The following is a 1036998-nucleotide window of genomic DNA, read 5'->3' as shown; positions in this document are numbered from 1 at the left end:
GTGACTCCGGCCAGGCCTCAGGCGCTACCCCGCCCATGGTGTCTCTGGGGCGGCGGCCCGCAGCGGGAGCTCATCAGCAGGAGCTCAGCTCAGGTGAGTCGGGCAGCCCTGAGGTGCTAGGGGGAGAGGGGAGAGGGGAGGGAGGGAGAGAGAGAGAAGGAGGGAGAGACAGAGTGAGGGAGGGAGGGAGAGGAGAGAGGGGGAGGGAGGGAGAGAGGGAGGGAGAGGAGAGGGGGAGAGGGGAGAGAGAGGGAGAGGGGAGGGATAGAGCGCGGGGAGAGGAGAGGGAGAGGGGAGGGAGAAGAGAGGGGGAGAGGGAGAGAGAGGGAGAGGGAGAGGGGGAGGGAGAGAGAGTGGGGAGGGAGAGGGAGAGGCAGGGAGAGGAGAGGGGGAGAGGGGAGAGAGAGGGAGAGGGGAGGGAGGGAGAGAGAGGGAGGGAGAGAGAGCGGGGAGGGAGGGGGGAGAGAGAGAGGGGCAGAGAGAGAGAGGGGCAGGGAGAGAGAGGGCAGGGAGAGAGAGGGGAGGGAGAGAGAGAGGGTGAGGGAGGGAAAGAGTGAAGGGGTGGGAGAGGGAGGGAGAGCTCGCCTTCTTCCTCCAGGCTAATCCCAAACTAAATCCACCAGTCTCTCTCTCTCTCTCCCTCCCAGTCTCTCTCTCTCTCTCTCTCTCTCTCCCCCCAGTCTCACTCTCCCCCATCTCTCTCTTCTCCCCCCATTCTCTCTCTCTCTCTCTTCCCCCAGTCTCTCTCTCTCTTTCCCCCTGTCTCTCTCTTCTCCCCCCAGTCTCTCTCTCTCTCTCTCTCTCTCTCTTCCCCCGTCTCTCTCTCTTCTCCCCCCAGTCTCTCTCTCTCTCCCCCCCCCAGTCTCTCTCTCTCTGTCTTCCCCCCAGTCTCTCTCTCTCTCGCTCCCCCGTCTCTCTCTTGCCCTGTCTCTCTCTCTCTCTCTCTCTCTCCCCCCAGTCTCTCTCTCTCTCTCTCCCCCCAGTCTCTCTCTCTCTCTCTCTCCCCCATCTCTCTCTCCCCCCATTCTCTCTCTCTCTCTCCCCCAGTCTCTCTCTCTCTCTCCCCCCCAGTCTCTCTCTCTCTCTCTCCCCCCGTCTTCTCTCTCTCTCTCTCCCCCCCCAGTCTCTCTCTCTCTCTCCCCCCCCAGTCTCTCTCTTCTCCCCCCAGTCTCTTTCTCTCTCCTTCCCACTCTCTCTCTCTCTCTCCTTACCCCCCTCTCTCTCCTTCCCCCTCTCTCTCTCTCTCCTTCCCCCTTTCTCTCTCTCTTTCCCTCTCTCTCTCTCCTTCCCACACAGACAATCCCAACAGTTTCATAAACAGTTTTATAAACATTGCACAGGTTTCTTCATTTCCCTTGGCACTGCCGGGCACTCCAGCTAGTCTTTTTATATACTGATATACTGTTTGCATGTACAGAGCGCGGTCCCTTTAAGAGCACGGGCAAACGCGATGATGTCACGCCATTCATTACGTGATCCCCCACTGGCGGGAAAAACGTGATGACGTCATGACGCTAGCCACGGGACTGCCCAAGCAGTCCTCGTGGAGCCTCTGAACTGACTAGACCTGTATTCGTAGTTCTCTTGCAACTGTTTGTTAAACTCAATTAGTTTTACATTAAACATCGTTTGTTTGATCACCTGAGTCGACCTCAATCTCTTGATAGGAACTAGACATTCCTACATTGGTGACCCCGACTTTTGCGAACGGTTTTTGCAGAAGGAACGAAGCATGGAAACAAACGCCGTTGCATTGAAGCTGCTGCAATTCTGGGAGCAACAAGCGACCGCGTGGTTCATACAGTTCAAAGCCCAGTTTGCATTACAGAACATCGTTGCGGATCAGACCCGATATTTTTACGTGGTCTCCGCGCTCAACAGCTCCACCACGTCGCGGATCGTCAGCCTGCTTGAGAACCCCCCGGACGACCGCAAGTATGAAACAATCAAAGCGCGGTTGTTACAGGCCTTCGGGCTCACGAAGTCGAAGCGCGCCCGCTGACTGCTTGCTATGCCCGGCCTCGGGGACTCCAAGCTGTCTGAGCTCATGAGCCAAATGCTCACGCTCCTTGGCTCTGAACTGAATGCTTCCTCTTTAGGGAGCTCGTCCTCAGTCAGTTACTGGAGCAAGTACAAGCTGCCCTGGCCAGGTCCGAAGTCACAGACTGCGCAGCGCTTGCTGCTGAAGCAGGCAAGATTTTCGCGGTGATGCAGCAGTACTGCGCTGCCACGAGGCGCCCATCCCCCACAGACGCCACCCCAGCTCCTCAACCTTCGGGGCTGTGCTCCTACCACGCGCGGTTTGGCGCGAAAGCCCGATGTTGCCGCCCTCCCTGCAGCTTCTCTCCCAAAAAAAAACAATTGCAACCCCGGCAAAAGAAGAACGGGTCTGACGGGTGCCCCGTGGCTGTGATGGCAATCAGAAATTCTGGCAAGCTACTGTTCATCACCGATTCCATCTCTGGTCGGCGATTCCTATGCGACACCGGCGCACAGTGCAGCATTATACCCGCGTCCGCTATTGATGTTCAAGCTGGGAGGCACGGCCTCTCACTTGAAGCGGCTAATGACGGAGCTATCCGGACCTTCGGCAAACGGCGGGTCCAGGTGTGCTTCGGTGGCCAGCGATTTGTTTGGGAATTTGTTACGGCCAGGGTTTCACAAGCCATCCTCGGCGCGGATTTCCTGTGCGCCAACGGCCTCCTGGTCGATGTGCGGAGCTGGCGGCTGATCAACGCGGCCACGTTTCACTCCATTCCTTGCCACCGTGGTGCCACCCTGTCGCGCACCGTCTCCTGCGCTTTCCCAACTTCGGACGAGTTCGCTCGCCTGCTCGGTGAATTTCCGGACCTGACCAGACCTACGTTCTCCTCTACGGCCACGAAGCATGGTGTGGAACACCACATCACTACCACTGGCCCCCCAGTCCATGCGCGGGCCTGGTGCCTCGAACCCGGCAAGCTGGCGGGTCGGGAAGGCGGAGTTCGCTACGATGGAACGCCTGGGGATTATTCGCCGGTCCAATAATCCCAGGTCTTTGCCTCTCCACATAGTGCCGAAACCTGGTGACGGATGGCGGCCATGCGGCAACTATCGGCGATTTAACGATGCTACCACTCCTGATCGATACCCGATCCCCCACATTCAGGATTTCTCTGGTCATTTGGCTGGGAACACCGTGTTTTCCAAGGTGGATCTGGTCCGAGGCTACCACCAGGTCCTGGTACACCCGCAGGATGTGCAGAAGACCGCAGTCATCACCCCATTCGGCCTTTTTGAATTTTTGAGGATGCCTTTTGGGTTGAAGAACACTGCCCAGGCCTTCCAGCACCTCATGGACTCCGTGCTGCGGGACCTCAAGTTCCTTTTCGTCTATTTAGACGACATCCTCGTGGCCAGTCGAAATAAGGAGGAACACATCGTGCACCTACGCACCCTCTTTCATCGCCTCAGCCAACACGGCCTGATTCTCAACCCGGCCAAGTGTCAGTTTGGTCTGCCCCACATTGATTTCCTGGGACATCGCATCACATCGGAGGGAGCGGTGCCTTTGCAAGCAAAGGTAGAGGCGGTGACATCCTTTCCGTGCCTGCAGACCATCAAGGCCCTGCAGGAGTTCCTCGGGATGGTTAATTTTTATCACCGCTTCGTGCCTAAGGCAGCTCTGCTCATGCAGCCCCCTGTACGAGGCCCTCAAGGGCAAGTCTGGCAAGGATCCGGTAAGCTGGACGGTCGACATTGACCGGGCGTTCGTTGGCACAAAAAGCACCCTTGCCAACGCGACCATGCTGGCGCACCCGCTGCCAGGTGCCACCATCGCCCTCACCACCAACGCGTCAGACTACGCCATCGCGCAGTGCAGGAACAGTGGGTAGACGGAACGTGGCAACCGCTGGCGTTCTTCAGCCGTCAACTACGGCGAAACGAGCGGAAGTACAGTACCTTCGACCGGGAGTTGTTGGCTCTTTTTCTGGTCATCTGCCATTTCTGGTTCTTGCTGGAAGACGTCCTTTCACTGCTTTTGTAGACCATAAGACACTAACGTTCGCTATGGCCAAGACTGCTGAACCGTGGTCAGCCCGACAACAACGTCAGTTAACGTTTATCTCTGAATTCACTACTGATATTCAGCACGTGGCCAGTAAAGACAACCTGGTGGCGGATTGCCTCTCCCACGCGACCGTTTCAGGCAGTCCAGCTCGGCATCGACTAAGCCCTCATGGCTGCGGATCAAGCCTCGGATCCAGAGGTGCAAGCTTACCAAACCAGCCCCTCTAGCCTCCAAGCGGCCGACATCAAATTCCATGCCGCAGGCACCATGCTACTTTGTGACGTCTCCATAGGAGATCCTCGCCCTATCGTGCCGGTCGCCTGGCGCCGAAAAGTGTGACGCCATACACGGGTTGTCACACCCTGGCATGAAGGCCTCGCAAAGGCTGATGTCGTCCAAGTTCGTTTGGCGGGGCATGCATATGGATGTCCGCGACTGGGCCAACACCTGCATGGTCTGCCAAAAGGCCAAGGTGCAGCGTCACGTCAGAGCTCCATTGGCCACCTTCGCTGTTCCGGAGCGACGGTTCGATCACGTGAATGTGGACCTGGTGGGGCCACTTCCACCTTCTCATGGGTTTATACATATCCTTACGATGGTAGACCGCACCACTAGATGGCCAGAAAAGTTCCCTTGTCATCCACCACTTTGGCAGACGTAGCCAGGGCATTCATCTCCTCTTGGGTCGCCCGTTTCGGGGCACCGGCGGACATCTCTTCTGATCGTGGACCGCAATTTTCCTTTGAGCTCTGGAGCGCAGTGGCTCAGGGGCTCAGCATCAAGCTACATCGCACCACAGCCTACCATCCACAGGCGAACAGCCTGTGTGAACGGTTTCACAGGTCGCTCAAAGCCGCACTGAGGGCCAGCCTCCAAGGCTCTTGATGGGTGGACAGGCTACCATGGGTCCTGTTGGGTCTTCGCACGGCACCCAAGGAAGATCTTCGCTCATCCTCGGCAGAGCTCGTCTATGGCCAGCCGCTACGCGTACCAGGGGATTTCCTTCCGACTCCAACAGAGCCATGGTCTGCATCCAATCAACTCATCAGCCACCAGGAGGCAGCCAGGTGTTTTGCACCAGTACCAACGTCGCATCACGGCTTTCAGAGCTCCCACGTCCCAGCAGATCTGAAGAACGCCGAATATGTATTCATCCGCCACGACGCTCATCGGGATCCGCTCAAGGCCCCTTACACTGGTCCTTTCCGTGTGCTAGAGCCGGGAGACAAAACTTTCTCGGTGGATATCGGAGGTAAACCGGACCACATTTCGGTTGACCGGTTGAAGCCGGCACACTTGGACCTTGACCGCCCGGTCGAGACCGCACAGCTGCCAAAACGTGGCTGACTTCCCACAGTCGCCATGCCAGATCAAGCGCAACTGCCCGCCAGCCCGCCCGCCGTCCAGCAGCTTCCACTCCAAGTGTACAGAAGTCGCTCTGACAAGCTTGCAAGGCCTCCTCGCCATTTCACTTTTTCTGTTAAAGACAATTCTGGGGGTGCGCATGTGGCGGAGCCACTAAGGGACTCCGATCAAATGTATATAATTCCCTTTAACAATATGTTAGCTACAGCCTGAGTCTGTATCTTTGTATATACTGTTTGCATGTACAGAGCGCGGTCCCTTTAAGAGCGCGGGCAAACGTGATGACATCACGCCGTTCATCACGTGATCCCCCACCGGCGGGAAAAACGTGATGACGTCATGACGCTAGCCACGGGACCGCCCAAGCAGTCCTCGTGGAGCCTCCGAGCTGACTAGACCTGTATTCATAGTTCTCTTGCAACTGTTTGTTAAACTCAATTAGTTTTACATTAAACATCGTTTGTTTGATCGCCTGAGTCGACCTCAGTCTCTTGATAGGAACTAGACATTCCTACATCACTTTATCTATTTCCTTCGGTGCAATTATTTACTTATTTACTGTTGCCACTTGGTTTAAATTACATCGCACCTCCTACCCCCTCTGCATCAAATCCCCACTCTCACCAAATTCCCATTGCCACTCTGTTTAGCAGATACTACCAGCTCTGGGCACACAGCTCTGTCATGAGCTCTTTGATATTATAGACTGGGAATGCATCGAGGGATTTGGACAGTGAAATCTGAGGCATTCTCCAAAAGCATGGCCAGTACCATAAGTTAATATTATGTACTGTTGTTCTACTGAGGCGCTGTCACATAGGCACACTGTCAGTTTCAGTGTAAGATTCGCAAAATTCCCACATTCCCCCAAGGTTATTAATAAAAGGGACCCTGCATGGACAATTTAAAAAGGGTACCCAAAAGATGGCGTCAACACCTCGTGACCAAAAGCCTGTAAGATTTTTTAAAAGCTTGGACTCTGCAGCACAGAGCAGGCAGTTTCGGGAAATCGAAACTTAAAATGCATTTCTGTGAAAAGGACATTGTGTTTGAAAAACCAGACAGCTAGGCAAACAATGAATATGCATTTCATCAGATTGGAACAGATCAACCCAGTTAGGCTTAAGCATAAAGCTGTTGTGGCTGCCGCGGAACACGAATGGAGGCCGAACCGATCTGAGGAACACATGGCTTTTATTACATTCTCTTGAGAGATGGCTGCCCCAGCTCCTCTCTCTGCTAAACCCGAAAAAAGACTGAGGGCGACACCCGCGTGATATACCTATCAATTCATCCAATGAAAAGCGACGAGTTAAGACAGTAACTATAGGTTTTTATTGGCTAAATAACAGAGCCCACCCTCGTGGGTGATCGGATCCAACAAGGAGGAATACCAGCCAGTCGACCACCTTTATACCTGGGCAAGTAGGTGGAGCCATGGGCGGAGTCAGCAGTGGTCAGCCCAGGTATAACAGCGTGACAAGAGGCGACCTCGTGTAGTGATGCAACAGTGTAAACAGTGATAACCATAGTGTAACGATATAACAGTGATAACCATAGTGTAACGATAGTGAACGATAAGAGTGGTTTACCACATTCACCCCTTGTTTAGATTTGAGTCCGGCGGGGTGAAGTGTACTACCAGTTCGGGTATGTCAGTCTGTCCGGAGGCCTCGTAAGCCTTTCCGATCGTCGCAGCAGCGGCGGCGGTGATGCAGTATCCGATGTTAATGCTGGTGTCTGCGTGGTCGGCGAAGGCTCGTGGGGTTCCGGCGTGCCGTCTACCTGGGCTGGATTTGGGGGGGTGGGGGGGGTAACGGTGGTGTCTCAGGGATGCCCGAGGGTGCGAGGTCTCGTAAGGAGACTGTGTCCTCCCGCCCGTCTGGGTATGCCACATAGGCGTACTGGGGGTTGGCGTGCAGGAGGTCCACCCTCTCGACCAGGGGGTCCGTTTTATGGGCCCTCGCGTGCTTTCGCAGCAAGACGGGCCCCGGAGAGGTCAGCCAAGTTGGTAGCGTGGTTCCCGTAGTTGACTTCCTGGGGAAAACAAACATTCGTTCATGGGGGGTGGCGTTAATGGCAGTGCAAAGCAGTGACCGGATGGAATGCAGTGCTGCCGGGAGGACTTCCTGCCAGCGAGAGGTTGGGAGGCCCTTGGACTTTAAGGCTAAGAGAACGGCCTTCCAGACAGTCGCGTTCTCTCTTTCCACCTGGCCGTTCCCTCGGGGGTTGTAGCTGGTGGTCCTGCTTGCAGCAATACCTCTCGCTAGTAGGAACTGGCGAAGTTCCTCGCTCATGAAGGAGGAGCCCCGGTCGCTATGTATATAGTTCGGGAACCCGAACACGGCGAAGAGGTCGTTCAGGCATTTGATGACCGTGGTACTGGTCATGTCTGGGCAGGGGAAGGCAAAGGGGAAACGGGAGTACTCGTCAATGATGTTGAGGAAGTACACATTACGGTCAGAGGACGGGAGGGGCCCCTTAAAATCGATGCTCAAGCGCTCGAAGGGGCGGGTGGCCTTGATCAGGCTTGCTCTGTCCGGTCTAAAGAAATGCGGTTTGCATTCGGCACAGGTTTGGCAGTTCCTGGTCATGGTCCTGACCTCCTCGATGGAGTAGGGCAGGTTGCGGGCCTTAATGAAGTGGTAAAGTCTGGTGACTCCGGGGTGGCAGAGGTCGTTGTGGAGGGTCTACAGTCTATCAATTTGCGCGTTGGCGCATGTACTTCGTGATAGAGCATCTGGGGGTTCGTTCAGTTTACCAGGCCGGTACAAGATCTCATAATCATAGGTGGAGAGCTCGATTCTCCACCTCAAGATCTTGTTGTTCTTGATTTTGCCCCTCAGCTTGTTATTAAACATAAAAGTGACCGAACGCTGGTCGGTGAGGAGGGTAAATCGTTTGCCTGCCAGGTAATGCCTCCAGCGTCGTACAGCCTCCACGATCACCTGGGCCTCCTTCTTGACCGAGGAGTGTCGGATCTCAGGGCCCTGGAGGGTCCTTGAGAAGAAGGCCACCGGTCTCCCCTCCTGGTTAAGGGTTGCGGCTAGGGCGAAGTCGGATGCATCGCTCTCCACTTGGAAAGGGATAGACTCATCCACCGTGTGCATTGTGGCCTTAGCAATGTCTCCCTTAATGAGGGAGAAGGCTGCGCACGCTTCTGCCATCAGGGGGAAGGAGGCGGACTTCATGAGGGGTCTGGCTTTGTCCGCATAATTCGGCACCCATTGGGCATAGTAGGCGAAGAGCCCCAGGGTCCTCTTCAGCGCCTTTGGACAGTGGGGGAGGGGAAGCTCCATGAGGGGGCGCATTCTTTCGGGGTCAGGGCCGATGACTCCGTTCTCTATTACGCAGCCGAGGATGGCAAGGCGCGAGGTGTTAAACACACATTTCTCCTTCTTGTAGGTGAGGTTCAGCCATTGGGCCGTACGGAGGAATCTCTCCAGATTAACATCATGGTCCTGCCGGTCGCGGCCGCAGATGGTGACGTTATCTAGATAGGGGAACGTGGCTTGCAGCCCGTTCTGGTCAACCATCCGGTCCATCTCCCTTTGGAAGACCGAAACCCCGTTGGTGACGCCGAAGGGAACCCTAAGGAAGTGGTAGAGGCGGCCATTCGCCTCGAAGGCGGTATACTGGCGGTCCTCAGGGCGGATAGGGAGTTGGTGGTAGGCCGACTTAAGGTCGATGGTAGAGAATACTCGGTACTGTGCAATCTGATTGACCATATCAGATATGCGGGGAAGTGGGTATGCGTCCAGCTGGGTGTACCGGTTTATGGTTTGGCTGTAGTCGATGACTAGGCGGTTTTTATCGCCGGTCTTAACGACTACGACCTGGGCACGCCAGGGGCTGTTGCTCCTCTCGATGATGCCCTCTTTCAGGAGACGCTGCACCTCAGAGCTAATAAAAGCTCTGTCCCCGGCGCTGTACCGCCTGCTCTTGGTAGCGACGGGTTTACAGTCGCGGGTGAGGTTGGCGAACAGGGAGGGGGGTGGAACCCTGAGGGTGGATAGGCCGCAGGTGGTACGCGGTGGGCGGTTTAAAGGCTGTTGGTTGTCGACTGTGAGTGGGGGGAGGGGTCCACCGTATGCCAAAGTGACACTTTGAAGGTGGGATTGGAAATCCAGCCCTAGTAGGACGGCAGCGCAGAGTTGGGGCAGGACGAGAAGTTTAAAATTTTTATACTCCGTGCCCCTAACCGACAGGGTCACAACACAGTATCTGCTGATGTCTGTTGAATGGGACCTCGACACCATCGAGATCCGGTTGCGCGTTGGCTGGACAGTGAGGGAGTAGTGGCTCACCGTGTCTGGATGGATGAAACTCTCCGTGCTTCCGCTGTCGAACAGGCAGGTCGTGGCGTGGCCGTTTACTTTGATGTCAATCATGGACTTGGACAGGTGATGCGGGCGAGTTTGGTCCAGTGTGACGGAGGCTAGTGTATGGCTGAGCGAGCTGCTGTAGTCTGCGGGTGAGGCTGTGGTCGGGTCTGGAGACAAGGTGGCGGTCGAGTGTGGTGAACAAAATGGCGGTGCCCACGACGTTGCATAAAATGGCGGAGAAGATGGCCGCCCCCACAACTCACATGAGGCACTGTCGGTGTCGGTGGCCTTGATCAAAGATGGCCGCCCCACGACTCACACGAGGGGATACTGGCATCTGTGGCCTTGATGAAAGATGGCCGCCCCCACAACTCGCATGAGGCACTGCTGGCGTCTGTGGCTTTCCCCCTGCAGGCCTTCGCGAAGTGGCCTTTCTTGTGGCAGTCGGAGCAGGTCGCGTTTCTTGCAGGGCAGCGCGCCCTCGGGTGTTTCGCCTGGCCACAGAAAAAGCAGCCGGCGGCCCGATCGCGGGGCTCCGATGTCGCAGCCGGTACCGGGGGTGGCGGTCCCGATCGGGTCCGGGACGCCGACGCTGAGGTAGGTCCCAGAGGCGGCGGTGCGAGGGGTATTGCGGTCGGGGTCGGGGTCGGGCCCGAGTCCCAGGGTCGCGCAGCACAGTACCTGGAATACGCCTCGAGGTCCCGATGGGCCACTTCCAGAGAGCGAGCGAGGGCTGCAGCTGTGTTCAGGTCGAGGTCCTTTGATTCGAGCAGTCTTTGCCGTAAGTAGTCGGACCGAAGGCCTTTCACGAAGGCATCGCGGAAACAGCTTAAGGAAGCCACCAAGGCTGGACAGGCCGATTAGAATGCATTAATGACAATACAGCTCGGACATCAGGCCATCAGGTGCGATAAACAGCCATCTAAAGCCAGTTAGTTTAGATTGGTGTAATCATTTAAAACAGCCCGTCAAAAGTTAAACAATGAACTGACCTGATTTGGCGTGCAGATTAGGGCCTTCCGAAGGAGTATAATTGTAGGCCCATCAGTACCAATCGCTCTCTTCTCTTGACTCTGACCTCTTGTCTGGTCTTGGGCTACTGCCGCCCGTGCCCTGGCCTCATGCCGATTCTCTTCTCGCTCCCCGCATGAGTTTTGCAACCAAGGACATCCATACCAAGCGCAGAGAGGGGAACGAGACCCGAGTCCAAAGTCACCCAGGACACCCAGGCCACGAAAAGAGGGCAGAGGAAACGAGGCAAAACGAAGCGAGACGAAGAACAAGGTAGAGACCCGACAAGAGCAGAGAAGAGCAGCAAAAGCCGCATTGATAAAGACCGAGTGCCTAGTTATAAGCTGGCGCTTGGGGAAGAATCTATATGAACATGCTGGCGTTTTAACGCTTGGGTAGGAAAATCTAAGCAGTGAAAACTGCCAACCGTCCCATCAATGCGACATTACCGCCGACGACCGCCCGAGGGAGAAGAAGAAGAGAACCCATCGCGACGAGATGATGATGGTAGCTGAGGAAAGGAAAGGTGTGCCGCAGCAACAGCTCCAGCACCACGCCCTGAGACCACATGGCGATGGAGTACCCCTAAGGACAGGAGGCCAAACCTCAAAACTCGCAATGGTTAAGGCAACAAGCCTTGGATTGGTGAGCATGAATTCCTGGCCCCTCATAGCTTAATCTAGTTAGGTATAGGGGGTGGGATAAGGATAAGGGGATTGTTAATGTAGTTGTTTTTCCCTCGATATGCCGTGTGTTCCCCATTCCCTGCATAAGTATAGTTATTTGTTTATACCTGTAATTGTTTACCGGTAATTTCTCATAAGACTGGGTCTTATTTCTGTTTTAATAAAATCTTGGTTTTCTTACACCAAACCACTTGTCTACTCGATTTTTCTGTATCGCCGCCTGTACCTAAGTCCGGTGTCTAGAACCCAGGGGCGTGGGAGCGATTCAAACCGCTCACCAACAGTCAGGGGCATAACTGACTAAGCGCACGCGCCAACCCGCCACCCCCTACAGAAAATGGTGACCGTGGCAGGATTCCGGCAGCAGGGTTGCGATACAGTAGACAATGGTTCGGATGAGCAAACCATGATGGAGGAAAGGATTTCTGATTATGTGTTTAGCAAGGTGAATATCACAAAGAAGTGGATCACCACTCTGTTAAGTGCTGGGCGTCCGGTAGATGCAGCAGCTAAGTGGACAGAGGGAAAGGAACACAAGAAGTCCTTAGAGAAGGCAGTATGGCTGATGTGTTTCAAAAAGCAGGTCCAGCTTTTGGACAAGCTCGTTGCAGCACAGGCAGTCGAGTTAAAGGAGTCAGCCTTGGAGATCCAGGATAAGGCTCTAGCAGGGGAGAAGTTATTGGTAGCATTGCAGGCCTTGAATCAGGAGAGAGTGTATTTAATGGGAGAACACAAGGCCCAGTTGGAATACCTACAGTGCCAAGTCACCGAAGCCAAGGGAAATGAGTTCAGGTTGCGGGAAAAGAACGCCCGCTTGGCAAGGCAAGTTAGGGGACAGGAGGAGAAAGTACAGGAGGTAAAGGCAACTTACAAGCTAGCAAGCGAACAGGGGTTTGAGGAGGCAGACCACGGCCCCTGTAAAGAGCGGATAGAAAATCTGAGCCTGGCCCTCAGGAAGGCAAAAGGCATGGTGTGCCTCATAAGCCCGAAGGCAGGTCAGGTGGATTTTATGGGTAACGAGGGGAGGACAGTTCCAACGTCACCGGTAGTGCCCAGGGACGACCCGGTTGGGGGACAGGAGGTCTCACGACCACCACCCGTAGCACCAAGCTTCAGCGAGGTCTGGCAGCAAGGGGTGGTGGAGCCAGAGGTGGAGGCGGAGGTGGAGCAACCCCCACCAGAGAGGTCGGAGCCGGGACCGATGTGCCCAGCACGGCATCGGAGGTTCGGCCCACCCGTCAATGGTGACGATGAGGGACCCCTCCAAAACCAGTTTGTATTACCCTATAGCACCCAACAGCTTAGGGCTATGGTGAATCATATCCCAAAGCTCTCCGAAAAGGGAGACCCCCTCGATCCACTTCAGGGACATAGAGCCGGCAGCCAGCGTCAACGACTGCGATGGCGCTGAGCAGGCCAAGATGCTGCTATTCTCCCTGGAGAGTAGTCTCCTCCAATCCCTCTCTGACGAGTGTAAGAGGGGGCAGAGCGGGTACGAGGAGCTTAGAGATGCGGTTCTGGAGGCCATGGGGATGAATGAGGGAAGTCCTTTCTCCCATGTGGAGAAGACGGTCCAGCTTGCAGAGGAAACTCCGCAGGCTTTCGTGGACCGGTTATAGCCGGTGTACCGGAGGGCCTGCCCGGGGACGCCAAACCGGGTGTTCCTGAACGGGGATCCCCTGGCCCATTGGCTCCGTTGCCTGGTGGCGAACAGCTTGCCACAGGTCCGGGCCAAGGCAGAAGTCTGGTTCGACCCCAAAAACCCCCAGACCACCGAACTTACGGTGATCAGGCAGTTGACTCTAGCCTATAAAAACGGTAGGGGAGCCGATGCACACCCACCTAAGGGAAAGGTGCATGAGGTAAAACCTGGACCGGGTAGGAAAGAGTGGCATCAGGAAGGGAACAACCCCCCCAACACAAAGACGAATTGTTACGGGTGTGGGAAGGATAGTCACTGGCGGAAGGAGTGCAAAAACCCTTGGAAAGATAACAAGGGAAAGAATTCCACAGCCCCAGCCCAAAAGGCGGAGGCAGGAATCACTCCCGCAGCGGTCGAGTCACTTTTGGACACCATGAGGTCCTTATTGACTGGCCAGGGGAGAGTAGCAGCCGCTACTGGTGCTCTGACTCTGTCAGCCCCATCCAACCCGCAGCCCTGACTAGAGCCAGCACAGCCTGTTTACCTGTGTTCTCTCCGGTACGATGAATGGAAAAGACCCCTCTTGGAGATGGTGGTAGAAAAGGTGACGGGGACCTATCTGTTGGACACGGGGGCATCATGTACCGTGGTCTACTCAGCTAACCCCACCACCTCGCCTCTATCTAATGGGGTCCCATACAGTCTGTCGGGGTTCACAGGCAAAGAACAGGCTGGCTCGTTTTCCATCCCACTCGCCATTCGATTAGGACCGCTCCGCTCCAAGTGGACCTGTGTCCTGATGAAATGGGAAGTGGAGGGTGGAAGAGTAGTCCTGGGAGCCGACTTTATTGTAGGCCACGGGATCCTAGCAGATTTGAGAAATCATTGCCTATGGGGGGCAGGTAAAGGAAAGAATGGTGAGGTAATAGTGATCCCAGGAAAGTAAGGGAAGGGGACCCTGTGCACCATGAAGCCCAAAGAGGGTTATAGCCTCGAGCTTATGGTCAGCAATACCCCACAGGAGTTCCAGGCATTTGTGCAGGCCCACCTAGCCACATTTGTCACACACAAACACGACTGCGGGAGGGTCAACAGGTTTAAGGTCAGCGTAGACGGGGATCCCATGGCCCGACCACAGAAACAGTATAACTTCCCTAGGGAAGCAGAGCCAGACATGGAAGCAGCCATGTCCTCATTAGTACAGCAGGGAGTTCTGAGACCTATAGCCACCCACGTGAATTCTCCATTGTGGCTGTAGTGTATGTACCCGTCTACCTTTAAGAGAACTATTGTATGTAACCGTTCACCTTTAAGAGAACTATTTTAGGTGTGGCACTACTTTGTTTGGCTTCTGTATACTGTAATACCGACGGTGACCAAAGCAGTATATAAGTGTTGTGTCAGGATTTATTGGGCAGATTCGCCCTGACCTTCGAATAGTAAAGTCCTGTTTTAAGTTACTCTGGTAGTCTGTGTATTAATTAACTAAACAACCCACAGACTTTACAGTGGCGACGGGTCCGATCATACCCTGCGGCAACAATACTTCCGAAGCAGTTAATGAGCGTCGAGAAGAGGCAACCGCCCTCGTCGTTCTGCTGGGAGAAAACTCGAGGCTGCAGAACTAGAAAGGAGGAAGAATTTAGAGACAAAGACTTCCATCAGCAACAGGCACTGACTGTCCCTTCTGCCACGGTGAGGAGTGAGCCGATCAGCACGAGAAGCAAGGCGGCCACGGTGACTGTGAGTAAGGGAAAGTAAAAAGAATAACCGGAGGATAAGGACGGTGCACTCGACCACGGTCGAGGGGGAAAGGAGCCGGACAGAAGTCGGGTCCAGAGGCGCTGAGACTGGGGCAGCGTGGAGCAAGGAAGCCGCGGTACAGACAGGCTGGGGGGCGCAACGGCGTCGTGAGACAGCTAGACCGTGACCGGCGAAAAAGGCCGGGCAGCGACCGAAGCCACGAAGCGCTGCGACCGGGAACGTAGGCGCGGGAAGAGATAAACTCAGCCTCAGCCGGGGAGGGAAGCACCGGACTGCGAGAGGGCTGGGAGGCGCGATTGGGAGCCGAGCGAGCGGGAGAGGCAGAGCCGACCAAGGGAGACTGAGCGAGAGCCAGTCCAGCGGCTGAAACTGTTCTCCGTCAACGGGGTGTACCCAGCGCCGGTAGAGCCGAGCGAGCGGGAGAGAGACAGAGCCCGAGCAAGGGAGACTGAGCGAGAGCCAGTCCAGCGGCTGAAACTGTTCTCCGTCAACGGGGGGTACCCAGCGCCGGTAGAGCCGAGCGAGCGGGAGAGAGACAGAGCCCGAGCAAGGGGAACTGAGCGAGAGCCAGCCCAGCGGCTGAAACTGTTCGCCGTCAACGGGGTGTACCCAGCGCCGGTTGCCCTGCCGAGAAAAGGGAAAGTACTGAAGCCGACGCGCAGGCTGTGAACCTGAAAGCCAGCGGCTGTCGCCCGTGGGGAAAGTGTACCCCTCCCGCCAGGGAAGAAACGCGGGAAGCCGCCATTAGGCGGGGAAGAAGACAGAAGCGGGAAACCGCCATTGAAGTGGGCGGGGAGAGAAGATAAGCGCGGGAAACCGCCATTTTCACGGGAACCGCCATTTTGAAAAAAAAAAAGAAAAATTTTAAAGGAATAATTCGTGGTGTTTATCAGGAAGAGAGGAAGATGCCTAAGCGTGGTAACATCAACGATTTTAATTCCGAGGTAGAAGACTGGGCCACGTATGTGGAACGCATTGAGATCTATTGTGAGGCCAATAAAATAGAAGAAGGTGACAAAGCTATAACCTTGCTAAACTCGATGGGCGCGAAGACATACGGGCTCTTGAAGCATCTACTATCACCAGCTAAACCGGCGGATCAGACTTTCGATGATATTGTGGCTGTTCTGAAGGATCACTTGAACCCCATACCGTTGATGTTGGCGGAACGATTCAAATTCTATGCGAGAACGCAACGGAAAGACGAAAGCAACGCAGAATACTTGGTCGAACTGCGTAGACTAGCGAAATACTGCCAGTTTGGAGGGAATCTGACAGAGGCATTGCGAGACAAGTTCGTGTGCGGATTGGCAAAGGAAGGAACGCAAAAGCGACTACTCGAAGAGAACGACCTTACACTTGACAGGGCTGTCCTTATTGCAGCATCGCACGAAGCCGCAGCGAAGGGAACTGCGGAAATGCAGCTAAAGACAGCGGCACTCAGTGTGGATCAAATTACCTCGACAACAACAAAATGTTATCGTTGTGGGAAGACAACACACGACCAGAACCAATGCTGGTTTAAGAACCAGGAATGTAGGAAATGTGGCAAACTGGGTCACATAGCTAAGGTATGCCGGTCAGGGAAGAAGACCAACAACCAAAGGACCAACAACCAAAGGAAGCCATCACAGGAAAAGTACAACAAGGTACACAAGGTGGCTGAGAAGAGTTCAGACGAACAGAATTCGGACTCAGACCCAAACGGCCAGGAGCTGGGTAGTCTGAGAATTCACAATGTGAGTAAGGAAGCTGACCTACAAACTATCTGGGTCATGCTAAAAATAGCTGGAGTCCAAGTGAAAATGGAGTTGGACACTGGATCAGCTCTATCAGTCATAAATCGAAGGGATTACCACCAGCTATTCTCACATATACCCTTAAGAGATACCAAGTTCGTATTGCAGACATACACGGGGCATAAAGTATACCCCATGGGAAAGATAAGAGTCAAGGTGAGAGATAGGGGTAAAGAGCACCCAAGAATGAACTTATACGTACTACCTGAGGGAGGACCACCACTTCTAGGACGGGAGTGGATCAAGAAAATCGACATGGAATGGCACTATCTAAAAGCCATAACGAGTGAGGACTCGGTGCAGACAATCAGCTCAGATTCTGAATCGGATGACGATAAGACCAACCCAAATGTGAAAGACAAGGCTAAAATGGACTTGCCGACTAAGGTTGGAAAAACGAAGGCATGCAGAAAGGCTTATGCTCCAGAGAAGAACAAAGTTTCAGAACAGATCTCCACCGAACAACGACAACATAGTTTGACAGAGAATTCTGAGTCTGTTCAGTTTAAGGACATATCCATGACGGAAGAACACCGAGCTCGGACTCAACTTTATTTCAAATTACGACAACAATTAGAACAATTGAGTTACCGTCTCGTACAAGAGATGAAAACAATGAAAAAGTTCTATGACACCGAATGGGAGAATCTGGAAAGACAACAGAAGCAGCTAGCTCAAGCAGAGAGCGAACATAGAGCCATCGTGACCAATCACCGATCACATCTCCCTTATGATGTTCAGGAGTTAGAATATTTGCAGAAAGAAGCAAATGAAGAGGAATCTTCAGGAAGCCAGGATTTTATTCCAGTTCTTCTCTACGACTCCTTACAAGCAGAGTTTGAGAAGTTGAAGGAACAGTATGAACAGGCCCAGGCTACAATCCTGGAGGGGGTTAACTCGGCAACCTCCGAAAAGCTAGTTTCAGTGGAAGCTTATGAGCAACTAAAGGTTGAACATGAGCAAGAAGTCCAAAGGCTGCAGGAAATTCTTGATGAGCTCAAGGCCAAGACAGACTCATCGGTAGAAGTTCCATCCATAGATGAGAAATTAGAGGTGAAAGACATGGCAGAACATGAAAGTCAAGATGTCCAAGAACTCATAAAAATATTGAAGGAAACCCAAGACAAATATGAGGCGGCAATGACCGAGGTTCAACAACTTGAAGAACAGATTCAACTGGGAATTCTTTCAGTGAAAGAAAAGGCAACTGTAAGAAACACAGAGACTGTAAGAATGGCCCCTGAACATGAGCTAGAGAGCATCAAGGCGCAACTTCTCCGAGCGCTTAAAGCCAAAGTACAAGAGGAAAAAAAGGTGAAAGCATTGGAGGAAAAGGTGGATGAAATGGAGAAGACTCTGATCCACAGGGTCCCCGTGGAAGAGTTAACGGTCAGCCAACTCCTTCATATGCTGAGAGACAAGACTCTGCAATGGGAACCATTTGAACACGAGCTTCAATCTTCAAAGGGAAGGGGTTCGGAGCTCTCAAAAGTTTGGGGAATAGTTGAGGTTGCAACACAGATTTTACGGGGCTGCCGAAAGTACGCTGAATCACGTCAATGTGAACTACAGAATGTTGAAACAGCTGCTCCAGTAGAAGGATCGAATAGCCCGATCAATCAATCCCCGATGGAAGGGGAAGTATTGGAATCACAAATGAGGTCATTAGTGAAGGATTGGCAGGAAACCCAGGAAGAGCGGGATGAATATGAACGCATGAAGAAGTCTCTTCAGGAAAGATGTCTAGGGAGGTCATTAGTGAAGGATTGGCAGGAAACCCAGGAAGAGCGGGATGAATATGAACGCATGAAGAAGTCTCTTCAGGAAAGATGTCTAGGGAGGGAACAACAGTCGGCTAACGTCCAGTTGGGTAAGGAAGAAGTAGCAGGCCCTCTCGCTAGACTAGCTCAGGACGACACCGAATATTACCATGACCTGTTGAGTGACACGGAATATTACGATGACTTGGTCTGCCCAGCTTGTGATGAAAACTCCCAAAGTGCAGAAATCAGGATGAAGCACTTAAAGTCTAAGGAACATAGGGAGATGGTGGCGCTACAGCTGGCAGCGGATAAGGGAGCCCCGAGAGTCTCCAAGAAGCAGAAAAGAAAAAGACGAAGCAGAAGACGATAACCATCTAAATCATTATCACTTCTATCAGATCATGCACGTGGGCCCTACGAAGGGGGCCAAATCAGTTGGAAAGTAGGAAAAATTACCAAGGCAGTCCAGCTGTTTGTAAAAGTCAGCACTGCTGGTTCAGCAGGACGGAAGTTCAAGCTGTTAAGCCAAGGGAAAGACTATTGGATGAGTCACGCTAGAAATGTGAACCGGCTACACCACAGAGATGTTGTTCGGACCGAGTCAAGACCAGAGACTGAATCTGTGAACTGTTCCCGCAGAGACTGAATCTGTGAACTGTTTCCCGCAGAGACTATATCTGTGAATTGTTTTACATGAAGTTGATTATATGTTATGTTTAATGGGGAATAAGTATGTTGTAAGCTAAAAAGGGAGGATTGTAGTGTATGTACCCGTCTACCTTTAAGAGAACTATTGTATGTAACCGTTCACCTTTAAGAGAACTATTTTAGGTGTGGCACTACTTTGTTTGGCTTCTGTATACTGTAATACCGATGGTGACCACACCAGTATATAAGTGTTGTGTCAGGATTTATTGGGCAGATTCGCCCTGACCTTCGAATAGTAAAGTCCTGTTTTAAGTTACCCTGGTAGTCTGTGTATTAATTAACTAAACAACCCACAGACTTTACAGTGGCCGGTTAGAAAGCCGGACAATTCCTGGAGGGCCACGGTGGACTATCGGGTGCTCAATAGTAACATCCCAGCCTGTGGACCCACAGTAACAGCAGTTGCCGACCTCATAGGAAGTATTCCAGCATCCGCGACCACTTTCACGGTGCTGGATATTTCCAATGGGTTTTGGTCCATCCCTGTAAGGAGGGAGGATCAGTACAAGTTTGCCTTTACATTTAAAGAGCAACAGTACACGTGGAACTGCTTGCCTCAAGGCTTCCATAACAGCCCCAGCATTTTCCATCAGTGCATGGCAAACAGTTTAAAGGAGTTCAGCCAGCCCAGACAGTTGGTACAATATGTGGATGACCTGCTTCTCTTCACCGATTCGAGAGAGGAGCATGGCCCACTATTGGCCGAACTGCTGGAGCTGCTTGGGCAGAAGGGTTTTAAGGTAAACCCCAAGAAAGCACAGATCGGCCAGCAGGAGGTAAAATTCCTAGGCCTGACCGTGCGCGCTGGAGAAAGGGCCATAGATAAGGCTAGGAGAGAAGCGGTACAAGAGTTAACAGTCCCCAACACAGTGACGGGTATGAGGTCATTTCTAGGGCTAACTGGGTACTGTAGAGACTTTATTGAGGACTATGCCGCCACAGCAGCCCCTCTGCTATGACTCCTACACAAGGGAGTGGAGTGATTTTGGGATGAGGGCTGCCAGGCAGCATTTGTCAGGATCAAAAAGGACTTGCAGACCACATCAGCTCTAGGGGCAATAGATGGGGGGAAAGAGTTTTTCCTGGAGGTAGCAGCCAGTGGGACAGCCTGAGTGCTGTGCTGCTCCAAGAGCGGCACGGCCAGTTGAGGCCGGTGGTCTACTCCTCCAGGATACTCACGGATGTGGAGAGGAGCTACTCCAACTGTGAGCGGCACCTGTTGGCCACACATTGGGCTGTGAAAAGATCGTTGATTTTCACAGGCACCTCTCCCATCACCCGCCTCAACCATCACACACCCACCCAGATGCTTCTGGACGGGAGGATCAAGGATGGAACAGTGAGCAGTGCCCACATTGCCCGCTGGACCTTTCTCCTCTCACAGATGGACCCAAAGGTGAAGGGTCTCTGCGAGCCAAAGCTCGCAGCCAACCTGGTATATCCTGGAACAGCCCACCAGTGTTCCATAGAAGGGGTTTGGGAAGTGAACATAGGTTTTCGGGCCGGGATACATCCCACAGGCCACGAGATCTATGTAGACGGTTCCAGCACGGTATCTGCTGGCGAGCGTCTCACGGGGTGTGGAGTTTACGACCCAGCGGCAAACATTGCTCTGGCGATTAAGCTCCCCAGCACTATGAGCGCCCAGCAGGCTGAACTGTCCGCGGTAGTGTACGTCGTTACACACCCCGACATCTTCCCCACCCCCTACACGATTTTCTCAGACAGCATGTTCACGTACAATTCGTGTATGGAGTACCTGGCCATCTGGTCCCGCCGCGGATACACCTCCGCCGACGGGAGACCACTCACAGTAAAACCCCTGCTGGAAAAGATCCTGGCAGCAGTGGCGGAGGAAGGGGAGTTTTTCATCCACAAGGTGAAGGCCCATTCCTCCACAGAACCCCGCGGCCAAGGCAATCAGCAGACTGACTTGCTCGCCAAGGAGGGTGCCCGCACAGGCACTTTTTGGGACCCATTTGGGTCCAGACCCAGGGTGGCAGTCAGAGGAAGGGATGGGACACAAGGGAGTGGAAGGGTAGCGTTAGCTCTGGACCTCAAGACGGTCCAAGCCCAAGACCCCGTCCTCAAAGCAGTCCTCAGTGCAGTGACTGAGGGGAAAAAGGGTAGAGGGTCCGTATGGCACTGCAACCCTCTCCGTAAAAGAGGGCATGCTGTTCCGGGGGGAACAGTGGGTTGTGCCGCAGCAACACTGGAGGGAATTCCTTCAACTGGCCCATGAGGGTCCAGGAGCGAGACACCCCGGGCCTGAGACCTCCTGGCAGCGGGTGGAACAGGCGGGATGGTGGCGGGGACTCAGGGACGATGTCCGCGAGTTCTGTTGAGTCTGAGTGTTCCAGATATGCTTAATATAAATCACTGGACACAGACAACAAGAATAACTAAAACAGGTCTTTACTAATCGAAGGTCAGGGCTGAACTGCTTAGCAAATTACTACACAGAGTTTATATACCGGTGTGGTCACCACCGGTACTACAATATACAGTAGCCAAGAGAAAGTAGTCCATCTCTTAAGGTAGTCTCTTAAGGTGGTACAGGTTACATACACCACAATTCCTCCCTTTTTAGCTTAACAGTGTACATCCCCATTTAAACATAACATGGATAACATATATACAACTTCATGCAAAACTGTTCAAAGATTCAGTCTCTGAGGAGGCCTCCTGATCCGAGTTGGATAATGCCTTTCAGGGGTCTCTGGTTCTCGTTGCTGGGGTGACTCATCTAGTTGATTTTCTATGGATTGGACCTCATCAGATACATTGGCGTCTGAGGTAGATGCTTCAGGTTCACTAACTTCCTCTACTGGTGTCTCTGTCGTAGTCATGGGTTCGACCCTTGTTCTCGATTCTACAAGTTGGTCAGCATGACGTCGTATTACGGTTTCACCAATATCTACCGTGTACATCAGGGGTCCTTGTCTGGCACGAATTGTTCCCAACTGCCATTTCTCATTCTTATAGTCCCGGGCTAACACTGGTTGTCCTATTTCGAAACTCCGAGTGGTCCTGTTATTTATGTGCTGGAACTGTTTGTTTTCTACTTCCCTCCGCACATTTGGTTTTAACAAGTCCAACCTGGACCGCAACCTCCTGTTATAGAACATCATGGCAGGGCTTTGATTTGTCACTGCATGAGTGGCGTTTCGATATGCCATTAGGAAATTGTCCACCTTGTGTTGTAGTGGAATCTGGTCTTCGCTCATGGCCTTTATCGCCTTTTTGAACGTTTGTACAAATCTCTCAGCCAACCCATTTGTAGCCGGATGATATGGAGCAGAGGTGTAATGTTTCACCCCATTCTTCTTCATGAATTTCTGGAATTCATCTGACACGAACTGCGGTCCGTTGTCTGAACATATTTGTTCTGGCAGTCCATTTCTTGCGAATATTGTTCTTAGAACTGCGATCGTCTTTTCCGAGGTAGTGGTCGTCATCTTAATCACTTCTGGCCATTTAGAATGTGCGTCTACCGCAATTAAAAACATGGAGTCCATGAATGGACCTGCGAAGTCAATATGTACATGTTGCCATGGGGTTGAAGGCCATTCCCATGGATGCAGCGGTGCAATTGGAGGTGCATTTTGAACTTTTTGGCACCCTGAGCAGCTTTTAGTCAGATCCTCTATTTGTTGGTCGATGCCTGGCCACCACACATAAGCCCTAGCAAGGCTTTTCATCTTGACTCCCCCCAGATGACCTTCATGCAGTTCCTTTAGAACTCTCTCCCTTAATTTAGGAGGAATAATCACCCGTGTTCCATACATCAATGTTCCTTGACAGACGGACAGCTGTTCTCGTCTGGCTGAGAATGCCGGTAACAGTGGTTCACCATGAGCTGGCCATCCCGTCACTGTCAATTCGTAGACCCGAGACAGTGTCGGGTCATTCCTGGTTTCTCTCTCAATACTTGCATTGGTGACTGGTAAACATTCGATGATGGTCGAGTGAAATAGCTCAACAGGGTCAACTGTCGATGCCTCTTCCGCTGTAGGTAGTGGCAGGCGCGACAGCCCATCAGCATTACCATGTTGCTTTGTACCTTTGAATTCGATCTGATATTGATGTGCCCCTAGGAAAAGGGACCATCTCTGGAGCCTCTGCGCTGTCATCACCGAAACACCCTTCTTAGGGTTAAAAATGGAAACCAACGGCTGGTGGTCTGTTAGCAGCGTAAACTTTTGCCCTTGCAGGTAATGATTACATTTTGTTACTCCCCACACAAGGCTGAGAGCCTCCCTATCTATCTGAGTATAGTTGCGCTCAGCGGAGGTCAATGATCTGGATGCGAATGCAACTGGTCTTTCCAAGCCATTTGGCAACTTATGTGAGAGCACTGCCCCAATACCATATGGAGAAGCATCACAAGCTAACCGAATAGGCAGCGTTGGGTTAAAGTGAGCCAACACTTCCTTAGAGGTGATCAATGCCTTGCCTTTGTGAAAGGCCCGCTTACAGTCCTCGCTCCACTTCCATGGCACTCCCTTCTGCAAAAGAGCGTTCAGCGGGTGTAGCACCGTGGATAAATTTGGCAGAAACTTATGGTAATAGTTAATCAACCCTAGGAACGACCTCAACTGGGATACATTCTCCGGAGCGGGAGCCTTCACAACAGCTTCGATCTTGTCAGGTGACTTGTGAAGCCCCTCCTGGTCAATGACGTGACCACAGTACGAGATTTGCTTCTGAAAGAACTCACATTTCTGGTGATTAACTTGAAGTCCATATTCTTTCAATCTGTTGAGCACCTGTTCCAAATTTGCAAGGTGTTCCTCATCATCATTTCCTGTAATCAGAATGTCGTCCAGGTAACATTGTGTGCCTGGAATTCCCTGTAATACCTGCTCCATGGCCCTTTGCCAAATCGCTGGAGCCGATGTCACTCCAAAAACCAGTCTATTATACTGATATAAGCCCTTATGCGTGTTGATCATGAGATACTGGCGTGACGCTTCATCAACTTCCATCTGTAAATACGCCTGCGCCAGGTCTATCTTGGCGAAGTGTTTCCCGCCAGCCAACGAAGCGAAGATATCCTCAATCCGTGGAAGCGGATATTGCACCGTGTGAAGCACCGGATTAACAGTGATCTTGAAATCGCCACAGATGCGAACCTTCCCCGGTTCCCCCGGTTTGTTACTCGATGAACGCTTCATGACGGGAACAATGGGCATGGCCCATTCACTCCAGTCCACCTTTGACAGTACTCCGGACCATTCTAGTCCTTCCAGCTCAGCTTCCACAGCAGGTCGTATCGCATAAGGTACCGGTCTGGCTTTGAAAAATTTCGGGTTTGCATGTTCTTCAACTTTGATGTTTGCCGTAATTCCTTTCAGTGTTCCCAGTCCCTGCTGGAACACCTCTTTAGCATCGTCCAATATTCTGGACAGTCGTTTAGGTTTGACATCTTCCTTTTTGCTGGAATCTACAGTTAGTGCTTTTAAGGAATGCCAGTCCATATTTATTCTCCTGATCCATTCCCGTCCCAGTAATAGTGGACCTCCCTCAGGTAACACATATAAGTCCATTCCTCGGCTTTCTTTATCCTTGTGGACCACCTTTACCTTTATCTTTCCAATGGGGTATACTCTTTGCCCCGTGTATGTTTTCAAAACAATCTCCGTATCCCTTAAGGGAATGTGTGGAAATAACCTTTTGTAATCTTGCTTATTCATGACCGTCAATGCCGATCCAGTGTCCAATTCCATCTTCACTTGGACTCCTGCTATCTGAAGTGTGACCCAGATAGTTTGGTGGTCTGCTGTGTTACCCACATTATGTATTCTTAGACAACCCAGTTCCTTACTGCTGGAGTCTGAATCCGTCCTCTGTTCATCCGAACTGTTCTCTGTCACCTTGTGTACCTTTTTGCACTTTTCCTGCGGTGACTTTTTGCTGCTGGTCTTCTTACCTGACCGGCATACTTTAGCTATGTGACCGAGCTTGCCACATTTTCTGCATTCCTGATTTTTGAACCAGCACTGATTCTGATCATGCGTTGTCCTTCCGCAACGATAACACTTTACTGCACCCAATGTCATTTGATTGGTGCTGAGTTCTGATGACCTTAGTTGCATTTCCGCGGTGCCTCTTGCTGCGGCCTCGTGCGATGCTGCAATGGTGACAGCTTTCTCAAGCGTAAGGTCCTTTTCTTCTAGCAGACGCTTTTGTGTTCCTTCTTTTAATAATCCACACACGAATTTATCTCTCAGAGCATCTGCTAGTCCTGTACCAAACTGACAGTACTTTGATAGCTTATGCAGTTCAATTAAGAATTCAGCGTTGCTTTCCTCTTTCAGCTGCGTTCTGCTGTAAAATTTAAATCGTTCCGCTATCATCAGCGGCGTGGGTTTTAAATGTTCTTGCAGAATCGTAACAATTTTTGCGAAAGTCTGATCCGCCGGTTTATCTGGTGTTATCAGATGCTTCAATAACCCGTACGTCTTCGCCCCCATTGAGTTTAATAATGTTATTGCTTTCTTATCATCTGGTACTTCATTTGCTGTACAATAAACTCCAATGCGTTCTACATACGTGGCCCAATCTTCAACATCACTATCAAAAGCAGTGATGTTACCGTGTTTAGGCATCCTTGAATTTTTTATTTATTTATTTATTTTTATTTTCCCAAGATGGCGGCTTCCCGCGCTTGGCGGCTTGTCCCGCGCTTGTCTTCTTCCCCCGCTGGCTACAATGGCGCTGACTGCGCTGTTGCCATTCTCGCCTCCCAGCTGTTCTTACTTTCCCCCGACGCTGCTTTTGCTCCCCCGCGGTTCTCGTGGGCATCAACGCTTCCCTCGTTGCTGCGCCTCTCAGCCCCGATTGCAGCCCGGCCCTTTACACCGGCTGCGGTCAAGTTCTCCGCGGTTCTCGTGGCCTTAACGCTGCCCTTGTTGCTGCGCCTCTCGGCCCCGATTGCAGCCCGGTCCTTTTCACCGGCTGCGGTCGAGTTCTCCGCCCTTTTTCCTCCGGTTTCCCTCCCCTTCTCCACTGACAATGCAGCCGACTTTCTGCCCGTGTCGCTAGATCGGCTTACCCACCACCGTGGTAGAAGGATGATCACTGCCTGTCGCTGATGGAGGACTTCGTGGTCAGTAATTTCCCCGGGTTCTCGATGCCTCCCTTGCGAATGCGGTGCTCAGCAGGATGATGAGGGCGGATGCCTCTTCTCGACGCCCGTTCTGGGGACGAAGCTGCCTTGGATGCAAACTGCCGCAGGGTAAGATCGGACTCGTCGCCACTGTTGAGTCTGAGTGTTCCAGATATGCTTAATATAAATCACTGGACACAGACAACAAGAATAACTAAAACAGGTCTTTACTAATCGAAGGTCAGGGCTGAACTGCTTAGCAAATTACTACACAGAGTTTATATACCGGTGTGGTCACCACCGGTACTACAATATACAGTAGCCAAGAGAAAGTAGTCCATCTCTTAAGGTAGTCTCTTAAGGTGGTACAGGTTACATACACCACAAGTTCTATGCAGGCTGTCTTGTGTGCACTGCTACAACCCTGACCCCCACAAAAGGAAGGTACCTATGGGACACGTCAGGAGGGTAGAGGGACCATGGCAGTCGATACAAGTCGACTACATCGGGCCCCTGCCCACCGCCCAAATGGGTAGAGGCCTTCCCCTGCAGAACAACCACAGCTCTGGGTACTGCCAGGATCCTGGTCTGGGAAGCGTTCTCGCGGTGGGGACTACCACAGTATGTGGAGTCCGACCAAGGGAGTCACTTTACCGGACAGGTGATGCAGAATACCCTTATGCTGCTAGGCATCGAGGGGAAGTGGCACGTGGTCCACAACCCGCAGCCATCAGGGATTAAAAGAAAGGTTGAGGAAGGAGACGGTGGACTCGCCCCGTAAATGGGCCGAGGTCCTACCGTTGGTTCTGATGGGGATCTGTGCCAGCCAGTCTAAAAGCACGGGGTACTCCCCGTACGAGCTGATGACTGGCAGGGTTATGCGGACCCCCACCCATGTACTAGCCCCAGTGCTCATGGAGGATCAGCTCAGAGAGGTAAACCAGGACAGGTTCGCCCGAAACCTTTTTGAGCACCTGAAGCAGGTCCACGGGCAGACGGCTGGGAACATGGGAAGGCAGCATCAGAGTAACCGATTGCTGCTCGAACCCCGAAAGCACCACGAGTGGGAGGTAGGAGATCAGGTCATGGTGAGGAACTATGCCCGAGTAGGGAGTTTGGAACCATTATACATGGGGCCCTACAGCATTGTAGATAAAGCCAGTCCCATGGTATATGCCGTGAAGATGCCTCGGCGCACAAAATGGTTTCATGTCAACCAGTGCAAACTGGTTAAACCTGAAAGGGGAAAACAGCCAGTTGGGGAAAGGTCTGAGGATAAAAATCCTCAGCCTGCAGCAGGAACGAGTTCACAGGCTGCACAGGCAGGTGCTGTAGCTTACTTAAAGGGAGGGCCATCCCGCCCACCGATTGGGACACTCCCGCGCTCTTCTGGGACCCAGATGAGGAGGGACCCGAGGGCGTAAACCCCACCCCTAACCCAGGTGTAGAGGAGGAGGGACCCGAGGGTGAAAACCCCGCCCCTAACCCAGGTGTAGAGGAGGAGGGACCTGAGGTCAAAAACCCCGCCCCCGGACCCAGCCATGGGACCTGGGGGCGGAGACTCTCAGCTCGCAGCAACAGGCTGTGGAGAGTTACCTGCCCCTAGCCCAGGTTCGGGAGAGGTCAAGCCTGAGGGAGCAGCGGTTCGGGTTAAAGGCCCATCGGCCAAGAAAGCCCCACCCGCCAAAGTCCCTAGAAGGTCCCCACGGACGCCCCAGCCGAGGAAGCCATGGTCACCAGCTCCCCAGTTCAAAGGGACAGCCTCCCGAGTCAGGGGTATGTCCAAGGACAGAGGTCCTCAGCCAGCAGCCACAGGCAGCGAGGGACCAACAGTGCAGGACGGTGCGGCCACGCCAGAGGAAGCGGTGTGCCGCGGTCCAACCAGGAATTAGCCCGGCCGCCCGGAGACGGGCGGTGGATGTATATAGTTTAGGTAACGTAAGTTTATATTTTAAGTTAGGTATTTAGCTTAAGTTCGGGTGTTTTTAGCTTAAGTTAAGTAAGGCGATGGGTAGTTTTAATTAAGTAGTAATCTGCTAAGAGTGTATGTATTTGAGTCGAGGTCGCGGGACCCGACTATGCTTCACCCAAGCCAGAGAATCTCTTGGGGACCTGGCTGCATGTTTTTGTATCTGTTGCAGAAAGACTTTCAGGATGAAGGGGATCGTAATCCTACTCGTCCTGATGGGACTGAGCCTGGGAAAGAGGGGCGATGTGGAAGACTCCCACATCTACGGGTGCTCCGGAGATAGAGCGCCGGTAGCAACCGACGGAAGCAGCGAACAGGATGCAGAGGAGACCGCCGTCTACGTCCACGAGGGAAGGTGGCCAGGGTGGCTGGGGTCCAATTCGTCTCAGTACTCCAGCCAGACCGGGTTCACGTACGGGGAGGCCTCCCTCCTGTGCCCCAGGAAACGGGTCGTTACCACAAGGGTCAGCGTCACCGTAGGGAAGTGTGTATGTTTAACGTGCAAGGGACATATTCCTCTGGATAGGTGGTGGTGGCTCAGAAAGCTGAGCAAAGATATGAGGAACCCCGCAGTCGAGTGGGAACGGTTGGGGAACAATACCCACCGGACGATTACAGGGACTCATGGGGGATTAAGCGTGTGTTGGGACAAGTGGTGGGAACCAGATCAAGGGATTTACATTTGTATGTGGGGGTCAGAGGAGGTCTGCCCCTCAGGCATATCCATTATTTTCCACTGACAATGGCAAGACACCGGGGAGGGGATGCAGTGGGATACCAGCCTGAAGGCGTGCGCAGTCCCATTCTCCCCGATCCCAGTCAACGCCACTGAGCTTGTTACCTGCCCTCAAAAGCCCCTGCCCAGGGCGCAGGCAGCGAGGTTACCCAGGGAAGGGTGCCCCACCACCGCCAAGGGACCAGGGAATGGACTGATACTAGTGCCTACCGACCAGATGCTGTACCAGGGGGTACACTACGCGGTAGCCTCTGTGATTTTAAATCTCACCGAGGTACATTTGCCGGAGTGGTGTCCCAAAGAAACAGAGCAGTTATTAAAGGACATGTTCAGGAAGTTTTATGAGTTCCATTTTGCCAATGTTGACAAAACTGAACTGTACACCACACACCGCGAGTTTTTGGGTAATGCAGGTAGACAAAGAAGGGGGGTATGGAATGATGTTTTTACTGCGTTTAATACTGGGTCCTCTGTCATCAACAGTTTAGATGACATAGAGCTGCAGACCCAGATAAACGGTTTAAAAACACAGTTAAGGAAGATATTAATGGATGAGAACAAAATAGTGGGCTCGGAGTTGCATGAGGACCAGGCCATGACGGTCCATTTAAAAGAGATTATAGTGGAGTTGGAGAAGCACGCAAAGACGGTAAATGCCCTCATAAGGGAGGACAGAGATGCTTCTGACCAGGCTGCGCAGAATGAGGTGTGCGTGCTGTATGGGGCGTGGTTGCTGGGCGAGGGCCGCAGTAATCTGGAGGATTTAAAACAGGGTTTAGTCCCCTCCTGGATCAGCAACAAACACCTCGCAGCCCTCCATCCATTTGAGAATGCATTAAGCCCGTGCCAACTCCGGCTAGCTTCTGAAGCCTACCCAGTCCCAGTGGATTGTGGACGGTCCAACCACATGATCATGGGAGTAGTAGTTAGGATGCCGGTCATGGGTAGGACAGCCCGACCCGCACTGGTATACAGGGTCGAGAACATTGGAGTCATTCAAGGGGGTGCGCACATCCGTTTCACAGTGGTCCCACCTTACATCATAAAGTGGGAGCACGCTATGACAGGTACTGACCTCTCAGGGTGCCGGAGCCGGGGAGCACACATAATCCTGTGTCCCCAGCACTTGAATGCCTATTCAAAACTGCAGTACGGGTTCAGAGCTGCTGGCACGAAACCTATAAATTGTACCATGGAGGCAATGGCACAAGGCCATGTTCCCCCGCAGGTAGCATAAAAAGGAGGTGGGACATATTGTGTCACCACAGGTGCATCCCACTACCAGCATGGACAGCATAGCTGGTGTCCGGTTAGTGACAGCAGTTTCTGCTTTAAACGCGAGGCAGAAGTTCAAGTGGCCCAGGAGCGAATTGTCCCCATTCCTGAACCCTCCACTGTTCACCTCACTATGAAGGAGAATTTTACCAATTTGCAGAAGTACGTGGCGCATTTCAGCTACAAAATTCCCCCTCTCCCAGAACACCTTACCAAAATACTCAAAGCCATTATAGTTTCACAGAAACATTTTTACACTCTAGAGCAGAAAACAGTAGAGATAGGGACTAAGATATTGGATATTGTGATTCCACCCTGGTGGAACATTTTCAATAACATAGAGGTCCCTTCGTGGATCAGACTGACTTACCACATTCTCATGGTTTGCCAGTTAGGGATAGTGTTGTATCTACTCTGCATCCAGTGCAAGGGAAAAGGCCGGATGCTAGAATTGTGAAACCAGAGGATCTGGAAGGAACATTATGTGAAGGTGGAGGGAGATACGCCTGTTAGAGTTTTTTTGTATTTTTGATTAAAGATTGTTGTTTTTTGCGTGTTTGTTGTTTTTAATAAAAATTTTGCGATGCGTTGTTAATAAAGATGTATGTGTACCAAGTGGTGCAGGGGTGTTGGACCCCTCCATGCTTTGATGTGTGTAAATGACTGTGGTTATTCTATGTATACTTATGTACACTACATTTTCGCAGAATGGGAAGTGCATGTGTCGTGGGTATATTAGATAGGTAATTGCAGGGGAAGGTTGACTATGGAGGATCAGAAATTTTGCTCACCTTGTAAGGATGAGACTTCAAGCAAGTTTTAGTATCACGGGGGGAGTGTAAGATTCACAAAATTCCCACATTCCCCCAAGGTTATTAATAAAAGGGACCCTGCACGGACAATTTAAAAAGGGTACCCAAAAGATGGCGTCCGCACCTCGTGACCAAAAGCCTGTAAGATTTTTTAAAAGCTTGGACTCTGCAGCACAGAGCAGGCAGTTTCAGGAAATCGAAACTTAAAATACATTTCTGTGAAAAGGACATTGTGTTTGAAAAACCAGACAGCTAGGCAAACACTGAATATGCATTTCGTCAGATTGGAACAGGTCAACCCAGTTAGGCCTAAGCGTAAAGCTATTATTTTTCCACATAAATAATCGGAAACAGCTTAAGGAAGCCACCAAGGCTGGACAGGCCGATTAGAATGCATTAATGACAATACAGCTCGGACATCAGGTGCAATAAATGGTCATCTAAAGCCAGTTAGTTTAGATTGGTGTAATCATTTATAACAGCCCGCCAAAAGTTAAACAATGAACTGACCTGATTTGGCGCGCAGATTAGGGCCTTCCGAAGGAGTATAATTGTAGGCCCATCAGTACCAATCGCTCTCTTCTCTTGACTCTGACCTCTTGTCTGGTCTTGGGCTACTGCCGCCCGTACCCGTGCCCTGGCCTCGTGACGGGTTCTCTTCTCGCTCCCCGCATGAGTTTTGCAACCAAGGACATCCATACCAAGCGCAGAGGAGGGGTACGAGACCCGAGTCCAAAGTCACCCATGACACCCGGGCCATGAAAAGAGGGCAGAGGAAACGAGGCGAAATGAAGCGAGATGAAGAACAAGGTAGAGACCCGACAAGAGCAGAGAAGGGCAGCAAAAGCCGCATTGATAAAGACCAAGCACCTAGTTATAAGCTGGCACTTGGGGAAGAATCTATACAAACATGCTGGTGTTTTAAGGCTTGGGTAGGAAAATCTAAGCAGTGAAAACTGCCAACTGTCCCATCAACGCGACGTTACCGCCGCCGACCGCCCGAGGGAGAAGAAGAAGAGAACCCATCGCGATGAGACGATGACGGTAGCTGAGGAGAGGAAAGGTGTGCCGCAGCAACAGCTCCAGCACCGCACCCTGAGACCATGTGGCGACGGAGTACCCCTAAGAACAGGAGGCCAAACCTCAAAACTCGCAACGGTTAAGGCAACAAGCCTTGGATTGGTGAGCATGAATTCCTGGCCCCTCATAGCTTACTCTAGTTAGGTATAGGGGGTGGGATAAGGATAAGGGGATTGTTAATGTAGTTGTTTTTCCCTCGATGTGCCGTGTGTGCCCCATTCCCTGCATAAGTAAAGTTATTTGTTTATAACTGTAATTGTTTACCAGTAATTTCTCATAAGACTGGGTTTTATTTCTGTTTTAATAAAATCTTGGTTTTCTTACACCAAACCACTTGCCTACTTGATTTTTCTGTATCACCGCCTGCACCTAAGTCCGGTGTCTAGAACCCAGGGGCGTGGGAGCGATTCGAACCACTCACCAACAGTCAGGGGCACAACTGACTGGGCGCACGTGCCACACCCGCCACCCCCTACATCAGTAACGTCACACAGAGCATCATTCAGTGGAAGTAATGTTTGTTGGTGCTCATTTGAGACAGAGGGGTCGAGTTTGATTTTTGGATGGTTGAATGGCAGAGAGTGCTGGTTGGCATCCAGCATTTTAGGAATTTCTGACATGGAAATGTCGATTCCCTGTCCTGTCTCTAACCTCTCCTCTCAATTACTGTAATATTTCTTCAAAAGCTTTTCAGTACTACTCCTATCCCCATTATGATCCTCCTTTCTCTTGCCAGTGTTGCCTCACATTTTGCTCTCTTCCTGGACTACCTGTTGTTGAATTAGGCCTTGTTTCATGATGTTTTTAAAGCCATTGTGCAAGCACAGTTCTTCTTTTGTGGCACACATGCAATTTTCATGAATAAACTACTCAGTGTTGGTTTTTGCCTCTCAGAAACACGCCAGGCACTTCCAGTGATGTGGCTGAAGGTGCAAGAGCTGAGAAGACAATCAGGGCTAATTTCTTTGCTGGCTTTTTGGCTCAGTGCTCACTAGCATTAAAACCAGCAGAAAACATCAGAAATTGAAGTTTCAGTGATGGAAGTTCAATTTCTCCATCTGCTCCAAACAGGATTGAAATCCTTAGCAAGATTCTTTTGGCCAGTTTCAAGGTTCTTAAGGGCAGTTGAGGCCTGCTTGTTACATCACTGGTTCCGTCAGTGCTGCCTTTCTTGGTTTCGACTTAAGTACTCCAGTCGTTCTTTGCATTTAGTTTGACCTGGAGTAAAAATAACAGGAGTGCAATGAATACTGCACAATTTACACGTAAGCAACATTGGCAGTGTTTGTTTGTACTTAGTGCATAAGTACAGAAGGCAGAGTGCTGAAAGAGAGTCCAGACTGCATAGACACCCATAGAATATATCTAATGTGTTAGGTGCAAATACTTGTATATGACTGAAGAACAGTGCATACATTGCCTGCAGTTACTCATGGAGGTAGTTGTTGAATTTTGCTTTCTTGTTGCACTCCAGCTCAATGGGTAATCCACCATGAGCACAACTCTGCCTCTGGCCCATTAGTAACCATTGCATTACACTTCTACATTGCAACAGTGACTACACTTCAAACGTACTTCATTGGCTGTAAAGTGCTTTGAGACATCCTGAGGTCATGAAAGGTGCAACATAAATGCAAGGGCCCAGAATTTCCGATCCCTACGGGTGTGTACGCGCTGTGTACCCACCCGTAGGGACATCGGAAATGCCGGTTTCAGACATGCACAGCGCATGCGCTGAACACCAGCATTTCTGATCTGTCAAGAATGGTCTTGACAGATCCTCCGGCTGCCCTGGAGAAGGGCCTCTGTGGGCGGATGGTTCCACTTTTAGGAGACCTTCCGCCTGCAGAAAACCCTTACAATTCTTACGCCTGGTAATTTACCAGGATAAGAGCTGATAACGTTTTTTTTTAAATTTAATTGATTTATCATTTTAAAATACTTTTAAAAAGGTACGTTTATTTTTAGCCCCGTAAAAAACTTTAATTATTTTTTTCAAAAAATTACATTTTTGTTTAAAATACTTAATTTATTGTAATTTCAAGTCATTTTAAAAATGTGATTTTAAAAAAAAATTATTTAAAATTTTACTATGTTTTTGGGGTGATCTCCATTCATATATTTGACAGATGTTCCTGTCAAGTGTATGAAGGGAGATTCCCTTCTTTGATTGGCTCCCCATGACCCACATGACCCCAGGGACGCTTGCGAACTAACTGCGCCTCTGGGATACGTAGGCCCTGCGCATTTGGAGTTTGGAGAGGCTCAGGAGTGGAAGTGTGTGCGTCCCGGGAGCCCTCAGGTAAGGGCATAGATTTTTCCAGATTGCAGGCCTCCGCCCGCGGGAGGCCTGCGATCGGAAAATACGGGCCAAGGTCTTTCTTTCTTTTTCAACCCTGAATTTTTATGCTTCAGGGTCCTTTCAATCCAGCACAGGGGATTTTACAGGAGTGAGCCATTCCTTGGTGCACTGATGCATCCAAAATATTATTGATGCTCTGCTAAAACATGCACCCTGCTACGTGCACTTTGACACTGAGCCACAGCAGCAGAGATCCAGGCAGCAAAGCTTCTTTGATGCTCACAGTTTACCAATGGTGCAGGGCACCAGCAATTGCACACACAATCCCATCCGGGCTGTATCAGGCCAAGTTGTGCCATACAAAAATACAAAAGAATTTTACTCAGTTGATGTGCAAATAGCATCCTCCACATTATTGTATTGGATATCCTGGAAATGACCATGACTCTTACATACTGCGACAGTCCAACATTCAAAGCCTTATCCACGAAGATAGCAGGATGGATGGATAGCTCCTGAGCACTATCTTCTTCAACCTTCTATGATGACACCAGTCACTATGACAACCAATAGAGTTCAGAAACACTACACCGAGGCCCATGCCAGAATCAAGGTGTTTATTAATCAATTTTTTGGAGTCTTGAGCTTAGATCACTGGTAGTGTTCTGGACTTATGGACTTTTTACTTGCAGATAGCACCCGCTGGTGGTGGTTATTGTGTTAGCAGTGTTTGTTTACAGCAGAGGTCAGTTGACCTTTCTTCCTGTTTGACCCGGAAGTAGTTTTCCCAGAAAGAACCTGGCAGAGTAATGGAGAATTCCATGAGGGATTCGCAATCCAGAGTAATCTGATCTCATATGTTAGGCCAGACACAATATCTGTGAGTATCTTTGTTTGTTAGCATGATAGCAACTTTGTCAGTGTAATATTTGACAATACTTTGTTTATAAAAGGTTAATATTTGGTAGTTACAGAAATTAGTCCAAATGTTAGTTAGTTATACAATTAGTCTATTCTACTGTTGTAAATATGTTTATATCTTATGTAATATCTAATGTATAGTACTCAGTTTTATGTACAAAACATACTTTGTCTTTGTTTACAGTTTCACAAATTTGTTCAAGTAAAGCTTCAAAACAGCAAACCAGCTTCACGAGGAATTATTTGAATACGTGTTTAACTTGCTGGATAACTAGATAGGAGCACGTCTAGCGAGGCCAGTACAGGTAGCATGCCCCAGAGAAGATGTCCAAATTAGTGCCAGTATGCTGTATGCTCCATAACATCACAGTCGAGGGAAACTTAGCACATAGAAGATTAGTAGGCAGGAGCATTCAGGGGATGAGCAGGATGAAGAGAGACTCAAGGATGTTGTTAATGTAGATGAGACATTACATCCAGACAGCCTGCAGCATAAGCAGATCATTGCCACATTCTGAAGCTGAGCTCCAATGCTGTCTTAGGGGATATTGGCCCAGTAATTCCGGTCCCAACGCATGAGTACGGATGGGGTACTCATGCGTGGGCCCGTTTCAGTGCCGGATTTCAGCATGCACAGCGCATGCGCGGAAAACCGGCATTTCCTCTCCTCTGAACCAAGGGGTTAAGAGGCGGTTCCCTTGCGACGTTTGAGGCAGCACGTACGCGTTGAACTTCGTTTTTTTTTACAGGTTTGTCCGTGCGTGAAGGCCTCCACTTTTTACGAATGTAAAAAGCAGATGTAAGGACTTCGTTTTATAAGGTAAGTGGTCTAATAATTAAAGTTAGAAATTTTTTTCCACAGGTTTATTATTTTTAAAGAATTTACAGTAAGGTAAGTGTATTTTTGGACCCGATTTCTTGAAAAAAAAATTTTGGCAGAAATTTGATTAATTGTTTAAATTAGTTTTTTTAAGTTAATTTAATTATTGGAATGTTTCTTTAACTTTTATTTAAAGTTTAAGTAGTGTTTTGGGCGCCCGTACTTTTCATGAGTTTGACAGGTCTTATGTCTAACTCATGAATGGACTTTTGTAAACTCCCATTGGTTGCCCAGTGCTCACGTGATCCCAGCCAGCTCATCGCACTAAGTACGCCGCTGGATCACGCATGCACAGCGCGCCGGGAGCTGAACCGGGCCACAGACCGGAATTCCAAGCAGGCCCAGTCATAAAATGTCAGCGCGATATGTAAGTGTAGGTCAGGGGCTTGCACCCGCGGGAAGCCCCCGACCCGAATTTCTGGGCCAATGAAAGCTTCTGCTTTGCAGCACTGATGCTGCCCTGCAACTTACAGGAAAGGAACAGGTCCTCACTGTAGCTGACAGTCATCAAGTGCTTTCCAACAATGGAAGGTAACATTCTTGTGGGAAAGCACTGTTCTTGTTGATCTTGTTGTCTCCTAGTTGCTTGTAAGAGGCTGGCCATCTTGCTATCTGTGAGGATGAATACATGCCTGTCTTTGTTATCTATGAAACTGTGCACTACTTTTGGAATAGAGGAAGTACAGGTACTTGTATTTTTAAAGGGGGAACACAAAGTACTTATGTGAAGGGTTTCTCTATGAGCAACTTCTGTGGCTTGTGCTCCTTCTTACAGACGTTCCTGTACTGATCCTCTGCTTCTAAGTGTTTTGCAGGTTGAGGTTATATCTGTAGATTCTGCTATATTTGCTGCAGCCTGAGGGTTGCCAGGTGAAGATGTCCTGCTGTTTCTGTGTCACACAACTCGGAAGGCCAAGCACCAGCCTGGGTTGTCGCTTCTTCTCCTTGCAAGCATTCAGAGCTGTGCAAATGAGATAGTAACTCAGAGCTCTGTTGCACCACAGCAGACTCATCAGCAGGAGTGCCAATCATAGTATTGTAGCGGTACCACCGAGTGTCCCTTACTTACCGGTCATAATTCCCTTTAACGATGTATAGATACAGTTTGCCGGTACGGGGCGTTTCCCCTTTGGGAGCGCGGGCGAACGAGACGACGCGGGTAAATGCGATGACGCGGGCAAATGCGATGACGTCACGTCGCACATCACGTGACCGCCCCAAGCGCGGGCAAACGCGATGACGTCACGCCACACATCACGTGACCGCCCCAAGCGCGGGAAAACGCGATGACGTCATGACGCAATCCCCGGGACTGGCTACTCAGTCTTCGTGGCATCTCCATCTGGTTAAGACCTACTTAATGGCTCTCCTGTACCGATCTCAGCCAGCTGTTGGAATTCGATTATTCTTGCATTAAAGAACTATTTGATTGTTCTCCTGGAGTCGACCTCGATTATTTGATAGGCATTCGTCCAACACCTACAATTGGTGAACCCGAATACCTACAGTATCCCGTGTCCAAGCACAAGAACCTGTCTTACCTTCCAGACAGTCTTCACTTTTTCCACCAAAGATTCAAAGCTACCCTTGACAGCTTCTTGCACTCTAAAACTCATGCATTCAAAGAAGGGTAAATAGTAAGAGAGTAAATAGTGAAATATTACTTTTACCATTTGGTAAATTGATAATGAGGGGGCATAGACAAAGGATTATCACTAGAAGAACAAATAGAGAGGTATATAAAACATTCACAGAGGGTTATTATAATATGGAATGCTTTACCACAAGTAGCTATTGAGACAGAGACTATAAGATGATTTAAAAATGAATTGGAGAAATATTTAAACGGAAGGAGATAAGAGGATACAGAGATAGGGCAGGGAACTGGAGTTAGAGCCTCAGCTCCAGTCAAAGAGGTAGCACTGACACAGGCACAATGGGCTGAATAGCCTCCCGTGCTGCAAATTCTATGATCCCACAACTAATTTTCATGTCTCCGCTTTGGGGTTTCTGGCCTAGAAATTCAATGGGCGCCTAGAGGTCCAATATGGTGGGCAGCAGCAGTGCTCATTCTGCGGCAGAAGTGCGCCGCCCTCTATATTGGTCAGGGCTGCTCAGTAGGCATTCAAGGTCCACGCCTGAAAGTTGTATTTGCATTGCACATGTGAATCGGGAGCCTAACGCCTGTTTCAAGGCCCTTTGCCAAATTGTTCTGCAAATGACCATAGCATGCACTGTGCATGTTACAATCAGTTTCTTTAGGTGATCAGCAGCCAAACCAGCAATCCTTAAAAAGACTGCTAGGAGGCTATTACCAAAAAATGCAAGTTAAATGTTTTTTACTTACCTTATTGTGGAGCCAGGAGAAGCAGGAGTCCCGGCCTACACTTGCGCCGCCACCCCCCCCCACCCCACCCTCTGATTACCTTCCCCCCCTCCCCCGGACTCTCCTGAGGGCCTCGGCCAGTGTTTGAGCCGACCGATCTTGCTGCCCGCTCTGTGGCAGGCAAGCTTTCTGTTTTTTCAGATCTCTGGTACTGAGTGTTTCATTCCTGAATGTCGCCGTTATAATTTTAATTGCTGGAGATTGATGCTTTTGTTTGCAGACATTCTGATATGTAACAGTCTTGTACTTACCAGTCAATTGCTGTTCTTTATTGAATTAGGAAAAAACAGCTGTTGTTTGTCCTTTAAGCTATTTATTTATGCTCACTCATCATCTCACAATGTCCATGTTCCAATTTACAGCCTCTCAGAGCCCTTTGTTGTTATTGACTGCTCCCAGTGATGAAGATTCTCAGCAATATCATTTTATTCCCCGTTGCCGGCAGACTGCAGTCATATGTAATCCTTCTCTTCTTAATCTTCATATTTCTTGGTTGATTTACGTTCACTTTGCATAAATACAATGAGTGATTTTATGTCCAGTTAGTTTTTTATTTGCAATCTGTGAAAATCTTGCTTGTATTCTTTGTTGTCAACTTCAGAGGGAAAAACGGGCTATGTTTGATCTTGTCTTATCCCCTGTGTCTTCTCAGTCACTTGGTAAGTCAAAGTAATATTTAAAACCTTTCATTGCTCAGACTAGATTTCCAGTGAGCGCAAATCTCCATGGATACTGTTTAAAATGGTTGAAATATTCCAGCTAACTGAAAATTACTTTTCATCTTTAAATGCATTGAACATCAAACTATGTTTTGTTTCATCATGAATTTTTATCTATCTCGCTTCATAAAAAGTCCATAATGTGCTAAAATCTACAATAAACAATTTCATTTCATTTTACTTGGATATTAAGCAGAAAATAAATGTCCAGGGGAGTCGTCAGTCTTACTTTTAAAATTTATTTTTTTAGTAAATCATATGAAAAAATCCTCTTAGGTGACGGTAGAGAGGGTTGATTTTTAAACGTCACTTCATTATTGATTGTTCTGTGAAAATGGCACCACATTTATCATGAGCTGTGAAAATTTCTAATTTGATGTTTGTTTGAAACAGGAAGGAGACCTCTGAACCTGGAGAGTTTGTCACTTGGGATTCATATTTTATTGTTCATTTATTTGAAACATCATGTACTGCTAAAGTATGAATGTTCTTCAAAGATGCAACCTGCCAGAAGAAGGCAGTGGCAGAAAGCAATTGATGATCCTTTAAGAAGCACTCAAAGGCACCTTATAGATCACCTTCTGTGATGATAATAAAACTGTGTGGGGTCTCAGTGGTTCTCGAATACATCCAATATTTTATTATTAAGATGCATTATATCCAAATCAATTGTAACAGAAGACAAAAGGTACTCTATAATAAATAGGGGTGCATGTACAGTACAACTGGCACTAGTGTAAAGCTGCTTTGCAGTTATAAGTGTAGATTTTCTGAACCCTTTCCCGCTGACATCATGCATTGTAATATTGTGCAACACACCTGCGATTTTCCAATACACACTGGTGGCAGGCGAGGACTCGCAAAATCTACTCTGTATTGTAAATTCAACCTAAATCTGGAGTCAGGGACTGATCGCAGGGGGACTCGAAGTGGAGTCAGTTTGTTTTTAACACCCGATTTACACTGCATGACTGTAACATTGGTGCAAAGGTGTAATTGCATCCTAATACTGCGACTTATAAAGTGCCTTTCATGTCAAAACACTTTTAAGCATTTCATATAATGAATTACTGTCTGAAGTGCAGAGATTGTTATTATGTATAACCAGGGTTCCTAGAATTTTGTGGCACCTCAAAGCCAATTTCTACAGCAAGTCCAACTAAATTCTGCGACAAGAGAATATAGGTCCTGTGCCAAGTGATATATACATATATGTGTGTCTCAAGAAAAGTTTGCAGGGGTTGCCCCGATCCCCTGCCATAACTTTGGTGGGAGCTTGGCAGAACCCCTGGAGAAATGGTGTAAACACTGTTAAACATTTCTTGATTTGCAACATTTCAAAAGTAATCCATTGGTTGTGAGCATGTTGGGACGTCCTGAGTACCACCCCTGTGGAAATACAGGGCCGCAGTCCCAATGAGAAAGAGAGGAGTCAGAGAGCAGCAGCTGAAGCAGAGACTGCATCTGCCAGCAGCAGAATAAACAGCAGAGACCTGGAGCAACCAGCTAGCCTGTAGCCATCATAACTACTCTGCCAGCTACCCAGCAACCCTGCAAACAATTGGCCGGCACGTAACCAGCTGCCAGTCAGCCTGCATCAAATGAAAGCATTTTAAAAATTAAATGCAATAAAAGTAGTCTGTTATTTTTGTCTGGTGGTTTCCAAAGAACATAGTGCAAGAGACCTCAAATGAGAAAATAAACTCCAGTTCTGCAACAGAACCTTCCCTGTATCTAGAATCTGGAATCAAGTTGCGACATATTTCTCTTTTTTTGCTTGTTGGAAAGTTAGTTTCTGTAAAGTCTGTGGGTTGTATAGCGAAGTAATACACAGACTACAAGAGTAACTTAAACAGGACTTTACTATTCGAAGGTCAGGGCGAATCTGCCCAATAAATCCTGACACAGCACTTATATACTGGTGTGGTCACCGTCGGTATTACAGTATACAGCAGCCAAGATAAAGTAGTGCCACACCTAAAATAGTTCTCTTAAAGGTGAACGGTTACATACGATAGTTCTCTTAAAGGTAGAACAGTTACATACACTACAATCCTCCCTTTTTAGCTTACAGCATACTTATTCCCCATTAACCATATCATTAGAACATATATACAAATTATGTAAAACAGTTCACAGGTTCAGTCTCTCTGGAGGTCTCCTGACTCTGTCCGGATAACGCCTCGGTGGTGTAGTAGTTTTCGGCGGGGTAGTAGGTTCTTCCGGCAAGGCCGATTCAGCTTGAAGGACAGTGTCAGGATCATCTGATTCCAGTATTACCAGATCGGAGGTAGGTGCTCTGGGTATCTCTGTTTCTACATTAGCCGTGTAAGGTTGTGGAGTAGGTTGGCTCTTTGTGGATGACCCTATGATCTGGTCAACATGGCGCCTTATTATGCTGTCACCAATGTCCACTGTATACAGCAGCGGCCCTAGCCTTTTTACAATAGTTCCCGGCTGCCATTTCTCGGTACGGTAGTCCCGGGCCAAAACTTGTTGACCGGTCTGAAAAGATCTAGTTGGCCTTTCATTCATGCCCTGGAATTGCCGATTCTCTACGTCCCTTCTGACGTTTGGCTTAATCAAATCCAGCCGGCATCTTAGTCTTCTATTGAAAAACATCATGGCGGGAGTTTGATTTGTGACCGCATGTGTTGCATTCCTGTACGCCAACAAGAAGCTATCTACCTTATGTTGTAAGTTGATGTTCTCATTACCCATGGCCTTTATGGCCTTCTTGAAGGTCTGGACAAACCTTTCAGCTAAGCCATTGGTGGGTGGATGGTATGGGGCTGACGTGTAGTGCTTGACCCCATTGCTTTTTAAAAACTTCCTGAATTCTTCGGACACAAATTGTGGTCCATTATCAGAACAGACCTGTTCCAGCAGCCCATTCCTGGCAAACATGGTCCTTAATACTGTGATGGTTTTTTCCGTGGTGGTGGAGGACATCTTTATTACCTCCGGCCACTTGGAGTGTGCATCCACCGCTATTAGAAACATTGAGTCCATAAATGGACCAGCAAAGTCGATGTGTACCCTTTGCCAAGGAGATGAGGGCCACTCCCATGGATGCAGAGGAGCTTGTGGTGGCGCGTTTTGGACCTTCTGGCATCCTAGACAACTCTTGGTTATTTCCTCGATGTCTCCATCAATACCTGGCCACCACACAAACGCTCTTGCTAGGTTCTTCATTTTCACTCCACCCAGATGCCCCTCGTGAAGTTCCTTTAGCACCTTATGCTGAAGTTTGGGTGGGATCACCACTCTCGATCCACACATCAAGGTTCCTCGGCACACTGACAGCTGTTCTTTCCGTTGCGAAAATGCTGGCAGTGTTGGTTCGCCATGTGCTGGCCATCCCTCCACTGTTAGGTCGTAGACCCGTGAGAGAGTCGGGTCATTTCTTGTTTCATTCTCGATCATCGAATTGGTTACTGGTAGACATTCTACTATGGATGAGTGGAACATTTCTACCGGGTCCATTGTAGCCGCTTCTTCTACTACCGGCAACGGTAGGCGCGATAACCCATCAGCATTTCCATGCTGTTTGGAGCTTTTGTATTCAATGTCATATTGGTGTGCCCCAAGTAACATGGACCACCTCTGTAACCTTTGCGCTGTCATAGTGGAAACGGCCTTGTTAGGGTTGAATATGGACACCAACGGCTGGTGGTCTGTCAGTAATGTGAACTTCTTGCCCTGCAGGTAATGATTGAATTTGTTTACTCCCCACACAAGGCTGAGGGCCTCCCTGTCTATCTGAGCGTAATTTCGCTCCGCGGAGGTCAACGATCGGGACGCAAATGCGACTGGCCTTTCCGAGCCATTTGGTAACTTGTGTGAAAGTACTGCTCCAATTCCATAAGGGGAAGCATCACAAGCTAGACGAAGAGGTAACGTTGGGTTGAAATGAGCCAACACTTCCTCAGAGGTAATCAACGCCTTGCTTCTGCGAAAGGCCTTTTTACAGTCCTCGCTCCACTTCCATGGCACTTCTTTCCGTAACAGAGCATTCAGCGGATGTAGCACCGTGGATAAATTTGGCAGAAACTTGTGATAATAATTAATCAACCCCAGAAACGATCTCAACTGTGAAACGTTTTCCGGAGCGGGGGCCTTCACGACAGCTTCTATCTTGTCAGGCGACTTGTGCAGCCCCTCTTGGTCAATGACATGACCGCAGTACGAGATCCGTTTCTGGAAGAACTCACATTTCTGGCGATTAACTCGAAGGCCATATTCCTTCAACCTGGTGAGCACCAGTTTCAAATTTGTGAGGTGTTCCTCCTCGTCTTCTCCCGTAATCAGGATATCGTCCAAGTAACACTGCGTGCTTGGAACACCTTGTAAGACCTGCTCCATTGCCCTCTGCCAAATTGCTGGAGCCGAAGCTACTCCAAAAACCAGTCTATTATAACGATACAAGCCTCTGTGCGTGTTGATTGTGAGATACTGGCGCGACTCTTCCTCGACTTCCATTTGTAAGTATGCCTGTGCCAGGTCTATCTTGGTGAAGTGTTGCCCGCCAGACAATGAAGCAAAGATATCCTCAATCTGCAGAAGCGGGTATTGTACCGTGTGCAGCACCGGATTAACTGTGATCTTGAAATCTCCGCAGATGCGGACCTTCCCCAGTCCCCCTGGCTTGTTACTTGATGAAGACTTCATGACGGGAACAATGGGCGTGGCCCACTCACTCCAGTCCACCTTAGACAGTACCCCTGAACGTTCAAGCTCTTCCAGTTCTGCCTCCACAGCAGGTCGTATCGCGTAAGGTACCGATCTGGCTTTGAAAAATTTTGGGCTTGCATGTTCTGCAATCTTGATTTTTGCTTTAATTCCTCTCAGTGTTCCCAGTCCTTGCTGGAATACCTCTTTAGCTTCGTCCAATATTCTGGACAACCGTTCAGGTTTGACCTCTTCCTTCCCGGAATCTACCGTCATTATGTTTAGTGAATGCCAGTCTATCTTTATTTTCCTGATCCACTCCCGTCCCAGAAGTGGTGGACCTCCCTCGGGCAGCACATACAAGTCCATCCTTTGGTGATCTTTGTCTTTGTATCTCACCTTGACTTCTATCTTTCCGATGGGTCTGCGGTGACTTATTATTGTTGTTCTTCTTTCCTGACCGGCATACCTTAGCTATGTGGCCAAGCTTGCCACATTTCCTACAGTCCTGGTTTTTAACCCAGCATTGGTTCTGGTCGTGTGTTGTCTTCCCACAACGAGAACATTTCGTTGTACCCGAAGTCATTTGATCCACACTGAGTACCGTTGTCTTCCGCTGCATTTCCGCCGTGCCTCTCGCTGCGGCTTCGTGCGATGTTGCAATAAGGACAGCCTTATCAAGTGTAAGATCGTTCTCTTCGAGTAGTCGTTTTTGCGTTCCTTCCTTTGACAATCCACACACGAACTTGTCTCGCAATGCCTCTGTCGGATTTCCTCTAAACTGGCAGTATTTCGCTAGTCTACGCAGCTCGACCAAGTACTCCACGTTGCTTTCCTCTTTTCGTTGCGTTCTCCCGTAAAATTTAGATCGTTCCGCTAACATCAGCGGTGCGGGGTTAAAATGATCCTTCAGGACAGCAACAATATTATCGACGGTTTGATCCGCCGGTTTAGCTGGTGATAGAAGATGCTTCAATAACCCGTATGTCTTCGCGCCCATCGAGTTTAGCAAGGTTATAGCTTTATCATCATCTTCTATTTTATTGGCCTCACAATATATCTCGATACGTTCTACGTACGTGGGCCAATCTTCCACCTTGGCATCGAAGTTGTTGATGTTACCATGCTTAGGCATCTTCACTATCTCTCACTATCTTTCTGCGAAACAACAGGATTTCTCTTTAACTTTTTAACTTTTTCTTTTTTTTTTCCAAAAATGGCGGATTCCCGCGCTTGTCTTCTTCCCCGCCTACTGGCAAAATGGCGGTTTCCCGCGCTTGTCTTCTTCCTCTGGTGGGAGGGGTAAGCTTTGCCCTCGGGCGACGACCGCTGGTTTACGGGGTTTGTAGCCTATGCGCCGGCTTCAGTTTATTCTGAAGCGCGCGCTAGAAAAGCCGATCGCGTTCCTTGTCCCCCCCCCCCCCACTTCTTCTTTTCGGCAGGGGCAACCGGCGCTGGGGACAACCAGTTGGCGTCGGACAGATCCAGCTCCTGGTCCTTCACGGCAGCTGCTGCAAGCCGCTGGCCGGAACCTCGCTCGGTCTCTCTCTCGGGCTCTGTCTCTCCCGCTCGCGCGGCTCTCGCTCGCTCTCTCTCGGGCTCTGTCTCTCCCGCTCGCGCGGCTCTCGCTCGCTCTCTCTCGGGCTCTGTCTCTCCCGTTCGCGCGGCTCTCGCTCGGGCTCTGTCTCTCCCGCTCGCACGGCTCTCAATCACGCCTCCCAGCCCTCTCGCAGTCCGGTGCTTCCCTCCCCGGCTGCGGCTGAGTTCTCCGCGATTTATTTATTTTTATCTCTTCCCGCGCCTTACGATCCGGTCGCAGTGCTTCGTGGCCTCAGTCACTGTCTGGCCTTTTTCACCCCAATCGCCCTTATCCTCCGTTTATTTGTTTCTATTTTCCCTTTACTCACAGTCACTGTGGCCGACTTGCTTCTCGTGTTGATCGGCTCACTCACCACCATGGCAGAAGGGACAATCCGTGCCTGTTGCTGATGGAAGACTTCGTGTTTGAAATCTTCCTCCTTTCTTGGTCTGCTGACTCGAGTTTTCACTCAGCAAAACGACGAGGGCGGGTGCCTCTTCTCGACGCTCGTTTACTTCTTCAGAAGTATTGTTGCCGCAGGGTAAGATCGAACTCGTCGCCACTGTAAAGTCTGTGGGTTGTATAGCGAAGTAATACACAGACTACAAGAGTAACTTAAACAGGACTTTACTATTCGAAGGTCAGGGCGAATCTGCCCAATAAATCCTGACACAGCACTTATATACTGGTGTGGTCACCGTCGGTATTACAGTATACAGCAGCCAAGATAAAGTAGTGCCACACCTAAAATAGTTCTCTTAAAGGTGAACGGTTACATACGATAGTTCTCTTAAAGGTAGAACAGTTACATACACTACAGTTTCAATGTCAGTTTCATTGCCCCTATTCCACTGCTGACTGTTGCCTTTATGTCACTTATCATGTCTACATCAGAGAGCTCATCACTAATTTATGCATGTCCCAGTGGTACCATTACAGATAGTGGAATGATGTGTTCTTCCTCAGGTACAACATCTTCAGGAACATTCTGTTACAAGAAGCTATACATGTGGAAGCAGTTTGCAAAGTAGTTCACAATAACAACCTGTTCACCAAATTGACTCAATCGTAGCACACATCACTGTCACCTTTCCTTTAAACTTCTTCCTTTCTGCTACAGCAATGCCCCTAAAAGTTAGTGTGCCATTTCTAAATGCCCTCCAAAAAGACCGGTTTCCAAAACAGAGCAATTTGATCAGAGTTGTAGATATGCTGCAGATCAAATTCTTGCAACAGTTGTGTCAACATATCCTTTTTCCAAGCTTCACCATCAGCACCAGTTTTCTCAAACAGAAACTTTTGAAAACAATATTCCTGATTTTCCATCAACTAAGCCAAGATCCATTGTAATATATTCTGGTCTTCCCATTACAGATGCCAATTCAATTGCTTTTTGTCTGAGCAGTAAACCCCATGAGACAGTATCCATTTTGCCCAGCAGAGCAGAATATTTTCAACATTGGGATCTTTCCCATTTCACTTTGTTTCTGTCTGGGTTTTCATTGCTAAGTCACTTAACCATAAATTTCTGCTTACTCCTCAGAAAGCATACCAGTGTTGACTGAGGCAGTTTAAAATCCTGAGCTAAATCATTCTGAATTGTGTAAGATATTGGCCCTATCTCTTGCAAAATAGGCACTTTCCTGCAATGTGGCAAAACTGCAGGTGACTCACTTCCCATGGTGAATAAGTGTGAACAAGAACGAATGAATTATCTTGTATTTATATAGCACCTTTCACAACCTCAGGACATCCCAAAGCACTTTACAGCCAGTAAAGTACTTTTCAAGTGTAGTCACTGTTGCAATGTAGGAAATGTGGCAGCCATGTGTGCGCAACTAGTTCCCACAAATAGCAATTAAATAAATGACCAGATTATCTGTTTTTAGATGTTGGTTGAGGGATATATTGTTGTGTTTGTACCGCTATACACAACTACATAAAATAATAAAGCAGCAGAGACTGAGAGTAACTTCAAGTGATCTTTACTGGTTAACTGGAAATTCGGCACTGACTATACAAATTGATACGCGTCTGTTATATACGCTCGCAACTGTAGAATTCGCAAAATTGAACATTGTCCTATAAGGGTCTATTGGCAGAAAAGGCCTTAATTTTTAAAGACTGTTTTAAAAGAAGCCCAGAAAAAGGGACACACAAAATGGCCGCCAGACCCCGTGACCAGCTTTTGGGACACTTTAAAATGGTTCCTGCAGTCCCCAGAGAGCTTTTGTGGATTCAGCCCACAGTAGGTTCTGGAAGGCAGTTTCAGGGAAAACGAAACCAGACAGAGCCCCATACATATAGATTGGATGCAGATCTGATCAGATCGGCCTGTAGATAAAGGCCATCAAAATGTTTACCCAGACAAAGGGAAACAGTTTCAAATTCATAGGGGGAACATCAAGCACCGTTTAAGACATCAGAAGGACATTAATGACAATACAGGGTCGTTCCAGACCAGAGATGGCAGTTACCGGCCATCCGAAGATACTTTAAAAACAAAGACTACCCCGCTGTGCTACAAGCCCGCCAAAAGTTAAACAAAGACTAACCTTGATTTGGCGGGAGATAAGGGCCTCCACGGAAAAGTATAACTGGAGTCCCGGGGTAGCCATCGGTAGCTTGTAGCTTTGGTAGCTTGGAGCTTTGCAGCTTTATCGGTAGCTTTTGAGCTAGCTTGCTTTTTCGAGAACCGTGGAGGAGCGTCGATCTGGAGACCAGCCAAGAAGGTGATTCGAGTCTGCATCCTGCCCCGGGGTAACCATCAGGAGATCATCGACAAACCTCAGGCCGTTGACGAGACAAAGGACAGCAGCCCTTCAGAAGAAACCTATCTGAAAATGGTAAATCAGCTGGGTTCTGCGAAGAAACCTATTTGACCATGGTCAAATAGGTGGTCTCCGTCCACGCCGACGTCCAGGCCTGCCAGCATCCAGCCTGTCTGTGACCTTCACCTCGAGGAAGAAGAGAGAGTGTCACAGCCCGCAGCGTTGACCACATGGAGACAGGACGCCTGAGAGGATCAAAACGCAGACCTTTCAAAATCTTATACTTTCTCATTGGATTGGTGAGCATGTTTCTGGCCCCTCATAATCTGATCTAGCTAGGCTTAGGGGGTGGGCATTTTGGGTATAATTAATTATGAGTTGTTATCCCTTGATGTTCCGTGTGTTTCCCCATTTCGAGATGACTTTTGTAAAGTATAACATGCCTGTATATACGTTGGTTAGTCCTGGATTATGATTTGTTTTTCCCTCCCATGTACCTTATTTGGCTTACATTCAATTTGTTCCTTTATGCAATAAAATTTCATTTCGTTTTCATTAAACCTGATCTATAGAGTATTCTCTACATTGTAGTTCCTGCCTCAAAGTCCAGTGTATAGAACCTAAGGGGCGAGTGGGTCGAACAACTCAAGGTCTTTACTGTGCAAGAGAGAGAGACCTCTAGAGAGAGAAACCTCTGCGATCGAAAACCCCTTACACAACTAAGGATGTACATCCGCAAAACAAAGCAGTCCCTTCAATGTTGTATACATTACACTTCCTCCCCCTTTAGTTTAATAGTATATTAATGCAAAATTCCTATAATTAACATACAGAGCCTTTCTTTACAGTAACCTTTTTGTTTTCTTAAAAGTAACAAAATTCAAATTGCAACATAACATTTTATTTTGTCAACAGCCCTTTTACAAGTCAAGTCTCTGGGGAGGCCTCCTCTGCTTCTCTGGGTAACGTCTCTCCAGACTCTTTTGCTTTGGGGAATGAGACTGTACAGGTACAGGTGCATCAGGTGAGCTATCAGCACAGGTAGAGCTCTCAGCTGTGGATGAGGCTGGTGCTGATGCTAATGAATCAGGAGTGTCTGTTTCCATGTCACGTGTGTCTGGGCAAGGTATAGGGGTGTTTTCCACCTGAACATCCAGAATTTGGTCCACATGACATCTCAAAACGTTCTCTCCCACATCCACTGTATACATCAGTGGTCCCTCTCTTGTGGATATTGTCCCTGGTTGCCACTTTTCCGTCCGGAAATCACGAGCAAGAACTGACTGTCCCACACTGAAGCTTCTTGTTGGCTTAGCATTCAAATGTTTGAACTGTTTGTTCTCTACATCACGGCGTACATTCGGTTTAAGAAGGTCCATGCAAGATCTCAGGTTCTTGTTCAGAAACATCATCGCTGGAGTCTGATTAGTGGCTGCGTGCACTGCGTTCCGATAAGCAAAGAGGAAATTGTCTATCTTGTGTTGCAGTGGTAGATTCTCGCTGTACATTGCTTTGATGGCCTTCTTGAAAGTCTGTATGAATCTTTCTGCCAAGCCATTTGTAGCTGGATGGTACGGGGCAGATGTGTAGTGCTTGATTCCATTTTTCCTCATGAAACCTTGGAATTCGTCAGAGACAAATTGTCGTCCATTGTCTGTGTAGATTTGTTCTGGTAGGCCATTTCTAGTGAACATGGTCCTCAGAACTGAAATGGTCTTTTCAGATGTGGTTAATTTCATTTTAATGACCTCGGGCCATTTGGAATGTGCATCGACTGCAATCAAGAACATGGAGTCCATGAACGGTCCAGCAAAGTCGATGTGCACACGTTGCCATGGTGATGAGGGCCATTCCCATGGATGGAGAGGGGCTTGTGGTGGTGCGTTCTGGACCTTTTGACATCCTGAGCAGCTCTTTGTCAGGTCCTCGATCTGTTTGTCAATTCCCGGCCACCACACGTAACCACGGGCAAGGCTTTTCATCTTTACCGTACCTAAGTGACCTTCATGCAGTTCATCTAGCACTCGGTTACAAAGCTTGGGAGGAATCACAACTCGTGAGCCGCACATCAGTGTCCCCCACACACTGATAACTGCTCCCTCCTAGCTGAGAATGCTGGAAACAATGAGTCACCATGCGCTGGCCATCCCTTCACAGTGATGTCATAAACTTTTGACAATGTAGGGTCATTGCGTGTTTCTCTTTCAATGAGGGAGTTTGTCACTGGTAGCTGCTCAACTATTGATGTGTGAAATACCTCTGCTGAGTCAACTGTTGTAGTTCTCTCGGAGGTCGGCAGTGGTAAACGTGACAAACCATCGGCATTGCCATGTTGCTTGGTCCCCTTGTATTCAATGTCATACAGGTGAGCCCCTAGGAAGAGTGACCATCGCTGTAGCCGTTGTGCCGTCATCACTGGAATGCCCTTCCTTGGGTTGAAGATTGAAATGAGAGGTTGGTGGTCAGTTAACAGTGTAAACTGTTGACCATACAAGTAGTGGTTGAATTTCTTGGCTCCCCACACAAGGCTGAGGGCCTCTCGGTCAATCTGTGCATAATTGCGTTCAGCTGTAGTCAATGATCTTGAGGCAAAGGCTATTGGTCTTTCTGAGCCATCTGGGAACTTATGTGACAACACGGCACCAATGCCATGGGGTGAAGCATCACATGCCAGTCGAATAGGTAAGGATGGGTCAAAGTGAGCTAGCACCTCTTCTGAAGTAATGAGTCTTTTACTCTCTTGAAAAGCTTGTTCACAGCTGTCACTCCACTTCCATTGTGACCCTGTCTGTAGCAGTGCATTTAGTGGATGTAACACTGTGGACAGGTTGGGCAAGAACTTGTGATAGTACTTCACCAGTCCAAGATATAATCTCAACTGAGACACATTTTCAGGTGTTGGTGCATTAATCACAGCTTCAATCTTGTCTGGAGACTTATGTAAACCGTCCTTGTCAATCACATGTCCACAGTATGAGATTTCCTTTTTGAAAAATTCACACTTGTCTCGGTTCGCTCGGAGCCCATACTCCCGTAACCTGATGAGCACCTGTTCGAGGTTGGAAAGGTGGTCGTTGTCATTCTTGCCAGTAATGATGATGTCATCAAGATAACACTGAGTACCTGGGATCCCCTGCAGGACTTGGTCCATTGCCCTTTGCCAGATTGCAGGAGCTGATGCTATTCCGAATACCAGCCGATTGTACTGGTAAAGGCCTTTGTGCGTATTTGTTGTCAGGTACTTCTTTGATGCATCATCAATTTCCATTTGGAGATAGGCCTGGGCCAAGTCAATCTTTGTGAAGCGTTCCCCTCTTGACAGGGAAGCAAAGATGTCCTCAATGCGAGGCAATGGGTACTGTACTGTGTGGAGGACTGGGTTAACAGTCACTTTAAAGTCTCCACAGATGTGCACTTTTCTTGGCTTTCCTGGTTTTGTGCTGGAGGTTTTCTTCATCACTGGAACTATAGGTGTGGCCCATTCACTCCAATCCACCTTGGACAGGACCCCTAACTGCTCCAAGTTCTCCAGCTCTGCTTCTACTGAAGGGTGAATTGCATAAGGCACTGGTCTGGCCTTGTGGAACTTTGGATTTGCGTTCTCCTCAATCTTAATTTTTGCTTTCATGCCCTTAAGTGTTCCTATTCCCTTCTTGAACACTTCCTGAGAGTCAGAGAGTATTTGTGACAGTCTCTCAGGAGTGGCGTTGCTGTCCTCCTTTGCTGACACAAACAGTGCTTGGATGGTGTGCCAATCCAACTGTATTTTCCTGAGTCATTCACGTCCCAGCAATGGTGGTCCTCCATTTTCCACTACATAGAGGTTCAATTGCGGCATTTTTTTTTCTTTGTATGTCACGGTCACTTTTATTTTACCTTTGGGGCACACTCTTTGTCCTGTGTATGTCTTTAACAGTACTTTAGTTGGCCTTAGCGGTATGTGTGAAAACTGTCATTTGTAGTCATGTACAGAGATCACTGTTAAAGCTGAGCCTGTGTCCAACTCCATTTTCAGCCTAACTCCTGCCACTTCTGGAGTAACCCATATTATTCTGTGATCCCCTGTCTCTTTCACACTATGTAGTTTTAGACAAGCCAGATCCTCTTCCTCTGAGTCTGTGTCACTTTTTTCTTTACTGAACTGTCTCCAGTCACGTAGTGTACCTTCTTGTATCTATCTTTGAAAGGTTTCTTGTTTTCAGTCACTTGATGTACCTTTTTGTTACTCTGCATTGTATCAGTTTTTGGCTTCTTATTTGCTTTGCAGACTCTTTCAATGTGCCCTCGTCTGCCACATTGTCTGCAGTCTTTGGCCTAGAAATTCAGTTGCGTTAGCCAGCCGTTAGCGCCATAAGAGGGGTAGATTTCGAGCGCTAGGCACTTAGCACCCGGGCGCAGACCGATCTGCGCCTACGTCCAACTTCAGTTGACAGTTAGCGCCGGCGCAAAGTGTTTGCGCGCGCTCAGCTGCGCGCGCAGCTTATGACGTCATTTCGTCGTGCAACGCTGTTTGTGCGCCCCAAACCGGAACTTCAGTGGCGCCCGCCCAATGTGGGCGTGGCGCTGTTAAGAACTATGAAGTGGAACGCAGCAGAGGCCCTGCGGGCCTCGGGGAGCGCTAATTAAAGGGCACTTACACTGAACTATAAAGGCCAGCCATTTTGCTGCAATGACTTTAGTGCTTTGGATTTCTGGACAGAGACCAAGGAACAGACCTTACTGATTTGGGACAACATAGGAGAGGTATTTTTGGCTTCTGGCCAGAGCTTGGAAATTTGACTCATTGTGATTTGACTGTTTGCAAGTATATTATGGGGGCTGCATGGGGTTGCAACCCTCAGTTCCAGCATTATGTGCGAAGAGCTCGCAGACGCTGTGTGAGAGGGGCAGCCATGCCTAGACGCAGAGGGGCCATCAGGCGTCGGCAACGTAGGCCTTACCCACTCAGGGAATACCGGCAGCAGGTGTCCTATCTCACCATGACTGCCGCGCATTGTGTTAAGAGGCTGCGCTTCAGAAGGGAGGTGGTTGCAGAGATCTGCCAGCTGCTTCACAGAGATCTGCGTCCACAGCTGATGTGCAGGACGTCTCTGTCGGTGGAAGTGAAGGTCACGGTGGCTCTGAACTTTTATGCAAGCGGCTCCTTCCAAGCCGCTGCTGGGGACATAGCGAACATCTCCCAGTTCGCCGTGCATCGCTGCATCCGGCAGGTCACCGATGCCCTTTTCGCAAGGAGACACCAATTCATCTCCTTCCCCATGACCCTAGAGAGGCAGGAGCAGCGTGCAGTCGGATTTGCCAGGATCGCCGACTTCCCCATGGTGCAGGGCGCCATTGACTGCACGCATGTGGCTATGCGGGCACCTATCGACAATGCCAAGGATTACCGCAACCGGAAGGGCTACCATTCCCTCAATGTACAGCTGGTGTGTGACCACAGGCAGCGCATCCTAGCTGTCAATGCCCGCTTTCCAGGAAGCAGCCACGATGCATTTATCCTGCGCCAGACTACTGTGGCTGACATGTTCCAGGCACAGCCTCCCCCAAGAGGATGGCTTATCGGGGACAAGGGCTACCCTTTGTGTACATGGCTCATGACCCTGCTCCGCGCGCCCAGGACCCCTGCTGAGGAGGCATACAACGAAAGCCATCAAGCCACAAGGAACATCATAGAGCAAACGATTGGCGACGGTTCCGCTGCCTGGATCGTTCCGGCGGCTCTCTACAGTATTCGCCGGATAGAGTCTCCCAGTTCGTCGTCGTTTGCTGCATGCTGCACAACCTGGCTATCCGCAGGACTCAGGCACTGTCACCTCACGTTGGACCACCACCTCAGGAGGACGAGCAGGAGGACCATGAGGAGGAGGAGGAGGAGGAGGAGGAGTACCAGCCCAGGAGGGAGCCACAAGGTCCAAGGGCCGTCCGTCGGCGGCTTATTGAACGACACTTCTAGGCCCCCTGTCAGGGAATGGCTTGTGGCAATGAACGCACCTGAATGCAGCCGCTCCGCAAGCCCTCAGCCGGTTAACGCAACAACCACTTGAAACATCACACATGGACAAGCTGAATAAATAGAAAGCTTTATTTAACAAACTCAGGGCCCTTCCCACATGAAACACAAAAACAGACAAGACCCCCAAAAAACAGTCAAAAACATATCTCACTCCCACAACCTGGGGAGGAATAACAAAACTTGTCCATCCAATTGGCCTTCATCTTCGGCCTTACCAAAATAAACCCCCCCCATAGAGAACACAAACACCCCCATATAAAAAAACATTTGGCAACACACTCTACTTTGTGTGCTGAGAGGGCGAGTCCTTGTGCAGGCTTCTCCAGCCCCTGGCCGACCTGCTGCTCCGCCTCAACCTGGGCCCTGTGGGTGTTGCAAGGCTGGGGGAAGGCTCCTGAGGGGCACAATGCATGACGGCAGATGCCCTTGGGGGTCGGCCTAGACGAGGTCCGGCCCTGGAGGGGCCGGCTGCTGACTGCTGCAGCTGTGGCTGGCCAGCATCAGTCTTTCCAGCAGCTCGTCGCAGCTTTGCTGGGGGAGTGGCAGTGGCGGCTGGAGCAATGGGGGCAAGCTGGCTGATGCCAGGCGCTCGCTGGTCGCCAGAGACACTGGCAGTCGGCCGGGCTGGCACTGCAGCAAGCGCAGCAATCTGGTGAAGGACAGACCGCTGTGCTGCAGCAGCGCGGCGGGTGCCCTGGCGATGCGTCCGTGACACAGCGAGTGTGGCAGAAGTGAGTGCCCGTACTGCCCTGGTCTGTGCCCGCATCAGACCAGCCAGTGTCTGCACGGCACCACTCATGAACTCTCGACTCGCGTCCTGTGATGCCTTGAATTCTGCCTGACTCGCGTCCTGTGATGCCCCGAATTGTTCAACACCCCTGGCCTGTGCTGCCACGAGTTGTTCGAAACCCCTGGCCTGTGAGTCCCCGAAATTGGCCACACTATGAGCCAGGGACTCAATGGCCTGAGGCAACTGTGCCACAACCCCCATGAACTCGGTGTGGCGACGCTCCGAGTCCGCGGACATTTGATCAAGGAGGCGCACCTCCTGGGCGAGGACCATCTCTGGACTGGAGGCCGGACTCTACCTCTGGGGAGAAGGCCGCCGAGCTGGCCGACCCTTCCCACGTGGCTGGACGCCACTGGGCCCAGCAACTGCCCTCCCCTGCAACACTTCCCCCCTCTGGGGAGAAGGCAGCCATGCTGGCCGACCCTTCCCGCGTGGCTGGACGCCACTGGGCACAGGAGCTACACCCCCCTGCAACACTTCCCCCTGGCTCTCCTCCAGGCAAGACGTGTCCCCTCCATTGCCATCCCCTGGCGCGGATGAGGGTTCCCCCGATGTGCCGCCTTCCTCTTGCTCCTCGTCGTCCTCCTCTTCCGAGGGACTGACACTCGCAGCTTCAGGGACCTCCTCCTCACCAGCTGAAAGCAGGAAGGCACAAGAGTAGCTTTAGAGTGAGGACAGGGCATCAGCGAGGGAGGCATGAGTGGTGGCATTATGCGCATTGGTGGGACAGTGGCAAAGGATGTAGATCTGAAGCGCAAGGGGACCGAGAGAGGTCCAAACGGTCATGTCCTTACCATTGGGGCCCAGCACAGGGTCGGCATCTCCAATAGCAACGGGGCCAATCACCCGGGCACGCATGAGTCGAGCCACGCGCTCCTCCAGGTCACTGAGCTCCTGGAACTGGGAACGGCCTCCCCCGGTGACAGTCCGGCTCTTCAGATTCTGCGCCAGCTTGGCCTGCAAGAGAAAGGACGGCCTCTAAGTACAGTGTGGTGCCCTGTTGGTGTGTGCACTGCCTCCCATGGTGGAATAGCTTGGCCAGTGTGGTGCCCTGTTGGTGTGTGCACTGCCTCCCATGGTGGAATAGCTTGGCCAGTGTGTAAAGTGCAGAAAGTGCTATTGATGAGCATGCCAGTGCCATAGCTGCGGGAGGAGGGCTGGCCATTAGGCCTTTGAGGTCCCTTTGCCCATAATGTGAGGTGCACATGCAAGGATGAGGAGGACACTGGAAAGGGTACTCACCCTGACCAACCGAGTGAGGTCGTTAAACTTCTTCCGGCATTGATCAGCAGTCCTGGGGACATCGCTGTTGGCTGTGACCCTCTGGGCGATTTCCCTCCAGGCTCTCCTGTACAGCCTCTTGGGAGCCTTCTTGCCACTGTCCGGGCACAAGATATCTCTTCTCTTCTCCAAACCCCTAAGCATCACCTTCAAATCATGGGCAGAGAAGCGCTGCGCTCGCTCACGGGCCCTCTGCATCGTTGCTGGCGCTATTTCTCTCCAGCAGCAGTGTTTAGGCCTAGCTGGAGGGCTGCAGTATCCAGGGCGTGGCAGCAGACCAAGTCGACCCTTCCCCCTTTAAGAGCTGGCCGGCGTCAGGGTGTCTGCTGTCAATCAAAACAGGACCGCACCTGCGCTGCGACCGGCCTCGGCGGTATCACTCTGCACCGCCAGCTTAGCGCCTAAAGAGAGGGGTGCAACGCCAGTTTTAGCGCTCGCCCAAACTCCTTGGCCAAAGCTACTGAATATCGGCGAAGTGGCCTCCACTTTCCGGCGGGCGCAAACTTTAGCGCCCGCCCGACTTTACCGCCCCAAAAGTGGCTATACTGAATTTCTAGGCCTTTGTCTTTAAACCAACAGTCATTGTGGTCATGTGACATTTTGCCACAGCGATAACACTTCTTTTCTTGTTTCAGTGACATTTTATTAGTTGAATATTCCAGGGATTTTTGTTGAATTTCTAAAGCGCCACGTGCTGCTGCTTCCATTGATATTGCGATACTCAGAGCCTTCTCCAATGTGAGGTATTTTTCAGACAGGAGCTTCTTTTGTGTGCTTTCACTTTGCATGCCACACACAAATCTGTCCCTCAATGCGTCTAATAAGCTCACTCCAAATTGGCAATGTTCTGATAATTTGCGCAACTTTGCCAAATATTCAGAAATGCTTTCATTTTTGCTCTGGTTCCGTTTATGGAATTTAAATCTTTCAGCTATGAGCAGTTGTTTGGGGCTTAAATGGTCTTGGAGTGTGTCCATTATTTGTTTGAATGTCTTGTTTGCTGGCTTTTCAGGGGTTAATAAACTACGTAGCAGCCCGTATGTCTTTGCGCCCATAACACTCAGCAAAACAGTGGCTTTCTTTTCTACCTCCACTCTGTTAGCCTCACAGTAAAACTCCACTCTTTCAATGTAAGTTGCCCAGTCTTCAATGCTGCTATCAAATGCTGCAATCGTGCCAATCATCGCCATTTTTTTTTTCCAAACCCGTTTTTCTTTCTTTACTAGTTAGCTAGCGTCATGCAAGTCCTGTGCATTTTTCACTTGACTTACGTATCCCCTGCCTAGCTTAGCAAGCGTGCTCCGTTTTCTCTACCTTCTCGCTCCTTTCTTCCAAATTTCGGTGTCCTCTGGATGCGATGCCAGAATAGGAAGACGTAGGTTCATAATTCTCGTCGCCAATTTGTTGTGTTTGTACCGCTACACACAACTACATAAAATAATAAAGCAGCAGAGACTGAGAGTAACTTCAAGTGATCGTTACTGGTTAACTGGAACTTCGGCACTGACTGTACAAATCGATACACGTCTGCTATATACGCTCGCAACTAAGGATGTACATCCGCAAAACAAAGTAGTTCCTTCAATGTTGTATACATTACATATACCTTGGCCAAAACAACGGGGCTAACTCCCCTGCTCTTTTTTGAAATAGTGCCATGGGATCTCTTACTTGCACCTGAAAGGGCAGACGGGGCCTCGGTTTCACGTTTCATCCAAAAGACGGCACCTCTGACAGTGTGGCACTCCTTCAGTACAGCACGGGAGTGTCAGCCGAGACTATGTACTCAAGTCTCTAGAGTGGGGCTTGAATGCACAACTTTCTGAATCAGAGGCAAGGGTGAGCCAAGACTGACATTGTATAATGTTGTCTTGAAGTTTTCATTTAGAGCTGAAAGAAATATGAAGTACAAAAATTTGTTAAAATCTAGAATTACAATAAACGATTACTACAATACGGAAACTCTTTGATTGTGTTAATTACCCTTCTTAAGCTGGAAAATAAAAATCCTGAATACTGACATGATGAATTTAGTCAGTTCCATTTTCTCAAAAAAATATCTGTAACTGTATCATTTTGTGCCTATCCCTCACATAGGGAGTTCAACAGGAAGCATTTAAAACTAACCTTTAACCCCTCTGTTTTTTTGAAGCCAGGTTTTCAGGTCAACTTAATATTATATTCATGTATACAATTGACAGTGCTGCACACAAATGTTTGCAAAAAATATATTAGGGAAGTGTGGAGATCTACATTATTCATACCATATACAGTGGAAAAATCAATCTTTGCGAAGATCAACTCAATTTATATTTCCAGACATACAAGTTTGTTAGTTAAATGAAACAAGAAATTCACAATAGAGAATCAGCTCTTTCGCATTATAAGAAATCCTCCTATTACATTGATGTGCAAATGATATCAGTGAACCAACCTGATCTGGGATCTAAGACTCCATCTACTCTTTAATTAAATATGAAACAAGCGACTTGAAATTCACAACATCGTATATGAGACTGCAGAAAGCTGACGTGGTGAGATGTAGACAATGAATTGACCTTTATCAAACTCTTCACCAGTAAACTGATGTTGATTATTTGATGAACTTTAATGTTTATTCAGAAAAGTTCCTGAACAATCAGAATAGTTCACCAGCTGTTTATGATTATGTTTTCATTAACATAATCCATCAAATGTTCTTGTTCAATTTGGATACTAATGGTGTTAGAATTAATATATTTTTCAAAACAATCTGCAGACATAAGCAAGGATTTTAAATTGTTTATCTGATACAATATCTGAGCTGACATTTGCTGTTAACAGCCCATAGATCAGCAGGCCCTGCACCAGTGCCCATCAAACAGATGTTACTTCATAATCCTGGAAGAGTTTGAAAACTAATTACAGAAGTAGTATTTATCATTGGTCTGTGTTTTGAAGAATGGTGAGTGCTGAACTGAACCACAAGCCTGACTTGGATTATTTCAGGGTAAGTTGACAGCTAGCCAAATTTGGCCTATTTCAGTCATTTTAGGGCCAACATTCCCCTTCCTGCCTGCCCGATTTCAAGCGCATCTGAGATGCACAGGGGCAGAAATTCAGGCGGGGAGCTGTTCTGCTGGCTTCCCATTGCCTGTTGCCATGTCTGGGATTTTCTGTTAGAATTGATGGCAGAGAGTGAATACATCTGCCCAAATATTCAACATATTTTCCATTAATGGGACATAGCAAATTGAACATTGTGGGGGAGGGCTGATGAAGTTGGCCTTCGGTGGTAGTTGAAAATGGGCAATAACTAATCGGCCACCCATTTTATACAGTGCTTGATTACATTCCCTCTGCCCAGGCACGTTTTATAACAAGCAGGCTTGGGCTGTCTTGGCCCCATTCTACTGCTTCGGGCATGCAAAGCCTACAGAAGCAATTTCCAACCTTCTCTAGAGGAGAGTTCCCTAGTGGAAGAACCCCATTGAGAGCCTGTTCAAATTATTTAAATGTAGTTCATTCTGAAAAACGGCAGGCATTATGGTGGGCAGATGTTTTTAGCCCCATCCCTGTACCCAGCCCCCGCCCCCGTACCCACCCCCCGCCCCCCTGCCCCAGCTAACCCCCTGCCCCCCGTTAAAGTTGTGGCAGGATTGAGTGTGTGACAGCAAAAATATTACATTTGTGTGCTAGGCGTATAAAGGCCAATACCCTCAGAAGGTAATGCACACAATGGCATCACGCATACACAGCTTTGTGCCAAAATATCATGACTAGAGAATTGGACCTAGCTGGGAAAGGATCATGTCGAAGGGCAAAATTGAGATGGTGGAACTATGTATGGGAAGAGTAACGATGGAAAGGCAGCTTGGGAGATGGCAGAGAGGAAGGTGAAGTAGCAAGGGTTTTATGTCATCCATGACTAAATTGGTCATGATAACAACTACAACAACTTGCATTTATAGAGAACCTTTAACCTAGTAAAATGTCCGAAGGCACTTTACAGAATCATTATCAAACAAAATTTGACACCGAGCCACATAAGGAGATATTAGGACTGGTGACTAAAAACTTGGGCAGAAAGGTAGGTTTTAAGGAGTGTCTTAAAGGAGGAGAGAGAGGTAGAGAGGCAGAAAGGTTTAGGGAGGGAATTCCAGAGCCTCTGCATCTGAAGGCCAATATCTTCAGAAGGTAATGCACACAATGAGATCATGCATTCACAGAGCTTCGTTTTGTACCAATATATCATGACTAGAGAATGGGAACTAGCTTAGAAAGGATCATGTTGAAAGTCAACTGACTGGCCTTAGTTAACTGACAACTAACTAACTGAAGTTTAGTCAGCACCTGTGATTATAGTGGCTGATAAAGCAATGATTGGCACCTGTAGCACTGGCTAATTATCAGGCATGAAGGTCTGAAGCCAGCTCAGCACTTGTGATGAAATAACTCTGTGTTCTGGCATTTGTATTGTATTGTTGTTGTAGTTGTTGTACTTGTTAATGTCTGGAATGTTCCACCGGTGTAACCACTAATGCTCCTCCCTAGCCCCGCCCCTCTTCTGGAATGTTCTACCAAGGGCTGGGTCGGTGATGAATGATGGTTGCCCTATGTTAACTTGATGCCATGTTCTTACTTAATAAAAGCCTTTAGTTTTAAGCTTTAACCTCATGGATTCAGGCAGTTATTTGGCACATCAGCACTTGTGTGCATTACACTGTATAATGCATTGGGGTCGTGTCTATGATTCTGAGAACCTGTACACATCATGTGCATTAGGTTCATTAAGACCGCAAAAAGTATGGTAATGAGGCCATAGTCCCACAATGTGGTGAGAGTATCTGAACAATGCTCCAGACATTCAGTGCCCATTTCAAACAGGTGCTGCATGGGAATAATGCTCACCATGTTGGCTCCTCACTCTTAAAATGTACTCATATGGAGTAATATTACAAATTTGTGCTCCTGATGCAGAACATCACCTGTTGGCAGCACGACTCAGGAAGTTAGAATTAATAAAATTACCCCATATTTTTGCAGTTGTTTCCAGTAGCTGATCTGTTTGCACCAATTTCAGTTCTTTTTTCGCTGTTCTACTGTTTCCAGAACTAAAATTACCCAGAGATTCTTATAGCTGTTATATGTGACTTTCCCCAGGGAACTGTCATTGTGTGCAGCCTATATGGGACCTTCGGGCACCCCTATTGCCAACATCTCTTTGTCTACAGGTTCTGGAGGATGCTCGGAGGAAGCGTGCAAGACAGGTGCATTTGTACCTTAGACCATCTGGTACCTGATGGTTCAGGAAGGGCTCTGCAATATGCTCCAGCTTGTGTGTCCCACAGAGTTTTTAGCTTTCTATGCCCTGCACAACTTCACCATACAAAAACACCTGGATTTGGGCATTGCCAGAGGCAGAAAGACATGGAGGAAAGCATCATGCTGATCACTCAGACAAACTGTCAGTGGTTGCTGCAAAGGGCACCAGAGCACAACTGATCACTGAAGCTTCCTCTTCTGTTCAACACAGTCTAGCTTTGGCACCAGCGCCTTAACTCCTTCTCCTCCACCTTCAAATAAAGAACAAGTACTTTAATTCAGTACCCATTCTGGAACATTACCGCACATCAGCCCTCTTTAACTCTACATGACATTGCCAATAATAATGATCTGATTGACTAAATCAGCACAAATTATGTCTTGCATGACTACAACCTCCATTAATAACAAAGCACCACATAAGTGCATATTCTATTTTAACGCAACAAAGTCCAAAGTCAACCTACTGTTTCCTATCACTGTGCTTCCCCAGGTAGCTAAACATGTCTTTCTTTCTCTTACTTTAGTGCTTCTCTTAGGTGCAATCTGAGGATCAGTATTGTGAGAGGTGGTTGACTGCTGCTGTGCTACAAAAGGCTTAGGGGACTGAGGTAGCCCTCCTCTCATGGCAGCTTGCTCCTGTGAGGGAACTGCTGCTGGCTGCACCTCTGGAGCTCTGGTGTCACCTCCCACATCCCATTGGCGTGGTGCTCAGAAGGGGAAATAACCACTACACTACCGTACCCCCATGGAGGTGGAGACATTGACTGATCCCTGACCATGTCTTAGGTGGGGGTGTGCTGCAGATTCCAATGAAGCTGACACACACTCCAGTGCTGTCCGCAATGAAGAATAAGCTTCCCTGATTTTGCCGCAAATGAGGGTTATAGACTCAAGTTACATCTGTCAGTTACCACACATCCTTGAACACGAAACTCACACCCTGTACATAGGAGGGAAGTTCTTTGAACATCCTTCTTTTCATGTGATACTTATACGTTCTGGGTGGCACAACTCTAAAACCATCATGGCAACCTTCTCCTCGTGGACACTATCTTATATTCCTTCAGGTGAAAGTATCTGAGCAGGTGTGTGGTAGGGAATAAGAAAGTGAAACAGGGGTCAGATTGAAGGGATTGTGGCAGAGGTAATGGAATAGGAATTCATTGCAGGAACTGATGGGTGGGCTTGTCCCTGATTTCCTCTCCCCGCCATCACCTTCTTCACCTTTGTCATCCTCGGAATCCACAAGGCCACAAGGATTCCATCTCTCCTCCTGCTCATCATCTTCCTTCTCTTTCTCAATATCTGTGTGAATACCTCCAATAATATAATGGACAAAGGAATTTCATACAGACACCTTAAGTATTCATATGGTAATATTATACAGCGTGATTTCACCAAATTGGTTAGGAACACATCAAAAATCCCAATTGTTTGGTATATAAATATCTCAAATATCGGTATGTCTGCAAGAGTTCCTGATGATTTTTGACATTGTCTATAGTTATACAAGAGAGTTGAGCCTTTGGGGATAGCAGCAATGTTGCGAAGAGGACAAATGGCTTCATAAATTTGATGCATCAGTAATGCCTTGTGCAGCCTTAACTTTAACATTGATTAAGATGTCAGTTAGAGTTTGCAGGCTACCCCATCATTAGCCCATTCATTTTACAATAGTTACAGCTTCTGAGACTCAAATTCATTCTGGAATTGTTATTTTGTAAACTGAGTTCTACACAGTCATCCAGAATATAAAAAAGTGTTTTATTTTCAAAGAATCAAAAACTGCAATACTAACTTACGTTGAAAACAATTATTACAGAAAATAATTGATTTGAACAACAACCATTTAAGTTTTTGTTCTTTGCATTTTTAAATGTATTCTATATTGCAATTTTAACATGAATTATTCTTTGAAAATTGTCATCATGCTACTTTTGTGCTAGAGTTATACTTTACTTCACTTCTTTGCCTTAGACCTCCAGTATCATGTAAAATCCCCCAGAGAAGCTGACCAGCAGACATCCTGCTCATAGGTCAATGCTACTGTTGAGCTGGCACCTATGTGTGTGCGAGTGTGCCTTATGCTAATGCAATCTGATATACTTTGGCCTCGACTTATCAACTCTTCAATCGTGAGATCAAGAAGTCACCACATGGTGGATTACAACTGCACTCCATACCGCAGTGCTCCAGAGCACCAACATGCTGCATCACTCCATAGCTCCCCGAATTTTATCTTCAATCTCAATCTGTGTATAATTACTGTTAGCCCGTGGAATGGCCAACCAGAAAATACCTGCAATAATGCTGCTAAACTATTTTTTAAGCTGATAACCATGCTATCTGTACTAGGGAATATTTGGAATGGACTTCCCAGGGAGGCATTTGATTAAGGGTTTATTAGACAGACATTTGGCGAGAGTATTAATTGAGAGATAAAGGCAGTGAACTGTGTATTCTGTGTTTGAATTCTGGGCCTGCCAGATGGACTGAAAAGTTTTTTCTGATCAAATATACTCCTATGTTCCTATGTGGTGCTTTTTGTTCTGATAAACAGAAATCTAGAATTTATCCCTTGAAATCTAGTCCCACCCCACTGCAGAGCATCTCTCAACCACAAATGAGGAATATTCCGTCTTCATTGCTCCCCCCCCTCCCCCACCCTTGAGCAATTTTTTTGGCCTCTCTTTACCCTTCCCCTATTTCTCTTTCCCCTTTCATGGTGCCATCTAGCCTTTGGAGGCTTGAAGGTATACAGGAAACTTTCTGGTATCCGGCATGGACGGGACCGACCTGGTGCCAGTCCATCAACAATGCCGGATAACCGAACGCTATAGTTAAAAGATATGGAGCTCAAAGCTCCGTCTAAAGCAACAAACCCTACAGCTTCAAAACAATCGGCACAACTTGCAAGCATCTCTGTAGCTTAGCAACAGCTTCAGCTACACGCTTGCACAGCCACAAATGAGTAAAAAAAGTAACTAAAAGTAAAAAAAGTTATCTGAACTGACTCCTGAATTTTGCTGGTGGATAGAGCGTTCCGGTTATTTAGTGGCCGGTTAATCGAAAGTTTCCTGTATATAGAAACCTATTCAAATACAAACCTTAATTTTTAAACCTGTACAAACCTATGGGCTGATTTTCCTGGGTGGTTACAATGGTAAATCGGCACAGCCTGAGTGGCCAGGGAGAAAGATTGGGCCAGGGATCCATTCTGCCAGCTGCCTGTGCCTGGTATCACTTCCAGGATATCCTGCCAAATGTAACATCAGGCCTATAATACAGTTGCTCAAATATAGGCAGACATTTATTATAGGATGTAAATGATGGGATGACCTACAGTTACATATTTCCTGCCATTTGTGTCCTTGCAGCACAGGTGCATTCCTGGCATCCAGCTTTGCAAGGGCCATGGTGGTGGTGGGAACATGGTTAAAATGGCATTGTCCAATTAAGCAAACATTTTTTTTAGATCCTCAGCATTGCTGGCCACCTCATTAATGCAAGGCTAACATCTGAAGTCTCTGGAATGGGCAAACTTTAATTGTTTTCTCATCTCCCTCTGTAGCAAGGCACTGGAGCAATTTTCTGCTCCACATCTGAGGCGGGCACCTCTTAGTGTCGTAAATGGCCCCAGCATCTGCCCTCAATATGTAAATGCATGAAGGTCCACGCAGCCATTACAACAAAAACAAAAATCAGCACCCTTAATTTTAAAAGAAATTCTACGGCATTATAGACAAATATGACTGTCAGGTGTGAAAAAGTTTTTTTTTGCTTATGGGATCTGGGTGTCGCTGGCAAGGCCAGCATTTATTGCCCATCCCTAGTTGCCCTTTGAGAAGGTGATGGTGAGCCACCTTCTGTGAACCGCTGCAGTCCGTGTGGTGAAGGTACTCCCACAAGTGCTGTTAAATATTATTATGCTTCATAGCAGTTAGTTACAACTAAGTGGCTTGCTAGGCCATTTCAGAGGGCAGTTATGAGTCAATCACATTGCTATGGGTCTGGAGTCACATATAGGCCAGACCAGGTAAGGACAGTAGATTTCCTTCCCCAAAGGCCATTCGCGAACCAGATGGGCTTTTACAACAATCCATGGTTACCATTACTGATACTAGCTTTTTATTCCAGATTTATTGAATTAACTGAATTTAAATTCCCCAGCTGGACTAGTCCAGGCCTGCTAGGGATTACTAACCCAGTGACATTACCACTACACTACCATGCCCCTAAAGGTTAAAGGTGACAAATACGAAGTGCATGCAAGACACGAGACTTTTAATAGTATATAGATAGCTGCAAAAACTTGCATTTATATAGCGCCTTTAAAAGATTCAATGGTAGAAGAATGCCCCAAAGTGCATCACAGAGGCGTAATCAAAGAATGGATACAGAGCTAAAGAAGCAGATATTAGCAGGGTTGCCTTACTGACCAGATTGATTGAAAACCTTAGTGACCTTAATGTCTAATGCCTCCACATCATGAAACAAAGAAGGAAGTGACAAAATGGAACGCTTCTTTAAAAATCATAATTTCATGTCAGGTTTACATTTTTGACATTTACACACGCCTCATTCAATAAACTATCTGGTCCAAAATTGGATCTGTTGCAGCATGAGATAATGCTGCCAGACATTATTATCTCATTGTGCAGATGGAAGAGGTGCAAGAACCAAATCGCATAAAATGCATAAAATTTACAGGGCTTGGGTCAAATAGTCAGGTATGTTCATTTTTAATCAAAGTCAACACAACTGATTAGGAATAGTTTTAAAATCTGATAATTTATTAGGAAATATCAGTGAAGCTAAAAGTAAGCATTTTCATTTTTACACACATACACACAGGAGTAGAAACAATTAATATACATTTCTAGGAAGCAGCTGTAGACAGGAGAAGTATGGGAGCAGTGACCAATTTGTCCTACAAAACAGTTTACCAGTTAAAAAAAGTTAGATTATCAGACTTTGATTTGAAGCCCATGGATTAAAAGTGGCAGCATGAATACGAAATTGGCTAAGTGACAGGAAACAGAGAGTAGTGGTGAATGGTTGTTTTTCGGATTGGAGGAAGGTATACAGTGGTGTTCCCCAGGGGTTTGTTCTAGGACCACTGCTTTTCTTGATATATATTAATGACTTGGACTTGGGTATACAGGGCACAAGTTCAAAATTTGCAGATGACACAAAACTTGGAAGTATAGTGAACAGTGAGGAGGACAGTGATGGACTTCAAGAGGACATAGACAGATTGGTGGAATGGCCGGACACATGGCAGATAAAATTTAATGCAGAAAAGTGCGAAGTGATACATTTTGGTAGGAAGAATGAGGAGAGGCAATATAAACTAAAGGGTACAATCATAAAGGGGGTGCATGAACAGAGAGACCTGGGGGTATATGTGCACAAATCGTTAAAGGTGGCAGGGAAGGTTAAAAAAGTGGTTAAAAAAGCATACGGGATCCTGGGCTTCATGAATAGAGGCATAGAGTACAAAAGCAAGGAGTTATGATGAACCTTTATAAAACACTGGTTCGGCCTCAACTGGAGTATTGTGTCCTATTATGGGCACCGCACTTTAGGCCTTAGAGAGTGTGCAGAAAAGATTACAAGAATGGTTCCAGGGATGAGGGACTTCAGTTACATGGATAGACTGGAGAAGCTGGGGTTGTTCTCCTTGGAGCAGAGATGATTGAGAGGAGATCTGATGGAGGTGTTCAAAATCATGAGGGGGCCTAGACAGAGTAAATAGAGAGAAACTGTTCCCATTGGCGGAAGGGTCGAGAACCAGAGGACACAGATTTAAGGTGATTAACAGAAGAACCAAAGGCGACATGAGGAAAAACTTTTTTACACAGTGAGTGGTTATGATCTGGAATGTACTGCCTGAAAGGGTGGTGGAGGCAGATTCAACAGTGGCTTTCAAAAGGGAGTTGGATAAGTACCTGAAGGAAAAAAAAATTGCAGGGCTACGGGGAAAGGGAGGGAGAGTGGGACTAGCTGAAGTGCTCTTGCAGAGAGCCGGCATGGGCTCGACGGGCCGAATGTGATGTAACCATTCTATGATTCTATGAATTCACAGGATGTGGGCGTCACTGGCAGGTGGCGAGCAATGTTTCCGTTATTTTTTTTTTTGGGTGCGGCCCATTCAAAATTTCACGCTTGCGCGGTTTTTCTCATTGAGAAGCCGGCTGCGCGGGAGGTTTAAGAGAGCTGCGCAGCCGCGCTACTTGAAGGGAACATTGGTAGGGAGCCGCTGCAGTCCATGATGTGAAGGCACTCCCACAGTGGAGGGAGCTCCAAGACTTTTGCTTACTGTACTTTGTGGTATAATAGGCAATTATAGTGGCTTGCTAGGCCATTTCAGAGGGCAGACTAAAAGTGTCCTGGCTTCTTTTTTAACAACAACCCAGAAGTTATTTAGTCACCATTACTGATACTGGCTTTTTAATTCCAGATTTATTTAATTAACTGAATTTAAATTCCTCAGCTATCATGGTGGGATTTGACCTCATGTCTCACAGACCATTCAGTCCAGCAACAGAACCACCATGCTAGCGTTCCCATTTGACAAAAGTGGAGGGATTAAAACAAAAAGCTGCTGGGAAGCTTGGGTTTCCGTTTTGTTGGGAGGTGTGGTTTGGTGGAGGAGCGTGGTTGAAACTGACAGCTGGGCAGAAATTGACTCCAAGTCCCAGGTGTCAGCGGAGGAGGCGGATGGAGAGCCGGGTTCTCCCCCTGCCGGAGAGAATGGGAACCTCAGCTCACCCAGAGCAGGTGTTCGCTGCTCAGCCTCAGACACTCTGCCGGCACCCGCTCAGCCCTTCGTCCCTGTCTCAATCCGCTGCTCGAATCGAGGCGGCAGCAGCTCAGCGGGGAAGAGGGCGCGGGCGGACTCCCTGTAACCGGCTCCCCACCACCAGTCCCCACGGTGCAGGATGTTCCCTGCATTTTAATCCAGCAATGATCCCCGAGCAGCGCAATCATGTTGCTACCATCGAGAACATCCCAGCCGAAGCCATCACCGCATCGCCTACCCTGCTGCAGAGGATAAAGAAAGTATTCACAAGGTAAGAGACCAACCTCCCCCCCCCCCCCGCAGAAAGATCCTCGTCCAGCAGAAGTGGACATCTCACCCCCCTAAAGAAAATCTGTCTCAAAGAGACCGCAGTAAACGATGTAGGTGGTCAGACCCACACTCGACTGCTGTATCGGGTTCCCATCGTCGCTATAAGGGGAAAAAGTTGTCTCCTGCTCATATTGTGCAGATCGTCTTTTTAATCCACCGCCCCCTCAGTTTTATTTTACAACATTACACGGTATTTGGAATAACCATGATGTGAAGAGACGCGTACTATGTACTCACATTCCTAGATTATCCTGTTGCATTGCTTTCTATCTAAATTGCACAGGCTAATTAACAGTGTTTCAGCAGATGCATGTCCTGGATATCTTCAGCCCACTGAATAATGTGCCAGTGAATAGAGAGGCAATGCTTCCATTGATCCATTGATTCTGGTTTAATTTTATTAAATTGAGGTGCATTTCAGTCTTTTCTGGGTTCAACGACAAATGAGCTGGGACTTTGTACAGTGAATTTCTTTTGAGGTTAGAAACGCCAGCGCCTTTTTAATGAGCCCCCTGCCACCCCCACCCCACCACCATCACCTTCAAGTCTTAGGAGGGAGCGAAGTCCGAAGCCGGCAATGATCACTGATGCTCTTTGTGAGCTGGATTTTTTCTTTCATCGCTGAGATCTCTTGCTCTGTCAGGATGCACCGTCAGACAGGGCTAGTGAAGTGGTGATGAGGTACTCCCTTCCTGAAAAAAAATCTAATCGAACTCAACCTACAGTGCATCAGTTTGTTTCTCGGTATTCCTGTCAATCCAAAGCTCATAAAACAAAAAAATAAATTATTCAAAAGCTGGTAAAGCAATGAAACAGTAGATGACAGTGATATTCCTGATAATACAGTCCATCCCAATACCACAGTATTTCATTGCAACCGCGATATCGTGCAATGATGCACCCACTGTCCAATCTAGATTTCCTCCACGCCATACATCGGTGTAATTTTTTTCAAAGCATTTGTCTAAACCACATTAAAAAATAATCATTTTACTCATGCCAAAAGGAGTATGTGTGGATCGTGCAGTACATGATAGACCTCCATTGTTCGGTGTAGTTATTTGATGTGCTGAGTCTTATTACATGTATGGTAACATTTACAGCACATATACATAACTGAGAATTGCAGGAATCATTCCAAAAACACAATTGTAAGGTTATATCCTCAACATTGCCTCATTGGTCATTTGCCCATAGTTTTCCTTCACTTCTATTTTATCTATGTTTTAATAAAAACTCTGCGATAACTGTTTGATCTATTATTGTAACGGACCGTCTCACATGTGACTGTAGATAGGCGAGACACTGAAATTGGAATTGATCAATTCTATCCAAACATGCACACTAAAGAATTAATTGGCATTGAACTGTGTTCCAAGCTCCCTCCTCAGTAAGTTTCATAAAGATGACTCTGTATCGGTTCCTTTCCAAATGGCCAGTGATAATAAAAACTGGATGTAGACTGGTATGAGCTGGAGTTCAAACTTAAATGTGTTTCCAAAAGCAGAGAGTCCAACCTACAAAAACTTGCATTCTGTTTGTTCAGTAGATGGACAGTAGGAGTTTTCATTCTCTAGGAAAAAAAATATTCCTCTGACTGGAGAAAAATAGACCCCCCCCCTCCTCCATCTGAGAAATATTAATTATTTTAGGAATTTGGGCCAGTTAAAGTGAGCACTGTTGTCTTTAGAATGGATTGTTGCCAGCAGTGATGTTCAAGATTACCAGAGACCAGGGCTTCTAATAGCTGATGAATCACATTTCAAGTGGCGCTCAAAGTCATTGACTAACCTGTTGGCTAGTGTATTTTGTATAGTGAGGTATAATGAACATTTGTGAGACAGTTAACATTTGCACAGATCTGCTGCAATTGCTGTGGTGCTGTGATCTTTGAAGTTTACATTCAGCAGGCAAGAATGAGGTGGAGAGTTTTTGTGTGGGAATAAATGGTTAGTTATCTTGTTCTTTTTCCTTCCATTAAAAAAGCTAACTTGTAATTTATTTGCTATGTTCTCTTTTCCCTTGCCTCTAGGCTAGTTCTCTGTATTCACATCATCTTCTGAGGGTGAAAGAATTCTGCCTGTAAACCTATCTGCACAGATGATGTTATGCTGCTCCTTGGTCCGGCCAGTAGGAGGCAGACTTGAGCAGTGTGGGAGGACCTCCCCAATTCTCCTCCTCAGGCAACCATGCTAAGACTGGCACACTTGCCTTCTAGAGGAGCGTTAGATGCAAATGCCCATCATGGCTGGGATTTGAACTTGAGACTCTCAGTTGAGTAATACAGCATTATTACTACTGAGATGCAGTTACTGATAGTATAAAATGATTGATTTACCAATCTGTAAAGGTCACAGTGGCTGTGGCGAGGCTTCTCGGTCAAGAATTGTTCTGAATTGGCTGAAAGCTCAATAGACAATTCAATGGATAATACTAAGAAGGAAGCATTCTTCTTAGTGTTGATGGAATGATAGATTTTTTGGTCTCTTAGCGTATTGTTTTGTAACATGTAAAAACTTGTGCAGGCTCACCATTCTTTGATGCAGCCTTAGCTTCCTTGCAGAGATTCAGCGGCATTCCTGGTGAAGACTGAGGAGCATATCTGGACTTACTTCTTTCTGTAGAAAGTGAACATTTTTATGAATCAAGCTTAACTTTTTGTGTATTCTATCAAGAAACTCAATAGTTTGATTGCATTTTATTCATGGATATGATAAATAAATCCATAAATATTATGAACAGACAAATAGTATATAATTCTTTAAAATGCAGAGACCAGTCACATTTGTAGAATCACTGACGTATGTGAAAAGGGCAACTGCATAAATGTGTTTATTAAGTTACTAAATCAAGTCTAGTTTCTTAGCATTAGGTCAGTGAGGAAGTGTGTGTGAAAACTGAGGTAATTTGATAATACAAAAGTAAACAGCATGAATATGGATTCACTTTGAATCTGCTAACCTTTTAGTTCTTTAATATGAAGGAGAACTTTCAAAGTGGGTTTTGTTTATTCTTATTGTCTCAGATACTGTCAGCATATGTCAATAAAACTGAAACGAACATGTTGTGATTAACAATGCCTTCTGCAATGGCCAAATAATTGGTAAAGCATTTGTATGTTTCAAATTTGAATCCTGCTTTAGGTTGATGTAAATTCAATGGAAAATATCCAGGCTTGTTATAAATTTGCAAGCAGGCGGCTCAGCCTAAGAAATATAATAAGCATATTGTATCTTGGAAGGGACAGTAACTTTTTTAGTGTCTCTACAGACTGCATTTCAATTCTCTTGATTGGAAAGGCATACAACATCCCCTGTGACAACAGCTTCTAAGAGTTTCCTATGTAGTTAATCTAAAACAATTATTTTGTGGTAAAGTATTTACAATCCTCTCTCAAAATGACAATGATCAGTGACTGCAGGAGTTTTCAGTGTCACTGTAATGCCTTTGAGAAAAGTAGCATATTACAGGGGAATTGTAACTCTCATTTGTAAAAGTTTAACCAATAGTTGTCACTTTAGATAAAGTATTGGAATCTCGCACCACACTCTTAATATTTGTCTTGTTGAACCACTCTCCATTAGATTGCTGTGCAATTAATATAGGTGCTGTGACTGGCCATTTTTAAAACCACTGTAGAATCTCTAGCTTACTCAGTTGGAACATTGATTGTAGAGTGTTAATTGCATACTCGGCACAAGTTAGTGCATGGAGATTCTGTTAGTGTCAGTATGATTAGCTGTCATTCAAAATTTGAACTCCATTTGAAAAGCTTTGAAGTAGTAGGTTTAGACAGTTTCAAAAATGTCAAATAATAATTTATTTCTACCTCCAGTTAGGATGGAGCACAGAGTACAATGGCAATTATGAACTCAAAGGCGGGTTTGGGGTTTGAAGTGCCCTAGGGACTCCTGCAGCACTAGGTTTTGCCATCATTTTTTGTCTGATATAAAACTCAATCTACGTGTGACTTTCCATTCATTATTGTCAAGTTTAAATGATGTTATAGATTTTTGATGATTAAAATCCGTGATGTATATTGTAGGGTGTCTGCACCAATAAGGACTACATGATAGGATTGTGAGACTGTAGGGTGAACAATTCTGTTATACAAAGTACATGTGAGTGCCCCCAGCAATCTGTGAAACGTTCCGTTTACTGCAAATGTACTTCGTCATTAACATTTCATAAAGATTTCTCTATTGTTTTCTCACTATTTCTGTTCATTTCACCATGCCTACTCTCTCCCTGACGCTGCCCGTTTCCCTTCCATAAGTAATACAGAGGTGCTCAACAACAATAGAGGTTTGAGAGGTTTGCTTATGGTAGAATGTGGGTATTCAGAGAAAGTGAAAGCCCCGAGTAATTTATAAAGTCGCATATTGCTTCCCATCCCAACTAATAGCAATGTTGGATGGATTCTACTGGAATCAAACGTAGAATTATTAAACAATGGTGCATCAAATTGAAGCTGTTGTTACTTATGTTAAGTGAAGTTAACAGAGCATGAAATAAGTGGTAGAATGATGCAAGTTCCTGTGTACACTAAAAGGCAGAACCTGCAGAATGCTTTACACGGCATTTCGGGAAAAAACAACCTTTCTTTACAGAAATGTCAAGCTGTAGAATCATCATTTTTTCCATATGAAGAAAGCTGTGAAAAAAGTTTCCTGCCTCCCTCCCTCTAGCCAGCAATTCATTTTTATGATACTTAATTGCTTGCATTGGGACTCGGTTTCAGTAATGAGTGGTTTGTCTACTTTTGCTGCTGACTACGGCTCTTTAGCCTTGGTTCCAAGCTTTGTGGCAGGCAGGAAACCAGGGGGTGAAGGGCAGAGGTTAGCTCAAAAAAAGTATAGTGTTACCAATATCCAAGCTTCTGCAAACATAAAAATAAAACAGCCAGAAGCAGTGAACACCAGGTAAGCCTGGTTAGTTCACACTTAATGTGTGGGGAAAAATTGCACTTCTGACTGCAGCTGCAGCTTTATATTCTGATTCTGTTACAAAGTACTGTGCCTTCAATGTGAAAACATGCATCATCCTGTACGCTATTTCTAGATGGTTATACTACACAGGATTTACAAGGTGAAGCAGCTTCAACGGGAGCTTATCATAATTTCTTTCTTTATGTGGGGCTCTGAGCTACACGAATGACATATAGAATATAAATCAATTGAAAGGCAGGCATTGGCATTTAAAGGATGTATCCTTGATGGGGCCACCATCAAACCGACAAAGATTTACAATGATAATGTCTTTAATATATAATATAATGTTTTAATGGCTTGCTGAAGCGCCATCCAATAGTTCAGTGATAATGAAAGATTGTCGGTCCTTGTAATTTACTGAAATGAAATTTTTGCCTTGGTGCCTTGATTTGAGGGAAGTGCTATTTAGGTTTTTTATTGATACGGGAGAACAAGACAAAGGCTGGGAGTGGGCCAGTTCCTAGTTAGCAAAGCATGTGATGGAGAGCAGCAGAGTCAACTCCCTCACATATCAATTTATTCGGGGATCCCTGCTATGTGACGGCGAGGAATGCGGGTCAGTGAAAGGGGCGGTAAACGTGCAGCTGCGGTTGAATGTTGCTGGTGCAGCGACTGCCAGCTGGCGGCCCCGTTTCATGCTGTTTTCTGTCCGTTGCAGAGCCATCTGCTGCAGTTTTAATGAATGAACCTTTTTTTCGTGCTGAACAATAGCCCCAAGGATGTGATCTGCATTCTAATACACCAGGTCTCTCTTTGGGGACAGACCGTTTCACCTTTATTGTGAAAGTTACAAGGGGAGGGAGAGGCGCTTCTTTTTGTGAAGTTGTTGCAAGCCCTACTCTTCCTCTTGCTGCAGATTGATGAGGTCTCCTTTCTGGCGTTTCGGGAGAGGCAGCCTAGAACTTAAATGGCACTTTAAGATTTCAAAATAAAATAAAGCTGAGAATGAAGACATTAATTTTAATTGCAATGCAACGGATATTCTATTTGATGTGCAGTTCCCTGGGGAGCCACTTTTTGTAAACTGATTTAATTCTGAAGGAGCACAGCTTTGCTAAGCAACGGTGAAACAATGCTCGGGATTTTTTTCAATTCATTGACAAAAAAAGCAAGCCCTGAAGTGGTACTACCCCTTCATACTGGTCTATCCAAGGTCACTTAGAAAGATGACGAGGACTTTACAAGATATTTTAACCTCATTTTAACTTCCTTATCGTAACTCTGCTGTAATGTGTGCTGTTCATAAAAGCGCCGCCTCATTCGCTTCCCACTTCAGATGAAGAACACGTCTATTAAGTTCTGGCTTTCATTGTGTTTCCCACGGTTACAAATGAACAAAACTTTTGGATCTGATGAGATCCTGTAATGCCTTGAATACTCGGCGATGTCACAATATGATAGATGATTATTAAATATTGTTTTAATTGTATGATCATTTATAGAGTGTCATGCTATCTCAATGAACAATGTCACAGCATTGTGTAATTCCATTAATTCTGCTACTTTTGAGGAAGGTTTATCTTTTCTGTCCAGTTAAAGTCTTTGTCACAGTTATCAGAACCCTCTTTATGTTGCCATGAATATTATGGTTTAAAAATGTAATGAGAGAGAGAAGTCAGATTCACAAGATTATCATCAATTTTGAATGCCACAATATAAAAGGAAAGCATAATACTGTACCATCCCTAATGTAAAATGTGTTTCCAGTTTTTGGAATATGCTTTCATTGCCTATGGGGGGGGGGGGGGGCGCTGGTGAGGAGCAATACGGAAAGTTCCATCATTAACATTTCACTTAACAACAAATTGGCAACAGATTTGCCCAGCAGATGACCATGGCAACCACAACAACTTGCATTTATATAGTGCCTTTAACAGAGAAAAATGTCACAAGGTACTTCAAAGAGGTGTGGTCAAACAAAAGTAGATGCCAAGAGATATTAGGAGGGGTAACCAAAAGCTTGGTGAAAGAGGTGGGTTTTAGGGAGGAGAGGGAGGGGAAGGAAACTCCAGAGCACAGGGCCTAGATTGTCGAAGGCACAGCCATGAACAGTGGAGTGAAAGGAGGGTGGATGCACAAAAGGCCAGAGTCGGAATAACAAAGGGTTTTGGTGAGGGGCTGTACGGCTGGAGGAGATTACAGAGATAGGGAAAGGCAAGGCCATGGCAGGATTTGAAAACAAGGATGAGAATTTTAAATTGGAGGGATTGAGTTACTGGGAGCTAATGTAAGTTAGCAAGGACAGAGGTGATGGGCTAGTGGCTCTTGATGTGGGAAAAGATCTGGGCAGCAGAGTTTTGAACGAGCTAAAGTTTACTGTGCAAGGAGGTTTGGAGGCTGGAAAGGAGAGCATTGGAATAATTGAGTCTGGATGTGACAAATGCTTGGATGAGAACTTCTTCAGCAGTTGGGCTGAGGCAGACGATGTAAGGGAGGTGGAAGTAAGAGGTATTTGTGATTGAGAGGGTATGGTGTAGATTATCCTGCCTTGCACTGTATTAGATTGAAAGTTAGTGGCCTAGTTATTCAGTGAATAGCTGAGCCATACAGACCAGGAATAAGAATACAAGAATTATAATAATAGTTGCATTTATATATTGTCTTATTGTATTGAAACAGTAATAGCAACAACTTGCAGAACCTTTATCATAAAACAGCACCCCAAGGTACCTTATAGTCTCTGAAAGCACTGCAGATGATGAATTACCTTTTGAAGTGCAGTGACTGTTATTATGTGGGGAAATGCAGCAGTCATTCTGTGCCAGCAATGTTCTACAAACAACAGGCAGGGAAATAACCAGTCAACCTGTTTTTAGATTATTGGTTGAGCGTTAAATGTTGGCAGGAAATTGGGAAAATTCCCTGTAGAACTCTCTACTTTTCTCTGATGATACAATGAAATCTTTAAATTCCATCTGAACCACTAGAACAGACAAACAGGTCAATGGTTTATTGTCTCATTTGAAGATTGGCCAACTTTAGGCAATGCAGCATTCCCTCAGTACTGCATTGGATTGTCAACTTAATTTATGATTCCAAACCTTGTGAAGGGCTCAAACCTATAACCTTCTGACCCGGGGCTGTAAAAACTTAGACAAGCGAAAATGGGAAGATCCCAGGTTCAATCTCCAGTCTGGGATAAGTTTCTTGATCTCAGCTGAGGCAATTGACCTTAGTGCCACTGGGTTAGCAAAAGGAAAATCGGCAAGCACTCCTGGAAGTGTGGGGGTGTCAACATTGGGTAATGACAAGATCGGGATGATTGTCATCCCCCACCCCCTTGGTTCAATAACCTACTGACACTCATTGTCAAAAATCACACATGAATGATGCCCACTGGGTCAAAGTACTGGTGCCCATGTAACCTTAATCCAACAAAGAGTCAAAAGCTTCAGGACAGGAAAGCAGGGGGAATTTTAGAAAGCTTTTGACCAAGTTCCACGTAAAAAAAAATCGAATTAAACTGAAACCACAGGAATCCAGGGTAGAACATGGGACTGGAGAAGAAATTGGTTAAATAAAAGGAAACAAACTAGTCATGAGAGGTATCCTGTCAGACTGAGGGAGGTTATGGGTAGAGCTGGCTGGTGTTAAGCTGGCTGATAATGCTAAAATAGGGAGAGAGTTAGTGTGATAATGGTTGAAAAATAATTGCATTATAAGTAAATGAATGTGATTAAATGAACACAGGTAGACTTAGCACTGGAAGTAGTAGGGTCATTTTCAATGTCGATAAAATATGGCAAAACAATTAGAAAAATGATAGAATGTCGGGATTATGTAGCTGAAACAAGAGTATAAATGTACACAGGTTATGTTAAGGCATTACAGACCACATTTAGAATAATTGTGGTCACTGTGCTACAAAAAGACCTGCAGGCTTTGGAAAGGATACCTAGAAGAGCAGCAAGGCTGATCCCAAGTATAAAGGGAATGAGCTATGAGTAAAGCTTAGAGAAACTCAAACTTCTGCAGTGTAGAAAAAGATGGTGAAATGGTTCAGAAAAGTATAGTCCATAATACTTCAAAGTGAGCTAAGAAATTATGACCAGAGGACATAATTTAGTTTTGTGAAAATGACATTTTAGATAGATATTATGAAGAGTGCTTAGAACATAAAATTGCATTGTGCAGTATCAATAACAAATGCATTAATGTGTTTGTATGAAATTCCTTTGTCCACGGTTGTAACAGAGGGATAAACCCATTTATTTTAAACGGGTTAAAGTTTTTGTTGAAATAGTGAACAGACTGATTTTATACAAATTTCTTAATGCATTTGTTAGATATTGCACAGTGTGGTTTGAACTCAAAAAGAGATATAAATGTTTGGAATAATCTGCTGGAGAGAGAAATACATTAGGCTCATTCAAAATGCAGTTGAATGCTGAGATGGGAAGTTTAGGATGCGAGAGGGATGAGCTTCAATGGACTAAATAGCCTTTTCTTGTCTTTGACTTTACTTATGTAGGATATTAAGACAATGTGGTGTGGTGAGTTTCTTGATATTTCAACTTTTGAAGACAAGTTTAAATCCAGCCCACAATAATGAAGTTAATGTTTTTCTCTCCGTTGGTACTAAGGTTCTGGTCTAAAATGAATTTTGGCAGTCTGACCTTAATCCCATTGATAGCTATGAGTTAATATCTCAAAACTACATGGGGCAGATTCTCTCATTCCTGTGCCTGGGTGTATTGGATTGCCTGTGCACAGTGCATAGAGGAAACCTGCATGGTGAGGTTCACAGACACATAAGGGAGCCCACCCGATTTTCCATCCAGTTCGCAGAGGCATACGAACAAGAAAATCTGCCCCCATGCAACTTGGCAGAGATTGATACTAAATTGTAATCTAATTTACAGAGGGCCCAAATGCATAAGTATAGAGAGAAATTTACTCTGTATCTAATCCATACTATACTTGATCTAGGAGTACTTGTAGTGATACTAGCTATAAAAATGTTCCATTCTCCAGTACTGACAAGCTTCACTGTGATTACCACAAAATTCCCTTTCCCCACAATTTATTGTTGTCTTGTAGAAAGGAAAAACTTCAGATAAACAACCTTAAAAAGTATATTATTAGAGTTGACCTTTAGTCCTCTGCTATCTTGAATGTAAAATAATAAATCTATCAGTCATTTTATTCTGACAGTAATGCCCTACTCCACACTGGAAGTGGCTATTTTGTAGGTAATTGACCTGCAAAATGATTGATGTAATTGATTACATCACCAAACCTGGTCAAACTATTCTTCGACAACATAATAAAAATAGCAGGATAGCTCATGCAGGTCATTAATCTGCTAAACACGTTGTCAAACAGAATGTAAAACTGTCCACTCTCACGTTTTTACTAATTTTAATTGGGGGTCCATTTTACCATAAGAACATAACATAAGAAATAGGAGCAGGAGTAGGCCATTCATCCCCTTGAGCCTGCTCTGCCATTCAGTAAGATCATGGCTGATCTTCTACCTCAAATCCACTTTCCTGCACTATCCCCATATCCCTTGATTCCCTTAATATCCAAAAATCTATCGATCTCTGTCTTGAATATACGCAACAACTGAGCCTCCACAGCCCTCTGGGTTAGAGAATTCCAAAGATTCACTACCCTCTGAGTGAAGACATTTCTCTGCATTTCAGTCCTAAATGACCAACCCCTTATTCTGAGACTGTGACTCCTGGTTTTAGACTCCCCAGCCAGGGGAAACATACTCCCTGCACCTACCCTGTCAAGCCCTGTAAAAATTTTGTATGTTTCAATGAGATTACCTCTCATTCTTCTAAACTCTAGAGAATATAGGCCTAGTCTACTCAATTTTTCCACATAGGACAATACCCCCATCCTAGGAATCAGTCTGGTGAACCTTCATTGTACTCCCTCTATGGCAAGTATATCCTTTCTTAGGTAAGGAAACCAACACTGTACGCAACACTCCAGGTGTAGTCTCACCAGGGCCCTATATAATTGCAGTAAGACATCTTTACTCTTATACGCAAAACCTCTTGTAATAAAGGCCAACATACCATTTGCTTTCTTAATTGCTTGCTTTACCTGCATGTTAACTCTCAATGATTCATGTACAAGGGCACCCAGGTCCCTCTGAACACCAACATTTCCCAATCTCTCCCCATTTAAAAAATACTCTGCTTTTCTATTTTTCCTGCCAAAGTGGATAAATTCACATTTCTCCACGTTATATTCCACTTGCCATGTTCTTGCCCACTCACAGCCTGTCTATATCCCCTTGAAGCCTCTTTGCATCCTCCTCACAACTTACATCCCCACCTAGCTTTGTATCATCAGCAAACTTGGATATATTACATTTGGTCCCCTCATCCAAATCATTGACATAGATTGTGAATAGCTGAGGCCCAAGCACTGATCGTTGCGGTAGTTATAGCCAGTCTAGTAGTTATAGCCTGCCAACCCGAAAATGACCCATTTATTCCTACTCTCTGTTTTCTGTCCATTAACCAATCCTCAATCCATGCTAGTATATTACCCCAAATCCCATGAGCCCTAATTTTGTTTAATAGCCTCTTGTGTGGCACCTTATCGAATGCCTTCTGAAAATCCAAATAAACAACATCCGCTGGTTCCCCCTTATCTACTCTGCTAGTTACAATCTCAAAAAACCCTAATAAATTCGTCAAACATGATTTCCCTTTTATAAATCCATGTTGATTCTGCCCAATCCTATTATTATTTTCTAAGTGCCCTGTTACCACATCCTTAAGAATAGATTCTAGCATTTTCCCTACTATTGATGTCAGGCTAACTGGTCTGTAGTTCCCAGTTTTCTCTCTCCCTCCTTTCTTAAATATTGGGGTCACATTTGCTACCTTCCAATCCGTGGGAACCGTTCTAGTATCAATGGAATTTTGGAAGATGACAACGAATGCATCCACTATCTATAGCCACCTCTTTCAAAACCCTAGGATGTAGGCCATCAGGGCAAGGGGATTTATCGGCCTTCAGTCCCATTCATTTCTCCTGTACTTTTTTACTAATATTAATTTCTTTCAGTTCCTCATTCTCGCTAGACCCTTGGTTCTCCACTATTTCCGGGAGGTTTTTTGCATCTTCTTCTGTGAAGACAGACACACAGTATTTGTTTAATCTCTCTGCCATTTCCTTATTCCCCATTATAATTTCTCCTGTCTCAGCCTGTAAGGGACCCATATTTACTTTCGCTAATCTTTTCCTTTTTACATACCTATAGAAGCTTTTACAATCTGTTTTTATGTCTCTCGCTAGTTTACTTGCATTCTATTTTCCCTTTCTTTATCAATTTCTTGGTCCTCCTTTGCTGAATTCTAAAATCCTCCCAATCCTCAGGCTCTTTTTGGCAACATTATAAACCTCTTTCTTTGAGCTAATACTATCTTTAAGTTCTCTTGTTAGCCACAGTTGGACCACTTTTCCTGTGGGGTTTTTGTGCCTTAAAGGAATGTATATTTGTTGTAAATTATGTATTAATTCTTTAACTGCTAGCCATTGCTTCTCTACCGTCATACCTTTTAATGTGGTTTCCCAATCTACCTTAGCCAACTCACCCCTCATACCTACGTAGTTTGCTTTGTTTAGATTTAAGACCCTAGTTTCGGATTTAACTAAATCACTTGCAAACTTAATATACAATTCTATCATATTATGGTCACTCTTCCCTGAGGGCCCCTTTACTACAAGGTTATTAATTACCCCTCTCATTGCACAATACTAGATCTAAAATAGCCTGTTTCCTAGTTGGTTCCTCAACATACTGATCTAGAAAACTATCTTGTATACATTCCATGAATTTGTCCTCCACACTATTACTGCAAATTTGGTTTGCCCAGTCTCTATGTAGATTAAAGTCCCCCATGATTACTGTATTACCCTTGTTACATGCACCTCTAATTTTCTGATTTATACTCTGCCCTACATTACAACTACTGTTTGGGGGCCTATAACAACTCCCACCAATGTTTTCTGCCCCTTGCTGTTTCCTAGCTCCACCCAAACTGATTCTACTTCTTGATTTTCAGAGCTAAGATCCTTTCTCTCTACTGTCTTTATCCCATGTTTTATTATCAGGGCTGCCCCTGCTCCTTTTCCATTTTGCCTATCTCTTCCAAAAGTTAAGCATCCTGGAATATTTAGTTCTCAACCTTGGTCACTCTGCAACCATGTCTCCGTAATGGCTATTAGATCAAACCTGTTAATTTCTATCTCCGCTATTAATTCATCTATTTTGTTGTGAATGCTTCATGCATTCAGATATAGTGCCTTTAGTTTTGACTTTTTTTATTTTTCCCTGATGGCCCCTTAGTCACTGATGCCATATTACCTTTGTTACTCTCTCTGTCCCTTCCTAACCTACTCTGCTTATTTTTACCCAACACTCTACTCTGCTCTAGAGCCTTGACATTTCTTTTGCTGCTTTTAAATTTAGTCTTTCCTGAATCCTCCCCCCCACCCCCCCCCCTTCATTAGTGTAAAGCCCTTTCTACTGCCCTAGTTATTTGGTTCGCCAGGACACTGGTCCCAGCCCAGTTTAAATGGAGCCCATCCCAACGGAACAGCTCCCTCTTTCCCCAGTACTGGTGCCAGTGCCCCATGAAGCAAAACCCTGCCTCCCACACCACTCTTTGAGCCATACATTTAACCTCCTAATCTGCTTATCCCTATGCCAATTGGCACGTGGCTCAGGTAACAATCCAGAGATTATTACCTTGGAGGTTCTGCTTTTTAATTTGGACCCCAACTCCTCAAACTCTCTCAGCAGAACCTCATTCCTAGTTCTACCTATGTTGTTGGATTCTACGTGGACCACGGCAACTGGATCCTCACTTTCTCACTCCAAGTTCTTCTCCAGCCACAAGGAGATGTCTTTAATCCTGTCACCAAGGCAGGCAACACAACCTTTTAACTCCTGGCCACGGCTGCAGAGAACAGTATCTATCCCCCTGACTATACTGTCCCCTATCACAACTACACTCCCTTTCACTCCCCCCACTTGAATGGCCTCCTGCACCCTGGTCAGCTAGCTCATCCATCCTGCAGGTTTTTCCCTCATCCACACAGGCAGCAAGAACCTCATATTTGTTGGACAAGGACAAATACCAAGGCTCCTCCAGCACTTCACCTGGGGTCACCTTACCTGCCTGAGTTGCAATCACACCCTCCTGTCCCTGCCCACTAACCTGACCTGTACCACTACCTAACCTAAGGGGTGTGGCTGCCTCCTGGATCAAAGTGCCTAGGTAACTCTCCCCTCCCTGATGCCCCACAATGTCTGTGCCTCAGACTCCAGCTTAACAACTCTGAGCTGAAGTTTCTCAGGATGCTGGCACTTATTGAAAACGTGGTTGTCTGGGATCACAATGCTCTTCACAAACTCCCACATGCTGCAGTTGAGGCACACCGCCTGCACTGCCATCCCTATATGACCTTGTTTTATTTAATTAAATTTAATTAAATTTGTATTTAAGTAACTTAGTTTACAGTTTATTTTCTTGACTACTTAATTGATTTAGATTATCCTGCATAAACATTGCATAAAACAATGTAAAATTTTGATTTGTGAAAGGCAAAAGGTTAGCTATTTTGATAAAAACACTGAAGTTTTACTTTCATTAGGCATTCTAATTCACGTATTTGCAGGATATACAGGATTTCACAGAAGCTAACAAAATAAATATTTGTTTGAACTGCATCTGATATGCGGGTCAGTTGTAAATGGATAAATTGTCCTCCCAAAATTAATTTAGCAACATTTTCCCATTTATTTTCCCTATTTTCTCCCATCCCACCATTAACTAACATTTTTGTACTATCCTTTTTAGCAAAGTATGAAGCACGTCTCTACAGGATCACTGGTAGCCACCAGCACCTGAATGTTCAAATAACAAACACCTTTGAAAAATACATTTGCACTTGGTGATGCAGGGAATGACCTGAAGCGAGATGAGCTTAGAAATAGCTTAATGGAGATTGGTTTAATACACTTATTATTGCCAACATGTGCAAAAAACCATGTGGACATCTATATTTAGCAATTGCCACTGCAGAAATTATACTTAAGTAACAAAGACATGGCGGGTGTGGGGTGGCGGGGGTGGGGGAGGGGTGGGGGGGACGGGGGGAAGGAGGGGAAGGGGGTTTGTGAGGAAAGGACTGTGCGTCTCACTTGTACTTTTACCTCTGGGACTTGGAGTTGAATTTAGCCCAGACAGATGGGATGGCAGTTATCAATGATCCTCAGTGAAATTGAGTTTGGATAGTATCAATCCATTCCCCAAGAGCATAGCCCTAAAATGCTCTCAGAATTTACACAAAAATAAATCATTAAAAAAAATTGAACAAAATTCTTCAAGAATGACAGATGGCGCAGTGAGGTACATCATCTACAGAAACAAGAGAAGATTTTCTTGCATCAGTGGCTATAAATGCTCAAAGTTTGTATTGTTTGCAGATAGTTGATGCCATGCTTTATTTCTGGTAAAGTAACAAATGAGGATTTGTTTGCCAGCATTTACAAGACTGCAACTGACAACCCTTATATCACGTAATCATTCGTATAAAGAGATTAAGATGGGCCGCTTATTGCATTGAAATCAAGTAGGGACAATTGTTGACAGAGAAGAGTATGTCAGCACATTTGACCAACTTTGTTGTCTATTGGGAAAGTTAGGCATGTTTAGGCTAGTTATTATTTCAAGTGGCTGATGATGCCCACAACATCTAATAACAGTTCCACTGGGAGGCTACATGTTTTTCAAGAATATCTGAAATTAATCCCACAGGTGTTTTTGCCATGCTGGTGGCATTTTCACTGACAAGAAGAAATGCTTATTATACTGTAAAACCTACAATTATGTTATCACTGAAATTTCAGTAAAATACAATGGTAGGTCTGTGAAAGTTTTGCCCATACTGTAAATTTCCCCCCCACTGTTTCAGTGTGTAGTGTTTGGCATATGACATTTCTATACTATGTCCAATTGAACTGTGCAAATCATCCAGCAATACAACTACATTTTGTTCTTCCAAATTTGGCTTGTACCGGGAAAGAGCATTTTGAGCTACATAACACCAGGCATATTGGTTTAAGTGTGAATTTTCCTAGAGGGTATTGATGAATCTTATTGGTGCCCAATACACTAAAGAAGCCAGATTACTGCTACAAAACATACTATATGAATTTAATTAATGAAATGAAACTTCTCAAACTATATGTGCATAATCCATGACATGGGGAAATTTGATTGGCTAACTTAAAATAAGTAAAGGAATTCCTCAGGATTTCTGAAAATATTGGTTAGCACTGTTCTGTTTAACTGTATGTGAAGATCTTATATCCCATGCTAATTCTTAACATGCAATTTAAAAAGTTTAATAACAAAGTCACTATGACTGTCAATCATTGCTGTTCTTGTCATATCTCTTAATTTTGTATTATGCCATGATACAAGGCAGACTCATGGGCATGATGTGATTTCAGGACAGAATGATGGGAACTACAAAGGCTGGCTATTGCATCAAATGGTTGCACTTCTTACCATCCATTCAGCACATTGCCCACTGGTGTCCATTGTGAATCTATGGCCAGATTTATGACATCAAAAGCAACATCATTAAGTCCTGCTTCAAAAAAAAAACCCTATTTTTGACCACTCTATATGTTCCAACTATTGTCCCATCTCCAATCTTTCCTTTCTTTCTAAAGTCTTATAACGTGTTGTTGCTTCATAACTATGCTCCCACTATACCATCCTCCAAGCCCTCCAATCAGATTTGCACCCTGCCCATAGCAATACGCTATCACATCCTGTGTGATTGTAATTATGGTACATTGTCTCTCCTCAGGCTCGCAACTCCCTTTAATACCATTAACCAGTTCACCTTCCGCAAACATTTCTCCTTATATTTCTGATGAAAGGTCATCAACCTGAAATATTGGCTCTGTTTCTGGCTCCACAGATGCTGCCTGACCAGCTGAGTATTTCCAGCATTTTCTGTTTTTAATCATCTTATAGCCGCTTCCTGTGGCACTGCTAGTTCGTGGGTTCACGAGTAGCTGTCATATCACACATCTGCATCGCCCCTAAATGGCATCTCCTCCGAGACCCACATTGTCACCTGAGATGTATCCCAGGGTTCCATACTTGGCCTCGTACCTGTCATCATTTGCTTGCTACCTCTTATCATCCAGAAACAAATTTCCAGCTTTCACGTGCATGCCAATGACACTCACCTCTACCTCTCCACCTTCTCCATTGCCACTTTCACCAACCTTCATTATTCCCAAAAGTCTCACCCTTCCTACCTCCACTATCCCCTGCAGCTCTATGTCCCTCTGCACTCCCTCTGGCACTAGCTTGCTTCTTGTTCCCCAGTCCCTCTGCTCCACATTGGTAACTGTTCCTTCAGTCACTATGTCTGGACCCCTGTTAAATATTTGGGTCTTTTCTAATCTTTTTCATCTAGATTATTTCAGATCTTGCAACTTAGTTTATTCTTATGCACGTAGCCCAACTCCCTGTACCTTCAAGAATATTAATCCAAGGCCTATGTAAGTTTTTAGTAACATGCCCAGAAAACACAAAGCAAACCCTGTCAGATATTTGCTTTTAGCTATTGGACTTATGCTATGCCTCCACAACATCTCATTTTAGTCTTCAAAAGTGGTAGATTATAACTTCAGACCTCATTTTAAATTTAAAATAGTAAGTTAATGTATTTCACAAAAAAATTAACAAATAATTAACAGAATTTCTTACACAATGGGAGCTTATATTAATCCAAACTGTTCTTGGAAATATCAAACCAATTTTTCTCTCTGTCAGGAGTTTAAAACTCTATGGTTTCTTAGAATTGTAGAGAATTATAGAAAGAAAGAGGGAGGCCATTCGGCCCATCGTGCCTAACACCTTCTGCACGCTGTTTATCCTTATGATCTTCATTCTCTTTTATAACCAGATTTTCATTGAGCTCCCTTCGAAAGGGGCTAATTGATAAAACATTTTGCTATGGTATAAATGTAATACTTCTTTTAGATAAGTGACATATCTGATGTGCTTACGTTGGTGCACTGTGGACTATACAGTATATCAAGTCAGTGCAAGTGTAATCCTTTCTGCACAAGATTCAGCATGAACAACCTACCATGTTGTTACAGATGCCCTTGAGACTTGCTGTGCAAAAGTCTCTTTAAATAATGAATGAATGAGCACATTACGTTGAATCCAGAATATTTAGTAGTTTGCTGCTTCACTTTGCTGGTTCAATGTTGTAGAAACATCCATTGTTTTGCAGTATAATTTAGACTATATCACAGATGCCATTTATGCAGAAAATGAGCAAAAATAGTTTTGAAGTAAACACTATTTCCTGAGCACTCACAATCTGTTATTGAACTCGACATTAATTTCTTGCCTGAATTAATCGAGATTGATGTGTTTGTTGCTACATAATGATTGCTGTTTTGCTTAAAGTGGCCAAAGAATGTACAAGGGTAAGAACGATACTTGTCCTAAGGCATTTAACCTTATATAGTAAAACTGTAACTGGGAACACATTGTACAGTAGTATTCGACGGTTCCTTACATATAAAAGAGAAGTGCTCTTTATTACACAGTGAATGAAAGACTGTAATTGTACTAAAATGATCTCTGAAAATACTACCCTAGTCTCTGACAAGAACAAAGACTGAATTTACTAATGATGTGGTGATCTCACAGCTTCTTGATGATCATTGCACTCTCTCTGGTCTGCTGCCTGAATTCTTGTTCCTTGATTGGTGATAAACAACTTCTGCACCAGAAGAAATCCCTTGGGGGTAACCTTGTCTTAAGCTTTAAAAAATTGTTGTGTATCGTGTATTCCATTAACAGATACCACAGTTAAGTTGTAATATTATTTGCTGGCTTCTTGCTGATGATATAGTAGTGGGTGCAATCAAGCCCATTGCCTCCCCATAGGCTGTGGAATAAGTAGACACTTGGATTGAAAAAAAATACTGCTGGAACAAACTGGGTAATCCTTTCACCACTGTTCATCACGTAGACGTTGGATAGAGAATAGTACCATTATTATATGGAAAAAATGAGCTTTTGAATGCAGCTATTTGTGACAGCAATTGAAGTACTGTCTCTTCAACGGATGATGAAACTCATCAAATATGTGCTATGCTGTTTGTTCAAAATTTCCACGGCCTTATGTAGCACAATGTCCAAATATATATTGATTAGAGCATTCTAAAAAAATGTTAAATGGGTGCAAATAAAAAAAAGTGTTTGTTCCTGGTATGTGGCCTGGAAAAAAAACAGGATCAGTTGGGTTATAGAAAACAATAGTTTTCTTTTTCAAGATCTAAAGAAATGTCAGGACTGATTCATCATAGATTGTAGCTGTATGAGGTCAGAATTATAATTATGGTGTAGATATGGATTGGGTTAAAAATCTTAGACACAAGCAAGCGGAACTAATTTCAGAGTTAGAAAGCTAAGCCTTACCTGAAGAGCCAGAGATGGAGGGAAAGGAGCATGTCACTGACATTTTGAAGGAAGACCAGGGGTGTACATGTGTATGTGTATATGTATATATATATAAACATGTACGGGGTAAAAATTGGTCACGCCCTGGCTGTAATATTGGGTGGCTACCCCCGACTTACCGCCGGATGCTACGTCTGCTGGGGTCAGGGGGGCCTACCTACGGCCAGGGCGGCGCTAGTTAAAGGGGAGTTGGTGGGCGGCCATTTTTGTTGCTGGCCCTCTTAGGGCACTAACGGGAGGTGCAAATCAACTGAATTTAGCCCCCTATAAATATGTAGACAACTGTCAGACATTTAGATTTTTCACTTTTATTTACCAAGCTTCCAGTGTGTCAACAGTGGCATTTCCTCTCTCCCAGTTTCTGTTCGGGTTCAGGCAGCATCGTTTTGCTCAAAGGTAAACTGTAAGTTTTTCTATTCAACTATTCTTGGTGGTGATATAGGATGATTGAATTAACTCAAATATTGGCGAGAAAATGATCAGGTCAAGAGCAAGTAGTGATGGGCAATAAATGCTGGCCTTGCCAGCGATGCCCACATCCCAGGAACGAATAAAAACTGAGTGGAACAGGATGGAGCTTCAGCTAATACCACCTATAAACTGACTGAATGATGATTAACCTCGTGGCTGTTTGTAGAACATTACTGGTGCAGAAAGGGTGCACTACTCGTCTACATAACAACAGTCAATGCATTTCAAAAGTAATTCATTTTGTAAAGAATATTGAGATGTTTCAAAGTGAGATGTGCTATATAGGTGCAAGCATTATTTATGATTTAAGAATACTTACCAGCATACTGAATTAAGCAGGCTTCAGGAAAGCTGCTACTTCAAGTTCCTTTTCAAGTAGCTGGGCTTTGCTTGAATTCATTCTATTAAAGTTTCCTGTTCACATTCACAATCCATGTTCATACTCATGTCTGCCATTTAATCACACAGATCCTCACCACCAGAGACAGGGACAGTAAGCTCCACATTTATGTTATGTTCATGCTGAAACCCAATAGTTGGTTGGATTTTGTGGAGCACTTGCTTCACAGGACACTTAAACTATTTGTTTCAATTGTAATATTTTCAGTGTACAAACGTATTGGATAGTCCTTTCACCAGCATTTCTCAAGTCGAAATTGGGTGAAGAACAGGCCCATTATTTTATGGGAAAATTAACTATTGAACATTAACCCACAATCGTCAGCCATGCCTTCAACCACCTAGATACCACGCTTTGGAATTCCCTTCCTAAATCCCTCCAGCTCTCCGCCTCAGGTAGTCAATAAAAATTGGGAGCGATGTAAAACTGGCTGCTGACTTGCTATCACCCATAAATTCAAGAACGACCCCAATGTCTCTGGTTGAGGTACAGTGTGCTGGTGAACTGGGTCCAGAGGGGGCAGTGTCTCTGTGTGCTGCGATGGGTGGATCATGGGAGTGTGACTGTTGAGGTAACTTTTCAAGAAATTATACTCTAGCTGATATGTTGAAAATTTAAATGTCACTTTGTTTTTCTTTTTTTTAGTTTAAATTAACTACGACATATAAAACCGCTTAAAATTAACCATTATACTTAATTGTTCATGTAAAAACTCAATATTTTCCAGATATAATGCCCCTGTACTCTCCTTGAAACATGCCCCCAATTTTGTACTTTTAACATTTGGATTCGTCTTTCAGGCTCTCATATATACCCAGGGTCGATTTTAACTCCCCCCGTCTAGCGGAAACTAGGCGAGGAGACAGTTAATATATAACGATTGACTTACCCACTCCTTTCCTGCCCCAATCTCGCTAACTACAATTTTAAATTGCAGGCAGCAAGGACACCCACTCCCAAGCCAACGGGGTCCTTTTTAAATATGCAGATCGGGCTCTGATAACGTCATTGGGGCCCAATTTGCCATTTTAACCTATGGGTCTGAGTGGGGAAGAAAGGGTGGTTTCCCCACAAGGCAAAACCTGCCGGGAACAGCAGCCAGGGCCAGAAGAGGCACAGTAAGGTAAGTTAAAATTTTTATTTTACAGGTTTCCTTGTGGGCCAAGAGGAGCAGGAGTGCTCTCCAGGCCCCACAACAAAACCGTGACACTCCCTAACCGAGATTCCCCTCCTGGAGCACTTACCTTGTGCTGGGGAGTTTTTCCCTGGGTTTGGCAGCAGCATCCCGCCACCTGATTTTAACGGCCAAGCAGCTACCTCCTGCTGACTTCCCGGCTGTTTTGGCTCGGAAGTTGGCAAGCGGCATGCTAATGAGGCCCAGCCAATAGAATCGGTCGAGCTTCCCTGCTACCACTTCGGATGGGCTGGCCACTCACTTTGCCACGTTCCTGCCTGGGAGATAAAATCGAATCATTGTATCCACTTGTTTTCACATGCGATGGGCTGAGAACAGGGCCCTTCTTGAGCTTTTTAAGACTGAGTCAGCCTTTTTGAATCAATTGGTCAGCATTTGTTAGTTTTCCAGGCTTGCATGTATGATTAAACATAGTTTATATTAAAATATAGGCTGGGAAGTTCCTCGGAGCTGTTCCCGCTCCGCCGGCGTTATTTCATTGGAAGTGCGGCAGAAACCATATTTACACTGGGTTTCCGCCGCACTTCTAGTGATGTAACGCCAGCGGAGCGGGAGCAGCTCTGAGGATTTGCCTAGCTGTTGTGTCCTGGATATATTATTCTTGCGGTTACATGCACATTGATGCAGATGGGCCATTGGACTGTAATTAAGTAGAAAACTAATTAATCAAATGCTGATCATAGAATCATAGAATGGTTACAGCATAGAAGGTGGCCATTCGGCCCGGCGAGCTCATGCTGGCTCTCTGCAAGAGCACTTCAGCTAGTCCCACTCCCCCGCCCTTTCCCCGGAGCCCTGCAAATTTTTTTCCTTCAGGTACTTATCCAACTCCCTTTTGAAAATCGTGATTGAATCTGCCTCCACTACCCTTTCAGGCAGTGCATTCCAGATCCTAACCACTTGCTACGTAAAAATATTTTTCCTCATGTCGCCTTTAGTTTTTCTGCCAATGACTTTAAATCTGTGTCCTCTGTGTCCTAAGATGGCGCTAACGGGAGGCGCAAAGCAACCAAATTTTTCCCCCTATACTGTACCTCTATTCATGAAGCCCAGGATCCCGTAAGCTTTTTAAACTACTTTCTCAACCTGCCCTGCCACCTTCAACAATTTGTGCACATATACCCCATGGTCTCTCTGTTCCTGCACCTGCTTTAGGATTGTACCCTTTAGTTTATATTTCCTCTCATTCTTTCTAACAAAATGTATCACTTTGCACTTTTCTGCATTAAATTTCATCAGCCACGTGTCCTCCCATTCCACCAGCCTGTCTATGTCTTCTTGACGTCTATCACTATCCTCCTCACTGTTCACTATACTTCCAAGTTTTGTGTCATCTGCAAATTTTGAAATTGTGCCCTGTACACCCACACCCAAGTCATTAATATACATCAAGAATAGCAGCGGTCCTAGAACCGACCCCTGGGGAACACCACTGTATACCTTCCTCCAGACCGAAAAACAACCGTTCACCACTACTCTGTTTCCTGTCACTTAGCCAATTTCGCATCCATGCTGCCACTGTCCCTTTTATTTCACGGGCTTCAACTTTGCTGGCAAGCCTATTATGTGGCACTTTGTCGAATGCCTTTTGGAAATCCATGTACACCACGTCAACTGTATTGCCCTCATCAACCCTCTCTGTTACCTCATCAAAAAACTCAATCAAGTTGGTTAAACACAATTTGCCTTTGACAAATCCGTGCTGGCTTTCCTTAATTAATCCACACTTGTCCAAGTGACCGTTAATTTTGTCCCTGGTTGTTGTTTCTAAAAGCTTCTCCACTACCGAGGTTAAACTGACTGGCCTGTAGTTGCTGGGTTTATCTTTACACCCTTTTTTGAACAAGGGTGTAACATTTGCAATTCTCCAGTCCTTTGGCACCACCCCCATTTCTAAGGAGGATTGGAAGATTATGGCCAGTCCCTCCGCGATTTCTTCCTTCACTTCCCTCAGCATCCTAGGATGCATCCCATCTGGTCCTATTGACTTATCTACTTTAAGTACAGCCAGCCTTTCTAGTACCTCCTCTTTATCAATTTTTATCCCATCCAGTATCTCCTCTACCTCCTCCTTCACTATGTCTGTGGCAGCATCTTCTTCCTTGGTGAAGACAGATGCAAAGTACTCGTTTAGCATGTCAGCCATACCCTCTGCCTCCATGCATAGGTCTCCTTTTTGGTCCCTACTCGGCCCCACCTCTCCTCTTACTACCCGCTTACTAGTTATATGCCTATAGATGACTTTTGGATTACTTTTTATGTTAACTGCCATTCTATTCTCATACCCTTGCTTTGCCCCTCTTATTTTCTTTTTCACCTCTCCTCTGAACTTTCTATATTTAGCCTGATTCCAGATGTATTGTCGACCTGACATCTGTTATACGCGCTCTTTTTCTGCTTCATCTTACTCTGTATCTCTTTCGTCATCCAGGGAGCTCTGACTTTAGTTGCCCTACCTTTCTCCCTCGTGGGAATGTACCTCGACTGTACCCAAACTATTTCTCTTTTAAAGGCATCGTATCCAAACTGTTTGATTATATCAACAGCCAACTACACTTCCTACATTTCATTAGTAACAATTTTATTACAAATAAATTTACAGTATATCAAGTTATTCAACCTACCTGGATGAACCAGTGGAAGCCTGCAGCTGATGCAGGGCAGTTGTCTGGTTCCGATTCAATGAGACATTAACAAAAGGATGAGTGGGGCGGGGCTGGTTAGCAGAGATTGGGAAGCCATTGTGTGCAGCCAGCTGAATTCAGTATTGAAAGAGTAATCCTTGAATAAAAATGAAAAACACTGACTGCAAATTATCCTTTCTCACCTGTCTGATTCCCTAGACACCAAATAATACAAAGCAACTGTAAGGAAATGAACCTGGAATTTTACTGGTTTAGAGCGGACACATCCTCTATATGATTCAGCTGCTCTCCCTCTGATTACTAATACAAAAGCAAAATACTGCGTAAAATAAAAGATTTACCAAGAACTTTTTCATGGAGACCCCTTTTTAAGTTTGTAACTAGTGCAGTATCAGTTATTCCTTATTTAATGTTTTTCCCATAAATCCTAAAAATTGAGTAACTAAACAATAAAATCTTGGTGTACTGGCCAATTCCTTGAATCCTTTTCTCAATAATATTCTGATATCACGTATTTATTAGATCCCTGAAATCATATTTCTACTCTAATATTCTACAGCGATATATGTATTTTCAATTGATGTTTTGATTATGCAAACAGTTTGATATCAGTGGCACCATACTCATTAATAGATGACCTTCAAACGTATGTTTGCAACCAGCACTAGATGAAAATCTCTTCAATAAACACTATGCCTCGCAGTAAGTTTGTTTGGGGATCTTTTCCTCAGGTAGTTTCTAATGATATCAGTTACTGTAAAATTAACTTTTGGACTCTGCCTAGGATTATTTTTGCTAAATAATAGGGATACATTTTGAGTACGATAATGCTAATTTAAAAGACCTCACGCTGCTGTTTGTGATTAGGATGTGCAGTAAGGGCATGTAGTAATCAGGCAGAAATAAAAAGAGAAAATGCTGGAAATACTCAGCAGGTCAGGCCGCATCTGGAGAGAGAAACAGAGTCAACGTTTCAGGTCGATGACCCTTCGTCAGAACCAAAGGTCATCGACCTGAAACGTTAGCTCTGTTTCTCTCTCCACAGATGCTGCCTGACTCGCTGAGTATTTCCAGCATTTTCTGTTTTTATTTCAGATTTCCAGCATCCGCAGTATTTTGCTTTTGTATTAGTAATCAGGCAGCTTAGATAAACTTTCCTATCATATGGCCGCTCGACAGAACGGTTCCTATTGTAAACAGTAACCTGGACCATCTATACTAGCTGAGAAAGAGAGGCACAGAGATTACCCGTGGAATTTTTTCTCATTTAGGTATATTTAGTGTGGTGCATATTCCTGTTTCCTTTGCTAAATGGTCAGGAGAATCCAGTCACAGTCCAGCCCAGTGATCTGCACGTCAGGAAGGACCTAGAATCCAAGTCATTGTAAGGACAGAGGTTGTGCCCCACCTGCGCATCTACCCCTGAACAGTACTGACACACTCAGGCATATTGGCCCCCCTTATAAATAAGGCCAAATGGCAGCATGAAAAAAACCTTTAGAGCCAGTGACACAAGTTAGGCTACCAAGCACTGCCTTTTCCCAGTGGGTAGCCAAGATGCGCCCATACAAGTTTGGGCACCCACCAAAATATTTAAATAAGTTGACCCCACATTGACCCTGGATACTCTGGCAGGGTTATAAAAGGAGGCCAGTGCTTTTTTTCTACTCAAGAACTTAGATAATAGACTTTTTACTACAGATATATATAAAATATATATCACAGTTAGATTTTTCACTTGTTCGTTGTTTATTTAATAAATCTGTTTAATGTTTTAAACTTTAAATGAGGTCTGATGCGATGTTCTGCCACTTTGGAGAGAGATTCTGTGGAGTTACAGAGTAAATTATAGTAGTTTAAAAATAAGTAAACGAATTGTTTGCTTTCCCAGGCATATTAACTGAAAGCTTACCCAGATTTTAAAGCTATGACAGAAACTCTCAAAGGTATGGACAGTTGGGATGCACCTAAGAAGAGAGTAATTTAGGATACGAGAGCTGAAATAATCTGAAGTAAGAAGGGCAGAAATGGCCTAACAATGTAACACTAATGGCACAGTGCATTTACCCGTAAGATCATTATCTTGTCTGCCTTGGTATAGTTTATATATATCAATGGCATTTTATCAGTGGGTAAATGCTCTGTGCCGTGAGTTTTACAAAGGCCCTAGTTGAGTCTCTGGTTTCTACTGGGCTACTCCAAGTTGCAGTTTGCCTCACTGCCTCCAGAGTGGAAAAAGGAAAATTCAGCAAACACATTTCTTCCGAAAGCATGTACATGCGGCCCATTACATTGAAGAATAACAGGAAAGGACTGGTCCCTGCAGTCAAACCTCATTGTATTTAACTTGTAGAGGCCAGCACAATAGTCCTCTCATCAAGGTTAACCTTCTTAAGGTTTGAGCTCCTCTCTCAGCTATAATAGAGTTGCCACTGGGGCCAAGAAAACACGTTTGTTATAAGGGAAGGTTTCCAATAACGAGGTTCACTGCACTGCAATTATTTTCCCACAGATGTTTGATTATTTTTTTAAATTAAATTCTTTAAGCAGCAGGCTTAATAGCACAATAGTAGTTTAATGGGGCCCTGGGGCGGGATTCTCACAAATTCAGAACACACGATAAGAAAGGAAAATACATAATATTGCAGTAATATAATTACAGTATATACCTAAACAATAAAGGATTACAAAGTACAGTTGCATGTTAATTAATATTACAAAAGACAAAATGTGATAAAGTTATTCAGGTGTTGGTTCTGTAATATTCATGTAGACAGATTCGAGGATAGACTGTGTTGCTATATCTGTAACAATGGGAAAAAATAGGATTTTCATCTTGTTGGTTTTTCAACAGCATCCCTTGTTTTTCAAATTGACACTGGTTATTAGTTGAAATTTTTAATAAGCAATATTTTGGCTGATATTTTAATATTACAATATATTTTGAATCCTTATTTTATCTCGCAGTTAATTGGATCTGGTGCCTCTTTGTTAATGCATTATTTAAATATTATGCATTTTTGAACTGACACTGTGGTGGTACCAGTGAGACCTCGGATTTCTCCCTCCTTCCTTCTGACCAAGTGCTTTGTCACAAAAAGCAAGCTTTCAAGAGCCATCACTTCGCGTTCAAACACCAAACGTTTCTGTGCATGAGCTAATTGTTTAACATGACTGTTTAAAACTAGAAATAAAGCACATTGTGGCTCTCACACGGAATAACTGTGGGAAGATATGATATACTATAGGTGGCTTCTTTCTGCTGCTAGAGGCTGATTGTTTTAATTGGGTTCTTTGTATTTAATGATGCAATAAACATGACAATATGATATTTTATTTTGTGCACTCATTACCTGTAACAACAGCCTATATTTGAAGTTGATGGGGTTGAGTTTCCACTAGGGTTCTCCTGATTGTCCACTGTAACTGCAGCAAAAGATCTGCAGAAACCCTGGGGGAATAGCATGAACACTGTTTATGGCCTTTCTTTGGGCTTCCTGCGTCTCTTCCGCTGGAGATACGCCAGACGATCGGGAGAACCCCAGTGGAAATCAATGGCATATAGCTTCTTTCCTTCAGATACTGGCTGGCAGTAACAACACTTTCTGTGATAAAAACAGGAAATACTGGAAATACTCAGCACTCATCAAGCCAGGCAGCATCTGTGGAGAGAGAAGCAGAGGTAACGTTTCAGGTCGATGACCTTTCGCCTATGGGTTGTGCTTAGAGGAGGTTAGAAGTAAAATTGGGCTATCATTAAATTACAAACTTAGAGGGATTTCTGGTGCACCAGTGCTATATTTCTTCAAACATTGAGATTTAGGCCTCATAGTTTTATTTGCATGCTGTAGATGTATTTACATGGTGAAGCATATGTTTATGGGCGCTGAACATCCATTGAATTTCAGGCATTCTCCGGCATTCTCCCACTGTAACTTCATCGGGAGTACACTGGAACAGCTTGAAACTAGGCTGAGACCTGATGACATCAGGGCCCAGCCTACCACTGAGGGTTCGTAGATGGTCTGTTGAGGATGGAGTCTCTGTCCGCCCCAACCATGTCCATTGAGGTTAGGGGTGCACAATTGGAACCAGGGCCTAGAAATTCGATATCGGTAAAGACTTGCCGGTGCCCCCTTGGGCCGGTGTTAACAGTTGCTGAAAATGATGGCGCTGGCAGGAGCGATAAATTGGCGCAAGTGACTAATTAACATTAGCCCAGTGCTAAACTTACCGTGCAAAGCCATTCTGGTAGCATTAGTCCCAGCAGGAGGCCTCAATGTAGCGTGGCCATAGCATCATTGCAGCAAGAACAGACTTCTCTTAAAGCAAGGCTGTCATTTCAAAAAGCAGTTCGGTCTCTTAAATGGGAACTGCCTTCTGAAATGAAAAAAATAAATATTAAAACAAATTCCCAAATGGGAGTCTTCAGCTCTTAAAGCTGAATTGCCTTCCGCACCTAAAAAAATGGGAACAGTGCTTCAGCACTAAAACAAATGGCTCAGCAAGCCAGGATAGGGGCACCCATGGTCTCGCATGCAGTATAAGAACATAAGAACATAAGAAATAGGAGCAGGAGTAGGCCATTTGGCCCTTCGAGCCTACTCCGCCATTCAATAAGATCGTGGCTGAACTTCTACCTCATCTCCACTTTCTTGCATATTCCCATATCCCTTGATTCCCATAATATTCAAAAATCTATCGATCTCTGTCTTGAATATACTCAACGACTGAGCCTCCACAGCCCTCTGGGGTAGAGAATTCCAAAGATTCACCACCCTCTGAGTGAAGAAATTTCTCCTCATCTCAGTCCTAAATGGCCGACCCCTTATTCTAAGACTGTGACCCCTGGTTCTAGACTCCCCAGCCAGGGGAAACATCCTCCCTGCATCTACCCTGTCAAGCCCTGTAAGAATTGTGTCTGTTTCAATGAGATCACCTCACCTTCTTCTAAACTCTAGAGAATATAGTCCTAGTCTACTCAACCTGTCCTCATAGGACAATCCCCCCATCCTAGGAACCTGTCTGGTGAACCTTCGTTGCCCTCCCTCTAAGGCAAATATATCCTCCAGGTGTGGTCTCACCAAGGTCCTATATAATTGCAGTAAGATGTCTTTACTCTTATACTCAAATCCTCTTGTAATAAAGGCCAACATACCATTTGCTTTCCTAATTGCTTGCTGTACCTGCATGCTACTTTCAGTGATTTGTGTACAAGGACACCCAGGTCCCTCTGAACACCAACATTTCCCAATCTCACACCATTTAAAAAATACTCTTCTTTTCTATTTTTCCTACCAAAGTGGATAACTTCACATTTCTCCACATTATATTCCATTTGCCATGTTCTTGCCCACTCACTTAGCCTGTCTATATCCCCTTGAAGCCTCCTTGCATCCTCTCACAACTTACATTCCCACCCAGCTTTGTATCATCAGCAAACTTGAATATATTACATTTGGTCCCCTCATCCAAATCATTGATGTAGATTGTGAATAGCTGAGGCCCAAGTACTGATCCTTGCGGTATCCCACTAGTTACAGTCTGCCAACCTGAAAATGACCCGTTTATTCCTACTCTCTGTTTTCTGTCCGTTAACCAATCCTCAATCCATGCTAGTATATTATCCCCAATCCCATGAGCCCTAATTTTGTTTAATAGCCTTCTTAATGATTGACCCCCCTGCACTCCAGCTTTGTGCAGCGGGGTCAACACTGCAAGAGAAGTCCTCTACCCACAGGGGCCAGAAGGCCCTCCAGAAAAAATCATTTGGGACCACATCACCGAGGCCATCAGTGCCAGCAGTGTCACCCCCATAACCTGGCTCCAGTGCCCAAAGCTTCATGAGCTCAGACCAGTGGTCAATGTCAGTGAATGCATCTTCGAAAGCCGACTCCTACCAACTGCACCACTAGCCTCACACACTGCTCAATGCACGACTCCCCCTACCCAATCACTCACCTACCAAAAATCTGCAGCAAACACGAAGCAAACCTCCCATTCCTAGCTTCATCTCACCCCCTTTGGGGAGACACTGCTGGCTATTCTTAACAGGGGCATGCCTGAGCACTTGGCCAGCAGCGGGACTGAAAGGATACAAGATGTTGGTATCATCATACGTTATCCTCTTTCTCGCATGCAGCTCTTGCTTTCCCGCACCCCCCCCGCTCACCACAACTCCACCCTTGTTCCTTCCTCATTTCACACACCCAAGAAATGCAGCCTGCCCAGCCAGTGGGTGACCAACAACTGGGAGAGGAATAAAAAAATAACAACTGGGAGCGGTGAGTGAAGAAGAAGAAGAAGAAGAAACACCATCACTCGATTTGACACTCCCAGCCATCAGCGCCTCGAGGTCGACCAGCAAGGCCATCTGCAATGTCCCGCACTGAAAGTCAGCAGCCATGCTGCATTAGTAGGATAGGCAAAGGCACATACAAGACAGTCACTAAGGGAATGCATAAGGATGATGAGTTGATTCTTGATATCATATTGGATGAATAGATGTATAAAGTTGGATTGGAAAGTTTGCTTTGTGGTGGCTTTTATTACAGCATTGTGGCCCAGAGGAAGACAAGGTGTGGGACAAATGTTGAAAGGGGAATTGGGGTTGTGGTCACTGGTACCGCAGGCAGATGATTTCATCCCAGATATCCTGGCCAGAAAGGGGCTGCCTGGGATGATTCCTTCCTTTTTGCTTCCTCCTCTTCTGCTTCTTCCTCTTCTGCATCTTCCTTTTCAGCATCTTCCTCTTCTGAATCTTCCTCCTCCCTCTGCGAGTGGATGCTGTGAATCTGAAATAAAAGCATAAAATGCTGGAAATAGGCAGCAGGTCAGGCAGCATCTCAACCTGAGATGTGAAATTTGTTTCTCTCTCCACAGATGTTGCCTGACCTGCTGAGTATTTCCAACATTTTCTGTCTTCTAAGAGGCCTTCCTTTACAACATAAGAACATAAGAAGTAGGAGCAGGAGTAGGCCATACGGCCCCTCGGGCCTGCTCCGCCATTCAATAGGATCATGGCTGATCCGAATCTAGACTCACGTCCACTTCCCTGCCCTCTCCCCGTAACCCCTAATTCCCTTATCTGCTAGGAAACTGTCTATCTCCATTTTAAATTTATTTAATGTTGCAGCTTCCGCAGCTCTCTGGGGTAGCAAATTCCATAGATTTACTACCCTCTGAGTGAAGAAGTTTCTCCTCATCTCAGTTTTGAAAGGGCAGCCCCTTATTCTTAGATTATGCCCCCTAGTTCTAGTCTCACCCATCAGTGGAAACATCCTCACCACATCCACCCGATCAAGCCCCCTCACAATCTTAAATGTTTCGATAAGATCGCCTCTCATTCTTCTGAACTCCAATGAGTAGAGTCCCAACCTACTCAATCTTTCCTCATACGTCAACCCCCTCATCTCCGGAATCAACCGAGTGAACCTTCTCTGAACCGCCTCGAGAGCCTTGCAAGCATCCAGCAGCACTCCCTGTGCACTTAAAAATCCAGTCCAAAAGTTTAAATGCAAACTTACCTGAAAGATGTGTGTGTCCCATTAAGAAGTGCTGACAGCATCTCTATCAGTCTGCTGAACGCTCACTTTTCAGAGCGAGCTTAGGGCCCAACGCCGACTGTGGTCACGCTCTCCCCATTTGCATCTCCAGGGCCAATGCTGCTATTGGAAGTGCTAAGGCTTTCACCAAAATGACGGCCACCGAGTCCCGCACCTGAGAAGGGCGTTAGAGTGGCGGCCACCTTTTATCACCAGGATAGTGGCATAAACAGCTGACAATAAGGTAGTGGAGTAAGGAAATGGCAGAGAAATTAAACAAGGCCTTTAGGTCTGTCTTCGTGGAAGAAGACGCAAAAAACTTCCCAGAAATAGTGGAGAACCAAGGGTCTAGCGAGAATGAGGAACTGAAAGAAATTAGTATTAGTAAAAAATAGTACTGGAGAAATTAATGGGACTGCAAGCTGATAAATCCCCTGGACCTTATGGCCTACATCCTAGGGTTTTGAAAGAGGTGGCTATAGAGATAGTGGACACATTGGTTGTCATTTTCTATAATGTTAACATGCAGGTACAGCAAGCAATTAGGAAAGCAAATGGTATGTTGGCCTTTATTACAAGAGAATTTGAGTATAAGAGTAAAGTTAGTGCCCCCGCGGCCAATTTTCCCAGGTAGCTCCCCGAGAGGGAGGAGGGGCGCTACTGGAAGCGCCTCGCGTCCCTCTTGGGGCGCTGCGAGTCAATATCGCGCTGCTATATTGCGGCACGTTGCGCCGTGGTACTGCAGGCCTTCCTCCCCTTATTAAAGGGGAGGGGCATGGCGCAGCACGTCCTGGCACCCAGCTGGGCCACTAGGGATCGGGAGTGCCGACAAACTGGTCTGGCACTCAAGAGGCGCGCCGGGCTCACAGAGAGCAGCCGGCACCCAGCGGGGGGAGCTTCACGGGGGCCGGGGACAGCAACGGGGACAGGTGCTGGCAGGCGGCCAGCAAAAAAATGACCGCCCGCCACCTCCCTTTAACTAGCTCCGCCCTGGCTGCAGGTAGGTCCCCTGAGGGCGCCACCCAATATTACAGCCGGGGCACGAACAGGGCGCTGCGCACGGCGATGACGTAATCGCTGGTGGCGCAGCGCCGCACGGCTCTAACAGTTAGCACCACCGCTAACCTCCTGCTGAATTCTGCGGGAGGCGTTAGTGCCGCGAGCCCAGGCGCTAGTTGATTTGCGCCCCATTATTGCCATCTTAGGGCACTAACGGGAGGCACAAATCAACCGAATTTAGCCCCAAAGATGTCTTACAGCAATTATATAGGGTCCTGGTGAGACCACAAGACCACACCTGGAGTATTGTGTACAGTTTTGGTCTCCTTACTTAAGGAAGAATATACTTGCCATAGAGGGAGTGCAACGAAGGTTCACCAGACTGATTCCTGGGATGGGGGGCTTGTCCTATGAGGAGAGATCGAGTAGACTAGGCCTATATTCTCTAGAGTTTAGAAGAATGAGAGGTGATCTCATTGAAACATACAACATTCTTACTGGGCTTGACAGGGTAGAAGAAGGGAGGATGTTTCCCCTGGCTGGGGAGTCTAGAACCAGGGGTCACAGTCTCAGAATAAGGGACTGAGGAAATGCACTACATGCATTTTGTGACTAATTTGCATTAAATTAGCAGCCTTACGTTGGAAGGCCACAAATGGGGAGTAGAACCACACATCTACTTTTGAAAAAGTATACTGTGAGATTGGGTGCCTGATAAGTTTGATAATTGAAAACTGGACAGCAGAATTCTAGTTTGATTTCTGTCTTTTAAAAAAAAGTGCTGTGTGGATCTGCAAGCTAACCCATTTCCTGTTTCCTGCGTATGTAAAACATAGAATCATAGAATGGTTACAGCATAGAAGGAGGCCATTTGGTCCGTCAAGCCCGTGCTGGCTCTCTGCAAGAGCACTTCAGCTAGTCCCATTCCCCCGCCCTTTCCCTGTAGCCCTGCAAATTTCTTTTCCCCTAGAAACTTATCCAATTCCATTTTGAATGACACGATTGTGTCTGCCTCCACCACCCTTTCAGGCAGTGCACTCCAGACCCTAACCACTTGCTGCATAAAAAAGTTCTTCTGCCAATCACCTTAATTCTGTGTCCTCTGGTTCTCGACCCTTCCGCCAGTGGGAACAGTTTCTCTCTATTTATTCTGTCTAGACCCCTCATGATTTTGAACACCTCAATCAAATCTCATCCCAACCTTCTCTGCTCTAAGGAGAACAATCTCAGCTTCTCCAGTCTATCCACGTATCTGAAGTCACTCGTCCCTGGAACCATTCTTGTAAATCTTTTCTGCACCCTCTCTAAGGCCTTCACATCCTTTCTAAAGTGTGGTGCCCAGAATTGGACACAATACTCCAGTTGAGGCCAATAGTGTTTTATAAAGGTTCATTGTAACTCCTTGCTTTTGTACTCTATGCCTCTATTTATGAAGCCCTGTAAGCTTTACTAATCACTTTCTCAACCTGCCCTGCCACTTCCAACGATTTGTGCACAACAGGTCTCTCTGTTCCTGCAACCACTTTAGGATTGTACCCTTTAGTTTGTATTGCTCTCCTCGTTCTTCCTACTAAAATATATCACTTCGCACTTTTCTGCGTTAAATTTCATCTGCCACGTGTCCACCGTTCCACCAGCCTATATGTCCTCTTGAAGCCTATCACTATCCTCCTCACTGTTCACTATACTTTCAGGTTTTGTGTCATCTGCAGATGAAATTTTGCCTTGTACATCCAAGTCCAAGTCATTAATATATATCAAGAAAAGCAGTGGTCCTAGTACCGACCCCTGGGGAACACCACTGTATACCTTCCTCCAGTCCGAAAAACAACCGTTCACCGCTACTCTCTGTTTCCTGTCACTTATGATTAGCCAATTTCGTATCCATGCTGCCACTGTCCCTTTTATTCTGTAGGCTTCAACTTTGCTGGCAAGCCTATTATGTGGCATTTTATCAAACACCTTTTGGAAGTCCATGTTTAAAAAATGCCCACCTTTTGTTCAGAGCTCTGCCCCATGTCCTACCCATGTCCGGCTTTGTACTGGGTGAAAGGTGGCAGCGCTAGTAGTGTAGGAAATGTCACATTGCACAGTTGGGATTGTCCTTCTGAGTTTGGGGTTGAGGTGCACTATTAGTGTACTGTAGAGGAAGCTTTATGTTACATTTGTTACCTTGTTTGCAGTAGAAAACTGAATGCACCATTCAGCTTTTGTTTGCCTTTGTAAATAACACACTTGCAGTGAGTTTTGACTTCACTGTCCCACCACTATAAACTGTGGTGGCGGAGGCAAAAGTGAAGTCAGCAATAACTAAAGAATATGCCATATTCCAGCTCCGTGGTCCCTCTATTTAACATTCTAAAACTGGACAAATTAAAATCATTTAAGAAAAAGATTTGAGAAAACTCTGCATGCACCAGGGCCGACAGCCCTTGAAAGACATCCTTTGCTATACAGGTTGAAGTGGGATGGTTTGAAGCAGGCAAGAAGCAGCCAGACTGGCATGGCTGCCAAATTTTAACTCTTGCTAGTATGGTGTTACCAGCAAGTGGACAAGACTGTATGGCCTAGAAATTCAGTATAGCCACGTTTGGGGCGCTACAGCCGGGCGGCCGCTAAAGTTTGCGCCCGGCGCAACTTCGCGCCACCTTCGCCAATATTCAGTGGCATCGCCCCAAGAGGTTGCTGCTGCGCTAAAACAGGCGATGCACGACTATCGTTAGGCGCTAAGCCGGTGGCCCGGGGCGATACCCCCGAGGGCGGGCGCAGCGCAGGTGCGACGAGTTGCTGATTGACGGCAGACACTCTGGCGCCGGTGAGCTCTTAAAGGGGGAGGGTGGATTTGTTTGCCTGCCACGCCCTGCACACTGCAGCCCTGAAGCAAGGCCTGACCACTGCTGCTTGATCTGTACAACACCCAGGACTATGGAGAAGGCCAACGTTTGCACCCATTGCAGCTCCCATTATATGTTTCCAATCAATGCTATGGCTCTGAAGTTAAAGACAAGTGCAAAGCTGTGGCCTGAAGCCACAAGTACCTGTGCGAGTGTTGAGCCAAACCAGAAAGCTCTCTACCTTTGTCTCTCTGCAAAGATCCGTCTCTCACAAAGAAGGAGTGTTGCAAAATGGCTGCCATTTCTACTGCAGGAGGAGTGCCCTTTAATTTGCGCTCCCCTCGCCCCGCAGCGACTGGGAACCGTTCCCCTCTACCAGTCGCTAGGGGCGCCAGGCGCACAATAGGCCGGCGCCACTGAATTTCCGGTTTGGGGCGCACAAAGGGCGTTGCACGATGAAATGACGTCAGGATCTGCACGCGCAGCTGAGCGCGCGCAAAGGCTTTGCGCCGCCGCTAAATCTTTACTGAAGTTGGGGAGAGGCGCAGATCGCGCTGCGTCCGGCCGCTAGCCGCCTAGCGCCCCACATCTCCTCCTCCTAAGGCGCTAGCGGCTGGCGCAAACAACTGAATTTCTAGGCCTAAATGTCTAGACACTAATGGACTGCACACACGACAGTTATGGGCTGTATAATTTCATAGAATTATAGAATCATAGAATTATACAGCACAGAAGGAGGCCATTTGGCCCATCACATCTATGCCGATCTTTGAAAGAGCTATCCAATTAGTTCTATCCCCTGCTCTTTCCCCATAGCCCTGTAATTTTTTTCCCTTCAATTATTTATCCAATTGCCTTTTGAAAGTTATTATTGAATCTGCTTCTACCACCCTTTCAGGCAGTGCATTCCAGATCATAATAACTCACTGCATAAAAAAAATTAAATTTCCTCATGTCGTCTCTGGTTCTTTTGCAAATCACCTTAAATCTGTCTTCTGGTTACCGACCCTTTTGCGACTAGAAACAGTTTCTCCTTATTGACTGTTGTTTTCTGTGTATAGCTGACACACCCCTTTGTTATACTTCGTTGATTTTAGCATGAAGGATATCAACGAGATAATATCATCAGTTGACTGATACAGTTTGTTATGGGGATGTAGGTCTTCCATAACAATACTAAATATTCAATACAAGAAACCAGATCCCATTAATAGATTCAGGAGATTCCATCACTGCACTATACAACAGGGCATTGCAAGGCATTTGCATTCAGCCTGGGCCTTGCATGGTTAACATTGTTGAATTTTAAGCAGCTTAATGTAGAGGTCTCATGATCACTTTACCATGCAGAACCTATTCAGTTGTGACCCTAAATGACCATTACAGAGTGCAGTGACCTTCACCACCCAGGTGGTGTGCTGGGAACTAACACGGGGTGGTCGCCATAGAGGGCTGCTTTGCTCCGAACTTGCTACATATGAGCTCAATTGTTGTGGCATTCTGATCAGGTGCTGAAAATCACTAAATAAAACAAAGCTCCTCATTTGAAGCTAGTGTCCCTTTTCTGACCATTATTGTTTGCTTTCAAGCTTGGATCCTCAGTCAAATAGATGCAAAACTTTGCCCTAACCTATCTAGAAGTTACCTCATAAATGACAGCAGTTCTTTTAATTTTGAAAAAGACTTTTGAAAAAGAATACCTCATGGCCAGACGACATGATAGCCTGGATTTTTCTCCACTATGTTGCCCAATCTGAAGCCTAAAAAGAAACTTAAGGTACTGATCTTTGGAGTGTTTCTGTCTGCTTTAAAGGGATCACCCCATTTCTGATGCTGCAGAGTCTACTGCTGCTAATCCACAGAATCTACATACAAATGCATAGAGGTTACAACACAGAAACAGGCCATTCAGCCCATCCAGTCCATGCCGGCACTTGCCCTCCACGCGAGCAAATAGTTGTAATCATGTTTACTCACCCTGTTCCTATATCCCTTTATCCCCTTTACATTCATCCCCTCATCCAATCTATTCTTGAATGTTGACACAGTTTCTGCTCAAACCACTAACCCGAAAGCAAATTCCACAGCCTCATAAATCTGCGTAAAATAGTTTCTCCTGCCCTCTGTTCTAAATCTCTTACATTTAATCTTGTATTTATGGTCCTGCCTTTTTGATCCCTTAGCTACTGGAAACAGTCTGCTTCTATCTATCCTTCCTCATCCTTTCATATTTTTAAACACTTCTATCATATCGCTCTGTAATTTGCGTTGTTCTAATAAAAAAAGGCCCAATTTTTCAAGGGTTTCTTTGTTTTGTATTTCCTTATACCAAGCAGCATTGTAGTGAATCTGCTTTATACCCTCTCTAAAGCTTCAATATCCTTCCTTGCAGCACCCTCTTGGTGGTGGAGGTCTTGCTGAGAGTTCACCTTGCATGCTTAAACAGACTCGAAGAAGGAAACTGGGCTGGGTTCATGGTGGGGTCCAGGTGATGGGGCCTACTCCTGCTCCTATTTCTTACGTTCTTATGTAAAAAAAGAGGGTAAAGCAACAGCCGGGTTCAGGACCGAGCGGCGGAAATGAAAAAAAAAAAAACGCGCAGAGCACGGCCAGGGCTCAAGGGCTGAACAGTGTCCGCGGGGAGAAGAAGGGAGAGCGCGGGAGACGCCATTGAGCCGCGGAGAAGAAGGAAGAGCACGGGAGATGCCATTTTTAGAAGCCGCAGCGGAGAAGGGCGAGCGCGGGAAGGAAGGAAAGCGCGGGAGACGCCATTTTGTGCCAGCGGAGAAGAAGGGGAAGCGCGGGAGACGCCATTTTTGACAGTTAAATCACACCCAGGGATGCCGAAGAGTGGCAGTATCTCTTCGTTCGACAATGAAGTCGAAGATTGGGCGACATATGTGGAACGTATTGAGGTGTACTGCAGGGCGAATGAAGTGCCAGATGCTAGGAAAGCACTGGTTTTGTTAAATTCCATGGGTGCAAAAACTTATGGGTTACTGCGAAACCTAATAACCCCAGAGAAGCCGGTGAACAAGAATTTCGAAAGCATAGTAGAAATCCTACAGGACCACTTAAACCCCACACCGCTGCTGACAGCAGAACGATTTAAGTTCCATAAAAGGAACCAACACAAAGACGAAAGCAATGCTGAGTACCTAATGGAACTGCGCAAGCTATCGAAACACTGCCAGTTTGGAGCGGGACTAGCAGATACGTTAAGGGACAAGTTTGTGTGTGGGCTGCAAAGTGAAGGAACCCAGAAACGGCTTCTATCAGAAAAGGATCTTACGCTGCACAAGGCTTTCAGTATGGCAGTATCACACGAAGCAGCCGCAAGGGGCGCTGCAGAGATACAACGGAGACCGCAAGAATATGGCACCAATGAAATGTCCTATGGAACAGGGAAGTGCTATCGCTGCGGCAGAACAACACATGACCAGAAGGATTGTTGGTTCAAGGACCAAGTGTGCAGACAGTGTGGAAAAGCAGGACACATAGCAAGAGTCTGCAGGTCTGGGAAGAAAACCAACAGTAAGAAATCTCCACAGACGAACAGAAAAGTGACACAGACTCCGGAAGCAAGGAGCTGGGTTGTCTGAAACTACATAAGGTAACCAAAATGGAGGATCACCAGACTATCTGGGTTACACTCAAGATAGACGGAGTCCAAGTGAAAATGGAATTGGACACAGGATCAGCCCTAACAGTCATAAACCAAAGGGACTATAAGCGGCTATTTTCACATATACCCTTGAAAGCTACAGAGATTGTCTTGAAGACGTACACGGGGCAAAAAGTCTACCCCAAAGGAAAAATAAGGGTGAAAGTGATATATAAAAGCCAGGAAATACCTAAAATGGATATATATGTATTGCCAGATGGAGGACCACCACTGCTAGGACGTGCATGGATCCGGAAGATACAATTAGATTGGCATTCCATACAGGCACTGAAGGTTGAGGCCAAAAAGGATGACGACGTCACACCTGGACGACTGTCAAAAATGCTAACTGACGCAAAAGAAGTGTTCCAGGAGGGACTCGGAACACCAAAAGGCATAACAGCAACGATTAAAATAGAGGAAAATGCAAGCACAAAGTTTCTTAAGGCCAGACCAGTGCCTTATGCGATCAGACCAGCTGTCGAAGCAGAGCTGGAAGGGTTGGAACGTTCAGGAGCACTGTCCAAAGTAGACTGGAGCGAGTGGGCTACACTCATCGTTCCTGTAATGAAGAGGTCGTTGAGTAATATGCCTGGGGAACCAAAGAAGGTCCGCATCTGTGGGGATTTTAAGGTGACAGTGAACCCAGTCCTTCACACGGTACAATATCCGCTTCCATGAGTTGAGGATATTTTCGCCTCGCTATCTGGAGGTAAACGCTTCACCAAAATTGATCTAGCCCAGGCGTACTTGCAAATGGAGGTAGAAGAAGCTTCGAAACAATACCTTACGATTAACACTCATAAAGGTCTCTATCAATACAACCGGCTGGTGTTCGGGGTAGCATCGGCTCCGGCTATTTGGCAAAGGGCAATGGATCAAGTCCTGCAAGGGATTCCAGGGACCCAGTGTTATTTGGACGACATCCTGGTCACGGGCGAAAATGACAGTGATCACCTCGCCAACTTGGAGAAGGTGCTCACCAGATTAAAAGGAGTATGGGCTACGAGCAAATCGCCACAAGTGTGAGTTTTTCCAGAAACAGATCTCGTATTGTGGCCAAGTCATCGATGAAGAGGGGTTACATAAGTCACAGAATCACAGAAACCCCACAGTGCAGATAGAGGCCATTTCGGCCCATCGAGCCTGCACCGACACATATCCCACCCGATCCCCGTAACCCCTACACCAACACATATCCCACCCTATCCCCGTAACCCCATGTATTTAATCCCCCTAACACTAAGGGTCAATTTATCATAGCCAATCAACCTAACCCGCACATCTTTGGACTGTGGGAGGAAACCGGAGCACCCGGAGAAAACCCACGCAAACACGGGGAGAATGTGCAAACTCCACACAGACAGTCGCCCGAGGCCGGATTCGAACCCGGGTCTCTGGCGCTGTGAGGCAACAGTGCTAACCACTATGCCACCGTGCTGCCCTGAAAAGATTGAGGCAGTAGTCAAGGCTCCAGCACCGGAAAATGTGTCACAGCTGAGGTCGTTCCTCGGGCTGGTAAACTACTACCACAAGTTCTTGCCAAATTTGTCGACGGTATTACACCCACTGAACACCCTACTGCAAACAGGGGTACCATGGAAGTGGAATGACGAACGTAGACGAGCTTTCCAGAAGTGTAAAGAATTGATCACATCAAAAGAGGTGTTGGCCCATTTCAACCCAGCACTACCAATTCGTTTGGCATGTGATGCATCACCCTATGGTATTGGAGCGGTGCTGTCACACAAATTCCCAGACGGGTTGGAGGGGCCAGTAGCCTTTGCGTCTCGGTCACTAACCTCAGCCGAGCGCAACTACGCCCAGATTGACAGGGAGGCCCTCAGCCTAGTATGGGGAGTAAAAAAAGTTCAACCACTATCTGCATGGGCAGAAGTTCACCTTGCTGACTGACCACCAACCACTTGTCTCCATCTTTAATCCTAAGAAGGGCGTTCCAGTGATGACGGCACAACGGTTACAAAGATGGTCCCTGTTTCTAGGGGCGAATCAATATGAAATAGAATATAAAGGCACGAAACAGCATGGAAACGCTGATGGGCTATCGCGCCTGCCACTGCCTACTGTGGAGGAAGCACCAGCAGTGGACCCTATCGAGATATTTTATTCGTCAATAATTGAAAGATTGCCAGTAACGAACGCGGATATAGAGAAGGAGACCCGCAATGATCCGACGCTGTCTCGGGTATATGATTTGATGGTGAGGGGATGGCCAACACATGGCGACTCACTGTTGCCAGCATTCTCATCCAGAAGAGAACAGCTGTCAGTATGCCAGTGGACAGTGATGTGTGGATCCAGAGTGGTGATTCCACCCAAGTTAAGGGAGAGAGTGCTAAATGAGCTACATGAAGGTCATCTGGGGGGAGTGAAAATGAAAAGCCTTGCTAGGGCTTATGTGTGGTGGCCGGGAACCGATCAACAAATCGAAGACCTAACCAAGAGCTGCTCAGGATGCCAGAAGGTCCAAAATGCACCACCACATGCCCCTCTACACCCATGGGAGTGGCCCTCCTCTCCATGGCAACGGGTGCATATTGATTTCGCTGGTCCATTCATGGACTCAATGTTCTTAATAGCAGTGGATGCTCATTCGAAGTGGCCTGAGGTGATAAAAATGTCCTCAACCACTACAGAAAAAACGATTGCAGTCCTACGGACCATATTTGCCAGAAACGGCTTGCCAGAGCAGATTTGCTCTGATAATGGACCACAGTTTGTGTCCGAAGAGCTTCGAAAATTTATGAGAAGGATTGGGGTAAGGCATTACACATCCGCCCCGTATTATCCAGCCACAAATGAATTGGCTGAGAGGGTCGTACAAACCTTTAAGAAGGCGATAAAGGCCATGTGCGACGATGAAATTCCACTACAGCATAAGGTGGACAATTTCTTATTAGCCTACCGAAACGCAACACATGCAGTTACCAACCAGACCCCAGCCATGATGTTCTTTAACCGAAGGTTGAGATCTCGTCTGGACTTGCTCAGACCAAATGTGCAAAGAAATGTTGAGGATAAACAATTCCAGCACATCAATGAGAAGCCGACAAGGAGCTTCAATGTAGGACAACCAGTCTTGGCCCGTGACTACCGAACAGAGAAATGGCAACCCGGAACGATATGCACAAGGCAGGGGCCATTAATGTACACAGTGGATGTCGGGGAGAACATTGTGAGACGCCACGTCGATCAGATCTTAGCGTAATAGGAACGAGTCAACCCCATGTCTCGAGTACCTGGGGATGAACCCGACATACCGGTAGCATCTACCTCAGAACCAGTAGCAGTGGAAACCAATGAACTACCCGATGAAAAGGGGCCAGAATCGCCTCCGCACCAAGAACAAGAACCTCAGGAAAGGCGCTATCCCGAAAGGATCAGGAAGCCGCCCCAAAGACTGAATCTATAAATGGACTATTGTTGTTTAATGTACATGTTAAAGTGTTAATTGTTATTTGAATATTAGGGGTACTACTAATCTAAAAGGGGAGGAATTGTAGTGTATGTACCTTTAAGACAGAACTACTTTTACAGCTCCTGTATACTGTAGTACCGGCAGTGACCACACCTGTATATAAGCCTTGCGCATGCCTCTGTACCCCCAGTCTTGAGACTACCCTCCTCCAGTAAATACCTGTTGATTGTTAAGTCACAGCATCCGTGTGGTTATTGAAAAACATCATACGCTCAGAATCACGGATCTAACAACACCCAGTAAGTCAGGCACAATACCTGTGGAGAGAAGTGGCAAATTAATGTTTCAGGGATTTAAGAATGTGTTTTTCTTCTCTTCTCTGATTGGAGAGCAAGAGAAACAAAGGAAACCCATGGAGATGGTTGTATCCCAATATCTATAATAGTAGTGAAAGTCTTCTATTAAAATATTTTCCTATTAGCAGCTGGTTAATGCCTAAGCTGTACAAACCAGCAAGATCCCAGGTTTGATCCTCAGACTATTCTGGGTTTGCTGATTCCAGGCAGGGTGATGCTACATTATTATCCAGCGACCCCTGCTGGAGGTGCATTGTGTGCGAAGGAGATTGGTTTTGACTGCGATATCCTGTGATTGAAAAGCCCGCAGGCACTCGGTAAGCTGACATATGAAGAATGAGGTACTGAGAGGCAAATGGCATCTCTGGAACTGTAACCCTGCAGGAAGCATTGCTTTCAGGAGAAGAGTAGAGGAGGGAAGAAAATTGCCTGAGAAAGGGGGGAAGAAATATGGCTATTGTTAGATCTGTTGTTAGATATGATAGGGTAATCATATTGTCCGGACAAAAGAACTAACCATAACACTTACCCTGGTTAATAAACAGAAATCTTATACAGTTTGCAAAACCAATACAGTGACCATTATTTTAAGGCTCAATATGATAATCGCACCATACCTCACCATATTTACACAGATTCAAATGTTGCTGCTATCATCAACAGTAAACTTACCTATTGATGTATATGAATCATCCTAATAGTTGTGAAGCAAAAATCTAATTTTATTTTGTTCTTAATATGTACCACTGAATAAACAGGAGCTCCACTAATTAATATATTAAATGCAGTTAGAGGGCTATAGTATAAGACTAGGATTGCTTGCTACAAAAAATAAGGCTCTAGAAGGCTGTGCCTGAGTAGCACTGAATGGCAAGAGAGGCTGAGAAGGAAGGAAATCAATGGAATACCTTCAGAATTTTGTTAAGGCTGGGATTTCTTCGGAGCTGCTCCCGCAATACTGTAATTTCACTGACGCGTGCAAACAGGGGTTCCACTTAACTTCCGACAAAAGTTATGGTGCAGAGCAGGAGCAGCTCCTAGTAAATTCCAATGTTTTATTGTTAGTACATTTGAAGCGATTCTAGTGAGTCCTAAAGGCTTGCATCATTATTGTTGGACTGTTGGGATTATTATACAACAGGGATATTATTACAAGTTATGAATTTAAAGAGTCCCCTTTTTGTTTGTTTATTAGAGTACAATAATATTATACTGATGGTAATACATCTCAGATTTCAGCCAGTGACTTTACCTGTGATTGGGTACAGTGTTACTGTTGTCATTGTATCTTGCACTAATAAGAGAATTGGGTCAGGCTCCAGGATATAGACCTAGGATGAGTGTGCCAGGCAAAGAGAACTTTGGCCGTGAATTTGCCGGCGCTCAGAGGGCGGGTTTGGAGGTGGGTCCACTGTCAAAATAGCAAAGATTGACAGCGGGTAGGAAACCCGCTGTCAACCCGCCTCCACGTGAGTCTCCCAGGTGTCGAGTCTGTCTGCGCAGAACTGACCCAACACCAAGCGGCAGGGGATACAATTGAGCTCATTAAATGGCTTGTTAAGAGCCAATTTAATGGTATTTTGGGTCTTCCTTGCAATTTTATGTGCTCCCCCACGGGTTACCCGCTGCTCGGGGAACACGCCAGCTCACCCTGGCATGAGTTGAATCTGCTCTGATGATAAGTTGACAGCTGCAGAAGTGGTGTAAAGGATGGCATGTTGTAGATGGTGAATTTCAGAGTGCAGAAACTGTTGGTTACTGCATTTTTAATACATATAGAGATTTCTTTAGCTTACAAGTTTTTAGATCCAACTCTATGTCCAGTGCCACCTCATTGGGAGAACCTTTCTCACCATTGAAAGATCGCTTCTGTCATCTCACCTGCAGCTGACATCTATTGCAGCAACATAGGTGCCCTTGAAAAAATCAGACGTTGGTCCTCCAAATCCTTCCACAAACAGCCCCAACACCAACATCACCAGGCACACCAACATCACTAACATCACCAACCTTCTCCACCATCACCTGATGCTGCACAGGACAGAGGACATCATCCCCTGACAACATTGCTGCCTGGGAGGCCAGCGATGGCATCACCATGGCCAGATTTACTTCACTTGATGCTGTTAACCCTGGCTGCCACATGATGCGCCAGGTTGACACCATCCCACACCAGCACCCTTTAATGTCCAAGCCATTCCAAGCACACTCATCACTATAGTGCGGGGGGTGGGGGGGAAGTTATGTCTGAGCATTCACTGTAACTCAGTAAGACACTTCTCAAGTCCAACAATAATGATGCAAGCCTTTAGGACCTGTCCAATAAGGGGCAGTTTTGAAAAAATAGATTTCACTGTTTGACAGCACATTACCAAAAACTTCACATGGACATTGGCTAAACCTCTCAAGTGCCTAACCTTGTGTGTTGTTAGTCGGTATGCTTGCAGTAGGATGAGGGTGAGTGTGAGGGGTGGCTAGTGAGATGGGGAAGTGATAATGTAGATAGAGAGGGATGGGTGGAGTTGCAAGGTAAGTTGGTGTGAGTAAGGATATGCAGAAGAAGGGTATGGAAGGCAGAGTGATGGGGATGTGTTGAGTGGCACAGCAGAGTAAGTTTGAGTGTGGCTTTGCAGTAACATTTCGTGATCCACTGAGATCATTGAAAGGTTGGCGCCACTGCAGCCAGGGACCCCTGACGACATCCCTGCTTTTGCCCTCCTGCGCAATGTGCAACCAGGCTGCGTTGGTGTCCTGGGGAGGTCTCTTCCACCCTTGGAAGGGAAGAGAACCTCCCTGTGTGCTGTGGCTCCCTCCATAAGCATATGGAAAGAGTCATTGGAGAGCCTGGGTGCAAGCATCCACCTTTGTGCAGTGCTTGTCAGTGTTTGCAGCATCTCAATGCTGTCAAACACTGACAGAACAACTGTCAAACTCGATGTGGACGTGGTCCCTTTAAGGAAACTGGCTGATGACGCGGCATCAAATGACGTCATCAGACCCGCTTCCTGTTAATTGGTCGGGAATCCTGAAGTTTTTCCCGTTGTTGCCAGCTGCAGCAGCTTCCTTGCTCAAGTCCCAGTTAAAATGACATCAGGGTCCTCTGGGCATAGTAGGACCGTGGTTTGCAAAATTTATGATGTACCTGCCTGCTTTAGGTAGTCCCTTCATCCGCCTGCAGAACCCCACTGGTTAATGTTGAAGATGGTGGGAAACGGTTGTGTTCTAATCAGGGAAGTAACCTGCTTGTTTTTAACTGCCCACCTGCCTAGTTTCCATCGGGCGGGTCGGGAATCCCGCAGGGCGGGCTTAACAAGCCCAATCAAGGGAAAATCCCGTTTACAGAGCGGCTGCAGCCAGGTTCATGACTGGAACCCTGAAAACAGCTCTCACACCACCATCCTGCTTCCACTGGGAAATTTGCAGCCTTTGAGTTTCATTAATATTTGTTGAATCTGATCAGCAATCATTTCTTGCTATGAACAATTGACCTCCATCAGATGTCGTCTGTAAAACAGTAGCCAGATTCCACTTCGAACTGTCGAAGTATCCTTAGCACTTATTTTAGTTACCACAGAGAGTTCAATTTTCACTTGCCCATTGCATTAATATTGAAATGAGTTTCAGGCACCCAACAAACATACATTTAAGGAGCACGCACGCAGTAAGCCCAAGCAGTGAAGGTGAAAATGATAGAATCCTATAATTTAGGATTCTATAATTTATAGAACCCATTATAGAATCTCTCTTTTTTTTGTGTTTAACAAAAGGGTCGATTTTAACCCTACCCGCCCGATGGAAACTAGGCAGGTGGGCAGTTAAAAACAAGCAGGTTACTTCCCTGATTAGAACACGACCGTTTCCCACCATCTTCAACATTAACCAGTGGGGTCTGCAGGTGGATGAAGGGACTACCTAAAGCAGGCAGGTGCATCATAAATTTTGCAAACCACGGTCCTACTATGCCCAGAGGACCCTGATGTCATTTTAACTGGGACTTGAGCAAGGAAGCTGCTGCAGCTGGCAACAACGGGAAAAACTTCGGTTGCTTTGCGCCTCCCATTAGCGCCCCAAGAGGGCGCTAACAGAGGGCACTAACGGGGCGCAAAGCAACTAGTGCCCGGGCGCGGCGACGCCAACGCCTCCCGTGAAATTCAGCAGGAGGTTAGCGGTGGCGCTAACCGTTAGCGCCCCGCGGCACTGCGCCGCCGGCGATGACGTCATTGTCGTGCGCAGCACCCTGCTCGTGCCCCGGCTACGATCTTCGGTAGTGCCCCTGACTTACCGCCGGACGCTATGTCCGATGGGGTCAGGGGGGCCTACCTGCGGCCGGGGCGGTGCTATTTAAAGGTGAGGTGCTGGGCGGCCATTTTTGTTGCTGGCCGCCTGCCAGCACCTGCCTCCACTGCCGTCCCCGGCCTACTGATCTACCCCCCCCACGGAGTGCCGGCTGCGCTCCATGAGCCCAGCACTTCTCTTGAGTGCCGGGCTCTTTTGCTGGCACTCCAATCCCCAGTGGCCCAGCTGGGCCCCCGGCTGCACTGCGCAAGGCCCCTCCCCTTTAAGAAGGTGAGGAATGTCTGCAATACCACGGCGTGATGCGCTACCACTCAATTTTAGCCACGGGGGCGCTAAAAGAAGCGCCCCGGCGAAGTTAGCGCCCCAAAGGGGGCGTGACTCAATTTTTCCCCCTAGTGGGGTAAGGAGGAGCTGGTTCCCTCTGCCCCAGACTCCTCCTAGCCCCCTCTCCGCTCTCTTGTGAGATTTCCCAAAATCAACCTCCCCGCCATTTACCTGGAAGCTGGCAGGTGATCAAGGGCCACCTGATCTTTGCCCGCCAGCAGCTGCTGTGTGCTATCTTCCCGGTCACGGGAAGTGACTGGGAGTGTTTAAACGTGGCATGGGAATTAAAATATCCCAGGCCTGAAACTTAGGCAGCGAGTACATTTTGCACTCTGCCTGACACCCCTTGCCTGAAACCTGCCCCCGGTGAATTATCGACCCCTAAGTGTTTAACTGAAATTGAATTTTTGACTTTACAGTCATAGGATTACATAGGATATATGGCACAGAAACAGGTCATTCCGCCCAACCAGTCCATGCCGGCATTTATGCTTCACTCGAGCCTCCTCCCATCTTTCCTCATCCAACTCTATCAGCATAATCCTCTATTCCCTCCTCCCTCATATGCTTGTCTAGCCTCCCCTTAAATGCATCTATGGTATTTGCCTCAACTACTCCCTGTGGTAATGAGTTCCACATTCTCGCCACTCTCTGGGTAAAGAAATTTCTTCTGAATTCCCTATTTGATTTCTCGGTCACTATCTTATATTGATGGCCTCTAGTTATGCTCTTCCCCACAAGTGGAAACACTCTCTCTCTATCTATTCTATGAAAAGCTTTCATAATTTTAAAGACCTCTATTAGGTCACCCCTCAGCCTTCTTTTTCAAGTGAAAAGAGACCCAGTCTGTTCATCCTTTCCTCATAGGTATACCGTCACATTTCTGGTATCATCCTTGTAAATCTTCTCTGCACCCTCTCCAGTGCCTCTATATCCTTTTTATAATATGGCGACCAGAATTGTACGCAGTAAAGTGTGGTCTAACCAAGGTTCGATACAAGTTTAGCATAACTTCACTACTTTTCAATTCTATCCCTCTAGAAATAAACCCTAGTACTTGGTTTGCTTTTTTTATGGCCTTGTTAACCTGAATCGCTACTTTTAGTGATTTGTGTATTTGTACTCTGAGATCCCTTTGCTCCTCTATCCCACCCAGACTCGTACCCTCCAAGTAATAAGTGACCTCCCTATTCTTCCTACCAAAATATAATACCTCACGTTTATCTGTGTTGAAATTCATTTGCAAATTATATGCCCATTCTGCAAGTTTATTAATGTCTTCCTGTAATTTGTTGCAGCCCTCCTCAGTATTAACTATTCCCCCAGTTTGGTGTCATCCACAAATTTAGAAATTATGTTTTTGATTCCAAAGTCTAAATCGTTAATATAAATTGTGAACAACAGTGGTCCCAGCACTGATCCTTGTGGAACACCACTACCCACCCTCTGCCACTGTGAATAGCTACCCTTTACCCCATCTCTTTTCTTTCTGTCTTGAAGACAGCTAGCTATCCATTCTGCTACTTGTCCCCTGACTCCACATTCTCTGACCTTATTCATTAGTCTATTATGTGTTACCATATCGAAGGCCTTTTGAAAATCTTGATAAATTACATCTACTGCATTACTCTTGTCTATTCTCTCAGTTACCTCTTCGAAAAATTCAATGAGGTTGTTCAAGCAAGACTTTCCCTTTTGAAATCCATGCTGACTATTCATTACTATATTTTTGGCTTCTAAATCTTCTTCTATTTTCTCCTTTAGTAGGGATTCCATTATTTTTCCTACCACCGATGTTAAGCTGGCTGGACTATAGCTCCCTGGACAGTTCTATTTCCCTTCTTAAATATATATATTACGTTAGCTATCTGCCAGTCCTCTGGCACTACACCTTTTTCTAATAAATTAGTAAGTATGTGTAGTAATGCCTTGGCTACCTCTTCCCTAGATTCTTTTAAAATGCGTAGATGTAATCCATCAGGATCAGGCCAAGGACAGAGAGATCAAAGTGGGAGTGGAGCGGAGAATTAAAATGACAAGCGACTGGAAGCTCAGGGTCACGCTTGTGGACTGAACGGAGCTGTTCCGCAAAGCGGTCGCCCAATCTGCATTTGGTCTCCCCAATGTAGATGAGACCGGATCGTGCACAGCGAATACAGTATACTAAATTGTAAGAAGTACAAGTAAATCGCTCCACTCCCATTCTGACCTCTCTGTCCTCGGCCTCTTACACTGTTCCAATGAAACTCAACGTAAGCTTGAGGAACAGCACCTTATCTTTCGATTAGGCACTTTACAGCCTTCTGGCCTTAACATTGAGTTCAACAATTTCAGACTAAAACCTCGGCCCCTATATTTTTTTTATTTCCCCCCCCCCCTTGTCTTCTCACGTGGTAGCTGTTGATGATTCTGCCATCGCCATTCATACCTCATCTACAGTCATCTTTTGTTTCTTAACTTGTCCCATTACCTCTCTTTATGCCTTGCACCATCATCCCTTTTGTCAGTCAATCTCTCCTGCCTTCCAGCTTGTCACAGACCTTCCCTTTGTTCTTTCCTCCCCTCCTCCCTGCCCCTGGTTAAAAATCTCTCTTCTCCAACCTTTTCCAGTTCTGACGAAGGTTCTTCGACATGAAACGTTGACTCGGTTTCTCGCTCCTCAATGCTGCCTGACCTGCTGAGTGTTTCCAGCATTTTCTGTTGTTATTTCAGATTTTCAGCATCCGCAGTATTTTGCTATTGTGTTAATTCTCCTTATCTGACTGCTTCTATGCAAATTTGCACATGTCTCGGGCAATAATCCAGAGATTATTACCCTCAATGTCCTGCTTTTTGATTTAACTCCTGATACCAAGAACAGTATCGTAGTGGTAATGTCACTAGGCTCGTCATCCAGAGACCTAAAAATGAGGTGCCAACCTGGGGAAGCTGCAACACAGGACTACATGCATGCTAAAAAGTGGAAGCAGCATACTATAGACAGGGCTAAGCGATCCCACAATTAACGGATCAGATCAAAGCTCTGCAGTCCTGCCACATCCAGTCGTGAATGGTGGTGGACCATTAAACAACTAACGGGAGGAGGAGGCTCCAAGAATATCCCCATCCTCAATGATGGTGGAGCCCAGCACGTGAGTGCAAAAGAGAAGGCTGAAGCGTTTGCAACCATCTTCAGCCAGAAGAGCCGAATGGATGATCCATATTGGCCTACTCCCGAGGTCCCCACCACCACAGAAGCCAGTCTTCAGCCAATTCGATTCACTCCACTCCAAGAAACAGCTGAGCGCACTGGATACAGCAAAGGCTATGGGCCCCGACAACATCCCGGCTATCGTGCTGAAGACTTGTGCTCCAGAACTAGCCACCAAGCTGTTCCAGTACAGCTACAACACTGGCATCTATTCGACAATGTGGAAAACTGCCCAGGTATGTCCTGTCCACAAAAAGCAGGACAAATCCAACCCGGCCAATTACCGCCCCATCAGTCTACTCTCAATCATCAGCAAAGTAACGGAAGGTGTCATCGAAAGTGCTATCAAGCGGCACTTACTCACCAATAACCTGCTTACTGATGCCCAATTTGGGTTCCGCCAAGACCACTCATCTCTTGACCACATTATAGCCTTGGTCCAAACATGGACAAAGGAGCTGAATTCCAGAGGTGAGGTGAGAGTGACAGCCCTTGACTTCAAGGCAGCATTTGACCGAGTGTGGCATCAAGGAGCCCTAGTAAAACTGAAATCAATGGGAATCAGGGAGGAAAATGCTCCACTGGCTGGCGTCATACCTAGCACAGAGGAAGATGGTTGTGGTGGTTGAAGGTCAAGCATTACAGCCCCAGGACATCGCTGCAGGATTTCCTCAGGGCAGTGTCCTAGGCCCAACCATCTTCAGCTTCTTCACCAATGACCTTCCCTTCAACATAAGGTCAGAAATGGGGGTGTTCGCTGATAAGTGCACAGTGTTCAGTGCCATTCACAACTCCTCAGATAATGAAGCAGTCCATGCCTGCATGCAACAAGACCTGGACGACGTTCAGGCTTGGGCTGATAAGTGGCTGGTAATATTCGTGCCACAGAAGTGCCAGGCAATGACTATCCCCAACAAGTGACAATCTAACCATCTCCCCTTGACATTCAACAGTATTACCATCGCCAAATCCCCCACCATCAACATCCTGGGGGGTCACCATTGACCAGAAACTTAATTGGACCAGCCACATAAATACTATGGCAACAAGAGCAGGTCAGAGGCTAGGTATTCTGCGGCGAGTGTCTCACCTCCTGACTCCCCAAAACCTTTCCACCATCTACAAGGCACAAGTCAGGAGTGTCATGGAATACTCTCCACTTTCCTGGATGAGTGCAGCTCCAACAACACTCAAGAAGCTCGACACCATCCAGGACAAAGCAGCCCGCTTGATTGGCACCTCATCCACCACCTTAAACATTCACTCCCTCCACCACCGGCGTACCGACATACTGTGGCTGCAGTGTGTACCATCTACAAGATACACTGCAGCAGCTCACTAAGGCTTCTTTGGCAGCACCTCCCAAACCCGCGACCTCTTCCACCTAGAAGGACAAGGGCAGCAGGTGCATGGGAACACCACCACCTCCAAGTTCCCCGCCAGGTCACACACCATCCTGACTTAGAAATATATTGCTGATCCTTCATCGTCGTTGGGTCAAAATCCTGGAACTCCCTACCTAACAGCACTGTGGGAGTACCTTCACCACACGGACTGCAGCGGTTCAAGAAGGCAGCTCACCACCACCTTCTCAAGGGCAATTAGGGATGGGCAATAAATGGTGGCCTTGCCAGCGGCACCCACATCCCATAAACGAATAAAAAAAAACTCCTTCAGCAGGACCTCCTCCCTGTTCCTTCCTATGTTGTTTGTTCCAACGTCCCTTTCCAAATTCCCCTCCAGCCACCTCGAGATATCCCTTACCCTGGCACTGGGTAGGCAACACACCCTTCAGGATTCTCGTTCTTGGCTGCAGACGATGCTATCTATGCCCCTAATTATAACATAACAACACACCCACAGCACGCCTCACTTACCCTGGAGAGGTTCCTCGATGTCGGGAAGCCCGCACCATCAGTCAAAATATTGGAAAAAGCCTCTTAGCTGCCTGTTAACTACTTGTTAACAGGCAGTTAATTTGCTATAATCCTCTTCCCGCTGCTAGGAGTCGAGTCCCTGTGCAAATCGGGGACCTGACTCCCGGGAACATTGGTTGGAGGCGGGTTGGGAGCGGGTTTGGGACCTGCTCCCACTTTTGGGGATTTTCCCAGCAGTCCCGCCTCCAGACCCGCCTCCTCAGGGCTGGTAAAATCCAGCCCAAAGCCCAAACTCCTCCTCAGCTTCAACTAATCCATTGGAGATCCACTATTCTACTTAAAGGGTAAGTTCACTCTCTCCATCCCCCCCACCAACCTCAGAGTTTTACTCATCTCCTCATTAGTGCCTATTCCTCCTGACCCTGGATGCTCAGGTATCATCTGCTCCAACCCTTGTCTCTATTGTTTGCTTCTACCAGTCACCCTGACAGCATCAATCTGATACCGAACCCCAATCCCCCTTCGGGCTAATAGGGTTTTGAATCCCCTTCCTGATAGACATTTCAAGCTTCCCGTACCCCGCCCGCCCCCCCCTGCCACTGCTGATAGATTTTCAGACATCTCAGTGATGGAGTACCCCCCGCACCCCCACTGATAGTATTCAACATCCTCTGCTGATATCGTTTCCCACCCTCGATCCTCCTCTATTTGATAGTGTTCAGCCCTCTCCCTGCTGTTGGACTTTTCTGCTCTTGATCCAACCCCCACCCAACTCCCCACTAAAAGTTTCTTTCCCCCCCCACCCCTTACTGAGAGAGTTTGCCAGCCCCAGCTCTCCCTCTTCCCTATCCCCCTCCCTTGTTCTCTGTCCCAGTACCCCTTCTCCATTCTCTCCCTCTTCTCACCTTCCATTCTCCCCTTCTCTCACCTCCATTTTCTCCTCCCCTCCTCTTCTCCCTCCTGTGGGAATTCAGGGACGCTGCCGGTGTCCCTGATGACCACGTGTGCCAGAAATGCATCCAGCTGCAGCTACTAACGGGCTGTATTGAGGCGCTGGAGCTGCGGATGGATGGGTTGTGGAGCATTCACGATGCTGAGAGGGTCGTGGATTACACGTATGATGAGTTGGTCACGCCGCAGGGTAGGGCTGCACAGGCAGAAGGGAAATGGGTGACCACCAGGCGGAGCAGTAGAAGCAGGTAGGTAGTGTAGGAGACCCCTGTGGCCATCCCCCTTTCAAACAGGTATACCAATTTGGATACTGTTGAGGGGGATGACTCACCAGAGGAAGGCAGCAGCAGCCAACTTCCTGGCACCGGGGGTGTTGCTGCTGCTCAGGAAGGGAGGAAAAAGAGTGGGAGAGCAATAGTGGTAGGGGATTCTATCATAAGGGGAACAGATAGACGGTTCTGTGGCCGTAGACGTGACTCCAGGATGGTTTGTTGCCTCCCTGGTGCCAGGGTCAAGGATGTGACTGAACGGCTGCAGGGCATTCTGAAGGGGGAGGGTGAACAGGCAGAGGTCGTGGTTCACATTGGGACCAACGACATAGGTAGGAAGAGGGATGAGATCCTGCAACAAGAATTTAGGGAGCTAGGTAGCAGATTAAAGAGCAGGACCTCAAAGGTTGTAATCTCTGGATTACTCCCGGTGCCACGTGCTAGTGAGTATAGGAATAGGAGGATAGAGCAGATGAATGCATGGCTAAAGAGTTGGTGCAGGAGGGAGGGCTTTAGTTTCCTGGATCACTGGGCCTGCTTCTGGGAAAGGTGGGACTTGTACAAGTCGGATGGGTTGCACCTGAACCAGAGCGGGACAAATATCCTTGCGGGGAGGTTTGCTAGCACTGTTCGGGGGGGTTTAAACTAAAATGGCAGGGGATTGGGAACCTGAGCAGGGAGACAGAGGAAAGGAAAACAGGGATAAAAGCAAAAGATAGGAAGGAGAAAAACAAAAGTGGCAGTCAGAGAAATCAACAGTTTAAATCAAACGTGGCCACAGTAAATAATAATTATAATAGGTCTAAGAGCATTAAAAAAACAAGCCTGAAGGCTTTGTGTCTTAATGCGAGGAGCATTTGTAATAAGGTGGATGAATTGGCTGTGCAAATAGAGGTAAACGAATACGATTTGGTTGGGATTACAGAAACGTGGCTCAAGGATGGCCAAGACTGGGAACTCAACATCCAGGGGTATTCGATATTCAGGAAAGATAGGCAAAAAGGAAAGGGAGGTGGGGTAGCATTACTGGTTAAAGAAGGGATTAATACAATTGTAATGAAGGATATTAGCTCTGATGATGTGGAATCTGTATGGGTAGAATTGAGAAATACTAAGGGGAAAAAAACATTAGTGGGAGTGGTATATAGACCTCCAAACAGTAAGGTGGAGGTTGGGGATGGCATTAAAAGGGAAATTAAAGAAGCGTGCAATAAGGGCACAGCAGTCATCATGGGTGACTTTAATCTACATATAGATTGGGCCAAGCAAATTAGTAACAATACTGTGGAGGAGGAATTCCTGGAGTGTTTACGGGATGGTTTCCTGGACCAATATGTCGAGGAACCAACCAGAGATCAGGCCATCTTAGACTGGGTATTATGTAATGAGCAAGGATTAATTAGCAATCTTGTTGTAAGAGGCCCCTTGGGTCAGAGCGATCATAATATGATCGAATTCTTCATTAAGATGGAGAATGAAGTAGTTGACTCAGAGACAAGGGTCCTCAATTTAAATAAAGGAAACTACGATGGTCTGAGGAGCGAGTTGGGTAGGATTGAGTGGGGAATGGCGCTCAAAGGGTTGACGGTGGATAGGCAATGGCAAACATTCGAAGACCGAATGGATGAGCTACAGAATTTGTTCATCCCAGTTTGGCATAAAAATAAAACAAAAAAGGTGACTCAACCGTGGCTAACAAGGAAAATTAGGGATAGCATAAGATCCAAGGAGAGGACATATAAATTGGCTAGAAAAAGCAATAATCCTGAGGATTGGGAGCAGTTTAGGAGTCAACAAAGGAGGACAAAGGGATTAATTAAGAAAGGGAAAATAGAATATGAGAGTAAGCTATCAGGGAACATAAAAACTGACTGTAAAAGCTTTTATAGATATGTGAAGAGAAAAAGATTGGTGAAGTCAAGCGTAGGTCCCTTACAGTCAGAATCAGGGGAATTTATAATGGGAAACAAGGAAATGGCAGGCCAACTAAATACATACTTTGGTTCTGTCTTCACAAAGGAGGACACAAATAACCTCCCAGAGATGCCGGGGAACATAGGGTCTGATGAAAGAGAGGAACTGAAAGAAATCAGTATTTGTAGGAAAATGGTGTTAGGAAAATTGATGGGACTGAAGGCCGATAAATCCCCAGGGCCTGATGGTCTACATCCCAGGGTACTTAAGGAAGTGGCCCTAGAGATAGTAGATGCATTACTGGTCATCTTCCAGAACTCAATAGACTCTGGAACGGTACCCATGGATTGGAGGGTAGCTAATGTTACCCCACTATTCAAAAAAGGTGGTAGAGAAAAAGCGGGGAATTATAGACCGGTAAGCCTGACATCGGTAGTGGGGAAAATGCTAGAGTCTATTATAAAAGATGTAATAGCAGAGCACTTGGAAAGCAGTGACAGGATCGGACAACATCAACATGGATTTACAAAAGGTAAATCATGCTTGACTAATCTACTGGAATTTTTTGAGGATGTAACTGGTAAAATAGATAAGGGAGAACCAGTGGATGTGGTGTATTTGGACTTTCAGAAGGCTTTTGATAAGGTCCCACACAAGAGATTAGCGTGCAAAATTAAGGCACATGGGATTGGGGGCAAGGTATTGACTTGGATAGAGAACTGGTTGGTGGACAGAAAGCAAAGAGTTGTGGCAGGCAGTGACTAGTGGGGTACCGCAAGGATCGGTCCTAGGACCCCAGCTGTTCACAATATATATTAATGATCTGGACGAGGGAATTGGATGTAATATCTCCAAATTTGCAGACGACACAAAGCTGGGTGGGAGGGTAAGCTGCGAGGAGGATGTCGGGAAACTCCAGTACGATTTGGACAGGTTGGGTGATTGGGCAGAAACATGGCAAATGCACTATAATGTGGATAAATGTGAGGTTATCCACTTTGGTGGCAAAAACAGGAAGGCAGATTATTATTTGAATGGCAATAGATTGGGAGAAGGGGAAGTGCAAAGAGACTTGGGTGTCCTTGTGCACCAGTCGCTGAAGGTAAGCATGCAGGTGCAGCAGGCGGTTAAGAAGGCAAATGGTATGTTGGCCTTCGTAGCAAGAGGGTTCGAGTACAGGAACAAGGATGTCTTGCTACAGTTGTACAGGGCCTTGGTGAGACCGCACCTTGAGTATTGTGTGCAGTTTTGGTCGCCTTACCTGAGGAAGGACGTTCTTGCCATGGAGGGAGGGCAGCGAAGATTCACCAGGCTGATACCTGGGATGGCAGGAATGACGTATGAGGAGAGATTGTGTCGATTGGGCTTATACTCGCTGGAGTTTAGAAGATTGAGAGGGGATCTCATCGAAACCTATAAAATTCTGTCAGGTCTGGACAGACTAGATGCAGGGAGGATGTTTCTGATGGCCGGGGAGTCCAGAACCAGGGGTCATAGTCTAAGGATAAGGGGTAAGCCATTTAGGACTGAAATGAGGAGGAATTTCTTCACCCAGAGAGTGGTGAACCTGTGGAATTCTCTGCCACAGAGGGCGGTGGAGGCCAGTTCATTAAATATATTCAAGAAAGAGTTGGATATATTTCTTGAGGCTAAAGGGATCAAGGGATATGGGGAAAAGGCAGGAACAGGGTACTGAATTTGGATGATCAGCCATGATCACATTGAATGGCGGAGCAGGCTCGAAGGGCCGAATGGCCTACTCCTGCTCCTATCTTCTATGTTTCTATGTTTCTATGGGCTAAAAATTCGGTTTGGGGCGCCAAGCTCGCCTGGGCGCCGGAATTACCGCTGCATGCGGAGCCAGTTGCGCCATCCGGATATTAAGTTTCTGCGCCCCAAATGGAAGCGGGCCGCTAAACGAGGCTTCACGCGCCCCGCTTGGGGCGCTGAAACTGAATATCGGCGCGCTAAGGGCCGCAGCGCCTCACGCTGCGACACGGCACGCTGCGGTACTGCAGGCCTTCCTCCCACTGTTAAGGGGGAGGTGCCTGCAACAGCGCGATCCCTGCTCGCGAGTGCCGGCAAATGAGCCCGGCACCAAGGAGAAGTGCCGGGCTCTCGGGAAACAGCCGGCAATGCCGCGGGGGGGGGGTGTGTAGGAGGCCGGGGACGGAGGTGCGGGCAAGCGGGTGCCGAAAAAGCGGCCGGCCGCACCTCCACCTTAACTAGCGCCACTACCGCCACAGGTAGGCCCCTGTGTACCGGTCGCTATTTGCGGCCGGCGCTGAGGAGGTGGGCGCGACCAAATATGGCCATTGGGGTGATAGCGGGGCGCTGCGCACACCGATGACATAATCGGTGGCGGCGCAGCGCTACAGGCTAACGCCGCCATTAGCGCCCCGCTAAATATCGCGGTAGGTGTGGCCAGTGGCGCAAAAGCCTGTGAGTGCCCTCTTTGGGCGCAAACTGGTGGCGCAGGCCACTGAATTTCTAGGCCTATGTTTCTAAGAATTGGAGATGGGAGAATGATCAATTTATTTATGTATATAGCTGGCATGGGTGACTAGCACTTATTTACTTGTATAGGAAGGGTAGGTGAGGTTCCAGATTTATTTATGTTTGTACAGAATTATTCCTTTTAAATTGTTATCATTAAATAATGCTACAGGGCCCCCACTAGAATGTGTCTAAATCTTTACCCACTGAAGCTTAAAGTTACAGCAGAGTGAAATGGAGTGAAACCTTCAGAGCCTAGTTTGGTAGAATACAGCATATGCCATTTGCATTCTTGGTTTAAACTCTGTGATTATTTTTGTAAGATGAACGATAGCATCTGCCCATGCATTTGATACCCAAACATTACCAGGTGCCTTAACAAGCCTGCTGCTTAATGAGTGATATATTTCTAAATGGAATCTTTAGTCCAGGGGATGAGGTGAAGAAATCAGATGATATCAAATATTTATCAACAGTACAAGACACTGAATTTGCTATCTGAAACGAATTGCTATTTGTAAAGCATCATTTTAAGACACACAACTTACAGTGAATGAGATGCAGTGAATACAATTATTTCCCTGTACAAAAACAACATTTTTCACAGACGACAGTGTTATCAACAGGACAAATTAGAAGGTTTGCCTCACTGGCTCTCTTAATTGTCTAAAATAATAAAGACTAAGATTTTTTAAATGCATCACTGTGTTTCCTGCTGTGATGTGTATCTTAACGTGAGAAAAGTCTGCACCTCAGTAAAACAGATAAGTGGGATTTAAAAAAAATACATTCTTGGGATGTGTGCATTGCTGGCAAGGTCAGCATTTATTGCCCATCCCTAGTTGCACTTGAGAAGGTGGTGGTGAGCCACCTTCTTGAACCGCTGCAGCCCTTGTGGTGAAGGTACTCCCGCAGTGCTGTTAGGGAGGGAGTTCCAGGATTTTGACCCAGCGACGATGAAGGAACGGCGATATATTTCCAAGTCAGGATGGTGTGTGACTTGGCGGGGAACTTGGAGGTAGTGGTGTTCCCATGCACCTGCTGCCCTTGTCCTTCTAGGTGGAAGAGGTTGTGGGTTTGGGAGGTGCTGCCGAAGAAGCCTTGGCGAGTTGCTGCAGTGCATCTTGTAGATGGTACACACTGCAGCCATGGTATGCCGGTGGTGGATGGAGTGAATGTTTAAGGTGGTGGATGGGGTGCCAATCAAGCAGGCTGCTTTGTCTTGGATGGTGTCGAGCTTCTTGAATGTTGTTGGAGCTGCAAGCAAGTGGAGAGTATTCCATCACACTCCTGACTTGTGCCTTGTAGATGGTGGAAAGGCTTTGGGGAGTCAGGAGGTGAGACAATCACCGCAGAATACCCAGCCTCTGACCTGCTCTTGTTGCCACAGTATTTATGTGGCTGGTCCAGTTAAGTTTCTGGTCAATGGTGACCCCCCCAGGATGTTGATGGTGGGGGGTTCAGCGATGGTAATGCCGTTGAATGTCAAGGGGCGGTGGTTAGACGCTCACTTTTTGGAGATAGTCATTGCCTGGCACTTGTGTGACGTGAATGTTACCTGCCACTTATCAGCCCAAGCCTGAATATCATCCAGATCTTGCTGCATGCGGGCATGGACTGCTTCATTATCTGAGGAGTTGTGAATGGCACTGAACACCGTGCAGTCATCAGCAAACATCCCCACTTCTGACCTTATGATGGAGGGAAGGTCATTGATGAAGCAGCTGAAGATGGTTGGGCCTAGGACACTGCCCCGAGGAAATCCTGTAGCGATGTCCTGGGGCTGAGATGCTTGACCTCCAACCACCACAACCAACTTCCTTTGTGCTAGGTATGACTCCAGCCAGTGGAGAGTTTTGCCCCCGATTACCATTGAATTCAGTTTTACTAGAGCTCCTTGATACCACACTCAGTCAAATGCTGCCTTGATGTCAAGAGCAGTCACTCTCACACTGAACTGCATTTCAGAAGGATTTTAAAAAACCTCATTATTGCTCTAAAATCACACTGATATATGCCTCACCATGAAATATTTACAAAGATCCTCATGGCCCACTATTTTGTTTCTTAGCTTATTTTGACTGTGGCTCAACGCAATTCAAAATTACAAGCTCATTTTTGTACCTTTTAAAGCTGCCTATATACTACTGTAAAAATCTTTTATTTGAGCATCTGTTATACTGTATGGGGGAAAAATTCGGTTGCTTTGTGTCTCCCGTTAGTGCCCTAAGAAGGCGCTAATGGGGCGCAAAGCAACTAGCACCTGGGCGCGGCGATGTTTGCGGCGCTCGCGAAATTGACCAGACATTTTGCGGCAGAGCGAGACACTGCCGCCACGATCCCCTGCACCTGCAGATCGTGACGTCAGTCGAGCGTGCAACGCCCCGGTAGCACCCCGGACCGGATATTGCGTGGTGCCCCCTGCCTTACCGCCTGCCGCTAGCAACGACAGGTAGGGGGGAATGTTTTGCAGTCGGGAAGGGACTGGGGGAGCGCTATTTAAAGGCGGCCGCTTCCTGCCTTTTTTTTCGGCAACGTTTTTGCGCCACGCATTCTGAGAGAGAGAGAGACTTCTGGAGAGATGCAACGTTGTGTGAAGGAGTGTTGGGTACTGAGCAGCCCTTGCAGGTTCATTTTGATTTGATCTTCCTTGCATCGATTTAGAAGGGACTATGGGGACTGCACTCTGAGCTCTTTCCCTGGGGCCCTCCATTGTTCTTTCCAGCAGATTTGATGTACAAGTCTCTCCAGGCCGAGATTTAAGGCTGCAATGAGCAGGATGTGGATGGAGAGCAACATCAACCCTCCCCTTTAAGAATTGGCCGGCACTAGTGTGTCTGTGTTCCATTGCTGACTGACATCACATGAGCTTCGCCAGCGCTCTGAGGTAGCGCCTCGCTCCTCGGCGTTAGCACCTTAAGAGAGGTGTGTAGCACCTGATTTATCGCTCCAATCACCTCCGGGGCGAAAGAAGCCAAGTTTGCAGTCGGAGGTGATAATTAGCACCAGGCGCTAAACTTTGCGCACGGCCGATAATTGCGCCCCAACCGGGGCGATACTGAATTTCTCCCCCTATGAATATAATAATGTAATGAGCTTCTAAAGTTGTTGATTGGTCCATCACCAATATATTACTGTAAAAAGTATTACATCAGTGTGCTCTTCCTATCAGCTTTTCCATGGTAATGTCCATATTTATAAAGGAAACTACTAATGTACATTTCTCACACTGTAATTACACTCTCATACAAGTGCCTAACTTAGTGCTTATTTAATATTTGTTCTCGGGATGTGGATGACACTGGCAAGGTCACATTTATTGCTCATCTGTAGTTGCCCTGAGAATATGGTGGTGGCCCTCATCTTATAATCACAACAGTCCTTTGGTGAAGTTGCTCCTAAAATGGTGTTAGGTAGGGAATCCCAGGATATTGACCTAGCAATGATGGAGGGGAACTTGGAGGTGATGGTGTTTCTACAACATTGCTTTTCTTGTTCTTCTTCCTGGTAGAGGTGGGTACTATCAGAGTAACCTTGCAGAATAGCTGCAGTGCATTCTTGAGATCGCATACACTGCAACCACAGCATTCTTATGATGGATATTGATTCCAGTAGCATGAGGCCGATCAAGTAACCTGCTCTATCCTGAATGGTGATGAGCTTCTTGAGTGTTATTATGACTGTCTCAATCCAGGCAAGTGGTGCGTATTCCATTACGTTCCTGACTTGAGTCTTGTAGAGGCTTTGAGGGTTTAGGAGGTAAGCGACTTGTTGCTTGTATCAGCCTCTGCCCTGTGCTTGCAGCCATGATGTTGATATGGCTGGTCCAGTTAAGCTTTTGGTCAACATTGACCCCAAAATGTTGATTGTGGGGGATTCAGCGAGAGTGGTGTAGTTGAAGGCCAGGCAGAGATGGCTACACTTCCTCGTTCAAGATGGTCATTTCCCAGTGCTAGCCTTGGATTGTTGGTAGTACTCTTACCTCTGAGTCAGAAGATTGTGGGCTCAAGCCCCACTCCAGGACTTGTGCATATAACTTCTGTACTTCAGTGAGAGTACTATAACAGACTATAACACCATTTAAAAGAGAATTGGATAAGTATTTTAAAACAAAGAATATAAAAGGACATTTTAAAAAGGCAGGATAGTGGGATTAGAGTGCACAGCAACAGTTTAACAGCTAGAACCAACACAGGCATGATGTGCCGTACAACCTCCTTTGGTGTGGCAAATTCTATGGGGTGCATTTTAATCCCCCGGACTTCCAGATTTCCTGGCCGAAACTCCGCCCCATCCGCTTACCAAACCCGCCCCTGGGCTTATGGGTCTGAAATTCAGCGCCGTTTCTGGAAACACTTCTGGCATAACTGCTGGAGGGGTGCTATAAAAAGTGGCAGGGAAGAAAGCAGACCTTCTGTCTGCCTCCCCCACACCAAGGAGACATGTCTGGGGAAGATCCTAAGCTTCACCTGATAGACTGAATGGAGCCCATGACTGCTGGGAGTAGGCATAGATTCTGTTATAGGCCTTCCAAAGGCCCCAAAATTATCTTGAATAGGATCCTTGCAAAGATGGCCCGATAACTCCTTTGGTAGCCGAGACATGGTGCAGCACCTTTTCTGGTAGGGTCAGCTCACCAACTGCTGGAATTTAATTGCAGTCCCAACTCTAAGCTGTGTTGGAGCAGCCATGTATCTGTAACACCAGTAGCACTTTGTCTCCAAAGGTGGGGAATGAAACTACCTTGGGAGGTGGTATTGCCTTCCTCTGAAAGCATGGAAGCTGCCTTGATTATGTTACAGACAGGGCAATATAAGTAGAGTATCAAATACTTTTTTTTACACAAAGCAGGGTAAGTGAAGTTTGATTTGCTGACAGCTTTACAAAGAACTTACAGGTGCTGTGTAGCATGAGGTAGGGTTGTATTTTTAGTGTCGCACACTGAACTTTTTGCGTGTAAATGTTATGTTTAGGCACCATCAAGCACTCTCAGGCCAGGTACAATACAATTACTGTAGATGCAAAGTAAAACTTCCTCAGCTCAGCTTCAACAATGTGCCTCAGCCCTGAGCTCCAACCTCTGAAGGGCACTTTCTTCTGCACCAGTGTGACACCTTCCTTCCCAATACCAGCCTCCAGTTTGTGGTTTCTCTGAGTGAGGATGCTCATTTAGTATCAAACTAGGAGGTAGTTTTGTGCTGTGGATCCATACCCACTAGAGACCAGGGCTGAAATTCATTTTACTGTACATGGGAATCTTAAAGGCCACAGGCAGCAGACTTTCATTCCAACAATCTGGCTGGATGTGAATGTTGGTGACGGAGGTAAAAGTGTGCAAACCCACTCCATCAAACAGGCATTTAGGGTCATATGAAGGAAATGTTTGTTTGAATGCAAAGTCTTGCTGCTTCTGTGCACTGTCGACCATTTCTTGACTAGTTTTGTCAAGTTCCTGTTAGAAATGTGCCTTTTATAGTATCCCTTACAAACAAGCCAAATACAGAACAATGAGACAACTGCTCAAATCGGAAACTACTCCTCATTCTAAAGAGACTAACCAGCTGTATCAGTTAAAAGTGTCAACAGACATGCGGGAAAGCTTGACATTGCAAGTAAAAGTGCCCTTTCACTCTCACAGGAAATGTTTCTACTTTCAGTGCAGTACTATCCTTCAAGCTGAATGACCAGTTTTTGTTAAATTAGTAAGAGTACAATACTTTCTTATTATTATTCTCATTTATCAGCCAGATTTATGGAGTAAAACTGGCTTTGAAAAGCAAACCAAGAAGGAGAAGTAGGCCCCCAGTTGAAATAACCTCAATTAGATATACCTGAAGCTTGTGAAGTAACGGCAGGAGAGAGTTGCAGAAATGTCTTAGTGCAGTATAAGGGATACCATTTTGATTGTGTACTGTAATTGTACTCATCATACTTATTTCTGTTACCAAATGCTATTATGGAAATGTTAACATTTTAAAAGGATTTTTACACATAGATAAACGTTATGAGCATATTAATATAATCATCAGGTTAATCTCATGACCGTTAATGCGTAGGCCAAATGTGAAGAGGTTTAACTGCATTTGCATGTTAAATAAGGCTAGTTGTAGTGAACTCAAGTGCTTTAATCATTATTTATAACACAAATAAGCTCTACTGTGGTATAAAATTGGATTGTCGAGTGGAACTGATGGAAAGTAGTGATACATTATTGAATTTATTGGATTAGCTTAATTATTACTGCATGCTTAAGGCTTCTCTCACACATGGGAAAAAAGTAGGCTTATAGCCATAAATTTGCAGTTTCTACTTTTTTCTGTAATGATGGACTAATATGTGGAATAATGATGGGAGCTGAGCTATTTCCTGTCCTCCCACGACTGGTGAGCTGCAGAAGGGCGAGAGCTTGGTGCCCGCAATCAAATGAGAGCTGCACCCAAAAATACTTTGGGCCTCCTGCTGCCAGCTTCGGGTGGGCAGCATTGCCACTCTACTGACTGCGCCTCTTACAGATGGAAGTCAAAATTTCCTCTCCATGGCCTCAAACACTCAGGCCAAGATTTTCCGGGGGGGTCAGTGGGCACGATCGGTGACGGGTCGGGTGGGAAAGTGTTTTTTTTCCCAGCGGGTCAGGACCCTGCTGTGAACCCGCCGCCATGCGTCTTTTCCAAATGTCGGGTCTGAGAGCGCTGAGCAGTCCCAACACGCATCGGTGGGGGAGCCAATTTAAATGATTAGTGGCTTGTTTACAGCCACTTAATAATGGTTTTAAACTGACCTTTTGAATTTGACAGTTCATCCATGGGTTATTGCTAGTCCATGTCTGTGAAGCTCAGGCAGGAGGTCAGTGGCCATTGAATCAGCTGATGAGTTGACAGCTTCAAATGTTAAGTAAAAGCTCCCACCTTACAGAGATATCTTCCATCAGCCACAAGCTCTTCCTCACTGCATTTCCACAACAGATTCACCATGCTGCAAGTCTTTACACAAGTCTCCATCCAGTCTGACCTCATTACCTCGCTCACCATTGACAGATCGCTTCTGTCATCTCTACTTCACCTGCAATCTATTCCATCAGCATGGGTGCCCTTTATACTCTCTCACCTTGGTCCTCAGAATCCCACCACGATCAGCCCCAACACCAGCAGCACCAGGCACACCAGCAGCACCAACAACAACACCAACCTTTTCCGCAATCAACTGATGCTGCACAGGACACAGGGCATCAGCACCCGAGCACATTGCTGCCCGGGAGGCCAGCGATGGCCTCACCATGACCACATTTACTTCACTTGATGCTGTACACCCTGGCTGCCACATGATGTGCCAGGTTGGTACCACCCCACACCAACACCATAAAGCATCCCTACAATGCCCAAGCCATTCCTTTCACACTCATCACCATTGCGGGGGGTACAGTTATGTCTCACCATTCACTACAACTCACTAAACCACTTCCAAAGGTGCACGCAAATCAAACCAAGAATGCAAAGTGTTGAAAATAAAGGTTTCAATGTTTGACACCACATTAACAGAAACTTTACATGGATATTGCATAAAACACCCGAGTGCCTATCCTTGTGTGCTGTTAGTTGGTATGATTGGACTAGGATGAGGGTGAGAGTGAGGGGTGGCTAGTGAGATGGGGATGTGATAATGTAGATAGAGAGAGAGGGATGGTGGAGGTCCAAGGTAAGTGGGTGTGAGTAAGGATGTGCAGGAGTAGGGTAGGGAAGGCTGAGTGATGGGGATGTGATGAGAGGCACAGCAGGATGAGGTTGAGTGTGGCTTTGTATTAATGTTTCGTGATCTACCGAGATCATTGAAATGTTTGTGCCACTGCAGCCTGGTCCTCCTGACCTCATCCCTGCTTGTGCCCTCCTGTGCAATGTGCAACCTGGCTGCGTTGATCTCCTGGGCAGGTCTCTTCCGCCCATGGGAAGGGAAGAGAACCTCCCTGTGTGCTGTGACTCCCTCCTTAAGCATATGGAGGGAGTCATGCAAGAGCCTGGCTGCAGCCCTGTGCCTTTGTGCAGTGATTGTCAGTGTTTGCAGCACTTCAATGCTGTAGCACACTGACAGCACAAATGACAAAATTAATTTGGCCATGGTCCCTCTAAGGAAACCGGCTGATGACGTGTCATCAAATGATTTCACCAGACCCGCTTCCTCTAATTGGCTGGAAAACGCGCTGGGTGGGCTTAACAAACCCCATCAAGGGAAATTTATTTTGGACAACGGGCTGGAGCCAGCAGCGGGGTCAGGATCCACCACCGACATCGCCTGCCACGGACCCGCAGATGTCAGCAAAATTGCGGCCTGACTGTCAGCTTAAATCACTTTGGACGGTTGTCATGGCCCTGACTCCAGTAAGGCCACTCCGCTAGGGAAAGAGCACTGGAGTGGATCTCTGTCCATCTCAATGAAGGCATTATGGGGATAGGGCCATTAGCACATGTGGGGTGAGAGCGTTGCGCCAGAAAGTGGTGCATCATTCACACCGGCCACAGTGAGCCATCAGAATTACATGCACATTAGGTCTAGATTGTTTGTTCAGGGTGCTTCTCCAAGGACAGAGCAGAGGCCCAGGAGGGGTCCAACTGTACTCAGCGTAATACAAAAACAAAATAGTGCGGATGCTGGAAATCTGAAATAAAAACAGAAAATGCTGGAAATACTCAGCAGGTCAGGCAGCATCTGTGGAGAGAGAAACAGAGTTAACATTTCAGGTCGATGATCTTTCATCAGAGCTCCACAGATGACTGACCTGCTGAGTATTTCCAACATTTTCTGTTATTAGGACTTCGAGTAAGCGCCAATGACACACCTCTTTGACATAGTTTTGAATTTTAAATACATGTGCATTGCAAGAGTTGTGTTTAAGCATAAATCTTTCTTCTTTGAACAGTGATAATGCAGATGCATTCTTTATTGGACCACTTTTTTTATGTGATTTAGATTTTCAATTGTGGCTAGCTAAATGCTAGTGATACATGCTAGGAAACCGTGCACACTGGAATTGTTCAGACTGTAGGATTTGACTTCAGCTAATAGACTGACGGTTCTGAACAAAAATATTTGATTCAAGCCCAGGCTTTGGAAGAAGCAGAAGAAAAATGGTCAACACATTTTTTTTTCAAAAAGTGTTTTGAACAATTTGATTGGCTCATTTGGTTCACCTTCTACTTTTGAAGAAATTTGCATATGACCAAATTGCAATTAATAAATTTGAATCACAATTAGTGAATTTGCATATCAGTCAATCAAATTAATTGAAGTGGAATGAAATTTGGTAAGCATAACACAGAAATTTACTTCAGACAGTGTGTTACACGTGAAATGTGACAGACAGGAAAAGTATGGTATCATCATATTTATAATATTAGATCTCCTATGGTATTTCTTACAAGTTTTATAAGAACAGGAGTGTTATGCTAAGTAGGATTACCAGGGACACTTACTTATCAACAGTGAGGTTGGCCCTGGGATTTGGAGAGCTAGGAAAAGGGCCCAGGGTCTGGCTTTACTGGGATGGGAGGGTCCCAGTGTTCTGGTAACACTGGGCAGATCATGGGATCTGGGATCACTAGGAAAGGACACCTGGGAGCTGAGAGCATTGGGGAAGGGAGAGCTCAGGTCTTGGGGGCGGTTCTGGGATCAGGGAGTGCTGGGAATGCAAGTTAGGGATTTATGATCACTGAGAGAGGTTCCTAGAATCTGGGAATGGAGAGGGGGAAGTTTGTGAAGTGGGGAAGGGGGAGGGGGTGTTCTGGAGTCCAGCAGGGCTGGGGGTGGAATTTTGGAACGTTGGTGGAGTGCAGCGTTTGGCGGTATTTGTGCAGAATAGGATCTGGCAATCTAGTGGGGGAGGGGAGCTCAGGAGAATGGGCAACAAACTGCCATTGGCCCCTTTTGAACCTCCAATAACCCCATTAGCTTTCTCCCTGACCTGTCTACAGCCCCTTTAGTACCCTCACATACACACCCATCACTTCCCCATCATCAGCTGATCCCTACATTTGCATTCCTGTTTTAAAGCATGGAGGAGTAAATTATCTGCTACTTAAAATTAATAGATGGAAAATCATGAGATGGGCTGCAAAATCCCGTGGTACGTGCTCCTGGCAGAAATGTTCATTTTACCCTTTAATGCACTATTATTGAGTTTGCTGACATAGTCTTTAATAAGCATAGAATTTCATAACCAAACATAAAAAACCTTATAAAACACTCAAATGTTCATCATTAATGCAGCCTGAATAATGGTTCAGAAGAGAGATATTTTTAATTGAATATACAACCAAAATGAAGTGACAAATGGCCAAAAATAATCCATTCTCAATAAACAATCTTTTTGCTTTCTATTCGAACCATCAGCAAAGAAACCACAATCACAGGGTATTGCTAACCGCAAGTGCTGCTGATCATAGTTGCTGTATGTTTGAGCATTTCATATTAGAAAACACTGCTGATTAAAAACGTATCTCTGAGAGTGGTCTAGAGTGACTCACCCTCTGATTTTTCCCTTCTTTCTAGTGCAGGAATGTCTGTCTACTGCTCGTCTACACACTCAAGCAGCTCAGCTAAGACTGGCAATGAACAGTGAGGACTCCCCATGCTATATCAAGCTAATCTTGATATGTTTGGGGTAATTTTCTGATTTTGCACTTAAAGGGAGCCATGCCCATCAGCAGCACGTACTGGAAATTTGGGCACATGTGCATGGCTTTCTGATCATTTAAATTAATGGTGGGATAATTGTACACCACACATGCTCAAATTTCCAATTTGTACTTCTGGTTGGTAAAGTCGTGTGCAGTGTAAAACAGGCTGCTGATTTGCTATTGCGATAGCAAAATACTGCGGATGCTGGAAATCCAAAATAACAACAGAAAATGCTGGAAAAACTCAGCAGGCCAGGCAACATCCGTGGAGAGAGAAATAGAGTCAACGTTTCAGGTCAAAACCCTTCATCAGTCCTGACGAAGGGTTTCAACCTAAAACGTTGACTATTTCTCTCTCCACGGATGTTGCCTGGCCTGCTGAGTTTTTCCAGCATTTTCTGTTGTTATTGCTGATTTGCTATCTCCTGTTTTGTGCTACCGCCAAGATGAATGTCACTCCCGTAGTGTCTAGGAATAACTACAAAATGGTGCCAGTATATTATACAGGCAGAATACAAACAGCTTCTTGACTACTTGCTCTGGAAAGGGCACAGGATTAAATGGGTATTGATTGTTATACCTCTGGATTATTGTACATCAGGTCTGGATTATTTGTTCATGGCATAGAGACCAGTTAAGGTTATTGAATCAGGGGAGCAGCTCAGGGTAACACAAGCAGCCTAAAATGAAGATGCTTATGAAATTATTAATTTTGACTCTTGCTTTTGGGACAGGCAGTTTTGGTGTGAGAAACATTCACTGTCCCAGTACCAGCTTAGGAAAGTTTGCAGCAAGTCTCCAACTATTTCTGCTTTTCTTTAAAAAAAACAGCTATCTTATGTACTTGGTGCAGTGTTAAACTTACTTTGAGTGGCTTTCACATATCTTCACGCATAAAACAAGAGCAAGTAATATTCTTACCTGGCGTGAATTTGCCCTTCATTGATGTAAAATGCCACAGGAATGCTAATCCCTCGCGCTAAACAGAATGGAGTGTGGGTGGTAAATTGGCTGGTGCTAATGTGGTGGTAAACCTAGTGGCCACCTGAAAATCAGTCCAGCAATGTTTAAAAAATGACGGGGTAGATTTTTGCCTTTACTACCTGGGCATTGAGTATTGCCTGGGCAAATGCAGGGAGCAAAGTCTGGCAGGGAGGACTGCACATCCTAACAGAACATGTTTATACACTTAACAGCTTAGTGAAATTTCTTATCCATCTCTTTGAGATGTTAACCTAATTTCTTTGATCTCATCTTTCAATAACATTACATAAATCTCAGGATTGTGACAGAATAATCCAATACCTCATAGATCAGAAGTGAATAGGCCCAACATCATTCTACTGTCAGTTTTTGGATATCGTTCTCCAAGAAAGTATCCAGGTATACGCATCCTAATGAATGATTTAAGACGAATCAAGCACAGTTACAGTAGTGTAGTGGTTGTGTTACTGGACTAGTAATCTAGAGAGCGTGGGCTGGATTTTGTGAATGGAGGCGAGTTGGAGGCGGGACAGCTGCTTGTCGTATCAATGTCCCGCCTCCATCCTCGCCTGACCAACCAGAGGGATTTTCCCCTAATTGAGCTCGTTAAGCCCGCCCTGCAGGCTCAGCAGGCCAATTAGGGAGGAAGTTACTGACATATCACGTCAATGACAGATAGCACGTCTGACAAGACTTCTTGAAAGAAGAAATGTCAGCGTTTGACAGCTCTGTGAAGCTGTCAAACACTGACATTCTCTTTAATAACAACAGAAAATGCTGGAGATACTCAGTAGGTCAGGCAGCATCTGTGAAGAGAGAAACAGTTAACGTTTCAGGTCAATGAGCTTGCGCCAGAACTGGAAAAAAGCAGGAAATGGCACAGATGTTTAAGTAAGTGTAGGAGCCGGGAAAGGGGGGATGGGATGAAAGAACAAAAGGCAAGGTCTGTGATAGGATAGAAGGCAGGAGAAGTTAAGAGTCATTAAGAGATATTCAAGGCACAAGGAGATGGTATTGGGACAGGTTAAGAAACAAAAGATGGCTCTAGATGAAGTGTAATTTGCGCTGGCAGAATGAAAGACAGCTGCCATGTGGGAGAGAAGAAAAGAAAACACAAACAAAAAAAAAGAAGTGTGGAAAAAAAATATATATGATAGGGGCCGAGGTTATGATCTGAAATTGTTGAACTCTATGTTGAGCCCAGAAGGCTGTAAAATGCCTAATCGAAAGATGAGTTGCTGTTCCTCGAGCTTACGTTGAGATTCAGTGGAATAAAGCAAGAGGCCGAGGATGGTGAGGTCTGAGTGGGAGTGGAGCGGAGAATTAAAATGATAGGCGACCGGAAGCTCGGGGTCCCCCTTACGGACTGAACGGAGGTGTTCTGCAAAGCGGTCAGCCAATCTGCGTTTGGTCTCCCCAATGTAGAGGAGACCACATCGTGAGCAGCAAATACAGTATACTAAATTGCAAGAAGTACAAGTAAATCGCTATTTCACCTTGAAGGGGTGTTTGGGATCCTGGACAGTGGGAAGGGGGGATGTATAAGTGCATGTGTTGCACCTCCTGCACTTGCACGGGAAGGTGCCGGGCGAAGAGGAAGGGGAAGGGGTGTTGGGGGTGATAGAGGAGTGAACCAGGGTGTCGTGGAGGGAGCGGTCCCTTCGGAATGCTGATGGGGGAGGTGAGGGGAAGATGTGTTTGGTGGTGGGATCACGCTGGAGGTGGCGGAAATGGCGGAGGATGATCTGTTGAATGTGGAGGCTGACGGGGTGAAAGGTGAGGACAAGGGGAACCCTATCGTGGTTCCGGGAGGGAGGGGCAGGGGTGAGGGCAGAAGTGCGGGAGATAGAACGGACACGGTCAAGGGCCGTGTCAACCACAGTAGAGGGGAATCCTCGGTTGAGGAAAAAGGAAGACATGTCAGAAGCACTGGTATGGAGGTGGCATCATCAGAGCAGATGCGGCGGAGACGGAGAAACTGGGAGAATGGAATAGAGTCCTTACAGGAAGCAGGGTGGGAGGAAGTGTAGTCCAGGTAGCTGTGGGAGTCAGTGGGCTTGTAGTGAATGTTTGTCAACAACCTATCCCCAGAGATGGAGACAGAGAAGTCGAGGAAGAGAAAGGAAGTGTCGGAGATGGACCATGTAAAGGTGAGGGAAGGGTGGAAATTGAAAGCAAAGTGAATGAAATTGTCTAGGGGGTTGGGAACCTGAGCAGGGAGACAGAGGAAAGAGAAACAAGGATAAAAGCAAAAGATAGTAAGGAGAAAAACAAAAGTGGCAGTCAGAGAAATCAACAGTTTAAATCAAACATGGCCACAATAAATAATAATTCTAATAGGTCTAAGAGCGTTAAAAAAACAAGCCTGAAGGCTTTGTGTCTTAATGCGAGGAGCATTTGTAATAAGGTGGATGAATTGGCTGCGCAAATAGAGGTAAACGAATACGATTTGGTTGGGATTACGGAAACATGGCTCAAGGATGGCCAAGACTGGGAACTCAACATCCAGGGGTATTCGATATTCAGGAAAGATAGGCAAAAAGGAAAGGGAGGTGGGATAGCATTACTGGTTAAAGAAGGGATTAACACAATTGTAATGAAGGATATCAGCTCTGATGATGTGGAATCTGTATGGGTAGAATTGAGAAATACTAAGGGGAAAAAAACATTAGTGGGAGTGGTATATAGACCTCCAAACAGTAAGGCGGAGGTTGGGGATGGCATTAAAAGGGAAATTAAAGAAGTGTGCAATAAGGGCACAGCAGTCATCATGGGTGACTTTAATCTACATATAGATTGGGCCAACCAAATTAGTAACAATACTGTGGAGGAGGAATTCCTGGAGTGTTTACAGGATGGTTTCCTGGACCAATATGTCGAGGAACCAACCAGAGATCAGGCCATCTTAGACTGGGTATTATTGATGCGCCTCAATAACTTCAAGGCTCAAAGTTAACTGGATAAAACTAGGCTTTTATTAGCAAAGAAAGATGCCTGTGTCTTCACCTAGCATTCTGCTGTTCTGCTGCAAGACAAGCCTGGGCTTGTCTTAAGTAGGGCCAGGTATGGGCGGAGCCGACACACCCAATGGGGAGAAAGGGGGCGGTGCACTATATACAATACAAGGTAAAAACACAGGAGCAGGCAATACAATATATGTAGTTAAATACAGAGTCTGATGAATGACATATTTCATCACAATTATGTAACGAGAAAGGATTAATTAGCAATCTTGTTGTACGAGGCCCCTTGGGTCGGAGCGATCATAATATGATCGAATTCTTCATTAAGATGGAGAATGAAGTAGTTGACTCAGAGACTAGGGTCCTCAATTTAAATAAAGGAAACTACGATGGTCTCAGGAGCGAGTTGGGTAGGATTGATTGGGGAATGGCACTCAAAGGGTTGACGGTGGATAGGCAATGGCAAACATTTTAAGACCGAATGGATGAGCTACAGAATTTGTTCAACCCAGTTTGGCATATAAATAAAACAAAAAAGGTGACTCAACCGTGGCTAACAAGGGAAATTAGGGATAGCATAAGATCCAAGGAGAGGACATATAAATTGGCCAGAAAAAGCAATAATCCTGAGGATTGGGACCAGTTTAGGATTCAACAAAGGAGGACAAAGGGATTAATTAAGAAAGGGAAAATATAATATGAAAGTAAGCTAGCAGGGAACATAAAAACTGACTGTAAAAGCTTTTATAGATATGTGAAGAGAAAAAGATTGGTGAAGTCAAGCATAGGTCCCTTGCAGTCAGAATCAGGGGAATTTATAATGGGGAACAAGGAAATGGCAGACCAACTAAATACATATTTTGGTTCTGTCTTCACAAAGGAGGACACAAATAACCTCCCAGAAATGCCGGGGAACATAGGGTCTGATGAAAGGGTGGAACTGAAAGAAATCAGTATTTGTAGGGAAGTGCTGTTAGGAAAATTGATGGGACTGAAGGCCGATAAATCCCCAGGGCCTGATAATCTACATCCCAGGGTACTTAAGGAAGTGGCCCTAGAAATAGTAGATGCATTGCTGGTCATCTTTCAGAACTCGATAGACTGTGGAACAGTACCCATGGATTGGAGAGTAGCTAATGTTACCCCACTATTCAAAAAAGGTGGTAGAGAAAAAGCGGGGAATTATAGACCGGTAAGCCTGACATCGGTAGTGGGGTAAATGCTAGAGTCCATTATAAAAGATGTAATAGCAGAGCACTTGGCAAGCAGTGACAGGATCGGACAAAGTCAACATGGATTTACAAAAGGTAAATCATGCTTGACTAATCTACTGGAATTTTTTGAGGATGTAACTGGTAAAATAGATAAGGGAGAACCAGTGGATGTGGTGCATTTGGACTTTCAGAAGGCTTTCGATAAGGTCCCACACAAGAGATTAGCGTGCAAAATTAAGGCACATGGGATTGGGGGCAAGGCATTGACTTGGATAGAGAACTGGTTGGTGGACAGAAAGCAAAGAGTTGGAATAAACGGGTCGTTTTCCGAGTGGCAGGCAGTGACTAGTGGGGTACCGCAAGGATCGGTCCTATGACCCCAGCTGTTCACAATATATATTAATGATCTGGACGAGGGAATTGGATTTAATATCTCCAAATTTGCAGACGACACAAAGCTGGGTGGGAGGGTATGCTGTGAGGAGGATGTCGTGAAACTCCAGTACGATTTGGACAGGTTGGGTGATTGGGCAGAAACATGGCAAATGCACTATAATGTGGATAAATGTAAGATTATCCACTTTGGTGGCAAAACAGGAAGGCAGATTATTATTTGAATGGCAATAGATTGGGAGAAGGGGAAGTGCAAAGAGACCTGGGTGTTATTGTGCACCAGTCGCTGAAGGTAAGCATGCAGGTGCAGCAGGCGGTTAAGAAGGCAAATGGCATGTTGGCCTTCGTAGCAAGAGGGTTCGAGTACAGGAACAAGGATGTCTTGCTACAGTTGTACAGGGCCTTGGTGAGGCCGCACCTTAAGTATTGTGTGCAGTTTTGGTCGCCTTACCTGAGGAAGGACGCTCTTGCCATGGAAGGAGTGCAGCGAAGATTCACCAGGCTGATACCTGGGATGGCAGGAATGACGTATGAGGAGAGATTGTGTCAATTGGGCTTATACTCACTGGAGTTTAGAAGATTGAGAGGGGATCTCATCGAAACCTATAAAATTCTGTCAGGTCTGGAAAGACTAGATGCAGGAAGGATGTTTCTGATGGCCGGGGAGTCCAGAACCAGGGGTCATAGTCTAAGGATAAGGGGTAAGCCATTTAGGACTGAAATGAGGAAGAATTTCTTCACCCAGAGAGTGGTGAACCTGTGGAATTCTCTGCCACAGAGGGCGGTGGAGGCCAGTTGATTAAATATATTCAAGACGGAGTTGGATATATTTCTTAAGGCTAAAGGGATATGGGGAGAAGGCATGGACTGGGTACTGAATTTGGATGATCAGCCATGATTTCATTGAATGGCGGAGCAGGCTCGAAGGGCCGAATGGCCTACTCCTGCTCCTATCTTCTATGTAGTTCAGGGCAAGAGCAGGAAACGGCACCAGTACAGTCATCAATGTACCAGAAAAAGAGGTGAGGGAGGGGACCTGAGTAGGACTGGAACAACGAGTGTTCCACATATCCCATGAAAAGGCAGGCATAGCTAGGACCCATGCGGGTTCCCATAGCAGCACCTTTGATTTGGAGGAAGTGAGTGGAGTCAAAGGAGAAGTTGCTCAATGTGAGAACAAGTTCAGCCAGACGGAGGAGGGTGGTGGTGGATGTGGACTGGTTGGGTCACAGTTCAAGGAAGAAGCGGAGCACCCTCAGGCCATCCTGGTGGGGGATGGAGGTGTAGAGGGATTGTACGTCTATAGTGAAAAGGAGGCGGTTGGTGTCCGGAAGCTGGAAACTGTTAAAGTGGCGGAGGGCGTCGGAAGAGTCGCGGTTGTAGGTGGGAAGAGACTGGACAAGGGGAGAAAAAATAGCGTCGAGATAGGAAGAAATAAGTTCTGTGGCGCAAGAACAGGCTGAAACGATGGGTCTACCAGGGCAGTCCTGTTTGTTTATCTTGGGAAGGAGGTAGAAGCGGGCTGTGCGGGGTTGGGGAATTATGAGGTTGGCAGCCGTGGGGGGAAGATCTCCGGAGGAGATGAGGTCAATGACAGTCTTAGAAATGGTGGCTTGATGTTCGGTAGTGGGGTCATGGTCCAGGCGGAGGTAGGAGGAGGTGTCGGAGAGTTGGCGTTCAGCTTCCACTAGGTAGAGGTCGGTTTGTGTTGAGGAATCATCAAACCTTTCAAATTTGTAAATTTCACAAGGCTGTTGGAATGGAGGTTCCAACAGCCAGTCTGTGAAATTGACAAGCAGGATGTCGGCTCTCCCGATCTACCACGGCTAAAGGCTGTAGGAAGAAAACAAGGTAAGTGAACACTTTTTTAAACTTATCACTCACCTTGCATACTTACCACTCCACACTTGCACCCATCACTCACCTCTACACCTTACTTCCAGGTGCATCCGACCGCCGCAGACCTCCTCCACCCCGACGGGGTTCTGTGAGGTCGGGAAGTCTTCACCTGTGAAGGTAAAATGGCACTAATACTTTTTTCTGCCTGTTAACTACCCATTAACAGGCAGTTAAAAGGATTAAATGCCTTTCCCACCTCCAGGAGACGGGACCCGAAGCCACACGTCCTCCCGCCTCCTGGCAAAAGGGCACGGAGGTGGGATGGGTGCGGCTTTGCCACCCCCCCCCCACTTTCTCTGAGTTTACTGGCTGTCCCGCCTCCATGCCAACCTCCTCAGGGCTTGGAAAATCCAGCCCCATGAGTACAAAAATGAACCACAGCAGTTTGAGAATTTGAACTAAAATTTGAATTACAATTAAAAATGACCATGAAGCTGTAAAAACCCATCTGGTCTTTCAGGGAAGGAAACCTGCTGTATTTACCTGGTCCATATGTGACTCTCAGTCCCATACCAATGACTCTTGACTGCCCTCTGGTGGCCTAGCAAGCCACTCAGTTGTATCAAATTGCTCACCATCAGTGCATAGAGTGCTGCATTGCCAGTGACGCCCACATCCCAAGAATTAATTTTAAAAAGTACAGTTTCATGCTCTTAAAGGAATCACTTCTGGTACTCCTCAGTGCAACTCCCTTAACAGGGTGCTTCAATTGACTCAACATTTGCGCTCAACAGGTCTTGTGTTGTGTAGGATTTGTTTTACAGTTCAACAACTTTGATACCAGTCCTGAGCATTGTGCAGTACAGTAAGGAAGTGGACTACACTGAATTCATTGTTTAACAGTTGTGATAGCTAAAAGATAAAAACACACTCCCAGAAATAAGGAACATTCTTGAGCTGAAGTTTCTGTTCTGTGGGCAATGTTGCCATCCTGGATTTTCTCTAAAGGACTGATAGCAATGACAAGTCTGCTGATGATTTAACATTCAGAGACATTAAAGGACATGCATTATTCATTTGTAGCTGTCCAACAGTCAGGTAAGCACTACAATAGCTCAATGACCATTGCCCACTAGTACAGTTTCTACTAATATATTAAACCTAAATAATGACCACCATCAATATTCCCCAAAACCTGGCTTCATTCGTGAAATAAGGATTCCTATCAGAGTATTTTTTGCTCAGTGCCACTCATTGCCATGAGTTTTTTTCTATTATTGGACTATATGGAATATCTTCTCTTCTTCTTAGGCAGTCCCTTGGATCCGAGGATGACTTGCTTCCACACTAAAAATGAGTTCTCAGGTGACTGATGAGTCCAATGTGGGACCCACAGTCTCTGTCACAGGTGGGGCAGATGGTGGTTGAAGGGGCGGGTGGGTGGGGTGCTTGGGTTGACGTGCGCTCATATGGAATGAGGCACAAAGTGATATAACGACAGATTGCAGTTGTAGAAAAATGTGACTAGGATCAATGTCAGACAGAATTGATTGTAATGGTCGCTAGGAGCTTAAAAGTTTTGAAGAAATTGTACTGAACTATCCATGGGCAAGTTGTACATTTCTCTTAGCATAATACATGCTCCAGCAAACCTAGCTCAGCACGGGATAATTAACACTACATACAAGGAAAGAGTTGCAGACGGTGCGACGCTTTGGGAAAGAGATTGGTAAACGGGAGTAGTGGGACCTGATTCTAAATTTAAACATGTGCCTCTTAAAACTCCAAAAGAGCAGCTAATCAAACATATATGAAAATAAAACCAACAAAATACTTGTACTTGAACTGAATGCATCGGCCCCTCCCTCGGAATCCTGGCCAGACGTAACAGGCAGGATTTTCCTCCCAAATCAGGCAGTATAAGGGCAGGAAATGAAGGCAAGATGGATGTGGAGGCCGACTGCACATCCCTGCCATTAACACTGCCAACCTGGTTTTCTCTCCCTCTCTTGCTGCAAGAAAGTAACCCATCTTGGCCCAGACCACTATCTCACATATAGATGTCAGAGGGGAGGCAGGTTCCAGGTACCTGCCTGATTTCTCTCTTTACCACCCCTGCCACCATCAACCCAGGAGAGGGGTGATGGTAGCCCCTGGGGCAGTAGCAGCAATCTTGGTTGGCAGAATGTTGGCGGTAAAGGGCCCAGTAGAGGCTGCTTTCCCTCCCTTAGGACCTTTTCCTCTTCTTTGCAGCCAGTCAGCTCATGGAGAGCCTTTATTTACATTTTTAAAAATGCTGGTGCTCTTCTGCCCCTTTAAGATGCCTTCTCTTCTGGAGCTGCAGTGGGTTTCCCAATGCAGCACTTGCGACTTATTCCACTGTCACTGTGGCCTGCCTCCTATTGTTGGCAGGGTTCCCACTGGAAGTCCACCCTTTAAGACCTGCAGCAGCACCCTATTTCCTGCCCACATTTAATGGTGTGCACCTGCTGCTCACCCATAGTATGTTAATGAGGCTGAACATAGAAACTTAGCCAGGTTCAGCACTTGTGGACATGGGCGGGTGTTAGTCCTGCTGCTCCTGCCTCCTGCCAGTTCCACCCACTGAGTCGAAATTGTGCATGTGAACCATTCTTGTGGTTCTCTGTGCAGCATTGCTGGATTGATACAGAATGTTGAGGTGACTAGCAGCAGCTCTTGGGATTCCTGGTATGAATATAGTGGTCTGGGTTCAGTGCTTCTCCAGTCCTAATATTAGAGATTGACAGTCTAATGTTGTATATAGACTTGGAGTAGCCCAACCTTATCACATCCAGTAGTCTGCATTGCTTTAGATTGTCAATCGGTGTCCTTTGTAAAACCGTAATGAGACAGTATGAGTATGAATATGTTTGAGCTTGCTTGAAGATTCCTGCTTTTCGACCAGTTTTTCAGCTAGCTTTGCCACATATTTGCCTCAGGAGATCAGAGTGCCTATGAATCCAATAAAGTCAATAGAACCAATTTTAATAAATTGTGCTCCCAGCGGGATGCCTTGGCTACTGGGGACATATATTACAAATTCAGGTGTGTGCTCCCTAAGATATCTAGTCCATCATGGATGGAAAATCCTGGGGAGTGCACATCTGAATTTCTGCTATTCCCAGTGTGCGAGGCTCCCTTCTGGAAGCTCAGCTTTGTAAAAGCGGCCCTAGTGATTGTAACTGAAGAAAACTTGCATTCCTTGTAAAGTTTTGTGGTCAAACTCACAATCCATCTTCCCTAACAGAGTTATTGGCTTGGTCTTCTCAATTCTGGAGACAGAACACAAAATGTCAGCCCATTGTCCAAATCTGTCTGCATCAGTCCACAATGATTCTGTTACTGTTTATTTTTCAGATGGGGAGTGGTGCTGGTGGCATTAACAAGAGATCTGTGCCATTTGTAATCACATCCATAGGCCAATGGTGAAGAAAAGTTGGGCCACAAACATTTGACTGAGAAACCTTTGGTATGAGGCAATCAATGCTCTTGTATCATGGCCTGAGCAAGTTTGTACCCAGTTCATCAGATATGCCAAAAAAGATCTGCTTATAAATGAGTCAGCAAAGCCATATGCTGTTCAAGAGCCTAGAAATGTTGACTTCCCTAGTTTCATGTTAGGCAGTACGATAATTCTGCCATTTTTGGACCATGAGATTGAGAGCCCAAATAAAATGACCAATTTTCTCATGTCGAATTGAGACTTAAAAAGCAACAGGTTGTGATTGAGATGTTGTAAGGATAGATAGATAGATAGTAGATAGATAAATAGATAGATAGACAGATAGATAGACAGATAGATAGACAGATAGATAGATAGAGAGACAGACAGACAGACAGACAGACAGACAGATATAGATAGATAAATAGATAGAACTTGCATTTATATAGTGCCTTTCATGACCTCAGCATGTTTCAAAGCACTTTACAGCTAATGAAGTATTTTTGAAATGTTACAATGTAGGAAACAGGGCAGCCAATTTGTTGCACAGCAAAATCCCACAAACAGCAATGTAAAAATGACCAGATAATCTTTTTTAGTGGCATTGATTGGGGAATAACTATTGGCCAGGACACCAGGGTTTTACTCCCCTGCTCTCCTGAATAGTGCCATGGAATCTTTAACACCCACCTGCGAGGGCAGACGGGGCCTCGGTTTAACGGCTCATCTGAAAGACTGCCCCTCCGACAGTGCAGCACTCTCTCAGTACTGCACTGGAGTGTTTCGTGAGCTTGTACATGATTGATTGTAGGAATCCTGGTCTTCAGCCGGTGGGGTCTGGTTACTGGACAACACCAGTTTATTGGGGTAGGTGAAAGAAATAAGGTAGGCGGGCTGCTAAGGCTTTAAGAACCTGAGTACCCATGCCACTGGGGCTAGTGTTTTTCCTGAGGTCTAGATTTGAAGGAAATGTTTAATCTTATTTTTATTTGGCGGATTCCTGCACTTCAGTGGAGCATTTGGTGCCCAATCTTGTGTTTCAGATGCCTTTTCAGCAAATGTGTGGTTCACAAATGTGTGAGGAGTAACTCCATCCTTCTTAGGAGTGTGGAGTTGGGTCTTATGCTGAAAACATATTTGATTATCTTTCACGAGTCTTTACCTTGTCTGAGTTTTATAAAATTTGAAGCTTATCTTAGATGTGTACCCTTGAGAATGTAATGACAGGATCTTTTCTTCAGCCAATCATAGAGCTAAATTTGCATTAGTGCAAAATATTCCAACTCACCTGATCATAGAGACAAATCTCATTTTGGTATTAAGTGCAAGGTACCAATGACAGCCTAATTGAATGGAGAGCAAGTGATGGTAGATGTAGCAGCTGGTGCTTCTTTGAATATTTTCAGGGAGTGGGTCATAACTAGATCAATGCAGCATTACTTCCAACTGGAGAGTGAACTAGCTGGTTGAAACCATAAACAATCGTGATTCAGAGTGCAACATGGCCATAACGAGCTTTTCATTTGCTTTCCAGACATTTCTGATAGTAGAGACGAAGCTTGCTGATGAGAAGAATGTTTAGTCACACATTAATAAGCAGATAAGTTAAAATAACCAGGCAGTTTGGGGCCATTCTCCAAGGCTGACTCAGCACCAACTGCCTGACTCTCCAGCACAGCAACCTGTCTATTGACGTTAAAGGACAATCCTCCAAGTGGCACAGGAGATGACCAGGAGATGAACAGGTGCTGAGGCCAGTGAATCCAGCTCAGATTCATATAGCCAGACCTGCTGCATTTTAACGCTGAGCGTGATTTTTCAGTTGGCCCTTTTTAACCACCAATTCATCCTTTTAATTTTTTTGTAGCCTTAAGTTCTGTGAAATAGCAAATTACTCTTATATGTGCTTGATAGAAAATGATAGAATGTTGTAATATGGAATTATTGTGGACCTCAGACAGCATCTCTTTCTGTACCTATAAAAATGTAAAGCTGCACCTTTGCTCGGGGTAGAGGGGTAAATCTTGGCTCATGTAAAATATGTAGAATCTACTATTCCCGCTAATGTAGCTCTGTTATCTTCTGGAAGCATATATGTAACTGATTTATTTCTGTATCAGTGCTCTTTTGTCTCTGAATTCCAGTTTTGGGGAAGAAAAAGGAAAATTTAAGATGTTGTGGGAAAATATGAGAAAGAAAAATTGGTCACGTACCAGGCCAACCCAACAGTTACCGTCCTTTCTTGACATAAAAAATATAAAATCACATTCTGAACTGTTAATGTACCAATGTGTTTCTGCAAAAAATGTAGCAGCACAGGATTATATTGGCGAGTGCAAACATCTTACTATAAAAGAGGAATTATTTTATATTGCTGTAAAGTTATATTATTTAATGAGGGCTAAATTCGGTTGATTTGCACCTCCCGTTAGCGCCTCGCTCGCACCCCAGCTGTAATATTGGGTGGTGCCTCCCCGACTTACCGCCAGACGCTATGTCCGCCGGGGTCAGGGGGGCCTACCTGTAGCCGGGGTGGCGCTAGTTAAAGGGCAGGTGGTGGCCGGCCATTTTTGTTGCTGGCCGCCTGCCAGCACCTGCCTCCGTTGCTGTCCCCGGCCCCCATGAAGCCCCCCCCCCCCACGGGGTGGCAGCTGCTCTCCGTGAGCTCGGCACTCCTCTTGAGTGCCGGGCTCATTTGCCAGCACTCCCGATCACTGGTGGCCCAGCTGGGGGCCGGGACACGCTGCGCCAGGCTCCTTCCCTTTAAGAAGGGGAGGAAGGCCTACAATAACGTGGCATGTAACGACGCGATATTGGCTTGCAGCGCCCCAAGAGGGATGCGGGGCGCTTCCAGTAACGCCCCTCCTCCCTCTTGGGGCGCTACCTGGGAAAATCGGCTGGGGGGGGGCGCTAACTTTTTCGGGGCGCTCGGCGAAGGTAGCACCCCAAAGGGGGTACTATTCAATTTTTACCCCAATGTATTTTATGTCTGTTAATATTCAGGGGATTAGCTGCTTGAAGAAAAAGTGCTGGCAAGAGTGTGCCTTGAATATTACTCTCTAATCAAACTGTAACTTTAACCCAAACTACTGGGTTTATGAAGCTCGTTCAGACTAATCTGTAAGTGAGTTTTATCTGTATAACGCAAAACAATAGTTCAGCAATTCAAACTGGCAAGGTTGTCTATGGGAACTTGTAATTCCAGACTCTTGTCAATACTTTTCTCTTTGCATTGTAGCTAGAAATAATTTATGTTGTATGTTATGCCTCCTCATATACTACAGTACATCTAATTTGCAGTGTGCAACACGAAAGGATGTAGACTATAGGCAAGGTTCCAGCCATTAGCATGCAATCCTAAAATTGCTCCTTGCATTACTGCACAAGCAGCTGATGCCACATGTTATTGGCTTAAATTTTCTGAGTATACATCAGCGACAAATTGCACATAAGAGGAAATTGAGGGTGGGCGATGTTTCTTTGCTGCCAGTTTAACATCTTATCCAACAGGCAGCACCTTCAACAGTGCAGCATTCTCCCAGTACTGACTAGGGTTGCCAACTCTGCCTGGATGTTTCATCACATGACCTCCAACCGCCAACCATCCCACCCCATGTTATCTCATTGGTCGCCCAGCATGTCCATCCGTGCAGCGCACCACCTTCCCACACCATTAGGAAAGCGAACGGACTCTTGGGGTGGAATCCTGGCAGAACCAGATTCCGTCCCATTGTCCAATCCCTTGTGGGATGATCTTCCCAGTGCTGCCTAAGGGCTGATTGGAGGTTCGGACCCTCAGGGCAGGATTTTCATTCAGGAGTTGGGTGGGAGGCGGGACTACAACTTTTGGGGTTGTAGTCCTGCCTCCATCGAGATGCGGCCAATCCACGTGATTTTAACTTGATTGACCTTGTTGAGCCCGCCCAGCAGGCTCAGCAGGCCAATTAAGGGCCACCCGGCAACAGGTGACGTCACAGACTGAAATTTCATCTGTCAAGAGGTTTTGACAGATGAAATATCAACGTTTCACAGCTGTTTGAAGCTGTCAAACACTGACAGTCTTACTTCTAACATGAGTCCTTCTCCACAGACTCAGTTAGAAATCTCTCCTGCACAGAAAGCTGCAGGCTGTCACTTTTGACAGATCGCAGCCATTCTGCTTTCTGTGCCATTGAGATGAGGGACTCCACAGACCTAAAGGAAGGAAGGCTGAAAAGGTAAGAAAAGGTATGTAAAACTTCTTTAATCACTTTAGACACACCAAACACACTTACCTTTGCACTCATGCACACATCACTCACCTGAACACCGACATCTCGACCCCTCCAAGTTCTTCAACCCGACGGCCCGCCTCCTCTAACTTGGCGTGGTTTGGAGCCGTCGGGAATCTCACACTTCAACCTTAAAAATAGGCATTAGGCTAAAAACTGCCTGTTAACTACCTGTTAACAGGCAGTTAATTGGCACTAATCCCTTCCCGCCTCGGGTAGGCAGGTCCCAGTGCGGGGCGGGTACCCACCTCCTTTGAAACTGGCATGGAGGCGGGTTTGGGTGCGGGATGGGGTCGGGACCCCTGATTTCGGGATTTTAACCCCCCGCACGCCTCCAATCCCGACTCCACGGCCCAATGAAAATCCTGCCCTCAGATGTTGATTAATCTAAAGCTCTGTTTACTTAACAAATAAACTTTGTGACCTTAAAAAGACACAGTGTTAGGATGTGTATATTTGTAATAATACAAAGGCTGCAGTACCATGCCAAGGATGAATTCTTGGACACTGAGTCAAAAACACTTGGAGATTTATTAAAGGTTAAAGACACACTCAGCCAACACCGAGATTACAAATGATGCGGTTGCAGAAGAATGCATGTCACACCCGGTTGAGTTCAACCTTCTCTCCTCTCTCTCCTCCTTCTGTTCCTCCTTCTAACCTCATATTACAATTTCACCATTTAATATCCTTCTAACGACATAATTTCACATATTGTTGGATGCACTTTGCACCAATTCTCATCATTCTTATCAAGAAATTCCTGGCTCGAAACATTTATCTCTATCTGATCTCGAAGTTGTACAGAAAACATTGATGTCTAGTGTTAGCAAGGCATAAAAGGAGAACTGAGTCTCCAGTTTGCAGTGATAAAGCGAACCTAAATGTAAGCATGTACAAGCTGGCCTCAAAGCAGGCTGTAGCTGACCTTTGTACAGACACGTTTGCAGTCTTTCAGTCTTAGATCTTCAACTGTAGAGCTTAATATAAAATGGAACTTAATATAAACTACTTCTTTTTGTACAAAATGGATTCCTTTACCATTTCTTGATCTTGATCTCTAACAACAGTTCCATCTTAGCAGCAGAATAATATGTTGTGCATTACATGCTATAACACTTCTGTTGGTTATGGTAAGTTGAATGATACTCTGTTGTAGAAGGACCATAATGTTAGATCGTGGGTGATCTGTTATATATATATCTTATGTATATGTGTGTGTGAATAGTAATTGTTTTTGTCATCACAATGTATTTTCAGTTATGTATACAGTAAGGAATATAAATTAAATACATAGATGAAGGAAATCATATAAAGTTATGGTCAACAAAGCCAGTAAGGCTTTTTAAAAATTCCTCTGACGAACAGATGGCTCTTTTGATAACAGTAATCCCACTGGGATCGATTACTTTGTCTTGTGCATTGTTGAAATTTCAATCCATGAGACTTCTTTGCACAAGGGACTGTGGTTCCGTTCGAGAATGCTCCTTAAGTGTCCGCAGAATACTTCAACGATGTAACGGGGGTGGGCAGAAGTCGTGCTGGGCCTTGCTAACCACAATTTGCACATTGGTGCTGAGTTGTGCTCTACCACTTATCTTGTGCAATGTTTTATATCACAATTTTAAACACTGTGAAATGTGTCTTTTTTCTCCTGTTTCACACTACACATCATCAGCAGCAAAACTAAACCCAGACAAAATAAAATGTGCCAAACACACCACCACTCACTCGCCATAACAAAAGTTCACTCACAAACATTGCAGCAATGACTCACATCTGAATACTTAAATAAAAACAGAAAATGCTGGAAATACACAGCAGGTCAGGCAGCACCTGTGGAGAGAGAAACAGAGTTAACATTTTAGGCCGATGCCCTTTCGTCAGAACTGAAAAAAGTTAGAGATGTAAGAGATTTTAAGCAAGTGCAGAGGCAGGGAAAGGGGGGGAGGGGTGCAAAGAACAAAAGGGAAGGTCTGTGATAGGGTGGAAGACAGGAGAGATTAAGAGACAAAAGGGATGATAGTACAAAGCAAAAGGAGATGGTAATGGGACAAGTAAAGAACATAGAAACATAGAAGATAGGAGCAGGAGTAGGCCATTCGGCCCTTCGAGCCTGCTCCGCCATTCAATGAGATCATGGCTGATCATCCAAATTCAGTAGCCTGTCCCTGCCTCCTCCCCATATCCCTTGATCCCTTTAGCCTTAAGAAATATATCCAATTCTTTCTTGAATATATTTAATGAACTGGCCTCCACCGCCCTCTGGCGGAGAATCCCACAGGTTCATCACTCTCTGGGTGAAGAGATTCCTCCTCATTTCAGTCCTAAATGGCTTACCCCTTATCCTTAGACTATGACCCCTGGTTCTGGACTCCCCGGCCATCAGAAACATCCTTCCTGCATCTAGTCTGTCCAGGCCTGACAGAATTTTATAGGTTTCGGTGAGATCCCCTCTCAATCTTCTAAACTCCAGTGAGTATAAGCCCAATCGACACGATCTCTCCTCATACGTCATTCCTGCCATCCCAGGTATCAGCTTGGTGAATCTTCGCTGCACTCCTTCCATGGCAAGAACGTCCTTCCTCAGGTAAGGCGACCAAAACTGCACACAATACTCAAGGTGCAGTCTCACCAAGGCCCTGTACAACTGTAGCAAGACATCCTTGTTCCTGTACTCGAACCCTCTTGCTACGAAGGCCAACATACCATTTGCCTTCTTAACCGCCTGCTGCACCTGCATGCTTACCTTCAGCGACTGGTGCACAAGAACACCCAGGTCTCTTTGCACTTCCTCTTCTCCCAATCTATTGCCATTCAAATAATAATCTGCCTTCCTGTTTTTGCCACCAAAGTGGATAACCTCACATTTATCCACATTATAGTGCATTTGCCATGTTTCTGCCCAATCACCCAACCTGTCCAAATCGTACTGGAGTTTCATGACATCCTCCTCACAGCTTACCCTCCCGCCCAGCTTTGTGTCATCTGCAAATTTGGAGATATTACATCCAATTCCCTCGTCCAGATCATTAATATATATTGTGAACAGCTGGGGTCCTAGGACCGATCCTTGCGGTACCCCACTAGTCACTGCCTGCCACTCGGAAAAAGACCCGTTTATTCCAACTCTTTGCTTTCTGTCCGCCAACCAGTTCTCTATCCAAGTCAATACCTTGCCCCCAAATCGCATGTGCCTTAATTTTGCACGCTAATCTCTTATGTGGGACCTTATCGAAAGCCTTCTGAAAGTCCAAATACACCACATCCCCTGGTTCTCCCTTATCTATTTTACCAGTTACATCCTCAAAAAATTCCAGTAGATTAGTCAAGCATGATTTACCTTTTGTAAATCCATGTTGACTTTGTCCGATCCTGTCACTGCTTTCCAAGTGCTCTGCTATTACATCTTTTATAATAGACTCTAGCATTTTCCCCACTACCGATGTCAGGTTTACCGGTCTATAATTCCCCGCTTTTTCTCTACCACCTTTTTTGAATAGTGAGGTAACATTAGCTACCCTCCAATCCATGGGTACTGTTCCAGAGTCTATCGAGTTCTGGGAGATGACCAGCAATGCATCTACTATTTCTAGGGCCACTTCCTTAAGTACCCTGGGATGTAGATTATCAGGCCCTGGGGATTTATCGGCCTTCAGTCCCATCAATTTTCCTAACACCATTTCCCTACAAATACTGATTTCTTTCAGTTCCACCCTTTCATCAGACCCTATGTTCCCTGGCATCTCTGGGAGGTTATTTGTGTCCTCCTTTGTGAAGACAGAACCAAAGTATGAATTTAGTTGGCCTGCCATTTCTTTGTTTCCCATTATAAATTCCCCTGATTCTGACTGCAAGGGACCTACGCTTGACTTCACCAATCTTTTTCTCTTCACATATCTATAAAAGCTTTTACAGTCAGTTTTTATGTTTCCTGCCAGCTTACTCTCATATTCTATTTTCCCTTTCTTAATTAATCCCTTTGTCCTCCTTTGTTGAATCCTAAACTGCTCCCAATCCTCAGGATTATTGCTTTTTCTGGCCAATTTATATGTCCTCTCCTTGGATCTTATGCTATCCCTAATTTCCCTTGTTAGCCACGGTTGAGTCACCTTTGTTGTTTTAATTTTATGCCAAACTGGGATGAACAAATTCTGTAGCTCATCCATTCGGTCTTTGAATGTTTGCCATTGCCTATCCACCGTCAACCCTTTGAGTGCCATTCCCCAATCAATCCTACCCAACTCGCTCCTCAGACCATCGTAGGTTCCTTTATTTAAATTGAGGACCCTAGTCTCTGAGTCAACTACTTCATTCTCCATCTTAATGAAGAATTCGATCATATTATGATCGCTCCGACCCAAGGGGCCTCGTACAACAAGATTGCTAATTAATCATTTCTCGTTACATAATACCCAGTCTAAGGTGGCCTGATCTCTGGTCAAAAGTTAAGTCTAGAAGTGGTGTAAATGGGAATGGCAGAATCATCAACAGCTGCCATGCGAAAAAATAGGGACAGAGGTCATGGTCTGAAATTGTTGAACTCGATCTTGAGTCTCGAAGGCTGTAAAGTGCCTAATCGAAAGATGAGGTGCTGTTCCTTGAGCTTACATTGAGCTTCATTGGAACAGTGTAAGAGGCCGAGGACCAAGAGGTCATAGTGGGAGTGGAGCGGAGAATTAAAGTGACAGGCGACTGGAAGCTCGGTGTCACGCTTACGGACTGAATGGAGGTGTTCCGCAAAGCAGTCACCCAATCTGCATTTGGTCTCCCCAATGTAGAGGAGATCGCAGCGTGAGCAGCGAATACAGTATACTAAATTGTAAGAATTACAAGTAAATCACTGTTTCACCTGGAAGGAGTGTTTGGGGCCCTGGACAATGGGAAGGGAGGAGGTAAAAGGGCAGGTGTTGCATCTCCTGCGCTTTCACGGAAAGGTGCCCTGGGAGAGTCATTGACCTGAAACGTTGACCTTGTTTCTCTCTCCACAGATGCTGCCTGAACTGCTGTGTATTTCCAGCATTTTCTGTTTTTACATCTGAATACTTATTCAGTTTACATCAGGATAGATGTGCAAAACCCTGAAAGTGCAGCAAGGCAGATAATATTAATATTCAGGAAAGGTAGAGAGCAGTGGTGAAAAAAGAAAAGCCAAAATATTCATTTTTATATATTGGCAGGTAGCCAGCAGGTAGAATGCAATTTTTTATTCAGCAGGGCAGAAATTAACTTTCAACCAATGTGGTGAGCACAGGTGAAAATACAACTTCTTAAAGCAGGACGGAGATATTCATTGGAAGCACAGGAGCAGGCAGCAGTTCCCATGGATTTATTTTTTAATATAAGAAATCAGGGCGAAAATGTTCAAGTATTGATGGAAAATCAAGCAGTGCGTTCCTGCGATTTGCTTGCAAGTGCTCACTGCAACCACAGAGTCAGTTTATCATAGGGATGTGACAGCACCATTGATGGAGAAAGTATACATAGCAGGCATTGCAAATTACAGCATCACCTGTTACAGTGTTACATCTAATGAAGAGCAATTTTCGACCTGTACTATTGTAAGTCATTCATTTTAAGACTGAAGCCTAGAAATTAATGTTGGCAATATTAGTGGATGAAGACTTAATGTATTCTATTGTCTGTTATTTTAACTTATCCATTTAAAATAAATGGGGTAATGCCTGTGTTAAAACAGTGGACACAGGATTAGAAAACTACTACCACCACATGTATATGACTCACAGTTCTGGTTTAAAGATCCAGCATAGTGGGGTATATTCTCTTGTATGAAGCAGTAAACACATTAGAAGGTATTGACATGTCTATAAAATGCCGAATTTTGAAAATGTATCTAAAACCAAAAATATCTAGGAGGAACCACCTAGCACCTACCCGCTGTCAAAAAAATATTGTTTGTGATTTACTCTATACCCACTTTAAAAATTGCCGTGACACCACTGACTTAGTGCATCAGGGAAGCCATGAGGGGGGTCGCTCTTCCCAAACTGGTTCTTACGACACTATTCAGGCAGTTGAAATAGCTGAACAGCTGGGCAATAGCGACCATGCCACAATTAGAGCTGGCTTATAACCAAAATTTAGTCTGGGAAATTCCTCTGAGCTGGTCTTGCTCTGCTGGTATTACTTCATGGCAGAAACCCCACTCGGAAAATATTTCTTTACAGGTAGGGTGTTTGACGCTTGGACAGGTTGGATTTATTTAAGCAAGAACTCTAATGGGAAGGGTAGGTATACTGGAAGAATGAGCTTGAATGGGCTGAAGGTTTTTTATTCACCATCTAACCCTACTTTGTGATTTTAAACAGTTAAACTGCTGTCAGAAAATAAAGGCCTAGAAATTCAGTAAGGCGCTGCAAGCTTTGCGCCCAGTTACCGCCTAAAGAGGGCTTCTGCGCCAGTATAGGAGGTTGCGCTGATATTGAGATCGGCGGTAATGGCGGCGGTAGCCGGTAGCGCTGCGCCGGCACCGATGACGTCATCGGTGTGCGCAGTGCCCCGTTTCCGCCCCGATGCCAGCCCGACGCCCATATTCAGTTGCCACCGCCTCCTCCGTGGCGGCCGCTACTAACATCCGGAGACCAGGGCCTTACTGCAGCCTTAGTGGGGCGCATAAAGGTGGAGGTGCGGCCGGCCGCTTTTTCGGCGGCCGCCTGCCCGCACCTCCTTCCCCGGCCTCCTCCACCCCCTCCCCCTCCGCGGCATTGCCGGCTGCTTTCCGCGAGCCCGGCACTTCTCCGCGGTGCCGGGCTCATTTGCCGGCACAATCCAGCGGCGATCTCCCCGTTGCAGGCACCTCCACCTTAAGAGAAGGAGGAGGCCTGCAGTACCGCAGCCTGCCGCACCGCATCGGGTGGCGCAGCGGCACTTAGAGCGCTGATATTCAGTTTCAGCGCCCCAAGCGGGGGCGGGCACACCCTGGAATAGCGCCCGGTTCCGACTTGGGGCGCAAAAAGTGAATATTTGACGGTCGCACATGGCTCCGCGCCCAGCGCTAACTTTTGGCCGTTAGCCAGCTGGCGGGGCCATAGTGAATTTCTAGGCCAAAGAGTGGTGATAATACTATTACTAAAAGGGCCTAACATGAAATTTTATGATTGGTACTAATCATTTGCGCAAAATAAATTGCCTTACGCAAAGTAAATGTTATAGTAATGCCCTCTCTGCCACCCGCCATGTGACCAAGTACCCGAAATCAATGCCACCAAGAATATTAGTATTTATATTTGCACTGACGAATAAAATTACTAAAATAATAATTTGAGGACAATGACAGGCAGAATGCTGCCTCTATATCACCACATTCAAAAGGAAGTTGAATTGATCTCATTGAATAAATTCCTGAAATGCAATTACTTCAAAGGAACTGGCATGATAACCAAAAGAATTTATGAACTGACTAAAATAATGTTTTGTCACAGTTATACTCACTTATTCTGAATGAAGCTTGAAACTTTTGAGTGACTCTGATGGTCCATCCTTTCTGAGTGTGAAATTGCCTTCCATTGTGTTAATACATTTCTGAGTCTCTAGTATGTTAGATAAACAGGATACAGTTAGCACAAGCGATGCTACAGTTGTTATGTTAAACCTTATTAGTAGGTAGTTTTAAAATAAGAAACAGGATCTAATTGGCTGGTGAGCTCACAGTAATCCCCATAGAATCCTAATGTATGTGAACTTCATTATATTACCAAAACAGTGCTACAGATTTTCTTAAACTGTATTGACCTAGTGTTTAAATCTGAAAGAAGGGACCTGGAGTTAATTAGAGCATTCAGCTATTGCTTGAAGCTTTAATTAGCATTCTTGCTTTCTATTCCAGGGCAGAAAATGTGTCCCTGTACTGTGGCCAAAGTAACTCTGTACTCTATTTTATTGTCATTGTCATTGCGAGACCACAGGAAAGTTGTGGGTGCACATATGAGGTCCTTTCATGAATCATGGAAAGTATTTACCATGAGCTTTTGCACTGAGAGTTGCTGTAAGTTATAGATTCAAACAGCGCAGCACCCTCTACAGGGCATCTGGGACCTGTGTAAACAGGGCAAGCAACTGAATCTCCTTAACCAATCAGATTGAAGAATTGTTAATAAACAGTGCAGAGTCTGAAGCAGGAAGTGTAAGTGAGAATAGTGGATTCAATGTCAAATCAGGTACAGAAAGCAAAATAAAGGGGAAGAAAGATTGAATAAAGAGAGAGAGAGAAAAAAAGAGAAAGAAAAAGTAAATAAAACATTTTATTTAAAAAAAAATTAAATCTCGAACAACAATTAAAAACTAAAGAAATGAGACTCCACACTTGTAATAGTTTCTTTTCAGTGCCAGAGAGGTTGGCTGGCAGTAATTAATACATATCACATCATTAAAAGGGCACAGACTGAAATGGACGAGACTTAACTTTCTGTGGTGAGTTTAGTTCGTATCTACCGCACAAATACAACTTCACGCCTTTCAATGGTGAGGCGAGATGGCGTTTTCGCGAAGCTAACAGTGGAGCAGCACAACTCGGACAGCAACTTTTGGATATTCACGTTTAACTGCACATCTGCCCCTCGCCTGATGTTGCTGTACCATTTGTGCATAAATAACAGCGAATGCTATTAGCTTCACTGTTATTTTGACAGCAAATTATGGCCCATTACAATATAACTGAACACTTCAGTGTCAGCATTCCCTGAGAATAATTGTAACTAACAGTTTAGCACCAATAAAACTATTTTAACGCAATTGCTAGCTAAGGTTGGATTCTGGGAGATCTGCATCTGTGAGCCAGCTTGCAACATTTACACGACTAAATCTGGCACCCTTATGCCAGCAACAGAGGCACTGGTGCAATTTTCCATTGGTCTATGACTCTGTGGGCATGGTTGGGGAGGGTAAAGGTGTTAGATTTAGTAATATAAATGACGGGAGTTAGCTTCTGGATGTTGATTTCCCAGAATCCAACCTAAACAAGCTCCAGTATGAAAGTGGTTCAAGTCATTTTAATTCATCATAGTGATTGTGTGCAGCCAGTTCAAGAGCACACTGTTAAGTGAGCTTTAATTGATCAAAGTGATTACGTTCAGCATTGCTAACTGCTGTCGCTATTGCATGCTTGCATTCATCAGAATGATTGTGTGTAGCCAGATCAGTTTGGCAGGTGAAAGGAGTTAATTGTCATTTCATATCAAATAGGCAAAAATAATGAAAATCTGCTTTTTTTTTTCCAATTAATTCGAAGTCTGAAGCAGAGTTTTATAGATTAACTATGTAAAATGCAATAGTTTAGGTTTGGAATGAACTAAATAACTCCAAGCATATGTACTAATGACACATGGATTAAACCGGTCCCAATATATCCTGATTCTGTCTTTCCTGTTGATCACCGCTCTCCTAACTCACAGTGTGAAATATTTACAAAGGCAAATTGGGTGTTACACAGTTACAGAGGTAGACTAAATGGGAGAAGGACAAAAGGAAGTTAGAATGGATGAAAAATAGACAAAGTGGGGTGTCTGGTTCATAGAGGCCAATCGGTTGCAAGAAGGGCAGAGAACCACATCAAGCTGGAATATAACATACATAGAAACATAGAAATATAGAAGATAGGAGCAGGAGTAGGCCATTCGGCCCCTCGAGCCTGCTCCGCCATTCAATGAGATCATGGCTGATCATCCAAATTCAGTACCCTGTTCCTGCCTTCTCTCCATATCCCTTGATCCTTTTGGCCTTAAGAAATATATCCAACTCCTTCTTGAATATATTTAATGAATTGGCCTCTACTGCCTTCTTTGGTAGCGAATTCCACAGGTTCACCACTCTTTGGGTGAAGAAATTCCTCCTCATCTCTGCCCTAAATGGCTTACCCCTTATCCTTAGACTGTGACCCCTGGTTCTGGACTCCCCGACCATCGGGAACATCCTTCCAGCATCTAGTCTGTCTAGTCCTGTTAGAATTTTATAAGTTTTGATGAGATCCCCTCTCATTCTTCTAAACTCCAGCGAGTACAAGCCCAATCGACCCAATCTCTCCTCATACGTCATTCCTGCCATCCCAGGTATCAGCCTGGTGAATCTTCGCTGCACTCCTTCCATGACAAGAACATCCTTCCTCAGATAAGGCGACCAAAACTGCACACAATACTCAAGATGTGGCCTCACCAAGGCCCTGTACAACTGTAGCAAGACATCCTTGTTCCTGTACTCAAACCCTCTTGCTACGAAGGCCAACATACCATTTGCCTTCTTAACTGCCTGCTGCACCTGCATGCTTACTTTCAGCGACTGGTGCACAAGGACGCCCAGGTCTCGTTGCACTTCCCCTTCTCCCAATCTATTGCCATTTAGATAATAATCTGCCTTCCTATTTTTGACGCCAAAGTGGATAACCTCGCATTTATCCACGTTATATTGCATCTGCCATGCTTCTGCCCAATCACCCAACCTGTCCAAATCATACTGCAGTTTCTCGGCATCCTCCTCACAGCACACACGCCCACCCAGCTTTGTGTCGTCTGCAAACTTGGAGATATTACATCTAGTTCCCTCGTCCAGATCATTAATATATATTGTGAATAGCTGGGGTCCAAGGACCGATCCCTGCGGTACCCCACTAGTCACTGCCTGCCACTCGGAAAAAGAGCCGTTTATTCCAACTCTTTGCTTTCTGTCTGCCAACCAGTTCTCTATCCAAGTCAATACCTTGCCCCCAATCCCATGTGTCTTAATTTTACACGCTAATCTCTATGCGGGACCTTATCGAAAGCCTTTTGAAAATCCAAATACACCACATCCAGTGGTTCTCCCTTATCTATTTTACCAGTTACATCCTCAAAAAATTCCAGTAGATTAGTCAAGCACGATTTACCTTTTGTAAAGCCATGTTGACTTTGTCCAATCCGGTCACTTTTTTCCAAGTGCTCTGCTTTTACATCCTTTATAATGGACTCTAGCATTTTCCCCACTACCGATGTCAGGCTTACTGTAATATGGTAGATTCTATTTCTTTATTTAATTGTCCTTCTTGTATTCCTTAATTGGGATCAAATCCCAATAATTACAAATATTCCCATAAATGTGAGAGCACTGATGTAATGGGTAGCTATCATGGCCACTGATTTATTGGTGACAAAATAAGTTAAATTCCATTTTCCTTACAAGAGTTTATTATGATTTTCCAAGATTGTTAAACAATGATTCATCTGTGATTCTACCCACTTTTCCCATGAAATCTGAAAAAGTGACCTTGGTAATTACTGTATTAGTTTGGTCTTGGAAGGAATATATGTTGTCACTTTCTACTCTCATTCCCAAAAACAAAGGATATGTGAATAGTACGAAGAAATCCGCCTGTATTCAGGATGTGTTCATACAATTCCACTTACAGTGTTGGCCTTCCATTATTTGAGATAATGGGTAAATTACTCACAAAAATTCCAGTTTAATCAAGTGTGCCAGCGTACAACATAGCAAAGTAAATCTGCTATGAAAAAGTTCTTTATTTGAGAGTATGTTCCTACAAAGCATTTAACATTGTCACATTTGTTAAGAGCCGCACATTAGTGTTGGGTTTAGGGCATTATACACACATTTGTCAAGAATTATGAAAGGTCTTAAAAGAAGAGTAAAATGTTTACGGCACAGTAGCTCTAATGCTTTGGTTTTTCTCTCAACACATTTAACATGAACTCATGGGAGAAAAGCAATTTCCATAAACAGATCAAGTCCCCTGTAAACCAAAATCTGTACCCTTATACATTCCATGAGTGAGATAATGTGCCTTTGGCCTAATAATTAGCTTTTAATTATAATATAATGCACTAGGAGAGCATTAGAATTGTAAATTGTAGAAAGGCATGGAATAGGGTTGCAAACAGTCTGGTTCAGTCTGAGGCAATGGTCAGGGAGAGGGTGTGGAGTCATAGACAAGGGTAGGGTGATTGTGGTGTGGGCTGAAGATGATGTTTTTGGTCCTTCCCAATTTTTAACTAGGGAACATTGCAGCTCACCCTTGACTAGATGCCAAACAAGCAGTCTGACAGCATAGAGGCAATGTAGGGGTTGAGCGAGGTGGCAGAGCTGTGGACCACCAGCATACATGTGGAAACTGACCCCACGTCTGCAGATGATGTTGCCAAGGGGAAATATATAGATGAGGAAGAGAAGGGGGCCAAGGATACATCCTCGCGAGACACCAGAGGTAATGATGCAAGGGTGGGAAGAGAAGCCATTGCTGGAGATATTCTGGCTACATTCGGATAGGTTTGAGTGGAACCAAGTGAGGGCATTCCCACTGAGCTGGATAAGGGAGGATTGGCATTGGAGGAGGAAGGTGTGGTCGACTGTTTCAAAGGATACAGAGAGGTTGAGAAGCATGAGGAGTGATATTGCTGCATGGTCACAGTAATAGAGAATGTTGTTTATGACTTTCGTTAGGGCCATCTCTGATGGAAACCTAATTGGAAAGATTCAAACAGACAGTTAAAGGGGAGATGGGCATGGACTTGGGAGGCTATGACATGTTCAAGGATGTTAGACAGGAAAGGGAGATGGAAATGGGTGATAGTTTGCAAAGACAGAGTGGTTGAGGATGGGTTTTTTGAATAAGGCAGTGGTGGTGGCTGGTTTGAAAGGGAAAGGGCTAATCTCTGAGGAGATAGAACCATTTACAATATAAGGGGAAGATGCAGCAGAAGCAGGTGAACCAATAGTCACTATCTTGGTGGCAAAGAAGTCCATTAACTCCTCGTACTTGTGGTTAGGGTGAGGGGAGAGGGCAGAGGAGAGAGGTTTAAGGAGATGGTTGGTAGTGGAGGAGCCTTGGAGTTCACTCTTCGCCCACATGCCACAATGATGTGGGTTACCTTGTTTGGGCGGGTTGGAGGCTCCAATGGATCGGGTCCCAGAGTATTACTGGCAGCTGGTACATGACCAGAGATGAGACATACTGGCCTCCAAAGGGTGCTTGTGAAACTCAACAGTGGGGGGTCAAAGCCCAGCAAGTAGCCTGGACCCATTAAGCGGAACTTTATTTTAAAAATAGAAACTTCCTGGTTCGGGGCCCGATCAGAGTAGTGGCAGGGTTTGGGGTTGGCGGGGGGGATAAGGGAGTGGGTGAGCAGCAATGTTCGCTGTAAGCTGCGCTTTGTTCTGCACGGCCTGTTTCATCTAATGTGCGGTCTCTTTAAATTCCTGCGCATGCGCGGTATTTACAATGGAAAAACCGGTGAGTAGCCTGCATGGGACCTTTCCCATTACTGCACGGCCGCGCCACTTACAGGGAACATTGATGGGCAGTTGTCCAGCTTTCTGGGTGCATGGAGCAGATAGGCACTTAAGATGCACATGCTAGCCCCATGCAAATGAGATATCTTTTCATTTCCCCTGCAAACTCTACTAGGGGTGCATGTTGGAGCGCACCAGACAGCAGGTGTGAGGCTGGTGCAATCGCTGGGATTGCAACCAGGTCGAAAATCTGAGATGTCTACTGTCAGAAAGGTTGACAAGAAATAGGAAAAGAAAAAATATAGAGGAGAGACTGAAAGCACATTCAAATAGATGATTTTTTTGGAGACATTTGAAGTGCGGGGAGGGAGGTAGCAAGGCAAAGTGGTTAATGGGGAGAGTTCCAAAGGCATATTGGTTGAAAGATTAGCCTCCAACAATGGAACAGAAAATGAGTTACCTTGAGCCATAGGAGGAGAGGGTGTGGGCAGGTTGTATGACTGGAGAAGGTCATTCAATAGGAGGGAGCAGGGCTTTTGAGAGATCTGGAAATAGACTAGGCTTTCATTCCCTTGACTATAGAAGATTAAGGGTTGATCTAATTGAGGTGTTTAAAATAATTAAAGGTTTTGATAGGGTAGATAGATAGAAACTATTTCCTCTGGTGGGGGAGTCCAGAACAGGGGGGCATAACCTAGGTCAATTGAAAATTTCAAAAATGAGTTTGATAGATTGTTGTTATGCAAGGGTATTAAGGGTTACGGAACCAAGGCGGGTAGATGGAGTTAAGATGCAGATCAGCCATGATCTAATTGAATGGTGGAACCGGCTCGAGGGGCTGAATGGCCTACACCCGTTCCTATGTTGTTACCTATGTTCCTATGTAAGTGACCTTTTCTCCTTTGATGTACTGGCCTTCCTAGTTACACTGGCTCCCCTGTATGCTGTTGATGGTGGAAATCCCAGCGTTTGGAGTCCTCACCCTTGGGCTTGTCCCCTTTCATGCGGGTGCCCAAATGAGGGGCGACTGGAGGTTCCACCTCTACTCGGCCCAGTGGGAGATCCTGGAGATGAGAGAACCGAGTCGCTGCTGTTTCCCGGGGGGTTCTGCTGGTTTCCTATTGGAGTTAAGGTGGGAGACCAACAGAACCCCTAAGGAATTTTAGCCCTGTTATGGACGATTGAAGAAGCAAAACTGGAACACAGATTTTCCTCTTTTGTGCCTGGGCGGAATGCATCAAGGGAAATTAGGCAATTGGCAATCTTAAATTTGGATAACCCATTTAAAGAGCCTGCTGTATTGCACATTTTTATATTGACTTAATAGGGCAGATTTTCCTCTTATTGTGCTTGAGCATAAAGGATCACCTGGGGCAGAGCACAAAGGAAAACTGGGTGGGGAGGATTGGATTTGTGTAATGGAACAAGAATGATTTCCTAACCATTTAAATGAATGGATAGAAAATCAGGTGTGCTCTGCTGTGGGCATGCGATCATCCCTGCCTAATCTTCTTTAATGTGCTCTGCCCAGGCAATTATTCATGCCCAAGTACAAAAGAAAAAATTTGCTTGGGGTGTTTGATAAGGGAAATATAGAGATTGGTTACGAAAATGAGACTTCTAACCCCTAATGGGAAAATGCACCATCTTGTGTAGTTCTGTGCCATGTGGACCAAAAATTGATTCCCTGTTAGATAATCTAATCTAGGGCAGCAGTTTGTGTACTACAGTTAGCTACAATGCCCTTGGCCTGGGTAGGAGAAAAATCAACCCAGATTCATGCTCCTGAACACTGATCTGTGGTTTCCGCTGGAATAAATGTATGTGTGAATATTGGGTGAGGATGGGATTGGGCTCAATTATGATGACCTCCATAGTTGAATAGCTGATTTAATGACTGCACTTTAGGCTGCGAGCCATGCCTGTTGGGAACATGCATTGGTAAAACTGGCATTTTGTTGCCTGAGCTTACACGTGAAGAATGACCACATGGAGAGCTGCCGGAGCCTATGGAGCGGTAACCCCAATATAAATGTTTCCTTAGGAGAGAAAGGGTGAACATGGAAAAAATTAGCCTAATGATGTCTTTTGGATGAGATGTTAAAACACGGTCCTATCTGCCTGTTCAGGTGGACATCAGTGATTCCATGGCACTATTTGGCAAAAAGGCAGAAAGTTCTGCCAGTGTCTTGGCCAACATCCTTCCCTTAATCAACAGCATTAATAAAACACAGATTAACTGGCCATTGCTGTTTATAGGACTTTGCTAATGCAAGTGCCTGTCTTCATAACAAGTCCAGAAATAATTCATTATATGAAGCTATTGGGTGCTGCATAAAGGCAAGTATTCAAGACGTACTGTGATTTCTCTGATATCTGTGTCCACACACTGGCTGCTTTCCAATTTCTAGGTGAAAATTATATTTTCAAACAAAGGAGCAGGTCTGTCTTGCAGAGTAATTCAGTGTCATTAAGTAAAAGAAGGTACTGTGCAGATTTGAAAATAGTTGGGTCTCCAAACTTTTCACCATAGCCCAGCAAGCTTGGCATCCAACAACATATATAAAAAGGAAAAAAGAAAATGGTAAAGTGTAAAACACCTTACTACAGTTCAGCTAACCTGAACAGGGTTATGGTGGTAGCGACTGTAACAGTACCACTAACCTGAAGAAGGTTATGGTGGTAGTGATTTTAGCAGTACCATTAACCTGAACAACATCAACAACAGGGCTATTAGGGTTTCTATTAGTCACAGTTTTAGGCAGTAGTCATACAGAATTCATTTTGAGGTCACGTGTAAACCGTCCATGGTATTTTTAGTCAATGATTAAATGCAGCACATGGCTGTACATAATTGGGCCTTAATCCTTTCACTGACACACACTTACATTGAACCAGTGCTTGTATTTATATTGTAATCTTCATCTTTGGTTTAATAACTCATAAATATACCAATCAATAGGAGCATTCCTGCTGGTGCTAATCAGCACGTGGGGACCAGGAAATCTCACCTTGAAGAGTTCACCTGATCCCTGCTTGAAATTTCCCTTGTGTAAATTTCCGGTGGCCTTCAACGTTAGCGTTTAGCATTCTAGCACATTCTGTGTGAGCGCTTCATTAAACATACATCTTGCACATCAATAAGGAATGCCACATTAAAACGCAAAATGGAGCTCTTAACAGGATAGAGGCATCTTTTGGCAAGTCAATTTTTTATTAACGATAGGATTTACTTTTAAAGTACCCAATCACAGCATTTCATGATTGAAGTGGTACAAGACTAGTAATCCAGAGAAATGAGTTCAAATCTCACCATGGCAGTCTGAGAATTTGAATGAAGTTTTAAAGAAACTGGAAATTAAAAAGCTGGTTTCACTAAACGTGACTGTGAAGCTGTCTGATTGTTGTAAAAACCCAACTGGTTCACTAATGCCCTTTAGGGAAGGAAACCTGCCGTCCTTACCCAGTTTGATCTATATGTGACTCCAGTCCCACACCAACGTGGTTGACTCTTAATTGCTCTCTAAAGTAACCTAGCAAGCTACTCAGGTGTATGAAACTGTTAGCAGTTCAAGAAGATCCAGCACTATCTCAGGACAACTAGGGATGGGCAATAAATGTCAGAATTGCCAGCAATGTCCACATCCCAAGAATGATTAATAAAAAAAAAAATTCACGCTTTCAGAAGTACTGCATTCCAAGGTGATCGGCAGCCAGCAGACCCTGATTTTTCACACCTTCCAAGATGCTAACAGTCATATCTGCATGCCCTGGCACACTTACAATCACAAGGGAATGTCTTCACAGACGCTGAATCAGCAGACAAGCAGATGTGGAGTTGTGCTGCAAGGACACCTGCAGACACCTTGCAGCATTGGGCCTGCACAGCCAGTGACAGCAATAGTCAGCTACAGCTTCCAATCTTCTCTCCACTTTCTTCCAGGGATACTGCAATGCTGACCTATGGAGATGGTGCGCAGAAGTGACAAAATCACTTCATGCAGCACCAGCTCCACTTCACCAGCCATCATACATAAGAAATAGGAGCAGGAGTAGGCCATATGGCCCCTCGAGCCTGCTCTGCCATTCAATAAGATCATGGTTGATCTTCTACCTCAACTCCACTTTTCCGCCCTATCCTTATATCCCTTGATTCCCTACAGTCCAAAAATCTATCGATCTCAGTCTTGAATAAATAGGGGGTTGGGTGCTGAGCTATTCCGGCACTTGCCTGCAGACTCCATTTGCTGCCTTCTTCATCAGTATGTACTTTCTTGATCAGTATGTTTCCCGCCCAACAAGGAAGGAGGCATTGCTGGATCTGGTTCTGGGGAATGAGGTGGGTCAAGTAGAGCAAGTGTCAGTAGGGGAACAGTTAGGGAACAGTGATCACAGTATCATAAGTTTTAAATTAGCTATGGAAAAGGACAGGGAGCAATCTAGAGTAAAAATACTTAATTGGAGGAAGGCCAATTTCAGTGGATTGAGAATCGATCTGGCCCGGGTAAATTGGAATCAAAAATTGGCAGACAAATCTGTAATCGAACAATGAGCAACCTTTAAAGAGGAGATGGTTCGGGTATAGTTGAGGTACATTCCCACGAGGGGGAAAGGTAGGGCAACCAAAGCCAGAGTTCCCTAGATGACGAAAGAGATAGAGAGTAAGATGAAGTAGAAAAAGAGCATGTATGATAGATGTCAGGTTGAAAATACAAGTGAGAACCAGGCTGAATATAAAAAATTCAGAGGGAAAGTGCAAAAGGAAATAAGAGGGGCAAAGAGAGAGTATGAGAATAGATTGGCAGCCAACATAAAAGGGAATCCAAAAGTCTTCTATAGGCATATAAATAGTAAACAGATAGTAAGAGGAGGAGTGGGGCTGATTAGGGACCAAAATGGAGACCTATGCATGGAGGCAGAGGGCATGGCTGAGGTACTAAAAGAGTACTTTGCATCTGTCTTTACCAAGGAAGAAGATGCTAACAAAGTCATGCTGAAAGAGGAGGTAGTTAAGATACTGGATGGGATAAAAATTGATAAAGAGGAGGTACTAGAAAGGCTGGCTGTACTTAAAGTAGATAAGTCACCAGGACCGGATGGGATGCATCCTAGGATGCTGAGAGAAGTAAAGGTGGAAATTGCGGAGTTCCAGGCCATAATCTTCCAATCCTCCTTGGATACAGGAGTGGTGCCAGAGGACTGGAGAACTGCAAATATTACACCCATGTTCAAAAAATGGTGTAAGGATAAACTCAGCAACTACAGGCCAGTCAGTTTAACCTCAGTAGTGGGGAAGCTTTTAGAAATGGTAACCCGGGACAAAATTAACACTCATGGACAAGTGTGGATTAATTAAGGAAAGCCAGCACCTATTTGTTAAAGGTAAATTGTGTTTACCTAGATTAAGTTTTTTTGATGAGGTAACAGGGGGTTGATGAGGGCAATGCGGTTGACGTGGTGTACATGGACTTCCAAAAGGTGTTTGATAAAGTACCACATAATAGGCTTGCCAGCAAAGTAGTGATGAACGGTTGTTTATCGGACTGTAGGAAGGTACACAGTGGTTTTCCCCAGGGGTCAGTACTAGGACCACTGCTTTTCTTGATATATATTAATGACTTAAACTTGGGTGTACAGGGCACAATTTTAAAATATGCAGATGACATGAAACTTGGAAGTGTAGTGAACAGCGAGGAGGATAGTGATAGACTTCAAGAGGACAGAGACAAGCTCGTGGAATGGACAGACACGCGGCAGATGAAATTTAACACAGAAAAGTGCGAAGTGATACATTTTGGTAGGAAGAACGAGGAGAGGCAATATAAACTAAAGGGTACAATCCTAAAGTGGGTGCAGGAACAGAGAGACCTGGTGTATACTGGCACAAATTGTTGAAGGTGACAGGGCAGGTTGAGAAACGTTTGAAAAAGCAAACGGGATCCTGGGCTTCATAAATAGAGGCATAGGGCAGGATTTTCATTGGGCCATGGAGTCGGGATTGGAGGCGTTGAGGGGGGGGTTAAAATCCCGAAATCAGGGGTCCCGACCCATCCCGCACTCAAACCCGCCTCCATGCCAGTTTCAAAGGAGGCGGGTACCCGCCCCGCACTGGGACCCACCTACCCGAGGCGGGAAGGGATTAGTGCCAATTAACTGCCCGTTGACAGGTAGTTAACAGGCAGTTTTTAGCCTAATCCCTATTTTTAAGGTTGAAGTGTGGGATTCCCGACGGCTCCAAACCACGCCAAGTTAGAGGAGGCGGACCATCGGGATGAAGGGCTTGGAGGGGTCGAGATGTCGGTGTTCAGGTGAGTGATGTGTGCATGAATGCAAAGGTAAGTGTGTTTGGTGTGTCTAAAGTGATTAAAGAAGTTTTACATACCCTTTCTTACCTTTTCAGCCTTCCTTCCTTTAGGTCTTGGGAGTCTCTCATCTCACTGGCACAGAAAGCAGAATGGCTGCGAACTGTCAAAAGTGACAGCCTGCAGCTTTCTGTGCAGGAGAGATTTCTAACTGAGTCTGTGGAGAAGGACTCATGTTAGAAGTAAGACTGTCAGTGTTTGACAGCTTCAAACAGCTGTGAAACGCTGATATTTCATCTGTCAAAACCTCTTGACAGATGAAATTTCAGTCTGTGACGTCACCTGTTGCTGGGTGGCCCTTAATTGGCCGCGGGCTCAACAAGGTCAATCAAGTTAAAATCGCGTGGATTGGCCACATCTCGATGGAGGCGGGACTATAACCCCGAAAGTTGTAGTCCCGCCTCCTACCCGACTCCTGAGTTAAAATCCTGCCCATAGAGTACAAAAGCAAGGAAATTATGATGAACCTTTATAAAACACTGGTTCGGCCTCAACTGGAGTATTGTGTCCAATTCTGGGCACCGCACTTTAGGGAGGCTGTGAAGGTCTTGGTACAGAAAAGATTTACAAGAATGGTTCCAGGGATGAGGGACTTCAGTTACGTGGATAGATTGGAGAAGCTGGGGTTGTTCTCCTTACAGTAGAGAAGGTTGAGAGGAGATTTGATAGAAGTGTTCAAAATCATGAGGAGTCTAGACAGAGTAGATAGAGTGAAACTGATCCCATTGACAGAAGGGTCGAGAACCAGAGGACACAGATTTAAGGTGATTGGCAGAAGAGCCAAAGTCGACATGAGGAAAAACTTTTTTACGCAGCGAGTGGTTAGGATCTGGAATGCACTGCCTGAATGGGTGGTGGAGGCAGATTCAATCATGGCTTTCAAAAGGGAATTGGATAAGCACCTGAAGGAAAACAATTTGCAGGGCTACAGGGAAAAGGTGGGGGAGTGGGACTAGCTGAAGTATTCTTGCAGAGAGCCGGCACAGGCTCGATGGGCCAAATGGCCTGCTTCTGTGCTGTTACCATTCTATGATTCTATTTTACTTAAGGTTTCTTTCCATTTCATTGTTTGCCTATCATTTCATCCCCCTTTCCTATTTCAGCTTTGGCAAAGGTTGCCGATGGATTAAATTGTATAAGCCTTTCAGAAGGCTCCAAGAAATTCTGACCCCATATCTGCTATGTACTCTTACATAGGATTACATAGGATATACGGCACAGAAACAGGCCATTCGGCCCAACCAGTCCATGCTGGTGTTTATGCTCCACTCGAGCCTGCTCCCATCTTTCTTCATCTAACTTTATCAGCATAACCCTCTATTCCCTTCTCCCTCATATGCTTAACTAGCCTCTCCTTAAATGCATCTACGCTGTTTGCCTCAACCACTCCCTGGGTTAGTGAGTTCCACATTCTCACCACTCTGGGTAAAGAAGTTTCTTCTGAATTCCCTGGAAATGTCCTGGATTACAATTTTCCCATCCACTCCTTTAAGCTACCTCCCTGTAACAGGCCTAAGCTGTACATGGAGCAATGTATCGTTATAATAATGAATTAATCACCAAAACTTACGTGGAATCAGCACACCACATTAAGATGAGACATTCTGGACTAAACTGCAGTCATACCAGAAAGTCGAGGCTAGTGACACGTAGACAGATAGACACATAGACACATAGACACATAGACAGATAGACACATAGACAGATAGACACATAGACAGATAGACAGATAGACACATAGACACATAGACAGATAGACACGTAGACAGATAGACACATAGACACGTAGACAGACAGACACGTAGACACGTAGACAGATAGACAGATAGACACATAGACAGATAGACAGATAGACACATAGACACGTAGACAGATAGACAGATAGACACATAGACACATAGACACATAGACAGATAGACACGTAGACAGATAGACAGATAGACACGTAGACAGATAGACAGATAGACACGTAGACAGATAGACACGTAGACAGATAGACACGTAGACAGATAGACACGTAGACAGATAGACAGATAGACAGATAGACACATAGACAGATAGACACATAGACACATAGACAGATAGACGGAATCGATTTCTTTGCGGTCTCAAAAAACATGGTAACAAACTGCAAAACTTTAGTATTAAAGTTCAAGTATTATGCTGATTAAGAAAGAAGTGTCACTGAATTGCCGGATGTTTCTTGTAGAATGGGAGGCCAATTAAAAAAATTCATATGAATTGGCCAAATCAGGATTGGGACAAGTGCATAAAAATCAGTGCTGCCTTGAGCAAATCAGGGCACTAAGAAGCATAATGTAATTGAGCCAGAATCAACTCTACTTCATGATTGGCTGTATGAAGTGCACATTTAAATGAAATATAGCAGAGTTCTTTTGCTAAAAAGGCGGGTAGGGAGAGTGAAAATCCATCTGCGCTTGGCCTTTTGGCTGCTGTTCTTCTGGGTTTGCTTCCTAATGGGCGCCTGGCTGGCGCTGGGGGAGGTAACTGGAGTAGGAAAGCTGTTAAGTCACACACACCTCATTTGTACCACATTTGAACACTTCTGCCTGCTGCCATCACCACGGGCCTCCGCCCTTTTGTTTTCTGATCTGTAACCGAGCGCTGCGCATACCCTGAGTGCAAAGTAAGGAGCTTTGGGCCATGTTATTACCAACGCATTTCCGATGACTGTCAGAAATAATGTAGGAAAAGTCATTGTGCGCCATGACCCATTACCACCCCCCCCACACTCAAAACCTGCCCAATTACTACCCCAAAATCAAGTAAACATGGCAGATAAACTAACCTGCTGTGTTCAAGTGAATTTATTTTGCATAAAGGCTGATTGCTTTAGTTGTCTTGGCAGCAGATGTAATTTCCTGACTGTGCCGTTAGTGGAGAGTTTCATTTACTGAGAGCATATATTGGATATTCTAGTGTGCACTGACCATGATTTTCCAATCATTTCCAGCCCACACCAGAATCTCCGATATGCGTTCTTTGCTGGCGTGGTTCCCACTGGGAGCCCAAAGTTGGAAAGCTAACCTTTGTGGATCTGAGGAAGGTCAAGTGACTCTTCCTTCAGGAATAAATGTTAATTGTATCATGTCAAATTTGCATATGCAAATTATTATAGTCCAGTTAATTGGTTGTACTGATGGCTTATTCTAGGGAAAATAGCACTTCTCTTGCGAATTGATTCGTACTCCGTTTCCGTTCAGTCAGTTGTGATTAGCTTTATAGGAACACCCATTCAAGCAGGTAACTGCCTCAGTTTGTATTCAATCCTTGAAGTCTTGATCCAAGCACCATCACAGAATCACAGAATCACAGAAACCCCACAGTGCAGATAGAGGCCATTTCGGCCCATCGAGCCTGCACCGACACATATCCCACCCGATCCCCGTAACCCCTACACCAACACATATCCCACCCTATCGCCGTAACCCCACGTATTTAATCCCCCTAACACTAAGGGTCAATTTATCATAGCCAATCAACTTAACCCGCACATCTTTGGACTGTGGGAGGAAACCGGAGCACCCGGAGAAAACCCACGCAAACACGGGGAGAATGTGCAAACTCCACACAGACAGTCGCCCGAGGCTGGATTCGAACCCGGGTCCCTGGCGCTGTGAGGCAACAGTGCTAACCACTATGCCACCGTGCTGCCCATCAATGAAATTTTAATCATCCAGTTTTCCTGCCTATATACTCTACATTTCTTTCAATGTTGTTCTTGCTGTAGTCCTTCCCCATGGATGATAGTGAGAGAGGACAGATGGGTTGAGAATGATTCTTTCATGTAATGCAGTTTTGAAGGGGCGATGTACTTGTCAACAAGGTTGCATCTTCCAACACTACTAATGGACCAGAACAGGACAACACCTCACAGCACCCTGTGCCCCTCTCAACAACCTTTACTAGCAGCAGCACAGCTACCCACATTCTGTAGGATGCACTTGAAGAGTCACGGTGGACAGATGAGGAGGCGTAAGTGATAGTGCCAGAGGAGAAAGGGGAACCAGCAAGGACACTTCTACTTTAGGCAATCGAGCAGGGCAATGATCTTGGGCAGCCGTATTACAGTTCTGTTCTTTGCATCCCTATAGGAAAGGGCTGATGATATAGGAATGGAGATGAAGTAACTTGCTATTCTGTGTGATATATCAGTCAGTTGTTGCATACATCTCTGGACAGCAAATTGGCTATTAGTTCGTTTTATGCCTGTGCTAGACTGGAAGGAGCAGGAGCCAAAAAAATTGAGTGTGGCTACGAAGCTACATTGTAACACTCCACTGTATGTTGCATTTGGGCCCAATACAGCACTGCAAAGATAGAGACCATGGAGTCAGCATGGATTTGTTAAGGGAAGGTCGTGTCTGACTAACTTGAATGAATTTTTTGAGGAGGTGACAAGGAGGGTTGATGAGGATAGTGCATTTGATGTAGTCTACATGGATTTTAGCAAGGCTTTTGACAAGGTCCCACATGGCAGACTGGTCAGAAAAGCTGGGCTTTATAAATAGAGGTATAGGGCTGGATTTTGATTCAGGGGTGGGCTGGGGTCATGTAATCCGCATTTCATGTTAGCCACCCGAATCTAAATCGATGTGGGAGAATGATGCGATTTTAAGTTAATTGGTCAATTGAGTTCCAACGTGTGGGAACCCATGTCCAATGAGTTTTTCCAGTCTGAAAGTCGCCTCCGATGACGTCATCATTGCTGCTGCATTTAAGGTCTGCAACAAACCTTGCTTCTTCTGCAGACTGCCAACCTTTTGGCCTTTGCAGTGAGAGGGTCCTGGAGGAAGAATAGCCAGCCAGAGACCTAGGTCTGCTCCCAGGTTCGATGACGTTGCCCTGCAGGATTTAGTAGAGGGAGCAAGAGCACATAAAGAGGTGCTTCTCCCTTCTTCAGTGAGGAAGAAGCCTCCCCAGCAAACCAAGGCTGTGTGGATCCAGGTGGCAGAGGAGGTCAACTCATTGTCAGTAACCCGCAGAACCTGGCTTCAGTGCAGGAAGCGATCTCATGACCTTCTGCGCACTGGAAAAGTGAGTATGAATTTCCCATCACCCTCAATCTGATCCCCATTGCCTTTCCTCACCAGCACTCAGCTTTAGCAATCTCTTCCTCCACATCCCACTTGACACTGACATCCCTGCACCCTTACCCATTCCCTCTCTATGGTCACATTCACCTAACTATTCGACTATGCAGCCCTCACACTCCCTATCACTGTGATGCTATGAAAACAACTGACAACACACAGGGAGGGCCCTTGGTCTTGCCACCTCACTCCATCTTTGTCTCCTTCTAAGCATCTATGCTATGGATTCTCTACACTCACTCCTTCATTCTCACTCAACCTCCACTTGTCTCCCTCATTGCAGGAAAAGAGAGCTCATAATAAGAGAAAGAGCGACGACAGGAGGAGGTCCACCTCAGTAGCCCACCTCACCCCCTGGGAGGATGCAGTCCTGGAGATCGTGGGAGTGGAGGACGATGCACAAGTGGGGGACGGACAGACAGGTGCATCACAGCAAGCTGGTGACAAAATAGTTTTCCATCTCAATGACATTGCATGAGTCGCTGATAATGATTCTGAAGCTCTAACAGATGGACTTTTGATCATCTGCAATATGCAATGTGCAGGTAACCTTAGCATCACATCTCTGACTCTTTCCTTTACTCCCCCACAGGACCATCGCAAGCACCCGTCCCCACTAGCCAGGAGGAACAGCCTGAGCATCCAGACTCCTCAGAGGAAGCTGCAACATTTGAGGGTGCAGCGTCAACAGAATTCAGCGCACCCAGCACCAGCACAGACACTCACACCTCGGTGGGACCATCGCGAGATAGAGTAGTGTTATCACCTGGTGTATCACAGCTCACAAGTGAGCATCAGCAGATTGTGGAGACAGGGACAGCAGTGGAGAGTCCTAGTCGGAGGGCGCAGGACTCTGCCAGCTCGGCTCAGCTGCATGTCGACCCTCTGCCTCTGGGTCCATCCACAAGAAGAGCGGTGCTGGAACTCCAGGGACAGATGCAGGAGTCTCTGGCAGGTCTTGTCTCCAGGGTTGCTGCGAGTGTGGAGCGAATGGAGGAGTTCATTGCGAACATGAGCAGAGCCTTTGTGGAGTTATTGGCGCATGAACGCATCACCATGGAAAGGATGGCAACCTCCATGGAGGTGATAAGTCGCCAGAGTGCAGAAAACACAGTGAGTGTTCTGAATAGAATGACATCTCTGGAGGAGCAATGGTCATCTACTGAACAGAGAAACCAGACCTTCATGGAAGTCCTTCTAAGTAGGACTGCCAGTGCAGATATGTGTCCCCATGGCCCCCCTGATGTGCAGCAAGGTGCTCTCAAGCCACTTGCAAGCGCTGAGGGGGACGTGACCCATGAGAGGGAAGTTGGTGGCAGACATTAAGGAAGTGGGGACTCCTTTCCAAGTGCTCACACTTCCATGCCACCGCAGAGCCCTCGGTCAGAGCCCCACCAGAGTCCACACCCATCTGAGATCGGCATCTCAACCCCTGCACAGCCGCAGGAGCAGCAGACTGTTGACGAACTCTCACAGGTTCGCAACCCCAGACGACGCCTGCCAAAGGTGTCGAGACAGGAGCAGCAAGAAAGTGAGCAAGGGGCCTCCACATCTGTTGAAGCCACAGGGGAAGCACCGCGTAGGAGCACGCGTAAGAGAAAGATACTGCACAAATAGTCACAAGGGTAGTAACTTGGGTGAAATTTGATGTTTTATGTTAAAAAGCCATCAGGTGATTACTATAAATAAAAAATCTGATGGCTACTGCTGTAGTTGTGGCGTGTGTCATTTCGCAAATGGTACTCCCACATTGAGGGCTTAGGATTACTTGCAATTGTCAGTATGGTGGTCAAATTGCTAGGAATCCGTTGGTTCTTGGCAATTGTCAATGCTCAGGTAAGAAGCTGTGAGGCAAAAGTGCTTTATTGGCTAGGTTAAGCAAATCTGGCCAAAATGAGTGCGTTCCTTGCATCCTGGGCAGCAATGTTCTTGTGTACTGCTGCCGCTGGTTGATGGGCCTCTGCAAGATGTTCATTTTCGCTCTCCTCCTCCTCCTCATCTGAGGAGGATATGTGACGAGCCACTTGGTCCTCAGGAATCTGCAAGCCATGACGCTGTGCCATGTTGTGAAGTGCACAGCAAACCACGACAATTCTGGAGACCCTGACTGCTGAGTACTGCAGGGCTCCACCTGATCTATCCAGGCATCTGAAGCGCATCTTCAGCAAACTGATGGTTTGCTCGATTATGGCTCTGGTGGACATGTGGCTGGAGTTGTAGCTCTCCTCAGCTTCATTGGATGGGCTCCTCAATGGCCTCATTAGCCACGTCTTCAGGGGATAGCCCTTGTCTCCAAGTAGCCATCCGTTAAGTTGGTCTGGTGGAATGAATAGTGGAGGCACACTAGACTGGTGCAGTATGAAGGAGTCATGGCAACTGCCAGGGTACTTGGCACAAACATGCAAAATTTCCTTCTTGTGGTCACACACCAGCTGAACGTTAAGGGAGTGGAAGCCCTTGCGGTTGACAAAAATACCTGGATTGTGATGGAGTGCCTTAAGGGCCACATGTGTGCAGTCAACGACACCCTGCACCCTTGGAAAGCCTGCCAGATTAGCTATTCCAATCGCACGCGCCGTGACACTTGCTTGATCCTTGGTGAAATGGATGTGATTGTGCGCGATGGCAGAGGGCATCGTTTACCTGCGTGATGCTACTGTGTGCGGCCGCCTGGGAGATGCCGCTGATGTCTGCTGCTGGTCCCTGGAATGAGCCTGAGGCAAAAAAGTTGAGTGCGGTGGTGACTTTGATGGCCATTGGTAAGGGCCGTCCACCTGGTCCTCTAGGCTGCAGGTCTTGTTGCAGCATTGCGCAGATGTCACCCACTACCTCTCGTGAAAGTCAGAGCCGCCTTTGGCACTGCTGCACAGACATGTTGAGATAGCTGACCCTGTGTCTGTAGACCCTGTTTGGGGGGTATCTCCTGCGCCGACGGGCTTCCATGGGCTGGCCCCTTCTGGCCTGTGCAGCTTCAGGTGGTTGAGCAGCAGCTTGGCGCTCCTGTTGGTGCTGCTGCTGTTGGTGCTGCTGTTGTTCATTGTTCTGCTGGTGCCGCGGCTGGTCTTCGTCCTCATCTAATGTCCAGAAGGGAAGGAAATAAATGGCTCCCATGCTTCTGGTAGATGCCTCAGTTGAGGAAGCGCTCAGTGAAGGTGGCAGGAGGGGTTTCCCAGGAGGTCACACTGGAGATGGGTGTCAGGCTCTAAACTTCCACAGCTGTAGTTATGCCTTCTAAAAATTCCCCCAGACCTGAGACAACAAGGTCCTGCCACCTGCAAATGATGGCTGATCAAATCTCCTATTTAATGGTTGACCTGCAGCTGATAGTCAGCAATCCAATTTTGCTCCCGTCAGGTTTCACCGTCGTGTTTCAGAACAGGTGTGCTTCACGTGGGAAAAGGGTTAAAATCACAAAGGCCTTTCAAAATGTCATTATAGAGGCAATTTAGTGCTTGTTAAGGGCCTTAACGGCCTATCCCACCTCTTGGAGGCGGGACGGAGACGGGACCATTAGACACAAATTAATTAAAATTGCTTGGAGGCGGTAATGGAGGCGGGGTTGGGCCCGCCCGCCAGTTTTTGCAATTTTAACCCCCCACACGCTTCCAATCCCGCCTCAACGGCCTGATGAAAATCGAGCCCATAGAGTACAAAAGCCAGGAAGATATGCTAAACCTATATAAAACACTAGTTTGGCCCCAGCTGGAGCATTGTGTCCAATTCTGGGCACCACACATTAGGAAAGACATGAAGGCTTTGGAGAGGATATAGAAGAGATTTACAATGGTTCCAGGAATAAAGGATTCGTGTTATGTGGATAGACTGGAGAAGCTGGGGTTGTTCTCCTTAGAACAGAGAAGGCTAAAAGGAGATTTGATAGAGGTGCTAAAAATCATGAAGGATTTAGATAGAGTAAATAAAGATAAACTGTTTCCTATAGCTGAAGGGTTGATAACCAAAGGGCACAGATTTAAGGTGGTTGGCAAAAGAACTAGAGGCAACATGTGGAAAAACTTTTTTACGCAACGAGTGGTTAGGATTGGGAATGCACTGCCTGACAGGGTGATGGATACAGATTCAATTGTGGCTTTCAAAAGGGAATTCCTCCAATTAGATATTCACCCTTCCCACAGCAGCAAAATGGTCCTAATCAAATTTGTGAATAGCATTTTCTGTGACTGTAATTGTGGTGCACTATCCCGACCCATCTTCCTTGACCTCTCTGCAGTCCTTGACACAGTTGGTCACACCAACCTCCTCCTATGGCTCTCCTCGGTTGTCCAGCTTGGTGGGACTGCCCTTCACTTGGCTGCATTCCTTCTTATCTGATCATAGCTGGAGCATCTCTACCAGTGACTTCTTTTCCCACCCCATTACCATCACCTCGAGTCCCTCAATGATCCATACTTAGTCTCTTCTCTTCCTCAACTACATGCTGCCCCTTAATAACATCACCTTTCAAAGTAATGCTGACAACACCCAGCTCTACCTTTCCACTACCTTTCTCAACTCCTCCACGGTCTCTGTCCATCCAAGCTGCTTGTTTCAGTTTTATGTTTTGGATGAGCTGCAATCTCCTCCAGCTACATATTGGGAAGACCAAAGCCATTGGCCTAGAAATTGAGGTTGCGCTGCGCCGGGGCTTAACGCCGGAAATTTAGCGCCGGTGCTAAGTCGCGCTGTGCGCGCCAAAAATTCAGTAGCGCCGCGCCCAAACGGCTGCCGGCGCTACTGAAGGCTGTTTGCGCCTGAAAACTGGCGCTACGCGCCGCATTGCGGCGCTATTCTGGCGCTGCGGCGCCCGATGCGGTGCGGCAGGCTCGGGAAGTGCAGGCCTCCTCCTTCCGTTAAGGAGGAGCTGCCTGCACCCGGCCGCGGCCCGCGCAAATCTCTGCAAAAATGAGCCCGGCACCTCGGACAAGTGCCGGGCTTACATCTGTTCCGGGGGGGGGTGGGGGAAGAAGTCCGGGGAGGGAGCTGCGGGCAGGCGGCCGGCGGGAAAGCGGCCGGCCGCCGCGCCTCCTTAAAGCGCCGGCGCAGACTCCGGCAACACTCGTTTGCCGGAGTCTTAGTTGCGGCTGCCACTGGCGAGGCGGCCGCAACTGAATTTCGGCTTGGGGCCGGGTTACCACAGCAACCGGGACGCTGCGCACACCGATGACGTCATCGGTGCCGGCGCAGCGCTACCGGTCTACCGCGGCGGAAGGGCCCCAGGCAATTTCGGCGCCGGCGCCAATTGCAGCGCTAGGCCCTCTAGCGCCGCAAAATCGGCGCTAAGGGCACTCAATTTCTAGGCCATTGTCTTTGGCTACACCACAAATTATGTACTCTTGCCACTGACTCCAGCCCTCTCCCTAGGCACTGTCTCAGGCTGAACCAGACTGTTTACAGTTTTGGCATACTATTTAACACCAAACCGAGCTTCAGACCCCATATCCTCTGCATCATGAAAATGGTCTACTTCTACCTTCATAACATCGCTCGCTTCTACCCTGGCATAAGCCCATCTGCTGCTGAAACCATTGACTATTCCAGTGCTTTTCTTGGCAGAGGCTCCCAGAGGCCAAATAGAATTTCAGACCCATAGCTCAGTCCAAACTGGGCAGAATCCCAGCAAAACCAGGTTCCACCCAAGATTCATACCGTCCCAGGAAGAAATCAGGCTTTCTCCCCTCTCCAACTGTAGGAATTTTTAATGGGCTTACAAAAGCTTTCAGACTGAGTTGTCTCTATAACTTATTAATGTATAAATGAGGTATAACTAATGTAAAAGAGGCAGAGCATAGTACCCATATCACCAATAAAATCACAAAGACATTTTTAATATGGATTAGTCCAAATTATACCATCAAATTTGCATGTGGCTTATTCACTATTGACAAAACTTTAGTATTAGACTTAAGCACAGTATTTCCTAAATGGTGAAAGATTGGGTAAAGCAGATGCTCAAAGGGACCTGGGTGTCCTTGTACATGAGTCACTGAAAGTGAATGTGCAGGTGCAGCAAGCCATTAGGAAGGCAAATGGTATGCTGGCCTTCATTACAAGAGGATTTGAGTACAGGAGTAAAGAAGTCTTATTCATAGAAACATAAAAACATAGAAGATAGGAGCAGGAGAAGGCCACTCGGCCCCTCGAGCCTGCTCCGCCATTTAATGAGATCATGGCTGATCATCCAAATTCAGTACCCTGTCCCTGCTTTCTCCCCATATTCCTTGATCCCTTTAGCCTTAAGAAATATATCTAACTCCTTCTTGAATATATTTAATGAATTGGCCTCAACTGCCTTTTGTGGTAGAGAATTCCGCAGGTTCACCACTCCCTGGGTGAAGAAATTCCTCCTCATCTCTGTCCTAAATGGCTTACCCCTTATCTTTAGACTGTGACCCCTGGTTCTGGATTCCCCCGCCATCGGGAACATCCTTCCTGCATCTAGTCTGTCTAGTCCTGTTGGAATTTTATAATCTTCTTCTTCTTAGGCAGTCCCTCGGAACTGAGGATGACTTGCTTCCACATTAAAAATGAGCTCACAGGTGGCTGATGAGTCCAATGCGGGACCTACAGTCTCTGTCACAGGTGGGGCAGATGGTGGTTGAAGGGGCGGGTGGGTGGGGTGCTTGGGGTGACGTGCGCTGCTTGCACTTGGCTTCTGCTTGCTCCCGGCGAAGAGACTCGAGGTGTTCGGTGCCTTCCCGGATGCTTCTCCTCCACTTTGTGCGGTCTTGGGCCAGGGATTCCCAGGTGTCGGTGGGGATGTTGCACTTTTTCAAGGAGGCTTTGAGGGTGTCCTTGAAGCGTTTCCTCTGCCCACTTGGAGCTCTCTTGCCGTGCCGGAGCTCCGAGTAGAGCGCTTGTTTTGGGAGTCTCGTATCGGGCATGAGGACAATGTGACCCGTCCATCGGAGCTGATTAAGCGTGGTCAGAGCTTTGATGCTGGGGATGTTGGCCTGAACAAGAACACTGACGTTGGTGCGCCTATCCTGCCAAAGGATTTGCAGGATCTTGCGGAGGCAGTGTTGGTGGTACCTCTGCAGTGCTCCAATTATATACTCCAATTATATAGGGCCTTGGTGAGACCACACCTGGAGTACTATGTACAATTTTGGTCTCCTTACCTAAGGAAGGATATACTTGCCATAGAGGGAGTGTAACAAAGGTTCACGAGATTGATTCCTGGGATGGCGGGACTGTCGTATGAGAAGAGATTGAGTAAACTAGGCCTGTATTCTCTTGAATTCAGAAGAATGAGAGGGGATCTCGTTGAAGCATACAAAATTATTACAGGGCTTGATAGGATGGATGCTGGGAGAATGTTTCCCTTAGCTGGGGAGTCTAGAACCAGGGGCCACAGCCTCAAGATAAAGGGTAGGCCATTCAGGACTGAGATGAGAAGAAATTTCTTCACACAGAGGGTGGTGAATCTTTGGAATTCTCTACCCCAGAGGGCTGTGGAGGCTCAGTCATTGGGTATATTCAAAACAGAAGTCGATAGATTTCTGACCAGTAAGGGCATCAAGGGATATGGCGATAGGGCCGGTGAATGGAGTTGAGGCAGAAGATCAGCCATGATCTCATTGAATGGCGGAGCAGGCTTGAAGGGCCGAATGGCCTACTCCTGCTCCTATTTCTTATGTTCTTATGTTCTCTTTATTTAGACAACTTAAGAGCTTTTGATCTAATTTCATCCCTGTGACTATGCAAAGTAGCTCTACAGCTACATTAGATTTGAAATAAGGCTATGAATATGAATTGAATAAACTTAATGTTACAGATAAAATAAACGTATACCACGTTTCCTCGGTAGAAGTAATTTTTGTCTTAATGTAGTTGTGTCAAAGATAATCTAAATCCTATTAATAAGTATTTTCATGTTTTCAAAGGGAAAATATGCTCAGCTGGTTATTTGTCTTCAGTTTGTGCCTCCTCATCGTTGTGATAGCTGTCAGCTGTAGGGAAATCATCCAATTATCTTTTGATTATTAAAGTACCAATTGCTGTCAGAGTATTTAAGAAAACCACAAAAAGTGCTGGAAATACACAGCAAGTCGGTTATCATTTCCAGGGGATAGATATTTTTGGTGAAACATTTATGTAACATTTCTGGATTTGTGGATTTCTAGCATTTTCTGTTTTTATTTCATATTGCAAGAATTTACATTTTTTAAATCAAATACAGTAACATATTCTTCTGCAGCTGTGATTGCCACAGTGATGACTTTCTCTCCTCAAATATAAGGGTTCTATGAATTAAGCATTCATGCCTCAAACCTCAGGGTCAAAGTTTGAACCCTGGACAGGACATGCAACAGTCTCAGGAATGAATACTGTATTAGTGCCATTCCTCTGCTGGGTTTCAATATGAATAGTGTTTGATTACTGGAGCCTTTCTATAAATAATAGCAAGTTGTAGATCGACTCTTGAAATGTTTTATGTGGCGATAAGATCAGGACATTATGCATTTGTAACAACTACAAAATGCACTTTATATTTAAGTGAAGAGAGGGAGGGGAGAAATTAGGCAGAAAAAAGAATTAAAATGCTTTCACTTGGGTAGGACAGTGATGTATTGAGTTGGTGCTGTGGCTTGGAGTGGTATGATATGGGGCTCACATTCCAATTCCCAATAAAGCGAGTTTCCGGTCTTGGCCATGCCATTGGGTGGGAAGGAAGGAAAGAAAGAAAGAAAGAAAGAAAGGAAGAAGTTTCTCAGGGATGTCTCAAAGTACCTCAAGCACTGAGATACTTTTAAGCGCTCTGACTTTTGTTATGTAGGTAAATGTGGCAGCTGTTTTGTGCATAGCAAAATCCCACAAACCGTAATCTGATAAATGACCAGTTAATCTGTTTTTAGGTCGTATTGGTTCAGGGAAGAATAGTGGCCCAGACACGAGAAGAACTCCAAGCTTTTATTCAAATTTTGTTTTATTCATTCTCGGGATGTGTACGTCGCTGGCATGGCTGGCATTTATTGCCCATCCCTAGCTGCCCTTGAGAAGGTGGTAGTGAGCATTCTTTTTGTACCACTACAGTCCATGTGAAGATACTCCCACGATGCTGTTAGTTAGGGAGTGCCAGAATTTTGATCCAGCAACAATGAAGGATCAGCAATATATTTCCAAGTCAGGATGATGTGTAACTTGGGGAATTTGGAGGTGATGGTGTTCTCATGCAGCTGCTGCACTTGTCATTCTAGGTGGTGGGTTTGGGAGGTGTTGCTGAAGAAGCCTTTGCGAGTTGCTTCAGTGCATACTGTAGATAGGGAACACTGTGGCCATGGAATGCCAATGGTGGATGTTTAGGCTAGTGGATGAGGACAAAGCAGATTTCTTTGTCCTGGATGGTGTTGAGCTTCTTGAGTGTTGCTGCAGCTGAACCCATCCAGGCAAGTGGAGAGTTTTCTATTACACTCCTGACTTGTACTTTGTAGGTGGTGGAGCGTCTTTGGGGAGTTAGGTGAGCCACTCACTGCAGAATATCCAACCTCTGACCTGCTCTCATAGCCATGGAATGTATGTGGCTGTTCCAGTTAAGTTTCTGGTCAATGGTAACCCCCAGGATGTTGATGGTGGGGGATTTGGTGATGATAATGCAGTTGAATGTTAAGGGGAGGTGGTTAGGCTCTCCCTTATCGGAGATGCTCATTGCCTGTCATTTGTATGGCATGAATGTTGCTTTCCACTTATCAGTCCAAGACTGGATGTTGTCCAAGACTTGCTGCATGATGACATGGATGGCTTCATTATCTGAGGAATTATGAATTAAGAAAGCACTGAGCAATTATCAGCGAACAAACCCACTTCTGACCTTATTAGAGAGGAAAGGTTATTGATGAAGCAGCTGAAGTTAGTTGGGTCTAGGAGGCTTCCCTGAGGAATGCCTATGGTGTTATCCTGGGGCTGAGATGATTGGCCTCCAACAACCACAATCTTCTTCCTTTGTGACAGATATGACTGCAACCACTGGAGAGTGCCTGCCCCAAACATACCTAATAGTTTAAGAGGATGTATGGCAGAGGTTCCCCATCCCTGGCCTGGTATCTGGCCGATGGAGAAATGGAGACTGGTATGCTGAGTGGAAACAGTTATGCCGGCTGCTTCGATATCAGTTGTGGGCCCACCTGGGGGGTTCAGGCCTGTTCGCCTGGAGGATAAAATGATTTTGAAAACTTTTCAGGGTTGGCACCCAAGGTGCGCCCTTAGTGACACAGGTGCATGTCCAAATTATTTCAATAAAACTACCACTGACTCTGCAAGCTTTGGCAGGGCCTGCTCTGGATGGCGGTACTTGGCCGGTGTAGTGTCCGAGTATCAATAATACACGGACTGCAGGAGAACAATAATAACAGGTATTTACTGAACAGAGGGTAAACTTAAGACTGAAGTACAGAAGCCTGCTATGGCTTTATATACAGGTGTGGTCACTGCCGGTACTGCAGTATAAAATCAGTTCTCTCTTAAAGGTACATACACAACAATTCCTCCCCTTTTAGATAAACAGTACATAACATTCATATAACAATTAATAACAAATTACAATTACAATTTTCTCTGTACTATATACATCAACTGAAATAATCATTTATAAGTTCAGTCTTTGAGAAGGCTTCCTGATCCTGACTGGATAGCGCCTTTCTCGAGTATCCTGTTCTTGCGGCGGAGTCGATTCTGGCTCATTGTCATTGGTTGGTTCGTCAGCTTCCAATACCACTGCTTCTGAGGTAGACGCAATCTGTACTTCGGGTTCATTACCAGGTGCACATGCTCATGGTATGGGTTTGGCTTGTTCCTGTGACTCTAGAATCTGGTCAGCATGGCGTCTCACGATGCTCTCTCCAACGTCCACTGTGTACATTAGGGATCCCTGCTGTGTGCATATCGTTTCTGGCTGCCATTTTTCTGTTCAGTAGTCGCGGGCCAAGACTGGTTGCCCTATCTTGAAGCTCCTGGTTGGCTTCTCATTGATGTGCTGGAATTGCTTATCCTCAACATCTTGTCTTATGTTTGGTTTGAGCAAATCCAGGCAACATCTTAGCCTTCGGTTGAAGAACATTATGGCTGGAGCTTGGTTGGTGACTGCATGTGTCGCATTCCGGTAAGCAAACAAGAAATTATCCACCTTGTGTTGTAGTGGTATGTCGTCATTATACATCGCCTTTATTGCCTTTTTAAAGGTCTGAACAAACCTCTCAGTCAATCCATTTGTGGTTGGATGATATGGGGCAGATGTGGAATGTTTCACCCCATTATTCCTCAGAAACCTCCGGAAATCCTCGGACACAAACTGTGGCCCATTGTCGGAGCAAATCTGTTCTGGCAAGCCATTCCTGGTGAAGATGGTCCGTAGGACTGCAATAGTTTTCTCCGTAGTGGTGGAGGACATTTTGATGACCTCTGGCCATTTTGAATGGGCATCCACGGCGATTAGAAACATTGAGTCCATAAATGGACCAGCAAAATCAATGTGTACCCGTTGCCATGGAGATGAGGGCCACTCCCATGGGTGTAGCGGGGCCTGTGGTGGAGCATTTTGGACCTTCTGGCATCCTGTGCATCTCTTGGTCATATCCTCGATTTCTTTATCGATTCCCGGCCACCACACAAACGCCCTGGCTAGGCTCTTCATTTTTACCCCTCCCAGATGACCCTCATGAAGCTCATTGAGCACTCTATCTCTCAACTTGGGTGGAATTACCACTCGGGATCCACACATCAAGGTCCCCCGGCACACTGACAGCTGTTCTCTCCTTGGCGAGAATGCTGGCAACAGTGAGTCGCCATGTGCTGGCCATCCCTTCACCGTCAAATCATAGATCCGAGAGAGTGTCGGGTCATTTCGGGTTTCCTTCTCTATACTTGAGTTTGTAACAGGTAGACATTCGACTATGGTCGAATGGGATATCTCAACAGGGTCCACTGCAGGTGCTTTCTCTACCATAGGCAACGGTAGGCGCGACAGCCCATCAGCGTTTCCATGCTGTTTCGTACCCTTGTACTCTATGTCGTACTGATGTGCCCCTAGAAAAAGTGACCATCTTTGCAGCCGTTGCGCCGTCATCACCGGAACGCCCTTCTTTGTGTTAAAAATGGAGACCAGGGGCTGATGATCAGTCAGTAGGGTGAATTTCTGCCCGTGCAGATAGTGATTGAACTTCTTCACCCCCCACACCAGGCTGAGGGCGTCCCTGTCAATCTGGGCGTAGTTACGCTCGGCTGAGGTTAACGAGCACGACGCAAAGGCTATTGGCCTCTCTGAACCGTCAAGGAATTTGTGTGACAGCACCACTCCAATGCCGTAGGGAGACGCATCACATGCCAACCGAATCGGTAGTGTTGGATTGTAGTGGGCCAATACTTCTTTTGAAGTGATTAGGCATTTACATTTCTGAAAGGCACGCTTACACTCATCACTCCATTTCCATGTTACTCCAGTTTGCAGCAGGGCGTTCAGTGGGTGCAGAATTGTAGATAAATTCGGCAAGAACTTATGGTGGTAGTTCACCAACCCGAGAAACGACCTCAGTTGCAACACATTTTCCGGTGCTGGAGCCTTGACTACAGCCTCAATCTTGTCTGGCGACTTAGGCAACCCTTCCTCATCAATCATGTGGCCACAATACGAGATTTGTCTCCTGAAGAACTCGCATTTGGGGCGGTTGGCTCATAGCCCATATTCTTGTAATCTAGTGAGCACCTACTCCAGATTGGCAAGGTGTTCACTGTCATTTTCGCCCGTAACCAGGATGTCGTCCAAATAACACTGGGTCCCCGGGATCCCTTGCAGGACTTGTTCCATCACCCTCTGCCAAATAGCCGGGGCTGATGCTACCCCGAATACCAGTCGATTGTACTGGTAAAGGCCTTTGTGAGTGTTTATCGTGAGGTATTTCCTAGATGCTTCTTCCACCTCCATTTGTAGATACGCTTGGGTCAGATCAATCTTCGTAAAGTGTTTCCTTCCAGATAGTGAGGCAAAAATATCTTCTCTCCGTGGAAGTGGATATTGTACTGTGTGCAGGACTGGCTTCACAGTTACCTTGAAGTTCCCACAGATGCGAACCTTCTTCGGCTCCCCAGGCGTGCTGCTCAATGATTTCTTCATTACAGGAATGATGGGTGTGGCCCACTCGCTCCAGTCCACCTTGGACAGCACACCCGAACGCTCCAGACTCTCCAGCTCTGCTTCAACGGCTGGGCGGATCGCGTAAGGTACCGGTCTGGCCTTAAAAAATTTTGGGTTTGTGTTATCTTCGAGTTTTATCATTGCCGTTACTCCTTTTAGATTCCCAAGTCCTTGTTGGAACACCTCTTTCGCGTCAGTTAGAATTTTTGACAGTCGTCCAGGTGTGACGTCGTCATCCTTTTTGTCAGTCACAGTTAGCGCCTGAATGGAATGCCAATCCAATTGTATTTTTCGGATCCATTCACGTCCCAATAATGGTGGTCCTCCATCTTGTAGTATATATAGATACAGTTTCTGTGTTTCCTTGCCGTTGTATTTAACTGGCACCCTTATTTTTCCTCTGGGGTAGACTTTTTGCCCCGTGTATGTCTTCAATACAATGGACGTGTTCTTCAAGGGTATGTGTGAGAATAGCCGCTCATAGTCTCGTCGATTCATGACAGTTAGGGCTGATCCTGTGTCCAATTCCATCTTTACTTGGGACCCTGCTATCATGAGGGTGACCCAAATGGTTCGGTGATCCTCCTTTGCGATCACGTTGTGTAACTTTAGACAACTTAGTCTCCTGCTCCCGGAGTCATTATCACTCTCCTGATCTTCCGAACTACTGTCTGTCATTTTTTTTACTTTCTTGTACTTTTCCTTAGTAGTTCTTTTAGTGTTGGTTTTCTTTCCCGACCTGCAGACTCTTGCTATGTGTCCCATTTTCCCACATTGCCTGCATACTTTGTTCTTAAACCAGCAGTCCTTCTGATCATGGGTTGTTCTGCCGCAGCGATAGCACTTTTCTGCTCCATACGCCATTTCGTTAGTGCTGTATTCTTGTGGTTTCTGTTGTATTTCCGCAGCTCCCCGTGCTGCTGCTTCGTAGGATACTGCCACGCTGAAAGCCTGTTCTAGCGTCAGGTCCTTTTCCGAAAGTAGTTGTTTCTGGGTTCCTTCACTCTGGAGCCCGCAGACAAACTTATCCCTTAAGGTGTCTGCCAGTCCTGCTCCGAACTGGCAGTGCTTCGATAACTTGCGTAGTTCCGTAAGATAGTCAGCATTGCTCTCATCTTTGTGCTGGTTTCTTTTATGGAACTTGAATCTTTCTGCTATCAGCAGCGGTGTAGGGTTTAGGTGTTCCTGTAAGATATTAACAATCTCTTCAAAACCTTTCTCCATTGGTTTAACTGGGGTAATTAAATTCCGCAATAGGCCGTACATTCTCATGCCCATCAAATTTAATAATACCGACGCCTTCTTTCCATCGGCCACCTCATTTGCCTTGCAGTACACTTCAATTCTTTCCACATACGTGGTCCAGTCTTCTACCTCGTTGTCGAAAGCAGTGATACTGCCACTCTTCGGCATCTTGGGTGATTTAAAATGGCGCCTCCCGCGCTTTTTCTTCTTCCCCAATGGATTAAAATGGCGCCTCCCGCGCTTTTCCTTCTTCCCCAATGGAATAAAATGGCGCCTCCCGCGCTTTTCCTTCTTCCCCTTGCTGCCACGCTGCTCCTAGCGTTCTACAGGGTAATGGCGGTGACCCGCGGCTTCGGCGTGTCTCACTTTTCCTTCCCCTCGTTTTATTTTCTCTACGCTGCCCGGTTCTTGAGCACCGGCCGCGCCCTGTGTGCTCCACGCTCTCTCTCTCTCTTTTCCTCCCGATGACGCTGCACGGCCCCTTTGCAGAGCCGCTCGATCGAGCTCGAGCCCGCCGCAGTCCGGAAGGGTCAGCGCACTACCTGCTACCAGCACGATTTGCTGGAACACCTTGACTGGGGAGCCCAGCCCAGCTCTCCACAGCCTCCCCTGCAATTCTCCGAACTTCAATGGATCCTTGGGCGGTTGCCCGCGGTTGACGCCCGTTGCTCTGACTTCGACCTCCAAGAAGCTTCTTCTCAGGGAAAGATCCCCGTGAGGTGATGCAGTACTGCAGGTGAGTTCGAACCTGCTCGTCGCCAGTGTAGTGTCCGAGTATCAATAATACACGGACTGCAGGAGAACAATAATAACTGGTATTTACTGAACAGAGGGTAAACTTAAGACTGAAGTACAGAAGCCTGCTGTGGCTTTATATACAGGTGTGGTCACTGCCGGTACTGCAGTATAAAATCAGTTCTCTCTTAAAGGTACATACACAACAGCCGGCACATCCCGACACTTACACTTGGATTTCGGTTCTGTGGGATTTCTGCCCTGTTTATTTTCCAGGAACCAGTCAGTGTTTCTGAAAGATATTTTTAGATTCAAATTTTTTGGAGCAAAATCACACGGAGACGGAACTGCTGACAAAGTAAAAGTTTTATTAGTAAATAGCTAGAAAGCTTGTGCACAAGGGAGAGAGGCTGATTTCCCCAGAATCGAACCTTTCCTCTCAAAGGAAATACAGCATACAAGCATTAATATACCTTTCAATAAGCAACGCCCATTGATTACAAAAGTGGGCGTACACCTACAGACAACATCACTAAAGTTGCTCCCTTATTGGTTGGTGTGATTAGTCACTCAATGTCGAGAGCCACCTTGAATTGTTCTGACATACAGCATAACATCTAGGCCTAGAAATTCGGTTGAGGCGCCAAAGTGGCGCCAAGTTCGCCTGGGCGCTGATTTTTGCGCAGCGTTCGGAGTAATACCGATCGCCAGAAATTCAGTTCCAGCGCCCCTAGAGGGAGATGGGGCGAGGCTCGAGGCGCTCCGTGTCCCTCTTAGGGCGCTGAAACTGAATATCGCAGCGCAACTTGCCGCAGCGCCACACGCTGCGGCACGGCACGCTGTGGTACTGCAGGCCTTCCTCCCATTGTTAAGGGGGAGGGGCCTGCAACAGCACGATCCCCGATTGCGAGTGCCGGCAAAAGAGCCCGGCACCGAGGAGAAGCGCCGGGCTCTAGGGAAACAGCCGGCAATGCCGCGGGGGGGGGGATCAGGAGGTCGGGGACGGAGGTGCTGGCAGGCGGCCGCCAAAAAAAGCGGCCGCACCACGCCTCCACCTTAACTTGCGCCACTGCCGGCACAGCAAGGCCCCGTGAACTGGGCGCGGGTAGCGAACGGCGCTACAGTGGTGTTCACTACCAAATATCGCGATCGGGGTGCTAATGGGGCACTGCGCACACCGATGACGTCGTCGGTGGTGGCGCAGTGCAACAGGCTAACGCCACCATTAGCGCCCCCGCTGAATATCGAGGGAGGCGCGGCCAGTGGCACTACAGCCACTGACTGCCCTCTTTAGGCGCTAACAGGTGGCGCTACATACCCAATTTCTCTCCCCTAGTTTCTAGCTTCTGTGAGCAAGGTCACTTAATTCTTGAGATGATAAACAATGTCCACTTTTGGTTGCGAACGGACATTACAAAGGAAGATAAGGTGTTTGAGACAGAGATAGAAATCGCCGACTCCCTATAAAGTTCAGTTCCCCTTATCTCTCAGAAGGCCAGCTGCATTAAACACTGTTTCTGTAACACTGATAACAACAAAGACAGAGACTAAGGCCTAGAAATTCACTAGCCTTAGCGCCGCTTTTGAGGCGCTAGAGGGACTAGCGCCAGAGTTATGGCCAGTTGAAAAATTCCCTGGGGCCCTAAAGCGGCGTTGCACCGGTAGCGCTGCACCGGCACCGATGACGTCATCGGTGTGCGCAGCGTCCCGGTTGCCATGCCGACGGGCCCCAGCGCCGAAATTCAGTTGCGGCCGCCTCGCCCGTGGCAGCCGCAACTAAAACTCTGGCAACAGAGTCCAACATGTGTTTGCGCCGGCGCATTAAAGGCCCCGCGGCGGCCGGCCGCTTTCCCGCCGGCCGCCTGCCCGCAGCTCCCTCCCCGGACTTCTCCACCGCCCCCCCCCGGAACAGATGCAAGCCCGGCACTTGTCCGAGGTGCCGGGCTCATTTTTAAACAGATTTGCGCGGGCCGCGGCCGGGTGCAGGCAGCTCCTCCTTAACGGAAGGAGGAGGCCTGCACTTCCCCAGCCTGCCGCACCGCATCGGGTGCCGCAGCGCCGGAATTGCGGCGCTAAACGGCAGTTAGCGCCCTTTTCCAGGCGCTAAGACCCTTCAGTAGCGCCGGCAGCCGTTTGGGCGCGGCGCTACTGAATTTTTGGCGCGCGCAGGGGGACTTAGCGCCGGCACTAACTTCCGGCGCTAAAGCCCTGGCTAAGCCAAAACCCAATTTCTAGGCCTTAAGAGTCTAGTAAATATGTGACTTCTACAGTACTTGGTTAAAGGGGGTTAATGATGGTCAAGTATCCCATCATGCTTCGCAGCTACCTAAATGCTACATGTACGTTTTATATATATTTCCTAATACGTGAAGCTAAACATCCTTTGAATATGGTTTCTAGTACTACAGCCCTCCCTACAGCTTTGGTTAATATATTTAAAAACTAGAGGATTCAGGCTTTGATTCACAGGCCTATTTTTTCAATCCAACAATATCTTAAAATCTTCCTTTACAAGACAGTTGTATCCCTTCCCCACTTCCAAATCCCAGCCCCCTCTGGTTACAACACCCTAATCTCTGATTCACTATCAGCAATACCAACAACAACAACAACTTGTATTTGTATTGTGCCTTTAACATAGTAAAATGTCCCAAGGCACTTCACAGGAGTGTTATAAGAACAACATTTGATACTGAGCCACATAAGGAGAAATTAAGGCAGATGGAGTTAGGTTTTAAGGAGTGTCTTAAAGGAGGAAAGAGTGGTAGAGAGGTGGAGAAGTTTAAGGAGGGAATTCCAGAGCTTAGGGCCTAGGTAATTGAAGGCATGGCCACCAATAGTTGAGCGATTATAATCAGGGATGCCACAGAAGATCTGTTAATCATATTAATATACTAAATGGATGACGGATGATTTCAAAGGATTATACAGTAATTGGGTTTAGGTGACCAACGCACCAAAAATAGTGGGGAACCAAATGACATATAAGAATGAGCAACTTCAAGTAATTAATATCGGTAGAGAAGAAGTACTTGAGAAACTAATGGGACTAAAAGCCGACAAATCCACTGGACCTGATGGCCTACATCCTAGGGTTCTAAAAGTGGTGGCTGCAGAGATAGTGGATGCATTGGTTGTGATCTTCCAAAATTCCCAAGGTTCTGGAACGGTCCCAGCGGATTGGAAGGTAGCATCCGCTATTCAAGAAAGGAGGGAGCGAGAAAACCGGGAACTACAAACCAGTTACCCTGACATCAGTCATCAGGAAAATACTAGAATCCATTATTAAGGAAGTGGTAATATATCACTTAGAAAATCATAAATATGATCAGGCAGAATTTTATGAAAGGGAGATCATGTTTAACAAATTTATTAGAGTTTTTTGAGGATGTAACTAGCAGGGTAGGTAATGGAGAACCAGTGGATGTAGTATATTTAGATTTCCAAAAGACATTTGATAAGGTGCCGCATAAAAGGTTGTTACGCAAGATAAGGGCTCAAGGGGTTGAGGATAATATTAGCATGGATAGAGGATTGGTTAACGGACAGAAAGAAAACAGAGAATAAGGATAAATGGGTCATTTTCCAGTTGGCAGGCTGTAACTAGTGGGGTGCTGCAAGGATCAGTGTTTGGGCCTCATCTATTTAAAATATATATTAATAACTTAGATGAAGGGACCAAGTGCAACGTATCCAGGTTTGCTGACGATACAAAGCTAGGTAGGAAAGTAAGCTGTGAAGAGGACACAAAGAAGCTGCAAAGAGATATAGACAGGTTAAGTGAGTGGGCAATAAGGTGGCAGATGGAGTATAATGTGGGGAATTGTGAGGTTATTCACTTTGGTAGAAAGAACAGAATATTTTTTAAATAGTGAGGAACTATTAAATATTGGTATTCAGAGAGATTTAGGTGACCTCATACAGGAAACACAAAAAGTTAGCATGCAGGTACAGCAAACAATTAGGAAGGCAAATGGCATGTTGGCCTTTATTGCAAGGGGGTTGGAGTATAAGAGTAAGGAAGTCTTACTACAATTGTACAGGGCCTTGGTGAGACCACACCTGGAGTACTGTGCTCAGTTTTGGTCTCTTTATCTGAGGAAAGACATACTTGCCTTGGAGGCTGTAGTGTCCGTGTGTAGATAAAGACACTGAAGACAGGAGTTGGTTCATAGGTATTTACTAAGCAAGTCTGGGGGGGGGTTCTAAAGGATATATACAATACACAGGCTTATATAGCCCAAGTGGCAATTACCGGCATTACGCACACCTGGGGCTCTTAAAGGCACATACACCACAATTCCTCCCCTTCTAGCTAACTAGTACATCATATTTTAAGTAATTATTAATTACATGTTATATGCAAAATAATATACATTGCTGTATTAATTAATTATAAGTTAGTCTCTCAGGAGGCTTCCTGACTCGGTCCAGATAACGCCTCGGGGGTGTAGTAGTTTCTGGTGGTGTAGTAGGTTCTTCTGGCAAGGCTGATTCGGCTTGAAGGCCAGTGTCGGGTTCATCGGGTTCCAGTATCACCGGATCGGAGGTAGATATGGGTATCTCTACTTCATTGTTAGATGTATAGCGTGGTGGTGTAGGTTGTCCCTTTTCGGATGACTTGATGATTTGGTCAGCATGGCGCCTTATTATGCTTTCTCCGATGTCCACGGTATACATCAGTGGTCCTAGTCGTGTGCAGATAGTTCCAGGCTGCCATTTCTCGGTACGGTAGTCCCGGGCCAAAACCGGTTGGCCTATCTGGAAGGCCCTAGTTGGCCTTTCATTCATGCCCTGAAACTGCCGGTTCTCCACGTCCCTTCGGATGTTGGGCTTGACCAAATCCAGCCGGCATCTTAGGTTTCTATTGTAGAACATCATGGCGGGAGTTTGGTTTGTAACCATATGTGTTGCATTCCTATATGCAAATAAGAAGTTATCCACCTTGTGCTGAAGTTTTATGTCTTCATTACCCATGGCCTTTATGGCCTTCTTAAAGGTCTGGACAAACCTTTCAGCCAAATTCTCCAGCTCTGCCTCGACTGCCGGACGTATTGCGTATGGCACCGGTCTTGCCTTAAAAAATTTTGGAATTGCTGCATCTTCCACTTTTATTGAGGCGGTGATGCCTTTCAAGGTTCCTAGTTTCTCTTGAAACACTTCTTTGGCATTGGCCAAGATGTCTTTTAATCGTTCAGGTATGATGTCATCCTTGTTTTTTTCCTTACTGGTCACCGTCAGTGCCTGAATAGAGTGCCAGTCTAAACGTATCTTCCTTATCCATTCACGTCCCAACAACGGTGGACCACCATCTTGTAGAATGTATAAATACAACTTTTGTATTTCTTTGCCGTTGTATACCACAGGCACCTTTATTTTTCCTTTGGGGTATACTTTCTGCCCCGTATATGTTTTTAAGATAATGGATGTGTCTTTTAGAGGTATATGCGAAAATAGCCTCTCGTAATCTCGTCGATTTATTACGGTTAGAGCTGATCCTGTATCTAGCTCCATTTTAACTGGGGACCCTGCAATTATGAGGGTAACCCAGATGGTCTGGTAATCTTCATTGGCAATTACATTATGTAATTTGAGAGAGCTTAGTCTCTTGTTCCCGGAGTCGCTATCGCTCTTCTGGTGATGACTGTCCGTCATCATTTGTACCTTTCTGTGCTTTTCCTTATTGATTCTTTTCCCGTTAGTGGATTTTTTATTTTCAGATCGGCATACACGTGGAATGTGTCCCATCTTTCCGCATCGCCTGCATGCTTTTTCTTTGAACCAGCAATCCCTCTGGTCATGGTTGGATCTGCCGCAGCGATAACATCTCTTGAAACCCCGTGTCATTTCATGGGTGCCGAAGTCCTGTGGCCTTTGCTGTATCTTTGCCGCTCCTATTGCACTGAAAGCCTTGTCCAGTGCTAAATCTTTTCCAGAAGATACCTTTTTTTGTGTTTCTACACTTAGGGGATCGCAGATGAATTTGTCTTGCAGAGAATCTGCCAGTCCTGCCTCGAATTGGCAGTGTAGGGTATCAACAATCTCCTCAAAATTCTTGTCCATCGGTTCGGCTGGAGTGATTAAGTTGCGTAACAGCTTGTATGTTTCTGCGCCCATTAGATCCAGAAGCACTGAAGCTTTTTTTTCATCTTCTATTCCATTTGCGGTACAAAACACCTCCACTCTTTCTACATATGTGGTCCAATTCTCTATCTTGTTATCAAAAACATCAATATTGCCAAAGTTAGGCTCTGTTTCGTTATCAAAAGCATCAATATTGCCAGACTTAGGCATTTCAAAAAAAATAAAAATATGGCGCTTCCCGCGCTCTTTTTTTTCTCTCTGTAGCAACGATATGGCGCTTCCTGCGCTTTCCCGCCGCTGCTACCAATAACAACGCTGTTTTACTGTGGTTTCCGTTTATTCACTGTTGGAGACTCGTTCCCGACGGAGGTCTAAACGCTGACCTGCTTGCTGCGCCGGCCGTCTCCCGAGTGCACCCTCCCAGTCCGTTATTGCTTGCCTCCGATTTCGCTGCCTGTCTCAGCTGTAGAGCCCGACGCTGGAGCCCCAGCCTGACGCCCAGGAAGGATTAGCGCAGTACCTGCCACCAGCTTGGCCAGCTGGTGAAACCACAGTTTCTATAACTTCCTTGAGTCTTCTGGACGCTGGAGGAATCGATGTCCTTGAGGTGCTGCCGAATTGCAGGTAAGTCTGTTTCCACTTCGTCGCCACTGTAGTGTCCGTGTGTAGATAAAGACACTGAAGACAGGAGTTGGTTCATAGGTATTTACTAAGCAAGTCTGGGGGGGGGTTCTAAAGGATATACACAATACACAGGCTTATATAGCCCAAGTGGCAATTACCGGCATTACGCACACCTGGGGCTCTTAAAGGCACATACACCACAATTGCTCTTAAAGGCACATACACCACAGAGGCGGTACAACGAAGGTTCACTAGATTGATCCCTGGGATGAGAGGGTTGTCCTAAGAGGACTGATTGAGTAGATTGGGCCTGTACTCTCTGGAATTTAAAAGAATGAGAGGTGATCTCATTAAAACAAATAAGATTCTGAGGGGGATTGACAGGGTAGATGCTGAGAGGTTGTTTCCCCTGGCTGGAGAGTCTAGAACTAGGGGACATAGTCTCAGGATAAGGGGTTTGCCATTTAAGACTGAGATGAGAAGGAATTTCTTCACTCAGAGTGTTGTGAATCTTTGGAATTCTCTACCCTAGAGGGCTGTGGATGCTGAGTCATTGAACATATTCAAGGCTGAGATAGATAGATTTTTGGACTCTAAGGGAATCAAGGGATATGGGGATCGGGCGGAAAAGTGGAGTTGAGGTCGATGATCAGCCATGATCTTATTGAATGGCGGAGCAGGCTCAAGGCACCGTATGGCCTACTCCTGCCCTGCTCCTAATTCTTACATTCTTACATTCTTACGTAACTAGCTACTTAACTTCGTTCTGGTGGTCTATTATATTTCTTAGACTTCAGTGAACCTTAAAAGGGGCTGGCCTTTTTGACCTAATGGCTTTTTCCTGTTTCCAAAATATGTTCTGTTCATACTGCTTTGTAATAAAATTTCACTCATTCAGTACCCTGCCTGTGATCTGAACTGACACAATACAATACTTTATATAATTCACAACCACAAAATATATTATACCTATGACATCAACAACAAGGAAGGGTTAATTTAAAATGCTACATGACAAATCGGGCTGATGACTGATATTGTTCTATTGGACCACTCTGACTCTATAGTTTGCAGATGAGCCAAATAACTAACAGGCAGCATGGAGAAAAAAGTAAAGCTAATAGATTATGTTGTCTGAATAATGGAATACGACAGCACTGTCAGGCTGCAATTCCAGTGATGAGAATGCTGTCATGTTACCCTTCTTCATAAACCTGTTGGACAAGTTTGCTGAGAGTCTATTACATCAGACGTTCGTCATTTCATTATTCCAAATGGAGAACTGCTGAACAGAATCCAGAAAGGAAGTGGATCACACTTTTCTTTTTGTTCGTTGTGACAAATAGCATAAAAATTAAAAAAGTCTCTGGAAAGACCCTTTGTTGGTATGTCAGATGGCATATGATAGGAATAGGGATAAATTAAGCCTGACATTCATTTGTCTGCAAATATTTAAAATGAACATTTGATGCCTTTTAGTAGTTTGGAATAATGGTATGGATCTGACATTGATTCCCATCAGCAACTCTCAGCAGCGGCAACATAATGACAAGTGCACTGCCATTGAAATGAACTGCAAAATATTGAAGCACAGAAACTGTACCAAAGTTGGCATTATTCTACCACAGGTTGTGCTTTGCACTCAACCAGTGAACTATTTCAAAGGGGGCGATTTTGTCAATGGGGGCGCGGTGGAAGCGGGACTGCTGCTTATCGGGTTTTAGTCCCGCCTCCATCGACTTCTGGCCAACCCACGCTATTTTCACTTGATTGACTTTGTTATGCCCGTCCAGTGGGCTTAGCAGGCCAATTAAAGGGAAGCCAATTACAGAGAACGTCAGCATATGACGTTTCATCTATCAAATTTTTGACAGATAAATTGTCATCGTTTGACAGTGTAAGGGGGGTTTTACTGTGTGGGTGTCTTGGGTTCGTCAGTTCTGCCTCTGACTACCCCCTTTGAGCGGCTCGAATCGCTCGCCCCTTTTGAGTTCTGACCACCGGACTTATTTGCAGGTAGCGATATAGAAAACCAGCAGACCAGTGGTTTGGTGCAAAGAAAAAAAAAACAAGATTTTATTACCAGAGAACAATTCTATACAAAGGATAATATGGATGCAGTACACTTACACTTAACAGGGATGGGAAATAAATGGCACATCGAGGGAAAATGACTAAAATGACAATTTTAGCAATCCCCTTAACTCCCACCCTTTAAACCTCGCTAGGCTATCTTATGAGGGGTCAGAATTCCATGCTCACCAGTCCGAGTCATTTAAACAGATGAGAATCTTGCTTCTTTGCCCTGCTGCCTTTCGATGCCACGTGGTTTCAATGCTGCACAGGGTACCGTCCAGGTGAAAATACCCCAGTAATAAAATAGTCTCTGGCAGGGTATTTCACCTCTCGGGACAGGCTCTTCTCCGTAGGTCCTCTTCCTGGGGTGGTGGCAGGCAGGGCGCGGGAGGCGAGGAGAGAGAGAGAGAGCATGGCTTCCTCTCGGTAGCCTTTATCTCACGCGCTAAATCAGCTCATCCTTTGTCTGATTTGAGCGGGTTGGAATTGAACAAAAGGTGTTGATCTTGGCCCATCGACTTAGATGGCCGGTAATAACTTCTAACGGTCCCATAACTGCTCTCCTTTGTTCAACAGATTCCTTGATGGGGCCAGCCTAACTTGGATGGCTCCGCTGATCGTTTGGTTCGTTTGAGTAAACAAGCTTGATGGCCTGTAAATGGGGGCCTGAATGTAACTGAGTTTGCTCCCAATACATAAATGTAAAAGTTCTGTCTGGTTTCGTGATCTCGCAGACATCAAAAATACCCAAGCTGTTAGCTTGTCACAGAGTCCACAATTGGAACTTACAGGCTTTTGGTCACGAGGTTGACCGCAGCCATTTTGTGTGCCCCTGGATTTTTAAAATCAGTCCAACCAGGGTCTCTTTTAATTAAATAATCTTCGGGGTGGGGGGGGGGGAATTGCCTGAATTTTACAAAACTTACAACAGCTCTGTGAAGCTGTTAAACACTTACATTATCTGTTGTTTGATGAGTCCTTGTATTCAAGACTCATCAAACCTCTTTTGTGAGCAGAAATTAGATGGATGTTGCATCGGAGAACTGTTAACAGGCAGTTAAGTGGCTGTAATCCCCTTCCCGCCTCCAAGAGACGGGACCCGGCGCGGGTCGGCTACCCGCCTCCTGGGAAGATGGCACGGAGGCGGGTTGGGGGCGCGATGGGCACCCGCCCCCAGATTCTGCCATTTTCCAGCCGTCCCGCCTCCTCAGGGCTGGCAAGATCGCGCCCTATGGGTTCGATTTTGCCATGGGGGCGGGCTGGGGCGTGTCAGGTGGTTTTCGTGTCAGGACCCCGACTCCGGTGTGGAGTGGGAATAAAGTGCGATTTTGCCCTAATTGGGCACTTGATTTCCAGCGTGTGGAAACCCCTGGCCCAATGAGTCTTTTCATACCGAAAGTCGCCTCCGATGACGTCATCAATGCTGCTGGATTTAAGGCTTGCAAGCAGCCTTGCTTCTTCTGGAGACTTTAAACTTTATGCCCATTGTTGTAATCGCTTCATTCAGCAACTATGTCCACCAGTTGGCGAAAGTGTGCTCCAAGGTTCGACGAGGCCTCCCTCCAAGCTCTGGTGGAGGGAGCAAGATCAAATAAGGAGGTGCTCTTCCCTTCCTCGGGGAAGAAAAAGCCTCCCCAGCAGACTAAAGCTGTGTGGCTGCAAGTGGCCCAGGAGGTCAACTCAATCTCTATGTGCCGCAGAATCTGGCTGCAGCGCAGGAAGAGGTTTCATGACCTTCTCCGCACAGGAAAAGTGAGTATGACTTTCCCATCACCCTCAATCTGATCCCCATCGCCTCTGCTCACCAGCACTCTGCTTTGCCAACCTCTTCCTCCACATCCCACTTGACACTTATATCCCTGCACCCTTACCCATTCCCTCTCTCTCTATGGTCACATTCACTTAACTATTTGACCATGTAGCCCTCACACTCCCTATCACTGTGATGCAACAACAACAACAACTTACAACACACAGGGAGGGCCCTTTGTCTCCTTCTAAGCATCTATGCTATGGAATCTCTACACTCACTCCTTCATTCTCACTCAAACTCCACTTGTGTCCCTCATTGCAGGAAAAGAGAGCTCACAATAAGAGGGAAAGAGCGAGGACAGGAGGAGGGCCACCCTCAGTAGCCCAGCTCACCAACTCGGCCCTGGAAATCGCCGGTGTCGAGGACGATTCGCAAGTGTGGGACGGACAGACGGGCGCATCACAGCAAGCTGGTGACAGAATAGTTTGGCATCTCTCTCATTGGCATTGCATGAGTGACTGATAATGATTCTGAAGCTATAACAGATTGATTTATGATCATCTGCATAATTCAATGTGCATGCAACCTTTGCCTCACATCTCTAACTCTTTCCTTTACTCCCCCACAGGACCATCGACAGCCCCCGTCCCCACTGTCCAGGGGGAACAGCCTGAGCCTCAAGACTCCTCAGAGGAAGCTGCAACATCTGAGGGCGCAACGTCAGCAGAATTCAGCACACCCAGTACCAGCGCAGACACTCACACTTCGGTGGGACCTTCACGAGATAGAGTAGTGTTGTCACCTGGTGTATCACAGCTCACAAGTGAGCATCAGCAGATGGTGGAGACAGGGACAGCAGTGGAGAGTCCTCATCTGAGGGCGCAGGACTCTCCCAGCTCGGCTCAGCTGCATGTCGATCCTATGCCTCCGGGTCCACCCAGAAGGAGAGCGGTGCTGGAACTCCAGGAACAGGTGCAGGAGTCTCTGGCAGGTTTTGTCTCCAGGGTCACTGCGAATGTGGAGCAAATGGAGGAGTCCATCACGAACATGAGCAGAGCCTTTGTGGAGTCATTGGCGCATGAACGCATCACCACGGAAAGGATGGCAACCTCCGTGGAAAGGATGGCTATGGTAGAGGAGAGGATGGCTACAGCCATGGAGGAGCTAAGTCGCCAGAGTGTTGAAAACATGGTCATTGTTCAGAATAGACTGATATCTCTTGAGGAGCGATGGTCAGCTATTGAGCATAGAAACCAGACCTTCATGGAAGTCCTCTGGAGTAGGACTTCCAGTGCAGAAACAGGTCCTCATGGCCCCCCTGAAGTGCAGCAAGGTGCTGTCAAGCCACTTGTTAGCTCTGAAGTGGGGCTGACCCATGAGAGGGATGTTGGTGGCAGACAATAAGGAAGCGGGGCTCCTCTCCAAGCGCTCACATGACCATGCCACTGCAAAGCCCTTGGTCAGAGCCCCACTAGAGTCCTCACCCAACTGAGATAGGCGTCTCATGCCCTGCACAGCCGCAGGAGCAGCAGACTTTTGCCGAGCCCTCACAGGTTCGCAACCCCAGAGGACGGCTGCCAAAGGTGTCGAGACAGGAGCAGCAGGAAAGTGAGCAAGGGGCCTCCACATCTGCTGAAGCCACAGGGGAAGCACCACGTAGGAGCACACGTAAGAGGAAGATAATGCACAAGTAGTCACAAGGGTAGTCACTTGGGTGGTATGTTGTGTTTATTTGTGAAATGCCATCAGTTGCTTGTTGTGATGGCAAACTTGAAGTTGTGGCCTGTGTCATTTCACAAATGGGACTTCCACATTGAGAGCTTAGAGCGACTTGCAATTTTCAGTATGGTGGTTGGAGTGATAGGAACCCGTAGGTTTTTGTCCATTGTCGATGCTCTGGTAAGAAGGTGCGAGGCAAAAGTGATTGATTGTGCAGGCTAAGCAAATCTGGCCAACATGAGTGTGTCCCTTGCATCCCGGGCAGCAATGTGGTCACGCTCTGGCACCTTCTGGCCTGTGCAGCTTCAGGTGGGTGAGCAGCAGCTTGGCGCTCCTGTTGTTGCTGCTACTGTTGGTGCTGCTGTTGTTCATGGTTCTGCTGCTGCCGCGGCTGGTCTTCATCCGAATCTGATGTCCAGGAGGAAAGGAAATAAATGGTTCCCATGCTTCTGGTATATGCCTCAGTTGAGGAAGCGCTCAGTCAAGGTGGGGAGAGGGGTTTCCCAGGAGATCACACTGGAGATGGGTGTCAGGCTCCAAACTTCCACAACAATGAGTAGGCCTGCTAAATGTTCCCCCAGACCTGAGACAACAAAGTTCTGCCACCTGCAAATGATCATTGGTGAAATCTCCTTTTTAATGGTGGAGCTACAGCTGTTAGTAAGCAATCCACTTGTGAGGCGGCCAGGATTAATTGGCATGTTCCAGAGGAGACGTGCAGGATGGGGGAAATGTGTTAAAATCAGAAAGGCCTCTCAAAATGGGATTATAGAGGCAATTAACTGGTTGTTAAGGGCCTATCCCACCTCTTGGAGGCGGGATGGAAACTGGGTCTGAAACCCCGATTCTGGGAAAATTGCTCGGAGGCAGGCTAGAGGCGGGATCGTAGCCGCCCGCCATTTTTTTGCGATTTTAACACCTCACACGCCTCCAATCCCGCCTTCTCGGGCCTGGCAAAATTGAGCCCATACTCTCTGTATATTTTAAACCAAAATGTCTTCTTTACTTGTTACAGACACCCTGAATTGATTCAGTTTTCATGAGTCCTCAGCCCATCTGCTGCTGAAACCCTCATCCCTGCTTTTTTGTTACCCCCAGACTCGATGATGCCCTCCTGGTTGGCTCCCTATCTTCCACCTTCCATAAACTTGAGCTCATCCAAATGTCTGGTGCCCGTATCCTAACGCGCTCCAAATCTCGTTCACCCATCATCCCTGTGCTGTCTAACATACATTGGCTGTATCTCTGTAACCTCCTCCAGCCCTATAACCCTCCTCCGACTCCGTGTTCCTCCAACTCTGGCCCCTTGTTTATCCCCCACTTTCTTTACCCCACAATTGGCGGCTATGCCTTCAGTTGTCTAGGCCTTAAGCTCCGGAATTCCCTCCCCAAACTTCTTCACCTCTCTTCTTCTTTAAGATTCTTGTTAAAATCTACCTCTTTTACCATGCTTTGGTCACCGATCCTCATGCCTCCTTCTTTGACTTGGTGTCAATTTTTGTCTGATTATGCTCCTGTGAAGCACCTTTGGACATTTTACTATGTTAAAAGGCAGTATATAAATGCTAGTTATTGTTTTTGTTCAAGGTTATTAATGTTTTGGCAAAGAGAAACATGACACTTTCACACATCATTTACTTGTTTATTTATATCTGGGCTGCCATTTTACTTTTATTAATTCACCATCTGTCTCTGTGTGTTAAAGGAAAGTCGTTGTTTCGGACTGATAGGGCATAGTATTTATATATACCACATGTACCAATTTCCTGCCTCCTCAGCTGCACCACAGGATGAATGAGGGTAGCCTCTTAAGTTGCTGTAGGTTGTCTTTTTCAATGCCGATTATCAAAATATTACATAACAGATTGTAGCTAGAAATTTGAATGGTATAAGTACGAGGTAAGTTTGATGCCTTCTTTAATAAACTGGAAAATTTCTGCTAGGTGGGTAAATCGCAAAATGCTTTGCCCTGTTGATTAACGATAGTTTGCAAATGTAGTTTAATTCTCAACAATGACATTTGCTTAATATTTACTTATACTAGGCTTTTGTAAATTTTTTTTTATTATATCTGCAATAATTTTGAAGGGAAACTATATTCTGTGGAATTGTGACACAGTTCCAATGTTATAATTGGAAAAATAAATATGTTTTCTAGTGTCTAGCAGTGTTTCCATGTTTATAAGTTTTATGGTTTTAAACTGCTGGTTAGAAGCAGCTTGGGGACAGACATTTTGTGTAGAGTTGCCCTCACTAACGGGCATCATGAAATAGGTAGAGGACTGTGGACAGCATATTTAATTACTGAAGTCACTGGAGAGGGGATTCAGCCCAGTATGTCTGCTCCCAGACTCCCTCAGTCTAACGTCTGAAAGCATAAAATACAAGAACAACATTTTCCCTTTTCCAATGTTCTCCTCTTCTCTACTGAAGCTGCTAACTTGTGCTGGGATACTGTTCCACGAGCACCACGCACTTTTCGGACGAGACGTTAAACTGAGGCGCCCGTCTGCTCTCTCGCGTGGACGTAAAAAATCCCATGGCACGATTTCGAAGAACAGCAAGGGAGTTATCCCCGGTGTCCTGGCTAATATTTATCCCTCAATCAACTTCATTAAAAAAATACCAGATTATCTGTTCATTATCACAGTGTTGTTTGTGGGATCTTGCTGTGCACAAATTGGTTGCTGCATTGCCTACATTACAACAGTGACTACATTTCAGATGTACTTCAGTGGCTGTAAAGCGCTTTGGGATGTCCTGAGGTCATAAAAGGTGCTATGTAAATGTAAGTCTTTCTTTCTTCTTGCTTTCTTATGCCAGTAAGTAATTCTTCATGTAAATGCAGCAGGCGATTTGATTGTGCTTGATTGTATCCTCACTCAATGTCCACATACAAATACTTTCCACCAGGGGTCACTTATCAACAATCAGAAATGGGAACTTTGACTGATTTTGCACCCTTTCTAGACCAAGGTTACTGATGCTAATTATAATGACCCAACTCCTGGCTATCTGAGCTCAGCTAGCTCAGCTAGGCAGGGAATTGAGCTTGGTCTGCATGAATCAGTTCTGCACTGTGTAGTGTTTTTGCTAATTAGGAAATTGGAATCCTCCATACATTATTTTTAGCATGCTGGTTATTATTTTCAATTCAAATTCCCATGTTGTCTACAAAATTATTTTAAACAGGTTAATGACTTTGTTAGCAAGCGCACACAGGACTCTGAAGCTAACTCATGAACCAGTGAACTAAAAATAGCACACAGAGGAATTTTGTCTCCAAACCATTAGGTTGCTAAAGCAATCTGACTTTATAGCATTTAGGATTATACAGCAATCCAGTGGAATACCTTCCCCCTCAATCGAAGAAAGTAGTAGTAATGTCAAATCTCAACCATTCTGAAAGGGCTTTTAACAATGGTTGCAACAGTTACACTCAATCTTTCTCTAAAAGAACGCCTACTTCCACCGCTGTAATATTGCGTGTCTCCGACCCTGTCTCAGCCCATCTGCTGCTGAAATCCTCATCCATGCTTTTGTTACCTCCAGACTTGACTATTCCAAAGCACTGCTGCCCGGCCTGCCGTGCTCCACCCTCCAGAACTTGAGCTCATCCAAAACTTTGCTACTTGTATTCTAACTCGCACAGTTCCGTTCACCCATCATTCCTGTGCTCGCTGACCTACATTGGCTCTCGGTCCCTCAACGCCTCGATTTTAAAATGAACATCCTTGTGTTTAAATCCCTCCACGGCCTCACCCCTCCTTTTCTCTGTAACTACGTCCAGCTTTGCAACCCTCTGAAAACTCTGCATTCCTACAACTCTGTCCTCTTGTACATCCTCCACTTCCTTTGCCGTCTAGCTAAGCTCTGGAATTCCATCCCTAAACCTTTCCACCTCTCTACCTCTCTCTCTTCCTTTAAGAGCCTCCTTAAAACCTACCTCTTTGACCAAGCTTTTGGTTGCCTGTCATAATGCCTTTTTCTTTAGTTTGGTGTCAATTTTTGTCTGATTTAAAAAAAAATCATTCCTGGGATGTGGGCACCGCTGGCAAGGCCAACATTTAGTGCCCATCCCTAGTTGCCCTTGAGAAGTTGGTGGTAAGCTGCCTTCTTGACCCACTGCAGTCCTTTTGGTGAAGGTACTCCCATAGTGCTGTTAGGGAGGGAGTTCCAGGATTTTGACCCAGCGACGATGAAAGAACGGCGATATACTTCCAAGTCAAGATGGTGTGTGACTTGGAGGAGAACTTGGAAGGGGTGGTGTTCCCATGCGCCTGCTGCCCTTGTCCTTCTAGGTGGTAGATGTCATGGGTTTGGGAGGAGCTGCTGAAGAAGCCTTGGTGAGTTGCTGCAGTGCATTTTGTAGATGGTACACACTGCAGCCACGGTGCGCGGTGGTGGAGGGAGTGAATGTTTAAGGTGGTCGATGGGGTGCCAATCAAACAGGCTGACGTAATAAAACTCACTACGCACTTGGTTTGAGCATAAAGCAAGGCTTTAATCAACTTGTTTCAGAACATGGAAGTCTAGTTGTATCCACTAGCTCCTTGTCTTTACAAAATGTCCCTGGAAAGCTGGGGCCAACGCCCGAGTATTTATACTCCTTGGATGGCGCCACCAGCTGGCCGTCCAGTGTTATTTCATAGGTAGTTTCTCGATGATGAGATTTATGACATTCTTCCTGCCTAAAAGATTTGGAAGTCCGATGACTTCCTCATAACAGATTAGACGGACCACGAATAGCCGCAGTCTTTTAGATTTTTTTTATGGCCAGAAGACACGTCTCCCGTGTCTTGGTCCCTGGGCCACTTGATCCGTGCCGGTGGATCGACAGGGCCCGTGTTGCTCTGATCAACCCGAGGGAGGCTGGGGAGATCGTGACTCCGGGTGCGGGTCCCCACAGGCGCAGAACTGGCTTCGTCCCATTGGTTAGCCGGAGATTGACTTGAGCAGAACTGGCTTCTGTTGTATCCGTGTGTTAATGGATTAACAGGTGTTGGTTTAACAGGTGTTTACTGAACAAAGTCTGGAGATGAACTAAAAGATACAAGACACTATACAGGCTTATATAGCCTGAGTGGCCACTACCGGCATTACAGTACACAGGGGCTCTTAAAGGCACATACAGCACAATTCCTCCCCTTTTAGACAACCAGTACATAACATTTTAAGTAATCATTAATTAACATGTTTACAAGAACAATAATCTACACATTTGCTGCAGTTAATCAATTATAAGTCAGTCTCTGGAGGCTTCCTGACTCGGTCCGGATAACGCCTCGGTGGTGTAGTAGTTTTCGGTGGTGTAGTAGGTTCTTTTGGCAAGGTCGATTCGGCTTGAATGCCAGTGTCAGGTTCATCTGGTTCCAGTATCACCGGATCGGAGGTAGATACTATGGGTATCTCTGCTTCATCATTAGGCGTATAGAGTTGTGGTGTAGGTTGTCCCTTTTCGGATGACTCTATGATCTGGTCAGCATGGCACCTTATTATGCTTTCTCCAATGTCCACGGTATACATCAGCGGTCCTAGTCGTGTGCAAATAGTTCCAGGCTGCCATTTCTCGGTACGGTAGTCCCGGGCCAAAACTTGTTGACCTATCTGGAAGGGTCTAGTTGGCCTTTCGTTCATGCTTTGAAATTGCCGGTTCTCTACGTCCCTTCTGATGTTTGGCTTGATCAAATCCAGCCGGCATCTTAGTCTTCTATTGAAAAACATCATGGCGGGAGTTTGGTTTGTAACCACATGTGTTGCATTCCTGTATGCAAACAAGAAGTTATCTACCTTATGCTGTAGATTTATGTCTTCATTATCCATGGCCTTTATGGCCTTCTTGAAGGTCTGGACAAACCTTTCAGCCAATCCATTGGTGGCGGGATGGTATGGGGTGGACGTGTAGTGCTTAACCCCATTGTTTTTTAAGAACTTCCTGAATTCTTCGGACACAAATTGCGGTCCATTATCAGAACAGATCTGTTCAGGCAGCCCATTCCTGGCAAATATGGTCCTTAATACTGTGATGGTTTTTTCCGTGGTGGTGGAGGACATCTTTATTACCTCCGGCCAATTGGAGTGTGCATCAACCGCGATTAAGAACATTGAGTCCATAAATGGACCAGCAAAGTCGATGTGTACCCTTTGCCATGGAGATGAGGGCCACTCCCATGGATGTAGAGGGGCTTGTGGTGGGGCGTTTTGGACCTTCTGGCATCCTAGACAGTCCTTGGTCATTTCTTCGATGTCTCCATCGATACCTGGCCACCACACAAATGCTCTGGCTAGGTTCTTAATTTTCACTCCACCCAGATGCCCCTCGTGAAGCTCCTTTAGCACTTTATCCTGGAGTTTGGGTGGAATCACCACTCTGGATCCACACATCAAGGTTCCTCGGCACACTGACAGCTGTTCTCTTCTTTGTGAGAATGCTGGCAACAGTGGTTCGCCATGTGCTGGCCATCCCTTCACTGTTAAATCGTAGACTCGTGAGAGAGTCGGGTCATTTCTCGTTTCCTTTTCAATGGTAGAATTTGTTACTGGTAGACATTCTACTATGGTTGTGTGGAACATCTCCACTGGGTCCACTGTAGGTGCCTCTTCTACCGTTGGCAACGGTAGACGCGATAAACCATCAGCATTTCCATGCTGTTTTGATCCTTTGTATTCTATGTCATATTGGTGTGCCCCTAGGAAAAGGGACCACCTCTGTAGCCTTTGCGCTGTCATAATGGGAACGCCCTTTTTAGGGTTGAATATGGAGACGAGGGGTTGATGGTCAGTCAACAAGGTAAATTTTTGTCCGTGTAGGTAATGGTTGAATTTCTTCACTCCCCATACCAGGCTGAGTGCTTCCCTGTCGATCTGGGCATAGTTACGCTCAGCTGAGTTCAATGAGCGTGACGCAAAAGCTATCGGCCGCTCCGAGCCATCAGGGAATCTATGCGATAATACCGCTCCTACGCCGTAAGGGGATGCATCGCACGCCAGTCTGATTGGCAGTGATGGGTTGTAATGAGCCAAAACTTCCTTGGACGTGATCAAACCTTTGCATTTATGGAAGGCACGTTTACAGTCTTCGCTCCATTTCCAAATTACTCCCGTTTGTAGCAGTTCATTAAGAGGGTGCAGAACAGTTGACAAGTTCGGTAAAAATTTATGATAGTAATTTATCAATCCCAGGAACGACCTTAATTGTGAGACATTTTCAGGTGCTGGGGCTTTTATGACCGCTTCAATTTTTTCAAGTGACTTATGCAACCCTTCTTCGTTAATTATGTGGCCACAATATGATATTTGTTTCTGGAAAAATTCGCACTTGGGGTGATTTGCTCGTAGGCCCCGTTCTCTCAGCCTAGTGAGCACCTGCTCCAAATTGGCAAGGTGCTCGTTGTTGTTTTCTCCTGTTACAAGGATGTCGTCTAGGTAGCATTGTGTCCCCGGAATCCCTTGCAGGACTTGCTCCATAGCTCTTTGCCAGATAGCTGGAGCTGATGCTACTCCGAAAACCAATCGATTGTACTGGTACAGGCCTTTGTGTGTGTTTATCGTGAGATACTTTTTAGAGGCCTCCTCAACCTCCATCTGTAGATATGCCTGTGCCAAGTCAATTTTGGTGAAACGTTTCCCTCCGGATAGTGAGGCGAAAATATCTTCTATCCTCGGAAGAGGATACTGTACCATGTGAAGGACCGGGTTTACAGTCACCTTGAAATCCCCACAGATGCGAATTTTTCTCTGTTCTTCAGATTTATCATTATTCAACGTTTTCTTCATGACCGGGACGATGGGTGTTGCCCACTCGCTCCAATCTATCTCGGATAACACGCCTGCCTTTTCCAAATTCTCCAGCTCTGCCTCGACTGCTGGACGAATTGCGTATGGCACCGGCCTTGCCTTAAAAAACTTGGGAATTGCCGCATCTTCCACTTTTATTGAGGCGGTGACGCCTTTCAAGGTTCCTAGTTCCTGTTGAAACACTTCTTTGGCGTTGACCAAGATGTCTTTTAATCGTTCAGGTATGACGTCATCATCATTTTTTTTCTTACTGGTCACCGTCAGTGCCTGAATGGAGTGCCAGTCTAAACGTATCTTCCTGATCCATTCACGTCCCAACAGCGGTGGACCACCATCTTGCAGAACGTATAACTACAACTTCTGTATTTCCTTGCCGTTGTATACAACAGGCACCCTTATTTTCCCTCTGGGGTATACTTTCTGCCCCGTATATGTTTTCAAGATAATGGATGCGTCTTTCAAAGGTATATGCGGAAATAGCCGCTCGTAATCCCGTCGACTTATGACGGTCAGAGCTGATCCTGTATCTAGCTCCATTTTAACTGGGGACCCCGCTATCGTGAGGGTAACCCAAATGGTCTGGTAATCTTCTTTGGCAATTACATTATGTAATTTGAGACAGCTTAGTCTCTTGTTTCCGGAGTCGCTATCGCTCTTCTGGTCTTCGGAGCTACTGTCCGTCATCATTTGTACCTTTCTGTAGTTTTCCTTATTGATTTTTTTTCTGTCAGTGGATTTTTTGTTTCCAGATCGGCATACACGTGCAATGTGTCCCATCTTTCCGCATTGCCTGCATGCTTTGTCCTTGAACCAGCAGTCCCTCTGGTCATGGGTGGATCTGCCGCAGCGATAACATCTCTCGAAACCCTGTGTCATTTCATGGGTGCCGAAGTCCTGTGGCTTTTGCTGTATCTCTGCAGCTCCTCTTGCTGCTGCTTTGTATGATACAGCCACACTGAAAGCCTTGTCCAGTGTTAAATCTTTTTCAGAAAGTAGCCTTTTCTGTGTTCCTTCACTTAGGAGACCGCAGACGAATTTGTCTCGAAGAGAATCTGCCAGTCCTGCCCCGAATTGGCAGCGCTTTGACAGCTTCCTTAATTCGGTGAGGTAATCAGCGTTACTTTCATTCTTGTGCTGATTCCTCCTGAAGAATTTGAATCGTTCCGCTATCAGCAGCGGTGTTGGGTTTAAGTGCTCCTGTAGGGTATCAACAATCTCCTTAAAATTCTTGTCCATCGGTTTGGCTGGAGTGATTAAGTTTCGTAACAGCCCGTATGTCCTTGCGCCCATTAGATTTAGAAATACCGATGCCTTTTTATCATCCTCTATTTCATTCGCTGTGCAATATACCTCCACTCTTTCCACATATGTGGTCCAATCTTCTACATCACTATCGAAAGCAGTAATATTGCCAGTCTTAGGCATCCTGAAAAAAAAATGTCGCCTCCCGCGCTTTCCTTTCTTCCCTGCTGAGAAAAAATGGCGCCTCCCGCGCTTTCCCGCCGCTGCCGCTGCTGACAACGCTGTTCTCCGTGGTTTTTATTTATACAGATATTTTTAATAGTTGGAGACTCGTTCCCGCCGGACTCTCTGGGACTTTTCCCTCCCTCTGCTTGGTCCGAACGCCGACCTGCTTTGCAGCGCTGGCCGTCTCCCGAGTGCTCCACCCTCCGTCTCTGTTTGCCTCCGCCTTCGCTGCTCGGCCCCGCTGCAGAGCCAGCCGATCGAGCCCCAGCCCGCCGCCCAGGAAGGATTATTGCAGTACCTGCCACCAGCCCGGCTAGCTGGTGAAACCACAGTTTTTTCTTTTTTTTTCTTCAACCTTCGTCTGAGGAATCGATCTCCTTGAGGTGCTGCCGAATTGCAGGTAAGTCCATTTCCAATTCGTCGCCACTGTTGTATCCGTGTGTTAATGGAGACACGGAATGCAGGAGTTGGTTTAACAGGTGTTTACTGAACAAAGTCTGGAGGTGAACTAAAAGATACAAGACACTATACAGGCTTATATAGCCCGAGTGGCCACTAACGGCATTACAGTACACAGGGGCTCTTAAAGGCACATACACCACAGCTTCGTCCCATTGGTTAGCCGGAGATTGGTTAGCCGGAGTCCTGGCCTGGGGTGGCCATCCCACGGGGAGCGCTTGGCTCCCCGAGCAGATCCGGCGGGGCAGCCAGCAGATCCCGCGATGTCCCAGGTAGGGCGTCATCCTCGGGGGAGCGCAGAGTGTCGGCCTCATCCCCGCGGGTCCCTCCATCAGTCGGGTCCGCGGAACCGGCCGGACAGGGAGCCAGGTTCCGGCGCGAAATGGTGGACTCCCGGCCATCCGGGTACCGCACGTGGGCGTACGTGGGGTTGACGTCTGTAAGTTCTACCTCGTCGACTAGAAGATCGGTTTTTGACGATCGGACGAATCTTCGGAGCAGCACAGGGCCAGGAGCTGCCAACCATGACGGTAGAGACGTCCCATGGGTGGAGCGACGCTGGAAGCTGAAGAATCGCTCGTGAGGTGTGACATTGGTAGAAGTAGAAAGGAGAGACCTGATGGAAGGCAACGCGTCAGGGAGCATAGTTTCCCACTGCTGGTCTGGTAGATTGCGTGACCTCAGCGCAAGACGAACAGCGTTCCAAATTATAGCATTTTATCTCTCAACCTGTCCGTTACCGATGGGGTGGTACGGTGTCGTTTTACTTGTGGCGATTCCCCGTTGGGAGAGATAACTTTTGAGTTCGCTTGACATGAAGGAGGGACCCCGATCAGAGTGGATGAAATTGGCCATACTGCAAAGGGAAAAGACTTGATCAAGGCATTTGATCACTGTGGAAGTAAGCATATTGGGACAGGGGAAAGCAAAGGGAAAGCGTGAATATTCGTCCACCATAGTCAGTGAGTAGGTGTTCCACGTTGAGGAAGGCAATGGCCCTTTAAAGTCAATGCTGAGTCGCTGCATAGGCTGCATAGCGTGCATGAACGAGCTATCCGATGGACGGAAGAATTGTGGTTTTAACTCCGCACAAATTTTACAGGAGGAGCACGTTCTTTTCACATCGTCCGTATAAAATGGGAGATTTTTAGATCGCACAGTGCAACATATGGATAATACCAGGATGGCATATGTCAGTATGAAGATCTGCCAGACTCGAAGTTGACATAGAAGAGCAGAATGCCCGCGTGAGGGTATCTGGGGCCACATTCTCTTTGCCGGGTCGATAATGTATGGTGTATCCAAAGGCAGCCAATTCCATCTCCAGAGTTGTATTTTGTTATTCTTGATCTTAGTGCGTTTCTGGTTATCCAGCATAAAGGCCACGGAGCGCTGATCGGTTATAAGTGTGAAATGGCGACGAGCGAGAAAATGACTCCATTTACGTACCGCTTCGATGATGGCCATAGCCTCCTTCTCGACAGGAGGATAATGGAGCTCGCTACCCTGCAAAGTTCTGGACAGAAATGCAACTGGTTGACCACCTTGATTCAAGGTAGCAGAGATCGCCACATCCGATGCATCGCACTCGACCACGAAAGGAAGATTTTCATCAATGGAACGAAGCGTAGCTTTTTCCAGTTGTTGCTTGAGGAGGTTGAAAGCTGAAATAGCCGTTGCCTCCAATGGAAATGACTTTGCGTGAAGCAGGGGCTGGATCTTGTCGGAGAAGTGGGGTATCCATTTCGCATAATAGGCGAACATGCCGCGTGCCCGACGAAGAGAGCCGAGATTCGTAGGGAGAGGGAGCTCCTGAAGCGGACGAAGTCACTCTGGATCCGGTTTGATGACACCATTGCCCACCCAGTAGCCAAGGATGTTGACTGATGGTACTGATTTCACAGATTTGGACTCATTTAAGGTTAAGTTACAACAATGGAGAACGTCAAAAAATTTCTGGAGATTGGCATCATGCTCCTTCTGGTTATGACCAGCTATGGTGATATTATCTAGATATGGAAAAGTGTCCGTTAAGTTCTCCTGTTTGACTAGGCTATCCATTGCCCGTTGAAAGATGGCCACCCCATTGGTGACCCCAAATGGAAGGCGACAAAACTGGTAAAGCCGACCATTGGCCTCAAAGGCCGTATACATTTTGTCAGAGTCCTTTAACGGTACTTGATGATATGTGCTCTTTAAATCAAAAGTTGAAAATACCTTGTAGTTGGCAAGGTTATTGACCATGTCATCGATGCGTGGTAGTGGGTAGGCATCCAGGGCAGTATACTGGTTAATAGTTTGCGAGTAATCGATGCAAAGACATTTCTTGTGTTCCTTCAGAGGATTTTTAACAATGATGACTTGAGCCCGCCAGGAAGATGAACATGGCTCAATGATACCGTCAGCTAGAAGGCGAGAGATTTCTGCCTCGATAAAGGCTCGATCATCTTGGCTGAAACGTCATGATTTAGTGACTATGGGCTTACATCGGGGGGAAAGATTGACAAACAAGGAGGGCTCGTCGAGCGAAGCTGCCGAAAGCGCACAAAACGGTACTTTGGAAATAGTAAGCTCCGGCTTTGACCCTCCAAACTCGAAAGTGAGTCTTTTGTGTTGTTTCTGGAAATCCTATCCCAGGAGCACATCACAGCATAGGTTCTTGAGCACCCCGAGCCGGGTGGAGAAATAAGTGCGGCCATTGAGAATAAGGTCGACAAGACAAAAGCCAGAAGAATTGGTGGTCAGTGTCGTCAGAGCCATTTCAATTTCCCTGTCCGAGGGGTAAATACACAGTTTTAACTTACTGACAGCCCGCTCACTAATGAAGCTGTCAGAGCTGCATGAGTCGATTAGTGCACTCAAAATGTGTCCGTTTATCGAAACCTTCGTGGCTGCATGGGACAAACTTTGGGGAAAAACAGCTGTGATGGGAGGAGGGGCAGTTTTACCCTTGACAGCTGTAACCTTAGTAGTGGTTCTTGGGGGAGGAGCAGTTTTATCGATTGCAGTTGTAACCTTAGTACAGGTACACTATCCCTTATCCGAAAGCCTTGGGACCAGCTGAGTTTCGGTTTTCAGAATTTTTCGGATTTCAGAAGGTATTATTATAAGACTGGGAAATTTGTATTTAATATAAATGTTTAAAGTTCAGGCTACCTCTTGCGACTGTTCCGTGTCTCATTCCCCTTCCTGCTTCTCTGGAAAGCCGGATATCGCTGACTCCTACTAAGCTGGCCCGCAAATCAGGTCGGGGGTCGGGTGGGGGGGGAGAAAAGAATATCGGACGGGCCGTGGTTCAGGTCGGGGGGGGTCGTTGGGGGTCGGGGGTCGGGGGGTCGTCGGGGGGAGAAAAGAATATCGGACAGGCCGCGGTTCGGGTCGGGGGGGGTTGGGTCGGGTCAGGTGGGGGGGGAGAAAAGAATATCGGATGGGCCACGGTTCGGGTCGGGGGTCGGGTCGGGTCCGGTCGGGTGGGGGGGGAGAAAAGAATATCGGACGAGTCGCAGTTCGGGTCGGGGGTCGGGTCGGGTTGGGGGGGAGAAAAGAATATCGGACGGGCCGCGGTTCGGGTCGGGGGTCGGGTCGGGTGGGGAGAAAAGAATATCGGACGGGCCGCGGTTCGGATCGAGTCGGGTGGGTGGGGGAGAAAAGAATATCGGATGGGCCGCTGTATTGTTGGGTTCACTCTCCCGGTACCTCCTTCACACTGCCCGGCTTGGCCTGCAATCTCCTACCCAGGAGGGAACTCTGTGACCCTCTGCCCTGCTCAGCGTAAGTCGTGCACCACTCTGGTCATGTCGTGCGCACGACTTACGCTGAACGAAAAAACTTTCGGTTTTTAGAGGTTTTCGGTTTTCGGAAGTTCGGATAAAGGATAGTCTACCTGTAGTGGCTCTTGGGGGAGGAGCAGTTTTATAGATAGTAGCTGCAAAACTAACAGGAGCTCTCGACCGGTATACCTTAGAAAAGTGGCCTTTCTTACTAACAGCGGCTCTTGACTGGCATACCTTAGAAAAGTGACCTTTCTTGCTGCAATGATTGCAGGTCGCGTTACGAGCAGGACAACATTTCCTATAATGGAGCGCTCTTCCACAGAAGAAACACTTCCTTCCAGATTGCCAAGATGCCGCTAGGGCAGTGTCGTCATCAGTGTGGGTTTCTAGGGTAGGGTTGTCATCAGCCGGGTTGGAGTCGTCATCAGTGAAGGCTTCCGCCCGAGGCCTATTGAAAGAGTCACTAAAAGAGATAGCAGCAGCCCATGCACATGGTAAAAGATAGGTGTCTGCATTCCTCTTTGCTAAGTCCAGAGAACATGCCTGGTCATAGGCAGCCTGTAACTTGAGGGTTTTATTCTCCAACAGAGGCTGACGTATGAAGGGAGATGCAATCCCATTAATAAAGGAATCACAAATTAACTCCTCCTGGTACTGCTCAGCTGTAACAGCTTTAAGATTACAATCCTTGCTGAGCCTGCGAAGTTTCTGAAGGAATTTATCAAATGATTCCCCGGGTTGTTGTCGAGTTGTGGCCAGGAGATGCCGAGAAAAAATTTCATTTGGGGACTTGACATATAGCTGCTGTAGTATTTGGATAGCGGCGTCATAGTCTACACAGTCTTCAATATAATCAAACACATGAGGGGATACGTAAGTAGCAAATATTTCTAATTTATCAGGAACATTTTCACCACACACCCTGAGGAAGTTGCTGAAAGTACGATACCAGTGTTTCCATACCTTAGCAGCTGTAAGTGAATTCGGGTCCAGGTCGAGACGGGCGGGTCTGAGTAGTTTCTCCATGATGGATCGATTACTTGTCTGAGTTCCCTTCTACGGTTCGAGTCGTAGCTGGCTGTTCCCGAAATCACCCAAAGCGTGGAGTCAATATCAAGTTGATTAAATTGACGTAATAAAACTCACTGCGCACTTGGTTTGAGCATAAACCAAGGCTTTAATCAACTTGTTTCAGAACATGGAGGTCTAGTTGTATCCAGTAGCTCCTTGTCTTTACAAAATGTCCCAGGCAAGCTGGGGCCAACGCCCAAGTATTTATACTCCTTGGATGGCGCCACCAGCTGGTCGTCCAGTGTTATTTCATAGGTAGTTTCTCGATGATGAGATTTATGACACAGGCTGCTTTGTCCTAGATGGTGTCAAGCTTCTTGAGTGTTGTTGGAGCTGCACTCATCCAGGCAAGTGGAGAGTATTCCAGCACACTCCTTACTTGTGCCTTGTAGATGCTGGAAAGGCTTTGGGGAGTCAGTAGGTGAGACAGTCACTGCAGAATACCTAGCCTCTGACCTGCTCTTGTTGCCACAGTATTTATGTGACTGGTCCAGTTAAGTTTCTGGTCAATGGTGACCCCCAGAATGTTGATAGTGGGGGATTTGACGATGGTAATGCCGTTGAATGTCAAGGTGCGGTGGTTAGACTCTCGCTTGTTGGAGATAGTCATTGCCTGGCACTTGTGTGGCACGAATGTTACCTGCCACTTATCAGCCCAAGCCTGAATGTTGTCCAGGTCTTGTTGCTTGCGGGCACAGACTGCATCATTATCTGAAGAGTTGTGAATGGCAGTGAACACGGTGCAATCATTAGTGAACATCTCTACTTCTGACCTTATGATGGAGGGAAGGTAATTGATGAAGCAGCTGAAGATTGTTGGGCCTAGGACACTGCTCTGAGGAACTCCTGCAGCGATGTCCTGGGGCTGAGATGATTGACCTCCAACCATCTTCCTTTGTGCTAGGTATGACTCCAGCCAGTGGAGAGTTTTCCCCCTGATTCCCATTGACTTCAGTTTTACTAGGGCTCCTTGATGCCACACTCGGTCAAATGCTGCCTTGATGTTAAGGGCAGTCACTCTCACCTCACCTCTGATATTCAGCCCCTTTGTCCACAGCACCTCATAGATATCCAGTTTTGAGCTGCTAGATCTGTTCTGAATCTGTTCCATTTAGCACGGTGGTCATGCCACACAACACGATGGAGGGTGTCCTCAGTGTGAAGATGGGACTTCGTCTCCACAATGACTGTGTGGTGGTCACTGCTACCAATGCTGTCATGGACAGATGCATCTGCGACAGGTAGATTGGTGAGGACGAGGTCAAGTAGGTTTTTCCCTCGTGATGGTTCTCTCACCACCTGTCGCAGGCCCAGACTCACAGTTATGTCTTTCAGGACTCAGCCAGCTCGGTCAGTAGTGGTGCTACCGAGCCACTCTTGGACATTGAAGTCCCCCACCCAGAGTAAATTCTGTGCCCTTGCTACTCTCAGTGCTTCTTCCATGGAGGAGTACTGATTCATCAGCTGAGGGAGGGTGGTTGGTGGTAATCAGTAGGAGGTTTCCTTGCCCATGCTTGACCTGAAGCCATGGGTCCGGAGTCAATGTTGAGGACTCCCAGGGCCACTCCTTCCCGACTGTGTACCACTGTGCCACCACCCCTGGTGGGTCTGCCGATGGGACAGGACATACACAGGGATGGTGATGGAGGAGTTTGGGACATTGGCTGAAAGGTATGATTCTGTGAGTATGAATTTGTCAGGCTGTTGATTGACTAGTCTGTGGGACAGCTCTCCCAATTTTGGCACAAGTCCCCAGATGTTGGTGAGGAGGACTTTGCAGGGTCGACTGGGCTGGGTGTGCTGTTGTGCTGTCTGTAGCCAGTGCTGAGATCGATGCCGGGTGGTCCGTCTGGTTTTATTCTTATTATTGTTTCTTGTAGTGGTTTGTTACAATGGCTGGGCCATTTCAGAGGGCAGTTAAGAGTCACATATAGGCCAGACCAGGTAAGGACGGCAGATTTCCTTCCTTGATACTAGCTTTTTATTCCAGATTTATTTAATTAACTGAATTTAAATTCCCCAGCTGCCGTGGTGGGATTTCAATGCATGTTTCTGGATCATTAGTCCAGGCCTCTGGATTACTAGTCATAACCACTATGCTACCTTTCCCATTGCTCAAGTAAAGCATTTTGGGACATTTTACTACATTAAAAGCGCTATATAAATGTAAGTTGGTGTTGCTATTGTTGTAAAAATCTGAAAATGAGCAAATGGATATCATAAGGTGCTGTGATGTGAGTCGCTTGTAGCCTTCTCGGTCAGTCCGTGCACATTTGATAAGTACATATGTCACATAGCATTCCCGTTTCAGTGCTCCTGTCTTTGGTAAATATGCAATAATCTTTAAAAATATAAATTGAAACTTATTACATCCATTTTATAGACAATCTTTGAACAAACATATTGAAGGAGTTTGGCTTCTAATGTGTTGTTACCAAGTTTTTAAGCTTTAAGTAGCTCTTTTCAGAATATTTCTCTCCTTGGAAGACTTCAGTATGGCATGTATGGCTCTTATGGTCACAATAAGCTTAGATTTAATAAACACGACTATTAATTTCTATTCTTTTCAGTGGAACTGTTAATGAACGTTTCTCAATTCAGTTGGGCGACAACTAATTTTTCTATCGGTTACATTTTTATAGGAGGGCAGAAAATCAGCAATCCTGCTCCGCTGCCAGCACTGTGATGGAGCAGGATTTCTATACTGCACAGTTACATGCCTGACCCCATAGAATTTCCAGGGTAAGTTTATTTGAAAGCAGTTGGAACAGCAGGGGTTGCAAGTGTCCCAGGTCTGGCAGAAGTTGAAAGAATTTACGACCAATGGACCCCTCTGCTGGAAGGCTGGTTTTGTGACCATCAGCTTTCAGGAAACTAGAGTCGTCTTCCTTCAGGTTTGAGGAATGTTTGGCTGCTTCACGCAGCCATACATTCCAGTGGAAACACTAGAGGCAGGACTGGCAGGAATTCGGGTGGGTGCTGAAAGAAGTGCTTTCCCTTTTGCCTATGGAAATTCATGGCTCAGGACTAACGGGGCAGAAACCTGGTGTAACTGCATCCCACCCCATTTTCTGTCTTTGCCTGTCACTTTGGGGCAGGGTCTCACACTATTTTGCTTCTTTGTGTTAAGCATGAATAAAATATTCAGGCAGAAACTAACTGGATTCCAACTTGATTAAAACGTGAATGTTATGACACACATATACATAGAAGTTACAACATAGAAACAGGCCATATGGCCCAACCAGTCCAGGTTGACGTTTACCCTCACATGAGCAAATAGTTCTAGTCTCATTTACCCACCCTGTTCCCATATTTCTTCAACTCGTGCTCTTTCATCCACCAATCCAATCTAATCTTGAATGTTGACAGAAGGGGGAATTTTAACTCTTTCCGCCCCCTCCCCCCCATGATGGTCGGGAGAGGGTCGTGGAGGGGCGGGAGAAGAGGTTAAAAATAAAAAAATCACGTAATCAACCCCAATCCGCCACATATGTGCACACCGCCATTTTTACAGTGACGGGATTGTGTGGCGTTTCTTGTCTCCCACTCTCGTTAGGTCAGACACCTCATTATAGTATTTAAGACTGGCTGGCCGGGTTTACCAGGGCTCAGGAAACTCAGCAGTAAAATGGAGATAGGAGTAGGAGAGTTTCCCTGGCCCCTCTAGCAAGTCTTCTGCCGCGATCGGCTGCCCCACCCCACCCCACCCCACCCCACTTTGAAAGCTGCAATCCCATGCCTTCTGCCCTGCGATCCCTGCCTCCCGATTGCCGGTCCGACAGCCTCCCACCAATCCCTGATCTTTCCCGGCTGTCAGGGACTGTTCACAATGGTCCCCATCTGTGTCCCACCCGGCAGCCGATCAGCCTGTCAATCTGGCCATCTGCCGGGTGGGAAACGGAGTAAAAAAATGATAAGAGGTCCTGCCGTTAAATTCGGCTGGGCCTCCGCTTTCCCGGGATTTCAGGGTTCACCCCCCGCCTTACAAACACGCTCTCCCACTCTCTCCCCCCTTCGTTTTAAATATCTGTCCTCTCTGCGTGTAAAGACGTTCCTCCCGCTCTCTATAAATCTCATCCATTTAATCTTGTATCTATGGCCCCTTGTTCTTTAACCCCAAACTTCTGGAAACAGTCTGTTTTTATCTACCCTGCCCCAGCTTTTCCTTTCAGAAAAAGGGGAATTTTAACTCCCTTCACCTGGCAGGAACGGGGCTGGGTGGACCTTTAAAATTGAGCATTCAGCCTTATCACCCCATTCACATTGGCCACCGCAGTGCAGTCAGATGGCTGAGGCCCTCTAAGGTAAGTGGAAATTTTTCCTTTGTGGGACCAGGAGGAGCAGGAATGGCAGGAGTTGACTCAGAGACTAGGGTCCTGAATTTAAATAAAGGAAACTACGATGGTATGAGGCATGAGTTGGGTAGGATTGATTGGGGAACGTTACTTAAAAGGGTTGACGGTGGATAGGCAATGGCAAACATTTAAAGATCGCATGGATGAAGTACAGAATTTTTTCATCCCTGTTTGGCATAAAAATAAAACAAAAAAGGTGACTCAACCATGGCTAACAAGGGAAGTTAGGGATAGCATAAGATCCAGGGAGAGGACATATAATTTGGCCAGAAAAAGCAGCAAATCTGAGGATTGGGAGCAGTTTAGGATTCAGCAAAGGAGGACAAATGGATTAATTAAGAGGGGGAAAATAGATTGAGAGTAAGCTTGCAGGGAACATAAAAACTGACTGTAAAAGCTTCTACAGATATGTGTAAAAGCTTCTACAGATATGTAAAAAGAAAAAGATTGGTGAATTCAAGTGTAGGTCCCTTGCAGTCAGAATCAGGGGAATTTATAATGGGGAACAAAGAAATGGCAGACCAATTAAATACATACTTTGGTTCTGTCTTCACAAAGGAGGACATAAATAACCTCCCAAAGATGTCGGGGAACATTGGGTCTAATGAGAGGGAGGAATTGAATGAAATCAGTATTTGTAGGGAAATGGTGTTAGGGAAATTGATGGGATTGAAGGCCGATAAATCCCCAAGGCCTGATAATCTACATCCTAGGGTACTTAAGGAAGTGGCCATAGAAATAGTAGATGAATTGCTGGTCATCTTCCAAAATTCTATAGACTCTGGAACAGTTCCCATGGATTGGAGGATAGCTAATGTAACCCCACTATTTAAAAAAGGTGGTAGAGAGAAAATGGGGAATTATAGACCGGTAAGCCTGACATCGGTAGTGGGGAAAATGCTAGAGTCCATTATAAAAGATGTAATAGCAGAGCACTTGGAAAACAGTGACAGGATCTGACAAAGTTAACATGGATTTACAAAAGATAAGTCATGCTCGACTAATCTACTGGAATTTTTTGAGGATGTAACTGGTAGAATAGATAAGGGAGAACCAGTGGATGTAGACTTTCAGAAGGCTTTCGATAAGGTCCCGCATAAGAGATTAGCGTGTAAAGTTAAAGCACATGGGATTGGGGGTAAGGTACTGTCTTGGATAGAGAACTGGTTGGCAGACAGGAGTTGGAATAAACGGGTATTTTTCTGAGTGGCAGGCAGTGACTAGTGAGGTACCGCGGGGTTCGGTGCTAGGACCCCAGCTATTCACAATATATATAAATGAGCTAGACGAGGGAACTAGATGTAATATCTCCAAGTTTGCAGGTGACACAAAGCTGGGTGGGCGTGTGTGCTGTGAGGAGGATGCAGAGAAATTCCAGAATGATTTGGACAGGTTGGGTGATTGGGCAAATGCATGGCAAATGCAGTATAATGTGGATAAATGCGAGGTTATCCACTTCGGTGGCAAAAACAGAAAGACAGATTATTATCTGAACGGCAATAGATTGGGAAAAGGGGAAGTGCAACGAGACCTGGGTGTCCTTGTGCACCAGTCGCTGAAGGTAAGCATGCAGGTACAGCAGGCGGTTAAGAAGGCAAATGGTATGTTGGCCTTCGTAGCGAGAGGGTTTGAGTACAGGAGCAAGGATGTCTTACTGCAGTTGTACAGGACCTTGGTGAGACCACACCTTGAGTATTGTGTGCAGTTTTGGTCACCTTATCTGAGGAAGGGTGTTCTTGCCATGGAGAGAGTGCAGCGAAGACTTACCAGACTGATACCTGGGATGGCAGGAATGACGTATGAGGAGAGATTGGGTCGATTAGGCTTATATTCGCTAGAGTTTAGAAGAATGAGAGGGGATCTCATTGAAACTTATAAAATTCTAACAGGACTAGACAGACTAGATGCAGGAAGGATGTTTCCGATGGCGGGGGTGTCCAAAACCATAATGAGTAAGCCATTTAGGACTGAGATGAGGAGGAATTTCTTCACCCAGAGAGTGGTGAACCTGTGGAATTCTCTACCACACAAGGCAGTTGAGGCCAATTCATTAAATATATTCAAGAAGGAGTTAGATATATTCCTTAAGGCTAAAGGGATCAAGGGATATGGGGAGAAAGCAGGGACAGCGTACTGAATTTGGATGATCAGCCATGATCTCATTAAATGGCGGAACAGGCTCGAGGGGTCGAATGGCCTACTCCTGCTCCTATCTTCTCTGTTTCTCCCACATGTCTGTTCCCACCCTTTGATCAGCTGCCGCGTTTTTCCCCAATTCGGGCGGGCAGCTGACCAGCAGCCTGCAGATGAGATGTGGGAGTTAAAATACCCCGTGCCTCAACCTTAGGCATATGAAAACATTTTGCATTCGCCCCTCTCCCCCCTGCCCGAAATGTGCTAGGGATTAAAATCCACCACAAAATGTTAAACCTTTTTAACATTGTCCTGTAATTTGTAGTATTCTCACAAAAAACACTACATTTTCCAAGTGTTGCTTTGTATTTAAATTTCCTCTTACCAGGCAGCATTCTAGTGAATCTGTGCTGTACCCGCTCTGAAGTGTCAATATGCTTCCTACAGTGTGGAGCCCAATACTGCACACAATACTCTAACTGAGGTTTTACATAGATTCATTACCTCTAGGCTTTTATATTCTATACCTCATGATAAAACCTAGAATTCTATTAGATTTTTAGTACAGCTTTATCAACCTGAAGTGCTGCCTTTAGTGTTCTGTGAATCTGTACAATCAAATCTCGCTGCTCTTTCACAGCACAGAGGCTGCTTTCATTTTAGAGTATAATTATTGCTGGGTTTTTTAAACCAAACTTACACTTACTGACATTGAATTTCATCTGCCACTTTTTAGCCCTTACCTTATCAATATCCATTTGATTGCTTTCTTTGGTCTTTTTCAGACAACTACTCCTCCTATTTTGGCAAATTTCAACATCACTCCCTCTAAGACTATATCCAAATCATTCATGTACACAAAGAACAGACGTGACCCCAGAACTGAACACTGTGGGCCACCACTACTCAATTCCAACCACTCTGAAACACACCCCTTAACTCCTACTCTCTGTGTTCTCTCTTCTAACCAAATTTTAATCTAGTTTGCTAGCCTCTGCTAATTCCATACACCTTAATCTTCTTTAGTCATCCCCTATGACTTGAGTCTGTGAAGGAGAATGGTCATTTTGATTAGTAGCTGTAATATTTATAATCTAAATATGTAGATAGGGAAAAGGAGCACACCCTAGTTAAATTATGTATACTGTAGAAACATCCCTTTCAAATTCTGAACCAAACAATTGATACATAGACACTGTTTTTGACTTTGTGAGAACTTAACATCAACAGGCAAGTGTCAATTCAGTGTCTGACTGATTGGAAACCTTGCAGCCTGATGAGAATGTTATCAAGGCCAAGCGCTGAAGGCAGCAGGTGTAGCCAAATCTGCTGAAGATTCAGGGACTGCTTTTAAGTTCCCAGAAGCTTTGAAGTCTAGGTGACCTTAGATATGATTAGAGGCATATCTGGAATTGTGCGACGCACCTCTCCCTTTGTGCTCTTTGCAATAAAACTTTGCACAACGGCCTCTGCAGCCAAGATCTGATTTTGACAGCCAAACGTGCCCCAGCTTTTCTCATAGGTTCACTGGCCCTGTGTCCTGCCTCTGTGCTGTTGCAATCGGCAAGTTTTGACACGTTAACCCTAGTGGAGCCTGTAGTGTATGTAACCGTTCCACCTTTAAGAGAACTATTTTAAGGGTTGCACTACTTTATCATGGCTGCTGTATACTGTAATACCGGTGGTGACCACACCGGTATATAAGTGCTGTGTAAGGATTTATTGGGCAGTTCCGCCCTGACCTTCAACTAGTAAAGACCTGTTAAAGTTTACTCTTGTGGTCTGTGTAGTAATTCGCAATATAACACACAGACTTAACAGTGGCGACGAGTACGATCTTACCCTGCGGCAGAGATACATCCAAGGCAGTTTAACGGGCGTCGAGAGGAGGCATCCGCCCTCATCATTCTGCTGAGAAAAGACTCGGGTCTGCAGAGCAAAGGAAGAATTCTGACACGAAGCCTTCCATCAGCAACAGGCAGTGATCATCCCTTCTATCACGGTGGTGGGTAAGTCGATCAGCAACGAGCACCAAGTCGGCCACGTTGACTGTGAGTAGGGGAGAAAAAAAAACGGAGGATATAAGTGCGGAGAACTCGACCACGGCCGGGGAAAGGAGCCGGACAGAAGTCGGGGCCAGAGGCGCTGAGACTGGGGCAGCGTAAGGCACGGAAGCTGCGGTGAATGCAAACGCAGCCGGTGCGAAAGACCGGGCTGCAAGCGGGCTGGGAGACGCAACAGCGTCGAGAGAGAGCTCGACCGCGACCGGTGAAAAAGGCCGGGCAGCTACCGAGGCCGCGAGGCGCAGCGACCGGGTCAGCGTAAGGCGCGAGAGAAAATTAAAAAAAAAAACGCGGAGAACTCAGCCGCAGCCGGGGGAAAGGACCGGACTGCAAGAGGGGCTGGGAGGCGCGATTTGAAAACCGCTGGGGGAGGGCGAATGCAGCAAATCGGCAATCGCCATTACAGCCAGCGGGGGGGAGAGGCAAACGCGGGAAGCCGCCATTTTCGGAGGCGAGGGAAGAAGACAAGCGCGGGAAACCGCCATTTTGTTAAAAAAAAAAAAAAATTCTTTTGTTTCTCAAGAAGATCGCGAGGATGCCTAAGCGTGGTAACATCAACGATTTCGATCCCGATGTTGAAGATTGGGCCACGTATGTAGAACGCATAGAGATATATTGTAAGGCAAATAAAATATCAGATGAAGATAAAGCACTAACCTTACTAAACTCAATGGGTGCGAAGACATACGGGCTATTGAAGCATCTTCTATCACCAGCTAAACCGGCGGATCAGACTTTCGCTAATATTGTTGCTGTCCTGAAGAATCATTTGAACCCCACACCGCTGATGTTAGCGGAACGATTTAAATTTTATGCGAGAACGCAACTGAAAGAGGAAAGCAACGCGGAGTATTTAATTGAACTGCGCAAGCTAGCGAAATACTGTCAGTTTGGGGAAAGCCTGACAGAGGCACTGAGAGACAAATTCGTGTGTGGATTGTCGAAAGAAGGAACACAAAAGCGGTTGCTTGAAGAGAATGATCTTACACTTGATAAGGCTGTCACTATTGCAGCATCGTACGAAGCCGCAGCGAGAGGCACCGCGGAAATGCAGCTGAAGGCAGCGGTACTCAGCGTAGATCAAATGGCTTCGGGTACAATGAAATGTTATCGTTGTGGGAAGACAACACACGATCAGAACCAATGCTGGTTTAAAAACCAGGAATGTAGAAAATGTGGCAAGCTTGGTCACATAGCTAAAGTATGCCGGTCAGGAAAGAAGACCAGCAACAAAAAATCACCACAGGAAAAGTGCAGAAAGGTACATAAGGTGGCTGAGAAGAGTTCGGATGAACAGAATTCGGATTCAGACTCCAACAGCAAGGAACTGGGTAGTCTGAGAATTCACAATGTGAGTAAGGAAGCTGACCGACAAACTATCTGGGTCACACTGCAGATAGCAGGAGTCCAAGTGAAGATGGAATTGGACACCGGATCGGCGTTGACGGTCATGAATAAGCAAGATTACAAAAAGTTATTCAAACATATTCCCCTACGGGATACGGAGATAGTATTGCAGACATACACGGGGCAAAAAGTATACCCCATCGGAAAGATAAAAGTCAAGGTGATACACAAGGGCAAAGAACACCAAGGAATGGACTTATATGTACTACCTGAGGGAGGTCCACCACTTCTGGGACGGGAGTGGATCAGGAAAATAAATATGGACTGGCACTCCCTAAACGCAATAACGGTAGATTCCGGAAAAAAAGATGTCAAACCTGAACGATTGTCCAGAATATTGGATGAGGCTAAAGAGGTGTTCCAACAGGGACTGGGAACACTGAGAGGAATTAAGGCAAAAATCAAGATTGCAGAACATGCAAACCCAAAATTTTTCAAAGCCAGACCGGTACCGTATGCGATACGACCTGCTGTGGAAGCTGAGCTGGAAGGGCTGGAACGTTCAGGAGTACTGTCTAAGGTGGACTGGAGTGAGTGGACCACGCCCATTGTTCCCGTCATGAAGCGTTCATCGAGTAACAAGCCAGGGGAACCGGGGAAGGTCCGCATCTGTGGAGACTTCAAGATCACAGTTAATCCGGTGCTTCACACGGTGCAATATCCGCTTCTGCGGATTGAGGATATCTTTGCTTCATTGTCTGGCGGGAAACGCTTCACCAAGATAGACCTGGCGCAAGCGTACTTACAGATGGAAGTTGAGGAAGAGTCGCGCCAGTATCTCACAATCAGCACGCACAGAGGCTTGTATCGATATAATAGACTGGTTTTTGGAGTGGCTTCAGCTCCGGCAATTTGGCAGAGGGCCATGGAGCAGGTATTACAGGGAATTCCAAGCACTCAATGTTACTTGGACGATATCCTGATTACAGGAGATGACGATGAGGAACACCTTGCAAATTTGAAACTGGTGCTCACCAGGTTGAAGGAATATGGCCTTCGAGTTAATCGCCAGAAATGTGAGTTCTTTCAGGAACGGATCTCGTACTGTTGTCATGTCATTGACCAGGAGGGGCTGCACAAGTCACCTGACAAGATCGAAGCTGTTGTGAAGGCTCCCGCTCCGGAAAATGTATCCCAGTTGAGGTCGTTCCTAGGGTTGATTAACTATTACCATAAGTTTCTGCCAAATCTATCCACGGTGCTGCACCCGCTGAATGCTCTTTTGCAGAAAGAAGTACCATGGAAGTGGAGCGAGGACTGTAAGAAGGCCTTTCGCAAAAGCAAGACATTGATCACCTCAGAGGAAGTGTTGGCTCACTTCAACCCAACGCTACCTATTCGTTTAGCTTGTGATGCTTCTCCTTATGGTATTGGAGCAGTACTCTCACACAAGTTGCCAAATGGCTCGGAAAGGCCAGTCGCATTTGCATCCAGATCATTGACCTCCACTGAGCGCAACTATGCTCAGATAAATAGGGAGGCTCTCAGCCTGGTGTGGGGAGTAAAGAAGTTTCATCATTACCTGCAGGGCCAGAAGTTTACACTGCTGACAGACCACCAGCTGTTGGTATCCATATTCAACCCTAAAAAGGGCGTTTCCATTATGACAGCGCAACGGCTACAGAGGTGGTCCCTTTTCCTAGGGGCACACCAATATGACATAGAATACAAAGGATCAAAACAGCATGGGAATGCTGACGGTTTATCACGCCTACCGTTGCCAATGGTAGAAGAGGCGCCTACAGTGGACCCAGTGGAGATGTTCCACTCAACCATAGTGGAATGTCTACCAGTAACAAATTCTACGATCGAAAAGGAAACAAGAAATGACCCGACTCTCTCACGAGTCTACGATTTAACGGTGAAGGGATGGCCAACACATGGCGAACCACTGTTGCCAGCATTTTCGCAAAGAAGTGAACAGCTGTCAGTGTGCCGAGGAACTTTGATGTGTGGATCCAGAGTGGTGATTCCACCCAAACTCCAGCAAAAAGTGCTAAAGGAGCTTCACGAGGGGCATCTGGGTGGAGTGAAAATGAAGAACCTAGCCAGAGCGTTCGTGTGGTGGCCAGGTATCGATGGAGACATCGAAGAAATGACCAAGAGCTGTTTAGGATGCCAGAAGGTCCAAAACGCCCCACCACAAGCTCCTCTGCATCCATGGGAGTGGCCCTCATCTCCATGGCAAAGGGTACATATCGACTTTGCTGGTCCATTTATGGACTCAATGTTCTTAATCGCGGTGGATGCACACTCCAAGTGGCCGGAGGTAATAAAGATGTCCTCCACCACCACGGAAAAAACCATCACAGTATTAAGGACCATATTTGCCAGGAATGGGCTGCCGGAACAGATCTGTTCTGATAATGGACCGCAATTTGTGTCCGAAGAATTCAGGAAGTTCTTAAAAAAACAATGGGGTTAAGCACTACACGTCCGCCCCATACCATCCCGCCACCAATGGATTAGCTGAAAGGTTTGTCCAGACCTTCAAGAAGGCCATAAAGGCCATGGGTAATGAAGACATAAATCTACAACATAAGGTAGATAACTTCTTGTTGGCGTACAGGAATGCAACACATGCGGTCACAAACCAAACTCCTGCCATGATGTTTTTCAATAGAAGACTAAGATGCCGGCTGGATTTGATCAAGCCAAACATCAGAAGGGACGTAGAGAACCGGCAATTTCAAGGCATGAATGAAAGGCCAACTAGAACCTTCCAGATAGGTCAACAAGTTTTGGCCCGGGACTACCGTACCGAGAAATGGCAGCCTGGAACTATTTGCAAACGACTAGGACTGCTGATGTATACCGTGGACATTGGTGAAAGCATAATAAGGCGCCATGCTGACCAGATCATAGCGTCATCCGAAAAGGAACAACCTACACCACAACTCTATACGCCTAATGATGAAGCAGAGATACCCATAGTATCTACCTCCGATCCGGTGATACTGGAACCAGATGAACCCGACACTGACATTCAAGCCGAATCGACCTTGCCAAAAGAACCTATTACACCACCGAAAACTACTACACCACCGAGGCGTTATCCGGACCGAGTCAGGAAGCCTCCAGAGAGACTGAATCTGTGAACTGTTTTTACATGAAGTTGTGTATATATGTTATGATGTTATGTTTAATGGGAATATATACTGTTACACTACAATCCTCCCTTTTTAGGTTATGTAACCGTTCCACCTTTAAGAGAACTATTTTAAGGGTTGCACTACTTTATCATGGCTGCTGTATACTGTAATACCGGTGGTGACCACACCGGTATATAAGTGCTGTGTAAGGATTTATTGGGCAGTTCCGCCCTGACCTTCAACTAGTAAAGACCTGTTAAAGTTTACTCTTGTGGTCTGTGTAGTAATTCGCAATATAACACACAGACTTAACAGAGCCTGGCCTTGCTTTGCTGGATGGGCGGAAGAGTAGATGTGGAGAAAGAAACTTGAGCATGTGGCTCATAATCACGAGCAGCCAGTGATTCGTAATGTTAGTTGTACCAGCATCAAAGGAATTGAAGCAGGTCACAAGCACCTCACTTGATTTTGTTTAATTCAAAATATACCTGTAAACTAAGATGATATGTGGTTGAAAATAATTATTCAGAAATGACAGTGTCACCCTTGAAATGAAGGTGAATTGGAAGGTTTGCAATCGAATGCTTCGTTCGCACGAGCACTCCCAGGTTGCACTTGAGTGTTAAAATCAACAAGGCTTTTCACTTCAGATTCAAATTGGGTAACTTCAAAATGCTGACATTTTATTTTTTTCTGCCACTTTTTAAAAAAAAGTTATTTTTGAGTTCCTTTTAATCCTACAGTAGCACTATTGACCTAGTAAAGAAATACATGACCTAAGTTTTGAACATTAAACTCAGTTATTCGTACAGCTACATTCAGTTGCATTGTGCACGTATGTTGAGACCTGAATGTGGGAATAAATGGATTTAAACTCTGAATCTTAATTAGAACAGAATGCCTCCCTCCAGTCTGGCACTACTTGATGCAGAAAGAGGGAGCTGCTCTGGTCCTCTCAGGATGCTGTTGATCAGAGCTTCAATCATCCTGCTTGCGCTGCAGGAAGATGGCATTTGATTGGTCTGCTTGATGAGGGCAAAGTGTCTTTGATGGTAAGTGAGATGAAAGTCCCAGGTGAATTGAAATCAATCTCCTCTGGAGAGTCTGACTGCTCATCCATACATAATGTACAGGGCCTCAGAAATGTTACACATGGGCATTAGGAATGTCGGTTTGCAGGGTTTATCAATACTGTGATCATTTTGCAGCCTGATGAACTATAATACAAGCTGCTAAGGATTTTATGGCACGTTCATCTATTTAATTTTCCTTTTTTCTTTGGCCATTGATTGTCACTATCTGTTGATTCCTTTCAGCTGGTGCCTGTTTTCCCCTCTACTCTCTGCTCCTTACTGTACCACAACTCCCCTTTACACAATATTAACGATTCTTTGTATAATGCTGTGTGTTGTAAGAACCCTTTGTGCACTGCAATAGCATCTCTGCATCAAATACAAGTTGGTACATAAAGAATAAACGCTGAGCAGACAATCCTTTCAGTTGAGAAATGTGATGAGCACAGCAGCCAGGTGGTTGTTATGCTCATTGAACTCTTAAACTGCATTTCACAGTGACTTGCTTTGTGTATGAGTCAAGAGAGCAGCACTGAAATAGGGGCCATGAAATTCATCTCCGTAGTGCTGGTACTTCTGTCTTTTCTTTAAAATGGTGTCCGCCTCGCTTCTGCTCACTTCCGGTGCGGCCTGTGCTGTTCGCCATCTTGGTGAGGGTGATAGTACGGGCGGGATGTGCGTGCACCAGCAGAATGCAGAGTAGGCAGATCATGACGCACGATCTACCATTTTCTACGTTGCCGCTCCATTCAACGCCCTCTCCTAAACACGAAGAGCTGAACGTGCATTCGGCTGCATGAGGGACCCCCCACCAGCGCTAGATCCAACTTGCAGGCAAGTTACTTATTGCTTTTGTACTGGCGCTTAGAGTTTGTGGGAGTACTGGGTTGCTAAGAGATTTCAAAAGTTGTTAAAGTGTGCAGTGAATGCTGCTGGATGCTGGGAAGGCATTGGCTGCTATTGGAAGGCCTCCGAGAACACCACTTGTTCCCAGTCATGGGGGCTTGAGTTGCTGTCTCCCTTGTGCTGCAACATGATAGGGAGATGGAGCAGAGGCAACAAAGAAGACAAGCTGCTCACAGAGGATGGAGGAGGAGGAGGGCTCTCAGCAGGAGGCCTTACCCATCCAGGGTCTTCAGGGAGCACTTCTCCTACCAGCACCTAAGCCAGAAGCAGCATGCTCATCGGCTCCACTTCACCAAGGAGGTGGTAACAGAACTGTGCCACCCCTTGGAACCAGACCTGCAGCCTCAGAGCAGGGCAACAATGGTGCTGCCAGTGGCCCTCAAGGCGACCGTGGCCCTGAATTTTCTCGCCAGTGGATCTTTCCAGGCTAGAATAGGCGACATGGCAAACATGTCGCAGTTCGCCGTCCATCACTGCATCCAGGGGGTCACAGAGGCTCTGTACTCCAGGAGAAGGGACTACATTGGCTTCTCTCTAAACAGAGAGAAGCAGGAGGAGCATGCACGTGGCTTTGCCAGGATATTGTGCTTCCCCATGGTGCAGGGTGCCATCGACTGCACACACGTGGCTTTGCGGGCACTGCATCTCAATAGTGAGATGTACCATAACTGCAGTGAGAACTACTCACTTAATGTGCAGTTGGTGTGTGACCACGCCAGCACATCATGCTGGTGAATGCCTGCTAGCCTGGCAGCAGTCATGATGTGTTCATCCTGCACCAGACCGCTGTGCCAGCAACCTTCCAGCCACCACATCGAACCAAAGAGTGGCTGCTCGGCAACCCGGGCTATCTGCTCTACACCTGGCTGATGACTCCCCTCCACAACCTCACCACTTGTGGCCAGCACTCATATATTGAGAGCCATGCTGCCACGAGGAACGTTATTGAGCAGACCATCGGGGCAATGGTTCTGCTGCCTTGACCGCTTGGGAGTAGCTCTCCAGTACTCGCAGAGTAGGTGTCCCAATTTGTGGTGTTCTGCTGAATCCCCCACAACTTGGCCATTGTGAGGGTGCAGCCCTTGCCACCACGGATTCCGCAACCACCTTAAGAGGAGGAGGAGGAGGAAGGGAGGAGGCAGTCTGCACATCAACATTCCAGACGGGCTGTTCGTGAGCGCATCATCAAACTCTGGTTCCCCTGAATGAAACCCCAGATCCCCGTTTCCTATCTGACTCCTCTGTCGCAGAACTCATGTGCGACCTCGCCCTCCGGGGTGCTGGCACCTGCTGTATTCTTTCCCCTTGCCCTGGCTGCAGCCCAGTCGTGCCTGGTGACTCACCACATGCAGATGCTCCCTCTCTACTACCCTCTAAAGTCCGTGCAGTGCCACTATCTGAGCTGGTGCCTGCGAGTGTCAGATCGAGTAACGGTGTCTCTTCTTCTCCATCACTCTCCTCTTCCTGCACTGGCTCGCCAGGTTGGAGTTCTTGGGTATCTGAAAGGAGAAAGGCACCAGGGTAGTGTTGTGATGAGGGGAGTGGGGGGAAAGCAAGATGTGCATGGTTACACCATCAGCAGTTTGCAAGTGAGAAGAAATTGTGGCCCAGAAATTCGGGTCGGGGGCTTCCCGTGGGTATAAGCCCCCGATCTGCACTTACCTTGTGCGCCGGCCGTTGAGCTGTGGGTCCCCGTGAAATTCCGATCCGGGGCCTGGTCCAGCTGCCGGTGTGCAGTGTTTGCGTATCCCAGGGGCGCAGTTAGTTCGATGCGTCCCCTAGGATCACGTGGGCCAAGGGGAGCCAATCGGAGCAGGGAATGCTCCATTCATAAGATTGAAAGGAAGAGCTGCCAAGACTTATAAATACTACAGCCCCAAAACAGCATTAAATCTTCAAATACAGTTTCTTTTTAAATCACATTTTAAAAATAAACTATAAATTACATGAAATAACTATTTTAAACAATAATTTAAATTTTTTAACGGGGCTAAAAATAAACTTACCTTGCTTTAAAGTATTTAAAAATAATAAACCTGTGGAAAAAATGTTTTAATTTTAATTAATTCACCACTTACCTTGTAAAAAGCAGGCCTTACGCCTGCTTTTTACATGCCTAACTTCTGGATACTTACCCTCCCGGGAAAACCTGCAAAAAAAACGTAAGTTCGATGCGCACGCGCAGCCTCTTCTGCGCACGCGTTCGAACTCTGAACCCCTTCTTTCAGGGGATTGGAAGTGCCGGTTTCCCACGCATGCGCAGTGCATGCAGGAAACCGGTACTTCCATTGGGCTTACGGGTGAGTACCCCGTGCATACTCACCCGTGGAGACCCGAATTTCTGGGCCTGTGGGATGAGAGGGAAGTGGGATGTGAGAAGGAGGGTTAGGTATGAGCATACTGTCACCTTGAATGGTTTCAGCCTCGCCGCTCACCATGGCCTCAGTGATGGCCCCTCCAATGATGTCGAGCACCATCTCCTCCACCTGGGTAAGGACATGCAGGCTTGTCCGTCCCCCGCCTGTTTGCTGCTGCTGCCTGCAATTATGAGCTACCTTGCCCTGCAAGAGAAAGGCAAGTGTATCGGTGCGTATGGTGCAATGTGTATTTGGGTGATGTGTGTCAGTGAGTGTGGTGCAATGTGATTGGTTGAAGTGTGTCAGTGAGTGTGGTGCAATGTGTTTGGGTGTTATGCCTGTCATGATTGAATAGCTGGCAGTGTGTGTTAGGCGTGAGATGTTGGTGTGAGGCTTGCAGTAGTGGTAAGTGTGTGAGAGTGAGGTGAAGCTATGAATGTGAGGTATGAGTCGTGATTGATAGAAATTGTTGGCAGGTAAATGATGGGGGAGTGGTGCATTGAGCAGTGTGTGAGGCTAGTGGTGCAGTTTGTGGGAGATGGCTTTTAAAGATGCATTCACTGACCTTGACCACTCGTGTGAGGTTATTGAATTTCTTTTGACACTGAATCCAGGTCCTCTGGGTAAAACTGCTGGCAGTGACCACTTCAACTATCTGCTCCTACTGCCTTCTCACTGTGTGTCTAGAAAGCCTCCTGGCCCCCTGCGGGTAAAGGACCTGTCTCCTCCTTTCTACCCACTGCACTAATCCTCTAGTGCTGCGTCTAAGAACCTTGGTGCCCTTTCTCTGCCCTGTTGAGCCATTATTCACTCACAGTTGCCCTCACAAGCAGTTCCAGCAGCTGCTGAATGCAGAATGCACCTCACCATTAAGAGGTGCAGACTGCCTTTAAGAAGTGGAGGCTAGCTCAGCCACTCAGCACCACTTTGTGCTCAAGCAAAAGAGGACTCTGACATGAATCAGTCATTCATGAAAGAAAGACTTATGAAATAATACTGAGTGGCCTATGGGTGGCGCTGTCCAGGGAGAGTATAAATACTCGGGCATGGGCCCAGCTTGCGCAGGACATTCTTAACAGGAACTAGTGAAGGACACAACTAAACCTCCATGTTGTAAAACAGTTGATTAAAGCTTTGTTTAATGCTTAGACCAAGTGCCTAGTAGTTTTCTTACCTCAGACTCTATGGCCCCGATTTTCTGGCCGCCGTTGGGCGGCTTTTCATGCGGCCGGGGGCCGAAAATCGGCTAAAAAGCGAGTCGGGACTCCCCCGCCCCCCCCCCCCCCGCCTGATTTCCCGCCCCGTCCGACTTTCGGACTGCCGTTTCCGCGCGCCCCGCTTCAGTCCCGGCTGCCGCTGGCGGGACTGGTCGTCGGAGCACTAACGAGCAATTATCTGCTTGTTGAAGTGGATTTTCCCATGCCGTTGCGACTTTGGGGCTTTCCCCACCTGAAACCCGCCTGCGGGGAACCCCACTGCTGAGAGCTGGTGTGAAAACAGCTGGCTTGCTTGCTTGCAGCAGCAGGTCGCTGAGGGCTGAAGAGATTTAAATAGGCAGCATTTGCAGGCTGCAGGACCTTGTTGATCAAGGCTTGGGGGAACTTTTTGAAGCCTTTGGAGCAGCTGCAGAAAGTTGGAGCCTCACACACTTCTTCAGTGTGAGCTCCTGGGAAGCCCCTCTCACCACCCTAACTCAGGACCTCCTCAACCGAGACATCTGCTAGAAGCATGGAGGCCTTTGGGATGTTCCCTTCCTGGCATTAGAGGATCTCCAACAGCAGAGGCGGCAGCAGCAGAACCAGGAACAGCAGGATGAGCACCAGGAGCACCAGGCTGCTGCTCACTCACCTGAAGCTGCACAGGCCAGAAAGGGCCAGCGCTTGGAAGTGGTTTGAGAGCACCTTGCTGCGCTTTAGGGGGCCAGTGGGACCCGTTTCTGCACTGGCAGTCCTACTCAGAAGGACTTCCATGAAGATCTGGTTTCTCTATTCAACAGATGGCCAACGCTCCTCAAGAGATGTCATTCTCTTATGAGCACTCACCATGTTTTCCGTACCCTGGCGTGTTATCTCCTGCATGGAGGTTGCCAACCTTTCCATGGTGATGCGTTCATGCGCCAATGACTCCACAAAGGCTCTGCTCATGGTCGCTATGGACTCCTCCATTTGCTCAGCACTCGCAGCGACCCTGGATACAAAACCTGCCAGAGACTCCTGCATCTGTGCATGGAGATCCATCACCTCTTCTCTTGTGGATGGACCCAGAGGCAGAGGGTCGTCATGCAGCACAGCTGAGCTGAGCTGGCAGAGTCCTGCGCCCTCCGACGAGGACTCTCCACTGCTGTCCCTGTCTCCAGAATCTGCTGAGGCTCACTTGTGAGCTGTGAAACACCAGGTGACAACAATACTCTATGTCCCGAAGGTCCCCCCGAGGTGTGAGTGTCTGCGCTGGTGCTGGGTGCGCTTACTTCTGCTGATGCTGCGCCCTCAGAGGTTGGAGCTTCCTCTGAGGAGTCTGGCTGCACAGCCTCTTCCTCCTCCACGGTGAGGACGGGGGCTCTGGATGGTACTGTGGGGGAGTAAAGGAAGGAGATAGAGATGTAATGCCAAGGTTCTTCTGGTGACTCCCAGCGAGTTGGCATCTGCTGACACCTGCATCTATGCAGCATTGGTCTCAGTGGGAGGCCTCTTCCTCCCTGACCTAGGGAAGAGGACCTCCCTGTGGGCCCTAACCCCATCCAATAATGCCTGCAGTGAAGCCTCGTCGAATTTGAAGGCAGCTCGGCCTCTGCCGCTGGTAGCAGCTGGTGCAGGCTCCTCTGCCATTGTGCAAGAGTGGTTGAGAAGCCTGCAGAGGTGGAGAAGCTTGCTGGACACTTTGAAAGCACCACGAATGATGATGTCATAGTGTGTGGATTTCTGACTCGAATTGGACAATTAGCAAGGCTTCCCACATGCTGGGAATTAATTGGCCACTTGAGGGAAAATTGCGTGGAGCTGGCTGACACTTTTTTATGTGTGTCAGAAACCCCACATTCGGGGAAATCCGACCATTCCCCACACAAGCCGAAAATCAGGGCCTATGATTTTCTACTTGTGCAGTGTTCCAGTCACCAGCGTCTGAATGCGGGTTAAACTTTTACTGTTAGTCATTGAGTCACAGAATATTACAGTGTAGAAACAGGCCTTTACAGCCATCAGATCTGTGCCTGTTCTTTTTTTGTACACAGGTCACCTAGTCTAATTCCACTCTCCTGTTTGTTCTCCATGCCCCTTGATAGTCCTCTTTGTAAGCAACTATCTGTCTTTTAAAATAATTTATGGAGTCTGCTTCAACAGTGGTTTGTAGCAGTAAGTTCTACTTTCCAACCAATCGCTGTGTACAGAAGATTTTCTAACCATCCCATTAAACATTTTTGTGATTATCTTAAATGTTTGCCCTCTTGATACCATCTCGCCAATCACTGGAAACAGTTTATTGCTGTTTACTGTATCATAACATTTCATAATCTTGATTAATTCTATGAGGTCGCCTGCCCCATGAAAAATGCTCTTTCTTCTCACGTCCCTCTTCATAACTGTAACCTGTCATCCTTGTAACATCTTAACGAACTCATGCTGCACCTTTTCCATTGCTTTTATATCCATACTATAATGGGATACCCAAGGAGGATACCCAGTGAGGATTTTCCAGTCCTCTTTGATTGGAGCGGGTCTCCGGCAGGGTGAGGCCTTCCTCCGGCCTTGGGGTCTTTTACACATCTTGGAGGCAAGCTGCACAGCCTCTGCAGGGGTCTTTCTCTGTGAGTGCTTGTAGAGACCCTGGATCCTGCACAAAAGTTCTTCAGTTCCTCTGCTAACTTCAGAATACTGTATGCCTGGGCCTAACAGGCAGCCCTTGTGCCAGCTGTCAGATAATGTAAATGCTGGGAAATACGTCAATTTATTTAACATGCACCTACCCATATGTGGGTGAGTACATTCAGTGTCCCCAGGCCCGGCTATCGGAAAATGTGCGGGAGACACACACAGGTGGTGAATTGCATCCCCAGGCAATTTTCCATTCCCAACCATCCAAATTCACCCAAAAAATCAGGGCGAGGAGGCTGAAAATTCTTTGGATATAAAATCAAGAATTCTGTTTATCTTTTTATGGTCTTGTCTACTTTTGGTAACGGCTTTAATGACCTGTGTATCTCCACGCCAAGCTCATCTACTTCATTTAATATCTTACCGTTTATAGTGTATTTCCTTTCCCTATTTTTACTTCCAAAATATATCACTTCACATTTTTCTACATTGAACTGCAGCTGCCACCTACCTGTCCAACCTACTGGTTTATCTATAATTTCCTGCAGTTTTTCAGAATTCTTGTCACCAATGTGCTGATATCTGCATTTTTTATATTATTATCTTAATTCCTGAGTCCAGCTTCACAGCCAATGAAGTACTTTTTGAAGTCTAGTCACTATTGTAATGTAGGAAGCGCAGTAGCCAATTTGCACACAGTAAGGTTCCCTAAACAGTAATGTGGTAATGACCGGATAATCTGTTTTAGTGATGTTGATTGAGGGGTAAATATTGGCCAGGACACTGGAGATAACACCCCTGCTCCTCTTCTAAATAGTGTCATGGGATTTTTTACATCTACCTAAGAGAGCAGATGGGGCCTCAATGTTAGGCTGACTGAAAGTGAGGGGAGAGATTAGGAGGAGCTTCTTTGCACAGATTTGTTAGAGCATGGAATGCTTTCCCTAAACCTTGATGCTTCTTGCTCCTCCTTTAAGACGCTCCTTAAAACCTAAACCAAGCTCCTGGTCACCTGTGCTATTATATCTTTATGTGGCTTGGTGTCAAATTTTGACTGAGAACACACCTGTGACGCTTTACTACGTTAAATGCACTATATAAATACAAGTTGTTGCTTTCTCACTAGGAATAGCTGAGGCGGAGACCATCTTTAGAGGGAAAAATTAATAAAGATGTAAAGCAGGGGAATATACAAGTTTCAGGGGAGAGAGCAAGGCAATGGGATTAGTTTTATGTTGCTCTAGCAAATAGCCAGGACAGACACAATGGGCCAATTATCTGTCCATTAATTTAAATGGGTGGAAAATCGGATGGGTCCATTATTGCTGTACAATCTTCCAAGCATAATTTTCCTCTATGCGCTGCTCCATTTCAGGCAATTCTTTGCACTCAAGTGCAATAAGAGGGAAATCTGCCATATAGGTCAATGTTAAATGCACAATATAATTTGACCCTTTTACCAGGATAGTCAAGGTTGAAACTGAGTGTGAGCTCAGCCAATTATAATTGGGCTAACATAGAAACATAGAAGATAGGAGCAGGAGTAGGCCATTCGGCCCTTCGAGCCTGCTCCGCCATTCAATGTGATCATGGCTGATCATCCAAACTCAGTACCCTGTCCCTGCCTTTTCCCCATATCCCTTGATCCCTTCAGCCTCAAGAAACATATCCAACTCTTTCTTGAATATATTTAATGAACTGGCCTCCACCGCCCTCTGTGGCAGAGAATTCCACAGGTTCACCACTCTCTGGGTGAAGAAATTCCTCCTCATTTCAGTCCTAAATGGCTTACCCCTTATCCTTAGACTATGACCCCTGGTTCTGGACTCCCCGGCCATCAGAAACATCCTTCCTGCATCTAGTCTGTCCAGACCTGACAGAATTTTATAGGTCTCGATGAGATCCCCTCTCAATCTTCTAAACTCCAGTGAGTATAAGCCCAATCGACACAATCTCTCCTCATACGTCATTCCTGCCATCCCAGGTATCAGCCTGGTGAATCTTCGCTGCACTCCCTCCATGGCAAGAACGTCCTTCCTCAGGTATGGTGACCAAAACTGCACACAATACTCAGGGTGCGGTCTCACCAAGGCCCTGTACAACTGTAGCAAGACATCCTTGTTCCTGTACTCGAACCCTCTTGCTACGAAGGCCAACATACCATTTGCCTTCTTAACCGCCTGCTGCACCTGCATGCTTACCTTCAGCGACTGGTGCACAAGGACACCCAGGTCTCTTTGCACTTCCCCTTCTCCCAAGCTATTGCCATTCAAATAATAATCTGCCTTCCTGTTTTTGCCACCAAAGTGGATAACCTCACATTTATCCACATTATAGTGCATTTGCCATGTTTCTGCCCAATCATCCAACCTGTCCAAATCGCACTGGATTTTCCCGACATCCCCCTCGCAGCTTACCCTCCCGCCCAGCTTTGTGTCGTCTGCAAATTTGGAGATATTACATCCAATTCCCTCATCCAGATCATTAATATATATTGTGAACAGCTGGGGCCCTAGGACCGATCCTTGCGGTACCCCACTAGTCACCTCCTGCCACTCGGAAAACGACCCGGTTATTCCAACTCTTTGCTTTCTGTCCGCCAACCAGTTCTCTATCCAAGTCAATACCTTGCCCCCAATCCCATGTGCCTTAATTTTGCACGCTAATCTCTTGTGTGGGACCTTATCGAAAGCCTTCGGAAAGTCCAAATACACCACATCCACTGGTTCTCCCTTATCTATTTTACCAGTTACATCCTCAAAAAATTCCAGTAGATTAGTCAAGCATGATTTACCTTTTGTAAATCCATGTTGACTTTGTCCGATCCTGTCACTGCTTTCCAAGTGCTCTGCTATTACATCTTTTATAATAGACCCTAGCATTTTCCCCACTACCGATGTCAGGCTTACCGGTCTATAGTTCCCCGCTTTTTCTCTACCACCTTTTTTGAATAGTGGGGTAACATTAGCTACCCTCCAATCCATGGGTACTGTTCCAGAGTCTGTCGAGTTCTGGAAGATGATCAGTAGTGCATCTACTATCTCTAGGGCCACTTCCTTAAGTACCCTGGGATGTAGACCATCAGGCCCTGGGGATTTATCGGCCTTCAGTCCCATCAATTTTCCTAACACCATTTTCCTACAAATACTGATTTCTTTCAGTTCCTCGCTTTCATCAGACCCTATGTTCCCCGGCATCTCTGGGAGGTTATTTGTGTCCTCCTTTGTGAAGACAGAATCAAAGTATGCATTTAGTTGGTCTGCCATTTCCTTGTTTCCCATTATAAATTCCCCCGATTCTGACTGCAAGGGACCTACGCTTGACTTCACTAATCTTTTTCTCTTCACATATCTATAAAAGCTTTTACAGTCAGTTTTTATGTTCCCTGCAAGCTTACTCTCATATTCTATTTTCCCTTTCTTAATTAATCCCTTTGTCCTCCTTTGTTGACTCCTAAACTGCTCCCAATCCTCAGGATTATTGCTTTTTCTAGCCAATTTATATGTCCTCTCCTTGGATCTTATGCTATCCCTAATTTCCCTTGTTAGCCACGGTTCAGTCACCTTTTTTGTTTTATTTTTGCACCAAACTGGGATGAACAAATTCTGTAGCTCATCCATTCGGTCTTTGAATGTTCGCCATTGCCTATCCACCGTCAACCCTTTGAGCGCCATTCCCCACTCAATCCTGCCCAACTCGCTCCTCAGACCATCGTAGTTTCCTTTATTTAAATTGCGGACCCTTGTCTCTGAGTCAACTACTTCATTCTCCATCTTAATAAAGAATTCGATCATATAGAAGTTGTTTGCCAGCCAAGATTTCCCTCGGGCTGAATTTAGCAGCTACAGAGGTCTTGCAGGGTGAGTTTAACAGCCACAAGCTTCTTCCATGGTATATGATTTCAAACCGAAGTCGCTGTGCTTTGGGGCATCTAGAGGTGGATCACTGGTGGTCTACAAAGTCATACATTTTTAACTAAGATTACATTTTTTGTAACTTTTGTAAATGATGGAACCTGCAACAATGCACTGCTGTCACACTTCCTGACATGCCTGTCTTGTTTGTAGCTCTGATTAGACTAGGGTTGCCAACTCTGGTTGAATGTATTCCTGGAGGTTTTGTCACATGGCCACCTGCCTGCAACTGCCCCGCCCCCATGCTCTCGCCATTGGTCGCCCAACACGTCCATCCTCGCGGCTCACCATCTTCCCACGGCCAATTGGAAAGCGAACAACTCTTCATTACCCAACTGGGTGATTCTTGACTGTCAGTGAAACACTTTTTTTCCCCATCTCCAATAATTTTACAACTATTAAACATAAGTGTTCAAAGAATATGAAAAGAAAAACACTTTTTTTAAATGCCCCAATGATTTTTCTCCAGGGTTGCTCGCAGCTGTGTCCTGGAGATCAAGCTTCAGTTCCTGGAAACTGGAGGGTTGGGAACCCTAGATTAGACAGTCTGGGCCAATGCTGGTTTGTGTCAGATGGTGGCCCTAAATGATAGTGTATACAAACTGTATTCCAGTATTATTTCTAAATAAAATTTGTCAGCCTGATCAGAACCACTTACAAAGCTTGTTAAACACAGCTGTCATTGCAGGGGCCCTGGCAGTGCTTGATACTGAAAATCATTGACTTCTCCAATAAAAAAAATCAGTTGCTGAAATTGCAGATTGAACAGGCTGGGGCTCTTTTCTCTCAACGAGAAGACTGAGGGGTGACCTGATAGAGGTCTTTAAGATTATGAAAGGGTTTGATAGGGTAGATGTATGTTTCCACTTGCAGGCGAGACCAGAACTAGGGACCATAAATACAAGACCGTCACTAATAAATCCAATTGGGAATTCAGGAGAAACTTCTTTACCCAGAGAGTGATTAGAATTTGGGACCCGCTACCACAAGGAGTAGTTAAGGCGAATAGCATGCATTTAAGGGGAAGCTAAATAAGCACACGAGGGAGAAAGGAATAGATATGCTCATTGGGTTAAATGAAGAATGGTGGGAGGAGTCTCATGTGGAGCATAAACACCGGCATAGACCTATTGGGCTGAATGTCCTGTTTCTGTGCTGTAAATACTTTGTAATACTTTGTAACAGATAGAGGGATGGAAGTTTTCTGTGTAAGTGACATTTCCAAAACTGGTGACAAATAACATAAGAACATAAGAAATAGGAGCAGGAGTAGGCCAATCGGCCCCTCGAGCCTGCTCCGCCATTCAATAAGATCATGGCTGATCTGATCCTAACCGCCAATCCACTATCACAGAACCATCTCCTGAATCTAACAGAATTAGACACATGAAATAGGAGCAGGATCAGGCTACACGGCCCCTGGGCCCGCTCCGCTACCCACAGGGCCATGACCGATCCGAACCTAGACTCATGTCCAAATTCCTGCCCGCTCCCCGTAACCCTTAATTCCCTTTACTTCTAGGAAACTGTCTATTTCTGTTTTAAATTTATGTAATGATGTAGCTTCTACAGCTTTTTGGGGCAGCATATTCCATGGACCTACCACCCTCTGAGTGAAGTAGTTCCTCCTCATCTCAGTTTTGAAAGAGCAGCCCCTTATTCTAAGACTATACCCCCTAGTTCTAGTTTCACCCATCATCGGGAACATCTTCCCCGCATTCACCCGATCCAACCCCTTCACAATCTTATATGTTTCAATAAGATCGCCTCTCATTCTTCTGAACTCCAATGAGTAGAGCCCCAATCTACTCAGCCTCTCCTCATATGTCCATCCCCTCATCCCCGGGATTAACCGAGTGAACCTTCTTTGTACTGACTCGAGAGCAAGTATGTCCTTTCTTAAGTATGGACACCAAAACTGTAAAGTCTGTAGGTATTATGGCGAATTAATACACAGACTACAAGAGTAACTTTAACAGGACTTTACTATTCGAAGGTCAGGGCTGAACTGCTTAGCAAATTACTACACAGAGTTTATATACCGGTGTGGTCACCACCGGTACTACAATATACAGTAGCCAAGAGAAAGTAGACTGTAAAGTCTGTGTGTTGTATAGCGAATTAATACACAGACTACAAAAATAAACTTTAACAGGACTTTACTATTCGAAGGTCAGGGCGAATCTGCCCAATAAATCCTGGCACAGCACTTATATACCGGTGTGGTAACCGTCGGTATTACAGTATACAGCAGCCAAGATAAAGTAGTGCCACACCTAAAATAGTTCTCTTAAAGGTGAACGGTTACATACAATAGTTCTCTTAAAGGTAGAACAGTTACATACACTACAATCCTCCCTTTTTAGCTTACAACATATTATTCCCCATTAAACATAACATCATAACATATATCCAACTTCATGTTAAAACAGTTCACAGATGTAGTCTCTGCGGAAACAGTTCACAGATTCAGTCTCTGCGGGAAACAGTTCATAGATTCAGTCTCTGCGGAAAACAGTTCACAGATTCAATCTCGGTGGATGCGCCTTCCGTGCTTCTTGACTCGGTCCTGACAACACCTCAGTGGTGTAGCAGTTCCCTGTGGTGTAGTCGGTTCACGTTGCTGGAGTGACTCATCCAATAGTCCTTCACTGGACTTAACAGCTTGAACTTCCGTCCTTCTGAACCAGCATTGTTGGCTTGTAAAAACTTGAGTACCTTGGGAAGTTTTTCTACTTCCAAACTGATTTGGCTCCGTTCGAAGGGACCCCGTGCGTGATCTAGTAGTGATGATGATGATGGTCCAGATGATCATCTTCTGCTTCGTCTTTTCCTTTTCTGCTTCTTGGAGACTCTCTGGGCTCCACTGTCAGCTGCCAGCTGCATGCACAGTTCCTCCTTCTCATCCTCCTTTTTCCGTAGTAGCGCCACCATCTCCCGATGTTCCTTAGACTTTTTGTGATTCTTCATGGTTTCTGCACTTTGGGAGTTTTCATCACAAGCTGGGCAGAACAGGTCATCGTAATATTCGATGTCGTCCAACAGGTCATGGTAATATTCGGTGTCATCTTGAGCTAGGCCAGGGAGAGGGTCTTCTATTTCCTCCATACCCAGCTGGACATTAGCCAGCTTTTGTTCCAAATCCAGACATCTTTCCTGAAGAGACTTCTTCAGGCGTTCAGCTTCATCCAGCTTTTTCTGGGCTTCCTGCAAGTCTTTTACTAATGACGTCATTTGTGATTTCAATACTTCAACTTCATTCGGAGATTGGTTGATCGGACTATTCAATCCCTCTACTGCAGCAGCTGTTTCAACCTTCTGTTGTTCAACATTGACGTGAGTCAGCGTACTTTTGGCATCCAAGGGTTGCTCTGCTGCCATCTTCTCAGTCTGTGTTGCAACCTCAGCTATTTCAATAACTTTTGGGAGCTCCAAACCCCTCACCTTTGAAGATTTAAACTCCTGTTCAATTTGTTCCCATTTCAGAGTCTTGTCCTTCAGCATATGAAGGAGTTGGCTGACCGTTAACTCTTCTGACCTCATACGTTTCCCAGTAGCTGCAGGGCTGTTTATAACCTTGCCCTGGGGCTCCTTTGCTGTTTCTACTTCGCCATCATCCGCAGCCTCCACCATTCGAATTTCCCCACTTGAATCGTCCGGTGATGCTGCACCCAACTTCAGTAGGAGCTCGGAGTTCATGGCGACCAAATCAGTCTTTTCTGCCTGCAATCCGCTAACAAACGCTTTCAGTTGCTGAACCTCTTGCTCCACCAGATTAAAGCACGCACCTTCTGAAACCGAATCAGCTTTGTTTCGTTTGGCCTCCTTGCCCCGACGGTTTGTGTGCTCCTGCTCCTTTTTCTCCATCAGCTGTTTCTGTTGTCTTTCCAGGTTCTCCCACTCTGTGTCACAGAACTTTTTCATTGCTTTCATCTCTTGTTCGAGACGGCAACTCAATTGTTCTAATTGCTATTGTAATTTGAAATGGAGTTGAGTTCGAGCCCAGTGTTCCTCAGAATTGTGCATATCTGTAAACTGGACAGACTCAGAATTCTCTGTCAAACTATGTTGTTGTTGTTCAGTGGAATTCTGTTCTGAAACTTTGTTCTCCTCTGAAGCATAAGCATTTATGCACTCCTTCGTTTTTCCAACCTTAGTCAGCAAGTCCATTTTAAACTTGTCTTTCGCACCTGGGCTGGTCTTATCGTCATCCGTTTCAGAGTCTGAGCTGATTGTCTTCACCGAGTTCTCACTCATTATTGCTTTTAAATAGTGCCATTCCATGTTTATTTCCCAGATCCACTTCCGTCCCAGAAGTGGTGGACCTCCCTCAGGTAGTACATATAAATACATTCCTTGGTGTTCTTTGCCCCTGTCTCTCACCTTGACTTTTATCTTTCCCATGGGGTATACTTTCTGCCCCGTGTATGTCTGCAATACGATCTTGGTATCTCTCAAGGGTATGTGTGAGAATAGCCTGTTGTAATCCCTTCGATTTATGACTGATAGGGCTGATCCTGTGTCCAATTCCATTTTCACTTGGACTCCGGCTATTTTTAGCATGACCCAGATAGTTTGCAGGTCAGCTTCCTTACTCACATTGTGAATTCTCAGACTACCCAGTTCCTGAACGGTTGGGTCTGAATCCGAATTCTGTTCATCTGAACTCTTCTCAGCCACCTTGTGTACCTTATTGTACTTTTCCTGCGGTGACTTTTTTTTGTTGTTGTTGGTCTTCTTTCCTGACCGGCATACCTTAGCTATGCGACCAAGTTTGCCACATTTTCTACATTCCTGGTTTTTAAACCAGCATTGGTTCTGGTCGTGTGTTGTCTTCCCACAACGATAACATTTCGATGTACCCGAAGTAATTTGATCCACACTGAGTACCGCTGCCTTCAGCTGCATTTCCGCTGTGCCTCTCGCTGCGGCTTCGTGCTATGCTGCAATAAGGACAGCCTTATCAAGTGTGAGATCGTTCTCTTCTAGCAGACGCTTTTGTGTTCCTTCCTTCGACAACCCGCACACGAACTTGTCTCTCAATGCCTCTGTCAGATTTTCCCCAAACTGGCAGTATTTCGCTAGTCTACGCAGTTCGACCAAGTATTCCGCGTTGCTTTCCTCTTTCCGTTGCGTTCTCGCATAGAATTTGAATCGTTCTGCCAACATCAGTGGTGTGGGGTTCAAATGATCCTTCAGGACAGCAACAATATTAGCGAAAGTCTGATCCGCCGGTTTAGCTGGTGATAGAAGATGCTTCAATAGCCCGTATGTCTTTGCCCCCATTGCGTTTAATAAGGTGAGAGCTTTATCATCATTTGCTATCTTATTGGCCTCACAATATATCTCGATACGTTCTACGTACGTGGCCCAATCTTCCACCTCGGAATCGAAGTTGTTGATGTTACCATGCTTAGGCATCTTCACTATCTCTCACTATCTTTCTGCGAAACAAACACGAAATTTTTCTTTAACTTTTTTTTTCAAAATGGCGGTTTCCCGCGCTTGTCTTCTTCCCCCGCCCACTTTCAAAATGGCGGTTTCCCGCTTCTGTCGTCTTCCCCGCCTACTGGCGGCTTCCCGCGTTTCTTCCCCTGGCGGGAGGGGTAAGCTTTTCCCTCGGGCGACGACCGCTGGCTTTCGGGGTTCGCAGCCTGCGCGTCAGCTTCAGTGCGTTCCTTGTTCCCTTTTCTCGGCAGGGCAACCGGCGCTGGGTACAACCCGTTGACGGCGAACAGTTTCAGCCGCTGGCTGGATCTCGCTCAGTCTCCCTCGCTCGGGCTCTGTCTGTCCCGCTCGCTCGGGCTCTGTCTCTCCCTCAGCGGCTTCCAATCGCGCCTCCCAGCCCTCTCGCAGTCCGGTGCTTTCCTCCCCGGCTGCGGCTGAGTTCTCCGTGATTTATTTATTTTTATATCTTCCCGCGCCTTACGATCCCGGTCGCAGCGCTTCGTGGCCTCGGTCGCTGCCCGGCCATTTTCACTCCAATCGCGCCTCCCAGCCCTCTCGCAGTCCGGTGCTTTCCTCCCCGGCTGCGGCTGAGTTCCCCGCGGTTTATTTATTTTTATATCTTCCCGCGCCTTACGATCCCGGTCACAGCGCCTCGTGGCCTCGGTAGCTGCCTGGCCTTTTTCGCCGGTCGCGGTCTAGCTGTCTCACGACGCCGTTGCGTCTCCCAGCCCGCTTGTACCGCGGCTTCCGTGCTCCACGCTGCCCCAGTCTCAGTGCCTCTGGGCCCGACTTCTGTCCGGCTCCTTTCCCCCGACCGTGGTCGAGTTCACCGCCCTTATCCTCCGTTTATTTTTTTATTTTCCCTTTACTCACAGTCACCGTGGCCGACTTGCTTCTCGTGCTGATCGGCTCACTCACCACCGTGGCAGAAGGGACAATCAGTGCCTGTTGCTGATGGAAGGCTTCGTGTCTGAATTCTTCCTTCTTCCTTGCTCTGCAGACTCGAGTTTTCTCTCAGCAGAACGACGAGGGCGGGTGCCTCTTCTCGACGCTCGTTAACTGCTTCGGAAGTATTGTTGCCGCAGGGTAAGATCGAACTCGTCGCCACTGTAAAGTCTGTAGGTATTATGGCGAATTAATACACAGACTACAAGAGTAACTTTAACAGGACTTTACTATTCGAAGGTCAGGGCGAATCTGCCCAATAAATCCTGACACAGCACTTATATACCGGTGTGGTCACCGTCGGTATTATAGTATACAGCAGCCAAGATAAAGTAGTGCCACACCTAAAATAGTTCTCTTAAAGGTGAACGGTTACTTACAATAGTTCTCTTTAAAGGTAGAACAGTTACATACACTACAAAAACTGTACGCAGTATTCCAGGTGCGGTCTCACCAATACCTTGTACAACTGAAGCAATACCTCCCTATTTTTATATTCTATCCCCCTAGCAATGAAAGCCAACATTCCATTGGCCTTCTTAATCACTTGCTGCACCTGCATACTAACCTTTTGAGTTTCGTGCACCAGGACCCCCAGATCCCTTTGTACTTCAGTACATTCCAGTTTCTTGCCATTAAGATAATAACTTGCTCTATGATTTTTCCTGCCAAAGTGCATAAACTCACACTTTCCAGTATTGTATTCCATCTGCCAAATCTCTGCCCACTTACTTAGCCTGTCGATGTCCCCTTGCAGGTTTTTTATGTCCTCCTCACTCACTACTTTCCCTCCCATCTTAGTATCATCTGCAAACTTTGATATGTTACACTCGGTCCCCTCCTCCAAATCGTTAATATAGATTGTAAAGAGTTGGGGACACAGCACCGACCCCTGCGGAACACCACTAGTTACTGATTGCCAGTCTGAGAATGAACCATTTATCCCAACTCTCTGCCTTCTGTTAGATAGCCAACACTGGATTCCAAAACAAACACCTCTTATGTTACAGATAACAATAAAAAATAACTGTCTATGAATAACTACTATATAAAGATTTAATAGTCACCTGTGCGCAATAAAATCAATTATCACTACTGGTTTAAATCATTTACTGAATAAATCGGTACACCATACAGAGCAAATGCTGTATTAGGCTTTTAAGATTTAAAAGGGTACTCTGTTCGTCTCAATTGTCAAATAACTCTAAATATTACAACGGGACATGTCTGGAGACTGGGTAACTGTCTCTGCCTAAATAACCTATGTGTGCTAACTCACTTCCTTTTAGGCACAGGCTCACAGCATAAAACTGGCCGTAATTGCAGAGGAATTGAAGATATGTGTGGATGAATAAAGCCCCTCAACCTAATTGACCTTATCGTTCCAAGCTGTTTTCCTTAGCTGTTTTTTAAATGAGTCCCTTTTGCCTCTCCCACAAGGCAGTGGAATTGGATGCATGAGTTATGCTGGAGTATCCTGTGGCTTTGTGGCCGTGTTTGGAGATGGAGCTTCTGTCCATCCCAAACAAAGCTATTGATGCAATGCGGATGGGGCAGAGAGTGGGAGCTCCCTATACTAGGAATTTCCATGTCCTTGGCCTTACAGGGACCTGGCGTAACTTTGGAGGCTGAGTGAGAAGAGGTGTAGTGGCATCCTGAAAGGTGAGAGGTTGGTTCAGGCTGGGATGGAGACCTGAAACCCTGAAGAGGAGGTAAAGGAGCATTTTGTAAAAATATTTACAGCGGCCTCCTTGGCCTGGCATCCTTGGCCCGGCCACCAGTGCTGCATTTTGTGGCCTCCTGGAGCAGACAGGCACCCGAGATGATGCACCCCAGTGGTGCTCTCTGTCAATAGGGTAACCTCCAATTGACTTTGTGCACTTTGTACTGAGCGCAATCTTGGCATAACTGCTGGAATTCTGTCCCCAAGTAAATTCAGGCTCATCCTTCTTCATGAGGGGTTGCCTTTACAACCCAAAACCTGTGACCTGTTGTCACGGTACCCTGTGCAGGTACTCCTTTAAAAACAATCCCAAAAGATGCTTTCAGCATTTGAATGTAACATGGGGGCACCCCAGCGACCAGTCTAAAGCTCACCTGGGTACAAAAGAATGAGTACAATGCGTGCAAGTAATTTGAGAAGCAGTAGCGACAGAACATGTGAGTTCTGTGAAGCAAAGGCAGTTTTTTTTCCCCTTGGCAGGAACTGGGGTGGCTTTTTGTGTGACTGTTTTCATTGGGCAGAGCGAGCCCACCATCTGGCCGATGGAAGTGGTCTGAGGCCCCACCAATTTTCATGGTCAGGCTTCAACACCATTCTGCCAGTCAGCTGCTCATGTCATTTGGAGCAGCTCACCGATCAGAGGGGTTGAAAATCTAGTGGCTCCATTGCAGAGCTCCGCTAGGATATGTTCAAGGGAGGGAGGTGATCCTGAGGGAGGGCTATGGGGGGGGCGGGGGCGGGGGGGGGCGGTCCTTCTAACCTTACAAAAATCATTTACAACCTTTTCTTCTGAGCGCCCCTTTTTTTGTTGAGCTGAAATCAGGGCACGCCCAACACTGAGCAGGAATCAGTCACAACCCTTCCTGAGAAGTCCAACAACCCCTTCCACGCTGGATGGAAATTCTGCACCCCTGCAACCTCCACTGAGCAGAAATGCCAGCAGCAAACCACCTCATTGAACAGATATCTGCTACTAACACCCATCCTCAGCAGAAATTCAGCCAAACCTTATCCCACTGAGGGCAAACTCTTGCTTCCCTACACCCTACTGAAGACAGAAGCCCTGCCTCTCTCCACCCCCAGTGAGGACAATCTGGCCATCCACCGCGTTCTCACTGTGGAAAAAGACAACATTACACTCCCCCTCATTGAAGAAAAACTCACACCCGCCCCTCCCAATCTAAGGACAAACTAGACTATCTAGCCCTCACTTAGCACAAACTGGACCTTCTCCTTCCCCCTGTTAAGAACAAATCCCCACTCCAGGCCGAACTAAAATTTGTACCCCACCCCCACTTGAACCTATCTTCGATGGGCAGCAACTCATCCCCTACCCAATAAATACATTTTCCCCACACCCTCTACTGCCCTGTACTCATCCATTTCCCACTCCCCCACCACATCCTCCTCGCCCTGTCCTTCCATTTCTTCCCTCCTCTGTTTCCCCCCCACTCTTGTCGCCCTCTCTTTCACCTCCCATCTGCTTCCTTCTTCCTCCCCCACTCCCCCCCCCCCCCACTCCTGGTTCCAGTTATCCAACTGCGTTCTAACCTGCTTGATGTGAATATTGAACTTGGTCTTGATTCCTTGTGTGCAACGCCATGGGCGATCAACTAGAGCATGTGTGTGTATATATGTGTACCAAAGAAATGCACTGGTGCAGGGAGATTGATACTGGAGGAGTGTTTTACATATTATATAGAAGTTGTTTGGAGCTGCAGTTTTCCTTTTAAAGGCTCTATTCGTTAGAGTTAGGAAGTAATTATGCAATAGACTCACAAGCAGAAGGTTTTGAGTTCAGTCCCTAAAATCTGCCCTGCTGTATGAAGTTGAGATCCCCTGTGCTATATCAATTCTGGGCCATGATGGGACATTTTCTGGTGACAACATCATCAAATCCTAGCTCTGAAGAAATGTGCAGTATCCCATCCAACAGAATATGCTATTTAGGCAAGCAAAGAAAAATTGATGGGGGATGTGGGATAACAATATGTATCTTAAAAAGAAAAATAGAACTGGTCTGCAATGATCTACGCCGCGGAAGCAAGCCGTTTCTGCTCTCCAGTCAACTAATTTCATTTTTGACAGCATTTACATTCATATCACTTGTAGAAGCAGTCAGGCTGTAAAGGCTGCCATGCTGTGGCTCGGAAAGCCATGAAAGAAAGGAAGATTTATTCAGGAGCCTGGGGAGTCTGTAAGAAAAGTGATGTAGAGCTATTTAAATTCCTTTTTTAAAGCCCAAGAACCTGCACTTTTTGTGCAAGGAATCGTGAATGAAGTAATTAGGATTTGCAGTTTCCAACTGTATCAAAACTGATAATTAGTGTCATATTAATGACATTATCAATTATGCCACAAGTTATGAGTTGTGACATTAAGAGCCATTTCTGTAAAATCTCATGTGGATACCTCCACTGGATTGGTGATGCTTCATTCTTGCGATATCATACTTTTTGCTTGTCAAGATTGAGCCTGGAAATGTAGGGGTAGATTTTGACTGCAGTGGTGTAAAATGGGCGATAGCGAATCGGTTGGCCATTTTACATCTCTCCCGATTTTTATTTCCATTGACTTCAGTCTAAAAGCACTGATGGTAATTTAAAATAATTCTATTCCTCAGCTCACGTGCCTGTGCCCAATTTGAAGCACTATGGGATTATGAAATAAGCCATGATGCTTTATGAAATCAGGAAAAGGTTGCACAATCTTAAGTGGGGGGAAGCAAAATAAGGGCAGGACCCAGAAACACCAAAGTCCTACTCCTTTTACTCTGCACTGCAAATTCTGGCAGAAATGGGTGTGCCTCCTAACTTACTGCCATCTGCAAACTTGGATATACAATTCTCTATTCCTTCATCCAAGTCATTTATAGGGTGAAAGGTTGAGGCCCCAGTACAGATCCCTGGGACAGACCACTTGTCACATTCCATCAGTCAGATAGCAAACCCTTTATCCCTACTCACTCTCTCTTCTACCTCCCAACCAATTAACAACCCATGTCACAAGGTTACTGTTGAATCCGTGATTCTTAAAGTGTGATGTTTTCCAATAACTAGACGGAGGCTGTAAATTAACAATCAACAGGTGTTTACTGGAGGAGGGTAGTCTAAAGACTAACAGTACAGAGGCATGCTCAAGGCTTATATACAGGTGTGGTCACTGCCGGTACTACAGTATACAGGAGCTGTAAAAGTAGTTCTCTCTTAAAGGTACATACATTACAATTACCTCCAATTTCATGTGTTCTCACATTTGCTAATAAATTCTTGTGCAGAACCTTATCAAATGCCTTTTGGAAGTCCATACAGACAACATCCTATCTGCCATGCTAGTAACCGCCTTAAAAAATTAAATGGGACATAATCTATCCTTCACAAATCCATGCTTCTCTGATGAAATTTTGGATGAGTTTTGTGTCTTGCTGGAACAAGACCTCCAAAACACCTCCCTCACTAGGATAGCACGTAATGTAAAGGTTACCACCGCACTGAATGTTGTTACTGCAGGTTAATTTCAGGCTGTAACTGGAAACTTTACCAATATTAATCAATATACTGTCTAATGCTACATATGTCGGGTGACTGACACCTTCTTTAACAAGGCATCAGAATTCATAGGTTTTGGTATGTACCCACAACAAGAGAAGGCTTTAGGTGTTTAAAATGTTACAGGCTTTCCCAGGATGCCAGGGCCAATAGATGTCATCTATGTTGCAATGCAAGCCTAATTTAAATGACGAAGTTGAAACCCAATTACGTTCTTCGGAGATACATACCATGTTAACTGTGAGCCTATTAAGGGCCACACAGTCTTGAACCAGGCAGCATCGAGGCCACAGGAGGCCCAAGGAAGTTCATTCTATTTTTTACTTTTAATAGATTCCTTGTGGACCAGGGACAGGAGTTCTTCTGCCCACAAGGATACCTTGGGCCTCCCCTGCCTTGGGCTTTCCCACCTCCCCCGATCCCAAACCTTACCAATCCCTTCCCACCACCACCTTTCTCACTTTTCTCATTTTCCTGGGTCCCCAGCAGCGGCCTGACCCCCAACACCCGCACAAGTTTCGACTTCCACCCGCCGCCGGTGACATCATTCCAGTCGGGCAGGAGTCAGCATCCTTGCATGCAAATGAGGCCCAGGAGTTAAAATGGCCGAAGTCTCACATTGAACTATTTTCAGGAATTTGCCTCCTCCTGCATGCCGCCTGCCTAATTCTTGTCTCAAGTTAAAATCGGGGCTTTAAGTCTGCCGTTATGAATCACCAGATACTATAATGCAAAATTTCTTGGTGGTATTTAAAACAAGTTAAAGTGCTCAACATGTGCTGAATGGTGACAGCCTTTCCCATTGCTTGTGCTCACTTTGAAACAGTAAGAGATTATCAAATAATGCACAATGATGGGATGACAGTTAGCCCAGTACTCTCCTATTTCAACACTAAGCTGAGTGCTAGCTCGCAATAAAACATTAGGCCCTGAAATTCCTGGCTCGAGAGAGAAAAGTAATTGATCCCACAGGGGTTTAATTACCCTTAAAATGCATGTATATTGCACCCTTAGGAGCAAATAATAAACTAACAACAATTATTTCACCCAAGAAGGGCCTTGGGGTCCTCCTGTTGGGAGTGGTGGGATGCAGTGCGCCTGCCCCAGTAATTTAATGTTCCTGTCCCTGTGATTTGGAACAGGGTTTGTGAATTTAGTTGGAGAAGGCAGTAGATTTGCTCCATTGCACTTGCACCAGCAGAGCAGACCTCAACCATTTTCAGGGCCTTAGACTTCTCATGATTTAGTACCTGGCACTCCCATGCATTCGTTAACAAGGGAACTGAGGACTAGCTCAGACTTCCCAATATACAGGATAGCCACTAAAGTCTTAAAAAATAAAATAGCTTCCGAAAGTTTAAATTTTAAATTTCATGTTGTAGTACCTGACAGTTCATTAAAGAAGGTCGACAAGTTGGAATATCGACAAGTGGGAATTTTGTGAGACCCTCCTGCCTTTTTCACTTATGATAAAGATATGAGTTAAGTGAAAACTACTATTAGTTATCATCTATAATCAGTTTTCCTTTAGCTTCAATAATCAACATACCCTCTTACTACATTGAAAAACATTTGAAACCAGCCTTGCAAGTCTAAATACTCACATTCTGCCACAAATGACTGAAACCCCAATATAAATATTAGACGACAGAAAATGCTGGAAAAACTCAGCAGGCCAGGCAGCATCCGTGGAGAGAGAAACAGAGTTAACGTTTCAGGTCGAAGACCTTTCGTCAGACCTTTCCAGCGTTTTCTGTTGTTATTTCAGATTTCCAGCATCCGCAGTATTTTGCTATTAAATATTAGACGGTTCTTTTCAGGGCTTTAGCATATAAAACATTGTTTCAATTGCAGGTAGTTTGTTTAACTAGAATGCTCCAGTTCTAAAGGCTTTAATAACCCCCATAGGAACAGTTTTTGTGTCAAATCTATTTAATATACTTTGTACCACAGAAAATGAATATACAATATTATTGGATGCAACATAAGGCAACCAATTTTGTACAATACAACAGAACCCAAGACAATTCATTACTTTGTATGAGAGAGTTAAATATCATTAAAGCACTTAAAAAAAAGCCAATGTTTGAGCGTGTATGATCCCTGGCTGTTTGGGCAAATAATAGATTAACAGGATATCCATGTCTCTTTACATCAGCCCTTTATAAGCCTGAACTGGAATCTGTACAAATTAGAAGTAAAATTGTGTAATTATTTCATCCTAATAATTTCTATTTAAGAAATGATAAGAGCCCTGATATTCCTTGAGCCCCACTCCACCTCCAGAATTGTGGCAGGACGGGACTTCTGGCCCACCCCAGACCCTGGGGACAGAATTGGGCATAAAACGGGCTAACACCTGTGCCATTTACAGTGATGATTGGGCACTCACCCTACTTGAAATTCCATTGTTGGCCCTTTCCTAGCAGCAGTCCATCATTCTGTAAAATTACTGTACAAGTTCACCACCATCATTGCAAGCGTACTTTCCATTGGCTGCAAGAAAGGTAGGACTGGGGGTTAGGGGGTGATTTCCAGTAGGTCATGTTATCCTGCTAGTCTTGCCTCTCTAATGATGTCAGTATGGAAGAGGGCAGGCATAACAAGTGAGCACCCATCCTCCTGTCCTGGGGAGAAAAAGGCAGAGAACCTCTGGAACCGGGCTTTCATCCCAAATTCCGCCGCCGACCCAGTGTATGCCCTAGTACATGTGAAAACTGACGCTGTGTTTTCAGATGATGTCGCCGGGAGGCAGCATGGAGATGAGAAATAGGAGTGAGCCAAGGATAGATCCTTGGGGGACACCAGAGGTAACAATATGGGAGCAGGATGAAAAGCCATTGCAGGTGATTCTCCTGGCTATGACTTACTATTATTAAATAATATTTTTTATGTTTTTACATACATGATCAGGTCAAAGTACATGTCTCTATACTCTTCTTCTTAGGCAGTCCCTCGGAACCAAGGATGACTTGCTTCCACATTAAAAATAAGCTCGCAGGTGACTGATTAGTCCAATGTGGGACCTACAGTCTCTGTCACAGGTGGGGCAATGGTGGTTGAAGGGGCGGGTGGGTGGAGTGCTTGGGTTGACGTGCGCTCCTTCCGCTGCCTGCGCTTGTCTTCCGCTTGCTCCCGGCGAAGAGGCTCGAGGTGTTCGGCGCCTTCCCGGATGCTTCTCCTCCACTTTGTGCGGTCTTGGACCAGGGATTCCCAGGTGTCGGTGGGGATGTTACACTTTTTCAAGGTAGCTTTAAGGGTGTCCTTGAAGCGTTTCCTCTGCCCACCTGCGGCTCTCTTGCTGTGCCGGAGCTCCGAGTAGAGCACTTGTTTTGGGAGTCTCGTATCGGGCATGCGGACAATGTGACCCGTCCATCGCAGCTGATTGAGTGTGGTCAGAGCTTCGATGCTGGGGATGTTGGCCTGAGCAAGAACACTGATGTTGGTGCGCCTATCCTGCCAGTGGATTTGCAGGATCTTGCGGAGGCAGCGTTGGTGGTACCTCTCCAGTGCTTTGAGGTGCCTGCTGTACATGGTCCATGTCTCTGAGGCATACAGCAGGGCAGGTATCACTGCTGCCCTGTAGACCATGAGCTTAGTGCCGGTTTTGAGGTCCTGGTCTTCAAACACTCTCTTCCTCAGGCGACCGAAGGCTGCACTGGCACACTGAAGGCGGTGTTGGACTTCGTCGTCGATGTCTGCCCTTGTTGACAGTAGACTCCCGAGATATGGAAAGTGGTCCACGTTGTCCAAGGCCTTGTCGTGGATTTTGATAATCGGGGGGCAGCATTGTGTGGCGGGGGCAGGTTGGTAGAGGACCTTTGTCTTACGGGTGTTTAGTGTAAGGCCCATGCTCTATTTTTGTCTTTTACAACATCATTTTTACAAAAGTGGTGTGCAAGTATATGGGATACATAGATATTAGGTTAAATAGGAATAACATTTGAGCATCCCTGTTGCTGGATAGGATGCACATAATATGTGCCCATGATATTTGCATCGATGCCAGTTTCTGTGAAAAAGAGTGTGAGTGGGAAGAAGTTGCTGTCCATGCTGGGTCTTTGGTTAGGCAGGGAATCTAGAGCAAGGCTACATTTCCAGGTCAAAGGCAGGAGGGTGCCACAGTTTCAAGAGCTAGGAAGTTGACAGGTAGGAATTTGGAGCAGGGAATGATTTCTTACAAGTTGATTTTGTTGGTTGATCAGTCTGTGCGTGCGGTCTGAGGGATCATTGATATCTTGTGTAGGCAAGCTAGGAACAGATGTCTTCAGGATCACTATCCAACTGACCATTACTTTATGAGCTTAACTGGAAGGAGTCCAGGAAATCTTGTATTTTTCAGCTGTTCACAGCAGCCGTGAAAGAAATTAGGAATTGTTCCACATTCAGCCTAAGAGAATATACCATTCTCTTAGAGTTGGCTAGCTTCCAGAGCATGTGCATCCAGATGATCACATTGTTAATGCTGGCTGGCACTACTTAAATGATACACACTGTTGGGCAGTGTAGAACAGTAAATCAAATAATCAGCCCATACTAGGGTCAAGTGTGAATACCTAGCAGGAGTCGTAGGAAGCAACAGATTTGGTTTAGCTTAATGTAATGGATTTAGCTTTTCTTGTGATTGATGCTCAATATGGTGGGACCCTTAGATATGTCCTGAAGATTGGAATTGCTATATTCCCTTCAAAACCTTCCAACATGCATCTGGTATTACATCACTTACCTTGCAGTGAGGCCATACTAGGCTGTGTTAAGTGTATACAGGATTTTAGTTGGCTCTTACATGTGATGTTTGCTATGGAGGTTGTATAGATTGTAGCGCATGTTAAGGTTATTTTCACTTCTCTTTTACATGGCTAGAGCTTACTGGCTTCACAATGTAAACATAGAATAGAAAAAAGAAGTTAAACCATTGGGTGATCCCTGGACAATGATATGGGCGCGATGGCAGGTAGGTATAGTAGTACCTCCCTTCATATTAATACTATGCCCCATGTTAGTGAATGGGCTTTAGGATGCAAGGGATACTAGAACCTGTTGTGAAGAGAAGAATGTAGCTATGATCAAGAGAGACTGACATTCCTGATTCCTCCTATTCTCCTCTAGTGGGATGTAAATTCACTGCATTATTGTGTAGGTCGTGGGAGCCCAGAAGTAAAGACATTACTCTTCCCTTAGTTTCAAGTAATTGAAAGTTGACAGCTTTTATTTTTTTTAAATTCGATAAGATGAAAACCCTGGCTTGAGTATTCCTTACAATTTATGTAGAGTGTGATTTTGAAAGCTACCATCTGTCAAATTGGCTTTGAAAATTAATTTTACACACTCCTCAAAAACAGAAACTTTTACTTTGATCACAAGTGTTATTTTCCTGCAGAATAATGATAAGCTTCCCTACCTGTTGGTTGACATCTTTTACTAATCCAGTGATTGTTACTGCTGAAATGAAGAATCTTAAGTCTGGCACATTGGGGGAATGTTAACCTTAAAAAACGGGTGGGTTTGGAGCGTGGGAGTAGTTAAATTGTTAAAAATCAGATTCACGACCTGATCCCGCCTCCATCACGACCTGATCCCGCCTCCAACCCGCCCACTTCCACTTTTAATGGAGGCAGGATGGGGACAGGCAGTCAACCCACTGCCAGGAGGCAGGATGTCAATTTGAATATTATAATGAGACTGGAAGTATTTTTTTTAACCTCAATTCTGTTCTTAACTGCATGTGGATGGGTTTTACACAATTCGTAAAACCCGGCAGTTACAGCAAGGCGGGGACTGCTGCATCCAGGAGGTAAGTGCCTCCTGGGTCCAGGGTCTCTACCTAACCCACGGCCCGGCCTGACCCCCGATCCTCTGCCCGAACCCCTCCCCCCCCCCCCCCCCCCATCAAATGATCCTTTTAACGGCCTAGCCTGACCCTCGATCGTCTGCACCGACCACCACCTGCACCCCCCCCCCCCCCCCATCCGATCTTTTAACAGCCCGGTTCGACCCAGCCCGACTAACATAGGCTACACCTTCTATCACCTGCATCACATACCGAAGGCTGAACGAAATTTCATAGGGGAGCAGGAGAACATGAGGATGGAGTTACTGATGCATGCCAATTCCTTTCATTTTAGAAGAAAGACTTGCATTTATATAGTGCATAATCACATCTTTCAGAAGCATCTCAAAGTGCGTCATATACTTGATGTGCCTCAATGAATCCGAGACTCAACGTTAACGGAGCAAAGCAAGGCTTTTATTAACTCAGAAAGTAATACACAGTGGAGAAGTGTCTCTCATCCAGAGATCTGCTGTACTGCCTGTGAGACACGCTGGGGCCTGCTTAAGTAGGGGCCAGGTATGGGCGGAGCCCTACACACAATACAATACAGGTAAGGAAATTAAACTGAAACTAAACTCCCCTGCTTGTCACAGTCACAGGCACAATCAAACACAGAGAATACAGTGTGCCTGATGAATGGCATATTTCATCACATTCACCCCTTCTACAGATTTAGTCTGTTCGGGGGTTTGGTAGTCCTCTGTGACCGACGTAGCTGTTGTGGTGCCGCGGGTGTCAGCTGGGTGTCCCCGGTGGCCTCCTGGGTCTCTGCCGGGGGCGCCGCCAGGGTTGTTGAAGGGGTAGTTGGTGGGGGCACCCTTGGTCTATGTTCTTCCGGGGGTGATGAAGGAATAGTGGGTGGGTAAGAGTTGCTGTGATCGTTGTTGCTGTTGTTGTCGTGGTTGTTGTCGTTACCGGCTGGGGCGACGTCTTTTATGGACACGCTGTCCTCCCTTCCGTCGGCGTGCCGGACATACGAGTATTGGGGGTTGGCATGGAGTAGGTGCACTGACTCCACGAGAGGGTCCATCTTGTGGCCCCTCACATGCCTTCGTACAAATACCGGACCTGGCGTGGAGAGCCATGACGGCATGGATACGCCTGAGGTGGATTTCCGGGGAAAGACAAACATTCGTTCATGAGGCGTGGCATTAGTGGCAGTACACAATAGCAACCGTATCGAATGAAGCACATCTGGGAGGACTTCCTGCCAGCGGGAGGTAGGGAGGCCCTTGGTCCTTAGAGCTAGAGTGACTGCTTTCCATACTGTCCCGTTCTCTCGCTCCACCTGACCGTTACCCTGGGGGTTGTAGCTGGTGGTACGGCTCGTGGCGATCCCCCTGGACAGCATGTACTGGCGTAGCTCTTCACTCATGGAGGACGCCCCCCCTATCTGTATGAATGTAGCTCGGCATACCGAACAGGCAGAACAGGCTGTTGAGGCATTTAATGACCGTGGCGCTGGTCATGTCTGGGCAGGGGAAGGCGAATGGGAAACGGGAGTATTCGTCCACAATGTTCAGGAAGTAAACATTGCGGTCGGCTGACGGGAGGGGGCCCTTGAAATCTAAGCTGAGCCGCTCAAAGGGCCGTGTAGCTTTGATTAAGTGGGCTCTATCTGGGCGGTAGAACCGAGGCTTGCACTCAGCGCAAGTGCGGCAGTTCCTGGTCAGAGACCGAACTTCCTCAATCGAGTAGGGTAAGTTGCGGGACTTTGAGGTGGAACAGCCGTGTGACCCCTGGGTGGCAGAGGTCGTTGTGGAGGGTCTGTAGTCGATCCCCGGTGGTGCTGGCACACATCCCTCGTGAGAGGGCGTCGGGGGATTCGTTAAGGGCCCCTGGCCGGTAAATGATGTCATACTCGAAGGTGGAGAGCTTGATCCGCCACCTGAGAATCTTATCATTTTTAATCTTCCCCTTCTGTTTATTATTAAACATAAACGCTACCGACCGCTGGTCGGTAAGTAGGGTGAAGCGTTTGCCGGCTAGGTAGTGGCGCCAGTGGCGCACTGCCTCCACGATGGCTTGGGCCTCCTTTTCCACGGAGGAGTGTCTGATCTCGGGCCCTTGGAGGGTCCTCGAGAAGAAAGCTACGGGCTGCCCCGCCTGGTTGAGGGTGGCTGCCAAGGCAAAGTCAGATGCATCACTTTCCACTTGAAAGGGAGTGTTCTCATCCACTGCCTGTAGCGTGGCCTGCTCAATATCCCGCTTAATGCTTTTGAAGGCGGCGTGGGCCTCAGCAGAGAGCGGAAAAGAGGATGCTTTCAAGAGGGGGCGGGCTTTGTCGGAGTAGTTGGGGACCCATTGGGCATAATAAGAAAATAACCCCAGGCACCTTTTCAGGGCTTTGGGAGTGTTGGGCAGGGGCAGCTCCTGTAGGGGGCGCAGTCGGTCGGGGTCTGGTCCGATTTCCCCATTCTCCACCACGCTGCCTAGTATGCAGAGGCGCGTGGTGTTGAAAATGCACTTGTCCTCGTTGTAAGTGAGGTTGAGTTTTTGTGCGGTTTTCAGGAACCTCTCGAGGTTCGAGTCGTGATCCTGCTGGTTGTGACCGCAGATGGTGATGTTGTCGAGGTAGGGGAAGGTTGCCTGCAAGTGGTGGTCATCGACCATGCGGTCCATCTTCCTCTGGAAGACCGAGACCCCATTCGTCACCCCAAAGGGGACTCTGAGGAATTGGTAGAGGCGTCCGTTCGCCTCGAAGGCGGTGTACGGGCGGTCCTCTGGTCTGATAGGGAGCTGGTGGTACGCTGACTTGAGGTCGATGGTGGAGAACACCCGGTATTGGGCAATTTGGTTCACCATTTCTGATATGCGGGGTAGCGGGTAGGCGTCTAGTTGGGTGTACATATTGATCGTTTGGCTATAGTCGATCACCATCCGTTTCTTCTCGCTACCCCTCACCACCACCACTTGGGCGCGCCACGGGCTGTTGCTGCGTTCAATAACGCGCTCCCTCAGCAGCCTGTCCACCTCGGTCGCGATAAACCGCCTGTCCTCCCAGCTGTACCTCCTGCTTTTGGTCGCTATTGGCCGGCAGTTAGGGGTAAGGTTCGCGAATAGCGAAGGCGGCTTTACCTTCAGGGTAGCCAGACCGCACACTGTGAGGGGCGGCTGGGACCCACCGTAATTGAGCGTGATGCTTTGGTGGTGGCACTGGAGGTCCAGGCCCAAGATCACGCCCGCACATAGACTCGTCATGATTAGTAATTTAAAATTATCATATACAGTTCCGTTAACGGACAATTGTACCGCGCAGTAACCCATAATGATCGATGTCTGGGTTTTATCAGCCATAGAGATGGTGCCCTGAGCAGGGACCACCGTTAGAGAGAGTTGTTGTGCCAGTTCCGGGTGAATAAAACTCTCCGTGCTTCCACTGTCAATTAAACATTTAACCCCGCACCCGTTTACCTCGATGTCCACCATTGATTTGGATAGCGGGTGCGGTCTGGTCTGGTCCACTGTGACCGATGCCACTGTACGGCCCTGATCGAGACAAGATGGCGTCCACGCTGTCTGCTCACAAGATGGCGGACCCCACGAGGTCGGGCAAGATGGCGTCCAAGATGGCCGCTCCCACGGCGCACACGCGGCGGTGGCGGGTTTTCCAGCGGGGTTCCCTCTGCACACCTTCCCGAAGTGCCCCTTCTTACCGCACTTAAAGCAGGTGGTGCCTTTCGCCGGGCACAGGTTTCTGGTGTGCTTCGGCTGCCCGCAGAAGTAGCAGTTGGGGCCCCGACGCATCGCAGCTGCAGGGCGGGGAAGATGCCTTCCAAGATGGCGGCGCCCTTGGTGCACACGTGGCGGCGTGGGCGGCGCGGGCTGAAGAGTAGGCGTCCGAGTTTCTCTGGGCCACATCCAGGGATCGCGCTGTGTCCACAGCCTGTTTCGGGTCCAATCCCGTTTTTTCCAGTAGTCTCTGCCGGATGTAAGTTGAGCTGAGGCCTGTGATTAAGGCATCACGAACAAGCTCGTCGGTGTACACTGCGGCTTTTACATCTTGGCACTTGCAGTCTTTGCCAAGCGTTTTCAGGGTGACTAGGAACTCATCCAGCGATTCCCCAGGTCGCTGTGTGCGAGTAGCGAGCAGATGCCTAGCGTACACCTCGTTCGTAGGCTGCTGGTAATGCGCCTTTAGGATGTCGCAGGCGGCCGGATACGTGTCGGCGTCTTGGATGAGGGGGTAAACCCGGTGGCTTACCCAATTCCGCAGGATTCCGAGTTTCATACTTTCAGCGTCCGTAGCGTCTGTGATGGCTGCGGAATTGTCCAGGAAGAATTCCATACACTTAAACCAGTGTCCGAATCGTGCCGATGCGCCCGAAGCATGCGGGTCCAAATCCAAACGTTCGGGTTTCAAGAGTTGATCCATTGCATTGAAAATTGAGTTAATAAAATTGATGTGCCTCAATGAATCCGAGACTCAACGTTAACGGAGCAAAGCAAGGCTTTTATTAACTCAGAAAGTAATACACAGTGGAGAAGTGTCTCTCATCCAGAGACCTGCTGTACTGCCTGTGAGACACGCTGGGGCCTGCTTAAGTAGGGGCCAGGTATGGGCGGAGCCCTACACACAATACAATACAGGTAAGGAAATGAAACTGAAACTAAACTCCCCTGCTTGTCACAGTCACAGGCACAATCAAACACAGAGAATACAGTGTGCCTGATGAATGGCATATTTCATCACAATACTATGAATTACTTTGAACTGCAATGACTTGTTATGTAGGGAATTACAACAGACATTTTGGTACAGCAAGGCCCCACAAGCAGCAATGAGAAGAATGACTAGTAAATTTGCTTTTGGTACTGTGGATTGAGGGAGGAATATTGGCCAGGACACCAGGAGAATTAATATCCTTTTTTGCTCTTCTTTGATTAATCCTGGGGAATCTTTAACATCCACCTGAACCATCGGAACAGGCAGACCGGCCTTGATTTAACTGCTCATCTGAAGGATTGTTATAGTTCCTGAAGACAGTTTTAAGCATTTATTGTTTATTGTTGCTTCAAAATTGTTTTGCTGAAAATATTCCATGTTGTTTCTTCCCAAGGTTTTTTGCCAATTAAATCCAAAGTCAAAGGCCTAGAAATTCAGCTGTTTGCGCCAGCCGTTAGCGCCAGATTTCCGGCGCTATCCACTTAGCGCCCGGGTACCGCCGGATCTGCGCCTACGCCGAAATTCAGCTGGGCTTTAGCGCCGGCGCAAAGTGTTAGCGCCCGCTCAGCTGCGCGCGCATCTTATGACGTCATTCCGTCGTGCAACGCCGTTTGTGCGCCCCAAACCGGAAATTCAGTGGCGCCCGGCCGATGTGGGCGTGGCGCTGCTAAGAACTGTGAAATGGAACTCAACAGAGGCCCTGTGGGATTCGGGGAGTGCTAATTAAAGGGCACATCCACTCACCCATAAAAGCCAGCCATTTCGCTGCAATGACTTGACTGGTTTGGATTTCTGCACAGAGAGCAAGGCACAGAGATTACTGATTTCGGACACCATAGGAGAGGTATTTTTGGCTTCTAGCCAGTGCTTTGACATTTGCATCGTTGTGATTTTGCTGTTTGGAACTTTGTAATGGGGGCTGCATGGGGGGCCAACCCTCAGTTGCTACATTTTGTGCGAAGGGCTCGCAGACGCTTTGAGAGAGGGCCAGGCATGCCTAAACGCAGAGGGGCCATTAGGCGTCGCCAACGTAGGCCTTACCCAGTCAGGCAATACCGGGAGCAGGTCTCATATCTCACCATGACTGCGGCGCATTGTGTTCAGAGGCTGCGCTTCAGAAGGGAGGTGGTTGGAGAGATCTGCCAGCTGCTTCATGCAGATTTGCAGCAACAGCTCATGTCCAGGGCGTCTCTCTCGGTGGAAGTGAAGGTCACGGTGGCTCTCAGCTTTTATGCAAGCGGCTCCTTCCAAGCCGCTGCTGGGGACATTGCGAACATCTCCCAGTTCACCACGCATCGCTGCATCCGACAGGTCACCGAAGCACTTTTCGCGAGGAGGCACCAATTCATCTCCTTCCCCATGACCCAACACAAGCAGGAGCAGCGTGCAGTCGGATTTGGCAGGATCGCGGGCTTCCCCATGGTGCAGGGCGCCATTGACTGCACGCATGTGGCTATGCGGGCACCTATCCACAATGCCGAGCAATACCGCAACCGGAAGGGCTACCATTCCATAACTGTGCAGCTGGTGTGTGACCACAGGCAGCGCATCCTAGCTGTCAATGCCCGCTTCCCTGGAAGCAGCCACGATGCCTTTATTCTGCGCCAGACTACTGTGGCTGACATGTTCCAGGCACAGCCTCCACCAAGGGGATGGCTTATCGGGGACAAGGGCTACCCTTTGTGCAGATGGCTCATGACCCCGCTCCGCGTGCCCAGGACCCCAGCGGAGCTGGCATACAACGAAAGCCATCAAGCCACAAGGAACCTAATAGAGCAAACGATAGGCGTCCTCAAGCAACGGTTCCGTTGCCTGGATCGTTCGGGCGGGTCTCTTCAGTATTCGCCGGATAGAGTCTCCCAGTTCGTCGTGGTGTGCTGCATGCTCCACAACCTGGCTATCCGCAGGACTCAGGCACTGCCACCTGACATTGCCCCACCACCTCAGGAGGACGAGCAGGAGGACCCTGATGAGGAGGAGCACCAGGCCAGGAGGGAGCGACAAGGTCCAAGGGCCGTCCGCCGGGGGCTTATTGCTCGACACTTCTAGGCCCCCTGTCAGGGAATGGCCTGGGCCACTGAACGCAGCTGAAGGCAGCCGCTCCGCAAGCCCTCAGCCGGTTAACCCAACAACCACTTGAAACATGACACCTGCACATGGTGAATAAATAAACATCTTTATTTCAAAAACTCAGGGCCCTTCCCACATGGAAGAGCAAAACAGAGAAGACCCCCAAAAAACAGTCACAAACTTCTGTCACTCCCAAAACCTGGGGAGGACTAACAAAACATCACCATCCATATGGCCTTCCTCACTGGCCTAACAAAAACAAGCCACCCCCACAACACAAACACCCCCATAAAACCAAACAACATAATGCCCCCCAGAACAGAAGCCCCCGCATCACCCAAACCCTCGCTCAACACACTCTATTCGGTGTGGCGAGAGGGCGAGTCTGTCGACAGCCGTCTTTTGCCCCGGCCCGTCCTGCTGCTGCGCCTCAAGCTGGGCCGTGAGGCTGTGGCGAGGCTGGGGGAAGGATCTTCAGGGCGACAAGGCGTCTCGCCAGATGCCCTTGGGGGTCGGCCTACATGAGGGCGGGCCCGGGAGGGGCCGGCTGGTGGCTGCTGCAGCTGTGGGTGGCCCTCTTCACTGCCTGCAGCAGCTCCTTGCACCCTGGCTGGGGGAGTGGCAGGCTCGCCTGCACCAATGGGGACAAGGTGGGTGATGCCACGCGCGCGCTGGTCGCCAGACACACGTGCACTCGGGCGGCCTGGCCGGGGAGCAAGCGCGCCAAACTGTTGGTCGCCAGACCGGTGTGCGGCAGCAGGGCGGCGGCTGGCCTGGCGACGCCTCCGCGCCAGTGCGAGGGTGGCAGAAGTCAGTGCCCCAACTGCGCCGGCATGTGCCCGCATCTGCAGTGCCATTGTCTGCCCAGCACCTCTCAGCTGGCGACTGGCGTGCTGCGCTGCCTCGAGTTGTTGCACCCCCCTCTCATGCGCTGCCACAAGGAGCTCCACCCCCCTGGCGTGCGCTGCTGCGAATTGCTCCAGGCCCCTGGCCTGGGATTGGCCGAAAGCCACCACACTTTGTGCGAGGCTTTCGATGGCGTGAGGCATCTGTGCCACCACCTCCATGAATTTGACGTGCCGCCGCTCCGACGCCGCCGACATCTCGTCCAGGAGGTGCACCTCCTGGGCGACGTCCGAGTCCGGACTGGAGGGCGCCTCCACCCTCTGGCCAGAAGGCTGGCGTGCCGCCGGAGCCTTGCCGTGTGCGGCCACGCCACTGGGACCAGGTTCTGCCCTCCCCTGCACCGCCTCCCCCCTCTGGGCAGAAGGCTGGCATGCCGCCGGAGCCTTGCCGCGTGCGTCCATGCCACTCGGACCAGGTTCGGGGCTCCCCTCCCCCGCCTCCCCCTGGCTCTCCGGCACGCCAGACGTCTCCCCTTCATTGCCATCTCCTGGAGCGGAGGAGGGTTCCCCCGAGGTGGCGCCTTCCTGCTGCTCCTCGATGTCCTCCTCCTCCGAGGGCCTGGCTGTCTGGGCTTCAGGGAGCACCTCCTCCTCACCAGCTGAAAGCAGGAAGGCAGAAGTGTAGCTTTAGAGTGAGGACAGGCCGACAGCGACGGAGGCCGCACTGGTGCATTATGCGCATTTTTCGGCCAGTGGGGAAGGATGTAGATCTGATGCATGAGGGCAAGGAGAGAGGTGCACCCGGTCCTGTCCTTACCAGTGGGTTCCAGTATAGGGTCGGCGTCGCCGAGCGCCACAGGCCCAATCACCGGGTGACGCAGGAGTCGGGCCACCCTCTCTTCCAGAACCGTTAGCTCCTGGTAATCGCGAGAGCCTCCGCCAGTGACACGCAGGCTCCTGGTGTTCCTCGCCAGCTTGGCCTGCAAGAGACAGGAGGGCGTCTAAGTACAGTGTGGTGCCCCGTTGTTGTGTGTGAGTCCTCCCATGGTGGAATAGCTTGCACAGTGTGGTGCCCTGTTGCTGTGTGTGAGGCCTCCCATGGTGGAGTAGCTTGCACAGTGTGGTGCCCTGTTGCTGTGTGTGAGGCCTCCCATGGTGGAATAGCTTGCACAGTGTGGTGCCCTGTTGCTGTGTGTGAGGCCTCCCATGGTGGAATAGCTTGCACAGTGTGGTGCCCTGTTGCTGTGTGTGAGACCTCCCATGGTGGAATAGCTTGCACAGTGTGGTGCCCTGTTGCTGTGTGTGAGGCCTCCCATGATGGAATAGCTTGCACAGTGTGGTGCCCTGTTGCTGTGTGTGAGGCCTCCCATGGTGGAATAGCTTGCACAGTGTGGTGCCCTGTTGCTGTGTGTGAGGCCTCCCATGGTGGAATAGCTTGCACAGTGTGGTGCCCTGTTGCTGTGTGTGAGTCCACCCATGGTGGAATAGCTTGCACAGTGCGGTGCCCTGTTGCTGTGTGTGAGGCCTCCCATGGTGGAATAGCTTGCACAGTGCGGTGCCCTGTTGCTGTGTGTGAGGCCTCCCATGGTGGAATACCTTGCAAAGTGTGATAAGTGCACAAAGAGCTATTGATTAACATGCAAGTGCCATTGCAGCGGCAGGAGAGCTGGGCATTAGACCTTTGATGTCCCTTTGGCCCTAACGGGAGGTGCACATGCAAGGATGAGGGGGACACTGGAAAGGGTACTCACCTTGACCAGCCGACACAGGTCATTGTATTTCTTGCGGCACTGGTCCGCACTCCTGGGAACATCGGAGTTGGAGGAGACCCTCCGGGCAATTTTGGTCCACGCCTCCCTGAACTGGCTCCTGGGAGCCTTCCTGCCACTAGCCGGGCACACGACCCGTCGTCTCTTGCGTACCCCATGAAGGAGCACACCCAGCGCATGCTCAGAGAACCGCTGGGCTCTTTCACGGGCCCTCTCCATGACCTCCAGGCGTTGATTTGGTACACAACCAGTCCTGAGGCCTAGTTGCACGGCTACAGCATGCAGGGCGTGGCTGCAGTCAAAGTTGACCCTTCCCCCTTTAAGAGCTGGCCGGCGTCAGGGTGTCTGCTGACACTCACCACATGATCGCACCTGCGCTGCGCCCGGAATCGGCGTTATCAGGCTGCATCGCCGGATTAGCGCCTGAACACAGGGTTCCAACGCCTTTTGCAGCGCTCGGCCAAAAAGTTGGCCAAATCTACTGAATTTCGGCGAGCTCGCCTGCACTTTCCGGCGGCCGCTAAATTTGCTGAGCGCCCGACTTTAGCGCCGCAATAGCGTCCGAACTGAATTTCTAGGCCAAATTGTTTCAGTTGTGACCTGAAAAAGCATGAATTTGCTCGTAGCTGATGACAGCCATTTTGTGACCAGAATTCAGGAAAAATCTAAAACCTGAAAATTAGATGACCAAATACTGACCCTCAATGTTCTTTGCCATGTTGAAAATAATGTGCCTCAGTAATTAACTAAAAAATGATTATTCTGTGTTTTACGGTTAATTTTCAAACTATTCTTTAAGGTTTAGTATTCACTTCCTAAAAAGCTGTGCAATTTTCATAAACTCAGAATTAGGTAATCAGTGTTTCTTTGTGTTCTGAGGTTAATGTTAAAGTGGAATAATGATTTCTTTTACATCTTAATACAGAAAGCTTTGCAGTTTAGTTTGCAACAGATTCAATAATGAGTTGTTGTCCTTGGGAAAGAGATATTGCAAATGTTACTTTTGTATTATCGGTGCTTGTATCCTGCAGCTGTCCTGGACTTTTATGACAAAAACTGTATTTTAGGTCATTGTAACTTTTCTCATTTTTGAGATTTTCTAACTTTGCTTCAGGCAGTGGAAGCGAGGATGTAAATACTAATTGTTCTGGAATGTACTTTGGTACAAGAGAGAAATGGATTTTTAAAAAAAGTTTCTTTCTAGAATACAATCTCTGAAGTATGAGCCATAATAGATCCTGTGTTGCAGAAGGGTAAGGAACGTGCATAAATTGTTTATTTCCTTCTAAAGCTGAAGCCCTCATCACAGGAAAAGTTATGCACTGCAGTGATTAAAACAAGCAGTTGTTAGTAGATTATAAACTTCTGCTTTCTTGAAGTTTTAATTTATAGGGTCCATCTCTTAGAAGATGGAGCATCCAACATGAGTGAAGCTGTCACTGCAGGTCAAGAACTTTCCTTTCACTGGTTATATTCAGAAGGATGGTGTGACAAGTCATTTGCCAGAAAACACAGCTCCTTTCAATTTACACTGCAATTCTACCCATGGGGCTTCTTGGGCTGTGAAAGCAGTCATTCTGACAGCTGGCTGTTCTATCTTTCAGACACGCTTGCTAAAGACTTTGAACGTGGCAAAAATAAAATTAGTTATTGAACAGTTACCGTTACAGTAGGTTGTAAATCTTTACAGTTTTATATCCATCTTAATTGTAAAAATGGCTCCCTTTGGGCCCTATCTGTGTTGCCACTCAGTCAGCGAAATAATTTGTCACTGGTCATTGACTTTGCCCTAATACGCAGATCGCTTGTTCCTTTAGAGAGCTGCTGCTGTCGCTGGCACTGGGCCAGGTGCTGTCCTTGTTGATCTGTGGTATAGGCCTGACTAGCAAGTACTTGGTGGAGGACTTCCATGCCAACACTCCAGTGTTTCAGAGCTTTCTCAACTACATCCTCCTGTTCCTGGTTTACACAACCACGTTGGCAGTACGACAAGGTAGGCCACACTTAACTTCACAAGAACTTCCTCTTTTAATTGTAAAGGGTGAAAAGAAAAATTACTCAGCCATCATTTTGTTGCAAATTGTTTAATATTTCTATATTAATTTAAAATGTTAATGTGTACCACTCTTAAGCCAGTTTATCAACCAGTAGCATGGACTGGTTGGGCCGAATGGCCTGTTTCTGTGCTGTTTGTCCTATGTAAGCAATTATGAGATTGTGGTGTCACCTTCTGGCAATTTTATTAGCCAGTACTAATCACATGACCATTCTGATTGTTCTGTGTTTATTGACAAAGCTCTGGTCAATGCAGGCTAGGTGTGAGGGGGGTGGGGTAATTCGATGGATTTCCCTCTATACATAAGTGAAAATGTTACAAATACTCAGTACCTGTTAGTGCATACTGAACATCAGTGGTAATGTTGTGACTCTCCATACTGCTGCTCCTGTATCATTATTGGTCATACCATAACATCACTGACCTCTAATTGTGATGGAGGTAAAACATACGCTGGTAATATTTAAAGGTTTGCTTTGTCCTATAGGTAGGATGAGCAAGGTAAAGTGATTGAGGCAGGGCCGGTAGGAGTTGGGCTAGACATAGTAACCGGCCTTTGCAGAGAGAGTTCTTGGAAAGTACGATAACAGATATTGATAAGACTTTCAGTGAAGTTATTTGAGAGTGAAGTGAAAGAGACAAGCGTTGTTCTGTTCTCACCTGGTTGTCCCCCAGTCTGCTGTTGAAGTGCGCAGGCTGGACACTGAATTTAAAGGCTGCACGAGTTTCCATTTCGTCCAGATACTTACATTCTTTTTACATGGGTTTTACACCAATGCCTACTCCAATGGGTATGTAACTGAGCAGACACAAGGAAACCTACGTGCAGCTCAGGTCACCAGTGGGAGTAACACTTTTTCAAAGACACAGCAGCGTAACTCATTTCAAGGAAATTCCCTTTCCCCCCCCCTCCCCCCAATGCTTCAATGTGTGCACCACTATTCTATCTAAGTAAATGCTATTTTTTATATATTATCCTTTACTTATTCCTTTTATTTAAAAACAAGTTTTCAAAATTGCCATCGTTGACAGTGTTACTGAGACAACGAGGCACTGGATCTAGAAATGACATGGCAATGAACTTGTGACACCACAGCAGTCCTTTGCTTTTTGTGGTACAGTATATAGCAATGATTTGGACTTGAATGTAGGAAGTATGATTAAGAAGTTTGCAGATGATACAAAAATTGGCTTTGTGGTTGATAATGAAGAAGAAAGCTGCAGACTGCAGGAAGATATCAATGGACTGGTCAGGTGGGCAGAACAACGGCAAATGGAATTCAATCTGGAGAAGTGTGAGGTAATGCATTTGGGGAGGGCTAACAAGGCAAAAGAATACACTATAAATGGTAGGACACTGAGAAGTGCAGAAAATCAGAGGGACCTTGGAGTGCATGTCCACAGATCCCTGAAGGTAGCAGGACAGGTAAATAAGGTGGTTAAGAAGGCATATGGGATACTTGCCTTTATTAGCCGAGGCATAGAATGTAATGTAGCAGAGCCTGGTCCCCAATTGTCTTGGATCCCCTTGCCATTGGACCAAGACCTTGCTCTGTCAAGCCCGTGTGGTAGCTGGTGTGCAACGGCCACCCCACGTTAAAATAATTCATGCACAGGCATCGTTCACCCTTTAAAATGAAGTTCGGGCATCAGTCACCTGAGAACTCATTTTTAGTGTGGAAGCAAGTCATCCTCGGTTCTGAGGGACTGTCTAAGAAGAAGAAGAATATAAGAGCAGGGAGATTATGCTTGAACTGTATAAAACACTAATTAGGCCGCAGCTAGAGTACTGCGTGCAGTTCTGGTCACCACATTACAGGAAGGATGTGATTGCACAAGAGGGGGTGCAGAGGAGATTTATGAGGATGTTGCCTGGGCTGGGGAATTTTAGCTATGAGGATAGATTGGATAGGCTGGGGTTGTTTTCTTTGAAACAGAAGAGGCTGAGGGGAGACCTAATTGAGGTGTATAAAATTCTGAGGGGCCTAGATAGAGTGGATAGGAAGGACCTATTTCCCTTAACAGAAGGGTCAGTAACCAGGCGGCATAGATTTAAAGTAATTGATCGGAAGTTTAGAGGGGATTTGAGGAGAAATCTTTTCACCCAGAGGGTGGTGGGGGTCTGGAACTCACTGCCCTCATCACATTTAAAAAGTATTTAGATATGCACTTGAACTGCCATAACCTACAAGGCTACGGGCCAAGTGCTGGAAAGTGGGATTAGACTGGATAGCTCTTTGTTGGCCGGCACGGACAAGATGGGCCGAATGGCCTCCTTCTGTGCTGTAAATTTCTATGATTCTATGATTGAAATATCACAAAGGATGTGATAGTACATGGAAGAAGGTTTTGTGCAGAATAACTTCCATCCATCCATATATAAAAATCCTACATTGAGGTTATGTTTTATCCATCACACTTCACATTTTGGGCATCACATCTGAGGAGATTGGGGATATACCAAAAAGATTTAAGATCTTGCATTTATATAGCACCTTTCTTTACCTCAGGATGTCCCAAAGCACTTTACAGCCAATTAAACACTTTTGAAGTATAGTCACTGTTGTATTGTAGGGAAACAGTGAATAAATAGCAAGCAGGAATGAAAACTACCAACCACAAAGTTAAAAACTAACAGTCAAGAATGAGCATTGATCAAATCACTTCCAATATCCAGGAGTAGAAAGGAAGCTAATAAAATGTTTCTAAACACTTTGTGAATTTTTTTGGCTGCCATCTTGTATTCCCTAAACTCGGGACATAGTTGTACGTAAGTGTTCTAACCAAGTAAAGACATAAAAAAGTTACAAAATTCACAAGAAAATTATAAAACATGTTTCTAACAATGTTTTCCACGGAGCCTTGTCCCTTTCTGGGAATTCTGAGGATTGAGTATATGGGGTTTCTAAAGCTATCACTCTGCGAGTTGATTGAAAAGTTATCAGTTACAAGTGCCAGAATGGAATTGTGTAACTTTAGGAACATAGGAACAGGAGTGGGCCATTTAGCCCCTCGAGCCTATTCCACCATTCAATTACATTAATTAGATCATGGCTGATCCGTACATAACTCCATTTACCCACCTTTGCTCCATATCCCTTATTACCCATACCGAACAAAATTCTATCTATCTCTGTTTTGAATTTTTCAACTGACTTAGTCTCAACAGCTTTTTGAGGGAGAGAGTTCGGCCGCGATTTTATTAATGGAGGCGGGTTGAGTGCAGGTCAGCTGGTATCCAGCTTCCGGTCCTGTCCCCAGCTGCATCCGCTCCACAGATGTGATTTTGCCTTGATTGACCTTGCCGGCCAATTAATAGGAAGTGGGTCTGATGATGTAATTTGATGATGCGTCATCTGCCAGTTTCCTTAAAGGGACCACGCACAATTTTATTTTGACAGTTGATTTCTCAGTGTTTGACAACATTGAGGTGCTGAAAACACTGACAATCACTGCGCAAAGGTGACCTCTTGCACCCAGGCTCACCAATGACTCCTACCATAGGCTGGAATAGATGGCAGTTGCAGGTGAGGTGACAGAAGCGATCTGTCACTGGTGAGAGAGGTTCTCCCAATGAGGTGGCACTGGACATGGATTTGAAAACTTGTAAGCTAAAGAAATCTGTAAATGTATTAAAAATGCAGTACCCAACATTTTCTTTGCTCTGAAACTCACCATGTGCAACATTGGATCCTTCACACCACTTCTGCAGCTGTCATCATTCCACAAACATTACAGCAGACTCACAACACGCCACACTTACCTGGCGTGGTGTCCGGACATTGGGAAACCTGACCCAGAAGCAGGAAAATCCAAAAACAGGCTAAAAACCACTGACAAGTACCTGTTAATAGGCAGGTAATTGCCTTTAATCCGCTTCCCGCCGCTAGATGTCGGGTTCATTTGCAAATCGGGGTCCCGACACTTGGGACAGCTGTTTGGAGGCAGGTTGATGGCGGGGTTGGAACCCGCTGTCAATCAAAATGAATTTAACCTCTGACCCGCCTCCAAACCCACCCTCTGAACGCTGGCAAAATCGCGGCCTTCCAGATTTTCACTACCCTTTGTGTGAAGAAGTGCTTCCTGACAACACCCCTAAATGGCCTAGCTCTAATTTTAATGTTATGCCGCCTTGTTTTGGACTCCCCACATAACTATACGTAAGAACTCTGGACAAAACTTGTCAGAAAGCAAAACTGTAACTCTCTGCAAACAATCTGTACACTACAAATCCCAAAATAAAGATCTGGCTACTTCATTATTGAGTCTAATGAACAATACCATATTTTGAAGATGCAAATCAATCACAATTAAAATCTTGGTATGTTGCACATGCATTTGAAGTTCGTCTGCTTCATGGTAACAAGGGCCCACAGAACGATTGTGCACCATTTTGCTGCCACCCCCCTCCCCTACCCAGTGAAATGCACTTCTGGTGTGCTGCCATGGTGCGAGGAGAGGAGTATTAAACCTAACATGATAAACTCAGAAATTGAAGTTAGGAGATAGCAAGCTTGATATTAAAAGCACTGTAGATTGTAAGAGGCAAGGAGTTGGTCCGAGGGAATTAAAAATGACTGTTGCAGTTTGTTTACAGCTTCAGGGAGCCATTTATAAAATCAGGCTTATTATCTCTCCCTTTCTAATATAAATAATAATATAGATGTTCTATGTTGGGAGCAGGTGGACAACATTGACTATTTGAATTACCTTTTAGGTTAAATTTATCCAAAAACATTGCAGATATGTTTAAATAAAACTAACCCATTACCCATTGTGTTGCACGTGTGGAGGGAAAACAAATTGTAGTTCTGAGGTGAAGTGGGCTTGGAAGGAAAATTTAGGGTGGGTGAGAAGGAGGGGAGGAAGGGGAAATTAGGAGGGAGGAGAGAGAAGGAATTGGAGTGAAAGAAAGAAAGAAAGACAGACTTGCATTTATATAGCGCCTTTCACGACCATCGAATGTCTCAAACCACTTTACAGCCAATGATGTACTTTTGAAGTGGAGTCACTGTTGTAATGTGGGAAACGCGGCAGCTAATTTGTGCACAGCAAGGTCCCACAAACAGCAATGTGATAATAACCAGATAATCTGTTGTTTTTTATGTTGGTTGAGGGATAAATATTGGCCAGGACACCAGGGATAACTTCCCTGCTCTTCTTCGAAATAGTGCCATGGGAGCTTTTACGTCCACCTGAGAGAGCAGACAGGGCCTCGGTTTAACGTCTCATCCGAAAGACGGCACCACTGACAGTGCAGCACTAGCTTTATGTGAGCCAACCTTTTGACTCAAAGGCGAGTGTGCTACCAACTGAGCCACAGCTGAGGGAGAAACAAGGCTCCAATTCTGAGACAGGAGATGGTGGCAGCAGAAGGTTTAGCTCCAGGCCAGGTGTGAGGAAGAATGGTTCTGCCAGGCCTACCAGAAACAAAATAAATACTGAGTGGGAGTGTGGGACTGCATGAAGACCCAAAGCAGGTCTTAAAGTATCCTTGAGTCACAGGCTGTCACAGTGATGGGAAATCCTATTAAAAACACCACATGGCAGTTGTCAGCAGTTGTGGATACAATTAATATTGCAAATTCCATTGGGACTTTGAATAGAAAGATAACAGGATATATTGATCTAATTATAAAAAAAAGTTGTTGCATATAAATGAATGTTGTGTTTTTACAAATTATTACAACATTTAATTTTCAAAGAAATTGTAAAAATCACTTATTCTATCCATATTGTAGTAAATGAATTTAGTCAATAAAACATGACAGGATTTTGCAGAGTAATTATCTAGACTAATTCAATAGAACATGTAGGTCTAACAATACAACGGTTTTCAACCATGCAAAAAGTGCTGTTCATTAGCAATCCTGTGAATGTTTTTGACTGTATGAATGTAAAATAAAAGAATTAATAAATAAGGGGCAATTTTCTGACTTAGAGGCTCCCTGCTGGGAGTGCAGTTAGCAAGAGCACATTTAATAAATTCCAATACGTACGACACACGATTTTCCAATATGGTTGGGAGCTGAAGACTCGATTGCTCTGCAGTGTCATCCATTGGCTGGAGTGTGGAACTGCATGAATTGCATGAAGATCCAAAGCAGGTCTTAAAGTTTCCTTGGGTCACAGGCTGTCACATTGCATGTGGCCGAATTTCCAATATGCACTTTCAGCAGGGGCTGGGGGTCGTTCCCTCCCAGGATCTCACAGTCAGAAAATTACCCCTGTGGAACAATCAATTGAAGACAATTCATCATAGCTTCACAGAAAATATAAAAAACAAATTTGCTCTCTCCCTAGGAGTTGATAGGAGATACTCCATGAGGCCCAATACTTTGTGTAGGTATTCGTTAAGTATAATTACAGCAATATTTACTTTTAAACAAAAAAATATGTTTCATAGGTTCAATTAGCTTCCATTGTTTGTGCCATCGTAACAATGCATGTGTCGGATTCCTTTCCTTTTTATGACGTGGGCTTAAAGTATCTGGGCTAAAGGTGGTGCCCGGTTAGAGTTTTTGTGGTAATGGGGACTGAGGTTGGAATGTCAGTGATAATAGCGGTGAGCAGTTGGAACGTCTGGTTATGTCCATATGGAAAACATTTGCTAATATTGCTGTAAGGTTAATATGTCAATGGCAGTCTGAGATTGCAATATGGAGGTTGGAATGTCCATGGATATGTGAAATTTTAATGTGACGGTAATGGTGGTGTAAGGTTAGTACGTCTATGGTGATGTGAAGCTGGAGTGTTTATGGTAATGGCAGTGTGAGATTGGAGTTTCTCCCCTTTTTTTTAGTAACAGCCATGCTTCAATACAGCAAGTAGCCTGAACATTCACTTCTGACAGCATGTGTTATAACGACCATATTTCCTCTGTTGGATAATGTCAACAAAAAAGTAAACGTGGTGTGACAATTTTAGGTGAGTAAACTGTAATAGATGTACAATATTTATTGTTCGAGGGGCAGTTATTTTATTTGGGGACTTTCCCGCATTTGGGAGTCAACATTTTACTTATACGTAACTATTTTTTGATGTCTTTACTACTTCATGAGATAATCTAACCCATGGTGCTTGGCTGAAAACTAGAACTGTGAGTCATATACATTATGGTCATCTATTATTGACAAGATTATATGCTTGTTTCTTGACTCTTGTTTCTTGTTATATCCCCACATAATTTCAGTGCAAAAGTTACTGTTGGTGATATTAGATTGCTATCCCTGCATCTACTGTTTTAACACAGACTTTACCCCATTTATTTTGAATGGGTAAACACCTCAGTTAAAATAACAGACAAAGGAATGTTGTATGAATGCATTAAGTCTTCATCCATTAATATCGCCAACAATAATCTCTAGGCTTTGGTCTCAAAATAAAGCATTGATAATATAATAGTACAGTGTAAAAAATAGCTCTTCATGACAGTAACTGCTACAAAGCCTTTCAATCTTCATCAGAAGATGGCTGCATGTGTCACATTGACCTTGTGTGATTTGCCATTTTGTGCTTTTGAAGTCAGGATATTTAAAAAAAGTGGGTATAGTCAGTATACCTTCAATTACTTGCTGCTTAAAAAGTGGGCATAATTTTACCTCCAAAAATAGAAAGTTGATATAATCCATATACCCCCACTAAATGCCTGAGTGTACATGTGTAAAAGCTGGTGCAATACTGATAGAAAGCAGAGATGGACTATTTGTTTATGTTTAGTGTTGATCTGAAGCTCTGGGCAGGATTTTCATTGTGCTGTGGATTCGGGATTGGAGGTGTGCGGGGGGTTAAAATCCCGAAATCAGGGGTCCCGACCCCTTCCCACACTCAAATCCATCTCCATGCCAGTTTCAAAGGAGACGGGTACCCGCCCCGCACTGGGACCCGCCTACCCAAGGCGGGAAGGGATTAGTGCCAATTAACTGCCTGCTAACAGATAGTTAACAGGCAGTTTTTAGCCTAATCCCTATTTTTAATGTTGAAGTGGGAAGTGGGGGATACCCGACGGTTCCAAACCACGCCAAGTTAGAGGAGGTGGGCCGTTGGGTTGAAGGACTTGGAGGGGTCGAGATGTCGGTGTTCAGGTGAGTGATGTGTGCATGAGTGCAAAGGTAAGTGTATTTGGTGTGTCAAAAGTGATTAAATAAGTTTTACATACCTTTTCTTACCTTTTCAGCCTTCCTTCCTTTAGGTTCCGGGAGTCTCTCACCTCACCGGCACAGAAAGCAGAATGGCTGCGAACTGTCAAAAGTGACACCCTTCAGCTTTCTGTGCAGGAGAGATTTCTAACTGAGTCTGTGGAGAAGGACTCATGTTAGAAGTAAGACTGTCAGTGTTTGACAGCTTCAAACAGCTGTAAAACGCTGATATTTCATCTGTCAAAAGCTCTTGACAGATGAAATTTCAGTCTGTGACATCACCTGTTGCCGGGTGGCCCTTAATTGGCCTGCTGAGCCTGCTGGGCGGGCTCAACAAGGTCAATCAAGTTAAAATTGCGTGGATTGGCCGCATCTCGATGGAGGCAGGATTACAACCCCGAAAGTTGTAGTCCCACCTCCAACCCGACTCCTGAGTTAACTTCCTGCCCTCTGTATCTCTGCAGAAATGGATCAATGAATATTAGCAAAAATTTCTGAGAAAACCAATTTTTGCATAATTTTTGCTTGAGGCCTTGAAAAATATATCCAGTTTAATTTTTTGAAATCTATGATGGTAGCAAGCCTAGTCTGCCCAGACTACCAAAAAGGATTATTTTAATCTTGTGATTAAATCAGGCTGATGATTCTGCTGTGTTCATTTATACATACCTTTTGCAGATTGAATTTGAACATGGTTGATGACTGTAGATATGTAAACATTATGGGCAGTGTGAGGTGAGGTACCATGCGGACTTCACTAGTTGGCTGTCATGTTAATAGCTGTCCTATGAGAACACCAAGCTCCGCACAAGTGTCAGAGGAACACACCTCTAACCTTTTGGATGTATAGGTGATAACATCTTAGGATACTTTTGAATTAATGCAGCAGGATTGTTCAGTGCAAGAGGTGGAAGGCCTTCTGCTTCCCCAGAAATAGGGTATTTCACTGCTATCAGCTCCTGGTACATCCCTCGAGACCACAGCACATAGAAATAGATTAGAACGCACAGGTTTGAGAAGAAGCACCCGGAGCACATACTCAACGACTGAGCCTCCGCAGCCCTCTGGGGTAGAGAATTTCAAAGATTCACCACCCTCTGAGTGAAGAAATTTCTCCTCATCTCAGTCCTAAATGGCTGAACCCTTATTCTGAGACTGTGACCCCTGGTTCTAGACTCCCCAGCCAGGGGAAACATCCTCCCTGCATCCACCCTGTCAATCCCTGTAAGAATATTGTATGTTTCAATGAGATCATCTGTCATTTTTCTAAATTGTAGAGAATATAGGCCTAGTCTAACCACCGCCCCTTGACATTCAACGGCATTACCATCACCGAATCCCCCACCATCAACATTCTGGGGGTTACCATTGACCAGAAACTTAACTGGACCAGCCTCATGAATACTGTGGCTACAAAAGCAGGTCAGAGGCTAAGTATTCTGTGGCGAGTGTCTCACCTCCTGACTCCCCAAAGCCTTTCTACCATCTACAAGACACAAGTAGGGAGTGTGATGGAATACTCTTCACTTGCCTGGATGAGTGCAGCTCCAACAACACTCAAGAAGCTCGACACCATCCAGGACAAAGCAGCTCGCTTGATTGGCACCCCATCCACCACCTTAAACATTCACTCCCTCCACCACTGCATACTGTGGCTGCAGTGTGTACCATCTACAAAATGCACTGCAGCAACTTGCCAAGGCTTCTTCGGCAGCACCTCCCAAACCCGTAACCTCTTCTACCTAGAAGGACAAGGGCAGCAGGTGCATGGGAACACCACCACCTGCAAGTTTCCCCTCCAAGTCACACACAATCCTGACTTGGAAATATATCGCTGATCCTTCATCGTCACTGGGTCAAAATCCTGGAACTTCCTACCTACCAGCACTGTGGGAGTACCTTCACCACATGGATAGCAGCGGTTTAAGAAGGCGACTCACCACCACCTTCTCTGGAGCAATTAGAGATGGCAATAAATGCTGGCCTTGTCAGCGACGCCCACAACCCATAAACGAATTAAAAAAAACTCTCCCCATCGGACAATCTCCCCATCCCAGGAATTAGCCTGGTGAACCTTCGTTGCACTCCCTCTATAACAAGTATATCCTTCCTTAGGTAAGGAGACCAGAACTGTACACAATACTCCAGGTGTGGTCTCACCAGGGCCCTATATAATTGCAGTAAGACATCTTGGGGGAAAAATTCGGTTGATTTGTGCCTCCCATTAGTGCCTTAAGGGGGCGCAAAGCAACTAGTGCCACTAACGCCTCCCACAAAATTCAGCGGGAGGTTAGCTGTGGCGGTGACCGTTAGTGCCCTGCGGCGCTGCACCTCTGGCAATGAAATCATCGCCGTGCGCAGCGTCCCGCTCATGCCCCGGCTGCGATCTTCAATAGCGCGCCCTGACTTACTGCCGGACGCTATGTTTGACAGGGTCAAGGGGGCCTACCTGCGGCTGGGGTGGCACAAATTAAAGGGGGGTGGTGCTGGGCGGCCATTTTTGTTGCTGCCCCCGTTGCTGTCACCAGCCTCCTGTGCAGCCCCCCCATGGGATGCCGGCTGCGCTCTGTGAGCCCGGCACTTCTCTTGAATGCCGGGCTCTTTTGCTGGCACTCCGAGCCCTGGTGGCCCAGCTGGGTCCCGGGTCATGCTGTGCTAGACCCCTCTCCTTTAAAAAGGGGAGGAAGGCCTGCAGTACCGTGGCACGTAGCAACGTGATATTCACTCGCAGCGCCCCAAGAGGCAGGCGAGGCGCTTCCAGTAGCGCCCTGCCTCCCTCTTGGGGCACTACCAGTGAATTTTGGGCACGGGGGTGCTAACTTTTTCGGGATGCTAAAAGTAGTGCCCCGGCGAAGTTAGTGCCCCAAAGGGGGCGTGACCCAATTTTGCCCCCCTTTACTCTTGTAATCAAATCCTCTTGTAATAAAGGCCAACATGCCATTTGCTTTCCTAATTGCTTGCTGTACCTGCATGTTAACTTTCAGTGATTCATGTACAAGGACACCCAGGTCCCTCTGAACACCAACATTTCCCTATCTCTCACCATTTATAAAATACTCTGCTTTTCTATTTTTCCTACCAAAGTGGATAATTTCACATTTCTCCACATTATATTCCATTTGCCATGTTCTTGCCCACTCACTTAGCCTGTCTATGTCCCCTTGAAGTTTCTTTGCATCCTCTTCACAACTTACATTCCCACCTAGTTTTGTATCATCAGCAAACTTGAATATATCACATTTGGTCCCCTCATCCAAATCATTGATATAGATTGTGAATAGCTGAGGCCCAAGCACTGATCCTTGTGGTACCCCACTAGTTACAGCCTGCCAACCCGAAAATGACCCGTTTATTCCTACTCTCTGTTTTTTGTCCGTTGCTAGTAAATTACCCCCAATCCCATGACCCCTAATTTTGTTTAATACCCTTGTGTGTGGCAGCTTATCGAATGCCTTTTGAAAATCCAAATACACCACATCCACTGGTTCCCCCTTATCTATTCTGCTAGTTACAACCTCAAGAAACTCTCAACAGATTTGTCAAACACGATTTCCCTTTCATTAATCAGTGTTGACTCTGCCCAATCCTATTATTATTTTCTAAGTACCCTATTACCACATCCTTGGTAATAGATTCTACCATTTTCCCTACAACTGATGTCAGGCTAACTGGTCTGTAGTTCCCCATTTTCTCTCCCCCTCCTTTCTTAAATAGTGGGGTTATATTTGCTACCTTCCAATCTGTGGGAACCATTCCAGAATCTATGTAATTTTGGAAAATGACAACCAATGCATCCACTATCTCTCTAGCCACCTCTTTCAAAACCCTAGGATGTAGGCCATCAGGTCCAGGGGGTTTATCGGCTTTCAGGCCATTAATTTCTCCGGTACTAATTTTTTACTAATACTAATTTCTTTCAGTTCCTCATTCTCGCTAGAGCCTTGGTTCTCCACTATTTCCAGGAAGTTTTTTGCGTCTTCTTCTGTGACCTCCTTGGAAAACCCTCTCCCCACATTGACTGAGCACTTATAACATTTCTTCCTCAACTGAGATAGATATACCAGCGGAATGGGAACTATCTATATCTTCTCATCCTGGTCCTTAGAATCGGAGGAAGAGCAGCCGCGGCAGCAGCAGAACCAGGCACAACAGCAGCAGCAACAACAGGAGTGCCAACCTTCTCCTCACCCACCTGATGCTGCACAGGACAGAGGGCATCAGCGCAGGGCTGCTCCGCGCTGCAGGAGATACCCCCAACACAGGGTTTACAGGCCGAGGATGAGCTTCCTCAACATGAGTGAGCAGCAGTGCCAAAGGAGGCTGAGACTTTCGCGAGCGGTAGTCGCTGACATCTGCACAATGCTGCACCAACACCTGGTGCCCAGAGGAGCAAGTAAACACTCCTTACCAGTGGCTGTCAAAGTCACCACCACACTCAACTTCTCTGCTTCAAGGTCCTTCCGTGGATCAGCAGCAGACATCAGCGGCATCTCCCAGTCGGCCACACACACTTGCATCACGCAGGTTACCGATGCCCTCTTTGCAAAGTCGCACAATTATATCCACTTCTCCACGGATGAAGCAAGTCTAATCGCACGTGCGATTGGCTTTGCAAATATGGCAGGCTTCCCAAGGATGCAGGGCACCATAGACTGCACACATGTGGCCATTAGGGCACCCCCTCACTGCCCAGCTGAATTTGTCAACCGCAAGGGCTTCCACTCCCTTAACGTCCAACTGGTGTGTGACCACAGGAAGAACATTATGCATGTTTGCACCAAGTTCCCTGGCAGTTGCCATGACTCGTTTATCCTGCGGCAGTCTACTGTGCCTCAGCTGTTCAAACCACCAACCCAACTTTCCAGATGGCTACTTGGAGACAAGAGCTATCCCCTGAAGACGTGGCTAATGACGCCGATGAGGAAGCCATCAAACTAAGCTGAGGAGCCCTACAGTGTGAGCCACATTTCCACCAGAAGTATCATAGAGCAAACCATTGGCTTGCTCAAAATGAGATTTAGATGCCTCAACAGATCTGGTGGAGCCCTGCAGTACTCAGCAGCTAGGGTCTCCAGAATAATCGTGGTCTGCTGTGCACTGCACAACAGAGCACAGCAGCGTGGCTGACCGCTATCTCAGGAACAAGTGACTTAGCGCACAGCCTCCTACTCCTCCTCCTCCTACTCCTCGGAGAAGCAGGATGCAGATGAGGAAGACCTTGCGGAGGCGCATGTGCCAGTTCCACCAGCACATGAGCACATTGCTGGCCGTGAGGCAAGGGATGCACTAATCCATGCCACATTCGCGTAAGTTTACGCAGCCAACACATGTGGCTGGCACATTGAAATGAGTGTCTGGCCGACCTTCTTAACACCATACAGCATCTGTACAATAAAATGTGGTTTCCTATCACTCTCAACACCATCATTACAGATGAAAGACACACTGACCCCTCACTGTGACACTTCCATTTCTGAGCACACAGGCCAACTCTTTGAAGCTTTGCCATCGCATCTTTTTATTACAATTGAAATAATTATGAAAATCATCACTTTGTTTTATATCAAAACACCCAAGTGACATCTCTTGTGACTATTTGTGTGTGAACTTTCTCTTATGCATGCTTCTACGTGGTGCTTCCCCTGTGGCTTCAGCAGATATTGAGGCACCTTGCTCACTTCCATGCTGCATCTGCTTCGACATCTTTGACAGTCATCCTCTGCATTTAGGAGCCTGGGTGGGCTCGGCAACAGTCTGCTCCTCCTGCGGCTGTGCAGGGGCTAAGACAGCCATCTCAGTTGGGTGAGGAATCGGGGGCTCTGACCGAGGGCTCCGCAGTGGCATGGGAGTATGAGTGCTTGGAGAGGAGCCCACACTTCCTTGTTGTCGACCACCAACATCTCTCTCATGGGTCACTGCTAGCAAGTAGCTGGAGAGCACCTTGCTGCACATCAGTGGGGCCATGAGGACCTTTCTCTGTACTGACAGACCTCATAACGGGGACGTCCATGTACTCCTGTTTCCTCTCCTCAATAGATGCCCATCTATCATCAGTAGCAGAACATCTATTTAGAAGAATCACCGTGTTCATTTGAGTCTGGCGATTTATGTCCTCCATGGAGGTTGCCATCCTTTCCATGGCGGCACCTACATTCACCATTGCGTGTACCAGGGCATTGCTCATGTTTGAGATGGACTCCTCCATTCTCTGCACACTCGCAGTTACAATGGTTGCAAACCCTGTCAGAGACTCCTGCACTTGTTCCTGAAGTTCCAGCACTGCTCTCTTTCTGGATGACCCAGAAGCACAGCGTCCACATGTAGCTGAGCAGAGCTAGGAGCATCCAGCACCCTCTGACGAAGACTCTCCACTGCTGTCCCTGTCTCCACCATCTGCTGATGCTCACTTGTGAGCTGTGATAAACCAGGTGACAACACTACTCTATCTCACAAAGGACCCACCGAGGTGTGTATCTCTGTGCTGGTGCTGGGTGCGATCATTTCTACTGATGCTACACCCTCAGTAGTTGCAGCTTCCTTCTGAGGAGTCTTCCGGCTCTTCCTCCTGGACAGTGGGGAGGGGGGCTCTCGATGGTCCTGTGGGTGAGTAAAGGCATGAGTTAGACATGTGATATTAATGTAGCAGACACATCCTATTGTGCAGATGATCAGAACTCAATCTGAATGAACATCAGATGTCATATCAATCACTCATGCAATCTAAATGAGAGGGTTGCAAATCTATTCTGTCACCCGCTTGCTCTACTGCGCCCGTCTCTCCGTCCCCCACTTCCAGCTATGTCGATTGCAGCCTCCTCTGTGGTGGTCAAGTGCGCCAATGAAGATGGGCCTCCTCCTGTCCTCCCCCTCTCCCTCTTATTGTGGGCTCTCTTTTCCTGCAATGAGGGAGACAAGTGGAGTTTGAGCGAGAATGTTGGAATGAGTGTAGAGAATCCATAGCATAGATGCTTAGGGGGAGACAAAGATGGAGTGAGGTGCCAATACCAAGGGCCCTCACTGTGCATTGTTAGTTGTTGACATTGCATAACAGTGATGGCGAGTGTGAGGGGTGCATAGTAGAATGGTGGAGGGATTCTGTACATAAAGAGAGAGGGATGGCTAAGGGTTCAAGGGATTAAGGGTAAAGTGGGATGTACAGGAGCAGGTTGACAATGCAGACTGATGGTGATGAGAGGAGAAGGGGGGCAGATTGAAGGTAAGTGTGATATTCTCACTTTTTTGCAGAAACATAGAAACATAGAAGATAGGAGCAGGAGCAGGCCATTCGGCCCTTCGAGCCTGCTCCGCCATTCAATGAGATCATGGCTGATCATCCAAATTCAGTACCCTGTCCCTGCCTTCTCCCCATATCCCTTGATCCCTTTAGCCTTAAGAAATATATCCAACTCTTTCTTGAATATATTTAATGAACTGGCCTCCACCGCCCTCTGTGGCAGAGAATTCCACAGGTTCACCACTCTCTGGGTGAAGAAATTCCTCCTCATTTCAGTCCTAAATGGCCTACCCCTTATCCTTAGACTATGACCCCTGGCTCTGGACTCCCCGACCATCGGGAACCAGATCATTCAACGTTTTGCGGCACTGAACCCAGGTGTGTGAGCACAAGGACCTGGCACTCACTTCCTCAGCAATTTACAGCCAGGCTGCTTTGGTTTGCTGAGGAGGCTTCCTCCGTCCATTTGAGGGAGACAGTACCTCTTTGCGCCCTCTCACTCCCTCCACAAGAGCACGGAGGGAGTCTTCATCAAATCGTGGAGAGGCCTTTGATCGTGACCCACTCATCTCTCTATTTACCATACTGAAAAGCATCAGAAAATGAAGGAAAAATCACAAGGCTGCATGGGCCCCTCAAATGCAACTGAATGGAAGACGTTTGTAGAGGCGAGCAGCAGACCCGAACCCACTGATTGGGCCGGGCAATGCGCACAAAGGGCTTAATAAGCCCTGTTAAGGCAAAATACTTAATGCAGAGCGGATTAAACCGGCAGCGGGACTGGAACCCACGACAAGCAAACCCGACTCCAACCCGCCTCCACTCGGAAAATTGCGGCCAAAGTATTTGTTTAATTTCTATGCCATTTCCTTTTCATTATAATTATAATTTCTCCTGTCTCAGTCTGTAAAGGACCCACATTTACTTTTGCTAATCTTTTCCTTTTCACATACTGGAAGGGGAGGGTGAACAGCCAGTTGTCGTGGTGCATGTAGGTACCAACGATATAGGTAAAAAACGGGATGAGGTCTTAAAATCTGAATATAGGGAGTTAGGAGGTAAATTAAAAAATAGGACCTCAAAGGTAGTAATCTCAGGATTGCTACCAGTGCCACGTGCTAGTCAGAGTAGAAATAGAAGGATATTTCAGATGAATACGTGGCTAGAAGAATGGTGCAAGGGGGAGGGATTCAAATTCCTGGGACATTGGAAACGGTTCTGGGGGAAGTGGGACCAGTACAAACTGGACGGTTTGCTCCTGGGCAGGACCGGGACCGATGTCCTAGGGGGAGTGTTTGCTAGTGCTGTTGGGGAGGGTTTAAACTAAAATGGCAGAGGGTTGGGAACCTGTGCAGGGAGACAGAGGAAAGGGAAGCAAGGATAGAAGCAAAAGACAGGAAGGAGAAAAGCAAAAGTGGAAGTCAGAGAAATCAAGGGTGTAAATCAAACATGGCTGCAGTAAACAATAATTCTAAAAGGTCTAAGAGTGTTAAAAAAAACAAGCCTGAAGGCTTTGTGTCTTAATGCGAGGAGCATTCATAATAAGGTGGATGAATTAGCTGCGCAAATAGATGTAAACGGATATGATATAATTGGGATTACGGAGACATGGCTCCAGGGTGACCAAGGCTGGGAATTCAACATCCAGGGGTATTCAATATTCAGGAAGGAAAGGCAAAAAGGAAAAGGTGGTGGGGTAGCATTGCTGGTTAAAGAGAAGATTAACACAATAATAAAGAAGGATATTAGCTCTGATGATGTGGAATCTGTATGGGTAGAGCTGAGAAATACCATGGGGCAGAAAACGTTAGTGGGAGTTGTATACAGACCCCCAAACAGTAATGCTGAGGTTGGGGATGGCATTAATCGGGAAATTAGAGATGTGTGCAATAAGGGCACGGCAGTTATCATGGGTGACTTTAACCTACATATAGATTGGTCTAACCAAATTAGTAACAGTGCTGTGGAAGAGGAATTCCTAGAGTGTATAAGGGATGGTTTCCTTGTCCAATATGTCGATAAACCAACTAGAGATCAGGCCATCTTAGACTGGATATTATGTAATGAGAAAGGATTAATTAGCAATCTTGTTGTGCGAGGCCCCTTGGGGTGGAGCGATCATAATATGATAGAATTCTTCATTAAGATGGAGCGTGAAGTAGTTGATTCAGAGACTTGGGTACTGAATTTAAATGAAGGAAACTACGATGGTATGAGGTGTGAGTTGGCTAGGATGGATTGGGGAATGTTACTTAAAGAGTTGATGGTGAATAGGCAATGGCAAACATTTAAAGATCGCATGGATGAACTACAGAATTTGTTCATCGCTGTTTGGCATAAAAATAAAACAAAAAAGGTGACTCAACATTGGCTAACAAGGGAAATTAGGGATAGCATAAGATCCAAGGAGAGGACATATAATTTGGGCCAGAAAAAGCAGCAAACCTGAGGATTGGGAGCAGTTTAGGATTCAGCAAAGGAAGACAAAGGGATTAATTAAGAGGGGGGAAATAGAGTATGAGAGTAAGCTTGCAGGGAACATAAAAACTGACTGTAAAAGCTTCTATAGATATGTGAAGAGAAAAAGATTGGTAAAGTCAAGCGTAGGTCCCTTGCAGTCAGAATCAGGGGAATTTATAATGGGGAACAAAGACATGGCAGACCAATTAAATACATACTTTGGTTCTGTCTTCGCAAAGGAGGACACAACTAAACTCCCAGAGATGTCAGGGAAAATAGGGCCTAATGAGAGGGAGGAACTGAACAAAATCAGTATTTGTAGGGAAATTGACGGATTGAAGGCTGATAAATCCCCAGGGCCTGATAATCTACATCCTAGGGTACTTAAGGAAGTGGCCCTAGAAATAATAGATGCATTGCTGGTCATCTTCCAAAATTCTATAGACTCTGGAACAGTTCCCATAGATTGGAGGGTAGCTAATGTAACCCCACTATTTAAAAAAGGTGGTAGAGAAAAAATGGGGAATTATAGACCGATAAGCCTGACATCGGTAGTGGGGAAAATGCTAGAGTCCATTATAAAAGATGTAATAGCAGTGCACTTGGAAAACAGTGACAGGATCGGACAAAGTCAACATGGATTTACAAAAGCTTGACTAATCTACTGGAATTTTTTGAGGATGTAACTGGTAGAATAGATAAGGGAGAACCAGTGGATGTGGTGTATTTGGACTTTCAGAAGGCTTTCGATGAGGTCCCGCATAAGAGACTAGCGTGCAAAGTTAAAGCACATGGGATTGGGGGTAAGGTACTGACTTGGATAGAGAACTGGTTGGCAGACAGGAAGCAAAGAGTTGGAATAAACGGGTCTTTTCCGAGTGACAGGCAGTGACTAGTGGGGTACCACAGGGATCGGTGCTAGGACCCCAGCTATCCACAATATATATTAATGATTTAGACAAGGGAACTAAATGTAATATCTCCAAGTTTGCAGACGACACAAAGCTGGATGGGCGTGTGTGCTGTGAGGAGGATGCAGAGAAACCCCAGTACGATTTGGACAGGTTGGGCGATTGGGCAGATGCACGGCAGATGCAGTATAATGTGGATAAATGCGAGGTTATCCACTTTGGTGGCAAAAACAGGAAGGCAGATTATTATCTGAATGGCAATAGATTGGGAAGGGGGAAATGCAACGAGACCTGGGTGTCCCTGTGCACCAGTCGCTGAAGGTAAGCATACAGGTGCAGCAGGCGGTTAAGAAGGCAAATGATATGCTGGCCTTCATAGCGAGAGGATTCGAGTACAGGAGCAAGGATGTCTTGCTGCAGTTGTACAGGGCCTTGTTAAGACCACACCTTGAGTATTGTGTGCAGTTTTGGTCGCCTTATCTGAGGAAGGATGTTCTTGCCATGGCAGGAGTGCAGCGAAGATTCACCAGACTGATACCTCGGATGGCAGGAATGACGTATGAAGAGAGATTGAGACGATTAGGCTTATATTCGCTAGAGTTTAGAAGAATGAGAGGGGATCTCATTGAAACTTATAAAATTCTAACAGGACTAGACAGACTAGATGCAGGAAGTCTGTTCCCAATGGCGGGGTATTCCAGAACCAGGGGTCACAGTCTAAAGATAAGGGGTAAACCATTTAGGACTGAGATGAGGAGGAATTTCTTCACCCAGAGAGTGGTGAACCTGTGGAATTCTCTACCACAGAAGACAGTTGAGGCCAATTCATTAAATATATTCAAGAAGGAGTTAGATATATTTCTTAAGGCTAAAGGGATCAAGGAATATGGGGAGAAGGCAGGGACCGGGTACTGAATTCGGATGATCAGCAATGATCGCATTGAATGGCGGATCAGGCTCGAGGGGCCGAATGGCCTACTCCTGCTCCTATTTTCTACGTTTCTATACCTATAGAAGCTTTGTCAGTCTGTTTTTATGACTCTTGCTAGTTTACTCTCATTCTATTTTCCCTTTCTTTATCAATTTCCTGGTCCTCCTTTGCTGAACTCTAAAATCCTCCCAATCCTCAGGCTTACTATTCTTTTTGGCAACATTATAAGCCTCTTCCTTTGATCTAATACTATCTTTAACTTTTCTTGTTAGCCACGGTTGGATCACTTTTCCTGTGGGTTTTTTGTGCCTTAAAGGAATGTATATTTGTTGTAAGTTATGTATTAATTCTAAGTGCTAGCCATTGCTTCTCTATCATCATACCTTTTAATATAGTTTCTCAATCTACCTTAGCCAACTCGCCCCTCATACCTACGTAGTTTGCTTTGTTTAGATTTAAGACCCTAGTTTCAGATTTAACTAAATCACTTTTTCAATCTCAATATAAAATTCTATCATATTATGATCACTCTTCCTTAAAGGCCCCTTTACTACAAGGTTATTAATTAACCCTTTCTCATTGCACAATACTAGATCTAAAATAGCCTGTTCCTTAGTTGGTTCCTCAACATACTGATCTAGAAAACTGTCTTACATGCCTTACATGAATTCGTCCTCCACACTATTACTGCAAATTTGGTTTTGCCCAGTCTATATGTCGATTAAATTCCCCCATGTGTACTGTATTACCCTTGTTACATGTGCCTCTAATTTCCTAATTTATGATCTGCCCTACATTATAACTACTGTTTGGGGGGAAACAGATTCACAATCAAGCTGAATCCAGCCCTCACCTAATGCCCCACAGGTGCACTTCTATCAGGGGTTGCTGGATAGTAATCGGGCGAGAGAACTCTTAGCCAATTGTTCCTCTGTAATTGAGGGGCACTAAGCCCAATTGTAGCACCCTTACCACTGCCCAGCTCAAATCAGTTAACTCCTGGTGTCTTCTAGGTTGGTGTGGCTCAGCTACTTACTGGGTAAACTCACTGAGCTTGTAGTGGAGCTGGAGAAATTTTAATACAAAATGTGTATTTTTAAAACTTCTAATGATATACTCAGAGGAATAAAACAGCTCTAACACTTCAAAATAACATAAAATGAAACTGTTATGCTGATCCATTAGTCAGCTTGTCTGAACATTTCAGCTTTAATGGAATTTAACTGATGCTATTCCACTGAGCTGTGTGAATATGAATTCCTTTGTGACTAATATGGTCTAATCCGTGTCCTTGAAAAAAGCAGCTTATTAATTTGTCTGTTTTGAATTAAGATTTCACAGTACTCTTGGAATGCACATGTACTACAGATCTACAACATGAGACAGTGTTAAAATGAACCAGCCTGCTGGTGCAGTTTAATGACCGATGTCAGTAACTCTTTTTCTGTTCCTTTACTGCTGTGAAGGTACAGTGGACTGCTGATACATGAGACAGTCAGTAAGGACAGTACCTAGTGTGGAACTGAACCGTATAGACCCAAAAGTTTCAATTCCAATGACTTCTAATGGAGCGTGTGGGCTTTTAGTGAGGGCAGGATTGGATTTTTCTGTGATGTTGAATACGAACATACGAAATTGACAGGCAGGAGAAGATCAGCTGGTCCATCAAGCCTGCGCCACACCATGATGGCTGGACCATCATCACTAAACACTTCTTCCCACCTACCCCCGCAGCCGTGTAATCTCCTGGGAGAGGCAAAATACCAGGGCCAATAAGGGAAAAAATACTCTGGAAATTTTCTCTCTGACCCCGCCTCAGGCAATTGAAACCAGTCCAGGCGATCACGTGGACCAAGCGTTACCTATAAAGACACTTGCCAAATTGTTCACCAATCTAGGAAGTCTGCAGTCCTTACCCGGTCTGGCCTATATGGCCTATACGTGACTCCAGATCCACAGCAATGTGGTTGACTCTTAACTGCCCTCTGAAATGGCCTAGCAAGACAGTCAGTTGTACCAAACCGCTACGACAAAGTTAGCACTGTGGGAGTACCTTCACCACAAGGACTGCAGCGGTTCAAGAAGGTGGCTGACCACCACCTTCTCAAGGACAATTAGGGATGGGCAATAAATGGCGGTCTTGCCAGCGACACCCACATCCCATGAAAGAATAAATTAAAAAAAAAACCTAGATTTGTATATGAAGAATGTTCATCACAGGGCGGCCGACACCTGTGGAAGCATAGACTTTATTCAGTGATCCCATGCTCTCACTCGATAGGAATGCAGTCAGAGAATTGGAGCTGCAGTTGTTCACTATTTACATATATGCTTTGGACTTGGGAATCGGAAGTGTTGGGGGTGATTTTGCTAGCCCTGGGGAGGCGGGTAAGGAGGCGGGACTGCCAGGAAAATGGCAGAATCTGGGGGCAGGTACCCATCCCGCCCCCAACCCGCCTCCGTGCCATCTTCCCAGGAGGCGGGTACCTGACCCGCGCTGGGAGCCGCCTCCCTGAGGCGGGAAGGGGATTAGTGCCAATTAACTGCCTGTTAACAGGTAGTTAACAGGCAGTTTTTTGGAGAATCCCTATTTTCAGCCCTGAAGTGTGGGCTTCCCGATGGTTCTGAACCACTCTAGGGTCTGCAGGGGTCGAGATGTCCGGTGTGCAGGTGAGTGATGGGTGCAAGTGTGGAGAGGTGAGTGTGTGAGGTGAGTGTAAAGTGTTTTAATAAGTTTTACTTACCTTTACTTCTTCCTGCAGGCTTCATCCCTTCAGGTCTTGGGAGTCCTTTATTTCACCGGCACAGAAAGCAGAATGGCTGCTGAACTGTCAAAAGCTGCAGCCTTCTGCTTTCTGCTCAGGAGAGATCAAGTGAGCCTGAGTGGAAGGGCTCAACTTAGAGTACAGGTTGTCAGTGACAGCTTCGCCGAGCCGCCAAACGCTGACATTACATCTGTCAAAAGCTCTTGACAGATGAAACTGTGGCGTACCGATCACAGAACGGACACAATCCGCTTTCCGGTCCCTAGACTATAAATCAGGCGTCATGCCTTTAAGAAGGATCACACCTTTAAGAAACTCGATCTGCAACATAGTTAAGCCCAGAGCGGGGGAGGGGCAGTCGAAGCTGTGCACTGGGGAAAGACAGTTGTGCTTGGTGTGGTCTCTGACTCCATTTTGTGTTCAGCATGCAGCCTCAACAATTAAACCTTTTCTGTTGAACCTCTCCGAGTTCAGTATTTTTTGCTAGGAGTACGTAGACTCCTACATTGGTGACTCCGACGCTCAGGACGACTCCTAAGCGTAACCATGGCTGACACAAACGCAGTTTCTGTGAAGCTGCCGGAGTTCTGGGAGAACCTGGCCACCGCCTGGTTCCTTAAAGCCAAATCGCAATTCCGACTCCGCGGCATCACCGCCGACGCAACGATGTACGACTACCTCCTCGCCTCCCTAGGCAGCTCCACAATCACGAAAGTCTGGACAACACTACAAAACCCTCCGGAGGAAGGCAAGTACGCACATCTCAAGGCTGCGCTCATTAAAAAATTCACAGCCTCCCAATTCGTGCGCAACTGCCACCTCCTCGACCTCCTGGGCCTCGGTGACCCCACGCCGTCAGACTTGCTCTCACACATGCTTGCTCTGACCGACGAGAAACCGCCCGGCTCCCTCTTCCGCACGCTCTTTATCCGCCAACTACCTCCCAGCATCCGCCCGGCGATCGTGGCGTCCAGCCTCACGGACCTCGAGGCCCTGGCTGACGAAGCCGATAAGCTCCTGTCCGCCAGCTCCAACCACGCCGTCACCCCCGACCTGGCCTCCGCAGCGTCGGCGCACGCTCCACCCTCTATCGCGCGGCCACACAGCTCGGCCACAAGGCCCCCCAGGCTCCCACGTCCCCCAAGCCCTCCGACCCAGGGCTACTGCTACTTCCATACCCGGTTCGGCGCACGGGCATGCCGCTGCAGCCATCCCTGCACGTTTCCAACCGCCCCCACACCGGCCTACACGATGACCGTGGGGCAAGCTGGCGCGCTGCTGTACGTTACGGACAGCGCCTCCGGACGCCGTTTCCTATGCGACACGGGCGCGCAGCGCAGCATCATCCCCGCGTCCGCCCTCGAGATCCAGCGAGGCGGCCGCGGCCCTGCGCTGGCTGCCGCCAACGGCACCGACATCCGGACGTACAGCACCCGCACCGTCACCATCGCCCTCGCAGGCCGCCGCTATCACTGGGAGTTTATCACCGCCAAGGTGCTCCCCCCGCTCCTCGTTGCGGATTTCCTGTGCGCCCACGGCCTGTTGGTCGACATGCCTCGGCGCCGCCTCGTGGACATGAACACCATGCCACCTGTCCCGGGCGCCATGGCCCCCCCCCAACCCGCCGAAATGGCGTGGCAGTGCCGCGCCCGCTCAACGAATGACTACTCAGCACTCCTGGCTGAGTTCCCAGCCCTCACCAACCCGACCTTCTCCGCGAAGGTTGTTAAGCACGGGGTAGAACACGTCATCCCCACCACAGGCCCACCGGTGTATGCCCACGCCCGCAGGCTGGACCCGGCCAAGCTGGAGATCGCGCGGGCCGAGTTTGCCACAGTGGAACAGCTCGGCATCATCCGCCGCTCCAACAGCCCCTGGGCCTCCCCACTCCACATCGTCACCAAACCCGACGGGGGATGGCGCCCCTGCGGGGACTACCGGCGCCTAAACGACGCCACCACGCCGGATCGGTACCCCATACCGCACATTCAAGACTTCTCGGCTAGACTGGCCGGCCGCTCAGTCTTCTCCAAAGTCGACCTGGTGCGCGGTTACCATCAGGTGCCAGTCCACCCCATGGACGTTCCCAAGACGGCCATAATCACCCCTTTTGGGCTATTCGAGTTCCTCCGAATGCCCTTCGGCCTCAAAAACGCGGCCCAGGCCTTCCAGCAGCTCATGGACTCGGTCCTCTGGGACCTGAAGTTCCTCTTTGTCTGCCTGGATGACATCCTGGTAGCTAGTTCCTCCAAGCAGGAACACATCGAGCACCTCCGCACCCTGTTCCAGCGGCTCAGTGAGCACGGGCTCATCATCAGCCCAGCCAAGTGCCAATTCGGCCTCAGCAGGATCGAATTCCTCAGCCACCACATCACGCAGGACGGAGCCATTCCCCTGCCCACCAAGGTGCAAGCCGTCCAGCAGTTCCCCCGGCCTACCACCATCAAAGGCCTCCAGGAGTTCTTGGGGATGATCAACTTTTACAACCGCTTCATTCCCGGAGCGGCCTCCCTCATGCGGCCCCTATACGAAGCCCTCTGGGGTGAGAAAGACAGAATGGCGATTGAGTGGTCGGCGGACATGTTGACCGCTTTCGACTCGACCAAAAAGGCGCTCGCCGACGCCACCATGCTCGCTCACCCACAGCCCAACGCCAGGGTGGCCCTCACCACGGACGCCTCCGACCACGCTGTCGGCGCCGTGTACGAACAGTGGGTCGACGGGGCCTGGCAACCGCTGGCCTTTCTCAGCCGCCAATTGCGCCCCCTGGAGGCCAAATACAACGCCTTTGACCGCGAGCTCCTCGCACTGTACCTGGCAGTCCGCCATTTTAGATTTCTTCTGGAGGGCCGCCCCTTCACCGCGTTTGTCGACCACAAACCCCTGACATTCGCGATGGCGAAATCTGCGGACCCGTGGTCAGCCAGGCAACAACGCCAGCTCGCCGCCGTGTCCGAATTCACCACGGACATCCGGCACGTCTCCGGTCGAGAGAACGTGGTGGCCGACTGCCTATCCTGCCCCGCCGTCCACGGCGCTCACCTGGCAGTGGACTATGCACAACTGACAGTAGAGCAATGCACCGACCCCGATCTGCTCTCCGCGCCCACTACCCTCCCAGGGCTGCGACTGACCGGCGTTGCCTGCAGCCCGTCCGCCGTCACAGTCAAATGCGACACCTCCTTGGCGCAACCCTGCCCCGTAGTCCCGGCGTCCTGGCGAAAACGGGTGTTCGACATCGTCCACGGCCTCTTGCACCCCGGCACCCGCGCGTCCATTGGACTGGTGGCCAACCGATTTGTCTGGCGCGGCCTGCGCAAAGATGTGCGCGTCTGGTCCAGATCCTGCATAGCTTGCCAGCGTGCCAAAATCCACCAACACGTCAAAGCCCCACTCGAGGAGTTCACTGTGCCAGAAAGAAGGTTCGACCACGTCCACATCGACCTCGTCGGCCCCCTGCCGCCATCACAAGGTCACATGCACCTGCTGACAATTGTGGACCATACCACCCGCTGGCCCGAGGCCATTCCACTGACGTCCACCACCACCGCCGACATTGCGAGGGCGTTCATCGGTACCTGGGTCGCTCGGTTCGGCGTCCCCTCCGACATGACGTCGGATAGAGGCCCGCAGTTCACCTCTGATCTGTGGGCCGCCATCGCCCGAAACCTCGGGGTGGCCGTTCACCGCACCACGGCTTACCACCCCCAAGCCAACGGACTGTGCGAGCGTTTCCACAGGTCCATGAAGGCGTCCCTCCACGCCAGCCTCGAGGACGAGGCTTGGCTCAACCGCCTCCCGTGGGTGCTACTCGGCCTACGCTCCGCGGTCAAGGAAGACCTGCAAGCCTCGGCGGCGGAACTTGTGTACGGCCAGCCGCTGCACGTACCCGGAGAGTTCCTGCCCACCGCCACGACCCCCTGGTCGGCTGACCAGCAATGTCGCGCTTTCGCCAACCGAGCACAACAGTTCGCTCCGGTACCCACCGGCCGGCACAGCGAACCAGCAACCCGCGTACCACCTAGCCTGCACATGGCCAAATTTGTTTTCGTGCGCCATGACGCCCACCGAGGACCTCTACGGCCCCCATACGGCGGACCCTACAAGGTACTCCAGACGGGGAACAAGTTCTTCCTCCTCGAAGTGGGCGGCAGAACTGACAAGGTGTCGGTCGACCGGCTCAAGCTGGCGCACCTAGAGCCCGACGAACCCGTTCAAGTGGGCCAACCCCCACCGCGGGGCAGACCGCCTAAGAGCCCGACGCGTCCAACCGCCCCGCTCCCGACACCAACTGCCAAGAGCTGTTCCGGCCGTGCCATCAAGCCGCCACGCCGGTTCGTACACTCCCTACTAGCGGATTCTGGGGGGAGCTGTGTGGTGTACCGATCACAGAACGGACACAATCCGCTTTCCGGTCCGTAGACTATAAATCAGGCGTCATGCCTTTAAGAAGGATCACACCTTTAAGAAACTCGATCTGCAACATAGTTAAGCCCAGAGCAGGGGAGGGGTAGTCGAAGCTGTGCACTGGGGAAAGACAGTTGTACTTGGTGTAGTCTCTGACTCCATTTTATGTTCAGCATGCAGCCTCAACAATTAAACCTTTTCTGTTGAACCTCTCCGAGTTCAGTATTTTTTGCTAGGAGTACGTAGACTCCTACAAAACGTCACTTGCTGAGGTCACCAGTAACCTGCTGGGCGGGCTTAACAAGGTCAATCAAGGGAAAATAGCATGGGTTGGCCACAAGTCGATGGAGGCGGGACTAAAACCCAACAAGTGGGAGTCCCGCCTCCAAAAGCTCCCCATTGAGAAAATCCAGCCCTTTAATTCCATATTAGTCGGGGATGTATTCAAACCTAAAGCTGGAGATAAAAGCCACTGTACCATCTTGCAACTTACATTGATCGTGGCAAAACAAGGTAGGCATCTAAAAAGATTCTGGCACTATAGTTTCAATTAGTGACATGCACCAGCCTTTTCTGGTCCATTTATGTGTTGAGTTTACAGTCACCAGTACCATTGCAATTGTTTTTTTGTGACATTTTGAAGTGTTAAAATGTGTTATCCTTTTGAGTGCTATACCATTTCAAGTTTTAGAAAAGCTTTACCAAGCTGTAGTGAAAATAGACAGCATGAAGTTGAAACCTATTTTTAATGATTGTGTTTGTGTTGGAGAAAGTCAAGCCTGTGCTTAATGAATTGCCGTGCACGGCCACATCATCTCATGATAATTTTGAGGGAAACCATTCTGACAAGACACACGTAACAGGAGGTTTGAGCTGCACGTGAGCAAATCTTTTGCACCTGAACATGAAACTACATTAGAGTCCTTTCTGTCACGAAATCTGGAAAGTTCTCTATTTCAATCGGAAAATGCATCCAGCAGATTTGCTTTGAGTCTGCAGCTGAACAAATCTTATTGATAGTACTTCACTTTGAGGTAGGTAACTTGCTCAGGTCACTTTACATCATAGTGTACATTGTAAAATTCAAAGAAAACAAAGCTTCAAACAAGTCTTCCCGTTCAGTGTCACTTGCATATATTTGTATACTTTCCTGTCACTTTTGAACTGCATTTTGAATTGCTCTTCCCACCTTCTTGACAAACCTTTTTTTTCAGGTGGATGGGTGTTTGTGGGTGGGTGTTCCTCACTTTTCCAATTAAGTGAATAATTGCAGGTTATACTCTCTTTTTTAACCATCTCAAAAATAGAGTGGGGAAGAAGATTGTGTTGTGTTGTTAGGTTATGTATTCCAATGCCCTGTGTGTTTTTCTTAAATTTGATAATCTCGATGGAAATGTACAGCATTGATTTTATATGATTTAAGATGACTGTTACGTAGATTTATTTCTGATCGTTACCAGGTTCAGCATTTGTAACCTAACTAGTGGGTTACTGTCTCTATGGGCCTGTGTTATCAATGAGGCCATTTTTAAAAATAAAGTGAACAACACTTTCATTGACTGAGACAGTCTTCCATTCAGGCATGGATACTTCTTCTGGTCAGTCCATTTGAAATGTTTATGACTGCATGAAAGACAGAAACTGTATATAGCAGAGGGTTGTATTTGCAGCAATTCTACTTTATAGAACAAGCAAGCCTTTAAACCTGAAACTGTATGAATCGCTGCAGTACATAAATAGAGATGGGTTAGATGTTTGTTTTTCTTTACTGGGGAACAAAATGAGAAAAATGCTCCTCTTGCTATATAATCTTTATTGAATTATATATGTATAAACTTTACATTACTGACATTCAAAATTTATATTTTCACTCCAATGAAAATATTGATCCATTGTGATGTCTCTGCACCTATGTGGTATCCCCATAATGGTTGTTTTTGAAATAGCCAGAAAAATTTACGATATGAGCAAAATATCATTACTACTATACAGCCACCATATACTGTTTGGGCTGTAGTTTTAACATTAAACAAAACAATGAGCACAAAACTCAAATGCATATATTTTATAAAGTAAATGATAGGGAAATAAACCAGCTGTTAATTCTGAGCTCTTATGCTTTGAGATTCAACATCACTCTGTCACTTGTTTAATAGTTACCTTTTCAGCACTATGTAGAGTTGTTGAGTCTGAGTGTCCCAGATATGCTTATTCTAAATCACTGGACACAGACAACAAGAATAACTTAAACAGGTCTTTACTAATCGAAGGTCAGGGCTGAACTGCTTAGCAAATTACTACACAGAGTTTATATACCGGTGTGGTCACCACCGGTACTACAATATACAGTAGCCAAGAGAAAGTAGTCCATCTCTTAAGGTAGTCTCTTAAGGTGGTACAGGTTACATACACCACAATTCCTCCCTTTTTAGCGTAACAGTGTACATCCCAATTTAAACATAACATGGATAACATATATACAACTTCATGCAAAACTGTTCAAAGATTCAGGGCTGGATTTTCCTAAGCCCCTGGAGTCGGGTTGGAGGCGTGCGGGCGATAAAAATCGGAGATCCGGGGGTCCCGACCCCATCCCGCCTCCAACCTGCCTCCATGTCAATTTCATAGGAGTCGGGTTGCCGACAAGTGCTGGAACCCGACTCCCAGAGGCGGGAAGGGATTAAAGGCAATTAAACTGCCTGTTAACAGGTAGTTAACAGGTAGTTTTTTGCCTATTCGCGATTTTTATTGCTGGTTTGTGGGCTTCCCGACAGCTCCAAACCACGAAAAGTTTTCGAGGCGGGATGTGGGTCTGAGGTCTTGGAGGGGTCGAGATGCCCAGTGTTCAGGTGAGTGAGGGGTGCAGGAGTGCAAAGGTAAGTGTTTTGCAAGTGTTTAAAGTGTTTAAATAAGTTTAACTTACTTTTACTTACCTTTACAGGAGTCCTGCATTCCGGTGTCGGGAGTCGGCTGCAAGAACCACAGAAGCTCCGAATTAAAAAAAAAAAAAATCAGCTTCTTGGTTTCTGCAGCAAAATGATTTTAAAGTTATCCTGAGAAAGGACTGAGGCTGAATTAGCAGTTTTTCAGTGCTTGACAGCTTCAAACAGCTGTTAAACACTGATATTTCATCTGCCAAAAGCTTTTGACAGATGAAATGTCAATCTCTGACGTCACCTGTTGCCGGATGGCCCTTAATTGGCCTGCTGAGCCCACAGGGCGGGCTCAACAAGGTCAATCAGAGGAAAATCCAGTGGGTTGGCCACATCTCCATGGAGGCGGGACAACAAGCCCGAATGTGGGTTTCCCACCTCCAACCCGCCCCCGTAGCAAAATCCAGCCCTCAGTCTCTGAGGAGGCCTCCTGATCCGAGTTGGATAACGCCTTTCAGGGGTCTCTGATTCTCGTTGCTGGGGTGACTCATCTAGTTGATCTCTTATGGATTGGACATCATCAGATACATTGGCGTCTGAGGTAGATGCTTCAGGTTCACTAACTTCTTCCACTGGTGTCTCTGTCGTAGTCATGGGTTCGACCCTTGTTCTCGATTCTACAAGTTGGTCAGCATGACGTCGTATTACGTTTTCACCAATATCTACCGTGTACATCAGGGGTCCTTGTCTGGCACGAATTGTTCCAGATTGCCATTTCTCATTCTTATAGTCCCGGGCTAACACTGGTTGTCCTATTTCGAAACTCCGAGTGGTCTTGTTATTTATATGCTGGAACTGTTTGTTTTCGACTTCCCTCCGCACATTTGGTTTTAACAAGTCCAACCTGGACTGCAACCTCCTGTTATAGAACATCATGGCAGGGCTTTGATTTGTCACTGCATGAGTGGCGTTTCGATATGCCATTAGGAAATTGTCCACCTTGTGTTGTAGTGGAATCTGGTCTTCGCTCATGGCCTTTATCGCCTTTTTGAACGTTTGTACAAATCTCTCGGCCAACCCATTTGTAGCCGGATGATATGGGGCAGAGGTATAATGTTTCACCCCATTCTTCTTCATGAATTTCTGGAATTCTTCTGACACGAACTGCGGTCCGTTGTCTGAACATATTTGTTCTGGCAATCCATTTCTTGCGAATATCGTTCTTAGAACTGTGATCGTCTTTTCCGAGGTAGTGGTAGTCATCTTAATCACTTCTGGCCATTTAGAATGTGCGTCTACCGCAATTAAAAACATGGAGTCCATGAATGGACCTGCGAAGTCAATATGTACACGTTGCCATGGGGTTGAAGGCCATTCCCATGGATGCAGCGGTGCAATTGGAGGTGCATTTTGAACTTTTTGGCACCCTGAGCAGCTTTTAGTCAGATCCTCTATTTGTTGGTCGATACCTGGCCACCACACATAAGCCCTAGCAAGGCTTTTCATCTTGACTCCCCCCAGATGACCTTCATGCAGTTCCTTTAGAACTCTCTCCCTTAATTTAGGAGGAATAATCACCCTTGTTCCATACATCAATGTTCCTTGACAGACGGACAGCTGTTCTCGTCTGGCTGAGAATGCCGGTAACAGTGGTTCACCATGAGCTGGCCATCCCTTCACTGTCAATTCGTAGACCCGAGACAGTGTCGGGTCGTTCCTGGTTTCTCTCTCAATACTTGCATTGGTGACTGGTAAACATTCGATGATGGTCGAGTGAAATAACTCAACAGGGTCAACTGTCAGTGCCTCTTCCGCTGTAGGTAGTGGCAGGCGTGACAGCCCATCAGCATTACCATGTTGCTTTGTACCTTTGAATTCGATCTGATATTGATGTGCCCCTAGGAAAAGGGACCATCTCTGGAGCCTCTGCGCTGTCATCACCGAAACACCCTTCTTAGGGTTAAAAATGGAAACCAACAGCTGGTGGTCTGTCAGCAGTGTAAACTTTTGCCCTTGCAGGTAATGATTAAATTTTTTTACTCCCCACACAAGGCCTGAGAGCCTCCCTATCTATCTGAGCATAGTTGCGCTCAGCGGAGGTCAATGATCTGGATGCGAATGCGACTGGTCTTTCCAAGCCATTTGGCAACTTATGTGAGAGCACCGCCCCAATACCATATGGAGAAGCATCACAAGCTAAACGAATAGGCAGCGTTGGGTTAAAGTGAGCCAACACTTCCTTAGAGGTGATCAATGCCTTGCTTTTGTGAAAGGCCCGCTTACAGTCCTCGCTCCACTTCCATGGCACTCCCTTCTGCAAAAGAGCGTTCAGCGGGTGTAGCACCGTGGATAAATTTGGCAGAAACTTATGGTAATAGTTAATCAACCCTAGGAACGACCTCAACTGGGATACATTTTCCGGAGCGGGAGCCTTCACAACAGCTTTGATCTTGTCAGGTGACTTATGAAGCCCCTCCTCGTCAATGACGTGACCACAGTACGAGATTTGCTTCTGAAAGAACTCACATTTCTGGCGATTAACTCGAAGTCCATATTCTTTCAATCTGGTGAGCACCTGTTCCAAATTTGTAAGGTGTTCCTCATCATCATCTCCTGTAATCAGAATGTCGTCCAGGTAGCATTGTGTGCCTGGAATTCCCTGTAATACCTGCTCCATGGCCCTTTGCCAAATCGCTGGAGCCGATGCCACTCCAAAAACCAGTCTATTATACTGATATAAGCCCTTATGCGTGTTGATCGTGAGATACTGGCGTGACGCTTCATCAACTTCCATCTGTAAGTACGCCTGCGCCAGGTCTATCTTGGTGAAGTGTTTCCCGCCAGACAACGAAGCGAAGATATCCTCAATCCGTGGAAGCGGATATTGCACCGTGTGAAGCACCGGATTAACAGTGATCTTGAAATCGCCACAGATGCGAACCTTCCCCGGTTCCCCCGGCTTGTTACTCGATGAACGCTTCATGACGGGAACAATGGGCGTAGCCCATTCACTCCAGTCCACCTTTGACAGTACTCCGGAACGTTCTAGTCCCTCCAGCTCAGCTTCCACAGCAGGTCGTATCGCATAAGGTAGCTTTGAAAAATTTCGGGTTTGCATGTTCTTCAACCTTGATGTTTGCCGTAATTCCTTTCAGTGTTCCCAGTCCCTGCTGGAACACCTCTTTAGCATCGTCCAATATTCTGGACAGTCGTTTAGGTTTGACATCGTCCTTTCTACCGGAATCTACAGTTAGTGCTTTTAAGGAATGCCAGTCCATATTTATTCTCCTGATCCATTCCCGTCCCAGTAGTGGTGGACCTCCCTCAGGTAACACATATAAGTCCATTCCTCGGCTTTCTTTACCCTTGTGGACCACCTTTACCTTTATCTTTCCAATGGGGTATACTCTTTGCCCCGTGTATGTTTTCAATACAATCTCCGTATCCCTTAGGGGAATGTGTGGAAATAACCTTTTGTAATCTTGTTTATTCATGACCGTCAATGCCGATCCAGTGTCCAATTCCATCTTCACTTGGACTCCTGCTATCTGAAGTGTGACCCAGATAGTTTGGTGGTCTGCTGTGTTACCCACATTATGTATTCTTAGACAACCCAGTTCCTTACTGCTGGAGTCTGAATCCGTCTTCTGTTCATCCGAACTGTTCTCTGTCACCTTGTGTACCTTTTTGCACTTTCCCTGCGGTGACTTTTTGTTGCTGGTCTTCTTTCCTGACCGGCATACTTTAGCTATGTGACCTAGCCTGCCACATTTTCTGCATTCCTGATTTTTGAACCAGCACTGGTTCTGATCGTGCGTTGTCTTTCCGCAACGATAACACTTTACTGCACCCAATGCCATTCGATTGGTGCTGAGTTCCGATGACCTTAGCTGCATTTCCGCGGTGCCTCTTGCTGCGGCCTCGTGCGATGCTGCAATGGTGACAGCTTTATCAAGCGTAAGGTCCTTTTCCTCTAGCAGTCGCTTTTGAGTTCCTTCTTTTAGTAATCCACACACTAATTTATCTCTCAGAGCATCTGCTAGTCCTGTACCAAACTGACAGTACTTTGATAGCTTGCGCAGTTCAATTAAGAATTCAGCGTTGCTTTCCTCTTTCAGCTGCGTTCTTCTGTAAAATTTAAATCGTTCCGCTATCATCAGCGGCGTGGGGTTTAAATGTTCTTGCAGGATAGTAACAATATTCGCGAAAGTCTGATCCGCCGGTTTCTCTGGTGTTACAAGGTGCCTCAGTAACCCGTACGTCTTCGCACCCATTGAGTTTAATAAGGTTATTGCTTTCTTATCATCTGGTACCTCATTTGCTGTACAATAAACTCCAATGCGTTCTACATACGTGGCCCAATCTTCAACATCGCTATCAAAAGCAGTGATGTTACCGTGTTTAGGCATCCTTGAGAGTTTCTTTAAATATTTTATTTTCCCAAAATGGCGGCTTTCCGCGCTTGTCTTCTTCCCCCGCCTACTAAAATGGTGGCTTCCCGCGCTTGGCGGCTTTTCCCGCGCTTGTCTTCTTCCCCCGCCGACTACAATGGCGGCTTCCCGTGCTTGTCTTCTTTCCCCGCTGGCTACAATGGCGATGACCGCGCTGTTGCCGTTCTCGCCTCCCAGCGGTTCTTAATTTCCCCGACGCTGCTTTTGCTCCCCCGCGGTTCTCGTGGGCATCAACGCTTCCCTCGTTGCTGCGCCTCTCAGCCCCGATTGCAGCCCGGCCCTTTACACCGGCTGCGGTTGAGTTCTCCGCGGTTCTCGTGGCATTAACGCTGCCCTTGTCGCTGCGCCTCTCGGCCCCGATTGCAGCCCAGCCCTTTTCACCGGCTACGGTCGAGTTCTCCGCCCTTTTTCCTCCGGTTTCCCTCCCCTTCTCCACTGACAACGCGGCCGACTTTCTGCCCGTGTCGCTAGATCGGCTTAGCCACCACCGTGGTAGAAGGATGATCACTGCCTGTCGCTGATGGAGGACTTCATGGTCAGTAACTTCAACCCGGGTTCTCGATGCCTCCCATGCGATGCGGTGCTCAGCAGGCTGATGAGGGCGGATGCCGCTTCTCGACGCCTGTTCTGAGGACGAAGCTGCCTTGGATGCAAAACTGCCGCAGGGTAAGATCGGACTCGTCGCCACTGTTGAGTCTGAGTGTCCCAGATATGCTTATTCTATATCACTGGACACAGACAACAAGAATAACTTAAACAGGTCTTTACTAATCGAAGGTCAGGGCTGAACTGCTTTGCAAATTACTACACAGAGTTTATATACCGGTGTGGTCACCACCGGTACTACAATATACAGTAGCCAAGAGAAAGTAGACTGTAAAGTCTGTGTGTTGTATAGCGAATTAATACACAGACTACAAAAATAAACTTTAACAGGACTTTACTATTCGAAGGTCAGGGCGAATCTGCCCAATAAATCCTGACACAGCACTTATATACCGGTGTGGTCACCGTCGGTATTACACTATACAGCAGCCAAGATAAAGTAGTGCCACACCTAAAATAGTTCTCTTAAAGGTGAACGGTTACATACAATAGTTCTCTTAAAGGTAGAACAGTTACATACACTACAATCCTCCCTTTTTAGCTTACAACATACTTATTCCCCATTAAACATAACATCATAACATATATCCAACTTCATGTTAAAACAGTTCACAGATGTAGTCTCTGCGGAAACAGTTCACAGATTCAGTCTCTGCGGGAAACAGTTCACAGATTCAGTCTCTGCGGAAAACAGTTCACAGATTCAATCTCGGTGGATGCGCCTTCCGTGCTTCTTGACTCGGTCCTGACAACACCTCAGTGGTGTAGCAGTTCCCTGTGGTGTAGTCGGTTCACGTTGCTGGAGTGACTCATCCAATAGTCCTTCACTGGACTTAACAGCTTGAACTTCCGTCCTTCTGAACCAGCATTGTTGGCTTGTAAAAACTTGAGTACCTTGGGAAGTTTTTCTACTTCCAAACTGATTTGGCTCCGTTCGAAGGGACCCCGTGCGTGATCTAGTAGTGATGATGATGATGGTCCAGATGATCATCTTCTGCTTCGTCTTTTCCTTTTCTGCTTCTTGGAGACTCTCTGGGCTCCACTGTCAGCTGCCAGCTGCATGCACAGTTCCTCCTTCTCATCCTCCTTTTTCCGTAGTAGCGCCACCATCTCCCGATGTTCCTTAGACTTTTTGTGATTCTTCATGGTTTCTGCACTTTGGGAGTTTTCATCACAAGCTGGGCAGAACAGGTCATCGTAATATTCGATGTCGTCCAACAGGTCATGGTAATATTCGGTGTCATCTTGAGCTAGGCCAGGGAGAGGGTCTTCTATTTCCTCCATACCCAGCTGGACATTAGCCAGCTTTTGTTCCAAATCCAGACATCTTTCCTGAAGAGACTTCTTCAGGCGTTCAGCTTCATCCAGCTTTTTCTGGGCTTCCTGCAAGTCTTTTACTAATGACGTCATTTGTGATTTCAATACTTCAACTTCATTCGGAGATTGGTTGATCGGACTATTCAATCCCTCTACTGCAGCAGCTGTTTCAACCTTCTGTTGTTCAACATTGACGTGAGTCAGCGTACTTTTGGCATCCAAGGGTTGCTCTGCTGCCATCTTCTCAGTCTGTGTTGCAACCTCAGCTATTTCAATAACTTTTGGGAGCTCCAAACCCCTCTCCTTTGAAGATTTAAACTCATGTTCAATTTGTTCCCATTTCAGAGTCTTGTCCTTCAGCATATGAAAGAGTTGGCTGACCGTTAACTCTTCTGACCTCATACGTTTCCCAGTAGCTGCAGGGCTGTTTATAACCTTGCCCTGGGGCTCCTTTGCTGTTTCTACTTCGCCATCATCCGCAGCCTCCACCATTCGAATTTCCCCACTTGAATCGTCCGGTGATGCTGCACCCAACTTCAGTAGGAGCTCGGAGTTCATGGCGACCAAATCAGTCTTTTCTGCCTGCAATCCGCTAACAAACGCTTTCAGTTGCTGAACCTCTTGCTCCACCAGATTAAAGCACGCACCTTCTGAAACCGAATCAGCTTTGATTCGTTTGGCCTCCTTGCCCCGACGGTTTGTGTGCTCCTGCTCCTTTTTCTCCATCAGCTGTTTCTGTTGTCTTTCCAGGTTCTCCCACTCTGTGTCACAGAACTTTTTCATTGCTTTCATCTCTTGTTCGAGACGGCAACTCAATTGTTCTAATTGCTGTTCTAATTTGAAATGGAGTTGAGTTCGAGCCCGGTGTTCCTCAGAACTGTGCATATCTGTAAACTGGACAGACTCAGAATTCTCTGTCAAACTATGTTGTTGTTGTTCAGTGGAATTCTGTTCTGAAACTTTGTTCTCCTCTGAAGCATAAGCATTTATGCACTCCTTCGTTTTTCCAACCTTAGTCAGCAAGTCCATTTTAAACTTGTCTTTCGCACCTGGGCTGGTCTTATCGTCATCCGTTTCAGAGTCTGAGCTGATTGTCTTCACCGAGTTCTCACTCATTATTGCTTTTAAATAGTGCCATTCCATGTTTATTTCCCAGATCCACTCCCGTCCCAGAAGTGGTGGACCTCCCTCAGGTAGTACATATAAATACATTCCTTGGTGTTCTTTGCCCCTGTCTCTCACCTTGACTTTTATCTTTCCCATGGGGTATACTTTCTGCCCCGTGTATGTCTGCAATATGATCTTGGTATCTCTCAAGGGTATGTGTGAGAATAGCCGGTTGTAATCCCTTCGATTTATGACTGATAGGGCTGATCCTGTGTCCAATTCCATTTTCACTTGGACTCCGGCTATTTTTAGCATGACCCAGATAGTTTGCAGGTCAGCTTCCTTACTCACATTGTGAATTCTCAGACTACCCAGTTCCTGAACGGTTGGGTCTGAATCCGAATTCTGTTCATCTGAACTCTTCTCAGCCACCTTGTGTACCTTATTGTACTTTTCCTGCGGTGACTTTTTTTTGTTGTTGTTGGTCTTCTTTCCTGACCGGCATACCTTAGCTATGCGACCAAGTTTGCCACATTTTCTACATTCCTGGTTTTTAAACCAGCATTGGTTCTGGTCGTGTGTTGTCTTCCCACAACGATAACATTTCGATGTACCCGAAGTAATTTGATCCACACTGAGTACCGCTGCCTTCAGCTGCATTTCCGCTGTGCCTCTCGTTGCGGCTTCGTGCGATGCTGCAATAAGGACAGCCTTATCAAGTGTGAGATCGTTCTCTTCTAGCAGACGCTTTTGTGTTCCTTCCTTCGACAACCCGCACACGAACTTGTCTCTCAATGCCTCTGTCAGATTTTCCCCAAACTGGCAGTATTTCGCTAGTCTACGCAGTTCGGCCAAGTATTCCGCGTTGCTTTCCTCTTTCCGTTGCGTTCTCGCATAGAATTTGAATCGTTCCGCCAACATCAGTGGTGTGGGGTTCAAATGATCCTTCAGGACAGCAACAATATTAGCGAAAGTCTGATCCGCCGGTTTAGCTGGTGATAGAAGATGCTTCAATAGCCCGTATGTCTTTGCCCCCATTGCGTTTAATAAGGTGAGAGCTTTATCATCATCTGCTATCTTATTGGCCTCACAATATATCTCGATACGTTCTACGTACGTGGCCCAATCTTCCACCTCGGAATCGAAGTTGTTGATGTTACCATGCTTAGGCATCTTCACTATCTCTCACTATCTTTCTGCGAAACAAACATGAAATTTTTCTTTAACTTTTTTTTTTTCAAAATGGCGGTTTCCCGCGCTTGTCTTCTTCCCCCGCCCACTTTCAAAATGGCGGTTTCCCGCTTCTGTCGTCTTCCCCGCCTACTGGCGGCTTCCCGCGTTTCTTCCCCTGGCGGGAGGGGTAAGCTTTTCCCTCGGGCGACGACCGCTGGCTTTCGGGGTTCGCAGCCTGCGCGTCAGCTTCAGTGCGTTCCTTGTTCCCTTTTCTCGGCAGGGCAACCGGTGCTGGGTACAGCCCGTTGACGGCGAACAGTTTCAGCCGCTGGGCTGGATCTCGCTCAGTCTCCCTCGCTCGGGCTCTGTTGTTCCCTTTTCTCGGCAGGGCAACCGGCGCTGGGTACAACCCGTTGACGGCGAACAGTTTCAGCCACTGGCTGGATCTCGCTCAGTCTCCCTCGCTCGGGCTCTGTCTCTCCCGCTCGCTCGGGCTCTGTCTCTCCCTCAGCGGCTTCCAATCGCGCCTCCCAGCCCTCTCGCAGTCCGGTGCTTTCCACCCCGGCTGCGGCTGAGTTCTCCGTGATTTATTTATTTTTATATCTTCCCGCGCCTTACGATCCCGGTCGCAGCGCTTCGTGGCCTCGGTAGCTGCCCGGCCTTTTTCGCCGGTCGCGGTCTAGCTGTCTCACGACGCCGTTGCGTCTCCCAGCCCGCTTGTACCGCGGCTTCCGTGCTCCACGCTGCCCCAGTCTCAGTGCCTCTGGGCCCGACTTCTGTCCGGCTCCTTTCCCCCGACCGTGGTCGAATTCACCGCCCTTATCCTCCGTTTATTTTTTTATTTTCCCTTTACTCACAGTCACCATGGCCGACTTGCTTCTCGTGCTGATCGGCTCACTCACCACCGTGGCAGAAGGGACAATCAGTGCCTGTTGCTGATGGAAGGCTTCGTGTCTGAATTCTTCCTCCTTCCTTGCTCTGCAGACTCGAGTTTTCTCTCAGCAGAACGACAAGGGCGGGTGCCTCTTCTCGACGCTCGTTAACTGCTTCGGAAGTATTGTTGCCGCAGGGCAAGATCGAACTCGTCGCCACTGTAAAGTCTGTGTGTTGTATAGCAAATTAATACACAGACTACAAAAATAAACTTTAACAGGACTTTACTATTCGAAGGTCAGGGCGAATCTGCCAAATAAATCCTGACGCAGCACTTATATACCGGTGTGGTCACCGTCGGTATTACAGTATACAGAAGCCAACAAAGTAGTGCCACACCTAAAATAGTTCTCTTAAAGGTGAACGGTTACATACAATGGTTTTCTTAAAGGCAGACGGATACATACACTACAATCCTCCCTTTTTGGCTTACAACATACTTAGTCCCCCATTAAACATAACATATATTCAACTTCATGTAAAACAATTCACAGGTATAATCTATGCGGGAAACAGTTTACAGATTCAGTCTCTGCGGGAACAGTTCACAGATTCAGTCTCTGGTCTTGACTCGGTCCGAACAACATCTCTGTGGTGTAGCCGGTTCACATTGCTAGCGTGACTCATCCAATAGTCTTTCCCTTGACTTAACAGCTTGAACTTGCGTCCTGCTGAACCAGCAGTGCTGACTTTTACAAACAGCTGGACTGCCTTGGTAATTTTTCCTACTTGCCAACTGATTTGGCTCCCTTCGTAGGGCCCACGTACATGATCTGATAGAAGTGATAATGATTTAGATGGTTGTCACTTTCTGCTTCGTCTTTTTCTTTTCTGCTTCTTGGAGACTCTCGGGGCTCCCTTATCAGCTGCCAACTGTAGCGCCACCATCTCCCTATGTTCCTTAGACTTTAAGTGCTTCATCCTGATTTCTGCACTTTGGGAGTTTTCATCACAAGCTGGGCAGACCAAGTCCTCGTAATATTCCGTGTCACTCAACAGGTCATGGTAATATTCGGTGTCATCCTGAACTAGTCTAGCGAGAGGGCCTGCTACTTCTTCCTTACCCAACTGGACGTTAGCCGACTGTTGTTCCCTCCCTAGACATCTTTCCTGAAGAGACTTCTTCATGCGTTCATATTCATCCCGCTCTTCCTGGGTTTCCTGCCAATCCTTCACTAATGACCTCATTTGTGATTCCAATACTTCCCCTTCCATCGGGGATTGATTGATCGGGCTATTCAATCCTTCTACTGGAGCAGCTGTTTCAACATTCTGTAGTTCACATTGACGTGATTCAGCGTACTTTCGGCAGCCCCGTAAAATCTGTGTTACAACCTCAACTATTCCCCAAACTTTTGAGAGCTCCGAACCCCTTCCCTTTGAAGATTGAAGCTCGTGTTCAAATGGTTCCCATTGCAGAGTCTTGTCTCTCAGCATATGAAGGAGTTGGCTGACCGTTAACTCTTCCACGGGGACCCTGTGGATCAGAGCCTTCTCCATTTCATCCACCTTTTCCTCCAATGCTTTCACCTTTTTTTCCTCTTGTACTTTGGCTTTAAGCGCTCGGAGAAGTTGCGCCTTGATGCTCTCTAGCTCATGTTCAGGGGCCATTCTTACAGTCTCTGTGTTTCTTACAGTTGCCTTTTCTTTCACTGAAAGAATTCCCAGTTGAATCTGTTCTTCAAGTTGTTGAACCTCGGTCATTGCCGCCTCATATTTGTCTTGGGTTTCCTTCAATATTTTTATGAGTTCTTGGACATCTTGACTTTCATGTTCTGCCATGTCTTTCACCTCTAATTTCTCATCTATGGATGGAACTTCTACCGATGAGTCTGTCTTGGCCTTGAGCTCATCAAGAATTTCCTGCAGCCTTTGGACTTCTTGCTCATGTTCAACCTTTAGTTGCTCATAAGCTTCCACTGAAACTAGCTTTTCGGAGGTTGCCGAGTTAACCCCCTCCAGGATTGTAGCCTGGGCCTGTTCATACTGTTCCTTCAACTTCTCAAACTCTGCTTGTAAGGAGTCGTAGAGAAGAACTGGAATAAAATCCTGGCTTCCTGAAGATTCCTCTTCATTTGCTTCTTTCTGCAAATATTCTAACTCCTGAACATCATAAGGGAGATGTGATCGGTGATTGGTCACGATGGCTCTATGTTCGCTCTCTGCTTGAGCTAGCTGCTTCTGTTGTCTTTCCAGATTCTCCCATTCGGTGTCATAGAACTTTTTCATTGTTTTCATCTCTTGTACGAGACGGTAACTCAATTGTTCTAATTGTTGTCGTAATTTGAAATAAAGTTGAGTCCGAGCTCGGTGTTCTTCCGTCATGGATATGTCCTTAAACTGAACAGACTCAGAATTCTCTGTCAAACTATGTTGTCGTTGTTCGGTGGAGATCTGTTCTGAAACTTTGTTCTTCTCTGGAGCATAAGCCTTTCTGCATGCCTTCGTTTTTCCAACCTTAGTCGGCAAGTCCATTTTAGCCTTGTCTTTCACATTTGGGTTGGTCTTATCGTCATCCGATTCAGAATCTGAGCTGATTGTCTGCACCGAGTCCTCACTCGTTATGGCTTTTAGATAGTGCCATTCCATGTCTATTTTCTTGATCCACTCCCGTCCTAGAAGTGGTGGTCCTCAGGTAGTACGTATAAGTTCATTCTTGGGTGCTCTTTACAACTATCTCTCACCTTGACTCTTATCTTTCCCATGGGGTATACTTTATGCCCCGTGTATGTCTGCAATACGAACTTGGTATCTCTTAAGGGTACATGTGAGAATAGCTGGTGGTAATCCCTTCGATTTATGACTGATAGAGCTGATCCAGTGTCCAACTCCATTTTCACTTGGACTCCAGCTATTTTTAGCATGACCCAGATAGTTTGTAGGTCAGCTTCCTTACTCACATTGTGAATTCTCAGACTGCCCAGCTCCTGGCCGTTTGGGTCTGAGTCCGAATTCTGTTCGTCTGAACTCTTCTCAGCCACCTTGTGTACCTTGTTGTACTTTTCCTGTGATGGCTTCCTTTGGTTGTTGGTCCTTTGGTTGTTGGTCTTCTTCCCTGACCGGCATACCTTAGCTATGTGACCCAGTTTGCCACATTTCCTACATTCCTGGTTCTTAAACCAGCATTGGTTCTGGTCGTGTGTTGTCTTCCCACAACGATAGCATTTTGTTGTTGTCGAGGTAATTTGATCCACACTGAGTGCCGCTGTCTTTAGCTGCATTTCCGCAGTTCCCTTCGCTGCGGCTTCGTGCGATGCTGCAATAAGGACAGCCCTGTCAAGTGTAAGGTCATTCTCTTCGAGTAGTCGCTTTTGCGTTCCTTCCTTTGCCAATCCGCACACGAACTTGTCTCGCAATGCCTCTGTCAGATTCCCTCCAAACTGGCAGTATTTCGCTAGTCTACGCAGTTCGACCAAGTATTCTGCGTTGCTTTCGTCTTTCCGTTGCGTTCTCGCATAGAATTTGAATCGTTCCGCCAACATCAACGGTGTGGGGTTCAAGTGATCCTTCAGAACAGCCACAATATCATCGAAAGTCTGATCCGCCGGTTTAGCTGGTGATAGTAGATGCTTCAAGAGCCCGTATATCTTCGCGCCCATCGAGTTTAGCAAGGTTATAGCTTTGTCATCTTCTTCTATTTTATTGGCCTCACAATAGATCTCAATGCGTTCCACATACGTGGCCCAGTCTTCTACCTCGGAATTAAAATCGTTGATGTTACCACGCTTAGGCATCTTCCTCTCTTCCTGATAAACACCACGAATTATTTCTTTAAAATTTTTTTTTTTTTTTTCCAAGATGGCGGTTCCCGCGAAAATGGCGGTTTCCCGCGCTTATCTTCTCTCCCCGCCCACTTCAATGGCGGTTTCCCGCTTCTGTCTTCTTCCCCGCCTAATGGCGGCTTCCCGCGTTTCTTCCCTGGCGGGAGGGGTACACTTTCCCCACGGGCGACGGCCGCTGGCTTTCAGGTTCACAGCCTGCGCGTCGGCTTCAGTGCTTTCCCTTTTCTCGGCAGGGCAACCGGCGCTGGGTACACCCCGTTGATGGCGAACAGTTTCAGCCGCTGGGCTGGCTCTCGCTCAGTTCCCCTTGCTCGGGCTCTGTCTCTCTCCCGCTCGCTCGGCTCTACCGGCGCTGGGTACACCCCGTTGACGGAGAACAGTTTCAGCCGCTGGACTGGCTCTCGCTCAGTCTCCCTTGGTCGGCTCTGCCTCTCCCACTCGCTCGGCTCCCAAACGCGCCTCCCAGCCCTCTCGCAGTCCGGTGCTTCCCTCCCCGGCTGCGGCTGAGTTTATCTCTTCCCGCGCCTACGTTCCCGGTCGCAGCGCTTCGTGGCTTCGGTCGCTGCCCGGCCTTTTTCGCCGGTCGCGGTCTAGCTGTCTCACGACGCCGTTGCGTCCCCAGCCTGTCTGTACCGCGGCTTCCTTGCTCCACGCTGCCCCAGTCTCAGCGCCTCTGGGCCCGACTTCTGTCCGGCTCCTTTCCCCCTCGACCGTGGTCGAGTGCACCGCCCTTATCCTCCGGTTATTCTTTTTACTTTTCCCTTACTCACAGTCACCGTGGCCGGCTTGCTTCTTGTGCTGATCGGCTCACTCCTCACCGTGGCAGAAGGGACAGTCAGTGCCTGTTGCTGATGGAAGTCTTTGTCTCTGAATTCTTCCTCCTTTCCAGCTCTGCAGACTCGAGTTTTCTCCCAGCAGAATGACGAGGGCGGTTGCCTCTTCTCGACGCTCGTTAACTGCTTCGGAAGTATTGTTGCCGCAGGGTACGATCGGACTCGTCGCCACTGTAAAGTCTGTGGGTTGTTTAGTTAATTAATACACAGACTCCAAGAGTAACTTAAAACAGGACTTTACTATTCGAAGGTCAGGGCGAATCTGCCAAATAAATCCTGACGCAGCACTTATATACCGGTGTGGTCACCGTCGGTATTACAGTATACAGAAGCCAACAAAGTAGTGCCACACCTAAAATAGTTCTCTTAAAGGTGAACGGTCACATACAATGGTTTTCTTAAAGGTAGACGGATACATACACTACAGTTCTCTTAAAGGTGAACGGTTACATACAATAGTTCTCTTAAAGGTAGAACAGTTACATACACTACATAGTCCATCTCTTAAGGTAGTCTGTTAAGGTGGTACAGGTTACATACACCACAAGAGTAATTTATTTTGGTAAGTTTTGTGCTTATGAAGGTGAGGGATATTAGTGCTGGAAAGTAGCACCGTTTCCTATTGTGGGTATCCAGTGCCAACCTCAAGCAGGTGTAGCTTGGTTCAGATGTAGAATGAAGCTTCCTTTACTCAGCCCAAACCTCCAAGAACAATCTCTATAGCACCAGTATGAGATTTTTTCACTTCCCATATTACCCATCCTGCTGCCTTCCTCAGTAGGAACTGGCATCAAATTCTGGCCTTTATGTGTGTATGAAACTTCAAAGGATCACAACAAAATCCTATCAAAGGAAATGATCATTAGTGGGTGGCCCAATGTTTTGAGAAGACCCTAGATTGTGCAGTTCATTTGCTAAAATAGATGTTTACAGTGTAGAGTCTTGTATCATTGCACCAATTTGTAACAAACCAACAATGCAAATGCAAAATACTCCTCTACACACAAACAGCAGCACTGGAGCAGAAAAAACTAAGTGGAACAGTATCACTAACATTTTGAGAGTATAGTTTGGAATAGATCAAATGAATACTTTCTCACAATTGAAGATCCAGTCCTCTACCTATGCCTGTCACACAGCACCATAAGGGGTGCTGATTACGCTGATACACTAACTTCTTGGAGCATAACAAATAATAGATTCAGCTTTTCGACTATGCCTGTCTGAGCTGTGGCAATGTAACGAGAACTTTTTTCACCAAGTCATTTCTTTTCAATTAAAAATAAAGCCGGTCTTTATTTCATTTTGTGCCAACAATGTGACTAGATTTATGACAGCTCTATATTGAATAAAGACCTTTTTTAGCCAGTGACTGCCAGGAAACTTGATGCTACTGTAAGTGGTGGTATGTTAAATGCAAATTTTGATAAAAGAAGAATCCCTGTGGAGATCCTGCAATGCTTTCATGCTGAGTCTGCAGCTGCAGTACAGGTTGATGAGCTCTCTCATTGTGACATCTAACTGCATTAACTTACTATCTGATGTCTACAATTCAGCCAAATTCGAAAAATTCTGAGCTGCTAACCAGGCTGAAACTCAAGATGAACACAAAATAGTTAGTACACTAAATGAATACTTTGTCCTAGTATTCACTAGGGAAGACACAAGCAACATACCTTCCATAAATAGTGGCACTCTAAGTTAAAATAATAACTTTGACACATGAGATGGAAGTCCTAGCCAAGCTGAAAAAGTATGCAATAAATAAATACCCAAGGATGAATGGTATTTATTGGCTGCCCGTGTCCTAACTCGCACTAAGTCCCGTTCACCCAGCACCCCTGTGCTCGCTGACCTACATTGGCTCCCAGTTAAGCAGCGCCTCGATTTCAAAATTTCCATTCTTGTTTTGAAATCCCTCCATGGCCTCGCCCCTTCCTATCTCTGTGATCTCCTTCAGCCCCACAAACCCCTGAGATACCTGCGCTCCTCTAATTCTGCTCTCCTGAGCATCCCTGATTATAATCGCTCAGCCATTGGTGGCCGTGCCTTCTGTTGCCTAGGCCCTAAGCTCTTGGAATTCCCTCCCCAAACCTCTCCATCTCGCTACCTCTCTTTCCTCCTTTAAGATGCTCCTTAAAACCTACCTCTTTGACCAAGCTTTTGGTCACCTGCCCTAATTTCTCCTTATGTGCCTTGATGTCAAATACGCCTTGGGACATTTAACTATGTTAAAGGTGCTATACAATTAAAAGTTGTTGTTGTTATTGCTGTTCGAGTACTAACAGAGACTATGTATGATATTTGTGAGGTGTAGATGGTCATTATGATAGAGTGAATGAAGATGGCGAGGTCCCAATAGATTGAAAACAGGAACATGGTGCCCATTCAAATAAATGAGACAAACATTTGGCTAATACTATCAAAAACAATTCTTTGGTGAGAAAAGCCAATATATGGATATGGGATAATTCCAATGGAGGGCATTTCAATACAATAATAGAGAACTGTGTTACCTGCTGGTGTTAGCACAGTATGACCACAAAATGTGATATTATTACACCAACAGATACATTTTACATAGGTTGGATGTATACTTATGCAGAAATCGACTGATGGACACACCGAAGTCCAGTTGCATATACTTCATGTTGTTAATGTACACAGGAGGCAGATATGCAAAAATAGAGAAGGAAATGTTTGTGGCAATTTGGACATGAGGGATTCTCATGGGTCGCGCTTTCCACATCAAAATTGATCACTAGTCTTCAACATCGCTGCTTGGTTGAAGGAACTTGGATGAATTGTAATCCAAGACTCTAGAGATTGCTCATAAAATAAACCTTTAGAGGACTAGGGAAATACTGAAAACTGAGAGTTCATCAACGGTTGCTCCTTAAAGGACAACATTTGGCCATTCCACTTTTTTCTTGAGGCAAGAAGTCTTGGAAAAACTCCATGAAGATTGTCAGTTAAACTCAAAATGTTGAGAGAGCCAAACAATCTGTGATATCGGGATTCGTCAAATCTTTGTAGAGCCATGCTAATTTTTAATATTCTTTTAAAAACAGTTTGTTTAAAGAGACACACTTACTGGCATGAATGATGTCATCACTTTGTGAATAACTCAATTCACATTTTGTGTACACAAACACCATTGAAAAGGTTTGCCATACATTTTTCAGTGGTGGTGATGATTTTAAGAAAGAAAGTCTGCTTCAGAGCATTCTCTGATACAATTAAACTCCCTTCCAGTACACTGGAGAAAGTCAGTACAGCAAAATTTGTAAACATATCCAGTTGTGCTGCTAATGGAAATAAATAGAGGTGTGCACTGTAAAGATGGCTCACTGCCTGGGGTGAAGTACCACATCTAGTATTCTCAGGTTATTTTCCAATTGTTGATCCTAAAATGAGGTTATTGGCCCAGAAATTCGGGTCGGGGGCTTCCCGCGGGTGTAAGCTTCCGACCTGCACTTACCTTGCGCGCCGGCAGTTGAGCTGTAGGGCCCCGTGGAATTCCGATCCGGGGCCTGGCCCAGCTGCCGGCGCACGGTGCTTGCGTGTCCCAGGGGTGCAGTTAGTGCGATGCGTCCCCTGGGATCATGTGAGCCATGGGCAGCCAATCGGAGGAGGGAAAAGCCCATTCATAAGTCTTGACAGGAAGACCTGTCAAAACTTATAAATACTACGGCCCCAAAATAGCAGTAAACCTCCAAATAATTTTTTTTTAAAACACACTTATTAAATAAACAATAAATTACATTAAATAACTATTTTAAACAATAATTTAAATTTTTGAAAAAAATAATTTTATATTCTAACGGGGCTAAAAATAAACTTACCTTGCTTTAAAGTATTTAAAAATAATAAACCTGTGGAAAAAATGTTTTAATTTTAATTATTTGACCATTTACCTTGTAAAAAGCAGGCCTTACGCCTGCTTTTTACATTTCTAAATCCTGCAGGCTTACGATCCCGGGAAAACCTGCAAAAAAAACGTAAGTTCAAAGCGTACGTGCAGCCTCTCCTGCGCACGCGTTCGAACTCTGAACCTCTACGTTCAGGGGATCGGAAGTGCCGGTTTCCCGCGCATGCGCAGTGCATGCAGAAAACTGGCACTTCCATTTGGCCTACGGGTGAGTACCCGTGCGTACTCACCCGTGGAGACCCGAATTTCTGGGCCATTATGTTCATAGCTAAATATTTAACACGAGAAAGAACTGAACCAAGGAACAGAAGGTTTCTTTCTTCTGCACAAAAGTTACAACTGTTTTTATGAATACTGGGTCACACAGTGTACCTTGTCACAATAACTCCCAATGTTTTTTGGACCCAAAATAAATTCTAAATTGTGAAAGCTTCGAGTGAAAATTGAAAATGCTTCAGTTATTCACCCAAGAGGAACAATCTGTAAATGACAACATCTTAGCTAGTAATTTATGCCATGCCTTGAAATGTGCAACTGACGGGAGTTTTTGTGTACATAGAAACATAGAAGATACGGGCAGGAGTAGGCCATTCGGCCCCTCGAGCCTGCTCCGCCATTTAATGAGATCATGGCTGATCATCCAAATTCAGTACCCTGTCCCTGCTTTCTCCCCATATCCCTTGATCCCTTTAGCCTCAAGAAATATATCTAATGCCTTCTTGAATATATTTAATGAATTGGCCTCAACTGCCCTGTGTGGCAGAAAATTCCACAGGTTCACCACTCTCTGGGTGAAGAAATTCTTCCTCATCTCAGTCCTAAATGGCTTACCCCTTATCCTTAGACTGTGACCCCTGTTTCTGGACTCCCCCGCCATCGGGAACATCCTTTCTGCATCTAGTCTGTTTAGCCCTGTTAGAATGTTATAAGTTTCAATGAGATCCCCTCTCATTCTTCTAAATGCTAGCGAATATATGCCTAATCAACCCAATGGCCTAGAAATTCAGTGGCCTGCGCCACCAGTTTGTGGCCAAAGAGGGCTTTTGCGCCACTGTGCAAACCTACCGCGATATTTAGCGGGGCGCTAATGGCGGCGTTAGCCATTAGCGCTGCGCCGCCACCGATGACGTCATCGGTGTGCGCAGCGCCCCGCTATCGCCCCGCTGGCCATATTTGGTTGCTGCCGCCTCCCCCACGCCGGCCGCAAACAGCGACCGGTACACGGGGCCTACCTGTGCCGGTAGTGGGGCGAGTTAAGGTGGAGGTGCGGCCGGCCGCTTTTTCGGTGGCCGCCTGCCCGCACCTCCGTCCCCGGCCTCCTTCACCACCCCCCCCCCCGCGGCATTGCCAGCTGTTTCCAGAGAGCCCGGCACTTCTCCTTGGTGCCGGGCTCATTTGCCGGCACTCGCGAGTGGGGATCGCGCTGTTGCAGGCACCTCCCCCTTAAGACTGAGTGGAAGGCCTGCAGTACCGCAGGCTGCCGTGCCACAGCGGGTGGCGCTGTGGCACTTTGCACGCCGATATTCAGTTTCAGCGCCCCAAGCGGGGCGCCGAAACCCTTGTTTAGCGGCCGGCTTCCACTTGGGGCGCTGAAATTGAATTTCCCGCTGGCGCAAGTGGCTCCACGCGCAGCGGTAATTCCGGTGCCCAGGCGAGCTGGGCGCCCCTAACTGAATTTCTAGGCCAATCTCTCCTCATACGTCAGATAAGGTGACCAAAACTGCACACATTACTCAAGGTGTGGTCTCATCAAGGCCCTGTACAACTGCAGCAAGACATCCTTGCTCCTGTACTCGAATCCTCTTGTTATGAAGGCCAAAATACCATTTGCCTTCTTAACCGCCTGCTGCACCTGCATGCTTACCTTCAGTGACTGGTGCACAAGGACACCCAGGTCTCGTTGCACTTCCCCTTTTCCCAATCTATTGCCGCTCAGATAATAATCTGTGTTCCTGTTTTTGCCACCGAAGTGGATAACCTCGCATTTATCCACATTATACTGCATTTGCCATGCATCTGCCCAATCACCCAACCTGTCCAAATCATACTGGAGTTTTTCTGCATCCTCCTCACAGCATACACGCCCACCCAGCTTTGTGTCGTCTGCAAACTTGGAGATATTACATCTAGTTCCCTCATCTAGATCATTTATATATATTGTGAATAGCTGGGGTCCTAGCACCGATCCCTGTTGACTTTGTAAACCCATGTTGACTTTATCGGATCCTGTCACTGTTTTCCAAGTGCTCTGCTATTACATCTTTTATAATGGACTCTCGCATTTTCCCCACTACCGATGTCAGGCTTACCGGTCTATAATTCCCCGTTTTCTCTCTACCACCCTTTTTAAATAGTGGGGTTACATTAGCTATCCTCCAATCCATGGGAACTGTTCCAGAGTCTATAGAATTTTGGAACCTTAACAATATGTGAACAGAATAATTTAATCGTCTCAAACTTGAATCTCCTCAGCCTCTTTGAAAAGATCCATTATTAAAATTATGTTATGGTTCCTACATGTACCATCTTGCAGTATGTCATACTTACAGCAAGTATCTGCTTAGGAATGGTAGCGAAGGCTGTAAGAATAAGTATAGCTAGAAATAATCAAATTATTTATGGAACGAAAAAACCAGAAAATGCTGTAAACGCTGAGCAGGTCAGGAAGCATCTGTGGAGAGAAGAAAGTAGGATTAAAATTTCAGGTCTGACAGAATGTCATAGTTGGTTGTCAGACAACTGACGAGTGCAGGTTTGTATCATTAGAGGGATAGCAGATATTGAGGAATCCTCAGTGGTGATCAGAACAACTCACAATCAAATATGTACGTACATTACTATCATGCTTCTGAACATAGCATGGCTAGACATATCCTATTAAATGTTAGTTCTACCAGTTGGAGATGCAGAATTCAGCAGCAGCTGCTTGCCTCTCTGCAATCCGATTATCAGCTTCCAGATAATGCATTTCAGCAGCTATCATAGAATCACTGAAATTTATGGCACAGAAGGAGGCCATTCAGCCCATCGTGTCTGTGCCGGCCGAAAAGAACTGCATAGTCTAATCCCACTCTCCAGCTCTTGGTCTGTAGCCCTGTAGGTTACAGCTCTTCAAGTGCATATCCAAGTACTTTTTAAATGTGATTAGGGTTTCTGCCTCTACCACCCTTTCAGGCAGTGAGTTTCAGACCCCCACCACCCTCTGGGTGAAAAAACTTCTCCTCTAATCCTTCTACCAATTACTTTAAATCTATACCCCCTGGTTATTGACCTCTCTGCTAAGGGAAATAGGTCCTTTCCTATCCACTCTATCTAGACCCCTCATAATTTTATACACCTCAATTAAATTTCCCCTCAGCCTCCTCTGTTCCATAAGAAAACAACCCCAGCCTATCCAATCTTTCCTCATAGCTAACATTTTCCAGTCCTGCAACATCCTCGTTAATCTCCTCTGTACCCTCTCTAGTGCAATCACATCTGTCCTGTAATGTGGTGACCAGAACTCTATGCAGTACTCTAGCTGTGGCCTAACTAGTGTTTTATACAGTTCTACCATTACCTCCCTGCTCTTATATTCTATGCTTCGGCTAATAAAGGAAAGTATCCCTATGCCTTCTTAAGCGCCTTATCTACCTGTCTAGCTACCTTCAGGGATCTGTGGACATGCACTCCATGGTCCCTCTGTTCTTCTGCACTACTTAGTATCTTACCATTTATTGGGCCAGAAATTCGTGAACGGGGCTTGCCGCGCGTGCAAGCCCCGTACATGCACTTACCCTGCGCTCCTGCCGATCAGCTCCAGGGACGCCTGGAATTGGTGTTTCAAACAGAAGAATCCCGGGCAGCGTATGACGTCACGCCGCCCAGGAGTGCAGCCAGCGCGAAGCCTGGAGCGTGCAGTGCAAGTGAGACACGCCCCTTAAGGTCTCATTGTAGCAGGACACGCCCCCAATGTTTCTGTCAAGCTGCTAAGCATTTTTACATGCAAAGCAGCAGTTTAAATAGGTTTTTGGAAGTTTTATGAAGATTTTGGTAACTTTTATAAACTTTTAAAAATGTTTACATTATTTTGAAGAATCTGAAGTAGTTTTAAACAGATTAAAGCAATTTAAAGACTTTTAAAAGCCCTAAAAGAATTTTTTTAATTCCATTTATTTATTTAGCAATGTCGTCGTCATACGTGTCTTCACACTGTTCCCTTTGGGGAACTGTATGAAGTGGTGGAAGGATTTATGGCCATGATTAACGCTCATTCCGTGACCGTAACCACCTTTGAACCAGCCATTAGGGCGATTAGTCCTATGGCGGGAGGGTTTTACGGGCTCCCACAAGCTATACAAGGAGGGGGGGCCACCCACACCCACGGACGCAAATATCCCACTGGATGTCAACCCAGAATTTAGAGCCCGAGCTCCGACTCCACTTGCCGGGACTGTCTGGAGCGGGGTTCGAAACCCTACCCTGATCTGGCCCAGCGGCGGGGATCCTACCGCTATGCCAAAGGCCCAATCCGATTAGCAACGTGAAATGGCTGGAATGAGCACACTTCACGGCATTAAAAGAACTCACAATTGAACTGATGATGACCTCAGCAATCTCCTCAAGGAGGTGGAGGCGCAGCGCCTGCTCATCATTGGTAATGAGAAGTCAAAGGCGCCGCAAAAAGGGCAGATGATAGCTTGGTCTTTCAAGTGGCAGCATAGGGCTCCAGTCACGGGGAGGGCAAAGGCGCAGGAAACGTATGGGTGTCACCTTTTGTGCGGAGTGGGCCTTTTGCGTAGCAGTAAGCATCCCCGCCGCTGGGCCAGAAGGAGTAGGGTTTCGAACCCCACTCCAGACAGTCCCGGCAAGTGGAGTCGGAGCTCCAACTATAAATTCTGGGTGGACATCCAGCGGGATACTTGCGTCCGTGGGTGTGGGTGGCCCCCCCCCCCCTCAGATGGGTTGTGGGAGCCCGTAAAACCCTCACGCCATAGGACTAACCACCTTAATGGCTGGTTCAAAGATGGTTACGGTCACGGAATGAGCGTTAATCACGGCCATAAATCCTTCCACCACTTCATACAGTTCCCGAAAGGGAACAGTGTGAGGATACGTACGACGATGACCTCTTGCGCAATGCACCTCCTTGGACCCTCAGTCGCAGATGCAAGGGGGCAAATCGTGCAATTGTTAAATTTTTCATTTTATTGACATGTGAAATGTTGGACCAGTAATTCCCTTCCAAATGCGCGAGTACGGTCGGGGTACTTACGCGTCTGGCCGGAGGAAATGCCGGTTTTCAGCATGCACAGTGCATGTGGGGAAAACCGGCATTTCCTGTCCTCTGAACGAAGGGGTTCAGAGGCAGAACGCGTGCGACTGCACAGGCAGCGCGTGCGCAGTAAAATTCGCCGCTTTCATTCATGCTTTCAGTGAGGTCAAGTCATTACAACTTACACATGAAAAAAGCATGGGTACAGTTGCTCCAGAGGCTGCGGAGGAAGATATTTTTTTATCGTGGAGCTTCTGAAAGTATGTATGTCTGTATATATTCCTTTGCGTGTTATGTATATATTCCTTTACTTATGTGTATGAATGTATTATTTAATTATGACTTTCAGAGAAAGTAACTTATTGGAAAATCATAATTAAAAACATACATTCATACACATTAGTAAAGGAATATAAAACATACATACATATACGTAAAGGAATATATGTGGACATACATACATAACTCATTCTCACATTCCATTCACACAGCCACAATTGCTCCTTCTACCTACCGTTCTGAAAACCCGTTTAAAAAAAAAAAAAAAAAAAAAAAAAATTTTAACTTTAAAACTTACTTAAAATTTCTTAAAATAACTTCCCTCCCTTTCCCAAACAAAAATATTGCATTTCAGAAGCTCCACGATAAAATATATCTTCCTCCGCAGCCTTGGAACAACTTTACACCTGCTTTTTTCAAGTGTAACTTGTAAGGACTTACCCTCACTGAATCCATGAATGAAATCTACAAAGTTCACTGCGCAAGCGCTGCCTGTGCAGTCGCACGCGCTGTGCCTAGACCTCAGGTCTGGAAATGCCGGCGTTCCCCGCATGCGCTGTGCATGCTGAACGCCGGCATTTCCAACGGCCAGATGCGTGAGTACCCCGACCGTACTCACGCCTTTGGCCATGAATTTCTGGCCCATTGTGTATTTCCTTGTCTTATTAGCCTTCCCCAAATGCATTACCTCATACTTCTCTGGATTGAATTCCATTTGCCACTTATCTGCCCACCTGACCAGTCCATTGATATCTTCCTGCAGTCTACAGCTTTCTTCCTCACTATCAACCACATGGCCAATTTTTGCATCATTGCAAACTTCTTAATCATGCCCCCTACATTGAAGTCTAAATCATTAATATATACCACAAAAAGCAAGGGACCTAGTACTGAGCCCTGTGGAACCCCACTGGAAACAGCCTTCCAGTCACAAAACACCCGTCAACCATTACTCTTTGCTTCCTGCCAGTGAGCCAATTTTGGATCCAATTTGCCACTTTCCCTTGGATCCCATGGGCTTTTACTTTTCAGACCAGCCTGCCATGTGGGACCTTGTCAAAAGCCTTACTAAAATCCATGTAGACTACATCAAACGTACTACCCTCATCGACCCTCCTCGTTACCTCCTCAAAAAATTTAATCAAGTTAGTCAGACATCCCCTTAACAAATCCATGCTGACCGTCATTGATTAATCTGTGCCTTTTTAAATGACGATTAATACTGTCCCTCAGAATTTTTTTCAATAATTTGCCCATCACCGAGGTAAGGCTGACTGGTCTGTAATTACTCGGTCTATCCCTTTCTCCCTTTTTAAACAACGGTACAATGTTAGCAGTCCTCCGGCACCACACCTGTAGCGAGAGAGAATTGGAAAATGATGGTCAGGGACTCTGCTATTTCCTTCCTTGCTTCTGTCATCCCTTGTCTCAGAGTTTCCTCATCAGCTATGATGAAGACGCACTCATTACTAACTGCTTAATCTAGGTCCTCTTGTGAGGCTCATTGGCCAATAAGGTATACCTGCCGTGAGACTGACCCCCTCCTCCAGTTTACTCTGTTACAGGTGTGTGCTGCTTGGGGCTCTCCTTCCCTGAAACCATTTCCCCTTTAACCAGAAATTCACCTCACAGCTTTCTCCTGGATCTTGCACATGAGCTCGAGGATTTTATCTAGGAAGTGCACTCCAGCTTCTAAACGCATATCAGAGTAGATGAGAAACTCAGTAAACTTATCTCTTTCGAGTAGTGAGGCATGGTTGTTCACAACCTACCCTATTCATCTACAATGGCCCAGAAATTCGGGTCTCCACGGGTGAGTACGCACGAGGTACTCACCCGTAGGCCCAATGGAAGTGCCAGTTTCCTGCATGCACTGCGCATGCGCAGGAAACCGGCACTTCCGTTCCTCTGAATGAAGGGGTTCAGAGGTCGAATGCGTGCGCAGGAGGGGCTGCGCGTGCGCATCGAACTTCAGTCTTTTTTACAGGTTTTCCCGGGAACGTAACCTGCAGAATTTAGAAATATAAAAAGCAGGTGCAAGGCCTGCTTTTTACAAGGTAAGTGGTGAATTAATTAAAATTAAAACATTTTTTCCACAGGTTTATTATTTTAAAATACTTTAAAGCAAGGTAAGTTTATTTTTAGCCTCGTTAGAAAATAAAATTATTTTTTTCAAAAATTTAAATTATTGTTTAAAATAGTTATTTCATGTAATTTATAGTTTATTTAAAAAATGTGATTTAAAAAAAAATTATTTGAAGATTTAGTGCTATTTTGGGCCGTAGTATTTATGAGTCTTGACAGCACTTCCTGTCCGACTTATGAATGGAGCATTCCCTGCTCCGATTGGCTCCCCATGGCCCACGTGATCCCAGGGGACACATCAAACTAACTGTGCCCCTGGGATATGCAAACACTGCGCGCCGACAGCTGGACCAGGCCCCGGATTGGAATTCCATGGGTGCCCACAGCTCAACGGCCGACGCGCAAGGTAAGTGCAGGTCGGGGGCTTGCACCCGCGGGGAGCCCCTGACCCGAATTTCTGGGCCAACGAGATTCCTCGGTAGTTTTCAGCAAGATTCTGTAGTAGATTTTGGGCTCACTGGCATCCCCTTCTCTTGGATAGAAAACACAACTGTGCCCTTGCTGCAAACAGAATCCTGTGGAGGGGGGGTGGGAGAATTTGCCCCACACACATGACGGGCAGGGGATTAAAAATTATAAATTGTAATGCGACCCCAACCCATCGCGTGCGCGCCTGCTGCCATTTTTACGCTGACTGGTTGCGTTCGGTCTCTGTGTCCCGCTCTCTAGAGGCTGGACACCTCAGCATAATATTTAAATCAGTCTCCCACAGTGCAGTTGGGAGCCTGATTTAAAGTCAACATTGGCCGGCTGGGTTTCCCAGGGTTCAGGAAACCCGGCAGCAAAATAGAAACGGGAGCAGCCGGATCAAGCAGGTAAGTGCTTTTTAGTGCACTGCTTGTGGGCCAGGAGGAGCAGGATTGCGCCCCATGGCCCCTCAAGCAAACCTTCTGCTGCAATCGCCCCCCTCCCCACCAAACCCGCGATCCCAAGCCTTATGCCCCCCCAATCTTTGCCGACCCCACCCTTATGGCCTGTGATCTTTGCCGATTGCCGGGGACCGTCCCGAACAGTACCTGGCTGCAGCCATCTATAGCAGGCTTTCCTGGCCAGCAGCCGGCCATCCTGTCAATCTGGTCGGCTGCCAGGAGTGAAATGAAATTTAAAAATGCCAATGAGACCCTGCCGTTAAATTCAGCAGAGCTTCCGTGTTCCTGGGATTTCTGGATTTCCCCACATACCCCTCCCGGCGCGCCCCCCCCCCCCCATCCCCATCCGCAATCACGCTCCCCATTTCCTCCCCGTAAATATCGGGGCCTATTCACCAGCATCAGAAGTGCAGCTCCAAGGTGAGCTGGTAATTCCTGCCTTTGACCTCCAAGATTTTTGCCAATCCCCCTCTTGCCTAGAGTAGCCTTTAGGAATTCAGCATGAATCCCATCACACTGGATGCCCTATTATCAGTTTATTCCTCAAGGCCATGGATTTTTGCAATGCACTCCACTGGCTTTTCCGATCGACATGCCGGTGGGGGTTGGGTCAGTTGCCAACTTGGTGTAATGCTTTCTCCAGACACCAAAGATTTTCTGATGGGTCTGTTGGAGAGCATCAGACTTGTCAGCTCAGATAAACCCTTTCAACCATGACTGATGATAGACTTTAGCCAATGGAGGAATGATTTAGGATAATTTTTATATATTTGTGCACCCAATGATTCTGCTTCAACACCCTAATGACTGTCTGATCCTCCTGGCCACACACGGCATCATAATCTACCTTTGCAGCTGCCTTTTATTATTCCAAAGTAGCTTCAAGTATTGCTTTAATGCCCTCTGCTTTTGCCCAATTATTCTTTCCTTTTCCAGTTACCTTAACCGGCTGCTGCTTAGTAACTGGGCAACAAGCAGGCTTTAGCTTCAGTTTGTGTATAATTCATGGCAGAGGCAAGGAAACCATTCACCTGCTGCCAAGTCTTCTCTATCAACAGTCACACAGACATGATTCTAGGCTTTGAGCACCATCAGCCAATCACTCGCAGCACAGATAGAGGCTATCAGCGCAATGTCTGTTGGGATAGGGAGAATCTCTTGTGGGATGAGTCTGGCTGGGCAAAGCTCATGGTAAATTTTGTACATTATCACTAGTAGCAACTGGCTTGATGGATTGATTAGCCCTAACCTTCTGTGTCTTCATATATCTTAGATATAAGATAGCATTATAATGGACTCAAAAATTCCCAACATTGGACAGGTTTGTAAAAGCGCAGATTTTCTTTTAATGCTGACTACTGCAACACCATGGGGAAATCCGAGTCTCCTCTTAAAATGAAGATGCTAGTATGGGGCTTGATGTTTCTGCACAGCTGGGTGTTACAGCTGTGTATGCAGTGGAATTTTGAAGCCTGAGATATTGCAGGTATATAAATGCTGGAAAATAGGGGGGAATTTCTACCCCAAGGACTGATGGGTTGGGGGTGGGTGGGAAGGAAAAATTGTAAACTTCTCAAACCCTACCCCAACTCGCCCACTTCTGGTTTTAACAGAGACGAGTCAAGGGATGGGTGACTAACTCACTCTAAGGAGGGGGGTTGGTCACTAAACTCTCTTTTAAGGAGGCTGCTTGCCCCGATTTTAACTGAATTTTTATTTTTAACACATAGCGGCCAGGATTCCCCAGCAGGTAAAAGGAGGCGAGAAGGTCTGGATCCATGACTTAAGTACCTTTATTGCACTGCTTGTGGGCCAGGAGAAGCAGGAGTGTTCCTCCAGTCCCAACAAGCAAACCTTCATGCGATTGGACTCTCACGATCAGCCGACCCACTCCACTGCAATGTCCGATTTGCAACCCCCACCCCCCCCGATGTCCAACATGTCAGACTTACCTGCCAACTGCTCCCTGGCTGCTTTCTAGCCTGACAGATAGCCAGCCTGTCAATCTGGTTGGCTGCGAGCGGGAAACCTGATAAAAAAATGTAAAAGACATCCTACGGTTAATTTCTGCTGGACGTGCAACTTGTACTTTAGGGTTTCCCAGCTGAAAAGCCTCCCCCATCGCCATTTAGAAAGGCACGGATTAATCAAGGACAGTCAGCATGGATTTATTAAGGGAAGGTCATGTCTGACATAACTTGATTGAATTTTTGAGGAGGTAACAAAGAGGGTTGAGAGTAACACGTTTGATGTAGCCTACATGGATTTTAGCAAGGCATTTGACAAGGTCCTACATGGCAGACTGGTCTGAAAAGTAAAAGACCATGGGATCCAAGGGAAAGTGGCAAGTTGGATCCTAAATTGGCTCAGTGGCAGGGAGCAAAGGGTAATGGTCGACGGGTGTTTTTGTGACTGGAAGGCTGTTTCCAGTGTGGTCCTGCAGGTCTCAGTATTAGGTCCCTTGCTTTTTGTGGTATATATCAATGATTTAGACTTCAATGTAGGGGGCATGAATAAGAGGTTTGCAGATGATACAAAAATTGGTTGTATGGTTGGTAGTGAGGAAGAAAGCTTTAGACTGCAGGAAGATATCAATGGGATGGGCAGAAAAGTGGCAAATAGAATTTAATCCAGAGAAGTGTGAGTTAATGCATTTGGGGAGGGCTAACAAGGCAAGGGAATACACAATAATTGGTAGGATACTGAGAAGTGTAGAGGAACGGAGGGACTTTGGAGTGCATGTCCACAGATCCCTGAAGGTAGCAGGACAGGTAGATAAGGTGGTTAAGAAGGCATATGGGATATTTTCCTTTATTAGCTGTGGCATAGAATATAAGAGCAGGGAGTTAATGCTAGAACTGTATAAAACACTAGTTAGGCCACAGCTAGAGTACTGCATACAGTTCTGGTCACTACATTACAGGACAGATGTGATTGCACTAGAGATGGTACAGAGGAAATTCATGAGGATGTAGCCAGGACTGGAGAATTTTAGCTATGAGGAAAGATTGGATAGGGTGAAGTTGTTTTCTTTGGAACAGAGGAGGCTTAGAGGAGATTTAATTGAGATGTATAAAATGATGAGGGGCTTGGGTAGGAAGGACCTATTTCCCTTAGCAGAGAGGACAATAACCAGGGATATAGATTTAAATTAATTGGTAGAAGGATTAGAGGGGAGGAGAAGTTTTTTTCACCCAGAGGGTGATGGGGGTCTGAAACTCACTGCCTGAAAGGTTGGTAGTGGCAGAAACCTTCATTGCATTTAAAAAGTACTTGGATATACAGTTGAAGTGCCGTAATCTGCAAGGCTACGGACCAAGAGCTGGAAAGTGGGATTTGGCCAGATAGCTCTTTTTTGAGCAGCACAGACTCGATGAGCCGAATGACCTCTTTCTGTGCTGTAAACTTCTATGATTCTATACCTGAGGTGTCACTCTGTGCCAAAAACACAAAAGTTACAAACTGTGTTCATGGGCTGGAGCACAGAGGACAGTCTGTCTGCTATTATCTGAATCCTCTGCCTTATTACCACTGATGCTGCCTCTCTGAGCCACTGATTTTCTTCAGTTATCATCAGAGTCTCCCAGCAACTGTGGAAAGAAGCACGTTTAGCCAATCTGAAGAAGTGGTCTCGCACCAAGAAAGATGGGCATTGGCTATAAAAGCAGCTGGTGCAAAGCTCAACATAAAGGTGAAAGTTGAAATTTGAAAACAAACTCCTGTGTCAGATGTATCACCAATTGCAACTTAATGACTGAAAAGAGCTGATTATCTTGTCAGTTACTTTCAACAGTCAAATCACAATGGTGGTGGGAGCTATGCCTCCATAGTTTTTTTTCCCCTTTATTGCTGGAGAATGAAGGAAAGTGAAAGAAAACATGTAAGATCACACCAGGGAAGTGGGAAGATGGGAGACCAAAATCTCAGGCATCCACTCTTCAGGGAGTGTTGTTAAGACAATGGGCAGGATTTTCATTCAGGAGTCGGGTAGGAGGCGGGACTACAACTTTTGGGGTGGTAGTCCCGCCTCCATCGAGATGCAGCCAATCCATGCGATTTTAACTTGATTGACCTTGTTGAGCCTACCCAGCGGGCTCAGCAGGCCAATTAAGGGCCACCCGGCAACAGGTGACATCACAGACTGAAATTTCATCTGTCAAGCGTTTCACAGCTGTTTGAAGCTGTCAAACACTGACAGTCTTACTTCTAACCGGAGTCCTTCTCCACAGACTCAGTTAGAAATCTCTCCGGCACAGAAAGCTGCAGGCTGTCACTTTTGACAGTTAGCAGCCATTCTGCTTTCTGTGCCGGTGAGATGAGAGACTCCCGGGACCTAAAGGAAGGAAGGCTGAAAAGGTAAGAAAAGGTAATATAAACTTCTTTAATCACTTTAGACACACCAAACACACTTACCTTTGCACTCATGCACACATCACTCACCTGAACACCGACATCTCGACCCCTCCAAGTCCTTCAACCCGACGGCCCGCCTCCTCTAACTTGGCGTGGTTTGGAGCCGTCGGGAATCCCACACTTCTACCTTAAAAATAGGGATTAGGCTAAAAACTGCCCGTTAACTACCTGTTAACAGGTAGTTAATTGGCACTAATCCCTTCCCGCCTCGGGTAGGCGGGTCCCAGTGCGGGGCGGGTACCCGCCTCCTTTGAAACTGGTATGGAGGCGGGTTTGGGTTCGGGCTGGGATCGGGACCCCTGATTTCAGGATTTTAGCATCCTCCCCCACACCTTCCCCCCCCCCCCCCCCCCAACGCCTCCAATCCCGACTGCACGGCCCAATGAAAATCCTGCCCTATGAGTCAGTATTTTATACACTGCACACAGGAGAAACCAGCAGATTAGAAATGCAACAATAAATGTTGAATTTTCGAGATATGAAGTTACATCATTTAGTTTATCTGATAAGGAGCTTTCAGTTCAAACTATACAATCAGAGCAGATAAAAGTTAAGCTCAAGCCCTGTCTAGTAACACAAAGTTTTGATAATGCGAGATTTGATGCTTATTTAACTATTTCATTAGACAGTTCTTTCTTCATATTGACTGTGAAAGTGTTTAAAAATAGTATCTTCTGTGCTATACTAATGAGGTACATTGGCTTTGTTATGGCAGTGAGAAAGTAATAAAACAATTATCCAACTGTCAGCTTTTGAGAAAGAATTGCTCACTAAGTATGGCTTGCGTGCTTTATAGTGGGTGTAAATCTGCTTTAGACATCACTCACTTTAATCAAAGCTCTGTTTCCTTTGCTTTCACAATTTTGCTAACTGTATATTTTAGTACAGATTTCTTGAAAAATAGATCCACAAACGAAGATGGTGATCAAAGAACATAACTAACTGCCCCAACCCTGCCTGGGGCTTCCCATACTGCTATCGCAACAATATTGCCATAACTAACCAGTTTGGTGATTCCTTGTGTTAATGTGAAGTCTGTGGGAAGAAAATATTCTTCAAATAACTTTTTCTCTCACAGATACCAACATTTAATAAGTGGAGCGCAATATCAGGGAATGATAGTAAAATAATGTTACTGTCTGGTATAGAGAAGAGGTAGGTATTTTGGGACTATTAGTAGATAGGAGGTTTTTGTCCTCTTGCTAGTCTGTAGATTGTGGGAAAGCAAAATCAGAAGTCACCCCTTGGCACTTGGTAATTATTATTTAAGATGACTTTTCTACACTGGTATTATGAAAAACTGGAGGCAAATGATGAATCAGTTGGCTTTGATGGAAAACCTGCATTTTTGTAGGTCCTTGTCATCACATACAATGAATTATGAAGTGCAGTAGGTGTTATGAAGGCAAATACAGCAGCCAGTTACACACAGCACACCCCACAAACAGCAATGAGATGAATGACCATTCAATCTGTGTTTGGTTGAGGGAGGAATGTTGCCTAAGGCACTATTTCCTCTCAGGGGGGAATCCAGAACAGCAACAACTTGCATTTATATAGTGCTTTTAACATCGTAAAACATCCCAAGGCGCGTCACAGAAGCATTATCAGACATAATTTGACACCGAGCCACATAAGGAAATATTCGGACAGGTCAAAGAGGTAGGTTTAAAGGAGCATCTTAAAGGGGTAGAGAGGTGGAGAGGTTTAGAGAAGGAATTCCAGAGCTTGGGGCCTAGGCAGCTGAAGGCATGGCTGCCAATGGTGGGGCAAAGGAAATCGAGGATATCCAAAACGCCAGAATTGGAGGAACACAGAATTCTGTTGTAGGGCTGGAGGAGGTTACAGAGATAGGGATGGGTGAAGCCATGGAGGAATTTGAATACAAGGATGAGGATTTTAAATTTGAGGCATTGCTGGACTGGGAGAACAGGTGCGAGTTAGGATACAGGCAACAGAGTTTTGGTGAGCTCAAGTTTGCGGAGGGTGGAAAATGGGAGGCCGGCCAGGAGAGCATTGTAATAGTCGAGTCTGAAGGTAACAAAGGAATGGTTGAGGGTTTTAGCAGCAGATGGGCAGAGACGGGTGATATTATGGAGGTGGAAGTAGGCGGTCTGGGTGATGGAGAGGACACGGGGTTGGAAGCTCAGCTCAAGGTTAAATAGGACGCCGAGGCGGCAAACACTCTAGTTCAGCCTCAGACAGTGGCTAGGGAGAACGATAGAGTTGGTGGCTAGGGAACAGAGTTTGCGGCGGGGATCAAAGACAATGGCTTCAGTCTGCCCAATATTTCACTGGGGGGAATTTCTGCTCGTTCAATACTGGATGTCGGACAATCAACGGGACAAATCATAGGCAGTGCAGCGGTCGAGAGAGGTGGTGGTGAGGAAAAATGGGTGTCGTAAGCATACTTGTGGAACCTAACATTGTGTTTTTGGATGATGACGCCTAGAGGCAACATGTGGATGAGAAATAGGAGGGGTCAAGGCTGGATCCTTGGGGGAACTCCAGAGCTAATAGTGCGGGAGTAGGAAAAGCAGCCATTGCAAGAGAATCTCTGGCTACAACTGGATAGATAAGAATGGAACCAGCTGAGGGATGGTGGAGAAGAGGCATTGAAAGAGGATGATGTGGTCAAACATGTCAAAAGCTGCAGACAGTTTGAGAAGGATGAGGAGGGATAATACACCATGGTCACAATTAAATAGAATGTCATTTGTGACTTTGATAAGGCCATTTCAGTGCTCTGGCAGGGGCGGAAATCTGGTTGGAGAGGTTCAAACATGGAGTTATGGGAAAGACGGGCACAGATTTGGAAGGCAACAACATGTTCAAGGAATGTGGAGAGGAAAAGAAGGTTTGAGATGGGGCGGTAGTTTGCAAGGACAGAAACGTCAAGGGTGCTTTTTTTTGAGGAGTGGGGTGATGACAGCAGATTTGAAAGGGACGGAGACAGTACCTGAGGAGAGAGAACTGTTTACAATATCAGTTAACATGGGGCCTAGGAAGGGAAGCTGGGTGATCAGTAGTTTAGTGGGAATAGGGTAAAGGGAGCAGGAGTTACGGCTCATGGATAAGGTGAGTTTGAAGAGGGCATGAGGGGAGAAAGGAGAAAAACTAGAGAATGCTGTGAGTTTAGGGCTAGGGCAGGGGTAAAGTTTGGCTTGGTGGGCTAGGGAAGGGAGGGATGCCGAAAAGGCAGCTGAATGGATAGTCTGAATCTTAGTGATAAAGAAGTCCATGAGCTCCTTGCTCTTGTGGTTGGAGGTGAGGGTGGAGGAGGCAGGGGAGTGGGGTTTAAGAAGATGGTTTGTAGTAGAGAAGAGAAGCCAGGGGTTATCTTTGCATTCCAGGATGATCCTGGAGTAGTGACAGTGTTACTAAGACAACGAGGCACTGGATCTAGAAATGACATGGCAATGAACTTGTGACACCACAGCAGTCCTTTGCTTTTTGTGGTACAGTATATATATCAATGATTTGGACTTGAATGTAGGAAGTATGATTAAGAAGTTTGCAGATGATACAAAAATTGGCCGAGTGGTTGATAATGAAGAAGAAAGCTGCAGACTGCAGGAAGATATCAATGGACTGGTCAGGTGGGCAGAACAGTGGCAAATGGAATTCAATCTGGAGAAATGTGAGGTAATGCATTTGGGGAGGGCTAACAAGGCAAGGGAATACACTATAAATGGTAGGGCACTGTGAAGTGCGGAAGGTCAGAGGGACCTTGGAGTGCATGACCACAGATCTCCGAAGGTAGCAGGACAGGTAAATAAGGTGGTTAAGAAGGCATACGGGATACTTGCCTTTATTAGCCGAGGCATAGAATATAATGTAGCAGAGCCTGGTCCCCAACTGTCTTGGATTCCCTTGCCATTGGACCAAGACCTTGCTCTGTCAAGCCCGTGCGGTAGCTGGTGTGCAACGGCCACCCCACGTTAAAATAATTCATGCACAGGCATCGTTCACCCTTTAAAATGAAGTTCGGGCCTCAGTCACCTGAGAACTCATTTTTAGTGTGGAAGCAAGTCATCCTCGGTTCTGAGGGACGGCCTAAGAAGAAGAAGGAGTAGTGAGCAGTTTTGGCAGAGGAGAGCAGGATCCTATAGTGCTATGTGGTCCAGCCAGATCTGGTGATGAATGGCTAAACCAGTTTTCTGCCATAAACGCTCAAGTCTGCATCCCTTGAACTTAAGGGAGCGGAGCTGAAGGCTCAACCAGGGGGAACATCCAGGGTGTGAGAGCGTGAGGGTTTTACTGGGGATAAGAGCATTAAAGGTGGAGGTGAGGGCTTGATTGAGCAGATTAGTAGCTGCAGAAATATCATGGAGAATGAAGGGTCAAAGGCTAGACAGTTGGGAATTTGAAAGTGCCATTGCAAGTAATTTGGAGGAAAGTGTTTTCCAGGAGTAGATGCAGTAGGAAGTGGGGTTGGACGGGGGTGTGGGGGGGGGGGGGGGGGTGGAGGGGGAAGGGGGATGCGAGTGGAGAGGGATACAAGGTAGTGATCAGAAATGGCCTTCTCTGTGATTGACACAATGGGAGTAGAGAGGCCACGTGAGATTGCAAGGTTAAGGGGGTGGTTATTAATATGGGTGGAGGAGTATATATATGTTAGGAGAGGTGAGCAGTGAACTCAGAGGAGAGAGAGCAAGGTGAGTGGAGATGGGGGTTGAAATCACCAAGGATGAGAAGTCGCTCGGTGCAGAGGCTGTGGGGAAACAAGGGGGCACAATCTTAAAATTAGTGCTTGGCCATTTAGGAGGAAGCACTTTTTCACACAGAGGGTAATAGAAATCTGAAAATCACTCCCTCAAAAGGCTCTGGATGCTGCATCAATTGGAACTTTCAAGACAAGGATCGACAGATTTGTATGAGGTAAGGGTATCAAGGGATATGGATCAAAGATGTGTAAATGCAGTTGAGGTACAGATCAGCACAGGCTTGAGTGCCTCAATGGTCTACTCCTGATCCTATGAATCTTCCTCTGAGTGTACAGAACTACTACTGCATTGCCATGGTGCCAGGAGATCCTTTTACTATTTCAGAATTTACCTTTAAAACTTTTTAAGCAGGTTTTGTAGTGTATGTACCTTTAAGAGGAACTATGTTTTTGAAGCCCCTGTATACTGTAGTACCAGTAGTGACCACTCGGGTATATAAGCCTGTGTAGCGTCTTGTGTAGTTAGTTCACCTCCAGACTTTGTTCAGTAAACACTTGTTAAATCAACTCCTGCATTCCGTGTCTCCATTAACACACGGATCTAACAGTGGCGACGAGTTAGAAACGAACTTACCTGCAATTCGGCAGCACCTCAAGGGGATCCATTCCTCAGACGAAGGTCGAAGCCAGAAGCAAGAAGAAAAAAAGAAAAAACTGTGGTTTCACCAGCTAAACGGGCTGGTGGCAGGTAGTGCACTGATCCTTCCTGGGCTGCGGCAGGCTAGAGCTAGAAGTCGGCGTTCGGACCGAGCAGAGGGAGGGGAAAGTCCCAGAGGGTCCGCTCCACGATGGGAACGGTTCTCCAAGTAACGGAGAAACTATTAAAGCGATATATAAAAAAGAAAAATAGAAATACCGCGAAAAGCTGCAGGTCGCAAGGGGAACCGCGGAGAACAGCGTTGGCAGCAGCGGCGGGAAAGCGCAGGAGGCGCCATCTTAACTTGGCGGGGAAGAAAGAAAAGCGCAGGAGGCGCCATTTTGATCCATCGGGGACGGAGGAAAAGCGCGGGAAGCGCCATTTTAGATTTTCAAGATGCCGAAGACTGGCAATATTACTGCTTTCGATAGTGATATAGAAGATTGGACCACATATGTGGAAAGAGTGGAGGTATATTGCAAGGCGAATGAAGTAACGGATGATAAAAAGGCATCGGTACTTCTAAATCTGATGGGCGCAAGGACATACGGGCTGTTACGAAACTTGATCACTCCAGCCAAACCGATGGACAAGAATTTTAAGGAGATTGTTGATACTTTACAGGAGCACTTAAACCCAACACCGCTGCTGATAGCGGAACGATTCAAATTCTTCAGGAGGAATCAGCACAAGAATGAAAGTAACGCTGATTACCTCACCGAATTACGAAAGCTGTCAAAGCACTGCCAATTCGGGGCAGGACTGGCAGATTCTCTATGAGACAAATTCGTCTGCGGTCTCCTAAGTGAAGGAACACAGAAAAGACTACTTTCTGAGAAAGATTTGACACTGGACAAGGCTATCAGTGTGGCTGTATCATACAAAGCAGCAGCAAGAGGAGCTGCAGAGATACAGCAAAAGCCACAGGACTTCGGCACCCATGAAATGACACGGGGTTTCGAGAGATGTTATCGCTGCGGCAGATCCACCCATGACCAGAAGGACTGCTGGTTCAAGGACAAAGCATGCAGGCAATGCGGAAAGATGGGACACATTGCACGTGTATGCAGATCTGGAAAGAAATCCGCTGACAGTAAAAAGGTCAATAAGAAAAAGTACAGAAAGGTACAAATGATGACGGACAGTAGCTCCGAAGACCAGAAGAGCGATAGCGACTCTGTAAACAAGAGACTAAGCTGTCTCAAATTACATAATGTAATTGCCAAAGAAGATTACCAGACCATTTGTGTTACGCTCACGATAGCGGGGTCCCCAGTCAAAATGGAGCGCATATACCTTTGAAAGACACATCCATTATCTTGAAGACATATATGGGGCAGAAAGTATACCCCAGAGGGTAAATAAGGATGCCTGTTGTATACAACGGCAAGGAAATACAGAAGTTGTATTTATACGTTCTGCAAGATGGTGGTCTACCATTGTTGGGATGTGAATGGATCAGAAAGATACGTTTAGACTGGCACTCCATTCAGGCACTGACGGTGACCAGTAAGAGAAAAAACGATGATGACGTCATACCTGGACTATTAAAAGAAATCTTGGCTAACGCCAAAGAAGTGTTTCAACAGGAACTAGGAACCCTGAAAGGTGCCACCGCCTCAATAAAAGTGGAAGATGCGGCAATTCCCAAGTTTTTTAAGGCAAGGCCGGTGCCATACGCAATTCGTCCAGCCGTCGAGGCAGAGCTGGAGAATTTGGAAAAAGCAGGCGTGTTATCCAAGGTAGATTGGAGCGAGTGGGCAACACCCATCGTCCCGGTCATGAAGAAAACGTTGAATAATGATAAATCTGAAGAACAGAGAAAAGTTCGCATCTGTGGGGACTTCAAGGTGACTGTAAACCCGGTTCTTCACACGGTACAGTATCCTCTTCCGAGGATAGAAGATATTTTCACCTCACTATCCGGAGGGAAACGTTTCACCAAAATTGACTTAGCACAGGCATATCTACAGATGGAGGTTGAGGAGGCCTCTAAAAAGTATCTCACGATAAACACACACAAAGGCCTGTACCAGTACAATCAACTGGTTTTCGGAGGCTGAGAGAACGGGGCCTATGAGCAAATCGCCCCAAATGCGAATTTTTCCAGAAACAAATATCATATTGTGGCCATGTCATTAACGAAGAACGGTTGCATAAGTCACCTGATAAAATTGAAGCGGTCGTAAAGGCCCCAGCGCCTGAAAATGTCTCACAATTAAGGTCGTTCCTGGGATTAGTAAATTACTATCATAAATTTTTACCAAACTTGTCGACGGTTCTGCACCCGCTTAACGCACTGCTACAAACTGGAGTAGTTTGGAAATGGAGCGAAGACTGTAAACGTGCCTTCCATAAATGCAAAGGCTTGATCACGTCCAGGGAAGTGTTGGCTCATTACAACCCATCACTGCCAATCAGACTGGTGTGCGATGCATCCCCTTACGGCGTGGGAGCGGTATTATCGCATAGATTCCCTGATGGCTCGGAGCGGCCGATAGCTTTTGCGTCACGCTCATTGAACTCAGCTGAGCGTAACTATGCCCAGATCGACAGGGAGGCACTCAGCCTGGTGTGGGGGGTGAAGAAATTCAACCATTAACTACACGGACAAAAATTTACCTTGTTGACTGACCATCAACCCCTCGTCTCCATATTCAACCCTAAAAAGGGCGTTCCCATTATGACAGCGCAAAGGCTACAGAGGTGGTCCCTTTTACTAGGGGCACACCAATATGACATAGAATACAAAGGAACAAAACAGCACGGGAATGCTGACGGGTTATCGCGCCTACCGTTGCCAACGGTGGAAGAGGCGCCTACAGTGGACCCAGTGGAGATGTTCCACTCATCCATAGTGGAATGTCTACCGGTGACAAATTCTACCATTGAAAAGGAAACGCGAAATGACCCGACTCTCTCACGAGTCTACGATTTAACGGTGAAGGGATGGCCAGCACATGGCGAACCACTGTTGCCAGCATTCTCGCAAAGAAGAGAACAGCTGTCAGTGTGCCGAGGAACCTTGATGTGTGGATCCAGAGTGGTGATTCCACCCAAACTCCAGGATAGAGTGCTAAAGGAGCTTCACCAGGGGCATCTGGGTGGAGTGAAAATGAAGAACTTAGCCAGAGCGTTTGTGTGGTGGCCAGGTATCGATGGAGACATCGAAGAAATGACCAAGAGCTGTCTAGGGTGCCAGAAGGTCCAAAACGCCCCACCACAAGCTCCTCTGCATCCATGGGAGTGGCCCTCATCTCCATGGCAAAGGGTACACATCGACTTTGCTGGTCCATTTATGGACTCAATGTTCTTAATCGCGGTGGATGCACACTCCAAGTGGCCGGAGGTAATAAAGATGTCCTCCACCACCACGGAAAAAACCATCACAGTATTAAGGACCATATTCGCCAGAAATGGGCTGCCTGAACAGATCTGTTCTGATAATGGACCGCAATTTGTATCCGAAGAATTCAGGAAGTTCTTAAAAAAACAATGGGGTTAAGCACTACACGTCCGCCCCATACCATCCCGCCACCAATGGATTGGCTGAAAGGTTTGTCCAGACCTTCAAGAAGGCCATAAAGGCCATGGGTAATGAAGACACAAATCTACAACATAAGGTAGATAACTTCTTGTTTGCGTACAGGAATGCAACACGTGGTTACAAACCAAACCCCCGCCATGATGTTTTTCAATAGAAGACTAAGATGCCGGCTGGATTTGGTCAAGCCAAACGTCAGAAGGGACGTAGAGAACCGGCAATTTCAAAGCATGAATGAAAGGCCAACTAGAACCTTCCAGATAGGTCAACCAGTTTTGGCCCGGGATTACCGTACCAAGAAATGGCAGCCTGGAACTATTTGCACACGACTAGGACCGCTGATGTATACCGTGGACATTGGAGAAAGCATAATAAGGCGCCATGCTGACCAGATCATAGAGTCATCCGAAAAAGGACAACCTACACCACAACTCTATACGCCTAGTGATGAAGCAGAGATACCCATAGTATCTACCTCCGATCCGGTGATACTGGAACCAGATGAACCCGACACTGGCATTGAAGCCGAATCGACCTTGCCAAAAGAACCTACTACACCACCGAGGCGTTATCCGGACCGAGTCAGGAAGCCTCCAGAGAGACTGAATTTGTAATTGATTAACTTCAGCAAATGTGTATATTATTGTTCTTGTAAAAATGTTATTTAATGATTACTTAAAATGTTATGTACTATTTATCTAAAAGGGGAGGAATTGTAGTGTATGTACCTTTAAGAGGAACTATGTTTTTGAAGCCCCTGTATACTGTAGTACCAATAGTGACCACTCGGGTATATAAGCCTGTGTAGCGTCTTGTGTAGTTAGTTCACCTCCAGACTTTGTTCAGTAAACACTTGTTAAATCAACTCCTGCATTCCGTGTCTCCATTAACACACGGATCTAACAGGTTTTATTTGCATTGTCCAGCTGAAGAACAAACTGTTGTCATTAGTATTGAGTTAAATTTCCATTTAACATTTCCCCTTAGAAGTTAAAGAAACACTTTCTTACTGAGAAAGTTCATGATATACCCAGATATATTGAGAAAAAGTCACCTAGCATGAAAAGGTTAATTTAACAGATTAACAGCAAGTCGTGGTAAATGGTGGTTTTTTAGACTGGAGGATGGTAGATAGTGGTGTTCCACAGTGCTGGGGCCACTGCTTTTTTTGATATATATATAAATGACTTGGATATTGGAATACGGGGTAAAATTTCAAAATTTGCCGATGATACCTAAATTGGAGGTGTGGCGATCGACTGCAACAGGACATAGATAGGCAAGCAGAATGGGCAGACAAGTGGCAAATGGAATTTAATACAGAGAAGTGTGAGGTGATGCATTTTGGCAGAAGGGATTGGGAGAGGCAATATAGACTTAATGGCACAGTTCTAAAGAGTGTGCAGGGACAGGGGGACCTGGGGGTTCGTGTACATAGATCTTTGAAGGTAGCAGGACATATTGAGAGAGTGGTTAACAAAGCATATGGGATCTTGGACTTCATAAATAGAGGTATTGAGTACAAAAGTAGAGAAGTTATGCTGAACCTTTATAAAGCGCTGGTTAGGCCACAACTGGAGTATTGCGTCCAGTTCTTGTCACCACTCTTTAGGAAGGATGTGAAGGCCCTTGAGAGGGTACAGAGGAGATTTACCAGAATGGTTCCAGGGATGGGGAATCTTAGCTACAAGATTAGGTTGGAGAAGCTGGGGTTGTTCCCCTTAGAACAAGGGAGGTTAAGGGGAGATTTGATAGAGGTGCACAAGATTATGACGGGTTTGGATAAGGTAGACAGAGAAAGGCTGTTCCCACTAGTTAATGGTACAAGGACTAGGGGACACAGATTTAAGGATTTGGGCAAGAGATACAGGGGGGATGTGAGGAAGAACATTTTTACGCAGCGAGTGGCAATGACCTGGAACTCACTGCCAACAAGGGTGGTGGAAGCGGAGATGATCAATGATTTCAAAAGGAAATTGTATATGCACTTGAGGGAAATAAACTTGCAGGGCTATGGGGATAGAACGGGGGAATGGGACTGATTGGATTGCTCTACAGAGAGCTGGCATGGACTCGATGGGCTGAATGGCCTCCTTCTGTGCCGTTATGACTCTATGGGGGATAAATTCCGTATCGCCTCGTTTGGGGCGCCATTATCGGCCGTGCGCAAAACTCCTTCACACAGCGTTGAATCTCTCCAGAAGTGTCTCTCTCTCTCTCTCTCTCAGAATGCGTGGTACAAAAATGTCACCAACAAAAAAAGGCAGGAAGCGGTCGCCTTTAAATAGCGCTCCCCCAGTCCCTTCCTGACTGCAAAACGCTCCCCTGCCGTTGCTAGCAGCAGGCGGCAAGGCAGGGGGCGCCACTCAATATCCGGTCCGGGGCACTACCTGGGCATTGCACACTCGATTGACGTCACGATCTGCTGGCGGTAGTGTTTAGCGCCGCCGCAAAATGTCTAGTTAATTTTGCGAGCGGCACAAATATCGCCGCGCCCAGGCGCTAGTTGCTTTGCGCCCCATTAGCGCCCTCTTAAGGCGCTAACGGGAGGTGCAAACAACTGAATGTTTCCCCCATGACTCTAGCAGATGAGAGGGTACAGTGCAGATTCACTAGGATGCTCCCTGGTATGAGGAAATACAAACACGAGAAAGAGTTCAAAAATTGTGGCTGTTTTCATTAGGATAGAGGCTGTTGAATGCATTGCGGGAGTCAGTGATTGAAGCAGAGACCATGGAGGGGAATTTTCTCAGACTTGCTCCCGCTCCGCCATCGTAACTTCACTAGAGGTTCGGTGGAAACTAAGAAAGGGTACGTATTGGAATGGAGAATATGAAAGAAGATGTATGTTACCCAAGCATCCAGACCAGCAGTCACCTTATGACAGTGTTTAATGCAGCCCACAAGTACCTTATGCAGGCAGTGTGCTCAGCTTTTATGTCTTGAAACATTTCATGGATCATAGGGTAAGTATATTGTGGTGGCACCAATACAGATTACCCTCTCAAAACATGCCCATGCCTTAGCATTTAGAAAATAAATGAACATTTATTGGAGTGTTGTGCATTCTCCCCCTGTGATTCTGCATCAAGTTTCCAACGCAATGCTTTTAGCATTCATTGTAAAGCAATGATGTAAAATAAAGACAATGTGAGGACCCTTACTTTGAATTATCCAGAAAATATCTTTCTCAGCTTCTCCCAGGTTTGGCCCACAGGTGAGACCACATTGACTCTTCAGGCCACCTCTATCCAGGCTACTCTGACGCTGTCCTTTAATAGAGGGTAGCGCTCTGTTTGAAAAAGGACTAGATCTCCTGCAGTAGGATCTCTAAAGCTGCTTCATTGAATGGAAGTTTTCATAAGAGCCCCTGCTCCAGCCCTTATCCCACTTCAATAGCAGGGCACCTTTAAGGGCAACCAAAAGCTCTCTAAGGACTACTGGCATCAGATAACCTGCCTCTCTTTCCTCTGTATGCATAGAAGTATCAGCTGTTGGGCAGGCCACAAGTATTGGGTGATACTTCACAGCCAACACACACTACATATAAGTTCTCCAAGTGATTTGTAGTGATTTACGCTCAGAATATCGAATGACATACACTTTGTTATTAAGACTGAGTTCCAATACGCAAAGCACAAGATCATTAAAACTCCTGTACAAAACACAACACTTTACTGTAGCTCCTGTTTGATCTTGTCTCTACAGATGATCATTTATTAATATGTAATTTAAGAAGACACAACACCTCATTATTTTAGTACAAAGTGCATATACAATATTTAAAACAGGTTAGCAAACCTATCAAGAGATGCCAGATATAAATTCTGACTCAACTTTTGCACATAATAATAAACTGTGAAATATGAAAAGGCCATCAAGTCCATTATTTCCACAGACTATGTACAATTACTCTATCCAGCCTATTTAATCTCCTGAGCAAAGGTTATGCCTGTTCTCTGGTTCTCTGTCTGTAATCCCCTCTCCAAAGGAATTTAAACAAAACTCCAACTTATTTATCTTGCTGTATTACATTATTTATCTTTGATTGGTTGCTTAAAAAAGGAAACAAAGAAAATTGCATTTATATAGTCCCTTATCATGTGTCTTAAGCAGTCTCAAAGTGCTTCACAGAAAATGCAGTGCAGTCATTGTTCTATCTAGGCAAACATAGCAGTCATTTTATGTACAGGAATTATTATGTACAATGGAATGTTCATTGCTGACTATATTTAGCCTGACAGTTTTCAATCCAATTGCTAACTAACATTTCTCCACCTTTTGTTCTTTTGCCCCCTCAATTCTCTGCACTTCTCTTGAGAAGGCATTGACTCTTTGTTGGGCTCAAGTTCCATGAGTCCCATGGGTGCAAGGTGCCCTCTACAATGTTGACCATGTAGTAATTCTTCTTGTGGGAGCCCAGGAAGTGAGTATAAACAAGTTATGTGACCATGGGGGACGTTACAGCTAAGCTTGATCCTGTCCTCACATAATGGCCAAAGGGCTAATCTTGCCAATCTCCTCCCCGTCCAGCTCAGCCCTCCCAGCGCTGACCCTGTGGACACTGGCAGTGGGTCAGCCATCACCAACCCTCTCCACATCTCCCTCCAACAGGCAGCAGGCAGGGCAGTAGGTGTGCAGTGCTGCACAATGGGCCATGCAGCGCTGCCACGTTGGAAGGCTCCTTTGTTCCCTTAAAGGGAAGGGCCATCGCTGCAGGCTCTGCAAGGGGAAAACTTACCTGGTCACCAACGGAAGCCGCGATCCGGCCCGATCAGCCCGATGCACCGCAGCAGAGTGCCGAGCTGATTGATCGCTGGCGAAGAAAAATGGAAAAAAAAAGATAAAGAACATTTCAGAATTTTTGTCACTTACCTTGGCCACCTTGCCTTTAATTATTGCCCCCGAAGCGCCCGGCCTGCAGATGCAGTGTTTTCGCCCAGTAATGCTGCAGGGGGCAGAACTGAAGTTCGGATCCGGGGCGCTACCGAGGCGATGCGCACGCGGTGACATCACGATCTCCGGGCGAAGGAGATCGGGGTGCAACGCCATACCGCCACTGCAAACCTCCCGCCGAATATAACGGGAGTCAATCTTCTTGCAGCGCCCGATCAGTAACTTCTTAGTGTCCCATTATTGCCCCCTGGAATTATAGACCAGTCAGCTTAACATCTGTGGTAGGCAAAATAATTGAATCCCTACTAAAGGAGAAAATAGAAGAACATCTAGAAACTAAAAATATAATAATGAATAGTCAGTGATGTAAGAAAACACTTGGTCTAAGCGTTAAACAAAGCTTTAATCAACTGTTTTACAACATGGAGGCCTAGTTGTGTCCTTCACTAGTTCCTGTTAAGAATCTCCAGCGCAAGCTGGGCCCATGCCCGAGTATTTATACTCTCCCTGGACAGTGCCACCCGTAGGCCGCTCAGTATTATTTCATAGTCTTTCTTTCATGAATGACTGATTCATGTCAGTCAGCATGGATTTCAAAAGGGAAAGTCTTGCTTGACCAAACTTATTGGATTTTTTGAAAAGGTAACAGAGAGTGGACAATGGTAATGCGGTAGATGTAATTTATCTGGATTTTCAAAAGGCCTTCGATAAGGTACCCCATAATAGACTGATGAACAAGGTCAGAGAATGCGGAGTCAGGGGACAAGTAGCAGAATGGATTGCTGGCTGGCTTCAGGACAGAAAGCAGAGAGTAGGAGTAAAGGGTAGCTATTCACAGTGGCAGAAGGTGGGTAGTGGTGTTCCACAAGGATCAGTGCTGGGACCACTGTTGTTGACAATTTACATTAACGATTTAGATTTATTAATCAAACACACAATTTCTAAATTTACGGATGACACCAAATTGGGGGGGGGGGGTTAGTCAATACTGAGGAAGACTGCAACAAGTTACAGGAGGACATTAATAAACTTGCAGAATGTGCATATAATTGGCAAATGAAGTTCAACACAGATAAATGTGAGGTATTACATTTTAGTAGAAAGAATAGGGAGGTCACTTATCACTTGGAGGGTGCAAGTCTAGATGAGGTAGAGGAACAAAGGGTTCTCGGTGTACAAATACATAAATCACTAAAAGTTGTGACGCAGGTTAGCAAGGCCATACAAAAAGCAAACCAAACACTAGTGTTTATTTCTAGTGGAATAGAATTGAAAAGTAGGGAAGTTATGCTAAACCTGTATCGAACCTTGGTTAGACCACACAATACTGCATGCAGTTCTGGTCGCCTTATTATAAAAAGGATATAGAGGCACTGGAGCAGGTGCAGGGAAGATTTACAAGGATGATACCAGAAATGCGAGGGTATACATATAAGGAAAGGATGAACAGGCTGGGTCTCTTCTCTTGAAAAAAGAAGGCTGAAGGGTGACCAAATAGAGGTCATTAGAAATTTTGAAAAATTTTGATATAGTGGATACAGAGAGAATGTTTCCACTTGTGGGGAAGAGCATAACTAGAAGCCATCAATATAAGATAGTCACCAAGAAATCCAATAGGGAATTCAGAAGAAACTTCTTTACCCAAAGAGTGGTGAGAATGTGGAACTCGCTACCACAGGGAGTGGTTGAAGTGAATAGTATAGATGCATTTAAGGGGAGGCTAGACAAATATATGAGGGAGAAGGGAATAGAGGGTTATGCTGATAGATTTAGATGAGGAAAGATAGGAGGAGGCTCGAGTGGAGCATAAACGCCGGCTGGGCTGGTTAGGTCGAATGGCCTGTTTCTGTGCCATATATCCTATGTAATCCTATAGAGAGAGAGAGGGATGGGTGGAGGTGTAAGTAAGGATGTGCATAAGGGTTGGGAAGGCAGAGTGATGGGGATGTGATGAGCGGCACAGCAGGATGAAGGCGAGTGTGGCTTTTCACTCACCTTTCTTGATCTAACAAGATCGTTGAAGCGTTTGCGTCACTGCACCCAGGTCCTCCTGACGACATCCCTGCTATTCGCCTCCTCTGCTATTTGGAGCCAGGCTCCTTTGCTCTGCTGGGGAGGTCTCTTCCTCCCATCAGCAGGGAAGAGGACCTCCCTGCAAGCTCTCACGCCCTCCATAAGCATATGGAGGGAGTCGTTGGAGAACCTGGGTGCAGCCCTCTGCCTCTGTGCAGTCATCTCTGGTAATGTGTGCAGCAGTGGAATTGTGAAGTGCACTGCCTACACACCCCTAGATGAACCCTCAATTGCAATGTGGCCATGGCTCCTTTAAATATCCCGGCTGAAAACGTGTCTTCGATGACGTCACCAGACCGCAACTTTTAATTGGGCCGGGTACCACGCAGGGCAGGCTTAATAGGCCCCATTAACGTAAAATCATTCTGTGGCGTGGGATAGAGCCAGCAACGGGCTTGTGACCCGCCATGGCGGCCGCCTGCACCAGCCCCGCCCAGGTGAAGAAAATTCCAGCCAATGTAAGGAGAACATTTTCCTTAGTGTGTCTTTTTTGGATCATTTATAAAAACGTATGATACATGCCTCCTACTTTCTAGCCTAGTGCCAAATCTCATTGTTTGCCCAGTGGTAGGAAGATGTGTGACGGCTGATTGATGGATGTCAATGAATGACTCTCAAGGTGGAGGTTGTCCAGTTCCTCCTGGTACTGGGTCATGAGGTGGACCTGCAACCAGTGAGTTGCCTGTATCTGCAGGCTGTCTGTTGTCTCGTGAGTCATTTGAGCAGGATGCTTGTTAGGACAGATGTGCTGTTGCCCTGAGCGGCAGCTCCATTATCCAAGCCAACCTCTGCCATCTCCCTGCAGCTGGGCATTCTCCCAGCATGTTCACTGATCTGTGTGGGAGCAGACAAGTGTGCAGTAACAAGGTCATGGAAACTCTGCATTATGGCTACGTCAATCGATCCTTCAGCAAGTTGAAACTGGCAGAATGCCTACTCTACAATGGAACACACAGTATCTGCATCCCCTGTCAGTGCATTCATTAGAGAAATTGTGCCTGAGTTTAGGATCTCAGTCATTAGGGGATCTGCAGGCTCTGCCACTAATTCCACAGTGCTCTGCAGTCAAACATCACTGCACATATGTCATTACATGTGATAATTGCTCCAGACATTTCAGCCTGCTGGGCACACTCTTATGAATGCTTAAAACTTTGGTACTCAGATACCAGACCTCTTTTGTAGGCAAGCTCCATGAGGTCCCAATCGTGGGCCTAGCAGCTGAAGGAGGATTCAAGCTGGCCCCTGACCAGCAGGTTTCTGCTCCTCCACTGCCACCTCTGCATTCTTCTCCTCACTTATTCTCTTGTGATTCACCCAGTGTTTCCTCTGGTAGCTCATCAATGGAAGTCCCTGGAATGGATCTATCTGTGTTGCTGTTTGCCACTGTTGGAATGAGTGAAGCAGGGATGCTGTGAAGTGCTCAGGACAGGATGGACACTGGACTCTGGTGTCGTCTTCTTATGGACACTTGTAAGATCAGAAAAAGAACTTACAAACATACAAAAATGATGGTCAGGAAAAGACCAGATGGTCCATCGAGCCTGCTCCATGCAGTCATAATTCCTTAAGCATCAGTGGTTTTGTGGTGGTAAACAGTAGGGGGAGGAATGGGTATGAAGAATGATAGTGCAAGAATAGGAGGCTGCTGGTTTGGTTGTCAGGCATGAGGTTTTTATGAGGTGTGATGGAGCAGCAATATGCAGTATTGGGCTTCACATTATAGGAAGGATGTTGAGGCTTTAGAGAAGGTATAATGCAGATTCATAGAAACATAGAAGATAGGAGCAGGAGTAGGCCATTCGGCCCCTTGAACCTGCTCCGCCATTCAATGTGATCATGGCTGATCATCCAAACTCAGTACCCTGTCCCTGCCTTCTCCCCATATCCCTTGATCCCTTTAGCCTTAAGCAATATATCTAACTCCTTCTTGAATATATTTAATGAATTGGCCTCAACTGTCTTCTGTGGTAGAGAATTCCACAGGTTCACCACTCTCTGGGTGAAGAAATTCCTCCTCATCCCTGTCCTAACTGGTTTACCCCTTATCTTTAGACTGTGACCCCTGGTTCTGGACTCCCCCGCCATCGGGAACATCCTTCCTGCATCTAGTCTGTCTAGTCCTGGGATGCTTCCTAGTATGAGGAAGGACTTGAAAAACTAGGTATTTTTTTCGTTAGAATATGGGGTGATATAATAAGTGTTTCAAGCTATGAAAGGATGGGATAGAGTAGGTTGAAGCAAACTGTTTCCAGTAGTTGAGGGGTCAAGAACAATTGGTCATAGATACAAGATTAAATGTAAGAGATTTAGAACAGAGGGCAGGAGAAACTTCTTCATACAGAGAATTGTGAGGCTGTGGAGTTCACTTCCAGGGTTAGTGGTTGAGGCAGAAACTGTCAACATTCAACATTAGATTGAATAGGTGGATGAAGGAAAAGGGGGTTCAAGGGATATGGGAACAGGGTGGCTATACAGCTGTACAGGGCACTGGTGAGACCACACCTCGAGTACTGTGTACAGTTTTGGTCGCCTCATCTGAGGAAGGATGTTCTTGCCATGGAGGGGGTGCAGCGGCGATTCACCAGGCTGATACCAGGAATGGCGGGAATGACCTATGAGGAGAGACTATGTAGTTTAGGGATGTACACACTGGAGTTTAGAAGATTGAGAGGGGACCTCATAGAAGTGTATAAAATTCTGACAGGTCTAGACAGACTGGATGCAGAAGGAATGTTTCCCTTGGCGGGTGAGAACAGAACTAGAGGACATAATTTAAGGATAAGGGCTAAACCATTTAGGACAGAGATGAGGGGGAATTTCTTCACTCAGAGAGTGGTGAACCTGTGGAACTCATTGCCACAGAGGGCAGTGTACGCCAGCTCATTAAATATATTTAAGAGGGAATTAGATATATTTCTACGGGCAAAAGGGGTTAAGGGTTACGGAGAGAAGGCGGGGACGGGATACTGAATTAAAAGATCAGCCATGATCTCATCGAATGGCGGAGCAGGCACGAAGGGCCGAATGGCCTACTCCTGCTCCTATCTTCTATCTATGTAACTACATGCTCTCATGGAGGGTGAATGCCAACGCAGACTGGTTGGGCTGAAGGGCCTGTTCCTATGTTGTAACTTCTATGTATTTCTCTGTATAGGGGATGGGGGGGGGGGCGGTGGTGGCAGGTTTGCTCGGTGGTAGGGAAGTAGATGGTATGGCTCAGGAGAGGGCCAGGTGAATCTTGTCTTGGGTGGCAGCACAAAACGTGTGATAGCCCGTCCTACATATCGCCCCATTAACTTCTCCAATGACTTCCATGGGAAAAAAATCGGACAGAGTGTAAAACGAGCTGCTGATTTGCATCACCCGTTTTGCCTTACTGCCCAAGGCAAATTTCATCCTCTCGTGCCTTAAGCAGGGGAGAAAGGAGAAAATTGAGGATTTGGGGAAATCTTTATTAAAAAATTAAATTACAATGAAATCCTGTATAGAGTAGGTCAGGATGGATAAAACAGTTACTTTTAATCAGACTTGTGTGGAACAGGACAACTAAACTACCAAAGAAATGAAACAATGAGCTAGAATGGCAAAACCTATCTTGAGCTAATCCATAATTCTTGGCTCCAGATTCGTAGGTTATAAAGTTCTGCATGAAGGCACCCCTTGCGTAACAGACTCCACAGTGCGACATAAGCAGCCAAACTGGGACTTGGCATCTATTTACATACATCAGGACTTTGACTCAATTTCACTCACAAACCCACCTATGTGGATTCAATTGTTTCTGCAATAGAGCCAAATCTGTATTTAGAGGATGAGTGGTGGTGCATTAGAATTGTTACTGTGCAATTTATCTCAAATACGGAGATAAATCCGTTGCTAAGATATGCTTGTTACCACCCGCTGCAACGCCTTCAGACTTACTTCGTCTGCCAAACTGTTTATGAGGCTGCATAGAAATAAAACACTTCTACTAATGCAGAAATGAGGCTCATTATATATCTTCACACATAATCAGTGTGCATATCTTATTAGTTAGACATCTGCTATGGCTTCTGTTTTCTGGAAAATGTTCAGTGTTTGGTTGTTTGAATCAGGATTTGATAATTCAATGCTTACAGTTGGGGAAAATATTTGTTGGACACCGTTGAGAAAGAGGGAAGAACTCATTTTGATCCACTAAGCATGCCAAAGAGAGAATTGCCAGACTAGACTAGTGTGTACATTAGGTAACATTTGTCAATGCAGCTTTTGGCAATAAAACAAAAAAGAAATACAATTCAAAATATAGAGCTTTATATGCTGCAACAGGAATATGTTTAAAATGTGGCTACTCAGCTTATCAAAGCCAAAAGAACAAGGCTAAATATTGTTGGTACATGTTTATTGTGAATTCATTCAAGATCATCAAGCCTTATCTGACGTCTGAGCAAGAACAAAATATTCAGATGTCGCACTTCAAGGAAACTTTCAAGACTTGTCCATAAGTTTTTAAAAGGTTCTGAGCCCTGAAATTCTAGTCAGAGGATGCATTTTCCTCAACTAATGATAAATAAAGATGTTAGAGAAATTAGATCATCACAGGGCTCATAGCAATCCTATTATTGCCTGCTACAGAATTTTAAATCCCAGTGTACTTACTCAGAGGGTTTGATTTTAGAATTTCAATTAGTTGGCTAACTCTTCTGTGTAACGGTTCTGCCTGCTTTTGATGTGACTGCCATTCTAAATATAAACTTTGCTTGAAAACCATTTTTCTCTTAGCTTAGAGCATTCCATTCGTTTGAACATTGTAATTTTAAAACAGAAATTAATTTTTACTCACAGACTAGTGACAGGGTAAATGATTTAATGCAATAATAAATGAGAAGGTGTATGTGTATTGGAGCTTTTACCGTGCTAGTGCTCATTTTAGTGCTCAATTTTATATCATGCCAACACTATTACACATTTGGTAAAACCCATTACAATGTGTCTTTTCATTCATTGTTGCCTAGTTAGTGTGACACATATGAATTGTAATTATTTAACTTATGCACACACCAGAAGGTTCTGCACTGCATGTCAGAAAACTATAAGCAATGCAACCCTATCTATATTGATAACATTTTGAGGGCTAGAAATTCGGCTCCTTTGCACCTGCCGTTAGCACCTCCGAGGGGGTGCTAACAGGGCGCAAAGGGCTTATTGTTCGGGGGTGAGGGGCGAAAAAGCGCCTCCCGAGAAATTAGGCAGCGCGTTGTTGAGATGTTACCCGATAGCGCCATGCCCCCGCCGGGAGTGCCATGGGCTGCTGCGCCGCTGGCGATAACTTCATCGCCGTGCGCTGCAACCCCTTAGCACCCCGACGCATCCCCTTACCGCCCGACGGCAGAATTTCGGCTGTGCCCGGCGAGGCTGCCGCGGGCAATGTCCGCTCACAAGGCGGTAGTTAAACGGGAGGAGCAGCCACGACCCACGCCGCCATTTTCTTTCTTTGGCCAACCTCCAGGTTGGCCCCCCGTGGTGTGCCATGGCGTGGTCCTGGACGCCATCGCGCAGCCCGGCACCACGCTGCCCTGGTGGCCTGTGTGGGCCATCGGAGGACCTGCAGAGTGCGCAATGGCCCTCCCCTTTATTTGAAGGGGAGGGACGTTGAAACGCCGCAGCGCTCCGCAGAGTGTAACTGATTGCGCGCCGACATCGCCTCTGTTACCACCCTACCAGGAAGTGGAGTGCCCGACATTGTGCTGCACTTCCTGTGCGGAGCGGTAAGTCGAATTTAGCGGCCAGGGCAGTACTTCCGCGTCGGGCGCTAAATGTCCGGCCTTAACTCAGTTACCTCCCCCAAACGGGGCATAACCGAATTTCGAGCCCAGAATCTGGATTCCTCTTCTCCTTCCCCACCAAAAACATGTTTCCGATTTTACCCAATTCAAAAAGGGCTTCCTATCTCACCTGAGAACAGGACAGCAACAGAGTTCATATGAATTTTCCCATGATCATTGCTAGTGTGCATCTGTGCAAAAGGTGCATTTGTAATAGATCACCTTGAGCATTGTCAGATTCCCTTTCCTTGAGGGTTAATGGTTCTCCAGAACAAGGTGCTTAGCTAAGACATGATGATTCATCCTAATTCTGGCTTGCAGACTCGAGTGACAGGCAGCCTTGAAGATCAAGCCTTCAGCCGCTACACTATCTGGAAGTTACACTATAAACACAGGGTAGCTGGTGTATTCAATATAATGTTAAAGTATTACTGTCAAGAGATGATGTCAGGAACTTGAATGCCCAATGGGGTGTGTATTTAGCCATTTTACATTTAAAGCACAATTTTGCCAAACGGATCAATTTGGGTTTAGCTATGCCCATCTAGATAATTAAGAAAAGGAAGCACACATGTTCATCAATTTTGACTCATCAACAATGTCCCTGTTTACATGTATGGTGTCATGTTGTGTACCCTGTCATTGTATAAAATGTTCCTTTGCAGATGTATAGTCAGTGTCTCACAGCATCAGACACCAGTGGTTTTTCAACAAAAAAAATCATATCTGGCAATCTAGTAGAAAGATAGAGGAAGGATCCATTACCTGCAGAAGAACACATCTGAGCCTTTTATGTCCTAGTGACTGATGTGCAGTAGTTGTCTGTGGAGGTCTATGTATTTGTTTTCCCTGGCCATCTTGCTGGTCTTAGTGTTTTTAGGTGTGCATCTAGTGGAGGGAGAGGAAAGAGAAAGATGTGTTTGCCTTCCCCTGACTGCCTAAGGAAGCCTCGGCTATTAGGATTGATGTTTCACAACTTCCTGGGCTTATAGAAATGGAAAAAAAATTCAGGCAACATTCTTACAAAAAGAAAATACTGCAGATGCTAGCAATCTGAAATAACAACAGAAAATGCTGGAGAAACTCAGCATCTGTGAAGAGAGAAAGAGAGTTAATGTTTCAGATCGATGACCTTTCATCAGAACTGGAAAAAAGCAGGAAATGGAACAGATTTTTATGCAAGTGTAGGGGCTGGGAAATGGGGGAGGGGATGAAAGAACAAAAAGGAAGGTCTGTGATACGATAGAAGGCAGGAGAGATTAAGAGACATTAAGAGATATTCAAGGCAAAAGGAGATGGTAATGGGACAGGTTAAGAATCAAAGGATGGCTCTAGATGAAGTGTAAATTGTGCTGGCAGAATGAAAGATAGCTGACATGTGGGGGAGAAGAATAGAAGGCACAAACAAAAAGTGTGGATAAAAAATATATATGTGATAGGGGCCAGGTTATAATCTGAAATTGTTGAACTCTATGTTGAGCCCAGAAGGCTGTAAAGTGTCTAATTGAAAGATGAGATGCTGTTCCTCGAGCTTACGCTGAGCTTCCATGGAACAAGAGGCCGAGGATGGTGAGGTCCGAGTGGGAATGGAGTGGTGAATTAAAGTGACGGGCGACCGGAAGCTCGGGGTCCTCTTACGGACTGAACGGAGGTGTTCCGCAAAGCGGTCATCCAATCTGCGTTTGGTCTCCCCAATGTAGAGACGACCACATCGTGAGCAGCGAATACAGTATACTAAATTGCAAGAAGTACAAGTAAATCACTGTTTCACCTGGAAGGGGTGTTTGGGGCCCTGGACAGTGGGAAGGGGGGAGGTATAAGGGCATGTGTTGCATCTCCTGCGCTTGCACGGGAAGGTGCTGTGGGAAGGGGAAGGGGTGTTGGGTGTGATAGAGGAGTGGACTAGGGTGTCGCAGAGGGAGCGGTCCCTACGGAATGCTGAAAGGGGAGGTGAGGGGAAGATGTGTTTGGTGATGGGATCACGCGGAAATGGCGGAGGATGATCCGTTGAATGTGGAGGCTAGTGGGGTGTAAGGTGAGGACAAGGGGAACTCTGTCGTGGTTCTGGGATTCTGGTTGTGTAAGAAACATAGAAACCGAAGTAGGCCATTCAGCCCCTTGAGCCCGTTCCGCCATTCAATTAGATCGTGGCTGATCTATACCCCTAATCCATTTACCCACCTTTGATCTGTATCTCTTGATACCCTTATCTAATAAAAGTATGCTAATCTAGGTCTTGACAATTCCGATTGAACCACCATCCTCAGCCTTTTGGGAGAGAACTCCACATTCACAAAATACCTTTTGTGTGAAACAGTGCTTCCTAATTTCACACCTGACTGGCTTAGCTCTAATTTTAAAATAGTGCCCCCTTTTCTTGACTCCCTCACCAGAGAAAATAGCTTTTCTGTATCTACTCTATCGAATCCTTTTATTATTGCTTCAATTAGATCATCACTCAACCTACTAAAGCCAAGGGAATACAACCTGTCCTCATAATTTAACCCCCTTAAATCTGGGACCACTCTGGTGAATCTGCAATGTATTGTCTCCCTCTCAAAGGACAGTATATCATTCCTGAGGTACGGGGCCCAGAACAGAATGCAGTACTCCAGATGGGGTCTGACTAAGGCGCTGTACAACTGAAGCATAACTTCCTTGCCTTTGTATTCCAACCCTCTTGAGATAAAAGCTAACATACCATTAGCCTTTTTAATTACTTTTTGTACCTTTGTATTAGCTTTTAGTTCTTTGTGTACTTGGACACCCAAAATCCTTTTGCTCCTCCACAGTTTCTAGTCTCTCGCTATTAAGAAAATACTCCAATTTGTCTTTTTTGGATCCAATGTAGATTACCTCACACTTCACCATATTGAACTCTATCTTCCACAGTTTTGCCTAGTGTCATCTGCATATAACTCTCTGTTCCTTCATCCAAGCCATTGATATATATGGTGAAAAGCTGAAGCCCCAGTACAGATTCCTAGGGAACAGCACGGGGGGATTTTTCCAGGGGGTCAGCGGGCAGGATCGGTGGTGGGTTGGGTGGGAAATTAGACTTTTTTCACAGTGGGTCAGGACCCCGCTGCCAAGCCATCACAACACGCCTTTCCCACAGACGCGTGTGTGATCTCCGATCTGACCCATCGCAGAGGTGGGCGACCCAATTAAAACAATTTATTGGGTTGTTGACAGACCCTTAATAATGCTTTTGACCTTATCTTTTAACTTTAACTGCTCGCCCACAGGGTCCACGTTGCTTGCGGACCACGTCTGTGAACCTGAGGCGGGAGTTGAATGGGCATTGCGCCAGCTGATTACTTGACGGCTTCAAATGCACAATAAAAGCTCCCACCTGACAGAGATCACTTTCCTCAGCCACAAGCTGCTTTTCAGTCCATTTCCAACACAGATTCTGCAGACTTTCCACTTTCCACTCTCCATCCACTCTCACCTCATTGGAAGAACTCTCTCACCATTGACAGAATGCTTCTCTCATCTCTACTTCACCTGCCATCTACTCCATCAACATGGCTGCCTGTACTGGTCTCGCTAGGCATGCTCCTATCTAGTTATCCAGCCAGCTAAACACTCATTCAAATAATTCCTCGAGAAGCGGGTTTGCTGTTTTGAAGCTTTACTTGAACAAATTTGTGAAACTGTAAACAAAGATAAAGTATGTTTTGTATATAGAACTGGGTATTATACATTAGATGTTACATAAGATATAAACATGTTTATAACAACAGAATAGACTAATTGTATGACTAACTAGCACTGAAGCTAAACCTCGGTAACTAACAACTAATAACTTCTTATAGACAAAGTATTGTCAAAATACTACACTGACAAGGTTGTTCTCATGTTATTAAACAAAGATACTCACAGACATTGCGTCTTGCCTAGCATATGAGAAGAGATGGAACAGGATTGAGAATCCCTCATGTAGCTTTCTTCACTCAGCAGGTTCTTCCTGGAATACTACTTCCGGGTCAAACAGGAACAAGGTCAAATAACCTAATGCTATACAATAACTACCACTAGAGGGTGCTATCTGCATGTAATAAGTCCAGAACACTGCCCTTTATACTGTCTCACCTTGGTCCTCAGAATTGGACCACGATGAACCCCAACACCAGCATCACCAGGCAAACCAGCAGCATCAGCAACAACAACAACAACCTTCTCTGCAATCACCTGATGCTGCACAGGACGGAGGGCATCAGCACCTGAGCACATTGCGGCCCGGGAGGACCGGGATGGCCTCGCCATGGCCAGATTTACTTCACTTGATGCTGTACAACCTTGGTTGCCATGAAGTGCCAGGTTGGCACCACCCCCACACCAACACCATAAAGCATCCCTACAATGTCCAAGCTATTTCTTTCACACTCATCACCATTGCAGGGGCTACCGTTATGTCTCACCATTCACTGGAACTCACTAAGCCACTTCCAAAGGTGCACTCAAATCTGTCCAAGAACGCAAAGTGTTAAAAAATAAAGGTTTCAATGTTTGACACCACATAAACAGAAACTTGAACATTGCATAAAACACTCAAGTACCTACCCTTTGTGTGCTGTTAGTTGGTATGATTTGACTAGGATGAGAGTGAGTGTGAGGGGTGGCTGGTGAAATTGGGGATATGATCATTTAGATAGAGAGGGATGGGTGGAGGTGCAAGGTAAGTTGGTGTAAGGATGTGCAGGAGTATGGTAGGAAAGGCAGAGTGATGGGGATGTGATGAGTGGCACAGCAGGATGAGGTTGAGTGTGGCTTTGCAGTAACGTTTCATGATCTACTGAGATCATTGAAAGGTTTGCACCACTGCAACCTGGTCCTCCTGACGACATCCCTGCTTGTGCCCTCCTGTGTAACCAGGCTGCGTTGGTCTCCTGGGGAGGTCTCTTCTGCTCATGGGAAGGGAAGAAGACCTTCCTGCGTGTTGTGACTCCCTCCATAAGCACATGGAGGGAGTCATGGGAGAGCCTGGGTGCAGCCATGCACCTCTGTGCTGTGCTTGTCAGTGTTTGCAGCTCCTCAGTGCTGTAGAACACTGACAGCAGAACTGTCAAAATCAACTTGCACATGGTCCCTTTAAGGAAACGGCCTGATGATGCATCATCATGTAATGTCATCAGACCCGCTTCCTTCAATTGGCTGGGAAACTCGCTGGGCAGGCTTAACAAGCCCAATCAGTGTAAAATTCTTTTCACAGAGCAGGATGGAGCCAGCAGTGGGTTTGCACCCCGTCACCGACCCTGGCTGTCCTGGACCCTCCTCGGAAGGCGAATTTGCGGCCATTGTCTCAGCTGCATTTGTCTTTAATGGGGCCACGTTCTCCTTTACCACTATCTTCCTGTTAGTAAACATTGTTATGAATATATTGCCAGCTTTGATATCTCTTGCAAGTTTTTTTTATAATTCCTTTTTGCACCTTTTATTAATTTCTTTGTTACCCATTGTTATTTTTTTTATAGATATTTTAGTTTGCTGGGTTTTCACTTTTCCTTGCATGATGTTGAATATTTCCTAATCCAGGACATGTTGTTAGATGAGTTCATAACCCTGGCATGGTGTCGCACTTGATGGAAATATCGACTGGAGAATTGATATTAATGGCTAAAAATCTGGGAGTGCTGGAAGTTGGGCGTATTGATTCTCCAATCTATGCTTCTCTTGAATGAAACTCTTTACTGGGGCTCATGTCTCTACAATTTGAAGGGAAATATCACTCACCTCTTTTAAAAATACCTGTTTCAATTGATTGCCACTCATTAAACCAAATTACACATCATATATTAGTAGTCCTGAAGTAAGATAAAGTTTAAAATATAAAGCTTCTAACTCAGTGAACAAATGCATTGCATGGAGTGACACTGAGGTATACAGACGAGAAAAGTCACAGGTTCAGTACCTGTTTAGGATTCCTGCTGGAGAATTGTGCGTGTGTGCTTTTGGGTGAGGTGAGGATTAGGTTTAGCTGCTGTAAGAGCCATAAAAGCTTAAGAAAATACTTTAAATTATTGGTTAAATAGCATAATAGTTAATTTACCTGATTGACTTATTGTATTAAGAAACTCCCTATTTTCTTGCTCCAGTAGTATAGTCCGAGACACCCCTTCATTCTTGCCACAATGGTACAGTCCCTAAGCCACACATGGTATGCAGCCATTTTACAGTTTAAACTCCACGTGGCTGAAGGAGGCAGAAGTTGTGAGGGCTGGAGCAATACAGTTTTTGACCGTGTTTGTTTATACGTGTTTGCTTTGTAATTCCGTTTGTGAAGTGTTATAGTAAACAGTTTAAAAGACAAAGCTACGTTTGGGAACGTTTTATTTCGACACGCGTCTACTCGTTGTTAACAGCCCCACAGCTCAGTGGCTGCCTGTTTGGAAACTAAGAAGCGCCACTACATTAGTCAAAAACTTGCTCCCTAAGAAGGAAAGGACGGAATCGTCGGCGAACGTATACATGAATGGTCACGGAGCCAGACGACAATATAAGAAAGCGAAGGTACAGTGACTGTTACTTGCTTTGTTCATTCTATTGAGAAGCTAAATAAGAGCTGCGGGTAATATGGCCGAGGCCTTACGGAGCCAGGAGCTTCCCCCAGCCAGAAGGATTGCTGGCCAAAAGAGGGAAATAAAGCTCCCCCCAAAGGCAATGGAAGAGAAGTTACATAGAAGCATAGGTGCAAGGAAGGCTAAATTAGCTCAGATAACTGGAAAAATGAAGATAATTGATCGTCTCATGGAAGATAATGCTAATATTAAGAAAGCTGAAGACATAATGTATTACGATTTCTCCAAGCTGCATGAAGAATTTAATGTACTCAATGAAGATGTATTAGCACTTCTGTCTGAAGAAGAGGGAAACGCTGATCAGCACAACTGGTTTGATCTTAAATCAACCAGCATTAAGGACTATATCAAGGCCACAGAACAGTGGATGTTAAAGATTCGTCAAGATGCTGATACAGCAGAGAAAGATAAAGTTGACGATGAAGTCGGACCAGACGATAGCATTGCAGAGACTTCCGCCAGACCGAGCAAAAATCGAAAAGAAGGTAGCTCTGTTTCTGGACGCAGGTCAGTCGCTTCTACCACAAGCTCGTCGCGACGCATGAGAGAGGAGGTTGAACGGGCGGCGTTGATGGCGCGCGCAGCATCTTTAGCGGAGAAGCAAGCTCTTGAATGGAAAGAGGCCCAACTGCAGGTCCAAGAGGCCCAACTGCAGGCCCAACAGGCCCAACTGCAGGCCCAAGTGCAGGCCCAACAGGCCCAACTGCAGGCCCAACAGGCCCAGGTGCAGGCAAAGAAAGAACAGCTGGAGATAAAAACAGCTATTGCGGTCTCAGATGCCAGGTTGAGTGCGTATGAAGATTATGAAGGCTCACGGGACGGCGGGAGCGAATACTGCCAGTCAATGTTGTCACATAGAGTTGGACCCAGGGCACCTTCAAGAGTTACAAGAGAGTCCGAAGGCAATCCCCTGGCATTACAGCGTGGAAGAGTGGCCTCTCCACTAACAGGAGCACGTGATGCTACCCCAGATGTCAGACGGTCTAGACTAGACCCTGCTGATGACCACCAGAGGCCTGAAGACACAGGGAGAAGCCTATACCGAGTGATGCAACGTCAGAACGAAATTACAGAGATGCTTGTAAAACAACAGAATCTGTTTCGACTCCCTCAAAGAGACATACCAGTGTTCCAAGGCGACCCACTCAAGTATAAGCCCTTCATCAGATCCTTTGAACAAGCCATTGACTCCAAAACAGAGAGCAGCAGTGATAAGTTGTACTACCTGGGACAGTACACCAGTGGTAAACCACAAGACCTGGTCAGAAGCTGTGAACACATGAGACCGGACCGGGGATACATAGAAGCCAGGAAGTTGCTGCAGGAGCACTATGGTAACGAGCTGAAGATAGCCACTGCATATATTGAAAAGGCTACCAAGTGGCCACAGATCAGATCGGAGGACGGAGAGGCATTGAACGCATATGTTCTTTTCCTCATAGGATGTCGCAACACCATGGAGGATGTTGAATTCATGGAAGAGATGGACAATCCTACGACTATGAGAATCATCATCTCTAAGCTTCCTTACAGGATGAGAGAACAATGGAGAAGAACAGCCTTTGAGATAATGGAGAGACGGAAAAGTAGAGCCAGGTTTGCAGACTTAGTGAATTTCATAGACAAACAGGCTAAAATTGCTAGGGACCCATTGTTTGGAAACATCCAGGACGCCAGCCCGACCACCGATGGAAGAGTGAAAGCCAAGCCTGTTGAATCAAAGACTCTCAGGAAAGGTGGTTCCAGGGGAAGCAGCTTTGCAACTATCGTCACTCAGGCCGAGGAAGAAAGGCCCCAGAACTCATCTCCCAAAAAGAGCAGCACAGTGACGCCTGCTAATGCCTTTCAGAAGCCATGCTTATTCTGCCAGAAGAATCATACATTGGATTTCTGCAGCGACATCAAAGCACAGCCACATAAGGACAGAATCGAATTCCTGAAGTACAACGGCCTGTGTTTTGGATGTCTCTCTCAGGGGCACCTGAGTAGAAACTGTAAGCAAAGAACAACATGCAGAGAGTGCACTCGGAAACATCCCAGTCTGCTGCATATCCATAAAGAAGAACAAGTCTCTAAGAAGAGTGAAGAAAACAATACCGACGAGAAGGTTGTTTCAAGTGCTCTGGTGTCGCTAGAACCAGAGACTTGTGGACTCACTGGGGCCGGTGACAGTGATTGTATTCTTGCCATCGTACCAGTAAAGATCAAGTCTAAGAGGAGCGAGAAGCTTGTGGAGACTTACGCCTTCATGGATCCAGGTAGTTCAGCAACGTTCTGCACAGAATCACTCATGCGACAGCTGAACGTTAGAGGCAGAAGAACAGAAATCCTATTACGCACCATGGGTCACGAGAAGTCAATGCAAAGTTATATCCTGTCAGACTTAGAAGTGTGTGGACTTGAAGAGAAGGACTTCATAGACCTGCCTAATGTTTTCACACAGAGGGAGATTCCTGTTAGAATAGGGAACTTAGCCCTGCAGAAGGATGTGGATAGATGGCCTTACCTAGAAAAGGTGCGTCTCCCATACATTGAAGCAGAAATTGGCCTATTAATTGGAACCAATGCCTACAAAACTATGGAGCCATGGCAGGTGATAAACAGCAAGGATGACGGACCCTACGCCGTCAGGACAGCCCTTGGATGGGTAGTCAATGGACCGGTAAGGAGAGATGATGGCAACAAGTCGAACAAGGAGGAACGACAAAATGTCACAGTTAATCGCATCTCTATCGCAAGCATTGAAGAGCTGTTGATACAGCAGTTCAACGCAGACTTTTCAGAACGCAGCTGTGAGGAAAAGACAGAGATGTCACAAGAAGACCATCAGTTCATGGATTTGATGACAAGGTCTACACAGTTCATTGATGGCCACTATCACATTGGTTTGCCACTGAGAAGACAGACCGCGAAGATGCCGAACAATCGCTGCATAGCAGAGCAACGCGCCATCAGTCTAAAGAGAAAGCTGAACAAGAACCCCGACTTTCACGAAGACTACAAAGGCTTCATGAGAAACATCATAGCGAAAGGCTATGCTGTAAAAGTGCCCGAGGAACAGTTGAACAGAGACGATGGAAGGGTCTGGTACATTCCTCATCACGGTGTGTATCACCCAAAGAAGAAAAAGATCCGTGCAGTGTTTGACTGCGCCGCCTCATTCAGAGGAACTTCACTGAATGACCAGCTGCTTCAAGGTCCTGATCTTACCAATACCCTCATTGGCGTCTTGACTAGGTTTAGACAAGAGCTCGTTGCCATGATGGCAGACATAGAATCAATGTTCTACCAAGTCAGAATCCCTGATGAAGATGCTGATCTTCTGCGTTTCCTTTGGTGGCCAGATGGCGACGTTAGTCAAGCGATGGTGGAATGTAGAATGGCCATACGCTTGTTCGGAGCCACATCATCTCCCAGCTGTGCAAGCTACGCTCTCAGAAAAACTGCAGAAGATGGCAAAGGCAAAGCACCATCAGAGGCTGTGGAGACAATCTTCAGAAATTCTTGGTTGATGGGAAAAATAATTAAGACCATGCCAGACTCCAGAGGCGTCGTTCGTCACGTTTGTTTGCAAACCAAGACCAGTACCCTGGAAAGACCGATCACAAAGCTCTGCCTGCTACAAGAAGCAGCGTGAAAGGTTCCTGAACGAAAAAAGTGGACACTTATATTGTAAATATGTTGAACTCATTAGTTTATGACTCTTAATGTTTGAGTAATTGATACGCTTCATGTGCCTAGTCAATTAGGGGCCGGAATGTAAGAGCCATAAAAGCTTAAGAAAATACTTTAAATTATTGGTTAAGTAGCATAATACAGTTAATTTACCTGATTGACTTATTGTATTAAGAAACCCCCTATTTTCTTGCTCCAGTAGTATAGTCCGAGACACCCCCTTCATTCTTGCCACAATGGTACAGTCCCTAAGCCACACATGGTATGCAGCCATTTTACAGTTTAAACTCCACGTGGCTGAAGGAGGCAGAAGTTGTGAGGGCTGGAGCAATACAGTTTTTGACCGTGTTTATACGTGTTTGCTTTGTAATTCCGTTTGTGAAGTGTTATAGTAAACAGTTTAAAAGACAAAGCTACGTTTGGGAACGTTTTATTTCGACACGCGTCTACTCGTTGTTAACAGCCCCACAGCTCAGTGGCTGCCTGTTTGGAAACTAAGAAGCGCCACTACAGCTGCGATGGTCCCCCATTGGAACAGTCTAATTACTCACACAATCCAACTGCACACATGAATGAAGATCACTTAGACATGGTAACATTGGGTTACATAAATGCCAACTGTCCATAAAACCGCCGCTTAACGCCGCTCCCAGTTCCTCCCCTCGATGTTGTTTCTGGCTCCTTCCACCAGCATCACTGCCAGTTCCTGCCGGTGCTCCAATAAATTGAATACCACTGCATGTTGTCAGTGGGAATTCTCACAAAATGAGGAATTTATACTCACAGCAACATTCAATCTGCTGGATAGCCGCAGAAGGGAGGAGCCAGATGGAGAGGGAACCAAGAGCAGCCCTGTATGGGGGGGCAGAGCTTGCTGCAATGCTAGAGGGAGGGGGGAGGTGAGCATGATATTGGGGATGGAATGTCAGCATGAACTGAAAGGATGGGGAAAATAAGTTCCAGCATTGAACTGAAAGGGGAGGTCGGACCATCAGAGCATGACATGTGGTGGGTGGGGTGAGTGGGAGGGGGTGGTTGGAGAAGTGTGTCAGCATGAACGAAGGAGGAAGAGGAAGAGTGCCATTATAAATTATAGGATGAGAAGTTAAAGAGAAGTGCCTCTGTGAATTGAGCAAAGGGGGAGACAAGAGCCAGTTTGAATTGAATGGGAATAGGCTGAAGAATTCCAGCATGAAGTAGGTGGCAGGGGGCGAAGTATGCCAGTGTGAACTGAGGAAAGAGAGGGAGAAGGGTCTCAACATGAACTGGGAGTTGAGGACTGAGAAGAAGAGTGCATTTGTGAACTGGGGAAAGGGGTGGAAGAGTGGCTCTATGCCAGTGTATCAACTGTATAAATAACTTTAAAGCAATTTAGCAAGAGAGAGTATAAATTCATATCCATAATAGACCAAAATTTCTTTACAAGAAGTGAGGGAAAATTGCAACTACTTTTTGCCACAATCTTCCACTATGCAAGTGATGGATTGTTGGTTATGCTTGCAGTTTAAGTTATGAGAAGCCCCTGGGCTCCATTGCACTTTCAGTGTAGCTACACGTCACAGGCCTATATTCAGAGCTGTTTTTGAGTTGTTATCCTTTTTAAATTGTTGATCAGTTTTGTGAGATTTCCAGGTTGTTGTGTTTGGGGCTGTCACAAGTATGAGTTGTCAGCTTCAGGAGAGGATGTGAGGGTAAAGGGAAGATAACTGTAAGGCGAAAAGATAAAATACAAGGAGCAAAATCTATGTGAACTGACTTTAAAAAAAATATTGACCTACTTAAGTTTAAAAATATATATTTACTTACATGCTTGTGAGCTAAATGACAAACATGACTGGTTTGTTATTTGGGTTGTTTATTGTGTAGAGGAAGAGGGTTCTTGTTTAATCTAGCTTAATGATGTCATCACTAATTCAGTGACAGGCTAATGATTTCCAAAGTGGCTATTTCAACCATGGGTTCAGTGAAGATAAAGGAGATAACATTCTTAATCTTACACTCGAGAGTTGAAGATTACAGGTAGTCATTTAGAATTAGCTTTTTGTTTTTTCAATAATATTCTAATTTATTATACATCAATAAATAATAGTCTCTATATACAGGATAATGGGATGGAGTAGGTACCATTTAAGGTCTTTTCTCCTAGGTCCAATCAGGTTTTCAGATGTGCTGCAAGATGTATGTGTATTTGTTGTGTCATTTATTTAACCGGTAGCTATAGTACAATGTGTTTAATCAAAGCTGGTTATCAAAGACAGTTTTTCCTCTTTGCTGAGTTGGATTTCTGGATTTTGTTTTTCATTCTCGTGAAAAATTGTACACCCCAAAGAGCAACAATGTTTTCCAGTGATGTGCCAGCCACAACTGTGATTACCATCCTTGGGCATTATGGAGAATGGTTCATCTTTCTTCAAACAGCTATTATTTAAAAGTCCTGTTCTGGAAAAGAGGAATTATTAATTTTAAATAACAGCAATCTGAATATGAAATCCACCATTTGCCTGTGATATTTTGACTGAAGAGGGCCATCACAGTCGTAACATTATTTTGCATTAGTGTTGTGTACTGTAGATTGATTTTTTTTGAAGAGATTGTTTGGTTTGTGACAACCAAAGGCACGAGCTTCCTCATGTTTTGTGTTGTGTATGTACCTTTAAGAGAATAACTGGTCTCAGACTGCAGTACTGGCAGTGACCACCCCTGTATAAAAGGCGCTAGTGAGCCTCTGTTGTTTAGTTTCACTATTGACTTCCACCAGTAAAGACTTGTTTTGTTTAACTCCTGCTGGTCCGTGTCTCAATCATTCACGGACGTAATACTGGCGACGAGCAGATACAAACCTACCTACAGTCTGCACCACCTCCTGGGATCCATTCCTACAGCGAAGTGAGCAGAGGTCGAGGCCAGAAAGAAAAGACAGTAAGAGGCAGTAGAAACGGGCGTCGACCGTGGGCATCCACCCTGTGTTGCAGAGTTGAAGATTGCTGGAGAAGCTTTCGGATGCGGGGCCTGGTTCCTGTCGACGGTGCTTCAGCTAATCGGGCTGGTGGCAGGTAGTGCACTGATCTTTCCTGGGCTGCGGCGGTCGCGAACTCGAGCGGGCGGTTTGCAACGGGGTCGAGCAGCGTTGTCAGGAAGAAGAGAGAGAGAGGGTGGAGCACACAGGGCGCGGCCGGTGCTACGAAGCCGGGCTGCGTATAGACCCGCGAAGAGGGAGGCAAGAGTCCCACAGGGTTGTTCCACGACAGGAAAATAATAAAAAAAAATATTAAACGCGCAAGAAACCGTGGAAAGCAGCACTAACAACAGCGGGGAAGAAGGCAAAGCACGGGAGGTGCCATCTTAATCAGCGGGGAAGAAGGCAAAGCGCGGGAGGCGCCATTTTGTTAAATCGGGGAAGAAGGCAAAGCGCGGGAGGCGCCATTTTAGATTTGCAAGATGCCGAAGACTGGCTGTATCACTGCTTTTGATAATACAATAGAGGACTGGACCACGTATGTGGAAAGAGTCGAGGTATATTTCGAGGCAAACAAAATAGCGGAGGAGAAAAAGGCATCGATATTGTTAAACGTAATGGGCGCTAGAACGTACGGCCTATTGCGGGACCTGATTACTCCAGCCAAACCGAAGGCGAAGAGTTTTAACGAAATTGTTGCTGTCCTACAGGAACACCTAAACCCTGCACCGCTGTTGATAGCAGAAAGATTTAAATTTCACAGGAGAACTCAGCACAAAGATGAGAGCAATGCTGAGTATCTTACGGAACTACGCAAGCTATCAAAGCACTGCCAGTTCGGAGCAGGACTGGCAGATACCCTACGGGACAAATTTGTCTGTGGACTCCTGAGTGAAGGAACACAGAAGTTACTCTCAGAGAAAGAGCTGACGCTAGATAAGGCTTTCAGCGTGGCAGTAGCGTATGAAGCAGCAGCCAGGGGAGCTGCAGAAATTCAACAAAAACCACAGGAATACGGCACCCACGAAATGACATGGGGATTTGCAAAATGTTATCACTGCGGCAGAACTAACCATGACCAGAAGGACTGCTGGTCCAAAGACAAAATATGCAGGCAATGCGGGAAGATGGGACACATTGCACGAGTTTGCAGGTCTGGGAAGAAGACCAGCGACAACAAAAAGGCTACTAAGGAACCGTACAAGAAAGTACAAAAGATGACGGACAGTAGTTCCAAAGACCAGATGAGCGATAGTGAATCCGGGAACAGGAGACTAAGCTGTTTCAAACTTCACAATGTAATCGCAAAAGAGGATCACCGAACCATTTGGGTCACCCTCACGATAGCAGGGTCCCAAGTTAAAATGGAATTGGATACAGGATCAGCGCTAACTGTCATGAATCGACGAGACTACGAGCGGCTATTTTCACACATACCCTTGAGAGAGACATCCATCGTCTTGACGACGTATACAGGGCAAAAAGTATACCCCAGAGGAAAAATAAGGGTGCCTGTCAAATACAACGGCAAGAAAATACGGAAATTGTATCTCTACATACTGCCAAATGGTGGACCTCCGTTATTGGGATGGGAATGGACCAGGAAGATAAACTTAGATTGGCACTCCATTCATGCAATGACGGTGGACGGTAAAAAAGATGAAGACGTCACTCCTGGACAATTGTCAACAATCTTAGCTAACGCCAAAGAGGTATTTCAACAAGAACTGGGCACGCTTAAAGGCGTAACCGCCTTGATAAAAATAGAAGAGAATGCAATTCCCAAGTTTTTCAAAGCAAGACCGGTACCATATGCAATTCGCCCAGCCGTCGAGGCAGAGCTGGAGAATCTGGAGAAGGCGGGCGTGTTGTCTAAGGTCGACTGGAGCGAGTGGGCGACACCCATCGTTCCTGTCATGAAGAAAACATTAAGCAATAAGTCCGGGGAGCCAAGGAAAATTCGCATCTGTGGGGATTTCAAGGTGACGGTGAACCCAGTCCTTCACACAGTACAATATCCTCTTCCAAGGATAGAAGACATCTTCACCTCACTGTCTGGAGGGAAGCGTTTTACAAAAATTGACCTAGCACAAGCATATTTGCAGATGGAGGTTGAAGAGTCCTCTAGGAAGTATCTCACGATAAACACTCACAAAGGTCTTTACCAGTATCATCGATTGGTATTTGGAGTAGCATCGGCTCCGGCGATATGGCAAAGAGCGATGGAACAAGTCCTGCAAGGGATTCCGGGGACTCAGTGTTACTTGGACGACATCCTTGTGACAGGTGAAGATGACAGTGAACACCTTAACAACCTAGAACAGGTGCTCACTAGACTACAGGAGCATGGGCTGCGAGCCAACCGCCCCAAGTGCGAATTTTTTAAGAAACAGATATCGTATTGTGGCCACGTGATTGATGAAGAGGGGTTACATAAGTCCCCTGACAAAATTGAAGCGGTTGTTAAGGCCCCAGCGCCTGAAAATGTGTCGCAACTGAGGTCATTCCTCGGATTGGTGAATTACTATCATAAGTTTTTGCCGAATTTGTCGACAATTCTGCACCCACTGAACGCCCTGCTACGAACGGGGGTAGCATGGAAATGGAGCGATGATTGTAAGCGTGCTTTTCAGAAGAGTAAAGACTTAATCACTTCAAGGGAAGTATTGGCTCACTACAACCCAGCACTGCCGATCAGACTGGCGTGTGATGCGTCTCCCTACGGCATTGGGGCGGTACTGTCACATAAATTCCTTGATGGTTTAGAGAGGCCGATAGCTTTTGCGTCACGCTCGTTAACTTCTGCCGAGCGTAACTATGCCCGGATTGACAGAGAGGCCCTCAGCCTAGTGTGGGGGGTGAAGAAGTTCAATCACTACCTGCACGGTCAAAAATTTACTCTACCAACCGATCATCAACCTCTTGTCTCCATTTTCAACCCTCAGAAGGGCGTACCGATAATGACAGCACAACGGCTGCAGAGATGGTTCCTTTTCCTAGGGGCACACCAATATGACATCGAGTACAAAGGAACTAAACAGCATGGAAATGCTGATGGATTGTCACGCCTACCGTTGCCGACGGTGGAAGAAGAAGACCTTGTAGTGGATCCAATGGAGTTATTCCACTCGACCATAGTCGAATGTCTCCCTGTGACGAATGCAAACATAGAAAAGGAAACACGGAATGACCCGACACTATCACGGGTCTATGATTTAACGGTGAAGGGATGGCCAGCACATGGCGAACCACTGCTGCCAGCATTCTCGCCGAGAAGAGAACAGCTGTCAGTGTGCCGAGGAACCTTGATGTGTGGATCCAGAGTAGTAATTCCACCTAAGTTGACGGATAGAGTGCTCAATGAGCTTCATGAGGGTCATCTGGGTGGGGTAAAAATGAAGAACTTAGCCAGAGCGTTTGTGTGGTGGCCGGGAATCGATAGAGAAATCGAAGAGATGACCAAGAGCTGTGCAGGATGCCAGAAGGTCCAAAACGCCCCACCACAAGCTCCTCTGCATCCATGGGAGTGGCCCTCATCTCCATGGCAAAGGGTGCACATTGATTTTGCTGGTCCCTTCATGGACTCGATGTTTTTAATTGCGGTGGATGCACATTCAAAGTGGCCAGAAGTAATAAAAATGTCCTCAACTATCACGGAAAAAACTATCACAGTTTTACAAACCATATTCGCCAGGAATGGGCTGCCTGAACAGATTTGCTCTGACAATGGACCACAGTTTGTGTCTGAAGAGTTCCGGAGGTTCTTAAAGAACAATGGTGTTAAGCATTACACATCTGCCCCATATCATCCAGCCACTAATGGATTGGCCGAGAGGTTTGTCCAAACATTCAAGAAGGCTATCAAGGCAATGTGTAATGAAGATATACCTCTGCAACACAAGGTGGACAACTTCTTGTTTGCCTACCGGAATGCGACACATGCGGTTACCAACCAAACTCCAGCCATGATGTTCTTCAATCGAAGACTACGATGTCGCTTGGATTTGGTTAAGCCAAACGTCCGAAGAGATGTGGAGAACAGGCAGTTTCAGAATATGAATGAAAGGCCGACCAGGAATTTTAAGATAGGTCAACCAGTTTTGGCCCGGGACTACCGCACTGAGAAATGGCAGCCAGGAACGATTTGTACACGACAAGGACCTCTCATGTATACAGTGGACATTGGGGAGAGCATTGTAAGACGCCATGCTGACCAGATTCTAGAGTCACTGGAAAACGTCAACTCCACACCACGATCTGATACACCTGGTAATGAAATCGACGTTCCAATTGCAGCTACCGCAGAACCGGTAATATTGGAAGCAGATGAACCAAACAACGACATTGATCCCGACTCAACATTGCCAGAAGAACCTGATACCCCAAAGAGGCGTTATCCAGACAGAATCAGGAAGCCTCCTCAAAGACTGAACTTATAATTGCTTAAACTTAAGCAATGTATCTTGCAACAGTAATTGTGATTGTAATTAGTTATCATTTAGTTGTTAAATGAATGTTATGTAATGTTTATCTAAAAGGGGAGGAATTGTTGTGTATGTACCTTTAAGAGAATAACTGGTCTCAGACTGCAGTACCGGCAGTGACCATCCCTGTATAAAAGGCGCTAGTGAGCCTCTGTTGTTTCGTTTCACTATTGATTTCCACCAGTAAAGACGTGTTTTGTTTAACTCCTGCTGGTCCGTGTCTCAATCATTCACGGACGTAATATTTTGTTCATCATATTTTGTAACAGAACCACTTGATGAGGACTAAGCTCTTAATATCTTTTATAAAGGAACAGGGACTGTTCAGCTTTAAGATTTTCGCACTTTGTGTGTGTTTGTGTAACACAAATCCTCCTTCACTTTCACGTCTCTATCACTTAGCATGCATTGATATCCCAAACAGAATAAATGGTGCATCTGTTCCTTTAAGAACTGGTATTATTATGCACCAACACATGACTTCCTTCAGCGGTATGCAAGTGTTTATATAGAGGGAGCTTGAATGCAGAGAGCGATTCATTAGTTCTGAAATCTTAGGATAGACTTTGCCATTTGAATCAGGATCAACATGAAACAAATATTCTGACCTCTACACCTGATTCTCTGATCTGTACCCCCATCAAGTGACAAGAATCCCCTTCTATTTCATAATAGATCTCCCTTTCTTAATTTGAGTGCTCCCTAGACCAGTTTGTGAGAGCCAAGTCTTTGTCTGCTAAAGTGTGCAAATTTATGTGTAAAATAGAGGTTGATTTTACCAATTAATGCCCCAAATGTAGAGCTTTGTGCAACATGACTACATATTGAAAATTCAGGCACAGAGACCAGTGACCCTCACATGACTTTCCATCCTGGAACACGAGTTCATAAAAATTACTGCCTACTTGCTTACCTTGTATTCACCCTAACCGAGCTTAATGTCTGCTTGTTTCTCCCCCTTGTGTCCCTGTGAAGTGCCTTAGGGTGTCTTTTGATATTAAAGGTGCCAAATAAACGCAAGTTGTCGTTGTTATTGATCAGATATAAAGAAACAGCTTTATTATATTATTACAAATAGGAAATAAAACCATTTTCTTCAGATAGTAACACTAACTTACTTCCTACCCCCATCCCATGCATCACAGTTACATTTGTGCCATGCTAAAATTTTCAGTGCCTAAGCATGGAAATAGCACATACTTCCTGGCACTGAAAATCTGCAGTGAAATGCATTTTGCATTGTTTGCTACTAAAAAATTGTACAGCACTTTATAACTTTAACTGGCTGTACTGGAATTATGAATACATCTCTGTTTAATGCTTTTCTGTATCCCATGCAAAAGGTTAAATACATTGGGGGAATTAATTTTAAGACAACAGCCTCATGACTGAACTAAAGAAGAAGAAAAAAATCTAACAAGTTCTCATTGTAAAAATAACTGGAGGATAAGTAGAGAACGTGTAAAACACTGACTCATTTGTGTTTCACTTCTGAGGGTGATCTCATAACTCAGGTGCGCCGGGCTTGCGAGTTTTGTAAGTCCTCAGATAGTAATACTAACTTACTTCCTACCCACATCCCATGCATCACAGTTACATTACACAGAGTAGCAAAAGTAAATGTTGGTCCCTTAGAGGCTGAGACAGGAGAAATTATTATGGGGAATAAGGAAATGGCAGAAATGTTAAACAAATATTTAGTATCTGTCTTCACAGTAGAAGACACAAAAAGCATACCAAAAATGGTGGGGAACCAAGGGTCTAATGAGGGTGAGGAACTTAACGTAATCAATATAATTAGAGAAAAAGTACTAGAGAAACTAATGGGACTAAAAGTCGACAAATCCACTAGACCTGATGGCCTACATCCTAGGGTTCTAAAAGAGGTGGCTGAAGAGATAGTGGATGCATTGGTTTTGATCTTCCAAAATTCCCTGAAGGTTGCAAATGTAACACCGCTATTCAAGAAAGGAGGGAGAGAAAAAACAGGGAACTAGAGGCCAGTTAGCCTGACATCAGTTGTTGGGAAAATGCTGGAATCCAATGTTAAGGAAGTGGTATCAAGTCACTTAGGGCAGATAAGTGGCAGGTAACATTCACGCCACAGAAGTGCCAGGCAATCACGATCTCCAACAAGCAAGAATCTAACCACCTCCCCTTGATATTCAACGGCATTACCATCACCGAATCCCCCACCATCAACATCCTGGGGGTCTCCGTTGACCAGCAACTTAACTGGACCAGCCACATAAATACTGTGGCAACAAAAGCAGGCCAGAGGCTAGGTATTCTGCGGTGAGTGTCTCATCTCCTGACTCCCCAAAGCCTTTCCACCATCTACAAGGCACAAGTCAGGAGTGTGATGGAATACTCTCCATTTGCCTGGATGAGTGCAGCTGCAACAACACTCAAGAAGCTAGACACCATCCAGGACAAAGCAGCCCATTTGATTGGCACCCCATCCACCACCTTAAACATTCACTACCTCCACCACTGGTGTACCGTGGCTGCAGTGTGTACCATCTACAAGATACACTGCAGCAACTCACCAAGGCTTCTTCGGCAGCACCTCCCAAACCCGCGACCTCTTCCACCTAGAAGGACAAGGGCAGCAGGCGCATGGGAACACCATCACCTGCAAATTCCCCTCCCAAGTCACACACTATCCTGACTTAGAAGTATATCGCCGACCCTTCATCGTCGCTGGGTCAAAATCCTGGAACTCCCTCCCTAACAGCACTGTGGGAGTACCTTCACCACACAGACTGCAGTGGTTCAAGAAGGCGGTTCACCACCACCTTCTCAAGGGCAACTAAGGATGGGCAATAAATGCTGGCCTTGCCAGCGATGCCCAGATCCCATAAGCGAATACAAAAAAATCATAACAAGATTAGGCAGAGTCAACATGTTTTTATGAAAGGGAAATTTATAATCGTGTTTGACAAATTTATTAGAGTTTTTTGAGGATGTAACTAGCAGGGTAGATAAAGGGGAACCAGTGGATATAGTATATTTGGATTTCCAAAAGGCATTCGATAAGGTGCCACATAAAAGGTTATTACACAAGATTAGGGCTCTTGGGGTTGGGGGTAATATTGTAGCATGGATACAGGATTGTTTAACGGACAGAAAACAGAGAGTAGGTATAAACGGATCTTTTTCAGGTTGGCAGGCTGTCACTAGTGGGGTGCCACAAGGATCAGTGTTGGGGCCTCAAGCTATTTACAATCTATATTAATGACCTAGATGAAGGGACCGAGTGTAATGTATCCAAGTTTGCTGATGATACAAAGCTAGGTGGAACAGTAAGCTGTGAGGAGAACAAGAGTCTGCAAAGGGATATAGATAGACTAAGTGAGTGGGCAGTAAGGTGGCAGATGGAGTAGAATGTAGGGAAATGTGAGGTTATTCACTTTGATAGGAAGAATGGAAAAACAGAATATTTTTAAATGGTGAGAAGCTTTCAAATACTGGTGTTCAGAGAGATTTGAGTGTCCTCATGCAAGAAACACAGAAAGCTAGCATGCAGGTACAGCAAGCAATAAGGAAGGCAAATGGCATGTTAGCATTTATTGCAAGGGGGTTGGAGTATAAGAGTAAGAAAATCTTGCTACAATTGTACAGGGCCTTGGTGAGACCACACCTGGAGTACTGTGCTCAGTTTTGGTCTCCTTATCTAAGGAAGGATATACTTGCCTTGGAGGCGGTGCAACGAAGGTTCACTAGGTTGATTCCTGGGATGAGAGGGCTGTCCTATGATGAGAGATTGTGTAGAATGGGCCTATACTCTCTGGAGTTTAGAAGAATGAGAGGTGATCTCATTGAAACATACAAGATTCTGAGGGGGATTGACAGGGTAGTTGCTTAGAGGTTGTTTCCCCTGGCTGGAGTGTCTAGAACTAGGGGGCATAGTCTCAGGATAAGGGGTAGGCCATTTAAGACTGAAATGAGTCAGAATTTCTTCACTCAGAGGGTTGTGAATCTTTGGAATTCTCTGCCGCAGAGGGTTGTGAATGCTGAAACTTTGAGTATATTCAAGGCTGAGATAGATAGATTTTTGGACTGTAGGGGAATCAAGGGATATGGAGATTGGGCAGGAAAGTGGAGTTGATGTCAATAATCAGCCATGATCTTATTGAATGGCAGAGCAAGCTCGAGGGGCCGTATGGCCTACTCCTGCTCTTATTTCTTATGTTCTTATGTTAAATACATTGGGGGAATTAATTTTAAGACAACAGCCTCATGACTGAACTAAAGAAGAAGAAAAAAAAATCTAACAAGTTATCATTGTAAAAATAACTGGAGGATAAGTAGAGAATGTGTAAAACACTGACTCATTTGTGTTTCACTTCTGAGGGTGATCTCATAACTCAGGTATGCCAATCTTGCGGGTTTGTAAGTCATCCTCACCTCCACGGAATATAGGGCAAGGTAAGAATTATAGTTTGGACTTACTCTCCACATGTTTGTTCGTGCTGATGGCAAGAATGTGTTTTCTAGAAGCAGATAGAGGCCTAGAAATTGAGTTGACGCCGCGCCAGGGCTTTAGCGCCGGAAATTTAGCGCCGGCGCTAATTCCCTTGCGCGCGCCAAAAATTCAGTAGCGCCGCGCCCAGACGGCTGCCGGCGCTACTGGCGGGCGTGAGTGCCTCCCAATGGGCGCTGAGTGCCGAATTGCGGCGCTAATCCGGCGCTGCGGCACCCGATGCGGTGCGGCAGGCTGGGGAAGTGCAGGCCTCCTCCTCCCGTTAAGGAGGCGCTGCCTTCACCCGATCGCTGGCCGTTTGATTTTTTCAAAAATGAGCCCGGCACCTCGGACAAGTGCCGGGCTTGCAGGCCAGACGCATCTGTTCCGCGGGGGGGGGGGGGGGGGGAGGAGTCCGGGGAGGGAGGTGCGGGCAGGCGGCCGGCGGGAAAGCGGCCGGCCGCCGCGCGACCTTAATGCGCCGGCGCTAACTTGTGTAAGACTCGGTTGCCAGAGTCTTAGTTGCGGCTGCCACGGGCGAGGCGGCCGCAACTGAATTTCGGCGCTGGGGCCTGTCGGCATGGCAACCGGGACGCTGCGCACACCGATGACGTCATCGGTGCCGGCGCAGCGCTACCGGTGCAACGCCGCTTTAGGGCCCCAGGGAATTTTTCAACTGGCCATAACTCTGGCGCTAGTCCCTCTAGCGCCTCAAAAGCGGCGCTAAGGCTAGTGAATTTCGAGGCCAGAGTCTTCTGTGAACTTAAACCTCAAGCCTTATCAGTGTTGTGAAAGGGATAGCATGGCCAGTATTTAAAAACTATCCCTATATGGTTCTTAACCCCTGACGATCACATAGAATGGCCACTACGTTTTCCTATTTTTAAGTAAACCGCACTTTAGTTGTTATTTTAGTGTGAAAATTGTATTTTAAACAGATATATGGGAGAAAAATTGGGTGGCGCCCCTTTTGGTGCCCCGAAATGGTTTGCACCCCTCCGCCATAAATTCAGTAGTAGCGCCCAAGCAGGAGGCTACTGAAATTCACGGTGCTACGTGCAACAGCGCCACGCAATTCGGCACGTAGCGCTGCGTCATTGCAGGCCTCCTCCCCTCATTAAAGGCCCTCGGGGGGCGCTAATGAGAGGTGCAGAACAACCCAATTTTTCCCCCTTAGAGTTGTTAACTAAAAGTGCATTTTGGAGCTTGAACAGGATATTTTATTCAACAGTCATGCATGATGCTGGGTCTGCCTGTTGGATGAATGCTGGATGCCTCAAATTCACAACGTGGGGTAGATTTAATCTACGGATTTGTAGTAAAATCATAAGCCTGCTTCACAAAGATCCTGTTTACAATTTTGCTATACCTACCTAACAGAGAAAATCTTCCCTCCATGTTGTCTATTGATATCACGATAATAAATAGAAAACTACGTTTGTAAAGTCAAATAATAAAATGAGCAGATTCAAAGTGGTATAATGTGGCATAGTGACATTCTAGAGGCCAGAAGTGCAGCCAAAATCATATACAGTGGGTGTTAGGGGTGAACTGAATAATGTGGGCCCACTGGAAAGTTGCAAAAGATTTTGGCAAACTCTTTAGGGATTTTTTTCCCTCATTTCGTACAGAGAAATTATAGGCTTTGCTGAAGATACATTGGTACTTCCTGTTTCTAAATCTGGTTGTAAAATTGTTTTCTGAATGTTAAATTGTTTTGAAATTGTGTAATAATCTCTTCCTTCACACTTCAATCTTTTTCCCTATCCCCTAGTTCACGCTGGCCCTCTTCACCTCTAACCTAGACATACTGTTCTCCCCCCTTCCCTTCCCTCTCCCAGTTCACAGCTCCAGTATTGATCTGCCATTCCTAGCACCTAGCTGATACTGCTGCAGCTCCAGGGGATTGAACTCTGCTGCATGCTGTAGGCAGAAATTCCTAATCCTGCAATACTCAGAGTGGCTTTAAGGAGCCAGTTGGGAGTGAAAAAGGATGATCGTCACAGGGGATGGTGTGATTTTTGTGGAGCTGGAAATTTTTTGCAAATTCTGTGACAACTACATAGTTGTGATTTTTCCAGTGACCCTGCCTATGAGATATAATGGAGCACTTTATTGTATCACAGGAATCTGGCTGTAATATCAATAGCTATTGTAACATCACAAAATAAGTAATTATTTTCAGTGTGGGCAATAAATATGACTATTGTCATTTCTTTGAAGTTTGTTTTCATAATTGTTTCTCTCTAGAGTAGGGAAATTACACTATGGTATTATCATTTAAATGCTTATTGGTCTACTACTTTAACAAAAGTTAACCCATTAAACAATAAAAACACATATCAAGATTTCTAGACATATAAGGTAAATTTTGTGTGCTCAATTCACAGCATAAAATGACTGACTGGAAAATGAGGAGCACCACAAATCACACGTGTTGACCTACACTTCTGATTCTGCAAGTCACACTTGAACAAGGCCTGGCACTGAAAGTGAACCCTCACCAAATTCACCGCATACTCTTTTCAGCTCTGATGTGCACTTTCGTATCTCTCCTACCTTTCTTGATCAGAATGGCAGACTGGTCTAACTAGCAGACATCTCTGTTGTCACCACAAACGCTCAAATTCACAAGGGCTGGTTGCCATCCCAGCTGGGAAATGCGTGCTAGTAGCCTCCCAATCTGCAGTTGCCTGAGGTGGTGTGGAATATGATAAAGAAGAATCCTTCTCTAACACCATGATCACCAGGAGATCCGCTCAGGCAATGCGGGAGTCTGGGAGACCCAAGTACAGTTAATGGGAATGATCATATTAGAGGAATGTTACCTCAGGCGCAGGTCATTTCCTTTGCACTTGGCAATGTTTGTTTAATAGGAAAGGTTTTGGATAAAGGGAATATTTGACTCATCAGAGAGATTATTACTACTAAGATGCTTTGACTGTGCTACTTTTTGGGTGTGCACAAGTACCAGAATGCAGGAATTTGCTTCCTTATCCTCAGAAGTTTCTAGAAAATAAATCTAACCATTAAAATTCTGTGCCCAATATTTTTAAGTAAACAGCACCTTAATAAATCAGTGAAAATCAGTGTAATTAGTCAGGATGCTAGCATAAATATATATTACTCACTGGTGCAAGGCCACGTGGAAACAGAGTAATCCCCATTAACATTGTACTGCCATGATAATTGCATCTGCTGATGTCAGAAAGGACAGTGAAAAATTGTTTTGACATTTCTAAAGCTTTTAGATATTTAATTTGAATTGTTAATTACTTAATGGCATTGAACTGTGTTTCTTCAGCAGTGTTTCATTGTGGAAGAAGAGACTTGATGAGCTGAATAGCCTTTTCTTGTTATTTGCTTTATGATTCTTCTAAGTTTCTTATCTTGTGTCAACTGCTTGTGACTTCTACAACAATTTGAACTTGTATGGTGCCTATAATGTAGTAAAATATCCCAAAGTACTTCGCCAAGAGGTGGGGGAATAAACATTGTGCAGGAGTTAGGAGAAGAGTTATAATGTGCTCAAAGAAATAGGTTTGGAGGAGGTTTTTAAAGTGGGGTGAGATGTAACAAGGTAGAGGGGTCATTCTCTTGGAAACATTTAGGCTTCCTCTTTTATCTTCAGAACATTTTGACCCATAATCACTTGCACAATATGTGTTTTGATTATGCTACTTCTTAACTACACCTGCCCACTTGCCACAAACAAGGTCGCCCACATCAGAAGGGGGATGGCCAGGGAGAGAAACTTTCAGGCCTGTAGTCTCTTTGTCCTGGCCTGGAAATCTGTGGGCAAGATTGTACACCCAGTGAGAGGAGGAAGTTGCCTGGTGGAGTGAGACCCAACTAGGCTCCCAGCCATGCAGTTGGCCTGGACTGCCAAAGATTTGGCTAAAAACCTTTATTTTTTCGGCTTTCATGAAAAGGGGTGACATTGAGGAATGTTTCTTTGAAGATTTTGCCACACCACTCAGCTTATAACCTCCATCGTATTTTGTAGCCTCCCAATCTGCAGTTGGCTGAGGTGGTGCGGAATATGATAAAGAAGAATCCTTCCCTAACTCCTCATACTAGCACGCACACACCAGCTGGGATGGCAACCAGCCCCTGTGAATTTGAGGCCCTTATTTTTGTTTTGGTCCTAATTGCCAATATTAGTCATGTTGTTGTCACTAATTCTGAGGTCCCACTACTTCTGTACTATAGTTGGTGTACTTGTGGAAAAAACGAGCTCTCCTGGGTCCATAACACATTATGGATCATTTTCCGATTTTGTACTCTTGGTGGAGAGGCTTGTCACATATTGGAAATTCAGGCACAATGCGCATGATTAATCTGGCCATTTATCCAGAGTCAGTGTTCTGCCTAGTTATTGACTCAAAGCCAACAGTTTCATTTTTTTGTATCTCTGTGGTACAAGGACCAATTCCCTGATGTCGTGCTTAGGGATCAGCCGCTCACCAGCAGTGTGCAAGGTCCGTGGAATCAAAAAGATAGGCCTCAGTGAACTTGCCATCCAACTCTCAATCCCATGGAAGAAGTATTTCAGTTTTGTGAGGCCACGGTCTGTGTGCACGTTGAGCTCATTACACACTACAAAATTATTTAAATTGGTGCAAAGTGGTCCCACGATGAATTCCCCATGCTGTTTTGCAATGTAGTTCCTGATTCAGTAAGTGCCCATATAAAACGAGCACAGGGAGGCCTGCATGCTGTTCATTGAACAGTCCCAGCACTTAAAGCTAGCTTACTATATTTGTGAGACTTCCGTGGTAATTTTAACCTAACAGGTTGGGTAGGAAACTGACGGGATCGGGTGGAACGCCACTTTTACACCCCCACTCAAAATTACTCTCCATTGACTTCAATATCGGGCGTGGTGTAAATTCAGCATTGCACCCGATCCGGACAGTTTCCCAATGAGTGAGTTAGGGTAAAATTGCCCGCTTATAGTTTGCTGTTTTTGGCTTGACAGTGTTCAGCATGGGTATTCCATGTAGGAAGAGGATTCCCTACAGGGGGAAGAAAGGCTGGAGTGTTGGCCTCTCAGGCGCTCGGCACACATCAGGAATTACGTGGTATGACCCAGGCATGACTACTTAGGCATGTGAAATGTGAGCTGGCATGCTCAAGTTGTCTATGATTAAGCAGCGAGGCAGTCACTGAGTTGTGCCATTTACAGCAGCCTGTTCATATAACATCCAGCAAATAGGCAGTCCTGGCCATTATAGTCAAAGTCACCACTGCATTGAACTTTTAATCCAATGGCTCATGTTAAGCAACTGCTGGTGACATTTGTCACATAGGTGCAAGTCTTTCTTTTCTTTCTTTCACTATGATAACTAAGGGCTGTTAAACTAGGGATCATTCTAATGGCAGAAAATGCTGGAAATACTCAGCAGGTCAGTCAACATCTGTGGAGAGAGAAACAGAGTTAACATTTCAGGTCGATGACTGTGATAAATCCAGAAAGTGGAACAAGGAACTCAAAGAGGCTAGATGTTAGAATTAACACGAGTACTTTATTAACAACTGGGAAACACATTTACAGACAGCTTGCATCAGCATCCTGGCATTCCACCTTGTGCTGACCTATACAGGAAGCAAACCTCTGACCTTAACAGGAAGCAAACCTCTGACCTTAGCAGCAGCATTGGCTACAGCACCACCTGGTGGATAACCTTAATCATAACATCCCAGATTACTATAATGACCTTTCGTCAGAACTGGAAAAAGTTAGAGATGGAACAGATTTGAAGCAATTACAGGAAAAGGGGGGGGGAGGAGAGGAAAGAACAAAAGGGAAGGCCTGTGATACATAGAAACATGGAAGATAGGAGCAGGAGTAGGACATTTAGCCCCTCGAGCCTGCTCCGCCATTTACAGTAATGAGATCATGGCTGATCATCCAAATTCAGTACCCTGTCCCTGCTTTCTCCCCATATGGTATGGTGGAAGGCAGGAGAGATTAAATGACAAAAGGTATGATTGTACAAAGGAAAAGGAGATGGTAATGGGACAAATAAAGGAACAAAAGATGGGTCTAGAAGAGGTGTAAATGGGAATGGCAGCATCATCAACAGCTACCATCTGAAAAAATAGGGGCACTGGTTATGGTTTGTTGAACTCGATGTTGAGTCCAGAAGGCTTGTAAAGTGCCGAATCGAAAGATGAGGTGCTGTTCCTCGAGCTTACATTGAGCTTCGTTGTAAGAGGCCGAGGACGGAGAGTCCAGAGTGGGAGTGGAGCGGCAAATTAAAGTGACAGGCGACCGGAAGCTCAGGGTCACGCTTATGGACTGAACGGAGGTGTTCCGCAAAGCGGTCACTCAATCTGCGCTTGGTCTCCACAATGTAGAGGAGACTGCATCGTGAGCAGCGAATACAGTATATTAGATTGCAAAAATTACAAGTAAATCGCTGTTTCACCTGTTTGGGGCCCTGGTCAGTGGGAAGGAAGGAGGTATAAAGGCAGGTGTTGCATCTCCTGCGCTTGCACGTGAAGGTGCCGGGCGAAGGGGAAGGGGTGTTGGGGGTGATAGAGGAGTGGACCAGGGTGTGGCGGAGGGAGTGGTCCCTTCGGAATGCTGAAAGGGGAGGGGGAAGATGTGTTTAGTGGTGGGATCATGCTGGAGGTGGCGAAAATGGCGGAGGATGATCCGTTGAATGTGGAAGCTGGTGGGGTGAAAGGTGAGGACAAGGGGAACCCTATCGTGGTTCTGGGAGGCAGGGGAAGGAGTATGAGCAGAAGTGTGGGAAATGGAACAGTCACGGTCGAGGGCCATGTCAACCACGGTTGAGGAGAAAGGAAGACATATTGGAAGCACTAGTATGGAAGGTGGCGTTGTCAAACAAAGGCAACGGAGGCAGAGAAACTGGGAGAATGGGATGGAGTCCTTACAGGGAGCGGGGTGGGAGGAAGTGTAGTCCAGGTAGCTGTGGGAATCAATGGGCCCTTTTGTCATTTAATCACACCTGCCTTCCACCCTATCACAGACCTTCCCTTTTGTTCTTTCCTCCCCTACCCCCCTTTTCCTGCCCTTGTACTTGCTTAAAATCTGTTCCATCTCTAACTTTTTCCAGTTCTGAGGAAAGGTCATCAACCTGAAATGTTAACTCTGTTTCTCTCTCTACAGATGCTGCCTGACCTGCTGAGTATTTCCAGCATTTTCTGTTTTTATTTCAGATTTCCACTACCCGCAGTATTGGATCATTCTAATGGTCCTTTTTTGAACCTTTTCCAGGGTCTCTATGTTACCCACCATCTGAGGGGACCAAAACTGGACAGAGTATTCCAGATGAGGCCTAACCAGGGTCATGTACAAGGACATTATGGTTCTTTTTGTTTTATACTGGATTGTCCATGATGTACACCCTACTACTTTATTTGCCTTTGCAGTAGCCTTTTGGCACTAGTCATGCACCTTCAGAGACTCGTACTATAACTCCCAGGTCCTTTTCCCGCTCAACAGACTTCAAATCTGTACCAAGAATGCGATATACACACTTGATGTTCATCCTACTCACGTGCATGACGCTACATTTATCTACATTAAATTAAATGACATCTGCCTAATGCGGGTCTATTTCCCCTTCGCATCTCGATCAGATTGTAGTCTCTCTCATCAAGATTTCTAACACTAGCAAAAATCTTTGTGTCGTCCTCATACTTCTAGACAGTACCATGACACCATCATCCAAATCATTTATGTAGATTTTAAAGAGCAGCAGTCCTAACATTGATTTCTGCATGACTCCACTAGTAACTCTACACGTACAACCAATTCCATTAATAACAACCCTCTGCCTGCAAGAACTCAACCAATTTCTATCCAATCTAGGAATGGCCTTCCTATCCCACAGGACTTTATCTTTTGAAGTAACCTTTTGTGCACCTTGTTGGATCTTTCTGAAAGTCCAAATATACAATGTTGACAGGGCTATTTTCATTCACTAACTTAGTTACTTTCTCAAAAAATTCAACCAGGTTTGTGAGACATGACTTTCTTTCCCAGAAGCCATGTGGGGAGCTGCAATATTCTGTCCAGATGGCCATTGGAGTTATCTCTAATGATCCCTTTTAACTTTCCAATAACTAAAGTTAAGTCAGTGGGCCTATAATTACCTGGTTCTGACTTGGTTCCCTTCTTAAATATTGGTACTCCTTTAGCCTCCCTCTAATCCATGGGAACAATCCCAGTCTTTGGTGAGTTATTAAGCCAGGGGCTCATTTAACACATCCCCATTTCTTGGGGAGAACTCCATCAGGCACTGCAGCCCTTAAAATTTGAGGCCCCTTATCTGTTCTTGGATTTTTATCGGCATCCAATTTGACATTCACCACCACCACTATTTTAGCTTCCTTAATTTCCAAATGATCCTTCATATACAAGGGATAATTTTCCAACTTCACACTATTGGCAATGAGCTTTGCCTACCAGCATATTGGAAAAATCAGGTGCGCACTGTGCATAATATGTATCTGAATGTCCAATATGCACTGCCAGCAGGCAAAGTGCCCATGACAGCATAAGTTGGAAAATTGCCCCTAAAATACAAGTTCTTCCTTTCTTCAATGGCCTCTGATGTGACTGAGCAAGCCATTAGTTTCTCAGGGCAGCTACGGATGGACAATAAATGCAGCCATTGCCGGTGTCATCTACAAATGAAGAAAATCAAATCTACCCACAAAATGCCCCAATTATTTATTAAATAAATTTGACCTGCTCTATCTAGCCAGCACTCATTATGCCATAACTTTGCTCATGAACTTGCTACTTCTACCAAAATAAAAATTGTGCTTATGATAGCCACGGAAAACGTGGATCAATCTGAAATACCAGGCTCCCAAAGACCAGCAATAACCTTGAAATCACAACAGCAATTTATCGTTAATTTAATGAATTTGTGCTACTGGCGCAAACTGTGCAATTTGGGAACATGAGCTTATGTCCTGAACAATCTTCCATTTATCAAAATTAATGGATAAAATAATGATGGTGGGGTCATCTAATTCCCGATGTTCACCTCCAGTGATTTACCCCTTTATAGTTTTCAATTCCATTTGAAAGTGGAGAGTAATTGCTTAGCAGTTGTTATTTTCTGAATAATTAGACTGGGAGATGGTGATAGGGAGGAATGAGGGAGAGTGTAGAATTAAATTCCTTCTGTTCACGGAAATTATCTTTATGACCTCAGTGAGATCGGACCTGTAACAATAATCACCAAACCACGCATGCTTTGAAATTTCTGAGACACCGCATGCTGGGTGCTTAAGATGATGTGTGAGGAAATTTGCTGGTGCTCAGTGTGCTAAGCAGCACAGAACGTACAATATAAATTTGGAGCAATTATCAAAATTGATTCCACAAACCAAGGTCACCTATCTGGGTTGTATACACAGGATAAATACAAAGGATTTACTAATATTCTGCAAGTGATTTCTTTTTCAGGAAGCTGGTTAGATTGATGCAGAGCTTCCAGAACAAATGGAATGATTTTGCTTTATAACCATTCATGCATCAATGAAATGTCTGCAATTTATCTTTTTAAATTAATCTGATTCATGGGAGTAACTCATTTAATTTATAACCTGTCAGGATCTTTATAAATGCCATTACAAGGCAATAGATCTGTTTTAAAGATAAAACAGCAGGTCAGTCAGCATCTAGGGAGAGAACAGACAACTTAATGTTTAAGATGTGGCTCCTTATTGACAACTAAAAATAAGAGGTGATCAGGCATGTTAATACAGTCAAAAAAAGGGGAGAGGGATAAATGTACATTAAACAAACAGAGAACCCCAGAGAGGAATAATGAATTGAATGATGTAACAAATCACCCCAGTCAAGTAATGGACAGAAACATTAAGAAATTAAAAAGACAAAGGGCTGGATTTTACGAACCTCGGCGGGTCCATGGCGGGCGATGTCGGTAGTGGATCCCGACTCCGCTGCTGTCTCCATCCTGGCCTCTGAAATGAATTTCCCCTGAGTGGGCTTGTTAAGCCCGCCCAGTGAATTTGCCGGCCAATTAGAGGAAGCGGGTCTGGTGACGTCATTTGATGACGTATCATCAGCCGGTTTCCTTAAAGGGACCATGGCCAACTTTCTTTTGACAGTTGTGCTGTCAGTGTTCTACAGGATTGAGGTGCTGCAAACACTGACAATCACTGCAAAGAGGTGCACGGCTACACACAGGCTCTCCCAAGACTCCCTCCATCTGCTTATGGAGGGAGTCACAGCACACAGGGAGGTCCTCTTCCCTTCCCAAGGGGTGGAAGAGACCTCCCTAGGAGATCAACACAGCCTGGTTGCACATTGCAGAGGAGGGCACAAGCAGGGATGTAGTCAGGAGGATCTGGGTGCAGTGGTGCAAACCTTTCAATGATCTTAGTAGATCACGAAACGTTAGTACAAAGCCACACTCAACCTCACCCTGCTGTCCCTTTCATCACATCCCCAGCACTCTGCCTTCCTTACCCTACTCCTGCACATCCTTACTCACACTAACTTACCTTGCACCTCCACCCATCCCTCTCTATCTACATTATCACATCCCCATCTCACTAGCCACCCCTCACACTCACCCTCATCCTAGTGCAATCATACCAACTAACAGCACACAAGAGTAGGCACTTGGGTGTTTTATGCAATGTTCATGTAAAGTTTCTGTTAATGTGCTGTCAAACATTGAAACCTTTATTTTCAACACTTTGCGTTCTTGGACAGATTTATGTGCACCTTTGGAAGTGGCTTAGTGAGTTGCAGTGAATAGTGAGACAACGGTAACCGTCCCCCCGACCCCGCAATGGTGATGAGTGTGAAAGGAATGGCTTGAACATTGTAGGACATTGGACGTTGTAGGAATGCTTTATGGTGTTGGTGTGGGATGGTGCCAACCTGGCACATCACTACAGCTCAACTGCCGGCGCGCAAGGTGTTGGGAGGAAGATTTCTGAGCTGTGGCTCCAGGTGGACGTGCGGAGACCGGGAGGAAGCACAGACCAGGTGTGACCATCTAAAACTGTTGTCAAGATGGCGTCCATGGCGGTCGCAGGGTAAGCGCTCTCGCTGAGTCGGTCGGCCTACTCCCGCTACAGATGCTGTGCATCGGCGCTGATGAGTTCGTTGAGTCAGCGGGGAGGCAGCAGAAGCAGCGATGGAGGCCATGACAACCCGCTGTAGCACGGCGGCCGGCAGCTCCTCGGCGGGAGGCTCGGAGGTCGAACCGGTAGGAGGGGAGGCGGCCAGCGGACCGAGGGCGGGAAAAGCAGGCCCTGGAAGGTCGGACACCACGAGAGGCTCAGAGGTCAGACCGGGTGGAAGGAGAGCCAGGGAGAAGCAGGCCCCGGGACGTCGGTACCACGGCGGTTGAAGATTGTCGGGCAGGAGTGCGGGAAAGACAGAACAAGGCGAGAGCAGACCCTATTGTGATGGCGCCGATGAAGATGGCTGCCGTCCTTGCGGGCTCCGTGCGTACCAGGCAGCTAAGTGTCCTTTGCTGCTTGGTGCGCTCGGCTCGTTAAGAAAAAAGCATTTCACTGACTGGATTTCACTTGTTGTATTTGGTTATGTGACAAATAAAATTGAAATTGAATTGGGTGTACAGTGTCAAGTGAAGTAAATGTGGCCATGGTGAGGCCATCCCTGGTGCTGCTGGTGTGCCTGGTGATGCTGGTGTTGGAGCTGATTGTGGTGGGATTCTGAGGACGAAGGTGAGAGAGTTTCAAGGGCACCCATGCTGATGGAATAGATGGCAGGTGAAGTAGAGATGACAGAAGCGATCTGTTAATGGTGGGAGAGATAATGAGGTCAGACTGGATGGAGACTTATGTAAAGACTTGCAGCATTCTGAATCTGTAGTGGAAATGTAGCTTAGAGAAGCTAGTGATTAAGGCAACATTTCTCAATCAGCTGGGAGCTTTGACTTGATATTTGAAGCTGTCAACTCATCAGCTGATTCAATGGCCACTGACCTCCCGCCTCAGCTTCACAGATGAGGTCCAATCACAGCGGGAAACCAGTGGGCGACCTGTCAAATTCAAAAAGTTTGGAAAAAGCCATTGTTAAGTGGCTGTAAACAAGCCACTAATGATTTTAATTGCCTCCCCTGCCGCTGTGCGTTGGTTCTGCTCAGCACTGACATTTGGAAAAGGCGCATGGTGGCAGATTCACAGTGGGGTCCCGACCCGCTGGGGGAAAAAAAACACTTTCCCACCCGACCCGCTACTGATCGCGCCTGCTGAGCCCCCTGCAAAATCCAGCCCAAAGGGTGTGTAAATAACTAAAGAAGTAGGAGACCTGGGCAAGTGCGAGAAAATGGCACAGATAAAAAACTGGAAAAACACCGGTTCGGGTGTGAAAACTGGTTTAAAAATGAGGAAACAAAAGTAAAATACTGAGGATGGTGAGAAAGATCTGTGATAGGTTGGAGGGCATTAAATGACAGAAGTGATGGTGCAAGACAAAAGGTGGTGATAATCAGACAAGTATAGAAACAACAGATGGGCCCAGAGAAGGTGTAAATGGTTGCAGCAGAATAGCAGAGGAGGAAGGAAGCATAAGAAGACTCCCGTGGCCCGAGAATGTGGCAGAAGATAGGCTGGTAGAGCCTAGTGTTGCAAATCATCCCGCTGGCTGTGTACCAATGGAGGATCACCAACCTAAGCACCAGCCCACACCACCTCCACTCCCAGTGGTTCTGGTGCAGCCATCCTCTATTACCAGTGCCTGCTCTGCGGTGGTTAAGGTCTGTACAAAAGTAAAATACTGTGGATGCTGGAAATCTGACATATTAACTGCTGGAAATACTCAGCAGGTTAGGCAGCATCTGTGGAGAGAGAAACAGAGTTAATGTTTTAGGTCATGGCCTTTCGTCAGAACTGTAAGGTCTGTAGTTGTTAAACTCAATGTTAAGGCCAGCAGGCTGTAAAGTGCCTAGTAGAAAGATGAGGTGCCATTCCTTGAGGATAAACTACGGATATAGCTAAAGTCTGAAGTTACTGTTCAGACCAGAGGGTTACAGAGTGTCAAGGAGCGGAATCAGATATTGTTCTTGATGTGCTATCGATTCTAATAAAAGGCCGAGTAGAGTTCAGAACAACAGGCTTTTATTAACTACTGAATGCAACTACAAACAGATCAGGACTATGCCTCTAGTGGACGACCAAATGGCAGAGAGCTGCCGTGCAGCCGTCCTTATACCAGGTAGCCAAGGGCGGAGTCAGCTGAGGCATAGTCAGGTATAACAGTGAAACAAGAGTGAACGACAACAACAACAACAACAATAGTGAACACAGTGAACGACAGTGGTTTACCACAGTTCTTGCAGCTTGCATTGAGCTTCTTTGGAACAGTGGATCAAGCCAGTGACATAAGAACATAAGAATCAGGAGCTGGAGTAGGCCATTTGGCCCTTTGAGCCTGTTCTGCCATTCAGTAAGACCATGGCTGATCTTCTGACAGAGTGGGAATGGGAAAGAAGTTAAACTGGCATGTCACAAGTAGCTCAGTGTTACACTTATGAATAGACAGAGGGGGGCTAAATTCGGTTGATTTACCTAAGAGGGTGCTAATGGGGCGCAAATCAACTAGCGCCTCGGTGCGGCGCCGCAAACGCCTCCCACGAAATTTAGCGGGACGTTAGCAGCGGCGCTAACTGTTAGCGACGCTGCGCCGCCGGCGATGACGTTATCACTGTGCGCAGCACCCCGCTCGCGCCCCGGTTGTAATATTGGGTGGCGTCCCCGACTTATCGCCGGATGCTATGTCACGGGGGCTTACCTGCGGCCAGGGCGGCACTAGTTAAAGGGGAGGTGGCGGGTGGCCTTGTTGCTGGCCGCCTACCAACACCTGCCCTCGTTGCTGTCCCCGGCCCCCGTGAAGCCCCCCCGTGAGGTGTCGGCTGCTCTCCGTAAGCCCAGCACTCCTCTTGCCGTCACTCCGATCCCTGGTGACCCAGCTGGGCACCGGGACGCGCTGCGCCAGACCCCTCCCCTTTAATAAGGGGAGGAAGGCCTGCAGTACCTCAGCACATAGCGCCGCGATATTGGCTCACAGCGCCCATAGAGGGACGCGGGGCGCTTCCAGCAGCGCCCTCCTCCCTCTCGGAGCGCTACCTGGGAAAATCAGCCGCGGGGTTGCTAACTTTTTGGAGGTGCTACAAGTAGCGCCCCGCGACCCAATTTTTACCCCGGAGGTGTTTACCAGGAACAAAAGAAAGTAAAATGACCCGATGGTTGGTTGCTAATAATAAACCATAGGTGTATGGAAAATGAAAGATCTGGAGACCCTGATTGACAGTATGTTGAAGCTATCACAACAATGCTCAGCAGCAGTGAGTAAACTAAGTCAGATATTAGGACGTATTAAAAGGTCAATATTGAGCCAAAATAGTAAGGTAATCTTGCCATTTTGTAAATCATTGGTACAACTGCTCTTAGAATATTGTGTACAGTTCTGGTTGCCATAAAAAGGATATTGCAGCTATTGAAAGGATACAGAAGAGGGCAACCAGAATAATTGAGGGGATGGAGGAATTTTTTTTTTATTCGTTCATGGGATGTGGGTGTCACTGGCAAGGCCAGCATTTATTGCTCATCCCTAGCTGCCCTTGAGAAGGTGGTGGTGAGCCGCCTTCTTGAACCGCTCCAGTCCGTGGGGTGAAGGTACTCCCACAGTGCTGTTAAGGAGGGAGTTCCAGAATTTTGACCCAGCGACGATGAAGGATCGGCGATATACTTCCAATCAGGATGGTGTGTGACTTGGAGGGGAACTTGGAGGTGATGGTGTTCCCATGTGCCTGTTGCCCTTGTCCTTCTTGTAGTGTATGTATCCGTCTACCTTTAAGAAAACCATTGTATGTAACCGTTCACCTTTAAGAGAACTATTTTAGGTGTGGCACTACTTTGTTGGCTTCTGTATACTGTAATACCGACGGTGACCACACCGGTATATAAGTGCTGTGTCAGGATTTATTTGGCAGATTCGCCCTGACCTTCGAATAGTAAAGTCCTGTTTTAAGTTACTCTGGTAGTCTGTGTATTAATTAACTAAACAACCCACAGACTTTACAGTGGCGACGAGTCCGATCATACCCTGCGGCAACAATACTTCCGAAGCAGTTAACGAGCGTCGAGAAGAGGCAACCGCCCTCGTCGTTCTGCTGGGAGAAAACTCGAGGCTGCAGAACTAGAAAGGAAGAAGAAGTTAGAGACAAAGACTTCCATCAGCAACAGGCACTGACTGTCCCTTCTGCCACGGTGAGGAGTGAGCCGATCAGCACGAGAAGCAAGGCGGCCACGGTGACTGTGAGTAAGGGAAAGTAAAAAGAATAACCGGAGGATAAGGGCGGTGCACTCGACCACGGTCGAGGGGGAAAGGAGCCGGACAGAAGTCGGGTCCAGAGGCGCTGAGACTGGGGCAGCGTGGAGCAAGGAAGCCGCGGTACAGACAGGCTGGGGACGCAATGGCGTCGTGAGACAGCTAGACCGCGACCGGCGAAAAAGGCCGGGCAGCGACCGAAGCCACGAAGCGCTGCGACCGGGAGCGTAGGCGCGGGAAGAGATAAACTCAGCCGCAGCCGGGGAGGGAAGCACCGGACTGCGAGAGGGCTGGGAGGCGCGATTGGGAGCCGAGTGAGCGGGAGAGGCAGAGCCGACCAAGGGGGAACTGAGCGAGAGCCAGTCCAGCGGCTGAAACTGTTCTCCATCAACGGGGTGTACCCAGCGCCGGTAGAGCCGAGCGAGCAGGAGAGAGACAGAGCCCGAACAAGGGGAACTGAGCGACAGCCAGCCCAGCAGCTGAAACTGTTCGCCGTCAACGGGGTGTACCCAGCGCCGGTTGCCCTGCCGAGAAAAGGGAAAGCCCTGAAGCCGATGCGCAGGCTGTGAACCTGAAAGCCAGCGGCTGTCGCCCGTGGGGAAAGTGTACCCCTTCCGCTAGGGAAGAAACGCGGGAAGCCGCCATTAGGCGGGGAAGAAGACAGAAGCGGGAAACCGCCATTGAAGTGGGCGGGGAGAGAAGATAAGCGCGGGAAACCGGCATTTTCGCGGGAACCGCCATCTTGGAAAAAATAAAAAAATAAAATTTAAAGAAATAATTCGTGGTGTTATCAGGAAGAGAGGAAGATGCCTAAGCGTGGTAACATCAACGATTTTAATTCCGAGGTAGAAGACTGGGCCACGTATGTGGAACGCATTGAGATCTATTGTGAGGCCAATAAAATAGAAGAAGATGACAAAGCTATAACCTTGCTAAACTCGATGGGCACGAAGATATACGGGCTCTTGAAGCATCTACTAGCACCAGCTAAACCGGCGGATCAGACTTTCGATGATATTGTGACTGTTCTGAAGGATCACTTGAACCCCACACCGTTGATGTTGGCGGAACGATTCAAATTCTATGCGAGAACGCAAAGGAAAGACGAAAGCAACGCAGAATACTTGGTCGAACTGCGTAGACTAGCGAAACACTGCCAGTTTGGAGGGAATCTGACAGAGGCATTGCAAGACAAGTTCGTGTGCGGGTTGTCAAAGGAAGGAACGCAAAAGCGACTACTCGAAGAGAATGACCTTACACTTGACAGGGCTGTCCTTATTGCAGCATCGCACGAAGCCGCAGCGAAGGGAACTGCGGAAATGCAGCTAAAGGCAGCGGCACCCAGTGTGGATCAAATTACCTCGAGTACAACAAAATGCTATCGTTGTGGGAAGACAACACACGACCAGAACCAATGCTGGTTTAAGAACCAGGAATGTAGGAAATGTGGCAAACTGGGTCACATAGCTAAGGTATGCCGGTCAGGGAAGAAGACCAACAACCAAAGGAAGCCATCACAGGAAAAGTACAACAAGGTACACAAGGTGGCTGAGAAGAGTTCAGACGAACAGAATTCGGATTCAGACCCAAACGGCCAGGAGCTGGGCAGTCTGAGAATTCACAATGTGAGTAAGGAAGCTGACCTACAAACTATCTGGGTCATGCTAAAAGTAGCTGGAGTCCAAGTGAAAATGGAGTTGGACACTGGATCAGCTCTATCAGTCATAAATCAAAGGGATTACCACCGGCTATTCTCACATATACCCTTAAGAGATACCAAGTTCGTATTGCAGACATACACGGGGCATAAAGTATACCCCATGGGGAAGATAAGAGTCAAGGTGAGAGATGGGGGTAAAGAACACCCAAGAATGAACTTATACGTACTACCTGAGGGAGGACCACCACTTCTGGGACGGGAGTGGATCAAGAAAATAGACATGGAATGGCACTATCTAAAAGCCATAACGAGTGAGGACTCGGTGCAGACAATCAGCTCAGATTCTGAAACGGATGACGATAAGACCAACCCAAATATGAAAGACAAGGCTAAAATGGACTTGCCGACTAAGGTTGGAAGAACGAAGGCATGCATAAAGGCTTATGCTCCAGAGAAGAACAAAGTTTCAGAACAGAACTCCACCGAACAACGACAACATAGTTTGGCAGAGAATTCTGAGTCTGTTCAGTTTACGGACATATCCATGACTGACGAACACCGAGCTCGGACTCAACTTTATTTCAAATTACGACAGCAAGTAGAACAAGTGAGTTACCGTCTCGAACAAGAGATGAAAACAATGAAAAAGTTCTATGACACCGAATGGGAGAATCTGGAAAGACAACAGAAGCAGCTAGCTCAAGCAGAGAGTGACCATAGAGCCATTGTGACCAATTACCGATCACATCTCCCTTATGCTGTTCAGGAGTTAGAATATTTGCAGGAAGGAGCAAATGAAGAGGAATCTTCAGGAAGCCAGGATTTTATTCCCGTTCTTCTCTACGACTCCTTACAAGCAGAGTTTGAGAAGTTGAAGGAACAGTATGAACAGGCCCAGGCTACAATCCTGGAGGGGATTAACTCGGCAACCTCCGAAAAGCTAGTTTCGGTAGAAGCATATGAGCAACTAAAGGTTGAACATGAGCAAGAAGTCCAAAGGCTGCAGGAAATTCTTGATGAGCTCAAGGCCAAGACAGACTCATCGGTAGAAGTTCCATCCATAGATGAGAAATTAGAGGTGAAAGACATGGCAGAACATGAAAGACAAGATGTCCAAGAACTCATAAAAATATTGAAGGAAACCCAAGACAAATATGAGGCGGCAATGACCGAGGTTCAACAACTTGAAGAACAGATTCAATGGGGAATCCTTTCAGTGGAAGAAAAGGAAACTGTAAGAAACACAGAGACTGTAAGAATGGCCCCTGAACATGAGCTAGAGAGCATCAAGGCGCAACTTCTCCGAGCACTGAAAGCCAAAGTACAAGAGGAAAAGAAGGTGAAAGCATTGGAGGAAAAGGTGGATGAAATGGAGAAGACTCTGATCCGCAGTGTTCCCGTGGAAGAGTTAACGGTCAGCCAACTCCTTCATATGCTGAGGGACAAGACTCTGCAATGGGAACAATCTGAACACGAGCTTCAATCTTCAAAGGGAAGGAGTTCGGAGCTCTCAAAAGTTATGGAAATAGCTGAGGTTGCAACACAGATTTTACTGGGATGCCAAAAGTACGCTGAATCACGTCTATGTGAACAACAGAATGTTGAAACAGCTGCTCCAGTAGAAGGATTGAATAGCCCGATCAATCAATCCCCGATGGAAGGGGAAGTATTGAAATCACAAATGAGGTCATTAGTGAAGGATTTGCAGGAAACCCAGGAAGAGCGGGATGAATATGAACGCATGAAGAAGTCTCTTCAGGAAAGATGTCTAGGGAGGGAACAACAGTCGGCTAACGTCCAGTTGGGTAAGGAAGAAGTAGCAGGCCCTCTCGCTAGACTAGTTCAGGACGACACCGAATATTACCATGACCTGTTGAGTGACACGGAATATTACGAGGACTTGGTCTGCCCAGCTTGTGATGAAAACTCCCAAAGTGCAGAAATCAGGATGAAGCACTTAAAGTCTAAGGAACATAGGGAGATGGTGGCGCTACAGCTGGCAGCTGATAAGGGAGCCCCGAGAGTCTCCAAGAAGCAGAAAAGAAAAAGACGAAGCAGAAGGTGATAACCATCTAAATCATTATCACTTCTACCAGATCATGTACGTGGGCCCTACGAAGGGAGCCAAATCAGTTGGCAAGTAGGAAAAATTACCAAGGCAGCCCAGCTGTTTGTAAAAGTCAGCACTGCTGGTTCAGCAGGACGGAAGTTCAAGCTGTTAAGTCAAGGGAAAGACTATTGGATGAGTCACGCTAGCAATGTGAACCGGCTACACCACAGAGATGTTGTTCGGACCGAGTCAAGACCAGAGACTGAATCTGTGAACTGTTCCCGCAGAGACTGAATCTGTAAACTGTTTCCCGCATAGATTATACCTGTGAATAGTTTTACATGAAGTTGAATATATGTTATGTTTAATGGGGGACTAAGTATGTTGTAAGCTAAAAAGGGAGGATTGTAGTGTATGTATCCGTCTACCTTTAAGAAAACCATTGTATGTAACCGTTCACCTTTAAGAGAACTATTTTAGGTGTGGCACTACTTTGTTGGCTTCTGTATACTGTAATACCGACGGTGACCACACCGGTATATAAGTGCTGTGTCAGGATTTATTTGGCAGATTCGCCATGACCTTCGAATAGTAAAGTCCTGTTTTAAGTTACTCTGGTAGTCTGTGTATTAATTAGCTAAACAACCCACAGACTTTACACTTCTAGGTGGTAGAGGTCGCAGGTTTGGGAGGTGCTGCAGTGCATCTTGTAGATGGTACACACTGCAGCCACGGTACGCCGGTGGTGAAGGGAGTGAATGCTTAAGGTGGTGGATGGGGTACCAATCAAGCGGGCTGCTATGTCTTGGATGGTGTTGAGCTTCTTGAGTGTTGTTGGAGCTGCACTCATCCAGGCAAGTGGAGAGTATTCCATCACACTCCTTACTTGTGCCTTGTAGGTGGTGGAATGGCATTGAGGAGTCAGGAGGTGAGTCACTCGCCGCAGAATACCTAGCCTCTGACCTGCTCTTGTTGCCACAGCATTTATGTGGCTGGTCCAGTTAAGTTTCTGGTCAATGGTGACCACCAGGTTTTTGATGGTGGGGGATTCGGCGATGGTAATGCTGTTGAATGTCAAGGTGCGGTGGTTAGACTCTCGCTTGTTGGAGATAGTCATTGCCTGGCACTTGTGTGACGCGAATGTTACCTGCCACTTATCAGTCCAAGCTGAATGTCGTCCAGGTCTTGCTGCATGTGGGCATGGACTGCTTCATTATCTGAGGAGTTGTGATTGGCACTGAACACTGTGCAGTCATCAGCGAACATCCCCACTTCTGACCTTATGATGGAGGGAAGGTCTTTGCTGAAGCAGCTGAAGATGGTTGTGCCTAGGACACTGCATTGTAATGAGCGATTATGTAAATTGGCCATGTTCTCACTAGAAAAGTGAAGTTTGGGAGCTGATATATTTGCTGCTTTTAGAATTCTAAAGGGACTAGGTAATGTAGATCATGACAAGTTATTGCACCTTGTCCACAACAGTAGAATCAGAGGACACGGCCTGTGCCTGAAGGGGGGTAAATGCAAAACTAATCTGTGGAACATTATTTCACTGAACGAGTGGTAAATCTATGGAACAGGCTCCCTAGGGAGACGGTGGAAGCAGGATAGTGTTGATTCATTTAAATGCAAATGTAATAGATTTTCTTCCTTAAAATAATATTTTGGAATACAGTATATGAATAATTTGAGACATGACATTTGGTAAGTGCAGCATATGGTGAGGAACAGGTGACTTTGGACCTAGAGTTCCCAAAGCTTTCTGCCACAGGTGTTTTCCCCATCTCATGTCTGGGTCTGCTGTAGACTAATTGACAGAGATTGATTGCTATGATTAGTCAACAACTCATTATTATTGTATTATGCGACTACCAGGATGCTAGAAGGTGAACTAAATGGACCATGGCCTTTTTTGTCCAGCAATGACTATGTTCCAATGTTTTCATATTATTGTATCCTGAGCAATGTTCTTTAAATTCCAAGACTCAGTAATCCAGTTTAGCTTCAGATCCGGTGTCATAAATCGAACATACCTATTGGTTCTACTGCAGAAAATCAGTTTAAAAAAAACTTTTGTTCTATGTAACATAGCATTACTTTTATTTTGAATTAACAACCCTTCAGAAAAGCTCCCCATAATAATGAGCAATTTTGCTTCAGCAATTTTTTCCCCTCAATTTTCTCCTCTCTTCCCCCTCCTCTTAGATTAGTGACACATGCTAGAGTATTGCCACGCACTGCTGTGACTTTCTAAGGTCACTCAATTTTACTGACAAAATCCTGAAGCGCTGGAGCAAAATGATTTTATTTTCGTGTTTTGTAAACACATCCTTGTGCTCATTCATGCGACAAATCCATCCGTGAGTAAATGACCAAAGCCACTTTCTAACCTTGTGTTTGGCTCGGGCTGTGTACTCGCTCTTCATATTTGCCTGTGTGTATTTGTGATTTGCTTCTCTTCCCCTCTATCCCAGTTTTTAATCTGTAGTTCTCTCCCTCGTGTGTATACCTCTCTCACCTCATTTTCCTACATGTCAAACTTTTGCTTGTCCTTTTCCCTGTATTTGCCTCTCTCTCTGTATCTCTGTTTCTCCCTCTGCATCTCTTTCTCTCTCTCTATCCTTCTCTCTTTTTCTCCCCTTGTGGGTCTGAACTTCACTCTTTTTCTATGTATCTGGACTCTTTGGCCGCGATTTTTCCTATCGATGCGGCTTGGGGGTGGGACAGCTGCCTTCCGGGATCCAGTCCCACCCCCAATGACACCAGACGCACAGATGTGATTTTGCGTCATTTGGCCTTGTTAAGCCTGCCCTGCGGGCTTGCCTGCCAATTAAGAGGAAGCTGGTGTCAGATGATGATGCGTCATCTGCTGGTTTTCTTAAAGGGGCCACGCATAATCTTTTTTGACAGCTGATTTTTCAGTGTTTGTCAGCATTGCACCCAGGCTCTCCAGTGACTCCCCCCTTAGGCTAGAACAGATGGCAGCTGCAGGTGAGGTTACAGAAGCGATCTGTCACTGGTGAGAGAGGTTCTCCCAATGAGGTGGGACTACACACACAATCCAAAACTTGTCACCTACAGAAAAGTGTAAATGCATTAAAAATAATTTTCCCAACATTTTCTTACCTCTGAAACGCACCAGTGCACCATTGGATCCTTCACACCACTTCTGCAGCTGTCATCAATGCATAAACATTACAGCAGACTCACAACACACTTACCTGGCGTGGTGTCCAGACGTCAGGAAGCCCGCAGCAGACCTGTCAAAATTGCAAAAAGCCTCTTAACTGCCTGTTAACAAGCAGTTAAGTGCCTATAATCCACTCCTCGCTGCTAGGTGTTGGGTCCATGCTCAAATCAAGGACCCGACACTTGGGAAGATTGATTGGAGGCGGGTTGACAGCGGGTTTCCGACCCGCTGTCAATCTTTGCGATTTTGTCGGATGTCCCGCCTCCAAACCCGCCCCCTGAACTCTTCCCCCACCCCCCGTATGTCTGAATTCTCCATTTATCCCCCCTCCCTCGCCCCCATCATGTGAAACACCTTTTTTGGAGCAATGGCAGAGGTTCGCAAACAGTGGCATGATAAGGTATAGTTTTTTATATGATCCATGTAGAAGTCCATTCAGATGGGCTGAGCAAGAAGGGAGCGATATGGCAACAGCAGAGATCAGGAGAATTGGGCTAAAAATCTGATTGTAAATTGTGCCAGGCCCTAATGACAGTATGCAATATCTTTCATGTGTAACATATGACAATTCATCCAAATCTTATAATCATACTTAATCGAGATAAATGAATAGGATTCAACTCATCAGTCTGCATAATCTGCCAATCATACAATCTGCCCCATCTTGGACTTTACCCAATTTATGGGATGAAATTGTTTTCAGTGTAACTAACAAATGGATCTCCCATGTCGTTGCTCATAATAAATCAGAGCATATAGTCTCTCTCTTGCCTGTCTCCGCTAGCTTTGTGTTGTTGCTTCTGTTTCTATCTCTCTACTGCTGTGAGCCTCTCTTTGCTGCTTCTTTGTCTCTTCTTTCTTGGTAGTGGACGGTGAGATAATGTGGGGAGGGGAGGTGACGAGGCGCAGCACAGCACACAATGGCTTTGGTGTTGCTGTAATCATGGACAAGTGCAGTGCAGCTGGCCAGACATGGATGTTGTGGGTTGTAAGATTAAATTTGTCTTTTGGAGGTTTGCTTGATTATCTGCAAGAATCATAGAAAAGAAATATATATTATTGCCACTTTTGTCCTGCACTGAAGGATACAGTGTCGTCTGGATTTTCACTGCACTGCAAGTGGCAGCCATGGTGTCACTGCCTGCTCATATTATTATGCAGCTGTGTAAAGCAAAGCTCCATGTCCGCACAGAGCCTCAATGGCCTCCCAATGCTAGTTAATTTCACCTTGTAGTTATCAGATGTAACTTGATAATTTAAAAATTCATTGACTGAGAACATTTGCATCATTGGTGAAAGGTTAGTGAATTTGTTTCAAAGACCACTGTAAAAAAAAGTTGTCATTTATTCTGCATTTGTATAGTGTGTTTCACAACCTCAGGTCATCCCAAAGCACTTTAAAGCTATTGGAATGTGGCAGCCAATTTGCACACCGCAAGATCCCACAAGCTGCAGTGTGATAATGACCGAATAATATGTTTTTTTTTAGTGATGTTGGCTGAAGGATAAATATTGGCCAGGATACTGGGGAGAACTCCTCTGCTCTTCTTTGAATAATGCCATGGGATCTTTTACGTCCACCTGAGAGGGCAGATGTGTTCGGTTTTGTCCACCTGACAGAGCAGCACTCCCTCACTACTGCGCTGGAGTGTCAGCCTAGATTTAATGCGCGAGTATCTGTAGTAGGGCTTGAACGCACAATCTTCTGACTCGGCGGCGAGAGTGCTACCACCGAGCCATGACTGAGTCCTATCCTATGTAATGGATGGAGCTTTCTGTTTCTAAACATCTTTATGTTTTCACCTTGAGCTGGCATCTCAGGCATGTGACTATAAATTCACAGTTGCCAATCCCACACCTAGGATTTGCCCAGTGTTGACTACTCTGCACTAACGGCCAATGATGTACTTCCTGCTTAATTTCCTTTCTTGACATGTCAGTTTTAAAATATACTTATATTTGCAGAGCCAATGAGTCACCCAGTAAACATAAGTGAGGCACATGACAAATTAGGAAAGGTGTTTTTGGAGCATTGCCGAAGCTACTTCTGTGAATTGAGTTGATAAGAAACTAGCCCTGCTCATCACACCTGAATAAATTAAGCAAATAAAAAGCTATTGAAAAGAAAATCAGTCTTGAAAGTAGCCCCACATTGAATGTTTACCATTGCATAATTAACTATGACTTTTATTAGTTGGAAAGATCTTTCTTTCACAGCCCACAGAACAGACTAGTTCTAGAGCAATAGTCTGACATCCTCTGATAGCAGCAGTTGAGCTTATGAGACTCACACTCCAAAGTAGCCGCAAGCATCTCCGAACAGTTAGCAATGTCTAAATGTAATTTTGCCATGTTTGCTTGCAGATATGAGTCACTTATAGAACCATGTGGGAAGAAACTGCATCATAAATAGATGTCTGTCTAACTTCCTTGCGGCTACAGATACATTAAAAACACATGAGGCTAAGAGAGACAAGCTGTGAATGCTCAGCTCAAGTTATGACTCAAATCACACCTTTAATGTGCATCAAAGTCTTGTTTAAACATACCTATTAATTAAGAAATGTAATATCTACTCCCTTTAAAAAGGAAATGTCTTGTTTTTCTCTTGACTCTACCTTGCCTATCATCCTATTTGTCTTAAAGTACTGGAGGAAATTTCTGGGAAAATGTATGCAGTTTCAATAAATCTTAAATAGAGTTGGGTATGAGAACAGACTGATTATTAATCATTCATTAATCGCTGTCTACATTTTCATTTCTGTTGGGGAAATCAGATCTGCTAACAGTCTCCAATGTCCCAGGCATTTTCCCATAGGAGCCACCACAGGAGCTACTGGAAGTGTCCAACATGATGATGCAAATTACCCCCTTTGTCTTCACACACCATATTAGCACACACACACACCAAGGGCAACTCTTGAGGTGTCAGCTTTGTGAGGCTGTGTCAACTCAAGCTGTTGGTTGGCCTTTGCTAGTATTCCTGGTTGGTATATATGGTAATTGTTTACATAACAGCAGTCTCTGCACTTTAAAGTAATTCATCATATGTGAACTGCTTTGAGATGAAATGTTTCTAAAAATACATAAGATACTTCATAAACACAGGTCTTTTATTGAAATAATTGTGGTTGAATTACAATCTGCTGCCATTTTAGGTATAACAAATGGCCCATTAGGGTAGAAATTGTGAGGTTTCATTGCCAGTGCAGAGCCTTGGTAGATGCAAACATGGGACGCAGACTTCTTGATTGCATTGTTGTAGACATATTTCCTACCCCCTACTACGCTGACAGCAAAGCCTTGCAATTCCTGCCCCATGTGCACTTCCTGTTTTTCTTGTAATGTGTCTTTAAAATAACCTAATGGACCAACAAAAATGGGTTGTTGAATTTGCATGTCAATTTTAATTATTTACATTTTTAGCATTACTTGGACCATCTTAGAAATTTTAAAAAATGTTGTAAGTACAACTTAAAGCTAGTAGGTAACAATCGTGGCATGGTTTTTCAGACATAAAAGTCTTTTTATTAAATAAAAGTATTTTCTGTATAAGCAATTTTTCAATATTAACATATAGTATTGGAAATCTTTTCCATGATGTATTTTTACAAAGGAGAAAGCATTTAAAATGACTTTAATCTTATTAGAATTTATGTAGTTATTTCCAACTCCTTTTTATTTGAAAGATTATCCAAATTTCATTGCAATATGTATTTACAGAAGGAACAAATAGCCCATCTAGTTGACGCAAAGGTCATTAGCAAGTTGATCCTGAATTCATGAAATTGACTTGAAATTGAACAGGTAGACTGAGAGCAAGTGAGATGTTGGCACTTTAAACCGATCAATGTCGGATCCAAAAGAAATAAAATGTGAGGATTAGATAAAAATCAAGCTGAACAATAGCATCTAAAACTCATGGGATTATTACATGTATAGGCAGCACAGTGCAATAGCCTGGAGCTCCGAATTGTGCAGCTGTAAATTAAAAATTAAGTTTTGAGATCTAATTGAAGTTTTAAAAGATAAATAAAAACAATTATGTTTATAATTGCCATCTCCAGCGTGATCCCACCACGAAACACATCTTCCCCACCCTCCCCCTTTCAGCATTCCGAAGGGACTGCTCCCGCCACGACATTCTGGTCCACTCCTCTATCACCCCCAACACCCCTTCCCCTTCGCCCAACACCTTCCCATGCAAGCGCAGGAGATGCAACACCTACCCTTTTACCTCCTCCCTTCCCACCATCCAGGGCCCTAAACAATCCTTCCAGGTAAAACAATGATTTATTTGTACTTCTTACAATTTAATATACTGTATTTGCTGCTCACGATGCAGTCTCCTCTACACTGGGGAGACCAAACGCAGATTGGGTGACCGATTTGCGGAACACCTCCGTTCGGTCCGCAAGTATGACCCCGAGCTTCCGGTCGCCTGTTACTTTAATTCTCCCCTCCACTCCCACTCTGATCTCTCTGACCTCGGCCTCTTACACTGTTCCAACGGAGCTCAACATAAGCTCGATGAACAGCACCTCATCTTTCTATTAGGCACTTTACAGCCTTCTGGACGCAACATTGAGTTCAACAATTTCAGACTATAACCTCGGCCCCTGTATTTCTTTATTTTTATTTATTTTTTCTTGTTTTCTCACATGGTAGCTGTTAATAATGCTGCCATTATCATTCACACCTCATCTAGAGTCATCTTTTGTTTCTTAACTTGTCCCATTACCTCTCTTTATGCCTTGCACCATCATCTCTTTTGTCAGTCAATCTCTCCTGCCTTCCAGCCTGTCACAGACCTTCCCTTTGTTCTTTTTTCCCCTGATCCATGCCCCTGCTTAAAAATCTCTCCTCTCTAAACTTTTCCAGTTCTGATGAAGGGTCCCCGACTCAAAACATTGAATCTGTTTCTCTCTCCTCGATGCTGCCTGACCTGCTGAGTGCTGTTATTTCAGATTTCCAGCATCCGCAGTATTTTGCTATTATATTGGCCCAGAAATTCAGGTCTCCACGGGTGAGTACACACGGGGTACTCACCCGTAGGCCCAATGGAAGTGCCGGTTTCCTGCATGCACTGCGCATGTGCGGGAAACCGGCACTTCCGTTCCCCTGAAAGAAGGGGTTCAGAGTTCGAACGCGTGCGCAGGAGAGGCTGCGCATGCGCATCGAACTTAGTTTTTTTTTGCAGGTTTTCCCGGGAGGGTAAGTCTGCAGAATTTACACATTTAAAAAGCAGGCGTAAGGCCTGCTTTTTACAAGGTAAGTGGTGAATTAATTAAAATTAAAACATTTTTTCCACAGGTTTATTATTTTTAAATACTTTAAAGAAAGGTAAGTTTATTTTTAGCACTGTTAGAAAATAAAATTATTTTTTTCAAAAATTTAAATTATTGTTTAAAATATAGTTATTTCATGTAATTTATAGTTTATTTAAAAAATGTGATGTTTTAAAAAAAATTATTTGACGATTTAGTGATGTTTTGGGGCCCGTAGTATTTATAAGTTTTGACAGCTCTTCCTGTCAAACTTATGAATGGAGCATTCCCTGTTCCGATTGGCTCTCCATGGCCCACGTGATCCCAGGGGACGCATCGAACTAACTGCGTCCCTGGGATATGCAAGTACTGTGCACCGGCAGTTGGAGCAGGCCCAGGATCGGAATTCCACACGGGCCCACAGCACAACGGCCGGCGCGCTAGGTAAGTGCAGGTCAGGGGCTTACACCCACGGGAAGCCCCCGACCCGAATTTCTGGGCCATTATTATGTTTATAATCTCCTTGCTGGGTGTATTTTTTTTCAATTCTTCCAATGTTCTCTCTTTCTCCTCTTCTCCTGATCATGACTTGCATACTCTCAATCTGCAAACTTAAAATTTGGGTTTGAAAAAGCAAGGACAAATACCCAAAATCAGTGACACTTGATACTGCTGAGTGCCATGAATGTTCAAATATTTTAATATTTTCATTTTGTGCTGTTATTTATATATGTCAGTTTAATCAGTTTAATACTATGATATGCTTCCACAAATCTAAATGCAAAAATATGATAGCAAAGAAAGAGAAAAATTGGCCTCTTTAATATACAAGGATATATTTTCCAACCCCTCGCCCATGGCAAGGTACCTGGTCTGTTGTGAGCATAGACAAGAAAATTGCAGACACCCTGGTTATATTCACACCAACTTCTTTGCTACCATTAATGTTAATGAACAGAGAAAACTATGCCCTCATTTTGCAGGATCAACGCATCCTTACTTTTCAACCAAATACTTTTTAATACAACAATTTCTTCATAGTGACTGGTTGAGCTTGTAACCTGGTCGTCTTTTTTTTTGCACAGGGGAAGAGAATCTGTTGGCAATACTAAAAAGAAGATGGTGGAAGTACATGATCTTGGGAGTAATAGATATAGAAGCCAATTACCTTGCAATAAAGGCTTACCAGTATACAACCCTGACTAGTGTGCAGGTAGGTGCACAAAGATTTGCTATCAACTATACTTCAGCTGAAATATAGACACAGAGTAAAATGTTACTAGATAAACTAATACCTATATTCTTGTTCTAATAGTTTTGTTTGCCTGTAAATGCACTGGGGTTGATTTCTATGTTCACCGCCTGGGCCTAATCTAGCGGGGCAGATTGCACACCCTTTATAGAACCTGACGGATTTTCATTCCATTGACTGAAAATGTGGTGAAGATGTAGACCTACCTTACTGTTCACCGAATCCAAAATGCAAGGTTATTAAAGAAACCATTGTCACAAATTAGATCTTGCTTGCGTAGCTTTCAACTTTGGTGGGCTGACTTTCATGTTGTTAGCACCCCCATGCACCAGTTCATGGGACACAATGGCACAGATAAAAGGATGATGACCTGTCATTCTGGAAACAGGTGGGAACTTCATAATATCATGACAAAGAAGTTACGTAATTATGTCTTTCGCATAATTTTCTGGCCACCATGTCAGCTCATCACCAGGTGCAAATGACTTCTCTAATGGATGTCCAGTTTTGCTGGTGTAAGACTCATTCAGTGCCATTTCTGCACGGATTTTCTTTTCTTTTCTGGCCGGTACTTGGTGTAATTTATATACCCCCAGCAGCTTCAGTGGCACCAAATGGGAATCCCTCTATGTGACATCCTTGGAAGAAAAGGAGGACGAGTAAAGGGATGCCGGGAAGGTCAGGCTGCACAAAAGATACTCTGTGCCTATTCGGCAGTACCCGCTTACCCACATCTGCAGACAGAGGTTACCAGGCCTCAGAGATGATTAATGCATGTAGAGACTCCTGTTCCCAAAGGAAGCTGGAACTGTAGACTTGACGGCAGCACTATGCCTCATTGACCATACAGTTGGATTGTTCTCCAGAAGCACCCCATCCACAGTATGTCATGATTTATGTGGTACTGCATGCCAGGGTGATCATCAGCCAGCACAGCCCGATTGGCCACCCCTGCCAAGATGTCACCAACTTTATTGGTCATACCTACCTGGCAACAATCATAAGGAACTGTCTTCCTAGTGTCCAAGTCAGCAGAAAGTCAGATGTAGATCTGTGCCATCTGCTGCTGGAGCATCTCCACCTACCCTGCAGCATAGGCTGGTACATGAGGTGTGCTCCCCAGTATATTTTTGGGTCCCACACCCAGACAAGACTTTATTTGGCTTTATCCTCAATTCCAAAACAGTACTAGTAGGAGAAATAATTTTGTTTCCTATAGCTTTGCTTTTGCCACTGCACTATTCACAGATCAACTTTTCCCAACTTTTAGTTCTTCTGTTTGACTGGATTGGCTTAGCAACATAGCAGAGTTTGTTCTTCAATGCTGCTGTTTGCTCATTTAAAGAAACCATACGTATTAAGATTTAAACAAATTCTGTAATAACATAAGATCACACTAGGGTTCAAACAATGTGATAACTCGCATAGAATCATAGAAAGTTACAGCACGGAAGGAGGCCATTTCGGCCCATCGTGTCCACGCCGGCCAACAAAGAGCTATCCAGCCTAATCCCACTTCCCAGCTCTTGGTCCGTAGCCCTGCAGGTTAGAGCATCCCAAGTGCACATCCAAGTACTTTTTATATGTGGTTAGGGTTCCTGCCTCTACCACCCTTTCAGGCAGTGAGTTCCAGACCCCCACAACCCTCTGGGTGAAGAAATTTCCCCTCAAATCCCCTCTAAACCTTCCACCAATTACTTTAAATCTGTGCCCCCTGGTTTTTGACCCCTCTGCTAAGGGAAATAGGTCCTTTCTATCCATTTTATCTAGGCCCCTCATAATTTTATACACCTCAATAAGGTCTCCCCTCAGCCTCCTCTGCTCCAAGGAAAACAGTCCCAGCCTATCCAGTCTTTCCTCATAGCTAAGATTCTCTACTCCGGGCAACATCCTTGTACATCTCCTTTATATCCTCTCTAGTGCAATCACATCTTTCCTGTAATGTGGTGACCAGAACTGCACGCAGTATTCTAGCTGAGGCCTAACTAGTGTTTTATACAGTTGAAGCATAACCCCCCTGCTCTTGTATTCTGTGCCACGGCTAATAAAGGCAAGCATTCCGTATGCCTTCTTAACCACCTTATCTACCTGGCCTGCTACCTTCAGGGATCTGTGGACATGCACTCCAAGGTCCCTTTGTTCCTCTACACTACTCAGTGTCCTACCAACCATTTAATGTTTATTCCCTTTCCTTGTTAGCCCTCCCCAAATGCATTACCTCACACTTCTCCGGATTGAATTCCATTTGCCACTGTTCTGCCCACCTGACCAATTTATTGATATCTTCCTGCAGTCTACAGCTTCCTTCTTCAGTATCAACCACACAGCCGATTTTAGAATCATCTGCAAACTTTTTAATCATACCCCCTATATTCAAGTCTAGATCATTGATATATACCACAAAAAGCAAGGGACCTAGTACTGAGCCCTGCAGAACCCCACTGGAAACAGCCTTCCAGTCACAAAAACACCCATCAAGCATTACCCTCTTCTTCCTGTCTCTGAGCCAGTTTTGAATCCAACTTGACACTTTGCCCTGGATCCCATGGGCTTTTAACTTCGTGACCAGTCTGCCATGTGGAATCTTATCAAAAGCCTTGCTAAAGTCCATATACATTACATCAAATACACTACCCTCATCTACCCTCCTTGTTACCTCCTCAAAAAATTCAATCAAGTTTGTCAGACACGACCTTCCCTTAATAAATCCATACTGACTATCCTTGATTAATCCATGTTTATCTAAATGAAGATTTATCCTGTACTTCAGAATTCTTTCCAATAATTTTCCCACCACCGAGCTTAGGCTGACTGGCCTGTAATTAATCGGTCTATCCTTTTCTGCCTTTTTAAACAAGGGTACCACATTAGCAGTCCTCCAGTCCTCCAGCACCACACCTGAAGCCAGAGAGGATTGAAAAATGATGGTCAGGGCCTCTGCAATTTCCTCTTTTGCTTCGTTTAACAGCCTGGGATACATTTCATCCGGGCCTGGGGATTTATCCACTTTTAAAGCTGCTAAACCCCTTAATACTTCCTCTCTCACTATGTTTATTTCATCTAATATTTCACACTCCTCCCCCCCTGATAGCAATGTCTGCTTCGCCCCTCTCCTTTGTGAAAACAGATGAAAAGTATTCATTAAGAACCCTACTGACATCTCCTGCCTCCACACACAGATCTCTAATAGGCCCTACCCTTCCTTTAGTTTTCCTCTTGCTCTTAATATATTTATAAAACATCTTTGGGTTTTCCTTGATTTTACTTGCCAAGAATTTTTCATGCTCTCTCTTTGCTTTCCTAATATCCTTTTTAATTGTACCCCTGTACTTTCTGTACTCCTCTAATAATGTGGATAAATGCGAGGTTATCCACTTTGGTGGCAAAAACAGGAAGGCAGATTATTATCTGAACGGCAATAGATTGGGAAAAGGGGAAGTGCAATGAGATTGGGTGTCCTTGTGCACCAGACGCTGAAGGTAAGCATGCAGGTGCAGCAGGCGGTCAAGAAGACAAATGGTATGTTGGCCTTCATAGCAAGACGATTTGAGTACAGGAGCAAGGATGTCTTGCTGCAGTTGTACAGGGCCTTGGTGAGACCACACCTTGAGTATTGTGTGCAGTTTTGGTCACCTTATCTGAGGAAGGATGTCCTTACTATGGAGGGAGTGCAGCGAAGATTCACCAGACTGATACCTAGGATGGCAGGAATGACGTATGAAGAGAGATTGGGTCGATTGGGCTTGTATTCGCTAGAGTTTAGAAGAATGAGAGGGGATCTCATTGAAACTTATAAAATTCTAACAGGACTGGACAGACTAGATGCAGGAAGGATGTTCCCGATGGCGGGGGAGTCCTGAACCAGGGCTCACAGTCTAAGGATAAGGGGTAAGCCATTTCGGACTGAGATGAGTAGGAATTTCTTCACTCAGAGAGTGGAGAACCTGTGGAATTCTCTACCACAGAAGGCAGTGAGGCCAATTCATTAAATATATTCAAGAAGGAGTTAGATATATTTCTTAAGGCTAAAGGGATCAAGGGATATGGGGAGAAAGCAGGGACAGGGTACTGAATTTGGATGATCAGCCATGATCTCATTAAATGGCGGAACAGGCTCGAGGGGCCGAATGGCCTACTCTTGCTCCTATTTTCTATGTTTCTATAATTCTGGAGTATTTAGCCCTCGGTATCTGTCATATGCCTCCCATTTTTTCTTTATCCTACCCTGTATGTCTCTAGACATCCAGGGGGCTCTAGATTTGTTAGTCCCAACTTTTTTCTTTAAGGGCACATATTTGGTCTGAGCCCTCCAGATCTCCTCCTTGAATGCCTCCCACTACTCTGACACTGATTTACCTTCAAATAGCTGTTTCCAGTCCACGATGGCTAAATCCCCTCTGAGCTTAGTAAAATTTGCTTTTCCCCAATTTAGAATTTTTATTCCTGGTCTATTCTTGTCCTTTTCCATAACTACTTTAAATCTAACAGAATTATGGTCACTAGCACCAAAATGCCCCCTCACTGATACACCTTCTACCTACCCAGCTTCATTCCCTAAAACTAAGTCTAGAACCGCCCCCTCCCTTGTTGGGCTTGCTACATTCTGGCTAAAAAGGTTCTCCTGGATGCATTTTAGGAATTCCGCACCCTCTATACCCTTCACACTAATTTTATCCCAGTTAATATTGGGGTAGTTGAAATCCCCTCCTATTACTGCCCTATAGTTTTTGCACTTCTCAGAAATTTGTCTACATATTTGTTCTTCTATCTCCTTCTCACTGTTTGGGGGTCTGTAGTACACTTCCAGCAGTGTGATCGCTCCTTTTTTGTTTTTCAATTCGATCCATATGGCCTCGTTTGATGATCCCTCCAACATATCATCCCTCCTCACAGCTGCAATAGTTTCTTTAATCAATACCCCCTCCCTTTTTACCTCCCTCTCTATCCCGTCTGAAAATCCTGTAACCAGGAATGTTGAGCTGCCATACCTGCCCCTCTTTCAGCCACGTCTCTGTAATAGCTATAATAATATATAATAGTCCCAAGTATCTACCTGTGCCCTCAGCTCATCTGCCTTGTTCGCTATACTCCTTGCATTGAAGTATATTCCATTTAGTACAGGCAAACCTCCTTGTTGACTACAGGAAACTTTGTGCTATCCGGCACCGACGGGACCGAGCTGTTGCCGTTCCCTCAAAACTGCCGGACACTCCAGCGCTAATGTTGAAAGATATGGAAGCTTCTGAGCTCCGTACCTGTCAACAAACCCTGTTGCTTAGTCCAAGCGTCTCTGTAGCTTAGCAACAGCTTCAGCAGACCTTGCAGAGCTTGACTGTTGAGGAAAAAAGCAACGAGAAAAAAAAACCTAACGAAAACGGCACCTGATTCTTGCCGGTGGCTCGAACATTCCGGACAGTTAGCCTCCGGATAACACAAAGTTTCCTGTACTACCTAGCCCTTGATTCCTCTGTCCTTCCAATTTACTTTCTATGTTTTTGTTTTCCAATTCCAGTTTTTCTTCCTTCCCTATTGACTATACGTAGGTTCCCATCCCCCTACCAATCTAGCTTAAACCCCCCCCAACAGCACTAGCAAACCCTCCCGCGAGGATATTGGTCCCGTTCCTGTATGTCCCAGTTGTTGTTATTACCATGGTACAATTATAGTTGTGTGAAGAGCAATAAGAGGATAGATAGGTCCATTGGCATGATAGCTATGGAATAGCAATATAGTAACTAAAGCTGATAACTGAAGCCCCGATTTTAACTTGGGGTGGGCGGTGTGTAGGGCGGGAGGGAAACCCCTGCGGTGAGTTGAACGCGAGGACTGGGCCATTTTAACTCTTGCATCTCATTAACATGTAGTAAAGCTGTCTCCCACCCAAAACCGCAGGGAGTGACGCCATGGGCGGGAGCAGGAACTGGGAGGGAGAGATGAGGCTGCAAGTGGGGGGTCCAAGAATTCCCATTCCTTCTGTCCCACAAGGAATCCTCAGAAAAGGTAAATTAAAATACTTACCTTGGCCTCTTCTGGCCACTCCACTGACTCCCGCCACTTTTGGCTGTGGATTTCAGCCCCATGCAGCCCTCCAGAATTTTTGAGTTAAGTTGTGTCACAACGACGATGACATCATCAAGTAGGCCCTCCTGCCTGGGCTGGCCGGCCCTCCCCTGCCTGTTTTAAGTCGGCAAGGGGCGGGAATGCATCAGGAATGCAGCAGGAACCCTCACTCCCTGTTCACACTGGGAGGGCTGCATTAAAATTCAAGCTTAGTCACTATACAGATATACTTCATCTGAATTAGTGGAAAAATGTATCACCATTAGTTTCCATTGGGTAAAATCACTTTGTGTAATATTAGTGTACAAATGGGCATTTGCGTATTCATATGAAATTCCTCTGACTGCTAGTTAATGGAAGAAGTAACCTGCTGCTTTTTAAAAAATGAATTAATGCTTCTGTTAAAATTTAAATACAGGAGTTGTGGTGAAGGGAGTGGGGGGTGCCCAAGAGTCCAGGGTTAGAGTTCTTGGAAGGTTGTAGGGCTGGAGGAGGTTACAGAGATAGGGAGGGGCGAGGCCATGGAGGGATTTGACACTATTCTGGAAATGTCAGTTGGCAAGATTGCAAGCCGTAATGCTATTTAAAAAGGTACTTTACTACAGTTTTTTCCTACGTCATTTCTATTATGATGATTTCTATCTGTTAATTTATAAGCACTAATTTATCACTTCACTAATTTAAAGTTTGTCATATGATAAACAAATTGTTTCAGCTACAGGGTTCGTTTTGAAATTGACAGCTATTCGTCAATGTCATTAAAAACTTTAAAAAAAGGAGAGTTTGGATTCAATCAGATCCTCAGAGGCTTTTAAATTCTAATCCTGCACATCTACCCTGAATTTTATGGCTGATTAATGCAAGTCACAAAACGGAATTCTGTTCCACTACCTCAATAAATGTTTTAAAACTCTGAGGCTTAATGACTTATTGGGCAAAAGCATCGAGCAGTGTAGCACTTAGCCATGCAGAGCAGATGGTCCAGGGTTTGATCCCTAGTCTGTGCTGTTCGCTGATCTCAGCCAGGGAAACAATTGGAAGGCTATATTTGACCTCGGCACCACTTGACTTTGACTTGGAGTACTACTCCTAACCGTATTCCAATGCCCTCTGCTGAAAGTGCCTGTATGTGGCTGTCAGATGAGAAAAGTACCAGGCTCGGCAGTGATGCCCTGCATGATAAAATAAACTTCTCGGCACTAGCTGTCTGTGCTCGCATCAAGAATGGTCGTTTGTTACAGAGATGTCTATGGAATTGTTCCCCAGCAAGAGTCAACACATCAGGGAGAGGAGCAGAGAAAATTGGGGAACAAATTAAAACATGGAAGCAAAGTGCAATTTATCAGATTTCTCCTAACTCTCCATAACCTGCAAACTATCCAAAGGCTGGAAATTTACCTGCTTTAAAATATCACAGAGAAGATTGGGGTCACGTTATGCAATTTTAAATTTTTAATGCCCCCCCCCGCCTCTCTCCTACCCATCGTGGAGGGGGGTTAATATTAATCCCCATAACTCTATAGCACCAGTTATGTATCGCTTGCCTTTCAATAATTTCACTCCTATTCACTGCCGTATCCCAGTGAATATTTAGAAGTACAAGGCCAACAAATCGGTTTTCACTGGTTGAGTTGTGGAACAGACTAGCTCTGGAAGAACAGCCGTTGTTTCTGTGTTCTATCAAGTGATCTAAGACACGTTCTTTTGAAAGAAGGAGTGGTCCAATAAAAAAGCTTAGAAATTAAAGGGGGCGCTTTAACAACCCCCTCCCCCCACCTACACCACTGGTCCTCATGTGACTTTATCTCATCGCAGTGTAAAACCTATCATTTTAATAGTGGACTTTCACTGTTGTTGGGAAAGTTAGGATTACTCCAGTAACCATCCAGCAAGAGAAAGTAAGAGAAATGTTGTGAATTCATACCATAATCGACAGACTCAGAAGATTGTCATCTTCAGGAGGTGGCGGGGGGGGGGGGGGCGGTGGTGGGGGGCTGCGGCGGGCAAGAGATCTCAATCTTACATGTGAGGCCTATACCAAATGTCGAAGAATTGGTAGTCCTGTAGAAATTAAGTTGATGTGCATGTATCTGTCTTAAAAATCTGGTTGTAAGGAAGCTAGTTCATTCCTTGTATGCTGCATAACAATGATGAAGGAGGGCGAGTGTCTGACACTATAGAAATGAAGTATAAAATGATAGAGATGGAATGTGAGAGACACTAAACAAGATCGGCAGAAATGGACTTGCTCTCAATTGCACTAATACAATATTTTGTTTGAAGGGGATGGTATTTTCCATGTAATTCCTTCTGTTTGATGAAAGTTACAGTGTTGACCAGATAGTACCTCCAACATAAGGTCAGAATTGGGGCTGTTCGCTGATGATTGCACAGTGTTCAATTCCATTCGCAGTTCCTCAGATAATGAAGCAGTCTTTGCCCGCATGCAGCAAGACCTGGACAACATCCAGTCTTGGGCGGATAAGTGGCAAGTAACATTCATGCCACACAAGTGCCCAGGCAATAACCATCTCCAACAAGACAGAGTCTAACCATGCCCCCATGGCATTCAACGGCATTACCATTGCTGAATCCCCCACCATCAGCATCCTTGGGGGGTCACCATTGACCAGAAACTTAACTGGACCAGCCACATAAATAATTTGACTACAAGAGCAGGTTAGAGGCTGGGCATTCTGCGGTAAGTGACTCACTTCCTCACTCCCCAAAACCATTCCACCATCTACAAGGTACAAGTCAGGAGTGTGATGGCATATCCTCCACTTGCCTGCCAAAGCAGCCCACTTAATTGGCATCACATCCATCACCTTAAACATTCACTCCCTCCACCACCGGTGCCATATGGCTGCAGTGTGTACCATCTACAAGATGCACTACAGCAACTTGCCAAGGCTTCTTCGACAGCACCTCTCAAACCCACGACCTCTACCACCTAGAGGGACAAAGGCAGCAAGCGCATGGGAACACCATCACCTCCAAGTTCCCCTCCAAGTCACACACCATCCTGACTTGGAAATATATTGTCGTTCCATCATCGTCGCTGGGTCAAATTCGTGAAACTCCCTCCCTAACAGCACTGTGAAAGTACCTTCACCAGACGGACTGCAGCAGTTCGAGAAGGCGGTTCACCACTACCTTCGCAAGGGCAATTTGGGATGGTCAATAAATGTTCGAATCCGGCCTCGGGTGACTGTCTGTGTGGAGTTTGCACATTCTCCCCGTGTTTGCGTGGGTTTTCTCCGGGTGCTCCGGTTTCCTCCCACAGTCCAAAGATGTGCGGGTTAGGATGATTGGCTATGATAAATTGACCCTTAGTGTTAGGGGGATTAAATACGTGGGGTTACGGGGATCGGGTGGGATATGTGTCGGTGCAGGCTCGATGGGCCGAAATGGCCTCTATCTGCACTGTGGGGTTTCTGTGATTCTGTGATTCTGTGAAATGCTGGCCTTGCCAGCAATGCCCACATCCCATGAATGAATAAAAAATAATTAATGTTGAGAGAAGATTCTTGTTAGTATGCAGAGTGCCAACAAGACTTTGAATAATTATATATTCAAGGATTGTACAGCTTCTGTTGGCTGATATCTGCATGGCGACGTGCACCCACATTCTCACATTTCCTGTTTTTGTTATAATTTCCTAAACCACAGATCAAGACTTTTTGTTTGAAGCAGGATTTTTAGTGAACACTGTTCCTTTTACTAGTTTCCATTTGACATTACTCATTTTTAGAATATTAATGTGTGATCATGCCTCATCTTGTTCCTGTCAACATAACTTGGACAATAGACTATTATCACTGAATGCAGCCAAACGGATGTTTTTTTTTGACAGAGCTTTTAATTAGGAATTTTGCATGTTGCTGCTAAATCTGTTGTTACTTCATTACCATTATTCACACCCAGAAGCAATATTGTAATTAATTACTAAGCGGTACATTTTTTTCTTTAAGATAACATTTTTACTCAATTATTCGGAATTAATTCATAAATGTAGAGGGAATGTGTAAATGCTGCATTGTAGGAAATTATTTGCATTGTTGTTTGAGCGAGCTGAATTTATTTTTCTACTTTTTTCAGTGTGCAATCGACCTCCTTGTTTCCCGCTCTCCTTTCAGTCCATCTTGACATTCTCTTTATAGCGTTGATGCTATGATCGGCCGCTATCAGCACAGACTGGCACTCGCAGCGAGTGCAGGATGACAAGTCACGGGCCCCCATTCTATGATTTACAATCCTTTAAAATGAATGGTTGGGAAATTACAGGCTATGGGCCTTGAATTCTTAACCTTTGCTCCCTGTAAGCTGGAGCTACTGATGTTAGAATAGGCTCTTTTGCTTTTCCAGATACCAAACAGATTTTTTATTGTCTTTTTTTATTTTCCTTACCTTAACTTTTGTAATTTTCTATTCTTAGTCTTGCTTCTCTTTCTATGAATTATGCTTTCTTTCCTGTTTATAGGCCAGTATCGCGCACACCCCCGAGAACAAATAAATAAGTCTATTGCCTGTAACTTAACACTGTGGCCTAGAAATTGGGTTGTGGGCTCGCCAGTGCTGTAGCGCCAGAAATTTTGCGCCAGCGTTAATGCGGCAGCGCCCGACGAAAATTCGGTTGCGCCGGCCCCAGACGGCGGCGGGCGCTAAAGGAGGGTTTTAGCGCCTGAAAATGGGCGTTGAATTGGGTTTCCCGGCGCTAATCCCCCGCTGCGGCACCCGATGCGGTGCGGCAGGCTGGGGAACTGCAGGCCTCCTCCTTCTGTTAAGGAGGGGCTGCCTGCAGCCGACAACTGTCCGGCGGATTCCCCCGACATCTGAGCCCGGCACCTCGGGGAAGTGCCGGGCTCGCAGCACACACTCATCAGGGCCGCGGGGGGGGTGATGCAGGAGTCCGGGAAGGGAGGTGTGGGCAGGCGGCCGCCGGGAACGCGGCCGGCCGCCGCTCCACCTTTATGCGCCGGCGCAAAGGCGTGTAAGAACACTTTTCGCATTCGTTAGTTGCGCCTGCCACGGGCGAGGCGGGCGCAACTGAATTTGGGCTTGGGGCTGGGTTACCACGGCAACCGGGACGCTGCGCACACCGATGACGTCATCGGTGCCGGCGCAGCGCTACCGGCTAACGCCGATGGTAAGGCCCAAGTCAATTTGCAAAACGGCTATAAGTCCGGCGCAAGGCCCTCTAGCGCCACTAATTGGGCGCTAAGCCCACTCAATTTCTAAGCCTGTCTCTTTTTAGTATGGTCCTGGATTTCCTTCTTTGCTCTTTAAATTTCTTCCTTTTTGCCTTCCTCTTGAATGCCCGAATGTGTCAGTTCAGAATAAGCTACCATTTAATGAACTGAACACAAGTTTTTCAAAGGGAAACTGGACAGCTTTTTATTGCTGGATTGATAGCTCAGCGTGTTTTAAGTGAACCACTACATATTTTACACAATATCAAATATGTATGCAGATTAATATTCAATTATGTCCCTTTGTGTACAGCAGAGAAACAGGCCATTCATCCCAGGAGTTCTATGTCGGTGTTTATGCTCCACACGAGCCTCCTCCCACCTTACTTCATCTCACCCCATCAACATATCCTTCTATACCTTTCTCCCTCATGTACATATCTAGCTTCCTTTTAAATACATCTATGCTATTTGCCTCAACTATTCCTTATGGTAGCGAGTTCCACATTGTAAACACTCTCTGGGTAAAGAAATTTCTCCTGAATTCTTTATTGGATTTAATAATGACTATCTTATATTTATGGCCCCTAATTTTGGACTCCCCCTCAAGTGGATGTATTTTCTCTCCATCTACCCTATCAAACTCCTTCATAATTTAAAAACCTCTAACAGGTCACCTCTCAGTCTTTTCTTTTCTGGAGAAAAGAGCCCCAGCCTGTTCAATCTTTCCTGATAGTTATAACCTCTCAGTTCTGGTATCATCATTGTAATTCCTTTTTGCACTGTCTGCAGTGCATCTTTATCCTTTTTGTAATACGGAGACCAGAACTGTGCACTGTACTCCAAGTGTGGTCTAACCAAGGTTCGATATCAATATAACATAACTTCTCTGCTTTTGAATTCTATTTCTCTAGAAATGAACCTCAATATTTTGTTTGTACTTTTTATGTGTTACTACTTTTCATGATTTGTGAATCTGTACCCCAGATCCCTTTGTGCCTCTACTCTATTTAGACTCTTATTTTCCAAGGTGTAGGTGGTCTCCTTATTCCTCCTACCAAAATGCACTACCTCACAGTTATCTTTTTAAAAATTCATTAGCCAATTACACACCCATTCTGCACGTTTCATAGAGTCGTAGGGCTAAAAATTGAGTAGCGCCCCCATGCCGGAAATTGAGTGGTTGTGCCCCAAGAGGGAAGCGGGGCGTTGCTGGAAGCGCCCTGCATCCCTCTTGGGGCGCTGCAAGTCAATAGCGCGGCACTATGTGCCGCAGCGCCACCCGCGGCGGCACGTCGTGCTGCGGTATTGCAGGCCTTCCTCCCCTTAAAGGGAAAGGGCCTTGCGCAGCGCGATCCAGAGCCCAGCTGGGCCCCCGGGGATCGGGAATGCTGGCAAAAAAGCCCGGCACTCAAGAAAAGTGCCAGGCTCTTGGAGCAGAGCTGGTACTCTGCGGGTGGGGAGGCGGCAGTTCAGGAGGCCGGGGAGGGGAGCGCAGGCAGGTGCTGGCAGGCAGCCAGCAACAAAAATGGCCGCCCCACACCGCGCCTTTAAATAGCCCCTCCCTGGCTGCAGGTCGCCCCCCTGACCCCGTCGTACATAGCGTCTGGCGGTAAGTCAGGGGGCGCACCCAAAGATTGCGGCCGGGGCGCGAGCGATGCGCTGCGTATGGCAATGATGTCATCGCCGGTGGCGCAGCACTGCGGGGCGCTACCAGTTAGCGCTGCCGCTAACCCACCCGCTGAACTTTGCAGTAGGTGTGGGTGGCGCCGCGCCCAGGCACTAGTTGCTTTGCGACCCTTTAGCGCCCTCTTAGGGAGGCGTAAAGCAACCCAATGTTTCCCCCACAGAGTCATAACGACACAGAAGGGGGTAATTCGGCCCATCGAGTCCATGCCGGCTCTCTGTAGAGCAATCCAGTCAGTCCCATTCCCCCGCTCTATCCCTGTAGCCCTGCAAGTGTTTTTGTTAACGTCTACTTGTATTTTTACTAGTTTGATCATTGAATGGCTCCTCTTTCCTAAGATTCTCATCTTCTCACCTCAAGCCACTTTTACAGCACCAGATCTGTCAGACAGAAATCTAATTATAATCACTATCACAAATCAGGATATTCAACAATTCTTGTGATTGTGGTGATCTGCTGAATTGGAACTGCAACCTTGCTTCTGAAATGCATTTTAAATATGACACACACATATAAAATGCATTCCTGAAGCAAAGTTGCTGTCCCTGTTCATCATTATCAACCTATATTACATTTCATGTTTGGCTCTTGAATATCCAAATTTTCTCTTGGGGTGAAAGAGTTGGCAAAGCAAAATAAAAGGGTACAGTTAGATCAATTGATTGAAAGCGGCCAGGCTGAACAGAAGCAATGGAGGAATCTATTAGACAGATCAACAATGAAACTATTTGCAATTGCGACATCCTATTCAACTTCAAGCTAAGTTTCTGACCCCATATCCTCTCCATCACAAAGATTGCCTACTTGCACCTCTGTTACATCGCACACCTCCACCCTTACTTCTGTCCCTACCTCAGACAATCTGCTGTTGAAACCTAACTTTGTCACCTTCAGGCTCAACTATTTCAAAAGTATCCTGACCGGCTTCCCATCCTCCACCCTCCATAAATTTCAGCTCATCGAAAACTATTCTGCCGTATCCTATCTTGCACCAAATCCTGCTTAACTATAACCCTGTCCTTATTGACCTATATTGGCTTCCTGGCTCCCCAATACCACCAATTTTAAATTCTCATCCTCATAATTGATTCTTTTTATTGTCTCACCCCTCCCTCTCTCTCTGTAACCTTCTCCAGCTCCACAACTCCTCCCTCCCCCCGCCCAAACTTTTTGTTTCTCTGACTCTGTCCTTTTTTGTAACCCCTCTTTGCCCCACCATTGGCGGTTGTACTTTCAGCTGCCTGGGCCCCATACTCTTAAGCCTAAGCTCCTTGGCCTGTGCCTGCAGGTCCGATGGAGCTAGGTTGATGAGGTGAGATGGGGCATTCCAGCTGTCTGCCTCATTTCCCCGTTCAACCTCATGCTGCCTACTCCAAGGCATGGACCCTCGAGAACGCGCGGCTCTGTGGAGGTCCTGGAGCCGGGCTGAAGAATTAAGGGAGGTCAGAGTTTTAAACCCCCCCCGCAGAATGGTTAAGTCAAATTGTGACCTTAAATCAGCATCCAAAAAGCTTTGCTCCCTGAATTCTGAAGCACAGCCAGGAAGGCCTGCAGCAGTGCCTCATTTTCCTGCCCCTTCTGTTGGTTCCAAACTCCGCTAGGAGACAGGCCTGCATTGAGGGTGCCCTCAGGTCATGTATAAGGTTTGGAATAGGAAATCCTGGTGATGATGGGCTGGACAGGGGGAACACACTTCGGCCGTGATTTCGCAAGTCCGGTGCGGCCGGAGCAGACAGCGGCCTCAAATTCCGCACCCGTCTTCATCCCGCCTCCTCCAAATGATTTTGCCCTGATTGGGCTTGTTAAGCCCGCCCTGCGAGGTTCCCAGCCAATTAAAAGGAAGTGGGTCTGATGATGTCATTTGATGACGCGTCGTCAGCCGGTTTTCTTAAATGGGCTCATTTTGACAGTTGTTCTGTCAGTGTTCTACAGCATTGAGGTGCTGCAAACACTGACAATCACCGCACAGAGGTGCATGGTGTGATGAAATATATGCCTTCATCAGCCCCTGTGTTTTACCTGCATTGTATTGTGTGTACCGCCCCCTTTTTCCTATTGTGTGTATTGGCTCCGCCCCTGTCTTTTGTCATATAAAGGTCTCAAGAGCTGTATGAGTCATTCCTGCCAGACGAATCCGATGTGGAAAGACATGCAATGTTCTTAGTGATTAAAAGCCTTCAGTTGAATCCTTTAATTCCTTGTCTTTGAGTTATTGATGGCACATCAATTTTAATCACTAAAACACCAAGATGGATCGACTCCTGAAACCAGAGCGCTTGGATCTGGACCCCCATGCCTCAGACGCAGCCACACAGTTCGGACACTGGTTCCAATGCTTCGAATTTTTCATCGAAAGCTCAGCCACCGCCATCGCAGCCGCGACCGCCACCGGAGACGTGAAACTGTGAATCCTGCGAAACTGGGTGAGTCATCGGGTCTCCCCTCTCATCCGAGATGCCACCAGCTACGGGGATGCCTGCACCATTCTGAAGGCCCACTACGTGCGGCCAATAAACGAGGTGTACGCCAGGCATCTTCTGACTACTCGCACGCAACGGCATGGTAAGTCACTAGAGGACTTCATGCTAAGCCTAAAAGTACTGGGCAGAGACTGTAACTGTAAGGCCGTGTCTGCCATCGTGTACACGGAGGAGCTGATCCGAGACTCCTTTATTGCGGGCCTCAGTTCAAATTACATTCGGCAGAAACTGTTTGAAAAGGAGGGACTGGACTTAAAACAGGCTATGGGCATAGCGCGATCGCTGGATATGGCCCAGAGGAACTCTGAATCCTGTTCCTCAGGCCACTACACCCACTCCGCCTCGTGCGCGCTGTGGGGGCCACCATCTTGGAAGCCATCTTCACCTCCCAGGTCTCAGGCCAGCCCAGCACCATCGGAGCCCCAGCCTCCACCCAGGAGCCCCACTACTGCCGCGATGCATCGGGGCCCGAAATGCTACTTCTGCGGCCAGGACAAACACTCCAGGCATCTGTGCCCAGCGAAGGGCACCACCTGTTTTAAATGCGGGAAGAAAGGACATTTCAGCAAAGTCTGCAGAGGGAACCCCGCCTCCAACTCCGCCACCGCCGCGTGCGCGCCGTGGGGGCGGCCATCTTGGACGCCATCTTGTCCACCCTCATGGAGTCCACCATCTTGTCCCGACTACACGGACCTCCAGGACCCACTGGTGGCCTTGATCACGGTGGATCAATCCAGGCCGCATCCGTTGTCTCGATCGATGATGGACATAGAGGTAAACGGGAACAAGGTTAAATGCTTGATTGACTGCGGGAGCACCGAAAGCTTTATTCATCCTAGCCTGGTAAAACGACTTTCACTAACGATAGTCCCTACACAGGGCAAAATCGCCATGGCTGATAAGACCCATACCTCAAAAATTACAGGTTTCTGCGCGGTTATGTTGTCGGTAAAAGGCACTGATTACAGAGATTTTAAACTATTGATAATGCCAGATCTCTGTGTGAGCGTGATCTTGGGTCTGGACTTCCAGTGCCACCACCAAAGTATCACGCTCACCTACGGTGGGTCCCAGCCGCCCCTCACAGTGTGCGGTCTGGCTACCCTGAAGGTCAAGCCGCCCTCTCTGTTCGCCAACCTCGCACCCAACTGTCGACCCATAGCGACCAAGAGTAGGCGGTACAGCTGGGAGGACAGACGGTTCATTGCGTCGGAAGTAGAAAGACTCAAGCGGGAGGGTATCATTGAATGCAGTACCAGCCCGTGGCGCGCCCAGGTAGTAGTAGCTAAGGGTAGCGAAAAGAAGCGGATGGTGATAGATTATAGCCAGACGGTTAATCTATACACCCAGCTAGACGCCTACCCTCTGCCCCGCATAGCGGATATGGTTAACCAAATCGCGCAATACCGGGTGTTTTCCACCATCGACCTAAAATCGGCATACCACCAGCTCCCCATTAGGCCGGAGGACCGTCCATACACCGCCTTCGAGGCGAACGGATGCCTCTACCACTTCCTCAGAGTCCCCTTTGGGGTAACGAATGGGGTCTCGGTCTTCCAGCGGAAGATGGACCGCCTGGTCGATGAGAACCAGTTAACAGCCACCTATCCATACCTAGACAACGTCACCATCTGCGGCCACGACCAGCAAGACCACGACTCGAACCTCGCGAGATTTCTGAAAACTGCCCTCAGACTCAATCTCACCTACAACGAGGATAAGTGTGTCTTTAGCACCACGCGCCTCTGTATCCTGGGCTGCGTGGTGGAAAACGGGGAAATCGGTCCAGACCCCGACCGATTGCGCCCCCTACGGGAGCTACCCCTACCAAACACTCCCAAGACCCTGAAAAGGTGCCTGGGGTTTTTCTCCTATTACGCCCAATGGGTCCCCAATTATTCCGACAAGGCCCGTCCCCTCCTGAAATCAACGTCCTTCCCGCTCACGGCCGAGGCCCACGCCGCCTTCAACAGCATTAAACACGACATTGAGAAGGCCGCGCTGCAGGCAGTGGACGAAAACATCCCTTTCCAGGTCGAAAGCGATGCGTCCGACTTTGCTTTAGCAGCCACCCTCAACCAGGATGGGTGGCCCGTAGCCTTTTTCTCAAGAACCCTCCAAGGGCCCGAGATCAGGCACTCCTCGGTAGAGAAGGAGGCCCAGGCCATAGTGGAGGCAGTGCGGCACTGGAGGCACTACCTAGCCGGCAAACGCTTCACCCTGCTTACCGACCAGCGGTCGGTAGCCCTCATGTTTAACAACAAACAGAGGGGGAAGATCAAGAACGACAAAATTCTCAGGTGGCGGATCGAACTCTCCACGTTTGAGTACGACACAATATATAGGCCGGGGGCCCTCAATGAATCCCCCGACGCCCTATCACGAGGGATGTGTGCCAGCATCCAGGGGGACAGGCTACAGGGCCTCCACAATGGCCTCTGCCACCCGGGGGTCACCCGGCTATTCCACTTTATAAAATCCCGTAACCTGCCCTATTCCATCGAGGAGGTCCGGTCTATGACCGGGGACTGCCGCACCTGTGCGGAATGCAAGCCCCGTTTTTTCAGGCCCGACCGAGCCCACCTGATCAAAGCTACACGGCCATTCGAGCGCCTGAGCTTAGATTTCAAGGGACCACTCCCCTCCACCGACCGCAATGTGTACTTTCTCAACATTGTGGACGAGTACTCCCGCTTCCCATTCGCCTACCCCTGCCCAGACATGACCAGTGCCACGGTCATCAAGTGCCTCGGCAGCCTGTTTTGCACGTTCGGCATGCCTAACTACATCCACACTGACAGGGGGGCGTCGTTCATGAGCGACGAACTGCGCCAATACCTGCTGTCGAAGGGGATAGCCACGAGTCGGACCACTAGTTATAACCCCCGGGGTAATGGGCAAGTGGAGAGGGAGAACGCGATGGTGTGGAAGGCGGTCACCTTAGCACTAAGGTCTAAAGGCCTCCCTACCTCCCGCTGGCAAGAGGTCCTCCCAGACGTACTCCACTCGATAAGGTCGCTACTGTATACTGCTACTAACGCCACTCCTCACGAGAAGATGTTTGTTTTTCCCCGCAAATCAACCTCAGGAGTGTCCCTACCTTCGTGGCTCTCCACCCCAGGGACAGTCCTATTACGGAAGCACGTGAGGGGCCACAAAATGGATCCCCTCGTGGAGGCAGTACACCTACTCCACGCAAACCCACAGTACGCGTACATCAAGCACGCCAACGGGCGTGAGGACACCGTGTCCATAAAGGACCTCGCCTCGGCAGGAAGCGACAACGACCCATCCTCACCACCCCCAGAAGAACCTCCACCATCCCCAGAGGTATCCTCACCACCCCCAGAAGTACCTGCAACACCCCCAGCACAGGGGTATGCCCAGGAGGGCTCCCGGTCGGAACCCGAGGTACTGTTGCGACGTTCAGGAAGGACTATCACACCCCCGGACAGACTAAATCTGTAGAAGGGGTGAATGTGATGAAATATATGCCTTCATCAGCCCCTGGCCTAGAAATTGAGTTTGCGCTGCGCCAGGGCTTTAGCGCCGGAAGTTAGCGCCGGCGCTAAGTCCCTTTGCGCGCGCCAAAAATTCAGTAGCGCCGCGCCCAAACGGCTGCCGGCGCTACTGAAGGGTTTTAGCGCCTGAAAACTGGCGCTATTCCGGCGCTGCGGTGTCCGCTGCGGTGCGGCAGGCTCGGGAAGTGCAGGCCTCCTCCTTCCGTTAAGGAGGAGCTGCCTGCACCCGGCCGCGGCCCGCGCAAATCTCTTCAAAAATGAGCCCGGCACCTCGGACAAGTGCCGGGCTTGCATCTGTTCCGGGGGGGTGGGGGGAGAAGTCCGGGGAGGGAGCTGCGGGCAGGCGGCCGGCGGGAAAGCGGCCGGCCGCTGCGCCTCCTTAAAGCGCCGGCGCAGACTCCGGCAACACTCGTTTGCCGGAGTCTTAGTTGCGGCTGCCACTGGCGAGGCGGCCGCAACTGAATTTCGGCTTGGGGCCGGGTTACCACGGCAACCGGGACGCTGCGCACACCGATGACGTCATCGGTGCCGGCGCAGCGCTACTGGTCTACCGCCGCGGAAGGGCCCCAGGCAGTTTAGGAACCGGCGCCAATTGCAGCGCTAGGCCCTCTAGCGCCGCAAAATCGGTGCTAAGGGCACTGAATTTCTAGGCCCCTGTGTTTTACCTGCATTGTATTGTGTGTACCGCCCCCTTTTTCCTATTGTGTGTATTGGCTCTGCCCCTGTCTTTTGTCATATAAAGGTCTCGAGCTGTATGAGTCATTCCTGCCAGACGAATCCGATGTGGAAAGACATGCAATGTTCTTAGTGATTAAAAGCCTTCAGTTGAATCCTTTAATTCCTTGTCTTTGAGTTATTGATGGCACATCACATGGCTGCACCCAGGCTCTCCCATGACTTCCTCCATATGCTTATGGAGGGAGTCACAGCACGCAGGGAAGTTTTCTTCCCTGCCAATGGGCGGAAGAGACCTCCCCAGGACACCAACACAGCCTGGTTGCACATTGCACAGGAGGACACAAGCAGGGATGTTGTCAGTAGGACCAGGCTGCAGTGGTGCAAACCTTTCAATGATCTCAGTAGATCATGAAACGTTACTGCAAAGCCAGACTCAACCTCATCCTGCTGTGCCACTCATCACATCCCCATCACTCTGCCTTCCTTAACCTACTCCTGCATATCCATACTCACACCAACTTACTTTGCACCTCCACCCATCCCTCTTTATCTACATTATCACATCCCCATCTCACTAGCCACCCCTCACACTCACCCTCATCCTAGTCCAATCAGACCAATTAAAAACACACAAGGGTAGCCACTTGGGTGTTTTAGCCAATGTTCATGTGAACTTTCTGTTAATGTGTTGTCAAGCATTGAAAGAGCCCACCACTTTGCCTTCTTGGACAGATTTGTGTGCACCTTTGAAAGTGTATTCATGAGTTCATGTGAATGGTGAGACATAACGTCCCCCCCCCCCGGCAATAGCGATGAGTGTGAAAGGAATGGCTTGGACATTGTAGGGATGCTTTATGGTGCTGGTGTGGGGTGGTGCCAACCTGGTGCGTCATGTGATAGCCAGGGTGTACAGTGTTAAGTGAAGTTAATCTGGACATGGTGAGGCCATCGGTGGTGTCACAGGCAGCAATGTGCACAGGTGATGATGTCCTGTGTCCAGTGCAGCATCAGTTGATTGCGGAGAAGGTTGGTGTGGGTGTTGGTGCTGCTGGTGTGCCCGGTGATGCTGGTGTTGGGGCTGATCGTGTTGGGATTCTGAGGACCAAGGTGAGATTTTTTCAAGGGCACTGATGCTGATAGAATAGATGGCAGGTGAGGTTGAGATGACAGAAGTAATCTGTCAATGTTGAGATAGGTTGTTCCAAGGAGGTGACAGTGGATAGAGAGATTACTCCAAACAATTCAAAAGTGCATAAAGCTCAAAAGTGGGTTCCAAATCATTAATGCTCCAGATTTTAAGATTGAGAAGTGAACAGCTGTGAAATGGTAGGTTTTACACCACTTTTGCAGCTTTCACCTATTCACAGCAATCCACAGCCATTGAGAACCCAACATGACGTGATAGCCGCTCTCCGAGAACCTTGTTGAAAGCCTGGGAAAATGGTAAGTACATTAACTACCTTTTAATAAGCTTTTAACAACTAAATTGGCTGACCCGCTGCTTGGTGTCGGGTCTGTTCAGGGATGATAGACCCGACACTTGGGAAACTGACAAAGAGGCAGATTTAAAGCGGGATACTGACCCGCTGTCAATCTTTGCTATTTTGACAGCGGACCTGCCTCCAAACCCGCATTCTGGGCGCCGATAAAATTCCGGCCTTCATGTGCACTGCTCCTGTCTAGTGCTGGGGCGGAGGGGTGAGGCAGGGGAAAATCTGCCCTTTGAACTCCCAAGTAAAATCTCTTCCTGACCATAAAGGAATTAAATGAAGACTCCAGCACTTCAATCTGTGGTGACTCATCTTAAACTGCTTCAGTAGAATATTAAATCAACATTATAAATGATTACTAATGCAGTGGGTGAAATGATGCTGTATGATATTAGCGTAGAAACACATTAACGTGTCAATCTAAAATTCCTCTGTCTGCTATTTTAACAAAGGTATTAACCTATTTGAAATATCACACAGTGCAATTCTACCCACTGGTGTAAAAGGTATTTATTAACTTGATTCACCTCTCAGTTTATTTCAAGTCTTTCTTCTTTCACTTTATACAGAACTAAATATGCTGCCCTGATGCCTTGTAAATCCTTACAGTTCCATCAGCTCCATAGAATTTCATTCATTCTGGGCTGGCCAATTTGTACAGGATTTCAATTCACAGACTATTATCGTGAAACATTTCCTAACTTTACAGTAACAATGCTGCTCGGGGTCCTTATAACATTAATACTATATGTTACTAAAATAAACACTTTTAGGTTTCAAATTAATATGGAATTTTCCAAAAAAATATTTCTCCCATTCTCTTTACCTTCTTTAGTTGCTCCTATTTGAATTCATTTAATTTCTTTCGTATACAATCTATTTTAACCGATTTTATTTTATTTCTTATTTTAATATGAAATATTGATCTGGAATTTCCTCGACTGTGTAACTGGCAAATTATGCCAAAACTTACGCCGAGTTTTACGCCGATCTTGCCATCGGCAACTTGCGCCAATATTTCCTGAGAATCTCATTAGCATACGCCAGATTATAAAATCCAGCATATAACTCGTGGAAATCAGCGCAAACATTCAGAGCCCGAGGGAAGAACCAAACCTACAGTATATTCCTTTGTTGAGTCCCTCTTTATGCATGAAAATTAAAATATGAAGGCATCAAATTAGGCACAGCGTGTTTAAGAAAATGCAACTGCAACCTTTTCAATTTTTAATGTAAGTCATTCTCGTGCCATAAAAATGTATTCAAAGATTCAGAAAATACAGTGTAGGCCTCAGTGGGGAGAAATTAAAAAATAGCTTAAAAAATCACCGTAAATCACCAGAAATATAACTTTAAGTCCTTCTGTGCCTACGGATTTGGTTGTAAATTTACAGCCGGTTCAGAACTGGCATAAATTCAGGAACCTGACATTCTGTGGTCTTTTGCATAGGGGCGGAGCTATATTAATGAGCAGCAGAGGGTCTCAGCAGAGGTTTCATTGGTTCTACGCAAAAAAAAATTGTGGAAAGGTGGGCGTACGTAAAAGCAGGCATCAGTCACACCTGAATTTCCTCTTTTTTTTTGCGCGCTGAAAATCGAGATTCCGTTGATCTTACACGGTTGTTGCACCTCTCTGCAATCCTGGCCTCCAGTCCCAGGCTGTGAAGCATATCAGTAAACTTGGCACCTGATCGTCTGTCTGAAAATCAGTTCCAAAAGGACTTAGAATTAGTGATATCATTAAGGTGACCAGGTCAAAATTAGAATAGACATTCTTAATCTGAGGTTTAAGTGCTCCATCTGCTCAATAAGTTGATGGCTGCAGGAAACAGGACTGCCAAAAGGAGATCGTTTGTTGATAACGACCTAAAAGTTGAAAGGAATGCTCAGAATCAACATTAGCCTTTGACAATTAAATGTTAGATTGTTCTTTATGTTTTCGATCAAAGTTCAGTGTTTTATAGTTGTGTTTGGCATGTAAAATATACAATATCCTCTTTCAGTAACACCCCAGGCTCTCAGTACTATGAAATTTTCTCAATGTATAGTGCAGGGTAGATTTCATGGCACAGTATTAGTAGGCAAACAACTTGTATGTGCATGTAATTTTTCAATTTTATTTTTTGGCCACTGTATCTTCCCCAATGGCCAAGAATGCCTCACACGGGACAGCAATCAGGATATTAGATTGTTGGTCTGTACAGGCAGGCTCAGCTGCTCAGCCTGCCATTTGGACAGAAATTAAAATGGCAGCTTACATCACTGGAGGCAATGTTTATATTGTTATCACCATGCTGCTACCTCCTGAGTTACTGTCGAAACCATCAACCATCACTTTAAGTCAATCTATGTGGGTCATTATCAGCGGTGTCACCTCATTTTCCTGACATCAGCCCCACTGGCGTTGGCAGAGACAGGACATAAAGTGCAGCACCAGAGAGTTCACTCAGTTTGGGGAAAGTCATTTGTAATCAACCATGTTAATAAACTTCATCTGACAATTCCCTATTTAAAGATCAATTTTACCATTTAATGCTGATCAAACTGTTTATTCAGCATTTACTATCCCAAAATTGACTGCTAGAGTTAATTGGATTTATTTTAGAAGGTAAATTTTATAAATTAGAGCTCCCGGTGAGGTTTTCCTCACTAGCACATACAGAGAATTTGGATATAGAGCTCAACAGGCCCTAGAGGATTTACTGTCCATTAAACTCCATAAAATTGCCCTTATGTGCAAATTATGTGTTCTAGCTACTGCGATTAGTCAGTAGCTCAGTTATCTTCCTCATTAGAAAAAAGTCTCTCGTCAAACCTGCAAACCTCTCACAACCAGGATAATGGACCTCTTGGAATGGATTTACCAGTTGATTAATGATAATCAAAGGCATTCTGAAAGATAAAAGCAGTAGTCTTGCACAGTTGGTTCAGGCATAGCAAACTGACCTTTTCTTACAACATTGGTCTGGAGCTGTAATGTCAACTTGCCTCTTTATTCTCATTTATTACTCCTATCATAACTTAATTTAGTTTTCTCCTCTCTACAAATCAAAAGTTCATATATGAATTATTGAATGTAGAACTGGTTGCATTTCACAGATGGCTTTCCCTTCTAGGCAGACTAAAACTATAGGTGATTTGCTCATCTATTTGTTCTTGTCCTTCTAACTTATGACTATGTCCTTAACCTGATTATTTATCCAGTTCATCCAACTCTGGAGAGAGTCTGTTCCACATACTTTCCGTGAGTCTCTAGCCACACATGTAACATGCTAATTATGTACTCCCCTAGTTTGCAATCATTGAAGGCGTATATTAATTATTCATGTGTTATAGTATTTCAAAGATCCAAATCATGTTTGCATCTCAGGCATCCACTTGTTCTGGGGTGTTGATTTCTCTCCTTCTTTCTTTCTTTCTCTCCTTTCTTTCTCTCCTTTCTTTCTTTCTCTCCTTTCTTTCTCTCCTTCGTTCTTTCTTTCTCTCCTTCTCTCCTTTTCTCTCTTTCTCTCCTTCTCTCCTTCTTTCTTTCTTTCTCTCTCTCTCTTTCCAAAATGCGGCCTCACTGCTCAGGCCAGGGAGGGGAATCACCCCCCCCCCAAAAAAAGAAATTCCATTTTAATGGATCTCTTTTGATTTTAGGGGTTTCAGGCCACCCCCGTGGTCCCCACACCTGCCCAGTAAGAGGCCATAACACCTCTTCCTTTTGGTATGATGGCCTCTAAAGATTCCCTGACTTTCTGAGGTCACAGGAACTCCCAACATAAGGAATCTCTGCCCTAGCTAGGTTTCCTCCCTATCACTGGCCTTGTAAGGGGCGGTTAGATGCTTTGTCCCATATAAGGCCATTTGGGGAATGCTCTGTGGGCCAGGATCTGGGAGCATGCTGGAAGGGATTTGGTATTTTGATCCCTATGTGCGGGCACATTATCTTGATACAGACCAATGCATGATTGGCATTATTGACAACACCCTTGTGTTAACTTAAACTTAATACTGTCAATGGGTGATTAATAATTATCTTCAAATCTTTTCTCCACCTCTTCCCTAATGAATACCTTTTCATTATATATATGTGTTTCACTTTCCTTTCCCAATGTGCATTATCTCACATATATAAATGTATATATGTTTTTTATTCATTCTCAGGATATGGACATTGCCCGTCCCTAGACTTAGATATCCTCATAAATTATATCTGCCATTCCTACACCCTAGCAACATTTCCCTATGCTTAAAAAAATAAATTATTCTAGAATAATCTTCCATATTGTTTATCAGTTAGTGTCAGGAGCCCCAAATAGACCCCTGCAGAACTCACTAGCCACCACCACCCAACAGATACAACCTTGTCTATTTAGAATTATCTTTTTTTTCCAATTGGTGCATCAATTTTTAATCCAGCTAGCAAATTTGGCAATATTTCTGGGAGCATGCATCTTATTTTTTTAATCGCTCATATACAGGCCTGGATTTTCCGCTCGGTTGCGCTGTTTTATTTGGCGTATTCCGCTTGAAATTGGCGTAACGCGCGCAAAAGATCGCGGAATTTTAAGCACAAATTACGCTCAGCGCAAATTGAGTTTCCGCGATCATTTGCACTAGTTTAAAAAACATGGCGCTGGAAGCAGGCCCCGCCCACAAATGGAATTAATCACCATTGGGAGTTTCCACTAATTGTGCTCATTTGCAGGTCTTCAAGGAGTGCAAGGACACTAATAGAAATGTTTTAAAAGCTTTTGAATATAATGGGGGAATAGCTTCGCCAGCACCCCGAAAAATTTAGCGCCCCCATGCCCGAAATTCAATGGTCGTGCCCCAAGCAGGAGGTGAGGTGCTACTGGAAGCATTCCCCCTCCCTTTTGGGGCGCTCCCATTGAATATCGAGGCGCTACATGCAGCAGCACGCTGGCACGTAGCGCCGTGGTACTGCAGGCCTCCCTCCCCTGATTAAAGCCTAGCGCAGTATGTACCGGGGCCCTGCTGGACCACCGGGGAGCGGGATGACGGCAAAAGAGCCCGGCACTCAAGAGGAGTGCTGGGCTACCCGATCGCGGCCGGCGCCCCGCAGCAGGAGGCCGCCCAGCACCTGCCCTTTGATTATTGCCACCCCAGCTGCAAAAACGCCACCCTGACCTTGTCGGACATAGTATCTGGCAGTAGGTCAGGGGGTGCGAGCCAAGTTTGCGGCTGGGATGTGAGCAGGGCACTGCACACGGCGATGACATCATTGCCGGTGGTGTAGCGCTGCGGGGTGCTACCAGCTACTGCTGCTACTAACCTCCCGCTAAATTTCACGGGAGGCGTTAGCGGTGCTGCGCCTGGGCACTAATTGCTTTGCGCCCCATTAACGGGCGGTACAAAGCAACTGAATTTTTCCCCCAGTTTTTTTTTTCTATTAAGAAACTGACTAGTGTACCCCAATTTAACTAGCAAATGATTCTGTATATTTAAAAAAAAGTCATTTTCAGTCATTTAAAATCAGGTTACTCGGATTGACACTGATTATAAATGCTTATTTTTTGTGATTAAACCCATTTTCCGCTGTATTAATCGAACTGTACCGTGATCACTCTTAATTATATCAAGGAGTATTTTTTAAAGCAATTTTTGTTTTAATTGCATTTTAAAACGCTGCCCGATTGCACTGGTTCATGGCAGATTTTGCCTTTGGCAATATGCAAATGAGCTCGAGCGAGAACTTGAGAAAAGAAAACACTTTTTAAAACAGAAAATTTATCCCAAAGAACTTTATCAAATGTTTCCTGATAATCCAAGAATATCTTAACCACTAGACAACACTTGTACATTAATGTAGTTACCTCCTCAGTAAATTACAGTAGATTAGAAAGGCATGATTTACTGCTTCAAATATGATGAAGATTTGTGTCTTTCATGTTTGGTTGAGACCAGCCAGATATGTTTTATTGTAGTTACAGAAAGAATTAGTGTTTGCTCCGTAATGTTTCTTTCTCTGCTACAAAGTATATATTCACTGGGCCACGTCCTTAAATGTCCTGTTGATTAAATAGCGTCTTTTCCTGTTCACTCATCCTTCATCACTGTGGCAGCACCCTATTTACTCCAGTAATTGCTGCTCCATTTATTAATGGACTTTTATGTTACGCAGCCATATCCAAATAGAAAATCATTCCATACATGCTTCCTATATCTGCACTGTAGGACAATAGCCTGCTTTGAGCTGTGAGGTAAATGGTAAAAGCTGCTTTGAAGAATATGTTTCATGTGTATTTGTGAAACAGCACAACACTTCAGAGACTGTTAAAATACAAGCTCTGAAGAATGACAAATAACACACTTTCAGGATCTTTCATTTGTGACATGTAGTTACAAGCTAAGCAGCACCTACTTTAAAATGAAAATACTTGGCAGCACCCCGCTACCTATTGATCGTGGGCCGTTTATGCCTCGAAGCAGGTGGCGCACCTGGTCAACCTGAGACGTCAAAGCCCAGCTGAGTTTAACACTCGGGCCCCATTTCAGTAAATTTCCTGAAACTCCTACCCGCTACCTGGCCGGCGACTGGGAATATTTTTTCTTTATTCATTCCTGGGATGTGGGCATCGCTGGCAAGGCCAGCATTTACTGCCCATCCCTAATTGCCCTTGAGAAGGTGGTGGTGAGCTGCCGCCTTGAATCGCTGCAGTCCGTGTGGTGAAGGTACTCCCACAGTGCTGTTAGGGAGGGAGTTCCAGGATTTTGACCCAGCGACAACGAAGGAACAGTGATATATTTCCAAGTCAGGATGGTGTGTAACTTGGAGGGGAACTTGGAGTTAATGGTGTTCCCATGCGCCTGCTGCCCTTGTCCTTCTAGGTGGTAGAGGTCGCGGGTTTGGGAGATGCTGCCGAAGAAGCCTTGGTGAGTTGCTGCAGTGCATCTTGTAGATGGTACACACTGCAGTCATGGTGCGCTGGTGGTGCAGGGAATGAATGTCTAAGGTGGTGGATGGGGTGCTAATCAAGAGGGCTGCTTTGTCTTGGATGGTGTTGAGCTTCTTGAGTGTTGTTGGAGCTGCACTCATCCAGGCAAGTGAAGAGTATTCCATCACACTCCTGACTTGTGCCTTGTAGATAGTGGAAAGGCTTTGCGGAGTCAGGAGGTGAGCCACTTACTGCAGAATACCTAGCCTCTGACCTGCTCTTGTTGCCACTGTATTTATTTGGCTAGTCTAGTTAAGTTTCTGGTCAATGGCGACCCCCCAGGATGTTGATGTTGGGGGATTCGATGGTAATGCCATTGAATGTCAAGGGGCGATGATTAGACTCTTGCTTGTTGGAGATAATCATTGCCTGGCATTTGTGTGGCACGAATGTTACTTGCCACTTATCAGCCTAAGCCTGAATGTCATCCAAGTCTTGCTGCATTCATGCAAGGACTGCTTCATTATCTGAGGAGTTGTGAATGGAACTGAACACTGTGCAATCATCAGCGACCATCCCCACTTCTGACCTTATGATGGAGGGAAGGTAATTGATGAAGCAGCTGACGATGGTTGGGCCTAGGACACTGCCCTGAGGAACTCCTGCAGCGATGTCCTAGGGCTGAGATAATTGACCTCCAACAACTACAACCATCTTCCTTTGTGCTAGTTATGACTCCAGCCAGTAGAAAGTTTTCCCCTGATTCCCATTGACTTCAATTTTACTGGAGCTCCTTGATGCCACACTCAGTCAAATGCCGCCTTGATATCAAGGGCAGTCACTCTCACCTCACCTCTGGAATTCAGCTCTTTTGTCCATGTTTAGACCAAGGCTGTAATGAGGTCTGGAGCCAAGTGGTCCTGGCAGAACTCAAACTTAGCATCAGTGAGCAGGTTATTGGTGAGTAAGTGCTGCTTGATAGTACTGTCGATGACACCTTCCACCACTTTGCTGATGATTGAGAGTAGACTGATGAGGTGGTAATTGGCCAGATTGGATTTGTCCTGCTGTTTGTGGACAGGACATACCTGGGCAGTTTTCCATATTGTCAGGTATATGCCAGTGTTGTAGCTGTACTGGAACAGCTTGGCTAGAGGCGTGGCTAGTTCTGGAGCACAAGTCTTCAGCACGACAGCCGGGATGTTGTCAGGGCCCATAGCCTTTGCTGTATTCAGTGTGTTTACCCATTTCTTGATATCTCATGGAGTGAATTGAATTGGCTGAAGATTGGCTTCTGTGATGGTGGAGACCTCAGGAGGAGGCTGATAAGGATTATCCACTCGGCACTTCTGGCTGAAGATGGTTGCAAACGCTTCAGCCTTGTCTTTTGTGCTCACGTGCTGGGCTCCATCATCATTGAGGATGGGGATATTCATGGAGCCTCCTCCTCCCGTTAGTTGTTTAATTGTCCACCACCATTCATGACTGGATGTGGCAGGACTGCAGAGATTTGATCTGATCCATTGATTGTGGGATTGCTTAACTCTGTCGATAGCATGCAGCTTCCCCAGGTTGGCACTGCATTTTTAGGTACACCTCGTGCTGCCCCTGGCATGCTCTTCTGCACTCCTCATTGAACCAGGGTTGGTCCCCTGGCTTGATGGTAATGGTAGAGTGAGGGATATGCTGGGCTATGAGGTTACAGATTGTGGTGGAATACAAATCTGCTGCTGCTGATGGCCCACAGCGCCTCATGGATGCCCAGTTTTGAGCTGGTAGATCTGTTCTGAATCTATCCCATTTAGCATGGTGGTAGTGCCACATAACACGATGGAGGGTGTTCTCAGTGTGAAGATGAGATTTTGTCTCCACTAGGACTGTGCGGTGGTCACTGCTACCTTCTTCTTCTTCTTAGGCAGTCCCTCGGAACCGAGGATGACTTGCTTCCACACTAAAAATTAGTTCTCAGGTGACTGATGTGTCCAATGCAGGACCTACAGTCTCTGTCACAGGTGGGGCAGACAGTGGTTGAAGGGGCGGGTGGGTGGGGTGCTTGGGTTGATGTGCGCTCCTTCCATTGTTTGCGCTTGGCTTCCGCTTGCCCCCGGCGAAGAGACTCAAGGTGTTTGGCGCCTTCCCGGATGCTTCTCCTCCACTTTGAGCGGTCTTGGGCCAGAGATTCACAGGTGTCAGTGGGGATGTTGCACTTTTTCAAGGAGGCTTTGAGGATGTCCTTGAAGCATTTCCTCTGCCCACCTGGGGCTCTCTTGCCGTGTCGGAGCTCCAAGTAGAGCGCTTGTTTTGGGAGTCTCGTATCGGGCATGCGGACGATGTGACCCATCCATCGGAGCTGATCGAGCATGGTCAAAGCTTCGATGCTGTGGATGTTGGCCTGAGCGAGAACACTGACGTTGGTGTGCCTATCCTGCCAATAGATTTGCAGGATCTTGCGGAGGCAGCGTTGGTGGTACCTCTGCAGTGCTTTGAGGTGCCTGCTGTACATGGTCCATGTCTCTGAAGCACACAGGAGGGTGGGTATCACTACTGCTCTGTAGACCATGAGCTTGGTGCTGAGTTTGAGGTCCTGGTCTTCAAACACTCTCTTCCTCAGGCGACCGAAGGCTGCACTGGCACATTGAAGGCGGTGTTGGACTTCGTCATCGACGTCTGCCCTTGTTGACAGTAGGCTGCCGAGGTATGGAAAGTGGTCCACGTTGTCCAAGGCCTCGTCATGGATTTTGATAATCGGGGAATGTAGTGTATGTACCTTTAAGAGGAACTATGTTTTTGAAGCCCCTGTATACTGTAGTACCAGTAGTGACCACTCGGGTATATAAGCCTGTGTAGCGTCTTGTGTTGTTAGTTCACCTCCAGACTTTGTTCAGTAAACACTTGTTAAATCAACTCCTGCATTCCGTGTCTCCATTAACACACGGATCTAACAGTGGCGACGAGTTAGAAACGAACTTACCTGCAATTCGGCAGCACCTCAAGGGGATCGATTCCTCAGACGAAGGTCGAGGCCAGAAGCAAAAAATAAATAAAATAAAATAACTCGAAGAAACTTGAAAACGAGGGCCAGGCTTGGTCTCCAGTCTGTGGTTTCCCCAGCTAAACGGGCTGGTGGCAGGTAGTGCACTGATCCTTCCTGGGCTGCGGCGGGCTAGAGCTCGATCGGGTGGCTCTGCAACGGGGCCGGGCATCGAGTCGGGAAGCAGAAGCAAAGAGAGAGAGAGGGTGGAGCACTCAGGGCGCGGCCGGTGCTGCAAAGCAGGTCGGCGTTCGGACCGAGCAGAGGGAGGGGAAAGTCCCAGAGGGTCCGCTCCACGACGGGAACGGTTCTCCAAGTAACGGAGAAACTATTGAAGCGATATATTAAAAAAAATATAGAAATACCGCGAAAAGCTGCAGGTCGCAACGGGAACCGCGGAGAACAGCGTTGGCAGCAGCGGCAGCGGTGGGAAAGCGTGGGAGGCGCCATCTTAACTCGGCGGGGAAGAAAGAAAAGCGCGGGAAGTGCCATTTTAGATTTTCAAGATGCCGAAGACTGGCAATATTACTGCTTTCGATAGTGATATAGAAGATTGGACCACATATGTGGAAAGAGTGGAGGTATATTGCAAGGCGAATGAAGTAGCGGATGATAAAAAGACATCGGTACTTTTAAATCTGATGGACGCAAGGACATACGGGCTGTTACGAAACTTGATCACTCCAGCCAAACCGATGGACAAGAATTTTAAGGAGATTGTTGATACCTTACAGGAGCACTTAAACCCAGCACCGCTGCTGATAGCGGAATGATTCAAATTCTTCAGGAGGAATCAGCACAAGAATGAAAGTAACGCTGATTACCTCACCGAATTACGAAAGCTGTCAAAGCACTGCCAATTCGGGGCAGGACTGGCAGATTCTCTACGAGACAAATTCGTCTGCGGTCTCCTAAGCGAAGGAACACAGAAAAGACTACTTTCTGAGAAAGATTTGACACTGGACAAGGCTTTCAGTGTGGCTGTATCATAGGAAGCAGCAGCAAGAGGAGCTGCAGAGATACAGCAAAAGCCACAGGACTTCGGCACCCATGAAATGACATGGTGTTTCGAGAGATGTTATCGCTGCGGCAGATCCACCCATGACCAGAAGGACTGCTGGTTCAAGGACAAAGCATGCAGGCAATGTGGAAAGATGGGACACATTGCACGTGCATGCAGATCTGGAAAGAAATCCGCCGACAGTAAAAAGGTCAATAAGGAAAAGTACAGAAAGGTACAAATGATGACGGACCGTAGCTCTGAAGACCAGAAGAGCGATAGCGACTCCGGAAACAAGAGACTAAGCTGTCTCAAATTACAAAATGTAATTGCCAAAGAAGATTACCAGACCATTTGGGTTACCCTCACGATAGCGGGGTCCCCAGTCAAAATGGAGCTAGATACAGGATCAGCTCTGACCGTCATGAGTCGACGGGATTACGAGCAGCTATTTCCGCATATACCTTTTGAAAGACACATCCATTGTCTTGAAGACATATACAGGGCAGAAAGTATACCCCAGAGGGAAAATAAGGGTGCCTGTTGTATACAACGGCAAGGAAATACAGAAGTTGTATTTATACATTCTGCAAGATGGTGGTCCACCGTTGTTGGGACGTGAATGGATCAGAAAGATATGTTTAGACTGGCACTCCATTCAGGCACTGATGGTGACCAGTAAGAGAAAAAACGATGATGACGTCATACCTGGACGATTAAAAGAAATCTTGGCTAACGCCAAAGAAGTGTTTCAACAGGAACTAGGAACCCTGAAAGGCGCCACCGCCTCAATAAAAGTGGAAGATGCGGCAATTCCCAAGTTTTTTAAGGCAAGGCCGGTGCCATATGCAATTCGTCCAGCCGTCGAGGCAGAGCTGGAGAATTTGGAAAAAGCAGGCGTGTTATCCAAGGTAGATTGGAGCGAGTGGGCAACACCCATCGTCCCGGTCATGAAGAAAACGTTGAATAATGATAAATCTGAAGAACAGAGAAAAGTTCGCATCTGTGGGGACTTCAAGGTGACTGTAAACCCGGTTCTTCACACGGTACAGTATCTTCCGAGGATAGAAGATATTTTCGCCTCACTATCCGGAGGGAAACGTTTCACCAAAATTGACTTAGCACAGGCATATCTACAGATGGAGGTTGAGGAGGCCTCTAAAAAGTATCTCACGATAAACACACACAAAGGCCTGTACCAGTACAATCGACTGGTTTTCGGAGTGGCATCAGCTCCGGCTATCTGGCAAAGAGCTATGGAGCAAGTCCTGCAAGGGATTCTGGGGACTCAATGCTACCTAGACGACATCCTTGTAACAGGAGAAAACGACAACGAGCACCTTGCCAACTTGGAGCAGGTGCTCACGAGGCTGAGAGAACGGGGCCTACGAGCAAATCGCCCCAAATGCGAATTTTTCCAGAAACAAATATATTGTGGCCATGTCATTAACGAAGAAGGGTTGCATAAGTCACATGAAAAAATTGAAGCGGTCGTAAAGGCCTGAAAATGTCTCACAATTAAGGTCATTCCTGGGATTAGTAAATTACTATCATAAATTTTTACCAAACTTGTCGACGGTTCTGCACCCGCTTAACGCACTGCTACAAACGGGAGTAGTTTGGAAATGGAGCGAAGAATGTAAATGTGCCTTCCATAAATGCAAAGGCTTGATCACGTCTAGGGAAGTGTTGGCTCATTACAACCCACCACTGCCAATCAGACTGGCATGCGATGCATCCCCTTATGGCGTGGGAGCGGTATTATCGCATAGATTCCCTGATGGCTCAGAGCGGCCGATAGCTTTTGCGTCACGCTCATTGAACTCAGCTGAGCGTAACTATGCCCAGATGGACAGGTAGGCACTCAGCCTGGTGTGGGGGGTGAAGAAATTCAACCATTACCTACACGGACATAAGTTTACCTTTTTGACTGACCATCAACCCCTCGTCTCCATATTCAACCCTAAAAAGGGCGTTCCCATTATGACAGCGCAAAGGCTACAGAGGTGGTCCCTTTTCCTAGGGGCACACCAATATGACATAGAGTACAAAGGAACAAAACAGCATGGGAATGCTGACGGGTTATCGCGCCTACCGTTGCCAACGGTGGAAGAGGCGCCTACAGTGGACCCAGTGGAGATATTCCACTCGATCATAGTGGAATGTCTACCGGTGACAAATTCTACCATTGAAAAGGAAACGCGAAATGACCTGACTCTCTCACGAGTCTACGATTTAACGGTGAAGGGATGGCCAGCACATGGCGAACCACTGTTGCCAGCATTCCCGCAAAGAAGAGAACAGCTGTCAGTGTGCCGAGGAACCTTGATGTGTGGATCCAGAGTGGTGATTCCACCCAAACTCAAGGATAGAGTGCTAAAGGAGCTTCACGAGGGGCATCTGGGTGGAGTGAAAATGAAGAACTTAGCCAGAGCATTTGTGTGGTGGCCAGGTATCGATGGAGACATCGAAGAAATGACCAAGGACTGTCTAGGATGCCAGAAGGTCCAAAACGCCCCACCACAAGCCCCTCTACATCCATGGGAGTGGCCCTCATCTCCATGGCAAAGGGTACATATCGACTTTGCTGGTCCATTTGACTCAATGTTCTTAATCGCGGTGGATGCACACTCCCAAGTGGCCGGAGGTAATAAAGATGTCCTCCACCACCACGGAAAAAACCATCACAGTATTAAGGACCATATTCGCCAGGAATGGGCTGTCTGAACAGATCTGTTCTGATAATGGACCGCAATTTGTATCCGAAGAATTCAGGAAGTTCTTAAAAAACAATGGGGTTAAGCACTACATGTCCGCCCCATACCATCCCGCCACCAGTGGATTGGCTGAAAGGTTTGTCCAGACCTTCAAGAAGGCCATAAAGGCCATGGGTAATGAAGACATAAATCTACAACATAAGGTAGATAACTTCTTGTTTGCGTACAGGAATGCAACACATGTGGTTACAAACCAAACCCCCGCCATGATGTTTTTCAATAGAAGCCTAAGATGCCGGCTGGATTTGGTCAAGCCAAACGTCAGAAGGGACGTAGAGAACCGGCAATTTCAAAGCATGAATGAAAGGCCAACTAGAACCTTCCAGATAGGTCAACCAGTTTTGGCCCGGGACTACCGTACCGAGAAATGGCAGCCTGGAACTATTTGCACACGACTAGGACCGCTGATGTATACCGTGGACATTGGAGAAAGCATAATAAGGCGCCATGCTGACCAGATCATAGAGTCATCCGAAAAAGGACAACCTACACCACAACTCTATACGCCTAGTGATGAAGCAGAGATACCCATAGTATCTACCTCCGATCCGGTGATACTGGAACCAGATGAACCCGACACTGGCATTGAAGCCGAATCGACCTTGCCAAAAGAACCTACTACACCACCGAGGCGTTATCCGGACCGAGTCAGGAAGCCTCCAGAGAGACTGAATTTGTAATTGATTAACTTCAGCAAATGTGTATATTATTGTTCTTGTAAAAATGTTATTTAATGATTACTTAAAATGTTATGTACTATTTATCTAAAAGGGGAGGAATTGTAGTGTATGTACCTTTAAGAGGAACTATGTTTTTGAAGCCCCTGTATACTGTAGTACCAGTAGTGACCACTCGGGTATATAAGCCTGTGTAGCGTCTTGTGTTGTTAGTTCACCTCCAGACTTTGTTCAGTAAACACTTGTTAAATCAACTCCTGCATTCCGTGTCTCCATTAGCACACGGATCTAACAGTGAACAGTACTGTGTGGCAGGGGCAGGTTGGTAGATCACTTTTGTCTTACGGATGTTTAGTGTACTATGCTCTCATACGCTTCAGTGAAGGTGTTGATGATGGTTTGGAGTTCAACCTCAGAGTGTGCGCAGACGCAAGCGTCTTCTGCATAATGTAATTCGATGACAGAGGATGGGATGACCTTGGATCTGGACTGGAGGTGACGGAGGTTGAACAGTTTCCCGTTTGTTCTGTAGATTAGCTCCACTCCAGCGGGGCGCTTACTGAGGGTGAGATGGAGCATTGCAGCTAGGAAGATCGAGAAGAGCTTTGGTGCGATGACACAGTCTTGCTTGCCCCTGGTCCATTTGTGAATTGGATCTGTGTTGGATCTGTTGGTCAGGATCACGGCTTGCATGTTGTCATGAAGCAGACGGAGGATGGTGACAAACTTTTGAGGGCAGCCGAATTTGAGGAAGACACTCCATAATCCCTCATGGTAGATGATGTCGATGGCCTTTGTGAGGTCAAAGAAGGCCATGTACAGCGGTTGGTGATATTCTCTGCATTTCTCTTGTAATTGACACATGGTGAAGATCATGTCCATTGTGCCCCTTAGTGGGCGGAATCCGCATTGTGACTCTGGGAGGAGCTCTTCAGCCACTGGGAGAAGACGATTGAGGAGGATTCTTGCGATGACTTTTCCTGTGGCAGACAGCAGGGAGACTCCTCTGTAATTACCGCAATCAGACTTGTCACCTTTCTTGAAGATGGTCACGATTACAGCTTCTCTGAGATCCCCTGGCATGCTTTCCTTCTTCCAAATAAGAGAAATGAGTTCATGTATTCGCGCCAATAGTGCTTCTCTGCCATGTTTTAGCGCCTCAGCGGGGATTCCATCTGCTCCTGAGGCCTTGTTGTTCTTCAGTTGTCGATGGCCTTTTCAACATCATGCCGGGCTGGGGCTGTGCTGAGGTGGTGGCGGGTAGCATGCTGCGGGATGGAGTTGAGGACACTCGTGTCAAAGACAGAATCTCGGTTAAGGAGATCTTCGAAGTGCTCCTTCCAGCAGGCACTGACTGCCTCTCTGTCCTTGATGAGTACCTCTCCGTTCTTGGCCCGCAGTGGGGTAGGGCCTTGGGTGCTTGAGCCGTAGGTGGTCTTGACTGCGCAAAAGAATCCATGCATGTTGTGGTTGTCGGTTAGCTGCTGGATCTCCTGCACTTTCTCCACCTACCATCTGTTCTTTAGGTCGCGAGTTTTTTGTTGGACCTCGGCCTTCAGGCGTCTGTAGATGGACAGATGCACCTGCGACAGGTAGATTGGTGAGGACTTGGTCAAGTAGATTTTTTCCTCGTGTTGGTTCTCTCACCACCTGTCACAGTCCTATTCTGGCAGATATCTCCTTCAGGACTCAGCCAGCTTGGTCAGTAGTGGTGCTACGGAGCCACTCTTGCTGATGGACATTAAAGTCCCTCACCCAGAGTACATTCTGTGCCCTTGCTACCCTCAGTGCTCCTTCCAAGTGGTGTTCAACATGGAGGAGTATTGATTCTTCAGCTGAGGGAGTGCGGTAGGTGGTAATCAGCTGGAGGTTTCCTTGCCCGTGCTTCACCTGCAGCCATGAGATTTCATGGGGTCCGGAATCAATGTTGAGGACTCCCAGGGCCACTCCCCCTCGACTGTGTAACACTGTGCCGCCACCTCTGGTGGGTCTGTCCTGCTGGTGGGACAGGACATACCCAGGGATGGTGATGGAGCAGTTTGAGACATTGGCTGAAAAGTATGATTCTGTGAGTATGACTATGTCAGGCTGTTGCTTGATTAGTCTGTGAGACAGCTCTCCCAATTTTGGCACAAGTCCCCAGATGTTGGTGAGGAGGACTTTGCAGGGTCGACTGGGCTCGGTGTGCCACTGTCATGTCTGAAGTCTTTGTAGGGGAGCCTGTCAGGGGGAGGGGGGAGGAGAGCGGGAAATGCCCGCAACACTCTGACGCTGCCGCAGGTTAAAGGGGCTGACCTCTTCCAGGCTGAGAATCTGGCTTCTGGCACATCCTGTGTGAAGGGTTAGGACAGAAGTGAAAATTTAATCACCCCTCGATCAATTGCACTCCCTGTGGTGGGCCTTTTAATTTTTAAAAGGCCTCCTCCGGACCTAGCCACACAGATCTATACAGGCATTAAGTTCAGCATTGCTATGGCAGTAATAATCATATGGGGCTAGTACATTTTCCACCCCTGCCCATGTAACTTCAGAGGGAAATCCTCCCTTAAGTGGCTAAGCCCATATAAATGTTTTTATTTAATTTATTTATTCAATTTCCTTATTTCTGATCCTTTGTGGATCAAGAGCCTTAATAGTTGTGGTGCTGGGTGATTTTTTTTTTATGTATTTTCCTTGTAGGTTCCCCAGCTCAAGTAGAATATAGTTATTTTGTTGTGTTACGTGAGGCAGTTCCCTTCTGAGATCTACCAAAATCCCAGTGGACTAATACAAAAAAAATGATGATGGTTCAAAGGCAATTGGCATGCAGGCAGGATGCATCGCAGTAGTGTATCGCTGTGCCCATGGCAAAATGTAACAGATTCTACTCTTTAAGGATAAAGTTTGGCAAATAACAGTGCCTCCATAAAGCACCTGCATGTTAGGATATAAGGGTGTATGACATTGAAATTGAGCAAATCATTAAACCTCTTATCTTTCTTGAAAATCACTGTTATTCGACAGATTTGGAGTGGTTCATGTTAATGTAATGTTGAGTGTCAGTACAGGGTGTTAGCTGGAAGCAATTCAGTTATTTCATTTCTGTGGTTTGTGCAATTTATTGATTATACAGAAGGCTTAATTAGCCCTTTGATGAAGATAGAAAGAAAAGCTGGGAATTTCCTCCGAGCTGCTCCTGCTCCACCGCTGGAAGTGCAGCAGAAACTCCATTTATACATAATTGGGAATATAGGATCAGGAGGAGTCGGCCATTCAGCCCCTTGAGCCTGTTCTGTCATTCAATTTGATCATGGCTGATCTGAACCACAACTCCATTTACCCAGGAGGATTCCGCCGCACTTCCAATGAAGGTATGGCACTGGAGTGGGAGCGGTTCCGAGGAAATTCCTGGCCAAAACCTTAAATTAAAACAGAAAATGCTGGAAACAAAAGAAAAAGTTTAACTTCTTGGGTGGCTGACCGGTCAAAAGTCAAAATTGATGCCCAAATATTTATCAACTGATTGGCAGCATAAGAAATAAAAATCTTACTGAAGGTATAAATTGATCCAAGCATGACGAGTCCTGGCGATAAACAGCAAAGCTAAAAGGGAGATAAAAGAACCAACATTCCAGACTGAGTCAATACCAAATCCGTTCTAATCAGGTTAGAAACAGTCACAAATGACAAAAAGGTATTTTTGTTTCCCTTGAGCTGTTTGATACAAAAGATACATTTCCTGGCTCCGAAATTCTGTTGCCCTGGCGCTGTAAACTTTCAGGCTGGGTGGGGTAGATTTCGGGGTGCGATCCAGTCTCCACACCTCTTTTGGCTAGTCAGAAATTCTGGTCACAATGGGTATTCTCTGCACCCCTGGAATCCAAAGTTGTTATGGGCTGTCAGGAGGAATTTAACATTTCAAAGGTGATGTCAGCAATGCAATCAATTGATGGCATTTCCAAAACTGACAACAACAGGGAATGCTGCCCTTCGAAAATAGTTTCTTGTGTGGCCAAGGTTCAGTGGGCCTGCTTCACCACAACAAAATCCTTCCCTTGATCTGAGGCAGGAGTCCCAGTTGTGCTGAAAATGGTGCGCCCACCACCCACGATGTGCAAATGCACCAGGCCCCTGGATTTGGCACAGGATTAAGTTCTAGCCTGCCCCAAGTTCCACCCTCAAGCAGCCTTCCCCAGATTTTTAGGTCAAGCAATAAAAGAGTTGACATTTATTTTCTAGGTGACATAGAGCCAATTTCCAAATGCACGCTCTTGCCCGCCAGGCAAAAGTCATTGGAGAATCACTGGCGCTCACCCTATGATATTAGAGTCATGGGGGAGAAATTCAGTTGTTAGCGCCACCCGTTAGCGCCTTAAGAGGGCGATAAGTGGGGCACTAACCAACTAGCGCCCGGGCGCGGAGATACCTGCGCCTCTCGCGAAATTGAGTGGACATTTAGCAGCGGCGCTAAACCATACCGCCCGCTGTCCTGCGCACGCAGATCTTGACGTCATTCGAGAGTGCAACGCCCTTGGGGTGCCCCGGACCGGAAATTCAGTGGCGCCCCCCTCCTTTCCGCCTGGCGCTACCAACGACAGGTTGACTGGAACGCTTCCCAGTCGCTGTGGGGCTGGGGGAGCGCTATTTAAAGGGGGCTCTTCCTGTCTTCTGTGTGGTAGCCATTTTTGGACCACTCGGTCTGAGAGAGAGAGAGAGATTTGCAGAGAGACAAAGGGAGAAAGAGAGACTTCTGCATTGAGTCAACGCTGTCTGAGGTAGTTTTGGCTTCTGACCATAACTTTGTAGTAGCTTTGCTTTTTCACCGGCATAACTTTGATTGCCCATATACCATGGGGGCTGCAATGGATGGGAACGTCGTGCTTCTCCATCACATTGAGAGGGCACAGAGACAGAGAGAGAGAGTGGCAATCATGGCCAGACGGAGGAGGGCCAACAGGCGTCGGTACAGGAGACCTTACCCTCCCAGGGTTTTTCGCCAACAGTTCTCATACATCAATATGTCTGAGGAGCAGTGTTTGCGAAGGCTGCGATTCAGCAAGGAGGTGGTCACTGAGCTCTGCCACCTACTTCAGCCAGATCTGCAGCCTCAACTGAGGAGCAGGACACCTCTGTCAGTGGCAGTGAAGATAACAGTGGCTCTCAACTTTTATGCCACCGGCTCCTTTCAATCTGCTACTGGGGACACTGCCAATATCTCCCAGTTCGCGGTGCATTGCTGCATCCGTCAAGTCACAAATGCCCTCTTTAAAAGGAGACGAGAGTACATCTCTTTCCCCATGAACCCGGACAAGCAGCAAGAACGCGCAACGGGCTTTGCAAGAATAGCGGGCTTCTCCATGGTGCAGGACGCCATTGACTGCACCCATGTGGCTTTGCGGGCACCGCAAGAGAATGCCGAGGATTTCCGCAACCGAAAGGGCTTCCATTCGTTGAACGTCCAGTTGGTCTGTGACCACAGACAGCTGATACTCGCTGTCAATGCCCACGTTCCAGGCAGCAGCCACGATGCCTTCATCCTGCGCCAGACTTCTGTGGCAGACCTTTTCGAGGCCCCGCTTCAGCCAGGAGGCTGGCTTCTCGGGGACAAGGGCTATCCTCTGTGCACCTGGCTGATGACCCCGCTCCATTCGCCCAGCACCCCTGCTGAAGAACGATACAACGAGAGCCATCAAGCTACCAGGAACATCGTTGAGCACACAATCGGCGTGCTCAAGCAATGGTTCCGCTGTCTGGACCACTCTGGAGGAGCCCTGCAGTACTCGCCTGAGCGAGTCTCCCACTTCGTTGTTGTGTGCTGCATGCTGCATAACTTGGCAATCCTCAGGACCCAGCCAATGCCAGCAGACATTGGAGCACCAGCAGAGGAGGAGGAGGAGGAGGAGCAGCAGCACCAAGATGGGAGGGAGGCACAAAGTGCAAGGGCCGTCCGTCAAAGGCTTATAGCAAGTCGCTTCTCGGCCCCCTCTGAGGGAATGACTTCTGCCATTCAAAGAACCTGAATGGAACCATGCCGCAAGCCCTAAGCCGGTCAAGGCAACAAGGAGTACAAAGAGCAAACATGCACATTTTGAATAAAGACACTTCTTTATTTACCAAACTGTGTATCCTTCCCGCATGACAAAGTAATAGAAAGAAACACAAAAAAAACTGTCAATCACATAACTGGCTGTCACAACCTGGGGACAATGTCCAAGACAGTAACAAAAATATGACCACGATCCTTGGCCTTCAATAAAACAATGAACAACATTTTGCCACAGCTCCTACTTTTTGCCCTTCGAGGGTGATCTGCTTCCCTTGTGAAAATGCCCCATTGCCACCCTGCAGCTCCTCCGTAATGAGACCCCAGTGGCTGCAGCAAGGCTGGGGGAAGGCTGCTGAGTGTCAGAAACTGAGACTGCAGATACCCTTGAGGGATGGCCTGGACCAGCTCTGGGCCTGGAGGGCCCGGCTGCTGACTGCTCCAACTCTGCATGGGCGGCAGCAGTCTGTCCTACAGGTGGTGGCAACTGCAGTGGAGAAGTGACAGTGCTGGCAGCAGGAATGCTGTCATTCTGAGAGAGGACAGCAACTCCCCGCTCAACCGACACACTGGCACTCCCACGGGGCAGCACTTCAGCATCCGGAGCAATCTGATGGAGCACAGATTGCTGGCCTGCTGCGGCACGGTGAAAGCCCCGGGGAAATCTGCCCGATCCAGCGAGGGTGGCAGCAGTCAGTGCTCGCGTGGCCTCAATCTACGTCTGCATGAGACCAGCCACTGACTGCATTGCAGCACTTAGCATTTGCGTGGCAGACGCCTGTGCTGCACCAAAGTCCTGGACACTCTTTGCCAGTGACTCAATGGATTCGGGCATCCTTGCCACTGCAGCCATGAGCTCAGTGTGCCTTTGCTCCGCCTGGGCGCTCATTTCAGCGAGGAGCCGCACCTCGTCTGCGCTCACTGCAGCAGGACTCGAGGCCATACTCTCCCTCCAGGGAGAAGGCCCCCGAACTTCCCTACCCCCCTTGCGTTGCTGCAGCCCGCTGGGTCCTGGAGCTTCACCCTCATCAGACCATTCCCCCCTGCTCCCCTCCAGGGCAGACGTGTCCCCAGTATGGCCATGGGCTGCCTCGGCAGAGGGTTGCGCTGATGGTCCGGCTTCCTCTTCCTCCTCACCTTCAGATTCACTCCCAGTGGCAGCTTGAGGGCCCGCCTCCTCACCTGGTGAATCAGCATCTGAAAGCAGGGAGGTACAAGAGTGTATTTAGCGTGAGGACAGGATGGCAGCAAGGGAGGCATGAGTGCAGCGATGTACTGATTTGGATCGAAAGTGTCAAAGAATGCTGTTGTGAGGAACAAGTGGAAGGAGAGAGGTTAAAAAGGTGATGACATTACCATTGCTGGCCAGAACAGGGTCGGCGTCTCTAGTGGTGACAGGGCCAAGCATCCGGCTTGCCACAATCCGGTGGACTCGCTGCTCCAGATCGGTCAGGGCTTGAAGGTGAGGCCGGCCTCCCCCGGTCCGTTGCTGGTCTCCTATTATGCGCCAGCTTGCCCTGCAAGAAAAAGGACGGGGTCTGAGTAAAGATGCAGCCATGCTGTTTGCTGAAATGCCTCCCATGGTCGATTAGCCCTTATTGTGTGCAGCCATACTCTTTGCTGAAATGCCTCCCATGGTCGATTAGCCCTTACTGTGTGCAGCCATGCTCTTTGCTGAAATGCCTCCCATGGTCGATTAGCCCTTACTGTGTGCAGCCATGCTCTTTGCTGAAATGTCTCCCATGGCCGATTAGCCCTTACTCTGTGCAGCCATGCTCTTTGCTGAAATGCCTCCCATGGTCGAATAGCCCTTACTGTATGCAAAGTGCTGAATGTGCATGTGAGTTTCCTGAAAGGGCCATAGGTGTTGGAGGAGTGCTGGGCATTGGGGCTTTCAAGACGCTTTGGCCTCGAGATGGAGGGATGAAGAGGTTTCTGAAAAAGGCACCCACCCTGACGACCCGAGTGAGGTCGTTGAACTTCTTCCTGCATTGCACAGGGGTCCTAGGCACCATGCTGCTGGAGGTCACTCTGTGAGCCACCTCCCTCCAAGCTTTTCGGTACTCGCCGTGCAGAGGCCTCCTGCCACTTTCCGGGTACAGGAGAGGTCGCCTGCGCGCCACCGCGCCAACCAGAGCCTCCAAGGGCCCCTCGCTGAAATGCTGCACTCGCTCCCTGGCCCTCTCCATGGTCCTTGGCTTCAGGATTTGGCAACAGGTCTGTCCAGGCCGAGATTCAGGGCTCCGATGTGCAGGGTGCGGCTGCAAATCAAGATCGACCCTCCCCTTTAAGAGCTGGCCGGCGCCAGCGTGTCTGTGTGCAATCGCTAACTGACAGCACCTGCGCTGCGCCCGCCCTCTGAGGTAGTGCCTCGTTCCCCTGGCTTAGCGCCTTAAGAGAGTCATGCAGCACCTGATTTAGTGCTGCGATCACCTCCAGGGGCGAAAGAGACCAATTTAGCAGTAGGCGGCGATAATTTGCGCTGGGCGCTAAACTTTGCGCTCGGCCGATAATTGCGCCCCAAATGGGGCGATACCGAATTTCTCCCCCATAGAGTCATAGTTATATAGCACAGAAAGAGGCCCTTCGGTCCATCGTGTCCGCGCCAGCCATCAAGCCCTGTCTGTTCTAATCCCATTTTCCAGCACTTGGTCCGTAGCCTTGTATGCTATGGCGTTTCAAGTGTTCATCTAAATGCTTCTTGAATATTGTGAGGGTTCCTGCCTCTACTACCCTTTCAGGCAGTGAGTTCCAGATTCCAACCACCCTCTGGGTGAAAAAGTTTTTCCTCAAATCCCCTCTAAACCTCCTGCCCCTTACCCTGAAACTATTGCCCCTGGTTATTGACCCCTCTACTAAGGGGAAAAGTTCCTTTCTATCTACCTTATCTATGCCCCTCATAATTTTGTACACCTCAATCAGGTCTCTCCTCAGCCTTCTCTGTTCTAAGGAAAACAACCCCAGCCTGTCCAGTCTCTCTTCATAGCTGAAACGTTTCAGCCCAGGTAACATTCTGGTGAATCTCCTCTGCACCCTCTCTAATGCAATCATATCCTTCCTATAGTGTGGCGACCAGAACTGCACACAGTATTCCAGCTGTGGCCTAACTAACGTTTTGTACAGCTCCATCATAACCTCCCTGCTCTTATATTCTATGCTTCGGCTAATGAAGGCAAGTATCCCATATGCCTTCTTAACCACCTTATCTACCTGTCCTGCTGCCTTCAGGGATCTATGTATATGCACACCAAGGTCCCTCTGATCCTCGGGTCCCACCATTCATTGTGTATTCCCTTGTCTTGTTAGTCCTCCCAAAATGCATCACCTCACACTTTTCAGGGTTAAATTCCATTTGCCACTGTTCTGCCCATCTGACCAACCCGTTTATATCGTCCTGTAGCCTGAGGCTTCCCTCCTCGCTATTTACCACTCCACCAATTTTCGTGTCATCTGCGAACTTACTGATCATACCTCCTATATTCATATCTAAATCATTAATGTACACTACAAACAGCAAGGGGCCCAGTACCGATTCCTGTGGTATACCACTGGACACAGGCTTCCAGTCACAAAAACAACCTTCGACCATCACCCTCTGCCTCCTGCCACTAAGCCAATTATGGATCCAATGTGCCAAATTGCCCTGGATTCCATGGCCTCTTACCTTCTTGGCCAGTCTCCCATGCGGGACTTTGTCAAAAGCCTTACTGAAGTCCATGTAGACTACATCAACTGCACTACCCTCATCCACACACCTAGTCACCCCCTCAAAAAATTCAATCAAATTGTTTAGACGTGATCTCCCCCTGACAAAACCATGCTGACTATTCATGATTAATCCTTGCCGCTCCAAGTGGAGACTAATTCTGTCCCTCAGAATTTTTTCCAATAATTTCCCTACCACTGATGTTAGGCTCACTGGCCTGTAATTCCCTGGTTTATCCCTACTACCCTTCTTGAATAATGGTACTACGTTAGCTGTCCTCCAGTCCTCTGGCACCTCTCCTGTGGCCAGAGAGGTTCTGAAAATTTGTGTCAGAGCCCCTGCAATCTCCTCCCTTGCCTCACACAGCAGCCTGGGATTTTATCAACTTTTAAGCCCGCTAAAACCGCTAGTAACTCCTCCCTCTCAATGCTAATTTGTTCAAGTATATCACAATCCCCCTGCCTGATTTCTATGCCTACATCGTCCTTCTCCATAGTGAACACAGGTGCAAAATATTCATTTAAAACCTCACCTTCTTCCGGCTCTACACACAGATTGCCACTTTGGTCCCTAATGGGCCCTACTCTTTCCCTGGTTATCCTCTTGCCCTTAATATACTTATAATACACCTTGGGATTTTCCTTTATTTTGCCCGCCAGTGTTTTTTCATGCCCCCTCTTCGCTCTCCTAATTTCTTTTTTAAGTACCCCCCTGCACTATCTATACTCCTCTAGGGCTTCCACTGTTTTTAGTCCTTTGTATCTGCCAAAAGCCTCCCTTTTTTTCCTTATCCATTCTTGTATATCCCTTGACATCCAGGGTTCCCTGGACTTGTTGCTCCCACCCTTAACCTTTACAGGAACATGTTGGCGCTGTACTCTCTCTATTTCCTTTCTGAATGACTCCCACTGCTCTGATGTGGATTTCCTACAAGAAGCTGATCCCAGTCCACTTTGGCCAGATCCTGCCTTATCATATTAAAATCAGCCTTCCCCCAATTTAGAACCTTTACTTCCGGTCCATCTTTGTCCTTTTCATGACTACCTTAAATCTCACCGAATTATGGTCACTGTCACCAAAATGCTCTCCTACTGAAATAACAACAGAAAATGCTGGAAAAACTCAGCAGGCCAGGCAACATCCGTGGAGAGAAATTAAAAGTCGACATTTCGGGTTGAAACCCTTTTTCAAAACTGGAAAGGAAATAAAATAGATCGAAGGCAGGGCTGCGATAGAACAAAAGAGAAGTAAAGAGACATTAAGAGGTATTCAAAACCAGACGAGATGGTAATAGGACAGAGGAGACAAAGACGGCTCAAATTAGGTGTGAAGTGTACTGGCAGGATGAGAAACAGCTGCCATGTGGGAAAGAGAAAAAAAAGGAAAGGGGGGGGGGAAAGGGAAGACACAAAACATAGGGGTGGAAAAGAAATATATAAGTAAAAATGTAATAGGGGCCGAGGTTATGATCTGAAATTGTTGAACTCGATATTGAGTCCGAAAGGCTACAAAGTGCCTAATCGGAAGATGAGGTGCTGTTCCTCGAGTTTACGTTGAGCTTCCGTGGAACAATGCAAGAGGCCAAGGACGGTGAGGTCCGAGTGGGAATGGAGCGGTGAATTAAAATGACAGGCGACCGGAAGCTCAGGGTCACCCTTACGGGCTGAACGGAGGTGTTCCGCAAAACGGTCACACAATCTGCTCTCCTACTGACACTTCTACCACTTGCCCGGCTATATTCCCTAGAATTAGGCCCAGTACCGCCCCCTCTCTTGTAGGACTTTCTACATGCTGGCTCAAAAAGCTCTCCTGGATGCACTTTAAGAATTCTGCACCCTCTAACCCTTTCACACTCTGACGATCCCAGTTAATATTGGGGAAGTTGAAATCTCCTACTATTATTACCCTATTATTTCTACACTTCTCTGAGATTTGCCTACATATCTGTTCTTCTATCTCCCCCTGACTGTTTGGGGGCTTATAGTACACTCCCAGCAAATTGCTTGCCCCTTTTTGTTTTTAAGTTCTACCCATATGGCCTCATTAGAGAAACCTGCTAAGATATCATCCCCCCTTACTGCAGTAATTGACTCCTTGATTAATATTGCGACACCCCCTCCTCTTTTACACCCCTCTCTCTCTCTCGCCTGAAGATTCTATACCCCGGAATATTGAGCTGCCAGTCCTGCCCCTCCCTCAACCATGTCTCTGTGATAGCAACAATATCATACGCCCATGTGTTCAACACCATCAATTCATCTGCCTTACTCGCAAGACTCCTGGCATTAAAATAAATGCCATCCAGCCATGCCATACTCCCTTGTGCCGTTACATATTTACTCTGCCTTACAGACTGACTTGTTTTTTCCTCTATATTTGGCTGTGCATCACCCCCTACTATAGCTCCACTCTGTATCCCATCTCCCTGCCAAGTTAGTTTAAACCCCTCCCAAAAGCATTAGCAAACCTCCCCGCAAGGATGTTTGTTCCGGTTCAGGTGCAACCCATCTGACTTGTACAGGTCCCACCTTCCCCAGAAACAGACCGAGTGATCCAGGAAACTAAAGCCCTCCCTCCTGCATGAACTCTTTAGCCACGCATTCATCTGCTCTATCTTCCTATTCCTATACTCACTAGTACGTGGCACCAGGAGTAATCCAGAGATTACAACCTTTGAGGTCCTGCTTTTTAATCTGCTACCTAAATTCTTGTTGCAGGACCTCATCCCTCTTTCTACCTATGCAGTTGGTACCAATGTGAACTATGACCTCTGGCTGTTTGCCCTCCCCCTTCAGAATGCCCTTTAGCCATTTAATGACATCCTTGACCCTGGCACCAGGGAGGCAACATACCAACCTGGAGTCACGTCTGCGGCTGCAAAAACACCTGTCTGCACCCCTCACTATTGAGTCTCCTACCACTATTGCCCTTCCACTCTTACTCCTCCCCCCTTGTGCAGCTGAGCCACCCACAGTGCCGTGAACTTGGCTCTATCCATTATAGACAGAAAAACATGGGGAGTTAGTACAATTTCTCTACATGCACTCTCTGGGTGAAGCTTCACTCGGGATTGTGCATTTGGAAGATCAGTCTTGTAAGTAAGCATAATTGGGCACAAAATGTTATGAGAACCTACAATTCTCAAGTTAACTCCCTCCTGTGAGTGCAAAAATAAAACAAATGGAGTTAGATATTTTACAATGCAATAAGAAAGTAATTTAACAATAATGAAATAGACTTTCACCTCCAAAGGACAATTAGCTGTTAAATAGGTCCTACTCCTTGAACAATTTAGTATTTAATCATTAATGGGCTGGCTGATGCATGGCTATCAGAAGCAAAAATATGATAAATATTAAAAGAAATGGAGCAAAGTGTGAGTGAAACAATCATCCACTTCCAGCGTGATATTATATTATATTCAGAAACCAACAGAGATACAAAGTTCTTGGATATTTTTCATTAATTATTTATCGAAGGAGCCAGATTGGTATATCTTGTTAAAACTATGATTCGATTGAAATATTGTTTGAATATGGAGTGAAGGTTGCAGGTTGTTATTTTCTGAAAGCTGAATACTTAAGACATAAGGCTCTTTAGTTCAATTCTGCAATCAGTTTCAAAGTGGGCAGCACGGTGGCATAGTGGTTAGCACTGTTGCCTCACAGCGCCAAGGACCCGGGTTCAAATCCAGCCTCGGGTGACTGTCTGTGTGGAGTTTGCACATTTTCCCCGTGTTTGCGTGGGTTTTCTCCGGGTGCTCCGGTTTCCTCCCACAGTCCAAAGATGTGTGGGTTAGGTTGATTGGCCATGATAAAAATTGGCCCTTAGTGTTAGGGGGGATTAAATACATGGGGTTACGGGGATAGGGCTTGGGTGGGATGGCTGTCAGTGTAGGGACCGGGTGCTAGGGTTTGGATGATCAGCCATGATCTCGTTGAATGGCGGAGCAGGCTCGAATGGCCTACTCCTGCTCCTATCTTCTATGTTTCTACGTAAATGGCAGTATTACTGAAAAAGAAGATATAAAACACCAGGTGAAATATCAATAACAGCTCTTTTTCCTCTGGTTTTACCTCCAATATGCTTTTCTTATCTCTCCTCTTCTAAATGTTAGGATATTGTTCAACAAGAATAGGAGGAGTTCAATCAAGTGGCCAGTGTATATACTGTAAGTAAGGTATGACAGTGAAGAGTGGATTTGCCGAGTGTCCCTACAGTGAGCATAACCAATGGAGAAAAATGAGCAGAGCTCCATTTGTCTAGATCTCGCTCATTTAGCAACCCATCTAGTTTTCTGGTTGGGTTTCATTTTGCTATCAGAAGTCCCCACCAGTTTGCAGTTCACTGGGGTGAAATTGGTCCACTCCAGTAGTGTGAAATGGGCTTATAATGCACTGGACAATCCCCTTTACACTGTGCCTGATTCTTAGGCAGAGGAATCTTGTGGTAAACCACGTTCACTATTGTATCACTGTTAGTAGTTAGCACTGTTCACCACTGTTCGTTATAACTGTATCACTGACCACTATTGTATCACGGTACGAGGTCGCCTCTTGCCACACTGCTATACCTGGGATGACCACTGCCGACTCCGCCTTGGCTCCACCCACCAGGCCAGGTATAAAGGTGAGCGACTGGCTGGTATTCCTCCTGCTTGGATCGGATCACCCACGAGAGTGGGCTCTGTTATTTAGTCAATAAAAACCTTTAGTCACCTTCGTAACTCTTCGCCTTTTATTGGAGGAATTGATAGGTATATCAATTTTATTGACTAAATTTAATGATGTCCAACAACGAGTCACAACCGGCGGAGGAGCCACCAGCGCAGCTCCCAGGAGCACAGCCACACCAGCCAGCTTGGCTGCGAGCCCTCAGACCGCCGTACCTGGACCTGAACCCACGAGCAGCAAACTCAGCCGCAGACTTTAAACACTGGCTGGTCTGCTTCGAATCATACCTGAGAGAATCCAGCGTCCCTCAGGCATCCAAACTAAGTGTCCTGCAGGCACAACTGAGCCCGAGAGTATACACTCTCATCGAGGACATGACTACCTACGAGACCGCCATCAACCTGCTGAAACAGAAGTACCGGACCCCGGTAAACTACATGTACGCTAGGCACCTCCTAAGATCACGGCCGCAACAGCCAGGAGAATCAGTAGCCGAATTCTCACAGGCGCTATATGCACTCGCCAGGAACTGTGAGTTTAAATCGGTGTCGGCAGCCGAAAATACTGAAGATAATATCCGCGACGCATTCCTGAAAGGCCTACGGTCCGAGTACTCACGGCAAAGACTGCTGGAAGCTAAAGACCTCAGCATGGAAAAAGCTGAAGCCCTCGCTATCTCCCTGGAAGTGGCCCACCAAGATCAGGAAGCATTCACCAGGTACTGCTCGCGACCCTGGGACTCGGGCCCGACCCCTACCACAGCACCCTTCCCAGCGCCGCCCCCGGGACCTACCTCTGCGTCGGCGTCCCGGACCCGACCGGCCCCGCCACCCCCGGCACCGGCCCCGACATCGGGCATCCGCGATCGGGCCGCCGGCTGTTTTTTTTGTGGCCAGGAGAAGCACCCGAGGTCGCGCTGCCCAGCCAAGAACTCCATATGTAAAACCTGCCTGAAGAAAGGCCACTTCTCCAAGGCCTGCAGGAGCGGATCCTCAGAGGCCAGCAGTGCCGCATGCGAACTATGGGGGCGGCCATCTTCGTTTAGGGCAACTGAGGCCAGCATCCCCACACATGAGTCATGGGGGCGGCCATCTTTGTTTAGGGCAACTGAGGCCAGCATCCCCACACATGAGTCATGGGGGCGGCCATCTTTGATTAAGGCAACCGACCCCAATAGTGCCTCATGGGGCCCTACCTCGTGGGAGACGCCATTTTACTCACCACGCCCGACCGCCTCGCCCGCAGATGACAACGACTCGCTCGGCTACACACTAGCTTCCGTCACCCTGGACCAAGCCCGCCCGCACCATCTGTCCAAGTCAATGATGGACATCAAAGTGAACGGCCACGCCACGACCTGCCTGTTCGACAGCGGAAGCACGGAGAGCTTCATCCACCCAGACACGGTGAGCCACTACTCCCTCTCTGTCCTACCAACGCGCAGCCGAATCTCGATGGCATCGAGGTCCCACGCCACGGACATCAGCGGCTACTGTGTCGTGACCCTGTCGGTTAAGGGCACGGAGTATAAAAACTTTAAACTCCTCGTCCTCCCCCATCTCTGCGCTGCCGTCCTACTAGGGCTGGACTTCCAATCCCACCTCCAAAGCGTAACCCTAGCATACGGTGGACCCCTCCCCCCACTCACAGTCAACAACCAGCAAACGTTAAACCGCCCACCGCGTAACACCTGCAGCCTCTCCACCCTCAAGGTCCCGCCACCCTCTCTGTTTGCTAACCTTACCCCTGACTGCAAACCCGTCGCTACCAAAAGCAGGCGGTATAGCGCCGGGGACAGAGCCTTCATTAGCTCTGAGGTGCGGCGCCTCCTGAAAGAGGGCATTATCGAGGGGAGCAGCAGCCCCTGGCGTGCCCAGGTCGTAGTCGTAAAGACCGGCGATAAAAACCGCCTGGTCATCGACTACAGCCAGACCATAAACAGATATACCCAGCTGGACGCATACCCCCTCCCCCGCATATCTGACATGGTCAATCAGATTGCACAGTATAAAGTATTCTCGACCATCGACCTGAAGTCGGCCTACCACCAACTCCCTATCCACCCTGAGGACCGCCAGTATACCGCCTTCGAGGCGAATGGGCGCCTATACCACTTCCTTAGGGTCCCCTTCGGTGTCACTAATGGGGTCTCGGTCTTCCAAAGGGAGATGGACCAGATGGTTGACCAGAACGAACTGCAGGCTACATTCCCCTACCTAGATAACGTCACTATCTGCGGCCGCGACCGGCAGGAACATGACGCGAATCTGGAGAAATTCCTCCGTACGGCCCAACGGCTGAACCTCACCTACAATAAGGAGAAATGCGTGTTTAACACCACGCGCCTTGCCATCCTCGGCTGCGTAGTGGAGAACGGAATCATCGGCCCCGACCCAGAAAGAATGCGCCCCCTCATGGAGCTACCCCTCCCCCACTGCCCTAAAGCACTTAGGAGAACCCTGGGGCTTTTCGCCTACTATGCCCAATGGGTACCCAATTACGCGGACAAAGCCAGACCCCTCCTGAAAGCCACTTCCTTCCCCCTCACGGAGGAGGCGTGCGCGGCCTTCTCCCTCATTAAGGGAGACATAGCCAAGGCCACGATGCACGCAGTGGACGAGTCCATCCCCTTTCAGGTGGAGAGCGACGCATCCGACTTCGCCTTAGCCGCCACCCTAAACCAGGAGGGGAGGCCAGTGGCCTTCTTCTCAAGGACCCTACAGGGCCCCGAGATCCGACATTCGTCGGTCGAGAAAGAGGCCCAGGCGATCGTGGAGGCAGTACGGCGCTGGAGGCACTACCTGGCAGGCAAACGATTTACCCTCCTCACCGACCAGCGTTCGGTGGCTTTCATGTTTAATAACAAGCTGAAGGGCAAAATCAAGAATGACAAGATTTTGAGATGGAGAATCGAGCTCTCCACCTACGATTATGAGATCTTGTACCGGCCAGGCAAGCTGAACGAATCCCCTGATGCCCTTTCACGAATGACATGCGCCAGCGCGCATATCGATAGGCTTCAGACCCTCCACGACCAGCTCTGCCACCCCGGAGTCACCAGACTCTACCATTTCATTAAGGCCCGCAACCTGACCTACTCCATCGAGGAGGTCAGGACCATGACCAGGAACTGCCAGACCTGTGCGGAGTGCAAACCGCACTTCTATAGGCCGGACCGAGCAAGCCTGATCAAGGCCACCCGCCCCTTCGAGCGCCTGAGCATCGACTTTAAGGGGCCCCTCCCGTCCTCTGACCGTAATGTGTACTTCCTCAACATCGTTGATGAGTACTCCCGTTTCCCCTTTGCCTTCCCCTGCCCCGACATGACCAGTAGCACGGTCATTAAGTGCCTGAATGCCCTCTTCGCCTTGTTCGGGTTCCCGAACTATATACACAGCGACCGGGGCTCCTCCTTCATGAGCGAGGAACTCCGGCAATTCCTCCTAGAGAGAGGTATTGCAGCAAGCAGGACCACCAGCTACAACCCCAGAGGTAACGGTCAGGTGGAAAGAGAGAACGCGACGGTATGGAAGGCCGTCCTCTTAGCCTTAAAGTCTAAGGGCCTCCCAACCTCCCGCTGGCAAGAAGTCCTCCCGACAGCGCTGCACTCCATCCGGTCATTACTTTGCACGGCCACTAACACCACCCCCCATGAACGAATGTTCGTTTTCCCCAGGAAGTCGACTACGGGAACCACTCTACCAACCTGGCTGACCGCCCCGGGGCCGGTCTGGCTGCGGAAACACGTGAGGACCCATAAAACGGACCCCCTGGTCGAGAGGGTGAACCTCCTGCACGCCAACCCCCAGTACGCCTACGTGGCGTACCCAGACGGGCGGGAGGACACTGTCTCCCTACGAGACCTCGCACCCTCAGCCGATCCGGAAACACCGCCACCACCCCCCCCAACCTCAGTCCAGGTAGACGGCATGCCGGAACCCCACGAGCCCTCGCCGACCACGCAAACACCAGCATCAACACCGGATAAGGCACCAGCACCGGATAAGGCAACACCACCGCTGCGGCGATCGGAGAGGCTTACGAAGCCTCCGGACAGACTGACCTACCAGAATTGGTAGTACACTTCACCCCGCCGGACTTAATTCTAAACAAGGGGTGAATGTGGTAAACCACGTTCACTATTGTATCACTGTTAGTAGTTAGCACTGTTCACCACTGTTCGTTATAACTGTATCACTGACCACTATTGTATCACGGTACGAGGTCGCCTCTTGCCACACTGCTATACCTGGGATGACCACTGCCGACTCCGCCTTGGCTCCACCCACCAGGCCAGGTATAAAGGTGAGCGACTGGCTGGTATTCCTCCTGCTTGGATCGGATCACCCACGAGAGTGGGCTCTGTTATTTAGTCAATAAAAACCTTTAGTCACCTTCGTAACTCTTCGCCTTTTATTGGAGGAATTGATAGGTATATCAAATCTACCTGAGAAATTTTTGTCTTTTCCATTTGAAAAACAAAATTGGGCACAGTGTGAAACAGACTGCCAATTTACTAGGAGCCCATTTTGCGCTACAGGCATACACCAATTTCACCCCCATTATATTAAAGTAATACCCCAATTTAGACAGTTATTCAATGTTGTGGTATTTGCGCAGCTTATGCTCAGTCATACAAAAAATGCGTCCAGGCTGTGGTATTTATAGAAGCCATGAGCTAATATTTGTCGCAGCACTTTTAGGCAGTTACTGTAAACCATTTTCTTTTGCTAATGGTTTCTTTCCTTCTTCCACTTACTTGGCCAATTTGTGTTAAGTGTCCGTGATATTAGGACAATATGGCTGTTTACCTGATCGAGCACTCATGGCAAGTTGATTGGGCAATCGCAGTCCTGTCGTGCCTGAATTTCCATTAAATGAATGGATGGATAAGCAGGCATTGCGGGCCCGCTACTTCCTGCTCAGCCTTCTCTGTGGATGTCATTCTTCACCGGGAGAGCTCGATTGGGGAATCCTATTTAACGGGCCGGATTTTGCTGTCGAAATAGCAGTGAGGCTATCAGCGCTCACCGCTATAGAAACATAGAAGATAGGAGCAGGAGTAGGCCATTCAGCCCCTCGAGCCTGCTCCGCCATTCAATGAGATCATGGTTGATCATTCAAATTCAGTACCCTGTCCCTGCCTTCTCTCCATATCCCTTGATCCCTTTAGCCTTAAGAAATATATCTAACTCCTTCTTGAATATATTTAATGAATTGGCCTCTACTGCCTTCTGTGGTAGAGAATTCCACAGGTTCACCACTCTCTGGGTGAAGAAATTCTTCCTCATCTCTGTCCTAAATGGCTTACCCCTTATCCTTAGACTGTGACCCCTGGTTCTGGACTCCCCGGCCATCGGGAACACCCTTCCTGCATCTAGTCTGTCTAGTCCTATTAAGATTTTATAAGTTTCAATGAGATCCCCTCTCATTCTTCTAAACACCAGCGAGTATAAGCCCAATCGACCCAATCTCTCCTCATACATCATTCCTGCCATCCCAATATCAGCCTGGTGAATCTTCGCTGCACTCCCACCATGGCAAGAACATCCTTCCTCAGATAAGGTGACCAAAACTGCACACAATAATCAAGATGTGGTCTCACCAAGGCCCTGTACACCTGCAGCAAGACATCCTTGTTCCTGTACTCGAATCCTCTCGCTATGAAAGCCAACATACCATTTGCCTTCTTAACCATCTGCTGCACCTGCATGCTTACCTTCAGCGACTGGTGCACAAGGACACCCAGGTCTCGTTGCACTTCCCCTTCTCCCAATCTATTGCCGTTCAGAAAATAATCTGCCTTCCTGTTTTTGACACCAAAGTGGATAAACTCGCATTTATCCACGTTATATTGCATCTGCCATGCTTCTGCCCAATCACCCAACCTGTCCAAATCATACTGGAGTTTCTTGGCATCCTCCTCACAGCACACACGCCCACCCAGCTTTGTGTCGTCTGCAAACTTGGAGATATTACATCTAGTTCCCTCGTCTAGATCATTAATATATATTGTGAATAGCTGGGGTCCTAGGACCGATCCCTGCGGTACCCCACTAGTCACTGCCTGCCACTCGGAAAAAGACCTGTTTATTCCAACTCTTTGCTTCCTGTCTGCCAACCAGTTCTCTATCCAAGTCAATACCTTGCCCCCAATCCCATGCGCCTTAACTTTACACGCTAATCTCTTATGCGGGACCTTATCGAAAGCCTTCTGAAAGTCCAAATACACCACATCCACTGGTTCTCCCTTATCTATTTTACCAGTTACATCCTCAAAAAATTCCAGTAGATTAGTCAAGCATGATTTACCTTTTGTAAATCCATGTTGACTTTGTCCGATCCTGTCACTGTTTTCCAAGTGCTCTGCTATTACATCTTTTATAATGGACTCTAGCATTTTCCCCACTACCGATGTCAGGCTTACTGGTCTATAATTCCCCGTTTTCTCTCAACCACCATTTTTGAATAGTGGGGTAACATTAGCTACCATCCAATCCATGGGTACTGTTCCAGAGTCTATCGAATTTTGGAAGATGACCAGCAATGTATCTACTATTTCTAGGGCCACTTCCTTAAGTACCCTAGGATGTAGATTATCAGGCCCTGGGGATTTATCGGCCTTCAATCCCGTCAATTTCCCTAACACCATTTCCCTACAAATACTGATTTCTTTCAGTTCCTCCCTCTCATTAGACCCTATGTTCCCCGACATCTCTGGGGGGTTATTTGTGTCCTCCTTTGTGAAGACAGAACCAAAGTATGTATTTAATTGGTCAGCCATTTCTTTGTTCCCCATTATAAATTCCCCTGATTCTGACTGCAAGGGACCTACGCTTGACTTCACCATTATTAAAGAGTAAATCAGACAGAAACTTCCGGTGACTGCACATGCACAGTTAAATGTGGAAATCAGGGTGCTGCTGTCCAAGTTGCCCTGCTCCTCCAGAAACTGCACTACACTGGTACCTCAGCAAGAAACTGCACTACACTGGTACCTCAGCAATAAACTGCACAACACTGGTACCTCAGCAAGAAACTGCATTACACTGGTACCTCAGCAAGAAACTGCACTACACTGATACCTCAGCAAGAAACTGCACTACACTGGTACCTCAGCAATAAACTGCACAACACTGGTACCTCAGCAAGAAACTGCACTACACTGGTACCTCAGCAAGAAACTGCACTACACTAGTACCTCAGCAATAAACTGCACAACACTGGTACCTCAGCAAGAAACTGCACTACACTGGTACCTCAGCAAGAAACTGCACTACACTGGTACCTCAGCAATAAACTGCACAACACTGGTACCTCAGCAAGAAACTGCACTACACTGGTACCTCAGCAAGAAACTGCACTACACTGGTACCTCAGCGAGAAACTGCACTACACTGATACCTCAGCAAGAAACTGCACTACACTGGTACCTCAGCGAGAAACTGCACTACACTGGTACCTCAGCAAGAAACTGCACTACACTGGTACCTCAGCAAGAAACTGCACTACACTGGTACCTCAGCAAGAAACTGCACTACACTGGTACCTCAGCAAGAAACTGCACTACACTGGTACCTCAGCAAGAAACTGCACTACAGTGGTACCTCAGCAAGAAACTGCACTACACTGGTACCTCAGCAAGAAACTGCACTACACTGGTACCTCAGCAAGAAACTGCACTACACTGGTACCTCAGCAAGAAACTGCACTACACTGGTACCTCAGCAAGAAACTGCACTACACTGGTACCTCAGCAAGAAACTGCACTACACTGGTACCTCAGCAAGAAACTTGCCATTGAAACACATGAAGGGCATGAAGTTGCTGTACTTACCCACTAAACTTGCCAGAAAATGTTATGGTTTATTCATTCAAGTATAAGTCAATTTTTAGCAGTAATTCTTAATTTCTGCAAAGCAAGCTCTCTGGCACCGAAAAATAACTTTTACAAATGTGGAGTCTCATTCTTTCAGATTTTAATTATTGTTGGAGATATAAAAAATGTAATAATTTCAATAATAATTTTTTACTTTTTCCTTCTGTCTTTTATCTCTCCCTCTTAATCCCATCTTTCTTTCCCCCTCTTTATTTCACTTTCTGTACATGAGTTGGCATTGAATTAAATATTCTAACTTCCTGCTTCAGAATCTGCACATCTCAGTAACAAGAACAACTTGTATTTATACAGCACCTTTCACATAGTAAAACATCCCAGGGGCTTCACAGGAGCGTTATCAAACAACATTTGACACGAGCCACATAAGGAGATATTAGGGCAGATGACCAAAAACTTGGCCAAAGAGTTAGGTTTTAAGGAGCGTCTTAAAGGAGGAGGGAGAGGTAGCAAGGTGGAATGGTTTAGGTAGGGAATTCCAGAGCCTAGGGCCTCAGCAGCTGAAGGCACGGCTGCCAATGGTGGAACGATTAAAATCGGTAGTTGCTCAAAAGGCCAGAATTGGAGGTGTGCAAATATCTCGGAGGGTTTTAGGGCTGGAGGAGATTACAGAGATTGGCGAGGACCGAGGACAGGGAGGGATTTCAAAACAAGGATGAGAATTTTAAAATCGAGGCGTTGCTTAACTGGGAGCCAGTGTAGGTCAGCAAGCACAAGGGTGATTGGTGAACGACACTTGGTGTGAGTTAGGACATGGGCAGCCGAGTTTTGGATGATCTCCAGTTTATGGAGGGTAGAGAATGGGAAGCTGGCCAGGAGTGCGTTGGAATAGTCAAGTCTAGAGGTAACAAAGGCAGTAAGAATTCTTCAATCTGATTAGTTAAGGAGCTACTCAGTTGCTTTCCCTGTTCACTCGGGTCCCAGACCCCCTGTAGAGAGCCCCACATTGTTTTGGATTTGTAATAACTGCAACTTGTTATGCCAAAGCCTGCCTTTAGGCATAAATTAATTGTAACAAGGTGGGGGGGGAGGTGGGGTTGTGTAATTTTGACTTCAGTGGAAATGAAAATTGGGAAAGTTGTATTAAGTACGGCTGAATCGATATCGCTCCTTTTATACTATCACCCAAAGTCAAAATTACTCCTAAAGTGTCTTCATCTAAAGCTAAAATTAAATTCCAAGCACATTATTAGATTCATCTATGGTTAATCCGTGAATTGCAGGTTAGGAAGGGTGTCTCTCTAAAGTCCTGGTTGGGATGAATTATTTATACATTCCCAGCTAGGAAAGTAAAAAGATCCCTTGATATTTTTTGAAGCAGTGCATTTTTTGATTTTCTCAGTTTGATTGGAATTCTAATTTGGCTCCTGCACAAAATCAATACCATAGAATTCAGCATATATGTATTTTATTTACTTAAAGATCATTCATAGCTTTCAACATCTTTAAAAGAGAGAGTAGAAATTATTTGAAAGCTGAAAAGTGTTTTGGAAAGTTACTGTAATAATCAATTATCCCAGCTGTCACTCAATCCATACAAATCCCAAATGTAATTATTCTTGAAACTCTATGCATTTACTCAGTTATTTCAGAAAGTCAATTGAGGTGATTGGAGTTGATTTTAACTTGTTTCTCTTTTTTTTATTCGTTTATGGGATGTGGGCGTCGCTGGCAAGGCCAACATTTATTGCCCATCCCTAATTGCCCCTGAGAAGGTGATGAGCCGCCTTCTTAAACCGCTGCAGTCCGTGTGGTGAAGGTACTCCCATAGTGCTTTTAGGGAGGGAGTTCCAGGATTTTGACCCAGCGACGATGAAGGATTAGCGATATACTTGTAAGTCAAGATGGTGTATGACTTGGAGGGAAACTTGGAAGTGTTGGTGCTCTCATGCGCCTGCTGCCCTTGTCCTTTTAGGTGGAAATGGTCACGGGTTGTGGAGGTTCTGCCGAAGAAACCTTGGTGAGTTGCTGCAGTGCATCTTGTAGATGATACACACTGCAGCCACAGTACGCCGGTGGTGGAGGGAGTGAATGTTTAAGGTGGTGGATGGGGTGACAATCAAGAGGGCTGCTTTGTCCTGGATGGTGTCGAGCTTCTTGAGAGTTGTTGGAGCTGCACTCATCCAGACAAGTGGAGAGTATTCCATCACACTCCTTACTTGTGCCTTGTAGATGGTGGAAAGGCTTTGGGGAGTCAGGAGGTGAAACACTCGCTGTAGAATACCTAGCCTCTGACCTGCTCTTGTTGCCACAGTATTTATGTGGCTGGTCCAGTTATATTTCTGGTCAATGGTGACCCCCAGGATGTTGATGGTGGGGGATTTGGCGATGGTAATGCCGTTGAATTTCAAGGGGCGGTGGTTAGACTCTCGCTTGTTGGAGATAGTCATTGCCTGGCACTTGTATGGTGCGAATGTTACCTGCCACTTATCAGCCCAAGCCTGAACTGCTTCATTATCTGAGGAGTTGTGAATGGCACTGAACACTGTGCAGTCATCAGCGAACATCCCCATTTCTGATCTTATGTTGGAGGGAAGGTCATTGATGAAGCAGCTGAAGATGGTTGGACCTAGGACACTGCCCTGAGGAACTCCTGCAGCAATGTCCGAGAGCTGTGATGATTGACCTTCAACCACCACAATCATCTTCCTTTGTGCTCGGTCTGACTCCAGCCAGTGGAGAGTTTTCCCCCCAATTCCCATTGACTTCAGTTTTACTAGGGCTCCTTGATGCCACACTCGGTCAAATGCTGCCTTGATGTCAAGGGCAGTAACTCTGACCTCACCTCTGGAATTCAGCTCCTTTGTCCATGTTTGGACCAAGGCTGTAATGAGGTCGGGAGCCGAGTGGTCTTGGCGGAACCCAAACTGGGCATCAATGAGCAGGTTATTTGTGAGTAAGTGCCGCTTCAAAACACAGTCGATGACACCTTCCATCACTTTGTTGATGATTGAGAGTAGGCTGATGGGGCGGTAATTGGCCAGATTGGATTTGTCCTGCTTTTTGTGGACAGGACGTACCTGGGCAGTTTTCCACGTTATCGGATAGATGCCAGTGTTGTAGCTGTACTGAAACAACTTGGCTAGAGGCACGGCTAGTTCTGGAGCACAAATCTTCAGCACGAAAGCCGGGATGTTGTCAGGGCCCATAGCCTCCTGGCGTTAATGGGATGGTAATGAGCTCAAAATGGGATTGATAGTCTTACCTGGTCCTTTAACCCCGACAATGCAGCCGGTGACATTTTGAAAAGGGCCTACCGCTAGGCACCCAAAGCTCCTGCCTGTTTCAGATGGCAGGCCCTCGTTAATATGCAAAGTCCTAGGACCCTGTCTGCAATTTTAGGTTGGAACAGGTCAACGTTGTAGTGTATGTACCCGTCTACCTTTAAGAGAACTATTGTATGTAACCGTCCACCTTTAAGAGAACTACTTTAGGTGTTGCACTACTTTGTTGGCTTCTGTATACTGTAATGCCAACGGTGACCACACCGGTATATAAGTGCTGTGTCAGGATTTATTGGGCAGATTCGCCCTGACCTTCGAATAGTAAAGTCCTGTTTTAAGTTACTCTGGTAGTCTGTGTATTAATTAACTAAACAACCCACAGACTTTACAGTGGCGACGAGTCCGATCGTACCCTGCGGCAACAATACTTCCGAAGCAGTTAACGAGCGTCGAGAAGAGGCAACCGCCCTCGTCATTCTGCTGGGAGAAAACTCGAGTCTGCAGAGCTGGAAAGGAGGAAGAATTCAGAGACAAAGACTTTCATCAGCAACAGGCACTGACTGTCCCTTCTGCCACGGTGAGGAGTGAGCCGATCAGCACGAGAAGCAAGCCGGCCACGGTGACTGTGAGTAAGGGAAAAGTGAAAAGAATAACCGGAGGATAAGGACGGTGCACTCGACCACGGTCGAGGGGGAAAGGAGCCGGACAGAAGTCGGGCCCAGAGGCGCTGAGACTGGGGCAGCGTGGAGCAAGGAAGCCGCGGTACAGACAGGCTGGGGACGCAACGGCGTCGTGAGACAGCTAGACCGCGACCGGCGGAAAAGGCCGGGCAGCGACCGAAGCCACGAAGCGCTGCGACCGGGAGCGTAGGCGCGGGAAGATATAAAAACTCAGCCGCAGCCGGGGAGGGAAGCACCGGACTGCGAGAGGGCTGGGAGGCGCGATTGGGAGCCGAGCGAGCGGGAGAGGCAGAGCCGACCAAGGGAGACTGAGCGAGAGCCAGTCCAGCGGCTGAAACTGTTCGCCATCAACGGGGTGTACCCAGCGCCGGTAGAGCCGAGCGAGCGGGAGAGAGACAGAGCCCAAGCAAGGGGAACTGAGCGAGAGCCAGCCCAGCGGCTGAAACTGTTCACCGTCAACGGGGTGTACCCAGCGCCGGTTGCCCTGCCGAGAAAAGGGAAAGCACTGAAGCCGACGCGCAGGCTGTGAACCTGAAAGCCAGCGGCCGTCGCCCGTGGGGAAAGTGTACCCCTCCCGCCAGGGGAAGAAACGCGGGAAGCCGCCATTAGGCGGAGAAGAAGACAGAAGCGGGGAACCGCCATTGAAGTGGGCGGGGAGAGAAGATAAGCACGGGAAACCGCCATTTTCGCAGGAACCGCCATCTTGAAGAAAAAAAAAAGAAAATTTCAAGAAATAATCCGTGGTGTTATCAGGAAGAGAGGAAGATGCCTAAGCGTGGTAACATCAACGATTTTAATTCCGAGGTAGAAGACTGGGCCACGTATGTGGAACGCATTGAGATCTATGGTGAGGTCAATAAAATAGAAGAAGATGACAAAGCTATAACCTTGCTAAACTCGATGGGCGCGAAGACATACGGGCTCTTGAAGCATCTACTAGCACCAGCTAAACCAGCGGATCAGACTTTCGATGATATTGTTGCTGTCCTGAAGGATCATTTTAACCCCGCACCACTGATGTTAGTGGAACGATCCAAAATTTTACGCGAGAACGCAACGGAAAGAGGAAAGCAACGCGGAGTACCTGATTGAACTGCGTAGGCTAGCGAAACACTGTCAGTTTAGGGAAAATCTGGCAGAGGCACTCAGAGACAAATTCGTGTGCGGAATGTCGAAGGAAGAAACACAAAAACGACTGCTCGAAGAGAATGATCTTACACTTGATAAGGCTGTCCTTATTGCTGCATCGAACGAAGCCGCAGCGAAAGGAACGGCGGAAATGCAGCTAAAGGCAGCGGCACTCAGTGTGCAGCAAATTACTTCGGGTACAACGAAATGCTATCGTTGTGGGAAGACAACACACGACCAGAACCAATGCTGGTTTAAAAACCAGGAATGTAGGAAATGTGGCAAGCTCGGTCACATAGCTAAGGTATGCCGGTCAGGAAAGAAGACCAACAATAATGAGTCACCACAAAAGAGGTACAGGAAGGTACATGAGGTGGCTAGGAAGAGTCCAGATGAACAGAATTCGGACTCAGACTCCAACAGCAAGGCACTGGGTAGTCTGAGGAGTCATAATGTGAGTAAAGAAGCTGACCGACAAGCTATCTGGATCACACTACAGATTGCAAAAGTCCAAGTGAAAATGGAAGTGGACACCGGATCGGCGTTGATGGTCATGAATAAGCATGATTATAAAAAGTTATTCAAGCATATTCCCCTACGGGATACGGAACTAGTATTGCAGACATACACGGGGCACAAAGTATACCCCATCGGAAAGATAGAAGTCAAGGTGAGATACAAGGACAAAGATCACCAAAGGATGGACCTGTATGTGTTGCCTGAGGGAGGTCCACCACTTCTGGGACGGGAGTGGATCAGGAAAATAAAGATAGACTGGCATTCACTAAACACCATGACGGTAGATTCCGGAAAGGAAGATGTCAAACCTGAACGGTTGTCCAGAATATTGGACGAAACTAAAGAGGTATTCCAGCAAGGAATGGGAACACTGCGAGGAATTAAAGCAAAGGTTAAGATTGCAGAACATGCAAGCCCAAAATTTTTCAAAGCCAGATCGGTACCTTACGCGATACGACCTGCTGTGGAGGCAGAACTGGAAGAACTTGAACGATCAGGGGTACTGTCAAAAGTGGACTGGAGTGAGTGGGCCACGCCCATTGTTCCCGTCATGAAGTCTTCACCAAGTAACAAGCCAGGGGGACCGGGGAAGGTCCGCATCTGCGGAGACTTCAAGATCACAGTGAATCCGGTGCTTCACACGGTACAATACCCGCTTCCGCGGATTGAAGACATCTTTGCTTCGTTGGCTGGAGGGAAACACTTCACCAAGATAGACCTGGCACAGGCATACTTACAAATGGAAGTCGAGGAAGAGTCGCGTCAGTACCTCACCATCAACACACACAGAAGCTTGTATCGTTATAATAGACTGGTTTTTGGGGTAGCTTCGGCTCCAGCAATTTGGCAGAGGGCCATGGAGCAGGTATTACAAGGAATTCCAAGCATGCAGTGTTACTTAGACGATATCCTGATTACGGGACAAGACGAGGAAGAACACCTCACAAATTTGAAACTGGTGCTCACTAGGTTGAAGGAATATGGCCTTCGAGTTAATCGCAAGAAATGTGAGTTCTTCCAAAAACAGATCTCGTACTGCGGTCATGTCATTGACCGAGAGGGGCTGCACAAGTCACCTGACAAGATAGAAGCTGTCGTGAAGGCCCCCGCTCCGGAAAACGTATCACAGTTAAGATCATTCTTGGGGTTGATTAATTATTATCACAAGTTTCTGCCGAATCTATCCACGGTGCTGCATCCGCTGAACGCTCTGTTGCGGAAAGAAGTACCATGGAAGTGGAGTGAGGAATGTAAAAAGGCCTTTCGCAGAAGCAAGGCGTTGATTACCTCTGAAGAAGTGTTGGCTCATTTCAACCCAACGTTACCTCTTCGTCTAGCTTGTGATGCTTCCCCCTATGGAATTGGAGCAGTACTTTCACACAAGTTACCAAATAGCTCGGAAAGGCCAGTGGCATTCGCGTCCCGATCATTGACCTCCGCGGAGCGAAATTATGCTCAAATAGATAGGGAGGCCCTCAGCCTTGTGTGGGGCGTAAAGAAATTCAATCATTACCTGCAGGGCAAGAAGTTCACATTACTGACAGACCACCAGCCGTTGGTGTCCATATTCAACCCTAACAAGGCCGTTTCCACCATGACAGCGCAAAGGTTACAGAGGTGGTCCGTGTTACTTGGGGCACACCAATATGACATCGAATACAAAAGGTCCAAACAGCATGGAAATGCTGATGGGTTATCGCGCTTGCCATTGCCGATAGTAGAAGAAGCGACTACAGTGGACCCGGTAGAGATGTTCCACTCATCCATAGTGGAATGTCTACCAGTAACAAATTCGATGATCGAAAACGAAACAAGAAATGACCCGACTCTCTCACGAGTCTATGATTTAACGGTGGAGGGATGGCCAGCACAGGGCGAACCAACGCTGCCAGCATTTTCGCAGAGAAAAGAACAGCTGTCAGTGTGTCGAGGAACCCTGATGTGTGGATCTAGAGTGGTGATTCCACCCAAACTTCAACAGAAGGTGTTAAAGGAGCTGCACGAGGGACATCTGGGTGGAGTGAAAATGAAGAACCTAGCAAGAGCGTTTGTGTGGTGGCCAGGCATTGATGGGGACATCGAAGAAATCACTAAGAGCTGTCTAGGATGCCAGAAGGCCCAAAACGCGCCACCACAGGCTCCTCTGCATCCATGGGAGTGGCCCTCATCTCCTTGGCAAAGGGTACACATCGACTTTGCTGGTCCATTTATGGACTCAATGTTTCTAATAGCGGTGGATGCACACTCCAAGTGGCCGGAGGTAATAAAGATGTCCACCACCACCACGGAAAAAACCATCACAGTGTTAAGGACCATGTTTGCTAGGAATGGGCTGCCGGAACAGATCTGTTCTGATAATGGACCGCAATTTGTGTCCGAAGAATTCAAGAAATTCTTAAAGAGCAATGGGGTTAAGCACTACACGTCAGCCCCATACCATCCCACCTCCAATGGATTGGCTGAAAGGTTTGTCCAGACCTTCAAGAAGGCCATAAAGGCCATGGGTAATGAAGCCATTAACTTACAACATAAGGTGGATAGCTTCTTGTTGGCGTACAGGAATGCAACACATGCGGTCACAAATCAAACTCCCGCCATGATGTTTTTTAATAGACGACTAAGATGCCGGCTGGATTTGCTTAAGCCAAACGTCAGAAGGGACGTAGAGAACCGGCAATTCCAGGGCATGAATGAAAGGCCAACTAGATCTTTTCAGATAGGTCAACAAGTTTTGGCCCGGGACTACCGTACCGAGAAATGGCAGCCTGGAACTATTGGAAAAAGGCTAGGGCCGTTGATGTATACGGTGGACATTGGGGACAGTATAATAAGGCGCCATGTTGACCAGATCATAGGGTCAGCCACAAATGGCCAACCTACTCCACCACCTTACACGGTTAATGTTGAGACAGAGATACCCAGAACACCTACCTCCGATCTGGTAATACTGGAATCAGATGAACCTGACACTGTCCTTCAAGCCGAATCGACCTTGCCAGAAGCACCTACTACCCTGCCGGGAGTTACGACACCACCGAGGCGTTATCCGGACAGAGTCCGGAAACCTCCAGAGAGACTGAATCTGTGAACTGTCTTGCATAAAGTTGTATATATGTTATAATGTATGTTTAATGGGGAATCAGTATGTTGTAAGCTAAAAAGGGAGGATTGTAGTGTATGTACCCGTCTACCTTTAAGAGAACTATTGTATGTAACCGTCCACCTTTAAGAGAACTACTTTAGGTGTTGCACTACTTTGTTGGCTTCTGTATACTGTAATACCGACGGTGACCACACCGGTATATAAGTGCTGTGTCAGGATTTATTGGGCAGATTCGCCCTGACCTTCGAATAGTAAAGTCCTGTTTTAAGTTACTCTGGTAGTCTGTGTATTAATTAACTAAACAACCCACAGACTTTACAAACGTGCTTTGAGAGCTCCTCCTGGCTCTGGAAAAATAATCTGGACCTCCCTCCGCAATCGTCACGCTACCCCACCACCAACAACCTCCCCCCACCTCCCTCGCACTTACCTTGCTGGCAGCTAGTGCAGCCAATATTGCAAAAGAACCAGGGCAATTGTTTGTTATGCACTGCCTGAAAGGGTGTTGGAAGCAGATTCAATAGTAATTTCAAAAGGGAATTGGATAATACTTGAAAAGAAAGAAAGACTTGTATTTATATAGGCCGATTGGCCTACTCCTGCTCCTATTTCTTATGTTCTTATGTTCTTATGTTCTTTCATGACCTCAGGACATCCCAAAGCACTTTACAGCCAATGAATTACTTTGAAGTGTAGTCACTGTTGTAATGTAAGAAACGCAGCAACCAATTGCGCACAGCAAGGTCCCACAAACAGCAATGTGATAATGACCAGATAATCTGTTTTAGTGGTGTCGATTGAGGGATAAATATTGGTCAGGCCATTGGGAATAACTCCCCTGCTCCTCTTCAAAATAGTTCTATGGGATATTTTACATCGACCTGAGAGGACAGACGGGGCCTCGGTTTAATGCCTCATCTGAAATGAAAAATTTGCAGGTCTATGGGAAAAGAGCATGGATTGGGACTCTTTGGATAGCTATTTCAAAGAGCCGGCACAGGCACGATGGGCCGAATAGTCTCTGGTGCTGAATGACCATAAGAACATAAGAAATAGGAGCAGGAGTAGGCCATTCGGCCCTTTGAGCCTGCTCCACCATTCAATAAGATCATGCCTAATCTTCTACCTCAACTCCACTTTCCTGCACTATTCCCATATCCCTTGATTCCCCTAATATCCAAAAATCTATCAATCTCTGCCTTGAATGTACTCAACGACTGAGCATCCACAGCCCTCTGGGGTAGAGAATTCCAAAGATTCACCACCCTCTGAGTGAAGAAATTTCTCCTCCTCTCATTCCTAAATGGCTGACCCCTTATTCTGAGACTGTGACCCCCGGTTCTAGACTCCCCAGCCAGGGGATACATCCTCCCAGCATCTACCCACCAAACCCTGTAAGAATTTTGTGTGTTTCAATGAGATCACCTCTCATTCTTGTAAACTCTAGAGAATATAGGCCTAGTCTACTCAATCTCTCCTCATAGGACAATTCCCCCATCCCAGGAATCAGTCTGGTGAATCTTTGTTGCACTCCCTCTCTGGCAAGTATATCCTTCCTTAGGTATGGAGACCAAAACTGTATACAATACTCCAGGTGTGGTCTCACCAAGGTCCTATATAATTGCAGTAAGACATCTTAGGGGAAAAATTGAGTCACGCCCCCTTTAGGGCACCCGAAAATATAGCGCCCCCGCGGCCGAAATTGAGTGGTAGCACCCCAAGAGGGAGGCGGGGCGCTACTGGAAGCGCCCCGCCTCCCTCTTGGGGTGCTGTGAGGGAATATCGCGGTGCTACGCACTGCGGTACGTCGCGCCGCAGTACTGCAGGCCTTCCTCCCCTTTCTTAAAGGGGAGGGGCCTTGCGCAGCGCGACCCGGGGCCCAGCTGGGCCACCGGAATTCGGAGTGCCGGCAAAAGAGCCCGGTATTCAAGAGAAGTGCTAGGCTCACGGAGCAGAGCCGGCACACCGCAGGGGGGGGGGGGGCGGGGTTCAGGAGGCCGGGGACGGTAGAGGGGGCGGGTGCTAGCAGGCGGCCAGCAACAAAAATGGCTGCCCGACACCTCCCTTTAATTAACGCCACCCCAGCCACAGGTAGGCCCTCCTGACTCCGTCGGACATTGCGCCTGGTGGTAATTCACGGGCCGCTGCCGAAGATCACGGCCGGGGCACAAGCGGGGCGCTGCGCACAGTGATTACATCATCGCTGCCGGCGCAGCGCCGCGGGGCACTAACGGTTACCTCCGCCGCTAACCTCCCGCTGAATTTCGCGGGAGGCGTTGGCGGCACCGCGCCCGGACATTAGTTGCTTTGTGCCCCATTAGCGCTAATGGGAGGCGCAAAGCAACCAAATTTTCCCCCCCTTTACTCTTATACTCAAATCCTCTTGTAATAAATACCATTTTCTTTCCTAATTGCTTGCCGTACCTGCATATTAACTTTCAGCAATTCGTGTACAATGACACCCAGATCTTCTGAACACCAACATTTCCCAATTTCACACCAATTAAAAATTACTCTGCTTTTCTATTTTTTCTACCAAAGTGGATAACTTCACATTTCTCCACATTATATTCCATTTGCCATGTTCTTGCCCACTCGCTTAACCTGTCTATATCCCCTTGCAGCCTCTTTGCATCCTCCTCACAACGTACATTCCCATCTAGCTTGTGATTGAGATGAATGACCTCCAACAACCACAGCCAACTTCCTTTGTGCTAGGTATGATTCCAACCAATGGAGAGTTTTCCCCTTGATTCCCATTGACTTCAGTTTTGCTAGGGCTCCTTGATGCCACACTCGATCAAATGCTGCCTTGATGTCAAGGGCAGTCACTCTCACCTCACCTCTTGAGTTCAGCTCTTTTGTCCATGTTTGGACCAAGGCTGTAATGAGGTCAGGAGCTGAGTGGCCCTGGCGGAACCCAAACTGGGTGTCAGTTAGCAGGTTATTGCTGAGTAAGTGCCGCTTGATAGCACTGTCGACGACACCTTCCATCACTTTGCTGATGATTAAGAGTAGACTGATGGGACGGTAATTGGCCGGGTCGGATTTGTCCTGCTTTTTGTAGACAGGACATACTTGGGCAATTTTCCACATTGCCGGGTAGATGCCAGTGTTGTAGCTGTACTGGAACAGCTTGGCTAGGGGCGCAGCTAGTTCTGGAGCACAAGTCTTCAGTACTATTGCCGGAATGTTGTCAGGGCCCATAGCCTTTGCAGTATCCAGTGTCTTCAGCCGTTTCTTGACATCACGTGGAGTGAATTGAATGGGCTGAAGACTGGCATCTGTGATGCTGGGGACCTCAGGAGGAGGCCGAGATGGATCATCCACTTGGCACTTCTGGCTGAAGATAGTTGCATCAAGACATCTGTTTGGCTCCCCAAAGTCCGCCTGCCCAATGTAAAGCGCAGCCACCTCTTTGTCACGGGTATGGGCGAGCAGTCGGGCCGCACCGCCGATTGGATGGCCAAAAATCAAAGTGCCCATTAACTTTAAGATGGAATTAACTTTAATATTTTGTGCCAATTTTTGGAAAGTAATGTTTTGGACAATAACAGGAAACATTAATATGGTGCTACAGTAATGCGACATTTAAAAATATCTAAATTTATGGTTTCTAAAGTTAGATCCTGCTGCTGCCGAGAGTGGGTCTAGGAATCGACGCAGAACAGTTATTGGGTCACAGTGCAATTTCACACATGATGCAAGCATGTAGAAAACTAACTCCATGTTGATTGCCAGGCCCACTCAGTTTGCTTTGATATGATTATTGTCAGGCGCACCTTGATCATCTGATGAGCCGGCTTCAAGTAATCCTCAAATTGACAACAGCAGATTATAAAGTAAATTGGACAGAATGGTGCACAGAGGTTCATAGGTCACTGTTTGAGTCCCCAAGACCTGAACTGTGAAGCCAGTGTGTCTACAGTCAAGTGAAATTTGCTTTGGAAAGTATCCTATGTCAAAACCAAAAGAGTTGAGCATGGCTCAAGCATCACACATTTCATGCATTGGTGATTTGTTGCCCCCTGAAATTGTTTATATGGCAGTAATGGAATATTTTGCCCTTTCTTTTTTGTTTTGCAGCTGTTAGATTGTTTTGTTATTCCAGTGGTACTGTTGCTGTCCTGGTTCTTCCTGCTGGTGAGATACAAGGCTCTTCACTTCATTGGAGTCGGGGTGTGTCTGCTGGGGATGGGATGTATGGTGGGGGCAGATGTTCTTGTTGGAAGACATCAAGGAGCTGGTGAGTTACTCATTACTTCAACCAATAGAAAATACAATGAACCATTTTTGTAATATGTGTACAGACCATCAGAAAGGTGAAACACAGCTTTCAAACTTGGGAGATTAAGGCACTCTAGATAATTATGCATCAGTAAGCTTAACATTGTTAAGGTCTGGTCCACATGTCATTTATAGGCGCTAGTGGAATTTGTTACTTTACTGAATTTACTTTGCTTCATGGCTGAAGCTAATTAGATCTACCCCCAATTGGTCTGTTTAGACCAACAGTGTTAAATCATAGAGCCTGTGCCTGCTCTTTGAAAGAGCTGCCCAATTAGTCCCACTCCTCTGCTCTTTCCCCATATCCCTGCAATTTTTTCCTTTTTAAGTATATATTCACTGCACAAATACTTGTCATTGTGTTAAAACTGAACCAGAATTTACAGTACATTACACCTGAATTGCCATAGTATGGGATGGCCGTGAGTGGATGTAAACTTTGTGTACATCCCAAAAATAGACTCCCACCATTTTAGATATGGAGACTCAACATCTTTTGGGTAAGGCTCCCATCTGACATTACTGGTAAAATACACCAGCATAAGAATTTGATATTTATACAAATTAAAAATAGAAAATATTGAATGGACAAAACCAAGCCAGTATATAAAAAGTACACTGCACTGCAAACATCAGCACTATCTCACTACATTACTGTTCACAAGACAAAACCCATATATAATTAATACATTGCACTGCAAGCATTAGCATTGGCTTACTAGTTTGCTATTCACAGAAAACCCCACCATATCAGTTCAATAATTGGTGTTACTCAATATCTGATGCTGTGAATTATACCCTGAATCATATAATCTTATAAACAGTGTACACGTTAGACTGTGTCTGATTGCTGTTCACCATATATGAACATTTCATGCTTCAAGTCACTATACAATAATAAAAATGACATTGAAAAGCACATTTAATGTTTATAGTGAGATCAAACACTCGGTTTCATATATGTCTTAAATGGAATTATTATGTACTAATTAACATGAGGTCAGTGCTGAAACAATATCGCTCTTCGGATTGGTTGACACAGCACTGTAAATCATGTGGTATTAAGAGTCAGAATGTTGGTTTTGGGAATGTAACCGAGTCCTTTGAATAAAGACCCTGCCCACCGCTGTCATTGTAATTTCAAACTCTGTTTGATGCTCATTTAACTTGTACGTGGTTTATTTTGTTTAATCATGTTCAAAAAGCACCCAGTCTTTGTTCAGTATGGGATCTCGTGGTGATAATGAATTCCAAACTGTTTTGTATAATCAGCTTTTTAGCACCCTTTTAGCTCTCAGCTGTGCTTTGTGCCAAAACAATATACAGCATGGTTAATCGACGAATACATTAGTACCTTCTCCTCATTATTGTCTTAAAGATATATATATATAAAGATATATGCACATTTTAATTAATTTGTTCTACATTATTGTTATCAGGACCAATTTTATGAAAGCGTGTTGTTGGTGGGGGCTAAGTGGATATCGGGATATACGGGCACTGCTCTCCATGATTTTCTGTCTATTAATTATAATGGCTAAAAATTACAAAGAATATGCACCCTAATTTCCTTTATATGGTCACAGCAGGCAAAATGCCCCACTAGGAGTACATAATATCATAAAATCGACCCCATAATGTAAAATTTAACCTCTTCACCAGCAAAAAGCCAAATAAAGTGTGCTTTTTGTCTGTGCGCATGAGATTAGGCATGTTATTGTTGCGAAATGGAGCATTTCCTTTCCACTTCTGGCACCTATTTCCTGCATCAAGCCTCCTAGGCATAGTTGCAACCAGCATGGAATGATGATAGCGGCACTGGAAGCCTGGCTGCATGTGTACCCTGCCAACATGTCTTTGCGCAATGCTGGCAGAAGCTAATTATCATTCTTGATAATAAATTTGAAGAAAACCATCTGATTCAGTGGATCTCAAAAGTTACTCAGGTTCTTGCATCCCTCTAACTTTCGTGCTGACTTTTCTGCTTTTGAATTCCTCTGCTCAGCGCATGTGTATGCCAACCAACTGTCTCCACCCGGCTCAGCTGTTTCCCAGTCTCTTCTTTCCTCTGTATTCATGGGTTCTGGCTTTTCCTGCACAGGTAGTGCACCGGTAATCCGGCACCCGACGGTCCGGCAGCTTCAGTGGTCCGGCACGAGGAAGGTCCTGCTGTCACATTCCCTCCCTGGGATGGGTCCGGCTCGGGTCCCGGGACTGCCGCTGGGTCAGGATCAGCGCCTGGACCGCGCAGCATCACCGACGGCTCGGCGGAGCGATGGAGCCCGAGCCCGAGCAGCCCGTGGGCGGCGGGATCGGCGGCGGCGCAGGGAGGGCAGCAGCAGGAAGAGGAGGAGCAAGTGGTGGCGGTGTTTGTGGTGACTTTCGAAACCTTCAGTGGTTCGGAATTTTCAATGGTCCGGCACTGGCCTGGTCCCGAGGGTGCCGGATCACTGGGGTTGTACCTGTACTAAAAATTGTGCGGCTGCAGCCACAGCTGCTTGGAACCTGCATTAAAATGTCATAACTTGAATGGTGCACTGGACCATTTCAGCTCACCTGTGCTAAATTGTGGTTGAGACTTGCCAACTGTCCTGGGGTGCTGGCGCCACTGCTCCAAGATGAAGTGTAAGGCATAGAGTAAAGGTCCCTAAACTCTTGCTGACGGTCTCGAATTTGGGATTAAACCTAGGTTCACTGGATTTCTGCGCCATGCCAAAAATGCTGGAAATTCCAGTTGGTGAGGGGAGCGCAGACCTAAAGTGGCATGTCTGGGGGAGTTCCAGGGCTAACCCATAAATTCATAGAATCATACAAGCACAGAAGGAGGCCATTGTGTCTGTGCCAGCTCTTTGAAAGAGCTTTCCAATTAGTCCCACTCCCCTACTTTTTGTCCATAGCCCTGCAAATTTTTCCTTTTCAAGTATATACCTAATTCCCTTTTGAAAGTTACTATTGAATCTACTTCCACCACCTTTTCAAGTATTGCATTCCAGATCACTATTCCTCCACATGCCCCCACTAAGCCCAACAGAACTCTAACTCTCAGCTTTAAACATTCCATTGTGGGCCTAGTAAAGTCCCCTGAAGTTCCGAATACAAACTAATCGACCCCTCTACAAAAATGTCCCTTAGCTCCCTTAGGGGCATTAAACAAATGTAATAGCTGCTCCTCTACAGGTCTGATTTTCCTCCCTACTGTTGGGTCAGGTGACTATGAAAAATCCTTACAGGCACAGACTGCACATCCAAAATATGTTAATGACTCTGTCCTCACAATTTGGCATTCCCAACATGGAAAATTGCCCAGGTATGCCCTGTCCACAAAAGCAGGACAAATCCTACCCAACCAATTATCGCCCTATCAGCCTACTCCCAATCATCAGCAAAGTGATGGAAGGAGTCATCAACAGTGCTATCAAGTGGCACTTACTTAACAATAACCTGCTCACCGATGCTCAGTTTGGATTCCACCAGGACTCACTCGGCTCCAGATCTCATTACAGCCTTGGTCCAAACATGGACACGAGCTGAATTCCAGAGGTGAGGTGAGAGAGACTGCCATTAATATCAGCATGGGCTAGCATTGAATCCAGGTTCCAGAGATGAAAGGTTTGTGTTGTAATGGAGTACAATGCCCAACTCTACATAGGCTTGAATAAAATACCCTTTGAACAGTTTTCACCCGGTTTTAATTCTCAGTGCTATTCTTATAACATAACAGCATTTTCTGTACCAATTATACCAATATTAATGCATCAGGACAGTGTGTCGGTTAACATTGATCATCTCCAATGTAATTTTATATCTGTGAAAGAAAAAGTGATTGTAATTAGTATTCAGAAAGGTTTCTGGCATATGTCCAAAACTAATGCTACAATTGATTTTTTGTCTCCTTTTGGCCAGGTGATAATAAGCTGCTTGGAGACTTGCTAGTGTTGGCAGGAGCTACATTATACGGAATTTCCAATGTCTGTGAGGAATTCATTGTGAAGAACTTGAGTCGGGTGGAGTTTCTAGGAATGATTGGACTGTTTGGGTCTTTCTTCAGTGGCATACAGTTGTGAGTTTTTTTCCCTACTTTGTAATATGTGGTTACCAAATTAACTATCAGCCAGACTTGATTGATTTATAGTAGTAATAATATAATTACAGGGCTTTTCCTTACATAACAGTCACTGCATTTCAAAGTAATTCAGTGTGTGAACTGTGTTGAGATGCTGTGTAGAGATGTGATAAGGTGCTAGATAAATGCAAGTTTATTCCGTGTTTGGAAAACATTTCAGATAATTTACTTTTATACATATTAGGGGGTAATTTTCTGACTTCATGGAAAATAGTGCACTACGCACTCTATTTCTGATGTGCGGTCCTGGCAGTCAAGGCTCCCGCCTGAAGCAAGAAGTTAGAAAATTATCTCTGTTGCTTTTTTAGTTTTACATTTTCTTTGTGTTCATAAATTTTGTGCTGGATCAATTTTTTCAACTTTTGTCACCCAGTGTCCCAAGTCAAGCACTGCGATGTCAGGTGCCATAATTATTCCCATAATAGACACCTAGGGCTGGATTTTACTCATGGAGACACGTTGGGGGCGGGACTGCTGCCTTCCGGGTTCTAGTCCCGCCCCCAGCGACATCCAACACACAGACGCTATTTTCCCATGATTGGCCTTGTTAAGCCTGCCCTGCGGGCTTGCTGGCCAACTAAGGGAAAGCTGGTGCCAGATGACATCAGTTGATGACGCTTCATCAGCCGGTTTTCTTAAAGGCACATGGACCATAAATTTTTGACAGATGATTTGACGATGTTTGACAGCATTGATGTGCTGTCAAAAACTGACAATCACTGTACACAGGTGAGCCCTTGCATCCAGGCTCTCCAGTGACTCTCTCCTTAGGATGAAACAGATGGCAGCGGCAGGTGAGGGTACAGAAGCAACCTGTCACTTCTCCCATTGAGGTGAGACCACACAAACACTTCAAAGCTTGTCACCTACAGAAAAATCTAAACACATTAAAAATGACTTTCCTAACATTTCCTTACCTCTGATACTCACCAGTGTCCCATTGCATCCTTCACACCACTTCTGCAGCTGTCATCTATACCCCAACAGTACAATAGACCCACAGAACACCTCACTTACCCTGGTGGGGTTCCCCAACATCGGGAAGCCTGCAGCAGAAGTCTAAAAATTGGAAAAAGCCTCTTAACTGCCTGTTAACTACCTGTTAAGTGGCTATAATCCTCTTCCCGCCGCTAGGAGTCGGGTCCCTGCGCAAATTGGGTACCCGACTCCTGGGAAGATTGATTGGAGGTGGGTTGAGAGCGGGTTCGGGACCACCTCCCATTCTTTTTGACTTTCCCAGCAATCCCGCCTCCAAATCTGCTTCCTCAAGGCTGGTAAAATCCAGCCATAATGTGCAATTTCATACATTACACTTTACTTTATATATGGATTTTTTTGCAAATAGTACACAATCAGATAGAATGCATACCTGAGTTTATTTCTAATTTAAAATGGTAGGCTTGATGGAGAGTAAATCTGCTTTCACTCACTTGGCTCAGTGGTAGCACTATCGTCTCTGAATCAAAAGGTCATAAATTCAAGCTCTACTCCAGTGACCTCAACACATTATCTAGGCTGCTGCTGCAGTGAAATACTGAGGGCGTCCTGCATTTGTCAGAGATGCCGTCTTTCAGATGAGATGTTAAACAAACTGTCCTCTGAGGTGGACCTAAAATATCACTATTCAACGTCTTGGCCATTATTTATCCATCAACCAACATCACTAAAAAAAAATATTATTTAGCTACGTTCAGGAGATAAGATTCCACTTCTAACAAGCGCATTTGCTAGTTTTGCTCGAAATCATTAACTCACGTTAATTGAGTGAATCATCAGTACAACGTTAATCTAAATTTAATTTAAATAATTTACAAGAATGATTAAACATAATAAAATACTACTGCTGATAGAGTGCAGGAGATGGATGGCCTAGAAATTCGAGTCAGAAGCGTCCCGCGGGTGCAAGTCTCTGACCTACACTTACCTAGCGCGCCAGCCGTTGTGCTGTGGGCCCGCGTGGGATTCCGATCCTGGGCCTCCTCCAACTGCCGGTGTGCAGCGCTTGCATATCCCAGGGGCGCAGTTAGTTCGATGCGTCCCCTGGGATCACGTGGGCCATGGAGAGCCAATGGTAGCAGGGAATGCCCATTCATAAATTTGACAGGAAGAGCTGTCAAAACTATAAATACAAATTAGTCCCAAAACATAACTAAAACTTCAAATACATTTTTTTTTTTAAATCACATTTTTAAAATAACTATAAATTACATAAAATAACTATTTTAAACAATAATTTAAATTTTTGAAAAAATTAATTACAGTTTCTAACGGGGCTAAAAATAAACTTGCCTTTCTTTAAAGTATTTAAAAATAATAAACCTGTGGAAAAAATGTTTTAATTTTACTTAATTCACCACTTACCTTGTTAAAAGCAGGCCTTGCAACTGCTTTTTATAAGTATAACTGCTGGAGACTTACCCTTCCGGAGAAAGCTGCAAAAAAAACGGAAGTTCCAGGCGAACGTGCTGCCTCTCCAGTGCACACGTTTGACCTGTGAACCCCTTCCTTTAAGGGAACGGAAGTTCCGGTTTCCTGCGCATGCGCAGTGCATGCACAAAACCGTCACTTTCGTTGGGCCTACGCGCGAGTGCCCAGCACTTACTCACCCGAGGGGACATGAAGTTCTGTCCCAATATTAATGTAGTTGTTTTGTAAAGCCTCCAATTGTTTTAGCACAAAAGACTATTTTTAGTTGCTTTATAAATAGGGCAGATTTATAAAGTTAATAGCCAACGGGTATTGACTCTATACTTTTGCCCCAACCAACTCCATGGCTCTAACCCTTCCTTTTTACCTCACAAGGCCAAGCCTCTCCTCACTCCATACATCATTGTACCTCTTTGCCTCTTTGTCCTGCTGATAGCCTGCGACTTGGTTTGACCTGGCGGGAAAGCTGTGGCGACCTTCACGCTCAGGCCGGGATTAAAATGTGATCGGGTCCCATTGACGTCATGGGACCCGATTTGCATTAATTCATGAGGCATCGGCCTGAGTCCGGCAGGCGCCCCATCAGTCACCAAAGCAGCAGCGGTAAAATCAGAAATTGTCAGGAACAGCACGGGAAATGGAGCCTCTCCATTTTAACTGCTCACCCGCTCCATGTCTGCTGAGCAGAGTGAGTGAAAACTCCCACGGCCCACCCCAAAAATGTTTGTATGTTAAAATTACAAATGGAATTTTTAGTCTTAAATGTTGGTAATGAGGTATATTAATTATGGAGCATTTATTTAATTATATCATTACATAATGCATAGCAAAGATCTTCCATTTTGAACAATTCCAAACAAGCACTGATGGTTAGATGACATGTCACACATTGGAAGTCTAGTTCATTTCCAGTAATTGTGCATTTCATACATGCAGATTTGTATAGAACAGGTCAAGCTGGACAAATTCATTTGGGACACGCCGTATTTAAGTCAAATCTCTGTGGAGAAGTAAAATGATAAGTATATTACAATTTACTCACACAAAAAATAATCTTTCCTGTGCAATCTGAATTTAAAAAACATAGGCCGGAATTTTCTGGTGTCGGTACGGGTGAGATTGAAGGCGGGTCGGGTGGGAAATTCAGAATAAGTTGGAGCGGGTCGGGAACCCGTCATCATCCCGCCCCACGCGCCTTTTCCTCGGGCCCGTTTGCCAGCGCAGCAACGACCCGAATGGCAGAGGTGGCTGAGCTAATTCAGATGATTATGAGGTACTTGTCTGGCCCTTAAGGGTCTTTTTAACCCTACCTTTCACATTTCTGTGGCTGACCACGGGAATAACGTAGCTCAGGAACCATGTCTGTGAACCTGAGTTGGAGGATGAGTGGCCAGTGATCCAGTTCATTAGTGCACAGCATGACAAGTACAATAAAAACTCCCACCTGACAGCCGATCACTTTCCTAAGGCAGATGCTGTTGCTGACTGCATTGTCAGCACTGATTTAGCTTTCTAGAGGTTGCAAGTCTTTTCAGCAAAGTCAGGATCCACTGCCACCTCATTGGTACCACCTATCACACCATTGATAGATTGCTTCTGTCATCTGTACTTGACCTGCCATCTATTACATCAGCATGGGTGCCGTTTATACTGTCTCACCTTGGTCCTCAGAATCGGACCACGATGAGCCCCAACACCAGTAGCACCAGGCACACCAGCAGCACCAACAACAACATCACCAACCTTCTCCTCAACCACCTGATGCTCCACAGTACAGAGAGCATCAGCACAGGGCTGCACCGCACCAGAGGATATACAGGAAGAGGATGAACGTCCTCAACATGGCTGAGCAGTAGTGCCAAAGGAGGCTCAGGATATCACTCCAGGTCATCGCAGACATTTGCAGATTGCTGGAGCAAGACCTGCAGCCCAGAGGAGCAGGTGGGCACGCCTTACCAGTGACTGTCAAAGATAGACCGCCATCAACTTCTTCACCTTAGGCTCCTTCCAGGGATCTGCAGCAGACATTTGAGGCATCTCGCAGTCGGCCACCCACAGATGCATCACACAGGTCACCGATGCCCTCTTTGACAAGTCAGCCAATTATATCAACTTTGCCACTGATGAAGCCAGTGTTACTGAGCGGGTGCTGGCCTTTGCCACTCTGGCTGGCTTTCCATGGGTGCAGGGCGTCATTGACTGCACACATGTGGCCATCCAGGCACCCCATCATCACCAAAGAGTCTTTGTCAACCGCAAGGGCTTCCACTTCTTCAATGTGCAGCTCATCTGCAACCATAGTGAGATTATCATGCATATGTGTGCCAAATTCCCTGGCAGCTGCCATGACTCTTTCATCCTTCGCCAGTCCACCCTCCCTCAGCTCTTCACTCCTCCAAACAGACTTTCTGGCTGGCTGCTTGGAGACAAGGGCTATCCACTGAAGATGTGGCTCATGACACCCTTGAGGAGACCAAGTACTGAGGCCGATGAGAGATATAATGAAAGTCACATTTCCACCAGATGTGTCATAGAGCAGACAATAGGCATGCTGAAAATGCACTTCAGATGCCTTGACAGATCTGGAGGAGCCCTTCAGTACGCACCAGCCAGGGTCCCCAGAATCATTGTGGTCTGCTGCGCCCTGCACAACATAGCGCAGCAGCGAGGATTAGCACTGCGTTAGGATCAAGGCACTGAGCGCACAGCCTCTTCAGAGGAGGAGGATCCGGTGAAACCTGCAGTCCAGATCCCACCAGCACTCGAAGCACATTGCTGCCCAGGAGGCCCAGGATGGCCTCCTCAGGCCAGATTTATTTAACTTCACGCATTACACCCATATGGCTGCCACATGCTGCGCCAGGTTCACCCCACCCCACAGCAACACCATAAAGCATCCCTACAATGAACAAACCATTCATTTCACACTGACCACCATTGTTGGAGATACATTATGGGCTCGATTTTCTAAGCCCCAAGGAGGCGGGCATGGAGACGGGACAGCACGTAAAATCGGAGAAATTGGGAGCGGGTGGCAAGCCTGCCCCCATCCCGCCTCCTTGCCCTTTTGCCAGGAGGCGGGAGGATGTGCAGCTTTGGGTCCCGTCTCCTGGAGGCGGGAAAGGCTTTTAATCCTTTTAACTGCCTGTTAACAGGCAGAAAAAGTGATTAGTGCCATTTTACCTTCACAGTTGAAGGCTTCCCGACCTCGGAGAACCCCGCCGGGTTGGAGGAGACGTGGAGGAGGTCTGCGGCGGTCGGAGGCACCTGGAAGTAAGGTGTAGAGGTGAGTGATGGGTGCAAGTGTGGAGTGGTAAGTATGCAAGGTGAGTGATAAGTTTAAAAAAGTGTTCACTTTCCTTTTTTTTACTTCTGTAGCCTTTAGCCGTGCTGGATCGGGAGAGCGGACATCCACCTTGTCAATTTCAGGTAATGGCTGATGGACCCTCCGATCCATCAGATATCTGAAATTTACTTTTCTACAATGTTTTTTCAGTCCTCACCACAAAAACAATACAAACTCAAGAGAATGTCAGTGTTTGACAGATTCACAGAGCTGTCAAGCGCTGTCATTTCTTCTTTCAAGAAGTCTTGACAGATAGCATGTCTGACATTGACGTGATCTGTCAGTGACTTCTTCCCTAATTGGCCTGCTGAGCTCGCCGGGCCGGCTTAACAAGCTCAATCAGGGGAAAATCCCTCTGAATGGTCAGGTGAGGATGGAGGCGGGACACTGACACGACAAGCAGCAGTCCTGCCTCCAAGTCGCCTCCATTGACAAAATCCAGCCCATAGTCTCACCATTCACTCGAACTCACTAAGTCACTTCCAACATTGCACACAAATTTGTCCATAACCAGAGAGTGATGGAAATTAATATTTTAATCTGTGTCATCACAGTAACGGAAACTTTACATAAGCATTTATTAAAACACCCAAGTGGCTACCCTTGGCTTCAAGAGCAGGCCAGAGGCTGGGAATTCTGCGGCGAGTGTCTCACCTCCTGAATCCCCAAAGCCTTTCCACCATCTACAAGGCACAAGTCAGGAGTGTGATGGAATACTCTCCACTTGCCTGGATGAGTGCAGCTCCAACAACACTCAAGAAGCTCGACACCATTCAGGATAAAGCAGCCCGCTTGATTGGCACTCCATCCACCACTTTCAACATTCACTCCCTCCACCACCGGCGCACTGTGGCTGCAGTGTGTACCATCTACAAGATGCACTGCAGCAACTCGCCAAAGCTCCTTCAACAGCACCTTCCAAACCCGCGACCTCTACCACTTAGAAGGACAAGGGCAGCAGACACATGGGAACATCACCACCTACAAGTTCCCCTCCAAGCCACACACCATCCTGACTTGGACCTGCATCGCCGTTCCTTCACTGTCGCTGGGCCAAAATCCTGGAACTCCCTTCCTAACAGCATTGTGGGTGTACCTACACCATATGGACTGCAGCGGTTCAAGAAGGTGGCTCACCACCATCTTCTCAAGGGCAATTAGGGATGGGCACTAAATGCAGGCCTAGCCAGCGACGCCCACATCCCATCAATGAATAAAAAAATAAAAAATAAAAAATTGTGTTTCATCTTTCACTTCCCTGCTGTGACTGCATAGACACTTTTGGCAGACGTCCTCTGCATTTTGGAGCCTGTGATGGCCCCACCAAAGTCTGCTCCTCCTACGACCGTGCAGGAGCAGACTTGGCCATCGCGATCCGAGGAGCCATCTGGGGCTCTAACTGAGGCGGGGTGGGGGGGAGGGCAATGGGGGAGAAGTGTGAGCACTTTGAGAGGAGCCCCCACTTCTGTGTCCTCTCTCACCATCATCCCTTTCATGGGTCACCCGCACTTCCCTGATAGCAACGAGCTGGAGAGCACCTTGCTGCTCAGCAGTGGGGCCATGAGGACCCACGTCTATGCTGACATCCCTCCTAAATAGGAGGTCTGTGAGCATCTGCCATCTATTCTTCATAGATCGGCATCTGTTCTCCATAAATAGCTATCTATTCACCATAGAGACCATGTGCTCCTGTGAGTGGCGCATTAGCTGCTCCATGCAGGTGGCCATCCTATCCATGGAAGAGCCTACAGTCGCCCTTGCCTGCAACAGAGTGGAGCTCATGTTGGAGATGGACTCCTCCATTCTCTGCAAATTTGCAGACATCGCGGTTGCAAAACCTGTCAAAGCCTCCTGCACTTCTTGCTGCACCTCCAGGATCGCCCTCTTTCTGGATGGTCCCCGAGGCTCAGCATCTGCATGCAGCTGAGCAGAGTTGGGAGCATCCTACACCCTCCGGCGAGGAGTCTCCACTGCTGTCTCTGTCTTCACCATCTGCTCTTGCTCACTTGTGAATTGTGAGACACCAGGTGACAACACTACTCTACCTCGCGTGGCACCCACCGAGGTGTGTGTATCTGCGCTGGTGCTGGGTGCGGTTATGTCTGGTGATGGTGCACCTTCAGAGGCTGGAGGCTCCTCTGAGGAGTTGTCTTCCTCTTCCTCCTGGACAGTTGGGGTGGGGGAGTGGGGGAACTCTTGATAGACCTGTGGGAGAGTAAAGAGATGAGTTAGATATGCCATATCAAGAATGGGTACAGATACCATTATGCACATGATGAACATTCACTGGCTGCTAACATCAGTTCCCATATGAGTGACTGCTGTAGGCCATGTGGCTGTATGAGATGTAATTCTGTCACCAGGTTGCTGAAATGTCCCTCTCACACTGTCTCCCACCTCCAGCTGCCCTGCGACTCCGGACACTTCCAAGGCAACCTCCTCAGCTGCTGTTAAGGTGGTGAAGGAAGAAGGGCCACCTCCGGTTCTCTCCCTCTCCCACTTATTGTGGGCTCTCTTTTCCTGCAAGGACGGAAAAAAGTGAAGGTTGAGAGAGAGTAATGGAATGAGTTTAAGGAATGGATGGGTTACATCTTTAGAGTGTAACTATGATGGAGTAGGGTGGCAATGCCAAGTGGCCTCCTTTTGAGTTGTTAGTTGGTATGATTGCATTAGGATGTGGATGAGTGTGAGGGATGGCTAGTCAGATGGGGATGTGATAATATAGAGAGCGAGGGATGGGTGGACATGCAAGGTATGTTGGTCTGAGTAAGGATGTGCCGGGGTAGGATTGGGAAGGCAGAGTGATGGGGATGTGATGAGAGGCACAGCAGGTTGAAGTTGAGTGTGGCTTTTCACTCACCTTTCCTGATCTAATGAGATAATTGAAATGTTTGTGGCACTGCACCCAGGTCCTCCTGACCACATTCCTGCGATTGACCTCCTCTGCTATTTGGAGCCAGGATCCTTTGGTCTGCTGGGGAGGGCTCTTCCGCCCATTGGAAGGGAAGAGGAGCTCCCTGCGTGCTCTCACTCCCTCCACAAGCATATGGAGGGAGTCATCGGAGAACTTGGTTGCAGCCCTCTGCCTCTGTGCAGTCATGTCTGGCACTGTTTGGAACACTTCAATGGTGCAGTGTAATGGCTGCACACTCATAGATGAACCTTCAAATGCAGCGTGGCCACGGCTCCTTTCAATGTCCCGGCTGATAACGCGCCATCGATGATGTCACCGGACCCGCACCATTTAATAGGGCCAGGTAACGCGCAGCGTGGGCTTAATAGGCACCATTAATGGAAAGTCGATCTCAGGAATGGGATGGAATGAAGAACGGGGTCGTGACCCACCATGGCAACCGCCCGCATCTGACCGGCCCAGGTACAGAAAATTCCGGCCATAGTATTTGATTTTTACAAACAAAGTTCCCAAAATTTTGATAGATTGGTAACGTGTAAACGGAGCAGATCTATTTAGTGGAAGGGGTTGGAATTTGGAGAGGAGAGAGGACCCACCAGTTTTACCTCCTGTTTAAGTTCGACCCTAAATTCTGCCAGAAGTGAGTAAGAGTGTATGGTGCGCACCCTCTAACAAGAGTGTGGCTAAGACGTGATGGATTTAGGCCAAGATTACACCATCATATGTCTTCTAAGCCTGTGTTTGTCTAATGAAATAGTCCCAACTCCATTACCGTATCCTAATAAATAAGAGCCTTAAGGCAGGGTATTGTTTGGTCACCCTCCTGTACCTTCTGTGAAACTTCAATGTCCCCTGCCATGTATGGAGACCAAACCTAGACACAGCACTCCAAATTCAACTCTACCAAAGCCTTATACAGTCCAAGTATAGTATTCTTAGTTTTACACTGTATTGTCCTAGCAATGTAAATCTGAACACTATTTGCCTTTCCAGTGGCCTCATTACACTGCTTGGGAGCCTTCAATGATTTATTAGCTATGACCCTCAAGTCCCTCTCTTGTTCCATAACCTCTGCAAGTTGGCTAATATTCTCTCCCACTCCCTAACTTGGAGATACTAAGGTGACTTTTTTGGGAAGTTGACCTCGTGTGTTCCCAGGTGTATTTAAATGTTTCTGGAATGGGATATCTTCTGATGATTGAAGAGATCCTGGAGGCAATCTGGTCACTGCCTGTAATGACAGTCCCTGGACCAGATGGGTATTCTGGAGAATTTGATAAATAGTTTGCAACACTGATTGTCTCAGTTTTCTTGAATGTGTATAAACAAGCATTAGAGACACAGATGTTACCTGAAACTCTTTAGGTCACACGAACAATATCCTTCTTAAGGACGGTAAGGATCCAGCCTATGCCAAAGTTACAGACCCATCTTTTAGATAAGTACAGACTGAAAGATACTGGTTATTAGATTAGACCCTCGTTAATTTCCACGTAAGGTTTGTTTGCGTAGATTAACAATTAACAATATGTTGAATTAACTTTAATTTTAACTTGCACTGCACATGGAAAACAAGCCTCTGAAAGTTGTACAGTTCAGAAATGTTTACTTGGGGAAAAGTTTCTGAAGTAGGTTTATATCTTGAATATGGAGGCCAGGGTCTTGGTGGCCACCTGTCAACTTCATTATACCTTACCAGAAGGACTTCACAAGCTTGCTCCTTGTCCCTTTTGCTATGTATATTATTTTGGAACCTTTATAAGCAAACATTAACTAATTCAGGGGCCTGTGTTTGCTCTGAAGCCTATGGCCCCGATATCTTACGGATGAGAAACCCGGAAATACGTATTTCCCAGAAGTAAAACTACAAGGATGCCTTTTAAATTTTTCTCTGCAGGTTTCCCGCCCAACAGCCAGCCTGATTGATAGGCTGACTGCCTGTCGGACGGGAAAGCCTGCAGCACAAGGACGTATCCGAGCAGGTAGGGAGGCAGCGAGAGGTCGCAGTCGGGGAGTCTGGTGGTTGAGGGGGGTGAGAGACCCCGGGGGTAGGGAGCAGTGGGGGTAGAGCATGGTCGCGAGGTCGAAATGATGGTCGTGAGGGGCGAGACAATATTCGTGGGCGGGGGCGAGATCACGGTGGGGAGAGTGTGGAAGAGGGGTGAGATTGTGGAAGGTGGAGGTCCCAGGGGGAGATTGGGGGTAGTTGCTGATCATGGCGCTGCAAGCAGGTAAGCTTGTTAGACCTGGGGAAAACACTCCTGCTCCTCCTGGCCCACAAGCATTGTTATGAAGGCACTTACTTATGAATCCAGCTCTTCTTGCCTCCTTTTAATTGTCAGGCTTCACAAGGCTCAGGAAATCCAGCCGACATTAGTTAAAAATAAAAAGTTTGTAAAAATGTTACCGACTGATCCGCCTCCTGAGGGCGAGTTGGTTGCCCGACCCCCGACCCACCTCCGTTAAAACCGGAAGTGGGCATGTATGAGTCAGGTTTGAAATTTGTAACATTTTAACTTCTCGTCCAACCCAAATTCACCCGTTTCTGGGGGTTATGTCAGCCTAGATGTTTGTGCTCATGATATTCTCTTTAGTATAGAAAGAAAAGAAAGACTTGCATTTCTATAGTGCCTTACACGACCACCAGATGTCCCAAAGCACTTTACAGCCAATGAAGTATTTTTTGAAGTGTAGTCACTGTTGTAATGTAGGAAACGCGGCAGCCAATTTGCGCACAGCAAGCTCCCACAAACAGCAATGTGATAATGAGCGGATCATCTGTTTTAGTGATGTTGATTGAGGGGTAAATATTGGCCAGGACACCGGGGATAGCACCCCTGCCTTTCTTCGAAATAGTGCCATAGGATTTTTACGTCCACCTGAGAGGGCAGACAGGGCCTTGGTTTAATGTCTCATCTGAAAGATGGCACCTCCCTCAGCAGTGCACTGGAGTGTCAGCCTGGATTTTTCTGCTCAAGAAATGATTTCAATTCATGCCTGCTGGAACAGTAAAAGATTTGTGACAGTTATCAGATTACTAATTGGAAAAAGTCTGAAACATTACCTTTGTCAAGATTATGTACTCCAAAGGTACTTTTATATTGATAAGTATGCCAGCAGTGGCAGAAGCACAGTACTCCTCCCACTGACAGCACAATATAACATAAAGTAAGTGAACCACTTAACATGGTGCATGGAACCCAACTCCTGATGTGCCTTGAGAGCAGCGGTTCAGGACAGCAAGTGCCTTTTCCTATTGGCCCTCCAACAGGGACCGGAGGCAAATGGGGGGCAGTAAAAGGAGCGAGTGGCATTCCAAAGTCATGGGTCTCCATCTGAGCACAGTTTTCACAGCCCTGGTACCAGTATACAAACACTTTGAGAAATCAGACAAAATTACCTTTTCCATTACCTGTAAACACATGAAATATTTGGTACTTTTTGTTACCCTGATGCAAATTCAATTGTAGATGACAATTAACAGTCTGTTCTGTTAGAAATACCAAATGATTTGTGCCAAATTAATTCCTTCACACTGCCCCTCTGGGGATAGACTTGAGACAACTAAAATGAATGTTCTTCCCAGACTAAATTACTTATGGGACTTTTTCAAAAGATAGAATAATTAAATCCTTTCTTTGAGGTGTGAAGAGATCAAGACTTAATCTGAAAAGATTGATGATCCACAGGTTTTCAGAGGAGGTAGAGGGCTGGATTTTCTCAATGGAGACGAGTTGGAGGCAGGACTGCTGCTTGTCAGGTCTATGTTCCGCCTCCATCATCTTCTGGCCAACCAGCGGAATTTTCCCCTGATTGACCTTGTTGCTTTTCTAATTGTTTGCTGTACCTGCATGTTAACTTTCAGTGATTTGTGTACAAGAACACCAACATTTCCCAATCTCTCACCATTTAAAAAAATAACCTGCTTTTCTATTTTTCCTACCAAAGTGGATAACTACACAGTTCTCCACATTATTTTCCATTTGCCATGTTCTTGCCCACTCACTTAGCCTGTCTATATCCCCTTGAAGCCTCTTTGCATCCTCCTCACAACTTACATTCCCACCTAGCTTTGTATCATCAGCAAACTTGGATATACTACATTTGGTCCCTTCATCCAAATCATCATTGATATAGATTGTGAATAGCTGAGGCCCAAGCACTGATCCTTGCAGTACCCCACTAGTTACAGCCTGCCAACCTGAAAATGACCTGTTTATTCCTACTCTCTGTTTTCTGTCCATTAACCAATCCTCAATCCATGCTAGTATATTATCCCCAATCCCATGAGCCCTAACTTTGTTTAATAACCTCTTGTGTGGCACCTTACCGAATGTCTTATGAAAATCCAAATACACCATATCCACTGGTTTCCCCTTATCCATTCTGCTAGTTACAACCACAAAAAACTCTAACAGATTCATCAATCATGATTTCCCTTTCATAAATCTATGTTGACTCTGCCCAATCCTATTATTATTTTATAAGTGCCCTGTTACCACAATAGGAGATTCTAGCATTTTCCCTACTACTGATGTCACGCTAACTGGTCTGTAGTTCCCCATTTTCATGCTATCCAGGAGACACGTGGCTTGCTTAAACTTATATATAGGTGTATACTAGGGATGGGGCTAATTAGCACCACACACTTCCAGCCATGAGCTATTAGTTTACGGCACAGAAAAAAACTCATGCCCTTTTGCATTGAAAATAACAGATTACTATAAAGTACAATTACCTAAATTATACCTTTCTAATGAAGTGGTTTGTAAATCTATCTGCTATTTAACATTTTCAGATTTGGCAAAACTATATGCAGGTTAAATACATACTTCAGTTTATGAGTGTGTTACAAGAGAGTGAATCAGTGAGGGAACGAAACTTTGATAGTGAAACTAATTTTTTAATATAATCCCAATCCTGTGATTTGGTCCTGCCATATAACATAATCTAGGCCATGTTAATCCATATCGGTTCTGAGGAGAGGTTTATCCCCAAAACATCGACGTCTGTTCTTTTCAAAGAGGCTGCCTAACCTGCTGAGTGTTATCAGCGTTTTCTACTTTGATTCAAAATTGTGCTACTCATAATACAGGCCATTTACAGCCATTCCCCCTTCTTCCCCATTCACCTGCAGACCCTGTAAGATTTGCTGTTAAATGTGCCTCTGGCCTTCAATTCATAATCTGCCTGGCTCTGAGATGTTGACTGAGCTGGGATTTACTCCAGCTCCCTCCTTTCTTGATCTCCCATAAAAGAATCCAAAATAATGCTATTAGGAGGCAGATTTATTCCTGCTGTCATACAGCAAATGAAACATCTCCATTAAAGTAAAGCTATTTAATACAACTATTGGTCTCATAGGTTCCTGTGATGAAGTCCCTGGCCTTCTGTTGCCAACTGCCTACAGTGGCATGGCTGATAAATGAATCTCACCGAATGAGGCATTACAGGCACAGACCAGAATCCCATTAATCTATGGTGCAGCATTCCTTCAAGTGATCCTTGAGCAAGATAATAGTTGGGATTGTGGCCCTCAATAAAAGGTTAATGCATAGAGTTCAACAAGTATTTTTTTTCATTTTTTTCTTCTTTTTTCCCACCCCCATTGAAGGCATTGATTAATTCAAGGCTGCATTGGTTGAATCATAATATTTTAATTGAAGTACTATAATAATAAATGATGTAAAATGGAGTTATATTAGGTTTTATTCCACTGCATGAGGCAGGAGAATAGTGCAGCCTGTAAATATGATAAGCCAATATATAATCAAATATTTTATAAGCTGTTCTCTGAAAATCCAAGCTTAAAGTTATTAAGTTTCTGTTCCATGTACTCTACTTCAGCACTGGTGGTGCGTCTGTCTGTATGCACCTGTGGGCAGGGACGTTGTATTGGAAGCTGTTTATAGTACATTATATGCTGCTACTGATTATGTTGTGTCTTGCTATGACTGTTGTTCCAAAGTTAGCTGATATGAAAAACAGCTTTGTTTTGCCTAGGTTTAAGTTAAAGTACTAAATCAATAAGAAAGACCAACAAAAAATTATGGGGGGGATTTTAACACCAAAAAATGGGTTGGTTGGGGCCGGGTGGGAGGTTAAAGTGTTAAAAAACTGAAGCCCGACCACAAGCCGCCTCCAACCCACCCACTTCCAGTTTTAACGGAGGTGGGATGGGGGGTGGGCAGCTAACTGGCTCCCACGTGGCCTCCGATCGCTACCCCCCCCCCGGGCCTCCGATCGCTACCCCCCCCCCGGGCCTCCGATTGCTCCCCCCCCGGGCCTCCGATCACTCCCCCCCCGGGCCTCCGATCGCTCCCCCCCAGGCCTCCGATCGCTCCCCCCCCCACCAGGCCTCCGATCGCTCCCCCCCAGGCCTCCGATCACTCCCCCCGGGCCTCCGATCGCTCCCCCCCCCCCCCATGCCTTCGATCGCTCCCCCCCAGGCCTCCGATCGCTCCCCCCCAGGCCTCCGATCGCTCCCCCCCGGGCCTCCGATCGCTCCCCCCCCCCCCAGGCCTCCGATCGCTTCCCCCCGGGCCTCGGATCGCTCCCCCCCCCCCCCATGCCTTCGATCACTCCCCCCCCGGGCCTCGGATCGCTCCCCCCCCCCCATGCCTTCGATCACTCCCCCCCCAGGCCTCCGATCGCTCCCCCCCCGGGCCTCCGATCGCTCCCCCCCCCCCCAGGCCTCTGATCGCTCCCCCCCCCCCCACCAGGCCTCCGATCGCTCCCCCCCCAGGCCGCCGATCGCTCCCCCCGGGCCTCCGATCGCTCCCCCCCCCCAGGCCTCCGATCGCTCCCCCCCCCCAGGCCTCCGATCGCTCCCCCCAGGCCTCCGATCGCTCCCCCCCCCCAGGCCTCAGATCGCTCCCCCCCCGGGCCTCCGATCGCTCCCCCCCCGCCGGGCCTCCGATCGCTCCCCCCCAGGCCGCCGATCGCTCCCCCCCCCCGGGCCTCCGATCGCTCCCCTCTGGGCCTCCGATCGCTCCCCCCCCCCCGGGCCTCTGATCGCTCCCCCCCAGGCCTCCGATCGCTCCCCCCCAGGCCTCCGATCACTCCCCCCCCCCCCCGGGCCTCCGATCGCTCCCCCCCCCGGGCCTCCGATCGCTCCCCCCCCGGGCCTCCGATCGCTCCCCCCCCGGGCCTCCGATCGCTCCCTCCCCAGGCCTCCGATCGCTCCCCCCCCCCCCAGGCCTCCGATCGCTCCCCCCCCAGGCCTCCGATCGCTCCCCCCCCGGGCCTCCGATCGCTCCCCCCCCCCAGGCCTCCGATCGCTCCCCCCCCCAGGCCTCCGATCGCTCCCCCCCCAGGCCTCCGACCACTCCCTCCCCCCCCCCAGGCCTCCGATCGCTCCCCCCCCCCCAGGCCTCCGATCGCTCCCCCCCCCCCCCCAGGCCTCCGATCGCTCCCCCCCCAGGCCTCCGATCGCTCCCCCCCCCAGGCCTCCGATCGCTCCCCCCTCCCCCAGGCCTCTGATCGCTCCCCCCCCCAGGCGTCCGATCGCTCCCCCCCCCCCCCCCCCCCAGGCCTCCGATCGCTCCCCCCCCCAGGCCTCCGATCGCTCCCCCCCCCCCCCCAGGCCTCCGATCGCTCCCCCCCCCAGGCCTCCGATCGCTCCCCCCCCCAGGCCTCCGATCGCTCCCCCCCAGGCCTCCGATCGCTCCCCCCCCGGGCCTCCGATCCCTCCCCCCCAGGCCTCCAATCGCTCCCCCCCCCCCCCCCAGGCCTCCGATCGCTCCCCCCCCAGGCCTCCGATCGCTCCCCCCGGGCCTCCGATCGCTCCCCCCCCCGGCCTCCGATCGCTACCCACCCAGGCCTCCGACCGCTCCCCCCCCGGGCCTCTGATCTCCCCCCCATGCCTCTGATCTCCCCCACGCAGCCTCTGACCACATTGCCGGACTATAATGTGATGTAAATGGCAGGATTGAGTCATAAAAATGTATTCCCATTATCTGTGGCTTTCCAACGCAGGTGTTGATAAGGCCTGTATATTCCTGGCATCCAGCCTTGCTATGCTGGTGCAGCAGAGTTAAGTTTTAAATTTCAACTGACAATTGGCAAACATTTCCCTCCTTTTCAGCTGCCTGGAGGCTGTCTTCTGCGCTATGCTCCGATAGATCTCGGAGGGTAGCTGCAGCTATTCCCTGCTGGCTCAGGCTCAGGCTCAGGCACGCTGTCCGGCGCGTGCCAGGGAGCTTGCCTCAAATATGCAAAATAGCCTTTAACTTAAAGATCTTCACTAGAAAGCACATGACCATGCTAAGGCATGGGCCAACATTGCTAGATGGATGAATTATTATTCTAAATTCTGCAAAAATTCATGATGGCTTATTTTAACCAACCCACCTGATGGGAAATTGACTGAATCAGATTAGGCCCCCATTTTACACTCCGCTTGATCCGATCCTGTCAGTTTCGCACCTGGCGGCTTGGGTTAAAATGACCCCCCCCCCCCCACATGATTGTCACTTGAGAATCAATGACTTGAGATTTCCACAAGTTGTAAATTGCAGCCCAACAGAAAGATTTAAACAATACCATCTAGCGACAAAAGACGACGAGGAAAATTGCTGACTGAGCTAGAGGAAGTCATAACACACGTATCCTAACTGAGGTGTGACAATGGTACCAGCACTTCTTCCAAGTCTGCTGTAGAATCTGGTAAATTATGGAATTTCTATATAATTTACAACCATAAATAATCTGATTGCAAAGTTTATAAAGTTTAATTTTATGCAGATATTCACAATGGGGTAATTTTCCAACTGCATGCTTCTGGCGGGAACCTTGCCCAATTGGAATACACATCAGAAAATTTGGCCGTGCACATTGCAAGATTTTCCAACCCTGGCCAGATGTGCTAGTGTGTTCAAATTTCCGATATGCACTTCTATTGGATAAGGTTCCCTGCTGGAAGCATGAGGTCTGGAAATTATCCCTAACATGTTGTAAAGCCCTGCAAATTATTGGTAAATAATATCCTGGGCCCATCCTTGGTGTTGTGTGTCAATTAAGTAACTTAGGTACTTCTTCTATTGTCTCCACTAAAACTACTATAGAAACATCAGAGGCCCATACAGAGTTTACAACCAGGAGTCCACAAGACCCCCAACTGTGTTGATGCAGGAAGCCATCACAATTTCTGAAGAAAATGAGAACATTGTTGGTACTGAAATCAATGTCACTACCCAGGGGGAATGATCAGTGTAAACACTCACAGAATCCAATCTAGATACCAGCAGGAGAACATGTCACTGGATTATCTTCCAGTCCTCTTCTAAGTTCTACAAAGAAAACCAGAGATGGCATTCTAGGATTCATGAAGCTGAGTGGATAAGTGCTGACACTTCGACATCCAGCTCATATCCAGGCACCACTAAAATAATTAATTCACTTGCTGCTGGAGTGAGCGCAAAGAAGCAGTGTGCCATTTTGTAACGCCTAGAAGCAGAGTAATAATACTTGCTTGCATATTGCATTCCAATGTGCAGTTAGGCTGGACAGAGCTGGCATAGGAGACTGGCTGTCTAATCAACCTGATCAGATTAATGATGAGAAGCATTTCGGATTCTTTCATGCAGCTTTTGGATGTAACTGTTCAGAGTGCCAGTTCACAGGGTTCTGGGGCCAGCACAGTCTCCTTGTGCAGTTCTCGGACTGATATGCACCCATTCCTTAGTGCAAGTCTTATAGAACATTGTCTGCTTGGCAGTTCCGCACAGAGTTTGATAGCCAGTCCCTAGAAATATCTATTAAAAGAAAAAATGCACAAAGTTTCAATGTCTAACTATTTGCAACAAATCAAGCACAAATTAAATTACAACATATTTTGACATTGGGGAAAGGTTTCCTCTATTCGTATTTGTACTGAAATTGTAAATATATTCTTTATATACATACATTTATGAGCAAAGGAATTTAGTGAACAGAAATATTCCTCCATTGCGGGTACAATGCAATTTTTTTTTAAACAAGGGAAATTGTATTAGCTCATGATTAAACTCTGCAGAAAGATTAAAATGTTGAGATTTATGCGTACGCACTTGTAATATATGTGGATAGAACAAATGAAGGACAGAGAGAGGATGATTTGCTGGTCCATGTGCTTGCTTTATTAGGCCAGAGCGAACTGAGCATGCTCATACTAAACCATGTGACAAACCATGTGATAATACATTACACTGCTTTCCTCCTTAAAAAATATATGTATTCCCCTCTCGAATATAACAAAACTATGGTCCCACTTTTCCCAGCATTACATATACCACATAACAAAAATCTTGGCTTTTTTTCTTTTAAATGAACTACAAATCCAGTTTAATAACAGGTTTGCGGAGTCTTCCTGATCTCCTTACAGAAGGTTTTGGTGTTGAACCAATTTCCGGGCTGTTTTGTTTTGGTTCCAAACTCAAAGATGATCCTGTTTCTATCTCAGACTTGTTTGAACCTGATACTTTAGTTACTGAAGTCTGAATTGAGTCAAACTCATGTATGTGTTCATGATCAAGTGGTTCAAGATCACTGTCCAATCCAGGCCAATAAACAAAGCTTCTTGCAATTGATTTCATACTGACGATCCCTGGATGTTCGGTATGAAGTTCGGCCAGAATTCTATCTCTCAAAGAAGTACGTACCACCACTCTGTTTCCCCACTTGATACAAACTTGCTCACAGGGCAATTCAATATGACGGTTATGGAATGGTTTCAATTCTGTGTCCATACACTGATCAGACCATCCATTCAAGGTGTTTTCATATACTTTTTTCAGTACTGAGTCCTTTTGAGTCTCATCTGCAATCTCAGTTGCATTCATGGGAAAGTCTTTGCCAACTGCACCTAGCGTGAAAATAGCACGTTCATTCCCAACACGAGTCTTCATGTGGCAACCTGGACAAGGCACCTACGATTGCGTTTTGCTTTGAAGTGCGATATTGAATTGTGCAGTCATATTGTGACAACAACACTGCCCAACGTTGCATTCTTGATCCGGCCATTGCAGGGATGGCAGATTTGGGCACCAATATTGCTAGGAACGGTTTGTGATCGGTTATCAGGGTAAACTTTCTGCCAATCAGGAACTGTCGAAATTTCTTGATTCCAAATACTATGGCGAATGCTTCCTTTTCAATTTGCATGTAGTTTCACTCTTTGTGAGGGTTTGCGATGCGAACGTGATTGGTTTCTCTTGGCCGTCATCCATTACGTGGCTTACGACAGCTCCCACACCGTAGCTGGAAGCATCACACACTAACTTAAGCTAACTTAACTCTGTGTCATAGTGCACAAGTAGAGCATCGATAGAGAGACTTCTCTTACAAGCGTCGTAAGCTTCCTGTTGCGCTTTCGTCCACTTCCGCTGGACATCCTTCTTGAGCAGCTCTTGCCATGGAGCTAACATGGTCGCTAACTCAGGTAAGAAACATGCATAGTACTGAACCATTCCAAGGAAAGATCTGAACTCAGACACGTTCTGTAGCTTTGGAGCATTGATGACAGCATCAACTTTTTCCTTCACTGGTTGCAGACTATTTGCATCAACTTTCAGACCAAGGTACACAACTGCAGGCTGCACAAAAGCATATTTGCACCTTTTGAATTTGACATTATGGGCATTTAAACCTTTGAAGCACTATATCTAACACTTCTAGATTTTCTTCCTCATGGCTTGTTGTGATCAGCACATCATCTTGATTGCATAAGCAATTTGGAACTCCTTGCAAAATCTTATCTATCGTAGCCTGGAAGATTTTGGGGGAGGATTTTACACCATATGGCAGCTTGGTGTATGAGTACAGTCCCTTATGTGTGTTGATGGTGACATACTGTTGACTCTCTTTGTCAACATTCAGCTGAGCATAAGCGTGCGACAGGTCAAGCTTGGAGAGTGCTGCATACAAATCTTGCGATGTAGGTAATGGGTACTGCTCATCGTGAACTGCTTGGTTGATAGTAACTTTGTAGTCACCGTACAACTGTACAGTTTTGTCTGCTTTGGGCACTACCACAATCGGGGTATCCCATTCACTTTTGTCAGTTTTTACTAGCACTCTGTTCTTTCTGAGCTTTGCTAGCTCTTCCTCCACCTGACGTTTCAATGCATAGAGGACCGACCTTGCCTTACAATAGACAGGCTTCGCTTTGGACTTGATGTGGCTATGCGCGTCATACCCACTGATGCCCTCATAACTGTCTGTGAACATGCTTTCGTAATTAATTGCAAAATACTGCGGATGCTGGAAATCTGAAATAACAACAGAAAATGCTGGAAATACTCAGCAGGCCAGGCAGCATCCGTGGAGAGAGAAACAGAGTTAACGTTTCAGGTCTGGGACCCTTCATCAGAACTGGAAAAAGCTGGAGATGTAACAGATATTAAGCAGGTGCAGAGACAGGGGGTGGGGGCGGTTAGGAGGGGAGGAAGAAATAGAAAGAACATCCTGTACTTTTGTAAGAGGCAGGAAAGATAAAATGTTGCAAATGGGAATGGCAAAAATCATACTGCATGAAAAATGGGGCAGGGATAATTATCTGAAATTGTTGAACTCAATGTTGAGTCCGGCAGGCTGCAAAGTGCCCAATCGAAAGATGAGGTGCTGTTCCTCGAGCTTACGTTGAGCTTCATTGGAACAATGTAATAGGCCGAGGACAGAGAGATCAGAGTGGGAGTGAAGCGGTGAATTCAAGTGACAGGCGACCGGAAGCTCAGGGTCACCCGTACGGACTGAACGGAGGTGTTCCGCAAAGCGGTCGCCCAATCTGCGTTTGGTCTCCCCAATGTAGAGGAGACTGCATCGTGAGCAGCGAATACAGTATATTAAATTGCAAGAAGTACAAGTAAATCGCTGTTCCACCTGGAAGGGGTGTTTGGGGCCCTGGACAGTGGGAAGGGAGGAGGTAAAAGGGCATGTGTTGCATCTCCTGCGCTTGCACAGGAAGGTGCCAGGTGAAGGAGCAGGGCTGTTGGGAGTGATTGAGGAGTGGGCCAGGGTGTCGCGGAGGGAGCAGTCCCTTCGGAATGCTGAAAGGGGAGGTGAGGGGAAGATGTGTTTGGTGGTGGGATCACGTTGGAGGTGGCGGAAATGGCGGAGGATGATCCGTTGAATGTGGAGGCTGGTGGGGTGAAAGGTGAGGACAAGGGGAACCCTATCGTGGTTCTGGGAGGGAGGGGCAGGGGTGAGAGCAGAAGCGCGGGAAATAGAACGGACACGGTCAAGGGCCGTGTCAACCACGGTAGAGGGGAATCCTCGGTTGAGGAAAAAGGAAGACATGTCAGAAGCACTAGTATGGAAGGTGGCATCGTCAGAACAGACGCGGCGGAGATGGAGAAACTGGGAGAAAGGAATAGAGTCCTTACAGGAAGCGGGGTGGGAGGAAGTGTAGTCCAGGTAGCTGTGGGAGTCGGTGGGCTTGTAGTGGATGTTTGTTGAAAGCCGATCGCCAGAAATGGAGACGGAGAAGTCAAGGAAGGGAAGGGAAGAGTCGGAGATGGACCATGTGAAGGTGAGGGCAGGGTGGAAATTGGAAGTAAAGTGAATGAACTTATCCAGTTCAGGGCGAGAGCAGGAAACGGCACCAATACAGTCATCGATGTACCGGAAAAAGAGGTGAGGGAGGGGACCTGAGTAGGACTGGAACAAAGAATGTTCCACATGTCCCATGAACAGGCAGGCATAGCTAGGGCCCATGCGGGTTCCCATAGCAACACCTTTAATTTGGAGGAAGTGAGTGGAGTCAAAGGAGAAGTTGTTCAAAGTGAGAACAAGTTCAGCCAGGCGGAGGAGGGCGGTGGTGGATGGGGACTGGTTGGGCCTCTGTTCAAGGAAGAAACAGAGCGCCCGAAGGCCGTCCTGGTGGGGGATGGTGGTGTAGAGGGATTGGACGTCCATGGTGAAAAGGAGACGGTTGGGGCCAGGAAACTGGAAACTGTTAAAGTGACGGAGGGCGTCGGAAGAGTCGCGAATGTAGGTGGGAAGAGACTGGACAAGGGGAGAAAAAATAGAATCGATATAGGAAGAGATAAGTTCGGTGGGGCAAGAACAGGCTGAAACGATGGGTCTACCAGGGCAGTCCTGTTTGTGGATCTTGGGAAGGAGGTAGAAGCGGGCTGTGCGGGGTTGGGGGACTATGAGGTTGGCAGCCATGGAGGGAAGATCTCCAGAGGAGATGAGGTCAGTGACACACTTGGAAACAATGGCTTGATGTTTGCTAGTGGGGTCATGGTCCAGGCGGAGGTAGGAGGAGATGTTAGAGAGTTGGCGTTCAGCTTCTGCACGGTAGAGGTCGGTTCGCCAAACAACAACAGCACCACCCTTATCAGCAGGTTTAATGATAATGTTAGGGTTGGATCGGAGAGAATGGAGTGCTGCAAGTTCAGAGGGAGTTAGGTTGGAGTGAGTGAGGGGAGCAGAGAAATGGAGACGGCCAATGTCACGTCAGCAGTTAGCAATGAAAAGATCTAGAGAGGGTAGAAGGCCAGAGGGAGGGATCCAAGTAGAACGAGAATTTAGAAAGCGGGAGAAAGGATCAGCCATGCGGGGGGAAGACTCCTGGCCAAAGAAGTGGGCACGGAGACGAAGGCGACGGAAGAAGAGCTCAGCATCGTGCCGAGCTCGAAATTCATTCAGGTGGGGGTGTAAGGGGATGAAGCTCAGGCCTTTGTTGAGGACTGAACGTTCGGGGTCAGAGAGGGGAAGGTCAGAGGGGATAGTGAAAACCTCCTTTCAGTCCGTACGGGTGACCCTGAGCTTCCGGTCGCCTGTCACTTTAATTCACCGCTTCACTCCCACTCTGATCTCTCTGTCCTCGGGCTATTGCATTGTTTCAATGAAGCTCAACGTAAGCTCGAGGAACAGCACCTCATCTTTCGATTGGGCACTTTGCAGTCTGCCGGACTCAACATTGAGTTCAACAATTTCAGATAATTATCCCTGCCCCCATTTTTCATGCAGTATGATTTTTGCCATTCCCATTTGCAACATTATATCCTTCCTGCCTCTTACAAAAGTACAGGATGTTCTTTCTATTTCTTCCTCCCCTCCTAACCCCGCCCCCCCCCCCCCCCCCCCGTCTCTGCACCTGCTTAATATCTGTTACATCTCCAGCTTTTTCCAGTTCTGATGAAGGGTCCCAGACCTGAAACGTTAACTCTGTTTCTCTCTCCACGGATGCTGCCTGGCCTGCTGAGTATTTCCAGCATTTTCTGTTGTTATTTCATGCTTTCGTACTTGTTCAGCATTGTGTTGAGTCACATCTTTGAAGCATCTATACTGAAGACATTTTTCCAGTCTAGTGTTAACTTTCTTAACCAATCTTTGCCCATGAGGGTTGGCCTGCTGTTGTAGCTCACTACAATAATAGGCAGCTTTACTGACTGGCCATTGTGCTGAACTGTACATTCCATTTGTCCACATGTCTCTAGGATTTCACTGGAGTAGGTTTTTCACTCTATGGTACTCTTTATAAGTGGTATTTGATTAAACTTACTTTCATATGTGTCCTTACTCATGATAGAGCAGTCCGCTGCTGTGTCGATACACATATCAATATATTGGTCATTGATCAAAAGTTTTGTATGGAAGTCTTTCTCATGACTGCTACCATGCCGCTAGTGGCATAGATGCTGTAGATGCCTAGTTCTTCAACATCAGGTGTGTTCACTTCAATATTGTCAATTCCTCCCTTTTGTTGTTGCTGCTTTGCATTGCCACTAGAATGGTTCTTACTTCCTGCTTTCGATCTAGCTCTGCAAGCTGTTGAAATATGGTCTTGCTTCTGGCAGTGAAAATTCTTCGCATTTCTGTATTGGCAGGACTGTGGTGAGTGATTTCCATTGCAGCAATAACAATTCACTGAACTACTCACTGACATGCTTTTGACTTGGTCTCACAACTTTAGCTTCGACTTTGTAACTGTAGACCTCAGCTGCACTCGTCACTTGAGTTGGATGGAGCTCCCCAGCATTCTTAGATGCCATCTCCATAGATAGGACAATTTTGCATGCTTTGTCAAATGTTCGGTTTGGCGTGTTCAGTAACTTGGACTGTGTGCGCTCATCCATTAGTCCACACACAAACTTACCTCGCAACGCGCAATCCAAAAATGTGCCAAAGTTACAATGCAAAGACAGGTTCTTAAGAGCTACAATGTACTCACTGATGGTTTCACTTTCTTTTTGGTTTCTGGTACCAAACTTATAGCTCTCTGCTATTTCTGATAGCTTTGGGTCGAAATGGTCCTCGAGTTTCTCGACAATGTCTTCAAACGACACATTCTCACTTTCCCTGGTGCGAGTAGGTTTGTCAAAATTCTGTAGACATTTGGCCTGATCTCCATTAGAAAAATTGCTTTTTTACGTTCACAAATTATTTTGTTTTGAGCTTGAACATTCTCATCTGCACCTTTGTTCTCGATAATGTTATTGGCCCTAAAAAAATCTCCATCCGCTCAATGTAAGAACTGAATGGTTTGCGAGCTCGGTCATACATGCTGAGTCATAGAAACATAGAAAATAGGAGCAGGAGTAGGCCATTCGGCCCCTCGAGCCTGCTCCGCCATTCAATGCGATCATGGCTGATCATCCAAATTCAGTACCCGGTCCCTGCTTTCTCCCCATACCCCTTGATCCCTTTAGCCTTAAGAAATATATCCAACTCCTTCTTGAATATATTTAATACCGCCTTCTGTGGTAGAGAGTTCCACAGGTTCACCACTCTCTGGGTGAAGAAATTCCTCCTCATTTCTGTCCTAAATGGCCTACCCTTTATCCTTAGACTGTGTCCCCTGGTTCTGGACCCCCCGACCATCGGGAACATCCTTCCTGCATCTAGTCTGTCCAGTCCTGTCAGAATTTTATAAGTTTCAATGAGATCACCTCTCATTCTTCTAAACTCCAGCGAGTACAAGCCCAATCGACCCAATCTCTTCTCATACGTCATTCCTGCCATCCCCGGTATCAGCCTGGTGAATCTTCGCTGAACTCCTTTCATGGCAAGAACATCCTTCCTCAGATAAGGTGACCAAAACTGCACACAATACTCAAGATGTGGTCTCACCAAGGCCCTGTACAACTGCAGCAAAACATCCTTGTTCCTGTACTCAAACCCTCTCACTACGAAGGCCAACATACCATTTGCCTTCTTAACCGCCTGCTGCACCTGCATGCTTACCTTCAGCGACTGGTGCACAAGGACACCCAGGTCTCGTTGCACTTCCCCTTCTCCCAATCTATTGCCATTTAGATAATAATCTGCCTTCCTGTTTTTGCCACCAAAGTGGACAACCTCACATTTATCCACGTTACATTGCATCTGCCATGTTTCTGCCCAATCACCCAACATGTCCAAATCATCCTGGAGTTTCTCGACATCCTCCTCACAGCACACACACACACCCAGCTTTGTGTCGTCTGCAAATTTGGAGATATTACACCTAGTTCCCTTGTCTAGATCATTAATATATATTGTGAATAGCTGGGGTTCAAGGACCGATCCCTGCGGTACCCCACTAATCACTGCCTACCACTCGGAAAAAGACCCGTTTATTCCAACTCTTTGCTTTCTGTCTGCCAACCAGTTCTCTATCCAAGTCAATACTTTGCCCCCAATCCCATGTGCCTTAACTTTACACGCTAATCTCTTATGCGGGACCTTATCGAAGGCCTTCTGAAAGTCCAGATACACCACATCCACTGGTTCTCCCTTATCTATTTTACCAGTTACATCCTCAAAAAATTCCAGTAGATTAGTCAAGCATGATTTACCTTTTGTGAATCCATGTTGACTTTGTCCGATCCTGTCACTGTTTTCCAAGTGCTCTGCTATTACATCTTTTATAATGGACTCTAGCATTTTCCCCACTACCGATGTCAGCCTTACCGGTTTGTAATTCCCCGTTTTCTCTCTACCACCTTTTTTGAATAGTGGGGTAACATTAGTTACCCTCCAATCCATGGGTACTGTTCCAGATTCCATTGAATGTTGGAACATCGAGTCTTCCGATGAATCCCGTAGGCGCGGCCATGATTGTCCCGATCCCGTTGAACAGTGACTCAGCACGCTACCTGTGTACCTGAGAATGAACGCCACTGTTGCTGAGAACGAAGGCGAAGCACACACGATTCTGCATGAGCATTAACAATAAAACATCGCAAAAATTCAGTTTAGGTGTCACAAATTCACCTTAAACTTGTCCACTCAAATGTTGAATGCTGTGTCCTTCCGTGATCCCTAAAAATAGCTTTGGGATCACATCCTCATCGCCAAAATGTAATATATGTGGGTAGAACAAATGAACGACAGAGACAGGATGAGTTGCTAGTCCATGTGCTTGCTTTATTAGGCCAGAACAAACTGAGCATGTTTATACTAAACCATGTTACAAACCATGTGATAATACATTACACACATAGCTGAACTCACCCCATAATGATAGGGTTAGCTGGTTAATCCAATTTGCTGGTACTCCCAATATGTAGCACAAGTGCTGGGAGAATGCAGCGGTTGCGAGGGTGAGATGTCATATCCCAGAATCATTGAAGGGCTAGCTGCCCTTGGAGCATTGTGGGTTTTTTCCCGTCTAATTGTTTACGGCACAAGGACAAAATTCAAGGCTTGTCCTTTGGAAGCCAGGAAAAAGGAGGTGGGCGTATTGGAATGATGGGGTCTTACTGGTAAAAAGTTTTTTGGACCCTTCCTGGCAGTGCTCCTTTTAATGGGTGACCAGCGACCGAATCACAGCTTAGATGCTCCAGCCACATTAAGGACCTTCAGCCTTACATGAATTCTGGGCCCTTAATGAGCCTTGTACACAGTTTGTGCACAGGCTCTGAGTGCTAGCTGTACTTTTAGCCTGTACTGTTCAGTACTGAGCACAATAGGCCTCAAGCCTCCATGCCTCATAATATGGGCAGTCTGCACAATGAATGTTGACCATGGGCCGGATTTTACGATCGGAGGCTTCCTGCGTGCAGATTCCTCCGATCTGGAAAAATCTACGCACTTACCTGCTGGTTCCATAGGTCCCGAGTAATCCGACCCTTGGACTCCTGGTGCGCGCGAGCAGAGGCCCAAGTATCCCGGGGGCACATGCGGTTCGCAAGCGTCCCAGGGATCATGTGGGCCATGGGGAACCAATCAAAGAGGGGAATCCTCCTTCATACTTTTGACAGGTCTCTACACATAAAATATGAATGGGAATCACTTAAACACAGTTAAACATTAAATAATTTTTTTTTAAATCACGTATTTAAAATTAATTAAAATTACATTAAATATTTTAAACAAATTTATTTTTTTGAAAAAATAATTTGTTTTTTAGAGGGCTAAAAATAAACTTACCTTTTTTAAAAGTATTTTTAAATTATAAATGAGTGGGAAAAAAATTATTTATTAATTTTTTTTAACTCTTATGCTGGTAAAAGTAGGCCTTACGCATGATTTTACCAGGCGTAAGATTTTTAAAGGTTTTCAGTGAGCGGAGGTTGTGCAGAAAGCGGAACTCTCTGACCGCGAAGGCCCTTCTCCCGGGCAGGCGGAGGATCTGTCAAGAGAATTCTTGACAGATCGGAAGTGCCGGGTTTTAGTGCATGCGCTTCGCATGCCTGAAACCGGCACTTGCGAGGCCCCTACGGGCACCGTGTACACACCCGTGGGGGGTGGAATATAGGGCCCTCGTGGTTTTTTTGGGGTCTGTAAAGTCTCTGTGAAAAACTTTAAATTAGCATTTTCCACCGCAGAGCAGTGAGCTTCACCTGGAATTTCCGTGTTGGCTCTCCAGCAGAACCCCTGGAGAAATGGTGTAACCTCTTTATATAAAAGAAAAGCCCAATGGTGGTTCTGCAGATACTGTCACGTTACTCCAATGTGAATTAAAGTGAAGGTGCCGTAATGGCTTAATAATGCCAGAAAATGTAGCTATACTTAGGTTGTTTGAATCTGTCTCATAATAATTGTGTCCATTGATGCTTTTCACTGTCAGAAAGCATCTTGATGTTGTATTAAATCTATTTGAGAAAATTCAACTTGGCATTAACAAGTTGGTGCAAAAATTGTTGACACTTGAAAATAGTCCCTTAGATGATTACGTAAATAATTTTCTGATTAACTGAATTGGTCATTTCTTAACTAAGGCTAGACTTTTCGCAAAGGAATGTATTCTGCAATATTTTACACATAATAGTTCCGACAATTGTGAGCAACATCAAACAGTCGCTATAAATATGTCGACAATCTTTTATGTCAGATATAATGCTTATTGTACAGTTTCCTTGAGCTGGATTAAGTATTTTTGGATAAACTTGAAATCCCAGAGATGAGCTAAGTGTAGAAAAGTAAATACTGCAACTTAATAAAGAGTTAAATGACATTAGAATAAAACTGAATAAGTCTGTGAACACCACATGAACCCTAGGATTAGATTACAGTTTTCAATTTACTTCCTGGGATTTCATTTATTTTAAGTTAATTCCATCCCACCCCACATCCAATTTTTTTGTGAACACTGTCTAGTTTCTTGTCATTTCAGAAGCTCCATTGCAGTCTTTAATGATGTCAACAGAAAGTTACCATTTCCTACAGGGATATAATTATCATACATTGATCAGAAAATTATTTGCAGATTACACAATATACCTTACACAATACACAATATAACAAAGTTACTTATGAAAAGTGGTTGTAAAATGTGTGCTATGGGTCTACGTAGGACTCCTAATGAATTCTGAAGTAATTCTACTACATGTTGCACTGATGAAACTGGAATCTTCCATTTGTTAAATGATGGATAACATGTCAAGTGCTGCTTAATTATCACAAGTGCTGATGTTGAATGATCCTGCTGTATAATTACCTAATTATTTCTCATGGAACCATTTGTTGGATGTTTATGCTTCTGAATTACTTTTCCAGTGGTAGGTATGTAGCAATTTTCCTTTTGAGTGAAGTGCAAAAGCATGAATCATTTTAACTTTATTTTTATTACAGGGCTATAATGGAACATAAGGAACTGTTAAAGGTACCATGGGATTGGCAGATAGGTGAGAATTTATTTTTCATATACTATTATCCAGGAGCAGTAATTCATTTGTTTTTGACGTCCAGGCTTCCAAAACATGATAATTGATTGAATAACAGAAAAGGTTTATGGGTCGAAGGATGTGATTAGAAGTGTACCACATTAGTCCTTCTGCTTTTCCTTTCTGTTCCTCGCAAACCAATAATTCATATTACATATTTACTTTGTGGACATAATATAAAATAACAGATATATAGGTGTGCTTAACAAGGGTAGAACATCTGGGCTTCAGATAGTGTGATAATACAACAACAACGGCTTGCATTTATATAGCGCCTTTAACCTAGTACAATGTCCCAAGGCGCTTCACAGGAGCGTTATCAAACAGCGTTTGACATAGATCACAGAAAGAGATATTAGGACGGGTGACCAAAAGCTTGGTCAAAGAGGTAGGTTTTAAGGAGCGTCTTAAAGGAGGAAAGACCGGTAGAGAGGCGGAGAGGATTAGGGAGGGAATTCAAGAATCTAGGGCCTAGGCAGTTGAAGGCACGGCCGGTAAAAGTGGAGCGATTAAAATCAGGGATGCGCAAGAGGCTAGAATTGGAGGAGTGCAGATATCTTGGAGGGTTGTAGGGCTGGAGGAGATTACAGAGTTGGGAGGGGCAAGGCATTGGAGGGATCTGAAAACAAGGATGAGATTTTTTAAATGGCGACGTTGTCAGACCAGGAGCCAACGTAGCTCAGCGAGCCCAGGGGTGATGGGTGAACAGGACTTGGTGTAAGTTAGGATATGGGCAGCAGAGTTTTGGATGAGCTCATGTTTATGGAGAGTGGAGGATGGGAGGTCGGCCAGGAGCGTGTTGAAATAGTCAAGTCTAGAGGCAACAATTGCATGGCTGAGGGTTTCAGCAGCAGATGAGCTGAGGCAGGGGCTATAATAACAAGATGCTGGAGCAGTTTATGTTCTCAAAATCCTAGTTTGAAACATGGTCTTTATTATTTTTTATAATGCAAATTTCCTCTCTGGTGACTATATCACAAAGTGTTGCAGTGAGTGGGGGTGGGTGCAGTTTCGCTGGGTCAAATTCCTGGAACTTCCTACCTAACAGCATTGTGGGAGTACCACACTGATTGCAGCGGTTCAAGAATACTTCTCAGGGGCAACTCATGATGGGCAATAAATGTTGGTCTTGTCAGCAAAGCCCATATCCCAAAGAATGATGAAAAATGTTTTTAGCCCCTGCATCCAAGTTACAGCAGTGTAACTTCAGGCATCTGTATAAGGAATACTGTTGAATGTGGAAGAACTATGGATTGTTTGAGGCAAAAATAATACTGTATTTATGACTCAAACTGAAATGAATTGAAGTTTTATTGTGAATGTTTATATTAAGACATAGAATATGTGTTGTTGCATTTTATTACCTGGATAGCAAATGTTTTGTGATTGGCATGTGTCAATAAAGTGTCATGTCTGTAGGGTGTGAAGCATGCTGATTGTATCAAATTTCAAAATCACTAAAAAGCAACCAATTCATAAACACAAATACAAAACAGTGAGTGCACTTCACTATCTCTTAGACAATTCCCTTTATATAAGAAAAGGAACCAATCACATGCAATGTATTTTTTTCAGTGGCCTGTTGGTTCTTCCACGCACTGCACTTTATACCTCGAAAATAAAATTCATAACATAAAACAAGACAGAAAAGTGAGGTGTATGAGAGGCATACACAGTATCAAAAATAAAGAAAGAGATAAAATAGAAAAATAAATGCATACAGAAACAGATAGACACAACTGTGTGACTTACATATCAGAGGAATGGCCCAAATTCCCAGTGTACACTTTTTCCACTAGCATCATTTTGTAAAATTACTCCAATGGAATAACAGATAGTTAGTACTGTGTTACAAGATACATGGGAGTGAATTTGGAAAACCAATGGGGAACATGTTATTTTCCAGCCCTTTATAACCATTCTGCCCAATCCTTTTTGAGCAGGCTCCCTTTGCTAGATGCTACACTACCATGAACCAAATACTTTCTTCTGTTTACACATGTGGGACTTCATGGTGCAGGGAGGGTTCTAAGCGGTATATCAGTGACAATAGCAATCCAAGTATGGTAGTAAAGCTGTAGTATAACTGGTTTTAATGCACTTTGCAAAATTCCCATCACTCCATCCTTTTTAAGCATTATTAGTTTCCCATCCCCCAGCAAATTGACTTCAAGATTCTCACTTTTAAATCCCTACATAGCTCTCCCATTCTTCCTGAGTGATCTCCTCCATATGTCCCCACGTACACCCTCCACTCATCCGATTTAAGATTACTCTTTGCTCCCCACTCCCTCCAGTCCACTATTTGTAGCTGCTCTTTCAATCACAATACCCGAACTATCTGGAACTTCCTCCCTCAAAGCATGCCTTCAAAAGCGTCCTTAAAACCCTTCTGATTGGCCGTGCTTTTGACACCTTTGCCATTTTCCCTTTATCTCCTCCTGTTCAATGTTCACTGTCTTTGCTCCTCTATATAAATCTTTTTGAGATCTTTCTGCACTTAAAGATATAGGAGGAGAAATTTGGTATCGCCCCGTTTGGGGCACAATTATCGGCCGGGCGCAAAGTTTAGCACCTGGCACTAATTATCGCCTCCAACTGCAAACTTGGCTTCTATCGCCCTTGGAGGTGATTGGAGCGCTAAATCAGGCACTACACACCTCTCTTAAGGCACTAATGCCAAGGAGCGAGGTGCTACCTCAGAGCGCTGGCGAAGCTCATGTGATGTCAGTTAGCAATAGAACACAGACACACTGGCGCCGGACAGTTCTTAAAGAGGAGGGTCGATCTTGCTCTCCATCCACATCCTGCTCATTGCAGCCTTGAATCTCGGCCTGGAGAGACCTGTGCATCAATTCTGCTGGAAAGAACAATGGAGAGACCCAGGGAAAGAGCTCAGAGTGCAGCCGCCATAGTCCCTTCTAAATCAATGCAAGGAAGGTCAAATCAAAATTAACCTGCAAAGTGCTGCTCAGTACCCAAAACTCCTTCACACAGCGTTGAATCTCTCCAGAAGTTTTTCTCTCAGAATGTGTGGTGCAAAAATGTCGGCGACAAAAAAAGGCAGGAAGCGGCTGCCTTCAAATAGCGATCCCCCAGTTCCTTCCTGACTGCAAAACGTTCCCCTCTACCTGTTGTTGCTAGCGGCAGGCGGAAAGGCAGGGGGGCGCCACTCAATATCCGGTCCGGGGCGCTACCGGGGCTCGACTGACATCACGATCTTCGGGCGCAGGAGATTGTGGCAGTAGTGTTTAGCACCGCCGCAAAATGTCTGGTCAATTTCGCAAGTGGCGCAAACATCACCGCGCCCGGGCGCTAGTTGCTTTGCGCCCTCCTAGGGCACTACCGGGAGGCGCTAATCAACCGAATTTTTCCCCTGAAGAAACATAAATTGTTGTTGTTCATTATATTGTTAAAGTTCTCAAAGCATTCCAGTTGAATCATTTCCTATTTGTATTAGGGAACTCTGATGTAGTAATCGTCCTGAATGCTAGTCAAGAAGTTATGATTCTATGAAAATCTAACTATAAACATATAACATGAAAAGCGCCCTTTTATTTTGTTCTCCTTAAATCAGTACCGAGCTTAGTTACTTCACTATAGTGTGATTGTTGACTGTTTGACAAGATGTGTCTTTCAAACTGTTAACATCGCTAAAATAGCAATTTTTGACACCTCACAATCCACTATCTCTTTTAAAAGTGATGGTTTGACCATTATTAATTTAGAGTTTAATTCCCATTTCAAGTCTAAATGAAAAAATTCTTGCATGTTCTTTTAATATGTATCCAAGTCAAACTCTAATTCAAGTTTTTAGCATGTTAGCTTTGGTTGTGCCAATGCATGTCAGTGATTGATTATGCAGAGTAATTTTATAAAATATAAAGGTCAGCATAGAAAAAATGATTTCACATTCCCTATTCTGATTTTCATATGAAAATAACACATAACTGGTGTGTTATGAATGCCCTTGAATAACATTCTTAAGATAAGATCATGCCTGAGGCTTGGCAATGCAGTGGATTCTGTCAGATTGCCACATCTTCAAGGTGAAATGAGACTAATGGAAACTAATACTCAGTGACCATCTTTATCTAACAGGTGTTTTGATAAATTCTACCAGTCAAATTGTTGTTATTACACTTCAATGTGACACTGAATGTCTCAATAACATATGAACTACTTCACCTTCCCTGACTGCTGAAAAAATCTGCTGTATTCTGATACTTATGAGCTGATGGATGAAACCAAGGCAATGCAGTGTGGTGATGCAGTACACTAGAGCATTAATACCCTGTGCCAGTGTGGCAGAATGCAGGATAATGTCCACAGTTGCTCATAAAGCACATTTCCAATCTCAGCCATGTTGTCAGGAGGAGACACCAATTGTAAGCCAAACAGTCCTTCATAGGGAAGGGTGAGAAATGCAGAAGGCAAGTCACTGCAGGTAGGTCTCATGCACATCCAAGTCACCAGATCAAGAGCTGAAATGGCAGATATTTGCGACCAGATTGCCTTTCTGCCTGCCAACTTCTCATGGAAGTGGAATGTGAGAAGAATACACAAGAAATTACAAAAGTGGGAGAACAAAATCTGTTTATAAAATCTCCACATATCGTGAGATAAATTTTCTTTTTCAGCACTCCCAGTATAGAGCTAAGGGGATGAAATTGCACCTCGATTTGTCCATCTTTCGGGGGCAAAAATGTCCGATTTCACAGGGCTATGTCCCGCACACCAAGGGCACCTGAAATGTGTCCAATGCCATATTGGCTTGGGCAATATGCAGGCGTACCTGGCTGCCACCTTAAAAAGGCGTTAGGACCTTGAATATACTAAACTGGGGCCTAGTACCTGTTTAAGGACCCCTCTCCAAAATTGGTCGGAAACTGAGCAGAACGTGTACAGGGCATGCTCTGCTCCGTTTTTCTGGTTCCTTCTGCAGCCTAATTAGTGGTCCTTACAGAAAGGCCAAGCAGAAAGGAACTGGCCAGTAGGCCAACTTCACCAACAGAAAGGTACGTTTTTTTCTATTTAACTTACCTTAATGTGGATCCAGTTAGTGCTCCTCCTGGCTCAACGGCACTACTGCTGGTCGCTACCAGCCCACACTCCTCCTCTGCTGTTTGCCTCTCTCCATGTGGACCTACCTGAGAGCAGATGCTGGCATCACAGCTGCCCAAACCAGTCCAGTGGAAACTGTTGACCTGCCTCAGGAGGCCCGAGAGGTGCCTGTAGCTTGCTAGAATTATTCAGCTGAGGCCAAAGACCAGGTTTTGGACGAGCCTCAGGCCTCCAGCTTCTGATGTACACTGTGATCACGCCGACCATTTCAGACCCAAAAACGGGCCTAAACAAATTTCTTCCCCTATGTGTCAAATAGAAGGGTAAGCATGGGGACATGTCCCCAGATTCTCTATATGGTCTTCCTGAGTGCTGAAGATGAAAGTTTACCCTCACATATCCTACTTAGCTTATATCGTGTGAAGCAGCCCATAAACCATGCTGTCAGCTGATGATTTGAGCAGAGATACTAAGAAAAATTAATTACTGGAACTAAAACTGAAAATGTTAGAAATGCACAGCAGGTCAGGCAGTACCTGAAAGAGAAAATAGGGTAACCTTTCAGGTGAATTTGCATGAAAGGTCCTACCCATAAACGTTAACGAGTCTTTCTATTTCAGATCCTGATTGATTTGCTGTGTATTTTCAGCATTTTCTGTTTTAATTACTGTCTGAGCACTTCTAATTCCTGGCATCACTCCTTTCACACACTGAACCAAGTGAGGACAGTAACTAGAAAATTGGACAGTAACCAATCAGGATTGGTTAAAAAAAAACAGCAAAAAGTGAGGGTTGTTAATGCAGGGAATTTCAGGCACTCAGTGTCAAGCATCAAGCACTCCCAGCTCAGGTATAAAACAATTACATGCAGATATATACTCCTGGTTCAACAATGTACATCAGGCTTAACTCAGTCTCAGAAAGGCATTCCCTACTGTACTAATGTGACAGTTTCTCATTTTCCATCATATTACGTCCCAAATAAGATTGCCAAATTAGAAACAGTACTGTTCTGTGGGTCCATTCTTACTAGGATCAGGATTGAGACCGCCCTACTCATTTCATATAGGATCCTTACATAGAACAGAAAGATGGGACTTTCAACCTAGCAGTCTGGCCTGAATACAAGGTCATGTCCCAGAAGTGAAAACACATTGCACCACGCAGTCTTCCAAGTTATTTAGTTATTACAAAATAAAGTGATGGAAATTTCTTTAAAGTGATGAGAGGGTCGCCTCTCGGTCTGAAAATGTTGTTCACATCTTTAGTTTAAAAATTGACTGTTCTCTCATTATAGTAAATTAATAGACAAACATCAGCTACAGACAAGTAATAATTCACCTTGTTTTATTGACTGGATTCAAACTGCGTGGCCAAACGATATTGACCACACAAACAACCATGGTGTATTCTTTGATATTCATCATTATGTACTAAAGTTTCTGAGAAATTTCATTTGGCAAAATTAAAAATTAGAAATGGAAAAAATTATTTACTTTAGATTTATTTCCTTTGAAGTCCTTTAACCCCACAACAAAAGTGTGTTATACTCATTCCTTACAAGCACAGCCATACCTAAATATGAACGCTAGTACAAGAGTATAAATTTACATGTTGATGTCATTCTGTCATCTATTTCTATGTAAATAAATGAGCAAATGACCTATTTACCTTCCATCTGTGCTTGTGCTTTCCCAGTAGAAAACACTATTTGCAAAACACTGTGCCAGTGCTTCTGTTAAAAAAGGGAAAGCTAACAGATATAATAAAGCTGGAAACATTTGGGAAGCAATATGTTCCAAAAGTGACTCTGAATAATGAGACATGGCATTAATTATCTGAGCATACAAAATATTATGGGGAAAATCCTCTAACTTTGAAAAGCAAAATTAAATATTTGTCTTTTTCTTTGTGTTTTCCCCTCATTAAAACTGAAACTGTCCCATTGGATTCCACAATATGTATTCAAGGCTTGACATCTTTTCCTGTGTTGTTTTACTGGTTATGCCCTTTGGATTATAATCATTCAAGTTGGAACTGCTCATTAAGTAGTCTAACAACACTATACTGAATGGGTCATTGAAACTGACAGCTTTAGCTGCCTTCAAAGAGCTTTGAAACTGTACCAATTGTGTTTCCTTTTCTTTTGGAAAACTTCCTAATTCCTTCTCTGCTCTTTTTTCCAGGGCTGCTGTACGTTGGTTTCAGTGCCTGTATGTTCGGTCTATACAGCTTCATGCCTGTAGTCATTAAACGAAGCAGTGCCACCGCTGTCAACCTCTCCCTATTAACGGCAGATATTTACAGTCTGTTTTGTGGGTTATTCCTTTTCCACTACAAGGTATGTTAATTAAATTTAATATGTCACAGAGCCACATTAGTTTGGGTGGTGTAATAGGAGTTAACCTGGACTTTTACTGAAAAGAGTCTGTGAACTGTGTGCCTGATAGCTTTGCTACAAATACAAAGGGAAGATTATTTCTCTGCACAAAATTGAACATTGGTATTCTGTCAACTTTGTTTTACCGGAAGCTACAGGAGATTCTACTGTCTTGAACATGATTTACTGTGCTGTCAATATCATGTAATAATGCAAATTAATTTCTCATCATTCCTGTCATGCTTAGTAATTGGTTCATATTTTTTTCAATTCCAAGATCCAAGGTATGATCTCTGGTTTATGCTGAGTTAACTGATCTCAGTTGAGGCAGTGGTTGGGACAGTGCAATTAGCCTCAGCACCCCTGAGCTCGGGAGAGCTAAAATCAATTAATAGTTCCTGTACCAAATTGCGCTCCAGTGACCCCTACTGAAAAGTACCTACATGCATGTAACAGATATGGGGAGGATCAGGTTCAACTGTGATGCCTCATGCTGTCAAATAGCCTGCTGACGCACGCCATCTAGGTTCACACATTGGACAAGACACTGTAGAACAGCCAACGCTTGTGGAACCGCATCCCAGCGTGACTCACCGCCTTTAGAAAGGAAACAAAATTCAGTGGGAAATGGGAAACTGCCACTCCAACACATCCTCACATCAAGTGGTGGGATATGGGTTTGTGCCTAGTGATTCTCCACTGAAATCAGAAGCTTCTCAGAGGGAGAAAGGAAAAAGCATTGGATCAGTCGCTATCGCTCAGTGGGGTAAAACTGTTTAATGTAAACTGGAGAATGTCTGATTTTTCTCTGTATTTAATAGAATGAAATTGCACATTTCAAAACTACATGTTCCAAATCGCACTTCCACATGAATTCATTAGTGGATCATTAGTTACAAAATAAATCGACATTCTCCAGTTTTTTGGGTAAAAAGAGAAATTTCATCCCAAGTGGCTAGTTTAAGAGTAGCACTGAGAGATATCTACCAGCAGATCACCCACCTACTTTTGCAGCATAGAAAGACCTCAAAAGGATGAAAAATAATCCAGCGGGAAATCCACATTGATGCTTATAATATAACTTCTGGGCTGTGTTAATTGTGAGTTTACAGAACATATGCTATAGTAATGTCAGCTTCAGGGATCTGTCTGTTATCCATGCCTACTGCAGCTAAAAAGAGGTCTTGCACTGTTCTGAGATCATAAGCAGACTAAGGAGACACCAGAGATCTAAGAAGTGAGCTCTTGGTGCTTAATTCCACAAATTTGCTTTAGTGTTAGCAATATAGACTCAAGATTCCCGAATGGAATTATATTCTGTGCTGTAGTAATAAGCTGTACAAATCATGGAACTCCTAGGTTGGACAACAGTGGGGTTACTATGGTATCCCTTGACTAGCGTGGAAAATTAATTAGCTAGGGATCCAGCTTCTGATTGCTAATCTTTGACTCCTGTTAGAAATGCACAGGATATGATTGGGCTCAACTGTGATGAATTCCACAGTTGAATAACCTGCCAACATTCCCTGTCTAGGCTAATACATGAACCATGATGATTACTAGAGCAGGATATCAAAGAGCTCTTGTCTGAGTTATACTCCAACATAAGTCAGGAGAATACAAGAAGATGTGGGCTTAAAAATCTGATTGTGTTGCACTCATTGTACAGGTGCATAACGGGTGCCTAAGGATCCAATATGGTGGTTGGCATACGCACGCTCATCCCACGTTGGAAATGCACTGCCTGCCATATTCGATCAGGCTCCGCATTAGGTGTGTGTGCTTTCCTAGCTTCATGTCTGGCTATGTTGTAAACTACTTGATTGCTATGATTAGTCAACAACACCATTATCGTGCTGGGAGTACAGCACGACAGAATTATCCCAATAGATGTGGTATGTATCTCTCTGTCTCTAGTAAAAAATCAGATCTTCATTTTCTTCCATACCTTTATAGGTTTCATAGACATCCAAAGGACTTCAAAGAGGTTTGGTATTTTTTCCTTTGTCTGGATTTGTATTAGTAATGATATTAAAGACATGGGGGAGAAATTCGTTACCTTAGCGCCTCCAGTTAGCGCCTGGCGGGGGCACTAACGGGGTACTGAGGCAGTAGTGCCGGGGTGAGGTGAATCCAGCGCCACACACCAAATCCGGCACCCCTGTTGCGCCGCCGCTATGATTTAGCACCAGGGACTTCAGCGCCAGGCAGATTGTGACGTCAGTGAGCGGGCAACGCTCACTGGGTGCCCGATCTGCGAAATTGATTATCGCCCCCTGCCTTAGCGCCTCGCCCCGACAGCGACAGGAAGAGGAGGCATGAAGCAGTTGGTAGCCAGCTCCAGGGACGCTACTTAAAGGGATCATGAGTAATGAGTTGCAGCTCTCAGGTTGGTGCTGTTTCGCTGCTTCCTTTTCAGTTTAACATTGATTTAAACTGTTGCACAGTCATTTAAAGGTTGTTTAGTCTCCGGAGTGTTGTGGCTACTAAAGATTAGTTACATTTACTCTCATAACATATCAAAGTGCTACACTTGGTTACATTAATGGGGGCTGTACTGGCAGTCGACCTCGCCCTCCAGGATCTACGGCGGATGGAGCGGAGGCAGCGAGAAAGATTGGAACATGTGGCCAGAGGGAGGAGGAGGGCCATTAGAGCTCTCAGCAGGAGGCCTTACCCTCCGAGGGTATTTGGAGAGCACTTCTCCAACCTTCAAGTAAGCGAGGAGCAGTGTATTAGAAGGCTCTGCTTCACCAAAGAGATGGTCACAGGACTCTGCCACCTCCTGCAACTAGACATCGAGCCTCAGATCAGGACGACCACGGCTCTCAGTCAAGGTCACCGTCGCCCTCAATTTCTTCGCCAGCGGCTCCTTCCAGTCTGCAACAGGAGATATAGCTAACATCTCGCAGTTCGCTGTCCATCGCTGCATCCGGGAGGTCACAGAGGCTCTCTACAGTAGGAGAAGGGACTACATTTCCTTCCCCATCACCAGAGAGAAGCAGGACAAGCGTGCATGTGGCTTTGCCAGGATAGCAGGATTACCCATGTTGCAGGTTGCCATTGACTGCACCCACGTGGTTTTGTGGGCACCACATAACAATCCTGACATCTTTCATAACTGCAAAGGCTACCACTCACTTAATGTCCAGTTGGTGTGCGACCACAGACAGCAAATCCTCACCGTCAATGCCCGCTATCCTGGCAGCAGCCACGATGCATTCATCCTGCTCCAGACCGGTGTTCCAGCACTTTTCCAGCCACCACATCAAGTTCACAGCTGGCTGGTCGGAGACAAGGGATATCCGCTCTCCACCTGGCTCATGACTCCCCTCCAAAACCCCAGCACTCCTGCTCAGCACTCATATAATGAGAGCCATGCCGTCACCAGGAACATCATCGAGCAGACCATCAAGGTGCTCAAGCAATGGTTCCCCTGCCTTGACCGTTCAGGAGGAGCCCTCCAGTACTCGGCTGAGTGGGTGTCCCATTTCATCGTGGTCTGCTGCATGCTCCACAATTTGGCCATCATGTGTGCCCAGCCCTTGTCACCAGGGATTGCGGGACCACCTCAGGAAGAGGGAGAGGAGGAGGAAGAGAAGGAAGAGGAAGATGAGGAGGAGGAGGAGGAGGAACAGGAGTGGGGAGGAGGTAGCCACTCAATCGGCCTTCTGGAAGGGCGATCCATGACCGCCTCATTAGACTGTGGTTCCAATAAATTAAACCCCAGATCCCTGTTGCTTATCACAGCACCATCATTCCATCCCTGTCCCTGAAATGAGACACAACACAAAATTATTCAAACTGAATTACTAAATTTATCAATAATCAGTTTGCACATATTTACAACAACAATATTAACTATTCACCTTTGTGCCATCCCTGAGTGCCTCTCGTTACTGTGCCTTTACCTACTCTAGTGCTCCTTTGAAGTTTTGGCCCAGTGGCTGAGCACGGTGGGTGGAAGGCTGCCGAGTGCCCGTGTGGGAGACTTCAGATGGCCTCACAGGACGCCCTCGACCAGCTCTAGGCCTGGAATGCCCGGCTGTAGACTGCACCACCTCAGCATGGGCGGCAGCAGTCTGGAATGTTGGAGGCATACTCCTCCAAGCTCCTTACCATTGCCGACAGGCTCTTGGGCACCCTTGCCATTGCATCTATCATCTCCGTGCGCATGCCCATCATCCTTCTTCTAAAGGTCTCCCCATCGAGGTCCTCATCTGAGTCCTGTGCGGCAGAACTCACACGTGAACTCACCCTCCGGGGAGCTGACCCCCGAGCTACCCTCTCCCCCTTGCCTTGCTGCAGCCCGTTTGTTCCCGGTGTATCACCCTGTGCAGATCTCGCTTCTATACTAGCCTCTAAAGAATGCGTAGTGCCAGTATCTGAGCTAGTGAGACCTGCAGTGATGCGGTGCGTCCTTCCTCCTCCTGTTCTCCAGTCTCGCTGTCAATGATGCCCTCAGGGACAGGCTGCTCAGGTGCTTGCTCAGGTGGCCAATAATCTCCAGCACTCTATTTTCCAGAGCCACCTTGGCCTGCAAGAGAAAGGAAAGTGTGTGAGTGAGTGTGGAACAATGTGTTTGGGTGATGTGCCTACCATAGTTGAATAGCTTGTGTGCAAGGTGTGAGATGTGGGTGTGAGTGTTGGTAGGTAGAGATTGTTGCTGGGTGAGTGCTGGGGGTGTGGTGCTTTGGCCAGTGTGTGCAGACTGTAGTTCAGATGGTGGTATGTAGCATTTGTTGACGCATTGACTCACCCTGACCACCCAAATGAGGTTGTTAAATTTCTTCCTGCACTGTGTGGGAGTCCTGGGGACCACAGTGCTGCCCGAGACCTGCTGGACTACCTCCCTCCACATGGCGCGGAAGACTTGCGGCGAGGGTTGCCTGCCACTTGTCGGGTAGAGCACTGCCCTCCGTCTCTCCACAGCAGACACCAACTCCTCCAATGCTTTGTCTGAAAATCTGTGGGTTCTCTCCCTGGGGCATCAATCTGCCATCATGACACCTGCTTGAGTTGTCCGGCTCCTTGGGCTTGGCCTGCTCCTGCTTGCTGACACAGGTTCACAGCAATGCTGAGAATGAGGTTCTGCAGCATCATTGAACCTCCCATTTAAGAACTGGAAAGAGCCTGTGGCAATGATGACTTGCAATTAGACTGCACCTGATATTGGTTAGTGCTTTGAGTGAAGCACCACTGAGCTAGGCCATTAGCGCTTGATTTAGCGCTCCCATCCTTTGAGCGATGATACTTAATTTTACGTGCAGCGTGATTCATTCGCGCCTGGCGCTAAATCTCAAACTTTTCTGAAGTTACAGCCCATTCCTGGGTGATAATGAATTTCTCCCCCATAGGATGCTAAATTTGCTAAAGCCCAAAAATGGGTGCGGGGATCACGATGCGTGATCTGCCAGCACCTGTTGAAAGTAATGCAGGCAGCAGGCAAAATTTGTGCTGACTGCTAATTAACATGATTGAAGCGCAGAGTTTGGAGTCCATGATTTCCAGAATGGAAGTGATGGGCAACTCCATTAGAACACTTGTGGACCCAACCATGATGCAGAATGTGATGGACGATGTTTCAGCTTCTAATGCAGCACAAGCGGAAGCGACCCAATGTCTGAGTGCTGCAGTGGAAGCTAGACTTCTGTCATGCAGGCTCAGACTGCTGCCATCGTGCCTGCGTTTACCAGTGTGGAAAGGGGCTTGCAGGGTCTCACAGCAGTCCAGAAATCTATTCTCCACCAGTGTACAGATAACTGTAGCTGTAGTAAAGACAGCTGCTTGACGGTAGCTGTAGTAAAGACAGCTGCTTGACGACAGTCGGCTAAATAGGAAGCCATCTTGGCCATGCGGCAGTACTACACGAGCTGGCACTGACTCAAGACCTAATAAAGAGTACTCAACGATATCTACTCGTAAGCCTCTTAATACTACGATATAAGATAACATTACATGGTACCAGGATTTATAGAATGCACGATACGGGCATATCACAACAATGGAAGGGATAAAACCACCGACTAGCCTGCAACTTGAAGGAAATCTGGATGAAAATTGGCACGAATTCAAACAACGCTTTCTTCTCTACCTCACAGCGATCGACGCCACGACTCGCTCTGGAACACGTAAGGTAGCTTTGTTGCTAACAGTGGCTGGCTCGCAGGCAATCGTGCTGTATAATACATTTACGTTCGCAGCTGAAGGTGACAAAAATGATCTGGACAAGGTGATAGATTTGTTCGATAAATACTGCACACCTAAAAAGAATGAAACGTTCGAGAGATTTGTTTTTCGCTCCCGCGGGCAAAAGCAAGGAGAACCCTTTGATGTTTTTCTGACGAACTTAAAAACAAAAGCACAAACATATAACTTTGGAGACTTGAAGGAATCGATGATACGCGATCAGGTCGTTTTCGGAATACTTGACAAGAAGGTGAGGGAGAGAATGCTTAGGGACAATGACTTAACTTTGGATGCTGCAGTAAAAATATGTCATGCTAGTGAACTCTCAGCCATGCACACGCAAAAATTCAATGGGAGAACTACAGCAACGGGTGTGAGAGCGCTGGGACTGGACAACCTACCAGTGGATGTAGTGCACAGAAGGGACACGAGGGCGCACAGAGTTCAGGACTATGACGCCATACGATTGCAGACGGTGCGGCAATAGACACATGGCAAGACAGTGTCCGGCTTATGGGAAGAACTGTGCAAAATGTAAAGGCAGGAATCACTTTGCTAAAATGTGCTTTTGGGAAGAGAAAACCGAAGGTAAAAAGACAGTGAATGCTATTGAGACTGAAGACACGGAATTGGAGACTTTGTATGTTGGAATGGTGCAAAATGACTTAAAACAGGGTAAAGATATGGAAAAGGAAGCACATTCCGTAGGACTAAAGACTGAAGTTTGGATAGCCCCCTTGCTGGTAAATGGCACCATTGTTCCCTTCAAGCTAGATACAGGTGCTAAGGCAAACCTCATAAGCTGGAGTGATGCACGGAATCTCAAAGTGAGACCAAAAATACTGAACAAGACAGTGGCTTTGAAGGCGTACAACGTGTAGGCTGAATGTTAAGGTAAAAAATCGCATTCACCCATTGACGTTTGTTATAGTGCCTGAAGGACATGAGTCACTGTTGGGGGATAAGGCATGTGTGGATTTGGGCTTGGTAAAACGAGTCTATACTATTAATGAACTGAACTGTGTGCAGAGTGCCCCCCAAGACAGTACAAATATAAAGCATGGTGCTATAACACACAAGTACGCGGATGTATTTCAGGGTTTCGGAGCACTGCCCTTTACATACTCCATCAAACTGAGAGATGACGCACAACCTGTGATTCACGCACCCAGGAGAGTTCCGGTGGCCCTCCGTGAGAAACTGCGGAAAGAGCTAGACCGCATGGAGGGACTAGGTGTCATAAAGAAGACTGAGGAACCGACTGACACGGTAAATTCCATGGTTTGCGTCAATTCAAAAAAGACTGATAAATTGCGTGTCTGCATGGATCCCAAGGACCTTAACGCTAATATAAAAAGAGAGCACTATCAAATCCCAAAGAGAGAGGAAATAGTCAGCGAAATGACAGGAGCAAAACTCTTCTCCAAGATGGATGCCTCGCATGGATTCTCGCAGCTGAAACTTGATGAAGAGAGTACTAAGCTGTGCACTTTTAACACCCCGTTTGGTCGATACTCTTACCAGCGCCTGCCCTTCGGCATTAGCTCCGCCCCAGAAATCTTCCACAGAGCAATGGAGCAAATCATCGAGGGCCTGGATGGTGTGCGGGTATACGTGGATGATCTGGTAGTATGGGGCTCCAGTCAGGGAGAGCACGACACCAGACTGGAAAAAACACTTCAGAGGATACGGCAGTATGGACTCAAACTAAATAAAGACAAATGGCAGTTCAGCGTCAATGAAATCACATTCCTCGGGGACAAGATTTCTGCAGAAGGGATTCAGCCAGACAAGTCAAAGCTAAAGGCCATACATGACATGGAAAAACCGAAGGACAAGAAAGGGGTTCAGCGGGCCCTTGGCATGGTTAATGACCTAGGTGTAGTGTATGTACTTTGAAGAAGGAACTATATTCTGCAGCCCCTGTATACTGCAGTACCAGTAGTGACCACCCCTGTATATAAGCCTGTGTAGCAACTTTGTATAGTAGTTCCAGTTTTGTCTCCATTCAGTAAACACCTGTTATAACCAACTCCTGCAGTCCGTGTCTCAATTACACACGGACGTTACACTGGCGACGAACAGATCTGAACTTACCTACAGTTCTGCACCACCTCACGGGGATCCATCCCTGAAGCGAAGTTGGTAGAGGTCGAGGCCAGAAGGAAGAAATCCAAAAAGAAAAAAAAACAAACAGAAGAAACGGGCGTCGACCGTGGGCAACCGCCCTCTGATTCATCGAATTCGAAGATTTGCAGGAGAGGCTGTCGAGGTCTGGGCTTGGTTATCCAGTCTATGGTGTTCCAGCTAATCGGGCTGGTGGCAGGTAGTACACTGATCCTTCCTGGGCTGCGGCGGGCTAGAGCTCGATCGGGTGGCTTTTCAACGGGGCCGAGCAGCGTTGTCGGGAAGAGGAGAGAGAGAGAGAGGGTGGAGCACACAGGGCGCGGCCGGTGCTACGAAGCCGGGCAGCGTACAGATCCGAGAAGAGGGAGGAAAGTGTCCCATAGGGTCTGCTCTGACGACGGGAACAGTAATTAAAATGAAAGAAATTAGAAGCGCAGAAAGCCGCGAGGAGCTGCAGTTTGCCACGGGGACCGCGGAGAGCGGCGTTGGCAGCAGCGCGGGGGGGAAGTGCGCGAAGACCATAGGGCGTTGCCATCAAAGCATAAAAACGCCAGCAACAGCGCTAGCAGCAGCAGAAAAGACAGAAAGCGCGGGAGGCGCCATCTTAATCCAGCGGGGAAGAAGGCAAAGCGCGGGAGGCGCCATTTTGTTCAATCGGGGAAGAAGGCAAAGCGCGGGAGGCGCCATCTTAGATCTCCAAGATGCCAAAGACTGGCAATATCACTGCCTTCGATAATGCAATAGAAGACTGGACCACGTATGTGGAAAGAGTCGAAGTATATTGCAAGGCAAATGAAGTAGCCGATGAGAAAAAGGCATCGGTACTACTAAACTTAATGGGCACAAGAACGTATGGCCTATTGCGGAACCTGATCACTCCAGTCAAACCGATGGTGAAGAGTTTTAACGAAATTGTTGATATCCTACAGGAACACCTAAATCCTACACCGCTGCTGATAGCAGAAAGATTTAAATTCCACAAGAGAAATCAGCATAAAGATGAGAGCAATGCTGATTACCTTACGGAACTACGCAAGCTATCAAAGCACTGCCAGTTCGGAGCAGGACTGGCAGATACCCTACGGGACAAATTTGTCTGTGGACTCCTGAGTGAAGGAACCCAGAAGAGGTTACTCTCAGAGAAAGAGCTGACGCTAGATAAGGCTTTCAGCGTAGCAGTATCGTATGAAGCAGCAGCAAGGGGAGCTGCGGAAATACAGCAAAAGCCACAGGAATACGGCACCCATAACTGACACGGGGATTTGAAAAATGTTATCGCTGCGGCAGAACAACCCATGACCAGAAGGACTGCTGGTCCAAGGACAAAACATGCAGGCAATGCGGAAAGATGGGACACATTGCACGAGTTTGCAGGTCCGGGAAGAAGACTAACGACAACAAAAAGGCTACTAAGGAACAGTACAGGAAAGTACAAAAGATGACGGACAGTAGTTCCGAAGACCAGAAGAGCGATAGTGAATCCGGGAACAAGAGACTAAGCTGTCTCAAACTACACAATGTAATCGCAAAAGAGGATCACCGAACCATTTGGGTCACCCTCACGATAGCAGGGTCCCAAGTCAAAATGGAATTGGATACAGGATCAGCCCTGACCGTCATGAATCAACGAGACTACGAGCGGCTAGTCTCACACATACCCTTGAAAGACACATCCATTGTCTTGAAGACGTATACGGGGCAGAAAGTATACCCCAGAGGGAAAATAAGGGTGCCTGTCGAATACAACGGCAAGAAAATACAGAAATTGTATCTGTACATACTGCAAGATGGTGGACCACTGTTATTGGGACGTGAATGGATCAGAAAGATAAGTTTAGACTGGCACTCCATTCAGGCACTGACTGTGGCTGGTAAAAAGGATGACGACGTCACACCTGGACGATTGTCAAAAATCTTAGCTAACGCTAAAGAGGTATTTCAACAAGGACTGGGAACTCTTAAAGGTGTAACCGCCTTGATAAAAATAGAAGAGAATGCAATTCCCAAGTTTTTCAAAGCAAGACCGGTACCGTATGCAATTCGCCCAGCCGTCGAGGCAGAGCTGGAGAATCTGGAGAATGCAGGCGTGCTAACTAAGGTAGACTGGAGCGAGTGGGCAACACCCATCGTTCCTGTCATGAAGAAAACGTTAAACAATAAGTCTGAGGAGTCAAGGAAGGTTCGCATCTGTGGGGATTTCAAGGTGACTGTGAACCCAGTCCTTCACACAGTACAGTATCCTCTTCCGAGGATAGAAGATATTTTCGCCTCACTATCTGGAGGGAAGCGTTTTACAAAAATTGACCTAGCACAAGCATATTTGCAGATGGAGGTTGAAGAATCCTCTCGGAAATATCTCACGATAAACACTCACAAAGGTCTTTACCAGTATAATCGACTGGTATTCGGAGTAGCATCAGCTCCGGCGATATGGCAAAGAGCGATGGAACAAGTCCTGCAAGGGATTCCGGGGACTCAGTGTTACTTGGACGACATCCTAGTGACAGGTGAAAATGACAGTGAACACCTTGCCAACCTAGAGCAGGTGCTCACTAGACTAAGAGAACATGGGCTACGAGCCAATCGCCCCAAGTGCGAGTTTTTTAAGAAACAGATATCGTATTGTGGCCACGTGATTGATGAAGAGGGGTTACATAAGTCCCCTGACAAAATTGAAGCGGTAGTTAAGGCTCCAGCGCCTGAAAATGTGTCGCAACTGAGGTCATTCCTCGGATTGGTGAATTACTACCATAAGTTTTTGCCGAATTTGTCCACAATTCTGCACCCACTGAACGCCCTACTACAAACTGGAGTAGCATGGAAATGGAGCGATGAATGTAAGCGGGCCTTTCAGAAGTGTAAAGACCTGATCACTTCAAGAGAAGTATTGGCTCACTACAACCCATCACTACCGATAAGACTGGCATGTGATGCGTCTCCCTACGGCATTGGAGCGGTACTGTCACATAAATTCCTTGATGGTTCAGAGAGGCTGATAGCTTTTGCGTCACGCTCGTTAACTTCAGCCGAGCGTAGCTACGCCCAGGTTGACAGAGAGGCCCTCAGCCTGGTGTGGGGGGTGAAGAAGTTCAATCACTACCTGCATGGACAGAAATTTACTCTACTAACTGATCATCAACCTCTTGTCTCCATTTTCAACCCTCAGAAGGGCGTCCCGATAATGACAGCACAACGGCTACAGAGGTGATCCCTTTTCCTAGGGGCACACCAATATGACATTGAGTACAAAGGAAATAAACAGCATGGGAATGCTGATGGATTGTCGCGCCTACCGTTGCCGACAGTGGAAGAAGCACCTGCAGTGGATCCTGTGGAGATATTCCACTCGACCATAGTCGAATGTTTACCTGTGATGAATACAAACATAGAAAAGGAAACACGAAATGACCCGACACTCTCCAGGGTCTATGATTTAACGGTGAAGGGATGGTCAGCACATGGCGAACCACTGTTGCCAGCATTCTCGCCGAGAAGAGAACAGCTGTCAGTGTGCCGAGGAACCTTGATGTGTGGATCCAGAGTAGTAATTCCACCCAAATTAAAGGATAGAGTGCTCAATGAGCTTCATGAGGGTCATCTGGGCGGGGTAAAAATGAAGAATTTAGCCAGAGCATTTGTGCGGTGGCTGGGAATCGATAGAGAAATTGAAGAGATGACCAAGAGCTGTACAGGATGCCAGAAGGTCCAAAACGCCCCACCACAAGCCCCTCTACATCCATGGGAGTGGCCCTCATCTCCATGGCAAAGGGTGCACATTGATTTTGCTGGTCCATTTATGAACTCGATGTTTTTAATTGCGGTGGATGCACATTCAAAGTGGCCAGAGGTAATAAAAACGTCCTCAACCACCACAGAAAAAACTATCACAGTCTTACGAACCATATTCGCCAGAAATGGGCTGCCTGAACAGATTTGCTCCGACAATGGGCCACAGTTTGTGTCTGAAGAGTTCCGGAGATTCTTAAAGAACAATGGTGTTAAGCATTACACATCCGCCCCATATCATCCAGCCACCAATGGATTGGCTGAGAGGTTCATTCAAACATTCAAGAAGGCTATCAAGGCAATGTGTAATGAAGACATACCCCTACAACACAAGGTGGATAACTTCTTGTTTGCCTACCGGAATGCGACACATGCGGTTACCAACCAAACTCCAGCCATGATGTTCTTCAATCGAAGACTAAGATGCCGCTTAGATTTGGTTAAGCCAAACACCAGAAGAGATGTGGAGAACAGGCAGTTCAGAATATGAATGAAAGGCCAACCAGGAGTTTAAAGATAGGTCAACCAGTTTTGGCCCGGGACTACCACACAGAGAAATGGCAGCCAGGAACGATCTGCACACGGCAAGGACCTCTAATGTATACCGTGGACGTTGGAGAGAGCATTGTAAGACGCCATGCTGACCAGATTCTAGAGTCACTGGAAAACGTCAAATCCACACCACGATCTGATACACCTGGTGATGAAACCGAAGTACCAATTGCATCTACCTCAGAATCGGTGATATTGGAAGCAGACGAACCAAACAACGACGTTGATTCCGAATCAACTTTGCCAGAAGAACTTGATACCCCAAAGAGGCGTTATCCGGACAGAATCAGGAAGCCTCCTCAAAGACTGAATTTATAATTGCTTAACTTCAGCTAATGTGTATAGCAACTGTAATTGTAAATATGTTATTTAATTATTAATCGAATGTTATGTACTGTTTAGCTAAAAGGGGAGGAATTGTAGTGTATGTACTTTGAAGAAGGAACTATATTCTGCAGCCCCTGTATACTGCAGTACCAGTAGTGACCACCCCTGTATATAAGCCTGTGTAGCAACTTTGTATAGTAGTTCCAGTTTTGTCTCCATTCAGTAAACACCTGTTATAACCAACTCCTGCAGTCCGTGTCTCAATTACACACGGACATTACACTAGGGAAATTCATTCCAAATCTGGCAGTGAAAACCGCTCACTTGAGAAAACTGCTGCACCAAGAGACAGAGTTCCAATGGGGACATGAACATGAGAGCGAATGGAAGGGGCTGCTACACATTCTAGCTAGTGAACCCCTACTGAAGTTCTTCTGCCCTGAAAAGAGGACAAAAGTGTCCACAGATGCCTCTAAGGATGGATTAGGGGCTGTCCTTCTACAGGAAGATGAAGGAGAATGGCGACCAGTGGCATATGCGTCACGCTCCATGACGGCTACAGAGTGCCGGTATGCGCAAATAGAGGAGTGCCTGGGCTTGGCATTTGGGTGTGAAAAATTTCATACCTACATCTATGGACTTCCCAAGGTTATCCTAGAAACTGACCATAAGCCACTGCTAGGGATCACAAAAAAGAATCTGTGTGACATGTCTTCACGGATACAGCGCCTAATGATGAGACTACAATGTTATGATTTTGAGCTCACATATGTGCCAGGGACACAAATGTTCATTGCAGATACACTATCCAGGGCTGTGCCTCGTGCCACACATAACAGTGAAACAGAAGAGGATGTGGACCTTCATGTGGATATGGTCTATGCAGCATTGCCCGCCTCACAGGAACAACTATCAAAGATAGCCACAGAGACATCAAAGGACCCTGTTCTGAGGAAAGTGATGAGAAATCTTCAAGAGGGTTGGAAGAAAGGGTCATGTAAACAATATTATCATATTCAGTCTGAGCTTTCTGTTGTCAATGGACTACTGCTTAAGTGTGACAGGATTGTAGTGCCCATCTCTATGCGACGAGAAATGCTTAACAGGATACATGAAGGGCACCTGGGTGTGGAAAAGTCAAAAAGGAGAGCACGTGAGGCACTCTACTGGCCAAGCATGAACTCTGATATTGACCAGATGATCAGTGAGTGTGCTACATGTCAGGAGTATCACTACAAGCAAACAAAAGAGCCCCTCATTACCACAGAGCTCCCATCACAACCTTGGGAAAAGGTAGGAACTGATATTTTTCACTACGAAGGAAAAGACTATTTGTTAGTTATTGATTATTACTCTAATTATCCTGAGATTGCTCTCCTACCCAGCACCACGTCAAGAGCTGTGATAACTCACCTGAAGTCAATCTTTTCCAGGCAGGGCATCCCTCTAACTCTGGTCTCTGATAATGGCTCTCCCTATGCCAGTCATGAGTTTCAGTCGTTTGCTACAGAGTATGAGTTTAAGCATATAACCTCCAGCCCGCTCTACCCTCAAGCCAATGGAAAAGTGGAGAAGGGGGTGCAGATTGTGAAAAGACTATTAAAGAAAGCAGCACACAGCAACACTGACCCATATCTGGCCATGATGTCGTACAGGGCGGCCCCGTTGGAAAGTGGCAAGTCTCCAGCTGAGCTCTTACTGGGTCGCAAAATCCATACTCGACTTCCCAGGCATGTCACACCTGATCACAGAGATGAGGTATGGGTAGACAAGGCCCGGAAACTTCAGCGGAAACAAAAAACGCTCCATGACCGCACAGCCACTGCACTAGTGCCTCTACAGGAGAAGGATGTAGTTCGCATTGAAGGGCCTGGGTCATGGAATCAAAGAGCCACTGTTCTACAACAGGTTGCCCCCAGGTCATACAGTGTCATGACAGAAAATGGCAATGTATATCGCAGAAACAGGAGGCACCTACTGAAAACCACCGAGACCTATCAGCCGCAGGAGGACAGAGAGGATGAGCTGATGATGGAAATCCGACAGAGTGACGAGGAGACGAGGGCAATGCCACAAAGTGATGAAGTACACAGGGGTGACAATGAGACAAGGGATCCGTGTGGTACAGACATGAACTTAATGGACACAACTGGGTTGGCCCAGCAAATACCCACTCAGCTACGCAGGTCACAGTGCACCAGAAAGCCTGTCGTTAAACTCGACCTGTAGACAAGGGAAAGACTGTAAACAGCTAATGGACTTCTGGGTGTGAGTAGTGTTTATATGTACCGGTAGTTATTGCAAGGTATAGTTACACTGACAGTTTTTACATGTTGTTAATAGTAATTAATAGTAGTTACACTGACTGTTTTTATGTGTTGTTAATATGTGTTCTATGTGTTATGTTATGGTGTTTACTGTTTATGTCATCGTTGAGGGGGAAAGATGTACAGATAACTGTAGCTGTAGTAAAGACAGCTGCTTGACGGCAGTCGGATAAATAGGAAGCCATCTTGGCCATGCGGCAGTACTACACGAGCTGGCACTGACTCAAGACCTAATAAAGAGTACTCAACGATATCTACTCATAAGCCTCTTAATACTACGATATAAGATAACATTACAACCAGATTACTAGGATTGCTGAAGCGCTACCCTGGGGGAGTGTCAGTGGCTCCGTGGAGTACAAACCTGCTCTCCTCTCTCAGGATAACAACATTCGTACTTCCGCCAGTGTCCTTGCTGTTGTTTGTCAGCCAGCCAGCCCAGACTGCTGCCGCCCATGTCGAGGTGGTGCAGTCTACAGCCGGGCCTTCTAGGCCCAGAGCTGCTCGCAGTTGTCCTGCAAGGCAATCTGCAGTCTCGCCCACAGAGAGTCAGCAGCCTTCCAGCAGCCATGCTGCAGCCACTGGGGTAGCACTTCATAGGAGCATAGGGATAGGCAAAGGCACATGACAGACAGGCACTAAAGGAATGCACAAGGGTGATTAGTTCACTTTGTTATGTAGTTTTAGAATTAATCATTTATAAATTATGTTTGGAATGTTTGTTTTGTGGTGGCTTTAACTTCTGCATTGTGGCCAAGAAGACACTGTGATGTTCCATGACAGAGGGGTGGTAAGGTGGGGAATTGTTGAGCAACAGGGATCTGGGGTTTCATTCAGGGGTACTGGAGTCAGATGATGTGCTCATGGACAGCCCATCTGGAACAGGGATTTACAGGCTGCCTCCACTCTTCCTCCTCCTCTTCCTCCTCCTCCTCCTGAGATGGCTGAGGAACCCGTGGTGGCAAGGGCTGCGCTCTCATGATGGCCAACTTGTGGAGGGTGCAGCAGACCACCACAAATTGGGACACCTGCTCGGGCAAGTACTGGGGGCTCCTCCTGAGCGGTCAAGGCAGTGGAACCATTGCTTGAGCATCCCGATGATCTGCTTGATGACGTTCCCTGTGGCAGCATGACTGTCATTTTATGTTTGCTGGCCACGAGTGGTGGAGTTACGGAGGGGAGTCATCAGCCAGGTGTAGAGCGATTCGCCCTTGTTGCCTAGCAGCCACCCTCGGGTTCAACGTGGTGGCTGGAAGATTGCTGGCACAGTGGACTGGCACAGGATGAAGGCATCATGACTGCTGCCAGGATACCGGGCATTCACCATCATTCGCACACCAACTGGACATTAAGTGAATGGTACCCTTTGCTGTTACGGTACATCTCAGCATTGATATGCGGTGCCCGCAATGCCACATGTGCAGTCGGCTGTGGATCAAGATGGCGGCCGTGACGGTCCGGTGCTGAGATCGCTCTCCCTGTTTCGGGCGGCCAGCTCTCGCTGCTCGCTCCCGCAACCGGAGCGAGGTGCTTGGTGAGTCGGGCAGAGGCAGCGCAGCGCGATGAGCAGCAGCCAAGCCGATCTGCTGGAGCACTTCGGCCGGCAGCTCCTCGGCGGGAAGGAATTCCGACTGGGAGGAGGGGAGCCGAGCATGGCGGCCAGAAGCCGACCCGTGAAGAGAGAGAAGTAGGCCCTGGAGCGTGGAGCCGGCGACGGTGAAGAGGAGGCCGCATTGGAGCATTAACATCCCGACGATGTGTTCGGCGAGTCGGGCAGAGGAGCGCAGCGCAACGAGCAGCAGCAGCAGACTCACGACACGCTGCAGCACGTTGGCCGGCAGCTCCATTTCGGGTAACTCGCAGTCCGGATGGGAGGAGGGGAGCCGGGCAAGGTGGCCAGAGCGGGAGAAGCAGGCAACCACACGTGGAGCCGGCAACAGTGAGGAGGAGGCCGCGGTGAAGAGGAGGACGGAGCGGCTGAGGGACATCGTGCTCCCACTGTCACGGGAAGCCATTGTATTGACTCTGAACGCGGCGCTGTATGTGTAAAGTCTGTGGGTTGTGCAGTTAATAAATACACAGACTTCAGAAGTAACAAACAAACAGGTCTTTACTATTCGAAGGTCCGGGCGAATCTGCCCCAGCAATCATGCCACAACACTTATATACTGGTGTGGTCACTATCGGTATTACAGTATACAGAAGCCAAACAAATAGTGCCACCCGAAAGTAGTCCTCTTAAAGGTGAACGGTTACATTCAATAGTTCCCTTAAAGGTAGACGGGTACATACACTACAATCCTCCCTTTTTAGCTTATTACTTACTAAGTCCATAGTGAACATACATTCTAACATATATACAGGTTTATGTAAGACAGTTCATAGATTCAGTCTTTCCGGGGGTTTCCGGATTCTGTCAGGATAACGCCACAGTGGTGTCGTCATTTCAGGCGGGCTAGGAGGTGCTTCTGGCAAGGGCGATTCGGCTTGAAAAGCCGTGTCAGGTTCAGCAGACTCCAGTATCACTAGATCGGAAGTAGGTGTTCTGGGTATCTCAGTTTCAACATCACCCGGATAAGGTGGTGAAGTCGGTGGCCTATTTGTGGCGGACCCTATGATTTGGTCAACATGGCGCCTTATTATATTGTCTCCAATGTCCACGGTGTACATCAATGGCCCCAGCCTTTTCCCAATAGTTCCAGGCTGCCATTTCTCAGTACGGTAGTCCCGGGCCAAAACTCGTTGACCGATCTGGAAAGATCTAGTGACCCTGTCGTTCATGCCCTGGAATTGCCGGTTCTCTACGTCTCTTCTGACGTTTGGTTTTAGTAAATCCAGCCGGCATCTTAGGCGTCTATTACAGAACATCATTGCGGGAGTTTGATTTGTGACCGCATGTGTCGCATTTCGGTATGCCAACAAAAAGCTATCCACCTTATGTTGCAGACTTATATTTTCATTACTCATGGCCTTTACGGCCTTCTTGAAGGTCTGGACAAACCTTTCAGCCAATCCATTTGAGGCGGGATGGTATGGGGCTGACGTGTAATGTTTAACCCCATTGCTCTTTAAGAATTTCTTGAATTCTTCGGACACAAATTGTGGTCCATTATCAGAACAGATCTGTTCCGGCAGGCCATTCCGAGCAAACATAGTCCTTAACACTGCGATGGTTTTTTCCGTCGTGGTGGTGGTCATCTTAATTACTTCCGGCCACTTGGAGTGGGCATCCACCGCTATTAGAAACATCGAGTCCATAAATGGACCAGCAAAGTCGATGTGTACTCTTTGCCAAGGCGATGAGGGCCACTCCCATGGATGCAGAGGAGCCTGGGGTGGCGCGTTCTGAACCCTCTGACATCCTAGGCAGTTCTTCGTGATCTCCTCTATGTCTCTATCAATGCCTGGCCACCACACAAACGCTCTTGCTAGATTTTTCATCTTTACTCCCCCCAGATGTCCTTCGTGCAGCTCCTTTAGCACCTTCTTTTGGAGTTTGGGTGGAATCACCACTCTAGATCCACACATCAGGGTTCCTCGACACACTGACAGTTGTTATTTCCTCTGTGCAAATGCTTGCAGTGTTGGTTCGCTCTGTGCTGGCCATCCCTCCACCGTTACATCATAGACTCGTGAAAGAGTCGGGTCATTCCTTGTCTCATTCTCAATCATTGAGTTTGTTATCGGTAGACACTCCACTATGGATGAGTGGAACAACTCTACTGGGTCCACTATACTCGCTTCTTCTACCATCGGCAATGGCAAGCGTGACAACCCATCAGCATTTCCATGCTGTTTAGACCTTTTGTACTCAATTTCGTATTGGTGTGCCCCAAGTAACACGGACCACCTTTGTAACCTTTGTGCTGTCATGGTGGAAACGGCCTTATTTGGGTTGAATATGGACACCAACGGCTGGTGGTTTGTCAGCAATGTGAACTTTTTACATTGTAGGTAATGGTTGAATTTCTTCACGCCCCACACAAGACTGAGGGCCTCCCTATCTATTTGGGCGTAATTTCGCTCCGCGGGTGTCAATGATTGGGACGCGAAAGCCACTGGCCTTTCCGAGCCATTTGGTAGCCTATGCGAGAGTACTGCCCCAATTCCGTACGGGGAAGCATCGCAAGCTAGACGAAGGGGTAATGCTGGGTTGAAATGAGCCAACACTTCTTCAGAGGTAATCAACTCCTTGCTTCTGCGAAAAGCCTTTTTGCATTCCTCACTCCACTTCCATGGTGTTTCTTTCCGCAACAGGTCATTCAGCGGATGCAGTACCGTGGATAAATTTGGCAGAAACTTGTGACAGTAATTAATCAACCCCAAGAATGATCTTAACTGTGATACGTTTCCTGGGGCGGGGGCCTTCACAACCGCTTCTATCTTTTCGGGTGACTTATGCAGTCCCTCTCGGTCAATGACATGACCGCAGTATGAGATCCGTTTTTGGAAGAACTCACACTTCTTGCGATTAACCCGAAGGTCATACTCCTTCAACCTGGTGAGTACCAGTTTCAAATTCGTGAGGTGTTCTTCCTCATCTTTTCCCGTGATTAAAATGTCATCTAAGTAGCACTGCGTGCTTGGAATTCCTTGTAACACCTGTTCCATGGCCCTCTGCCAAATTGCTGGCGCCGAAGCTACCCCAAAGACCAGTCTATTGTAGCGATACAAGCCTCTGTGAGTGTTGATGGTGAGGTACTGGCGTGACTCTTCCTCGACCTCCATCTGTAGATATGCCTGAGCCAGATCTATTTTCGTGAAATGTTTCCCTCCAGCCAACGAAGCAAAGATATCTTCAATCAGCGGAAGCGGGTATTGTACCGTGTGAAGCACCGGATTCACAGTAATCTTGAAATCTCCGCAGATACGGACCTTCCCCGGTCCCCCAGGCTTATTACTCGGTGAGGACTTCATGACGGGAACAATGGGCGTGGCCCACTCACTCCAGTCCACTTTTGACAGAACCCCTGATCGTTCAAGTTCTTCCAGTTCTGCCTCCACAGCTGGTCGTATTGCGTAAGGAACTGATCTGGCCTTAAAAAACTTTGGGCTTGCATTTTCTGCAATCTTAACCTTTGCTTTAATACCTCACAGCGTTCCCAGTCCTTGCTGGAATACCTCCTTAGCTTCGTCCAATATTCTGGACAACCGTTCAGGTTTGACATCCTCTTTTTCGGAATCCACCGTCATGGTGTTTAGGGACTGCCAGTCCAATTTTATTTTTCGGATCCACTCCCGTCCCAGAAGTGGTGGTCCTCCCTCAGGCAATACATACAGGTCCAACCGGTGATGATCTTTATCCTTGTATCTCACCTTGACTTCTATCATTCCGATGGGGAATACTTTGTGCCCCGTGTATGTCTGTAGTACTAGTTCCGTATCCTGTAGTGGAATATGCTTGAAAAATTTCTTATAGTCATGCTTATTCATGACCGTCAACGCCGATCCGGTGTCCACTTCCATTTTTTATTTGGACCTTTGCAATCTGTAGCGTTATCCAGATAGTTTGTCGGTCAGCTTCATTGCTCACGTTGTGAATTCTCAGACTGTCCAGTCCTTTGCATTTGGAGTGTGAGACCGACTTCTGTTCCCTCAGACTCTTCTTAGTCACCTCTTGTACCTTTCCGTACCATTTTTGTGGTGACTTCTTATTGTTGTACGTTGCTCCTGACCGGCATACCTTAGCTATGTGCCCGATCTTGCCACATTTCCTGCATTCTTGGTTTTTACCCCAGCATTGATTCTGGTCGTGTGTTGTCTTCCCACAACGGTAGCATTTTGTTGTGCTCGAAGTAATTTGGTCCACCCCTAGTGCCGCCGCCTTTAGCTGCATTTCCGCCGTTCCTTTCGCTGCGGCTTCATGCGATGCAGCTATGAGGACAGCCCTGTCCAGTGTGAGGTCATTTTCTTCCAGTAGTCGCTTCTGCGTTCCTTCTTTGGACAATCCGCATACGAACTTGTCACGCAGTGCCTCTGTCAGTTTCCCTCCAAACTGGCAGTATTTCGCTATCCTACGCAGTTCGACCAAGTATTCCGCATTGCTTTTGTCTTTCCTCTGCGTTCTTGCGTAGAATTTGAATCGTTCAGCCAGCATCAACGGCGTGGGGTTCAAGTGATCCTTCAGCGCTGCTACAATATCATCGAAAGTCTGATCTGCCGGTTTAGCTGGTGAGAGAAGATTCTTCAACACCCCGAATGTTTTCGCACCCATCGTGTTAAGTAAGGTTAAAGCTTTTTCCTCCTTAGCTATTTTGTTAGCCTTACAATGTATCTCAATACGTTCTACGTACATGGCCCAGTCTTCTATCTCCGAATTGAACTCGTTGATGTCCGCCCGCTTAGGCATCTTTCTTTCCTTGGGTACAACACAAGTATTTCTTCAAGTCTTCTTATTTATTTGTTTATTTCTAAGATGGCGGTTTTCCCGTGAAAATGGCGGTTTCCCGCTCTTTCCTTCTCACCCCGCCCACTTCAATCGTCTTCCCCGCCTAATGGCGGCTTCCCGCGTTTCTTCCCTGGTGGAAGGGGTATGCTTTCCCCACAGCGGACAGGTTCAGCCACTGGGCTGGCTTCCACACAGCTCCCCTTACTCGGCTCTGTCTTTTCCTCCCGCCCGCACGGCTCTACCGGCGCTGGGTACACCCCATTAACGGAGGACAGTTCAGCCGCTGGACTGGCTCTCGCGCAGTCTCTCACCCCGTTTTCGGCTGTGTCTCTCTCCCACTCCCGCACGTTCGGTTTTGCCGGCTCTGAGTACCCCGTTGGTGGAGAACAGCTCAGCCGCTGGACTGGCTCCTCGCAGTCTCTCTCTCCGCACCCGGCTCTCACCCGCACGGTTCCCGTTCGCCTCCCCAGCCCTCTCGCAGACCGGTGTTTCCCTCCCCGGCTGCGGCTGGGTTTCTCTTCCCGCGCCTACTCGCAGGCTCAGCGCTTCGTGGCTGCGGTCGCTGCCCGGAGTTTTCCCGCCGATCGCGGTCCGGCTGTCACCCGACGCCGTTGGACCCGACTTTTGGCCGGCACAGCTCCCCCTCGACCGAGGTCGAGTGCTCTGCCCTTATCCTCCGGATACTTCTACACCTTCCCCTACTCACAGTTTCGTCGGCCGCCTTGTTTCTTGCTGGTCGGCTCACTCCGCACCGTGGCAGAAGGGTAGTCAGTGCCTGTTGCTGATACAGCTTTTGTTGTTAGTCTTCCTGCTTTCTGTTGTTGCAGCCTCGTGTTTTCTTTTGGTAGCACGACGAGGGCGGTTGTCTCTCTTCGATGCTCTTCGTTGCTTTTGGTAGTCTTGCCGCAGGGTACGATCGGACTCGTCGCCACTGTAAAGTCTGTGGGTTGTGCAGTTAATAAATACACAGACTTCAGAAGTAACAAACAAACAGGTCTTTACTATTCGAAGGTCCGGGCGAATCTGCCCCAGCAATCATGCCACAACACTTATATACTGGTGTGGTCACTATCGGTATTACAGTATACAGAAGCCAAACAAATAGTGCCACCCGAAAGTAGTCCTCTTAAAGGTGAACGGTTACATTCAATAGTTCCCTTAAAGGTAGACGGGTACATACACTACAGTATGTATAGCTGACGCGTCCCTACGGGGAACAAGCATTCCATTGTACTTGTTACATATGGCAAATAAATCTAATCTGAATCTGAATCTGAATCTGAATCATGCCCTGCACCATGGGGAAGTCTGATATCCTGGCAAAGCCACGTGTGCACTCTTCCTGCTTCTCTCTATTCAGAGAGAAAACAATAAAGTCCCTCCTCTTAGAGTACAGTACCTCTGTGACCTCCCGGATGCAGCGATGGACGGCCAACTGCGAGATGTTTGCTATGTCAACTGTTCCAGCCTGGAAGGATCTGCTGGCAAAAGAAATCAGGGTCACGGTCACCTTGAGGGCCACTGGCAGAGCCGTTGTCGCCCTGCTCTGAGGCTGCAAATCCTTGTATATATGAGAAGGCTGAAGAGTGTGGAAAAAGATTTCCAAACTTCCTACAGTTAAACACAATCTGGTATAGGGGTACAGTTAGAGAATATATCCATGACCTTGACTTAAACCAACTCCCAAGCATAAGTTGAGCAGAGTGTGCAAGTAAATTCTTGAGGTGCTGCTTCCCCAACTCTCTCCTTACTCCACCATTTGTCTAAAAGATTATGGGCAGCTATATTACAGTTAGATGCAGACTGTAGCAGCTTTAGGGAAAAGCAACCAGGGCAATTGCCCAGGGCCCCAGGCCATGGGGCGGGAGCCACTAGACTATGCACTAGTGGAAGTCATCCATTGTGTGAGTTGGAAGGGGGAGGGGCAGGGGCCACACCTTAGCTTCTGCCCGGGGGCCCAACGAATCTAACACTGATGGGAATACGTCTTACAAGAAACTTTCCGTCGTATGTGCCTTAGCAACACAGGTTGCAAGGAACACTGGTGTGCACCGTTGCTATGAGTGGAGCAGGGGCAGATGCAACTGTTCCCCAACCGTTTACCTGTTGGGCTGCCAAGTGGAGACTAAGGAGCCCACCACTACTATTTAAGTGACGCTGACCCAGAAACACTGCCGGTGCAGTGTGCATCCATACAATGCGCGGAAATCCCACCCCATCACAGCCAAGCAGAAGACCTAGGCCTATATGTCCATCCTTGGATTTTCTGCCCAGCAGACATTCCCCATAGGCATCTGTTGAAAAGCAATTTTCTGATTCACCTGCCATTACATTTCTCTTAGATCTTGGGAGAAAATATTTTCCAGTGTGAATGGACTTTAAGAATAACAAAATAAATAAAACAATGCGTGGCTGGCATCCAGTCCATCACAGGCTGCAGTTTTCAATGGGCTCTGCTTGTCACTGTAATAAATGAGGGACTTGCAAGCAGTGACATCACCATGCCATTCATCATACAGAAGACAATATTCAGGAGTCACTGTCTTTCTGTCAAAACAAGCTTATTAAACTATACTGAAAATGGATTTATTTTGCACAAATGACTCAAAATTTCAATTTCTTGTGAAATCATATTTTCTGAGCTCTAATCTAAATCCTTATTTAGTTTTAGCATTGTTTAGCACACATACCAATCCCATTGTTCAATAATGTTTTCTGGAGAGAGATATCAAGTTGAATGTAACAAGGTTATTATCATGTTTCCATATATCGAGTCCTAAGTCCTAAGCAATAAAAGCTAGTCACATTTTAAAACCCAGTTTATAAATTTGAATAAAATGATAACACATTGGTGAAATCTAAAAGGATGGCAGGATGATTTTGAAATAGCTACTGGGAATGGAGCCGCTTGGTGGCATGCAATGATGGGGCACAGTGGGGATGGTAAGTTCACCCATGGGGGGGAAATTTAACCCCAACAAACAGGTCAGTTGGGGGCGGGCGGGAGGTTAAAATATTAAAAATGTGAATCCTGACCCCAACACGCTTCCAACCCGCCCACTTTCAAGTTTAATGGAGGTGGGACGGAGGGTGGGCACTGGGCAGCCAACCCGCTGCCAGGAGACGGGTTGGCACTTTAAATATTATAATGAGGCTGGAAGCCTCAGATTGAACCTGCTGTGCAGGTTTACCTGTGGCCGGCCGGGATGCCAGGCCTCAGGATTCCCGGTAGCTGCAGCGAGGCGAGGACAGAATCGGGAGCAATCCTTGTGGGCCGGGATGAGCAGAAGTGTTTCCTCCCGGCTCCCCAAGCTCACCCGCCATCAGCTCCCCCCACCCCCATAAACCCCCCACCCCGGGGTCAGGGATCAAAACACACCAGGGATCGGACGCCCGCCCTCCCTCCCCCCGGGGATCGGGGATCGGAACACCCCCGGGATCAGTACCGCTGCCCCGGGGTCGGGGATCGGACCAACCCCCGGGATCGGATACCCGCCCCCCAGGGGTCGGGGCTCGCACCTACCTGTGGTTGCGGCTTCCTGTTCAGCATTCCCCACCTGACTGGAAGCCACCCTGTCAATCAGACTGACTTCCAGGTATGACATCACATGCACACTGTGGAGTTAAAACATAACAGTGTGCGGGGAAAACTGGACTTCCGGATTTCTCGCATTCTACTGGGCTCCCCCGCTCCAGGCTAGTCAAAATTCCAGCCATGATTTTTCAAATAATGGTTTCATGATTTTGATCCAGTTGGCAGGGTGAAGTACCATCCCCAGTCCAGGTTGTTTCCCTGGAAGAAGTGAGTTAATCTGATCTGATGAGAGTTACAAACATTCTCACACACAATGGTTTGTTATAGCATGCATTGGTGAGACCTGGAAGCCCTTATCCATCTTTTTAGTCCAAGAATGCAGTCTGCAGCAAGACAAAAAAATTATCTTTAAAATGTCAGAAAATGAAAATGTATAAAGTATTAACACATATGGGTGAGTAATCTTTTTGAATAGTGAGTTAGAACAGTAAGTGTTGAATGTACACAACAACCTAATCTTAATTATAATAGTCCAATGATGGCTGCAGCGCTTTACTGAATCAAAATTTGCAGCAGACAAAGGAGGCTGTTCAGCCCATTACACCTGTGCCAGTCTTGGCTTTTCTATTGTGCCAATGCAGAGGGCAAATTATACCCATGATGTTAGGTTCAAGGTGCTTTTCAAATTCTTTAAAGCTTTAATCCTTCAGAAGTGTTAAAAAAAATCAAATTATGCATTTCAAACTTGCTGAATCCCCCTAAATCCTGCAAGCGCAGAAATAACCAACAAAGTTGGCTCTTGTGTAGACTTTAAGACACAGTAATTCCACTGCATGGTTTGAACAGTGGGGAAGATTGAAATTTACCTGCAAAATCTGGGTATTTGATAGACATGGAAATAATCCATCCCGACAATATTGGCCCAGTAATTCCGGGCACAACGCGTGAGTAAGGACGGGGTACTCACGCGTGTGCCCGGAGTAATTGCCGGTTTTCAGCATGCACAGCGCATGTGCTGAAAACCGGCATTTCCTGTCCTCTGACCCAAGGGGTTAAGAGGCAGAACGCGTGCGACTGCACAGGCAGCGCGTGCGCAGTGAAATTCCTTTTTTTTTTCCCGAGTTGCCCGAGTGTAAAGGCCTCCGGTTTTTACGTGTGGAAAAACCAGACGTAAGTACTTAGTTTTACAGGTAAGTGGGCTTTTAGTACAATGTAGAATTTTTTTTTCCACAGGTTTGTTATTTTTAAAGAATTTACAGTAAGGTAAGTTTAGTTTTAGACCCTATCTTTAAAAAATTTATTTTTTACAAAAAATTGATTAATTGTTTAAAACATTTTTTTAAACTTATTTATAGTTAATATAATCAGTGGGATGTTTTTTAAAATTTTATTTAAAGTTAAAGTAGTGTTTTGGCAGCCCATACTTTTCATGATTTTGACAGCTCTTACTGTCAAACTCATGAATGAGTTTCCCCTCCCCTGATTGGCTGCACAGTGCTCACCTGATCCCAGCCAGCACATCGCACTAACTACGCCGCTGGATCAGGTAAGCACATCGCGCCGACATCTGAACCGGGCCAGTGACAGGAAATGCGAGCAGGCCCGAGCTTCAGATGTCGGCGCGCAGGGTGAGTGCAGATCGGGGGCTTGCACGCGCGGCAAGCTCCCGATCCTAATTTCAGGGCCAGTGTTTAATCTGTGAGCTATATTCCCTTCATATTGAAAGTAAGGAATAATTTAGTACAAAAAGCTTGCTGACCACTAGGTAATGTAGTAACAATACTGTGGAGGAGGAATTCCTGGAGTGTTTACGGGATGGTTTCCTGGACCAATATGTCGAGGAACCAACCAGAGATCAGGCCATCTTAGACTGGGTATTATGTAACGAGAAAGGATTAATTAGCAATCTTGTTGTACGAGGCCCCTTGGGTCAGAGCGATCATAATATGATCGAATTCTTCATTAAGATGGAGAATGAAGTAGTTGACTCAGAGTCTAGGGTCCTGAATTTAAATAAAGGAAACTACGACGGTCTGAGGCGCGAGTTAGGTAGAATTGATTGGGGAATGTCACTCAAAGGGTTGACGGTGGATAGGCAATGGCAAACATTCAAAGACCACATGGATGAACTACAGAATTTGTTCATCCCAGTTTGGCATAAAAATAAAACAAGAAAGGTGACTCAACCGTGGCTAACAAGGGAAATTAGGGATAGCATAAGATCCAAGGAGAGGACATATAAATTGGCCAGAAAAAGCAGTAAACCTGAGGAGTGGGAGCAGTTTAGGATTCAACAAAGGAGGACAAAGGGATTAATTAAGAAGGGGAAAATTGAATATGAGAGTAACCTTGCAAGGGACATAAATATACTTTTATAGATATACTAGCTGAAGTGCCCGGCGGTGCCGAGGCTTTTTCGAGGGCATGTTGTTGTTGGAAGAGAGAGAGAGAGAGCGACTTGGGGGGGGGGGAGAGAGAGAGAGCGCGACTGGGGGGGAAGAGAGAGAGCGACTGGGGGGTAGAGAGAGAGCGACTGGGGGAAGAGAGAAAGCGACTGGGGGGAAGAGAGAGAGCGGGTGGGGGAAGAGAGAGAGTGGGTGGGGGGGAAGGGAGGGCGGGGTCGGAAGGAGGGGGGGAAGGGAGGGGCAATGGAGGGGGGAAGGGAGGGGGGGAAGGGAGGGGGAAGGGAGGGGGGGGAAGGGAGGGGGAGGGGAGGGGGAGAGGGAGGGGGGAAGGGGGGGCGGGAAGGGGAAGGGGGGGCGGGGGGAAGGGGGGGGAAGGGGAAGCGGGGGGGGACCCAGGCCGAGAGCCCCGCTCTCTGAGCCCCGCCCCCCCACTCCCGGCCGAGAGCCCCCGCTCTCTGAGCCCCGCCCCCCCCCGGCCGAGAGCCCCGCTCTCCGAGCCCCGCCCCCCCCCCCACCGGCCGAGCCCGATTGCGGCTCTGAGAGACGGCCGGCGGCCGAGCCCTACCCCCCCCCCGGCCTGAGCCCGATTGCGGCTCTGAGAGACGGCCGGCGGCCGAGCCACGCCCCCCCCCAGCCGAGCCCGATTGCGGCTCTGAGAGACGGGCCGTGCCGGCCGAGCCCCGCCCCCCCCGCCGAGCGCGGAACAGAGACGCCGCGTCTCACCTGCTCGCTGCTGCGCGCGCACCCTGACCCTCGTGGCTGACGCCCGTTGCCCTGGGTACGTGACATGGCGGGGGAGGGGGTGGTGAGGAGCTTAGCAGAAGCGCAATCACCTAGCTCGGGCCTGGCTGGGCAAGAAAGGCGCAGGCTTTGAGGCCTAAGAAAAAAACGGGCAAAGGTAGGAAAAGAATGTTCAGGTTAGGTTTACAAATGAGTGATTTTTCTTAAAAAACAATTTAATAAATTCAATTTTATTTTGGTGAAATGTATATTTGAAAAGAAAGACGCAGAAAGCAGGAAAAGAACGGAAGCAAGATGGCGGCGACTCACCTCGGTTCAGAACGATAAGGCCCGCCCACACACGCACCGATATGGTCGACCGTCAGGTCACCAAAGCGTAGGATTGGTCAATCGTCCCGTCACTCGACCGTAGGAGGGCCCGGCCGCACGCTGGCAGCAAGCCGCCATACGATTGGTCGACCTCAAGGTCACTCTGTCGCTAATGAGCGGATAATGAGATGCTAATGAGTGGAATGTTGAAGGTGTTTTGGGATACCGCGGGCGCGATTTTAGCCCCGGAAACCTAAATACGCTTAAACCGTCTCGGAAGCGTAAGCTTTCTTTGGAGGTAACGCGCGCGTAGGTACGCCCTGTAACTTTCGAGCGCATAGCCGCCAGACGCACAGGCGATGACAGACAGAATGACAGAAGTACCGATTTATATATATAGATAGATAGACTAGCTGAAGTGCCCGGCGGGTGCCGAGGCTTTTCGAGGGCATGTTGTTGTTGGAAGAGAGAGAGAGAGAGCGACTGGCGGGGGGGGAAGGGAAGGGAGGGTGGGGGGGGAAGGGAGGGCGGGGGAAGGAACGGAGGGGCGGGGGGGAAGGGAGGGAGGGGGGGAAAGGGAGGGGGGGAAGGGAGGGGGGGGAAGGGGCGGGGGGAAGGGAGGGGGGAGAAAGGGGGCGGCTGGGGAAGGGGAGGGCGGGGGGGGAAAGGGGGGAGGCGGGGGGCCGCCCCGCCCTCGGCCGAGAGCCCCACTCTCCGAGCCCCGCCCCCCCCCCGGCCAAGCCCGATTGCGGCTCTGAGAGACGGCCGGCGGCCGAGCCCCGCCCCCCCCCCCCGCCCGAGCCAAGCGCTGAACAGAGACGCCGCGTCTCACCTGCTCCTGCTGCGCGTGCACCCTGACCCTCGTGGCTGACGCCCGTTGCCCCGGGTAACGTGACGCGTGGGTGGAGGGGGTGAGGAGCCTTAGCAGAAGCCCTAGCTCGGGCCTGGCTGGGCAAGAAAGGCTAACAAAAAAAACGGGTAAAGGTAGCAAAAAGAATGTTGAGTTTAGAAAAAATATTTACAAATGAATGAAGTTTTTTTTAAAACAATTTAATAAATTCAATTTTATTTTGCTGGAAATGTATATTTGAAAAGAAAGACGCAAAAAGCAGGAAAAAGAACGGAAGCAAGATGGCGGCGACTCACCTCGGTTCAGAACGATAAGGCCCGCCCACACACGCACCGATTGGTCGACCGTCAGGTCACCAAAGCGTAGGATTGGTCAATCATCCCGTCACTCGACCGTAGGAGGGCCCGGCTGCACGCGGCAGCAAGCCGCCGTACGATTGGTCGAGCTCGAGGTCACTCTGTCGCTAATGAGCGGATAATGAGATGCTAATGAGCGGAATGTTGAAGGTTTTTGGGATACCGCGGGCGCGATTTTAGCCCGGCCGAAACGTAAATACGCTTCAAACTGTCTCGGAAGCGTAAGCTTTCTTTGGAGGTAACGCGCGCGTAGGCACGCCCTGTAACTTTCGAGCGCATAGCCCGACAGACGCACACGCGATGACAGACAGAATGACAGACAGAATGACAGAATGACAGACAGAAGTACCGATTTATATATATAGATGTAATAGCAGAGCACTTGGAAAACAGTGACAGGATTGGATAAAGTCAACATGGATTTACAAAAGGTAAATCGTGCTTGACTAATCGACTGGAATTTTTTGAGAATGTAACTGGTAAAATAGATAAGGGAGAACCAGTGGATGTGGTGTATTTGGACTTTCAGAAGGCTTTTGATAAGGTTCCGCATAAGAGATTAGCATGTAAAGTTAAGGCACATGGGATTGGGGGCAAGGTATTGACTTGGATAGAGAACTGGTTGGCAGACAGAAAGCAAAGAGTTGGAATAAACGGGTCTTTTTCCGAGTGGCAAGCAGTGACTAGTGGGGTACCACAGGGATTGGTCCTTGGACCCCAGCTATTCACAATATATATTAATGATCTAGACAAGGGAACTAGATGTAATATCTCCAAATTTGCAGACGACACAAAGCTGGGTGGGAGTGTGTGCTGTGAGGAGGATGCTGAGAAACTCCAGGATGATTTGGATAGGTTGGGTGATTGGGCAAAAACATGGCAGATGCAATATAACATGGATAAATGTGAGGTTATCCACTTTGGTGGCAAAAACAGGAAGGCAGATTATTATCTGAATGGCAATAGATTGGGAGAAGGGGAAGTGCAACGAGACCTGGGTGTCCTTGTGCACCAGTCGCTGAAGGTAAGCATGCAGGTGCAGCAGGCGGTTAAGAAGGCAAATGGTATGTTGGCCTTCGTAGCGAGAGGGTTTGAGTACAGGAACAAGGATGTCTTGCTGCAGTTGTACAGGGCCTTGGTGAGACCACATCTTGAGTATTGTGTGCAGTTTTGGTTGCCTTATCTGAGGAAGGATGTTCTTGCCATGGAAGGAGTTCAGCGAAGATTCACCAGGCTGATACCTGGGATGGCAGGAATGACGTATGAGGAGAGATTGGGACGATTGGGCTTGTACTCGCTGGAGTTTAGAAGAATGAGAGGGGATCTTATTGAAACTTATAAAATTCTGACAGGACTGGACAGACTAGATGCAGGAAGGATGTTCCCGATGGTCGGGGAGTCCAGAACCAGGGGTCACAGTCTAAGGATAAGGGGTAGGCCATTTAGGACAGAAATGAGGAGGAATTTCTTCACCCAGAGAGTGGTGAACCTCTGGAATTCTCTACCACAGAAGGCAGTAGAGGCCAATTAATTAAATATATTCAAGAAGGAGTTGGATATATTTCTTAAGGCTAAAGGGATCAAGGGGTATGGGGAGAAAGCAGGGACTGGGTACTGAATTTGGATGATCAGCCATGATCGCGTTGAATGGCGGAGCAGGCTCGAGGGGCCGAATGGCCTACTCCTGCTCCTATCTTCTATGTTTCTATGTTTAATAAAGCTTCTCCTCTAACTAGCCCTAATTTTACAGATCCCCTGGAATGCAATTAACAGTGTCAGAGAAAAAGAAATCACAGTGCTCTATTCATTTAGTAATGAGCCACTGATGGTCAGAATCTGGATTCAGACGATTTATATATTGCATTTAGGCAGACCGTGCTCAGTCATCAGTAACAAATTAAAGTGACCACTAAAATCCCTCAAATAGCTATTAAATATAAAGAATCTTTACTAAATTGCAATATGACGTTATTGTCACAGTGGTGTTCCCTGCTTTGTCATTTTTTTCCTCGCAATTAACAGCTGGAGGAAAATTGTACCAGCGTATCACGTTTGCTTAGAAACTAATTGTAAGTTATTTATTCAATATTTAAATTTTGCAGTCTGTGCTGAGTTTTTGCCTTGTCTGCTGTTTGACTGAGGAAACGGCTAACATGGCCACAAGGAGCTCTTAAAATGTAATTTATTTTTGAATTTAAAAAAACCTAATGAATAAATAAATACACGATTCACACCTCTGGGTAATTACTTAATATTTGTAATACTCAGCCAGAATTTCCTTCTCCTTTTAAAGAGCTTAAAGTACGTTATTTGTACATGGATGAATAATTAACAGATTAGCAGGTATAATGGTAAGAACAGGGATACAAATTGGAAAAATGAACGCAATTAAAATCCCATTATTATTATATACTTAACTAAACAGGCTTTTAATAGGAGAAATAGAGTCATAGAGTCATAGAGTTATACAGCACGGATAGAGGCCCTTCGGCCCATCGTGTCCGCGCCGGCCATCAAGCCCTGTCTAATCTAATCCCATATTCCAGCATTTGGTCCGTAGCCTTGTATGCTATGGCATTTCAAGTGCTCATCCAAATGCTTCTTAAATGTTGTGAGGGTTCCTGCCTCCACAACCCTTTCAGTCAGTGAATTCCAGACTCCAACCACCCTCTGGGTGAAAAAGTTCTTTCTCAAATCCCCTCTAAACCTCCCGCCCTTTACCTTGAATCTATGCCCCCTAGTTATTGACCCCTCTACTAAGGGAAAAAGCTCCTCAGCATCCATCCTATCTATGCCCCTCATAATTTTGTACACCTCAATCATGTCCCCTCTCAGCCTCCTCTGCTCCAAGGAAAACAAACCCAATCTGCCCAGTCTCTCTTCATAGCTGAAGCGTTCCAGCCCTGGTAACATCCTGCTGAACCTCCTCTGCACCCTCTCTAACGCGATCACATCCTTCCTGTAGTGTGGCGACCAGAACTGCACACAGTATTCCAGCTGTGGCCTAACCAGTGTTTTATACAGCTCCATCATAACCTCCTTGCTCTTATATTCAATGCCTCGGCTAATGAAGGCAAGTATTCCATATGCCTTTTTTACCACCTTATCCACCTGTTCCGCCGCCTTCAGGGATCTGTGTACTTGCACACCCAGATCCCTCTGACCCTCCGTCTTGCCTAGGGTCTTTCCATTCATAGTGTATTCCCTTGCCTTGTTAGTCCCCCCAAAGTGCATCACCTCGCACTTTTCCGGGTTAAATTCCATTTGCCACTGTTCCGCCCATCTGACCAACCCATCTATATCGTCCTGCAGACTGAGGCTACCCTCCTCGCTATTTACCACCCTACCAATTTTTGTATCATCCGCGAACTTACTGATCATACCTTTTACATTCATATCCAAGTCATTAATGTAGACCACAAACAGCAAGGGACCCAGCACCGATCCCTGTGGTACCCCACTGGCCACAGGCTTCCAGTCACAAAAACAACCTTCGACCATCACCCTCTGCCTTCTGCCACTAAGCCAGTTTTGTATCCAATGTGCCAAGGCACCCTGGATTCCATGGGCTCTTACCTTCTTGACCAGTCTCCTGTGCGGGACTTTATCGAAGGCCTTACTGAAATCCATGTATACCACATCCACTGCGTTACCCTCATCCACACACCTAGTCACCCCCTCAAAAAATTCAATCAAATTAGTCAGACATGATCTTCCCTTGACAAAGCCATGTTGACTATCCCTGATTAATCCTTGCCTCTCCAAGTGGAGACAAATTTTGTCCCTCAGAATTTTTTCCAATAATTTTCCTACCACTGATGTTAGGCTCACTGGCCTGTAGTTCCCCGGTTTTTCCCTACTACCCTTCTTGAATAATGGTACTACATTAGCGGTTCTCCAGTCCTCTGGCACATCCCCTGTGGCCAGAGAGGTCCTGAATATATGTGTTAGAGCCCCCGCAATCTCTTCCTTTGCCTCACATAGCAGCCTGGGATACATTTCATCCGGGCCTGGGGATTTATCCATTTTTAGGCCAGCTAAAACCGCCAATACCTCCTCCCTCTCGATGTTAATATGTTCGAGCATATCACAGTCCCCCCGCCCTATTTCTATGTCTACATCGTCCTTCTCCATAGTGAAAACAGATGCAAAAAATTCATTTAGAACCCCTCCTACATCTTCCGGCTCCACACACAGATTGCCACTTTTGTCCCTAATGGGCCCTATTTTTTCCCTAGTTATCCTCTTACCCTTAATATACTTATAAAACATCTTAGGATTTTCCTTTATTTTGCTCGCCAGTGTTATTTCATGGCCCCTCCTTGATCTCCTAATTTCTTTTTTAAGTATCCCCCTGCATTTTTTGTACTCCTCTAGGGCTTCCTCCGTCTTTAGCCTTTTGTATCTACCAAAAGCCCTCCTTTTTTTCCTAATCCATTCTCGTATATCCCCTGACATCCAAGGTTCCCTGTGGTTTTTGGAACCACCCTTGACCTTTACGGGAACATGTTGCCATTGTATGATCTCAATCTCCCTTCTGAAAGCCTCCCATTGCTCCGATGTGGATTTTCCTACAAGTAGCTGATCCCAGTCCATTTTGGCCAGATCCTGCCTTATCCTATTAAAATCGGCCTTCCCCCAATTTAGAACCTTTATTTCCGGCCCATCCCTGTCCTTTTCCATGACCACCTTAAATCTTACCATATTATGGTCACTATCACCAAAGTGCTCACCTACTAGCACTTTTTCCACTTGGCCGGCCACATTCCCTAGAATTAGGTCCAGTACCGCCCCCTCTCTTGTAGGATTTTCTACATGCTGGCTCAAAAAGCTCTCCTGGATGCACTTTAAGAATTCTACACCCTCTGAGCCTTTCACACTCTGACTATCCCAGTTAATATTGGGGAAGTTGAAATCCCCCATTATTATTACCCTATTATTTGCACATTTCTCTGAGATTTGCCTACATATCTGTTCCTCTATCTCCCCCTGACTGTTTGGAGGCCTATAGTACACTCCCAGCAAAGTGCTTGCCCCCTTTTTGTTTTTAAGCTCCACCCATATGGCCTCATTAGAGGAACCTGCTAATATATCATCCCTCCTTACTGCAGTAATTGACTCCTTAATTAATATTGCGACACCCCCTCCTCTTATACCTCCCCCTCTGTCTCGCCTGAAGATTCTGTACCCCGGAATATTGAGTTGCCAGTCTTGCCCCTCCCTCAACCATGTCTCCGTGATAGCAACAATATCATACTCCCATGTGTTTATCAACACCTTCAGTTCATCCACCTTATTTGCAAGACTCCTTGCATTAAAATAGATGCCATCCAGCCTTGCCCTTATATATTTGCCCTGTCTACCAAGCTGACTTGTTTTTTTCTCTATAATTGGCAGCACATCACCCCCTATTTCAGCTCCCCTCTGTATCCCATCCCCCTGCCAAGTTAGTTTAAACCCCCCCCCAACGGTGCTAGCAAACCTCCCCGCAAGGATATTTGTCCCGCTCTGGTTCAGGTGCAACCCGTCCGACTTGAAAAAGTTGTATGTTTAGCACAAGCATGTCATGAAAGTAGAATAGGCTTTAATCAGTTGATGTAAATTATTTTGCTCCTGCATTTTACATTAGTGCTCTGGGGTACATTACTGTTACTCTACCTTTCTTCATCTTTGTTATATTAATTCATTTTACTCCATTTAACTTGCACTCTTTTGAGGACCTGTCAGCCTTAATGGACATTGTTGGCAGTAGAATCATTAATATTGCAATTATACCACCAACTGTGCCCAGCAGTAATGTGTTGCAGTTCTAGAGTGTAGGAAGAAGTCTGGTGAAAACATTCTCAGTGCAGGCCATTGTGTGTTTAAAAAAACACAAAACAAATCCAGTAAGTGCAGTTTGCATCTAACGGTGTAATTTTGCAATCAATAAACACAATGATCACCCAAGAAGTAGGTTAATAGACCAATTAGCAATTTTGTAAATACAAATCTGCTTACCATTTGTACAAATGAGAATCTAATTCCTCATTTACTTATTCCTGGTGTGGCCAGTGTTTATATCGTAAGCATACAAACTGCTGAATAACACTTATTTTTCACTGCTCAGTAGCATTTATTGCATATGGTATACTTTGGTTTCCCATTAGTAAAAACTATTGACATCTTAATGATTAAACCTGAGATAGAAATCCCACCAAATATTCAGACTTGTCAAAAAATACAGTTGCGTACCTCAAATCATAAGTTTGAAAAGCCAATGGTTGTTAGTGATTAGGGAAGTAGAGAACTACAATGCTCTGTATTCTGATAGGAAGACCTATAATTCTCTATCTTTTTTCTACCTTGTACTTGGACCTCATTCTCTAGTTAAACTGTTAATTCCATATTAAAAGGCTGAGGCCTAGAAATTCCACATCACTAAAAACCTGCCGGTGTCACCGAAATTAACGGCCGCCGAAATTGATGGCGCTGGCAGGACCGGTAAATTGGTGCTGGTGGCTAATTAACATTAGTCTAGCGCTAAACTTACTGTGCAATGTCGTACTGGTGGTGTTAGTCCCGGCAGGAGGCCCCAATATAGTATGGCCATAGCATCCATCCAGCAAGAACAGCTTTCTCTTAAAGCAAGGCTGTAATTTCAGAAAGTAGTTCGGTCCCTTAAAGGGGATCTGCCTTCTGAAATGAAAAAAATAAAAATCATGTAAAAATAGGCAGCATCTCAACCTGAACAGTGAACTCTGTTTCTCTCTGCATGGATGCTGCCTGACCTGTTGAGTATTTCCAGCATTTTCAGAGGCCTTCATTTAACATCCGAGGCTTTGCAAGTATCCAGCAGCACTCCCTGCGCATTTAAAAAACTTTTAACATGTATTGCATCAAGCCACTACTTCAATAAAATTTAAAAAAATCCAGTCCAAAAGCTTAAATGCAAACTTACCTGAAAGATGTATGTGTCCCTTTCAGAAGTACGGACTGCATCTCTGTCAGTCTGCTGCTGCTCGCTTTTCAGAGTGAGCTTAGGACCCAGCGGTAAACTCAGCGCTAAGGTCCAAGTTCACAGAGTGTGACGTTAAGTCGGTGTTGCACGCTGACTGATGTCACACTCTCCATATTTGCATCTCCAGGGCCAGCGCAGCTGTTGGTAGGGCTAAGGCCCTCACCAAAATGGCAGCAGCCAAGTCCTGTGCCAGAGAAGAGCGTTAGTGGCGTCCGCCAATTTTCGCCAGGATTGCAGTGCTAACTCGTGGCGATAAGGTAGGGAATTTCTGGGCCTGAGTGAAACTGCTCTGAGTGGATTTTGTGTTTCTGGTTGTCAGCGGGGCAATTTATAGTGACACACTGCAGTACAGTATCAATTAAACATCAACTGCAGTCTATGTCAGACACTAAAACATACAACATACAATAAAACCAGCCAATGATGGAATTAAACAGCAGATCAATCACGTCAGAAGGAAAAATAGGCACCACATGTACTTCATGAATGGTATTGAAATAAATAATGATGAAGCTGAAAGAGACCTTGGTGTTTTAATAGACTCAATGCTCAGTGCGTCCAATCAGGGCAGAGCAGCAATCAATGAGGCAAGCAGAATGTTGAACTATATAGAATGTTAAACTATATAGAATGTTAAACTATATAGCCAAAACATAGAATACAAGTCAGGGGAAGTCCTGACCAAACTGTACACTGCACCATGAGCACTGTCTTCTGTTCTGGTCATTGAATCACAAGGGAGGCATTGGAGAAAGTGCAGAGAAGAACCTCAAAGCTGGTGCCGAGTGTCAAAGACCAGAGTTATGATGAAAGAGTGGAGAGACTTTAGGGGGAGAAATTCAGTACCGCCCCTTTTGGGGCACAATTATCGGCCGGGCGCAAAGTTTAGCGCCTGGCGCAAATTATCACCTCCGACTGCAAACTTGGCTTCTATCACCCCTGGAGGTGTTTGAAGCGCTAAATCAGGCGCTACACACCTTTCTTAAGGCGCTAACGCCAAGGAGCGAGGCGCTAACTCAGAGCGCTAGCGAAGCTCATGTGATGTCAGTCAGCAGTGGAACACAGACACACTGGCGCCAGCCAGTTCTTAAAGGGGCGGGTCGATCTTGCTCTCCATCCACACCCTGTTCATTGCAGCCTTGAATCTTGGCCTGGAGAGACCTGTACATCAAATCTGCTGGAAAGAACAATGGAGAGGCCCAGGGAAAGAGCTCAGAGTGCAGCCCCCACAGTCTCTTCTAAATCGATGCAAGGAAGATCAAATCAAAATGATTCTGCAAAGTGCTGCCCAGTACCCAAAACTCCTTTACACAGCGTTGAATCTCTCCAGAAGTCTCTCTCACTCTCTCTCAGAATGTGTGGTGCAAAAAAATGTCACTGACAAAAAAAGGCAGGAAGCGGTCACCTTTAAATAGCGCTCCCCCAGTCCCTTCCTGACTGCAAATCGTTCCCCTCAACCTGTTGTTGCTAGTAGCAGGCCGAAAGGCAGGGGGCGCCACTCAATATCCGGTCCGGGGCGCTACACGCTTGACTGATGTCATGATCTGCGGGAGCAGGAAATTGTGGTGGTAGTGTTTAGCGCCGCCGTAAAATGTCTGGTCAGTTTCACGAGCGGCGCAAAAATCACCGCGCCCAGACGCTCTTAGGGCGCTAACGGGAGGCGCAAAGCAACCGAATCTTTCCCTCTCGGGTTTTTATCCTTGATAGGAAGTGTCTGAAATGTGATCTTATAGAAGTATATAAGATTACAAACATTATAGAAAAGGTAAATCCAGAAAATTATTTTAATTGTGAAAGTCGGACAAGGGGTGATAGGTTGAAACCCATAAAAGGCAAATTTAGAACTGATATCACTTCTACACCAGAGAGTGATCAACACTTAGACTAAATTTTCAGATAGAGTAGTGAAGGAGAAAATCCTAGAATTAGTTGAGAACCAATTGGATGTTGCAATGGGGGGACTTCAGATGAATTAGATAGATGAACGAAGATGCCATTCCTCATTGTAATTTTCTTGTGATCTGTATGTTAGAGATAGGTGAAAATGTGCTAGAGGGGTGAGTTGACAAAATAATTCAAGAAAGTGAAGCTGCAGTAGGTTTATATATTATCTAAAGCTCAGCATTTTTTTAGTGCCTGTTTTTTTCCCACTTCTGCCTAGTAGTGATGTTTTAGTATATCAAAAACCTTCATTATTATTCAATAGTTGGGCTCTGTTTTATTTCAGTTCCCCACTATCTCTCGTCTCCTGACTCTGTTCTGTCTCAGATTCATGCTGCCCTTCCTCACCCTGTCTTGGATGAACATTAACCTTCATATGTTGACTCTGTCTTATCTCTGCTCCACACTGCTTCTACTGTCTTGGCTCAGTCTCGTGTTAGGTCTGTGCTTTCCCGCTCCAAACTGTAGTGTCCTAATTATGCATGGTTCCTCCTTTCCCATCCCTGCCACATGTCTGTTCACTGTGGCTCTTCCTCTCCTGCCTCAGTCCTGTCCCAAATCTGTGCGGTTCTTCTTGGCAAGTCTGAAATCAAAATGTTGTCCATTCTTTATCCATATTATTTAGAGTAGCTAAAATTGAACTATTTTGACTTGTAAGCTGTGGTAAACCACTGTTTGTATTCCACTGTGTACATGCCTGGACATGCCTCGGCTGACTCCTCCCACAAGTCCTAGTATAAAGGTGACTGCTCCCCAGCCCTTTGTATTCTGGACCGGTCGACCACTCGAGGCAGACCTTCATTCTTTTGTTAATAAAAGCCTTTAGTTACTCTCTTAACTCTCAGTCTTTTATGAGTAATTGATAGCGCATCATAAGCAACATCCTTTGTCTTTTTGAGGTAAAATTTCTGTGGGGCTTCTCTCAATCTGCATTAACTTCGGTGGAGGATTGACAGGAACCCAAGAGAAATAGCATAAATGACTGTTTACGCCATCTCTGCAAGGTTTGCACCAATCTTATGTTAAAGTTGCGGCAGGAGACCAGGGGAACCTCCGTGGAAATGTTACTCTTTTGGGGAGAAATTCAGTTGGTTAGCGCCTCCAGTTAGTGCCTGGCGGGGGCGCTAATGGGGTGCTAATGCAGTAGCGCCGGGACGAGGCGAGTCCAGCGTCGCACGCCAAATCCAGTCGCCCCTTAGCGCTGCTGCTAACAGTTAGCGCCTGGGGCTCTAGCACCAGGCAGATTGTGACGTCAGTGAGTGTACAACGCTCACTGAGTGCTCGATCTGCCAAATTGATTATCACCCCTGCCTTAGCGCCTCACCCCGACAATGACAGGGAGAGGAGGCGTTAAGGAGGTGGATGGCAGCTCTAGGGGCACTATTTAAAGGGATCAGTCACAGCTTTCAGATTAGTGCTGTTTCACTGCTTCCTTGTCAGTTTGCGATCGTGCAACAGTTTAATTGACTCATTTAAAGGTTTTTTACTTTCAGCTGTATTGTGGCTACTCAAAAGTAATGACAATTATTCTGACAAGATATCAAAGTGCTACACCTGGTTACATTAATGGAGGCTGTACTCGCAGTCGACCTCGCCCTCCAGGATTTACTGCAGAGAGAGTGGAGGCAGCGAGAAAGATTGGAACATAGGAGGAGGAGGGCCATCAGGGCTCTCAACAGGAGGCCTTACCCTCCAAGGGTATTCTGAGAGCACATCTCCTACCTCCAATTAAGTGAGGAGCAGTGTATGAGAAAGCTCCACTTCAGCAAGAACTCTGCCACCTCCTGGTATCAGACCTCGAGCCTCAGATCAGGGTGACCACAGCTCTCCTAGTAGAAGTTAAGGTCACCGTCACCTTCAATTTCTCCACTAGCAGATCCTTCCAGTCTGCCACAGGAGATATAGCTAATAACTCGCAGTTCGCCGTCCATCACTGCATCCGGCAGGTCACAGAGACTCTGTACAGTAGGAGAGGGAACCACATTTCCTTCCCTATCACCAGAGAGAAGCTGGACGAGCATGCATGTGGCTTTGCCAGGATAGCGGGCTTCCCCATGGAGCAGGGCGCTACTGACTACACCCACATGGCTTTGCGGGCACTGCATAACAATCCTGAGCTCTTCCGTAACCGCAAAGGCTATCACTCAATTATTGTGCAGCAAATCCTCAATGTGAATCCCCGCTTTCCTGGCAGCAGCCACGATGCCTTCATCCTGTGCCAGACTGGTGTGTCAGCACGCTTCCAGCCACCAAATCAAGCTCGTGGCTGGCTGGATGGAGACAAGGGCTATCCGCTCTCCACCTGGCTCATGACTCCCCTCAGCAACCCCAACACTCTTACTCAGCACTCATATAATGAGGGACATGCCGTCACCAGGACCATCATCGAGCAGACCATCAGGGTGCTCAAGCAATAGTTCTGCTGCCTTGACCACTCGGGAGGAGCCCTCCAGTACTCGGCGGAGTGGGTGTCCCATTTTGTCATGGTCTGTTGCTTGCTCCACAATTTGGCCATCATGAGTGCCCAGCCCTTGCCACCAGGGATTGCTGGACCACCTCAGGAGAAGGAAGAGGGAGAGGAGGAGGATGACAGGGAGGAAGAGGAAGACAAGGAGGAGGAAGAGGAACAGGAACGAACGAGGAGGCAGCCACTTAATCAGCCTTCTGGAAGGGCGGTCCGTGACCGCCTCATAAGACTGTGGTTCCAATAAATTAAACCCCAGATCCCTGTTGCTCACCACATCCCCATCATTTCTTCTCTGTCAAGGCCATAACACAGCGCAAAGCTGAAGTGAGAGACACCACAAAATCATCCAAACTGAATTAATAAATTTATCAATAATCAGTGAACACATATTTATAACAACGTTATTAGCTATTCACCCTTTTGCAATCCCTTAGTGCCTCTCGTTACTGTGCCTTTGCCTACTCTAGTGCTCCTACAAAGTGTTGGTCCAGTGGCTGCAGCACGGTGGGTGGAAGGCTGCTGAGTGTCCGTGCGGGAGACTTCAGATGGCCTCGCAGGACGCCCTCGACCAGCTCTGGGCCTGGAAGGCCTGGCTGTAGACTGCACCACCTCAGCATGGGCGGCAGCAGTCTGGGCTGGCTGGATGACAGACAGCGACAAAGGCAATGGTGGAGTGTTAGCAGTGGGAGCAGGAATGCTGTCATCCTGAGAGAGGACAGCAGGTTCCTGCTCCACTGACTCACTGACACTCTCCCGGGGCAGCACCTCAGCATTACTACCAATCTGCTGGAGCACAGATTGCTGGCCTGCTGCGACACCGTGAAAGCCCCAGTCGACGGTGGTAGACCCAGCCATGATGGCAGCAGTCAGAGCTTGTGTGGCATCAAGCTGAGACTGCATGAGAGCAGTCTGAGAATCGATGGCACCAAGCATAGACTGCATTATAGCACTAAGACATTGCGTCGCTTCCGCCTGTGCTGCAATGGAAGCTGCAACATCACCCATCACACGCGGCATCAGGTCTGGGTCACCACGGTCTCTCTGGGAGTCCACCATCCTTTGCAGAGTGCAAAGGATGGGCTCCATGGTGTGCACACAGCTCTGTGCAATGTTGGAGGTGGACTCCTCCATGCTCCTTACCATTGCCGAGAGGCTCTCAGGCACCCTTGCCATTGCACCTATCATCTCTGTGTGCATGCACATCACCCTTCTAAAGACCTCCCCATCAAGGTCCTCATCTGAGTCCTGTGCAGCAGAACTCGCCCTCCGGTGAGCTGGCTCCCAAGATACTCTTTCCCTCTGGCCTTGCTGCAGCCCGCTCGTCCCCAGTACATCACCCTGTGCAGATCCTGCTACTATACTAGCCTCTAAAGACTGCGTAGTGCCAATATCTGAGCTGGTGCCTGCGGGTGAGACATGCAGAGACGCGGTGTGTTCTTCATCCTCGCTCTCTATGGTACCCTCAGGGACAGGCTGCTCAGGTGCTTGCTGATTATCTGAAAGCATAAAGGCACAAGAGACGGGTTAAGGTGAGGGGAGGGGGGCAGGAAGGGAGAAAGGCATGCACACAGCATGATTAGTTGGAAAGTGGGAAAAGCTTGTGGGGTTGGGGGGGAAGTGGGATGTGAGAAGGAGGAGTAGGGATGAACATACCGTTGTTGCCCCCAAGGGGGTCAACATCACCGGTGGCCACAGTGCCCACCACCTGGCACCCCATTATTTGCAGCACTCTTTCTTCCTCCAGCTCAGAAAGTGGGTGGGTGTCAGGTTGTCCCCCGCCTGTGCACTCCTGCTCTCTCCTAATGTGAGCGACCTTGGCCTGCAAGAGAAAGGAAAGTGTGTGAGTGAGTGTGGAGCAATGTGTTTGGGAGATGTGCCTGCCATAGTTGAATAGCTGTCATTGTGTGCAAGGTGTGAGATGTGGGAGTAAGTGTTGGTAGGTGGAGATTGTTGGTGAATGAGTGCTGGGGGTGTGGTGCTTTGGGCAGTGTGTGCAGACTGTGATTCAGATGGTGGTATGTAGCATTTGTTGAAGCATTGACTCACCCTGACTACCCGAGTGAGGTAGTTAAATTTCTTCCTGCACTGTGTGGGGGTCCTGGGGACCATAGTGCTGCTCGTGACCTGCTGGGCTACCTCCCTCCCCATGATGTGGAAGACTTGCGGTGAGAGCCTCCTGCCACTTGCCGGGTACAGCACCGCCCTCCATGTCTTCACGGCGAAGACCAACGCCTCCAATGCCTGGTTGCAGAATCTGCGAGCTCTCTCCCTGGGGCGTGGATCTGCCATAATGACACCTCCTTCAGTGGTCCGGTTCCTTCTCCTTGGCCTTCTGTGCTGAGACAGCTGCAGAACCAGCAATGCTGAGAATGAGGTTCTGCAGCATGATTGAACCTCCCCTTTAAGAACTAGAAAGAGCCTGTGGCAATGATGACTTGTGATTAGACTGCACCTGAAGTTGCTTAGCGCTTTGAGCCTAACGCCACTGAGCTACGTCATTAGTGCTTGATTTCGCGCTCCCGTCCTTTCTTTGAGTGCTAACACTGAATTTAGCCTGCACTCTGAATCATTAGCGCATGGTGCTAAATCACAATCTTTTCAAAAGCTAGCGCCCATTCCTGGGCTATAATGAATTTTTACCCCTTTGTTTCTTCTCATCTGGCCAAAGCCAAGTATTTTTTGTCTCCTTGTCATCGGAGCCAAATGTTTAAAAAAAAATTAAATAATATGGGCCTGAATTTTTGCGAGGTTTCTTTCGATCTCTTGCCATAACTTTGGTGGGAGATCAGTAGAGCCCCCAAAGAAACTAGGTTGATGACTGAAAACAGCCCTTCATGGCACTTTACTGTGTTTCTCCAGGGGTTCTGCCGATTTGCTGCTGAACGTCAAGAGATTCAGTGCCTATATTTTTTGAACATATACGACAATGTGTAACAAAATGGTGTTGTAATAGGCAAGCCTATAAACTTATTGGCCGGGAAATTGGAGCCATTAGCGCCGGCTGTTAAGGCTGGTTTGGAAGAAAAAATGGCTGCCGTCTCGCTTCCACCCGCTTCCAGCGTGGAACGTGGTGGCCGCCATTTTGGGCTGCCATTGCTAGCATTCGCTTTGCATATATAAATGATTCAGATCATGACGTCAATCGGTGTGCAATGCCTGAATTGACGCATAATCTGGGATTTTGGATGTTGCCGTTCTTAATAATGCCCTCTTCAAACCATGCCGGAAGAACGTGCATGCAGCAGTACAACGGAGCAGCTGCCAGCGTTTCTTAAAGGGATACACACAATTTTCAGGTAACTTTAGATTTTTGCTTTTGGACTGGTTACTTTACATTTTATTTGAGTAGTAGTTCGGTGAAATACATTTAAAAAGTAGTTAAAGTGTGCAGGAAGTGCTGCTGGACGTTTGCAAGGCTTTGGCTCTTAAAGGAAGGCCTCTGAGAACATCACATGCTTACAGTCCTGGGGGCTCTAGTTGCAGTCCCCCTTGGGTTGCAGCATGACATGGAGATGGAGCAGAGGCAGCAAAGGGGACAAACTGCTAGCAAATAGAGGAAGAGGGGGAAGCAGAAGAGGAAAAAGCATAAGTGGAAAAAGCAGAAGAGGAGGAAGCGGAAGGAAGGATTCAACCCAGGCAGCCCCTTTCTGGCCGAGATATCCGGGATCAAATCATCCGCCTGCAGTACCAGTGAACACAATCCCAATTCCCCTTTCAACATTTGTCCCACACCTTACCTTCACTCTGTTACTGACCAGCATCCTCTTGGCCACAATGCTGAAATAAAAGCCACCACAAAGCAAATTTTCCAATCCAACTTTTTCCACATATGCATCCAATATTACATCAAAAAATCAGCTAATCACCCTTGTGCATTCTCTTAGTGACTGTCTTGCATGTGTCTTTGCCTTTCCTAGTGCTCTTACACAGTGCTACCCCAGTGGCTGCAGCATGGCTGGTGGAAGGCTGTTGACTTTGTGTGGATACTGCAGATGGCCTTGCAGGATGACCTTGAGGAGCTGGTGGCTGGGAGTGTGAAATTGAGTGATGGTGTTTCTTCTTCTTCTTCACTCTCCTCTCCCTCTTCTTGGTCAACCACTGGCTGGGCAGGCTGAATTTCTTGGGTGTCTGAAATGAGGAAGGCACAAGGGTAGAATCGTGGTGACGGGAGGGGGGGAAAGCAGGAGGTGCATGCTTACACCATGAGCAGCTTGTAAATCAGAAGAGATTGTGAGATGAGGCAGAAGTGGGATGTGAGAATGAGGATAACGTGAGGATACCAGCATCTTGTATTTTCTCAGCCTAGCCACTGGCCAAGGGCTCAGCCATACCCCTGCCAAGAATGTCCAGACCGTCTCCTCCAAGGGGGTGAGGTGAAGCTAAGAATGTGAGTTGTGCCTCGTGTTTGGTAGCGATTGTTGGTAGCTGAGTGATGGGGGAGGTCATGCATTGAGCAGTGTGTGAGGCTAGTAGTGCAGTTGGTAGGCGACGGCTTTTGAAGATGCATTCACTGACCTTGACTACTCGTCTGAGGCCATGAAACTTCTTTGGCACTGGAACCAGGTCCTGGGGACGACACTACTGACAGTGACTGCCTCAGCGATCTGGTCCCACACCCTTCTTTCTGGGGGGCCTCCTGCACCCTGTGTGTAGAGGACCTCTCTTCCAGTGTTGCCCCCCTGCACAAAGGCCTTGAGAGCTATGTCCGAGACCCTAGGTGCTCTTTCCCTGGCCTGTTGAGCCATTTGTGTTAGTCCTGAAACAATTTAATTTTTTATCTGCAGAAGGCAGCTCACCTTTAGAAGGTGCAGACTGCCTAGTACTGAAGCAATTTAATTTTTTTTAGCTGCAGAAGGCAGCTCAGCTTTAAGAGCTGCAGACTGCCTTTAAGAGGAGCAGGCTAGCTTTAAGTAAACTAGCCTCACTCCAGGAATGTGAACTTCGGCCCCCTGCTGAGCGCACAGTCTGTCAGCAATGTGTTCAGCGCTAGGCTGTGCACTACAATCATGGTGATTAGCAGGCAGCACGAAGTTGACATGCTGTCTGCGCTTTTTGAACAGGCGTGACATATCTCACATTGCAGTCCCCGCGCCTGTTTTCTAGCAGTATCGAATTTCCCGGCCATCGTTTGTAACCAAAATTGAGGTATACTGAAAAGAAGCAGAATGTTGCCAGTATGTATAATATTTATTCACTGAATGTAACAATTACCATAAACTATAATGTAGAACATTCTTGTGTTTTTGAAAGCAACTGTGAGTGCAGATTACAGGTACTGAGAAATGAGCAAATTCTAACTCGCATTATAGAAAGCTATCACACATAGGATAGTCAACTGATAAGCTACAAGATTTTAATGTTATAGCAAAATACTGCAGATGCTGGAAATCCGAAATAACAACAGAAGACGCTGGAAAAACTCAGCAGGCCAGGCAGCATCCGTGGAGCAAGAAACAGAGTTAATGTTTCAGGTCGATGACCCTTCGTCAGAACTGGAAAAAAGCAGGAAATGGAAAGCAAGTTTAAGGGCTGGGAAATGGGGGAGGGGATGAAAGAACAAAAGAGAAGGTCAGTGATAGGATAGAAAGCAGGCGAGATTAAGAGACATTAAGAGATATTCAAGGCAAAAGGAGGTGGTAGTAGGACAGGTTAAGGAACAGATGGCTCTAGATGAAGTGTGAATTGCGCTGGCAGAATGAAGGACAGCTGCCATGTGGGAGGGAAGAAAAAAGGGGCCAAACAAAAAGTGTGGATTAAAAAAAATAAAATATATATATGTGACAGTGGCCGAGGTTATGATCTGAAATTGTTGAACTCTCTGTTGAGTCCAGAGGGCTGTAGAGTGCCTAATCGAAAGATGAGGTGCTGTTCCTCGAGCTTATGCTGAGCTTCCGTGGAACAATGCAAGAGGCCGAGGACGGTGAGGTCTGAGTGGGAGTGGAGCGGAGAATTAAGTGAGAGGCGACCGGAAGCTCGGGGTCCCCCTTACGGACTGAACGGAACAACTCTGGCCAATTACCTCCGGCCAGTCTACTCTCAATCATCAGCAAAGTGATGAAAGGTGTCATCGACAGTGCTATCAAGCGGCACTTACTCACCAATAACCTGCTCATCGATGGTCAATTTGGGTTCTGCCAGGACCACTCAGCTCCAGACCTTATTACAGCCTTAGTCAAAACATGGACAAAAGAGCTGATTCCTAGAGGTGAGGTGAGAGTGACTGCCCTTGACATCAAGGCAGCATTTGACCGAGTGTGGCATCAAGGAGCTTTAGTAAAATTGAAGTCAATGGGAATCAGGGGGAAAACTCTCCATTGGCTGGAGTCATATCTAGCACAAAGGAAGATAATTGTAGTTGTTGGAGGTCAATCATCTCAGTCCCAGGACATCGCTGCAGGAGTTCCTCAGGGCAGTGTCTTAGGCCCAACCATCTTCAGCTGCTTCATCAATGACCTTCCCTCCAACATAAGGTCAGAAATGGAGATGTTCGCTGATGACTGCACAGTGTTCAGTGCCATTCACAACTCCTCAGATAATGAAGCAATCCATGCCCGTATGCAACAAGACCTGAACGATGTTCCGGCTTGGGCTGATAAGTGGCAGGTAACATTCACGCTACACAAGTGCAAGGCAATGACTATTTCCAACAAGCGAGATTCTAACCACCTCCCCTTGACATTCAACAGTATTACCATCGCCGAAAACTCCACCATCAACATCCTGGGGGTCATCATTGACCAGAAACTTAACTGGACCAGCCACATAAATACTATGGCAACAAGAGCAGGCCAGAGCCTGGGTATTCTGCGGCGAATGTCTCACTTCCTGACTCCCCAAAGCCTTTCCATCATCTAAAGGGCACAAGTCAGGAGTGTGATGGAATACTCTCCACTTGCCTGGATGAGTGTAGCTCCAACAACACTCAAGAAGCTCAACACCATCCAAGACATAGCAGCCAGCTTGATTGGCACCCCATCCACCACCTTAAACATTCACTCCCTCCATTCACTCCCTCCACCACCGGCGTACCGTGGCTGCAGTATGTACCATCTACAAGATGCACTGCAGCAACTCGCCAAGGCTTCTTCGGCAGCACCTCACAAACCCTCGACTTTTTCCACCTAGAAGGACAAGGGCAGCAAGCGCATGGGAACACCACCACCTCTAAGTTCCCCTCCAAGTCACACACCATCCTGACTTAGAAGTATATCGCCGATCCTTCATCATTGCTGGGTCAAATTCCTGGAAATCCCTACCTAACAGCACTGTGGGAGTACCTTCATCACACGGACTGCAGCGGTCCAAGCAGGCGGCTCACCACCACCTTCGCAAGGGCAATTAGGGATGGGCAATAAATGCTCGCCTTGCCAGCGACACCCACATCCCATAAAGAAATTTTAAAAGTTTCAAAAATTCTGGATGGGCCCATTGCACGGATGGTAGATTTGGGTTCCAATATTGCTAAGAGTGGTTTGTAATCAGTTATCAGGGTAAACTTTCAGGAAATGTTGGAATTTCTTGATTCCACACAATATGGCGAGTACTTCCTTTTCAATTTGAGCATGGTTTCTTTCGCTCTTTGTGAGGGTTCACGATGCGAATACGATTGGTTTCTCTTGGCCATCATCCATTACATGGCTTATGACAGCTCCCACATTGTAGCTAGAAGCATTACACGCTAACATAAGCTCACGCTCTGTGTCATAGTGCACAAGTAGAGCATCACTAGAGAGACTGCTTTTACAGGTGTCATAAACTTCCTGTTGCGCTTTTGTCCACTTCCACTGGACATCCTTCTTGTGCAATGGGGCTAACATAGTCGCTAACTCAGGTAAGAAACGTACGTAGTACTGGACCATTCCAAGGAAAGATCTGAACTCAGACACATTCTGTGGCTTTGGAGCATTGATGACAGCATCAACCTTTTCCTTAACTGGCTGCAAACCATTCGTATCAACTTTCAGACCAAGGTACACAACCTCGAGCTGCGCAAAAGCACATTTGCTCCTTTTCAATTTGACAATGTGGGAATTCAACCTTTGAAGCACTATAACTAACACTTCTAGATTTTCTTCCTCACTGCTTGTTGTGATCAGCACATCATCTTAATTTGGAACTCCTTGCAAAATCTTATCTATTGTAGCATGGAAGATTTTGGGAGAGGACTTTACACCATACGCCAGCTTAGTGTATGAGTACAGTCCCTTGTGTATGTTGATAGTGAGATACTGTTGACTCTCTTTGTCAACATTCAGCTGAGTGTAAGTGTGTGACAGGTCAAGCTTGGAGAAAACCTTTGACCCAGAGAGTGCTGTATACAAATCTTGTAATGTAGGTAACGGGTACTGCTCATTGATAGTAACTTTGTCGTCACTGCACAAGCGTACAGTTTTGTCTGCTTTGGGCATTACCACATTTGGGGTAGCCCATTTTCTTTTATCAGTTTTTACTAGCACTCCGTTCTCTGAGTTTTTCTAGCTCTTCCTCCACCTGACTTTTCAATGCATAGGGGACTGGCCTTGCCTTACAATAGACAGGTTTTGCATTGGACTTGATGCGGATAGGTGCGTCATACCCAGTGACGCCCTCATAACTGTCTGTGAACATGCTTTTATACTTGTTCAGCATTGTGTCGAGTTGCTTCTTTGAAGCAGCTGCACTGAAGATGTTTTTCCAGCCTAGTTTCAACTTTCTCAACCAGCCTTTGCCCGTGAGGGTTGGCCTGTTGTTGTAGCTCGCTACAATTATAGGCAGCTTTACTGACTGGCCATTGTGCTGAACTGTATATTCCATTTGTCCACATGTCACTAGGATTTCTCTGGAGTAGGTTTTTAGCTCTACGGTACTCTTTCTAAGTGGTATTTGATTAAACTTACTTTCATATGTGTCCTTACTCATGATAGAGCAGTCTGCCGCCGTGTCGATACACATATCAATATATTGGTCATTGATCAAACATTTTGTATGGAAGTCTTTCTCATAACTGCTAGCATTGCCACTAGTGGCATAGATGCTGTAGATGCCTAGTTCTTCAACATCAGGTGTGTTCACTTCAATATTGTGAATTCCTCCCTTTTGTTGTCACTGCTTTGCATTGCCACTAGAATGGTTCTTATTTCCTACTTTAGATCTAGCTCTTCAGGCTGTTGAATTATGGCCTTGCTTCTGGCAGTGAAAACACTTCACATTTCTGTATTGGCAGGACTGTGGTGCGTGATTTCCATTGCAGCGATAACAATTCACTGAACTGCTCTCACTGACATGCTTTTGACTTGGTCTCACAACTTCAGGTTTGGTGATGTCCCGATCTCTATTAGAAAAATTGCTTTCTTTCGTTCATGAAGTACTTTATTTTGAGCTTGAACATTCTCATCTGCACCTTCGGTCTCAATAATGTTATTGGCCTTAAAATTCATCTCCGTCCGCTCAATATAAGAACTGAATGATTTGCGAGCTCGGCCATACATGCCGAGGCTGCCAATGAATCCTGTAATCGCGGCCATGATTGTCCCGATCCGGTTGAACAGTGACTGAGCACACTACCGGTGTACCTGTGAGAATCAACGCCACTGTTGCTGTGTATACATACACACAAAGGCGAAGCACAGACGATTCTGCATCAGCATTAACAGTAAAACATCGCAAAAAATTCAGTTTAGATGTCCCAAATTCACCTTAAACTTTTCCACTCGAAGGTTGAACACTGGGGGAAAAATTCAGTTGCTTGCGCCTCCCGTTAGCGCCTTAAGAGGGCGCTAATGGGGCACAAGCCAACTGGTGCTTGGGCGCGGCACTGCCCACGCCTCCCGCTAAATTCCGCGGGATGTTAGTGGTGGCGCTAACCGTTAGCGCTGCGCCGCTACCGATGATGTAATCGGTGTGCGCAGTGCCCTGCTGATGCCCCAGCTGCGATATTTGGCAGCGCCCCCTGATTTACCGCCGGACGCTATGTCCGACCGGTTCAGGGGGGCCTACCTGCGGCCGGGGAGGCGCAAATTAAAGGAGAGGTGCGGGGCGGCCATTTTTGTTGTTGGCCGCCTGCCAGCACCTGCCTGCGCTCCCATCCCCGGCCTCCTGAACCCCCCCGCAGAGTGCCGGCTGCGTTCCAAGAGCCCGGCACTTCTTTTGGGTGCCGGGCTCTTTTGCCTGCACTCCCGATCCTCGGGGGCCCAGCTGGGCCCCAGATCGCGCTGCACAAGGCCCCTCCCCTTTAAGAAGGAGAGGAAGGCCTGCAATACCGCAGCGCGCAGCGCAACGTGCCGCAGCGTGTGGCGCTGCGGCACGTTGCGCCACGATATTCAGTCGCAGCGCCCCAAGAGGGATGCGGGGCGCCTCCAGTAGTGCCGCGCTTACCTTTGGGGCGCTACCACTCAATTTCCAGCGGGTAGCCGTGAATGCTTCTGGGGCGCTACTTTTAGCGCCGTGGCGAGGCTGGCGCCCCAAACGTGGCTATACTCAATTTCTCCCCGTGTCTTTCCATGATCCTTAAAAATGGCTTTGCGATCCCATTCTCTTCACCAAAAATGTAATATATATGTGTAGAACAAATGAAGGACAGAGACACGATGAGATGCTGGTCAAGGTGCTTGTTTACTAGGCCAGAGCGAACTGAGCATGCTCATATTAAACCATGTGACAAACCATGCGATAATACATTACAAAGATAGTACCAATAATTTAAGCAGCTCCGACAATATTGAGATGGAAATTCAAGCTCTATGAATGTCAAGAAGACCCCAGGAATTGTACTTTTATTTTAAATTCACAGCCAGCTGTTTGTTATTCATATTATATATTGAATTTGTTGTTATGCAGTGGGCATATTGCATGCAACAGAGCATTATAATGCAGATGAAAGATGAATGATGATAGTAACCCAGGACTTGAAGGTATAAGATATTCCATGACCAGTACTGCAAGTGTTGAGAGGTTTTTCAGCAGCACGTTACCGGGAAATAATCTATTCAATGTACTCTGCAATTATTGTTTCAGAGAGACACTATTTCACAGTTTATTTGTTTGTTGTTTATATCTGTTTGGAAGCCCAGAGGTGCATTTCAGAGTTTTGTGCAAGAGCAGCCTGGTGTTCTCTACACTGTAGGGAAGGGTTAGGCTTTTTCTAAGCTCTGCTGCTAAGCTGAGACAAAGACCCCAGCTGTATAAAGGATCGGACCTGCATCCAGCAACTCTGTGGCACATTGTGCTGGTGCGCCATCGAATTGTGCCAACACATTTACTGAGAGTAATCTAGCTTCAGGTTTTATTTTCCTGTTTGTACCTTGTACTACCGATGCATTTTCACTTGTAATGATCAGAATGTACATTTCTCGAAGAAATAGCATTATTTGTGACTTTGTTTTTCATCTATGGAACTAGTCTTGTTATCAGAAATCGTTAGAAAGAGCTCTCATAAAAGGAATGCAAGTAAACAGTAAGAACAATCAAAAGAAAAACCATGAATCTTGGAAATCTGAAACAAAACACAAAAAGTGCTGGAGATGCATATTTTGAACATACAAAATTAATGGGCAGAAAAAGATCAGCTGGTCCATCAAGCCTGTCCCACACCATGATAGCCAGAGCATCATGACAAACACTTCTTTCCTCCCCACCTCCCACCCACCCCCGCAGCCATGTAATCTCCTGGGGGAGACAAAAAAAGAGAAAAAACCCAGGGCCAATAAGGGGAAAAACACACTGGAAAATTCCTCTCCTACCCCCTCAGGCGATCAAAACCAGTCCAGGTGATCGCTTGGACCAAAAAGTGTTATTTAGAAAGACACTTACCTTCTATATGATGCGATCTCTGCCCCCAGTAAAGAACCTGTCCAGCTTCCTCTTGAAGGCATATTAGGTCAACCAGCTTCTAAAACAGAGTAATAGTTAATGATTCAGGGGCATGTTCATCCGCATTAGTATGACCAGAACCCCATTGTAGGACTGATCGAGACATGAAATGAAAAGGAGAAGACAGGTAGATGTTAGGAGTTCCAATATGCCACAAAATGGGTTTAGTGTCCTGTAAGTAGATTGATACAATAAATTGCAGCTGGTCTTAAACAGACACAATCTACCTGACATATAATAGATAAATTTTAACTGGAAGTAGAGCACCTGGAAATGTACTCTTGTATCCGCTCCACTTCAGAGGAGTGGAGACATGCACCTGGAATTTCTGATTCGTCTTGGGTCAAAACTTGCTGGAGCGAGGCATTTGCGTATTAATAATGGTGTGCATCATTAACACACTATTATTTGTCCAGCAAGATTTGGCCCATTATTTTGAAACAAAATGGCTGTTGTAATAGAGCAGACTCTATATTCTGCATAGATTGAAGATTGAAGAAGAGCATTAACCAAGATAACAAAGCTCTTTCAATCATTACCTGGAAGATGTAACATCTTCTGCCAGTTTTCCTGCTACATGCCCGGAATATGGATACAGAATTTCAGATTCAAGCCACCAAGGGCTGCTTTTCATTTGCTCAAGAGTGACTGCTGTAAAATATTTTTTTTGGCAATTACAATGGTACATAAATTAGATCAGCTGATGCACGCTCAATTACCTTTCTGTACTTGACAGCAGTGTATTTCACTCAGATTAAAGGAGTCATTTAAATGTCATGGTAATGGTTTTCTAATACTTCACAAATACAAATTATACTGGTTTGGAAGACACAGATTGAATTTTATGATTGATGTAGCCTTTGTTTTGCTGGAAATTATAAATAAGGTAAGATTCGCTAAGTATAGGAGACTGTTTATTATTTGCTTTAGATGAACAATTAAAATGTCATATATTACTAATTACAATAAATGTTTGAAAACTGAGAGCTTTCAGTGACTGATAGGATATAACTCGTTAAAGGATAACTCAGCATCAAGCCTTAGTTATGTTTATAATGTAAAGTGAAGCCTTGTGAAGTTAATTTTTGCAAACCGTATAGACCAGAAGCCCAGGACTTAGGAATCCCTGCTTGTGAATTTGAGCTAGCAGTTTCCTATAGAAACTTCTTGTCACTGCACACTGCAACATTCAGTTCCAGTACATGAAACCAGACTGTTGTACTTCAATCACAAAATTCTTTCAACTGAACATTAGTATTTTATGTCTGTACATTGTTAAAACAAGTCAATGAGACATGATGAACATCTCCAAAGATGAGATTTTCTTCCAATTACAAATCTTAGGGAAAAAGTAAATGTGATGATTAAGTGGGGAACATCACTTGATATTCATGTCTACTTTTTTTGTTAAAATCAGTGATTGGAAGAAAATATACCCCTATGTTATCTATTTGCTACTCTTAAGATGTCAGGTGGGCTTTCCTGCTGGCCACAGTAATATCAGTGGTGGTATCCGTAGTTTCCATCTGGATAATATCATTAAATTATGATTCAACAACTTGCATTTCTATAGTGCCTTTAACGTAGAGAAACATCCCAAGATGCTTCACAGGAATGTAGTCAGACAAAAATTAGCATTCAGCCAAAGACGGAGATATTAGGAGGGGTGACTGAAAGCTTGCTCAAAAAGGTAGGCTTCAAGGAGGAGAGAGAGGTGAAGGGACAGAGAACATAGGGCCTAGATAGCTGAAAGCATGACTGCCAATGATGGGGCGCAGGGAGTGGGTGAATGTGTAAGATTCCAGAGATGAAGCAACGCAGAGTTCTCAGAGGGTTGTAGGGCTGGAGAAGGTTGCAGAGATTATGAGGGACAAAGCCATGGAGGGATTTAAACACAAGGTTGAGAATTTTAAATTTGAGGCATTGGTGGACCAGGAGACAATGTAGGTCAGCAAGCACAGGAGTGATGGCTGAATGGGAAGGTGCAGGCTAGGATATGGGCAGCAGAGTTTTGGATGAGCTCTAGTTCATGGAGGATAATAGATGGGAGGCCGGACAGGAGAGCATTGGAATAGTCAAGTTGGAGATCGCGAAAGCACACGAGGTTTCAGCAGCAGATCAACTGTGGCAGGGGCAGAAATGGGTGATGTTACAGAAGGGGAAGTAGGTAGTCTTTGTAATGGAGAGGATATGGTGTCAGAAGCTTGGATCAGGGTCCAGATCAGGGACAGAGATGTTGCAAACTGTCTGGCTCAGCCTGAGACAGTGGCCGGGGAGGAGGGATGAAATGGTTGCTAGGGAATGGAGTTTGTGACGGGAGCTGAAGACAATGGCTTTGATCGTCCTAATGTTTAATTGAAATTGTAGCCCATCCATGGCTGGATTTTGGACAACCAGGCTGACAAATACAGAAACAGTGGGGGGTCAAGACAGGAGATGGTGAGGTAGAGCTGGCTGTCGTCAGCCTACACGTGGAACCTGACGTCACGGTCCTGATATTAACAGAGAGATGGGGAAGGTGCGAGGGAGCCTGATAATGGAGGAGGGCTTGCCGATCTTAATGGCAGGACATGATTTAAATAAAAGAATGCAGAGTCCCGCACCAAAACCGGCCAGATGGACAGCCTGGCCAGTAGTCGGGAGCAGGGAAATTGTGGCAAGAAGCCGCAGCCAGGAACCCGTGGGAATGGTCCCCGGCAATTAGTGGGGGGGCATCTGCCTGCGATCAGGGGAAGGGGAAACACTGGCCATGGGGGAGGTGGGTGGGGGGGGGGCTGACCGCGATCGGTGGAGAGAGATGGTGATCTGGCCACCATCAGGGGAGGTCCTGCTCAAGGGAGGCCCAGCGTTTCCTTGTGAGGCCCGGAGGAGCAATCCTGACCCACAAGGAAACCTGTAAAATAAATTAAAAACCTACCTGCTGGGCCTTCTCTGGCCCAAGATCTGGCTCTCGGCAGGTTTTGCCTGATGTGAAGCCAATACTGCTCCACCGCTCAGGCCTCAGGTTGAAATTGCAGATTGGGTCCTCATGACACCATCAGTTCAATGCACCATTACAATTATGATCACAGGTTTTTTTTAAAATACAGGCAGAAAAAGAAATCATACATTTTTTTTAACATACATTTACGTATCAGATTCAGCCAGTTTGTATTGTGTTTACCGAATACCTCAACAATATCTTCCATAACCACATTGAATGCATCGGCAAGGCTTTGCATGCATGATTGGCTTTGTGCTTGAGAAAACTGAGCACACTGCTGACTATCGCACTGTGGGGGGAGTGTGTGCTTGTTAGCTCATGGATATCCTAGGCTGGGTCAATCTGCATTGTGAGATTTTGAGGCAAGGCACTGTTCTTTTACTCTACAATTGCAGTGGCCAGTCCTCATCCATGTACTGGGTGAGCAATTGAATGTTGCTGGGGAATAATCATGTTGAATAAGCCTCCAGGAAGTGTAATCAGGTCAGCCAGTAGTTTCCCAGCTCCAACTAGAGGCTGGGTTCCAATTGCCATATATCCCACAGGTGCTTTATCCACATATGATGAACAGAAGAGAAGTCAGAAATGAGAAAAAGCTTGTTGTGGGGCCAGTTGTACTTTACCTGGCACGGAGATCCACCTTTGTACTTCCAACAATGAGAGCTATGCTTCTCTACTGCTATCAAGGGGTTCACAATCTGTGGCAAATATGCCCAGCAAACCTGCGAGTAGGTTTGTGAGGGGGCAGGGGGAGCGGGCAGGGAGCGGGGATTGCGAAGCTTATCATGCTTTTTGTCATCTCCAGATTGCTACCTAAAGCTTCTCTAGCATGACTAGGACATGCAAAGAAGTGTAATCTTTTGGCCACAGCCTCTCCAACAGTGAGAAGTCTAATCTGTATAGTATGTAAGGGATGCAGGAATCAATGTATATTTTTCAGTTCGCCTTGCTGAATTGTGCTATACGTGAAGGTTATGAGCATTTGCTTGATATTTTGTATCCTTCTTCCATTATTTCGCATTGTAGGTATTCTTACATCAGCCTCTCTATGTTGCCTGTTACCATAGAGCTAAATATAATGGACAAATATATAAAGAATATGTACGAAAGCTCCAAAAACAGAGATTCGAAAGGCCAAGGGGGAAAATTAGAAGTTATAAAGGGCAATAAAAAGGCTTTCTATAGGCACATTAGTAGTAAGAGGATAGTCACAGTAGGGGTAGGCCTGCTAACAGATGAAGATGGAAATCTTATAGTAAAGATGAGGGAATGCCTGAAATACTGTCACAGAGAAAGCATATATTGAGATTGTAGAACCATCAGTGGTGGGCAAAGAACAGTTAGTGGGGGTTACTATTCAAGGAGAGATAGTACTAAAGAAGTTACTCAAACTTAAGCTAGATAAATCACTAGAACCTGATGTTTTACATTGAAGTGTCCTGAGAGAAGCTAGGGAAGAAATAGCAAAGGCTCCGACAATTTTCTGAAATGGTGTGGAAAGAAAACTGTCGGATGTAATTACATCAGTACATGAAAATTGTCCCCTTGGTCTATAATACAGCATGAAATTACCATGCACTTGGAGAAACAGGATTTAATCAAAGCCAGTTAGCATGGAATCCTGAAAGGCACATCGTGCTTGACCAAACTTATCGAATTCATGGATGAAATAACAGAGGAAATCCAGTGGATGTCTTTTATGTGGATTTTCAAAAAGCATTCACTAAGGTATCATATAAGAGACTTAGGCCAAAGATAATGAAATTAAAGGAAATATGGCCACGTGGATAGAGAGATGGTTGGAGGGCAGAAAGCAAAGGTTTGGGGTAAAAAGAAGTTGCTTGGACGTGAAACATGTGGTGATGGTGCTCCACAGAAGTCTGTATTAATTACAGTATATACATAAGTGATCTGTACATAGAAACTAAAGAAACAAAAATTGAAATGATTTCAACAATTATATTGTGCATTTAATGTAGAAAAATGACCCCCAAGGCGCTTCAGATGTGATGGGGAAATGGACACCAAGCCAAAGAAGGAGAGATTAGGAAGGATGACCAAAAAGCTTGGTAAAAGGGGAGGGTTTTGGTAGGGTCTTCAAGGAGGAAAGGAAGATGGATAAATTAGGGAGGGAATTCCAGAGAGTAGGGCCTAGGCAGCTGAAAGCACAACTGCCAATGGTGGGGTGAAAGGAAGGTGAATACATTATAGGCCAGAGTCAGTGGATTAGAGAATGTGTGGGCTGGGGGGTTGGGGAGGGGGGCGGGTGGTGGGGGGTGGAGGCGGGGAGAGGGCTGGGGCTGGAGGAGGCTAAAGAGATGGGGTGGGACAAGACTATGGGGGGATTTAAACAGAACGATGAAAATTTTAAATTTGAGGAACTGGGTGGCCTGGAGCCTATGTAGGTCAGAGGGAATCGGTAAGCAAGGATAGGATACAGGCAACAGAGTTTTGGATGAGCTGAAGTTTACAGAGGGTGGAGGATGGGAGGCCAGCCAAGAAAGCATTGGATTAGTCGAGCCCGGAGGTGATAAAGGCATGGATGAAGATTTCAGCAGCAAATGGGCTGAGGTAGGGGCGGGAGTAGCGATGTAATGGAGGTGGAAGTAGGAGGTCTTTGTGATGGAGAGGTATACCAAATTGGGGAGTATGGCAAATTATGATGATGATTGTGAAAAGACTGCAGGAGGACAAAAATAAGCGAGCAGAATGCGTAGGTAGGTGGCCGATGCAGTCCAAAATTGAAAGATGTGGTGTAATATATCTTGGAAGAACGAATAGCAAAAGGAATTATACCTTAAATGGAAAGATTTTAAATGGAGTGGAGTAGCAAGTGTGCAGCTACAGTATGTTACTAAAAGGCGGCAGTGCAAGTAGATAAAGTTGGTTTTGTATCTAAACACATTGGGGCTGAAATTTAGGGTTTGAGCACCTGATAGAGGTCATCTTGATTATGAAGGGTTATGATGAGGTAAAAAGTGATAGACTGTTTCTGCTGATTTGGCAAGATAATAACGAAACTGCACAAATTTAAACTATTTATTTAAAAAAATAAAGGAGGTTACATGGAGGGTGGTAAGAATGTAGAATTCAAATTTGTTGAAGCACAGTCGATAAATCCTTTAAAAAATAAAATGGATGGTTGTTTGAAAAAGAGGACTATTAAAGGGTATGAGGAGGGAGAAGAAAAGTGCTTTTAGATTAGGTAGCTTAGTTGACCTTTAATGGGCCAAATGGCCTGTTTCTATGCTGTGACATTCTATAATTTTAACGGGTATTTTCATGTACTGAAATGCATATATAACACAGTAAAATGCATTCTGTAAATAAATACCTGCATTCTCTATTTTAAATGTGAAATGCATACACTGGTTATAGAGGTTATTCAGTCATTTAAATCTCCAATCTGCATTCTGATTCCAGTCTGTACTCCCGTTCTCATTATTTTAAATGTTAATCTGTTAATTATTCATCCAAGTACAGTACTGGATGTCAGCCAGTGTCAATAACATACCCTCAGATCCTTAAAAGGGAAGGAAGCTCTAGAGGTGAGTACTCTGAATGGCAAGTAATTACCCTGAGATATGACCCATATATTTTCATAGGCATGCTGGGAATATTTGAGTTTTAAAGAGTTCTCTGAGAAGAACATTTCAGTCTGTATGAGGATACTGTAGCTCAGAGTAAAAGGAATTTATATTCCACAAGCCAGCAGTTCAATTATAATCTTTTTATCCATTCTTCATCTCTGCCCTCCTCCTCTTGTGACTCTTTTGACTCCTGGATTATGGATTAGTGAGGGGAAAAAAATTGGCCAGGGTCCATGCATCTGTTGTTCAGTAACCCGTGCTAGAAGTGCATGCATGTGGCCACCTAGATTATGGGTCCATTGAAACTGGGCACCTTTGGTACGTCATCCACGTTGCCATTCTTTATCTGTGAGAATAGGCAGCGAGTCGTAGCATGTTGTTCATTCATGTGTCACATCACAGATCCTCTCCTCACCTGGTGGTCACATGCATGCACTTCTAGCTCGAGTTACTGGACAACAGTCAGATGCACAGACCCTGGCCAATTTTTTTCCTTCCCTTGCCCAGAAGTGCTGAAGCTAACTGGAACACACCAGTGCTACTCTGATTTAGATGTGCTAACTCTGTACAGACTGGGATCAAACCTTGGAGTTTTGTGTTCTGCATATTACATCTACTCAGTGCCATAACCAGTTGAGCTACCCATATCTCCTGATGTAAGTAAATGCCACACAATTGGAACTCAGAAGGGTAAATGTTTTGAATTTACACTTCCAGAATTGATAGGATAATGGGCTCACTGACTTTTTTGTCTGAATTCGCAATAGACATTCCCAGCACGTAAAGATCTGCGATAAGACTGTGAATTTATAAAATCTATCCTATTATGTACACTAGTAGAGTTGCCATTTTTTTTCCCTAAGACAAAACCTTAGGAACAAGTGGCATAGGGACAAGACAGGTAGTGGAATCATACATGAGTGTTAAGTTTTGACTTGCTGATGATAAAACTGAATACCAGCAACAGCACATCATGAGGCAAAAGAACTAAGTGGAAAAATTGGAGCCTTTTTTAAAAGTAGGTTTTTGGTGTCCAGTTTGCATTTTAGAAATTTTCAGAAAGCAACCAAAAAACAAAACTGTCTTATCCAAAATGAGATTTGTTGTAGTACTATCCAGGGAATCAATTCACCAACAACAGTGCTTCTGTTCACAGGATACTTCATTGGGCTAAAGCACAACTCAACAAATAGATTTCAGTTGTAGTTTCAGTTCCTGCCAGAGATTTTAATTATTTTATCAAAAATAATTCTATGTAAAGTTATGTTCCCCCTTTATAAATGCAGATCACTGCAATAAATTGATCTGTCTTGCTATATAAAATATCTAGGAGGGCAGGTCTGGCAGTGCGTCACTGGCTGCTGTTCAGAAGGGCTGGCACCACCAGAAGCATTAGATTCCCATTTTATATGGTTTTATTAATAGAGGAATAGAGTACAAAAGGAAGGACGTTATGCTAAACCTATATAAATCACTGGTTAGGCCTAAGCTGGAGTATTGTGTTCAATTCTGGGCACCACACTTTAGGAAGGATGCCAAGGCCTTGGAGAAGGTGCAGAAGAGATTTACTAGAATGGTACCAAGGATGAGGGACTTCAGTTATGTGGAGTGACTGGAGAAGCTGGGGTTGTTCTCCTTGGAGCAGAGAAGGTTAGGAGGAGATTTGACAGAGGTGTTCAAAATCATGAAGGGTTTTGACAGAGTAAATAAGGAGAAACTGATTCCAGCGGCAGAAGGGTCAGTAACCAGAGGACACAGATTTAAGGTGATTGGCAAAAGAACCAGAGGTGACATGAGGAAACATTTTTTACTCAGTGAGTTGTTGTGATCTGGAATGCACTGCCTGAAAGGGTGGTGGAAACAGATTCAATAGTAACATTCAAAAGGGAATTGGATAAATACTTGAAAGGAAATAAATTACAGGGCTATGGGGAAAGAGCAGGGGAGTGGAACTAATTGGATAGCTCTACCAAAGGCACGATGGGCCTAATGGCCTCCTTCTGTGCGGTATCATTCTATAATTCTATCTAGGGCAAACAATATATTTTATGACTTTATTTATTTATATAATAATGACTATACAAAGCAAAAATATTTGGTGCAAAGGGAGTACCTTTAAGTCTATGATTCAACATTTTTCACCAGCCAACAGCCATCAGAGATTCTGCTTTTAAAACAGGTGAACGATGAATGTGCCTCGGTCATCAAATCTAATAATAGCTTCTGTAGAGGACAGACAGCAATTTGTATAATTCAGTGTCTAAAATAAGCAAGAGTTCTGTGAACACCTACGTCATGAAAATCAAGTCCTGTAAAGTCCTACATCCGTGAATCGACTTTACTTAAGACATCTGACAACATCAAACATGCCAGCTGCCAACAATGCTATTTATTAAAATATCAAAAATTCATAATTTGTGCATTATATTATAGTAATCCTTAATGAATGCCTGCAATGTACAGATTGTAATCCAATAGAAAAGTACAGACAAAAATCAGACAAAAGTTACAGACTATACTCTAGTCAAAGAATTAGGGGGGAATTTTTCGAGGGGTCAGCGGGCACATTTGGTGGCAGGTTGGCTGGGAAAAAAATGTTTTGACCAGGTAGGGAACCCGCTGTCAAGCCACCTCCACGCTAGTCTCCCAAATGTCGGGTCTGTCATCGCTGAACAGATCCGACACCAAGCGGCGGGGGAGGCAATTTAGATAATTAGAGCAATTGTTAAGAGGCACTCAAGTAGTATTTTAAGTTTACCTTTCAATTTTACATGTTCCCCCACTGCTTCCTTACTGCTCAGGGATCACATCAGCTCAGCATGTTGTGAGTGGATTCAGCTGATTATCTGATTACCTAACAGCAGCAAAAGTTGTATAAAAGCTCCCATCTCACAGCTGTTCACTTTCCAAGCTCAGAAACTTGCTTACTGCATTTGGAAGACAGATTGGGCTTTATGCCATTGCAAGTGTTTGGAGCCAACTCTCCATCCAGTGCCACCTCATTCGAACAACCTTTGCTTCTGTCATCTCATCTTCACCTGCTATCTATTACATCACAATGGGTACAGTTTACACTTTCTCACCTTGGTCCTCAGAATCCCACCACGATCAGCCCCAACACCAGCAGAACCAGGCACACCAGCAGCACCAACAACAACACCAACCTTCTCCACAATCAACTGATGCTGCACAGGACATCAGTACCTGACCACATTGCTGCCCGGGACTCCAGGGATGGCCTCACCATAGCCAGACTTACTTGACACTGCACACCATGGCTGCCACATGATGCACCAGGTCGGCACCACCCCACATCAACACTATAAAGCATCCCTACAATGCCCAAGCCATTCCTTTCACACTTATTGCCATTGTGGGGGGTACCATTATGTCTCACCATTCACTGCAACTCACTAAGCCACTTCCAAAGATGCACAAAAATCTGTCCAAGAATGCAAAGTGTTGAAAATAAAGATTTCAATGTTTGACAGCACATTAACCGAAACTTCACATGAACATTGGCTAAAATACACAAGTGCTTACCCTTTGTATGTTGTCAGTTGGTATAATTGGACTAGGATGAGGGTGAGTGTGAGGGGTGGCTAGTGAGATGGGGAAGTGATAATGTAGATAGAGAGGGATGGGTGGAGGTGCAAGGTAAGTTGGTGTGAGTAAGGATGTGCAGGAGTAGGGTAAGGGAAGGCTCTACTCGGAGCTCCGGCATGGCAAGCGAGCCCCAGGTGGGCAGAGTAAACGCTTCAAGGACACCATCAAAGCCTCCTTGAAAAAGTGTAACATCCCCACCGACACCTGGGAATCCCTGGCCCAAGACCGCACAAAGTGGAGGAGAAGCATCCGGGAAGGCGCCGAACACCTCGAGTCTCTTTGCTGGGAGCAAGCGGAAGCCAAGCGCAGGCAGCGCAAGGAGCGCACGTCAACCCAAGCACCCCACCCACCCGCCCCTTCAACCACCGTCTGCTCCACCTGTGACAGAGACTGTAGGTCCCGCATTGGACTAATCAGTCACCTGCGAGCTCATTTTTAGTGTGGAAGCAAGTCATCCTCGGTTCCAAGGGACTGCCTAAGAAGAAGAGAAGGGAAGGCAGAGTGATGGGGATGTGATGAGTGGCACAGCAGGATGAGGTTGAGTGTGGCTTTGCAGTAACGTTTTGAGATCATTGAAAGGTTTGCGCCACTGCAGCCTGGTCCTCCTGACAACACCCCAACTTGTGTCCTCCTGTGCAATGTGCAACCAGACTGCGTTGGTCTCCTGGGGAGGTCTCTTCCGCCCATGGGAAGGGAAGAGAACCTCCCTGCGTGCTGTGACTCCCTCCATAAGCATATGGAGGGAGTCATGGGAGAGCCTGGGTGCAGGCCTGCTCCTCTGTGTAGTGCTTGTCAGTGTTTGCCGCACCTCAATGCTGCAGAACACTGACAGCAGAACTGTCAAAATCAATTTACGCATCGTCCCTTTAAGGAAACCGGCTAATGACAGATCACTCCCGCCTCCTTCAATTGGCTGGCAAATGCGCTGCACGGGCTTAACATGCCCGATCATTGTAAAATTCTTTTCACAGAGCGGGATGGAGCCAGCAGCGGGGTCGCACCCCACCACCGACCCCGGCCGCACCGGACCCGCTTTGGTAGGCGAAATCGCAGCCTTAGTTTCTGCCGAGAGCTACAAGACTGCAGCTCTCTTAATCTTCGGGGCTCTTCTGCCCCTTTAACTGTCCAGCTGCCTCTACTGGTGCTGCAGCAGTGAACCCACTGCAACACTGCTGGGAATTTTCAGCTGGGTGCTGTCAGACTCCTTCTTGGCAGTAGGAATCCTGCTGGGAGACCACTGTGCATCAGTGATAATCCCCAACCCGGGGAAATGAATCAGGGTCAGGGCAGAGTCAGAAGGGCAGATGGAAGTCTTGACCCCCCGCTGCTACTCTGTCCCAAAAATAAGAATCTGATATTTCTAGTTATTCTGAATTTTTCTATTATATAAATGTCCATGTAATTTAAAGTCAAATCAGATTTTATTAAACCCAGTCAAATCACAAATCTAATGCAAACCATTACTTTTTACTTTTACTGGATTAGGTATGAATAAACTTTATTGCGAGGCTATTTGTTTTGCCTCTTAATCTGTGGTACTTTAAGTCTATAGCCTTCTGTATAAAATGTTTGGCCTCAGATGCCACAATGTTGACCTACTTCAATATATTGTACTTCCACATACCCACTTGAGTATTTGTGCTGCACTCCCAATTGCAATTCTTCCGCTGCACAGAGAAAATACAGGAAACTTTGTGCTATCCGGCACCGACGGGACCGAGCTGTTGCCGTTCCCTCAAAACTGCCGGACACTCCAGCGCTAATGTTGAAAGGTACGGAAGCTTCTGAGCTCCGTATCTGTCAACAAACCCTGTTGCGCTTCTAAACAGTCCAAGCGTCTCTGTAGCTTAGCAACAGCTTCAGCAGACCTTGCAGAGCTTGACTGTTGAGGAAAAAAGCAACGAGAAAAAAAAACCTAACGAAAATGGCACCTGATTTTTGCCGGTGGCTCGAGCATTCCGGACAGTTAGCCTCCGGATAACACAAAGTTTCCTGTACGTAAATATGGCATGCTGGGGGACCTGGTAGCTCAAGCAGTTCAGCACTGGACTTCCATCCAAGAGGTTGTGAGTTTTGAGTCTTAGGATTGGCCTGCCACGTCCACAAGACAATTCAAAGATGTGTTTTTCTTCTGGCTGGTGAATTTGGTCATTTTTGGTTGACTTATCAAATGGAGCACCATGCAAATATGAGACATGCCATCTGTGAGTTAGAGGGGAAGGGAAGCAGTTACCAAATACATGTGATTTCTTCAGCTGTTTTTAATGAAGGTTTCCTTGCATTTCCAACTGGCACTTAACATACCTACAGTGGGAGAAATAGGAAAAGGGAAAATGTTGCTGATGGCTCCATGGGTAAATACACCATATTGTGTGGTACTGAGCTAAAAGGTCTCGGGTTCAATTCTGGGTCTGTGCTGAGTTTACTGATTTCAGCTTGAGCAGCGAATGGGCATTATAATAAGCCTCAGAAACTGGGGAGGAGAAAAATCAGCGCGGATTCTCATCTCTGATTGATGTCTCGTGACCTGTATGCTGGAAAATGTACTTTTTTGGAGGTCACGCAAGTGAGCACAGATTTTAGCCCTGATATTAATGGGGAAATGGGAAGAGTACAGTGGAGGCTGTGATCGGCCAAAGAACCTGGCAAGACTGGGACGTGGAGACCCTGCCGATCTCAATGATTTCAATAAAATGCTGCAGTCTCCCGCCCGACAGCTGGCCAGATCTGCAGCCTGGTCAGCGGGCGGGAGCACAAGCAGGCAGGAGGAGGCTGCAGCCGGGGACCCGTGGGGACAGTTCCCAGCAGTTAATAGGGTTTCATAGCTCAGGGTGGGGGGGGATCTTGCTGGGCCACGGTCTTGTCATGGTCGGGGCCAGGGTGAGGTGTGTCGGTCTGCGTTCGAGGCCGGGTCTTGGGGGAGGGGGGGTGATGGGTGTCTGTGATTGGGGCCAGGGGGTTGTGTTTCCATCTGCGATCGGGGCCGGGGTGGGGGTCTTGCCAGGCCAAGGGTCTTGCTGTGATCAGAGCTGGAGGGCGGTGTGTCCGTCTGTGATCGGGACCAGGGAGGGTGTCTGCGATCAGGGTTAGGGTGAGGTGTCTGCCTGCAATCGGGCACGGGGCTGTGGCGGGGGGGGGGGGGGGGGGGCGGGCAGTGGGGTGGTGTTTGCAATCCTGGTCCTCAACAAAACCTGAAAAATAAATTTTGAACTTGCCTTCTGGCCCAGGATTAACTTCCAGTAGGTATTACTTGACATGAAGCTGGCACTGTCCCCCACCGCTCAGGCCTCTGGTTAATATTGCAGATCAGGTCCTCATGACATCATAGGACCCAATCTGCATATTTAAAACGGGACCCCACTTCCTTCCGGCGGGTGTCCTGCTCGCCTGATTGAAAGAGCAGGATAATATGTGGACACTCCAGGAAGGAAGCGAGATCAGTGGGAGTGACTGGCACCCATTATTTTAACTGCTCTCCGCCTGATTTCCGTCAGGTGGGGGCAATTAAAATCGGGGCCTATAGTCTCAGTTGTGATACCCTCCATAATCAAATAACCTTCTGATACTCATTGCTTACGTAAAGAATAGGCATTTGGGCAAAATGCTGAATAACATGCTAGAATATTCAACAGAGTGAAAATTAGAGGCCAAAGCGATGCACAGGGATTAATTAGAAGAAGCACACCCTGCCCGATTTTGAGATGAGTACTTGTTAAAAAGTAGGAAAATGCAATAGATTGAAGCAAAAATGTAATGATTGATTAAACAACTTTCAGTTCAAAATGGCCTGAGGTCAGCACTTTTTATTTAATACATTCTTTCTTCAATTTATTCCAATTCAGAACAAAGAATAACTCAAGGTAGAATGAAGCATGTGGTTTATGGAGATTAACTGGACTAAGAGAGAACGCTTCAGCTTCAATTATCTAGATGAATTATCAGTAAAATACACTCTGTGGGAGCGGAGAGCTTGCACACTTGCAGAACATGAAACAAAAATTTTGAACAAAGCTCCTTTCGTGATTTGGAATATGAAGCGCTATATGATATTTGTAATTTGTTCTTGAAAGTTAACCAAAAATCTGTAGTTTTTGAAGTATTTTAAACTGAATAGATGGATAAGTATTGCTGTTCATACTGAGTGTTAGAAAAAACTGCAAACGTTTTAATATAACTACTGAACTCAGATTAGTATTTAATTATTTGATTAACAATTTTTTTACTGCCCTTTACCACATGTTATTGGTTTAAAATCTTTTATGCTGAGCTCCCTCAATAGCTTATTAGATGAGTGAACAGAGCCTTACAGACCAGGACGATCATAGGTTTGATCTCCGGTCTATGCTTAATTAGCTGATCCCAATCAGTTTATCGGTTGAGGTGCGACAGTTGATCTCAGCCTCTCTAAACCAGAATGAGTTCAAATCAGCCAACATTCTTGATTTTGATTGCTTTCCAGTTGCATGGGGGGAGGGGGGGCAAACGTCAACTGTGTTGGGGACGTAAAACTAGCGGCATCGGATTGGGAAGTCAGTGGAAAGAATAATCAGGTGGGGTGTATAATGGGCAGCCGATCTGCCCCTGCCAGTTTTGTGTATAGATGTTGGGCGAGGATAGGATCAGACTTGGCTGAAGTGGCCCATAGTTGAATAGTCTATCAACACACACTGTCCAGGTGAACACATGGAGAAAGGGCACTGAGCTAAGATGCTGGAGAGATGACAGTGTTTGTGGAACTGTACCCCAGCATGAATCAAAGCCTTCAAGTGAGGAGGGAATAAGATTGGAGGGATTACCACAACAGAAGCTTCCCCTTATTTTCCTCTTTAAGTTTACATTGTTGCCTCCTAGTACCATGACCTTTCCCTTCCTGGTAAGGCAAGATAGCGTATGTCACAGATTCTTCCATGATTGTTAGCAGTGCTGCTCTTCACTGGCCTATTGGAAGAAGTAGGCATCTATGGGTTAGGCTTATGATTCTGCCAGATTTTGTTTTCCTGAGATAGACTCATTTATGTGGCCAGAGCAGTACTGCTTAAATTCACTTGCTAGGAGTAGATATAAATCAAGGCTAAGGATTTGCACTACTCTGATCTCTATTAGAAATAAAAATAGAAAATGTTGTAATGATGCAACAGCATCTGGAGAAAAGGAATATTGAGGTTCCAAGGTTGTAATGCAGTTTTCATGAGACTGCAGCCATGCATACAATTGAAATGATGCAGATGGTGTTCTGGGTCATCTGGAGCTAGATAGAATATTGCAGTTGCATTCAGTGTACTGACACATTGGCCACAATTTTCTCATCGGTGTCGGGATTGGGGCAGGTCAGCTGGTTTCCAGGTTTCAGTCCCGTTCCCAGCTGCCTCCGCTCTGCAGATGTGATTTTCCCTTGATTGGCCTTGTTAAGCCCAACCTGCGGGCTTACTGGCCAATTAACAGGAAGCAGGTCTGATGACGTCATTTGATGACCCGTCATCTGCTGGTTTCTTTAAAGGGACCATGCACAATTTTATTTTGACAGTTGATTTTTCAGTGTTTGACAGCATTGAGGTGCTGAAAACACTGACAATCACTGCACAAAGGTGAACTCTTTCACCCAGGCTCTCCAATGACTCCCTCCATATGCTTATGGAGGGAGTCACAGTATGCAGGGAGGTTCTCTTCCCTTCCAAGGGCGGAGGAGACCTCCCCAGGACACCAACTTACCTTGCACCTCCACCCAACCCTCTCTATCTACTTTATCACTTCCCTATCTCACTACCCACCCCTCACACTCACCCTTGTTCTACTGCAAGCATACCAACTAACAACACACAAGGGTGTACACTTGAGAGGTTTAGCCAATGTCCATGTGAAGTTTCTGGTAATGTGTTGTCATACAGTGAAATCTCTTTCAAAAAGTGCCCCTTATTGGACAGATCTGAGCGCACATTGAGAAGTGTCTTACTGAGTTCCAGTGATTGTTCAGTCATAACTCCCCCCCCCCCCACAAACACCCCCCCCACCCGCTATAGTGATGTGTGCGCGTAGAATGGCTTGAACATTAAAGGGATGCCTCACGGTGCTGGTGTGGGATGGTGTCAACCTGGCGCATCATGTGGCAGCCAGGGTTTACAGCATCAAGGGAAGAAAATCTGGCCATGGTGATTCCGTCGCTGGCCTCCTGGCCAGCAATTTTGTTAGGGGCTGATACCCTGTGTCCAGTGCAGTATCAGGTGATGGCAGCGAAGGTTGGTGATGTTGGTGTTGGGGCTGATCGTGGAAGGATTCGGAGGACCAAGGTCTGATTGTTTCATTGGCTCCGATGTTGCTGGAATAGATGGCAGCTGCAGGTGAGATGACAGAAGCGACCTGTCAATGGTGAGAGAGGTTCTCCTAATGAGGTGGCTCTGGACATACAGATGGATTAAAAAACTTGTAAGCTAAAGAAATCTGTATATGTATTAAAAATGCAGTAACCAACATATTCTGTGCTCTGAAACTCACCATGTGCAACATGGCATCCTTGACACCACTTCTGCAGGTGTCATCTTTTCACAAACATCAGACCAGACTCTCAACATGCCAGGTTGAGCTGGCGTGTTCCCCGAACAGCGGGTAACCAGTGGGGGAGAAGGTAAAATTACAAGTAAACCTCAAAAGACTCTTAAATTGGCTCTTAACAAGCCATTTAAGTACCAGAATTGTCTCTCCTGCCGCTTGGTGTCGGGTCAGTTCTGCGCTGACAGACCTGACACCTGGGAGACTTGCATGGAGGTGGGTTGACTGCAGGTTTCCTACTCGCTGTCAATCTTTGCAATTTTGACAGCGGTTCCGCCTCCAAACCCGCACCCTGAGCGCTGGCAAAATTCCGGCCATAGAGTTCTGAGACCTGTTACAGGACATGTGCAAATCAGTTGATCTAGTTCTGATTCATTGTGGACTGGAAAATATTTGGCAAAGTAAATCCCTGATGTGCATTTGGATAACTTTTTTGTGTAAGTTGAGCAAAAGACCAGAAAAAAAGCAATACACAAAGAGGATTTTGCAGTGTTGAAAGATAATTGGAAATAGCTGGTGTAACTTGGTTGCATAGTAAAAAGAATGAATAAGATTTAGAGCCACTGTAATTCGTTCACAATCTTGATAAAACATTCATAAGGACAGCAAAGGCGAGGTTAACATTCAGTAGATTCAAAATGATAGATTTGAAATCCAGTTTGCATTTGCAAATAGCCAAATATATTATGAACTTGGTGACATAATAAAACTCACTACACGCTTGGTTTGAGCATAAAGCAAGGCTTTAATCAACTTATTTCAGAACATGGAGGTCTAGTTGTACTTCACTAGTTCCTTGTCTTACAAAATGTCCCTGTAAAGCTGGGGCCGACGCCCAAGTATTTATACTCCTTGGACGACGCCACCAGCTGGCCGTCCAGCGTTATTTCACGAGTAGTTTCTTGATGAATGATGAGATTTATAACACTTGGCAGTAGACATATAGTTAAATTTCCAAAGCCACTTGTTTTACAGAACATAATTTAAAAATTATTAGAAATAATGAGCTCATTCTGTACTGTAATAGGTAATTACATTAAGACATTTGAGTATGTTGTAAATTGAATATCTGTGAGCTGCTTTTTATTTTCTCAATGCTTATAGTATATACATCCTAGTATTATTTATTAGTGATCTCATATTTTTCTCTCTTTTTAGTTTTCAGGACTCTACCTTCTGTCTTTTTTCACAATCATTCTTGGATTAATCTTCTACTCTTCTACTTCCACATACGTGGCCCAAGATCCACGTGTATACAAGCAGTTCCGTAACCCAGCAGGCCCTGTAGTAGAGATACCAACCACTGGACAACTGGAGCCATCAGTCACATATTCCAGCCTGGGACAGGAGACTGAGGAGGAGGCCCAAGTCCGTGTTCCATGAGGAGGCACTGAGGATGCTCCCTGGCACTTCAATGGGCTTTATCCTGCATTCCTGGATTATTTTTTTTTGTTTACATCACCTCATTTCCCCTATTTTTGGTTTACTACATTTTAATATTTATTTTTCAAGCCAAATTTCTAGAATTCTTTTTACTAATTGTAGAGTTTAGTAAATTGTTATTTGAGACAATTGGGTTTAATGTGTCAGTTCACTGACTAAGAGTTTTTAAGTGGATTGCAATCAACTGATGGTTTAAAAAGTGCCATCTAAAACATTTTTATAATATAGACTATATATCACTACCACTGTATGGGAATAAGGGGATTTTAACGGAGTTTAAATATGCACTGTATTTTTTCTCATTTCCAGTCATTCCCATCTTTTTTGCACATAAATGTTTCCATGTTAAGGCCATCTAAGAAGTCATTTAAAGGGTGATGTTATCTTTCTATACGAAGCGCCATTATATGACCTCTGAACCTGTGTCATTCTAGGATGGGTTATTGTATAGTTTAGACTTTGCTAACTTGTGCTGTTAACATTTTGACAAGTTGTGTAGTACCTTTGTGTTGCTTTAACAATTAGTATTCTTCACAGTTAGATTACAATAAGTATGGACTGTACCCCATGGGTAGAAATCTACTGTTAAATAAAGAAAAGAAATAACATAATACAGTTAAACTCAACACCATTACAAGAAAACAAACCAAAAACTGCACAGCTCAACTGAAAGAAGCCCTTTATCTTTTTGATATCTGCATGCTCTTTATGGACTGGCTGTGGCAATGTAATGCCTGTATGATGTTTTCAAATAAATGCTTTATGAAAGATAATATCACAACACAGGCTCCTGTCTAGTACTTGCAATGTTCACTCAACAAATCTTTTTTAGAAAAATAGGCTGTAGGCATTATTTTTCAGTTTACTGTATTAAAGCTACAACTGACAGTAATTTACATCAACAAAACAATAGAAATTATTGCCATGACTCAGAGAGTAGATTTCACGCACAACTGCTAATTTGACAAAATGTCAGTGTGAATATAAATGGTGTATTTTTTGGCTAATGTGTTTATTTGTCGAAAATATGAGCTGTAGTTTGGGTTAGTTGAATGATTTGTTCCTCATTGTCAAAAGTGTCAAAGATAGTATCACTTTTACAGTTGAGCTTCCGACTAAACATCATTGCCATTGTAGATTCAGGCCTGAATGATGGATAACACTTGAGTCTATCAACTATGTGCAAATGGAATTCTTTGGTCCAGAATGGAAAAACAAATGTCACCACTGTCATCTCACAGTAAATGCAACCCATGTTAGCTGAGCCACAGAACAACAACGACATTTCTTTTATTTGTTCCTGGGATGTGGGCGTCGCTGGCAAGGCCAGCATTTATTGCCCATCCCTAATTGCCCTCGAGAAGGTGGTGGTGAGCAATCTTCTTGAACCACTGCAGGCCATGTGGTGAAGGTACTCCCACAGTGCTGTTAGGGAGGGAGTTCCAGGATAGTGACCCAGAGATGAGGAAGGAACAGCGATATACTTCTAAGTCAGGATGATGTGTGACTTGGAGGGGAACTTGCAGGTGATGGTGTTCCCATGTGCCTGCTGCCCTTGTCCTTCTAGGTGGTAGAGGTCGCGGGTTTGGGAGGTGCTGCCGAAGAAGCCTTGGCGAGTTGCTGTAGTGCATCTTGTAGATGGTACACACTGCAGCCATGGTGCGCCGGTAATGGAGAGCATTAAGGTGGTGGATGGGGTGCCAATCAAACAGGCTGCGTTTTCCTGGATGGTGTCGAGCTTCTTGAGTGTTGTTGGAGCTGCACTCATCCAGGCAAGTGGAGAGTATTTCATCACATGCCTGACTTGTGCCTTGTAGATGGTGGCAAGGTTTTGAGGAGTCAGGAGGTGAGACACTCGCCGCAGGATACCCAGCCTCTGACCTGCTCGTGTTGCCGCAGTATTTATGTGGCTGGTCCAGTTAAGTTTCTGATCAATAGTGAGCCCCAGAATGTTGATGTTGGGGGATTCAGTGATGGTAATGCTGTTGAATGTCAAGGGGAAGTGGTTAGACTCTGGCTTGTTGGAGATAGTCATTGACTGGCACTTATGTGGTGCGAATGTTACTTGCCATTTATCAGCCCAAGCCTGAATGTCGTCCAGGTCTTGCTGCATGCGGGCATGGACTGCTTCATTTTCTGAGGAGCTGCGAATGGAACTGAATACTGTGCAATCATCAGCAAACATCCACACTTCTGACCTTATGATGGAGGGAAGATCATTGATGAACCAGCTGAAGATGGTTGGGCCTAGGAAACTGCCCTGAGGAACTCTTGCAGTGGTGTCCTGGGGCTGAGATGATTGATCTCCGACAACTACAATCATTTTCCTTTGTGCTAGGTATGACTCCAGCCAATGGAGAGCCCTGATTCCCATTGACTTCAATTTTACTAGAGCTCCTTGATGCCACACTCGGTCAAATGCTGCCTTGATGTCAAGGGCAATCACTCTCACCTCACCTCTGGGATTCAGCTCATTTGTCCATGTTTCGACTAAGGCTGTAATAAGGTCTGGAGCTGAGTGGCCCTGGCAGAACCCAAACTGACCATCGATGAGCAGGTTATTGGCGAGTAAGTGCCGCTTGATAGCACTGTCGATGACACCTTTCATCACTTTGCTGATGATTGAGAGTAGACTGGCCGGATTGGCCGAAGGTAATTGGCCAGATTGGATTTGCCCTGCTCTTTGTGGACAAGACATACCTGGGCAGTTTTCCACATTGTCGGATAGATGCCAGTGTTGTAGCTGTACTGAAACAGCTTGGCTAGAGGTGCGGCTAGTTCTGGAGCACAAGTCTTCAGTACAACAGCCGGGATGTTGTCGGGGCCCATAGCTTTTGCTGTATCCAGTGCGCTTAGCCATTTCTTGATATCACCTGGAGTGAATCGAATTAGCTGAAGACTGGCTTCTGTGATGGTGGGGACCTCATGAGGAGGCCAATATGGATTATCCACTCGGCACTTCTGGCTGAAGATGGTTGCAAACACTTCAGTTTTGTCTTTTGCACTCACGTGCTGGGCACCACCATCATTGAGGATATTCGTGGAGCCTCCGCCTCCAGTTAGTTGTTTAATTGTCCACCACCATTCACGACTGGATGTGGCAGGACTACAGAGCTTTGTTCTGATCCATTGATTGTGGGATCGCTTAGCCCTGTCTATAGCATGCTGCTTCTGCTTTTTAGCATGCATGGAGCCCAGTGTTGCAGCTTTAGGTACACCTGGTACTGCTCCTGGCATGCTCTTCTACACTCCTTATTAAACCAGGGTTGGTCCCCTGGTTTGATGGTAATGGTAGAGTGAAGGATATGCCGGGCCATGAGGCTACGGATAATGGTGGTGTACAATTCTGTTGCTGATGATGGCCCACAGCGCCTCATGGATGCCCAGTTTTGAGCTGCCAGATCCGTTCTGAATCTATCCCATTTAGCACGGTGGTAGTGCCACACAACACGATGGAGGGTGTCCTCAGTGTGAAGATGGGACTGTGTGGTGGTCACTGCTACCAATGCTGTTATGGACAGATGCATCTGCGACATGTAGATTGGTGAGGTCAAGTAGTTTTTTTCCCTCATGTTGGTTCTCTCACTAGCTGCCATAGGCCCAGTCTGTCAGTTATGTCCTTCAGGACTCAGCACTCAGCCAATAGTGGTGCTACTGGTAATGGACATTGAAGTCCCCCACCTAGAGTACATTCTGTGCCCTTGCTACCCTCAGTGCTTCTCCTAAGTGGTGTTTAGCATGGAGGAGTACTGATTCATCAGCTGAGGGAGAGTGGTAGGTGGTACTCAGCAGAAGTTTTCTTGCCCATGCCTGACCTGAAGCCATAAGACTTCATGGGGTCTGGAGTCAATGTGAGGCCTCCCAGGGACACTCCTTCCTGACTATATACCACTGTGCCGCCACCTCTGGTGTGTTTGTCCTGCTGGTGGGACAGGACATTCCCAGGGATGGTGATGAGGGGTCTGGGACATTGGCTGAAAGGTATGATTTTGTGAGTATGACTATATCAAGCTGTTACTTGACTAGTCTGTGGGACAGCTCTCCCAATTTTGGCACAAGTCCCCAAATGTTAGGGAGGTAGGACTTTGTAGGGTCAACTGGGCTGGGGTGTCCATTGTCATGTCCAAATCCAGTGCCTAGCTCGATGCCGGGTGGTTCATCTGGTTTTATTCTTATTACTGTTTCTCGTATGAGTTTGCAACAACTGAGTGGCTTGCTTGGCCCTTTCAGAGGGCAGTTAAGAATCAACTACTTTGCTGTGGGTCTGGAGTCACATATAGGCCAGAGCAGATAAGGACAGCAGATTTCCTTTTCTGATGGACATTAGTGAACTAGATGGGTTTATTATGTCAATCCGATAGCTTCATGGTCACCATTACTGATACTAGCTTTTCATTCCAGATTTGTTTAATTACCTGAATTTAAATTCCACAGGTGGGATTTGAACTTATGTCTCGAGATCAGTAGTCCAGGCCTTTGGATTACTAGTCCAGTAACATAACCACTATGCTACTGTTCCTGTAATGGCAATTTGTAGAAGGGGGATTATGACTATTACCTATTTACTCCAAGTTAAATGAGAGATATATACAGACAAACAGCTATGACCATGAATGTATAAAACGGAAAAGGAAGAAAGAAAATTACAATTATTAAAAATAAACTGCCGCACAATGTTCTGTATATCCCAGCCGCAGCATTATTATAAGAGATTCAAATGGAATTAATCAACAAAGATTTGATGCAAATCAGATTAAACCATGGGTTAGTCAGAAAGTCAAAGGATTTTATTTTAAGAAATGATGCACATACTTTAATTACTATGCTTGCCAGTTTTGAACTTTGGCCCAGAAACACAAATCCCATGGAATGTTTTAAAACCTTTTGCACATTACTTTTACTTCCTATTTAATGCATATTTGGTAGTGTTGCCAACAGCAATAATTTTTAAGAAGTAAATTATTTATCTGCCCATCATAACAAGCATTTTTTTAGGAACTGGAATATGCCCAACAATTCAATCGTTTCAAAGAAAGAAAGAACAAACAAACTAGCATTTATATAGCGCCTTTCACATCCTCAGGACGTACCAAAATGCTTTACAGCCAATGAAGTGCTTTAGAAGTGTAGTCACTGTTTCAATATAGGAATCGTAAGTGATGTTGTTTAAGGAATAAATATTGGCCAGGACACCAGGAGAACTCCCTTGCTCTTCCTTGAATAGTGCCTTGGGATCTTTTTCATCCATCTGAAAGGACAGACGGGGGTCTCGGTTTAAATTCTCATCAAACAGACGGCACACTCTGACAGTGCAGTGCTCCCACAGTACTGCACTGTGGAGTTAGCCTAGGCAATTGGCTCAAGTCCCTGGCGTGGGACTTGAACTCACAACAATCCTAAATGGCCGACCCCTTATTCCGAGACTGTGACCACTGGTTCTAGACTCCCCTGCATCTACCACATCAAGCTCTGTAAGAATTTTGTATGTTTCAATGAGATCACCTCTCATTCTTGTAGATTCTAGAGAATACAGGCCTAGTCTACTCAATCTCTCCTTATACGGCAATCCCCCCATCCCAAGAACCAGTCTGGTGAACCTTTGTTGCACTCTATGGCAAGTATATCCTTCCTTAGGTATGGAGACCAAAACTGTACAATACTCCAGGTGTGGTCTCACCAGGGTCCTATATAATTGCAGTAAGATGTCTTTACTCTTATACTCAAATCCTCTTGTAATAAAGGCCAACATACCATTTGCGTTCTTAATTGCTTGCTGTACCTGCATGTTAACTTTCATATCATATCATAATCATAATCATTAACTTTATTGTCATTGTTAGTGCACAAGTGCAGTACAACGAAATGTAGGCTTGCGGCTCCCGAGAGTGTACATTTAGATTAAGACATTTAAACATTCAACATACATTTGGCTTGTAATACATTAACATAAACATAACCATAATAAAGTGCATTGGCAGATGTGCAGGCTTTAGAGTTTATTTGTGGAGTTCAGTAGGATGACAGCCCTGGGAAAGAAGCTGTTCCTAAATCTGGTCGTACGGGTGCGAATGCATCTGTAGCGTCTCCCAGATGGCAGGAGGGCGAACAGACTGTGGCTGGGGTGGGTAGGGTCTTTGATGATGGTCCGTGACCTCCGTAAACAGTGAGTCTTGTACAAGGACACCCAGGTCCCTCTGAACACCAACATTTCCCAAACTCTCATCATTTAAAAAATACTCTGCTTTTCTATTTTTCCTATCAAAGTGGATAACTTCACATTTCTCCACATTATATTCCATTTGCCATGTTCTTGCCCACTCACTTAGCCTGTCTACATCCCCTTGAAGCCTCCTTGTATCCTCCTCACAACTTACATTCCCACCCAGCTTTGTATCATCAGCAAATTTAGATATATTACATTTGGTCCCCTGATCTAAATCATTGATGTAGATTGTGAATAGCTGAGGCCCAAGCACTGATCCTTGTGGCACCACACTAGTTATAGCCTGCCAACCCGAAAATGACCCGTTTATTCCTACTCTCTGTTTTCTGTCTAGTAACCAAGCCTCAATCCATGCTAGTATATTACCCCCAATCCCATGAGCCCTAATTTTGTTTAATAACCTCTTGTGTGGCACCTTATTGAATGCCTTCTGAAAATCCAAATACACCACACCCACTGGTTACCCCTTATATATTCTGTTAGTTATAATCTCAAAAAACCTGTCTTCCGTGAAGACAGACACAAAGGGCAGGATTTTCATTGGGCTGTGGAGGTGGGATTGGAGGCGTGTGGGGGGTTAAAATCCCGAAATTGGGGGGCACAAACCCATCCCGCCCCCAACCCACCTTCATGCCAATTTCAAAGGAGGCGGGTACCCGACCCGCACTGGGACCCACCTCCCCAAGGCAGGAAGGGGATTAGTGCCAATTAACTGCCTGTTAACAGGCAGTTTTTAGCCTAATCCCTATTTTCACTCTTGAAGTGTGGGATTCCCGACGGCTCCAAATCACGCCAAGTTAGCGAGGTGCGCCGGCAGGCTGAAGGGCTTGGAGGGGTCGAGATGTCCCGTGTTCAGGTGAGTGATGGGTGCATGAGTGCAGAGGTAAGTGTGATTGGGGTGTTTAAAGAGCTTAAAGAAGTTTTACTTAACTTTACAGCCTTCCTTCCTTCAGGTCTCGGGAGTCCCTCATCTCACCGGCACAGAAAGCAGAATGTCTGCGATCTGTCAAAAATTGCAGCATTCAGCTTTCTGTTCCGGAGAGATCTCTAAATCATCCTGAGAGGAAATAATTAACTTGGAGTACAGATTGTCAGTGTTTGACAGCTTCAAACAGCTGTCAAACGCTGATATTTCATCTGTCAAAAGGTCTTGACAGATGAAATAGCAATCTGTGACATCACCTGTTGCCGGGTGGCCCTTAATTGGCCTGCTGAGCCCGCTGGGCAGGCTCAACAAGGTCAATCAAGTCAAAATCACGTGGGTTGGCTACAACTCGATGGAGGCGGGACTACCATCCCGGTCCCGTCGGTCCTGTATAAAATTCTATCATATTATGGTCACTCTTCCCTAAAGGTCTTTTTACTACAAGGTTATTAATTAACCCTTTCTCATTGCACAATACTAGATCTAAAATAGCCTGTTCCCTAGTTGGTTCCTCAACACACTGATCTAGAAAACTATCTTGCATACATTCCATGAATTCGTCCTCCACACTATTACTGCAAATTTAGTTTGCCCAGTCTATGTAGATTCTCTATTACTTTTATTATTGGAATTTTATGGGCACATAAGACACTTTATTACTTCACATATCTTCTCTGGTCTACTCTGTCCATTGACAGATTGTAAACTTAAAAATCCCTCAAGGAGCGAGATGATCGCCCGGATTTCCCGGGGCCTATGACTGCCTATGCGGTGCGTACGCGGCTGTAAGTGCCCCGCAAGTTCTGGGTTAATGCAGGCGAAAACCCAGAACTTGCGATCTGTCAAGAATCTCACTCCTTGAAGGATATGTCAATAATCTTCTTGAAAGATCCTCCGCATCTCTGGGAAATGGACATTCACTGGCAGAGAGTTTGCCCAACACTTGCCCAGCGAATGCCCATGAAACTCTTACGCCTGGTAAAAGCAGACATAAGGCCTTCTTTTACCAGCCTATGGGTGAAAATAAATATTAAAATACATTTCTAAAAAACATTTTAACATTCAAAAACCTGTAAAATAAGTTTGTGTTATTTTTGGCCCCTTGAAAAATGTTTACATTTATTTTCAAAAAAAACAATTTTTTTTTAATTGTTTAATTAAATTGTATTTTAATTAATTTTAAACATGTAATGATTTTTTTTTGCAGTGCTGCTAAAATGTATTTTTTGGGTGATTCCTATTAAGCTTATGGGGATTCCATATGTAAATGGAATTCTCAAGCATAATGGGAATCCCGTTTCTGATTGGTTGGGCTGGCCTACGTGATCCCAGGGGTGGTTGCGAACCGTATGCGCTCCTGGGTTACGTGGGCCTTTACACAGGCCTACACGTAGAGGCCCAGGAGCGCGAGTCTCCGTGGATCCAGGACCATCAGGTAGGTGTGTAGATTTATTGTGGTTCAGAGGCATCTGCCCGCGGGAAGCCTCCGACCGCAAATTCAGGCCCAAAATATTAAATCAATGGAGCTGTCTCAACCCCAAATACAATGTAGGAATGTGCAGGTCCAGAAACACCTATGCAGACTATCTGGTCAGTCCCAAAGTTCACACCCTATTTAATTGCTCTCTCTGCCAAATATTCATCGTTCCCTTTTGTATTTGCCAACACTATACCCCCCCACCCCAGTAACCAGTAATAATTTAGTGCTGCTTCACAGGTGTAATATGAATTATTAACTCTATAACTGAATATAAATAGTTTATTTATATCTTGAAAGTCAATACAACCTTCAATATCCATTTCAATGTTGTGCAGCAAGGTGTAACTATGAAACTAGTAGGCCGGTGATTGTATAAAAAATTGTAGACATAGATCCATGCTTTAAGAGTCAATGGAAATGCAAATCGGGAGAGATGTAAAACATGCTGCTGATTCGCTATAACCCATTTTACACCATTGTACAAAGTCAAAATCTATCCCAGAAGGTGATGGGCTCAAGCTTCACTACAGACAAAATCTAGGCAGACATTCTAGCTCAATGCTGAGGGAATGCCATATTGTAAGATGTTAAACCAAGGCTCCATCTGTCTGCTGATGCAGATATAAAAGATCCTATGAAATTATTTAAAAAGGGCAGGGAATTTTCCTGGTGTCCTAGTCAACATTTTTTTGGCAACCAACACCACAAAAAGGAAATGGTCTGGTTATTCAATCATTTGCTTTTTGTGGGACCTCGCTGAGAGGATATTTACTATTGTTTTGCCGACATAATTACAGTGACTTCTCAACCGAACCCTTGGGCACCTAGAGGAGCAGAAGAACTTTATACAGTTTGCAATAACATATCCCCTGAAACAATGTTTCACATAGAAAGACATTACACTGTGTTAACGCTGAAATGTCTCCCCGTGCATGAGGGGCAGTGAACAAGTGAGTGATATTTTATTCCAGTGATGCATGCCAGGAAGTTTGTAAGTGTGTGGACTTTGGGTCAGGACACAATTTGATTTGGCTGCGATATTTCCCAGGGTCGAATATGCTACCAACACTCACTGTCAAGACTTGTGAATGAAGAATTGGCACAAAGTGAGGTATCTGAGAGCTGTCAACACCTGTAGGGTCATACCACAGCAAGAGTCAACAACTTCAGGAGAGGAAAGAAAACTGGAAAAAAAAACTGCTTTTCAGATGTAGTTAGTAATGTATGTTTACTTTGCAGCTTTCATGTATCAACATTTTCCAGGTGGAATGATGGATATTGAGCAGAAAATAGGAGCTTGGGGGAGATGACCGAAGGCATGGTCAGAGGTAAATTTTGAGGGAGCTGAAGGGTGGCTGGAAGGCAGAGAGATTTAGAGAAACAATACAAAGTGGAGGGGCAAGAAGACTAATGTCTCTGCCTTTGTAGAGCTGTAGCGAGGGTAAGGAAGAGAATGCATAGCAAGCAGAGTTGGAAGAATGAAGTATGCATGCTGGGGTATATGAATGGAGAAAATTGTAGAATTAGCATAGAGAGATGGTATGGGGGAATTTGAAGACTAGAGTAAGAAGGGCCGATTTTTACAGTGGGTGGTTTTGGGGCTATCCACCCCCATGTCATCAGTCTGAGGCAAGCACTCTTTTGATGGGCAGGCTAGCCACATTTCCAGCAGTGACAGGCAAACCACCCAATCATAGGGCTGAATTAATGGTGAGCCCGCCACCCATTTAATGAGTAAATGTACCTCTTTGCTGCTACTCGGACATTTCTGGATTGCAACATGTGACAGGCAAGAGCACCTCAGTAGGATTAAGATTAGGACGGCAGATTGACTAATGTGGCTGATGTCACCTGCTGAAACCTGGAAAGAGCCCAAGGTGCAAAAGTTAAAGGCTATAGCCACTTTGACTGCCACAAGCAATGCATGGCCTGCTGGGAGAGTGATTGCTGTAAGAGGCCGCACAGTTCTATAACAGCCACTCTGGAAAAGCATAGCCTTCTGATGCACTGCTCCTTGGAAAAGGGGTGGTAACTGACTCTGGACCTACAGACCCTATGGGCCTGCGAGCAGCCCTCCTCGTGTGTCATCTCCTCAGAGCCCCAGCTGCAGCTCCTTGAGGTTCCCTGACCTGCTGCTGATCCTGTTATTCATATTCCTCCAGCTACAGTAGATGACTGTCATCTTGAGCCCTTGGGCTTCTTGAAGGTTCATGAACAGAAAAAATGCTAAAACTAGCGAATTCAATGAAGATCTCTGGCCAGGTATCAATGATCTGAATGCTTTTAGGTGAATGCTTCCTTATATAATACTTCCAATTGCCGTTTTGTGCCTGTATCGCCCAGGTTCAATGCTGCGTGCTACTTCTGCTTTGGCGAGTGAAAATGGCATCAGGGTTATATTTATATCACAGGAGGCTGATTTAAGCACTTTAATGAGGCTCCTGCCTGCTTCAGGCAGCGCCTGGGCCATCCTAGTGAAAGCCCCGAGAAAAATGGCGACGGGCAGGATCAGAGCGGGAAGAGTGCAGTTCCAAGATGATTTTAGGTCCACTTCTGCCCCTTTCCCGATGAGAGCAGCAAGTTAAAATGTGCTGTAGGATTTAAAAATTGATATTATGGAGCAAGGAGCCTGTAGAGATGGTGAGCACAGCAGTGATGGTGAGGGACTATCTCTGGGATAGGACATAATCTCATAATGAGTTGGAGTTGGTGCAGCGTCAGGCTGGGGTAATTAGTGAGCATAGTTAGCTTTGCAGGAATCAAATACCAGCATCAGGAGCAAAAGCCTTGGCTGATCTCTGACAAAAATGATCTGACTAATATTAAAATTTATATTCTACTCACATTATTTCAAATATGCTAAAGGATCAAACAAAAATGTAATTTAAGCACGACAAAAAGTGCTTTTTTTTCTAACAGTTACTGGTCCAAAACCTTGAAATGTTTCATGCTGTTTTTAGCTGTAAGTTGAATCCTCAGGAGTAATTCAAGCAGCAGTTACAGTGTGTAATGTGTAGGGACAACATTGAATAAACCACAGATTAATGTGCAGAGAACCCACAGGGACTATGATGTCCTTGATGTAAAAGTAAGCCCCTTTGGACTGGATTTTACCAATGTTGGCTGGTCCGTGGCAGGCGACGTCGGTGGCGGGTCCCGGCCTCGCTGCTGGCTCCAGCCCGTTGTCCAAATGATTTTCCCCTGATTGGGCTTTTTAAGCCTGCCCAGTGTGTTTGCCGGCCAATTAAAGGAAGTGGGTCTGATGACGTCATTTGATGACGCATCATCAGACGGTTCCCTTAAAGGGACCATGCGCAAATTTAGTTTGACAGTTGTGCTTTTAGCGTTCTACAGCATTGAGGTGCAGCAAACACTGACAAGCACTGCACAGAGGTGCAGGGCTGCACCAAGGCTCTCCCATGACTTGTTCCAACAAAGCTCAATATAAGCTCGAGGAACAGCACCTCATCTTTCGATTAGGCACTTTACAGCCTTCTGGACTCAACATCAAGTTCAACAATTTCAGACCATAACCTCGGCCCCTATATTTAAAAAAAAAAATGTCTTTCACATGGCAGCTGTTGATGATTCTGCTATTGCCATTTACATCTCATCTAGAGTCACCTTTTGTTTCTTAACTTGTCCCATTACCATCTCCTTTTGCCTTGCACCATCACCCTTTTGTGTTTTAGGGGGCAATACTTGGTTGCTTTGCATCTCCCATTAGCACCCTCGCTAACGGGATGCAGCGCCGCAAAAGTCTCCCGCAAAATTCAGCGGGAGGTTAGCGGTGGCAGTAACCAGTAGCGCCCTGCGGCGCTGTGCCTCCGGCGATAGCGTCATCACCATGCGCAGCGCCCCGCTCACAGTGCAAATTAAAGGGGAGGTGCCGGGCGGCCATTTTTGTTGCTAGCCGCCTGCCAGTGCCTGCCAGCACCTGCCCCCTTTGCCATCATCGGCCTCCTATGCAGCCCCCCCCAACTCCTGTGCCAGCCGCGCTCCATCAGCCCGGCACTCCTCTCGAGTGCCGTGCTCTTTTGCCAGCACCACGATACCTGGTGGCCCAGCTGGGCTTCGGGTCGCACTGCGCAAGGCCCCTCCCCTTTAATCAGGGGCGGAAGGCCTGCAGTACCATGGCAACGTGCTGCAGTGCCCACATAGTGCTGTGATATTCCCTGGTAGCGCCCCAAGAGGGAGGGAGAGCACTTCCAGTAGCGCCCCGCCTCCCTCTTGGGACGCTACCAGTGAATTTCGGGCGCGGAGGCGCTAACTTTTTCTGGGCGCTAAAAGTAGTGCCCCGGTGAAGTTAGCACCCCAAAGGGGGCGCATCCAAATTTTTCCCCGTTAATCTCTCCTGCCTTCCAGCCTATCATAGACCTTCCCTTTGTTCTTTTCCTCCCTCCTCCCTTTCCCCGCCCCTACACTTGCTTAAAAATCTGTTACTTCTCTAACTTTTTCCAATTCAACCTGAAACGTTAACTATGTTTCTCTCTCCATGATGCTGCCAGACCTGCTGAGTGTTTCCAGCATTTTATGTTGTTATTTCAGATTTCCAGCATCCGCAGTATTTTGCTTTTGTCTCCCATGACTCCCTCCACATGCTTATGGAGGGAGTCACAGCACGCAGGAAGGTTCTCTTCCCTTTCAATGGGCAGAAGAGACCTCCCCAAGAGGCCTATGCAGCTTCGTTGCACATTGCACAAGAGGACACAAGCAGGGATGCTGTCAGGAGGACTAGGCTGCAATGGCGCAAACCTTTCCATGATCTCAGTAGATCACAAAACGTTACTGCAAAGCCACACTCAACCTCATCCTGCTGTGCCACTCATCACATCACAATCACTCTGCCTTCCCTACCCTACTCCTGCACATCCTTACTCACACCAACTTAGCTTGCACCTCCACCCATCCCTCTCTATCGCTTCCCCATCTCACTCACCCTCACTGTGGTCCAATTATACCAACTGACAACACACAAGGGTAGGCACTTAAGTGTGTTTTAGCCAATGTTCTTGTGAAGTTTCTGTCAATGTGCTGTCAAACATTGAAACCTGTATTTTGAACACTTTGGGCTGGATTTTGATTGAGGAGGCGTGTAGGAGGTGGGACTACAACTTTTGGGGTTGAAGTCCCGCCTCCATCGAGTTGTGGCCAACCCACACGATTTTCACTTGATTGACCTTGTTGAGCCCGCCCAGTGGGCTCAGCAGGCCAATTAAGGGCCACCCGGCAACAGGTGACATCACAGATTGGTATTTCATCTGTCAAAAGCTTTTGACAGATGAAATATCAGCGTTTGACAGCTGTTTGAAGCTGTCAAACACTGACAATCTGTACTCCAAGTTAATTCCTTCCTCTCAGGCTGATTTAGAGATCTCTCCAGAACAGAAAGCAGAATGCTGCAACATTTTACAGCTCGCGGCCATTCTGCTTTCTGTGCCGGTGAGATGAGGGACTCCCGAGACCTGAAAGAAGGAAGGCTGTAAAGGTAAGTAAATGTAAGTAAAACTTCTTTAAACACTTTACACACACCAAATACACTTACCTCTGAACTCATGCATCCATCGCTCACCTGAACACCGAACATCTCGAACCCTCCAAGCCCTTCAGCCCAACGGTCCACCTCGCTAACTTGGCGTGGTTTGGAGCCATTGGGTATCCCACACTTCAGCAATAAAATAGGGATTAGGCTAAAAACTGCCTGTTAACTACCTGTTAACAGGCAGTTAATAGGCACTAATCGCCTTCCCGCCTCGGGGAGGTGGGTCCCAGCACAGGTCGGGTATCCACCTCCTTTGAAACAGGCATGGAGGCAGGTTGGGGGCTGGATGGGTTCGTACCCCCCCCGATTTCGAGATTTTAACCCCCCACATGCCTCCAATCCCGCCTCCAAGGCCCAATGAAAATCCTGCCCTTTGCGTTCTTGGACAGATCTGTATGCGATCTGTCAATGGTGAGAGAGGTTGTTCCAATGAGGTGACATTGGATAGAGAGTTTACTCCAAACACTTGCAAACTGCAAAAAGCTCCATCTGTCTTCCAAATGCAGTAAGCAACAAAATCTGAGCTTGGAAAATGAACAGCTGTGAGATGGGAGCTTTTATAGCACATTTGCAGCTGTCAAATAATGAAATGATTCCATGGCCATTCAACTCCCGACCTGCTTACCTGACTTGATCCCCGAGCAGCGTGGACCCCGTGGGTGACCTGGTAAACTCTAAAGGTGAGCTCAAAATAGTTCTTAATGGTCTGTTAGCAAGGTCATAATGACCTTAATTGCCTCCCTCGCTGCTGCGTGTCGGGCCTGCTCAGCGCTGACAGACCCGACATCTGGGAAAGGCATGTGGTGGTGGGTTGACAGCGGGGTTCTGATCCGCTGTCAAAAATTAAAAAAAATTCCCATCTGACCCACCACCAATCACGCCCGCTGACCCCTCGAAAATTTCCCCCCTTTACATTTGTTTTAGAACTACATAGATACAGTACAATAGAATCATCTGCACTTAGCAAATGTTAGCAGCATTTGTGAAATGACCTTAATAATGAATCCACTTCAAATGATAGTGCAGGAACTTTTGAGCAAGGTTAGAAGAATAGTTTGATTTTCATCCTCATCTTTCTGGAGTATTGTTTAAATGCAAAGATGCACTTCTACATCATATATAATTTAATTCCTAAAGGTTCTCTTCACTTTAATTTCTGCTCCATTCAATTTGATCGTTACACACCACAAATCAGATGCAATATACTGTAAGTGTTGCTTGAATTCTCCACCACCACCCCCAGAATTGAACACCTAACCAGGCCTTCTTCTCTCCATTATGTCCCCAGGCCAAGATGTAATAAAGTTATTTTTTTATCATGTCTGCTACCATATCACAGCATTGCCTGGGAAATGATGGCAGGCTGCAGGGCTGGCAATAACTAGCTACAGTTCCAGGGCACCATATTATGCACAGAATGCATAACAACTAAACCAAACTTGTAAGGAAGTAGGTGACTAGTTGCTTATAATTAAAATATGTGCATTCTTGACAGAATCATAATGCTAGTAACTTTACTGGCAATGTCACCAATTAAAGTGTACACTTTATTAATTATTCTGTTTATAATTTTTTTCTAAACAAAATCAGAGATTTAATGCAAATTAATGAAATGCTTTGTATAAAATCCATTTCCGACACCATGCCTTTATAATCCTTGAAGACCTTCTTGTTCAATGAAAATAAGTGTGCAAATTTTCACTTATCCTTCTAATCATCCCATTATGTCCAACTCTATTGTAATGTGTAAATTACCCCTGAAGTATCTAATGTAAACTGTGCTCCTGATTCCCTGGTATTGCTTTTAAAAACCATGCAACGCTTAAATTAAATAACCTGGGGGGTAAATTGGATAAGGCCCGAAAACAGGCATGGGAATCGCGATACTCAATCTGCCCATGCCCGTTGAAAGTAGTTCAACAAAATTCATGCTGCCTGCTCATTAACATGATTAGAGCGCTGAGCTCAGTGCTAAACACACTGCTGGTTGGTTCAGCGCTCAACAGGGGGCCCAATATCATGGGACGTCTGCTCTCCATTTAAAGGGTGCCTGCAGAGTGAAAGGCTCTCTGCATGTCTTAAAGGGGAGGTGCTTTGTGAAAGAAGTACCTCATTCTGTCTGGAGCTGGAAGTTAGCAATGTAACAACAGGGCAGGGAAAGGACACCTTGCTCTCCAATGCAGCACTGGAAGCCTTGGTGCAGGAGGTCTTTAGGAGGAGACAGGTCTACCTACAGGGGGCCAGGAGGCCTTCCAGACACACTGTTCAAATGCAGTGGAAGGAGATCGCTGAAGCGGTCAGTGCCACCAGTCTTTGCCCCAGGACCTGGATCCAATGCTGGAAGAAGTTTAATGAGCTCACACGAGTAGCCAAGGTGAGTGAATGCATCTTCAAATGCCATATCCCACCAACTGCCCCATGAGCCTCACACACTGCTGAACGCACCACACCCCCATCAGTCACCCACCAACAATCGCTAGCAATCGTGACTCATACCTCACAATCATAGCTTCATCTCACCCTTACACACTTACCACAATTGCAAGCCTCACACCCATATCTCGCACCTTGCATACACTGACAGCTATTCAACCATGACAGACACATCACTCATAGAATCATAGAATGGTTACAGCAAAGAAGGAGGCCATTCGGCTCGTCGAGCCCGTGCCAGCTCTCTGCAAGAGCACTTCAGCTAATCCCACTCCCCTGCCCTTTCCCCGGAGCCCTGCAAATATTTTTCCTTCAGGTACCTATCCAATTCCCTTCTGAAAGCCATGATTGAATCTGCCTCCACCACCCATTCAGGCAGTGCATTCCAGATCATAACCACTCGGTGCGTAATTTTTTTTTTCCTCATGTCGCCTTTGGCTCTTCTGCCAATCACCTTAAATCTGTGTCCTCTGGTTCTCGACCCTTCTGCCAATGGGATCAGTTTCTCTCTATCTACTCTGTCTAGACCCCTTATGATTTTGAACACCTATCAGATCTCCTCTCAACCTCTCTGCTCTAAGGAGAACAACCCCAGCTTCTCCAGTCTATCCACATAACTGAAATCCTTCATCCCTGGAATCATTCTTGTAAATCTTTTCTGCACCCTCTCGAAGACCTTCACATCCTTCCTAAAGTGTGGTGCCCAGAATTGAACACAATACTCCATTTGAGGCTGAACCAGTGTTTTATAAAGGTTCACCATAACTTCCTTGCTTTTGTACTCTATGGCTTTCCCCACCTGAAACCCGCCTGCGGGGAACCCCGCCGATGAGAGCTGGCGTGAAAACAGCTGGCTTGCTTGCTTGCAGCAGCAGGTCGCTGAGGGCTGAAGAGATTTAAAGAGGCAGCATTTGCAGGCTGCAGGACCTTGTTGATCAAGGCTTGGGGGAACTATTTGAAGCCTTAGGAGCAGCTGCAGAAAGTTGGAGCCTCACACACTTCTTCAGTGTGAGCTCCTGGGAAGCCTCTCTCACCACCCTAACTCAGGACCTCCTCAACCGAGGCATCTGCTAGAAGCATGGGAGGCCTTTGGCACCTTCCCTTCCTGGCATTAGAGGATCTCCAACAGCAGAGGTGGCAGCAGCAGAACCAGGAACAGCAGGATGATTACCAGGAGCACCAGGCTGCTGCTCACGCCAGAAGGGGCCCGCGCTTGGAAGTGGCTTGAGAGCACCTTGCTGCGCTTCAGGGGGCCAGTGGGACCCGTTTCTGCACTGGCAGTCCTACTCAGAAGGACTTCCATGAAGATCTGGTTTCTCTGTTCAACAGATGGCCAACGCTCCTCAAGAGATGTCATTCTCTTATGAGCACTCACCATGTTTTCCGTATGCTGGCGAGTTATCTCCTCCATGGAGGTTGCCAACCTTTCCATGGTGCTGCGTTCATGCACCAATGACTCCACAAAGGCTCTGCTCATGGTCGCTATAGACTCCTCCATTCGCTCCACACTCACAGCGACCCTGGAGACAAAACCTGCCAGAGACTCCTGCATCTGTGCATGGAGATCCATCACCTCTTCTCTTGCGGGTGGACCCAGAGGCAGAGGGTCGAGATGCAGCGCAGCTGAGCTGAGCTGGCAGAGCCCTGCGCCCTCCGACGAGGACTCTCCACTGCTGTCCCTGTCTCCAGAATCTGCTGAGACTCACTTGTCAGCTGTGAAACACCAGGTGACAACACTACTCTATGTCCCGAAGGTCCCCCCGAGGTGTGAGTGTCTGCGCTGGTGCTGGGTGCGCTTACTTCTACTGACGCTGCGCCCTCAGAGGTTGGAGCTTCCTCTGAGGAGTCTGGCTGCACAGCCTCTTCCTCCTCCACAGTGAGGACGGGGGCTCTGGATGGTACTGTGGGGGAGTAAAGGAAGGAGTTACAGATGTAATGCCAAGGTTCCTCTGGTGGCTCCCAGTGAGTTGGCATCTGCTGACACCTGCATCCATGCAGCATTGGTCTCAGTGGGAGGCCTCTTCCTCCCTGACCTAGGGAAGAGGACCTCCCTGTGGGCCCTAACCCCATCCAATAATGCCTGCAGTGAAGCCTCGTCGAATTTGAAGGCAGCTCGGGGTCTGGCACTGTCCACAGCTGCTGCAGGCTCCTCTGCCATCCTGTATGGTTCATTTGGAAGCCTTCAGAGGATGCAGTGCTTGCCATGGACCTTGAAAGCACCACGAATGATGACATCATACTGTGGGGATTTCTGACTCGATTTAGACAATTAGCAAGGCTTCCCACATGCTGGGAATTAATTGGCCAATTGAGGGAAAATTGCGTGGGGCTGGCTGACACTTTTTTATGTGTGTCAGAAACCCCACATTCGGGGAAATCCGACCATTCCCCACACAAGCCGAAAATCGGGGCCTTTGCCTCTACTTATGAAGCCCAGGGTCCCGTATTCTTTTTTAACCGCTTTCTCAACCTGCCCTGCCACCTTCAACGATTTGTGTACATATACACCCAGGTCTCTCTGTTCGTGCACTCCCTTTAGAATTGTGCCATTAGTTTATATTACCTATCCTTGTTTATCCTACCAAAATGTATCACTTCATACTTTTCTGCATTAAATTTCATCTGCCACGTGTCCGCCCATTCCACCAGCCTGTCTATGTCCTCTTGAAGTCTATCACTATCCTCCTCACTGTTCACTATACTTCCAAGTTTTGTGTCATCTGCAAATTTTGAAATTGTGCCTTGTACACCCAAGTCAAAGTCATTAATATATATCAAGAAAAGCAGTGGTTCTAGAACCGACCCCCGGGGAATACCACTGTGTACCTTCCTCCGGTCCGAAAAACAACCGCTCACCACTATTCTCTGTTTCCTGTCACTTAGCCAATTTCGTATCCATGCTGCCACTGTCCCTTTTATTCCATGGGCTTCAACTTTGCTGGCAAGCCTATTATGTGGCACTTTATCAAACGCCTTTTGGAAGTCCATGTACACCACACCAACCATATTGCCCTCATCCACCCTCTCTGTTACCTCATATAAAAACTCAAACAAGTTAGTTAAACACAATTTTCCTTTGACAAATCCGTGCTTGTTTTCCTTAATGAATCCACACTTGTCCAAGTGATTGTTAATGTTGCCCTGGATATTGTTTCTAAAAGCTTCCCCACTACCGAGGTTAAACTGACTAGTCTGTAGTTGTTGGGTTTATCCTTACACCCTTTTTTGAGCAAGGGTTAACATTTACAATTCTTCAGCCCTCTGGCACCACCCTGTATCTAAGGAAGATTGGAAGATTATGGCCAGTACCTCCGCAATTTCCAGCCTTACCTCCCTCAGCATCCTAGGGTGCATCTCATCTGGTCCTGGTGACTTATCCACTTTAAGTACAACCGGCCTTTCTAATTCCTCTTCTTTATCAATTTTTATCCCATCCAATATCTCAACTACCTCCTCTTTCACTATGGCAGCATCTTCTTCCTTGGTAAAGACAATTGCAAAGTACTCATTTGGTACCTCAGCCAAACACTCTACCTCCATGTGTAGGTCTCCTTTTTAGTCTCTAATCGACCCCACCCTCCTTTTACGACCCGTTTATTATTTATATGTTCAGTGCCATTCACAGCTCCACAGATAATGAAGCAGTCCATGCCCACATGTAGCAAGACGTGGATGACATTCAGGCTTGGGCTGATAAGTGCCAGGTAACATTCGCGCCACACAAGGGTATTCTGCAGTGAGTGTCTCACCTCCCAACTCCCCAAAGCCTTTCCACCGTCTAGAAGGCACAAGTCAAAAGTGTGATGGAATACTCTCCACTTGCCTGGATGAGTGCAGCTCCAACAACACTCAAGAAGCTCAACACCATCCAAGACAAAGCAGCCCGCTTGATTGGCACCCCATCCACCACCTTAAACATTCACTCCCTCCACCACCGGCGTACCATGGCTGCAGTGTCTACCATCTACAAGATGCACTGCAGCAACTCACCAAGGCTTCTTCGGCAGCACCTCTCAAACCCACGACTTCTACTACCTAGAATGACAAGGACAGCAGGCGCATGCAAACACCACCACCTCCAACTTCCCCTCCAAGTAACACACCATTCTGACTTGGAAGTTTATTGCCATTCCTTCATCGTCGCTGGGTCAAAATCCTGGAACTCACTCCCTAACAGCATTGTCGGAGTACCTTCACCCCACGGACTACAGCGGTTCAAGAAGGTGGCTCAACACCACCTTCACAAGGGCAACTAGGGATGGGCAATAAATGTTGGCCATGCCAGCGACGCCCATATCCCATGAATGAATTTTTAAAAATGCCTATAGAAGACTTTTGGATTCCCTTTTATGTTAGCTACCAATCTATTCTTATACTATTTCTTTGCCCCTCTTATTTCCTTTTGCACTTCCCCTCTGAACTTTCTATATTCAGCCTGGTTCTCACTTGTATTTTCTACCTGGCATCTGTCATACATCACCTTTTTCTGCTTTATCTTACTCTCTACCCCTTTCGTCATCCAGGGACCCCTGGCTTTAGTTGCCCTACCTTTCTCCTTTGTGAGAATGTACCTCGACTGTACCTGAACCATCTCTTTATAGGCAGCCCATTGTTCGATTACAGTTTTGCCTGCCAATCTTTGATTCCAATTTACCCGGGCCTGATCCACTCTCAACCCACTGAAATTGGCACTCTTCCAATTAAGTATTTTTACTCTAGCTTGCTCCTTGTCCTTTTCCATAGCTAATTTAAACCATATGACTCACCTACTGACAGTTGCTCCACTTGATCTACCTCATTCCCCAGAACTAGATCCAGCAATACCTCCTTCCTCATTGGGCTGGAAACATACTGATCAAGAAAGTTCTCCTCAACACACAATTCAGAAACTCTTCCCTCTCTCTGCCCTTTACACTATTACGATCCCAGCCTATATTAGGATAGTTGAAGTCCCCCATTATCATGACTCTATAGTTCTTGCACCTCTCTGTAATTTCCCTGCAAATTTGCTCCTCAAATCCTTCCCACTGGTTGGTGGCCTATAGAATACACCTAGTAGTGCAATGGCACCTCTATTGTTTCTTAACTCTAACCAAATAGGTTCTGTCCTTGACCTTTCCAGGACATCCTCTCTCTCCAGCACTAACATTCTCCTTAATCAATACTGCCACCCCACCTCCTTTCTTTCCTTCACTATCTTTCCTGAACACCTTGGGCTGAATTTTATCAATGGAGGCGTGTAGGAGGCGGGACTACAACTTTTGGGATTGTAGTCCCGCCTCTATCGAGTTGTGGCCAACCCACTCGATTTTCACTTGATCGACCTTGTTGAGCCCACCCAGTGGGCTCAGCAGGCTAATTAAGGGCCACCCGGCAACAGGTGATGTCACAGATTGATATTTCATCTGTCAAGACCTTTTGACAGATGAAATATCAGCGTTTGACAGCTCTTTGAAGCTGTAAAACACTGACAATCTGTACTCTAAGTTAATTTCTTCCTCTCAGGCTGATTTAGGGATCTCTCCAGAACAGAAAGCAGAATGCTGCAGATTTTGACAGCTCGCGGCCATTCTGCTTTCTGTGCCAGTGAGATGAGGGGCTCCTGAGACCTGAAGGAAGGAAGGCTGCATTAGTAAGAAAAGGTAAGTAAAACTTATTTAAACACTTTACACACACAAAACACACTTACCTCTGCACTCATGCACCAATCACTCACCTGAACACCAGACATCTCAAACCCTCCAAGTCCTTCAGCCCGACGGTCCGCCTCACTAACTTGGCGTGGTTTGGAGCCGTCGGGAAGCCCACACTTCAGGGATAAACATAGGGATTAGACTAAAAATTGCCTGTTAACCACCTGTTTACAGGCAGTTAATTGGCACTAATCCCCTTCCCATCTCAGGGAGGCGGCTCCCAGCACAGGTCGGGTACCCGCCTCCTGTGAAACGGGTATGGAGGTGGGTTGGGGGCGGGATGGGTTCGTGCCCCCCGATTTCACGATTTTAACCCCCCACACACCTCCAATCCCACCTCAACGGCCTGATGAAATTTGAGCCCCTTATATCCAGTAATATTTAGTACCTAATCCTGCCCTTTTTTGAGCCAGGTCTCCGTTATCGCCACAACATCATATTCCCATGTGACTATTTGTGCCTGCAGCTCACCAACCTTATTTACCACACTTCATGCATTTAAACACATGCACTGCAAACCTGTCTTAGACCTTCTTGTATTCTCTCTTAGTCTGACCCCACCTAATACCGTACTATTTCTTACTCTAGTGCTATCTGTCTCCCCCAATCCTTTGTGCACCTTGTTTCTCCTCTCTAATGCTACATCCTGGTGCCCATCCCCCAGCCAAATTAGTTTAACCCCTCCTCAAAGGCACTATCAATGCCCCCCCATTGTTATATTCATAAATAAATAGACGTTTCCATTATGAACAGCTAGCTTGTGCTAGACATTTATTCAGCCATGTGGACTAGTATACAGTATCCATCTTGAATACTGCCTTGTGGGTAGCCCACTACTAAACATACAGCTCCACCTAGTGTACCATTCTAGAATGACATGTTACTGATCATTACATCCCCCTTCCTTAGAGGTTAAACAAAATCAATATCAATCAATCATAATGACATAAACATCTTCACAACAGCCAACACATTTTCAAAGCTTTACTTTATGAACTCTAAGCTTTTCATTCTTTTATTATAGTTTTTTTTGTACTCAAAGATTAAGTCTATCAGGCTTTTTTATTTCATGTGTGGATCTTTCAGCACAGGTAAGTCTGATGTGTTTGCATGAGAGCCTGTATGTGTGTTTGTGTTAGATTGTTCTGGTGGTGAGTGACAAGATTCAGTTGTGGCATTGTCATCGATTTGCTCTTGGATAGTTTCTTGTGTTTTCAGGAGGGAACGGCGGTTCTTCCTGAGAATCTGTCCTTCCTCAGTTCTAACAGTGTATGGCCTTGGTCCTACTTCCTCAAGAACTGTAGCTTTCCTGTTCAATGCATCTGGATCCTCAATCCTGACAACATCATCCCTTGTCAATGGTTTCAGAGTTTTGGATGACTTGTCATAGTGTGATTTCTGTTTCAGCTTTAACAGTTGAAGTCTCTGTCTCAGTTCCTTACTCTGCTTTTCTTTTGCACAGCAGGGTAGCGTTGTGCGCAACTTGCGACCCATTAGGAGTTCAGCAGGTGAAGAACCACAGTCTAAAGGGGAGGCTCGGTAGCTCAACAGGGCGAGATAAGGATCAGACTTGCTTTCTGTTGCTTTCTTCAGTAGCTGTTTGAGAACTTGAACACCTTTCTCTGCCTTACCATTCGACTGAGCATACAGAGGACTGGATGTGATGTGTTGAAAGTCATAATGTGCTGCAAACTGTTGCCACTCCTTACAGTTGAAGCACGGACCATTGTCGCTAACAGCAATCCTGGGAATTCCATGTCTGGCGAAGATGGATTTAACATGCATTATGACACTGCTTGCTGATGTGCTTGAGAGCAGTGCCATCTCAGGATAGTTAGAATAGTAGTCGATCACTATTAGATAGTCTTTACCATTCAAATGAAAGATGTCCATACCAACCTTTTGCCATGGTGCTGTTGGTAAGTCAGCTACTATCATTGGTTCCTTTGCTTGTTTGTTTTGGTGTTTCTGACATGTCTCACATATGCCTATCATGTTCTCAATGTCCTTATTTATGCCAGGCCAATAAACAGTGTCTCTTGCTCTCCTTTTGCATTTTTCAATTCCGAGGTGTTCCTCATGAATCCTTTTGAGCATGTCTCGACATAGAGCCTGTGGAATGACTATTCTGTTCTGTTTTAGTAATAGTCCACTTGCGACACTCAACTCTGACCTGATGTGACAGTACTTTGGACAGGAACCTTTTGGCCAACCATGATGAATGTTCTCTATTACTGTTTGTATCTTTCACTGTTTCTTCTGCTATTTGCTTTGATTTTGTGTCTGACACGGGCAGCGCAGCAGCGACCATACTCACATGAACATCCACGTCTTCCTCAGTAGAGCTCACATGACTCATTGTGGGTGCTCGGGATAGTGTATCTGCTAACACTATGGCCCCGATTTTCGGTTTGTGTGGGAAATGTTCGGGTTTCCCCGAATGTGGGGTTTCTGACACACATAAAAAAGTGTCAGCCAGCTCCACGCAATTTTCCCTCAAGTGGCCAATTAATTCCCAGCATGTGGGAAGCCTTGCTAATTGTCCAATTCGAGTCAGAAATCCCCACACTATGATGTCATCATTCGTGGTGCTTTCAAAGTGTCCAGCAAGCTTCTCCACCTCTGCAGGCTTCTCAACCACTCTTGCACAATGGCAAAGGAGCCTGCACCAGCTGCTGCCAGCGGCAGAGGCCGAGCTGCCTTCAAAGTCGAAGAGGCTTCACTGCAGGCATTATTGGATGGGGTTAGAGCCCACAGGGAGGTCCTCTTCCCTAGGTCAGGGAGGAAGAGGCCTCCCACTGAGACCAATGCTGCATGGATGCAGGTGTCAGCAGATGCCAACTCGCTGGGAGTCACCAGAGGAACCTTGGCATTACATCTCTATCTCCTTCCTTTACTCCCCCACAGTACTATCCAGCGCCCCCGTCCTAACTGTGGAGGAGGAAGAGGCTGTGCAGCCAGACTCCTCAGAGGAAGCTCCAACCTCTGAGGGCACAGCGTCAGCAGAAGAAAGCGCACCCAGCACCAGCGCAGACACTCACACCTCGGAGGGACCTTCAGGACATAGAGTAGTGTTGTCAGCTGGTGTTTCACAGCTCAAAAGTGAGCCTCAGCAGATTCTGGAGACAGGAACAGCAGTGGAGAGTCCTCGTCGGAGGGCGCAGGACTCTGCCAGCTCAGCTCAGCTGCGTTGCATGTTGACCCTCTGCCTCTGGGTCCATCCGCAAGAGAAGAGGTGATGGATCTCCATGCACAGATGCAGGATTCTCTGGCAGGTTTTGTCTCCAGGGTCGCTACGAGTGTGGAGCGAATGGAGGAGTCCATAGCGACCATGAGCAGAGCCTTTGTGGAGTCATTGGTGCATGAACGCATCACCATGGAAAGGTTGGCAACCTCCATGCAGGAGATAACTCGCCAGGGTACGGAAAACATGGTGAGGGCTCATAAGGGAATGACATCTCTTGAGGAGCGTTGGCCATCTGTTGAACAGAGAAACCAGATCTTCATGGAAGTCCTTCTGAGTAGGACTGCCAGTGCAGAAACGGGTCCCACTGGCCCCCTAAAGTGCAGCAAGGTGCTCTCAAGCCACTTCCAAGCGCTGGCCCCTTCTGGCCTGTGCAGCTTCAGGTGAGTGAGCAGCAGCCTGGTGCTCCTGGTGCTCATCCTGCTGTTCCTGGTTCTGCTGCTGCCGCCTCTGCTGTTGGAGATCCTCTAATGCCAGGAAGGGAAGGTACCAAAGGCCTCCCATGCTTCTGGCAGATGCCTCCGTTGAGGAGGTGCTGAGTTAGAGTGGTGAAAGGGGCTTCCCAGGAGCTCACACTGGAGAAGTGTGTGAGGCTCCAACTTTCTACAGCTGCTCCTAAGGCTTCAAAAAGTTTCCCCAAGCCTTGATCAACAAGTTCCTGCAGCCTGCAAATGCTGCCTATTTAAACCTCAGCGACCTGCTGCTGCAAGCAAGCAAGCCAGCTGTTTTCACGCCAGCTCTCAGCAGCGGGGTTCCCCGCAGATGGGTTTCAGGTGGGAAAAGCCCCAAAGTCGCAACGGCACGGGAAAATCCACTTCAACAAGCAGATAATTGCTTGTTAGTGCTCCGACGACCAGTCCCGCCAGCGGTGGCCGGGACTGAAGTGGGGCACGCGGAAACAGCAGTCTGAAAGTAGGACGGGGCGGGGAATCAGGCGGGGGTGGTCCCGACCCGCTTTTTCGCCGATTTTCGGCCCCCGGCCGCATGAAAAGCGGCCCAATGGCGGCCAGAAAATCAGGGCCCATGTGATTGCCTGGTGTGTAGATCAGTTCAAAGTCATATCTTTGCAGCTTCATCATGAGTCGTTGTATCCTTGGAGACATCTCATTCAGGTTTTTTTTTATGATGGCAACCAGTGGGCAGTGGTCTGTCTCAACTGTGAAGGTGGGAAGTCCATATATGTAGCCATGGAACTTTTCTAGTCCAACTACCAAGCCTAGACATTCCTTTTCAATCTGGGCGTATCGACATTCAGAATCAGTCATAGACCCGGAGGCATAGGCAACAGGCTTCCAATCTTCACCCTCTGCTTGTAGCAAGACCGCGCCTAGGCCATCTTTTGATGCATCCGTTGACACTTTGATTCTCTTTGTTGGGTCAAAGAAGGTGAGTACAGGTGTGGTTATCAGCACTGTTTTAAGGTTCATCCACTCTTGTTCATGTCTTTCTGTCCATGCGAACTCATTTATTTTATGTAGCAGGTCTCGCAGACAGGCTGTATTGGCTGACAAGTTAGGAATGAATTTTCCAATGAAGTTTATCATCCCCATGATGCGTAGCACTCCTTTTTTGTCAGTGGGTCGGAGCATGTTGAGTATGGCATTTACTTTTTCCATATCTGGCTCTATTCCTTTACCAGATAGATTATCTCCTAGGAAAGTGACTTCCTGGACGCCAAACTGACACTTGGCTTTGTTGAGCTTCAGTCCATTCCGGCATATGCTCTGTAGCTCTTTAGTCAGTCTCTCATTGTGTTCTTTCAGTGTGGAGCCCCAGATGATGATGTCATCAACATAGACCCGAACTCCTTCCAGACCTTCAATTATGTGTTCCATCGCTCTATAAAAGATTTCAGATGCAGATATTATCCCAAAAGGCATTCTGAGGAAACAATACCTGCCAAATGGTGTGTTGAAGGTACAGTATTTGGTGCTCTCTTCATCCAGTTTTAGTTGCCAAAATCCTTGTGAGGCATCGAGCTTTGTGAAGTATCTGGCACCTGACATTTCACTGGTGATTTCTTCTCGCTTGGGAATCTGGTAGTGTTCACGTTTTATTTTTGCATTTAAGTCCTTTGGATCCATGCATACTCTTAGATCATTGTTCTTTTTCTTTACACATACCATGGAGTTAACCCAGTCTGTTGGCTCTTTGACTTTCCTGATGACTCCTAGTGTGGTCATTCTGTCCAGTTCTTTCTTGAGCCGGTCACGCAGGGGTGCTGGAACTCTCCGTGGAGCATGTACCACTGGCTGAGCATCCTCCTTTAGCTGGATCTTGTAAGTGAATGGTAGAACTCCAAATCCTTTGAACACATCCTGGAAATTACTCACTACAGAATCCATCAAGTCATCTGGTCTGCTTATGGCACAGTTTATACGGTAGAGTCTCTTGACCAGTTCTAAGTCCTCACAGGCTTTGTCACCTAATAGTGAATCAAGTCCTTCAGCCACAACAGAAAACATGAGATGATGCACTTTGTCTTTGACTGTCACTTTAAGTCTGCATACACCTAAGCTATCTATTTTCTGTCCATTATAGTTCTTCAGTAGTACTGACTTTTTCTGTATTTTGGGCTTTTCTTTCATATTTTTAATGTCACTCATACTGATTAAGTTTGCTTTTGCCCCAGTGTATAGTTTCAATGTAACTAATGCTCCATTTACCTGCAGTGGCATCATCCATTTGTCCTCTTTTACTGCATTAACTTTAGGTTCAGCATTGTCCATTCCTGAAGGCTGCACATTTTCTGTATCCTTTTCGATATTGTCACATGACACCATTCCTACAAAAAATGTCTCACTTAAGTCAGTGTCCTCAATCACATTGACTTGTTGCCCTTTCTTTGTTTTTACTTTTGAAAAGCATTGTTTGGCAAAGTGACTATTTCCATTACATTTTGTGCACATTTTCCCAAACGCTGGGCATTGTCTTGGCTGGTGCTGGTAACCACAGCGTTTACAATTAAAAATTCCATCTTCTGATTGCTTTGCATTTCTGTTCTGTCCACTTTTCTTCCCCTTGTAGGACACAGCACCGACAGCAGCACAGTCACTCATTACAGTCGCATCATTATTAATTTCACTGAAAGTCTTTGCGTGCTGTTGAGCTAGCTCACTGGCATGGCATATTTTCACAGCATTCTCCAATGTTAGTTCGGTTTCTCTCAACAAACGTTCCCTGACTTTTTTATCATGAATACCAAACACAATCTGGTCACGAATCATGGATGATTTCAGTTCAGAAAAATTACATGTCTGTGCTTTCAGTTTCAGATCGGTCACAAAGCTATCAAAAGTTTCATTTTGCTGCTGTGTCCATGAACAGAACACGTACCTCTCATAGATCTCGTTCTTTTTTGGAGAACAATGTGTATCAAACTTCTTTAGCACATTGTCCATTTTTTCTCTGTCCTCCTCTTGATCAAATACAAACATATTAAATACCTCTATCGCCTGCGGGCCTGCAACCTTGAGCAGTAACGCTATTTTCCTTGCGTCTGGCTTCGTACCGAACCCGATGGCAGCAATGTAGAGTTCGAATTGTTGTTTGAAAGTCCGCCAATTGCAGTCGACATTCCCCGTGAGTTTCTAACCCTCCGGTGGCTTCAAATTCTCCATGTCGCGTTTCACAATATTCAGCAGATATTACCAATCCTGGTACCATGTTATGTTCATAAATAAATAGACGTTTTCATTATGAACAGCTAGCTTGTGCTAGACATTTATTCAGCCATGTGGACTAGTATACAGTATCCATCTTGACTACTGCCTTGTGGGTAGCCCACTACTAAACATACAGCTCCACCTAGTGTACCATTCTAGAATGACATGTTACTGATCATTACACCCATGAGGATATTGGTCCCAGCTCTGTTGAGGTGCAACTCAAATCTTCTGGCCTGTACAGATGCCACCTCCCCCAGAACTGGTCCCAATGTCCCAGGAATCTAAAGCCCTCCCTCCCTCCTGCACCATCTCTCCAGCCACACATTCATCTTCTCTATCCTCCTTTTTCTTTACTCACAGGCTCGAGGCACCAGGAGTAATCAGGAGATTACTACCTTTAAGCTCCTGCTTTTTAATCTCTTTCCTGGCTCCCTAAAATCTGCTGGCAGAACCTCATCCCTCTTTCTACCTATGTCGTTGATACTGATGTGGACCATGACCTCTGGCTGTTTGCCCTCCCTCCTCAGAATGTCCTGCAGCTGCTCAGGGACATCCTTGGCTCTGGCACCAGGTAGACAACACACCATCTTGACACATTACACCACCCTCACCCTCCCTTTCTTTTGCAGGTCAAGGTGGCTCGTAACCGGCACAGGCAGTCTACAGCTGGGCCTTCTAGGGGGAGTGTCAGTGACTCCATGGAGCACGAACCTGCTGTCCTCTCTCAGAATGACCGCATTCATACTTCCACCACTGCCACTCCGCCAATGCCCTTGCTGTTGTCTGTCAGCCAGCCAGCCCAGACTGCTGCTGCCCATGCTGAGGTGGTGCAGTCTACAGCCAGACCTTCTAGGCCCAGAGCTGCTCAAGATCATCCTGCAAGGCCATCTGCAGTATCGCCCATGGAATGCCAGCAGCCTTCCACCAGCCATGCTGCAGCCGCTGTGGTAGCACTTCGTCGGAGCATGAGAATAGGCAAAGGCACACGAAAGACAAACACTAAGGGAATGCACAAGGGTGATTAGTTGACTTTATGATATAATATTGGAATTAATCATTTATAAATTATGTTTGGAATATTTGTTTTGTGGTGACTCTAATTTCAGCTTTGTGGCTAAGAGGATGCTGCGATGTTCCGTGACAGAGGGATGGTAAGGTGGGGACGTGTTGAGCAATAGTGATCTGGGGTTTCATTCAGGGGAACCGGAGTCTGATGATACACTCACGGACAGCCCATCCAGAACGGGAATTTGCAGGCTGCCTCCTCCCTTCCTCCTCCTCCTTTACCTCCACCTCCTCCTGAGGTGGTGGAGGAACCCGTGGTTGCAAGGGCTGCGCCCTCATGATGGCCAAGTTATGGAGGATGCAACAGACCACTACGAATTGGGACATCCACTCCGGTGAGTACTGGAGAGCTCCTACAGGGTCAAGGCAGCGGGACTATTGCTTCAGCAAACTGATAGACTGCTCAATGAGGTTCCTCATGGCAGCATGGCTGTCATTATATGATTGCTGGCCACGAGTGGTGGGGTTGCATAGGGGAGTCATCAGCCAGGTGTAGAGCGGATAATCCTTGTCTTCGCGCAGCCACCCTTGGGTTCGATGTAGTGGCTGGAAAATTGCTGGCACTGCGGACTGGTGCAGGATGAAGGCATCATGACTGCTGCCAGGATAGTAGGCATTCACCATCCTGATGTGCTGGGTGTGGTCACACACCACCTGCAAATTAAGTGAGTGGTAGCCTTTGCATTTATGGTACATCTCAGCCGTGATGTGCGGCGCCTGCAAAGCCACGTGTGAAGTCGATGGCACCCTACACCATGGGGAAGCCTGATATCCTCACAAAGCCACATGCGAGTTCTGTGTGCTTCTCTCTGTTTAGAGAGATGACAATGAAGGTCCTTCTGCTAGAATACAGAGCCTCTGTGATCCCCTGGATGCAGTGATGGATGGCAAACTGCGAGATGTTTGCCATGTCGCTTGTTCCAGTCTGGAAGGATCAGCTGGTGAAAAAATTCAGGGCCACGATCACCTTGATGGCCACTGGCAGAGCTGTTGTTGCCCTGTTCTGAGGCTGCAGGTTTGGTTGCAGAGTTCTGTGACCACCACCTTGGTGAAGAAGAGCTGCCAAACACACTGCTCCTGCCTTATGTGCAGGCAGGAGAACATAAGAACGTAAGAATTAGGAGCAGGAGTAGGCCATACGGCCATTCGAGCCTGCTTTCCCATTCAGTAAGATCATGGCTGATCGTCAACCTCAATTCCACTTTCCTGTCCTACCCCCATATCCCTTGATTCCTCTAGAGTCCAAAAATCTAACTATCTCAGACTTGAATATGCTCAATGACTGAGCATCCACAGCCCTTTGGGGTACAGAATTCCTAAGATTCACAACCCTCTGAGTGAAGAAATTCCTCCTCATCTCAGTCTTAAATGGCCGACCCCTTATCCTGAGACTATGCCCCCTTAGTTCTGGACTCTCCAGCCCGGGGAAATAACCTCTCAGCATCTACTCTGTCAATGCTCCTCAGAATCTTATATGTTTCAATGAAATCACCTCTCATTCTTCGAAATGCCAGAGAGCAAAGGCCCAATCTACTCACTCTCTCCTCATAGGCCAACCCTTTCATCTCAGGGATCAATCTAGTGAACCTTCATTGCACCGCCTCCAAGGCATACATGTCCTTTCTCAGATAAGGAGACCAAACTGTGCACAGTACTCCAGGTGTGGTCTCACCAAAGCCCTGTACAATTCAAGCAAGACTTCTTTACTCTTGTACTCCAACCCCCTTGCAATAAAGGCCAACGTGCCACTTGCCTTCTTAAATGCTTGCTGTACCTACATGCTAACATTCTGTGTTTCCTGTACGAGGACACCTAACTCTCTCTGAACACCAACATTTAATAGTTTCTCACAATTTAAAAAATATTCTGTTTTTCTATTCTTCCTACCAAAGTGAATAACCTCACATTATAATTAGTGGAGCGAGCCTAGGCCAAACTTTATTGGCCATTAGACTGCACCCTATATTGGCCCCCTTGCTCAGCGCTAAGCCAAGCAGCAACGCCTTTAGCGATGAGATCAGCGCTCCCAATCATGTTAACGAGCGGGCAGCATGAATTTTGCGTGCTGTCTGCACCACTTAGAACAGGCACAGGCAAATAGCGCTGACCAGTGCCCTCGTCCGTTTTCGGGCTTTTTCCAATTTCTAGGCCAATGTGAGACAATAAATAAGACAAGTGCATCAGAGAGGGATAAGAAAAGGAAGGAGGGAGCATGCGGAGAGAATCTGAAAAATTGTTATAGAAACATAGAAACATAGAAGATAGGAGCAGGAGTAGGCCATTCGGCCCCTCGAGCCTGCTCCGCCATTCGATGAGATCATGGCTGATCATCCAAACTCAGTACCCCGTACCTGCCTCCTCCCCATATCCCTTGATACCTTTAGCTCTAAGAAATATATCTAACTCCTTCTTGAATATATTTAATGAATTGGCCTCTACTGCCTTCTGTGGTAGAGAATTCCACAGGTTCACCACTCTCTGGGTGAAGAAATTCTTCCTCATCTCTGTCCTAAATGGCTTACCCCTTATCCTTAGACTATGACCCCTGGTTCTGGACTCTCCGACCATCGGGAACATTCTACCTGCATCTAGTTTGTCCAGACCTGTCAGAATTTTATAAGTTTCGATGAGATCCCCTCTCATTCTTCTAAACTCCAGTGAGTATAAGCCCAATCGACCCAATCTCTCCTCATATGTCATTCCTGCCATCCCAGGGATCAGCCTTGTGAATCTTCGCTGAACTCCCTCTATGGCAAGAACATCCTTCCTCAGATAAGGCGACCAAAACTGCACACAGTACTCAAGATGTGGTCTCACCAAGGCCCTGTACAACTGCAGCAGGACATCCTTGCTCCTTCTTCACCGCCTGCTGCACCTGCATGCTTACCTTCAGTGACTGCTGCACAAGGACACCCAGGTCTCGTTGCACTTCCCCTTCTCCCAATCTATTGCCATTCAGATAATAGTCTGCCTTTCTGTTTTTGACACTAAAGTGGATAGCCTCGCATTTATCCACGTTATATTGCATCTGCCACGCTTCTGCCCAATCACCCAACCTGTCCAAATCATCCTGGAGTTTCTCGGTATCCTCCTCGCAGCACACACGCCCACCCAGCTTTGTGTCGTCTGCAAACTTGGAGATATTACATCTAGTTCCCTTATCTAGATCATTAATGTATAAAAGAACAGTACAGTATTCTAAAAAAAATCAGTAAAAAGAGAATTGTTAAATGTGAGGTGGGGTCCCTAAAAGGAGCTAACAGTGAATTTCACACAGATTCACAGAAACCCCACAGTGCAGATAGAGGCCATTTCGGCCCATCGAGCCTGCACCGACACATATCCCACCCGATCCCCGTAATCCCTACACCAACACATATCCCACCCTATCCCTGTAACCCCACGTATTTAATCCCCCTAGCACTAAGGGTCAATTTTATCATAGCCAATCAACCTAACCTGCACACCTTTGGACTGTGGGAGGAAACCGGAGCACCCAGAGGAAACCCACGCAAACACGGGGAGAATGTGCAAACTCCACACAGACAGTCACCCGAGGCTGGATTCGAACCCGGGTCCCTGGCGCTGTGAGGCAACAGTGCTAACCACTATACCACCGTGCTGCCGCATTAGTAGAGGAAAATGTAAATTGGGAGAAATACTCAACAAGCATCAGTGTTTCTAAAAGATTGAGGAGGAGGTATATCCTGAATTCGTTTAAAGCAAGATGGGAGTTATTATAATAAATACCTCAGGCATAAACAAAGCTCTTGCGAAGCTCAGAGATGATAGTCCTGCCTTGAAGTAAATTTTAAAAATGCCTGCACAACATCCTTCAGATTTATTTACATTTTCTTCACATCTTCATCCTTGAAATTACTCAATGTGAAATTAAATAGGTTAAAGCCGTCATCAAAATACTAGACAAAGGAATTTCATATGAATGCTTTCAGCATTGAAATACTAATATTCACATAATGCAATTTCAAGGCCTTATTTTGTGTTTTATTTTGCTCTTTTACTTCATTTACTGACACCCCTAATATCTGCTAGTTATCAAAAATGTCTCCATGCATAAGTAAATGGCCATAAAAAACCATCCTTAACCACGCTGAAGAGCAACCACTGTCATTTTGACTTATGTGATCTTTTTCTACATGTCCAAGGGCAGGTAATTAAGTTTTACATGCCAGGAATGCATAGTTTCCATCAAGCATGGAACATGTAAACATATCAAATCTTGTTGGTTGATGTCTGGGATTGAGATATCACATTTGTTTGCTCATACCATCCTATCAACATAACTTATGAGTAGAGTTTTGCCATTTTTAGTAATTTTTAAGCAGTGTAACTTAATCTTTAACAAAACATTTCTTGCCAATGGGCAACTATCTTCACCTGAGAAAGCCACCAAACTGCATGGACTGGCAAAGGCCCTATTGTTTTTCCATTGCCCTCCAACACAAAAGCCCCGATAAAAGCCTGATAATAACTTTTGGATAATGTGATTTACTTTAACAGGGATTACTAGTGATGGATTAAACATACTCAAAGCTGTGTTTAATTGTTTAATAAAAGCCTCATAATAAATTTTTAGCCCTTTCAATTGTTACAAATTAATCTGAAAACAAGTTAAATCCATCTACTAAATATAACCTAGATCCATTTTATTATATCTGGAATTAAATTACTACTAACAAATAAATAAATAAAAACTAGAAATGGCAGTGTTGGGACCAAAGTTTCCTCTAATTTTTATTTTTGGGGCATGGTCCCTTTAAATTTGCTGCATGGTGCATACGCGGTATCTTTTCCAGCAGAACTGCCGGTGAGCGGCCTGCGCGGGACCTCCTATTGATGTGCCGCCACGCGCCCATGCAGCTGCAGGGGAATGTTGGCCGGGACTGATATGTGGGAGTTTGTGGACAGTGAGACTGTCCTGAATTGCCACAGCTGCAAAAAATGCCACTGCCTTGAGGGCCACTCTGCCACCAGGACCACTCGGCTCCAGACCTCATTACAGCCTTGGTCCAAACATGGACAAAAGAGCTGAATTCCAGAGGTGAGGTGAGAGTGACTGCCCTTGACATCAAGGAAGCATTTGATTGAGTGTGACATCAAGGAGCCCTAGTAAAACTGAAGTCAATGGGAATCAGGGGGAAAACTCTCCACTGGCTGGAGTCATACCTAGCACAAAGGAAGATGGTTGTCGTTGTTGGAGTCCAATCATCTCAGCCCCAGGACATCACTGCAGGAGTTCCTCGGGGCCATGTTCTAGGCTCAACCATCTTCAGCTGCTTCATCAATGACCTTCCCTCCATCATAAGATCAGAGGTGGGGATGTTCGCTGATGATTGCACAGTGTTCAGTTCCATTTGCAACTCCTCAGATAATGAAGCAGTCCGTGCCTGCATGCAGTGCGACCTGGACAACATTCAGGCTTGGGTTGATAAGTGGTAAGTCACATTCACACCACAAGTGCCAGGCAATAACCATCTCCAACAAGAGAAAGTCTTACCACCTCCCCTTGACATTCAATGGCATTACCATCACCAAATCCCCCACCATCAACATCCTGGGGGTTACAATTGACCAGAAACTTAACTGGACTGGCCACATACATACTGTGGCTACAAGAGCAGGTCAGAGGTGGGGTATTCTGCGGCGAGTGTCTCACCTCCTGACTCCCCAAAGCCGTTCCACCATCTACAAGGCACATGTCAGGAGTGTGATGGAATACTCTTCACTTGCGTGAATGAGTGCAGCTCCAACAACACTCAAGAAGCTCGACACCATCCGGGACAAAACAGCCCATTCGATTGACACCCACCTTAAACATTCACTCCCTCCACCACTGGTGTACCGTGGCTGCAGTGTGTACCACCTACAAGCAGCAACTCGCCAAGGCTTCTTTGGCAGCACCTCCCAAACACATGACCTGTACCACCTAGAAGGACAAGGGCAGCAGGCGCATGGGAACACCACCACTTCCAAGTTCCCCTCCAAGTTGCACACCATCCTGACTTGGAAATATATCGCCGTTCCTTCATCGGTGCTGGGTCAAAATCCTAGAACTCCCTACTTAACAGCACTATGGGAGTACCTTCAGCACACGGACTGTAGCAATGGCTCACCACCACCTTTTCAAGAGCAATTAGGGATGTGCAATAAATGCTGGCCTTGCCAACGACACCCACATCCCGTGAATTAATGAAAGAAAACTCTAGCTCAGAGTCCTCGAGCTCAAGTGCGAGTTAGCGACACTCAGACACATAAGGGAGGGGGAGGAATTTCTGAATAGTTTTCTTCAGAGTACAGACACACCTCAGCGGAAAGCATAAGTGCTGGAAGCGGTGAGTGTGACTGTCTGTTAGCAGGGTAGGGAGAACCAAGGGGAGAGAGAGGAGGAGGTCCCATAGACACTGGTCCTACCCAATAGGTACATTTCTCTAGTGCAGTCTTGGGGCCTTTACTAGGCCCACAACAGAAACAATGCTGGCTCTCAGTAGGCATGAGTTCCATTGGGCCTAGGGAGAGCATAATTTGCAGAATTCCCAAGGTAACTTGAAAAGTCCACCATCTCCTAAATGTGGTGGGAATAGGCAAATGACTAACCCACTCCTGCCCCCATCCAGAATTTGTGTTCATATTACATGGTGTGGAAACCGGACGATTTGAGGTCAACCCCAAAATATCTAGCTGGTCTATGCTCCCCACCCTCCTTTAACTATAAGTAAGGAATTTTGGCCCTTTAAGTATAAGCAAGACCTTCCCGACTGTACATTTGGTGCCCTTTTGTCATGTTTTTGTCTTTTATTTTAAGAGCTTTTTCCCATTATAAATTTCTATGTCCACCTTTGTAATGGACTTTGCCTATGCAAACTTGTCACACTGTAATGATACCTCCCATTAGTGGTGATGCTGTAGCACTTATGTCTCTCTTTGGCCTTCTCTACTCCCATTGTTAGTGCTGTAACCTATATCCGGTAGCTGCTGAATCCCCAGCTCTCAGTGCCCTCGCTCCCATTGTCAATCCTCCCACTGGTACAAAATTTCACTGCTCCAGAGACTTGGCGATAAGAGTAGAATTTTTTTAACATAGATTTCAGCCCTGCTCCTCGATAGCCTCCGTGAAGGTGAATTTTTTTTGTTATAATTAAGGGTGACTCTGCATTGTTGGTGGGCCTATTTGGGGATGAGTTATTTCTTATGAAATGGATCCTGCTCCTTCAATGCCATTCGGCCTCATTTGTAGTAAGTTTCTCCTCAAACAAAATAAGATTTGCTAAATACTATTTAATGAAGCAGTATCCTTCTGAAAGAAACCAGTATTTGTAGGGAAATGGTGTTAGGGAAATTGATGGGACTGAAGGCCGATAAATCCCCAGGGCCTGATAATCTACATCCTAGGGTACTTAAGGAAGTGGCCCTAGAAATAGTAGATGCATTGCTGATCATCTTCCAACATTCAATGGAATCTGGAAGAGTATCCATGGATTGGAGGGTAGCTAATGTTACCCCACTATTCAAAAAAGGTGGTAGAGAGAAAACGGGGAATCATAGACCGGTCAGCCTGACATCGGTAGTGGGGAAAATGCTAGAGTCCATTATAAAAGATGTAATAGCAGAGCACTTGGAAAACAGTGACAGGATCGGACAAAGTCAACATGGATTCACAAAAGGTAAATCGTGCTTGACTAATCCACTGGAATTTTTTGAGGATGTAACTGGTAAAATATGAAAGGATTCGCAAATTTCATGTCTCCCCTGAAGATTTACTTCTGGCTTATTGGAGAAACCCTGGCTGGACTGAGTTTAAAATCCAGGGCTCCAGGGCCCAACAAGATGGCTATGGTCAACCTCATGGCCAAGGCCTGCAAAGTTCAGGTTTGGACTGATAAAGAAGGAATGTTCCAGAAATTAGAAGGCAGACAGGCCTTCTGCATTTATGTATGAGAAGCAAACAGTGGCATTCGGGCTTCTGATTAAAACCCATCAAGGCCATTTGCACAGATAATCAACGGGAAATAGTTGCATTCAGAGTGGGAAAGGTTAGGGAATGACACTCATAGGACCATTACAGGGACCCAGGGAGGGTTAAGTGTGTGCTGGGATAAATGTTGGGAACCAGATCAGGGGATCTACGTCTGTATGTGGAGAATCAGAGAAAGTCTGCCGCACAGGCGTTTCCATCATTTTCCGCAGCCAGTGGCAAAATAACGGGAGGGGGATGGACTGGGAGTCCCGCCTGGACGCATGCGCGATCCCGTACTCCCCAATCTCGGTTAATGCCACTGAACTAGTGACCCGCCCCCGACGGCCCCTGCCCAGACCCCGACGTCACGGACAGTGGCAAAGGGATGCCCCGCCACCACCAAGGGACCAGGGAACTGCTTGGTGCTAGTACCCACAGACCAGGTGCTGTACCAAGGGGTGCATTACGCGTGTGGCCTCAGTGATTTTAAACCTCACTGAGGTACACTTACCCGCGTGGTGCCCCGCAGAGATTGCCAAGTTGTATCAAGCCCTATTAACTGACATGTTTCGAAAATTCCGTGAATTTGACTTTTCGGAGGTCAATAAGACCGCATTGTATACTCACAACGAGGTTTGGGACGGAGTTGGGAGGCAAAGAAGGGGTGTTTTTAATGATGTTTTAACTGGTTTTAATACGGGATCCTCGGTCATCAACAGTTTAGATGACATCGAGCTGCAGACCCAGATTAATGGTCTAAAAATGCAATTAAAGGGTATTTTAATTGATGAGAATAAGGTGGTAGGTTCTGAATTGCATGAAGACCAGGCCATGACTCTCCATTTGAAGGAGATCATCGCGGAGCTGGAAAAACATGCAAAGATGGTAAATGCTCTCATCAAGGAGGACAGAAACGCTTCTGACCAGGCTGCGCAAAACGAGGTGTGCGTGCTGTATGGAGCACGGTTGCTGGGCGAGGGCCGCAGCAATCTGGAGGATTTAAAGCAAGGTTTAGTCCCCTCCTGGATCAGCAACAAACACCTCGCAGCCCTCCACCCTTTTGAGAACGCATTAAGCCCGTGCCAGCTCCGGTTAGCTTCTGAGGCCTACCCAGTCCCAGTGGACTGTGGGCGGTCCAACCACACCGTCATGGGGATAGTGGTAAGAATGCCAGTCATGGGTGGGACGGCCCGACCCGCATCGGTATACAGGGTGGAGAACATTGGAATCATTCAAGGGGGTGCACACATTCGTTTTGCAGTGGTCCCACCCTATGCCATAAAGTGGGAGCACGCTATGATGGGTACTGACCTCTCGGGGTGCCGTAGCCGGGGAGCACACATCATCCTGTGTCCTCAGCACTTAAATGCCTATTCGAAACCACAATGCGGGTTCAGAGCTGCTGACGCGAAACCTATAAATTGTGCCATGGAAGCCATGGCACAAGGCCATGTTCCCCCACAGGTAGCATATATAGGAGGTGGGACATATTGCGTCACCACAGGAGTGTCTCACTACCAGCACGGACAGCACAGCTGGTGCATGGTGAGTGACAGCAGTTTCTGCTTCAAACCCGAGGCAGAAGTTCAAGTGGCACAGGTACGAATTGTCCCCATTCCTGAACCATCCACTGTTCACCTCACTGTGGAGGAGAATTTCCCTCACCTCCAGAAATATGTCGCCCATTTCAGTTACCCGATTCCCCCTCTCCCAGAGCACCTTACCAAATTATTAAAAGCCATCCTAGTATCGCAAAAGCAATTCTACACTTTGGAACAGAAGACTGTACAGATAGGGGCCGACATTTTAGATATCACTACCCCGCCCTGGTGGGATGTTTTTGAGTATAGAGGTCCCCTCCTGGATTCGAATGGCATCCCACATCTTAGTAGTCTGCCAGCTAGGGATCGTCCTCTACCTGGTCTGTGTCCAGTGTAGGAGAAAGGGTCCCGGGGTAGAATTTAAAGTAAAAGGGTTGTGGAAGGACCAGTATGCCCGGGTGGAAGAAGAAACACCCGTGTGAGCTTTGTGTAATATCACTGCCGAATGATGGCAGATCTGTTTGTTATTTTAAAAAAGCTCATTTTGCTTTTGCTCGTTATTTTTAATAAATATATTTTTGGCCTGATGTTTAATTTTATCAAGATTGTGTGTTGTAATAAAGTTTTATGATGTCCCAAGTAGTGCAGGGGTGTTGGACCCCTCCGTGCTTGGACTATTGTAACAGATAGTAATTGTTTCTATCGATAGATGCCTGTTGTGCACTGCGGTTTTCTCTAAGTAAGGGGAATGTATGTGTTGAGGGATCGTGGATAGATAAATATAGGGGAAGGTTGTTTGTGGGGGGTCAGAAATTTGCTCACCTTGATTGAATACTTCAAGCAAGTTTCAGTATCCTAGGGAGGACTGAAAGGATTCGCAAATTTCATGTCTCCCCTGAAGATTTACTTCTGGCTTATTGAAGAAACCCTGGCTGGACTGAGTTTAAAATCCAGGGCTCCAGGGTCCAACAAGATGGCTACGGTCAACCTCATGGCCAAGGCCTGCAAAGTTCAGGTTTGGACTGACAAAGAAAGAATGTTCCAGAAATTAGAAGGCAGACAGGCCTTCTGCATTTATGTATGAGAAGCAAACAGTAGCATTCGGGCCTCTGATTAAAACCCATCAAGACCGTTTGCACAGATAATCAACGGGTAATAGCTGCATTCAGACCTTCGTTAGCTGACTTCAACACTGTTTGGAAACGATCAACGGGGCAATAAAACTGGAATGGACCCATCATAAGACCAGTTACACAAAGGAAAACACGTATGGGACGTTTAAAAACCGATTAACCAGCCATCCAGGTGGATGGGCCCAGAACGGTTTCCTTTGTATAGACTTCAACACGTCCAGGTCAGACAAAGAAACAAGCTGATCTGGCGAGTGATAAGGGCTTCCAGAAAGGGGTATAAGTAGTCCCTCGGGAAGCCATATCTCTCTCTCTCTCTCTCGCCTGGACTCCGGTGCCCTGCCTTACCATCAAGAAGATCGACGACGAAGAGCCCGTCCAAGGGAAGCAAGATACCCGCAGTTACATTTTAAATCACTGGGGTATCTCTGCTCTGGGCGGTGAAAACCCTAAAGACATCGGTAGGCAACGGGGCACGGAGCAGACGTTCTAACATCTGAGACTGGTGAGCATATACTTTCTGGCCCATCGCAAGACAACTTAGATAGGTATAAAGGGTGGTAGATAAGGGGATTGCTAAAATTGTCATTTTAGTAATTTTCCCTCGATGTTTCTGTTTCTCCTCCCCCGCTAAGTGTAATTGTGTTACCTACATAGTCATTTTCTCTGTGTAGTGTTTAATTTTCTCTATTTTTTAATAAACATTGGTTTTCTTTGCACCAAAGCACTGGTCTCGTTTTGTTTATATCGCTACTCGTAATAAGTCCGGTGGTCAGAACCAGAGGGGAAGCGATTCGAACCGCACGGTGCTGGAGCAGCTCAGATACGCCTGACTGGCCAGACACAAACCCCAAACCAAAACCCCCTACAGAAATGGCGACCGTGGCAAGGACATCGGCAACAGTATGCGATATAACAGACAGTGGTGCGGAGGGAGAAACCGCAATGGAAGAGAGGTTGTCCACTTGTGTGTGTAGAAAGGTTAATATCGCCAAGAAATGGGTGGGCGCTATGTTGAAGGCCGAGCGTCCAATAGACGCCACCGCCCAGTGGACGGCGAGTAAACAGCATAAGAGGGCAATTGAAAAGGCAGTCTGGCTAATGTGCTATAAGAAACGGGTCCTAGTGCTGGACAGGGTTGTAGCAGCACAGGCTGCCAAGCTCAAGAAATTGGCCCTAGTAATGCAGGATAAGGTTGCAGCAGAAGAGAAGGTACTAGTGGCGCTTCAGGCTTTAAGCCAAGAAAGAGCGCAGATGGCCAAGGAACACCAGGCAAAAGTAGAGTGTCTGGAGGCCCGGGCCGTCAAGGTGCAATGGGAACAGCAGGCAAGGGTAGAGCGCCTGGAGTACCAGACCGCTGAAAGTAAAGCCAGCACTAGGCGCGAGATGGAGCACTTAGAATACCAGGTTAGAGAGGCGAGGGGCAGCGAGGTAAGGCTGCAGGACACAATTTGCGACATTACTCAAAAATTAAAAGAGCAGGAGGAGAAAGTAAGGGAGGTAAAGGCAGCATATAAGCTAGCCTGCGACCGGGGGTTCGAGGAGGCAAATCACGGGCCCTGTAGGGAGGAGATAGAAAGCTTGGGCATGGCCTTGTCGAGGGCAAAGGGGATGATATGCCTCATCAGCCCGAAGGTGGGCCAGTCGGACTTTACCAGCAACCCAAACCGAACCGTCCCGCAGGCAGCACCCAGGACAAAGTTGGCTAGGGAATGAGAGGTCCCACGGCCGCCACCCATAGCTCCGAGTTTTCAGGAGGTCTGGCAGCAAGGGGGGGTGGAGGATGAAGTGGTAGGGGAAGCACAGCAGGCCCAGCTAGATAGGCCGGGACCAGGACCGGTGTACGCCCTCCGACAACGGAGATACGGCCCACCCGTTGATGACGAGGACCCAGGGGCCATCCAAAATCAGTTTGTGGTGCTGCATGGCACCCAACAGCTCAGGGCCATGGTTAGCCACATCTCCAAGCTCACCAAAAAGGGAGACCCCTCTCTGCACTTCAGGGAGATAGAACAGGCAGCGTGCGTCAATGACTGTGATGACGCAGAGCAAGCTAGGATGCTGCTGTTTTCTCTGGGGAGTAATCTCCTCCAGACCCTATCTGATGAATGTAAAAAGGGGCAGAAGGATTAGGAGGATTTGAGGAATGAGATATTGGAGGCCATGGGACTCAATGACAGTAGTCCGTTCGCCCAGGTGGGAAAAACGGTACAGCTCCCAGGGGAGTCCCCGCAGGCATTCGCAGACAGGCTGTGGCCAGTCTACCGGAGCGCATGCCTGGGAATGCCAGCGCGGGCATTACTGAACCAAGTTCAATTGACCCACTGGCTCCGTTGTCTAATGACAAACTGCCTGCCCCAAATCTGAGCCCAGGCTGCGGCCTGGTTTGACCCTAGTAGCCCCCAGACCACTGAGGAAACGGTGATCCGCCAGCTCACTATAGCATTTAAAAATATGAGGGGTATCGAGACGCCCCAACCCAAGGGAAAAGTCCATGAGGTTAAACCTGGGAGCCAGAGTAAGAAAGAGTGGCACCAGGAGGGGAACCACCCCTTCCAGACTAAGTTAAACTGTTACGGGTGCAGGAAGGACGGCCACTGGCGCAAGGATTGTAAGAATCCCTGGAAGGAGAATAAGGGAAAGAATTCATCAGCCCCAGCCCAAAAGGCAGAGCCAGGTATCCCTCCCGCTGCGATCGAGCCACTCTTGGAGTCGATACGATCTTTCTTCCTGACCAACCAGGGGAAAATAGCAGCCACCACCGGTGTTGTAATCCCACCAGCCCCATACAACACACAGCAATGACTAGAGCCAGCGCAGCCTGTCGACCTGTGTCCCCCAGAAAGACACGCACAGGAAGAGACCTCCTGTAAAATGGAGGAATACCTGCGGTGCCAGGTTGCGGAGGCTAAGTTAGTTGAGCAGGCTTTAAGGGAGGAGAACGCTAGGTTAACAGCAAGGGCTGGCAGTTTAGAGGGTAAGCTAAGGGTTTTTAAAATGGTTCATGACCAATGTAAGTTGTGTGATGAAATATTTCCATTCATCACTGCCTGTGACTGAGATGTCATTTCCCTTCCCCCAGACCTCATTGTATTGTGTACTGGAATGTGCTGTATTGTATACTGGAATGTGCTGTGTGTAGGGCTCCGCCCATACCTGGCCCCGTTTGTAAGCTAGCTTTCAGTCTAGCCCCAGTCTCCAGAAGGACGACATCTCTCTCGCTTACGTGTTTCGTTCTAAGTTAATAAAAGCCTTGTTTTGTTCTGCTACCTTCGAGTCTCGGAATTATTGAGGCACATCAATTTTATTAACTTATTTTCAACACTATGGATCAACTCCTGAAACCCGAACGTTTGGATTTGGATCAACATGCTCCGGACGCATCAGCACGCTTCGGACACTGGTTTGAGTGTATGGAATTCTTCCTGGACAATTCCGCAGCCGTCAAAGACGCTACGGACGCTGCAAGGATGAGACTCGGAATTCTGCGGAATTGGGTAAGCTACCGGGTTTACCCCCTCATCCAAGACGCCGAGACGTACCTGGCCGCCTGCGACATCTTAAAGGCGCATTACCAGCAGCCTACGAATGAGGTGTATGCTAGGCGCCTGCTCGCCACCCGCGCACAGCGACCTGAGGAATCGGTGGAGGAGTTCCTAAGCACCCTGAAAATGCTTGGCAAAGACTGCAAGTGCCGAGATGTAAAAGCCGCAGTGTACACTGACGAGCTTGTTCGCGATGCCTTCATCACAGGCCTCAGCTCCACTTACATCCGGCAAAGACTGCTGGAAAAAACGGGGTTGGACCTGAAACAGGCTGCGGACACCGCGCGATCCCTGGATGTGGCCCAGAGAAACTCGGACGCCTACTCTTCAGCCCGCGCCGTCCACGCCGCCACGTGTGCACCGAGGGCGCCGCCATCTTGGAAGGCATCTTCCCCGCCCGACAGCCCGACACCGGCTGGGCCCCGCTCTCCCCCCAGAAGCCCTACGACAGCCGTGACGCGTCAAGGACCCAACTGCTACTTCTGCGGGCAGCCAAAGCACACCAGAAACCTGTGCCCGGCGAAAGGCACCACCTGCTTTAAGTGCGGTAAGAAGGGGCACTTCGGGAAGGTGTGCAGAGGGAACCCCGCCAGAAAACCAACCGCCGGAAAACCCGCCACCGCCGCGTGTGCGCCGTGGGAGCGGCCATCTTGGACGCCATCTTGCCCGACCTCGTGGGGTCCGCCACCTTGTGAGCAGACAGCGTGGACGCCATCTTGTATCGATCAGGGCCCTACAGTGGCATCGGTCACAGTGGACCAGACCAGGCCGCACCCGCTATCCAGATCAATGGTGGACATCGAGGTAAACAGGTGCCGGGTTAAATGCTTAATTGACAGTGGAAGCACGGAGAGCTTCATCCACCCAGAACTGGCACAACAACTCTCCCTAAAGGTGGTCCCTACTCAGGGTACCATCTCTATGGCTGACAAAACCCAGACATCGACCATTCTGGGTTACTGCACGGTACAATTGTGCGTTAACGGAACTGTATATGATAATTTTAAAGTATTAATCATGAAGAACCTATGTGCGAGCGTGATCTTGGGCCTGGATTTCCAGTGCAACCACCAAAGCATCACGCTCAAGTACGGTGGGTCCCAGCCGCCCCTCACAGTGTGCGGTCTGGCTACCCTGAAGGTAAAGCCGCCTTCGCTATTCGCGAACCTTACCCCTAACTGCCGGCCAATAGCGACCAAAAGCAGGAGGTACAGCTGGGAGGACAGGCGGTTTATCGCGACCGAGGTAGACAGGCTCCTGAAAGAGCGCATTATTGAACGCAGCAACAGCCCGTGGCGCGCCCAAGTGGTAGTGGTAAGGGGTAGCGAGAAGAAACGGATGGTGATCGACGATAGTCAAACGATCAACAGGCACACCCTACTAGACGCCTACCCGCTACCCCGCATATCAGAAATGGTGAACCAAATCGCCCAATACCGGGTGTTCTCCACCATCGACCTCAAGTCAGCGTAGCACCAGCTCCCTATCAGACCAGAGGACCGCCCGTACACCGCCTTCGAGGCGAACGGACGCCTCTACCAATTACTCAGAGTCCCCTTTGGGGTGACGAATGGGGTCTCGGTCTTCCAGAGGGAGATGGACCGCATGATGACCACCACTTGCAGGCAACCTTCCCCTACCTCGACAACGTCACCATCTGTGGTCACAACCAGCAGGATCACGACTCGAACCTCGAGAGGTTCCTGAAAACCGCACAAAAACTCAACCTCACCTACGAGGACAAGTGCGTTTACAACACCACGCGCCTCTGCATACTAGGCAGCGTGGTGGAGAATGGGGAAATCGGACCAGACCCCGACCGATTGCGCCCCCTACGGGAGCTGCCCCTGCCCAACACTCCCAAAGCCCTGAAAAGGTGCCTGGGGTTATTTTCTTATTATTCCCAATGGGTCCCCAACTACTCCGACAAAGCCCGCCCCCTCTTGAAAGCATCCTCTTTTCCGCTCTCTGCTGAGGCCCACGCCGCCTTCAAAAGCATTAAGCAGGATATTGAGCGGGCCACGCTACAGGCAGTGGACGAGAACACTCCATTTCAAGTGGAAAGTGATGCGTCTGACTTCGCCTTGGCGGCCACCCTCAACCAGGCGGGGCGGCCCGTAGCTTTCTTCTCGAGGACCCTCCAAGGGCCTGAGATCAGACACTCCTCCGTGGAAAAGGAGGCCCAAGCCATCGTGGAGGCAGTGCGCCACTGGCGCCACTACCTAGCCGGCAAACGCTTCACCCTACTTACCGACCAGCGGTCGGTAGCGTTTATGTTCAATAATAAACAGAGGGGGAAGATTAAAAATGATAAGATCCTTAGGTGGCGGATCGAGCTCTCCACCTTCGAGTACGACATCATTTACCGGCCAGGGGCCCTTAACAAATCCCCTGACGCCCTCTCACGAGGGATGTGTGCCAGCGCCACCGGGGATCGGCTACAGACCCTCCACAACGACCTCTGCCACCCAGGGGTCACGCGGCTGTTCCACTTCATAAAGTCCCGTAACTTACCCTACTCGATTGAGGAAGTTCGGTCCCTGACCAGGAGCTGCCGCACTTGCGCTGAGTGCAAGCCTCGGTTCTACCGCCCAGATAGAGCCCACTTAATCAAAGCTACACGGCCTTTTGAGCGGCTCAGCTTAGATTTCAAGGGCCCCCTCCCGTCCGTCGACCGCAATGTTTACTTCCTGAACATTGTGGACGAATACTCCCGGTTCCCATTCGCCTTCCCCTACCCAGACATGACCAGCGCCACGGTCATTAAATGCCTCAACAGCCTGTTCTGCCTGTTCGGTATGCCGAGCTACATCCATACGGATAGGGGGGCGTCCTTCATGAGTGAAGAGCTACGCCAGTACATGCTGTCCAGGGGGATCGCCACGAGCCGTACCACCAGCTACAACCCCCGGGGTAACGGCCAAGTGGAGCGAGAGAACGGGACAGTATGGAAAGCAGTCACTCTAGCTCTAAGGACCAAGGGCCTCCCTATCTCCCGCTGGCAGGAAGTCCTCTCGGATGTGCTCCATTCGATACGGTCGCTATTGTGTACGGCCACTAATACCACGCCTCATGAACGAATGTTTGTCTTTCCCCGGAAATCCACCTCAGGCGTATCCATGCCGTCATGGCTCTCCACCCCAGGCCCGGTACTCGTGCGAAGGCATGTGAGGGGCCACAAGACGGACCCTCTCGTGGAGCCAGTACACCTACTCCACGCCAACCCCCAATACGCATATGTCCGGCATGCCGACGTAAGGGAGGACACCGTGTCCATAAAAGACGTCGCCCCAGCCAGCATCGACAACAACCACGGCAATAGCGGCAACGACGATCACAGCAACTCTTACCCACCCACTACTCTTTCATCACCCCCGGAAGAACACCGACCAACGGCACCCCCACCAACTACCCCTTCAACAACCCTGGCGGCACCCCCGGCAGAGACCCAGGAGGCTACCGGGGACACCCAGCCGACACCCGCGGCACCGCAACAGCCACGTCGGTCGCAGAGGACTATCAAACCCCCGAACAGACTAAATCTATAGAAGGGGTGAATGTGATGAAATATTTCCATTCATCACTGCCTGTGACTGAGATCGCTTTCAGTGTCATTTCCCTTCCCCCAGACCTCATTGTATTGTGTACTGGAATGTGCTGTATTGTATACTGGAATGTGCTGTGTGTAGGGCTCCGCCCATACCTGGCCCCGTTTGTAAGCTAGCTTTCAGTCTAGCCCCAGTCTCCAGAAGGACGACATCTCTCTCGCTTACGTGTTTCGTTCTAAGTTAATAAAAGCCTTATTTTGTTCTGCTACCTTCGAGTCTCGGAATTATTGAGGCACATCAAGTTGTTTAAGCCGGAGGCAGGGAAACAGGCAACTGGGATTCAATCCGAGATTAGAAATCCTCAGCCCGCAGCGGGTACGCGCACGCAGGCTGCACACGCAGGCGCAGTCGCGTGCGTCAAGGGAAAAGTACCCCAGCACTTTGTCCAGACCACTCCCCCTCTCTTATGGGATTCCGAGGAGAAGGAGCCCGAATCAGATGGCCCCGAGCCCCAACCAGGTTTTGTGTCTGGAGGGGAAGACCCTCAGCTGCCGGCAGCCGGTGGCGAGGGATTACTCGTCCCCAGTTCAGGTTTGGGAGGGGAGGGACCCGAGGGAGAAGGCCCCCAGCCAGCGAGGGCTGTGACCCGAGCCAAGGGTCTGCTTGCCAGGGTAGCCCCACTGGTAGCACTCCCCAGGAGGTCTCCTCGGCCACCCCAGCCCAGAAAAGTATGGTCACCGGCTCTTCAGTTAAAAAGGACGGTGTCCCATGTCAGAGAGAAGCCGAGAGACAGAGGTCCCCAGCCAGCAGCCATAAGCTGTGAGGGACCAGGAGTAGAGATCAGCGCAGCCACGCCGCAGGGAGCAGCCTGTAGCAGCCCAAACAGAGATTAGGCTGGCCACCCGGAAACGGGCAGCGGATGTATATAGTTTAGGTAGTATAATTGTAAGTAATGTGTATAGAGGATTAAGTTAGGGTGTTTTAAATTTAATTTTAGGCAAGGAACCGGTAGTGTATAAGTTTTAAGTATGGAACCGTTCCAGAGTGTTGTCTACGTGAGCCGAGGTCGCGGGACCCGATTGCACATCCCCCGAGCCAGGGAGCCTCCAGGGAACCTGGCTAGATGCTTTTATGTCTTTTTCAGAATTTTCAAAATGTACAGAGGAATAATCCTGCTTGCCCTGTTTGGGCTGAGCCTCGCGAGAAGGGGCGATGTCGAGGCCCATCATATCTTTGGATGCGCGGGGAAGAGAGCGCCCCCAGTACACGATGGAAGTGTCTACGGGAGGCGGATGAAATCACCTCGTATGTCCATGAGGGGAGCTGGCCGGGATGGCTGGGATCCAATTCAACCCAGTATTCTAGCGAGACCGGCTTCACGTATGGGGAGGCCTCCCTCCAGTGCCCGAGGATACGAATCGTCACCCCAAGGATTAGCGTCACCATGGGCAAAAGAATATGGTTGACCTGTAAAGGGAACGTTTCCCTGGATAGGTGGTGGTGGCTTAGAAAGTTAAGCAAAGACATGGGGAACGCTAGGGTAGAGTGGGAAAGGTTAGGGAATGACACTCATAGGACCATTACAGGGACCCAGGGAGGGTTAAGTGTGTGCTGGGATAAATGGTGGGAACCGGATCAGGGGATCTACTTCTGTATGTGGGGATCAGAGAAAGTCTGCCGCACAGGCGTTTCCATCATTTTCCGCAGCCAGTGGCTGTTAGGTCCGTGTATCTTAATGTTGTGTCCTTCAATAAACAGACAACAGACTGCAGGGAACGATTCAACAGGTGTTTACTCAACGTGGTTCAAACTGCAACTGAAACAACAGATTACTACTCAGCGTTAGATACAGGTGTGGTCACTGCCGGTACTACAGTATACATGAGCCGTAGAAATTAGTTCCCCCCTTAAAGGTACATACATTACAATTCCTCCCCTTTTAGATTAACAGTACCATAACACTCATTTAACAATTAAATATCAAACTAATTACAATTAACACTTTTAACATGCAACATTAGCTGAAAATAGTCTATTTATATATTCAGCCTTTGGGGAGGCTTCCTGATCCTTTCTGGATAGCGCCTTTCCCGAGTCTCTTGCTCTTGTTGCGGAGGCGATTCTGGCCCCCTGTCGTTGGTTGGTTCATCAGGTTCCGATGCCACTGTTTCTGGGGTAGATGCTACCTGTACGTCGGGTTCATCACCAGGTACGTATGGGCGAGGCATGGGGTTGACTTGTTCCTGTGACTTTAGGATGTGGTCAGCATGGCGTCTCACGATGCGCTCCCCAACGTCCACTGTGTACATTAGTGGGCCCTGCAGTGTGCATATCGTTCCTGGCTGCCATTTTTCTGTTCAGTAGTCACGGGCCAAGACTGGTTGCCCTACATTGAAGCTCCTTGTTGGCTTCACATGGATGTGCTGGAATTGCTTACTCTCAACATCTCTTCGTACGTTTGGTCTGAGCAAATCCAGGCGAGATCTTAACCTTCAGTTAAAGAACATCATGGCTGGGGCCTGGTTGGTGACTGCATGTGTCGCATTCCAGTAGGCGAACAGGAAATTGTCCACCTTGTGCTGCAGCGGAATGTTGTCATTGTACATAGCCTTTATTGCCTTCTTAAAGGTTTGTACGAACCTCTCAGCCAATCCATTTGTGGCTGGATGATACGGGGCGGATGTGTAATGCCTTACCCCATTCTTTTTCAAGAAGCTCCGGAACTCTTCGGACACAAACTGTGGTCCGTTGTCGGAGCAAATCTGTTCTGGCAAGCCATTCCGGGCAAAAATGGTCCGTAGGACTGCAATAGTTTTCTCCGTGGTGGTGGAGGACATTTTGATCACCTCAGGCCATTTCGAGTGCGCATCCACGGCTATTAAAAACATTGAGTCCATGAATGGACCAGCAAAATCAATATGCACCCGTTGCCATGGAGATGAGGGCCACTCGCATGGGTGTAGAGGGGCCTGTGGTGGTGCATTTTGGACTTTCTGACATCCTGAGCAGCTCTTGGTCAGGTCCTCGATTTGTTTATCGATTCCCAGCCACCACACATAAGCCCTGGCTAGGCTTTTCATTTTTACCCCTCCCAGATGACCCTCATGAAGCTCATTGAGCACTTTATCCCTTAACTTGGGTGGAATTACCACTCGGGATCCACACATCAAGGTCCCCCAGCACACTGACAGCTGTTCCCTCCTTGTCGAGAATGCTGGCAACAGTGAGTCGCCATGTGCTGGCCATCCCTTCACCGTCAAATCATATACCCGAGACAGTGTCGGGTCATTTCGGGTTTCCTTTTCGATACAAGCGTTAGTTACCGGTAGGTATTCAACTATAGTCGGATGGAATATTTCGACAGGATCCACTGCTGGTGCTTCCTCCGCAGTAGGCAGTGGCAGGCGTGATAGCCCATCAGCATTTCCATGCTGTTTCATGCCCTTATATTCAATCTCATAGTGGTGTGCCCCTAGAAAAAGTGACCATCTTTGTAGTCATTGTGCAGTCATCACCGGAACGCCCTTCTTCGGATTAAAAATGGAGACAAGAGGCTGGTGATCAGTCAGCAAGGTGAATTTCTGCCCGTGCAGATAGTGATTGAACTTTTTCACTCCCCACACTAGGCTGAGGTTAGTGATCGTGATGCAAAGGCTATTGGCCTCTCTGAGTCGTCCGAGAATTTGTGCGACAGCACCACTCCAATGCCGTAGGGTGACGCATCACATGCCAACCGAATTGGTAATGCTGGGTTGTAATGGGCCAATACCTCTTTCGATGTGATTAGTGTTTTGCTCTTCTGGAAAGCTCGTCTACATTTGTCATTCCACTTCCATGGCACCCCAGTATGCAGTAGGGTGTTCAGTGGGTGTAGTATTGTAGACAAATTTGGCAAGAACTTATGGTAGTAGTTTACCAGCCTGAGGAACGACCTCAGTTGTGACACATTTTCCAGTGCTGGAGCCTTGACTACTACCTCAATCTTCTCTGGAGACTTATGTAACCCCTCTTTATCAATAACGTGGCCTCAATACGAGATCTGTTTTCTAAAAAACTCGCATTTGGGGCGGTTAGCTCAGAGCCCATATTCCTGCAATCTAGTGAGCACCTGCTCCAAGTTGGCAAGGTGATCACTGTCATTTTCGCCCATGACCAGGATATCGTCCAAATAACACTGGGTCCCTGGGATCCTTTGCAGGACTTGTTCCATTGCCCTTTGCCAAATAGCCGGAGCTGATGCTACCCCGAATACCAGCCGGTTGTATTGGTAGAGACCTTTATGGGTGTTGATTGTGAGGTATTTTTTTGATGCTTCTTCTACCTCTATTTGCAGATACGCCTGGGCCAGATCAATCTTAGTGAAGCGTTTCCCTCCAGATAGCGAGGCGAAAATATCTTTAATCCGTGGAAGTGGATATTGTACGGTGTGAAGGACCGGGTTCACTGTTACCTTAAAGTCCCCACAGATGCGAACCTTCCTTGGTTCCCAGGTGTGCTGCTCAACGACCTTTTCATCACAGGGACGATGGGTGTAGCCCACTCACTCCAGTCTACCTTGGACAGTACACCTGAACGTTCCAGACTCTCCAGCTCTGCTTCGACGGTTGGGCGGATCACATAAGGTACCGGTCTGGCCTTAAAAAATGTTGGGCTTGCGTTTTCTTCAATTTTAATCGTCGCTGTCATGCCTTTTAGTGTTCCGAGTCCTTGCTGGAACACTTCTTTCACGTCAGTTAGGATCTTTGACAGTCGCCCAGGTGTGACGTCGTCATCCTTTTTGTCAGTGCCTGTATGGAATGCCAATCCAGTTGTATTTTCCGGATCCATTCATGTCCCAGTAATGGTGGTCCTCCATCTTGCAATACATACAGGTCTAGTTTTGGTGTTTCCTTACCGTTATATATAACGGTCACCCTTATTTTTCCTTTGGGGTAGACTTTTTGCCCCGTGTACATCTTCAAAATAATTTTTGTGTCTCTCAAGGGTATGTGTGAGAATAGCCGCTCGTAGTCCCGTCGGTTTATGACTGTTAGAGCTGATCCTGTGTCCAATTCCATCTTTACCTGGACTCCTGCTATCTTGAGAGTGACCCAAATGGTTCGGTGATCCTCCGTTGTGATCACATTATGTAGTTTCAGACAACTCAGTTCCCTGCTTTCGGAGTCGTTATCACTCTTTTGCTCGTCTGAGCTATTCCCTGTTATCTTATGTACCTTCTTGTACTTCCCTTTGGTCGCTTTCTTATTGCTGGTTTTCTTTCCCGACCTGCAGACTCGTGCTATGTGTCCTACTTTTCCACACTGTCTGCACACTTTGGCCCCGATTTTCGGGCAGCTGTTGGGCGGCTATTCATGCGACCGTGGTCCGAAAATCGCGGAAAAAGCGGGTTGGGGCCCCCCACCCCTGCCTGATTCCCCGCCCCGTCCGACTTTTGGACCACCGTTTCCACGCGCCCCGCTTCAGTCCCGCCCGCCGCTGGCGGGACTGCTCGTCGGAGCACTAATCACCAATGATCACCTTGTTAAGGACGATTTTCCCGTGCCGTTACGACTTTGGGGCTTTCCCCACCTGAAACCCGCCTGCGGGGAACCCCGCCGATGAGAGCTGGCGTGAAAACAGCTGGCTTACTTGCTTGCAGCAGCAGGTCGCTGAGGGCTGAAGAGATTTAAAGAGGCAGCATTTGCAGGCTGCAGGACCTTGTTGATCAAGGCTTGGGGGAACTATTTGAAGCCTTAGGAGCAGCTGCAGAAAGTTGGAGCCTCACACACTTCTTCAGTGTGAGCTCCTGGGAAGCCCCTCTCACCACCCTAACTCAGGACCTCCTCAACCGAGGCATCTGCTAGAAGCATGGGAGGCCTTTGGCACCTTCCCTTCCTGGCATTAGAGGATCTCCAACAGCAGAGGTGGCAGCAGCAGAACCAGGAACAGCAGGATGATTACCAGGAGCACCAGGCTGCTGCTCACTCACCTGAAGCTGCACAAGCCAGAAGGGGCCAGCGCTTGGAAGTGGCTTGAGAGCACCTTGCTGCGCTTTAGGGGGTCAGTGGGACCCGTTTCTGCACTGGCAGTCCTACTCAGAAGGACTTCCATGAAGATCTGGTTTCTCTGTTCAACAGATGGCCAATGCTCCTCAAGAGATGTCATTCTCTTATGAGCACTCACCATATTTTCCGTACCCTGGCGAGTTATCTCCTGCATGGAGGTTGCCAACCTTTCCATGGTGATGCGTTCATGCACCAATGACTCCACAAAGGCTCTGCTCATGGTTGGTATGGACTCCTCCATTCGCTCCACACTCGCAGCGACCCTGGAGACAAAACCTGCCAGAGACTCCTGCATCTGTGCATGGAGATCCATCACCTCTTCTCTTGCGGATGGACCCAGAGGCAGAGGGTCGAGATGCAGCGCAGCTGAGCTGAGCTGGCAGAGCCCTACGCCCTCCGACGAGGACTCTCCACTGCTGTCCCTGTCTCCAGAATCTGCTGAGGCTCACTTGTCAGCTGTGAAACACCAGCTGACAACACTACTCTATGTCCCGAAGGTCCCCCCGAGGTGTGAGTGTCTGCGCTGGTGCTGGGTGCGCTTACTTCTGCTGATGCTGCACCCTCAGAGGTTGGAGCTTCCTCTGAGGAGTCTGGCTGCACAGCCTCTTCCTCCTCCACAGTGAGGGCGGGGGCTCTGGATGGTACTGTGGGGGAGTAAAGGAAGGAGTTAGAGATGTAATGCCAAGGTTCTTCTGGTGACTCCCAGCGAGTTGGCATCTGCTGACACCTGCATCCATGCAGCATTGGTCTCAGTGGGAGGCCTCTTCCTCCCTGACCTAGGGAAGAGGACCTCCCTGTGGGCACTAACCCCATCCAATAATGCCTGCAGTGAAGCCTCGTCAAATTTGGAGGCAGCTCGGGGTCTGGCACTGTCCACAGCTGCTGCAGGCTCCTCTGCCATCCTGTATCTTATGTTCATTAAGAAATAGACATTCTTATTATGAACACAGCTAGCTTTTGCTAGCTACTTTTATTGAGCACATGTGGACTAGGTACAATATCTGTAGAGGCTTCCATCTTGACTGCTGCCTTGTGGGTAGCCAATGCCTCATGGTTAATGTAGTCTTAATAATATACATACAGCTGGGTAGTGTAGTCTTAATACATACAGCTATATACAGCTCTACACAGCTCTATGGCTCCACCTAGTGTCCACTATAGAATGACATGTTATTGATCATTACATCCCCCTTTCTTTGAGGTTTAACAAAATCAATATCAATCAACTTTCAAGAAAACAATAAAGATAATATCAGTAACACTTTTGTTAGTGCTCTATAACCATAAACATTTTCAAAACAGTCAACACATTTTCAAAGCTTTACATTGTACTCAAAGATTAAGTCTATCAGGCTTTTTTACTTCATGTGTGGATCTTCTTAACACGGGTAAGTCTGATGTGTCTTCATGAGATTGTTCTGGCGGTGAATGACAAGATGCAGTTGCGGCATTGTCATCAATCTGCTCTGGTATAGATCAAGGTCTCCTTGCGATCTTTGCTTGGATGGGTTTCAGTGTTTCCTTCACTCTTCATGCCATAACTCTCAATGTAGTCAATGCACTCTCGAAAAACTGCTGGCAGCTGGATCCCATCATACAGCATAGTCCTCTCAGCAGCCTCGGCTAATGGAACACCAAAGATTGGCCTGAGGGAAGAAGGAGTATCCACTGGAACTGCTTCCTGCTCTGGTGCAGGCTTCTTCTTTTTCTTTTTCTCTTTCCACTGCTGCGGTTATATCTTTGGACTTTTTCTCCTTGTGTTTTTCCTCTTTGTGCTTTTCTTCCTTTGGCTTCTCTTTGACCTTAAAGTCTTTTTCTTTCTTCTTGGAGAAACTAGGCTTTTTGAAGACATGGATACCCTTTGGCCTTTTCATCCTTGATGGGCTCTCTGCTTCATCACCTGAGTCATCTGGTCTGTTTATGGCACAGTTTATACGGTAGACTCTCTTGACCAGTTCTAAGTCTTCACAAGCTTTGTCACCTAGTATCGAATCAAGTCTTTCAGCCACAACAGAAAATATGAGATGATGCACTTTGTCTTTGACTGTCACTTTAAGTCTGCATACACCTAAGCTATCTATTTTCTGTCCATTATAGTCCTTCAGTAGTACTGACTTTTTCTGTATTTTGGGCTTTTCTTTCATATTGTTAATGTCACTCATACTGATTAAGTTTGCTTTTGCCCCAGTGTCTAGTTTCAAGGTAACGAATGCTCCATTTATCTGCAGTGGGATCATCCATTTGTCCTCTTTTACTGCATTAACTTTATGTTCAGCATTGTCCATTTCTGAGGGCTGCACATTTTCTGTATCCTTTTTGATATTGTCACATGACACCATTCCTACAAAAAATGTCTCACTTAAATCAGTGTCCTCAATTACATTAACTCGTTGCCCTTTCTTAGTTTTTACTTTTGAAAAGCATTGTTTGGCAAAGTGATTCTTTCCATTACACTTGACTGCTGCCTTGTGGGTAGCCAATGCCTCATGGGTAATGTAGTCTTAATATACATACAGCTGGGTAGTGTAGTCTTAATACATACAGCTATATACAGCTCTACACAGCTCTACGGCTCCATCTAGTGTCCACTATAGAATGACGTGTTATTGATCATTACACTGTATGGTTCATTTGGAAGCCTTCAGATGATGCAGTTCTTGCCATGGACCTTGAAAGCACCACGAATGATAACATTATACTGTGGGGATTTCTGACTCGATTTAGACAATTAGCAAGGCTTCCCACATGCTGGGAATTAATTGGCCAATTGAGGGAAAATTGCGTGGGGCTGGCTGACACTTTTTTATATGTGTCAGAAACCCCACATTCGGGGAAATCCGACCATTCCCCACACAAGCCGAAAATCGGAGCCTTTGTCTTTGAACCAGCAATCATTCTGGTCATGTGTTGTTCTGCCGCAGCGATAGCACTTCTCTGTTCCATATGACATTTCGTTTGTGCCATATTCTTGCGGTCTCTGTTGTATCTCTGCAGCGCCCCATGCTGCTGCTTCATATGATACCGCAATGCTGAAAGCCTTTTCCAGCGTAAGGTCCTTTTCAGATAAAAGCCGTTTCTGGGTTCCTTCACTTTGAAGCCCACACACAAACTTGTCCCTTAAGGTATCTGCTAGTCCCGTTCCAAACTGGCAGTGTTTCAATAGCTTGCGCAGTTCCGTTAAATACTCAGCATTACTTTCATCTTTATGCTGGTTCCTTTTGTGAAACTTAAATCTTTCTGCTATCAGCAGTGGTGTGGGGTTTAAGTGGTCCTGTAGGATTGACACTATGTTTTCAAAATCCTTTTCTGCTGGTTTCTCTGGGGTTACTAGGTTTCGTAGTAAGCCATAAGTTTTTGCACCCATTGAATTCAACAATACCAGCGCTTTCTTGTCATCTGGCACTTCATTCGCCTTGCAGTATACTTCTATGCGTTCGACATATGTCGTCCAATCTTCGACTTAATTGTCGAACGCTGTGATACTGCCACTCTTCGGCATTTTTGGGTGTGGTTAGACTGGCTTAATATGGCATCTCCTGCGCTTTCCTTTCTTCCCTGCTGCGGCTTAAAATGGCGTCTCCCGCGCTGCTGCCAACGCCGCTCTCGGCGGTCCTCGTGGCAATGGCAGCGCCTCGTGTTTTCCTGCGCACCTCTCTCCCCCGTTGACGCTGCTCGGCCCTTGAACACCGGCTGCGCTCTGCTCTCTCTCATCTCTCTCCCCCGTTGACGCCGCTCGGTCCTGAACACCAGCTGCGCCCTGTGCGCTCTGCCCTCTCTCTCTCCCCCGTCGACGCTGCTCGGCCTTTTTCTGTGCCGCTCGGTCGGGCTCTAACCCGCCGCTGTCCGGGAAGGGTCTGCGCAGTACCTGTTGCCAGCCCGTTTCGCTGGACCACCGTAACTGGAAAGCCAAGCCTGGCTCTCGACAGCCTCCCCTGCGATGCTCAAATCTCCGCTGGATGACTGGGCGGTTGCCCGTGGTTGATGCCCGTGCTTCTGGACTCGACCTTCTTCCACTGTTCTCCAGGAGCGAATCCCTGGGAGGTGATGCAGAGTTGCAGGTAGGTTCGAATCAGACTCGTCGCCAATGTTAGGTCTGTGTATCTTAATGTTGTGTCCTTCAATAATCAGACAACAGACTGCAGGGAACGATTCAACAGGTGTTTACTCATCGTGGTTCAAACTGCAACTGAAAGAACAGATTACTACTCAGCGTTATATACAGGTGTGGTCACTGCCGGTACTACAGTATACATGAGCTGTAGAAAGTTGTTCCCCCCCTTAAAGGTACATACATTACAGTGGCAAAATAACGGGAGGGGGATGGACTGGGAGTCCCGCCTGGACGCATGCGCGATCCCGTACTCCCCAATCTCGGTTAATGCCACTGAACTAGTGACCCGCCCCCGACGGCCCCTGCCCACGACCCCGACATCATGGACAGTAGCAGAGGGATGCCCCGCCACCACCAAGGGACCAGGGAACGGCTTGGTGATCGTACCCACAGACCAGGTGCTGTACAAAGGGGTGCATTACGCGGTGGCCTCGGTGATTTTAAACCTCACTGAGGTACACTTACCCGCGTGGTGCCCCGCAGAGACTGCCAAGTTGTATCAAGCCCTATTAACAGACATGTTTCGAAAATTCCACGAATTTGACTTTTCGGAGGTCAATAAGACCGCATTGTATACGCACAACGAGGTTTGGGACGGAGTTGGGAGGCAAAGATGGGATGTTTTTAATGACGTTTTAATTGGTTTTAATACGGGATTCTCAGTCATCAACAGTTTAGATGACATCGAGCTGCAGACCCAGATTAATGGTCTAAAAATGCAATTAAAGGGTATTTTAATTCATGAGAATAAGGTGGTAGGTTCTGAATTGTATGAAGACCAGGCCATGACTCTCCATTTGAAGGAGATCATCGCGGAGCTGTAAAAACATGCAAAGACGGTAAATGCTCTCATCAGGGAGGACAGAAACGCTTCTGACCAGGCTGCGCAAAACGAGGTGTGCGTGCTGTATGGAGCATGGTTGCTGGGCGAGGGCCGCAGCAATCTGGAGGATTTAAAGCAAGGTTTAGTCCCCTCCTGGATCAGCAACAAACACCTCGCAGCCCTCCACCCTTTTGAGAACGCATTAAGCCCGTGCCAGCTCCGGTTAGCTTCTGAGGCCTACCCAGTCCCAGTGGACTGTGGGCGGTCCAACCACACCGTCATGGGGATAGTGGTAAGAATGCCCGTCATGGGTGGGACGGCCCAACCCGCACTGGTATACAGGGTGGAGAACATTGGAATCATTCAAGGGGGTGCACACATTTATTTTGCAGCGGTCCCGCCCTATGTCATAAAGTGGGAGCATGCTATGACGGGTACTGACCTCTCGGGGTGCCGTAGCCAGGGGGCACACATCATCCTGTGTCCCCAGCACTTGAATGCCTATTCGAAACCACAATGCAGGTTCAGAGCTGCTGACGCGAAACCTATAAATTGTACCATGGAAGCCATGGCACAAGGCCATGTTCCGTCACAGGTAGCATATATAGGAGGTGGGACATATTGCGTCACCACAGGAGCGTCTCACTACCAGCACGGACAGCACAGCTGGTGCACGGTGAGTGACAGCAGTTTCTGCTTCAAACCCGAGGCAGAAGTTCAAGTGGCACAGGTATGAATTGTCCCCATTCCTGAACCGTCCACTGTTCACCTCACTGTGGAGGAGAGTTTTACCCACCTCCAGAAATATGTCGCCCATTTTGGTTACCCGACTCCCCCTCTCCCAGAGCATCTTACCAAATTATTAAAAGCCGTCCTAGTATTGCAAAAGCACTTCTACACTTTGGAACAGAAGTCTGTACAGATAGGGGCCGACATTTTAGATATCACGACCCCGCCCTGGTGGGACGTTTTTGAGTATAGAGGTCCCCTCCTGGATTCGAATGGCTTCCCACATCTTAGTAGTCTGCCAGCTAGGGATCGTCCTCTACCTGGTCTGTGTCCAGTGTAGGAGAAAGGGTCCCGGGGTAGAATTTAAAGTAAAAGGGTTGTGGAAGGACCAGTATGCCCAGGTGGAAGAAGAAACACCCGTGTGAGCTTTGTGTAATATCACTGCCGAATGATGGCAGATCCGTTTGTTATTTTAATAAAGCTCGTTTTGCTTTTGCTTGTTATTTTTAATAAATATGTTTTTGGCCTGATGTTTAATTTTATCAAGATTGTGTGTTGTAATAAAGTTTTATGATGTCCCAAGTAGTGCAGTGGTGTTGGACCCTCCGTGCTTGGACTATTGTAACAGATAGTAATTGTTTCTATCGATAGATGCCTGTTGTGCACTGCGGATTTCTCTAAGTAAGGGGAATGTATGTGTTGAGGGACCGTGGATAGATAAATATAGGGGAAGGTTGTTTGTGGGGGGTCAGAAATTTGCTCACCTTGATTGAATACTTCAAGCAAGTTTCAGTATCCTAGGGAGGACTGAAAGGATTCGCAAATTTCATGTCTCCCCTGAAGATTTACTTCTGGCTTATTGGAGAAACCCTGGCTGGACTGAATTTAAAATCCAGGGCTCCAGGGCCCAACAAGATGGCGACGGTCAACCTCATGGCCAAGGCCTGCAAAGTTCAGGTTTGGACTGACAAAGAAGGAATGTTCCAGAAATTAGAAGGCAGACAGGCCTTCTGCATTTATGTATGAGAAGCAAACAGTGGCATTCGGGCCTCTGATTAAAACCCATCAAGGCCGTTTGCACAGAAAATCAACGGGTAATAGCTGCATTCAGACCTTCGTTAGCTGACTTCAACACTGTTTGAAACGATCAACGGGGCATTAAAACTGGAATGGCCCCATCACAAGGCCAGTTACACAAAGGAAAACACGTATGGGACGTTTAAAAACCGATTAACCAGCCATCCAGGTGGATGGGCCCAGAACGGTTTCCTTTGTATAAACTTCAACACGTCCAGGTCAGACAAAGAAACAAGCTGATCTGGCGAGTGATAAGGGCTCCCAGAAAGGGGTATAAGTAGTCCCTCAGGAAGCCATATCTCTCTCTCTCTCTCTCTCTCGCCTGGACTCCGGTGCCCTGCCTTACCATCAAGAAGATCGACGACGAAGAGCCCGTCCAAGGGAAGCAGGATACCCGCACTTACATTTTAAATCATTGGGTTATCTCTGCTCTGGGGGTGAAAACCCTAAAGACATTGGTAGGCAACGGGGCACGGAGCAGGCATTCTAACATCCGAGACTGGTGAGCATAAACTTTCTGGCCCATCACAAGACAACTTAGATAGGTGTAAAGGGTCATTTTAGTCATTTTCCCTCGATGTGTCCATTTCTCCTCCCCCGCTAAGTGTAATTGTGTTGCATACATAGTGATTTTCTCTGTATAGTGTATAATTTTCTCTATTTTTTAATAAACATTGGTTTTCTTTGCACCAAACCACTGGTCTCGTTTTGTTTATATCGCTACTCGTAATAAGTCTGGTGGTCAGAACCAGAGGGGAAGCGATTCGAACCGCACGGGGCTGGAGCAGCTCAGATACGCCTGACTGGCCAGACACAAACCCCAAACCAAAACCCCCTACAAATAGATAAGTGATAACCAGTGGATGTGGTGTATCTGGACTTTCAGAAGGCCTTTGATAAGGTCCCGCATAAGAGATTAAGGTGTAAATTTAAGGCACATGGGATTGGGGGCAAGGTATTGAGTTGGATAGAGAACTGGTTGGCAGACAGAAAGCAAAGAGTTGGAATAAACGGCTCTTTTTCCAAGTGGCAGGCAGTGACTAGTGGGGTACCGCAGGGATCGGTCCTTGGGCCCCAGCTATTTACAATATATATTAATGATCTAGACAAGGGAACTAGATGTAATATCTCCAAATTTGCAGACGACACAAAGCTGGGTGGGCGTGTGTGCTGTGAGGAGGATGTCGAGAAACTCCAGGATGATTGGGACATGTTGGGTGATTGGGCAGAAACATGGCAGATGCAATATAAATGTGAGGTTATCCACTTTGGTGGCAAAAAAGGAAGGCAGATTATTATCTAAATGGCAATAGATTGGGAGAAGGGGAAGTGCAACGAGACCTGGGTGTCCTTGTGCACCAGTCGCTGAAGGTAAGCATGCAGGTGCAGCAGGCGGTTAAGAAGGTAAATGGTATGTTGGCCTTCGTAGCGAGAGGGTTTGAGTACAGGAACAAGGATGTCTTGCTGCAGTTGTACAGGGCCTTGGTGAGACCACATCTTGAGTATTGTGTGCAGTTTTGGTCGCCTTATCTGAGGAAGGATGTTCTTGCCATGGAAGGAGTTCAGCGAAGATTCACCAGGCTGATACCTGGGATGGTAGGAATGACGAATGAGGAGAGATTGGGTCGATTGGGCTTGTACTCGCTGGCGTTTAGAAGAATGAGAGGTGATCTCATTGAAACCTATAAAATTCTGACAGGACTGGACAGACTAGATCCAGGATGTTCCTGATGGTCGGCGAGTCCAGAACCATTGGACACAGTCTAAGCATAAAGGGTAGGCCATTTAGGACAGAAGTGAGGAGGAATTTCTTCACCCAGGGTGGTGGAGGCCAGTTCATTAAATGTATTCAAAAAGGAGTTGGATATATTTCTTAAGGCTAAAGGGATCAAGGGGTATGGGGAGAAAGCAGGGACCAGGTACTGAATTTGGATGATCAGCCATGATTGCATTGAATGGCAGAGCAGGCTCGAGGGGCCGAATGGCCTACTCCTGCTCCTATCTTCTATGTTTCTGTCCCTTCAAACCTTACCTTCGTACAAATTGTTATTGATAGTCGTCCCATCATCCTCAGGGGATGGGGCTTCCATCAGTCTCCCACTATAATTCCGGTGGGAGACGAGTGGAACCTGCAGAAAAATGACAAAGACCTAGGGCGAAAAATTGAGCCCCGCTCCCTTTGGGGCGCTAACTTCGCCGGGGCGCTACAGTTAGCACCCCGGAAAAATTAGCGCCCCCATGACTGAAATTGAGTGGTAACGCCCCAAGAGAGAAGTGGGGTGTGACTGGAAGGGCCCCGCCTCCCTCTTGGGGCGCTGCGAGGTTATATCGTGGCACGTCGCGCCGCGGTATTGCAGGCCTTCCTCCCCTTCTTAAAGGGGAGGGGCCTTGTGCAGTGCGACCCGGGGCCCAGCTGGGCCCCCGGGGATCAGAGTGCCGGCAAAAGAGCCCGTCACTCAAGAGAAGTGCCGGGCTCATGGAGCGCAGCCAGCACTCCGCGGGGGGGGCGGTTAAGCTGGCCGGGGATGGGAGCAGAGGCAGGTGCTGGCAGGCGGCCAGCAACAAAAATGGCCGGCCGGCATCTCGCCTTTAAATAGCACCGCCCCGGCCGCAGGTAGGCCACCCTGACACCGTTGGACATAGCATCCGGCGTTAAGTCAGGGGGCGCTACCGAAGATTGCGGTCGGGGCGTGAGCAAGGCGCTGCTCACGGCGATGACGTCATCGCCGTCGGCTTAGCGCCGTGGGGCACTAATGATTAGTGCCACTGCTAACCTTCTGCTGAATTTCACGGGAGGTGTTGGCAGCGCCACGCCCGACACTAGTTGCTTTGCGCCAACGGGAGGCGCAAAGCAACCAAATTTCCCCCCCCAAGTTTCAGCAGATCTCTTCCATTTTCGGGAGTTTCTTCAATGAAGGGACAAAACTTCCATTCGCCCCTTGCAGGGCAAATGACGGCCAAGAGGTGGAGTAACCTCCCTAAACCAGGAGTTCCCGTTCGTCAGGATCCAATGGGACCCAGAGTAGTAGTTATTATCCTTAGTTGACTGGAGGCATACTGGCCTCTACAAGGGTGTATATGGGCCCCACTGATGTGTCTAGGCCAGGCAAATGGACTGGATCCCTGAGCAGCAGAGACAGCTGATCGGATGGTCTCAATGTTAGTGCCAAGGAAGTCCATGTGCTCCTTGCACTTGCTATTGGAGTTGAGGGTGTATAGAGCAGTGGAAAGTGGTTTAAGAATACAGTTAGTAGTGGAGAAAAGAAGCTGGGGGTTACCATTACTCTCCAGGATGATCCCGAAATAATGAACGGTTTTGAGGAGAGTAAAGCCCATTAGTGCTTGATGTGGTGTTGGATGGCTACATCAGTTATACACCAGACGTTCAAGTCTGCAGTCTTTGGACTTGTGGGAGCGAAGGTGGGGGTTACACCGCGGGAATAATCAGGGTGGAGAGAGTAAGGGGGTTACATAAGAAATAGGAGCAGGAATACGACACTTGGCCCCTCGATCATGGCTGATGTTGGGCTCAAAGCCACTTCCCTGCCCACTCCCCATAACCCTTCACTCCCTTATCTTATAAAAATCTGTCTATCTCCACCTTAAATGTATTTACTGACCCAGTCTCCACGACTCTCTGGGGCAGAGAATTCCACAGATTTATGGCCCTCTGAGAGAAGAGATTCCTCCTCATCTCAGTTCTAAAAGGGCGACCCTTTATTCTGAAACTATGTCCCCGAGTTCTAGATTTCCCCACAAGGGGAAACATCCTCTCTGCATCTAGCTTTTCGAGCCCCCTCAGTATCTTATATGTTTCAATAAGATCACCTCTCATTCTTCTAAATTCCAATGAGTATAGGCCCAACCTGCTCAACCTTTCTTCAGAAGCCAACCCCCTCATCTCAGGAATCAACTGTGTGAATCATCTCTGAACTGCCTCCAATGCAAATATATCCTTCCTTAAATAAGGAGACCAAATCTGTACTCAGTACTCAAGGTGTGGTCTCACCAATACCCTGTACAGTTGTAGCAGGACTTCCCTGCTTTTATACTCCAACCCCCTTGCAATAAAGGCCAACATTCCATTTGCCTTTTTGATTACTTGCTGCACCTGCATGCTAACTTTTTGTGTTTCATGCACAAAGACCCCCAGATCCCTCTGAACTGTAGCATTTTGTAATCTCTCTCCATTTAAATAATAATTTGCTTTTTTATTTTTCCTGCCGAAGTGGGTAACCTCGCACTTTCTCACATTATACTCCATCTGCCAAATGTTTGCCCACTCACTTAGTCTGTCTATATCCCTTTGCAGATTCTTTGACTTCTCTGCACAACTTGCTTTCCCACCCATCTTTGTATCATCCGCAAACTTGGCTACATTACACTCGGTCCCTTCATCCAAGTCATTAATGTAGATTGTAAACAGTTGAGGTCCCAGCACTGATCCCTGTGGCACCCCATTAGTTACCGTATGCCAACTGGAAAATGACCCATTTATCCCGACTCTCTGCTTTCTTTTAGTTATCCAATTCTCTATCCATGCTAATATATTACCCCCAACTCTGTGAGCTCTTATCTTATGCAGTAACCTTTTAGGTGGCACCTTATTGAATGCCTTCTGGAAATCCAAATATACCACATCCACTGGCTCACCCTTATCCACCCGGCGTGTTACATCCTCAAAGAACTCCAGCAAATTTGTTAAACATCATTTCCCTTTCATAAAACCATGCTGACTCTGCTTGACTGTATTATGATTTTTCAAATGCCCTGCTACTGCTTCCTTAATGAAGGACTCCAGCATTTTCCCAACAACAGATGTTAGGCTAACTGGTCTATAGTTTCCTGCTTTCTGTCTCCCTCCTTTCTTGAATAGGGGTGTTACATTTGCAGTTTTCCAATCCGCTGGGACTTCTCAAGAGTCCAGGGAATTTTGGTATATTGCAACCAATGCATCCACTATCTCTGCAGCCACTTCTTTTAAGACCCTGGGATGCAGGCCATCTGGTCCAGGGGACCTGTCGTCTTTTAGTCCCATTATTTTACCAAGTACTTTTTCCTTAGTGATAGTGATTGTCTTTAGTTCTCCCCTCCCTGTGGCCCCTTGATTGTCCATTATTGGGATGTTGTTAGTGTCTTCTACCGTGAAGGCAGATACAAAATATTTGTTCAGTGTCTCTGCCATTTCCCCGTTCCTCATTCTCATCCTCTAAGGGACCAACGGTTACTTTAGCTACTCTCTTCCTTTTTATATACCTGTAGAAGCTCTTACTTTCTGTTTTAATATTTCTTGCCAGTTTGCTGGTTTTTAAAAGTTTCCTAATCCTCTGGCCTCGCACCAATCTTGGCAACATTGTATGCCTTTGTTTTCAATTTGACACCATCCTTTACTTTCTTATTTAGCCATGGATAGTGCTCCCTTCTCTTAAAATCTTTCTTTCTCACTGGAATATATTTTTGTTGAGAGTTATAAAATATCTCCTTAAATGTCTGCCACTACATTTCAACTGTCTTACCTTTTAATTTATTTTCCAGTCCGCTTTAGCCAGTTCTGCCCTCATGCCATTCTAATTGCCTATGTTTAAGATCAGGACATTGGTTTGAGATACAACTTTCTCACCCTCCAACTGAATTTGAAATTGAACTATGTTATGATCACTCTTTCCTAGAGGATCCTTTACTATGAGATAATTTATTAATTCTGTCACATTACACAGTACCAGATCCAAGATAGCCGGCTCCCTGGTTGGTTCCATTACATAATGTTCTAGGAAACCATCCTGGATACACTCTATGAACTCCTCCCCAATGCTACGATGGCCAATTTGATTTGTCCAATTAATATGGAGATTAAAATCACCCGTGATTATTACTGTATCTTTTTTACAGGCCTCCATTATTTGTTGATTTATACTCTGTCCAACAGTATTGCTACTGCTCGGGGGCCTGTAGACGATGCCCACCAGAGGCTTTTTCCCCTTATTATCTTTTATCTCCACTCAAACCAATTCTACATCTTGACCTTCTGAGCCAATATCACTTCTCACAACTGCACTGATCCCATCCTTTATCAACAAAGCCACCCCACCTCCCTTTCCTTTCTGTCTATACTTCCGAATTCTCAAATATTCTGGAATATTCCGTTCCCAGCCCTGGTCACCTTGCAACAACATCTCTGTAATGGCGATCAGATCATATCCATTTGTTACTATTTGTGCCGTCAACTCATCTATCTTGTTATGAATGCTGTGTGCATTCAGATATAGAGCTTTTAACTTTGTCTTTTGACTATTTCTCCTTGTTTTGGCCCCATTTTCTGTTGCACTCTTATTTTTAAACATTCTGTCCCTTCCTGTCACACTCTGGTTATTACTTCCCCCATCTCTATCCTGCTCTATTGTTTTCTCATTTCTCATTGACTTTTTAAATTCTTGCTCACCTGGACCCTCCCCCCCACTATTTAGTTTAAAGCCCTCTCTACAGCCCTAGTTATTCGATTCGCCATGACTCTAGCCCCAGCATGGTTCAAGTGAAGCCCGTCCAAACGGAACAGCTCCCTCTTATCCCAGTACTGGTGCCAGTACCCCACAAATCGAAACCCATTTCTCCCACACCAGTCTTTGAGCCACTCGTTCATTTCTCTGATCTTATTTACCCTATGCAAATTCGCTCATGGCTCAGGAAGTAATCAAGAGATTATTACCTTTATGGTTCTGCTTTTTAATTTAGCCCCTAGCAGCTCATACTCCCTCAGCAGAACCTCTTTCTTTGTCCTACCTATATCATTGGTGCCTATGTGGACCATGACAACTGGATCTTCCCCCTCCAACTTCAATTTCCTCTCCAGCCCAGAGGAGATGTCCTTAAACCTGGCACTGGGCAGGCAACACAGCCTTCGGGACTCACACTCTTGGCTGCAGAGAACAGTATCTATTCTCCTAACTATACTGTCTCAAATCACTACAACATTTCTTTATACTTCCCCCACTTGAATGGCTCCCTGTACCACGGTGCTGTGGTCAGATTGCTCATCCTTCCTGCAGTCCCTGCCCTCGTCCACACAGAGAGTAAGAATCTCGTACATGTTAGACAAGGCCAAGAGCTGAAGCTCCTCCATCACTACCTCCTGGATCCCAATACCTGCCGCACTTGAAAACACACCCTCCTGTCCCTGACCATGGGCCAAATTGGAAGTAATTACTTAGTGGGTGTGACTGCCTCCTGGAACTTAGTGTCCAGGTAACGCTCCCCCTCCCTAATGTGTCGTAGTGTCCGAAGCACGGACTCCAGCTCATCAACTCTGAGCTGAAGTTCATCAAGCAACCAACATTTGCTGCAGACATGGTCACTGTGGACCTCAATGGTGTCCACAAGCTCCCACATGCAACAACAACACATTAATTAATTAATTAATTTTTAAAATTTGGAACACATACAACTTTTCATCTGCACCAAGGCACTTAAATTTAAACGCCCAAGTTTGGAAAAAATCGAGAAACAGAGAAATAATCACCAACCAATCACATACCTGCTTTCTGGTGATGTCACACTTTGATTCCTTTTTACTTCTTTACACTCAGCGGTTCGTGCTGCCCGGTCTCCCGCTGTTTAAATACCGCTGCTGATACCGCCTCCAATTAGGTCCATGCTGCCCGGTCTCCTGCTGTTTAAATAACGCCACTGATACCGCCTCCAATTAGGTCTGCGCTGCCCAGTCTCCCGCGGGTTAAATACCGCCGCTGATACTGCCTCCAATTAGGTCCACGCTGCCCGGTCTCCCGCTGTTTAAATACCGCCGCTGATACCGCCTCCAATTAGGTCCACGCTGCCCAGTCCCCTGCTGTTTAAATATCGCCGCTGATACTGCCTCCAATTAGGTCCACGCTGCCCAGTCTCCCGCTGTTTAAATACTGCCGCTGATACCGCCTCCAATTAGATCCGCGCTGCCTGGTCTCCCGCTGTTTAAATACCGCCACTGATACTGCCTCCAATTAGATCCGCGCTGCCTGGCCTCCCGCTGTTTAAATACCACCGCTGATACCGCCTCCAATTAGGTCCTCGCTGCCCAGTCTCCCGCTGTTTAAATACTGCCGCTGATACCGCCTTCAATTAGGTCCGCACTGCCTGGTCTCCCGCTGTTTAAATACCGCCACTGATACCGCCTCCAATTAGGTCCATGCTGCCCGGTCTCCCGCTGTTTAAATACCGCCGCTGATACCGCCTCCAATTAGGTCCGCACTGCCCGGTCTCCCGCTGTTTAAATACCACCACTGATACCGCCTCCAATTAGGTCCGTGCTGCCTGGTCTCCCGCCGTTTAAATACCGCCGCTGATACCGCCTCCAATTAGGTCCGCGCTGCCCGGTCTCCCGCTGTTTAAATACCGCCGCTGATACCGCCTCCAATTAAGTCCGTGCTGCCTGGTCTCCTGCTGTTTAAATACCGCCACTGATACCGCCTCCAATCAGGTCCACGCTGCCCGGTCTCCTGCTGTTTAAATACCGCCGCTGATACCGCCTCCAATTAAGTCCGTGCTGCCTGGTCTCCTGCTGTTTAAATACCGCCACTGATACCGCCTCCAATCAGGTCCACGCTGCCCGGTCTCCTGCTGTTTAAATAGCACCGCTGATACCGCCTCCAATTAGGTCCATGCTGCCCAGCCTTCCGCTGTTTAAATACCGCCGCTGATACCGCCTCCAATTAGTTCCGCGCTGCCCGGTCTCCCGCTGTTTAAATACCGCTGCTGATACCACCTCCAATTAGGTCCATGCTGCCTGGTCTCCCACTGTATAAATACTGCCGCTGATACCGCCTCCAATTAGGTCCGTGCTGCCTGGTCTCCCGCTGTTTAAATACCGCTGCTGATACCGCCTCCAATTAGGTCCATGCTGCCCGGTCTCCCGCTGTTTAAATACCGCCACTGATACCGCCTCCAATTAGGTCTGCGCTGCCCGGTCTCCCGCTGTATAAATACCGCCACTGATACCGCCTCCAATTAGGTCCACGCTGCCCGGTCTCCCGCGGGTTAAATACCGCCGCTGATACTGCCTCCAATTAGGTCCACGCTGCCCGGTCTCCCGCTGTTTAAATACCGCCGCTGATACCGCCTCCAATTAGGTACACGCTGCCCAGTCCCCTGCTGTTTAAATATCGCCGCAGATACCGCCTCCAATTAGGTCCATGCTGCCCGGTCTCCCGCTGTTTAAATACCGCCGCTGATACCGCCTCCACTTAGTTCCGCGCTGCCTGGTCTCCCGCTGTTTAAATACCGCCGCTGATACCGCCTCCAATTAGGTCCATGCTGCCCGGTGTCCCGCTGTTTAAATACCGCCGCTGATACCGCCTCCAATTACATCCGTGCTGCCTGGTCTCCCGCTGTTTAAATACCGCCGCTGATACCGCCTCCAATTAAGTCCGCGCTGCCCGGTCTCCCGCTGTTTAAAAACTGCCGCTGATAGCGCCTCCAATTAGGTCCATGCTGCCTAGTCTCCCGCTGTTTCATTACCACCGCTGATACCGCCTCCAATTACGTCCACGCTGCCTGGGCTCCCGCTGTTTAAATACCGCCACTGATACTGCCTCCAATTAGGTCCGTGCTTCCCAGTCTCCCGCTGTTTAAATACCGCCGCTGATACCGCCTCCAATTAGGTCCGTGCTGCCTGGTCTCCTGCTGTTTAAATACCACCGCTGATACCGCCTCCAATTAGGTTCATGCTGCCTGGTCTCCCGCTGTTTAAATACCGCCGCTGATACCGCCTCCAATTAGATCCTCAGTGCCCGGTCTCCCGCTGTTTAAATACCGCCGCTGATACCGCCTCCAATTAGGTCCGTGCTGCCCAGTCTCCCGCTGTTTAAATACCGCAGCTGATACCACCTCCAATTAGGTCCGCGCTGCCCGGTCTCCCATTGATTAAATACCGTCGCTGATACCGCCTCCAATTAGGTCCGTGCTGCCCAGTCTCCTGCTGTTTAAATACCGCCGCTGATACCGCCTCCAATTAGGTCCGCACTGCCCGGTCTCCCGCTGTTTAAATACCGCCGCTGATACCGCCTCCAATTAGGTCCGCACTGCCCGGTCTCCCGCTGTTTAAATACCACCACTGATACCGCCTCCAATTAGGTCCGTGCTGCCTGGTCTCCCGCCGTTTAAATACCGCCGCTGATACCGCCTCCAATTAGGTCCGCGCTGCCCGGTCTCCCGCTGTTTAAATACCGCCGCTGATACCGCCTCCAATTAAGTCCGTGCTGCCTGGTCTCCTGCTGTTTAAATACCGCCACTGATACCGCCTCCAATCAGGTCCACGCTGCCCGGTCTCCTGCTGTTTAAATACCGCCGCTGATACCGCCTCCAATTAAGTCCGTGCTGCCTGGTCTCCTGCTGTTTAAATACCGCCACTGATACCGCCTCCAATCAGGTCCACGCTGCCCGGTCTCCTGCTGTTTAAATAGCACCGCTGATACCGCCTCCAATTAGGTCCATGCTGCCCAGCCTTCCGCTGTTTAAATACCGCCGCTGATACCGCCTCCAATTAGTTCCGCGCTGCCCGGTCTCCCGCTGTTTAAATACCGCTGCTGATACCACCTCCAATTAGGTCCGTGCTGCCTGGTCTCCCACTGTATAAATACTGCCGCTGATACCGCCTCCAATTAGGTCCGTGCTGCCTGGTCTCCCGCTGTTTAAATAACACTGCTGATACCACCTTAAATTAGGTCCGCGCTGCCCGGTCTCCCGCTGTTTAAATACCGCTGCTGATACCGCCTCCAATTAGGTCCATGCTGCCCGGTCTCCCGCTGTTTAAATACCGCCACTGATACCGCCTCCAATTAGGTCTGCGCTGCCCGGTCTCCCGCTGTATAAATACCGCCACTGATACCGCCTCCAATTAGGTCCACGCTGCCCGGTCTCCCGCGGGTTAAATACCGCCGCTGATACTGCCTCCAATTAGGTCCACGCTGCCCGGTCTCCCGCTGTTTAAATACCGCCGCTGATACCGCCTCCAATTAGGTACACGCTGCCCAGTCCCCTGCTGTTTAAATATCGCCGCAGATACCGCCTCCAATTAGGTCCATGCTGCCCGGTCTCCCGCTGTTTAAATACCGCCGCTGATACCGCCTCCACTTAGTTCCGCGCTGCCTGGTCTCCCGCTGTTTAAATACCGCCGCTGATACCGCCTCCAATTAGGTCCATGCTGCCCGGTGTCCCGCTGTTTAAATACCGCCGCTGATACCGCCTCCAATTACATCCGTGCTGCCTGGTCTCCCGCTGTTTAAATACCGCCGCTGATACCGCCTCCAATTAAGTCCGCGCTGCCCGGTCTCCCGCTGTTTAAAAACTGCCGCTGATAGCGCCTCCAATTAGGTCCATGCTGCCTAGTCTCCCGCTGTTTCATTACCACCGCTGATACCGCCTCCAATTACGTCCGTGCTGCCTGGTCTCCCGCTGTTTAAATAACACTGCTGATACCACCTTAAATTAGGTCCGCGCTGCCCGGTCTCCCGCTGTTTAAATACCGCTGCTGATACCGCCTCCAATTAGGTCCATGCTGCCCGGTCTCCCGCTGTTTAAATACCGCCACTGATACCGCCTCCAATTAGGTCTGCGCTGCCCGGTCTCCCGCTGTATAAATACCGCCACTGATACCGCCTCCAATTAGGTCCACGCTGCCCGGTCTCCCGCGGGTTAAATACCGCCGCTGATACTGCCTCCAATTAGGTACACGCTGCCCGGTCTCCCGCTGTTTAAATATCGCCGCTGATACTGCCTCCAATTAGGTCCACGCTGCCCGGTCTCCCGCGGGTTAAATACCGCCGCTGATACTGCCTCCAATTAGGTACACGCTGCCCAGTCCCCTGCTGTTTAAATATCGCCGCTGATACTGCCTCCAATTAGGTCCACGCTGCCTGGTCTCCCGCTGTTTAAATACTGCCACTGATACTGCCTCCAATTAGATCCGCGCTGCCTGGCCTCCCGTTGTTTAAATACCACCGCTGACACCGCCTCCAATTAGGTCCTCGCTGCCCAGTCTCCTGCTGTTTAAATACTGCCGCTGATACCGCCTTCAATTAGGTCCGCGCTGCCTGGTCTCCCGCTGTTTAAATACCGCCACTGATACCGCCTCCAATTAGGTCTGCGCTGCCCGGTCTCCCGCTGTTTAAATACCGCCGCAGATACCGCCTCCAATTAGGTCCATGCTGCCCGGTCACCCGCTGTTTAAATACCGCCGCTGATACCGCCTCCACTTAGTTCCGCGCTGCCTGGTCTCCCGCTGTTTAAATACCGCCGCTGATACCGCCTCCAATTAGGTCCGTGCTGCCTGGTCTCCCGCTGTTTAAATACCGCCGCTGATACCGCCTCCAATTAAGTCCGCGCTTCCCGGTCTCCCGCTGTTTAAAAACTGCCGCTGATACCGCCTCCAATTAGATCCTCACTGCCCGGTCTCCCGCTGTTTAAATACCGCCGCTGATACCGCCTCCAATTAGGTCCATGCTGCCCGGTCTCCCGCTGTTTAAATACCGCCACTGATACCGCCTCCAATTAGGTCTGCGCTGCCCGGTCTCCCGCTGTATAAATACCGCCACTGATACCGCCTCCAATTAGGTCCACGTTGCCCGGTCTCCCGCGGGTTAAATACCGCCGCTGATACTGCCTCCAATTAGGTCCACGCTGCCCGGTCTCCCGCTGTTTAAATACCGCCGCTGATACCGCCTCCAATTAGGTCCACGCTGCCCAGTCCCCTGCTGTTTAAATATCGCCGCTGATACTGCCTCCAATTAGGTCCACGCTGCCCAGTCTCCCGCTGTTTAAATACTGCCGCTGATACCGCCTCCAATTAGATCCGCGCTGCCTGGTCTCCCGCTGTTTAAATACCGCCACTGATACTGCCTCCAAATAGATCCGCACTGCCCAGTCTCCCGCTGTTTAAATACTGCCGCTGATACCGCCTTCAATTAGGTCCGCGCTGTCTGGTCTCCCGCTGTTTAAATACCGCCACTGATACCGCCTCCAATTAGGTCCGCGCTGCCCGGTCTCCCGCTGTTTAAATACCGCCGCAGATACCGCCTCCAATTAGGTCCACGCTGCCCGGTCTCCTGCTGTTTCAATACCGCCGCTGATACCGCCTCCAATTAAGTCCGTGCTGCCTGGTCTCCTGCTGTTTAAATACCGCCGCTGATACCGCCTCCAATTAGTTCCGCGCTGCCCGGTCTCCCGCTGTTTAAATACCGCTGCTGATACCACCTCCAATTCGGTCCGTGCTGCCTGGTCTCCCACTGTATAAATACCGCCGCTGATACCGCCTCCAATTAGGTCCGTGCTGCCTGGTCTCCCGCTGTTTAAATACCGCTGCTGATACCACCTCCAATTAGGTCCGCGCTGCCCGGTCTCCCGCTGTTTAAATACCGCTGCTGATACCGCCTCCAATTAGGTCCATGCTGCCCGGTCTCCCGCTGTTTAAATACCGCCACTGATACCGCCTCCAATTAGGTCTGCGCTGCCCGGTCTCCCGCTGTATAAATACCGCCACTGATACCGCCTCCAATTAGGTCCACGCTGCCCGGTCTCCCGCGGGTTAAATACCGCCGCTGATACTGCCTCCAATTAGGTTCACGCTGCCCGGTCTCCCGCTGTTTAAATACCGCCGCTGATACCGCCTCCAATTAGGTACACGCTGCCCTGTCCCCTGCTGTTTAAATATCGCCGCTGATACTGCCTCCAATTAGGTCCACGCTGCCCAGTCTCCCGCTGTTTAAATACTGCCGCTGATACCGCCTCCAATTAGATCCGCGCTGCCTGGTCTCCCGCTGTTTAAATACCGCCGCTGATACCGCCTCCAATTAGGTACACGCTGCCCAGTCCCCTGCTGTTTAAATATCGCCGCTGATACTGCCTCCAATTAGGTCCACGCTGCCTGGTCTCCCGCTGTTTAAATACCGCCACTGATACTGCCTCCAATTAGATCCGCGCTGCCTGGCCTCCCGTTGTTTAAATACCACCGCTGACACCGCCTCCAATTAGGTCCTCGCTGCCCAGTCTCCCGCTGTTTAAATACTGCCGCTGATACTGCCTCCAATTAGTTCCGCGCTGCCCGGTCTCCCGCTGTTTAAATACCGCTGCTGATACCACCTCCAATTAGGTCCGTGCTGCCTGGTCTCCCACTGTATAAATACTGCCGCTGATACCGCCTCCAATTAGGTCCGTGCTGCCTGGTCTCCCGCTGTTTAAATACCGCTGCTGATACCACCTTAAATTAGGTCCGCGCTGCCCGGTCTCCCGCTGTTTAAATACCGCTGCTGATACCGCCTCCAATTAGGTCTGCGCTGCCCGGTCTCCCGCTGTATAAATACCGCCACTGATACCGCCTCCAATTAGGTCCACGCTGCCCGGTCTCGCGCGGGTTAAATACCGCCGCTGATACTGCCTCCAATTAGGTCCACGCTGCCCGGTCTCCCGCTGTTTAAATACCGCCGCTGATACCGCCTCCAATTAGGTACACGCTGCCCAGTCCCCTGCTGTTTAAATATCGCCGCTGATACTGCCTCCAATTAGGTCCACGCTGCCCAGTCTCCCGCTGTTTAAATACTGCCGCTGATACCGCCTCCAATTAGATCTGCGCTGCCTGGTCTCCCGCTGTTTAAATACCACCGCTGATACCGCCTCCAATTAGGTACACGCTGCCCAGTCCCCTGCTGTTTAAATATCGCTGCTGATATTGCCTCCAATTAGGTCCACGCTGCCTGGTCTCCCGCTGTTTAAATAACGCCACTGATACTGCCTCCAATTAGATCCGCGCTGCCTGGCCTCCCGTTGTTTAAATACCACCGCTGACACCGCCTCCAATTAGGTCCTCGCTGCCCAGTCTCCCGCTGTTTAAATACTGCCGCTGATACCGCCTTCAATTAGGTCCGCGCTGCCTGGTCTCCCGCTGTTTAAATACCGCCACTGATACCGCCTCCAATTAGGTCTGCGCTGCCCGGTCTCCCGCTGTTTAAATACCGCCGCAGATACCGCCTCCAATTAGGTCCATGCTGCCCGGTCACCCGCTGTTTAAATACCGCCGCTGATACCGCCTCCACTTAGTTCCGCGCTGCCTGGTCTCCCGCTGTTTAAATACCGCCGCTGATACCGCCTCCAATTAGGTCCGTGCTGCCTGGTCTCCCGCTGTTTAAATACCGCCGCTGATACCGCCTCCAATTAAGTCCGCGCTGCCCGGTCTCCCGCTGTTTAAAAACTGCCGCTGATACCGCCTCCAATTAGATCCTCACTGCCCGGTCTCCCGCTGTTTAAATACCGCCGCTGATACCGCCTCCAATTAGGTCCATGCTGCCCGGTCTCCCGCTGTTTAAATACCGCCACTGATACCGCCTCCAAATAGGTCCTCGCTGCCCGGTCTCCCGCTGTTTAAATACTGCCACTGATACCGCCTCCAATTAGGTCTGCGCTGCCCGGTCTCCCGCTGTATAAATACCGCCACTGATACCGCCTCCAATTAGGTCCACGCTGCCCGGTCTCCCGCGGGTTAAATACCGCCGCTGATACTGCCTCCAATTAGGTCCACGCTGCCCGGTCTCCCGCTGTTTAAATACCGCCGCTGATACCGCCTCCAATTAGGTCCACGCTGCCCAGTCCCCTGCTGTTTAAATATCGCCGCTGATACTGCCTCCAATTAGGTCCACGCTGCCCAGTCTCCCGCTGTTTAAATACTGCCGCTGATACCGCCTCCAATTAGATCCGCGCTGCCTGGTCTCCCGCTGTTTAAATACCGCCACTGATACTGCCTCCAATTAGATCCGCGCTGCCTGGCCTCCCGCTGTTTAAATACCACGGCTGATACCGCCTCCAAATAGGTCCTCGCTGCCCAGTCTCCCGCTGTTTAAATACTGCCGCTGATACCGCCTTCAATTAGGTCCGCGCTGCCTGGTCTCCCGCTGTTTAAATACCGCCACTGATACCGCCTCCAATTAGGTCCGCGCTGCCCGGTCTCCCGCTGTTTAAATACCGCCGCAGATACCGCCTCCAATTAGGTCCACGCTGCCCGGTCTCCTGCTGTTTCAATACCGCCGCTGATACCGCCTCCAATTAAGTCCGTGCTGCCTGGTCTCCTGCTGTTTAAATACCGCCGCTGATACCGCCTCCAATTAGTTCCGCGCTGCCCGGTCTCCCGCTGTTTAAATACCGCTGCTGATACCACCTCCAATTAGGTCCGTGCTGCCTGGTCTCCCACTGTATAAGTACCGCCGCTGATACCGCCTCCAATTAGGTCCGTGCTGCCTGGTCTCCCGCTGTTTAAATACCGCTGCTGATACCACCTCCAATTAGGTCCGCGCTGCCCGGTCTCCCGCTGTTTAAATACCGCTGCTGATACCGCCTCCAATTAGGTCCATGCTGCCCGGTCTCCCGCTGTTTAAATACCGCCACTGATACCGCCTCCAATTAGGTCTGCGCTGCCCGGTCTCCCGCTGTATAAATACCGCCACTGATACCGCCTCCAATTAGGTCCACGCTGCCCGGTCTCCCGCGGGTTAAATACCGCCGCTGATACTGCCTCCAATTAGGTCCACGCTGCCCGGTCTCCTGCTGTTAAAATACCGCCGCTGATACCGCCTCCAATTAGGTACACGCTGCCCAGTCCCCTGCTGTTTAAATATCGCCGCTGATACTGCCTCCAATTAGGTCCACGCTGCCCAGTCTCCCGCTGTTTAAATACTGCCGCTGATACCGCCTCCAATTAGATCCGCGCTGCCTGGTCTCCCGCTGTTTAAATACCGCCGCTGATACCGCCTCCAATTAGGTACACGCTGCCCAGTCCCCTGCTGTTTAAATATCGCCGCTGATACTGCCTCCAATTAGGTCCACGCTGCCTGGTCTCCCGCTGTTTAAATACCGCCACTGATACTGCCTCCAATTAGATCCGCGCTGCCTGGCCCCCCGTTGTTTAAATACCACCGCTGACACCGCCTCCAATTAGGTCCTCGCTGCCCAGTCTCCCGCTGTTTAAATACTGCCGCTGATACCGCCTTCAATTAGATCCGCGCTGCCTGGTCTCCCGCTGTTTAAATACCGCCACTGATACCGCCTCCAATTAGGTCCGCGCTGCCCGGTCTCCCGCTGTTTAAATACCGCCGCAGATACCGCCTCCAATTAGGTCCATGCTGCCCGGTCACCCGCTGTTTAAATACCGCCGCTGATACCGCCTCCACTTAGTTCCGCGCTGCCTGGTCTCGCGCTGTTTAAATACCGCCGCTGATACCGCCTCCAATTAGGTCCGTGCTGCCTGGTCTCCCGCTGTTTAAATACCGCCGCTGATACCGCCTCCAATTAGGTCCGCGCTGCCCGGTCTCCCGCTGTTTAAATACCGCCGCAGATACCGCCTCCAATTAGGTCCATGCTGCCCAGTCACCCGCTGTTTAAATACCGCCGCTGATACCGCCTCCAATTAGTTCCGCGCTGCCTGGTCTCCCGCTGTTTAAATACCGCCGCTGATACCGCCTCCAATTATGTCCATGCTGCCCGGTCTCCCGCTGTTTAAATACCGCCGCTGATACCGCCTCCAATTAGATCCGCGCTGCCTGGTCTCCCACTGTTTAAATACCGCCGCTGATACCGCCTCCAATTAGGTCCGCACTGCCCGGTCTCCCGCTGTTTAAATACCGCCGCTGATACCGCCTCCAATGAGGTCCAAACTGCCCGGTCTCCCGCTGTTTAAATACCACCACTGATACCGCCTCCAATTAGGTCCGTGCTGCCTGGTCTCCCGCTGTTTAAATACCGCCGCTGATACCGCCTCCAATTTGGTCCGCGCTGCCCGGTCTCCCGCTGTTTAAATACCGCCGCTGATACCGCCGCCAATTAAGTCCGTGCTGCCTGGTCTCCTGCTGTTTAAATACCGCCGCTGATACCGCCTCCAATTAGGTCCATGCTGCCCGGTCACCCGCTGTTTAAATACCGCCGCTGATACCGCCTCCACTTAGTTCCGCGCTGCCTGGTCTCCCGCTGTTTAAATACCGCCGCTGATACCGCCTCCAATTAGGTCCATGCTGCCCGGTCTCCCGCTGTTTAAATACCGCCGCTGATACCGCCTCCAATTAGATCCGCGCTGCCTGGTCTCCCGCTGTTTAAATACCGCCGCTGATACCGCCTCCAATTAGATCCGCACTGCCCGGTCTCCCGCTGGTTAAATACCACCACTGATACCGCCTCCAATTAGGTCCGTGCTGCCTGATCTCCCGCTGTTTAAATACCGCCGCTGATACCGCCTCCAATTAGGTCCGCGCTGCCCCGTCTCCCGCTGTTTAAATACCGCCGCTGATACCGCCTCCAATTAAGTCCGTGCTGCCTGGTCTACTGCTGTTTAAATACCGCCGCTGATACCGCCTCCAATCAGGTCCACGCTGCCTGCTCTCCCACTGTTTAAATACCGCCGCTGATACCGCCTCCAATTAGGTCCGCACTGCCCGGTCTCCCGCTGTTTAAATACCGCCGCTGATACCGCCTCCAATTAGGTCCACACTGCCCGGTCTCCCGCTGTTTAAATACCACCACTGATACCGCCTCCAATTAGGTCCGTGCTGCCTGGTCTCCCGCTGTTTAAATACCGCCGCTGATACCGCCTCCAATTAGTCCGCGCTGCCTGGTCTCCCGCTGTTTAAATACCGCCGCTGATACCGCCTCCAATTAAGTCCGTGCTGCCTGGTCTCCTGCTGTTTAAATACCGCCGCTGATACCGCCTCCAATTAGGTCCATGCTGCCCGGTCACCCGCTGTTTAAATACCGCCGCTGATACCGCCTCCACTTAGTTCTGCGCTGCCTGGTCTCCCGCTGTTTAAATACCGCCCCTGATACCGCCTCCAATTAGGTCCATGCTGCCCGATCTCCCGCTGTTTAAATACCACCGCTGATACCGCCTCCAATTAGATCCGCGCTGCCTGGTCTCCCGCTGTTTAAATACCGTCGCTGATACCGCCTCCAATTAGGTCCGTGCTGCCCAGTCTCCTGCTGTTTAAATACCGCCGCTGATACCGCCTCCAATTAGGTCCGCACTGCCCGGTCTCCCGCTGTTTAAATACCACCACTGATACCGCCTCCAATTAGGTCCGTGCTGCCTGGTCTCCCGCTGTTTAAATACCACCGCTGATACCGCCTCCAATTAGGTCCGCGCTGCCCGGTCTCCCGCTGTTTAAATACCGCCGCTGATACCGCCTCCAATTAAGTCCGTGCTGCCTGGTCTCCTGCTGTTTAAAACCGCCACTGATACCGCCTCCAATCAGGTCCACGCTGCCCGGTCTCCTGCTGTTTAAATACCGCCGCTGATACCGCCTCCAATTAAGTCCGTGCTGCCTGGTCTCCTGCTGTTTAAATACCGCCACTGATACCGCCTCCAATCAGGTCCACGCTGCCCGGTCTCATGCTGTTTAAATAGCGCCGCTGATACCGCCTCCAATTAGGTCCATGCTGCCCAGCCTTCCGCTGTTTAAATACCGCCGCTGATACCGCCTCCAATTAGTTCCGCGCTGCCCGGTCTCCCGCTGTTTAAATACCGCTGCTGATACCACCTCCAATTAGGTCCGTGCTGCCTGGTCTCCCACTGTTTAAATACCGCCGCTGATACCGCCTCCAATTAGGTCCGTGCTGCCTGGTCTCCCGCTGTTTAAATACCGCTGCTGATACCACCTCCAATTAGGTCCGCGCTGCCCGGTCTCCCGCTGTTTAAATATCGCTGCTGATACTGCCTCCAATTAGGTCCATGCTGCCCGGTCTCCCGCTGTTTAAATACCGCCACTGATACCGCCTCCAATTAGGTCTGCGCTGCCCGGTCTCCCGCTGTATAAATACCGCCACTGATACCGCCTCCAATTAGGTCCACGCTGCCCGGTCTCCCGCGGGTTAAATACCGCCGCTGATACTGCCTCCAATTAGGTCCACGCTGCCTGGTTTCCCGCTGTTTAAATACCGCCGCTGATACCGCCTCCAATTAGGTCCACGATGCCCAGTCCCCTGCTGTTTAAATATCGCCGCTGATACTGCCTCCAATTAGGTCCACGCTGCCCAGTCTCCCGCTGTTTAAATACTGCCGCTGATACCGCCTCCAATTAGATCCGCGCTGCCTGGTCTCCCGCTGTTTAAATACCGCCACTGATACTGCCTCCAATTAGATCCGCGCTGCCTGGCCTCCCGCTGTTTAAATACCACCGCTGACACCGCCTCCAATTAGGTCCTCGCTGCCCAGTCTCCCGCTGTTTAAATACTGCCGCTGATACCGCCTTCAATTAGGTCTGCGCTGCCCGGTCTCCCGCTGTATAAATACCGCCACTGATACCGCCTCCAATTAGGTCCACGCTGCCCGGTCTCCCGCTGTTTAAATACTGCCGCTCATACCGCCTCCAATTAGATCCACGCTGCCTGGTCTCCCGCTGTTTAAATACCGCCACTGATACTGCCTCCAATTAGATCCGCGCTGCCTGGCCTCCCGCTGTTTAAATACCACCGCTGACACCGCCTCCAATTAGGTCCTCGCTGCCCAGTCTCCCGCTGTTTAAATACCGCCACTGATACCGCCTCCAATTCGGTCTGCGCTGCCCGGTCTCCCGCTGTATAAATACCGCCACTGATACCGCCTCCAATTAGGTCCACGCTGCCCGGTCTCCCGCGGGGTAAATACCCCCGCTGATACTGCCTCCAATTAGGTCCACGCTGCCCGGTCTCCCGCTGTTTAAATACCGCCGCTGATACCGCCTCCAATTAGTTCCGCGCTGCCCGGTCTCCCGCTGTTTAAATACCGCTGCTGATACCACCTCCAATTAGGTCCATGCTGCCTGGTCTCCCACTGTTTAAATACCGCCGCTGATACCGCCTCCAATTAGGTCCGTGCTGCCTGGTCTCCCGCTGTTTAAATACCGCTGCTGATACCACCTCCAATTAGGTCCGCGCTGCCCGGTCTCCCGCTGTTTAAATACCGCTGCTGATACTGCCTCCAATTAGGTCTGCGCTGCCCGGTCTCCCGCTGTATAAATACCGCCACTGATACCGCCTCCAATTAGGTCTACGCTGCCCGGTCTCCCGCGGGTTAAATACCGCCGCTGATACTGCCTCCAATTAGGTCCACGCTGCCCGGTCTCCCGCTGTTTAAATACCGCCGCTGATACCGCCTCCAATTAGGTCCACGCTGCCCAGTCCCCTGCTGTTTAAATATCGCCGCTGATTCTGCCTCCAATTAGGTCCACGCTGCCCAGTCTCCCGCTGTTTAAATACTGCCGCTGATACCGCCTCCAATTAGATCCGCGCTGCCTGGTCTCCCGCTGTTTAAATACCGCCACTGATACTGCCTCCAATTAGATCCGCGCTGCCTGGCCTCCCGCTGTTTAAATACCACCGCTGACACCGCCTCCAATTAGGTCCTCGCTGCCCAGTCTCCCGCTGTTTAAATACTGCCGCTGATACCGCCTTCAATTAGGTCTGCGCTGCCCGGTCTCCCGCTGTATAAATACCGCCACTGATACTGCCTCCAATTAGGTCCACGCTGCCCGATCTCCCGCTGTTTAAATACTGCCGCTGATACCGCCTCCAATTAGGTCCATGCTGCCCGGTCTCCCGCTGTTTAAATACCGCCACTGATACCGCCTCCAATTAGGTCTGCGCTGCCCGGTCTCCCGCTGTATAAATACCGCCACTGATACCGCCTCCAATTAGGTCCACGCTGCCCGGTCTCCCGCTGTTTAAATACCACCGCTGATACCGCCTCCAATTAGGTCCATGCTGCCCAGTCCCCTGCTGTTTAAATATCGCCGCTGATACTGCCTCCAATTAGGTCCACGCTGCCCAGTCTCCCGCTGTTTAAATACCGCCACTGATACCGCCTCCAATTCGGTCTGCGCTGCCCGGTCTCCCGCTGTATAAATACCGCCACTGATACCGCCTCCAATTAGGTCCACGCTGCCCGGTCTCCCGCGGGGTAAATACCCCCGCTGATACTGCCTCCAATTAGGTCCACGCTGCCCGGTCTCCCGCTGTTTAAATACCGCCGCTGATACCGCCTCCAATTAGTTCCGCGCTGCCCGGTCTCCCGCTGTTTAAATACCGCTGCTGATACCACCTCCAATTAGGTCCATGCTGCCTGGTCTCCCACTGTTTAAATACCGCCGCTGATACCGCCTCCAATTAGGTCCGTGCTGCCTGGTCTCCCGCTGTTTAAATACCGCTGCTGATACCACCTCCAATTAGGTCCGCGCTGCCCGGTCTCCCGCTGTTTAAATACCGCTGCTGATACTGCCTCCAATTAGGTCTGCGCTGCCCGGTCTCCCGCTGTATAAATACCGCCACTGATACCGCCTCCAATTAGGTCTACGCTGCCCGGTCTCCCGCGGGTTAAATACCGCCGCTGATACTGCCTCCAATTAGGTCCACGCTGCCCGGTCTCCCGCTGTTTAAATACCGCCGCTGATACCGCCTCCAATTAGGTCCACGCTGCCCAGTCCCCTGCTGTTTAAATATCGCCGCTGATTCTGCCTCCAATTAGGTCCACGCTGCCCAGTCTCCCGCTGTTTAAATACTGCCGCTGATACCGCCTCCAATTAGATCCGCGCTGCCTGGTCTCCCGCTGTTTAAATACCGCCACTGATACTGCCTCCAATTAGATCCGCGCTGCCTGGCCTCCCGCTGTTTAAATACCACCGCTGACACCGCCTCCAATTAGGTCCTCGCTGCCCAGTCTCCCGCTGTTTAAATACTGCCGCTGATACCGCCTTCAATTAGGTCTGCGCTGCCCGGTCTCCCGCTGTATAAATACCGCCACTGATACTGCCTCCAATTAGGTCCACGCTGCCCGATCTCCCGCTGTTTAAATACTGCCGCTGATACCGCCTCCAATTAGGTCCATGCTGCCCGGTCTCCCGCTGTTTAAATACCGCCACTGATACCGCCTCCAATTAGGTCTGCGCTGCCCGGTCTCCCGCTGTATAAATACCGCCACTGATACCGCCTCCAATTAGGTCCACGCTGCCCGGTCTCCCGCTGTTTAAATACCACCGCTGATACCGCCTCCAATTAGGTCCATGCTGCCCAGTCCCCTGCTGTTTAAATATCGCCGCTGATACTGCCTCCAATTAGGTCCACGCTGCCCAGTCTCCCGCTGTTTAAATACTGCCGCTGATACCGCCTCCAATTAGATCCACGCTGCCTGGTCTCCCGCTGTTTAAATACCGCCACTGATACTGCCTCCAATTAGATCCGCGCTGCCTGGCCTCCCGCTGTTTAAATACCACCGCTGATACCGCCTCCAATTAGGTCCTCGCTGCCCAGTCTCCCGCTGTTTAAATACTGCCGCTGATACCGCCTTCAATTAGGTCCGCGCTGCCTGGTCTCCCGCTGTTTAAATACCGCCACTGATACCGCCTCCAATTAGGTCCGCGCTGCCCGGTCTCCCGCTGTTTAAATACCGCCGCAGATACCGCCTCCAATTAGGTCCATGCTGCCCGGTCACCCGCTGTTTAAATACCGCCGCTGATACCGCCTCCACTTAGTTCCGCACTGCCTGGTCTCCCGCTGTTTAAATACCGCCGCTGATACCGCCTCCAATTAGGTCCATGCTGCCCGGTCTCCCGCTGTTTAAATACCGCCGCTGATACCGCCTCCAATTAGATCCGCGCTGCCTGGTCTCCCACTGTTTAAATACCGCCGCTGATACCGCCTCCAATTAGGTCCGCACTGCCCGGTCTCCCGCTGTTTAAATAGCGCCGCAGATACCGCCTCCAATTAGGTCCACACTGCCCGGTCTCCCGCTGTTTAAATACCACCACTGATACCGCCTCCAATTAGGTCCGTGCTGCCTGGTCTCCCGCTGTTTAAATACCGCCGCTGATACCGCCTCCAATTAGGTCCGCGCTGCCCGGTCTCCCGCTGTTTAAATACCGCCGCTGATACCGTCTCCAATTAAGTCCGTGCTGCCTGGTCTCCTGCTGTTTAAATACCGCCGCTGATACCGCCTCCAATTAGGTCCATGCTGCCCGGTCACCCGCTGTTTAAATACCGCCGCTGATACCGCCTCCACTTAGTTCCGCGCTGCCTGGTCTCCCGCTGTTTAAATACCGCCACTGATACCGCCTCCAATTAGGTCCATGCTGCCCGGTCTCCCGCTGTTTAAATACCGCCGCTGATACCGCCTCCAATTAGATCCGCGCTGCCTGGTCTCCCGCTGTTTAAATGCCGCCGCTGATACCGCCTCCAATTAGGTCCGCACTGCCCGGTCTCCCGCTGTTTAAATACCGCCGCTGATACCGCCTCCAATTAGGTCCGCACTGCCCGGTCTCCCGCTGGTTAAATACCACCGCTGATACCGCCTCCAATTAGGTCCTCGCTGCCCAGTCTCCCGCTGTTTAAATACCGCCGCTGATACCGCCTTCAATTAGGTCCGCGCTGCCTGGTCTCCCGCTGTTTAAATACCGCCACTGATACCGCCTCCAATTAGGTCCGCGCTGCCCGGTCTCCCGCTGTTTAAATACCGCCGCAGATACCGCCTCCAATTAGGCCCATGCTGCCCGGTCACCCGCTGTTTAAATACCGCCGCTGATACCGCCTCCACTTAGTTCCGCGCTGCCTGGTCTCCCGCTGTTTAAATACCGCCGCTGATACCGCCTCCAATTAGGTCCATGCTGCCCGGTCTCCCGCTGTTTAAATACCGCCGCTGATACCGCCTCCAATTAGATCCGCGCTGCCTAGTCTCCCACTGTTTAAATACCGCCGCTGATACCGCCTCCAATTAGGTCCGCACTGCCCGGTCTCCCGCTGTTTAAATACCGCCGCTGATACCGCCTCCAATTAGGTCCACACTGCCCGGTCTCCCGCTGTTTAAATACCACCACTGATACCGCCTCCAATTAGGTCCGTGCTGCCTGGTCTCCCGCTGTTTAAATACCGCCGCTGATACCGCCTCCAATTAGGTCCATGCTGCCCGGTCTCCCGCTGTTTAAATACCGCCGCTGATACCGCCTCCAATTAGGTCCGTGCTGCCTGGTCTCCCGCTGTTTAAATACCGCCGCTGATACCGCCTCCAATTAGGTCCGTGCTGCCTGGTCTCCCGCTGTTTAAATACCGCCGCTGATACCGCCTCCAATTAGGTCCGCGCTGCCCGGTCTCCTGCTGTTTAAATACCGCCGCTGATACCGCCTCCAATTAAGTCCGTGCTGCCTGGCCTCCTGCTGTTTAAATACCGCCGCTGATACCGCCTCCAATTAGGTCCATGCTGCCCGGTCACCCGCTGTTTAAATACCGCCGCTGATACCGCCTCCACTTAGTTCCGCGCTGCCTGGTCTCCCGCTGTTTAAATACCGCCGCTGATACCGCCTCCAATTAGGTCCATGCTGCCCGGTCTCCCGCTGTTTAAATACCGCCGCTGATACCGCCTCCAATTAGATCCGCGCTGCCTGGTCTCCCGCTGTTTAAATACCGCCGCTGATACCGCCTCCATTTAGGTCCGCACTGCCCGGTCTCCCGCTGTTTAAATACCGCCGCTGATACCGCCTCCAATTAGGTCCGCACTGCCCGGTCTCCCGCTGTTTAAATACCGCCGCTGATACCGCCTCCAATTAGGTCCGCACTGCCCGGTCTCCCGCTGTTTAAATACCGCCGCTGATACCGCCTGCAATTAGGTCCGCACTGCCCGGTCTCCCGCTGTTTAAATACCACCACTGATACCGCCTCCAATTAGGTCCGTGCTGCCTGGTCTCCCGCTGTTTAAATACCGCCGCTGATACCGCCTCCAATTAGGTCCGCGCTGCCCGGTCTCCCGCTGTTTAAATACCGCCGCTGATACCGCCTCCAATTAAGTCCGTGCTGCCTGGTCTCCTGCTGTTTAAATACCGCCACTGATACCGCCTCCAATCAGGTCCACGCTGCCCGGTCTCCTGCTGTTTAAATACCGCCGCTGATACCGCCTCCAATTAAGTCCGTGCTGCCTGGTCTCCTGCTGTTTAAATACCGCCACTGATACCGCCTCCAATCAGGTCCACGCTGCCCGGTCTCCTGCTGTTTAAATAGCGCCGCTGATACCGCCTCCAATTAGGTCCATGCTGCCCAGCCTTCCGCTGTTTAAATACCGCCGCTGATACCGCCTCCAATTAGTTCCGCGCTGCCCGGTCTCCCACAGTTTAAATACCGCCGCTGATACCGCCTCCAATTAGGGCCGCGCTGCCCGGTCTCCCGCTGTTTAAATACCGCTGCTGATACTGGCTCCAATTGGGTCCATGCTGCCCGGTCTCCCGCTGTTTAAATACCGCCACTGATACCGCCTCCAATTAGGTCTGCGCTGCCCGGTCTCCCGCTGTATAAATACCGCCACTGATACCGCCTCCAATTAGGTCCACGCTGCCCGGTCTCCCGCTGTTTATATACCGCCGCTGATACCGCCTCCAATTAGGTCCACGCTGCCCAGTCCCCTGCTGTTTAAATATCGCCGCTGATATTGCCTCCAATTAGGTCCACGATGCCCAGTCTCCCGCTGTTTAAATACTTCCGCTGATACCGCCTCCAATTAGATCCGCGCTGCCTGGTCTCCCGCTGTTTAAATACCACCACTGACACTGCCTCCAATTAGATCCGCGCTGCCTGGCCTCCCGCTGTTTAAATACCACCGCTGACACCGCCTCCAATTAGGTCCTCGCTGCCCAGTCTCCCGCTGTTTAAATACTGCCGCTGATACCGCCTTCAATTAGGTCCGCGCTGCCTGGTCTCCCGCTGTTTAAATACCGCCACTGATACCGCCTCCAATTAGGTCCGCGCTGCCCGGTCTCCCACTGTTTAAATACCACCGCTGACACCGCCTCCAATTAGGTCCATGCTGCCCGGTCTCCCGCTGTTTAAATACCGCCACTGATACCGCCTCCAATTAGGTTCACGCTGCCCGGTCTCCCGCGGGTTAAATACCGCCGCTGATACTGCCTCCAATTAGGTCCACGCTGCCCGGTCTCCCGCTGTTTAAATACCACCGCTGATACCGCCTCCAATTAGGTCCACGCTGCCCAGTCCCCTGCTGTTTAAATATCGCCGCTGATACTGCCTCCAATTACGTCCACGCTGCCCAGTCTCCCGCTGTTTAAATACTGCCGCTGATACCGCCTCCAATTAGATCCGCGCTGCCTGGTCTCCCGCTGTTTAAATACCGCCACTGATACTGCCTCCAATTAGATCCGCGCTGCCTGGCCTCCCGCTGTTTAAATACCACCGCTGATACCGCCTCCAATTAGGTCCTCGCTGCCCAGTCTCCCGCTGTTTAAATACTGCCGCTGATACCGCCTTCAATTAGGTCCGCGCTGCCTTGTCTCCCGCTGTTTAAATACCGCCACTGATACCGCCTCCAATTAGGTCCGCGCTGCCCGGTCTCCCGCTGTTTAAATACCGCCGCAGATACCGCCTCCAATTAGGTCCATGCTGCCCGGTCACCCGCTGTTTAAATACCGCCGCTGATACCGCCTCCACTTAGTTCCGCGCTGCCTGGTCTCCCGCTGTTTAAATACCGCCGCTGATACCGCCTCCAATTAGGTCCAGCTGCCCGGTCTCCCGCTGTTTAAATACCGCCGCTGATACCGCCTCCAATTAGAACCGCGCTGCCTGGTCTCCCACTGTTTAAATACCGCCGCTGATACCGCCTCCAATTAGGTCCGCACTGCCCGGTCTCCCGCTGTTTAAATACCGCCGCAGATACCGCCTCCAATTAGGTCCACACTGCCCGGTCTCCCGTTGTTTAAATACCACCACTGATACCGCCTCCAATTAGGTCCGTGCTGCCTGGTCTCCCGCTGTTTAAATACCGCCGCTGATACCGCCTCCAATTAGGTCCGCGCTGCCCGGTCTCCCGCTGTTTACATACCGCCGCTGATACCGCCTCCAATTAAGTCCGTGCTGCCTGGTCTCCTGCTGTTTAAATACCGCCGCTGATACCGCCTCCAATTAGGTCCATGCTGCCCGGTCACCCGCTGTTTAAATACTGCCGCTGATACCGCCTCCACTTAGTTCCGCGCTGCCTGGTCTCCCGCTGTTTAAATACCGCCGCTGCTACCGCCTCCAATTAGGTCCATGCTGCCCGGTCTCCCGCTGTTTAAATACCGCCGCTGATACCGCCTCCAATTAGATCCGCGCTGCCTGGTCTCCCGCTGTTTAAATACCGCCGCTGATACCGCCTCCAATTAGGTCCGCACTGCCCGGTCTCCCGCTGTTTAAATACCGCCGCTGATACCGCCTCCAATTAGGTCCGCACTGCCCGGTCTCCCGCTGGTTAAATACCACCGCTGATACCGCCTCCAATTAGGTCCTCGCTGCCCAGTCTCCCGCTGTTTAAATACTGCCGCTGATACCGCCTTCAATTAGGTCCGCGCTGCCTGGTCTCCCGCTGTTTAAATACCGCCACTGATACCGCCTCCAATTAGGTCCGCGCTGCCCGGTCTCCCGCTGTTTAAATACCGCCGCAGATACCGCCTCCAATTAGGCCCATGCTGCCCGGTCACCCGCTGTTTAAATACCGCCGCTGATACCGCCTCCACTTAGTTCCGCGCTGCCTGGTCTCCCGCTGTTTAAATACCGCCGCTGATACCGCCTCCAATTAGGTCCATGCTGCCCGGTCTCCCGCTGTTTAAATACCGCCGCTGATACCGCCTCCAATTAGATCCGCGCTGCCTAGTCTCCCACTGTTTAAATACCGCCGCTGATACCGCCTCCAATTAGGTCCGCACTGCCCGGTCTCCCGCTGTTTAAATACCGCCGCTGATACCGCCTCCAATTAGGTCCACACTGCCCGGTCTCCCGCTGTTTAAATACCACCACTGATACCGCCTCCAATTAGGTCCGTGCTGCCTGGTCTCCCGCTGTTTAAATACCGCCGCTGATACCGCCTCCAATTAGGTCCGCGCTGCCCGGTCTCCTGCTGTTTAAATACCGCCGCTGATACCGCCTCCAATTAAGTCCGTGCTGCCTGGCCTCCTGCTGTTTAAATACCGCCGCTGATACCGCCTCCAATTAGGTCCATGCTGCCCGGTCACCCGCTGTTTAAACACCGCCGCTGATACCGCCTCCACTTAGTTCCGCGCTGCCTGGTCTCCCGCTGTTTAAATACCGCCGCTGATACCGCCTCCAATTAGGTCCATGCTGCCCGGTCTCCCGCTGTTTAAATACCGCCGCTGATACCGCCTCCAATTAGATCCGCGCTGCCTGGTCTCCCGCTGTTTAAATACCGCCGCTGATACCGCCTCCATTTAGGTCCGCACTGCCCGGTCTCCCGCTGTTTAAATACCGCCGCTGATACCGCCTCCAATTAGGTCCGCACTGCCCGGTCTCCCACTGTTTAAATACCGCCGCTGATACCGCCTCCAATTAGGTCCGCACTGCCCGGTTTCCCGCTGTTTAAATACCGCCGCTGATACCGCCTGCAATTAGGTCCGCACTGCCCGGTCTCCCGCTGTTTAAATACCACCACTGATACCGCCTCCAATTAGGTCCGTGCTGCCTGGTCTCCTGCTGTTTAAATACCGCCGCTGATACCGCCTCCAATTAGTTCCGTGCTGCCTGGTCTCCCGCTGTTTAAATACCGCCGCTGATACCGCCTCCAATTAGGTCCGCGCTGCCCGGTCTCCCGCTGTTTAAATACCGCCGCTGATACCGCCTCCAATTAAGTCCGTGCTGCCTGGTCTCCTGCTGTTTAAATACCGCCACTGATACCGCCTCCAATCAGGTCCACGCTGCCCGGTCTCCTGCTGTTTAAATACCGCCGCTGATACCGCCTCCAATTAAGTCCGTGCTGCCTGGTCTCCTGCTGTTTAAATACCGCCACTGATACCGCCTCCAATCAGGTCCACGCTGCCCGGTCTCCTGCTGTTTAAATAGCGCCGCTGATACCGCCTCCAATTAGGTCCATGCTGCCCAGCCTTCCGCTGTTTAAATACCGCCGCTGATACCGCCTCCAATTAGTTCCGCGCTGCCCGGTCTCCCACTGTTTAAATACCGCCGCTGATACCGCCTCCAATTAGGTCCGTGCTGCCTGGTCTCCCGCTGTTTAAATACCGCTGCTGATACCACCTCCAATTAGGGCCGCGCTGCCCGGTCTCCCGCTGTTTAAATACCGCTGCTGATACTGCCTCCAATTAGGTCCATGCTGCCCGGTCTCCCGCTGTTTAAATACCGCCACTGATACCGCCTCCAATTAGGTCTGCGCTGCCCGGTCTCCCGCTGTATAAATACCGCCACTGATACCGCCTCCAATTAGGTCCACGCTGCCCGGTCTCCCGCTGTTTATATACCGCCGCTGATACCGCCTCCAATTAGGTCCACGCTGCCCAGTCCCCTGCTGTTTAAATATCGCCGCTGATATTGCCTCCAATTAGGTCCACGCTGCCCAGTCTCCCGCTGTTTAAATACTGCCGCTGATACCGCCTCCAATTAGATCCGCGCTGCCTGGTCTCCCGCTGTTTAAATACCGCCACTGACACTGCCTCCAATTAGATCCGCGCTGCCTGGCCTCCCGCTGTTTAAATACCACCGCTGACACCGCCTCCAATTAGGTCCTCGCTGCCCAGTCTCCCGCTGTTTAAATACTGCCGCTGATACCGCCTTCAATTAGGTCCGCGCTGCCTGGTCTCCCGCTGTTTAAATACCGCCACTGATACCGCCTCCAATTAGGTCCGCGCTGCCCGGTCTCCCACTGTTTAAATACCGCCGCAGATACCGTCTCCAATTAGGTCCATGCTGCCCGGTCACCCGCTGTTTAAATACCGCCGCTGATACCGCCTCCACTTAGTTCCGCGCTGCCTGGTCTCCCGCTGTTTAAATACCGCCGCTGATACCGCCTCCAATTAAGTCCGCGCTGCCCGGTCTCCCGCTGTTTAAAAACTGCCGCTGATAGCGCCTCCAATTAGGTCCACGCTGCCTAGTCTCCCGCTGTTTAAAAACTGCCGCTGATACCGCCTCCAATTAGATCCTCACTGCCCGGTCTCCCGCTGTTTAAATACCGCCGCTGATACCGCCTCCAATTAGGTCCATGCTGCCCGGTCTCCCGCTGTTTAAATACCGCCACTGATACCGCCTCCAATTAGGTCTGCGCTGCACGGTCTCCCGCTGTATAAATACCGCCACTGATGCCGCCTCCAATTAGGTCCACACTGCCCGGTCTCCCGCTGTTTAAATACCACCACTGATACCGCCTCCAATTAGGTCCGTGCTGCCTGGTCTCCCGCTGTTTAAATACCGCCGCTGATACCGCCTCCAATTAGGTCCGCGCTGCCCGGTCTCCCGCTGTTTACATACCGCCGCTGATACCGCCTCCAATTAAGTCCGTGCTGCCTGGTCTCCTGCTGTTTAAATACCGCCGCTGATACCGCCTCCAATTAGGTCCATGCTGCCCGGTCACCCGCTGTTTAAATACTGCCGCTGATACCGCCTCCACTTAGTTCCGCGCTGCCTGGTCTCCCGCTGTTTAAATACCGCCGCTGCTACCGCCTCCAATTAGGTCCATGCTGCCCGGTCTCCCGCTGTTTAAATACCGCCGCTGATACCGCCTCCAATTAGATCCGCGCTGCCTGGTCTCCCGCTGTTTAAATACCGCCGCTGATACCGCCTCCAATTAGGTCCGCACTGCCCGGTCTCCCGCTGTTTAAATACCGCCGCTGATACCGCCTCCAATTAGGTCCGCACTGCCCGGTCTCCCGCTGGTTAAATACCACCGCTGATACCGCCTCCAATTAGGTCCTCGCTGCCCAGTCTCCCGCTGTTTAAATACTGCCGCTGATACCGCCTTCAATTAGGTCCGCGCTGCCTGGTCTCCCGCTGTTTAAATACCGCCACTGATACCGCCTCCAATTAGGTCCGCGCTGCCCGGTCTCCCGCTGTTTAAATACCGCCGCAGATACCGCCTCCAATTAGGCCCATGCTGCCCGGTCACCCGCTGTTTAAATACCGCCGCTGATACCGCCTCCACTTAGTTCCGCGCTGCCTGGTCTCCCGCTGTTTAAATACCGCCGCTGATACCGCCTCCAATTAGGTCCATGCTGCCCGGTCTCCCGCTGTTTAAATACCGCCGCTGATACCGCCTCCAATTAGATCCGCGCTGCCTAGTCTCCCACTGTTTAAATACCGCCGCTGATACCACCTCCAATTAGGTCCGCACTGCCCGGTCTCCCGCTGTTTAAATACCGCCGCTGATACCGCCTCCAATTAGGTCCACACTGCCCGGTCTCCCGCTGTTTAAATACCACCACTGATACCGCCTCCAATTAAGTCCGTGCTGCCTGGCCTCCTGCTGTTTAAATACCGCCGCTGATACCGCCTCCAATTAGGTCCATGCTGCCCGGTCACCCGCTGTTTAAACACCGCCGCTGATACCGCCTCCACTTAGTTCCGCGCTGCCTGGTCTCCCGCTGTTTAAATACCGCCGCTGATACCGCCTCCAATTAGGTCCATGCTGCCCGGTCTCCCGCTGTTTAAATACCGCCGCTGATACCGCCTCCAATTAGATCCGCGCTGCCTGGTCTCGCGCTGTTTAAATACCGCCGCTGATACCGCCTCCATTTAGGTCCGCACTGCCCGGTCTCCCGCTGTTTAAATACCGCCGCTGATACCGCCTCCAATTAGGTCCGCACTGCCCGGTCTCCCACTGTTTAAATACCGCCGCTGATACCGCCTCCAATTAGGTCCGCACTGCCCGGTTTCCCGCTGTTTCAATACCGCCGCTGATACCGCCTGCAATTAGGTCCGCACTGCCCGGTCTCCCGCTGTTTAAATACCACCACTGATACCGCCTCCAATTAGGTCCGTGCTGCCTGGTCTCCTGCTGTTTAAATACCGCCGCTGATACCGCCTCCAATTAGTTCCGTGCTGCCTGGTCTCCCGCTGTTTAAATACCGCCGCTGATACTGCCTCCAATTAGGTCCGCGCTGCCCGGTCTCCCGCTGTTTAAATACCGCCGCTGATACCGCCTCCAATTAAGTCCGTGCTGCCTGGTCTCCTGCTGTTTAAATACCGCCACTGATACCGCCTCCAATCAGGTCCACGCTGCCCGGTCTCCTGCTGTTTAAATACCGCCGCTGATACCGCCTCCAATTAAGTCCGTGCTGCCTGGTCTCCTGCTGTTTAAATACCGCCACTGATACCGCCTCCAATCAGGTCCACGCTGCCCGGTCTCCTGCTGTTTAAATAGCGCCGCTGATACCGCCTCCAATTAGGTCCATGCTGCCCAGCCTTCCGCTGTTTAAATACCGCCGCTGATACCGCCTCCAATTAGTTCCGCGCTGCCCGGTCTCCCACTGTTTAAATACCGCCGCTGATACCGCCTCCAATTAGGTCCGTGCTGCCTGGTCTCCCGCTGTTTAAATACCGCTGCTGATACCACCTCCAATTAGGGCCGCGCTGCCCGGTCTCCCGCTGTTTAAATACCGCTGCTGATACTGCCTCCAATTAGGTCCATGCTGCCCGGTCTCCCGCTGTTTAAATACCGCCACTGATACCGCCTCCAATTAGGTCTGCGCTGCCCGGTCTCCCGCTGTATAAATACCGCCACTGATACCGCCTCCAATTAGGTCCACGCTGCCCGGTCTCCCGCTGTTTATATACCGCCGCTGATACCGCCTCCAATTAGGTCCACGCTGCCCAGTCCCCTGCTGTTTAAATATCGCCGCTGATATTGCCTCCAATTAGGTCCACGCTGCCCAGTCTCCCGCTGTTTAAATACTGCCGCTGATACCGCCTCCAATTAGATCCGCGCTGCCTGGTCTCCCGCTGTTTAAATACCGCCACTGACACTGCCTCCAATTAGATCCGCGCTGCCTGGCCTCCCGCTGTTTAAATACCACCGCTGACACCGCCTCCAATTAGGTCCTCGCTGCCCAGTCTCCCGCTGTTTAAATACTGCCGCTGATACCGCCTTCAATTAGGTCCGCGCTGCCTGGTCTCCCGCTGTTTAAATACCGCCACTGATACCGCCTCCAATTAGGTCCGCGCTGCCCGGTCTCCCACTGTTTAAATACCGCCGCAGATACCGTCTCCAATTAGGTCCATGCTGCCCGGTCACCCGCTGTTTAAATACCGCCGCTGATACCGCCTCCACTTAGTTCCGCGCTGCCTGGTCTCCCGCTGTTTAAATACCGCCGCTGATACCGCCTCCAATTAAGTCCGCGCTGCCCGGTCTCCCGCTGTTTAAAAACTGCCGCTGATAGCGCCTCCAATTAGGTCCACGCTGCCTAGTCTCCCGCTGTTTAAAAACTGCCGCTGATACCGCCTCCAATTAGATCCTCACTGCCCGGTCTCCCGCTGTTTAAATACCGCCGCTGATACCGCCTCCAATTAGGTCCATGCTGCCCGGTCTCCCGCTGTTTAAATACCGCCACTGATACCGCCTCCAATTAGGTCTGCGCTGCACGGTCTCCCGCTGTATAAATACCGCCACTGATGCCGCCTCCAATTAGGTCCACGCTGCCCGGTCTCCCGCGGGTTAAATACCGCCGCTGATACTGCCTCCAATTAGGTCCACGCTGCCCGGTCTCCCGCTGTTTAAATACTGCCGCTGATACCGCCTCCAATTAGATCCGCGCTGCCTGGTCTCCCGCTGTTTAAATACCGCCACTGATACTGCCTCCAATTAGATCCGCGCTGCCTGGCCTCCCGCTGTTTAAATACCACCGCTGATACCGCCTCCAATTAGGTCCTCGCCGTCCAGTCTCCCGCTGTTTAAATACTGCTGCTGATACCGCCTTCAATTATGTCCGCGCTGCCTGGTCTCCCGCTGTTTAAATACCGCCACTGATACCGCCTCCAATTAGGTCCGCGCTGCCCGGTCTCCCGCTGTTTAAATACCGCCGCTGATACCGCCTCCAATTAAGTCCGTGCTGCCTGGTCTCCTGCTGTTTAAATACCGCCACTGATACCGCCTCCAATCAGGTCCACGCTGCCCGGTCTCCTGCTGTTTAAATACCGCCGCTGATACCGCCTCCAATTAAGTCCGTGCTGCCTGGTCTCCTGCTGTTTAAATACCGCCACTGATACCGCCTCCAATCAGGTCCACGCTGCCCGGTCTCCTGCTGTTTAAATAGCGCCGCTGATACCGCCTCCAATTAGGTCCATGCTGCCCAGCCTTCCGCTGTTTAAATACCGCCGCTGATACCGCCTCCAATTAGTTCCGCGCTGCCCGGTCTCCCACTGTTTAAATACCGCCGCTGATACCGCCTCCAATTAGGTCCGTGCTGCCTGGTCTCCCGCTGTTTAAATACCGCTGCTGATACCACCTCCAATTAGGGCCGCGCTGCCCGGTCTCCCGCTGTTTAAATACCGCTGCTGATACTGCCTCCAATTAGGTCCATGCTGCCCGGTCTCCCGCTGTTTAAATACCGCCACTGATACCGCCTCCAATTAGGTCTGCGCTGCCCGGTCTCCCGCTGTATAAATACTGCCACTGATACCGCCTCCAATTAGGTCCACGCTGCCCGGTCTCCCGCTGTTTATATACCGCCGCTGATACCGCCTCCAATTAGGTCCACGCTGCCCAGTCCCCTGCTGTTTAAATATCGCCGCTGATATTGCCTCCAATTAGGTCCACGCTGCCCAGTCTCCCGCTGTTTAAATACCGCTGCTGATACCACCTCCAATTAGGGCCGCGCTGCCCGGTCTCCCGCTGTTTAAATACCGCTGCTGATACTGCCTCCAATTAGGTCCATGCTGCCCGGTCTCCCGCTGTTTAAATACCGCCACTGATACCGCCTCCAATTAGGTCTGCGCTGCCCGGTCTCCCGCTGTATAAATACTGCCACTGATACCGCCTCCAATTAGGTCCACGCTGCCCGGTCTCCCGCTGTTTATATACCGCCGCTGATACCGCCTCCAATTAGGTCCACGCTGCCCAGTCCCCTGCTGTTTAAATATCGCCGCTGATATTGCCTCCAATTAGGTCCACGCTGCCCAGTCTCCCGCTGTTTAAATACTGCCGCTGATACCGCCTCCAATTAGATCCGCGCTGCCTGGTCTCCCGCTGTTTAAATACCGCCACTGACACTGCCTCCAATTAGATCCGCGCTGCCTGGCCTCCCGCTGTTTAAATACCACCGCTGACACCGCCTCCAATTAGGTCCTCGCTGCCCAGTCTCCCGCTGTTTAAATACTGCCGCTGATACCGCCTTCAATTAGGTCCGCGCTGCCTGGTCTCCCGCTGTTTAAATACCGCCACTGATACCGCCTCCAATTAGGTCCGCGCTGCCCGGTCACCCGCTGTTTAAATACCGCCGCTGATACCGCCTCCACTTAGTTCCGCGCTGCCTGGTCTCCCGCTGTTTAAATACCGCCGCTGATACCGCCTCCAATTAAGTACGCGCTGCCCGGTCTCCCGCTGTTTAAAAACTGCCGCTGATAGCGCCTCCAATTAGGTCCACGCTGCCTAGTCTCCCGCTGTTTAAAAACTGCCGCTGATACCGCCTCCAATTAGATCCTCACTGCCCGGTCTCCCGCTGTTTAAATACCGCCGCTGATACCGCCTCCAATTAGGTCCATGCTGCCCGGTCTCCCGCTGTTTAAATACCGCCACTGATACCGCATCCAATTAGGTCTGCGCTGCACGGTCTCCCGCTGTATAAATACCGCCACTGATGCCGCCTCCAATTAGGTCCACGCTGCCCGGTCTCCCGCGGGTTAAATACCGCCGCTGATACTGCCTCCAATTAGGTCCACGCTGCCCGGTCTCCCGCTGTTTAAATACTGCCGCTGATACCGCCTCCAATTAGATCCGCGCTGCCTGGTCTCCCGCTGTTTAAATACCGCCACTGATACTGCCTCCAATTAGATCCGCGCTGCCTGGCCTCCCGCTGTTTAAATACCACCGCTGATACCGCCTCCAATTAGGTCCTCGCCGCCCAGTCTCCCGCTGTTTAAATACTGCTGCTGATACCGCCTTCAATTATGTCCGCGCTGCCTGGTCTCCCGCTGTTTAAATACCGCCACTGATACCGCCTCCAATTAGGTCCGCGCTGCCCGGTCTCCCGCTGTTTAAATACCGCCGCAGATACCGCCTCCAATTAGGTCCATGCTGCCCGGTCACCCGCTGTTTAAATACCGCCGCTGATACCGCCTCCACTTAGTTCCGCGCTGCCTGGTCTCCCGCTGTTTAAATACCGCCGCTGATACCGCCTCCAATTAGGTCCGTGCTGCCTGGTCTCCCGCTGTTGAAATACCGCCGCTGATACCGCCTCCAATTAAGTCCGCGCTGCCCGGTCTCCCGCTGTTTAAAAACTGCCGCTGATAGCGCCTCCAATTCGGTCCACGCTGCCTAGTCTCCCGCTGTTTAAAAACTGCCGCTGATACCGCCTCCAATTAGATCCTCACTGCCCGGTCTCCCGCTGTTTAAATACCGCCGCTGATACCGCCTCCAATTAGGTCCATGCTGCCCGGTCTCCCGCTGTTTAAATACCGCCACTGATACCGCCTCCAATTAGGTCTGCGCTGCCCGGTCTCCCGCTGTATAAATACCGCCACTGATACCGCCTCCAATTAGGTCCACGCTGCCCGGTCTCCCGCGGGTTAAATACCGCCGCTGATACTGCCTCCAATTAGGTCCACGCTGCCCGGTCTCCCGCTGTTTAAATACCGCCGCTGATACCGCCTCCAATTATGTCCACGCTGCCCAGTCCCCTGCTGTTTAAATATCGCCGCTGATACTGCCTCCAATTAGGTCCACGCTGCCCAGTCTCCCGCTGTTTAAATACTGCCGCTGATACCGCCTCCAATTAGATCCGCGCTGCCTGGTCTCCCGCTGTTTAAATACCGCCACTGATACTGCCTCCAATTAGATCCGCGCTGCCTGGCCTCCCGCTGTTTAAATACCACCGCTGATACCGCCTCCAATTAGGTCCTCGCTGCCCAGTCTCCCGCTGTTTAAATACTGCCGCTGATACCGCCTTCAATTAGGTCCGCGCTGCCTGCTCTCCCGCTGTTTAAATACCGCCACTGATACCGCCTCCAATTAGGTCCGCGCTGCCCGGTCTCCCGCTGTTTAAATACCGCCGCAGATACCGCCTCCAATTAGGTCCATGCTGCCCGGTCACCCGCTGTTTAAATACCGCCGCTGATAACGCCTCCACTTAGTTCCGCGCTGCCTGGTCTCCCGCTGTTTAAATACCGCCGCGGATACCGCCTCCAATTAGGTCCATGCTGCCCGGTCTCCCGCTGTTTAAATACCGCCGCTGATACCGCCTCCAATTAGATCCGCGCTGCCTGGTCTCCCACTGTTTAAATACCGCCGCTGATACCGCCTCCAATTAGGTCCGCACTGCCCGGTCTCCCGCTGTTTAAATACCGCCGCTGATACCGCCTCCAATTAGGTCCACACTGCCCGGTCTCCCGCTGTTTAAATACCACCACTGATACCGCCTCCAATTAGGTCCGTGCTGCCTGGTGTCCCGCTGTTTAAATACCGCCGCTGATACCGCCTCCAATTAGGTCCGCGCTGCCCGGTCTCCCGCTGTTTAAATACCGCCGCTGATACCGCCTCCAATTAAGTCCGTGCTGCCTGGTCTCCTGCTGTTTAAATACCGCCGCTGATACCGCCTCCAATTAGGTCCATGCCGCCCGGTCACCCGCTGTTTAAATACCGCCGCTGATACCGCCTCCACTTAGTTCCGCGCTGCCTGGTCTCCCGCTGTTTAAATACCGCCGCTGATACCGCCTCCAATTAGGTCCATGCTGCCCGGTCTCCCGCTGTTTAAATACCGCCGCTGATACCGCCTCCAATTAGATCCGCGCTGCCTGGTCTCCCGCTGTTTAAATACCGCCGCTGATACCGCCTCCAATTAGGTCCGCACAGCCCGGTCTCCCGCTGTTTAAATACCGCCGCTGATACCGCCTCCAATTAGGTCCGCACTGCCCGGTCTGCCGCTGGTTAAATACCACCACTGATACCGCCTCCAATTAGGTCCGTGCTGCCTGATCTCCCGCTGTTTAAATACCGCCGCTGATACCGCCTCCAATTAGGTCCATGCTGCCCAGCCTCCCGCTGTTTAAATACCACCGCTGATACCGCCTCCAATTAGGTCCGTGCTGCCTGGTCTCCCGCTGTTTAAATACCGCTGCTGATACCGCCTCCAATTAGGTCCGAGCTGCCTGGTCTCCCGCTGTTTAAATACCGCCGCTGATACCGCCTCCAATTAGGTCCGTGCTGCCCGGTCTCCCGCTGTTTAAATACCACCGCTGATACCGCCTCCAATTAGGTCCATGCTGCCCAGCCTCCCGCTGTTTAAATACCGCCGCTGATACCGCCTCCTATTAGTTCCGCGCTGCCCGGTCTCCCGCTGTTTAAATACCGCCGCTGATACCGCCTCCAATTAGGTCCGTGCTGCCTGGTCTCCCGCTGTTTAAATACTGCCGCTGATACCGCCTCCAAATAGGTCCATGCTGCGCAGTCTCCCGCTGTTTAAATACCGCCGCTGATACCGCCTCCAATTAGGTCCGTGCTGCCCGGTCTCCCGCTGTTTAAATACCGCCGCTGATACCGCCTCCAATTAGGTCCGTGCTGCCTTGTCTCCCGCTGTTTAAATACCGCCGCTGATACCGCCTCCAATTAGGTCCGTGCTGCCTGGTCTCCTGCTGTTTAAATACCGCCGCTGATACCGCCTCCAATTAGGTAAATGCTGCCCAGTCTCCCGCTGTTTAAATACCGCCACTGATACCGCCTCCAATTAGATCCACGCTGCCCAGTCTCCCGCTGTTTAAATACCGCCGCTGATACCGCCTCCAATTAGGTCCATGCTGCCCGGTCTCCCGCTGTTTAAATACCGCCGCTGATACCGCCTCCAATTAGGTCCGCGCTGCCTGGTCACCCGCTGTTTTAAGTCCCGCCGCCACTGATACCGCCTCCAATTAGGTCCGCGCTGCCTGGTCACCCGCTGTTTTAAGTCCCGCCGCCACTGATACCGCCTCCAATTAGGTCCGCGCTGCCTGGTCACCTGCTGTTTTAAGTCCCGCCGCCACTGATACCGCCTCCAACTGGGGACAAGGTCATCAAAGGTGGAGGTGAGAGAGTGTTTGAGCAGATCAACAACTGCAGAAATATTGTGGTGAATGGAGGGTTAAAGGTTAGACTGTTGGGTGTTTGAAAGTGCAGTCGTAAGTGGCTTGGGGTAAAGTTTTTTTCAGAAGACACAGTAAGCAAATCGGTGTTGTTCTTGGGGGAACGGTAGAGAACAAGGATTTGAAATGAGAGGCAAGAGGAGTAGAAGAAGGTGAGCTGCTTGTAAGAGTGCTCCTCTCGGGCCATAAAAATAATCTGGCCACTGCCAACCAGGGACCCCCACCCTCCGAGTTCTGAACCCACCACCCCCCCCCCCCACCCCCACCAGCAATTCACCTTGCAGGTAGAACACCTGGCCACGATTTTGAATCCTCAGTCCGGTGATTTACATCGGGACGCCTGTTTGCTGGCCCCAGCTAGATTTAAATGAGGCTTGGGCCTCAAAATCATGGGGCCTCTTGGCCACCGGACTGGACAGCCGACCAGTACACTCCGCCAGTTAGTCACCCAAAATAAACCCCAATCACTTCAAACAGGCACATGCTAACGAGTTAGAATGACCCAATCTTCACTACAAAACAAAAGCCAGACACAAAGGCTGGCTGGTTGCTCCCCATAATTTCATGGCCTTCAATAAAAAGAAAACTGAACAATACAAGATAAAAGTGGCATTTTTCTGAGTCACTCCCAGCAGCAGTTATCTCTATGCTTGTGGCCTTGGCAACAACCTAAGTCTACTGGCTCTGAGTGTAAATGTCCTTTGTTCTCACAGAACAGCTGTCTTGAAATACACACGATTGTTAGTACCATTTATTCCACAAATCCTGACAGCTTGTAACTGCAGGATCTGGAGACCGCAGCAACCAATTAACGCTATACTTTCATTCTGCAAGAAAACTGCTCACAATGCCAGTCCATTGGAGGACAAACCAACCAAGGAGCTCGACACCACATGAAGAGGAAGAAAAGACCATAACTGGTTTCCACTCTTGCCTGGCAATTGGGGATGGAAATGTGGGAGTCTCTGTGCTTTCAGTGGGTTCGTAAAAACTTATGGCCTAGAAATTCAGTTGGTTGCGCCAGCCGGTAGCGCCTTAGGAGGAGTAGATGTCGGGCGCTAGGTGGCTAGCGGCCGGGCGCAGCGCAATCTGCGCCTCGACCCAACTTCACTCACGATTTAGCGGCGGCTCAAATTCTTTGCGCGCGCTCTGCTGCGCGCGCAGATCATGACGTCATTTCCTCGTGCAACGCCCTTTGTGCGCCCCCAACCGGAAATTCAGTCGCGACGCCCCATTGTGCGCCTGGCGCCCCTAGCGACTGCTAGAGTGGAACGGTGCTCAGTCGATGCGGGGCGCGGGGGGCGCAAATTAAAGGGCACTCCTCCTGCACTATAAAAGGCTGCCATTTCGCAGCACTCCTTCTTGAGAGACGGATCTTTGCAGAGAGACCAAGGTAGAGAGCTTTCTGCTTTGGCCCAACACTCGGACAGGTACTTGTGGCTTCAGGCCACAGCTTTCCACTTGTCTTTGCCTTCATTGACATATCATTGTTTGCCAGCATATTATGGGGGCTGCAATGGGTGCAAACGCTGGCTTTCTCAATTGCATCCAAAGGGCTCACAGACGCCGTGAGAGAGTGGCAGCCCTGGCTAGACGGAGAGGGGGCAACGGGCATCGGGAAAGGAGGCCTTACCCACCCAGGGTATACCGCCAGCAGTTCTCCTATCTCAACATGTCTGACGAGCAGTGTGTTCGGAGGCTGCGATTCAGAAGGGAGGTGGTCACAGAGATCTGCCACCTGCTTGGCGGTGATCTGCAGCCACAGCTGAGGAGCAGGACGTCTCTGGCGGTGGCAGCTTCTATGCCACCGGCTCCTTCCAATCCGCTACTGGGGACATTTCCAACATCTCCCAGTTCGCCGTGCATTGCTGCATCCGCCAGGTGACCAATGCCCTTTTCAAAAGGAGACGTCAGTTCGTCTCCTTCTCCATGGCCCTTGCCAAGCAGCAACAGCGTGCAATGGGCTTTGCAGCATTCACGGGCTTCCCCATGGTGCAGGGCGCCATTGACTGCACGCATGTGGCTTTGCGGGCACCTCTGGAGAATGCCGAGGATTACCGCAACCAGAAGGGCTACCATTCGCTGAACGTCCAGCTGGTGTGTGACCACAGGCAGCTCATCCTAGCTGTCAATGCCCGCTTTCCAGGCAGCAGCCACGATGCCTTCATCCTGCGACAGACTTCTGTGGCAGACATGTTCCAGGCCCAGCCTCACCCACGAGGATGGCTTATCGGGGACAAAGGCTATCCTTTGTGTACCTGGCTGATGACCCCGCTCCGTGCGCCCAGCACCCCTGCTGAAGAGGGATACAACGATAGCCATCAAGCGACCAGGAACATCATCGAACAAACAATCGGCGTCCTGAAGCAACAGTTCCGCTGTCTGGATCGTTCCGGTGGAGCCCTACAATATTCGCCGGAGCGAGTCTCCCATTTCGTGGTCGTTTGCTGCATGCTGCACAACCTGGCTATCCGCAGGACTCAGCCACTGCCACCAGACATTGGAGGACCACCTGAGGAGGAGGAGGAGGAGGAGGAGGAGGAGGAGAACCAGCACAGGAGGGAGGCAGAAAGTGCAAGGGCCGCCCGTCGCCGGCTTATTGAACGTCGGTTCTAGGCCCCCTCTCAGGGAATGGCTTGTGCCAATGTCAGCAGATGAATGTAGCCGCTCCACAAGCCCTCAGCCGAGCAGGGCAACCCGGACTTTACAAAAAAACCATGCACAGTGCAATTTAAGAACAATAATTTATTGCCAACCTCTGCCCTTCCCACATTACATCCTCATGTGGAGAAGCCCCCTCCAAAAACACAAAACTACCAGTTTCGGCCTTACAAAAAGAAAGAAAGACACAAGTCTCGGCCTTACAAAAACACAACTACACCAATCTCGGCCTTACAAAAAGAAAGAAAGACACCAGTCTCGGCCTTACAAAAGCACAACTACACCAATCTCGGCCATACAAAAAGCACCAGGCATTTGTGCATACCTTCTACTTTTTGCCCTGCGAGGGCGATGCCTTTCGCATCCTTGCCTGGCCCCTGCCCACCCTGCAGCTCCTCCTCAATGGGAGCCCAGTGGCTGCAGCAAGGCTGGGGGAAGGCTGCTGAGGGGCAGATGGCGAGACGGCAGATGCCCTTGGGGGTTGGCCTGCACCAGCTCTGGCCTTGGAGTGGCCGGCTGCTGACTGCTCCAACTCTGGCTGGGCGGCAGCAGTCTGTCCAGCGGCTCGTGGGAGCTGCAATGGCGGAGTGGCAGTGTCGGCTGCAGGAATGGTGCCAACCTGGCAGATCGCAGGTGCTCGCTGGTTGCCTGAGACATTGGCACTCGCACGGGCCAGCACTGCAGCATGCGCAGCAAACAGCTGAAGAACAGACTGCTGGGCTGCTGCTGCGCGGCGGGTGCCCTGGCGATGCCTGGCTGATCCAGCGAGGGTGGCAGCAGTTAGTGCCCGTGTGGCCCTGGTCTGTGTCCGCATGACAACAGCCAGTGAATGGACGGCACGACTGAGCACTTGGCTCGAAGCCGCCTGTGCTGCCGCGAAGTCCTGTAGACTCCTGGCCTGTGCTGCACTGAATTGATCCAGACTCCTGGCCTGTGCTGCTCCAAATTGCTGCACACTCCTTGACAAAGACTCAATGGAGTCAGGCATCCTTGCCACTGCAGCCATGAGCTCATTGTGCCTGCGCTCAGCCTGGACGGCCATTTCCTCCAGGAGCCGCACCTCCTCTGCGCTCACCGTCGCAGGACTGGAGGCCGCACTCACCCTCTGGGGAGAAGTCCGCCAAGCTTCCCCACCCCTCCCGCGTTGCTGCAGGCCGCTGGGCCCCGGAGCGTCACTCTCCTCCAACCCTTCCCCCCCGGCTCCCCTCCAGGGAAGACGTGTCCCCTACATCGCCATGGGCTGGCGCGGCTGAGGGTGGCACTGATGGGCCGGCTTCCTCTTCCTCCTCCTCATATTCCGAAGCGCTGACAGTGGCAGCTTGAGGGCCCGCCTCCTCACCTGGCGATTCACCATCTGAAAGCAGGAAGGCACAAGAGTAGCTTTAGAGTGAGGACAGGGTGGCAGCGAGGGAGGCATGAGTGGTGCCATTCACTGCATTGGTCGGACAGTGGCAAAGGATGCTGATCTGAGGCGCAAGTGGAACGAGCGAGGTCAAAAAGGTGATGCCCTTACCATTGGTGCCCAGAACAGGGTCGGCATCTCCACTGGCGACGGGGCCAATCAGCCGGCCTGCCATAATGCGCTCCACATGCTGGTCGAGGTCGGAGAGCTCTTTTACGTCAGGACGGCCTCCCCGGTGTCAGTTCGTTTCCGCCGGTTGTGCGCCACCTTGGCCTGCAAGAGAAAGGACGGCCTCTAAGTACAGTGTGAAGCCCTGATCTTGTCTGCACTGCCTCCCATGGTCGAATAGCTTGTACAGTGTGAAGCCCTGATCTTGTCTGCAATGCCTCCCATGGTCGAATAGCTTGTACAGTGTGAAGCCCTGATCTTGTCTGCACTGCCTCCCATGGTTGAATAGCTTGTACAGTGTGTAAAGTGCTGAATGTGCAAGTGATTTTCATGCCAGTCCCATAGCTGCTGGATGAGGGCTGGGCATTAGGGCTTTCAGGTCCCTTTGCCCATAAAGTGAGGTGCACATGCAGGGATGAGGAGGACACTGGAAAGGGTTGTGGTAAACCACTGTTTGTATTCCACTGTGTACATGCCTGGACATGCCTCGGCTGACTCCTCCCACAAGTCCTAGTATAAAGGTGACTGCTCCCCAGCCCTTTGTATTCTGGACCGGTCGACCACTCGAGGCAGACCTTCATTCTTTTGTTAATAAAAGCCTTTAGTTACTCTCTTAACTCTCAGTCTTTTATGAGTAATTGATAGCGCATCAATTTTATTAACAAAATTTTTATAATGGAGAAGATCCTCACACCAGCATGCCTGGACTTAGATCATCAGGAGGCGGACTCATCCACCAAGTTTACTCACTGGCTTAAGTGTTTCGAAAAATTCCTGACCACCTCCGCAGCAATCAAATCGGACGAGGACAAACTGGATGTCCTGACCTCCAAAGTGAACCACCGAGTGTACTCGGTCATCCAATACGCGACCTCTTACGCGGACGCTATCAAGCTCCTCAAGGACCAGTACACGCGCCCAGTGAACGAAGTGTACGCCAGGCACCTTCTGGGGAGTCGTAAACAACAACCTGGGGAATCGACCGTGGAATACCTTCAGGCACTGTCTGTGCTTGGCCGGGCCTGTGGTTGTAAGGATGTAAAGGCCGCCGTGTACACAGAGGAACTTATCCGGGACGCTTTTGTAGCGGGCCACAGATCCAATTACACCCGACAGCGACTGTTGGAGCAGAGTGACCTCGACCTCAACAAGGCCTCTGAACTCGCACTATCATTGGATGCAGCCTACCGGGGCATGGATGCCTACTCCTCTGCACCGTGGACGCCGCGGGGAATGACAGCCTGGGACGCGGTAGGACCGCCTCATAGCGCCGTGCCACCCCAGCCACACCCCAGCAACGGCCCAACTACCGCAGCAGTGTCCCAAGGCCAGACAGCAGTGCCCCAAGGCCAGAAATGCTACTTCTGTGGCCAGGCAAAACACCCCAGAGCGCGCTGCCCGGCGATAAACGCGATCTGCTCGGGCTGCGGGAAGAAGGGACACTACGCTAGCGTCTGCAGGGCCAAAGCCACCCCGAACCCCAGCAGCGCCACGTGTGGGCCATGCGGGCTGCCATCTTGGGCCTCCCCGGCCATGTGCGAACCACCGGTACAGCAGCCATTTTGGACGCCTCCAGCCACATGGGGATCATGGACGCCGCCATCTTGGACGACAGCCGGAACGCAGCAGGCCCCCAACACCGCCTCATCTGATACCCGCAGCGACACACCGACCCCTACGCTGGCATCCGTTACACTGGACCAAGCGAGACCGCACCAGCTGGCCAGTTCCACAATGGACATTAAGGTAAATGGTCACGATACAATCTGCCTTTTTGACTCTGGGAGCACGGAGAGCTTCATCCACCCCGACACGGTGCGGCGTTGCTCTCTCCCAGTCCTGCCTGCGCACCAGTGGATTTCTATGGCCTCCGAGTCCCAGTCGGCGGACATCGGCGGCTACTGCGTGGTGACACTCGTAGTAGACGGGACTGTGTACGATCATTTTAAACTTCTGGTCCTGCCCGACCTCTGCGCTGCCGTCCTGCTGGGGTTAGATTTTCAGTGCCACCTTAAAAGTGTTACGATGGCGTACGGTGGACCCCTACCCCCACTCACAGTCCGCAGCCAGCAGCTTCCAAATTGCCCGCCGCGCACCAGGTGCAACCTCTCCACACTCAGAGTCACCCCCCCCCGCACTGTTTGCTAACCTCACCCCCGACTGTAAGCCCATCGCCACAAAGAGCAGGCGATACAGTGCCGGGGACAGGGTTTTCATTAAAACCGAAGTGGAGCGGCTCCTGAAGGAAGGGATTATTGAGGGCAGCACCAGCCCCTGGCAAGCCCAGGTTGTGGTCGTTAAGACCGGCGAGAAGCAGCGCCTGGTCATCGACTACAGCCAGACAATAAATCGCTACACCCTGCTGGACGCCTACCCACTCCCCCGCATAGCTGATATGGTCAATCAGATCACGCAGTACCGCGTCTTCTCGACCATTGACCTGAAATCGGCGTACCACCAGCTCCCTATCCGCCCTGAGGACCGCCAGTATACTGCCTTTGAGGCAAACGGCCGCCTCTATCACTTCCTTAGGGTTCCCTTTGGCGTCACCAACGGGGTCTCCGTCTTCCAAAGGGAGATGGACCGGATGGTAGATCAAAATGCGTTGCAGGCCACTTTCCCATATCTGGACAATGTGACCATCTGCGGCCGTGACTTGCAGGACCATGACGCAAACCTCGAAAAATTCCTCCGCACCACCCAACTCCTGAACCTGACATATAACAAGGGGAAGTGCATATTCCGCACAAACCGCCTCGCCATCCTTGGCTGTGTTGTGGAACACGGAGTCATCGGCCCCGACCCCGACCGGATGCGTCCCCTTATGGAACTCCCACTGCCCCACTGCCTCAAGGCCCTGAAGAGGTGCCTAGGGTTTTTCTCCTATTACGCCCAGTGGGTCCCCTACTATGCGGACAAGGCCCGCCCGCTGATCAAGTCCACCTCTTTTCCCTTGACGGCAGAGGCCCGCTTAGCCTTCCACCGTATCAAGGAGGACATTGCCAAAGCCACCATGCACGCAGTGGATGAATCCATCCCCTTCCAGGTGGAAAGCGACGCGTCCGACTTTGCCCTGGCCGCTACCCTCAATCAGGCGGGGAGACCCGTGGCCTTCTTTTCACGAACCCTCCAAGGCCCGGAGACCAGACACTCCGCTGTTGAGAAGGAGGCCCAGGCGATTGTGGAGGCTGTGCGTCATTGGAGGCACTACCTGGCCGGAAAACAATTTACCCTGCTCACTGACCAGCGTTCAGTTGCTTTCATGTTTAACAACAAGCAGAGGGGCAAAATCAAAAATGACAAGATCTTGAGGTGGAGAATCGAACTTTCTACCTACAATTACGAGATCTTGTACCGGCCCGGGAAGCTCAATGAACCCCCGGATGCGCTATCGCGTGGCACCTGCGCCAGCGCGCAGATCGATAGACTGCGGGCCCTCCACAATGACCTCTGCCACCCGGGGGTCACCAGGTTCTTCCACTTCATCAAGGCCCGCAACCTGCCTCACTCTATTGAGGAGGTCAGGACCATGACCAGGAACTGCCAAGTCTGCGCTGAGTGCAAACCGCACTTTTATAGACCAGACAGGGCCCACCTGATAAAAGCCACTCGCCCCTTCGAGCGCCTGAGCGTTGATTTTAAAGGGCCTCTCCCCTCCTCCAACCGCAATGTGTACTTCCTCAATATTATTGATGAGTACTCCCGTTTCCCGTTCGCCATCCCCTGCCCGGACATGACCAGTGCCACGGTCATTAAATGTCTGAACGACCTCTTCACCCTGTTCGGTTTCCCCAGCTATATCCATAGCGACCGGGGCTCATCGTTTATGAGCGACGAATTCCATCAGTACCTGCTAACTAGGGGTATTGCCACAAGCAGGACCACCAGTTACAACCCCCGGGGGAACGGACAGGTGGAAAGAGAAAATGCGACAGTTTGGAAGGCCGCCCTGCTAGCCTTAAAGTCTAGGGGCCTTCCAACCTACCGCTGGCAGGATGTGCTCCCCGATGCGCTCCACTCTATTCGGTCACTGCTCTGTACTGCCACTAACGCCACCCCTCATGAGAAAATGTTTGTCTTCCCAAGGAAGTCCACATCGGGGACATCGCTACCGCCATGGCTGACGTCCCCAGGGCCGGTCCTACTGAGAAGACACGTGAGGACCCATAAAACGGAACCCCTGGTCGAGAGGGTCGACCTCCTCCACGCCAACCCCCAGTATGCTTACATTGCATACCCGGACGGGCGGGAGGACACAGTCTCCATAAGAGACCTTGCACCCTCGGGGGCCGCAGTAACCCACTACTCACTACCACCCCCCCCCCCCCCACGACCCGATATCCAGCCCCAGCAGACGGCGGGCCTGGGCCCCGCGACCCGCTCGACATCTACGAGGACGACACGCCTGTGCCACAGCCTACGCAGGACTCAACGCCGGAAGCTCCACTACCCCTGCCGTCGCCACGCCGATCACAGCGGCAGACAAGACCTCCGGAGAGACTCCAATACACTAACTTTTAATACACTTCACCCCGCCGGACTCAATTTTAAACAAGGGGTGAATGTGGTAAACCACTGTTTGTATTCCACTGTGTACATGCCTGGACATGCCTCGGCTGACTCCTCCCACAAGTCCTAGTATAAAGGTGATTGCTCCCCAGCCCTTTGTATTCTGGACCGGTCGACCACTCGAGGCAGACCTTCATTCTTTTGTTAATAAAAGCCTTTAGTTACTCTCTTAACTCTCAGTCTTTCATGAGTAATTGATAGCGCATCAAGGGTACTCACCTTGACAACCCGAGTGAGGTCGTTGAACTTCTTCCGGCATTGCACAGGTGTCCTGGCAACCACGCTGTTGGAAGACACCCTGTTTGAGACCTCCCTCCAGGCTTTCCGGTAGGCGCTGGGCAGCGGCCTCTTGCCACCTTCTGGGAACAGAACATGGCGCCTGTGCTCCACTCCGCCAACCAGCAGCCTCAGGTCACCGTCGCTGAAGCGCTGCGCTCTCTCCCTGGCCTTCTCCATAGCCCTGGGTGTTGTGCAGATGAAGCTGAAGTGGTCAGGCCTAGGTTGAGGGCTGCAGTGTGCAGGGCGTGGCAGGCAAACAAATCCACCCTCCCCCTTTAAGAGCTGACCGGCGCCAGAGTGTCTGCCGTCAATCAACAACTCGCCGCACCTGCGCTGCACCCGGCCTCAGGGGTATCACTCAGCACCGCCGGCTTAGCGCCTAAAGATAGTCGTGCATCGCCTGTTTTAGCACAGCAGCAACCTCTTGGGGCGATGCGACTGAATATCGGCGAAGGCGGCGCGACTTTGCGCCGGGCGCAAACTTTAGCGGCCGCCCGACTTTACCACCCCAAAAGTGGCTATACTGAATTTCTAGGCCTATGTTTTTAATGTTACTATGTATTCTTAAATCTCTTCACCAACTATCACTTTCCTTGAAAGAAATCTCCAAAGTAGCTGACTATGATAGAACGCTGCTCACCAAAGTAAACAGTAACCGACAGGAAAATGCTATTGGGCATAGGTGGCTGGTGGAAACGGGGCAGTAGGGCATTGAAAATGGCATGAAAGAACTTACTGTCCTGTTGCCGCCATTGCTAGGATCCTTCGAATAGGCAGCTTGGGCGGCTGCTTAAAAAGGGAGAAGAGTTCATTTATATATTTAAATAAGTGTCCAATGATGTCAATAGGACCCCAATGCCATTTTTGGGCTGAATTGGGCAGAGTGACGCTGTGCACGTTCCACCTAGTATCACCTAGTAGCCCTGTTGAAGAGGAGCCCAAAGGTAATTATTTCAGTGGAGCCGGGAGGAGCAAGAGCACTTCTACATGCTGCACAAACCCAACCTGGGTCACTGAGGTTTCAGATCCCCCGCCCCCCACCCCCTGCACAAACCCAACCTGGGTCACTGAGGCTTCAGCTCCCCCACCACCCCCCCTGCACAAACCCAACCTGGGTCACTGAGGCTTCAGCTCGCCCGCACCCCCACACAAACCCAACCTGGGTCACTGAGGCTTCAGCTCGCCCGTACCCCGACACAAACCCAACCTGGGTCACTGAGGCTTCAGCTCCCCCGCACCCCCCACCCCTGCACAAACCCAACCTGGGTCACTGAGGCTTCAGCTCCCCCGCCCCCACCCCCACCCTCCACACAAACCCAACCTGGGTCACTGAGGCTTCAGCTCCCCCGCCCCCCCCCCCACACAAACCCTACCTGGGTCACTGAGGCTTCAGCTCCCCTGCCCCCCCCCCCACCCCCTGCACAAACCCAACCTGGGTCACTGAGCTTCATCTCCCCCGCACCCCCCTGCACAAACCCAACCTGGGTCACTGAGGCTTCAGCTCCCCCACCTCCCCCCACCCCTCCCAAAGATCGTGTCCACACCAGGATCTACCTTCTGCCGGCCCAGAGACCGACCAGACCGCCTGATATTGCAGCAGCCTGGAGCTAGCGGGATACCCTAGGGTGTGCGATCTCTGTCCGCAGCTAATGAGGTCTGACCCTCAAAATGGAGCAGGTCCCGCCAGCACAATCGGATGGCCAGCCAACGCATTCAGATCGGGTGGAAAAATCTAGCCCAAGAAGTGCACTCTACACAAATGACATTTAATCAAAATAAATAGATGGACAGACAGATAAAAAATCCTATGATCTGAAAGAGGATGGATCTTCTGTTTCATCTCAACTGTTTTAATTTAGCACTTACAACATATAAAAATTTTAAACTGTTCACACATTACCTCAGAATATATCTGCTCAACATCTGTTACAAAGGAGGCGAATGAATGTTTGAATCTCTATGCTTTGCAGCGCCTCAAACATTTTTTGATATATTATGTAGCAAATGTTTGTATAAAATGAGAACTGTTAAGAGTGAAGCAGGATGATATTACGAGCTTTATAAAAAGTCTTATTTGTTGCCAATGGGTTTTGTTTGTGGTGTCTGAGCAACCTGGTGTTGATACATGTAAATGGAAAGAACTTTATAGACAAAGTACTGAGCACTATGGCAACTTTGCAAATGTTCAAAGATATGTACTATTTCAACAAATGACCATTAGTAAGCTTAGCTTTATAGCTTAAGAACAATTCATAAGTGGTTCTGCTAAGGTTCCTTGGGAATATCTGCTCTTACTTGGTTTAGAAGACCAAAAACTAGTGTTTCAACTGTCAGCAAAGTCAAATGCAGTCTTGTTCAGATCTTTATTTCAGCCACATTTTATATCACATGTCTTACTATTCAGGCCAGCAGATTTTTGTTTCCACAGAGCAATGTTATTTGTGGCAATAGTTGTTCTATTTAAACATCTTGAGCTTTCTCCAAGATGGTGGTATAATTAGTTAGTTAGAGTTTACGCTCGTTACGATATTTTCAGAAATGTTATGTATTTGACTCACAGGTAAATATTCAGAAGCCTGACTCAGTAATACAATAATTTAAGACACTGCCTTGTCACGTCTTGCACTTGAGTTCAACTCTTGTTCAGACTTCTGGGATGGAAGCCTCCACTTTCTGTTGGCTCCAAGAGTTCTTTTTGAAATGAGTTTTGGCAGTCAGAATTAGATCCCACGTCACAAAACCACTTTCAATTCTGACTGGCAATCTGATTTAGGGATCATAGAGACTTCAAGTGCTTTGCATATGCTGAGGATTAAATTCAGTGCTCATTTAACAATGGACTTGTGAGAGGAAAAACAGTAAGAGCAGGAAAGGGCTGCTGCTCATGTCAAGTGGCGCACAAGGCATACCGTCAAGTCTCAGTGCTTCATTACACAACACTTTTACAATACCAGTCACAGCTATCTTCAATGACATTAGAGAACTGCTAAAGAGGCTAAGGTTTAGCAGGGAATCGATGAAAAGGCTGTACGATCTCCTTCGGGAAGACCTCTAGACAATATGTAACATCAGTACTACTAGTGGCCATCAAAGTAAGCCTGCCCCTCGATATTTATGCCTCCAGCTCCTTTCAAGTTAGAATGAATGATATCTGCAGTGTCAGCTTGTTTTCTGCCCACAGAAGTATCAAGGAGGACACAGATGCATTACTGAGCAGAGACAACGATCTCATCAATTTTGCCACTGACCAGAAGCAACAAGTGATAGGAGAACACAATTTCACAGCTCTGCTGGCTTTAACAGAGCTCATGCAGTCATTGAGTGCACCCTTTTGCCACAGGTGTCCTTGTGTGTAATATCGGGACAGAAATTGGTCATCATTGCGCCCATTTTCCAGAGTCAGATTGGCCTAAGACAATTTTTGGGCATCTAAGATGGACACTTAAAACAGGATGATAGGCTTTTGACATATGTTAATGAGGCTCCCCTGGCGTGGATGTGGCCTCAGAACTGGCTGCTTCCGAAAAGGTAAGTTTTAATTTTCTTTTTAAAATTTGTGTTGAGCCAGGAGAAGCAGGAGTGCCTCTCCCAGTTCCACAACATTCCTGCCAGCCACAATCAGACCCCCTCCCATTGTGCCTTTCCCTATTTCCCTTCCTCCTCCCTGCCACCCCCCCATCTCCCCCGGCATTTACCCGAGGGCCTGCTGCCGGCGAGGTTCAGCTGTGACCCCGCATATGTGGGTCGGGACCTAATTTGTGGCCCTTCTGACGTAGTCCTGCTGGAGTTACGGCAGGAGTGTGCTGGATGGTCCGAAGATTTTCAACACCATTTCTTTATTCTTTACAGGTCCATTTCTGGCGATTTAGTTTTTTCTTTCCCCCCCCCCCATTATTATCTATCAGTTAAGGGTGTTTTATTGTAATGTGCAACAGCTTCTTTTGGTAGTTTGGCCTTTCCTTTTGGAATTCCTCTTGCCATCTGGGAGCTGGAGGAAAAGGAAGGTTTCCAGAGGATTCATCAGAGGAATGTCTGACCGTACCTGAAGTGGGTGGTATGACCATTATTACCCAGGTAGGCTGGTCCACAGGTGGCACCAGAGCTCCTTGGGTATGTCAGAGGAGACTTGACAAGGGAGGCCATTCTTCACATTAGGATTGAACCCTCAAGGTGGCAGCTGGTTAAAGGTTGAAGGAGCACATGCACATGACAGATGCATAGAATCTGCAAGCGAACATGGGTGTCAGTCAGTACTTGTGTATCATGCAGCTAGCTAGATCTAAAATAACAAAGCTTTATAGCTTTGAAAGATATGGGTGTCCAAGCTTTACAATTCTACCTTGTATCTTGAAGGTGTGTCCTCCTGATGTATGTACGAGAGGCTAAGAATGAGCTGCAAGGTTGTGTGAGGGCTTAGCCTGGTTATGAGTTTATGTGGAATAGGGAACATTTTGGAGGGAACTATTTTTTGACCTTTCGTGATTTACATATTAATGTTTGGTGCTGGTTCCTTGCCAAATTCTTTTAAGTGTGCCGTCTTCTTCATCTGTTCCCAGGTCCTACAGATAGTGCACATAGTGTTGGGTATGCTTACCATTTGCTGTCATGAATGGTGCCCTGGTGTCTCCTGGGAGGGGGCTCTTAAGTGTTAAAATAGACAGCCCTCCTCACAGCCACCTCATAAAGCTGTCTGTCCTTCTAGCCATCCCTAAAATTAGGTTTTGGGTGCTGTATCACTCCTTCTCAGAATCTGTTTTATGCCTCGACATTAGGTTTCCTTTCAATTCATTTTTACCATGTCATTTGTTCCCCTCCTTTTCCCATCCATGGCCAAGTCTGAAAAGTATCTGAAATTGATTTTGAAGCTTGATGAAGGCTGAAATAAATATTTATGCTGTATGTAGTTACTTACCTTTAAGTGCGCCATCCCTTCAATTTGGACCTGCTAGCCAGAAGTTTTACTTCCCTTACTGGGTTTGCATCCTGCACTGACAGTATGAAGAGGGGGTGGGAGAAGGCTTGTATGGAGAATAACTGTTATATCCGTGTATCTTAATGTTGTGTCCTTCAATAATCAGACAAAGACTGCAGGGAACGATCAACAGGTGTTTACTGAATGAGGGTTCAAACTGCAACTGACTGCACAGATCACTACTCAGGGTTTATATACAGGTGTGGTCACTGCCGGTACTACAGGATACAGGAGCTGTAAAAAGTAGTTCTCCCCCTGAAAGGTACATACATTACAATTCCTCCCCTTTTAGATTAACAGTACCATAACACTCATTTAACAATTAAATATCAACTAATTACAATTAACACTTTTAACATGCAACATTAACTGAAAATAGTCTATTTATAAATTCAGTCTTTGGGGAGGCTTCCTGATTCTTTCTGGATAACGCCTTTCCCGAGTGTCTCGCTCTTGGTGCAGAGGCAATTCTAACACCCTGTTGTCAGTTGATTCATCAGCTTCCAATGCTATTGTTTCTGAGGTAGATGCGACCTGTACGTCGGGTTCCTCACCAGGTACGTATGGCTGAGACATGGGGTTGACTCGTTCCTGTGACTCTAGGATCTGGTCAGCATGGCGTCTCACAATGTTCTCCCCAACATCCACTGTGTACATTAGTGGCCCCTGCCGTGTTCATATCGTTCCTGGTTGCCATTTCTCTGTTCGGTAGTCGCGGGCCAAGACTGGTTGCCCTACATTGAAGCTCCTTGTCGGCTTCTCATTGATGTGCTGGAATTGCTTACTCTCAACACCTCTTCGTACATTTGGTCTGAGCAAATCCAGACGAGATCTCAACCTTCGGTTAAAGAACATCATGGCCGGGGCCTGGTTGGTGACTGCATGTGTCGCATTTCTGTAGGCTAACAGGAAATTGTCCACCTTATGCTGCAGTGGAATGTCGTCGTTGCACATGGCCTTTACTGCTTTTTTAAAGGTATTTATGAACCTCTCAGCCAATCCATTTGTGGCTGGATGATGCGGGGCGGATGTGTAATGCCTTACCCCATTCCCTTTCATAAATCTTCGAAACTCTTCGGACACAAACTGTGGTCCGTTATCAGAGCAAATCTGTTCTGGCAAGCCGTTCCTGGCAAAAATGGTCCGTAGGACTGCAATAGTTTTCTCCGTGGTGGTGGAGGACATTTTGATCACCTCAGGCCATTTCGAGTGCGCATCCATGGCTATTAAAAACATTGAGTCCATGAATGGACCAGCAAAATCAATATGCACCCATTGCCATGGAGATGAGGGCCACTCCCATGGGTGTAGAGGGGCATGTGGTGGTGCATTTTGGACCTTCTGCCATCCTGAGCAGCTCTTTGTCAGGTCCTCGATTTGCTGATCGATCCCCGGCCACCACACGTAAGCCCTAGCAAGGCTTTTCATTTTCACCCCTCCCAGATGACCTTCGTGAAGCTCATTGAGCACTCTCTCCCTTAACTTGGGTGGAATTATCACTCGGGAGCCACACATCAAGGTCCCCTGGCATACTGACAGCTGTTCTCTTCTGGATGAGAATGCTGGCAACAGTGAGTCGCCATGTGCTGGCCTTCCCTTCACCGTCAAGTCATATACCCGAGACAGTGTCGGGTCATTTTGGGTCTCCTTCTCTATACCAGCGTTAGTTACTGGCAAGCATTCAATTATAGTCGAATGAAATATTTCGACAGGATCCACTGCTGGTGCTTCCTCCGCAGTAGGCAGTGGCAGGCGTGATAGCCCATCAGCGTTTCCATGCTGTTTCGTGCCCTTATATTCGATTTCATATTGGTGCGCCCCTAGAAAAAGGGACCATCTTTGTAGCCGTTGCGCAGTCATCACCGGAACGCCCTTCTTTGGATTAAAGATGGAGACAAGTGGTTGGTGGTCAGTCAGCAAGGTGAACTTCTGCCCGTGCAGATAGTGATTGAACTTTTTCACTCCCCACACTAGGCTGAGGGCCTCCCTGTCAATCTGGGCGTAGTTACGCTCGGCTGAGGTTAGTGACCGAGACGCAAAGGCTACTGGCCTCTCCGAGCCGTCCGGGAATTTGTGCGACAGCACCACTCCAATGCCATAGGGTGATGCATCACACGCCAACCGAATTGGTAGTGCTGGGTTGAAATGAGCCAACACCTCTTTTGATGTGATCAATGCTTTGCTCTTCTGGAAAGCTCGTTTACATTTGTCACTCCACTTCCATGGTACCCCCGTTTGCAGTAGGGTGTTCAGTGGGTGTAGTACGGTAGACAAATTTGGCAAGAACTTATGGTAGTAGTTCACCAGCCCGAGGAACGACCTCAGTTGTGACACATTTTCTGGTGCTGGAGCCTTGACTACTGCCTCAATCTTTTCAGGGGACTTATGTAACCCCTCTTTATCAATAACGTGGCCACAATACGAGATCTGCTTCTGGAAAAACTCGCATTTGTGGCGATTAGCTTGGAGCCCATATTCCTTCAATCTAGTGAGCACCTGCTCCAGGTTGGCGAGGTGATCACTGTCATTTTCACCCATGACCAGGATGTCGTCCAAATAACACTGGGTCCCTGGAATCCCTTGCAGAACTTGTTCCATTGCCCTTTGCCAAATAGCCGGAGCTGACGCTACCCTGAACACCAGCCGGTTGTATTGGTAGAGACCTTTATGAGTGTTGATCGTGAGGTACTGTTTCGAGGCTTCTTCTACCTCCATTTGCAGGTACACCTGGGCCAGATCAATCTTAGTGAAGCGTTTCCCTCCAGATAGCGAGGCGAAAATATCTTCAATCCACGGAAGCGGATATTGTACAGTGTGAAGGACTGGGTTCCCTGTCACCTTAAAGTCCCCACAGATGCAAACCTTCTTTGGTTCCCCAGGCGTATTACTCAACGACCTCTTCATTACAGGAACGATGGGTGTAGCCCACTCGCTCCAGTTCACTTTGGACAGTACTCCTGAACGTTCCAAACCTTCCAGCTCTGCTTCGACGGCTGGGCGGATCGCATAAGGTACCGGTCTGGCCTTAAAAAACTTTGGGCTTGCATTTTCCTCTATTTTGATCATCGCTGTTATGCCTTTTAGTGTTCCGAGTCCCTGCTGGAACACTTCTTGTGCGTCAGTTAGCATTTTTGATAGTCGTCCAGGTGTGACGTCGTCATCCTTTTTGGCATCTACAGTCAGTGCTTGTATGGAATGCCAATCTAGCTGTATCTTCCGGATCCATTCACGTCCTAGTAGTGGTGGTCCTCCATCTGGCAATACATATAGGTCCATTTTTGGTGTTTCCTTGCCGTTATATATAACGTTCACCCTTATTTTTCCTTTGGGGTAGACTTTTTGCCCCGTGTACGTCTTCAAGACAATCTTTGTATCTCTCAAGGGTATATGCAAGAATAGCCACTTGTAGTCCCTTCAGTTTATGACTGTTAGGGCTGATCCTGTGTCCAATTCCATTTTCACTTGGACTCCTGCTATCTTGAGCGTGACCCAGATAGTTTGGTGATCCTCCGTTTTGATCACATTATGTAGTTTCAGACAACCCAGCTCCTTGCTTCCGGAGTCTGTATCACTCTTCTGTTCGTCTGAACTACTCTCCGTCACCTTATTTACCTTCTTGTACTTCTCCTGTGGAGATTTCTTGCTGCTGGTTTTCTTTCCCGACCTGCAGACTCTTGCTATGTGTCCTACTTTTCCACACTGTCTGCACACTTTGTCCTTGAACCAGCAATCATTATGTTCATGTGTTGTTCTGCCGCAGCGATAGCACTTCACTGTTCCATATGACATTTCATTTGTGCCATATTCTTGCGGTCTCCGTTGTATCTCTGCAGCGCCCCATGCTGCTGCTTCGTGTGATACTGCAATGCTGAAAGCCTTGTCCAGCGTAAGATCCTTTTCTGATAGAAGCCGTTTCTGGGTTCCTTCACTTTGAAGCCCACACACAAACTTGTCCCTTAAAGTATCTGCTAGTCCCGTTCCAAACTGGCAGTGTTTCGATAGCTTGCGCAGTTCCGTTACATACTCAGCATTACTTTCATCTTTATGCTGGTTCCTTTTGTGAAACTTAAATCTTTCTGCTATCAGCAGCGGTGTGGGGTTTAAGTGGTCCTGTAGGATTGACACTATGTTTTCAAAATGCTTTTCTACTGGTTTCTCTGGGGTTACTAGGTTTCGTAGTAAGCCATAAGTTTTTGCACCCATTGAATTCAACAATACCAGCGCTTTCTTGTCATCTGGCACTTCATTCGCCTTGCAGTATACTTCTATGCGTTCGACATATGTCGTCCAATCTTCGACTTCATTGTCGAACGCTGTGATACTGCCACTCTTCGGCATTTTTGTGTGTGGTTAGACTAGCTTAAAATGGCGTCTCCCGCGCTTTCCTTTCTTCCCCGCTGTGGCTTAAAATGGCGTCTCCCGTGCTTTACTTTCTTCCCCGCTGTGGCTTAAAATGGCGTCTCCCGCGCTGCTGCCAACGCCGCTCTCAGCGGTCCTCGTGGCAAATGGCGACACCCTGTGGGTTTCGTGCGCTGCTCCTGCACTGCTGCCAATGCCGCTCTCTGCGGTCCTCGTGGCAATGGCAGCGCCTCGCGTTTTCCTGTGCACCTCTCTCCCCCATTGATGCTGCTCGGCCCTTGAACACCGGCTGCGCGCTGCTCTCTCTCGTCTCTCTCCCCATTGACGCCGCTCGGTCCTGAACACCAGCTGCGTCCTGTGCGCTCTGCCCTCTCTCTCTCCCCCGTCGATGCTGCTCGGCCTTTTTCTGTGCCGCTCGGTCGGCTCTAGCCGCTGCTGTCCGGGAAGGGTCTGCGCAGTACCTGTTGCCAGCCCTTTTCGCTGGACCACCGTGACTGGAAAGCCAAGCCTGGCTCTCGACAGTCTCCCCTGCGATGCTCAAATCTCAGCTGGATGGCTGGGCGGTTGCCCGTGGTCGACGCCCGTGCTTCTGGACTCGACCTCCTTCCACTGTTCTCCAGGAGCGAATCCCTGGGAGGTGATGCAGAGTTGCAGGTAGGTTCGAATCTGCGTCGTCGCCAATGTTATATCCGTGTATCTTAATGTTGTGTCCTTCAATAATCAGACAAAGACTGCAGAGAACGATCAACAGGTGTTTACTGAATGAGGGTTCAAACTGCAACTGACTGTACAGATCACTACTCAGGGTTTATATACAGGTGTGGTCACTGCCGGTACTACAGGATACAGGAGCTGTAAAAAGTAGTTCTCCCACTTAAAGGTACATACATTACAATAACCACGGGCACGGGCCAGTTGGGCTGAATGGCCTGTTTCTGTGCTGTACATTCTTTGTAGTTCTATAATTACGCAAATGAGCTGAAGTGGAAATTTCAGGGCATTCCTCACATTACTTCATTGATCTGTCTTGTGTCAGCAATGCAGCAGAAAAATGTTAATAGCGCCATTGATACGAACAGCTCCCCAGTGTGTAAACCAGCAGGGTACGTTCTACCGGTAACCTATAGTAATGGGCAGTTTACCCATGAATAGTGTCACAACAGGAATTCCTAGACATAAATATGCTGACCTGCTCCAGGGTTTCATTGACTGCCTGCTCGGATTCAGGTGGTCCTGGATCTCCTCGGGTTGTGCATAGCATTGCCAAACCTCTGGGAAAGTCCTGGAGTCTCCGGGAATTAAAGATTAATCCCCGGGACACTGTTGTGAAAAATAATCATCGGATCATGTGGCTTTTGTTCATTTTCTTTGGGCACTTTTGTTTATTAATTATAAAAATATTTGCGAAAAATGGCTGTTTGACTGGGTGGAGACATTGGAGGTGGGAGGTCATGTGATGAAACCACCAGGAATACTTCAACCAGAGTTGGCAAACCTACTGTGGCCCTGTATCAGAGTAGTGTGGGAGTGTGGTGGCAGAATGGTGCTGCCTGCTTTCAGCCACCTCCCATGCCTGACACACATGTCGAGTGCACTTGTGAGCAGAGATCCATAGCGGAGCGATGGTGGAATGATTGATAAAGGCCCTGAATTAATATTTTTGAATTATGAGAAACGGAAAACTCAGTGTATTCCTGTTTCCCACCGGATTCATCTTTCACAACATGCAGGAACATAAGGGATCATTTTCTGAATTTGCATGCAGCTTCACTCACTAGGAGCAGGTATTGGGAATTTGAGCACCAAATTTTATATCCAAATTTGAAAAATAATCCCTATACTGTAAAAATAAACAAATAATTAGTACATACTTTTCACATTTCTCTTTACTGTGTGCAATTCTCCATTTAGATAGAACTGCCCTTACATCTTTATCAAGAAGAAAGAGAAACAGAAAATGCTGGAAATACTCAGCAGGTCAGGCAGCGTCTATAGGGAGAGAAACAGAGTTAATGTTTCAGGTCGATGACCTTTCAGCAGAACTGGAAAAAATTAGCGATGTAACAGATTTTAAGCAAGTGCAAGGGCAGGGAAAGGGGGGAGGGGAGGAAAGAACAAAAGGGAAGGTCTGTAATGGGGTGGAAGGCAGGAGAAATTAAAAGACAAAGGGGGAAAAATTCAGTTGATTTGCACCTCCCGTTAGCGCCCTAAGATGACATCATCGCCGTGCACAGCGCCCCGCTCGCGCCCCGGCTGTGATTTTCGGTAGCGCGGCCTGACTTACCTCTGGACGCTATGTCCGACAGAGTCAGGGGGGCCTACCTGCGGCCCAGGGCAGCGCAAATTAAAGGGGAGGTGCTGGGCAGCCATTTTTGTTGCTGGCCACCTGCCAGCACCTGTCCCCATTGCTGTCACCGGCCTCCTGTGCAGCCCTCCCATGGGGTGCCAGCTGCGCCCCATGAGCCCGGCACTTCTCTTGAGTGCCGGCTCTTTTGCCGGCACTCCGATCCCTGGTGGCCCAGCTAGATCCCAAGTCGCGCTGTGCAAGGCCCCTCCCCTTTAGTAAGGGGAGGAAGGCCAGCAGTACCACAGCGCAATATGCCACAGCGCATGACGTAGCGCCGTGATATTCACTCGCAGCAACCCAAGAGGGAGGCGGGGCACTTCCAATAGCGCCCGCCTCCATTTTTGGGGCGCTATCAGTGAATTTCAGGCGCTGGGGCGCTAATTAATAAAAGTAGCACCCTGGCGAAGTTAGCGCCTCAAAAGGGGCGCAACCCAATTTTTCCCCCAAAATGTATGATAGTACAAAGCAAAAGCAGATCGTAAAGGGACAAGTAAAAGATGAGTCTAGAAGAGGTGCAAATGGGAATGGCAGAATCATTAACAACTGCCATGTGAAAAAATACGGGCAGAGGTTATGGTCTGAAATTGCTGAACTCGATGTTGAGTCCAAAAGGCCTAATCGAAAGATGAGGTGCTATTCCTCAAGTTTACGCTGAGCTTTGTTGGAACAGTGTAAGAGGTTGAGAACAGAGAGGTCATAATGGGAGTGGAGCGGAGAATTAAAGTGACAGGCAACCGGAAGCTAGGGGTCATGCTTACAGACTGAACTGAGGTGTTCCGCAAAGCGGTCACCCAATCTACGTTTGGTCTCCGCAAGTAGAGGAGACCACATCGTGAGCAGCGAATACAGTATACTAAATTGCAAGAAGTACAAGTAAATCGCTGTTTCACCTGGAAGGAGTATTTTGGGGCCCTGGACAGTGGGAAGGGAGGAAGTAAAAGGGCAGGTGTTGCATCTCCTGCGCTTGCACAGGAAGGTGCCATGGGAAGGGAAGGGGGTGTTGGGACTGACTGAAGAGTGGACCAGGGTGTCGCAGAGGGAGCAGTCCCTTTGGAATGCTGAAAGGGGAGGTGAGGGGAAGAAGTGTTTGGTGGTGGGATCACACTGCAGGTGGTGGAAATGACAGAAGATAATCTGTTGAATGTGGAGGCTGGTGGGGTGACAGGTGAGGACAAGGGGAACCGTATCGTGGTTCTGGGAGGGAGGAGAAGGGAATAGAGCAGAAGTGCGGGAAATGGAACGGACACGGTCGAGGGCATTGTCAACCATGGTAGAGGGGAATCCTCGGTTGAGGAAAAAGGAAGACATAGCAGAAGCACTAGTATGGAAGTGCTGTTTCACCTGGAAGGAGTGTTTGGGGCCCTGGACAGTGGGAAGGGAGGAGGTAAAAGGGCAGGTGTTGCAGGGCTTAAACTAAATAAGGGGGGAGGGGGGAGGGTCCCGGTGGAGAGAAATCTAGAATGCTAAAAAGAAAAGACAAGGAAGCAGTGCAGGAAAGTGATTGGGGTAAGGATAACCTGATTGTGTCAGGAAATGACAGAGCATACAAACAAAAGAGTGCACTAACAAATAGGGTCCAGGTAAGAAAAAATGGTAGGACAAATAGGGCAATAGTACAAAAAAATGTTAAGATGTCTAAAAATGTTAAAAAGACAAATCTAAAGGCACTGTATCTGAATGCATGAAGCATTCATAATAAGGTAGATGAATTAACAGCGCAAATAGATGAAAACGGATACAATATAATTGTGATTATGGAGACATGGCTGAAGGGTGACCAAGGCTGGGAGCTAAATATCCAAGGATTTTCGATATTTAGGAAGGACAGGCAAAAAGGAAAAGGAGGTGGGGTGGCCTTGTCGGTAAAGGATGAAATCAGAGCAATAGTGAGAAAGGATATTGGCTCAGAAAATCAACATGTAGAATCGGGGTAAAATACTGGCATGGATTGAAAATTGGTTAACAGACAGGAAATAGAGAGTAGGAATAAATGGGTCTTTTTCGGGGTGGCAGGCGGTGACTAGTGGGGTGCCGCAGGGATCGGTGCTTGGGCCCCAGCTATTCACAATGATTTGGATGAGGGAACTAAATGTAATATTTCCAAGTTTGCTGATGACACAAAACTAGGTGGGATTGTGAGTTATGAGAATAATGCAAAGAGGCTTCAAGGCGATTTAGACAAGTTGAGTGAGTGGGCAAATACATGACAGATGCAGTATAATGTGGATAAATGTGAAGTTATCCACTTCGGTAGGAAAAACAGAAAGGCAGAGTATTATTTAAATAGTGATAGATTGGGAAATGTTGATGTACAAAGGGACCTGGGTGTCCTTGTACACCAGTCACTGAAAGCAAACATGCAGGTGCAGCAAGCAGTTAGGAAGGCAAATGGTATGTTGGCCTTCATTGCAAGAGGATTTAAGTACAGGAGCAAGGATGACTTACTACAGTTATACAGGGCCTTGCTGAGACCACACCTGGAGTACTGTGTGCAGTTTTGGTCTCCTTACCTAAGAAAGGATATACTTGCCATAGAGGGAGTGCAGCGAAGGTTCACCAGACTGGTTCCTGGGATGGCAGGACTGTCGTAGGAGGAGAGATTGGGTTGACTAGGCCTGTACTCACTGGAGTTTAGAAGAATGAGAGGGGATCTCATGGAAACATATAAAATTCTGAGAGGGCTAGACAGACTGGATGCAGGGAGGATGTTTCCCCTGGCTGGGAGGTCTAGAACGAGGGGTCACAGTCTCAGGATATGGGGTAGGACATTTAGGACTGAGATGAGGAGAAATTTCTTCACTCAGAGGGTGGTGAACCTATGGAATTCTCTACCACAGAAGGCTGTGGAGGCCAAGTCACTGAATATATTTAAGAAGGAGATAGATAGATTTCTAGACACAAAAGGCATCAAGGTGTATGGGGAGAGCGCGGGAATATGGTATTGAGATAGAGGATCAGCCATGAATGGCCTACTCCTGCTCCTATCTGTCTATGTTTCTATGAAGGTGACAGCGTCAGAACAGATGCGATGGAGATGGAGAAACTGAGAGAATGGAATAGAGTCCTTAAAGGAAACGGGGTAGGAGAAGTGTTGTTCAGGTAGCTGTGGGAGTCAGTGGGCTTATAGTGCATTTTGGTTGATAGCCTATCCCCAGAAATGGAGACAGAGAAGTTGAGAAAGGGAAGGGAAGAGTCGGCGATGGTCCATATGAAGGTGAGGGAAGGATGGAAATTGGAAGCAAAGTGAATGAAATTTAAAGAGTAAGGCAGGTTTCTATGTTAGTATTTTGAATGCACTCTACTGACTCCATGACGTGCTCTGTTTTTATTTCAGATTTCCAGAATCCACAGTATTTTGCTTATGGGAAAGAAAGAAAGAATTGCATTTCATTTTTTTCAGAAGCCTTCACATATAATGAACTGCAGTGACTGGGCAAATCTCGGTGTCAAGGGAATATTTTATTTTGTAAAATTTGTTTAGTTGGTTAAGTGGCATAACAGCAAAGTGCAGCCAAAGACAACTTACAGGGCCAGATGTTTCTCTAATTCCTATTATGTTACGTGGAATTGATCTTTTTTTTAACAATTCAATTCCTTTGCGTTTATAAATGCCTCCTGCCTATTTGCTTTACTGTTCCAATTATTTAAGAAATATGTTTGGATAGGATCTAATCGCCACCTCAGTGGCATTTCAAGTACACTTCAAAATCAGATGCAGGCTAAACTGAACAAGTTGCATGTGTGCAGTCATTATATCATTTCTAATGCACTTAAAGTTTGCTGGTACCCTCTTCAAAACTGATATTTTAAAGGTTTAATCTTCATTGAAACAGCCTCCAGTGACCCTTGGGCCATCTTTGGAGTCACTCCACCTAAAGATGAGCAACGGTGGATTTTATAACTGCAAGTCATGGCAATGGATCATTGGTGTCTTCTGGATTTATTGATATGTTTAGCCAGTAGCAAGATTTACAGCAGGCACTATGTTAGTTAAAGAGTAAGGCAGGTTTCTGTGTTAGTATTTGGAATGCACTCCACCGACTCCATGATGTGCTCTGTGCAATTATTTTTTGGAAACATTTGCTCTAGGTACCTATATTTGAAGATCTCAGAATGACCCTTTCACTAGCTTCTGCTAACAGTGCAACAGAAAAATACTGCTCCCAATCAACCTATAAATAGACCAACTAAACCAACATCTATACTGAGTAGTGATTGTTCTCCAGAGAACCGACTTACTACTTTATAAAGATGATGATGATGTCTCCTGGGCTAAGGAACACTTAATGCACATTTCAAAAGGAAAAACATAGGTAATAAATGACTACAGGGAACAGATTCAAGATTAACTACTTGACATTTGAAATAACTGATTTAATTAAGATAATGTCCATGTGACTAGTTTCTCTGGCAACAATGCTCGGAGGTGAACAAGGTGGCCTGGTGACCTGTTCATCTTTATCTTGTGGGGAGTTATCCAGCCTGCACTTGTGTCCGCTTGACTGCTCTGCTGCGAATGAGAAACCTTCGTGTGGGAGCCATGAACAATTATGGTCTATTCATGGTTCCTACATAGAGGTTTCTCAGTGTACCTCTTGCTTCAGTGCAGCATATTGATATTAAATGCAATGTCAAAATCAGTCTGCACAAATGTCCTTTAGAAAAGTAACATTGAAGGTTGCCACTGTACTAACAAACACTCCTATTTCTAAAGGCTTTTGTGGCTTGGGTTGAACTGCTGGAGCAATCAGAGCACAGCTTGCAAAAATAAAATAACACCCACAATTTGGGTAAAATATCTCTAAGTAGGTTTGAAACTTTCATTTTGGGAAGTGAATACTAATCTTCAACACAGAAAAATGCTTCTGAGCAACATAACCTTAAATAGCAGTCAATTCCAGAAACATCAGCGTTCGTGAGGTGCGTTGATGTACTTGATTATGGAGATGGATAATTTATTCACATTCATTAATGATGCTTGTCTGCAGAGGCATATTGAATACTATAAACTGATATTTAATATCTTTAAACTTTTCGATTGCATGCAGTGATTTTGAAGCAGGTAGAAATATTTAACTTTTGCTGCTTCATAAACATGCTCTGTAACTTCAGTATTTATTTATGACATGAAGCAAAATCCTTTTAAGTCTCCAGTAACAGCATAACACTAAAATATTAAAATTCAGCTCCATTCCTGTGCATGTTAATCCTATCTGAACATTATGTTGCTTACGGCAGCATTTGTATGCAAGTTGGATTTCCACTGCACTTATCAGAGATGTGAATGCCTGGGAATTAGGGGTTACGGGGAGAGGGCAGGGAAGTGGACGTGAGTCTAGATTCAGATCAGCCATGATCCTATTGAATGGCGGAGCAGGCCCGAGGGGCCGTATGGCCTACTCCTGCTCCTATTTCTTATGTTCTTATGTTCTTATGACAGTGCTGGTTGGCCACTAACACAATTTTCATGGGACTTGGTGGGATGGGTGTTATGTATTTTGTGTTCTCCTCCCACATGTGGTGGCGCTGTCGCAGGAGATAAATGGTTGGGTGTTCTCTGTTAAGTTTAGCTCTCTTTGTTCGGAACTTGCCAGAACTTCCTTTCCTTCCAATAAAACACTTCATGTTTGAATCTCTGAGTTCTGAGTCCTAAATTGTGTCTAGGTAGAAAGGTACCGACACAACAAGTGGCAACAAGGAGCGGATGAATCTGCGTACGTTACGGGTGCAGTGAGTAAACAGAAATTTTAATTTGAAACGTGAGATGGCTAATATATTTGGAAACATTGGTGATTTTGATGAAAATGTGGAGCAATGGAGCACATATACGGAACGTTTTGACTATTTTGTATTGGCGAATGTGATGGCAAATGAAAAGGTCGTGCCTACCTTTTTGAGTGTAATCGGGCTGAAGACATTCAATTTACTTCGCAGCCTCGTGCAGCCAGATAAGCCAGGAACTAAAACATATAAGCAACTAGTGGAAATTCTTGGAACACATTTTTCACCAAAACCTCTGGTTATTGCTGAGAGATTTAGGTTTCACAAACGGAATCAAGAGGAGGGGGAATCAGTGACGATGTTTATTGCTGCTTTTAAAAGGTTATCAGAACACTGCGAGTTCAAGGAGGTGCTGAAGGACACCATTAGAGACAGACTCGTGTGTGGTCTGCAAAATGCAGCCACACAGAAGCGCCTTCTTACTGAGGACAACCTTACTCTTGAAAAGGCCATTGAAGTTAGTGTCTCCATGGAGATGGCGGAAAAGGAGGCTCACCAGTTGAGTTCAACAGGGAGAGTTCACAAGGTGTCGTCTGAGCCTAAAGGTGCGCGGAACCCGTTGTGGGAAAACGGGCCATCACGCTAATGACTGCTGGTGTACGGAGCTGGAATGCCAAAATTGTGGCAAAAAGGGTCACATTGAACGCGCCTGTAGAGGTAAAAAAAGAACAGACAGAGCTGGGAAGCATGGAAGCAAAATGTCTGTATTTGGACAAGAGAGGAAAAAGAGTGTTCATTCAGTGCAGTATGATGGAACAAGCAAAACAGAGGGGAGCGACACCTCTGAGGAGGAAGAGGTGCACATACTGACGGTTGCAGGTGATTCAAATGGCTACTGGGTGTCACCACTGGTGGAGGGACAATCAGTGTGGATGGAGGTGGACACAGGCGCGGCTGCGTCCCTTGTTTCAGACACTGTCTACAACAAAACGCTAAAGCATCTTACCCTTCAGCCAACAAACATTGTGCTAAAGACGTATACCGGCGAACCTGTGGCCATGAGAGGCGTCATTGAGGTGCCAGTTAAATTGAACGGACAGACTGCAAAACTGCCACTGCATGTGGTAAAGGGAAATTACCCATCGCTACTGGGACGTGCATGGCTAGAGAAAATCACGCTGGACTGGCCTGCAGTCCGCATGATGTCAAAAGGGGAGTCTGGTCTGACTGCAGTGTTAAACAAACATGCAGAACTCTTCAATGGGGAACTTGGGAGCATGAAAAAGATCAGCGTGAGACTGGACATTAAACCTGACAGCAAGCCGAAGTTTCACAGAGCCCGACCTGTACCCTATGCAATTAGGCCAAAAGTTGAGGCTAACTTGGAGGCCTTAGTCGAGAATGGAGTCCTGGAGCCTGTGAGCATGAGCAAATGGGCCACACCCATTGTTCCTGTCCTGAAAAAGGATGGATTTGTTCGAATCTGCGGGGATTTTAAAGTGACTATTAACCCGGTGCTGTCTGCGAAACAGTACCCTCTCCCCCTCATTGCTGATCTTTTTACGGGCCTGGCCGGAGGGCAAAAGTTCAGCAAAATAGACTTATGCCAGGCTTATCTACAAATGCATGTCGATGACAAATCAAAGGAGCTGCTGACAATTGTGACACACAAGGGGCTATACCGGTACTGCCACCTTCCGTTTGGAACTACGTCAGCCCCTGCTCTATTCCAAAGGGCAATGGATCAGATTTTGAGTGGACTGCCAGGAGTCCAGTGCTACCTGGACGACATCCTTGTCACTGGGACAAATGAGGAGGATCATCTTCTGAACTTGGATGCAACACTGCAACGACTGAAAGAGTACGGACTCAGAGTTCGTAAAGACAAATGTGAATTCTTTCAGTCTTCAGTCGAGTACCTGGGGCATGTGATTGATGCTACTGGCCTGCATAAGGCGCCGTCAAAGGTCAAGGCGATCGTGGAGGCCCCCGCACCCCAGAATGTGAGCCAGTTACGTTCATTTCTGGGGCTACTTAACTACTATGGGAAGTTTATTCCAGACTTAGCAACATTGCTGAAGCCGTTACATCAGTTGCTATGTCAAGGCAAAACATGGAAATGGACTGAACTGTGCAACGAAGCTTTCGCCCAAGCAAAGAAAGCATTGCTGAAATCGGAGGTCCTGACACACTTCGACCCAAAGCTACCTGTGCAGCTAGCATGTGATGCATCACCATATGGTGTGGGAGCAGTCATATCCCACATCATGCCTTCAGGTGAAGAGAAACCTATTGCCTTCGCATCACGCACCTTGAACAAGGCCGAGAGTAACTATGCGCAGATCGAGCGCGAGGCCTTGGGAATCGTTTTTGGAATTCGAAAATTTCATCAGTGCCTGTTTGGGAGAAGGTTCACACTCCTGACGGACCACCGTCCATTGACTTCAATCTTCGGGCCCCACACCGGAATTCCGTCTCTCGCTGCAAGCAGGATGCAAAGGTGGGCTTTACTGTTGTCAGGACACGCATACGACATCAAATATCGCAAATCAGACTTGCACGGCAACGCAGACGGTCTCTCGAGGCTACCCTTGCCTGTTACTCCCCCAAAGCCTCATCAGATAGACATCTTCTACTTTAGACAAGTGGAGGGAGCACCTGTCACTGCAGTTCAGGTGCGAAGGTACACCCGCAACGATCCAGTCCTGTCTGAGGTAATGGACGATGTCATTCGAGGGAGAGCTATAGGAGATTCTCCTAGTTTGAAACCTTACGTTTCAAAAAGAAATGAGCTCTCCATCCAGGCAGGTTGTCTTCTTTGGGGACGCCGTGTCATCATTCCACCACCTCTGAGGTAACCTATACTGCAACAACTTCATACAGGCCACAGTGGGATGGTTCGGATGAAGGAAATGGCAAGAAGCTACTTCTGGTGGCCAGGTCTCGATGGGAATATTGAGGAGAAAGCCAAAACATGTTCCCCATGTCAAAGGGTCCGGAATGTTCCACAGCTGGCAACCCTACACCCCTGGGATTGGCCTGTAGAAGTGTGGCAGCGAGTACATGAGGACTTCGCCGGTCCTTTCGAAGAGAAGATGTTTATGGTGGTTGTAGACGCTCGTAGCAAATGGCCGGAGGTCGCTGTGATGAGGTCTACCACGGCAGAGAAAACAATTGAGAAACTTGGTGAGATGTTCAGCCGTTATGGCTCACCAGAACAACTCGTAAGTGACAACGGTCCACAATTTGTATCACAGGAGTTTGCAACCTCCCTGCATGTGAATGGTGTCCAACACATCAGGTCTGCGCCCTATCATCCCTCTACTAATGGCCAGGCAGAAAGGTTCGTGCAAACTTTGAAGCACGCCTTGAAGGCATCGCACGGTCAGGGCTCAATCCACCAATGTCTGAACAGCTTCCTGTTGTCCTACAGGAACGAGCCGCATGCCACAACCAAAACTTCCCCCGCTTCGCTCATGATGAAGAGGCAGTTGCGGACAAGTTTTGACTTACTCAAACCTCCAAGGGCAGAGCAGGTTGTCCATCGTCAACAAAAAGCTCAAGTTGAAAAGAGAGAGAAAAGAGCTAAGGAGAGACGGTTTCATCCGGGAGAGCACGTCCTAGCTCGAAACTACAACACGGGACCGAAATGGGTTCCTGCTACGGTGATCGCGCAGACGGGCCCTGTGTCTTACACGGTTGAGACTGCTGAGGACGTCGTCTGGAGAAGACACACAGATCAACTGTTGCTAGGAGCAGAGACAGCCACAGAGGCTCCAACGGCTGGTTGGCCTGAACTGTTTCCGGATGATACCGCAAACCAGCATCCTTTGCCACAGTCCTCTTCTCCAACACAGGAAGTCAAAGAGACTGTTCCACCTGTGCAAACTCCTGACTTTCGACTGACACAGACACCTTCTCCATCCAGGCCTGTGTTAATGCCTACTGCTGTGGAAGCCAGCAATGACCGCCGGTATCCTGGCAGAGAGCGGCGGCCTCCAAGACGCTTGGGTCTGTAGGCTTAGTGACTTACCCACAAGACTGGGGCAGAATAAACCCCAGGGTAAAGTCAGGGGTTGAGGCAGTCTACCTCTACCCTAGTTTCGTTGAGTGCATTGAAAGTAACTTACCTGTTGAGGAATAATGTGGACCTTCCATTTAAGAGGGGAGGAAATGTTATGTATTTTGTGTTCTCCTCCCACCTGTGGTGGCGCTGTCACAGGAGATAAATGGTTGGGTGTTCTCTGTTAAGTTTAGCTCTCTTTGTTCGGAACTTGCCAGAACTTCCTTTCCTTCCAATAAAGCACTTCATGTTTGAATCTCTGAGTTCTGAGTCCTAAATTGTGTCTAGGTAGAAAGGTACCGACACAACAATGAGAACTAACGAAAACTTGTTGCAGAACTGCAATGTCCCAATTCATTGTCTGAATTATTCTCGTAATCATTTTGCTTAAAAGCAGAATATTTGACACAAGAGCTTTGTAAATAAAATGAAGCAATGGTACATCAATTGGCCTATCTTACTGCGTAATATGAAACCAGTAATCGGGATTTGTGCCAGCTCATTTAAATTCTTTTTATCTCCTCCTTTCTCCAATGAGCAAGTGCTTAATGTAAAAATTATTTGCAAGCAGTTCCCATGTTCCTATGACACTCTCAATAGCAGCTTCAGCTTTTTAAGAACTGCAGCTTTGCATGATTTTCCACTCCACTCTGACAGTGAATTCCTGAAGGCAGGACCAATCTGGGCTGGGAGCTCACTGTGCACATATAAGAGGCCAACTTCAGGAAATCTCACAAAGTTGGCCCAGAAAGATCTTAAAGACTGCTAATCTTGCCACTCTGTTACAGCATTGGTTTTTCGTCAACAACAGAATAATTTCCATTATTTCCAACAACAATACTATTGATTTTTACAAGACACAAGGGGAGGGGGGGATTTTAATGTGGGGGAGCTCATGGGTTTAGGTGCAGGTGGGATTCTGCATTTAGCTCCAGCGTGCTAGGCTTGTAAGGGGTCGTTTTAACGAGCTTGTGGTGTGCGAGATCGGTTTTTGATTTCACACTGCTCGTGAGCGGTTCCGAAGCGCTCCCCCCTCACCGGTTCTAGACACTGGGCTTATTGCCAGACCACCTTGATGTGTTGGCCCAACTTGTGACTCGGAAGACAAATGGATCAGGTGAGACAAGGTAAGTTTTAAATCAAAGGTATCTTTATTTTTAAGGAGAATAAAACATAGAGAATGAAGAAACAATGCAGGCAAAAATCATGAACACGCCTCTCAATGGGAACTAATATTTAACACACGAGAGTTACTTTGACTATCATAATACATCAATACTAGATCAGCGATATAATAAAACGGGGGTGGAGAAAGTGCACGGCACAATGAAGGATGAATAACACTCCCGAATTACAAAGCCCTTAATATTAAAAACCCTCCCGTCTCTACAGTATACCTCAACTAGATCAGCTAGGTGGAGTTGGGCCTCTATGCTCACCAGGGTTTTTAAAACTGTCCTTGACCTTGGTGCTCCTGTATCGTCCGGGATCTCCAATCTTCCTTATGGGACCGGCTCCTGAACCTGCTCTCCTGCTCGAACTTGTAGGCCCTCCGTGCTCCTCGAACCTCACCAGGGTTTTTAAAACTGTCCTTGACCTTGGTGCTCCTGTATCGTCCGGGATCTCCAATCTTCCTCATGGGACTGGCTCCTGAACCTGCTCTCCTGCTCGAACTTGTAGGCCCTCTGTGCTCCTCGAACCTCACCAGGGTTTTAAAACTGTCCTTGACCTTGGTGCTCCTGTATGAAACTGTTTTTCTTCTTTTAATGTCTCTTTTCCCCCAACAGTTATACTGTTTTCTTGCCCTTAGCTTGGCGCCAAATCAGGGGTTTTCTTTTGTTAAAGTAATGGGCAGGCTGCTTTGACAAAAGCGGGTACTTTATTTTAATGTCTTGTAAATGAAACTAATGGGATCTGTCCTGTGTCTCTCTGAGTTTGGTACAGATAATAGGTTTTGTCTGTGCTCTGTGATTTCAGAGATGGGTTTGCGTTTTGCTAGCATTTAACACACCTTGAGGTGTAAATACTTTTGTTTTGACTTTGTTACTGCTGTAACCATTTTACCATATCAATTGCAGTCAGTTCTGGAGTCTTCTAATCGGTGGCGACTCAGGTTTCTTTAAGATACTGCAGTGGTATGTCCTTCTGAAATGAGTCATGTGATCTGCCAACTCCATCTTGTGTTCATAAAATGTGGCCATTTCAGGGGTTTTACAATGTAGACTGTATTTTCCTGGATTTTTCCGGTTTCCTCCCACAGTCCAAAGATGTGCGGGTTTAGGTTGATTGGCTATGATAAATTGACCCTTAGTGTTAGGGGGATTAAACACGTGGGGTTACGGGGATAGGGTGGGATATGTGTTGGTGTAGGGGTTACGGGGATTGGGTGGGCTATGTGTCGGTGCAGGCTCGATGGGCCGAAATGGCCTCTATCTGCACTGTGGGGTTTCTGTGATTCTGTGATTTGTGATACACGGGCGAGTCCCCGTTTATGCTGACATAGTGGCCCCGCCAATTCCGCTGACTAGGGAACTCCCTGTCGTGTCCCTTCCTCCTACACTGGACACAGACCAGGTACAGAACGATCCCTACCTGGCACACCACTAAGACGTGGGAAGCCAGTCTGACCCATGATGGGATCTCTATATTATCAAAAAGGTCCCTCCATGGTGGAACCACTATGTCTTGGATTTTTTTGCCCCTATGTCGGTGGTTTTCTGCTCTAAAGTAAAGAAGTGCTTCTGAGAGACAGTAACTGCTTTCAGCAGTTCGGTTAAATGTTCTGGGAGAGGGGGAATTGTCAAACCAAAGTGGGCCACGTACTTCTGAACCAGTCGTTCACGGCGCCCCTTCTTTGTCTCCCCAATTGCTCCCATTCCTTGTGGCTCTCGGTGTAGAGTTCGGTTCTATTGACCCCTGCGAAGTCAAACTCGTAAAACTTCTGCAGGGTCTCTTTCAGCAGGGCCTGATACAGCCTTGCCGTCTCTACGGGGCACCATTCCGGCAGGTGCACCTCGGTCAGGTTGAGGATGACCGAGTCCACCGCGTAATGGACCCCCTGATAGGCCACTTGGTCAGTGGGAACTAATACTAACCCGTTCCCTGGTCCCTTGGTGGTGGTGGGGCCTCCCTCTGCTACTGTCCGTGGTGTCTGGGTCGTGGGCAGGGGCTGTCGGGGGCGGGTCACTAGCTCAGTGGCATTAACCGCGATTGGGGAGTAGGGGACCGCGCATGCGTCCAAGCACGATTCCCAGTCTATCCCCCTCCCGTTATCTCGCCACTGGCTGCGGAAAATGATGGAAACACCTGTGGGGCAGACTTTCTCTGAACCCCACATACACACATAAATCCCCTGATCGGGTTCCCACCATTTATCCCAGCACACTGTCAACCCTCCCTGGGTCCCTGTGATAGTCCGGTGAGTGTTGTTCCCTAACCTTTCCCACTTTCCTCTGGGGCTCCCCATGTCCCTGCTCAGTTTCCTGAGCCACCACCACCTATCCAGGGGGACGTACCCCCTGCAGGTTAGGCAAATACGTTTCCCCACAGTCACACTGATCCGCGTGGCCTGGATCTTGATCCGAGGACACGACAAAGAGACCTCCCCGTATGTGAAGCCAGTTTCGCTTGAATATTTCGTGGCGTTCGAGCCCAGCCATCCGGGCAAGTTGCCCTCATGGGTGTACCCAACGACTTCCTCTGCTTCGCGCAGGCCCTGCCCGTCGTGGGCCAGAGGCGCAGTTTCCCCGGCGCATCCAAAGATACGGTGATCCTCCGTTTCTCCTCTCCAGGCGACGTTGAGGCCCACCAGGGCCGCGAGGATGATGCCTCCGACTGGTATCATCTTGTTATGATCTGGCGGAGAGATAAAAAAAAGTTTCGAGCCGGGCTCCCTGGGCTCCTCGGCTTGGGTGCGGGGTGAGTGGGTCCCGCGACCCTAGCTCACTTAAAACTTGCCACATTCTACCGCTCCAAAGTGCTACCATACTTCCAGAAGACCACATTACTTATTTTCTAAAATTACAATAAACTAAACCTTATTACCCAAAACTATATAAATATATACATCTGCCGCCCGTCTCCGGGCGGCCAGCTTATAATCTGCGGGGACCATCGCAGGCCTCCCCCTGCTGCGTTCCCACATCGGTCTCAGCTGCTGGTCCCTGGCAGCCCGTGGCTGCTGGCTGTGGACCGTTTAAACTTCTCGCAGCTTTCTTCCGGGGGGTCCCTCTTGTGAAAACCGGCGATCAAACCTTCTTCGGTTGCGGTTTTCTATTTGACGGTGTAAGGGTCACCACATATGAGGCTTCCTCGTAGGTCGGACCCTTGGCTGGAGTTTTGGCCCTGGCTGCAGTCCGTGGCTTCCCCACGACTGCCGGCTGTGGGCTTCCTCCCGCAGGCTCCGCCTCCCTAGGCTCTGGGTCAGCGGCAGGCACCTTCCTGCTACCTGGGACTCCAGGTTGAGAGCCTCCGCCCCCAGACGCCACCTCTCTAATGCTGCACTCAGGGGCAAGACCTAAGACCTCCGGCTCCTCCCCTTCACCGCAGTCGGGGGCGGGACCTTCGCCCTCCGACTCGGCTTCCTTGTGACCAGGGACAGGACCTAGGACCTCTGGCTCCTCCCCTTCTGGGTGACCAGGGACAGGACCTAGGACCTCCAGCTCCTCCCCTTCTGGGTCCCAGAACAATGGGGGAGTCTCCCGTGTGGACGGGACAACTCCTCCCCTCACGCAGGCTGCTCGTCCAGCCTGTGTGACCTGTGGCTGCAGCTCCCCTGCAGTTTTTAATTCTTTGCTGCCTTTTTCAGCCCCCGCTGCCTGCTTCCCTGCCTCCGGCTTAAACAGCTTACATTGATTGATGTGAAACCATTTTGTGCGCCGGGGCAGTTTCACAGCATACACCATGGGACTGGCCTGATCTACGATGCTGTAGGGACCCATGTAAAGTGGCTCAAAACTCCCCACACGGGTGAAGTTCCTTACCATCACTAGATCTCCTACCTCCCAGCGATGGGTTTTACTGGGCTCGAGCAGCATCCTATTTCCCTGGTGCTGCCTCCCCATGTTACCTGCGGCCCCCTCATAGATCCTTTGGAGGCGTTCAAGGAGCGTGCGGGCGAATTTGTCCCGATTCACCTCCCTTAGCTGCCCCTCCGTTAGGACTGGGGCCAGGACATGGGTGGGGGTTCTCATGACCCTCCCGGTCATGAGCTCATGTGGAGAGTACCCCGTACTCTTCGACTGGCTGGAGCAGATCCCCATGAGGACAAGAGGCAGGACTTCTGCCCACCTTTGGGGCGAACCCATTATCTCTTTCCTCATTTTTTCTTTTAAGGTGCGGTTCATCCGCTCCACAATCCCCGATGACTGTGGATTGTAGGCTACGTGCCATTTCCCCTGAATGCCCAGCAGCATCAGGGTGTTCTGCATTACTTGGCCGGTAAACTGGCTTCCCTGATCGCATTCCACGAACTGGGGCAGTCCCCATCTCGAGAACACCTCCCGCATCAAGATTCTCGCAGTCCCTAACTCTGTGGCTGTTCGGCAGGGGAAGGCTTCAACCCATTTAGAGAACACGTCCACCAGAACGAGGCAGTACTTATAGCCTCCCTGGGTGGCGGGTAAGGGTCCGATATAGTCAATTTGGATTGACTGCCATGGTCCCTCTACCCTCCTAACGTGTCCCATCGGCACCTTCCTCCTGTGAGGATCGGGGTTATTTGCCGCGCACACAAGACAGTTCGCGCAAAACTCCCGGACGTCCTCCCGGAGTCCTGGCCACCATCCTGCTTGTTCCACCCGCTGCCAGGTGACCTCAGGCCCGGGGTGCCCTGCTCCTGGTCCCTCATGGGCCAGTTGAAGGAATTCCCTCCGGTGCTGCTGAGGCACCACCCACTGCTCTTCTTTAAACAGCATTCCCTCTCTTATGGACAGGGATGCTGCACCATACGGGCCTTCCATTTTCTTCCCCTCGCTAACTGCGTTAAATATCCCTCTCAGGGCAGGGTCCTGAGATTGGACCGATTTGAGGTCCGGGGCTAGCGCTACCCCTACACTCTTCTGGATCCCATCCCTGCCTTTTACAGCTGCCACTGGTCCGGACCCGTAGGGGTCCCAGAAAATGCCGGTCTGGGCACCCTCTCTCGCCAGTGCGTCAGCTCGCTGGTTCCCCTGACCGCGAGGTTCTGTGGAGGAGTGAGCCTTCACCTTGTGGATGAAGACCTCACCCTTCTCCCCCACGGCTGCCAGGATTTCTCCAGCAGGGGCTTTACCACCAAGGGTCTCCCATCCGTGGAAGTGAATCCGCGACGGGACCAGATGGCCAGGTATTCGGTACACGAATTGCATGTAAACATGCTGTCTGAGCAAATCGTGTACGGGGTAGGGAAAACTTCGGGATCGGTAACCACATACGCCACAGCAAACAGTTCTGCCTGCTGGGCGCTCATGGTACTGGGGAGTTTAATCGCCAATGCAATGTCAGCCGTTGGGTCATACACTCCGAACCCCGTGAGCCGCTTTCCAGCGGATACTGTGCTGGAACCATCCACGTAAATCTCACGGCCGGTGGGATGTATCCCAGCCCGGAGACCAACGTCGACCTCCCATACCCCTTCAACGGAACATTGATGGGCTGTCCCAGGGTAAGCCAGGTTGGCGGCTAATCTGGGCTCGCACAGGCCTCGTACCCGCAGATCCATTTGTGAGAGGAGTAGGGTCCAGTGCGCAATGCGGGCACTGCTTACTGTCCCATCCTTAATCCTCCCATCCAAAAGCATCTTGGTGGGCGTGTGGTGTGTGAGGAGGGTGATGGGGGAGGTGCCTGTGAAGATGGCAGATCTTTTCACAGCCCAGTGTGTGGCCAAGAGGTGCCGCTCACAGACCGAGTAGCTCCTCTCCACGTCGGTGAGCACCCTGGAGGAGTAAACCACGGGTCTCAGCTTGCCATGTCGCTCCTGGAGCAACACAGCACTCAGACTGTCCCCGCTGGCCGCCACCTCCAGGAAGAACTCCCTGATGCGCCTCAATAACTTCAAGGCTCAAAGTTAACTGGATAAAACAAGGCTTTTATTCGCAAAGAAAGATGCCTGTGTCTTCACCTAGCTTCACCTAGCATTCTGCTGTTCTGCTGCAAGACAAGCCTGGGCTTGTCTTAAGTAGGGCCAGGTATGGGCGGAGCCGACGCACCCAATGGGGAGAAAGGGGGCGGTGCACTATATACAATACAAGGTAAAACACAGGAGCAGGCAATACAAACACAGGAGCAGGCAATACAATATATGTAGTTAAATACAGAGTCTGATGAATGACATATTTCATCACACTCCCTTCCCCCATCTATCGCTCCCAGGGCCGGTGCGGTCTGCAGCTTCCTTTTTAGGAGCTCGAACGCGGCCTGGCATCCTTCATCCCATGACCACTCCACTCCCTTGTGCAGGAGTCGGAGTAGTGGGGCTGCCATGGCCGCATAGTCCTCCATGAAGTCTCGGCAGTACCCGGTTAGCCCTAGAAACGACCTCACACCCTTTATGGTGACGGGGACCGGTAACTCCTGTACTGCCTCCCTCCTAGCCCTATTGATGGCCCTTTCTCCGGCGCGGATGGTCAGCCCCAGGAACTTGACTTCCTTTTGACTGATCGGCGCTTTCTTTGGGTTGACTTTGAACCCCCTTCTGGTCAGTAGTTCCAACAGTTCAGCCAGCAGTGGGCCGTGCTCCCCGACCGTGTCGGTAAACAGGAGCAGGTCGTCCACGTACTGTACTAACTGAAGGGGCTGACTGAACTCCTTCAGGCTGTCCGCCATGCATTGGTGGAAAATGCTGGGACTATTGTGGAAGCTTTGTGGCAAGCAATTCCAGGTATACTGTTGCCCTCTGAAAGTAAAGGCAAATTTATACTGGTCCTCCCTCCACACAGGGATCGACCAGAACCCATTGGAAATATCCAGCACCGTGAACGTGGTCGCGGATGCAGGGATACTCCCAATGAGGTCAGCCACTGCTGCCACTGTGGGGGCACATGCGGGGATGTTGCTGTTCAACACCCGATAGTCCACCGTGGCTCTCCAGGAATTGTCCGGTTTCTCAACCGGCCAAAGCGGAGAGTTCACATGGGTGGCTATAGGCCTCAGCACCCCCTGCTGTACCAGCGCTGATATGGCCACCTCCATATCAGCCTCTGCTTCCTTTGGGAAGTTGTACTGCCTTTGGGGCCGGGCCATGGGATCCCCATCTACCCTAACCTCAAAGCCAGCAACCCTCCCACAGTCGTGTTTGTGCGTGGCGAACGCACCTAACTGAGCCTGCACCTCGGCTCTAAATACTTCTGGGATACCCTCCATCATTTCACCGAGGTCGTAACTCCCTTTCGGCTTCATGGTACACAGGGTTCCCTTCCCATCCTTTCCCGGGATTACTACCACTCCGCTTTCCTTTCCGGTGTTGGCCCCCCAAAGGCAATGGTTCCTGAGGTCCACGAGGATCCCATGGCCCACGATGAAGTCGGCCCCTAGGATCCCCTTCCCTCCCTCCGCATCCCATCTCGCCAGGACACATGTCCACTTTGTCTGGAGTGTGCCCAGGCGGATCGAGAGCGGCCTGGAGAACGCACCCGTCTGCTCCGCCCCTGTGAACCCCGATAGGACGTATGGAACCCCGTTAGACAGAGGTGAGGTGGCGGGATTCTCCGTATGGATCACGGTGCATGAAGCTCCCGTATCCAACAGATAAGTCCCCGTTTCCTTCTCTACCTCCATCTGCACGAGCGGTCTCTTCCATCCATCGTACTGGAGCGCACATAGATAGACGGGCTGCGCAGGCTCCAGTCATTGCGGGCCACTTTGGGAAGGGGTTGGGGGAACCGCTGGACCGGTGGTGGCTGCTATCTTTCCCTTAGTGAGGACCAATGACCTCACTGAAGCTAGCAGCACGTCCAGCAGCTCTGGAAGGACAGTTGGCTCCGTCTCTCTCTCTGGGGCAGAGGTCGGGGGTGCGGCCGGGGCTTGGGCTGGGGCTGTGGGGATCTTTTCCCTTGTGTCCTTCCAGGGATTCTTACAGTCCCTGCGCCAATGCCCCTCCTTCTCGCAGCCGTAGCACGTTTGTCGGCTTTGGTTGGGACGGCTCCCTTCCTGGCGCCACTCTTTACGGGGCTGGTCACCAAGCCTGACCTCACAAACCTTCCCGATTTGCTGGGGTGTCTCACTATCCCTCCCGTTTCTAAAGGTGACGGTGAGTTGGCGGATCACCGTCGCCTCCGTGGTCAGAGGGTTTCGGGGGTCGAACCAGGCCATTGCCTGCGTTCGAACGTGGGGCAGGGAGTTATTCATCAGGCACCTGAGCCAGTGGACTAACTGGTCCCCGTCCAGGTTCGCTCGTGCCGGCATTCCCGGGCACGCACCCTGGTAGACTGGCCACAGCCTGTCCGCGAACGCCTGCGGGAATTCCCCGGGGAGCTGGATTGTTTTCTCCACCCGGGTGAACGGACTCCCCTCGTTCATCCCCATGGCCTCCAGGATCTCGTCCTTCAGCCTGCCATAATTTTCCTGACCCCTCTTACACCCATCGGGTAGCGTCTGGAGGAGATCGCTACCCAGGGAGAACAACAGCATCTTGGCCTGCTCTGCCTCATCGCAGTCGTTAACACAGGCCGCCTGCTCTATCTCCCTAAAGTGAAGAGAAGGGTCCCCCTTCATGGTGAGCTTGGGGATGTAGCTCACCGTGGAGCGCAACTGTTGCGCACCGTGTGGCACCAGGAATTAGTTCTGGAGGTCCCCAGGTTCCCCACCGTCACCGGGTGGTCCGTACCTCCGTTGTGTCACGGGGTACACCGGTCCCGGTCCCTGATTCTCTCTCGGGCTACCCTGGTCTACCTTGGATTCTTCATCCTCCACCCTCTCCTGATCCCAGACCTCTGGAAAACTAGGGGCTAGGGATGGTGGCTGTGAAATCTCGGGTTCCCTAACCCGTTTTGTTCTGGGGGCTGCCTGCAGGACTTCCCTGCTTGGGTTACCGTTGAACTCAGCCTGGCCGACCTTGGGGCTAATGAGGCATATCATCCCCTTTGCCCTGGCCAATGCCAGATTCAGGCTTTCTATTTCCTGCCTACAGGGGCCGTGGTCTGCCTTCTCAAACCCTTGAGCACAGGCCAGCTTATAGGCTGCTTTTACTTCGCCTACCTTTTCCTCCTGTGCCTTCAGTTCCCCTGTAAGGCGGCTAATCTCTGTTTTTAATCTCCTCTCTTTCTCCCTGGATTCTCTTGCCTGTTACTCTACGTGTTCTACCCTGAACCTAGCGCTCCCCTCCAGCTCAGTTATCTGGCCCTCCAGCCTTTCTACCTTCCCCCGATGGTCCCGGACCATCGCTGCCCTCTCTTGGCTTATGGCCTCCAGAGCCACTAGCACCTTCCCTTCCGCTGCAACCTTTTCCTGCAGCTCCCGGGACAAATGCTTAATTTTGGTTTCCTTACTGGCCACCGCATGGTCCAGTACCAGAACCTGCTTTTTATAGCACATAAGCCACACCGCTTTTTCAATGCCCTTGCGGTGCTCTTTACTAGCCGTCCACTGGGCGGCTGCCTTTGGGGGACGCTCGGCTCCTAACAGGTCATATACCCATTTTTTTGCTACATTTACTTTGCCACACACGTAGGAGGATAACCTGTCCTCCATAACATCTGTCTCACCCGAGTCTTTGTCCACCACACAAGGGTTCTGTAGCCAGTGTCCCATCTGGGTCGCCATTCTGTAAGGGGTCGTTTTAACGAGCTTGTGGTGTGCGAGATCGGTTTTTGATTTCACACTGCTCGTGAGCGGTTCCGAAGCACTCCCCCCTCACCGGTTCTAGACACTGGGCTTATTGCCAGACCACCTTGATGTGTTGGCCCAACTTGTGACTCGGAAGACAAATGGATCAGGTGAGACAAGGTAAGTTTTAAATCAAAGGTATCTTTATTTTTAAGGAGAATAAAACATAGAGAATGAAGAAACAATGCAGACAAAAATCATGAACACGCCTCTCAATGGGAACTAAAATTTAACACACAGGAGTTACTTTGACTATCATAATACATCAATTCTAGATCAGCGATATAATAAAACGGGGGTGGAGAAAGCGCACGGCACAACAAAGGATGAATAACACTCCCGAATTACAAAGCCCTTAATAGTAAAAACCCTCCCGTCTAAAGTATACCTCAACTAGATCAGCTAGGTGGAGTTGGGCCTCTATGCTCACCAGGGTTTTTAAAACTGTCCTTGACCTTGGTGCTCCTGTATCGTCCGGGATCTCCAATCTTCCTTATGGGACCGGCTCCTGAACCTGCTCTCCTGCTCGAACTTGTAGGCCCTCCGTGCTCCTCGAACCTCACCAGGGTATTTAAAACTGTCCTTGACCTTGGTGCTCCTGTATCGTCCGGGATCTCCAATCTTCCTTATGGGACCGGCTCCTGAACCTGCTCTCCTGCTCGAACTTGTAGGCCCTCCGTGCTCCTTGAACCTCACCAGGGTTTTAAAACTGTCCTTGACCTTGGTGCTCCTGTATGAAACTGTTTTTCTTCTTTTAATGTCTCTTTTCCCCCAACAGTTATACTGTTTTCTTGCCCTTAGCTTGGCACCAAATCAGGGGTTTTCTTTTGTTAAAGTAATGGGCAGGCTGCTTTGACAAAAGCGGGTACTTTATTTTAATGTCTTGTAAATGAAACTAATGGGATCTGTCCTGTGTCCCTCTGAGTTTGGTACAGATAATAGGTTTTGTCTGTGCTCTGTGATTTCAGAGATGGGTTTGCGTTTTGCTAGCATTTAACACACCTTGAGGTGTAAATACTTTTGTTTTGACTTTGTTACTGCTGTAACCATTTTACCATATCAATTGCAGTCAGTTCTGGAGTCTTCTAATCGGTGGCGACTCAGGTTTCTTTAAGATACTGCAGTGGTATGTCCTTCTGAAATGAGTCATGTGACCTGCCAACTCCATCTTGTGTTCATAAAATGTGGCCATTTCAGGGGTTTTACAATGTAGACTGTATTTTCCTGGATTTTTGCGAATCCTACAGGCTGCGTCTGCACAACCCCCTCAGGAGAGGCAGGTTGTCAATTTCAATGTTAATCGCTCAATTACAGCGATATTTCTGCAATTTAACTGTGGTTTCATGGGGTTCCCGTGCTTCCTGGAACTTGCCAGTGAAAGCAAGGGGAGAACTCAGTGGCAATTGAGGGAGCTGAAGATATGACAGGGAAATATACTAGTAAGTACTGACACCTCACAACTGCTTTCCTGCCTGCTTGTGTGAAAGGATGTGTTCACAGTACTTGTCCTGAGAGGTTACTTTTGCCACTTTGGAGGTGTCATCTACACTTCGGAGGTTTGTACGTCTGATCTGCACTTTGGAGCTCTGATCTATCAGATCAGCATGGCGCCGCTAATGCTGTGTTATTTTGGAGTTCAGGTGAGGACCAAGAATACCAGCAGCAGCACCAGTTGCAGCAGGAGCAACACCAGCAGGGGCAGGAGCAGAAACAGCAGGACCAGGAGCCGCACCAGCAGCACCAGCAGGAGCAGCAACAGCCTGCTGCTCACAGACCTGCAGCTCCACAGGAGAGAGGGGATCAGCAGGGAGGTGCAGCTCGCAGGAGGCCATACCCAACACACAGGGCCTACAGGCCAAGGACAAGCTTCTTTGACATGTCTGAACACCAGTGTCTCAGGAGGCCCAGGGTGCTGTGTCAGGTGGTGGCAGATATTTGCAGCCTGCTGGAACTAACCTGCTGCCAAGTGGAGCTGGTGGCCATGCTTTACCAGTGGCTGTCAAAGTCATCACCGCTCTCAACTTCATTGTCTCTGGATCCTTCTAGGGCTTTGCTGGAGACATTTGCAGGACCTTGCAGTCGGCAGCCCACAAATGCATAAGACAGGTGACTGATGGCTTGTTTGCCAGGGCCGGCAATTATGTAGACTTTCCTGCGATGACACCAGTCAGAATGAGTGGACGCTTGGCTTTGGCTTCCCACAGATGCAGGGCATCATTGACTGCATGATTGTGGCAATTAAGGCACCCGCAGATCACCCAGGAGTATTCATCAACCGCAAGGGCTTTCACTCCATCATTGTGCAGCTGGTGTGCAACCACAAAAAGATCTTTCTGCAGGTGTGCGCAAGATTCCCAGGCAGCTGCCATGATGCTTTTGTCCTGCGGCAGTCTCTTTGCACCTGGAAGCAGAGTTACCGGTTGACTGCTCAGAGACAAGGGATGCCCATTTAAAATGTGGCTGATGACACCCATGAGGAACCCAACCAATGAGGCCCAGGAGCTATACAATGAAAGCCATATGACAACAAGGTGTGTCATCGAACAAGCCAGTGGCATGCTGAATGCTGAAGATGCGCTTAAGGTGTCTGGACAGATCTGGAGGCGCCCTTCAGTACACACCAGCCAGGGTCTCCAGAATGGTCGTGCTGTGCTGCACTCTGCACGACATTGCACAGCAATGAAGTTTGGACCTGCAGGAGGAACAAGGCGCAGAGCTCCGATCCTCTTCAGATGATTCCAAGGAGGAGGAGGCAGAACGTGATGCGGCCAATGCACCAGCAGTGGCGCTCATTGTTGCCCGGGATGCCAGGAATCCCCTCATTATTGCATGGTTCACTTAGGTTCCACCAATCTACCCATGTGACAACCACATGCTAAAGCCATTCCCACCCCCCCACTCCAATGCCACTAACACAAAGCAGTCCTGTAAAAACCAAGCACCCTTTTCATAGCCCCCCATTGCCCAGCATCAATTCCTGTCTTCCCATTCATCACAAGTGAAAAGGCCTCTTGCCAGCCAGCAACCAAAAATGGGCAAGACAGGAAAGTGATAGAAAAGAATAATATTTATGTGGCTCAAAAATAAAAAAAAAACTTACCAATCTAATATTTTGGAACACACCCATGTGCATACCCTTGTGCAACTACAAATCTTTACTCTTACTCTTCCTAGCACTTCTATGTCATGCAACCCCTGTGGCTTCAGCAGAGGTAGAGGCAGGCTGCTCACATCCCTGCTGTGACTGCTGAGATGCACTTGGTCAACGTCCTCTGGGTTTTGGAGCCCATGAGGGCACTGGCAAAGACTGCTCCACCTGCACCTGTGCAGGGGCAGACTCGGCCATCGGGAGACGAGGCAGCATGTGGGGCGCTGACTGAGGAGTGGGGGGGGGGGGTGGTGGGTAACGGGTGAGAAGTAGAAGCACTTTGAGCTGAGTCCACACTTCCATGTCCCCTTTCACCATCATCTCTCTCATCGCTCAGCCACACTTCCTGTTGTGTTGGTACCTTTCTACCTAGACACAATTTAGGACTCAGAACTCAGAGATTCAAACATGAAGTGCTTTATTGGAAGGAAAGGAAGTTCTGGGTAGTTCCGAACAAAGAGAGCTAAACTTAACCGAGAGAACACCCAACCATTTATATCCTGTGACAGCGCCACCACAGGTGGGAGGAGAACACACAATAGAACACACAATACATAACACTTCCCTGCTAGCAATGTGCTGGAGAACACTTTGCTGCAGATCAGTGGGGCGATGAACTGCCAAAGCTAAGGTATCATTCATCCAATTTAAGGTGGCATTCATAGTGTGCAAGTCATTGGTTAGGCCAGCTTGCACTCGTGTGATTGCCACGTTTGATGCTCCATGCAGGTGGTCACTCTTTCCATGGACGAAGACATCATTGCAAAGGCCTGCAACATCATGCTTAACATGGACTCCTCATATCTCTCTGCAAGCATGGACAGTGTGGCTGCAATGCCTGCCAGTACATCGCACATTCTCTGCTGCTGTTCCAGAAGTATCCTGTTCATCGACGGCCCCCAAGGTTCAGCATCTGCATCCAGCTGAGCAGAGCGTGGAATGTCCTGCAGCCTCCAACACAAACACTTCACTGCATCTGTTCTTGTTCAATTGTGATGTGTGAGTCACCAGATGAAAACCCAACTATCTGCCTTAGCGGTCCCACCAAAGTGCGAGTATCTGAGCTGGTGCATCATCTGCATGAGTCCTGTGATGGTGCACCCTCAGAGGGAGTGACCTTTGTAAAGTCTGTGGGTTGTTTAGTTAATTAATACACAGACTCCAAGAGTAACTTAAAACAGGACTTTACTATTCGAAGGTCAGGGCGAATCTGCCCAATAACTCCTGGCACAACACTTATATACTGGTGTGGTCACCGTCGGTATTACCGTATACAGAAGCCAAACAAAGTAGTGCCACACCTAAAATAGTTCTCTTAAAGGTGAACGGTTACATACAATAGTTCTCTTAAAGGTAGACGGGTACATACACTACAACCTTCTCTGAGGAGTCATCGTCCTCCTCCTAAACCACCTCCTGCTTGATGCTTGAAGGCCCTGTGGGAGATTAAAGACATGAACTAGAACTGTCAAGGTAAGAATGTTTTAAGTGATCATTATGCACATGATCATATTTTCTCGCTGCTGACATCAAGTCAACATGAGTGAGTGTTGTATGCCATGTGGCTGTCTGATATTTAATCCTGTCACCAGGTAGCTGGGTAGCCCCCCTCTCCAACACCAGGCACACCGAGATTCCACTGACATCCAGCGCCTCCTCCTCTGCAGCTGTCAGTTGCGAGAAGGCTGGAGAAGCACCTCTGGTTCTCTGCCTCGCCCTCGAGCTTTGTGCACTCATCTCCTGCAAAGGAGGGAAAAAAGAGCCCTATAAGTGAGAGTGATGGAATATGTTGAACAGATGGATGGAGAGCATTTGTTGAGGGTGACTATGAGAAAGAGGCATGACATTGTATAAGGATGAGGGTGAGTGTCAGTGGTGGATGGACAGATGGGATATGAGAAAGTAAATAGGCAGAGAGAGATGGGTGTACCTGCAAGGTAAGTTGGTGTGGGAAGTGATGTGGTGGAGTAGGCTTGAGAAGGCAGAGTGAGGGGGTTAGGGTGATATGCACATCAGAATGTAGATGAATGTGCCAGGGTACTCACCTTTCCTGCCCTGCTTAGGTCATGAAACTGCTTTCGGCATTGAATCTATGAACGTAGCACCACCCTCTTGCAGCTGACCCCATGGGCAACCTCCAGCCACGCCTTCTTTCTCAATGTGTGAGTCTTTGGCTGTGTGGATCTCTGGATGCAAGTGGAAAGGACAGTAAAAGAGAAAGCTTTGTGCAGAAACTATTGTAATTGGCAATATTTATATAATTCTGAATTTAAACCATGACAGAGTAAATCTACTTATCCTTCTGAAAATATTATTTGAACCTTTTGTTCCACAGTTGGCGACAAGCTGGCATAAGAGTGACAGTTGTATTTCAAAGTGGTTTCATGAGCTGTGCTACGTGATCTAATTTTAGATTCGGACAACAATAGCTGACAATATTAAGAGAGTGACCACTCACCTAAATGACAGATGGCAATTCACTACATAGAGTGGCACATCCTTGAAGAAGCTTGTCTTGTTCTATACAAAAGTGGTATATGACAAATGTTTAATATCTTGAGAAACAGCATCTTTAAAACATACAATGCTGATGGCAGATATGATTCTGAATGGTTTCTGATTCTGGCTTAAAGGAGAAAATAGTTATTACCAAGTACCATCGCTGACAAGATCGCACTCATTTGGACTCGCTCATTCTAATTTAAAGATGTCACTTATTTTGATTTATATTATTCTGAAAAATAAAGATAGTCCATATTTTTAAGGTTCCATCAACCTGCTCCTGCTTTGAAAATGTTAAATATCACCATGTGGCAAAGATTAGAGTTGTAACATATGCTATATGATGTCTCACGCATTGCAAAAACTGCAATGTGTTTTTTGAGTTTTGATGAAGTGTGATTGTTTTGCCGCAGTTACCCAATTGAGTATTTCTTTTTATACAACCATTAACATATGTTGCATTGTATTTTACTGGATTTTAAAGTTATTAAAAGATGCTGTTTTAATTCCCCCTTGAAAATCAAAGTCCCAAAATTTTACAGAAAACACAGTAATGTCTGTTTTTTATTGACCCTGCTCACCAGCCAAAGAAGATCGACATTCACAACTTTATTTTTAAACATGCCTGTAGGAGAAAGTGTAAGAGGGAGAAATTCAGTATCGCCCCATTTGGGGCGCAAATATCAGCCGGGCGCAAGGATTAGTGCCTGGCGCTAATTATCACCTCCGACTGCAAACTTGGCTTTTATCGCCCCTGGAGGTGATTGGAGTGCTAAATCAGGTGCTACACACCTGTCTTAAGGCGCAAAGGCCGAGGAGCGAGGCGCTACCTCAGAGTGCTGGCGAAGCTCATGTGATGTCAGTCAGCAATGGAACACAGACGCAATGGCGTCAGCCAGTTCTTAAAAGGGAGGGTTGATCTTGCTCTCCATCCACATCCTGCTCATTGCAGCCTTGAATCTTGGCCTGGTGAGACCTGTACATCAAATCTGCTGGAAAGAACAATGGAGAGGCTCAGGGAAAGAGCTTAGAGTGCAGCCCCCACAGTCTCTTCTAAATCGATACAAGAAAGGGCAAATCAAAATGAACCTGCAAAATGCTGCTCATTATCCAAAACTCCTTCACACAGCGTTGAATCTCTCCAGAAGTCTCTCTCTCTCGCTCTCAGAATGCGTGGTGCAAAAATGTCACCAACAAAAAAAGGCAGGAAGTGGTTGCCTTTAAATAACGCTCCCTCAGTCCCTTCCTGACTACAAAACGCTCCCCTCAACCTGTCGCTGCTAGCGGCAGGCGGTAAGGTAGGGGGCGCCACTCAATATCCGATCCGGGGCGCTACTGGGGCATTGCACACTCGACTGACGTCACGATCTGCCGGCGCAGGAGGTCGTGGCGGTAGTGTTTAGTGCCGCCGCAAAATGTCTAGTTAATTTTGTGAGCGGCGCAAACATCGCCGCACACGGGCGCTAGTTGCTTTGTGCCCCATTAGCACCCTCTTAAGGCGCTAACGGGAGGTGCAAACCAACTGAATTTTCCCCCTAAATCTATAATGTCAGTGAACACTAATCACTCTCCTCTGTGGCCAGATAATGTTGCCAAAATATTTGCTCTTTTATTCAGACTTACACATGAATTCTTGCTTTTCATGGGAAGGCCAATAAATTGTACCTCATGAAATGCTTATTGTAAAGCCTCTGTGGTGAGTAGTCATGATTGCTAAGCCAGTCCTTTCAAATCACTACAGCAGCCATTTGTCTCAGCTCAGATGAATTGTGCTTTTTCCGTTCAGATGTTAACTGCTCCTTGGTTTGTTCTTCATTTAACACATGAATTGTTCAGTTGGATTAAGGACAACATTTGCTCCCATATATCTATTCCAGATAAAATCATATATCTTCTGACTCTTTGTAATCAGGATTTGTCACTAAAATGATATTGGTGAAGACAATGAAAACCAGTGTTACATTGGTAGAACATACAGACCAAAATTCCTATTTTTCTAAAAAGAATAGGATAAATATTTATTTGGTCAAAATTGACAGATCCTTTACAGTATTGCAGAATAGGACACAATTTAAACACATGGGGGTCTAAATTTAATATTGTTGGAATTGTTGTATGGCCTAAAACGGGTGCAACGATAACCAGTTTAGCAGAGCAAAGGCCTGCACCTGATCTGCATAGTTGGCAATCAGTAACTCCAGTTGGCAATCAGTAACTCCAGTTGGCAATCAGTAACTCCAGTTGGCAATCAGTAACTCTGGTTGGCAATCAGTAACTCCAGTTGGCAATCAGTAACTCCAGTTGGCAATCAGTAACTCTGGTTGGCAATCAGTAACTCCAGTTGGCAATCAGTAACTCTGGTTGGCAATCAGTAACTAGTGGGGTGCCAAAGGGATCAGTGCTGGGGCCTCAACTATTTACAATCTATATTAATGACTTGGATGAAGGGACCGAGTGTACTGTAGCCAAATTTGTTGATGATACAAAGATAGGTGGGTTAGCAAGTTGTGAGGAGGACACAAAGGGGGTGATTTTGCTAGCCCTGGGGAGGCAGGTTTAGAGGCGGGACTGCCAGGAAAATGGCAGAATCTGGGGGTGGGTACCCATCCCGCCCCCAATCCGCCACCGTGCCATCTTCCCAGGAGGCAGGTACCCGACCCACGCCAGGTCCCGTCTCCTGGAGGCGGGAAGGGGATTACAGCCACTTAACTACCTGTTAACAGGTAGTTAACAGGCAGTTAAGAGGATTATCCCCATTTTTCCATTAGAGGTGCGGGCTTCCCGACGTCGGGAAGCCCCGCCAGGGTCAGCGAGGCGAGCAGCGGGTCTTCGGGGGTCGGTGGGGTCCAAAAGTGCGCTGTGGAGGTGAGTGATGGGTGCAAGTGTGGAGAGGTAAGTGTATGAGGTGAGTGAAAAGTGATATAAAATGTTTACTTACCTTTGTTTCTTCCTGCAGGCTTCAATCGTTGGGGATGCAGAGGCTCCGGCATCTCAATGGCAGAGATGACAGAATGACTGCTGCATTCTCCGATGCAACAGCCATCTGCTTTCTGCACTCTGCTCACAAAATAGGTTTGGTGAGCCTTGGGTACAAGAACTCACCAAACAACAGAGAATGTCAGTGTTTGACAGCTTCTCAAAGCTGTCAAACGATGACAATTCATCTGTCAACATTTTTGACAGCTGAAACGTCATACGCTGATGTTCTCTGTAACTGGCTTCCCCTTAATTGGCCAGTTAAGCCCGTTGGGCGGGCTTAACAAGGTCAATCAAGGGAAAATAGCGTGGGTTGGCCACAAGTCGATGGAGGCGGGACTAAAACCCGACAAGCAGCAGTCCTGCCTCCAATGCGCCCCTATTGGCAAAATCACCCCAAAAGAGTCTGCAAAGGAATATAGATAGGTTAAGTGTGTGGGCAAAAATTTGGCAGATGAAGTATAATGTGTGAAAATGTGAGGTTATCCACTTTGGAAGAAAGAATGAAAAAGCAAATTATTATTAAAATGGAGTGAGACTACAAAATGCTGCGGTACAAAGGGATCTGGGGGTCCTCGTACATGAAACACAAAAGTGAGCAAGCAGGTACAGAAAGTAATTAGGAAAGCTAATAATGTTGGCCTTTATTGCAAGGGGGATGGAGTATAAAAATAGGGAAGTTTTGATGCAACTTTACAGGGCGCTGGTGAGACTGCACCTGGAGTACTGCGTACAGTTTTGGTCTCCTTATTTAAGCAAGGATATACTTGCATTGGAGGCAGTTCAGAGAAGGTTCACTAGGTTGATTCCTGGGATGAAGGGGTTGACGTATGATGAAAGGTTGAGCAGGTTGAGCCTACACTCATTGGAGTTTAGAAGGATGAGAGGTAATATTATTGAAACATATAAGATTCTGAGGGGGATTGACAGGGTAGATGCTGAGAGGATGTTTCCCCTAGTGGGGATATCTAGAACTAGGCGGCATAGTTTCAAAATATGGGGTCGCCCATTTAAGACAGAGATGAGGAGGAATTTCTTCTCTCAGAGGGTCATGAATCTTTGGAATTCTCTACCCCAGAGAGCTGTGGAGGCGGAGTCAGTGAATATATTCAAGGCGGAGATAGACATATATTTGAACTACAAGGGAGTCAAGGGGTATTGGGAGAGAGCAGGAAAGTAGTGTTGAGGCCAAGATTGAATCAGCCATGATCTTATTGAATAGCGGAGCAGGCTTGAGAGGCCGATTGGCCTACTCCTGCTTCTGTTTCTTATGTTCTTATGAGAGTTTGGGCCACTGCTAAATTGGTCAGGGATTATTTTTAGACAGAACTGGTGGCTAATTGAAATGAGCACAGGTACTCATTTCAGACCAGGACTCCTAAATTTGTTTTCGCAAGCTCTGACTGGCATTCTTGGGACTTGAGCAATCGAACCAGCAGCTCAAAACACTTCCAAAATTTTGTTTATTGTGGACTCAAAGGGGGAGAAATTCAGCATGTTAGAGCCTCCCGTTAGCACCTGGGGGGGCGTTAGCGGGGTGCTAATGGGTTTGCAGCGGGGCGCGGTGAATCCAACGCCGCTCACGACATTCACCCGGGGTTTAGCGCTGTATTTAGCGCCTACACCTTTAACGGCTGACAGATCATGACGTCAAAGCGTGTGGAACGCCCCGTTAATGGCCCAGATGCAAAATTGACTGCTGCCCCCTGCCTTAGCGCCTGGCGTGAACAGCAGGAAGAGGAGGCGTGATGCAGTCGGATGGCTGCTGTAGGAGCTATGTTTAAAGGGATCAACATCCGCTTTCATTTTAGTCGCCAATCAATGCCGCCTTCTCAGTTTGACACAGGGAAATAGCCATTTTCAGTGTGGTAAATGTTTATTACTTTCAGTAGTGTTCTGGCTGCTAAAAAATTGTCATTTTCATTGTGCTGAGATTTCGAACTCCTACACTTGGATACGTTAATGGGGACTGTACTGGCACTCGACCTCGCCCTCCAGCATCAACATCAGAGGCATCAGAGGCAGAGATAAATGTTGGAAAATATGTCCAGAAGGAGGAGGGCCAACAGGGCTATCAACAGGAGGCCTTACCCTCACAGGGTTTTCCGGGAGCACTTCTCCTATATTAATTTAACTGAGGAGCAGTGTCTTAGAAGGATCCGCTTCAGCAAGGAGGTGGTCACTGTTGTGTATGTACCTTTAAGAGAAGAACTGATTCTATACTGCAGTACCGGCAGTGACCACCCCTGTATATAAAGCCATAGCAAGCTTCTGTATTTCAGTCTTAAGTTACCCTCTGTTCAGTAAATACCTGTTATTATTGTTCTCCTGCAGTCCGTGTATTATTTATATACTCGGACACTACATTGGCGATGAACAGGTTCGAACTCACCTGCAGTACTGCATCACCTCACGGGGATCTTCCCTGAGAAGAAGCTTCTTGGAGGTCGAAGTCAGAACAATGGGCGTCGACTGCGGGCAACCGCACAAGGATCCATTGGAGTTTGGAGAGTTGCAGGAGAGGCTGTGGAGAGCTGGGCTTGGCTCCCCAGTCAAGGTGTTCCAGAAAATCGTGCAGGTAGCAGGTAGTGCGCTGACCCTTCCGGACTGCAGCGGGCTCGAGCTCGAGCGAGCGGCTCTGCAAAGGGGCCATGCAGCATCATCGGGAGGAAAAGAGAGAGAGAGGGTGGAGCGCACAGGGCACGGTCGGTGCTCAAGAACCGGGCAGCGTAGCGAAAATAAAACAAGGGGAAGGAAAAGTGAGACGCGCCGAAGCCGCGGGTCGCCGCCATTACCCTGCAGAATGCTAGGAGCAGCGTGGCAGCAAGGGGAAGAAGGAAAAGCACGGGAGGCGCCATTTTATTCCATTGGGGAAGAAGGAAAAGCACAGGAGGTGCCATTTTAATCCATTGGTGAAGAAGAAAAAGCGCGGGAGGCGTCATTTTAAATCACCCAAGATGCCGAAAAGTGGCAGTATCACTGCTTTCGACAACGAGGTAGAAGACTGGACCACGTATGTGGAAAGAATTGAAGTGTACTGCAAGGCAAATGAGGTGGTCGATGGAAAGAAGGCATCGGTATTATTAAATTTGATGGGCGCGAGAACGTACGGCCCATTGCAGAATTTAATTACCCCAGCTAAACCAATGGAGAAAAGTTTTGAAGAGATTGTTAATATCTTACAGGAACACCTAAACCCTACACCGCTGCTGATAGCAGAAAGATTCAAGTTCCATAAAAGAAACCAGCACAAAGATGAGAGCAATGCTGACTATCTTACGGAACTACGCAAGTTATCGAAGCACTGCCAGTTCGGAGCAGGACTGGCAGACACCTTACGGGATAAGTTTGTCTGCGGGCTCCAGAGTGAAGGAACCCAGAAACGACTACTTTCGGAAAAGGACCTGACGCTAGAACAGGCTTTCAACGTGGCAGTATCCTACGAAGCAGCAGCATGGGGAGCTGTGGAAATACAACAGAAACCACAAGAATACAGCGCTAACGAAATGGCGTATGGAGCAGAAAAGTGCTATCGCTGCAGCAGAACAACCCATGATCAGAAGGACTGCTGGTTTAAGGACAAAGTATGCAGGCAATGTGGGAAAATGGGACACATAGCAAGAGTCTGCAGGTCGGGAAAGAAAACCAACACTACAAGAACTACTAAGGAAAAGTACAAGAAAGTAAAGAAATTGACAGACAGTAGTTCGGAAGATCGGGAGAGTGATAAGGACTCCGGGAGCAGGAGACTAAGTTGTCTAAAGTTACACAACGTGATCGCAAAGGAGGATCACCGAACCATTTGGGTCACCCTCATGATAGCAGGGTCCCCAGTAAAGATGGAATTGGACACAGGATCAGCCCTAACGGTCATGAATCGACGAGACTATGAACGGCTATTCTCACACATACCCTTGAAGGACACGTCCATTGTATTGAAGACATACACGGGGCAAAAAGTCTACCCCAGAGGAAAAATAAGGGTGCCAGTTGAATACAACGGCAAGGAAACACAGAAACTGTATCTAGATATACTACCAGATGGAGGACTACCATTATTGGGACGTGAATGGATCCGAAAAATACAATTGGATTGGCATTCCATTCAGGCGCTAACTGTGACTGATAAAAAGGATGATGATGTCACACCTGGACGACAGTCAAAAATTCTAACTGACGCGACAGAGGTGTTCCAACAAGGACTTGGGACTCTAAAAGGAGTAACGGCAATGATAAAGATCGAAGATAACACAAACCCCAAAATCTTTAAGGCCAGACCGGTACCTTACGCGATCCGCCCAGCCGTTGAAGCAGAGCTGGAGAGTCTGGAGCGTGCGGGTGTGCTGTCCAACGTGGACTGGAGCGAGTGGGCCACACCCATCGTTCCTGTAATGAAGAAATCATTGAGCAGCACGCCTGGGGAACCAAAGAAGGTTCGCATCTGTGGGGACTTCAAGGTAACTGTGAACCCAGTCCTGCACACAGTACAATATCCACTTCCACGGATAGAAAATATTTTCGCCTCACTATCTGGAGGGAAACGCTTTACAAAGATTGATCTGGCCCAAGCGTATCTACAAATGGAGGTGGAAGAAGCATCTAGGAAATACCTCACGATAAACACTCACAAAGGCCTTTACCAGTACAATTGACTGGTATTCGGGGTAGCATCAGCCCCGGCTATTTGGCAGAGGGCGATGGAACAAGTCCTGCAAGGGATCCCGGGGACCCAGTGTTATTTGGACGACATCCTGGTTACGGGCGAAAATGACAGTGAACACCTTGCCAACCTGGAGCAGGTGCTCACTAGATTACAGGAATATGGGCTACGAGCCAACCGCCCCAAATACGAGTTCTTCAGGAGACAAATCTCGTATTGTGGCCACATGATTGATGAGGAAGGGTTGCATAAGTCGCCGGACAAGATTGAGGCTGTAGTCAAGGCTCCAGCACCGGAAAATGTGTCGCAACTGAGGTTGTTCCTCGGGTTGGTGAACTACTACCATAAGTTCTTGCCGAATTTATCTACAATTCTGCACCCACTGAACGCCCTACTGCAAACTGGAGTAACATGGAAATGGAGTGATGAGTGTAAGCGTGCCTTTCAGAAATGTAAATGCCTAATCACTTCAAAAGAAGTATTGGCCCACTACAATCCAACACTACCGATTCGGTTAGCATGTGATGCGTCTCCCTACGGCATCGGAGCGGTGCTGTCACACAAATTCCTCGATGGTTCAGAGAGGCCAATAGCCTTTGCGTCGCGCTCGTTAACCTCAGCCGAGCGTAACTATGCCCAGATTGACAGGGAGGCCCTCAGCCTGGTGTGGGGGGTGAAGAAGTTCAATCACTATCTGCACAGGCAGAAATTCACCCTACTGACTGATCATCAGCCCCTGGTCTCCATTTTTAACCCAAAGAAGGGCGTTCCGGTGATGATGGCGCAACGGCTGCAAAGATGGTCACTTTTTCTAGGGGCACATCAGTACGACATAGAGTACAAGGGTACGAAACAGCATGGAAATGCTGATGGGCTGTCGCGCCTACCATTGTCTACGGTAGAGGAAGCACCTGCAGTGGACCCTGTTGAGATATTCCATGCGACCATAGTCGAATGTCTACCTGTTACAAACTCAAGTATAGAGAAGGAAACCCAAAATGACCCGACACTCTCTCGGGTCTATGATTTGACGGTGAAGGGAAGGCCAGCACATGGCGACTCACTGTTGCCAGCATTCTCGCCAAGGAGAGAACAGCTGTCAGTGTGCCGGGGGACCTTGATGTGTGGATCCCGAGTGGTAATTCCACCCAAGTTGAGAGATAGAGTGCTCAATGAGCTTCATGAGGGTCATCTGGGAGGGGTAAAAATGAAGAGCCTAGCCAGGCCGTTTGTGTGGTGGCCGGGAATCGATAAAGAAATTGAGGATATGACCAAGAGATGCACAGGATGCCAGAAGGTCCAAAATGCTCCACCACAGGCCCCGCTACATCCATGGGAGTGGCCCTCATCCCCATGGCAACGGGTACACATTGATTTTGCTGGTCCATTTATGAACTCAATGTTCCTAATCGCTGTGGACGCCCATTCAAAATGGCCAGAGGTCATCAAAATGTCCTCCACCACCACGGAGAAAACTATTGCAGTCCTACGGACCATCTTCGTCAGGAATGGCTTGCCAGAAGAGATTTGCTCCGACAATGGGCCACAGTTTGTGTCCGAGGATTTCCGGAGGTTTCTGAGGAATAATGGGGTGAAACATTACACATCTGCCCCATATCATCCAGCCACAAATGGATTGGCTGAGAGGTTTGTTCAGACCTTTAAAAAGGCAATAAAGGCAATGCATAATGATGACATACCACTACAACACAAGGTGGATAATTTCTTGTTTGCTTACCGGAATGCGACACATGCAGTCACCAACCAAGCTCCAGCCATAATGTTCTTCAACCGAAGGCTAAGATGTCACCTGGATTTGCGCAAATCAAACATAAGATGAGATGTTGAGGATAAGCAATTCCAGCACATAAATGAGAAGCCAACCAGGAGCTTCAAGTTAGGGCAACCAGTCTTGGCCCGCGACTACCGAACAGAAAAATGGCAGCCAGGAACGATATGCACACAGCAGGGACCACTAATGTACACAGTGGACGTTGGAGAGAGCATCGTGAGACGCCATGCTGACCAGATTCTAGAGTCACAGGAACAAGCCAAACCCATACCACGAGCAGGTGCACCTGGTAATCAACCCGAAGTACAGATTGCGTCTACCTCAGAAGCAGTGGTATTGGAAGCTGATGGACCAACCAATGACAATGAGCCAGAATCAACTCCGCCGCAAGAACAGGATACTCGAGAAAGGCGCTATCCAGTCAGGATCAGGAAGCCTCCTCAAAGACTGAACTTATAAATGATTATTTCAGTTGATGTATATAGTACAGAGAAAATTGTAATTGAAATTAGTTATTATTTAGTTGTTAAATGAATGTTATGTACTGTTTATCTAAAAGGGGAGGAATTGTTGTGTATGTACCTTTAAGAGAAGAACTGATTCTATACTGCAGTACCGGCAGTGACCACCCCTGTATATAAAGCCATAGCAGGCTTCTGTACTTCAGTCTTAAGTTACCCTCTGTTCAGTAAATACCTGTTATTATTGTTCTCCTGCAGTCCGTGTATTATTTATACTCGGACACTACAGTCACAGAGCTCTGCCACCTCCTGCAGCCAGACCTCGAGCCTCAGATCAGGACCACCACGACTCTCTCAGTGGCAGTCAAGGTCACCGTTGCCCTCAATTTCTACGCCAGCGGATCCTTTCAGTCTGCAGCAGGAGACATATCTAACATCTCGCAGTTCGCCGTCCATTGCTGCATCTGGGAGGTCACAGAGGCTCTCTACAGAAGGAGAACGGACTACATTTCCTTCCCCATGACTAGAGAGAAGCAAGACGAGCATGCATGTGGCTTTGCCAGGATAGCAGGCTTCCCCATGATGCGGGGTGCCATTGACTACACCCACATAGCTTTGCAGGCACCCCATAGCAATCCTGAGGCATTCCGTAACCGCAAAGGCTACCGCTCACTTAATGTCCAGTTGGTGTGCGACCACAGACAGCGAATCCTCACCGTCAATGCCTGCTAACCTGGCAGCAGCCACGATGCCTTCATCCTGTGCCAGCACTCTTCCAGCCACCACATCAAGCTCGCGGCTGGCTGGTCGGAGACAAGGGCTATCCGCTGTCCACCTGGCTCATGACTCCCCTCCACAACCTCAACACTCCTGCCCAGCACTCATATAATGAGAGCCATGCTGCCACCAGGACCATCATCGAGCAGACCATCGGGTTGCTCAAGCAACGGCTCCACTGCCTTGACCACTTGGGAGGAGCCCTCCAGTACTCGGCTGAGTGGGTGTCCCTTTTTGTCGTGATGTGCTGCATGCTGCACAACTTGGCCATCATGAGGGCCCAGACATTGCCACCAGGCATAGCGGGACCAGCTCAGGAGGAGGAAGAGGGAGAAGAGGAGGATGAGGAGGAGCAGGAGGAGGAGGAACAGGAGGAGTAACAGCAGCGAGGGCGGAGGCAGACACTCAATCGGCCTTCTGGCAGGGCGGTCCGTGACTGCCTGATCAGACTACGGTTCCAATAAATTTTACCCCACATTCCATTTGCTGACCATATCCCCATCATTCCATCCATTTCGCTTGCCATATCACAGTGCTAAGCTGAAATGAGAGACAGCACAAAATCTGCAAAATTCCATTAATAAATTTATCAACATTCAGTAAACACATATATACAACAATATTAACTAATCACCCTTGTGCAAACCCTTACTTCCCCTCTTTATAGTGCCTTTTCCTAATCTACTGCTCCTACATAGTCTGTCCCCAGTGGCTGCAGCAGGGCTGGTGGAAGGCTGCTGAGTGTCAGTGCCAGGGACTACAGATGGCCTTGCAGGACACCCTCGACCAGCTCTGAGCCTGGAAGGCCTGGCTGTACACTGTAGTGTCCGTGTGTAGATAAAGACACTGAAGACAGGAGTTGGTTCATAGGTATTTACTAAGCAAGTCTGGGGGGGGTTCTAAAGGATATACACAATACACAGGCTTATATAGCCCAAGTGGCAATTACCGGCATTGCGCACACCTGGGGCTCTTAAAGGCACATACACCACAATTGCTTTTAAAGGCACATACACCACATACACTGCACCACCTCAGGCTGGGTGACAGCAGTCTGGCCTGGCTGGATGACAGGCAGTGACAAGGGCAATGGCGTAGTGGCAGTGGTGGGAGCAGGAATGCTGTCATCCTGAGAGAGGATAGCACCTTCCTGCTCCACTGACCCACTCCCACTCCCCTGGGGCAGCACCTCAGCATCCCTACCAATCTGCTGGAGCACAGATTGTTGGCCTGCTACGACACTGTGAGATGCCCGGTGGACTGTGGTGGACCCAGCGACGATGGCAGCAGTCAGAGCTTGCGTGGCATCAAGCTGAGACGGCATGAGAGCAGTCTGAGACTCGATGACAGCCACATCACCCATGACACCTGGCATAAGGTCTCTCAGGGTGTCCACATCCTTTGCAGACTGCCAAAGATGGGCTCCATGGTGTGCGCAGAGCTCTGTGCAATGTTGAAGGCGGACTCCTCCACGCTCCTTACCATTGCCGACAGACTCTCGGGCACCCTTGCCATTGCACCTATGATCTCTGTGTGCATGCCCATCACCCTTCTTGTGAACGCCTCCCCATAGAGGTCCTCATCAGAGTCCTGTGCAGCAGAACTCGCGCGCGAACTCTCTCTCCGGGGAGCTGGCTCCCGAACTACCCTTTCCCCCGGCTTTGCTGTAGCCCATTCATCCCCGGTGCATCACCCAGTGCAGACCCTTCTACTAAACGTGCCTCTAAAGATCGCCTAGTCCCAGTATCTGAGGTGGTGCCTGCGGGTGAGACATGCAGTGATGTGGTGCTTTCTTCCTCCTCCTCTTCTCCCACCTCGCTCTCACTGGAAGGCTCAGGGACAGACTGGTCATCTGGTTGCTGATTACCTGAAAGCATAAAGGCACAAAACTCGCATTAAGGTGAGGGCAGGGGGGCAGGAATGGAGCAAGGAACGCAGACAGTATAATGAGCTGGAAAGTGGGAAAGGCTTGTGCTGTGAGAGGGAAGTGGGATGAGAGGAGAGGGGATGAACATATCATTGTTGCCCCCAAGGGGCATCGCCAACACCTGGCGCCCAATAACTCTCAGCACTCGCTCCTCCAGGTCTGTTGGATGTCTGTTTCACCCCCACCTGTTCATTGCTGCTCCCTCCTATTGTGGGCCAGCTTGGCCTGCAAGAGAAAGGAAAGTGTGTGAGTGAGTGTGCATCTACGTGTTTGGGGGATGTGCCTGCCATAGTTGAATAGCTGTGATTGTAGGCAAGGCAGGAGATGTGGAGGTGAGATTTAGTAGGTGGAGATGCTTGGTGGGTGAGTAGTGGGGGGGTGGTTGTTTGTGCATGTGTACAGACTGAGGTTCAGATGCTGGTATGTAGGACTTGTTGAAGCATGTACTCACCCTGACCATCCGAGTGAGGTCATTGAAATTTTTACGACACCGTGTGAGAGTCCTGAGGACCACACTGCTGTCCAAGACATCCTGGGCCACTTCCCTCCACATTGCCCTGAAGTCCTGGGGCAATGGCCTCCTGCCAGTGGCCGGGAACATCACTGCGCTCCTTCTTTCGACTGCCGCGACCAATGTCTGGTCGCTGAAACGGCGAGCTCTCTACCTGGGACTGGGATCAGCCATGAGGATAAGAGGTGTAGCTGTTGAGTTGCTTGGAGGTCACCTTCAGAGCCAGCAATGTTGAGAACGAGGTTGTGCTGAATGATTGAAACTCCCCTTTAAGAACTGGAAGGAGCCAGTGTGAATGATGAGTCCCGATTGGCCTGCATCTGAAAATGGTTATAGCTCTGCAGGTAGCGCCCTGCTCTCTGTGTGTATCGCCCTAAGTTAGGTGATTAGCACTTGAGTTAGCACAATTTAGCAGGAGGTCAGAACGATTAGTGCCTGCCACCAACTTTTAAAAATTTAGCGCCCCCAACCAGGGCGATACCAAATTTCTAGCCCTTTAAAGGAGCAGGTTTGTTCCTCCTAGCCCCACAAATCTACTGCGAGCCACTACTAGGCTGCTCTCAACCCCTCCAGTTAGCCTCCCCCCATCCCGGACTTACCTCGGGGACTCGGCGCAGGTTGAAATTCTTAAGGCCTGGGCATCGGGGCGCCTAATCTGCACCTGCAGCTCAACTGATTTTCATGAGGCCCGTAGACGAATTTACTTTGGGAAATTTACTTTTGAGAAATTAGGGCAGGTGACCAAAAGCTTGGTCAAAGAGGTAGGTTTTAAGGAGCGTTTTAAAGGAGGAAAGAGAGGTAGTGAGGTGGAGAGGATTAGGCAGGGAATTCCAGAGCTTAGGGCCTAGGTAACAGAAGGCACGGCCACCAATGGTTGAGCGATTATACAGTAATCAGGGATGCTCAAGAGGGCAGAATTAGAGGAGCGCAAATATCTACGGGGGGTTGTGGGGCTGAAGGAGATTACAGAGATAGGAAGGGGCGAAGCCATGGAGGGATTTGAAAACAAGGATGAGAATTACACCATTGAATGGCATTGATGAGATCACGATGTAATGATTCAGCCACTGTAGTGCGACAGGACTGGAGGCGGTTTATACTAAGGCTATGAGATAAGAAGGAAGTTGATGAAGGTAGAGTGGAATCAGCACCAAAAGAACGGATAACGTTGGATGAAGCACCTTGTGCAAAAGCCCATCAAAACATTCCACCCAAACATACAGGTAACAAGATCACATTTGCGCATTGTTACCTAATCCAACATAAAGTACAAGCAATAGCATGAAATATCACAATATACTATAACCACCACAACATATTATGAATCATTTTGCAAGGTTCTGCTGCCAGCATGGAGCCTCACAAGTAGGGAGTGCAAGTCGTAACTAGGGCTAGAACACTATAGTCCTGATTCTCCATCCTGTGCTCACAGCCAACAATGCTGCACACCAGCTATGGAGCCTCACAAAATCACTCCCCAAGAAACAAAATACCTGCCTTTGCTTCAACACCACAATTTCAAGGAGCATCAATAACTCCTCAGCAGGACTGTTCATTGAAACAGAAGGGAAACAAATCTTGTACATTAAATTCCAGTGTCTAACAATACCAGGTCACAAAATTACATATATAAAATCCATTATTTTAATATTTAATAAAACTCAAGCACTTGAAATAAAATAGTGCATAAATGTTTATGGTACTCAAGGGAGTCCTATACAATTCATATCCTACCTCATTTCATTAGTTATGCAATGCCACTCATTCATGGATATTGTGCTCAATTATGTAGCTGCTAATTATATTTTATTAAACAGTTTTGTAGTGTATGTACCCGTCTACCTTTAAGGAAACTATTGTATGTAACCGTTCACCTTTAAGAGAACTACTTTAGGTGTGGCACTATTTGTTTGGCTTCTGTATACTGTAATACCGATAGTGACCACACCAGTATATAAGTGTTGTGGCAGGATTGCTGGGGCAGATTCGCCCGGACCTTCGAATAGTAAAGACCTGTTTGTTTGTTACTTCTGAAGTCTGTGTATTTATTAACTGCACAACCCACAGACTTTACAGTGGCGACGAGTCCGATCGTACCCTGCGGCAAGACTACCAAAGCAGCGAAGAGCGTCGAAGAGAGGCAACCGCCCTCGTCGTGCTGCTGGGAGAAAACACGAGGCTGCAGCAACAGAAAGAGAAAACACGAGGCGGCAGCAACAGAAAGGAAGCAGACTAGCAACAAAAGTTCATCAGCAACAGGCACTGACTACCCTTTTACCACGGTGCGGAGTGAGCCGATCAGCAGGAAACAAGGCGGCCGCGGAGACTGTGAGTAGGGGAGGAGGTAGAGAATATCCGAAGGATAAGGGCTGTGCACTCGACCACGGTCGAGGGGGAACGGAGCCGGTCAGAAAGTCGGGTCCAACGGCGTTGTGAGACAGTTGGACCGCGATCGGCGGGGAAAGCCGAGCAGCGACCGCAGCCACGAAGCGCTGAGACTGGGAGTAGGCGCGGGAAGAGAAACCCAGCCTCAGCCGGGGAGGGAAACACCGGTCTGCGAGAGGGCTGGGAGGCGAACAGGAACCGTGCGGGTGGGAGAGAGAGACAGAGCCGAGCAAGGGGAGAGAGACTGCGCGAGAGCCAGTCCAGCGGCTGAGCTGTTCTCCACCAACGGGGTACCCAGAGCCGGTGGAACCGAACGTGCGGGAGAGAGAGCGACAGAGCCGGGTACGGAGAGAGAGACTGCGCGAGAGCCAGTCCAGCGGCTGAACTGTCCTCCGTTAACGGGGTGTACCCAGCGCCGGTACAGCCATGCGGGCGGGAGGAAAAGACAGAGCTGAGTAAGGGGAGCTGTGCGGAAGCCAGCCAGCGGCTGAATCTGTCCGCTGTGGGGGAAGCGTACCCCTTCCACCGGGAAGAAACGCGGGAAGCCGCCATTAGGCGGAGAAGACGACAGAAGCGGGAAACCGCCATTGAAGTGGGCGGGGCGAGAAGGAAAGAGCGGGAAACCGCCATTTTCGCGGGAAAACCGCCATCTTAGAAATAAACAAATAAATAAGAATATTTAAAGAAATACTTGTGTTGTACCCAAGGAAAGGAAGATGCCTAAGCGGGCGGACATCAACGAGTTCAATCCGGAGATAGAAGACTGGGCCATGTACGTAGAACGTATTGAGATACATTGTAAGGCTAACAAAATAGCTAAGGATGAAAAAGCTTTAACCTTACTTAACATGATGGGTGCGAAAACATTCGGGTTGTTGAAGCATCTTCTCACACCAGCTAAACCGGCAGATCAGACTTTCGATGATGTGGTAGCAGTGCTGAAGGATCACTTGAACCCCACACCGTTGATGCTGGCTGAACGATTCAAATTCTACGCAAGAACGCAGAGGAAAGACGAAAGCAATGCGGAATACTTGGTCGAACTGCGTAGGCTAGCGAAATACTGCCAGTTCGGAGGGAATCTGACAGAGGCACTGCGTGACAAGTTCGTATGCGGATTGTCCAAAGAAGGAACGCAGAAGCGACTACTGGAAGAAAACGACCTCACACTGGACAGGGCTGTCCTCATAGCTGCATCGCACGAAGCCGCAGCGAAAGGAACGGCGGAAATGCAGCTAAAGGCGGCGGCACTAGGGGTGGGCCAAATTACGTCGAGCACAATAAAATGCTACCGTTGTGGGAAGGCAACACACGACCAGAATCAATGCTGGTTTAAAAACCAAGAATGCAGGAAATGTGGCAAGATCGGGCACATAGCTAAGGTATGCCGGTCAGGAGCAACGTACAACAATAAGGAGTCACCACAAAAATGGTACGGAAAGGTGCAAGAGGTGACTAAGAAGAGTCTGAGGGAACAGAAGTCGGTCTCACACTCCAAATGCAAAGGACTGGACAGTCTGAGAATTCACAACGTGAGCAATGAAGCTGACCGACAAACTATCTGGATAACGCTACAGATTGCAAAGGTCCAAGTAAAAATGGAAGTGGACACCGGATCGGCGTTGACGGTCATGAATAAGCATGACTACAAGAAATTTTTCAAGCATATTCCACTACGGGATACGGAACTAGTATTACAGACATACACAGGGCACAAAGTAGTCCCCATCGGAAAGATAGAAGTCAAGGTGAGATACAAGGATAAAGATCATCACCGGTTGGACCTGTATGTATTGCCTGAGGGAGGACCACCACTTCTGGGGCGGGAGTGGATCCGAAAAATAAAGTTGGACTGGCAGTCACTAAACACCATGACGGTGGATTCCGAAAAAGAGGATGTCAAACCTGAACGGTTGTCCAGAATATTGGACGAAGTTAAGGAGATATTCCAGCAAGGACTGGGAACACTGCGGGGAATTAAAGCAAAGGTTAAGATTGCAGAGAATGCAAGCCCAAAGTTTTTTAAGGCCAGATCGGTACCTTACGCAATACGACCAGCTGTGGAGGCAGAACTGGAAGAACTTGAACGATCAGGGGTTCTGTCAAAAGTGGACTGGAGTGAGTGGGCCACGCCCATTGTTCCCGTCATGAAGTCCTCACCAAGTAATAAGCCAGGGGGACCGGGGAAGGTCCGTATCTGCGGAGATTTCAAGATTACTGTGAATCTGGTGCTTCACACGGTACAATACCCGCTTCCGCGGATTGAAGATATCTTTGCTTTGTTGGCTGGAGGGAAGCATTTCACGAAAATAGATCTGGCTCAAGCATATCTACAGATGGAGGTCGAGGAAGAGTCACGCCAGTACCTTACTATCAACACTCACAGAGGCTTGTATCGCTACAATAGACTGGTCTTTGGGGTAGCTTCGGCGCCAGCAATTTGGCAGAGGGCCATGGAACAGGTGTTACAAGGAATTCCAAGCACGCAGTGCTACTTAGATGACATTTTAATCACGGGAAAAGATGAGGAAGAACACCTCACGAATTTGAAACTGGTACTCACCAGGTTGAAGGAGTATGGCCTTCGGGTTAATCGCAAGAAGTGTGAGTTCTTCCAAAAACGGATCTCATACTGCGGTCATGTCATTGACCGAGAGGGACTGCATAAGTCACCTGAAAAGATAGAAGCGGTCGTGAAGGCCCCCGCTCCAGGAAACGTATCACAGTTAAGATCATTTTTGGGGTTGATTAATTACTATCACAAGTTTCTGCCAAATTTATCCACGGTGCTGCATCCGCTGAATGACCTGTTGCGGAAAGAAACACCATGGAAGTGGAGTGAAGAATGCAAAAAGGCTTTTCGCAGAAGCAAGGAGTTGATTACCTCTGAAGAAGTGCTGGCTCATTTCAACCCAGCATTACCCCTTCGTCTAGCTTGCGATGCTTCCCCGTACGGAATTGGGGCAGTACTCTCGCACAGGCTACCAAATGGCTCGGAAAGGCCAGTGGCTTTCGCGTCCCGATCATTGACACCCGCGGAGCGAAATTACGCCCAAATAGATAGGGAGGCCCTCAGTCTTGTGTGGGGCGTGAAGAAATTCAACCATTACCTACAATGTAAGAAGTTCACATTGCTGACAGACCACCAGCCGTTGGTGTCCATATTCAACCCAAATAAGGCCGTTTCCACCATGACAGCACAAAGGTTACAAAGGTGGTCCGTGTTACTTGGGGCACACCAATACGAAATTGAGTACAAAGGGTCTAAACAGCATGGAAATGCTGATGGGTTGTCACGCTTGCCATTGCCGATGGTAGAAGAAGCGAGTATAGTGGACCCAGTAGAGTTGTTCCACTCATCCATAGTGGAGTGTCTACCGATAACAAACTCAATGATTGAGAATGAGACAAGGAATGATCCGACTCTTTCACGAGTCTATGATGTAACGGTGGAGGGATGGCCAGCACAGAGCGAACCAACACTGCAAGCATTTGCACAGAGGAAAGAACAACTGTCAGTGTGTCGAGGAACCCTGATGTGTGGATCTAGAGTGGTGATTCCACCCAAACTCCAAAAGAAAGTGCTAGAGGAGCTGCACGAAGGACATCTGGGTGGAGTAAAGATGAAGAATCTAGCAAGAGCGTTTGTGTGGTGGCCAGGCATTGATGGAGACATAGAGGAGATCACGAAGAACTGCTTAGGATGTCAGAGGGTTCAGAACGCGCCACCCCAGGCTCCTCTGCATCCATGGGAGTGGCCCTCATCGCCTTGGCAAAGAGTACACATCGACTTTGCTGGTCCATTTATGGACTCGATGTTTCTGATAGCGGTGGATGCCCACTCCAAGTGGCCGGAAGTAATTAAGATGACAACCACCACGACGGAAAAAACCATTACCGTATTAAGGACTATGTTTGCTCGGAATGGCCTGCCGGAACAGATCTGTTCTGATAATGGACCACAATTTGTGTCCGAAGAATTCAAGAAATTCTTAAAGAGCAATGGGGTTAAACATTACACGTCAGCCCCATACCATCCCGCCTCCAATGGATTGGCTGAAAGGTTTGTCCAGACCTTCAAGAAGGCCGTAAAGGCCATGAGTAATGAAAACATAAGTCTACAACATAAGGTGGATAGCTTTTTGTTGGCATACCGAAATGCAACACATGCGGTCACAAATCAAACTCCCGCAATGATGTTTTGTAATAGATGTCTAAGATGCCGGCTGGATTTACTAAAACCGAACGTCAGAAGAGACGTAGAGAACCGGCAATTCCAGGGCATGAACGACAGGGTCACTAGATCTTTCCAGATCGGTCAACGAGTTTTGGCCCGGGACTACCGTACTGAGAAATGGCAGCCTGGAACTATTGGGAAACGGCTGGGGCCGTTGATGTACACCGTGGACATTGGAGACAATATAATAAGGCGCCATGTTGACCAAATCATAGGGTCCGCCACAAATGGGCAACCGACTTCACCACCTTATCCGGGTAAGGTCGAGACTGAGATACCCAGAACACCTACTTCCGATCTAATAATAATGGAGTCAGCTGAACCTGACACGGCTTTTCAAGCCGAATCGACCTTGCCAGAAGCACCTCCTAGCCCGCCTGAAATGACGACACCACTGCGGCGTTATCCGGACAGAATCCGGAAACCCCCAGAAAGACTGAATCTATGAACTGTCTTACATAAACCTGTATATATGTTAGAATGTATGTTCACTATGGACTTAGTATGTTGAAAGCTAAAAAGGGAGGATTGTAGTGTATGTACCCGTCTACCTTTAAGGAAACTATTGTATGTAACCGTTCACCTTTAAGAGAACTACTTTAGGTGTGGCACTATTTGTTTGGCTTCTGTATACTGTAATACCGATAGTGACCACACCAGTATATAAGTGTTGTGGCAGGATTGCTGGGGCAGATTCGCCCGGACCTTCGAATAGTAAAGACCTGTTTGTTTGTTACTTCTGAAGTCTGTGTATTTATTAACTGCACAACCCACAGACTTTACAAGTTTCACTTTCGTTCAGCCCTATAGTATTTATATAGAGTTACTAACATTTTAGCCAATGGTGAAGCACTGAGCTGTCTTTAAATTGAAAAGAATTTCTATCAGTCTGTAGGTTATGCAAGACATTTGGCTTTCAAGTACAATATGATCCATGGATTGTTTTTTGTGCATTGTTCTTTTCATTTTTGGATCCTGATTAGATGTGCAATTTAAACCCTGATTACCTTTATTGTCCTTCTCAATAATAGATAATTACGCAAGCACCTCAGCCTCCTCATTTCAGCTGAGAAACATCAATAGTGGATTGAAATAGATAGAGCATTTTCAACAATTGAAGCTTTTTTGAATCTGCCCCAGAATGTTTGCTTTGTAGAAGTTGTCACATAGGGACTGGACTGTAACTGGCAATCATGCTGGTCCATATAAACTGTGTTTCTACAGTTATGAATTCTTAATTAAATCTGCAATCTTGTAATACTTTGAAATCATGCCATTTGTTAGGCTGGCTAACCCCAGGTCTGATGTGGAGTAAAATACTCGCTTTTCACATTGACTGCGAATCTATGGAATGGATTGGAGTCCACCAAATTCCAGTTTGTGTAATTCTGAAAGCTTTTTCAAACACAGTCTGGCCATTTGAATTTAGTCAATTTCCCAGAATAGTTGCTGCTCAGCCATAGTTTCTTGAATGTTGGCACTGATGTAGATTCCTGTGAGAATGTTTAGTTAGGGATTAAATGGGCATGGAAATTAGTTTAAATAAAGCAAATTACAACAGAACTATTAAGAATCCTCAAAAAGATTTGTAATGAGTTACACACTTTTTTCTAAAGTTTGAAGACTGGTGTAAGATTTGAAATTTTAATTTAGGTTAGGCAGTTCTTTAAAAAAAATTATGAGGCTAAAATTCCTGACTTCGCTAACTTTGGTAGAAAACATTGAGTAAAAGTAGTACTGTTTTGGTAGAAAGCTATTTATTTATTTTTAGTGCTATTACAACCAATCATTTTCTCAAAACATTGATTAACAATCATTAGTGAAAAGTTTTAAATAGCCAATTTTTGCTGATTAAGGCCTTGCTAAGGTAATAAATGAGGAAGTTGTGCACCATTCTATAGATTCGCAGTCAATGTGAAAAGCGAATATTTTACTCCACATCAGACCTGGGGTTAACCAGCCTAACAAATGGTATGATTTCAAAGTATTACATAGGCAGAGTCAAAGGCTGAGGAGCAGATCACAGATCTAGACTGCTGTCCAAAAGTAGGGCAAAGTGCATACTGGATGACTAGGGAAAAAACAGAAGACAATAAATGTTGATTAAATAAATTCAAATTGATTGCATTTCTCTTGTACTTTAAAAGCATTCAGCCAAGTTTCAGACTTTCCTGAATGAGGATGCAAGCGATAGAGGGGCAAAATGTATTTCTGGGGAACTGCCCCTCCCTAGAATATTTTAATATTTAACATTTTAATTGATGCATTTTACACCACTTTGGAGGGTCAGCTAATATAGGCAGGGAGTTTCCTCGGAGCTGCTCCTACTTGCTGCAAGTGCAGCGGAAATCCCGTTTCTACATATACTGTGACTCCATTGTCTGCTGATATGAAGTTGCTTGCACTCGTGCTGTAATGTATCACGACTCAACTTTTCTGTGCATGCATGGTGTTTCAGTGCATGCCCAGAAGAGCTAAGCCACGATACTGTAGGGGGTTTTGCACAGGCATGTTCGGGTCAGTCAGCTTTGCCTCTGACTACCTTCTTTGAGCGGTTCGAATCGCTCGCCCCCTGGGTTCTGGATACCGGACTTAGATACAGGCAGCGATACAGAGAAGACTCAAGTAGGCAGGTGGTTGGATGCAAAAAACCAAGATTTTATTGAAGAGGAAAACTTGATACAATCTTATGGAAAATTACTAGTGTACACTGCTACAGGCAAAAATTACAAGAGAGTCATAATAATACTTATACAGGGAATGGGGAACACACGGCACATCGAGGGAAAACAACTATTTTAATAATCCCCTTATCCTTATCCCACCCCCTATACCTAACTAGGTTAAGCTATGAGGGGTCAGAATTCATGCTCACCAATCAAAAGGGTTTGTTAGACTCAAAACAGGAGTTGGGTTTGGGGTTCACTCTTGGTGCTCTCTGGAGCCTACAAGTCGTCACGTGGGCTCCGGGTGCTGCAAGGGCGTTGTCCAGGTTTGAGTACCCCAAAGTTAAAGTCTCTGCTTGGGTACTTTACCTTGCAGGGATGGTCCTTCGTCGGCAGCTTGAGTTTGCATGAAGATAGTCGCAGGTCAGCTGAGGCTGAAGGCCCGATGATTCGAAGCCTACCCTCAGTTGGCCTTCCCTCCGGTGGTCTTCCCTCCTCCTCCCCTCGTCGCGTCCAGCTTCGCCTGGCCTGAATTGCCCGTGTTCGCCCGACCCGGTGCCGGGGCGAGTCCAGATAGAGTGGGAGAGGGCACGGGCAAAGGCCAGGGGGTAAGCGTGGGATGGGGGAAGAGCGGCAGCCATGAGGGCGAGGGGCCAAAGAGCCGGGGAGCGGCAGCACCAACACCAGCACAGCAGCAGAGCAGCAGGAGAGCAGAGCAGGAGTACACCGATTGCTACCTGGGGGGCCTTCAATTATACCTTCATTGAAAAACCCTTATCTGCACACCAAATCAGGTTAGTTCTTTGTTTTAATTTTGGCGGGCTAGTTAAAATAATGGTAGCAATCTATACTGATGGTTTTTAGATGGCCGGTAATTGCATCTACCAGCCCGATAATTGACTCGTATTGTCCTGAAAGTCCAGCCTCAATGGATGTGCTTAATCTGTTTCCGATTATGTATGCAGACTGTTTGATAGCTTTAACTGTAGGCCTCATTGAATTTAGATCTGTCTCCAAGTCGGTCTAATACATAATTCACAGTTCTGTCTGGGTCCCAAAACACAAAGTTCTTTTCACAGGAAACCTGCAGCCTTAGTTTCGATTTCCCCCAAGCTGTCTGCGCTGCAGAATCCATTTTGGAGACCCGTAGGCTTTCTGCCACGAGGCACGGATGCCATCTTGGGTACCCTTTTTAATTCAAAAATGTCCACGCAGGGTCCCTTTTATCGATAATAACCTTCGGGGAGATGCACATATTTTGCAAATCTTACACTCCCCCTGTGATACTAAAAATTGCTTGAAGTATCATACTTTTTTTAAGGTGAGCAAAATTTTTCTGACCCTCCATAGTCAGCCTTCCCCTGCAATTATCCATCTAACATACCAACGACACATGCACTTCCCATTCCGCGAAAATGTAGTGTACATCAGCATACAAAGAGTAAAATTACAGGCTGTACACACACACCCAAGCATGGAGGGGGTGCTACACCCCTGCACCACTTGGTACACATATCTTTATTAAACCGCATCGCAAAAGAAAACAACAAAAGAAAAAAACTTTTAATTGAAAATAACAAACACAAAGAAACAACAATTCTTCAATTGAAAACAGGGAGAAACTTAGACCGGCGTATCTTCCTCCACCTTTACATAATGTTCTTTCCAAAAGCTCTGGTTTCGGAATTCTGACTACCGACCTTTTCCCTTACACTGAATGCAAACTAAATACAGCACTATTCCTAACTGGCAAACCACGAGAATGTGAGAAGCCAGTCTGATCCACGAAGGGACCTCTATATTATTGAAAAGGTTCCATCAGTGTGGAGTCACAATATCTAATATCTTAGTCCCTATCTCTACTGTTTTCTGCTCGAGAGTGTAGAAATGTTTCTGTGAAACTATAACGGCTTTTCGAATTTTGGCCAAATGTTCAGGGAGAGGGGGAATTTTGTAGCCAAAGTGTGCTATGTACTTCTGCAAGTTCGTAAAATTCTCCTTCACAGTGAGGTGAACAGTGGAGGGTTCAGGGATGGGGACAATTCGCTCCTGGGCCACTCAAACTTCTGCCTTGGGTTTAAAACAGAAACTGCTGTCACTAACCAGGCACCAGCTGTGCTGTCCGTGCTGGTAGTGGGATGCGCCGGTGGTGACACAATATGTCCCACCCCCTATATATGCTACCTGTGGGGGAACATGGCCTTGTGCCATTGCCTCCATGGTGCAATTTATAGGTTTCGCGTCAGCAGCTCTGAACCCACACTGTGGTCTTGAAAAGGCATTCAAGTGCTGGGGGCACAGGATTATGTGTGCTCCCCGGCTCCGGTACCCTGAGAGGTCAGTACCTGTCATAGCGTGCTCCCACTTAATGACGTAAGGCGGGACTGCTGTGAAACGAATGTGTGCACCCCCCTGAATGACTCCAATGTTCTCAACCCTGTATACTGGGGCGGGTCGGGCTGTCCTACCCATGACCGGCATCCTAACTACTATTCCCATGATTGTGTGGTTGGACTGCCCACAATCCACGGGGACTGGATAGACTTCGGAGGCTAGCCGGAGTCGGCACGGGCTCAATGTGTTCTCAAAAGGGTGGAGGGCTGCAAGGTGCTTGTTGCTAATCCAGGAGGGGACCAAACCTTGTTTTAAATCCTCCAGGTTACTGCGGCCCTCACCCAGTAACCACGCCCCATATAATACGCACACCTCATTCTGCGCAGCTTGGTCAGAAGCATTTCTGTCCTCCCTTATGAGAGCATTTACCGTCTTTGCGTGCTTTTCCAACTCGGCTATGATCTCTTTTAAATGGACCGTCATGGCTTGGTCCTCATGCAGCTCCGAGCTCACTACCTTGTTCTCATCCAGTAATATCCCTTTTAACTGTTTTTAAACCATTTATCTGGGTCTGCAGCTCTATGTCATCCAAGCTGTTGATGACAGAGGACTCAGTGTTAAATGCAGTAAAAACATCATTCCAATACACCCCTTCTTTGTCTCCCTGGGTTACCCAAAAATTCCCGGCATGTGATGTAGAGTTCGGTCTTGTCCACGTGGGCAAAATCGAACTCGTACAATTTCTTGAACATGTCTTTTAACAGGGCCTGGTATAACTGCTCTGTTACTTTGGGGCACCACTCCGGTAAATGTATCTCCATGAGATTTAAAATCACGGAGGCTACCGCGTAGTGTACCCCCTGGTACAGCATCTGATTGGTGGGCACTAGTACCAATCCATTCTCTGGTCCCTTGGTGGTGGTGGGGCAATCTTCCCTGGATAACCTCGCCGCCTGCGCCGTGGACGGGGGCTTACAGGGGTGGGTTACCAGCTCAGTGGCATTGACTGGGATCTGGGAATAGGGGACCGCACACACCTTCCAGCTGGCATCCCACCTTATCCCCTTCCCAGTGTCGTGCCACTGCCGGTGGAACATAATGGATATGCCTGCGGGGCAGACCTTCTCTGACCCCCACATACAGATGTAAATCCCTTGGTCCGGTTCCCACCACTTGTCCCAGCATACACTCAGTCCTCCATGAGTCCCGGTAATTGTCCGATGGGTGTTGTTACCCAAACGCTCCCATTCGACTTCGGGGTTCCTCATGTCCTTGCTCAACTTTCTGAGCCACCACCATCTGTCCAGTGGAATGTGTCCTTTGCATGTTAAACATATTCGCTTTCCAACGGTGACGCTGACCCTCGTGGTAACGACTTGTACCCGGGTCACAGGAGGGAGGCTTCCCCATACATGAATCTGGTTTGGCTGGAGTACTGAAACGAATTGGACCCCAACCATCCTGGCCACCTTCCCTCGTGGAAGTAGACAGCGGTCTCCTCCGCATCCCGTTCACCGCTCCCATCGATCGCCAGGGGCGCCTTGTCTCCCGAACACCCATAGATGTGGGAGTCTTGGACGTCGCCCCTCCTCTCCTTACTCATCCCGATTAGGGCGAATAGGACCACGATCCATTCCATCCCGAACATCTTTCTGCAAAAAGATGTAAAAAAAATGCAGCCAGGTCCCCAAGATATTCTCTGGCTTGGTGAGGCATGGTTGGGTCCCGCGACCTTGACCCAAAGATACACTCTTAACAGACTGCTTAACTTAAAACTACCCATCACCCTATTTAACTTAAATTACAAACACCCAAACTTAAGCTAAACAATTACACCTTACTTAAACTTAAACCAACTACAGTATATACATCCGCCACCCGTCTCCGGGTGGCCCGGCTAATCCCTGGTTGGACTGCGGCTCGCCGCTACCCCCGGCGTGACCGCACCGTCCTTCACTATTGGTCTCTCGCAGCTCGAGGCTGATGGCTGAGGACCTCTGTCCTTGGACCTCTCCCTGGCTCGAGGGACGGCCCTTGGGAACTGGAGGGCTGGTGACCATGGCTTTCTCGGCTGGGGCGTCCATGGTGACCTTCTGGGGGCTTTGGTGGGTGGGGCTTTCTTGGCTGCTGGGCCTTTTACCCGAACCGCTGTTCCCCCAGGCTTGACCCCTCCCGAACCTGGGCTGGGGGCAGGTAACCTTTCGCAGCCTGCTGCTGCGAGCTGAGAGTCTCCGCCCCCAAGTCCCATGGCTGGGTCCGGGGCGGGGTTTTTGACCTCAGGTCCCTCCCCCTCTACACCTGGGTTAGGGGCAGAGATTTTGCCCTCAGGTCCCTCCCCCTCGTCTGGATCCCAGAAGAGTGGGGGCTTGTCCCAATCGATGGGCTGGATGGCCCCTCCCTTCAAGCAAGCCACAGCGCCTGCCTGTGCAGCCTATGAACTCACTCCTGCTGCAGGCTGAGGATCTTTCTCCTCAGACCTTACCCCAACTGGCTGTTTTCCCCTTTCAGGCTGAAACAGCTTACACTGGTTGATGTAACCAGCGGCCTGTTTGAAAACCTGTGTTGAGGGCTCGCCCGCTGCCCCGAGCGGACCTTCTAGGGGCTGTCTTTTCTCTTTTGTCACCGGGATGGTCTTACAGACGGGATCTCGGGTCCGGGCCCGCTTTGGGTCTGGGGCCAAAACTACCCCCCGTGTGCCTTCCTTGTCCCGGACTGCGGCTTCCTGACCTGCCCAATAGGGGTCCCGGGATTCTCCTTCCCCAGCCCTATCTATGGCCCTTTCTCCAGCGCGCACGGTCAGTCCAAGGAATTTCACCTCCTGCTGGCCGATCTGCGCCTTCTTGGGATTCACTTTGAAACCCTTCTGTTCTAACAGCTCCAGCAGTTCAGCCAATAGTGGGCCATGCTCCTCTTTCGAATCAGTGAACAGGAGCAGGTCATCCACATATAGTATCAACTGTCCGGGCTGACTAAAGTCCTTCAAACTGTCTGCCATGCACTGATGGAAGGTGCTGGGGCTATTATGAAAGCCCTGAGGCAAGCAGTTCCACGTGTACTGTTGCCCTTTAAACGTAAAGGCAAACTTGTACTGATCCTCCCTCCTTACAGGGATGGACCAAAACCCATTGGAAATATGCAGCATCGTGAAAGTGGTCGCGGATGCTCCCTATCAGGTCGGCAACTGCTGCCACTGTAGGTGCACAGGCTGGGATGTTACTATTGAGCACCCGATAGTCCACTGTGGCCCTCCAGGAATTGTCCAGTTTTCTAACCGGCCACAATGGAAAGTTCACATGGGTGGCTATCGGCCTCAGAACTCCCTGCCGTACTAACGAGGATATGGCTGTTTCCATGTCTGGCTCTGCTTCCCTGGGGAAGTTATACTGTTTCTGTGGTCGGGCCATGGGGTCCCCGTCTACTCTGACCTCAAACCCTGTGACCCTCCCGCAGTCGTGTTTGTGAGTGGCAAATGCGGCCAGGTGGACCTGCACAAATGCCTGGAACTCTGGTGGGGTGTTGCTGACCATGAGCCCGAGGTTATAATCCTCTTTGGGCTTCATGGTGCAGAGGGTCCCCTTCCCTTCCTTACCCGGGATAACTACGATCTCACCGTTCTTTACCTTTCCTGCCCCCCAGAGACAGTGATTCCTTAAATCCACCAGGATCCCGTGACCTACGATAAAATTGGCCCCCAGGACCCCTCTTCCACCCTCCACTTCCCAATTCATCAGGACACACATCCACTTGGAGCGGAGCGGTCCTATCCGAATGGCGAACGGGATGGAGACCGAGCCAGCCTGTTCCTTACCCGTGAACCCCGATAGACTGTATGGGACCCCGCTAGAGAGAGGTGAGGTGGTGGAGTTAGCTGAGTAGATCACGGTGCATGATGCCCCCGTGTCCAACAGATAGGTCCCCGCTGCCTTTTCCACCTCCATCTCCATCATGGGTCTCCTCCACTCATCATATCGGAGCGAACACAGATACACAGGCTGTGCCGGCTCTAGTCATGGTTGTGGGTTGGATGGGGCTGATGGGGTGAGAGCACTGCTGGTGGCTGCTACTCTCCGCTGGCCAGTCAGTAAGTACCTCATGGCATCCAAAAGCGACTCAACCTCTGCGGAAGGGGTCCCTACCCCCGCCTTTTGGGCTGGGGCTGTGGGATGCTTTCCCTTGATATCCTACCAAGGGTTCTTACACTCCTTCCGCCAGTGACCATCCTTCCCACACCCGTAACAATTGGTCTTTGTGCTGGGGGGGTTACTCCCTTCCTGGTGCCACTCTTTCCTACCCGATCTGGGCTTTGCCTCATACAGCTTACCCTTGGGTGGGTGTGCATCTGCTCCCCTACCGGTTTTATAGGCCAGAGTGAGCTGTCTAAGTACCGTGATCTCTGTGGTCTGGGGATCTTTGGGGTCGAACCAGGCTTCTGCCTTGGCCCGGATCTGTGGCAAGCTGTTCGCCACCAGACAACGGAGCCAATGCATCAGAGAATCCCCGTTCAGGAATCCCCGGTCCCGCGTCTCCGGGCAGGCTTTCCGGTATACCGGCCACAACCGGTCCGCAAAAGCCTGCGGGGTCTCCCCTGAGAGCTGTACCGTCTTCTCCACGTGGGAGAAAGGACTTCCCTCATCTATCCCCATGGCCTCCAGAACCGCGTCTCTAAGCTCCTCGTACCCGCTCTGTCCCCTCTTACACACTTCAGAGAGGGATTGGAGGAGATTACTCTCCAGGGAGAATAGCAGCATCTTGGCCTTTTCAGCATCATCGCAGTCGTTGACGCTGGCAGCCTGCTCTATTTCCCTGAAGTGGATCGAGGGGTCTCCCTTGGCGGAAAGCTTCGGGACATGGTTGACCATAACCCTAAGCTGTTGGGTGTTAAAGGGTAATACGAACTGGTTTTGGAGGGGTCCCTCATCTTCGCCATTGGCGGGTGGGCCGAACCTCCGATGCCGTGCTGGGCACATCGGCTCCAGTTCCGACTTTTCGGGCGGGGGTTGCTCTACCTCCGCCTCCACCTCTGGCTCCACTCTGGGTTCCACCCCCCCTTGCTGCCAAACCTCGCTGAAACTTGGCGCTATGGATGGTGGTCGTGAGGTCTCCTCTCTCTCAACCGGGTCGTCCCTAGGCACTACCGGTGACACTGGAACTGTTCTCCCCTCGTTCCCCATAAAATCTGCCTGACCTGCCTTTGGGCTTATGAGGCATACCATGCCTTTTGCCTTCCGGAGGGCCCGGCTCAGATTTTCTATCCTCTCTTGGCAGGGGCCGTGGTCTGCCTCCTCAAACCCCTGTTCATTAGCTAGCTTGTAAGCAGCTTTTACCTCCTGCACTTTCTCTTCCTGTTCCCTAACCTGCCTTGCCTTGCGGGCGTTTTTCTCCCGCAACCTTGACTCATTTCCTTTGGCCTCGGTGACTTGACACCGTAGGTATTCCAACTGGGCCTTGTGTTCTCTTACTAGATGTACTCTTTCTTGGTTCAAAGCCTGCAGAGCTACTAACAACTTTTCTCCCGCGAGAGCCTTATCCTGGATCTCCAGGGCTGACTCCCTTAACTCGATTGCCTGTGCGGCAATGAGCCCGTCGAGAAGCTGGATCTGCTTTTTAAAGCACATCAGCCAAACTGCTTTCTCTAAGGACTTCTTGTGTTCCTTTCCCTCTGTCCACTTGGCTGCTGCATCTACCGGACGCCCAGCCTTTAACAGAGTGGTGATCCACTTCTTAGTGATATTCACCTTGCTAAAAACATAATCAGAAAGCCTTTCCTCCATCACGGTTCGCTCATCCGAACCACTATCTACCGCATTGCAACCTTGTTGCTGGTGTACTGCCGCGGTCGCCATTTCTGTAGGGGGTTTTGCACAGGCGTGTTCGGGTCAATCAGCTTTGCCTCTGACTACCTTCTTTGAGCGGTTCAAATCGCTCGCCCCCTGGGTTCTGGATGCCGGACTTAGATACAGGCAGCGATACAGAGAAGACTCAAGTAGACAGGTGATTGGATGCAAACAAAACCAAGATTTTATTGAAGAGGAAAACTTGATATAATCTTATGGAAAATTACTAGTGTACACTGCTACAGGCAAAAATTACAAGAGAGTCATAATAATACTATACTTATACAGGGAAATGGGGAACACATGGCACATCGAGGGAAAACAACTATTTTAACAATCCCCTTTTCCTTATCCCACCCCCTATACCTAACTAGGTTAAGCTATGAGGGGTCAGAATTCATGCTCACCAATCAAAAGGGTTTGTTAGACTCAAAACAGCGGTTGGGTTCGGGGTTCACTCTTGGTGCTCTCTGGAGTCTGCCGTTGTCACGTGGGCTCCGGGTGCTGCAAGGGCGTTGTCCAGTTTCGAGTACCCCAAAGTTAAAATCTCTGCTTGGGTACTTTACCTTGCAGGGATGGTCCTTCATCGGCAGCTTGAGTTTACATGAAGATAGTCGCAGGTCAGCTGAGGCTGAAGGCCCGATGATTCGAAGCCTACCCTCAGTTGGTCTTCCCTCTTCCTCCCCTCGTTGCATCCCGCTTCGCCTGGCCTGAATTGCCCGTGTTCGCCCGGTGCCGGGGCGAGTCCAGATAGAGTGGGAGAGGGCACGGGCAAAGGCCAGGGGGTAAGTGCGGGACGGGGGAAGAGCGGCAGCCACGAGGGCGAGGGACCGAAGAGCCGGGGAGCGGCAGCACCAACACCAGCACAGCAGCAGAGCAGCAGGAGAGCAGAGCAGGAGTACACCGATTGCTACCTGGGGGCCTTCAATTATACCTTCGTCGAAAAACCCTTATCTGCGCGCCAAATCAGGTTAGTTCTTTGTTTTAATTTTGGCAGGCTAGTTAAAATAATGGTAGCAATCTATACTGATGGTTTTTAGATGGCCGGTAATTGCATCTACCGGCCCGATAATTGACTCGTATTGTCCTGAAAGTCCTTGATGGGCTTGCCCAGCCTCGATGGATGTGTTTAATCTGTTTACGATTATGTATGCAGACTGTTTGATGGCTTTAACTGTAGGCCTCATTGAATTTAGATCTGTCTCCAAGTCGGTCTAATACATAATTCACAGTTCTGTCTGGGTCCCAAAACACAAAGTTCTTTTCACAGGAAACCTGCAGCCTTAGTTTCGATTTCCCCCAAGCTGCCTGCACTGCAGAATCCATTTTGGAGACCCGTAGGCTTTCTGCCACGAGGCACGGATGCCATCTTGGGTACCCTTTTTAATTCAAAAATGTCCACGCAGGGTCCCTTTTATCGATAATAACTTTCGGGGAGATGCACAAATTTTGCAAATCTTACAATACCTTACAGCCCAGTTCAAGCAGCTTCAGACACCAGTCTTCGAAGCCACAGTGTGCGCAGCACTGGTAAAAAAAAATTAAATTAGTTTCTGGGATCCGGGCGTCACTGGCGAGGCCAGCATTTATTGCCCATCCCTCAACCATTCCTTGTAGTAGTGAGTTCCACATTCTGACCACTCTCTGAGTAAAGAAGGTTCTCCTGAATTCACTATTGGATTTATTGGTGGCTATCTTATATCTATGGCCCCTGGTTTTGATCTCCCTCTTCAACTGGAAACATCTTTGCGACGTCTAACCTAGTAAACCCCTTCATAATTTTAAAAACCTCTATCAGGTGACCCCTCAGCATTCTCTTTTCTAGAGGAAAGAGCCCCAGCCTGTTCAGCTGTTCCTGATAAGTATATCCTCTCAGTTCTGGTATCATCCTTGTGAATCTTTTTTACACTTTCTCCAGTGCCTCTCTATCTTTTTTTAATACAGAGACCTTAACTGTGCACAGTTCTATGTGTGGTCTAACCAAGGTTTAATACTAGTTTAACATAACTTCTCTGCTTTTTAATGTATAAGGTGTAAATAAATAAGTAGGCCAAATATAGACTGCTAGTTTTGGGCTGAAAAAGTAAATGCGAATTGATGAGGAGAAATGCAAGATGATGAGACTGTGGGAGGCAAAAACATCATGGGAATATAAGACAAATGTAACTTAGGAGAGTGATCTGAGGTGACTGGCTGATATTTAATTGAAACCATCAGCACAGTTTTTTTAAATTAATTCCTGGGATGTGCACATTGCTGGCAATGCCAGCATTTATTGCCCATCCATAATTGCCCTTGAGAAGATGGTGGTGAGCCGCCTCCTTGAACCGCTGCAGTCCATGTGGTGGAGGTACTCCCACAGTGCTGTTAGGGAGAGAGTTCCAGTATTTTGACTCAGTGACGATGAAGGAACGGCGATGGGAGTCGGGGGTAAACACTCCACTGGCTGGAGTCAGGATGGTGTGTGACTTGGAGGGGAACTTGGAGGTGGTGGTGTTCCCATGCGCCTGCTGTCCTTGTCTTTCTAGGTGGAAGAGGTTGCGGGTTTGGGAGGTGCTGCCGAAGAAGCCTTGGCGAGTTGCTGCAGTTCATCTTGTAGATGGTACATACTGCAGCCACGGTACGCCAGTGGTGGAGGGAGTGAATGTTTAAGGTGGTGGATGGGGTGCCAATCAAGCGGGCTGCTTTGTCCTGGATGGTGTCGAGCTTCTTGAGTGTTGTTGGAGCTGCACTCATCCAGGCAAGTGGAGCATATTCCATCACACTCCTTAATTGTGCCTTGTAGATGGTGGAAAAGCTTTGGGGAGTCAGGAGGTGAGACACATGCCACAGAATACCTAGCCTCTGACCTGTTCTTGTTGCCACAGTATTTATGTGGCTGGTCCAGTTAAGTTTCTGGTCAATGGTGACCCCCAGGATGTTGATGGTCGAGGATTTGGCGATGGTAATGCTGTTGAATGTCAAGGGGCAGTGGTTAGACTCTCACTTGTTGGAGATAGTCATTGCCTGGCACTTCTGTGGTGCGAATGTTACCCGCCACTTATCAGCCCAAGCCTGAATGTCGACCAGGTCTTGTTGCATGCGGGCATGGACTGCTTCATTATCTGAGGAGATGTGAATGGCGCTGAACACTATGCAGTCATCAGCGAACATCCCCATTTCTGACCTTATGTTGGAGGGAAGGCCATTGATGAAGCAGCTGAAGATGGTTGGGCCTTGGACACTGCCCTGAGGAAATCCTGCAGCAATGTCCTGGGGCTGTGATGATTGACCTTCAATGAGCACAACCATCTTCCTTTGTGCTAGGTATGACTCCAGCCAGTTTTCCCCCCGATTCCCATTGACTTCATAAGAACATAACATAAGAACATAAGAAGTAGGAGCAGGAGTAGGCCATACGGCCCCTCGGGCCTGCTCCGCCATTCAATAGGATCATGGCTGATCCGAACCTAGACTCACGTCCACTTCCCTGCCCGCTCCCCATAACCCTTAATTCCCTTATCAGCTAGGAAACTGTCTATCTCCGTTTTAAATTTATTTAATGTCGCAGCTTCCACAGCTCTCTGAGGTAGCAAATTCCATAGATTTACTACCCTCTGAGTGAAGAAGTTTCTCCTCATCTCAGTTTTGAAACGGCAGCCCCTTATTCTAAGATTATGCCCCCTAGTTCTAGTCTCACCCATCAGTGGAAACATCCTCCCCGCATCCACCCGATCAAGCCCCCTCACAATCTTATATGTTTCGATAAGATCGCCTCTCATTCTTCTGAATTCCAATGAGTAGAGGCCCAACCTACTCAACCTTTCCTCATAAGTCAACCCCCTCATCTCCGGAATCAACCGAGTGAACCTTCTCTGAACTGCCTCGAGAGCAAGTATATCTTTTCTTAAATATGGAAACCAAAACTGTACGCAGTATTCCAAGTGTGGCCTCACCGGTACCCTGTATAACTGAAGCAAGACTTCCCTGCTTTTATACTCCATCACCCTTGCAATAAAAGCCAAGATTCCATTGGCCTTCCTGATCACCTGCTGTACCTGCATACTAACCTTCTGTGTTTCATGCACCAGGACCCCCAGATCCCTTTGTACTGTAGCACTTTGCAGTTTCTTTCCATTTAGATAATAACTTGCTCTTTGATTTTTTCTGCCAAAGTGCATAACCTCACACTTTCCAACATTATATTCCATCTGCCAAATTTCTGCCCACTCACTTAGCCTGTCTATGTCCTTTTGCAGGTTATTTATGTCCTCCTCACTCACTGCTTTCCCTCCCATCTTTGTATCGTCGGCAAACTTGGATACGTTGCACTTGGTCCCCTCCTCCAAATCGTTAATATAGATTGTAAAGAGTTGGGGTCCCAGCACTGACCCCTGCGGAACACCACTAGTTACTGATTGCCAACCCGAGAATGAACCATTTATCCCAATTCTCTGTTTTCTGTTAGATAGCCAATCTTCCACCCATGCCAGTATATTACCCCCAATCCTGTGATTTTTTTTATCTTGTTTTCAGTTTTACACTCGGTCAAATGCTACCTTGATGTCAAGGGCAGTCACTCTCACCTACCTCTGGAATTCAGCTCCTTTGTCCATGTTTGGACAAAGGCTGTAATGAGGTCGGGAGCCGAGTGGTCTTGGCGGAACCCAAACTGGGCATCAGTGCCGCTTCATAGCACTGTCGATAACACCTTCCATCACTTTGAGAGTTGACTGATGGGGCGGTAATTGGCCGGGTTGGATTTGTCCTGCTTTTTGTGGACAGGAGATACCTGGGCAGTTTTCCACATTGTCAGATAGATGCCAGTGTTGTAGCTGTACTGGAACAGCTTGGCCTGAGGCGCGGCTAGTTCTGGAGCACAAGTCCTCAGCACGATAGCCGGGATGTTGTTGGGGCCAATAGCCTTTGCTGTATCCAGTGCGTTCAGCGTTTCTTGATATCACGTGGAGTGAATCAAATTGGCTGAAGACTGGCTTCTCTGATGGTGGGGACCTCAGGAGTAGGCTGATATGGGTCATCCACTCAGCACTTCTGGCTGAAGATGATTGCAAACTCTTCAGCCTTGTCTTTTGCACTCACGTGCTGGGCTCCACCATCATTGAGGATGGGGATATTCATGGAGCCTTCTCCTCCCATTAGTTGTTTAATGGTCCACCACCATTCACGACTGGATGTGGCAGGACTGCAGAGCTTTGATCTGATCCATTGATTGTGGAATTGCTTAGCCCTGTCTATAGCAGGCTGCTTCTGCTTTTTAGCATACATGGAGTCCAGTGTTGCAGCTTCCCCAGGTTGGAACCTAATTTTTTGGTACACCTGGTGCTGCTCCTGGCATGCTCTTCTACACTCCTTATTAAACCAGGGTTGGTCCCCTGGCTTGATGGTAATGATATAGTGAGGGATATGCCGGGCCATGGGGTTATAGATTGTGGTGGAATGCAATTCTGCTGCTGCTGACGGCCCACAACCCCTCATGGATGCTCAGTTTTGAGCTGCTAGATCTGTTCTGAATCTATCCCATTTAGCATGGTGGTAGTGCCACACAACACGATGGAGGGTGTCCTCAGTGTGAAGTCCAGACTTTGTCTCCGCAATGACTGTGCGGTGGTCACTGCTACCAATACTGTCATGGACAGATGCATCTGCGACAGGTAGATTGGTGAGGACGAGGTCAAGTAGGTTTTTCCCCCTCGTGTTGGTTCTCTCACCACCTGCCGCAGGCCCAGACTGGCAGTTATGTCCTTTAGTACTCAGCCAGTAGTAGTGCTACCAAGCCACTCTTGGTGATGGACATTGAAGTCCCCCACCCAGAGTACATTCTGTGCTCTTGCTACTCCCAGTGCTTCTTCCAAGTGGTGTTCAACATGGAGGAGTACTGATTCATCAGCTGAAGGAGGGCAGTAAGTGATAATCAGCAGGAGGTTTCCTTGCCCATGCTTGATGTGAAGCCATGAGACTTGATGGGGTCCAGAGTCAATATTGAGGACTCCCAGGGCCACTCCTTCCCGACTGTATACCATTGTACCGCCACCCTTGGTGGGTCTGTCCTGCTGGTGGGACAGGACATACCCAGGGATGGTGATGAAGGAGTTTGGGACATTGGCTGAAAGGTATGACTCTGTGAGTATGACGATGTCAGGCTGTTGCTTGACTAGTCTGTGGGACAGTTCTCCCAACTTTGGCCCAAGTCCCCAGATGTTAGGGAGGTAGGACTTTGCAGGGTCAACTGGGCTGGGGTGTTCGTTGTCTTGTCCCTAGCTGGTGCTAATGCTGGGTGATTCCTCTGGTTTCATTCTTATTATTGTGTTTTATAGCAGTTTGTTACAACTCAGTGGCTTGCCAGATTAAGAGTCAACCACATTGCTGTGTGTCTGCAGTCACATATAGGCCAGACCAGGTAAGGATGGTAGATTTCCTTCCCTAAAGGAGATTAGTGGACCAGATGGGGTTTTATGACAATCCGATAGTTTCATGGTTACCATTACTGATACTAGTAATTATTCCTGATTTATTTACTTAAGTGAATTTAAATTCCCCAGCTGCCGAGGTGGGATTTGAACTCACATCTCTGGATCATTAGGCCGGACTTCTGGATTACTAGCCCAGTGACATTGCCACTATGCTGCCATTCCCCTTTTGATAGGTTCATCCAGCACAAAGGTACAGCAGCAGTCCAGGAAAAAGAAAAGGGAATTGTTAGGTAGGGTTGCCAACTCTGGTTGGATGTGTTCCTGGAGGTTTAATCTCCAACTGCCCCGTCCCCTACCCTCCCGCCATTGGTTGCACAATACGCGCATCCTCACGGCGCATCGCCTTCCCATGCAATTGGAACGTGAACAGACTCTTCATTACCCGAGTGGGTGATTCTTGAAACTGTAAGAATTCGCAATAATTTACAGTTCTGAAGATCAATTGTTTTGATTAAAGAATCCCTGGGCGTTGTGCTGTTAAATTTCCAGGGATAAAAATGGCTGTCACCACATGACCGAAGACAAAGGACAATGCTTTGTTTACAAAGCAATTGAATGCTATTAGCATTTGTTTGTATATTGAGTGGATACATCTAAACTGCAGAAGAGACTTTTGTATCTTGAATGGGAAACGTTTAAGAATTGAATGGGTTTTAAATCACCCAGCACTGGACAATAGGGCTGTTGCATTCTCTTTGTTTCAGCCCAGGGAGCTCCAGAAGTCACATTAACCCAGTCTAACCACTTTGAGTTAGCCAATCACAGCTTTCTCTTGTGTATTGGACCCTTTGGGTGGGGAATTTTGCACACAGCCCTTGCAAGGCAGAACGGCAGGGGCCTCACCAGATATAAAGATAGCTGCTGAGAAGCTATCTCTCTCTCTCTTACTTCGCTGGACCACAGGTGAGCAGGGTGTTCTGACTCCTCAACAAGGCAACCTAGCAGGAGTTTGGGGTGGTGATTTGAGGGTAATTGCTAAGATTGTTTAAATAACATTGTAGTCATTTTATCCCTCATTTTCACCGTCTGCAACCCCGTTATATAGTTTTAATGTAATTACTGTGTTCGTGTGGTATAGTTTATTCTTTGGATTGTAGTTTATTTAGGTAATAAAACTGGATTTTTCTCTCATCCAAACCACTTGTTCCATTTTAATATCATTAATTATAAGTTCCTCCACTCAGAACTGAAGGAGGGGCAGCGATTCGAAACCGCTGTTTTAAAATTGGTTTTATTGGAATTGGTTTGAGTGCAGGCAAAGGCTGCAAGACCAGGAAAATTACTTTAAACCAGTTTAAAGAAGCCCCCAACCCTTACAATGGCGAGCCAGGTAGGAGTGGAGGCAGTTTTTGATTTAATAAGTGGTCTGGATCTGGAGAAAGCATCAGCTGTAGTTCTCTCGTTTTCAGTAGGTGGGTAGCCCTGCGAATTTTAGCGGCAGTGTGTAGGCTGACCTATCGGGGTATAGGTGGCTGGTTTAGGAAGGATGAGATGAGGGAGAAGGAGGAAATACTGGAAGCCATGGGTGCGAACGACGGCAATCCGTTCGATCGCGTAGGGAGAACCCTGCAGCAGGAAGGGGAGACTCCACAAGCATTTGCAGACAGGCTGTGGCCAGTCTACAACCGTGCATGTACAGGGGGACAAGGTAGGGCATAGCTGAACCAGCAGCAGCAGACCTAATGGCTTCGTTGCCTGGTGTACAATTGCCTGCCCCAGATAAGAGCAAAGGCCAACGCTTGGTTTGACCCCCGAGACCCCCTAGTAACTGAAGAGACTGTAATCCGGCAGCTCATGGTGACATTTAGGAATGGGAGGAATGGTGAGAGCCCCCAGCAAAAGGGTAAAGTCCACGAGGTTGAACCTGGGGCTCAGTATAAGAAAGAGTGGCACCAGGAGGGGAACAGTCCCTCCCAGGCTAGGTTAAATTGCTATGGGTGTGGGAAAGACGGTCACTGGAGAAAAAACTGTAAGAATCCCTGGAAGGGTAGCAAGGGAAAGAATCCCCCAGCCCCAGCCCAAAGGGTAGAGACAGGAATCTCCCCCGCCTCAGTCGAGTCGCTACTGGAAGCAATGCGGTCTCTCCTGACCAACCAGGGAAAGGTAGCAGCCATCAATGGTGCTGCAACCCCCTCGCCCACCTCTGCCTCCCCACAATGACTGGCCGGTATGCTGGTCAAAGAGAGTGCACATGCAGGCACTTTCTGGGACCCATATGGGTCCGGGCCAGTGGCAGTGATTACAGGCAGGGATGGGGCATAGAGAAATTCAGAAAAATTGTACAAGGCAAGTTCAAGTTCACCGCCTGTAAAGACAGGCACTGTGGCCTGTTTAAAGGGACCAGCTTCCCAGCCCGCTTCTAGAGTGGTCCCCCCCATGATGTGGGACCCTGCGGGGGCAGGGATAGCAATCCCTCTTGCAGGAGACATAGGGAGGGAGCTGACACCAGGTTTTAAACATGGGGAGGAAAATTTCCAGCCGCCAGCAGCGGGTGGTGAGAGTATACCTGCCCCCAGCACAGGAGTGGGCAGGGAAAAGGAGACAAACCCAGAGAGAGATTTGCACCGGCAGGCTGCCTGGTACATTATACAGTGCGGACTATTTGGACATGGGGGAGAAGGCTCCCAGCCAGCTGGGGCTGTGACCCAAGCTCAGGGTCCGCCAGCCAAAGTTTCCCCCATAGAGACACCCCTCAGAAGGTCTCATCGGGTGCCCCAGCCTAAGAAAGCATGGTCACCCACTTTACAGTGGAGTAAGGCGGTCTCCCGAACCAGGGAGAAGCCAAAGAACAGAGGTCCCCAATCAACAGCCATAAGCTGCGGGGACCAGAGACAGGAGGCAGTCCAGCTTCGCTGCAGCCAGCAGCAATCTGCGACAGTACCAGAGATTAGCCTGGCCATCCGGAGACGGGCAGCATTTGTATTATAGCTATGTGTATGTATATAGCTCGCTTTAAGGTGTATTTTAAGTTTTGTTGATATAACTAGTTTTAAGTTTAAGTTTAAAGCGTTTAAGTTTACATGTGTGCCGAATGTTTGTATTTTGGTCCGAGGTCAAGGGACCCGACCATGTCTCCACCTAAGGCAGCAGGTCAGTGAGACCTGGCTGCATGTCCCTTTTAAGTTTTTGCAGGAGATTGGAAAATGAAGCAGCCATGTTCGCCCAGCCCGAGCTGGGCATCGAATGAAGTTATGGAGACAGAATGTTGGGGAACACCTCGCCACCGGATGAATCCAGGAGACCCCGCAGCGATCTTCGGGAAAAACCGGACAGTGTCCGGAGGAATTTGCCTACTCCTCCTACGGGGAGGAGATGGCCCCAGCTGGGTGGGGCACGGCCCCCAACCCAGCACTATCCTGACCGAAGTTCACTTGCGGGAGACCTCGCTGTTGAGGAGTCACGATGGGGAAGCGTGGGCGCCTTGTGATAGGGACGCCTTCCCCGGGGGTGGGTGGTGATGGCCCGGGAATGATTGTATAGAGGAGGGGGAGACCCAAGAGTCGCGTGGGTGTGGTCGGGGGAGGGAGGAACTCACCCTGGGGCCCACGGGCAAGTGAGGGTAAGTGTGGCTGGGAAGGATGAGTGGGTGGCTGGATCAGTGTGGGGCCAGGGAGAGCCGCCACACAGGCACCCATCATTTTCTACAGCCAGTCGAGGGTAGACGGGAGGGGGAAAGACTGGGAGTCGATATCCCATACTCCCCGGTCTCGGTCTGTGCCAAGGTAATTTTAAACGTGAGGGGTACCCCGCCTCCACAAAGGGACAAGGGAACGGCTCGGGGCTTGGCGGAGCAGGCTGGTCTGTAAATCCATTCTGCCTGTTTTAAAGTTTAAGACAATCAACAGGGGGGGTGGAAGGTACTTTTACTGCCCAAGTGGGAGGAGCAATACCCACTCGAATTTCGCGACCCATCATCGGCACGTGATGATCGGGGTTCATTTAAGCATGTTGTTTAATGATTTTTTGTATTTTGTGTTGCAGCCCCAAGTTGAGCAGAGGCGTAGGATCCTCTCCGTGCTTGGGACCAGTTTGTGACAACTCCAAGTTGAGCAGAGGCGTAGGACCCTCTCCGTGCTTGGGATCATTTTGATTACATTGTGTAACTAAGATTGCAACATTTTGTAATAACTTATGATGTAAAAAAGTGATTGTAAATTTGGTTTACACTGTATAATTTTACAAGCGTGTAGGGGTATGAGACCCCTTATTGAAAACTGAAGTATCTGTAAGATGCCTACCGTACCATGGTTTTTTTCTTGAATTTAAGGGGAATAGACGGGACGGGGATCAGTGGCAGATAGCTATTAGGTAAATACAGGGGATGGTTGTTTGTGAGGGGTCAGAAATCATTGATCATTTCTTCAAGAGGATACTACAAGCAAGCTGGAAGTATCCAAGGGCGGACTGTAAGAATTCGCAATAATTTACAGTTCTGAAGATTAATTTTTTTGATTAAAGAATCCCTGGGCATTGTGCTTTTAAATTTCCAGGGATAAAAATGGCTGTCACCACATGGCCGAAGACAAAGGACAATGCTTTGTTTACAAAGCAATTGAATGCTATTAGCATTTGTTTGTATATCGAGTGGATACATCTAAACTGCAGAAGAGACTTTTGTATCTTGAATGGAAAACGTTTAAGAATTGAATGGGTTTTACATCACCCAGCACTGGACAATAGGGCTGTTGCATTCTCTTTGTTTCAGCCCAGGGAACTCCGGAAGACACATTAACCCAGTCTAACCACTTTGAGTTAGCCAATCACAGCTTTCTCTTGTGTATTGGACCCTTTGGGCAGGGAATTTTGCACACAGCCCTTGCAAGGCAGAATGGCAGGGGCCTCACCAGGTATAAAGATAGCTGCTGAGAAGCTATCTCTCTCTCTTACTTCGCTGGACCACAGGTGAGCAGGGTGTTCTCACTCCTCAACAAGGCAACCTAGCAGGAGTTTGGGGTGGTGATTTGAGGGTAATTGCTAAGATTGTTTAAATAACATTGTAGTCATTTTATCCCTCATTTTTGCCGTCTGCAACCCCGTTATATAGTTTTAATGTAATTACTGTGTTCGTGTGGTATAGTTTATTCTTTGGATTGTAGTTTATTTAGGTAATAAAACTGGATTTTTCTCTCATCCAAACCACTTGTTCCGTTTTAATATCATTAATTATAAGTTCCTCCACTCAGAACTGAAGGAGGGGCAGCGATTCGAAACCGCTGTTTTAAAATTGGTTTTATTGGAATTGGTCTGGGTGCAGGCAAAGGCTGCAAGACCAGGGAAATTACTTTAAACCAGTTTAAAGAAGCCCCCAACCCTTACAGGTGCATCGCCTTCCCATGCAATTGGAACGTGAACAGACTCTTCATTACCCGAGTGGGTGATTCTTGAAAGTCAGTCAAACAGCCTTTTTTTCCATCTCCAATATTTTATAACTAATAAAGAGAAGTGTTCAAAGAAAATGAAAAAAAAAAACAGAATTATTTTTTACGACCCCTATGATCATTCTCCCGGGTTGCTCACAGCAGTGTCCCGGAGATGAATCTTCAATTCCTGGAGACTCCAGGGCAATCCTGGAAGATTGACAACCCTATTGTTATAGGAAGTGAAAATTGGAACAAATCATTCTCCACTGTCACTGCCAGGGTCCATCACAAAGTGGCAAATATGAGTCAGTAACAACAGGCGGGCGAGCTTGTCTTGATTACTTGTGCCCAGCAGCAGCTGTCATCAATCGTAGGCTAATGCATCCACGCTGCTGGAAATGCTGCATGGTGGGACGATGAGAATGTGTGTATCTTTTGCACTCCTTATAATTCAATTTAAATCCACACAGCTATGTCGTCTGTGCCGTTTCACAGATGCATACCTCTGCAAACAGCAATGCTGTTTTGTGTGCAGTATATAGAACAAATAATAAATAAATAGGTGATTTTTTCCCCATTTTTTGGAAATGGCAAACATGAACTGGCAAGATCACTTCTGTTTACTAAAATGATTAAATGGACTGAAATATTTATAGTGGATTTTGTAAGAGACTTCTCCCCATCCATGAATAATACATCAAAAAACAGAATATATATGTAAAATAGCACACAGCTGTTAATGGTGTTGAACCATCTTTAAAAATACTGATTGTCAGCACCCTCAGAGAATTGAAGAATATCTCACATACCAAGTAAACTTTTAGGCAGTATTCATCTGATTTCTGCACAAGCAGATTTCAGAAAGTCCCTTGAGCTACTTTCTATAATTCCCCCACATGAACATAAGAACATAAGAACTAGGAGCAGGAGTAGGCCATTCGGCCCCTCGAGCCTGCTCCGCCATTCAATAAGATGATGGTTGATCTTCTACCTCATCTCCACTTTCCTGCACTATCCCCATCTCCCTTGCTTCCCTTAATATCCAAAAATCTATCGATCTCTGTCTTGAATATACTCAATGACTGAGCCGCCACAGCCCTCTGGGGTAGAGAATTCCAAAGATTCACCGCCCTCTGAGTGAAAGAAATTTCTCCTCATCTCAGTCCTAAATGGCCGACCCCTTATTCTGAGACTGTGACCCCTGGTTCTGGACTCCCCAGCCAGGGGAAACATCCTCCCTGCATCTATCCTGTCAAGCCCTGTAAGAATTTTGTATGTTTCAATGAGATCACCTCTCATTCTTCTAAACTCTAGAGAATATAGGCCTAGTCTGCTCAATACATGCTGCAATTATGTTTCATAGTTGTCAGTCGCTCACATTTCTGGTCCCTATTTATGCTGCTCAAGCTGGGAATTGATGTTCTCTTATTCTGGGAGTTTAACCCTTCCTGACATTATCTGCTGTTTATGCCTTTAGTGCATGGGCAAGAAGTCCTCAGTCCCCTGGGTTCCAGGGTAGATTGCCATGCTGCTCTTCTGTCTGGTGGGGTGCACTCAGCTTGACCCCAAACTGAAAGCCTACTTTGTCAGGGCTCTGGAGCTGGCCAAATGGTCCCTGCACCCAGACTTCATCTGGAGTTACAGTAATAGTTGAGCTGTCAGCTCCAGAACTTTAGCTGCTATTTCCTGGGAAGTAATGGAAACAAAAGGGCGACACCACACTGGCCCTAATTATCAATAATAATACACCAAACATCTGGTCCGCCGAAACTAAATGTGAGTCAAGCCCGGCCAAAGTGTCAATGCCATGGTTCCACATCAAGACAGAGATGCAGGCTCACATGTAGTGTGAGTAACCAACCCCTAATCCTGCTTCAGTTATCACCATAGCAATGAGGCACACCACACAGCACAAACCTCACAACATTTTGGAATGTGATTCCAAAACACTAAGTGGGTAATTTTCAACATCGTTGCTTGTACAATAGGCTGGCGAGGCAGATCGCCCGCCCATTGTAGACCCCTCCGATTTCCCTTTCATTGATTAGAATGAAAATCGGACGGGTTCTATAATGGACAAGCGATCTCCTCTGCCAGGTTACAGTCTAGGCAGCGAAGTTGAAAATTACCCCTTTAGCAAAGAAATCCAGAAATTCAATGCAATAAAAAGGAATTTAGCTTACTCAGTTGCCTTGATGCAGTGGGCTTGGTCAAAGGCCTTTATTTAGGGCTGTTTTTCAGCTTTGGGGGTTGGCATGTATTGAGTCAAATAAAAATGATAGGAGTTGCTGTTGTCTTTTGACTCCAGCAACTCGTTTAACTGTTTATTTGACATTCTTTTAGCCAGTGAGCTACTTTCTTCTCCTACTTGTGTCATTTTATCAGAGGTAATTTAATGAGGCTCCACAGGTGATGTGGAGCCTTGCCACTTCAGGTGCAGTTTGGCAATAGGGTTATAACACGATAGCCCTGATTTTCCAAGCTGCGATTGCCACTAGCTGACAGCAAAGCTTTGTGAAATTGCTCCTTGTATGTTCTGTTTCGTATACTGTTGGATAGCTGCTGCTTTCTTTACTGCACAGCAAAAGAATGGCAGAATGTAAATTATGACGATAAATGTTATGAATTTGCACTCCCAACACGGAGTTTCATCCGCCGAGGGTGCATATCAGGAGTTTGGGTGCAAAGGTCAGCAGTGCCCGCAGAATTTTCTGCACAGAAAATCCTGCGAGGCCCTGCTGACCTCAGCACCCACATTCTTGATATACACTCCAGGTGGGGCAAAGGTCTGCACCAGGAGCGCAAATTCTTACAATTGTCCCTATAGTGAATGTGGATGAATTTTATTAAAGTGCTAAAATTTCTTCAGTATAAAGCAATGCCTGGAATATGACACCTAAAGAAATTGCTGTGATAATTTTTTTTAATTTTAAGTCCTAATGCGCTCATTTGTGAGGAACAGCAAACAACATGGCAAATTGAGCACTTAAGCGTGAAGCACCCGACATTTAGTCGGTGATGGTGCAGCGATGCGCGCTCACACAAATGGAACAGGCGTTCTTGGAATGAGAAAGCTGGAGTCTTTATTTAAAGATGAGTTGCTTCAAATTTCCTTTTCACATTTGAAGTTTTCACACACCATGGAGACTGTATTCAGTGCTCCAGTAGCAGGAATGTGAAAGCCTTGCTCGTGATATGAAGTGGCACATTATCCATCCCTGATACTCTGCTACATAGCCAGGCACGGCTATCTGGAAATAGCAGCAGCGATGTGCTGAAGGAGGCTGAGACTTAGCGGGGAAGCATTGACAAAGTTGCAGCTTCACCTTCAGGAAGGCTTGTGGACAATATATAGCATCCATAGGGGACTGCAAAAGATGCCAAAGTCACTGCGGCCCTCACAGTTTTATACATCAGACTCCTATTAGCCCGAGCACAGGTAGAAAAGGAGGCGGAGTGGGAGATTGTGTGGACATTACACTGTATTCTTTACTGCACAGCAGTATGTGGCACTTAGTCAATAAAGTAAGATTTCTCACTAGTCTTCTGCAAGGTATTTGTGCACTCAACAGCTGGATTAACAAACATGTCCACATTTATACCAATTATAAATGGTTCATTAAATGCTTGAGAAGCTCTAAAAGACCATAAAAGCAGGTGTGCAATGATTGGCTGGATATTTTTTTATGGCAGTAACAAAAATCACATACTCAAGAATCATAAGACTGAAATTCCACTGGGGGTGCAGTGGGGATACAGCCAGCGTAGTGCAGGTACATTCCACATTACCAACACAGGAAGGGGACCTGCCCACGCTTTCAATATTAATGATTTGAATTTTGAATTTGAAATGTGTCTGTAGCCAGGGCTCAAATACCACTGTGTATAGTGCTGAGACGCAGATTCTGTTGAAAAATCATTATCGCCAAATGATTCATTCTCCACATTTACTGCTCAGTTATTAAAATTTAATTACTAACAATTTGATTTTAGAATGTGTATTTTATTAATTAGCAATTACATGTTTTATGACTGCAATGCTACAATTCTACTGACATTTATTAGCAGGATTAAAGCAATAGAATAATTACAGCTTTCCTTGTCACGGCTCAGTTGCAGACAATAGTTTGCTGTTCAGAGTTTGTGTGCAGGTGCAGCTGAAGCTCTAATATAAATACTGACTTGATACCCAAACTGGAATTAGTTGTTGTTATCTATATATATATATAAAGCGGTTTGTCTCTCTGTTTGTCTGTCTGTTTGTCTGTTTGTCTGTCTGTCTGTCTGTCCGCTATACACTCAAAAGTTATACAGCGTACCTACACGCATGTTATATCAAAAGAAAGCTTATCATTAGGGGAGTCTAATAGGCATATTTACTTTTTGGTCAGACAAAAATTGTTCAGACAGTATACAAAAAAGGTTCAAAAAACCGCAACATTCCGCTCATTAACGTTGAGTGACGTGATGGTTGACCAATCGTACAGGGGATTAACCTGATGATTGACCAATTGGTGCGTCACGGGCGGCGTTTCATTGCGTGTGTGGGCGGGCCCAATCCTTCTGAGCTGAGGTGAGTGGCCGCCATCTTGATTCCTAACTATTGATTTATTTTTCCCACTTTCTGTGTGTTTATTTTTCCCACTTTCTGTGTGTACCCCGTTAGGTTCTTTTCTGCAGTTGTCTTCTTAGCTATGGGGTGCTTAAAAACCTGAACTTTAATATTTAGGAATCTCTCTTTATTGTAGTGGATGCGCGGAGCCGCGGCCTAGCAGCGCGGGAAGCCTGGGCCTCGAGTTCAGCGGATTCCCGGTGCACCCGGAACCTGTCGAACCTGCTCAAGGCCGTTCATTTCCGTGACCATGTCACCATCTTCGCCTCGGCCAACGGCATCGGGGTGACGGCCGAGGCCGCCAAAAGCGTCCAGGGGAACGCATTCATCCAGGTGCCGAGGCCCGGGCCCCGGGGCAGAAAGAGGGATTGGAGCGGGGGATGAGGGCTCCGGGAGGGGAGAGGGGGAGGGGAGAGGGTAAGAGGGAGGAGGGGAAGGGGGGAAGAGGGAGGAGGGGGAGGGGGGAAGAGGGAGGAGGGGAGGGGGGGAAGAGGGAGGAGGGGGAGGGGGGAAGAGGGAGGAGGGGAGGGGGGGAAGGGGGAGGGGAGGAAGAGGGAGGAGGGGGAGGGGGAAGAGGGAGAGGGGAGGAGGGGAGAGGAGAGGAGAGGGGGAGGGGAGGAGGGGAGGGGAGAGGAGAGGAGAGGGGGAGGGAGGGGGGGAAGGGGGAGGAGGGGAGAGGAGAGGGGGAGGGAGGGAGAGGAGAGGGAGGGACAGAGAGTAAAGCAGGGAGAGACAGGGGGAGGGAGAGAGAGAGGGTGAGGGAGGGAAAGAGTGAGGGGGTGGGAGAGGGAGGGAGAGCTCGCCTTCTTCCTTCCTTCCTTCGCAGGGGTCCATCGGGCCAGGCCTGAGGCGCTCCTTCCCCCCCTCTCTCTCCAGGCTAATCCCGAACTAAATCCAGCAGTCTCTCTCTCTCTCTTCCCCCCCCGTCTCTCTCTTCTTCCCCCAGTCTCTCTCTCTCTCTCTCTCCCCCCCCAGTCTCTCTCTCTCTCTCTCTCCCCCCGTCTCTCTCTACTCCCCCCAGTCTCTCTCTCCCCCCCCAGTCTCTCTCTCTCCCCCCCCCCCGTCTCTCTCTACTCCCCCCAGTCTCTCTCTCTCTCTCTTCCAACAACAACATCCCCTCAAAAAACCCTCGGCACCGCCGGGCACTCCAGCTAGTACTACAATAAATGTGTGTGAGTTTTCATGTGCACAAACTGTCTGTAGCTTACTCTGAAGTAATCCACATTAATTAGTCTTTGTGCTCCAATTGCATCTTAATTGGAGAAAAATTCAAGTATGCTCTGAATCTGAATAGGTGAAAAGCCCTCGGTATTTACCATTAAGAGCTTTAATTTCTATATTGTTTTGCAATGGGATTTGGAAGAGCTCAAGTCCTCAGTGTACGTGGCATCTTATGTGAATCCATGAAAAAGCAGGGGCACCACGTGCAAGATTTCAGCACAACATTCAAAGCGTATTTCACTGCCACCAACCAAGTTTGCTTGCTAGCAATGTGGGCATGAATGTGTAAAAGAACTGAAAGGATGCCAGAGTGCTTTGCACCTTGCCTCGATGAGATTGCACCCGGTTGATAATAAATTCATTGTGGCCTGCATATGATAGCCATCTATCTTGAGCAGGCACATTCTCAGTAGTTTTACTTTCACAATCTTCCTGAGACCTGTGAACTTGGTCTTCATTTTCTCCTGTGACCTATGGATGTTGGAGATTGTCTCCGCATGCGTGACCACCTCTACCCAAGAATTCCAGACATTTCCCCAGAGAAGAGCGTGGCCCTCAGCTCCGAATAGGATAACCCTCCTTTGCTGCACCTGCTGCACCTGCACGTTGTGAGCAGCATCTTCAAATGGAGCACTCTTGATCTCCTGTCTTCTACCTTCCGCTGCTCACTAGAATAATTTCAGATTCGCTGCCCTTCAATGCAGCTCCCATTTAATTCCACCCTTTAAGAACTACTGCTTCTGCCTTACCCTACCCGCGAGCTTCCTGTGATGGAGTAATCAAGCAGGGACCTAGTCTAGTTATGCTAATGAGCTGACAGTACAAAATTAGATCAGGTCAGATCTCAAGGCAAAAAATGTATAGTTCACGCACAGTGCTCCGTTCCTGGAGACACTACATTGGGATAGGAATATTTAACCTCCTGTGAAAGTATATTCATGGCCCGGAATGTGCGGTGGGTAATGACGGCGAACTAACAGCGTTCGCCGTCATTACCCCCTCCGAAACTGACCGCAACTTTAGGGTTTAGCACATGCGCATCTAAGCGCAGAAATCCTGAAGTTGCGGTCAGCCATTCACTGCTCCGATACTAGCAGCGCTGTGGACCCACCCTCCCCATCCACCCCGCCGCCCCCCCCCCATCACCATATCTGGCAATCAGTGTAATCAGTGAAATCAGTGAAACTGAAGAAAACTTGGGCTTTTCCGCAGCAATATCACAGTTATATACTCTGTTAAATGTTAATACAAAAGCAAAATACTGCGGATGCTGGAAATCTGAAATAAAAACAGAAAATGCTAGAAATACTCAGCAGGTCAGGCAGCATCTGTGGAGAGAGAAACAGAGTAAAAATTTCAGGTCGATGACCCTTCGCCAGAACTGGAAAATTTAGAGATGGAACAGGTTTCTAAGCAAGTGTTGGGGCAGGGAAATTGGGGAGGGGAGGAAAGAACAAAAGGGAAGGCCTGTGATAGGATGGAAGACAGGAGAGATTAAGAGACAAAAGGGATGATGGTGCAAGGCAAAATGAAATGGTAATGGGACAAGTTAAGAAACAAAAGATGACTCTAGATGAAGTGTAAATGGCAATGGCAGAATGATCGACAGCTGCCATGTGAGAGAGAAAAAAATAAATGAAAAAAAGATAGGGGCAGAGGTTATGGTCTGAAATTGTTGAACTCGATGTTGAGTCCAGAAGGCTGTAAAGTGCCGAATCGAAAGATGAGGTGCTGTTGCTCGAGCTTCATTGGAACAGTGTAAGGGTCCGAGGACGGAGAGGTCAGAGTGGGAGTGGAGCGGGGAATTAAAGTGACAGGTGACCGGAAGCTCAGGGTCACTCATATGGACTGAACGGAGGTGTTCCGCAAAGCAGTCACCCAATCTGCGTTTGGTCTCCGCAATGTAGAGGAGACCGCATCGTGAGCAGCGAATACAGTATACTACATTGCAAGATGTACAAATAAATCGCTGTTTCACCTGGAAGGATTGTTTGGGACCCTGGACACTGGGAAGGGAGGAGGTAAAAGGGCATGTGTTGCATCTCCAGCGCTTACACGTGAAGGTGCCGGGCGAAGGGGAAGGGGTGTTGGGGGTGTTAGAGGAGTGGACCAGGATGTCGAAGAGGGAGCGGTCCCTTCGGAATGCTGAAAGGGGAGGTGAGGGGAAGATGTGTTTGGTGGTGGGATCACGCTGGAAGTGGCGGAAATGACAAAAGATGATTCGTTGAATGTGGAGGCTGGTGGAGTGAAAGGTGAGGACAGGGGGAACCCTATCGTGGTTCTGGGAGGGAGGGGAAGGGGTGAGAGCAGAAGTGCGGCAAATAGAACAATTCGGTCAAGGGCCGTGTCAACCACTGACTCACATAGCTAGCTGGACTACACTTCCTCCCACCCCGCTTCCTGTAAGGGCTCTATTCCATTCTCCCAGTTTCTCCGTCTCCACTGCATCTGCTCTGACGATGCCACTTTCCATACTAGTGCTTCCGATATGTCTTCCTTTTTCCTCAACCGACGATTCCCCTCTACCGTGGTTGGCACGGCCTTTGACCATGTCCATTCTATTTCCCGCACTTCTGCTCTCACCCCTTCACCTCCCTCCCAGAACCATGATAGGGTTCCCCTTGTCCTCACCTTTCACTCCACCAGCCTCCACATTCAACGAATCATCTTCCGCCATTTCCACCACCTCCAGCATAATCCCACCACCAAATGCATCTTCCCCTCACTTCCCCTTTCAGCATTCCGAAGGGACCACTCCCTCCACGACACCCTGGTCCACTCCTCTATCACCCCCAATACCCCTTCCCCTTCGCCCGGCACCTTCACGTGCAAGCGCAGGAGATATAACACATGCCCTTTTGCCCTTTTACCTCCTCCATTCCCACTGTCCAGGGTCCCAAACACTCCTTCCAGGTGAAACAGCGATTTATTTGTACATCTTGCAATGTAGTATACTGTATTCGCTGCTCACGATGCGGTCTCCTCTACATTGGGGAGACCAAACGCAGATTGGGTGACCGCTTTGCGGAACACCTCCGTTCAGTCCGTACGGGTGACCCTGAGCTTCCGGTCACCTGTCCCTTTAATTCCCCGCTCCACTCCCACTCAGACCTCTCCGTCCTCGGACCCTTACACTGTTCCAATGAAGCTCGAGCAACAGCACCTCATCTTTCGATTGGGCACTTTACAGCGTTCTGGACTCAACATCGAGTTCAACAATTTCAGACCATAACCTCTGCCCCGATCTTTTTTTCATTTTTTTTTCTCTCTCACATGGCAGCTGTTGATCATCCTGCCATTGCCATTTACACTTCATCTAGAGTCATCTTTTGTTTCTTAACTTGTCCCATTACCATCTCCTTTTGCCTTGCGCCATCATCCCTTTTGTCTCTTAATCTCTCCTACCTTCCATCCTATCACAGACCTTCCCATTTGTTCTTTCCTCCCCGCCCCAATTTCCCTGCCCCTACACTTGCTTAGAAACCTGTTCCATCTCCAAATTTTCCAGTTCTGACGAAGGGTCATCGACCTGAAATATTGGGCTCGATTTTGCCAGGCCCGAGGAGGCGGGATTGGAGGTGTGTGAGGTGGTAAAATTGCAAAAAATGGCGGGCGGGCCCGATCCGCCTCCATCCCGCCTCCGAGCAATTTTCCCAATTGCATGTTTTCTGACCCGCTTTCCATCCCGCCGGCCCTTAAGGCCCTTACACTTAATTGCCTCTATAATCCCATTTTGAAGGGCCTTTCTGATTTTAACACTTTTCCCATGAGCTCCATGTTTCCTCTGGAACACGACAGTGAATGCTGGCGGCATCACAAGTGGATTGCTTACTAACAGCTGCAGCTCCACCATTAAAAAGGAGATTTCAGCAATCTTCATTTGCAGGTGGCAGAACTTTGTTGTCTCAGGTCTGGGGGAAATTTTAGCAGGCCTACTCATTGTTGTGGAAGTTTGGAGCCTGACACCCATCTCCAGCATGACCTCCTGGGAAACCCCTTTCCACACCTTGAATGAGCACTTCCTCAACTGAGGTATAGACCTGAAGGATGGGAACCATTTATTTCCTTTCCTCCGGGACATCAGATTCGGATGAAGACCAGCTGCGGCAGCAGCAGAACCCTGAACAACAGTAGCACCAACTGCAGGAGCAACAGCAGGAGCTCCAAGCTGCTGCTCACCCACCTGAAGCTGCACAGGCCATAATGTGCCAGCGCATGGAAGAACATTGGCGCAGGAGATACCCCCAAAACAGGGTCTACAGACAGAGGATGAGCTACCTCAAGATGACTGAGCAGCAGTGCCAAAGGAGGCTCAGACTTTCGCGAGAGGTACTGGGTGACATCTGCGCAATGCTGCAGCAAGACCTGGAGCCCAGAGGAGCGGGTGGACACCCCTTACCAGTGACCGTCAAAGTCACCACCGCACTCAACTTTTTTGCTTCAGGCTCCTTCCAGGGATCAACAGCAGACATCAGCGGCATCTCCCAGGCGGCCGCACACACTTGCATCACGCAGGTAACCGATGCCCTTTTTGCCATCGTGCACAATTACATCAATTTCTCCAAGGATCAAGCCAGTGTAACTGCGTGTGCGGTTGGGTTTGACAATCTGGCAGGCTTTCCAAGGGTGCAGGGCGTCGTAGACTGCACACATGTGGTCCTTAAGGCACCCCATCACAATCCAGGTACTTTTGTCAACCGTAAGGGCTTCCATTCCCTCAACGTACAAATTTTGCATGTTTGTGCCAAGTACCCTGGCAGTTGCCATGACTCGTTCATACTGCGCCAGTCTAGTTTGCCTCCACTCTTCAGTCCGCCAGACCAACTTTTCGGATGGCTACTTGGAGACAAGGGCTATCCCCTGAAGACATGGCTAATGACGCCATTGAGGAGCCCATCCAATGAAGCTGAGGAGCGCTACAACTCCAGCCACATGTCCACCAGATCCATAATCAAGCAAACCATCGACTTGCTGAAGATGCACTTCAGATGCCTTGATAGATCAGGTGGAGCCCTGCAGTACTCAGCAGCCAGGGTCTCCAGAATGGTTGTGGTCTGCTGTGCACTTCACAACATGGCACAGCATCGTGGCTTGCAGATGCCTGAGGAACAAGTGGCTCATCACATAGCCTCCTCAGATGAGGAGGAGGAGGAGAGCGACAATGAACAGTTTGCAGAGGCGCATCAACCAGCGGCAGCAGCATGCGAACACATTGCTGCCTGGGATGCAAGGGATGAACTCATCTTGGCCAGATTTGCTTAGCCTAACCATTCAAACACTTTTGCCTCGCAGCTTCTTACCAGAGCATCGACAATGGCCAAGAACCTACGGATTCCTATCACTCTGACCACCATACTGACAATTGTAAGTCACCCTAAGCCCTCAATGTGGAAGTCCCATTTGCGAAATGACACAGGCCACAACTTCAACAGTTTGCCAGCAGAAATTTTTATCACAAGCAACTGATAGCTTTTCAAAAATAAACACAACATGACACCCAAGTGACTACCCTTGTGACTACTTGTGCATTATCTGGGCTACTGAGGCTGGCCCTCCTCCTGTCATGGCTCTTTCCCTCTTATTGTGGGCTCTCTTTTCCTGCAATGAGGGACACAAGTGGAGTTTGAGTGAGAATGAAGGAGTGAGTGTAGAGAATCCATAGCATAGATACTTAGAAGGATACAAAGGACCCTCCCTGTGTGTCAAAAGTTGTTGTTGTCATGGCATCACAGTGATAGGGAGTGTAAGGGCTGCATGGTCGAATAGTTAAGTGAATGTGACCTTAGAGAGAGAGGGAATGGGTAAGGGTGTAGGCATGTAAGTGTCAAGTGGGATGTGGAGGAAGAGGTTGGCAAAGCAGAGTGCTGGTGAGGAGAGGCAATGGGGATCAGATTGAGGGTGATGGGAAAGTCATACTCATTTTTCTTGTGCAGCGAAGATCATGAAACCTCTTCCTGCACTGTAGCCAGGTTCTGCGGCTTAGCGAAATGGAGTTGACCTCCTGGACCACTTTTAGCCACACAGCTTTTGTCTGCTGGGGTGGCTTTTTTCTCCCTGAGGAAGGGAACAGCACCTCCTTATTGCAGCTGGCTCCGTGCACCAGAGCTTGGAGCTAGGACTCATCAAATCGAGGAGCACACTTTTGCTTGATCGTGGACATTGTCAGGAAAACATCTCCCCCTTCGTACAATTTGCAGAGCCTTTGCAGTCTCCAGAAGAAGCAAGGCTGCTTGCAGGTCTGAAATCCAGTAGCATTGATGATGTCATCGGAGGCGACTTTCTGTATGAAAAGACTCATTGGGCCAGGGGTTCCCACACACAGGAAATCAATTGCCCAATTAGGAGAAAATTGCACTTTTTCAGCACTTCACTTAGGAGTCGGGGTCCTGACACGATTTCCACCTGACACGCCCCAGCCCGCCCACACTGACAAAATCCAGCCCAATAACTCTGTTTCTCTCTCCACAGATGCTGCCTGACCTGCTGAGTATTTCCAGCATTTTCTGTTTTTATTCCATTAAATGTTAAGCCTTGTTGGAATAGGTGTGTCTGGGGTTTTAATACCGTATTGACTGGTAAACAATCGTTCCGGCCCTGAAAAACTGATTTTTATATTTGTGGAGTGTCAAATTTCTCTATTATGATAAATATTAAAATTTTTTGAAGAACTTAAAAAAATTTAAAGTTCATTCATAATATTTCAGCTTCTACCTTATCCCCCATATGAGAGTCCCAATCTTTATTTCGCTCTCTGTCGCATTTTTAAAAAGTCGGGATAAAAGCAACTTCGCATTTCCTGGGTTCCTGTCTGTGAGAATTCTGCAATGTGATTGGCTGCTTAGACAGTTTGTTGACGTCACAGCAGCATCGCACTAGGGATTCCCATTTCAGAGCACTGAAAATAATTGAACATCAAAAAAGGTAAACTTCTCGCCACAGAGATCGTGAGAGGCCTGGGCTAATGGTCCGAAACCATGAGTTCAAATCCCACCACGGCAGCTGAGGAATTTAACTTCAGTTAATTAAATAAATCTGGAATAAAAAGTTAATATCAGTAATGGTGACCATAGCCGCGATTTTACTTACCTTGGCGGGTCCGTGGTGGGCGAGGTCAGTGGTGAGTCATGACTTCCCCTTATTGGGTTTGTTAAGCACGTCCAGCGAGTTTCCCGGTCCAATTGAAGGAAGCGGGTCTGATGACATCATTTATGACGCACCGTCAGCCGGTTTCCTTAAAGGGACCATGCACAAATTTACTTTTACATTTGTGCTGTCAGTGTTATACAGCATTGAGGTGCTGCAAACACTGACAAGCACAGCACAGAGCTGCACAGCTGCACCCAGGCTCTCCCATGACTCCCTCCATATGCTTATGGGGGGAGTCACAGCACACACGGAGGTTCTCTCCCATTCCAATGGGCGGAAGACACCTCCCCAGGAGACCAACGCAGCCTGGTTGCACATTGCACAGGAGGGCACAAGCAGGGATGTTATCAGGAGGACCTGGCTGCAGTGGCGCAAACCTTTCGATGATCTCAGTAGATCACAAAACGTTACTGCAAAGCCACACTCAACCTCATCCTGCTGTGCCACTCATCACATCCCCATCACTCTGCCTTTCCTACCCTACTCCTGCACATCCTTACTCACACCAACTTACCTTGCACCTCCACCCATCCCTCTCTATCTACATTATCACTTCCCCATCTCACTATCCACCCCTCACACTTACCCTCATCCTAGTCCAATCACACCAACTAAAAGCACACAAGGGTAGGCATTGGTGTTTTAGTCAATGTTAATGTGAAGTTTCTGTTAATGTGCTGCCAAACATTGAAATCTTTATTTTCAACATTTTGCGTTCTTGGACAGATTTATTTGCACCTTTGGAAGTGGCTTAGTGAGTTCCAGTGAACGGTGAGATGTAACTCACCCCCCCCCCCCCCACTCCAAATGGTGATGAGTGTGAAAGGAATGGCTTGGGCATTGTTGGGATGCTTTATGGTGTTGGTATGGGGTGGTGCCAACCTGACGCATCATGTGGCAGCCAGGGTGTGCAGCGTCAAGTGAAGTAAATCTGGTCATGGTGAGGCCTTCCCTGGCATCCCAGGCAGCAATGTGGTCAGGTGCTGATCCCTCTGTCCTGTACAGCATCAGGTGATTGCGGAGAAGGTTCTTGTTGTTGTTGGTGCTGCTGGTGTGCCTGGTGATGCTGGTGTTGCAGCTGATTGTGGTCAGATTCTGAGGACCAAGGTGAGAGTATAAACTGTACCCATGCTGATAGAATAGATGGCAGGTGAACTTCAGATGACAGAAGCAATCTGTCAATTGTGAGAGAGGTTGTTCCAATGGGGTGACACTGTAGAGAGAGTTTGCTCCAAACACTTGCAACCTGCATAAAGCTCAATCTGTCTTCCAAATGCAGTAAGCAACAACTTCTGAGCTTGGAAAGTAAACAGCTGTGAGATGGGAGCTTTTATAGCACATTTGAAGCTGTCAAGTAATTAGATGATTCCATGGCCATTCAACTCCCGTCCAGTTTAACAGACGTGATCCCTGAGCAGTGTGGACCCCGTGGGCGAGCTGGTAAATTCTAAAGGTGTGCTCAAAATTGTTGTTAATCCTCTGTTAAAAAGGTCATAATGACCTGAATTGCCTCCCCCACTGCTGCGTGTCGGGTCTGTTCAGCGCTGACAGACCTGACTTTTGGTAAAGGTGCATGGCGGCGGGTTTACAGCGGGGTCCCGACACGCTGTCGAAAAAAACCACATTCCCACCTGACCCGCCACCGATCATGCCCGCTGACCCCCTGGAAAATTCCCGCCCATGTAACTACAAGTTTGTCGTAAAAACCCATCTGGTTCACTAATGTCCTTTAGGGAAGGAAACCTGCTGTCCTTACCTGGTCTGGCCTATATGTGACTTCAGACTGACAGCAATGTAGTTGAGCCTTAACTGCCCTCTGAAATGACCTAACAAGCCATTCAGTTGTACCTAGACTGCAGTGGTTCAAGAAGGCAGCTCACAACCAACTTCTCCAGGGCAATTAGAGATGGGCAATAAATGCTGGCAGTGACGCCCACATCCCGCGAATGAATTTTTAAAAAGTGTCAGCCTAGATTACGTACTCAAGTCTCTAAAGTGCGGCTTAAATCGAAGAACCTCTCCCTCAGTGGCAAGAATGCTACAACATAAACAAGCCTGGCAGTAAGTCAGTCCGTATGACTAATATGGCTCCTGCATGGTGCTCAATTCATAAAGGGAAGGTGCTCTTGTGAATTCCTTCATTTGTATGATGGTCTATTCACTTGCACAAAGTGGTTCAACTACATTTAAAACAAATAAATTCAAAGATTTTTGAATACAATATTGTAGGAATGGAGGTTCCTATCGAAAAGACTGAGTTCGACTCAGGCAATTAAAACAATGAACTTTAATGGAACAAAACAGGTTTTAACTAGAAACTGCTGGAATACATCAACTACAGGTCTGCTCTCCTTGAAGGCTCCACGAGGACTGATCCCCTGGTCAGAAGACTGACGTCATGACGTCATCACGTTCTTCCCGCCATTGGGGAATCACGTGACTAATGGCATGACGTCATCACGTTGAAACTGCGCTGTAAAGGTAACTAGACATTGTACAGTCGAACAGTGTATTTAAAGGTACAGGCACAGACAGTAACTACATTGCTGTTAAAGGAATTATGTACAACCACTCTGAGTCCTTTGGTGGCTCCGCCACATGCACCCCCCCCAGAATTGTCTTTAACAGAAAAAGTAAGACGAGGAGGAGGTCTGACAAGTCTGTCCGATCGACTTCGATACCCTGGCAGAGGAAGTTGATGACCGGTGGTCGAGCTGGCAGTCGGTTGTGGTTGAGCAGGCGCGGCGAGCGTGGTTGAGTTGGCGGGCGGCTTTGGCTGATCTGGCGTGACGGCTGCGGGCGGTCGGCCACGTTTGGGCGGTTGAGCGACGACGACTGGGTGGTCCAGGTCCAGGTGAGCCGGCTTCAATCGGTCCACCGAGATGTGATCCGACTTTCCTCTGATGTCGACCGAAAAGGACTTGTCTCCTGGTTCGATGACGCGGAAAGGACCAGTGTAAGGGGATTTGAGTGGATCCCGGTGAGCGTCGTGGCGGATGAATACATACTCAGCATTCTTCAGTCCCGGTGGCACGTGGGAGTTCTGTAAGCCATGATTTGATGTAGGCACCGGAGCGAAGCATCTGGCCGCTTCCTGGTGGCTAACGAGTTGCTGGGAGGCGGACCATGGCTCTGTGGGAGAAGGGAGGAAATCCCTTGGTACTCAGAGAGGCTGGCCGTAGACGAGTTCAGCTGAGGACAATTGCAGGTCTTCTTTGGGCGCCGTACGAAGACCCAAAAGGACCCATGGAAGTCTGTCCACCCATCCTGCACCTTGAAGACTGGCCCGAAGGGCGGCTTTAAGTGACCTGTGGAATCGCTCGCAAAGGCCGTTCGCCTGTGGATGATAGGCGGTGGTGCGATGAAGTTTGGTGCCGAGCCCCTGAGCTACAGCGTTCCAAAGCTCCGAGGAAAATTGTGGCCCATGGTCAGAAGAGATGTCCGCCGGTACCCCGAAACGGGCAACGCAACAGGAGATGAAAGCTCTAGCGACGTCTGCCGAAGTGGTGGAAACCAAAGGAATTGCCTCTGGCCACCTAGTGGTGCGGTCCACCATGGTGAGGAGATGAGTATAACCCTGAGAAGGCGGAAGCGGCCACACAAGGTCCACATGCACGTGGTCGAAACAACGCTCCGGAACAGCGAACATAGCCACTGGAGTAACAACAGAAAATGTTGGAAAAACTCAGCAGGTCAGGCAACATCCGTGGAGAGAAATTTGAGTTAACGTTTCGGGTTGGACCCTTCTTCAAAACTGGAAAGAAAAGAAACTAGATCGGAGGCAGGGCTGCGATCGGACAAAAGAATAAAAGAAACAAAAGAAGTAAAAGAGATTAGGAGCTAGACGAGATAGCAATAGGCTGGGATTAGGTGTAAAGTGTACTGGCAGGGCAAAAGATAGCTGCCAAAAATTTCTCTCCACGGATGTTGCCTGACCTGCTGAGTTTTTCCAGCATTTTCTGTTGTTATTTCGGATTTCCAACATCTGCAGTATTTTGCTATCGTACTAGTGTTTGGTTCATAGCCACTGGAGCTTTAACATGACGCTGGACTTTGGCCTTCTGGCAGACGACACAGGTATTAGCCCAGTCACGGACATCGAGGTGCATACCTTTCCAGACGAACTTCGCCGACATAAGCCGTTGTGAAGCCTTCATCCCAGGGTGCGACAACCCGTGTATGGCATCAAACACCTTCTGGCGCATGCGACCGGCACGATAGGTCGGGGAACACCCATGGAGACGTCGCAAAGGAGCGTGGTGCCTGTGGCCTGGAAAGTGATGTCGGTCGCTTGGAAGCTAGAGGGAACGGTTCTGTATGATTGGACCTCAGTGTCCGAGGCCTGATCTGCAGCCATGAGGGCGTAGTCGATCCCCAGGTGCACCGCGTGGACCGTCGCACTGGAGAGGCAATCCGCCACCAGGTTGTCCTTACCAGACACATGTTGAATGTCCGTGGTAAATTCGGAAATAAACGTCAAGTGACATTGTTGACGAGCGGACCACGGTTCGGCGGTCTTGGCCATGGCGAACGTAAGAGGTTTGTGGTCGACAAAAGCTGTGAAGGGACGTCCTTCCAATAAGAACCGGAAATGGTGAATGGCGAGGAAAAGGGCCAGTAGCTCCCGATTGAAGGTGCTGTATTTTTTTTCATTTTTCCGTAGTTGACGGCTGAAAAACGCCAGCGGTTGCCACGTGCCGTTGACCCACTGCTCTTGCACGGCACCGATGGCGTAGTCGGAAGCGTCCGTGCTAAGAGCGATGGTGGCACCTGGAAGTGGGTGTGCCAGCATGGTTGCATTGGCCAAAGCACTCTTGGTGTTGACAAATGCCTGGTCCATCTCGGTTGTCCAGCTGATTGGATCCTTACCAGACTTGCCCTTGAGGGCCCCGTACAAGGGTTGCATAAGCTGAGCCGCCTTAGGGAAAAAACAGTGGTAGAAGTTGACCATCCCCAGGCACTCTTGCAAGGCCTTGACGGTTGGCGGGCGCGGGATAGAGGTAACTGCTTCCACCTTCGTCATTAAGGGGATGGCGCCGTCAGATGTTATGCGGTGTCCCAAGAAATTGATCTGCTGCAGGCCGAACTGGCACTTGGCCGGGTTGATGATTAAACCGTGCTGGCTGAGGCGCGTAAAGAGGGAATGCAAATGGGAGATGTGCTCTTCCTTGCTAGCACTAGCGATGAGAATGTCGTCAAGGTAGACGAAGATGAAGCGTAGGTCTCGGAGCACGGAGTCCATTAAACGCTGGAACGCCTGTGCTGCATTCTTCAAGCCAAACGGCATCCACAGGAACTCAAAGAGGCCAAAAGGGGTGATGACTGCGGTTTTCGGGACATCTTGCGGGTGCACGGGAACCTGGTGATATCCCCGGATGAGGTCGACTTTAGAAAAGATAGAATTTCCCGCCAAATCACAGAATCACAGAAACCCCACAGTGCAGATAGAGGCCATTTCGGCCCATCGAGCCTGCACCGACACATATCCCACCCGATCCCCGTAACCCCTACACCAACACACATCCCACCCTATCCCCGTAATCCCACGTATTTAATCCCCCTAACACTAAGGGTCAATTTATCATAGCCAATCAACCTAACCCGCACATCTTTGGACTGTGGGAGGAAACCGGAGCACCCGGAGGAAACCCACGCAAACACGGGGAGAATGTGCAAACTCCACACAGTCACCCGAGGCCGGATTCGAACCCGGGTCTCTGGTGCTGTGAGGCAACAGTGCTAACCACTATGCCACCGTGCCGAGAAATCCTGAATATGCGGAATCGGGTAACGATCTGGAGTGGTGGCGTTGTTTAGGCGTCGGTAGTCACCGCATGGCCGCCAGCCGCCGCCCGGTTTCGGAACAATGTGGAGAGGAGAGGACCAGGGACTATTGGATCATCGAATGATCCCGAGCCGCTCCATCATGTCGAACTCCGCTTTCGCAGCTGTGAGCTTGCCGGGTTCGAGCCTTCTAGCCCGCGCATAAACCGGGGAGCCAGTAGTGGTGATATGATGTTCAACACCATACTTCATTGCCGAGGAGGAGAAAGTGGACCTTGTCAGCTCCGGAAACTCTCCGAGGAGCCGAGTGAAGTCATCCAGAGGAGGGAAGGCACAGGCAATAGAGCGCGACACGGAGGTACCGTGGTAGCACGGAATCGAGTGGAAGGTGGCCGCGTTGATCAACCGGCGGTGCCGGACATCGACGAGGAGGCTGTTGGTACACAGAAAATCCGCCCCTAGGATGGCCTGTGAGACTGTGGCCGTGACGAATTCCCAAAAGAAGTGCTGACCGCCGAAACAGACTTCAACCCGCCGCTTTCGGAAAGTTCGAATTGCTGCACCATTAGCCGCTACAAGGGAAAAACCAAGCTTCCCAGCCTGCATGTCGAGCTTCGATGCAGGTAGAATGCTACACTGCGCCCCATGTCACAAAGAAAACGTCGGCCCGATAGGGAATCGGTGATATAAAGAAGTTTCCCCGTAGATCTGACGGCCATCCCAACCGCGGAGCGCCCGTTAGACCCGGTCCTCCTTCGCCAGGAACGCTGCAGGAGCTTTGTTGTTTTTTTTTTGGGTGAAAAACTGCAGGGGAGCGGCAGCATCGTGCTTTCGCGCCAAAACGGGTGTGGTAGGAGCACCAGCCCGCTGTAGGAGGAGCTGGAACCGCGTCTGTGGGGTATGGGCGCCTCGTGGCCGTGCAGCACTGCTGGGTTACCGTGAAAATCTTATCGGCTTCGGCAGCAAGCTCGGCGCAGTCTGTAATGTCGGATCTGGCTAGGGCAGCCTGTACCTGCTCAGGCATTTGATAGAGGAAAAGCTCCCGGAAGAGGAAGCATTCCAGTTCGGCACCCAAGAGCGTGAGCATTTGGCTCATGAGCTCGGATGGTTTGGAGTCCCCGAGACCGGGCAGCGCGATGAGCCGGCGAGCGCGCTCCAACTTCGAGAGCCCGAAAACCTGAAGCAACCGCGCCTTAATCGCATCATACTTGCTGTCAGTAGGAGGACTACCGAGGAGGCTGATGATCCGTGAGGCAGTTGCGTGGTCGAGGGCGGAGACCACGTAATAATAATGGGTCTGATCCGCGACGATGTTCCTAATGGCGAACTGGGCTTCAGCCTGGATAAACCAGGCGTCTGGTTGTTGTTCCCAGAACTGTGGCAGTTTCAGCGTGACGGCGTTCGTGTCCATGATGAATCTTCCACGAAAATTGTTCGTAGAATTCGGGGTCACCAATGTAGGAACGGAGGTTCCTATCGAAAAGACTGAGTTCGACTCAGGCAATTAAAACAATGAACTTTAATGGAACAAAACAGGTTTTAACTAGAAACTGCTGGAATACATCAACTACAGGTCTGCTCTCCTTGAAGGCTCCACGAGGACTGATCCCCTGGTTAGAAGACTGACGTCATGACGTCATCATGTTCTTCCTGCCATTGGGGAATCACGTGACTAACGGCATGATGTCATCACGTTGAAACCGCGCTGTAAAGGTAACCAGACATTGTACAGTCAAACAGTGTAATTAAAGGTACAGGCACAGACAGTAACTACATTGCTGTTAAAGGAATTATGTACAACCGCTCTGAGTCCTTTGGTGGCTCCGCCACAATATAGCCTGAACATTCAGAAAATTGGCAAAACTAAAATACTATCAATGCAGAAAGAAGAATGTAGAAAATAGAATGCTAGAAAGCCTGTTCACAATATCTGAGCTAGAATGTCTGGTAAAGTTATTAGTGGTTTGATTCAGTGGTAGCACTCTTAATGCAATGGAACATAATGCAATTTTAATCTCTACTTTTTATTTAAATTGTATATGTGAAATATTGATGTATACGGAGGTTTAACTGTAGCACTCTAAATGACAGAATACTCAACATGTAACATCAAGTACATTTAGGTCAATTTTCTGAAGACGACACTTTCAGCAATACATTTTCAAAAGAGCCCAAAAGCTAAATTTATAAATGTGGAGTTGTTTTCAATAGTTTAACCAACTTGTCTTTTAAATGTCCCACATTTAAGCGAAAAGGAAATTGAAACATTAAAGGAAAGTAATCTGCAAATGTTACTTAAAACTACGTGGTATTTCCCCAGGGCATGCTTGTTTTCTTCACAACATAATTTTAAGCAATACAGTTCATGTTATGGTTATTAACAAGTGCAAAATGCTTTTGCCTCTATAATTGCAAAATACTGTGGATGCTGGAAATCTGAAATAACAACAGAAAATGCTGGAAATACTCAGCAGGCCAGGCAGCATCCGTGGAGAGAGAAACAGAGTTAACATTTCAGGTCTGGGACCTTTCATCAGAACTGGAAAAAGCTGGAGATGTAACAGATATTAAGCAGGTGCAGAGACGGGGGGGGGGGGGGGGTGGGGTGGGGGTTAGGAGGGGAGGAAGGAATAGAAAGAACATCCTATACTTTTATAAGAGGCAGGAAAGATAAAATGTTGTAAATGGGAATGGCAAAAATCATACTGCATGAAAAATGGAGGCAGGGATAATTATCTGAAATTGTTGAACTCAATGTTGAGTCCGGCAGGCTGCAAAGTGCCCAATCGAAAGATGAGGTGCTGTTCCTCGAGCTTACGTTGAGCTTCATTGGAACAATGCAATAGCCCGAGGACAGAGAGATCAGAGTGGGAGTGAAGCGGTGAATTAAAGTGACAGGCGACCGGAAGCTCAGGGTCACCCGTACGGACTGAACGGAGGTGTTCCGCAAAGCAGTCGCCCAATCTGCGTTTGGTCTCCCCAATGTAGAGGAGACCGCATCATGAGCAGCGAATACAGTATATTAAATTGCAAGAAGTACAAGTAAATCGCTGTTTCACCTGGAAGGGGTGTTTGGGGCCCTGGACAGTGGGAAGGGAGGAGGGAAAAGGGCATGTGTTGCATCTTCTGTGCTTGCACGGGAAGGTGCCAGGTGAAGGAGCAGGGCTGTTAGGGGTGATTGAGGAGTGGACCAGGGTGTCGCGGAGGGAGCAGTCCCTTCGGAATGCTGAAAGGGGAGGTGAGGGGAAGATGTGTTTGGTCGTGGGATCACGTTGGAGGTGGCGGAAATGGCGGAGGATGATCCGTTGAATGTGGAGGCTGGTGGGGTGAAAGGTGAGGACAAGGGGAACCCTATCGTGGTTCTGGGAGGGAGGGGCAGGGGTGAGAGCAGAAGTGTGGGAAATAGAACGGACACGGTCAAGGGCCGTGTCAACCACAGTAGAGGGGAATCCTCGGTTGAGGAAAAAGGAAGACATGTCAGAAGCCCTAGTATGGAAGGTGGCATCGTCAGAACAGACGCGGCGGAGATGGAGAAACTGGGAGAATGGAATAGGGTCCTTACAGGAAGCGGGGTGGGAGGAAGTGTAGTCCAGGTAGCTGTGGGAGTCGGTGGGCTTGTAGTGGATGTTTGTTGAAAGCCGATCGCCAGAAATGGAGATGGAGAAGTCAAGGAAGGGAAGGGAAGAGTCGGAGATGGACCATGTGAAGGCGAGGGAAGGGTGGAAATTGGAAGTAAAGTGAATGAACTTATCTAGTTCAGGGCGAGAGCAGGAGACGGCACCAATACAGTCATCGATGTACCGGAAAAAGAGGTGAGGGAGGGGACCTGAGTAGGACTGGAACAAAGAATGTTCCACATATCCCATGAACAGGCAGGCATAGCTAGGGCCCATACGGGTTCCCATAGCAACACCTTTAATTTGGAGGAGGTGAGTGGAGTCAAAGGAGAAGTTGTTCAATGTGAGAACAAGTTCAGCCAGGTGGAGGAGGGTGGTGGTGGATGGGGACTGGTTGGGCCTCTGTTCAAGGAAGAAACGGAGCGCCCGAAGGCCGTCCTGGTGGGGGATGGAGGTGTAGAGGGATTGGACGTCCATAGTGAAAAGGAGACGGTTGGGGCCAGGAAACTGGAAACTGTTAAAGTGACGGAGGGCGTCGGAAGAGTCGCGAATGTAGGTGGGAAGAGACTGGACAAGGGGAGAAAAAATAGAGTCGAGATAGGAAGAGATAAGTTCTGTGGGGCAAGAACAGGCTGAAACGATGGGTCTACCAGGGCAGTCCTGTTTGTGGATCTTGGGAAGGAGGTAGAAGTGGGCTGTGTGTGGTTGGGGGACTATGAGGTTGGCGGCCATGGAGGGAAGATCACCAGAGGAGATGAGGTCAGTGACACACTTGGAAACAATGGCTTGATGTCTGCTAGTGGGGTCATGGTCCAGGCGGAGGTAGGAGGGGGTGTTTGAGAGTTGGCGCTCAGCTTCCGCACGGTAGAGGTCGGTTCGCCAAACAACAACAGCACCACCCTTATCAGCAGGTTTAATGATAATGTTAGGATTGGATCGGAGAGAATGGAGTGCCGCAAGTTCAGAGGGAGTTAGGTTGGAGTGAGTGAGGGGAGCAGAGAAATGGAGACGGCTGATGTCACGTCGGCAGTTAGCAATGAAAAGATCTAGAGAGGGTAGAAGGCCAGAGGGAGGGGTCCAAGTAGAACGAGAATTTAGAAAGCAGGAGAAAGGATCAGCCGTGCGGGGGGAAGACTCCTGGCCAAAGAAGTGGGCATGGAGCCGAAGGCGACGGAAGAAGAGCTCAGCATCGTGCCGAGCTCGAAATTCATTCAGGTGAGGACTGAACGTTCGGGGTCAGAGAGGGGCAGGTCAAAGGGGATAGTGAAAACACGGCAGGGGGTGAGATTGGAAGAAGGGATCGGATCAGAGGAAAGTAACGGGGAAGAAGGTTCTGGGGGGGCGTTGCTGTCCACGAGTTGATGAAGCTTGCCATCCTTGACATAAGAAAGGAAGAAAAAAAGTTTATTGTTGAAGCGTCGGATGAGTCGAAGGATGAAATGGAACTGTGGACCCGGACAGCATTGAAATAGAGTGCGTCGGTGCTGCTGAAGAGAGAGGTCGAGGTTGTTCATGTGGCGGCGCATGGCGTTGAGCGTGGATCTCAAGATGCGGTGAGAGCAGTAGTTTGAAGAACGATGAATATCGAGGAGATATTTGTAATCCTGGGTGGATCCAAAACATGAAGGGTGGAAGTTTAATTGGAATCCACGTGGAATAACTCTGAACCGGAGACAGTTACTGAGGAAAGAGATGTGGCTGTGAAACCGAGTCTTGGCAGATACCTGGTCAAAAACGAGAAGGGAAACTGAAAGCAATGAAGATGAACAAGGTTGAATAGATAAACGGAACTCCCGTCGGAGAGAAGAGCAGAACTTCTTCAAGGTAGGCATTCCTAGAAGAGAGGTGGCAGTGAACCAAACACTAATATAATTGCAAAATACTGCGGATGCTGGAAATCTGAAATAACAACAGAAAATGCTGAAAATACTCAGCAGGCCAGGCAGCATCCGTGGAGAGAAACAGAGTTAACGTTTCAGGTCTGGGACCCTTCATCAGAACTGGAAAAAGCTGAAGATGTAACAGATATTAAGCAGGTGCAGAGACAGGGGGGTGGGGGTTAGGAGGGGAGGAAGGAATAGAAAGAACATCCTGTACTTTTGTAAGAGGCAGGAAAGATAAAATGTTGCAAATGGGAATGGCAAAAATCATACTGCATGAAAAATGGGGGCACGGATAATTATCTGAAATTGTTGAACTCAATGTTGAGTCCGGCAGGCTGCAAAGAGCCCAATCGAAAGATGAGGTGCTGTTCCTCGAGCTTACGTTGAGCTTCATTGGAACAATGCAATAGCCTGAGGACAGAGAGATCAGAGTGGGAGTGAAGCGGTGAATTAAAGTGACAGGCGACCGGAACCTCAGGGTCACCCGTACGGACTGAACGGAGGTGTTCCGCAAAGCGGTCGCCCAATCTGCGTTTGGTCTCCCCAATGTAGAGGAGACCGCATCATGAGCAGCAAATACAGTATATTAAATTGCAAGAAGTACAAGTAAATCGCTGTTTCACCTGGAAGGGGTGTTTGGGGCCCTGGACAGTGGGAAGGGAGGAGGTAAAAGGGCATGTGTTGCATCTCCTGCGCTTGCACGGGAAGGTGCCAGGTGAAGGAGCAGGGCTGTTAGGGGTGATTGAGGAGTGGACCAGGGTGTCGCAGAGGGAGCGGTCCCTTCGGAATACTGAAAGGGGAGGTGAGGGGAAGATGTGTTTGGTGGTGGGATCACGTTGGAGGTGGCGGAAATGGCGGAGGATGATCCGTTGAATGTGGAGGCTGGTGGGGTGAAAGGTGAGGACAAGGGGAACCCTATCGTGGTTCTGGGAGGGAGGGGCAGGGGTGAGAGCAGAAGTGCGGGAAATAGAACGGACACGGTCAAGGGCTGTGTCAACCACAGTAGAGGGGAATCCTCGGTTGAGGAAAAAGGAAGACATGTCAGAAGCACTAGTATGGAAGGTGGCATCATCAGAACAGACGTGGCGGAGACGCTCCTTCACCTGGCACCTTCCCGTGCAAGCGCAGGAGATGCAACACATGCCCTTTTACCTCCTCCCTTCCCACTGTCCAGGGCCCCAAACACCCCTTCCAGGTGAAACAGCGATTTACTTGTATTCTTGCAATTTAATATACTGTATTCGCTGCTCACGATGCGGTCTCCTCTACATTGGGGAGACCAAACGCAGATTGGGCGACCGCTTTGCGGAACACCTCCGTTCAGTCCGTACGGGTGACCTTGAGCTTCCGGTCGCCTGTCACTTTAATTCACCGCTTCACTCCCACTCTGATCTCTCTGTCCTCGGGCTATTGCATTGTTTCAATGAAGCTCAACGTAAGCTCGAGGAACAGCACCTCATCTTTCGATTGGGCACTTTGCAGCCTGCCGGACTCAACATTGAGTTCAACAATTTCAGATAATTATCCCTGCCCCCATTTTTCATGCAGTATGATTTTTGCCATTCCCATTTGCAACATTTTATCTTTCCTGCCTCTTACAAAAGTACAGGATGTTCTTTCTATTCCTTCCTCCCCTCCCCCGCCCCCCCTGTCTCTGCACCTGCTTAATATCTGTTACATCTCCAGCTTTTTCCAGTTCTGATGAAGGGTCCCAGACCTGAAACGTTAACTCTGTTTCTCTCTCCACAGATGCTGCCTGGCCTGCTGAGTATTTCCAGCATTTTCTGTTGTTATTTTATGCTTTTGCCTATGTTGGCTGGTACAGTACTATGGGGAATAGTGTGCTGACAGGTGCTGTTCAATTCAGTTGGGTAACTCTGGTGATATGAACTTTTGATCATCCCTACTCCTCATTTCTCATAGAATGAAAATTGAAATATAGCCCATTGAAAATTCAAATTATTGAAAAATAAAATTAATGTTTGGGCAGCCTTCTTTAGACTGGTGGAAATTGCTTGGAAGCAACTTTGTCTCATCAAACCATTGAAATTTAAACAGCTTTGTTCAACTGTATCACTTCACAGAGTAACTTATAAAAGGTGATTCTGCAACCCAGCATTCAAATGGCTAGCAGAAGTTGTGCGAAATCAAGGGTTCATAACTTGGGATATTCCATCCATTAAAATTATGGATGAGAAATCGCAGTCTGCGCCCTTAATTTCTCAAGTTGAACTTCATTCACCGCTGCTCGACTGGGAGGGCTGGAAAGTTCAATCACCCCAACAAGGAATAACCTTCTGACTTTGTGGTACCAGCGGAAGCCCTGCCCCTCAGCAGCACATAACAGAAATCTGCACACACTGGCCGCGATTGCCCCTACTTGGACAGGGTGAAGGCGGGAGATGGCGGCGGCGGGTGATGAACCTGCTCCTGCAGCGATCTTGGCCAAAAATATGATCTTACCATTAAGGGCCTTGTTAGGCCCGCCCTGCGCGTTTCCCGTTCCAATTAATGGGAGTGGGTCCGGTGACGTCACCGGGTGACGTGCTTCTTGATGGTATATTTAAAGGGGCCATGGCACCGTTTGCTGATAGTTGGATTTTCTGTACCATGACGTCTGAAAGGCAAAGATCTGCACCTCATTTCAATGATGCGTCCCTCCAGCATCTTGTTGAGGGAGTGAGGGCATGTAGGGAGGTTCTCTTCCCTGTGGATGGCAGGAAGAGGCCTCCCCAACAGACTAAATCAGCGTGGCTTAATATAGCCATAGAGATAATGGTAAATTCAATAGTGCGTCACACCTGGGTACAGTGCAGGATAAGCTTTAATGATCTTCTAAGATCAGGAAAAGTAAATATAAACCTACACTTACCTTCATGATGCTGTGCCCGTCATCACACCCCCACCATTGTGCATTGCCAACCATACTCCTGCACAAAGTTCCTCAGCCCAAGATCCCTTAGACCTTCATCCATCCGTCTCTCTCTATTTACATTATAAGGTCCCCATCTTAGTTTCCAACCCTCACACTCAGCATCATCATTATGCAATGAAAGCAAGTAACAGCACAAAAGCAGGCAACTTGGTATCGTCAAGCCACACCATCAAAGTCTCCCTGTGAAGATGTATGCCATTCCATTCATGACGGTCATTCCATCAGTCTCTTTAAACCTTCTCTTCTTTGCCTCCTTGCAGGAAAAGATTGTCCACAATAAGAGGGAGGGGGAGAGAACGGGAGGAGGTCCTCCGTCCATCTTTCATTTGTCAAGCGCGGAGGAGGCAGCAATCGATATTGCTGGTGTGGTGGAGGTTCCGGAAGTGGGGGATGGCGATAGGGGCTCAATAGAAGAAGCTTGTGACAGAATTATTATTCATACTGTTGCAGGCATTTCAACAGTCACTCATGTGGGGTGTTATGTGATCAGAAAATTAATGGTGATGATATGTATAATGGTATGCATCATATATTTAATCATGCCTTTATTCTCCAACAGATCCATCAGGAGCAGCACCGCCCCCCCACCCCCACTGTCCAAGAGCAAAAGGGCACAGCATCACCTCACAGAACACAAACCAGCATCAGCGCAGATACGCACACCTCGGTGCAGCCGTCGTGATCTGTGAGACACACCTGGCATCTCGCAGATCACAAGTGAGCAAGAGCAGGTGGTGGAGACAGTGACAGCAGTGGCAACTCCTCATCGTAGGGTGCAGGAGTCTCCTAGCACCGCTCATCTGCATGCAGCCTCTGAGCCTCGGGGGCCATCCAAGAAGAGGGCAATCCTGAAGCTGCGGGAACAAGTGCAGGAGGCTCTGACTGATTTTGCGACTGCGCTGACTACGAGCGTGCAGAGAATGGAGGAGTCCATCTCCAACATGAGCAGCACCATGGCACAGTCACTGGATTTATAGCTTCCTTGATGGATAGGATGGCCACCTGCATGGAGGAATCACAGCGACAGTGTAATGACAACATGGTTTCTCTTCTAAATAGATGGTCATCTATGGGGGGTAGATGGGCATCTATGGAGGAGAGAAACCAAAGGCTCATAGACGTTCTTTCTAGGAGGGATGTCAGTATAGATGTGGGTCCTAATGTCTGCACTGAAGTGCAGCAAGGTGCTCTCCAGCTTCTTGCCAGCAGGGAAGTGCAGGTATCCCATGAGAGGGATGATGGTGGGAGGGGACATGTAAGGGCTCCGCTCCAAGTGCTCCAACTTCCACCCCCTTGCCAGCCCCTCAGTCAGAGTCGCAGATGCCTCCCTGGAGAGGAATGACCGAGCATGCCCCTGCACAGTCGCAGGAGGAGCAGACTTTGGCGGGGCCCTCACAGTCCCCGAAACCCAGAGGACGACCGCCAAAGGCGTCTGAGCAGTTGCAGCAGGGAGGCTAGGAGGCTGCCTCTACCTCTGCTAAAGCCATAGAGGTAGCACCACGTAGAAGCACTTGGAAAAGAAAGACCCCACATAAATAGTCACAAAGCTTTTCACTCGGCTGTGTTTATCAGTATCAGTATGATAGTTGTAAAAATATGGAGCTATACAATTAAATCATTTATTTCTCGTAATTTTCAGTCGCAGCCAGATGTGTGGGATAGAATGGAGGTGGCAGAGTGTATGGTCAGGGCTGATTGGACATGCAGCAATGGTGCTGATGATGAAAAGAAGGAAGTAGTCATTGATTGAATGGTTTATGTTGCTGGTATGGGATGATGCCAACATGTGGACACCTGTGCCAGGCAAATGTGTGACATCCACAAAGTTACTGGAACGTGGCATTTATGAGGGCGTCCCTGGCGTTACGAGCAGCAACGTTCTCACACACTGGTCTTAATGGCTGTGCAGGCTCCTCCAGATCTTCCTCATCGGCATTGCCAACCTTATGTTGCTCCTCCTCCTCCCCTTCATCCTCCTCCTCCTCCTCCGATGAGGCTCTTCGCTCTGCGACGTCTTCATCACCTAGTACTAGTCCTCGCTAGTGAACGATGTTGTGAAGGGTGCAGCAGACCACGACTATTCTGGATACCCTCGCTGGTGGATACTGAAGGGCCCCTCCAGATTTGTCCAGGCATCTGAACTGCATTTTAAGCAACCCTATAGTTTACTCAATGATAGTTCTTGTGGAGATGAGGCTCAGATTGTACCTTCCATCAGCCTTGTTCGCTGGCCTACTCAAAGGTGTCATCAACCATGTCTTGAGGGGATAGCCCTTGTCCCCAAGCAGCCAACCTGAAAGACTGGTTGGCGGTTCGAACAGCTGAGGGACGGTGGAGTGGAGTAGGATGTATGAATCATGGCAGCTGCCAGGGAACTTGGCGCACATATGTATGATGATTTTATTGTGGTTGCACACCAGCTGAACGTTTAGGGAGTGGAAACCCTTGCAGTTCACAAAAGCTCTCGGATTGTGATGGGGTGCCCTGATTGCTATATGTGTGCAGTCAATCACTCCCTGCACCCATGGGAAGCCAGCCAGAGCGGGGAAGCCGATCGCCCACTCAGTCACACTGGCTTGATGAGTGGTAAACTTTATATAGTTACCCGACTTGTTAAACAGGACATCGGTGACCTGTGTGATGCATCTGTGTGCGGCAGATTGGGAAATGCCGCTGATGTCTGTGGCAGATGCCTGGAAGGAGCTTGAGGTGAAGAAGTTGAGGGCAAGAGCAACTTTGACAGCTACTGGTAATGGCTGTTCACCCCTTCCTCTGGGCTGCAGGTCTTCCTCCAGCAATGCGCAAAGGTCGGTGACCACCTGGCGCGATAGCCTGGTCTCCTTTGGCACTGCTGCTCCGTTATGTTTAGGTAGCTCATTCTCTGCCTGTAGACCCTGTGCTGGGGGTAATGCCTCCGGCACGGTGCATCCCTGCGCTGATGCCCTCCGCCCTGTGCAGCATGAGGTGGTTGAGGAGAAGGTTGGCGGTTTGTTGTTGCTGCTGCTGGTGTGGTGGTCCTGCTGCTCCTGTGGCTGTTCCTCATCAGACTCGGAGGACCAAGATGAGAGAGCATGAATTGTGCCCATTTTGATTGTTGATATGACAGATCCACTTGAGTTGACAGAAGCACTGGTCAGAAATTTTCTTCAAAGAAGGTTACAGTGAATATAGAGTTCACTACAAACAATTCCAAAGGTATGAGGCTGAAAAGACTCTTCCTAACACCGAAGGCTACAGCTTCTGACATTGGAAAGGGAACAGCTGTAAAATGGTAGCTTTTATACCACTTTTGCAGCTTTCACCTATTGAAAGTAAAGGAGAGTCATTGAGAACCTGACTCCACTTACCTGGCATGTTCCCCGAGGTACGGCAAACTCGTCAAAAAGTTGGTAAAATTGTAAGTGCCTGCTTTTAATCCTCTTAGATAGCTTTAAACTGCCTGTTAAGTACCTTAAATAACTGGCCCGCCGCTTGGTGTCAGGTCTGCGATACACAGGCAGATCCGACAGTTGAGAAACTTACACGGAGGCGGGTTCAGAGTGGATTTCCACCCCGCTGTCAATCAGGGCCATTTTGACAGCAGGCCCTCCTTCAAACCCGCACTCGCAGGGCTGGGAAGATTCCGGCCACTGTTTCGTGTTTCACAACCATTCATTTCAATGGTCAGAAAATTGTGAGGCGAGATCAGAAAATTACTCTCACAATCTGTTACCCGGCCTCAAACTAGACCATCGGCAAAGCTGGTGATATAGTTAAATGAGATTTGAATTTCAAACCCAACCCAATTGAAGCCATGTGACCACCCATCAAAGCTGGATGTAGAAAGAAGCTTTATGTAAATTAAGTTATAATGCAAATACATGGTGAAAGCAATTTAACTTATTCAACGTAATGGATAATCCTTGCAGCGCTCCTCTCTCTTTAGCTTGTTAGAAGGGAAAGAAGAAGACTATTGGGTTGTCAGGAAGATCCATTTGCGCCAGTTGTGGATTCCCCACAGCTTTTTAAAAATTCATTCCTGGGATGTGGGCGTCGCTGGCAAGGCCAGCATTTATTGCCCATCCCTAATTGCCCTTGAGAAGGTGGTGGTGAGCCACCTTTTTGAACCGCTGCAGTCCTTGTGATGAAGGTACTCCCACAGTGCTGTTAGGGAGGGAGTTCCAGGATTTTGACCCAATGACAATGAAGGAATGGCGATATATTTCCAAGTCAGGATGATGTGTAACTTCGAGGGGCGTTTGGAGGTGATGGTGTTCCCATGCGCCTGCTGCCCTTGTCCTTCTAGGTGGTAGAGGTCGCAGGTTTGGGAGGTGCTGCCGAAGAAGCCTTGGCGAGTTGCTGCAGTGCATGTTGTAGATGGTATACACTGCAGTCACGATACGCCGGTGGTGGAGGGAGTGAATGATGTTTAAGGTGGTGGATGGGGTGCCATTCAAGCGGATTGCTTTGTCCTGGATGGTGTCGAGCTTCTTCAGTGTTGTTGGAGCTGCACTCATACAGGCAAGTGGAGAGTATTCCATCACACTCCTTACTTGTGCCTTATAGATGGTGAAAAGGCTTTGGGGAGTCAGCAGGTGAGACACTCGCCACAGAATACCCAGCCTCTGACCTGCTCTTAGAGTCACAGAGTCATAGAGTTATACAGCACAGAAAGAGGCCCTTCGGCCCATCGCGTCTGCGCCGGCCATCAAGCCCTGTCTAATCTAATCCCATTTTCCAGCATTTGGTCCGTAGCCTTGCATGCTATGGCATTTCAAGTGCTCATCCAAATGCTTCTTGAATGTTGTGAGGGTTCCTGCCTCTACCACCCTTTCAGGCAGTGAGTTCCAGATTCCAACCACCCTCTGGGTGAAAAAGTTCTTCCTCAAATCCCCTCTAAACCTCCTGCCCCTTACCTTGAATCTATGCCCCCTTGTTATTGACTCCTCTACTAAGGGGAAAAGTTCCTTTCTATCTACCCTATCTATGCCCCTCATAATTTTGTACACCTCAATCAGGTCCCCCCTCAGCCTTCTCTGCTCCAAGGAAAACAACCCCAGCCTGTCCAGTCTTTCTTCATAGCTGAAACGCTCCAGCCCAGGTAACATCCTGGTAAATCTCCTCTGCACCCTCTCCAAAGCAATCACATCCTTCCTGTAGTGTGGCGACCAGAGTTGCACACAGTACTCCAGCTGTGGCCTTACCAGCGTTTTGTACAGCTCCATCATAACCTCCCTGCTCTTATATTCTATGCCTCGGCTAATGAAAGCAAGTATCCCATATGCCTTTTTAACCACCTTATCCACCTGTTCTGCTGCCTTCAGGGATCTATGTACATGCACACCAAGGTCCCTCTGATCCTCTGTCTTTCCTAGGGTCTTACCATTCATTGTGTATTCCCTTGCCTTGTTAGCCCGTCCAAAATGCATCACCTCACACTTTTCAGGGTTAAATTCCATTTGCCACTGCTCCGCCCATCTGACCAACCCATCTATATCGTCCTGTAGCCTGAGGCTTCCCTCCTCGCTATTTACCACCCCACCAATTTTCGTGTCATCTGCGAGCCACAGTATTTATGTAGCTGGTCCAGTTAAGTTTCTGGTCAATGGTGATCCCCAGGATGTTGATGGTGGGTGATTTGGCAATGGTAATGCTGTTGAATGTCAAGGGGTGGTGATTAGACTCTCGCTTGTTGGAGGTAGTCATTTCCTAGCACTTGTGTGGCGCGAATGTTACTTGCCACGTATCAGCCGAAGCCTGAATGTCATCCAGATCTTGTTGCATTCGGGCATGGACTGCTTCATTATCTGAGGAGTTGTGAATGGAACTGAACACTGTGCAATCATCAACAAACATCCCCACTTCTGACCTTATGATGGAGGGAAGGTCATTGATGAAGCAGCTGAAGATGGTTGGGCCTAAGTCACTGCCCTGAGGAACTCCTGCAGTAATGTCCTGGGGCTGAGATGATTGTCCTCCAATAACTACAACCATCTTCCTTTGTGTTAGGTATGATTCCAGCCAGTGGAGAGTTTACCCCTGACTCCCATTGACTTCAATTTTACTAGGGCTCCTTGATGCAACACTCGGTCAAATGCTGCCTTGATGTCAAGGGCAGTCACTCTCACCTCACCTCTGGAATTCACCTCTTTTGTCCTGTAGCCATTACCCAAGGATCCAGTGGCCTGTCACAGCTCCCTGGCAATGTCAGTGAAGTAGCTTCCTTCACAGGCATAGGTTGAGCAAGGAGACAGTTATAGAGTTGGACCACTTGCTGCAAACATGCCTACAGACAACCTCCACCACGGGGATGGCACTGTGTGTGGCAGTCAACGTCACTATCAGCTTCAACTTTTATGCACTTGCTCCTTCTACTCTCCTACAGGGATATCTACAATTTGGAGTACACCGATGCATCAAGGTGGTGATTCAATAGCAGGGAAAATGCTTTCCTCACATCTCCCAAGAAAAACAACAGCTACACGACAGGGTAATGCAATTTCATTGTATTGCTGGATTCCCCAGGGTTACTGATAAGAAAGAATTGTATTTTTAAAGTACCTTATCATGTCCTTCATAGTCAATGGATTATTTTGGAAGTATACCTGCTGTTGGGCCTTTCCTCAACATGTCCAGTGATTTGCACGAAAGCAGACCTCTGGGGAGCAGTGAGATCTGATGTGCCTCAATAATTCCGAGACTCGAAGTTAGCAGAACAAAACAAGGCTTTTATTAACTTAGAACGTAACACGTAAGAGAGAGAGATGTCTTCCTTCTGGAGACTGAGGCCAGACTGAGTTAGCTTACAAACGGGGCCAGGTATGTGCGGAGCCCTACACACAGCACATTCCAGCACATTCCAGTATACAATACAGCACATTCCAGTACACAATACAATGAGGTCTGGGGGAAGGGAAATGACACTGAAACCGATCTCAGTCACAGGCAGTGATGAATGGAAATATTTCATCACATTCACCCCTTCTATAGATTTAGTCTGTTCGGGGGTTTGATAGTCCTCTGCGACCGACGTGGCTGTTGCGGTGCCGCAGGTGTCAGCTGGGTGTCCCCGGTAGCCTCCTGGGTCTCTGCCGGGGGTGCCGCCAGGGTTGTTGAAGGGGTAGTTGGTGGGGGTGCCGTTGGTCGGTGTTCTTCCGGGGGTGATGAAAGAGTAGTGGGTGGGTAAGAGTTGCTGTGATCGTCGTTGCCGCTATTGCCGTGGTTGTTGTCGATGCTGGCTGGGGCGACGTCTTTTATGGACACGGTGTCCTCCCTTCCGTCGGCGTGCCGGACATATGCGTATTGGGGGTTGGCATGGAGTAGGTGTACTGGCTCCACGAGAGGGTCCGTCTTGTGGCCCCTCACATGCCTTCGCACGAGTACCGGACCTGTGGTGGAGAGCCATGACGGCATGGATACGCCTGAGGTGGATTTCCGGGGAAAGACAAACATTCGTTCATGAGGCGTGGTATTAGTGGCCGTACACAATAGCGACCGTATCGAATGGAGCACATCCGAGAGGACTTCCTGCCAGCGGGAGATAGGGAGTCCCTTGGTCCTTAGAGCTAGAGTGACTGCTTTCCATACTGTCCCATTCTCTCGCTCCACTTGGCCGTTACCCCGGGGGTTGTAGCTGGTGGTACGGCTTGTGGCGATCCCCCTGGACAGCATGTACTGGCGTAGCTCTTCACTCATGAAGGACGCCCCCCTATCCGTATGGATGTAGCTCGGCATACCGAACAGGCAGAACAGGCTGTTGAGGCATTTAATGACCGTGGCGCTGGTCATGTCTGGGCAGGGGAAGGCGAATGGGAACCGGGAGTATTCGTCCACAATGTTCAGGAAGTAAACATTGCGGTCGACGGACGGGAGGGGGCCCTTGAAATCTAAGCTGAGCCGCTCAAAGGGCCGTGTAGCTTTGATTAAGTGGGCTCTATCTGGGCGGTAGAACCGAGGCTTGCACTCAGCGCAAGTGCGGCAGTTCCTGGTCAGGGACCGAACTTCCTCAATCGAGTAGGGTAAGTTGCGGGACTTTATGAAGTGGAACAGCCGCGTGACCCCTGGGTGGCAGAGGTCGCTGTGGAGGGTCTGCAGCCGATCCCCGGTGGCGCTGGCACACATCCCTCGTGAGAGGGCGTCAGGGGATTCGTTAAGGGCCCCTGGCCGGTAAATGATGTCGTACTCGAAGGTGGAGAGCTCGATCCGCCACCTAAGAATCTTATCATTTTTAATCTTCCCCCTCTGTTTATTATTGAACATAAACGCTACCGACCGCTGGTCGGTAAGTAGGGTGAAGCGTTTGCCGGCTAGGTAGTGGCGCCAGTGGCGCACTGCCTCCACGATGGCTTGGGCCTCCTTTTCCACGGAGGAGTGTCTGATCTCGGGCCCTTGGAGGGTCCTCGAGAAGAAAGCTACGGGCCGCCCCGCCTGGTTGAGGGGGGCCGCCAAGGCGAAGTCAGACGCATCACTTTCCACTTGAAATGGAGTGTTCTCGTCCACTGCCTGTAGCGTGGCCCGCTCAATATCCTGCTTAATGCTTTTGAAGGCGGCGTGGGCCTCAGCAGAGAGCGGGAAAGAGGATGCTTTCAAGAGGGGGCGGGCTTTGTCGGAGTAGTTGGGGACCCATTGGGAATAATAAGAAAATAACCCCAGGCACCTTTTCAGGGCTTTGGGAGTGTTGGGCAGGGGCAGCTCCCGTAGGGGGCGCAATCGGTCGGGGTCTGGTCCGATTTCCCCATTCTCCACCACGCTGCCTAGTATGCAGAGGCGCGTGGTGTTGTAAACGCACTTGTCCTCGTTGTAGGTGAGGTTGAGTTTTTGTGCGGTTTTCAGGAACCTCTCGAGGTTCGAGTCGTGATCCTGCTGGTTGTGACCGCAGATGGTGACGTTGTCGAGGTAGGGGAAGGTTGCCTGCAAGTGGTGGTCATCGACCATGCGGTCCATCTCCCTCTGGAAGACCGAGACCCCATTCGTCACCCCAAAGGGGACTCTGTGGAATTGGTAGAGGCGTCCGTTCGCCTCGAAGGCGGTGTACGGGCGGTCCTCTGGTCTGATAGGGAGCTGGTGGTACGCTGACTTGAGGTCGATGGTGGAGAACACCCGGTGTTGGGCGATTTGGTTCACCATTTCTGATATGCGGGGTAGCGGGTAGGCGTCTAGTAGGGTGTACCTGTTGATCGTTTGACTATAGTCGATCACCATCCGTTTCTTCTCGCTACCCCTTACCACCACCACTTGGGCGCGCCACGGGCTATTGCTGCGTTCAATAATGCGCTCTTTCAGGAGCCTGTCTACCTCGGTCGCGATAAACCGCCTGTCCTCCCAGCTGTACCTCCTGCTTTTGGTCGCTATTGGCCGGCAGTTAGGGGTAAGGTTCGCGAATAGCGAAGGCAGCTTTACCTTCAGGGTATACCAGACCGCACACTGTGAGGGGCGGCTGGGACCCACCGTACTTGAGCGTGATGCTTTGGTGGTTGCACTGGAAATCCAGGCCCAAGATCATGCTCGCACATAGGTTCTTCATGATTAATACTTTAAAATTATCATATACAGTTCCGTTAACGCACAATTGTACCATGCAGTAACCCAGAATGGTCGATGTCTGGGTTTTGTCAGCCATAGAGATGGTACCCTGAGTAGGGACCACCCTTAGGGAGAGTTGTTGTGCCAGTTCTGGGTGGATAAAGCTCTCCGTGCTTCCACTGTCAATTAAGCATTTAACCCGGCACCCGTTTACCTCGATGTCCACCATTGATCTGGATAGCGGGTGCGGCCTGGTCTGGTCCACTGTGACCAATGCAACTGTAGGGCCCTGATCGATACAAGATGGCGTCCACGCTGTCTGCTCACAAGATGGCGGACCCCACGAGGTCGGGCAAGATGGCGTCCAAGATGGCCACTCCCACGGCGCACACGCGGCGGTGGCGGGTTTTCCGGCGGTTGGTTTTCCGGCGGGGTTCCCTCTGCACACCTTCCCGAAGTGCCCCTTCTTACCGCACTTAAAGCAGGTGGTGCCTTTCGCCGGGCACAGGTTTCTGGTGCGCTTTGGCTGCCCGCAGAAGTAGCAGTTGGGTCCCTGACGCGTCGCGGCTGTCGTAGGGCTTCTGGGGGGAGAGCGGGGCCCAGCCGGTGTCGGGCTGTCGGGCGGGGAAGATGCCTTCCAAGATGGCGGCGCCCTCGGTGCACACGTGGCGGCGTGGACGGCGCGGGCTGAAGAGTAGGCGTCCGAGTTTCTCTGGGCCACATCCAGCCTGTTTCAGGTCCAACCCCGTTTTTTCCAGCAGTCTTTGCCGGATGTAAGTGGAGCTGAGGCCTGTGATGAAGGCATCGTGAACAAGCTCGTCAGTGTACACTGCGGCTTTTACATCTCGGCACTTGCAGTCTTTGCCAAGCATTTTCAGGGTGCTTAGGAACTCCTCCACCGATTCCCCAGGTCGCTGTGCGCGGGTGGCGAGCAGGTGCCTAGCATACACCTCATTCGTAGGCTGCTGGTAATGCGCCTTTAAGATGTTGCAGGCGGCCAGGTACGTCTCGGCGTCTTGGATGAGGGGGTAAACCCGGTGGCTTACCCAATTCCGCAAAATTCCGAGTCTCATCCTCGCAGCGTCCGTAGCGTCTTTGACGGCTGCGGGATTGTCCAGGAAGAATTCCATACACTCAAACCAGTGTCCGAAGCGTGCTGATGCGTCCGGAGCATGTTGATCCAAATCCAAACGTTCGGGTTTCAGGAGTTGATCCATAGTGTTGAAAAATAAGTTAATAAAATTGATGTGCCTCAATAATTCCGAGACTCGAAGTTAGCAGAACAAAACAAGGCTTTTATTAACTTAGAACGTAACACGTAAGAGAGAGAGATGTCTTCCTTCTGGAGACTGAGTCCAGACTGAGTTAGCTTACAAACGGGGCCAGGTATGGGCGGAGCCCTACACACAGCACATTCCAGCATACAATACAGCACATTCCAGTTCACAATACAATGAGGTCTGGGGGAAGGGAAATGACACTGAAACCGATCTCAGTCACAGGCAGTGATGAATGGAAATATTTCATCGCAAGATCAATGAAGCCCTACATAATGGTTCTTTCCATCTGATCCCTCAGTCAGTTGAAAGTGGACAAGTAGTGAGTAAATATGTGGGAGAAGAGATAACAGGAGAAGGACAGTACTAGCCTTCAGTTGGGGAAGGCCTCTGTTTTCACCCTGCCCCACGTGATGGTAATGCTAGTGCACAGAATCCAGAAATACCGCTGAACTCGGCAGACGTCAAGCCAGTCTTATTGCTGACTAATAATATATTAAGGGAAGGTGGCATGCACTCTTTGGCCAGAATTTTCTCAAGAGAGGTAGGTTGGGGGTGTGGGGGGTGGGGGGGTGGGCAGGGGGGCCTCTGAGGCAGGCGGGAAACCAGGGAGGCTGTGCCTGACTTTAACAGCAGGGCCTGATTTGAATGTGAGGCCTCGGACTCCCGCCCGCAGCCAGCCAGATTGAGAGGCTGGCTGGCTGCCGGTGGGTAGGCCTCAGATGCGAGCAGTCGGTCCGGGTGATGGATCGCGGGGTCGGCATGGTCGGGGAACGTGGAGGGAGGGGTCGGCATGGTCTGGGAATTGGGGAGGGGTCTCGGTGATCGGCATGGTCAGGGAGTGGGGGGTTGGTTGGGGATTGTGGGGGGGCGGCATTGGGGGTTTGCATGGTCTGGGAATTGGGGAGGGGTCTCGGTGATCGGCATGGTCAGGGAGTGGGGAGTTGGTCGTGGATTGGGTGGGGGCAGCATTGGGGATCGGCATGGTTAGGGAATGGGGGGGTTGCTGATCGGCGGGGAGGTTCGGCTGGGGATCGGGAGGGGTTTGGAGTGTAGGATCCATTCCTCCCCCCCACGGTAAAAATTGGACTATGAAATATAAAAACCCAGAACTGCAGAGCCCACAAAAAGGGCTCGGCAATAAAGGGTTAATTCAAACATTGCAGACGAACCATCAAGAGACTGGATATCAATGATCACAGACAATCTAAAATACGAATGCTTCTGAACAAGAACATTCGCATATTCATTTACCTTAAGGGGTTACGTTGTTAAAGAAGACCATGGCCCCTGAATAACTAGGATCAGTGCAGGCCTAGACAATAGACCAGGCCTTGAACCATTTCAATATGAATGCTAACAGAAACCAACAATTTTGCATATGCAGTCACCTTGGGAAGGTTGCATTGTCAGAAAGCTATCTCTAATCAATGGACAATATGAGGGACAATTCACACATTTTGATACAGCCATCTTGTGTGTTGTGTATGTCCCTTTAAGGGAATAACTGGTCTCAGACTGCAGTACCGGCAGTGACCACCCCTGTATAAAAGGCCCTAGCAGGCTTCTGTAGTTTCAGTTTCAAGCTGCCTCTTGTTCAGTAAAGTACCTGTTAAACTGTTCTCCCGAAGTCCGTATATCATTGAGACGCGGACTTTACAGTGTGCATAGGAGGGGCCAGAATGTGTGTTTCAAGACTGCAAGTTGGTTTTGCTTTAAGGAAAAGATCACTTCGAAGACAGTGGTGTGGGAAGCCAACGGCAGAACAGCGAACAGAAAGATTCGGGCCTACCATCAACTCCACGAGACAGCCGATCGGGAGTGGTGATTTTATATTTCAGTCAAATCATAGAGGGGGCTTTTGTGATTGAGTCTGAGTAAGTTTGTGAGTTTTAGTCAGATCACAATAAGGGTTTTGTGATTCAGTCTGGGTGACTTTATATGTATCAGTCAAATCGCAGATGGGTTTAACTGTGTCATATTGTGTCAATGCAAATAACCCTTTGCGTAGGGGTTTGTATTTTGGGGTTGTTAGCCTAATATAAATCGTAGGGATTTATACTGGGAAGGTAATTGTGTGTGTGTGTTCAACAAACGAACAAATCAAAGGTTGAGCCAAAACCCTGTGCCGTGTGTATTTTGTTCTTATAAATCCTGACGTCCAAGAACTGTGTGTAACGGGGGACCAGTATCGGAGAAAACCCCTTACAGAATCTGGCGACTGCGGCAGGACGTCAAGGTTTAGAACAAAATTATGGACAGGGTTAAGTGCAAGAAACCCGCGATGGATGATAGGGTATCCTCGTATGTGTTTGGGAAAGTAAATATTTCCGAACACTGGGTGTGGGAAATGTTACACTCTGACAGTCCGTATGAGAAAGCGATAGCGTGGACGGGTAGTAGCATACATAAGAAATCAAAGGAAAGGCAATTTGGCTAATATGTATGCAGAAACAAATTCAGATGCTCACGGAGAAAGTTGAGCATATTGGGAAAAGAGAAACAGGAACCAGAAAGTAGGGCAGGAGAGAGAGAGGCCGTAGTGAACCGGCTGACGGAAGATTTGAGCTTTGAAAGGCAGAAGAGAAAAGCGCAGGAAGAAACAGCTAGAAACACGTTAAGAGTACCTGCAATATCAGGTCACCGAAAGTAGAAGGCAGTGTCAGGCTCAGCGTGAGGAAGGTAATAGGAACTCAGAGAGAGCTGACAAGGCTGAGGAGCAGTTAAAAGATATAAAGGTGGCATACAGGGTAGCCAAAAACCGGGAACATGAAGAGGCCGGTCACGGGCCCTGTATTTAAAAAATCCGTAAGTTGACCCGAGCATTATCCAGGGCCAGGGGTATGGTTTGTCTCATGGCACCAGGGGAAGTTGGGGTAGACTGGAATGAGGAGGAAAAGGAGCCCGATGATGGGATCCAGTATAGAGAGGTTCGACCGGCTCCCGAAGCACAGGGACCACCGGAACTGATGTGTCCCCGGCGACAGCAAAAGTTTGGTCCACTCCCATAAGGCGGTAGTCAGGGGCCATTGCAGTGTGATTATGTGCTTCCCTATACAGGAAACTCTCGATTTACTGGCACATAAATAACCGGAAATCTCTGTTAACCGGCAAAATGCAGGAGTAGGTTCAGGTAAGTTTTACTTCATATTAGTGGCCGTTCCTGGATCTGTGGCCGTGTAACCGGGGTTCCTGCACCTGTTGCTATGCAACAAGGACGCCTGGATCTGTGGCCGGGGTTCCTGCACCTGTTGCTATGCAACAGGGACACCTGGATCTGTGGCCGTGTACACGGCTCTCATACCTTTTACTATACCTCTCTGTAATCCGGACTTTTTGATAAACCGGCACCACGCCGGTCCTGTCGGTGCCGGATAAAAAAGAGTTTCCTGTACATCCCTTCAGTTGCAGGAAATGCTGGCCAGTGTGCCGAAACTGAAGCACGGAGGGAATGCCTCTGTTCATTTTGCTAATGTAGAGCAGATAGGGGGATCAATAATTGTGACGACGATAAACGGAAAAAGCTGATACTGTTCTCTCTAGATGGGAAGCTGTACCAGGGTTTGTCGGCAGCCACTAAGTTAGGAGGAGGTACCCTGGATGGGGTAAAGGATGAAATTTTAATGGCACTGGGACATAGCAAGGGCAGCCCATTCTTGCATGTCAAGCAGACCAGACAGCTGGCTGGTGAAGCACCGGATGCATTCGCAGACAGGTTGTGGCCCGTGTATCTGAAAGCAACGGGGAGAAATCTAGCCCGAGCACAGTTGTTAGGGGCTCCCAGGAATCATTGGTTGAGGACCCTAGTGGCTAACAGCCTGTCACGGATCAGGGCTAGGGCGGAATCCGAGGAAGTTAATAATGCAGAGACAGGCGTGTTAAGGAAACTGACTCTGGCTTTTAAATCCGACCGAGGGGAGGAGAATAAACAAAAGGGAAAAGTACACGAGATGAAGGGAATCGTGGGTGGTAGAAAAGAATGGAAGCAGGAGGGGGGTAAGGTGGACAGATCCCAGGCGTGCTTTAATTGTGGGAGAATGGGACACTGGAACAGGGAGTGCAAGTTCCCAAAAAGGGAAAAAACAGGATACCGGGGCCCCTCAGGGTCAAAACCGCAGGTAGTAGAGGCGGAGAAGGAAAGGGTAGAAGACCCGGTGGAACTTCTAGTGACCGCGTTACGGCAGGTTATGGGCAAAGACCAGGGAAAGCTGGACGCTGCCGTATGCAGTGAAAAGCCCAGCGCGCCCCCACTTCTCCCATGACTAGGACACACCCAGCCCAGGTACCTGTGCCCGCTCACCTACGATGAGTGGGGCAGACCTTTGTAGAGATCAGGGTAGAGATCGGGGAAAGTAACTAGTGGACACCGGAGCTTCCAGTATGGTGGTTCACTCACCAAACCCGACCACTTCTCCATGGTCGAGCAGGGTCCCATTTAAGTTAATGGGTTTCACAGGGAACGATCAGGCTGGGGCGGTATCAAAACCTTTGTCCATAGAGTTAGCACCTCTTGTCACTCAGTGGGAATGCATACTGATGTAATGGGATCAGCCCGGCGCGGGGTTCCTCGGAGCTGATTTTATGCTGGCCCACAATGTGATCATGGATATGAGAAACCACTGTCTATGGGGGGCGGTTGGTTGCCTGTATTATGAAACCGAAGAGAAGCTATGTCTTGCAACAATTGGTCCGTAGCACCTCGGAAAGGTATCAGGGGGTATGTGAAAAATAATCTTGCAGTGTTCGCCAATCACTGACATGACTGCGGAAGGGTAACGGGGGACAAGGTGGAGGTACACAGGGACCCAATGTCATGACCTTAGAAACAGTATTGTTTTCCCCGGGAGGCAGAGAAGGACTTGGAAACTGCACTGAGCTCCCTCGTGGAACAAGGGGTACTGAGACCGGTAGCTGCAGTGTATGTACCTTTAAGGGGAGAACTACTTTTTACAGCTCCTGTATACTGTAGTACCGGCAGTGACCACACCTGTATATAAACCATGAGTAGGGATCTGTACTGTTAGTTTTAGAGTAACCCTCATCCAGTAAACACCTGTTGATTGTTCTTCTGCAGTCTCTGTCTATTGCTTGAAGGACACACTACATTAAGATACACGGATTTAACATTGGCGACGAGAAAATTCGAACCTACCTGCAACTCTGCAGAAGGAAATTCCATCATTGCTGTGAATTCTGTTGTAAACGGCTCTTTGACAAGGAGATAGTGAAGAAAGTACTGCTGTTTCTTCGGAGAGTCCAGAGGCACGGACGTCGACCATCCAACGGAGACTGCAGCGAAACAGGCTGGCAACAGGTACGGCGCAGACCCTTCCCGGACAGCAGCGGCTGGAGCCGACCGACGGCACAGAAAAAGGCCGAGCAGCGTCGACGGGGTAAGAGAGAGAGGGTAAAGTGCACAGGGCGCAGCTGGGGTTCAGGACCGAGCGGCGTCAACGAGAGAGGCGCGCAGGAAAACGCGCAGAGCGCAGCCAGTGTTCAAGGGCCGAGCAGCGTCCGCGGAGAAGAAGGGAGAGCGCGGGAAGAAAGGAAAGCGTGGGAGACGCCACTTTGAGCCACAGCGGAGAAGAAGGGAGAGCACGGGAGACGCCATATTTGAGCCAGTCTAACCACAGCTAGGGATGCCGAAGAGTGGCAGTGTCACAGCGTTCGACAATGAAGTCGAAGATTGGGCGACATATGTCAAACGCATAGAGGTGTACTGCAAGGCGAATGAAGTGCCAGATGATAAGAAAGCGCTGGTATTGTTGAATTCAATGGGTGCAAAAACGTATGGCTTACTACGGAACCTAGTAACCCCAGAGAAGCCAGTAGAAAAGGGTTTTGAAAACATAGTGGCAATCCTACAGGACCACTTAAACCCCACACCGCTGCTGATAGCAGAAAGATTTAAGTTTCACAAAAGGAACCAGCATAAAAATGAAAGTAATGCTGAGTATTTAACGGAACTGCGCAAGCTATCGAAACACTGCCAGTTTGGGACGGGACTAGCAGATACTTTAAGGGACAAGTTTGTGTGTGGGCTTCAAAGTGAAGGAACCCAGAAACGGCTTCTATCAGAAAAGGATCTTACGCTGGACAAGGCTTTCAGTATGGCAGTATCACATGAAGCAGCCGCACGGGGCGCTGCAGAGATACAACGGAGACCGCAAGAATATGGCACAAATGAAATGTCATACGGAACAGTGAAGTGCTACCGCTGCGGCAGAAATACACACGACCATAATGATTGCTGGTTCAAGGACCAAGTGTGCAGACAGTGTGGAAAAGTACGACACATAGCAAGAGTCTGCAGGTCGGAAAAGAAAACCAGCAGCAAGAAATCCCCACAGGAGAACTACAAGAAGGTACATAAGGTGATGGAGAGTAGTGCAGACGAACAGAAAAGTGATACAGACTCTGGAAGCAAGGAGCTGGGTTGTCTGAAACTACATAATATGATCAAAACGGAGGATCACCAAACTATCTGGGTCACGCTCAAGATAGACGGAGTCCAAGTGAAAATGGAATTGGACACAGGATCAGCCCTAACAGTCATAAACCGAAGGGACTACAAGCGGCTATTCTCACATATACCCTTGAGAGATACAGAGATTGTCTTGAAGATGTACACGGGGCAAAAAGTCTACCCCAAAGGAAAAATAAGGGTAAACGTTATATATAACGGCAAGGAAACACCAAAAATGGACCTATATGTATTGCCAGATGGAGGACCACCACTACTAGGACGTGAATGGATCCGGAAGATACAGCTAGATTGGCATTCCATACAAGCACTGACTGTAGATGCCAAAAAGGATGACGACGTCACACCTGGACGACTGTCAAAAATGCTAACTGACGCACAAGAAGTGTTCCAGCAGGGACTCGGAACACTAAAAGGCATAACAGCAACGATCAAAATAGAGGAAAATGCAAGCCCAAAGTTTTTTAAGGCCAGACCGGTACCTTATGCGATCCGCCCAGCTGTCGAAGCAGAGCTGGAAGGTTTGGAACGTTCAGGAGTACTGTTCAAAGTGGACTGGAGCGAGTGGGCTACACCCATCGTTCCTGTAATGAAGAGGTCGTTGAGTAATACGCCTGGGGAACCAAAGAAGGTTCGCATCTGTGGGGACTTTAAGGTGACAGTGAACCCAGTCCTTCACACTGTACAATATCCGCTTCCGCGGATTGAAGATATTTTCGCCTCGCTATCTGGAGGGAAACGCTTCACTAAGATTGATCTGGCCCAGGCGTACCTGCAAATGGAGGTAGAAGAAGCCTCGAAACAGTACTTCACGATCAACACTCATAAAGGACTCTACCAATACAACCGGCTGGTGTTCGGGGTAGCACCAGCTCCGGCAATTTGGCAAAGGGCAATGGATCAAGTCCTGCAAGGGATTCCAGGGACCCAGTGTTATTTGGACGACATCCTGGTCACGGGCGAAAATGACAGTGATCACCTCGCCAACCTGGAGCAGGTGCTCACTCGATTGAAGGAATATGGGCTCCGAGCTAATTGCCACAAATGCGAGTTTTTCCAGAAGCAGATCGTGTATTGTGGCCACATTATTGATGAAGAGGGGTTACATAAGTCCCCTGAAAAGATTGAGGCAGTAGTCAAGGCTCCAGCACCGGGAAATGTGTCACAACTGAGGTCGTTCCTCGGGCTGGTGAACTACTACCATAAGTTCTTGCCGAATTTGTCTACAGTACTACACCCACTGAACACCGTACTGGACAATACATACACAAATGGATTGGCTGAGAGGTTCGTACAAACCTTTAAGAAGGCAATAAAGGCTATGTACAATGACAACATTCCGCTGCAGCACAAGGTGGACAATTTCCTGTTCGCCTACCGGAATGCGACACATGCAGTCACCAACCAGGCCCCAGCCATGATGTTCTTTAACCGAAGGTCAAGATCTCGCCTGGATTTGCTCAGACCAAACGTACGAAGAGATGTTGAGAGCAAGCAATTCCAGCACATCCATGAGAAGCCAACAAGGAGCTTCAATGTAGGGCAACCAATGTTGGCCCGCGACTACCGAACAGAAAAATGGCAGCCAGGAACGATATGCACACGGCAGGGCCCACTAATGTACACAGTGGACGTTGGGGAGAGCATCGTGAGACGCCATGCTGACCAGATCCTAGAGTCACAGGAACAAGTCAACCCCATGCCTCGCCCATACGTACCTGGTGATGAACCCGACGTACAGGTCGCATCTACCCCAGAAACAGTAGCATCGGAAGCTGATGAACCAACCGACGACAGGGGCCAGAATCGCCTCCGCACCAAGAGCAAGACACTCGGGAAAGGCGCTATCCAGAAAGGATCAGGGAGCCTCCCCAAAGACTGAATATATAAATAGACTATTTTCAGCTAATGTTGCATGTTAAAAGTGTTAATTGTAATTAGTTTGATATTTAATTGTTAATGAGTGTTATGGTACTGTTAATCTAAAAGGGGAGGAATTGTAATGTATATACCTTTAAGGAGGGAACTATTTTTTACAGCTCATGTATACTGCAGTACCGGCAGTGACCACACCTGTATATAACACTGAGTAGTAATCTGTACAGATCAGTTCAACTGTGAGCCACGTTGAGTAAACACCTGTTGTACCGTTTCTGCTGCAGTCTGTATCTTATTATACCCAGACGTAACAGATCTATCCCAGTAAGACGAGAGGATCAGTATAAATTTGCCTTTACATTGAAAGAGCAACAGTATACGTGGACGTGCCTCCCACAAGGGTTTCATAACAGTCCCTCGATTTTCCATCAGTGTATGGCTAATGTTTTAAAGAATTTCAGTCAGCCTAGCCTGTTGATCCAGTATGTGGATGACCTATTATTATTCTCAGAAAGTGCAGAGGACCACGGGCCACTACTGGACGAGCTACTAAAGCTGTTGGGGGAGGCAGGGTTTAAGGCAAACCCCAAGAAAGCCCAAATAGGACAGGAGGAGGTAAAATTCTTAGGATTGATGATTAGGGCAGGGGAAAGGGCTATAGACGAGGCAAAGAGGAGGACAGTACAGGAACTACCCACTCCAAAGAGTGTAACTGGGCTGAGATCTTTTCTTGGTACGACAGGGTATCGCAGGGATTTTATTGAAGGCTATGCAGCCACGGCAGTCCCTTTGCTTAGACTCCTTAGGAAAGGAGTAGGATGGGAATGAGATGTAAGGAGGCATTTACTCGCCTAAAGGAAAATTTACAAACTGCACCCACACTAGGAGCAATAAACGGGAAGGAAGATTCTTATCTGGAGGTAGCAGCTCCTGGGGATAGTTTGAGTGCAGTGTTGCTCCAAGAACGGCATGACAAGTTGAGGCCAGTGGCTTATGCCTCCCGAGTCCAGACAGATGTAGAGAGGGGTTACTCGAACTATGAAAGACATCTTTTGGCGAGCTATTCGGCTGACAAACATTTCTAATTATTTACGGGGTCATCTTTAATAACCTTACTGACATGTCATACCCCGACACAGATGCTATTGGACAGGAGGATAAAAGATGGCACAGTGAGTAGCGGTCGTATTGCCCGCTGGACAATTCTACTCTCCCAGATGAACCTGAGGGTGGAAAGATTGGCGGAACCTAAGCTGGCTTTGAACATGATTTATCCAGGGATGAATCACGTGTGCACGGTAGAAGGGGTATGGGATTTAGACGTGGGATTCCGGGCCGGGCAACATCCGACAGGTAGAGATATATATGTGGATGGGTCCAGCTCGGTGACAAACGGAGAGCGTAGGACAGGGTGTGGGATTTATGACCCAGGGGCTGGAATAGAGAAAGCCATCAAACTCCCCAGCACACTGAGCGTGTGTGTGTTCAATAAACAAACGAATCAAAGGTTGAGCCAAAACCCTGTGCTGTGCGTATTTTGTTCTTGTAAATCCTGATGTCCAAGAACTGTGTGTACTGGGGGACCAGTATCGGAGAAAACCCTTTACAGGAGTACCGGCAGGGGATCGGGGATCGGGAGGCGTTTGGAGGATCGACAGGGAGTTAGGGATCGGCGGGGGGGGCAATCAGCCGGGGATCTGGGGAATCGGGGTTCGGCTGGGGGTGTTGGGATCGGCATGGAGTAGGTCGGGGATGGGGGGGTCGGGGACCGCGGAGTGTCGATGGGGGTTGGGGTCAGCCGGAGCATCGGCAGGGGGTGGAGGGGGGGAGAGGATCGGGGTCGGCCACCGAAGGGTTGTGGCCAGCCTTAGCATCATCAGTGGAGTGGGGGGGAGGCCTCATGGTGGGGATCAGAGGCCTCGTGGTGGGGTCGCCGATCGCGGGGGGTGGGTTAGGCAGGGACCCTGGATCCAGGAGGTAGGTATAAAGCCACTTACCTCCTGGATGCTGCAGTCCCCAGCCTTGGTTTAACTGCCGGGTTTCACGAATTGTGTGAAACTCGTCCACAGGCAGTTAAATTTAAAATGGAGGTGAAGAAAGAGGCTTCCAGCCTCATTTCAATATTTAAATTAAGGTACCACCCTCCTGGGAGCGGGTTGGTCGCCCGTCCCGCCTCCGTTAAAACCGGAAGTGGGCGGGTTGGAGGCGGGATCAGGTCGGTAATCCCATCTTTTTACAATTTAACTGCCTCCACGCTCCAAGCCCACACGTTTTTTTAGGGGGAAATTATGGCATTTGTGTGCTTTGGGCGATAGTATAAAACGGGCGATATCGGATCAGCCACTCATCATACATCCCTCCCGATTTTCAAAAATTGCAAAAGGTGCATAACATTGCCTGATCTGAGAGTACTCGCTTTACACTACCGCCCAGAGTGAAAATTACCCCCAAGGTGTCTTAAAGGAGAGCTATTTTTTTTACTCCTATTTTAGTGTACAGCTTGGTCTGTGCCACTTCACTCAGTATTCTCTCAGTAAGGTTGGATACTTTGTATCATTGCACAACCGAAGAGGCACTTACAATGTACCTTGGTAAGTTGCTAACCAGGCCTTTAATTAGGGCAAATCTACAAATGTTGTTAATGCTACAGTGCAGCCCATGGCTTCCGTGGTTTTGGTTCCAATTGGCTCTGGTAAAAAATAGGGAAAGTCAAAACTAGTGAGAAGGTCCTGCATTATTTCATACATGTAATGGCCACTGTTCTGTTTTTCACTTGTAGAAAATAGAAGCCTGTGTTGAAATAATTAAGCAAATTCATTGGCCCAGAAATTCGGGTCTCCACGGGTGAGTGCGCACGGGGTACTCACCCGTAGGCCCAACGGAAGTGCCGGTTTCGTGCATGCACTGCGCATGCGCGGGAAACCAGAACTTCTGTTCCCTTAAAGGAAGGGGTTCAGAGGTCGAACGCGTATGCCGGAGAGGCAGCGTGTGCACCTGGAACTTACGTTTTTTTCAGGTTTCTCCGGGAGGGTAAGTCTCCAGGAGTTAGACATGTAAATAGCAGGCACAAGGCCTGCTTTTAACAAGGTAAGTGGTGAATTAATTAACATTAAAACATTTTTTCCACAGGTTTATTATTTTTAAATACTTTAAAGAAAGGTAAGTTTATTTTTAGCCTCGTTAGAAAATGTAATTAATTTTTTCAAAAATTTAAATTATTGTTTAAAATAGTTATTTTATGTAATTTATAGTTATTTTAAAAATGTGATTTAAAAGAAAAAATTATTTGAAGTTTTAGTGATTTTTGGGGCTTATAGTATTTATAGTTTTGACAGCTCTTCCTGTCAATTTTATGAATGGGCATTCCTTGCTACCATTGGCTGTCCATGGCCCACGTGATCCCAGGGGACGCATCGAACTAACTGTGCCCCTGGGATACGCAAGCACTGCGTGCCGGCAGTTGGAGCAGGCCTAGGATCGGAATCCCACGGGGGCCCACAGCTCAACGGCCGGCGCGCTAGGCAAGTGCAGGTCGGAGGCTTGCACCCGCGGGAAGCCTCCGACCCGAATTTCTGGGCCAATTGTGTTTTTGTAACCCAAGGTGCCAGTTTACCAGTGATGAGGAGGCTGTAGGGTGCACAAAGGCTGGGAGTCAAGCGGGAAAGGCTGGCTCAAGCAGATCAGATTGGGGGAAGACCAATAGAGTTGGCCTGAGAGTGTCCTGGAGCAGGGAGTCAAGTACGGAAGGCCAGGGCCAGAAAATGGGAAGCATTAGGCCCCTGACAGATGCACCATGTGGGGGAGGGGGGTTGGGGTGTTGCAGGAAGTAGCCCGGAATGGAAGATGGGCAGCTTGGAGGGGAGGGCATGGGGGCATGACCCAAAACTGGACCAGGAGGCCAGGAAGTGGCCAAAATGAAAGTAAAAATATAAAACATGCCTGCAAGCAGAAAAGCAAGATAACGATTGGAGATGGGAGATATAGCTGAGAGACAGATTTGAGATACTCAAGCCATAGCACCACCTAATAGCCAGAGCATGAAACTGAATTAAAGAGGCACCTGTTTACATACTGATTTCCCACTATAAATGTCTACATAAGCAGTTACCATTATAAATGTTGATATAAAAAGCATTAACCAAAAAATGGCACAGGAAGTGCATGTCTTCTGTAAGAATTTTAATATACATATTGATAGATATCGATTGCATAGAATTACATTAAAATTACAACATGGAAACAGGCCATTCAGCCCAAGCAGTCCATACTGCCGCTTATCCTCCACACAAGCCGTAGTCCTGATCACATATACTCACCCTGTACCCATATCCCTTTATCCTCCTATCCTTCGTCCACCAATCAAACTTATTTCTAAATGTTAACAAAGTCCCTCCTTCAATTAACTTGACCAGTGCATTCCACAGTCACACTAACCTCAGGGTAAAAACATTTTCCCTGCTCTCTGTCCTAAATCTCTTAGATTTAATCTTCTATCTATTTCCTCGTTCTAGACTCTTTAATCACTAGAAATAGTCTGTTTCTATTGTTTTTATATACCTTTGTCAAATCATCCAATCATTTCCTCTGTTCTAATGAAAACAGCCCCTATTTTTGAAGTTGTGCTTCATATTTATATCACCTCATACCAGGTAGCATTCCCGAGAATCTGTTCTGTACTCTCTCTATTGTTTCAACATCTTTCCTATAGCATGGAGCCCAAAATCACACACAGGACAGCTTTACTATGGTTTTATATAGATGATGAAGCACAACCAGTGAGTGGGCCACATATGATTACGCATAACTACGGGTAGCTATGCACAAAATGCAAGCCCCCAGCCATGGGGGGTATGTTAGCATAGTTGTTATGTTACTGGACTAGTAGTCCAGAGGTCTGGACTCTAACCATTTACAGACATGAGTTCAAATCTCACCACCATTTATATTCAATTAATTAAGTAAAAATCTGGAATAAAAAGCTAGTATCAATAATGGTGATTATGAAACTATCAGATTGTCGTAAAAATCCACCTGGTTCATTAATGCCCTTTTAGAGAAGGAAATCTGCCGTCCTTACCTGGTCTGGACTATATGTGACTCCAGGCCCACAATTGGCTCTTAATGACCCTCTGAGCAAGCCACTCAGTTGTTGGCAGGTCACAAGGGCAATTAGGGATGGGCAATAAATGCTGGTCTTGCCGGTGATGTCCACATCCCAGGAACAAATAAAAAAAAACAGAATATCCAAGCCACCCAAACACAAAAATTCAAACCTCAGCGCAAAAGAACTTGGTCCCACGCATTCAAAATCCAAACCACCTAAACAGTAAAAATTAAAGCACCCACACCTACCCCCAGCTCTTTCTACGCCCAGGCCTTGTCCACCGTCACTAGCTACTCTGATCATTGTCCACTCCCCATTGCTGGCTTTTTTGGTCCATGCCTACCACTGTCTCTGCTGTTGCTGCTGCCACCACCTCTGTGTCCTCTACCACCCCTCATAGTTAAAAACTCCAACCCCCCCTCCCAGGAGTTAACTCAGGGCTACTGCTGGCGTGGCAGGTGGCCCAAAATTGACAACTCCTGTTGGGCTAGCTGCCTGTGGAGACGTGACCAGTGACGGCAGCTCGCCCTAATTATTCAAATGAGGCCTGAGGATCAATTTCTATCGATCCTTGTGCCTCTTGCTTCAGGCACGCACTGTCTCCGCAATAGGCCCAGACTAATTTCTAACCCATGAAGTTTAGAGCTTGGAGGTTTCACCCTTTTGAAACCTGCTGGGCCTGCAATGGTGCGTATAGACTGCTTTCTGATTAGTGCAAAGAGGATACTCGCCCAATGGGCTAAATCCACCAATCGGGGAGTAGCCTTTTCTAATCCTTCAGACCTGGAAAGTTTAAACTGCTGAGTCTCGATAATAAGTGAAACTTATCCTGTGTCTTCAATATTGTCCAATATCTCATCTTATCTTTCAGTTTCTGTGAGATCAAAATTAAAATGTAATATTTGGTGATCAACATTACCTGCATTTGAAGTTTACTCAATCAGTTTTCCATTCAGATCAACAAGGAATACAAAGCCACAGCTATCTTTTGTGAGATATAAGGCAATACAAATCAGTGTTAAATCTGTGACAACAACCTCATTGTTCTCAAGATCTTCAGATACAGGTGGTTTTCTGTAATGACATAACAACAGAAAATGCTGGAAAAAGTCAGCAGGCCAGGCAACATCCGTGGAGAGAGAAATAGAGTCAACATTTTGCTATCGTTCTGTAATGACATATTCTGTTCTATTGGCCACACAGCACAACCGAGTAACCATAGCTTTTTGCCTATTGTTTCCGGCCAATATTTACTGTTCAGATTCATCGTATGGGACAGATTCATGTTTAAATATCATTATCAGTCCACCCCATTGATAAGGTAAAGAACACAGCAGCATATGGGAGGTTTGACCTATGATCACAGAACAGCCCCTGAGGATGCCTGGTGTTCCGCTGAGAAATGCAGAGCACTGATCTGTAACTGATCTAAATATCCAATGAGTGAGTGCAGCTGCTTTCCCCAATACAATACTCTGTTCATGATGTCTCAAATGCTGTTTGTACAATTGGGAGTGAACACTTTTATTTATAAAGATACTAGCAGGGGAGCCCGGCGTTGCCAGGGCAATTTTGGGCCGCGCGGTCTCCGTGCCCCTGTGTGTCCCCCCCTCTCTGTCCCTCTCCCTGCTTCCCTCCCTCCCCCTCCCCCACTCCCCCCTCACCTCCCCCTCCCCCCACTTCCCCCTCCCCTCCCCCTCCCCCCTCCCCTCCCCTCCTCCCCTCACCTCTCCCCCTCCCCTCACCTCTCCCCCTCCCCCCTCCCCTTCTGATAGCAGCCGTGCGGGGCCTAGTGCTTGAGGCACGGCCGGGCTGTCAGGCGGAGACGGACCCGAGCTGAGGTCCCTCGCGGATCGCGCGGCTGACGGGCGGCCGTTGTCGCTCCCCCAACCGCTGTGTGTGTCGGGCCGAGCGGTTGCAAGGCACGGCCCGAGTGAGCCCAACTTACCTGCGGTGTGGCGGGGCAGGAGCGGGATCGGGAGCTGCAATGTGGGGGTTGCTGTGGGGATGGAGCTCCCCCGCGGGTGGCGCGGTTGATGGTCGGCCGCTGCCGATGACCCGCCCGCTGCGTGGAGACTCACCTGCCGCTGCCGGAGTCAGAATGTGGGGGTTTGTTTGGCTGGTGGTGTCCCTGTGGGGATGAAAAAAATGGCGGCGAAGTTTAGGGAGACTGGAGCATTAGGTCCCGCCTGTGACGCACCGATTGGTCAACCATCAGGTGAGTGAACTGTAGGATTGGTCAAGCAGCATGTCACTCAACGCTAATGAGAGGTAGGATTGGTCAAGCGCTAATGAGTGGATTTTTGAGTATTTTTGAACGTTTTTTGTACAGTGTGCAAACAATTTTTGTGTGACGAAAAAATAAATATGCCTACAAGAGTCCTCTAATGATAAGCTTTCTTTTGATATAACATATGTGTAGGTACGCTCTATAACTTTTGATTGTATAGCCGGACAGAGAGACAGAAAGACAGACAGAGAGACATAGGCCTAGAAATTCGCTATCGCCGCGCCAGGTCTTTAGCGCCCGAAATTTAGCGCTCGCCCGGATTCCCGTAGCGCCCGCCTGAAATTCAGTTGCAGCGACCCAAGACAGAGGCGGGCGCTATTGCAGGGTTTGGCCGCCTCGCTTGGGGCGCTGAAAGTCAGTTTCAGGCGTCCAGCTGCCGCTGCGCCACCCGATGCGGTGCGGCAGGCTGGGGTACTGCAGGCCTCCTCCTTCTCTTAAGGAGGAGCTGCCTGCAGCCGTGAGATCGCCGCTGGATTCCCCCGGCAAATGAGCCCGGCACCACGGAGAAGTGCCGGGCTCGCGGGGGTCAGACACCAATGCCGCGGGGGGGTGGTGTGGGAGTCCGGGGAGGAAGGAGCGGCCAATCGGCCGCCGGGAAAGCGGCCGGCCGCCCCTCCACCTTTATGCGCCGGCCTCTCGGAGCTGCAAGGCCCCGTTTTTCAAACGCTGTTTGCGGCCGCTACGGGCGAGGCGGCCGCAACTGAATTTGGCAGTCGGCACGGAATCGCATTGGAACCGGGGCGCTGCGCACACCGATGATGTCATCGGTGCCGGCACAGCGGTACCGGCTAACGCCGATGTTGGGGACCAACTGAATTTCGGGCACTAAAAAACTTCCGGCGCAAACCACTCTTTAGCCAATAAGTGGGCGCAAACGCGACTGAATTTCTAGGCCATACTGTTTTATATATATAGATAAACTATCAATGTGTCCCAGGAAAATCTCAGTGAATGGTTATTTTACTGAACAAAAAACCGTAATCTTGGCCAATATCACCTGCAGATAAAAATCTAGGGTGAAAAATTCCGCTCCGTAGCTTCCGTTGCCTGGACCACTCTGGAGGAGCCTTGCAGTGCTCACCAGAGCACGTCGCAAGAATCATCATGGTCTGCTGCATGCTCCACAACCTCACCATCATGAGGGCATGGCCCTTTCCACCAGATATGCGGTGACCAACTGAGGAGGAAGAGGAGGAGGAGGAGGAGGAGGAAGCATAACAGGAGGAGGAGGGGAAGGAAGTGGAAGAGGAGGAAGCAGAAGGAGGAAGAGGAGGCAACCCAGAGAGCCCCTTTCTGCCCCGGGCTGTCTATGATCGACTCATCCGACTATGGTACCAGTAAACGCAACCCCAATTCCCCATTCAACAGTACTCCCACACCTTACCTTCCCTCTGTTACTGACCATCACAGCATCCTCTTGGCCACAATGCCAAAATAAAAGCCACCACAAAAGATACATTCCAATCCAACTTTATACATCAATCCATCCAATATAACCAAATAAAGTCAACTAATTACCCTTGTACATTCCCTTAGTGCCTGTCTTCCATGTGCCTTTGCCTGTCCTAGTGCTCCTATGAAGTGCTACCCCAGTGGCTGCAGCATGGCTGGTGGGAGGCTGCTGACTTCCAGTGGGGGAGACTGCAGATGGCCTTGCAGGATGACCTCGAGCAGCTCTGGGCCTAGAAGGCCCAGCTGCAGACTACATCACCTCGGCATGGGCGGCAGCAGTCTGGGCTGGCTGGCAGAGTGGCAGTGGTGGGAGGATAAATGCTGTCATTCTGAGAGAGGACAGCAGGCTCTTTCTCTACAGAGCCACTGCCGCTCCTCCGGGGCGGCGTCTCAGCATTCCTAGCCATCTGTTGGAGCACAGATTGCTGGACTGCTGTGACACCCTGCAAGCCCCTTTCCACACTGGTGAACGCAGCCACGATGGCAGCAGTCCGTGCTTGGGTAGCAGCAACCTGATCCTGCATGAGAGCAGTCTGAGATTCCGCTGCAGCACTCAGACGTTGGATGGCTTTTGTTTGTGCTGCAATGGAAGCTGAGACATCGGTCAGTAGACGCTCCCTTATGTTTAGGTCCACAAGTGCACTAATGGATCTGCCCACCCCGTCCATCCTACCCCTTCCATCCTGAAAATCATGAGCTCCAAGCTCTGCGCAAATCCCTGTGCAAGGTTGGTGCTGGACTCCTCCTTGACATTGCACTCAGGCTTTCTGGCAGGCCTGCCAATGCACCAAGCATTTCATTGTGCATACTCATCAGTGTTCTTCTGTAGGCCATCCCATCAAAGTCCTCATCTGAGTCCTCTGTAGCAGAACTCATGTGCGACCTCGCCCTCCAGGGAGCTGTCACCTGTGCTGCCCTTTCCCCTTGCCCTGGCTGCAGCCCACTCGTGCCAGCGTCTCACCATATGCAGATCCTGCCTCTAAGCTACCCTCTAAACTACGCACAGTGCCAGTATCTGAGCTGATGCCTGCGAGTGTCAGATTGAGTGACAGTGTTTCTTCTTTATCATCACTCTCCTCTCCCTCTTATTCTTGCACCACTGACTGGGCAGGCTGGAGTTTTTGGGTCTCTAACTTGAGCACCAATTATGCACTGCCTTTTCCTGCAAGAGAGAGGGAAGTGTGTCAGTGAGTGTGGTGCTCTGTGTTTGGGTGATGTGTCTGTCATGGTTGAATAGCAGGCAGTGTGTGTAAGCTGTGAGATGTGGGTGTGAGGTTTCCAGCAGTGGTAAGTGTGTGAGGGCGATGTGAAGCTCTGAATGTGAGGTATGAGTTGTGATTGATATAGAGATTGTTGGTAGATGAGTGATGGGGGTGTGGCGCATTGTGCAGTGTGTGAGGCTAGTGTTGCAGATGGTGGGATATGGCATTTGAAGATGAATTCACTGACCTTGACAACTTGTGTGAGGCCATTTAACTTCTTCCTACACTGCGTACAAATCCTCGGGGCTACACTGCTGGCATTCACCACAGCAGCTATCTGCTGCCACTGCACTTTGCACCATTGCCTGGAGGGCCTCCTGGTCCCCTGTGGAAAGAGGACTTCTTTCCTCCTATCCACCCCCTTCACTAAAGCCTCCAGTGCTGCATCTGAGAACCTTGGTGCACGCTCTCTCCCCTGTTGTGCCATCATTAGTTGTTTTTTAAGACTGCCTTTAAGTAGTGCAGGCTAGCTTTAATTGGTGCTAGCCTCCCACGAACTTGGGCCCCCTGCTGAGTGTTCAGCCACTCAGCAGCACGTTCAATGCAGGGCTGAACACCACAATCATGGAAATGAGCAGGCAGCATAAAGTTTGCATGCTGCCTGCATTCCTCTGAACGGGCGTGATTTGATTGCGCATCGCGATCCCTGCACCCGTTTTCAGGGCCAAACCAATTTCTAGGCCCTAATATTTCTATTTTTGGCTCAAAATTTCTGCTCTTTAAAGCTTTAAAGATAATGGCCTAGAAATTCAGTATAGCCACATTTGGGGCGCTACAGCCGGGCGGCCGCTAAAGTTTGCGCCCGGCGCAACTTCGCGCCACCTTCGCCGATATTCAGTGGCATCGCCCCAAGAGGTTGCTGCTGCGCTAAAACAGGCGATGCACGACTATCATTAGGCGCTAAGCCGGCGGCCGGGGGCGAAACCCCCGAGGGCGGGCGCAGCGCAGGTGCGGCGAGTTGCTGATTGACGGCAGACACTCTGGCGCCGGTGAGCTCTTAAAGGGGGAGGGTGGATTTGTTTTTTTGAAAGGCCGAGACTGGTGTATTTGTGTTTTTTGAAAGGCCGAGACTGCTCGATTTGTGTTTTTGGGGGGGCTTCTCTCCATTAGTTTGTTATGTGGGAAGGGCACAGAGGTATCAAAGTAATAAATGTTCTTAAATCGCACTGTCCATGCTTTCTTTTGGATGTCCTGGTTGCCCTGCTCGGCTGAGGGCTTGTGGAGCGGCTACATTCATCTTGTGTTGGCACAAGCCATTCCCTGAGAGGGGGCCTAGAACCGACGTTCAATAAGCCGCCGACGGGCGGCCCTTGCACTTTCTGCCTCCCTCCTGTGCTGGTCCTCCTCCTCCTCCTCCTCCTCCTCCTCCTCTGGTGGTCCTCCAATGTCTGGTGGCAGTGGCTGAGTCCTGCGGATAGCCAGGTTGTGCAGCATGCAGCACACGACCACGAAATGGGAGACTCGCTCAGGCGAGTACTGTAGGGCTCCTCCGGAACAATCCAGACAGCGGAACCGTTGCTTCAGGATGCCGATTGTTTGCTCAATGAGGTTCCTGGTTGTTTGATGGCTGTCATTGTATCCCTCTTCAGCAGGGGTGCTGGGCGCATGGAGCGGGGTCATCAGCCAGGTGCACAAAGGATAGCCTTTGTCCCCGAGAAGCTATCCTCGTGGGTGAGGCTGGGCCTGGAACATGTCTGCCACAGAAGTCTGGCGCAGGATGAAGGCATCGTGGCTGCTGCCTGTAATGATATCAGCAAATAGAGATGGTATTTGCCTGTTCGATTATGATGCCTTAATAGCATGTTTGCATGTATTGATTGCTTGTGCCTGACCAGCAGAGGGCATGTGACCGAGACAAGCAAGGCAGTTTGGTTTGGTTTCAGTTTCGTTCTAGATGCATCACAAGCATCGTGTCTCCTGTAAAAGCTGTATAAAAGAGTTGAACAAGCTTTAGATTAAAAGTCATTCTTTTTCATAAATGTCTCGTCATTGAACCCACAAAGAAATCAATACATGGTGTCAGAAGTGATTGAAAGAGATGAAGAGGAAAAATCTGAAGTTAAATCAGCTCTCCACAGATTAGCAAGCCAAAAGAGAACATCGTTACTTACCATTAGAGAATAGCTAACAAAGTGAAAAATGGAAGGTTTACTCCCACCGGCGACGCTTCAGTTGACAGGTAATGTGGCTGAAAATTGGAGAAGGTTCAAACAACGTGTGGGGTTGTATTTATCAGCAATCGGAGCTTACGAGAAAAGTAATAAAAGGAAATCGTCACTGTTCTTACATGTCGTGGGTGATGAAGCGCTGGAGGTGTATAATAACTTCACATTCGCTGTTGATGGAGACAAAATGAAGCTAGATAAAATAATGGAACAGTTTGAGGCCTACTGCATACCTAAACGTAACGTGACGTTTGAGAGGCACAGATTTTTCACATGTGTTCAGAAAACGGGTGAGACTATTGATCAGTATGTGACTGAACTGAGAAACAGAAGCAAATCATGTGAATTTGGGGGACTGACAGACTCGCTGATAAAAGACAGACTGGTGTGTGGTATTCCAGATAATGGTCTAAGGGAAAGACTGCTAAGAGAGCAAGATCTAGACCTGGGAAAAGCCATAGCACTGTGTAGGGCTACAGAGACTGTGAAGTTGCAGGCAAAGGAGCTGTTCAGTGACAATAGCTGCAACGTGGATGCAGTGAGAAAGAACGGATACAAACCGTTTAACAAAACGAGTGCCAATGTGAAAAAAGAGGCGTGGCCAGCGAACGAAAATGAAAGGGACAATCGAAAGTCATGTAGTCGATGCGGTACACAGCATCCACCAAGAAAGTGTCCAGCATATGGTAAAAAATGCAATAGTTGCAACAAAAACAACCATTATGCCCGTTGCTGTAAGAACCAAGTGCAACAAAGCAAGGTCCATGCAGTAGATGAAAGCGGGATAGAGGGGGTCAATGTGGATGTTGTGTCTGAAAACAAAAAAGAAGAAAGAGACTGGATGTTGACACTAAAAGTGAATGACATACACATTCCATTTAAATTGGATACTGGAGCACAAGTTAACGTGATATCAGAGACTGATTTTAAGAAAATTAGGCCCAGACCAAAGATACATGGAATCAAAGTGAAAGTGACAGGATACTCAGGTACTGAAATACCAGTGAAAGGAAGATGCATTGTCAAAGTGACACACAAGGACAGAGAGCACACGCTAGCATTAATCGTGGTGCCAAAGGAGGTGCAAGCCATACTAGGTTTAAAAACCTGTGAGAGACTGAACCTGGTAAAGAGAGTCCTCATTGTGGAAAGCGAAGGAGAGACAGTCTATGATGAACTGAATGTTGCGTACACACCGGGTAAGCTGATGTATACAGCAGACACGTTGTCCAGAGCTGTTGACCCAGGAGAGCCCGCAAACACAGTGAAAAGACTGAAGTACAAGGCAAAAGACAGTGGAACTGACTTTTACCAGAGCATGCTTGTATACCGCACAATGCTGCTTGAGTGTGGTAAGTCACCAGCCCAACTCCTGATGGGACGTCGGCTAAGGTCAAACCTACCCATCCCGGAGAACCTCCTGAAAACAAAAGAGGAGGAGAAAGTGAGGAAGTTTAAAGAACAACAGAAAGAAAAGCAAAAGTACTACTATGACAGAGGAACACAAAACCTACCTGAACTCCACACTGGTGACCAAGTAAGGTTGAAAGACAAAACAAACACATGGACTCAGAAGGGAACTGTCCTGAGTGAAGTTCAACCAAGATCATACACCATTCAGACAGATGAGGGTGCTGTTCTGAGAAGAAATCATCGAGATCTTCTCATGGGACCAGCCACAGCAGGTCAAGAGACTGATACTGTTGAACAACCTGATCACACAGCTGAGAACCAATCATCTGAGGCAACAACTCAGATTCAAGGACAATCAATCAGAAAATCCTCAAGACACGTGAAGCCTCCTGAGAGACTCATTGAGCAAATTTAAGGACTATTGTTATAGAAGGAAGTAATGTTATCTTATTCTTTCTTCAAGTTCTAGTGTATTGACATATTTCATGTGAACACACAAAGCAAGGTTAAAAAACCTTGATCATGATAATGATAATGTAAGTTCATTAAGTGTTACAGTTAAAATGCAGATTAATACAAAGAAAACATGTTGTTAGTTAAAAGTAAAATACTTTTGTTTTAAGAAAAGATGTAATGATATCAGCAAATAGAGATGGTATTTGCCTGTTCGATTATGATGCCTTAATAGCATGTTTGCATGTATTGATTGCTTGTGCCTGACCAGCAGAGGGGATGTGACCGAGACAAGCAAGGCAGTTTGGTTTGGTTTCAGTTTCGTTCTAGATGCATCACAAGCATCGTGTCTCCTGTAAAGCTGTATAAAGAGTTGAACAGACTTTAGATTAAAAGTCATTCTCTTTCATAAATGTCTCATCATTGAACCCACAAAGAAATCAATACACTGTCTGGAAAGCGGGCATTGACAGCTAGGATGATCTGCCTGTGGTCACACACCAACTGCACGTTGAGCGAATGGTAGCCCTTCCGGTTGCGGTAATCCTCGGCATGCTCTAGAGGTGCCTGCAAAGCCACATGCATGCAGTCAATGGTGCCCTGCACCATGGGGAAGCCCGCTAATGCTGCAAAGCCCATTGCACGCTGTTGCTGCTTGACAAGGGCCATGGAGAAGGAGATGAACTGACGTCTCCTTCTGAAAAGGGCATTGGTCACCTGGCGGATGCAGCAATGTACGGCAAACTGGGAGATGTTGGAAATGTCCCCAGCAGCGGATTGGAAGGAGCCGGTGGCATAGAAGTTGAGAGACACCGTCACCTTCACTGCCACCAACAGAGACGTCCTGCTCCTCAGCTGTGGCTGCAGATCTCCGCGAAGCAGGTGGCAGATCTCAGTGACCACCGCCCTTCGGAATCGCAGCCTCCGAAGACACTGCTCGTCAGACATCTTCAGATATGAGAACTGCTGGCGGTATACCCTGGGTGGGTAAGGCCTCCTTAGCTGATGCCTGTTGCCCCTTCTCCCTCTGGCCATGACTGCCACTCTCTCACGGCGTCTCTGAGCCCTTTGAATGCAATGGAGAAGGCCAACGTTTGCACCCATTGCAGCCCCCATTATATGTTTCCAATCAATGCTATGGCTCTGAAGTTAAAGACAAGTGCAAAGCTGTGGCCTGAAGCCACAAGTACCTGTGCGAGTGTTGAGCCAAACCAGAAAGCTCTCTACCTTTGTCTCTCTGCAAAGATCCGTCTCTCACAAAGAAGGAGTGTTGCAAAATGGCTGCCATTTCTACTGCAGGAGGAGTGCCCTTTAATTAGCGTCCCCCGCGCCCCGCAGCGACTGGGAACCGTTCCCCTCTACCAGTCGCTAGGGGCGCCAGGCGCGCAATAGGCCGGCGCTACTGAATTTCCGGTTTGGGGCGCACAAAGGGCGTTGCATGATGAAATGACGTCAGGATCTGCGCGCGCAGCTGAGCACGCGCAAAGGCTTTGCACCGCCGCTAAATCTTTACTGAAGTTGGGGAGCGGCGCAGATCGCGCAGCACCTGGCCGCTAGCCGCCTAGCGCCCCACAGCTCCTCCTCCTAAGGCGCTAGCGGCTGGCACAAACAACTGAATTTCTAGGCCAATAAATATTATAAAATCTTCAAGCCACAGTTTAAAAATGTAACTATCAGGACAATTAAAATGGTCAATAACAGATGCTAGGTTGCACATACTTAAACTGCTGCATGTGAATTTTGTTAACTTAATTAGGTTTTGCAAATGACGGTGTGTCCCTTTGGGGCCAAATATGTCAACATTATAAAAACATTGAAATTGGCCATAAAACGTTCAAGATTTCCTTTGCCATTTTTTATGTGGTGATTAGTACTGGTGCTAGACAAGATCTTCAGTGCACTGGTGCCAAAGCTACACTGTAAATCTGCTGGTACCATGGTATCTATGTATGTAAGACTATCTCCAAGAGGTAACCTTGCATAATTTTTGCTTTGTACTGGAAGTAGTATAACTGCCACTGATGATAAACCCAACTTTTACAATTTTTATAACAAAACAAACTGAAACTAAGGCAACTTCCTTTCTACCTCAACTAAATGAAAAGAGTTGCCTTACTAGTTTACAGTTGGAGGTGTTTTGTACATACGTTTTGTACATACATTGAGCACATGTGTGCAGAGCTCTGCCTCTCCCTACTTCATAGTGATGCAATCAATGTAATTATGGCTCCCCACTCAGATCCCCATTGGTAGTGCAGCGTAACAGCACTAGATCTGCTGCACAGCATATTCTTTTTGTCTATTCAAACTGCTTCATCATTTTCTGTCGTGTATGTGTTTATGTTTAGGGAAAGTTAATATGACATGCATGGTACAAGTATTCAGATATCAGCAGAGTTGTTCCTACTTCATTCATGTGTTGTTAGGAAAGTTCCAAATTATATTTAGCTTGCCATAAATAACTTGAGATTGGCAGGGATGTCATCAAGTGACAAAGTCTCATACATTGATGAGCACATAAGTAAAAATGAATGTACCACTTGACAGGATAAATTGCAACTGCTGTCATTTTTACCCTTATGCTATATGTGGCCACTTGAATAAAAAGCCTTTTTATCTTAAGAAGCCATTTTAGGAATCCAAGCATGTACATAGTTTCAGCTCAAGGTAATACTCAGTACCCTAAGAATGTGGATGCTGAAAGCATTAGTGCGTGGGTTAGTTATTCCTATCTCTCTAGGTTTATATGTTAGGGCCATCTGTCAAAGGAGTTTCAAGCCATGCTTGTCAGTTTAGCAGCTCTGAGTCTCCCAGAGATATCCAACCTTCAACAAACTAAATGAAAAATGAAAGTAAATTAAATTGGGTTGTTTACTTAAAATACCCAAATTTGATCCACTTTGGGGTTTGATGCACCTGTCCCTATTTGAAAAAGAAATAGTGGACATAAGGGATGATGTGGTAAAATGAATTTTGACATTGATCTTCATACAAATAACACAAAAGTCACATCTCTCTCGGTTGCATATGAGAGTCCTAAGTGGAAAGATTTTGAGTAGTCCCGACCCACCCACGCACAGATTTGTCCATTAATAAAAGCAGATGTAGATGTCACACTTCGCTTTGCTGGGGCTAAAGCTTTATGCCTTATAATCCCCCTTTATCAACTACAACAACAACAATAACTTATATCTCTGTAGTGCCTTTAACATAGTAAAACGTTCCAAAGAGTTTCACAGGAGCGTTATCAAACAAAATTTGACACCGAATCACATAAGGAGATATTAGGGCGGATGACCAATAAATCACAGCAGTAGCAAGTCTTATTAATCATCTTCAAACTCTTTTTTTTATTTGCTTATGGGATCTGGGCGTCGCTGGCAAGGCCAGCATTTATTGCCCATCCCTAATTGCCCTTGAGAAGGTGGTGGTGAGCCGCCTTCTTGAACCACTGCAGTCCGTGTGGTGAAGGTACTCCCACAGTGCTGTTAGAGAGGGAGTTCCAGGATTTTGACCCAGTGACATTGAAGGATCAGCGATATACTTCTAAGTCAAGATGGTGCGTGACTTGGAGGGGAACTTGGAGATGGTGGTGTTCCCATGCGCCTGTTGCCCTTGTCCTTCTAGGTGGAAGAGGTTGCGGGTTTGAGAGGTGCTGTCGAAGAAGCCTTGGCGAGTTGCTGCAGTGCATCTTGTAGATGGTACACACTGCAGGCACAGTATGCCAGTGGTGGAGGGAGCGAATGTTTAAGGTGGTGGATGGGATGCCAATCAAACAGGCTGCTTTGTCCTGGATGGTGTCGAGCTTCTTGAGTGTTGTTGCAGCTGCAGTCATCCAGGCAAGTGGAGAGTATTCCATCACACTCCTTACTTGTGCCTTGTAGATGGCAAAAAAAGGCTTTGGGGAGTCAGGAGGTGAGACACTCGCCACAGAATACCTAGTCTCTGACCTGCTCTTGTTGCCACAGTATTTATTTGGCTGGTCCAGCTACATTTCTGGTCAATGGTGACCCCCCAGGAAGTTGATGGTGGGGGATTTGGCGATGGTAATGCCATTGAATGTCAAGGGGAGGTGTTTAGACTCTCACTTGTTGGAGATAGTCATTGCCTGGCACTTCTGTGGCGCAAATGTTACCTGCCACTTATCAGCCCAATCCTGAACATCGTCCAGGTCTTGTTGCATGTGGGCATGCACTGCTTCATTATCTGAGGAGTTGTGAATGGCGCTGAACACTATGCAGTTATCAGCAAACATCTCCATTTCTGACCTTATGTTGGAGGGAAGGTCATTGATGAAGCAGCTGAAGATGGTTGTGCCTAGGACACTGCCCTGAGGAACTCCTGCAGCAATGTCCTGGGGCTGTGATGATTGACCTTCAATCACCACAACCATCTTCCTTTGTGTTAGGTATGACTCCAGCCAGTGGAGCGTTTTCCCCCTGATTCCCATTGACTTCAGTTTTACTAGGGCTCCTTGATGCCACACTCGGTCAAATGCTGCCTTGATGTCAAGGGCAGTCACTCTCACCTTACCTCTGAAATTCAGCTCCTTTGTCCATGTTTGGACCAAGGCTGTAATGAGGTCGGGAGCTGAGTGGTCTTGGCAGAACCCAAACTGGGCATCAGTGAGCAGGTTATTGGTGAGTAAGTGCAGCTTGATAGCACTGTCGATGACACCTTCCATCACTTGCTGATGATGGAGAGTAGACTGATGGGGCGGTAATTGGTCGGATTGGATTTGTCCTGCTTTCTTTGGACAGGACATAACCGGGCTGTTTTCCACATTGTCGGATAGATGCCCGTGTTGTAGCTGTACTGGAACAGCTTGGCTGGAGGCGCGGCTAGTCCTAATGAACAATTTCCATGAATATTGTTTACATTTGGGAGAGGCTGGTAATTTTGTATTATATTGAATAAGATTCACAGTTATATCATTATAACCATACAAGCAAGTTATTGGGCGAGATATTCCGATCCCTACGGGTGTGTACGTGCTGTGTACCCACCCATAGGGACATTGGAAATGCCGGTTTCAGGCATGCACAGCGCATGCGCTGAACACCAGCATTTCCGATCTGTTAAGAATGCTCTTGACAGATCGGACACCTGCCCTAGAGAAGGGCCTCTGTGGACGGATAGTTCCGCTTTCTGGAGACCCTCCGCCTGCAGAAAACCCTTTTAGAGTTCTTACGCCTGGTAAAAGCAGGTGTAAGGCCTGCTTTTACCAGGATAAGAGTTGAAAAAAGTAAAAAAAAATGTTTCAGTCATTTATCATTTAAAAATACTTTTAAAAAAGGTAAGTTTATTTTTAGCCTTGTAAAAAAACTTTAATTATTTTTTTCAAAAAATTAAATTTTTGTTTAAAATATTTAATTTATTGTAATTTCAACTAATTTAAAAAGTGTGATTTTTAAAATTTATTTAATGTTTTGAAGTGTTTTTGGGGTGATCTCCATTCATATATTTGACAGGTCTATCTGTCAAGTGTGTGAAGGGAGATTCCCTTCTTTGATTGGCTCCCCATGGCCCACATGATCCCAGGGACGCTTGCGAACCGCACGCGCCTCTGGGATACATACGCCCTGCGCACTTGGAGATATAGAGGCCCAGCATCGGAACTATACGCACCTCGGGAGCCCTCAGGTAAGTGCGTAGATTTTTTCCAGATCGGAGGCTTCCCATCAGAAAATACGGCCCATTATTTTTTCTTTGGGATTTCAGATTTTAGAATTTTTGTTGTGAAGTCTTCAACATTTCAGTAACTTGCTCACATATATATTATTCAGAAATTGTTCATTTCTTGCTCTAATACCTTTCAGTATACTTAGGAGGCAATTTAGAACTTCACTACTTGGTTCATAACCTGGCAGAGCGGATCGCCCATCCATTGTAGAACCCGTTCCATTTTCATCCCACTGATTTCAATGGAATGAAATTGCTCTGGCAGTCCGCTCTGCCAACTCACCATGCAGGTGGTGAAGTAGAAAATTACCCCATTTCTGTGTTGTAAAATTTTTGTAAACCAGGTTGCATGACAACAAGGTGAAGCTGAAGCCAACTGTAACAAGGTCAGATGCCTCACAAAATTGACCTTGATGGTTGTTGGGAAGAGAAAGACTTAGTAAAATTGTACTGGAGTACTAATGAGCAAAACACAGCCTAATCATAAAAATTACAGGCACAGAAGGAAGCCATGTGTCAGTGCTAGCTCTTCAACCAGAACTCTGTGCTGTAATCCCATTTCCCTGGCCTTTCCTTGTATGCTGTTTTGATTTTCCTTTTCAAATATTTATCCAATTTCCTTTTCAGTGATATTAAATTGTTATTTTGAGTTCTTCCCTGCCATGGCTAACATTTATTTCTCAACTAATACTGCAAAATCAATTGACTGGAAACTTTTTTGATTTGCGATTTGTGAGACCTTGCCATCTGCAAATTGATTACCACATTTGCCACATAACCACAGGAAAGTGCTTTGGGCATTCTGATGACACGAAAGGCACTCGATTCAAGTTCTTTCTTCCTTTGCCTTAACTTGTGGTTAAAGCATTCCATGTTCTAATAAACCTCTATGCGAAAGAAATTTCTCCTAACTTCCTTCTTCCCTCTTTGCTCAGTGATAATCCTGGGTCTGTGCCCGGTTTTACTAATTTAGCAATCAGTGGAAACAATGTTACCCTCTTAAAACCTTTCAAAATTTGGAAAACTTTGTTAATTTTCCCTGTTCCAATGAAAACAAAAACATTTTTAGCCCTTCTTAATAAGTTTTTTCTTATTATTCGTTCCTGGGATGTGGGCGTCGCTGGCAAGGCCAGCATTTATTGCCCACCCCTAATTGCCCTTGAGAAGGTGGTGGTGAGCTGCCTTCTTGAACTGCTGCAGGCTGTGTAGGAGGTACTCCCACAGTGCTGTTAGGGAGGGAGTTCCAGGTATTTGACTCAGCGACGATGAAGGAACGGCGATATATTTCCAAGTCAGGATGGTGAGTGACTTGGAGGGGAACTTGGAAGGGGTGGTGTTCCCATGCACCTGCTGCCCTTGTCCTTCCAGGTGGAAGAGGTCACGGGTTTGGGAGGTGCTGTCGAAGAAGCTTTGGTGAGTTTCTGCAGTGCATCTTGTGGTGCACCGGTGGTGGAGGGAGTGAGTGTTAAAGGTGGTGGATAGGGTTCCAATCAAGCAGGCTGCGTTGTCCTGGATGGTGTCGAGCTTCTTGAGTGTTGTTGGAGCTGCACTCATCCAGGCAAGTGGAGAGTATCCCATCATACACCTGACTTCTGCCTTGTAGAAGGTGAAAAGGCTTTGGAGAGTCATGGGGTGAGTCAATCGCCACGGAATACCCAGCTTTTGACCTGCTCTTGTAGCCACAGTATTTATGTGGTTGATCCAGTTAAGTTCCTGGTCAATGGTGACCTCCCACCACAACCCAGGATATTGATGGTAGGGGATTCAGCGATGTTCATCCCATTGAATGTCAAGGGAAGGTGGTTAGACTTTTTTTTGTTGGAGATGATCATTTCCTGGCATTTGTGCGGCGCGAATGTTACTTGCCACTTATCAGCCCAAGCCTGGATGTCATCCAGGTCTTATTGGGTGCAGGCACAGACTGCTTCATTTTCTGAGGAGTTGCGAATGCACAGAACACTGTGCAATCATCAGCAAACATCCCCACTTCTGATGGAGGAAAGGTCATTGATGAAGTAGCTGAAGATGGTTGGGCCTAGGACACTGCCCTGAGGAACTCCTGCAGCGATGTCCTAGGGCTGAGATGATTGGCCTCCAACAATCACAACCATCTTCCTTTGTGCTAGATATGACTCCAGCCAGTGGCGAGTTTTCTCCCTGATTCTCATTGATTTCAATTTTACTAGGGCTCCTTGATGCCACACTCGGTCAAATGCTGCCTTGATGTCATGGGCAGTCACTCTCATCTCACCTCTAGAATTCAGCTCTTTTGTTCATGTTTGTACCAAGGCTGTAATGAGGTCTGGATCCGAGTGGTCCTGGCAGAATGCAAACTGAGCGTTGGTGAGCAGCTTATTGGTGAGTAAATGCCACTTAATACCACTATCAACAACATCTTCCAGCACTTTGCTGATGATGGCGAGTAGGCTGATGGGGCAGTAATTGGCCGGATTGGAATTGTCCTGCTTTTTGTGGACAGGACATACCGGGGCAATTTTCCACATTGTTGGGTAGATGCCAGTGTTGTAGCTGTACTGGTACAGGTTGGTTCGAGGTGCGGCTAGTTCTAAAGCACAAGTCTTCAGCACTACAGCCGTGATTTTGTCGGGGCCCATAGCCTTTGCTGTATCCAGTGCACTCAGCTGTTTCTTGATATCACTTGGAGTGAATCGAATTGGCTGAAGACTGGCTTCTGTGATGGTGGGGACCTCAGGAGGAGGTCGAGATGGATCATCTACTCGGCACTTCTGGCTGAAGATGGCTGCAAACAATTCAGCCTTGTCTTTTGCACTCACGTGCTGGGCTCCAACTATATCCTTTCATTCCTGGTGTCACTCTAGTGAATCTTTGCCTCACCTTTTCCATGCCTCTGATATTCTTCCAATAATGGAGTTCCTAGAACTGAATGCATTATTCCTACTGTGGTCTAACTAATGTCTTCTACAAATTAACATCACTTTGCAAATTGGCTGCGACAATTGTCTACAAAACCACAATGGCTACATTTCAAAAGTACTTCTTTGTGAAGTACTTTTGAGTGTCTGGAGAAAGTTAGCAGTATTATATAAATGCAAGTTCTTTCCATTTTGCTATCTAAATAATTACTTTCACTACTTAGAAAATCCAGAATCCCATGAATTTTTTTTAGGAAAGTTTCTAATTTGGATGAGGGGACCACATGTAATATATCCAAGTTTGTTGATGATACAAAGCTGAGTGGGAATGTAAGTTGTGAGGAGGATGCAAGGAGGCTTCATGGGGATACAGACAGGCTAAGTGAGTGGGCAAGAACATGGCAAATGGAATATAATGTGGAGAAATGTGAAATTATCCACTTTGGCAGGAAAAATAGAAAAGCAGAGTATTTTTTAAATGGTGAGAGACTGGGAAATGTTGGTATTCAGAGGGACCTGGGTGTCCTTGTACACAAATCACTGAAAGTTAACATGCAGGTACAGCAAGCAATTAAGAAAGCAAATGGTATGTTGGCCTTTATTACAAGAGGATTTGAGTATAAGAGTAAAGACATCTTACTGCAATTAAATCGGGCCCTGGTGAGACCACACCTGGAGTACTGTGTACAGTTTTGGTCTCCTTACCTAAGGAAGGATATACTTGCCATAGAGAGAGTGCAGCAAAAGTTCACCAGACTGGTTACTGGGATGGGGGGATTGTCCTGTGAGGACAGATTGAGTAGACTAGGCCTATATTCTCTAGGGTTTAGAAGAATGAGAGGTGATCTCATTGAAACATACAACATTTTTACAGGGCTTTACAGGGTAGATGCAGGGAGGATGTATCCCCTGGCTGGAGTGTCTAGAACCAGGGGTCACATCTCAGGATAAGGGGTCTGCCATTTAGGACTGAGATGAGGAGAAATTTCTTCACTCAGAGGGTGGTGAATCTTTGGAATTCTCTACGCCAGATGGCTGTGGAAGTTCAGTCTTTGAGTATATTCAAGACAGAGATCGATAGATTTTTGAATATTAATGATATCAAGGGATATGGAGATAGTGCAGGAAAGTGGAGATGAGGTAGAAGATCAACCATGATCTTATTGAATGGCAGAGCAGGCTCGGAGGGCCAAATGGCCTACTCCTCCTCCTATTTCTTATGTTTTTATTACCTGCACTCATACTTTTAACAATTCAAGCAGAATGCAGCGTTTGATGGCAGATGTCTCAGCTTCCATTGCACCACAAGCAGAAGCCACCCAACATCTGGGTGCTGCAGTGGAATCTCAGACTTCTGTCATGCAGGCTCAGACTGCTGCCATCATGTCTGGGCGTATCAGTGTTCAAAGGGGCTTGCAGGTTGTCACAGCTGTCCAGCAATCTGTCCTCCAAAGATTACTAGGATTGCTAAGGCGCTGCCCTAGGTGAGTGACAGTGGTTCCATGGAGCACGAACCTGCTGTCCTCTCTCAGGATGACAACATTCGTCCTCCCACCCCTGCCGCTCTGCCAGTGCTCTTGCTAGTGCCTGTCAGCCAGCCAGTCCAGACATCCAGTCTGTCTGGCCCTGTCAGAATTTTATATGTTTTAATGAGATCCCCTCTCATTCTTCTAAACTCTAGTGAATACAGGCCTAGTCGACCCAATCTCTCCTCATACGACAGTCCTGCCATCCCAGGAATCAGTCTCGTGAACCTTCGCTGCACTCCCTCTATGGCAAGTATATCCTTTCTTAGGTAAGGAGACCAAAACTGCACACAGTACTCCAGGTGTGGTCTCACCAAGGCCCTGTACAACTGTAGTAAGACATCCTTGCTCCTGTACTCAAATCCTCTTGCAATGAAGGCCAACATACCATTTGCCTTCCTAACTGCTTGCTGAACCGGCATGTTTGCTTTCAATGACTGGTGTACAAGGACACACAGGTCCCTTTGTACATCAGCATTTCCCAATCTATCACCATTTAAATAATACTCTACCTTTCTGTTTATCCTACCGAAGTGGATAATTTCACATTTCTGCACGTTATACTGCATCTGCCATGTATTTGCCCACTCACTCAACTTGTCTAAATCGTCTTGAAGCCTCTTTGCATCCTCCTCACAACTCACAACCCCACCTAGTTTCGTGTCATCATCAAACTTGGAAATATTACATTTGGTTCCCTCATCCAAATCATTGATCTACATTATGAATAGCTGAGGCCCAAGCACTGATCCCTGCGGCACCCCACTAATCACCACCTGCCACCCTGAAAAAGACCCATTTATTCCTACTCTCTGTTTCCTGTCTGTTAACCAATTTTCAATCCATGCCAGTATATTACCCCCAATCTCATGTGCTTTCATTTTGCACACTAACCACTTATGTGAGACTTTATTAAAGGCCTTCTGAAAATCTAAATACACCACATCCACTGGTTCTCCCTTATCTATTCTATCAGTTACATCTTCAAAAAATTCCAGTAGGTTTGTCAAACACGATTTCCTTTTCATAAATCCATGTTGACTTTGTCTAATCCCGTTGATATTTTCTAAGTGTCCTGATATCACATCCTTTATAATAGACTCTAGCATTTTCCCTACTACTGATGTTAGGCTAACCGGTCTGCAGTTCCCCATTTTCTCTCTCACTCCTTTTTTAAATAGTGGGGTTACATTTGCCACTCTACAATCTTCAGGAACTGTTCCATAATCTATAGAATTTTGGAAGATGACAACTAATGCATCCACTATTTCCATGGTTACCTCTTTTAGTACTCTGGGATGCAGATTATCAGGTCCTGGGCATTTATCAACTTTCAGTCCCATTAATTTCTCCAGCACTATTTTTTTACTAATACTAATTTCCTTTCATTCCTCCTTCTCACTAGACCCTTGGTTCCCCAGCATTTCTAGGAAGTGATTTCTGTCCTCTTCCGTGAAGTCAGAAGAACTGTACAAACCGCCAAACACTTCTACAAACTCAGTAACAGCCAATAGAAATCAATCAACAATTAACCTGTAAGTAGTTGGTGATCCCTTTAAACACCGCTAGTGGGGGGTCCTTCCTGGAGCTGAACGCGTGTTCAGCTATGTGTGTTTTAAGAGAGGGTGTTAGCTGGAGCATTGAGCTCCAAAATGGCAGTGCTGGCGGCAATTCAGCATCACACCCTGATTGACAGCACAATCTGCCTATTTTGCATACTTCCAGCTAATTCTCCCTGCGTCTGCGCTAAGGCCCTACCCAAGACCTACCCAAGATGACATCCGGCGCGGCCCTCACCAGAAGTGTGCGCATGCGCCGCAGATGCCATTTTGGACCTGAATCAGCACCCATTGCACCCAAACAACGAGCGCTACAGAGCCAAATTTTGCGGTCCCGGTTTCCATTGGGTAGAAAGGTTAAAGTTTTCCATTTTGTCTTTTATAATAATACTAGCTGGAGTGCCCGTCGGTGCCAAGGGTTTTTTGAGGGCATGTTGTTGTTGGAAGAGAGAGAGAGAGAGACTGGGGGGAGAAGAGAGAGACTGGGGGGAGAAGAGAGAGACGGGGGGGAAGAGAGAGAGAGAGACTGCTGGATTTAGTTCAGGATTAGCCTGGAGAGAGAGGGGGGGGAAGGAACACCTCAGGCCTGGCCCGATCGACCCCTGCGAAGGAAGGAAGGAAGGAAGAAGGCGAGCTCTCCCTCCCTGTCCCACCCCCTCACTCTTTCCCTCCCTCCCCTCTCCTCACCCTCCCTGTCCCTCTGCTCTCCCCCCTCCCCCTCTCCTCACCCTCCCTCCCACTCTCCTCACCCTCCCTCCCCCTCCTCTCCCTCCCTCCCCCTCTCCTCCCCCTCCCTCCCCCGCTCCTCTCCCTCCCTCCCCCTCTCCCTCCCTCCCCCTCTCCTCTCCCTCCCCCCCTCCCTCCCCCCTCTCCGCTCCCTCCCCCTCCTCTCCCTCCCCCTCTCCTCTCCCTCCCCACCTCTCCTCTCCCACCCCCTCTCCTCTCCCCGCCCTCTCCTCTCCCTCCCCCCTCTCCTCTCCCTCCACCCCCCTCTCCTCTCCTCTCCCTCCCCCTGTCTCTCCCTGATTTCCTCTCTGTCCCTCCGTCCCCCTCTCTCTCTGCCTTTCCTCAGAGCCTGGACGCAGTGAGCCGAAGCCCCCGTGTGCAGATCAGCGCCTCAGGGCCGGCTGGTGCGTGGCCTAGCGCGTGAGTCCCGGCCAGACTCACCTTAGCTGAGGTCGCGCTCCGGGCCGCCGCTGACGTTGATGCGCGCGCTGACTCCCGCCCCACCAGCCTTTACTAAGATGGCGGTGATGGCTACGCTCGGCTCAGTCCTGCGCCGCCAGCCTTTACCAAGATGGCGGCGATCGTGGGGCGGGCCCAGCGGGACGGGCGGTGCCTAGCTCAGGCGTGGCTGGTGAGGAGAGGCCGAGGCTTTGAGGCCTGCAGATGGGGTAACCCTCCAAGGTTGTGGCACCTGGCGGAGGCAGCGAGTCAAGAGGAAAAAAAGAGGTGAAAGGTAGGAAAATTAATCAGCTTAGAAAAAATATTTACAAATTAATTTACATTTTTGAAAAACAATTTCCCTTCCACACACAAAGTGGGAAAAATAAACACACAGAAAGTGGGAAAAATAAATCAATAGTTAGAAATCAAGATGGCGGCCACTCACCTCAGCTCAGAAGGATTAGGCCCGCCCACACACACAATGAACCCCCCCCCCCCCCGTGATGCACCGATTGGTCAACCATCACGTCACTCAATGCTAATGAGCGGAATTTTGCTGTTTTTTAACCTTTTTTGTATACTGTCGGAACAATTTTTGTCGGACCAAAAAGTAAATACGCCAATTAGACTCCCCTAATGATAAGCTTTCTTTTGATATAACATGCATGTAGGTACGCTCTATAACTTTTGAGTGTATAGCGGACAGACAGACAGACAGACAAACAGACAGACAAACAGACAGACAAACAGAGAGACAAACCGCTTTACATATATAGATAAACATTAACAAGTTTTTTGGGGTGGGTGGGAGCAATTTTTGTAACAGGTTCACATTTCAGCACCAACAACATAACTGAGTCTGAAACACCACAATACTAAAAATGTAACAATGAGGAAAATCCCACCCAAAGCCAAGCAAAAAACTTAAGAAGCAATTCCAGCTGTATCCTAATGTCAGATTTCTGTTCCAGCTATACTTGTTTTGTATTCAAATATTTTTCCCTGCCAAATATTACACAAAGGAGCCTCCTCAACTCAATGCTCTCTCCTTGGTGTTTGTCTCTGCGTCAGCACTCTCTCCTTGCAGAAGGGATGATGAAGAACAATACTCAATAAATCCTGTGAAGGGTGAGTGACTATCCTTAAGTAGCACACTATAGACTCTCTCTCTCTCTTTCTCTTTTTCTCTGTACTGAATTTCATGTAACATAATTCTGTCCAGTTGCAAATTTTGTCTATTTGATAAGTTTCATAAATTGCCAAGCAGGCCGCAAAGTAAGGTGCTCCACTACCAGAACAGAAGCTTGCATTCCATCTACATTAGTTGCTGAGAGCATCTTTCTTTCAGTGCAATCACTGTCTTTCAGTGGCATGAAAGAAACCGATAATACCCCTTTATATTACTGAACTACTCCATGTTGAAGTGGTTCTGCAGTATGCTCTGAAATGTGCCCTATATTGTTAAAATTCAAGAGCACTCCAAGTACTTTTTCTCATGGTCGATGGGAAGATCTGCTTCAACATTCAAACAGCCACTCCCTATGAACTGAATCTTGTGTGCAGACCATAGGGTGAACAATGAACCCATTTGTCAATGAGATATGAATTGGGAATAATAAGGATTACCATCATCCAACTGAAGGACAAAGTACCACGACAGACCACTGGCTCAAAATTCAAGGAGTCTCATCCATATCATTCATTGCCGTAGACCCCATCCCAGCTTGTCCTGGAGCTGCGATGATGTCATATTTCTTCCTCTGGGTCAAAAGTAACCTGAATATATACCTCCAATAGCAAAGGCCTTAGAAAGGCCTGAGCTTCATCCCCTTACGCCCCCACCTCAATGAATTTCGAGCTCAGCACGATGCTGAGCTCTTTTTCCGCTGCCTTCGTCTCCGTGCCCACTTCTTTGGCCAGCAGTCTTCCCCCCGCACGGCTGACCATTTCTCCTGCTTTCAGAATTCCCGTTCTACCTGGACCCCTCCCTCTGGCCTCTTAACCCCTCTAGACCTTTTCATTGCAAACTGCCGGCGTGACATCAGCCGTCTCAATTTCTCTGCTCCCCTCACTCACTCCAACATACCTCCCTCTGAACTTCCAGCTCACGATGCGGTCTCCTCTACATTGGGGAGGCCAAACGCAGATTGGATGACCGCTTTGTGGAACACCTCTGTTCAGTCCGTAAGGCGGACCCCGAGCTTCTGGTCGCCTGTCACTTTAATTCTCCGCTCCACTCCCACTCAGACCTCACCGTCCTTGGCCTCTTACATAGTTCCGCTGAAGCTCAATGTAAGCTCGAGGAACAGCACCTCATCTTTCGATTTGGCACTTTACAGCCTTCTGGACTCAACATAGAGTTCAACAATTTCAGATCATAACCTCAGCCCCTATCATATATATATATTTTTTCTACACTTTTTGTTTGTGTTTTCTTTTCTTCTCTCCCACAGTCGGGACCAGCGGGAGCAGCGAGGAGGAGCTCTGGAGAAAACCCGGCGACCAGCGAGGCCCGAGACCAGTCGGGAGCAGCGTGGTGAGACCGGTATAAAAACCGGAGAGAGGCGAGGCCCGAGACCAGTCGGGACCAGCGGGAGCAGCGAGGAGGAGCTCGGGAGAAAACCCGGCGACCAGCGAGGCCCGAGACCAGTCGGGAGCAGCGTGGTGAGACCGGTATAAAAACCGGAGAGAGGCGAGGCCCGAGACCAGTCGGGACCAGCGGGAGCAGCGAGGAGGAGCTCGGGAGAAAACCCGGCGACCAGCGAGGCCCGAGACCAGTCGGGAGCAGCGTGGTGAGACCGGTATAAAAACCGGAGAGAGGCGAGGCCCGAGACCAGTCGGGACCAGCGGGAGCAGCGAGGAGGAGCTCGGGAGAAAACCCGGCGACCAGCGAGGCCCGAGACCAGTCGGGAGCAGCGTGGTGAGACCGGTATAAAAACCGGAGAGAGGCGAGGCCCGAGACCAGTCGGGACCAGCGGGAGCAGCGAGGAGGAGCTCGGGAGAAAACCCGGCGACCAGCGAGGCCCGAGACCAGTCGGGAGCAGCGTGGTGAGACCGGTATAAAAACCGGAGAGAGGCGAGGCCCGAGACCAGTCGGGACCAGCGGGAGCAGCGAGGAGGAGCTCGGGAGAAAACCCGGCGACCAGCGAGGCCCGAGACCAGTCGGGAGCAGCGTGGTGAGACCGGTATAAAAACCGGAGAGAGGCGAGGCATACCAACTCAGCAGCGGGGAGAGAGGTAAAAAGTAATCAGTGTGTGACGTCACCAGGGAGCAGGTAGGTGATTGGTTGGTGAGTATTTCTCTTTTTTCAATACAAGCTTGAATTCTGTGGTGTTAAATTTCTGTGGTGTAGTGGGGATAGTTGGTAAATAAAGCGCCCTAGAGCATACCTGTAACTGGGGTATTGAATAAATTTTTTAAAGTAATTAAAGGGGTAAGTCATGGCAGGAGAGTTCAGACCCGTGCTCTGCTCCTCCTGCTCTATGTGGGAAGTCAGGGATGCTGCCAGTGTCCCTGACGACCATGTGTGCGGGAAATGCATCCAGCTGCAGCTACTTGTAGACTGCATTGCGGCGCTCGAGCTGCAGGTGGATGAATTTTGGAGCGTGCGCGATGCTGAAAGGCTCGTGGATAACACGTTTAGCGAGTTGTGCACGCCTCAGGGTAGGGCAGCACAGGGGGTGACCATCAGGCGGAGCAACAAAGGCAGGCAGGTAGTGCAGGGAACCCCTGCGGACATCCCCCTTTCAAACAAGTATACCGCTTTGGATACTGTTGAGGGGGATGACTCACCAGGGGAAGGCAGCAGCGGCCAACTTCCTGGCACTGGGGGTGCTCCTGCTGCCCAGGAAGGGGGGAAAAAGAGTGGGAGAGCAATAGTGGTAGGGGATTCTATAGTAAGGGGAACAGATAGGCGTTTCTGTGGCCGTAGACGTGAATCCAGGATGGTTTGTTGCCTCCCTGGTGCCAGGGTCAAAGATGTCACTGAGCGGCTGCAGGGCATTCTGGAGGGGGAGGGAGAACAGCCAGTGGTCGTGGTCCACATTGGTACCAACGACATAGGTAAAAAGAGGGATGAGGTCCTGCAGCAAGAATTTAGGGAGCTAGGTGAAGGATTAAGGAGCAGGACCTCAAAGGTTGTAATCTCTGGATTACTCCCGGTGCCACGTGCTAGTAAGTATAGGAATAGGAAGATAGAACAGATGAATGCGTGGCTAAAGGGATGGTGCAGGGGGGAGGGCTTTAGTTTCCTGGATCACTGGGTCTGCTTCTGGGAAATGTGGGACTTGTACAAGTCGGACGGTTTACACCTGAACCAGGGGGGAACCAATATCCTTGCGGGGAGGTTTGCTAGCACTGCTGGGGAGGGTTTAAACTAACTTGGCAGGGGGTTGGGGTACAGAGTGGAGCTATAGTAGGGGGTGATTTACGGCCAAATACAGAGGGAAAAACAAGTCAGCTGGGAAGGCAGAGCAAATATGTGAAGGCAAAAGAGAATATGGCAGGGCTGGAAGGCATTTATTTTAATGCAAGGAGTCTTGCAAATAAGGTGGATGAACTGAAGTTGTTGTTGAACACATGGGAGTACGATATTGTTGCTATCACGGAGACATGGTTGAGGGAGGGTCAGGACTGGCAGCTCAATATTCCGGGGTATAGAATCTTCAGGCGAGACAGAGGGGGGTGTAAAAGGGGAGGGGGTGTTGCAATATTAATTAAGGAGTCAATTACTGCTGTAAGGAGGGATGATATATTAGCGGGTTCCTCTAATGAGGCCATATGGGTAGAACTTAAAAACAAAAAGGGGGCAAGCACTTTGCTGGGAGTGTACTATAGGCCCCCAAACAGTCAGGGGGAGATAGAGGAACAGATATGTAGGCAAATCTCAGAGAAGTGCGAAAATAATAGGGTAATAATAGTGGGGGATTTCAACTTCCCCAATATAAATTGGGACAGTCAGAGTGTGAAAGGCTTAGAGGGTGCAGAATTCTTAAAGTGCATCCAGGAGAGCTTTTTGAGCCAACATGTAGAAAGTCCTACAAGAGAGGGGGCGGTACTGGACCTAATTCTGGGGAATGTAGCCGGGCAAGTGGTGGAAGTGTCAGTAGGAGAGCATTTTGGCGACAGTGACCATAATTCGGTGAGATTTAAGGTGGTCATGGAAAAAGTGTGGTGGGGAAATTATTGGAAAAAATTCTGAGGGACAAAATTAATCCCCACTTGGAGAGGCAAGGATTAATCGGGGATAGTCAGCATGGCTTTGTCAAGGGTAAATCATGTCTAACAAATCTGATCGAATTTTTCGAGGGGGTGACTAGTGGGGTGGATGAGGGAAATGCTGTGGATGTGGTTTACATGGACTTCAGTAAAGCTTTTGACAAAGTCCCGCATAGGAGACTGGTCAAGAAGGTAAGAGCCCATGGGATCCAGGGTGCCTTGGCGCGTTGGATCCTAAACTGGCTGAGTGGCACGAGGCAGAGGGTGATGGTCGAAGGTTGCTTTTGTGTACTGGAAGCCTGTGTCCAGTGGGGTACCTCAGGGATCGGTGCTGGGTCCCTTATTGTTTGTGATCTACATAAATGATTTGGATGAGAATGTAAAAGGTATGATCAGTAAGTTCGCAGATGACACGAAAATTGGTGGGGTGGTAAATTGCGAGGAGGAAAGCCTCCGGCTACAGGACGATATAAACGGGTTGGTCAGATGGGCGGAAAAGTGGCAAATGGAATTTAACCCTGAAAAGTGCGAGGTGATGCATTTTGGACGGACAAATAAGGCAAGGGAATACACAATGAGTGGTAGGACCCTAGGAAGTACAGAGGGTCAGAGGGACCTTGGTGTACATGTACATAGATCCCTGAAGGCAGCGGAGCAGGTAGATAAGGTGGTTAAAAAGGCATATGGGATACTTGCCTTCATTAGCCGAGGCATAGAATATAAGAGCAGGGAGGTTATTATGGAGCTGTACAAAACGCTGGTGAGGCCACAGCTGGAGTACTGTGTGCAGTTCTGGTCGCCTCACTATAGGAAGGATGTGATTGCTTTGGAGAGGGTGCAGAGAAGATTCACCAGGATGTTACCTGGGATGGAGCGCCTCAGCTATGAAGAGAGGCTGGACAGGCTGGAGTTGTTTTCCTTGGAGCAGAGAAGGCTGAGGGGGGACCTGATTGAGGTGTACAAAATAATGAGGGGCATAGATAGGGTAGATAAAGAGGAACTTTTCCCCTTAGTGGGGGGGTCAATAACAAGGGGGCATAGATTCAGGGTAAGGGGCAGGAGATTTAGAGGGGATTTGAGGAGGAACTTTTTCACCCAGAGGGTGGTTGGAATGTGGAACTCAATGCCTGAAAGGGTGGTGGAGGCAGGAACCCTCACAACATTCAAGAAGCATTTGGATGAGCACTTGAAATGCCATTGCATACAAGGCTATGGACCAAATGCTGGAAAATGGGATTAGACTGGACAGGGATGGATGGGCGGCGCAGACACGATGGGCCGAAGGGCCTCTTTCTGTGCTGTAAAACTCTATGACTCTATGACTCTATGACAGCTGTCTTTCATTCTGCCAGCGCAAATTACACTTCATCTAGAGCCATCTTTTGTTTCTTAACCTGTCCCAATACCATCTCCTTTTGCCTTGAATATCTCTTAATGTCTCTTAATGTCTCCTCTCCTGCCTTCTATCCTATCACAGACCTTCCCTTTTGTTCTTTCATCCTCTCCCCCTTTTCCCAGCTCCTACACTTGCTTAAAATCTGTTCCATTTCCTGCTTTTTTCCAGTTCTGACGAAAGGTCATCGACCTGAAACGTTAACTCTGTGGGGGAGAAATTCAGTTGGTTGCGCCACCCATTAGTGCCTTAAGAGGGCGATAAGTGGGGCGCGAACCAGCTAACGCCTGGGCGCAGCGATACCTGCGCCTCTCGTGAAATTGAGCGGACATTTAGCAGCGGCGCTAAACTGCAACGCCTGCTCAGCTGCACACGCAGATCCTGACGTCATTTCAGAGTGCAACGCCCTTGGGGTGCCCCGGACCGGAAATTCAGTGGCGCCCCCCTCCTTTCCGCCTGTCGCTCCCAACGACAGGTTGACTGGAACGGTTCCCAGTCACTGTGGGGCTGGGGGGGCGCAATTTAAAGGGGGCTCTTCCTGGCTTCTTTGTGGTAGCCATTTTTGGACCACTCCTTCTGAGAGAGAGAGAGAGATTTGCAGAGAGACAAAGGGAGAGAGCTTTCTGCATTGAGTCAGCGCTCGCTGAGGTAGTTTTGGCTTCTGACCAGAACTTTGTAGTTGCTTTGCTTTTTCACCGCCATAACTTTGAGTGGCCACATACTATGGGGGCTGCAATGGATGGGAACGTCATGCTTCTCCATTACATTGAGAGGGCACAGAGACACAGAGAGAGAGTGCCAATCATGGCCAGACGGAGGAGGACAACAGGCGTCGGCACATGAGACCTTACGTTCCCAGGGTTTTCCGCCAACAGTTCTCATACATCAATATGTCTGAGGAGCAGTGTTTTCAGAGGCTGCAATTCAGCAAGGAGGTGGTCACTGAGCTCTGCCACCTGCTTCAGCCAGATCTGCAGCCTCAACTGAGGAGCAGGACGTCTCTGTCGGTGGCAGTGAAGGTAACAGTGGCTCTCAACTTCTATGCCACCGGCTCCTTTCAATCCGCTACTGGGGACATTGCCAATATCTCCCAGTTCGCGGTGCATTGCTGCATCCGTCAAGTCACGAATGCCCTCTTTAAAAGGAGACGACAGTACATCTCCTTCCCCATGACCCCAGACAAGCAGCAAGAACGCGCAATGGGCTTTGCAAGAATAGCGGGCTTCCCCATGGTGCAGGGCACCATTGACTGCACGCATGTGGCTTTGCGGGCGCCGCAAGAGAATGCCGAGGATTTCCACAACTGAAAGGGGTTCCATTCATTGAACGTCCAGTTGGTCTGTGACCACAGACAGCTGATACTCGCTGTCAATGCCCACTTTCCAGGCAGCAGCCACAACGCCTTCATCCTGCGCCAGACTTCTGTGGCAGACCTTTTCGAGGCCCCAGCTCACCCAGGAGGCTGGCTTCTCGGGGACAAGGGCTATCCTCTGTGCACCTGGCTGATGACCCTGCTCCATTTGCCCAGCACCCCTGCTGAAGAATGATATAATGAGAGCCATCAAGCTACCAGGAACATCGTTGAGCACACAATCGACGTGCTCAAGCGATGGTTCCACTGTCTGGACCATTCTGGAGGAGCCCTTCAGTACTCACCTGAGCGAGTCTCCCACTTCGTTGTTGTGTGCTGCATGCTGCATTACCTGGCAATCCTCAGGACTCAGCCAATGCCACCAGACATTGGAGCACCAGCAGAGGAGGAGGAGGAGGAGCAGCAGCACCAAGACGGGAGGGAGGCACAAAGTGCAAGGGCCGTCCGTCAGCGGCTTATAGCAAGTCGGTTCTAGGCCCCCTCTGAGGGAATGGCTTCTGCCATTCAAAGAACCTGAATGGAACTGTGCCGCAACCCCTAAGCCGTCAAGGCAACAATTAGTTCAAGGAGCAAACATGCACATTCTGAATAAAGACACTTCTTTATTTAAAAAACTGTGTACCCTTCCCGCATGACAAAGTAATAGAAAGAAACCCCCCAAAAAACAGTCAGTCACATAACTGGCTCTCACAACCTGGAGATATTGACCAAAACAGTAACAAAAATATGACCATGAACCTCGGCCTTCAATAAAACAATTAACAACATTTTGCCACACCCCCTACTTTTTGCCCTTCGAGGGTGATCTGCTTCGCTTGCGAGATTGGCCCCTTGCCACCCTGCAGCTCCTCCGTAATGGGACCCCAGTGGCTGCAGCAAGGCTGGGGGAAGGCTGCTGAGTGTCAGAAACTGAGACTGCAGATGCCCTTGAGGGACGGCCTGGACCAGCTCTGGGCCTGGAGGGCCCGGCTGCTGACTGCTCCAACTCTGCATGGGCGGCAGCAGTCTGTCCTACAGGTGGTGGCAGCTGCAGTGGAGAAGTGACAGTGCTGGCAGCAGGAATGCTGTCATCCTGAGAGAGGACAGCAACACCCTATTCGGACGACACACTGGCACTCCCACGGGGCAGCACTGCAGCATGCGGAGCAATCTGCTGGAGCACAGATTGCTGGCCTGCTGCGGTGCGGTGAGGGCCCCAAGGAATCCTGCTCAATGCAGCGAGGGTGGCAGCAGTCAGTGCTCGTGTGGCCTCAATCTGCATCTGCATGAGACCAGCCACTGACTGCATTGCAGCACTTAGCAATTGCGTGGCAGCCGCCTGTGCTGCGCCGAAGTCCTGGACAATCCTTGCCTGTGCTGCGCCGAAGTCCTGGACAGTCCTTGCCTGTGCTGCGCCAAAGTCCTGGACACTCCTTGCCAGTGACTCAATGGAATCTGGCATCCTTGCCACTGTAGCCATGAGCTCAGTGTGCCTGTGCTCCGCCTCAGCGCTCATTTCAGCGAGGAGCCGCATCTCTTCTGCGCTCACTGTAGCAGGACTCGAGGCCAGACTCTCCCTCCAGGGAGAAGTTAACCTGAAGTGCCCCCGAACTTCCCTACCCCCCTCGCATTGCTGCAGCCCGCTGGGCCCCGGAGCTTCACCCTCCTCAGACCATTCCCCCCTGCTCCCCTCCAGGGAAGGCGTGTCCCCATTATGGACATGGGCTGCCTCGGCTGAGGGTGGCACTGATAGTCCGGCTTCCTCCTCGTCATCGCCTTCAGAATCACTCACAGTGGCAGCTTGAGGGCCTGCCTCCTCACCTGGTAAATCAGCATCTGAAAGCAGGGAGGTACAAGAGTGGCTTCAGCGTGAGGACAGGGTGGCAGCAGGGGAGGCATGAGTGCTGCGATGTACTGATTTGGCTTGAAAGTGGCAAAGGATGCTGGTGTGAGGAACAAGTGGAAGGAGAGAGGTCAAAAAGGTGATGACCTTACCATTGCTGTCCATAACGGGGTCGGCATCTCCAGTGGCGATGGGGCCAATCATCCGGCCTGCCATAATCCGCTGGACTCGCTGCTCCTGATTGGTCAGGGCTTGAAGGTGAGGCCGGCCTCCCCCGGTCCGTTGCTGCTGCCTCCTATCATGCGCCAGCTTGCCCTGCAAGAGAAAGGACTGGGTCTGAGTACAGTGTGCAGCCCTGATCTTGGCTGCAATGCCTCCCATGGTCGAATAACCCTTACAGTGTGCAGCCCTGATCTTGACTGCAATGCCTCCCATGGTCGAATAGCCCTTACAGTGTGCAGCCCTGATCTTGGCTGCAATGCCTCCCATGGTCGAATAGCCCTTACAGTGTGCAAAGTGCTGAATGTGCGTGTGAGTTTCCTGAAAGGGCCATAGGTGCTGGATGAGGGCTGGGCATTGGGGCTTTCAGGACCCTTTGGCCATAACGTGAGGTCGACGCAGGGATGAAGAGGATTCTGAAAAGGGCACTCACCCTGACGACCCGAGTGATGTCGTTGAATTTCTTCCTGCATTGCACAGGGGTCCTAGGCACCATGCTGCTGGAGGTCACTCTGTGAGCCACCTCCCTCCAAGCTTTTCGATAGTCGCTGGGCAGCGGCCTCCTGCCACTGTCCGGGTACAGGAGAGATCGCCTGCGCTCCACCGCGCCAACCAGAGCCTCCACGGCCCCCTCGCTGAACCGCTGCGCTCGCTCCCTGGCCCTCTCCATGGTCCTTGGCTTAAGTATGTGGCAACAGGTCTGTCGAGGCCGAGATTCAGGGCTCCGATGCGCAGGGTGTGGCTGCAATTCAAGATCGACCCTCCCCTTTAAGAGCTGACCGGCGCCAGCGTTTCTGTGTGCAATCGCTAACTGACAGCACCTGCGCTGCGCCCGCCCTCGGAGGTAGCGCCTCGCTCCTCCGGCTTAGCGCCTTAAGACAGTTGTGCAGCGCCTGTTTTAGCGCTCCAACCACCTCCTGGGGCGAAGGAGGCCAATTTAGCAGTAGGTGGTGACAATTTGCGCCAGGCGCAAAATTTCACGCCTGCTCGATACTTACGCCCCAAACGGGGCGATACCGAATTTCTCCCCCCACTCTCTTCACAGATGCTGCCTGACCTGCTGAGTATTTCCAGCATTTTCTGTTTCTTTTTCAGATTTCCAGCATCGGCAGTATTTTCTTTTTATATACCTCCAATATTCCATTTCATCTTTGAAAAAGAAAATCTATCATTGTTAAAGCCAAAACCTAGTGACGCACTGTTTTGGCAGAAAACACCCAACTTCTCATAAACTGAGATTTGGAACACAACATAATCTATTGTTCATAAACCCATCCGGCTGGAGGTAGATGTAGAAAAGTGGTTGGCTGCGGGCGAAGGAAAATAAAGCAATTTAACCAGAAAGTTCACTGAGCCTTAGGCCTAGAAATTGGGTTGGGGTGCCAAAGTGGCGCAAAAGTTGCCTGAGCGCAGGATTTAGCGCAGCGATCGGAGTGATACCGATCGCCAGAAATTCAGTTTCAGTGCCCCTCGAGGGACACGGGGTGAGGCTCGAGGCGCTCCGCGTCCCTCTTAGGGCGCTGAAACTGATTATCGCAGCGCAACGTGCCGCAGCGCCACACACTGCGGCACGGCACGCTGCGGTACTGCAGGCCTTCCTCCCACTGTTAAGGGGGAGGTGCCTGCAACAGCGCGATCCCCGCTCGCGAGTGCCGGCAAATGAGCCCGGCACCAAGGAGAAGTGCCGGGCTCTCGGGAAACAGCCGGCAATGCCGCGGGGGGGGTGGTTAGGAGGCCGGGGACGGAGGTACTGGCAGGTGGCCGCCGAAAAAGCGGCTGCCCCGCACCTCCACCTTAACTTGCGCTGCTGCCGGCACAGTAAGGCCCTGTGAACCGGGCGCGGGTAGCGAACGGCGCAACTGCGGCGTTCGCTACCAAATATCGCGAATGGGGCACGAATGGGGCGCTGCGCACACCGATGACGTCATCGGTGGCGGCGCAGCACAACAGGCTAACGCCACCATTAGCGCCCCTCCTGAATATCGCGGGAGGCGCAGCCAGTGGCGCTACAGCCACTGCCTGCCTCTTTAGGCGCTAACAGGTGGCGCTACTCACCCAATTTCTCCCCCTAACTCTGTTTCTCTCTCCATGGATACTGCCTGACCTGCTGAGTAGTTCTAGCATTTTCTGTTTATATAACCAGGAAGGAAAAAGTGTTCACTTCACATCAACAAGCAATGATTACACAACAACATAAGAAAACAGCGCATTGACTTTTTATTAATTAATCCAATTTTCTATCTGTTATTTTTAAAGCATGTGCATCAAATTAATTTTCATTTTAATTTCATGGTATTTAGGTTTTAGTGTCAGTGGTAGTTTAAAATCTATTAGTCTATTGGGGAAGTAACAAGAAGTAATAGGACAGATCAACTCAATTAACTTGCCATCCAGAGAACAATATGATTTAGCAGAGTGGCATTTCTATTTTTAACACACATTTTGAGAGATGGAAAATACATTACTTCAGCCATTTATGAAGAGGAACATGACATGCCCTAGCAGGGCCGCTACAAAGTTACAAGCCATTGTGCTTTTAGTGAGATTATTCTAAATGAATACTCCTTGGACTTGACAGTATACGCAGGTTTGCTAAAGGATTGACATGTTTGAATATGGAGCAGGCAAGTTCATTGTTCACCTTTGGACTTTCAAAATGAAGCTGTTAAATAAATAAAGTTTAATTAAATTTCTCACTGTTTGGGGCTTTTATATATGACAAATGAATAGGTAGGATGAGGTTATAAGGCAGTAACACAGTTGAAATGTTCAATACCATTAGTATAATCAGATTGTTGAAAAGTTATTGGCCCTGAAATTAGGATCGGGAGCTTGCCGCGTGTGCAAGCCCCCGATGTGCACTTACCCGGCGCACTGACATTTGAATCGTGGCCCGCATTGCATTTCCTCTCACTGGCCCGCTTGAGGTCCTGCCGCGCTGTGCGTGCGTGACCCAGCGGCGTACTTAGTGCGATGAGCCGGCTGGGATCACGTGAGCACAGGGCAACCAATGGGAGGTTGCAAAAGTTCATTCATGTGTTTGACAGTAAGAGCTGTCAAACTCATGAAAGCTCCTGGCCCCAAAACATTACTTAAACTTGAAAGAAAATTTAAAAAAAACATTGCACTACTTAAATGAACCATAAATAAATGTAAAAAACTATTTTAAACAATAATTTTAAAATTTGAAAAAAATTATTATATAAACAATCGGGGCTAAAACTAAACTTACCTTACTGTAAATTCTTTAAAAATAATAAACCTGTGGAATTTTTTTTAATAAATTGTATTAATAGACCACTTACCTGTAAAACTAAGTACTTACGTGTGGTTTTTCAATGCGTAAAAACCGGAGGCCTTTACACATGCGCAACTCTCTAAAGATAAAGGAAATCCAAGTCGCACGCGCAGACTCCTGCGCGCACGCGTTCAGCCTCTTAACCCCTTGGGTCAGAGGAGAGGAAATGCCGGTTTTCCCCGCATGCTGAAAACCGGCAATTCCTCCGGGCACACGCGTGAGTACCCCGTCTGTACTCACGCGTTGGGAGAGGAATTACTGGGCCATTATTTAATTTAACACCATTACACCTGTTTTTTTGCCTTCCTTTTTTCACCAATTTTCTCCCTACCTCTTCTCTCCTCTTGGAAGGTATTGAGTCCCTGCAGGGGTACCAGTTGTCTCTGCACCTAATCCAAGTGGCCGTTCTTTATGTGTGAACCTAGTTAGTGAGCCTCCACAGGCTATTCAACTGCAGTGCACCACTACTGAGGCTGCTCATGTCCTCACCCAATTTCTATGCATGCACATTTCTAGCAGGGATCATTGCACATTGATCAGGATGGGGAATAGTGGTCCATTTTCGCTTCTCTGATTCTGGAAAGCTGAGGCTAATTCTAATGCCCCACCATCATCCAGGCTGAGGTCAGATTTTATTTTTATTCATTCACAGGATGTGGGTGTCGCTGGCAAGGCCAGCAGTTATTGCACTTGAGAGGGTGGTGGTGAGCCACCATTTCAGAGGACAGTTAAGAGTCAGCCACATTGCTGTGGGTCTGGAGTCATAGATAGGCCAGACCAGGTAAGGATGGCAGATTTCTTTTCCTAAAGAACATTAGTGAACCAGATGGGTTTTTACAACATTACGGTAGTTTCATAGTCACCATTATACAGTACTTGCTTTTTATTCCAGATTTATTTAACTAACTGAATTTAAATTCCCCAGTTGCCGTGGTGGGATTTGAACTCACCTCGCCAGATCATTAGTCCAGGCCTCTGGATTAGTAGCCCAGTAGCATTACCACTATGCTACCATACACCTCAACAACAACAACAACAACAACAACAACAACGTGTATTTATATCGCACCTTTAACATCATAAAACATCCCAAGGTGCTTCACAGGAGTATTATAAGACAAAAAAATTGACACCAAGCCACATAAAGAGAAATTAGGGCAGGTGACCAAAGGCTTGGTCAAAGAGGTAGGTTTTAAGGAGCATCTTAAAGGAGGAAAGAGCGGTAGAGAGGTGGAGAGGTTTAGGCAGGGAATTCCAGAGCTTAGGGCTGAAGCAACAGAAGGCACAGCCACCAATGGTTGAGCAATTATAATCAGGGATGCTCAAGAGGGCAGAATTAGAGGAGTGCAGATATCTCGGGGGGGGGGGGGGCGCGGTCGTGGGGCTGAAGGCGATTACAGAGATAGGGAGGAGTGAGGCCATGGAGGGATTTGAAAACAAGGATGAGAATTTTGAAATCGAGGCTTTGCTTAACCAATGTAGGTCAGCGAGCACAGGGGTGATGGGTGAACGGGACTTGGTGCAAGTTAGGACATGGCAGCTGAGTTTTGGATGACCTCAAGTTTTCAAGGGTAGAATGTGGGAGGTCAGCCAGGAGTGCATTGGAATAGTCAAGCCTAGAGGTAAGAAAGGTATGGATGAGGGTTTCAGCAGCAGATGAGCTGAGGCAAGGGCAAAGATGGGCGATGCTACGGAGTTGGAAATAGTCGATCTTGGTTATGCTGTGGATATGTGGTCGGAAGCTCATTTCAGGGTCAAATATGACACCAAGGTTGTGAACAGTGTGGTTCAGCCTCAGACAGGGAGAGGGATGGAGTCAGTGGCTAGGGAATGGAGTTTGTAACGGGGACCGAAAACAATGGCTTTGGTCTTCCCAATATTTAATTGGAGAAAATTTCTACTCATCCAGAACTCAACATAGATTGGAAATTAATCTCCATGCTTTAGCTAGTTACTACTGATCCATCAGGGGAGTTTTTTCAGTTATTATTCTTGTAAGAAGCCATTTAAGATTTCATTTGTTCAAATTGGAAATTACAGAGTCTTTCCAGGAAATACAGATTACAACACTATAATGCAAAGTGAATATTGACCTCTCTTATGACATACAGACAAATTAGTCATAAAACAAGGTGACTGATTGGAAAAGTGGGCACAGATCTGCTATGCCAAATTTCTGCCCGCTCTGTACATTGTGGGTATTTCCAAGGACAGGGAAACTGGGGTAAAATAAATCCACCTGTGAAAGGTGGAAGCTTTGTTAAAATATTTAAATAAGAGCAAAATGTCCTGCGGGTAATTTCCTGATGTTGATGCATGCAGGATGCTCGTTTATATTCATGCCCAGGAATAATGGGCGTCCAGGATTGTTAGGGAATTAGCTGTGCATATACATTTATTTAAAAGGTATAGTAAGGAAATTCATTCAATATTTTTAAGGCCATTATTTTCACTGTTTTTATTCATGTTTTTCTGCTGCTACTTGGTTTTACAATGTGCCTGTGTGACAATTGATCTGCTGTTTCATTTATTGCTGTACAGCCCCATTACTGCCACCAGTAATGGGTTTGCCAGTGGGAATGCCCATCTCAGCTTTCTGGTGCGAAAAAGAGAACCAACAGAGATTTGCCAGGCAAGTCAAGCAGCAGCAGGCGTGATCTGTGCCCACCTGTCAGTACCCATCACACCTAGATCCAGAAACAGAGGCGATCTGTGCCCACCTGTCAGTATTCATCACACCCACATCCAGAAACAGAGGTGATCTGTGCCCACCTGTCAGTACCCATCACACCCACATCCAGAAACAGAGGCGATCTGTGCCCACCTGTCAGTATCCATCACACCCACATCCAGAAACAGAAGGTCACATACCTTGCTTTGCCAGACAAATAATTCATGTGAAAGCTCACATTCTAAAGGGAAGCTATGACAGAAGACTCAATGGCACAAACATGTTATGTGAAGATCTGACTAAGCATTAAGCTGGATGCTTCTTTGGAAGCCTTGAATGTCATGCTTTCAGTGGTATTGGAGGAAAGAAGGCATTCTGTAGAGATCAATAGTCTGAATAGCTGATTTGCCACACCCATCAAGATGGCATCAACCTTATCTGCAAGCTCTAGTATATCTACCCGGCAACAACCTTGGGGATCTGTCTTCACAGGGTTTAGATCAGTCTAGAGCCAGATGCAGAGCTGTGCCATCTGCTGCAAAGGTACCAAGAAAATGGCAGGGCCACTTTATAAATTCGGCTTCTTCAACACTGGGGCTTTCACAAGGCCTATAATGGGATCTACACCTGCTATCAGCAGATACAGGTCTTTGTGGGCCTATCAAGGGCATTCTGCTGGAATTCCTACGGTAACCTGCCAATGCCCTTAGATATGCCTGAACAGCTGCTGGGACATTATGGGGTGGGCAGAATGTTGGGATTTGCACCTCAACTATGTAAGGGGTGGTGTGTGTGGTCAGCTTTGCCTCTGACTCCCTGAGCAGTTCGAATCACTCCCACTCCCTTGATTCTAGACCTGGACTTATTTGGGGGTTGTATTGAAATTGCAGCAAACAACTGAATTTGATACAAGAACTTTGGTTTTTATTTGAGACAAGAAAATATACACAACACAATAATCTTATCACTCTAAAAGGGGGAAAGCTTCAGAATATGCGAGGGAGAATGACAATAGACAAAATACTTCACCCCTCCCAATTCCACTACACTGACTAAGTTGGACTCCAGAGGTCCAGGAAAAATGCTCACCAAACACAGGAATAGTTTGTAGAGTGGAAAAAAACTTGCAGATCTTCGGTTTCTTCCAGGTTGGTTTCTTGTTGGTCGCGGTGGCCCAATATTACCTAGTTGCTGGTAATATTTTTGGTTGTTTGTTTCTTGGGTCCTTTGGTTGCCGTGATTTCTTTCCGTTCTCCTTCTGTTGTCCTTCCGTCGATTGATTGTCCCGAGGCTGATGTGTCTTTCGAATGAGCTGTGCCTCTGTCTGTGTGAACTGTACCTTCAAGTTCACACACCGTCCGAATAACCTTCCTTCAATTCACTGACTGTCCAAATGACTCTCTGACTGAACTGTACTGATCGAACTGATCGCACCCATCAAACTCATCGAACTGACTTCTTGTGGAGACAGGTCTTTAGTTTATACTAAACAAAGCCTGCTAATCTTATTAGATTTTGGGCGAGCTCGTTAATTTTGATTGGTCCCATCTACTTTTAATTGATTTTTAAACTAGTTTCGGGATTGCTTCGAAATCAGTTTAAGTGTGCGAAGTGGTTTTGGATGTTTCTCTGAGTGGTTAATCTGTTGTACGATTGTCTTCTCCTGCTGGGGCCAGGGTCTCTTTTGTTGATTAGTGGCATGTATTGTATTATTCATGAACTTGATGGCCCTGTAGGTTTCGGCGGGAACTATCCTTCCGTGGGCCTATTGTCTTTATGTAGAATGACTGGGACAGTCCAGAACATTCTCAGGCAATGTGGCCTTTTCCAATACTCAAACTGTCTGTCCCACAGTGCCCAACCCAGGTCCTTTGGTTAGCTTTTCCACAGGCCTGGACATGCCTTTTAAAATAGCCAAATCTTGCTGGGGTTTTGACTTTAAGTCCCTTTTGGCCCAATATTCTTTCAAACAGTCCAAAATCTCTTCTTTTCTTACTTTGGGGGAATCTGCAGAATTTTGCGAGCCTTACAACTATCCAAAATTTATAACATAATAAACACATAAAAGATCATGAAGCTTTTCATAAACTTGCCCTTTCCCATCTTCTAATATCAAAAACAACTTTGGCCACACAGATTTCCACTCTCTCAGGAGCCGCAAGCTTGCTTTCTACTCAAATCTTTGTTTGCATTTGTTATACATTCGAGGCTTCCAAAGAAGCATCCAGCTTAATGCTTAGTCTGATCTTCACATATCATGTCTGCATTTTTCACCCTGGTCTCCCATACATGTCAACCCAGGAAACTAGCAAAAGCAGATCAAGTGCTTCAAAAAAGCTGACAACTCAAAAATAGCCCAGAACAAAAGCTTGGGGGGAGAATTTTCCTAAACTTTGCACCCACAGTGCACCGATTAATTGAATCATAGAATCATAGAATGATATAGCACAGAATGAGGCCACTTGGTTCCTGTGCCGGCTCTTTGAAAGAGCTGTCTGATTAGCCCCACTCCCCCGCTCTTCCCCATAGCCCTGTAAAGTTTTCCCCTTCAAGTAGTTAGAATAAATGGGTCTTTTTCCGAGTGACAGGCAGTGGCTAGTGGGGTAACGCAGGGATCGGTGCTAGGACCCCAGCTATTCACAATATATATGAATGATCCAGACGAGGGAACTAGATGTAATATCTCCAAGTTTGCAGATGACACAAAGCTGGGTGGGTGTGTGTGCTGTGAGGAGGATGCCGAGAAACTCCAGTATGATTTGGACAGGTTGGGTGATTGGGCAGATGCATGGCAGATGCAGTATAATGTGGATAAATGCGATCCACTTTAGTGGCAAAAACAGAATGGCAGATTATTATCTGAACGGCACTAGATTGGGAGAAGGGGAAGTGCAACAAGACCTGGGTGTCCTTGTGCACCAGTCGCTGAAGGTAAGCATGCAGGTGCAGCAGGTGGTTAAGAAGGTAAATGGTATGTTGGCCTTTGTAGCGAGAGGGTTCGAGTACAGGAACAAGGATGTCTTGCTGCAGTTGTACAGGGCCTTGGTGAGACCACACCTTGAGTATTGTGTGCAGTTTTGGTTGCCTTATCTGAGGAAGGATGTTCTTGCCATGGAGGGAGTGCAGCGAAGACTCACTAGACTGATAGCTGGGATGGCAGGAATGACGCATGAGGAGCGATTGGATCGATTGGGCTTATACTCGCTGGAGTTTAGAAGAATGAGAGGGGATCTCATTGAAACTTATAAAATTCTAACAGGACTAGACAGACTAGATGCAGGAAGATGTTCCCGATGGCGGGGGAGTCCAGAACCAGGAGTCACAGTCTAAGGACAAGGGGTAGGCCATTTAGGACTGAGATGAGGAGGAATTTCTTCACCCAGAGAGTGGTGAACCTGTGGAATTCTGTACCACAGAAGGCAGTTGAGGCCAATTCATTAAATATTTTCAAGAAGGAGGAGTTGGTTATATTTCTTAAGGCTAAAGGGATCAAGGGATATGGGGAGAAGGCAGGGACAGGGTATTGTTTGGATGATCAGCCATGATCGCATTGAATGGCGGAGTAGGCTCGAGGGGCCAAATGGCCTACTCCTCCTATTTTCTATATTTCTATGTTTCTGTTATTCAATTCCCTTTTGAAAGTTATTATTGAATCTGCTTCCACCACCCTTTCAGGTAGTACATTCCAGATCATAACAATTGACTAAAGAAAAAAATGTCCTCATGCCGCCTCTGGTTCTTCTGCCAATTACTTTAAATCTGTATCCTCTGGTTACCAACCCTTCTACCACTGGAAACAGTTTCTCCTTATTTACTTTTCCTGATTTTGAACACCTCTATTAAATCTCCCCTTAACCTTCTCTGCTCTAAGGAGAACAACCCCAGATTCTCTAATCTTTTTACATAACTGAAGTCCAACATCCCTTGTACAGGAAACGTTGTGGTATCCGGCATGGACGGGACCGATGTGTTGCCGGTTCATCAACAATTCCGGATAACCGAACGCTATAGTGAAAGATACGGAGCTCAGAGCTCTGTATAAAGCAACAAACCCTGTTGCTCAGCTTCAAAACAATTGGCACAAGTTGCAAGCGTCTCTGTAGCTTAGCAACAGCTTCAGCTACACCATTGCACAGCAACAAATCAATTAAAAAAAGTAACAAAAAGTAAAAACAGTTACCTGAACCGACTCCTGAATTTTGCCGGTGGATAGAGCGTTCCGGTTATTTAGGGGCCGGTTAATCGAAAGTTTCCTGTACCATTCTTGTAAATCTCCTCTGCACCCTCTCTAAGGCCTTGACATCCTTCCTAAAGTGCGGTGCCCAGAATTGGCCACAATATTCCAGCTGGGGCCTAACCGGCATTGTATAAAGGTTTAGCATAACTTCCTTGCTTTTGTACTCTATGCCTCTATTAATAAAGCCAAGGATCCCATATGCCTTTTTAACACCCTTCTCAACTTGTCTTGCCACCTTCAAAGACTTGTGTACGTATTGCTCAGGATTTCTTGGTTGGGGAGTGTAGGTGGGGGGGGGGGGGGAGCGGGGGGGTGGTGGAAGCTGGGTCTGGATTTACAATATGCATTTCTACTGCCCAGCATTGCTAAGGGATTCCACAACAGATGGCATCGCACAATCAGTGCCTCTGCAGTGAAATGGAGCAAAAGCAGATCTCATCTGTAAATACCATTTAGAAGAGGCATGGTCTATAAACACAGATCCTTGGCTATTGATGACAACAAATAAAGCATCTGAGCCTGAACATTTTGTCTGCGCGTGAATTAGTCCTCCTTATTGGTCTCAGCCATGGTTCAGTGGGTAGCACTTTCGCCTCTGAGTCAGGATTGTGATTTCAGGTCCCGCTCCAGGGACTTGAGCACAAAATCTAGACCTACACTCCCAGTGGAGTACTGAGGGACTAGTGCCCCGTCGGAGGTGCTGTCAGGCGGGCGTAAAAGATCCCATGGCACAATTTTGAAGAAGAGCAGAGGAGTCCTCCCTGGTGACCTGGCCAATATTTATCCCTGACCCAACATCACTAAAAACAGATAATCTGGTCATTTTCATATTGCTGTGTGTAGGACCTTGTTGTGCACAAATTGGCTGCCATGTTTCCTACATTACAACAGTGCCTACACTTTTTTAAACATTGGATGTCCTGAGGTTGTGTAAAACAATATATAAATATAAGTCTTTCATTCTTTCTTTTATCCAATTGATGCAATACTATGGGAACCGTCAAAGGGATACCTTCTCCCATCTTTGTTAGTTGAAGCAGCAAGTCTTCAAGAAAGTGTTACTGAACGCTATAACAAAAAGGCATAAGCAGAAAGGATATTAAAAAAGTATGCAAGATGATAATTGTAGAATTGGATAAATGCCCACTGCCAAAAAAATACACATAATGACAATTAAAATACCCCTGTAAAAATCTGGGAGCCATTTGGACCAGAAAAGATTTTGGTTAAATGCTATTGAGATTAGGTCAAATTTAGCCTTCAACGGCATAATTCCCAGTGGCACTCAAGCCATTTAGAATGTTGATTAGGATGATTAGACTGAACAGCTAGAAAATGTACTTTTGCATACTGCATTAATTTTGAAACAACGAGAAGCCATCGGGCATAGCCAATGGCAGTTCACGCCCCGGTGTTGGAGTAGGTTTTCTTTCATATGCTTGGTGGGGATTTGGTGGGGGGAGGGGGCGTTATTGTGAGCTGGGGATTCGCTGAACAGACAATGCAGGCTATAAGATTTCACAACAAAGGGGAGGGAGGTGGAATTTAATTCCAAAGTGGTAACTTTGATTTGTAGCTCAGATAGCCAGTCCTCGAGATGCACATCTGAAGGAGGGAGTCAGGAGACAGTTTGTTTTTTTCTCTCTCAGAGAGGGCAGTCTGAAACCATCATAGATAGCAAGGCAGGTGAGAGATCCCTACCTCTATTCAGCCAGAGAGCTTGAGAGGTTCCAAATCTAGTTATAAATGTGAACAGCCTGTAACAGAGGAAGTTTGATGCCAGTTGGCTCGGACCAGTTGACTTGTACATGGATTTATCCCATAACTGAGGCGGGGTTGTGTATTTTGTTTCTTTTTTATGGTATAAGGAGCGGTAGGTAATAGATATATCTCCTTGGAAAACGGTATGTTGTTCATTCAGATATTTCCTGTAAAATAATCCCATTCGTTGGTTTACAGTTAACTCTGTCTCACTGGAGTGTTTTTCAATCCACGTTCTGAAAAGACAGGAGAATGCACATGGCGGCATGTGTGAGATCATAGTATACAGTACGTAGATACAAAAAGTAGTCAATGTTATGATCCCCATGTTATGCTTTGGTTTAACTGAATACTGGACAGTAAATTAACCTATTTGACATGGCAGATGGCACACACTGGGACAAAGCCTCACCCAAGGTCAAGGAATATCAGTATCAGACCTCATTTCAATAAACTGGGTATGTAAATGTGGGTTTGGTTTCCCTACAGCAATGCCCCATTTCTCCCCCCTCTAAAACTGCTTCTTGCAAATTTGGGCCCGATGTCAATCAGACGTAGGAGGTCAGGGGCCTGATTTTCCAACCTACGCCTGCCACCAGCGAAGCTCCGCATCATCCTTGGCACCTCAAAAAATCAGCAGCCATATCTCATGTTGGTACTGCCAGGACCAGATATTGTGAAAATTGGAGCTATCACCATTTAAAATTGTCAATGCATAATTTTCCTCATTATTGTCTAATTTGCATAGCCTCAATTTTATTCTGATTATGAAAACTTTTAAAGAAAATTATTTAAAAAAACACATTAACCAAAAGCTTGTATTAAAGCTTTGAGGTTCATATTTATAAATCAAACAGAGCAAACATCATAATAGCAACTTAAATTCATAAAATTAGGTAATTATTGTAACATGTTATTTTCTTTGTTGATGACCCAGTTACTATATAATGATCTGATCACACATAGTGATCATATTAGCACTTAGTCTGATGCCTGCAATACCAAACCTCTCCCATTTCCTTTCCAGTTCCAAAATTAAAACTGAGAGGTGTTGATTAATTAAAAATACCTGGACCCTATAATCTCAAAGAGTCTGTTGCAACAACTTAATTCACTTCTTTTCAGATGCTAGAACTCATTTACCGGCCTGAGGACATCCTTGGCAAGTGGCTTAATTCAAGCAGGTAAAGTTTGACAAGGTGCCTATTTGCCTTCATAACATCAGTGACTCTCCTTCAAAGTAATTCATTGGCTGTGAAGTGCTTTGGGGCATTCAGAAAAAGTAAAAGGTGTTACATAAGTGCAAGTATATTCAAGAAAGAGTTGGATATATTTCTTAAGGCTAAAGGGATCAAGGGATATGGGGAGAAGGCAGGGACAGGGTACTGAATTTGGATGATCAGCCATGATCTCATTGAATGGCGGAGCAGGCTCGAAGGGCCGATTGGCCTACTCCTGCTCCTATCTTCTATGTTTCTATGTTTCTATGCAGCTCACCAGTCTGATTGTAAATGAGGTCGAAGGCCCAATATTGGGTAGGCCTCGGGCCTACCCATTCCGACGCAGGAATCAATCCCTGCATCCAGTTTGCACCAGTGTGAACTAATTTCCAGGCCATTGACTTTTCTATGGAGGCAAAAAAAAAATCAAGCCTTTTGTGGACCAAGATGATGTGTGGTTCCTATGGAAATTTGGAAGGGCAGTGAAATAAGCTACGGGCCTTGTATTCACTGAGAGGTTCAAAGCTGCCTTTGGCTGTGAGACCTTTGTGGTGGGATTTGAGTGAAATTTGTTAGCAGGAATGGTACCTTTACCACCTGGTGTCTGAAAGAAAGGATTATCCCAATTTATAAATGATAAGAGTAATGGATATATCGACACAAGCAGATTACTTGACTTGAACTATAAATGCTGAAGTAGAAGATATGATACAAAATGAACAAGCTGCACAAAAGGCTTGATTTTTTTTTTGCCTCCGTAGAAAAGTCAATGGCCTGGAAATTAGTTCACACTGGTACAAACTGGATGCAGGGATTGATTCCTGCGTCAGAATGGGTAGGCCCGAGGCCCACCCAATATTGGGCCTTCGACCTCATTTACAATCAGACTGGCGAGCTGCATAGAAACATAGAAACATAGAAGATAGGAGCAGGAGTAGGCCATTCGGCCCTTCGAGCCTGCTCCGCCATTCAATGAGATCATGGCTGATCATCCAAATTCAGTACCCTGTCCCTGCCTTCTCCCCATATCCCTTGATCCCTTTAGCCTTAAGAAATATATCCAACTCTTCCTTGAATATACTTAATGAACTGGCCTCCACTGCCCTCTGTGGCAGAGAATTCCATAGGCTCACCACTCTCTGGGTGAAGAAATTCCTCCTCATTTCAGTCCTAAATGGCTTACCCCTTATCCTTAGACTATGACCCCTGGTTCTGGACTCCCCGGCCATCAGAAACATCCTTCCTGCATCTAGTCTGTCCAGGCCTGACAGAATTTTATAGGTTTCGATGAGATCCCCTCTCAATCTTCTAAACTCCAGTGAGTATAAGCCCAATCGACACAATCTCTCCTCATATGTCATTCCTGCCATCCCAGGTATCAGCCTGGTGAATCTTCGCTACACTCCTTCCATGGCAAGAACGTCCTTCCTCAGGTAAGGCGACCAAAACTGCACACAATGCTTAAGGTGCGGTCTCACCAAGGCCCTGTATAACTGCAGCAAGACATCCTTGTTCTTGTACTCGAACCCTCTTGCTACAAAGGCCAACATACCATTTGCCTTCTTAACCACCTGCTGCATCTGCATGCTTACCTTCAGCGACTGGTGCACAAGAACACCCAGGTCTCTTTGCACTTCCCCTTCTCCCAATCTATTGCCATTCAAATAATAATCTGCCTTCCTGTTTTTGCCACCAAAGTGGACAACCTCACATTTATCCACATTATAGTGCATTTGCCATGTTTCTGCCCAATCACCCAACCTGTCCAAATCGTACTGGAGTTTCACGACATCCTCCTCACAGCATACCCTCCCACCCAGCTTTGTGTCGTCTGCAAATTTGGAGATATTACATCCAATTCCCTCGTCCAGATCATTAATATATATTGTGAACAGCTGGGGTCCTAGGACCGATCCTTGCGGTACCCCACTAGTCACTGCCTGCCACTCGGAAAACGACCCGTTTATTCCAACTCTTTGCTTTCTGTCCGCCAACCAGTTCTCTATCCAAGTCAATACCTTGCCCCCAATCCCATGTGCCTTAATTTTGCACGCTAATCTCGTATGCGGGACCTTATCGAAAGCCTTCTGAAAGTCCAAATACATCACATCCACTGGTTATCCCTTATCTATTTTACCAGTTACATGCTGGGCATCCCCAGGCAGCTCGCCAGTGAAGACCATTTGAATTTGGGGCCATTGCATCGCCAGCAGTGGCCCTCAGGTAGGTCTTACAACAGAGGGGAGCAATCAGGAAGGAGGGGGGCAACCGGAAGAAGGGAGGTGACCAGAAGAGGGAGGGTGATGACCAGGAGAGAGCGGGCGATCGGGAGAAAGAGGGGGCTGAACGGTAGGGGGGCCGGCAGAGAGAGGGTCGAGGGAGCATTCCAGAGGGAACAGGTTCGAGGCAGCGATTGTGAGGGAGTCAAGCTAGCAATTGGCAAGTGGGTCAAGGTAGCGATTGTGAGGGAGGTCGAGGCAGCAATTGTGGGGGGAGGGGCCAAGCAGTGGCTGTCAGCGGCCCGTGGTTTTAATGTGGAGCTGGGAGGAGCACTTCTGCTTCTGGCTCCACATTCAGGTAAGTATTTTTAAGAAACTTACCTTTTTGGTAGCAGCCTTCACTGGTCCCATTAACGACTGCTGATTAGGCCACATGTAGACCTGGTTTTCCTGAATGCAACTGGCCCGGTGCCGACTGCATTCAGGGAAAGCCAATTTGGTAAAGGGGGCATCATAGAATTATAGAATCTTACAGCACAGAAGGAGGTAATTCGGCCTGTCATGCCTGTGTCGGCTCTTTGAAAGAACATAAGAACATAAGAAATAGGAGCAGGAGTAGGCCAATCGGCCCCTCGAGCCTGCTCCGCCATTCAATAAGATCATGGCTGATCTGATCCTAACCGCCAATCTACTATCACAGAACTATCTCCTGAATCTAACAGAATTAGACACATGAAATAGGAGCAGGAGCAGGCTACACGGCCCCTGGGCCCGCTCCGCTACCCACAGGGCCATGACCGATCCGAACCTAGACTCATGTCCACATTCCTGCCCGCTCCCCGTAACCCTTAATTCCCTTTACTTCTAGGAAACTGTCTATTTCTGTTTTAAATTTATGTAATGATGTAGCTTCTACAGCTTTTTGGGGCAGCATATTCCATGGACCTACCACCCTCTGAGTGAAGTAGTTCCTCCTCATCTCAGTTTTGAAAGAGCAGCCTCTTATTCTAAGACTATGCCCCCTAGTTCTACTTTCACCCATCATCGGGAACATCCTCCCCGCATCCACCCGATCCAACCCCTTCACAATCTTATATGTTTCAATAAGATCGCCTCTCATTCTTCTGAACTCCAATGAGTAGAGTCCCAATCTACTCAACCTCTCCTCATATGTCCATCCCCTCATCCCCGGGATTAACCGAGTGAACCTTCTTTGTACTGACTCGAGAGCAAGTATGTCTTTTCTTACGTATGGACACCAAAACTGTATGCAGTATTCCAGGTGCGGTCTCACCAATACCTTGTACAACTGAAGCAATACCTCCCTATTTTTATATTCTATCCCCCTAGCAATGAAAGCCAACATTCCATTGGCCTTCTTAATCACTTGCTGCACCTGCATACTAACCTTTTGAGTTTTGTGCACCAGGACCCCCAGATCCCTTTGTACTTCAGTACTTTCCAGTTTCTTGCCATTAAGATAATAATTTGCTCTACGATTTTTCCTGCCAAAGTGCATAACCTCACACTTTCCAGTATTGTATTCCATCTGCCAAATCTCTGCCCATTTACTTAGCCTGTCTATGTCCCCTTGCAGGTTTTTTATGTCCTCCTCACTCACTACTTTCCCTCCTATCTTAGTATCATCTGCAAACTTCGATATGTTACACTCAGTCCCCTCCTCCAAATCGTTAATATAGATTGTAAAGAGTTGGGGACCCAGCACTGACCCCTGCGGAACACCACTAGTTACTGATTGCCAGTCTGAGAATGAACCATTTATCCCAACTCTCTGCCTTCTGTTAGATAGCCAATCCTCTATCCATGCCAGAATATTACCCCCCATCCCGTGATTTTTTATCTTAAGCAATAATCTTTTGTGTGGCACCTTGTCAAATGCCTTTTGGAAGCCTAAATACACTACGTCCATTGGTTCCCCTTTATCCACCCTATATGTTACTTCCTCAAAGAACTCCAGCAAATTTGTCAAACATGACTTCCCCTTCATAAAACCATGCTGACTTTGTCCTATTAAATTATGATTATCCAAATGTCCTGTTACTGTCTCCTTAATAATGGACTCCAAAATTTTACCTACCACAGATGTTAGGCTAACCGGTCTATAGTTTCCAGCCTTCTGTCTACTGCCCTTTTTAAATAAGGGTGTTGCATTAGCAGTTTTCCAGTCTGCCGGGACCATTGCCGAGTCCAGGGAGTTTTGGAAAATTATTACCAATGCATCCACAATCCCTACCGCCACTTCCCTCAAGACCCTAGGATGTAAGCCACCAGGTCCAGGTGATTTATCCGCCTTGAGTCCCATTATTTTACCGAGTACCACTTCCTTAGTGATTTTGATCGTGTTTAGTTCCTCCCCCCCTATAGCCCACTGTTTGTCCAGTGTTGGGATATTCTTAGTGTTCTCTACTGTAAAGACTGATATAAAATATTCATTCAGTGTTTTTGCCATCTCCATATTTCCCACCATTAATTTCCCGGTCTCATCCTCTAAGGGACCAACATTTACTTTAGCCACCCTTTTTCTTTTTATATAACTATAAAAACTCTTACTATCTGTTTTTATATTTTTTGCTAATTTACTTTCATAATCTATCTTCCCTTTCTTAATCAATCTTTTTGTTATTTTTTGCTGTCTTTTAAAGTTTTCCCAATCATCTATCCTCCCACTAGATTTGGCTACCTTATATGCCCTTCTTTTTAGTCGAATACTATCCTTAATTTCTTTACTTTGCCACGGATGGCTGTCTTTTCTTTTACACCCTTTTCTTTTCAGTGGAATATATTTTTTTGGAAGTTGTAAAATAACTCCTTAAATGTACACCACTGATCATGTATCGTCTTACCCTTTAATCTATTTTCCCAATCCACTCTACTCAATTCCGCTCTCATACCTTCATAGTCTCCTTTATTCAAGTTTAGCACACTTGTTTGAGATCCAACCTTCTCACGCTCTAATTGAATATGGAATTCAACCATGGTATGGTCACCCATTCCAAGGGGATCCTTTACTAGGACATTTTTAATTAATCCTGTCTCATTACACAGGACCAGATCTAAGGTTGCTTGTCCCCTGGTCGGTTCAGTTACATACTGCTCAAGAAACCCATCCCTAATACACTCAATGAACTCATCCTCAAGGCAGCCCTGCCCAGTTTGATTTGTACAATTAATATGATAGTTAAAATCCCCCATAATTATAGATGTTCCCTTATTACAAGCCTCAACTATTTCCTGATTGATACTCCGTCCAACCGAGTTGCAACTGTTCGGAGGCCTATATACTATGCCCACTAGTGTTTTTTTCCCCTTATTATTCCTTATCTCCACCCAAACTGTTTCATTATCCTGATCTTTTGACCCAATATCATTTCTCTGTATTACAGTGATTCCTTCCTTTATTAACATAGCCACCCCACCTCCCCTTCCTTCCTGCCTGTCCTTCCTGATCGTTAAATAACCTGGTATGTTTAATTCCCAGGCATTGTCACCTTGCAGCCATGTTTCTGTAATGGCCACAAGATCATACCCATATGTAGTTATTTGTGCCATTAACTCATCTATTTTGTTACGAATGCTACGTGCATTCAGATAGAGAACTTTCAAATATGTTTTGTGACACTTAGTTCCTGCTTTTGCCCTTTTTATTACTTTACCTTTTACTCCATACCTTCTGCCCCTTCCTGACATGCTCTGGTTTTTAATTTCCCCACTGCTACCTTCTCTGTTGTTATTTTTATTATTTGCTCTCTAGGAACCTCCCCCCCACTAGTTAGTTTAAAGCCCTCTCTACAGCCCTAGTTATATGATCCGCCAGGACTCTAGTCCCAGCACTGGCCAAGTGAAGCCCGTCCCAACGGAACAGCTCCCTCCTGCCCCAGTACTGGTGCCAGTGTCCCAGGAAGCAAAACCCATTTCTCCCACACCAGTCTTTGAGCCACGCATTTACCTCTCTAATTTTATTTGTCCTAGCCAAATTTGCTCGTGGCTCAGGTAATAATCCAGAGATTATTACCCTTGAGGTTCTGTTTTCACAGAAGAGCTGTCCAATTTAATCCCACACCCCAGCTGTTCCCCATAACCCTGCAAATTAGTCCTCTTCAAATATGTGTCCAATTGTCTTTTGACAATTCCTATGCTTCCACCACCCTTTTAGGTAGTGTGTTCCAAATCTTCTGTGTGAAAAAAATTCTCCTTATTTCCCCTCTGGCTCTTTTGTCAATTATTTTACATCTATGACCTTTGGTTACCGACCCACTTGCCAGAGGAAACAGTTTCTCTCTGCTCTATCAAAACCCCTCATAATTTTGAATAGTGTTAGACATCCTGGAGAGATGTATGTTGGACACCTTGGGGAGTTAAGGGTTAACAGTTGAACTTCTTTGTACCTTAAAGCAACAGGCTTTCCGATATAAACAGGATGACATTGAAATGTCATAAAAGAAATGCATTGTCAGGCTTTCCAGCATAAATAGGATGACTTTGAAAAGACGTGAGGAGAAGGCATTGCTTGTTTTTTGAAATGTAAAGTGCTTGTGTAAGGGAATGAGTATTAGTAATGATGTCACCCATGAGTGGTTTAGTTTTAAGGTAATAAACCAGGGGTAGTGAGTCCTTTTGCTAAAGATAACAGTAGGTAAAGGAAGTCTTGTTTAAGGGAAGTGGTTCTGAGGTAAACAATTGCAAACTGTTTACTTAGAGAGTCTGTTTTCAGAGGATTTGGGAAATAGATACGTCATTTTGAGATTTTCCTTTGATGTAGATAAAATGGTGTATAAAGGAGCATGATTTTCAACAGTTTGTCAGAGTGTACTCGAAAGATACAGAAACCGGTAAAGTCACTCTCTGTATACAGTTAAAGACCGATCACCTTTACTATTATCAATAAAGTCTGTTGCATATACTCCACTACGAAGTCTCGTGCTTACTCTAAACGTGTTGTTGTGAACCAGAGGAGAAAGGAAGTTGCTTAACAAATAGGTTTCCCCTTATCCTTCGCTGCTCTAAGGAGAACTATCCCAACTCTTCAGTCTCGCCACATAACTGAAGTCCCTCATCCCTGGTATCATCCTGGTAAATCTCCTCTGCACCCTCTCCAAGGACTTGACATCCTTCCTAAAGTGTGGTGCCCAGAATTGTACACAATACTCCAGCTGAGGCCTAACCCAGTGATTTGTAAACGTTTTTCATTACTACTTTTTCTTTGTATTCAATGCCTCTATTTACAAAGCAAAATATTCCATACGCTTTCTTAACTGCCTTATTAATGTGCCCTGCCACCTTCAAGGATTTGTGACTATGCTCCCCCAGGTTCCCCTGTTCTTGCACCTTCCTCAAAATACTACCAATTAGATTATACTGCCTCTCCATGTTGTTTCTCCCAAAGTGCATCTCTTCACACTTATCTGCATTAAATTGCATGTGTCTGCCCATTTCACCAGTCTGTCTATGTCCTCCTGAAGTCTGCTATCCTGCTCACTATTTACTACTGTATACCAAGTTTTGTATCATCCACAAACCTCTAAATTGTACTCCCTATACCCAAGTCCAGGTCATTTTTATATATAACAAGAAAAGCAATGGTTGTAATATCGACCCCTGAGGGACCCCACTGCATATTTCTCTCCAGTTAGCAAAACATCTGTTCACCATTACTCTCTGCCTCTTATCCCTTAGCCTGTTACGTACAAAAGTTACCACCATCCCTTTACTACCATGTGCTTCTATTTTCCAAATAAATCTGTTATGTGGTACTTTATAAAATGCCTTTTAAAAGTCCATATATACAACATCTACTGCACTACAACATCAACCCTCTCTGTTACTTCATCAAAGAACACAATCAGGTTAGTCAGACATGATCTATTGGCTGTCCCTTATTTAAACAGGCATAAGGTCCCCTTTTTGCATTGCAAAGGCGTAACGCCTTTTTCAGATTTGGGCTCGAGATGGCTAGACCAATACGGCTCCAAATGTGTATGTGCATGTCTCCTGCCATATTTGACACATTGGCACTGATTTTATGTCTGTAAAACGGGTGCAGCATTATTGACTTTGTAGGCCAATATGTGGAACAGATTCCCAGATAAAGCAGTTAATATTGTGCGCCTTAATAATTTTAGAAAGAGCTAGATGCATATCTTAGGTGCTAAGGTAGATGCTGAGAGGCTGTTTCTCCTGGCTGGAGAGTCTAGAACTAGGGGTCATAGTCTCAGGATAAGGGGTCGGCCATTTAGGACTGAGATGAGGAGGAATTTCTTCACTCAGTGGGTTGTGAATCTTTGGAATTCTCTACCCCAGACGGCTGTGGATGCTCAGTTATTGAGTATATTCAAGACTGAGATCGATAGATTTTTGGGCACAAAGGGAATCAACAGAATGGGGATAGAGCGGGAAAGTGGAGTTATTGTAGAAGTTCAGCCATGATCTTATTGAATGGTGGAACAGGCTCGCGGGGCCGTATGGCCTACTCCTGCTCCTATTTCTTATGTTCTTATTTCACTGGCAAAAGATGTCATAACTGCTGTACAGCATTTCTGCAGTTATGCTGATGAATGGAACTTGTGTTGTTACTTCATTAAACTAGTCCACCATAATGAGTGAGTATTTATTTCCTATTTTCCATTAAACACAGTATGAAAAATCATGATGCTTCTGATAATTCTACGTTTATAGTCACATTTATCAGTCTCTCATAAGCTGCTTTGAGCTTTTGACAGACTGGACAAGTATGGACAAATTCCAATATGTTGCTCCTCATTCCAGTTCACACATAACAACACATGGTTCACTGATGATCCAGATTTCAACCCATTAGTGAATTCTAAAAAGCTGCAAAGCCAGATTTACAACACCCGATATGACCACCCATCAGTTTTCAACAGTACCATCCCTCCACTGAATTGAAGGAAACCAACTCACCTCCCCCAGTTATCATTGGGATTTATTTCTTACCATTTTCAAATAGTCTTCCTTGTCTCTCCACTATTTATTTGCAGAAGGTAGTGTTAGCTTGAAAATATGAGGAAGAATTAGCAGTACAGATCAATACCAAATTTATTAATGGGGGCTGAAAGTTACTGCAGGATTAGTTTGGAGAAATATATGCAGGAAACAGGTTTTAGTTGCACATGAGGGTTTAACTCTCAACAGCTTTTATTTCAAAGTAATCGTCTTAAGCCTTATTGGAATTAAGAATGCTACAGGTTTGATTTAGACAGTAGACTGCAGAGGATTATCTAACTGACTGGATAATGTGGAGTGGAGTATGAATAGTGCAGCTAATATATCCTTTGTATGTGCTTAAACTTAACCATTTTTGTTTGCAAGAATGTATGCCTGATTTGTATATAGAGGTTGTAATGCATAATCATTTAAAAAAATAGTAATTCATGTTATATACCATAGTAAAGGCACTGGAATGGAAACTCTTTTGCCCCCTCTATTGGATTGGCTGCATAACATCATTATCATATAATTGTCTTATCACAGTTTTAACAGGTTTTTGACTGGTTATGAACATATAGGGTGACTCTAAAATTAATTATGCATAGATGCAAATGTTTTACTTTGACACTGATTTTCTTACCAACCATATTTGGTTAAATATATTTGGCTACAACACTGGCATCTATCCGACAATGTAGAAAACTGCCCAAGTATGTCCTGTCCACAAAAAGCAGGACAAATCCAATCTGGCCAATTACTGTCCCATCAGTCTACTCACAATCACCAGCAAAGTGATGGAAGGTGTCGTCGACAGTGCTATCAAGAGGCACTTACTCACCAATAACCTGCTCACCGATGCTCAGTTCGGGTCCCACCAGGAGTACTCGGCTCCAGACCTCATTACAGCCTTGGTCCAAACATGGACAAAAGAGCTGAATTCCAGAAGTGAGGTGAGAGTGACTGCCCTTGACATCAAGGTAGCATTTGACCGAGTGTGGCATCAAGGAGCCCTAGTAAAATTGAAGTCAATGGGAATCAGGGGAAAAACTCTTCACTGGCTGGAGCCATACCTAACACACAGGAAGATGATATGAACAGGTTACAGGTGGAGGCAGCTGTGACAAGTTACAACTTTGACTCTGGTGGTTGCTTGGAGAACAGAAAGATTAGGGGTGCCACTAAGCATACTGTATGTTACAAAAACCTGGTTCAGAGAATGGTGATTAATTCTATCATTTAAACTTTTGTGCACAAGTGACACAGGTAACTATACCATCTGAACGTGATGTGTGAATGTTTGCTACTGTTATTGTTCTGTCTTTTAATACTCATGTGAAGCGCCTTGGGACGTTTTACTACGTTAAACGTGCTATACAAATACAAGTTGTTGCTGTTGTTGTTATTCCGTAGAATGTTGAGCTGAGCTATAGCCATTCTTAAATCTGACAGAAGCAATGAGATTTGCCCTAAATACTTGCAATTCTAGTGATGCTGCTCCAGCCATTTAATGTTGTAAAAGATGGACAGCTGGATCACATCTTTTCAGTGTAGATGATGGATTCCAGCACAGCAAAGCCCATCCTCATCTTGTACATTGGTCTACATGGCTTTGGATTGTGTTGAATCGATGAAGAAGAGATGGGTTTTCTTAAAACACTGGTAAGCAGGGCTACAGTATACAATACAATACTTGTTAGATATGAACTTTTCAGAACAGTGAAATTACTGATGGTGACAAGTAGGCTGAACCTTCCCACTGATTGCCCACTTTATTCTGGATATGGTTACCAAGTCAAGGATATATTTTTTTGTAAGTGGCACTTATAGAGCAGAGATGGTTATTTAACAAGATCATCAATCATTCTGACAGCATTAAACCATCTGGCTGCTTCATTAAGGGTCTTCATCACTGATATGCAATCTGTAGGTCTCTATTTGCAGTACTTTCCATATTCTTGGTCCTTCCTGTCATTACAGGTTGTCTTATTTTATATTTGTCTTTGGCACAGGACACAGTAAAATTATCTTTATGATGAAGCATTGTGGAAATACTAAACTTTAGTGCCAAGAGCAGTAATAGGCACAGATTTGATTCCCATGCCATTCAGTTCATAATCAGAGCCATGTTGAATGAGCAAAAGCTGTGGCATTTCCAAGCAGGAGAGTGGGAAAATAAGAAAGTCACATCTGGATGGTTGCTGGGATCTCCTGGCAGCCAACCGCAGGAGGCCATTGATCTTGGATTAGGAACAGACTATGTGCCAGTTCTCGTAACAAATTAAAATACAAACATTAGAAGAAAATGTACCTAAAAATTTCCATAAAAATAAAAATAAAATCTTTGTATCTATGTGCACATCCTGTGTGATAATCCTTACTATCCTCTGTCGCTCCCTGTAAGTTGTTCAGTTCTTCATATTTGAACCCATCCCATGACTCCCTACTTTAACCATCAAATGCTAATTTAGAATCTTGTCAAAAGCTCTTTGAAAATCAACGTTTGTAATAGCAGTTGCATCTCCCCTGCCTACAATGTCAATAATATCTTTAACGAACTTCAGTAGGTTATTTAAACCTCAATTTTCCGGTCTGTAGTTTTTAAAGAATGGATTTATAATGGTCATTTTTCAATCCATAGGAATCTCTTCAGAATTAAGTGATCTTAAAGAAATGTCAAACTTCATTAATTTCTGTCTGCAACTCCTTTAAGATGTGTGGGTGCATGCTAATTGGACCAGGTTCTATTTTAAGAGCATCTACGCTTTTTATAATCATATCTGTCATTACTTGCACATTGTCCAATACTTTCTCTGGTGTTCCTAAAAGTCTAATATCTGAATTTCTTTTGGTTGTGAGGTAATTATTTAATAACTCTTCTTCTTGTGCCCTAATTTCCAGCTTTCTATGATCAGTTTTAAGACTAGTATTTTCTTTCACCTTTATTTGAAAACTCTTCATTGTTACTTGAAATGTTCACATCAGTCTTATGTTCAGTGTTTCTCTTGCCTTCTCTATTTTTTCCTACTTTTATTTAACTTTATAATTTATCCAATCATCTTCTTTCTAGTTTTCATGGGGATTAAATTGGATAACCCCTGAAAATGGACGTAAGGATTGCGATGCGCGATTAACGTGTGCCCGTTCATTGCACTGCGGGCAGGACGGCAACTTTCTGCTGCCTGCTCATTTCCATGATTTCTGCGTACAGCCACTGCTCCCTGATCTGTTCATTGGCTGCATGCTTCAGCAGGGGTCGCAATATTGTGAGTGCCTAGCACTACTTAAAGCTAGACTGCACCTCTTAAAGGGGAGGTGCATTGTGGCTGCTGGTGGTGCTGATATCATCCTGAATATTGTGCTGTGGAAGAATCAACAATGGCTGACCATGGGAGAGAGGATGCACCAAGGTTTATCAGGCACTGCACTGGAGGTTTTGGTGGAAGAGGTGGAAAGAAGGAGAGATATTCTGTATCCTCAGGGGGGCTGGAGGCCCTCCAGACACATGCTCAGAAGGCAGTGGCAAGAGATAGCAGTGGAGGCCAATGTCAGGAGTGTATAGACCCAAGGACCTGGATGCAGTGCAGGAAGAAGTTTAATGATCTCACACGAGTTGTCAAGGTCAGTGAGTACATCTTCAAATTCCATATTTTACCAACTGCACCACTAGCCTCAGCCACTGTTCAATGCACTACACCCCCATCACTCACCTACCAACAATCTCTATCAATCAGGACTCATACCTAACATTCATATGGTTCACCTCACCCTCACACGCTTAACACTGTTGCGAGCCTTGCACCCACATTGCAATGCTTGCACACACTGGTAACTATTCAACCATGACAGCCACATCACCCAAACATATTGCATAACACTCATTGACACACTTTCCTCTTTCTTGCAGGAGAAGGCGCCGCACAACTGGATGCAGCAGGAATTAATGGGAGTGGGAGAGACGCGCCTGCATGTTGTAACCCCAGTGGAGAAGACAGTGCTGGCCATTTTGGGAAGGGCCATTGTTGAACCCATGGCCACTGGCAGGACTGAAGTCAGTGAAGATGAGGGTATACGCAAACCTAATCCTTCTTCTCTTGCCCCACTTTTCCTTCATCGGTCAATCTATTCTGCCTTACAAGCTGCAGATGTATAAGCATGCACTTCTTACTTTCTCCTCTCCCCTCACCACAACCCAACCTTTGACCCTTTCTCATTTCAGATACGCAAGAACTGAACAAGAGCGAGAGTGGGACCAGCGAGAGCAGCGGGGATAAAAGGAGCAGCGACCCAAGGCCCGAGACCAGAGCGAGAGTGGGACCAGCGAGAGCGGGACCAGTGAGAGCGGCGGTGATAAAAGGAGCGGCGACCCAAGGCCCGAGACCAGAGCGAGAGCGGGACCAGCGAGAGCGGGACCAGCGAGAGCGGGACCAGCGAGAGCGGCGGTGATAAAAGGAGCGGTGACCCAAGGCCCGAGACCAGAGCGAGAGTGGGACCAGTGAGAGCGGGACCAGCAAGAGCAGTGGGGATAAAAGGAGCGGCAACCCAAGGCCCGAGACCAGAGCGAGAGTGGGACCAGCGAGAGCGGGGCCAGCGAGACCGGGACCAGCGAGAGCGGCGGTGATAAAAGGAGCGACGACCCAAGGCCCAAGACCAGAGCGAGAGTGAGACCAGTGAGAGCAGTGGTGATAAAAGGAGCGGTGACCCGAGACTAGAGCAAGAGTGGGACCAGCTAGAGCGGCAGTGATAAAAGTAGCAGCGACCCGAGACTAGAGCAAGAGCGGGACTAGCGAGAGTGGGACCAGCAAGAGTGGGACCAGCGAGAGCGGCAGTGATAAAAGGAGCAGTGACCCAAGGCCTGAGACCAGAGCGAGAGCAGGACCAGCAAGAGCGGCGGGGATAAAAGGAGCGACGACCCGAGACTAGAGCAAGAGTGGGACCAGCGAGAGCGGTGGTGATAAAGGAAGCGACGACCCAAGGCCCGAGACCAGAGAGAGAGCAGGACCAGCGAGAGCGGCAGTGATAAAAGGAGCAGCGACCCGAGTGAGAGTTAAAAGGTAGTTAAGCACCATTTTCCCATGTACTTACCATTTTATCAGGTTTTTAACGAGGTTCCCAGAGAGCGGGTATCACCTCAAGTAAATATGTTGTGTTCTCAAATGATTCTCCATTGCTGTGAATAGGTGACAGCTACAAAAGTGGTATAAAAGCTACCATTTCACAGCTGTTCACTTCCCAATCTTAGAAGGTGGAGCCTTCATGATTTGGAACCCAATTTTGAGCTTTATGTTGTTTGGAAGTGTTTGGAGTAAACTCTCTATCCACTGTCACCTCCTTGGAGCAACCTCTCTCACCATTGACAGATCGCGTCTGTCATCTCAACCTCACCTGCCTCTATTCCAGCAACATCGGTGCCCTTGAAAAAAATCTCACCTTAGTCCTCAGAATCCTACCACGATCAGCCCCAACACCAACATCACCAGGCACACCAGCACCACCAACAAAAACACCAAACTTCTCCGCAATCACCTGATGCTGCACAGGGCACAGGGCGTCAGCACCCATTGCCACCCAGAACACCAGTGATGGCCTCACCATGGCCAGATTTACTTCACTTGACGCTGTACACCCTGGCTGCCACATGATGCGCCAGGTTGGCACCACCCCACACCAGCACCATAAGGCATCCCTACAATGTCCAAGCCAATTCATGCACAGTCATCACCATTTGGGGTGGGGTATCCTTATGTCTCACCATTCACTGCAACTCATTAAGCCGCTTTCAAAGGTGCACCCAAATCGGTCCAAGAACGCAAAGTGTTGAAAATAAAGGTTTCAATGTTTGACAGCACATTACCAGAGACTTCACATGAACATTGGCTAAACCGCCCAGGTGCCTACCCTTGTGTGCTGTTAGTTGGTATGTTTGCAGTAGGATGAGGGCGAGTGTGAGGGGTGGCTAGTGAGATGGGAAAGTGATAATGTAGATAGAGAGGGATGGGTGGAGGTGCAAGTTAAGTTGGTGTGAGTAAGGATGTGCAGGAGTAGGGTAGGGAAGGCAGAGTCATGAGGATGTGATGAGTGGCACAGCAGGATGAGGTTGAGTGTGGCTTTGCAGTAACATTTCGTGATCTACTGAGATCATTGAAAGGTTTGCGCCACTGCAGCCTGGTCCTCCTGACAACATCCCTGCTTGTGGCCTCCTGTGCAATGTGCAACCAGGCTGTGTTGGTGTCCTGGGGAGGTATCTTCCACCCATTGAAAGGGAGGAGAACCTCTCTGCATACTGTGACTCCCTCCATAAGTAAATGGAGGAAGTCATGGGAGAGCCTGGGTGCAGCCGTGCACCTTTTGTCTAGTGCTTGTCAGTGTTTGCAGCACCTCAATGCTGTAGAACACTGACAGCACAACTGTCAAAATCATTTTGAGCATGGCCCCTTTAAGGAAACCGGTTGATGATGCATCATCAAATGATGTCATCAGGCCTGTTTCCTTTCAATTGGCCAGGAACCTCGCAGGGCGGGCTTAACAAGCCCAGTCAACAGAAAATTCTTCTCACACAGCAGGATGGAACCGAGAGCGGGGTCGCCGTCCGGCACCTACCTCGGCCGCACTTAGCCCAACTCGGTTGGCGAAATCGCGGCCAAGGAGTGATGCCACCAGACAGCAGGTAGGTGATTGGTTGGTGAGTACTGCCGTTTTTTTACTCTCTAACCTAGGACAGTGGATTAAACTAGGACCAGGAAACTATAACGTACTGCATTAAATTTATAGCTTAACTAGTTAAACTAATTAATATAACTATAAATAATCGTTGAATAAATACTTTAACTAATTAAGTAAATAAAATAAGGGTAGACTAAGATATGGCAGGGCAGGTTGTGTGTCTGGACTGCAGTATACGAGACTGTCCCGAGCAAACACGACTGCAGGAGATGCCTCCATCTCAAATCTCTCTTGCTCAGTGTCATTGAGCTGGAGTGCGAGTTGGAGACACACCGACACATAAAGGAGGGGGAAGAATTTATGGACAGTTTTATCCAGAATACAGTCACACCCCAGAGGAAAGCATATGTTCAGGAAGTGGAGGATGTGACTGTCAGGGAGCCGGGTAGCAGGGATTTAGGAGAGGTTGAGGAGGAGATCCCGCAGACACTGGCCCTGCCCAACAGGTACGATGTACTCACTATCTATGAGGACAAGGAGAAAGACTGCAGACAAAAAAGACAGCCATAATGCAGACCAAGGCACCTTGGCTCAGAAGGCTGTCCAAGGAGGGGAAGAGCAGAATAGAAATCTGGTAGTGATAGGTGACTCTATAATTAGGGGGATAGATAATGTCCTCTGCAGCCAAGAATGAGAACCCGGAAGGATGTGTTGCCAGGGTAAGGGATATCTCATGGCAGCTGGAGAGGAACTTGGAAAGGGAGGGGGTAAATCCAGTTGTCGTGTTCCATGTTGGAACAAACGACATAGGTAGGAACAGGGAGACGGTCCTGCTGAAAGAGTATCAGGAGTTAGGCTCTAAATTAAAAAGCAGGACCTCGAGGGTAATAATCGCTGGATTATTGCCCGAGCCACGTGCAAATTGGCATAGAAACAGACAGATCAGAAGAATTAACATGTGGCTAAAGGGCTGGTGTGGGAAAGAGGCGTTCCTTTTCATGGGACACTGGCACCAGTTCTGGGACAGGAAGAAGCTGTACCGATGGAACAGGCTCCACCTGAACCGATATTGGGACCCGTGTTCTAGCAGAAAGGGTAAATAGGGAGGTGGCAAAGGATTTAAACTAATAAGATGGGGGGAGGGATCTACAAGAAATGTAACCAGCCTAAATATAAACAAAACAGGAGTTCGACCTCCAAACCATCATCAGCACCTTCACCGAAGTGTACAAGAGCATGGGTTTTACACTAAACATCCGTAAGACAAAGGTCCTCTACTAACCTGCCCCGCCACACAGTACTGCCCCACGATTATCAAAATTCATGACCCAGACTCCACAGCTCTCTGGGGCAGAGAATTCTACAGATTTACGACCCACTGAGAGAAGAAATTCCTCATCATCTCAGTTCTAAAAGAGCGACCATTTATTCTGAAACTATGCCCCGAGTTCTAGATTTCCCCACGAGGGGAAACACCCTCTCTGCATCTACCTTGTCGTGCCCCCTCAGTATCTTATATGTTTTGATAAGATCACCTCTCATTCTTCTAAATTCCAAGGAGTATAGGCCCAACCTGCTCAACCTTTCCTCATAAGTCAACCCCTCATCTCTGGAATTAATCTAGTGAATCGTCTCTGAACTGCCTCCAATGCAAGTATATCCTTCCTTAAATAAGGAGACCAAAACTGCTCGCGGTACTCAAGGTGTGGTCTCACCAATACCCTGTACAGTTGTAGCGTGACTTCCCTGCTTTTATACTCCACTCCCCTTGAAATAAAGGCCAACATTCCATTTGTCTTTTTGATTACTTGCTGTACCTGCATGCTAACTTTTTGTGTTTCATGCACAAGGACCCCCAGGTCCCTCTGAACTGTAGCATTTTGTAATCTCTCTCCATTTAAATAATAATTTGCTTTTTTATTTTTCCTGCTAAAGTGGATAACCTCACACTTTCCCACATTACACTCCATCTGCCAAATGTTTGCCCACTCACTTAGCCTGTCTATATCCCTTTGCAGATTCTTTGAGTACTTTGCACAACTTCCTTTCCCACCCATCTTTGTATCATCCGCAAACTTGGCTACATTACACTCGGTCCCTTCATCCAAGTCATTAATGTAGATTGTAAATAGTTGAGGCCCCAGCACCGATCCCTGTGGCACCCCACTAGTGTAAGGCGCAGGGTTCTCAAAATTCCCACACTCCCCAAATTATGGATCAAGGGACCCTGTTTTGGACAAGTTATTAAAACCAGGGCACCCAAAATGGCTTCTGTTACCTCGTGACCAAAACTGACAGGATTTTTAGAAAGCAAGGCTCTGCAGACAAGCAGGCCCGGAGACGAAACTTAAAATGCAGGAATCTGTGAGAACAGGACAAAGTAAACACAGAATATGCATTCATTCGACTTGAATCCAATCAAGCTTGAATGGGCCTGTAATCGTGGCCATTAGGTTTCTGCATGTTTTAATCGGTAACAGTTCACAGTAGCCATCAAGTTAGGATGGGGACAATTAAGTCTTATCCATGACAAACAACCAGGACATCAGGGCCATTAGACCCGGAGACAACCACTCCAAAAGTCGTTAAAGTAAATGGTTGTAATCATTTAAAACAATCCCGCCAAAAGTTAAACAATGGACTGACCTGATTTGGCGCGCAGATAAGGAGTTGAAGAACGGGCATAATTGTAGGCCCATCAGTGGTAATCGCTCTCTTAGCTCTCTTGCTGCTGCTCTCATCGTTTGGCTTTTGGCCTGCTGCCGCTTGTGCTCGCGCCCTGGACCCGTGGCGGGTTCTCTTCTCGCTCCCCGCACCGTTCAACCACCAAGGTCGCCCATTACACCGGGGCCAAACACGGGAGGAGAACGAGACCCGAGTTCAAAGCCACACAGGGCACACAGGCCACAAAGGGGCAGAGGAGACGAGATGAAGAAGAAGAAGAAGGTAAACCGATAAGAGCAGAGAAGGGCAGCGAAAGACGCATTGGTAAAACCTAAACGCCAAGTTATAAGCTGGCGTTTGGTGAAGAAATTGGCAGTGCATGTATGGACAGTGAGAATAAGTTGGTGTTTTGAACATTGCGAATAAGCAGGCGTTCAAAGAGTGGGTGGCAGCGCCCGTGACAAATATACTGGCGTTCGAAGCTTGGGTAGTGAAATCATCTAGACGGTAAAGACCGCCAATCGACTCTGACCATAACATTACCGCCGACGACCGCTCGAGGGAGAAGAAGAAGAAAACCCATCGCGACGAGATGACGATGGTAGCCGAGGAAAAGGGAGGGTGCTTCGCAGCAACAACTTCAGCACCGCGCCCTGAGACCACGTGGCGATGGGGTACCCCGAAGGACAGGGAGGACAGACCTCAAAACTCACAACCGTTAAAGCAACAGGTTTTGGACTGGTGAGCATGTATTCCTGGCCCCTCATACCTTAATCTAGTTAGGTATAGGGGGTGGGCTAAGGATAAGGGGATTGTTAATGTAGTTGTTTTCCCTCGATGTGCCGTGTGTTCCCCATTCCCACATAAGTGTAATTGTTTTTATGCCTGTATTTTCATACCAGTAATTTTCTTAAGATTGTTGTACAGGTAGACTATCCTTTATCCGAAAACCTCGGGACCAGCCGAGTTTCGGATAAAGGAGAATTTCGGATTTCGGAAGGTGGGTCGGCGGGGGTCCGCAGGGGGGTCGGCGGGGGATCGTGCGCACGACTTACGCTGACGCTCAGCGTAAGTCAGTCGGGGTCGGCGGGGGTCAGGGCCGGCGGGGTACGTGGGGGGGTCGGCGGTTGTCGGGGCTGGCGGGGTCGGCGGTTGTCGGGGCCGGCGGGGTCCGCGGGGGGGTCGGCGGTTGTCGGGGCTGGCGGGGTCCGCGGTTGTTGGGGCCGGCGGGGTCCGCGGGGGGGTCGGCGGTTGTCGGGGCTGGCGGGGTCGGTGGTTGTCGGGGCTGGCGGGGCCGGCGGTTGTCGGGGCTGGCGGGGTCGGCGGTTGTCGGGGCCGGTGGGGTCCGCGGGGGGGTTGGTGGGGGGTCGTGCACACGACTTACCCTTTATCCGAACTTCCGCAACCGGAACCCTCTAAAAACCGAAGGTTTTTTCGTTCAGCGTAAGTCGTACGCACGACTTACGCTGAACGAAAAAACCTTCGGTTTTTAGAGGGTTTCGGTTTTCGGAAGTCCGGATAAAGGGTAGTCTACCTGTATTCTGCTTTTAATAAAATCTTGTTTTTTTTACACCAAACCACTTGTCTATACAATTTTCTGTATCGCCACCTGTACCTAAGTCCGGTGTCTAGAACCCAGGGGTGTGGGAGCGATTCGAACCGCTCAAAAGGGGACAGTCAGAGGCGAAGCTGGCTGGGCACCACACACCACCCCCTACACTAGTTACCGTTTGCCAACCGGAAAATTACCCATTTATCCCGACTCTCTGCTTTCTGTTAGTTATCCAATTCTCTATCCATGCTAATATATTACCCCCAACTCTGTGAGCTCTTATCTTATGCAGTAACCTTTTATGTGGCACCTTATCGAATGCCTTCTGGAAATCCAAGTACACCACATCCACTGGCTCACCTTTGTCCACCCTGCTCGTAACATCCTCAAAGAACTCCAGTAAATTTGTTAAACATGTCTTCCCTTTCATAAAACCATGCTGACTCTTTTTTTTAATTCATTGATGGGATGTGGGCGTCACTGGCTAGGCCTGCATTTAGTGCCCATCCCTAATTGCCCTTGAGAAGATGGTGGTGAGCCGCCTTCTTGAACTGCTGCAGCCCATATGGTGTAGGTACACCCACAATGCTGTTAGGAAGGGAGTTCCAGGATTTTGGCACAACGACAGTGAAGGAACGGCGATACAGGTCCAAGTCAGGATGGTGTGTGGCTTGGAGGGGAACTTGTAGTTGGTGATGTTCCCATGCGTCTGCTGCCCTTGTCCTTCTAAGTGGTAGAGGTCGCGGGTTTGGAAGGTGCTGTTGAAGGAGCTTTGGCGAGTTGCCGCAGTGCATCTTGTAGATGGTACACACTGCAGCCACAGTGTGCCGGTGGTGGAGGGAGTGAATGTTGAAGGTGGTGGATGGAGTGCCAATCAAGCGGGCTGCTTTATCCTGAATGGTGTCGAGCTTCTTGAGTGTTGTTGGAGCTGCACTCATCCAGGCAAGTGGAGAGTATTCCATCACACTCCTGACTTGTGCCTTGTAGATGGTGGAAAGGCTTTGGGGAGTCAGGAGGTGAGACACTCGCCACAGAATTCCCAGCCTCTGGCCTGCTCTTGTAGCCACAGTATTTATATGGCTGGTCCAGTTCAGTTTCTGATCAATGGTAACCCCCAGGATGTTGATAGTGGGGGATTCAGCGATGGTAATGCCATTGAATGTCAAGGGGAGATGGTTAGAGTCTCACTTGTTGGAGATGGTCATTGCCTGGCACTTGTGTGGTGCGAATGTTACTTGCCACTTGTCAGCCCAAGTCTGAATGTTGTCCAGGTCTTGCTGCATATGGACACGGACTGCGTCAGTATCTGACGAGTCTCGAATGGTGCTGAACAGTGTGCAATCATCAGCGAACATCCCTACTTCTGACCTTATGATGGAGGGAAGGTCATTGATGAAACAGCTGAAGATGGTTGGGCCTAGGACACTGCCCTGAGGAACTCCTGCAGTGATGTCATGTGATTGAGATGAATGACCTCCAACAACCACAGCCAACTTCCTTTGTGCTAGCTATGATTCCAACCAATGGAGAGTTTTCCCCTTGATTCCCATTGACTTCAGTTTTGCTAGGGCTCCTTGATGCCACACTCGATCAAATACTGCCTTGATGTCAAGGGCAGTCACTCTCACCTCACCTCTTGAGTTCAGCTCTTTTTTCCATGTTTGGACCAAGGCTGTAATGAGGTCTGCTTGACTGCATTATGATTTTCCAAATGCCCTGCTACTGCTTCCTTAATGAAGGACTCCAGCATTTTCCCAACGACAGATGTTAGGCTAACTGGTCTATAGTTTCCTGCTTTCTGTCTCCCTCCTTTCTTAAATAGGAGTGTTACATTTGCGGTTTTCCAATCCGCTGGGACCTATCCAGAGTCCAGGAAATTTTGGTATATTGCAACCAATGCATCCATTATCTCTGCAGCCACTTCTTTTAAGACCCTGGGATGCAAGCCATCTGGTCGTCTTTTAGTCCCATTATTTTACCAAGTACTATTTCCTTAGTGATAGTGATTGTCTTTAGTTCCTCCCTCCCTGTTGCCCCTTGATTATCCATTATTGGGATGTTGTTAGTATCTTCTACCGTGAGTACAGATACAAAATATTTGTTCAGGGTCTCTACCATTTCCCCGTTCCCCATTATTAATTCCCCAGTCTCATCCTCTAAGGGACCAACATTTACTATTTCTTGCCTGTTTACTCTCATAATTCATCTTCTCTCTCTTTATTTTTTTTAGTCATCCTTTGCTGGTTTTTAAAAATTTCCCAATCCTCTGGTTTCCCACCAACCTTGGCAACATTGTATGCCTTCATTTTCAATTTGATAGCATCCTTTACTTCATTAGTTAGCCACAGATTAAAATTCTCTTAAAATCTTTCTTTCTCACTGGAATATATTTTTTTTGAGAATTATGAAATATCTCCTTAAATGTCCACCACTGCATTTCAACTGTCTTACCTTTTAATTTATTTTTCCAGTCCACTTTAGCCAGTTCTGCCCTTGTGCATTTGTTAATGCCTTTGTTTAAGATCAGGACACTGGTTTGAGATATAACTTTCTCACCCTGCAACTGAATTTGAAATTCAACCATGCTATGATCACTCTTTCCTAGAGGATCCTTTACTATGAGACCATTTATTAATTCGGTCTCATTACACAGCAGTAGATCCAAGATAGCCTGCTCCCGTTGGTTCCATTACATAATGTTCTAGGAAACCATCCCGGATGCACTCTATGAACTCCTCCTCAAGGCTACCATGGCCAATTTAATTGGTCCAATCAATATGGAGATTAAAATCACCCATGATTATTACCGTACCTATTTTACAGGCCTCCATTATTTGTTGATTTATACTCTGTCCAACAGTATTGCTACTGTTCGGGGGCCTGTAGACTACGCCCACCAGAGACTTTTTCCCCCTATTATTTTTTATCTCCACCCAAACCGATTCTACATCTTGATCTTCTGAGCCAATATCACTTCTCACCACTGCACTGATCTCATCCTTAACCAACAAAGCCACCCCACCTCCCTTTCCTTTCTGTGTATCCTTCCAAATTGTCAAATACCCTGGAATATTCAGTTCCCAGCCCAGGTCACCTTGCAACCACGTCTCTGTAATAGCGATCAGATCATACACATTTGTATCTATTTGTGCCATCAACTCATCTATCTTGTTATGAATGCTGGGTGCATTCAGATATAGAGCTTTTAACTTTGTCTTTTTACCATTTCTCCTTGTTTTGGCCCCATTTTCTGTTGCACTCTTATTTTTAAACATTCTGTCCCTTCCTGTCACACTCTGATTATTATTTCCCCCATCTCTATCCTGCTCTATTGCTTTCTAATTTCTCATTGACTTTTTAAATTCCCGCTCACCTGGGCCCTCCCCTGCACTATTTAGTTTAAAGCCCTCTCTACAGCCCTAATTATTCGATTCGCCAGGACTCTAGCCCCAGCATGGTTCAAGTGAAGCCCATCCAAACGGAACAGCTCCCCCTTATCCCAGTACTGGTGCCAGTGCCCCACAAATCGAAACCCATTTCTCCCACACCAGTCTTTGAGCCACTCGTTCATTTCTCTGATCTTATTTATCCTATGCAGATTCGCTTGTGACTCAGGTAGTAATTCAGAGATTATTACCTTTGTGGTTCTGCTTTTTAATTTAGCCCCTAGCTGCTCATACTCTCTCAGCAGAACCTCTTTCTTTGTCCTACCTACGTCATTGGTACCTACGTGGACCATGACAACTGGATCTTCCCCATCCCACTCCAAGTTTCTCTCCAGCCCAGAGGAGATGTCCTTAACCCTGGCACTGGGCAGGCAACACAGCCTTCGGGACTCACGCTCTCGGCTGCAGAGAACAGTATCTATTCTCTTAACTATACTGTCCCCTATCAATACATTTTTTTTTACTCCCCCCCCACTTGAATGGCTCCCTGTACCACGGTGCTGTGGTCAGATTGCTCATCCTCCCAAACTTCTTTACCCAAAGAGTGGTGAGAATGTGGAACTCGCTACCACAGGGAGTGGTTGAAGCGAATAGTATAGATTCATTTAAGGGAAGGCTGGACAAGTATATGAGGGGGAAGGGAATAAAGGGCTATGCTGATAGATTTAGATAAGGAAAGACGGGAGAAGGCTCGAGTGGGACATAAACACTGGTATGGGCCAGATGGCCTGTTTCTGTGCGGTATATCCTATGTAATTCTATGTAATCCTATGTAACCTGCCATGCAGTGGAGGAAGAGAAAGAAGAATGTGAAGATGAAGACAACTTGATTTCACAGTTGCATTCACCAGCTCAGATACTGACACTGCACGTAATTTAGAGGATAGCATAGGGGCAAGATCTGTACATGGTGAGACACCGGGCACAAGTGCGCTGGGGCCAGAGCTGGGGGAAAGGATAGAGCACTAGCCAGCTCGCCGGACGGTGAGGTCACACACTAGTTCTGCTGCAGAGGACTCAGATGAGGACTTCGATGGGCCAGATTACAGAAGAAGGCTGATGGGTGTACACACCCAAATACTTGGTGCACTGGGAAGCCTACCAGAAAGCCTGCATTCAATGTCAAGGAGCATGGAAGAGTCCAGCACCAACTTCGCACAGGGCTTTGCTCAGAGCTTGGAGCCCATCCTTTCCAACATGAAACCGGTGGTCATCTCCATCAACACACCTGTGGAGTCAACTATGATGTAGTGTCTGATGGCTGTGTCTTAGCTTCCATTGCAGCACAAGCAACATCCTCCCAATGTCTGACTGCTGCAGTGGAAGCTCAGCCTGCTGCCATCATGGCTCTGGATACCAGTGTGCAAAGGGGCTTCCAGGGTGTCACAGCACTCCTGCAATCTGTTCTCCAACAGATTACTATGATTGCTGAGGCGCCACCCCAGGAGAGCGGCAGTGGCTCCACAGAGCACAAACCTTTTGTCCTCTCTGAGGATGACAGCATTCGCGCTCCCACCCCTGCCTCTTTGCTGGTGCCCTTGCTGTTGCCTGTCAGCCAGCCAGCCTAGACTGCTGCAGCCCAGGCCGAGATGGTGCAGTCTGCAGCTGGCCATTCTAGGCCCAGAGCTGCTCAAGGTCTTCTCCACTGAAAGTCAGCAGCCTTCCACCACCCATGCTGCAGCCACTGGGGAAGCACCTTATGTAATGTTATCTTATATTGTAGTATTAAGAGGCTAATGAGTAGATATCGTTGAGTACTCTTTATTAGGTCTTGAGTCAGTGCCAGCTCGTGTAATACTGCCGCATGGCCAAGATGGCTTCCTATTTATCCGACTGCCGTCAAGCAGCTGTCTTTACTACAGCTACCGTCAAGCAGCTGTCTTTACTACAGCTACAGTTATCTGTACACCTTATAGGAGCACTAGGACAGGCAAGGGCACACAGAAGAGCCACTAAGGGAATGCACAAGGGTGATTCATTTATTTTTGTATGTACTATGGCATGACTTAATTTATAAATTTGGATTGGAAGGTGTATTTTCTGTTGGCCTTTAATTTTGCATTGTGGAAAGGAGCATGATGTGATGGTCAGTGACAGAGGGAAGGTAAGGAGTGTGAGACTGTTGGTGAAAGGAGAATTGGGGTTGACATCACTGGTATCGCTCATGAATTATTTGTTCACATGGAACCTGGGCAGAAAGGGTCTGTCTAGGTTGCAGCCTCCCTTCCACTTCCTCATTCTCTTCCATCTCCTTTTCCTCTGGCTCATCCTCCTCTGCCTCCTCTTCCTCATGCTCCTGCTCCTCAGCTTCTTGCCTGATTCTTGCAAGGGCTGTTCCCTCATGATAGCAACATTGTACAGCATGCGGCATACCATGACAAATCTTGAGACCCACTTAGCTGAGTATTGCAGGGCTCCTCCACAATGGTCCAGACAGCAGAAGCATTGCTTGAGGATGCCAATGGTCTGCTCTATAAGATTCCTTGTAGCAGCATGGCTCACATTGTATGCCTGCTGTGCACGTGTGTGTGGGTTCCAGACTAGAGTCATGAGCCATGCAGATATAGTTTGCTGTGGAGGTTGAAATACAGCTGACACAGAGGACTGCCACAGAATGAATGAATCGTGGCTGCTGCCAGGATAATGGGCATTCACGTGCATACGCACTGCCTGTGGTCGCATACCAGCTGCACATTGAGGGAGTGGAATCCCTTTCTTTTCAGGTAAATGGCTAAGTTCAAAAGAGGTGCAAGCACAGCAATGTGCAGCCTACACCATGTGTAGGGGATGGCGGGTGGCGTGTGCGCCCAGTCAGTTATGCCCTTGACTGTTGGTGAGCGGTTCGAATCGCTCCCATGCCCCTGGATTCTAGACACCGGACTTAGGTACAGGCGGCGATACAGAAAGATTCAAGTAGACAGGTGGTTTGGCGTAAGAAAACCAAGATTTTATTAAAACAGAAATGAAAACACAGTCTTATGAGAAAATTACTGGTAACTTATACAGGGAATGGGGAACACACGGCACATCAAGGGAAAAACAACTACTTGAACAATCCCCTTATCCTTATCCCACCCCTATACCTAACTTGATTAAGCTATGAGGGGCAAGGAATTCATGCTCGCCAATCCAAAGCAAAACCTGTTGTTTTAGCAATCGTGATTTTGAGGTTTGGGCTGCTGTCGTCTGGGGTACTCCTTCGCCACATGGTCTCAGGGCGCGGTGCTGGAGCTGTTGCTGCGACACACCTTTCTTCTCCTCAGCTACCGTCGTCGTTTCGTCATGATGGGTTCTCTTCTTCTTCTCCCTCGGGCGGTCGGCGGCGGTAACGTTGTGTCAATGAGACGATTCGCAGTCTTTACTGCTTAGATTTCACTACCCATCCTTAGAACACCAACATATTCATCATGGCGTGGACACCTGTGTTTATATGCAGTGTTCAACAAGAGGCTTGCCCCCAAGCGCCAGCTAAATTGTGGGGTTCGCCCAACCAACTTAGTCTCACTGTCCTCAGATACTTTCTTCCCTGAGCGTCAGCTTATAATTCGGCGCTCGGGTTTTTAAAATTAATACATCTTCTGCTGCCCTTCTCTGCTCTTGTCGGGTCTACCTTACTCTTCGTCTCGGTTCGTCTCGCCTCGTTTCTTCTGCCCTCTCTCGTGGCCCGGGTGTCCTGGGTGACTTTGGACTCGGGTCTTGTTCCCCTCCCCTGCTGTTGGTATGGATGTCCTTGGTTGCAACTTAATGCGGGGAGTGAGAAGAGAACCCGCCACGAGGCCAGGGCACAAGTGCGAGCGGTGGTAGCCCAAGGCCCGACGAGGGTCAAGAGACAAGACAAGAGACCAGAGTCAAGAGAGCAAGAGAGCGATTGGTACTAAGGGCCTACAGTTATACTCCTTTCGATGGCCCCTTATCTGCGCGCCAAATCAGGTTAGTCCATTGTTTCAATTTTGGCGGGCTGTTTTAAATGATTGTACCAATCTAAAATAACTGTTTTTAGATGGCCGTTTATCGCACCTAATGGCCTGATGTCCGGGCTGTATTGTCATTAATGCATTTTAATCGGCCTGTGCAGCCTTGATGGCTTCCTTAAGCGGTTTCTGATTATTTATGCAGACAAACTAATGGCCTCATGTTTAGGCCTAACTGGGTTGATCAGTTCCAATTTGACAAGAATGCATATTCAAATGTTTGCTTAGCTGTCTAGCCCTTCAAACACAAAAGTCCTTTTCACAGAAATGCATTTTAAGTTTCGATTTCCCAAAGCTGCTTGTTCTGAGCTGCAGAGTCCAAGCTTTTAAAATCTTACAGGCTTTTGGTCACGAGGTGCGGATGCCATCTTTGGGTACCCTTTTTAAATTGTCCATAGGGTCCCTTTTATTAATAGCCTTGGGGAAATGTGGAAATTTGGCGAATCCTACACTCCCCCCAGTGATACTAAAACTTGCTTGAAGTATCATCCTTACAACGTGAGCAAAATTTTCTAACCCTCCATAGTCAACCTTCCCCTGTAATTACCTATCTAATATACCCACGACACATGCAGTTCCCATTCCGCGAAAATGTAGTGTACATAAGGATACATAGAATAATTACAGTCTTTTACACACATCCAAGCATGGAGGGGTCCACCACCCCTGCACCACTTGGTACACATACATCTTTATTAACAATGTGTTGCAAAAATCTTTATTAAAAACAACAAACACAAAAAACAACAACCTTAAATCAAAAATACAAGGAAAAAAACTCAAACAGGCGTATCTCCCTCCACCTTCACATAATGTTCCTTCCAGATCCTCTGGTTTTGGAACTCTAACAACTGACCTTTTCCCTTGCATTGGATGCAGACTATCCCTAACTGGCAAACCGCGAGAATGTGGGAAGCCAGTCTGATCCACGAAGGGACCTCTATTATTGAAAATGTTCCACCAGGGTGGAATCACAATATCCAATATCTTGGCCCCTATCTCTACTGTTTTCTGCTCTAGAGTGTAAAAATGTTTCTGTGAAACTATAACGGCTTTGAGTATTTTGGTAAGGTGTTCAGGGAGAGGGGGAATTTCGTAGCCAAAATGCGCTACGTTCTTCTGTAAATTGGTAAAATTCTCCTTTACAGTGAGGTGAACAGTGGAGGGTTCAGGAATGGGAACAATTCGCTCCTGGGCCACTTGAACTTCTGCCTCGGGTTTAAAACAGAAACTGCTGTCACTAACCGGACACCAGCTATGCTGTCCATGCTGGTAGTGGGACGCGCCGGTGGTGACACAATATGTCCCACCTCCTATATATGCTACCTGCGGGGGAACATGGCCTTGTGCCATTGCCTCCATGGTACAATTTATGGGCTTCGCGCCAGCAGCTCTGAACCCACACTACGGTTTTGAATAGGTATTCAAGTGCTGGGGACACAGGATTATGTGTGCTTCCCGGCTCCGGCACCCTGAGAGGTCAGTACCTGTCATAGCGTGCTCCCACTTTATGACGTAAGGTGGGACCGCTGTGAAACGAATGTGTGAACCCCCTTGAATGACTCCAATGTTCTCTACCCTGTATACCGGCGCGGGTCGGGCTGTCCTACCCATGAGCGGCTTCCTAACTACTACTGGCGTGATCGTGTGGTTGGACCGTCCACAATCCACGGGGACTGGGTAGGCTTCGGAAGCTAGCCGGAGTTGGCACAGGCTTAATGCGTTCTCAAACGGATGGAGGGCTGCGAGGTGTTTGTTGCTGATCCAGGAGGGGACTAAACCCTGTTTTAAATCCTTCAGGTTACTGCGGCCCTCGCCCAGCAACCACGCCCCATACAGCACGCACACCTCATTCTGCGCAGCCTGGTCAGAAGCAGTTCTGTCCTCCCTTATGAGGGCATTTACCGTCTTTGCGTGCTTCTCCAACTCCGCTATGATCTCCTTTTAAATGGACCATCATGGCCTGGTCCTCATGCAACTCCGAGCCCACTACTTTGTTCTCATCCAATAATATCTTCTTTGTCATCCAGTTTGTTGATGACAGAGGACCCAGTATTAAACGCAGTAAAAACATCATTCCATACTCCCCTTCTTTGTCTCCCTGCATTACCCAAAAACTCTCGGTGTGTGGTGTATAGTTTGGTTTTGTCAACATTGGCGAAATCAAACTCATAAAACTTCCTGAACACGTCCTTTAATAGGGCCTGGTATAGCCGCTCTGTTTCTTTGGGGCACCACTCCAGCAAATGTACCTCAGTGAGATTTAAAATCACGGAGGCTACCGCGTAGTGTACCCCCTGGTACAGCACCTGATCGGTAGGCAATAGTACTAGCCCATTCCCTGGTCCCTTGGTGATGGTGGGGCACCCTTCCCTGGGTAACCTCACCACCTGCATCATGGGCGGGGCACAAGCTCAGTGGTATTGACTGGGATCGGGGTGTATGGGACCGCACACACCTTCCGGCTGGCATCCCACTTCATCCCCTCCCTGGCGTCTTGCCACTGCCGGTGGAAAACAATGGATATGCCTGCGGGGCAGACCCTCTCTGACCCCCACATACAGATATAAATCCCTTGGTCCGGTTCCCACCACTTGTCCCAACACACACTTAATCCTCCGTGAGTCCCTGTAATCGTCCGGTGGGTATTGTTCCCCAACCGTTCCCACTCGACTGCGGGGTTCTTCACATCTTTGCTCAGCTTCCTGAGCCACCACCGCCTATCCAAAGGAATGTGCCCCTTACATATACGCTTCCCTACGGTGACACTGACCCTCGTGGTAACGACCCGTACCCTGGGGCACTGGAGGGAGGCTGGTTTGGCTGGAGTACTGAGACGAATTGGACCCCAGCCATCCTGGCCACCTTCCCTCGTGGACGTAGATGGCGGTCTCCTCCATCTCCCGTTCACCGCTTCCATCAGTCGCTATAGGTGCTCTATCTCCCGAGCACCCATAGATGTGGGAGTCTTCTACAACGCCCCTCCTTCCCCGGCTCAGTCCCATCAGGGTGAGTAGGATTACGATCCCCTTCATCCCGACATTCTTTCTGTAACAGATACAAAACATACAGCCAGGTCCCCAAGAGATTCTCTGGCTTGGGTGAAGCATGGTCGGGTCTCATGACCTCGACCCAAATACATACACTCTTAGCAGATTACTTACTTAATCTAAACTACACATCGCCTTACTTAACTTAAGCTAAAACACCCAAACTTAAGCTAAATACTTAACTTAACAATATAAACTTACATTACCTAAACTATGTACATCCGCCGCCCGTCTCTGGGCGGCCAGGCTAATTCGTGGTTGGACTGCGGCACACCGTTTCCCCCAGCGTGGCCGCACCGTCCTGCACCGTTGGTCCCTCGCCGCCCGCGGCAACTAGCTGGGGACCTCTGTCCTTTGACTCCCCCCAACTCGGGAGGCTCTCCCTTTAAACTGGGGAGCTGGTGACCATGGCTTTCTCAGCTGGGGCGTCCGTGGGGACCTTCTAGGGACTTTGGCGGGTGGGGCTTTCTTGGCCGATGGGCCTTTAACCCGGACCGCTGTCCTCTCCGGTGCGGCCTGTGGGCTTACCACTGCCGCTGGCCGGGGATCTTCTCCCTTAGGCTTGACCTCAACCGAACCTGGGCTGGGGGCAGGTAACTCTTCGCAGCCTGTTGCAAAAGGCTGAGAGTCTCCGCCCCCAGGTCCCAAAACTGGGTCCGGGGCAGGGTCTTCACCCTCGGGTCCCTCCTCGCCTGGATCCCACAAGAGTGCGGGAGTGTCCCAATCGATGGGCGGGATGGCCCCTCCCTTTAAGCAAGCCACAGCGCCTGCCTGCGCATTCTGTGACCTCGCTTCTGCTGCAGGCTGAGGATCTCTATCCTCAGGCCCTACCCCAACTGGCTGTTTTCCCCTTTCAGGTTGAAACAGTTTGCACTGGTTGATATGAAACCATTTGGTACGCCGGGGCATCTTAATGGCATATACCATGGGGCTAGCTTTATCTACAGTACTGTAGGGCCCCATGTACAATGGTTCCAAACTTCCTACTCGAGCATAGTTCCTCACCATGACCTGATCTCCTACCTCCCAATCATGGTGCTTTCGGGGTTCGAACAGCAATCGGTTACTCTGATGCTGCCTTCCCATGTTCCCAGTCGCCTGCTCGTGGACCTGCTTCAGTTGCTCAAAGAGGTTTCGGGCGAACCTGTCCCGGTTTACCTCCCTGAGCTGACCCTCCGTGAGCACCGGGGCTAGTACATGGGTGGGGGTCCGCATAACCCTGCCAGTCATCAGCTCGTACGGGGAGTACCCCGTGCTTTTCGACTGGCTGGCCCGGATCTCCATCAGAACCAATGGTAGGACCTCGGCCCATTTACGGGGCGAGTCCACCATCTCCTTCTGCAACCTTTCCTTTAGGGTCCTATTCATTCTCTCTACAATCCCAGATGACTGTGGGTTGTGGGCCACGTGCCATTTCCCCTCAATGCCTAGCAGCATAAGGATATTCTGCATCACCTGTCTGGTGAAGTGACTCCCTTGGTCGGACTCCACATACTGTGGTAGTCCCCACCGCGAGAACACTTCCCGGACCAGGATCCGGGCAGTACCCAGAGCTGTGGCCGTTCTGCAGGGGAAGGCCTCTACCCATTTGGTGAACACGTCCATCAGGACTAGGCAGTACTTATGGCCTCTCTGGGTGGTGGGCAGGGGCCCGATGTAGTCGACCTGTATCGACTGCCATGGTCCCTCTACCCTCCTGATGTGTCCCATAGGTACCTTCCTTTTGTGGAGGTCGGGGTTATTCACAGCGCACACAAGACAGCCTGCACAGAACTCGCGGACATCCTCCCTGAGTCCCGGCCACCATCCCGCCTGTTCCACCCGCTGCCAGGTGGTCTCAGGCCCAGGGTGTCCCGCTCCTGGAGCCTCATGGGCCAATTGAAGGAATTCCCTCTGGTGCTGCTGCGGCACAACCCACTGTTCCCACTGGAACAGCATGCCCTCTTTTGCGGAGAGGGTTGCTGTGCCTTACGGACCCTCTACCCTTTTCCCCTCAGTCACTGCACTGAGGACTGCTTTGAGGACGGGGTCTTGGGCTTGGACCGTCTTAAGATCCGGGGCTAACGCTACCCTTCCACTCCCTTGGGTCCCGTCCCTACCTCTGACCGCCGCCATGGGTCTGGACCTAAATGGGTCCCAGAAAGTGCCTGTGCGGGCACCCTCCTTGGCGAGCATGTCAGCCTGCTGGTTGCTCTGGCTGCGGGGTTCTGTGGAGGAATGGGCCTTCACCTTGTGGATGAAAACCTCCCCTTCCTCCCCCACTGCGGCTAGGATCTTTTCCAGCAGGGGTTTTACTGTCAGGGGTCTCCCGTCGGCGGAGGTGTATCCACGGCGGGACCAGATGGCCAGGTACTCCGTACACGAATTGCATGTAAACATGCTGTCCGAGCAAATCGTGTAGGGGGTGGGGAAGATTTCGGGGTGTGTAACAACGTACACCACCGCGGACAGTTCAGCCTGCTGGGCGCTCATGGTGCTGGGGAGCTTAATTGCCAGGGCAATGTTCGCCGCTGGGTCATAAACTCCATACCACGTGAGACGCTCGCCAGCAGCTACCGTGCTGGAACCGTCTACATAGGTCTCACAGCCCGTGGGATGTATCCCGGCCCGTAAACCTATGTTCACTTCCCAAACCCCTTCAATGGAACACCGGTGGGCTGTTCCAGGATATACCAGGTTGGTTGCGAGCTTTGGCTCGCAGAGACCCTTCACTCTAAGATCCATCTGTGAGAGGAGCAAGGTCCAGCGGGCAATGCGGGCACTGCTCACTGTTCCATCCTTGATCCTCCCGTCCAGAAGCATCTGGGTGGGTGTGTGATGGGTGAGGAGGGTGATGGGAGAGGTACCTGTGAAGATCAGTGATCTTTTCACAGCCCAATGTGTGGCCAAGAGGTGCCGCTCACAGTTGGAGTAGCTCCTCTCCACACCCGTGAGTATCCGGGAGGAGTAGACCACCGGCCTCAGCCGGCCGTGCCGCTCTTGGAGCAACACAGCACTCAGGCTGTCCCCGCTGGCTGCTACCTCCAGGAAAAACTCTTTCCCCCCATCTATGGCCCCTAGAGCTGGTGCGGTCTGCGAGTCTTTCTTGAGCCTGACAAATGCTGCCTGGCAACCCTCATCCCAAAGCCACTCCACTCCCTTGTGTAAGAGTCAGAGCAGAGGGGCCGCTGTGGTTGCATAGTCCTCAATAAAGTCCCTGCAGTACCCGGTTAGCCCTAGAAATGACCTCACACCCATTGCTATGTTGGGGACTGGTAACTCTTGTACCGCCTCCCTCCTAGCCTTATCTATGGCCCTTTCTCCAGCGCGGACGGTCAGACCCAGGAATTTTACCTCCTGCTGGCCAATCTGTGCTTTCTTTGGGTTTAAAACCCTTTTGCCCAAGCAGCTCCAGCAGTTCGGCCAATAGTGGGCCATGCTCCTCTTTTGAATCAGTGAACAGGAGCAGGTCATCCACATATTGGACCAACTGTCTGGGCTGGCTAAAATCCTTTAAACTGTTTGCCATGCATTGATGGAAAATGCTGGGGCTGTTGCGGAAGCCCTGAGGCAAGCAGTTCCAGGTGTACAGTTGCCCTTTAAACGTAAAGGCAAACTTGTACTGATCCTTCCTTCATAAAGGGATGGACCAAAACCTGTTGGAAATATCCAGCACCGTGAAAGTGGTCGCGGACGCTGGAATACTTCCTATCAGGTCGGCAACTGCTGCTACTGTGGGTGCACAGGCTGGGATGTTACTATTGAGCACCCAATAGTCCACCGTGGCCCTCCAGGAATTGTCCGGCTTTCTAACCGGCCACAATGGAGAGTTTACGTGGGTGGCTATCGGCCTCAGAACTCCCTGCTGTACTAATGAGGAAATGGCTGCTTCCATGTCTGGCTCTGCTTTCCCTGGGGAAGTTATACTGTTTCTGTGGTCAGGCCATGGGGTCCCCGTCTACGCTGACCTCAAACCCGGTGACCCTCCCGCAGTCGTGTTTGTGCGTGGCAAATGTGGCCAGGTGGGCCTGCACAAATGCCTGGAGCTCTGGTGGGGTATTGCTGACCATAAGCTCGAGGTTATAATCATCTTTGGGCTTCATGGTGCATAGGGTCCCTTCCCTTCCTTTCCCGGGATCATTACTATCTCATCGTTCTTTACTTTACCTGCCCCCATAGGCAATGATTTCTCAAATCTACTAGGATCCCGTGGCCTACAATAAAGTCAGCCCCCAGGACCCCTCTTCCACCCTCCACTTCCCATTTCATCAGGAGCAGAGCGGTCCTAACCGAATGGCGAGCGGGATGGAAATTGAGCCAGCCTGTTCTTTGCCTGTGAGCCCCGACAGGCTGTATGGGACCCCGTTAGATAGAGGCGAGGTGGAGGGGTTAGCTGAGTAGACCACGGTGCATGATGCCCCCGTGTCTAACAGATAGGTCCCCGTCACCTTTTCTACCTCCATCTCCAAGAGGGGTCTTTTCCATTCATCATACCGGAAAGAACACAGGTAAACAGGCTGCGTTGGCTCTAGTCATGGCTCTGGGCTGGGGGGGCTGATGGGGTCAGAGCACCGGTAGCGGCTGCTACTCTCCCCTGGCCAGTCAATAAGGACCTCACGGTGTCCAAAAGTGACTCGACCTCTGCAGGAGGGATTCCCATCCCCACCTTTTGGGCTGGGGCTGTGGAATTCTTTCCCTTGTTATCTTTCCAAGGGTTTTTGCACTCCTTCCGCCAGTGACCATCCTTCCCGCACCCGTAACAATTCGCCTTTGTGTTGGGGGGTTATTCCCTTTCTGGTGCCACTCTTTCCTACCCAGTCCAGGTTTTACCTCATGCACCTTCCCCTTGGGTGGGTGTGCATTGGTTCCCCTACCATTTTTATAGGCTAGAGTTAGCTGCCTGATCACCGTAAGTTCAGTGGTCTGGGGATTTTTGGGGTCGAACCAGACTTCTGCCTTGGCCCGGACCTGTGGCAAGCTGTTTGGACATTGCAACCGGTTCTGGGGGAGGTGGGACCAGTACAAACTGGACGGTTTGCACCTGGGCAGGACCAGGACCAATGTCCTAGGGGGAGTGTTTGCTAGTGCTGTTGGGGGGGGTTTAAACTAAAATGGCAGGGGGTTGGGAACCTGTGCAGGGAGACAGAGGAAAGGGAAGCAAGGATAGAAACAAAAGACAAGACGGAGAAAAGCAAAAGTGGAAGGCAGAGAAATCAAGTGTAAATCAAACAGGGCTACAGTAAATAATAATTCTAAAAGGACTAAGAGTGTTAAAAAAACAAGCCTGAAGGCTTTGTCTTAATGCGAGGAGCATTCGTAATAAGGTGGATGAATTAGCTGCGCAAATAGATGTAAATGGATATGATATAATTGGGACTATGGAGACAGGGCTCCAGGGAATTCAACATCCAGGGGTATTCAATATTCAGGAAGGACAGGCAAAAAGGAAAAGGAGGTGGGTAGCATTGCTGGTTAAAGAGGAGATTAACACAATAGTAAGGAAGAATAGTAGCTCTGATGATGTGAAATCTGTATGGGTAGAGCTGAGAAATACCAAGGGGCAGAAAACATTAGTGGGAGTTGTATACAGACCCCCAAACAGTAAAGCTGAGGTTGGGGATGGCATTAAATGGGAAATTAGAGACACATGCAATAAGGGCACGGCAGTAATCATGGGTGACTTTCATCTACATATAGATCGGGCTAACCAAATTAGTAATAATACTGTGGAGGAGGAATTCCTAGAGTGTATACGGGATGGTTTCCTGGACCAACATGTCGAGGAACCAACTAGAGATCAGGCCATCTTAGACTGGGTGTTATGTAATGAGAAAGGATTAATTAGCAATCTTGTTGTGCGAGGCCCCTTGGGGAGGAGCCATCATAATATGATAGTATTCTTCATTAAGATGGAGAGTGAAGTAGTTAACTTGGAGATTTTAAATAAAGGACACTACGATGGTATGAGGCGCGAGTTGGGTAGAATGGACTGAGGAACGTTACTTAAAGGGTTGATGGTGGATAGGCAATGGCAAACATTTAAAGATCGCATGGATGAACTACAGAATTTGTTCATCCCTGTTTGGCATAAAAATAAAATGAAAAAGGCGATTCAGCCATAGCTAACAAGGGAAATTAGGGATAGCATAAAATCCAAGGAGAGGACATATAATTAGGCCAGAAAAAGCAGCAAACCTGAGGATTGGGAGCAGTTTAGGATTCAACAAAGGAGGACAAAGGGATTAATTAAGAGGGGGAAAATAGAATATGAGAGTAAGCTTTCAGGGAACATAAAAACTGACTGTAAAAGCTTCTATAGATATGTGCAGAGAAAAAGATTGCTGAAGTCAAATGTAGGTCCCTTGCAGTCAGAATCAGGGGAATTTATAATGGGGAACAAAGAAATGGCGGACCAATTAAATAAATACTTTGGTTCTGTCTTCACAAAGGAGGACACAAATAACCTCCCAGAGATGTCGGGGAACATTGGGTCTAATGAGAGGGAGAAATTGAATGAAATCAGTATTTGTAGAGAAACGGTGTTAGGGAAATTGATGGGATTGAAGGCCGATAAATCCCCAGGGCCTGATAATGTACATCCTAGGGTACTTAAGGAAGTGGACCTTGAAATAGTAGATGCATTGCTGCTCATCTTCCAAAATTCTACAGATTCTGGAACAGTTCCCATGGATTGGAGGGTAGCTAATGTAACCCCACTATTTAAAAAAGCTGGTAGAGAGAAAACGGGGAATTATAGACCGGTAAGCCTGACATCGGTAGTGGGAAAAGTGCTAGAGTCCATTATAAAAGATGTAATAGCAGAGCACTTGGAAAACAGTGACAGGATTGAACAAAGTCAACCTGGAATTACAAAAGGTAAATCATGCTTGACTAATCTACTGGAATTTTTTGAGGATGTAACTGGTAGAATAGATAAGGGAGAACCAGTGGATGTGGTGTATTTGGACTTTCAGAAGGCTTTCGATAAGGTCCTGCATAAGAGATTAGCATGCAAAGTTAAAGCACATGGGATTGGGGGCAAGGTACTGACTTGGATAGAGAACTGGTTGGCAGACAGTAAGCAAAGAGTTGGAATAAACGGGTCTTTTTCCGAGTGGCAGGCAGTGACTAGTGGGGTACCGCAGGGATTGGTGCTAGGACCCAGTTATTCACAATGGCCCAGAAATTCAGGTCGGGGGCTTCCCGCAGGTGCAAGCCCCCGACCTGCACTTACTTAGCACGCCGGCCGTTGAGCTGTGGGTCCGCGTGGGATTCCGATCCTGGGCCTTCTCCAACTGCCAGCGCACAGTGCTTGTGTATCCCAGGGGCGCAGTTAGTACAATGCGTCCCCTGGGATCACGTGGGCCATGGAGAGCCAATGGTAGCAGGGAATGCTTCATTCATAAGTTTGACAGGAAGAGCTGTCAAACCTATAAATACTATAAGCCCCAAAACATTACAAACTTCAAATAAGTTTTTTTTAAAAATCACATTTTTAAAATAACTATAAATTACATGAAATAACTATTTTAAACAATAATTAAAATTTTTGAAAAAATGAATTACATTTTCTAATGGGGCTAAAAATAAACTTACCTTTCTTTAAAGTATTTAAAAATAATAAACCTGTGGAAAAAATGTTTTAATTTTAATTAATTCACCACTTACCTTGTTAAAAGCAGGCCTTGCGCCTGCTTTTTAAAAGTGTAACTGCTGGAGACTTACCCTCCCAAAGAAACCTGCAAAAAAAATGTAAGTTCGACACGCACGCGCTGCCTCTCCGGCGCACGCGTTCCACCTGTCAACCCCTTCTTTCGGGGGAATGGAAGTGCCGGTTTCCCGCGCATGCACAGTGCATACACGAAACCGACACTTTCGTTGGGCCTACACGTGAGTACCCCGTGCGTACTCACACGTTGGGACCCGAATTTCTGGGCCATTATATATTAATGATCTAGACGAGGGAACTAGATGTAATATCTCCAAGTTTGCAGACGACACAAAGCTGGGTGGGCGTGTGTGCTGTGAGGAGGATGCAGAGAAACTCCAGTATGATTTGGATAGGTTGGGTGATTGGGCAGATGCATGGCAGATTCAGTATAATGTGAATAAATGCGAGGTTATCCACTTTGGTGGCAAAAACAGGAAGACAGATTATTATCTGAACGGCAATAGATTGGGAAAAGGGGAAGTGGAACGAGACCTGGGTGTCCTTGTGCACCAACTGGTGAAGATAAGCATGCAGATGCAGCAGGGGGTTAAGAAGGCAAATGGTATGTTGGCCTTCATAGTGAGAGGATTCGAGTACAGGGGCAAGGATATCTTGCTGCAGTTGTACAGGGCCTTGGTGAGACCACACCTTGAGTATTGTGTGCAGTTTTGGTCTCCTTATCTGAGGAAGTATGTTCTTGCAATGGAGGGAGTTCAGCGAAGATTCACCAAACTGATACCTGGAATGGCAGGAATGACGTATGAAGAGAGATTGGGTCGATTAGGCTAATATTCGCTAGAGTTTAGAAGAATGAGATGCAATCTCATTGAAGCTTATAAAATTCTAATAGGACTAGACAGACTAGATGCAGGAAGGATGTTCCCGATGGCGGGGGAGTCCAGAACCAGGGGTCACAGACTAAGGATAAGGGGTAAGCCATTTCGGACTGAGATGAGAAGGAATTTCTTCACCCAGAGAGTGGTGAACCTGTGGAATTCTGTACCACAGAAGGCAGTGGAGGCCAATTCATTAAATATATTCAAGAAGGAGTTAGATATATTTCTTAAGGCTAAAGGGATCAAGGGATATGGAGAGAAGGCAGGGACAGGGTACTGAATTTGGATGATCAGTCATGATCTCATTAAATGGCGGAATAGGCTCGAGGGGCCGAATGACCTTCACCTGCTCCTATCTTCTATGTTTCTATGTTTCTCCTTGACATTGCCAAGAGGCTCTCTGGCAGGCTTACCAATGTTTCCTCTTCTTCTTAGGCAGTCCCTCAGAACTGAGGATGACTTGCTTCCACGCTAAAAATTTGTTCTCAGGTGACTATTGAGTCCAATGCGGGACCTACGGGTTGAAGGGGTGGGTGGGTGGGGTGCTTGTGTTGACGTGTGCTCCTTCCGCTGTTGGCGCTTGGTTTCCGCTTGCTCCTGGCGAAGAGACTCGAGGTGTTCGGCGCCTTCCCGGATGCTTCTCCTCCACTTTGTGCGGTCTTGGGCCAGGGATTCCCGGGTGTCGGTGGGGATAGTGCACTTTTTCAAGGAGGCTTTGAGGGTGTCCTTGAAGTGTTTCCTCTGCCCTCCTGAGGCTCTCTTGCCATATCGGAGCTCCGAGTAGAGCGCTTGTTTTGGGAGTCTCGTATCGGGCATGCGGATGATTTGACCCGTCCATCAAGTGTGGTCAAAGCTTCAATGCTGGGGATGTTGGCCTGAGCGAGAACACTGATGTTGGTGCGCCTATCCTGCCAATGGATTTGAAGGATTTTGTGGAGGCAGCGTTGGTGGTACCTCTCCAGTGCTTTGAGGTGCCTGCTGTACATGGTCCATGTCTCTGAGGCATACAGCAGGGCAGGTATCACTGCTGCTCTGTAGACCATGAGCTTAGTGCCGGGTTTGTGGTCCTGGTCTTCAAACACTCTCTTCCTCAGGCGACCGAAGGCTGCACTGGCACACTGAAGGCGGTGTTGGACTTTGTCGTCGACGTCTGCCCTTGTTGACAGTAGGCTTCCGAGGTATGGAAAGTGGCCCACGTTGTCTAAGGCCTCATCATGGATTTTGATAATCGGGGAGCAGTACTGTGTAGCGGGGGCAGGTTGATAGAGGACCTTTGTTTTACGGGTGTTTAGTGTAAGGGCCATGCTCTCGTACGCTTTGGTGAAGGTGTTGACGATGGTTTGGAGTTCGGCCTCAGAATGTGCGCAGACGCAAGCGTCGTCTGCACACTGTAATTCGATGACAGAGGATGGGACGACCTTGGATCTGGACTGGAGGCAACAGAGGTTGAACAGTTTCACGTTTGTTCTGTAGATTAGCTCCACTCCAGCAGGGAGCTTACTGAGGGTGAGATGGAGCATTGCAGCCAGGAAGATCGAGAAGAGTGTTGGTGCGATGACACAGCCTTGCTTGACCCCGGTTCCTACATGAATTGGGTCTGTGGTGGATCCATTGGTCAGGATCATGGCTTGCATATCATCGTGAAGCAGGCAGAGGATGGTGACAAACTTTTGAGGGCAGCCGAATTCAGGAAGGACACTCCATAATCCTTCACAGTTGACGGTGTTGAAGGCCTTTGTTAGGTCAACGAAAGCCATGAACAGCGGTTGGTGCTGTTCCCTGCATTTCTCTTGCAGTTGACGCGCGGTGACGATCATGTCCATTGTGCCCCTTAGTGGGCGGAATCCGCATTGAGACTCTGGGAGGAACTCTTCGGTCACTGGGAGAAGGCTATTGATGAGGATTCTTGCGATGACTTTCCCTATGGCAGACAGCAGGGAAACTCCTCTGTAATTACCACAATCGGACTTGTCACCTTTCTTGAAGATGGTCACGATTACGGCATCTCTGAGATCCCCTGACATGCTCTCCTCCTTCCAAATAAGAGAAATGAGTTCATGTATTCGCGCCAATAGCGCTTCTCCGCCATGTTTTAGTGCCTTGGCGGGGATTCCATCTGCTCCTGAGGCCTTGTTGCTTTTCAGTTGTCAGATGGCCTTTTCACCCTCATGCCGGGCTGGGGTTGTGCTGAGATAGTGGCGGGTAGCATGCTGCAGGTTGGAGTTGCGGACACTCACATCGAAGACAGAGTCTCGGTTAAGGAGATCTTCGAAGTGCTCCTTCCAGCGGGCACTCACTGCCTCTCTGTCCTTGATGAGTACCTCTCCGTTCTTGGCCCGCAGTGGGGTAGGAGCTTGGGTGCTTGGGCCGTAGGTGGTCTTGACTGCGCTAAAGAATCCACGCACCTCATGGTTGTCGTCTAGCTGCTGGATTTCCTGCGCTTTCTCCACCCACCATCTGTTCTTTAGGTCGCCAGTTTTTTGTTGGACATCGGCCTTCAGGCGTCTGTAGAGCTGCTTTCTTGCTCTCGAGTTCTATTGCTGTTTCCAGATCAGGAATGCCTTGCGCTTGCAGCTTATTAGCTCCTGGATCTCCTGGTCATTCTCGTCGAACCAGTCTTGGTGTTTCCTGGTCGAGTGACCGAGCGTCTCTTCACAGGTGTTGATTATGGAGGCCTTGAGTGCAGACCAGGCACTGTGGACACTCTGTGTCTCTGAATCACTGGGAGTTGTCAGGTTGGTTGTGAGGCGCAGGCTGAATAGGAATTTCTTAGCAGGATCTTTGAGTGCTCCAGCGTTGATTTTCCTGCGGCATTGCTTCTGTTGCCGCCGCTGTTTTGGGGCTACGTTGATGGAGATGACAGAGCAGATAACGCGGTAGTCTGTCCAGCAGTCGTCAGCTTCTGTCATGGCGCGGGTGATGCGGACGTCCTTGTGGTCCCTCGCTCAGACGATGACGTAGTCCAGCAGATGCTAGTGCTTGGAGCGAGGGTGTGCCATGAAGCCTTGTACTTGTCTCTCTGACGGATCAAGGTGTTAATTATGACAAGGCCATGTTCTAAGCATTTCGTCAGGAGGAGGTTACCATTGGAGTTGGGTTTCCCTACCCCCTCTCTGCCGATCACACCTCCCCAGAGGTCTGTGTCATTTCCAACTCTGGCGTTGAATTCGCCAAGGAGGATCAGCTTGTCGCCCGTTGGGACTCGGGACAGGGATTGTTTGATGCTGGAGTAGAATCCCTCTTTGGTCTCGTCTGTGGCTTCCAGTGTTGGGGCATAAACACTGATGACCGTAGCGCACTGGTTCCAGGCTAGGGTGAGCCAAAGAGTCATAAGGCATTCATTTATTCCACAAGGGGAGTCTCTGAGACATTCAACTAGCTCATTTTTTATGGAGGCGGCATTCTTCTTCAGATTTGCCTTTACAGAAGAAAGTGTAACCACCGCCTTGCTCCTTGAGCTGGCCTTCCCCTGCCCGTCGGGCCTCGCTTAGGGCGGCGATGTCTCTGTCGAAACGTCTGAGCTCCCGGGCAACGATAGCAGTACAGCGTTCCGGTCTGTCACTGTTGGGGTTGTCCATGAGGGTCCTGATGTTCCAGGTCTCGAACTTCATTTCAAAGGGTAGAAGATGCCTGTGTGTGAATTCTTTTAATGTGCGGTGGCCGTTGCACACCAGTTACCACACGGGCTTGGCAGAGCAAGGTCTTGGTCCAATGGCAAGGGGATCCAACACGATTGGAGACAAGGCTCTGCTACATCGGCCTAGTACACACACACACAAACATACTTCTACTGTCCTCCTCCCTCCTTCCCGCAGGTCCTCTCTGCCTGGGTTTCATAGGCTGCAGTGTGGTCCTCCCGACCCCGCTGCGGGGCTCGTCCTCGCTCCTGGGCCTCGTCCTCGCACTTGAGCCTCATCCTCGCACCTGGGCCTCAACCTCGCTCCTGGATCCCGACCTCGCTCCTGGGCCTCGACCTCGCTCCTGGGTCTCGTCCTTGCTCCTGGGCCCCGTCCTTGCTCCTGGGTCCCGACTTCCTTATAGTGTGTCTCCTTCTAGTGAGTGTGTCCCATGCTGTCTCCTTCCAGTGAGTGTGCCCCACGGTGTCTCCTTCCAGTGAGTGTGTCCCGCGGTGTCTCCTTCCAGTGCGTGTCCCCCGCAGTGTCTCCTTCCAGTGAGTGTGTCCCGCGGTGTCTCCTTCCAGTGAGTGTGTCCCGCGGTGTCTCCTTCCAGTGATTGTGTCCCACAGTGTCTCCTTGCCAATGCACCTAGCAATTCGATGCGTGTGCCCATCACCCTTCTTCTTCATCTCCTCCCTCGCTCTCCTGCATCGCCTCGGGGACAGGCTGCTTGGATGCTTGTTCTTGATTATCTGAAAGCAGAAAGGCACAAGAGTCGAGTTATGGTGAGGGGAGGGGTAAGCAAGATATCCATGCATACAGCATCAGCAGCTTAAAAGTGAAAATTGATTGTGGAATGAGGGGCAAGTATGATGTGGGAAGAAGGACTAGGAATGAGCATACCGTTGTGGTCTCCAAGGGGTTCAACCTTGCCGGTTGCCATGGCCTCTGTTATCTGCCCCCCAATGATCTCCAGCACTCTCTTCTCCAGCTGGCTGAGGTCATGGATGGCAGCCTGCCCCCCGCCAGTCTGCCACTGCTCTCTCTGATTATGTGTGACCTTGGCCTTCAAGAGAAAGCGAAGTGTGTGAGTGAGTGTGGTGCAATGTGTTTGGGTGATGTGCCTGCCATATTTGAATAGCTGCCAGTGTGTGCAAGATGTGAGATGTGGGTGTGAGTGTTGCAGCTGTGGTAAGGTTGTGAGGGTGAAGTGAAACTCTGTTTGTAAGGTGTGAGTGGTGATAGGTAGAGATTGTTGATAGGTGAGTGCTGGCAATGTGGTGCATTGAGCAGTGCATGAGGCTTATGGTGCAGATGGTGGGATATGGCATTTGCTGAAGCCTTCACTCACCTTGACCTGCCGTATGAGGACATTCAACTTCTTTCGGCACTGGATGGCCGACCTTGGGACCACAGTGCTGGCCATCACATAGGCAGCTATCTCCTGCCAGAGCCTTCAAGAGGTGTGTGGCGAGGGTTTCCTGCCAGTGTGTGGGAAGAGAACAACTCTCCACGGCCATGACCAGTGACTCAAGAGCCACGTCAGAGAATCTGTGGGCTCACACCCTGTGCTGAGGCTCCGCTATGTGTTTGCACTGCCGCCTTCTTCCAGCTGAAGTTCTGAGTGGCTTAACAATGAGGTGCTGCAGCATAAATACACCTCCCCTTTAAGTACTGACTAAAGTCTGTGGCAAACATGACTGGGAATTAGACTGGACCCGATATTGGCCCACCTGTTGAGTGTTAAGCCAATGAGCAGTGGTTTTAACACTGAAATAAGAACATAAGAACATAAGAAATAGGAGCAGGAGTAGGCCAATCGGCCCCTCGAGACTGCTCCGCCATTCAATAAGATCATGGCTGATCTGATCCTAACCGCCAATCCACTATCACAGAACCATCTCCTGAATCTAACAGAATTAGACACACGAAATAGGAGCAGGATCAGGCTACACGGCCCCTGGGCCCGCTCCGCTACCCACAGGGCCATGACCGATCCGAACCTAGACTCATGTCCAAATTCCTGCCTGCTCCCCGTAACCCTTAATTCCCTTTACTTCTAGGAAACTGTCTATTTCTGTTTTAAATTTATGTAATGATGTAGCTTCTACAGCTTTTTGGGGCAGCATATTCCATGGACCTACCACCCTCTGAGTGAAGTAGTTCCTCCTCATCTCAGTTTTGAAAGAGCAGCCCCTTATTCTAAGACTATGCCCCCTAGTTCTAATTTCACCCATCATCGGGAACATCTTCCCCGCATCCACCCGATCCAACCCCTTCACAATCTTATATGTTTCAATAAGATTGCCTCTCATTCTTCTGAACTCCAATGAGTAGAGTCCCAATCTACTCAACCTCTCCTCATATGTCCATCCCCTCATCCCCGGGATTAACCGAGTGAACCTTCTTTGTACTGACTCGAGAGCAAGTATGTTCTTTCTTAAGTATGGACACCAAAACTGTACGCAGTATTCCAGGTGCGGTCTCACCAATACCTTGTACAACTGAAGCAATACCTCCCTATTTTTATATTCTATCCCCCTAGCAATGAAAGCCAACATTCCATTGGCCTTCTTAATCACTTGCCGCACCTGCATACTAACATTTTGAGTTTCGTGCACCAGGACCCCCAGATCCCTTTGTACTTCAGTACTTTCCAGTTTCTTGCCATTAAGATAATAACTTGCTCTACGATTTTTCCTGCCAAAGTGCATAACCTCACACTTTCCAGTATTGTATTCCATCTGCCAAATCTCTGCCCACTTACTTAGCCTGTCGATGTCCCCTTGCAGGTTTTTTATGTCCTCCTCACTCACTGCTTTCCCTCCCATCTTAGTATCATCTGCAAACTTTGATATGTTACACTCGGTCCCCTCCTCCAAATCATTAATATAGATTGTAAAGAGTTGGGGACCCAGCACTGACCCCTGCGGAACACCACTAGTTACTGATTGCCAGTCTGAGAATTAACCATTTATCCCAACTCTCTGCCTTCTGTTAGATAGCCAATCCTCTATCCATGCCAGAATATTACCCCCAATCCCGTGATTTTTTATCTTAAGCAATAATCTTTTGTGTGGCACCTTGTCAAATGCCTTTTGGAAGTCTAAATACACTACGTCCACTGGTTCCCCTTTATCCACCCTATACGTTACTTCCTCAAAGAACTCCAGCAAATTTGTCAAACATGACTTCCCCTTCATAAAACCATGCTGACTTTGTCCTATTAAATTATGATTATCCAAATGTCCTGTTACTGTCTCCTTAATAATGGACTCCAAAATTTTACCTACCACAGATGTTAGGCTAACCGGTCTATAGTTTCCAGCCTTCTGTCTACTGCCCTTTTTAAATAAGGGTGTTATATTAGCAGTTTTCCAGTCTGCCGGGACCTTTGCCGAGTCCAGGGAGTTTTGTTCAACACGACTTAAATTGTTTCTAAACTCTGATTTGCAAGCACTAACTTCTAGCCCATGAGCTGATAAACTATTTAATTCGTTGAGGCCTTTCTGTCTGGAAATTTGCCAATTAACTCCCCTTGGGATTTGCACTTTACTCCTGGAAAATATGGTTGAGACAGACAGACAGCAAACCAGGAAATGAGAAGCTGCTTTTATCTCGACTAAAATCATGTTAATGAGGACTGAGCACAAATTTTGCGTGGTACCTAGACCATTTTGACCTGGCACAGCTTAACATCGTTGGGCCTTAACACTGCCCGTTTCGTGGCCATATCCAATTTCTAGGCCATGCAGTACTGAGAGAAGCAAAGGATAACACTGTTTTGAGATTCTGGGAAAGAACGAGTTTGAGAGTTTCATCAATAAGAAGGAAGTAGAGGAGTTAACTGAAAAAAAGATGAATAGGAGACGCACCTTACATTGAAGAATAAGTATCTCCTTTTAATTATTCATGATGCTGAGTGGATCTGTTTATCCCCACCAGTTTCTCAATAAGCTGTACTCGTTTATAGATAAAAAAACAGTCATTTCTGACAGCACTTCTGAGTTTCACTTCAACTTTACGCCAACACCAAACAGCAGATATAATGACCCACAATTTGCGGTCAGCGGCGAAGCAAAGGTGCTCAGCGCTGGCCCCGAAGAAAGCTGCCCACAGAGATCTTGCGATTTCTGTGGCGAGAATTTTTCCTTTTTTGATGTGTAATTGATTGCAACGCTCAGTCATGGGGATTCCCAGCGAAGAGCTGCAGTGACGTCAGCAAGCTTTCTAAGCAGCCAATCACATTGAAGAATTCTCACAGACAGCAAACCAGGAAATGAGAAGCTGCTTTTATCTGGACTTTTAAAAAATGTTACAAAGAGTAAAATATAGATTGGGACTTTCACATGGGGATAAGTTAGAAGCTGAAATATCATGAACAAACTTTAAAAACAAATTTCAGTTTAAAAAAAATTGTAATTTTTATTATAATGGAGAAATTTGACACTCCAAAAATATAAAAAATAGTTTTTCAGGGCCATAACATTTGTTTAACAGTCAAAACCCCAGTTACACCTATTCCAACAAGGCTTAACATTTAATGGCGTATTTAACAGTGAAATTAGCACGCAAAAGCAAATGTGTAAAGGTTTCACTGATTTCACTGATTTCTGTCTATAGCAGGGGGGTGGGGAGGGGGCGCAGCGGGAAGTGGCGGGGAAGTCCACAGTGCAGTCAGTGTCGGAGCAGTGAAAGACTGACCTCAACTTCAGGATTTCCGCGTTTAGATGCGCATGCGCTTAATCCTGAAGTTGTGGTCAGTTTCAGAGGGGTAATGACGGTGAACGCTGACAGTTCACCATCATTACCCACCGCAAATTCCAGGCCAATAGACTTTACATTGCATTTACAGATTTTACAACCCCAGGCATCAAATGGGCAAACAACACGGGAACCCAGTCACTTTCTGAATTGATGTACTTGCCTTTAACTCACATCTATCAAATCTGAAATTTCCTACCTGTACCAAATTGATTTTAAGTTATATTTATTTCATTAATCATTTCAGGGTCCAAACCCAGTGAGAGAAAATATTAGAAACTGCAGGGCAATGGGTTAGAACCATTTACAATGGATAAATGTCTGAGAACAACTCTGTTTTTCTTCTTTCAATTTCTTTAACTTTTTTAATAACTAATATTTTACTTAAAGTATAAAAATGAGCACAAGTTAACAAGCTGTGAAGTTATCTTGTGGAGAGCAGGAAATCACTCTCTCTCACTGATTGTTTTTGGTGCCACAGTTTCTGTTTTGCCCCTTTTACTACGATGATCCACTAGTCAATACTTATCAAACAGTCTATATTTCCCACACACGTTTTCTGTTCCAGCATAGCTTTGACAAAGACAGGAAGGAGAAAAGACAGGAAGGAGAAAAGCAAAAGTGGCAGTCGGAGAAATCAAGGGTGTAAATCAAACATGGCCACAGTAATTAAGAATTCTAAAAGGTCTAAGAGTGTTAAAAAAACAAGCTTGAAGGCTTTGTGTCTTAATGCGAGGAGCATTTGCAATAAGGTGGGTGAATTAGCTGCGCAAATAGATGTAAACGGATATGATAAATTGGGATTACGAAGACATGGCTCCAGGGTGACCAAGGCTGGGAATTCACCATCCAGGGGTATTCAATATTCAGGAAAGACAGGCAAAAAGGAAAAGGAGGTGGGGTAGCATTGCTGGTTAAAGAGGAGATTAACACAATAATAAGGAAGGATATTAGCTCTGATGATGTGGAGTCTGTATGGGTAGATCTGAGAAATACCAAGGGGCCGAAAATGTTAGTGGGAATTGTATACAGACTCCCAAACAGTAATGCTGAGGTTGGGGATGACATTAAACGGGAAATTAGAGACACGTGCAATAAGGGTGCAGCAGTTATCATGGGTGAATTTAATCTACATATAGATAGGGTTAACAAAATTACAGGAGACTTTGGTTTATCCGGAGGTTGTATGTCCGGAAACCTCAATCTACCGGCAGAAATCAGGAGCCGTTTTGTTAGGTTTTTTTTCTTCTCGTGGCTTTTTTTTCAACAGTCAGGCTCTGGAAAGTCTCTCTGAAGCTGTTGCTAAGCTACAGAGACACTTCCAAGGTACGGGCCGACTGTTTAGAAGCTGTTGCTAAGCAACAGTGTTTGTTGTCAGATACGGAGATGAAAACCTCCGTATGCTTCAATATTAACACTGGTATGTCCAGCAGTTTTGATAGATCGGCAACAGCTCGGTCCCGTTGGTGCTGGGTATAACAAAGTTTCCTGTAGTAAGGATACTGTGTAGGAGGAATTCCTAGAGTATACGGGATGGTTTCCTGGACCAATATGTCGAGGAACCAACTAGAGATCAGGCCATCTTAGACTGGGTATTATGTAATGAGAAAGGATTAATTAGCAATCTTGTTGTGCGAGGCCCCTTGCGGAGGAGCGATCATAATATGATAGAATTCTTCATTAAGATGGAGAGTGAAGCATTTGACTCGGAGACTAGGGGCCTGAATTTAAATAAAGGAAACTACGATGGTATGAGGCGTGAGTTGGCTAGGATGGATTGGGGAACGTTACTTAAAGGGTTGACAGTGGATAGGCAATGGCAAACATTTAAAGAGCGCATGGATGAACTACAGAATTTGTTCATCCCTGTTTGGCATAAAAATAAAACAAAAAAGGGGACTCAACCGTGGCTAACAAGGGAAATTAGGGATAGCATAAGAACAAAGGAGAGGACATATAAATTAGCCAGAAAAAGCAGCAAACCTGAGGATTGGGGGCAGTTTAGGATTCAGCAAATGAGGACAAAGGGATTAATTAAGAGGGGAATAATAGAGTATGAGAGTCAGCTTGCAGGGAACATAAAAACTGACTATAAAAGCTTCTATAGATATGTGAAGAGAAAAAGATTAGTGAAGTCAAGCATAAGTTCCTTGTAGTCAGAATCAGGGGAATTTATAATGTGGAACAAAGAAATGGCAGTCCAATTAAATACATACTTTTGTTCTGTCTTCACCAAGGAGGACACAAATAACTTCCCAGAGATGTCGGGGAACATAGGGTCTAATGAGAGGGAGGAACTGAATGAAATCAGTATTTGTAGGGAAATGGTGTTAGGGAAATTGATGGGATTGAAGGCCGATAAATCCCCAGGGCCTGATAATGTACATCCTAGGGTACTTAAGGAAGTGGCCCTAGAAATAGTAGATGCATTGCTGGTCATCTTCCAAAATTCTATGGACTCTGGAACAGTTCCTATGGATTGGAGTGTAGCTAATGTAACCCCACTATTTAAAAAAGGTGGTAGAGAGAAAACGGGGAATTACAGACAGGTAAGCCTGACATCGGTAGTGGGGAAAATGCTAGAGTCCATTATAAAAGATGTAATAGCAGAGCACTTGGAAAACAGTGACAGGATCGGACAAAGTCAACTTGGATTTACAAAAGGTAAATCATGCTTGACAAATCTACTGGAATTTTTTAAGGCTGTAACTGGTAGAATAGGTAAGGGAGAACCAGTGGATGTGGTGTATTTGGACTTTCAGAAGGCTTTTGATAAGGTCCCGCATAAGAGATTAGCGTGCAAAGTTAAAGCACATGGGATTGGGGGTAAGGTACTGTCTTAAATAGAGAACTGGTTGGCAGACAGGAAGCAAAGAGTTGGAATAAACGGGTCTTTTTCCGAGTGGCAGGCAGTGACTAGTGGGGTACTGCAGGGATCGGTGCTAGGACCTCAGCTATTCACAATATATATAAATGATCTAGACGAAGGAACTAGATGTAATGGCTCAGAAATTCGGGGCCCAACGCGTGAGTACGCACGGGGTACTCATGCGTAGGCCCAACGAAAGTGCCGGTTTCGTGCATGCACTGCGCATGCGCGGGAAACCGGCACTTCCGTTCCCCTGAAAGAAGGGTTTCAGTGGTCGAATGCGTGCGCCGGAGAGGCAGTGCGTGCGCATCAAACTTACGTTTTTTTTGCATGTTTCTCCGGGAGGGTAAGTCTCCAGCAGTTACACTTTTAAAAAGCAGGTGCAAGGCCTGCTTTTAAAGAGGTAAGTGGTGAATTAATTAAAATTAAAACATTTTTTCCACAGGTTTATTATTTTTAAATACTTTAAAGAAAGGTAAGTTTATTTTTAGCCCTGTTAGAAAATGTAATTAATTTTTTCAAAAATTTAAATTATTGTTTAAAATAGTAATTTCATATAATTTATAGTTTATTTTAAAATTGTGATTTTTTATTTTAATTTATTTGAAGTTTTAGTGATTTTTGGGACTTATATATGGCCTAGAAATTGGGTATAGCCCCGCTTGAGGCGTTAGAACTGGCGATGCGCTAAGTTAATAGCCAGACGAGAGCTATCCACGCCTGGGGCGATATTGGGTTGCATCGCCCCCAAAGGGGATTCAGGCGCTAAATCAGCCGTTGCACGGTGCTCTTAAGGCGCAAAAGGTCAGGCGCTACTCAATTTCGACGCGGACGGGAGCAGCACAGGTGAACTCAATTGCGGCAAAGCACGAGACCTGCAGGCGCCGGCTGGCTCTTAAAGGGGTGGGTCAGTCAGACTGAGCTTCAACACCCAACGCCCTGTAGGCCTCAGATTCGGCGCTCGCCCTTGTCTGGCGGTACAAAGTTCATCATTATGGAGAAGGTTAGGCAAAGAGCAGAGCGCTTCAGCACTGAGGCTCTGGACCAATTGGTGGCTGCAGTTGAACACCGTCGACAGGTGCTGTACCCGGATAATGGCAAGAGGCCAAATCAGAAGGCTTACCGACGATCTTGGAGGGAGGTTGCTGTGAGGGTCAACTCCAGCAGCATGGCGACCAGGACCCCTGTTCAGTGCAGGAAGAAATTCAACGACCTCACACGGATCGTTAGGGTGAGTGATGGTTTACCAAACTTGTGCTTCCCTCCATCTGCAGCTGACTTCGGGCACCCTGCTGCAATGATGCGCCACTGGCCATCTGTCAGTATGCACCCATGGCCCTTTCTGGGCAGACACATGGACAGATGTCTCAAGGCCTCATGTAAGGGCTCTTGCACCATGGGGGGCATGCGATGATGTCTCAAGGCCTCATGTAAGGGCTCTTGCACCATGGGGGGCATGCGATGATGTCTCAAGGCCTCATGTAACAGAACCTCCCCTTCTTTCCCCTGCAGTCGAAGATGGCGCAGATTAGAAAAGAACAGCGTCGAACCGGTGGCGGACCTGCACAAGTGGTCACTCTCACGGATCTGGAGGAGAGAGTGCACCAGATACTTGGAGGACGTCTGTCTGGTCCTGTGACCACTGCATCTGCCGACCCCATTACCGACAGCGAGGGTAAGACTCTCACCTTTTTCACCTGTTGCCTTCCACTTGGTCCCCCCGCCAGCATGCATCCTCAGTGTGCAGCCATGTCAGAGCCATGCCGCAATCTGGCATGCCTTTCAGCAAACCTGTCCTTTTGCTAAAGCCACTCTTCCACCTCCCACTTTCAGATGAAGCAGCACCAACTCGGGCTCAACGTGCTGAAGCTGCCAGTGCCAGTGCCACTGGAGGCGAGGACCAGGAGGAATCCGGACCAGCCGTTGCAGAATCCGGGGAGCTGACACATCTGCAGACTGGGGATAGTAGTCCCCTGGAGGGGAGGGGGGGTGGCTCTGAGGATGAACCAGTTGCCGGACCAAGCGGCATGGAGCAACGCAGGGGGGATAGGCAAGTTCGCCCACCGTCTCCCCGCAGGGCAAGGCAGGTCGTCATGACTGCTGCACAGAGTGCAGATGAGGTCCGGCGCCTGGCAGAGATGAGCAAACAGGCCCGGGTCAGACACACGGAGCTGATGGCTGCAGTGGAGAAGATGCCTGAGTCAATAGATTCATTGGCTAGGAGTATGTTGGACTTCGGGGCAACAATGGAGAGGACTCTGCAGGGCTTTGGCGCAACAATGGAGAGGTCTCTCCAGGTGTTCGGGGAAACAATGGACAGGTCTATCCAGGGCTTCGGGGCCACAATGGACAGGACTATCCAGGGCTTCGGCCCAACAATGGAGAGGACTGTCCACGGCTTTCAGTCGGCAATGGAAAGGACTGTTCAGGGCTTCGGACAATCCCTGCAAAGGTCTGTGCAGGGCTTGTCTGAGGCAATGGAGCGGTCGGCTCCTGCCTTGTCCGAAGCCATGGGAAGAACTGTCCAGGCCTTCTCTGATGCACTGGCACCTGACACACAGGTCCTCACTGTTGCCATGCATTCACTTGCTGGGCTCCTCCACAGCCAGATTGACGCAACGCGATGTCTCACTGCAGCCACCCTCTCTGCATCAGATAGGATCACCCCAGGCCCTTCCACTCCCATACAAGACCTGGAATCCATGGAGCCTGCGATTGTGGCGGATGAGCCGAGCCGCTCCCCTCAGATAGCCAGTGTGTCGTCCGACCATGGTGCAGGTGTCCTCTCTCGGCAGGAGACCATTGCACATGCCAGCGCTGGGACGCTTGCATTGCAGCTGCCACCACCTGCAGGCCACACTGCTCCCAGCCATGCTCAAAGCAAGCATCCCGCGTCCGCACCCTCCAAGCCCAGAGGTCGGCCAGGCCGTACCTCAGGGGCTTCTGCGCTTCCAGACAGTCGGCAAGCGTCCCCCAGCCTTGAGGCCGCCACTGGGGTGCAATTACGTAGGAGCAGCAGGGAGGGAAGGGGCCGGGTGCGAACGAGAAGTCGTTCTCCCTCAAGGGGCCAGTTGTAGAGGGAGGTGCTGAGACGTTTGTTTGTCCAAATTCACGGACACCCTCACCTGCTGTTATAGGTGCAGATTTTTGTTGAGTTTTGCTGCTTTGCCGAACAGGTCACTTTTATTTTGGCAGTGATGGTTTCTGCTCACTTTACGTTGTTTAGCTGTAATGAAAGACTTTTGTGTCAATAAACAGAAGTTTAAATGTTGCTTGGTGCATATGACTACTTTCAGTGATGCTGGCATGCAGAGGCCCTCAAACATCCAAAGTGCCCATGAGGTAAGACTCTCATCATTCCGCCACAGGGGTGTCGAGACGAGTCCAGAGGAGCCTCTGACGAATGGACCTTCCACTTTCAGCAGCCCTTCCATCTTCCTCCTCCTCCTCCTCCTCCTCCTCCTCCTCCTCCTCCTCCTCCTCCTCCTCCTCCTCCTCCTCCTCCTCCTCATACTCCTCTTCCTCCACCTGCTTGTGCAGGGTCCGAGGGAAGGTAATGAATGGACGCGTTCGCCTATAAAGGACATCTGTCACTTGCCGGATGCAACAGCGGACTGCAGCCTGAGCGACAGTCGCATTGTCCCCAATGGCTGACTGAAAGGAGCCGTTGGCATAAAAATGGAGGCCTTCAGTCAGTGTAGCCACCACGGACAGAGAGGTTCTGCAGCGTTCACGCGGCTGCAGATCCTGACCAAGCAGGTGGCACAGATCAGTAACAATGTCCCTCCAGATTCGGAGCCTTCGCAAACACTGCTCCTCCGACATGTCAAGGCTTGTCACCTGCTGTCTAAAGACCCTCGCAGCCTCCCGTCGGATTGGTCGACCTCCATTGCCCCTCCTCCTTCTGGCCAATCCCGGCCCTCTCTCCCGCCGTCTCTCTGCCCCTTCACAGTGTTGGGCGATGAGGCCGTCGCCCTCCAAACAAGCTCCCATTCCGATGCCAGTTGGTCAAAAGGCTTTTAGGTGCAGTGCTGCAAGTGCTTCGGACAGGGTTGAAGGTCCCAAGTACTGTAAAGCTCAAATCCCAGAACTCCGCTCCACATTAGCTCGCCAACTCTCTCCAGCAGCGATCGCAATGAGCAGGCCAAGTGGCAGAAGATTCTGCACTAGAGCTGTCCCCTTTAAATAGCGCCGCCCTACTCCGAGAAGGGCCTGTTAGCCCTCCTTCGAACTGTCACTAATAGTGCTGGGCGCTAAGGCTCCGGGCGCCACCCAATATGCGCTCAGGCGCTCCTAAAAGGCGTTGCACACTGAAATTACGTCATGAGCCATTTGCGCGCGCGGGCGCGCGCAAACACTTAGCGCAGGCGCTAAATGTATAGTCAATTTCTGAGTCGTCGCTATCCTCATAGCGCTCGCCCCAACATAGGGCTTCGCCCCAATTCTAGGTCTCTTTAGGCGCTCAGCGCCGGCGCTACCAACCCAATTTCTAGGCCTAGTATTTATAGGTTTGACAGTTCTTCCTGTCAAACTTATGAATGAAGCATTCCCTGCTACCATTGGGTCTCCATGGCCCACGTGATCCCAGGGGACGCATCGAACTAACTGCGCCCTGGGATACCCAAGCACTGCGCGCCGGCAGTTGGAGGAGGCCCAGGATCGGAATCCCACGCGGGCCCACAGCTCAATAGCCGGCGCACTAGGTAAGTGCAGATCGGGGGCTTGCACCCGCGAGAAGCCCCCGACCCGAATTTCCGGGCCATTATCTCCAAGTTTGCAGACGACACAAAGCTGGGTAGGTGTGTGTGCTGTGAGGAGGATGCAGAGCAACTCCAGTATGATTTGGGCAGGTTGGGTGATTGGGCAGATGCATGGCAGATGCAGTATAATGTGGATAAGTGCGAGGTTATCCACTTTGGTGGCAAAAACAGGAAGGCAGATTATTATCTGAACAGCAATAGATTAGGAAAAAGGGAAGTGCAACAAGGCCTGGGTGTCTTTTTGCACCAGTCGCTAAAGGTAAGCATGCAGGTGCAGCAGGTGGTTAAGAAGGCAAATACTATGTTGGCCTTCATAGTGAGAGGATTCGAGCACAGGAGCAAGGATGTCTTGCTGCAGTTGTATAGGGCCTTGGTGAGACCACACCTTGAGTATTGTGTGCAGTTTTGGTCGCCTTATCTGAGGAAGGATGTTCTTGCCATGGAGGGAGTGCAGCGAAGATTCACCAGACTGATACCTGGGATGGCAGGAATGACGTATGAAGAGATATTGGGTCAATTGGGCTTGTATTCGCTAGGGTTTAGAAGAATGAGAGGGGATCTCATTGAAACTTATAAAACTCTAACAGGACTAGACAGACTAGATGCAGGAAGATGTTCCCGATGGCGGAGGAGTCCAGAACCAGGGGTCACAGTCTAAGGATAAGGGGTAAGCCATTTAGGACTAAGATGAGGATGAATTTCTTCACCCAGAGAGTGGTGAACCTGTGGAGTTCTCTATCACAGAAGGCAGTTGAGACCAATTCATTAAATATATTCAAGAAGGAGTTAGATATATTTCTTAAGGCTAAAGGGATCAAGGGATATGGGGAGAAAGCAGGGACAGGGTACTGAATTTGGATGATCAGCCATGATCTCATTAAATGGCGGAGCAGGCTCGAGGGGCCGAATGGCCTACTCCTGCTCCTATCTTCTATGTTTCTACAATCATCATTGCTTGACCCTTTAGTTCCTTTGACTGGGGGAAAATAAGGTCCTTGTGTCAGGGTCAGGCTGATGATGTGTGGTGCTGTGAGTTACCCCTATCATCGCAACTTCTGCAACACGCAGGTTTAACATTTCTTATTTATTGTAAGTTTTGTAAGTTTTATGAATCACAAGATTGCAATAAAAGTATTGGCAGTCTTCCATGTACTTCAGGAGATGCATAAAGTAATTAATTTTCAGGGAGCAATGACACAAGACCGTAATTTAATTGATGGGTTGAGATGATGCCTGAAAAGGTGACTATGAAGTCTGAGTGATTTAAATTCACATTTTAGTGTCTTATTATTCATAACAGACACTATTTCAGTTATTAAGTGAGGAGTTCTATTTTATTTATGGTCACTTTTGACTGTCAGTGCATTCCACATCATTGATGTGCAATGGCTTTATATGCAGTGTTAAACCATCGCCTTTAAATGTGACAACTTTTATGGCATTTTTACTGTTCTAGTCTGCTTTATAACTGCAGGAGAAAGATGCATGTGTAATCCCATGCATGCACCATATACCCCTGAGATGGTCCATGGCCTAGAAATTGAGTGGGGTTAGCGCCCATTTTGAGGCGCTAGAGGGCCTAGCGCCGCAAGTACAGCCGATTGAGAAATTCACTTGGGCGCTGCCATCGGCGTTAGCCGGTTGCGCTGCGCCGGCACCGATGACGTCATCGGTGTGCGCAGCGTCCCGGTTGCCGTGGCAACGCGCCCGAACGCCGAAATTGAGTTGCGGCCGCCTCGCCCATGGCAGCCGCAACCAACGATTTTTCAAAAGTTCGCTACGGGTCTTAGCGCCGGCACATTAAGGTCGCGCAGCGGCCGGCCGCTTTCCTGGCGGCCGCCTGCCCGCACCTCCCTCCCCGGACTCCTCCAACACCCCCCCGCGGCACAGATGCGTGTGGGCCGCGAGCCCGGCACTTCTCCGAGGTGCCGGGCTCATTTTTCTCCACAGATCAACGGCCAGCGGTCGGGTGCAGGCAGCTCCTCCTTAACGGAAGGAGGAGGCCTGCACTTCCCCAGCCTGCCGCACCGCATCGGGTGCCGCAGCGGCGGATTAGCACCGTAATGCGGCAGTCAGCGCCCATTGCGAGGCGCTGACACCCTCCAGTAGCGCCGGCAGCCGTCTGGGCACGGCGCTACTGAATTTTTGGCGCGCGCAGGGGGACTTAGCGCCGGCGCTAAATTTCCGGCGCTAAAGCCCTGGCGCGGCGCCAACTCAATTTCTAGGCCCATATGTGGTCATTCCTGTAGCATGCTGACACACTGGCCCTGAAATGCTATGGGGATGTGTTCCCTATCTAGAGAGTCCACAGGGGTCCCGGAGCAGACCAAAGACTTTAGGATGTGATCAAGTTGAGAAATATAACCTATCCACACTGCACCCGCAACCGCCACCCCCCCCCCCCCCGCCGACCCCGCACCCCACAAAGATAATTTGATGGAATTGGGACATTCTGATCTCCATCGGCAGCTGGGAAATTCTGAACACCGAGGCCATTGTTGCAGCTGCAAGTCTTAGGCCTGCAGCTGTCCCTGATTTAAATGGCTTAGGAGCGGAAATCCCAGTGATCTTGTTTACGGTGGGTGTCCTTATTGCCTGCTTAGCCTGGTTTCTGCTGGGTGGGCAGGTTTAAAATCGGCCCTTAAGAGTTCCTTTTTTCCCATTGTTATATCTAAAACAGTTTGTTTTTTATATACATTTTGCAAGGAAAATACTGACTGCAAACTTCAGAGTGTTATTTTTATTGATTTAAGAGTACACAGGCACAACATGTTAAGCGTGATGCACTGCTGCGCTATGTGCACTATTGTGCAGTGCAGTGATCTTTCTCTTGGACTGTTCTTACATTGTGCCCTATTGGAAGCGGGGGGTGGTGGGGGGAGCGTGTGGAGGATTCCTGAAAGCCTTCCTGATAGCTCATGGAGAGCACTTCCCCATTCCTGACACCAGCCGTAATAATCTGAAGGGCATTATCAGTAAAGTGGACCTTTCTATGACTTACTTTCTCCCGCAGCGCTCCAATTTGGCACTCCAAGCTGGATCAATACATTGGGGTAAATTTTTGACTGCACTGCTTTGGATGTAAACTGGCAAATTGGACCTCCCAGCCATTATAGAACTGGCCCGATTTTCATCTACATTTAAATCACCAGAGAACAGTGAGAATGTGGGACTCGCTACCACATGGAGTAGTTGAGGCGAATAGCATAAATACATTTAAGGGGAAGATAGATAAACACATGGGACAGAAAGAAATAGAAGGATATGCTGATAGCGTGAGATGAAATAAGGTTTGAGCAGGCTCATGTGTAGCATAAACACTGGCATAGACCTGTTGGGCTGAATGGCCTGGTGCTGTGCTGTAAATTCTACGTAATCCTATGTAATCAATGGAAATAAAAGTCGGGTGGGTTTTATAATGTGTGGACAAACTGCTTATTGCCCAAGTGGTGAAGCTAAAAAATGACCCCCATCGAGTGTTATTTATAGCCCTCAGACAGCTATTAAGGACGCTGACAGTTGATTCACTTATGCAGGGTTTTTTAGTTTGGCTACTCAAGAAGAATGTTCTATAAGTAAATTTGCATATTCTTCAGACAGCACTAAAAAAAGGAGGGAAAAAAACACATAATCAGCTCATTAAACCCCTTAAAGACCAGCACTGAATTTGACAGCAGGTAACTAAGCAGAATTTCCATGCAGCCGCTATCTGCAGGGGATACATCGGATTGAATATTAGCCTGGAGGCGAGTTCTGTGTGGGGAGCTGTTGTGAGACCAGGAAAGCCAGAAGAACAGGTTTCCCGAATGCCCTGCAGAATTTAACTGCAGGGCTCCTTAAAGGTTTTTTCTGTGGGGTTCCCACCCACAGGCAGCCTGATTGACATGCTCGAGGCCTTTCAGGCGGGAAGCCTGCTTCACAAGGCTGTAGCCTATGAGAGCAAGTAGGTGTGTTGGGGGAGTAAGAGAGATTGTTGGAGGGGTCTGGATCGTTGCGGGGGGGGGTTCGGATCGCGTGGAGGGTCCGATTTTGGGGGGATTCCTGATTGCGGGGGGTCCCGGTCTTGTGGGGGTGTCCCGATTGCATGGGGAGGGGTCCAGATTACAGGCAGGGGGGTGGGGGTGTCTGGATCACGTGAGGGGGGTCCAATCGTGGTCAAGGGAGTTCCGATTGCGGGGCGGTCCCAATTGTGGATGGGGGTCCAATGGTGGTCGAGGGGGAGCAGACAGATTGCGGGGTGGTGGGGGGAAGGGGGGTGTTTACTTGGTAGCTTGTTGGGCCTGAAAGAAACACTCCTGCTCCTCCTGGCCCACAAGCAGTGCTGTAAAGGCACTTACCTCATGGATTCAGTCCTTCTCACTTTTTTTCAGCTGCCGGCTTTCCCGAGGCCTGGGAAACCTGGCAGACATGAGTTAAAAATAGAATAACTGCTAAAATGAAGGAGCGCAGCCTCATTATAATATTTAAATGACCAACCCGCTTCCTGCGAGTGGATTGTTCGCCCGCCCCTCGTTCTGCCTCCGTTAAAATCAGAAGTGGGCGGGTTTGGTTCCTGTTTCAGATTTTTTCATTTTAACCCCTGACCCGACCCCAACTCACCCATTTTTGGGAGTTAAGGCCGCAAATTTAATAATGCTGAGGAGGCGGGTTTGGAGGCAGGTCCGCTGTCAAAATAGCAAAGATTGACAGCGGGTAGGAAACCCGCTGTCAACCCGCCTCCATGCGAGTCTCCCAGGTGCCGGGTCTGTCAGCGCAGAACTGGCCTGACACCAAGCGGCGGGGGATGCAATTGAGCTCATTAAGTGGCTTGTTCAGAGCCAATTCAAGACTATTTTGAGGTTTACTTGTAATTTTACATTCTCCCCCATGGGTTACCCGCTGTTTGGAGAACACGCCAGCTCAACCTGGTGTGTTTTGAGTCTGCTCTGATGTTTCTGATAAGCTGGCAGCTGCAGAAGTGGTGTCAAGGATGGCATCTTGCAGATGTTGAGTTTCAGAGCGCATAAAATGTTGGTTACTTCATTTTTAATGCATATAGAGATTTCTTTAGCTTATAAGTTTTTACATCCAACTGTATGTCCAGTGCCACCTCATTGGAACAACCTCTCTCACCAGTGACAGATCGCTTCTGTCATCTCACCTGCAGCTGTCATCTATTCCAGTAACATCGGAGCCAATTGAACAATCAGACCTTGGTCTTCTGAATCCTTCCACGATCAGCCCCAACACCAACATCACCAACAACATTACCAACCTCATCACCAACCTTCTCTGCCATCACCCGATGCTGCACTGGACACAGGGCATCAGCCCCCAACAACATTGCTAACCGGGAGGCGAGCGATGGCATCACCATGGTCAGATTTTCTTCACTTGCCGCTGAAAACCCTGGCTGCCACATGATGTGCCAGGTTGACACCATCCCATACCAGCATCATGAAGAATCCCTTTAATGTCCAAGCCATTCCATGCACACACATCATTATAATGGGGGTAGGAGGTTATGACTGAACAATCACTGGAACTCAGTAAGACACTTCTCAAGGTGCGCTCAGATCTGTCCAATAAGGGGCAGTGCTGGAAAAATAGATTTCACTGTATGACAACACATTACCAGAAACTTCACATGGACATTGGCTAAACCTCTCAAGTGCCTACCCTTGTGTGTTGTTAGTTGGTATGCTTGCAGTAGGATGATGCTGAGTGTGAGGTGTGTCTTGTGAGATGGGGAAGTGATAAAGTAGATAGAGAGGGTTGGGTGGAGGTGCAAGGTAAGTTGGTGTCCTGGGAGGTCTCTTCCACCCTTGAAAGGGAAGAGAACCTCCCTGCACGCTGTGACTGGAGGGAGTCATTGGAGAGCCTGGGTGCAAGGGTTCACCTTTGTGCAATGCTTGTCAGTGTTTGCAGCACCTCAATGCTGTCAAACACTGACAGAACAACTGTCAAAATAATATTGTGCATGGTCCTTTTAAGGAAACCGGCAGATGACGCGTCATCAAATGACGTCATCAGACCCGCTTCCTGTTAAGTGGCCAATCAAGGAAAAATCATGTCTGCAGAGCGGATGCAGCTGGGGGGGGACCAGAACCCAGAAACCAGCTCTCCCACCCCCATCCCGCCTCCTCCATTAAATTCGCGGCCTAAGATTCAGCCCATCATCACTCCAGTGTTTAAGAGGAAGCACAAAGCAGATCTTAAAATAATAGACTAATTACTATGCTTTTGGTTCAAAGAAAAGATTTGTTTGAGCCTTGCCTATGTATATACAAGGATTGTTTAAGGAATAGCTTCAGCACACTGAAAGCATTTTCAGGAAATGTAAGTCATCCGTATACCTAATCATCATCCCCCAGCAAATAATCAAAAATATACGGGAGTAGGTTCAGGAACTATACCTCATTTTGTTAGATTCAGCTTACAGACCAGTTCTAGAAACTCTCTTTTGTCATTATAATGTTTCTTTGCTTGTTATCGTCAGAGTCAGGGGCTTATCCATTGAATCTGCTGGCTCTGTGTTGTGTGGTTTGACATTCAGAGTAGAAGCTGCAGGGAGCTGTAGTTTGTTCTCTGATATTCAGCACGTACTGCTGACTAGTGTATCACAAAATTAGCTATCAAGGTATTAGGGAACAACTGCTGGACCCAGGAGAGCACAAATTTGGAACATGTTTGGCTCTTTCAATAACGTTTCAACTGCTTTTCAAAAACAGTTAAGCATACTATTGTAAAATCTACTTTTATTAAATAGACAGCAAGTGACTTCATATGATATCACTGAAGTTTTAAATTATCAGTGCTGATGGCACCATTCCAATTCCCTTGGCTGGGATCTTACCTGAAGAGGTGCGTTGGGGGCGGGACTAATGGTTTCCAGGTTCAAGTCCCACCCCCAGCGATGTCTGATGACCTGACGCTTTTTTCCCTTGATTGGCCTGGTTAAGCCCACCCTGCTGGCCAATTAAGGGAAAGCCGGTTTCAGATGACGTTAGTGCATGATGCTTCATCTGCCGGTTTTCTTAAAGGGACAGGCACCATAATTTTTTGACAGATGAATTGTCAGTGTTTGACAGCATTGAGGTGCTGTCAAACACTGACAATCACTGTCCAAAGGTGAGCCCTTGCACACAGGCTCACCAATGACTCTCTCCTTAGGAAAAAACAGATGGCAGCTGTATGTGAGATTGCAGAAGCCATCTATCAATTCTGCCAATCAGATGAGGCTTCACAGAAACATGCATTCTGCAGATACAAATAAACAGAATAAAAATATTTCTCACTACATTCTCTCACCTGTCATACTTACCTGTCCACCATAGCACCCATCACACTACGTCTGCAGCTGTCATTTGCACACTTACACTGCAGCACACCCACAGCTCGCCTCGCTGACCCTGGCGGGGTTTCTCGCCGTCGAGAAGTCCGCATCAGCAGGTCGAAAATGGGGAAAAGCCTCTTAACTGCCTGTTAGCTACCTGTTAACAGGCAGTTAATTGGCTCTAATCCCCTCCCCGCCACTAGGAGATGGGTCCCTGTGCGAGTCAGGGACCCGCCTCCTGGGAAGATGGTTCAGAGGCAGTTTGGGAGCAGTCTTGGGACCAGCTCCCAATTTTTCCCATTTTCCCAGCAGTCCTGCCTCCAAACCCGCCTCCTCAGGGCTGGTAAAATCCAGCCCATGTCTGGGTCTCTTTCTACCTCTTGCTCACCTGCCACTTTTCTGATTTCTCTATCCGATTCTTCCTTCCTCTAACTCTTGCAGTCACAAGCATTCTGTCTTAGCATCTCTTGCACTTAGAAACTATGTGGTGACACTGAAGCCAGAGAATGCAGTCAGTGTTTTCACACAATCACCATAAAGGATCAACAGGCTGAAGGTGTACCTAATACAGGCTGTGGTCTTTAACGTTAGTAGGCTTGCAACTGTTGTGGATCAATTAATTTCTAGAGGGAGGCAATACCTATGTTCCTACCAGGGCTAGAGCATCCCAACACAAATGGGGATAGGGACACTCTTCCTGGGGAACACAGACTGTCTGTAATAATTTAAAGTGTAGCAATACAAGGCGATAGTGAATACCTTGGACTGTCACTCAGTATATAGTCATCCAAGAGTACGGCTTGAGATCCGGTAGGCTTCACTAAAGACTGTGCAAAATCAGGCTTAAAACACTGCTCCTCACCTACCCAGAGTCCTTTTCTCTATGGCCTTTTGGCCTTTCTAATAATGGCTTTAGTTTTCTGCAACTGTATCTTATATTTGTCCCTACTCTTTTGATAGTTATTCTCCATATACTTGATGGAAAATTTCTTTGAGATTTATTTCCCCACAAACCTTTCTATTTAACCTTTTGGGTTTCACTTTGACAAGGTGCTACTCAATAAGCTACTAAATAAGTTCACTGGGATTGGTGGGCAAATCTTGCGTTGGATAAGAAATTAGTTGCATTCTCATAGGCAAATTGTTCTTATTAAGGGCAGTGGTTCTGCGTAGAGACCAGTTACTAGTAGAGTTCACTTTTTACAGACTTTATTAATGATTTGGACAATGGAAGAACTGCCCGGAAATTTGTGGATGATGCAAAGGATTGTACGAGTGTTCGGACCTTAGATGAAATTAAACAATTGCAATCAGATCTAGATGTGATGGGGGAGCATACAAAATTAGTGGATATGTAAAGACTGTAGGGGGTGGCGTGTGCCCAGTCAGCTCTGCCCCTGACTGTCTCTGAGCGGTTCGAATCGCTCCCACACCCCTGGGTTCTAGACACCGGACTTAGTTACAGGCAGCGATACAGAAAATAGAGTAGACAATTGGGTTGATACAAGAAACCGTAAATTTTATTAAAGGCACAATAAAATCACAACACTGAGAATTACTAGAATAATTACAGGCATATGAAAATTACACTATTTTCGGAATGGGGAACACACGGCACAGCGAGGGAACAAACACATTAAAAATCCCACTACCCTTATCCCACCCCCAATACCTAACTAGATTAAGCTATGAGGGGCCAGGGATTCATGCTCACTGTAATGTATATACCTTTAAGGGGGGGAACTATGTTTTACAGCTCATGTATACTGCAGTACTGGCAGTGACCACACCTGTATATAACACTGAGTAGTAATCTGTACAGATCAGTTGCAGTGTGAGCCACGTTGAGTAAACACCTGTTGTACCGTTCTCCGCAGTCTGTGCCTTATTATACACGGACGCAACGGCGACGAGGCAGGTTCGAACCTACCTGCAGCTCTGCATCACCTCCCGGGGATTCGTTCCTGGAGATCAGTGGATTGGAGGTCAAGGCCAGAGACTCGGGCGTCGACCACGGGCAACCGCCCAGTGATCCAGCAGAGACTCGAGAATTGCGGGGGAGGCTGTCGAGAGCCAGGCTTGGCTTTCCAGTTGAGGTGGTCCAGCGAAACGGGCTGGCAACAGGTAGTGCGCAGACCCTTCCCGGACAGCGGCGGGTTAGAGCCCGACCGAGCGGCACAGCAAAGGGCCGAGCAGTGTCGACGGGGGAGAGAGAGCGAGGGCAGAGTGCACAGGGCGCAGCCGGTGTTCAGGGGCCGAGCAGCGTCAGAGAGAGGGAGAGAGAGATGCGCAGAAACCTGCGAGGCGCCGCCATTGCCACGAGGACCGCCGAGAGCGGCGTTGGCAGCAGCGGGGGAGGAAGGAAAGCGCGGGAGATGCCATTTTAAGCCATTGGGAGATGCCATTTTAAACCACACCCAAAATGCCAAAGAGTGGCAGTATCACCGCATTTGACAATGAAGTCGAAGATTGGACTACATACGTCGAATGAATAGAGGTGTACTGCAAGGCAAATGAGGTGTCAGATGACAAGAAAGCGTCGGTATTGTTAAATTTAATGGGTGCAAAGACGTATGGTTTATTACGAAATCTAGTAACCCCAACGAAGACAATGGAAAAGAGTTTTGAAGACATAGTAATGATACTAAAGGAACATTTAAACCCCACACCGCTGCTGATAGCAGAAAGATTCAAGTTTCACAAACGGAACCAGCATAAGGATGAAAGCAATGCTGATTATTTAACAGAACTGCATAAACTATCGAAACACTGCCAGTTTGGAGCGGGACTGGCAGATACCTTAAGGGACAAGTTTGTGTGTGGGCTTCAAAGTGAAGGAACCCAGAAACGGCTTTTATCTGAAAAGGACCTTACGCTGGAAAAGGCTTTCAGCATTGCGGTATCATATGAAGCAGCAGCACGGGGCGCTGCAGAGAAACAACAGAGACCGCAAGAATATGGCACAAACGAAATGTCATATGGAACAGAGAAGTGCTATCGCTGCGGCAGAACAACACACGACCAGAATGATTGCTGGTTCAAAGACAAAGTGTGCAGGCTGTGTGGAAACGTACGACACATAGCACGAGTCTGCAGGTCGGGAAAGAAAACCAGCAATAAGAAACCTGCCAAAGGAAAGTACAAGAAGGTACATAAGATGACGGAGAATAGTTCAGACGAACAAAAGAGTGATAATGACTCCGAAAGCAGGGAACTGAGTTGTCTGAAACTACATAATGTGATCACAACGGAGGATCACCGAACCATTTGGGTCACTCTCAAGATAGCAGGAGTCCAGGTAAAGATGGAATTGGACACAGGATCAGCCCTAACAATCATAAACCGACGGGACTACGAGCGGCTATTCTCACACATACCCTTGAGAGACACAAAAATTATTTTGAAGACGTACACGGGGCAAAAAGTCTACCCCAAAGGAAAAATAAGGGTGACCGTTATATATAACGGTAAGGAAACACCAAAACTAGACCTGTATGTATTGCAAGATGGAGGACCACCATTACTGGGACGTGAATGGATCTGGAAAATACAACTGGATTGGCATTCCATACAGGCACTGACTGTGGCTGACAAAAAGGATGACGACGTCACACCTGGGCGACTGTCAAAGATCCTAACTGATGTGAAAGAAGTGTTCCAGCAAGGACTCGGAACACTAAAAGGCAGGACAGCGACGATTAAAATTGAAGAAAACGCAAGCCCAAAATTTTTTAAGGCCAGACCGGTACCTTATGCGATCCGCCCAGCCGTCAAAGCAGAGCTGGAGAGCCTGGAACGTTCAGGTGTACTGTCCAAGGTAGACTGGAGCGAGTGGGCTACACCCATCGTCCCTGTGATGAAAAAGTCGTTGAGCAGCACGCCTGGGGAACCAAGGAAGGTTCGCATCTGTGGGGATTTTAAGGTAACAGTGAACCCGGTCCTTCACACCGTACAATATCCACTTCTGCGAATTGAAGATATTTTCGCCTCGCTATCTGGAGGGAAACATTTCACTAAGATTGATCTGGCCCAGGCGTATCTGCAAATGGAGGTAGAAGAAGCATCAAAAAAATACCTCACAATCAACACCCATAAAGGTCTCTACCAATACAACCGGCTGGTATTCGGGGTAGCATCAGCTCCGGCTATTTGGCAGAGGGCAATGGAACAAGCCCTGCAAGGGATCCCAGGGACCCAGTGTTATTTGGACGACATCCTGGTCACGAGCAAAAATGACAGTGATCACCTTGCCAACCTGGAGCAGGTGCTCACTAGATTGCAGGAATATGGGCTCCGAGCTAACCGCCCCAAATGCGAGTTTTTTAGAAAACAGATCTCGTATTGTGGCCACGTTATCGATAAAGAGGGGTTACATAAGTCCCCAGAGAAGATTGAGGCAGTAGTCAAGGCTCCAGCACTGGAAAATGTGTCACAACTGAGGTCGTTCCTTGGGCTGGTAAACTACTACCATAAGTTCTTGCCAAATTTGTCTACAATACTACACCCACTGGACACCCTACTGCAAACTGGGGTGCCATGGAAACATAGAAACATAGAAACATAGAAGATAGGAGCAGGAGTAGGCCATTCGGCCCTTCGAGCCTGCTCCGCCATTCAATGAGATCATGGCTGATCATCCAAATTCAGTACCCTGTCCCTGCCTTCTCCCCATATCCCTTGATCCCTTTAGCCTTAAGAAATATATCCAACTCTTCCTTGAATATACTTAATGAACTGGCCTCCACCGCCCTCTGTGGCAGAGAATTCCACAGGTTCACCACTCTCTGGGTGAAGAAATTCCTCCTCATTTCAGTCCTAAATGGCTTACCTCTTATCCTTAGACTATGACCCCTGGTTCTGGACTCCCCGGCCATCAGAAACATCCTTCCTGCATCTAGTCTGTCCAGGCCTGACAGAATTTTATAGGTTTCGATGAGATCCCATCTCAATCTTCTAAACTCCAGTAAGCCTAAGCCCAATCGACACAATCTCTCCTCATACGTCATTCCTGCCATCCCAGGTATCAGCCTGGTGAATCTTCGCTACACTCCTTCCATGGCAAGAACGTCCTTCCTCAGGTAAGGCGACCAAAACTGCACACAATACTCAAGGTGTGGTCTCACAAAGGCCCTGTACAACTGCAGCAAGACATCCTTGTTCTTGTACTCGAACCCTCTTGCTATGAAGGCCAACATACCATTTGCCTTCTTAACCGCCTGCTGCACCTGCATGCTTACCTTCAGTGAAGTGGAGTGACAAATGTAGACGAGCTTTCCAGAAGAGCAAAACACTAATCAGATCGAAAGAGGTATTGGCCCATTACAACCCAGCATTACCAATTCGGTTGGCATGTGATGCGTCACCCTACGGCATTGGAGTGGTGCTGTCGCACAAATTCTCGGACGGCTCAGAGAGGCCAATAGCCTTGCATCACGATCACTAACCTCAGCCGAGCGTAACTACGCCCAGATTGACAGGGAGGCCCTCAGCCTAGTGTGGGGAGTGAAAAAGTTCAATCACTATCTGCACGGGCAGAAATTCACCTTGCTGACTGATCACCAGCCTCTTGTCTCCATTTTTAATCCGAAGAAGGGCGTTCCGGTGATGACTGCGCAACGACTACAAAGATGGTCACATTTTCTAGGGGCGCACCACTATGAGATTGAATATAAGGGCACGGAACAGCATGGAAATGCTGATGGGCTATCACGCCTGCCACTGCCTACTGCGGAGGAAGCACCAGCGGTGGATCCTGTCGAAATATTCCATTCGACTGTAGTTGAATACCTACCGGTAACTAACGCTTGTATCGAAAAGCAAACCCGAAATGACCCGACACTGTCTCGGGTATATAATTTGACAGTGAAGGGATGGCCAGCACATGGCGACTCACTGTTGCCAGCATTCTTGGCAAGGAGAGAACAGCTGTCAGTGTGCCGGGGGACCTTGATGTGTGGATCCCGAGTGGTAATTCCACCCAAGTTAAGGGATAGAGTGCTCAATGAGCTCCATGAGGGTCATCTGGGAGGGGTAAAAATGAAAAGCCTAGCCAGGGCTTATGTGTGCTGGCCGGGAATCAATAAACAAATCGAGGACCTGACCAAGAGCTGCTCAGGATGCCAGAAAGTCCAAAATGCACCACCACAGGCCCCTCTGCACCCATGGGAGTGGCCCTCATCTCCATGGCAATGGGTGCATATTGATTTTGCTGGTCCATTCATGGACTCAATGTTTTTAATAGCCGTGGATGCGCACTCGAAATGGCCTGAGGTCATCAAAATGTCCTCCACCACCACGGAGAAAACTATTGCAGTCCTACGGACCATTTTTGCCAGGAATGGCTTGCCAGAACAGATTTGCTCCGACAATGGACCACAGTTTGTGTCCGAAGAGTTCCGGAGGTTCTTGAAAAAGAATGGGGTAAGGCATTATACATCTGCCCCGTATCATCCAGCCACAAATGGATTGGCTGAGAGGTTCGTACAAACCTTTAAGAAGGCAATAAAGGCTATGTACAATGATAACATTCCGCTGCAGTACAAGGTGGACAATTTCCTGTTCGCCTACCGGAATGCGACACATGCAGTCACCAACCAGGCCCCAGCCATGATGTTCTTTAACCGAAGGTTAAGATCTCGCCTGGATTTGCTCAGACCAAACGTACGAAGAGATGTTGAGAGTAAGCAATTCCAGCACATCCATGAGAAGCCAACAAGGAGCTTCAATGTAGGGCAACCAGTCTTGGTCCGCGACTACCGAACAAAAAAATGGCAGCCAGGAACGATATGCACACGGCAGGACCCACTAATGTATACAGTGGACGTTGGGGAGAGCATCGTGAGACGCCATGCTGACCAGATCCTAGAGTCACAGGAACAAGTCAACCCCATGCCTCGCCCATACGTACCTGGTGATGAACCCGATGTACAGGTCGCATCTACCCCAGAAACAGTAGCATCGGAAGCTGATGAACCAACCGACGACAGGGGGCCAGAATCGCCTCCGCACCAAGAGCAAGACACTCGGGAAAGGCGCTATCCAGAAGGATCAGGAAGCCTCCCCAAAGACTGAATATATAAATAGACTATTTTCAGCTAATGTTGCATATTAAAAGTGTTAATTGTAATTAGTTTGATATTTAATTGTTAAATGAGTGTTATGGTACTGTTAATCTAAAAGGGAGGAATTGTAATGTATATACCTTTAAGGGGGGGAACTATGTTTTACAGCTCATGTATACTGCAGTACCGGCAGTGACCACACCTGTATATAGCACTGAGTAGTAATCTGTACAGATCAGTTGCAGTGTGAGCCACGTTGAGTAAACACCTGTTGTACCGTTCGCCGCAGTCTGTGTCTTATTATACACGGACGCAACACTCACCAGTTTGAAACCTGTTGATTAAGCCGGTTGTGGTTTTGGGGTTTGCTCTTGTTGTCCTTTGGGGCCTGCCATCGTCACGTGGTCACAGGGCATGGCGATGGAGTTGTCTGTGCAAAGTACCTCCTTTTCCTCCGTTAAAGTCTTTGTTGGGTACTTTACCTTGCAGAAATGGTTGTTCTTCTGGTGGTGGTTTGGTCGCTGACGGTTTTGTTGTGGTTGGGGTTCGGTTGGCGGTTTATATTGTCACTTTGATCTTTCTACCCATGCTTCAAACGCCAGCTTATAACTAGGCTCGGGTGTGTACCCGCTCATCCCCAACACTTCTTTTTCGCTGCCCTTCTCTGCCTTATCGGTTTTACCATTCGTCTCATCTCGTCTGCCCTTCTCTGCTTTATTCGTTTTGCCGTTCGTCTCATCTCATCTGCCCGTTGGTGGCCCCGTGTGTCCTGTGTGCATTCGATTCGGGTTCTGTTCTCCTCCCGCGTTTGGCCCCCGGTGTTGTAATGGGCGTCCCCGGTGTCGAGAGAAAGGCAGGAGCAAGAGGCAAGAGAGAGAGCTTGGCTACCGGTGGGCCTCCAATTATACCCGGTTCTTCACCCCTTACCTGCGCGCCAAATCAGGTCAGTTCTTTGTCTAACTTTTGGTGGGCTCGTCCAAAGTGATTACAGTCATCCACTTTAACAGGTTTTGGGGCGGTTGTCTCTGTGTTTAATGGCTTCAATATCCTGGCTATTTGTTATTTATGAAACTTTATCATCTTTTCCTGGCTTGGTGGCCGCGTTGAGCTGTTACCGATTATTTATGCAAAAAGTTAATGGCCTCAAGATTAGGTCCACCCTGACTTGATCTGTTCCAAGATGAAGAATGCATATTCTGTGTTTACCTAGCTGTCTGGCTTTAGAAAAGGACAAAGTCTTTCACAGATCCATGCATGTTAGGTTTCATTTCAGGATTTGAATGGGCCTGCCTTTTGCAGGGCCTTGCTTTTAAAATCCTGCCAGCCTTGGTCACGAGGCTTCAGAAGCCATTTTGGGTACCCTTTTTAATAACTTGTCCATACAGGGTCCCATTATCCATAACTTTCGGGGAATGTGGGAATTTTGAGAACCCTACAAGACCAACTGGGATTGATGATTGGGGGTAAGGTACTGACTTGGATAGAGAACTGGTTGGCAGACAGGAAGCAAAGAGTTGGAATAAACGGGTCTTTTTCCGAGTGGCAGGCAGTGACTAGTGGGGTACCGCAGGGATCAGTGTTAGGACCCCAGCTATTCACAATATATATTAATGATCTAGACGAGGGAACTAGATGTAATATCTCCAAGTTTGCAGACGACACAAAGTTGGGTGGGCGTGTGTGCTGTGAGGAGGATGCAGAGAAACTCCAGTATGATTTGGACAGGTTGGGTGATTGGGCAGATGCATGGCAGATGCAGTATAATGTGGATAAATGCGAGGTTATCCACTTTGGTGGCAAAAACAGGAAGACAGATTATTATCTGAACGGCAATAGATTGGGAAAAGGGGAAGTGCAATGAGACCTGGGTGTCCTTGTGCTGAAGGTAAGCATGCAGGTGCAGCAGGCGGTTAAGAAGGCAAATGGTATGTTGGCCTTCATAGCGAGAGGATTCAAGTACAGGAGCAAGGATATGTTGCTGCAGTGTAAGGTGCAGGGTTCTCAAAATTCCTGCACTCCCCGAGTTATGGAACAAGGGACCCTGTTTTGGACAAGTTATTGAAAACAGGGTACCCAAAATGGCTTCTGTAAACCTCGTGATCAATATTGACAGGATTTTTAAAACCAGGACTCTGCCAACAAGCAGGCCCGGAGACGAAACATTAAAATGCAGGAATCTGTGAACAGAGACTCTTTGGAGCCAGCCAGACAAAGTAAACAAGGAATACGCCTTTATTTGACTCGAATCAAATCAAGTTAGTATGGGCCTATAATCGTGGCCATTAAGTTTCTGCATGTTTAATGGGTAACAGATCACAGTAGCCATCAAGTCAGGATGGGGACAATTAAGTTTTATCCATGACAAAACAACCAGGACATCGGGGCCATTAGACCCGGAGACAACCACTCCAAAAGTAGTTACATTAAATGGTTGTAATCATTTAAAACAGCCCGCCAAAAGTCAAACAATGGACTGACCTGATTTGGCGCGCAGATAAGGAGTTGAAGAAATGGGTATAATTGGAGGCCCACGAGTGGCAATCGCTCTCTTGCTCTTGCTCTTGACTCTTGACTCCGACCTCTTGCCGGTGGTCTTGGCCTGCTGCCTCTCGTACTCGTGCCCTGGCCTCGTGACGGGCTCTCTTCTCGCTCCCCGCACCGCTCAACAACCGAGGATGCCCATTACACCGGGGCCAAACACGGGAGGAGAACGAGACCCGAGTTCAATACCACACAGGACACACAGGCCACAAAGGGGTGAGACAAGACGAGATGAAAAAGAAGGTAACCAATAAAAGCAGAGAAGGGCAGCGAAAGACGCATTGGTAAAAACCAAACACCTAGTTATAAGCTGGCGTTTGGTGAAGAAAAGTGGTAACGCATGTATGGACAGTGAGAATAAGTTGGCGTTTGAACACTGCGAATAAGCTGGTGTTAGACGCGGGTGTCCACGCCCGCAACGAATATACTAGCGTTCAAAGGATTGGTAGTAAAATCAAGTAAGCAGTGAAAACCACCAACCGACCCCCAACTGCAATATTACCGCCGCCAATCGCCCGAGGGAGAAGAAGAAGAAAACCCATCGCAACGAGAAGATGACGGTAGCTGAGGAAAGGAGGGTGCTTCGCAGCAACAACTTCAGCGCCACGCCTTGAGACCACGTGACGACGGGGTACCCCAAAGGACAGCAGGACCAAACCTCAAAACTCACAACATGAATTCCTGGCCCCTCATAGCTTAATCTAGTTAGGTATAGGGGGTGGGATAAGGATAAGGGGATTGTTAATGTAGTTGTTTTTCCCTCGATGTGCCGTGTGTTCCCCATTCCCATATAAGTATAAAATTGTTTATGCCTGTATTTTTATACCAGTAATTTTTCATAAGATTGTTGTATTCTGTTTTTAATAAAATCTTGGTTTTCTTATACCAAACCACTTGTCTACTCGATTTTCTGCATCGCCGCCTATACCTAAGTCCGGTGTCTAGAACCCAGGGGTGTGGGAGCGATTTGAACCGCTCAAGGGACAGTCAGAGGCGAAGCTGACTGGGCGCACGTGCCACACGCCAACCCCCTACCGCAGTTGTACAGGACCTTGGTGAGACCACACCTTGTGTATTGTGTGCAGTTTTGGTCACCTTATCTGAGGAAGGATGTTCTTGCCATGGAGGGAGTGCAGCGAAGATTCACCAGACTGATACCTGGGATGGCAGGAATGATGTATGAAGAGAGATTGGGTCGATTGGGCTTATATTCACTAGAGTTTAGAAGAATGAGAGGGGATCTCATTGAAACTTATAAAATTCTAACAGGACTAGACAGACTAGATGCAGGAAGGATGTTCCTGATGGTGTGGGAGTCCAGAACCAGGGGTCACAGTCTAAGGATAAGGGGTAAGCCATTTAGGAATGAGATGAGGAGGAATTTCTTCACCCAGAGAGTGGTGAACCTGTGGAATTCTCTACCACAGAAGGTAGTTGAGGCCAACTTATATTCAATATATTCAAGAAGGAGTTAGATATATTTCTTAAGGCTAAAGGGATCAAGGGATATGGGGAGAAAGCAGGGACAGGGTACTGAATTTGGATGATCAGCCATGATCTCATTAAATGGCGGAACAAGCTCGAGGGGCCGAATGGCCTACTCCTGCTCCTATCTTCTATGTTTCTATGTAACTGAGCACCATGACCCCATTGACCCCCATCCACCAACAGTCACACAATCTCCTCAGAGAGACAAAAAAAACCTAGGCCAATTCAAGGGGGAAGAAACCTAGGAAAAGTCTCTGCAAAAAGAAAAAAATCCTGACATCTATCCTTGTACTATGCTTATGTAACTTATACATATGTCCCATGGTTCGCTTTAACCTATCCAACTCAAATAGCCATGGTGTTAGCCTTGGCTCAGTTTGTAGCCCTCTTGCCTCTGAGTCAGTAGGTTGTGAGTTCAAGTCTCAGTCCAGAGACTTGTGCATACAATCTAGGCTGACACTTCAATACAGCACTGTTGGAGGTGCCACCTTTCGGATGAGAAGTTAAACTGAGGCCCTCTCAGGGGACGTAAAATATCCTGTGGCACTATTTGAAGAAGAGCAGCATTAATCCATCCATCAATATCAGAGCATATAGCCAGGTCCCGAGGAGATTCCCTGGCTTGGGTGAAGCATAGTCGAGTCTCGCGACCTCGACTTAAATACAAACACTCTTAACAATACTACTACTATTTGAACTATCCATCACCTCGCTTAAACTTAAACTAAACACCCAAACTTAACAATAACTAAAATTACATTACAGAAACTATGTACATCCGCCGCCCGTCTCCGGGCGGCCAGGCTAATCCCTGTTTAGGCTGCGGCACACCGCTCCCTTCGGCGTGGCCTCACTGTCCTGTACTTTCGGTCCCTCGCAGCCTGTGGCTGCTGGCTGGGGACCTCTGTCCTTAGATTTACGCCTGACTCAGGAGGCTGTCCCTTTAAAATGGGGAACCGGTGACCACGGTTTCCTTGGCTGGGGCGTCCGTGGGGACCTTCTGGGGATTTTGGCGGGTGGGGGTTTTCTGGCTGGTGGTCCTTTAACCCGAGCCATTGCCCCCTCCTGTGTGGTCTGTGGCTGGGGATCTCTATCCTCAGGCTTTACCTCTCCTGAACCTGGGCTAGGGGCAGGTAACTCTTCACAGCCTGGTGCTGCAGGCTGAGGGTCCTCACCCTCAGGTCCCAAATCTGGGTCCGGGGTGGGGTCTTCGCACTCGGGTCCCTCCTCCTCTAAACCTGGGTCAGGGGCGGGGTCTTCGCCCTTGGGTCCCTCCTCCTCTAAACCGGGGTCAGGGGCGGGGTCTTCGCCCTCGGGTCCCTCCTCATCTAAATCCCAGAAGAGTGGGGGAGTGTCCCAAGCGGTGGGCGGGATGGCCCCTCCCCTTTAACAAGCCACAGCGCCTGCCTGTGCAGTCTGTGAACTTGCTCCTGCTGCAGGCTGAGGATTTCTATTCTCAAACCTTGCCCCAACTAGCTGTTCTCTCTTCTCGGGCTTAAACAGTTTACACTGATTAATATGGGACCATTTGGTGCGCCGAGGCATCTTAATGGCAGATACCATGGAGCTGGCCTTGTCTACAATGCTGTAGGGCCCCATGTATAACGGTTCTAGACTTCCTACCCGAGCAAAATTCCTCACCATGACCTGATCCCCTATTTCCCACTCGTGGTGTTTTCGGGGTTCTAACAGCAATCGGTTACTCCGATGCTGCTTTCCCATGTTCCCAGCTACCTGCCCGTGGACCTGCTTAAGGTGCTCAAAGAGGTTCCTGGCGAACCTGTCCCAGTTTACCTCCCTGAGCTGACCTTCTGTGAGCACCGGGGCTAGTACATGGGTGGGGGTCCGCATAACCCTGCCAGTCATCAGCTCGTGCGGGGAGTACCCCGTGCTTTTTGACTGGCTGACCCGGATCCCCATCAGGACCAACGGTAGGACCACGGCCCATTTTCTAGGCAAGTCCACTGACTCTTTCCTCAGCCTTTCCTTTAAGGCCCTGTTCATTCTTTCCACAATCCCTGAGGACTGTGGGTTGTGTGCAACATGCCACTACCCCTCGATGCCGAGCAGCATGAGGGTATCCTGCATGACCTGCCCGGTAAAGTGACTCCCTTGGTCGGACTCCACATACTGTGGTAGCCCCCATTGTGAGAACACTTCCTGGACCAGGATCCTGGCTGTACCCAGAGCTGTGGCTGTTCTGCAGGGGAAGGCTTCAACCCATTTTGGGAACACATCTACCAGGACTAGGCAGTATTTATAGCCTCCCTGGGTGGTGGGCAGGGGCTCGATGTAGTTGACCTGTATCGACTGCCATGGTCCCTCTACCCTCCTGATGTGTCCCATAGGCACCTTCCTCTTGTGGGGGTCAGGGTTGTTCGCAGCACACACCAGACAGCCAGCGCAGAACTCGCGGACATCTTCCCTGAGTCCTGGCCACCATCCCGCCTGTTCCACCCACTGCCAGGTGGTCTCAGGCCCGGGATGCCCCGCTCCTGGACCCTCATGGGCCATTTGAAGGAATTCCCTCCAGTGCTGCTGTGGTACTACCCATTGTTCTCCCTTAAACAGCATGCCTTCTTTCACGGAGAGGGCTGCTGTGCCGTAAGGGCCCTCTACCCTTTTTCCCTCAGTCACTGCACTGAGGACTGCCTTGAGGATGGTGTGACTAGAAGTGAGGCAGGTACGGGGATCCAGGAGGTAGTGTTGGAGGTGCCGCAGCCCTTGCTCTTGTCCAACAGGTTTGAGGCTCTTACTCCCTGTGAGGATGGGAACGGGTTTTGCTTCCTGGGACACTGGCATCAGCACTGGGACGGGAGAGAGCTGTTCCGTTGGGACGGACTTCACTTGGCCAGTGCTGGGACTAGAGTCCTGGCGAATCGAATAACTAGGGCTGTAAAGAGGGCTTTAAACTAATTAGTTGGGGGGAGGTTTTAAGAGAGCGCAAAGTAAAAATGACAGCGGAGAAGGCAATAGAGCAAGGTAGCAGTGGGGGAATTAAAAACCAGAGCGTGTCAGGAAGGGACAGAATGTATAATGATAAAGGTAAAGTAGTAAAAGGGGTAAAAGCAGGAATAAATTGTGAGAAAACATATTTGAAAGTTCTTTATCTGAATGCACGCAGCATTCGTAACAAAATTGACGAGTTGACGGTACAAATAACTACACATGGGTATGATCTGGTGGCCATTATGGAAACATGGCTGCAAGATAATCATGACTGGGAACTAAACATACAAGGGTATTTGACAATTAGGAAGGACAGACAGGAAGGAAAGGGAGGTGGGGTTGCTATGTTAATCAAGGATGGAATCACTGCAATAGTCAGAAATGATATTGGTTCAAAGGATCAGGATAGTGAAATAGTTTGGGTGGCGATAAGGAATAATAAGGGGAAAAAGTCACTAGAGGGCGTAGTCTATAGGCCTCCTAACAGTTGCAACTCTGTTGGTCGGAGTATAAATCAGGAAATAGTTGGGGCTTGTAATAAGGGAACAGCTATAATCATGGGGGATTTTAACTTTCATATTGACTGGACTAATCAAATTCGGCATGGCAGCCTTGAGGAAGAGTTCATAGAGTGTATTAGGGACAGGTTCCTTGAGCAGTATGTAACTGAACCAACCAGGGGGCAGGCAATCTTAGATCTGGTCCTGTGTAATGAGACAGGATTAATAAAAAATGTCCTAGTAAAGGATCCCCTTGGAATGAGTGACCATAATATGGTTGAATTCCAAATTCAGTTTGAGGATGAGAGAGTTGGATCTCAAACCAGCGTACTGAGCTTAAATAAAGGAGACTATGAAGGTATGAGAGTAGAATTGACTAAAGTGGACTGGGAAAACAGATTAAAGTGTAAGACGGTACAAGAGCAGTGGTCTACATTCAAGGAGATATTTCACATCTTTCAAGATAAATATATTCCACTGAGGAAAAAGGGGAATAAAAGAAAAGACAGCCATCCATGGCTTAGTAAAGTAATAAAGGATAGTATCCGACTGAAAACAAGGGCATATAAAGTAGCCAAATCTAGTGGGAGGATAGAAGATTGGGAAGCATTTAAAAGCCAGCAAACAATAACTAAAAGATTAATTAAGAAAGGGAAGATAGATTATGAAAGTAAACTAGCAAAAAATATAAAAACTGATAGCAAGAGTTTCTACAGCTATATAAAAAGAAAAAGGGTGGCTAAAGTGAACGTTGGTCCCTTAGAGGATGGGACCGGGAAACTAGTGGTGGGGAACATGGAGATGGCAAAAACGCTGAACAAATATTTTGTATCAGTCTTTTTGGTAGAGGACACTAAAAATATCCCAACAACTGGACAAACAGGGGGCAATGGGCGGGGGGGGGGGGAGGAGCTAAACATGATTAAATTCACTAAGGAGGTGGTACTCAGTAAAATAATGGGACTTAAGGCGGATAAATCCCCCGGACCTGATGGCCTACATCCTAGGGTCTTGAGAGAAGTGGCGGTAGGGATTGTGGATGCATTGGTGATTATTTTCTAGAACTCCCTGGACTCAGGAAAGGTCCTGGCAGATTGGAAAACTGCTAATGTAACAACCTTATTTAAGAAGGGAAGTAGACAAAAAGTTGGAAACTATAGACCAGTTAGCCTAACATCTGTGGTTGGCAAAGTGTTGGAGTCCATTATTAAGGAAACAGTAACAGAGCATTTGGATAAACATCATTTAATAGGACAGAGTCAGCATGGTTTTATGAAGGGGAAGTCATGTTTGACAAATTTGCTCGAATTCTTTGAGGATGTAACATACAGGGTGGATAAAGGGGAACCAGTGAATGTAGTGTATTTGGACTTCCAAAAGGCATTTCACAAGGTTCCACACAAAAGATTACTGATCAAGATAAGATATCACGGGATTGGTGGTAATATACTGGCATGGGTGGAAGATTGGCTATCTAACAGAAAACAAAGAGTTGGGATAAATGGTTCATTCTCGGGCTGGCAATCAGTAACTAGTGGTGTTCCGCAGGGGTCAGTGCTGGGACCCCAACTCTTTACAATCTATATTAACAATTTGGAGGAAGGGACCGAGTGCAACATATCCAAGTTTGCCGACGATACAAAGATGGGAGGGAAAGCAGTGAGTGAGGAGGACATAAAAAACCTGCAAAAGGACATAGACAGGCTAAGTGAGTGGGCAGAGGTTTGGCAGAGGCAATATAATGTTGGAAAGTGTGAGGTTATGCACCTTGGCAGAAAAAATCAAAGAGCAAGTTATTATCTAAATGGAGAGAAACTGCAAAGTGCTAAAGTACAAAGGGATTTGGGGGTCCTGGTGCATGAAACACAAAAAGTTAGTATGCAGGTGATCAGGAAGGCCAATGGAATCACAGAATCACCACAGTGCAGATAGAGGTCATTTCGGCCCATCGAGCCTGCACCGACACATATCCCACCCTATCCCCGTAACCCCACGTATTTAATCCCCCTAACACTAAGGGTCAATTTATCATAGCCAATCAACCTAACCCGCACATCTTTGGACTGTGGGAGGAAACCGGAGCACCCGGAGGAAACCCACGCAAACACGGGGAGAATGTGCAAACTCCACACAGACAGTCACCCGAGGCTGGATTCGAACCCGGGTCCCTGGCGCTGTGAGGCAACAGTGCTAACCACTATGCCACCGTGCTGCCCTTGGCTTTTATTGCAAGGGGGATGGAGTATAAAAACAGGGAAGTCTTGCTGCAGTTATACAGGGTATTGGTGAGGTCACACCTGGAATACTGCGTGCAGTTTTGGTTTCCATATTTAAGAAAAGATATACTTGCTCTCGAGGCGGTTCAGAGAAGGTTCACTCGGTTGATTCCGGAGATGAGGGGGTTGACATATGAGGAAAGGCTGAGTAGGTTGGGACTCTACTCATTGGAGTTCAGAAGAATGAGAGGCGATCTTATCAAAACATATAAGGTTGTGAGGGGGCTTGATCGGGTGGATGCGGTGAGGATATTTCCACTGATGGGTGAGACTAGAACTAGGGGGCATAATCTAAGAATAAGGGGCTGCCCTTTCAAAACTGAGATGAGGAGAAACTTCTTCACTCAGAGGGTAGTAAATCTATGGAATTTGCTACCCCAGAGAGCTGCGGAAGCTGCAACATTAAATAAATTTAAAATGGAGATAGACAGTTTCCTAGCAGATAAGGAAATTAGGGGTTACGGGGAGAGGGCAGGAAAGTGGACGTGAGTCTAGATTCGGATCAGCCATGATCCTATTGAATGGTGGAGCAGGCCCGAGGGGCCGTATGGACTACTCCTGCTCCTACTTCTTATGTCTTGGGCTTGGACTGTCTTAAGGTCCGGGGCTAAAGCTACCCCTGCACTCCCTTGTGTCCCATCCCTACCCCTGACTGCTGCTATGGGTCTGGACCAATATGGGTCCCAGAAAGTGCCTGTGCGGGCACCCTCCTTAGCTAGCATGTCAGCCTGCTGGTTGCCTTGACTACGGGGTTCTGTGGAGGAATGGGCTTTCAATTTATGGATGAAAACCTCCCCTTCCTCCCCCACTGCTGCTAAGATTTTGTCCAGCAGGGGTTTTACTGTGAGGGGACTCCCGTCGGCGGAGGTGTATCCACGGCGGGACCAGATGGCCAGGTACTCCGTACACGAATTGCACTTGAACATACTGTCCGAGCAAATCGTGTATGGGGTGGGGAAGATTTTAGGGTGTGTAACGATGTACACTACCGCGGACAGTTCAGCCTGCTGGGCGCTCGTTGTGCTGGGGAGCTTAATTGCCAGGGCAATGTTTGCCGCCGGGTCATAAACTCCACACCCTATGAGTCACTCACCAGCAGATACCGTGCTGGAGCCGTCCACATAGATTTTGTGGCCCATGGGGTGTATCCCGGCCCGTAAACCTACGTCCACTTCCCAAACCCCTTCTATGGAACACCGGTGGGCTGTTCCAGGATATACCAGGTTGGCTGTGAGCTTTGGCTCGCAGAGACCCTTCATCTTTAGGTCCATCTACGAGAGAAGCAGGGTCCAGCGAGCAATGCGGGCACTGCTCACTGTCCCATCTTAGATTCTCTCGTCCAGGAGCATCTGGGTGGGTGCGTGATGGGTGAGGAGGGTGATGGGAGAGTTGCCTGTGAAGATCAGTGATCTTTTCACAGCCCAATGTGTGGCCAAGAGGTGCCTCTCACAATTAGAGTAGCTCTTCTCCACATCCGTGAGTATCCTGGAGGAGTAGACCATCGGCCTCAGCCTACCATGCCGCTCTTGGAGCAGCACAGCACTCAGGCTGTCCTTGCTGGCTGTTACCTCCAGGAAGAACTCTTTTCCCCCATCTATGGCCCCTAGAGATGGTGCGGTCTGCAGGTCTTCTTGAGCCTGACTAATTCTGCCTGGCAACCCTCATCCCAAGCCCACTCCACTCCCTTGTGTAGGAGATGGAGCAGAGGGGCTGCTGTGGCTCCATAGTCCTCAATACAGTCTCTGCAGTACCCGGTTAGCCCTAGAAGCGACCTCCCACCTGTGACTGTGTTGGGGACTGGTAACTCCTGTACCGCTTCCCTCCTAGCCTTACCTATGGCCCTTTCCCCAGCGCGTACGGTCAGGCCCAGGAATTTCACCTCCTGCTGGCCGATCTGCGCTTTCTTTGGGTTTACTTTAAAACCCTTTTGCCTGTTGTAGGGGTTCGCAAAAATGCCCATAATCCCTGAAGATCGGAAAATATTGGTCCACATCGTGGGCGAAGAATTGCGTGATTTGAATTGTCTCTGGGTAGGACAATGTTTTAAAACATGACCAGAACTGCAAAAGGCTGCGTTGGGATGGACAACACGTGGACAACATCGGAATCGAGGAGCTTCGTGGAAAAATTCGCACACTTTAAGACAGTACACTTTATTAGTAAAATTGTTCCCTGGAATTTGGTAATTGTAAAGGGGTTTAAAAAATGGACGTCAGAAAACATGGCCAAAAGACAAAAGCAGCTCGCAGCTCATGGATGTCTGTGTAAGTGGGAGGATCAAGCAGTGGCAGTCAGACCTGCCAATCAAAGGGAGTTTCCCTTCTCAGAAGCAATCGATGTTTGTTTATTGACTTAAGGGATTATCCACTTGAGCAGTAACCGCAGAACAATCGGTTCCTGTTTACACAGTAATCCAGCCCCATCCAAAGCCCTTACACACATTGAGACACAATGAAATTCCGGAAAAGGACTTTTGAAGGAGAACAGTTTGGATTGAATGGGTTTTTGAATCACCCATAACTGAACAATAGGGAAGTTGGATTCCCTTTTGTTTTAGCCCAGGTGAACTCCAGATGTGGGTGGGTACACTTCGGCCCCAGAAGGTAAACACATCCAAACCACTCCAACCACTTTGAATCAGCCAATCACAGCCTTTCTCTTGTGTATTCAGACTTTTGGGCGCAAATTTTGCACACAGAGCTTTTCAGCGGCAAACAGCAGGAGTTGGCAGGATATAAAGGTAGCTCCTGAGAATAATAATAATAATCAACTTTATTGTCATTGTTAGTGCAGTACAACGAAATGTAGGCTTGCGGCTCCCGAGAGTGTACATTTAGATTAAGACATTTAAACATTCAACATTCATTTGTCTTGTAATACACTAACATAAACATAACCATAATAAAGTGCATTGGCAGATGTACAGGCTTTATAGTTTATTTGTGGAGTTCAGTAGGATGACAGCCCTGGGAAAGAAGCTGTTCCTAAATCTGGTCGTTCGGGTGCGAATGCATCTGTAGCATCTCCCAGATGGCAGGAGGGTGAACAGACTGTGGCTGGGGTGGGTAGGGTCTTTGATGATGGTCCGTGACCTCCGTAAACAGCGTTTCTGGTATATGTGCTCTATGGTCGGTAGCCGGGTGCCGGTAATGCGTTGGGCTGTTTTGACTACCCGCTGCAGGGCTTTCCGGTCATAGTAGCTACAGCTGCCATACCATACTGTGATACAGTTCGTCAGGATGCTCTCTATTGTGCAGCGGTAAAAGTTAGAGAGGATCAGGGGTGACAGGTTACATCCCTTCAGCCTCCTTAGGAAATATAGGCGCTGCTGGGCCTTCTTCACCAGAGAGGAGGTATTGAGGGACCAGGAGAGGTCTTCCGTGATGTGGACTCCGAGGAACTTAAAGCTGTCCACCCTTTCCACCACAGCCCCATGGATGTGGATGGGGGTGTGACTTCCGCCTTTAGACTTCCTGAAGTCCACAATGATTTCTTTGGTTTTCTTGATATGAAGGGCCAGGTTGTTATCGGCGCACCACTTCACGAGATGCTGGACCTCCTCCCTGTAGGCTGACTCATCGTTGTTGGTGATCTGGCCTACTACCGTGGTATCATCTGCAAACTTGACGATGGTGTTGGAACCATGAACAGCCACACAGTCGTGGGTGAAGAGGGAGTAGAGGAGGGGGCTCAGCACACATCCTTGTGGGGCCCCCGTGTTCAGGGTCAGGGGGGGGGAGGTGTGGTTACCTAATTTGACAGACTGGGGTCTGTTTGTTAGGAAGTCCAGGGTCCAGTTGCAGAGGGAAGTGTTCAGGCCAAGAGTGTGGAGTTTGGTGGCCAGCTTGTTGGGGACGATAGTGTTGAATGCTGAGCTGTAGTCTATGAACAGCATTCTGATGTAGGTCTCTTTACCATCTAAGTGATTCAGTGCAGAGTGTAGAGCAGTTGTGATTGCATCCTCCGTTGATCTGTTTGCACGATAGGCAAACTGGTGTTGGTCAAGAGAGGCGGGAACACTGGCTTTGATGTGAGCCAGGACCAGTCTCTCGAAACATTTCATTATAATGGGTGTGAGTGCGACAGGTCGATAGTCGTTCAGGCACGTCACAGCCGTTTGCTTTGGCACAGGAATAATGGTAGCGGTCTTGAAGCATGTAGGGACTACTGCCTGGGCCAATGACAGATTGAAGATGGCGGTGAAGACATCAGCCAGCTGATCAGCACATTCCTTGAATACCCATCCAGGGATGCTATCCGGTCTAGCAGCCTTTCGTGTGTTCACTCCGCGTAGAACACCCCTTACGTCGGAGGTCGACAGAGTGAGCACCTGGTCTTCCGGGGGTGGCAAGGGTTTGGTAGCCGGCTCCCTGTTGTCCCTGTCGAAGCGAGCGTAGAAGTTGTTAAGCTCCTCGGGAAGGGAGGCATCGCTAACCGGGGGGCTGGTGTTTTTGCTCTTGTAGTCAGTGATGGACTGGATGCCTTGCCACATGCGCCGGGGGTCCGAGTTGTTGTGGAAATGATCCTCTATCCGCAGTGTCTGTTTCCTTTTGGCAGTCCTGATACCTTTTTTAGGTTGGTCCTAGCTGCACTGTAAGCCGCCGCGTTGCCAGATTTAAATGCTGCGTCGCGTGCTTTCAACAGCGAGCGGACCTCTCCGTTCATCCAGGGTTTCTGGTTGGGGTATGTCCTGATATTTTTATGGGTCGTGGCGACCTCGACGCAGCAGTTGATGTAGAATAGCACTGTGGATGCGTATTCCTCGATGTCATTATGGGCAAACATGCCCCAACCAGTGCGTTCGAAGCAATCCTGAAGCTCCGAGACTGCCCCCTCTGGCCATACTTTCACTGATCTCACTGATGTTCTCACTCTTTTGATGAGCGGTTTGTATGCCGGGGCTAGGAACAGGGAGAGGTGGTCAGACTTCCCAAGGTGGGGGCAGGGAATGGCCTTATAAGCATCTACAATGCTCGTGTAGACTTGATCCAGAGTGTTCTCCCCTCTTGTGGGGCAGGAAACATTCTGGTGGAATTTCGGTAGTACAGATTTTAGGTTTATGTGATTGAAGTCCCCCACGACGATAAAAGCTCCGTCTGGGTGCGCAGTTTGTTGTTCGCTGATGGCCCTGTAGAGGTCCTTCAGTGCTAGTTTGGCATTAGCGTGTGGTGGGATGTAGACCGCAGTGATGATAACAGCCGTGAATTCCTGAGGCAGGTAGAAGGGTCTGCACCTTACCATGAGGAATTCCAAATCAGCTGAACAGGATCTATCGATTATGTCCGTGTTAGTGCACCAGGCATTGTTAGTGTAAAAGCTATCTCTCTCTCTTTTTTTCCTTGGACCACAGGTGAGCAGGTTTCTCACTCCTCAGCAAGGCAACCTAGTAAAGAGTTAGGGGTGGTAATTTAGGGGAAATTGCTAAGATTGTTTAATTAACATTGTAGACATTTATCCCTCGTTTTTGCCGTCTGCCTTCCCCCATTTAAGCGATTTTACTGTAATTACTGTGTTCATGTGGTATAGTTTAAAATTTGATTATGGTTTCTTTAGTGTAATAAAAGTTGATTTTCTCACATCCAGACCAGTTCTCCATTTAATATATCATTAATTATAAGTCCTTCAGTCAGAACTGGAAGGGTGGGTTTAGCGATTCAAAACCGCTGTTTTGGAAGTTGGTTTACAGTGTAGCAGCAAAAGGCTGCCTGACCAGGTGAATTACCATAAACCAGGTAAAAGATTGGAATTGGTCAGAGTGCAGGCAAAGGCTCCTGACCAGGTAAATTACCATAAACCCCGTAAAAGATGCCCCCCTACACATTGGTGACTGCAGCAGGACTGGAGGCAGTTCTTGATTTGAAAGTGGTCTGGATCTGGAGAAAGCATCAGCTCTTGGTTCTCTCGTTTTCAGTATGTGGGCAGCCCTGCGGATGTTAGCGGCAGCGTGTAGGCTGACCTATCATGGTAAAGGTGGCTGGGTTATGAAGGGTGAGATGAGGGTGCAGGAGGAGGTTAAAGAGGCCAAGAATCGGGAGTCCCAGCTTGAAAAATGCCAGGCGGAGGTAGAACGCCTCATAAGAGAGGTGAACGAGGCCAGAGATAGTGGGATGAGGGTGTGGGAAGAGAATGCACGCCTCACACTAGAGGTCACGAAATGCCAGGCATTTATAGAGCACCTTGTGCAGGAAGTCACAGAGGCGAGGGACAGTGAGATGAGGCTACAAGTGGAAAACGCACACCTCACCCAAGAAGCTAGCGAGGGCAAAAGCCATGCGAGGAACAAGATAGAGGCCTAGAAATTGGGTTGTGGGCTCGCCAGGGCTGTAGCGCCAGAAATTTTGCGCCAGCGTTAATGCGGCAGCGCCCGACGAAAATTCGGTTGCGCCGGCCCCAGACGGCGGCAGGCGCTAAAGGAGGGTTTTAGCGCCTGAAAACAGGCGTTGAATTGGGTTTCCCGGCGCTAATCCCCCGCTGCGGCACCCGATGCGGTGCGGCAGGCTGGGGAACTGCAGGCCTCCTCCTTCTGTTAAGGAGGAGCTGCCTGTAGCCGACAACTGTCCGGCGGATTCCCCTGACATCTGAGCCCGGCACCTCGGGGAAGTGCCGGGCTCGCAGCACACACTCATCAGGGCCGCGGGGGGGGTGATGCAGGAGTCCGGGAAGGGAGGTGCGGGCAGGCGGCCGCCGGGAACGCGGCCGGCCGCCGCTCCACCTTTATGCGCCGGCGCAAAGGCGTGTAAGAACACTTTTCACATTCGTTAGTTGCGTCTGCCACGGGCGAGGCGGGCGCAACTGAATTTGGGCTTGGGGCCGGGTTACCACGGCAACCGGGACGCTGCGCACACCGATGACGTCATCGGTGCCGGCGCAGCGCTACCGGCTAACGCCGATGGTAAGGCCCAAGTCAATTTGCAAAACGGCTATAAGTCCGGCGCAAGGCCCTCTAGCGCCACTAATTGGGCGCTAAGCCCACTCAATTTCTAGGCCAGAGTTCCTAAAGTGCCAAATTTACAGTTCAAAGAGGAATGAGATGAGACTGCGGGAAGAGAATGCCCGCCTCACCTCAGAAGTAACAGAGCAGGAGGAGAAGGTTTGGGAGGTAAAGGCAGCTTATAAGCTGGCCTGCGACCAAAGGTTTAGTGGAGCAGATCATACCCCATGTAACAGAAAGATAGAGAGTTTGGGTATGGAGTTAAGGAGGACTAAGCTGCTTAAGCAGGGGAACAAGGAAGGAGAGTTCTGGGACCCCTGTAGAGCAGGCCCGGTAGCAGAAATCTGGGACAAGGGAGGCACACAGCGGATAGTTTTGGCCCCAGACCAAAGGCAGGTCCAAGTCCAAAATTCCCCATTTAAAGCCACCCGGGTAAGAGAACATGAGTTTGCTGACCAGACAAGTTCAAGTTCACAGCCTGTAAAGACAGGCGCTGTGGCTTGTTTCCAGGGAAAAGTTGTCCAGCCCACAAATTGGGACACTTCCCTGCCCCAGTGGAACCTAAGTTTTGGCCAAAGCTTAAATTCGAACCAAAGTTTAAATTTGAACAAGTTATGTGGCTCAGAAACAGAGGAACAGCAACCTGAGATTAGAAATCTGCAGGCTGCTGCCAATCCATTCACAGAAGAGCGCTTGGAGACTGCCCGCGCATGCGCAGTCGTTGGTCTGGAGACAGGAATCCCCCAGTCTTTTGAACAGCAGGTTCGCGCAGGCGCAGCCGAGCGCCTAAGGGGAGAGGTTTCCCAAGACCGGGCTCGCGCAAGCGCAGTTCCCCAGCCCGTACCCCAAGCGACTCCTCATCGGTTTTCCCACACAGGCGCAGTCGCCTGTTTGAAGACAGAGGCTTCACAGCCTCTGCCGCGGGACTCCAGGGAGGAGATTCGCGCAGGCGCAGTTGCCGGCGGGACCACAGCGGCTCCTCATCAGTTTTCCTGCGCAGGTGCAATCGCCTGTTTGAAGCCAGAGGCTTCACAGCCTCTGCCGAGGGACTCAGGGGAGGAGATTCGCGCAGGCGCAGTCGCCTGTTTAAAGGGACAAGCTTCCCAGCCTGCTTCTAGAGTGGTCCCCCCCATGATGTGGGACCCTGGGGAGGCAGGGATAGCAATCCCTCTTGCAGGGGACATAGGGAGGGAGCTGGCACCGGGTTTTGGACATGGGGAGGAAGATTTCCAGCCACCAGCAGTGGGTGGTGAGGGTATACCTGCCCCCAGTACAGGAGTGGGTAGGGAAAAGAAGACAAACTCGGAGTACCGGCAGGCTGCCAGGTATCTTATACAGTGCGGGCTGTTTGCACCAGGGGGAGAAGGTTCCCAGCCAGCTAGGGCTGTGACCCAAGCTCAGGGTCCGCAAGCCAAAGTTTCCCCCACAGAGACGCCCCTCAGAAGGTCTCTTCGGGTGCCCCAGCCCAAGAAAGTATGGTCACCCACTTTACAGTGGAGTAGGTCGGCCTCCCGAACCAGGGAGAAGCCAAAGGGCAGAGGTCCCCAACCAGCAGCAATAAACTGCGAGGGACCAGAGGCAGGAGGCAGTCCAGCTTCACTGCAGCCAGCAGTAATCTGCGACAGTGCCAGAGGTTAGCCTAGCCACCCGGAGACGGGCGGCATTTGTATTATAGCTTTGGTTTGAATATAGCGTGCTTTTAAGGTGTATTGTAAGTTTTGCTATAACTAGATTTGAGTAAAGTTTAAGTTTATAAGTGTGCCAAATGTTTGTATTTTTGGTCTGAGGTCGAGGGACCCGACCATGTCTCCACCTAAGGCAGCAAGTCAGTCATAGACCTGGCTGCATGTCCTTTTAAGTTTTTGCAGGAGATTGGACGAAGAAGCAGCCCTGTTCGCCCAGCCCGAGCTGGGCATCGAATGAAGATAAGGATACAGAATGTTGGGGATCACCTCGCCACTGGACTAATCCAGAGGGAAACCCCGCAGCGACCTTCGGGAGAAACCGGACAGGGTCCGGAGGAACTTGCCTACTCCTCTTACGTGGAAGAGATGGCCCCAGCTGGGTGGGGCACGGCCCCCAACCCAGCACTATCCTGACTGAATTTCACTTGCGGGAGACCTCGCCGTTGAGGAGTCATGGTGGGGAAGCGTGGGCGTCTTGTTAGATAGGGACGCGTTCCCCAGGAGTGGGCGGTGATGGCCCGGGAAAGATTGTAAAGGGGAGGGGGGAGACCCTAGAGTCGCGTGGGTGTGTTCGGGGAAGGGAGGAACTCACCCAGGGGCCCACGGGCAAAGTTAGAGTGTAAGTGTGGCTGGGGAGGATGAGTGGGTGGCCGGACCTGGGATCCAAGTTTGAGTGTGGGGCCAGGGAGAGCCGCCACACAGGCACCCATCATTTTCTGCAGCCAGTTGAGGGAAGACGGGAGGGGAAGGGACTGGGAGTCACGATCCCATACTCCCCGGTTTCGGTCTGTGCCAAGGTAATTTTAAACATGAGGGATACCCCGCCTCCACAAAGGGACAAGGGAACGGTTTGGGGCTGGCGGAGCAGGCTGGTCTGTAAATCCATTCTGTATGTTTTAAAGGTTTAAGACCATTAAAGGGGGGTGGAAGGTACATTTACTGCCCGGGTGGGAGGAGCAATACCCACTCCAATTTTGTGACCCATCATTGGCACGTGATGGTCGGGGTTTGTTTAAGTATGTTGTTCAAGATTTTTTTGTATTTTGTGTTGAGCAGAGGCATAGGATCCTCTCCGTGCTTGGGATCATTTTGTGACAACTCCAAGTTAAGCAGAGGCGTAGGACCCTCTCCATGCTTGGGATCATTTTGATTACATTGTACAACTAAGATTGCAACATTTTGTAATAAGTTGTAATGTAACAAGTGATTGTAAATTTTGATTCCATTGTATAATGTAACAAGTGATGCAGGGGTATGAGACCCCTTACTGTAAACTGATGTATCTGTAAGATGCCTACCATACCATGGGTTTTCTCAAATATGAGGGGAATAGACGGGTTGGGGGATCAGTGCTAGGTAGCTATAGGTAAACACAGGGGATGGTTGTTTGTCGGGGGTCAGAAAATTTTGCTCACTCCTTCGAGTGGATACTACAATCAAGTTGGAAGTATCCAAAGGGGGGACTGTAGGGGTTCGCAAAAATCCCCTAAATCCCTGAAGATCGGAAAATATTGGTCCACATCGTGGACGAAGAATTGCGTGATTTGAATTGTCTCTGGGTAGGACAATGTTTTAAAACGTGCCCAGAACCGCAAAAGGCTGCGTTGGGATGGGCAGCACGTGGACAACACCGGAATCGAGGAACTTCGTGGAAAAATTCACACACTTTAAGACAGTACGCTTTATTAATAAAATTGTTCCCTGGAATTTGGTAATTGTAAAGGGGTTTAAAAAATGGCCGTCAGAAAGCATGGCCAAAAGACAAAAGCAGCTCGCAGCTCGTGGATGTCTGTGTAAGTGGGAGGATCAAGCAGTGGCAGTCAGACCTGCCAATCAAAGGGAGTTTCCCTTCTCAGAAGCAATCATGTTTATTTATTGACTTAAGGGATTATCCACTTGAGCAGTAACCGCAGAACAATCGGTTCCTGTTTACACAGTAATCCAGCCCCATTCAAAGCCCTTACACACATTGAGACACAATGAAACTCCGGAAAAGGACTTTTGAAAGAGAACAGTTTGGATTGAACGGGTTTTTGAATCACCCATAACTGAACAATAGGGAAGTTGGATTCCCTTTTGCTTTAGCCCAGGTGAACTCGGGATGTGGGCGGGTACACTTCGGCCCCAGAAGGTAGACACATCCAAACCACTCCAACCACTTTGAATCAGCCAATCACAGCCTTTCTCTTGTGTATTCGGACTTTTGGGCGCAAATTTTGCACACAGAGCTTTTCAGCACCAAACGGCAGGAGTTGGCAGGATATAAAGGTAGCTCCTGAGAAGCTATCTCTCTCTCTTTTTTTCCTTGGACCACAGGTGATCAGGTTTCTCACTCCTCAGCAAGCAAACCTAGTAAGGAGTTAGGGGTGGTAATTTAGGGGAAATTGCTAAGATTGTTTAATTAACATTGTAGACATTTGTCCCTCCTTTTTGCCATCTGCCTTCCCCCATTTAAGCAATTTTACTGTAATTACTGTGTTCGTGTGGTATAGTTTAAAATTTGATTATAGTTTCTTTAGTGTAATAAAAGTTGATTTTCTCACATTCAGACCAGTTGTCCGTTTAATATCATTAATTATAAGTCCTTCAGTCAGAACTGGAAGGGTGGGTTTAGCGATTCAAAACCGCTGTTTTGGAAGTTGGTTTACAGTGTAGCAGCAAAAGGCTGCCTGACCAGGTGAATTACCGTAAGCCAGGTAAAAGATTGGAATTGGTCAGAGTGCAGGCAAAGGCTGTTGACCAGGTAAATTACCTTAAACCCCATAAAAGATGCCCCCCTACACTGAGCAGCTCCAGCAGTTCGGCCAGTAGTGGGCCATGCTCCTCTCTCGAATCAGTGAATAGGAGCAGGTCATCCACATATTGTACCAGCTGCCTGGGCTGACTGAAATCCTTGAAACTGTTTGCCATGCACTGATGGAAAAAGCTGGGGCTATTGTGGAAGCCCTGTGGGAAACAGTTCCGCATGTACTGTTGCCCTTTAAACGTAAAGGCAAACTTGTACTGATCCTCCCTCCTTAAAGGGATGGACCAAAACCCGTTGGAAATATCCAGCACCGTGAAAGTGGTCGCGGATGCTGGGATACTTCCTATCAGGTCGGCAACTGCTGCTACCGTGGGTGCACAGGCTGGGATGTTACTGTTGAGCACCTGATAGTCCACCGTGGCCCTCCAGGAATTGTCCGGCTCGCTAACCGGCCACAGTGGAGAGTTTACGTGGGTGGCTATCAGTCTCAGGACCCCCTGCTGTATTAAGGAGGACATGGCTGCTTCCATGTCTGGCTCCGCTTCCCTGGGGAAGTTGTACTGTTTTTGTGGTCGGGCCATGGGGTCCCCGTCTACGCTGACCTCAAACCCGTTGACCCTCCCGCAGTTGTGTTTGTGTGTGGCAACTGTGGCTAGGTGGGCTTGCACAAATGCCTGGAACTCCTTTTGGGGTATTACTGACCATGAGCTCGAGGTTATAACCCTCTTTCGGCTTCATGGTGCTCAGGGTCCCCTTCTCTTCTTTGCCTGGGATGACTACTACTTCGCCTTCCTTTCCTGTACCTGCCCCCCAGGATCCTGTGGCCTACAATAAAGTCGGCTCCCAGGATCCCTTTTCCACACTCCTGTTCCCACTTCATTAGGATACAGGTCCACTTAGAGCGGAGCGTACCCAAACGAATGGAGAGCGGGATGGAAAATGAGCTGGCCTGTTCTCTGCCTGTGAATCCCGCCAGACTATATGGGACCCCGCTAGATAGAGGTGAGGTGGTGGGGTTAGCTGAATGGACCATGGTGCATGATGCCCCCGTGTCCAACAGATAGGTCCCCGTCACCTTTTCTACCTCCATCTCCACGAGGGGTCTCTTCCATACATCGTACCAAAGAGAACACAGGTAAACAGGCTGCGCTGGCTCTAGTCAGGGCTGTGGGTTGGATGGGGCTGACGGGGTCAGAGCACTGGTGGCGGCTGCTACTCTCCCCTGGCCAGTCAGTAAGGACCTCATGGTGTCCAAAAATGACTCGACCGTGGCGGGAGGGGTTCCTGCCTCTGCCTTTTGGACTGGGGCTGTGGAATTCTTTCCCTTGTTATCTTTCCAAGAGTTTTTGCACTCCTTCCTCCAGTGACCATCCTTCCCACACCCGTAACAATTGAGCTTAGTGCTAGAAGGGTTATTCCCTTCCTGATGCCACTCCTTCCTATCCTGTCCGGGTTTTACCTCATGCACCTTCCCCTTAGGTGGGTGTGCATCGGTTCCCCTACCATTCCTGTAGGCTAGGGTCAACTGTTTGATCACCATAAGTTCGTTGGTCAGGGGATTCTTAGGGTCGAACCAGACTTCTGCCTTGGCCCGGACCTGTGGCAAGCTGTTTGCCACCAGGCAACGGAGCCAGTGAGCCAGCTGATCCTGGTTCAGGAGTGTCCGGTTAGGTGCCCCAGGACAGGCGCTCCTAGATACCGGCCATAACCTGTCTGCGAAAGCCTGCGGGATTTTCCCTGCGAGCTGCACTGTCTTCTCCACATGGGAGAAAGGACTTCCCTAATTCATTCCCATGGCCTCCAGAACTTCATCTCTGAGCTCCTCATACCTGCTCTGCCCCCTCTTACACTCATCAGAGAGGGACTGGAGGAGCTTACTCTCCAAAGAGAACAGCAGCATTTTGGCCTGCTCAGCGTCATCACACTCGTTGATGCTGGCTGCCTGTTCCACTTCCCTGAAGTGGACTGAGGGGTCCCCTTTTTCGGTGAGCTTTGGGATATGGCTCACCATAGCCCTAAGCTGTTGGGTGCCGTAGGGTAATACGAACAGGTTTTGGAGGGGTCCCTCATCCTCGCCATTAACGGGTGGGCCGAACCTCCGATGCCGGGCTTGGCACATCGGCCCTGGCTCCAGCCTCTCTTGTGGGGGTTGTTCCACCTCCACTTCTAACCCTAACCTCACCCCGCCTTGCTGCCAGACCTTGCTAAAACCTGGCGCTACGGGTGGTGGTCATGGGACCTCCTGTTCCTCAACCGGGTCATCCCTTGGCACTACCAGTGATGTCTGGACCGTTCTCCCCTCATTCCCTGTAAAATCCACCTGGCCTGCCCTCGGTCTTATGAGGCACACCATGCCCTTTGCCTTCCTTAGGGCCAGGCACAGATTCTCTATCTGTTCCTTGCAGGGGCCATGATCTGCATCTTCAAACCCCTGTTCACTTGCCAACTTATAGGTTGCCTTTACTTCTTTTACTTTCTCCTCCTGCTCTCTTACTTGTCTCGCTAGGTGGGCATTCTTTTCCCGCAACCTCAACTCATTACCCTTGGCTTCGGTGACCTGGCACTGTAGGTATTCCAACCTGGCCTTATGTTTTCCCATTAATTGTACCCTTTCCTGATTCAGGGCCTGCAATGCTACCAGTAACTTTTCCCCTGCTAGAGCCTTGTCCTTGACCTCCAGGGCTGACTCCCTTATCTCGGCTGCCTGTGCTGCAACGAGCTTGTCCAAAAGCTGGACCTGCTTCTTGAAGCACATCAGCCAGACTGCCTTCTCTAGGGATTTCTTGTGCTCCTTCCTTTCTGTCCACTTAGCTGCGGCATCTACCGGACGCCCAGCCTTTAACAGATTGGTGATCCACTTCTTTGTGATATTCACCTTATTAAACACATAATCAGAAATCCTCTCTTCCATCATGGTTTGCTCTTCTGAACCATTGTCTACTGTATCGCACCCCTGTTGCTGGAGTCCTGCTGCGGTCGCCATTTCTGTAGGGGGTGGGTGGCGTGTGCCCAGTCAGCTCTGCCCCTGACTGTCTCTGAGTGGTTTGAATCGCTCCCACACCCCTGGGTTCTAGACACCGGACTTAGGTACAGGCGGCGATACAGAAATAGAGTAGACAACTGGTTTGGTACAAGAAAACCGCAATTTTATTAAAGGCACAACAATATAACAACACTGGAAATTACTAGGATAATTACAGATATATAAAATTACACTTATTTGGGAATGGATAACACACGGCACATCGAGGGAACAAACACATTAAAAATCCCCTTACCCTTATCCCACCCCCAATACCTAACTAGATTAAGCTACGAGGGGCCAGGGATTCATGCTCACCAATGGGGTTCCGTTTTGATGGTTTGAAACCTGTCGATCAAGCCGGTTGTGGTTTTGGGGTTCGCTCTTGTTGTCTTTGGGGCCTGCTATCATCACATGGTCCCAGGGCGCAGCGGTGGAGTCGTCTGTGTGAAGTACCCTCCTTTTCCTTCGTTAGAAAAAATAGGGAGTAAAGTCTTTTGTTGGGTGCTTCACCTTGCAGGAATGGTTGTTCTTCTGGTGGTGGTTTGGTCGCCGACGGTTTTGTTGCGGTTGGGGCTCAGTTGGCGGTTTATATTGTTAGCTTGATTTTCCTACCCATGCTTCAAACGCCTTCTTATAACTGGACCGGGGTTTGTGCCCGCTCGTCCCCAATGCTTCTTTTTCGCTGCCCTTCTCTGCCTATCGGTTTTGCCGTTCATCTCAACTCGTCTGCTGTTTGCGGCCCCGTGTGTCCTGTGCGTGTTCGAATCGGGTTCCGTTCTCCTCCCGCGTTTGGCCCCCGGTGTTGTAATGGGTGTCCTCAGTGTCGGGAGAGGCAGGAGCAAGAGGCAAGAGAGAGAGAGCTACCGGAGATTATACCCGGTTCTTCACCCCTTATCTGTGCGCCAAATCAGGTCAGTTCTTTTTCTAATTTTGGCAGGCTCGTCTAAAGTGATTACAGTTATTGACTTTAACGGCTTTTGAGGCGGTTGTATTCCTTGTTTAATGGCTTCGATATCCTGGCTGATTGTTATTTATGAAACTTAATCGTCTTTCCTGGCTTGGTAGCTACCTGTGAGCTGTTACCGATTATTTATGCAAAAGGTTAATGGCCTCAAGATTAGGTCCATCCTGACGTGATCTGTTCCAAGGTGAAGAATGCATATTCTGTGTTTACCTAGCTGTCTGGCTTTAGAAAAGGACAAAGTCTTTCACAGATCCATGCATGTTAGGTTTCGTTTCAGGATTTGAATGTGCCTGCCTTTTGCAGGGCCTTGCTTTTAAAATCCTGTCGGCCTTGGTCACGAGGTTTCAGAAGCCATTTGGGTACCCTTTTTAATAACTGGTCCATACAGGGTCCATTTATCCATAACTTTTGGGGAATGTGGGAACTTTGAGAAACCTACATACTTCTGAACAACAAAGTCCATGAGTTCCACGCACTTGTTGTTAGAGGTAAGGGTGGAGTGGGCAGGGTAGAGGGGTTTAAGTTATTCAAATCAACTCCATTCCCTAGCCATCAACTCCATCCCTCTCCCTGGCAACTGTCTGAGACTGAACCGGACAGTTCGCAACCTTGGTGTCATATTTGACACTGAAATGTGCTTCTGATCACATATCTGTGACATAACTAAGACTGCCTATTTCCACCTCAATAACATCGCCCAACTCTGCCCCTGCCTCAGCTAATCTGCTACTGAAACCCTCATCCATGCCTTTATTACCTAATAGACTTGACTATTCCAATTAACTCTTGGCTGGCCTCCCACGTTATACCGTCCGTAAAGTTGAGGTCATCCAAAACTTGGCTGCCCGTGTCCTAACACATACCAAGTGTCGTTCACCCATCACCACTGTGCTTGCTGACCTACATTTGCTCCCAGTTAAGCAACTCCTCGATTTTAAAATTCTAATCTTTGTTTTCAAATCCCTCCCTATCTCTGTAATCTCCTCCAGCCCTACAACCCTCTGAGATATCTGCACTCCTCCAATTCTGGCCTCTTGAGATTCCCGATTTTAATCACTCGACCATTGATGGCCGTGCCTTCAACTGCCTCGGCCCTAAGCTCTGGAACTCCCTCCCTAAACCTCTTTGGGGCAAAAATTCAGTTGTTTGCACCTCCCGTTAGCGCCTTAAGAGGGCGCCAATTGGGGCGCAAAGCAACTAAAGGCCGGGCGCGGCGATGTTTGCGCCGCTCGCAAAATTAACTAGACATTTTGCGGCGTCGCTAAACACTACTACCACAATCTCCTGCGCCAGCAGATTGTGACTTCAGTCGAGTGTGCAACGCCCCGTTAGCGCCCCAGACTGGATATTGAGTGGCGCCCCATGCCTTACCGCCTGCCGTTAGCAATGACAGGTTGAGGGGAACGTTTTGCTGTCAGAAAGGGACTGAGGGAGCGCTATTTAAAGGCGACTGCTTCCTGCCTTTTTTTGTCGGTGACATTTTTGCACCACGCATTCTGAGAGAGAGAGAGACTTCTGGAGAGATTCAACGCTGTGTGAAGGAGTTTTGAGTACTGAGCAGCACTTTGCAGGTTCATTTTGATTTGCCCTTCCTTGCTTTGCCAGCGCTCTGAGGTAGCGCCTCGCTCCTCAGCCTTTGCGCCTTAAGACAGATGTGAAGCGCCTGATTTAGCGCTCCAATCACCTCCAGGGGCGATAAAAACCAAGTTTGCTGTCAGAGGCGATAATTAGCGCCAGGCGCTAAACTTTCCGCACGGCCAATAGTGGCGCCCCAAACGGGGCGATACTGAAATTTTCCCCCTTTGTCTCTCTACCTCTCATTCCTCCTTTAAGATACTCCTTAAATCCTTCACCTGCCCTAATATCTCCTTATGTGGCTCAGTGTCAAATTTTGCTTTATAACACTCCTGTGAAGCGCCTTGGGACATTTTCCTAAGTTAAAGGCGCTATATAAATACAAGTTGTTGTTGTTGCTGCATTTGCCAGCAAAGCAACTGTAGCTTTACTTTAAATGTAATCTATCAGATGTAAGTCATTTTGGACTGTCCAGAGTATGTGATAAGGCACTATATAGATGCAACTTCTTTCTTTCTTCTCGGTAGGATGAGTGATGTCACAAATTGTGATATTTGCATTGGTTTATTTTTAGTGTATATAAAACAATCAGAAGCAGTATATTTCCTAAATAGGAATTTATAAATGTGCTATTTTTTCTCTATTTCAAAATGGAAGCAGCTGCTTTGATCCTTATGAATTAATCAGTTAGCAACGGTAAAGTGCTAAGTGTAAATCCAATGTTATACAAATGTTAATGGTTGTTACTTTATAAATTGCTTCTTACTATTCAATGCAGTATGAGGAATTGTTGGTCTGAATTTATTCATGTGTAAACATAATTGTATTTTTGTTATTTTTTTTGTCAATAATCAACTTAGATGTCAATGGGATCAAGGGTATGTCTTCATCTGATTACATTGTTCATATCATTTGATTTATGTTGTTAGGCTTGTAAGTATGCTCAAATACTGTGGTATTTCAATGATTTGGATGAGGGGACTAAATGTAACATTTCCAAATTTGCTGATGATACAAAGCTAGGTGGCAGTTTCAGTTGTGAAGAGGATGTGAAGAGACTTCAAGGGGATCTCAAAAGGCTCAGTGAGTGGGCGAGAACATAGCAGATGGAATATAATGTGGATAAATGTGAAGTTATCCACTTCGGTAGAAAAAACAGAAAGGCAGAGTATTTCCTAAATGGTGAAAGATTGGGGAATGCAGATGCTCAAAGGGACCTGGGTGTCCTTATACATGAGTCACTGAAAGTGAATGTGCAGGTGCAGCAAGCCATTAGGAAGGCAAATGGTATGCTGGCCTTCATTACAAGAGGATTTGAGTACGGGAGTAAAGAAGTCTTACTCCAATTATATAGGGCCTTGGTGAGACTACACCTGGAGTACTGTGTACAATTTTGGTCTCCTTACCTAAGGAAGGATATACTTGCCATAGAGGGAGTGCAATGAAGGTTCACGAGATTGATTCCTGGGATGGCGGGACTGTCATATGAGAAGAGATTGAGTAAACTAGGTCTGTATTCTCTTGAATTCAGAAGAATGAGAGGGGAGCTCATTGAAGCATACAAAATTATTACAGGGCTTGATAGAGTGGATGCTGGGAGAATGTTTCCCTTGGCTGGGGAGTTTAGAACCAGGGGCCACACCCTCAGGATAAAGGGTAGGCCATTCAGGACTGAGATGAGAAGTCAATAGATTTCTGACTAGTAAGGGCATCAAGGGATATGGCGTTAGGGCCGGTGAATGGAGTTGAGGCAAAAGATCAGCCATGATCTCATTGAATGGCGGAGCAGGCTTGAAGGGCCGAATGGCCTACTCCTGCTCCTATTCCTTATGTTCTTATGGTAACCCAGGTCTAAGTTGCATCTCACTTGGTTCGTTAAAATATAGAATGGCTGTTCAATGACACTTGGTTTGCTTTACCTCTTCCATGCTGTCTTCATGATATTGTGGTCTAACATTAGAATAATATTATGACAATCTGTGCTATTCTCACAGAGTAAAATAGTATTCCTGCTTTGATTATAATTGATTGTCAATCTTCAAAAGATTTAAAGATGTAAATCAAGGAAATGGTGTTGGAAAAAAACAAGCTATTATAACCAGTGATATTCTGGGGACCTCCCTTTCTTTTCTTCAGGTTCTATCTTGTGTAATATGTTACCATTAGACATACAAGAGAGAAAACAGCAAAAGACACAGGAGAAAAAATAATGAAAAACAGCAGAAACAAAATAGAAAAAATAAAGATAAAATGTAGAATGAAGTGATAACGGGAAATAGAGCAAAAATAAGATGTAACATGCAAAAATATGTGACAAAGTCTGAGTCAAATAAATAAATTTGATGAAGATATGTGAAAGTCATCATTGCAATATCTATTTGCCGTCTGTGAAACTCCATGAAAATGTGTGTGTATGTCTGTGTGTGGGAGGGTCACATGGGTAATGTGTTGGTGAGGTCTCGCACCTTTCAATTTGCTGCCAAAGTGTAAATTATAATGAGGCTGCAGCTGGTTGATAAATAAAATATTTTGTGAAATTACAGCAATGTTCATTTTGTGAGCAATCAACTCATCTTTTTCACACAGCTAAAGAATTCTGCACAACAAACTTTAATTTTGTTATATAAAAACTTTATTGCATTTCTGTACATATAAAAACAAAACACTTTCAAAGTGGAAAAATAGTAGCCATTATAATATTTACAAAATGTAATATAAATAGAACTTTGGCATAAAATATCTAGCTGTAAACTTATGTTTAAAAACAGTAGAAACAGAGGCAGAATATATCATTTCAAAGTGCTAGTTAGCAGTTTCTTTATTGTACAATAAGATCTTTGTATAAGGTCCTGTCACTGAAGTTCTTCCCTTTCATATAGATAGATATAAAACTAAAAGCAACAGGAAAACCATTGCAAAACATGTAACCTATTTCAGTCATAGTCACCACAGTTCCCCCATGTTATGAGGTGCATAATTTACAGTTAGAATTTGATAGTATTTAAGTAAGTTTGGGAAGTATTACCAGCAATACAATGGTACACAGAAAGTACTTATCTCTTGATCCATTTATAATGAAAAAACCAGTGCCTCTCCCAGCAAGTTGCTCATGGGCAGATAGCATGAAGACAGTGGACAGGAGGCTAGCAGGGCTTGAAGCAAGGAGACATCAGGCGGAAGGAAGGTCCGTTGGTGGCAGGTGAGTTTGGGCAGCTCAACTGACGAATAACCAGCATGGGCACGGAGGGAGGGAAGCCTAATTAAGAAAGTAGGCAGGGCCCAAGGAACAGAGGGAGCAAGTGAGAGGTAGAGCCACCATTGCTTCAGAATATAATAATCTACTCATACTCTACATCACACGAATTAGGTATTTCTTCTCCCAATTGTCCCTTTTCTCCCTTCTATCAGGGCAAGCAAACTCAGATGACAGAGTATCTGGGAGGTGTATGCCAAGCGGATAGGTGATTCACAAAACATTTTAACTGTAAAATATTAGTGAATGGCTATTCCCCCCCAAAATCCTACAAGTGTTGCAAGAGCTAACAACTCATGTGTACCAGGTCAACCTATGGCTCTCTGTGGGTTGATACCTGGTCTGAGCTGTTCACTGACATCCAGAGCAGTGTGGAGGCACTACAATTGGCCTCAGTGTCCCTCGGCCAGGAAGAGGAAAATCAAGCCCGGACCTTTATCCCTGTTCAGTGACTCCTATAGGAAAGTAGACACAGGTGGTTGTCAGATGAGGATAGATTCAGACTTGGGGGGTGATTTCCTCAAAGAGTGGCCACTTTGGGTTCAGCACTGAAGAGCTGCTGACATCCAGTAGGAATCATTGCACTCTGGGGATGAAGGGTGAACAGCTGAAACTGGGAAACAAAAACCTAATTAGTGCCAGGTAGAGTTTCAGTAGATGACTATATTTTGAAGTGTGTGGTACACCGATTTGGAGTTTGTTAAGGGAATGAATTAGCTATATCAGATTTTCTGCTTTAAAATGTACAGGTAGGAAAACCAAAGTGCCATACATCTTAGTTATTGGGGGATTAAATGCAAGATCGCAGTGATAGGACTGGGAAGAGTACTGGTACCATTGGGAGCAAAAAGGATACATTAGATATGATGGAGGTTAAGATTTTCTCAATACATTAGGTGTAACAAAATCAGAAACCTGTTTATAAAAACCAGCCTTATAATTTATTAGAATTAGCATATAGCAGAAATTTCCCATATGTTATCAGCAGCCTCCAAGAATACAAAGTTAACACTGGGGAGAAGTGGCAAAATTGGTGAGGTAGACATTGTTGGTATCTCAGACATTAATGGCGATATGGAGTCAAGGGGTAATATTAGAAAGAGTGGTATTCGTAGCCTCCAGAAATATGCTGGTAATGCTGGGAAGGGTGGTCTCAATGAAGACAATGGCAACATTGGGAAGCTGAACAGACGTATGGAGGAGGGTGGCATCAGGAGTTGCTAGAAAGGTGAACACATCATTGGAGAGGGACGGAGCACTGTGTGGAACTGAACTACAATCAGGACCAGTTAGAATCATCATTTGGTGTCAAAATGAGCCAATTTATTCATAAGTACTGCAAAGTTTGTAATTATCTATCATGCAGTTTTTATATATTTTTTGTTATGTAAGTGCCAGTGTGTATTATGGTGGGGGAGAGGGGGAAAAGGGTTATCAGGTCACCCAGGCAACAGAAGTCAGGTGTCATAAATAATAAACTACCATTATGCAGTAAGAACATTTTCAGTTATTGTATGCACACTTTAGTAGCTTATTGCAATACATTGTATGAAGACCATGGTAAAAAATGTCAATGACTCTATTCCAAGTCCAGTTAACACTGTAAAATTAGAAAGCACAAGAGGTTTATATGGACTCATATTCCAGAAACTCTCTTGTAGATTTTTTGTACAAAACAAACAATATTTTGGAATGAAAGTAACACAATTATAATTATCTCTTGCACTCTACTTGTTTTACTTCAAAATTCACCACATTCAAAAGAAAGAACCACATGCACAACTGTTGGTTTCAAAAACACTCCATCTAAAAATCCAATATGCTCTGCTAAATGAAAAAGTATTACAGCAGTGATCTGGGAAGAACCCATTCATTATTAACTCTAAAGCCATAGGCATTATCAATTTCCATACGCAATGGTATGCAATGCTGCAGTACATTGGTATGTCAACACATAGTATCACAAAATTGGATTTTTTTTCCACTATGTTGAGCTCCCAATCTCATCAATGGTGCTGTGGGGAGGCACTTACTAGATGCCAAGTGCCTTCTCATGGAGGAAGAGAAAATTAGACCTTGGACTGCTTTCAAGAACTTTCTACCAGTTGCTTGGAATAAGAATTGATAAACATCTGCCCTCCCTCTTGCCCTGCACCCATTGTGTGGCCTGGGGGGAAATAATGGCAGTGCAAAAACATAGTTATGCTTTTCACATTTGATTAAACACAGGGTGGCTGTTCCTTGAACACAGTGCTAGTTTTGTATTTAAAGGGTGTTTCTGGACTATTGGAGTTTGGCATTCTGTATAAATTTTGGATCAAAATGCTTATCTGCCTGGAGCTGAATTCTACCGTTGCTCAGCTGCCTTAAGCTGGCTCTGTGTGAACATTAATAAGGTGGACCAATTTAAGGTATCTGAGTTGCCCGTTAGAATTAAATTCCCAAATGACTTCAAAGATGCGTCCATACTGTTTGCAGTTAAACTAATTACTATTGGCATGCATGAATTTTTTAAGAAAATGGAAAACTTGATTATCTCACCAACAATCTATTCTATCTAACAGGCCTAACCTTGGCCTCAGGTGACAGGCTGCTACAGTGTACCTCTCATTTGATTTAGCTCTGATGCACTTTTCACTGGTTATAATAACTCTAATTCTGAAATAACTATCACGTCTGTCCTCTGAGATGAAACCTTTATTTGGCATACTGCAATCTTCTTAACTGCCAACAGTTAACTTCTTTATTCAATTATTAACTGCTGCAATTATGAGGACAAACTACCAGATAGAAAATAGCCATTAGGAGCCTTTATGTTGACCTCAGTTGTACATCCCAGTAGCTTGATGTGTCCTTTTCCACAGGACGATTGAATTGACAACAGTTAGCCATAAAAATTCTATAGTATTAGAATGTAACTATGTCCAGTGAACCACAAATATTTATTTAATCTAAGGTATTTTATGAACCAGCACAGAGAGCTGAAATAATACTGTGAATTCTGTCCCCTTTTGTTTTTTACTGGGAGAGAGCTGAAGATTGAAAATGTTTCTACTGTGTGCCTGGTGACAGCAGTAAATATTTTCTGTTACTCACAACCCCAGGTATCCTCAGAGGCATTGCTTTGCCAGTGAAACCACAATTCCCAACCTTAAAGGTGGAAAATATTAATAAAATCAAATTAAGTAAAATTCAGGTAATGTTCAGGGAGAGTAAAAAAAACCAAAAGAACTAAGGCTGGGAATATCATCGGGAGTTCTCCCGATTAGCTGTAATTGACGGAAGCCCTGGTTGGACACACAAAGGGGGTTTCTGCCGATCTCCGCCAAAGTTACAGTGGTCGATCGGGAGAACAGCACCTCCCCACCCCAGGAATTTCCCAGCGTCACTCTCATTTTTGTCATGCTGATGCCACGTACAACTGACGTGTGATGCTTTTTGATAAAATTTATGTCTTCACTTCACGTGCTTGCAAACAAATGACTAAAATTTTAGCAAAACTTGTAAGATGGTACCGCTTTAAAACTGAAATCTTTGTTGTACTTGATGAGATTTCCTTTGTTCTACACCATCAACCCAGGCTGCTCAGAGCTGAGATTGCCAGATTGCATTTTATGTGTGTCTTGTAAAATCCCATGGATGATGGTCAAATGGTAATAGATCCTTTCAATGATATATCTTTGAGGGGCTAAACCTAAACTTAGGATTCCAGAGTTGTGGGTCAGTGTGTCACATGATAATCAAACTGACCATGTGAGAAGCAAAATCTGTCTGACAAATTTCAAATTGCTGTATATGAGGTTAGCTGTGATATAATGGGTTGGATTTTCATTGAGGAGGTGGGTAGGAGGCGGGACTATAACTTTCAGGGTTGTAGTCCCACCTCCATCGAGTTCTAGCCAACCCACGTGATTTTGACTTGATTGACTTTGTTGAGCCCACACAGCAGGCTCAGCAGGCCAATTAAGGGCCACCCGGCAACAGGTGACGTCACAGATTGATATTTCATCTGTCAAGACCTTTTGACAGATGAAATATCAGCGTTTGACAGCTGTTTGAAGCTGTCAAACACTGAATCTGTACTCCAGGTTAATTCCTTCCTCTCAGGATGATTTAGAGATCTCCCCGGAACAAAAAGTTGAATGCTGCAACTTTTGACAGCTCACGGCCATTCTGCTTTCTGTGTCGGTGAGATGAGGGACTCCCGAGACCTGAAGGAAGGAAGGCTGTAAAGGTAAGTACATGTAAGTAAAACTTCTTTAAACACTTTACACACACCAAACACACTTACCTCTGCACTCATGCACCCATCACTCGCCTGAACACCGGACATCTCAACCCCTCCAAGCCCTTCATCCCGACAGCCCGCCTCACTAACTTGCCGTGGTTTGAAGCCGTCGGGAATCCCACATTTCACCAATGAAAATAGGGATTAGGCTAAAAACTGCCTGTTAATACCTGTTAACAGGCAGTTAATTGGCACGAATCCCCTTCCCGCCTCGGGGAGGCGGGTCCCAGTGCGGGTCGGGTACCCACCTCCTTTGAAACTGGCATGGAGGTGGGTTGGGGGCGCGATGGGTTCGTGCCCCCCTGATTTCGGGATTTTAACCCCCCACATGCCTCCAATCCCGCCTCCATGGCCCAATGAAAATCCTGCCCAATGAGAGGAATATTGCAGTGTTCCAAATAGCAAATAGCAAAATACAGTTGTCTCAATGCACTGTGGATTCTTTCTCTGTTTTCTTGATTTATTCTCTTGTTTTCTCCCTAATTTTCCCTCTGAGTTTTGGTCATATTAGTTTACAGTATGTTCCAGACTTGAGTGAACAGCACAAATTTGCCTGTAATTGCCTGTTTTGACTGTAAAAGATCCATGAATAAGTTTATGAAACAGGAATACAATTCTGGTAAAGTGAAAGAGATCTTCCCAGGCTGGAGTTATTGAGGAAGTATTGGTACAATGAGTGGAGTTTGAGGATGCAATTAAGTTTAAGCATGGTCCAGTAAATCTAAATTTAGACCTGTGTTTTGGAACTCAAAATTATAGTTGCCACCTGTAAAAATACTTTAAGTTGCATTTTTTCAGTAATGACCAGCAATGTTATTACTATCCACAGTCCACGTTCATCTGAGTGGGGCAAATTAAGAATCATTCAAATAGTTATGAAATTGTTCACTTCCTATCCCTATTTAAACAATATTTCCAATTTTTCACCCCTCCTGTCAGGAAAGAGGTGCCTCATTCTACAGGGTAGTTCTATAGCCACCTGCCAACCTCTGGTACCTCCTCTGATGGGATATTCTTCATGTGCAAGCCTAGACAGTGAATATTCCAGAAATTCGGGTCTTCCTGTCAAATCTATGAATAGAGATTCCCTGCCACGATTGGCTCGCCATGGCCCATGTGATCCCAGGGGATGCTTTGAACTAACTGCGCCCCTGGGATACGCGAGCACTGCACGCCGGCAGCTGGAGGAGGCCCAGGATCGGAATCCCACGCAGGCCCACAACACAACGGCAGGCACGCTATGTAAGTGCAGGTTGGGGGCTTGCACCTGCGGGAAGCCTCCGACCCGAATTTCTGAGCCCATTGTCAGTTATTCGTCCAAGGTGGGGGAGGGTGGAACATCACAGCCAAGCCTGATACCTGGACCTAAGCACTTTTCAACTGGATAGCAATCAGGACCAGGAGCCCTGGTTAATGTTTCACTTATCAGCTCAGGGACGTGGAGGTAAATTGTAAAGCCTTCTCCAGCCTGGCTGAGAATAGCTAATTCAACACAAACTAGGCATTAAATCACAGACCTCCCTGGTCAGTATAGTCGAGTGCCACACCAGATTGCACATTTGCAATCTAAGCCCTTGAAGGTTCAAACTTAAAAGTTTGAAATTTAAGTTAGAGTAAAACCCACCAATCTTAACATGCCTTATAACCAACCCAAATCTATTCAGTATTGTCACCAGGTTCAAATTAGAAGAAAAAAAATCTCCCTTCTAGCAAAGAAAATAGCTTTAATTTAAATCATATTTGTTGCAGCTCGGTTCTACCTTCAGTAGTTTTAAGTGAACAAAAAAGCTGGGAGCAAATTTTCATACAGTCGATATTATTCTATGATGACAACATCTTTCAATAAAGCAACAACGCTTCATTCATAGTTCATTCTTTCAGATGCTAGCTGCAATTCTGCTTTATGGCTCTTTAATGGAAGTGCACAGACTGTAACAAAGCAGCGCCACAGTCAATGCTCTTCTTGCTGCAAGATAAACACATTGTCACTGAGTAATACAGTTGTCACCCATATCCTGAGCATACCGATCTGATATTATGGTCCTTAATTCATCAATATCTTTCCGTAATTGGTAAACATCAGTTAGCTTCTTTGAAAGTAATTCTCCACTATGGTAATTCTCTCCTTCATCACCTGAACAGTGCAGAGCTGTTAAAGAAGCAGAGAAAACATTAGTTACCACAGAAATCATGCCACAAAGGGATAGATTTTCCTACATGTGATAGATTTTACTATATTTTAGGGAAAAGGAAGTTGTGTGTGTAAGTGTTGTTTCCCATGTTATATTCCTACTTTTTTGCTGAGTAGTGAACAGAGGAAAATATATATTTGAGCAACTGTAAGTTGAAGATTCAATAGCTTTTACAAATAAAACTTTAAAAATAAGCTTGCACTTATAAGTTTCAATTTCATATATTTATGCGACTTTTAGTGGAGTTGAACATCTTCATAACAACACTGTTACTTCATATTTATCTCCTATCCTGCTTAGATTCCAAAAGTAGTCAGTAGTAGAGCTGAAAACGGGACAAAATGAACCATTAGAAACAACCATTTTGTCTGTTCCCATAAGTTCCCGATAATCTTGATATGCAATATGAAATTCAGCTGGAAAGGGCCAACCAAGAATTATTTATGTAATATAATTATTTATGTTGAGTAAATAAGGAGAAACTGTTTCCAGTGGCAGAAGGGTCGGTAACCAGAGGACACAGATTTAAGGTAATTGGCAAAAGAAACAGGGGCGAGCAAAGGAAAAGAAATCTACACAGTGCGTTGTTGTGATCTGGAATACACTGCCTGAAAGGGTGATGGAAGCAGATTCAATAATAACTTTCAAAAGGGAATTGGATAAATACTTGAAAAGGAAACATTTAAAAGGCTATGAGGAAAGACCAGGGGAGTGGGACTAATTGGATAGCTCTTTCAAAAAGTCAGCACAGGCATGATGGGCAGAATAGCCTCCTTCTGTGCTGTATCATTCTATGATTCTATATTTGATGTCCCTCCTTTGATTTTCACCACAATGTTTTTGACTTGCAAACACATGTTATAAAGTGACATTGTCCTTAATTATTTTTTTGGAGGGAGCGGGTGGGCAGGGAATTTGTGTGCTCATCAAGAGCATGGGCAATCGAACATTTTTCCATTGTTTGCACCCAGTCTCAGAATTAAGCACTCCAGGGGTAAAGCATCTACAACTCTGCCCAGCAATGTGACTTAATCCAAAACTCAGACAAACACCGCCTACTGCACAAGTGTAACATTTTTCTTTACTATAGTGCCAATCCTTGCAGACAATATTAGACTGCCTGTTAGTGTGTGAGCTGTGGGTAAATGAACTGAGCTGATCATTTCACATGGAATCCTTTTCAGCAGCAGCAGCACAGTGAGAAGACCTTCATCCCATCAGCCTGCATTCGAGTCATGCCAAGTCCCAGTGAATAAGGTTCTGACCCATACTGAATAATAGTCAAAAGTGAAACCAAGGAAAAATGAAAATATATTCAATCTTCAACGAAGAATCACTTTGAATAAGCAAGCTGGCTTCTGGGCGTCTGCCAAAAACCTAGGAAAATGAAGTGGGAGGAGTGTTGACATCACTCCTGCCTCATTAGTGTGCAATATAAATATTTTCCCTTCTTCCAACTTGCAGATTGGGCTTGTCATTGGCAAATTAATTTCAACGTAGATAAGTGTGAGGTGGTGCATTTTCCTAAGAAGACGAGGAAGGCCACATACTCCTTGGAAAATAAGAGTCTAATAGGGCTAGAAATTCGGCTCCTTTGCGCCTGCCATTAGCGCCACCGGGGGACACTAACAGGGCGCAAAGGGCTTGTCGCCGGGGGTGCGAAAAAAGCGCCTCCCGAGAAATTCAGCAGGGTGTTGCTGAGGTGCTACCTGATAGTGCTGTGACCCCGCCGGAAGCATCCCGAGCCACTGCACCGCCAGTGATGACATCATCACCATGCGCCCCGACCCTTCAGCACCCCGTTACCGCCCTGCAGCAGAATTTCGGCTGCGCCCCACGAGGCTGCCACGGGCAGTGTCAGTGCTAGCCATGCGGGTCACGAACCGGGCCGACCTCCGCTCACGGGGTGGTATTTGAAGGGGATGTACAGCCACAACCCGCGCCGCCATTTTCTTTTTTTGGCCGACCTCCAGGTTGGCCCTCCGTGGTGTGCCCTGGCTTGGTCCTGGCCACAATCGTGCAGCCCGACACCATGCCTCGACGCCAGGCTGCGGCTGCAGCACCACGCCACCCTGGGGGCCTTGTGTGGGCCATCGGTGGTCATGCAGAGTGCGGAGTGCGCAGCGGCCCTCCCCTTTAACTGAAGGGGAGGTGCATTGAAACGCAGCAGCACTCCTCAGAGCCTCCGCGGAGCGCTGCCGATCACGCCTCGACATCACCTCAGTTACTGCCCCACCAGGAAGTGGAGCGCCCGAGATTGCACTCCGTCCCCTGTGCAGGGCGGTAAGCCGAATTTAGCATCCGAGGCGGTACTTCTGCGCAACCGAATCTTGCACCCTAAGGGTAGAGGAGCAAAGGAATCTAGGGATACAGATACACAAATCATTAAAAGTAGCAACGCAGGTTAATAAGGCCATAAACAAAGTAAAAAAAAACACTGGGATTCATTTCCAGAGAGATAGAAATGAAAAGCAGAGAAATTATGTTGAACTGGTATAGAACTTTGTTTAGACCACACTTGTCCATATTACAAAAAGGTGTTAGAGACACTGAAGAAGGTGCAAAAAAGATTAATAAGCATGATACCAGAACCGAGAGGTTATACTTATCAGGAAAAATTGAACAAGCTGAGGCTTTTTTTCTCTAGAAAAAAGGTTAAGGGGTGACCTGATAGAGGTCTTTAAAATTATGAAAGGGTTTGACAGGATAAATGTAGAGAAGATGTTTCCACTTGTGGGGGAGACCAAAACTAGGGTCCATAAATATAAGGAGAAACTTCTTTACCCAGAGAGTGGTTAGAATGTGGAACTCGCTATCATAAGGAGTAGTTGAGGTGAATTGCACAGATGCATTTAGGGGGAAGCTAGATAAGCACATGAGGGAGAAAGGAATAGAAGGGCATGCTGCTAGGATTAGATGAAGTAGAGTGGGAGGAAGCTCATGTGGAGCATAAACACTGGCATGCACCAGTTGGGCCAAATGGCCTGTTTCTATGTAATTCTATGCAATTTTAGTTGGAAGCTCTTTGACCCCACTCGGGGATATCCCAGTAAATATGTGTGAAGTGCAAAGGAATGGAGTGCAAAGGGTCTCCACCTTTGTTTCCTGTGCTTTGCACCCTTGAAATAGATAGCTGGGCACATTGAACTATAAATAATAATAGAAAATCAAAGCATTATACAAAAATAAGGACTTCAAATGGTGACTGAATTATGCCAACGTGTCCTGGTCTAATTATCTTCTGCCCCCTAACCCTGCATCGCCTGAAAACTACACTTAGTCTTGACTCCCTGACTTCAAAGCTACAGGAGGTTGACTAATAAGTTGAAATGTATACTTACATTGTATGCCAAGTAGCAGCGAAAGGTTTGGCTCCTTGCCCTGCGCTCTCTGAGTAAGAATATTGCACAGTGCACGCAAATCACGCAGACAGTAGGACATTTCCTTCAGTAGCTTTTGGACGGCCGGTGTCTCTTCCGCTGAGGATTGCTTGGGCTTCTCAGCTTCCTGTGGTTGTTCATCAAAGGTTGAATTTTGTTCCGACAGTCTTTGGTTCTTTGATGAAAACTTCAAAGACATGAAAAAATAGGTTACATGTGGAACCTATGGTTACAATAGGAAATTCAGCAAAGGAAGTCATTCAGCCCATTGTACCTGTGCTGCTGCTAACTCTTCAACTGGAGCTTTCTAATTCCATTTTCCTGTTGTTTCCCTGTATCATTTTATATTCTTTGTTTTCAAATACTTATAATATTCCATTTTAAATGATGTTATAACCTCTGCCTCAATAGCTACTTTTCATAAAACATGTTTTAATAACCCTGGGCCCAAAATTCCTTGGGTTTTCAGTTAACTGGAGACGTTATCAGGAAAGCCATTAGATCTTTTATGTCCAACTAAGAGGCCATGGTTTAATGTCTCATCTGAAAAATAGCACCTCCAACAGTGCAGCACACTCTCAGTACTGCACTGGAGTGTCAGCCTAGATTTTTATGCTGAAGTCTCTGGAGTGGGACTCAATTTCACAATCTTCTGACTCAGAGACAAGAGTGCTACAACCAAGCCATGGCTGGCCATCCTTTCTGAGATGCAGTCTGATCAAGGCTCTGTACAACTGAAGCATAACTTCCTCCCCTTTGTATATCAACCCCTTTGAGATACAGGCCAACATTTCATTAGCCTTTTTGATTGCTGTTTGTACCTGTGCACTAGCTTTTAGTGATTTGTGTACATGGACACCCAAATCCCTTTGTTCCTACACAGTTCCTGGTTTCTCACCATTAAGAAAATATTCAGATTTGTCTTTCTTGGATCCCAAGTGACTTCCCTACATTGAACTTCATCTACCATAGTTTTGCCCACTCACTTAATCTGTCTATGTCCCTTTGTAATTTCCTGCTCCCATCTACATAACTTATTGTGCCTCCTAACCTAGTGGCATCTGCAAACTTGGATACAGAGCTTTCTATTCCTTCTTCCAAGTTATTGATATATATTGTGAAAAGCTAAGGCCTCAGTATAGATCCCTGGGGAACACCATTTGTCACATCCCGTCAGATTAATTCCCTTTATCCCTGCTCTTTGTCTCGTACCTTTCAACCAATTACCAACCCATGTCACAAGCACCTCCACCATTGTCTCACTCTCAAATACAAGATAGGCTCTTTCTCTACGGCCATTCAATCTTCAACTGGTTCCTCCCCTTTTTGATTATCCTTTGACTTCTTACATGTCTATAAAAGCTCATACTATTTCTCTTTAAGGTGACAGCCAGTCTTCTTTCATAATCCCTTCCCAATCTCTCTTTTTGCTTCCCTTCTATACCTTTTATATTTCTCATACTTTTCACATTTTTGTAATATCTCCCTTCATTTATCATATACTGTTTTAAACCTAATTTTTGCTTTATCATTTCTACTTATCAAAGGAACTGCAGCCTTTGACAAACACTGTTTACATAAAGTCAAAATGTATTTAACCTGTACCATATCCATCTCATATTTAAATATCTCCCACCGCTGGTCTGCCATTTTCCCACCAAATAATCTAGGCTAAGCTATTTTTTATCCACTATTGAAGTGTACAAAACTGTAAATGACCTTTAATGTATTGATCCACAGGCCCCATGAAATCTTTAATGTTCCATGGTCTAGAAAGATTGAAATCTTTGCTGAGGTCAATAATTTCATAAAAAGTCCAATAACGCAGTCCTGTCAAGTATTACTTCTTAATACTGAAATTTATGAATTATCATGACTTGCAATTGCCAGAAACATTTTTATGTTAAAATGAGTGCCAAGGTTGTAATTATTTTAATTGTTATCTTTAATTGATACTTATGGGTTTGTGGGTGACCCTTTCCAGCTAATGCTTTGTGAATGCCTACATTTGGTGTTATCATTTCTAGGTTACTCTGGAAGGTGATAGATATGTTGCCTCTCTCTACAATGATGAATTTAAATGTCCTATGTTCAGCGCTGGCTGGGTTGTGAATCTATACTCATTAACACTGCAGTATGTAGGCCCCATCAACCAGTATTTGGCTGTGGTCTTAGGGTAAAGAGAAAGCAGTCGAATAAATGGGATCTAATTTTCCAATAATAATTACTCAAACTAATAGGATTAGAAAATCACAGCTGCCCTACCTGGTCCACTGCTCCCTTTACAGTAAGTAATTTGTCAGCACTTGATGTTGTCAGCAGCCAAGATCTGTACACAGCAAAGTTTGCTGTCATCTATTTTACTGCTGAAGCAAGCACGTCCACATCAGGAGTGTTTTAATGGTTATTACTGTTTAGAAACCGTAATACCAACTCATTAAATCCTATTTATTAATGCTGTAGTCTCTCGGTGCCCATGGCCTGTGATTGTCAGTAACATTTGTGTCTTGAATTTTACAGCTACATTCTGCTGTTTTTCATTTTGGTCTTTATTAAGAATTTGACCTTTAGTCCATTGCATCTGAAAGCTACGCAGATGCACTCCTAAATCTGGTCTCAGAATTAATCATTTTTGGAATATGTAGCTATGCAAGACTTGGAGAATGTTACAATGTGATATTAGAGCAGTGACGGCTAAGAGGAGATTTGATAGAGGTGTTCAAAATCATGAATGGTTTTGATAGAGTGAATAAGGAGAAACTGTTTCCAGCGGCAGAAGGGTCAGTAACCAGAGGACACAGACTTAAGGTGATTGGTAAAAGAACCAGAGGTGACATGAGGAAACAGTTTTCTACACAGTGAGTTGTTGAGATCTGGAATGCACTGCCTGAAAGGGAGGTGGAAGCAGATTCAATAGTAACATTCAAAAGAGAATTGGATAAATACTTGGAGGGAAAAAATTTACAGGAATATGGGGAAAGAACAGGGAAGTGGGATTAATTGAATCGCACTACCAAAGAGCCAGCACAGGCAAAATGGGCTGAATGGCCTCCTTCTGTGCTGTATCATCTTCTGATTCTACATCTGGTATTCTGAAAAGTTAGATATTAGCACCAATACTTGTGTGGTGTTAATGCACTAGCAGTCGGCAAGCTAAGTAAAAATAAATAATTCTTGTTTTAATCTATTCTAACAATTATTTCCTATCAATTGAGTTCTGCAATAGTTTACAATGTGGAATTTAACACTTAATTTACAAGTCAAGTGTAGTTACTTCTGAGTTTTGTTTAATTTTATTTTTAATCAAAAATGCCTGCTCTAAGTTTGGAGGTTGGATCAGTGAAACCCCGGTGGAAATGGTGCAGGCAGCCATTTTAAGCTGCTTACGCCATATCCCCAGGGGCTCCAAGTTATGCAGCAGACCAGGAGAGTCCGCCCCCCCAACCACACCCCGGAAATTCTAGACCACGTACTTTAAAAAAAATTTGATACAAGGGTCAGTTTTATCTTAAGAGCAACTGAATTTGTCTTTCTCTGGACTGAGTTTAGTTGTTGCTTGAATTTTACAATGGCACCAATCAACCACACAGCAGAGACAATGCAACATGTTTACTCACATCTTCCATCAGTTCCTTCAGCAGCTGCAGATTCCTCTGTGCCTCTCCAAGCTCCTTCCGGAAGGTCTGTGAGGCAGACTTTTCTTGTGTCAACCTTTCCTCTATAGCCTTCAAAATGCATCACAGCAGTTGGTGAACATCTGACTGAAAAAGCGTCACTACAACAACTAACTAACCTTCTTGTGACAGGCATTTTGAAGATCACATGGCAGCAGATGAAAGTGTACATTAAGATAAGTTGACCAATCTCATAACATTAGTGTGCTCCACTTTACTGAGATTTACACGGAGATTACAAAATGAAAATTTATGAAAGGTCCACCCAACAGCTTAGCTGGTTCAGGCAGTCAGTAGCTGAACCATACAGACAGGGAATGTCCTAAGTTTGTTTCATGGTCTGTGCTGAGTTACCTAATCTTAGCTGGGGCAGTGGGTGGAGTGCTCATTTGTACTTGAAAATGGCAAACGAGGTCTTATAACAGGCGTAGGACCCTGATTTGCATATGCAGCCAAATGCATGTTTCGGGTGGGCAAGCTGGATGCCCGATTTACAGGCCTACCTGAAAATCACATCAGGTGGGCCTTGGATATACATAAGGTGGTCGCTGTTTCCCTGCAATTTTCCTGCAATTCAAGTCTAGGAGGTTGACTCGGCAGATTTTGTCTCTTTTCCCACCCGAAATACGCATTTGGCTGCATAGGCAAAATGGGGTACTACACCCGATATAAGACCTCATCTGAAAAGGGATATAGACAGGTTAAGTGAGTGGGCAATAAGGTGGCAGATGGAGTATAATGTGGGGAAATGTGAGGTTTTTTACTTTTGTAGGAAGAATAGAAAAACAGAATTTTTTTAAATGGTGGGAATCTATTAAATGTTGGTGTTCAGAGAGATTTAAGTGTCCTCGTACAGGAAACAGAGAGATAGCATGCAGGTACAGCAAGCAATTAGGAAAGCAAATGGCATGTTGGCCTTTGTTGCAAGGAGGTTGGAGTATAAGAGTAAGGAAGTCTTGCTACAATTGTACAGGGCTTTGGTGAGACCACACCTGGAGTACTGTGCAGAGTTTTGGTCTCCTTATCTGAGCAAGGACATACTTGCCTTGGAGGCGGTGCAACGAAGGTTCACTAGATTGATCCCTGGGATGAGAGGGTTGTCCTATGAGGAGAGATTGAGTAGATTGGGCCTATACTCTCTGGAGTTTAGAAGAATGAGAGGTGATCTCATTGAAACATGTAAGATTCTGAAGGGGATTAACAGGGTAGATGCTGAGAGGTTGTTTCCCCTGGCTGGAGAGTCTAGAACTAGGGGGCATAGTCTCAGGATAAGGGGTCGGCCATTTAAGACTGAGATGAGGAAGAACGTCTTCACTCAGAGGGTTGTGAATCTTTGGAATTCTTTGCCCCAGAGGGCTGTGAATGCTGAGTCGTTGAGTATATTCAAGGCTGAGAGAGATAGATTTTTGGACTCTAGGGGAATCAGGTATATGGAGATCAGGCGGGAAAGTGGAGTTGAGGTCGAAGATCAGCCGTGATTTTATTGAATGGTGGAGCAGGCTCGAGGGGCCGTATGGCCTACTCCTGCTCCTAATTCATATGTTCTTATAATCCATTATGACAGCTGCTAACTAGGTTATTGTTATACAGATATTCCCCAAGTTTACTCCTGATAATTGATTCCATTATTTTACATGGAACTCACATAAGATTGTTGGGACTGTAGTTGACTGTGTCTGTTTTGGGATCCATGTTAACCTGTTTGCAAACTACTGGTACCTCTCCAATTTCCGGTTCCTCCTTCATAATGATTGTCAGTGCTTCACAAAACCCTTCCCTGGTCTCCCTGGGGATTTATTTGTTTGTCGCTACATTTAAACCTATCTATTTATATGGAAGTCATTTATTTTGCCTTTATTAATTCTACAGAGAGCATGTTGTTCATAGTTGCCTTTGTGAATATTTGGAGAAAGTAATCATTCATAATGCTTACTAATCTTTGTTCATTCTCGGTTTTCACTCATTTGCAGCTTATGGCCCTGACCTTTGATTGCCCTCTTACTATTGTAATACTGAAAGGATTTTTTACTATTGTATTTTCTTATCATCCTGGCAAATCTACACTGTACAATCTCTATGGTATTAATGTCTTTTCTATATTGGGGAACCCAAAACTTTACACGGTACTCTAAATGTGGCCTAAGCATTGCCTTGAACAAGTTTATCATTGTACTCAATGTCTCTATTTATAAAACCCAAAATATAATTCTTTTTATGGTTTTATCTGCCTGCATGAGCACTTTCATCTCTATTTGGACCCCTAGGTCTCTGCTCCTTTTACAATGTTCAGCATCTTTTGATTCAGCTTAAACTCCCATTCCTCTCAGTTCATTTTAAAGAGCAAGGTAAAAAAGATCACGATTGAAGATATGGACCTATTCCAATATGATGTTTATTCTCCAAAAACAGTTTGTGTTTCACACATTTAAAGAAATTGGAGTCCAAATCTACCATTGTTTTGGCGAAGTCCCACTGGAATTTCAGTGGGATTCTACCAGGCTGGTTGCAAACTAATCCGGGACCCAGAAAGACTGGCTCGCCACTTAATTTGGTGACTCCTGTTACGAGGACGAGGTCTCTGCTCACCCCTGCAAGGCCATCAACATAATGGGGATTGCACCCCAGCTCTCTGTCAGGACCCCAGGTTGGTATGCAGGTAGGCGTAACTGCCCAAGACCTGGCAGAAATGGGGCCCACATGGAGGTCAAGGCCAGGATCTCCAAAAGGTCAAGGGAGTGCATTTTAAAAAAAATTACAAGCTGCTCCCTAACACAGGCCCATTGCCTTTCCAGAGGGTATCCCCTCCCCAGCCCGGCAAGCTTCAGCCAGTGTTCCCAGCCTCTTTGAATGAGTGGCGTGGTACCACATGACGTAAGAAAACTACTAGGCACTTGGCCTAAGCGTTAAACAAAGCTTTAATCAACTGTTTTACAACATGGAGGTCTAGTTGTGTCCTTCGCTAGTTCCTGCTAAGAATGTCCTGCGCAAGCTGGGCCCGTGCCCGAGTATTTATACTCTCCCAGGACAGTGCCACCCGCAGGCCGCTCAGTTGATTCGTGTCACCACAGATGTGCCTCCAACCTGACAGAGGCCCACTCCTCCTGGCTCCTCCCTCTCCATCCCACGTACTTTGACAGGGTCAGCGATGGAAGCCACAGACGGGCACCTCCTGACACTTGTGCCAGAAGATGTTTTTTGGGGCCATTGTTTCTAAATTCACAAATAGTTACACACACACATTGAGAATATACATATTCTGACAAGTGAGTGAAAATCAGTACTTTTAAGTGCCCTCTTCAGTGACCTCTTCACCAGGGCAAGCTGTACTACTGCAGAAAATGTAATTACCTGTTTCTCCAGGTTACATTTTTCTATTTGCTGTTCTTGATTGTCAATGACCTGCAGACAAAAGAAAAAACAAACCAGAAGCTATGCATTAGTGCACTGACTCCAGCCCGACCAACGAGATGCGCACTCACTCCATCATGACTATTGTTTATGCTGCCACAACGCCTGGCACTTTCACCATTCGCACCATGCTTGTCTTCAGCAGCCTTATGTTTCAAAAATCTCTTTCAAACAAGCAGACATGTGTAAACACAGAGCTGCAGGAGGTTAAGGGTGCTGTTTTCAGAGAAGCCTATCCTAAATGTTACTGGTTCTGCACTAACATATTTCAGCCTTTGTTCTTCAGGCAAGTTCTCAAACAAAGGGGAAAGAGGAGAGGAAGGAATCAGAGAAGAGGTGAGAAAAGTAGGAGAATCGGACACAAAAGGAGGGAGACACAGAAGGAAATGGGAAGATTGGGTAAAGGAAGAGAGAAAGGGAGAACGAAGAACACACAAAGCTATGTATACACTGAAGGGGAAGAGAGACAGATAGTTAGGCATAAAGAAAAGGAGGTGAGAGAGAGACAGAAGGGAAATAGGAGAGTGGGACAAGAAAGTAATGAGAGAGGCACAGACATATAAGAAAAAGAGACCCAGATACACACAGGTGAGAGAGAGAAGGGATGGAAGAAAGACAACACAGAAGGAAAGAAGAGAGACAGATACAAAGACATAGGGAAGGAGATGAGAGAGAGCATGAAGGGATGGAGAAGAAAGACACACAAAAAGGGAAAGATAGTGGGAGAAATTTTAACCCCAGGACGGGCCGGGGGTGGCGGAGAATAAAAATTCAAAAGTAGGAAACCCGACCCCCCAACCTACCTCCAACGCACCCACTTCTGTTTTAACGGAGGCGGGTTGGGGGTGGATGTCTAACCTGCTCTCCAGAGGTGGGCCCGCAATTTAAATATTTTTGAGAGGCTGCGTGCCTCCATTTATAGCTCTGTTTTAAATTTAAGTGCTGCAGGCCGGGTTTCCCAGGGCTCGGGAAACCTGGCAGCTGAAAGGAGGCGCGAGCGGCCGGATGCAACAGGTAACTGCTTTTCCAGCATTCCTGGTGCTCCCCCTCCGCTCCCCCCCACCCCCCCCAACCAAGCAAGTCTGTTTCCCACTCCACGCAATCGGACCCCTGCGGAGCCCCTCCGCAATTGGATCCACTCCCATGATCAGACCTCCACAATCAGCCCTCCGCAGCCCCCTAATCTCGCCGGTCTCCCTGATCTATTCACGGCCCATCCCCCTCAAACAGGAAGTATTTTTTCACACAGAGGCTAGTGGAAATCTGGAACTCTCTCCCCCAAAAGGCTGTAGATGTTGCGTGAATTGAAATGTTTAAGACTGCACATGAGGAGAGGTTTTATAGTGGAGATAGTTATAAAAAGTTTTTAGGACTATTGAATTAGATTGGTTTTGCTTCTGCTTATTGTGAAGTGAGCCATAAGGGGATGATTTAAAAATGTTAAAAGTTACAGCATCAGAATTTTGCTCCAACATAATCGGCTGAGCCCACCCCTGCTTGATGGCTTGTTTTTGCGCTGTGACATTCTATGATACATACAACCTGCACAGCATGTTACCACATTGCCAGATTACAGGGCAAAACTAACCTTGCTGGCATGTTCACACTTGTCCCTGAGGTAGTCGTTCTCACACTGGAGCTGCTTTACGTCCAGCATGGGAAGCCGAACTCCATCTTCTAGGCACTTCTCTACTTTCTGCTGCAAACTAAACATAAAGGCAACAAAGGTCACCGACCTGAAACATTATCTGTGTTTCTCTCTCTCCACAGATGCTGTCTGACCTGCTGTGTGTTTCCAGTATTTTCTGCTTTTATTATAAAGACAACAACAGTTGTCTTATATAGACATCCCATAATATACCTTAAAGGCTGGTAGTTAAAGAAATGTGTGCTGCTGCTTATCAAAAATATTGGCTATTTTGCATTAGGAATTTTTTTTAAAAGCAAATCAAACACATAATCATTGTCCGAAAAAGGTATAGCATTATTTAAAAATAACAAACTATATTGTTGATGGCCTCAAAAACCGTAATTGTTCTTTGGGAGGAGTACATCGGAATGACCGGACAATAGACCAGTTTCCAGATACCTCGGGTCCCGAGCTAGTACCAAAGTTTCTGGGATGCCCTGTTGGGGGCAGAGCCTCCGCCCGCCCCAAAGATGATTATCAATTTAGCGGGACACTGTATGCGGGAGTTCCAGCCTCTTTGGGGAGGTGGGAATTGGGGGAAAGGGGACTCTCCAGCATTGCTTATTGGCAGGTGCCACAGATGCATCCTTAGTGACGCAGGCACCCGTTAATGGCCATCTAATTAAAGAACCTCACCCAAGGTCAAGGGGTCAGCAGTGGAAGCTCCCGACGGATGTGATCCTGGCACGTTCTGGCCCATGAATTTTCAGGGGGCAAAATGTTTTAAAGTATGCTAAATGTATTATAGTGGAATATATAGTTTTAAATAGAACACATTGGGAGCAATTTTCATCTCCCTACCGCCCCATTCACGCTGAAAAACGGAACGGTACACAGACAATTTTAAAAAAAGTATTGCGCCTTTGCAAGTGGGCCTCGAAATGGGTGGCCAGCGTTCCACCTGAAACTGGCAGGAGCTTTAATAAAATATTTAAATCAGGGCCCTATGTCATTTTTAGGACCCCAATGCAACTGAAACTGAGCACTGAGCAATGGAACCAGCAGTCTTTAAAAAGGGCTGCTGCAGGCCACTCCAAAATGCCCCAAAAAATCCATGGAGCAAAATTGAAAAAGAGAAGCTTTGAAAGGAAATAGATGAGAGCAGCAGATGATCAGCAAATAGCTTCAAATCAACTCTGCTATATTTCAGGGCCCTTGTTTCTGTATGGTGGAGTTTTTGTGTAAGGCTTAGTTTCTGAAATAGCTGAAAGCTTAACTCAAGAAACAGTTATGATGAGTAGTGGAGTAAATCAATGCTGCAGCAAATCAGATCCCGCTAGCTGCAACAAACATTTGATTTCTTTCCTGTTTGTGCTCAAGTGCTATGCTCAAAGTAAGAAACAAACTCCCTGGAACTTGCGGTCCTGATGATGGCATTCGCCGTCATGTTGCCTTTGAAACTGACCGCAACTTCAGGATTTAGCGCTTGTGCAGCCTAACACTGAAATCTTCCAGTTGCAGTCTGTCATTCACTGCTCCTCCACAGGCTGCATTGTGGAACTCCCACCTCCACCCGCCAACACCACCCAGAGCTGGCAATCAGTGAAATCACTGATCTGACGAAAACTTTGACTTTTCCGAACAAATATTGTTGTGGTTGTGGTTGTGATTGAAGGTCAATCATCACAGCCCCAGGACATCGCTGCAGGAGTTCCTCAGGGCAGTGTCCTAGGCCCAACCATCTTCAGCTGCTTTATCAATGACCTTCCTTCCAACATAAGGTCAGAAATGGGGATGTTCGCTGATGACTGCACAGTGTTCAGCGCCATTCACAACTCCTCAGATAATGAAGCAGTCCATGCCCGCTTGCAACAAGACCTGGACGGCATTCAGGCTTGGGCTGATATGTGGCAGGTAACATTTGTACCACAGAAGTGCCAGGCAATGACTATCTCCAAGAAGCGAGAGTTGAAATGTTATGTCTGACACTGGGGATAGGTACTTCATTGCCTTGGCCTGAGCACATGAAGTTTGATAGTGCTGTTATCGTTATATTATGTCTGACATTGGATATAGGTATTCGATTGCTTTGGCCTGTAGGAGTGTGGTTGCATCAGCCATTAAAAACGACATGAGTTGAGTTCTACATACGGCCTCTGGATTATCTTTGCAAACGCAACATTTGGCGACGAGGGTGGCTGAAATCTCTCTTCCTCCACCTCCTCCCTTCCTTGCACGACCCGGTGAGCCCCCAATCCCATGGGTTCGCTAGTTACAGTCCTTTGAAACTTACCTCATCGCTCTCGGACTAGAAAATGTGAGTGCAGCATGGAAAAAGGCACTGTTATCCCATTGCTTGGGAGCGGAGGGCCAGCGTGTTCTTGGGACATTATGAACAGCAGACTCAATTCAAACATATGATGTGGCTGTGGCTCTGTTAAGCACACACTTCTCTGCCCCACAAAGTGTCCTCCTGCGGCGATTCATTTTTAGACAGTGTCACCAACTCCCCAGCGAGTCTGTGCATCAGTACGTGGCTAATTTGAGGGGGTTAGCTAGCTCGTGCAAGTTCGGTGCACTACAAGACGAGATGGTGCGTGATCAACTAATAGAGCACACCAACAACGTGAGAGTGTGTGAAAGACTGTTACTCGAGTCCGACAATCTGTCGTTGTCACAGGCAGTTAACATTGCCTTTCAAGTGGAGTCTGCAGCCGAATGTGCAGCGAAACTAGCACACACACCCAGTGACAGCGCCGTCGGCCCCGACAGCTCTGACACTGTAATACTTGCGTGATGGCAGCAACGCGAGCTACCGCGGCAACAGTGTGGAAACTGTGGATCTCGTTCACATGCTACCAGAGCGCAGAATTGCCCCGCGCGCGGCCAAGCCTGTCGCAATTGTGGAAAACAAAATCACTTTGCCAATGTCTGCCGCTCTGCCCTTGTTGCTACAAATGAACACGCTCAGTCCTCAAGCATTGTAAGTCACAACGTGAGCTCTGGGCCAGTAGTGGCTTTCAAGTCATGCACAATTAACCTGAATGATGTGTGCATCCCTCTGTTGTTGGATACCGGTGCCAGCGTCTCACTGCTGAATGTGGACACATTCAAACATTTTTTCAGCTCCCTACCACTCTCTGCGCCCTCCAATGTCCTTTGCGGGTATGGTAATTCGAAAATTGGACTAGTGGGCTCAGTCAACCTCACTGTACGCTATGGAACAAAAGTTTTGCCAGATTTTTGTTTTCATGTGGCATGCCAAGGAGCTAACCTGATGGGACTGGATCTTTTCACTGACTGGGTTTTTCTCTCTTGGACACTGGCGGGTCTGCGATTCTGCACGTCGCCTCACCGTGGCGCCAAACATGGCCAGCACTCTTCGAGGGTCTGGGCTGCCTGACTGCCTTCACCCACCAGCCCATGGTTGACTCCACCGTTACCCCTGTCATTCAGCCACTGCGCCGCATCCCGCTTGCTCTCCGTGATGGGTCACAGCTGAACTAAAGCAGCTACTGGAAGCTGGCATCATCGAACAAGTTGATGCCTCCCCATGGGTCTCCAACCTGGTGGTCGCAAAGAAAAAGTCAGGTGGTCTACGCGTCTGTGTCGATCTTCGAGCAGTGAATAAGGCCGTAATCCCTGCCCACGTCAGAGGAACTCACAGTGCAGTTCTATGGTTCCATCCTGTTCTCAAAACTGGTCCTTCGACAGGGCTATCTACAGGTTCCCCTCCACCCCAGCAGCAGGGACCTCACTGCTTTTGTGACACATGCTGGCGTCTTTCGGTACACCAGGATGCCATTCGGACTTAGCTCTGCACCCAGCTGCTTCCAAAAGGTGATGTCCTCTGTGCTCGCGGGCATTCCTGGGGTGGCCATCTGCCTGGATGACATCGTCGTGCCCTCGACCTCCACTCACGACGAACGCCTTCACAGAGTTTTCACAGCTCTAACAAAACACAAGCTCACACTGAATGGCGAAAAGTGTGTCTTTGCTGTTTCAGAGATCGAATTTGTGGGGTTTCGGTTGTCAGCTGATGGTATATCCCCACTCCAGTCAAACGTGGATGCCATTCACAGCATCCCAGAACCCAGCTCTGCAGCACAGGTTCCCTCCTTCCTTGGCATGACTGGGTACTACCTGAAGTTTTTTCCCCAGTACTCAGCCACCACAGCCCCACTGCGCCAGCTCCTGCGAAAGGATGAGCCCTGGGTGTGGTCACAAGCATGTACGGAAGCTGTTCGCCTCCTCAAATCGCAGCTCACGTCGCCTCCAGTGTTGGCTCACTTTGACGTCGCCAGCCCCACCCTCGTCACCTGCGACGCGTCCGCTGCAGCTGTGGGGGCAGTGTTATCGCAGATGCAGAATGGAGTGGAGAAACCAATCGCCTTTGCCTCCCGAGCCCTTAGCCCCACTGGACAGAAGTACTCAGTAGGCGAGCGTGAGGCGCTGGCTTGCGTCTGGGCATGTGAGCGGTGGCACCTGTACACGTATGGCCGTGCCTTCACCCTGCGAACCGATCACCAGGCTCTCACTGCCCTGCTGTCGACATCCGGCATGGGCCACAGACCACTGCGTCTACACCGCTGGTCTGACCGCCTCCGCCAATACAATTTCAGTCTCGTTCACACCAGGACGTGACAATGTTGTTGCAGATCTGCTCTCCCGCACTGTCTCTGCCCCAGCCCCACTCGTCAATTTTGAACATGTTGAACAGGATATCGTTCAGATGCTGCACATGCCTCTCCAAACCACAGTCTCTCTCCAGGAGCTCAAAGAGGCCTCTGAACAGGATCCGGCCCTCTCCCAGCTGTGCACCTTCATCAGAGATGGCTGGCCTCGCAAGGTGCCTGAGGAACTGTCTGCCTACTCCAGAGTTAAAGAGGAGCTCTCCTGCTGGAATGGCTCCTGTGTTGCACGTGGGCTCTGCACTGTGGTCCCAAGTGCCCTTCGTGCGCATGTTTTATCCATGGCGCATGAGGGCCACTTGGGCATAGTGAAGCTCAAACAACGATGCTGAGACCTAGTGTGGTGGCCGGGTATCGACAGGGAAATCGAGGCCCTGCTCAAGGACTGTGCAGCCTGCCTTGTAAGTGGCAAGACTGGCCACCAAGCTCCTCCACCCCTGCAACCCCTTGCCTGGCCCACTCAGCCCTGGGAGCACCAGCAGCTGGACATCTGCGGGGAGATCCATGGTGTCCCCCACCATCAACAGTTCCTAATAGTGACCTATGACCTGCACTCAAAATGGCCAGAGGTCACTGCCGTGGGCTCCGTCACCTCTCAGGTCATCATCGATATCCTTGAGTCCCTCTTCTCTCGCTGGGTGCATCCAAAGGCCATCACCACAGACAATGGCCCCCAAATGGTCTCTTTGGAACTCTCCTCTTACCTTGAGAGCAAGGGCATCCGTCACATACGCACTACCACCCCGAGTCAAATGGGGGGGTGGAGCGTTTTAACCAGACACTGAAAAATGGCCTCAGAGCACACCTATCCCAGGGGTGTGCGTTTGACAAGGCCCTCCTCCACACACTGCTGCACTACAGAGCCTCCCAGCATTCCACTACAGGGGTCTCACCCGCATCCCTCATGCTAGGCCGTGAGCTCATGCTGCCCCTTGGCAGGCTCCGCCCCTCGCTAGCTCATAGCCCTGCTCCACGGGCTCAAGCCACAGTCACTAGACAGCAGGAGAAGATGAAACTCCGCTTCGACCAGTCGAAGAGGGCCAAGGCGCCCAACATCTCAGTCTCCGATTGGGTCAGAGTCCGCAGGCCTCACGGCAACAATAAGATGGCCTCATTCTGGTCCTCCCCTCTCCAAATCAGCTGCCAACTTGGACCAGCCACTTTCTGCCTCACTGACGGCTCTCGGTGGCATGCCAGCCGCCTTCGGAAGGTGCCAGCACCCCGATGCAGGATTACACAGATCTAATCCCCAAGCCTTACCCCCAGAGTGGCGGGATGCACATGTGGCTCAGCCAGCCAACCCTCAAGCAGATAGTGTGCCTCAGCCAAAACCTCACCAGTCCCCACCTCGGCTTGCTCCTCCCCAGTCCTCACCTCGGCCTGCTCGTCACCAGTCCGCACCTCGGCCTGTTCGTACACGTTCTTGCCCTGGCCACCTACAGGACTTTGTCACTACATTTCATGTTTGAAATTCTGTGAGGGGGGAGGAAATGTTATGTCTGACATTGGGGATAGGTACTCGATTGCCTTGGCCTGAGCACATGAAGTTTGATAGTGCTGTTATCGTTATATTATGTCTGACATTGGATATAGGTATTCGATTGCTTTGGCCTGTAAGAGTGTGGTTGCATCAGCCATTAAAAGTGACATGAGTTGAGTTCTACATATGGCCTCTGGATTATCTTTGCAAATGCAACACTATCCACCGCCCCTTAACACTCAACGGCATTACCATCGCTGAATCCCCCACCATCAACATCCTGGGGGTCAGCATTGACCAGAAACTTAACTGGACCAGCCACATAAATACTGTGGCAACAAGAGCAGGTCAGAGGCTAGGTATTCTGTGGCGGGTATCTCACCTCCTGACTCCCCAAAGCCTTTCCACCATCGACAAGGCACAAGTAAGAAGTGTGATGAAATACTCTCCACTTGCCTGGATGAGTGTCGCTCCAACAACACTCAAGAAGCTCGACACCATCCAGGACAAAGCAGCCCACTTGATTGGCACCCCATCCATCACTTTAAACATTCACTCCCTCCACCACCGGCATACCGTGGCTGCAGTGTGTACCATCTACAAGATGCACTGCAGCAACTCGCCAAGGCTTCTTCGGCAGCACCTCCCAAACCCGCAAACTCTTCCACCTAGAAGTACAAGGGCAGCAGGCACATGGGAACATCACCACCTCCAAGTTCCTCTCCAAGTCACACACCATCCTGACTTAGAAGTATATCGCCGATCCTTCATCGTCGCTGGGTCAAAATCCTGGAACTCCCTACCTAACAGCACTGTGGGAGTACCTTCACCACACGGACTGCAGCGGTTCAAGGTGGCGGCTCACCACCACCTTTTTAAGGGCAATTATGGATGGGCAATAAATGCTGGCTTTGCCAGTGACACCCACATCGTAGGAACGAATTAAAAAATATATCGTTGTTAGAAACCCCATAAAAAGTTCGACCCATTCAAATGAAGTGTAACTGGGTTTTTAATGGCGATCTGAGTAATAGCTACTGATAAACAACCGTTTTGACCCTGAAAACCAAATTTTATATTGGGGAATGTCAAATTTCTCCATTAAGTTAAAAATGATTAGATTTTAAAATTAATAAAAACTATTTTTTAATTTTTTTAGGAAGTTTTTTCATATTTCAGCTTTTACCTTAACTCAATGTGTATGTCCTAATCTTTATTCTGCTCTCTGTAAATGTTTTAAAAAGTGATTGATTGTTAGTGCTTTCCATTTCCTGATTCCCTGTCTGAGAATTCTGCATTGTGATAGGCTGCTTAGACAGCTTGCTGATGTCACAGCAGCTCATACTATGGGATTCCCACGATACTATGTTGATTTCAACTGCGCGTTGGAAAAATCTGAACTTCTCGCCTCAGAAATCGCAAGATCTTTATGAGAAGCTTACTTCGGGGCCAGCAGCGATCGCCTTTGCTGTGCTGCTGACCGCAAATTACGGGCCATGTTGGGGCTCATGTTACCAGCGTTGTGATTACATCATTGCATTATTGATCTCATCGTTACTCTCAGTTCTGAAAACCTGGCAAACAGTCTTGCAAAATACTAGACAGCAATTCACTTTTAATAAATATCTGACATTCATGGATGTCTGAATGTATGTAATGGCATAAAATCAATATCTGAACAAATATTACCTTTGTACAGTGGTGACTAACTCCTTTTCCCTCTTCTTCTGACTCTCCAGAAGTACCTCTTTCTCTCTGCAAAGGACTCGATTCTCTCCTAGCGTTTTCTCCAAATCTTTGAACGTGTCCTGAAATTGATCATTCTTTTCTTCCAGGATAGTAAGCTGTGATGACAACAATAAGAGCGTAGCAATCAGCAAAGTTTTTCTTATTATAGACAACGAATTACAGGCATTATGTTATGCTTTGTGACATTAAGCCATGTTATGGGGTATCAACTCTAACAACAAGTGTAAGGAGCTCATGCACTTCTTTGTCATCAAGATTGAAAACATCTGTTCAACTGCCTCTGCTGCTTTCCCACATCCCCTTGCCCACTAAGCCAAATCCTTCCACAGCCACCACTAGCACTGAAGCCCCATCCCTTTCTCATTTACCTCTCATCTCGCCTCATGCCCTCTCTGAGCTGATCTCATCCATGAAACCCACCACTGCTCCCTTGACCCCATTCCCACTTCCTGGTCCCCATGCTGGCTGACATTGTAAATGGTTCCCTCTCCTCAGGCAATGTCTCTCTCCCTTTCAAATTCATCGTCATCATCCACTCCTTAAAAAGCCAACCCTGCACCAGTCTGTCTTTGCAAACTACCTCCACCCCTACCTCCGCCACTACCTCCGCCACTACCTCCGCCACTACCATTGGCACCTCCAGACTTGATTATTCCAATGCTCTCCTGGCTAGCCTCCCATGCTCCACCTTCCATAAACTTTAGCTCATCCAAAACTTTGTACCCGTACCCATATCCTATCCTGCACCAAGTCCCATTTGTCCATTTGTTCAACATCCCTGTCCTCACAGAGCTATATTGGTTCCTGGTCACCCATTGCCTCAAATTTAACATTTTCATTTTCATTTTGAAATTCCTCCAACATCCCTCTCCTCAGCAATTTCCTTAAACATGCTTTTGCCTCCCAAATCCATACTCATTTCTTCTGCAACTCCCTGTTTGAACTGAATATTCACCTCTCCTACAGCACAAAAATGGCCCTAACACAAATCACAAATGACATTCTCTATGTCTATGACTATAGTGCATTATCTCATCTTATGCTCCTTGACCTCTCTGCAACCTTTGACATTGTCAGCCACACCAACCCCTCCCAAGATCACTCTTGCAATGCCCAATCTGATGGGATTGCCTTTGCTTGATTCCACTCTTACTGATCATAGCTAAAGCAACTCTATCAATGCCTCCTTTTCCCACCCTTACACTGTCATTTCCATAGACCTCAAAGATCAAACATCTATCTTTGGCCCTTTCTTTTTCCTCTCATCCTCATGTTAAAATCCTTTTGTGGTTTCACCCTTCCCTATTTATGTAACCTCCTTCAGCTCTACAACACCACCCCACCCCCAACCCCGACCGCAACAACAAATGTTCCTTTCCTCTGACTTTGCCTCTTGTGCATCCCCCTTCCCTTTTCCACACCATTGGCCACAAATGGGTATTCCCTCCCTTAATCGCTCAAATGCTCCACCTCCTTTAAGATCGTTCTTAAAGCCCATTCTCTGACCAAGCCTTTGGTCGCTCTTTCTACTATCTCCTACTGCGTCCTTTCTGTGACGTACCTGGGGATGTTTTTTGACGTTAAAGGCATTATATAAATCATAGAATCATAGAATAATACAGTACAGAAGGAAACCATTCGGCCCATCGAGTCTGCGCCGACTCTTTCAAAAAGCACTCCAGATCGTCCCACTCCCCCACTCCCCATAGCCTTGCAATTTTTTGAAGTATTTATCCATTCCCTTTTGCAAGCTACCATTCAATCTGTTTCCACCACCTTATGGGGCAGTCCAAATCCTAACCACTCGTTGCATAAAAAGGTTTATCCTCATGTCGCCTCTGGTTCTTTTACCAATCACTTTAAACCTGTGCCCTCTGGTTATTGACCCTTCAGCCATTGGAAACAGTTTCTCTTTATTTACTCTATCTAAACCCTTTATGATTTTAAACACCGCTATCAAATCTCCTCTTAGCTTTCTCTATTCTAAGGGAACAATCACAGCTTCTCCAGTCTATCCACGTAACTGTAATCCCTCATCCCCGGAACCATTCTAATAAATCTCTTCTGTACCCTCTCCAAAGCCTTTACATCCTAAAGTGTGGTGCCCGGAATAGGACACAATGGGCTGGATTTTGTCAGCCCCGAGGAGGCAGGTATGGAGGCGGGACTGCCGGTAAAGTTGCAGAATGTGGGGGCGGCTGGCAAACCTGCCCCCATCCCGCCTCCGTGCCTTTTTGCCATGAGGCGGGAAACCGTCCTGCCCCGGGTCCCATCTCCTCGAGGCGGGAAAGGGATTAAATCCTATTAACTGCCTGTCCCATTTTACCTTTCCAAGTGCAGGCTTCCCGACATCGGGGAACCCCGCTGGGGTGTAGGAGGTGAATAGGAGGTCTGCGGGGGCCGGAGGGGTCTGAAAGTGAGATGTAGAGGTGAGTGATGGGTGCAAGTGTGGAGTGGTAAGTATGTAAGGTGAGTGTAAAGTGTTTTAAAATGTTCACTTACCTTTGTTTCTGCCTACAGCCTTCAGCCGCTGTGGATCCGGAGTCCCGACATCTTCATTGTAGATTTCACAGACTGGCTGTTGGATCCTCCGAACCAACAGCCCGGTGATTTCTGCAAAGTTGAAAGGTTTGATGAGTCCTGAACACAAGGACTCATCAAACTACACAGAATGTCAGTGTTTGACAGCTTCACAGAGCTGTCAAACGCTGACATTTCTTCTTTCAAGAAATCTTGACAGATAGCTCGTCAGACGTTGACGTGCTCTGTCAGTGACTTCCCCCTAGTTGGCCTGCTGAGCCCGCAGGGCGGGCTTAACAAGGTCAATCAGGGGAAAATCCCGCTGGTTGGCCAGGAGCTGATGGAGGCAGGATTGAAAGCCGGCAAGCAGCAGTCCCGCCTCCAAAAGCTTCCCATTGACAAAATCCAGCTTAATACTGCAGCTGGGGCTGAACTAGTATTTTATATAGATTTAACATAACTTGTTGGGTTTTGTACTCTATGGCCTAGAAATTCAGTTGGCTGCGCCAGCCGTTAGCGCCTTAGGAGGAGTAGATCTCGAGCGCTAGGCGCTTAGCACCCGGGCGCAGCGCGACCTGCGCCTCGCCCCAACTTCAGTAGACATTTAGCGCTGGCGCAAAGTCATTGCGCGCGCTCATTTGCGCGCGCAGATCATGACGTCATTTCGTCGTGCAACGCCCCATTGTGCGCCTGGCGGCCCGAACGACTGTGAAGTGGAACGGTACACAGCCGAGGCGGGCCGCGGGAAACGCAAATTAAAGGGCACTCCTGCAGTAGAAAAGGCAGCCGTTTTGCAACACTCCTTCTTTGGGAGGAGGAGGAGGAGGAGGAGGAGGAGGAGGAACAACAACAAAGTGATGGAGAGAAGCCCTCCCCAAAAACACAAATACACTAGTCTCGGCCTGTCAAAAAAACAAATCCACCCTCCCCCTTTAAGAGCTCACCGGAGCCAGAGTGTTTGCCGGCAATCAGCAGCTCGCCGCGCCTGCCCTGCGCCCAACTTCCGGTGTTAGCGCCCCGGGCTGCCGGCTTAGTGCCTAATGATAGTCGTGCATCGCCTGTTTTAGCGCAGCAGCAACCTCTTAGGGCGATGCAACTGAATATCGGCGAAGGGGGCTCGACTTTGCGCCGGGCGCAAACTTTAGCGGCCGCCCGACTTTACCGCCCCAAAAGTGGCTATACTGAATTTCTAGGCCTATGCCTCTAATAATAAAGCCCAAGATCCAATATGCTTTATTAACTGCTTTGTTAACCTGTCCTGCCATCTTCAAAGATTTGTGCACAAACACCTCTAGGTCTCTCTGTTTTTGTACCCCCTTTAAAATGGTACCATTTAGCTTGTATTGTCTCTCCTCATTGTTCCTACCAAAATGTATCAAATGTATAAATGCAGGCAGTTATTGTTATAATTATTGGCACTGTGCGCAATTAGATTTTGTAATATTTTGAGATATTTGGTCTGGAAGAGATTTTGGTTTAATTTCTATCATGAAATTATATTCGGTTCACAAAGGGTTAACTTCCAGAGCCACACAAGCTATCTGGGATGTTTAGGAAAAATTCGTTGAAATACAAGACAAATCAGCCATCTTAGAGGTTTGAATTCTCACAGACCACATCGGGTTTGAGACAATGGAGGCCACTGAGTACATTCCAGAGCTGTTCACATCTTTAATGTTAACTGGTCTTCATTTAATACAACCAGTGGGGGGCTTTGCTAAGCAGACAATGTAGTTACCATAGCTCCCACACAAGTGGGGGAGGTTTCTATTCATGGCGGTGGCTATGATTGGCAGCTTGGCAAGCCAATCCACAATACACAGAGCTGAGAGAGGGGTCTTCAGCCATCTCATCTGCTCTCTGCCTCAACTCTAATTTTGTGTGTTTTATGTAAGGGGTAAAACCCAATGGATCCAGATTTGTCTCAAAATCCAGCCTCCCAGCAGCTGATCTGCATTTGTTCTATCCTTCCCATTCCTGTATTTTGGGGCATTGGACACTTGAATCTTAATTTCCTTTAATTAAGCTAACACAATTAATTTCCTTTTATTAGTGCTGTTAAAGAATTTTATTTAAAAAATTACTTTTATTCTGTTTAATAAGAAAGCTATCAACTGGTTTTGGAGGCCGGCGGTAGATACCAATTACCCTCCATCTCCCGCTGCTTCAGAAGTTTGGAAGTTATACTATTTGTGGTTTAGGCTTTCATAGTTTGTTGCCTAGAAACATGACACTATACCAACAGACAGTCATTGTTGCCTGAGAGATAAGCAGAGTCTTAGGACAGTAGAAGCACCCTGAAAAAGAACTGCTCAAGTCAGCTTACTTTCAGCTATTCTTAAATAAAATTATGGTGGAGTTTCATTTGCAAAAAAAAAGGACCTAATTAGAATGCCAAGGGAGTTTTGTATTGTAGCGCAATTTGCATAATTATGCACACTTTTGAGTTGTCGATGTGCAAATGTCTATAACTACAGTAATAAAGCATTCCACAACTGTATTCTTTGAATAATTTGCTTCTAAAAACTAATTAAAATCAGTTGGTAACTGCCCATGCTGAAAGCCTCATTTAGTTATTTCCAGCCTCATAGGGTAAGAGATATAAATAAATGACTTGTATGTTGTTGAATTTGAATTACACATTACAGCCAAATCTCAGTGTGTTCTTCCTTTCAGTGACTAATGCCTATTTGCACCCAATCCATAAATATGACAGTTATCACTGTTCAGTATTTTTTCTGAATAAAGACTTGCTTGTTGAAGTATATATATGTGTGTAATAAAAATATAATAATTGGTAATAAAGGTTCTATTTCACATCATAGTGGCTCAATTTGTGCATAATATATTTTGCATTAGCTTTAGTTTCAGAAGGCCAGTTCCCCTGAGGGCAGGGAAAATATAATTGCGAATTATCTTGGTACTGTTATAATGGAATAATAGAAATTGCAAAATTATGAAGAACATTTTGTTTCATTAAATGATAATCATAGTGATTCTTTCTTGTTGAATTACCCTTAATTCTTAGATTTTAAATTATTAAAAATGGAAGTTTAATTCCCATGCCATATACTTCTGTAATTGGTTTTACATGTTGGTGAAAATCAGGTTTACCTTCAATTGGTATGGGGAATTTGCCAGAATTGGAAGCCAGTTAGTTGTTTTTGGTTAGTATTCAAAGTAATTGATGATTGCTTGCTTGGTAGCCAGAGGGCAGGGGGAGGAGGGTTGGGGAGGGGGCGGTGGGGCAGAGTGGAGTGGAGGGGGGGGGGGGCTTTGCCCATATGGCCCCTGATACCCAACTTTAGACATTTTCAGAAGACTATATAAGCTCTTCGGCACCAGGATCCCAAATCTCTGGCTGGATCCTGCGATCCCTAACAACTGAAAAGGCCCATAACATAAACCATGGGGTAATTTTTTGTTTTTGCTGCATAGGCAGTAATCTGGCAGAGAGAATCATCCGCCTGTTATAGAATTCGCCTGAATTTCATTCTATTGAAAATCAGGCGAGTTGTATAACGAGCGGGCGATCCGCTCCGACAGATTACTGCCCATGTGGCGAAAACAAAAACCGACCTCTATGTTACAAAGCACAATTAGGAAGGGATTTGCAGCCATTATGGATGTCAAGCAGTTTGCTAATAAACAGTTCGACAATCACCGAAAATCAATGTTACTATCAAGGCATATGCAAAATGTAATGGAGATAAAAAGAAAAGCAGGATTGTTGAATACATAATCTGAAATAATTACAGATAATCCTGGAAAACAGAGCAGACATGGTCAGAATTGTGAACCTCTTTATCGGACTTACCAAAACAATTGTGATGGGGAGAAGTGCAGGAAAAGGTCAAAATTTGGATATCCTAACTACTTAGATAAAGAAGGAATTACAGGGTTTAACAGATTTTAATAGATTTTAAAATGTCCCAATGAGATGTTAAATGCTGAAGGATTCAGCCCAAATGTTAATGTATCTTTCTCTATTCGACACTAACTGGCCCCAGTGCGTTTCCAGTATTTTCTATATTTATTTTTGATTCAATGTACTATACAGTCATAAAAATAATATACATAATAGAATAAAAACAGAAAATGCTGTAAACACTCAACCAGTCAGGCAGCATCTGTGGAGAGAGAAACAGAGTTAACGGCTCCGATCTTGACAGGGGTGGGATTTCCGAGCTGGTGGGGGGTGGTGGGAGTTGTGGTCAGGGAGTTTTAGCTCTTTTTTTTCCCAGCAGGTTCCTCGCCCGGACGAGGCCGCAGGCCAGGAGCAGGTAGGGAGCCTTGTGCTGGACTAGTGATAGCATGGGGGGGGGGGTTTCCAATCTTGGGGGGAGAAGGGGGTTCTGATCCTGGGGGTTGAGGTGTCTGATTCTGGGGAGGGGTGGGGAGGAGGCGATCCTGGGGTGGGGGGGAGGGGGGTTTGGCGATCCTGGAGGGGTGGTCGGCGATCTTGGGGGGTCCAATCGCGGGGGGAGTGGGATCTGATTCTGAGGGGGGGGGGTGGCAGGGGATTAACAGGTCAGCTTTGGGGACCGGATGGAAGCACACCAGCTCCTCCTGGCCCACAAGCAGTTCTGCAAAAGCACGTACTTCTTCCACGCAGCTGTCCTCGTCTCCCTTTAGCTGCTAGGTTTCCCGAGGTACGGGAAACCCGGCCGGCCTGGAAGACAGATAAAATTTAAGACACACAATGTTTCAGGTCGATGACCTTCCATCAGAACAATTCTGATGAAAGGTCACTGATCTGACATGTTGGGGGGGAATTTTAACCCCAAAAAACAAGTGGGTTGGGGTCGGGTGGGAGGTTAAAGTGTTAAAAATATGAATACCAACCCAAACCCGACTCCAACTCACCTACTTCCAGTTTTAACGGAGGCAGGACAAGTAGCAGGCAGCCAACCCACTCCCAGGAGGCGGGTTGGCACTTTAAATATGATAATGAGGCTGGAAGCCTCAGGTTTAACTGTGGCCGGCCGGGTTTCCTGGGCCTTGGGATTCCCGGCAGCTGCAGCGAGACGAGGTCAGCCTCAGGGAGCAATCCTTGTGGGCCAGGAGGAGCAGGCGTGCTTTGTCCGGGCCCCCTAACTCCCCCACGATCAGCCCCCCGCCATACATACCCCCCACCGTGGGTCGGTAATCGGACCCCCCCTGGGATCAGACCACCCACCGGGGTCGGGGTTCAGAACCCCTCCCGGGATCGAACCTCCCCCCCAGGGTCGGGGCTCGCACTTACCTGGGGTTGCGGCCTCTTGTCCAGCATTCTCCGCCCGACTGGAAGCCAGGCTGACTTCCAGGCGGGGAACCTGTCCGTGACGTGAACCTGGGAGAACCTAAACTTCTGGGTTTCCAGCGCTCTACCGGGCTCCTCCTGCTCCCGACGGGTCCAAAAGTAAAAATTTACACTGTTAACTCTGTTTCTCTCTCCACAGATGCTGCCTGACCTCCTGAGTTTTTCCAGCTTTTTCTGTTTTTATTTCAGATTTCCAGCCTCTGCAGTATTTAGCTTTTGAAAATAATATACAATATCTGGGAAGTAGTTTACAATGACAACTGCTAAAAATAAGTGTGCATGATCATTAACAAATATTTGTCCAAATTCTGAAACTCTACCATCGATGACCCTCGAGTTCTTTTACCTGCTGGCTCTGGCTCTGAAAATCGTCCAAGGCGGGCAGGTCAGCGAGGTACCTCTCCAGGGTTTCTATTCTCTGTTGCCGCTCGTGGCTTTGCTCAGATTCCTTTTGCAGCTTCTTTTTCAGATTGCTGATATATTTCTCGCGTGCTTTCACCTGAAGCATAGTAAATAATTGTTAATGAGAAACCAGACCTTTCAGTAACGCATGGATTGGTGATAATGGTCCTCTAGTACTTTAGTTAATGATTTGCACAGCTGAGCAGGGGGAGGGAAGGAGAACAAATGAGCATTAATGATCAGAATGTCATAATGTTAATCATTGTCACCAGTTCTACATCCCAGATGTGGCTTATGGATATTCCATAAATTTAAATGGCTGGCTGCTTTATTCAACTGCATTACAATTTAGCGTTCCTGGAGATTCATGGAAATATAATGAGGTATTAAGTACGTTGGAAGCATTTAGAAGCTTGAAAGGGTAGTGATCCCATTTTTGCTGGTTCTGTGACCTTTATTTATGCTTCTGTATATCTAGATGCTTACTTTTTTGTGTACTCACATTCTTGATCAATGCAATTCTAACACAAATGTAAGCATTTGTGAATTTAATGCATGGTTCTCTTACACTACAACAGGATTTGGAGTTTCTACTCCATGCTCAGCAGTGAGTGAAACAAGGGACTGGATTTCATTGCTGTTCATGTTGCTGTGAAGTTGGGAATGCAGTTGGGCATTCTCATCACTCTCCAAATTCCAGTGAGGTTTTGAAACGCTGAAAAAGAGTCGATGATTTCATCAGTACTCTTTCAATCTTTAAAATGAATACATGCCAACCTAGCAAAAGTTTATTATTTATTCATTCACGGGATGTGGGTGTCACTGGCAAGGCCAGCATTTATTGCCCATCCCTAATTGCCCTGGAGAAGGTGGTGGTGAGCTGCCTTCCTGAACCGCTGCAGTTCGTGTGGTGAAGGTACTCCCACAGTGCTGTTAGGGAGGGAGTTCCAGGATTTTGATCCAGCAACGATAAAGGAACGGCGATATATTTCCAAGTCAGGATGGTGTGTGACTCAGAAGGGAACTTGGAGGTGGTGGTGTTCCCATGCGCCTGCTGCCCTTGTCCTTCTAGGTGGTAGAGGTCACAGGTTTGGGAGGTGCTGCCGAAGAAGCCTTGGTGAGTTGCTGCAGTGCATCTTGTAGATGATACACACTACAGCCACGGTACGCCGGTGGTGGAGGGAGTGAATGTTTAAGGTGGTGGATGGGGTGCCAATCAAGCAGACAGCTTTGTCCTGGATGATGTCGAGCTTCTTGAGTGTTGTTGGAGCTGCACTCATCCAGGCAAGTGCAGAGTGTTCCATCACACTCCTGACTTGTGCCTGTGGAAAGGCTTTGGGGAGCAAGGAGGTAAAGCACTTTCCGCAGAATACCCAACCTCTGACCAGCTCTTGTAGCCATTATTTATGTGGCTGGTTCAGTTAAGTTTCTGGTCAATGGTGACCACCCAGGATGTTGATGGTGGGGGATTCAATGATGGTAATGCCATTGAATGTCAAGGGAAGGTGGTTAGACTCTCTCTTGTTGGAGATGGTCATTGCCTGGCACTTGTGTGGCACGAATGTTATTTGTCACTTATCAGCCCAAGCCTTGATGTTGTCCAGGTCTTGCTGTATGTGGGCATGGACTGCTTCATTATTGTGGAATTGCGAATGGAACTGAATACTGTGCAATCATCAGCGAACATTCTGTGCTCTTGCTAACCTCAGTGCTTCTTCCAAGTGGTGTTCAACATGGAAGAGTACTGATTCAACATCTGAGGGAGGACAATAGGTGGTACTCTGGATGGGGGACTTCAATGTCTACCACCAAGAGTGGCTCGGGAGCACCACTACTGACCGAGCTGGCCGAGTCCTGAAGGAAATAGCTGTCAGACTGGTCCTGCTGCAGATGGTGAGAGCCAACATGAGGGAGAAACCTACTTGACCTCGTCCTCTTCGATCTATCTGTTGCAGATGCATCTGCCAAAGATAGTACTGAAGAAGTCCCATCTTCACACTGAGGACATCCTCCATCATGTTGTGTGGCACTACCACCATGCTAAATGGAATAGATTCAGATCAAGTCTAGCAGCTCAAAACTGGGCATCCATGAAGCACATTGGGCCAGTAGCAGCAGAGGATTTGTATTCCACCACAATCTGTAACCTCGTGGCCTGACATATCCCTCACTCTACCATTACCGTAAAACCAGGGGACCAACCCTCAAAATAGCTGACCCCTTCCCCAAAATGCTGACAACTGAAGAATCTATGACATATAGTTATACTGAAAGCGCAATGTGGCATGGGCATGTTGGAACATTAGCTGCAGAAATACCCAACAATTCATCACTTAAATAGCAGAAGATTGTAGCAAAAAATTAAGGAATTTCCTTGTGGGAAAATTGTAGGCTACTGTGGATATGTATTGGTACTCTCTGTTACTAAATGTAATTGCTAAATTGCCTTTAAAGTGTTTATAATGTTATCACCATGACATAGAGACGCTGGTCAGGAATTTCCTTGGAGTTGCTCCAGTTCTGCCACTGTAACTTTGATGGAACTGCGGCAGAAACCCCAATTACTGCTGTACTTCTGACCAAGTTACAGTGACAGAGCAGGAGCTTCTCCGTAGAAGTTCATGGCCACTCTCCGGCCTTCTCTTCCCCATCCACACTGGTGTTATTTTTGTCCATGGCCAGTTCATACTGGCACTCTACTTTCCCCTCCTCATCCTTCTGTTCAAGCAGATGCTCTTCTTCTTCCCTCAGTTCATGCTGGCACTGTTCCCCTCCCTCTCTCCTGCTCCACAGTTCATGCTGGCACTGTTCCCCTCCCTCTCTCCAGCTCCACAGTTCATGCTGGCACTGTTCCCCTCCCTCTCTCCTGCTCCACAGTTCATGCTGGCACTGTTCCCCTCCCTCTCTCCTGCTCCACAGTTCATGCTGGCACTGTTCCCCTCCCTCTCTCCTGCTCCACAGTTCATGCTGGCACTGTTCCCCTCCCTCTCTCCAGCTCCACAGTTCATGCTGGCACTGTTCCCCTCCCTCTCTCCTGCTCCACAGTTCATGCTGGCACTGTTCCCCTCCCTCTCTCCTGCTCCACAGTTCATGCTGGCACTGTTCCCCTCCCTCTCTCCGTGTGTGTGTGTGTGTGTGTGTGTGTGTGTGTGTGTGTGTGTGTGAGTGTGTGAGTGTGTGAGTGTGTGAGTGTGTCAGTGTGTCAGTGTATCAGTGTGCGTCAGCGTGCTCCGGAGAATGACAAATCCTGTGAGGTTGCTGACCACCGTGGCTAAATTCATCAAGTGCAGTCCCAATGGGTCAAGCTCCAATGAGGAGCACAAATGCATACAGTTACCCTACTGTGCACATGGAGCACCAATTCTTCCTCCCCAAACTCCTGTAAGAATGGTTGGAATTCTGGATTATCCCCAAGATATCTTACTTTTTAATAAACATAAATGGGGAGAAATTCGGCATCGCCCCATTTGGGGCGCAATTATTGGCCTGGCGCAAAGTTTAGCACCTGGCGCTAATTATCGCCTCCGACTGCAAACTTGGCTCCTATCACCCCTGGAGGGGATTGGAGCGCTAAATCATGTGCTACACACCTCTCTTAAGGTGCTAACGCCGAGGAGCGAGGCGCTAACTCAGAGCACTGGCGAAGCTCATGTGATGTCAGTCAGCAATGGAACACAGACACACTGGCGCCGGCCAGTTCTTAAAGAGGAGGGTCGATCTTGCTCTCCATCCACACCCTGCTCATTGCAGCCTTGAATCTCAGCCTGGAGAGACCTGTACATCAAATCTGCTGGAAAGAACAATGGAGAGGCCCAGGGAAAGAGCTCAGAGTGTAGCCCCATAGTCTCTTCTAAATCGATGTAAGGAAGGTCAAATCAAAATGAACCTGCAAAGTGCTGCTCAGTACCCAAAACTCCTTCACACAGCATTGAATCTCTCCAGAAGTCTCTCTCTCTCAGTATGCGTGGTGCAAAAATGTCGCCAACAAAAAAAGGCAGGAAGTGGTTGCCTTTAAATAGCGCTCCCCCAGTCCCTTCCCAACTGCAAAACGTTCCCCTCAACCTGTCGTTGCTAGCGGCAGCTAGAAAGGCAGGGGGCGCCACTCAATATCCGGTCCGGGGCACTACCGGGGCGTTGCACGCTCGACTGACATCACGATGTGCAGGCACAGGGGATCGTGGCGATAGTGTTTAGCACCGCCGCAAAGTGTCTGGTCAATTTTGTGAGCGGTGCAAACATCGCCGCACCCGGGAGCTAGTTGCTTTGCGCCCCATTAGCACCCTATTTGGGCGCTAACGGAAGGCGCAAAGCAACCGATTTTTTCTCCAAAGAACCCTATAGAATACATCTAGATTTTGGGAACAAATTTCCTAAGATGTTGTTGAATGAAACTCAGTTTGACAGGATTTTTGTTTATACTTAACAAATTCTCAGGGCAATATCAAGGCTCAGTTGCACTTTATGTAGCTTTGGTTTCAGTTTTATTGGTTCTATAAATCTTCGGTAGTCATGGGGTTTTACCTTCTCCTCCATTCTCTTTATATCTTCCATGTATTTTTGTGTGTTTTTCCTGAGGCACGCGTTGAGACATGCAATCTCCAGCTCAGCTGCAGACGACTTCTGCTGCATGTCTTTCTTTCCATAGTCAACCACTTTGGATGTTTCTGTAAGGTGTGTGTGTCTCGTATTCTCACATGGAGATTCATGCTGCTGAAGGAAAGAAAATAAATTGGCATTTTTTAAAAAGAGATTCAAGTTCTATGATCTTGATTTTTTTTTCATTGCATATCCCATCTTGTAATGTAAGGAAATACAGCCAGGACACTTTGGATGTTTAACCATAATGCACGTGGTAATTTTACTCATCCACTGGTGGGGAGCCTTGCTTAGGTCAGAAAGTGGAAAGGAGGTGCTCTCCCCGAACAAGAGGGAAAAATTGGTGGGTTAGTGGTGGGCCACTGTTACGATGGAAGTTTAAGAACACATTTCTCTGCCTTTTGTTTACCCCCTCTTTTTTTTCTCTTTTTCCTAATTAATCCTGCAATTCAAATTCCATCCAGGATGGAAATAGGAAAGAGAGTATACCAGCCCTCCACTCCAGAATGGCCCAGCAGAAGGCATACTTAACAATCCAAGAAAGAACCCCATTGAGTTCAGATCTTGAAAATCGCTACATTTTGTGTGAACAGTAGATATTGAAAAAGTCATATGTTGACAATTTTGCAAATGTGATTTTTAGCATTGAAAAGATGGCCAAGGGTTCATATTATATTCATTTCCCAAATTATATTTATTATTTGAACCCTGAAATTGGATTTTTGACTTCACTTCACTGCCAGCTTTTTTAAAAACTTTTTTTTTTTTAATTTACAGTGCCATACATTTGAGGATAGGAAGCTCCTTGAGTGGACTGAAAACTAACTAAACCAGAGGAAGCGCTGGGTGGTTATAAATAGAGCTTTGTCAGCATGGCCATTGAAAACTAATGGTTTGCCACAGGGATCAGTGCTAGGACATTGCTGTTTACAGTGCAGATAATGATTTGAACCTGGAACAGCTGCAAAATGTCTAAATTTGCAGATGACGCAATATTGGGAACAGGGTTTCAAACAATAAGTAACCGGATAACTAAATACAAAGTAAATTGGGTAAGGTGGCATGATGGGATGATAAATAACCAATGGCATTTAATATGCAGAATAAATGCAAGTTAATAAGAGCGGGAAAGGGAAATAAACATTGGGAAAATAAACTAAATGTCAAGGCTACATGACAATACTGAAGAAGGATAGTAGGAATTGGTGGATAGATGACTGAAATCAACGGTGCAGCAGCAGTAAGGAAAGCTAACTGGATCTTGGGATGTACAGTCAGATAGCTGGAGCACAAATCACTGGAGGTGATGGGGCTGGATTCTACCAACCTCAGCGGGTCCGGAGCTGGCAATGTCAGTGGCAGGTCCCGGCCTCGTTGCCGGCTCCAGCACGTTGTCCAAAATGATTTTCCCCTGATTGGGCTTGTTAAATCCACCCAGCGCGTTTGCCGGCCAATTGAAGGAAGCAGGTCATCAGCCGGTTTCCTTAAAGGGGCCATGTCCAAAATGATTTTGACAGTTCTGCTGTCAGTGTTCTGCCGCATTGAGATGCTGCAAACACTGACAAGCACTGCACAAAGGTGCACGGCTGCACCCAGGCTCTCCCATGACTCCCTCCATATGCTTATGGAGGGTGTCGCCGCATGCAGGGAGGTTTTCTCTTCCCTTCCAGTGGGCGGAAGATACCTCCCCAGGACACCAACGCAGCCTGGTTGCACATTGCACAGGAGGACACAAGCAGGGATGTCGTCAGGAGGACCAGGCTGCAGTGGCGCAAACCTTTCAATGATCTCAGTAGATCACAAAACATTACTGCAAACCGCACTCAACCTCATCCTGCTGTGCCACTCATCACATCCTCATCACTCTGCCTTCCCTCCTCTACTCCTGCATATCCTTACTCACACCAGCTTACCTTGCACCTCCACTCATCCCTCTCTATCTACATTATCCCCATCTCACTAGCCACCCCTCACACTCACCCTCATCCTAGTCCAATCATATCAGCTAACAACACACAAGGGTAGGCACTTGGTTGTTTTTTACAATGCTCATGTAAAGTTTCTGTTAATGTGATGTCAAACATTGAAACCTTTATTTTCAACACTTTGCGTTCTTGGACAGATCTGTGTGCACCTTTGGAAGAGTCTTGGGCCTAGAAATTCATTATAGCCACTTTTGGGGCGGTAAAGTCGGGCGGCCGCTAAAGTTTGCGCCCGGCGCAAATTCGAGGCCACTTCGCCGATATTCATTAGCTTCGCCTTAAGAGTTTGCTCGAGCGCTAAAACTGGCGATGCACGGCTCTCTTTAGGCGCTAAGCCGGAGGTGCTGAGCGATACCGCCAAGGCCGGGCGCAGCGCAGGTGCAGCCATTTCTTGATTGACAGCAGACACCCTGGCGCCGGCCAGCTCTTAAGGGGGAAGGGTCGAGTGGTCTGCTGCTACGCCCTGGATACTGGAGCCCTCCAGCTAGGCCTGAACACTGCTGCTGGACCCAAATAGCGCCTCAAAGTATGGAGAAGGCCCGTGAACGAGCGCAGCGCTTCTCAGAGCATGATCTGAGGGTGCTGGTTAGCGCTGTTGAGAAGAGACGCCATATTTTGTTCCCAGACAATGGGAGGAAGCCGCCGGCCCGCGTCTACCGGAGAGCCTGGAGGCATGTCGCCACCAGGGTGACATCCAACAGTGAGGTCCCCAGGAGCGCTGTACAATGCCGCAAGAAGCTAAATGACCTCACCAGGATTGTCAGGGTGAGTACCCTTTCCAGTGTCCTCCTCATCCTTGCATGTGCACCTCACATTATGGGCAAAGGGACCTGAAAGCCCTAATGGCCAGCCCTCATGCAGCAGCTATGGGACAGTCATGAACATCAATTGCACATTGTGCACTTAACACACTGGCCAGGCTATTCGACCATGGGAGGCAGTGCACACAAGATCAGGGCTACACACTGGCCAGGCTATTCCACCATGGGAGGCAGTGCACACAAGATCAGGGCTACACACTGTACTTAGAGGCCGTCCTTTCTCTTGCAGGCCAAGCTGGCCAATAATAAGAGGAGCCGGACTGTGACCGGGGGAGGCGGACCCCAGATCCAGCCGCTCACCGAGCTGCAACAGCGCGTGGAGCGCATCATGGGTGCCCGGGTGATTGGCCCCGTTGCATCTGGAGATGCCGACCCTGTTCTGGGCACCAATGGTAAGGACATCACCTTTTGGACCTCTCTCGTCCCACTAGCGCATCAGATCTACATCCTTTGCCACTGTCCGACCAATGCGCTGAATGCCACCACTCATGCATCCCTCGCTGACGCCCTCTCCTCACTCTAAAGCTACTCTTGTGCCTTCCTGCTTTCAGATGGTGAGGAGGAGGTCCCTGAAGTTGCCAGTGACAGCCCCTCAGAAGAGGAGGAGGAGGAGGAGCAAGAGGAAGGCGGCCCATCAGGGGAACCCTCAGCCGCGGCAAGCCATGCCACTGTAGGGGAGACGTCTTCCCTGGAGGGGAGCGTGGGGGAAGTGTCGGAGGGGAGTGTAGCTCCTGGGACCAGCGGCCTGCAGAAACGCGGGAGGGGGGTGGAAGCTCAGCGGCCTTCTCCCCAGAGGGGGGAAGGGTCGGAGGGGAGTCCATTTGCTGGGCCCAGCGGCGTCCAGCAACGCAGGAAGGGTCGGCCAGTTCGGCGGCCTTCTCCCCAGAGGGAGAGTCCGGCCTCCAGTCCGGAGACGGTCAACGCCGAGGAGATGCGCCGCCTCGAGGACATGTCAGCGGACTCGGAGCGCCGGCACACGGAGCTCATGGGGGTAGTGGGACGGATGCCTGAGGCCATCGAGTCCCTGTCTCGGAGTGTCACCGAATTCGGGGCCTCTCTGGCAGCGACTGGCCAGGTGATCAGTGGTGCCGTGCAGTCACTGGCTGCTCTGATGCGGTCACAGAACAGGGCAACACAGGCACTCACTGCTGCCACGCTCGCTGTGTCAGCCCGGCATCGCCAGGGCACCCGGCGCGCTGCAGCAGCACAGCAGTCTGTCCATCGGCAGATTGCTGCGCATGCTGCAGTGCTGGCCCGGGCGAGTGCCAGTGTCTCAGGCGACCAGCGACCGCCTGCCATCTGCCAGCTTGCCCCCATTCCTCCAGCCGCCACTGCCACTCCCCCAGTGGAGCTGCCATGAGCTGCTGCAGCGACTGATGCTGGCCAGCCACAGCTGCAGCATTCACCAGCCGGCCCCTCGAGGGCCAGACCTCATCTAGGCCGACCCCCAAGGGCATCTGCCGTCACGACATGTGCCCCTCAGGAGCCTTCCCCCAGCCTTGCAGCAGCCACTGGCCTCACTTTGAGGAGGAGCAGCAGGGCGTCCAGGGGCCGGCAAAGTTTGCAGAGGGCATCGCCCTCGCGGGACACAAAGTAGAGGGTGTGTCCAAATGTTGTTTTTTTTGGAATGGTTGTTTTTTGAAGGCCGAGGATGAGGCCATTTTTGTTTACATCTTTTGTTAATCCTCCCCAGGTTGTGGGAGTGAGTCGTGTGTGTGAGTGTTTTTTGGGGGTTTCGTGTGTTCTTGGTTTTCATGTGGGAAGGGCCCTGAGTTTGTACAATAAACCATTTTATTTATTCACATTGTCCATGTTTGATCTTTGAAGTGTTTGTTGCCTTAACCGGCTGAGGGCTTGCGGAGCGGCTGCAATCATGTTCTTTCATTGGCACAAGCCATTCCCTGACAGGGGGCCTAGAAGTGACGTTCAATAAGCCGCCGACGGGCGGCCCTTGGACCTTCTGCCTCCCTCCTGGGCTGGTACTCCTCGTCCTCCTCCTCCTCATGCTCCTCCTGCTCCTCCTCCTGAGGTGGTGGTCCAACGTGAGGTGGCAGTGCCTGAGTCCTACAGATAGCCAGGTTGTGCAGCATGCAGCAAACCACGACAAATTGGGAGACTCGCTCCTGCGAATACTGGAGGGCTCCCCCGGAGCGATCCAGACAGCGGAACCATTGCTTCAGGACGCCGATTTTTTGTTCGATGAGGTTCCTGGTCGCTTGATGGCTCTCGTTGTATGCCTCTTCAGCAGGGGTCATGGGCGCGCGGAGCGGGGTCACGAGCCAGGTACACAAAGGATAGCCTTTGTCCCCGATAAGCCATCCTCTTGGGTGAGGCTGTGCCTGGAACATGTCAGCCACAGTTGTCTGTCGCAGGATAAAGGCATCATGGCTGCTGCCTGGAAAGCGGGCATTGACAGCTAGGATGCGCTGCCTGTGGTCACACACCAGCTGTACGTTGAGGGAATGGTAGCCCTTCCGGTTGTGGTAATCCTCGGCATGCTCCAGAGGTGCCCGCAAAGCCACATGCGTGCAGTCAATGGCGCCCTGCACCATGGGGAAGCCCGCTATTCTTGCAAATCCCACTGCACGCTGCTGCTGCTTGTCCAGGGTCATGGGGAAGGAGATGAATTGACGTCTCCTTCTGAAAAGGGCATCGGTCACCTGGCGGATGCAGCAATGCACGGCGAACTGGGAGATGTTAGCTATGTCCCCAGCAGCGGATTGGAAGGAGCCGGTGGCATAGAAGTTGAGAGCCACCGTCACCTTCACTGCCACCGACAGAGACGTCCTGCGCATCAGCTGTGGACGCAGATCTCTGTGAAGCAGCTGGCAGATGTCTGCAACCACCTCCCTTCTGAATCGCAGCCTCCTAACACACTGCGCGGCAGACATGTTGAGATAGGAGAACTGCTGGCGGTATACCCTGGGTGGGTAAGGCCTCACTTGGCGACGCCTGTTGCCCCCTCTGCGTCTAGCCAGGGCTGCCACTCTCTCACGGCGTCTGTAAGCCCTTCCGACATAAGGCTGAAACTCAGCGTTGGCACCCAATGCAGCCCCCATAATATGCTGGCAAACACTGAGATCTCAATGAAGGCAAAGATAATTGCAAAGCTCTGGCCTGAAGCCAAAAAGACCTGTCCTAGTGTTGGGCCAAAGCAGTAAGCTCTCTTCCTTGGTCTCTCTCCAAAAATCCGTTGCACAAGAGTGAATGCTGCAAAATGGCTGCCCTTTATAGTGCAGGGTAAGTGCCCTTTAATTTGCGCTCCCCGCGGCCCGCCTCGGCTGTGTACCGTTCCACTTCATAGTCGTTAGGGCCGCCCGGTGCACAATGGGGCGGCGCGAGTGAAGTTCCGGTTCCGGGCGCACAAAGGGCATTGCACGACGAAATGACGTCATGATCTGCGCGCGCAGCTGAGCACGCGCAAAGACTTTGCGCCGGCGCTAAATGTCTACTGAAGTTGGGGCGAGGCGCAGATCGCGCAGCGCCCGGGCGCTAAGCGCCTAGCGCTCGAGATCTGCTCCTCCTAAGGTGCTAACGGCTGGCGCAGCCAACTGAATTTCTAGGCCTTAGTGTGTTGCAGTGAATGGTAAAACATAACGGTACCCCCCCCCCCCCCCCCCCGCAATGGTCAGGAGTGTGAGAGGAATGGCTTGGGCATTGTAGGGATGCTTTGTGGTGTTGGTGTGGGGTGGTGCCAACCTGGCACATCATGTGGCAGCCAGGGTGTACAGCGTCAAGTGAAGTAAATCTGGCCATGGTGAGGCCATCTTTGGCCTCCCGGGCAGCAATGTGGTTGGGTGCTGATGCCCTCTGTCCTGTGCAGCATCAGTTGATTGTGAAGAAGTTTGGTGTGATTGTTGGTGCTGCTGGTGTGCCTGGTGCTGCTGGTGTTAGGGCTGATCGTGGTGGGATTCTGAGGACCAAGGTGAGATAGTTTCAACAGCACCACTGCTGATGGAATAGATGGCAGGTGAACTTGAGATGATAGAAGTGATCTGTCAATGGTGAGAGAGGTTGTTCCAATGAGGTGACACTGGACAGAGAGTTTACTCCAAACACTTGCAGCCTGCATAAAGCTCAATCTGTTTTGCAAATGGAGTAAGTAACAGCTTCTGAGCTTGGAAAATGAACAGCTGTGAAATGGGAGCTTTTATAGCACATTTGCAGCCGTCAAGCAATGAGATGATTCCATGGTCATTCAACTCCCGCCCTGCTTACTTGATGTGATCCCCGAGCAGCGTGGACCCCCTGGGTGACCTGGTAAACTCTGAAGGTGAGCTAAAAATAATTCTTAATGTTCTGTTAACAAGGTCATAATGACTTTAATTGCCCCCCCGCCGCCGCTGCGTGTTGGGTCTGCTCAACGCTGACAGACCCAACATTTGGGAAAGGCGCGTGGCGGCGGGTTGACAGCGGGACCCTGAAAAAATCAATTTTCCCACCCGACCTGCCACTGATCACACCCGCTGAGCCCCCGGAAAATCCCCCCCAATGAGTCTGCACAAAGCACTGGTGCGGGCACACCTGGAGTACTGTGTACATTTCTGGTTGTCATACTAAAGCAAGGAGGTGCAAGCATTGGAAGCAGTGAAGGAAAGGGGAACCAAGATTAGGACAAAGCTCATTTGAAAAAGGCACCTCTCAATGTAGCAATCCCTCAGTCCTGGACTGAAGTGTCATCTTATATTAAATGCTCAAGTTTGTAGTGGGTTATAAAACCCACAACCATGTGACGTAGAGGCAAGAGTGCTACCAGCTGACACTATGAGAGGGTGAATAAAGAAGAAAAAAATAACTTCCATTCATATAGTGACGTTCGTGACATCATGACGGTCTGACATGCTTCACGGCCACTGAAGTCGTTTTGAAGTATAGTCACTGTTGTAATGTATGGACATGTGGCTGTCAATTTGTGCACAGCAAGGCCCTGCGAACAGCAATGGAGTAATGACTTCTGTTTAACTAATCATTTGTTTTGATGGTGTTGGTTGAGGAATAAATATTGGCCAAAATACCAGAAGAACTCCCCTGATTTTCTTTGAATAGTGCCATGGGATCTTTTATGTCCACCTGAGAGGGTAGATTGGTCCTCAGTTTAACATCTCATCCAAAAGATGACACCTCCTCCCTCAGTACTGCACTGGAGTGTCAGCCTAGATTAAGTGTTCAAGTCTCCGGAGTGAGGCTTGAACCCACAATCTTCTGCCTCAGAGGAAAGAGTGCTACTACTGAGCCAAGGCTGACACCTGGATTTGTTTATGATAAATAAATTGGTACTGTTGAAAATAATTCATTTTGACATAAAATAATTTCTTGGTGCTGTGGGCAAAAATGGTGATGTACATCTTCCCTGAATATGACTTTTGTGCATCATTACTGGGTTAAAATGCATGAGATTTTCATGGATCCAGGCTGCATCTTGAGCTTGGTCCCCAGTTGGAACCCACATACAACAATCAGCAACCTAGCCCACCTGGTCTCACCAGCATCGCCAGAGCCAGGGACATGGGAATTCTGGTCCTTAAGAGCCTCTGCCACAGGCCATCCTACATTGTTGATTTGTAAGGGGCAGGCAGAGGCTCAGCATCTTCCACGACGCAAGGAATCGCTAAAGTAAGACCAGGACCTGTCGTCTACATGTCCCTGTCTAAGTTCCTCTCAGAGTTACGGCGGGAGTGCACCAGAAGAGCCGCAGATATTTGGCCCTGTGTATCATATTGTATTAGTGTCATAGGGTTCAGAGTTACCTGTGTTTTCATCATGAGCGCAGGGTCACACCGTTCCAAAAGTGCTTTTTGTGCTCGGAATTCATTTTCTTGTATTTTTCGCTGAAGTTGCAAAATCTGCTGCTCCTGGCTATAAAAAAATGAAAATCAGGAGTCAAGGAAGTTCTTTTGACTTTAAATTTCCACATAAGCCTCCAAACAAACCATTATTGTTTCTGCCATCACTCCTCGCAAGTATTTTAAATCCTATGGATCTTTCTCTAGGCCTGCTTCATAAATTCAGTGTGAAGGAAATTTATATGTGTGGCAACTAGTGCAAACAATATGAAGTTCAGCTGGGTAACCTCAGCTTCCAGTAATCAGCAAAGTGTGGAAGCCAATTGTGGCATCTTTACTGGAACAATAAAATCTCACCAATAACTGTTAAAAAGCCAAGAAACACTGCTACAGAGGCCAGTATAATGGGCTGGGTTTTAAGGACGAAGGCTGGTTGGGGGTTGGGGGGGGGGTGGTGTGCGGAGGGGCTCCGAGGCCGGGTTTCCCGCAGGCCCTGCCAACGTTCTAGGCAAGGCCTGATTTGCAAGTGAGGCCTCGGTTTTCCATCCCCAGCCAGCCAGATTGAGAGGCTGGGGACTGAGGCTGGGGACGGGAACGCATGGGGGCCGGGGGCCGGCCACAGCAGCACGTGGGGGTCCGAGGATGACCGTGGGTTGGGAGGAGAACAGGACGGTTGGGGGGCGGGGGGGGGGGATCGTCAGAAGTTCGCAGGCCGGTTTGGAGGTGGGATCAGGTCAGAATCCCATTTTTAACAATTTAACTACCCCCACACTCCTAACCCACCCCTTTTTTTTAGGTTAAAATTCCCCTCAACCCATCCATAAAACTGCCAGAGGCTGTACAAAATAAGCAATTTCATCAATCTATTGAACTGTTTTATGACTGCAATAAGCAAAGCTACCTTTTTTTAAACCCTCAGGTAATGCCTCGATAACAGACAAAAGCTTCCACCAGTCTTTGGGGAATTTTGGAGAAGTTATAGGAATGACTAACAATTAGTAGAGATAAAAAATTAAAAAAACCACAAAGGCTGAAGCTATGATTAATATGGGCCCGGAAATTCATGGATCGCACATATGCAGAAATTAAGCCAAAATTTACACTGATTTCTTGGCTAATCTTGCCGATGGGAACTTATTCCCACATTTCATGAGAATTGCATTAGCATATGCCAGAATGTAAAAACTAGTGTAAAATAAGTGGAAATCAGAATAAACAATTGGGGCAAGAAGAAAGCCAGAAGGAATATGTGGCATCTTCCTTCTTTAAATCCCTCTTTATCTTATTGATGTTATAAAACTTAAAGTTTGATGCCAGCGAACCATCATTTATGTACAATAAGCACAGCATGTTTAAGAAATTGCAATTTGGAAGCTTTTCTGTTTTTAATGTAACAGATTCTGATGCCAGAAAATGATTCAAAAATATATAAAATACAGTGCAAGTCTCAATAAGGAGAAATTAAACATTTTAAAAATCGCTAAAAACATCACTATAAAACGCCAGAAATAGTGACTTCAGGCTATGCTGTGCCTACATTTTTTTTGCATAAATTTAAACCTGTTCAAAACCGGCGTAAGTGCGGGAAACTCAAGTTCTCTGGTCTTTTGCGTGAGGGGCAGAACTATGTTAATGAGCCAAGTGAGGGGCGGAGCTATGTTAATGAGCCAAGTGAGGGGCGGAGCTATGTTAATGAGCCACGTGAGGGGCGGAGCTATGTTAATGAGCCAGGTGAGGGGCAGGGCTATGTTAATGAGCCAGATGAGGGGCGGGGCTATGTTAATGAGCCAGTGATGGGGCGGGGCTATGTTAATGAACCAGTGGGAGTGGAACTATGTTAATGAGCCGGGTGAGGGGCAGAGCTATGTTAATGAGCCAGGTGAGGTTTCGGTGGATAAAAACAGAAAATGCTGGAGAAACTCAGCAGGTCAGGCAGCATCTGTGAAGAGAGAAACAGAATTAACGTTTCAGGTCGATGGCCTTTCGTCAGAATGTAACTTGGGAAATCAGCGAGGAAATTCGCGCATAGGAATGTTTCAGCGTAAAACTGGTGTAGAGAGCTCCGTGCGAAGTTCCTTGGGAAAAAGACCAGCATCATTCCATTCATACGCCATAGTTATGCCAAATCTTTCTAGGAAATTCCAGCTTTATATGAAGCAAAAGCGGATAATGCTGTAAATACACAATGGGGGAGAAATTGGGTGCCTTTGCGCCTCCAGTTATCGCCTCCGGGGGGGCGATAATGGGGCGCTGACCACTTACTGCCTGAGATTATCGCCTACCGTTAAATTTGGTGGGAGGTTTGCAGCGGCAGTATGGCATTGCGCCCCGATCTCCTTTGCCCGGAGAACATGATGTCATTGCCGTGCGCATCGCCCCGGTTGTGCCCCGGACCCGAACTTCGGTTTCACCCCCTGCAGCATCGCTGGGCGAAAACACCGGCAGCTGCAGGAGGCGTTGTTAGGGAGGCCGGGCGCTTTGGGGGCGAAAGTTAAAGGGGAGGCTGCCGAGGTAAGTGCCAAAAATGTTTTTAATTGTTTGGGTCAAATATTTTTCCTTTTCCTGGGCCGCGATCGATCAGCCCGATGCACTCTGCTGGAGTACATGGGGCTGAACGAGCTGGTTCATGGCCTCCGTCGAGGACCAGATGACTGGTCCCAATGCAAAGCCTGCAGCGATGGCCCTTCCTTTTAAGGGAGGGAAGGAGCCTCGGAATGCTGCAGCGCTGCCCAGCCAAACCCCCGCATGCATCCTTTAGCGCTCCAGGAAGAAAGTGCAGCGCTTAATTTAGCGCTCCACTTCCTTCCTGGAGCGTTAAACTCAATTTTATGAAAGCTGGGAATCATTAGCACCTGCGCTAAGTTTCCCAGCTTTCAAAGGTTACTGCCCCCAAACGGGGCGATAATGAATTTCTCCCCCATAATATCCTTTCATCGGGACAATCACTTTGGTTGATGTGCGCGATGCACATTTTGTGTTTTTCAGAATGGAAAAGGCCAGCAAGACACAGCAGCATCTCTAAATATTGCAATTGAAAGGACTAGCCAGAAACGTCAATGCTCCTGTCCCAGTGCTGTTCTGCAACCAGTCTCTTACACTTCCAAGCTGCTATAACAGACACACCTGCACCATGAAAACTGGTCTGACTCTCCTGGTGTAAATGACTTCACATATTACTCATATGATAGCAAAATACTGCGGATGCTGGAAATCTGAAATAACAACAGAAAATGCTGGAAATACTCAGCAGGCCAGGCAGCATCCGTGGATTCTGTTTCTCTCTCCATGGATGCTGCCTGGCCTGCTGAGTATTTCCAGCATTTTCTGTTGTTATTTCACATATTACTCAAATGGGCTATGAGGGTTTAGCAGTAACAGCCTCAGCAAATGCTCAGTAACTGCTCTGACACTGAGTCAAATATCCTAATATTATATTAAACAGTTCTAAGAATCCAATTATTTGCAAGCAGAATTTAAGATTTCTGAGTGGTTGGTTAGGATTTCTAACAGATCTAGTAAACGTGTCTTTTGAAAATGAAGAACTGCACTGTTAAATCTATGGCTGAAAGTTGAAAGGCTCACTCTGTTGGTACTATGGTTACATTAGGCAAAGCCTTCCTAATTGTTTGGTTAATAGTTCTAAGTGGTCCACTGGATTATCTGTTGACAGTAAGTAATCCTATTATTTTGAATATTTGTTCCTTATTTAAAAAAACGCTTGAGAAAAAAATCAGGTGCAGTGGAGCAGAACGCCCAACCCATTGAGGAAGTTATGACCCTGTCCTAAACTGCAGGGATGAGGCCATTAGCAAGGCTGGGGCAGGCAGCCACACCCACAAGCACATTGGTGGGCACCTGCTCCAGAAGCACACTGGAAAATCGGAGCACCACCAATTGGTGGTGGAAAGAAGGCCCTGTACAGCTGACAAGACAAGATTACAATAACAACAGAAAATGCTGGAAATACTCAGCAGGCCAGGCAGCATCCGTGGAGAGAGAAACAGAGTTAATGTTTCAGGTCTGGGACCTTTCATCAGAACAAGACTAGACAAGACTAAGGTTGGGGGAAGCCCAGGGCAGGGGTGACCCAAGGTTTTCTAATGAGGCCAGGAGGAGCAGGAAACTTCCAAATATTAAAGTAATATCTTATCGGCCCTCTGCTGGGCCTGCTCCCACATGATGCCAGGCTTCCTTGATGAGGCCGGCACTGGGCAACAAACCTACAACTGAGCATTAGGATCTTGTCGGGGTCCAATTGATGTCATCAGATCCCGCCTTTTGAATTTTATGAGGCCCTTGCTCCTCGACACCTGGGTGTTACAATTACGGACGACATTAGAGGGCACCAAGCGGAGGGCAGGATGCTGCCTCGAAGTGGTGTCGTCGGGAGTGGGCGGGGGAGGGGGGTTAAAATTGGCCCTTGAGTCTGTTAGACAATGGGCGCAAAACTCATTTTAGGCGGTAGCACAAAACAGGCGGAAGTGTAAAATGGACTGCCAATTCGCGATCACCCATTTTTGGGTTAATGCCCAAGACAAATTTCTCCCCCTATGTGACCAAACACTGTACCGATTAGGCTTGTTTGTTTTACAGATTAAAAGCGTGATACATAATCCCTTAAACCAAAGGCTGCATTCACTCTAGGTTTGCCAGTTATTTTTGTTGAGCGTCTGAGCTCCATAACCTTATATCCAGTCCGATTAATAATTCAGAAAAGTCAAATTTGCTCTGCAGAAACCAGTACGCAAAGTAGTCACAGACAATAGCACAATGATAATGCTGGCTGTGAACTTAGATTAGTGATCATAAATGTAGCTGATACATTCATTTCCATTAGCCAAGAACCATTTCACTTTGTTACAGGAGAATACTTTGCATGAGTGAAATAGTGACCACTAGAAAAGAACACACCCTGTTATCCATACTGTAGTTAGAGACAGAAATCTAAATAAGAATTAACACTCTCAAATCTCATGATTAAGCAATAGTAATTATCCTCCCTTTGTTAGAGAAACAGGCCTAGAAATTCCAGGAGGGGCAGTTGCACCATTGTAAGTTTGGCTTGGTGGGGCTTCCGCCCATTCCACATATGTACATTGATAATACTCAGCTCTACCTCGCCACTGCCTGTTTCAACCCTTCCACTGCCTCTGTATTATCTGACATCCGGTCACAGATGAGCCACAGTTTCCTTCAGTTAAACATTGGGAAGATGTAAGCCATCATCTACGACCTCTGTCACAAACAGAGACAAGTGGTGCTCCAGTGAGTGAGGGAGGGAGAGAGAGAGAGAGAGAGAGAGAAAGAGTGAGGTAAAAGCAAGTGAAATTTAAAAAAAAATAGGAAGAATAAATTCAGGGGATTCCAACCTTCAAGAAAAACACATGAGCTAGAATCACAACACTCATTGAGCACTTTCACATAGGCGCAGTTGGCAAGAAGCAAATGGGAAATTTAAAAAACGTGCTGAAGAGATATCAATCAAAACCAAAAGCAGCCTTTAACTTCAACAGTGGGTGGCTGCAATTTCAATCAATGGGCCGAAGGTTCAATATTTACCCATTATGTTCCTATGTTAGTGTATATTCCATGTCAATCATCCAGTTGTCAGCATTTTCAATAGGAAGTTTCAATTTCACAGATGCACAGACAGCACAAAATGGATTGTTCATGTGAAATAGATTTAGTTTAGCAATTCATATTTAACTAGAATAGATGATTTAATGGAAAGTAAAACTGCCAGCCAGATGTGATTTATGGTTTTGCATTTGTTGTAGTAAAATGTGGTGTTGTAGAAATGGCATCATGTTTAGGAGTGAAGGAACCCAGAGGGTTTATAATTGTTGAAGACTAAAGCATGAGATGTTTCTACCACACTGCTTTCTACTATGACAGACCCAGGAACACAAACCATACCCACCAAGAGGTGTTGCCTTCCATCAAATGCCCCCTATGATTTTTTTGAACTATTTTGTAACAAATCCAATTTTCATGTATTTGGGAACTTTTACAACATATTTTGGGCGATTGTCTTGATGAAAAAGTGCCCAGCAATCCTTTCGTAATTGTTTTACAAGCATACAACATGTTGATGCAATTGTGTTTGTAACCCCTTCACGGTTCTCTAGATATATGTGAGATGTGGTCTCTGTTGTAGACAGTATTCTATAGTCCAGTAAGGAGATCACTACTACAATGGCTTAATTCTAATTATCTTATTTTATAGTTTTAACGTCAGACAGTATAAGAAGATTACGGGTCAATGACCTAAATTAGACATTTGCATACATTAGAATGAATCTAGACATAATAAACATACATTCTCCATTTATATGGATTCAAAGGAGAATCTGTCCCTGTGTCCAAATTCGAGTGCACTCTTTCGTTGGCGTGCTTAAGTTGGAGCTCATGGTATGTATAATGTCTGCAAGACTTACGACTCCGAACCCCTTCGTTGAATTCTCTTCACGATCACTGAATCCCACTTTGAGTTCTGGATGCAGAGCTACTAATACGAAGGGCGGCGGCCGAGTTTGGAAGCCCGGGACGGGATGCGGCAGCCATTTGCCTCCTGAGCCCTTTTCTTCCAGTCGCTCGTGTTTCCCGCTCGAAAAACCCGACTCCACCCCTTCCTCCTGGGGTTTCTGCCTGGAGACTGCGCAGCCTCACTGTCTGCAACAGTTGATACTGGTGCAGAATTATGGAAAGTCTGCTCTTAGTCACATTGTGTCCTTAAAAGTTCTTGCCGTACCTTCACATGGGCAACTTTAACCCAGGGATTTATAACAATGGTAATACAGTGTCTAAGTTAAAGATTGATAACCATACTTAGCATACATAACATTTCCAGTGGGTATGACACTCCCCCCCTACCAAATATAGGCATGTCCCCATGACTAATGAGCTTTACACATAAGGGGTTGCATGCTTCCCAACCATGTATAAAGGGAGGTAACATATCGAACCGTAGGGGCTATCATTACACTTGGCACTCCTAGTTTACTGTATGTCAATCTTTCAGGAACCTTCTTAACTCGCTGTGAGCTCCTTATTTCGGATACCCGGTCTTCAGTTCCTTCAACTACGTTGGAGGCGTTGGTTCCTTTGTTATCATGCCTTTCAGTCTCTTTTATCTCCTTCTCGGAAGCATCTGGTTCTTCCCAGACCATGTCCAAGTCTGAGCTAAATGGTTCAGACAATTCATCCAGATTCTGTCTTATGCGTCTTTCTGGGAGATCGTACCATAGATCCCATTCTTCATCTTCCGACTCATCAGGTTCCTCATGATCCACACACTGTGTCATGGGTTTTCTGTCTTCTGGAACAAAGTTTTCCTGGTTTCTCGTTTTTTTCCTTCTTCTTCTCTGCAGGGTTCTCCTACTAGGTGTCGGCTCATTATCCGCTGGCGGATCCAGACGCACTTGCTGTCCCAATGGCAGGATATGATTCCGGTGCAGTATTTTTATGGGTCCATTCCCACCTGCAGGTTTTAGCCGAAACACAGGTAGTTGTGACATTTGACTTTCAACAATGTAAGGTGTAGAAGCCCAGTGGTCTGCTAACTTATGTTTCCCTTGAAGTCCTAGGTTCCGTATGAGAACTCGGTCACCAGGCATGAGTTGGGAAAAACGGATCTTCTGGTCATACCTCTGCTTATTTCCTTTATTCTGTTTGGCAGAAACAGACTCAGCAAGTTCATAAGCAGCTTGCAATTCCTTTCTCATGTCAGATACATACTTGAGGTAAGTTCTCTGTGATGTGCCATCACTGGATACTCCGAAACACAAATCCACCGGCATCCTCGCTTCACGTCCAAACATGAGGTAGTACGGTGAAAAACCAGTAGCGTCATTTCGGGTACAATTATAAGAATGAACAAGATGTCCAATGTGCCGACTCCACTTGTTCTTTCGCTTTGAATCCAGCGTTCCAAGCATGTCTAACAAAGTACGGTTAAACCGCTCAGGTTGAGGATCTCCCTGAGGATGGTATGGAGTTGTTCTTGACTTCTCAATCCCGAGCATGGACAACAACTCATGTATAAGTCTACTTTCAAAGTCTCTACCTTGATCACTGTGTATTCACTTTGGCAGTCCATAGTGGATGAAGTATTTCTCCCACAACACTTTGGCAACGGTGGATGCTTTCTGATCCTTTGTGGGAAAAGCTTGGGCGTAGTGAGTATAATGATCTGTAATGACCAAGACATTTGCGGTATTGCTGGAATCGGGTTCGATGGACAGAAAATCCATACAGACAAGGTCTAGAGGTCCATCACTTTGCATGTGAAACAGAGGAGCAACTCTTTTAGGTAAAGTCTTTCTCTGGACACAACGTGCACAGGACTTGCAGAACTCCTCAACCGCAGACTTCATACGCGGCCAATAGAATCTGTCCTTGACCAACCCATAGGTCTTATCTACTCCCAGATGACCTGCGTCATCATGCAAAGACTTCATCACTATTTCCCTGTACTTTTCAGGCAGGACCAACTGTGAATGACATGGTTTAGTGGGTGGGTGAGTGATTCTACACAACACTCCCTCTTTAATTTCCAAGTGGTCCCATTCTCTTAGGAACAGACGACAGTCAGGATGTTCTGATTTGTCGATCTGTGTAATATCACCCAGACGGAGAGCTGAAAACACCTCATGAATACAGGGATCCTCCTGTTGTGCTTTGGATATTTCAGATGAACACAACATGGGTAAGTTTTGTACATCCAAACTGGAAAGGTTGCAAAATGCCTGGGGAACAGCATGCATTGACGCTCCCATGTGGTCAATCTCTCGGGCATGAAATGAATTCTTTGGTCCAGATACCACAGACATTTGACACATTACTTTCACATCTGTGTAGAATCACTCACCCACCCACTAAACCATGTCATTCACAGTTGGTCCTGCCTGAAAAGTACAGGGCAGCATGGTGGCATAGTGGTTAGCACTGTTGCCTCACAGCGCCAGGGACCCGGGTTCGAATCCGGCCTCGGGTGACTGTCTGTGTGGAGTTTGCACATTCTCCCCATGTTTGCGTGGGTTTCCTCCGGGTGCTCCGGTTTCCTCCCACAGTCCAAAGATGTGCGGGTTAGGTTGATTGGCTATGATAAAATTGTTAGGGGGATTAAATACGTGGGGTTACGGGGATAGGGTGGGATATGTGTTGGTGTAGGGGTTACGGGGATTGGGTGGGATATGTGTCGGTGCAGGCTCGATGGGCCGAAATGGCCTCTATCTGCACTGTGGGGTTTCTGTGATTCTGTGATCTGCTGAAGCAACATCTTTCCACTCTGGTTTCTGGTAGTGTGGGCGACGAGACAGAGCATCTGCGTCAATGTCCTGGTTCCCAGGTCTGTACCTGAGACTAAAGTCGTAAGCAGATAGTGCAGCAAGCCAGCGGTGGCCGGTGGCATCAAGTTTTGCCGAAGTCAACACATAGGTTAATGGATTATTGTCTGTCCTCACTTCAAGCTTCGCTCCATACAGATAATCCTGCAGCTTATCCACCACCCCCCACTTCAACGCCAAGAATTCTAGCTTATGAGCTGGGTAGTTACGCTCTGATGGTGTAAGACTGCGACTGATGAACGCTACAGGTCTCAGTCCTGCTCCTTGGTCCTGATACAACACACCACCCAACCCTTCTTGACTAGCATCGACGTGTAGCACATATGGCAGCTGTGGGTTTGCAAAAGCCAACACGGGGGCTTGAGTAAGACTTTGCTTTAAGGTGTGGAAGGCCTCTTCGCATTTCTCATCCCATCTAACACCAAAAGGCTCAGAGGGTTTGAAGTAGTCCTTGTTCTCTTTACCTTTAGCCTTTTTCTTCCTCTCGGCTGGTGGGAGGTAACCAGCCAGCAGCTGATTCAGAGGATGGGCCACTTTGGAGTAATCCTGCACAAAGCGCCTGTAATATCCGCAGAACTCAAGAAATGACCGCAAGGCAGTCACTGTGTTCGGTTTGGGCCATGTGGTAACAGCTTCGATCTTGGATGGATCTGTGGCTACTCCATCCTGTGATACAATATGCCCCACATAGGACACGGATGTTTGGCAAAACTGACACTTGTCCAATGATAGCTTGAGACCTTCATCCTCCAGGCGACCAAGCACTTTCAGCAACCGAGCTTCGTGTTCTTCAAGGGTTGCCCCAAACACAATGATATCATCCAAGTACACCAATACTTCGAGCAAGTTCATGTCCCCAACTGTTTGTTCCATTATTCTTTGAAAAGTTGCTGGAGCGCCTGAAACTCCCTGTGGCATCCTTTCAAATTGATAGAACCCAACTGGACATATAAAGGCTGTCTTTTCTTTGTCCGATTCACTCATCAGTATTTGGTAGTATCCACTTCTGAGATCCAACACACTGAACCACTTGCTTCCATTAAGACAAGCCAGTGCATCCTCAATTCTTGGAACGGTGTATTGGTCGGGAATAGTACGTCTGTTAAGCGTCCTAAAGTCCACACACATCCGAATCTTTCCGTTCTTTTTCCTCACCACTACTATAGGAGATGCATAAGGACTCCTGGACTCGGTAATGATCTCAGCTTCTTTTAACTGCGACAGGTGCTGTCTCACTGCTTCGATGTCAGCTGGTGCCAGCCGTCGAGACCTCTCCCGAAAGGGTTTATCCTCGGTAATTCTGATAGAATGGCGAGTACTCTTACTACAACCAACATCAAACTCATGAGTAGAGAAAACTCCTCTCCGCTCCATCATCTTCCTGACTAATCGGTCCTTCCATTCTTTAGGAATGAATGAATCTCCAAAGTTGAAGGAGGAGGGTGTCAGATCTCCGGTTGAGTTAACTTTGGACTCTTCCTTCACATGTGACGACAGTACATTTACAGGAAACAGATGTGCAATCGGCATTCCTTTCCTCAATGTGATTCCTTTGCCTGACATATTCCTCACGGTCACTGTAACTCTCCTTGACATCACAGCTGTCGGGGTCTGCAACTCTGGTCTCACCAGAAGCTCATTTGGAAACCGTGACTCTTCTGCAGGATCATCAGGTGACTCTATCAGAATGGCTTCAGTACCTGGCGTTCCAGGGAATTTTGGTATCCCAGGGATTCTAGCCACTCCTCCAGGACGCAGGGTGATAGGTTTGGCTCGAACGTACCACACAGTTCCTCTTTTGCTATCATCTACGTCGGAAGAAAGTTCAGGCAGTTTCTCAAAAGCCTTTTTGAAAACAGGGTGAATGTGTCTGGTGCTCAAGAAGTTTTCACCTCCCTGCTCTTTGCAGCTTGTCAGGAGTCGTCTCACTATGGGTGTATTACTGCCAACCAGTATGGAAACCTCATCTTTCACCATGGGGTCAGGGCAAACCAACACAAGTGCATCAATGGTCTCAGTGGTCCCTACATCAGCTTCCAAGAACTCCAACCTCAGCGACAAATAGCCATCATATGGGTAATCAGCAGGACTAAGGCTCCAGATCTGCAGAAGACTGATTGGGGTTAACGGCAAATGCGTCAGGTATCGGTCATAGAAGGATCTGTACAGCATGGTAACCTGAGAACCCGTGTCGAGGATAGCTTTAGTATAAATGCCTTCAATCTGTATTGATACAGCAGAACTCAGCCCTACTAAACCTTCAGGTATGATGTCTTTCATATCCCCTCGTCTATTATTGCACTTAGCGGAATGTGTCTTAACTACAGGGACAGCAGGCCGTTCCGTTACTGTGCCCCTTTGTAGTTTCCCGACTTCTTGGTAAGTTTTATGAGACGGTCATTTACTTTTTTTAGATTTTCCTCACCTCTACATTCTCGCTTGAAATGTCCATCCTTTCCACAGTTATAACAAAAGACTCCAGGTCTATCTCCTTCATGGGGATATCCTTTAGAGGAATCATTCATTTTGCTGTTAGACTTCGCAGGGTGTTCAACCTTTTCCACCCGTGCGTCATCCTTTTCTGTGTTGGGCTTAGACCGAAAATATGCCATCTCGGCTCTCATGACATTTATTTCCTTCTTCAGCTGTTCCATCTCAGGGTTGACATCACCCTTAGGAGTAGGAACTGTAACAGGAGTCACAAGCTTGGACATCACAGCACTCTTTGCTACATTCCGGGCCTGAAGCATATCCTCCTCCTCTCTGACTTCCCTTAGCAGCTCAGTGAAGGTAGGTGGATCTCGCAACTTATGGGTCATACGTATGCGAAGAGCAGTCACGTCTTCGAGCAATGCACCTCGCACAACCTGTTCAATGCGGAACCGATTCATTTCAGGCAACTCAATCCCTCTTTTCCGTAACATACAATGCAGCAGTTTGTCTATTCTCAGCAGATAACTGGACAGCTTCTCTCCCTCACACTGGAATGTGCTTCTGAATCTGACCATCAAATCTGAAATGGTTTCAGCAGTTCCAAAGGCAGTTTCTAGAGCCTGCATGTAGTCAAAGGAAGTAGCAGAGGTGTTCTGCGCCTTTAAGAATCTTACAATGTCAGCAGCAGGACCCTTAAGGCTTTCTACTATTCTCTGCCTCTTCACATTGTCACTGC

At 47.5% G+C, this 1036998-nt stretch overlaps 2 protein-coding genes across 7 annotated transcripts in view; one reads left to right on the top strand and one right to left on the bottom strand.

Annotated features, from left to right (window-relative positions):
- The first annotated feature begins 68425 nt into the window (after positions 1-68425).
- Positions 68426-591237, top strand: slc35f1 (solute carrier family 35 member F1). Its single transcript, XM_085997332.1, has 8 exons — positions 68426-68793; positions 273453-273628; positions 406931-407058; positions 477613-477772; positions 481717-481873; positions 511609-511661; positions 518951-519105; positions 590172-591237. The coding sequence occupies exons 1-8, from the start codon at positions 68441-68443 to the stop codon at positions 590394-590396; spliced, it is 1407 nt and encodes a 468-aa protein (XP_085853458.1). The 5' UTR covers positions 68426-68440; the 3' UTR covers positions 590397-591237.
- Positions 591238-975951: 384714 nt separating this feature from the next.
- The window catches only part of cep85l (centrosomal protein 85L), a 361990-nt gene continuing 300943 nt past the window's right edge, over positions 975952-1036998 (bottom strand). For 4 of the 6 annotated variants that reach the window (XM_085997327.1, XM_085997324.1, XM_085997328.1 and 1 more), the window contains 9 exons: positions 1024447-1024555; positions 1015822-1016010; positions 1011245-1011397; positions 1003017-1003171; positions 995115-995232; positions 993467-993517; positions 990062-990169; positions 986406-986631; positions 982577-983021 (listed from right to left, as the gene is read on the bottom strand). In XM_085997327.1, coding sequence (XP_085853453.1) covers positions 982858-983021; positions 986406-986631; positions 990062-990169; positions 993467-993517; positions 995115-995232; positions 1003017-1003171; positions 1011245-1011397; positions 1015822-1016010; positions 1024447-1024555 — 1273 coding nt within the window. In that variant the 3' untranslated portion in view covers positions 982577-982857. Of the gene's footprint in view, positions 977198-982576; positions 983022-986405; positions 986632-990061; positions 990170-993466; positions 993518-995114; positions 995233-1003016; positions 1003172-1011244; positions 1011398-1015821; positions 1016011-1024446; positions 1024556-1036998 lie in introns of those variants that run through there. The other 2 variants (XM_085997326.1, XM_085997325.1) reach the window with 2 other exon arrangements.

This window comes from Somniosus microcephalus, chromosome 9 (assembly GCF_052327205.1).
Source record: "Somniosus microcephalus isolate GS21.2 chromosome 9, FLI_Smic_1.0, whole genome shotgun sequence".
NCBI lineage: Eukaryota > Metazoa > Chordata > Chondrichthyes > Squaliformes > Somniosidae > Somniosus > Somniosus microcephalus.
This window is presented reverse-complemented; position numbering and strand designations above follow the sequence as displayed.

Bases quoted from the DNA above. Each gene is read 5' to 3' on its own strand.
- slc35f1 (XM_085997332.1), top strand. From the start codon at position 68,441: ATGGAGAGCCGGGTTCTCCCCCTGCCGGAGAGAATGGGAACCTCAGCT. The intron at 273,629-406,930 runs GTAGGCCACACT...TTTTTTGCACAG, and splicing joins CACGTTGGCAGTACGACAAG to GGGAAGAGAATCTGTTGGCA. The intron at 511,662-518,950 runs GTGAGAATTTAT...TCTTTTTTCCAG, and splicing joins ACCATGGGATTGGCAGATAG to GGCTGCTGTACGTTGGTTTC.